General features: G+C 32.6%; 39 protein-coding genes, 4 non-coding genes and 1 pseudogene across 67 annotated transcripts; 21 read left to right on the top strand and 23 right to left on the bottom strand.

Moving 5' to 3' along the window:
* Positions 1–98,877: 98,877 nt before the first annotated feature.
* On the bottom strand, positions 98,878–101,916 carry LOC123692421 (dual specificity protein phosphatase 14). The gene is made up of 4 exons (XM_045637168.1): positions 101,660–101,916; positions 100,276–100,504; positions 99,957–100,093; positions 98,878–99,362 (listed from the first exon to the last, which is right to left on the bottom strand). The coding sequence occupies exons 1-4, from the start codon at positions 101,761–101,763 to the stop codon at positions 99,173–99,175; spliced, it is 660 nt and encodes a 219-aa protein (XP_045493124.1). The 5' UTR covers positions 101,764–101,916; the 3' UTR covers positions 98,878–99,172.
* Positions 101,917–106,607: 4,691 nt separating this feature from the next.
* On the top strand, positions 106,608–110,093 carry LOC123692420 (cytochrome P450 6B6-like). Its single transcript, XM_045637167.1, has 2 exons — positions 106,608–108,003; positions 109,840–110,093. Exons 1-2 carry the CDS (start codon positions 106,650–106,652, stop codon positions 110,013–110,015), a joined length of 1,530 nt encoding a protein of 509 aa, XP_045493123.1. The 5' UTR covers positions 106,608–106,649; the 3' UTR covers positions 110,016–110,093.
* Positions 110,094–113,023: 2,930 nt separating this feature from the next.
* LOC123692698 (UPF0728 protein C10orf53 homolog) lies at positions 113,024–116,112 on the top strand. The gene is made up of 3 exons (XM_045637471.1): positions 113,024–113,190; positions 113,785–113,870; positions 115,888–116,112. The coding sequence occupies exons 1-3, from the start codon at positions 113,106–113,108 to the stop codon at positions 116,110–116,112; spliced, it is 396 nt and encodes a 131-aa protein (XP_045493427.1). The 5' UTR covers positions 113,024–113,105.
* A 3,035-nt stretch (positions 116,113–119,147) lies between these two features.
* On the bottom strand, positions 119,148–138,957 carry LOC123692417 (protein transport protein Sec24A). Its single transcript, XM_045637159.1, has 16 exons — positions 138,804–138,957; positions 137,306–138,635; positions 135,119–135,221; positions 133,849–133,975; positions 133,378–133,565; positions 132,958–133,111; positions 131,992–132,149; positions 130,666–130,739; positions 130,226–130,377; positions 129,662–129,815; positions 129,007–129,182; positions 128,448–128,558; positions 127,165–127,349; positions 123,485–123,696; positions 121,765–122,001; positions 119,148–121,218 (listed from the first exon to the last, which is right to left on the bottom strand). Exons 2-16 carry the CDS (start codon positions 138,622–138,624, stop codon positions 121,107–121,109), a joined length of 3,462 nt encoding a protein of 1,153 aa, XP_045493115.1. The 5' UTR covers positions 138,625–138,635; positions 138,804–138,957; the 3' UTR covers positions 119,148–121,106.
* A 1,314-nt stretch (positions 138,958–140,271) lies between these two features.
* LOC123692320 (MAP kinase-interacting serine/threonine-protein kinase 1-like) lies at positions 140,272–162,897 on the bottom strand. The gene is made up of 8 exons (XM_045637055.1): positions 162,526–162,897; positions 150,198–150,386; positions 148,086–148,327; positions 145,725–145,994; positions 144,474–144,695; positions 143,813–144,003; positions 142,822–142,988; positions 140,272–142,556 (listed from the first exon to the last, which is right to left on the bottom strand). Exons 1-8 carry the CDS (start codon positions 162,560–162,562, stop codon positions 142,435–142,437), a joined length of 1,440 nt encoding a protein of 479 aa, XP_045493011.1. The 5' UTR covers positions 162,563–162,897; the 3' UTR covers positions 140,272–142,434.
* A 26,375-nt stretch (positions 162,898–189,272) lies between these two features.
* LOC123692940 lies at positions 189,273–189,391 on the top strand. The gene has a single exon (XR_006751629.1). It is a non-coding gene; the product is annotated as a 5S ribosomal RNA (ribosomal RNA).
* Positions 189,392–211,510: 22,119 nt separating this feature from the next.
* LOC123692928 lies at positions 211,511–211,629 on the bottom strand. Its single transcript, XR_006751618.1, has one exon. It is a non-coding gene; the product is annotated as a 5S ribosomal RNA (ribosomal RNA).
* Positions 211,630–213,636: 2,007 nt separating this feature from the next.
* Positions 213,637–213,755, bottom strand: LOC123692942. The gene has a single exon (XR_006751631.1). It is a non-coding gene; the product is annotated as a 5S ribosomal RNA (ribosomal RNA).
* A 9,129-nt stretch (positions 213,756–222,884) lies between these two features.
* Positions 222,885–222,996, top strand: LOC123692943 (annotated as a pseudogene).
* Positions 222,997–223,349: 353 nt separating this feature from the next.
* Positions 223,350–228,186, top strand: LOC123692472 (E3 ubiquitin-protein ligase Hakai). Of its 2 annotated transcripts, none has more exons than XM_045637227.1 (8): positions 223,350–223,812; positions 224,156–224,343; positions 225,368–225,442; positions 225,634–225,735; positions 225,938–226,039; positions 226,369–226,521; positions 226,811–226,940; positions 227,780–228,186. In XM_045637227.1, exons 1-8 carry the CDS (start codon positions 223,602–223,604, stop codon positions 227,935–227,937), a joined length of 1,119 nt encoding a protein of 372 aa, XP_045493183.1. In that variant the 5' UTR covers positions 223,350–223,601; the 3' UTR covers positions 227,938–228,186. The 2 variants fall into 2 exon arrangements, with proteins under 2 accessions (XP_045493183.1, XP_045493182.1); XM_045637226.1 differs by having other exon boundaries at positions 226,808–226,940.
* Positions 228,187–229,119: 933 nt separating this feature from the next.
* On the bottom strand, positions 229,120–232,493 carry LOC123692474 (transmembrane protein 115). Its single transcript, XM_045637228.1, has 4 exons — positions 231,953–232,493; positions 231,465–231,660; positions 230,836–231,012; positions 229,120–230,584 (listed from the first exon to the last, which is right to left on the bottom strand). Exons 1-4 carry the CDS (start codon positions 232,461–232,463, stop codon positions 230,365–230,367), a joined length of 1,104 nt encoding a protein of 367 aa, XP_045493184.1. The 5' UTR covers positions 232,464–232,493; the 3' UTR covers positions 229,120–230,364.
* A 1,344-nt stretch (positions 232,494–233,837) lies between these two features.
* Positions 233,838–728,552, top strand: LOC123692240 (NAD(P)H-hydrate epimerase). Its single transcript, XM_045636960.1, has 6 exons — positions 233,838–234,021; positions 234,138–234,349; positions 235,029–235,352; positions 235,567–235,812; positions 708,371–708,378; positions 728,388–728,552. The coding sequence occupies exons 1-4, from the start codon at positions 233,986–233,988 to the stop codon at positions 235,793–235,795; spliced, it is 801 nt and encodes a 266-aa protein (XP_045492916.1). The 5' UTR covers positions 233,838–233,985; the 3' UTR covers positions 235,796–235,812; positions 708,371–708,378; positions 728,388–728,552.
* LOC123692241 (proliferating cell nuclear antigen) lies at positions 242,067–245,636 on the top strand. The gene is made up of 7 exons (XM_045636961.1): positions 242,067–242,203; positions 242,445–242,569; positions 242,852–242,958; positions 243,728–243,885; positions 244,211–244,327; positions 244,656–244,831; positions 245,437–245,636. Exons 2-7 carry the CDS (start codon positions 242,456–242,458, stop codon positions 245,545–245,547), a joined length of 783 nt encoding a protein of 260 aa, XP_045492917.1. The 5' UTR covers positions 242,067–242,203; positions 242,445–242,455; the 3' UTR covers positions 245,548–245,636.
* Positions 247,500–257,758, bottom strand: LOC123692229 (zinc finger and BTB domain-containing protein 42-like). 2 transcript variants are annotated; one of them, XM_045636942.1, is made up of 10 exons: positions 257,565–257,758; positions 256,680–256,995; positions 256,211–256,457; positions 255,528–255,832; positions 254,672–254,838; positions 253,521–253,649; positions 252,085–252,196; positions 250,814–250,954; positions 250,024–250,194; positions 247,500–249,041 (listed from the first exon to the last, which is right to left on the bottom strand). In XM_045636942.1, the coding sequence occupies exons 2-9, from the start codon at positions 256,969–256,971 to the stop codon at positions 250,043–250,045; spliced, it is 1,545 nt and encodes a 514-aa protein (XP_045492898.1). In that variant the 5' UTR covers positions 256,972–256,995; positions 257,565–257,758; the 3' UTR covers positions 247,500–249,041; positions 250,024–250,042. The 2 variants fall into 2 exon arrangements, with proteins under 2 accessions (XP_045492898.1, XP_045492899.1); XM_045636943.1 differs by having other exon boundaries at positions 250,814–250,900; positions 257,565–257,755.
* Positions 261,445–275,263, top strand: LOC123692223 (integrator complex subunit 5). Its single transcript, XM_045636931.1, has 17 exons — positions 261,445–261,706; positions 262,275–262,422; positions 262,612–262,722; positions 263,062–263,234; positions 268,211–268,331; positions 268,683–268,859; positions 269,210–269,368; positions 269,668–269,986; positions 270,296–270,473; positions 270,840–270,954; positions 271,398–271,621; positions 272,229–272,387; positions 272,819–272,935; positions 273,418–273,586; positions 273,971–274,110; positions 274,230–274,314; positions 275,056–275,263. The coding sequence occupies exons 1-17, from the start codon at positions 261,491–261,493 to the stop codon at positions 275,193–275,195; spliced, it is 2,751 nt and encodes a 916-aa protein (XP_045492887.1). The 5' UTR covers positions 261,445–261,490; the 3' UTR covers positions 275,196–275,263.
* On the top strand, positions 278,042–284,598 carry LOC123692235 (GPN-loop GTPase 1). Its single transcript, XM_045636957.1, has 9 exons — positions 278,042–278,236; positions 278,309–278,434; positions 278,686–278,853; positions 279,010–279,206; positions 281,996–282,187; positions 282,463–282,515; positions 283,620–283,708; positions 283,958–284,104; positions 284,460–284,598. Exons 1-9 carry the CDS (start codon positions 278,194–278,196, stop codon positions 284,540–284,542), a joined length of 1,098 nt encoding a protein of 365 aa, XP_045492913.1. The 5' UTR covers positions 278,042–278,193; the 3' UTR covers positions 284,543–284,598.
* LOC123692234 (tRNA (guanine(37)-N1)-methyltransferase) lies at positions 285,092–314,542 on the bottom strand. 9 transcript variants are annotated; one of them, XM_045636952.1, is made up of 6 exons: positions 294,645–294,834; positions 288,644–288,786; positions 288,174–288,250; positions 287,520–287,876; positions 287,197–287,318; positions 285,092–286,957 (listed from the first exon to the last, which is right to left on the bottom strand). In XM_045636952.1, the coding sequence occupies exons 3-6, from the start codon at positions 288,240–288,242 to the stop codon at positions 286,756–286,758; spliced, it is 750 nt and encodes a 249-aa protein (XP_045492908.1). In that variant the 5' UTR covers positions 288,243–288,250; positions 288,644–288,786; positions 294,645–294,834; the 3' UTR covers positions 285,092–286,755. The 9 variants fall into 9 exon arrangements, with proteins under 9 accessions (XP_045492908.1, XP_045492909.1, XP_045492910.1 ...); XM_045636953.1 differs by having other exon boundaries at positions 288,644–288,780; XM_045636954.1 differs by lacking the exons at positions 288,644–288,786; positions 294,645–294,834 and adding an exon at positions 314,515–314,542.
* Positions 317,990–326,662, bottom strand: LOC123692697 (leucine-rich repeat-containing protein 74A-like). Its single transcript, XM_045637470.1, is given in 10 exon segments — positions 317,990–318,144; positions 318,913–319,082; positions 319,324–319,514; positions 319,768–319,960; positions 320,310–320,454; positions 321,888–322,009; positions 322,324–322,467; positions 323,062–323,237; positions 323,681–323,802; positions 326,364–326,662. Coding segments are annotated over 10 exon segments (1,668 nt in total). The 5' UTR covers positions 326,614–326,662.
* Positions 327,931–351,363, top strand: LOC123692233 (proton-coupled folate transporter-like). The gene is made up of 7 exons (XM_045636946.1): positions 327,931–329,051; positions 331,182–331,341; positions 337,249–337,350; positions 338,649–338,786; positions 340,696–340,779; positions 344,170–344,326; positions 351,228–351,363. The coding sequence occupies exons 1-7, from the start codon at positions 328,266–328,268 to the stop codon at positions 351,298–351,300; spliced, it is 1,500 nt and encodes a 499-aa protein (XP_045492902.1). The 5' UTR covers positions 327,931–328,265; the 3' UTR covers positions 351,301–351,363.
* Positions 355,058–375,923, top strand: LOC123692227 (proton-coupled folate transporter-like). Its single transcript, XM_045636940.1, has 7 exons — positions 355,058–356,032; positions 357,936–358,095; positions 368,790–368,891; positions 372,846–372,983; positions 373,835–373,918; positions 374,225–374,381; positions 375,440–375,923. The coding sequence occupies exons 1-7, from the start codon at positions 355,229–355,231 to the stop codon at positions 375,543–375,545; spliced, it is 1,551 nt and encodes a 516-aa protein (XP_045492896.1). The 5' UTR covers positions 355,058–355,228; the 3' UTR covers positions 375,546–375,923.
* On the top strand, positions 390,056–391,173 carry LOC123692237. Its single transcript, XM_045636959.1, has one exon. The coding sequence runs from the start codon at positions 390,107–390,109 to the stop codon at positions 391,070–391,072; it is 966 nt and encodes a 321-aa protein (XP_045492915.1). The 5' UTR covers positions 390,056–390,106; the 3' UTR covers positions 391,073–391,173.
* On the bottom strand, positions 395,844–403,539 carry LOC123692228 (proton-coupled folate transporter-like). Its single transcript, XM_045636941.1, has 7 exons — positions 402,585–403,539; positions 402,352–402,508; positions 401,977–402,078; positions 401,126–401,263; positions 397,196–397,279; positions 396,689–396,845; positions 395,844–396,083 (listed from the first exon to the last, which is right to left on the bottom strand). Exons 1-7 carry the CDS (start codon positions 403,428–403,430, stop codon positions 396,023–396,025), a joined length of 1,545 nt encoding a protein of 514 aa, XP_045492897.1. The 5' UTR covers positions 403,431–403,539; the 3' UTR covers positions 395,844–396,022.
* Positions 404,008–415,083, bottom strand: LOC123692230 (solute carrier family 46 member 3-like). The gene is made up of 7 exons (XM_045636944.1): positions 414,174–415,083; positions 412,961–413,120; positions 409,795–409,896; positions 409,227–409,364; positions 407,233–407,316; positions 405,350–405,506; positions 404,008–404,846 (listed from the first exon to the last, which is right to left on the bottom strand). The coding sequence occupies exons 1-7, from the start codon at positions 414,984–414,986 to the stop codon at positions 404,768–404,770; spliced, it is 1,533 nt and encodes a 510-aa protein (XP_045492900.1). The 5' UTR covers positions 414,987–415,083; the 3' UTR covers positions 404,008–404,767.
* On the bottom strand, positions 420,637–437,231 carry LOC123692224 (proton-coupled folate transporter-like). 6 transcript variants are annotated; one of them, XM_045636937.1, is made up of 8 exons: positions 437,134–437,231; positions 433,004–434,007; positions 426,952–427,105; positions 424,740–424,841; positions 423,569–423,706; positions 423,304–423,387; positions 421,654–421,810; positions 420,637–421,033 (listed from the first exon to the last, which is right to left on the bottom strand). In XM_045636937.1, the coding sequence occupies exons 2-8, from the start codon at positions 433,802–433,804 to the stop codon at positions 420,883–420,885; spliced, it is 1,587 nt and encodes a 528-aa protein (XP_045492893.1). In that variant the 5' UTR covers positions 433,805–434,007; positions 437,134–437,231; the 3' UTR covers positions 420,637–420,882. The 6 variants fall into 6 exon arrangements, with proteins under 6 accessions (XP_045492893.1, XP_045492888.1, XP_045492892.1 ...); XM_045636932.1 differs by having other exon boundaries at positions 437,055–437,225; XM_045636936.1 differs by having other exon boundaries at positions 437,082–437,225.
* LOC123692231 (proton-coupled folate transporter-like) lies at positions 444,438–451,301 on the bottom strand. The gene is made up of 7 exons (XM_045636945.1): positions 450,424–451,301; positions 450,087–450,228; positions 449,483–449,584; positions 448,957–449,094; positions 447,595–447,678; positions 446,460–446,616; positions 444,438–444,530 (listed from the first exon to the last, which is right to left on the bottom strand). Exons 1-7 carry the CDS (start codon positions 451,222–451,224, stop codon positions 444,455–444,457), a joined length of 1,500 nt encoding a protein of 499 aa, XP_045492901.1. The 5' UTR covers positions 451,225–451,301; the 3' UTR covers positions 444,438–444,454.
* LOC123692226 (proton-coupled folate transporter-like) lies at positions 455,940–464,666 on the bottom strand. The gene is made up of 7 exons (XM_045636939.1): positions 463,850–464,666; positions 463,623–463,779; positions 462,845–462,946; positions 462,023–462,160; positions 458,251–458,334; positions 457,734–457,890; positions 455,940–456,309 (listed from the first exon to the last, which is right to left on the bottom strand). The coding sequence occupies exons 1-7, from the start codon at positions 464,618–464,620 to the stop codon at positions 456,153–456,155; spliced, it is 1,566 nt and encodes a 521-aa protein (XP_045492895.1). The 5' UTR covers positions 464,621–464,666; the 3' UTR covers positions 455,940–456,152.
* Positions 468,068–686,445, bottom strand: LOC123692236. Its single transcript, XM_045636958.1, has 10 exons — positions 686,329–686,445; positions 644,957–645,102; positions 602,184–602,392; positions 590,391–590,526; positions 521,878–522,011; positions 509,069–509,224; positions 507,949–508,065; positions 505,191–505,368; positions 470,053–470,116; positions 468,068–468,781 (listed from the first exon to the last, which is right to left on the bottom strand). The coding sequence occupies exons 2-10, from the start codon at positions 645,015–645,017 to the stop codon at positions 468,769–468,771; spliced, it is 1,068 nt and encodes a 355-aa protein (XP_045492914.1). The 5' UTR covers positions 645,018–645,102; positions 686,329–686,445; the 3' UTR covers positions 468,068–468,768.
* Positions 542,904–543,655, top strand: LOC123692243. Its single transcript, XM_045636964.1, has one exon. The coding sequence runs from the start codon at positions 543,027–543,029 to the stop codon at positions 543,567–543,569; it is 543 nt and encodes a 180-aa protein (XP_045492920.1). The 5' UTR covers positions 542,904–543,026; the 3' UTR covers positions 543,570–543,655.
* On the top strand, positions 597,250–597,952 carry LOC123692242. Its single transcript, XM_045636962.1, has one exon. It carries the CDS (start codon positions 597,282–597,284, stop codon positions 597,924–597,926), a length of 645 nt encoding a protein of 214 aa, XP_045492918.1. The 5' UTR covers positions 597,250–597,281; the 3' UTR covers positions 597,927–597,952.
* On the top strand, positions 655,907–657,022 carry LOC123692696. The gene has a single exon (XM_045637469.1). The coding sequence runs from the start codon at positions 655,907–655,909 to the stop codon at positions 657,020–657,022; it is 1,116 nt and encodes a 371-aa protein (XP_045493425.1).
* Positions 708,092–722,298, top strand: LOC123692695 (ionotropic receptor 40a). The gene is made up of 15 exons (XM_045637468.1): positions 708,092–708,267; positions 709,292–709,385; positions 710,260–710,355; positions 710,676–710,812; positions 713,682–713,841; positions 715,043–715,146; positions 715,453–715,546; positions 716,084–716,242; positions 716,572–716,725; positions 717,320–717,552; positions 718,500–718,659; positions 718,994–719,090; positions 719,493–719,643; positions 720,424–720,517; positions 722,117–722,298. The coding sequence occupies exons 1-15, from the start codon at positions 708,092–708,094 to the stop codon at positions 722,296–722,298; spliced, it is 2,091 nt and encodes a 696-aa protein (XP_045493424.1).
* A 31,889-nt stretch (positions 728,553–760,441) lies between the features above and the next one.
* On the bottom strand, positions 760,442–767,632 carry LOC123692512 (kinesin-like protein KIF18A). Of its 3 annotated transcripts, none has more exons than XM_045637268.1 (8): positions 766,937–767,632; positions 766,594–766,812; positions 766,175–766,380; positions 765,575–765,876; positions 765,125–765,303; positions 763,937–764,852; positions 763,611–763,742; positions 760,442–760,928 (listed from the first exon to the last, which is right to left on the bottom strand). In XM_045637268.1, exons 1-8 carry the CDS (start codon positions 767,477–767,479, stop codon positions 760,825–760,827), a joined length of 2,601 nt encoding a protein of 866 aa, XP_045493224.1. In that variant the 5' UTR covers positions 767,480–767,632; the 3' UTR covers positions 760,442–760,824. The 3 variants fall into 3 exon arrangements, with proteins under 3 accessions (XP_045493224.1, XP_045493225.1, XP_045493226.1); XM_045637269.1 differs by having other exon boundaries at positions 760,442–760,898; XM_045637270.1 differs by having other exon boundaries at positions 760,442–760,886.
* Positions 767,633–772,002: 4,370 nt separating this feature from the next.
* Positions 772,003–774,927, top strand: LOC123692692. Its single transcript, XM_045637466.1, has 5 exons — positions 772,003–772,748; positions 772,867–772,966; positions 773,240–773,344; positions 773,549–773,704; positions 774,144–774,927. Exons 1-5 carry the CDS (start codon positions 772,003–772,005, stop codon positions 774,201–774,203), a joined length of 1,167 nt encoding a protein of 388 aa, XP_045493422.1. The 3' UTR covers positions 774,204–774,927.
* A 14,676-nt stretch (positions 774,928–789,603) lies between these two features.
* Positions 789,604–796,492, top strand: LOC123692800 (signal recognition particle subunit SRP72). Its single transcript, XM_045637596.1, has 13 exons — positions 789,604–789,706; positions 789,968–790,202; positions 790,278–790,422; positions 790,688–790,878; positions 791,779–791,916; positions 792,522–792,654; positions 793,066–793,245; positions 794,421–794,582; positions 794,809–795,021; positions 795,273–795,370; positions 795,562–795,663; positions 795,873–795,977; positions 796,331–796,492. Exons 1-13 carry the CDS (start codon positions 789,604–789,606, stop codon positions 796,461–796,463), a joined length of 1,938 nt encoding a protein of 645 aa, XP_045493552.1. The 3' UTR covers positions 796,464–796,492.
* Positions 796,493–798,088: 1,596 nt separating this feature from the next.
* Positions 798,089–801,987, bottom strand: LOC123692457 (probable rRNA-processing protein EBP2 homolog). The gene is made up of 5 exons (XM_045637207.1): positions 801,827–801,987; positions 801,532–801,752; positions 801,045–801,203; positions 800,335–800,482; positions 798,089–798,483 (listed from the first exon to the last, which is right to left on the bottom strand). The coding sequence occupies exons 1-5, from the start codon at positions 801,884–801,886 to the stop codon at positions 798,130–798,132; spliced, it is 942 nt and encodes a 313-aa protein (XP_045493163.1). The 5' UTR covers positions 801,887–801,987; the 3' UTR covers positions 798,089–798,129.
* Positions 801,988–803,652: 1,665 nt separating this feature from the next.
* LOC123692917 (inactive histone-lysine N-methyltransferase 2E) lies at positions 803,653–821,066 on the top strand. Of its 4 annotated transcripts, none has more exons than XM_045637787.1 (12): positions 803,653–803,793; positions 804,435–804,549; positions 805,238–806,928; positions 807,074–809,486; positions 809,568–809,749; positions 809,849–810,026; positions 810,111–810,546; positions 810,625–810,728; positions 810,811–812,163; positions 812,969–813,194; positions 815,816–815,941; positions 818,026–821,066. In XM_045637787.1, the coding sequence occupies exons 2-12, from the start codon at positions 804,511–804,513 to the stop codon at positions 818,058–818,060; spliced, it is 6,783 nt and encodes a 2,260-aa protein (XP_045493743.1). In that variant the 5' UTR covers positions 803,653–803,793; positions 804,435–804,510; the 3' UTR covers positions 818,061–821,066. The 4 variants fall into 4 exon arrangements, with proteins under 4 accessions (XP_045493743.1, XP_045493742.1, XP_045493744.1 ...); XM_045637786.1 differs by having other exon boundaries at positions 804,268–804,549; XM_045637788.1 differs by lacking the exon at positions 804,435–804,549.
* A 6,630-nt stretch (positions 821,067–827,696) lies between these two features.
* On the bottom strand, positions 827,697–867,926 carry LOC123692774 (transcription factor cwo). 2 transcript variants are annotated; one of them, XM_045637564.1, is made up of 9 exons: positions 867,475–867,926; positions 841,764–841,881; positions 840,979–841,162; positions 838,548–838,709; positions 837,919–838,110; positions 831,117–831,307; positions 828,774–828,911; positions 828,326–828,416; positions 827,697–828,058 (listed from the first exon to the last, which is right to left on the bottom strand). In XM_045637564.1, exons 1-9 carry the CDS (start codon positions 867,528–867,530, stop codon positions 827,865–827,867), a joined length of 1,326 nt encoding a protein of 441 aa, XP_045493520.1. In that variant the 5' UTR covers positions 867,531–867,926; the 3' UTR covers positions 827,697–827,864. The 2 variants fall into 2 exon arrangements, with proteins under 2 accessions (XP_045493520.1, XP_045493521.1); XM_045637565.1 differs by having other exon boundaries at positions 841,773–841,881; positions 867,475–867,925.
* Positions 867,927–870,292: 2,366 nt separating this feature from the next.
* Positions 870,293–874,540, top strand: LOC123692773 (ADP-ribosylation factor-like protein 8). The gene is made up of 5 exons (XM_045637563.1): positions 870,293–870,515; positions 871,223–871,303; positions 871,502–871,575; positions 872,187–872,348; positions 872,824–874,540. Exons 1-5 carry the CDS (start codon positions 870,393–870,395, stop codon positions 872,945–872,947), a joined length of 564 nt encoding a protein of 187 aa, XP_045493519.1. The 5' UTR covers positions 870,293–870,392; the 3' UTR covers positions 872,948–874,540.
* Positions 874,541–877,446: 2,906 nt separating this feature from the next.
* On the bottom strand, positions 877,447–885,933 carry LOC123692772. Of its 2 annotated transcripts, none has more exons than XM_045637562.1 (6): positions 885,858–885,933; positions 885,480–885,678; positions 884,443–884,631; positions 883,479–883,765; positions 878,954–879,116; positions 877,447–878,830 (listed from the first exon to the last, which is right to left on the bottom strand). In XM_045637562.1, the coding sequence occupies exons 2-6, from the start codon at positions 885,651–885,653 to the stop codon at positions 878,129–878,131; spliced, it is 1,515 nt and encodes a 504-aa protein (XP_045493518.1). In that variant the 5' UTR covers positions 885,654–885,678; positions 885,858–885,933; the 3' UTR covers positions 877,447–878,128. The 2 variants fall into 2 exon arrangements, with proteins under 2 accessions (XP_045493518.1, XP_045493516.1); XM_045637560.1 differs by having other exon boundaries at positions 885,480–885,657.
* A 13,025-nt stretch (positions 885,934–898,958) lies between these two features.
* On the bottom strand, positions 898,959–980,381 carry LOC123692439 (dual specificity testis-specific protein kinase 1). Its single transcript, XM_045637185.1, has 10 exons — positions 979,660–980,381; positions 908,191–908,312; positions 904,723–904,924; positions 904,249–904,334; positions 903,224–903,353; positions 902,701–902,826; positions 902,239–902,354; positions 901,921–902,024; positions 900,576–901,689; positions 898,959–900,479 (listed from the first exon to the last, which is right to left on the bottom strand). Exons 1-10 carry the CDS (start codon positions 980,017–980,019, stop codon positions 900,365–900,367), a joined length of 2,475 nt encoding a protein of 824 aa, XP_045493141.1. The 5' UTR covers positions 980,020–980,381; the 3' UTR covers positions 898,959–900,364.
* Positions 977,551–977,623, bottom strand: Trnak-cuu. The gene has a single exon. It is a non-coding gene; the product is annotated as a tRNA-Lys (tRNA).
* Positions 980,382–993,170: 12,789 nt separating the features above from the next.
* On the bottom strand, positions 993,171–1,076,959 carry LOC123692570. 2 transcript variants are annotated; one of them, XM_045637327.1, is made up of 13 exons: positions 1,076,683–1,076,959; positions 1,064,079–1,064,290; positions 1,008,333–1,008,471; positions 1,007,093–1,007,157; positions 1,006,156–1,006,294; positions 1,004,833–1,004,945; positions 999,242–999,376; positions 998,357–998,491; positions 997,445–997,664; positions 996,718–996,863; positions 995,925–996,242; positions 995,371–995,574; positions 993,171–994,775 (listed from the first exon to the last, which is right to left on the bottom strand). In XM_045637327.1, exons 2-13 carry the CDS (start codon positions 1,064,215–1,064,217, stop codon positions 994,672–994,674), a joined length of 1,857 nt encoding a protein of 618 aa, XP_045493283.1. In that variant the 5' UTR covers positions 1,064,218–1,064,290; positions 1,076,683–1,076,959; the 3' UTR covers positions 993,171–994,671. The 2 variants fall into 2 exon arrangements, with proteins under 2 accessions (XP_045493283.1, XP_045493284.1); XM_045637328.1 differs by having other exon boundaries at positions 999,248–999,376.
* Positions 1,076,960–1,078,673: 1,714 nt separating this feature from the next.
* LOC123692640 (elongation of very long chain fatty acids protein 7-like) lies at positions 1,078,674–1,127,761 on the bottom strand. 2 transcript variants are annotated; one of them, XM_045637405.1, is made up of 9 exons: positions 1,127,667–1,127,761; positions 1,107,061–1,107,242; positions 1,096,110–1,096,331; positions 1,092,478–1,092,668; positions 1,091,424–1,091,504; positions 1,087,896–1,088,058; positions 1,087,186–1,087,322; positions 1,081,019–1,081,083; positions 1,078,674–1,080,018 (listed from the first exon to the last, which is right to left on the bottom strand). In XM_045637405.1, the coding sequence occupies exons 3-9, from the start codon at positions 1,096,207–1,096,209 to the stop codon at positions 1,079,769–1,079,771; spliced, it is 987 nt and encodes a 328-aa protein (XP_045493361.1). In that variant the 5' UTR covers positions 1,096,210–1,096,331; positions 1,107,061–1,107,242; positions 1,127,667–1,127,761; the 3' UTR covers positions 1,078,674–1,079,768. The 2 variants fall into 2 exon arrangements, with proteins under 2 accessions (XP_045493361.1, XP_045493360.1); XM_045637404.1 differs by lacking the exons at positions 1,107,061–1,107,242; positions 1,127,667–1,127,761 and adding an exon at positions 1,096,406–1,096,542.
* A 7,640-nt stretch (positions 1,127,762–1,135,401) lies between these two features.
* On the top strand, positions 1,135,402–1,142,653 carry LOC123692819 (elongation of very long chain fatty acids protein 1-like). Its single transcript, XM_045637613.1, has 5 exons — positions 1,135,402–1,135,561; positions 1,136,016–1,136,203; positions 1,140,444–1,140,512; positions 1,141,481–1,141,780; positions 1,142,407–1,142,653. The coding sequence occupies exons 1-5, from the start codon at positions 1,135,504–1,135,506 to the stop codon at positions 1,142,623–1,142,625; spliced, it is 834 nt and encodes a 277-aa protein (XP_045493569.1). The 5' UTR covers positions 1,135,402–1,135,503; the 3' UTR covers positions 1,142,626–1,142,653.
* The last annotated feature ends 10,780 nt before the right edge of the window (positions 1,142,654–1,153,433 follow it).

Raw genomic sequence — 1,153,433 nt, 5'->3', positions numbered from 1 at the left:
GAGAAAAATGCATGGAAAATGTTTAACAGACAATAAAAAGCAATATAACAATCCACGTAAGTTGATAGAACTATTCACACGTCTACAATAGTTTGTACTTCAAATATTTCAAAACGATTGCATAACAAAATCAAAGAGGGTTTGTTTAAACTCTCTACGTTAAAGTTACATCGTTAAGGTATTCCCTTAAGCAGCAAATATTTGATCGAAGCCGTGCATCCTCACAAAGGTGTTAAGATTGGCTCAATTTGCTGTAAGCACGGAGCGGATTGTAACTGTTTTATCTATGGAAAAATCTTTGTACGATGTTATTGTATTGATTGTCTCTTGTTTGTGTTGTATTGTATGGATGAAGAAATGACGATCAATGAATTTGGCTGGAAGTAACGATGAAAAAAGTCTTCGTTAACGCAATAGTGTGTACGACTAAAATAAATAGGTAAATGTTTTTTGCAAGTTTTGCTCTTTTTTGTAAAGCTGTTCTGTTCTTTACCACCAAAATGTATGTTCCCTCATGTTCTTTTTCAATAATAAAAAATGGCTGATACGACAAAAATTTGACATGATTACACATACGCCTTTGTAAATTCCTCGTCGCTCGTTCAAAGCAAAAATTTAAGCCTCGTGCATGATGAGTTTTTCGCGTAATTTAGAAAATTATCGTGTCCTTGTTATGAATCCCGTTAAAAAGGAACTTCGCTTTTGATGGAAATATTAAAAAACTTCTAGAATAAAGAGCACTAGTGAAACTAGCTGGAAGAGAACAAGGCTTTGCTTATTTACCTTGTAAGTATTTCAAGTCGTAAGTTATTAAAATCTTTGGAATTTAAGTGTAAGTAAGTATAATGTGTAGAAAGATGAAAATTAAGAAATAATGTAGAGCATGTTATGTAAAGACGTTTCAATACTTTTTTTTTATAAACACAATTAAATTTGAAACATAATTGATTTATCTTAAAAAATACTCTCTAGACCTCTATAGAAAAGCAAAATTAACTATCCCACCCCAACTTTAATCTTAAAATTAAAATATTCAAGTACCGATATAGTTCCCCGACTGGTCGAGATAAACAAAAGGATAAAGCATACCCATATTCAATACAATTACGTCTTAACTAAATTGCAAGCTTAATCCAATAATATTGTAGGCAGTGCATTCAAGATAAACATCGGACGGGTGTCCCTAATATATGTGGCACCAGATAACTGTCGCTAATTGAAACTGGCCAGATACGAGTTATGGGTTTTGGATTAATAATAAATACAAAATTAATTAAATATAGGATAGCGTTATCACATTATGTTCGAGATATTTAGGGTGATTTCATTATATAAGTTTTTTTGTTAAGGTACAGCATGAAAAGGTAAAAAGTAATAATTGGCTACCTAGTATAGTCAAATGTTTAGAAGGTGTAGTATGTAGCTACTAGATACATATTGGTAAAATCTTGTACTTTAAATTATTGTTATAAATTAAATTAACATTACTTATGAAAAGTCATTTTAGCTATCTTAGCTTACTTATCAGAATTATTTATACATTCCATAAATACCATAATAATTAAAACCATGTATTAAATGTAACAACAATAAACAATTTACCATACTGCCCAAAGCATCTACGGTAGGTATTGTACAGATTACCAGAATAACATTGCCCATAACATGGTTATGGTTTACGAGCATTGTAGCATTTATACCACAGATGTGTACGCAAGATAGTCGAGCTGACCGTCTAGAATTGGTACGAGCTTACACGAATTTCACAGAACCTCAGAAAATATAGTAACTGAACCATTATTTTATTGATGTTATTGTTTTATTAACATAAATTAAGATCCTAGGTACCTAGGTGAAAGGTAAAGTATTATCTGAACTTCACTTCATGTAAATTCGTTATGAAAAATATAATACGAAATAAACTCACGTCCATAACATAAAACAAACATAAACAAACAGTTATCAATAGTGAAATCATAATATTATTAGTAGAACTATAAGAAACACGTTAAGACTTATAGATGTACAAACTACAACTCATTTCTCTTCCCAATTACTAACCAACACTTTAATAACAATCGAATAACAAACGTAATTAATAAACAAACCGTCAAAACCGCTGTAAACTAGTTAGGAACAAAAACAGTTACCACGTAGGGTCAGCGTGACCGACAATTAGTGGCCCAACTAATTACTCGTAAGTTTCCCTCCAAAACGTGTGCTCCTTCGAGAACCTTCTAGAAGTTTCGATTAAATCGTATTGTTCTTATTTGTATAATATGGTAATTGTATCACGATGAATGATGTGGAATTAGCTTTGTTTATGACGAATCTGCAAAGTAGAAAATTATGTTGAATAGCAAAGTTTTAACATGTAATAAAAACTGATATAATTCACTGAAATTCTTAAAAAATACATAGGAGAGTGTAGATCAATACAAAAATTAAAATAGCTTTATTATTAAAACATTTTTACAAACTTACACTGAAACGTAATAACAGCTCAAAGTAATAGTTAAGTTATTACCAGGGGGGGCACACTCAAAACTGTCATGTAAACGCATAGACGACAGCGACGCGGGCGGTGAGTGGTATAACTAAAATTAAAAAAAAAGCCGCCATCTTGTAATGATGTGCGACTGTCATTGTCAACCATAGTTTTCAACTTTCGGACGGACGTTGATGCGATTTCGAGGTTATCTCATTTGTTTTTGTTAAACTTAGTTGTTAAATATATCTGGTTATCTTTTAAGTTTTTGTTTTGGTTAAGTTTTGTTTTGTTATTTTGTTACTTGTTTTATTGTTGTTAACTGTTGTGAACGTTGTGATCATGAGTTTTCAACGGAGGAGAATACACGCTAGAAGCTTAGAACTTTTTAAAAACTTGAGAATCCTGCCTCTTGCATGTATTTATATCAAAGAAATTTGTATTTTCATAAAAAAAACATCCTCAATATTTTAAAACTAATAAAGAAATTGGAAAATTAACAAGATATCCAAACAATTTGTTTTTACCGAGGCCTAAATTAACTTTGTACAAAAAAAATGTTCCTTATATAGGTATTCAGATATTTAATAAAATCCCAGAAGACTTGCAAGGGGTTCCTCTTCCAGGATTTAAAAATAAATTAAATAAATACTTATTAGAGAATTGTTTTTACAACCTAAATGAATTTCTGTATGATATGAAAAATGTCTAAATAATATAAAATAATGATATTGATATTAATTGATTGAATGTATGACTAATGATTTATGTATAACCTAATTTTAAGTGACAATACTCATGACTCGTATTTTTACTATAAATATCTAATCATTTTCATTCATTATGTCAATTAATAATAATTATTGTATGCTATGTAGTTATAGTAAAAACATGAATGTTCCTTAATTCTGATCTTAATATCTTTGTATGTACCATGTTTTTATGCAATAAATGATTTATTTATTTATTTAGAACAAAAGCTTTAGTTATTTCAGTGACTGCACTGAAATAACTAAAGCTTTTGGTTTTAGCAGATTTTAGAGGTTTTAGCAATTGTATAGTATATAAATCTCAATTTCAATCTAATAAACGTGAATACCGCTAAAGAAATTGTTTTTTATTCTCACCCCTGGTTGCCCTCATTACTTATTTATTATTTACTCAACTTACAAGGCAACTTATGGAGTGAGAGTATGTTTACAAAAATATTACTAACGCCACAAAAAGAGTGTTGTCACGAAAACGACGCTTTTCTTGGTGTTAGTAATATTTTTGTAAATATACTTTCGCTCCATATCTGGTGCTAAATGTCGATATGCATACTGCATAGCTATATATATATATATATATATATACCCCTTTAAAGCATTTAGTTATCCTACAAAGTTGCAGATGGCAGCACGTTCCATACATGCACTTATTACCACAGAGTAGCCACTCTATCTCAGTTATACATCCTTCCTCTATGGTTATTACACACAATATTCTGTAAGCTATTACGAAACAATTATTTCCAATTCCTGTGTTATTACTCGAATATAAATGACATACCTTTCCCATCACCAACTCAGCAATTTTATAAAAAAAAATATACTTTTATTACGCGCTGCCTTGCGCGCTGCGCGCCCGTTTCATAATGCCACAAATTAAATAATGACACTTTTTATTTTTTTAAATACCTAGTATGTAAAGGAATGACAATTTTTTAATCATTATTAATTATATTTTATTCTTTTGAAGAATAATATTTAATTTTCAATTAACAAATAGAGTCTTATAAAAAAACATTTCGGTTTAAGCGTCTGCCTGTAGATAATAAAATAAAATTTCGTTTATCTGTTCAAAATAAACAGCAATACCAGACATAACAAGTAACACATTATTAGCGTAGTTCGTATGTTTGTTAGTGAAAGAACACGGTAACGGCGCCAAACGGCCTGGCTCTGCAATTAATAGCTACACTGAGTTGGAAAGCATTGGATAAGCGCTTTCTGAACGTAATTTATCATAGAGATATATTATTATCTATGCTCTGCTATATTTTATCTGTACGTTAAAGACTGGACTGGCTGAAGATTGTTTGAAATTGGAATTTTAGAATGTGAAAAAAAAAGTTTAGATACCTACACGGTTTATCTATAATTTATTTTTTTGAGTTTTGAATTGGTTTTAAAGAAATATTAATCAAATGCAATAGTATTAATGAAGTATTGTAGTAAAACTAAATATTCTACATTGACAACATTATTGTTGGTAAGTAGGTATTATAAATATGTATTAATAATAATACCTAACACTGCTGTGCTATTAATTAATAGTATGAAGATTAAATAAATGAAATTATTCGTTTAATAATATTAATCCCGTAACTCAAACGATTGAACCGTGTGATATTTAATTATTTTTAATCACTTAATCGCCCGTATTTCGAACTTCAGAAATAATGTAGTTTTTGAATGAGAAACTATTCTCTCGTAACTTAACTCGTTATATTCATTGAGATAATATTAATAATATGGAGCAGACACCACGAACAAAATCTGTGCGCCAAGCGCGGCGGCGCGGGGCGCGCGAATGACGGCTAGACAGTCATAGATTATGCGATGTCACTGACTCACCGCTATAGAGGCGACACTTTGTTTCATTCTGTCTATTTTATTGGGTGCCACTCCTTACATGCACGTTGACTTGAAATTTTCTTTGTACTTACTTAATATTTATTTTAGGTATAAACTGACTTTACTACGCGGGGCTAACAATATCTGGCATATAATATAGGATGATGTAAATATAGTGACGTCATATGGAATAATTTAATTTTTTTCGTGTTTTAGGTTCAGTCAGGGCTATGGGAAGTTTTATTCCTTACAAATTGAGCCTTTTTTAGAAAAAAAATAATTTTTCCCTTTCTTCACGGCCCAGACATGGAAACCTTGAATAGAAAAAATATTAATTACTTATCTCTGAACTAGCGGTCCGCCCCGGCTTCGCCCGTGGCACATATTTCGCAATAAAAAGTAGCCTATGTTCTTTCTCAGGGTCATAAGATTGTCTGTGCCAAAGGAGAATGCCCATGAAAGTATGGACCACAGTACAGTGTTGCGTCAATGCCAGAGTGGTTTTGGAGGGTTCTTCGATATTCAAAAGATTTTTATCAATTGATTTTTTTGTGATAAAAACAGGGGTTTTCAAGATATTGAGAAAAATGTGAAATAACCTCAAAACTTAAATAACCCCGATTTAGTTAGGTTTATGTGTGATTTAGGTAACATTTTATCGTCCAAAGGTTATTTTTCGATTAACATATTTAATCTATGCGTAGAGCTTATGCTTTCAGACAAAGTCTATCTGTTCATCGGCTAGTGTAGGTAGGCACCAGAAATCTTCCGGGACGGATTTCAAGAAAACCTAAATATATACCTACTTAAAAATGCCAATTGAGTTTTTATTCGGTTTACATGTTGTTGTTGTTGTTGTTGTTGTTTGAATCATTTTTTCACTACATATTCGAAGAAAGAAACAAATAAGAAATAACTGGTTACCTACCAAGCTATGTCATAATAATATTTTTTTTTATATATACATATTTATATTATTTTACTTCACTATCTTTGTTAAAACAACCTACAGTGTATAAACAATACCTTAAAGAGTGATTTTATGTTAATTGATTTTTTTTGTAATTCAATGAAAACAATATAGTAAATGTAATAAGTTACCGCTTGGTTACCGTGGTAACCGGTAATGGACACTAAATCTATAATAACGGATCTAAACAATTACATGTCTTATTAGATTTTACTAAACATTCCCTGTTCAAAATATATTTTCCGATGGTAAGAAGGCCTCTAAATTGCCGAGATTTTTTTTAATAGTATTGTTGTCTTGATGCATGAGAAAAACCAGTATCAAAAATGGGCATTCTCCTTTCATCAAAATCGGTCCAGTAGTTTATGAGCCTATTAATTACAATCAAACAAACAAACAAAGTTTTCCTCTTTATAATATTAGTGCAGATAAATAAATAATAATTCAATTATACGTTCAAGTCAGTAGCTTATACAATATCAATTAAAAACTTGATTAAAATCAATTAACAAAAAAAAATTGGTGATTGAGTAATTGATTTTCATATTTCATGATTTCACCTTTTTTCAATTAACAACCAGTCTATGCTTTTCTAAATATGTAAAATTAACCGGAAGGAAGTTAGCGCGGAAAGTTTTTTTTTTTAATTATTAATATCTCAAAAAATTGCTCCTTAAATGCTCCATCAGAATCAGTAATTGCTCCACTTCTATAATTATTAGTTTATTTATAATTAATTTAAAAAAAATCCAAATACTGAAAACTTGATTTCCCAATAGAATGAAAAATATACACTTTTCATAAAAAATTCTTTTGCAAAAAAATTGCTCCTTAAATGCTCCATCAGAATCAGTAATTGCTCCACTTCTATAATTATTAGTTTATTTTTAATTAATTTTAAAAAAAATCCAAATACTGAAAACTTGATTTCCCTATAGAATGAAAAATATTCACTTTTCATAAAAAAATTTTTTGCAAAAAAATTGCTCCTTAAATGCTCCATCAGAATCAGTAATTGCTCCACTTCTATAATTATTAGTTTATTTATAATTAATTTAAAAAAAAATCCAAATACTGAAAACTTGATTTCCCTATAGAATGAAAAATATTCACTTTTCATAAAAAAATTTTTTGCAAAAAAATTGCTCCTTAAATGCTCCATCAGAATCAGTAATTGCTCCACTTCTATAATTATTAGTTCATTTATAATTAATTTTTAAAAAATCCAAATACTGAAAACTTGATTTCCCTATAGAATGAAAAATATTCACTTTTCATAAAAAAATTTTTTTCCAAAAAAATTTCTCCCGATTTGCTCTATCAATTACAAAAAAAATTATTTAATTTTGATAATTTTTACAATAATTAACTGAAAAACTATGTTTGCATAGTAAACTACTGCGCTGTGACGTCATCAATTATTGTCGTTGCGACGCATAAGGGCCATATTTACATGTATCAGCACTGCAGCGATATGTATAGACCTTAATGTTTATGTTTTCTTATTTATATTATTCACTAGATTTCCGCCCGCGGCTTCGCCCGCGTTTTCAAAGGAAAACCCGCATAGGTAGTTCCCGCTAACGCAAACGATAGCAACTTGACACCGAAAGATGAAACAAACGACTGAAACACAAATTAATTGATAATTACTTGAAGTTTTAATAATACGAATAAACGTACGAGTTTAGGGATGGGTAGGGAAATGTTTATAAAAATACCTATAATAAGAATGATTTAAATAGGTACATAATAATATCTGTTCCTTGAAATTTTGCTAGATGAAAACTCAATAATTAAAATATGGCGCCTAGATATTCTTAGAGTATAATTAATAGCAACATAAGGTAAGTACTAAGTATTAAATAATAATATTATTATTCCCAGCATAAAACTTATTAATGTCATTTTAAGGTAATTAATCATATTAAATAGTTGCTCTTTTAAAATCATGTCAATATTACATAATCTGTAACATTTTCATCTTCCATATATTCCTTAATGCTATAATAGGCTCTCTGAACTAATATATTTTTTACATGAGTTTTACCTGAATTTAGCACTACCAAACTCTTTAATACAATGTGGAATTCTGTTGTAAAAGCGTATACCTAGACCCATAAATGAATTTTTAACTTTGGCTAACCGGTAAAATGGCATTTCAATTTTATTTCTGTTCCTTGTGCCATAACAGTGTTTATCTCCTACTCTTGTGTGTAAGTCGGCGTTTTTGTGTACATGCAAAATATTATTAAATATATGCTGTGATGGTACAGTAAGGATACCAGTATTCTTAAAGAGATCGAACGATCCGAGCACGTAAATTATATATAGAGCGAATGGCTCTTTTCTGTAAGATAAATATAGTTTCTATATCTGCTGCCCTGCCCCATAGTAGAATTCCATAGGACATAATACTTTTTATACACCATTACAATTAATCTAATATTGATTGTGTTCATTGGTTACATTTTTAAAATCTTCGTGTTTTATAAATTTATAAAGAATAGAAAAAATAATTCGATCACGAGGCGGGACTCGAACCCGCATAATTTCGTGATCGAATGTTTATATTCTTTATATTTATAAATTTATATTTATAAAGCATTTGAATGTCATAAAACCAAAAATATCAAATTCAATCTTCGTGTTTTGTGAATTATTTAATAAATCATTTACGTGATTCTTTTTTTGTTCGATGCGGGATGGTGTCGAATTGGTCCCATAAAAATTTTATTAGGATAGGCCCAGTATTTTATTTTATGAGCATTTTTGTCTGTATTTGTAAATGTTGCAAGTGCAAGTTTGAAGTCGGTTGTTTTTAACGCAGTTATGTCTTGTATGTAAAACCTTTTTGTCAAAAATAAAATTCTTTATAATTAGCACCTGTGATTAGCACATATTTTATTATTTATACTCTAAGATTACAAAATAATTTTGTAATCTAAGTTTATACTCTAGTGAAAAATTTTCAGGTGATTATATAAAAGTAGGGCTCAATTTTTTCGCGAACCCTACTTCTAAATAATTACCACTCTTCAATAATTTAAAACTCCTTGACTGAATCCCTTCACACCCTTAAATAAAAAGTGCCTATTAATTTTTCTTATAGTAAACAGAAATTCAAATTCAATTATAAAAATACTTATTACCGATTTAATACTTTGATGATAATTGATAGTAGAAATATTTATTACTAACCTTGATATTGTTGTGGACATGATGAAATGTCTCCATATTATGTTATATGTAATATATACGATGGTATACAAAAATTATTATCATTCGAACCTGCAATCCTAACTTGAAGACTCAATAAAACAAAAATTATAATTATTTCTTATTATTCTTATCATCAGAACCCTTTAGTTTGTGTGATCTGTGATCAGAACCAAATAATTACATGATAATAATTAATAACCTTTTAAGTAATACCATCCTACTAATCTATACTTCTATACTAATATTATAAAGAGGAAAGGTTTGTATGTATGTATGTATGGTTTTCACGCATAAACTACTATACCGATTTTGATGAAATTTGGCACAGACAATCTTTAGACCCTGAGAAAGAGCATAGGCTACCTTTTATTGCGAAATATGTACCACGGGCGAAGCCGGGGCGGACCGCTAGTAATATAATAAATGCGAAAGTTTGTGAGGATGTGTGTGTGTTTGTTACTCATTCACGCAAATATTACTGAACCGATAACAATGAAATTTAGCACACATATAGACCGTAACTTGGATTAACACATAGGATAGGTTTTATCCCGGTAATCCCACGGGAACGGGAACTATGCGGGTTTTCCTATGAAAACGCGGGCGAAGCCGCGGGCGGAAATCTAGTGAATAATATAAATAAGAAAACATAAACATTAAGGTCTATACATATCGCTGCAGTGCTGATACATGTAAATATGGCCCTTATGCGTCGCAACGACAATAATTGATGACGTCACAGCGCAGTAGTTTACTATGCAAACATAGTTTTTCAGTTAATTATTGTAAAAATTATCAAAATTAAATAATTTTTTTTGTAATTGATAGAGCAAATCGGGAGCAATTTTTTTGGAAAAAATTTTTTTATGAAAAGTGAATATTTTTCATTCTATAGGGAAATCAAGTTTTCAGTATTTGGATTTTTTTAAAAATTAATTATAAATAAACTAATAATTATAGAAGTGGAGCAATTACAGATTCTGATGGAGCATTTAAGGAGCAATTTTTTGAGATATTAATAATAATAAAAAAAAAACTTTCCGCGCTAACTTCCTTCCGGTGTAAAATTATTATTTTATACTATAAAAATATACGCCAGCAAATATTACTAACAACACTTAGTTCATGCCCAATGTCATATCTTAAATTTTTAATCTATGACAAAATGTCGCCCGCCAAAAATTTTGCTCTAACTAAGTTTTAAAAATTATTATCTAGTTACTTACTGATGAAAAGTTATTCCTTTGCACTTTTCCGTATTCTTTGTATTATTTGTGCAATATCGTAACGCACACGTAGGCATATTTGATGCGTTTCACTTTAAAACAAATAAAAAATGAGCGTGACGTTCGCGCCAATGAGCGAGCAAGCGACTGAGTGCAGTTACGCCACATGACGTATGTTGAGTGGAACATAAGTGATGTAGGCGGTATCGTCTCCATATTAATATTATCTCAATGGTTATATTAAAATTTACGACTTTGTATGAAGAAAACATAGATACATTTAATAAAATCTCAAAGTCTTTCCTTCACCCCAGTATTTTTATTTAATACGTTTTCGCAACTAAATTAAGAAACCTATTGTCATGAAATTTTACATGTAGAATGCTAAAACCCCGATCGTTGATTCAGAAATCCTGGCAATAAAGCAAACTCTATGGTTTTAAACACTTTCAAAGACAATATCAACGAAAGGCCTATATTTTATTAAAATTCCCTTCATCTACTAATTTGCTACAGCAAAAACACATCCACAGATACCCATCCATGGCAAGCACGCTGTCGGAAGCAAACGAACATTCAGTCAGGCATATTTATTGTTATGTATCGGAAACGCGTTGTGGTGCGTGGCTACATACTGCCACGTGAATTCAAAGACTTAGGTACAAGATTGTAGACATTATCTAAGGAACTGTTGTGATATTGTTGGATGGAGAATAGACTATTCACTATAGACTTGGAATTGTAACTAAGGTATGATAAGTAACAACTTATTAATTTATTCCAATTTATATACAACTTACAATTATTCATCGTCAAAAGTTATAATCAGTAACAGTTTGTTAATTTCAATTATTACATAAAAGTTACATTTTATATTTGTCTTCTTCATGAATATTGAAATCGATTGCAGTAGTAAAACTCTAGGTATATTCTCTTTATTACATTTAGATAAAACGTAGCAGCCAAAACACTAGATGATACCATTAAATATTTTCCCAAAATAGCAAAGGTTCACACAAAAGCCTCCCATATAGGGACAATTCACGCGTCGAACAAGACGTGTTCTATAGCGTCCCTTTATCAATCACCAGTCCTGATAAGACAGTCAATAGACTGCTTTTTGTCCCTTCGCTTCCGACCTTTGGTTCTTTGTGTCGTTGCCTTTATATGTTACCCTTTAACGTGAATCTGAATATTAATGTCGTGCAAAGTTTTCACATAGTCCTTTTGTAACAGGGTCATTCTTAGTAAATGACATAGTTTCTTGATTGGTTTGGCCTTTATTTAAATAGAACCAGTATTGATAGACCTCTATGGAAAGTTATAGAGTAATTAAATCTTTATGTTGACACTGCTACTCATGCTAAAATTAACAATAGATAGTTAGGTACCTGATTGTTTAATTAGAGTTTAAGAGCATCATTACATATGGCTTGTGATAAGTTCGTCTGTACCGCCATTGTTGAAATTAGCTCCGTTATTATTTAACTCATCATCACTACATAGTATAAAACAAAGTCACTTTCTCTGTCCCTATGTCCTTTTGTATGCTTAAATCTTTCAAAATACGCAACGGATTTTGATGCGGTTTTTTTAATAGATAGAGTGATTTAAGAGGAAGGTTTTAGTATATAATTTATTAGGCTTAAGTCAAAGCGGGCGAAGCCGCCGGCGGTAAGCTAGTTATAAATATTTATATAACAATTGTACAATACAAGAATAAACTCCATTTCCCCACAAAAGTTTTATAACAATCTATTATCTTTATATTGGTCGGAAAGTTGTATTAATCGAAACGTGGCTTCGGGCGACCTTCACAAATTGGAATAATTTTCACTTCAATAAATTCATCGCGTTTGATGAAAATTAAATTGAATTTTTACAAAGATAAAAATAGTCTTGAAAAGAGTCTATAATCATGTCTGGTTCATTACATACAAAACTGGATTAATGCCATCCGACTACCAATAGATGCCGCTAAGTGTATCATTTTAACCAGCAAAAAATAAAATTAGATTTAATTGCAATTTCATTGCTTTTTATAATTTTTTACATACTTTTGTAAATGGAACCTACCTATTTAATTTCATTTTCGCTCGATTTTAACTAATTTTACAGAAAAGTTTATATTCAAAACAACGCCATCTCATGAAACTACTATAAACAAGTTATTCTCCTCCGATTTGGCGATGCTAAACGAATAATAGATGGCACTACAGACTTTTTACGTTACTTTTCACGTTTTTAACACAGACTAATAATAATGTTATCACAGACCACAGACTAATAATAATATACTACGTTTTTAATACATAGTCTCATTGCCTTTGCCACCTATAAAAATATTGTAAATGGGCTAAAGCCGTTATTAATTATTACAAACTGCGTTCCTGTAGCGGCCTATATTAGGTAGGTACCTAGTGTATTGATAATTTTCATACGAAAAATGAATTGTCGGAAAACTTGCGAGATTGTGTGAATATTTGATTGCAAGATCTCATTACAAAATAATATACAACCACAGACTAATAATAATATACTACGATACAACCTATACTTAAACGCTTAAACCGTAGTAAGTATATTATTTCTAGTCACATTTAATTATATATAAATTATAAATAAATATTAAAGGACAATATTACACAAATCGACCTAGTCCCACAGTAATCTCAATTAAGGCTTATGTTGTGGGTACTAGACGACGATAAATATAATATATAACAAATAATATAATATTTTATAAATACATATATAGATAACACCCAGACCCAAAAACAAATAATCAAGTACATCACACAAATATTTGCCCTGACCGGGGATCGAACCCGGGACCGTCGGCTCAGTAGGCAGTTACTTTACAACTGCGCCAACCGCGTCGTTAAGAATATCAAGAAATCATCATTATTGATAATAAATCGAAACTAAAGTTAAATACCATAATACTACGTCATCTTGTTTTATTTTCTAAATAATCCTATCAGATTACCTTTATAATATGAAGTATGAACCAAAAAGTTTTGAGATTTAAACCGTAGAAAAGGTTTTGAATGATCCTTTGCGTTTTTTTTCTTTATGCGCCTAAAATTAAATATTTCGACATCGATTCCCATAAGAATGAAGTATTTTTAACCGACTTCAAAAAAAAGGAGGAGGTTATCAATTCGGCCGGTATATTTTTTTTTTATGTATGTACACCGATTACTCCGAGGTTTCAGAACCGATTTACGTGATTCTTTTTTTGTTCGATGCGGGATGGTGTCGAATTGGTCCCATAAAAATTTTATTCGGATAGGCCCAGTAGTTTTTATTTTATGAGCATTTTTGTCTGTAGGTATTTGTAAATTTTGCAAGTGCAAGTTTGAAGTCGGTTGTTTTTAACGCAGTTATCACTTGTCCCGTTATAAAAAGTAGCCTATGTTCATCAGGTAGGTATAATTTTTGCTTCGAATGATGAAAGAATTTTTCAAATCAGTCCAGTAGTTTCGGATCCTATCCAATACAAACAAACAAACAATCAAATAATTTCTGTTTTGTAGATAAATACGAAAGTTACTCCGTCATAGTAGGACAAAATAGTGGGACCACGAGAAAATAGGTATTCCCGCACGCGTCTGAACCGATTTTGACGGAAATTTCGATATATGTACATACCTACGTTGAAAAAGGACATCTCAATTTTGTTGCATAAATAGGATTCAAGGGGTAGGAACAGGGATTGAATAAGGCACACGGTTGAAGCCGCAGAATGAAAGTTGGTAATTTATAAGATTAATTTATTGTAAAATAAACTACTTCATTTTACTTAAACATATTCTATTTATCATTCATTGACTTATCATAAACTTTTGAGTCTAGTACCTAGTTAAGTACCTATTATGTGAAAATTTTGAAAAAAATGTTTTCTTTAGGAAATTATTAGCATTAATTGATTACCTTGTCTTGTCATTAATTTATTTACCTACCTACTTGGTAATAATCGGTCGAACACTTGTTTAAAGTTTATTTTCCTTGTCCTTTCCAGGTAATCTAAATTATTTAATTTTTGCAGTAGGTAATTAATTCATTTCGGCTTGAACAGACAAGGCCATTAGGTGAAGCGAGATTGCCAAATATGGGTGATCTGTAGATATACATAATCCACAAGGAAGCATCACATTTGCTGTAGCTTCTTATGGGTAGGTGAACGAAGTGCCTTAAACTACCTAGCCAGGTCTGCAAACTGTAAACAGCTGTCCATACCCAAGCACCACTCAGCAGCTTTCAAGGGTAGCTTTCGATACAATGCCACTGTGTTGGAACAACATTCCACCACCATTAACCAGTTTGACAAATATTAATAATTTTCGTTTCCAATACCGGAAACATATTTTAAAATCCTGTTCTAACCCTTAGTGCATTTGTATCGAATTACAGTTTACACATAAACTTTAATTAAATATTTATTTTATTTACTGGTTATAATATAACATAACATTATATAGACATTTATTTTCTGCCTATTTATCATTATACTTAATTATTATAAACATTGTATATGTTAACGGAAATGTATGTAATCCGTCATTGTATAAAATTCCTAGGAAATGTATGTAATTCCTAAAATCGCACGGAAATGTGTGAAATAAATCATTTTATAGTACACATTTCCTAGGAAATCTATACATTTCCTAACTAACAATCGGAAATGTAAAACATCTAAGATATTGGAAGGTACGCGGGACGAGGGGTATGTATGTCGCAATCGGATTGTATAATCCGCCGAATTACAAACGGCCGGCATTTTGTAATATGCCAAAAATTCGTAATCAGAATTTTTTGGTTTGGATAAGGGGGTGGGTTAGGTTAGGTTCGTGTTTTTTAAAACTATACAGAAATAGGAGCCCCACTTCGTGGGGCTCCGTCGGCTCGCGACCGTCTTTTTGTAGAATTTTTGAAAAAGACGAATTTCGGCATATTACAAAATGCCGGCCGTTTGTAATACGGCGGATTATACAATCCGACTGCGACATGTACACGGGGTCAGCAGGACGAGGGGACTGATTACTTACCAAATGAAAATTTGATTTGATTGAATATAAGTTGATTTAAGAAATGTTAATTAGTAAGATAATATGAACATATTGTTATTAGCCGGGGCGGACCAATGATATTTTATGTATAGATACGTTATATACTCACAAGATATCCAAAAAAATGCTTCCTATGCAGTGTCAGGCACACACAAATACAAGTTTCATTTTACTTAATTTACTACATTGACAGACTGTATAAGAGAGATGGCTCTAATAAAATGATATAAACAAAAAAGACAAAGATAGTTTGTCACTTCCGCGCAGGTGTAAGCAAAAGTCACAAGAATTCACCAATTAAATATAAATAAACAAATAGTTGCCATGGCAATTGGCATAGACTAACGACACAGAAGGTTCAATGTTATAGATGTTACGTTTCCTGCACACGTAAACAAATGTGACAATTTCATTTACTATTTAATTATTATTATGAAGTTGTATTAAAATGAAAAAACTTTTTTGGAGATATAACTGTATTAAGCATTTATTACTAGCTGTGGTGTTCGTTTTCGGTCATCATCATTTCACCCGATAAACACCCACTGCTGAGCATAGTCCTCCTTATAGAACTCCATACGGACCGATCTTACGCTATTCGTTTCAAGGCAGTTCCCGGAACCCGTACAAGGTCATCACTCCAACTTGTAGGATATAATAATAGTGGTGCCTAGATGAAAAAAAGTATGAAATAAAAGAAAGGATGAAGTATAAGCCTTTTTTATCTAAAACACAAATAAAATGTATGTTCAATAGCTATTTACAGAAAAGCAAATAGCATTTTTCGTCAGTAGCGATAATCTTTTCTTTAATGTATACGTATATTCAACATCATTTTTGCAAACAAACATTTTTGCCATCACGATTTCATTGTATATAATAAATAGATATATTTGTTAATTACATGCACTGTGTGGATTTAAATATAAAAATAATCAAGTATTTACCCAAATCGAAATTAATAAAATAGCCGTTCTATTTTCAATAATCGTATCTACATGATAATCTTTGAACACAGTGTGCGCTAGCTTTGTCACACTAGTGATTGAAGCAATGTTTTATCCCTTTCATTATTTCAATACAAGTGTCAAGCAAATGTCATTCATTAATAATTGCAAATTGTTATTTTTGCTCTAAAATTATAATATTTTAATACATTTACCTGTGATATGATATTCCTCTATCTTTTTTTATTTTACTATCGTAATTTGTGCACTTTCTGAACACACAAGAAGGCATTATTGATAATTTTAACGTTTATATCAGCATGTACGTTCGCTGTCACAAGTCACAATCTGACTGATTCCACTGGTCCCAATTAGGACCAATTCACGGTTTACGTTTTGGTGCGTTGGTAACGTATCTACCTCTTGTTTCTATATATAATATCATTGGGGCGGACTGCTAGTTTATTATAAAATTGGTCTCATTCTATTATCACGCCGTTGCATTTCGACTTATATTCGGATCTTAAGGGTGCTATTACGGATTTTTACAAAAACACGCTGTTTTTCGGTACCATTTTAACTTAAAGCAATTACACGTGAGAACATAGTAATATCTTAATTTAAAGATAATATATTCAGCTCTACGTTCATCTTATAAAAATTGTACGACGTTATACAAAATTGTCGCTGAAATACGATTTTCCCAGCACAATAATCGCATAAAATGCAAAAAAATGGGGTCTAAAACGGTACCATTTTAAGAAAAGTAAAAGCCTAATCTATCTTCTTACCTATACATTATTGAGGGATATATAGTCCTTTATAGATTATGATAATTTTTTTGTATCTAAATCAAAATTTTATTTCAATTATTAGCTAAATTAAAAATACTTGTCGATTTCTTCATACATTTTGCTCTCGCGGGTCGTCAGACCGCGCTCAGAAGCGCTCTTGGAAGGACGGGTGTATCGCTCCTCGTCCCAAAAATAAAAACGAATAAGAAAAAGATTATTGTGCGTGCACTGTCGTTTTTGTGATTTGAAATATTTGATACTTTATAAGTAAGAGTAAACTGTATAAGTTTCATATTCAAATTATTTGTAATTTAAAATTATGTTTTAAAAATTACGTTGACTGAGATCCCCTTTTTTATGGGTTGTTGAACGGATTGGTGGGGTAAAGCAATTTGACAAAACTTAAATCCAAAATGGCGCCGACAAAAAATTTACATCTTTTCGTCATGGGTGTCATTTTCATGGTTTTTGGGGTAGTTATTAAACAATATGAGGTCAAAATTAAAATCCAAGATGGCGCCGACGAAAATTTTACATATTTTCGTCATGGGTGTCATTTTCATGGTTATTGGGGTATCTATTAACGAATATGAGGTCAACATTATAATCCAAGATGGCGCCGACGAAACTTTTACATCTTTTCGTCATGGGTGTCATTTTCATGGTTTTTGGGGTAGCTATTAACGAATATGAGGTCAAAACTGAAATCCAAAATGGCGCTGACGAAAATTTTACATCTTTTCGTCATGGGTGTCATTTTCATGGTTTTTGGGGTAGCTATTAACCAATATGAGGTCAAAACTAAAATCCAAGATGGCGCCGACGAAAAATTTGACATATTTTCGTCATGGGTGTCATTTTTGTGGTTTTAGGTGTGTCTCTTTAAATGATGTATCTCTTTAAAATTATTTTTAAGACTGTCCCACTCACACTCTGTATAGGTTATAGCTTTGCATACGCTAAGTACGTAAAAAATACTTATAAAATGCCAGGTGTATCTTTTTTTTCAATTAGATTAATTCATAAAACTCTTTGTGTACACCCCGTAAATGCAACCCGCCCAACTTTGTCACCCGCACGTGAGCTATCGTTTAATTATGTTTTCGTAGACAAAATAATCACATTAGCGAAACGGTATATGCCGGCTGCACGAAGTTAGAGAAGAAAACATGGATTTTCAGGAAAAATTTAGCAAAATTTTTTTGATGTAATTTTGTTGTTTAAGTATTTTTACGTGATTAGGGTTTGCAAAACTACAAGTCCCTTAGCACTTAGTATACCGATAGTGGGGCACCCTGTATAGTCGAATTCTTATATACTACGAGAGAGAGAGAGAGAAATAATCTTAAAGAGCATTGAAATAAATGTTTAGGAATTGTCGTTGGCGCCATCTTGGATTTTAGTTCTGACCTCATATTGGTTAATAGCTACCCCAAAAACCTTGAAAAAGACACCCATGACGAAAACATGTAAAATTTTCGTCGGCGCCATCTTGGATTTTAATTTTGACCTCATATTGTTTAATAGCTACCCCAAAAACCATGAAAATGACACCCATGACGAAAAGATGTAAATTTTTTGTCGGCGCCATCTTGGATTTTAGTTTTGACCTCATATTCGTTAATAGCTACCCCAAAAACCATGAAAATGACACCCATCACGAAAAAAAGTCAAATTTTCATCAACGCCATCTTGGATTATAGTTTTGACCTCATATTGATTAATAGCTACCCCAAAAACCATGAAAATGACACCCATGACGAAAAGATGTAAAATTTTCGTCGGCGCCATCTTGGATTTTAGTTTTGACCTCGGGTAATAGCTTCCCCAAAAACCATCCACATTTGCAAAATATGTGTTTGCTCCTTAGGAAAAGTTCAGATTTCCTAGGTAATGTGACGAATCTAATTTATTTAATTCGGACCGTAACTCGGAATAACATACATATAACATACATACATATTTTCTAAGAATTGTATACAATGCCGGATTTAATACATTGCCGGTAACATAATAATATGTATGATAATTCTTAAAAAAGTACATATTTTAAACATTTCTTAAAAAGCTTCTAGATATTGCATACAATTCCTAGAGGTTTTGTAAAACACACACTTTTTTAAAGTTAGTTACTAACATACTTATCACAATAATTGTACCTACCTAGTTACTAATAAAAGTATAAAAATGAATTTTTAAAATTCGTAATAAATTAAAAATAATATCAAGTATGAAGATGGTCTATAAAATGGAATGCGCTATGTTTACGTGAGCGTGATGTTCCCGCGAACCACGTGGCGACGTTAGATACCTAAATTTGAGTAACGCAGATTTGTGACAGCGTCCTTAAACCACTAGGATTTGTATACAATTCCTTGATTTCATACATTTCCGGTAACATATACATAATTTCATTTTATTTATTTATTTACATTAAGTATATAGTTATATCTACCAGCTACCTATATTACATGTTTTAACTGATGTATTTATTTATTAGTATCTATCATATTAATAGAAATATATCTTTCACATAATATACTCATGTTAAATTATCATTATATACAATTCTAGACTGAAACTCCAATAGTCACTTGGGGTCACTGAAAATCAGTGGTGGTAAGGTATTAATCACATTGCCATCATATACTGAGTTGGCTCCATTTATCAGGTCACTCACTGCCACATTACAGTTCTTAGGAATAAGATTATTTTTATTTAATTATTTTTCTTTTTATTTCTTTTTGTTTATAAATGTATCTTGTGTTGTGATCTTGACAATAAATGTGTTTTATTTATTTATTTATTTAATGTCTCTTACTGCATGCTTTTCATGCAGTTGTCCGCACCATATGTATTGTGGTCTTTGTCCATACACACTTTCTCCAAAGCCCTGCTTTGGTCATGTTTCATGTATAAGCTCCTGTATAGTAGTAAAATTTAATCAAATATTTAATTCTTATTTCTTGAAATTTGGTATAGTATTTTTTGTGTGATACAAATCAAAACCAACAGTCAGGTTAGGTAGACTACAATTTACAAAACTGGCAGGGTTGCCATGCAATGGTTGGTGGTTAGTGAAACACTTGACTCGACTGTAAGCTTGTATTGAACTGCTTAAACTGTAGAACAACAGGACTATATATTCTAGACGCACACATACAATAGATTACACACTACACAGTACACTGTAAACTGTAGAATTAATATTAAAGACATAGTTCATTATATTTTTGTAGTCTTTGATTATTTATACAACAGACTAGAAATAAATACTATGTATGCGATTATACCTATTCTAGCCATCCATTTTCGTGTTCCTTAAAATTAAGAACATCTTAGTCAAAGGGCAACTTATTGTGCCCTTGCCCGTAATGCACTCATAATTTCAAGTTGAATGTTTGTCATTCTTTATGTACCAAACACAGTCACGGCCACGGCGCTCATTCCATTTTACTGGTATTAAAACAGATGAAATCCTTCATGATCCCATATCCTTCTTAGTAGCAAATGTAGAAATCCCTTTCTTGTGTCTACAATGTTTTTGTGGAGAATCGTATTATTATTTACATTTGGGATGGATTAATTCTTCTCCTCTCTTGAACAAATTTGTTATTGCGAACATAAGCAATAAGTCTGTAATAAAACAATCTTATATTGGGTTACAAATCCATAAACCAATCATTAAAAATCATGTTTGTAAAAATTTATGTTCTGAGAAAATATCAGTTTACCATATAAAGCTTATTTTCTGCCTGTAGATTCTACATAACCTCACAGTCCATCCATAAACCATATTTAGCACTTATTTTTAAAATATTAGTCAACAATTAAAAACGAAAACAAACAAAGCTTCTCGTTTTGGTTTTGACAGAATCTCGTAAATAAACTGAACTAAATAGGTACCAGTCATATTAATGTACTCTGTGACTAAATAAGTCAGTTTACTTTGTTTATTTAAAAATCCGAGTAGGTACCTAGGTAGGTATTTATTTTTATTATTATGTTGATTGACACTTGACGCCACAGACTTGAAAATAAAAGGTACGTGTACATATATTTACATTAGTGCCATCTAGTGGCTCTGGAAGGAAAAGAACTTCAAGTCTGTGTTTAACGTGCCATCTAGTGTGTTAAAAGCAAAAGACCAAGAGATATAATCGAACATGTAGTACGTTTTTTCCCCACTGGCGCTTTAATTGCGCAAATTCATAGTGCAACTTTTTTTGTATGGAGTGAACCGTCTGTTGTATACGTAGTATATTATTATTAGTCTGTGCTATAATTAAACTGGCTATTTTTACATGGAAATGTCAGCCACCTCCATTTTAATTATAGATAAAACTCTTTTTATCTAAGATTATTCACAGTTTTTTTTACTTCCATGGTAATTTTAACTTCACACTATAATAAGGAACTTTTTTGTTGTTTTTTGAACTGAAAACCTTCTTAGCCGCGTTGAATATATCGGAAAATCTTATTGGTTCACATAACCGACATCAGCATGTATATTATGTAATTTCAAAATTTAGTACTAAAATTCTAATTGATAAGTTTACACCCGATACACAATCGATAGAGATTGTCCTATCTTTTAACAACATAGTTTCGGCAGTTTAAACACAGCTCACTAAATAAGTAAATAGTTACTACGTAAAGTTTACCTTACTTTTTTTTCTTCGTGGTACCTTACTTTTATTTTATTCCTCAATGAAGGAAATTCAATTTACATACGATTCTTCGCTTTCAATTGTCCTAATAAATCGCTGTTATAACAGCTTGTTAATAATCGGAAAACAATAGTGGTGAGCGGAAGAGGTGTGGTCACACGAGGCGTGTATTTATGGGTCTGCGAGAAACCACGGCATACGGGAGACGATTTATGTCACTAGCAGAGATTCCCTGAATCCTGTGGATAATGTTATGTGTATGTGTAACTGCTTCAAGTTTCATGTTACAAGTTATTTTAATCTAAATTCTAGAAGATTAAGACAAGTTTCGAGTTATTTTTAATTAGGTAACGATTTAATTAGAGTTGTTTATTTGAACTATCTTATCGAAGAAGGTTATGTACAATTACGACCAAAACAAGATGAGATAATTTTCAAATGGGAAACAATATTTCTTTTAAGAGCAGACGAAGTTGCGTGGGTCATCTAGTTTACAAAATAAATGTAAATTCAAATACAAATATCACAGCATATTTGCAAAATAACGGCTTATTTTTTTAGATTGACGCTGTCGGAAATAGGATACGGTTTTCAGATTGCGCATTTCACTTCTGACAACTGATATCTATACATAAGTCTATACATTTCTTATAATTTCCGTGCCATTTGTGAAAGCTTTGAAGATGGAATACATTTTACTAATGTAGGTAATACGCAGTTTTTATGTACAATTTTATACATAAGTTCTGTACATATTGTTTCGAAGAATACTGAAAACTTATTCCGTGTACAATATATTATCTGCGACATGTATATTACTACCGGTATCTGTATTAAACGAGCCTGTAAAACCTTACTGCGGTATATAAAAGGAAAATTTTGAATACAATGAAACATCACCCTTATTTTTCAGTAGGTACATAGTACAACAAAAGCACATGCCTATACTTATAAAGAAAACATTTCAATCTTAAGGTTTGGAATGGAAATCATTACTTTGGCTGAATGCGGTTAAGCCAACAATAAGCATTGTGGTGTGGTCTGTCGGTGAAATTTCATTTTTCATTTTGTGACGATGTTTTTCTGCGAAAGTGCAAATGACGCTTGCTAAGATTTGCGACGGAATCAGGCCGCGAAGACAACCTCAATGGAACCTATGTAAACGAGCGCGAAAAATATACATATAATGATAAATGTGATAAATAATTAATTGAAACTGATATCTAGGCCTTTTCTGTTATTTACATGTACTATTAAGAATGGTACATTTTATAAGAATATACATATATATATATATATATATTGATATTATATTATTACTATTTTAACTACAATACTTTTGATATCTCGTTACAAGTTCATAATATTATATGATATATCGTGCAGTTAATAAGATCTTCATAGAATAGAGGAACATGTTTTTGTGTAATGTCCATAATATTGTATGCCGGTAAATATTGTCTATTATTTTATCTTTAATGTTTATGATACTAGTTTCTCAATTAATTTCTTTGTATTTGCTTCGAAGTAGTTATTTGCCGATGTCCAGTAAATCACAGTGTCTGAGGGCCTCCCCTTGTCTACGTTGAGTCGTAACTCAAATATAACGAGATAAGAACCAAACAATATATTATAATAAAGCTGATTGGATTTTAGCTTTGTGTTATTTAATACAAAATTCCCAAAAATCTGTCAGCAAACGAGTCGATCTTACAATTTGGTGTAAATAGCAAAAGCTGTCACTTGACACTAGACAGCCCTCGTATTTAACTTTCCTTTTTCTTCCAACAACACCTGCACATTAGCAAAGCAATGAATTGGTGCATTCAAAGCGTTTATTTGAAATTCTGCGGGTCGTCCGCTCGTTTGCCCGCCCCGTAGAGGATAAGACGAGAAATGTTAACATCGTTTGCTTGTAGATTAAGCTATTCACGTGGCGTCTTCATTGTCTAATTGTCGCATTGTTTGGAGGCTTCCAGCTGAGCTAATCTGCTACTTGGTTATAGTCGTAAATCTTTTGTTCGATTGCACGAATGTTTTGTTGTGAGGCGTTGATATGAAAATTAAGCTTACATCTCGCTTATACGCCATCTTTGATGTAGGGAGGATGATTCAGCTTATATCAGAATACACGTTGCTTGCGATACACCAATATATTGTAATTATTTTTACCATCACAAACCTTAACTATCACATATAAATCAGGTCAGTGGCTATTGCTATATAGCCGCTGACATAGATATAAAATAAAAATACTAATATTTTTATTGAATTTTCCAATGGCGTCATCCATATACTGTCCAAATATATTTTTCAATTATAATAATATCTCCATTAAATCTATGTTGAAGTAGACCGCATTTTCTTCCGCCTGTAAAGACAATCGGAATCTGAATTACTCAAATCAGCCTTTCTTCTCATTCCGTTCCATTGTATTATTATAATATCCCCTTATGTTTTTGTCATACTTTGTTCTATCACAAAAATACGTTTAGCAAATCTCATTCGAAGAGGAATAAGATATTTCTTTATTGTCTCTATTATAGCTGCCGTGGCTATAAAAATCCTTTCACATGGTTCGCTGGCAATCTGAACACCGATGACATGGCATTTCTCTGTTCAATGGTGTGTGAATTAGTGCCCTTAGTGTTCGCGTTTTATACTTTTAAACCCTTCTGTTTTACGTGCTATAGTTAGTTGACATTTTTATCTCTTTCAGGATATTCTAAGAGTCTCAAAGGATAACTAAAATAAAATCTAAAATAGGTACCTATTTATACTATGTAAGAATTGCTGCCGTAGTACATAAATAATAATCTTACTTGATGTTTAAAATGTTTAGTAGGTTTTATGTATTATACTTATATTCAATAGCAGATAAAGTGATATGAACAATCACAACCAATTTTCTGGTACTTCACTTTCAAATAAAAATTCTTTTAGAAACAAAGCCGTTTAAACGAATTTAATATTTATACACCAGCATCGCCAAAACTGCGTCCACACACGTCTAACGAGCAAAAACCTTGCCACACTCAGCGTCCCGAATTACCCCGATTTCTTGTAATTATTACCCGTTCTATGTCATCGTGACGTCATTAGCGGTAAGCAAAACTTCCAAAGGGTTGTGATAGCGTATTATCGTGGCTTAATTGCTTTTAATTATCCGCGCTATTGTGGTGTATTCATTACATTGCTATTATGCGTTTTGTCCCGAATTAAGATAGAGAGCTTATTCATAAAATTTCGAGTTAAATGCGAGTTTAAGAGCTTTTATGTAGGTCGCCAGTAGAGTTACCTAGTAGACTGAAATCGTATTTTTAGTAGGCTGTTATTTAAAATGAGATGGTTAAATTTTAGAATTATTTACGAACTTATTGAAGAATCATAACAGACTTTAGATATATCAGATTTACAATTACTTCCGTGGAATAAAGCGAACTTTACAATTCTTATATTGTCCGCGTTAGAATTCCAACACAGATATAAAACAAATCAAAAATGTTCATTACTTTGACTCAATATGAACAGACAGACACAGAACATCCAAAAACCGCTACATTCAATCACGGCCAGACGACTTATCAGGCCGGCATCAAATCCCAATTACGTTCGTCGCTGATACATACATTTCACATCAGATTTACTTAACTAATTGACAGATAACCAATACTGCTTATGGTTTCCCGTTTTTGGGGATTACTTTTGTGAAACTGCGAAGAAATAATAAGGGAGATGGAATTATTAGAAATAGGTTCTTAAATAATGATTTTGTATGATGAGTAAATTGGGATCTTAAAAGAAGAAAGTAGGTGGTAATAGATCGGTTTTTGACTGTATATAACCACCAGCATGCATAAGTATTTACGAAGTTAGGAAACTCCTTATGAATATCGTGCCAAGTATTTAAAAAGGGGCGAGATAAAGAGCGGATTACATTGAAGGAGGATTGAGGATTGAATATTGAACTGGAAAAGGGATATAATCCTGCCTAGTACTTTGCTTGATACTTTCTCAAAAAACTGCTATAGTCTGCAATGCTCAGTTAAGGTATATTTAAAGATTATTGGTATTTTATTATGAAGTAACTAGAATATAGGCATGTATTATTTTTATATCTTCATATGTTAAATATTTCATACAAACAACAAAATGTTATGACGTTCGTTTTATTTAAGAAAAACCGCAAACCACGTTGCAAAGGATTGCAAAAATATTATTCTTAGAGCCTTGTTGTTAGGGAGTATTTACTAAGATTAAAATGCCACGTGTTTGGGATAAGTTATAGGGAATTTCTCTACAGAATTAAGAGGGTGCTAATGAAGAGGATTGAGAGCTCAAGCTAAAGCTCTTTTCGAGTGATATTTGAGTATAAAAAGTTGTGGTACATTACTAACCATTTCATAGAGAATATTAGATCGTAGTTTTTTTTGTACATATTTAGGTACGTAACGTTTTGCATATATGTATTTTAAATTATATCTTTTTGCTCTTACAGCGAAAAGTCCGTCAAAATGTCGAGGCCTGAAAACTAAAATATTTAAGTATAGGTATAGATACGGAACCAATGATATTATAGTTGAATCCCGCTTGGTTCTACTACCAATTACTTAAGAGGGCTTATTCAATTTAACGCAAGTCAAAATCTCCGCGATCTATTACGATAGATCGCGGCTTGCGCTATCCTTTTACTATGAACAGGGTCCACAGGAGAGCGCCGAGCAACATGTCCTCTCTCTGGAAAGGCTCGCTGCCGACTGATTTTAATCGGGTCGCGCGCAGTGTTTTATAGTACTTTAAAAAAAATTGTAGAAAAATAATAGAGGTACCTTAGTTGATTTTTTAAATTTTATCTTATAAGTAATACGTTCTTTTATTACAATATGTATAAATTATATTCAACTAAGTCAAATATCTTGGTGAAAATAATCATTTTGTCGACTATTATTTCTAAAAAAATTCACATTGTTCGGATTTTAATTTCGTAAGTTAGGAGTCCAAAATAAAAAAATATTTTAACTAACTATTTTAATAAGGATTTTTGCAGTTAGTTAAAAAAAAATGTGTGTTAGATCTGTCAGCAATTTCAGATATTTTTAGCTTCGAAATTGACACTAAAAGTGAAATCAAGTAATCATCGGCTCAGTTATCTTCATGGTATTCACAAATACTGTATTAATTGAAAAAAACTCTTAACTAACTATATAGACAATAAAATTTCCTAAAATTATTAGTAATTCATATGTTTGTAAGATAAGTGGTTGAAGGACAATCTGGTTTGAAAAATCACATATTTGAGCCAAACAGCGCACGGACCGCGTACACGGCCTTAATCCCGTCTCCACATTATTACCGTGTTTGATTCAATACTGTCCGTAAAGTAAGAAATAAGAATATTAACGACTGCATTACTTCCAGGGGGTGCTCTGATTGGGGGCCATTTTATTGGCAATATTCCTTAATTTATTCTATTCAATATCTTTGGATTTTTGTTATGGGTAGTATAGAAGATTCTAATTTATGAAGAACTTTTATTGTAGGTATAGTGAATAGAATTTTCATGTAGTTGTAGCTTTTTTGTTATTTCTTAACGTGTACTTTCATTAAAGTAGAGATATTAACTTATATTGTGCTTATACTTCCATATATTTTGACTTGTCCTTTTAAATGTTTCATTGCACAATTAGCAATAATCATACTCAATAATAATTACAGATGATTGAAATGAGGTGTTTTGTTATACAATTATAATACATCAATTTCCATTATTCTAATATAAAAAATATAAATTAAATGCTATTCGATATTTCATACAAATAAGAAACAAGTGTATATTTTTGCTACAGATGCACACAGAAAGAGTTCAAAGAAATTACATAATCGCGCCCATTTAGTGCCCTTCAGAAACAATTAATTCGCACTAAATTATCTTAATTTCACTACTTCACTGTGGGGTCTATAAACCCTCAAATGATTTGCAATTATGCAGTTTCAATGGACTTATTACAACGGGGGTAAGATTCGCCCAGCGGGGGCCACTAACAATTGAATTTTAACGACCTATATAATATTCACATTTACGGGTTGAACGTTCTGCAAACAGGGTTATAATTTTTATAAAAAATATTTTTAAAGTGAAACTTTTATTACTACATCGTCTCGAACTTTTAGGTCAGTGTAGCGCATGTCGCGTGACGCACGATACGTACGATAATTATCGTACAAAAACGATAATTTTTAGTTAAATGTCTATAGTGTGAAAAAAAGTTTCACTTTTACCATGGTTTCATAAAACCACACAAGATTTTTTTTATTATATATTAAAAAAAAATTACTGATATGGTCTTGTAATTTTTATAGAGTATAAATTATCAGCTTTATCTAAGATTTTTTGATAGACTTATATTCGAAACATGTTTACTTTATTATTTTATATCTACAATAAAATATCACAAGCCATTTTTCATGCATTTAAAGAGCAAAAATAAATGTGAAAATACTCTTTTCACCAATACAAGTCACACATGTAACTTGCAATTTTATTTGACACCATTTGGCTCTTAAGAGGGCTTATTCAATTTAACGCAAGTCAAAATCTCCGCGATCTATTACGATAGATCGCGGCTTGCGCTATCCTTTTACTATGAACAGGGTCCACAGGAGAGCGCCGAGCAACATGTCCTCTCTCTGGAAAGGCTCGCTGCCGACTGATTTTAATCGGGTCGCGCGCAGTGTTTTATAGTACTTTAAAAAAAATTGTAGAAAAATAATAGAGGTACCTTAGTTGATTTTTTAAATTTTATCTTATAAGTAATACGTTCTTTTATTACAATATGTATAAATTATATTCAACTAAGTCAAATATCTTGGTGAAAATAATCATTTTGTCGACTATTATTTCTAAAAAAATTCACATTGTTCGGATTTTAATTTCGTAAGTTAGGAGTCCAAAATAAAAAAATATTTTAACTAACTATTTTAATAAGGATTTTTGCAGTTAGTTAAAAAAAAATGTGTGTTAGATCTGTCAGCAATTTCAGATATTTTTAGCTTCGAAATTGACACTAAAAGTGAAATCAAGTAATCATCGGCTCAGTTATCTTCATGGTATTCACAAATACTGTATTAATTGAAAAAAACTCTTAACTAACTATATAGACAATAAAATTTCCTAAAATTATTAGTAATTCATATGTTTGTAAGATAAGTGGTTGAAGGACAATCTGGTTTGAAAAATCACATATTTGAGCCAAACAGCGCACGGACCGCGTACACGGCCTTAAGTACCAATGTGTATGTACAATGTACATGCTCGTCATTCCCCATTGCAGTGTGTCAGTAATGAGATTCAAGTATAGTCGGGTGGTCAGAGTGTGGTGAAAATCCTTGTCTGCGGCAGATCGCTGAGCCACGCGGAACAACCTCATAAAGATAATAAATAATTTATATAACCCTCCGTCGGATTGTGAATGGAGGTGTATGAACAGGAGTGTGTGTTTATAGCTATGTACATTTGGGAACATGATCATGAAAAGTATGTTACTGGGGTAAGATTGATAAGGGACACCTGGCCGCACTTGGTCATGACATAATACTCATAGAAGTTGCTGGGTACAAAATATGTGGTATAGAAATAAATTTATTTACGTGTTTAATAGGGATGTTGACTGAGAGTCTATATTATGAAAGCAACATTGTCATGTATTTTATAAGAAAGACGACGCCGACGGTCGTAGATATGCATCTCTTACCTGTCCTCTCCAATATATTTGAGGTTATTTAACTATTTAGAAATGTATTATAATTGGCAGAATTCTAAAACAATGTATTGCTTCGTGACAGACTAGCTTGTGTTATTCCACTTTTCATTACAAATGAACCCTATTCAGAGTAAATATATACTTATTCGAGCTATGATTTGTAATCACAAATTGCAAAGTAACCCACAAACACATTTCACACGAGCATTTTTAATCTCGCAGCCAGACTAATTATTTAAAAGCCGACCCGTTTTCGCATATCACATTTTTTTGAAACAATGGGGCATAAACAAAACGCTGGGGTAACAATGCCCAATAGCAATTAGAGATTTGGCCCTATTTGTCCCTCCGTAATACGAATAGGCGTCAATGCTCGGGCTATTATTATAATCAATTAGGCGTGCGTCACACACGCGTCTTCCTAATGAGCTCTTGTGATCTTGTAGTCGGTGACGTGTGAGAAGGGGTAAAAAATGTCGCTTTTACTGTTCATTTTTGATACCTGTACCCGAATTTTTAAGGCTAGGTCACATTATTATCATCTTTTAACTGTACATGTAAAACATGGTAGATACTTATATTATGATGTTATGAAAATCACAAATAATTTAAAATGCTTGTAATTTGCTTAAAATATAATTTATTTCAATTAAAAATTAAAGACAAAGTAGTCTGCGCTGCTGCAGCTAACTGCAGCTAAGTTTTTAGCAAACAATTGTGCTTTTATAAAAATTAAAGTGAAACAGTAAAGTTATATAATTTGTTTGCATACATACATTTACATCAAATATATCTAGTACCTACCATACACATTATTTTTAAAAACTAGTGACTAATTGTGTTCCTTCCCTTATAAATAAAAGCTTCCAGATGAGTCAGTACACAACCCCGCAAGATATCGCGAAAGAGGGCTTCGGTTCAACATATCTAATTCCCATGACGTTCTTTGATATGTCATCTCGGTATCATACTTCATAGTTACGTAAGCAATTTATGAGTTTAATTTGCCTAGTAAGGTAAGGGAGGGATTTTGTTAATTATAGTTTTTTGTGAAGTTAGTCAATTTAGAGCTATCAAAAGCTTAGTAAACCGTTATTGTTAAGCTAATGCGAACATGAATTTCTGTGAAGGGATACATACGATACGATTGTAGATATATTTTATGCTATAGAAAGACGCTAGAACGTAAAAATAGAAATATATCATTTGTTGTAAAAGCCTTAAATTTTTCAGCTCAGCCTTAAAATTACAATAATAAATGTACCTAGTTATAATTTTGGTATGTCAATTTAAGTGGTGACAAATACAAACAAACTTAAGTACAGTACTCCAAAGTGATTGTGCGCATAGAAATCTTCGTCACAGTTCCGTAACTGTCATATTCCCGGAGCGTCCGAAGACGATACCTATGTATAAAGAGTGGTTAAATGCATTCATTTTCTTCATGCATAATTTAGTAAAATTTGTTTAGTCAAATGAAATACATTTTGGCAATACGACAATTAACGAAGATTTGCATGCGCATTATATTAATTTTGGAGTACTGTAAATCAAGATTCAGACCTACATTAAGTCAGTGAAAATTGATATACAGTAGGTGTAGACTGTAGGGTATTATTGGTCGTAAAATTGAAAATTTTTAAGTAAGTAATAAATATTGTAATATGAGTTGTGACTGACTATGACAAAGTACAATAAAAAGTTCCCTCTATCAGTTTCAATGTGACTGACGATGCATGGCAAATGACGTCATAATGCGATGAATGACTGAGAGGTAATGATGACTGTGAATAGAAAGGGGATCTTTAAAAACTGATATTACTGGTAGCAAAACATCGTTGATAAATGTTTTTCTTTTTTTCTTGAATTCCAAATGTTTCGCACCGTAAAAATCTTGAAATTAAAACTGATAAACTAATTTATTTAGTTATCAGTTTATGACGTAGAAAAATAAATATAATTATTAATTGTATTATATTACAATAATAATGGACTATCTATTAAAATATTAGCTATGTATGTTAAAAAATCTTGATTATATTCCAACTGCATTGAAATACAATGTAGATTGTCTTGTGTGTTTCAGCAATGGAAGGTCATCGTGTGTTTTTAATGGAAAGGGAAACTTCGAGATGCCAAAAGTCATAGGCTTTTTATTCCACCAAAAGTAAGCCGAACTTTAGGCGAATGTTCCTACTAACGTTCCTAAACGGAAGCTACAAACCAAAGCAAATCGTAACATCGAAGGTACATAAATAGTCTAATCCTTTGAACTACATGCAGAGCGTTATATTTTCTACATCAACGAACGGGAAAATTACTGCAGTGTAGATTACAGGCAGAAGTGATGGAGTTCAAATGTGTGTCCCTTGACGCGTGGGTTATTATACGCTATATTAATTGATGTTATAATCTGTGTGAATACTTGTTTGTGTTTTAGTAAATCGGGTATATTTATTTGATAATATGGGAAGCTATGAAGTAAGGTAATACAAAGAATGTGTAATCAAACAGTTATCAATTCATTAAAAGTGACGATGCGAAGATATTGAATAGATTAGCCTCAGTATCTGAAGTAGAGCTTTATGAAAAAAACAATATTATGTTAAATTATCGTTAATTTAGCAAGTCGGTTTCAAGTTTAAACAAAACTTTATCTTTGGATTTGATAATAGACAGTATCGTTTCTTCTAGATCTGTAGATACAGCACATAGAGAAAGAAAAAACAGATATGGTTTCTAATTTAAAGTCTGCTAATTTCTTTCTATTGAGGAAATACTGTAATTAATTCTTAGTAGCACTTGACCCCTTTCGAGCGAATAGTCTTCTGACAAATTCTTCCTGGTTTAAAAAGAAAGATAAAAAGCTATATCCGACACTTACACAAATTAATAGGATATTGCGGCGCAAACTTTTACCACAAACCTGCAATCAACAAAGAGTTATTAGCGTGTAAATACCGATTTTCATTTAGATGTCGGCGCCCATTTGCATCGGGTCGCCATAATTCAAGCGATGCAGCCGGCCGACTCAGATGGACGATTAGCAAAAACGTAGTGAAGTGTAGGGTTGGCAGTAACAAGTTTTACAAATTAATTTTAATTAAATGTAAAATCGTAGGTTGGGTGTCGTAAAGTCGTAAATTAAAACAGTTGCCGCTGCACAGTGTGATCGATTAAAATTGTAACAGATTCACTATGGAAAAAGCTGATATCAAATTGAACTCGTAACAAGTAAATTTAACTATACCATTGCTAAAACTTTAGTACAGTTGAAGCATTAAAAAAACATCACAACAAATAAGGTAGTTTAAAGTATGGTCGATTTAATCGATAAAAAATTTACATATTTAATTTACAAATTTTCTTCCAAACACACGTAAATTATTTTTAAAATGCATCTATTACGTAATTGATTTTTATTCACTAGCAACCCTATTTCAGTACCGCTACCGTACGGTAGCACGCAGTTCTAATGATTCTTAGATAATAGATAGTATCGGACAAGAAGAATGGCTATGTGTTCATGTAAGGAACGTGCGATTACACCACTGCTGCTAATGCCTTTGATATCCGTGGCAAAACTGGAAAGTTTGGTGTAAAATTTGGACCATTTTGAACTAATTTATAGTAGGTACTTAAACGTTATACGGGAAATGACCACCACATTTATAAACCAGATTCTGTTGATACTTTTCAGTTAATAATCAAAATGGTTAACTGTTTTAAAGCTTATAATTGTATGCACTTTGAGAGCTACTCCTATATCCTCGTTGATATAATAGGAATGTGTATAATATTGTGTATATACATATATTACAGCTTCAAGAATGCTTTACAGTGAACTGACGTTTTACTGCGCTATGTGAAATCTAGCAGAGTACATACCGTCTTCTTCGTTTGTTATAAGTTGGCTGCACATTTTTTAATGGAATTGTAGTTTATTTTGACGTGCTACCTCTGTCATAACTAAATTCTTTCTCCGCATACACCAGACATAACATAAATGCCTTGACCTTACCGTTTTGACATCTTTTGCACACTTATTTATTCAATCTAGTGCCTCATATTTAAAGGCATCTAATTGTTATAGTGTGCCCGGTATCACTCTTATTTAATTCATAAATATGGAACATATAAATACACATACGCAAACCAATATGCAGTGTTTGGTATAATTTTCATCACATTCCCACGCGATCAAATATTTAAGAGTTGTCCAATCGAGTCCACCATTTTGTTTTGCGTGACCGATTTGTATTTATCGCGGATATTGAAACAACTATATAAACATTCTAAATCAAACAGCATCAGTTTCATTGATTGTTTGTTTCAATGCTGTCTGCATCAGATACGCGTTGTGAATTGGTTGCGAACTAATAACAACTGAAAAATTAATTGTTACAACCAATATTGGTTTTGGGATATCATGATGAATATTTAATTATGAGGAACAATAATAAATTCGTATGTAACTAACCTACAAATGCGAAAGTATTTAGATAATTTCATTTTTAATTGGTTTCGACCGATGTTTTTCATTACTATATTTAGTTTGTTGCGAAATTTAAGATCACATACATGGTTGGTGTAGTTTGATAAACATTGGCTTGGAATTATAATTCTATTGAATAGAGTAACTCTTAACTCTTATCTTACTCATTAACCAACTGTTTTTTAATCTTGAAAATTTATTGTTTTTCTAATGTAATTTTCTAGGTATAACAGTGCTAATATTGTTCCATCATCAAAGCGAATGTAATGTAACTGCCGATTTCACTTCACTTAGTTAACTTTACCAATTCGCCCCTTGTAAGAAAGAAATCTTTGAAAATTCCTTTTTAGGGTCCTGTGAAATGAATATCTACATAGATAATGCAATATTTGCAAGCGGAAAAATAATTTAAGGATCCGTAAAAGAGCTTCGTTATTTCAGGCTATAATTTCTGAGGATGGTGTACCTACTTCAGTTCTTTCTTTGTCCTTAATAAAATAAGTAATGTAGCAGTTTTCATAATATAACATAAGCAGGTAACTAAAATACCCGAAATATATATCTACATTTTACATAATATATAGGTAAGTAAGTAAAACAAAATAAAATATCTTATTCCAACTAGGGTACATACACATATTCATAAACTTGCCATGGCTCTTTATTATTCATAACGTTAATAGAGATTATAAACGTAGACGAACATTTAGCTCATATCGAAAATACTTTTCTGAGAATATGTCATTTTTTGTTTATTTATGTAACTATTAACGAAGTGCGAATATTAATTATACTTAATACATACGACAAACAAGATATTCTAAGAATTGCGGAAGTATACTCCCATGGTAATGTATACGGAACCCAGATAACTTTGAGCATTTTATTACGTACAAGAGTGTCTTATAGACATCAAAGCGAAGTCTAATCCAATAAGGTGCATCTTTTATAGGATAATTCAACGAGGGACCCTAATCAGGAGCAGTTTTTCGCTAAACAGCCCTTGATTGGAAAATTGAAGTCTTTCATTACATTCTTAAACTTTTTCACGGAAATGCGCAAGAATTTTGCAAAATGAAATTTAAGACCCTTTCGATTTGTCGGTTTATTAATTATAAAAAAAAATGTTTTATTTTTTCGTATATTTAATAAGAAGTTTTGTTTCTAATCGTGAATCAGGAACATCTATTTTCCGTTGAGCTTAATGTAGGTATTGAAGTAAAGAATATAATCATCACAAAGTTTCAGAACATTTTTCACCGCAAACGATAAACCACTTCTATCAAATGATAAATTGTTCGGACACTTCAAAAGGCAGCTTTTTATTGTGCGGCACTGAACTAGATTATTCTCCAGTATTCTCTGAAAGTATTACGTAAACCATAATATAGATAATAATATAATATCACAATATAGTTTGTCCTCCTGACCTTAGCCGTGGCAGTTAATCACTTACGCTTTCATGCTCATGTAGGTTATTATTCTATATTCTATAAATTTATTAAACAAAAAGGTATAAAGGTGCATCGTGTTTAGTGCTACACATAAATAATTATTTTTTTAAAGAAAAGCTCTTCAAGCTCAGTTAATGTCGGAAATACCATTACGACATAAATATTTGTTGACTAGCTGTGCTGCGCGGTTTCACCCGCGTGGCTCCGCTCCTGTTGGTCTTAGCGTTATAATATATAGCCTATATTACTCGTGGATAATGTAGCTATCAAATGGTCAAAGAATTTTTAAAATCCGTCCAGTAGTTTATGAGCCTATTTATTACAATGAAACAAACAAAGTTTTCCTCTTTATAATATTAGTGTAGATGTAGATATGTGATAGGTTGGTAGGTGTGAAAAACGCCTTTATATTGTTTTTAATTCTTAAGTAAGTTAGACCTATTAGACTTTACTTACTGATGCAAGTTTCAGGTGAATGAACATTTGCTTTCTCTGGACAAAACAATATTGGATGACAGTATTAGCCCTAATACCTTATTACAAATAATTTAAATAAAGTCGGTGAAGAAACGCAGGACGTTATAATACATATTTTTTTAAATGTTTAATGCATTTGCATAGAATAATTCCATTATGTCAAGATTTTAAAACACTGATGTCAACTTTTAAAAATAGTTACCCTCAATTGGGTAGAGCCATTTAAGATATATATTATAAATATAATACATATATATAATAACATACAAAGTTAATGCATCGACTAAATGATTACATTTTTATATATAACAGGATATTCCGTATACATTCCCCTTATTGATGTACAAGGAAAATATACTGATCTATACATATAATAAAATCGTAGGAAAGTCAAAACTGTACATTGAATATTTTTTTAAAAGAATACTTGGGCCGTGATCTATAATCGATATAGAAGCCAAAAACATAGTTTTTAGAATTTTTGTCTGTTTGTCTGTTTGTCTGTTTGTCTGTTTGTCTGTTTGTCTGTATGTTTGTCTGGGCTAATCTCGAAAAGTACTGCATAGATTGACTTCAAATTTTGCATGAATATTACTAACAGGTCGGGTGAGGCTATAGGCTACATATTATCAAGCTATCACCTACGGGGGAGGAGCTGTGAACCTTTATGTTTCTTACATATTACGTGTACTACGACAGCGTACAATCTAAAGACTCATGTTTAAATGTTGTTTTTGAGTAAGCCATGCTATTATCTACCTTTACACTATAAAAACTACGTCATTTATGTAATTTTGGCAGAGAAACAGTTAAATGAATCTTAGCAGTATAAAGACAAATTTGAAACAGCGCCATCTATAGCCAGTGTTATAAAAATCAAACACACATTAACTATTGGAAATTAATAATTAAATGACGCACATATAAATGTTGTTTGACAATATCTAGATTGAAACTATAAAAATTATGCCATTTAAGTAACTTGGGAAGAGAAACATAGTTTAAAGAATGTAAGTTGTATAATGTTAATTTTGTAACAGCGCCATCTATGAGATTTCGTAAAAATCAAATCAATTTACATGTTAACACTACTGAATACACTGTTGAAAATTAATAATTTAAATATAATCATGTTATTTATTTAACTCTTTAACCCATATCTTCCCTTCCCTATAAGGTATATTTCGTGTAAATAATAAATATACTACATTTTTTTAAAGTGAGGGTAGATGTTTATTATTTTAAGTAAAACTAGACACCATTATCTACAGTAATTAATCTAATATTGATTGTGTTCATTAGTTACAATTTTAAAAATCTTCGTGTTTTATAAATTTACTAGCTTACCACCCGCGGCTTCGCCCGCTTTGTCTAAAACCTAATAAATTATATACTAAAACCTTGCTCTTGAATTAGTCTATCTATTTAAAAAACCGCATCAAAATCCGTTGCGTAGTTTTAAAGATTTAAGCATACAAAGGGACATAGGGACAGAGAAATCGACTTTTGACTATTGAATGCCATAAAACCAAAAATATCAAATGCAATCTTAGTGTTTTGTGAATTTTCACCATCATGCGTTCCCACTAAAGGTAAGTTGTTACATACAGGTATTTATTTTTTTATAATGATAGCAATTCATGTGTTTTGTTGGTATTATATTATTACACTTTTTGAATGAAATAATAAAATGATGAATTGATGAATTCTTTTATATATGACTTTTACAAGATTTTGGGGTGCATTGGGAACAGTAGTTTTTGATAAAATTTTATTTGTAAGTAGCTTTTTTTATAGATTTACAGTTAACTTTTGATTTTTTTATTTACAGATTCAATGCTCATAAAATTATATCGCCTTTGGAAGACGATTTCTGCTGACAATTTAACAACACCACTTGAAAATTGATGATTTGATGATAAAGATAGTGGCAGCGATTTTTGAATGAAATAATAAAATGATGAATTGATGAATTCTTTTATATATGACTTTTACAAGATTTTGAGGTGCATTGGGAACAGTAGTTTTTGATAAAATTTTATTTGTAAGTAGCTTTTTTTATAGATTTACAGTTAACTTTTGATTTTTTTATTTACAGATTCAATGCTCATAAAATTATATCGCCTTTGGAAGACGATTTCTGCTGACAATTTAACAACACCACTTGAAAATTGATGATTTGATGATAAAGATAGTGGCAGCGAGGATCTTTAGATTTTAAGATTTTCTTATCAGTGTTCAATTTTAATGTAGTTAAATTTTATAAGAGACAATAATTAAGAACATTCAAAAATAAAGTGTCACGTATTTTTTTTTAAACGACGAATGACGAAAAACGACGTAATCGCGGACGAAGTCGCGGGCAACAGCTAGTAGGTCAATATAGTTCGACCGAAAAAGAGCTTTTTATTTGACGGTCCGTCGCATCTCGCAAACAAATTACAATTGATATAAAAACAGGCGACTCTTTGGCGCCAGTGTCCTTATAGCAAAGTCTTATCATTACTGTGTTGTCAACATTTGGGTATCACTTTTCTTATAAATTCGGCAAATTTTTTATGTATTTTATGTCAAAGTGACGTTATAGCATACGATACCTTCAACTAAATTCGATATTTCACTTGTTTTCTGGCTAGTTTAATTGAACTCAAAGACAACTGATTACATAATTGTTTAACCATTAGAAATATTTAGCACTGCATCTGAAAGAAAAATAAAAAAAAATCGAACACACCAGACACCAGAACGAGAACCATGGACATGTCCCTACTAACAACAAAATAAGTCTTATTCTCATTCTAATTTTGTATTAATTTTAAAAATTCAAACTGTCAAAGGTTGACCAGCTCTGCTTCTATAAAAGTCTGTCTTTAAGATTAATCGATTTTCTTTAGCTGCTAATCACGCTATTTAAGAAAACAATAGAAAGGCAAAGACATTTTAGTTTTAAAACGAGAGATAGCGAAGTTATTTTCGATTAGTCTCTACATAATTAGAAATCAGAAAGATTAAATAATTCTGTTGGCATGTTAGAAATTACGGTATGAAAATGTATCAAGATGCAATAGTAAATCGACAACATATAAATTCACGACGCTTAGGAAATTTTTTTGAATTTGTTTAGCGTATGGTTTAAAAATAGAATACTATTATTTATTTAACTTTTGATTGCCTGATAATAATTAATAATACAAAGTGAACTTGTCGGGAAGAGTAAAACCAAATTTTATGATAATCTGGTCTCAGTTATTATTACCCTGCCTATTTTGTACTAGTACTTAATGTAACTTTTATTTATTATTTCAAAACGTTCTGCGAAAAGACATTTTTATTTAATAACATTTAAATGGGTCATTTCTCAACGTTTTTCTTACTGCAACAGAAAATAAGATCGTTAGGTGACACTAATAATCCACGTCTTCTGAAGAAATAAAACATCGTAGCATATGATAAAAAACGTTTATAAAATATCCAAAGAAAAAGCTATAAATTGTCCTCTTACAAACATTTTAAATCAGGCGTCATAACAAAATTTTAGTTCCTCCAACTTCCAAGTCCATATTAAATCCATTACTATGAAAACCAATTTAAATATTCTATCAAATTAAAGTGCAATGAGATCAGGTTGCCTAGTTAACATACATTATTCGGATTAACAATGAAAATCACATTAATTATTTCCTTGAGTTTCAGCAAACATACGGATATTGAGCAGTCCGCAGTTCGCTGTTCAAATAAACACACGAAATTAATAAAGCCACAGATAATAATTGAATCCACACGTCATAATAATTATTATTTACTAGCTTCCGCCCGCGACTCCGTCTGCGCGGATGTCGGTCTTCGCGTGGATGGTTTATTTCTCCATTTTGAGTAACTCTGACACTGACTTCTTTATCTATTGGACCCTAATACGGCTAGGCCTGTAATAATACGCAACGTGTGTTCGCGGTTCTACAGAACAACGTCTATGGATAAAACTGAAAAATTAAGATTAATTTTTTTCTACGTATTTTTCCAGGATAAAAAGTATCCTATTTTACGCCCAGGATAATAAGGTATATATTATACCAAGTTTCATCGAAATCGAACCGTTAGTTTTCACGTGATGCCTCACATACAGACAGACAGACAAAAATTTTTTTAATCACATATTTGGGTTTGGTATCGATCCAGTAACACCCACTACTATTAATTTTTCAATATTTTCAATGTACAGAATTGACCCTTCTACAGATTTATTAGATGTATAGATTCCGAAAAGAGCACGTGAAAAATATGAATTTAATTTCGTAGAAATTCATTTCGTAACAACAAAATATCCTGCAGTTTCCGCGCCATTTCTGCGCACTGCATCCACAAAAAGACTAGACGAAAATGGACAAAAAGTTTTGAAACAAAGCCCGAGATCTGGACAAAGTTGCGTTTGTAGCTTTATGCCGGCTTTCGTTTGAGGACATCGGTTTTCGCTCCAACTATGTTTTTTGAATTTTCAGCATTTGCATGTTTGTTTAATTAGGATTTATCTATCGATATCTATAAATATCATAGCGAGAAAATACGATGTAAAACTTTGAATTTATTCATAGTCATAAAATCGACTGAAAGTTTTACCTCTTAAACTATTTTTACTTTCATACAGTAATGCTCAGACACAGAATACATAATAGTAGCTAAACGCTACAGAACGGACACTCTCCGCCTCCCGCCAAAATTAAACACTTACCTCACCCCGCACGATCAGACATGTTATGGTACCCATTTCCCCGCAAGGACGATACCAACGACGTCTTTAGACGAAACGCAACGAAGATTGACAACATTAATCAAATTGACTTAAAGCAATTTTATTATTTTGGATTTGTGATTATCGTTTTTCGTAGAAAATGGTTAGATATTGTGCTGTTTACGGATGTATTTCATCAGAAAAACGCGAATTTTTTTTTACGCTAGTCACAAATGTGCCAACCATAAAGAGTTTACACACACATTTGCAGTCTCTACAGTGTGACTGTCAAAACTATAATTTTGTATGGAGTGTCCGGGGTGTGGCTCAGATAAGATAAACAGAAGATGTCAAGAAGTTTTTCACCATCTGGCGTCTATATTTAGTATTTGAAGTACCTAAGTATTTCTGAAAACACGCGTAAACACAAACATTTAAGGAATTTTTATGTATCTGCTTTTATTGCACTTTTTAATAATTGATTTTAAAATAAATACAAACAATATTAATTATTCACCCTTTTTACTTTTTAATTATTTTACACATTTTTGAACGCATTAATGTCAAACATTATTTTCCGTATTTGACAGGATTGACAACTAATGATTGACATGTACGAAAATCAAAATTTTGGGAAAATATTTATTCGTCTAGTTTTTGTTGTTTTTATGATTTATTCTTCTATTCTGGGCGGTGACAAATCCAACGAATCCAAAATCATGAAAATTGGTTCAGCAGATCTCGAGTTATAAGTGTTGGAACATACAGACTTTCTTTTATATATATAGACTAGCTGTCCCGGCGAACTTTGTACCGCCCTGTCAATGAATGTTGTGTTACCTTTTAGCTGAACTAATTAAGGCTTTGATGAACGTAATACAATGATACAAAATAAATATTTATATGGGTTGATAGGGAATAGTATTTTATTTTATTACTTCAAACACGTCTCAGAGAAAAATGATTGAATTTTAATAAGTTGTGCAGCATGGATTAACTCTTTTATTTATTAAACTGTTATCGACCACGCCAACGTTTCGTTTCACTTTAGTTGTGGTAATTATACCATTATCATTGGGCGATCGACGCTGATACAGTGGGTAACCATCGTTGCCTGTGATCGTTGTAATAAGGTATTTTTGGTGGGGAAACTAACCAAGAAGGTTAGTTCGATTAATTATTGAAAAAATTCTATAAAAATGTAAAAATTCTGACAATTATTTGTTGCGATTTCGTCGACTGCGTCAACAATATAAACAAGCTAAATTGCGTTTTGAAGATTGCATCCATTTATGCAATGCAATTAGCACAGAAGAAGATGCAGAAAATGTTGGTCTATTGATTATTTTACCGGCGACATACACAGGTAGCCCAAGTGAATATGCACAAGATGCAATGACATAATAATATGTTCGTCATTATGGTCGGCCAGATTTATTCATTACATTTATATGTGGATTACATGAAATGGATGGAAATTGTTCAACTGTTGCTTCCCGGACAAATATCAAGTGATCGGCACGACATCACCACACGTGTTTTCAAGCAAAAAATCCGATCACTGATGAGTTACATTAATGAAACACATCTTTGGGATTATTCAATGATGGATGTTTTCAATCGAATGACAACAATCTGGCTTGCAGCATGCACACATTTTAATTTGGTTAGTCAAAAGGATTCGGGCAGATAAAATATATGAGTGTGCGGGGATTGCTAATCCTGAAACCGATCCAGACCGACATGACGTTGTTATCATGGACCGTGTGAAACAATCAACCACCAAACACCATGCATGGTTGACAGCGAGTGTACCAAAAGGTATCCACGAAAATTGATGGCAAAGACCAAATTTCCTACAACCTGTTTGCACAATACATACAGTGCAGATAATCTATTTACCTTCCGTTTATATTTCAATTCAATAGCAAATAAAATCGTATTACAAACTAAATGTACCTAATTAAATAGAGTAAACAACAAAGAGCGAGTGAAAATAAAAAGTCAGCTTAACTTGAACAAATGGGACATTTGGACGGGACAAAAAGGGGATTTCCTTTAATTGATTTAATTTGTTCGAGTCAAAACTCCACGGCTAGTTTTATGCCTACGTTTATTTAGTAAAGGGTAGTTATACTGGTTACATTCTTTAGAATAAAGTGTGTTTTATATAAGTTTGTTTTAAGAAAAGTAGAATTAAATTAACATATTAGAAGGTTCGTTTTTTACACGATTTTTATTTAAGTACATATTATTTAATTAGTTATTAAATAACGTATAAGAGGAGCGGGTATATCCAATTTTTTTTTAATTCATGACAATAACATGAACGACGAAATAGATGGTACAAGGTATGTAGGTACTTTCATTAAAATTGAGGAATCATAAACTAAGTACCTACATAGAAAAATCATACAAACCATTGTCTAGATTTCTGGAGTAAATCAAAAACACAATATTTTATTTTATTACTATATTCTAGGAGGTAGCAACGTTGACAAGTGAGCATTTTAGTATAGTTGGTTCTTTGATATGCTGTTCCTCTTGCTATTTCGGTTACAGTCCGGGCTGTCTGGCTGGCCGCAGTGGTTGCGTTTATTAGTGCGCATCTTATCTGCACAGGAAAATATCCTTAATTTAAAGTCATTTTTTAACGCGTAATTTTTAATCGTTTGCCTTTAGATAGATCCATTAGACATACATTTTTTATTGCAAGACGTTTTTTTCGTTGTTAAATAGGTGCCAGACGCAATTTTTATTTCAAAATAATTAAAATATCATCGAAATAAGTGAAATTCCATCAACATGAGTCCCAGTGAAGGATAAGTAATCACTGTGTTACTTATACCATATATAATATTCATTTTACTATTTACAGTTTTTTTGCAACAATCTACCATATCGCCTCCTTTTTCCCAACGAACCTCAAATAGGACGTTAATGTAAACTTGATAAAAACCAAATATCCTCAAGAAATTAAAGACTTTTTAACGGATTTTAAACGCGATTTATTCATTGTATTATTTTCCCAAGTCTTTAATTTCAAAATGTATAATACTCGCGTAAAATCAAACACTAGAAAATACAAATATGTAAGTATCATCAAATTCATATTTATACCCAAAAGTGTAATAAATATGAAACCATCTATTAAAAATATTAGTTTACTAATTATTCAATATAAGTATTATAAAAGGATAATATAATATAAATAATAAAGTTATTACTTACCTTTTAAGCGGACTCATGTTGATGTAATTTCACTTATTTCGATGACATTTTAGTTATTTTGAAATAAAAATTGCGTATGGCACCTATTTTACAACGAAAAAAACGTCTTGCAATAAAAAAATTATGTCTGATGGATCTATCTAAAGGCAAAAGATTAAAAATTACGCGTTAAAAAATGACTTTAAATTAAGGATATTTTCCTGTGCAGATAAGATGCGCACTAATAAACGCAACCACTGCGGCCAGCCAGACAGCCCGGACTCTAACCGAAATAGCAAGAGAAACAGTATATCAAAAACCCAACTATACTAAAATGACTTTTTTTTAAACGTTGCTAGCTCCCGTACTACTAGCTGTCCCGGCGAACTTTGTACCGCCCTGTCAATGAATGTTGTGTTACCTTTTAGCTGAACTAATTAAGGCTTTGATGAACGTAATACAATGATACAAAATAAATATTTATATGGGTTGATAGGGAATAGTATTTTATTTTATTACTTCAAACACGTCTCAGAGAAAAATGATTGAATTTTAATAAGTTGTGCAGCATGGATTAACTCTTTTCATTATTAAACTGTTATCGACCACGCCAACGTTTCGTTTCACTTTAGTTGTGGTAATTATACCATTATCATTGGGCGATCGACGCTGATACAGTGGGTAACCATCGTTGCCTGTGATGGTCTTTGCCATCAATTTTCGTGGATACCTTTTGGTACACTCGCTGTCAACCATGCATGGTGTTTGGTGGTTGATTGTTTCACACGGTCCATGATAACAACGTCATGTCGGTCTGGATCGGTTTCAGGATTAGCAATCCCCGCACACTCATATATTTTATCTGCCCGAATCCTTTTGACTAACCAAATTAAAATGTGTGCATGCTGCAAGCCAGATTGTTGTCATTCGATTGAAAACATCCATCATTGAATAATCCCAAAGATGTGTTTCATTAATGTAACTCATCAGTGATCGGATTTTTTGCTTGAAAACACGTGTGGTGATGTCGTGCCGATCACTTGATATTTGTCCGGGAAGCAACAGTTGAACAATTTCCATCCATTTCATGTAATCCACATATAAATGTAATGAATAAATCTGGCCGACCATAATGACGAACATATTATTATGTCATTGCATCTTGTGCATATTCACTTGGGCTACCTGTGTATGTCGCCGGTAAAATAATCAATAGACCAACATTTTCTGCATCTTCTTCTGTGCTAATTGCATTGCATAAATGGATGCAATCTTCAAAACGCAATTTAGCTTGTTTATATTGTTGACGCAGTCGACGAAATCGCAACAAATAATTGTCAGAATTTTTACATTTTTATAGAATTTTTTCAATAATTAATCGAACTAACCTTCTTGGTTAGTTTCCCCGCCAAAAATACCTTATTAATTTCTGAAAACACGCGTAAACACAAACATTTAAGGAATTTTTATGTATCTGCTTTTATTGCACTTTTTAATAATTGATTTTAAAATAAATACAAACAATATTAATTATTCACCCTTTTTACTTTTTAATTATTTTACACATTTTTGAACGCATTAATGTCAAACATTATTTTCCGTATTTGACAGGATTGACAACTAATGATTGACATGTACGAAAATCAAAATTTTGGGAAAATATTTATTCGTCTAGTTTTTGTTGTTTTTATGATTTATTCTTCTATTCTGGGCGGTGACAAATCCAACGAATCCAAAATCATGAAAATTGGTTCAGCAGATCTCGAGTTATAAGTGTTGGAACATATAGACTTTCTTTTATATATATATAGATATAGTATTTTTTTTTTTTTTTTTTTTTTATGTCAGAGCAAGCAAAGGAGCAGGTGGGCCACCTGATGTTAAGTGGTCACCACCGCCCATAAACACTTGTAACACAAGTAGTGTTACAGGTGCTTTGCCGGCCTTTAATGGACAAATACGCTCTTTTCTTGAAGGCCCCAATGTCGTAGTTGTTCGGGAACACCGCAGGTGTCAGATCGTTCCACAGTTTCACCGTACGCGGAAGGAAGTTGCGGGTGAAGCGGACAGTGGTGGAGCGCCAACCATCCAGATGGTGCGGATGGTTGGCGGATAGTAGAGTGCCGTAAGGCATAAAAATGGTCAAACCTCGGAACCCAGGGCCAGTCAATGAATCTGTATATCAAGTATGAGACTGCATTATTAAAACCTCAAATAAAAAAGTTAAAAAAAAAAATTTGACCGATCTCGATTTACAACAATTTTTAACAACAATTTACTGAAAAATGAGAGGCGGAAGGGGGAAAAAGTGTTTATAGTGAAAAATTTAATTTTATTTGTAATAAATTATATGTGCAGAGTAACTTCAATGTTAATTTATTAGATTATCGTAAAAAATAAGTTACAAAAAAAAAAATTATCATTAACTAAACACATTGTTACATCATTGTACATTGTTGTCGTCGTCGTCGATCTCGTTGATATAGATTGTAGGTTGTTTTTAATTCTGCGAGTGAAAATTGACAATCATCATTTTCTTCAATATATTTGAAAATCTGCTCCATTGCTGCATCTACTTGCATTGTTACTGGATGAATTTTTTTTCCCTCTGAGTCTGTTTTAGCGTTGTTTTTAAACGCATGCAACAATCCGCGTGATATTTAGCCTATTTAGTTTCCTGAGCTACTAAAATATCTAACACGCCTACAATTATTTTATAAATATTGCGACAATATTCACTTTTGTCTTCACATATCAAACTTATATTTTTATATACATATATGCATAATATAAATGAAAAACAAATACTAACAATTTATGCCACTATTTTCAAAGTTTTTAAAACTCAGTAATGTTCAGTAATTATTAACATTAATTTTTAATAAACAAAAATCTTAATATATATTATAAAGGCGAAAGTTTGTAAGTATGGATGTATGGATGTTTGTTACTCTTTCACGTAAAAACTACTGAACCGATTACAATGAAATTTAGCACACATATAGAGGGTAACTTGGATTAGCACATAGGATAGTTTTTATCCCGGAAATCCCACGGAAACGGGAACTATGCGGGTTTTCCTTTGCAAACGCGGGCGAAGCCGCGGGCGGAAATCTAGTCTGAAATAAATATTTTTCGGAACGAAAACAACAGCTACGTATTAAGTCTAGCAAGTTACAACGTGTACTATCCTGTGAGGGCCCGCCATGAACAATACCGAACAGCTGCTGTTATCCCCTCTATTCTCCAACCCGACCTTCATCGGTATATCTGCGGTCCCTACAGATCCAAGATCAAGTTTTCAAGTTTGTAATAGTAATTGTTCTTTTTAAAATATGACTTTTGACTAATATAAATCAATGAAAACTCCAAAAAATTAATAATTGTTTATAATAATTTTTAAAAAATTGAGAGCGCGAAAAAATTTTTTTTTAACATTTTTCTATATACTATTAAAAACATATTTTCAAGGTTTATATTAAGATTCATTGACTGGCCCTGGATTCCGAGGTATAAACCTTACGGCGCTCCACTAATATTAATTTACACTCATTAAAAAAATAAACGTTTTCAATGAAACGCGCCCTCACCAGAAGTTTGTTTTTCGGCTCCGCTCAATTTGTTTTCATTACATGTTTTATTTCATTGTGAATGCTGATCCGACGTGCTTAATGGACGTATTTAAAGCTTCAATCTGACACATTTTTCACCCTTTTACGGAATTAAATTATTGGAATTTTTAATTGTTATAACAATAAAAAAATAATTATTAATTAGTTCACGTTAATTATTATTGTGCTGATTCGATTTCACGTCTTATAAGCAAATAATTGACATGAAAATTCAAGACAAAGTTATGATGAAATACCTATTTTATTTTAAATGCAAATGTGTGTAGTTAAATAAATAAAAAATCCATGATATATTTTCGATTCTTAATTCTGTGTATGTATTGTAGTTGATACACATCAACTTTTAAATTCAATCCAGAAATTAGTTAAATTTTAAAATAGCTCTTACTTAAACAAAGATTGATATCATATTTTAATTTCAGCAGATAATTTATCATAGCTTCAGGACCAACAAAGTGATATTAAATATTCATAAAGCTTACGGTAGTAGTTATTCGAAGTGCTAATACACAAAGAGGTAAGTCGACACCGGACTCAACTATTACTAAGTGCATTTAGATATTCTGCCTTTAACTCAAAGGAGAGACCCATATACGTAGTATATTATTATTAGTCTGTGGTATTATATTATCTGTGCCCGGGGCGTTTAAGACGATTTAGAGAAACCAAATTCACTTTATGAACTACTATAAATCTAATAAAAGTAGTCAATATATATATTTTTTTGTATCCTTTATTATGCTTTGCGATTTTCTTAATTTGTGCGTCGAATGACTTAATTAATGTGCTCTGAAAAACATCTTTAATCGCATTGAAACTTTATTTAACCAATTAATAATAATAAACCTTTATTTTCACCCTATTAAAAATTACATAGGTAAATTACAGAATCCAAAAATTATATCTATTGTCACTTCAATGTATAGAGATTAAGTACCAGGTAAGTACCTAATATGTACATAATATTATATAAATGGGAAAAATGCAGTGTAATTAATTGTACAAAATGCCCTTTTCAATCAGAGTATTTAAATTGCAATTCGGTAATTACTTAACGCATGTGTTAATGACCACAGATTACGCAGTCATTCATTATTAACTCGAAAACGCGGCATAATAATATATAGTCTGTAGTAACCTATATCTAGCTGTATGCGTCAATTTATTATTAACGTAAGTGAGGGCCAATTCATATGAAAAATTTATACGATATTTTTTTATCGAAATTTTATTCTAGTTTTGAGTCGCACTTTGAAAAAAAATTACTTACTTACCTATAAGTCGCGTCAAGTAAAAAGAACGCTGACGGTTAAGCTGCGCATTGGCGATTTATCGGTCTATTTGGTGTTATGAGGTGGTATAAGAATAACAAATAGGTAGTTGAGAAGCCACGATTCGCGATCCTAGTTCAAAAATAAAATAATAGGCACATAGCTTACGTGCAAAACTCGATCCATGCGCAAACACACCCCATCACTTTCATCCAGCGTTCTTTTTACGTGACGCGTACTGTACCCATATCGTTAAATAATAAAAACGCTTCATAATAACTCTTTATTAAATCTTTTATGGCCTGAAACCAAACTTCGTTTTTTATATTAATCGTAAACAATTCACAATCGTATTATAATCTACAAATAAACTGCATCAAGATACAAAGCTTTGCGATACTGTCTCGGAATGAAACTCTGTATCTAGTTTATTGTGCACCCTGGGGAGTCTCTTTGAGACACTGGATTGATGCGATCCATCGCTGTTATGTAAAATAAAATAATAAACCTTCAATACTTTTGTATGCCTTCTGTTTGTATCTCTTTGAGCTGTCACGTTATTATAAATGCGAACTATTGTGCGCGAATATGAATGCTGCAGTATCACATAGAAAGAAAAATGTATTTAAGAAACTTTTAAATTGCTTGAGATCGAAAGTAAATAAATATTGTACATGATTACAAACTCTTATGATCTCTTCTTTTATACGTCTAGCCTCTAGATATTGGAACTCTAGAGAATGTTTACGTTAGAAAACAATTTTATACGCCTCTATTATTATAATTACGTTACTGTAAAACCTTACGTTTTTAGCACGATTACATTGATTCTATTCTATCAAATATATAATGTTAAAATGCAGCATAATTTTTATTGTTTATTCCATCTAGCGGCTACTGAAACAAAAGGCGTGACAAAATCACAAGCGCACTAAATCAAGACAAACACCCAGAGGATTGTTTTAAAAACTAAATTTATAGGATCTGCACGTGAACGTATGAAAGCCGTGTAAAAACCACCGCTGGACTGGAAGAATACAAAGCGCTGAATTTATCGCTCGCTTCTGTGCCCAAAACACGTCTTTGCGGATATAAATTTACTGGATGGAGCAATTTTGAACCTAGTATAAAATTAATGACGAACTTTAAGGACATTACTTTTGGCAGGCTTTCGAGGCACAAGTGTCCAGTTACTTGACTTCGGACATCGGAAGTCATCACCGGACAAATCCATGAAGATAACAGTGGAAAATTGTATTTTGCCTTTGGATTGTACTACTCTTATTTTTCATTCCCTACAAAGCTTTTGAACAAATCTCAAATTAAGTAACATGAAATTTCTCTCTTTCGATATGTTCTCTCAAAAAATAATTTGTTTACAAATGTTCCAATGTTTCAAAAATTCCCGTGGCTCGTGAAACGTATCCAGTGTTAATTAACTCCACAAAGCATTCCTGTGTCCAGGTAAACAATGCGCTTGGCGCCCAACTTTTCCTTTGTGTTACGTTTACTGAATGCTGGCTCGGGATCGTACTAGTTGAAACTTGGGGCCTCATAATTTAAGGGCTCGGAACGCACAATAAATCTAAGTAAAAGCAATTGGGGCCTCTAAATTTAAAGGCTCAGAACGCATAATAAATCTCAAGTAAAATCAATTCTCATTATTTACATTTTGTTCCTTGAATAGTCATATGATATTTGTAATGAATTATCTAATTAAATAAGAATTAATTTTCCCCTGTGTAGTATCCCGCTGTTTAACGGATAACTATAAAAACTATCTAATCAAATACCTATTAAAATCAGTCTGACCGTCGTGAGTAATTAATAGTTTCACCATCGTGACTTTATTTGAGGCTTTGCTTATTTACCCATGTGACCATACATAATATTATTACCTGTTTCACAAACTGGAATAAAATTAAACCTTTAGCACTTTGGGGCCTCAAAACTCTCAAATACGTCACCAAAACAGTGAATGTTCTGTGACTACGCTGATAACACCTTTCACATACGACATTTAAATATAGAAGTACAATACTTTTGCTGGATACAATTTTAAAGCCTGTTTGTATAGTGATATAAAGAATAAAAGACTGAGCTATAGTCTGTACATTTTAACATAGTTTAATGGAATTATGTGGTGTATTATGTTGCTCATACGCCATCCTTTAGCGTAAATATTTGATTTTTGTTCATAAAATTATAATTTTCCCAATTCTACTAATAACTTAGTTAGTACATGCTTGTTTCCCCTTTGTCAATTTAATACAATATTACATTCCGAGAATATTAGAAGAAACTGCATTTAAATAAATCGTAAAATGTAAGTTTCTTGTTGGGTTTATTTAAGATACTTAAGATTTGAGAGGTCAATCTGTAATCCCTTAAAAGAAGTGCTTTCTGTTAAGCGGCTAAAATAAAAGGCGCAAGTGAAAAGTTTAATAATGTATTTTGCGAATTCATTTAATCTTATTAATAAAATGTTAACTTTTACTTTGATGATTACAAACTTAAAAATACCTGTAGAATAATTATTTCGTGTACTACGTATAGGTAGTAAAACAGCAAACAATTTATCGCAATTGTAAGAAAAATACTTAAAAATAAAACCCGTACAATGACATTCGCACTCAAATAGTCTATTTTTAAATAACTATAATGAACCCCTAACATTTATTCCTTTTTTATTCGAATTATTATTAGTCACTTTTATAACTTAAGCCACACAATGGGAAAGTACAAACGATCTGATAGATTTAAATATATAATAAGGGAATTTGCCCAGCTGTTCGTCGCGACGTTAAATCGGTCACTCTGATATTTCGCATTACTGGGCGTGTTATATTGTAGCGTCAGAAGAAAAAGTATTTAATAAAGTTTAATTAATTTGTTGTTTGTTTTATCGATTAGTGGATTGTTGTTATAAGTGAAATGTAAAAAAAATATGAAGAATATAACAATTTTCATATAAAAACTTAGTTGTTATAAAAATCTTTGGATAAAATTGTATGTACTCATATAACTAGTGTCCAATATGTATCAAAATCAAAAATTTAACTTAATAAAAATTGTACAAACTTCTCATGAATCATAATTGAGTCTAGTGCAATGCGCGTTCAAAAGCGGACGCATTGCACTGTGCAGAATATGCATAAAAAATAATTAATATTTTTTATTGTCGAAGTTATCGCTCGCAACAATGAGCGCTACGCTTGTGCCTAATGAAGTCCTGGCATTCCTGCAGTATCAGCTGGATGTCATGGATGAAGTTAGCATAGAGCAAATTTGCACCAGCAATTTTACTGAAGAAGAGATACGTGACGCCAAATCACTTCTCTTTTCGGCATTGAATATGGCCGACCGGATGCCGTCTCGCAGGAGGGACGAGAAGGGAGAGAGGAGTCTACGGGACATCATCAAGGTGTTCAAGGAGACCGATCCGGACGACGTGCCGACTTTCGTGGCGAAGGATTTGCGTAAGCTGCCTCCCGTCACATTCGACCACGTCGACGTCACCCGCCTTCTTAAGGACATCACTTCATTAAGGACTGCCCTAAAGGAGATGGAGTTTAAATTTGGAGCTTCCCAATCCACCATCAACGATCTGCGTAAAGTAAGATACTATAATAACTAAACCGATATTTAAATTTATAGACCTACAAGGTTGTAAACAACTAAACTACTTATACCCTCAAATAAATATATTTTTAAACCCTCTATTATTTTGGTCTATAATATTCTAAATTGTTAGTCTAGAACAACAAAGGCAGTATTCTCTTTGATTTAAAATACAGTACATTTACTCAAAGACAAAATTGATAGAATCGTCACAATAATAAGACCCCACACATGTCGATGTTAGACTTATTATTACCAGTAAAACGGTATAACTTAACACCTCAAACTTTTCATACAAAAAACAACTTTAGATTTCAAATAATAAGGTATTATTTCATAAAATCAAATGGTAATGTTCCTTTAAAATTTCATTAGACGGTAAATTACTTAAAAATATAATATTTCTTGGCGATTACGACATGTAAAGGTTTTCTTTGTTCGACTTAATTAATACTGGTACAAGTCTTTATATAAGTTTTAATTATCTTCATTATAACTGTCGTTAATTTTCAGTAATTACGAATAATTAATGGTAATAACCTAAGTAATTAACAACCAAAAGACAATTGTTGTGACAGTAATGTGGCGAAATTATTAATTTTATATGATAAGGTAGGTTGTAAATTCAATTTTATGTTAAGGACAAATTAAAATTACATTTAGAATATAATTTAGATTGAAAATGGATTAAAAAATATGAATGGAAAAGGAACATCGGTTACAACGTAAGCGCGTAGAACTCTCGTAGCATGTCGTAGAGCGCGCTACGTAGAATTATAGTTTAGAATTTAGATTGTTTACTAAGATTGGCTGGATTAGGCGTCCATTGGAAATTTTGGAAACCGAATATTGTTACCCAGTCTTTTGCATAGCTCTCCACCTGGATTGATAAGAAGTTAAAAAGCTTATCATTTAAAAAAATGTAATATTTTGCATATATTACGAAGATATAGAATACACAAAAAATTATGATGATTGTCATCTAAAGACTAAGTTCGTGCCAACTATTAACATAACATGACTCACAACTAAGATATTCAAGAATGAAACACCTAAATCACAGCACGTCACAGCGGTGAGAGCAAGAGGTTATCTTGTTAAATGTAGTGTGGGGGTGATGCATCAACGATTTCTTCCACATGGCTGGCGAGCCAGTCGCAAGGAATATATTAATGAAATACTTGTAATTGAAAACGCGAATGGAGAACTAAAGATTATAAATGGTTGTGGTTTTAGGTAATTAACGATAGATTAATCTGGGTAGAGTTGACAGTTAGATAAAATATAAAGGAAATCCATATTTTGAAATCTATAAATAATTATGTACAACGACAGAAAAATATATGAAATGCCTACTTACTACAAAAAAGAGAAAGAGGCAAGAAATAATAATAATGATATTTTATAGGTCACAAACCTTATTATTTTTATTCTACGTTTTTTTCTAGAAAACTTTCAAATTATACTAAGATGGAATATAAAAATGGAAGCGTGGTAGCAATGTTAGGCTAAAGTAGATAAATTTAGAAAGAAAGAAAGAAAGAAAGAAAGAAAATTATTGAAATCGCACCTCTCAGCGGCAGACGCGCCTGCAAATTACTTAGAAGTTCTCATTTCTAAGTTCTCCAAATTTTATCACTTATAATATGTGTGTATGAAAATCAAACGCTATTTTTTTTTTTGTGAAAATTAGCTTATTTTTACCGACAATATTCAATAATTTAACAACTATAACTCTACAATATTGCTGTAAATATCGATATATTACGATAAGCTAGAAAACGTATCGACGTTTATCTTCACTAGTAACTAGACGAAATATGATGAAATATTAATAATTTCAAAAACTTCAAATATAATAATGAATAACATAGCGTTTCTTAAATATTGTCTCACTCGTTAATAAAAAAAATCACCATCTGAAAAATACCAATCCATAAAAAAACACCCCTAAACCACGTAATACAAAAATACCAAATAAAATACCTACTTACCAAAATTAAAAACAAAAATGTCCAAGAAATGTGTGAACCACTTTTGACCCGTCATATATCTTGTAGGTTCACACTTTGTTTTGATATATGGCTGTGTAAGGGATAGGTTTCGACACTTTTCGTGATATTCTGAACATCCTTGGCCCCTTGTTGCTCTTTAGTTATGTATTCCCAGAATGATAAATGGCATGTGGTTTTTAAATTTATCCATTTCTCCAGTTGGAGAACCTTTATTTTCGCCTCTAGGTGTCAAATATTTCATACTACTTACGTCACCTTTATTAGCCCGTCACATCAAAAAGGCTCACTTTTCATGTTTCAATATTTTGATAAATAAAAAATTTGCTTCTCTAAAGTATAGAATATATATATAAGAACCACAAAAAAGGATTTTTTATAATGCTAAAATATATTAACAAATATTAATGAATTGAAATATAGTATGCTATTAAAATCAATACATTAAAAAAACCTGATTAACTCGTTTTGGGAGACGGTTAAAATATGTTATGACGACTTCAAAGGGCCTACATTATTAACATCGCTTTGATGTACTGAAGGAAAGTTGTTTTTTTTATGCAAGAGGAAAGAAAATGTGATGTCACAAGAAAATGAACCTCCTCGGAATATATTTTTATAAAACCCTGTCTGTTTTCCGCGTTTGAAGGCAGTGCATTAATTAAACCATTTATACAACTAAAATGTGTAATTACATTATTATTAGAATACATTAAAACGGACCGCAGTAATACTATACTTAAATGCATTGTTATTAATAAAAAATAAAAAAATTGTTTAAGTGCTCAACTTACCGAAAAAAGTAAAAAAGAAGTGAAAAATGAAAGCACAAAACCATACGATGAAGCCCTATTTAATTGAAGAGAAAAGATTGTAATAAATTGTATTCTTACTTACATAATTTTTAAGTTATTAATTGTTACTAACAAATTGAGTCCTAGTTACTTGAATTAATGAATAAATTATTAAATTATTATATTGTCAATTTTACTTTTATACTACACTTGGTTCAATTATCGAGCAAAATTGTAGTAATTGTAGATACATAATCGTCATAATAGCGGCAAACATCAACGATCGTTTGATGGGCCAAGGCTGCCCATTGTGAAGAGGGTCCATAAAAGAATACCTTCTTCTTTTTTGTCTATGGCGAATAGACAGACATAGACAATACCTTAGTTATGTGAACTAACATTCTCTAGTGGCTATAATCTGAAAATAAATTAAAAGAGCTACTATTAAAGAGGGCAGAGGTATTGAGTATTTGCTGAGCGGCGGATTACAGCTCCCTCTTGTTTGCAAATATTGACAATTCGCGCTGTTTAATGCTTACGTTAAACAATCGCCGATTAAGAATACATTCCCTTTAATATCAGTGTATTTGACAACTTCACTTGAAAAAATACATACTATAAAAATAATACTACATTGAAAAAATATTTTTAATTGATAATTGATAATTGATAATTGATAATTTATTTGTAAGAATTGTGGTTACAAAGTTCTTATATAACAAGTTCATATCCGCACAATTCGCCAACAAATTGGCATACAAATATTTAAGTTAAGTTATTATTATTATAGATATACATTATAATACAGCAATATTACAATTTTATTTATTAGTAAAATTTGATTATTACAATATAATAATTGATTCTTAACGTTATTATTTTCTCCATTACAAAATTCGGGAATTATAATCTAAAAAATTCGTTTAAGGAATAGAGACAGTGATTTATAAGCCACGATTTTAATTTTTTGTGCATTAAAGTTTTTGGCAGTTCCCTTATATGCTTTGGTATATGGTTAAATATCCTTATACACATCACACTGGCATTCTTTTGGTAGAGTGCTGAATGGCAGTTAGGCATCATTAGACGTGTAGGATCTCTTAGTCCCAATCTAGAGTTATCTTTCATGTTTTTAAAAAGTTCACCGTGTTTTTTTACAAATAAACATATTTCCAAAATGTATAAACCCGTGAGTGTTAAAAGATGGTGCTTTTTGAATAATGGTCGACAAGAATCTAAGGGACCAATATTGCACAAAGCCCTTATGCACCTCTTCTGTGCCAAGAATACATTTGTCACGTCTGTCGAGTTGCCCCAGAATATAATTCCATACCGTATCACAGATGTAACGTATCCGTAATATGCGGTAAGCGCAGCATTAAAGGACACTGTTTTTCTTAATCTTCTTAATGCGTAAACGAACTTATTTATTTTTCCAGTAATCATGTCACAATGAGCTTTCCAGTTGCAATTTTGATCTACATTTAACCCTAGGAACTTTATGTAATGTGTTGGTTCGATGGTATGGAATTTGTCCGTTATATTAAGCGGTGTATGTCGAGCTTTATAATTCGAAAATTGAATAAATTTTGTTTTAGTCATATTAGCAGATAGATTATTATCATTAAACCATGTCAATACTAATTCTAAATTATTATTAATTGTCGTGTTATAGTTAATCTCTTTGTGATCGTCAGAATAAATTATTGAAATGTCGTCTGCAAACAATATACACTTTTGGTCCATTATGTCAGGTAGATCATTTATGTAAATTAAAAATAATAAAGGCCCCAATACGCTGCCCTGTGGCACTCCGAAACTATTAACTACATAGGGGGACTTGTACGTAGTCATCTCTAGGTTATTATCTATTTTATTTATTTCAACACTCTGTTGTCTCTGAAACAAATAATCATGAATCCATTCAAGAGCGGGACCTCTAATGCCATATTTTTCACATTTATATATGAGTAGTTTGTGGTCCACAAAGTCAAAGGCTTTTGACATGTCGAAGAAGATTGATGTAACCGGAATTTTATTATTAATGCACCTCGTTACTTCCTCAATTAAATAGAACGTAGCCAATGTGGTAGATTTATTTGCTTGAAATCCGGTTTGTTCTTTTTTAATTATATTATATTTGTTTAAAAATTTTAATAGTCTGGCGCTCATGGCTTTTTCCAGAATTTTTGAAAAAATGGATATAAGTGTAATGGGGCGGTAATTTTTTATATCAGTTTTGCTACCTTTTTTGTAAAATGGTTTGACAATAGATACTTTCAGGATTTCAGGGAAGATGCCTTGCGAGAATGATTTATTAATTAAATTCGCCAATACGTAAGAAAAGCTGTGTTTACATTCTTTCAGTATGCTTGTAGCTATTGAGTCATAACCTACTGCGTTTGTATTTCTAAGAGAATTTATGATTTTAACAATCTCTTGTTCTGTGCATGGTGAGAGAAATATGCTGCTATTGATTGAATTTATTCTATATTTGTAATGATTTGATTGATTAATGGAAGTAGTTATTGAATTAATACATGTCAAATTAGTAAAAAAATTATTAAATGTCATAGCAATTTTTAATGGATCTGTTATATCAACGTCATTATGTGAGATTAGGTCAATACAGTTGTTATCAGACATATTATGCGTCCCTCTGTTCTTTATCAAATCCCAAGTAGCTTTTGTTTTGTTTTTGGAATTTAATATGAATCTATTATTTATTATTCTTTTTGAGCAGTTTATACAAGATCGGAGTATCTTATTATATTTTTGAAATTCTAACTTTTTTTCCAAAGACTTTGATTTGTAATGAATAAATCTTAGTTTTTTTTTCCTTGCGCATCCTATTTTTATGCCCTTTGACATCCATTTCACGTGACTGAGAGTATTCGTTATCTTTCTTTTGTACAAAGGAAAACATAAATCATACAGCAAGCAGAACAACTCATGAAACATTTTGAAAGCTGCGTTAGCATTTATTTCATTTAAAACATCCGTCCAATAAAGAGATTTCAAATGCATGTTAAATTTCCGTATATTTTCTTGACAATAATCTCTTCGTGTTACAAACCAATAGTTTGGTTTATGGCCAGCTTGCTTTGGTAGACTAACTAGTTGACATGTTTCATGATCTGAGAGAAAAACTTTCAGTATCTTACCCTGTGCTCGAGGTATATTTGTTGCAATTATATCTAGGCATGCTAGTTTACGAGTAGGTTGATTAATAAGTATATTAATGTTGAAATTTTTTAGCAAATTTTTAAACCATTTTGAAGACTGACTTTCTTTCATTACGTCAATATTAAAGTCTCCAGCCAATATGATATTTTTATTTTTGTTTGCGGTTAATTTATGAAGGAAAAGTTCAAATTTTTCGAAAAATTTTGTTATGTTTGAGTTAGGTGTTCTATATATACAAACCACGTAACAATTCATGCTTCGTAGCTCAACGGCACAACATTCAAATATTTTTTCTACTGTGTATTCGGCACAGTAGTTAATAGTCTTGCAATCAAGGGACTTGTCCAATAAAATACAACAACCTCCACGCCTTTCTTGTGATCTACAGAAAGATGAAGCAACATAAAAATTTTCTAGAATAAGATTGCATTCCTCTCCTTTTTTGATAAAAGTTTCAGTAAGACATATTATACTAACGTTTTCTTCAATTTCTGCCAAGCATAACTCAAGCCACTCTATTTTATTCAGTATGCCTGCAATGTTTTGATGCAAAAGATATTTACCATCAAATACTTTATGCTCGAAAAAACTCAGTCTCTTCAACCAGATTTTTTGCGTCAACGGTTTGCGTAAATTTATCGCTAGTATTATAATTATTAACGTATGGTAACGAACTCTCAGCTTGGGTAGATGTATCTTTATAATATTTATTTTTTAAGTTAGTAACTGTACTACTGAATTGAATTTTATTAGTTGATTTTAATTTATTTAACCAGTCTTTGCAAACCAAAAATTCGTTACTGTAATGTTTGAATTCTAGTTCTGTATTAATTTTATAACATATTCTATTAAGGTAGTTACTGTGAGAGTTAAAATATTTTTCACGAACATTCAAGAATGTGCAATTCGGGTATTTTATACATATTTGTCTTAAATAATTATTAATAAGATTTTCATTTAAATATCTGTTTTTAACAATATTAAGTATAATCACACTAGTGTCCTTTAAATATCGGAGTATAGCCGCAGTTTCGGCCATAAAGTGGAATGGGTTATCATCGTGTTCTCCTAAACTTAGAATAAATTTATCCGTCGGTCTTGTTTTTATTTTGTAACATGGTGCTGTTATGTCTTCTGTGAGAGCAAAAGGTTTTATTAATTTCTTAACGAGCAGTTTAGATTTATGTGATATGATGAAACTTACTTGTTCTTATGATAATTTAAAATTCAATCTGCTATTTAATTAAATGTTCAGTGAAAATAAAAATAAATGAAGGTTTGACTACTTGTCCTAGACAAGTCAAAAAATATAATTAAAACATGTATCCCAAATACGTTACCGTTACCATGACAACGACTTTTCGGTAAAGGCACACCGCAAATAGAGGGAACAGAGCCACAATTTGCAAGCTAGCCTTTTCCCTTGCCCTTATTGGTACATCTTCAAGCCTCGTACAATGCCTGCTAAGCTCTTGTCAACACCGAGTTCAAAGCTATCGATGAATGAATGTTCTTAAAAATGTGCACAATGTAAATCAATTTGAAGAGAGTATCCAGTAATATTTTAAAGTATATGAACTATCGACGTTAGTAATTGATAATGATGTGTTACAGCAAAATATTATAGAACTGTCTCTTATCAAGTTATCTCAATAATGCTTTAAAGAATTAATACCTAAGTAAATTGTAATTAATGTTTTGTTAGACGTGTCCTTCGACATCAATTAAATGAAATTAATGGTTTAAAAATACTTTAAACCATCACATACAAAAATATGAAATAAAGGTTTTACCTATTAACATTTCTTTGAATATCCACAATTTAAAAATATCCGGATGCAAAATTAATTATACCGCAATCATTGTAATTGTGTGACCGAAGTCGCCATTTACATAATTTTTGCCCCTGCCATCCCAGGGGACCGTTTTAGTCTGCGTCAATAAATATTTATGGTACAAATTTGAATTACAGTCAAATATTTATCATGATAATTTAGAATTCCGTCTTATTCGATTTTTACTACCCTTTTTTTACCCAAAGTGGATCAAATTTTTTGTTAAACTTTACTACATATAAATTCACTTCATTGTACATGTATATAAAAATAATGGCAGTTAAAACCGCGGGGCACAGCTAGTATCTTATATCATACTTTTCTATGGTGCTGTTAAGAAAGACAGAAGCATCTCACAGCTCACTATCAAGATTTTTTTCTACTGTAATAACAAGGATCCTTTGATCACAGGACCCGACGGAGTTATTGCGGCCAAGATTACTGTCTTGAGGAGCTCTTCTAAATATGATGTAATAACTTGTGCTTTTATATTCATGAGAAACAAAAGCAGTTCCTTCACCACGATTAAATGCAATGCTTTGAAGTTTAAACTAAGAAAAGATTTTCTTTCAATCCATAACATTTAAAAATTCTCCATTTTTAATTAGGATCGACATCCACTACCTTGGATAAGAAGTAATTAATTCCGCCTTTATAAGTCTTAAGTCATAAACGAATAGCCTCATTACGCCATAAACTCGTAAATTGTCTGAGTAGCGTGACGGAGGTTCATGTCCTTGAGGCATGTTTATTGCAGGAAGCATTGTACATAACTTTAGTAAGCTATTCATGACACTATCCGCTTACTGTAAGGAGTGTACCTAAGCTTAGTGTTTGTAGTTGACTGTAAGTCTATTCAGGATTGAACTTCCCAGTCGCTTAGAGGCAAATAGTCAATTTTTATAGATACATATTAAGTTATCTACTCCTATGTAGTCTGTGTTATGCCATTGCTTCCAAATTCTTTTTTTTTTTTTTTTTTTTTATTTTTTTTTAAACGTCTGAACATAAAACTTTTCGTGTACAAAATAAATAGATAAAATGTTATCAACATTGCATTAATAAAATTTATAATTCTTTATGTATTAAAGAAGTCAATAGAAATGTAAAAAGTACTTTTGGGTATATGTATAATTAATATATAGATCAAATCAGCTAGATTCCCACGAATAAAATCAGCCTTAAAAAAAACATAACATTTTGCCGTCATCAGGAGTAGTACCTCTCGCTTCCACACTCGCTAAAATCAGCCTTCTCAAAAGTAAAACTTTTAGTCGTCATCAGGAGTTGAACCCAGACCCCCTAACATTCACTAGTGCCTTAACCACTGCACCAAGGAAGCAGACCTTGAAACCATAATTGCATGTAACACAACTCGTATAATCCCATAACTTCTCAGGTAACGGAGATATTTTATTTCACTCAACAAATATAAGCCTAATCCGATGATAGCCGAACCCTCAATAAGTTATGAAGCCTGCATACTGTTTTTTATTACCCTTTCCATTCCAGCAGCCAACTTCTACGTAATTCAATTACGGCTCGCCTTGGGAATAAAAACACCTGAGAGTCTGAACGAACTACGAAATGTTTCCTTGGAACTCATTTTTAGTGGCACTAAATATATTCTACATAAACCTTGTTGAGCAAATACGTAATAACGTTATGTTGAACGCAGATAGAAGAGTGGATGTTTTGTTATTATGACTTATAAAACACTAGCTGTTCCCTGCGGTTTCACCCGCATTGCTCCGCTCCTGTTGGTCTTAGCGTGATACATAGCCTATAGTGTTGCCCAAATGCAAGAACAAGACGAGACTTAGCCAGTCTTGGTCTTGGTCTTGGTTTTGCAAGTCTTGCAATTACCTATTAGTCTATTACCATTTATTAAAATTTACTTTAAATCTTAGAAAAACGTATTAGAATTGGAAGTAGATCAAGCAGATTAATAAATAACTGAAGATTTGGTAAGAAATTCGAAAAATCAACTGACCGTCGTTTTCCATGGAAGTAGGTAACTGTTTCTTAATAAACATTTATGATTTATAAGCTTACATTTGCTAATACTCCAGTCAGTCAAGACAATCAATTCACAATAAGTCCAAAAGTTTTCAAACTTCGGTCAAGTGAATGGTACATTGGGATGACAATAAATCTCATTTTGCAACCTTGTCCGCAGTCCTTTCCTACCTATACCGAACTGTTACACCTAACTACTCAGTGAAATAGCGCTAAGTCCTAGCTGCAAGACGCAAGAGTCTTGCAGGCTATGTCTTGTTCTTGCTGAAGTCTTGCACGGTCAGTCTTGGTCTTGGTCTTAATAAAAATACGCGGTCTTGTTCTTGGTCTTGGTCTTGCAAAAATGCAAGAACAATACCAAGACTGAATTTGGGCAACACTAATAGCCTATAACATTCCTCGATAAAATGAGCTATCTAATACCGAAAGAATTTTTCAAATCGGACCAGTAGTTTCTGAGACTAGCTCGTTCAAACAAACAAACAAACAATCAAACGCTTCAGCTTTATAATATTAGTATAAATTAATATTGTCGACTATCATATTTTACATAAGTAGATACATTTTTTTTTGTTTTATTCGTGTTATCTTTTTCAAGACAGTCTTAATCGTAACGAAAATCAAACTACTTACAATATTATATACGTACAAACATACACACAACTAGATTCCAAACATAAAATTTTAATTACTTTTCGACTCAATGAAGACATTTAATTGAAAGAAGACATAGTCTCCCATCATTTCCTAGTTCTCGAGATGCGGTGTCGTCTGTTTGTCCGCATTGTGCGGGTTTCTTGAAGGCGCTGAACTAATTATGTCTCATTTTACACAATTTCACAAGAAACCGAATGCTTTTCCGCACTTTTGTTACGTTATATATTTAGCAATAGAATAGTGTTTCTTTGCTTATTATTGCATAACGAGGTTTTGTTTTCTGGAGTGTAAAATATTAGTAGTAGCATGTATTTTGTCTTGATGACATGTGCTTACATTTTTTTAATAGTAATTTTTGTTGACTTTTTAATTGGTTATTGTTAATCATATTAGAAATTTCTAATTAGAATAATAATAAGATTATTTAACAACTGTTTGAAAAAAAACAAGACGTAAGAATTAAAGATAATAAAATTTTATAGATATTATTATAAGATGATCTTCCACCTAAACTAAGAAGTAAAGAAAATGGAAATTAGAAACACATTTTAATTTTAAAACCGAATATTATAAGATAAACCTGTACTGAAACTACATAATAAGTAAACAAAATAGAGAAACTGTTATAATCAGCATATATGTTAGGATTATTCGCTTAACGATATTTTAACATAAAACCTGAAACCATAACATCGCTCATAAGGGAAACCACGGCTTAATATTATTTACAGAAAATAAGTAGTCCTAAAGGAATTATTTTTCACTGTTCTTGATACGATATGATTTGTGTTATTAAGAATTAAAATGAAGTCGGCTAATCAACGATATTTTTCAAAATATGTTTTAATATTTTGTATTTAATTTTATTTAACATTAAGATAACTTGCATCTGTTGTGCGCACCAGTTCTGCCATTTTTATACAAGCGTTATCTTAAAAACGTTCAATTAATTTGATTATGATTAATTTTAAATATAACAGTTATGTTACACTTAATAATCAGGTATTCAACAATATACCTGAAAAACACGGCTGAATAGCGCCTAATAATATCGTATAAGCCGCCAGACGATTTTCCGACATAAAATGCACAGTAATTTTCCCCCAGCCCATATAAGGCTTCCTTCTTTGGTTGCAAACTATGAATACCATCATCAAGCGAAGCGATTATCATATTTCAAGAATAAAGCCGCGTGTATAATGGCTCGGATGCGATGCATTTGATGAAACAGTTTCAAAATATGTATGTCAGATTCCATAAGTAAATAGTAACGCTTTTACCGTTTGCTGATAATGTCCCTGATAGCCTATTTAACACTTTTTGAAGAAAGTTTTTATAAATTATAAATTTTGTAATTTATCTGACAGCTTAAAAGTCGACAAGCCATGACAGCAGCTGTGGAAGTGGTTTAAGTTGGACACAATTAAGAAAATATTGTATCGACTATCGCATATCAAAGGCGTCTCATCACTATCAAAAGCTATCAATGCTTAATGCTTATAGTGCAAAAAAATGTTTTAATTTACACACCCATACTCGTAAATCCTGCCGTCACATTTCTAAACCTCTATCCTAAAATAAAAAGTAGGAAAGAAATTTACCTGTTTCAGTAAACAAAACAAATCGAACATCCGAATCCGTTCTGCTTGCTAGAGTCAGAACAACAATGTGAACAAAGCTTAACATTTCACGTTACGCCGTCAAATTGCCAAACTGATCCATATTAATGGGTCCTAAGGCTGATAATTGCGTTAACTTCCTTGATCCCCAATAATATTGACATACAGGATGTTCAGTTGCCCCCGCGAAATTCCCCTCAGCTGTTCTAGCCATAGTACTTAATACTTATACAGTATACATATACATCTTGTCACATAGATGCTTCAACGCTTGCAGTAAGTAATAAAGTCGATAAATAACATCATACTTAACAAGTCTAGAGCAGACTTAAATCATAGCAAGCAAGCCATGTCAAAATAAACACAAACAGTGGGAAATTAAAACCTATTTTCAGAAGAAAATTATTTACACATAGTAGGTAATCCTAAATAACCAAGTATTAACGTGCAGAAATAATAACTTATTTAAGTATATTCACGTGCATATTAAAATTAACTAATAAAATATAAGATTTATAATTTATGTAGGAATCCTGGATCATAGTTCTACTCGTAGTCTAGGGAAACCATGATTAAAACGAACTTGTCTAGATGCTCTATATTTAAATTCCTTCCTTCCAATTCCCTCTGCTTCCATACCATGTTCCAAGCAAATAATATTTTGTTAAAACATCGATTTCTATATTAGTATATTTATTTGGTATTTAATATTTGATCTCAACATTTTTTTTATAGCTAAAATTAACAACGATGACACCTATTCCAGACTAATATAACTTGTATAAGATAAAATTAAACTCAAACTCAAACTCAAATATTCATTTATTCAATTAGACTACTATTTAGTAGCACTTTCGAATCGTCATTACATAATTTTTAACATTTACCACCGATTCGGAAAGCAGTATCTATGGAGAAGAATCGGCAAGAAACTCCATAGTTGCTCTTTTCAATCATGTCAATATTACATAATATGTAACTTAAATCTAACTACATTTTAACGTTACTACATTATAAATATATAACGTTCTATTGATACATTATGTACCTTCTGCAGTTGAAGCTCCAAAACAACCCTAAAGCGCACATTTACAGTTTAAGAACATCTGTGCGGTACGTAATAAAGTAATTACAATAGAGAAGGGGTACCTAATACCACAGAATACATAATAGTAGCTAAATGCCATACCTTGCACTCTGGGTTGCTGGTTAAAGTGAAAATTTGTAGCTCTCTTAGCTAATTTGTAAACCACCGTAAGTATGTCTTATTCAGTACGGTTCAGTACGAAAATATACTGTTCTTTACAAATTGAATGTTTCTTTTCATCAGCATTAAATCAGTACCTAGATACTTCAACGTCAATCTAAATGAAATATATTTTAGAACCAACACGTGTCATAATATGATACGTATGTCGAAAGCAAATTGTATCATATTTACGTCCTCTGTCTATTAACAGCATTTTATCGAAGCATAATATATAATCTAATATATAAAAATCAATGCCACTTTTCGTTGTAATTCCATAACTCGAGAACGGCTGAACCGATTTCGATAATTCTTTTTTTATTATATTCCTTGAAGTACGAGGATGGTTCTTATGTAGAGAAAACGTAAACATGTACCACGGGCGAAGCCGGGGCGGACCGCTAGTTCATTTTAAAATACCTTCACATAAACACGTAAGATTAAAAAGTTTCGTTTGCGACTTAAAAGTTTTCCACACAAGGGTCCGTTAATGGGTTTCGATTATTTCTTTAGCACTTGATGGTGAAAGCGCGATCTCCCTGCATCATGAATTCAAGTGACGTCGACAATCCTACGCACCTGTCGACTTTTGCTGTGCCACAATACTTTGTAAAAGCTTAGTGAATTAATCATTAAGCTTTTACTGAGCAAAAATATCTGGTATTTAATTTTAAACAAAATTTATTTATTTAAAATCGTAACCACTGTTTTTTTTTAGTTATGTTTATAATCCCGAAATTTGATTTTTTATTTATTCCCTAGTTTTTCCATGAAAAATAAGAAAATACTTTAAATTATAAAATAAAACATATATAATCTTAATTCTGAAATGTAACTTCAGTGCTTTTAATTTAGAGGATATGTGCTAGACGAGATTTATAATGTTCTACAGAACATTAATCTAGTCTGACTGACTTAGGTACTAATTTATTTCACCGTTTAACTGTTTTGCAATATTAAGATTAAGTATTAACCTTATTTCAATAAGAAACAAAGCTACTTATGACAAGTATATTTATGATGACATAGATACCGCAGAATATCCTATACTTTCATACATTCAGTCTTTCAACCGAGATTCCCAAAAACGCACTAACGTTTTCAATACCTTGAGCGTATGTTCACTTTTTCAACATTCTCTAGAGCTTGAAAGGTTCTCAATCCGTGGCAATTTTTTTTTCTTTTTTTTTTTTCAAACAAATACGCTAATCGCTCACCCATGTACCATCAACCCGCCATTGTTTTCCGAAAGGTGACAGGTGTGCATTCGCCAATCAAGGGACAAAACTACCCTTCCCGCTCGGTCTTAACCTTTCATCTACCGGAATGTCACTATTGTCCCATTCTTTCTCGCAAGCAAGCAAGGGTTCGATGGCTTTTTGTATAAAATATAACATAGATTAAAAGCGAAGCAGTGTAGGGTTTGATTAAATGTGTGCACGTTTTAGCGATATTACGGGGGCTTCGTTCTATGTATATTGTAGAGCATATGAATATTGCAAATGTGATACGTTTTTGTTTATTATTTTTCTAGAATTTTCTATTGTTCTCCTGGATATGTTGTAAATAATTTCTATTTATTCACTATTCTTCCCGATATTCTGTTGCAAATAAACGCTGCAATAATATGCAAGATATAACAACCTCTTGTTGTAACAATATCTAGAAGAAGTTTCATATCTTGTAAATATATAAAAAAAAAACAATAAAAATGTGAAAATTTATTTAGTAGAAAGCACATATATGAATTAAAAATTTCATACGTAACTACCATTGAAGACATATTACGTTAAATACTAATATATATTTAACGGACTTACTTATTAATAAATATAAGTATAAGTACTTACACTTAGTAACTTACAGTATTAATAAATATAAGTTATAATAAATAACTCCACAAGACGTACCTTTTCACGGCAACAGCTGTAACAAACTTGGGTTATATAAGGTTTCCTAAATCTAATAATATAGTACTGAAATAGATTGTAAAGCACAAACTTTTCTAGTTACAGTTTAACCGAGTCTAGGAACTACGATACCGTCTTGTACTAACGTCTTGCTAAATTATTTCCTTTATTAAGCGTGAAGGATGCCAGAAGTTGCTTCTTAGTTTACTTCTTCATTGTACATGGGAAATGAAATCTAGAAGACCGAATTATAATTTTTATCACAAATGTATGTAAATAACTATTGATGTGTAGGTATTCATGGCAAATTAATGGCAATAACGTTATAACTTATAAATATTCCCTTACTTGTACCTGATATTTATTAAAAGACACTAGAACATCTAGGCTAAAAGTTACAATTTTGTATCCAATATTTGTCCATCGGGCTGTGGCTGCAAATGAACGCCGCCTCAGGAATGCCAGCAAAGATTTCCTGATTGAGATATTTCCGAAATTTCTTAATCCAAAAATTCCAATGAACATCAACTTCAATCGACGGAAAGGAAAATAGAAATAATTCCAATCCTTTAGGTATTCAGTTGGTTAATAAGAAAATGTTTTAATACAAAATCTTCCAAAATTCAGTCAATTCAATCAGTTAAAATCTCGATAAAAATAAACGAAAAAGTTTCTGCACAGCGTCCTAGAAAAATTTATGTATTCCTTATCTGTATTGAATAACTAACGAACATTCTCGATCGCCTAATTCAATATTCCATCTATTCAGGGCGAATTCTAAAAACCGCAATCAGTACCGAAACACTTATAAAGTTTCCCATTCACGACCAAAACTAACAAACTAGAGAGCCGTAGCAAAGATTATCTTCTGTAACTTCAAGTACAATCTGCGAATATCACCAAACGTTACCAAATTGAATTTGACATCATGATAAGAATGAATCTCGGAATAGTTTACAAACCACCTGGTTTAGACACCACGCTACTAAAACATCCTAAGTGCGTACATCATCATTCAATTCTCTAGCGTATTCCTTGCGTATAAAGTTCATTATCGATTGGCTGATAATATTAACTTCAGGATTATAATATTATAGTGAAGCATTGAATCACAGTAATGCATCATTATACAAGTTGCGAGTTTGCCATTCAAGGGACCCTCTTAGGGCCGAATTTGGATTGATATTTCCTCACCCTCTCGGTTTGTTTGCAAAGTTCACGAGATGTCATTTGCTTGAGTCACGTATCGCATCTTGCTAAGTATTACGTAAAGTTATAGAAACATTATTCAATTAGTTATACGAGGGCATTTAACTGTAAGCTAGATTTTGTTTCAAAGTTTTATTTAATAAATTCTCACTATCTACATACCGACATACTAGAAATTAAATAAACGTAATCTTGGTAAAATACGTCATAACTCTGACAAAAGAAATTGTGTTATCTTACAGATCAAGTTTATGGAAATCTTAACACGTAAAGACACGTTAAGATCCGATTTCCAAAACGAGTCCTAAAACGATTTCTTTTCGAAACAATACAAGAGCTGACAATCAGTAGGATTTAAAGTGATAATCAAAATCGAAACTAATAATGAGAGAAGTTTCATCAAATACAAGGAAACCTCATTTAGAACAATATATTTAAACATCATTTAACTCAATCCAAACACCACAGCGCTATATGAAAGCAATCAGCACACCTCCTCAATTTAATCACAAATAGTTGTTAAATCAGTCGTTTGTCACTCAAATGAAACGTTCATGGTAAATGAATTCACATTCTCGAGTTAGTGGTACCGCCTCATTCGTGTTATTGGAACCAGGATTAGTAAACAGTATAATGTTTGAATAATATTGTTACTATCTGTGGTTTTAAATGAATAAATACTTACTCTCTTTTGTGAGTTTGAAGAAGAGTACCTATTTGAAGGATTTTGATAAAAGTTTTTACATAGTCATTCAAGGTAGTGCCCTAACTGGTTTTAAATTTTACTAGGTAGTAAATAAACTCAAAAATATGAAGCGTAATATTTCAGACAAAAATAAATTTACCATTTGTAAATTTATACGAACGAGAATAATATTTTTGGTGCTCTACCTCTACGTACACATAATTTTACATCCACCTCAACTTAACCTAACAAGGTAAACGCAATTTAGAATTTCCCACAGAGTACTTACAACAGAGCCTTTCTAAGAATTCTCAAAACATTTCCTCCTAATGGCCACAGTGTATATTACCACTAGAGACTCCAGTACTTGTACACGCTTCGCGAAATGTAAGAACACCCTTAGAAGCCTGTCTTCCGTGCGTCGTCTTAATGTAAAATGCTGGGAATCTCGGTTGAAATGAATACCATAGAGATTTTAAAAGCATCTCCTTTAGGATGCTTTAGATTTTTGAAGGTTTCTACATTGTCCGATACGATAGCTGATGTCAAGAAATATCCGGAAAATGTACTGCATTTCACAGGCATAAGTGAATATTTTCTAATGTTAACTGACAAAACTAAAAAAAATGAAATGTATGGATACTTATGATTTTAAAAGTATATGTACATTGTTGTGTTTTTTTAGGAACACAATTGTTATCTTTGCCTAGAATTTCACGTGGTAAAACACAAAAAAATGGAACTTTATGATATCGTGTTGTAAAATGTAAAGTTCTAAGATGGAATTTGATTTGATGGGATGCGTTGGCATGGCATTGGATGGAATGGGTTTTTAAACAATATATCTTGCACAGATAACTACGGATCACCTTTGATAAAATATATTAGTTAATATTGGGTGGGAGCCCCTGTCTAAAGCTACTTATGGGAAATATTGATACGTTTCGTTGTATTTACGTGTAACCATCAGTTCTGATAACAATGATATTATATCGTCGTATTATAGATGATTTAGGTTCAAATATAAGTAATAATAAGAGAAAGTATATATGAAATATACATATTATGTATTGTTAGTTTGAATGTATAATGAATATTAAACACTTACCTGATCGTGTGTCTTCGTATTGTACCCGATACATTGCAGCAACTTCCGATCACTTATATTATTAGTATCGGAGTAGCATTTATTATTGGGATATAACGAATATTCTTTCATAATACGATCAATTTATAAAATACTATAAACTGAACATCGTATCCACTACTAATCTTAAAACAACGAAAAATAATTGAAATAGCTAGCCACCTTTCTGCTGAAAAGCGTACAAATGCGTGACAGTGTTGCCACCCTCGTTTCCCGTGTAACCCTACTTGGCTCGACAGAATTAATTTCCTGGCCTATAATTCTCGTATATTGCAGGTTCGACGACAGTTGCCAGTGCCTCCGATTTATGGCGAGTGGCAGGTACTAGTAGTGGGATGATACACACTTATTCGTTGGAAATATCTGACGTAGAGACTGTTAGTGATCGAAATTACAACTGAAACACTTATTTTCAATAATATCTTCTGCAAAGGCCTTTTTGTTGAAACTCCTGTTCTTACGTTTATTTTGAAGTAATATTATCAATTAACAATGATTCCGTTAGCAATAATATTTCCTACACAAAAAGGCTACTGACTAACTCCAATACAACCATTTATTCAATTAGAATTCTGTTGAAAGCGTGCGTTCTTACAATAATCACTATGTGGTAGGTACCTACTAATGTTTACAGTCAGTTTTTACGTACAAAAAAAACCTTAACTGATTATTATTATGCTGAGCTGTTTTCATCTTAATCAGGTTGACTTTAGTGTAGTCTAATGAGCATTATCCGACAAGTAGCTTCTTTTTTATCCAAGTCAAATTTAATACGTTATTCGAAGAGATTTAATTTTAAATGACAATTATATGTTATCATATTTTAATAGCAATTATTTTTGGAAACAAAATAAATAAACTGCACTAGTTAAATATCACTAGGACAATATTACTAAACTGTAAATGCGACACGCAACCTCGATACGTACTGGAAAAATATAGCAACTAAATGGAGTAAATATTTTTGTTTATATAACATGTTTTACTGAAACACGATATATACTTCGGAATGAATTGGGTCAGAGCTTTCACACTCGCTATTGATGGCATATATTCGAGATAGCTTTTATCACACTGCTGCTCTCATTCGATTGATAATTCAACGACTGAGTATTTTAATGAACATCCCATTCATATCTACATCTAACGTACCTTTGATAACATCACCCAGTGAATATATTTAAGGATAGCATTTCTTGTGGAATTCGCTACAACATCAACACAGCTCTTATATAGTTTACCTTTTTGTTATTATGTATTTCCAAGCCATGAATTTCTAGATGATTATTAATTATTCCTCTTTCGAATTTCTCAATGTTGAAAATTCAAATTCAATTCAATTTTTACTTTTAATTTTCAATTTGAATATATATTGTTTATTTACAAGAAGGTGGTTTACACTAGCCAGTTTTGGAACTATCGAAGCAGTGTAAGCTATGGCAATGCGAAACCGTATAAATGTAGAGAGTCCCCTAACAACGGAAACTATGTAATCTCGCGTTGGGAACATGAAATACATATTAAATTGGCTGGCATTACTTCCAATCGCTTAACCTAAGAGCTGCATGTATTACATCTCTTAACGTTCAGGATATAAATTATTATTTTTAAATAATTATTTTTTTACGAAACTTTTGTAGAGCTACAAAATTGTGTTATCTGAGTATAATCTTTAATATTTAGTAGGTTTCATCGACTACTCCTTTCTTGAAATATATAATAATAGTTTAAAAAAACTAAAAAAACACGCTTTTTATAGAAAATTTTATCAAATTAGTGTATTGTCATGGGTCCTCAATAAATCTACAAAGATTCAAGTGAAAGTGGGTCAAAATCGCGCCCAAAGAAGTCGGTTACAAAAAAATATACAAACATACAGGTGAAGCTAATAAAACGCGTGTAAAAAGTTTGCTTGTTTAATACAGAGCGTGATGTTATAAGTTAGATACGTGCATGTTTACAGGTAGATATAATACGAGTATGACACAAAGCAAAGATTCAAACGATTAACTTTTTATCGCGGCCAAAACCAAGAAGCTTTATACCGTAACACATTATAACAATAAATCACCTAAAACCAGTCTAAAACTAAAACTAAACATCGCATGTACAAGACATTTGTAAGGGACATCCTTGCTAATTACTTGAGGCATTCCACCACTTCAAAGGCGTGCCTTTACGGCATAAACTTTACCATAGTTAGCACATATTATCATGAAATTGTACACAGTTTTGGATTATTACATACCGAGATGAATTACCAAATTGACAATCTGAGTTTTGTTGTGAAATTATAATTATATAAGTTTATAGCAACAAAGAAAGTTTTGGTGGTTCCTGCTGCTGCGGCGTAACTCGTACAGTAGGTACTTAGGTAACAGAAGCTTATATTCCAAGTATTACAAGCTGTAATGTCGACAAATGTATAAATCAAATTGTATGTTAGCAATTGTATGTTATTATTTTTTAGCCGATTAAAGTTTCGCTTTGACTAATGTAGAACGCAATCTAAAGCAACAGACAAAATTCTTCTTGAACATTTTACCTCAGACGATTCTTTGTTTTTTGCCTTATCATTGGAACAATTAACAAACACGAGTTCTGACATAAAACGTTACTAATAATAATATAATAGAGCTCAAAATCAATACATATAATAAAATTCTAGAAAAGTCGTCTCTGTACAATCAAAATATATATAAAAAAAATAGCAGGTGCTATTATTAAATCGATCCCAAACCCAAAACTGTAGTTAAAAAAATTTTTGTCTGTTTGTCTGTTTGTCTGTTTGTCGGTTTGTCTGTTTGTCTGTTTGTCTGTATGTTCGTGCACGCTAATCTCAATTGGTCAAATTAGAATTATTCTTACTTCTAGGTAAATTTTATACATAAAATGTCCTTTAAATTATGTCGTATTATATTTTTAACCCCCGACGCAAAAAGATGGGTGATATGACCGCTGTGTGTGTCTGTGTGTCTGTTTGTGCCACCGTAGCTCGCTAACAGGTAATCCGAATTAGATGCGGTTTTTTTAGTTAGGCAGCATATTTTCCGACGCTGGTTCTTAGATAAAGTGTATCAAAATCGGTTCATCCATTTATTATACCTAGGTATATTATTATAGGGGTAAATGTGGGAATGAAAAAAACGAAAGTTGTCAAATATAAGTACCTAAGTGATATATTAAATGAAAGTGAACGACCTATCAGTAACAAATCGGTTCATCCATTTATTTAATATAGGTATAAAAAAGTACCACTTTTATAAAAAATGAATTTGTCAAAAATATACTCAAGTGACATATCATATGAAAGGGCATGACGTGTAAAGTTTAATTAGACATGTTTTATCAAAATCGGTTCATCCATTACCTTTTATATACCTTTTTATGGGTAAAAGTGGGAATGAAAAAAAAACGAATGTTGTCAAATATACCCAAGTGACATATCAAATAAAAGTGCATAACGGGTGAAGTACACTTAGTTATATTTTTATCCAATTCGGTTTATCCATTTATTAGATTACAGCGGTAAAAGTGGGAATGAATAATGTGGTCAAATAATATACTCAAGCGGCATATCAAAATATGTGAATTACAATTAGTCATATTTTATCGAAGTCGGTTCATCCGTTTATTACATTTAGGGCTTTTTAGGGGTGACAGTGGGGATAAATAAACCAAATGGAGCATCAAACTACAGGATATGACGTGTACATATAGGTACAATTAGATATGGTTTACATCAAAATCGGTTCTGCCATTTACTAGGGATGGAAAGGGAAGGGTTGAAAGTCTGTGAAAGAAGAGGGGATATGGGAGCGAGAGGATAGCCACACCCTGGAAATTTTGAACTCTACTCAAAGCTACATAGGCCTGGCCCTTGGCAATATTTTTTCCTAAGTATACCTACCACTTCTTTTGCCACTGTGGTCCATTACAATTTGTGCACGGTTACAGCCCAACTTAAAAGATGTCAAGGAGCAACAAACTTATAGATATCAATATGATGTAGGAATGTAATATGGAGGTAGAGGTAGGTCTCGCTCACTTGAAAATATTACATGAAAATAAGAAACCGAAAGGAATAAATAATTATTTTACAAACTTCCCGACGATCTTTAAAATTAAGTACCATATATGTATTTTGATAATGAGGTATATTATGATGATGTTGGCATGGCAGCCCCGATGACTTTGTTTTTTTTTTATAAATATTTAAAATGGTATTTATTTTTAAAAATCTTCGGGAAGTTTGTGAAATTATTTATTCCTTTTTCTATGTATGCACTTTTCTTCGTAGCGCTGTTTTTTTTTTATTTAATTTTTATTGCACGGTCTAAACGGTTTAGTTACTACCTACAGGCGTGAGACAGGATTCAGGAAAGATCTGATTTGGATTTTGTGCTGGATTTGATAAAAACTGAGTATCGATTAAGCTGATCAGTTGCTGCACGATACATAGTTAAAAACATCCATTCAAGGAAGGAAGGAAAAGAAATTTGCTCCCCTCCCCCCTGGTGCCTAAAAATAATATGACATAATTTAAAAGAAATTTTACGTAGAAAATTAATAAGGCATTTTTTTTGTATTGTTTAGCTCAGTTTAGTAATAAATTTTACTTACAGTTCTTTTAATTATTTATGGTAGTCTGTGTTTACTCAATAATTTAAGATAAGTAGTAACTACAATGCAGTCACTATTCCACGCGGACGAAGTCGCGGGCACAGCTAGTAATATAATATATCCATGAAACAAATATTTAACACATTTGTCGATTCGTAATACGATAATTTCGAATATCTTTCGAGCTTGCTTCCGAATGATTGCATTTTAATAAAACTGATATTGGATGTGCACTTTGATGCTGAGGAAGACGAATATACAGACAACGTTTCAATTTCGATTAAACCTTAAACTTGCTTCAAATCTGTGCTAAAATATAATGAAATAAGTGTTAAATAAATGCTTAATGCCGATTGTAAATAATTATAAACAGGCAAGATAAACGATATGTTACAAATGGGCAGAATTTAGATATTTATGTTATTCGTAGTACTTACGTGTCAGTGTTTACAATCAAAACCTATATACCTACTGGCATAATACTTCTAATGGAATAATATTCATTAACAAGGTTTAGGTATAAATGTCCTCAAATTTTTTTTTTTTTTTTTATAAACCATACTACCTGTACCTACTTCATAGCTCTGACTGTTAATTGAAAACATTACTTTCTACCTGGAATAAAAATCTGGTTCCTGTTCATATAGTAAAAACTAAAAGACAAAAGAATTAGGTAAACGTTTTGTCTGCCTTTTAGCACAAAATTATTTTAGGCTGCTCACGTCTATAACTTGCTAGACGCTAAATCCTACAAGTGAGTCTTTTAGACTTTCGACAACTACGTGACTGTACCTTAGAATCTAGATAATAGTTTATAAATAAATAATATACATACAACGGATTTTGAAGTACTTCCATTAGTTGGAGCTAACTCCAACTTATAATCTAAATAAAAGGTATATATATATATAATAATTTTAATTTATCTAAATAAAAGGTAACAAACCTAATATCACAATAAACCTTTTCGTAGATATCATAGATATTATTTCAATTCGTTGGGTTCCCTACAAGATGACAAACATGTCATCTAAGTAATTTCTCTATACTTACAGATGCCTGGAAGCAAGCCTGGAAGAGTTCGCTTCCGATAAGGTCTTCTTATCGCTTTTTTATAATATTCTGTATACTTTAATCTAGTGCTAGCTATAGAGTGCAGTAAAGCGTTTTCCATTCATCCAATCACAAACTACCAATATTCCACATAATTCCTGTTAACATATATAGCAAATCTTGCTCTCAAGGGCCACCCTTCCGTTGACACACGGACCGCAGGTGTGCACGCACGACATCACTTACACTAATCTATGTTGAGACAAATAGCTGAGAACACAGTGTGAAGAGTTATTAAAGTTTAGAAAGGTAATATTAAAGTAAACCGTTAAAAATAGATATTTTTAAGGGACAAACAATGCATTATTTTAACGAGATATAAAAGTCTATATTATACAATGCTGAGTAATATAGGTCTCTAGCTAGAGTACTGGTCAAACAATACGTATTAATAGAAATTATATGAAGTCAAATGCTAGCTAATATGTATCATAATATTCGGCAGAAGAGATATAATTATTATGTAAAACAATACAATAAAATTGCATGTAGTTCTATGATGGTAGATACACATTACAAAAAGGTAAACATGACTCGTATAAATTAGGTTGCCTCTCTAAATTCACTACGATTTAAAATTATGTGAAAATGTAAAACTATTTTTAGGTCACGTTTGCAAGATAATTTTCAATTTTGCGTAGCACTCAATTTTTTAACCGTACTGTGGAAATGGCACTCATGAAAATGCACTTACTTAAATAAAGCTGTTATACAACTGGAGTTGTTGAAAAAGTGCTTTAAAATTAAATTACATAGGATAGATTTTTGAATGAGGACTTTTGGAATGTATGGTGTATGTAACGACTGACTAGTATTATCTCTCACATAGAAACGTATGTTATAAAGAGATTTTGTGAACCTAATTATGAGCAATGTGATAGTGAGTTGCTGGTTGCTTGATAAAATGTTATATTCACTGCTATTTATCTAGTAAGATAGCCCACTTTTAGCTTAGGCTTTAACATTTATTTCACTAAGGTACTTTCTTAACGAGCAAAATTAAGTTATCAAATTGCATTTCGACCGAGATTTAATAGATAAAACAATCCCCTATACATTAACAATTTATGAAACTCGTTTAAATGAATGATCGCATATTATACTTGTAACAAGCAACAAGTAAAAACGAGCAGTAAGAAACGATCTATTTATTAAAGAAATTCATTTCTTAGATAGCATAACCACATAGTAAAAATGCATTAACAAATACAACCAATAATACTTACGTCCTGGGTTAACGTTAAATCAATGTTCTTACGTTAAAGAATATTATAAGTAAACAAAAATTATTAAATAGCGGAATGTCTATTTCTTCCCAACTCTACACTATTTGTCCCTGGACCCTTCAAATAACGAGCAACTTGGGAACTACGCCATGCAGGTGGGCACTAGAATGTTCCAAATTTTTATGTAAATACAACATTTATTATGTGACAATTCGGAAAACATGTCTAGCCGAATATATATATTTTTTTGTTACATAAGGCTCCTAACTGTTTGAAGAAAGAAGAAAGAAAGTAATATTTAAACGAAATAATTTAGGTCGTACACGTACATATTCTTTAACATTCTACACATACACTACAATGTCTCAAATCTACCAATCTATCATGATAACCAATAGTAATAATTACTCCTTATTTATTTTAGAGCTTTTTGCCTCCAAGTAATAACCTCACTTTAAAATTTATAAATATTTATTCTACTTCTTTTCTTTAACAATACAATAAATCACAGTAGTAATTACAAAAGCGCAAACACAATTGATTGTATCGGACTCCCTGTTTTATTGTACTAATAAGGCTTCGTCGCTTTGACAGCCATTAATTTGATTTTGGAGATCATTTGTTTTTATTAGCTCTCCTTTGTCGATATATGTAACAACAAATGAAAACACAGCTGTAGCTCCACTTTTTAAAGAACTCAACTTATACTTATAGAAGAGAGATAATAAATATTATTTTCGATACAATAAGTTTTTCAACAACTTAGGTATAGAAAACAGATGATTTGCAGTATTATTTCGGCCTAAAGTACTTACCTCTGTGAGCTGTAGCTTGCTACGGTTTGCTACATTATATTATGTAGCAGCCCAACGATACAAAGTTTACGTATTATCAAAGCACAACAAGTGTAATTAATTTGGTAAATATTATTATGATATGTCCATTGGTAATTTTTCGATTTTAATTTTTCATTTAACTTTAGTTACGATTAATTCTTTCTCATTTCATGTTCACGCTCATTGTTTATCTTATAGATGTGATTGTTAATGCTTGGGGGCCGGGTGACCCGTAACACAAGTATTTTATACTTATCGCGGGCACCAGTCTCTCACAAATGTTAGTGTTAAGATATTATATAGATTATTTATTTATTTATTTAAACAATTAGATTACAGAGATCCATTAATGTTAGTACGTGACTTATTAACTAATGTTAGTAAATATTAAATATACTAATTATTGTCAGTTGATGAGGCACCCTATGCGTAGACCTGTCGCTTTGAATGGACAAGTTCACGCACAAAGTGTCCCATGAAAGATGACATATCTCTCCGAAATGATCATCATGAGACTGTTGCGATCATCATCATGAGATTAACAATGTACATATATTGTACATTTGTGATGAGAGAAATAAATTAATTTAATTAATTAATTTAAATTACCACTTGAAAAAGAAGAAGAAATATTATTTAATATTTACCATTATTTAATATTGTGTTATGTTTACTTGCATGCCAACTATAACATAAAATTTACATGCAAAGAAGTGAACAAATCACCCGAAAGTCAGATCAATTTAGGATTCCCTAAAATTAATACATCGGAACAATTCACAATAAACCCTCAAATATACATTGTAACAGTTTACAAAAAATCAAGTAAAAATACCAATCGGCCAAAAGAGAATACAAAAGGATTTGCATATAAAATGAACAAAACATAAAAACGGGGAAGGTATAAATAATAAAGGGCCATTGTTGGTCGGATTATTCAAACATTTTAAAAGAAAACCTAATGAATTCCCTCGTCGGAAACGCTAATACATTGTGCCTTTTTAATATTGTTTAACGGTTTTTCCTGGATAATAGATTACCCTTGACAAATTGACTATTCAAACACGTAAGAATTTAAATTTGTTCGCGCCTTTGGAAACAGTTTGAGAAATTTTAAGGGTAACTTTTTAATATTTTTCATTTACATATTATTGTAAGCTTAGATTGTAAGTATCGAAAAGATTAACTAAAGTAGGTAGTACCTACAAATTTTCTCAAAATAAATATTTCGCTAAATAATTAAACAGTAGTTTAACTAAAAGCATTTTTATAACCTTAGTTTATAACTATTTACTCGTAGCTACCTTTTTAAATTTTCCAAAAAGAATTTTCTATAGCATAGATAAAGAAAATTTTTTCAGTTTAACTTGTATTTAAATAAGTAATTATGTACAGCGCCATCTCTGAAATAAAAGAGATAACTTTACAGTCTTCAGCTGAAGCTTTTCAGGAGTGAATGAGACGCAGCATGCGCTACGATGACATTTATGTAGATGGCGCCAAATGCTGAATTATTATCATTTGCATTTAAAATAATGTCATTTTTATTTCTATGGCATTAAATATTTTAATACATAAAACTATGTAAACTTGAATGTATTGAATGTGAAAATTTACGTTATAATAATAATTTTAGTGATGAAACCCATTTTGACACAACTTTAATTTTTAAGCTTGACAGCACGCACATCATATTATCTGAAAAAAATAAATCATATCGTAACAAGCGTAACAATTATTAAGTTAGTGGCTTACTAAGGTAGCTTATTTTGAAACTTGAAATTGAAAGGCCATTATTGCACCTACAATGTATTCAAGTACCCTTGAATGTACAAGAAAATAGTATCATGTAAATGGGGCTATAAACTTGATAGATGATTGAAAGTGGATAGTTGCGGATACAGTGTTAAATCACAAGAAACGTCACAGCTGTCCGTTATATTTTAATATTATTAAGGATAAATAATAATCAATAACAAAATTACGAAGCACAATATTAGGCAACCAATGTATATCGATGAATTATTCGTCAAATATTACTGAGGTAATGTGACGCGGGAAATATTATACACAATGATGTAAATCCATTCATTCGGTTTGTTTATCGACGGGTTAAAAATTCGCGCGTCAGACATCAGCGAAAGGCCTGGTCCATTGTAACATGCGTCACGATTTTCAATTTTCATTATTCATTGATATAGGAAATAAGAGAGAGCTTTCTGTGCTTATTTTGCCATGCTTCGTTATGGTGATAAATAATTGTTTATAGGTACTTTAATATGTAATGGTTTCATAGGTACTTTAACATAATTTTTAAAACTGTGATTTACATACTTTATTACAACGTCCGTTGTCGTCTCCAAAATAGAAAAAAAAACAAGTTTACGTATATTTTAATGTAATTAGGTACCTACTGCATTTGTTGTTGTTGTAAAAAGTGAATAACTGAATGGATTAGTTAGCTCAGTCCTTAAGGATTAATAGACTTAGGCGTAGGTTATTTATTCAATTTGTATTAATTTAAAAATCAATAATAGAATGTATTGTTTATTATTTAGAGGTAAAATTCTGCAATGTAAATTGAAAACAATCCATTTCAAGTTTCATTCATTTCGATAACAAGTTCCACTCTCTTTTTCCCTTTTATATTCCTTATTTATTGTATACCTTCATATTTATTTCCCGTGAGTCCATGGAAACACGCATACTACGCAATACCTCGCACGCAACCACCTGTTTTCTTGGCGAAAATTGCTATTTTTGTAAAACGCAAATCGTTCTGCCAATTTTTGTGTTCAATACGTAGGCGAAACTTTACGTCACTTATGAGAGACTAAACACTCGAATTAATGAATAATTCATTCATGGATTCCGAATTTGCTTGAACTAAAATATAAATATTTATGTTATGGTTCGGCTCATAATTGTTTTCGGTGCTGAAATAACTATTATTCATTTTGAAGTAAGACTGGGGAATTCAAGATTAATCATCATTATTTATTATTAGAAGAATTTACAAACACAGGCCAGTCGGAGGTATTCTTTATGGAGATGATTTATGTTTAGCCCTACCTTGGAATTACATAGTTAAAAATATGTTCAACGGTTAGCAAAACTGAATAGAATAGGTGTACAGAGTACAGACAGAAATTAAAAAATACCGTATTTTTTCGTTGAATTTTGTAATCTATACTTATATTATAAAGCTGAAGAGTTTGTTTGTTTGCTTGAAAGCGCTAATTTCAAGACCTTGAAAATTTATTTCAGTGTTAGATAGCCCCATCGAGGAAGGCTATACCTCTATTATGCTACAGGTACCTATATAATCACGTTAAGTTCAATAAGAGCGGAACAATGCGGGTCCACGAGCAATCCCGCGAGGCACAGCTAGTTTACATTATAAAAATTTACAAAAATGTAGGTAATGTAAAACGCTTTACTGTTGTTTTCACTTCAATCATGTGACGAAGTGGGAGGAACAAAAAATATTAACGACTCATGTAACACCGGTGCGTCAATGTAATTACTCGTTGAAAGGAAACTATAAAAATAAACGCGTTTTTTTCACGTTTTTAACGTCTTTACTATGAGGCATCTATGAGGTATTAAATAAATAACAGGAACCATTGGAACTTTTAAAGCACAGCGCACATGGCGTTTTAAATGTCCTTTTAAAACTAAAATTCATTCTTGTAACATTTTTTATAAGGTCTGAAAATGTTTGTAGTACCTACCTGTATGTACATATATAATGTACTTACTCCTGTTTTGGTTAAAATAGAATACAAATGCCGAATACGGATATAAAATGAATTATGTTTGTGTAGCAACATATTTGACATTTGTGTTGTTACAAACGTTTAAGATAAGAAAATACACGAAGCCCAAAATTGTTTAAATATTATAAAACTTTAATTTTTCTCATTCATTGATTTTATCAGAGAGGTGTTGAAAATGTTGACATAAACGAAGTGTTTTTTTTCGAACCTTTTAACACTTTATTTAACTGTTTAATTTATACCTTAACCAAACGGATGTTTACGACTTTATCCAGCAATATGTTTCTCATTGCTTCTCTCACGCGTCGTCTTTTTAAACTAGCTGTGCCCCGCGGTTTCACCCGCATTGCTCCGCTCATGTTGGTCTTAGGGTGATGATATATAGCCTATAACCTTCCTCGATAAATGGTCTACTCTATCTAACACCGAAATAATTTTTCAATCGGACCGGATTAGCGCGTTCAAACAAACAAACAAACTCTTCAGCTTTATAATATTAGTATAAATAAAACATTGCAAACTGTCCACACCGAATATTTCAGTATTTAATGCGCAAATATTCCCCAGTAAGTGCCAACTCAGCTGACTCACTACAAAGCCCACGAAATTGCTCCAGGATTTATTTCCGATGCTAAATGCATGCAGAATCTTTTTATAGCTCGTAACGTTATTTCGGGTGTTTCAACAATAGCTGTTAATTTATATGCAACTATACCAAAGAAATAATATTATAAATATAGTTTATTTCGCGCTGTCCGTTACTCCTACATATTTGAGTTCTAATAAATTTTTAAATATATACTAAACACCTCGGGGTCGATTATTTTATGTCTTTCTCCGATAAGAAAAGATTTACGAATAGAAGTTAAACCATAAGTTTAGCGGTTTGACTCCTAAAATTTCAATGATTATTGTAAACTAAGGTTTTCTTATTTATTTATAGTTTTACACTTTCAAATAATATTACCTACCTACTTAATTACAAAAAACTATATTATGTGCATTTCTATTTGAGTAGATACATAATGAAGATTAAGTTTTAACACAAAAAATTTTATTAAGAGTTGAACGTCCTCAAAAAATGCGTGAATTTATATTAAGTCCTCAAAAGATTAATTTAAAAACCTTATAACCTTGCCAAATTCTTACAGATTTAACGATGCATTCAAAGTAACGATTAATTTTATTTACGTTTGCATTATTTTGGATGAAGTTGCAAAAAACTTACTGATGTGAACAATAAACATGAATATAATAATTTCATTTATATTTCAAGTTAAATAATTAACTATACAATGCTATGAGCATGGCGGGCATGCATTTTACCCTGCATTTTGCATGTAAAAAAATATATTTTATTAATTTTATGAAACCATGAACGAATGGCGCCATGGAAATAAAAGCAAACGTTCATCAATCAATTTATTACAAAACAATCAGAATATAATTATTGGTTCAATTATGATATTTTCATTATTAACTTAATATTTAATTAACTGTTTTTATGTTTGTCTTGAAACGATGTAAATTTAGAAATTAAAGAATTTTTAACGGATTTTAAACACAGTTTGTGGTTTATTCATTGTATTATTTTCCCGACGACCGGACCGGTCTACCCGTGACCACGCTCGCTGTAAAGTGTTCGAATTTCGAAACGTCGGGAAAATAATATAATGAATAATTCTATTTAATAATTCTGTTTAATGTTATTAGTAAAATAATTGGCTGTAACTAGTAAAAAATGTAACAATGTTTTAATATCATGTAATATAATTCAAGGTCATCAAATGTTATCTCAGTAATGTATTTGCTAGAAATCATCATCATTAAAATAGATATGTCTAATATTTTCTAATTACATCTTTTGTTAATAATGTCATAGGTACTTAGATAATTGATAAAAAAAAATCTGTTTTAATGTAATCTCCAAAAAAAGAATTTTTCCTGTATAAATCATTAAAAAAGACGTTTTATAATATATATAACCATGTATAAGGCATTAAGAAAGACAAATTGCATTGTAATTTTGTAAGATTTTTACTGTATGTGTACCAAAAGTTTTTAATAAAATAAAATAAATAAAAATAAAAATAATTCGCGTTTAAAATCCGTTAAAAAAATCTTTAATTTCTATATGCATAATACCTACTCGCGTAAAATAAACTCTAGAAAATACTATTGAAACGATGTAGTTCTATTGAAACGGATCTCTAAAAAGAAAATAAAAATAAGATTGGCGCTTATTTCCGAACGTCAAACCGATAATCCGCAAAAGAGCACGAGGTGCAAATTCCCAAGTTTACTGCTAGTAAATGTCTAAATCTTGGCGGTTGTTCTGGCACTTGAATTAAATAGTTTTTATTACTAGGTTCTTATATTCGTGCGAAAACCGTAAAAGTCGCGTTCCAGGGTAGTTATAATATTAAGTTTCTTCTTTTATTATTGTTTACTGATGATGTTTTCTGTTCATTTTCATGTACCTTAATTATAAATAGATAAAAAAAATATTTAAGTAGATTAAAAATTTGACGATAAGATAGGCAACTGACTCCTTTCAAACAAGTTAGTTTTGAGTCTCTTCCTTTCAGATATAAATTATTATAATTATAAAGAGGTAAATGTAATGAATAAAGCGTAAAATTAATTAACTTTTTTATTGAATTTAAATCTGCTTCGGAATAAATTTAAGAATTCATAATTAATATTGATGAATAAGCTGTATTAAAATTGATATCATAGTCACGCTAATATAACAGGCATAATAAACCAGAAACTGTAAACTCGTTTATTTTCTGTAAACATCTCTTGTTTTATGTATTTACAAGGCAAAACATTAATCATAATGTCGTTATGTCTCCAAATGAAAATAAGTTAATTTGCAATATTAGGTAACAAACATATTTTTTATACATTATATAATTCTGAATAACTAATACGAAATATTTTCGATCACACAAGAATTCCAACCAACGTAGTATTTAGAGCGTATCAATATTAATACGAAATTAAGCCGAGCGAAATGCGCTAGGATTAGCTGGTAACTAATATCTAAGAACACCTGTGTATTACGTCTTATTCTGATTGTTATATGACATATAATATAATATAGTTGTTATATCAATCGGCACGCTAGTCTAATATGTATGTGTGTCCTTGCATCCATGCCAAATTCCTCACACCTTAGCTGTCCCGTGCTTTTTGATATGCGACTGAAATACGTTCAAATATTTTTAGATTTAAATGACAAAAATATATTATTGTAGTCGACATGTCTAAATGGATACTTTGCTCGTAAAATGTTTTTCACAGTTGTAAGAGCTATAATATTCGCAATATTAGTCATAACTTACTATTCATAAATAATAGAGAAACGGTAACAATATAAAAAGTTTATGACATGTAAATTTCACTCTTTTTTTTACAAGAAAGTTAATATTTTACCCATAAATATACGTTAAAGTGTGAACTTAAAATGATTTAAATTTCTGACAGTGAGAAGTAAATTAATGTAAATATCGAATTAAAAAGAAATATTGGACGTTTTAATTTAAGCAACTGTCTATTTAGTTAAGCCTCTTTAAACAATACACCGAATCGCCAATTAGTGAGGTTACTTGGGGTTCATATCCATTAGACAATGTCCAACATTTATGTGAGTTACGTTTTCGTTTTCAACAAAAAACACAAATAATAAGATTCAAGGTTAAAGAGACAAAACAAAATTACTTACGTGATTTTCAATCATTACACTTGTGAGATTTGATGATGCTCTCAATGTTCTATTATAGCAAATATTTTTAAAATCTACTAGATATTTATTTCCACAGAAACTATATAAAACTATAACGCAAACTGCGCATTTACAAAGAATTCATGCAGCTGACACCCATGTTACAATAGTCTGTGGTAAATGTCAAAAACGTCAAACCGACTTAGTGCTTGGCGCCAAAATATTCAGCCGTGTACACGACGCAATAGGTGTAAAATGTGTTTATTTTTCATTCTTGATACTGAAATAGTTCAGAACGCCCCAAACACCCTTGGTTCGACCGACAACCATCAAAACAAAAGTAAATTACGATATACATTCATTTGCAATCTTGGATTTAATTGGTGATAATAAAATAGGAATAAGTGCTATTATGCGGCCATTATATAAATTTAGCGCCGATGTAGCAACCTACTAGTTCGGGATGGTTGGTGAAATAATATATTACCTTTTGATGCAGGTATGTTATGTTATTCTTATGCACGTATGTTTTTACATTATTATTGCAGAAATTATGAAATTTCGACATTAAATTGAAAGAGAGATACCTACATAAATCATTGAAAATGCTGTGCACCACATTTATTTGTAGACTAGCTGCTCCGCGCGGTTTCACCCCCGTGGCTCCACTCCTGTTGGTAGCTTGATGATATTATAGCCTAAACTTCCTCGATAAATGAGCTATCTAACACCGAAAGAATTTTTCAAATCGAACAGTAGTTCTCGAGATTAGCGCGTTCAAACAAACAAACAAACATGTGTAGTTGCTTACTCAACTTGCTTACATCCCTCCGATGATAAGGTAAGTTAAAGTATAAAATTATCTGCGTATAAAATAAAAGCAAACCTTATTTTGAGAAAACAAAGCCGTCTTGAGAATTTTCTGTGTCTCTCTACCGATATTTGAATACCTACTTACCTGAATTCTATTCTCAATACAAAGACTTTTCTAACCTCTCAAATGTAATAAATTCACAAATTATTATTACACCTGCAATGTGCATTTACCGTAGTTTCAGCCGCGCGCTTGCATTGTGATTCACACACAAGAATAGCCGGCATTCAGAAGTTCATACTATCGGCCACTACGTTTAGATAAGTGATCTCATCGCGCTTTTATTGTTGCTCGAAATATAATGCAATTTAGTCCACTTATAGCTGCCTCGGTATACAGTTAGGACGACTTCCGTGTTCGTAGGTTTCATGACAAAAATAATGTATAATATATAATTCTCTATTTTATAAAAATATGTATTACTATATATTAAATTTAACAAAACTAGCTAAGTCTGGAGCGGAAGGCGTCGATCGTCTCTAGCACACGTAGATATATTCCTAGTTGAGGCGATCGTGGTCTCTAAATTGTTTTGTGTGTATGTTTTGTTTCTAAATAAACGATTTTTATTTATTTTATTTATTTACTAGCTGTGCCGCGCGGTTTCACCCGCGTGGCTCCGCTCCAGTTGTTCTTAGCGTGATAATATATAGCCTATATTACTCGTGGATAATGTAGCTTTCGAATGGTGGAAGAATTTTTAAAATCGGTCTTGTAGTTAATGAGCATATTCATTACAATCAAACAAACAAACAAACAAAGTTTTCCTCGTTATAATATTAGTGTAGATAATCAAATATTACGGTACAATATTTTGTTTTCACCTTTCGAATGTGCTGAATACAGCCTACCTTTTTGTTTTACCTATGTGTTCAAAAACACATAGGTAATCATTTGTAAATATTGTCACTGATAAATAGATTATTCTTCCTCTCCAATCCATTTTATTACAGTTTAGTTTTTCTATTCAGAAAACTAAAGGTCAACGACCACTTTTGGGTCTCGGTTAAGAATAGTTAACAGTTGTTTCTGCGTAGATATATAAATCTTACATAAGTATGTACCACCCACTTGCTTTCTAAAATAGAAGAGCCTAAACAAAATACCTGCAAAAGATCACGTATTAACACTGGGTATTTTTAAATCGATTTTATATTACGTAATTATTTATCGAGTAGATCACTGCTGGCTTCATCTTGGTTTTATTAATTTTTAATTGTTGAAAATTAATATTAAGAAAACAATTTTTGAAGAGCGAAAATAACGTAAGTTGCTGTTACATTATAAATAACCATACTCTCTATCTACCGTAAATTATTTAAGAGTTGATACCTAATTGTGCCAGTGAAACAGACAAACAAACTTTCTCAAATTTATTAGTATGAATTACCATTATTCTAATACAGGGTAAATACATTCACACAGAAGCTTGTGGCTACAGAACATATAAAGATTATATTATGTTCTGTGCTTGTGGCTATGCATTGTCTGCCTTGGCCAGTTATTTACAAATTACAACAAACTATAATTTATTAGTATAGTGCCTAGTATTATTACTAGCTTTCCACCCACAGCTTCGCCCGCGCAGTTTAAGAAAAACCCGCATAGTTCTCGTTTCCATGGGATTTCCGGGATAAAACCTATCGCATGTCCCGGGGTAAAAAGTAGCCTATGTCCTTTCTCGGGTATCAAAATATCTCTATACCAATTTTCATGCATTATTTCATGTTCAGAGTTACTTTCGCATTTATAATATTAGTATGAATGTGCTATAATGAAAATTCCATTTCGAAAATACGTAGGTACTTCTCCAGCCGTAAACCGCAATTAGCGTACGGATAATTAACATTTAATTTGCCAAATTCCAAATATATTAAAATACGAAACTAATATTTCATATCCGACTTAACGAGTTCACATTGGAACTTACTATCAAAGAAACTCGGTCAAATGCGGCACCGTAAATCATCAATTAGGTGCTTTAACAACACAATTTATCACTACCATTTCCGAGAGTAAATCATTTATTAAAAAATAAATTATGAACAAAATTTGTCATAAAATGATATAATTCATTTAAAATACTTACTGTTAGATGTTAGTCATCTACAAAATATTCATTGAAACAATTATATACAATTTGTGGCGGGAAGTTAGATAATAAAAAAGTACCTTAGTAATAATATTTAAGAATGAGACATGTTCCATATAATCACATACCAATCACATACAATACATAATTTTCCTCGGTCGAGCGACGTACACAGAGTCCAGAGATCGAGTTGCCTCATCACTATCAAATTGACCATCCTATCCATCCATCCACACTAATTTAAAACAAAAACCAATCGAAATTTTTGTATAATCGCTAACAGCAACTGCACTACAGTACATTTTCGAAATAAATCTTCGCTGCATCATCTCGTGGCTGATAAACAAATGCCAATTATTCCCGCCAACTGATGCAAATGACCAATAACCATTAACATGACATCACCAAATAACACGAAGCCATCCGTATAATTGTGACCACTTAATACAAATTTACAATCGGTTTTTTGTAAAAGTACATAATAAATTTTCAAGTCCACTTTCTCATTTAAAATAGCGACGCAATAAACCTTTTTATTTTCACCTCATTTACGTCTTTGTTCCATATGAATTGGATAAAGTGGTATAATTTTAACAATAAATAAATGCGCGAGAACCGAAAGCGAGAATTTAAAATAAAAAGGAAATTTAAAAAGTTAAAAAAAAATATGTATGAAAAGCTCCAAAGTATTGACCTTCATAAAATGAATAAACTCCTAAAATCATCTGTTTCTCGTCCTTTAAACCTTAAAACATCAAGAATAACTTCAGTAAATAACAGTTTAAACAAACCAGTGAAAATAACTAATTCGCCAATGAGTGACTAAAGTGAAAAGAGGTCAATTATTTTGAGAAAAATCGCATAAAATTAGGTCGCAATGATACATTTACATGATTGTGCAGATTCTAGCACGAATAAAATTTATGTTTCGCGACTGTTGGGTTAGTTAGTTTTAACAAAAATAGTCCTCAAATAAATTTATCATACAGCAGGAAACTTTAACCCTTAAATTGTCACCCCTAGATAACTTGTGTTTATAATGTCCAAATTTGGAGGATGTATTGGAATTAGGAAAGAAAAGAGGAAAATGAAAAAAAAATAAAAAAAAATATTTTTTTCTATTGTTTTCACTATGTCACATAAAACGGACATTGCCAATTATATGTACATGTTCGAACCGTCACATATAACGGACATTGCACATTATTCCAGCAACCGTGGTACATGAATACAATGCACTTTTTCAACTCTGTAATTCAAAATTATTATCAATAATTATAATTATGGACGATCTAGAATATGCTTTTCAAACATCTGTCTTAAAATGTTGGTTAAAACTTTAACGATATCGTTAAAAATAATGGATTTAAAAAAACGACACTACTAAAAATCACAGGCTAAGAATATGCTAAGAATTGGAATAGAAATAGTATTACATAGCCTGAGAACTTATCTAATACACCAAGAAAGTCCTCTTCCCATTTCTTATATTGTACAGATTGAAATGTGTTTGCTTCATCGTATGCAAAGAAGTCGTATACCATGCCTGAAGTACCAAAACGAACAGGAAATTTAAATCGCTTTTTTTGGATTCTTTGGCATATATTATATCCATTTTCTGCCAGTTTATTAATTTGTAAGGTATTATTATTTAAATTTTCAAACATTGGGTGGTATTTCTGGTAAGTAACATGATGAAGAACTACTGAGAAGTAGGGAAGATTCATCTCGCACCTCATGTAATGGCTGTAATTCTGCAGCATTAATATTTTGTTGATGGTAAAAATTCTGACTTTTTGGGTCTTCATTGTGTCTCAAATCAATATGTCGTATAATTCCGAAGGTATGGTGCTGGGGGTAAATGATTGACACTGTTATCATAGTGAAATCACTCCTATAGGTCTACATTTCCTTCGAAATCGACATCTCAACTCAACACCAGACTCTTCAGCTTCCGCCAGAGGTAGCGAGGGAATTTTTTATTGATTGTCAAGTCATGCTCTTGTAAAATATAATAAAAATAGATAAAAATATATCAAAATGATTCCGTTGAAAATGGAGGGCCGTATTGGCAACGTCCGTTTCATAGGACATGTGAAGAATACCCTAGTATATACTCCAAGTTGTCAACGTCCGTTTTATGGGACATCGTATATAAACTAATATTTGTATACCAAATATTGTAAAATATGTAAAAATTATGTCAAAATACTATACTTACAATCGTATTCTAACTAATAATATAACATTATAAGCAAAATAGCCCAAAATACTTACAGTTATTATCAATTTTATCAGAAGAGTCAAGAGATCCGTTTTTTGCAATTTTCAAATGGTCACCATTCGCGACTGTACATGGCTTTGGTAAAAAAACCTGCATGTACGCGAAGGACATAGCTAGTCCCTTCCCAATATACCGATTAGCGAAGCTTAGTTCTGCCATAACAGCGCCAGCATGTGTGTAAATACTATGTCCTTTAAAACGGACGAAATCAATTTAAGGGTTAACAAAGAACTCGTAAAGTATTTGATTTTATGTGACGCAAACGCCCAGAAACAACACGTGCTTTCTTACTACCTCAAAAAGATCATGAATCGTATCAACCAGTGTTTTACAACTTGAATGAAACTATTAAGTAATTTTCCTGTAAAATTACCCATAAAACACTATTAGTTCTCTGTTGTATAAGCTCATAAACATGTAGATTATAAAAACGCATATTGTTTATAAAATGCGGCGCCAGCGCCAAATTAATAACATGAGTCTAAATTGAGAAGGAATGTTGACTAACGGACAGCAGTACGCATGGTTTTTACGTATTTTCTTTTCATAGTTTTGGTTTAAAAAACTTGATGATGATACGATGACGAAAAGTATGACGATATGTTTTGATCGATATGACGTGTGCTAAGCGAAGGTTTTGATTAATTGAATAATTTATCGTTGTTTAAAGTTAGCTATACTTATATTGAAATTCCCATGTTTCATTATAAATACCAGTAGTACTTAGTTTTCAATTCGGGAGACTAATATCTGAACCTTTTATTTTCATACCTTGAAAATTTGTAATCCATATCATTCTTTGAGCTGAGGTAACATCAATACATATTATGTCAAAAAAAATCATAAAAATTAATGTTGTTTTACATGCGAAACGAAGCGGATAGTGTTATTTTCGCATTTAATAGATTTGTCCTTATAAATTTATAAAGATTTGTCCTCACATTAAACAATGTCGGTGTTCCAATTCAGATATCCAACTCGAGCAAATTCATGCATGACTTGCAAAATTTTTAATTTCTTTAAGAGTGTTTATTATAATTGTCTCTTATGTGTCCTTTGGTGGAAATTATTCGTTTTGTTGACCTTAAGCAAACACTTTCCACTGCGGATTTAACCTACCTACTCCGTATTTTACCACAAACCGTAGAGCGTTTTTACCGTAGACACAACCCCCGTCTGCCCCTAGTATCAATCCAGAACTGATTATAACGGTAATGAAACAGCTGTGTAACTTTACTTTAATGTACATTAATAATTATTATTTCAAAGTTCACCCCCTAAAATCAGTACCAAAATTTGACCAGACATATGAATCCAACATCCGCCTGAACAGCTCAATGCATTCCGTAAATACAGGCAGCATTAATAACTTCAAAAATAGTAAAAAAAATGTTTACGCATTCCGTCGCTGACCCAAATACGATCAACAGGTATGCGACACATTCCTCGACCTGCATATTATCAAGGCCCTAATTATATCTCGGATGAAATATACCATCCGACTGCAGGAAACTTATGTCACTTGTGTTTCAGAAAAGCTCAAGAGTGGTGCATAATATGAAGTGATATTTGAAATGACGAAGCTAAATAAATGTACATCTTACTCTTGTTATTACAGAACGTTTGAATTGTGGACGGGTAATATCTTTAATATTTATGGATCATTATTAAAGACGTTACGAAGCATGCAATTTCTGAACGATCATAATTTAAATCCATCCCAGAACCTATAACAATTTGCCAAATGTCATTTCCATCTTCTGTTTGTTACGGTACAAGTGTAGTCAATGATCTGATATTTCAAGTATCTCGTTCTTATTAAAGCATTCACTTAATTATATGAATGCAATTATATTTCAGAACGTCATATATTAATCTGCTTTAACTCAACCATCCTGATCGGTGCACTGGAAATCATCATCGAGCTACCATTCACAAAATCGGTACGACAACAGCCAAGTCAATAAATAGTTTAAAACGTTCTATTTTACATTAACAGTTGTTTAATTTTGTCACGTGTATGTAATTTGCCGGTGAACGACCTGGTTAATTTTGATATTCGCAACGGTTTATTTTGTTTATGAAATTCCTCAAAGGTTCTTGAAATAGGGCGAGTCTGGGAATTATCAATGGTAACATTGAAGCATTTCTAAATAAACACGTCTCTGATTTTCATATGGAATGTTTCGAAAACATTTCAAGTAATTATTTTGAACCAATTGCAAGAATAATCTGCGGACTTTTTAAATAAATGAGTTACGTGTAGCGTTTTCGCAATCAACATATCTATACAGTTAAACACGAAGAAAACGTAGAAAAGAAGCACCTTTAAATTTGATATGCAAAAAATATAAACACCAATTTTCAACTACATAAGCACAGCAGAACTTAGCAATCCTATTTCAATTTGCCATTCCAAATTTTCTCAGTAGATATTAATAATATTATGTCGAGGAAAAATGGAACGTATAGCCACTTACATTTTCGGGTTTAGTAATCTTCCTCCTAAATCGTCTTCTAACCGTACCTTACCTTAAACATTTACAGACAAAAATTCCTATGCATCTACCACTTCTTCATATAAAGTACCATAGTTCACACTCATAGTTTCGAGCTATCATTAACATTTCAGTGATATCAATATAACATTCCTGCGGCCCGTGTCATCCTGGCGATCTGCCAACATACCGCAGTGAGGGTTGAGATACGCAGTACAAACGTCAGACAGGTAACATTTCGACTAATATTTTTATTTTTAATTGAATCATAATCCTTTTAGCAGACTGACATTTTTGGCTACTTTTTGAAGATCAAATACAGCGGTGTCTACTGTTTCTGCTCATATGTTTAATTGAATCATAAAATGCTCTCTCCTGTTAGCAGACGGACTTCTTTTGGCTACTTTTTATCATTGATCAAATACCTACAGTTATACAACCTACCTACAGTTTACATATGTTCTGGTGTATCAATTTAATTATGTTATCGTGATCTTTGAAGAGTTTGAAGAAGTAAATAAACATGAATTCCAAGCTTTATATTCATACTGGACATTTCAAAATCCGTTTTACTAGTCATCAATATTTTACTCAACGACAAAAATATTATCATCTTGCCATTTGATTCATATCATAAAAATAAGTTTATATTGTTTCTTTAATAAAAGTTATTATAAAACAATCCCTGTCTCTTCATCGTAAATCACAATTAACAAAACATTGGACTCTTTGAAGTATATGTTTTCAGCACTCGGCTTTTATTATGGCGCGTCAAAGGTTGCGGTTGCTTTTGAAATGTGGTTAGAAAGTTCTTCAGCATTCTATTTTACTGATTCATTGCTGTGGTCTACGAAAATGCGGAAAAATAAAACAACTGAACATCAATAAGCTGGTTTTGTTTTTGGAATGTTCACATAAAAATAATAATTGCAGAGAGAAGAATTTTTCGGTGTTGAGTTTTGAGATATCGTCAGAAAAAAAGTAGATATTTAGATAATTCTTAAATGCGACAGCAATATTAAATGCAGGTCCTTTACTGTATAAAAGTCTGCTATTCAGATATTAAGAAATCGAATAACCCAAAAACCCAACGTTTCTGAATCATAAAACATCTTTATTAGTAACCAAACAACAAATTAATTGATCACGAATACGTCAAATTAATCTTCCCAGTCGAAACAGATAATTCACGCGCATTGCGAAGGTGTCACATCTGCACTGACAGTAATTAAAATTCCATCAGCAGACATTTAATAATTTTCATAGTTGACACGTAACATTCCTCGTCGCTATTATGTCATATACAAATAGTAGGCAAGACGTTTTAAAAATATTCGAGAATGTCGCTGTGAGAAGCGATTTAAGTGCTGGATATAAATACAGCGGAATGTAGAAAGGTATGTCGGCCACATTGAGTGGTCTTCGTGCTTTTCTTTATAAAGACAGAGGAAGACTGGATGAAATAGCTAGACGTTATTTGTTTGTGTGATTTTGACGGTACTTGTAAAATTATTCAAGGTTGGATACACTATTAAATTAAATAATAACTGTGATTCAAGCTATTAATTCGTGTGGAAATTTTTCAAACAAGGAAAATTTATTCAAAGTCCGATAATAATAAATCGTCCCACGAATAAAGACACAACTCATGAAATCAAAGTAAACAAACAAATATTAAAATTATTGACTTTTTTGTTTATTTGTTGTTTGAGATATTTAAAGAACATTTTTATTGAGATGAAGTTTCAAGTTTACTGCTCTGTAACAATAAAAAAAAGAACTAAAAAACGTAGAGGCACGCTAATGATCATATTTCACACATCCACTTCATTTGTTCTCTTAAGTATTTACTTTCCGCAATACGTACTAAATTCAGTCTTATTTGAATTATCAACGATTTCACTGAATGGTCTCACTTTAAAACATTTTAAGGCTGAAATTAAATTATTCACTTCCTCTATTTCTTCCCTCATTAATAAACTGAAAAATATTCATATTTCTCATGACAGAATTAAGGTTATTTAAATAAAGATGCCGGGAAAAACGTAAAGAATTCGCAAAATAAAGGTCATTTCTGATGTGTTTTTAGACTGGATATCAAGACGGTTAATGGCTATATTAAACGATTGATTTATGCAAGGTTGACCCCATGATCTGTATCTTTGATGAGTTATAGTGGTTCAATGACAAATGTATAATAAAAGTTTATGTGCAATGGACACATGTTGGAAACTCTTATATAAACAAGTTTTCAACAATGTGTGAATAAAGATATGTCAGATTGCATCTGATTGCTGGTTAATCCAACGAGTAATTACTCGACAATTTATTTACTGATTTATTGAGGTAGGTATTTCATTTCACCTTATCTAATACAAAACTACGATCACTTCGATCTAGCATTATTTTTCCGTAGAATCATTGATACGGATGTAAAATGTATGCATCCTACAACGGAACTTGATTTTTTATAAGAGATCAATTGAGTTATCACATTTTGTGTACTGCATGATTCCTAATCTCTTTAAGTCAGAGTAATGAGCTATTACGGTGCTATTACGTTGTTTGTAGTGCAGATTAGTATAAGAGCAAAAGTAAAACGTAATACTATCGTTGTCAAGCCCAGTCCCGTAACGAGCCCTTAATTATCGTCAAGGGCAAGGTCTCTGGGACTAATCCAAGATACAATTTATTGGTTACCTTCGCGAAGGTATGCGCCGTTTGCCAAATAATAAGCCGGAATCTGTATACACATCAACTGACCACAAGGCCGCAATTATATCTTTCAGTTCTTTAATCCAGGGTGAAGATTATTTGCAAAGGTGTCATAAATTGAAAAAGTGGGACAAATTTCTTTACTTTTCTAATTCTATTTTAATGTTCGCGGTTTTGTGGATATGCGTGTTTTTAATATTTCCAATGGTGAATATAAAATGCAGCGTAATTTGTCACATTGAACTAAAATTTGTCTGTAATACATCCACAATACTTACAGTGACTGACTTCATTCAAATAAATAAATAAATAGATATTATCTGGACTGGACATGTTACGTTACAACAGTACAAATTAAGGGTAACAATACAATTAATTTCTTACAAACTTCTTTGATCTTTAGTCATTTTTGTATTTTATCTTTTCTAAAGCAACTTTAGGGTGTCACTGGCCGCAAAGGCCCTTTAAAATTGTTGCCAATTTCTAATTATGGACATGTATATGTGGGTGGCATGGCTAATTAACAAAAACATTGAACTTGATTTTCATTGCCAAGTCCCGTGAGTATGACCGAGCAAAATAAGCACTTATTGTTACCAGGATAAGATCACATTTCGTTTTGTAAATAAATCATAGTTCCCAAATTAACATGTCAAATTTGACATACCACATCAATCTGGCAAGTGGTCAAAATCAATGTGACAGGGTGGAAGAAGGGATACGCATTGTAATTGTTTGGCGAAGACTGCTTGAAAAAATTATATTTAGTACCTACTGAAAAAGTCGTACACGTGTAACCGTCAATAGAAGTGCTATAGGTATTTTACATTCGCTTTCCGCCCGCGGATCCGCCCGCTTTGTCTATGTATACTAAAACCTTCCTTGAGAATCACTCTATCTATAAAAAAAAACCCATCAAAAATTTTATGCGTACTTTTCAATATTTAAGCATACAGAGAAAGCGACTTTGTTACGTAGTAATTAGATGTTTTATGTGTTCGAATTCAATGCTTTAACTATGTGTTCAATTAGGATTTTAATACAGCAGTAAAAGACTTAAGAGCTTTTAAAATTTAAAGATAATTCAGACATCTTAAATTGTATCCAAACATTAATAACACCCAGAGCCAATAATACACATACATTCACATAAACACATTTTAATAACTAAATAAAAACCTTAATTTATGTTCATCCTTCAAAAATCCATAAAATCCATATTAAATTTTTAACCACCAGGGTAGACTAATATAATGAAGAAACACATAACTGTTTTGTATGATCAGGAATTTATTTTAATCCCGCTTACACAATCAGGAAGTATTTGCATTGTCAGTCTCTCCTACAATGTTTAAAAGCCTTTATATAACAGATCGCGAAGCCAATAATATCTTGAACTATCCGTAATTTCGCATAGGTATATATTCTCTTACTGAAAATTAAAACTAGATGCAATTCAAGAATTGTATGTAAAATGATCTGGATTTATTAAGTTTGGAGGGTCTTAGTCTAATCGAAAATTTTATTATTGACACCAAAAAATAGAATCAAAATGATGCCAATCGCGTATATTTGTAAATATTGGTCTATAACTACTGCTTAGTTCGAAATGATTTCTTTGGTATCGTATATAGCACCTAATAGAAGTCAGGTAGGCTGCTACGACGAGCGCTACATTAAAGCTATACAAGTTTGGCATTTGGTATACCGCCCTGTACGAACGAACACAAAAAACTCATGTGTACTTCCAACTAAAGCTATTGCCGTGGCTGAAACTACTCTTCAGTATTAATTTTCCAGTTCTTAAGCGAAAAATTTAAAAACAATAGCTTACTATTAGCTCTGAATGACACGCGTACCTAACTTCGGCGCCAATGTATTTTTGAACGCTCGCTCAATGCCACGGGGCCAACAACATTGCTTCAATGGAATTAGTCATTATTCTTTACTCCCTTACTATTTGGTAAGTATGATATTTGGATCAAGGCAAATTTAATCAATGAGTTTTCGGTACAAGGCTGCATTTTCAGAACTGTCTCAGAAACAGTCTATAAAGCATTTTGATTGGTGAATTAGAGCACATTTTGGATTTATCATTAATGTATTGTTTGGCGTAAATAAAAATACAAACATAAAAATCATTTCCATTTATTTGGTCCCTTAACATAATATTGCTTACACAAAATTACATAAATTATCACAATTTTAATATACAGCACAAATAATTTACAACGCTTCTTCATAAACGTAACATAACTCATAAAGATTCCTTAATTGCTAAAAGTACCTAAACTAGGCATTATCGTTCACACTCATTCCTCAGTCTTATAAATAGCGTGCATAACCCAATTACTCCAAGCATTTCAACTTAAGACTATTACATCAGTGCCTTATAATCGTAGAATAATTAACGCGACTGTTTTACGGCTAGCTATTTTCAATAGGTCCATACCGTTGTCTGAACCACGTCATGCCGCTGTAATCTGGCTCGTATACATCAGGAATCTCTTTGTCAATCGCATCACAGTACACCATTTTAACTGACGCCTCTCCAAATAGTCGTTCTTCGTATTTTATGAGCTGTTTGAAGAATCCTGTGTTCGGTCGGATTTGTGGCCTGAAAATACCATACATATTAAAATCTAGGCCTAGCTTAAAATATACAATTTGTATGTTTGGCTTTCGCTATATCTAGACGTTAATAATTGACACATAAGCTAGGTCTATGCCGTTAACATTCTCATAATCATTCATTTGTTCAGATGCCTTGGACTTGATTTGGAAAATTTCTTTTTTTTATTTGAAATGGGCAAAATAATAGTGTCCTTTATTATGTATCAAATATATTTAAAATATATTTATGCATTTCTTCCAACATTATTATTAGGTTCTAGAATTTATTTATATCTTAAGACCAAACCAACCAAAAATGCGGTCACCCATCCGTTCAGATGCACAGATACTGATGCAGATAGGAATGACTCATCGTTTTTCGAACCATTTGCGTAATGTATGAAATTACGATAATTTGCAACCATTGGGTAAGATGGTCTACTTCTAACTAATTAATTGGCAAACTACATAAAGAATGCGTTGTTCTTCAGACCACACTACAATCAGACAAGTGATAACTTAACCACCAAATTAGGTGATTAAAAGTAGTAAAACGCCTAATGAAGTTATCAAATACAAAATTACATACAATCCTTACCTTCTGCGTTTCATGTGATGGTAAGCATCCCTCAGGGTCATCTTGTGCCATTTCACCAGATACGCCAAGCAAAGGGTGACTGAGCGAGATACTCCTGCCACACAATGTACTAGTACTTCCTCGTTTCTTGCAACTACCTGGAACAAACATTAATCATTATATAATTGGCACACGTGGTGATGGAACATGCTTTCACTTCTGAAGTAAACAAAACAGGTATGTATAGAAAATTATGGTTAAATTTAACTGTTACTGCTTTATAAGTTCCTTTAAGATTTACGTCAGCCTTATAAAAGCATTCAATTCAAAAATCACTCACTTCATGTATTAAGTCTGCAACGCTTTCCATATAAGGATGCATATCTGAATTAGGTGTGTCTAGGAGTGGTACATAATGCCTGGGAACATAGTCTTCTGGTGGCGGTGGTAGTTCTGGAGCAGCATTAACCACTAGACCTGGTCTTAATGCCTTGACAGCTCCGGGCAAAGCATGGGCACCGCATATGTATACTGAGTCGATCACACGGGAAACTCCCAGGGGACAACCTCTGTAGACAATAAATTGAATTAAGTGCAAGAGTTCAGAGATCAGTAAGTTAACCTTTAAGATAAAATGTATAAAGTCATCGTCGATGTGTATTATTTAAATTGTTTTAGTAGACCGTTAAATATTTCTATTCAAAAGTGCCTAATATTATTTATTGAAAAGAAAGTTCGCCAACAGAGATGAACTATAAATTCGTAAACAAATCGTCGTACATCAACAAGGGATTTCTGTTATATCGTTGGATTAGAATAATACCCAAACTATCGTTTTAAAGCTCGACTTCTAGTCCTCATACATGATTGTCACATTAATTTGATCTCGTACCAATTTATCTATTTAATGGGATTCGCAATGGCTGTGCCGTCACACATGTAATCTTCCCTATATTAATGATTAGATGCTTTTTTGTGTATTTTTAAACACATTCCAGATGTTTTTGTTAATCAATAGATCGCAATTATTTTTATTTAATTATTTTTAATGTTTAATGTTAAACTAATGTTACGTAAACGTATAACATTACAATGCTATAGATATTTCTGTTGAAAATTAAAATGAATTAAACAGCATTCCATTATCGGTACTATGAAAAACATCAACAATGCGTAAACAGCGCATACCACGCGGTTGTATCATTTTGGAGAAGAGCCAAGAGCGTCTGACCTAACGAACTTGCTTATATACAACTCATTTTATGAAATTTTTGCAGATATGGTTTTATTATTTCATTTTGTTGGTTAATTATATTATCTTATATCTATACTTGTTTTAATAATTTTCAATTGTCTCTCATTTCGATCATCAACCACATGATTCACAATCAAAATCTCTCTCTCTCTTAAACTTTATTTCACGTTCCTTTAAATTAAAGTAAAGTCTGTTTAGAGTTACTGTTTATTTTTTATTTGAGTATCTTATTGTTTTTTCCAATGTTTTAAAATAAGTTTTTATGTTATCTAATACGTAAAATTCTAAATTAACATTCCTCTAGAAAAGAACGCTTCAGTCTTTATGATTTCAAAGAAATCTAGAATATAAACAATGCACCTGTTGTCAATTATTTTCTAGACTCTAGAGGAAGAGTCTACTTTCCAATTTCAATGTGATACTAATTTTTATTTCATTTTCTTTAATATTTTACACCCAAGACCCTCACCTGTTTAATTCTTCCCTTATAGATTTCGGTACTTCAACGTCTACAGTAGGCTCTCTTTCATTCCCCACACTAACAACTTTATCTTCTACCGTAAGTACCTTCATCTCGGTGTTAAAACTTATTTAATTTATTGTATCTACTCCTTTCACACAATTTTCACCATCCACGATCGAGTCTTACTACGTATCGTGTAAACAACGCTACTTCGAATCGATCGGCACGTGCGTACGCGCCGGCGTGTGAACGCGTACTGCCGACTGCCTGAATTCAGAAGCTAAAATATGAACACCTGTAAATCTCGAATGCCTGCAATATCCGGCATTCCAGGGTTATTCTTGTACTACGGTGACTCTTGTTTTGTTTACTTTGCCCTTTATTGACTTTGTTGCTCATTCTAGTTGTATGGGTCTCATTTCATAACTCATATGCGATGATAACATTTGAACTTTACAATTTATGTATGTTTACCTGCCTGATAATTGATACAAACAAACTATAACATGTTTGTTAAATTTTTTTACGTGTTTTCTTGCGAAAATTAAAAATTATACATAATATTATAATTTCCTTAACAGCTGGAATGATTTTGGAAAGATTTTTTAATACTATCAGCAACTTTGAATGCAGGATTGAGTAAAATTTTTGTTCCAAAATTTTTAAGAGTCGGTACCTAAGTAGGTACCGACTCTTAAAAATTATTCATTCACTCTTAAAAAGAATTTAAATTATGTTATAACATAATTTAAATTCTCAATCAAGGGACACTTTTAAAAAGAAGTTGAAAGCATATTTTCTCGTTGTTCAGAAACAGTCTACATAAATACCTACCTATTGTAATTTTCTGTGTTTAATAATATCTACTATAAACTATAATTTACTTGATATTCATTAAAATTGTGTCCTTCTTTTACTTCATCTATTTTCTACGTTTTATATATTATTGTTCTGGAAAAGATGTCTTTAACTTCTTCTACTTACTTGGCGTTGGCAATATAAATTCATAAATTACACTTAAATTCTTACACACTATTCATTTTTAATTACTGATTCGTTTCCTCTCAACTCACTCAGCCGATTTTCCGTCTGACTGGCAAACAATGTTACATACTTCATACATCAAAATCTTCTTACTTTATAATGTAATACATAGCATAATTTAGTCCGTTCATTAAAATTATACCTACTCTTATTAGTCACTCCTCTCTACTTAATATGGTGCTGACAGAATAACAGCGTTACAGCCTTAGCTGTAACATTCATGCTGAGTCAGTACATATTACCTTTCCCTGAGGTGATACAGATATAATGTAATATTATTACGTCTTCACATATTGTTTTACCCAGTTATACCTTATTTTTAAGTTATAAGTATTTTCTGTTATTTAATGTACTGTATCATTTTTTGGGAATAAATGTGTTTCTATTCTATTCTATTCTATTCACACACACAGGTTATCTTGCGCCATCACTTTCCCATACAGGGGTTAATATACTGCTTTAAAACATCATGGTAACCCTAGGTGGCAGAAAAAACAATTTGGTGTGAAATATTTTGAATTTTGTCATGAATAAAAAACATATATGTACGTATGGCTTGGATAAATTCAGATTTTTTACAGTATTAAAAATATTTACTGTAGGTTTTATAGTAGCAGCTATTTATGAAACAGCAGACAGAGAGTTGCAGTTATATTCCTGCAGGCGATATTATTTTCATATCATTCCGATTGTTGATGATAGTAAATGGTAAATGAGTTGAGGTGAATTTAATTTACGCTGCCTTTATAATATCTAATATATAAAAATCAATGCCACTTTTCGTTGTAATTCCATAACTCGAGAACGGCTGAACCGATTTCGATAATTCTTTTTTTATTATATTCCTTGAAGTACGAGGATGGTTCTTATGTAGAGAAAACGTTAATATGTACCACGGGCGAAGCCGGGGCGGACCGCTAGTAAGATTATAATTATCTAAAGTTTTTTTTATATGACCATTTGTGATTATACCCTGAAATCCGCATTCTCAATTCTGCATGTATCTGTTTTTTATTAAAATTAATTTAAAATTAATATTGTACGCAGAGGATTAGCGATAAGCCTGTGAATAATTGGAAAAAAATGTATTTATATTCAACAAAAATTACTGTTAATAATTAATTTTACAATTGCATCTATAAGCAAAATGATTATCCAAAAATTAATTACAAATACTTGCGGCTAATTTTTTACACGCAAATATAATTAAAAAAATAAACATAAAATACAGATACCTGCCGAATCGAGCAGTGGGATTTTAGGCTATAATTACAATTTGAAAACTCTACAAAAACGATAATCATTACAGTCTGACAAAGGCACTGTAATTGTATTTTAACTATAGGTACACATCAATATAAGATATACAGGGTGTCCCACTATTGGTATACTAAGCGCAAAAATTTTGTTTTCTTCTCTAGCTTCGCGCAGCCAGCATATACCGCTTCGCTAATGTGAGCATTTTGTCTATGAAAACACGATAGCTCACGTGCGGGTCGCAAAGTTGGGCGGGTTGCTTGTTATGGTGTACACATAGAGTTTGAAGAATTCATCGATTTTAAAAAAATGCGTCTGAAATTTTATAAGTATTTTTTATAAACTCAGCGTATGCAAAAATTTAACCTCCTTTGAGCTTAGTATACACCTTAGCTTAGCTTAGTGGGACACCCTGTATATCTATTAACTATATTTACTACTAGCTTTCCGCCGGCGGCTCCACCCGCGGTTTCAAAGAAAAACTGGCATAGTTCCCGTTCCCGTGGAATTTCCGGGTTAAAACCTATCCTATATTACTCGTGGATAATGTAGCTTTCGAATGGTGAAAGAATTTTTAAAATCGGTCCATTAGTTTATGAGCCTAGTCATTACAATCAAACAAACAAACAAACAAAGTTTTCCTCTTTATAATATTAGTGTAGATATACCCAAAAATAAATAAAATAACATTGTCTCGGGTATGTCATGTGAAATTGTATGTAATTGCTGTTTAAACGGATTCTATAATGTTTTTTTTCTCTATAAATTTAAAACAGAGAGAGTGTGACAAAACTCATTTTGCTAATAAGTGTTAATAAACAATTTTATATATTATATCTACTGAAGCCGTTTATGCATTTGTTTATATATGTAACACATTGTTCGATGTAATCTTCGAAACAACTAGAGACTGTAGAGTCAACGACTAACAAACATTCGTCTCCACAGACCTATTATTAATACAATAATAAAATGTGTAACATTTGTTAGTGTTCTAATAATTGAATTTACGATCATCAATTTATAAACAATATAATTATCTAACGACGTCTATTGTTGAGATATTATGTATAATCAAATAATGTATAGAAATTATTTACTCGTTACAGCTATTGTAATATTTGTTTGGCATTGGTATGACAAAACACATGTTCGTGAACGAATCAATTTATTTGTTTCACTTTTAAATGTAACCTAGGGTTTATTTGAAAGTAACGTATAGTAATAAGCCCATATCTAAAAGCAAACTTTATTCAACACGTGCTGCGGGACTATTATTATTATGTATTTTTATGAATAATACATCAATGCCATGTTAGTGTATAGCATATGTAAATATTTCTTAACTAAACATAATTTGGAACAGAGGTCACAGATTTCTCAAAAAGTCCGGTTCCTCACCAAACGAACGTACAAAAAATAAATTGTCTTTTCAATTTATCTGCACATTATTTAAAGGATTTAAAAAGGACTTTTATATTTAATAAAACTTGATTTTACTTTTATATAAGACTTTGAAAATTGAAATTTTGTATGAAACCTTGGTACATTACTTACAGTTAAACTCTATTCTTTTACTTTTATTATTATTATTTCTTGCATTCATTAACATGGATGATTCCATCGTTTAAAAAAGCCAATATAAACCCAGTTTTTACATAACCAAAAATACAAAAAATTAACAACAGCAAACTGACTAGTAATAACCTTACAACCATAATACTCGTAACTGTAGGAGTCTGGCAACATAATTATATGATATTAATTTCAAGGTAGGTACATACCGGCCGTAGTCATTTATATTATGACCGTAATATAATCACTCAAAAACATCGGTGAAGTGCGAGTCAGACTCACGACGCTAAGGATTCCGTACAAAAATGGAATTAGCTATTTTTCTGAAGGCTGACCTCTATATGTATTTTTTTAAGAAAAACATGTTCATGAACATGAACTTTATCTCAATATTATCATCTTTTATAAATCTAAAATATTTGATTTATTCATTTAATTATTCTTTTACAGTTTTAGGGAATATTCTAAAGATTGTGTGAAAATTTCAAGCATCAAAATGATAAAATTTTCGTTTCGAACTTATTGTAAGGGAATAATTAAAAATAATAATAATATATATTTTTTATTCTTATTTTTAGAATTAGTTGTTATAGCGGCAACGAAAACATATTTTCTGGGTAGTTCCTCGGCACGGAACCCTAAGAAACTGACTAGCTCAAAAAAATAAATATAAAAGTCAGGAAAAACATTGCATGACACTGGTTTATAACGAAAATATTCAAATTGAAGAATATAGAGTCTTAAAAACTAACTAAGTATAAAAACCTGAACTACAAAATAAAAATTATGATATTCTAGCCCTCTGCCTCCGGCTTTGCCCGCGTAGTCTAAAACTTAACAAATTGTACTTACTGGAGAACCATGCTAACCATTATTGAAAATAGAATGAGAATCATCGCTTGATTAGACAGACAGGCAGGCCTTATTATAAAATAGTACCTAGTACCTACCTATGTGGTATGTAGTAGTACATTATAAAAGGCGTTTTACCATACGGCAAATTAAATTATTTCACTGCGACATTATTCAATCTGTGATCGCAACTTATCTGTAGAGACAGAGCGAACATGAATGAGAATCGTGCAGTGTAGAACCAGCCTCGAGGCCGACCGGTCTAATTATGTTTATATTCGTGTTATTGTTTTTTGCGGTTGCTTTATTATATTTAACACAAAATTATCGATACTGGAGTAAAAGAAACGTGAAACATGAACCACCGTTGCCGATATTTGGAAATCATTTCAACAATCTTTTCGGATACAAAAGTTTAACGCAAATATCTGGAGAGTTGTACAACAAATATCCAAACGAGAAAGTGGTCGGCTACTACAGAGGTTCTGCTCCGGAATTGATCATACGAGATTTGGACATCGCACGAGACATCCTCAATGTCGATTTCAATCACTTTTATGTGAGAGGTATTGGGAAAAATCATGATAAAGAAACTCTATCGAAGAGTCTGTTTCATATCGAAGGAGATGCTTGGAAATTATTGCGTCAAAGGTTGACTCCGGCTTTCACTACAGCCAAATTAAAGGCTATGTTTCCTTTAATTGTGAATTGTGCAGAGAAACTGCACGTTGCAGGTGATAATGCAGTGAAAAACGGCGGAACTTGCGATGTAAGAGAATTGATGGCGAGGTTTACGACCGAATTTATTGGAGCATGCGGTTTCGGCATTGAAATGGACAGCATTAACAACGAACATTCCGCGTTTAGAGCTTTAGGGAAAAAAATGTTTACGCGATCCATACGCAACATTCTTGTGTTAGGTCTTTGGGAATTGTTTCCAAAACTAGGAAGCAAATTATATCTTTCGGAGAAGGATATAGAAGAAGCTATAACTAAAATTGTTGTATCGATATTTGAACAGAGGAATTATAAACCCTCAGGCAGACACGATTTCATAGATCTGCTATTGGAGTTGTCGGAGAAAAGTAAAATTTATGGAGATTCTATTGAGAACTTCGATGAGAACGGTGCGCCGAAACCTGCGGAGCTAGATATGGACATCCGTATTCTTGTTGCCCAAGTTTTTGTGTTCTTCGCCGCTGGCTTCGAAACATCTTCCTCGGCCACGAGTTTCACGCTTCACCAACTTGCGTTCAATCCAGACATACAGGTCAAAATTCAAAATGAAATCGATCAAGTACTATCGAAATATAATAATAAACTATGTTATGACGCTATTGCAGAAATGACCCTTCTAGATATGGCATTCAAAGAGGGCATGCGATTGTTCCCTCCTGTGGGAGTATTGAATCGTGTATGCACTAAAAGTTATACCATCTCACAGTTAGGAATTACAATAGACCCTGGTGTGAGAGTGATCGTCCCGATACAAGCAATACAAAAGGACGCGAAATACTTCGATAGGCCCAATGAGTTTTGGCCGGAAAGATTCGCAACAGAAGTAAAAGATCTCAACAAATTCACATATTTACCGTTCGGTTCTGGTCCAAGGAATTGCATCGGTGAGTTAATTTACATGTAATTTTAAAGTTGAAAATTAAATACAATATGGGCTTGAAATTATAAATTACAGACAAGTTTTATCATGGTATTGCGAGCGATATGTTTATTTAAGGTCATTGAACCTAAATATACAGATTACATAATATTATTTTATACATATTAAGTAAATAGAAGACAAAATAATATGACTTCAAAATCATCAATCCATGAAAATTTAACATGTAGGTGCAATAACTTCATTCCTAATTCCTTCAAATTCAATGACACATCGAATCCATACTTACTAATCTTAGATTACAAAATAATTACTAATATTATAAATGCGAAAGTATGATGCGAAATGCGAAAATGCCTGTCTGTCTGTTACTCAACTACTGAACCAATTTGCCTGAAATTTAGTACCTATTTGAGATATTTTGATAGCCGAGAAAGGACATAGGATAGGTTTTATCCCGGAAGTCCCACGGGAACGGGAACTATGCGGGTTTTTCTTTGACTGCGCAGGCGATGCCACGGGTGGAAAGCTAGTAATAATAGGTACTATACTAATAAATTATAGTTTAAATTAAATTACTAGAATTTATAAATCTTTCATAATTGTTTTTTACTTCATTCATATTTCATATCATTCAACAATACGGAAGATAATAATTAAGATAGGAGTAAAATTCATGTGATAATGATAATAATATAAAGGACAAAAATCATTTAGTTCAGGATACATCGCCCATTTTTGCAAGTGACTACTATCAAGCTAATTTTCCGTTTGCAGCTTTATTTTGATGAGACGCCCAATAATTTCGTGTACGAAAGTCTCGATTGTGGTAGCTAACAGAGATAACAAGGATAAAAATTTTTGATTTGATGGTTCTCAAATATTTATTACTAACTGAATTTTTCTTTTGTTCAATCTCAAGATAATTACCTAAATTATTCGAAAAAATATTTGTCCTACAAAATCTATGGTTTGTTCAAAGAGTCCCCCTTTCCAAAGTGAATCGATAACGAGGTCATCATAAATGATTACTAACAAGCTGATTTTTTTGTTTTCACTTAGTTAATGTTTATATAATTCAACAGACATATTGTCCTACAAATTGAGTAATAAATATTTGAGAACCATCAAATCAAAAAATTTTATCCTTGTTATCTCTGTTAGTACCACAATCGAGAGTTTCGTACACGAAATTATTCGGTGTCTCATCAAAATAAAGCTACAAACGGAAAATCAGCTTGATAGTAGTCACTTGCAAAAATGGGCGATGTATCCTGAACTAATTGACAATAATGGTCAATGTCATTGTTTACGTTAAGTTATGAGTAAAATAATCATAATAATTAACATTATAAAAAAAATTACGATTTATTTAGGTAAGATCTTCAAAGATTAATTGACCTTGATACAACATCAGCATAAATCATATGCTAGGTATTAACTATACTAATATTATTATAAAGTTGAAGAGTTTGTTTGTTTGTTTGTTTGAACGCGCTAATCTCGGGAACTACTGGTCCGCTTTGAAAAATTCTTTCAGTGTTAGAAGGTTCATTTATCGAGGAAGGCTATAGGCTATATATCATCACGCTAAGACCAAGCTAGTACTTAGGTATGTAATAATTTGATACAATTATTATGAAGACGTTATTTATTTAGCCATAATTTAAACTTTCAGGTAGAGCACAAGCTCAACCTATGTGAATTCTCAAGAAAATGCCTTAGAAAATAAAACTACGTTGACTGTATTTTTCTACATGACGATTAAGGTTAAGAAGATAATCCCTAGATAAGAAACAACAATACGTTTGCCAATATAATGTACCTACATTCCTTACAGGTGCGCGTTTAGGCCAGATGCAGTCCTTAGCTGGTCTTGCAGCGATTCTTCAAAGATTCTCCGTCGAGCCAGCAGAGAACACCACCCGGGAACTACCACCTAACCCTTGGATGAATGTCGTACAAGGCATTAAGGGGGGGATACCCCTTAAATTGACTTTAAGAAAAAAGGAATAGGTTTTTTCATAATTTTTGACGAACACGAGTTTTGCTGTTCGTTATATTAATAAGGAATAAATGATTTTTATTTATTAATTTTTATTTTATTTTTCCTATATGTTAAGTTAGTTTGCGATAGCCGATAACCGTAGTTTTTGGTTTGTATTATATTTGCTAAAAATCGAAGCTTTACAAAAAATATCCCTTCAATATAATACCTATAGTAATTATATATATTTCTCAAAAGTTTAAATACTTCACAAATTTTTTGTTACTAAGTCAAAGTAATATTTAGCCTTTTAAACATTTACATATTACTTGCATTTCAAGGCAAAAAACATTCAATCATTTAATAATAAAACCTAAGCTCTTAAATCGAATTATTAATCATCTTTTTTTCTTTGTTTCTCAAAAGGTTACAATACAAGGGTAAACAAAAATACCTTGTATTGCCATAAAAGGCTTAAGAAATAAAAATGATTATCTTTATAAAGTTTAATCTTTAAAGTATAAAAATAACACTCTGATAATAACAGAAATCAAACAATAGTATTCAAACTGATAAAATGATAATACCTATAAAAATAATCCATACTATATTAATATTACAAATGCGAAAGTAACTCTGTCTCTCTGTCTGTTACTCAATCACGCCTAAACTACTGAACCAATTTTCATGAAATTTGGTATGGAGAAATGTTGATATCCGAGAAAGGACTACTTTTTATCCCGGGAAAATGACGCAATCCCGGAAATCCCAAGGGGACGGAACTGTGCGGGTTTTTCTTTGACTGCGCGCGCGAAGCCGCGGGCGGAAACCTAGTAACTTGAGGTCATAAACTACGCGGCTAATCATTGCGTGAACAACAATTATTATGCCAGAGTATACTCTCGCACCTATATCGCTATTTATTTAGGTACCTACTCATTTATGATCTCTACCATGCAACCTGAATTCAAATACACAGTCAATTAAGTACCTATTAGTATTACTAATTAATTATTATTAGGTAAATGAGCTCGCATGGATAACTTTATCTCGTTTCTTATTCGTCTTTCACTTTCTCTATGTGTAGGTTAATGTTATCATTTTTCAGTATTGTTTATTAGAGTACAACTAGCTTACCGCCCGCGGCTTCGCCCGCTTTCTCTAAAACGATTTGAGATTTAAACTATCCTATCTCTCAAGTTGGATCGATCTGCACACGGTGTGCGAATTTTATTATAATCGGTTAAGTGGTTTAGGAGTCCATTGAGGACAAACATTGTGACACGAGATTTATATATATTAAGAAGAATAAAAAATGCATTAAAAAGTAATAAATATTAGTACGGGAGCTAGCAACGTTTAAAAAAAAGTCATTTTAGTATAGTTGGGTTTTTGATATACTGTTTCTCTTGCTATTTCGGTTAGAGTCCGGGCTGTCTGGCTGGCCGCAGTGGTTGCGTTTATTAGTGCGCATCTTATCTACACAGGAAAATATCCCTAATTTAAAGTCATTTTTTAACGCGTAATTTTTAATCTTTTGCCTTTAGATAGATCCATCAGACATAATTTTTTTATTGCAAGACGTTTTTTTCGTTGTAAAATAGGTGCCATACGCAATTTTTATTTCAAAATAACTAAAATGTCATCGAAATAAGTGAAATTACATCAACATGAGTCCGCTTAAAAGGTAAGTAATAACTTTATTATTTATATTATATTATCCTTTTTTAATACTTATATTGAATAATTAGTAAACTAATATTTTTAATAGATGGTTTCATATTTATTACACTTTTGGGTATAAATATGAATTTGATGATATTTGTATTTTCTAGTGTTTGATTTTACGCGAGTATTATACATTTTGAAATTAAAGACTTGGGAAAATAATACAATGAATAAATCGCGTTTAAAATCCGTTAAAAAGTCTTTAATTTCTTGATGATATTTGGTTTTTATCAAGTTTACATTAACGTCCTATTTGAGGTTCGTTGGGAAAAAGGAGGCGATATGGTAGATTGTTGCAAAAAAACTGTAAATAGTAAAATGAATATTATATATAGTATAAGTAACACAGTGATAACTTATCCTTCACTGGGACTCATGTTGATGGAATTTCACTTGTTTCGATGATATTTTAATTAGTTTGAAATAAAAATTGCGTCTGGCACCTATTTAACAACGAAAAACACGTCTTGCAATAAAAAATGTATGTCTAATGGATCTATCTAAAGGCAAACGATTAAAAATTACGCGTTAAAAAATGACTTTAAATTAAGGATATTTTCCTGTGCAGATAAGATGCGCACTAATAAACGCAACCACTGCGGCCAGCCAGACAGCCCGGACTGTAACCGAAATAGCAAGAGGAACAGCATATCAAAGAACCAACTATACTAAAATGCTCACTTGTCAACGTTGCTACCTCCTAGGCTGTTTTCCAATTACAGAGCATAATGCGACTCAGTGGCGCACAATGCCGAATTATGCTGATGCTTAATTGGAACGTGAAACGCAACAGCAGGTTGCGCTAAGTTCAGTGTTGAAAAAAAAATATTCATAGAGTTAGCAACAACCTCATTAATATGTAAATAAAGTGGTATACATAATAATTGGTTGAAAACTATTTACGGTTATTTTAAGTAATTTGGATTTTGATTATTTCATTAACATTTTTTTCAATGTTTTTACCTTCATCCATACTTATATTTATTTTTTTAACACAATTTGAATTAACTTTGATTATATCGAAAAAACTACAATGAAACGAAAGCTTTAAATTTTTTTCCAACAATTAATGATAAATCGATTGCACGCATCAATTCACGCGCATTAATTTTAAGAGTGCTCGATTGTGCGAAGCGTTGCTGTAGTTGGAACACTCAACGTTAAGCATTATGCCGCATAATGCGCTCTAGTGCTGTAATTGGAAAACGGGGCTAGAATATATTCTTAAGCCCATAATTATATTATTACATTGTTTATCTGTACATATATTATATGCTCTATCTACGAAATATGACATCTTTCAATTCCATCTCGCGAGTCGCGATAGAGCGATTTTATAAAGTTTTTTCTTAATCTTTTTATAAACATTTACAACCAAATAATTTATCTCAATGCAATATGTACGTATATATTACGGACCTTGTGATACATTTTTCACATTGTCACATAAACCACAAAAACTGCGAGGCTTGAGAGGTACGAGAGTAAAGATAATAATAATAATATTATACTGTAGAGATGATATTTTTATTGAATATTATTAACTATTATAATGTGCAATGCCCATCATTCCTGGGTAACGTTTCTCTCTCTAACGTTCTTTTAGTATGTACATTTAAATAATAGTTCATAATATACGCATTATAGTAATAATTGACTGTTGTAGTTTTCGAAATATCGGAGGAAAAGCTCTCTCAACCTTCGCACGTCCTACGCACGTTATTCGCGCGTAACTAAATCTGTATTTTATAGTAGGACGCGTGAGAGATAGCTTTCCATAATTATAGTGTACACATGCCGTTTATCCTGCCATAAAGTACCTAATCCTTTTAAATTCTGCTAATCTCGAATGTATGTATGTGGCATGTAATGCATAAATGGATCATTTTACAAAGCATGTAATGCATGTGTAATGTCTTGTCTATACCAACAGAGAGAACAACATGTAAATAGATTCGTTATGAGGTTGAAATATTAATTAAATATTGCGTAGTTTTTATCTGTTCATTACATAATATGAAGGTACAAACTTAATAAACTTAGATATTTAAAACACTTTATTTTGAATAGAATATCTGCAAACATTGGGATTTCGCGTGGATTTGATTCCTGTGGACTTCGTGAACTACTGCATGATAGAAATGTGTGGTCATGAGGTAAAATCGCGTTTCTTATGTGTATGACGTGGCCATATCGTAGATTTGCTCATTTCATAATATGATCGATCATTTCGTGAAATGGTCGCATTTCATGAAATGATCGAATGTCTATTGGCCACATCATGATGTGGTTTGAGCAGATCAATGATAAGAAATCGTTTCTCGATATGGCCATTACTAAACGCGCGGTTTTTTCATGAAATGATCAAAATTTTTTGATCATATCGTAAAATAGTACATTAATCTTTGGTAGAGGAGCTGCAAGCTCTGTTTATGTGAAAAGATGGCGGCCGCTGGCGAAAATCTAAATATTCGCAGTTAAAAACTTCATAATTCGTTTAATAACAATATGAAGAAAATCATAGCGAAGAATTTACGATGAAGAGGTTCGAGTACCTACTATGGAAAATGTGGATATCTTAAATATGTATTGAAGAAAAAATGCGTCTTAAATAAAAGAATTTAAGACGCATTTTTTCTATATATTTATATATCCTACTATATTATTATAATTGTTTGTTTTTAAAAAGCGATCCGCTTCAGGCAGGCGTTGTTTTTGAAAGTCTAACCTAACCTAACCTAACTGTTTTCTACTGCAAAAACGATTCGCTTCTGGCATTCGCCGGCCGCTGCCGCGTCACTAACTTAAATGACTAAACAAGTTCTTAGAATATTCTGAATTTTTTAAATATTTTATGGACTCTATATTTTATACGATCTGGCCAAATGTGGATGACCAAATCGTGAAACGTTGACGATTTAACAATCTGATCAAACTATGTCGGCCATTTCATGAAATGCGACCATTTCGTGAAATGATCAATCATATCATGAAATGAGCAAATCGACGATATAGCCACGACATGTATATGTTAATATGCGATGAATGTTATTTTCTTCTATATTAAAGCCTTTTAAGCTACATGTTGTATGTAAAATATTTAAGTTACATAAAATATGTTAAAAATGCCTGCATTTCAAGCGGAGCGTTAAGATAATAAGAATTAATTTTACATTTCCTATCTACCTACTTAAATATATTTCAGTTAATTCGTAATTAATACGTATTTTTGTGATTAGACAAGAACAGTGCACTCAACGTTATTGTATTTAAATAATTTACGAATTAAATAATAAATAAACAATATTTTCCACTATATAAAAATAAAAGTAAATATTTAAAAGTAGATCAGTAGTAAGTACACTATCTCGCGAAATTGGTAGTAACTAGTGGTAAGTACCTCAGATTAGACTATCATAGGTAATATAAACCATTATAATTATAATATAATGTAGAGAATGTGAACGTTTAGATGTGAGATCTAGATTTTAAAGTGTGCACTGTGCAAATTGTAAATCAGGAAATTTCCTTTGTTTTGAAAGCAATCATATGAGATATGATATCATAAGTGTTTCGCATAATACTTAGTTACCTGCTTGAAACAATGTACGAATTATGATGAATAATTTACGAAAAACAAAATATACGACTCTAATTATGTACCTAATTCCTATAAGTACTACGTATTCTTTTTTTCTATATAACTGTAGAAAATAAAGCATAAATTTTATAATAATTCGATCTTGATCCCCAAAATATAAATTCGTAGAGTATTTATATTAAAAGTTATGTATAATGGTAATGGTGTTATGTGGTATTGAAGAGAATAACACAATAGATACGTAATTATGATGTCTACATCTATAACAATACAATGTTTATCAATTAGAACAGATATTAATTAACATTAAGTACTTACCTTGCTTCTATTCAAAATATTGTTTATCACAGTACACAATATAATATATTACTAAGTATAATGTTGAATCATGTCATATAGCACGGAATAGTTTTTCTAGTATCTACATAATTATAAATTAATTAGAAGGCTATTAACGACTTATAAATAAAAATCTTGTAGTTAAATCAGTTAGTTCATAGGTAAATTACCTAATTACCGATTGACATTGAGTTAATATGGTAAGTATTTATCATAATAAGTATATGTTTTAGGTCTTCAGGTGCAACATCAAAAACCTCTGTTTCAACACCCCGTCAGAACGAGATCCCGTGTGCCGGCGCGCTATCAACGCGGTCGTAGAATCTTCTGGAAAGTTCCTTCGAGCTCGCACATACATGTGGTTATGGGCTTACATTGACGACTCTGTGTTTAGAAGCGAATTTGCGCCAAAAGAATATTGGCCGTTTGCTCTTGATGACAATTTAAATGTTAAATGAATTTTTTATGAATATACATTTCCAGTTTCAGTTTTATTTGTTTACAATTTTTACCGACTTCTTTTACTTTAGTTTTTTTAAGATACCTATCAGGTATACATGGGCGTAGCCACGGTGGGGCAGGGTGGGGCGCTTGCCCCACCCAGGCTTTGGCCTGGAAGGTACCTAACCAAATCTAAAAATTGAATTATCCAGGTACTAACTACTAAGCTTAATATCCGTAAGAAAATTCACACTCGATTCTCGAAAGTCGACAGTCGACACAGAAAATGAGACCAAAACATTAGTATTATTTACCTCTACAATGACTGATTAACAAATAATTGTCATACGCCCAGCGACCAAACGGCTGAAGATAGGGACACATTTTGGATCTATTTCGTGATGTGGTAGGTGAACAATAAGGTGTTTTGAATAAGAATAATTCGAATAACGAATTACACACGAAAAAAGAAAATAGCTGAGGCTTCTATGTTACATAAACTGTAAGAAAAATGAGTGTACTTAGTACAGTTAGTTACCCCACTATTTTATAATTTTATCCAATTTCAATTTTGTTTTAAGTTTCACGTTCTAAAGAACGTGTCACGTGAGTTACAACTCAAAAAAATATGGGCCTTAGAAAAAAAAACTTTCAGAAAATATTACACAGAATAAAGTGAGTGTTATAAAAAAGTTTTAAAGGTAAAGAAGATGCCATCGCAAATGCGTTCGCAAGCGCGTTCGCAAGCGCGTTCGCAAGCGCGTTCGCAAGCGCGTTCGCAAGCGCGGTCGCAAGCGCGGTCGCAAGCGCGTTCGCAAGCGCGTTCGCAAGCGCGTTCGCAAGCGCGTTCGCAAGCGCGTTCGCAAGCGCGTTCGCAAGCGCGGTCGCAAGCGCGTTCGCAAGCGCGTTCGCAAGCGCGTTCGCAAGCGCGTTCGCAAGCGCGTTCGCAAGCGCGTTCGCAAGCGCGTTCGCAAGCGCGTTCGCAAGCGCGGTCGCAAGCGCGTTCGCAAGCGCGTTCGCAAGCGCGTTCGCAAGCGCGTTCGCAAGCGCGTTCGCAAGCGCGTTCGCAAGCGCGTTCGCAAGCGCGTTCGCAAGCGCGGTCGCAAGCGCGGTCGCAAGCGCGTTCGCAAGCGCGTTCGCAAGCGCGTTCGCAAGCGCGTTCGCAAGCGCGTTCGCAAGCGCGTTCGCAAGCGCGTTCGCAAGCGCGTTCGCAAGCGCGGTCGCAAGCGCGTTCGCAAGCGCGTTCGCAAGCGCGTTCGCAAGCGCGTTCGCAAGCGCGTTCGCAAGCGCGTTCGCAAGCGCGTTCGCAAGCGCGTTCGCAAGCGCGTTCGCAAGCGCGTTCGCAAGCGCGTTCGCAAGCGCGTTCGCAAGCGCGTTCGCAAGCGCGTTCGCAAGCGCGTTCGCAAGCGCGTTCGCAAGCGCGTTCGCAAGCGCGTTCGCAAGCGCGTTCGCAAGCGCGTTCGCAAGCGCGTTCGCAAGCGCGTTCGCAAGCGCGTTCGCAAGCGCGTTCGCAAGCGCGTTCGCAAGCGCGTTCGCAAGCGCGTTCGCAAGCGCGTTCGCAAGCGCGTTCGCAAGCGCGTTCGCAAGCGCGTTCGCAAGCGCGTTCGCAAGCGCGTTCGCAAATGCCTTCGCAAATGCCTTCGCAAATGCCTTCGCAAATGCCTTCGCAAATGCCTTCGCAAATGCCTTCGCAAATGCCTTCGCAAATGCCAGCGGCACAGCCGCCGGCCGTGCCACCGGCATTTGAGGTTCGAAGACCTGGATATGACTTTGGGTACATACAGTTGCTAGTTACATATTATTTTTTTATTGTGGCCCCACCTTGAGCCCATGGCTAGCTACGCCCATGCAGGTATACCTGTATCTTATTTGGCAAATAAAATACATTTTTTATTGTTTTAATTATCATAAATTAATATAATATAAAATCAGTTTCAATGAAAAGAATTGCCACACTTTTCTACAGCTGTTCCTTTCATCACGAGGTCATTGGAGTAAGCAATTAAAATTAAATTTAAAGGAAGGACAGACAGCTTACAAGTTACAATAGGTACCTACTTATTGTTTGAACCCATTATCTTGTAAACACGACAAACAATAATACCTAAGTACTTGAATATTGTCGGTCATTTGACATCATTTGATAAATAATTTATCAAATGATAATAATTATTATTATCTAACTACTACACACTAAGCCCAGCCATTGAGATATACATATGGAGCGACACCGCCTACATCACTTATGTTCCGCTCAACATACGCCAGATGCCGTTCATTTTTTATTTGTTTTAAAGTGAAACGCATCAAATATGCCTTCGTGTGTGTTACGATATTGCACAAATAATACAAATAATACGGAAAAGTGCAAAGGAATAACTTTCATCGGTAAATATGTACCTAACTAAATAATAATTTTTAAAACTTAGTTAGAGCAAAAAAAATGGCGCACAGATTTTGTTCGTTGTGTCTCCTCCCATACGTAGTAATATTATCTCAATGAGCCCAGCAGACATTTTTATCAAAGCCGGTAATTAAAAGATTATCACGACACAATAAAGTTAGGATATGCAAGCTATATACTATATTATGTATTTTGCATTTATCGTCTAAATTAATTGTTAATTATAAGTGGTATGATAGAGAAGATACATAATATTATGTTCTGTAACTATTCCACTGATTACTTCCTATTAATTTTGATATCTGTACGTACCAGTAGATTCACAACATTAAGGTTTGAGGCTCAGGCCTTTCCTAAAATAATTACATATCGGACCATGACAAGCAGAAATTTCAAATATTTTATTTTTTGTTACCATTAGTCAAGACGTAAACTTGTGGAGTCATCTTATTTAATAACAGTTTGATTGCACTGAATTACATCTAAGTACCTATAACTTCCGTAAATTTAATTTTTCCACGAAATGTATTTAAATAGGTACCTATAGAAAACAAAATGTTGGTTACAACTGTTTCTATAGTTGCTTTAAAAAAAATTAAGATTTTATCCTAAAAAGGTATCCTAAAGGTATGAAATAAAACGTAAATATATATAAATAGACCATTTATTAGGTAGGGCATTAAATCTGTACAATATATTCCACCTCTAAGATAAAATATCCATACTCATAAGTATTATAATATACGAACAGTGCATTAGGGTGTCTGTCGACCAATACTGTACTTGACAATTCTAATACAGCCAATTTACATGATTACAACATACTTAAATATGAATTAACTACTACAGATTCAGGTTGAGAGACCCCCTAATTAACAATTACCTAAACTGTAACATGATAATAAATTTACAAGGAATACTCCGTTAAAATTACCATTTAAACAACTATATTGGAAAGAACTCATAGATTATCTGTGGTTTGAAAACATCGCATACATAGACAATCCTAGCAAATATTCATTCGATTTTTGAAAGTACCAATTAAAAATAAATAAATAGTAACAAATCACCAAAAACACATACATCACCTTGAAATTTACATGAGCTGCGATCAAATGATAACTTTTGAATAGTTAAGAACATTTTTGTATAATAAACCAACCAAATACATACAAATATTTTACAATATAAGAGAATAGACCGAGTTGCTTACTCAAAATTGAGTGACCACAGTACAATTATAAATTATTACATTAATAGAGGAATTATGACATTTAGAGCTAGCGGGCTAGTAAAGCCCATAGAGTTGATGGGAGTGGACAAAATGGTTGCGGAGACAAAAGTTGCTCTTGCGCGCTAGCTCTTAAAGGAAAGTACATATTAATAAAAAATTCCCGCGTAAATAGAATAATAATATTCCTAAGCACATCTCCATGTGAAAAGCTGGCTACTAAACAATCATTTATATTTTTTAGAGAATTTTATGTGTTTTAAGTATTTCACTATTAAATTTATATAACAAAGACTGATACAAAACAGTAAGTAACTTTAAAACTAAAAAGTCCCGAATATAAAATTTGTCTTGTATTTAATCTAAATAACATTTCTATTGCTAAATAAATACAGCCGCTAAAATTCGATAGGTACCTATCTAATACTCAGTCTATTCCCTTTTTCAATTAATGTATAAAGGGTAGTTTACAAACTAAGGAGTCTTTATGTTTATATAATATAGTTAACTCTGTCAACTCGGAATCAGTTAATCTTGGCTAGAACACATCAAGTTTTTAGTATAAATAGAGTTCTTATAACAAACTTATACTTTATTTTTTGGAATTTTCTTTCATAAAAACTAGGTTTTAAATTTAAATTATTTTTTTTAATAAATTTGTGTGATCGTTGGTTGAGAAAACCAAAAATATGTTAAATCACATTAAAGACCAATAAAGTAAAGATCCAATTTTTAACTACATCAATATTATAGTGACTATCAAGCTGTGGTGTTATTGTTGTATTATAATTATCTAGTGTATAATTATTGCTCCTGAGTTTTTATTTTCTTTCTAAACAATTCAATTTTTTTTACATTTATTGTCTAAAAAGTAAATCTCGCTCGACCATTGATATACTGAAGGTTAAAAATGTATACAAATGTGAAAGATGTCGTGAATTAATATATTCTAATCTATTACACATTTTCGACTTTTAACAGCAGATCAAATATAGAAAATTTCCACACAATAGTTTATAAAACAAGGTTAAACAGCAACAATGGGCAGTTTGTTTTTTTTTTTTTCATAACTAGAGCATTAACTCTAATCAGGGCCAGCGTTAGGGGGGGGGGGGGGGCTAGAGGGGGCAATGGCCCAGGGCGACAAATTCTGGGGGGCGCAAGATCTGAAGTTGGTTAACCTAACACTTGATATTGCTTCCCTCAAGTAGGCGCCACAATATTTTCGCCCGGGGTGTCAGTGGCCCTTACGCCTGCACTGACTCTAATTTGTAGCGACAAAACTCACCATCTCTACATATAATAAAATCTTGATGCCACCAAATCACAACACATTTCACTAAGTCCATACACACAATTGTTCACTGTACACTATATTATTTCACTTGCGTCTTGATGTGTTGTAAGAACTCGTAGTATGAGAACGCAGACTCCACTCTGTCTTCTACGAGACGTTCCGTGAATCGTGTTCTTGTTGGCGAGTTATCCCTGTGAATATAAATTGTACAATTAGATATATTTTTCGACAGACTTCAAAAAAAAAGAGGTTTCTTTTTTTAGGTTTTCTTTCGACTGAGTGAACTTAATTTGTTGACTCTATTTTATTTGAAAGATAGTTGTTCCTTATGTTATGTTATATGAGTAATAGGTTTTAAACATGCAAAATATTAATTTATAAAGAATAGAAAAAATTCGATCACGAGGCGGGACTCGAACCCGCATCCTTCGCGCCATTCCGGGGCGGATGCCTAACCAACTCAGCCACTCGTGACCCTTTTAAGTACTTTGTGGCCTTGAAAAGCCACAAAGTAGTTTTTGTGGTAAACTTAATGATTGATGTTATTTTACTACAAAAACTGGTGGCCTAGTTAAAAATTGCATTTTGTGAAATGCATGCAAGATAAATTGTAAGCGGAAAACAGTTATCTTCTACTATCAGTTATTCTTTATATGTTTCAAACTTCAAATGAATGTGTGCATTTTTATACTTATTTTTACATAATTATATCAAACCAAATATTCCACATTACATACCTGAGTATAACAATATTCGACGGGTACGGGCGATCGTCGTTAAGCTTCTCTATAAACGCGTGTAACAACGCATTACCCTCATTTTCTAATTTGGGTAAGCTTGTCGCTTCGTCGGGTAGTTGTGAAAATGCCGTGACACCAAATACCTCTGAGAGGAAAGCGGGGCTAACCGCGTTGCAAATATATATTATCATTGTTTCTCCGTCGTCTAGGAGATAGGCGCCGTTTAGGTTGATCCTAGAACAAATTATTTTATGTTATTTTACTGTACTTTTTTTTTGGTATAATAAAAGATTCTCGAAATGGAAAAATTAAGTGGGTATTTATATAAATTAGTCAGTATGATTTGCAATTTTTGAAAATTAAAACTGCAATTTGTGTTCAAAGTACAAAATCCGCATGATGCAAATAAAGTTATTGCGTCAAGGTCTTCCACGAGTATGAGTCAAGGTTCAAAGTATGTCACCGTTTGTGTAGTTTACATAAAATTAATTAAATAGAATGACTTGGTAAGGTTAAGGTTAGTACACATTCTGCATATACTGTAATTGTATATAGAAAAACCTGCATTGTACCATGTACAAAATAGTATAGTGAACATGTTACGTAAGATTATTACGCAATAGACAGATGTGTTTGAAATAAGTTAGATAGTGTAGTAAAGCTCACGGTAGACGCATTAGTTACAAACAAGAATAAAGCCGGCGCTAGAGACGTGTTTACTGTTTAAACTATCCTTTATGGTAGAAGAAGTCGGTAGTAAGAAGGCGACTGTTTGCAGAAGTAAAGTCAGCAGTAAAGAGGCGACTGTCCACGGATGTAGAGCCGGCAGCAAGGAGGCGGTTGAATGCGAAGTAGAGCCGGCGGTGCACAAGAGCGTATATAGAAAAGAGCTGTGTTGCCGGAGATACACAGCGCGCACACAGCAAGGAGGCGACTGTTCGCGGATGTAGAGGCGGCAACAAGGATACGACTGTTGGCGGAGGTAGAGCCGGTGGTAGAGACTTATGTTAAAGAGCGTGTGTGTAGAGCCGGTGGTAGAGACTTATGTTAAAGAGCGTGTGTGTAGAGCCGGTGGTAGAGACTTATGTTAACGAGCGTGTGTGTAGAGCCGGTGGTAGAGACTTATGTTAAAGAGCGTGTGTGTAGAGCCGGTGGTAGAGACTTATGTTAACGAGCGTGTGTGTAGAGCCGGTGGTAGAGACTTATGTTAAAGAGCGTGTGTGTAGAGCCGGTGGTAGAGACTTATGTTAAAGAGCGTGTGTGTAGAGCCGGTGGTAGAGACTTATGTTAACGAGCGTGTGTGTAGAGCCGGTGGTAGAGACTTATGTTAAAGAGCGTGTGTGTAGAGCCGGTGGTAGAGACTTATGTTAACGAGCGTGTGTGTAGAGCCGGTGGTAGAGACTTATGTTAAAGAGCGTGTGTGTAGAGCCGGTGGTAGAGACGTATATTAAAGAGCGTGTGTGTAGAGCCGGTGGTAGAGACTTATGTTAAAGAGCGTGTGTGTAGAGCCGGTGGTAGAGACTTATGTTAACGAGCGTGTGTGTAGAGCCGGTGGTAGAGACTTATGTTAAAGAGCGTGTGTGTAGAGCCGGTGGTAGAGACGTATATTAAAGAGCGTGTGTGTAGAGCCGGTGGTAGAGACTTATGTTAAAGAGCGTGTGTGTAGAGCCGGTGGTAGAGACGTATATTAAAGAGCGTTTGTATAGAGCGTAGCTACCTCTCGGACGTGAGCTGCAAGCGCGGCGGGTCGGGCGTGGGCGTGGGCTCGGGCTCGGACTCGTCGCGCAGCGCGTGGTGCGCGAGCTCGTGCACGGCGTACAGCTCGGGGTACACGAGCCGCAGCAGCTGCGCCAGCGGCAGGCACTTGAGCTCGCACATGGCCGCCACGCGCTCGTCGAGCCGGGTCGACGTGCCGGTGCGGAGCGCTTTCTGCAATACAATCATTAGAATTAAATCCATACTAATATTATAAATGCGAAAGTTACTCTGTCTGTCTGTCTGTTACTCCATCACACATTAACTACTGAACCAATTTGAATGAAATTTGGTATACAGGTATTTTGATACCCGAGAAAGGACAGGCTACTTTTTACCCCGGAAAATAGGATAGGTTTTATCCCGGAAATCCCATGGGAACGGGAACTATGCGGGTTTTTCTTTGACTGCGCGGGCGAAGCTGCGGGTGGAAAGCTAGTAAATAATAAAAAAAAACGTGTGGCACTCGGGGACTGCCGCGGTAAAGCTATTGCATGCTATGCCTTCAAGCCACACCTCCGCCCGTCGGAGTGGGGAGCGTGAGGTTTTTTCGTTACGGAATTTCTCGATTCGGTCCCCGCGCTCAAAGCCCACGATAGAAGCTATGCAATAGCTTAAAAAATTCTAGATTTATATAAGTAGAGTATCTACATCAAGCTTACCATTGATTAAACATCAAATATCAAGCATTCTACTTATCATTAAAGCACTTAAAACTTATCTACACTACGCATCACCACAAATGTTAGTTTGCGTATTTAACGCACAGTCTCATATGCGAAATATCTATAAATTATACATAAATTTTTGTCGCGCTACACGTAATTTACGTTATTTATACATAACATGGCTTATCATTCCAGACTTAGAGCACACGTACCTTTTTTGAGCAGTTAATTTTGTAGAAGACACATTCTATTATAAATAAAATTATCAATGGCGACAGCGATTCTACATTATTATGTAAGTGATATTAAAGTGGTAGAACATACGAACAATTTCAAGAAGAGCGTCTCTACATTCAACGACTAGAACACACGTACCGTTTTGAGCAGTGCGAGCAGGTAGTTCGTCCTTACGCGCACTAGTTCAGGATACATCGCCCATTTTTGCAAGTGACTACTATCAAGCTAATTTTTCGTTTGTAGCTTTATTTTGATGAGACGCCCAATAATTTCGTGTACGAAAGTCTCGATTGTGGTAGCTAACAGAGATAACAAGGATAAAAAATTTTGATTTGATGGTTCTCAAATATTTATTACTAACTGAATTTTTTTTTGTTCAATCTCAAGATAATTACCTAAATTATTCGAAAAAATATTTGTCCTACAAAATCTATGAACCATCAAATCAAAAAAAAATATCCTTGTTATCTCTGTTAGCTACCACAATCGAGAGTTTCGTACACGAAATTATTCGGTGTCTCATCAAAATAAAGCTACAAACGGAAAATCAGCTTGATAGTAGTCACTTGCAAAAATGGGCGATGTATCCTGAACTACACAGCTTATCATTAATGATGTAGAGCGACTCTACATTTAACATATAGAATAGAACACACGTACCGTCTTGAGCAGCGCGAGCAGGTAGAGCGGCTCTATCTCTCCCGTATAGAGCGCTAGGCACACGTACCGTCTTGAGCAGCGCGAGCAGGTAGAGCGGCTCTATCTCTCCCGTATAGAGCGCTAGGCACACGTACCGTTTTGAGCAGCGCGAGCAGGTAGAGCGGCTCTATCTCTCCCGTATAGAGCGCTAGGCACACGTACCGTTTTGAGCAGCGCGAGCAGGTAGAGCGGCTCTATCTCTCCCGTATAGAGCGCTAGGCACACGTACCGTTTTGAGCAGCGCGAGCAGGTAGAGCGGCTCTATCTCTCCCGTATAGAGCGCTAGGCACACGTACCGTTTTGAGCAGCGCGAGCAGGTAGAGCGGCTCTACCTCTCACGTATAGAGCGCTAGGCACACTCACAGTTTTGAGCAGCGCGAGCAGGTAGAGCGGCTCTATCTCTCCCGTATAGAGCGCTAGGCACACGTACCGTCTTGAGCAGCGCGAGCAGGTAGAGCGGCTCTATCTCTCCCGTATAGAGCGCTAGGCACACGTACCGTCTTGAGCAGCGCGAGCAGGTAGAGCGGCTCTATCTCTCCCGTATAGAGCGCTAGGCACACGTACCGTCTTGAGCAGCGCGAGCAGGTAGAGCGGCTCTATCTCTCCCCTATAGAGCGCTAGGCACACGTACCGTCTTGAGCAGCGCGAGCAGGTAGAGCGGCTCTATCTCTCCCGTATAGAGCGCTAGGCACACGTACCGTCTTGAGCAGCGCGAGCAGGTAGAGCGGCTCTATCTCTCCCGTATAGAGCGCTAGGCACACGTACCGTCTTGAGCAGCGCGAGCAGGTAGAGCGGCTCTATCTCTCCCGTATAGAGCGCTAGGCACACGTACCGTCTTGAGCAGCGCGAGCAGGTAGAGCGGCTCTATCTCTCCCGTATAGAGCGCTAGGCACACGTACCGTCTTGAGCAGCGCGAGCAGGTAGAGCGGCTCTATCTCTCCCGTATAGAGCGCTAGGCACACGTACCGTCTTGAGCAGCGCGAGCAGGTAGAGCGGCTCTATCTCTCCCGTATAGAGCGCTAGGCACACGTACCGTCTTGAGCAGCGCGAGCAGGTAGAGCGGCTCTATCTCTCCCGTATAGAGCGCTAGGCACACGTACCGTCTTGAGCAGCGCGAGCAGGTAGAGCGGCTCTATCTCTCCCGTATAGAGCGCTAGGCACACGTACCGTCTTGAGCAGCGCGAGCAGGTAGAGCGGCTCTATCTCTCCCGTATAGAGCGCTAGGCACACGTACCGTCTTGAGCAGCGCGAGCAGGTAGAGCGGCTCTATCTCTCCCGTATAGAGCGCTAGGCACACGTACCGTCTTGAGCAGCGCGAGCAGGTAGAGCGGCTCTATCTCTCCCGTATAGAGCGCTAGGCACACGTACCGTCTTGAGCAGCGCGAGCAGGTAGAGCGGCTCTATCTCTCCCGTATAGAGCGCTAGGCACACGTACCGTCTTGAGCAGCGCGAGCAGGTAGAGCGGCTCTATCTCTCCCGTATAGAGCGCTAGGCACACGTACCGTCTTGAGCAGCGCGAGCAGGTAGGGCGGCTCTATCTCTCCCGTATAGAGCGCTAGGCACACGTACCGTCTTGAGCAGCGCGAGCAGGTAGAGCGGCTCTATCTCTCCCGTATAGAGCGCTAGGCACACGTACCGTCTTGAGCAGCGCGAGCAGGTAGAGCGGCTCTATCTCTCCCGTATAGAGCGCTAGGCACACGTACCGTCTTGAGCAGCGCGAGCAGGTAGAGCGGCTCTATCTCTCCCGTATAGAGCGCTAGGCACACGTACCGTCTTGAGCAGCGCGAGCAGGTAGAGCGGCTCTATCTCTCCCGTATAGAGCGCTAGGCACACGTACCGTCTTGAGCAGCGCGAGCAGGTAGAGCGGCTCTATCTCTCCCGTATAGAGCGCTAGGCACACGTACCGTCTTGAGCAGCGCGAGCAGGTAGAGCGGCTCTATCTCTCCCGTATAGAGCGCTAGGCACACGTACCGTCTTGAGCAGCGCGAGCAGGTAGAGCGGCTCTATCTCTCCCGTATAGAGCGCTAGGCACACGTACCGTCTTGAGCAGCGCGAGCAGGTAGAGCGGCAGCAGGCGCAGCGCGCGCGGCGCGTGCAGCGCGGGCGAGGCGGCGCCGGCGGGCAGCGAGTGCGCCAGCCGCGCCGCGCACAGCACGTCCACCGCCACCGTCATCAGCGCCTCGCGCGCCTCCGACATCGACGCCGACACGCAGCGGTCCACCGCTGGAATATAAAACAGGTCAATAGATAGTAAATTAATACATTAATTTGTGAACCATTTATAAATAAAAAAAAAACGTGTGGCACTCGGGGACTGCCGCGGTAAAGCTATTGCATAGCATGCCTTCAAGCCACACCTCCGTGCCCGTCGAAGTAGGGAGCGTTGGGTTTTTTTCGTTACGGAATTTCTCGATTCGGTCCCCGCGCTCAAGGCCCGCAATAGAAGCTATGCAATAGCTTAAAAAGAATAATTATAAACAAAAAAATACGTGTGGCACTCGAGGACTGCCGCGGTAAAGCATAGCATCGCATCGCTGTGCCGGTTGGAGTGGGATGTTAGGTTTTTTCGTTACAGAATTTCTACATTCGGTCGCCGAGCTCAAAGTCTGAGATAAAAGCTATGCAATAGCTTAAAAATAGCAATCACTTTCTCTAAAGGTTGTAGAGTCACGCACGCGGACCGTCGCGGGTGGTGCGCTAATTTGTAAGCGAGTTCGCGGCTTTGAAGTCGACGCTCGCTCTTATTGCTAACGCTACGCGTTATTCTAAACCGATTAATAGAGTTCATACGTTTTGACAGTACAAACCGACGCGACCGCACCGTGTTATTTTAAATAGCGATCGGTCTTAATTATTAATTATTAGAGATGATTGTTTGAGAGCAGTGGTGGCTCAGTGGTGAGACCTCGGACTTCGAATCGATAAGTCCGTGGTTCGAGACCAGGCGAGCGCGCAGGAAATAAATTGATTTTTCAATTTATCTGCGCATGTTGTAACATCACCACTGCTCGAACGGTGAAGGAAAACATCGTGAGGAAACCGACATGTCGAAGAATTAAAAAGTTCGACGACATGTGTCATCCGCCAACCCGCACTTGGCCAGCGTGGTGGATTATGGCCTGTACCCTCATAGGAGGCCCGTGTCCCAGCAGTGGGAACGTATATGGGCTGATGATGATGATGATGATGATGAGAGATGATTGTTTAAAAAAAAAATACATCATTGCATGAAAAAAAAGTATTCCAATTTTGAGTTTACATAATATTATTAATCTAACTCTCCTCATGTACATCTCACAAGATAAATCACTTATTCCTTACCCATTTTGCTAAGCAGGCCGATGATAGCTTGCTGGTCGGCGGCGTGCAGCACGTCGGGCAGCGTGCTCGCTATCGGGATCGCCATCGTGTGCACGCGTATCCTCCGCTCGCCTGCACAATACATATTAATTAGCCAAAATTTATTGATTACAATATTTTAATTTCTAGATATTTACATAATTAAAATGATTTTAATCGGCTTCGAAAAGGAGAAGCTTTTTGTAGTGAAACTTCATTAAGCGTATTGAGAGTAAAATTTCAAGGTCGCATCATGGCAATACAGTCACCTCATGAAGTAAAGCGACGATTTTGATATCTTTGAATTTTACCAAAGAAGTTTCACTTCTGACACGTGTTCTCGGCTCACACGCTCTTTTTTATTTTTAACCGACTTCAAAAAAAGCCTTCAAGAGCAGAACAGAGCTGGAAAAGCTAGTATAGATATATTTAATATAATATGAGTAGGATTAAGTTTTATAGCATTCAAATGCATTATTAATTTATTACACGTTACGTCTTACATGAAAATACGTACAATTCTAAAGGGTAGTGTACTCACCCTTACTACTAGTATAGAGCAGAGCCGCCTGGAAGCACGCGTGCTGCAAGTCTCCGAGCGATTCGTCGATCGCCAGCTGCATACCGAAGCCTGCGTCTGGCGATACGTTCGGTAGAGATAGCAGGTCCGTGGACCGCACGAAGAAGTTGCCGTGGAACGTGTGGATCGATATGCCTCTGTAATTAAACATTATATATTATATTTTATAAAAGGCTATCTTCTTATGGTATTACTAATAAAATGTTACCCATTCGCCATGCAATGGATTAGTTATTGCAATAGCCTGTCTTCTTTTTATGATTGATGTTTCATGTGAGCAAGAGCAGGATACAGCTATGGTAGAAATTTATCCATTGTTTAACTTTTTATTAGTAAGGCCGCTAATATTCGAAAAGCTAGTAGAAAAAATATAAGGTAGGTATCAATAGGAGTCAGCTGTGCTGCAGAAAGAAGTATGTATCAATTCGACAGAAATGCTGAAATTCTACGCTCTACTTCACCCAATAGTGGTTGATCACCATAACAATTACTTCAAAAACGAAGTGGTGTATTTTGCAAAACTACCCATTTAGTATTACTCAAAATTATTCAATCATCAGTATATAAACCCAAATCAAGTCTTTTTTTTATCCTTAAATCTTCAAATTAACCATACCTAGTACACCGCACACGCATAACCGCTTCAAAGCCGATCTTCCTTGTCAGATATCTTGTGAACATGTTGGTAAGCTTAGCCGCTTGCCAAGCTCGAGCGCCCAGGAACACAGGCATGTGGTACACCGTGCCCCCGCTAAATTTGCTCATGCCACCTGGAAAAATAAATATTAAATTTTATCTTATAATATTTTCTTACAGGACCAATTTTTAAGAAATAATAATGGGATAAACATAAATGAAGTAAATGCAGCTAATCAAGTAACTATAATTATCTGAAACTAAAGTTTTAACATAATATGATATTGTGTTCAATTGAATAGATGGCTCAATTTAGAGGACTGTGTAATATGTATAGTGGACTTTACGCTAACTTAATTAAACTTGAAATTAATTTAAATTAAAAATATCTTTTTTTTTTGCGTAAGCATAGGAGTTTAACATAAGACGAACCAAGTCTTTAACGATTATATCCAAACAAACTCAAAACAGTTTCAGTTAATTGTTCTTTTTGCTGCATTACAAAAACATGTTTAATATCCACACTAAATATCCCATCACTTACTCAAGGTAGCTAGATCGCAGTACTGGGAACTAAGCAGGAACAAATCAACGGCCACTTGCGCGCCGCTACAATCAAGAGCAAGCCGCTTGTAGAAGTCCGTCGCTGGGCTTAAGTGCTGAACGTCTTTGGACGAACGCGCGTTCGGGTCCTCTCTGTTAGTAGAAAGATACAATGGATTTTGAACCTTACTGCGACGATATAAGGTGATAAATTATGGACTAAACGATACAAAAGACTATTACCACGAAATAATAAGCTAATTTCAATGAATGACGTTGATACCAGGTGGTTGATGCTGGTTCTAAAAACATATCAAGGTTTATTATTTTATGTATTTTCTGCTCTACTTAAACAAATAGATATACGTAGGTACACATTATTATAATAAAATAAATGATGATTTGTAATTAGAGCGTGAATATGAAGGTGAAACTAGATACCTAGATTGGAGAGCTCCTGGTCCAATATTTGGTAGACATGTCTGGAATACTGTTATTCTGCCACCCGTAGGAGCCTAAAAATGTAAATAATAATTTAATTTGCGAAAGAATAATTGCATATTGGCTATCGGCGAATGTTTCAATAGGTAAAAAATGGGTTTTAGACCCCAATAATAATCGGGATCCCAACAGCGTCGGGCGCGGAGAACCGGACGGCAGGAACTATGAACTCTATGTCCACAGGGATAAGGTTCAAAACGGCTAACACTCACTTTAGACAGATTTTGAAAACAACGAGACAAAGTGCTATAACGTCTGATTTATTTTAATTACAATATTAACTTATATACTATGTACGAGCTTATTTCAATCTTAACTTATGTAGCGACACCTCGCTCTGAATCGCGCAAGCGAAATGTTTCGCTACAGAGCTATATATACAACTTTCCGACATCATCCATTGGGGCCTTCACGGCCGGCCAGTCGAGTAGACTGGTCGAGGATCCTCCCTTTTTCGATGGAGGAATTCCACCTTCGTTCCTCCACAGTGGTGACCCCTGACAGTTCACAACTCCTTCTGTCCATTCATGATGTCCATGCTCACCTATCCCTTCCCCGCCTACGATCACCGCCCGCCAGCCAGCGCACTCGGCTTCAAATGGAGTCCTGTCCACTACCATGTGCGATCGCGCATGCTTGGTCAGTTCCACAGCCATCCTCACTGCACACTCCGACTCACTGGAGCACTACACGCAGCATCACCGCACTCAGTTCCGACTCACCGTGAACTAGCGGCTTCCTGTTCCGACTCACTGGAACATACCTGGCACTGGCGAGGCAACTCGTACTACGACCTCCGGTCTCGGAGGGGAGTCCTGTAGCGACACCTCGCTCTGAATCGCGCAAGCGAAATGTTTCGCTACAGAGCTATATATACAACTTTCCGACATCATCCATTGGGGCCTTCACGGCCGGCCAGTCGAGTAGACTGGTCGAGGATCCTCCCTTTTTCGATGGAGGAATTCCACCTTCGTTCCTCCACAACTTATTTGTGAAACGTGTGTCTAATTTACCTACGTGACATTATACAGCTGAAATGTGCAGATATGTAGTCGCTACACTTACCATGAGTTTATAAGCCGTTTGTAGCGCGGTGCCGAGCGCAGAAACAGGGGCTCCGGTGGCAGAGAACCGGTCGGGCATCAACTATGAACTCTATGCCCATATAGATAAGGTTCAAAACGCCTTGCACTCACTATAGCAGAGAACCGGTCGGCAGGAACTATGAACTCTATATCTATAGACAGAAGGCACAAAACACCTTACCATGAGCTTATAAGCCGCCTGTAGCGCGGCTCCGAGCGCGGAGGCCGGGGCTCCGGGCGCAGAGAACCGGTCGGGCAGCAACGTGAGCAGCTCGCGCACCATCTCGCGGTGCTCGCCCAGGTTCACCAGCAGCGCCTCGGGGGACGGCAGGAATACCTCTGTGACAGTGTACAATATTAAGAAAGAAAGAAAACACTTCATTGTACAATGCACACAGGAACAAAATTTACAGAAACGATATGTAACTTAAAATAAAAGTACAATTTGGCGGCCTTATCGCTTAAAAGCGATTTCTTCCAGGCAACCTTGGGATATAGGAAAAATGAATCAGTAAAAAGGTAGATAGTGCATAAATACATACATATACAAGAAACTGTAATTATACATAGATATTAATATCGACGTAAAATAAATCTCCCAAAAATTGTATGAGCAAAACTCTGCCTCCGCATATATTAGGCAGAGTTTTCTAATGAGCGTAAAATGTTCTAAAAAGTATAAAAAATTAGCACATTTGAATGGCAGTAGCTTAATAAATATTTATTTTCGCGGACTCAAAAAGTAAGCACGAATAATATTTAAAACAGAAAAAAATATAAGTCCACATCCCTTCCCATCCCCTACCCATCCTCTCCTTCCCTATCCTCATTCCTTCCCATCCTCGCCCCCTCTACCTAACTCCTTCAAAATCCCTTTGAGGACAGCAACACATCCACTTCCCAGTGGAGTGGATGCTTATGGGCGGCGTGTATCGCTTAACACCAGGCGATGCGTCTGCTCGTTTGCTGTCCTATACCATAAAAAAAAAAAAAAAAAAGTAAAAAAAATATTTCTATAAATTTTCCCTTCCCTTTTCATCGTTTCAGCCGTGGCACGTCCACTGCTGGACAAAGGCCTCCCTCAGGGTTACAGTCCCTTCTTCTTCTACTTCCCTTTTATTACAGTCTAAAAATCTGAAGTACATACCGTCAATGTCCAACACCGTCATTTCTTTCGGCTTGGTGAGCCCGTCGCTCATCAGATAGTAGTGTATGTGCGCGTCATAGCAAATGAAACCGATCTGCGTGCGCGCATCGCCGGGCAATTGCTCTAAATTCGATTTTAGTACGTCGCACACGATCTGGAAATAAATAAAAATACATTTTTTAGATTTTTACAAACGCAAATAACTAAATATTCTTTTTCTATCTGGATGATTGTAATTTCATAGAAAGAGAGAAAAATGTAAATAAACACTTGACACAAAAGTATAATTCTACAAAATATGTAGTGCAAATCTTAAGAATACCAAAAATTTTCAATGTCGATCAAATACAGATATACAGCTAGTACCGGCGGCCGCAGCATGTACTCACTGGGCGTGTTACACTTACACGAGACACTTACACGTAAGTACCCCGACTCCCTCGCGATCTGCGACACGTCGAACAGGAACAGATACACGGCCGGTTGCGGCGGCCGCAGCATGTACTCGCTGGGCGCTATGAACTCGATGGTCGCGGATTTGATTTCCGGCCGACGGGTCGGGTCGCCGTATGACTTGCTCACCGGGTCGTATTGGAACTCTTCGGGCACTGGAAGTGGCAAATTTGGTTGTTTATTTCGGAAAAATAAGACCGAAGGAACGAACAAATGTGGTGAAATTAGGCATTAGAAAATTGGCAGGCCGATTGACTTTGTCACATATTACTAAAGGATTGAACTTGAGACTAAAGGATTTAACTAGAACGACTGATACACAATTTAATTTGATGAACAGACGTGACACACATTAATTATAACATCATTGAAAAACACCCTTACATTCTAAGCAACAACAACAAAAATTAAATTAATTACTATACACTGTGTACTCACAATCATTAACCCTATAGCAAAGGTTACATTTCCACCTCTTCGCGTCCACAAAGTACACGAACGGGTTAATGTACGTACGGCACGCACGGCACCGCACTATCGTTGTACATTGGATCACGGGCAGATGCTAAAAGGTTAAATATGTCATTAATAATGAAAAAGAAACAAAATATGATTGAAAAAATAGGATAGAAAGTCTATTTATAAATTTAAGCATACTTTGAAATTTCGTGTGAATATTTATATGATCATCGAAAATTGTTTTTAAGTTAAAGAGTGTACCTACTTAAAAGGTCGATAATATTTTTTAAGAAAATAACCTATGCAAAACAAAAGATTCTTTCATTTTTAAACAATTTTTCCAAATCTCCACTCATCATAAAAAGTGCACATTTTGCGAAGTGCACCAATTGAGAAATGCACAAGTTGCGAAGTGTACCATTTGAGAAGTGCACCAGTTGCTAAGTTCACCATTTGAGCATGGTGTACAAGTTGAGAAGTGCACCTAATGCGTCAAACCCCTTTGAATGATTGATGAAAAAGGAGGCCACAACTATTTTACATATAACCATTTTTCTTTAAAAAATCTGATAAATCTAATTAATAATAGCATTATAATAGTTATCTCAGTTTATATAATGTTTTAATTAAATAATCATATAACATATAACTGGTAATGCGATGCAAAAAAATGCTAATTCCCCTTTCAAATTTATACAACTGCACAGTTATGTTACATCAGAAATGATCTCACCAACATAATGATCACAATGAATGTTTATAACATCAAAAATATTGAAGATTGCGTCGAAGCATAAAATAATAAAAAAATAATGACGAATAATTTTCCATATTCTAATGTACTCGACATCAAACACAAATGAGCGCAAAATTACATAAATGTACATACCTTTTTTTTTAAACTTTATGCTTTGTATTTGCTTATATATGCCATTAGAAGCATTCTACAGTCCAGTTTCACTTTATTTAAAGTGTTTATTGAGAAATACTTATAACAGTTGTAAATTATTTAAGTTTTTAACAAAAAAAAATGAAAGAGCTGTTTGAGTACTTATATATACTTTTGTGCACTGTTTGTATTTTATTAAAATTTAAGTGCACAAGTGAACTCAATTGGAGATAAGTTTGTTTTATAAAAAAATCCATTCTATTATTATTTGTATCCTATATAAATTTTATTCAAGCCAACATTTGCCAACAATGCTTATATTAAAAGATTGATCTAGAATAGATTTCTAAATATACTCACATTCAAATCCTTGAAAGGATGTATTAAAATTCCTAAAGGTAATCTCGATTTTTGTAGAAGTGAATTGTTCTCTGGTATTCGATTTATGGTACACCGGAATATTCTGTAAAATAAAGAGACATAAGAAATATTACATATAATACAATGTAATATAGGTAATATTATGTTCTAAATATCTTGTTCTACATAAACACATTTGATAGTGTGAAAGTGATAAGATCACAATTTATACATATTTGACTTATCTATTACTAATTTATGATTGTCTTTTAACGTTAATTTGTGTGCAAAAATTTGTATAATTTTATACTTGAACTATAACTTGAAATAAATATGAACGCAATTAGTGAACCAATATTATTTTTCTTTTCAGCGTTAAAATTTAAAATTATATAATATATCCAATAGCTACCTTGGTAACCATGGACACAAGTTGAATTTAAGGATAAATAAAACGGGAAATACATAAACGGAAGGTAACGCGAGACAATATATCAAGAAGGTTATTAATACCTTAACAAAGGTCAGTTACTTACAAAATTAAAACAATAAATTTGATGCATGAACTAAAATTATCAGGATTTTAGTCATTATTTGCTTTACAAATTTTTACGACAAATTTTTACTCAATAATACTATCTAATAAAAAAAACATTCCTACTAATTGAGATAAAGTATATTTATATAAATATATATTATATATGTATATTATTGTATATATATCATTTTTATTATTTATATTGTATGTAATGCTTAATTTATTTATAGAATTGGCGCCAAGTCGTGTTCTAGCATACATTCCTTACCAATCAGGGTTGCCTGGAAGAGATTGCTTTTGAGCAATAAGGCCGCCTTTTAGTACGTATTTGCCGTGTGTTTTCATTGTATTTAATTATAGTTTAGCTTATTTATGTTGGTATATTATGTACAATAAAGAATAAAATAAATAAAATAAATAAGACAGTTTATTATTGTATTCAACAAATATATCTAGTTTTTAAATGCTTGTTATATACAGTTTATTATTGTATTTAACAAATTAAAAAAATGAAAAATATATCCAATTTCTAAATGCCATCAAGCTCTGATCAATAGATACATTATTATCTAAGATTATTATTTATCCAGTATCAAAGAACATAATATTATCAACCACATATTACTATTGATTTCAGTTTTATTTTCTTTTTTAATTGGAAAGAACATACAAAAATATGTTATAATTAAATTTCACGTGAAATATTACCATTATTTTATTAATCGAAATTCATTTCATGGTCAGATAATCAAGCTTGTATCAATGTGACAGATTTTTATCATCCAGTTAAAAGATAAAATATACTTATGTATAATGTATTGTGTAATGGTAATGGCAAAGCACCTGTTTCAATAATTTATCCATCTGCTTCATGAAAAATAGAGTGTTAAGAGTGTAATTTAAGTTAGGAATTATTGCAGTTATTGATTCAATATAATTTACTTTGTAAAAAAATACATATAATTCTTACTAAATCATGGCGAAAGTGTCACAAAAACTCATTTGGAACATAATAATAACAGCTATTTGGGTAGATAATTAGACCAAAAATGTACCTGTGTATTATAATATTTAATAAATGTGAAAAGAAAAACAAATATCCAATTAATTAAAAAAAAACCTACAATTAACTTATTCTGTAGCATGGATACTGGATACCAGTTAATGTGATTCTTTTATGTTACTTTTTGTAACCTTTAAATCACTACTTTTTAAAGTTAAATTTTTATTTATAATAATAAATCAATATAATGAACGACATCCATAATGAGATAACATACAAGTTTCAGCGTACAGTACAATATCAAGTTGTAAATAAGCAATACAATTTGAATCAACACAGTCACTAAAAATAAATTATGGCAACTCATTGGACTGAGATATGAGAACAGAAAATTAAAAGCAAAATAATAAAGATATACATTAACCTTTATTTACAATAGTTTAATTGGTTTTTAAATATTTATTTAACTAGGTTGATAATATATTATATTATTTGGTTTAAGTACCTACCTAAATTAATGATATAGAGGTTTATTCTTTAAAAAAATTATTGAATTTACGTATTGACTATTACCAGCAATAAACATTTATTTATTACATTCCTTACCTATTCTATAATATGATTTATAATAATATTTGGTACTCACTCAGGACTACAATTCGGAGCATCAGCAAACTGAGGTCCCAGTCTAATTTCTGGTGGGTCCTCTGGGTATTCAGACAGAATATGTTTACATTGCATCAGATCAACCATTTGATGACCCCACAACTGATCGAAACCTTGCTGAGTCACACTCAACTGACCCATTTGCTGTGTCAAACCAGGCATTCTATTCTGTGCTTGCATCTGAGGACCTTGAGGTGGCATTCCCTGAGGTGGCATTCCTGGTTGTGGCATTCCTTGTGCCATGCTTTGCTGCTGGAAATTACTAGGTGGCATTTGTGGATATCTGTTTTGCATATTACTCCTAGCACCTGGCGGGCCAGGCATTGTCTGTGCCATTGGAGGCAAAGGACCAGGTGGTAAACTCTGTGGCCCGCTCATATTATTGACTGGTGGTGGTGGTGCTGTATATCCCATAGCAGGTGGTGGTGGCATAGGCTGGCTCGCAGGTGGTCGTATTTGTTGTGCCATAGGCATCATAGGCAATGAAGATGGCCCACTCATTTGATTTTTAGGTTGCTCTTGACCAGGCATTGCAGTTGCAGGCGGACCAGGCATAGGTGGTCCATTAACTGCATTACTCCTAGGCGGCCCTAAGGGCGGGCCAACCATATTCGGTCCAGTCATGGGTGCATTCATGGGAGGTATTAACGGACTGTTTCTAGGAGGCCCCGCTGCAGAGCTACTGAATGGAACATTAGTTTGACTTGTTAAAGGTGCAGGTGACATAGAAGTCAATGGAAAAGGTGGTCTTTGGTTGTTTGGGTTCACTGGTGGTAGCATATTCGGAGGTAGAGTTCCAAATGCACTGGATGGTGGATATTGATTAATTGGCGGCTTAGAGGTTGGTAGTGGGCCATTCATAACAGGTTGATATTGACTAGATGCTATTAGAGGTGGAGCATTGTCATTTATTTGACGTGGTTGCTGGTTAGGAGGATATGGTGAAGTGGTATACATTGGGTAGGGACTAGCAGAACTTGATGGGATATTCTGCATATTTTGAATCGGATTTTGATTACTTATTGGTTTCATAGGGGGTCTTATAGGCGAAGATTGCATACTAGGCTGGGATGGAGGCATCATCATCGAATGATTGAAGGCTGGCGAGCTATTTGCACTCTGATTGTAATTATTAGGTTGATTGTTGAACCCAGGTTGGGGTACTGGATTATTTGAGTTAGCATCCTGCTTCAATGATCCAGGCAATTGGCCAGAAGGTATTTGATTGAATTGGTAGGGTCCTAAATTTGTATTTTGTGGTCCCGAATTACTATTGTAAGACGTCGGTATGTTAGACATGGTTTGTTGATCTGAAAATTAACCAAAAATCAGTGATGAACCTCTCAAAACGACAGTACGCGCTTTTAATGACAATGAATTTATTTGTATTTAGATAATGAATTCGATATCGACAAGGATGTTTAATTAACGCTAATTCACTAAGGATGACAGAAGTGTAAGTAATCTGACCAACTTACCACTGACGGGATGAGGTGAAAAAACACAAAAACTTGTTACACTTTTTCTGCTGCTATACCATTCTCACATATTACCACAGCACGTAAAAATAAAGCGATAAATCTGTAATACGAAGGAAATTTCGACCCTGACTTACGTGGCCGAGCGAGTGAAAACGCCCTCTACCGGAGGTCGTGATTGATTTTACTTTTTAGGTTGTCATGTCAATTGCGTTTCATTTTTTTTTTATAATTTATTCATAACCATGGATACAAGTCCTTCAGTCGTAATTGCGTTTCATTTCACAAAATGTTGCCTGACGCAACAACGACCCAACTAGTAAAGTATTTTAATATTTTTAAACATTTTGAGTTTTATGTCTCATTTAATAATTTAATAATAAAACACTCGTATGCTTGATAATATTTGTCGTTACTCTTCCTTATTTTATCATTAATAATTCTTTCGTGTGTTTACTCCTTATTTTGTTTTAACCACAGATCTAGGTTTTAACAGTAGTTAAACGTGAGTTAAACCACAAGTTAAACAGTATATTCTATCCAGTCTTCCAAGTTGAACTCTATATTAAATATTCTGTGTCCACAGCAAGGTCTACAGTAAAAATGGGCACTCTATAACGAACGATTGCACTAATACTACTAGAATCTAGATAATTCACACTTCACACACCAACACCACCATTACTTACTAAACTATGAAAACTGGTAAATCTTTTAAAATAATACATAATAGAGAAAAAGTTATAATCTTAATATTTTCGATACTCTTGAATAAAATATATAAATAATTGACATCCATAATCAACGCCACAGAGCAAGTAAGCAATGTAGCTGTATTTTCTATAACCCATATCTCGTATATTCTCCCCTCGTGCTCTCCTCAGAATGAGGGTATTTGAATAAAATAAAATAAAAAATACGTACATAATACTGGCAATACAGTATAATATTATTTTAGATGCCAACTTATACTTTTTTCGTGGCGCGTAGGTACTGCGTAGAATAATTATTAATACATGCTAATGCCGCGGGTTCGTCCGTGGGTGAAACCCCGCGGCACAACAGCTAGTATAATCCATAATAATTGTTGCTTGCTTGTAATCAATTAATCAATTACAATCAAGTGCCCAAAAAACCTTTTTTTTAATAAACTGCTTTAAAATGGTAGTCAAAAGTCAAAACAAGCAGGAAATAAATCTATACTAAAATTATTATAAAGCTGAAGTTTGTTTGTTTGAACGCGCTAATGTCGGGAACTACTTGTCCGATTTGAAAAATTCATTCAGTGTTAGATAGCCCATTTATCGAGGAAGGCTATAGGAGCGGACTCACTAGTAGGTGGCTAAGTTACGGAATAATCGCTTGTGCACACTTAACGATTACACCCTGTATATCATGCGAGAAAAATGGTATGATAAACTTCTACCTACTTATGATAGGAATAGTACAGTTAAAATAAAAAACAGGATGAAATTCAAACATTTTGTATTTCAATGACAGTTTTAAATCAAAATTTTAGTTGTAAACAAAAAATTTAACAAATTCTGCGTAAATAATTAGATTTGATTGGATAAAGCCACCGGGTTGGGTAAATAAATTTTACTTGAGAAAAATAATGACAATAATTTCATATAAAACAATATCAACAATATATCGCTACGTGTTACTTTTTCCAATCAGTGTACGCAGGATTACAATCTAGCATGTCTATCTTAACATTAGCTTAACATTTCATTCTTTCAGCAATATAAAAGTATTCAAACTGATCACAATATTATGGCAGTCCCATGGAACCCCATGCAACACTTAACCAACACAGTATAAGTCAATAACATATGACATCTCTACAGCCCTTCAGTGCCCAAAGTAAACAAAAAAACACGTCACAAGATCTTTGCACAATTACACTCTGAACTACCGTAAACTCCGCCAAATATACAACCACTATTTGATCGACGTACATTCCTTTACATATTCGAGTGTTAGTTCGCACGGGGACTAATATTCTAATGTATAAAGCAATGCAGTATTGCACCAAAACACGACATAAAATATTTGACGAAGGCATCAATGTCACTTATTGTCCTTATAACTCTCATATAAAAAACTTATCTTGATTGAATCTTACTTAATGAGATGTGGTTTTTCCATCGTTGGTAAAAATGCAAAAACAATCACATATACAGACTAGTATCCGAAAACGCTATCGTAGTTAACAAAAATTTAATTTTATTGCTGGATAGGCCACGAACAAAAGGCAATCACACAAGCTCAATTTCATAACGGATTTCATAAATCCAAAAAAAAAAATATTTATCTGTAGCAGTAATAAAGTATGTAGATCAGCACAACTATCTCAATATAATACGATTTTATCGACCGGGGACGGTCTCGGCGGCGGGCCGCCTCAACATAAACTCACAAAATACTCTACATCGATAAAAACTATTCAGTCGTTTTTATTTATTCATAAAAATATATCTTTAAAAGGCTCAAATAAAACTGTTACAGTTCTAAGTACCGTTCACAGTAGAATTGCGATCGGATCTATCACTGGTGGATATAACCATTGGCACAGTCTACATGCGACTCCACAGCCGTGCGACCGGAGTGCGACTGGCGCGTCGCGTGTCGGATAGTTTCACGATGGATCGCTCGTCACTCGATATCACATTGGACGTGTGCTCGATGGAATGTGACGGGCACAGCCGCGTCTCGCCGCATCGCTTCAACATTCGCCGAATACTGCGCACACTCGGCTTACGGGGTGAATTTGGATGATCAGACGCTCAGTATTGGCCATAAACTCGGTGATCTAGTATATTTTTTAGTCGTCTTTCATATTAACCAACATGAGCGCTGACGGCCGCCCGGTGTCGGGCTAGTCGGTAATCTTGCGACGGTAGATACTCTACAGTTAAGATTCGCTCTAACAACGTAGCGATGTTGACGCATATATATAGAACCCTAGCTTCACTATTCTGCTGCGTCGTCACGGATAAAACATTCTGTTTTCAAAATCAGTGTGTAGAAGTACCATTCTATTTGTTTAGGCACAAGTCAGAAGATTAAAGGCACATGAACTTTATTTCAGGTACAGTTAGTTTTTCAACTGTTACATATTATGTAGTGAATAATATTTCTATTTTCAATTCACCGTCTACATATTTCAGTTTAAATCAATGAATATTTTGTCTTCATCTGTCCAGACACTAGTTATTATCATCAATGTTCAGTGAAGCTAGGGCATTGCGGGAGCAGCTGGCTAGTACGACGGCTGACTGCTAGCGGCCATCGGAAGGTGGCTAGCTGGCGGATGCAGCCAGCCCGCAGCCGGCAGCTAGCAGCACGTGCCCGGTGGCTAGCTGGCGGCTAGCAGCCAGCAGCACGTGCCCGGTGGCTAGCTGGCGGCTAGCAGCCAGCAGCACGTGCCCGGTGGCTAGCCGGCGGCTAGCAGCCAGCAGCACGTGCCCGGTGGCTAGCCGGCGGCTAGCAGCCAGCAGCACGTGCCCGGTGGCTAGCCGGCGGCTAGCAGCCAGCAGCACGTGCCCGGTGGCTAGCCGGCGGCTAGCAGCCAGCAGCACGTGCCCGGTGGCTAGCCGGCGGCTAGCAGCCAGCGGGCGGCCGGCGGCTAGTGCACGGGCAGCGGCTTGTCCTGCAGGCGGCGCCGCAGCAGCTGCGACTCGGTGGGCGGCGACAGCCCCAGTGGCGCGCAGTAGTCGCCGCTCACCGCCATGGTTTGCAGGGCTACACCTAGAAAGACAAACTTGTATCAAAATAATGTCCCAACTTATTTTTACAATATATACAAAAATCTCGACATTGTAAATTTGGTTTCTTGTAATACTTTTTTAACAAAACTAATAATTAATAAGCTGTACTGCTTACTATAACTAAGGACCTGACTTGACTGTAAACTAAACTTCAAAAGACATGATTTTAAATTGGACTTTATTATCTTTGTCAACGTTTCACAGTCTATAAAACTACTTTAATAAAGTCATCATTCGCAACGCACCTGCCCGCTCAATCTCCTCGATGAGCCGGTCGGGCTGGCACGACTTGGTGCAGCGCAGCGGCGGCCGCTCCATGTACGAGTAGTTCATCGAGAAGTGCTGCTGGATCACTCGGTTCACCGCCATCGCTGACTCCGCGAAGTTGGATAAGTTGCGTGCCGACATGTTCCTGTTGGTGGACGGTTGTTGTTATTATTATGATAATTATTAATTATAGATACATAAGTATGCATTAAAAATGACTTATTGTCGTCATGTAAAGAATTAGCTTTATACTAAACAGCTGACAATAAGTATGACTTTGTAATAAATAAGAACAAATGTAAATTGTTCGCTTTAATTTGAATAGCGGTAGCAGTAGGTAGAGGTTGTACAGCCTGTACGTGCGAGTAGGCAGCTACAGTTAGATCTGTAAGGATGGGGACACACTTCGTGTTCACCCTTTGTTGTTGAACTGCGTCCGCGGTTTAACTACATCTAATTCTAAAGGGCGTTGCACACTCATCACTTGATGTAGCGGCATCCACGGTATAGCTACGTCACTCTAAAGTCCGGTGCACACTCACCGCTTGGTGTAGCGGCATCCACGGTATAGCTACGTCACTCTAAAGTCCGGTGCACACTCACCGCTTGGTGTAGCGGCATCCACGGTATAGCTACGTCACTCTAAAGTCCGGTGCACACTCACCGCTTGGTGTAGCGGCATCCACGGTATAGCTACGTCACTCTAAAGTCCGGTGCACACTCACCGCTTGGTGTAGCGGCATCCACGGTATAGCTACGTCACTCTAAAGTCCGGTGCACACTCACCGCTTGGTGTAGCGGCATCCACGGTATAGCTACGTCACTCTAAAGTCTTGTGCACACTCACCGCTTGGTGTAGCGGCATCCACGGTATAGCTACATCACTCTAAAGTCCGGTGCACACTCACCGCTTGGTGTAGCGGCATCCAAGGTATAGCTACGTCACTGTAAAGTCCGGTGCACACTCACCGCTTGATGTTGAGCGGCGTCTGCAGCGGGCGGGCGGGCGCGGTGCGCGCGGCGCGCAGCCAGCCGTGCTGCAGCACGCGCTCGGCGCTCAGCCGGTGCGACGCCTCGCGCACGAGCAGCTGCCGGATCAGGTCCTTCGCCTCGTGCGATATGCCCCCCCACTCCTCTTCCGGGAATGTATATCTGCCCTCCTGTTGAAAAACATATAAATTATTATATTAAGTCTAACTTTATTTTTAGTAAAATTAAAACTTATCATCATCATCAGCCCATATACGTTCCCACTGCTGGGACACGGGCCTCCTATGACAGGCCATAATCCACCACGCTGCCCAAGTGCGTAGGGCAACGCACTGGTGGCAAGGGTAGTACTTAAAACATATATGTACTACTACCCTTTTCCTATTTAAAACTGCGCAAAGTATTTTGACATGGTTTTTTTAAATAGATATACAGTGATCATCGAGAAAGCTTTTAGTTTTAGTATACAGGGTGGAAATTTTCGATGAGCCCTGGAGGGAAAGTACTTGAAATAGAGGAGATAGCAAATTTTGCTGAAAGGAAACATTCCTATTTTTAAAAAGAAATAGAACTGCATTCAAAGATTTTCAAAAATTCACTTGCTTCGGGAATCGAACTAAAAATTTCACCCAGTACACACCTGTATAGAAGTGAAGAGCAGGTCCTGGCACGCGCGGCAGTTCTCGCCGCGCTCCCAGCCGCAGTCGGCGCCGCAGTTGGCGCGGAAGGGCGGGTAGCCGCACAGCAGGATGTACGCGATGACGCCCAGCGACCACAGGTCGCAGCGCTTGTCGTAGTGCGTCGCCGCGGAGCCCGCGAACAGCGACACCACCTCCGGCGCCATGAACTCCGCGCTGCCGACCTGTGACAACGGACAAATCATTTAGATAATATGATAAATAACGCAGAATCTGATGTGGAAAGATGTCATTGATAGCTTGAACTGGGAGATATTTTTAATGTAAGGTTTGTTCGTTCATTTGTAGATGTTTTGTGATTATTTTAACAAAACATTATGTAAATTGATATAATAAGTACCGACTGACTATCAATAGTAGTGAAAGAAATAAGTAGTAAATGACTGTGGAAATTAAGTTTAAACTTTTATTAAATCTGAATATAAATAATTGTAGTTGGAATAATATCTGTTTTTAAAAAAACCTCCCACATTTACTGACAACAACTCTGTAAATTATTCATGAATCAATCTATTGTTAAATGACTGCTATCTCGCACAATTTGACCTCATTTGATATTTCAACCTTGATGCTTACTTATTCTTTACACAAACATTCTAGCTCTCGATGTTTTATCAACATTCTAAAATGTTTACAAAGATAATAAATAACTCAACTTTGAACAAAAACTTTCAGCTTCTAACGGTATTGAATACAGTTTTGTAAACACAACTAACTGTCATATTTAATGCTTTATTTTTCAAAACCATTTCATGTAATTGAGTACAATATCGTGCTATAAACAAGTCAATTAATGTTTATATTCCATAATAAAATTATTCACTTATCATCATGATTAGCAGCTACCAAATAATATGACTACGACTACGAGTAATTTACCGAATTTAGCAATATGACACATGTTAGCTTTGAGGTTAACAAGATACGTTGGGGTTAAAAACACGATGATATTTCTTATGCGATAAAACTTTGTGAAAACAATTTTTTGTACTTATATCTACACTAGTACCAATTAAAAATTATACACGACATAGGAAATCCTAGAGCGAAGATAAGTTAATTTTCCAATTATAAATAAGTATGTTTTATTAACAGGGTTTTTGTAATAATTTTCTAAATAAAACAGGCACAAAGTTTGTGAACAGTCAGTATATTCTGAGTTCTATTTTTTCATTCATATCTTGAAAACTTACCGGTGTCATCAATTGAGGCGTGGCCAGCGGGCTAGCGAGGCTCGACGTGAAGCTTATACCGCTGCCCAGATCGAAGTCGCATATCTTCACCGGGCAGAGCCTGTCCCGATACACGCACAGAATGTTCTCGGGCTTCAGGTCCCTGTGGGCCACGCCCTTGCCGTGGAGGAAGTGCAGTGCGTTCGCTATCTCCCGCACTATCTCCGCTGCTTGCGGCTCTGAGAAGAATTGGTGCTCCTGTATGCGTGATAGGAGCTGGCCGCCGTTGATCTGTAAGGAACGATACATTTATAAAACTTGTAAGTAACATATGGGATCGTTAGGTGGAGTCATAGCTTTGCTGAATTGACAAACAATGTATTCAGATGCTGTAATATAAGGATAAACTATATGGCTAGATTTGTGTCTGGTTACCATTGTAACATTGCATTTTAAAGTGTACCTAACAAGTAAATAATTATTTTATAAGAGTAACAAATCTCTAAACATGTAATTTATAGTCAACACTATTGCACAAAGAGGAAACTACCTTGTATGGACAAGTAATTAATGATAATGCTCTTATATACCCATTATTATTATTATTATCAATAGATCTACTTGTGAACGACTGGCTAATGTAACAATTTCCATACATGTTCTATATTAGAAACGTTTTTATTGATTCTTAAAATTAATGAATATTGAAATGAAATGCAGCCTTGAATAGATATGTTTAAATTTCAATTCATTGTTTATCATATACAGTTATCTGGTAATATTATGCTACCTACCTTGATCGAGCGACCTTAAACATCATAGTTGCTAATACAGTATTCTTTTAATCATTTTCTTGAATAGAAATAAGGTTTCTTTGCCTTAAAATTAAAGTGTTGCTATCCACGTCATATTATAAATTATGTTTAGTATGAAACGATAATATCTGGTATGAACTGATAAATATTTACATTAAAAAATATATACAAGTTAATCATGAGATGATCTCGTAACCTCTACTTGCGCAAACGTTGACCTCTCTATCCAAACATTGATAAACCCATCAATTTAATCAAAGCTGCTTCGTAGCTATTTCCTTATCATATAAACAAATATTTACAAACATTTTCATCACAACTCCAACTGTTATTTTTAGCCGATAATTATTTTCCGCCGTCGTATTGCACTTCAATTTCGTAGAATGCATCAATTAAAATACTTGAAAAATTGCATTTTATTGTGAGCATTTTTCAATTCAACAACCTATTATTTGTCACTCTTTTAATTTTGTTTTTTTTTCTGTTCAATTTTTTGTTTAGTTTTGAACAAATGTGAACACAAAACAAAAATGCCTGCATTCAAGCCTACTGAGTATGAAAAATTGCAACATTGTAATATGACGCAGTGAATATGGATGCTCTGGTTACCAGAGGCCTTACAAGTTAAATCTGATGTATTCAATTTTAATGAGATTTGCTTGTGTCGCCACTTAGCATGCTACCATACCCTTTACATGATAGGTATTCAATATTGGTTCCTGTTTGTGTAACTCAACCTGCATTTTGTTTGGACTTTGGAAAACATAAACTGTATTCTGAATAGTTGTATTACTTTGTAGTTGAGTCTGGCACTACAGGATATTTGTTATTTTTTTATTTTAACTTTGTGCTCTACTTGATATACCTATTAAGATTACTATATTTTTTTTTTATTGAATAAATTATGTTTTAGTTTCTTTCATACAGTGTATTTTTCTCAAATAATAGAAGTTACTGCATTCATTAATGCACTAGTGGATTTAATTTATTAACATAATCTTAACATGTAAATTATTATAATTTAAATTGCATTCTAGAATATTGTACACAGTACACTATCGTCAACGTAACTGACGTCCACAAACGAAACATTGTGCGATACAATCAATACTTCTTTATCACATTTATCGTCAAATATCATTGTCGTCGAATTTCTTATAATCCAATCTACTTTCTAACAAACAATGCGTATACAAATATTATTGTTTTTTGTATTTTCCCGATAAAGAAAATTCGTCATCCGATTACCTGCATTATGTATGATCGATTGTTGTTTATATTGTTTATCTGTTTACAAATTATTTACAATAGCCCCAATGCGATAATAATGTTTCCGTTTATTCACATATCCTGTCACTGAGTTAACTTAAAACTGAAAAGTATACATATTTTGTTATTTACAGAAGTAACCGTAATCGTAATTCGTAGAAACGAACTATAGGGAACTGCTCGACTACGATCTCGCAAGGTAACTAACTATGTACTGATAAGCGAAAATGTGGTAGGTAGGTAAGGTATCTGTCAGTTTTTCTAAAAAAAAATTGTCACTACGGTCTACGACACTCACCTTTTCAAAGACAAGATAGAACTTGTCGGTGTCTTCAAAGAATTCAATGAGCTGGATTATATTCGGATGGCCCTGACAGTAGTGAAAGGTCTCCACCTCGCGGAAGACCCGGGCGCGGGCGTGCCCCGGCACCTTGTCGATGATCTTGACGGCGAACTCCTGGCCCGTGTAGATGTTCACGCATGTCTGTACCGAGGCGTACGCGCCTTCGCCGAGCACCTCGCCGGTTAACTTGTACAAGTCTAAAGAGGAATTATATAAATGAATGTGTGTGCAAGAATATTCTACAATCTACAGAGGAATATGGGACTAGCCGATGTCTTCAGCTCAAAAGCAATAAAGGCTGTCATTAAATAATGTTGCTTCAACTCAGGCCCCGGAATCACAGACACAATAGAAAATCTATTGTGTCGTGGACCAATCGGGCCGCTCGGGGCTCTGGGTTAATAATGCTACTTGAAAATTTTTTGATCAGTAGCAGATCAAACAATTTTCAAATTTTTAAGTATATCGGTTACAAAGGATTTGATTTCTTGTCTCTTTTTACCATGTTAAGAACATCCAAAATGAATCAATCCTGATGCACCAAATATCCTTGAACAAGCCGATTTTAATTTGGTTCAAAACATTATGTAAGTACGTACATGAAAGGGCAGTCTTTCATTTAAGTACGGTAATAAATAAAGGGGAATTAAACGGCTTCAACAAAGGGTAGCCATTAGATAGTTAGGGTGGAATATAAAACGGTACTATAGCAATCTGAATTCTACTTGCTTGGACTTCTGTTCGATTAATATGCAAATTTAGTTCGTCGACGTTTTCGCTGCGTCAGTGCTAGCGTGATGTTTATGGATTAGTGCCAATGGTTCATATAATTCAATTAAGTTGGCCTCCGATACGAAGATTGTTTTCATATTTATTTACTGTTTAAGAAACGTCTTTGACGATTTTCCTTTGTGACAACAATCGGGTCCATTAACAAAATTTAGTTTCTATTAAAAAAAAAAAAACTAAACATATATTTTTTTATTTAATTGAATGTTTTTTAAACAACCAGTATCATCATATAACAAAACCAGTTCCATTATATGACAATAATATAAATTCTGTACATAATCCGCGGCACAAATAAAGTTAACCTTGAACGTATGAAACATTTCAATTAAGGCGGGTAGCTGTAAAACAAAGATTTTATTGCCATTGTTATCACATTGCAGTGACCGTGACCCTTTCAAATGAACTTGCTTCTTGAGTACATTGTGTCGCTTTTTGACTAAAAATATTTATGTAGTGTAGACGTTCAAACAAATTTCCAAAAATTACGAACCATAAAAAGCTCCGAGAGAAGTTTATTCTTATAAAAGTGTTTGTTGTTCCAAATATAACGCTTGGTTTATTTTTGAACGTGGCTGAGGAGTTTACAAAAACAACCTTATTTATAAATAAAAAATCGATTTCACTATGGAACACGGATTCAGTAAAGTGGTAAAACCGCGACAGGAATCATGGTTAAAAATTTAAATTATATGTTTGAGCTTGTTAGTATGTAAATCATTTAAGCAAATCTTATTTTCCGTTTGCATATAGGTACCTATATAAGGTTCATTTATAGCAATGATTCATTATTTACACACAAGTTATGAGCTTAACTTGACATTCATTCAAGTTATTTGCTTATCCTAGAATTTACAGCACATCGTAATAAATATTATGTAATGCCAATTCGAGAAGATTATTATTTAATTGTATTATTTCCCGACATATTAACACTTAGAGGATATCAATAAATAATAAATATTAAATACGGATGTCGAGGTACCATAAATATAATTGTATTTTATACATATATTTACTCCCTGTTCTATCTTACAATCTTTCAGAACTACTCATATGATTATTTATTATTTCCACACCCTTGAAACGATGATCACACACAAGCATTTACTACCCCAATACCACATGTATTATCTATTTTTGCATCCTACATCTACCTACACACAAAGATACTCTAAGACCAACACATAGGAGTTAGGCCTGTATAACACACCTTGTGTCCACAGCCACCACGCTACCAACTAGTTTCACATTGGGACTAGTTTCACATGCACATACCTTGGAAACACGATGTGACCACCGAGCTGCCGGAGCGCTTCTTCCTGCGGCGTTTCCTGCGCGCCTCTTCCTTGCGGCGCTGCAGCTCCTCGCTATCGGGGATCGGCACCGGCGCTGACGCCTCCGGGCCCCTCACAACCTCCTCCGTCTCGCGCTCGCTGCCTGACTGACTGCTGCCGCGACCCACGCCTGGAGCAAAGGAAACATAACATTAGTTTCTTGTTTCTTCAACAACAGATTAATACTAAATATTATATAATGTTACTTTGTCGCAAATCAGCTGATCGGTCAGCTTTACATGAAATTTGGTAGTGATAAATTATAGTCTGGATAACTATAAATGAAGAACTTAATTCGAGGATAATGAACGAACGCTTTGCTTTGTTTATTTACTTTTGCATAGACATCATGTTCACCCCAGTAAGCTAACATTAGGACACCACAAGCCGAATAATGAAGACGTGTAATTATGAACAAGAAAGAGCTTTAATTAGCAGCGAGTGATAACAAACATTGAATGAAAACAATGGCAACACGAACAATGAATATATAAATAAAGAAGCGATATGACTATTTGTTACGAATTTCGAACTCGTAAATTGTTTGTTTTGTTTCTTGTAATTCTAGTTCTATTCATCTAGGTAACCGAAATAAATTATATAGGTATGGCGTTTGAAATTCGATCAATGAAACACGTCACCCGATGCTTATGTTCCTACACAAATAACTTCAAACACGGTTTACAAACTTTCGAAATAATTATTGTATATGGCATTCCGTAAGGTTAAATCGATTACAGGAAAGATAAATCTCAAGCTTAGTTTTGGTAAATTGAAACTAGCCAGTTGATCCAAAGGACAAAAATAGAAGACCTTATACCTTATTGAAACTTTGAACGAGGTCGATAAAAATTTATAGCAGTCGTATAAACATTTACCTATGTATAAATAAAACGCGAACGTTGAAATAGACATTGAACATATTAGTTGGTACACTATAAGACATTTATAGAATTTTAGTTGACTAAAGTTTGGTGCAACTACAACACAAGAGTTATTGTTTTACTGGACCACGAACAAACTTAATTAAGAACACGTCCTTTTACCGCAAATAGACTGTTATGCTATTATCTGTTTTTCTTGTAAACGTGGTCTATGCAATCACGCGACTGTGAGATATAATCCAATTGCAATAGTTATGGAATAAACGATTAACGACGGAGTGGTGAGCAGATGTTTTCATGTGCCCCTTACCACACTATGCATTTACCGATTTAGAGCATAAAGTGTCTACATACTATACTTTTTAGTTTTAACTAGGTAACTGTTACTGGCAACGTCGCGTCAGCACAATAGTGGGATATCACATGAGATATAATCGCGAGTCACAGTCTATTTGTATGTCATTTGGCATAGGAGTAGACTTTGACTTATCAAAATCATATCTTTGTTTCCATTTAACATAATTGCCATTTAAACTTTCGTGCAACTTTCACCGTTTTCACAAATCTTGGTAACTTAAGAATCTTTTTACCCTGATCATAATCAACGTAAACAATTTATAACAGAATCAACATACATAAACATGTAAACAGTTTTATTATGAAATTCTCATTGAATACGCATACTTTCAATGCAGTTCGTGTTAATGTCCACGATGGAACATGATTGTCATTATGAACTTCCAGTAAATTATGCGCAGTAATAAGCAAACCTGTTACCATTTAAAATCGCACAGCTACAGTTTGCAGCCATTTTATCATCGGTACATGTTTAGATAGGGTTACGTGTATCGAAAACAATAAGTGTCGATAGCTCTCACCGCTTTCTGCGTTGGGCCATTGTTTTTGTGGTTTCACCGTGTTCGAGTTGGAATATTAAATGCATGTATTTATTTCCAAACAATTCTCGTCATATTGTAACGAGTATCTGTTCTGTTGTGTAAAACTTTCATTTTAAACTTGAAACACTATACATTATTATTTGTGCGTTATATTACCTACGAAATGATTCACTGTTTAAAAAGTATATTTTATGAAGCTCAGAAACAAACAAATTAACTGTTTTCAGTTCCATATCTATTATTAACGCTGACTATCCCGATTCCCGACCTAAGCTATTACATGACGGGATAATTTTCTCTCGTGTGTTATACACAAAGCGCCACGACATCTGTTAAAACAGATGTTTACAATTTTCAGCCTGATTTCATCGTTCCTTCGAACAATTAGCTATTTGTATCAACGAGTAGCGGCCGTCACAAATGATAATATTCTGATACGTGACTGCAGCTGAGTTGGCAAACAAAGCCGGTTCAACGACCCATAGCCGCGCCCACCGCTGCGTATGCGCCGAGCGCCTACCTACGTTACGCGTTCACTCGACTGCAGGGCCATAGTCATAGATTCTAATTTCAAGCTAACACAGACTTTAATAGCTTCGTTTCAATGTTAGACATGTCTGTACCCTTTAAATAATAAACATCGTCATTAAGTTCTCTATTTTAACGTTTATGTGTGTTTCAATCAAATTAGCTACAAGTTTAGTTTAGCATTATTTGTAAATAGTATGAAAAAGTATCAAAGAAATAAAAAAGCAAATCATACTTTGTACTATGCGACGTAGGTACTTACTTTTCAAGATTTCTAAATACAAAAGTATTGAATTACTTACATTTATTTTATCCGTATAAAACCAAAAACCTCTACAAGAAACGACATGCATCACCTAACTAGCTGTCTTTGTTTCAAAAGAAGATACGGGCTTGAATAACAATGAACGCATATGCTTTATTTCGTATAGTAGGTACAACATAACAAAAGATATAAACTTATAATGATTCAAAAGCAATGCAAACTGTGAAGCTATTACTGCTTTGTAGAAAACAATGTGTTTTCATAATGTTTTGGTTAAAATAGGAAATGGTTTGACATCAATAAAACAATAGTTTTCTGTACCTACTTACAATATTATTCATTCAATTGGAATATTAAAAAAATTAAACATTGATTAAATCGTTAATCAATTGCTCGTTCACTTTAACACAACACAAGTCTTGTAATAGAACATTAAAGCCGTTGCGTGACTTTAAATAATTTAGTCCCATTTACCATTAATTTTATGCGATAAGCGAATAATTATGCCAATATTGTATCGATAGTATTTATGCTTCGTGTTGTATTTACTAACAATGCTGTTTTACTTGCTTTGACTCAAAAGACACATTCTTGTACCGTTGGCGCTAACATAATAAATAGTACAAACAAATAAGAATAACATTTTTGGTTGTATGATGTAATCGTAACTCATATTGGGGCGCGACCTAATCAAATCTTTTTTAATTAGTTTTTTGTTTTGGCACAGGTTATTTATATGTATCACTATTCCTGTTTATGTCTTAGGACTTTTTATATCGATTTAATAACTAAACTTTGTATATATTAGTTCTCGAACTTCGGACATCAACTAAAACTTGTACTATGTTTGTCCTAACTACAAAATTATTGCAATAATATCCGCGGTTAGTATAAAGTTTCGTGCTTCAAACTTTGACAACTGACTGACCTCGCTACGGGCCTCCCTGGTCATCGATAACACATGACGTAACCGCCAAACAACTATGGTCTCTAGACGAATAAAAAACAGGCGAAATTAGCATAAAACCATTGGTCGCTGTAATTCATACAAAACAGGATACATATAATAGTAAACGCGCAATAAAATCGCGATTGTCACAATCAAGCCGTAGGCACGCCCACTTACAGTCACCCATTTCAATGTGCTTCCTGTTTACAAGTATATCTACTTAGTTAATATACCAATAGATCTATTTGTGGACTGAATTAATTAACCGACAATTGTTATTGTTCCTATACGATTCAATTTACTTTCTTTAGTAACGCAAAAAATACAATTAAAAAGATTAAGCAACTCATTTATGGGCATTGAGCATCGTAGCTTCTTGCTTCCTGTCTAAAAATAATACGTTGGTACTTTCAGAGTACATGTATCTATTAATATTTCTTGAAATCTGTTACTATTCGTATTAATCCGCAATATTCATGTTTACGGTATAAAACTATTAGCTTCCGTCCTATTCTCAGACATGATATAACCATATCAATCTAATACTTCTTAGTGGAATCAGGAAATTCGTGTTAACTATGCGTCAGGCTAGAACAAAATCTAAAAACGTCACTCTGCGTGATACAGAAACCCAGTTCTTATCTCGTTAAGAACACCACCCACGTATCACCTTGGGTCAATGTATTATCGGACAGCGAATAATGAAAATAGAGTAGATCACAATTCACAAAGAATATTGAAACATTAAATGTCTGACACAAATCATAATATCTAAAATTACACACATGAGCTACCTATTTCGGATATTTTAAAAGGTGAGCAAAATGGTGGCATTTGGGACAATTCGTTTTACATCAAATATTTGCAATATGTGATATAAAAGATAAAGTACTTAATCACCTGAAGACTTATCTCGCCGAATGAGGCCAATATTCAAGATTATTGGTGTCAAACGCATGAGATAGTTTGCCAAAATTATATTATGTATCTTTAAATTTCTATAGATACGAGTATCAATACTACGTGCTAAATTAATTCATTTACGCTTTGTATTTCTTGGGGCTTTATGAATGTTATATAGACTACAAATTGGAATATTGTAAATTATATACTGATTATACGATCATATCACAATTTCCGATAGTCATTAATCTCTCGTACAAACCCCACAATCAAGACATTGGAGTAATTTATCGGAGACATAACATATTATATGTTTAATGGGGAAGAGAATGTTTACTTTCACATCAAATGCCAAGAACATAACAGAGGTCAAGTGTTTTGCAACTCATACTATCACAATATTATGGTTGCATGACTTTAATAACAAATAATAATAGTACTAAATAAAATGTAATGGTACAAATAATAGTAATAATATATGTAATTTAGCAAGAATTATTTCCATTGGTTTGGTTTACGTTTGCATGTGCGAATTAGCCGAAGATTCACTATTGACCAGATAAAGTATTACAACTATCACAGTTTACAGATATATACTACGTACAATTTTGTCTGGTCAAGAGTGAATACTCAGCTTAAGGTCTATCTAAAACACGTCTAGATAATGCCTCACATGTCCACCGCGTGATAGTTATTCGACTGTAAGCTCACCACGTGGCGTTCGATTACGTAAAAACTACACCAATAAATGACCAATAATTACAAAACATGTCTGCCTAAATAAAGCCTTAATCTATCGAGACTGAACTACTGTAAATAACCAAATATATTTTGAATTGTACATCAACATTGTAATGAGCAAATTTTCCCAATTTAGTGCAATCAAATTACTTATTTATTCTGAATGGAGTATCTAATATCTATAGTAGATAGGTACTTTTACATGCAAAATAAATTATTAATTAATAATTTTAATTTGCTTACGACAAGGTATTTCGCCCTGGCAACGGCGTACTGATTTCTACTTTCTAATCTCACTTTAATGCATTGAACTGTAGCTATTGCACAGTACCAACCTTACATTTTTCTTTAGTTTCAATTTTATCGACACAATAAAAATCCAATTAGATATCATCTAGATTCTAGGTATTTCAAATCTAAAAATACAGACTTCTTCAAGAGAGTCCTTTGCAATAAGATATTTTCTTCGTAAAAAATAATACCTACCTGTAATGAAGTTATAGTCGAAGGCAAAAGATACGGTGTAAACTGTTAGCGTTGTAAAGAACAATGAATATAACCCCGGGCTTAGGCACAAATATAGGTAGGTAGTCTATGCTTTGTGCTTTTCTGTTACGTAACCTGTTCAAGAATACATGTGCCGTTTAACAAGAACGATGAGTTGACAGTTGACACTAATATTTGCGTTTACGCAGATCATATTGTACAACAGTAACTCTGTGGGTAGTTAACGACAAACGTTGTCAAACATTTTGCCAACTAGGTCTGGCACCAAATAACAAACAGATGTTAAAAGTTTAACGTCCTTTTCGCTTTTGGGGCACCCTTAAACTATTTTTTCACTTCAGTAGCGTATCTGTTATTAGTAATCTTGCCTTTGCCATGTCTGTACATTTTGGAAATATGTTTATTCGTTAAAAAAAATATTAGCTTCTTTGATAAATATGAAAAAACAAATACCACACGACATAGAGAAAGATTGCGCTTACCTAAAATCCGCCTTGCGCTATTTAGAAACAATGCGTATTGCATGGCAATCACTATTTTCAATCACTTACCAATAAAAATTAGGGAACTGACATCGAATATTTTTAAAAATAAAGTATAATATAGACTGCTGCAAGCTAAAAATTATTATAGTGTTAAGGAATATTTGAACGATAATGACATTAATGTATGAGTTTTAATATAAATATTTAATTGTAATTTTGTATGTATTTCGTAATTTATTATCTTTTTTTTTTTGTTTTTTGTTCATTGAATGTATTAATGTGTACCTATATTATTGATAATCTTATTTGTACTTTCAAAAATTTTTGCACGCCATTTACAATGGCAGTATACCTATGTGATATTAATATTGTATATTAACACCTTTGTATGACCATATACGTGCAAATAAACAGATTTGATTTGATTTGATTTGATTTAAAGTACTGTTCTCTATGAAGATATAATATGTTTTTGTATGAACAACTACATAGCACATAGAGTAATTCAATAAGGAAAAACGTAGTTTGTAATAACTAATAAGTATAACCTGCATTGCCTATATATAGATGTACATAATACATATACCTATATCGTTGAAGCAACTGCTTACAGTTGGTATGCAAATACCTACTACTTCGCACGAGAATCGATTTACAAAGGGGTAGAACTAGTGAGGGGGTGGGCTTATTACTATAACCAGCTGTAGATTTCGTAACGGTCAAGGTTGCTCATTAATTTAATTGTATGTACCTATAATATGTTCCATTTTTATTTTTTTCACATGTGAATTGCATCCAAAGTAAACTAACAAGTAACTTGCAATTTTTAATAATATTTGGATGTTTATGCTATTTTTCAAACACGGATCTTCGCAGATCAGAATTTTAAACAATAACCAATAATTCAGACAAAACCTCGTTCAAAAGATAAAAATAAACCACGTTATCTTTTATATTCCCGTACCTACATTATCACAGACTCGATAAACGGCCCATTTGTGTTCAAACGCTTAGCTTTGAATTATTGTAAATAGGCGCTTTTATAGACAGTATCTAGCAGTCTGTAAGTATATGTACCACGTATGTACTTACAGCGATGTTTACACAAGCTTAGTGCGCAGTTTGGTGTTAGGTGACCTTGACAATGAACGGGGCGTCGCGCTCTAGTGGCCATGTTGGAATGAAATGGTGAGAATAATGAAATTATTGCATAAAATTAACCGACTCAACATTTACAATCAACGTTCCATTGCTAGAAAACACGTTAAAACTACGCGTTTTTATCGAAACCTGATAAAACACAATCATTTAAGATGATAATTTATGAACATACTTATTTAAAACAGCAACGTAGGGTCATTGCGCTGGTTTTCGTCCAATTATAGGAGTTGCCAACTTTGTGATACGAAATAAATTCTTTGGAGCACCCTTCCTTAAACATATAATTTTTTTTTAAGTCCTTATATAGTCTTCTTTAAGATAATATTAAGGGAAAATAAATCATTTCGATGTATCTTTTTATTTAAATTATTTTCTGCAAAAGTAGGGTAAATGCTAGTTTTCGTCCAAAAAAACTGGTTTTCGTCCTAGTGTAAGCTAGTTTTCGACCACCGTGTAGAAAAAGGAGGGTAGGTCAACTATTAAGTTAAAAATCAATTACAGGTAAATATATACGTTTATTTAATTACTTAACATTACAATTTCTCACTACCTTACAGGTTTAGTTTTACTTGTGGTTTTACTAATAATAATCAATATAGGGTCATTGCGCCTGTTCGCGTCCACCTGCCTATTCGCGTCCATTTTGCGGATATCTTTTAGAAAATACGCGAAAATAAGTATACTTTCTGTAAAATTGTAATAAGAAAAATTTCCGATAATACCTCAATGTATAAGAGACATGCACTCATATTCAAAATATTCCTGTGCACCGCCTATCCTATTTTAAAAAAATATTTAATTTTGGCTATTAAACGAGAGAGCTAAAACGCGCGGGATTTTGAGAAAAAAATAGTGCGCAGCGTCGCGTTTGACGGTAAGTATCTTATTGTTAAATGTGAATTTTTGAATATGTAACTGTTTCTTTACTTTGCTAACAAAACATGGAATAGTATGGATTATGAATCAGCTTATTTCTTTTACAATTAATAGCTAAAATAAGGTGGACGCGAATTACTACACCGAATTTGCACAACTTCCATTTTGCGTCCACGGTGGGCGCAAACTATACCTATTAATAGTGCATAACAATAGAACATATTGCGTCCACATTGTTTTTCATTACGTAGCAATGAATTGTTTGTTAAAATATGTAATTTAAAATAGATTGTAAATTTTTGACTGAGACCACAAGTTGATAATTTAAATTTTCATTCAAATTAGCAAATTTTTATGCTATTTTTTTTCATTTTAAAATGGGTATTCTAAGAATGAGACTAGTATCTTTGAGAATGAGAGTCAATAGGTAAGTCTGTGGTTAAGAAAATAATATAAACAAAAAGAAATTTAATTCATTAGGAACTATTAAATAACGTTTATAATATAACGTTGTTTTTTGTTAATTTTTAGTTCTATTAATGATGAGAAGATAAATATAAATAAGTTTTTCGAGTTTCCTTACAGTGAATTATATTAATAATAATGTTGATTTTAGGGTTCCGAACCTCAAAAGGAAAAACCGGAATCCTTGTAGGATCACTTTTATATCCGTCCGACTATATGTCCGTCTGCCGGTCTGTCTTTCTGTCAAGTCCCTTTTTCTCAGTAACGCGTTCAGGTATAAAGCTGAAATTTATACTGAATACTCAAGTCTACGGTCCCTTGAAGCAGTGAAAAAATCAAACTTATAAGCCAAAGAATTCAAAAGATACAGCCGTTTATGCTTCAAATTTTCGCAAATTTCGACATTCGCTAGGGAATCAAAACCTACAGGGTTATTTACGTGAACACAGACACTTAAAGTTTGGTACGAAGCAACGTTTTATAGCACGAATAAGGGAAATATTGAAAAAAATAATCATTAACAGTTAAAACATATGAAAAAAAAAGCAGGTTAATACGGAACCCTCGGTGTGCGAGTCCCACTCGCATTTGGCCGGTTTTTATTAAATAACTATATTCGTAAATAAATAATTTATTAAAATCTAATTTTTATTTGCATTTATCTGATAAAATATCACCCAATACACTCTAAATTCCTTTTCTAAGCTGGTGGACGCGAACTGGTCCACGGGTGGACGCAAACTGGAATTTTTGGACGCGAACTGGGTAAAACGCCTAATTCTGCTATTTGTCTAGATAAATAAAAACCACATGATATTTCCAACACAATTGAAAGTAAATCTTATAATAGACTATGTAATGAACACGTTACATAAATTTTGGGTGGAAATTTATTCTGGAACATTTTTATTTTCTACTTCAAACTTTCCAACTGCACTAAGTGGACGCGAACTGGCGCAATTACCCTAACTAGTCAACACTGAGATCTATGTAGCACTTGGCAGTCCTTATAGGCGTTAGTGATGACTGTATAATCATTCGTAATAAAGAAAGGAATGCGTTGCTTACAATGTAAATGAAACAAGTAATAATTACAGGACTAAGAAATAACATCAAAAAACAGAAATATTCATTCTAACAACAAAAATTTTCATTCTAATACTTTGTTTATCAAATGAAACGTACTATAAACACACAGCCATAATAATAAGTTTTAGCTACAGAATCTTCAGTGTACGCAGCGTCTTTTTTTTCTAGACTCCTTCGAGACCATCTAAAAACAATAAGATCTTTCTGAGGATACGTTGAGTAAGTATAATAAAAAAATACTGCATTGGCAAAACAGACCTAGAATAAAAGATGATACTCAAGTGAATGATAATCAAGAAAAATACAGTGTATTATGTCTGACCTACCCCCATTTATGCTACGAATAATTGACTCTACTTCACATAAGGAGAATGATACATGACTGAATGAATGACAATATTAGGTACCTACAACACTCTGGCCCTCACCAATTATTTATAAGGAAGATACTGAATAGAAAACTTTTCAATACGTAAAAATAGACGAAAAGTAATGCAAAAGAATGGCTATATTTAATTTTTGGATACTCCAATACTCATTCATGGACGAAAACTAAAACATTTAAAGCTAAATTTAGTTTTCGTCCACTTCTTTAAATATTTTTTTATTTTGGCAGCACTGACATAGCAGTGGACGGAAACCAAAAAAACTGAACTAATAGCAATAAAGATCACTTCGGGAGAAACTATTCAGTATTTTAAAGGTCCGATAAAGTAAAATGACCCTAACAAATATTCACGTAGCTGTTTGAGTTTCCGTCCACTTGGACGAAAACCAAATATTTTGAGAATTTGGTAACCTAGTATCCGTCCACTTAATATTTCGAAGAGTATTATAAAAATGTATGATAAACACTTATAATTGCGTTTATTATGCTTATAAATAAACATACGTACCAAAAACATTACGTAAACTAGCTAAAACAGTGATTTACCTTACCATGAACTTTTCTCGCCGGCAAATTTTTCTCTCGCGCGATGACATCTGCAAGGCACGTATGCGAAGCGGCCACTTTTACGTTAATTTTTTGAACTCTCTTCTTGTCAAATCAAATTTTAATGTTGATAGTACTGTTGCTTAAACATTATGGACCGTAAAAAGTGCAAACTTGCGCGGGAAGGTAGGTTTGTATTCAAGTTTTACGCACGTGATTGTAGCAGGTCAGTCAAATGGACGAAAACAGAAGCTGGACGGCAAACCAGCGCAATTACCCTACCTAATAAAAACTTCTACGTACCTACCTAGGCATATATAAAGATTTAATGACACATGATAAATTAAATTCATTTAGCAATATTTACATTTTGTATTTACAAACACATGCACAGACGTTTCAAAATATCATAGGTACCTACCTACCTACGATATTATCATTACGAAATCGGTCAACGTCCGCACTAACATGAACTTTGTTATTTTAAATTGTATCAAATTCTGTTGTATTCAACAAGATATCCGTTCATGATGATACTTACATGGTCAATCATTGTATACCCACTTAAATTGATAATTTGCAGTTTGAACTACCTACTAAATATACCTACCTACCTAGGTATATCAATTTTTAGAACACAAATCTCTACAAAATAAAAATATAGGTACCTAGGTAAGTATACATAGCTAATAGCCTCCGTATTGATTTCATTGAACAATAATTGAACATAACTACCAACCTAGGTACTAACTAGCCTAACACTTAACAGAAAATATCATAAATATAGGTACAACCAAATAAGATTGATTGATTTGCCATTAGGGTAATGGATAAATTATAATGAACATAAAAACAACTTTTGTTATATAACTCACGACTTTAAACTAAGTAGGTACCTAGTAGGTAATTATCCATAACTGGCCACGAAAGCTCATTTCAAGGATTTCTAAATAGAACTGCAATAAGATTTGCGTCACTGTAACGTTGTATAATGCAATTTTCAGTGCCTGTGGTCAGGTTTACAACCTTTACCTACAAAATGTATTACCTATTATCCTACGTGTGTAACACATTCAAAACATTTGTATACACGATATCCCTCATAAATAAAATTGTTTCTGGGTAGGTAGGTATAGGTACCTAGTTTAAACAAAAATTTAGGAATTACTGCAAAATCGTACTTAAATAAATAAATAAATAAAAATAAGATATAAACCAAATGACTACAAAACAACGCTCTCCATAGCTACCTATTTCAAATACACACGTATTACAATACAACAATTCTACGAATTAAGTGTTTATAAATAGGCAATTTAAAAGCACCCAATCTAAAAGATGACGCCAGCAACTACGGTCAAAGATCGAAAACCGGTCGAAATTATGCAAAGTAAGAGATTGTACAAGTTTATTAATAACTTTTCTTATATATGATTATTTTTCTTATACGAATAAAAGATAAAAAAATCGGTCGACAAAATATGCAGCGGGTAGAATGATTAATTACAACAACCGAAACAAACATAAAAATCCCGTAGTCCGGAAACAAAATAAAGCATAAAGAAATAATTCAATAAACTTACCGCTATCTACACTTTCTTCTGAGATCTTTTTCACCATTTTGATATTGATATTTTCCTGAATATACAACGACAACAAAATTATCGAGTAGGTGGTACTACTCTTGAAAAGCCGCTTTCAAACTTGTGCGGCCGCCTTCTCGACGAGAAATCGGAACGGCGCTTTGTTGAAGATAATGGAAAATAAACGCCGAAACTAAAAAGTTGATAAAGCACCACCGTCGAGAAGGATTTACGGAAAACGTGCCGGAAGGTATAAACAAACACTGTTAGAAGGCGGAATTAAAAATTACTGGTGTCGTTAGCGCTCCATCCTACACACGCCCGCCCGTTCGATGTTCTGAAATCCAACTGAAGAATTATTGCCGGTTCGGTTCGACATCGGCAGATCGCGGCGTAGGTACATCGCATTACCCCTTGCCCCACGCTCTTTCCCCCGCGAGTGCGTTGTTGTGGTTCTAGAGCCGCGCATGCGTACTCGCTCACACCGCTGGCTGACGTGTTTACATTTTTGTCGTTAATTTTTTCGTTGTGCCATGAAGATGTGTGGCGTGGTATAGCTCAGATTGAAGATTCCCATACAAAACATTGTACATATTATCATCTACTTTAGGACCATAAGGGATACTCAATATAATAATTCATTTTTTGGTATACCTACTTAAAGCCTACTTATTATAGAAATCGTAACACGTCCATCGTCATGCATGTAATATTATGTAAGTCTAAACATAATACCTAGGAAGGTATATATTATTATTTTCAGCTATTCACGTTGCATTGCATCATCTTTGGATTACAAATACCTAATTACCTATTATTCTTTTTTTACACGTAGCGGTACAAAATGATGTTTTGAAGATTATGGAGAATCGTAAGACACATAGACGGCAAATTTTATCTTACTAGCTGTTATAAACTAAGGGTAGGTATAAATGATAAACTCGATATAAACTCTATGTCTACATGACGTACCTACCTAGTCACATACCTAAACAACGTTGTTTACATTATTTTAATAGCAATGTAGGTACCTACGTACTAATTAAAGTTCTTACATTACCTACCTACCTAGGTATATTTTAATTTGTATAATGTACGTACCTACCTAGGTACCTATTTCCAGAGCGTAGGCAGTAGGCACAGGCCGCACAGGCACAGTTACCTCGTACCTACCTACTTTAAATTTTAAAGAAACGTCTTACTGTACCTATTGAATGATCTTTTAAATAAAATAGGGCATTCTTGAATAGCATAGATTATAGATACCTAGCACCTAATTAAATTTTTATGTTATACCTACCTACCTAATAATTATTAATTAAAAGTAAGCTATGAAAGTAAGTTAAATTTATGTAGGTATGATTGTGTTTCTAATCGATCGTCACAATCCTCTTTCATTTACTTCTCCTTTTGTGACCTTCATATTTCTGGGCATTTGTTGACAAACAATGTTCAGGAGCAGTAAATACGGCGCAGTACGCACGTGGTACGCGCAAACCGGTTTGACCGGCAACCGGCGACGCCATGTTTGTTGTCACGCCACTCTTCCGTCTCGCTCTTTCATTGAGCTGTGCACGAATTCAAGCTCTTTGTTCCACATAGGCTCGGTCTCACGTCTCGCTCGCACTTTACTATTTGGTGCTCGAGCTCGTTTCGCCTCTTGGGCCTACGTGACCAAATGAAACCCTTTTATAAATGGATAGATAAGTACCTACAAACTTCTCAATTGATAATATACCTATGCGAATCAATGCCGACATCACCAACACGAAGCAGTAACAATTTTGAGTAGGTACCTACACAATAAATTATATCACACACGAGTTTTAAAAATTCAAAGGATTAAAATATAATTTGCACATAGGGTCATTGCGCCTGTTCGCGTCCACCTGCCTATTAGCGTCCATTTTGCGGACATCTTTTAGAAAAGTCACGAAAATAAGTATACTTTAAGTAAAATTGTAATAAGAAAAATTTCCGATAATACCTCAATGTATAAGAGACATGCACACATATTCAAAATATGCCTGCGGACCGCCTATCTTATTAAAAAAAAATATTTAATTTTGGCTATTAAACGAGAGAGCTAAAACGCGCGGGATTTTGAGAAAAAAATAGTGCGCAGCGTCGCGCTTGACGGTAAGTATCTTATTGTTAAATGTGAATTTTTGAATATGTAACTGTTTCTTTACTTTGCTAACAAAACATGGAATAGTATGGATTATAAATCAACTTATTTCTTTTACAATTAATAGCTAAAGTAAGGTGGACGCGAATTACTACACCGAATTTGTACAACTTCCATTTTGCGTCCACGGTGGGCGCAAACTATTACCCTTAGTGCATAACAATAGAACATATTGCGTCCACATTGTTTTTCATTACGTAGCAATGAATTGTTTGTTAAAATATGTAATTTAAAATAGATGGTAAATTTTTGACTGAGACCACAAGTTGATAATTTAAATTTTCATTCAAATTAGCAAATTTTTATGCTATTTTTTACTTTGATATCCGTCCGTCCTTATGTCCGTCTGCCGGCCTGTCTTTCTGTCAAAACCCTTTTTCTCAGTAACGCGTGGAGGTATAAAGCTGAAATTTATATTGAATACTCAAATCTACAGTCCCTTGAAGCAGTGAAAAAATCAAACTTAGAAGCCAAAGCAATCAAAAGATACAGCCGTTTATGCTGCAAATTTTCGCAAATTTCGACATTTGCAAGGGAATCAAAACCTACAGGGTACTTTACATGAATACAGCCACTTGAAGTTTGGTACGAAGCAACGTCTTATAGCACAAATAAGGGAAACATTGAAAAAATAATCATTTACAGTTAAAACATATGAAAAAAACAGGATGATACGGAACCCTCAGTGTGCGACTCCCACTTGCATTTGGCCGGTTTTTATTAAATAACTATATTCGTAAACAAATAATTTATTAAAATCTGATTTTTATTTGCATTTATCTGATAAAATATCACCCAATACACTCTAAATTCCTTTTCTAAGCTGGTGGACGCAAACTGGTCCACGGGTGGACGCAAACTGGAATTTTTGGACGCGAACTGGGTAAAACGCCTAATTCTGCTATTTGTCTAGATAAATAAAAACCACATGATATTTCCAACACAATTGAAAATAAATCTTAAAATAGACTATGTAACGAACACGTTACATTAATTTTGCGTTGAAATTTGTTATGGAACATTTTTATTATCTCCTTCAAACTTTCCAACTGCACTAAGTGGACGCGAACAGGCGCAATTACCCTAACTAGGTAGGTACCGAGTTAGCATACAAATTCAAAATGAAAAAAAAAGTGCATTTTGCATTGCTGACTGTCCTCTGCGCCGCGGCCGCGGCCGCTATTTGGATTTATTTTATTTTATGACACATTATAAGTACCTACCTACCTATTTTGTTCCCAAAATAATATTCAAAATTAAAAGTCGGGATTTTATTAAAAAAAAATGATATCTACTTTTAGCTATACCTAGGTACCTACTTAGGTAGTAGGTAGCCATTGTAAGGGAATCTTTCACTATTGTTGAAAATCCTACGTACACTCGTAGAAGGTAGGTAGGTACTTACCTAGGGTCATTGCGCCTGTTCGCGTCCACAGGCCTATTCGCGTCCATTTTGCGGATATCTTTTAGAAAATTCACGAAAATAAGTATACTTTAATTAAAATTGTAATAAGAAAAATTTCCGATAATACATTAATGTATAAGAGACATGCACACATATTCAAAATATGCCTACGGACCGCCTATCCTATTTAAAAAAAATATTTAATTTTGGCTTTTAAACGAGAGAGCTAAAACGCGCGGGATTTTAAGAAAAAAATAGTGCGCAGCGTCGCGTTTGACGGTATGTATCTTATTGTTAAATGTGAATTTTTTAATATGTAACTGTTTCTTTACTTTGCTAACAAAACATGGAATAGTATGGATTATAAATCAGCTTATTTCTTTTACAATTAATAGCTAAAATAAGGTGGACGCGAATTACTACACCGAATTTGTACAACTTCCATTTTGCGTCCACGGTGGGCGCAAACTATACCTATAGTGCATAACAATAGAACATATTGCGTCCACATTGCTTTTCATTACGTAGCAATGAATTGTTTGTTAAAATATGTAATTGACTAAGACTACAAGTTGATAATTTAAATTTTCATTCAAATTAGCATATTTTTATGCTATTTTTTCATTTTAAAATGGGTATTCTAAGAATGAGACTAGTATCTTTGAGAATGAGAGACAATAAGTCTGTGGTTAAGAAAATAAAAAAGAGATTTAATTCATTAGAAACTTAAAAATAGGGTAGGTAGGTTAGGTATCTTAATAGAACCGATTATTATTTATTTACATAACGTAACTTTGTTTTTTGTTATTTTTTGTTCTATTAATGATGAGAAGATAAATATAAATAAGTTTTTCCAGTTTTCTTACAGTGAATTATATTATAATAATAATGTTGATTTTATCATTTTAGGGTTCCGAACCTCAAAAGGAAAAACCGGAATCCTTGTAGGATCACTTTGATATCCGTCCGTCTGTATGTCCGTCTGCCGGTCTGACTTTCTGTCAAGACCCCTTTTCTCAGTAACGCGTGGAGGTATAAAGCTGAAATTTATATTGAATACTCAAGTCTACGGTCCCTTGAAGCAGTGAACAAATCAAACTTATAAGCCAAAGCAATCAAAAGATACAGCCGTTTATGCTGCAAATTTTCGCAAATTTTGACATTCGTAAGGGAATCAAAACCTACAGGGTACTTTACGTGAACACAGACACTTGAAGTTTTGTACGAAGCAACATCTTATAGCACAAATAAGGGAAACATTGAAAAAATAATCATTTACAGTTAAAACATATGAAAATAAATATGTAGGTTAATACGGAACCCTCGGTGTGCGAGTCCCACTCGCATTTGACCGGTTTTATTAAATAACTATATTCGTAAATAAATAGTTTATTAAAATCTAACTTTTACTTGCATTTATCTAATAAAATATCACCCAATACACTCTTAATTCCTTTTCTAAGCTGGTGGACGCGAACTGGTCCACGGGTGGACGCAAACTGGAATTTTTGGACGCGAACTGGGTAAAACGCCTAATTCTGCTATTTGTCTAGATTAATAAAAACCACATGATATTTCCAACACAATTGAAAGTAAATCTTAAAATAGACTATGTAAGGAACACGTTACATAAATTTTGCGCTGAAATTTGTTCTGGAACATTTTTATTTTCTCCTTCAAACTTTCCAACTGCACTAAGTGGACGCAAACAGGCGCAATTACCCTATTTTGTATTTAATCTAAGAAAATATAACGTTGGATGAATTAATTAGTTTCGTACCTATTTTAATTAGGGAAGCCTAAAAAGGAAGACATGAAAGCATCGCGATCTTTTTTTAATTAAAAAAAATACCTACCTAGGTACCTACTGCGGTTTTTTTCAATGAAAATAATTTTACTGTTTCTTCTAATAAAATTTAAGGTGGCTATAAATAGGTAAAGCCTGATCATATCTTTCTTCGTATAATTAATTAACCAAATCTTTTTAGTCGTTACTAGTTGTATACCTACTTTCAAATGTATTATAGGGATTAATATTAGAATTATGGATAATTAAAAAAACATTTAGGTTGTACCATGGTTGTAACTATTGTACCTCAATTATATTGAAAACAAACGTGTAGAGGTGTCAGGTGTGTACGTGACTACTCTATAAAGTAGACCCTTTTGAGAATGAACAAAAAAATTTTACTACGGGATTACCTCGACGCAATTTTCGACTCCTGTAGCATTTGCACAAGTTAAACAAAATTGAATTTTAAGACAAAGTTATAGGGTTTGTTTCTTTGTTACCCAATGTTTTGGTACGGTCGGCAGCCGTTAGGCAATAATTTAATTCATATGAAGGGAAGAGTGAATTTATTACGCAATGTGTGCAATAGAGGATTTAATTTATTCGATGAGCGCAGTATGTTTGTGTGTGCGGTTAAGTTTGTGCAATTTTGCAATTCTAACCTTTATCAATGACTTCTCTGTTATTATACTCAATCAATATAATATGTACAAGTATAACAAATTACACTAGCAAGTAGCAACCGTGAGTACCGTAGTGTATTTGTACGAATCAATAATAAATAGGTGCTATATTAAGCTATAAATAAAAGCTAATAAAATTGCGCGATGGTGAAGAGTTGAAGACATCATGGAGCCGTGTATAAGCAAAAAATAAATAAAATTATGTATACTAGAGTTTTTATAAGAACCGGACAAACCCGATCAGGAATTAAAAAGTAAATTCATACGATAAAACTTATGCAGTAGGTACACAGTATCCTTACTCATTATACCTTGGAAATCGACCATGGATATAGGGGTTTTTCTGTATTAATGTTTTAAGAGTACCGAATACTTTGTTTTATTTGTTGCTTTCGCACACGGCACAGTACAAGTTTTTTTTAAAGAAGGACAAAGACAAACAACTTCTCAAACGAAAAAGTAATTAAATAATTGTTTTGCCAATCCTACTTCTAACGTGATGATGGAGAAGAACGCCAAGATTAGGATTTAGGGGTCATTATGATGCATGTTTATTTCTCTTTCAAGCAAAAAAGGATATTCGGATCTGAGTGAAATATTTTAGCACAAAGATATTATATTTACTCATTTGTTTATTTCAAAGTTGGCAGGTATTAATTATTCACACACAAACACATCCATACTAATATTATAAATGCGAAAGTAACTCTATCTGTCTGTCTGTTACTCAATCACGCCTTAACTACTGAACCAATTTGCATGAAATTTGGTATAGAGATATTTTGATACCCGAGAAAGGACATAGGCTACTTTTTACCCCAGGAAATAGGATAGGTTTGATCCTGGAAATTCCACGGAAACGGGAAGTATGCGGGTTTTTCTTTGACTGCGCGGGCGAAGCTGCGGGTGGAAAGCTAGTAAACATATATACCTAGCATAGTTACTAATAGATACAGATACTATATTACAAACAAAGTGTTACAAAAAAAAACATGCACCACTCACATTTTCACATGCTTTTTGTTGTAATACATAGGGATTAATTACCATAATAGCAACACCTAGTCCTAAATACATTAAGAATAGAAACCAGCAGTGCATAGTTAGTTAACAATTACCATACGCACATCTATATTTAGTACAGCTTATGAATAATAAAAAGCAAAAAAGAGACATGTGTAATGAAGTGGAATAATGTGGAATTCATTGCAATTATGATAAGGTGTTTTCTTTGGTGTTTTTGTGAATAGTAAAGGTACAATGTAGTCGTAGAAATTATGTTTCTAGAATATGTGAAAAGTGGTACCCAGGTTAATATTTTATTCGATTTCAAATAAATTTAATGACTAAGAAACTGTTATTGCGGACTCGAATTATTACTACAGACTACATTAAAATTTAACCTTTTCCAGTGTGTCTTACAATCTAGTTGGCGGGGACTGGGGAGTTATCACAAAACATGAATGCAAATAATTGTGGAATGCAAATCTAATTGTTCAGTTTGTGTTAACATTTCGTTATGCCATTGTGATCAAGGCCAGATAAGATTGAACGTATTATGCAGTCTGTTCTGTTTGTAAATATACTAAATACCTACCTATCGTAATAGCTGGTAATAGTAAGTGATAATACATATAGATCGTTGGTCAGTGGAAGGCTTACAGATAAGGTAGCATATAACATATACCTATACTTTAACTCGTTAATTTTTTTTTTTGTTATCGATTTGAGTATTTTATTTCTCAACTAGCTGTGCAGCGTGGTTTCACCCGCATTGTTCGGCTCCTGTTGGTATTAGCGTGATGATAGATATAGGTACCTACATATATATTATAGCATTCCTCGATAAATGGGCATGACACGAATAGTTCAGGATACATCGCCCATTTTTGCAAGTGACTACTATCAAGCTAATTTTCCGTTTGTAGCTTTATTTTGATGAGACGCCCAATAATTTCGTGTACGAAAGTCTCGATTGTGGTAGCTAACAGAGATAACAAGGATAAAAATTTTTGATTTAATGGTTCTCAAATATTTATTACTAACTGATTTTTTTTTGTTCAATCTCAAGATTATTCGAAATTATTCGAAAAAATATTTGTCCTGCAAAATCTATGGTTTGTTCAAAGAGTCCCCTTTTCCAAAGTGTATCGATAACGAGGTCATCATAAATGATTACTAACAAGCTGATTTTTTTGTTTTCACTTAGTTAATGTTTATATAATTCAACAGACATATTATTGTCCTACAAATTGCGTAATAAATATTTGAGAACCATCAAATCAAAAAAATTTATCCTTGTTATCTCTGTTAGCTACCACAATCGAGAGTTTCGTACACGAAATTATTCGGTGTCTCATCAAAATAAAGCTACAAACGGAAAATCAGCTTGATAGTAGTCACTTGCAAAAATGTGCGATGTATCCTGAACTAGAAAGAATTTTATAATAATTATCGGACCAATAGTTCCTAAGATAAGCGCCTTCAAATAAACAAATAAACTTTTCAGCTTTATAATATTACATACCTAGTATAGATAGAGTATAGATTTAATATTCATGTAAAAAAAACACGATAATTTCGTTTAAAATTCGGCGTAGATGTGTAAAGATAAACAAAGATAAAGAATAAGTAGATATGTGTATTGTGTAGCCATCTTCGATTGTATGTTAATTAGTTACTTTTTGTAAATCCGATAATGATTACGTAACAATAAATAGTAACATAAAACGTTCTGTAGCTTGAACGTGTTCTTTTTCACATTCAAGGTTAACGAAGAACATATATTTGCATTGCTGATTTGAACTTTTTGCGGGAACCCACTAATGTTTAAAACATATGAGCCGAGATACCAGTGCCGACAACCTCAGAGGCAAGCATCTAAATAACTTTAGAGTTAGGGCACTCTTCCATTGGGAATTGCGAGCACCAAATGGAGGAATGCTTCTTTATTCGTTTTGATGAAGAGAATTAGGCTTAGGCAGTAGGTCTAAAAACTGATTGCAGGGATACAATCGAAATAATTGTTGAAACGTCATTCGATTGTTATTGGCAAGGAAGCAGCGATGTTACTGCGAAGTTATTGTAGGTAGCTCGATAGGGACGATAGGAAGTATTTTTTATATTTAAAACTTTGTACCTAAGTAGGTTAGTTTGAGAGTTTTTATTTTAAACTATTTAATAATATAGTAATTACTTAGATACTTACTTATAAAATACATATTTCAATTAGGTACACGAACAAATTTAAAATTTAGTCTCGGTGAATGAACCAACTACCTATCCTCTGATGCTCTGTACCTAGCTTGATAAAGCTACAAAAATCTTAGCTACTGAAAATCTGTGTGTATCAACCCTAAAGCTGTGTTATCGATAAATTTTCAAATACGATAAATGCTATATAGCCGAAGCTGCCGTTAGATATAATGCATGAAAAATAGCGATAAACATAGATAATTTTTTGTCTTATTTTCCTCGAAAACAAATACTTTGTTATGGCCGCAAATAATGAAAAGAAAGGCAGCCATCAAAAATGTACCTACCTACCTACCTTATCTTATCACTTATGCATATTAAATCAAGTAAGCTTTGAAGATCATTAACTTAGGAATTAATATACAGGGCAGTAGTGAGAATAAACTACTAACAAGTACAATATGTTACAAACAATCATGGAATTATATTCTGTTATTGTAATCAAAAACAAAGACTTGATTAGTAAATTGTAAATTTTAATGAATTCTACGAATGAAAATTACAGAACAAGCACGAAGTTTCAATTATAACTGTTCAGATAATAGCTATATCGATAATTGCTGAGGTCAACGACTTGGCAACTGCATTGCACGAAAACAGAATATAAACAATAATAGATTAGACATTGCCAAAAGCGTTAAACAATAACGTCATTCCTTCTATACTGTTAACAATGTTCCTACCATGTTGCCATGTTGATTCTAGCGAATCTGGTAAGGATCCCACATTGGTACAAAAAAATAAGTGTTATCATACATCTCATTAGTTTTGATCATCACATCATAATTATTTGTATACCTATTTGGTAAAGATAAATTCATAATTAAATATCTACTCTTTCATTATTTTTTAGAACCTATATACAATATTATATCTAAGCCACAGAATAATAAGTAGTAGGCTAAGAACATTTCCATTCCTGCCAATTGTTTATTACTTAGATAATACAGTCAAGCGGGGAAATAGGTTTTTCATTCTGCACGTACGAGTATAAAAATAAATAAAGGAAATCGAGATCACCTATAAAGTATAAGGTTAAAAATCACATTACAGAATAAGATCATTTCTATTTATCTTTAACTGTACTTACCTATACTACAGTTTTCACTTTGTATACAGTATTAATGACGTCTTTATACAATAATGATTACGGTAACTGCGAAGTTGACAATATATAATCATTACGGGTCATGTTGTGGTGGTAAACCGCGACTCGGTACAAATAATTAATTAGCAAGCGATAAATGTGTAATTTAAGCCTATACTGCGGTTAATAAATTTATAACACGATTAGTGTTTATTTATTTAGATTATGTCCTTGATGTCAATGTCCTTCGTTATGTTTGCAACAAAGTTCCAAAACGTTTCCTATTGATTGCGAAAATTAACGTCAACAAAATTTTCGTTGCATGCTGCATGCTCAGTGTTGTGTCAGTGCTTACGTCTCGATTGTTTTGTTTGACATATTATTATCTATATCTAATACTAGCTTTCCACCCGTAGCTTCGCTCGCGCAGTCAAAGAAAAACCCGCATAGTTCCCGTTCCCGTGGGATTACCGGGATAAAATCTATCCTATTTCCCGGGGTAAAAAGTAGCCTATGTCCTTTCTCAGGTATCAAAATATCTCTATACCAAATTTCATGCAAATTGGTTCAGTAGTTAAGGCGTGATTGAGTAACAGACAGACAGAGTTACTTTCGCATAATTATAATATTAGTATGGATTATCAATTGCTTCAGATTTTACATGTTAAGAATTTGGGATCAAAACATTATTCTTTTTATTTTTTACTGCTGATACTTAATCATGAAAATAAGAAAATTGTTGGCCAAAATCGTTTGTTTTCATGAAGGTCTATCCACATTATTATTTTTATATTATGTAGACATATGAATCTAAACATCATATCACATTTTAGGTATACATATCACATCATATCACATCATATTAACTTCTATAGGTAGTTTATTAATTTCTGTAATATCTACTCAAATTATCCGACATAAATTATGATAAAACATGTTGATGATTGTTGAGTTAAGTGGTATATCCCAAATTTGTAAGTTATTTTTAAGACACGTTTAATTAGGAAGACATGATTTTTGTTCTGGTAACCAGGTGGATTCTAAGCAGGCAGTTACTTATGTACATAGACATAGATACCTAGATTACCTACAGTTTCTGTGATCTCTGTTACCTACCGAATATGGTAAGGAAAAGTTTAGCTGACCAGTTATTTTGTATTTTAACATACCTACGGAATATTCACTTAACATATCAAACGCTCGCTTGGCAGTTTTATTTCACCTGTAAACTGTATTATTGTAGCATGTTATAGTCAAGGACAATAGATATTAGAATTTCAGATGAAAAACGTTCGTGGGGGAATCTAAATACAGTTCAATGGCCGTGAAAGTGATTCAACGAACAAATTTTGAGCAGATAACATCGTATCATAATTTCAAATTTAAAGATTTTTAAACTATACCTACCTACTTATTTAAAGCTGTTTGAACTTCAAGATAAAGGAAACATATTCCTATACAAATAACAAGAATGATACTGACCGTGAAAAATAAAACAGAAAGTGTGTTTACTCTAAGGTTTACTCAGATTGTTTATAAGGATTTATGATTTAACTAGTTATTTACATATTGTAAAATCTTGAATCGAATAAAATTATAATTGGAAACGGAGAAAAATCTAGTCTTACAGAAATCTGTTTTAAATGCCGGCCGGTACACAAGATAATATCAAATTTTTATCTCATTTACTCGGTGTTACTTAATAAACTGGTTATTGAATGGATATGACATTGCACTTTAATGCTCCACTTTGTCTCAGAATTCAGATACTAATTCTAAATATGTACCTACATATTACAAAATCGTTTACATAAATAATTACTTACGCTTAAAATGTTTTCAGAGTAGATTCAAAATTGATCAATATGTTATATTCCAATCTAGTTATTATAAACTCACAAATCATATAAAAATGCATTAAAAATCCACATCTATTGGAAATATATCGAACGTCCAAGACGAAATGAGGTTTGACATCGTAAGTATTTTCGGAAGGAATTTAGAAGAGAGAGTTTTTATCTACACTTATTTTTTTTATTATTACGTAGGTAAATATTTAAACTAAACACAGTAAAGAAGATGTCATAGACAACAGACTGAACTTGACATATCTCTGGCGACTGGCCACCCTCGAACATTATTCAACAAGTCCTCGTGGTATAGGTCGATTCTAGAATATTCTAGTATCTAAGTAAAAAATGCTTTTTTGTTATATCTTTTGTATGGATATTTTAGCATTATGTACACTTGGGCCATTCAAATTATGTTTATGTACGTCTATTTAAAAATAAGACTTAGGTATGTGTGGTATGTACCGATATTGTTTTAATTCATATTGATACCTTTATGTACCTACCTACTTAATTGTGGAATCGTCTTAAAATATATATCTATTCTATCTCTCACGCGTCCTACTATAAAATACAGATTTAGTTACGCGCAAATAATGTGCGTAGGACGTGCGAAGGTTTGACTCATTACAAATGCAAAATTATATTCTTTAAAGAAGTCTAGAGGTACTATTAAAAATTTGTTTACTAACGTCCAAAAGATTCGCTGTCGTATTGCAGGTAAGTACTACTAAATTCTAATAACTTATATACCTATCTCCACGTGAATGTAAAACACAATGCATAGATGACAATATAAACAAAATTATATTTATAACTGTATATTCACGATCAACAATCAGCATAAGAAGTTTAAGACACGTTGGCCAGAATAGAACATGATGTCATCGCTCATTACCGTCAAGTAAATGTTTAATGTAGGTACCTACCTTTAACTTGTTTGAAGATTGTTGGTGTACGTGTAAGTATTTCAGTTATTTATATTCGGTTTACTAGGTACCTATTACGATTACAATGATTATGAACAACAAAATAACTGAACAGTAGGCTTTTAAAAAAGCAAGATTTAAAAAATGCCCGTCTTCATCAGGTTAGGGTTAATCAGTACTCTTATTCTTATCTTAAGAATCCAAATCGGACATCCAACAAGCCAGCAAGACGGAAAATTGTAGTTGTCAATTTACGGGAACATTTTAGAATAACTTAACAAGTGTGCGTATGTTTTGCTATCGTTAGCCTGTACATATTGGTAAACACCATACACAAGTGGAAAGTTCCATCATCCATGGGCATTCAGAAAACATTTGAAATTTAAATCGCGGCCTGCAGCAGTAGGTACTCTTACCGACTATTGAATAGACCGAGCGAATTATAAAACGAAATGAGTTGGCACGGTAGATACCAGAAAATTGCGAACTTTTATGAGCTTTTATATGCAATATAATATCTTATGATCACTACATGGTATACCTAAAACAAAGTCACTTCCCGCTGTTTGTCTGTCTATGTGTGCTTAGATCTTTAAAACTACTTTAACGTTTTTTACGATATAGTGGTTCTCGAGGATGGTTTTAGATGTAATTTATTGATTTAGTGACATACCACAATTATTATTTTATACTGTCCAATTACAATCCAGTTTAATTTAGAAGATGTAGGTTGTATTAATTAATCTATGTGTAATTGTTACACAATTACACATAAGTAGATACTTAATACAAGATCGATAAAATCACCAAATAATGAGCGAGTACCTATTATAAAATGTTTACAGTATCAACCGGTCCCGAGTCGATTTCGATCAAGGATGTATTTTAAATAACAACTAAGAAAGATTACGCTAATCGAATTATTACCTACTTCATTTCTATATTAATATTCTCGGATATTTATCAAGCTTTGTTATTGTGACTCCTGATACATGTCTCGATCTTCTATTATCTGTGGAACGAAGATGAAGTTGTAGTATCTATTATAGGTATTTGTTATTTACATAATTATTTATCAGCATTTTAATGCCAATATGTATATTGTCAATAATATTCAAATTATTTTCATCTTCTGTTTCATAATTACGTAATAAACAATTAAGTTTTTTTTATCTATACTTGCATAGGTTATATAAATAAATGTAGGTAATGGTTATTTTTTTGGTAGGCTATCCAAATACTTTCTTACTTTCTGAAAAATATTGTGATTTAGAGCCATTAATTGTGTAATATATTTTTTTTATTTTTACTAACCATGGTTGCCCCAATGCAGCAGCAAAAAAGTTTTGTTGGGCTCTTTTCCCGCAGTTCACGTAGGTATCCCTATTTTGAGAAATTTTGCTGTACAGCTTTAGCACTGTAGTACAGTATGTATAGCATAGTATGTTATATACATATACTGTGGCAATAGTAAAACAAGTTTATAAATTACACCTGCATTAAGTAGATACCTAAAAATTGCTTAAAAATAGAGATGAAATAGTTGTTCATACATTTTATAGACCAACTTAGTCTCATAAAACAATTTAATTTCCGTACAGAAACAAAAATAAAAGATCACTAGGCATGTTCTTGTAATTATGAGGCAACGTGAAACATATTTTGTAGTCGAGCAATCAGCTGAAGTGATAGTGTAATATTTTATGTATGAATTGTATTCCACGTGCACTATTTATTTCCCGAATGTTGTAATAGTGATATTTTAACCACGCGCATGTATGAAAAGGAACCTAAAGAGTACCTACGAATTTTTAAGTTGTAACTGACCTATAATTTATAGAGCTCTTACAATACAAGCAAACAAATTGATGAAACTTTATTTTTGAGTGATGCGTATACACAGTACACACATACGAAATACTTTAATAAGTAATACCTATACACATGCATATTTATGAAATTGATCGACCTACTTTAATATTTCATGTGATAATCTTCACTCGATAAGGAAGCAGCTGTTTCAATTGTTATTTGTTATCAGATGCTCAGTGTTATATTATTTTTTATAGTAGCAAAAGAAAATATATATTTTCTAGACCATTTCAAAATAGGATGGTAATGTATTATAGAAAAATTTTGTGATTCTGTGGTATGAAGACGCCCAAGAAGACGCCTAAACATATCTATAGATATATCGTTAAAATAAATATAAATGCAGGCAACTAGTGATATATTCCGCACATGCGTTTCTAGAAATGTAAGTATGGCGACGTTAAAGTAAGTAAAGTAATGTTATTTAATCTCCTAATGAGTTATGTAATGCTGTTTTCCTTTTACGTTATGTAAGGAGAGCCAAGACCGATAAAAATGTTTGTATAATTAACAATTGTTTACAATTCATATATAATTGTTTCTTGCCGACGTTTCTTTCTAACAGTAATCGATCAAAATCTAATCTTTTAAATATTGGATCCAGTTTGTAAATGTTGGATGATGATTTTAATTATTTTAAGAAAATCAATAGGCGGATCCTCACAGAGCGAGCAGCCTCGCGAAGCAATGGCTCTTTTTTTTTCTATTTGTATACAACGCCAACAAAAAATTGTATTCGTTAGTCGTTTTTTTTAAGAATACCTATGCATACATGCACACTACCTATATATACATATGCTTACATTCATACATTATACGGAAGTCGGAATTACTCTCGTCACGGTAATAATAATTATAATACGGAATACCCACTTCTCCAAAAGGATCGGGCTTTCCTTGATATTATTTGTTATTTTTTAAAGAAGTGTTAGATCATAGTTTTATATTCACATCATATCTTTTTTCATGCCCAAAAATCAAATTCAGAGAGGTAAGTACCGCGTACCACTATAATTTGATGCGATAGCGAAATTGCTATAAAGATTAAATTAATTTGTTTTATTTATTGTGACTCTTGGTAGGTACATTTTTGGAGTACAAAGCGGAACAGCATAATCTGAATAGAATAAATTATAAACACGAATGTAGGTAGGTAATTACTTACAACGCTCGGTAACCTGTCCTGACTGATAACCTATTCCTTAAATAACTACACATAACAGTGTACTCAATTTGCATCACGTTATCGCGAATGATTATATCATTCGGAAAATGGGAACTGAAGTCTTTGTAGTTACTGAGTTCGTCTTGGCGAACGTAAGATACATTTTCCCTTTTTGGCCTTATGGGGCATATCACGTAAAATGTTAATTTTTTATAGGCAAGGTAACAAAACCAATAAGCTCATGGAAGATATAGAATGATGGTTCTCCAATAATATTGCCTCTTTTATTTTAAAACACTTTACTCGCTCCAAAATTTTTACTATCAATTCGCAGAGAAAAAAACACTACTTATGATAAGATCTGGTTGATCATGATTTCCGAATTTAGATTCTTCCTTCATATTTCTGAGTATTAGAGGAATCATGACATACTTATACATTCATTCTTTTAAATTTCGAGAATATCAATGATTTCCCACATCTTTGAATAATGATTATTATCAGTTTATTAAGACATTTGCAAATGTATTTGTAACAAGGTATATGACTCTTGCTCGGGCAAATAGTGTGCTAAGCTCCAACTTGCATCCATTATGCAGTTTTCAATAGAGAAATAGCATGTCGTAAAAACTTTGCTAAGCTGTCTGACTTAAAACGGTAAAGACTCGGTATAAATAGTTGTAAACGGTTGAAACAGGTCATGCAAAAAATTAAAGAATGGAACACATGGAATTGAAAAACTACCGCCTTTAACTCGGTTAAAAATGACACGTTTGGCTTCATAACATAAAAACATTGTAAACGAACGTGATCCATTAAACACCTCACGTATACCTAACTCATAAGCGTCTTAGGTTCATTGTGTGCGTGTGCGCAGACGCACAGGCCCTGACCCGCTTGGAGGCATGTTGTTTATGTTGCACGATCCTAGTGTAGTTGATCTGTAATTATCGACGAAGTGTCACTAAATCAAACCAACTATAACACTCAGATCGTTTGTTTAGCAAAATTTAATTTCCGTCTTCTACTGAACCGTGGCGGAAGAAAAGCCTCGATAAAATAAAAGTCTAAGCTAATCCCTTCTCGGTTTCTTTGATTTAGGCTGCTTGACATCCCTAGATTTGATAGCAAACATCGTAGAGACTAGAGACTACTAGAATATTATCGTTAAATGGATGAAGTGTTATGAAAAATATAATGACGGAATTCGAATAAATCTGAAGTTATTAAGGCGTCCCACATCCGTGTTCAAAGTCAAGTAGTCCCTATCCGTTGTTGCTTGCTAAATGTTAAAAATGAACGCCGACGTGACCTAAAATATCAAATTAAACAATAATTACATTTAGCACAGTGTTTCGCGGATGTCCTTGATGGTCGCAGTGCGGAAGCATGGATTTATAATGCTTCTTTATGTGACATTAAATTACTTTGTCACTATTCGAGTGAACATAGGAACATAAATATAAGAAAGAATTGGGCTACATTTTTAAAGTGAAACTTTTATTACATCGTCTCAAACTTTTTGGTCTGTGTAGCGCATGTCGCGTGACGCACGACGTACGATAATTATCGTACAAATACGATAATTTTTAGTTAAATGTCTATAGTGTGAAAAAAGTTTCACTTTTACCGTGGTTTCATAAAATCACACAACATTTTTTTTTAAATTTTCACATCCATTCGAGTGACCATGGGAAATATTTTTTTTTATATCATTTCTTATATCAGCAGATCTTTATTTAGCAGCCGCTAAATTTCAAATACCGTACCTACTGTATATTTAATGTTAGATATTGTTGGGCTGTATCTAAGGCACCTAATCTAATATAATTTAATTATAAATTATCTTCTCGGTCAGTCATCATTATCCACTTTCTATATCTAGAAGAAATTTTCATCAATTTCTTATACTTAACTCTAATGTTCATCAAATTGTTCAAAATCTAAGCATTTTTATTTATACTTAAATATCACTTTAGTGTCATCTCATCATCTGTATAACCTATGACAGTTGATGAAAATCGAAGCGTTCTCTTCCAATTTCATCCAATCGCACCTTTATTTTTATTTTGGCAGACTGAGCACCACCAATACATTTCTTATCCAAAGAGGTTATTACCTATTTAATAGTTCGTAACAATACTCTACATTTATCTGTTTTATAAAACGTGATTCTAATAAATTCCTGTTACCTACTGTACGCAAATATTGATAACGTGCATATACGTAAATAATAATATTCAAACGTTAATACTTTATCATGCTCGACCTTCAGGCTTCAAGCAATAACTAATGTAATGAAAACAAATGTTGTATAATCGTCAAGTTATAATTAGTCCATCCATCCTATTAATAAGGTGACTTTTTCATATCAGTCATTTGGGATGGCAAGATATTATGTTTTCAAAAATAAACACCTTGCGATTTGAACGTATTAGGCGTCCACACAGAGTAAACAGCTATGTGGTCTGTGGACGTAACTGGGCCGAGAAAAACATATTATACATAATATGTGCCGTCGGTTTCCGAATTCCGAGCCACGTCCACACCGAGCGGCTTCTCGCAACAATTGCCTCGTGAGGCTGCTCGCTCTGTGTCTGATACTCTGTGTGGAACCGCCTATTCATATAATCTTGAGCCAAATTTTAGTTTCATGCCTTTGTAGTACTACTACTATAAGTGCTTCATACTTGCTGAATTAAATAACAAGTGATTTTACTACGTATCATTACAATTCTATAGTAGGTACATAACATGTTATTATTTACCAACGCCTTATAAGAACGTCTTGTTATGAACCACACAGAAACCAACACGTTCATCATACGTTCAAAATATAAGTAAAATATTATAAACCGGCGTATCGTGATAAGATATAATCATTATTTCGCAGTGTTGCTATATTTGGACGTTGATAATGAGGAACCTGGGTGAACATTTAATATATTATTATGGCAGTACGTAAGCACTTGCCTATGGGCATCCGCAAAATAACCACATGTTTAAAGTTATGAAAACATGCCACTCATTATTGACATGTTTACAAACAGATATTAAAAATGTGTTAAAAATAACTCATTCTTATTTTGAAATTAATAAACCCGATGCAGTTTCAAAAGAAATCACAATTTATCTTGTATTAAAAAGGAACGTTAGTTATGCAGGTTAATTTGCTCCTCTAGGTTTTCTAAGTGAAAGACTAGCGACTTAAAATAATGTAGGAATTAGATCACTAGAGCAAAAATGAACAAACATCATACATGTATTACTTGTGTCCCATATTATCCGTTATTAAAGAAAATAAGCTTTATTATGTCTTATCTTAATGACAGTCTGCAACTGAAGCTGCTTAACTGGGGCCTCTGAGGGGCTAAGATGTTTTCATTAAGATACGTTGAGGGAAACGCAGTTGGTCTTTTGAAATGGCTCTTTAATTTTATGACATCATTGAGCAAGCTGCTTCCTGCTGCTACCTACATATTATCAAGTCATAAAGAGAAAACTTATTTACTGTATGAATCCAAATTAAAAGTTATTGCTCACAGTAAAGTTCTTTTGAACTATGCAAAATTGGAATAAAGGAACGGCAGAAAGAAAATTATAACAGAATCAATGCCCATGTAAAAATTATATTTATTAATTAGCTTTATTATTTATAATTATTTTCATTATTGCAATTTCTATATTTTCTATAAGTACAGCCTGCTCCCGGCGGGCTTCGGGCATTCCTAAATCCGGCCCTGGAAAAGTAGAAGGCGTACGTGTCACCTTTGCTAGTTCTTGCTTTGTTATGTTTATCGAAATAATTATAATCTAACGATTAGCAATACTGCAAGAGTGCTATGATGTATTAAATTGGTGTGTTTATCAGTAGGTACATAAACGAATTTTTTTCGAAACTGTCCGAATTTAGATCAAAAAGAAATCTCTACGCGCTGGAACCTCTTTTGTTTCAAAAATGTAATTTTATACGTAAAAAAAAATTAAAAAATCGTACTGCCCAAGAGTGTTAATCAAATTCACAAACGATGACAAAAATAAGAGGTCAATTATTTCGATGAACAAAATTTTCCAAGCGCCCAAGATAAATCTAATTCGACACGTATCCAGCTGATGAATACGCTAGTTAGTTAGTTACATAACAAACGTTTGTCTGTGTGCGAAGTAGGTCAAACGCATGTAGCTGTGTGCAACAGCTGACGGTTGGAGGTCAACAACCTCGAGGCTACGAGCACAACGAACCCGCACCCTTCGTCAGGTGAACGGGGGCTGCTTATTATCTTGATATTTTAATAGTTTATTATATAATAATACAATATTCAAGTTTCCCTTTAAATCTTTAGCCGATGTATCGGATTTAGACTATATTATATTTTTATTTTTCACTAATGATAAATTAACGATGCATGTCGCTATCAATGGTCATTAACTCATTAAAAACAATATGCCAGTGTTTAAATTTTTAGTAACATAATGACATACCTAGGTTTCGAAATACATACACGAATTATAATAAAAACTTTGTAATACATAGTTGCAAATTTTTACATTACCTACCATTCCATTGCATTCATTTCATTACTACTGTAAATCATAACTTATTTCTGCCACAGATTACATATAAATAAACGAATTGAACGAAAAAAAAAGTCGGTCAAATAAATATATCTTGAGTGTGTATTATTATCAAGTCGTAAATAATGAAATATTAGTTATTACTTTATTCTGTTACTAGCTTCCGCCCGCGACTCCGTCCGCGCGGATGTCGGTCTTCGCGTGGATGGTTTATTTCTCCATTTTGAGACCTCTGACAATAACATCTTATAAATATCTATTGGACCCAATTCCCAAATACGGTTAGGCCTATAATAATACGCAACGTGTGTTCGCGGTTCTACGGAACAACGTCTATGGATAAAACTGAAAAATTAAGATTAATTTTTTTCTACGTATTTTTCCAGGATAAAAAGTATCCTATTTTACGCCCAGGATAATAAGGTATAATTATACCAAGTTTCATCGAAATCGAACCGCTAGTTTTCACGTGATGCCTTCACATACAGACAGACAGACAGACAGACAGACAGACAGACAGACAGACAGACAAAAAATTTTTTAATCACATATTTGGGTTTGGTATCGATCCAGTAACACCCCCTGGTATTTATTTTTTCAATATTTTCAATGTACAGAATTGACCCTTCTACAGATTTATTATATGTATAGATGTCTGTATAGATGAGAAGCAAATATCTAAAATATACTATACTTAGTTGTGTTCGTTTATAGGTAGGTACATGTCTTGAATTATTAGATGCTGTACATATGACAGTTGACACATTATATCCATCATGCTGATGCTGTTTACAAAATGATGAAATGTTTGCTTAAAACTTTAGATTTGTGCACCATGCTGATAATAATATTATGGTATAAGTACATAGGTATAACAATAGATAGATATAATATTGATGATATGATAAGAATTGTAAGATTTGCAAGTTTATCCCTATACTTATCTTTACTGATTATTTTAGCTGAAAAATTTGTTTGAACGAGCCAATTTCAGGAACTACTTGGGAAGTGCATTTACTGTAGATTGTAATTTGTAATTAGAACTAAAGGCACTATAGGCACATCGAAATCTGTTATTCTGTTTTTTTGTAATGGCATCTTATTCCCAAAAGCGTACATGTATATTATTACAACAATGAAACTTTTAAACAAAGCTTTCGTCCATCGACTCCAAAAATAAATGTAGTTCGTTATATTTCAGCACAAGGTGAGTGACCTTTTCTCTTAATGACTTTAAAAGTACTACAAAAAATAACACAGTTAAAAATGCGTTATCAATGAAATGCAATATTAACGTATTTTCCTTAAAGCCTATCATTGCAATACAGGACGTCACAAATTACAGAAGTAATTAGTGGGTTGAAGTGAACTATCATCAGCTGAATAAGGTCAAATAGTGTAACAACACTTTTAGATAAAAAAATGGACAACAACTTTAACTTTTTTTGTCATTGGATATACATGAAATATATTGTAATACTGTGATATATACATACCTACCTTTCTTCTTAATGAGAGTTTGTGTAAGCAGAACAAACAAAACAACAAACAACAAGTGTAGGTTGTTTATTATTATAAACTAAACGATTTATAACAATAATGAGGTTTAAATACTTCACCTCTCTGCGTGTCAGTTTCCTGCAACATTTACCATTATAATGACAATGTAATCTTTACCCTTTCTCTCAGCAAACTGTGTTCGTATCCCTATAACAATACAGCAGCCTGGGCCTTATAAGTGGCAAAATTCAAAATACACTCGTAATACACATTTTCCATCGCACAGTCTCCGCTACCACCCCATTTGTAATGAAGCTGTCACCCTACTGCGAGCTACTGTAGCCGTTGCCGGGATCACGTACGCACGGCCTTGTTTACATATTATTATTTGTGTTATTCACCTTGTAAACCTTTGTTTATTACATATTTAATTTTTCGTGAACATATTTTTTATGCAACTTTGTCGCTCTGGCTATTATAGGATTGAACCAGGATGAAAATAAAATAAATATGGTTTATCAATCAGGAATAGTGTGGCAGTGTTGTAGGAACTCAATGGGTCAAGGAAAGAAAAGTACAAACAAACATACAAATAAAAAGGTGAAACTTATAATACGTAAAACAAAGTATAACGTGGTATTACGGCCTAGTTTTTTTAAACTGTCATGAAAATAATCGACTGCGATGATATACAGAATGAACGGAAACAACTTTATTGCGTAAAACAAAAATTATGCCATAACATGTATTGGCCCCGTCCGATTAGGGCCCTTCTGGCCTCCTCCACTCAAGCGACAGCTCAAGCCGAGGTTCGTGGTCCCCGTCAAGGGGGGACGCCCTTGTGCATGTCGCTACCAGGGTGAACCTTCAGTTCACCCCCGCGTCCGCGTTAAAATGTAGTAGCCCTTCTGGCTAACATTGAGAAACACCATACAAAAAAAAAAAAAAAAAGTAAATTTTATATTGGTTAAATGAGAACATTTTTCCTCGCTTTGCAGAAGGGAATATACATATAAATATTGCCTATTATGATCTCACTTCTAGACCTTCTAAATTATCTATCTCCGTTACATCTTTCAGCATATCTCGAAATTAGTTGAATAATGTGTAATTATTTTTATTTGAACTAGATAGCAATTCAAGATATTTTTTATTTGTTTAAAAATGCGGCATTAGGTTTGGGATCGCACCTTTCGCTTTTCAATGTAAAAGTTAACATCTCATAAAATACATAGGTACTTTGTCGGGGCAGGTGGCAAATTGCCTGTTGTTTTGTTAATTTGTAAAATTGATAAATACCAGCAATTCGTAATTTAAGCATGATATATCAGTATTGCTTGTAATGGAAAATTTTCAAGGTTTTCTTACTAATATTTAACGTGTATGTATATTGTATACGCAGTGGAATGGAAAAGAATATTCGATAAATTTGTATGACTGTAATATATTAGCATTTAAATAATTTTCTTATTATAATTGGTGTTTTTAAAATGTCGTTTTTGTTGAATTTACCTAATAATATATTAGTCTTAAAGGTTAGGTTGAATATAATGGGGCAAAATTCATTACTTTGTACAAAATGCATCGGTATTGTGTTATGAAAACTATCAAAGTCCTTTACGGGCTTAATTATTTTATTCCAGAAACAAGTTCTACGAGTACCTATGCATAATATGTAGGGTAATTGCGCTGGTTTGCCGTCCAGCTTCTGTTTTCGTCCATTTGACTGACCTGCTACAATCACGTGCGTAAAACTTGAATACAAACCTACCTTCCCGCGCAAGTTTGCACTTTTTACGGTCCATAATGTTTAAGCAACAGTACTATCAACATTAAAATTTGATTTGACAAGAAGAGAGTTCAAAAAATTAACGTAAATGTGGCCGCTTCGCATACGTGCCTTGCAGATGTCATCGCGCGAGAGAAAAATTTGCCGGCGAGAAAAGTTCATGGTAAGGTAAATCACTGTTTTAGCTAGTTTACGTAATGTTTTTGGTACGTATGTTTATTTATAAGCATAATAAACGCAATTATAAGTGTTTATCATACATTTTTATAATACTCTTCGAAATATTAAGTGGACGGATACTAGGTTACCAAATTCTCAAAATATTTGGTTTTCGTCCAAGTGGACGGAAACTCAAACAGCTACGTGAATATTTGTTAGGGTCATTTTACTTTATCGGACCTTTAAAATACTGAATAGTTTCTCCCGAAGTGATCTTTATTGCTATTAGTTTAGTTTTTTTGGTTTCCGTCCACTGCTATGTCATTGCTGCCAAAATAAAAAAATATTTAAAGAAGTGGACGAAAACTAAATTTAGCTTTAAATGTTTTAGTTTTCGTCCATGAATGAGTATTGGAGTATCCAAAAATTAAATATAGCCATTCTTTTGCATTACTTTTCGTCTATTTTTACGTATTGAAAAGTTTTCTATTCAGTATCTTCCTTATAAATAATTGGTGAGGGCCAGAGTGTTGTAGGTACCTAATATTGTCATTCATTCAGTCATGTATCATTCTCCTTATGTGAAGTAGAGTCAATTATTCGTAGCATAAATGGGGGTAGGTCAGACATAATACACTGTATTTTTTCTTGATTATCATTCACTTGAGTATCATCTTTTATTCTAGGTCTGTTTTGCCAATGCAGTATTTTTTTATTATACTTACTCAACGTATCCTCAGAAAGATCTTATTGTTTTTAGATGGCCTCGAAGGAGTCTAAGAAATCTAGAAAAAAAAGACGCTGCGTACACTGAAGATTCTGTAGCTAAAACTTATTATTATGGCTGTGTGTTTATAGTACGTTTCATTTGATAAACAAAGTATTAGAATGAAAATTTTTGTTGTTAGAATGAATATTTCTGTTTTTTGATGTTATTTCTTAGTCCTGTAATTATTACTTGTTTCATTTACATTGTAAGGAACGCATTCCTTTCTTTATTACGAATGATTATACAGTCATCACTAACGCCTATAAGGACTGCCAAGTGCTACATAGATCTCAGTGTTGACTAGTTATATTGATTATTATTAGTAAAACCACAAGTAAAACTAAACCTGGGTAGTGAGAAATTGTAATGTTAATTAAATAAACGTATATATTTACCTGTAATTGATTTTAAACTTAATAGTTGACCTACCCTCCTTTTTCTACACGGTGGTCGAAAACTAGCTTACACTAGGACGAAAACCAGTTTTTTTGGACGAAAACTAGCATTTACCCTACTTTTGCAGAAAATAATTTAAATAAAAAGATACATCAAAATGATTTATTTTCCCTTAATATTATCTTAAAGAAGACTATATAAGGACTTAAAAAAAAATTATATGTTTAAGGAAGGGTGCTCCAAAATATTTATTTCGTATCACAAAGTTGGCAACTCCTATAATTGGACGAAAACCAGCGCAATGACCCTATTATGCATTCTTTTCAACATCCCAAAAATATACAAAGAAAATCTTCAAATTTGCACTTGCGCAACAGTAAAATAAAAAGGTGAACTAGAAATAGCACTTTGAAAAGCTGTAAAACTCTCTGTAAGTTCCAGTTGTTAAATAGGTGCCAGACGCAATTTTTATTTCAAAATAATTAAAATATCATCGAAATAAGTGAAATTACATCAACATGAGTCCCAGTGAAGGATAAGTAATCACTGTGTTACTTATACTATATATAATATTCATTTTACTATTTACAGTTTTTTTGCAACAATCTACCATATCGCCTCCTTTTGTCCCAACGAACCTCAAATAGGACGTTAATGTAATCTTGATAAAAACCAAATATCATCAAGAAATTAAAGACTTTTTAACGGATTTTAAACGCGATTTATTCATTGTATTATTTTCCCAAGTCTTTAATTTCAAAATGTATAATACTCGCGTAAAATCAAACACTAGAAAATACAAATATCATCAAATTCATATTTATACCCAAAAGTGTAATAAATATGAAACCATCTGTTAAAATATTAGTTTACTAATTATTCAATATAAGTATTAAAAAAGGATAATATAATATAAATAATAAAGTTATTACTTACCTTTTAAGCGGACTCATGTTGATGTAATTTCACTTATTTCGATGACATTTTAGTTATTTTGAAATAAAAATTGCGTATGGCACCTATTTTACAACGATCTATCTAAAGGCAAAAGATTAAAAATTACGCGTTAAAAAATGACTTTAAATTAAGGATATTTTCCTGTGCAGATAAGATGCGCACTAATAAACGCAACCACTGCGGCCAGCCAGACAGCCCGGACTCTAACCGAAATAGCAAGAGAAACAGTATATCAAAAACCCAACTATACTAAAATGACTTTTTTTTAAACGTTGCTAGCTCCCGTACTACATGAAAAAATTGTTTGAGACTGAGAGGATCTGGTGGTTTTATCAAAATGAAAATATATCTGAACATTTTTTTAATACAAGCTGTCGCCAACGTCCATACCACGTTGAATACACCGGTTCTCGTCCGATCACCGAAGTTAAGCAACGTCGGGCGCGGTCAGTACTTGGATGGGTGACCGCCTGGGAACACCGCGTGATGTTGGCTTTTTGTTTTAAAAAAATTATAATGGGAGAGAAGAAAGTGAAATTAACTGTATGTTATCATTTTTTAATTTTTAATAAAGTACATACTTTCAAATTATTTAATTTACTTTTACAATATAATTATTTATACAGCGACATCGACCTACAATATTTTAAAGTAGATTGTACTTCTGCCTATATCTACAATAGAATATAATAATATTGTTTTATATTAAGTAGGATACACCTGTAACTACTGTTCTCAATTATTTAACAAAACTTTAATAAAGACATATTGAAAACAAAATCTATAAATTCTACGTAATTGCTGATTGCAAGTATAAAACCTAGAATCATCGAAATCATTATGCAATTTATCGTTTCTTCTCAATAGATGATGTCCCCACAAAGCAAGCAGGAGGCTGCTCCTCCCGAAGTAATTACTGCTCGAAGCAGCTCAGTCAGTGGATTCTAGACCGATACATAGGAAAAGAAAATGTGACTGCAGTGATGCTGTCATTTTCCTTGACAATGCGATTATTGGACACCTTGATTATTTTCTCAAACTACTCATTTTTTAGTCCGCCACTTGACGTTATTCCTGAATCCTGATAACAACAGAGACGGATTAAGGATTTATTGGTTTTCTTTCTAGTCACACTTTTGGGTGTCACGTATCATATTGGTAAATGATAATGGCATGCAAATTTTACCAATATTATCAATATTTTTCACACAACCGTTTAAGGCATTACATTGAATAATCAATAACAGATATGTTAGCAAGAATCATCTCGAAGCGATAAATTTACACAAATTACATTGTCAGACATTTTGGCATCTTATTTTTTTATCAAAGGTTTAACACCTATAAGTTCTTTTTAATTAATGATGTTTATCACATCTCGTACACTTTTATTTTAAGCTTTTATCTGGCTTTAGACTTGTTTTAAAGTTATTTTTGGAAGTTTATTTTAAAGTCGGCACTATATTGGTATCGTGGTCTACCGTGGACCGTAATAGGTATCCCGTCTGAACAACTTGAAGTTGATGTGTTACTACATAAAATAGTGAGATGTATAGTATAGTTTAGTATATGGTATAGTTTAAACTTTAACCGCTACAAATGAAAGCTTTTAAACTACCATAAAATGTCCACACCCTAGAGCCAACATTACATTCGTACACGTTGTTTCAAAAATGGCCAGCTCTTCACGAATTTTACACCTGTTACACACCTGTACATACACACAAATAAAATGTAAATTAATAAATATGTTCATTCATTGTTTGTTCATAGCATCCACATGACTCATTTCGTGTCGCGGCACGGAATTGTAAATTGTAATCAAGTAACAGTCATTGTCCAATTTGAACACAATAGGAATTTGCATTCATTTTAGAATTCTAAATATATGCTCCGAAAATTTCATGGTCTTTTGTCCGCTGCTTCATTATAAATTTCAATGAAAAATATAACGAGCCTTTTCAGCCAACTTAATTTTATACTTATTTTATGAAATAAGTACCTACTCTTTGTAATTAAACGTATATACAAAAAAACAAATTTGTATTTCCATATATAAAATTTGATTATAGGAACAATTTCGCAAACACAAATCTGAAAAGCAAAACCTTGCTGTTTTCATTGGAGGACATGACCTCATTTCAACAACCGCCCATCACCTAATTGTGAGGAAACTTCACCATCACGTGAGCATGTAGTTGGATAAAACAATCAAAAACACATCGTATTAATTAGGCCACAGAATTAGGAACAGTTATTTTTAGAGTGGAGTATATTGAAAGTAAATAAATGTTTATTTTTCATAGCCACCTATTTCGTGATCTATAACCACAAGCTAATATATTGTTATGAGGTAGATACCAACCTGAGTCCTAAGTCAGCTGTAAATTTGCAAAAATGCTTCTTCAGAGAAAAGACTGTTTGAAATGAGGAGAGAGAAGAGAGAGAGAGAAGAAATGCAACCCTGGCGGATAAAACAAAATATTATCGCTGCAATATAGGTATACAACTGTAACAGTAACTCTCAGATACAACTTTTTTATGAAGAATAGTTGTCAAAACTTGCACTATATGATACCTATGTATTTCTTCATAAGGTAAATAAACAGTACTTATCGTGTCATTACTCTGGCAAGGGACATGCGAGTCTAGTTTTTATTGCAGGTCACGTGCAAATATGGCGACGGCCATGTTGGTTACTAAATGTACATACTGTTCGAGAATCTTCGAATGCTTAATCAAAATTGGTATAATTACAATGATGAACCCGAGACCGGTTATGTATACATATGTAAACCATGTTACGGTTAGTTTGACTAAATTTAAATTATTTATTCTCGTCATCGTTCATATTGATTGGTCCGGTTATTGATTATATTATAGAGTCGATTCTTCAAAACAACCATTTATTATTATTATTATAAATAGATTACGTGGCACACTAGCTTCAAATAAAAATTATACCTACTCTGTTTATCCATTATTTTATTTAATTACGTGTTCATGGTTCACACCCTAAACCTAACCCAAATGTTTGTTGTACAAGTAGGTACAACATACTATTATGTAATTAGGTACTGTCAGTTTTTGTGTGATGATACTGTCTTGATAGCCACGTCCACAATATATTTATGACTCTCATTTATAGGATTCTTCATTGCACTTCTAAAACCCTACCAGAATTGACTGAACAAATCTATATTACCTAGGTAGGTATATAGGGAAGAAGGTAAAGTTGCAGTTTAATTGCTGTATATTCTTTGTAACTACCAGATTATAATACATCGTATTTGTAGAGTCCTTGTTATATTTCTTAAGCCGATCCTTAATTAAAAAACCTGATAACAATTAGACATAAAATCCCGTAGGAGTCGAAAAAAAAAAGAAAGTCGAAAATCTTGACCAACGCGGCCGAGCAATTCGGAACCGAGGGTCGACAGGTGAAACCGAGTGGATAACTAGTTTCATATATTTTATATGTATAGCCTTGGGGTTAATAATATATTTGTTTCTAGGCACATTATCCGATATAAATATTGAACGGTGCGGAAACAATCGAGTCTCCAAATATTGAATTAGATGTCCGTGTGTTGTTTGGCGTACGCCGTACTTTTCCACTTATCTCTTATTATGTACCTTGAATTTCAATCTGTTTTCAAGTTGTGAATTATGGTGATTGAATATTTTTTACACACGATTATCAAATGTTAACTGTCTAGCAAATTTAATCACAAAAGTAATACCTAATATTTCATAGTTTTTAAACAAGAACGATGATTAATGTTTTTATTAGGTAATTGTAAAGACGGATTATTAATATTAAATCTTAAGTAATAACTAATTGGGGTGCAATCAATTAATCTAATCGGTCATAAGAACTTTTCATTCGTCGCTTTTCAAGACTCAAGTCAAATGATGAAGTAAACCCAAATGTTACTAGAGCGTGATTATTTTAAACACGTTCCTTTTAATTCTAGGCATCTAGATAATGCGCACTTTGCATTTTGCAGAAATAAATCCGTAATGTTTTCGCAGTATTGCTTGGCAAGAGGTTAGTTGGCCTTACCATCGAGGCACACATGTATAACTAGCACATTTTTTTCAATACTCGCTGAACGATGAAGGTCGGAGTTAGATATATCGATGCTTAAGAAATTGAGGTGAAACATTTGATGAATCCAGAAGTTTCTGTGTTTTATGTTCTTTCGAAATGCGTGTAGGTAACTGTGTTGTTTACTTTTTGGAAATTTGTTATACCTAGATTTATTTAATTTATAATTTATATAGACATACAATTAATTTTAATTTGCTTGGTAAAAATGAATTCTGTATAAAAAGTAGACGACGCATCAGAGATTAATTAACTACTTAATTAAGTCCAAGTACTTACATATAATTCTGTCCCTTTACCTAATGTTATTTTCTTGCGTATCTTAAAACCATTAATAAAAAAGTAGGTAGTGAGCTAATTATTCTAAATTAAATATTCTGCAAAGGACTGCTTCATAGCTTTAATTTTTTAAACGTTTTACTGCAAGTATAATTTAAATACTCCGTCTCAGTATTATTCACATCTTCAAAGACTTGTGAATCTCGACATTTAGAATCTACAATGCATTTAAATTCATTATCGTCATTAATTGTAAATACGCTTTATATAACCATTAAAATGGCAAATTTTCAATAAAGCACTGATAACATCAGCTGTCTCGTTGTCAGGAGAATATATTATTATTAATCTGGACTGCGCAGTTCGGTAAAATACTGGCTGAATGGCTGATAACACTGGCATTCGGGTTAATCGTTGTTAATCCACTCATTTGTTTTATTGCATTTAGCAATTCCAATCAGAATGATAGATTAAAAGAAAAACATTCCATATATGTAGGTACATACATACTAGTGATTGTAATGTTAACGACGACGACAATAAAACACAACTAATGTTTCTAATAGAAGATACCTACTTCTTTCGATAAAAAATATGCACTAGCCATTACATACTAAGTACTATAATAATTATTTACATTTCAACTTATATAAAACATCAAAGAAATCACATTCGATTTTAGCACTGTAATCTTGAAACGCTTACAGTTCCAGAGTAAACAAAAAGCTTATAAATGTATAAGGACAAATCCGTCCATCTGTAAACTGTAATGACGTACATTGATACATACATACATATTATGACAAACATACCCTGTTATATAGCAGGCAATAACATTGACCGTATTTTAGCAAGTTCATGGCTTTTTTTCGCTACCGGAAGGAAGTTAGCGCGGAAAGTTTTTTTTTTTATTATTATTAATATCTCAAAAAATTGCTCCTTAAATGCTCCAGCAGAATCTGTAATTGCTCCACTTCTATAATTATTAGTTTATTTATAATTAATTTAAAAAAAAATCCAAATACTGAAAACTTGATTTCCCTATAGAATGAAAAATATTCACTTTTCATAAAAAAATTTTTTCCAAAAAAAAATTGCTCCCGATTTGCTCTATCAATTACAAAAAAAATTATTTAATTTTGATAATTTTTACAATAATTAACTGAAAAACTATGTTTGCATAGTAAACTACTGCGCTGTGACGTCATCAATTATTGTCGTTGCGACGCATAAGGGCCATATTTACATGTATCAGCACTGCAGCGATATGTATAGACCTTAATGTTTATGTTTTCTTATTTATATTATTCACTAGATTTCCGCCCGCGGCTTCGCCCGCGTTTTCATAGGAAAACCCGCATAGTTCCCGTTCCCGTGGGATTACCGGGATAAAACCTATCCTATGTGTTAATTCAAGTTACGGTCTATATGTGTGCTAAATTTCATTGTAATCGGTTCAGTAGTATTTGCGGGAATGAGTAACAAACACACACACATCCTCACAAACTTTCGCATTTATTATATTACTAGCGGTCCGCCCCGGCTTCGCCCGTGGTACATATTTCGCAATAAAAGGTAGCCTATGTTCTTTCTCAGGGTCTAAAGATTGTCTGTGCCAAATTTCATCAAAATCGGTATAGTAGTTTATGCGTGAAAACCATACATACATACATACAAACCTTTCCTCTTTATAATATTAGTACCTATAGAAGTATAGATTAGTAGGATGGTATTACTTAAAAGGTTATTAATTATTATCATGTAATTATTTGGTTCTGATCACAGATCACAGAAACTAAAGGGTTCTGATGATAAGAATAATAAGAAATAATTATAATTTTTGTTTTATTGAGTCTTCAAGTTAGGATTGCAGGTTCGAATGATAATAATTTTTGTATACCATCGTATATATTATTACATATAACATAATATGGAGACATTTCATCATGTCCACAACAATATCAAGGTTAGTAATAAATATTTCTACTATCAATTATCATCAAAGTATTAAATCGGTAATAAGTATTTTTATAATTGAATTTGAATTTCTGTTTACTATAAGAAAAATTAATAGGCACTTTTTATTTTAGGGTGTGAAGGGATTCAGTCAAGGAGTTTTAAATTATTGAAGAGTGGTAATTATTTAGAAGTAGGGTTCGCGAAAAAATTGAGCCCTACTTTTATATAATCACCTGAAAATTTTTCACTAGAGTATAAATAATAAAATATGTGCTAATTATAAAGAATTTTATTTTTGACAAAAGGTTTTACATACAAGACATAACTGCGTTAAAAACAACCGACTTCAAACTTGCACTTGCAACATTTACAAATACAGACAAAAATGCTCATAAAATAAAATACTGGGCCTATCCTAATAAAATTTTTATGGGACCAATTCGACACCATCCCGCATCGAACAAAAAAAGAATCACGTAAATGATTTATTAAATAATTCACAAAACACGAAGATTGAATTTGATATTTTTGGTTTTATGACATTCAAATGCTTTATAAATATAAATTTATAAATATAAAGAATATAAACATTCGATCACGAAATTATGCGGGTTCGAGTCCCGCCTCGTGATCGAATTTTTTCTATTCTTTATAAATTTATAAAACACGAAGATTTTAAAAATGTAACCAATGAACACAATCAATATTAGATTAATTGTAATGGTGTATAAAAAGTATTATGTCCTATGAAATTCTACTATGGGGCAGGGCAGCATATATAGAAACTATATTTATCTTACAGAAAAGAGCCATTCGCTCTATATATAATTTACGTGCTCGGGACTCGCTAAGAGATCTCTTTAAGAATACTGGTATCCTTACTGTACCATCACAGTATATATTTAATAATATTTTGCATGTACACAAAAACGCCGACTTACACACAAGAGTAGGAGATAAACACTGTTATGGCACAAGGAACAGAAATAAAATTGAAATGCCATTTTACCGGTTAGCCAAAGTTAAAAATTCATTTATGGGTCTAGGTATACGCTTTTACAACAGAATTCCACATTGTATTAAAGAGTTTGGTAGTGCTAAATTCAGGTAAAACTCATGTAAAAAATATATTAGTTCAGAGAGCCTATTATAGCATTAAGGAATATATGGAAGATGAAAATGATATATTATGAAGTTAGATATAAGTTACAGATTATGTAATATTGACATGATTTTAAAAGAGCAACTATTTAATATGATTAATTACCTTAAAATGACATTAATAAGTTTTATGCTGGGAATAATAATATTATTATTTAATACTTAGTACTTACCTTATGTTGCTATTAATTATACTCTAAGAATATCTAGGCGCCATATTTTAATTATTATTGAGTTTTCATCTAGCAAAATTTCAAGGAACAGATATTATTATGTAGGTACCTATTTAAATCATTCTTATTATAGGTATTTTTATAAACATTTCCCTACCCATCCCTAAACTCGTACGTTTATTCGTATTATTAAAACTTCAAGTAATTATCAATTAATTTGTGTTTCAGTCGTTTGTTTCATCTTTCGGTGTCAAGTTGCTATCGTTTGCGTTAGCGGGAACTACCTATGCGGGTTTGTTTTCCTTTGAAAACGCGGGCGAAGCCGTGGGCGGAAATCTAGTGAATAATATAAATAAGAAAACATAAACATTAAGGTCTATACATATCGCTGCAGTGCTGATACATGTAAATATGGCCCTTATGCGTCGCAACGACAATAATTGATGACGTCACAGCGCAGTAGTTTACTATGCAAACATAGTTTTTCAGTTAATTATTGTAAAAATTTTCAAAATTAAATAATTTTTTTTTGTAATTGATAGAGCAAATCGGGAGCAATTTTTTTGGAAAAAATTTTTTTATGAAAAGTGAATATTTTTCATTCTATAGGGAAATCAAGTTTTCAGTATTTGGATTTTTTTAAAAATTAATTATAAATAAACTAATAATTATAGAAGTGGAGCAATTACTGATTCTGATGGAGCATTTAAGGAGCAATTTTTTTGCAAAAAAATTTTGTATGAAAAGTGAATATTTTTCATTCTATAGGGAAATCAAGTTTTCAGTATTTGGATTTTTTTTTAAATTAATCATAAATAAACTAATAATTATAGAAGTGGAGCAATTACTGATTCTGATGGAGCATTTAAGGAGCAATTTTTTTGCAAAAAAATTTTGTATGAAAAGTGAATATTTTTCATTCTATAGGGAAATCAAGTTTTCAGTATTTGGATTTTTTTAAAAATTAATTATAAATAAACTAATAATTATAGAAGTGGAGCAATTACTGATTCTGATGGAGCATTTAAGGAGCAATTTTTTTGCAAAAAAATTTTTTATGAAAAGTGAATATTTTTCATTCTATAGGGAAATCAAGTTTTCAGTATTTGGATTTTTTTTAAATTAATTATAAATAAACTAATAATTATAGAAGTGGAGCAATTACTGATTCTGATGGAGCATTTAAGGAGCAATTTTTTGAAATATTCATAATTAAAAAAAAAAAACTTTCCGCGCTAACTTCCTTCCGGTTTTTTCATATAAAATCAATAAAGTTTTATTGCTGGATATAAAGATTAAAAGTGAAACATAATATTAAATATTACACATGAAAAAGTTGAAATATTAGGTATATATTCAAGAGAACAGCGCGCGCTGGCAGTAGCTCGCAAATCGCAATGAATGTAGAGAGTAGAGCTGAAAGTTCTAAGTGCGCCCTAAGATCGAGTCTAAGGCAGATAGTAATATTATTTATTCCTATTTAATATTTTATGATTTCTACTGCTTTACAAAATTAAAAATACTGCGGTACAGTTGTTCAACTTAGTAATTACAGTAAGTACATACTTGTTTAGTAATTAAATTGGATAAAGTAAAACCTTTTTTGTAAAATAGGTTATTACTTATTTTTACTCCTAGTGTTAAAATAACCTATTTCACCACCACCTATCTAGTTGCAAGTTCCCGTCACCGTACAATAATGATTCAACAACGTTGGAAAGAAATTAATTTTGTACAGCATGAGTCAAAAGCTAAAAAATGTAAGCATTATCACGCTATATAAAATGTTACTATGACTAACACTGCCTTGATACACATTACACACATAGTTTTGGTTTTATTGATTTTTAAACATTTTTAATAAGTGACGCAATAAAACTGGAATTTCACTTATCTATCATTCCATACATTCGTTCCATGGTTTCATATAGGTAGTTAACATTGTAATTTATCTTGAATCGATTGCTTTCCATGCACATCGTTAAATATTTAATTAAATGCATGTCCAATTTTCTTTTCCATTAAACTATTTGTAAGTAGTTTGCAGTTCGTAAAAAATTTTGTGCTCCTAGATATTATAATGTTTATCAATTCAAATTCACTTCACTTACTTATATTCTTTTTAATTTTATATGGAAGCAAATAATACGACATAAAAAAACATATATATATCAACTAAACTTCCCTTTTTTCATAACATCAGCATCAGCATACAAATCTCATATTTCAGTCAAGACATTCACATGAAACGGTATGCAAAATTAGATGCTCGGTCAATGTAATTACTCAGTCGAGGTATTGAATAGTCATGTTCGAATTCGTATGAACCGTCTAGCCGCCCACTTGTTTATATCCCAGCTCGTCTCATGAGCAGAGACAATGACCGTATGATGTCACAGGTGTACACACTAGCCTTCCTAGATTGTCAGTTTAATTAGTCATTTCCTGGAAACTGAAGCTTGCGTTAATTTTTCGTGACGTATCCAAATGCATAGATTAAAAAGTGGAATATAAGAATTTTGTATTCGTGGATATTATTAATTATAATGTTTATCTAACTTATGTTTTAAAAAAAAATAGATCCAGTAAGGATTTTTCATTTCCTTACTAATGACATTACAATTTAAATTCGTCACATTGAATTTTTAACAAAATCCTACCAGACAGTCATGTTTACATACTTTTGTTTTGCGTCAGACTCGGTGTCGCCCGCGCCTACGCCGACTCAACATAAAGTATGATCATCACACAAAAACAATTAAAATGTCGTGGATTATTTGCTAAAATTTGTTTGCATCGGATTGAAAAACAGGGATGATCACTCTCGAAGACTCAAGGAGATTATTTATTACTCGCTGCTACGCGCGGTTTCACCCCCGTGGCATCGGACCAGTAGTTCCCGAGATTAGCTGGTTCAAACAAAAAAAAACAACTTCAGCTTTATAATATTAGTATAGATATATTTCGAGTTTGGTCTTCCTACAATGCGTTCTATCCATTTTCCCAAATCAAAACCAGGGCAAGCTCATCTACGTTGTGTTGGCTCATAGCCTGGGAGTGTCACGCGTCATCGAATTTCAAATTGTTATTGCTTTTTTTATAAACAAATCAACGACGTAGAAAGCTATAATTAGGAAACATTTGGTATCTATAATTTTACGCCGATTGTAAATAAGAGTATTCAGCTATTATTTACGAGAAATAAGGAGTGCGTTTGTTAATTTAGTTTAAGGAAAATAATATTTAATAATAGGTGGTATCCAATTGATGATGAATCGATACATCATTTACTTTCAACAACATCAAATTTTGATGATGCATTTCAATTAATATATGTATCGGAACAATTGGTTTTAATAGGATGCTGGAATTTCAGTATTCTATGTAAGTATAATAAATCTAACTAGTTTTAAGTCGTTCGGACACAATTTAACTAGATAGAAACAAATAGTCAAGTCAATTTATTTGCTGCAAGGCTATCAGTTGGTACTTACGTTTCCAGAGCTAATGTGATTAGTATGTAACCTGAAAAATTTATTCAACTTTTTAAGAAATAGGTGAATTATTCAGATAGGTATTACTTCGATGTTAATAGTAATACTATTTTATACTGCTGCTAATAATTGTTAAAGTTGATATTATTTAATAAAATTACGCACAGATAATAGAGCAAAATGTATCTCGTTGTAAGACTTCAGTTACTGGTATTTACCTATTTTTTTTCATCCTAAAGCAGTTTCTGCAAACAAATGAGCAATCTGGTTACAGGAAGTGTGGTATACGGTATACCTGTTCTAATTAATAGAAGAATGGTATATTTCAGCTAATACATAAAAGCGTTAAGCATACATTGTTCTGCTAGGAAACACTTAGCATTTAGGGGTATGATGAATAATATACGATCTATTATTTCCCATGCCTACTCTCCAAAAATTATATTATTTTATGGTAAAAAAAAAGAGTTATCTAAAACTCTGATGTTATCCTTACGTATATATGAGTATACAGTAGGTATGTCAATTTCTTTATATATTGGGTATCGATGTAATTCGCTCAGTCTTTCCTCTTGAAGAAATTACACGTGACACTACAATAATCTTGGGCATTATAAGTAGACTCTCGTTTTATTTCAAATAAATATACATTAGACACACATAATATTGTACTAATCCTATTTTTTCCAAGAAACCAATAGACATCGCAGAGCTTTGACCGAAGATTTGCGTCAGAGCACGTTCCGAAATAGACTTAAAACTTTGGCACCGAATATCGCTGCAGGAGATATGAAAAGTTTCTTTTTAGGAATAATTAAAATGTTTATTTTACGGACAGTTGCTAAGACGTAAATAAGTACATTACTCCTTGATGTATGAACTTCGTAACTATTATAATAGGATACGTAATACTTACACGTATTACCTACGCACAGAAAGTTGGCAAGCTCTTTTTCTAAGAAACTAGTGGTCCCTGCAACTCAATCTGGGCGCGGTTTACGCATCTGCTTCTTGTCTTTTAATGTCAATTAGTACAGACAGCTTTGCTAATGAAACTTTGTCATTTCTTCGTAATTACATATTAGGATTTTTTACCATCTTGTTTTTTCCAATGAAAAATCAAGCCCCTGTAATAAGCCCTGTGAATAAGCCTGTAATGGTTACGGTTAGAATACATTTATGTTTTCATTGAGAATTTTTAATTAAAACCAATAAATATTATCATAGCCACAACAACCCAGAGATCCTTAACATCAAGCATAAAGATGACACAATACAGTTCATTGTATCAGGTCCATGACACACAGTCAACACATCTCTAATGAACTTACGTTAAAATAGATTTTACTAACTGGTCTATTACAAAGTCGTTGATCCAGTGGCTGTCTGCCAATCGTTTCTGGAAATTGCAGGAAGTTGTTACTTTGACTGCATGTGGCAATACAGAGCAATATTGTTCATTGGAAAACTACATTCTTGTAAACATAATTATGATTTTATTCTGGTAATAATCGAGACCATGTTATCATCTCCTATCATGCTGAGATTTCATAGGTACGCTAGATTTTGAGAGCTCAATTATTTACAAAACAAATTGATTGTAACTTGAATATAAACGGATGTAATTATCATGAACGATCAGTAGTAAACAGTAAACAATTTGAAATGTATCTTGTAAGAATGTTCAACAAATCTCTGGAATGTTTTTTTACGCGAAACAAGATGTATATTTTGTATAAGGCATACAAATATTTATAAAATAGCGTAAAGTGTAAACCTCACGGTAAGGGAAATCCGGATAAATGCAATAAACACTTGGATTATTTGGAAGATACCCAATAGTCTTACAAAAATATATTTTTCTTCTTCGAATCCGTGGGTTTTCATAACAAAGTGAACTATTTGTATTTGCAACAGACACACGATCGATTGCTATTGAACCAACATCAATATTAATGCACTGTATACAATTTTTTAACGTACCTACAAGACATGCGATGTGCCAAGTGCAAAAATAAATATTACAATTTGCAAATATTTGACTCCCAATTCAAAATAACGAATTATAATTCATTGGTCACATGAATTTTTTTTTTGCATTAAAGCATTAAGTATTCAGTCTACTGATATTTTTAACTTCGTGCCTTCAGATCATGACTTCGTATTAAGGCAGACCAAAATCTGATGTTTACCACGAGAATATTTGGATGGATTCCACGAGAGTCCACAGACAAACGGTCTGCAAGTATTCAGTGGGATATTGACGCTTACAATATTTATATAGAAAGATTATCAAACCATTTATATTTACCTGTAATTATTATATGTATTTTGGGTTAGCATCAATAGTTTCTGTGATCTGTGAGCATCAACAAACAAAGATCATACATTTACAGCATCTGCCGATGGCAGATTGCAGATAGAGGCAGTATAGTAACAATTCCAGAAATATTTAAAATCCTTATTGTATCTTCGAATAGATTGGAACATGTCTTTTGATGTATATAACTATAAAAGTACATACATACACGTAGTATATATCTGTCAACTGTGTACATACTTACTTCCTTAATTAAATACAGAGTGAGGACTAATAAACTTTTAGGTATCAGTTTTCAGCAGTTTATAAAACCGACAACTCCCCGATTGCGCGCCACGACAGACAATTGCTTAATTTTTAATAATGTAACGAAAATATTCTTTACAGAATAGTAAATAAATATAAACCACATGTAACTTAAACATGGAAGAGGAAAAAAATTTAAAAATTCTGATGTTTGAAGTATGAAAATCGGTTTCATTGAAATGCGGATGGTGAAAGGGGATGGAAATTTACGGGAAATGACGCACGATAATATGAAAAAAAAATCTAATTCCCTGGAGGAAAGTTGCTCAAACAATATTTTTATGATACCACGAGAGGCACAACACATCCGTACACAAATGGATTTGACGCAAAATTGAAATTGGCTGGGCAAAGCTCCAAGCTCATCACTCAAACAAACATTAGAGGGAACGATGTGTATACGGGGACTAAATTACCATTTATTTATTAAACAAAAAGATTTTCCTAAACAGATCACGTCTTAGAATTCTAACACTCTACTTACACGTCTTAGTGCCCTTACGCACTAGCGGTGAACCGCGGGGGCGGCTAACCGCGCGGTTAGTCGCTTTCCCATTTTAATATGCAACCGCTTATGATTGTACGCACTAATCATAAAAGCGGTTGCATAGTAAAATGGGAAAGCGGCTAACCGCGCGGTCAACCGCCCCCGCGGTTAACCGCTAGTGCGTAAGGGCACTAAGACGTGTAAGTAGAGTGTTAGAATTCTAAGACGTGATCTGTTTAGGAAAATCTTTTTGTTTAATAAATAAATGGTAATTTAGTCCCCGTATACACATCGTTCCCTCTACTAACTATGTATAAATAAACGACAGTCTATCCATATACTTTTTTATAAGGCAGTAGGTTCAAGTAGGCACAAATGGATTACAAGAAAATAAGTATATAAAATGCAAGTACAACAAGTGACAGTTCAGACAGTCTAATTCATTCTACTATTCTTGTGGTATGGTGGACTGTGGATTTCAGGGTCTATTACGGAATACGGATGCTTCTCTTTTAAAGTCTTACGGCTTGTTAGTGATAAGCCTCTTAGGAGTTCTTACTTTTTATGTTTAAAGTGTAACAGTAAAGATGGGATAAAATGTTCTTGGACCTGGGTAACTAGCTAGTTAGCTACGTAATCATAATCAGGTGAATAAATTCCCTTGGTCATTTAAGTTTATGATGATATTATGACACCTACGATCAGGCGATCGTTTTCTCATGGTGGAGGAAATTTTTATTTATTTTATGTTTTATTTCTCATTTTCTCTTATTTTTTTTTTATTTAAAATTTTATGGAAATTAGTCCTGTCCTGGATGGATTTGAAATTCACAAATCGTAAATAATAAACCAAAACATGCAATTCTTCTTTACATTTTATTTTCCTTCATAAAAAAATAAATGTTTTTGCTATCTCATCGTGCAATATATCTTTAAGGCCTGGCTATATCGAATAAATCAGATTGGTTTTGGCAAGAACACGGTCGTTATTTACAAGATACCGTAAAACAAGCGTATTTAACCTGAATTTCTGGTCCTCGTGACGTTCAATCTAAAATAGTATACTGTAAACGCCCAGTTAATTTTTACAGATACATAGGTATAATATTTCGCTTACTTCGTTAGCATTCCGGTTTATTAATGTGTTCACACGTGTTTCATATCCACCAGAAATCACATCAAAGTTAAAGAAGTAGCACGCACCAGTCATCAAGTTTGTACATAATATCATCGATCTATGTTTCTTATCCTACTAATCCTACTCGTTAACATTGTTACAATTTGTTCCTTTTTCAGGCAAAGACTACAAGGTGTATTTGGCCGAGAATTGGTAAGATATGTCATGGAATAAATCCTCATATATTTTCTAGAAATATAATAATAGGCCACGAATTACCATTGTATAGAAAGTCTGCTACAAAGACTCTAGGCTAATTTATTTATGAAATATATTTCTGCTAGTTAACATTATAAGCATGTATAATTTCTTATATTTATTGACTCATGACTAAGTAGTCGATATCATGGCCAACAGTATTATTTGCATACGTGGTCATCTGGGCTTTCTAGTTTCTCGATACCTACCTATTCTATTTTTCGAGTGCCGAATCAAATAAATAGCTCATTATTAAAACGGAAATTATGCATATATTTTAATTGGTATTTACCACTCAAACCCTATTTTGCTTTACAAAACGTTATAATCAAATACAATTTACAATCAAAACATAACACTTTACGATGTAGATTAGAGCTGGTTATTTCGTTCATTTGCAAATTATTTCACTTTATAATATTCCATGTTATAAATTATAAGAGCAATAATTCTGGGACAATGCCAAGCGCACCTCTGTTTATGAATAAATTAAGATTCCTTAAGTTGTTGTCTTAAATGTTAATATTAGTCTTGTTTTAAATTAACTTCTAAATGGAGTAATGTCGCAAAGCAATTAAACATTTCTCAATTTTTTTTCAATTTATTTCAATTTAACTCTTTATATAGGTATGTTTCATAAAAAATGGATATTGCTGGGACTAGGGACTAGGAGATAGGGACTTTTTATACGTATAACGTAGTTTATTATCTACATAGGTAGATATGGCATAATCTACATACCTATACATTTAAAACTTTATCGTCTACTCTTAAAACTTCATGGTCTCAAGAAAGCTCCGCGGCTTATGAATATTAAGAAGTTTCTTCAATGAACGCACCTGTTGAATCATTCGGATTCTAATAGTAATTTAACTCGTTTTAGTTTGGTGCTAACCGAAAAAAAAGACATTTGATTCACTCATAGGAAATTTTAGACTGTAATCGGTGGATTCAGCACGGTGGTGCTGTGCAAGTTTGAATCAATGATGTTTCTCTATCTAGAACTTATCATCTATATTGCATAGAATAACAGGATTGTTGAGGTTCGTTCTGTTGCAAGTGCACACTTATTCCATAGTCAACCTTTATTGCCACCTACACTCTACGCAGTCCTCCTACATTGCACCAATTTTAGACAATATTATGAATAGTTTCTTCATTATTACTTGACAGTATTTACACAGTTATTATTATGCACTACGAACTTGTGTAAACAGCTCGTTTATTATCATGACAAAAAATGACTTGCACGTTCCACGAAAATATTGGCTACTATACGGGAAAATAAACATTGCAAAAAATACGTATGGATCGATCTGCGCGAGCGCTAACACGTAGGTAAAAATCAAAATAGACTTGGCTAGGCGCCGCGCCGAGTACACATTTTAAACAATGTTAGAAATTGGGTCGACCATGTGTTACTGTGTCAAAAATGCGAATAAACCACGGTGAATTGCTCATTGTTTAGAATCACGCAATGAAATCCGAGTCGCGGTACTGTATACAAAGGCTCCCAATTTATTTTAGAATCCCTCTGAAAGCAATTGTTTCAAACAATAGGTTCAGGATCACCCCGTCAGACTATCTAGAAATTCAAACCCTCTTTTATTACCAACTGTACATACAGACAGATAAATTTGAAATAATAAACCGTGCCAAGTTTTGGTTTTAAAAAGTGAAAAACCTTACATGACCTCTTGTCCTTTGGCATAAATCTTATTATGCGTTCCTTGCACATGTACTTAGGTATTACGAGTATGTTTATGTTATACATTTTAAAATAAAACCCATCAAACAATAACTTTCTGTAGAGTCTGGGAATATGGATGTGCGTGCCTGAAATTATGACAGCTACGTTTACAATGATCTAATGTATCTAACATCGTTCCCAAATAACTAAGAACCCTTTTCAATTAAATGAAAATGCGCAAGTATATGATATAAATACTATCTCCATGAAAATCGTAACAATTATTATTCATTTATAGCATCATTTAACGTTCAATTAATCAACACTAAACACATCCTACACTGCACAATTATCTACGAACATTGGAATCATTCATCTCTTAACTACCGCAACTCTTTACACAGTAACAAATTCCTTTATTTATTGGTAATGTCGATTTTACACTTCATTATCACTATTCATATCCGTTTATGGAACCACATTTTTACATACAAGCAATTAAAATAACGAAATTAAGCGTCCTCACAGCCGGCAGTCGATAAATATAGGTACAACACATTACTTTTTGTCAATTCGCGCATCCTTCAAGTATCTACTTCCTACAAGGAATCGGCGATAAAATAAACGGCCACAGAGAGAGAAGTGACAATTATAGTGGACATAAATATTGAACAGATTCTTGAAGTGAGTCAAATGAATCCTCAACTCCCACGGCCTACTTCCGCGAGAATGAGGCCGTTGGCATAATTTCGCGCTGCACACTTTACGGGATAGAAATAAGCTGACGGGTCACTAATGGTAGCGAGAAGTATCGTTTAAAGCTTTTTTATTATCAATACCTATTTATTGTATATTACAAAAATTGCATATAAATTGAACAAGTTTACATGTGGATTCCACAGCTTACTAGAGCTGTCTGCTGTAGGTAACATAATTATTATTAACAACAATCCTTTTGGGTGTATGTAATACTGTAAAATATAATAAAGGAAGTATGAAATAAGTTGCGAACAATATAGCAAGTTTTCTGATTTCATCAACTCCGTATATATGAGGAAAAGTAAAAATGGCATGTCTTTCTTGACAAAACCGTCATACGACATCTGAAAGTACGCTCTTACACATGCCTGCTGATGAAATAAGCGATAATTTTATGAAAGCTTATCGTATTTCACAACGATTGTACGACTTTACAAAAAATTATTGGTATACTAATCGATCGAAAAGAACCTACTTATTGAAGAAATCGAGAATACAGAATATCTTCTATCGTGTGAAATCTTTCAATGTAAAGAATGAACAATTACTATAAAATATACCATAACAAAGTTTATTATAAATCAACGATAAAACATGTAAACAATCTAAAGACGTAGTTTACAATATTTACTTTTATAAAAGGTGAATAATCATTAACATGAAGGTTACTAAGTAGAAGTAAACTGGAAGTAAAACCGTTTCATCATGCCATTAATCACTACATCACACCATATTATGACCGAATACCTACGGAATTCATCATTAGCTGATAAAATATATGTGTACTTTTTGTCATTAAATTCTAGACATTATTATGCAATATCCGAGATATATCGATCAATGATTCCGTGCCAAAAGTGGAACATGACGAAAAACGTGAGACAGGATTGTAAAAAAAAATTAGTTAACTAAATTATCCTACCATTTTTATCATAATATGCCTGTTGTTGGACGTTGGTACTTACATATTACATTGCCTTGCCTGTGGCAAAGAGAAGGACTGTAATAAATATTTCAGAAACTGGAAAACCCGTGTTACAGATGCGACACATAATCACATCTTTAATTCAACTGGGAAAAAGATGCGTCACTTTTTAAAATTTACGATTTAGTAACCATACCACAAATATATTATAACAACGACGAATATAATACGGTTTGGCGATTATGGGGCAAAAATAAACACGGAAAACCAATTTTTTTAATCTACCAATATTTTTTACAGATATTTATTTTGGCACACATGTCCTCCAAATCAAAATTTGTTGCGCAGCTTACCTACGCGTGAAATAAATTGTCGCCAAATTTCTGTTTGTTGAATAGAAATCTATTATTAAATTGTTTCCGTATAGTTTGTTATTTTTTATAAATAATTCATTAGAGACTAATTTATATATATTTTATTAATGCGAGGTCATCGAAGGGCCGCGTTATGTTACCATCACACGCAATTTTCTGTTGTTCTTCGTATTTGTGCTGATTCATCATCATGTGTCATAATCGTTTGTTTACAGTACAAACGGGCGCTATCAAACTGATTTTATTTCAGAAAAATGTTATTAAGAATACCTTGGCAATAATTAGTATTCAAAATATTATTATCTTAACACTGGATCATCCACTTTTCTTTGATGCGATTTACCTATACGTTCATACACTATTTAACACCATTTCTGCACTAGGTCAGTAAGTAGGTAGTAGGAAAATAAATAAATAAAATAAATAAATAAATCATTTATTTTTCCTCAACAAACTTATAACTAAATTAACAGAAGTACAATTAGTAAACATAAACTATGAGGACTGGTGTCTGCGATAGGCCGTAGCCTGTAGTGCAGATCGCCAGGCACTCCCCAAAATATAAAAAATAAATGATATCAAAACCTTTTTCACTCCTGATGGACAACACACTGTAAACAAAATGGATAAGAGAAATGCTCAAAGTAATATAGCCACTAAATTATTTCGTGTTCTACATAAAAACGAGACGCGTGAATTAGCATGTGCCATTCCTATTTTTACGCTACGCTGTAAACTGTTTTTCCTCTATATATTACGTTTGATCCGGCGTGGAATTAAAACTTTCGCATTGAAACCAAGAAAACACTCTTGTGAAACGTTTTTATGAAGTACTAGCCGACGCCAACGACTTCGCCCGCTTTATGTGCGTTTTTTTGGCAGGCAACCCTGGTAGACTGCTATTATATGTACTTATATCTTTTTAGCCTATGAATGAAACTATCATCCATTCATAAATTAATGAATTAATTAATAACTCATTCATATATTCGCTACTGTATACTTCATAATACTTCTCAATGCTGCAATACAAAGGGGCAGAAGGTACCATTTGAAATTGCAAACAAACTTCAACTTCATAACTTTTCGAATATTGCGCTATTGTAAAAAGAGTCCTATATAAAATTAAAATATTTTCCTTATTTTCAAATTGCTGTAATATAAACAGTTTTTTTAAAGGCGTGCCGGAAATGGTTTACGTGAATTCATGAATAAATTTTAATAAATTATTAACACGTTCTCCGTCGCAGGATTCCATTGAAAGAAGTGTGGCGCGTAATTTTGCCTTTTTTACATTTATGTACATAGTACATACCTAGTTAATGCGTGATTTTTTTTTATAATTTTTACCAATTATCCTCAAATTGTTCTAGCCATTTTTGTTTTTCACGCTCGTTATAATTGATAAGGATAAAATTTTGTTATTGTGTTCGTAACCAACATGTAATCAATAATAAGTAATTGAAATTGTGTTACTCATCGCGAAAATCTTAAATCACCTATTATCAGATTAGAAAATCTAATTTATTCAAAGCAGAAGTAATGAGACTTAATACCTATTACCTCTAATGCTGAAACAAAAGAAAAAAAAGAATCTAATGACAAAAAAATACTAGATAAAAAATTCTTTTTTTTATTAATGTTCGCAAAACATGTCAATGTATTAAACTAATTCATGACGTAGATAGTATAGTAGTATAGTTGCTTCAGTTGGCTAGACTGACCATTTTATGGCTTCTTAAATACCAGTGCGCGGCAACAATGGCCGACAATCGGTTATCGGGTCAAGGAAGAAACGGGTTTAGATTCAAGGTGACCGTAATCGTAATGTGCTAGTACATGCTCTATGTACCCTGGGTGATCCTGTTTTTCCCTATTTTATTTCAAAATTATAAAAATGTATTGTTTTTCTTAAAAATAGGTGGAAAATGCAATGAGTAAATGCGTGTTCTAATAAAATTTAAAAAAATTACACTAAAATGTATTTTGACACATTTTTAATATAAAAGTAAACAAATTAGAAAGATCGTGAAGAATTCGGCTAAGGAATATTCGTAAATCGGCGTAAATTCAATACATTTATTGTTCATTGAGTAATCTATATACTAATATTATAAAGAGGAAAAGTTTGTACCTAATTATGTAGGTATGTATGTATGTATATGCACTTTTCACGCATAAACTACTAGACCGATTTCAAAAATTCTTTCACCTTCGGAAAGCTGCATCTTCACTGAGCAACATAGGCTATATTGCATTTTCAAAAAAATTAGAGATCCTTAGCAAAAATGTAATAATGTAACCCAAGGTGTAAAAAATCCCTTAATAAAAATTCTGTCATCGCGTGCGCTGCGGAATCTATTCCTTGAAGTACCTATAAGTACGAGGATGGTTCTTTTTATGAAAAATCGTAAACATGTATAATTGTATAGGTACCACGGGCGAAGTATAATAAAACGTTAATCAATTATTGAAAATAAGTATGTACCTAAATAAACATCAGAATAGTCTTTAATCTATATTAAAAGGAATATGGATAGAAAATAAAATAATTATTATCTAATCTATTTACTTACCTTTGTACATATTATGTAGGTAAAATACGAATAAGAAATTTTAACAATTATTAAAATTCCAATACTTATGTTTATGTAAATAATCGGAATTCGAAAGTCAAGTGGGTCAATGTCGGTCGGATTATCGATTCAATATCGATCATTTCTGTAAACACGAGTGTGTTAAGAATGTGTTTTGTTTTTACGAAGTTTAGTTAGCTTTTAGATTTTCATTTGTTATCGTTCAGTTCTATTTGAGTAGAGAAAAAAGTTCCTATGAATTGCTTTTGCAATGATTGTGATTACTTATATCATTTTTTTTGACTTAAAAATGATGAAATTATATAGTTAAATATATATATCTATGTAATATAAAAATGAATCGCAAAATGTGTTGGTAAGCGCATAACTCGAGAACACAGATCACAGAAACTAAAGGCTCGAGAACAACTGAACCGATTTCGTTAATTCTTTTTTTATTACATTTCTTGAAGTACGAGGATGGTTCATAAGGAGAGAAAACGTAAAAATGCAGTAGGCCAGCAGTACCACGGGCGAAGCCGGGGCGGACCGCTATTACATAATATAATACACAAAAAATAAAACGTAGAAAAAAATAGAATTGAAAAGATATGAAATGGCAAAAAGCCAACATCACGCGGTGTTCCCAGGCGGTCACCCATCCAAGTACTGACCGCGCCCGACGTTGCTTAACTTCGGTGATCGGACGAGAACCGGTGTATTCAACGTGGTATGGACGTTGGCGGTTAGTAGTTCAAATTTTGTAATATGAATTTAAATGTGTAATAAACTATATTTTATTAAATGAGCTACTGAAATCCATACTAACATTATAAATGCGAAAGTAACTCTGTCTGTCTGTCTGTCTGTTACTCAATCACGCCTAAACTACTGAACCAATTTGCACGTAATTTGGTACGGAGATATTTTGATACCCGAGAAGGGACATAGGCTACTTTTTATTGCGACATATGTACCACGGGCGAAGCCGGGGCAGACCGCTAGTGATGAATAAATTCACAGGCGTGTGCTATTCTAGGCTAGATGTGATTTATTCTGCTACATAAGCTACATCAAAGATCACTGTCAAGTGTCATCAAAATCTGTTCAGTGATTTTCGCTTGAGAATTTATATATGTCAATAATACATTTAGATAGTAGCATACAAATACGTACAATGTGCCGGTGCAAACACATAATATATTGCGTCAGATGGCTGAATATAGAAAAGGTCATGACAAGTTAGGTCTAGGGTTAACTACAAAGTACAACATTATCTGTATGGAACTATGTTGCAATTCAATCAAGTTATTGCACTAAACTGGAGGTTTTTTAACATTTTGAATTTATATAAACATACACTATCTCTACCATAACAACTGCAGACATAATATTATTATAATCAGTCTTCAGTAGTGAGGGAATTACATACGCTGATCATTTTTAATTAACCCATCTATGGTCTATAACTGAAATACTGAATTGAATCACAGATAAAAAATCAACATACCTAGGTAAAGACTTAACCTCATCAGGCCTTAGAATCGAACAAGAGAATTTGTTAGGTAAAATATGAAGAACAAAAATAATAATTAGAAGACTCTGTATTCCATAATTTTGATATTTTGATGTGATGTAAGACGGAAAAAATCTATTAGCTAGGTACGTATTTTTGGAAACATATCGGACCATAATTACAACTGAAATATTGAGGCTGGTGAAAGCAACAAGTACCTATTGCATCTTGCAGTATTATAGACGCTCGCGGATCGGTAAGGTTATCACATCATTTTCACATAGCGACCATTTCCCATGCCTGTATTCAACCGGCTTTGTCACCCAGCACCCTCTGTAAGTTTTTGCAACAAAAAGCAGCTTTTGCGCTTCCTATGTAAAAAAAAACATGGTCGTCGAGTCAACCGTATAATTCAATAAATAACAAGTGATAACTGTGTTAAAAACAACCGACTTCAAACTTGCACTTGCAACATTTACAAATACAGACAAAATTTGCTCATAAAATAAAAACTACTGGGCCTATCCGAATAAAATTTTTATGGGACCAATTCGACACCATCCCGCATCGATGATCGAACAAAAAAAGAATCACGTAAATCGGTCCAGAAACCTCGGAGTAATCGGTGTACATACATAAAAAAAAAACATACCGGCCGAATTGATAACCTCCTCCTTTTTTTTGAAGTCGGTTAAAAACTACTTACTTGCTACATTTCTCTTCACTAATGGCTAATGCTAGTCTGTGCTAATGCATATTAGCATATTGTAAAGAGGCTTATTTTTTGTTTGTGTGTAATTATTATGCAATTTAAAAAAAACTAGTATTTTTACTTATAGGTAATTACCATGTACCTATAGGGAAATACCGTGGTACAATAAATAAATATTCTTTTTAAATTTCTCTCAAATATGTCCAGATGTTATGTGAGTTATATTTGCGAGGAAGAAATTTTTTATTTGAAACTCCGTGACACGATCTGGTGAATTTTAAAGAGTAGGAATAGGTTAGCGGCCCGGATTGTAAGGCTACCTACAGACACGAAGGAACAGACCTTTATAGTTTATTGACTTCAGGGCCGTTCGTGTACGATGAACTTCATAGATATTTTATACTAACTGTCAGTAGTCTTCAAGACCTCATTTAACTGTTAAAATAAAATACAATCCTTCGTACAAAATGATGGTATAAAACGATTTCTAAAAATATAATTTCAAGATAATGAATTGGCAAAAAGCCAACATCACGCGGTGTTCCCAGGCGGTCACCCATCCAAGTACTGACCGTGCCCGACGTTGCTTAACTTCGGTGATCGGACGAGAACCGGTGTATTCAACGTGGTATGGACGTTGGCGGTGATGAAGAATAAATTAATCATCACAATATTAGCTACTATAATATTGTTAATAACTAGGTACCTAGCTGAAAAATATACAGGGTGTAATCGTTAAGTGTGCACAGGCGATTATTCCGTAACTATTACAGATATCAAAAAACTTTAAACTGATATCGAAAGTATTTAACCTAATGAGTAAAATGGCCATAATAAATTTTTAAAAATAAAACGAGAAATATCTACACATTTAGTACCTCCCATACATTTAGTATGAGATACGAATATCCCATGTACATGGGTTGATCCAAAAGTAATGATAATCAATATTAAACAAGGTCATTACGGTAATAATAATTATGTAGTTCTCTAGATAGTCTTCTAACTAGAAAATATACTTCAATATTTATTTTCTAAAACTTAAAAAAAAAAAACTTTGACTTCATCCACAAAAACCCCTCCACGCGGCCATCACATCGCTGTCGTCTTAATAATGTATTGCTAAGAAAGTGTTTCTTGTGCCGAGGAAAGAGATAAAAGTAAATAGGAGCTAGATCTAAAAAATAGGGTAGGTGTTCAAGCATTTGGAATGCCGATTTTTGAATGGCAGCCATCGCAACTGACGCTTTGTGATCTGGTGCGTTGTCTTGGTGAAACAGCGTTCAGGTCCGCAGTTTGCCATGTCTCTTTTCCTTACTAACCTACCGCAATCTTTTAATTTGGTCTGTTTAGTAAGAGCCCAATAAAGTGGTGGCCCAGTAAAATACCTTTTTAAAATATTCCACCATAAATTATTCCTTCAGCGTCCCAAAAAACTACCGCTTTAATCTAACCTACTGATTTTCAATTTCTTCATCGTCACTTTGGAAGCTCGCATCCAGGACATTGATTGTTTTTTGGTTTCAGCATAAACATGGTGAACTCGGGTAACGTCCATGATCACAAAACGTGAAAAAAATTATCCTGATATCATTAAAAATTTAGAAATTTACCCTCTACATGTCGAATCGTTGTTTCTTCTTTTCGTCGGGAAACATTCTGGCACGCACGGTTCACATTCAAATTAATGTAAATAATTGGAAACGTGGCCTGTTGATATGATTTTTTTGTGATTCTTAATACTTAGTGAATACATGAGCAAGCAAAAAACATTTATTTTATATTTTTATGTGCACAGGAAATACCCAATTATTATTACTTTTGGATCAACCTAGTACATTTAATATGAAAGATTTTAGCTTTTTCTTTCTTTTTTTGGTTTTCTCCTTTAATTACTTCGCAAATTTGAAGGGAAGTTCATTTAGAAACTGAAAATAGAGCTCCTCAATCTCATTGTATTGCACAATGAGGACATCACTTCGAAAATCTGCTATGAATACAAAATGTATGGGAAATAAAATGTATGGGAGCGTTTAATGTAACATTTTTGGCTATTTCTCGTTTTATTTTTAAAAATTTATTATGGCCATTTTACTCATTAGGTTAAGTACTTTCGATATCAGTTTAAAGTTTTTTGGTATCTGCAATAGTTACGGAATAATCGCTTGTGCACACTTAACGATTACACCCTGTATAAATAACTAGTACTATATAAAAAGTATATAAATAACTAGTATGCTAAATAAAGAAATAAAAGTTACACAAGCATTGTAACTTTTATTTCTTTATTTTCAGCATATCACATATTATCTTATAATTTTCACCATTCAATAGCTAGCTTTTGAAAATAATAACGATTTCAATATTCGCAGTATAAAGCCCGCACGTATAACTTTATTCTGTAACGTGACGTGATGTGTCTCATTGCAAGTCAATAATGCAATTAAAATGCAGCGCAGAAAAAGTACTTTTCTTTTACAAATGTCCTTACAATTACATTGGAAACGTTGGAAAAAGACCAATAGTAGGTAGATACTATTCTTACCTATCACGTAAAGAATTTACTTTGAAAAAAAAAACTAAAAAGCACTAAGTAACTGTATATTATTCAGATTAGGTACATATTGTTATAGGTATGAAATGAAAATTATATTATGCTGGATTAAAGATAAAAAATAAAATTAGATTGATTGATGCCTAGTTGGATTACTTACCTAATTTTCAGCAATTGTTACTTTAAAATTTTAAATTACCTCTCTTTTGTTACCGTGCCTTTTAAATCATAAACAATTGAATTAAATCTGCAATAAAAGAGAAAAAAATTACAATTGTCGCAGCTCTTGTTCTGTAGTGTCGTCTGAAGGATACGGTTGTTCGAAATTGTGCTCTTCGTAAGGTATTGTTTCGAGGTTGTTATGGAGTTTTTTGAAACACTCTTTTTTGACTGCGTCATTCAGAAGCGCTATTCTCGCGAAATAATGACGGAATTTTGTAATAGTCCAAGATCCCAGAGCGATAAGACATAACTTATTTTCTAAAAGATGAAACTTTAAGTTCTCAGTAGTGTCTCATGTACTTTGTATACCTGCGTGTTTGTGAAGTTTGCCCAGTGACACCTGGGCAGGTACCAGGTGAGAAAGGTGACTAAAAATAAGAGTTACTTTACTTAAATTTAGATGGCTGATTTTTAGATATATTTTATAGAATATCATTCTCAAATGGTATCGCAAGTATCAGACACTTTTCATGGGCCAAAACTTTTGTCAGACGCTTTAAAGCTCCAAAAAAAATAAATAAACTTTACTTATTTTTTAATGTCTGATTTTTTAATATGTTATCAACATAACTATTACAAAATTATATTTAATCAGTCAGACAAATTGGAATGACCAAAAATCCACTAAACACAAAAAATATTCAGCCGTGAGTACGAACGCGAGAGCACTATATGAGCATGCGTGTCAGAGGGAAGAATGTAAATATTCCAAAAAGTACTTACTGCTTTCGATAAAATATTTCTGCATCTCTTTTCAAATAAAATGAATTTCAATATTAAGGTAATAATTAATAATTATTAAAATTAAAATAATTTATTGCATATACTAGCGGTCCGCCCCGGCTTCGCCCGTGGTACATATTAACGTTTTCTCTACATAAGAACCATCCTCGTACTTCAAGGAATATAATAAAAAAAGAATTATCGAAATCGGTTCAGCCGTTCTCGAGTTATGGAATTACAACGAAAAGTGGCATTGATTTTTATATATTGCATATATTCGGTAAATTATTTTTTAACATAGAACCTCCACCTTTTTGTTTTAGGATGAAAAAGAAAATAGTGTGACAGGCTTAGTGCTTGACAAAGTGGTAAAGTCACGTATCGATAAAAATACAATAATTATAATATCTATCTTTTTCATCCCTAATATTTACGCAATTATGCACATAAATTTAAACAATATTTTTTAAGGTTTCCATTTTTTTAGATTTTTGTGCTCTTCTAGATTGCGTAAAAAATAGATGCGATCTTTAAACAGACTGGACTCCTAATAGGCTAATAGTGACTATTTGTAGCTATCATTTTGAGAGAAAATATGTCAACATAATTTAAAACTCATGCTGCCATATTATCTATAGAAATTTAAAAATAGTCTCTTTTTAACTTGTAGTCAGATACGGTATGTACAAATATTATATTTATTGAAAGGGCTACAAACTGAAACAATCGATATTTATTTAATGTGAATTGACATTACTTTTAACTTTTTTCTATACTACGTATCTTTGTTATTCAAAATCTGTGGATGTGTCACGCGCTACTATCGATCCCCCTCAATACCCTGGATACTCGTAAACACTCTTGCTTGTGCGCGTGAGCCATTTCGGACGTTTTGTATGAAGTTTCCTTACTGTATGTATCTGTATATTGTGTTACTATGGACGTCTCACTCGCTCTGAAACGCATGCATAATAGAGTAAGATCCCAGAGCGATAAGACATAACTTATTTTCTAAAAGATGAAACTTTAAGTTCTCAGTAGTGTCTCATGTACTTTGTATACCTGCGTGTTTGTGAAGTTTGCCCAGTGACACCTGGGCAGGTACCAGATGAGAAAGGTGTCTAAAAATAAGAGTTACTTTACTTAAATTTAGATGGCTGATTTTTAGATATATTTTATAGAATATCATTCTCAAATGGTATCGCAAGTATCAGACACTTTTCATGGACCAAAACTTTTGTCAGACGCTTTAAAGCTCCACCAAAAATAAATAAACTTTACTTATTTTTTAATGTCTGATTTTTTAATATGTTATCAACATAACTATTACAAAATTATATTTAATCAGTCAGACAAATTGGAATGACCAAAAATCCACTAAACACAAAAATTATTCGGCCGTGAGTACGAACGCGAGAGCATTATGCATGCGTTTCAGAGCGAGTGAGACGTCCATAGTAACACAATATACAGATACATACAGTAAGGAAACTTCATACAAAACGTCCGAAATGGCTCACGCGCACAAGCAAGAGTGTTTACGAGTATCCAGGGTATTGAGGGGGATCGATAGTAGCGCGTGACACATCCACAGATTTTGAATAACAAAGATACGTAGTATAGAAAAAAGTTAAAAGTAATGTCAATTCACATTAAATAAATATCGATTGTTTCAGTTTGTAGCCCTTTCAATAAATATAATATTTGTACATACCGTATCTGACTACAAGTTAAAAAGAGACTATTTTTAAATTTCTATAGATAATATGGCAGCATGAGTTTTAAATTATGTTGACATATTTTCTCTCAAAATGATAGCTACAAATAGTCACTATTAGCCTATTAGGAGTCCAGTCTGTTTAAAGATCGCATCTATTTTTTACGCAATCTAGAAGAGCACAAAAATCTAAAAAAATGGAAACCTTAAAAAATATTGTTTAAATTTATGTGCATAATTGCGTAAATATTAGGGATGAAAAAGATAGATATTAAAATTATTGTATTTTTATCGATACGTGACTTTACCACTTTGTCAAGCACTAAGCCTGTCACACTATTTTCTTTTTCATCCTAAAACAAAAAGGTGGAGGTTCTATGCTAAAAAATAATTTACCGAATATATGCAATAAATTATTTTAATTTTAATAATTATTAATGATTACCTTAATATTGAAATTCATTTTATTTGAAAAGAGATGCAGAAATATTTTATCGAAAGCAGTAAGTACTTTTTGGAATATTTACATTCTTCCCTCTGACACGCATGCTCATATAGTGCTCTCGCGTTCGTACTCACGACTGAATATTTTTTGTGTTTAGTGGATTTTTGGTCATTCCAATTTGTCTGACTGATTAAATATAATTTTGTAATAGTTATGTTGATAACATATAAAAAAATCAGACATTAAAAAATAAGTAAAGTTTATTTATTTTTGGTGGAGCTTTAAAGCGTCTGACTAAAGTTTTGGTCCATGAAAAGTGTCTGATACTTGCGATACCATTTGAGAATGATATTCTATAAAATATATCTAAAAATCAGCCATCTAAATTTAAGTAAAGTAACTCTTATTTTTAGTCACCTTTCTCACCTGGTACCTGCCCAGGTGTCACTGGGCAAACTTCACAAACACGCAGGTATACAAAGTACATGAGACACTACTGAGAACTTAAAGTTTCATCTTTTAGAAAATAAGTTATGTCTTATCGCTCTGGGATCTTACTCTATAACCGCGTGCCGGAAATCTATAATATTTATTAAAATTACTTATAGACAAAATAAAATCCCCATTTCATTGAATAATAACATGGAAATTATATACAATAATATTTTACTTATTAGATTCGACCTGCTGTTTTGTTCGCATGGTAGGCAATGGCTAATACCCGTAGGTCTACAAAGAAGTCAATGTGCTGATCCATCATAATTATTATATAAGCTTATTAGGGAATAGTATGTAGTAGGTCTTAATATTATGAAGTAATTAAGTATGAGACAGAAAGTTCAGAATAGTGATTAGGGGACATAAATGTAATATGTATATCAATATCCACGGCCTTCAAAAATTGTAGTAGGTACTAGGTAACTACATTTCTAGTTGTCAGCCTATAGGTACATATAGTCCTTAGATCATTAAGTTGATGATCTAAGATATAGTCTATGCAACTCGATAAGAGTGAAAATAAAATAAGGATACATTATATTTCTCCTTCTTATTATTCTGAAAGTGTATACGAATGAACGTGAATATGATTGCACTTGTGTATACAGATTTTGATATCATGTACATATTATAGGACGTACTTACCTACTAATATAGTAGGTATTATATTAGTGGTTCGTGGTACAATTTTCATTAACTCAATCTACTTATTTTTTAAATTCTGAATATGAAAATCGCATCGCATCGGTTTTTTTTCTAGTTTAAATAGGTTCAAGGTATTTTACAGTTCAACTGCACTTTATTCGCCCAATGCCAAACAATTACCCATTTATTTAATAATAAATCAAATTCTAACAAAGCAACATACCTAGTGCACTAATAGGTAGGTAAGTAGAAATAATATTGACCGACTGGCGCCAAATTTATAAAACATCCGATGCGTTTGTTTATGTAGTATGTTTGGAAATTTAATCGTTTGAGTGGAAAATCATGTTAATTGCTATTCATTTAAAAGGTCATAACATTAGTCAACAACTCATTAATTTGTGAATCGTCGTATTTTAGGAGTATGTACCTACCTACTTGGGTAGGGATCGTGTTTATTCTTCACATCTGTGATTCACAGTCTCAATTTACATATATCTAGGTAGGTAGGTACTTAAAAGATTTTGACACTTACTTTCTATGAATCTTGTAACATTAATCTAAAAATAGTCATAGAATTTCCTTGTAATTACTTAAATCTTGGTTATGTCCGTAAAATAAATAGTCCGTAAAATTTGAGGAGAATTAGTTATGAAATTAAAATGGAGCTAAAATAAAAACAAATGTTTAGTAGCAGTCAACAAACTTGCGTGATCGTTTTACTGAGCGCTGACCTCACCTGACGGTTCAGTTATTTCTATGAGGACATTGGAATATTAATGCTAAGAGCATGAGAAATACTACACCTGAATACATACACATAATCGCATAAAAATATAATTAATAGAAAGTACGTATTCTATTTTAAACATTAGAAACACTGTTATTAAGTGCCTAGCTATTTAGCTAAGTAGGTACGCACCTAACCAACCACCATTTAAACATGACTGATTTACTTCTTTATATTTTATGTCACTTAATTACCTAATTCTGCTAAATAGGTATGTCTTAATACATATTACATTAATAGCGTGTCGAACTATAATTAAGTCGACACCAAATTGTCTGGGAGCACCAAGTTAGAATTAGTAAATAATGAAAAGTAAATTGACAAAAAAACTATACAAAATAGTGAAAATATATGTTGTAAGTTAGTTGTTATGTTGTAGGGTAGTAGGCACTGCTACACTACCACTGCTGCCACTAGGTACTAAATGGTACAGATTTTTAAAACTTGAAATCTAAAAAGACCTGCCCATGACCCATCCTATTATACTTATTTCTAGTAGGTATAACATAGTGATCAAAACAGGGCAGTGTTCATGGTAGGATCAGGATGTAAGTGTAAACTGTAAATACAATCATAATAAAAAAGTATTCCAAACAGTCAAGGAACTATTCCTTCGCGAATGTTCTTCAGTTCAAGGAAATGAGAGTTTGCCAAAACCTATTTTTATTACTGACTAATATTAGTTTTAATTTTTCTTGTGTACACATCTGGGCTCTGGCCACTGATAAAGATTACTTCCTATAGTTGGTAGCCACCTTCACATATTACATTCATATATTTAGTTTATAATGTTTTGTATGTATTCTAAAAGTAGATATAGAATGGCGAGATGATGATGGTTTTGTAGGTACGTTGAAGCCTGAAGAAAAATAAGGGCAACATGTAGAAATGAGTGGTCCCCTTATTTGGAAACACTATTAAACTATTAAAAGCTTTAAAATTAATTATATTCGGCTCTCCATTTCACAAGTTGTGAAAAAAAAACATTTAAGATTTTTTTACAAAATATTGGCGATCTAGCTTAGACTTAGCTTAGTTAGGCTATTATGTCTTTGTCTGATTAGAAGGATCAAAGCAAAATGTATACTTAAATTTTGTCTGTTATAAAACTCTTTCCTGTAATCTTTATCGAACAAGATCATATTGTACCACCATCCTAACAAAACGACTTCAGAGATCGTCAACCGGCCATGACCGCTTTGTGGTCGCCATCTACCTCTTACGATGCACGTCACTTACGTAATACAGGTATTTACTCATTATTTACTCTTTATACTGATGTGTGGGTTAGAATACTTCGTGATATGATACATGTGTATATGGAAATACAATATACATATACACAAGTAGGTATGATTCTGAAACGACGAATGAGTTAAATTCTACGCTAAAACATTTTCATTTGTAAGTTTGTACGTAAACGTACGTAACTGCTAAACCTAAACAACATTTTCACCTAATTTTTGAAATTTCTTCTTTTACCAAGAGAATGTTCTTCTCAATTACATAAGGCTACCTTTTTTCTAGTTTCGAATTTTCATCGTGGGTCAACTGGCGGAGCAGGGTTGAGCCTAGCTAGAGCCTATAGTATCTAATCTGTGGTTGAGCGGCTAGTTTCACAATTATTTATACTGTAATAAGGTACCTTCTATCCTTTTAGATCATTTTAGATAGACAAATCCACTTAGTTCTAAAAATACTATGCGGTAGCTGTAAATTCAACCTTGGTCCATTACTAACGTTTCTATAACTCAATTAACGTCTATATTAATTTTAAAAGGTATGACTTCAGCCCTAGTACGATTGAAGAATACCTACCTTGAATTAAAAATATATGTAATTCGCTTAGACTACCTACCATGTTAGTGATCCATATTTATTAGCATATTCACGAAATCATACTTATTATGATTTATGAACAAATCTACAATTTGTAGGTACTTATAATACCTATTATGAAAAGCAAAAAATCCGTGTAGGGACTACCTAATTTATGTAGCCTATGTCAGACCTAATTAATCAAAATCCGTCCAGAGGTTTGGGCTGTAAGACATGCCAAACACACACTCGAAAATCATAACCCTCTTTCTTTCTTACGCAATCGGGAAAAATACAGAGTTCTAATCTTTAATGAGCCATCCCGTATTTATTAACTCAGTTTGAGTTTGAGTTTGAGTTTGAACGTCCATACCACGTTGAATACACCGTCCGATCACCGAAGTTAAGCAACGTCGGGCGCGGTCAGTACTTGGATGGGTGACCGCCTGGGAACACCACGTGATGTTGGCTTTTTTAAAGTTCTATTGTACAGTTGATTACTAGGAACTTTTTATTAAAAAGTAATTCTGGATATTTTTGTGACCACGTAGTATTAGAGCACCTAATACGTGTGTACACGGCACATACACGGTCAAGATTACGAAAACACCTATTCATGGTGCATTTGTATAAGGTTTTATTTACATTAATTTTGTTTTAATTTATTAGATTGCTTAATTTGGGATATGGGAAGACTTTGCAGCTGTGCTTTGCAGCTTTTCGAGAAGCAGTTGAGTGATTTTTAAATATAAATCTCATCAATTTATGTGATATCTGGGAAAATGTCTCAGTTGTCATTTTGTACTCTGTGAATACCTATTGACATACGTCAATAGTACCAAAATTTCTCCATGGTTGCGTCCTAAACTGTCATATAAATTAACATTATTTTTATTCTTCATTTCATATACAATTTCTGATTTTCGAAACTTAAAACGTTAACTCTAGCTTCTAATTCTTTTAATTCTTATCAAGCAACTTGCAGCAGTTACGTATATAGCAGCAATATTGCATAGACGCATCACCAAGTGAGGTTATTGTTATATTTTGTTAACATTGCTATTTCATCAATCTAAATGAACAGTGAAAAGAGAAATGCCCGTGGAAGGGGTCGTGGTCGTGGCCGTGGCCGTGGGCGAGGACGTGGCCGCGGTCGAGGCAAGAAAGTGCCTAAGGTGATGTCTTCTGACGAAGAAGAATGTTCCATGGAAGAAACTGCACAGGAACAAGAAGAACCAGTTCAGGAGGAAGTTAAAGAGGAAAATGAACAGACTGTACCGCCAAAATGTAAGTAAAACTTTTAAGAGTTGTGTAGTTGTTACATTTTTGTAGTTGTTTGTTTTTGCATATAATAAGTATGATTCCAGTTATCTACTATTATTAAAGTTACTAACATATAAGTATTATGACCATTTTTAAGTTGAGAAGCATGACATGACATGCCAAGTCACAATATTTTCTTTGCTAATTAATAGGCAGATAACACAATGTAATAAAAGTAATTACAGTATAACTTGATCCAATTTGCTTAATGTATGTACAATATAAAAATGACTGTTTCTACAAAATGATAACATTTTCCATTCATTAATACTTAAACAACAAAAATAATCTACTATCCTTTTTCCAGTGGAGGTTCCCTCCGACATATCACAGTTAGAAGCACCAGTGTTCACAACAATACAGCGAGGCCCCCCGGAGCCCATGCTGCGGCTGGAGTGGGACCACCGAGCAAACCTCATTGGGGAGAAAGTGCTCAACCCCATGATATACTGCTGCGATACTTGCTCTAAACCCATACTCATTTATGGGAGAATGGTAATTATTAGACATCGGATTATATGCACTAACAAAATGCCAAAATATGCATGCAAATATGCACTAAAAAAGGCCGAAATATGCACTAAAAACGACTGATATGCCTAAAATATGCACATATAAATCAAAAAAACCTTTATTATTTTTATATATTTAAATCAAAGATTGTACAAAAACATTGAAATTTTCTTGAAATTGAGTATAGTTTTTGTGGCAATATACAATTAAGCATTTTTACCAAATTTTCAAGCGCAAATTTGTGACGTTTGTCACCCGCGAGCCCAGTGTTGCCACCTTAGACCTTTCCGGGCTAAATCTAGCCCTTTTTTGGAATTCAACCCGTGTTTTACGTTTTTAGCCTCAAAAGGGTAATCTAGCCCTATTTTGAATGGCTCAAAATTTACTTAAAATGGAGCCCATTTTGTAATTTTTTGCCATTTTACCATGCCAAAATAGGGTTTGTTTACTCGCTGAGCGTTCTGATTGGCTAATAAAGGTTAGTCGACCAATCAAAACTCCCGCTACTTAACGATTTATGCACGAAATATGCATGATTGGGGAAAAAGGCTAAAATATGCACTAACGCCGTAATTAGAGAGTTTTATGCATTTGCATATGCAAATATGCAAATGCATATAATCCGATGTCTAGTAATTATAAATAAAATGAATTTGTAGAATTTGTTACATTAGGAAAGTATGTAATATTGCTTATGGTTTTATTTATATTAAATTAACTAAGTCCCGTATCCCCTAGTGGGGTATTTGCCAGATGTATGCATCTGTTTAACTGATCAATTTTCTTTCAATGGTCAAGTATGTGATCACTGATCAGCTACACTGCATTGAATACTGTATGAAGTTTAACCCATTGAGCCCCGAGCGGCCCGATTGGTCCACGACACAATAGATTTTCTATTGTGTCTGTGATTCCGGGGCCTGAGTTATTACCATGTTTAACTTAAAGAAATGTTAAAAATTATCTTGATATTTTAGTAAGTTAAACAAAGATTTATTATTTTCAGATACCATGCAAGCATGTGTTTTGTTTGACATGTGCGAGAGCGGACCACACTCACTGCCCAAGGTGCAGAGAAAAGGTATGCATTTTACTTTTTAAGTATCTAAAGTTATATTTGTCATATACCTACTACTTAATCATTTTTCAGACTTATTTATGTCTGGATTAGAATACTAGGAATAGTTTGTTGATATCACCTTATTGAATTTAAAACAATTTACCTTGGCATTTTTTTTCTCTGTAATTTATATGTGTGAAATGGTGTTTAAGGTATTAAGAGTGGAGCAAACAGGTCTGGGGACTGTGTTTATGTGCACACACTCAGGATCGAGGTACGGCAATACTGGCTGCAGAAGGACATATTTGTCTCAGGTATGTGTAATACTAGTGTACTTGTAATTTTTTTATAATATGAGTTTGCCATATTTTGTTTAAGAAATCCATGGAAATTAAAATATTAAAGATTGTAGTTTCAATATACATATTATATGTATTTGTGAATGAGATGAGCCTTTATAATAATTGTGTACAAAAAGTCTAAGAGTAAATTAATACATTTTACATTTTATTGCAGAGAGATTTGCAAGCACACATAAATCACAGGCATGTGTCTACTGGTGGAGAAGCGAAACCTGAGCCTGAACAGACCTCTGTCAACTTAGTTAAACCATTATCTGTAAGTATAAAAAAATATGCTTCATGTACTTAAAATTATTTAATAGGTTGAGAAACCAGTATTTTCAATACTTTTCATTGTCATTGTTATTTTGTTTTATATGACAGTACATTTCCGCGCGTGGCATCACTCGCTTTTTAGAAAAGATAAATTATATTCTCGAACCTTCCTAAGAACCACTCTATCTATTTTAAAAAATCTCATCAATATCCGTTGTGTTATATAAAGAGTTGTGTTGTTACTTAGGGACGGACAGACAATTACATTATTTTATACTATGCAATGTAGTGATTTGTTTAAAAAAGCCTATTAAAATATAATTTTTATAGGTGCCAAACAAAGCTGGAGACCCCAGATCTCACAACGCAGGTATCGGCTCACACGCACACCCTCATTCAGAGAGACCAAGGGCTTCCAGGGCAAATCTCATTGCGGTGCCGATACATGATCATGAACCGCAACATTATTATAATTACTATCAGGTTAGTTAAACATTGTATCGATTTGTTGATAAATAATAGCAAATTGTTTGCTTTTTTTTTGTTGTGTGAAATGACTAGATGCTCCGCGCGGTTTCACCCCCGTGGCTCCACTCCTGTAGGTCGTAGCGTGATCATATATACCCTATAGCCTTCTTCGATAAATGAGCTATCTAACACCGAAATAATTTTTCAAATCGGACCAGTAGTTCCCAAGATTAGCGCGTTCAAACAAACAAACAAACTCTTCAGCTTTATAATATTAGTATAGATGTGTCTTCTCTCGCAGCAGAGCCCGCAACCGGTGCCGCCGCCCGCGGTGCCGGTGTCGAGCGTGTCGGTGCTGCACAGCATGGCGGTGCCGCCGCCCTACTACGCGGCGCCGGGCTACTCCGCGCCGCCCAACACCTATGTGGGACCCGGTATGTCATGTTTTTTACGTGCTTTTAGGATGGTAAAACTATGTTGAATTTATATTTTTGGTTTTTATGGCATTCAAGTGCTTTATAAATATAAATTTATAAAGAATAGAAAAAATTCGATCAGGAGGCGTGACTCGAACCCGCATCCTTTCGCGCCATTCCGGGGCGGATGCCTGACCAACTCGGCCACTCCTGACCCGCCAGAGCGATCAAATTTATTCTATTCTTTCAATTTTGAATTATTTTTTAATTACACCGCGCGCCATCTATTGAGATGATTACCAACCATCTCAACCAATATGAAGCACTTTTCAGTGAATACAATATTGTAACGGCGCGATGGAACACGACCTTTTTTTTGTTGAATTTATATTTTTGGTTTTTATGGCATTCAAATGCCATATAAATTTATATTGGTAAAACTATGTTATGTTTCAAAAGTGCTAGTCTAATATGTTATAAATGTTTTTGTTTGAAAGAGGTAACTGTTGATGGTACCTATCATGTTTTTAAAGCCATAGATATGTTATACACACTCTGATGTGGTAATACGAAACTCGGGTAATTGCCCGACTCTTAAGCGAGCGAGGTGTAATCTGATTTATGTGTGAGAGTCAGAGAGCGGAGCTATTGCCTAAACGGCAAAGCGACTAATCTGTCTATCATTTTGGTATTCCATTGGTGTTTCATTTTTCAGGTGTCCATAGTGTTTCAGTCTCTCACAATCCGTATAATCTACTTTATTTTCTTATCATTCAGTTTTTAATCTGCTCATTTTGTGAAAACTTTGCGACACGATTCAGTCCTCTAAATTTGAATTGTCTCTTTATCATTCACAGGTGCAACAATGACAACAAACGTGTCTGGTGTGTCACCGATGCCGACGCCAGTACCCATGCCACCAGTCAGCAACATGCCAGACACTTCCCGCTGGCCAGACTCTTACCAACAACCAGCCTCGGTACCACAGTGGCCTCAGAACCACTACTATAGGTAGCATACGGACGATTACTACTTCGATGAGAACTATGGATAGAAATAATCGTGGTATGAAACAATTGGCAATATATAGAATATATGTGATGGACTTAGGACTTGAAGTTTGTGTGAAGATTGACTGGTTTCAGTTTGTAATAATTGTGTACTGTGCTTTGATAGTGTTGAAACTATAGAATACTGTTTGAAGTGTCTTGAAGAAGTCAGCAAAGTCGTTGACTGTTCAAAATGATATGTGATTGCTTCCAGACTGTTATACCCGGCGCGGCCTAAGATGATCCCTATGACACTGACAGTTATTCTCAAGAGACAAACTTGTAATGGCGTCACCATTAAATTAGAAACGTATTGGAGGCGTCTAAAAATGGCATTTATTAATTTTTACGTAGCTTTATGCTATTACAATGATATTCCGTTGGCATTATAACAATTCTTAACATTTACGAGAAATTATATCAATCTGACTTTACGTTTACGTCCTTCAAAACTTACATCGTTGGCATTTATCGACTAGTGCGGAAAGTATCGATAAACAAATTTCGATAATGGAAACGAGTTCACATTTTTTCCATGCTTAAGCTATAGTTCATTCACTATTGAATGGAACAGAAGATCGCAGCATAATTAATTAATTAATTTCCGTTCGCGTTAATTTACTTACCTATGATAATATAAGTTATAGAAAAATTAAATGGGGGATTCCATTTTCATGATAAAATAATATACACTGTGTTAAACGGGTTAAAAATTACGAGAAAATGATAAGGTGCATTTTTATGTTTTGGAAAACTTTCGTTTTACTTACCGTTTCGTTTACATAATAGACGTTAAAAATTCATTTTATAATATTTGTAAAAACATGTTTACCGACGTGGCTGTATGCAAACCACGCCTTTGCCTATAAAATAGTAAAGTATCGACACGATCCATCATACGAGCAATCACTAAGACGAACTGTCATAGGGATCATCTTAGGCCGCGCCGGGTATAACTACTTATATGTAAAATTTAAAAACTCATTCACTCAGATAAAATTATTTTTCTTTGCTCTACAGTAAAGAAAAATGAAATGAAATCATTTCTAAGTTTAGGAATATCTCCATGTTATATTAAATACTAAGGTTTATCAAGAAATGCATCACTATTGATGCACATATTAAAATATGTATAAATAAAACATACATTAAAATCAATTAGTTATTTATTTAACACTATCATATTATAATATTTACAAACATACATCCATTCACAAATACTATTAACAGACATTACAACAAATGCAAAAATATTAATACCACAAATAACTGTATCAGTATTCAGAAATATAAATAATTTCAGTTTAGAAAAGTATTTACAAAATGTAACACAGTTGCAATGTAGGAGTTTCGTTCTTACAACGAAATTCAAGATTTAATATTCTTATTTCTCAAACATTCTATTTCATTGTGATTTCATGAAAATATTTGTAAGCTTCATTCCTACTCTCTTATTAACAAAAAATTAAGAAAAAATCCTAATAATGTTGGTAAAGTCTTATCTGCAATTAATAAACATTATCTTCTACGATTCCCCTTTTACAGACATTCATAAATGTAAAGTATAATGTAGCTGAACAATAAATTATTATGTATCATGTAATACATATGTAAAGATCAGATATCAACACATGTTACACTGTATTATTTTACACAATTTCTACTTGTTCAAATCATTTTTCATTCGCTTATTTATATCTTGAACTAGCCGTGCTCTGCGGTTTTACCCGCATTGCTCCGCTCCTATTGATCTTAGCGTGATGATATATAGCCTATAGACTTCCTCGATAAATGGGCTATCTATCACCGAAAGAATTTCAAATCGGACCAGTAGTTCCCGAGATAAGTGAGTTCAAACAAACAAACAAACTCAGCTTTATAATAGAAGTATAGCTTAAATGCATTATTGACATAGCAATGAGTTCCAAAACATTTCCTTTCTCCCCACATTTACATTAGGGCTCACTTAACCTATCAGTCAAATTCCTGTATGATTTCACAACACTCACATTCCTACACTGAAACTGTGATTAATGTAAACTTATTCAATAAATATAAGGAATCTGACGAAGTAACTAACCAATGACTATGATCACAGCAATTATTTTGCGTCATTCATCATTTATATATGTGCAGAGATTAACAATGGAAATTACTATACGGACCCCTATAAAATCGTAAATAAATTGTAAATAATTATTTATAATAAAAGAAATATAATCTATTTTACTTAGACACAACTCTATAAGAAATACTAAAGTGTGAATTCATATATCAAGTCTATCCCACTATTAAAATTTGTTAATCATTTTACAGAGGTCATAATTACAGTTGACAATAACTGAAGGACACAGTTAACCAATCTATTCAATATTCTAATTAATTGACGTTGATCATGAAGTTTTGGTGGTTGGTGGTGGCTCGTTTATATCAACGAGCGTGGCTTCTGCAGGAGGCGGGCTGGTCTCCGGTTCACTTGGGAATTGCGGAATGACGTGAGAACTTTGCATCTTCCTCACTGCATCCATATTGACTTTAGTAGATAAGTTCTTTTGCCTTGTTTGTTCTGATGTCTTGGATAATCTCTCACTTAGTGCCTTGAGTGCTATTTGCCTAAAATATAAGTTTATATTTTTGTTAAAAAGAGTAAAACATTCATCACTTTTTTCCTTGAAAATTCATTCATTGTTCATATCACTATTCAGTAAAGATACTGTAAAATCAGCTTTGCTACAGAATTTAACTACAAAATTTGTAATAATGCTGTTTTATTTCTATGAGATATCATATAAATACAAATGAAAAATTTTCTTTCATTACTATGACATACCACAAAGAACATTCAAATGAATATAAGCATTTACCGTCGCCTCTCCATATCCTGCGGCTCCACCCCTGGCATGGATATAGTGACACCTCGCGGGCTGAGCGCAAGGTGCACGCGCCGGGGGCTCGGCGAGCACACGCCGATGCGGACGCAGCACCTGTGCACCGGGCCGATCACACCCCGCACGACTGGCTGTAGGACTGTTGGGAAGAAACTGGAACAAGATAGTTTTAGTTTATAGTTCTATAACTTAAAAAGTCATAGGGATTTTACCTAATTAAAATTTATGATCAATAAAACAGAAACTACTTTTGGTTGCCCAGTAATTGGTCTAACCTCAATTGATACAAGCTATTGACATATTTTATATAGCATGATATTGGTATATTCAATTCACACTCAATTAGATAGTAGTGGCTGACATCTCCTAACAGTATTTGGAAAACAATATTTGTACAGAATAAAATTCATCAATAACAGTTCAAAGCAAGACATTTTACTTCAGTGTGTTTCTACAGCCAGTTTCTTGCAAAACATTGCTCCTTATTTCCCATCATTTAAGCCTTCAAGATGAGCCTAAATTTTGCGACTGCATAATGTAATACTTTACATATACAAATAATAATAGAATATACAATTATATTCATAGACACATAGAATACTCACTTATCAAAACTAAAATTATCAGCCATATCACCCCTTGATCCATTGCTGTGCCTCTGCCAGAACCTCAAGTATATCCATGAGAGTAGAGTGCCACTTCCCCACATGCATGGGTAAGTACCCTCCAACTCTCCCACCGCCCAGAAGATTATTGCCAATATCAGAATCAGTAACGGCAAAGATCTGTTTGTTAATTTACCTAAAATAATTAAAAATAGTATTGAATACATAATAAGCATATCTTATTTTGTTTTGGTCTTAAAGGTACATCTGATCACTAGTAAGTGTAACAGTGGAACAAGGATATGAATATCTAATCAAATGAAAGTTAATTAAAATGCTGCATGCACTTCATTCGATTTTACATTGATTCTTCACATAAAACATTTAAAGTAAAATACCTTTATAATTATACTCTTAGAGAAGATCTTAGTATATAAATAGAGCGTTTAATGTAGTTACTTAACAAAAAGTATACATAAAAATCTTACCAAGCGGCGTCTTTATCAACAAATGGTCTGGCAGTATTTGCTTTACAGCAACACACACTGCAGCCAGATAACCCGCAAGTCCGTGAACGTGTATATCGAAGAGATACGATGAGTCCTGGGTCCACGAAAATATAATCAAATAGTAAAACGTCGTCAAGAACGCCACTCCGATGTTCGTCAGCATGAAGAACTTCATCATCTCTATTTGACCCCATAGTGGTTCTATCAATTTTCCACAAAGACCAACTGTTATAACGTCTATAATCACCTCCCACAAGTGTATTTCAAGAAACCAAAACGTGAAAGTGGACCACAATTGAAAAGATGGTGGTAATAAGTAGCCCGGAGTAACACTAAGTACGTTGACAACATCTTCGGAAAACGATAATATATAGCCTATGACTACAACAACACAAATAAATTTGACTGATGGCGATGTGTTTCCTAATAATGCTGAAAATTGCTGTCGTAAATACGGTATATTACGACTAAACGCTCGAAGCGCAGCCATTTTTACTACTTAATGTCAGTGATGTCATAATCTACAGTGTCAAAACATGCAGATTATACTGTGAATGCAGCCTATAAATTTATTCACGAAGTTGAATTTTGTTAAAACAGACATAGGAAAAGAATATTATAAATATTTATCTAATATATAAAAATCAATGCCACTTTTCGTTGTAATTCCATAACTCGAGAACGGCTGAACCGATTTCGATAATTCTTTTTTTATTATATTCCTTGAAGTACGAGGATGGTTCTTATGTAGAGAAAACGTAAACATGTACCACGGGCGAAGCCGGGGCGGACCGCTAGTATAAAATAAAATAGTAAGATACGATATTTGCTATTATTACCAATCGCGGTCTCGGTTCTAAAAATATTTACTCGGTTGCAAAAATAATTGACATTTGAATTTTGACATTTTGACAATCCATTTATTATCATTGTCATCTGTGATTGTCATTGGTGCCAACTATTAATTAATATTAGGCCGCCTTTACACCTGTAAGTTTTACTTACGTAAGTCACTTACGTAAGCTACTTACGATAAATTTTCAAGTGTAAACACTCGTTGTAAGTAACTTACTGTAATTTTTTACAACTTTCGTAAATTTAAAAATTACAAGTCTAAACGTGTTCGAGTTTGCTTACGGAAGCGACTCGCAGCTTATTGAATTATTTTGATAAGTTGAGAACTCACCAAAACAATGTCCTCTAAACAAAAACAAAATAAAATCTGGTCACCAAACGAGGTAGAAGCTTTTATTACCGCTTTTGAAGCACGTCCCATACTGTGGGACTACAAAAATAAAGAATACAAAAACCGCGTAAAAACAAATTCACTACATGTTGAACTTAGCGAAATGTTTAATACCACTCCAGATGAAATCATTGAAAGTTGCATAATTTGAAAGGACAATTTCAAAACAAATTCAAAGGACAAATTCAAAACTTGTAGTATTCATTCTTATAAAATTGAAAAATCCGTGTTGGTCTTCCATTGTCAACTCCTTCAAAAGATTTTCAAACGCACCTTGTGCCATTCTTTTTTCTAACCAAGGTTTTACCCAGCATTTTCTTTCAGTATTATTTTTCCGTCGCTTTTTATTGGACAAAATTATATATGCAGCAGCCGCTTGAACGTGGCGTCTTCGAGGCATTTTTTTTACTGATTTAATGCAAACGGGCGTGTAATAATTTATGTAAGTTTAAACTCACAAAAATTACGTAAGCATTATTTACTGTAAATTTATTTTAAGTGTAAATGCAACCGTAAGTCAATTACATAATTTTTACGAAAGTAACTTACAGGTGTAAAGGCGGCCTTATATTATATATACCTATAGGCCATAGAGGAAGGATGCTATAGGCTATATGCCAAGTTTATGCTGTCGATCGGTCGATTGTTGTTGTTATTTTTTAATGATAATATAATACTGAGAGGTCTTGCTAATAAATAGTTTATATTCTTTATAAATAAAAGCCGGTTAGATATTTAAGATAAAAGATTAGGTCAATAGGAGTAAATGTTATTCAATCGGTTTATACGAACTGCTTTTTTGGTATGTTTATGTTCATATTGATATTGATAATAACGTATCAATTTAATAACTATACTCTCATCAGCAAAAATAATATTTGTTTGGACTCACTTTATAGCTATATCTTTATGTTTTAGTTAAGAGTAGCAAATACTTGGAGTTTTAGCGAAATGTCTTGCGCTGGAAATCAATGCAATATCAAACGAGATATAACATATCTAAGCCAAGAAAATGCAGCAGCTTTAGATCAGGACTTATTTAATGAATACAAATTTAGTGTAGATCAGTTAATGGAATTAGCGGGTTTAAGTGTGGCTACTGCAGTTGCTAAAGTATTCCCGACAACATCGTAAGTTAAAACCACTAAAAAATAATACAATGATTATGATTTCAAAAGTTTTTCTTTTTTAACTACACAATAACAAATGTAATAATATAAAGTGAAAAAACTAAAACCCAACTACGACAATAACCGGCGCTGAAAAAGTATAAAACAAGATTTCAGAATACTGAACTGAACAAAGTTGCTAATGTAGTTGCAAGTAAATGGACACAGTAGACTCAACCAAGATGCCTTCGTTGTAAATTGACAATAATGTCATACAATACTATTCTGAAGTATGCAATATTCCACTATGTAAAGATAAATTTTCATGTTTGGAAAGGCGTAGTCACACGTTACATACCTAATATACCTATCTACCGTAGCACTTCAACAACGTGTGACTACGCCACATTAGATTTTGTGAAACCCCATATAGCCTATAACCAGCGGACAATTAAGACGCTTCTAATGATATGTCATTTGTCAAATTCTGATAAGTAGTTTAGACGTTACGAGGGAACAGATGAACATACATACATACATACATACATACATACATACATACATACATAGCCTGTCAAAATCATAACCCTCCTTTTGCTTTGCCGTAGTCGGGTAAAAATATAATTCAACTTTTTAATAAACTGTTTTCAATATGTCTGTTTCTAATCATTATTAATTATGAGTATTTTTCATATTTCAGGCATAATTCAGCATTAATAATATGTGGCCCAGGCAACAATGGAGGAGATGGCTTAGTAGCTGCACGACATATGACTTTATTTGGCTATTCAGTATCAGTTTACTACCCTAAACGCACACCAAAACCACTGTATGAGAACCTTCTATGGCAATGTGAGAAGTTTGGGGTCAATATTGTAGATTCATTGCCTCCACCAAACGAACTAAAGAACCAATATAAAGTTCTTGTTGATGCCCTATTTGGATTTAGTTTCAAACCACCTGTGCGGGAAGCATTGAAGCCAGCTTTGGATGCATTAATTTATTCTGGATTGCCAGTTTGTAGGTAAGACCAGATTTTGCCATTACAGGATATTATAATATTTTAATTTATTATCTGCTGTTAATTGTTTTCTATTAGTAATTATTGTTTCAATTATTAGAATCATGTTTCAATTCTAGTTCTATGTCTACTAGAAAAGAAGACAATATTATCATTAAAAATGTGAAGTTCATACTTACTTTATTCATAAAACAATAATTTTGCTATTTTATTTCAGTGTAGACATTCCAAGTGGTTGGGATGTAGAAAAAGGCCCAGACTCAAACCATGCATTACAACCTGCTCTGCTGATTTCTCTATCAGCTCCTAAACTATGTGCAAAAAAGGAATTTATTCAAGATGCTAAACATTATCTTGGGGGACGATTTCTTCCTCCTGGTATCTTGCAGAAATACAATTTGACTCTACCACCATACCCTAGTCAGGATCAGATTGTAGAATTGTAACAAAAAAATAAAATAATACATTGCTTGTATATTATGTGAAAGTGGGATAAAAGTGCAATGTAACTACTTATTGGTGATGATTTAGTACTAAGATTGAATAAATTTTTTCATATTTTTATGTAGTTACTTATAATATGCATTTTTATTAACATTTAATTCCTTAACCCAGAATTGAAGTCTCATAATCATCTCATAATATATGCCTAGGCTCAATATATAATTTTAATTTAAGCTCGAATATTTATTTCGTCAACTTCTATAGGGGATGATGTAATATATTTCAAATACGACGTAGGCCGTAGATATTGTTAAAATCTATTTAGAACAGGAACAACAACCTTTAAAAAATATTCAGATTTATTTGACTTGCGCCCAAAGAAAAAGATACCAGTGCAAACTTAGCACCCCATCTATGGAATTTTGGGTCGAAAATGACCTTGATCGTTAGGTCCCCGTTAGGTCCTTTAAGGTCCCACAATTTTTTCGTTAGGTCCCCTTTAGTTTTTTTTTAAATAATTTTTTAAATTTTAGGTATAAAAAAATGCAACTTTAGCACCCCATCCATAGAATTTTGGGTCAAAAATGACCTTAATCGATAGGTCTCCGTTAGGTCCTATAAGGTCCCACAATTTTTTCGTTAGGTCCCCTTTAGTTTTTTTTTAAATATTTTTTTTTTAATTTTAGGTATAAAAAAGTTACACTTTAGCACCCCATCCATAGCAAAATTGGCGAATTTTATCAAAACCGTATTCTTTACCGTTAGGTCCGTAGAGGCCCATCATTGAAATTGTTAAATTATTTATGTTATTAAAATCTATATAGTATATCTATATATATAAAAGAAAGTCGTGTTAGTTACTCCACTTATAACTCAAGAACGGCTGAACCGATTTAGCTGAAAATTGGCAGGGAGGTAGTTTAGAGACAGGAGAAGGATATAGGATACTAAATATGTACCACGGGCGAAAACGGGGCGGACCACTAGTTATAAAATAATTGAAACCTGCGCATGCGCCTTAGAGCATTAAGGCATGCGCACATCATACATAAACAATGCGAAATTTAAATTGGTAAAGTTTCATTTATTAAATTTAAATCAATAAATAAATCTTGTGTCTATACTAGTCATGTCTGGTTCGAAAGATGAAACTGGCTTTTTATTTCGAAAATTTATTTGGCAACACTTGACAGTTATCTGTCATTAAAACCTGATTTGTTGATGTGTCAAAGCTTGTCAAAGTGTTTTTTTTTTTTCTGCGATTTTAGCTTAGGATTTTAGTGATTTCTAAAAAAAAAAATTAAAAAAAAAATATTTTTGAAAACTGAGTTGAAAACATGACGAAAACTTTAAACTATGATTAATAAATTTAAAATGAAACAATTTGAAAGAGATGTAGTTTTCAAGGAAAAACAAGAGTGTTTACGAGAAATATCTCAATGCATTGTTAAGTGTGACTTGATATTTTGATGCTTTTCATCTTGATTGCATTGCACATTATTATAAGTTGGTATGATTTGTTTAATATTATTATTATTATTTTGCATGGATGATACCAGTAATCCAGTTAAAAACTATTCAAGCAACAATATAAAATTGAACGATCTGTCTGTTCAAAATGTTTAAAGACACAAAAGCAGTATCTCGACGAGATTTATTCTATGACCAAACGGTTATTCATGTTGAAGAGCAGTACAAAAAAAACAAGATGGAATAACTGCAGACATGGAAGAGTTAATGATGTCAGAGATAATGATAGTGATTCTTATTCTTTATTCGCGGCTGAACGCGGCTTTTAGATTTAATATGATTATATTGATTAAACAAAATTTAATTGTATTTTATTATGTTTTTTCTTACTTTCACTAGCTGTTCTTTTTTTATCTGTATCAGATAACTGTACCAGATTACATATATAAATTATATAATATTATATAGATGAAGATGTTGTTAATCTCTCAAAAAAACAAAGCTCGTAATAATAAATTAAAGTATCAAAACTTTATTTCCAACTATAACCTAACCTAACCTAAGTTACCATATGATGATTTTTTGAATTTGCCGCCTTTTCATTCGTTAGCCGGACTCTATCACTATCACTACATAGTATAAAACAAAGTCGCTTTCTCTGTCCCTATGTCACTTTGACCTTTGTACGCTTAAATCTTTGAAACTACGCAAGGGAGCGTTCAAGTAATACGTAACGCAATTTGGGGGGAGGGGGGGTCTCGTAAAACGTTACGATGCGTTACAGGGGCGGAGGGGGTCTTTCTTACAACACGTTACGTAACATTGTTTTTTTTTATAAAAAATTAGTGAATTAAAACTCCAAAATTGGCAACCACTTTCATTTACGTTTTACGGGGAATCCCTTAATTGTATTAGTCTGGTCGTCATTTTTGATTTGTTCTCGTAAGTTGGCAAACCTTTTTGTTTATATTTCACTGGGAATCCCTAGATTGTATTAAACATCATTTATTGTTGTTCTCTTTGTCAGTACTTGTTAGTGATGATGATTATAAACATAATACGCAGGTGTTGCGGATTAAAAAGGATAAAATCTGTAATATACTTTTTTGCAACTTTAGGGTAAAAATGGTCACTTGAGTGTTACGTAACGTTTTGAGACTGGGGGGGGGGGGGGGTATAGTAAAACGTTATGGTGCGTTACAAGGGGAGGAGGGGGGGTCAAAAATATACAAAAATTGCGTTACGTAATACTTGAACGCTCCCCAACGGATTTTGATGCGGTTTTTTTAATAGATAGAGTGATTCAAGAGGAAGGTTTATATGTATAATAACATCCATTAAATAGTAGAGAAGTACTGTTATTTTTGAGGTTTCTAATGTGATGTCGTAAAAAATTACATGTTTTCCGCTTACATTGCAAACGCAGGCTGAACCCTACGAGTTTTATCAAAATAATGTACTAAGTATTATGTAAAACCTACTTTTCAACCTAGAATTAAAATAACTATTAGTGTATTAAGTAGTGTCAATCTATGGTGTATAGTATATTAATAAATAAGCACTCTCAGAACAATAGATTTATTTAATTAATGAAACGATACCATTTTAAATTTCGCACTGTTTATGTATGATGTGCGCATGCCTTAATGCTCTAAGGCGCATGCGCAGGTTTTTATTATTTTATAATTTTAATAAAATAAATAATTCAACAATTTCAATGATGAGCCTATACGGACCTAACGGTAAAGAATACGATTATGATAAAATTTGCCAATTTTGCTATGGATGGGGTGCTAAGGTGTAACTTTTTTATACCTAAAATTAAAAAAAATTATTAAAAAAAAACTAAAGGGGACCTAACGAAAAAATTGTGGGACCTTATAGGACCTAACGGAGACCTATCGATTAAGGTCATTTTCGACCCAAAATTCTATGGATGGGGTGCTAAAGTTGCATTTTTTTATACCTAAAATTTAAAAAATTATTAAAAAAAAAACTAAAGGGGACCTAACGAAAAAAGGTGCTAAGTTTGCACTGGTGCAGTGCAAACTTAGCACAGTGCAAACTTAGCACCCCATCTATGGAATTTTGGGTCGAAAATGACCTTGATCGTTAGGTCCCCGTTAGGTCCTTTAAGGTCCCACAATTTTTTCGTTAGGTCCCCTTTAGTTTTTTTTTTAAATAATTTTTTAAATTTTAGGTATAAAAAAATGCAACTTTAGCACCCCATCCATAGAATTTTGGGTCGAAAATGACCTTAATCGATAGGTCTCCGTTAGGTCCTATAAGGTCCCACAATTTTTTCGTTAGGTCCCCTTTAGTTTTTTTTTAATAATTTTTTTTAATTTTAGGTATAAAAAAGTTACACTTTAGCACCCCATCCATAGCAAAATTGGCAAATTTTATCATAATCGTATTCTTTACCGTTAGGTCCGTATAGGCTCATCATTGAAATTGTTGAATTATTTATTTTATTAAAATTATAAAATAATAAAAACCTGCGCATGCGCCTTAGAGCATTAAGGCATGCGCACATCATACATAAACAGTGCGAAATTTAAAATGGTATCGTTTCATTAATTAAATAAATCTATTGTTCTGAGAGTGCTTATTTATTAATATACTATACACCATAGATTGACACTACTTAATACACTAATAGTTATTTTAATTCTAGGTTGAAAAGTAGGTTTTACATAATACTTAGTACATTATTTTGATAAAACTCGTAGGGTTCAGCCTGCGTTTGCAATGTAAGCGGAAAACATGTAATTTTTTACGACATCACATTAGAAACCTCAAAAATAACAGTACTTCGCCACTATTTAATGGATGTTATTATACATATAAACCTTCCTCTTGAATCACTCTATCTATTAAAAAAACCGCATCAAAATCCGTTGCGTAGTTTCAAAGATTTAAGCGTACAAAGGTCAAAGTGACATAGGGACAGAGAAAGCGACTTTGTTTTATACTATGTAGTGATAGTGATAGAGTCCGGCTAACGAATGAAAAGGCGGCAAATTCAAAAAATCATCATATGGTAACTTAGGTTATAGTTGGAAATAAAGTTTTGATACTTTAATTTATTATTACGAGCTTTGTTTTTTTGAGAGATTAACAACATCTTCATCTATATAATATTATATATATGTAATCTGGTACAGTTATCTGATACAGATAAAAAAAGAACAGCTAGTGAAAGTAAGAAAAAACATAATAAAATACAATTAAATTTTGTTTAATCAATATAATCATATTAAATCTAAAAGCCGCGTTCAGCCGCGAATAAAGAATAAGAATCACTATCATTATCTCTGACATCATTAACTCTTCCATGTCTGCAGTTATTCCATCTTGTTTTTTTTGTACTGCTCTTCAACATGAATAACCGTTTGGTCCTAGAATAAATCTCGTCGAGATACTGATTTTGTGTCTTTAAACATTTTGAACGGACAGATCGTTCAATTTTGTATTGTTGCTTGAATAGTTTTTAACTGGATTACTGGTATCATCCATGCAAAATAATAATAATAATATTAAACAAATCATACCTACTTATAATAATGTGCAATGCAATCAAGATGAAAAGCATCAAAATATCAAGTCACACTTAACAATGCATTGAGATATTTCTCGTAAACACTCTTGTTTTTCCTTGAAAACTACATCTCTTTCAAATTGTTTCATTTTAAATTTATTAATCATAGTTTAAAGTTTTCGTCATGTTTTCAACTCAGTTTTCAAAAATATATTTTTTTAATTTTTTTTTTAGAAATCACTAAAATCCTAAGCTAAAATCGCAGAAAAAAAATCACTTTGACAAGCTTTGACACATCAACAACTCAGGTTTTAATGACAGATAACGGTCAAGTGTTGTCAAATAAATTTTCGAAATAAAAAGCCAGTTTCATCTTTCGAACCAGACGTGACTAGTATAGACCAACCTTAGTCATTGGTATAGACACAAGATTTATTTATTGATTTAAATTTAATAAATGAAACGATACCAATTTAAATTTCGCATTGTTTATGTATGATGTGCGAATGCCTTAATGCTCTAAGGCGCATGCGCAGGTTTCAATTATTTTATAACTAGTGGTCCGCCCCGTTTTCGCCCGTGGTACATATTTAGTATCCTATATCCTTCTCCTGGCTCTAAACTACCTCCCTGCCAATTTTCAGCTAAATCGGTTCAGCCGTTCTTGAGTTATAAGTGGAGTAACTAACACGACTTTCTTTTATTTAATATATATAGATTTTAATAACATAAATAATTTAACAATTTCAATGATGGGCCTCTACGGATCTAACGGTAAAGAATACGATTTTGATAAAATTCGCCAATTTTGCTATGGATGGGGTGCTAAAGTGTAACTTTTTTATACCTAAAATTAATAAAAAAAATATTAAAAAAAAAACTAAAGGGGACCTAACGAAAAAATTGTGGGACCTTATAGGACCTAACGGAGACCTATCGATTAAGGTCATTTTCGACCCAAAATTCTATGGATGGGGTGCTAAAGTTGCATTTTTTTATAGCTAAAATTTAAAAAATTATTTAAAAAAAACTAAAGGGGACCTAACGAAAAAATTGTGGGACCTTAAAGGACCTAACGGGGACCTAACGATCAAGGTCATTTTCGACCCAAAATTCCATAGATGGGGTGCTAAGTTTGCACTGGTGTTTTCAGAGAATGTGCAGAGAAGGCAGAGAATACATAAAATAATGCTGGCATAATGAATTGATAGTACAACTTTCCGATTGTGAAGTTGACGCTGACAGTTGTTTTCCATGTTTCGCGGTATTTTTTCCCGCTGTCGCCGGCTTGCTGTCACATTTTGAAGAGGTCAGCGACATAATTGGACATAATTGCTTGCATTTCAAAAAATCTTATCGGTATTTAGTGCTTCCAGCGTCCAATATTACTTTAAACAATGTAAGTTCATTAATATTATGTATGAATCTTATTGTTTGAACGATTTCAAGACATCCCATGCCTCAGACCACCTTCAAACTTTTGTTTGTTTGTAACCGATTTGCATGTTCAACATTGTTACCGTTAAACTTCCTATGTGATTTCAGTTTATGTGCTTTGGTGTTATTCATTTAGAGAATAATAACTTAATAAAATTTCGTGACTGTTCGCACTATTTAAATAGAATCTTTCATTGAAACAGAATAAATCAAGATGTTTGAAGCACGTTTACTCCGAAGCTCCATTTTGAAGAAAGTCCTCGAAGCCATTAAGGATCTGCTCACACAAGCTACATTTGACTGCGATGACAATGGAATTCAATTACAGGTATAGATTGTTGATATTACTTTAATTATTAAATTTGAGATATTCTCAATAGGTTTTCAAAAATTTACGATTCCAACCAACGTCTATGATTAAGAAGTCACAAAATCATACTATAACACATTTCAAATATAAAAATACCTATACTTTTTTGTGAGGTACAGTTTTTATATCAAAAATATGAATGAGGCATTCATGAATTTGAATGATAATTTGTAATGGTTTATTTACAGTGTTTAGTTCTTTGTTTTCTTTGTAACATATGTGATATGTTATTTTTTCCAGGCTATGGACAACTCCCACGTTTCACTGGTGTCTCTCTCGCTCAGGGCAGATGGCTTCGACAAGTATAGATGTGACAGAAATATATCCATGGGAATGAACTTGGGAAGGTAAGTTAATAGACTGTTAACTTGCTTATATTGTAAACTAGAGGTCCGCCCCGGCTTCGCCCGTGATACATATTTCACAATAAAAGGTAGCCTATGTCCTTTCTCGGGTATCAAAATATCTCCATACCATATTTCATGCAAATTGGTTCAGTAGTTTAGGCGTGATTGAGTAACAGACAGACAGACAGAGTTACTTTCGCATTTATAATATTAATATGGATTATATGCATTTACATGTAGATGTTTGACATTCACTACTAGCCATTTTTTTCTTTCTACTAGGGTTCTACAGACATGTCATAGAACTTTGTTGATTCTTGGTAATACATATTGTACTATCTTTCCACCCGCGGCTTCGCCTGCTTTATCTAAAATAAATTATATACTTAAACCGTATCAAAATCCGTTGCGTAGTTTTAAAGATTTAAGCATACATAGGGACATAAGGACAGATAATGTGACTTTGTTTTATACAATGTAGTGATACTATGCTATACAAATACTTGGTATTCTTCTTTATATTGTTTTCCAAGCATGATCAAACTAGAGGCCTCAACCTTGAAAAGGCACATCATACTTATCATAGTACTTTTACTGACATCCCCTTTAATCACTGAGGTATTTGATTCATATTTTTTGACAATTTTACAGTAGTAATGAATATATTGATATTCATTTTTATTTTACATTCTTCAGTCTCATAAAAATTAAACAGAAACATTACTACACTTAAAAATTAGTTATCATTTATTATTAAATTTAATTGCAGCATGTCAAAAATCCTGAAATGTGCGGGCGACAAAGACACAGTGACCATGAAGGCGCAGGACAACGCAGACACCGTCACATTTGTGTTCGAGAGCCCCAACCAGGAGAAGGTCTCCGATTATGAAATGAAACTCATGAATTTAGATTTAGAGCATTTGGGTAAGGAATATTTTGAAATTTATTAAAAGTATTAAAAAAATTTCTTGTGTAGTATTTTATTTTTAGTGACTGTTGTTTAATTTATATTTTTAAAAATTATGTATGTGAAAATATATGCCTATTTTATCATGATTTATATGAAGGCTAATGACATATTGTCCAAATCAATACCTAAAATAATAATGTCAGTGAAAACTGTGTTTCTACAATTTTCTATTCTTGATCTATGTTGCATAATTTGCTTTTTATACCACCTATAACACATTTTAACAAAGTTTTTGTTATATAAACTAAAAGAATAATAAATTAATTTTCTACATTACAGGAATCCCCGAAACTGAATACAGTTGCACAATCCGCATGCCGAGTGCAGAGTTTGCGCGCATCTGCAGAGATCTCTCACAATTTGGGGAGTCCATGGTCATATCTTGCACAAAGGAGGGTAAGTTATTACATACTTTGTTTTTTTTCTTGTACTTGCAATTAATATCACTTAGCTATAAGACCAATAAAATATACTTGTTTGCTTTTTAATGGTACCTAATCAATAGCTATACACTAATTAAACTAAGGGTTTTTACTTTTTACATTAATAACTTCTAAAATACATTTTTTATTCATCCATATATCATCCATTCCTAATTAGAGCAATGTTGTACAATATGTAAAGAGTTGCGCAGATTAAAATTTTACTTACAATAGATATTTTATTTTATTAATTATTAATTTGTTGCACATATTTCATAAACAAAATTATTAACATTTTGCAGGAGTAAAATTCTCAGCGAGCGGCGACATCGGTTCAGCGAACGTGAAGTTAGCACAAACTGCGTCCATCGACAAAGAGGAGGAAGCGGTTATTATTGAGATGGACGAGCCTGTCACACTCACGTTCGCCTGCCAGTATCTTAACTATTTCACTAAGGCTACTTCTTTGAGTCCACAGGTAAAGTATAGTTATTAGTTATAGTAAGTTGTGTTATAGAAATAATTTTGATTTGTATTGAATATCACTACATAGTATAAAACAAAGTCGCTTTCTCTGTCCCTATGTCCCTTTGTATGTTAAATCTTTAAAACTACGCAACGGATTTTGATGCGGTTTTTTAGATAGTGATTCAAGGGGAAGGTTTTAGTATATAATTTATTAGGTTTTAGACAAAGCGAGCGAAGCCGCGGGCGGTAAGCTAGTAAGAGATAAATGTAGAGTAAGATGAGACCAGAATAATTCTATTAGAAACTAAAATAAATTTTTGGTGTGATTACATTTTACGTTTTTGTAAATGTAAAATTATATTGATCAATGCAGTTAATATACCTAATATAATATCATGAAGTCACTTCGAATTTAAAGTTATAGAATTACACAATCATCTTTATATTTTCTTGCTCTGTTTTTATAAATAATAAAAAAAATATAGAATTTTATACATTTCTGATTTAGTGATTAAATAAATTGGGATTATATTATACTCAAATATCACCAAACTTGTTCATTTCCATTACAATATTATAAAAATATGTATCAAAAATATAATATTTCTGTTTCAGGTGCAATTATCAATGTCCGCGGACGTGCCCCTCGTTGTGGAGTACCGCATTCCGGACATCGGCCACATTCGCTATTACTTGGCGCCGAAAATCGAAGAAGACGATAACTAAAATATCTAGTATTCCATACCGATGTGCCTATCATGTTACTTTTGTATAACAATTAAATTGTGGTTAAGATAATAAAACTATTTTTCAAATTTCTGTGTTTTATTTTTCACATACTATTTTACAAAGTACAAACGAAAACAATACAGACTTCATGTTTACATAATATGATATGACTATTTGAATCAATTAAAATCGCAACTGCAGTAGGCTGGTAGGTACAGTATTTTTGTGATAAGATAGAAAAGGAATGTTAAGATCGAAATTTTAAATTTAATATCACCTCATACATTCATAAATGCAATGCTGTTTATTCAAATTTATTTAATTTAGCCAATCACAATTATTAGGAACTTCCTCAACTTCTTGCTGAAGTCAATTTAAAACTGTTAGGTACCACTGACTGCAATTTTTACAATGCAAGTCGCTTGTTGCATAAAAACTTCTAGCAAAATCTTATTGACACCCTTTCGATACGAATTATTTGAGCAAGAGCAGACAATGTGGAAAAATACGAACTATTCTGTTGTTATCTTACCATAATATTATAGTCGTAAAAGTTTGTGAGAAAGTATAATTTTTACCGATTCACGCGAAAACCTCATACAAAGTAATTTGCAAACCACTGAATAGATTTTGTGATTTAGCTTACATCTCACATAAATAATCTCTTTGTAGTATTAAGTGATTTATGCCCGAACACGCATGGCTACCTATTGTTGTTGTTTCCCGGCTCCAGCACGACCCGTCTCCGTGTTGCGTAATCATCTTTTACTATAAATTTTATTCACTTTTTATCATGTGCCAAATTTTGGTGCGATAAATATAAATTCATAAGAATTTCCAGCCAAAATATAACTTGCACTAAAACTTTCTTTTAAAATGTGTAAACAATATAAGGACTCAAGTGGTTGCTGAAAGTTCAATTTAAATCTGTAAGTTATAGTTATACTTGATGTGCAAAATATAACTCGGTCATTATATTATGAATAGATGTAATTTTTTTTTGTAAGCTATCATCGAGAATTTCTCTTTTTTAGGCCAAATTTAAAAAAATTATCTATACTATCTACTAATATCACACTAATATTATAAAGAGAAAAGGTTTGTAATTATGTATGCGCAGCTTAACCGTCAGCGTTCTTTTTACTTGACGTGACTTATGCGTGACTTGTATCATAATATTTGATGTTTTAAACCATCGATGCAAAACGAGGGGTGTTATGTACGTAGTTTGTACGTAGTACATATTAACTCAATGGTGTTAAAAGTTGATGTGTGCCATGTGTATGTATGTGTGTTAAGTGTTTGTCTGTTTGTGGCATCAAATCTCACGATCTAATTCAACGATTACAATTTAGTCTTTTTTACATTAAATGCGTACACAAGTGTGCAGGTTTCCTGAGACATATTTGATGAAAAGCAGTTGAGCCGTTTAAAAGTTATGAGGGGTGAAAGTGAGACAGAAAAACTAAATCCTTACAAATATACTCGTGTGGATTCGTGTTTTTTACTTTTAAAAGGTTAAATATTGTGTCGGGGGGTTTTTGAACTTTTAATATAGGTATGTACTTATACATTTAGCAAAATAAATAGTGGTTAAAAAAATAAAACAAATATTTTTATTTCAGTATTTTATTCTTCACATACTATTTTATAAAATAGTACAAACATTAATCATACAGACTCCATGTTACACATGAGTATTTAAATACATTAAATCGCAACTACAGTACTGTATCACACAAACGGAATCTTAAAATCAAATAAATTAATTTATAAATGCAAGAGGTATATAACATAAATTATTCTTCTATTCTAAAACCTATTTAAATTACAATTAAATTTAGTCAATCACAAGCAAGTTGAACGCTAAAACTTACACCTACTTAACTTATTGAGGATCCATACTGACTAGATATTAACCATTGAACAAAATATGAAATTTCTTAAGAGGAGGCTCCCTAAATTTTATGTGAATTTGCATTAATATTCTGAAACAGTCACACATACAATCAAAATGGAACTTTAGTATATGATTTATTGGGTATTTTTCTTTCCATGTACAAGACAGTTACGTAATTGTAACATTTTCGCTCGATTCATTTTTTATTCAAAAATTATGCCTTTTTTAAGGATTAATAAATTTTTAAAAAAATTTACTTGGACTTTATGTCTAAAATAAATGTTAACAGTAAGAAAATATAGGTAACTACCAATCCCAAGATATTTTTTCTCTAGATCAATTTTTAGTTTAGTTAAAAGCGAAATAAGAATCTCAATTCTTACGAGATTTAGTTTCGAGCTCGAACGCGATCAAAGAGCGCACGCGATATTCAACTTTATTACGGCTGTGTTAGCGTCTAGCACCGTAGCAGTCTAACCTATTGTTAGGGAGCCTCCTCTTAACATATTTATTAAATTTTTAAGTGTGATTACTGTTCTAAGAATATTTAGTATGAACCCATAGAAAATCTCAAATTATCTTTGGATATCAGCTACATATTTTGATACTGAGAAATATTACTTATAATTAATCCTAAAACTTGCTTGTATGTCCGACTGACTACATGTTTGACTTAAAATTAAATCTTCAATTAAAAGAATGAGATCTAGTTATGACTAGTTATAAAAAATAAATATACTCTTATAAAAATAATAAAATTAAAGGAGGAAGGGCAGGACATGTAGTGACGCAACACTTTGCTACCCCCAAATAGACGCTTTTATTTTATTTTTGACACAATTCCAAACACGTTTAAAAAGTTTTTAAAGATAAATTTTTTTCGTATGGCCATGTAGTTACTTACCTACATATAAAAAACAATCGTTTCAAATATAATAATTACTAAATTAAACTGTCTTGGCATGATTTTAATAGAATAGTAAGTACAACTGTCTAACAACAATTATTTCGGTTGGAGAACCTACTATACTATACATACAATATACATATTAAGTACGTAAATGTATTTTATCTTGACATATCATTTGTTCAAATATTATTCAATAAGAAATTCAAATCTACGTATTAATTCACATCATGCACAAAACAAAAAAAAGCTAATTTCCAATTCGAATTTAAGTCACAAAGAAGGTTAAATATTTCCAATCTACTTCTAGCACTGGCACATAAGAAAAAGAAAAAAAAAAACTGAAACGTCAAATTTCAAACAGGCACATGAAAAAAAAATTTGAAACGTCAAATTTCAAATAGACACATATAAAAAAACTGAAACGTCATATTCAAACAGGCACATGAAAAAAAAAAAATTCGAAACGTCAACATTCAAACGTGGAACGTGTCAAGCGCCGCGGGTAGCGTGTCGCGCCCTACTTCCACTTCTTGGCGGAGAAGAGCACGGCGCGCTGCTTGAGGAACAGCGAGTAGCTCTGCTTGCGGAGCGCGCTCGCGTCGGCCTTCTTGTCGTTCGCGCGCCGGTTGGCCCCCGCCATCGCCAGCGTGTACGCGGACCGGGGCCGCCCGCGCCCTCTACCTGTTATACATACAAATGTATATGTAGAATAAAATAAAAATCCATACTTCGATACGTACCTAATACATTTTTATGCACTTTTATAAAAAGTTATATTTTTAATATAACTTTTACATTTATATAAATGTATATCTATAAAGAGAGTTTTCGCACTTCTCTAGACTTCCTTAACTAGAATGCTACAAAAAATTCGGTAGGCCATTATTCGTAGCAAATTGAATTATCTACAATTTTGATTCTATTACTTTTACACTAAAATTAAAAATAAAGAAGTTTTGCATAAAAATATACTTTACATTTTTGCACAAATTTTCTTTAAATAATAATCTAATACGTTTTTCTAACGACGAATTTTCACCATGTTTTGTTTTACGTTTAATTAATTCGCATTCCACCACCTTCCAAGACCAGGCTACCAATTTACAACATTTCATTTCATTTACTTTAATTTGTTTGTAAAAGGTAATAAAAGCTTATATAATTATCTATTACCTAGTTGGTTCAATAAAGAAACGAATCTTCAATGGCGGCCAAAGCTGACTTTGACAGATGGTAGGATCAGCAAAAAAGAAAATAAAAATAACGTAAATTGATAATTATTTTATTAATTATTTCAAATTGTTTGTTGACAAACTTTTTTGTTATTGTATTTGTGTATTTATATGAATTATCATATTAACGTATACAGAATGTAATAAAATCCCCATAATACTTGTAATAAGCCCATAAAACTGAACAACTTTTCCCAAAGAACATATTTTGTCAAATTCCAATAAAACATTATTTACTTTCGCAAATGCATAATTGTCATTGTAAATTTATGATAAAAACTATTACTTATAGGGAAAATCAAATACATTTTAGTGATTTAATTTTTCCCTTTTTTTTGCATACCGTACGGCCGTGTGTGAGCGAGAGGGAATGATAAGCGCCGCCATTGAAGATTCGTTTCTTTAAAGAACTGACTAATAGTTATGTTTACCTGCCCCCCCTCCCCTGGCTCAGGCCTCCCGCTTGAGCTCAGACGGGCCGGGCTCGTCGGGCAGCCGCGCGGGGCTCACCACGTGGTTGTGCAGCGTGCGCAGGTGACGGAGCAGGTTCGATTTCACGTTGAACCCTTTGTTGCAGAGCCCACAGACGAACGGGCGCTCGCCTGTAGGATTAATATAATAAATATTTCCACAGATAACAAAAAAAAAATCGAAAATATAATGTGTCGTGGAGAAATGGGCGGTTTTATAACAGTACCCCTAGTGTGACTTTGATCGAGTACGAAACGTTACTATCGCGTCTGCGTCACAGCCGAATTAGTATGGGTAATCGAATAGCGCCCCTAGCGGACGTATGAGGAAGCTTTGATTCCCCATACAAATTTCGATGATAGACACGATATTAACGTTTCGTACTCGATCAAACTCACACTAAACCTACAGGTGACGCGACTACGTCGCGTATGCGTTATAATAAAAAGTAGGCAGTCATAAAAAACGATGATGATGATGGGAATTTAAAACTTAGATTTAAGTACTAAAATGTTATAACATTATTATAATTTTCTAATATACACGAACTTTAAATTAAAAAAGTTAAATTTGGTATTTCGAACATGAATAAATGTGAAATGATTTTCAATGATGACCCTAAATTTTTGTTAAAATATGTTTTTTATTGAACTGATTTCCACCCAAATATTTTTCTAAAATCTATTCACCGATTTTCAATGTTCACTTCAACTTTTTTTTACGTTTTATAGAAAAAAAGTCCACACAAACCTGTGTGCGTGCGCATATGTATGAGCATGGACGCATGCGACGGGAAGTTCTTGTTGCAGTGGCCACACGTCTTGTTTTGCTCGCCGTCTGTGAAACGATTGTGACGTTTTGGTGCTGCACTGTTGTTTGATATGGCCAATTCTGGACAACCGAACACCGAACCGACGCTTAGATATACACTATCATGTGGACTATTGGGGCCCGCCTTGCAATCAACGTTGCCAATCACATTACAGGATTGAAAATCACAAAAAATAAAAAAAAATAAAAAATAAAATTGACATTTCTGCGCGAGTTCACATTTAAGCATTACCATGCAGTAGAACATTTAGTAAATTCATTCAACATCGATAAAAAAACAGAATATAAAAAAATGGTAATTTGGGGGGAAAAACATCGCAAATTGGCAACACCGATGAATTGCAAAACAAAAACTCCAAGTTTACAATGTCAACATAACTGAAGTGATTATCATGACTGCGTTTGTGCTGCTAAATAAAAAAAACGCTTATAGCAAAAATAAAACACGGAACAAGATAGAGAGAATAGCGTGGAGTTTTCATTATATTTATTATTATAATAATATGAAAAAATTGTTGAGTTGATGTTGTGTCCGTCGAGAATTAGCCACATACATAACAATCAATCAGCTATGTTAGTATAATAATGGTATATAGTAGTTAGTAGCACATCATAATATCTGAAAATAATATTATGAACATACCAAAATATTTGTATATGGATTATTGTACATTATGTGTGAATAAATAATAATAAAAAAAAAAAAATATAAGATTAATTGGTAGTAACTATGATACTGCTATAAAATATAAGATTAATTGATAGTATGATACCAGTAAAAAAATTGAAAGTGCAATTATTTTTTATATAAAATAAGATCACTCTAGGTAAAATAACTAGGCTATTGTAAGATACTACATATTTACTAATTTCTAATGGTCGTTGCATAAAAAAAATCTACTAGTGAATAGGCAAGAAATTCCTCTAAATTCAAATATCAAATCAGAATAGTGTCATATTATTATTAAAAGCATGTGCTATATAATATAAAAAAAACTTCAATAACGTTAATCACCTATTATTTTTCACTAAGTTTACTAATTTAAATTTCGACCTAGAAAGTCGTAGTAATTACACCATTTACATCTCAAGATTGTCAAAAACTAAAAAATAACCCGATCAGAGCCGGGTTGAGCACCTAGTTATAGAAATAATTTTAAAAATAAATATAATATTAAAATGACACGCACCAGTCTCAGTATGTGTGCTCTGTATGTGTCGAACCCATTCCGCGGGATTCGGGAAATGCTTCTGGCAGAGATCGCAACGTAGTAGGGCTGTTGTTTCTTCTGTGTCGTCGCTCTAAAATAAATAATTATTAAATGAGTAAACAATTAAAATTGATTACACATACACACAAAGCAGATTAAGGTATTTTGATGGAAACTAATGTTAAGTCCGCCATTTATTTTATTACCTAATTTAATCAAATATCGGTAAAATGCTTTTCTCGCTCTAGAGGCACTCCATGTATGTTTATTAGCAGCTCTAAGTATGCAGCCGGCAAGTAATTAGTAATGTACGCTGTTTTTGATCTACCTAGGAGTTAGCACAACATGTATGTTATCAGCACAAAGTATGCTGCTCAACATAGAGGCGGCACTGCGAATAAAGTACGCTGCTCTTGATCTACCTAGAGCCGGCGCTGCATGTGCAAAATATGTTAGAAGTACAATGTATGCTCTTTTCTCTACCTAGAGCCGGTATGTTCTGCGTATATTATACAACTAGCTTTCCACCCGCAGCTTCGCCCGCGCAGTCAAAGAAAAAAAAACCCGCATAGTTCCCGTTCCCGTAGGATTTCCGGGATAAAACCTATGTCCTTTCTCGGCTATCAAAATATATCTGTACCAAATTTCATACAAACAGGTTCAGTAGTTAAGGCATGATTGAGTAACAGACAGACAGACAGAGTTACTTTCGCATTTATACAGGGTTACTTGTAAAACACCGGCAACCTCGCAGGACAAGATAGCTACATCATAAGCAACAACATTTGCTCTACGACTTTTGATAATTTGTTAGATTTTATTTTCATACAAAAATAAATATTCATTTAATTTTCCGTTTGAATATTATAAACTCTACGCGCATCAAAAAATTACGTAAACAAGAAGCGAATAGGAGGGGGAAGAGGGTGTCGCGTCGTCCATCCGATAATGAATAGAACATAAACTTACAAATGTTAGGAGAGTACAATAAAAGTTTAAAAAATCATTTAAAAATAATTTATTGTGTTATGCCAAAAGTCGTAGAATAAATTTTGTTACTTTAAGTAACAAAGTAACTTACTTATGATGTTAGCTATCTTGTCCTGCGAGGTTGCTGGTGTTTTACAAGTAACCCTGTAATATTAGTATGGATATACATGAGCACTATAGATAAAGTTCATTCTTGCTCCACCTAGATCCGGCACTGCGTTTATTATGTTTGATAACAGCTCTACCTAGCGCGGGCACTGAGTATTATATATGGTAAACACTAAACAGCACTACACAGCATGTCCTGACTCCACCTAGAGCAGGGCCATTTGCCATTCTCGTTCTATCTAGCACTGGGACCAAAGTCAAGTCTCTTCTCCAAGTCTCTTCTCGCTCTACCTAGAGCCAATAATTATGTAACTCACAGCAGAGCGCCGTTTGCGTTTCCTCGCGTGCTGGCCGCCGCCGTCCGCGTGCTCCTGCACGTGGCGCACCCACGCCGCCGGCACTGTGAACACTTCCGCGCACAGCTCGCACGACAGCGGGCTGTATAGCTGGAATAAATAAATAAATAAATAAATATTATAGGACATTATTACACAAATCGACCTAGTCCCACAGTAAGCTCAATTAAGGCTTGTGTTGTGGGTACTAGGCGACGATAAATATAATATTTAATAAATACATATATAGATAATAACACCCAGACCCAAGAACAAATAATTGAGTTCATCACACAATTATTTGCCCTGACCGGGGATCGAACCCGGGACCGTCGGCTCAGTAGGCAGTACTTTACCACTGCGCCAACCGCGTCGTCAATAAGTCGCGTGGAAAAGAGATATAAATTTATAAAAAACTAGTGGTCCACCCCGGCTTCGCCCGTGGTACCGCAATAAAAGGTAGCCTATGTCCTTTCTCGGGTATCAAAATATCTCCATACCAAATTTCATGCAAATTGGTTCGGTAGTTTAGGCGTGATTGAGTAACAGACAGACAGAGTTACTTTCGCATTTATAATATTAGTATGGATAGAAAAAATTAGTTCGATCACGAGGCGCGACACGAATTTATATTTATAAAGCATTTGAATGCCATAAAACTAAAAATATCAAATGGAAAAGAGATATTTTTTGTTTACAATAAAAATAAATAGTGATTGGAAACAGAATTATTTTTTTCAGGAATAATTAGACGAGATATCTTTCTATATTTCATTTTTTAATTTATTTCGAAACATAACTAGACAAAACAAAACAAGTTTTGAAGTGAAACTTGTAGGCGACCTTGAGAAAGAGTAAACTCTCAAGGTCGCGACATGGCAATACAGTCACGTCATGGAGTAGGGCGTATCTTTGAATCTTGCCAAAGAAGTTTCACTTCTGACACGTTGCAGCTTGTTTGGCGTTTGTCACAATTTGCAACGTGTCAGACGTGAAACTTTTTTGTTTTGTTTTTGGCGTTGAATGTATGTGTTTGGCGTTGACACCAAAAATCTTTTTTATTTCTTAAGATATTTTTGTGACATCGCCAAACAATATAACAATAAAAAGTAAAATTAAAAGCAATAACTAACCAGCCCCTCCTCCTCGACGTCCACCTCATCACACGGCTCGGACTTAACACTCATTTCTGCTTGAAACATCTCGGCTATCGACCGTTCTTCCTCTTCAATACTGCTTGCGTCCCAGTCTGGTTCTTCTTTAACTTGGACTTCGACAGTACTGCTATGGGTTGATTTCTCTGTAAAGTTTGTATTTTTTTTAGAAATTGTATTTTGTGTTTGTAAGATAAAATAGATGTTAGAATAATAGAGACTATATGGATATTGAATATTTTATAGCAAGTTTTATATGAGAAAGAATTGAGAAAACAATGTTTTATAAACTATATATATATATATAATAAGTGATGTCCCGTGTCCCCGTAGTGGGGTAAGGGGCAGATGCATTATGCATACATCTGTTTCACTGATCGATTTTCTTTAGGGACAAGAAGGTGATCAGCCTTCTGTGTCCTACCAGACCGAGACATTTTTTTTTTCTTCGTCTCCACCGGGAATCGAACCCAGGACCCCGCGGTTCTACGCTCACGCGTCAACCACTGTACCAAGGAGGCGGTCAAAACACATACAGTACAGTTATTGCGAAAAATTTTATTTTTATTAGAAATAACAATACAATTTATTGTATCTTTCTACAAATAATTGAAATAAATTATTAATATCAATGTTCTAAAATTGCTTAATTCCAATTATCCAGAGATTTTTAGCTTTAATTATTATTTCATTGCTTTGATGATTTCATTACTAAAATATAAAAAAATAATTATCTTGAGTTCTACAAATAGATTTATCCCATCTATTTGTTCAAGTCAAGATCTTATTATGTTTTATTATGGCCAAAAGATTTAATGTATCTGCAACTACTTACTTGAACTGGTGGAAGCCGCATCATCATCCTTCCCCTCTTCAGTGTCAGTCTTCTGTTTCTTCCCATACTTTCTTTCATTGGCGTTCCGTCTCAACACTCTAGTCGGTATACTGTCTTCACTGTTCTCCTCCGTTGCCACGGTAACTGTGGACGTTGGCATGGTGATTGTGGAAGTGGTCTCTGCGGACGGTGCAGGGGCAACCAGTATCGTTTGACCCTTGGGTACACCTGGACGTATGGCGGCTTGCGTGGTGCCGTCACTGGTCTTGATGAATACTAGCTTTGGTGGGCCAATAAACATTGGTCTGGAAAAAATTATAAAAAATAATTTTTATTAACCCATTGAGCCCCAAGCGGCCCGATCGGTCCACGACACAATAGATTTTCTATTGTTGATTCAGGATTCTGGGGCCTGAGTTATTAAATGTAGATTTGTAGTGTTTCCTCTATACAAAAAAAAAAAAGTACTAAAAACCTTGCAACATTAATTAATTTATATTAAACATTGAAAAAAAAATTTGGTTAGCATAATATTGTAATATGTCTGTATGTATAAGATAATAAACTTGTATTAGAGTAAAAAAAAAATCAAATTAATCATCTGTTCTATAAATATTAAAATTGTAATAATCAGTTACTAAATAAAAGCTATTAGTTATTAATTATTTACTAATTAATCTTACCTATTCCCCTGCCCTTGAACAGGGTTAAAAGCTTTGAGTAACTTGTCATCCTTTTTCAAAGTTATTTTTGGAACTTCTTTAGTTTTTTCAGGTGGTTTATTTGCAGTATTTGCAGTTGTAGTGGTCTTCTCCGCTGGAGTGGAATCTCCTCCAACTTCATCTGTCTGTCGCCAGAGTCCCCTGATCTTTAAAACCTCCCCAGCTTTTAGTACAATATCTAAAACCTCATTGGATACTGTTGTTTCACCTGAAATAAATGGATAGGTATAACAATTGAAAGGTAATAAATAATTTACCTTGAACATAATATATAATTCGCTAGTAAACATATTATAAGAAAGACTACAACAGTTTGGTAACTATTAAATATAATGTAAAAATATTAATGTAAGATAATTTTTAAAGACCATAAAGTAGAAGAAAAAATAATTTGTTATATCATTACCTATGAAGGTGCGGATGAACTTACCCTTATACATATACTCCACAAGAATTTTCAGTGCCTTCGTAGATATTTCCGAAGGCAGCACGACATACAGCATGCCACCCATTCTCGTTACCGACCGCTGACCTTCGAACAACGTGCTGAAGTACACGCTGCAAGAACTTAGGATGAACTTGTGCGCCGGTATTTGCGATCCGTCCATCGTGCACAAAACAACATCCGTAAATCTCTCCGAGCGAAGCAACGCCGCCACAGAACCGTTCAAATGTGAACTGTGCGAATGCCATTTTAACTGATACGTATCAGTTGACGTCATTTTGCCGCTTCAGATTCACACCATCTATAGCAAAAAACATTATCTTTCTCCACTCCAATTGCATACGAACACCATTCAATAAATTAGAAAATAATACAATAGGTAATTACAATTCTCATTGCAAACATCGAAAAGCCCGCCAATAGGCAATAACAAACAAAAAAAATCTCATTTCGTTTATCAATTCGGCAAACTTCTACTTCTGCCTACATCTGCTAACAAAAGCGTTAACTTTCAAAATATTTAAATTCATTTCATATAATGCATGAATTACAATATATGTTTTTATAAATAATTTAAATGTATGTACGTTTTAATAAATTAATAATTACTGAATAAGTTGTAACATATAATAATTATTGGTTTATCTATGTAACGTTTCTAAACGCAAAGTCGCAAACATCAACAATAAAACCCGATTATTTTTAAAGAAAAGTGCACGAATTTAAACACAAACAATATTCGTGAAATTTAAACGATAACTTGGAAATTATAACATGTCAATAAAAAGCATTACTGATCTTATATGCTTTATATGTACGGTATACGTATGTGTTTAATTCAATGAACATATGTAATATTAAATAAATTACCTCAAAACACTTCGAATCTAGAATATTACGAACATTTCGATAGCAATACCAGCGATCTAGATGAACATAATAATAGCACAATTTTCAGCTTCACACATTTTAAATGATAAAACACGCGCAACCACCGCTTGCGACCCTCAAGTTCGGTGTGCGGCGGCTGCGGCTGTGAAAATCGATGGATATGGTATTGATTTAACGCAAAGCGGGGTTGCGCGTTTATCTCATCGATCCACGGTTGACGTCGCGATTCGGGCACGCTCGGCAGGGGCTACGCGTAGCGTCGGTTGCGCGCGCGTGCGCGTATGCGGCAGAGACTAGGGGAGCGCCGCGCATAGGTTTGGAGCGGCGACGGCGCCCACCTTTCCGCCGCGCCGCTACCCGAAGCCACCCTGTTCACGCGCAAACTCTCTTACCAAAAGCTCGGAAAATAGGGTCACTGATAGAATCATCGAGGATTCATAAAATTCTGGACATAAAGTCTACATTTCAACAAATGGGAATAACATCCACTTCCTGGAATTTCGCTTTTGCATTCATTTATGCACAATGCATTTTACCTACCTACCTATGATAGATTTTATTGATTTTCAAATTGACGCAACGCGTCAAGGTCATTGAACCTGAAGAAAAATATATAGCGCTCGTGTTTTACATTATTTGACCAGCTAATTTTGTAAATTTAAATTATACATTATCTATTTATTTTTTACCGTTATCCAACTGAACAAAATAAGATAAACATCTAAACAATAAGAAGCAGTTGCTGTTATGCTTAACTTTTACATAGCCAACTAGTTAGGTAATTACAATTTACAATAAGTAATACAATAAAGAAATATATTCCTAATATATTTTTTTATCTTTTACAAATTTTTCTATATCAAAAATTCTAATTCATTTTTCATTAATCATCAAACAGACTCGCGAGAGCAAGTACATATAATTATAATATTTATTTATTTTTCCGAAGGGTACTGCACCACCTGTAATGCAATGCTTAAACAAAATTATTTCTAAAATACCTCCAGAAACTGCGAGAGACATAATAGGTTCTTTCTGCACAAAAGGCTTTTAGTAAATAGTAAACACCTACTATACATCTTAGATAGCTTTTAAACCCTGAAAGCTTACTTCAAGAGGCGGTAAAGACGCGTACGCACTGAAAGCTAATACCTAGCTACATTTTCGAATGCAACGCTTTGTTTATAGCGATACATTTTTATTTTGAAGTTATCAATAAAGTAAATGTTGTTTTCATTAAGGCACTGACGGTCTATGATTAGTTATAGGATATCTAAATTTCAAAAAGCTCTCAAGTCTGACCTTAGTCTGATGTTATTTCCAATGTATACCGGTAATAAGATAAATACGTGTAGGTAGGTAATTATTTTCACTCTTCATCAAAATTAGAGTCGTAAGAAATAAGGATTGTGATTTACTCTTAAAATGTATCGATATGTGAATGAACTATTGAGCATGCTGTAGGATGTCTTTTTGGTGCAAGAATGCGCGTGAATATAATTTTCGTGTATCTTATTTTTAATTATCCGAGAATTCGTTTAAATTACGTAGAAAATAAGAACAAGAATAAAGTGTGCTTTAAAGGCTTTAGGTAAGTACCTAGGTAATAAACGTAAATCGTAAAGAGTGAGTATCGGAAGAAGGTATACGTCTTTAGCAATTTCCAAATAGGAAGATTAAACATATTTATATGTATAAAAATAATGATAAATAAACATATCGAAGGGTTTTGTCGGCATACAACTGCAAGCTTAGTGAAAGCTCCAAGGGCGCTTGATTTACTCATCGGCATAATATTCTAAAATTCATTTTAACCAAGTACCTACTTGTAACTTTGTGAAAATAACGTGAAAAATTATACAGGATAGGAGGTTTGGGTTTCGTAACAGAGAGATATGATGAAGAAAAGAAAAATTTTTTAAATTTATATAAGAATTACTTATACTTATTTTTCTGATTAATTTAAACATAAGAGAACTCAAGTACTTAATTTAAATTAAAATGTAGGCACACCGCACACGTACCTACTGATTAATACTCGACATAACATAATTTATGAAAATTCTATGAATAGCTGGTTACTTTTTATCGATAGAGTTGAAAAGGTCATTTTATAATTTCTTATTTTACAATGTGCAATTTATCAAAATAAACTCATAGAGCTTTCGTCGTGTATTATCCGTAATTAGTATATCGTGCTAATATTTTCATTCTATTACTGTGCTATTATATTGGTGTATGCGTTAGTGCAAGCCAGGCACTACAGGGGTATGCGTGGGTGCAGGGAGCGGGGGCGGGAAATCAATAAATTCTGCGCACGCGATCAACGTCACCCCCAGGCCATAGGGTGGAATTACTATTAATAGATATCTTCATAAATCCTCATATTATGCAATCGTGTTTAAATTTGGCGAATAATTATTGCTGTAAGTTATCACTTGCTGCAGTTCTACTATAAGTACGAAATTTATTTTTGTATGTACCTATTTACTGGTTTAAATTAAATATTCGATATGTTTTTGCATTGTACAAAGAACAACGTTTTACATTACTAGAAATACTAAGCATAATAATTTTTTTGCAATGACGATATTGTCGTCTCGCGAAGGTACCGAAAAAGTATGTGAGAATCAAGTTAATTTATAACTACATAGGTATTCATATTAATTTGACATGGATTAAACATATTTTTGGTTTTTCTGTAATTAGACATTAGATTACTAATGTGTTAAATTGGATTTTAACTTAAGTAGGTACTTTATATTCTATAGGTAGCATCAAGAGAATTTTAATTTATCCCAAATCTTCTCGAAACAGCCGAGCGAGTCACAGCGATTGTTTTAATAATGGTGTGTAACTACAGGGCCTACAGATTAGAGGCATGTTCGAGTATTTCTCTTTACGGCACGAGGGTTCCGTAAAATAGGAACTTACATAAGTTAGGTTTTTTAATGAAAAAAGGAACCCTAAAAACAGTTCCCATGGTATAGCGTTTAGGGCAGACACATATCTCTTTTTGTTTTTAGCCAGATAGTAATGTCACTTTCGTCTTAGATAAGGCCAAGAATGTAAACCAGGGTCCTTCGTTTCTACACTTAATTCAACTTTACCGTGACGACTCATAAAGTAAAACACGATAAGAATGCTAAAGCATAAAGAGCCTAAAAGCGTTTTGATCATTAAAAGAAAATCATTTATACCCTTTCACAGATCATTTTCCTGTTAAAATCAATAAGCGAAATATAAAAATATCCAACTTATTGCTAAAGCTCAAGTTCCTACAACATAAGAGTAGGTACCTAGGTGCTTTTCCATCACAAACGGTCAATTATAATGTCTAGAGTGGATTGCAAAACTTTCATAGTTCTTGTGTGGCAATCAGTAACCTTTCAGGTTTCACCTATTGTCGTCGAGGCGGATTGTGAGGTGAAGTGGAGAGGGTGGTATTTTTGGCTTTTGCTATCATTCCACTAACGAAAATACTATTGCCCTTTCACTGTTCTGGTATAAAACAATTAATTATAAATATAATACTTATTTGATTTCAATATGCATACGAACTTACATACGAAAAGCTTGTTTTAATAATTAAAAATCTAATTTCCCGCCTTACATTCAAAATATGTTGAAGGTAGGTGAGACGAATTTAGAAATTAAACAAAACCTGTAAAATTAAAAAGATATACTATAATAAAATATTTTCAAACAATATTATAATAATTTCTTTATAGACTTTCATATCTACAATGATAATATTTATTTAGAAACATTTTTGTTAATTCAGAACGTTTTTTTTGACAGTATGTTGACAAGCTACATCTACAAATTTGACATTGACATTTTAATTTTTAATTTTTGTTGTCGGCGTGAGGTTTTATTTATTTATAACTGATTAATCAACAAAAATGAATAACCCAGCAAAATCTACTTCACTGTCCAGTGATTTAAATAACTTCATATATGGAGTTTCAAGAAAAAACTTTCAAAATGCTCCAGAACTGACAAAAACTGGCATATCTTTGCTGAAATCCTTCCCAGCAGCAAGAGATGCCGTTTTAGAATATTTTGCGATGGTTTTTCATGATGCTGTTAATATTTCAGTGAACCAAGTTGATTTTGAAGTAAGTATTTTGCCATACACTTTAATTTGAACCTAAGTATCATACCATCATAGATGAAATCATTACTTATTTACCTTCACTTGAAATTAGCTAGTTTTACACTGAATACTGCTCAGTGGTGAGACCTCGGACTTTGAATCGATAAGTCCGTGGTTCGAGACCAGGCGAGCGCGCAGGAAATAAATTGATTTTTCAATTTATCTGCGCATGTTGTAACATCACCACTGCTCGAACGGTGAAGGAAAACATCGTGAGGAAACCGACATGTCGAAGAATTAAAAAGTTTGACGACATGTGTCATCCGCCAACCCGCACTTGGCCAGCGTGGTGGATTATGGCCTGTACCCTCATAGGAGGCCTGTGTCCCAGCAGTGGGAACGTATATGGGCTGATGATGATGATGAATACTAAATGCTTATTCAAATGTACAAGCATTAAGTGTTAGATGTTTTGAATATGCAATTGGGAATTATTTAGTATCTTGAGGCACATTATTATACTAAGTTTTGTTTTTAAACTCATAATACTAATTTGGAGAATCTGAAGCTATTTAATTTATTTGTTTCAGGTTGATTCCAACACCAATGGATCCTTAGAAGCTGTTAGTATGATTGGCCCAGAACTATGTAGTCTTGGTGAATCTTGGGCCCCTTTTGTAGCTCCATGGTGCATTACATTGATTATGGATATTGCTACAGACAAAGCTAATTTACCAAGTAAGTTATATATCAGTTATAATTCCATTATTATTCCAGTAGAATTCCAATATACAAAATAGAAATATTTATCTATGTCTACAGTCTTCATTTTAAATTTTGTAAGTTTTTCCTGATGTGGTTATGCTTTTGTATTATATTTTTCTGTATATTATGGTGTAGTGTTATACTTTTGATGTCCTCTTTCAGACTCAACTCTACAAAACACAGAGCCAGTAAGGATATTACTTGATATAACAACACAGAATTTAATGCTTCTCAACTCAGAGGAGAGAGCCAAATGCATTGATATGATGTTAGGTAAGAATTCTGTTTAACCCATTGAGCACCAAGCGGCCCGATCGGTCCACGACACAATAGATTTTCTATTGTGTCTGTGATTCCGGAGCCTGAGTTATTACTGATATCAATTCTAGCTAGTTGAATAAGAGAAAACTTTAAAAGCCTTGGGGAAAAAATGCTTATTGCATTGGGAACATTGACATCAGGAGTATAAGATTTATGTATCAATATTTTTTATATATTCTACCATACAAGCATGACACATCCCACAACAAAAGTACATACTATAAAATACTAAGTATATAACACCCCAACAACCTGACAAGTTGCTAGAAAACTAACATTACACTTTCACAGGTTGCCGCGCGTGTTCCTGGGCAGTGGGGTGGGTGGGTCGCGCCGAACCTGGTCTCGTAGCACCTAGAGCACTAGCGCTAGGCGCAGAAGCAGCAAGAGCTGTGCTCGCTCACCTGGCGAACCACCCGCCAGCGTTGTTGCATGTTAGAGCGGCACTCGTTGATTTGTTTCAAGTAAGTGCGGGAGTAGGAATGAGCAGGCAAAACATTATAGCAGTAAAAATATATTGAAAAATTATCATCATGAAAGTATTTACACCTTTAGAAATAAATTATGAACTGTAGTAAAGATTAGATGCATTGTATGCATGCATGCATTTTTTAAAATGTTGGTTTAATTAAACCCTCGTCTGTCGGAACACAGATCTGTGCCAAAAATTTTGTACCCGTAGTCTGTCGGGGCACAGATCTGTGCCAAATCACCGCCGGTTGGAAATTGGCTCATTGTAACGCAAATATAGTTCAAATCTGCATAAACGACTATTTAGTTGATAGCTTATGAATTACTGAATATTTAAAGTCCATCCAATAATAATTTGACCGATAAAATATTCGAAATATAACAGTAATTATGTCATACTTTAGTCGAGTAACTTTTAACTTTTAAAGTTTTACAAAATGTAAAATTTTGCGGAAAGTTGAAAAACGGTAATTATTTATTGGTCTTTTTATTATTATTGACTATATAACCTAATGTTTATGTGCCGAAATAATGAAAATTACCAACAATTATACCATAAATAATGGTTTCAAATATGTATCTATCACTTAACTGTACGTTGCTTAGTTTTTGACCCCTGGTAAATCATATTTTTTTTTACATATTGTATTTGTTCTTTACATCATTTTACGAGAAATTTTATGAAGATTTTAATGATATAATTCAAAATTTGATACTGTGTTCCATTTTAGAGATATTTCGTTTTCAAATCAAAACCGACAATAATTTCCCCGTAAAATCCGCATACAGGATGTTCACAAATTCAACATCACTATTTTTTAAATTTCGTCTTCAATTAAATTTTTCATTTTCATACAAAATAAAATGTACATGATAATATGTTTTGTTTATATTGAAAGGTATCGTTTTTGTGGTATTTATAATTGCCCTCAGGTTAAAAACGATATACATAATCAACTACAAAAATTTTAGTCCGTAACCTGCTTACGAAAAAATTCCAGAGACATAATTTCTTTCTTAATTCTTTTAGTTTTAGTATATTATGGTTAAAAGTGTATATATGCTGGAAAAATAGTAATAAAACCTACATGGGGAACAATGGTTTTCACTGTGACCTATATATAGGACAAAGTGATACTATGTAATTTGTGTAGGACAAACTCAAAAAGAAATTTAACACTTTAATTGTACAACATATTCTTACCTTCATACAAATACAACATATTATTATTTGTTAGGGAACCTTAAGTTTCAGAAAAAATAAAAAGCCGGCCAAGTGCGAGTCGGACTCGCGCACCGAGGGCTTCGTACAAACTTATTTTTTTTATTATGCTGTAGGAATCTTTTAAATTGTAAATCTGAGTTTTAAATGTGAATATCAAGTTAATACACGTAGGCGTTCATATTAGTTGAAAGTTGAAATTATTAAGTACTTTTTTATTTGTAAATGGCAATTAAAAATCATGTTCTTTGCAATTATTCTTATATCTGTTTTTATAAAACATTGCTTTTTACCAAATTTAAAGATTTTATGTACTTGGGAAGTACCCTGTCGGTTTTGATTGCCTTGCAAATGTCAAAATTTGCAAAAAATTGCAGTATTAACGGCTGCATCCCAAAGGGTTTGGTTTTTAAGGGTCCAGAACCCTAATAAGATTACGTCTGTCCATCCCATCTGCCCATCTGTCTGTCTGTCTGTCAAGACCCATTTTATAAGGAGCGCGTAATGTGACATTTAACTGAAATTTATATTGATTACTTGAGTCGATTGAAGCTGCGAAAAAATCAAACTTATAAACCAACGCAATCAAAAGATACAGCCGTTTATGCTGCAAATTTTCGCAAATTTCGACATTAGCAAGGGAATCGACACCTACAGGGTACTTCCCGTGTACGTAGAGTTTTTTAATTGGGGTAAAATAAGCTCTTATAGCGCAGATTGAGGAATAATTTCGAAAATCATAAAATTTTAGAGTTACAACATAATAAAAAATTGGTTTGTTCGGAGCCCTCGGTGTGCGAGTTTTTTATTCTTATGTACTATATTATGTAGTACATTCGTAGGCAGAACGTTATAGATGTAGATCGCTGTCTGAAGACGATTATTTTTTTGCATTCATGACTTTAAATAGCCTTGGAACATTACAGATTTAATAAAACGAATTAAATGCATCATTTGCAGTACGCTTGAAAATATAAATCTATCCTCTCATTTTGTTAATGACTAGCGATAACAATTATTGTATTTTTGGTGTCAAAACTGCTTCTATTACCCAGAAGAAGAATGCAATTTTTTTATTTGAAGATATCACATTGCTGTCTAAAACTACATAATCAATAATTACTTATTTGTTAGGTAACCCTTAATAAACTTCCACCTTGATATTTTAATTTTCATTTGAAGATAAAAATATCTAAGTAACTATTTGATAGGATTACCTTTTTCCGATTCGTAAGCATTTGAGTATCAATAAAAGAGAATTCAAATGGAACAACGATCCTTGTGGCAATGGAAGGCAAGACACTCCAAGGCTTACTTTAACAATAGGACGTAACAGTATTTGAAATCAAGAAAATATAACTCTGTATACTTTGTCAAATGAACAGATAATAATACTTACACGATCAGTGTCAGGGAATTTGCAGCTTTTAATTCCTGATACCAGGATTCTTCATGAAATTCTACACATTACGTTTTATTTTATTCCAATCAAAATATTTTTAAGTTCCATGCCGTTTGTGTACTACGGACTTAGTAGTTAGGACTAAACTACTGAACCGATTTTAATACAATTTTACCGATTAGTTTATATCTCAATTACAATATGCTTGGAAATACTGCATGTATTGAAGTAAAATAAAAACTATAGATTGGATAGCTTTCATCACTTTCCTGATCAAATTCAAGTGGAACCTCGTGGTAATATCGTCGTCTCAAGGCGGTCGTTGTGTTCGATATATTACAAGAAATAATGAACAGAAGTTCGTTCTGTTCGACGTTATTTGTGCTAAGTTGCAAATATTCCTATTAATTGGCCAATGTTAGCGTCAACATCACACATTACAACCACATGAGTATATAAATAGTACAGACACAAAGCTTCATAACAATTTTTTATAGTGCTATCAGTTAAATAAAATTTATTTAAGTACTTACCAATTATTTCAATCCGTTAGATGATTGATATTTTTTTAAGAATCTCTGTACTATTTATTTACTCATAAGCTAATTTAGCCCACGGACAAAATTATTTGAGTAACGCGTGGCTAAGTTATATGCATAAATAGGATTGGGAGCGTTAATTTTATTAAGGCATAACGTTCATTTTTTTAATAAAACAATAATATGATACGATTCTTTCTTCTATACAACTAGGGACATAATATAATGATTTTCATTTAGTATGTTTTCTGATTCCTATTATTTGTTGATTTTTAGAATGATAAGTATAACATTTAGATGTATTATATCATTTATATGTAATTGTTTATTTATTCTGTATCTTTAAGTTTATTGATTTTTATCCTTTACATAAGCTGTATTTTATAAAAAATGTTTCAAACTCAAATTTCCGTAAATTTTTGATTTATAAATTAAATGTAACGGTTTATAATTAAGTTATGGTATAATTAAATGTAGATTTCACATTTGTACAGCTTAGACATTTTTCTGAATGGATACAGTGCCTTTCGATTTGTAGTTGGACAACATTTCATATTATACGATTACTAGCTTCCGCCCGCGACTCCGTCCGCACGGAAAAAATTAAGATTTTTTTCTACGTATTTTTCCGGGATAAAAAGTATCCTATTTTACGCCCAGGATAATAAGGTATAATTATACCAAGTTTCATCGAAACCGAAACCTTAGTTTTCACGTGATGCCTTCACATACAGACAGACAGACAGACAATAATTTTTTTAATCACATATTTGGTCTTGGTATCGATCCAGTAACACCCCCTGCTATTTATATTTTCAATATTTTCAATGTACAGAATTGACCCTTCTACAGATTTATTATATGTATAGAATAGATAATAATTAAGAGCATGAAAGAAAAAAAAACATTTCTTCATAATGCTATTGTTACCACAAAAAATATTTTCTTAAATGCAAATTTTAAGAGAAAATAAATTAGACATGTGGAGACGTTATACATACAGACGTTAGAACAAAGCCCACTATAAGAATAACGTCATTTAGGAATAAGACGGTTTTTAAACATTAATAAAAACCTAAATATTTCCAAAAAGTAAAAATTACTGTTAGTTTTTATCTAGTTTTGATTAAAATAAAAATAAAAACAAGTAGCAAAAAATTTTGAAATGTTGTCATTTTGGAGCACCCTGTAAAGTCTGTATTTGTATGAACATGATTGGAGATCGCGCCCGCTTATGCTCATGCGTAAACGATGATAATCATAATCAACTTTCTCGAATTTTTATTAAATAAACCTATGTTTTTGTTATATTCACTCAAAAGATTGTCTATTCTAGTATGAAAATACAAAAATAAAAATCTAAAATACCTTGATATTATTTTTTTATGAGTATTTTTCTTTACAATGTAACATTTATTCAAAATGTGTGGGAAAAAATGCTTCTAATAAGTAAAATACGCATGCCAGGGAGTAAGTAAGGTAACTAATATAAAGTTTGGTTATCTAGTTAGCATTAAAATTTACAAGAGTCTCACAGGTTAAAGTTTATATCACAAATTTTAATATCGAAAAAAATCGGCAAATCAGCGCCGAAAGCTCGAATTTGCCCGACAGACAGCACCTTTTTGAGGCGGCGCGCCGCGACAGCTGAGGGGTTAATAAAACAATGCATAAGATCATGCAATAGCATATAAAAAAGTCTGCAATTATTTTTGTCCGTTATTAACTAACAACAAACACTAATTAATTATTATAGATATTTAATGTAATATATTCTCTTTATTTATTTCATTTAAAAATTTTCAGGAAGCAATAAAAGAAGACCCAAAATCAGATAAAAAGAGAGATGTGATCCCATACTTATTAAATCTGGCTTCAAAGTCTGATATTGTACTAAAAGCTCTTATTCAGGACATAGAAACAACTTGTGAGTATATATTTGAGTAACAAAAAATATTTTTTTTTCTTCAAATGTTGAATGTACACATAGAATATAATATAATTAATGAAAAATAGTAATTAGAAATTCATAGAAGAGTTTACATATGTATATAACAGCCTTACGAATTTATGATTGCTTTTGAACTACATACTATAAGGAGACAATTTTGGTTATACATACCTTTAATATCTATGTTAATCTTTAATCTATAATGTATCTATATCAATATTAATGTTTGGTTTGATAAATAAGATTTTTTATTGCTGTTGGAAAATAACATAAATAGATAAAAATGACACAAAACACAAAATACAAAAAAAAAAAAATTTTTTTCAGTGACAGACGCAGTAATGGATAGACTATATACAATATGCTCAATTTACCGTCACAGTGGTTCATGGGAGGGGGTCGGGCCAGCGTCATTGGTGACTTTGTTGTTACGTACAGATGTACACTGCTTTATGATGCTGTTGAAATATGCGCAGACTAATCTGTTTTGTAGGCACTTGTTGGGTGAGATTTTAGTTTCTTTTAATTAAAATAAGTAATATTGTTTAATTGAGATAAACCGGGAATTGTTGTAAATTGAATTGAATGATTAAATTGTAATGGAATTTAAACGAAAACGCGTATTAAAGTGTTAAGCAACGCAATTGTAAAATTGTCTAAATCAATGAATGGCAAATCCTTAATTTTTTTTTATTTAAATCAGGATTTCAATATTATAAGCATTGGTGTACCCTAAAATAATATAGAAATTTTAAAATAATCTACTTACCTGTAGTTTCAGAAAGAAAAATATTTTTAAATCAAGTTGTATTTTTTTATTATAATGTGACACTTATACAATATTATGTTTTTAGAATACCTTTTACAAAAACTAGAATTTGAAGTAATGTCTCCTGAACGCCCAATTCCACTATTAACAAGTACTGCAGAGGAAATAAATATTGTAAGAGAAAAGCTTTTAGTGGGAAATCAGTTGGAACAGTATTCTATAGCTAGAATACTCATTTTAGTCTGTAAGTATTGAAGAATGATTTTATATAAGCCTTTTATTAATTAACTATGGCTGAAAAATGGATTGTATTATAATTTTTAGAGACTGTATTCAATCATACACATCATACCTTTGTACTTGTAAGAAAATTAAAAATGTTATTTCAAATATTTATTAAGTGATTACTTTATAATGCAATGTTTATAATCTTGGTGTTCTACAGGGTACTGTACTAGGTCCACATAAACAGATTAAAGATAATATTTTATACTAGATTTTTTTTTAATTTGCTCTCAATACAAACCGAGTTAATTCTTTTAGGTTACATTCAACCATCCGAATTCGTCACCACAATCAGTTACCTTCTCCAATATTCACGAAACGACACAACATTATCGCTCCTTGTTCGTATAATATCTGGTACTATAACAATGCACACACCAAACGATTCCACGGATCTAAATATGGATACGGAAAGATACCAGAATTTCATCAAAACAGGAGTGGAATATGCGTTACGGGATTCTATGCTCTCTGACGAACAGATTAAGAAATGTTTTGTTGTGAACGAACACGAAATGTCGATCGACCAGAAAACGTATATGCATCATATTTGTTTGAATATCACTAAATTGTTGAGGTTCGTATATGTATCGAGAATATTAATTATTTTTATTTTTATGTTCACAATGTATTTGTTTTAACTTTAGAAAAAAATTGAAACTCCTTAATTTTGACATTGACCATAATTTTATTTCACCTTTACTAAAGTGTAAATGACGGAAAAAAAGGTGAAAACAATGATTGAACATGCTCAATTTTGCAATTTTCGTCTCGTAAAGTGAACGAACTTTATTCATATGTAACCAAAAACCTTTTTTTACACCAAATTTACACTATTCAAATGTATTGTGCCCACTATGAAAATTTTTCCTATACTTTCACACAGGTGGGAGAACTCAAACCGCGTGTCAGTGTTGCGCACACGCAGTATATGCCGCGCGGTTGAAGCGAATTTGTACCGCATCGGTGACGCGTTGCAACACTACGCGTCGTTGCTGCGTGCGCGCACGCCGTGCACTATGGCAACATTGTATGAAATGCCCACTTGTCATGCTATTGCGCAGGTAAAAAAAAATACAAAAAATGAACCTCCAAGAGCTGAAATCCGATTACTCATCTATATTACTAGGTTAATATTTAGAAAAATCCTAGAAAAAAGTATTTTTAAAGCGTATGTGCCAAGCACATGTGTCAGAAGTGAAACTTCTTTTGCAAGATTCAAATATACCAAAATCATCGCGTTATTCCATGACGTGACAGCATTGCCATGACGCGACCTTGATATTTTATTCTCAACGCGCCTAAAAAAGTGTCACTTCAAAATAGTCATTTGATTTATATAGAGTTAGTGTAATTACCTTTTATTAAAATAAACAAATCTCAAAGGTTGAATTAAAGGTTTCCCATTAATAATGTATAGTAAATTTCAGGTATTAGATAAAGTCGATCTATCTGGAACGAAATCTCCTCCTCCTAGTGTTGAAGTCATTCTAAAAGTTGTTCAGGCAGTAGTTAAATACTTTTTCAGATGTTTACACGAAAAAGGTAAGATTTAAGTATACTCTAATTTAGAACTACTCGAATGTGTAAAGATACCGTATTTATTTATTTTATATATTATACTTTATTACATTGAAAATACATAAATACATATAACAAAGACCAGACTTATTTGTCATTTTTTAAAAATAAGATACTAATTGTTTTTATTAAATATACAGTTTTTTTATGTTTCATCGACATTTCTTTTGTTTTTCAACTTACTAAAAACAGAAATATGATTATGAAAATTCGGGTTTCTTATTTGTTTATGTATTTTAATTCTCCATATTTTAGTTATTTTTTCTCCTCTTTTTCTTAAAAATGCATTTATTTTACAATCCGAATATCAATATCTCCTTCCAGACAAATAATCATACTAAAATTCACACACACAATTCTACCTACCATATTATCACAATATTGTTTACACAAAAATAAAATTTCAGACCTAATGGCTAAACTCCGCGGCGTTCAGTCCGCCAGTCGGTTACTCCGGAAGCTCTGTATTCACAGCAAGCTAGCTCGTGCGATCGCGTTACGGGATCTCTTAGAGACTGCCATGTTCAGGGAAGACAGGATTTTCGGCAGTAAACCTGTTATACCGAATCTATTGGCCGCTTCGAAGGAGTGGAGCAATGATGATCTGCTGATTTATATGAATCAGAAGCATGTGAGTATTGTTCATTTTAAAGTAACAGATTTTTTTATTACAGTAAGAAGGTCCTTTTTATACGGGCGATATATAATCTATCTAAAGATTCTAAACTAATGCAGTTTCGTATGTATAGGACTCTTTTGAGTTTTTTATTGTTGAATTAGATATTTTTTTACTTTTATTTAGTTATTGTATTATGTTACTTGTAACCTCTCCAAGATAATTAGGGTTTCCATTTATATAGGCCTTCAAGTTTTACAATGTTAATAATTTTTTTTTTTTTCACGTATGTACTGTTCAAATTTAATATGTAATTCTTTTACAAATGTGGGTAGAGTGCAATAAATAATTTCATGTGTCTCGTCATCAAATCACAGTGCCAGCCATTAATAAGGCCCCGGAATCACAGACACAATAGAAAATCTATTGTGTCGTGGACCGATCGGGCCGCTTGGGGCTCAATGAGTTAACAAAAAAGAGCGTGTCTGAAGTGAAATTTCTCTAGAAAGATTCAAAGATACCAATATCGTCGCCTTAACTCCATCACGTGACGGTATTGCCATGACGTGACCTTGAAATTTTACTCTCAACGCGTATAAAATGTATTATTTATTTTATCCAGGGTCCAATAACACAATTAACTCAAAGCCACACATCAGTATTCCATGCTGGTATAATAGGCAAGGGTGTGAGGAAGCAAGGCAGTCAAGATGACAACGAAATACCACCAATATTGACTACTAATAATGAACTCTTGATGGGCGCTTTGATGTCTTGTATGGTATGTAACGTTATTAATGAATTTAGACGCATAGATATAATATAATGTCTGGGTTAGAACAGGCTTCTTTAATACTTGTTACAAGCTGTGGCTTATGTAAAGCCCGTATAGGGTACGAAAGGCTCGAAGGACCAAACAGAAAATTTGTTAGGCAACAGTTAATTGATAATAATGATTATAGGGACATACTTGTATTATTTTAGCTTTTATTATTTGGGTCTCCAAATGGGGCAGAAGCGCTACTCTACAATGATGATTGACACACACCCCAAATGCTTTACACTTTACAGGAACCTCCAAAACATTTTATTCTAAACTCAGTAATGACGAAATTTAACTGTAATGAGATCTTATCGTGTAAAGCATAACTACAATAATTCAAAGTATAACTTATACAAGAAGTGTAACAATACGAATTTTTTTTTCATTAGGATGGCAACAGCGGCATTGTTGAAGGAGCAACGTCAGTTTCCTTACTGCTAGTGGAGTTAGTGTCGCCAGATGTGATGTACAACGGTTTACCGTGGCCTGATGAAGATTTTACTAAGGTATGTATAGAGACGTAATAAGAAATCGTTGAAAGATGTTGTTTTTTGTCTGTCTGTCTGTCTGTATGTGAAGACATCACGTGAAAACTAACGGTTCGATTTCAATGAAACTTGGTATAATTATAACTTATTATCCTGGGCGTAAAAAAAGATTTAGAAAAATACGTAGAAAAAAAATGATCTTAATTTTTCAGTTTTATCCATAGATGTTGTTCTGTAGAACCGCGAACACACGTTGCGTATTATTATAGGCATAGCCGTATTTGGGTCCGATAGATATTTATAAGATGACATTGTCAGAGTTACTCAAAATGGAGAAATAAAACATCCACGCGAAGACCGACATCCGCGCGGACGGAGTCACGGGCGGAAGCTAGTTTTTAATAAGTGTAAAAAGACGAAATGAGTCTTTGTAAGTCTCAGAAGTCTCAGAATTAAGTCATATTGTATATTGCTTAATTAAATAAATTCGGTACAAACAGCAAGTGAGCATAGAGCGCGAGCTGTACATGCGCGGCGCGGTGGAGCGGTGCGCGGTGGCGCGCGCTGCGTTGCGGCGCGTGGCGCTGGCGCGGCCCGCGCTGTGCCTGTCGTCCGCGCTGCTGCGGGCCTCGGCCGCCACGCTGCTGCACAGGCTGCGGGCGCACTTGGGTGAGTGTTGTGTGTTGCAACTTGCAACACATTTTTTAGGATCTTGAAAAATGTGACTGGACGATTACTCGATTATCCTCTCTTTTTCGTTGGAGGAAATACGATTTTTTACATATATAAGAATTCCCGACACTTTCCCGACATCATCCATCTAGGTCTTACCGGCAGGGATAGGAAAGTGACTGGTTGACAATCTTCCCTTTTTCGTTGGTAGAAATTCAAATTCTTTCCTGCTGTGTTTATTTATCCACACATGTGTATGTCTGGATAAATAGAAACATTACGTATTTTAAAATAATATACTTAAAAATTATGAGAGAAGTAAAAAATCACTTATAATTTTCAAATTTCATTTCCCATGGTTTAAACCCAATTCGTTTTCAGATCGGCACACACAATCACCGGAGTTGGCGCGCGAATTGTCCGCGCTGACAGAACTGCTGTCAATAATGACACTTGGACAATTGTTGCCACATCCACTGAGTCACATGTTGGAATTGGCGCCAGAATTGACAGCTAGTGAGGTTAGTTAGGATATTTTATTACAGAATTTTATAAGAATGTTGGCCTAAGAAAATTTTGTTTTATATTAAAGGGTAACATTGTTAAGAAGCCTCGAGTAAAACGATTGTTTTTTTTCTAGCTTGTTCAAGTATTGCGAGATTGTTTATGGAACTACACGAGGGATCACGTGCCGTCGCCTGCATTATTTACTTGTGATGCCACAGGTATGCATAAAGAAATAAAAGAGGCCTACACCACCGAAACTAGCGCCACCGAACATTTTATTTTTTTACTCCTTAACCAGATCAAATTTAAAAAATCTAGCTCGGTACTTTGCTAGTATATTACTTGTAGTATTTTTGGTATTACTTTTCACTATTCTAACTGTTCATTATTCTAGAGAACTTTTGATTACCGCCAAAAGTGGCCACTTTTGGCGGTAATCAAAAGTTCTCCTAATTTACCGAATGCAAAATAATGAAAAGTAATACCAAAAATACTACAAGTAATATACTAGCAAAGTACCGAGCTAGATTTTTTAAATTTGATCTGGTTTAGGAGTAAAAAAATAAAATGTTGGGGGGGCGCTAGTTTCGGTGGTGTAGTCGCCTTAAAACATTTTTATTTGTTTTATGATACCTATTTAACCCGGTAAAATAAAATAATCTTAAGTGCTGATTTACACAGGGTCAGTAACTGACTACAAATTCGAGGCAAATCAGTGCTGACCCGAAAAAAAACCCTGTGTAAACAGATTTGAAGTCAGTACAGAGGCTTGAAGTCTATGTAAACAGAAAGTCACGACGACGCGACTGACTCGTCTACTGACCCTGTGTAAATCAGCTATAACAGATAACAATGATTACTCTATTTTTTTAAATAGTTTTACAATTCTTACAGTCTACAACTCTAGAATTAGTGTTATTGGATAGAAAACTAAATATTTATATTTTTGTTATTCACAGGTCTTCATTGGCGAGATCCCTCAACGTGCAAGCCTCCTACCTCATACACGGATACGTTTCGTATTATTATACAAAAAAGAATATCAAAATTAGGTCATATGTATCCAATTATGTTCTTAAATCTCGAAAAAGATGCTTAATTAAGTTATCACTTTTGTAAATATTGTAATTAGTAGTTTAAGTAATAAAGTGCCTGTAATTATTAGTACTTCTATTTTGTTTTATTTATTCTTCTTGATGTACAAATTTTAAAGTTGAATCATATATGGAAATTAATTTTTTCATAACAGCCTACTCACTTACTCAGCTACTTTGAGTTGTATTCAGTTGTATTTCAATTTTCATACTAGCATTGCCCGCGACTGTGATCGCATGTGCGTTGCTTAAAATTCAAATCAAATTCTCCAAAATGAAAAATAGAAATAAAATTAATAAATTAATTGAATAGTAATATTTGCATGAAACCGGACAACAGTCTTCTACTATTTTATTTTTTGTATTGATTGTGACTTCGAGATCTGTTTTGGATTTACAATTCGAAAGCGAGCGAAGCCACGGGCTTAACCTACCAAAATATATAAATACCAAGGTACCTGATTAACCCGATTTTTTCCTTTTTCATCAAAAATTTCACCTGATTTAGGCAAGGGCGGATCCAGCTTTAGTGCCAGGGGGGGGTCATATAGTCGTAGTCGAGTTACAAAAGCTATATTTTGATAAATTTAATTGATACGTAGTTAGATTTAAAAAAAAACAGCCAAGTGCGAGTCGGATTCGCGCATCATGAGTTCCGTACAAACATTTTTTTATATTTATGCTTTTTGCAAATTTTTCCTTTTGTAAGTGCTATAAGACGTAACCTTCTAAATTATTTATAAAATTTCAAGATTCTGTGTTCACGGGAAGTAACCCTGTAGGTTTTGATTCCTGGCGACACTTGCAAATGTCGAAATTTGCGATAATTTGTAGCATAAACGGCTGTATCTTTCGATTGCGTTGGGTAATAAGTTTGATTTTGTCACAGCTTGAAGGGACCCTAGATTTAAGTACCTTTTTGAAATAAATTTCAATGTGGAGGTATCCACGCGTTCAAGTTCCTGAGAAAAAGGATCTTGACAGACAGACAAACTTTAAAGTTATTAAAGATTTTTGTCATACATATTATGTTATTATTATTTTTTTTGTTATTATTCCTCTATCTGTGCTATAAGATGTTGCTTCGTACCGAATTTCAAGATTGTGAATTCACAGGAAGAACCCTGTAGGTTTTGAATTTTGATTACCTTGCGAATGTCGAAATTTGCGAAAATTGTCAGCTGTATCTTCTGATTGCGTTGACATAGTTTGATTTTAATACAGCTTAGCTATTATAGACTTGAGTATTTCATGTTAATATCAATTAAATACATGTACACAATACATGTACATGTACATGTATACGTTCATGAGTAAAGAGGTTGTAAGTTTAAAATTATTAAAAATATTTTTTTTTATAATGTTATTATTTATTAAAAATTTATGTTTTTCGTAATTACTCCTATATCTGTGTTATAAGATGTTACTTTGTATCAAATTTCAAGAGTCTGTGTTCATGGGAAGCACCCTGTAGGTTTTGATTTCCTTGCGAATGTCGAAATTTGCGAAAATTTTCAGCATTTATGGCTGTATCTTTTGATTGCGTTGGCTTATAAGTTTTATTTTTTTCATAACATCAAGGGACTGAAGATTTAAGTATACGATATAAATTTCAGCTTGATACGCGTTCCTGGGAAAAAGGAAAAATTCCTATAATAACTTTAAGGCTTGAATCGGGTAGAATTCCCTTTTAAAACCGAAAATTAATTCTAGTTATAACCGTTTTTCTTCTTAGATTCTTAATGTACATATCTAAAAAAAATGTATATTAAAGTTTCGAATATGATAAAGGGCATGGTTGTTTTAATTTGTTTATTTTACAATCAGGTTTTTTTTGCAAAAAAATCATGAACTGAGGTCGATTTTTGGACTTTAAACCAAAACGCTAAGTCAATATAACGTTAATTATTGTAGTGTTTTTACAGTGTGTTTATGAAATTGAAACACAGGGCATGGTTGTTTTAAATTTTGATTCCATAGCAATTAAAACCGCATAGGTATTCTGAAACTCGCAACTAATTGCAAGGGAATCAAAACCTAAAAGGTAAGTACTTCCCGAGAAAACAGAGTCTTGAAATTTGGTTAAAGGCAACGTCTAATAGCACAGATAAAGAAAAAATTGCTAAAAGCAAAATTAAACGATACGACATAATAAAAAAATAAGTTTGTTCGGAGCCCTCTGTGCGCGAGTCCGACTCGCACTTGGCCGTTTTTTTGTCCAAATTTTTTGTATTTTTTATTGTTATTTACCATATAAATTGACCTGATTTAGAAACTTTAGCCTTGTTTAAAAAAAAAATTTGCTATTTTATATCTTATCTACGAACTGGGATAGGTACCTATATATGTTGATGTTTGAGGTTTTGTGAGAAAAGTGTGCCTAACAGCAAAAGTTGTAAAAAATATTTGAATTACCTACAACTTTACCTGCATTTAACTTTATTCCGCAGTTGTAGTTTTTTTTTTTAAATCGAGAAACCCTGTTTTTTGTCCTTAAATCCCAACCCCAGATCGACCGTAAATAACTTTTCCTCTAATTTTTGTTACATTCTCTTCCGTTTGTAATTGATTTCATTGTTCTAGACTTTTATGTTTCAAAAGTTAATAAAAACATCATGTTGAACAATATTACTTTGTTAAATTAAAAAGTTAATATTTAATTAGTGGTCCACTTAGGTCGTGGACCTAGCCCAGGGGGGGGTCATGACCCCATGACCCCCCCCCTGGATCCGCGCTTGGATTTAGGGTGGTAACTGGTAACACATTACATTAAATATTTTGATCATCTGTGATCTGCTCAGGATCTCACATTCCACTTGTCATATGTCAAAATAACAAAGTTTGCGTGTTTGCGATTTGCGATGTTGAATGTTGATGTGATGTTGATTCGCAAATTTATATTCTAGTAAATATAATATTTATTAAAACATATAATTTGAAATCCATGCAAAATTAAAATTTGAGATATCTTTTCTACCATTGAGGATTTCATTTGATTAAGCTATGGAAGAAGAAGCGAAGAAACCAGTATGCCTAATAATTTTAGGTTAGTTTTGTTATTATTTTGAATGTTTGTGTTTGTTACATTGTATTTTGGTTTTAAACAATCTTTATATAGGTATGGCTGGTGCTGGGAAAACTTCATTTACCAGACGACTAGCTGGTAAAGTGATAAATGGCTCACGACCGTATTTAATTAATTTGGATCCGGCTTGTCGTGAAGTCCCATATCCCGCTAATATTGGTAAGTTAAATGTGTAAAAGTAACTACGTTACAAAAATATATTAAGTACATATTGTTACATCTACTTATAAAGGCCTTTTGATGGTGTTTTGATGTATAAAGAAATAAAAATTTTGCTACTGTGAAAAACATTCACGTTCAGGCTTCGTAAAGTTTATGTTTTTAAATTTATTCTTCCTTTTTCTAATAAATAATTGCAAATTTTAATGAACTTTCGTATCGGTGCACTTTTTAACAAAAAAATATTTCAGATATTCGAGACACAGTTGATTATAAAGAGGTAATGAAACAATATGGCCTTGGACCTAATGGTGGTATTGTGACTGCTCTTAACTTGTTCTCTACAAAGTTTGGTCAAGTTGTGGAACTAATTGAGAAAGCTGGCAAGAAACATAAGTATTGTGTTATTGATACACCAGGTAAGTGTTTGCTTAATTCTTAGTTTGGACTCATTTTAGTAACTCAGGCCCCGGAACCACAGACACAATAGAAAATCTATTGCTAAGGATTTATTCATTCTTAATATTATTCATATATTTTAAACATTACTTAACTTATTGTTCCATAATATACAGGTCAAATTGAAGTATTCACATGGTCAGCGTCAGGAACCATAGTGACAGAAACGTTGGCGTCTTCCTGTCCCACTGTGGTTGTGTATGTCATGGACACAGTGAGGAGTGTGTCGCCAGTCACGTTTATGTCTAATATGTTGTATGCTTGCTCTATATTGTATAAGACGAGGTTGCCGTTTATTCTTGTTATGAATAAGGTAAGTCTTGACTGTTTATGTAATAGCATATCCCACCAAAAACATAAATGTAAAAATTGGAGCCGAGTTCAATCGTTGACTTAATTTGCCAAAAAAAAAGAAATGAGATCTAAATGTGTGCCAAGTTCTGCAGACAGTCCAGAAATGTATTTACAAAGATGTATTAAGTTCTTAGGTTGACTGAAAACTCAATTGTTTTATTTTCCCTTAGAGAACAATGTTTATTCCAAAATATAACTTTTTTTAATTTGAATAATATAATTATTTTCACAAAGCGAACAACTAATGACCTATTGAACCCCATAATTTGATGAGGCTAGTTTTTAGAACCTCACAAAATATAAACAGTATGTAAAACTAGCCTCATCAAGTTATGGGGTTCAATAGGTCATTAGTTGTTTGCTTTGTGAAAATAATTATATTATTCAAATTAAAAAAGTTATATTTTGGAATAAACATTGTTCTCTAAGGGAAAATAAAACAATTGAGTTTTCAGTCAACCTAAGAACTTAGGTAATACATCTTTGTAAATAAATTTCTGGACTGTCTGCAGAACTTGGCACACATTTAGATCTCATTTCTTTTTTTTTTGGCAAATTAAGTCAACGATTGAACTCGGCTCCAATTTTTACATTTATGTTTTTGGTGGGATATCATTACTTTTTGTACAGAAAATTACTCTGCAAATTTGATTTACTTTATGAATATAATATACTTTTATATACGATTTTTTTTATATTTTCTTGCGGTTTCTCTGTATGGTTTGTTTAGTATTATTTTCTATATCTTCTTGTATGTTATGAATGTCAGCGCACATTGCCCCGTCATTATCTGCAAATTTTTAAACTCGTTTTTCTGTTTAAAAGATTACATGATTTTCTAAACATCCAGCGTGAATTTGTACACACACTATTTATATTACCAAGATGCAAAGATCATTGTAGAAGAATCGTCGCCTTACTCCATGACGTTACGGTATTGCCATGACGCGATCTTGAAATTTTACTCTAAACGCCTCTAAAGATGTTTCACTTATATTAATATTACGCAAATTAAATCATTTCGACCTTCGACGAAGCCTTCTTCCATTACACTGAAATTAAAACTAAACTAAATACTCATAAATAAAGAATACATAAATGTGAATGTGTAAAATTATATAATATTATTTTTAACTGTATGAGCAATATTTTATTACAATTTTCTTTTGTTTTACGTTTAATAACAGTTTTGAATAAAGAAATCATGCAATCGAAGTAATCCGCCCTAGCGATACTAGCGCGAGTGAGTGTGATGTCAGAGGCGCATCGAATCTACAGATGTTTCGTGCTAAAATGGCTAAAATATGTAAACTTCAATAATCTATATCTCAGTCATTTATTGATGGATTTCAAAATTTTTTTCGGCCACTGATTAGTTTTGATCTATTTTTTAAGACTAGTAAGGTGAATATAATATTTTCTATTTTTATAAACTTTTCCATTTTTCCATACAAACAAAATTTATGTCATTGAAAAAAAAATTAAATACAGATAAATTCAGTATTTTCTGATTTTTTCCTTTGTACACTCACTATTACCTAGTTGATTACAAAATTTGAACTTTCTAGGTTATCTGGAAGTGGGTTAGGTTTTGTATATGTCTATAAGTCAGTCAGTCTTAAAAATTGCGATTTTTGGATATCAATATCTACGCAACTGTTTAATCTGTATTTATGAAATTTAAGGTTCTTGTTTATCTTGAGGTCTTCTTGATATGTACCAAATTTGGTGTATTTAACTTAAATAGTTTTCGAGTTATAAGGGGGTGAAAAGTGGCTCGAAATGGTTCGTGTAAACTGTGGTGTAAATATACACACGGCTGCTGCTCGCCAGTTCTCTTCGCTTGAACTCGGCTTGACACGCTGCCGCGTGTCTAGATACTGTTCCTACTTGTTATAGTTACAAATAACTCATTATTAACTAAAATTTGGCTTGCATAAAAAGCTTATAGGAAGTATTTCACTATATTCTATAAGAATAAGTGGCAAAACTTTTTTGCCTCTCCATACAAAGAAATATGATTTTCTTACCAATTATAATGTTCTACTTGATATTCATTTGAACATGTTAAAATTTTAAGTCTTCATCACTATAAATTAACTATGGAAAACAATAAGTTGTATATTTTTCTTAAATTTCATTGCTAAAATAATACAGTGAAACTTGGTTAAGTGGGACCTGGATAAGTGAGAAACCCATAACTGGAACTCATGCTGAGGTCCCAACACTTTGGCACTGAATTACCTCTGTTAGTGGGACGAGGTAAACCTCTATATCTGGGATTTGTTCTTTCGATTTATCATCATAGTTACCTCTATAACTGAGACAGTGAGTAAATTTTATATGCATAAACCTCTGTAACTGAGATAAAATTGTTTGTTTACTCATTCTTATTGTACCCACAAATTCCACACGTAATTCCAAGTACGTAATTGTAAGTACAAACTTTGAGCTTCAATTACCTTCAGTTTTAGTTTCACTTTACTATCATACAAATGTTTATTTGAAAAATGTCAAAACGAAAGCTACAATCGTTATCATTTCGTGAAAAACTGAAGTTAATATCCGTTTATGAACCTGTATTCTCACTTCTATTAATGGAACCCTCTGTAAATGAGACAGATATTTATTTATACCTGTATATCTGAGACACTGGGTAAGTGAAATACCTCTATAAGTGAAACGACATTGCAGGTCCCTTGATGTCTCACTTAACCAGGTTTCACTGTATCTAATCCACATTTCCAGACAGATGTAGTAGACAATGCCTACGCAGTGGAATGGATGCGAGACTTCGAAGCATTCCAAGATGCACTAGACGCTGAGGGGTCAGGGGAAGGCAGTTCGTATGTGGGCAACTTGACGCGCTCCATGGCGCTCGCGCTTGACCACTTTTATACGGACCTGCGGTGTTGTGGCATTAGTGCACATACTGGCGATGTGAGATTAATTATTATTTAAGCTTTAGAAAAAGATTAATTAGTTCATCAAATACAGTTTATTCATATTTGAAAGAAAGAAAATATATTTTATTTGTACCGTTAACATGTAAATAGAGTTATTATAAAAAGAAAAAAGTTAAAATTCACTTATATATTTGAGAAATTTTGAAGGAAAGAAAAAATCGATTATGAGGTGCATTCTAAACCACAATTTTATGATCATGAAGTTATATGAATTATGCAATTAATGTTATATTTTGATTCTGTTTTAAGGGAATTGATGAGTTCTTTAAACTGGTTGATGAGGCCGCTGAGGAGTATGAAAGGTAAATACTACGTGGTATGTTATAAATATCTTCTAATTGTAAAGTTTTCCAACAATTTACATGAATTTATATTTTTTGGTTTTTATGGCATTCAAATGCTTTATTATAAATTTATAACAATTTACATTATTAACTAAAGTGGTTATTCATTTAAATATTACGACAATTATGAACTTATTATTAAAGTGATATAGTGAATATTTCATGATAAATACATTATACTTAGTAGTTAGTTTATTTATTAATTTCTCCTTTTAGTACGGGAGCTAGCAACGTTTAAAAAAAAGTCATTTTAGTATAGTTGGGTTTTTGATATACTGTTTCTCTTGCTATTTCGGTTAGAGTCCGGGCTGTCTGGCTGGCCGCAGTGGTTGCGTTTATTAGTGCGCATCTTATCTGCACAGGAAAATATCCTTAATTTAAAGTCATTTTTTAACGCGTAATTTTTAATCTTTTGCCTTTAGATAGATCCATCAGACATAATTTTTTTATTGCAAGACGTTTTTTTCGTTGTAAAATAGGTGCCATACGCAATTTTTATTTCAAAATAACTAAAATGTCATCGAAATAAGTGAAATTACATCAACATGAGTCTGCTTAAAAGGTAAGTAATAACTTTATTATTTATATTATATTATCCTTTTTTAATACTTATTTTGAATAATTAGTAAACTAATATTTTTAATAGATGGTTTCATATTTATTACACTTTTGGGTATAAATATGAATTTGATGATATTTGTATTTTCTAGTGTTTGATTTTACGCGAGTATTATACATTTTGAAATTAAAGACTTGGGAAAATAATACAATGAATAAATCGCGTTTAAAATCCGTTAAAAAGTCTTTAATTTCTTGATGATATTTGGATGATAATGGATCTATCTAAAGGCAAACGATTAAAAATTACGCGTTAAAAATGACTTTAAATTAAGGATATTTTCCTGTGCAGATAAGATGCGCACTAATAAACGCAACCACTGCGGCCAGCCAGACAGCCCGGACTGTAACCGAAATAGCAAGAGGAACAGCATATCAAAGAACCAACTATACTTAAATGCTCACTTGTCAACGTTGCTACCTCCTAGAATATTTGAATTGCAGGGAATACAAAGCGGACTGGCTGAAAATGCGAGAGGAAAAATTGGCAGAGCAAAAGAGGAAGGAGGAGGAATTGAAAGAGGATAAACGAGGTATGATTTAAATTTTATGATTTTTTCAATATAAATGCTGCAAAGACAAATTTTGAACTTTATTGATGTATCGAAATTAAAAATGATACTATACTTTAGATTGCTAAGATCTCGCGCGTGAGTTTGATTCAAATTCAAAATATTTCTTTGTTATTAATTTTTAGTTTTATGGCATTAAAATGTTTTATAATTTTTTTTTAAGAATATATATATATTTACAATATTTCCTTGTTATTTATCGTCTTATAGTCGATGACAAAGACACTGTGATAGACAAGAAGAAACTCATAGAGGTAGTGATGGGTGGGAGGGAGATAAGCGATATGTACCTCAAGCATCCAGCCAACGAGAGCTCTAGTGACGAAGAGGGCACGGAGGACCAAAAACCTGAGATGGGTATGTTTTAAGATAGATAAATGTTATTCTATGATGTATAGACGTAATAATTTTATAATAATTGTCAAAACTGGTTTATAAATGATGAAGTTGGCGAACATACAAAAAAATAAACATATGAAATTAGAAACCACCCTATTTGAAGCTGGATAAAACGTATTTTTAATTCTTATACAGGCAAGATATAATTAGTAAATCTGTTAGACCAAAGGTCCAAAATGGCGTATCACGTCGGAGCCGGGGCAAGCAGCTAGTAAATAAATAGAAATGTCAAAATATCTATTATCTGTTTTTATGATTTAAAAATGTATTTAATTAAAGGTGATTAAAGTCATTAATTGTTGTCGAATTTCAGATAACAAGCCAGAAGATGTGTTAGCTTTTCAAGAATTTATCAAGAAGCATGTAAAACCTAATCAGAGTGAAAATAATACTTAAAACTATTGTTAATAAATTTTAGTATAAAAGCGGTTAATAAATATGTATTTTTATAATTTAGTTTATTTTCACTTTATCATTGCAATGATTTTTTCAACACAATTTATTTCATCTGCATAGACATCAGAAGCGTTAGTTATCTTCTATAATATAAAAATGAATCGCAAAATGTGTTGGTAAGCGCATAACTCGAGAACAACTGAACCGATTTCGTTAATTCTTTTTTTATTACATTTCTTGAAGTACGAGGATGGTTCTTATGGAGAGAAAACGTAAAAATGTACCACGGGCGAAGCCGTGGCGGACCGCTAGTATAAAATATATGATGATTTAGTATAAGTTTTATTAAAGTAAATAAAGGCATGATAAGAATCTCATATCTAATGATGATCTAATGTTACCTACATGTTTATTATTATGTAATAATTCTGATATAAATTTGGAAGGCGTATTACGTTGATAAATTTATTTTTCATAGATTGTCAGTTCAGTAAAAAAATGTTAAATATGATTTGTAAATTGTAAAGGTTTTAAATAAGTAGTCAACAATTTCGGTCAAATTAGATTTATTAACTCACAGAGAGGTAGGCATAATAGGAAATTGCATATAACAGGTAACATTATTAATTATTGGATTTTGAAAATTATTAAGTTGGCATTATACCATCAGAAATGTAGGAGTTTTATTTTATTTAGTTCTAAGATAAAAAATGATACCTAATATCTTATAGGTATGTCTATAAAACTTATATACTTACATACTTAAATGTAAATAAAAGAAAAAAAATCGTGATGCAAAACATTATAAATACCTTCAAGGATTCTGAGCTCAATATATTGAGACGGGTTGTTATGAGTCTTATATGAATGTAACTTAAGTGTAAACATTTAGTAAACAAAACTATTTGTGATATTCTTACGGTGAAGCCTTAAATCTCTGATGGTATTTGCTGTCAATAAATATAACAATTATTTAATTATAACTAACCTAAATTCGAGATTGGAACTAAAATATGCACAATAAAATGCATTGTTAATAACAATCTGCTATCACTGGGATTTGATTCAAACAATTGCTAAATGTTCATAGTGTGATTTAAAAACTACATTACAAAGGTAAGTTGGATACAATCAGTAAAAATAGAAGTGATAAAATCATAAATAAATGATTACTAATGTGTAATTAAAATTAATCCCTGTTCAACGTAAATTATAAGTACGCTTGTTGGCCGAGTAGTAACAATAATGTGATACTAAATGTAAGAGTGATTAAATAATAAAAATAAGTGTATATAGTTAAACTAGTAACCAAATAAATAACAAAGGCAGAGTGGATAAAAAAAAATAGCAACTTTAAATATTATACAATATGCTCTGCCTTCTCAACTAGGTAATTTCCTGTATCTCAAAAAACTGCTGTAATATTACAAAACTAAAAAAGCTATAATTCCTCGCAAAACAATTTTAAGTAGATAGTTGAATGTTACAAAATAATGTTGAATAGCAACATAGTAATAATAATCGTCAAGGGTACTGTTGTACACAACACAGAACAGTTATTTTGAGGTTCTATAAAGCATAGACAAATCACAAAGGTGAAATTGTCTATGGCTTATTTGTAATTTGAATTTAATTTATATGCGCGCTCAATTTCAGAACTTCAGAAAATAAGTACGAATAAATAGCACGTATCAAACGTGCAGTATAATTTAACGAATCTGCTAATATTTTTAGTTAAATTGAACTAATAATTGTCCTACAGAAATATCTCGGCTCAATTAAATTTGTACCACTTAACATGAGCCTTTGTCTGAGAACACAACACATTGCGAGAGTATCACAGGTTAATTATACAGGCATATTATTCGTATTAAGTCACTTTTGAAGTATATACCTATTTTAAAGCTACCTCTTCAATGTATAAGTACAGCGAATGGACAAATTCAAAAGTTGTTTTTTCAAATTCGCAATAATATGTAAGACAATAGACATACATAGATTTGACTTTTTAACCTCTTTACAACTACCAAAGCATTGGACAAAACATACATTTCCACTAGATTTTAAAAGCACGGATTTTTAACACGACAAAGAGTTGTTCAAAAGGTAGCTATACCATATTTACCGAACCATACAGAAGTTGTGACATTTTGTAACAAGAAAAAAGAAATTATACAACATAATATCTAAAAAAAGGCGCTCCAAAGGTTTAACTATAATGTCTGTGCTGTTTGACCATTACTAATAGGTACATTGTGACCATTTTGTACACTGGGTTGTGTGGACTTTCTTCCCGCTCTTTCTAGTGTGGGGTCGGTTAACAACCAAGCTGGTCGATATGCTATGTGACCGTTCACGTGGTACGCTAGAGATGGGTTTGGCAACGTGTTATATGTATTACCTAATGATGTGTATCTGAAAAAAATATCAGTATATAAATTATTCTGGGTTTGTTTGCGATATTAAATACGGTAATTTAAGTTAATTTCTGCAATAATAATATTTATGGTGATTTTATTCCAATTTCTGGAAAATTCAGATTAATATGTAGTATTATGGCAATGAAAATTTACCAAGTTAATGAACTTTTGGAAGTATATTATATTTTTATCAGATCTATATTTTTGAGGAAGAGTTGAGAATTAATGTCTTACCCTATATCGTACAGACTGCAATAAGGCACATTTCGCTCGTGAATGTACGTCCAAATTTGATGATAACTCCAATTTAACAGTGGTGATACTCGAATTACTTGAGGCCAGGATGGATCTGTTTTCTGAAAAAAATTATTAAATATTGAAAAAAAAAAATACAAACCTTATACTAGATGTACCTATTTGCGATAAATCAATAATCGTGTACTTACTACAATATGTATGTATATTTATTAATGAGAATGATCTCATTGTTTTTCAAAACATTTGCCTTATCTTTAAAAAGTAATTCGCTACATAAAGGATATTTCTAATAACAATACCTGTAGAAAGTTCATATTTTGACTATATGGATCCGTCCTCCTCGTTCCCATTAAACAGGCCTTGAGTCTTCTATCGGTTTCTAAAATATTTTCTAAGACGCTTTTCATTTCTCCCTCAACCACTACTAATTTAATTTTATAATGCGCTTCAACTTTTTCTATAAACGTTTCCATTTCTCTAAAAGGGCCTTTTGAACGCATGTATATGACTTTCAGATCTTTTGCGACATCATCTTTGTTAAATATATCCTTTAATATGTTTATTGTGAGATCTAGTAGAACTGTGCAGTCTTTCCCGCCGTTGAACGATAGGAAAACTTCGTCTAACCTGAATTGCGAGAAGCATTGCCTTAGTATCTGCAAAAAACTACGTATCATATACAAGACAAATACATGACCCAATTATAATGATAGTTTAGCTTTAATTTAATTAAAAATAAATATGATATAAAACAATATTCAAAGGATAATTTATATCTTAACAACAATATCCTTCTTTTTTTCACCATTATCTATTTACTACCTACTACTACAAGTGGAAATAGCTTACTAAATAGTTACTATTGCGCGTGTGGTAAGATCCCCGTAGCGTTTCAGTAAAGAATTGCTATTGCTAAGTTTATCGAAAAAATAATATATATAATGCGTACTTACCTGTTCAGATTCTGCTATCACAGTTGCTGTGTCCTCATAATTTGTAATTACATCGTCTCGTTTCGGCATTTTGCGTACTGGAACAAATATCAGACTGTTATTACAAAAAGAATCACAAACTTTGATCATTGCGTCAGTCAACTGTAAAATATTTGACTAAAATGAACATTGCGCCAAAAAATCAATGACTAATGCATCTAGATTAGATTATTTTTTTAAGCAATCCCAGAACGTTACCTACAGAAAAAAGATTTAATCAGCCGTTTATACGAAAGGTAATGTTTAAACATGCTTGGGGCCAAATTTTGACTGGCAACCTAGTCGATATATAAGTATTCTCCTAATTATAAATATACATAAAATTTTGGTTTCTTAAAAAAAACCTAAGAAAAAAACTAACGAATGCTCAATGCGGTGGGATCTAGTACCTACTATGTGGGACATTAGTATAATTCATATAATTATATAACCGCTACTGTTGATTTTCAGTGCAGAAGAAGGTCAAGCAATTTTAATAACACGTTATCTGTTCTTCAAATATAGGCTCTTGGAATCTGATAAGATTAATCATTTTCTTTTCCACAGATCCAGTCGTCAGTCGATATATCTGTAACTATAAAATTAGCAAGCAATCTAAACATTAATGGACATCCTTCAATAATCATCACTTTTGTTCATCTTGCATTGAAATCTTAATATGTAATTATTAATGCTAATGACTGCTTAACTTCATGAATGCATTACATTTTAGTGTATTATTATTGAAACAACTAAAATAAGCTATAAAGGTGCGTCTATCCGTGACCAAGTTTAGTTCTAAATTTACCTGTATAATCAGAAATAAGGAATCACGAGAAATACCATATCACATCGAAAATGCTATTAATTTTAGTAAAATTGGTTTTTCGATCTGTGAAGAATCGCATAAGTTCTGGTACATTTTGTTCCACACATTATTTCGATTCAAAAATAAATAAGAGATATTGAGCTAAGAAATAATAGAGATCCGATTAATACATTTCGGTACTTATTTCATAAAAACCGGTTTTAAAATGTAATTTATCAATTTTAACATTTATTTATACAATAATTGTACTTCTAGAAGCACATTTGAATTTTCTACAAATCGACAGAGAAGAGCAGGCAAGAATCTCTGTAGTTGTTTACATAATATGCGGTATATTATCTCTAAATTTATACAGGTAGACGATAGACAAGAAGTTTTAAAGTTAAATAATATAATGGGAGGATTTAATTAAAAAATTACTCAATCGATTTAAACAATTCCTTTACCGTGTAATTATTTCATTGATAAACGATAGCAGATTGAAGATTTTACCTATGTGATGTCAGAGTCTGTAATCGTAGATTTGATTACAGTGAATTAAATCATGCACTGATTGTCGTAATAAATAGTTAATAGAAATTGATAAGTTTCATGGCCATGGACACAAGTAAATGATTTGACGAAAAAATATTTTAAATTATGAAATTGATTTATTACATGATTAGTATAGGTAAACCAGAATCTGATGGCAATTAGGGAAATCAAAATTTTGAGTGTGCAACCCTAGGGAAAATGGACTGAACGATCTTGATACTGCTTATTTTTTATTTTGTCCTAAACATCATTAGTCACATTACATAAGTGCACAATACTGTACTTAATAATGAGACATCCACTTAATATTATGTAGGTACATACTTACAAGTTTAATATACATATTACTTTTATCTATGTAATACATATTACATATTATTTACACATACCTATATTTGTATATTCATTATCATTATGTCATGTAAAAATATGGATGTAATGATAATGCAGATCAAAACTAGATAATGCTAATAATTTTTTTATAAAATAAATAAAAACTATGTTTATTTTCGTAAGTATTAACAGATACACACAATATCAAATTGAATTGGACAGCTTGGACTTGACGAATAGCCGTATTGGAAACTCTTGTAATAAGTTTTCATAAAATTATGTTGTAATCAACAAACAATATTATAGTTACCTACTTATAATATTTTTAATTTTAAGTATCAAAACGGGTAAGTCCAATTTACCAATAAAATATTCAAAATTGAAAATTGTGATGTGTTTGACCCTTCTTCATCGAATGTTTTTCCATACACATTATAAATAACATCTCTTGCTTGTGATCGCAGCGGCTTTTTCGACTTTTTCGAAGATTTTTTAGACAAAATCCTAAAAATTATTCATTAATTCCAAAGAAGACAAATAATTTGACAACCAATTTGATAGTTGTCAAATAACATTGCCATATGAAAATCTTTTATTTCTTAATTATAAATATGCCATCAGATTCTGGCAGACCTATATCCTATTGCATGGCATCTTATTTTATTTTAACTGGACCTATGGAATTATGTAACCAGCATTAAGCTGCAGGGCTACTTCCCATTTGGTAAACTTCCCATTTCGTAAACCTCAAACTGTACCTACTAAAAAGTTGCGTTTGGTAAACATTATACATTTCATACATTTAGTCCCATTTCGAAAACATTTCAATAATTTTTTGTGTTATATCCCATTTGGTAAACTTTCAGATGAAATGGGTACAGTCAAGTAAAAAAAGAAAAACGAAACTAATGATAACATTGTCATTTATTTTGTTTTTTGGAGCCATTTATTGGAGCTTTTTCGAAATCCAAGGTAATAATATCGGCTGTCCACTCTGGTAAATGAAATTTTAGTTTGTAAAACAGTCTTTCATATGTAATTTCTTCTTTGTTTGTCAACACTGCATAAAAAAATGGTACAATATTTGTCCCAGTTTCTGTACTTCCTATGTCTCCGTGTACAACGTATAGTTGAAGAAACGGCTTTGCACAACATTTGAACGTTCCGTCCGCAAAGTAGTGACGGACGTCATTTAAATGTGCAATTGCACTCTTTGAACCAAACACAATCATTCTATTTTCACCGTCAATCTCATCAAACAATAAATTGTCTTTAAAACGGTCAGGAATCACGATTTCTGTAGAGTTAGAGTGCTGAGATTTTGTGATTCCTAGTTGTCTATTTCTGTGTCTATACAATGTGCTTTTAACTTTGTCAAAATTTGGTAATTCTTTAATAATTTCATAACCATTATCTTTCAGCTTTTTAGTACATTTCCTGTATGTAGCTGGAATCGGCTTCAGATCTTCACATATAGTTTGTTTACATTTTTCGATGGCTACTTTCACTTCATTTTTTTCAAAATTCGGAATACAAGAACTGCAGTGAGCATTTTCTCTTAATACATGGCTTCGATTTGAACACAAAGTTACACTTGCTGAACATCCATCTTTTCTATTAACACAGCGCCACCAACTTGAGTCCTTATTATTTTTCTGTTTATAATATTGATGCCCAGCGCGTAATAAAATTTCACCGCCTCGTGTACTATTAATAATTTTTAAATTCACTGCACCACTAGAAGATCCCTCACCCGACATTGCAACGACCTTGCACTATGCATAAAACGAGTGAACTGATAAGTTAAACCCGGTAATAGATATAATTTACGTATACTTACTTATGTCTATCTCATTCACACCTTTTGTTTAAAACGATGGTAAGGACAATAAATCCCTACCTGAGAACCCGCTCGGTGCTTCTTTTGCGGGAAAAGCACGTGGTATTTTTAGTAGCATCGTGGTATTTTTACAGACTTTAATACGTTTTTTTTACTTCTTCTTGATCAGCCATTCTTTTTGATGGTCGAGATACTATCTCAAGACTGAAGAATTTAAAAATATATACATCTCTAATTTAATACTAATTTGACACTGACTGTACCGTACAAAAATAACAATACTAACAAAGTTTACCAAATGGGATTAAATGTATGAAGTAACGAAATGTTTACCAAACGCAACTTTTTAGTAGGTACAGTTTGAGGTTTACGAAATGGGAAGTAGCCAGCTGCAGTATTTCTTAGGGATACAACACACAGGCAGAGGTGGGAGGTGTAGAACTTGTTGATGTATTGATGTGTTGATGTATTGAGCATTGAGTTACTATGTATACATAGTAACTCAATGATGTAAAGTCAAAATTTATAACAATGATGCATATAAAATCAGAATATAATTTAACATTGAATTCAACTACATATATCATTATCTCTATAATTCATTTTAGTCTGTCTAATTTCAAAATTAAATGCATTGAATTTTTATAAAATTTAATATTGATTTTCTAACAGGTATAATCATATTGTAGTCAGTTTTATGTAAAACATATTATGTTATTGCAGGATCATTAGTATTGTATGTGTGAGATTAAATTAAAGAAAATATTTAAAGAAAACATGTTTTAATATTTATTATACTTTAAGTAACAAAGATTGATTTTTTATTATAGCTATTTTAGATTCCTGATTTACGGATCTAAATAAGATTTTTTTCATTTAGAATGAACTGTAACATTACCAAACGACTTGCATCACCTATGGATTGTCAGTTAATTGCACAATGAATTATTCTTATTTAAAAATATACCACTGTATTATAGTAGAGCCATTTTAATAGGCAACATTTGACAGTTCAACAAAATTCAACAACGTAACCTAGTAACGACGACATAGAATAACATGATATTTCGTTTTGTTAGAACTGCACATTTGCTTAACTTATTTCAATTACGATTACATATTTATAATGATAATGACCGATAGACAATAGATACAAGTAATTTTAAGATTTCATTTTACTGATAAACCATCCTAAACATAATAAACAATTTCTGAATTGAAGAACTGACGTCGCTATAATTTTGTGTCAATAAACCTTTTTTCTTTTTAAATACTAGAGACGTTACTCTAAAAATCGAAATATGATATCTAGAATCGAATGCATTGATTACTTGTCAATAAAAATCATCATAAGTTAATAAATTCGATTGACAAATGTTTCAAATCCGTATCGATTAATACACTTTAATCGATGTTTTTAAGCAGGTTACCTCTCTTCGAAGATAAAATTGATAGACGTCAAATGTTGCCTATTAAATTGGCTCGACTATAAATGCTTAACATTTCACAAATCAAAAAACGAAAGCAAAAACTATTAAACACATAGTTTTTTCACTGGTGGCTCATCGCTATCCACTAAAACCTTTTTACTCAGCACCTCTTTAGTGAGTTTAAATGTTACTCTCATCATTTCTTTTTTTGGTGACACATTTCTGACATTGAACACATCAATTATATTCTCCGATATGTCCACACCAATGTTTGTTAATACCATTTCCTTAGCGGTTCTCACTGGATTGTCGCCAGTTGCAAAACAATAAACATACACTATTATATCATTGGGTATGTTCTCACACAATTGCTTATCAACCAAACCATTGAAATATTTCAGAAATTCAACAGCTAACGCCGGCAAATTCATTGTAATATGAATCTTTGCTTGGCTCTCTAATTTGTGCGTACCATTACATAAATCAATAATGTACTGTTTGAAGATGTCGCGTATAAATTCTTTGCCATCTAAATTGTACATTTTAATGAGGGATTTGTCAATTTTATTCTGTTTTGCATTATGTTCCAGCCACTTGTAAGAATCGGGATTTAAATCATTTGCAAATACAATAGTGTGTCGCTTTGCTGCTGGTATGGAAAATGGGCCTACTCCGCAGAACACATCAAATAAAACATCACCTGGCTTTAAAAATGACAATATCCTTTCATGCTCCTTACCCAATCTAGGGTTCCAATAAACCTTAGAGAAATCAAACTGAAAGCTACACCTGTTTTCTTTTACAGTCACTAGAAAGTCCTCGTCTCCAGCAATTACCTCCATCTTGAAATTGCGATATGTATTGTCTATTATGTTGCTTTTATTTACAACTGTCCTGCACAGCTTGATTTTGTCGAGAAGAACTTGACCGATGAGCTGCCTGTATTCAAGCAGATGATCTCTTAAATTCAGGTGTATGATATGCCCGATTTGAGAAAAACTACTGACTATTTCTTCATTCTCTGGCAGAACTGCTTTAAACACTGTATCAATCTTCAAATTGTCATAAGTGAGCTGAACATCTTCAAATAATAAATTATCTTCACTTACTTCGTTTAGTTTGAGAGCAGTCCTGTCTGACTCAGATATGTCTGTCCATTGTGCAATTTTTTCTGGATGACAAAAAATTTTCTTTTTTTTAATTGAATCGTCAATTAAGTGGTCTTGTACGGGCTTAAAATTTTCCATTTTGAAAAAGTAATTCTTCATTATTTTACTTGTTTTGGCAATCTTGTCTTCAGTCACCACAATCACTGGCACACGCACTTTTTGTATGAACTTTTCACGATCCAAAACACGCATACCACGAACACCAACCGGCATCAACGAAACCTTCGATTCGCACATTTTGCTGGTAAAAAAACGTAAAAAGTTTCGAATGTGGGTTATGGTCATAACTCAAATGAATATAACAGTTAGCATACTAACCTAGTCCAAGGTCAACACACTTGATTATTATCAGCCTCTCATTGAAGATTTGTCAAACAGTAAACACACTGTATTTATATTTCAGGAGATCGAAATAAAGTTTATTTGAGTAATTTTAAAATAAACACCAAGCAAACCTAGAACTGCGTGAAACTTCGACTTGTCAATTTGATTTGAGTATAAATTTGACAAATGAGTAATGACAGATTGTACAGAATGTGACAGTTAACTTTATTATTGCCACCTTGCTAAGAAAATGAATTATGAAATTGTAGAAATTTGTACAGGTTTACCAGAATCTGCTGCGTAGATCTGATGGCATATTTAAATTTAAAACATATTATTACGATGCTATTGTTTAAGTGCGCTACGTAAAAAATATTTTTTTTGAGTTATAATAATTTAAACATGTAAATGTTTCCGGGTGGTTTCTGGTAACAGGTTACAGTGTTTCTAATACAAACTTCATTCTGATTTGTTATTTTTAATATACTTAATACCTATTATTTATGTTAACGCATATGTACGGTTTATAATATATTTGTTGGTAAGGTTGTATTGGTGCTTTCTAAGAAGACATAAAGTTTTAGCCATTCGCATCTGTATTCTGTAGGTACTAGTTTTAATAATTTAAGTTTTAACATCATAATTATTATTATAACATCGAACAAGAGCGCTTGCGAATATTTACTCAGAAAGCGCTCATAATGATAACATCCCATTGAATAGTACCTAGATGTTTTATCATCATCATCATCATCATCATCATCAGCCCATATACGTTCCCACTGCTGGGACACGGGCCTCCTATGAGGGTACAGGCCATAATCCACCACGCTGGCCAAGTGCGGGTTGGCGGATGACACGTCATGTCGTCGAACTTTTTAATTCTTCGACATGTCGGTTTCCTCATGATGTTTTCCTTCACCGTTCGAGCAGTGGTGATGTTACAACATGCGCAGATAAATTGAAAAATCAATTTATTTCCTGCGCGCTCGCCTGGTCTCGAACCACGGACTTATCGATTCGAAGTCCGAGGTCTCACCACTGAGCCACCACTGCTCTTATCATCATCATCATCATCATCATCATCATCATCATCATCATACATATAATAAAATTCTAGAAAAGTGGTGTCTGTACAATGAAAATATGTAAAAAAAATTAGCAGGAAATCGATCCCAAACCTAAAACTGTAGTTAAAAAAATTTTTGTCTGTTTGTCTGTTTGTCCGTTTGTCTGTCTGAATGTTTGAACACGCTAATCTCAGAAACGGCTTATCCGATTTAGATGCGGTTTTCACTAATATATTGTGGTAATCTTCATTTAACATTTAGTGTTTATTTCATGTCAATCGGTTTATAAATAAAAAAGTTATGACCATTTAAGTACTCACGGCGAACATTTGCTAAGGCATTCTATGGTACACTATACAGTGTACGATAAAACGTAAGTTATCTGTAATTATACGCTACAGTTATGTCCAAGTGATCATATCAAAAGTCCCCAAGGGTGGGGGGGTAAGCTGAGGTAGTAGGGGGGAGGGGTCGAATTAAAATTATACATTATTTCTAGGTAAATTTTATACAAAAAATATCCTTTATGTTATGTCGTATTATATTAATTATAAACCCCCGATGCAAAAATATGGGTGATAAGTGTTTGACCGCTATGTGTGTGTATCTGTTTGTGCCACCGTAGCTCGCTAGCAGGTAATCCGAATTAGATGATGTTTTTTTGTTAGGCAGCATATTTTCCGACGCTGGTTCTTAAATAAACTGTATCAAAATCGGTTCATCCATTTATTGTACCTAGGTATATAGGGGTAAAAGTGGGAATGAGAATAACTAAAGTTGTCGAATATACTTAAGTGATATATATTAAATGAAAGTGAACGACCTATCAGTAAAAATAAGTCAAATTTTATCAAAATCGGTTCATCCATTTATTTGATATAGGTATAAAAGTGGTAGGTAATAAAAAAAGTGAATTTTGACTCAAGTGACATATGAAATGAAAGGGCATGACGAGTAAAGTATAATTAGACATATTTAATCAAAATCGGTTCATCCATTTACTATACCTATAAATAGGTATAAGTGGGAATGAAAGAAACGAATGTTGTCAAATATACCTTAGTGATATATCAAATGAATGTGCATAACGGGTGAATTACAATTACTTAGTAATGTTTTATCGAAATCGGTTCATCCGTTTATTACATAAAGGGCACTTTAGGGGTGACAGTGGTTAGATAAATAAACCAAATGGAGCATCAAACGATAGGATATGACGTGTACATATAGCCAGGTACAATTAGATAATATTATTAAAATCGGTTCTGCCATTTACTTGGGATGGAAAGGGAAGGGTTGAAAGTCTGTGAAAGAAGAGGGGGATAGGGGAGCGAGAGGACAGCCACACCCTGGAAATTTTGAACTCTTCTCAAAGCCACATAGGCCTGGCCCTTGGCAATTTTTTTTCTTAAATATACCACTTTTTTGCCACTGTGGTCCAAATTTATGCACGGTTACGGCCCAACTTAAAAGATGTCAAGGAGCAACAAACTTATAGATATCAATATGATGTAGGAATGTATTATGGAGGTAGAAGTAGGTCTCGCTCACTTGAAAATATTACATGAAAATAAGAAGCCGAAGTTTAAAATTAAAAAAAAACCCAACGCAACGAAGGAAAAGGAATAAATAATTTTACAAACTTCCCGACGATCTTTAAAATTAAGTACCATAATAAAAAAAAATATATATATAAGATATATTATGATAATGATGGTATGGCAGCCCCGACGACTTTGTTTTTTTTATTATATTTATTTTTAAAGATCTTCGGGAAGTTTGTGAAATTATTTATTCCTCTTTCTATGCACTTTTCTTCGTTGCGTTGAGTTTTTTTAATTTAATTTTTATTGAACGGTCTATACGGTTTACTTATATAGTTACTGCAGACGTGAGACAGGAAAGATAAGAGCGCTAAGACAAACGTCAAAACGCAAAGGAATAGAATCCGCTATCGATAATAATTTGCTAAGGATTTGTTCCTAAAAGAATAAATAAAAGCGTTGTTTTTCTAAGGATTTGTTCACCCTACCAACGACGACGACGATCACGAACAAAATTTTCATCCAGTCGCAATTTAACAAAATTGTGCAAAACACAATTAAAAATCAATTATTAAAATTTCCAGTCGTTCTGGTGATTGGAATTTTTATTTTTGAGATCAACGATGAATGAAAAAATAGATTTTTCGTAGAAACAGTGGCTCCTAGAAAAAAATGTATGTGAAGTTTTTTAAAGATAATTTTATAATCTACAATTTTGGTAAAAGTTAAGGAGGAAACGATTAACTTACCGTCTCGGCGAAAATCGCAAGAAACCTATTTTTCTATTAATAGTCCTCGAATTTTTTTTTCTTTCTGAGTACCGGTATGACGGGAAATTTTAACATATTATTTTGAACCAATTTTGTCAGGATGAAAATTTTGGTCTTGGTCGTCGTCGTCGTTGGTAGTGTGACCGAACCATTACTAAAATATCATGAGCTTATGTCAAAAATTATCGATAGCAGTTTCTATTCCTTAGCGTTATTCTATTCTCTGACATTAGTCTCGGCCTGCTACTATCGCTAATTTTTGTCATAAACTAATGATATTTTAGTAATGACGGCGATGACTACGACCAAAATTGTCCTCCAGACAAAATTAGTTCAATATAAAATATTAAAATTTACCGTCATACTGGTATTCGGAAAGAAAAACAATTCGAGGACAATTCATATAAAAATTGGTACCTTTTACCAAAATTGTAGATCATAATATTATCTACAAAAAAATTCAAATACATTTTTTTTCTAGGAGCCACCGTTTCTACGAAAAATCTATTTTTTCATTCATTGATCTCAAAAAAAATATCTCCAAGCACCAGAACGACAGGTAATTTTAATTTTTTATTCTAATTGTGTTTTGCACAATTTTATTAAATTGCGACTGGATGAAAATTTTGTTCGTGGTCGTCGTCGTCGTTGGTAGGGTGAACAAATCCTTAGCAAAACATCATACGCTTATGTCAATTAGTATCTATCGATAGCGGATTCTATTCCATTACGTTTTGACGTTTGTCTCGGCACTCAGTTGCTGCCTAAGAGCAATTAACCTATAGAGTACTTGTATCGAGCGTATACAATTTACATATATTTGTTTCTCTCTATCTAAAGAAAACGTCGTATGAAAGAATGAGACAGCTATAGACAACAAGCTACGTTTCAACATAGTCATGGCACCATTTTTACTATAGGTACGTATTTAGATAGATAGAAGGTGATAGTGATGGGATGTGCTTCAATCGATAAAATCGTGAATGTATTTTGCATTTACGGTTTCGTGAAATAATAAATAATAAAAAAACAAAACTTATAATTAATTTCAGTTGAATACATTATTTGTTTAATCCTACGTATATAATAAATGCGAAATTATGTGAGAAGGGATGTTACTCTTTCACTGCGGAACCGATCACAATGAAATTTTGTACATACACACATAGGTTAGGTTTTATCCCGGAAATCCCACGTGAACGGGAACTGTGCAGGATTTTCTTTAAAAACGCGGGCGGAAAGTTAGTACATTATAAAAGAAATTTTAAAACTTGAAATGTAATTTAAAATAAAGAAGGAAATGATGATAAAGTTAAAGGAGTGAGGAGAAAGGCACAGTCAGCATGAAGGAATCATGCAGCATTTTAACAAGTTAATAAAAGGACAGTCTTAATGAAAACATTTTCCTAACATCCTACTAATAAATCGAAAGTTTGTGAGGATGGATGTTTGTTACTCTTTCATGCGAATACTACTAAACCGATTACAATGAAATTTGGAAAAATTACTTTTGATCCCGTAAATCCAACAGGAATGGGAACTATGCGGGTTTTTCTTTGAAAACGCATGTATATTAAGTATGTATTTCAATAGTAGTTTCTCATCTATGAGAACTGTCATTTAATCAACCGTTTAATTTTCACATAGTTACACATTTAAAGTAGGTAACTTATGTGTAAAAAATTTCAAAATAAAAATTCACTCTCTTTAATCAAATGTATTTATTATCTACAGGAACAAAAAAAAAAACGTAAGCGTAAGATTGCACAATTCTTCTAGAGTATCCATCTTGATAACACGTAGGCTCGAAATGCAGTGAACACAATATTGCAAATTGTGGCGGCGTCCAATCAACTCATGTCTCACGTTTTATACCCATTTTTTATTTAGCTCTGGAAATCTAAAACAAAATGAATTTATTAATAATCTGAAAGAGAAATTAATAAACAACAAACGAAAACTAAAACACATAGTGCAAATAAAACAACCACGTGGTATGTTTTATTTTCCTGCGGTAAAAAATTTACATCTATTATTTGCAACAACAACTACATATAAATCTGATTTATGAAACAAAATAAATAAATCAACGTTAATATGAAATAGATTTTTTGTCATAAATCGATAATATACGCTAGATGTGTTACAACACTACGGTGGTAAACAAAATGCCAAACGTGATATTATTGTGACGTTTTTTAAAAATTATTTCATTATTTTATATTCCACAACCCCATAAAGTGGGTAAATGTTACAGTTACAACATAAAATTACAAAAAAGTGCTTGATAAAACCTTCAAATAGGTTTAAAACATAAATATTTATCAATTTGCTGAAAATCACTTACCGATGGAAAGATATTTTTACATTGTTTTTATCCAAAACTCCCATTCGACTAGTGATAGCCGGTTGCTAAACATACAATAGTTATTTTAGCACACTGACAAATAAAAAGAAACACTGTACACTTTATATTTTCTAAATATTTCGTTAAAAACACTTGACGCACTGAGCCCACCAGCTGGTTGGAAAACAAACTGACTGCCGGCGCGCTACGTTTGAAGACAGTGCAGATACTCTATCGCTATCTCAATCTGGCTTATGCTGTTATTGACTAAGAGTAAGTAGATTAGAAAATATGTATTTTGTTCTGTCTTAATATAAGAACTCTATAGGTTAATTGCTCTTAGGTTGCTGCACAATATATTGTCAAAAGCATCCATACAATTAGGAAGGAAGGTAAATAAATTTGCTCCTCTCCCTCCTGGTGCCTAAAAAATAATATGACATAATTTAAAATAAATTTTACGTAGAAAATTAATTAGGCATTTATTTTTTTATTTTTTAGATCAGTTTAGTATTTAAATTTTACTAACAGTTCTTTTAATTATTTATGTTAGGACGTGTTTATTCAATAAAAGTTAAGTAGTAGGTACCTAACTACTATGCAGTCACTATTCCACGCGGTCGCGGGCACAGCTAGTATTTAATAGATTTATAGATAGCAGTTTTCCGTCCGTCAGTCCTTTATAACGTCTAAGAGCAGTTTTGTTTTATTCAACTTGAAATATACGTATCGTGTAATATCAATTACGATATAATATAATAAAATAGTACTGTAGGCATATATATTTTATATGATAGATAACATCCAAATTATTTCAATACACAACTCATTTGATAATTTGAATCTACGAGTTTGTTTACGTGCATATGCGTAGAGGTATGTATAATAATAATTATGATACCTACATATTATGCAACGTGTCGTTAATTTTAAATAAATGGTTGAGTTTTGTAATTTTATAAAATGTACCGAGCACAAAGTAATCAGATTTTATTCGCATTCAAGTTTATTACTTATTTATTCCGTCTGTGCCAAATTTACGCAACAATTTGGCGCGAATTTATGTAATTTATTCTGCATCGAAAAGTCACTGTTTGTTTACGTACGCGGATTATTTATTTTTTAAATTTTCGCTCTTCCATCGGTTAACGAATGCTTTATAGACAATATAATGTAAGCAATGTGTAAATTATGAAATTGTGAGGTGTTTTTTTTTTGTTGTTTTCAGCGGAATTCGTAATTGAAGTGACTGTTAATTGAATAAAGAGTTTGTTAAATGAATAATTATTCATTACACACACCTCAGTCTTAATTTGAGTCTAAGAATAAAAATACTATACAATTAACTTTATAATATTATCCTGTGTGGTTGGTATTATCATATTTTGTGGTATTTATGTCCTTACCTATAGGTTTCACCTCCTAATTGAGTCGATACATATCAAACTCCGGTAAGTCCATTCTAACAGAAATGTGGGAATCGAGGTATTTTTAATAACTTAAAAAAACAATATGTTTGGAGCTTTATAATTTATGACGGATATAATATAATACATTAGAATTATTTTTACGAAGAAAAAGAAATGTATTACTTGATGATTATGCCACAAAATTAGATTTAAATCTGGACATACAGGCGTTTGATAAATACCAGCAAAACTTACCGGGTTTTGAAAAACATCGTCTTGGACTTACAGGAATTTGAAAAATCTCTAATGGACTTACAGGGATTTGATAGAACTCAGTTTTGGGACGTACTGAGGTGGTGGAAATGGGTAGATAGTTTGTCGCGTTGTAAGTATAGGACATTAAAATAAAATATGTAAATTAAAAGATACAAATTATTATTATTATTAACCTTTATCATCCCACTGCTGGGCAAAGAGAGGGGTCAATAAATCAAAACGGTTGAAAAAATCTCAGTACGGCCCTGGGCTTCATGGCTGGAAATAACTACTGTGCGTGTGCTGTGCGTCAGTTTCATTTATCTTTTAGCTGTTTTCTGAGCCTTGTCTGTTTTAGCTTTTGGTATTGTTTTTTTCCTTGCTTTGTCTAGAACCACCACCTCTATAGTAAAACTGTTTTCTTCCATCATTTATCAATTAAAACGATTTCTAAGCATTGGTCACACATGTTAGCTTCAACAAAATTGAGAGAAATGGCAGCCATTTTAGTGCCATACTGCGCTGTGATTGGTCGAAATGGACTTACCTGAGTTTGATAAACCACTGTCGATGGACATACCGGAGTTTGAAAAAAAATATTAACTTTAAACCTTATTTTAATAAAGATACGATTGACTTACCTAACTTTGAAAAGTACAGACTGGTTTAGTTTTACAATTCAAAATTGGCGCCATTGTTATCTCAATTTTGGCGGGGAGTGGACTTACCGGAGTTTGATATGTATCGACTCAATTTTAATTCTACTCATAATAGAAATGTGCACACTTAAGTCGTACTTTGCCGGCAATTTCGAGGGCTGTGCTTAAAAATAAAGTACCGTCAAAAAATGTAGAAGAGATAAGATAATAATTATTTTTCTCTATGATAATCATTGCTTTATGATCGACGCGATATTCAGGGAGGAAACAGGCGAGAGCTTTTTCATGGAGAAAGTATCGAGCGCATAAGAGCCAAAATTATAAATTATTCACCAGATTTCTATTACACATTATTATTAAGAAGGTTGGAAGGTCTGTGAGCACTATGCTAACAGAACGCCACGTAAGTATCCAATTTCCTTATAAAAATGTTTACTACATCAGTAAACCGGAGGAACTCTTAATAAAACGAAGTAAAGACGGGATAGAACGTAAAAAAGTATATAAAACCATTATTATAACAAATAATGCAGGTAAAAATGAGATTCCTTATGATTTCATTTTGCCATTGGTAGGTACATACCTATGTTGTAAAGAATTCACGTAAGGTTTGAATGATTTTACATCAGCGTTCGTGTCTTGGCTTGAAGAGGAGATTAAGCATAATAATTTCATAAACTTCCTGTACCATCATCTGGTTTTATTTGCTAGAAGCGCGAGAACGAAAACTATTGTAGTTACATATCCGTCATCAAGGCATGAACTTTTACTGAATGAACTACCTATTAGTTTACCGTTTTGAGTTTACTTTATATCATTAATTCGGCGATGAAGATTTAAAAAAAAATATCATGAAAACAGTATCTACGAATGAAACACTTTTTCCACGTACGAAATAAATAATTTTGGAGTTTCAGTTATAGCTATAACAAAGTTCAAGAGTTTACAGCTAGGTACGTATATGAAATTAATTTCAAGTTGTTATTTCAAAGAGAAATCTCATATCTCAAGGGGCAGGACTTTGACAGACAGACGGATGACATTAAAATGGTATTATACGGTTCTACATTTTAATTTTGTATTCTTTGCGCTTTCTAATAAAATACAGCATACTTAATTGTTAGACATATAGTGTATATTATCTTACTTAATTAATGTACCTAATTTTTGTTCTATTAAAAAAAAATCATTTCTTAGGGATTCATACATAAGATGATATTTTAAAGTATCCAGTAAAGTGAGTAGCAATAATTACAGTTAAAAAAAACTTGGAATGTAAAAATCTCTAAACTCTATCACACACAGATCACTTTATAGTACTTAATATGTCTCTACCCACTTTACAAGTAAAAATAAAATGGTATCATCTTGAAATAACAAACTAACACAGAATACATTTTCCGCAAATGCACAGACTTCAGAATTGAAAATTTTTCGATTACTTTCACACGCCATAGAGCGTGTAGTAAAAACGTTGATTCATTTCAATAAACGGCGGCAAACAGTGCAAAAAGAGACTGGCAATATTGCCCCATGTCAACATTTGCGAAGCCCGCTGCAATGGTATGAGTTTCCTCTAAATAAACGATATGTGGCTCTGGACTGGAAAGCTATTCGTGTCTTTATGGCAATGTAATGAATTACGTGACTTCGCTCCTTAAATATGTAATTGTCTGTGATTAATATGGAACGTTAATTATTTTTTTATTAGAATGATATCCTCGATTAATTGATGATAAACGCTGAAATTAATACAATATTATCTGGTATATTTCTATATTAAAACAATTAATTGGATTTTGGATGGATAGGTAGTAATTGCCATCAATAATAATATAGGTACTCACTACTCAGTTTTTCACGCATAGCTTTGATATCCTATGATTAAAAACAAATTATTATCTAAAATGACGATTTGTTTCTCATATAATTCGTAGCAAATGCTACAAAATATGTTATACGTTTGTATCTACCCATTGATATTATATTATTATTTTTAGCTTTTCGTGGCTTTTTAAGAAAGATGATTACGAAAGAAATATTTTTTTGGTATATTCTGTAGGTTCGGGTAGTCGACTAATCCTTAAAGCTTTAAGTAATACCATATTATATAATAATAATATGTGTCCTGACGGAACAGCGTTTACCCGGGAACCCAGAAGGTACCTAATCTATAAAAACATCTTACAATCTAAGAATTTATTTAAGTAGAATTTTAAATAAAAATAGCACTAATAGGAACTTAAGAGCAAGTATATCAAAAGGTACCATATAAACAGGTCGACCACGTAAAATTACGCACAATTACAGGTTTCATTACCCAGCAAAGGGTTCATTAGTTGTAAGATTGCGGTCGGTGGTTACGCGGCGTGCAATGGGGCAGCAAAATTGTGATTATGCGGTATCTTCATTATTGATTAAGCGATGTTTCTTGTATTTGTGGTGCTTCGTGATTAGACGATATATAAACATAATACATACATATGTGTAAGAGATACAATTGTGTTTGTAGAATCAGATTAAAAGATTTTGCTAAATTCAATTCGGTCAATCGGTTCGTCTGTTCACAAACTATGATGCCGCGGATTTTACATTATGAGTCTTAAAAATGGTAATTTTATCTAAAAAAATTGGGCGCCATTATGCCAGGATAAATGATAGCACATAAAGTACCTAGGTTCTCAGATAAAATCTAAACACGCATCAATCAAGGATTCGAATTTCCAAAAATACAACAACTGGTTCACAAGCTTTAAAGGCACAACAATAAAGTTGTACGAAACGAAACAAAAAACTAATATAAAAACTCCTAAATTGTGTAATGTTCGTGCAAAAAACCTGGAATCATACATCATCCAATGTTACCGTATAGAAACATCTGATACAAAATTTTATCGTCGTGATTTATACTACCATTAACTTCGAATAAAAATCATAGTCGCTTTTGTTTTAATGTAAATGGCCCGTTTTTATTGCGATACATCGCGCTCGAATAAATATTTTCATATGCTTTTCACATTTAACATTATTTTCGACAGTAAGAAAATTTACGCGCAACTGGCTGTTACGCGGCGTAGATTCAGAAATCAGAAATTTAAGTGCAATATGAATTTCTTTTGCTTTTTTCCGTCACTTTTATTACTCTGGCTATAATGAATGCATTGAACGTAAATATATGCAGATGAGAATGATAAATACCATAGCTAGTCTTGCTCATCCATCTTTTACATAGGTAATCTTACTAAATTAGATACTAATAAGCAATCAATATTAATCTTTGTAGATAAAACTTATTATCAAGGACTAAACTCTGATCTTTACATTTCACTCAAAGTATACTTTCAAAAGTTAATAAAAATCGAATTGAATAGGCCTTTTCAATTCCACCGTCTGCCCGATCACGTCTCACGCTCGGTAGAAGTCAGCGTGTTAATTATCTCCACCTGTACTTCACCCAACACGTAGAAGCGTTTATCCGCAGTTCCTTCCTATATCATCCCGTCTGGAACTTACGTTTTCCCTTCTAAATTGTCCGCACGTGATCCAACTGCCATATCACCATTATCTATTAGCAATACAACAAAGTTTGCACGCGCTGTGTCACCTTAATTAACAGAACTTTTTCTAATGTAACGCTCTTTCTCTTTGTTGATCACGACTCATGATGATAGAAATCATGTCACGTTTATGTTATAATTAAATTGTTAGCATTACTTGTGTGTATTCTCTTGTGTACCTACAAATAAAAATACTTTTAAAAATATGTGTTTGATTCGCATAGAAACTAGTTATTACTTCTTCAGGTTTGTTGATGGTTATATCTTTTCAGTACCATAAATAAAATCTAGGAAGATTTGGTATTGCTCTATTAAGCACCCTGTATAAATACGAATGGAAAAACAAAGGGCTCCTGGCACTCAATAATTAAGAAGAACGGTTGGACTTATCCCGGCCCAAATAATACCAGTGTGAACATGACGCGATAAAACGGCATGTTAACGTTTCCCGCTATTAAATACATTGAACAAAACAAGGCAGTACTAATAACCCTTATAAAGATTCTATTAATTCTTTCAGCCGGGACGCTCCCACGTCCCCTAACAAGCCGTACGTAATAATTTCATTGCGGGCTGTAATTAATTGGGGAATTGGGCCCTCGAAGTGTTCTCCATCGACAACTTGTGGGCTGAGGGTTAAGCTATAATTTAACAGCCCTTTGTGGATATTGTGTAAATATTATTGTAAGCGAATGTTGCCGAATGGAACTAATAAATAAAAATAAATCTCTATTACCATTTCCCAGTTGAGATTTATGTTCGGGGCTCGACTAACGCTTGAATTATTGTAATGATTGGGTTGTAATAGCTGTTTATACAAATGGTAAAGGAATTGCTATTATAGGTCTTTCTGATGTGATGATAGGTAAGACAATTGTTATGTTAAAAAATAAGACTAATAATACTTCGACTTCAGCTATGAATGCTATAGCTAACTTTTCTCTAGCATTTTGCTACTAGATATGAAAGACGAAAAAATATTCAAACAGAAACGAAAGTTTTATTGTAAACAAGTGGCACTTAAAGAAATTCAAATGGCAAAGGCAGGCTATGAAAGTGGTCTTAACCCGCGTAAGCACATTTACGCAAACGCGAATTAGGGAACGGAATATTACACGTTGTTAACAGTTTCCGTATATGAAATACTGTCCGTTTGTCAGGGTCCTCGTAAAGCATGTTTATGGGCTAGTAAATTGACGGCCGGGTCTACTTACATCGTAGACCATCCAGTTATGTTGTAGTTACTTCCATATGATGACTGACAAAATGATTATCTATACGCAACACTCGTAGGCTTCTACGGATATTTATTTGAGTATCAGTGTTGTTTATATCTGCCAGTTGTTTAGTTAACACGACATTGTTTTCATCCGATTTTATTTCTTGAGATAATTTGACGTAGCAACATAACGTAGCAGCATTCATATTTGTATTAGATTAAACAAATACCTACGCTGAAATTCCTCCTAATTTAGCATCCTTTTTTCTGATAGTTTCTTATTTTATCGTATTATCATTTATTTCATTTTATTAATTGTTACTTAACCTTTACAACGAGAACCACAAAGGCATAAAATATTAGTATTAAAATGTTTTATATATCATTTGTATCACGTACGAATATTTCAGATATTTAATATCTATAAACGTACTCTGGGTAAAGGCTATTTAGTAATTAATCTGGTTCACGTTAAAAATTTAAATTAGTAATAGGTATACAAATGGATTTCAACCTTTACTTCAACGATATTTTCCAGATTTTTGGAATAAGGCATTTACTATAACCACACACTTCACACATAAACGCTACACAAATTTCATTACATACATATTTTCTTTCATTTTATTTAATCTGCATCAAAAGAACTTTGTGTCCTTAAATAAAACATGCCTTAATTTTACTAGACTTCTTATCAATTCAACACATTTAATATAATATTTACATATTATATTGGCTTGTATTTACGGTATTTGGAATAAATTAAATTTCCACATTCGCTAAACTCTGAAACCTCTGAGTCACTACTCACTATGTTCAGCCAAATAAGCCAAGTTTGGACCAATAAACCTAGATATACTGTAACCGCAGGTGAGTTCCGTCTAGGGTTAACAGATACGAATACATAGGTAATAAAAGTTTGAATGATTTTGACAGAAACGTGACTCTTTGATTTTTTATGATATTTGTCTTGTTTTATAACGTTCATGACTATAAATTGTTATGTTGTCTTAAAAGAAGCTCTTACAATAAAACATTTTAAGAGTTATTTAACATATTGGATTGGAAGCCCTAACATTTCGAAACCTCACGTGTAGTTCAGAAATTTTGACCGATCGGACCAAATCTCTGCATGTGGTAGCCCTGTTCCCCTACCGTATTTTAGTTTCAAGTATTGACGTTTAAACTGAATTTACGAAAACACTTTAATATCGAAATGGATAGCTAAACGAGTCACTGGTTTTCAAATATTTTTACCAACATGCACATATTGATTACTAGAGAAACTTTTCCAATATCCATTAATATTTTGAAACGAATATTTATTCTGGCCGTGCTTTGGAATAGTTTTTGCGATGGGTGCCCTGATTTGATTTTTAAAGAATTTGATGCGATGACGATGATCAATATATTGCATATTTTAAAGTGTTTTTGATGTAGCTATGCCAAAAAGCAATGATCATTTGTATTTTTGCCTAGTTTAAGTGGTCTAGTTCTAGTAACCCTCCTTTTTTGCTATTATTATTAGTAATTAATGGACAGCTACTGATGATATATGTCGCTAAATATTATGTGACATAAGTACTAACGCGGCGTAAACCTTTAAACATGGTATCGACAACCAGGATTGGAACAGCCAAAAGCTTATACGCTTTTCCTGGAGTGGCGTAACAAAAAAAGGAAATTTATTAGGTACGACGTTCCAAACACTACTCGTACAGAGTACATCTGTATACAACTTAATAATTGTACAAAACATTATACCACCTACAAGTCGATTCCTTTTAGTTGTGGAAACATGCCCGGTATTTCCGGTAATAATGTAAGTAATAATGGTTCGCAAAATACTGCTACATCGATTGATAAATTTCCCAGAAACGTTCATTAGGAACGTAAACCATCTATAACCTTCATTAATACGAATTATTTGGTTGTATTACTTATATTCACCTTCCAAGAAAAAGCTACAAAAAAGTTGTATATAGCTATATTATTACAAACAGGAAATAATATATTTTTTTTGCATTTAATAGGCACCTAAACTACTGGAGCAATTTGAAAAATTCTTTCACAATTATCCCAGAATAACATGAGCTATATTATCTTTATTGAAAGAAAAAGCGAGTACATAATAGATATGTTATAAAAATCTAACCTCTATCATAAACTAAAAGAAATGAAATAAACTACTTTATACTTTTATATAAAAAATTACATTCAAACATCACGAATTCAATTAAGAGCGTCTGCTCTGTACAACAGCTTGTTATACAATAACTAGAATTATTGTGGTACAAAACATAATAATGCCACAGATAATATAATACTATACGTACATGGGTCAGCACAGAGTAGACAAAATTGGGAAACATGTGTTCAGAGCCATTTCGTGTCACGTGGCCCACGTGTAAGCCATGTTGTTTTAACTACGCGATTATATAATTTGTATTGAATTTAGTATAAACCGAGTAAAGAAAGATATTGAATACGAGGAGCATATGAGATTACAGAATTGTTGTAATTCTTAACTGTATTGTTAAATCAGAAAATTCAGATTTTTCTTGATGTATGTACCTATTGAATTTATTGTTTTTGTTAAATGTTTTTGGCATTAGGGAAAAAGGAACTCTGCTTGGCTTCAAATTTCTGAGATGTCTTGAAAGTTAAAACCTTATTGAAAATTTCTAAAGGATACGCGTCGATTCTACGTGACGGAGAATTGATACGAGAAAATGATCAAGTGTGAACCCACCATTTCCTGAGGGTAAATTCTACCTACTGACTATTATGTATATTGCGTAAACTGAAGCATACTTTTAATATTAAATGTTTGAATATCGTATACTAGTAAACATGGGTTTAGCCTATTACGCGTAGCTCCCTACTTACAAAAAAATGTATCAAACATCTCGGCCTAATCTTCTCTAACATATTTGTATCTCAATAATGTCGCATAAGACAGATCGGGTAAACAATTTATACAATTACATAACGCGTATCCATACATCAAGATTACTCCTGAAGGATGGTCGGATCCCTATTTGAGTAAATCCCGTCCGCTCTCGTCATAAGGGGACAAATCCCTAGAAATCCCATACAATCCCGGACTTGGGATACACCATATACTTTCATACTAGTTCGTTTACTTTAAAATATCTCGAAATCGACTTGGAAAATTGAATTTCTTGAAGTTATTTCAACACGACTGTGCTCAAGTTTTTACTTAGTTTTTACTTTTTGAATTGAATTGCTAGCAATAATCACGAGAATATTATCCATGTTTTGAATAAATGTAATACGAGTTTAATTATTCACAACTATTATGCTTGTTCAAGTTATAAGAGGAGTATAATTATTACCTAATGCAACTTGTGAGCAATGAAGTAACAAAACTTGTAACTAACCATAAACTATAGGTACACAGTCTAGACTAGCATATAGTCACAGACCACATGAATTGTTAGGTATTACTCGCACGAAACCAATTAAAATGTTACAAAACTTTTTCAATTTCACGGCAACTTCGTGTAACGTTAACAATATATTTTGGTTCCATAGAATATACCTATCTAGGTATATTCTATGGAACCAAAATATATTGTATAATAATGCATCTGCATTGTGCACGTGAATTAACGTGTTTGTCTTTGCTTTAGATAATGAAGGTGTACTTTGTACATACGGTACCTATATCAGTAATGAACAACCATCTGATACCTTAAGCATAATATTCAACGATATTGCACCTCTTGTTTCTATATATAATATCATTGATTGCAATAAGCGTATGAAGCTTTGTCATATTTGCCTGCATATACTTATAGTTTCGGTTAAATTAAATGGATCAAATTTAGGATCAAACACATATACCAAATATACTAGAAGTTTAGTAGTTTTTATAATAAGCCCATCTTTATTCAGAGAAAGTTGTTGGTGTAAAAACAGTAGAAAGATTGTACGTTAGCTGCATATGCAATCTGTTATGTTGAAAGGAGCAAAGAGAAAATTAATAAATCCTTTAAGTCGATTACAGATCCCATTTTCGATGTAATCTAGAAAAAGATAAACAAGACAAGATTCAACAGTTTCCTAGATATAAAAGGATCAACTTTTAAATTACAACAGCACTTAAAACAACAATAGAACCATAATATTTCTTCCAAGTTGAAATTAATAACTTTTCACCAGCACGCTCGAACGTTATCAGCCATTACTTAGATTTAGTGCAAAATATAGTGTAAAATACTTTAATAAATTTGTCCGCGCTTTTCAAACTTTCTTTTTCTTTAAGGGTTTTGTAACATTTGAACTTGTTATAGATCAGTTTAAAAGTTCTATTCTACCTTTTGTCTTCGGATTAAATACTTTAAAATATTACTTGTAACCACCTGGTTAGAGTAACTGTAGATTTCTACAATTTACATTTTTAAGGAATCCTGCTGTCAGCTGTGGAATACGATTATTGTTAGTCAATCATGCCTAAAGTGGAATAAGATATTTTTTACAGTACAATAGGGGAACGCTTGGCCACTATCTCTCCTGATGCTCGCTGCCCTAGAATGTACCTGTTCACTCTCCTCTTGAAGACCTCCATATTGCTAATTTTAGGGAACGTCGGTATAGGAAGGTATTATTTTTTTAATAATTTAAGTTTGATTTAAGGTTTACTATGGGATCAATTTGTATCGAAAGCATCAATAGACGTTATTTGTGTTTGAGGCTTTAGCATAAGATTTGCATAAGATTAGGAAACGTTAAGTCGGTCACATTTGTAAAATGTAGAGTTTTATGTTTTCCTGATAGGAATTTCTTTTGAGAAATTAATGAATTAATTTTTCTACGGCATCCTTGGCGCCTTTATTTATTTAATTTTTATAATATACATCAAGCTCAGACGATTATGAATTTGTGTAGAGAAGTTATTATTAGTTTATAACAAATTCATTAAATGCTTCGTTATATTAAGAGAATATGAACGAATGCATTGTTGAGTAAGTTGAGTACGAGCGGCGCTTGGAAAAACGCACTTAATATGGAATATTTTGTAGGTGCAAAAATATACAAGATAAAATCATTAAACATATTATATTTTTATACGTATATCTACCGTTTATAGGATTATGTAAAAGAGAAAGTAAATCACTTCCGTAATATACTTGAGTAGGGTTTTTGTATGGTTTTAAGCGTACGGCTTATCTATAGAACAATTTACCATTTGCGGTGGTCCTGAACAAACTTGACCTAAAGGTCTTCAAGGACGGGAAAATAAAATACCATAAACGCCGAAGGGATTTGATTTAAATAGAAAATTATGCAGCAAACAACACGTGCCGTTATTTTGGAAAATGGATGGTGTTATAATATTTATTCATATTATTCTATCAGATTTATACGGCAGACAAATCTAAAACCGTTTATTGGACAAATCATCATCATTTAACAGGCTAACACAGTCTATGTCCTGAAGTAAAAATAAAATTAAGAAAGTGATTTCAGCATTGTATATGCAAGACCGACACTGTCCTTCTTTAGAACTCCTGCACCTGATCGAACTTGATTACACGAAAAAAAGCCCAATATAGGTCACAATTGTATGTCTTTGTTTTGTCAAATGTTTAACATGAAAATGTATTACTGAATAATATGGAAAAAGGAATAAAAGATAAAGGAAAAACAGGAGGAACATGTTTTCTTTTTAATCCTATACATTTTAATCTTATAACATGTAGTAGCTCTCAAACGGAGTACGTAACTCTTACAAATAGTTTGTATAGCATCGTGAACTATTACAAGAAACTTAGATGGGAATTCCATTTTACTTCAATTGAAAATTCCGAAAGTTGTGGCCAGATTTAAATTTTGATGAAGCGAACATCTACGTGAGATTTAAGACGTGAAAACATCGGACGCGGATAAAACTGATTTGTAATATGGTTTAATAAAAATTAAAATCATCACTGGTAAAAATTTTAAGTTGATGAGTGATTGATTCATATAATATATAAATATAATCTAAGTAAATTATACTTTTTCTCAAATGAAGCCTATGAAATCTCTTATCTATAACAATAACAGCTAAAATCAGAAACATTTTTTTAAAATATTTGTCTTTAATTTATTTGTACAACAAGACTTATTTATAAGCAATTTTGAATCATATTTGGTTACAAAAGCTTACTAGCGGTTTTTACGTAAATATACCCTTTAAAAGACTTTCTTATACACTTGACCCAAAAATTATTCAAGTATCGTATCCTACCAAGTACATAATTACTCAAATAAATTACCTAAGTATGTTTTATCCCAAAATTCCGGTAATAATGTTAAAGATAATAAAGGTTAGACATAATGGGGCAGTTTTTATTCCCCGCAGGTAACATCAATTAGCAGCAGATGCCTCTAGGTGTTAGGAGGTGCGGCTAATCCACGCAAGTTATATGGCAACCACGTTACGGATCCACGAAGAATTAGTCCACTGGAATATGTGTAATAATTAATTGAAGTGAAACTTCTGTATTGGGGTTGGAAAAAAATTTAGTGTATGTAACATATTTTCGTTACGCCTGACATTTTTCCGTTACGCGCCTTTCTGTAAAGTTGCACACAGTAAATTATTTTTTGAAAAATAAGGTCATAAAGAAGTTTCACTTCTTACGTGTGTAGGTACGCTAGTACACGCACACATTTTTATTATTTAAGACTTTGTTAAATATTTTTCCCAGTTGGTGTGGTTTATTAAATTTGCTAAAAAATAATGTTAATATTATATTCTCAACAAATGTATCAGTTACTTTTTCAGTATTATGACATCGATAAATTGCCCTGTTATATTTATTTCGTGAATGAATTGCAAAATAAAATATGTATTTTGTTTGCAGGTGCCGCTTGGGTGATTATATTATAGACTGTGTCTTTTTTCTCCGTGGTCTAAAATCTTTATTATGGATAAAACATCCCAACACAATAAAAATCTTTTTACAAAATAAAAAAGGTTCATACATAGAGAATTAAATTACATAAATCACAAAACTTACCATTATTTCCATTATCTCTTCACGTAATCTATGTCCGAAAGTCGCAGGTTCACGGCGACTTATTAAAACGGTTGCTTTAAAATATGTCACGTTAGGGTGCCTCAGGGGCATAAATAATGTCAGTTGGCCGCCGGGGGCAGGATGAAACTGGGCGATCTCACCCCGGGTGTTCGCGAAAGATTAGTATGGAACTTTAATAACTTTAAAAATGTTTGCATTGTTAGTTTGTGCAACATAGGTGGACAGTTTGAAACTTCTTTTAACTAGCATTTGCACAGAGGTAAATAGGTTAATAGCTACTCACGTATCCATGAGATTATTAATTATAAATAGTGAAATCTTAAATTTATAAATAATCTTAACCATTACTTTTATTACAATTTACAACATTATATGCTTCGTGTTTAAAAATTAAAAGTTTTTTGTATTGATACTAATATACAAATTTCAATTTGCAAAAAGTAAGTGTAACAACAAGTGATATTTTTGATTTCTCCAAGGAATGGAGAACATAAGTTTGTAGAATAATAAAATCACGGAATATCTACATTATGGCCATCGTCAAGTGACCCAAGTGCTAGCAATGACCGCCGTTCGCACCGCGTTACAATTTACAACATATCCCTTTATATACCTCATTCAATTTGATCCTCGAATTATGGCGATGGAGTCTTCAAAGTTATGATCCTAAGTCACCTGCTCTTTGTAACGGTTTTCAATATTTAATCAGTAGATCGTATTTTTTAAATATTCTTTGTTATGTCAGAAGACTTTTATTTTCACATATTTTTAACCGACTTCAAAAAAGGAGGAGGATTTCAATATGGCCGGTATTTGTTTTTTATCTTAGATGCGCTTTGTTTTTTCATATGTTTAGTTATCTTTGTATCCATAACCTATAATTATGCAAATATATAGTAAAAAGAGAGTATGAAGCATAGCGATTACATGCCACTTAATATTGCTCCATTAAAGTGGATATAAACATCTACACTAACAGTATACAGGTACTCAAGTATTTATATTAGAGACTAGAGTATCTATCTCAAAAATGACCCATTAAATAAATATATAAGAAAAGGTATGGTAAAAGATACTCTAGAACGAATAATAATTTCATTATTATTGCAAACGAACAAAAATTTAGCCTTGTATCAAGGTATTATAAGCACCTCACACACACACTTTTATTACCAACAAAACGTAAAGTTTGTGCGAAGAACTTGAAATAAAGCACCGTAACGGTGTGTCGTATAAGAAAAATAGCGAAAACTGTTTATGTGTGAATAAAAGTTGTTCAATGGCCTCGGGTAGTTCCACATGAGCCCGCAGAACTGCATTGAATAGGGTTGCACCAACTTTGTAGGACCAAAGGGACTTTTAGGTCTGTTTGCTAATTTGTATGGCTAAATAAATTATATTTTTGATACTTTGTTTTAGAACATTCAAATTCATGCTATCCATACCAAAATTATAAATGCGTAGTAACCCTGTCTGTCTGTCTGTTACTCAATCACGCCTTAACTACTGAACCGATTTGTATGAAATTTGGTATAGAGATATTTTGATACCCGAGAAAGTAGAGTTTAAAAAGTAGCCGATGTCGGCTACTTTTTACCCCGGGACATAGGATTGGTTTTATCCCGGAAATCCCACGGGAACGGGAACTATGCGGGTTTTTCTTTGACTGCGCGGAAGCCGCGGGTGGAAAGCTAGTGACTTATAAATGAGAAATGGTTAAAGAATAGAACATTTTCGATCACGAAGCTGGATTCGAACCAGCGAGAGACGCGAGTAAACTCGAAATTTTATCTATAGGTACTTTAAAAATGTCTCAACTGTATCTTAAGTATTTTATCAAATTGTTAATGGAAATGTGTGCACCTGTGTGTCCTTTGAAGGACATGAAACGCTGCAATACGCGATGAACGTATAAAAAAAATTATAGTAAACTTGAAAAAAAAAATGTAGAAGGCTCTTTATGTTGTAAATTGTAAAGGTGATAATATAGGTTGGGCAAATATTGCAACAGGGGAAAATTTATTGCAAGTTCATGAAGCAAATGCGTAATTAAATATTTTTTTAAGGTCTGTATTTGAATATTTATAGTTATCTATATTCATGTTATTTAAAAATAGCTCTATATTATTTTTCAATTTTCTCAGATGCGCACGTAGTATTAAAATGCATTAAGTGTCCATAAATCTTTAATGTCTGCATCGCAATATTTCGTAATTACTGTCGCATATAATAAAATATAGCCGAAATCGCATTTTCAACTCATTATAGGCAACCATAAGGGTGAAATGGACTCGCTTTTGTTCAAAAGCGTGCTCATTAAAAATAATAAAGACTGACGATTGCGTTCATAATAGCATTCGGATTTGTATTTTTACATTTTCATTAAGTAGATACGTGGTAGCGTGGTAGCTTGATTATAACCATTTACTTTTGCCCTAAATATAAAGGAATCACCCACTTCATTAGTTTTCATGAGTAAAAATGCATATATTTGTGAAGCATACTTTGAAGGTAGTGATTTGATCATCTAAATTATTACACATTTGGGAATTACACTAATATAGAGACAATATTATTCGCCCTACTTTGACGTATTGTTAATTTTATTATAGCGAATCATTAACGAATATATTTTACAATCTATAATTAAACGAATTTAAATATTATGGATTCAGACATTTTAAAGAAACTAATAATTCATTGATTACAACTGTCCATATATGATAGAGTTCTGATTTTTGAATGATTTAAGTATCGGTAGGTCTGTGAAATGTTCATTAAACATTTTTTATGCACCTAAGTGTCCAGGCAAAACAACGTTTACCAGGTCAGCATTACAAAGATAACTAATTACATATTTACAGACGCAAAAACTGTATAAATGTCCCTCTTCTAAGAACAAGAACATCGTTCTGCTAATTGAAGCCTGCTGCAGATTAGTCCGAGTTTTTGCAGTATAATTACCTCTAGTACCCGACTCCTTGCCAGCATTTATAGTGAATCGTTAAAAATTTATACACTTATATTTCTTGTTTTACTTTTGTTAACGCCGTAAAGTGGTGCACAGAAAATTAATCTGTCTGGTCTGTATTAATATCTTTTTAAAAGGTATTATATATTTTTTCTTATGTATTGAAATTCATATTTTATATTAAAAAGGTTAGCATAGTATTTATTTAGAGCAATTGTAAAAATCAAGACATATACATAATTATATTAGACGGGTGAAAGCAGAAATACACAGATAATATTAAAATAACTATAATTCTTTTAACTTACTTATATGTTAAAAACGTGAAACTTAAAATATATTTATCTTCAATATAAGTAGGAAAAAAATAACAGACAGAAGTCCCATACAACTAGTTTTTTTTAAAGTTCTAACTTCATTAATCGTTTTCTTCTCAACAATATTTGCCAACTTTGGGCTAGTTTTTTGTTAGTCTTAACCAAGCTAGGCGGAACATATTATAGAAGTAATCTCATATTATTTCTTCTTTTTCCCTTTATTCCCCTTTTTCTTAAGTACCTCAGGCTGCTCTGGTTCAGGGGGTGGAGTGGGGGGTAATTTTCTATCTGGCCAAAGTCTTTGAATCATGTCAACTACACCTGAAAATTGAGAATTTTAATTATTGTTGCGTTTAAATTCTGATTGATAATGTATATTAATACAATTAAAATAAATACACAATAATACGATCCCATTAAAAAAAAAAACAAAATGTTGACACCACGAAAGGTTTTCTAATAATGGAATCGTATCCATATTCTAAAACTTAAACGTTCCTCGTGTTATTTATTGTATTAGTTGTATGTAGTATGGCCAGTAAAATGAAAACATGTATCATAAATTATAACAAATTAAAATGGCGATGCATGCCCCCCATGCATTACGCCTCTAACAAAAAACGTAATTTAATAAAAAGTCCACGTTATTATTCATGGAAATGAATTTGCGATAAAGTGAAAATTGCTAAAATAATGACCTCGTTACGTTGTTTTTATTGCGCCTAATTGTTTTAAATTTGTTTCGATGTGAATTATGTCAAAATTGCCCCTCGAATTTAATGAGTTATCTCATAACATAATGAAGTGACCCGTTTTTAGAAGTGACCTTGTTGCCTTTTATATTAAAGTTAATAATTTGCTGGCTTGTTTATTAAAGTAGAATCTATTAAACATACAGAATAAATAACAAGCCGCTTACCGCCGTATTGATTTTGTAAAAAATACAATACATTTTGGTACAGATCCTTTAACTTGACTGGACACTATTGCAGGAAGCTACCAAATTACTTTTTTCACTATCTATTTTTACACATTTAAAATGTATTCATCCAAAATTTAAAATTATATAATTAAGTAATAATTTCTTACGATCTAGTTTAACAGTATTTGCTCCTTTATCAGTCATGGGCCCGGGAAAGCTCTCCGCCAAATGATTAATCAGGTCTTCATCAACATTAGCTCCAGCTGCTTTAAAATCACGAAGTATTTCACGTGGTTGCATTGTTTCTAATGTTTTTCGCTTTTCGAGAAAGTACAATCTGATGATTGGAATATATAATATGATTAATCATTATATTATGTGGAATCACTCTATGACTTATGAATTTATATGATTAACTAATATTTTAAAGTTCGAAAATAAATAAGTCTCGATAGATTTATATTATACTGCGTTACGAACGAGCTGCCCAAAATCGACACGCATGGCGGAGTACTGTTGACGCCCTTTGCCCCAGCTAGGGGCCTTAGGATATTAAGGTAAGGTAAGGCGTTACCAACGTTAAAAACTTTAACAAAACTAACGCAATATCCAATTTTGCTTTCTTTCCCGGTCTTTTCGTGAGAAAGTCCAGTCTTTTCATAATGATAAGTCTCATATCTGCAGTTGATAAGGCATAGTTGTACAAAATATTCCCATATGTAACGTTGGTATTCTTCCGGTAAATATGTTTTAAAATTCTCTTACATTCCTAAAAAATAATATGATGAAAATTAAAAAGGTAGTAGAGTATTCAAATGAAATAACACAACAATGGCGGCTAATCCAAAGTTATTTCTTTTATAACGTAAAAAAACATTAACAAAAACAATGCAACAAACAATTTTTCAATAACCTCGCTATATTGAACAACCTGCGTCAAAAAATCCAAAAAATCTGCGTCTATTTAGTATTCTAATGACTAAATTCAGTTCAGGAACACAAATTTTCAAGATAAACATCACCTCTACAAACTCTTTGGTCACAGCAATATTATCCATAATCAGATTGTTTAGTCGAACTTTTTTCTTCTCCAAAGCTCTCAAAAGAGTCAACGCATCGTCTGGTGTAAAGGGATTGTTGGATACATCTAGCGTATCAAGTCTTCTTGCTTTAACAAGAGATACTGCTAATAGCTTGGGAGCAGTTCGCGGTAGTCTAAAAATTATATAAGTTTAAATAAAGAAATATATATTTTGTTTTCGTGGTCGTTTACTCCATTTTCATAAGTATTTGGCTATTATTGAATTGAATTTTCGCGTAATGAGAAAAGCGATTTAATTTTTAATATATTTTAATTACAATTATTATATTTATGAGGGCGCAATGGTAACTAATTCAGAATATTGCATGGTGGATATGAGGTTTGACCCGATGATTAAAATAATATTGTTTGCAATTTTTACAGGAAAATATTTTTTAGCGCTCATATAATTTATAAATGATCTGGAATCTAAAAGTCGAAAGGCTGGTAACAACAATTGGTGTGAGTTGAAGTTTTCCTTACTTGTTATTACTTAAATCAAGTATCCTAAGAGAAGGTGCGGAAAGGAGTTTCCTTAAGGGTTTAGCGATTTTGAGAGCATTCCATGAGACATTTAGTTCAACGAGAAATTTATTTTCCGCCAGTTTTTCCATAAGCTCAGTGGGACCTGAAATTTTAAGTTATGACGGTTTATGTACAGGATCTTATGACAATGTTGGCACAAGCCTAAAACTTAAAAACAAAAGTGAGCGTTCAAAAATGTTGTATGATTTTTCATTTTATCTGCACATTATTTATATTATCACTGTTATAATATATTCTGTTTAGAACATCTCTATAATTGTGTATAGATAATATTAACAGAGTATCCTACGCGTTTGTCTTTGCAAACATGGGACGTTGATCTTACAATATATCGGGCCCTTGTCTCGTCTGTATTTTGATACTAAGCTTCATATGCCATTATAATTACATTGTTTGGTCCCCTTTGTGTACGCGTTAGAGCAACGTGCATAGTATATCTATTGACTTTGAAACGTTCTTCCAATGTATCGTTTAATAATATTTATATAATGGTGTACGTTATCGTGTACACTGTACAGTTATAGTCAAATTTTGATAAAGAAGTTGAATTGTTTAGACTTTAGGGTAATCGCAAACAAAAGATGACCAGACCTTCCAAAAACGTTATTCTGTAAAGGTTACTGAATGCTATTGGAAACTATCATGTGATACACATTAAGAGGGGTTAGGCGGTCAGCGAAAATTCAGCTATTCGCGCCTGAGGTGAGGGGTGAGGGGCTCCGCGTTTAGTATGGAATCAACGTGAAACTAAAAATCGTAAGCACCATTCACATTTTTATCAAAAAGTGAATGAAAATATTTAGTATTTTCTAAATCTAAAACAGTCTATCAGTAAGCTTTGCTAGTTTTGGGCTTAATTTTGGGTATTCAATACAATAAGTAGTGATGAAGTATCGAAATATTCAGAAAAAATATAAGGTATATTTGAATAATTATTTTTCATAGTATAAACCAAGAACGTAGTGAACTAGATGGCACTGAAGTAAGTAAGAGATATACTTGAAAATACATTGAACCTGATTTTAAAAGAACCACATTGTTAGGTCAAGCTCGTATCTAAAATAAAATGCTAATGTCAGTACGTTCAGCCTCTTTTATTTGAGCTTCCTAAATACAGCCAGGCAATGTGGCACCATCCATTTCATTCTATACCACATAAATATTTACGGGAACGTTCCCGACTTTATTTTCCACACAAGAGCTGAAGAGCTCCGTATACACTATACAAGTTATTAAATGTTAGTCCAACTGACGTATTCTAGTTGGAGAGCTTTTTTAGTTGGCGAGTGTTCGTGGTTTATTGTCTATTTATGTCAGGATTTTTATGTTTTGCTTTTTAAAACGTGGAGAGGTTGATTTTAGTTTTTTTTCGAATGCGTATTCCATTGACTTTTTTGCGTAATGGTTTTAGCAGCTGATACAAATGTTAGTCTTATTTGGTCTTATTGAATTAAAAATAAATATAACGTGGGTTCCAAGAAACTAAGTAGTTTTTATAAGTATTTCAAGAAAAACCTTTCAAAGTGGATAATTGATTCCAGGATAAATCGAGATGGCTAATTGTATTGTTTCCTTCAATAGCTCTTGCGAATGACAAAGCGGATTCCATTCCTAATTCATTAAAGCTCAAATTTAATCTGAAAAAGATCTCATTAATTAGACTGTATATATTATCACTGTTATGTCTTCAAAAATAAGTAGTTTAAAATATATTAGACAGGATAGAGTTAAAGTTGAAAAAATATACATATAAATAGCATACAGTACAATTATATTTGATCGAAATCTTGTATAGCCTTGCCCTTCATATTTCAAATTAAAATAGTTTAATACTCTATGTGAATATCAATAGTATTACTACTTCACAAAGTTAGTTAATCATTTTATTGTTGTTACATGTATGTATATGCTAAATTCTGGTTTCTCTAACATTTAATCATACATCAATAACCTTTTAATCACAGCTCCTTTAAACAATTGCTCAGCAACGTATTCAAATCCTTTGTCCCCGAGTTGATTTCGAGATAAATCCAGCAAATCTAAACTGCGACCGTAAAGCTTGGCAACAATTCTTCTTACTCCGCTACATTGTATTCTATGATAAACAAAATATTGAGAGTAGTAAAACAGCTCTACAAATAATTCTATACATTTATTTATTTATTTATTTATTTATTTATTCTTTATTGTACATAATATACCAACATAAATAAGCTATACTATAATTAAATACAATGAAAGTACACGGCACATACGTACTAAAAGGCGGCCTTATTGCTCAAAAGCAATCTCTTCCAGGCAACCCTGATTGGTAAGGAATGTATGCTGATTGGTAAGGAATGTATGTATATATACTTATTATCTATCTCTTTTATATGCATTAAAAATTAGGGGATTGATTCATAGATTTGTTTACAGCAAAATAAAAAAATAGGAGAATATAACCATTAAATATTTGGCAAATTTTGCTGCTTCATGTACCTATGTGCCTATCTAAGGTTACCAACACAAGATTTGATCTTCACTTATAAATTATAATATAATTGACCGAATGTATAGATTTTGCCTCTGAGATTTCAATATATTAGTGTTATATTTTTATTTGAATCTCCGATATAACGTGGACGAAATCGTGGGTGTTTGCTAGCCAAATACAATATTCAAGATCTTCAAATTGCAATAAAATTACCTGCATCCACACAACACAAGTTCCTGGAGAACCGTATTCTCAGTTAGTAATTGACCCAGGTGGTAGCAGGCATCATTATCCAGAAAATTGGAGCTCAGATCCAGACGTACCACGTTGTTATTGTAGTAAAGCGCCTTGCACATCGCCCGCATACCGATTGGATTCACTCCATAATACTATTAACATACAAAGATTTTTATTTAGTTTCTCTTACTTTTAATTAGTCACAAATAAATGTAAATTTCCTGCTTTTCATATTTATTAAAAAAATCTGTCTGGGACTTAGCAACATAAACTTAGATTATTCGAGCAACCTGAAGCACAGAATACTTAATACATAGTAGCTAGTGCCTGAACTTCAAATTATTTTATGAAATTGATCACTGTTCAGACATTGAAAACTCTACTTAATAATATTTTTGAACACACTTATAATAATTAATTAGTCATTACAAGATAAAACCGCTTATTTATAACAAAATAGGAGATCAATATATTATCAAAAATGAAAGATATTAAAAACAAAAATGTTAGCTATATGTTAAGGTTTGATGGTTATGTTTTAACAAACTAAATCCAGCATATTCTGCACTATGAAAATAATATAAGAATCAATAACTTTTAAATCAATAGAACGTTCCAGCAATCCACGCCAAAATGGTCTCACGGGGATAACATTCATTTTCTCACACTCGTCTAAATATAATTCTTGACCATCGGTTGGATAATACTTTTGTTCTTCTGCAATATATTAAAAAATAATATTATTACATTTTAAAAACTGACTTTTATGTGCTTTTGTGGTGTATAGGGCAAATAAATTATACAACTACTACTAACACTTTTAAAAGAGGAATATTGACATAAATAAAATTAAAAAAACGCCTCATAATAATATAATAACTCGTAGCGTCACCACAGTATTACAATATTATTTCCTACAGTAAGGAAACGCCTTTGATGTCGCGCGATGCCGCCGCCAGCGTAGGTACTTACGCTGCCACACGAAAATACGCTAGGGTTGCAACAAATGGGAAATAAAACAATTGTGATTATAAATATTATGATGAAATATTCATATGTACATTCAAAATAATTGCGATTATTAAATCTGATGTAATTATTTGTTCATAAATATATAATTACAGATATTGCACTGCTAAATATTATTTACGTGGACACTTTATTTTTGGATGTTCTTAATTGTATATTATACCATTTAACTAAGTAATGCGCATCATTGGGATGTACAATCTGATTAGAAAATAATGAGGACAACATATACATAGCTTTGATTTTAATTCAACAGATACAATTAATACAATCTTTCTGAAATATTGTTTCCTTCTGGGATTTCAATGTAGATTTACATCCGAAAACGGAACAGTTTTTGCGCGCCATAATAGAATATGTAAGTACCTATGTATAATAAAATTATTACACAAAAAATACGACTGCGTCGTCCTTTCGCGATAGTTAATGCAAACTCAGCGTGATTGCATTAAGCGGCCCGCGTCGCCCGACCCCCCCCCATTTCCCCTCCGTTTCTCTGCACAAGTACATTCGTCGCCATACTGTAGGAAATATGGTAATACTGTGGCGTCACAAACGCTACGCTAAAACTTCCATCTTTTACAAACCTTCACGGGAAGAGAACGTTAAATTATATGGTACCCTGTATCATCAACAAACTACCTATATCTTTAAGAGATTCAATAACTCACAAAAATATAAAATTCAAACTAAAGCAATACTTTTTAGTAAACATAAATCCCACCAAAAACATTTTCATGTAAAATGTTGCCAAGACGAGCCCATATGACTCGCACTGTCAAAAAGTTATCAGATCTCATGTAGAGCCAAGCTTCTAACTCTACACGCCCTAACTCTACAAGGCCTAACTTCACAAACTCTACACCTTAGTCAAAATATGTGGCTTGGTCGTTCGTTACATTCACATCGGCGTAAGGTGAAAAATTAATTCACTGTTCATTACTTTTGTGTTATACAATAGTTCTTGTAGTAACGAACGGCCAAGCCACATATTTTGACTAAGGTGTAGAGTTTGTGAAGTTAGGCCTTGTAGAGTTAGGGCGTGTAGTGTTAGAAGCTTGGCTCTACATGAGATCTGATAACTTTTTGACAGTGCGAGTCATATGGGCTCGTCTTGGCAACATTTTACATGAAAATGTTTTTGGTGGGATTTCATTTCTTTTTGTCAGTTGTTTGTAACAAAAGTGTCGATTAAAGTTTTAATTCTTTTTTTAATAAGGAGTACCTATACATATATGTATATATCTAGGGGAACCAAGTTTTAGATTATTAGATTAGACCTCTAGCGTCATCAAAATTTAATTTAAAATTACAGGTCTCATACAAACTCCCATCCCCTAGTTTAAGGGGTTGGGGGATGAAAGTTACAAGTTTTATAATTTTTTTGTTGTTTGTGTGCTAATACTAGCTTACATACAAAATTTCAGATTTCTAGGACATTAGGAAATACCTTAAGAATTTTGATGATCATCAGTGAGTCAGTGACGAAATTAGCGTTTTTTAGATATAAATAAAATCTGAAGTATAAAAGCTAATGTAATTTAAACTTAATATTTTCAATAAGTCTGCTATTGACAATATATCCCGAAAATGTTGTTGATCTAGCATAATCCAAACCCAAGTTATGAGGGTTCAAAAAAACGTCGAAGCGCTTCGAGAAAAGGTAGGTAGTGCCCGTGCGCTTCGCTTGTTCGCTTGGCTCGTCTTGGCGGGGGCACTACCGTGCCCCCAGATAAACTATTATAAAAAAAAAACCTTCTAATAATTCTAAAATATAAAGAACTTATTACTAATTTTATCTAATATAAATACAAATAATACAAAATTATAGATTCACGAAAGGAGCATACTGTATGTTTACACGGCCAGCAAGATTACCGATGTCGCTCGTCACTAAAAAAATTTCTAAGTACCCTCATTAGGATTAAGAACTAACAATAAGTATTAAAAAATATTATGTAGCGGTTTGTGGGCTTATGGTGCACAGAAAAACTCGAATGAGTTTATGATTGCATTTTTTTTTAATGATATAATGTACATTACATTATATCATTAAAAAAAAAAAAAAAAAACTTATCGTTTTTCTTTATGGACATGTTGATGATCAATTTTCTGTGCCCTGTCAAACTTAGACAAGATTCTTCGGTTCTACGTTCACACATTAGCGGAGGCAGTCAAAAATATAAGGTATACACGAGTATTATCATTTAAAGTGAATATAAGAAATACATTTAATGGACAATACTAACCTTGATCGAATAAAGCCTGCAGAACTCCAGGATCCTTAATTCCCGGGTAATTATAATAAGGATGAATCAAAATTGAACTCGCAGACATTGGTATGTATTTGGTGCAGATTTCTCCACTACCAGGGTTATAAAGACCATCTTTGTATAGCACCATTTTTGGAGGATCTTCAATAGAAATGGCTATAAGGGACGACCATTCCTCTCTCGGTGGTTCCTCTGAAGACGATGAAAATACCGGCTGTACCAGCATTTCATGGATGGATAGTTCTTCTGGTTCTATCGACGAACTTGAGTGCGGCATTGCTCTTTATATTTTAAGGAATAACTATCAATAATTATTCGTAAATTGTGCTTATAAGCTACAGTACTGTCAAGTGACATTAGAATGCCGCTGTAATTAGAAATATCGGCCTGTAGTTAAATGTGTTATTTTCTAAAGAGTTTTGTCCAATAATTAAATATATTTTTGTAATAGTTTGTAATGCATAAAGTATATAGAAAGAGACTCTTATCCATTATAATCTTATTATAATAATATTGCTTAAGACTGAAAATTTGTCGTTACTTCTCGTAGAAATTGTATTCTTATTACATTTGCAAATTGTTACAACACAACTTTATACGGTTTAGAATCGGATTCTTACTCATATGGTTATATTTAATTTAATTGTATTTAAAAAATATGAGAAAAACCACTTCTCTGTATTATTGCTAACATAAGCATCGCAGGAGTAATTTTTTGGAAACTGAATAAGACGAACCATCCATGTGACTATACTAAAAATTAACAAAAAATAACTATTTAACTGGTTTACCAAACAATCAAGTTCAGAAAAATGGTAAAATATATGAAAATATATTAAAAAGTAATATCGTGATGATTTTCGTCATCATAAGTCACATCGGTGTCCTGTGGACTAAGTAAGTACATAATATAACCATAATATGTACATTTACATATTTATTATTATATAAGGTACATACCGCGTGTGCGGGAAGGTGCAGTAATATTCGGGATATTGGCAAACTTTATTCTAAAGTTCGTCAGGCGAAAACAGTTAACTAATAGTTTGTGAAGGACGGCTTTACTGCGCTATGTTTCGCTTTGCCTTTATAAGATAGAAGAAGTTATACCTTGCTTGCAAAATGCATTTTGAATCTATATCAAGGGATGTATTTGAGTGTAAACATTAGCAAAGTTTCGGGATTACTTGCTAATGCTCTCATGTATTATTTATGTAAAGTGTTATTGGTTTATACCAGTATAATGAATGCAAGCTCCTCAGGTTATTTCAATAAGGTGAAATTGATATGTAAGCTGATGATTGTTGTGTATCGATACTATTCTTATAATCGAACAATCGTCTGAAGTGAGGCTCGTTAAATTGGGACAATATGAGATACGGGTCGATCTAGATAAGTAACACTTATTCGCACAACATAAGGTTCAAGATTACATCTAACAAACAGCGCGGTTCTGCCCACATCGAGCGTACCTTGACCGTGCATAATAATGTACTACCTACGTACTGTTGTACAATAATGACAGGCATCGGCTAATGGGATAAACGGTAGCTCGGAACAAGGTTGCGACGATATCGTCCACCCAGTCCCGCGGGCTCTCTCGATCTGCCGACACTATATCAACAAATTGGTAAATGGCACCACTCGAACGCGTATCCGTTCAATCAACTTAAGAAAAGAAGATTTACTCGGTGTTCTGGCTTAGGGAAGTTCGCAGCTTGTTTGCATAATATATATAAACTTGATTCAAATAGAAACTGTGCTCAAATGTGGTGGATAATTTAAGGCAGTGACATACTAAACATGGATAATACTAAAATAACAAAACACATCGAAGGCACCCCCGATTAAAACTGTCGGCCGCCTAAAACTGCCATCATGAATGGAAATTGTGTTAACGCTGATAAACCTGCAGTAGAAGTAGAAGTTAAGGAGAGAAAGTTTAATGCGTCGAGTGTCAAAGAAAAACTCCTGCAAATAAGATCAAATATAACAGTAGAACCGATCATTGCCTGTTATATTATGTCCAGTGTCTTTTCGGGGCTAGCTGTTCAAAATTTAAATTTGGAAAAGGCATGTAGAGTAAATTTAGGTTACAGTGATGAAGTGTGTTCAGCGTTGAACAGGCGGCAGACAGAAAACTATACCACAGAAGAGTCAGAGGTGCAGAAGTTGACAGCATCAGTACAAGCTTGGAAAAACATAGTTCAGACGGCATTTCCTTGTATCTTAGTGTTGTTTGTGGGATCATGGAGCGACAAAACTGGCAAACGCAAAGCTTGCATACTTCTCCCGATAGTTGGAGAGGTTTTATGTTGTACATGTTTCATGTTAAACACCTATTTCTTCTACGAACTGCCTCTGGAAGTCACAGCTCTATCTGATTTATTTCCGTCACTAACCGGAGGTTGGATAACAGTTTTCGTCGGAGTGTTCAGTTATATTGGCGATGTGACGACTAAAGAAATGAGAACATTTAGAGTAGGAGTAGCTAATTTATGCATGTCGCTTGGAATTCCTATTGGAATGTCACTCAGTGGTATATTGTTACAGCAAATAGGATACTATGGCATCTTCATGATATCTAATCTTTTGTATCTAATAAGTCTCATATATGGATACATTCGACTGAAAGATCCGGAAATATCTGCAGAGCGACAACGTGTAAGTTTATTTATCCATAAAAGAATACGATTGTCCTATGTTTAGTTACCTATGTAACTAAACATAGCACTTTAAATCATGAAGAATATTTTCCTTTTTATATTATATTATTTATGATTATTACTCCTTCTAAGCATGTGCTATGGTCACGTCAGAATATTAGGTATATATTAAATGTAGGAAAATTTATCTATGCTGAACCGCATTTACCACAATTAAGAAATTTTCAGTTCATTAATTTAAATTTACGATAATTTCTGTAAATTTATTCTCAAAGTCAACCGAAGAAACCTACATGTAAACATTGAATTGTAAACTGTATGTACGAATTTCCGTTGTTTTCCGAAATTGTGTTTGTTTGTTTTTGTCGTTTCAGCTTGTATGTTCTTATATTTTGACGTCGCAACGGAGCGATTTTATGCGCTATGATTTTGGGGTTTTGAAATAGTTAGGAGGCTAAATATGGGCTTCTTATTACCGCGCTGAAATATCTCGCCAAAGGTAATTCCCATGAGGGAATTACCTTTGATTTCGCGGGCGAAGCTGCGGGCGGAAAGCCTACTATTTAAAGTGGTTAAGGTCCAATCTAAAACAAGGACGCCGCCGCCATAACTGTAGACCATTAAAAGAGGTATGTCAGTAGACTGACACGGAATCAATCGTGAGACAATGTTAATAGGAAGCTTAGGGTTACCGGTAGACTTAGGTACAGCATTTGAGGTCGTTCATCATTCGCTTACACTCCCGGTCCTACGTCTAAGTGATAAATTGCTCGCACACTACGCAAAATTGAAGGGGAGAGTAGCATCGGTTTGACACGAGGCTCAGATAGGTGTCTGCATTTGTAATGTCTTATCCGATTTGATTGGCATATCATTATGCGAACATCCTTGCTAACTTGATTCTACTGTGGGAAGAACTGATTTATAATGATCTTATGTAGGGGAGTGTACTGTGTTATGCTTACATAACGTTCTTATACTTCTCATATCAATACCAATATATTGTTTATAGTTGTTTTGTTGATATTATGATGAAGAGACATGAGCATTATTTCTATTTGAAACATTTATAAGAGACATGAATTAAATATGAAGTGAAAATTTTCATATTAATTAAATGTAAATAACATGAATGATATTAATATTGGCGGAATGTAAGAGTTGATAATAAATTGATCCTTAATTGAATATCGCCTGCGATTAAAGCCAAATTATCGTTTGTTCAAATATTTAGCGATAAATTTTCTGTGTTCACGTTAATTATTAATAATATGTGGAATGATTTTAATAAGAGACAATTTTTTACTGAAGTTTTTTTTATATAAACCATTATTTGAATGTGAATAATGATTTTAAGAAGTAAGTATTATTATTAGTTATCATACAATATGTTTAGTTTTAGTACTTATAAATAAATTAAAAATAGATTTAATTGAATTTAAGATAAAAACATTCAAACTATGTTTTAAGAGTTGTAGCTTAACAATACATCCGGCATTATTAGTATTTCTCAAATAATTCATTACCCAAGATAAGTTTTTTTTACATTTATATACGATTGAAATGCTATAGGACAGCCGAAATAGAAATAATTATTTTGCCTACAACAAAAAAAAAAAAATATTTTAAAAAAATATTAAAAAGAGACTTCATACTAACTTGATGTGAATTTAGCCATAATATATTCAAGAGAAGAGAGACGCTGCAACGAAGACGAAGTTGGCGAGGAGCAGTTTTATAATATCACTCATGTTGTTTTCCGCGCTTCGTTCGCGTAGTCAAAGGACATTCCCATGGGAATGAGATGATTCACTGCGATAAAAAGTAGCCTATACCGTACCCATATGCATATATATCATACCATAAAATCGCTCTATTGCGACAAGACAGAAAGATAAATAAACAAACACATACACTTTCGAATGTACAATATTAGCAAGGATAAGGATATTTTACGACTGTTGCACTTAGTATTTTTTTATGTTAACACCAACAGCAGGCGGCTCACTTTCTGAAAGTTTGTCGCCCATGAGCGTTCACTTTAGTAAAGTTTTGTTGACTTTTCAGAAGTTTATAGGCTTTCTTAAAGTCTTTTTATTATAAAATTAATCAATATACATGCTTTCAGCATCAACCCGTAGGCTGCAAGGGATGGATCTGCTCGTTCTTCGATACGGGTCACGTGCGAGAGACCCTCACGGTGGCCTTCAGAAGCGGGCCGCGGCGGCGGAGGCTGCGGGTGTCCTTGCTTATTGTTGTTGTTTGCGTTATATTCGGACCCTTGCATGGTTAGTATGATTTCATCTTCTAAAGGGTTTGAAAGCAGAGAAATGATCTTGTCTTATAAAATATATAAGTCTTGTCTAATTGCTATGTGATCTATTTAAGTATATACTATTACACGTGACACAGATTTATAATTCCACAAACGCTTCACAACAATAGGTGTTGTGTGTTTATAGTTATGCAACAAATGATTTGCCTGACAATGGTTAGATGAAAAGAATTTATGAATACGTAAATTAATAAAAAAACAGACAACAGTGGTGGAATGACAAATAAAGGTCCTTGCGAGATGACTAGCTGAAAAAAATAAGACGCAGGAATTATATACTTAAACGACTTAAAACATGACTTACTCAGTAAATTGGGTAACCGGACGATTTGAACACTTTCAAGAAGTGGAGTCACAGACAAACTGAGTTGTCTTGAATATGATACAATGTTGATTCGAATAAATAAGCTACCCGTAGTTGCGTTTTCATTTCATTTCGTTTATATTTCGTTAATAGTTTAGTTATTTTGAAGCATTTTAAACTAACGTCGGGTTAATAATATAATGCAGAAATCGCGTTAAAAATCAGTTAAAAAATCTTTTATTTCTATGTATTATATACAATCAAACACGAGAAAATTCATTTTAAATTATGTTCATATTGCAATCTCACGAAAAATATAGCACACATCATCACGAACATCGTAATTCACAGCCCACAACAGGGTTGAATGTGTTAAACAGTTAACAAGGAGACTTATGGTGTTAAAGTCGTAAAATTGAAAAATGAGGATGATTTGATCTTATTAGGCCACTGGAAGTCTAGCTGGAGTGTGGAGTGCGGAACATACCACTTGTTATGTCCTTAACCTATTAAATGAGAAGATTTCTCTTCCCGTCGTTTACCTAGCTCTGGTAGTCATTTCTAAGTGGCAAATTTGATAAATATTAGGCAGTTTTATTAATACAGTATTTAGAAGATTGGCAGGCACTCTAACACGATAAAACTGGTCCCAGTTCTAATAATTCTTTCTTTATTTGACAACAAAAAATAAACATGTAGGCAATACTATATAATTATAAAAAAAAATATTATTATATTATAATTTTGATATATTAAAACAGTTTTAAAAATACTGTAAGTTCAAGTTATTGATGCAGAATTTAAAGGTTTGATGAGGAGGAAAGGAAGAGGAGGATTTCAAGCTGTAACGTCAATATAAACTGCCTTTTAAAATATACCGTTATAATAAACTAGCTGTTGCCCGCGACTTCGTCCGCGATTAGGTCGTTTTTCGTCATTCGTCGTTTAAAAAAAATACGTGACACTTTATTTTAAAATGTTCTTAATTATTGTCTCTTATAAAATTTAACTACATTAAAATTGAACACTCTGATAAGAAAATCTTAAAATCTGAAGAAAACATGAATGAATGTGGTTTAAATTCTACATTACTTAGTATCAAATAATAATCTAAATTAAATGTAGATTAACAGTTTGAGCACACCATTATAGAATATGTACCTAAGTATTAAATTACGTTAGTTTACATAGTAACTTTACTAAAAACACGATGACTATCTTTCGCGCTCGATACCACAAACTAAGCATGTTTGTGGTACGTGGCCCACGTCACTTGACCCCCCGCGAGTTCCCCTCCGTTGCTATGCGAAAATACATTCGTCGCCCTACTGTAGGAAAAATTGTAATACTGTGGCCTGGGCGTTATAACACGTCCAGGGAGTTCCTGAGTGCCGATATCACCATCTTGAGGAAAAGCTTCTAATCTCGATTTAAAACTGCATACATACGAATTTTGAGTTCAGTTTTAAATTTGAGAAATATTGATTTCTTGTATTCCACTATTCGTTGTAGTCGAATACAAAATATATTTAAACAAACTTAGGTTCTCCTTCAGGCAAAAGGGATCCTATCAAATAGTAAACTTGACCTTGTATCTTAAAAGTAAGCATGAACGGATCTTCTGATAATTATTGAGCACCAAAGGATCATTTGAAACGCACTACTATAAGAGCGAATATTGTCTAATAACAGTTTACATTGCACCACAGAATACATAAGTAGCTAAACGCTAATTGAACAGTATGTTTACCTCTAAAAGTAGTGATTTCAAAGGTTCCGGTGTATCTTCAAACGAAAGCCGACTCGCCTTACCACACTTTAAAGCATTACAAAAAGAACATACTACGTTAATATCGCCTATACAGAAGATGATCTGTAATCAATTGTGAGGTTATAAGCAAACCCACTTTTATATTTGTCAGACCACACCACCGAATTCGTAGATTGTTTACCTCAAGACATTAAGACTATGACGAAATCTGTCTGCAGTAAGACGGGCCTCTCGCTATTCGTACGTTTCCAGAGAACGAATAGTTTCAATTCTTAATCTTTCATTAAACAAACTTATTAATCGTTCTTGTCTCATATAATTGTAATATTCGCGTCCCTACTCTAGTCATTGCTTATGCTCATGTTCATCTTATTATGATGCACCCTATCATTTGTCAAACGGTCTACATATTGAGTAAAGTTTCAGATTCTCGAGATAAAATATGACTGTCGTGATCAGTAGTGAGACGAAATTCCCTCTCAGTGAGGGTTTCGGTCTCACGGGATAGTACAATATGCCGTTTGCGATCAGCTGTGAGACGTCATACCCTCACAGTGAAGATTTCGGTCTCACGGGATAGTAGGGGTTTGGTTGTCTCACGGGTTGGATGTCACAGCGGTCTTAATACAAAACTGAACTAACGAATAAGTCTGTTGACCAGCGTGGCTAGAGCGATACAGTGACAACGCTGTCCCCACTTCGCGTCAGACCGCCCCGATCTGCCGTGAGGGCCTCACACGTGTTTATTGTTTTCGCACAGATTTTTTATGATATGAGGACCGAATATGCTCCTCATAACATCACTTTTTGTGAACGAAACGACAGCGCGGTTTAATTCAATGCCAACACCATCAGAAAAAAGGATTATTTTTAATTGTGAAAAAATGTACCTATTATGATTTACACTACATATTAACACTCTTTTAACATTTAACATAAAATATAAGTCTGTGAGTGTGTAAAAATAAATCCAGCTAATTACACATTAAACTTATGTTTATAATTTGGTATACGACATGAAAATATATTAATTGTCAAGCAATAATAATACAGATAAATACTGAACATAAGTATAATAGATATTAAGTAGTATTAGTTAAAATATACTTTGACTACTTTGACTGTTAGTTAAAGTTTATTTTTGCTAACAACATGTAAATGAAGAAGAAATTATAATTACCAACGAACTAACCTTTTCTATAATACTTAACACGGCACATTTTTCAAATTATCTTGCTCAACTCTACTCAAAAATTTGAGGGTATTGTTGGAACTTTAATATGTAAAATTAATATATAAACTACGATACAACTTGCATGTGGAAATGCTCATTACAATTGTGAATCTAAAGAATAACTAACAACATACTATTCAATTTTATTGAGCTGATGAATATATTTTGTCTGGAAGAAATCACCGTCGCCTAATAAATATAATGAGTTTTCTTATAAAACCGTTACATAATTTATTTTATCTACTTAAATAATGAAAATGATATATTTATAAAATATAAAACATATTATGTAAAATGATTAAAAATAAATAAATGAAGCAACTACGATTCAAAGAAAACATCTTTTTCAGTGTGAAAATGCTCTAAGCAATCCTGGATGATGAACTGTATATCATGTACCTACTCTGATCCCAGTACGGTCGGTACGTCGATAGCCATAACGATAAATATTATAATCAGATAACCGCAAAGTCAAAATAAAAACATTACTTGTAAAGTTGTGAGTGCAAAATTTACGTTTCATTTGGCAATAACATTTTTTTCGGTACTAAAACTAGTTTGATATGTGGTTGGCTGCCCCTCCTCTCCTTCCTGAAAAATATCCTCCAAAATTTCCCGAGATACTTCCAATGATTGAATCATTGGACGTTGGATTGACGAAGCGGATGATTACTAATTTCCACTTAATCCTCGCTGCTACTGTCTTTATCATCAAATCATCAATTTTCAAGTGGTGTAATAAAAATATCAGCAGAAATCGTCTTCCAAAGGCGATATAATTTTATGAGCATTGAATCTGTAAATAAAAAAATCAAAAGTTAACTGTAAATCTATAAAAAAAGCTACTTACAAATAAAATTTTATCAAAAACTTCTGTTCCCAATGCACCTCAAAATAATAAAAGAATCATTCATTTCATTTAATTTCATTTCATTTCAATAAATACCTGTAAGTAACAACTTACCTTTTGTGGGAACGCATGATGGTGAAAATTCACAAAACACGAAGATTGCATTTGATATTTTTGGTTTTATGGCATTCAATTGCTTTATAAATATCACTACATAGTATAAAAAAAAGTCGCTTTCTGTTTCCCTATGTCCCTTTGTATGCTTAAATCTTTAAAACTTCGCAACAGATGTTGATGCGGTTTTTTTAATAGATAAGACTGATTCAAGAGGAAGGTTTTAGTATATAATTTATTAGGTTTTAGACAAAGCGGACGAAGCTTTAAAACTTCGCAACAGATTTTGATGCGGTTTTTTTAATAGATAAGACTGATTCAAGAGGAAGGTTTTAGTATATATAATTTATTAGGTTTTAGACAAAGCGGACGAAGCCGCGGGCGGTAAGCTAGTAAATTTATAAAACACGAAGATTTTTAAAATTGTAACTAATGAACACAACAATATATTATTATACTCTTTGGAACACAATCATTAGATTAACTGTAGATAATGGTGTCTATTTTTACTTAAAATAATAAACATCTACCCTCACTTTAAAAAAAATGTAGTTTATTATTCACACGAACTATATCTTATAGGGAACGGAAGATATGGGTTTAAGAGTTAAATAAATAAATAACATAATTATTACATTTAAATTATTAATTTTTAACATTGTGTTCAGTAGTGTTAACATGTAAATTGATTTGATTTTTACGAAATCTCATAGATGGCGCTGTTACAAAATTAACATTATACAACTTACATTCTTTAAACTATGTTTCTCTTCCCAAGTTACTTAAATGGCATAATTTTTATAGTGTCAATCTAGATATTGTCAAACAACATTTATATATTATGCGTCATTTGATTATTAATTTCCAATAGTTAACGTGTAAATTGATTTGATTTTTATAACATTCAATAGATGGCGCTGTTTCTAATTTGTCTTTATACTACTAAATTCATTAAACTGTTTCTCTGCCCAAATTACGTAAATGACATAGTTTTTATTTTGTAAAGCTAGATAATAGCATGGCTTACTCGAAACCAACATTTAAACATGAGTCTTTAGATTGTACGCTGTCGTAATAAACGGAATACGTAAGAAAAATAAAGGTTCACAGCTCCTCCCCCGTAGGTGATAGCTTGATAATATGTAGCCTATAGCCTCACCCGACCTGTTAGTAATATTCATGCAAAATTTGAAGTCAATCTATGCAGTACTTTTCGAGATTAGCCCGGTCAAACATACAGACAAACAGACAAACAGACAAACAGACAAACAGACAAAAATTCTAAAAACTATGTTTTTGGCTTCTATATCGATTATAGATCACGGCCCAAGTATTCTTTTAAAAAAATATTCAATGTACAGTTTTGACTTTCCTACGATTTTATTATATGTATAGATATAGCTCATTTAATAAGGTGAATTTCACACTGATTTTATATGCTTGCAGTTTGACTCATGAGTATTTTTATAATAATCCTTCTTTTAAATGGTTCATTTTACAGCCCATACGTTATTATTTATGGAAAAAGGGCAATGTTTATAGAAAGGTTTTTAAGTTGTTTGTCCAATTTGTTATGTTTGTTTACAGGTGAGATGAATGTACTGTATCTGTTTATGAGGTACAGATTCAACTGGGATGAAGTACAATTTAGTATGTTTTGCACCTACAGCATTATCACTAATTTAGTCGGTAAGTAGTTCACAATAAGGTCGCTAATTGCATGTATATTTATAGAATCGTTAGCTAATAATTTAATATTAAAATAAAATACGATCTGATTTTGTGGCACCTGATGATGATCCGTGATGAAAATTAAAGGATATGATCATAAAATATTATATGGCAGAACCGATTAATTAATTAAAATTAATGGTTATATTTCCGTTTAAATAAAAAATATACTTAACCAAAGTACTTATAATTAGTAAATGATGAAATGAATTGATGTGTTTTGTTTTTAGGAATAATAAGTTTTTTTATGAGTCAAGGTTAGGCAAGTCAGTGTAGAAAACACTAAAATAATATAAAAAATACGTGTGGCACTCGGGGACTGCCGCGGTTAAGCTATTGCATGCTATGCCTTCAAGCCATACCTCCGTGCCTGTCGGAGTGGGGAGCGTGGGGTTTTTCGTTACGCAATTTCTGGATTCGGTCCCCGCGCTCAAGGCCCGCGACAAAAGCTATGCAATAGCTTAGAAGCTCGACTGTAGGGTGGTAAAATAAAAGAACATCGCAATACGCATTCATAAGTTTTATTTCCATTGTGTTTATTCCTGACTTTTTCATTACGTTAAACGAAACGAAATGCAATCACTAAATACTGTCGCCAAATGTCGCCGTTGTGGAAAACTTTATTTTTATTAAAAAAATCAACTTAACCAGTAATGAAGAAAATAATTTCAATTTTGGCAGTTAAAAATTTCACATACGATTATAAAATTTCAAAAATGGAACAGCTTTATCAAAGCCTATTTTGCATATACAATTTTACGCGGGTAGTTAAGAAATAGAGTAAAAAATGACACTTTAAACTTTATTGCGACTACCGAACTGGAAATTTAACTTGGAAATTAATGCAATTAGTGTTTTAAAATTGCTCACAGCTTAAAAACTGATGGGCCGAAACTTTGCAACTAGAAAGTATGATTAGCTTTTTCGTGCTTTAGTGATTTATGCTGTTTTTAATGAACAGTCGGTAATTACTGTTAAGAAATACGTGTTAAATATATATGTTCCTATTTAATGCACGGTATTTTATACATTGGGTTATGCTTTTTACTGGCCATTCACCACATTTTTATAACTGCATATTTAGGTAATATGATAGATATTATTAGAGATATTAAAGAGGAATCCACAAAAATTAGCAAGCAGTCATTATTGATAGAGTCAATATAATTCCTATGGCTGCGTACTATATCTTTTAGTTAAATTTGAATTTCACGCAATTTTCTCCACCAAATTGTAACAATATAAATTTTTACCAGGTACCCTCTTCTCTATAAGCATCTTCAGCGACTTCATGAAATTGGATGATTCAGTTGTTGGCATCATTTCCTGCACCAGCAAGATACTTGCCTCGTTTATCTTTGCCTTCGCTACAACTACCACAGAAATTTACCTGGGTATGTTAATATTTTCATAGACTCATATAGTTATACAATAGAAGTAACAGCCTATAATATTATCTCTCTATATTATCTCTACGCCACGCCACGTCGTGTACTCTGAACGGGATTTTTTTTCTAATCTTGCAACATTTCTCGAACATTAATATATTTTGCCCACAATTTTGCCCTATTGGATTCCTTAATGAACTATTCAACGTGATAATTTTTTTTCAATTCATCGCAATAGTTTCTGAGATCATTTCGTTTCACTAAACAATGAAACAAGCTACAACTTTACAATTTTAGAGTATATAGGTATGTATTATATATTGCAATTACCAAGAATGTATATCCTCTTAGCAATTAAAGGAATGCGTTTCATTTAGAATTGCAAGTCATCTTGTCTTAAGTAATCAAAGGTTAAAACCTTTAAATACTCTTAATTATTCATTCCCTTCTAAAGTTAATTTATTTATTTGTAGAATAAATCCGTCTACTCACCTACCTGCAGCGGGGGCAATATTGGCATTGCACTCTTAATTGGCTCCTTAATTTTGATGTGTATACTCAGTATAGGCAAGCAGGGGCAATTTAGAGAACAACTGAAATTGCTCTGACCGCTGTGCAACCGAGATTATTCCAATATTGCCCCTTCGGTAGGTACGCGAGTAGCCGGTTTTAACTGCGCTTTCCGGTTTAAAAAAATGTTTTTTTATAAATCGAAAAAGGTGTTAAAAACAGAAAATAAACTTCATGTTTCCTAATACATAGAACATAATCTCTTTATTACCTTTGTGGTTTCAGTGGTTATTTATTATGTAACATTTTACGTAATCTGTTGTTTGTTATTATGATTTTCAATTGACTTAAATTACTATCTCTCGTCTTATTCATAGGTTACACGCACAGTCTGGCGTCAGTTCAGTCCATCAGTTTGATCCGGCTTAGACTGATGCCAGAATGATGGATGAAAAAACACGGTATATTCTGAACCATCAGTCCGTTAGTCAACCGGTTAGACGATAATTCTTCCGTTATTCTGAGCAGACTGATGGACTGAAATGACGCCAGACTGAGCGTGTAACCTATGTCTTACAAGACATTCGCAATTCTATTGAAAAAAGACAATCAAAATCGATTGGGGAAATGTCTTTATTATTCCTTTTTATTTTACCGTTATCCGTTTTTATCATCACGTTTATTATTTACTGAAATTTGGAAACACTAAGCTTCATTTCATCGCTTTAGAAGACTTCTCATATTATGTACCTATTGTATCAAACTATTTGAAGTCGTTATGTATTACATAACTTTTGTAACATCTACTTATCTCACGACTTCTTGGTTACGTGAAACGTGATGCACTCATTGTTATTACTATTCTATCTATAGAAGTTAGAACTAACTACGGTCTATTGATTATTGCAAAGCAAGATGTTTCCGCTTCTTTGAGTAATTATGAGAACCTTAAGATTAATATAAATGTGTGCGTGTACTAGTGTACACACGTAAGAAGTGAAACTTCTTTATGACTTTATTTTTCAAAAAATAATTTACTATATGCAACTTTACAGAAATACGTCGAATTACGCGTGGTAGGGATAAGAAAAAGATGGCGCGTAACGGAAAAATGTCATGCGTAACGAAAAAATATTACCTACACTAAATTTTTTTCCAACCCCGATAAAGAAGTTTCACTTCAATAACTTACAATTTAACTTATTATGAATAGTCATAAAAAGGGTTAATTTTTTGGCATTAGTTTAATAATATTAACATGTAGGTAGATACAGAATACCTTCGATCGCCAAAAAATTAGAGATTTAGAATTTTTGTGTATGTTCCAATTAAGTAGGTACCTATTTTTTATTATAACTTTTTTTTATAACAATGCTACATAAATAAATAAATCTTCCATTTACAGCTCCTTTAGTGGAAATATTCAACGGGACCTCCTTCATAGCAATGCGGTCGATTGCTTCGAAACTTGTGACTAGTGAGGAATTGGGTAAGTTTTAAAACATCTGTATAACTAATATTAGTTTAATTATATAAAAATGTTAATGATGAAGCCATGCTTCATTAAATATAATCATTTTATGTAGGTATATATCATCGATAGGATTGTGTAAAAGGTATCACATAACAAGTATTATAGTTCTAAATAATTATATTGGATTATTGGATGATCACATAGCGCACCTAATCATTTTATTACGAAACACCTAAATTAATTGTTAAACAAATATCTATAATAGATTGACATTAAGAAATCTATATGCGACACAAACACATGTCTGTCTAAAATAAATCAAAATCTATATACTAATATTATAAAGATGAAGAGTTTGTTTGTTTGAACGCGTTAATCTCAGGAACTACTGGTCCGATTTGAAAAATTCTTTCAATGTTCGATAGCCCATTTATCGAGGAAGGCTATAGGTTATATATCATCACGCTTAGACCAACAGGAGCGGAGCACTGCGGGTAAAACCGCGGGGCACAGCTAGTCACTAATATAAGAAATCTTAAGCGATCTTCATTCTTCATCTATCTAAGAAATCTCAATCGCAGGCTTTGTAGTACAAACGGTACTTCTGTGTAAACTTTGTACAAGTGAACGTGCAGGTAAGGTGGTACGTGTGGATCGGGTATTAAGGGAGTTTACACGATCTTAGCAGCTGAGTGCTCAAACTGTTCAGATAAGTGCAGTGTTACAAGTATGAGGTTTTCTTAATAGATGCTCTTGTTGATTGTGTAATCTTTAGGGTTCCGTACGCAAAGGGCAAATACACTATGTCTGGAGAAAACTTAGACATGATCTATTTATGTTGTCGATGTTATAACGACAACGTAAAAGTAAGATGTATTAAAAAATCGAAGTAAAGCAGTAGTAGGCACGATCATAAATTAGAAGGGTGGCCAAGATATTTGCGGTTGCTCATTAGCTTATTTTTACGGAGCCTTCAGAGTCGCAAGTTCTACTCGTACACAACTGTTTTTTTAGTGTTGATGTCATACAAGAATGCGTCACACTTTCAGTCACTGTTCTCAATCTCTGCCAAATTTAATCCAGATTTGATTAACCGTTTTTGGATGATCACACACTATCTCGTTCATTAGTATCTATATACTTCTAGAATACTTATAATTATTAATTTTGTTCTAACAATAACTAATTTTGCTGCTTGTTTTTACTCATACATTTTTTGTAAATAAAGGATTGCAATGGATCAAGGCTATTCGCACGTTTATCAGTTGCATATCAGTCTTAAACTAAAATAAAACGCAACTTTATTTTAAATAACGACCAGTTTAAGATCCTGTAATATGACTTCATTCATTAGTATAATTTGATAAAAATGTAATTAATAATCAAAGATTGTTAATCGCACATACCTTATATTTCAAGCACAAAAAGCAAATCTTTTGTTTGCATCTTTTTTAATATTAAATCTTGTAATACAAGGACGTTTTTTATATCAACATAACAAAGTTTTCAGGGGATTCCCATAGTTCGTGGGTTTTATGAAGACGAATTATAAGTAAATATTTAATGGCCAAAGTAAATAGTAAATGAGACGTAAATATAATGTTTACCTAGCCATATTTAAGAAGTATTTTTGAAGGATATAAGAATAGTATTTTCTCATCGGCACAGCTAGTAAATGCATATATATTCACACACAAACACTCTTTACTCTCACAAGAATCGCTGGATATAAAAGAAAAATAAATATGTAAGAAGGTAATGACACTACTACAACACCAAGGTTTAGGTTTCACCAACAAAAAGAGAAAAAAGCCTAGCTTTTTGAGACTTGTTACTGATATTTTTTTCGTACTATCAAAACGATTAAATATGATCAATATGATAAATAAACAACCGCGTAGAAATGGTTACAAGACTAGCTGAGCTCCGCATTTTTACCCGCAGTGCTCCGCTCCTGTTGGTCTCAGCGAGATGATACTATATAGCCTAGCCTTCCTCGATAACAGAGCTATCTATCACCGAAAATAATTTTTCAAATCAGACCGGTAGTTCCCGAGATTAGCGCGTTCAAACAAACAAACTCTTCAGCTTTATAATATTAGTATAGATAAGAAGCTGAAAGATACCACTTACATAGCATACATACATAGTAGGTAATTTTTTATTATTTCAGACCATTTTTTAGTAATTGCTTTGAATTTTATAAAGCATTTAATTTTATTTTGCGTTTATGTTGACTTCATATTGGGCCATTGTATTATTTTTTGATAACAAATATTTTTGTAATTTTTTTGAATGACCGATAAATTAAATGGAATCAAATAATAAATAAACATATTATATTCTTAGCATATGATTCATCGTATAATGTTGAAAGGATTTTAAAACAGGGTTAACTTAACGGCATATGTCAGTTTTCAATGATAACATTACAAAAACGAGAAAGCAAAAAACTTAAATGTCAATATACTGTACACGATCGCACAAAGGAGACAATCAAGATCAAATAATTGTAATAAGAGAGCAGAAATCGAAGACTTGCAATCTTTTCATATCATGTCCGCAGTTGATATTATATCGATCAAAATACATTGAACCTTGTTGGAGATAGTCATATTTTATAAACTACATAATTTTTAATTGAGGCAATTCACGACTGTGTTGAATTTTATTTATACATATAATAGAAGGCTTATCATAAGCTTGGTATGTACTACCGTACTTTTTTAAGTTTCTGGAAGATTCTGTCGTCGTACAAAATGCGAGTGAACCCGTAAGGGGTTCACTAACATTCATTATCTTTTATCTTAATGTGTTCCCAATTGATGACGCTAAATTCATTCGGTAAAATTAAAAATGTAAAGCAATATTTACAATAAAAGGAACAGAAAAGAAATTGTGCTTTGTAGGTGTCGAACTTTCTCAAATGACGATAAAATTCTCACAAACATTCAAACCTATGTGAAAGAAATATTTTGAAGTGTTATAATCGTTGTTGATTGGACAAAGCATGATATAGGTATAATATCTATAGATTCTATGTTTGTTGTTATATCTGTGTTTTCTAAATCACTCCTACAACCTGTACTGTTCTTAAAACTTTATTATTATCTCACAATTTGAATTTATAAACGTGTTGTTTTCGTGTACATTTTTGTGTACCTACATTATAGTTCTATTATACAATCACAATTTCTAATACCATACCAACACTTCACATCTAATTTTAACTAGGTAAAGTGAACTCACTCTTTAGTGCCACACATTTTCATACATTTAATTTTAACCAGGTAAAGTGAACTCACTCTTTAGTGCCACACATTTTCATACATTTAATAATTGTAACCAGGTAAAGTGAACTCTCTCTTTAGTACCACAAATTTTCATACATTTAATTGTAACCAGGTAAAGTGAACTCTCTCTTCGGGCTGGCTGAAGCCATGATGCCGCTGGTGTACGGTCCCCTGTACTCCAGGGTGTACATGGCGACTCTGAACGTGCTGCCTGGCGCTGTGTTCCTACTGGGAGCTGCTATGACTGTGCCTGCTGTCGCTATATTTGGGTAATGTTTATCATTAACTAGCTTAATTCGCGCGGCTTGGCCCGCTTTGTAGAAATGTTTACAAAATTATATATTTATTTTGTTTACTTAGGTATATACTATATATCTTTATAAAATATCACTTATCTATGAAAAAAATCTCATCAAAATCCGTTGCGTAGTTTTAAGGACAATACCGACAGCGACTGGGACTTTGTTTTATACTATTAAGACATGAATCTTTTTCTACACCAATCCTTTTCCTTAAAATAAATTCCAACCCTTCTTCCCCGATACTTTTAAAAAACCGTCAATCTTATATATCTTAGTGGTTGTAGTTTATAAAAAACATTTATCGGTAATACTATAAGTGATAAATAATGCAAATATTTACCACTTCTTTTGCAAAGATTTGCGGAGTTATACCTAGAGTCATGTGATGTTGAAATTACTTTAATATAAAGTTAAAAAACTTATACATACTCCATATACTCCTTTATATTTCAAGTAATAAAAACGCTCTATCTACATTAAACCTATATATTATAATAATTATTTCTTGCTTTTGAAGAACATCAAAAGAAGTACATTTTACAATAACATAAACTTGGCTAAGCTCTCAACATAATATCACGTATAACATAATATTGTAAATTCTTCAACTATAATCACGTGTTCATTAGACGTGTGTTTTATAAAGTCGTGTGCGCACGTTTAATATTTCTACTAGCTTACCGCCCGCGGCTTCGCCCGCTTTCTCTAAAACGATTTGAGATTTAAACTATCCTATCTCTCAAGTTAGATCGAACTGCATCTGGTGTGCGAATTTTATTATAATCGGTTAAGTGGTTTAGGAGTCCATTGAGGACAAACATTGTGACACGAGATTTATATATATTAAGATAGCAACAATATGTAGACAATTTTAATAATCTCCCATACAATAACTTAGAAGACTATAATTATTATTATTAATTCATGATTGTATTAATTTTCATCTCGATTTCAAAGTATGTACTAATGGATTTCTTGTAATAGGTCAGTAACTATTTTATATATTTTATGAGAAATAATAGCTTGACATATGTACGTATTTTAAATGAATGTAAATGGATATATAATGGGGTTTATGATGTACATTTAAATTCACATATAAAAAATATTTTATTAATATAAATTCCACAGTTACATAAAAAATTGTGTCGTTATATAAGAAGTATAATTTAAAAGTAACAAAAATCTAATTAATAAAGTTAAGTTGAATTTCTAAAGTCCTAGTTTATTAGGCGATTGTTTTTCTCTACGTCGTGCTATTTGTATAAATATTATGTTATATATGTACAATATAATTGTGAAGGTATCTTTGCCCGTCTTAATTTATATTAAATCAATTTTTATTGAATTAATGTTTTACAAGTATTAATGTTTATTACCATACAAGGAAAGCGAAAAAAGAAAACTTTTGCGTACATTTTTTATTGACATGGGTTATAAAAATAAAAAACGGATCTTGGTACATTGATTGGCTTTTTGAAGCTGGTGTGGGTTCAATGATCTTTCTAATTATTTCCGGACATGTTTTAGAATGTTAAAGTAATATATTTGTTATTATAGCAAAAAATACACATACCTAGTTTTAATATTTTATTCAAATTGAACCTGTAAAGTTCTTAAACAGGAATAAAAACTATGCTGATTTAATATCGAAGCTTCTGTAGTAAAGTAAAAACTACGGTAACAGAACATTTAATTGTATCTTTTAAATTGAATGTATGTGCAATGTACATGCTAATAAGGTCATCCTATTTTTTTTGGAAACCAAACTTAATTTTTATTGACTGGTTTTTGAATAAGTTCATATTCATGACGACTAAGGAAAAAACAATACATATTCGTCATTTTATTATTTGCCAATTGCCACCAATTAGAAACTTGGACAAAATTATGCATAATAAGCATTGTTTGTTACAATAATATCTTATCTATCGAATTAAGAATAATTAGCATATTATTATGTAATTATTATCTTGTAATGCACCTGATTTAAGCGCATTATATGTATAAAAACTGATCATAGGGCGACCTTAGTTGTTAAGTACCGACATCAATATTCAATGTTATCGACAGAAATATTATCACACTAAAATCTATTGTCCCTAAAACAATTAGTTCAACAGGACAATGACCTGCGGAAGTTTGGTTTCGATAACAATGTTTTGTGTTTGGACGATTCCATTGTAGTTTATGAAGTAAATTTCAAACAAAAAAATGGTCACATACCTTTCGTTTGTGGTGGTGTGGAGTAAGTTGCAAACTTGTGTTTGTGTGTTGTATTGCATTATTATTTATAGATAAGTATTTTAATAAATTACTGTGTATTTGGAACTTAGGGGTTTTGTTCGGGGTTTCATTACCCAGTGATGTCTAGTAATTGAAAAAGTCTCGGTGTGAGAGAGAAAGAAAGGCTGGTCATCTTGCTGCTGCAGGCTGCTTGTTCTTAATGAAAGATCTACCAGTAAAAAAACGTGAACCACTTCTGCCTTTATAAGGGAAAGGGGACTACACTTATATTACTGTACAAGTATATCTGGTAGAGATCACTTGTTAGTGATGACCGCCTTTTTTACAACATTCCTAAGTTCTGTTTTTTAATATTTTCTTTGTTGTACAATAAATAATATTATTATGTTACACAAAACATATAAAGAGTTTAGTAGTTCTAAATTTAAAACTTATATAAAAAATGTACTAGTTCAGAGAGCCTATTACAGTATTAAGGAATATATGGACCCATGGAGGGTTGTCGCGTAAAAACCACAGGACAGTTCTTTGGCATATTACTATAATATATGATGTTACATATTATGTATTTTGTAAAATTAAATGGAGTTTCTTGCCGGTTCTTCTCCATACATACTGTGTAATTTTAAAAATATGTACCTAATGACGTTTCAAAACTGCTTCTAGAAGAAGTCTAATTGAATAAATAAATGTTTGAGTTTGAGTTTGAGTTTATACAGATTGAATATTGGTATATAAGTGGTCCAAATGCAATGTTGATTGCTCTACATAAATGCAGGATTTTATGTCATTTGGTAATTACTAGGAATCAAGCTACTAATATTATGTTGTAAGTTTGTAACTCGTGTGATTTTGTGCCAAGGCTGTCGGGAGATTGCATGTGTAGATGCATAGCCGTTTTAATGATTGAATAGAATGAAGTAGATAGAACCATTACGAAGAAGGAATAATGTTGTTTTATTTAATTTCAGATTTACTATTTTGTACTGGTACCAATCTAATTGGTTTATTACGTTAATAGAGTAAAGTAAATAATCAGTATATTTTTGTTAGCTTTGCGAGATGATATTGACCCATTTATTATATTATAATATAAAAAGCTTTTATTATATTGCTCGTTCTTGGATGTTATTTAATATTATGTATGTCGAAATAAATACTTAGTTCTAAATAGTGTACAATGGCAAGCAACTATTTACTAACGTTTTAAATGCGTCATTCATCTTCACCATTTAAGAATTTCACAATAGGTACATCAGTAAAGTTTGAGTTTAATTTTCTTTTAAATTTGAATTTGGTTTGAGTTTAATTTTCTTGCTTCTCGATGTATTTACAATTTATGGAATTGTAATAATCAGTAAATATTTCCTAAATGTTTAATAAGTGCTCGTATTTATTTGTACAATTAATTTGCCCGAATCTATTGAACGGATAAATAGTCCATTGTTTTTAACCTAGTCATATTATTTCAACTTTAAAAACTAAGATGGTGAATATAGTTGAAAATTTTACATACCTAAAGGTGATGAGGGATTTGTAAAACTTTTTCAAATTCGTACGGTGTCAATATTTCTTATAATCATCATCTAATAATCATCGGTGACATTACTGTTATCACTTAAATAAGATCCTGGAATAATGCTAAAAATTAAAAAAAAAACAAAGTGGAGGAAAATTTAGCACTTCAACATATTATTATGATAAAGCATTTACACAATTTGTTTGCGCAAAATGTGTGAATACTAAGAACCTTATTTATAGGTTATGTGTAAAGTGTAAACAATTATTTTGTCCACTTTGATTAGTTGCAGCATTTTTATCTGTACAGGCGTTTCCGTATTGAACTTTCTATTTTATCCAATAACTAATAAGAAGTTGACTTCAGAGATGTATGTTCTAGATTTTTTTTAATTACTGTGCATCCATGCAAAAGTCTCAGACTTTCTGTTTCTTTGCATAACCTTACTAAATTCAATTGCAACAGTAAATATATGATGACAGGTTAAATTATATCTTTATCTTTATAATCTTAATATATATAAATCTCGTGTCACAATGTTTGTCCTCAATGGACTCCTAAACCACTTAACCGATTATAATAAAATTCGCACACTATGTGCAGTTCGATCTAACTTGAGAGATAGGATAGTTTAAACATGTAGGTACCACGGGCGAAGCCGGGGCGGATCACTAGTATAATATATAAATCTCGTGTCACAATGTTTATCCTCAGTGGACTCCTAAACCACTTAACCGTTTATAATAAAATTCGCACACCATGTGCAGTTCCAACTTGAGAGATAGGATAGTTTAAACCTCAAATCGTTTTAGAGAAAGCGGGCGAAGCCGCGGGCGGTAAGCTAGTCTACTCATATAAAATACCTAACATTTTTTTTATAGACGAAAAATCTCAGCCCAAATTGTTTTTCCATATTTTTTGATATTTTTCAATTATCTATCAAACAATATTAAATCGATTATGTATTTATGTTTTTTAAACTCGATGTATTTTCTTTATATCGTTATTCAGTACCTATATTTTTTATAAATAGTCAAACATATGGCCCTACCTGTTTCAAGATGTTGGCCTTTATTCGGCCCGAATATTTTGTATATAAATAACATATTCAATTGTACATTGCAATTTAATTCCTGTCTCCAATTATCCGCTCACTTGATCTTGAACGATGACCTACGTGCAAAAGAAGTTCAAAGATTTGAAGCCATTTTTTGCACGTTGAAAAAAGATGTTTATATTTTGAACTGTAGATTTTTTTAGAATCGCGATTATAATTCATTTATTTATTTCTATTTAGGTTGTACACGATTAACAAAGCTAAGAGGCTTTTTACAAAATATATGTATTGTAGAGTCGTTGGGAAATAAATCTATACTAATATTATTAAGCTGAAGAGTTTGTTTATTTGTTTGTTTGAACGCGCTAATCTCGGGAACTACTGGTCCGATTTGAAAAATTATTTCGGTGTTAGATAGCTCATTTTTCGATGAAGGCTATTATAGGCTATAATATATCATCACGCTACGACCAACAGGAGTGGAGCCACGGGGGTGAAACCGCGCGGAGCAGCTAGTTATATAATAAATAAAGGAGTTAAGAAAGGCCTAAATTGCGTTTGCTACTTAAATATTAAGTTATGTCACAGTTGACAGATATATACTACGTACATACAGTTAGGAAACTAAGCCCCTGCGATGAAATTATGACGTATAGCTATAGGGCTGTTACCTTTTTGATATTTAACCGACTTCAAAAATGGAGGAGGTTATCAATTCGGCCTGTATATTTCTGTTTGCTTTTTTCACAGTTGACTTTGTGGTAATTTTGAGATTAAAACCCGTTAAAATTAAAAAATGGTGTAGCCTAAATATGAATTTACAAGAAGAAACAATCTCAATAAAATAATATATACCTTGTAAAAGTAAATAGGTACGTTTTTTTCAGTGCTATATTTCGAAATCTTGTCTTTTTTGGACGCCGAAGGCTATTTTAATGTAGGTACCTACCTAAATTATTTATAATGCTTTATATTTGTATGATACATATAAGTATTCAATAATTATTTTAAACCAGAATTAACAATACTTGTATGTAGGTATACCTACTAAATTATTTTTAAAACGATAAATTAAATTAAATTAAAAAACACAAAATATGCAAAAATAAATTAAAATTATTATTATACGAACATAGAACCTCCTTTTATATAACCTTTTTGTTTTAGGATGAAAAAGAAAATAGTTTGACAGGCTTAGTGCTTGACAAAGTGGTAAAGTCACGTATCGATAAAAATACAATAATTAGTATAATACCTATCTATCTTTTTCTTCTCTAATATTTACGTAATTATGCACATAAATTTAAACAAGATTTTTTAAGGTTTCCATTTTTTAGATTTTCGTGCTCTTCTAGATTGCGTAAAAAATAGATGCGATCTTTAAACAGACTGGACTCCTAATAGTGACTATTTGTAGCTATCATTTTGGTAGAAAATATTATGTCAACTTAATTTAAAACTCATGCTGCCATATCTATAGAAATTAAAAAATAGTCTCTTTTTAACTTGTAGTCAGATACGGTATTTACAAATATATTTATTGAAAGGGCTACAAACTGAAACAATCGATATTTATTTAATGTGAATTGACATCACTTTAAACTTTTTTCCATACTATATTCAAAATCTGTGGATGTGTCACCCGCTACTATCGATCCCCCTCAATACCCTCGAAAACACGCTTTATGGGGGGGGGGGGGGGGAGCCATTTCGAACATTTTGTATGAAGTTTCCTTACTGTATGTATCTGTATATTGTGGTTATGTCAAACATCTAAAACTAACATTGTAGTAGATAGAAGAAATTTTAACGCAAGTAGAGCCTATTGTCAAAACATATAACGACAAGACAACTTTCAAATCGTCCATATTATTTTATTAGCTACAATTTTAGTAGTCATAAACGGAAGGTAAATTACATTTAACTTCGAGATAAAAAATCATTGCAATTAAAGACAAAGGCGGGATGAAATTATACTAAAACTCATTACAGTTTATTTATCTTTTCTTTTATTTATTTTATCTTTAATTCTTGTTTATTTGCAGGTGGATGTATTTCGAGCAACGCGAAGACAATAAACAAGCCGAAGAACAAGAAAGTGTAAATAAAGAAGTTTAGTTGACTTAATGTTTCCTTTTTATTCTAAAATGTATAGCTTTATAAATACAGTTAATTATCTTGTGTTGTTGTTTTCTTTTCACCCTTAATTATCTCCTAATTGGTGATTTTGTTTTATCTATTCTAATCTTTATAAAGCGAGTTTGTTTGTTTGAACGCGCTAATCTCAGGAACTACTGGTCTGATTTGAAAAAATATTTCGGTGTTAGATAGCTCATTTATCGAGGAAAGCTATTTGGTCTTAGCTTGATAATATATAGCCATGATCATGCTAAGATCAACAGGAGGGGAGCAATGCGGGTGAAACCGCGGGACACAGCTAGTTTCACACAGGGTTGCAAAAAAACAGTAAATTATGAGAAAAAACATGTTTTTTTTGTTTTTTTGGTTTTGTTCAATGTTTTATGTTTTATTCAATGTTTTTTTCTTTGTACTTTTACTGTGTTTTATTCATGTTTAAAACATTGATTAATATGTTTTAATCACCCATAGGCTTTATGTTTTCTGGACGCGATTTCAGTCAGCGATGACCGCGATTGCAATCACTCATGTCCGTAGGTAGGAACGCGCCCAATATTATCGCGCGCGCGATATTAACAAATACAGAGCATATTCTTTCCCGTTTAATGAGTATCTTTTTACGAATTATGCATTGGAAGTGCACCCACTAACATGGTAGCAATCACTTAAGGGGAAATTAAGCTCGGACATGAATTATCTAGCATGCCAACTGCATGTTGCAGTTGCTTCCTCTGCAGGAGTAGATAGACTTTTTTCTACATTTGGGTTGGTACAGTCCAGATTAAGAAATCGTTTACCAAATGAAAAAACCGCGAAACTTGTTTCAGTTTTTAAAAATATGAATAAAAAAATACAATCTCCCAGAGTGGCCAAAATTTAGAGCATTTGGAGGAATCCTTATTAGTTGATTAAGTAGGTATTATGTTAAATAATTATTATAATAATGTTAAAATTAAAGTTTCTTTATTTGAAATGTTTTATTTAACTTATTAGCTGACTGACTAATCTATAATATAAAAATTTCTTATGTAGAGAAAACGTGAATATGTACCACGGGCGAAGCCGGGGTGAACCGCTAGTCTATAATATAAAAATGAATCTCAAAATGTGTTGGTAAGCGCATAACTTGAGAAGGGCTCAACCGATTTCGTTAATTCTTTTTTTATAATATTCCTTGAAGTTCGAGGATGGTTCTTATGTAGAGAAAACGTGAATATGTACCACGGGCGAAGCCGGGGCGGACCGCTAGTGTTATATAATAATATAATTAAGTTAATTAAATTAACATTTCGCAATAATAAAATATCGCCATAATAATAATTTCCCATTTGAAATTGTTTTATTTATCTATCCCGCTTGTAAGTTTAAAACCTGTTTAAAACAATGTATAAAACATTGATTTAAAGCAGGTGGAAAAAAACATGTTTTTTTTACATTTTGTTTTAAACTTGTTTTAAACATGATGTTTTAAACAACGATGTTTTTTTGTAACAACCCTGGACTTTCACATAAAGGACTATTTCATTAAATCTATGAAATAAATGGAATATTACTTGTCTTAACTGCTTATCTATAGAATATGTCCATTAACAGTTAATCTTTAAGGTAATTCTCGATATAATGTCTGAGTAATTATGTTCTGGGTAATTATTTATGATTGTTAATAGTACAGTCAATTAGAATGGTTTATTTCATAAGATGTTATTGTCTCTAGGACTGAAATCTTGTTGAATATAATATTCAATGTAACTCAATAGTTATTATACAAGAGTGAAACCCCTTAAATTCCTGGATCAAGAATGGTTATCGAAATATCATGTTAAATTATTTCTAGATTTGTAGAGAAAATTAAATTAAGACGAAGATTTGTAGGGAATTTAATTATTAACATAAAAATTAAATATTATTTAAGATATGGCTACTTTAATATTTTTCAATAGGCATAGCTAATAAATATGCATCATATATAACACTAGTGGTCCGCCCCGGCTTCGCCCGCGGTACCTACATGTTTAAACTATCCTATCTCTCAAGTTGGATCGAACTGCACATGGTGTGCGAATTTTATTATAATCGGTTAAGTGGTTTAGGAGTCCATTGAGGACAAACATTGTGACACGAGATTTATAATATGTAATATTAAAATAGGTCAAAAAAACCAATGAAGAGCTTAAGCTTAGATTTTTATTTTTTCGCGGAAAGGTTTATCTCTCAAAGTGTATTAGGAATGAGAGAGTTGAAACTTGAAATATAAACTCAAAGCAAATAACATTGGTTGCTCCATTAGTTCAAAATAAACTGGAGACATTTTAATTGGAGCATCGCAAACGTGTAAGTATATAAATGAGTTAAATTTTGTAGACAATTTAACGGCAGTTACATATTTACCAGTTACTAAGTTCTATTAGGTTTTAATTGTTTATTTGTTTGTTTCTTGTATTAACAAAGTTCTTTAGTGTGATAGTTAGATGCAGTTGCTATCATAGTCCAAATGTTTTTTGTAGAATCGCTGTAAGCCCAGGATGGCTTCTACACCTTCATGAACCCCATAATACGAGGACTGTCTTTTAATAAAAATTCGTATTTTTTTTGTTTGATTTTACACCAGTATTACACTATACCCTAAAATTGTTAATACACAGTTTGTCGAAGGAAAGAGTAGTAAGTGGTGGCCCAGCGGTAGAGCACATTACATTAATTATCTATAATAATTATTCTTCGAATTTAGCAATCAAGTTCGAAAAACTATCACTGTTTATAATTATTGTACTCTATGTGGAATATACTAATTCAATGGTTATATTTAAATCCCATGTGATATGGGCTCGTAATCCAGGCAGAAGCCAGGATGCGAGAGGGTTTGAATTCCATGGAAGTAACTAATAACATAACCGACCCGGGGAAGTACAGGATACAAGCTTATATGTTGTCGTGTACGTATTAATAGTGAATTAAATAAAAATACATGTAAAATATTATGTAAATGTTGCATGCTCTTAAAACCTGTTCGTTTCTATATATAAAACATCCGAAACTTTCCATTACCTTTAAGTTTTTTCACATTCATTGAATAATATAAAGTATTTTTTTAAATAATTCTTTTACCATCGATAAGCTATACTTTGCCAAGCCTTTGTAATAGATTAAAAAAGAGAAATGTAAATTGTTACCACATTACTTAATATTCTAAGTGACGCTGAGATAACGCAAGTTTTACGAGTAAACTACCTTTCTAAAAATAAACCTTTCTAGCCAGTAGGTATGTAAACCGTTGCTATTTTAATGGCAAATAGAACGTACTAGACCTTTCTGTGCCATCCAGGTTAAGTTCACATTAATATTTTTGTTTGTATTCGTTTTGTTTTTGAAAAAAAAATATCCGGGGAAAATAAACTCCTATATGGTTTCATTTGCTTACAAGTTCATTGTATTATTATTTTGGTTTATATTAATTATTGTTGTTACAATTCTATAATTAGTATACGAAACAATGTTCATTAGTGTCTAAGTACTTACAAGTAAATAAAGCAGTTAACGTACTTGTAATTAATTAAGATGCTTTCACAATACACCGTCTATGCAAACGATGCACAATCATCAGGTGGTTCATTATCTGCCATTGACTCAAAAGGAAATGTCAATGTTTGATTCTACGGTCGATGCGATCTCTGTCCGCGGCCAATATTTGTGAACGGATTAAAGACTGGTATGGCAACATAAGAGATTGCTTACATATACCCGAACAATTGTCCGCGAGCAGCGTAGCAGCGTTGACGCTCAACGTATTACAGGCCCTATTCATCTCCCAGCGTAGTCAATAACAATGTAATTGAACATTACACATACTTCGCGCGTGTTTTCCGGCCTCTATAGTGCATTGTGTCTTTTTATTCAATTCAACATCAAAATGACGGTCGAAAAAGCAGTGCCGAAAGTTGCGGAGAAGATAGAGGAGTTGCCGCTAAAGTCGGAAGTGATAACTGACTTTTCGGACATGGGCTTTTTCGAAAAATTGCAATATATCAAATCAAATATAACAGTGGAACCAGTGCTAGCGTTGTTCGTGATGCCTAGTGTTTTGGCGATGCTGGCGACTCAGAATTTGAACTTAGATAAGGCCTGTAGAGTTAACCTGGAGTTTAGTGATACAGTGTGCTCAGATCTGAGGTTAAGAAACCGAGCAAACCACACATTTGAAGAGGATGAAGTGCAGAAACTTATCGCATCCGTACAGGGATGGAAAAGTGTAATTCACACGGCCGTTCCGACGCTCCTAATGTTATTTATCGGCGCATGGAGCGACAAAACCGGGAGACGGAAAATCTGCATGCTAATGCCGATCTTCGGGGAATTCATGACTTGTATTCTTAACATGATCAATACATACTTTTTCTATCAAGTCCCCGTGGAGTTGACTGTTTTTATGGAGGTCATATTCCCAGCGCTGACGGGCGGATGGTACACGATGTTTCTCGGTGCGTTTAGCTACTTAGGGGACATAACGTCTAAAGAAACGAGGACTTTCCGCATGGGGATACTTAGTTTGTGCATGACTGTAGGTTTCCCTGTGGGAATGGGACTGAGCGGTGTACTATTGCGTTACGCGGGTTACTATGGTGTTTTCAGTGCGTCCGCGTTGTTCCAGTTTATAAATTTCTCATACGTTTGGATTGCTATTGAGGACCACAGATGGCTCGAAAATAAAGAAAAGGTGAGTTCACATTTTATTCATGTTTGTTTCATTCTTATTTGTCTGTTTATGTTAGTACCGTGTAATTATTAGTTCAATATTTCAACATATTATTTAGTAAATTATTATTATCAAATAGCCGCGACTTATCTAATTTAACTACGAATAAACAAATTTACCTAACCTAGCTACCTACGACGACTGCGTTTATTAATTGAAATCGATATCAATGCATTTGTTTATGTTATGATATCTTTATAACAACTTTGGTAATTACGCAATGATTAACAATAAACGTATTCTGATAGTTTTAAGTAAAGTCTGTTTGATAGATGACAGAGAAAATTCATAAGTAAATATACATATTTTTGTTTTACGTAGAGTTTTTCTAGATAATTCAATTAATGTTTATACGATAAAATTATTAGATTTGTTTACTTTTATAATAGGGTCGCATAGTGGTTAGGTTAGCAACTGACAAAATTTTTAATTCGAAAAAGTAAAGAATTAATTAAAATTAATATAGTTACAAGGGTTTCACGTTTAAAGTAAAATTCATGCACTTTTTAGCGTCGTTCAAAGACGTGGTTTCCAAATGGCAACGCTTTTTCTAATGTTTACAAACAACGATAGTCGATAACTCCGTGAGTTACAAATACTGATAAGTATTTTGATTCATTTTGTACTGTGATTTTGTACCTCATATTACTATGGATTGGGTTTAATTTTAGAAGCGAAGATGCTTTGATTTCCATTTTAGTTAATTTAACTAATCAATATATTAATTTATTTACCTAATTTATCTTCTTAATATATATAAACCTCGTGTCACAATGTTCGTCCTCAATGGACTCCTAAACCACTTAACCGATTATAATAAAATTCGCACACCATGTGCAGTTCGATCAAACTTGAGAGATAGGATAGTTTAAATCTCAAATCGTTTTAGAGAAAGCGGGTGAAGCCGCGGGCGATAAGCTATTTATTATTTAAAATTTAATTGTGTACCTACTTACATTTAGGAGTTGCACTCTAACAATAGTCAAAAATGTTTTGTGTTTATATTCTGAATTATAAAGTAAAATTAAGATCAATGCATACTGCATAGGTACAGAACATGCTTCCTCGGATTTCCAGATCATTCTTAAAATACCTGCAGATATAGGTACCGGTCCGGTAATACTTTAGTACTTTTCAAAGGAGATCAAGCCTTTGGAGAGAAAGTACTTACATACTACTGATTTGATCTGTTTACAACTTAGATTATTTTAAAGAGTCAGTTTACTATAAAATAATTATAGATAATTACTTACCTATTGACATCTTAAATTAAATTAAATTTGCGAATGCAATTATTTATTAATACTAATTTATATAATTAAAACATCAACTATATAGGTATTTATATAATATGGTATTCGTATACCATGTTATATAATTTTATATACCTAGTTGAGGTCGTCCTCATATTATGAAAAATAGATAATTTAATATTATTGTTTGTGAAAGCATAATACATAATTAAAAAAGATATGAATAAAAATCAAACACAAATGTAGTTATGTCCATAAAATAAATACGTGTTTGAGCTCATTCATAGACAACTATTTTGCATTTTATCACGTTATGAATAAATTATAATAATAGCTTGAAGATGTTTAGATTTATTTTAAACTGACTTCAAAAAAGGAGAGTCTTAATGAGACTGTATTTTTTGTGTTTGATACGTCGAAACTTTCGACTGGGAGAACCGTTTTTGATGAGCCTCATGCTTTTTTATTTGATAAAAGGTTGGTCCATTTTAATTTGGTTTGGTAATGGTTTAAATTTTGTTAAAAAATAAATTAAGCATAAGATGTTAGAAGAGAGATTAAGAAAAAAAAGTAAAATAAGGGAATAACAATTTATATTAATATTTTTTTAGACACTACGGACTGGCTGCAGTGGATTCTTCTTGGAGTTCTTCGATTTCCACAGTTTGAAGGAAACTATTCAGATCGCGTTCAAGGCTGGACCAAATAAGAGAAGACTACGAATCTGCCTCATTCTGACAGTTGTTTGCTTGAGTTTTGGACCACTATGGGGTGAGTAAATGATTAACGGTGTTACTAATAAAACGTTACACATTCGCTATTCAATGGATTAGTTATTGCAATAACCAGTCTTGTTCGTATGATTGACGTTTTATGTGAGCAAGAGCAGGACACAGCTATGGTAGAAAATGGTTGAAATTTATCCATTGTTTAACTTTTTATAAGTAAGGCCGATATACAAATTATAAACTAACGGCCTTACTAATAAAAAGTTAAACAATGGATAAGTATATATATGATAAAATTAAGAACGTAGCTGGTAGTGGTCATAAGTAACTATATAGCGTTGGCTACGCTAAGCCGGTAAATAATTAATTGATACACTATGTGTAGGTTCCTTTGATACGATTTTAATATAATCACATTTTTCTCTTTTAGGTTTTTAAATACTTAAAAATTCATTAACAATATTTCATTCACACGAATGATTGTTTAACAAGACAAGTGATAACTGCGTTAAAAACAACCGACTTCAAACTTGCACTTGCAAAATTTACAAATACCTACAGACAAAAATGCTCATAAAATAAAAACTACTGGGCCTATCCGAATAAAATTTTTATGGGACCAATTCGACACCATCCCGCATCGAACAAAAAAAGAATCACGTAAATCGGTTCAGAAACCTCGGAGTAATCGGTGTACATACATAAAAAAAAAAATATATATACCGGCCGAATTGATAACCTCCTCCTTTTTTTTGAAGTCGGTTAAAAATAGAGTGAGGAATTGGTCTTGATTTCGCGCATTTTCTTTCCTAAGATAATTAATTTCTCATAGATAAATAAATATCTAAGGAAGAAAAAGCTTATCATGAATCAAGATACGAGTTTTTTATTCTTGTAGGAAGCACTTCTTTTTAATTACTGGTTGTTAAATAAAAAGCTAATTTATGCACGTTCAATGAATAAAGAGTTTCCAGTCATAGAATTGGATGACGGAGATTGAGGAGGTTAGTGACCCGTCACTGTAGACACCGTCTGTACGTCAGGCAGTAGGTTATCCCCACTTTTAATAGATGAGAGGAACTTTGCTTTTTCATATTATAGCAAAATATATATATTTGTGAATACATTTCGTAAAATGCATCAATTTATTTTATTTTAAACACTTTATATTATACTATATCCAACATAAGAAATAATTTTCTTCCTTTATTTTTGCTGTCATCCCGGCTTAATCCAAAGTATAGGTTTCTTCATGTGAGAAGTAAGTACGAACAATCTATTTCAAAAATATTCAACTGCAAAAAAAAGTGTGTGTACGCGCGTTAGAAGTTATACTTCTTTGGCATATGGAAAAAAAAAATTGAACATAGTTATCAATTTTCATACCACCTAGAACTAACTTCATGCTGTTTGTTCAATTTAGGTGTCGGTGTGCGCGCGCATTGTAAAAATTCACTCTCATCATTTTTTCCATCGCGCCAAAAGAAGTATAACTTCAAAAACAATGCTTGAGAGATTGTTCTTTAAAGCTGAAAATAATAAAATAAATTTATTATAATAAATCAAAAGTCACCAGCCACTATAGGTATTACATTTGTATAGAGAAAGAGCAAATCTTCGGACATCTGGCCGATTCTGTGTTAGTTGCAACGTGCATTATTCAGTTGCGTGCAGAAATTCACCCAATATCCGGTAGAAGTTGCCAGAATAAACTGATACATGCAAAATACATTCAAACGTACTATCTTGTACTATTTCGAACTTGATACTTTTGAATTGATTTTGTAGATGTTTGTTGATATTTTAGTCAGCTCTACCAGAAAAAAATTGAATAAAATATATCTATCGATCGAAAGAGATCTATTATAGAAAGTTGTGTTGATTTTTTTAATAGTTTTAACTCTTAGAGGGCTTCAAATTCGCATTTCATTTAATAATAGTATCTAAAACGATATGTTATTTTATTTCAAGATTTATCGTTATTTACTTCTTTTTGAATGTAAAAAGTATTTTACATCCTATTTTTAGGAGGACACAACACTGTAACTACAGATATTATTAATTAATTATGTTTTGCTTAGTTTTACATTTATATAACTGAAGTTTCATATTCAATCATTAATCTTCCACTTATTTCGTCTCTTTCGCTCTTAAATTATTTGAAGTAAGGATTCAATAAAGTGGTAATTAATACTAATAAATGATGATTACCTTCATTGAATATAATAGAGCATTCATTTACTAATATTACTCTAGTTAACCTGATTTCGATTGAATGAAATAAATATTTAATTGCTTCTCATAATGTCATCGCAATATCACTAAGAGAATATAACTAAATAGGTACCTATTTTTTGAATTCTTTGATTCATATAATAATTCATAGAAACATATTTTTCGCATAGCGGGAACCGAATTCATAGTCTCTGGGCTAAAGTCAGTCTCATTCCATAGTCCATTGCACCATTTAGTTATATAAACTACTAGCTTTCCGCCCGCGGCTTCGCCCGCGTTTTCAGAGAAAACCCCGAATAGTTCCCTTTCCCGTGGGATTTCCGGGATAAAACCTATCCTATCTCTCAAGTTGGATCGAACTGCACATGGTGTGCGAATTTTATTATAATCGGTTAAGTGGTTTAGGAGTCCATTGAGGACAAACATTGTGACACGAGATTTATATATATATAAACTATAAATACCACAAGAAGATATCTTAGGCCACAGATTACTAAATACTTATAGGTACTACCTCCCACTTCGAATGAACGAAAACTGTCTTATCGTCAATTTAATGGGCAATTTTTCAATTTACGTTGTTAAAGCTACCCGTCTACTTATGCCTCAAACAAGATTAATGATTGAGTACTTTGTTCTGTACAAAATATTAGATTCTGAACAAAATATTATGTTTTGTAAAGTTAATTAAAATATTGTTAACAATATTTGCATACAGTAGTATTTTACATTGTCATTGCCCTCTGGAACGAAGTAAATATGTATTAATACCTTGAATTAAAAAAATTGGAGATATCTCTGTGTCGAAACTGCTTTCCAAACCTGTATTTATTGTTATGTAATATTGAGTAACTCTTTATTACTTGTGTTACACAGCTTATTTAAAAGCACTTTTGTATTCCCATAACACAAGTAGGTATTATCAGTTCGGAAGGAAGTTTGAAAGACAGATATCAAGATTTGGATAAAAAAATATTTCATAGAAATACTTAAAACCTAGTATCGCTGCGACACGTCGTGAGGTCTGCTGCTATATGTCGCCCGTTTGCAACTTGTACATTTAAGAAAACTTTATAATACACTAGCTGTGCTCCTCGTTTTTACCTGGAGCGCTCCGCTCCTAATGGTCTCAGTGAGATGATATATAAGCCTTCCTCGATGAATGCTATCTAGCACCGAAAGTATTTTAAAATTGGACCAGTAGTTCCCGAGATTAGCGCGTCCAAACAAAGAAACTCTTCAGCATTAAAATGTTATAGTATAGATACAACACGATATTAGATACCAATTGTTTAGTATCAATTAACGGAAGCATATCAAGTAAACAGTATAGGTTAGCAACAATGTTTTTACAACAATAGATTGCAATAATTCAGTCTAAGCTTCCCTCCTACGCAGTGACGTGCAAAAATATTATAAATGTTTGAATTGAATTCTTCAACAATACGGTTTTGAATGCCCAACCACAATTGAGGTTAAGCCAATGTATTAGGGCCATTGTTAGTCCTGCTACGCGGTTTTTTCCAACCGTAAATTTATTTAGAACCCATCTATTATAATTAACTAGCTTTCCACCCACAGCTTTGCTCGTTATATTCCTATAAGATGTGCTAGTGAAGTAAAGAAGTGGCCCATATTACTCTCTAGCCACCTAAGTAACATCAGACTAAGAAATCATATTATAATAAAATCGCTCCGTTGTGACTTGAAGGAAGAGCAAATAAACATAAGTTAGAACAATAATAATAGAATCATAGAGTTTTCAATCGAAAATTATCACTTTTTTTTCAAGGTAAATGAAAAGACATTTTTTAATGTTCATTTGATACCGATATAAAGGATTTGTTTGATGTGAAATCTTCTGAATTTATTCATAATATGTAAATGTTGATTGTTTTTTTCGAAGGAGTAAAATTTACGAGCATCTATATGCTAAAGTGTGGATTTATATTATTATTATTTTATTTATAAAAAACAATAAATTAAACAACTTAAAAGTGCGCAAAGCCGCGTAAACACATCGAGTTTTAAAAGTAGGCATTTAAATATAATAATAAATATTATTAACAATCATTATGTTTCGCTTTGTCACGACTATGAAACAGATTTGATCGACACGTTGGAGGCTATATTTGTTTTTTGTATTTTTGTAGAATGGAGTAAAAATATATAACATAACTTCTGAATACATGAATTATTCATTAAAAGATTGTAGATTAAATTTTGGGCTTATTTTTTTAAGTTTATCTTACATGGTATTTTTAATATTTTAAGATAATATTGAACATTGGTTGCTGTGATTGGTTGCTAGAATGTTTGGGCTACCTTATTTCCAAGAAAGCTTGAAAATCGAGAATAAACTTACAAAATTTATATAATACTAGCTTACCGCCCGCGGCTTCGTCCGCTTTCTCTAAAACGATTTGAGATTTAAACTATCCTATCTCTCAAGTTGGATCGAACTGCACATGGTGTGCGAATTTTATTATAATCGGTTAAGTGGTTTAGGAGTTGAGGACAAACATTGTGACACGAGGTTTATATAATATATTAAGATGTTCAATCGTGCTAATATATGCTATAATTGCTATTACATGCTAAAATTCAATAGACAAAAAATATAAATCAACATTTCCTACAAAGTCAGTAATTGTATGTATTGTAACTGGTTATTTATTCTTTTTTAAATTAATCATTTGTTTATGACTGTTTATTCTGTTTAAATTCTCGTCCCTAAATGTATACTTTCAAAACGTTAGAGGCTTACGCACTAAAACATTAGATTTGTATAGAAACGTTTTATGCTGTGATTATGATGTTATTGTACTATGTGAAACTTGGCTAAACCACACAATACTTGACTCGGAATTATTTGACGATCGCTATGTGGCATATAGACGTGACCGAGAAACTAAGTAGTTTATATCACAAAAATAAATCAGGTGGTGGCGTTCTGATTGCCATATCTAAGCGCTTCCAGTCTCGTAGATTAACTCAGCTTGAGAGCGGTTGCGAAGATCTATGGGTTGAACTTGATTTGTATAGAAATCGAGACTGTTCAAATAAGTTATGCATATGTGCTGTGTATATACCTCCCCCCGTTCAAAAACATATCCTTGAGCATTTTATTGACAACACTAATCGTATTTTAGAATCTCGCGACAGTACACTAATAATTGGTGATTTTAATCTAAGTTCGGTACTATGGCCTAATGATAAAAATATCACATCTCATCATTGTTCTCTACCTGGTCCACTCGGGCAGACATTAATCGATTTTGCAGCTTTAAATAATTTAAAACAATATAATACAGTATTGAATCACCAAGGTAAAATTCTGGACTTAATTCTATCGACAGAGACCGTTGAGTATATGCAGGAAAGCAAGTATGTGCTTAGCAGCAATATTGACCAATACCATCCGCCCCTGGAGTTTGTTTTGTCTTGTTACAGTAGTCCAAGTCTTCCATCCCAAACTCCTGGTGATAAATATAACTTCCACAAAGCAGATTTTGATAAAATTATATGCGAACTCAACTCTATATCTTGGACTAATGAATTCGCAAATCTAACGAACGTAAACGATATGGTAAATATTTTTTATAAAATATTAAGAAGTGTCATCGTGAAACACGTACCTTTAAGTAAGACCAAACATAAAAAATATCCCTGTTGGTACAGCAGAGAACTTATAAAATTGCTTAATGAAAAATATAAAATACGAAAAAGATTTATTAAGTACAGAAACCCTTTGGATGAGCTTTCTTTTTTGCTACTGAAAAAGCGTTGTGCATCATTAATCGAATCTTGTTATAAGAACTATATAAAGCACATTGAGGATTCCTTATCAAAAAATCCAAAATTATTTTGGACACATATGAAAAACAAGCGCCAAAATAAAAGTACCTATCCTTCTTCAATGTATCTAGGTGACAGGCAGGCCTCTAATGGTTCTGACATCTCCAATCTCTTTGCATCCTTTTTCGCATCTGTCTATAAATCGCCTTCTACCACTTCATTACACTATCATGATTCCAATTTACAATGTTCTTCATTAGTCAATATTCTAGCTGAATTGTCTTTTTCGGAAAGTGACGTACGTATTGGCCTAAAAAAGTTAGACCGTAATAAAGGCGCCGGGTCCGATGGTTTACCTTCTTTATTTGCAATTGAATGTCATGTCGCCCTTTCCTTACCCCTCTCAATGATATTCAATAAGTCAATAGCTTCTGGTATCTTTCCTAGTGCATGGAAAGAGTCTAGGGTTGTTCCCATTCCCAAATGTGGTAACTCAACATCTGTGACGGACTATAGGCCAGTTTCTATACTACCTGTCTTTGGCAAATTGTTCGAGATTTTGATAAGACCAAAAATAACGTGGCACATAAAACAATTGATTTCACACCAACAGTTTGGTTTCCACAAAGCTCGATCCACGACAACGAACCTCACCTCGTTTGCGACCTTTTTGACGGATTCAGTAGACGCTAATATCCCTGTTGACACCATATATACTGATATAAGCAAAGCTTTTGATACCGTGGACCACAAGGCTCTAATTCACAAACTTTCTTCTTTTGGTATCACAGGAAACTTGCTGAATTGGTTTTCCTCATACTTAAACGGTCGGATTTCGAGGGTGGTTGTTGCGGGATATTCGTCTCAACCTTTTCCAAACCTATCAGGCGTTCCCCAGGGATCGGTTTTGGGACCAATCCTGTTTAATATTTTTATAAACGATGTCGTACCACTTTTTAAATACAGTAAATGTTTTCTATACGCTGATGACCTCAAACTCGCAAAACAAATAAATAATAAAGACGATGCTCTTTATTTACAAGCTGACTTAAATCGCTTGGTGGACTGGTGTTTGACAAACGGTTTAGCTCTGAACATAGATAAGTGTAAGTATATACGTTTTTCGCGAAGTACACTCAGTAACACACAGACATACACTATAAATAATAAGATATTGGAAGAGGTAACCACTATTAAAGATCTCGGAGTTGTTTTTGATAATAAAATTAAATTTAACACCCATATCGACACTGTTGCAAATAAAGCCTTTCAAATGCTAGGCTTTGTAATCAGAAACACAAAAGAATTCAGGAAACCACAAACTAAGATCAAACTTTTTTCGGCTCTAGTTCGACCCGGTCTTGAATATTGCTCTCAAGTCTGGTCACCGCATTATGAGGTACATATTAAGCGTCTAGAGAAAATCCAAAAACGTTTCCTGTGGCACCTAACGTATCAATGCAATAAAGTAAAATTGTTAACGACGTATGAACATCAATTAAAACACTTTAATCTCCATCGTTTATCGGACAGGAGACAGTTATTGGACATGAGCTTTTTGTACAAATTAGTTAATGGTTTGTTGGACTGCCCGTTTCTTATTGAGAGAATAAATATTAACGCACCTTCGAGGATGCCCCGTGTAGATAAATACGCCCCTTTTTCGACCAAAATATCTAAAACCAACCTGGGTCAGAATGCCACAATGAATAGGCTCTTAAAACAATATAACAAGTTGTCAAAAGATCGTGCAATAGACATAGACATATTCTCAGACAGTCTTCCAAAATTCAAAAATAATGTTGTTGCTTCATTTGTTTCATGATTAACATCATTGGTCTCGGTTAAGTTTTGTGTGTTTGCCTTGTGTTTACTATTGATTTTATTTTTATTGGTTTAACTACTCTATTTACATTGTCATATACATTATTTACACTGTTAATAACTGTTAATAATTGGTTTTTAATTGTAGTTGAAATTTACGTTTTATTGTTTAGACTAATGGATTATTGTACATATTAGTCAGATTATAATTAATTACCTACCTGCTTATTGTATTAAATGTAAATCTATTTATTTTGCTGTGATATTAATTTTTTAAATGTGGATTAAGTTATATTTTATATTCCCTACTGATTTTTATGAATTTAAATGTTTATATTTTAATGAATTTTATTTTTAATGTAGTCTGCAGTTGTATTAAAATTAAATATGTATTTTTTTTAACTAAGATTTATTTTGTTAATTATCAAAATAGTCATTTAGTTATTTGAATAAATTGTATAGGTATTTTTCTTTTATTTTTGTCCGTTAACAAGCCGTGGCAACTTTTAAGTAAAACAACACTTAGCTATATATATTTGTATCTTGTATATCTGTTATTTTATTGGTGTATGTTTTGTAAGTGGCCCTGAATAAATAAATAAAATAAATAAAAGTTGTTAAAAATTCACTGGCAACAATGCGTTCCGCGTGCGTGTCATTGCGACAGCTCTCATAACATAAGAAGTCTACCGTTTATTAGGAAAACTTATGTTAAATAATAATAAATTATTAGTTTATTTAGCTTGTAAATTTGATAATAATTTGATCTATTTATCAGATGTATCATTCACCATTTGTTAAGCCTAGTTAAGCAATATTTGTCGAGACTCTCATCATACGAGTAGTTTGATAACATTTTAAAGTATCTATTCATTTCATTGATATTTCTAGTATCAAAAATCGTTATTAATTTGTAGGCACGTGTAAACAATTAATCACACCATAAGTAGTATAAAACAAAGTCACAGTCGCTGTCTGTCTGTCTCCATGTTCGCTTAAATCTTTATAACCACGCAACGGATTTTGATGCGGTTTTATTTAAATACATATAGTAATTATTATTGAGGAAGGTTTAAGCATATAACTAATGAGGTTTTAGACAACGCAGGTGAAATGACGGACGGAAAGCTAGTTTCTTACAAATTTTCATAATATATTTTTCACTTTTCGGTAGCGTAGTGGTTTAAAAGATTTTTAATATAAGAGCACACTTTAAATATCATTATTCTTTGGTAATATATTTTCTCAATATTTATGCTTTAGTGAGGATATGCAATAAAGCCTGCTCTTCGAGACGTTCCTAGAAATCTATACTTTGCCTGACTACCGATCAAGGCTTCAAGATAACTGATACATGTACAAAAATATTGTAGCTCTTTTATTTTGTTTGTAAACCAGTCAGGATATATTATGATTTCGTTACAATTCAGACCGTGCTTCTAAAAATAGGTAATGATTTTATTTTAAAGCAGTAATCATTAAAGACATAATTTACACATCGGAGCACATAGGGAGGCTACAACAAGTGAAATAAATCGTTTTGATGACAGAAGACAGAAGCTTCTAAGAAGGCCTTTCATATAAATGTTTGATAGTGTTTATGATTATAAAAGCGATAAAAGATTCAATAGCTTTTATATTATGGTGTCACTATACATTTAAATGCACTGTGAAATATTACGCATTGTGTTTGAGAAAACGCCAGTAAAATGCAAATAACTTTCCCCTTAAATACAGTTATGTAACAAACTGACAATTGAATTTTAGCCAATATAAATTAATCCAAAATGCCAGTGCATTAAGTCCATTATTGCTTGTCTACTTGACAAGTGACAGCGGATAAACCACGGTTATGTAATTTGAATTGTTTGTATTGCGAAATAGATAAACAGATAAGTAATATGAATGCAGTGTTATAATGCATTTTAGAGTGCTGTGACCGTGTATCCGTTGACATATTTGTAATATTCTATTTACTTACCTCGAGCGTATGCCTGAAATTATATTTGTGTTCATGTTATTATGTTGGAAGATGATACAAGTACAATAACATTACATTGACGTAATATTCTATCAAAATTGAAGCAATACTAAAGTTGGATTTAAATTAAAAATTAAAGAGGTTAATTTGTATAGCAATGTTTTTATATAAAGTATCTCTTGAAGGATCTACCATATACAAAAGAAATAATTATATTTTGTCAATTAACCATGACAGAGGTTAATAAGACGAAGATTGTAAAATAGAGTCTTTCTTTAACGCTCTAGCACATTATATAAAAGAGGTTTTGGTTAGTTTATGGCGTATAATCATCTGGTTAAAGTCACATATTGCGTAATCAGTGTATATCATAGTACTGATTATACCTATAAGCACTGAAGTTGAACCGTAAACGACGCATCCGGTTTCAATGCCTGTGATATCAACAAAAGACTATTTTATTACATACGTGTAAAGGCGTATCAATACCTTATTAGCAATAATGTTTTTCCGTGTATTTTTTTTCCTAATCTGTAAAGGATTGATGAGAAAGTTTTGGGCTACTATTCTTGTGAATGCCGAACGGTATCTAAAAGCTTTCAGAAGTATCTTCAGAAGTAGTTCATATTATACATACCTATATAACTACCCCATAAATAGCTTAACAGCAATATGTTTTTTTTTATGTTACTCCTGATTTCCTGAATAGTGACAATTGCTGTTTGTGAACTAATTTTCATCGTCAAATCTGTACTTCTGAAGATTATCCCTTCTAAACATACAAACTCTACAACTCTATCATATTAGTATAGAAGTATACACATATAAGTGGTGATTTTCAGCTTTAATATAAATTAAGACTTAAGCAAAGGAAATATTTAATATGTATTTTATTTCAGGGGAGCTGAGTATAATGTACATATTCGCTCGATACCGCTTCAACTGGGACGAAGTGAAATATAGTATTTACTCCACGTACAGTCTTGTCACACATTCTATTGGTATGTATTTATTATGTAATATCAATAAATATTCAACAAAAATTTGGACCATTCTAATGAGGAAAAGATGTTCCATTATTTACTATCAATAAGTATTCAACAAAAATTTAAATCATTTTAAATGAGTAAAAGATGTGCCTTGAAAAAGGGGAAGGGGGATTGCTCCATGGTTTTTAATCCATTTCCATGATTATTTTTGAGTTCGATATGGAATTTTCTAGAGCTAAAGCTATGCATATTTTGACGACCTTATTTCTCAAGAAATCTTAAATTATTATTGTTGTTATAAAATACTTAATCCTTGGGTATTTCAGCATAATATTATCAAGATAAACAAAGTGCATTTGCATTTTAAATGTAGCTCTTTGACCTTTTCTTAGATGGACTCTTAATAAAATATGAATAGGTATGGTAATTTGGTGAATTCTTTTTAACATAATATATTGTGTGCGATTTGAAACCTTCTTTTTGTAATAAATTATCGGTTCCAAACAGAGAGAACTTTTCATAGATATGTGAATTTCATATGATACTTCCTTTAATAGTTTCAAATGCCTTCATTAAATAAAACGTACAATAATGTTACAGCGTTATGTGTGGTTCATCTTCAACCACAAATAACCTATTAAAAATGTTGTGTGGTTTTATGAAACCACGGTAAAAGTGAAAATTTTTTTCACACTATAGACATTTAACTAAAAATTATCGTATTTGTACGATAATTATCGTACGTATCGTGCATCACGCGACATGCGCTACACAGACCAAAAAGTTTGAGACGATGTAATAAAAGTTTCACTTTAAAAATAAATCTAATAAATACAAGGAAATTAGGAATAAAGACCATATTTAGAACCTTCACACCAAAACGACAATTATTTAAAATCGCACTGTAGTTTTTATAGATAGGGAGGCGAAGAGGGGAATTTTCTGCAATACTCGAGCGTGGCAGTTTAAGATATGAGAGATACCTTAGACCTAATAGAACAACCTTGTTAACTATTTAGCTCTTTAAGTAGTGACGCGCGCCCTGGATAGACGATCAGATTAGTAAAAAAAAATCGATAGTCTGAAATACTCGAGCGCGTCAGATTAAGATATTGGGGGTTGATTTTAGTGTTTTAAGACTAAATTTAACTAATCTGACGATAAGTCCTTGACGCCGCCAAGTTATAGGGTCGCGAACTTGTAAAAAAAAAACGTTAAACCGGCATTCTCGAGCGCGATTGTTTTTATTTTTATTTTGAAGAATATCATCTAAAACTTACTAAAAATACAAAATCTGCCGGTTTCCGCGTGACCGGAAGTCTGGAGGAGCCATTTCGTCTTCCGAAAAACGCGTTGCAGTATATAAGTCGCGAACGATACATTTTACAAAAAAAAAAGTTTGAATAAACAAAAAAGGTAATTTTATTTTACACAAAAAAGGTCTCTTTACATTTTTGTCCAAAGTTAAAACTTTTTGACTTGAAGCATCATAAAAACTCAAACTCCCGGTTTTTTGAGTATATCTCGAAAACTGAGGGTGTTAAGAAAAATTGATATGAAATAACGATGATTAAAAAAAAGAAACTCTCAAACCTTTTTCGGTCAGATTAAGAGAACCCACCAACATTTTTGTCAGATTAAGAAAATATGCTTTCAGGAGACCGAGATAAACCTCCCCTATGAAAATCTGACGCGCTCGAGTATTTCAAAAGGACTTTTTTTTTCTGCATTTTCAAAAATTCATCGTAACTTAGCGTCACGCCGAAATCGTCAGTTTTTTTAAGGGGAGCTTCCTTGGGGCCTACTTAACACCCCTTCCGAAAATCTGACGCGCTCGAGTAAATTTTTTTTTTGTGCATTTTTGACGAATTAATATGCCTAGCCCCACCACGCAAACCGGCAGATTAGTATATCGTTGTTATCAGAGGCACTTGGGGCATACGTAGTATGAATATCTGACGCGCTCGAGAATGCCCAAGTAACTATTTTTTTTTACATTTTTGAAAATCCGTACACGCCAAACCCACCGCTAAAATGGTTTTTACCATAGAAGCTTTTCTTTTCGAAATTATTTTATCTATCGATTTTGATAAGTCTCGACGGCGCCGTTTAATTACGCCATTTAGCTACCTCGCCTCCCTATCTATTAATGAAAAATTTAAATAACACGTGATAATGATGACACATCAAAACCTGGACAAGTATGAAAATATTTACTCTTTTGATCATTGTGTTCGTAGTATTTTCTAGTGTTTGATTTTACGCGAGTATTATACATTTACAAATTAAAGACTTTATTATAGAAAATATTATCCATACTAATATTATAAATGCGAAAGTAACTCTGTCTGTCTATCTGTTACTCAATCATGCCTAAACTACTGAACCAATTTGCATGACATTTGTAATGGAGATATTTTGATACCCAAGAAAGGACATAGGCTACTTTTTATTGCGAAATATGTACCACGGGTGAAGCCGGGGCGGACCGCTAGTAATGAATACATCGCGTTTAAAATCCGTTATAAAGTCTTTAATGTCCATTGTGTTCGGATGAATTATAAAACACTACTTGTGAATTAGTAAACACTTGAAGTGTGGATGGTTTTACATCAACTGTGTTTATAAAACACTAGCATGTTAGGTTGCTTTTTCTGGCAAAAGCTATAATGTAGAACATTGCATAATATGATGCAACCAAATTTATTATTGTAATCGATTAACAATAAAAAAGTGAGGAATGGAATAATAAAATCCACATTCAAATTGTCTGTTTTTAACAGTAAACCAGTTTTTTTTGTCCTTAAATAGAAGAATACCTTGCTGTTTGCTAAATATGCCATCATTTTTTATTGTATTTTTAGTAAATGACGTGTAAATGAAGTCAATTAGTAAATAGCAACTTCCTATTCGGAAAATTCATGTCTATATACTGTTTTGAAAACCTCATCTATGTCACAATATACAGATACAACCAGTAGGGAAACTTTATAAAAACGTTTGAAATGGCTCATTCACACAAGCAAGTGTGTTTACGAAAATCGTAAGGGTATTCCACGGGTATTCTTATATCTGTCAATTGCCCCTTACGATTCTCGTAAACACGCTTGCTTGTGTGCGTGACCCATTTCGAACGTTAATTATGAAGTTTCCCTACTGATTGTATCTGTATATTGTGTCTATGTGGTGTACCAAAATACAACTGTATGTCTTTGTAGTGGTACTCAGCTCGGTCATTGTTTCATTGGGTTATTCGGAAGATTGCATTTGGTCAGATTGTTACTAGAGATACCTATGAGGTTAGAAGTTAGGTAGCTATTTCATTTGACTCTAACATAGCTAGAGAATAGGTAACATACCACTATGCTAGTAGCTAAAGATAAATTTATAAATACATATATCTGAACTATCGTAAAATTAATTAAAATGTAATTGTTTATGACTTATATAATATCTATTCAGGTTTAAGTCTGCGCCTTGGTTTGCGTGTTTATGAAAATTTTCGAAATTAACTTGTATTACAAGTGGAACCATTCAAATAACTATGTTTGTGAGTCACACTATATTGAATAAAATATTGAACATTTGTTTAACAGTGCATTTACATCAAACCAATATAGAGCTAGAGCAAGAGGATACTTTTGTGATCCATTAGTGTAAACGAAAACTCGTATTCAGTTTTAGCACATTGTATAGAATCTTTTTGAACGCACTAAGAATAACGAAATAATGCTTTACGCCTCTTTACACTAAAATAATTTGTCATGGTAGGGTTAGAATGAGCATTTGCTCGTTTGATGTAAATGCACCGTGATAGTTATGTTTTCACGAATTTTAAATGAGTTTACACAACATACCAAGCCATTCCGTGCCCTAGGGCCCTGAGTTATGTAGAACTCCCACTGAAAAATTCTCAGTAAACAAATAATAAATATTTTCTTTTTGTAATGTATTTTTTTTTATCAGGTACAATGTTCTCCATAACGATATTCAGCAAGAAATTACGAGCTGATGATTCAGTATTGGGGATGATATCGACTTCTAGCAAAATCGCTGGAGCGCTGGTGTTGGCTTTTGCTAGAAATGATTACGAGGTTTATGTAGGTATGTATGGATATTATTTATACTCTATAATTTTTTTGGTCGAGCTGAAGTTAGGCGCAAGTTGATGCGCGGCACGTAAAATATCAACAGCTATGCCCTTATGCCATAGTTATAAGAACTATCTACATGAGCAAGATTACAGCAGTGTCAGCCAGCCGCCAGGTCATTAAGTTTGAGGATTAATATGCTAATATTATAAAAGCAAAAGTTTGGAAGTTTGTTACTCAATCACGCTAAAACGATTGAACAGATTTTAATGAAAATAATCTTGTTGATGAGCAATATGATGTTAGCAATCGGATGCTCTTATGTCCTTTTGTTTGTGATAATGAATATGATAATATTTTGATTTCAAAGATTTGTTATTTCATGCCCACCTACGATATATACGGTTACGATACGATTAATTTAAGGGACAATCATTTTATATATTTTGTTGGATTTTTCTTGAAATTACTTCAGAAGCGAATAGATATAATTTAAAACGACAGCGGCTTATCTGCGTAGAAGGATCATAAATGGATGTTAAATATTGTCACAAAATTTTTTTTGCGTTTTCCTTCACAACACTCTAAAAATAACAAAAAGTTAATTTCAGCTAATCCAACCAAATCAGTCATGACACTTATCAAAATATTGAATTAAAAAAGGCACCCATAAATAGAAAACAAGTTTGCCTCCAATTTATTACCTTAACAAACTTCGCGTCAATTAAAAGAAATGCTAGAAAATTTATCAAAGAAACGTAACGATCGTTTGATCTTTGCCAAAGTAGTTTCCAAGTTAGTTTGTAATTAAAATTATCTGTGAAGTTGTCGAACATAAATTCTTATTATTTTGTTTGTCTCCAGCTCCGCTCGTTGAGATATTAAATGGGACGACAACCATCGCTCTGAGGTCGATAGCGTCGAAGCTGGTCTCTCACCAAGAATTGGGTAAATATTCACACAAATTCAGCCTTCTAGAGTACTAATTATGAATTCTGCGCAAAAAATGTAGCGCTGAAGAAGCAGGATAACCGAGACGCAAGTTTTAATCTACTCTTAAAAAGTTTAAAGTTTCAAGATTTAGGGTATCAGTGGTAAAAAGCCAAGAAATTTCATTCAACAAAAATGTAAAATTGGTAGAGATTGGCCTATATATTATGTTTCTTCAATATTTAACCTGTCTTCATGTTTAATTAAATTCGAAAGTTGAATCATTATGTCTTACATGTAAATTAATCATGTTTTCCTTTACAGGCAAAGTATTTTCACTCTTCGGTATAGCAGAAACAATGATGCCACTTATATTTGCTCCTTTATATTCCCGGGTCTACATCATGACGTTGCATGTTCTGCCCGGAGCCGTGTTTCTTTTAAGCGTGCTGGCTACTATACCCGCATTATGTATATTTGGGTAAGTTTGAATGGTGTAATTGAGTTAAAATTGTATATATTTTTATGTATAGAAAATCTGAATTTTCTGCCTTATTTGTATTCATATTTTGACACAATATAGAATCTGGTTCAGACGTCTTTATTAAAACGCTTTTATTAGCTTCACCTGTATTTTTGTATGTCTGTCTCATTTAGCCTGGATATTAACCCACTTTATACGGACGCATTTAATTCAAACTTTGCACACTTATAAAGGATAGTTTATAATAATATATTCACGAGAATGTCTTTCAGTGCTTTTTCTAACTTTTTTTTCATCATCTCTCATCTAACATTCCGATCTATTGATTGATGATGTAGATTAAGTCGTAAATTATGCATATACATTGTTAATATAAGCTAGACAGCATTTAAGAACTATTACTGAAATTCAGGAAGTGATAACACTTCCAGAATCGTCGTTAATCGGTGTTTGTCATTTACCATCTGCTTCTCGTAGAAAATACACATTCAAATATAACCTATATGTAAAGGGCATAACAGTGTCATTTCCCCGCCTTAGTTTGCTCTTATGTCCATTTGGAGACATGATTAAACATGTCTAAAACACAAGGGTGAGACGTTAATGTTTTCCTGTTTTCTTCCGCCTTTTTCCTTATTATTGACTAAGTTAACAGTACTGTAGGATATTTGGGAGCATGTATGCATCTTAATTTTAGTTGCGTATATGGCATATATCTTAATAATAGAGTAAATTGAAAAGCCTGAGTAATTAAAAAGATGCATCCAAAGGGGCTTCCTGAAATGGATGAATCTTTAGGGAATAGGATTGATATTTATTTATTAATAACTAATAAAAAAAAGTTTAATCTTACGGGGTTTTAAAGGAAATATTTGTCTTTAAGTCGAGATTGCTCGTCTTCTTATACATATTTCAGAGTTTGCCCTTTGTGATGTTTAATATGAATGAAAAAGTCAAATATCAGTAAGCAATCGATCTAAGCAGTAGGTAGTAGGTAATAGTTTTACATTTACAAACAGTTAAGAATAAGCATATTAATGGTTCATATATTCCAGATGGTTCTACCACCAACACAAAGAGGACGCAAAGCAAAAACGACTCGAAGTTCCCAACGTACCGTCAGCGCCACCGCCCACTGCACCTGAAGTTGTTACTACGTAGATTTAATTTTATTTCAAGGGAATAAGAAACAAAAATGAATGATTTTTTAAGATGTCTATGCTATCAAATAGCTATTAAAATGGGTCGAATTTATGTAAAGTAATCTGATTAATAATGATAAATTCTGTCTCATGAAGAAAAATACATACAAATTATTATTTGTATCTGGATAAAACTTCTTAGCGATAATAAGTTTTAATGTTATCACTGCTTTAAAATTGTCTCTATTCAATTATGGCATCTTAGAGGCTTTAGACCTGACTAAATTGTTGAGAATAACGGATTTTAAATTTGTTTAAAATACATACTCGTAGTTGCATATTTTACGCCATGACAAAAAAAAAAACAGAGATATTGCTAAGTTTTCTAAAGTAATCTCATTATTATACGTAACTCTAGTTTAATTAATTAATATTATGAATAATGCACAAAATAGTGATTGTAATACTTATTTTTTTCATTATTAAAACTCGTATTATTTACGTTAAAATATGCTGCATTCTTTCACGTAACACATTTATCATTATTATTGTTAAAATGTAGATAAATGTTGAAAAGTATTGATAAAATAAAATGATATTTGTCACGTGTATATATTTAAGTTAAAAAAAAACGACGTGTGCCACTCGGGGACTGCCGCGGTAAAGCTATTGCATGCTATGCCTTCAAGCCACACCTCCGCCCGTCGGAGTAGGGAGCGTGAGGTTTTTTCGTTACGGAATTTCTCGATTCGGTCCGCGCGCTCAAGGCCCGCGATAGAAGCTATGCAATTGCTTAAAAACAGATATTGTTAGAGTGATGTAAGTAAAATTTGATATATACAGGAAATTGATTTATTGTAATTTCATATTATTTATTGATACCTTGTTTGTGATATTCTATCGGAGGTTCCAGAGTGATATTGTTACATTATTGTATTATTGTTGACAGTTATATGTACTGTTTTGTGGATACAATATAATGATTGTGAAATATATTTGTTGTTTTATTTCTACGTTTTTGAATAGCTATGGGAAAATTGTAAAATATTGTGATGTGATGGATGGTGGTTTATGGTGATGATTCACCAATCATCACCAACAAACCAATCAAATATGACCATATTTGATTGGTTTGTTGTGGGTTTGTTGGTGTGAATGTTTGGGGTTTCATTTGCATATGATACTCATTCTTCCATTAAAAGAGGTCTTATTACAATTTTATTCACCTTAGTAGTATACTGTATACAAAAATATAGGTATAGGGAATAGTCTATAAATTGGCCATTAATATAGCTCGATAAATATATTTATTTAATTCTAATCAGTAGTCTCAATACAAACGTTAAGCCGCATTATATCATTACATTCTCTCAGTATTCATAAACTTGTGACCTAAATCTAGCATCTATGTAGATACATGTATGTATAACATTTAGCTCTTTTATGTATATTCGGCTTTTTATATCTACTCACTGCTTTGTTGATTTGGGGGCTAAAAACTCGCGAGGCATAACAACGTAATGAAAACAAAAAATACAAATGCTGTTTCACACTGAATTGTGACTATTTATAGAGAAAAGGTCAAAGGTGAAGGTGACTTGTATTATTTACCTGTCAACAGATCTTTGCCATGTAAAATAAATACACATTGTTTGATTTGCAAAATGGCAATATTTTGAATTGTTATCTCTATGAAGAAACTCTACATTTTTACTAACAAAATAATAAGGTTCTGGTATTGATTAAAAGTTATATAAACACATGTGTTTAAGTATCCCACTAATTTAACTTCTTGTACTCGTAGATCCAATGTGATAAGCTTTATCAACGGAAGTGCTGGTAGGAAGTATAGCCTATTTTCACGATTTTGATCGACATAATCTTTACCATTGCATGTACATCTGTCTATTGGCTACACTAGCCTACTTCAAAGAAACATACACACACATTTATCATCACTACATAGTATAAAACAAAGTCGCTTTCTCTGTCCCTATTTCCCTATGTCCCTATGTCCCTTTGTATGCTTAAATCTTTAAAACTACGCAATTGTTTGATGATTGATGCGATTTTTTTTTTAATAGATAGAGTGATTCAAGAGGAAGGTTTTTGTATATAATTTATTAGGTTTTAGACAAAGCGGGCGAAGCTGCGGGCGGTAAGCTAGTATATTATAAACACAATTTTTCAAAGTGGAGAATGGTCTTGCATACCTTCAGCCTTCGGGAAAAAGGCCGTAAGTCATGTTTCAATAAACACAGTCTTACATCTAATAGCCAAACGTTCGCAATTGGTTCTAAATCACAACCGGTGTTACCTGCGAATGTAAACACCGATATTTCAACGTCACAAGTGAGTTATATGATGTCATCGGGTCCCGTTTGACAGAGCAGAGTGGTGCCTTGTTTATGGACACGGGTTTGCAGATGAACGATTCCAGCTATGTCTGACTTGTGTTCAGCTGATGGATAATGATCATTTATTTAGTCTATTTATACACAATATGTACATTTATACGTTGATGTTTGTGTGTAGCTATGTAGGTAATTTGTGAAGCCTATAGAACACATGGTTGAACTGTTAATGTACCTTATAAATTATTTTTGGTGGGCCACTGTCTCTAGGGCAAAAGTCTCTTAAAGTAAAGCGTTGCTGAAGTCATTCATAATTTTAACAATCCCAGGATAGCAAGGCTGTAGAAGGGTTGCCATAGTTGTGTTTGGAACTGGTCCAATTTTGATAATTCCTTTTACAGTTATGTACCTATAAAGTCATGGGTATACCAAGGGGTACACTTTTTAACGTCATCGGTTATTTTTCGACGTGCAGGTCAAGTACCATTTAATTAAAGTGCAGCATGTATATTTAACTAGATAAATAATAAAATTGGTGATCTAAAGTGGTAGATAATATTATTATCATATATCTGTTCCTTCTTATAATAATAATTAAAAATTTGTGTAATGAACAAAAGAGCAACCATGAAAACATTTCCTCCTTACTACTGAAACGTGATTGAAACCACGTTCGCCTATAATTATTAACTAAATTCTTAACCAAAATATGAACGATCATCCTTAATTATATGGATCGGATGTAGTGTCTGGCGTATTTACTGCTTGCAAGCGGTTGACGCAAAACTGTAATTTAAGAGGTAATGGGAGGTTTCTATGTTGTGAGTGACCGATGGTGACTCTATTGTGATATAATTAAACGTTTCCTTTTATGCATGTTATTTTTATACTTAGTATGAATGCTATTAGTGACCTATGGTTACTATAAATAGATAGCGTTATTAGTGTTCTTTTTATGAACGTTATTTTCATACAATTACGCTATTATTGTTTATTTTTGGGATACATTTATTATGTTTGCTGTCGTCTGCTGTTTATCACCTTGCAACTAAATCCTAATAAATCTAGTCTGATCCTTATTCTTTCCAAGTCTATGTGAAATAGTATTACTTTATTCATTTGTACAATGACTTGCTTAGCTAGAATATTTAAACATTCCTTTTCTAACTAACTGTTGAACATAAAGTTTCTGAGAGTATTTGTTTGGTAGAGTAACCTGTCAGTCATTTTAAGAATTTACTCAGTTGTAGCGACTTCGTTAAAGTATACATTTCAACTAATGAACTTATTATGACTAGGACTAGGAATATTCTAGAACTGCTTAGCTATGAACTTGTAAACATCAAACAGCTTTATAGATACCTAACTTTCTTATTTTAGCTTTGCTCTATGAGAGTGAGATGTTTCCCTGTGGTAAAAAGTAGGCTATATCATTAAGCCTCTAAACTATCTCCAGACACAAAAATCATATCTTAAGAAAGGCAAACAAACTTTTTCAATTTATATATTAACTAACTATTATACTATTACCGCCCGCGGCTTCGTCTGCTTTGTGTAAAACATAATAAATAATAATAAAATAAAACCACATCGTAGCGTAGTTTTAAAGATTTAAGCATAAAAAGGGGCATAAGGACAGAGAAAGCGACTTTGTTTTATATTATGTAGTGATACTTACTGGATATATTGTACGTTGCGATAATTATTTATTTATAAAGGAATTGCCTTTTAGTTCTCCTTAAGCTTGTTTATTTGACTTTCGACTTAAAGTTTTGTTTGGGGTAAGGGATTCATTTGGTGCGTGCCCTTTAAACTCAGACAATCGATATTTGCTTATGACTCATATAACTTTGTTTATATGGAGGATATTCCTATCTAATATTGGAAAAAGTTTTTATTTTCTATAGGTATTTTATATTATAACTGCGAAAGTAACTCTGTCTGTCTGTTACTCAATCACGCCTTAACTACTGAACCAATTTGCATGAAATTTAGTATAGAGATATTTTGATACCCGAGAAAGGACATAGGCTACTTTTTACCCCGGGACATAGGATAGGTTTTATTCCGGAAATCCCACGGGATCGGGAACTATGCGGGCTTTTCTTTGACTGCGCGGGCGATGCCGCGGGTGGAAAGCTAGTTTGCTATAAAATTAAAACAGCAATACAATATGATAGCAAAATTTTATTTTAAGAGTATAGTGTGAACTGGATGACTTAATTTATTTATTTTTGAAATATCTGGCTAATCGTTTCAAAGATTAATTTAAAAAGGAGTAAAATTTTGTGTGAATACTCCATGCTCTTTTTTCATCATAAAAATACTCTAAACCTTACGTTTTTTAAACCAATACCAGCCTGAACGTTATAGTTATCTCTATGTTTCTATTAGATGTGTAATCTCTTTTTGCTCCAGTAATAATAATTAAGCCTTTTATTTCCTATCATATTACAGTATTATGATTACATATTCAACACTTAAAAAAACTATACATTATGTTGTTTAAAGAAAACTAAGTTTGGAGAATTTTTCATACCTCTTGGATAGGAACCCCTGTCTGGGTAAAGGCCTCCTCCAACTTGCACCATTCGTCTCTATCCCTAGCGTATTAGATCCCCTCATTCCCTGCTATGTTTCTGATGTTATGAGTCCAGTTTTGCTCCAGTAGACTAATTAATTTATTTATACTAAGTGCCTATAATAAATTGGTATGGTACCAATAGTTTTGTTGATTATTCGATAGGTATGAAAACCTTTCTTACCGAAGCAATTGTTAAAACATCAATACCTATTTGAAAAGTCGTTAAAATACAGTGATACTATATTTTTAAATGGATGCCATTTTTCGTGTATCATGAAAGCCCTAAATCAAACATTGATCAAAATGTGAATGCGTTTTCTATTTCCCTATGGAAATAAAATCTTTTTTGTAAAAAATATCGTTTGCAAAATCTGATTTTTTACAATGGTATTTGGTATTCTAGCTTCGTTAAAGTCGTTTGTTAGTAACAATAGTATCTATAATATATATAATCAGTAAGTGAAATAAAAAAAAAATAAAAAAAAACTACTAAGTAAGTATTGTACTCTCTATTTAATCATTTACTATATTATTTCCTTACCTCTTTCTATACTTATCCTTTTTCTCGTTCAAAAGTTTATCTATTTCATCAAGAATGTTTCAAAGATATTCATTTAAAATCCAAATCCGAAACACTCTTAAATACACTTCGAAGAATAAGTAAAATAATAATTTTTTTAGTAATGCATCTGCTTCTCTCATAGAAAACGTATATGTAATCCTACTGGATTGCATATAAAACGAATATTAGTCATTTAAATATAAAATATTTATTAAATATAAAAGCCAGCTTTCCAGTATTGGTTTTTAATACTAAAATTCTCAATACATTGAAGAAAATTGCCTAACAAAGCCTTAATATGGAAGGCGAGTTAATTAAAACTCATACCGCGTGTGTAAATAATTGCCTGAGAAATAAGGTGTGAGTTCTATTGAGAGAAAAGCTATAATAATATATCTATACTATTATAAAGCTGAAGAGTTTGTTTGTTTGTTTGAACGAGCTAATCTCGGGAAATACTGGTCCGATTTGAAAAATTATTTCGGTGTTAGATAGCCCATTTATCGAGGAAGGCTATAAGGCTATCATCACGCCATGACCAACAGGAGCGGAGCAATGCGGGTAAAACCACACAGCACAGCTAGTTGTTCATATTATTAAATTAAACCTTTGTAACGAATTTAAGTAGAAGACAAGCAATTTATCTGCGCTTTATCAACATAAGCATTCCTCGGAACGGTGAAGGAAAACATCGTGAGGAAACCAACGTGTCGAATAATCAGAAATTCGACAACATGTGACATCTACCAATCCGCACTTGGCCAACGTGGTGGATTATGGCCTGAATCAACATAGGAGGCCTGTGTGTCTGCAGTTGGAACATATAAGGTAAGTAGAATAGAAAAAGCATGTCCAAAGCACGATAGAGATAGTAAACTATTATTAATGAAAAGGCGTTGGCGATGTTCTATTTTAACCCAATAAGTTCTTCTTCTCTTCATTAATGGCAATTTACTCGTGTTGTTGAGATTGACAAAAAGGCAAACGCAACATTATTTTTAACATCTTTACTTAGAATAATGTTCTAAGATATTTGTAATCTTCTTATCTCTGTATGCTTATCTGTATGATTTTTATCTAAATGAATAACAAGATAAAATTAGTACTATAACATAAATCACGAAAATATAATTATCATAAATAAGATTAGCTACGGCGTGGACGCGGTCTTATTTTATCTTTTATTTTTATTTAAGTCATCTTTCACGCATCGCATTCGGGCATCAAAATTTATAATGTAGAGCATGCCTACGATTATTTTTAAAGCACGAACAAACTACATGATATCTATCAGAACGAGTGCATGTAAATTGTAAGACTGTATAATAAAAGTGGTCCAATTTATTATAATATTATGCTCGTTTTTTAACTACCTAATTGATTTTTAAAATGCTTTTATTATCACAAAGCTTTATCTTTTAAATAATAATAATTATTATTAATTTAATACTAATTATATCCCTACTAATATTGTAAATGCGAAAGTAACTCTGTCTGTCTGTTACGCTTTCCCGCTTAAACCTCTCAACCGGTTTTGATGACATTTGGCAGATACAATCTTTAGACTCTGAGAAAGAACATAGGCTACCTTTTATCAAAACACCACGCGGGTGAAGCCGCAGGCGGAAGCTAGTCTTTACCATAAACATGAGTTTTATTTTTCCTGGGTCTATCCGGATAAAGATGGGGCAAGCGATTAATTATATACATACCTCCTCTGCGTTACATAAATAATATTTTTTTTATATCTTAGCTCCCAGTGAAATCCGAGCATGTCTCTTCAAATAACTTCTCATATCAAAATTCGTAAGCTCAAAAACTTGAAGACAAATGAGGACGAGTGTAAGTGAAAAGCGATGTTTTGCCCGCACTGATTTGCCTAAATCTAAATAATGGCTTCGTTGTGGTGAATTATAAATTCAGCTTTCAACCTAGGTTAAGTGTTGACAGACAATCTAGCCCTAAGCTAGATTTAAACTAGTATATAAGACAACAGCTAAGCAGTCTTTTTCCATTGTGCATCAAAATATTCAAGGCTTGGCTAGCAAATTGTTAGAAATAGAATTGTTTCTGAATGATAACAATATTAAAATATTTTGTGTAACAGAACATTGGCTTAAACAATGTCAGTCGTTAGTAAATATTGAAAATTACAAATTAAAAAGTATATACTTTAGGACGCAGGCTATTCACGGAGGTTCTGTTATTTTTGTACATGATAGTGTAAAATGTAAAGAACGAACTGACATTGTTGGTCTTTCTGTAGAACGGACCATTGAACTGTCCTGTGTGGAGCTGGAGCGATATATTATTGTTTGCGTTTATAGACCCCCTTCCAGTGACTATAATATGTTTGAGAAAGTCATGGAAGAAATATTAAAGCGTCTAAGCAGGAGTAAAAAAAAAGTTATAGTATGTGGTGATTTTAATATTGATTTACTTTTACAAACACAAACGGCTACACGAATTGTTAATTTATTTCAGTCATTTAATCTATATAAACTTTTTAACGAACCCACACGAATTACACCTACTTCTGCAACCTGTATTGATAATATATACTGTGACTGCATCTGTTTAGAGAAAAATATTCTCAATACATTGACTTCGGATCACTGTGGCCAGAAAGTAGTTTTTGAATGGGATTGCATACCTACATTTAAAAGGATTAATGTTAGGCCTATAAGTAAAAAAGGCATTAATAAATTTAGAGATAATATTAATAAAAACCTGCCCGTACTGAATGATCAATCCTGTAATAATAATCCTTGTGAAATGTTTAAAAATCTTTTCAATTTAGTTCATAATGAATTTGAAAAAATATTTAAAGTTAAATCTTTAAATATTACCAAGGATTTACCATTTAGTAAATGGGCGACACCTAGCATACATAAGTGTAGGATCGTTCTTTATGAGTTATATGGTATGAAGCAATATAATAAAGACCCATCTTTTCTTAGTTATGTTAGAAATTACTCAAAAATTTTTAAAAAAGTTTGTTTTACTGCAAAGCGTTTGTATATCAAAGAAAAAATACGCGACTCTGATAATAAAGTTAAAACAGTCTGGTCTATTATTAATGGTGAAATGGGTAAAAGCAAATCAAGTAATACCATAAAACTTGTAAATAATGACAGGGTTATTGACAAAAGTGCTGATGTTGCGCTTGCTTTTGAAGAATTCTTCAGTAGTGTCCCTGCTACTATTACTAATAGTTTAAATTCGTCTTCAGCACTTGCAGAAACCTTTTTGAGGGACCATGTTGCGGGGTGCAGTACATTATTTGAATTACGACACGTAACTGCTAGTGATATTGTTACTGCCTTTAAGACGCTTAATCTAAAAAATACTTGTGATCTTTGGGGAATGTCCGTAAATTTAGTTAATAATATAATAGAAAATATTGCGAAAAATTTAGCTTTCATATTTAATAAGTGTTGTGACTATGGTACATTTCCTAATTTACTAAAGCTTAGTAAAGTTATACCTCTATTTAAGAAGGGCGATCAAGAAGACTGTAACAATTATAGACCTATCTCTATTTTACCAACATTAAGTAAGGTATTCGAGAGGTTGATATTAAACCAATTGAGTAGTCATTTTGCATCTAATAATTTACTGCACACCAAACAGTTTGGTTTCACAAAGGGGCGCTCAACCACAGATGCTGGAGTTGCACTTCTAACACATATTTATAAAGCATGGGAAAACTCAAAAAATGCTCTGGGGATATTTTGTGACCTCTCCAAGGCATTTGACTGCGTTGAACATTGTACTTTGTTACGTAAACTTAATCACTATGGAATTACAGGAAAAGCCCAGAACCTCATAGCGTCATACCTGCATGATAGGATACAGACTGTAGTTGTTAATGGAGAACGTTCTAGCGGTGCGTCAATTAACATTGGTGTTCCACAGGGGTCCATTTTAGGTCCCTTCTTGTTCTTGGTATATATCAATGATCTTCCCTATTATTTGCAGGATAGGTGTGAAATAGTTCTGTTTGCAGATGATACCTCATTAATTTTTAATGTGGATAGGCATGACCCAAATGTTGACGAAGTGAACAGTGCTCTTTTACACATATCTGAATGGTTTACTGCCAATAATTTATTATTAAATGCCAAAAAAACCACTTGTGTTGAATTTTTACTTCCTAATGTAAAAAAGTTGAACAGAGATATTACCTTGAACGGGGAGGTATTGCATCCTACTGAGTCTACTGTATTTCTAGGGTTAACATTGGATGAGAAACTACAGTGGGGAGCCCATGTCAACACCGCTGCAGGTAAGCTCAGTTCAGCTGCATATGCAGTCCGAAAAATAAGGCATCTCACCGATGAAGATACGGCTAGATTGGTTTATTTCAGCTACTTTCATAGCATTATGTCCTATGGAATTCTACTGTGGGGCAAGGCTGCAGATATAGAAACTATATTTATCTTACAGAAAAGAGCCATTCGCTCTATATATAAGTTACGTGCTCGGGACTCACTAAGAGATCATTTTAAGAATACTGGTATCCTTACTGTACCATCACAGTATATATTTAATAATATTTTGCATGTTCACAAAAACGCCGACTTACACACAAGAGTAGGAGATAGACACGATTATGGCACAAGGAACAGGAATAGAATTGAAATGCCATTTTTCCGATTAGCTAAAGTTAAAAATTCATTTATGGGTCAAGGTATACGCTTATACAATAGAATTCCTCTCAATATTAAAGAGTTTAGTAGTTATAAATTTAAAACTTATATAAAAAATGTACTAGTTCAGAGAGCCTACTACAGTATTCAGGAATATATGGACGATAAAGACCCATGGAGGGTTGTCGCGTAAAAACCACAGGACAGTTCTTTGGCATATTATGATATATTATGTATAAGTTAGATATAAGTTACATATTATGTAATATTGACATGATTTTAAAAGAGCAACTATGGAGTTTCTTGCCGATTCTTCTCCATAGATACTGCTTTCCGAATCGGTGGTAAATGTTAAAAATACTTATGTAATGACGATTCGAAAGTGCTACTAAATAGTAGTCTAATTGAATAAATAAATGTTTGAGTTTGAGTTTGAGTTTGAGCTTGTTTTGCGGCTCTGCGCTCAACTCAAAGTTTTGCACTATGATCGTTTTGGCGGACTTTTAATAGACCTTTGTTGTGTGCGTTTGTTCAAGACAGCCTCGTTAAATTTGGACATGTTATGACTATTGTCATGTGTTATTTGGGTAAATATTATCACAGATATTATTTTCAAAAATTCTTATGTACCTAATTATTTTAATTAAATTGTTATTTAATTTAAATTTGTTAAAAATGCTTCATCTTATTTTTGTACAAATTGTGGATGTTTAGGTTTTTTTGGAATATTAGAGTACCTATTCAATTTTTAAACTATTTTAAAAGGTCGATATTGTAAAACAATTACAAAAGATTAGACATAATATTATGTTACCTGTACACATTGTATACTTTGTGCTTTTCTTTTGTGGCGCGAAACTTGCGACGTTCCCATTCGCTAAAAATAAAAGTAAGCAGGTAAAGCGCCAATACATTTTCTTTATTTAGTGCCCTCCATTCGTAGAAATGGTTTCTTTTAGTTTCTAGTGAAACTGCGAACGACCGACATAAAAACTTTTATACAACTCTAATGAGAGTTCTCTAGCGGAGGTAAATAAGTTGAGAACCTATAATAGACACTTTTAATTAGCTTGGAATAAAGTGTTGACGAATCAAATGAAATATAATGTAACTTTTCTTGATGTATATTGGAAATTTCGATAGATATTCAGAAGAAAAATAATTTGTTTTATTATTGATTGGAAATTTCGATAGCTCTTTTTCACAAGAAAAATAATATGTTTTATAAGGGCCGAAGAAATGATGGCGGGATGAACTGGACCAATCTAATATAGACTGGTCTTCAATTATAGCACAAGATCGTGATTCATGGAAGCGCTTTGGGGAGGCCTTTGCCCAGCATTGGGACACAACAGGCTACAACTACTAATACACAGTAGGTAACACGGTATCTTTAATCTGAATTCAATAATATGCACTTTTAAAAGCTAGTCAACAATCAAATTAGATTCTTTTGATCAGAGAGCTTAAATTTTAGGTACCAACTTAAGTATTAGTACACGGAAAAATCTGTGCAAATTCTCGTTTAAAATTTAAAGATTATTTTTCACTAACTCCGCTCTCGCGAACTGAAAACAGAATCTAATTTATTACGCGCGGCTAAAAACTTGAACATCAAAAATTCCTCTCAACCTTGAATAATCAGCCCATAAACCTCGCATCACTCATAAAGATCGTTAATAATTTCGAAAACAGCCTTTAAAATTTCAAAACCTCATTAAGATACGCACGAATCGCCTCACATAAAGGTCGCGTTGTTAGAACAAAAGGCAATTTTCGCTTATTCATTAAATGTAATTAAAAAGGGGTAGGATAATGATGAGCGGTGGTATTTATAACGAAATAATGCCAGGTTAGAGGTACCTACCGCGAGTACTCGTTAAGTGCCTCTTTAGAAGCTTGTGTTAAACGATTTTAGGTGTTTTACACAGGACAGTTCGTCATCAGGTTTCAGTGTAGGTACAACCATTTTTCAGGATTAATTTTTTATATAAAAAACTAGCTGTCCCGGTAAATGTTATTCTGCCTTTCTCTTATCACTAAGGGGGACGAAAAATAGATGTTGTACGATTCGCAGACCTACTTGATATGCACACAAAATTTCATATAAATCGGTCAAAATGTTTCGGACGAGTTTAACTTCAAACACCGCGACACAAGAATTTTATGTACCTAGTACTAGCGGTCCGCCCGGGCTTCGTCCGTGGTACATATTTACGTTTTCTCTCCATAAGAATTCTCGTACTTCAAGGAAAATTATAAAAAAATTAACGAAATCGGAAATCGGAAATCGGTGATATTTCTTATTAATTTTTACAGTGTAATCAATAAACATGTCTGTAACCTCTGTTAATACTCGTAGTATATAAATAAAATTTTAATACGTAAACATTTCGTTATGTATCTCATCTTTTGTATTATTTTGCGATTCAAGTTGCCAGGTAAAATCGACTGAGTGTTATGAATATTGTATTGAGAGATATATTTAACTGTATTCATTTAAAATAAACAACCTAAATTACAGTTACTTTTATCACCCAACACAGCAAGAACAAACTTCTTATTATTTCTGTTTTAATCTCTCTTTAGACTATAAATTTGTAAAAATTTGCCTATGTAGCATACCCACTCTGTAGCTTCCTAACTATAAAAAATGTCATAATATTGCGACGTCAAAGAAAAACAAACAAAGCTTTCGTATTTAAATACTAGCTGTGCTCCGCGGTTTCACCCGCATTGCTCCGTTCCTGTTAGTCTTAGCATGATGATATATATGCTATATATAGCCTTCCACTATATCTAACACTGAAAGAATTTTTTAATTCGAACCAGTAGTTCCTGAGATTAGCGCGTTCAAACAAACAAACAAACTTCAGCTTTATAATACATATTAGTATAGATTAGTAAGGATAACATTTTGTCTAAACTTATTACAATCATAAGGTAAATTCTCACTACTTACGACGTCTTTAATTATTCCAGTGCAACATACACATTGTAAGTTAACGTTATTCTTGGACGTTTTAATGAGCACACACCTCTTAAGTCATCAACACAACAACAACACATTCGTTAAACAACAAATTAAATAATATGAAAGCTACACGTGCTTTCATATGGAGTTTTTACTGATTATGAAATAACAAGCATAATAATATTATGTGCCTATTTCTAGTATATCAATTATTTATGTAAATAAATAAAAAGTAACCATTCTTTGGTTAGGTAAGGAAATATTATCGACTCTAACATTTGTTGGAAAAGTCTTATTTTTCAGGGTATTCTTTTTGTACGGGACCCAAAGTGAGAGTCTGATTCGCACTTGGCTAGTTTTTATTACAGTAGGTACTTTCGTGCGGACACTGTATCACATAGGTTTTCTTAATGAGCCCACACTCATTAACCGAACCTAGTTTAGTTTATTTTTTTATCATGTAAACAAGATAACAGAAATAACATCATTATTTTTGTCTGGTTATAACCACTATTATTATATTATGTTGTTGTTTTTAATTTTAATACTTTAATCATTAACCAAACTTTATTGTAATAAATTACTGTTTTATAATTCATGTGATAACAACACTGTAATTCTTAAAATAGTATCTACATCTCGTTATTTTAGATATTTTTATGCAAGATTTTAATGTGAATAAACACGCGAAAAAAGTTTTTGAGTGCAATTGTAACTAAAAACTAAACAAAAAATGATCGAACACCCTTTTCCTTTTAAATATTATTTACCTACTTGACTAGTAGATATTAAAGTGGATAGTTACACATATATATAATATTATATCTAGCTATAAGTCTAGATATTATTCTAATTATAGACTCATAGAGCTGTTCATTACAATACAAATATAGTTGAAATAAAATATATGCCGCTTTACCCTAGAGAATTATGCTATACCATATTATAATCATGACAGTATAGTAGAGAATATATTAATAAGCAGCAGACAATAGAATTAACTGCGCAATTAAATTTAAATATCATATAATTTATTAATATCATGTTATAAATATTGTGACGTCACACAACAAAATAAATAGCTTAAGCCATGATAATTAATAATATCATAAATGGGAAGACAATAATATGTGTAAAGGATTTATTTTAATATAACACGAAGGCGTCTTGATTTATGTATTATTTTGATAAGGTATCTACAATTAATTTTACATAATATTATGTTCCGCGATATTCGATCTTCGGTTAAATCTTATCGGTCCAATAAAGTATTACATAATAATATACAGATGTCACCTAAAAACTGTCAAAAAGTGGACAAGTAACACATTTTTGAGATGGTTGTTTAGTACGATATTCTATGAATAAGTTTTAACCAAGGTAACTCAGTCTGCAACCGGCTACCGTTAATAACGCACGCCTAGTACATCTACCCCCAGTAATAAAAATAAAAAATGTCTAAGTGTGACTCCTGCAAAAGGAACCTATCAAAATCTTCTCCGGGACTAGAATGCTGCAAGTGTGAACGGATTGTGCATCTAAATCCAAAGTGCGCGGGGCTAACAAATAAACAGATTACTGCCCTAAAAGCGGCCCCCAATCTGGAGTGGACGTGTCACGAATGCCAGCAAGAACTCCCAAGACGCACTTCAATTATTACGCCTGAAGAGGACGATGACGAAAGTGATGCACCGGTTCAAATCGACGCAAAAAAATTACTAAGTAACATCTCAAAAGACGTAGAAAGAGCGATCAAAAACGAAATGGCGCAGCTACACGAATCCTTGCAATTTCATAGCGCAAAACTCGATGAGGCTATGGAATGCATCGAGGGCTTCAAAAAAACAATTAAAGCTCTCGAGAGGAAGAACACAGAACTTATAAATAAAAATAACAACCTTGAAACACGTGTCGGCGCCCTGGAACAACGGATACAGGAGGCGGAACAGGAGAAGCTAGGAAAATACATCGAAATATCAAATATACCAAACCAAACAAAGGAAGACATTCAATTAATTACTGAAAATATCGCAAATAAACTTAACCAGGCTAAACAGGACATCAAAAGTGCACGGAGACTACAGGGGCGGAAGGAGCAAACAGCAAATATACTAATTGAACTGATTGACGAAGAAGTGAAGGAAAAATGGATGACAGCAGCTAGAAATACAAAGTTAATAGTTGCAGCAGTAATTCCGAACGAAAAAACTAACAACAACGCTGTCTATGTACGCGAAGCCATGACAAAGCATCATAAGCAATTGTTCTGGAATGCCAAACAGGAGTTGAAAAATAATCTCAACTACAAATATGTGTGGTTTAAAAGGGGACTAATCAAAGCACGCAAAGGAGACAATGATAAAATTATTACTCTACGGTCCATTAAAGATATACATGCATTGACTAACAACAAGGAATAATTAAGTAAGAAACTTCATGTCTCTGCTCTTATATTATTAATTTAAATTTATTCTTTGTCTATAAAAATGGCTAATTTGTGTAATGATATAATCGAAATCAATGATTGTAGTAATGTCAACAACTTTTTAAATTGTATTCCTCACAGCCACCTCAACTTATTATGTATACATATTAATATACGATCGATTATAAAAAACTTCACCGCACTTGAACAAATTTTAAGTAAATCAAACAAATGCATTGATATTGTAATTCTAACAGAGGCTAATGTATCAGAAAATAATAGTGTATTATATGAAATAAGCGGTTACCGAATGTATAAAGCTCTTCGTAACTATAGAAAAGGCGGTGGTATAATATTATATGTCAATAACAATCTTAAGTGTAATATTATAAACGCAAAAACAAAATACTTTGAAAGCATCTTTTGTTCTATAACCACAAACACTAACTACACTGCCAACATTTGCGCGGTATACCACCCGCCTAACTTAAGTAAAATTTTATTTATTGATGAATTGAAATTTACACTTAAAAAATTCCCTAACACCACTGAATTATATCTACTAGGCGATACTAACATAGACCTTAAGAGTGAAAATCCTGTAAAGCATAAATACAACAACATGTTATATGAAATGGGCCTTGTATGCGGGATCACTGTACACACTAGACTAGAACTAAATAATAACAAACTAAGTAAATCTTGTATAGATCATATATTTGCATGATCCCGCTCACAAGACTTATTCACGGCGGCACTCGGTACTACACTGGCCGATCATCGCGCGGTGATACTCGCTTGCATTGGTACACGAACACAGGATGTTCCCAAAGAAAAGATTTGTATTAATAATACAAAACTTCTTAACTATCTCGAGCAAATTCAATGGGAGGAATCGTATGATACTAACTGTCCAGAAACATTATATAACTTTATTAATTCAAAATTTCGGGAGTGTTATAAAAAATCTGAATACACAATTAAAATAAAAAACCGATCAACACATCGCAATAATAATTGGATAAACAAGCAAATTACGAATGCTTGCAAGAATAGAGATACATTATTTATAAAATGGATAAAAGATCCTAATAACCTAATATTAAAGCAAAATTATAACAAATCGAGAAATTACGCTAATAAATTAATTAATAGAACTAAAAATAATTATTACAAATCAGAAATAATTGCAAACGGGAATAATAGTAGACAATTATGGCAAATATTAAATCGAATCACTGGTAGAATTAAGAGGTCGATTGATGATACTATTAATAATGCATTTCAAAAAACTAACGTGTCTTATAAACAGATCGCAAACAACTTTGCACAATTTTTTAAAAATAGCACAAAAAATATTACTCCTAACTGCTCAATGCCATTACTTAATAAATCACAATACAAAACTTCGGCCCAGGTCACTATGCGACTAAAACCCGCGAAGCCTGATGCAGTCAAAAATATAATCATGAGCTTAGACAATAATAAAGCCCCAGGGGTAGATGGTATTAGAGCCTGTGACTTAAAAAAAATATGTACAAGAATTCAAACAGTCATCACAAATTTAATTAATTTATGTATAAAAACCTGTACCTACCCATCAGTGCTTAAAACCGGCATTGTCCGACCGATTTATAAAAAGGGATCAAAAACAGATTATACCAACTATAGACCGATAACAATATTGCCTACTATTGATAAGATTATTGAAAAATATATTGCCAAACATATATATGAATTCTATGAAAATAATAAAATTTTAACCAACCATCAATATGGATTTAGGCCAAACAAGAACACAACACAACTTCTGTCAGCGTTTACCGATAGCGTCCATTCACATTTAAATAACAAAAAACATGTACTAGCAGTATTTATAGACTATAGTAAGGCGTTTGATACGCTTTGTCACGAGAGACTATTAGAGTGCCTGCATGACAGCGGTATTAGAGGCAACCTATTGGACTGGTGTTCGGACTACCTCAACGATAGAAGATACACTGTTAGAGTCTGTAATGCGACTAGTGACATAGTTATTGCTACGGAGGGCACTGCGCAGGGCTCGGTCATCGGTCCATTGCACTATCTGACGTACGTAAATAGCCTTACAAATGTCATTAAACACAGTGAGACTTATCAATTTGCCGACGACACTTGTCTTGTTGCTGCTGGTAACAACGTAAGCGAAGCACTCGAGAAGTTACAAGAGGATTTTAACTCATTGTTACGATGGTCACATGACGCAGGTCTAGTTGTTAACGAGAATAAGACAAAATTAATGTACATAAGCTCTAGTCAGAACAGAAGCTCCCATATACCCAGACTAATAGCTCACGAACACCAATGCTTGCACGGAAATCAGAATTTTAATAACTCACCAAATTGTAACTGTAACGCTATAGATATTGTAGATTATCAAACATACTTGGGTGTTACTATTGATAGCAGACTGAACTGGCAAGAACATATTAACGGAGTGTGTGATAGATTGAGGTGTATCCTGGCTAAATTTTCGATAATTAAACACAAAATTCCCTACAAAACTTTATTATTGCTTTACAAATCACTAGCCGAATCAATTATCTCATATGGATTGTCTAGCTACGGACGGACTTGTAAGACCAATCTTGACAAAATATACACACTCCAATTAAGACTACTAAAAACGATCGTTCCATATAACATTAAGGCTAAATATAAAAATGACTATCGTAAATTATTTGAACTGTGTAAAATCATACCGATACATGAAAAAATTAATCTAACACTTTTAAAAGAGGAATTCTTTAATATTGACATAAATAAAATTAAAAAAACGCCTCATAATAATATAATAACTCGTAGCGTCACAAACGCTACGCTAAAACTTCCATCTTTTAGAAACCTTCACGGGAAGAGAACGTTAAATTATATGGTACCCTGTCTCATCAACAAACTACCTATATCTTTAAGAGATTCAATAACTCACAAAAATCTAAAATTCAAACTAAAGCAATACTTTTTAGTAAATATAAATAAACTATTATAAAAAAAAACCTTCTAATAACTCTAAAATATTAAGAACTTATAACTAATTTTATCTAAATATAAATACAAATAATACAAAATTATAGATTCACGAAAGGAGCATACTGTATGTTTACACGGCCAGCAAGATTACCGATGTCGCTCGTCACTAAAAAATTTCTAAGTACCCTCATTAGGATTAAGAACTAATAATAAGTATTAAAACATTTATGTAGCGGTTTGTGGGCTTATGGTGCACAGAAAAACTCGAATGAGTTTATGATTGCATCAATGTAAATTAAAAAATAAATAAATAAATAAATTTAAAAAAAAAAAAAAAAAAAAAAAAAAAAAAAAAAAAAAAAAAAAGGTTTGAAAAATCGGCCCTTAACCCTAGAAAGATAATCATATTGAGTAATACGGGAAAGATAGTCATGCGTCAAATTTACGCATGTTTTTTAGTTAGCTCTAAGTCGCGGTATATTGTTTTTTTTTCTATAAATTGTAAGTTATTATATATTTACAGTTATGTTAGAATAATTAATATTACAAATAATTTATTTTTAATTATTTTTATACATATAAAAAAAACGAAAACATTAAACGTCTGCTTTAAATCTACAATTCTTGTAACACGTATTATTTCTAATAAAAACTTATTTTTGGCTACAATTATCAGACTTTTTTATATCTTATATATATGTTGTACATATACTTATATAAAAAATAGTGAGAAACAAGTTTAGCACATATCAACGTATGCTCACGACATAATATAACGATGTTACATTTTTTGCAGGAGGAATTTGCCTTTCGTCATATTTCAGAAGGACAAATCGTATAGTAAATACGTTTTTTTTTACGGAAGGCCTCCTCAGTACTTTCTTACGATGTACCAGATACTTCATTTGGCAACAAATTGGAGATATTATCACGCAAATATCTTATCAAAGCTGGTGATTCTAAACACCCACGGACAAAGAAGACGGTTCCATGCTTCTATATTTCATGTTTTTTTGACTCGGATGTTTTTGTGCTTTGATGTTAACATTGTGGCTATAAATTTAATATGCAATATCCAAGCAATTTTATTGATTCCATAAAATAAAGCCATTGGCCATCTCATTGTCTTACTACTATTGAACATCAGGGAACACATTCGGTCTAATGCATCTACTTCGCCTTTTGCTTGAATGTAATATATCATCTTTGCTTTGTACCTCATCGGGAAAAGCTTCTTCTGTGTCACTTTGCTCGTCATTTTCAATTTCGTGGTCCTCCTACTTCCCTATCGGTTTCTTCACAGGGACCCTCATCGCTTTGCATAAGAGCGGCTAGTATACAATATTCTTCCAATTTTCTATCCCCAATTGTTTTCTATATTTGCTTCAATATGTATAAAAATAAATTTTAAACATAAGTCACAATATACAGTAAAAATAAGCTAAAAAATATTCAAACTACCATAGAAGTCAAAATCTTAAAAGTCACGGTAAAGATAATCATGCGTAATTTTGACTCACGTAGTCGTTATATTTCAAAATTGGTTACTCTAACTTTATTGAGACGTATACCATAGGGTAGCTCTTAGTGACTTATGAAATGTCCTATAAGCACAGTTATGGATTCGCGACATTTTAAAAGATAAAGCTATATTTCGAAAACGCAGGAGTCATTTTGACGCAGACTATCTTACTAGGGTTAAAGTGGTAAATATTATTTTTAATATATTTAAATATTTAAAATAAAACAATTTCAAATTATCTATAAAAAATCAAATTTATTATGTCTACAAACTTATACTGACTTACGTACACACATTAGATCACATTCACATTTTGTTACACTTTTATCACATTTTTCAATCTTACGTGATATTATTTTAACCAAGCCATATTGTAGAAAAATATACTTAAAACAATATTAATAAAATCTTTAATCATTCTATTGGTTTTTCTATGTTTCTTCTTCTATCTTTCTTGTGTTCAAAGTAGAGCCAGCTGTAAATAACATAGGTAATTTAAAATGATATATTATATTTTCTCACAATAAGCTAAGGTAAAATATCTAGTTGAATAAAATAAATGTTTGAGATTTAAATCTGACGAATTTTCTACTAGGGGATGATCTTCCAATTCCAATTCTTGGTTTAAACAAATGTGTTCTAAATACCAATGTTTTGACAGGTGACATTTATTGGATGTAAAGTTTTAGTCAAGGATTAAAAGATCGGTCTTTAGAGACAGGAGTTCAAACCTTGTTTTATCTTTTTCACTGACTGCACTTTTTACCTCGATATCCTGTCAGGCTTCACTCAGTCACGTGCCGGCTCAATTTGAAGTTTAAAAATAGTATCAACCAATAATCTTATATCCAAATTTTAACATTTAGAATTTTGAACTACGATATCACAACGGTACTACTCGGTCGAATAATATAAGAATTGAAAATAGCAGCTTTCCTATATGTCTCTCACTCACACAATATTTCCTTCTATACTCATACCGCATACGTATGGTAAAAAAAAAAAGTTTTACAGCTGATTGACGCCATTTTCTAACCTACAGGTAAAGGAAAGTATACGAAAATAGTCTGATATAAATACCCGAATTGGACAATAGCTGGCACGGTAAGAAGCCCTCCAAGTATGAACACAGCACCGGGCAGGACGTTCAGTGTGGACATGTAAACCCTGGAGTATAGTGGCCCGTAGAGGAGAGGCGTCATGGCCTCCGCTAGACCAAATAGGGAGTTTACTTTGCCTGTAATAATAGAATTATTGGTTACATGCAGTGGTTAAAATGAAAGCGGCGAAGTGTTTGAGTTTCGGTTCCGAAAGAACGAAAAGTTTCTGTGGACAAGTGTTTGTGTTTGCCAAAATATAGTGATTTTAATGAAATGTGAAATTTATTTAGGTATTCCGTTTTTATATGGGGACGTGGTAATGATGAAGTTCTGTAGTATTTAGTTAGTTTACATAGCTTATCTTACCGGTAAGATTCAAATTAGAATACTCTATGGAATTTAAATCTATTTATCTGTTTATCGATTCCAGGACCAATAGCTATATTGTGTGATCAGACAAAAGCTATAGATATTATCAATTACTCACCAAACTCTTCTCCGCTGACCAGTTTTGATGCGATCGAGCGCATCGCTATAAATGAAGTGCCATTCAACAATTCTAAAAGCGGCGCTGTAAAAAAGCAATAATTGAATAAATTATACTCTATGTAATATCCCTAAACTAATGCACGCACCTAATATTAAGTGCGATTTTGTTTTATATCTATATATATATATATGTATATATTTAACTAGCTTACCGCCCGCGGCTTCGCCCGTTTTGTCTAAAACCTAATAAATTATATACTAAAACCTTCCTCTTGAATCACTCTATCTATTAAAAAAACCGCATCAAAATCCGTTGCGTAGTTTTAAAGATTTAAAAATACAAAGGGACATAGGGACAGAGAAAGCGACTTTGTTTTATACTATGTAGTGATTATTGTTTGTCGATATCTGTGGCACTTGTGGAATCTTAGTAAATATTCAAGCTAAGAATTATAAGTTTTGGTTATGCTAGTTTTCGTAGCATTTTCTCGTAGCAAATACCATACATATAAACCTTTACAGAAAAGCCGATGGCAGGTTTTTAATAAAACCTATTCTTTAGTTCTCTTTAGCAATTACTAATATGTCTAATGAACCAATCTAGTTCATCTTTTAAAACGAGTACAAAGTAAGTGTTTGTTCAACGTAAATAGCGTCTTAGTGCAGCTTAGGCCATTAGCTGATAGGCAATCTAATCAAATACAAAGAAACAAACCTTTTTATAAACAGTTCAATTACCTGAGTATCTGCGAGTAAATAATTAATAGGAGTCGCACATTATAAAAGGAATGTTATAAGTAAAATTAAAATTATTCAACAGGTATCATATCATTGCGTTTTAATAAAAACGTCTAGATTGGATTTGCTACTCGACTTTTATCAGGTACTAGATTTCCGCCTGCGGCTTCACCCGCGTTTACATAGGAAAACCCGCATAGTTCCCATTCCCGTGGGATTTTCGGGATAAAACCCGAAAACCCAAGTTACCCTCTATATGTGTGCTAAATTTCATTGTAATCGGTTCAGTAGTTTATGCGTGAAAACTATACATACATACATAATTACAAACCTTCCCTCTTTATAACATCTATTAGTATAGAAAAGTAAATCATTGCCCTGTTCTGCGGATTATAAGATAAGCTTAAGTATACAAAACAATTTGCAATAAATAAATTTATAATAATAGGAATAATACATACTATACAATATACATATAAAACAACATAAATAAGTTGTAAACATTTAATGTAGGCCGTGGATTTCAAAAGTATCACGCTGTTCTGACTTGAATATTTATATGTTAAAAAACATTTGAGAATAGATAAAGATTTATCATCGTATATTTAGAGAAAGATTTTCTTTATTTTGTTTGAAACGATATGAAATCTCATGATAATTATGTACATTATGATGTATATGTTTTTTTAGGACACTATCTTTACCGGTAGACACTGTTCTGTCTTATTGCCTCTTTTTCGTGGTTTCCATCCATAACAACCTTTCTTGTGCCCCAACAAAAAAATAAAAAAATAACCGAATTGGTCGATCCGTCAACGAGTTTTACGCTTAGTAACACATTTGACGACTCATTATTATCATACAGTTGCTTTAGAAATCTTTCATAAAAAAATATATTATATAATATGGTTAATCTACTTTGATTTCAATTATATGATGACTTGAATAAACCAATCCTAGAGACTGGTAGCGCAATGTCTTATGGGGCTAATTACTAAGCACTAATTGTAGTGTCTTAATGACCTCCTCTGACTTAGCTTAAAGCAATGCACAAGTGTACTATAATTCTAAGTTAAATCTAATGTTTGCTTAAATCTAAACTTGATACAAACACTTCGTAACTGTATTGAATAGACGTTGTGCACTTCTGTTATGATAAGTTGTACCTACTGAGTAAATTATTTATGAATAACTAGCTGCCCCAGCAGATGTTGTTCTGCCCTAGTCCCTTTTTCGTGTTTTCTCTCCAGTAGAAGCTTCCTTGCGCGAAATCGTTAAAAAAATTGCCGAACTGGTGAAACTGTTGTATAGTTTTATAGTACGCATAGCAATACATTTAAAAATAAATTAAAACAAAATAAAATCTTTATTTACCAAAAAAATTAAAACATTACATTATTACAGTGAGAGCAGTGGTGGCTCAGTGGTGAGACCTCGGACTTCGAATCGATAAGTCCGTGGTTCGAGACCAGGCGAGCACGCAGGAAATAAATTGATTTTTCAATTTATCTGCGCATGTTGTAACATCACCACTGCTCGAACGGTGAAGGAAAACATCGTGAGGAAACCGACATGTCGAAGAATTAAAAAAAAAAAAAAAAGTTCGACGACATGTGTCATCCGCCAACCCGCACTTGGCCAGCGTGGTGGATTATGGCCTGTACCCTCATAGGAGGCCCGTGTCCCAGCAGTGGGAACGTATATGGGCTGATGATGATGATGATGATGATGATTATTACAGTAGATCCAAACTAGGCGGTTGCCTGTATCTTGGATATCAGAAACGGTGGACAGATTTCTAGATTTTGTCGAACATTTGGCGATTCATTTTTATTATATAGGTGGAAAAATTTGAACACAACTGATACAAACACTTTTTCTAAAATGAGGTGACCTCAATACCTAGGTGTAGTAACATAAGATTTTGAATACTAATATCTAAGATATTTTCAATACCTAATCGATAACTCGATACGCTAACGGTTCAAATCCTGAAATCTTATCACGAATTAGATATTATCGATAATCTTAATCGAATAAATACTCCGTAATTCAATTTAGAAATACACCACGATGGATTTGGTACGGATGCTCAATTCAATTTAATAATTACATTCATCATAATGACAATATTATATAGATTTAGTTTCAGCTTGTTGTTTGGGTACCCAAATCTCTCACCAATACCTTCATTCGATTCTCTAATTAATTAGGACGTGACATTGTTTAAAAAGCAATCGGAGCAGTGGTGGCTCAGTGGTGAGACCTCGGACTTCGAATCGATAAGTCCGGGGTTCGAGACCAGGCGAGCGCGCAGGAAATAAATTGATTTTTCAATTTATGTGCGCTTGTTGTAACATCACCACTGCTCGAACGGTGAAGAAAAACATCGTGAGGAAACCGACATGTCGAAGAATTGAAAAGTTCGACGACATGTGTCATCCGCCAACACGCACTTGGCCAGCGTGGTGGATTATGGCCTGTACCCTCATAGGAGGCCCGTGTCCCAGCAGTGGGAACGTATATGGGCTGATGATGATGATTGTTTAAAAATATAAAACTGAAGTTGTTATATATTATATTAGGTAGTCTGATTCTTTCGTCATAGGGATTTTTATCATACGGTAAGTTTCTAGTATAAATATATTATATAACAGACGGTTAAAAATTAATACCTACAGGATATTTAAGTAACAACTTCCAACTTCAATAGAATAGTGGTTAGCTCTTCACAGTTTAAAAATTTTAAGAAAAATGATATTTCTAACAGGGAATAAATACAACTGGTTGTGTTAAGATTTATTCTCTGTTAGATTAGTCTGTGATCCTGGGATCACTGACAAAATAACGCTTTAAACCCATTGAGATATACATATGGAGACGACACCGCCCACATCACTTATGTTCCGCTCAACATACGCCATATGGCGTAACTGCACGCTCATTTTTTATTTATTTTAAAGTGAAACGCATCAAATAAGCCTTCGTGTGTGTTACGATATTGCACAAATAATACAAATAATACGGAAAAGTACAAAGGAATAACTTTCATCGGTAAGTACCTAACTAGATAATAATTTTTAAAACTTAGAGCAAAAAAATGGCGCACAGATTTTGTTCGTGGTGTCTCCTCCATACGTAGTATTATTATCTCAATGTTTAAACCAGATATTCTGATCAAGTTACTCACCCAAATAAATTTCTAGATCGTTCCTCGCGAAGCCGTACGCGAAAGATGCAACGATCTTACTGGTGCATGATATAATTCCCAATATCGTATCGTCTACTTTTAAATAGCTGCTAAATAGGGAAATGGAAAATGTTGTACCTGAAATTGAAATTATATTAGAATATGTGCCTAGTAAAGATTATTTGGGGCATTATTTAAACAGTTTTTTTTTAAGTCTTCGAAGGAGAAAAGTAAAAGTGAATTATGTAAGCTTAAGTTACACGCCTCTAACATAAATATGTAACTATTAGGTAGTATGAAGGTTTTTTTGGTAGTAGATATAAGAATTTTGGTAAACTTCCAGATAATAACAGATTATTTTGATCGCTTTTAATAATCTTAAACATATTTTCACGATTCCTGGGGAAGGCTTTGTGTACTTTATTAATTAATTTTCGGGTTTAAACAGTAATTAATGAAATTCCACTAGGCCTGTTTATCAATATATAAGATGACAAATCAAGTTTTTGGCTTAAGGAAATGCTAGGCTACGATTTTATACATGTCTTAAAATGTGGATTTTATTTTTGTATTGATTGAACACCAAACCATTATTATCAATATGGGAGGTATTGTTAAATTGTTTCATTTGTTTGATAATAATGAGGAAAATTCCATAAGATGCTTTAAAGCAATATTGAGAAACCAGTCGATATTTATGATTTGATTTTCATTGAAATAGACCACACAATACCTAAACTAATAATAAACAATATGACAATACATACTGAACAGAATCAATAACTTGCTTCTTGCTACTACTATATATCCAGTTGTAAAGAACCATAATATCAACATACACTACGACTTACCAATTAAATTGGTTACAATACAATAAGTAGACCATATGCTAAACTTCACTTCGTCCCAATTAAATCTGTATCGAGCAAAAAGGTACATAACAGCGTATTCTCCTGAAATAAACAATTCTTTAGAAATAAAAACATTTTTAATAGCACGAGGTTCATTAAGAAGTGAGTACATAGGATTAGCAGTAAATGCTTTCGAGGAAAACGGAGAAAATAAATATACATCTGATAATGATGTTTTTGTATTACGTTAAATGGTATTTAGGTATTTAGATCCAGCAATTAAAAAAAATAATCAACGTAGTTTAAAAAAACGAAAGAAATAATAATATTTTGTTTAAAAACAAATAAAAATAAACAAACAATCACATGAATTACCTTGCGTTGGTCCAAATATAACGAAAACTGCACAAAGAAGAAGACACACACGCACCCTTCTATTTCCTGGACCCTTTCTGAACGCAACTTTAAATGTTTCTTTTACTAATCTAAAGTCAAAGAATTCACGAAAGAATCCAAAACACCCGCTACGCTTCTGTAAATTAATTTATTTTGATTATAAAAATCTAGTCTTATATAATTATAAAGTTATTATTAAAGACAATACTTACATTTTCAACAGTTTTTAGTTTAGTATCCTCCAGAAAGAAGAATCCATATATAAGGCTGAACATATAAAGGGAGACTGATATGGAAAATACTCCATAATATCCAACCCACTTGAGCAAGATTCCACTAAACGCACTTCCAATGGGATAGCCAAGAGACATGCATAAATTCGCAATACCTAGTCTATAAGTTCGATCTTCAACTGTTGTAATATCACTGATATAACTGAATGTGCCTATAAAATTTGTATACCAACCCCCCGTTAAAGCAGGAAACACAGATTCCGTCAACGCCGTCACTTCTGCTGGTAATTCATAGAAGAAATAAGTATTTACCATGAAACCAATACACGATAGCATCTCACCTACAATGGGTAAAAGGATGCACGGTTTTCGTCTTCCAGTTTTATCACTCCAGGCGCCAACAAACAGAATTATAAGAACGGGGAACGCGGTCTGTATTATGTTCTTCCAAGATTGTATATACGCTGTTAGTAATTGCACATTATCCTCATATTCAGTATAGTTTCCTATATCCCTCGCTTTAAGAGCTTCACAGACTTCAGAAGAGTAATTTAAGTTGACAAGACAAGCTTTTTCAAGATTCAAATTTTGCGTAGCCAGAGACGCCAACACGCTGGGCATTAGGTAACACATCATTATTGGTTCCACTGTTATGTTTTGTTTTATAATTTTGAGTCTCGATAGTAACGTCTCATCTTTTCCTTTAACTTTTTCTTTAACGTTTTTATTATCTGGCTTTAATGGATCATTTTCATTTATACTTTCCTTATTTTCATCATCTTCGCCTTTGCTGCCTTTCGGAATAACAACTTCAGATTTTTCCATTTTGAAGCGACTAAAATCAACGTACTTTAAGAATTCGTAATATTTCCACAAGTTCACATCTCTTACCGAGTGGTGTATGAGTTACACGACGAATGACAATAATGAAGGTAAATAATTAAGTTATTTAAAAACATTTGTTTGCTTTTCGATTACAATCATTGTGTTCTCAATATTGACGAAGAGATTTTCAGTACTTGATAAAAGAGCATCATAACTAACGTCAAGGTCGATGTTAAACCAACTTTACGCCGAGAATAACCCTCTGTGAGTTGTAAAGTTTATACAAGTTTATTCTTATAAATGTAAATAGATATAAATTTAGGAAACTGAAATAATAAAAATAGTTATATTTTCTAACATTTTAATAAATATTGTGTAACAATTATTTAATTCAATCAAAAGTTGTATAATTATTAATCTATACATATAATAAATCTGTAGAAGGGTCAATTCTGTACATTGAAAATATTGAAAAAATAATTGCAGGGGGTGTTACTGTATCGATACCAAATCCAAATATGTGATTAAAAAAATTTTTGTCTGTCTGTCTGTCTGTCTGTATGTGAAGACATCACGTGAAAACTAACGGTTCGATTTCGATGAAATTTGGTATAATTATACCTTATTATCTTGGGCGTAAAATAGGATACTTTTTATCCTGGAAAAATACGTAGAAAAGTCAGTTTATCCATCGACGTTGTTCTGTACAACCGCGAACACACGTTGCGTATTATTATAGGCCTAGCCGTATTTTGGTTCAATAGATATTTATAAGATGCCATTGTCAGAGTTACTCAAAATGGAGAAATAAACCATCCACGCGAAGACCGACATCCGCGCGGACGGAGTCGCGGGCGGAAGCTAGTCTTATATAAAGGCAAATCATATTCCTCATTGTTATTATATTGCAAAACTTCGTAATGATTTTCGTCTAAATAATAATATAAAGCCGTAATAAATACCTGAGTAAAATATCTAATTACATCAAACAATGACAAACTCCTAAATAATTGGGGAATATTGGTCCGATAGACAAATATAATGATGTCACAAAGATAATTAAGTAGTCTATTATTAAAATTATAAGATAACAATAATTAAGTACTAAGCATAGTATTACATAAAATATTATAGAGTTATATACAAAGTTGTATCATATATTTTAAAGATGGCGGGATGAACTGGACCAATTTAATAGAGACTGGTCTACAACAACACAAGATCGTGATTCATGGAAGCGCTTTGGCCGCCTTTGCCCAGCATTGGGACACTACAGGCTAATACAATACAATATTTTTACGCTCACTGTCGGTGGGCAACGAAATTACTTGAAGTTTTTAGTTAGTTTTAACAAAAGTATCAGCATCTAGATTTTTTCCTTTCTTTAAATTTCGTCTGTGTTCGATGAAGAGCCATCTGAAAAGTTAAGAAGAATAATAATAATTAATTATTATCGTTTAGGTGTAGTGAGATAGAGCTTGGAGTGAGCAAGGTAGGTTGGGACTAAAATAAATCCTTATAAGTATAATGGTTTAAGAGCCCAGTGCCGCCAGACCTTACAAATAATTTATTTTCTAAAAAAAAAAACGACGTGTGGCACTCGGGGACTGCCGCGGTAAAACTATTGCATGCTATGCCTTCAAGCCACACCTCCGCCTGTCGGAGTGGGGAGCGTGAGGTTTTTTCGTTACGGAATTTCTCGATTCAGTCCCCGCGCTCAAAGCCTGTGATAGAAGCTATGCAATAGCTTAAAAAAATGGGCCATAGAGCATCAGTATCTATTTGAATAATTAATTAATAAAAAGTAAGAGATCACGCCTGTCATATGGAATAGAATTTTGCAAGAACATTCTAATAATCACAACGCACAATAATTCACGTTGTTATTTATTTGGATGTTAGTACAAAAAAACACTCACATAAATACCATAACAGCTGGCAAAGTCATGGCCGATCCCAGCAAGAAAACCGCACCAGGCAGAACCTCCATGGTAGCTGTGTATACCTTCGTGTATAATGGCACGTATATCAATGGCATAAGGTTCTCAGTTAACGCAAATATTGAGTTCACCCTACCTGCAAAAAAAAAATCTTACTAATAATATCAATTCGAAATTGACTCTGTCCATCTTATTCACGCCTCAAACAAAGTACCGTTTTTTTATTCACAACCGAGAAAGGACAAAATTTTTGGCATTTTTCTTCGTCGGCGAAGCCTGGGGCGGATAGTTAGTACGTAAGTACTTAATGAATGAAACTAAGAAACACGTTTTAAATCAGATAAATAATATAGAATTGGCTACGATATTTCATAAACGTACAAAGTTAGAATTTAATCTGTCCATTTACCGTGGGTCAAATTCGACTCTCAAGAAGCCTGTTGAATTCAAATATATATGTGAAGTAATAATAATTGAGTTCAAAAACATAATTCTTTCAGGATCGATTTAAATGTACTAAAATACAGTTTTAATATGAAAACGAAGATGACTTTTTTATAATCGCCACCTGGCGTTTCCATGGACATAAGAATTACAAAATCCAATATTTATTTTCAATTTATCTGCCAACATAACGAAACAAATTAAGGAGAAAATTGAAAATTGTGACGCAAGTTTAGCAGTTTTGGTTAAACGTTATATTCAACAAGCTACACTCCGGTTTATTTCTTATTAATTTTCACGCTGGCTTTACCTAATAAGAAGAGAAAATTGCAAAGACTATTATATTATAGGCAAGTTTTCGTATTTATGAAAATACGAACATAAAATTTTCTATTTACATGTATTTTATTATTTGTGGAATTTATAGAACGATAACAATCTTTTAGAGAAATATGTGGTTCGTCGATTTCATTTTGGTTCACGATCGATTTTTTTATATAAAGCATGTGTGGATGGAAAAGATGGTTGAATGTTTATTATCCTTTCACACAAAAGCAGCTCATCAGATAGGTATTTAGGTACGTTATGTTATATCACACCCCGGACACTCCATACAAAATTATAGTTTTGACAGTCACACTGTAGAGACTGCAAATGTGTGTGTAAACTCTTTATGGTTGGCACATTTGTGACTAGCGTAAAAAAAAATTCGCGTTTTTCTGATGAAATACATCCGTAAACAGCACAATATCTAACCATTTTCTACGAAAAACGATAATCACAAATCCAAAATAATAAAATTGCTTTAAGTCAATTTGATTAATGTTGTCAATCTTCGTTGCGTTTCGTCTAAAGACGTCGTTGGTATCGTCCTTGCGGGGAAATGGGTACCATAACATGTCTGATCGTGCGGGGTGAGGTAAGTGTTTAATTTTGGCGGGAGGCGGAGAGTGTCCGTTCTGTAGCGTTTAGCTACTATTATGTATTCTGTGGTTATATATTAACACCGATTTGAAATGACCACAAGATAAATGTCATAAATTATTCACTGAAATTAAATCTCCATTTCGCCATCCAGGAAATGCTTCAATATAATGTTTAATTCAAAGTCAATTATTAAAATCAATCCCTCTAAGAACTTTGCGAAAACAATATTTCGATGGAAATTTGATTATTCAGGATTTCAATCAAGCCAGCCGATTTGTATCGCAAATCAGAATTTTCTTTGATCCTTCATTTAATTAACAGTTATAATTATTATTTGGGCAAATATTGATTTGTTTGGATTTAAAATTGTATATTGCTTTTAGTAAAGCAATTATGTTTTAATTCAATTTGTTTAACATAGATTTATTGAAAATAAATTTAAGGTTATGAACCAGTATGTACCTGCAATGTTTATTTTACTGTTCACTTACCAAATTCATCTTGTTCCACTAATTTAGAGACAATAGACCGCAACGCTAATAAAGCTGTTCCATTGAGAATGTCTGCTATGGGAGCTGAAATCATATACATAAAGTTATTAAAAATTAACCTCTTCTCTAGATGTAATAACAATCGGTCCAAGTAATGGAATAATGTTTTTATTAACATAATGAAAACGAAAGTCCATACTTTCTGTTTTTGAAGTGAAACTTCTTTAGGCGCGTAATAATTTAAAATATTTGCATCTTATAAACAAGGTTAGATAATTGATTACTTAAAAATATTAACTTGATTATGATATTGTTAAATATAATAAAAGTATAAGTATTCAGAGTACGTAATCTTAGATCGACGATGGTAAAAAAGCGGAAGGTGTGTTTACAATTTACAATTATGTATGACAATCATCTTTTTATCAAAATAATGTCATTTCCTAATCCCAACGAATTAAATCGATTCCTTATGTGATACAGCTTTGTACATAAAACTAATATCATGTAGATTACGATTATAGCATACCGACTTAAATTATCTTTATCGTAATAAACGCATATTACACATTGAGATATACATATGGAGACGACACCGCCTACATCACTTATGTTCCGCTCAACATACGCCATATGGATTAACTGCACGCTCATTTTTTAGTGAAACGCATCAAATATGCCTTCGTGTGTGTTACGATATTGCACAAAAAATACAAATAATACGGAAAAGTGCAAAGGAATAACTTTCATCGGTAAGTACCTAACATTTGATAAAAAAAATTAAAACTTAGAGCAAAAAAATGGCGCACAGATTTTGTTCGTGGTGTCTCCTCCATACGCAGTAATATTATCTCAATGATAATATTACATAACATATTCTGTAATGTAGTGGCTTATTTATATTTTGATTTCTTTGAAGCCGACATACAAATATACAATAAAACTAGCTTACCGCCCGCGGCTTCGCCCGCTTTCTCTAAAACGATTTGAGATTTAAACTATCCTATCTCTCAAGTTGGATTGAACTGCACATGGTGTGCGAATTTTATTTTAATCGGTTAAGTGGTTTAGGAGTCCATTGAGGACAAACATTGTGACACGAGATTTATATATATATACTAGCTTACCGCCCGCGGCTTCGCCCGCTTTCTCTAAAACGATTTGAGATTTAAACTATCCTATCTCTCAAGTTGGATCGAACTGCACATGGTGTGCGAATTTTATTATAATCGGTTAAGTAGTTTAGGAGTCCATTGAGGACAAACATTGTGACACGAGATTTATATATATTAAGATTAAGATATTGTAGATTTTCATTTTCATTTATTTAATATAGAAATAAAATTAAAATTAATAAAATTGGGTAAGTATAAATTAAAACTAACAACTAACTGTTAACTTAGGTAGGTACATATCAATTAGATAAGTAATAGTTTTTCAGTGGTAGGATTCGGTCCCATATATTTACCTATATGAGGGTCATTAAACGTTTCAACTATGCTAAAAATAAAACAGTTTTATTGTATACAATAATGTTTGCAACACGAGGGACTTTCCAAGATTTCCACTAGTTCGCTTTATTTAAATAAGATAGTTAAATTGTAGTGATCTCGGTTCTGAGAAAATTCTCTTGTCAAATAAAACGCTGTTTGCTTTATGTTACTGCAGTATTTCATATTTGAATGGTTTGGAGATAGAAATGTTAATGTAGAAATTTATAATGTTCTAGAGAATGGTAATTTGGTAATGTATGAATAGTAACGGTACTATATTTGTTCATTTTAAATCACATTTTAAATGTTTACCGTTTGAGATGAGATGAGAAATAAGATTCTTTATTTTGATAAATCTAAGGATAAATCCTTAATTTTAATGACGCCATCTTGAAAAAAAATATTGACGGACGCTCTTCCCATTGGTGGTTGTTTCCCGCCAAATTGGCACATTGACAAACAATTGACAGATAATTTAAATTTTTTTAGCTAGCAACTCACCGATAAAAAATATCCTTTCATTTGGCGCAAAGCAATAAATAAATGAAGCAGCAATTTTACTAAGGGTAGATATTATTCCCAATACCGAGTCGTGCCATTGTAAATATTTACTGAACACAACGATTGAGAACAGTGTCCCTGAAAATAAGAAGATTATTTTGAGAATGCGAAAACAAAAATATTTCAATATTTCAAGGAATAACAAAGAATGGTAAGCTTCAATATTTAATAATTTCGAGAAATTTAATTTTTATGTATTGGCATATGGCTTCTATAAAAATGAAAAATTGGAAAAACTAAAACAGTTACCATATTGTATTATCACCACACCCACGTGAGAGTTATAATGTAGGTAGTTAATTTAAAATCAGTTGTTTTAGGTTACCGCTACTTTTTTCTTTTTTGGAATCAATATTAAGGCATCTGTTACAAACTTACAAGATATTATTAGTAAGTACTTAGTTTTTTGGAGAAAATTGAATAAAAAAAGGAGGCGTAGCATCCACTTTAAAATGTATAATGTACTAATGGTGTAAAAATAATTAATATATATAATACGTATACGTACCAATCGTATGAGCGATAAAGTTGTAAGCTTGGAAAATGCTAAACATGACTTCATTCCAATTGAACCTGTATCTTGTTGATATATACATAATTGATATTTCACCTGAAATTATATTTAATCAAACAATTAATTAACAATCTCTCAAAGATTGTTAAATAGGCCGGCTTTGTTGATATGAGATAAAAAGCCGATTTCAAATCAGTAATGTAGTTGCGAAATCTGGTGAAGTTATAGTAAATATTGGACGGTAATTCCTTTTAATAATATGAAGGTAAAGGTTTCAAGCTTGTTATTGTATTATGAAAAATTATCTATTATTTCCCTTCATCATAAGGTAAAAAGATAAAATGAAATACTCCATATAAAGCGGCTTAATAATAAATCTTATTACGGTGTTAATTAAACAATTCCATAATTGGACATGTCTCCATTTAATTCACATCAAAGTGGCAAGAAAAGACAAATAAGTTATTTATTATGGAATTAGTCGCGTATTACGTTTAATGTAAAATATTTCTTGTTATTATGCGAGCACGTGTAATTCTAAATGGCCAGGATTAAGCCAATTATAAAAGGAGGAACACATGTACAGGAATGAGAGAATGGTATATTATTGGCGTTGTTTTGCGTTTCTACACAGCTAACAAGGTGGTCATAAGTATTGGTTTCCAATAGACTTATGGGAGTATTAGCATGTAATATTTGCATCTATTTGCCTTAGATGGCCTATAATAGTTCTTCGATATACGCTTGTTATGTAATTTTCTGTTTGTGTTCATATCAAATTAAAGAACAATCTCGCGTTTTTGTAATAATAATCATAAAGCATTAGGAGTAATGCTTTTTTATACGAATAGACTTCTTCTCTTTGTTAGTAGCTCCACCAAATATATTATAGATTCTTTTATTTTTTCATAATAGCAAAAAGATATTTGCCAGTGCCAAAGAGATTCAAACTCAGACAACATAGATCACAGCAAACAAAATACACAGACAACATAGATGTTACAGATTGATTACTACTCTATTGTTCCGTAAACGATTATCTGTCATTATGTTGTCAACAAAAGCAGATTAAAGTATTATCTGCATATATCGGGGTTGGAAAAAAATTTAGTGTAACGTTTTTTTTGGTTACGCGTGACATTTTTCCGTCGCGCCACCTTTTTCTTATCCCTACCACGCGCGATTCGATGTATTTATGTAAAGTAAATTATTTTTTGAAAATAAGGTCATAAAGAAGTTTCACTTCTTACGTGTGTACACTAGTACACGCACACATTTTTCTTTATAAAAAAGTAAATATTGGGTAAAAAACTACCTATTGTACTAGCAGTCCACCCCGGCTTCGCTCATAGTACACAATCATTATATTATTATATTCTATAGCCGTCAGGGATCATGCATCTAACAGTAAAATAATTTTGTAAACCACTCTGTAGTTCCTAAGATTAGCGCGTTAAAACAAACATTCTTCAGCAGTATTATTAGTATAGATAATTGTTTTCTTTTGCTGTCAATGGAATTTTTTATCTGGGGGCACGGTAGTGCCCCCGCCAAGACGAGCCAAGCGAACAAGCGAAGCGCACGGGCACTACCTACCTTTTCTCGATGCGCTTCGACGTTTTTTTGAACCCTCATAACTTGGGTTTGGATTAAGCTAGATCAACAAAATTTTCGGGATATATTGTCAATAGCGGACTTATTGAACATATTAAGTTTTAATTACATTAGCTTTTATACTTCAGATTTTATTTATATCTAAAAAATGCTAATTTCGTCACTGACTCACTGATGATCATCAAAATTCTTAAGGTATTTCCTAATGTCCTAGAAAGATGAAATTTTGTATGTAAGCTAGTATTAGCACACAAACAACAAAAAAATTATAAAACTTGTAACTTTCATCTCCCAACCCCTTAAACTAGGGGATGGGAGTTTGTATGAGACCTGTAATTTTAAATTAAATTTTGATGACGCTAGAGGTCTAATCTAATAATCTAAAACTTGGTTCCCCTAGATATATATATGTATAGGTACTCCTTGTTAAAAAAAAAAATTAATCGACATATAAAATTTTGTTAGTTACAAACAACTTACAAAAAGACCGTGCCCCCGCCAAGACGAGCCAAGCGAACAAGCGAAGCGCACGGGCACTACCTACCTTTTCTCGATGCGCTTCGACGTTTTTTTGAACCCTCATAACTTGGGTTTGGATTAAGCTAGATCAACAAAATTTTCGGGATATATTGTCAATAGCGGACTTATTGAACATATTAAGTTTTAATTACATTAGCTTTTATACTTCAGATTTTATTTATATCTAAAAAATGCTAATTTCGTCACTGACTCACTGATGATCATCAAAATTCTTAAGGTATTTCCTAATGTCCTAGAAAGATGAAATTTTGTATGTAAGCTAGTATTAGCACACAAACAACAAAAAAATTATAAAACTTGTAACTTTCATCTCCCAACCCCTTAAACTAGGGGATGGGAGTTTGTATGAGACCTGTAATTTTAAATTAAATTTTGATGACGCTAGAGGTCTAATCTAATAATCTAAAACTTGGTTCCCCTAGATATATATATGTATAGGTACTCCTTGTTAAAAAAAAAAATTAATCGACATATAAAATTTTGTTAGTTACAAACAACTTACAAAAAGAAATGAAATCCCACCAAAAACATTTTCATGTAAAATGTTGCCAAGACTAGCCCATATGACTCGCATTGTCAAAAAGTTATCAGATCTCATGTAGAGCCAAGCTTCTAACACTACACGCCCTAACTCTACAAGGCCTAACTTTACAAACTCTACACCTTAGTCAAAATATGTGGCTTGGCCGTTGGTTACTACAAGAGCTATTGTATAACACAAAAGTAATGAACAGTGAATTAATTTTTCACCTTACGCCGATGTAAATGTAGCGAAATGGCCAAGCCACATATTTTGACTAAGGTGTAGAGTTTGTAAAGTTAGGCCTTGTAGAATTAGGGCGTGTAGTGTTAGAAGCTTGGCTCTACATGAGATCTGATAACTTTTTGACAATGCGAGTCATATGGGCTAGTCTTGGCAACATTTTACATGAAAATGTTTTTGGTGGGATTGGCTTATCTCTTATATATGAATTATAGGCCGATATTTATAGATTCCGTTACTAACCATACATAGGTCCAAATAAAATGCTGACTACAAGCATGAGGAAACATAACCGTACTCGACGATTATTTGAGCCTTTCCTAAACACCACTTGGAACGTCTTCTTTACATTTGTCAGGTCAAAAAACAGTTTGAATAAGTGGCAAAATCCTTGTTTATCGTGCTGAAAATAATGGAAGAATTAGGTGACTACAATCTAATCGGTCGATCTACTGATGTCTAGTGTTGAATCAGATTATAATTATTATGTAGCCGCTAATTTTAAAGTTTTTCTATTTTCGTACAGAGGCCGTATTAGCTACCTCTTATTCCCAGTCAGTTTACGCTGTGAATTGAACTGACTGGCAAATTCATATAATTAACCATGGCTGGTTATTGCGATCATAATATGAATTGGGTAGGCATTTTAATTCAAGGCGTAATCTGTTTGAAAATAAGAGGTAATAATACGGCTCCTGAACCCCAAATATTGTAGAATAAAAAAAATGGGTGAAATAATTATGACGTTTAACCCATTGAGCCCCAAGCGGCCCAATCGGTCCCAGATAATAGATTTTCTATTGTGTCTGTGGTTCCGGGGCCTGAGTTATTAAATTAAATCATATTATTGATTAATATCTAGGATTATCACATTAGAATTTTTAATGCGTTGCAGAGTATAATTGAGATTAGGATACTAACTTTTTATGCCAGTAATAATGACTAGGAAGGGATTAAGGCTTTATATAAGTTATTCAATTTTAAGATAAAATACATAGTATAAAAAGATAAGATAGTATTCGAAGCCTATCGTTACTTTTTAATATATTAGACTAGCTGTGCCGCGCGGTTTCACCCGCGTGGCTCCGTTCCTGTTGGTCTGGTATTGTGATATATAGCCTATAATAGCATTCTTCGATAAATGGGCTATCGAACACCGAAATAATATTTATATCGGACCCGTAGTTCCCGAGATAAGCGCGTTCAAACTCTTCAGCTTTATAATATTAGTATTACAAAATTATATCTTGTTCTTATTAGGTATATTTTAATCGTGAAAATTTGTAAGGATTGATGAATAACGTTTTTCATACAAATGGGCTTATCAGATTTGTATGAAATTTGGATTAGCATAAGGGTTTTATTTAATTCAGTCGAACTTCCTGAACAGTTACTGTTTCACAGAATTTACAAGTTCAACTTTAAAAAAATATTTTCAAATAACTGCACTACTCACCAATTTTTGCTCTGGTCTTCTTTCAGGATCTTTCAATATGAACGCATTGTATAAGAAGTTAACAAAATTGATACTCCCCGCCAAGCCATAGCATCCATAGTAGCCAAGAGTCTTTAGCAAGATTCCACTAACTCCCATTCCTATTGGAAATCCTACCGTCATACTAAAGCTTACGATGCCCATACGATATGTCCTGTTATCCTTGTTAGTAATTGAACTTATGAATGAAAACATCGTTAATACACTAACACACCACGAACCAGTGAGCCCTTCTAATACCGCCTCAACAGCCGTCAATGTTTCCAGATTCGTTTGCTTTAAATAAAACGTTTGAATAATGCCATTGACGCAAAGCAGAAATTGGCCAAACACAGGAATTGTTATAAACATTTTCCTATACCCAGTTTTGTCTGACCACGATCCAATAAACATCGCCAGGGCGCAAGGTAAGCTCGCCGTTAGATACGTCTTCCAGGCTATCGCCACCGTCACCAGTTTCTGAACTTCCTTTTCATAATTATTCTGTGCTCCGATTGTCTGAGATTTTAGGGAATCGCATATTTCAGTTGTGTAATTTAGATTTACACGACACGCTTTTTCTAAACCGAGATTTTGTGATGTCAAAATGGTCAGGATAGTAGCAATAACAAAAAGGAACATGGATGGTTCCACAGTTATATTTCTTAAAGCGTTTACAAAGTTTTCCTTGAAAGTCTTCTTTTTCTCACTAACAGGATCTTCTGCGTCACTTCTTAGCGGATCTGTTTCTGTGTTTTCTTCTGCTCCATCTCGAAATTCATTTGATTCAGTCATTGTTCCTCCAATTGTAATTCACTCTATACCAACACTGAGATTCAAATAATATGTTTTATTTAGGCAATTGATTATTATTGATTATTTGTTGTTACACTGCAAGATTTCTTTAACAAATGAAGCCAATTGTTGCCATACACTGTTATCTGTGATAAGCGATACTTTAATCACATATATACAATTTCCTAAGGTATTAACAATTAAGAGGTCACGAAGTTTTGTCTAGAGAGTGCTTTTATATTATTACTAGCTTTTCGCCTGCGTCTTCGCCCGCGTTTTCAAAGAAAAATCCGCATAGTTCCCGTTCCCGTGGGATTTCCGGGATACAACCTATCCTATGTTTATTTATGAGGGTATCAGTTAAAAGTTACCCTCTACATGTGTGCTAAATTTCATTATAATCGGTTCACTAGTTTATGCGTGAAAGCCATACATACATACATACAACCTTTCCTCTTTATAATATTAGTAAAGATTGAATGTTTTTTATCAATTTTTATCAACTATCACCTGCAATCATGAATTGCATTATGTATGAAATTTACGATATAATATAAAATACTAGTATTTTTCTATGACCATCTAATTGGAAATTTGAGTCACATCTTTTCTAGCTATTGCATGATTTTATATATCTGAAGTATCATAATTTAAGTAAGTACGTCATAATATTATAACGTAAGTTTAATCCATACTAATATTATAAATGCGAAAGTAACTCTGTCTGTCTGTCTGTTACTCAATCACGCCTAAACTACTGAACCAATTTGCATGAAATTTGGTATGGAGATATTTTGATACCCGAGAAAGGACAAAGGCTATCTTTTATTGCGAAATATGTACCACTGGCGAAGCCGGGTCAGACCACTAGTTACTTATAAAAATTTTAATTTAATAATCCCTCTATAGAGACCAAATTAGTGACGGTGCCATTTTTTATATTTAAATAGAATTAGAAATTTAAGTTAATTTAAAATAATTAGCTTCGCCTTTCTAATTAAAATTTTAGAGAATAGTGGTTATTCATTGTATGTATCTATTTCATTTAATTAACTTTAATATTAAATAAGTTTTAATAATAATGAATTTGTAGGTAAATTCAAAGTAGTACCTATATCGTATGTTTTTTTTAATAAGTCAATGTTTTTTTTATGCATGTCACAAATATTATAAAGTATCTTTGCAACTCCATATAGTTCCTGTTCAGCAGTCACAAATAAATCGGGTTGCTTGGAAGAAATTGCTTCGAGCAATAAAGCCGCCCTTTGCATCAAATATCCTTTATTTCATGTAAAATTTGTATTTTATTTTTTGTGTGCAATAAAGATTATAAATAAATAAAGATGTTCAAAAAATACGACAGCTTTATATACAAGAATCAATTCAAGGTATTCGCTGGAAATTATTTCATTAGACGAATATGATGTTTGTAAAATAATTCTCAGAATGTTTCAGATATTTTTAAACAATTTAAGTTTATTTGTATACTAGCGGTCCGCCCCGGCTTCGCCCGTGGTACGTATTTACGTTTTCTCTACATAAGAACCATCCTCGTACTTCAAGGAATATAATAAAAAAAGAATTATCGAAATCGGTTCAGCCGTTCTCGAGTTATGCGCTTACCAACACATTTTGCGATTCATTTTTATATTTAAAGATTTAACGACAAAAAAGGATCAATTCGTTCTGTATACTATGTTATATTGTATTATAATTATTTTATGTCACAATTGGACAGTTTTTGCATATGATAGTCTATAACAGATTCCTAACAGGTAAGCTAGTATGCTATGTTTCATACGTGTATGTATGTTTATTTGTATGAAAGTTAGTTAGGTTTCAAATAATTTTAGTTGTGTTTGTTATGCTCCCAAAGAGTAGTTGTGCAGGTATTATCAAAATAATTTTTGAGACAGAGGTCTTATGCATTCAGAACTTAGTCTCAACTCTCAAATAGGTACAAGGGCTGCTATGCGTTTTTCACGCGCTTCCAAATGATATAAATATGGTGGTTTAATAATTATAGGATATTTATCTTGTTGTTTTTATCGTATTAGATAACTTCGTAGAAATTAATTATCTATTCGATGTATTGATAAAAGTTCATTTCCTTATATTAAGCTGTCCATTTTCCTTTCAGATTAAAATAACATGATTTTCAGTGCGTTATTATAAAGACCGAGGTTCATGACTGCACTTTGCAGTATGGAATTAAATCTGTTTTTGTATTCTAACAAGCATGAATAATGTGCATAGCCAAGATCAAGGCAAAACACCATTAACCCGTGGAAAATTGTGCTTGTGCTATTATTATTTGCATGGTATGTGTGTCCAGAATTATGTCCAGAAGTATGTCCAGAAGAAAGGTAAAAAAATAATGTGTGTGTGTACTAGTGTACACACATAAGAAGTGAAACTTCTTTGTGACCTTATTTTTTAAAAAATAATTTACTTAGTGCAACCACAGAATACATAATAGTAGCTAAACGCTACAGAACGGACACTCTCCGCCTCCCGCCAAAATTAAACACTTACCTCACCCCGCACGATCAGACATGTTATGGTACCCATTTCCCCGCAAGGACGATACCAACGACGTCTTTAGACGAAACGCAACGAAGATTGACAACATTAATCAAATTGACTTAAAGCAATTTTATTATTTTGGATTTGTGATTATCGTTTTTCGTAGAAAATGGTTAGATATTGTGCTGTTTACGGATGTATTTCATCAGAAAAACGCGAATTTTTTTTTACGCTAGTCACAAATGTGCCAACCATAAAGAGTTTACACACACATTTGCAGTCTCTACAGTGTGACTGTCAAAACTATAATTTTGTATGGAGTGTCCGGGGTGTGGTGCAACTTTACAGAAATATGTCAAATCACGTGTGGTAGGGATAAGAAAAAGATGGCGCGTAACGTTAAAATGTCACGCGTAACGAAAAAATGTTACACTAGAATTTTTTCCAACCCCGATAAAGAAGTTTCACTTCAAAAAATGTGTGCGTGTACTAGTGTACACAAGTAAGAAGTGAAACTTCTTTATGGCCTTATTTTTCAAAAAAATAATTTACTATGTGCAACTTTACAGAAATACGTCCAATCACGCGTAGTAGAGATAAGAAAAAGATGGCGCGGAACGGAAAAATGTCACGCGTAACGAATAAATGTTACACTCAATTTTTTTCCAACCCCAATAAAGAAGTTTCACTTCAAAAACTGGAGGTAATATACTAAGAAAAGACACTAAAATACTTTTTTTACTTCTTTTAGAATTCATATTGATTGTAAAGTACCTACATATATGTATAGAAAAATATCTGTCGTGTAAGTAGATAGAAATCATTTCAAACATTATAAATCTAGTTATTATAATCTTAGCATAGTTCAGTAGTAAACAAAAATACACTCATCGATTAAAATGATACACGTATTAATAAAATCAATTTATGCATTTAAAGTTTTTAATACTTTGTACTAAAAATGTTCTTTCCGAAAATCAATTGTTCATATAGCCTAAGTAAGACCTGAACCTTAGTTGAAATTCTGTAATACAAAAAAATAAATAATAATAATTGATTTAAAAATATCCTGTCCAGGATTTTTCCAGTAAACCCATTTTAATATATTTTTTAATAATTAAATTTATTATAAGATTGGTCTCATTCTAACGCCGACGAAGGTCGACTGAGGTTCGGATCTCCTAAATAACTAATAACCGAGTAAATAATCGCAAATTTAATATTGGAGAAAAACAATGATATGTCTTAAAGTGCCTTTTCTGTTGATTTATATCTATTATACTACACTAGATATAATATTTATCTGAACATGAAACGATTAAATTATATTTGATATCACACGTGTTGAATTATTTACAATGAAAATAATCAAGTATTGACATTTTGTTATCAAGTAGCGGAAAATATTTTACATGAACAAATCGATTAATTTTTATGGACCTATAAGCAATAAGGAACGTTTTAGGCACTTGCAGATAATTTCCTTGATATCCTATTTGACACTTTTTGAAGTAAATCTTCATGGAGTTTTGGTTTTTTCCTTTGATAGCAGAAATTATTAAGAACGTCGCCTAATCCATGGTTATATTATAAACTTAAAGAGTTTGTTTGTTTGATCGATCTCAGAAACTAATAGGCCGATTTGAAACATTATTTCAGTGTTAGATATCCCATTTATCCAGGAAGGCTATGTTCTGTAAGGCTATACTCACGCTAAGACCAACAGGAGCGGAGCAATGCGGGTAAAACCGCGGGGAACAGCTAGTAATATATAAATTTAAAGATATAGATGAAGATTCTCCACTTGTTGAATTTTGATTCTCCACTTGTTGAAGATTGATTCTCCACTTGATAAAATAAATTTGATTCGATCGATTCGATACAATTGCGACTTTCACTTAGGTGATATTCTCAATTCTTGACAACTATGATTTGATACCCTATCCAAATGAAGTGCAGAAAACAAACCCCTTCTAAGCCAATTCACTGAAAATACGCTAACACAGTGATTTAGAGTGCACCGCGCATACAGGGAGTCCATAGTACTTTGTTCATAATTGTAAAATTATTAATACTTACTGTATTTAGGGGACGTCTGTGGATTACATATGTATGCCTCCGCTGTAGAGTTGAAATGGGTTAAATCTCAATAATTTAACTACTTTTTAGCTTTTATTCAAACTCTTATTACAAACACTATTATGTACACATCATTTCATTAATATAATATGATAACAATAGTTTTATGTTACATTACTTATGCTTTATGTAGGTAACTAATTGGATGAAAAATTGATAATATTATCTTCATTATAATGTACAACTTTCACAAAATTCTTTCAATTTGTAGAGATTTCTGAGAAAAATAAATATTTGAGTCAAATGTATAGAGACTACAAAAAACAAACTTGATAACTGTGTCCTTCCTCATAAGAAATTTGGTTCCGCACACAAATTGACAAGAATTATAAAAGAAAATTAAAAACATTAAGTATTTCATTTTTTTTTACCTTTGAACGATATTCTTATGGAAATAAAATTGATTATTTCTCAATATCAAAATTTAGGCGTATAATATACAATTTTACTAAAATTATAACTAAGCTTATCGAATAGGTAGGTAATAAAACATAACAAACAATGTTGATCAAAACAATAAAAAATGACCTTTAGGATTATAATATGATGATTAGCAAAAAATACAAATTAATATTTGTTGCTACTAAAATTCACTGCTTATAGCAGATTATTATAATGAAAATAACAAGATATATCTATACATATACTACTTAAGCATACTTCAAGTGGCCTACATTAAATTATTGTGCAAAAACGCGCTCACACTTTTTAAGGTTTACTAAAATATTTGTAAAATTATTGATTTTTCACAAACTTAACGATTTTATTCGATATTTGAAAGTTCTTTGTGTAAATGTAGTAAAAAATATGGATAGCGTGTGTTTGTGTCAAATGCATGCGATAGTGTGGGTAAAGTTTTTTTTTATGGATTTAATGTACTTTTTTTAAATTCTATTATTTCTCTATAATATACAAAATTGTTATATTAAAAAAAAAAACAAAGTAGGTATGTCAAACATACCGTCTCCGTCCGTTCAATTTTCCTAAAAAAGCGTACCTACACAGCTTTTGCTTCACGTATTATAGTAGTTCGTAAGAAGCCGAGCGGCTAATAAACATTTAAGATTGTGATAACTATGACCATATTTAGTTCATGTTATAACAATAAATACATTACTGTTTGTTATCTATTAAAATTATAATTAGGACGTTAATTAAAATTATGCTAAATTGAGTTTTAATTAACTAAAGTGCCATATGCAAAATTTTAACCAATTAAATAAAACTAGAATTATAATTTAGTCTTTTCTAATTCTAATGGCATTATAATATTCGGTATTTTTTCTGGAACCTTCTCAGCCTCTGCGTCTTTCTTTTCTTGTGCCTCTAACGCGTTCCTTCTAGAATTACCCAAAGCTCTTCGATGCTGGATAAAGAAAAACCTGCGAAGGTATTATGTTATTTAAATTTGAACTTTAATTCCTTCGCCTTACTGTGGAAATCTATATTTCTATATTAGAAAAATCACATAGAAAACTGTAACCGTGTAAAAGTGAAACTTCTTTGGGCAAAACATTTCAAGGTCGCGTCATTAACATTTCATGGCAGCAATTTTGGTATCTTTGAATCTTGCCAAAGAAGTTTCACTTCTGACACGTGTGCTAGACACACACGCTCGTTTTTTATAGGTACTTTATATAAACGACTAGCTTTCAGGCATCGCCCGCGCAGTCAAAGAAAAACCCGCATAGTTCCCGATCCCGTGGGATTTCCAGAATAAAACCTATCCTGTGTCCCGGGGTAAAAGGTAGCCTATGTCCTTTCTCGGGTACCTATCAAAATGTTTCTATACCAAATTTCTTGCAGATTGATTCAGTAGTTAAGGCGTCATTGAGATTACTCAGAACTGTCTGTTAAAACAGACAGACAGAGTTTATTTCGCATTTATAATATAAAAGTATATATAAACTATTATAAAATGCTTTAAGGGACGATAATATTAGAAAATTTATTAGAAAGCAATTTCATACACTACACAGATCTATTCGTAATGGTTACTTACATAAGAATCACAGTAGCCGGTATGATCAAAGCTGCACTCGTCAGGAAGACAGCTCCAGGCAGAATCTGTAGCGTATTCATGTATAACCAGGAGTATAGCGGGTGGAAGACCAGGGATGCCAATGTCTCCGTTAACGAGAATAGGGAATTTACTTTAGCTGTAAGAAAAGTATTAATGACTTATAAATGTTTTTGAAGTGAAACTTCTTTATCGGGGTTGGAAAAAAATTTAGTGTCTCATTTTTTCGTTACGCGTGACATTTTTCCGTTACGTGCCATCTTTTTCTTATCCCTACCACGCGTGATTCGACGTATTTCTGTAAAGTTGCATATATGTAGTAAATTATTTTTTGAAAAATGAGGTCATAAAGAAGTTTCACTTCTTACGTGTGTACACTAGTACACGACACGCACACATTTTTTTTTTTCTAATATATGTTAATACTATAAAAGCTGTAGAGTTTGAAAGAAAGATAGAAGTCAAAAACTGCTGGTTCGAATTATTATTATTTTGATGTTGGGTAATAAATAAATATTAAATAAATAAATATTTCAGGACAATAATTTTCACACGCGGCACGATCTGATCCCATACTAAGCCTTCGCTTGTGTTATGGAAATCAGATGGCTGATAAACATACATATATATAATTTTTAAATAAATACTTATAATGATAATTATTAACACCCAGACACAGAGCAAACAATTATGTTCATCACATAAATTCTTGCCCCAGGTGGGAATCGAACCCACGACCTCTGGCTTGGAAGGCTGGGCCACTACCAACCAAGCCAACCGGTCAGTCATGGATAGTTATATAGGCTACTTGTATTGAAAATGTTGCACTAGCGGTATATAATTATTGAAAAATTTATTAAATGTTCTCGTAGTTTCACGACTACAAAAAAATGGCCTAAGTATTTAGAGCATTAATTCATCAAAATTTTCATTTATTACAAATCATGGCCACGGCCTACTTAAGCCTCTTTAAAAAATATTATATTATTTGACTCAACAATATTAAAAATAAAAGCAAAGAGAATATTAGAATAATACAAATCTTCAATTTACTGAAGTAAAGATTATTTTTTAATAATATCTTCATTATTTTGTACTTATGAATTGTTTAATATAATAAAATGAGTATAAATTAGGTGAAAAAACCAGAGGTACTCATTTTATAGATATATAAGTTTGTCTGTTTGTCTTTCCATACTTTACGCTTCGACGGCTAAACTGCTAAACTGATTGTTTGTTGAAAGTTGTTTATAGTCATAGACAGAACGCGAAAGTTATAGAGGAAAGTTTATTAAAACTTTACCTTTTTAAAGGTCATGATGTGATCATGATCTATTTTTTCTGTCACAAAATGAAATTTCACTTGTAAGTTATATTTTGAGCTCGCATGGTAAGATGATATACGTAAAATTAGTATAATATTTAAGAAAGAAACTACAGAGTTTCTTGTCGGCTCTTGTCTGTAGAGAAAGCTTTCCGAATCGGTGGTAAGTTTATGCTATGAGGGTTTGAAAGTGCATCTAGAAGAAGTTTTATGGAATAAATAAAATGTTTGAGTGTAGACACAAATAAATTTGTTTTGCAGTAAGCTATAATTGCCGAGATGAATTTTCATGATAGAAGAATAATTACCCGTTTCATCTTTTTCCACTAATTTTGATATGATGGATCGCAGTGATGTCAGTATTGCTGATGAGAAGAACTCAACAATGGGAACTGTAAATATTAAAAAAATATAAATAATAAAATATTACAACGTATCAAATGAATTTGTTAGTGATATGAACGGTATGATTGTTCAATTTATTTTTATTTATTTAGTTAATTTATGATGTTTAATTAAATATTTTATTTATTGAAATATAATAGATGTATTTTAATGTTATTTTTTACTCACTTAAAATCATTTCTATATCAGTTTTCACGAACGTTGTCCAGATGGCGCCAACAAATTTGCTTGACATCGCGATTAGACACAATAGAGAATCGTCGATTTGTAGTTTTTTACTTAATATTGTTATTGAAAACATTGCACCTGAAACAATTATGAAATATAATAAATTATGGTACCTAATAATTTTTAAGCTATTGCATAGCTTCTATCGCGGGCCTTGAGCGCGGGGACCGAATCTAGAAATTCCGTAACGAAAAAACCTTACGCTCCCCACTCTGATAGGCATGGAGGTGTGGCTTGATGGTAGTGCCACACGTTTTTTTTTTGTATTGAAGCATTTAAAATGTAAGGTGACAGGGTCATTGACAAATGACGATGTAGAGTAAGTGTAGAGTCAATTTAAATACAAATATTGACCATATTTTGTACGTATAAATGGTAAAAATTGAGTGTGGTGATTCATATGAATATATTACTTAGGACTATTTTCCCCCCAACCAAATTAAAAATATGACTTTTTTTCGTTTGTAACATCATTTTGGCTGGTTCCATATTTTGAATGCATCCAATTTATTGTAGTGCCTTTCATATTACTTTTTAACAGAATGTATTGTCGTGATAACAAAAGTAATTACAAATTAATAACATCGATAAGTAACATTTATAAACATAAACACATTCACAAGTGAAATACTTATTCCTTATCCATAGCGTAACACTCAGACAGTGTCAAGTGCCTATCTATGATACAATGGAAACTACTTGTAACAATTCTACTAAAGACTATATGTAATATACATGTATCTTCGTATCTTCGATTTGATGTAAAGAGTGAAAAGATAAGTCATAGAACTAAAATCCAAGAATAAACATTTACTTAACATTATAAGTATAACAGAGGTGTAGTTAGATTTAAGTTTGGGAAGGTTCAAAAGTTAAATAATGTTCAAAAACACAGAAAAAACTTCTGAACAAATTAATAGTAGATATTATGGGCTAAATATAAGAAGTAAAGGTAATAGCAGATGAAATTCGATTGTTCTGGCGGGATCTCGAGTGACCGAGAGGCTAGGTGTCGCCCCGGAATAGCAGAAAGACGAGGGTTCGAATCCCGCCTCGTAACATTTTTTTTTAATTATTCCTAAAATTTTATAGTAAGTACTTAATGCCATACCTATAGAATGCAAAACTATGGAGTAGCTGGCGAAAACACTGTACTTCACCATGTCCCAGTTGAGTTGGTTCCGGACGAATAGATAAAACACGGCGTGTTCCGCTGAAAAGAAAAACAGAATAGAGAAAGAATGGAGACGTGTTCTGTCAACAAACATTCGCTTGAAATTAAAAGAACTGAAAGCTTCGCTTAAATGAGCGCTGGACTTCACATTGTTTATTGCAGTTCAAATTGGTGGCAAATGAAAATAAAAATATAATATTATATGTCTTCGAAAACAATTATTGTACTCAAATGTATTATTTTGTTCTTGTTGTAGGTACCTAAGTTTATCAAAATAAGATATTATCTCGATTGCTTTTTAATTTTGTTACTATAAATTAACAAAATTTGTAAAAAGTTTAATATTTACACAATGCAAGTAATAAGACAAATATTCAAAACGTTAACTCGAAGTTCAGTCATTGACCTCTAATCTTTTTAATAAATAATGACACTTAATGAGTTCTAGGAAGTTGAAATTGTGAATGTTTCTCCTACACATACAAATCTGGGGGCACGGTAGTGCCCCCGCCAAGACGAGCCAAGCGAACAAGCACGGGCACTACCTACCTTTTCTCGAAGCGCTTCGACGTTTTTTTGAACCCTCGTATCTTGGGTTTGGATTATGCTAGATCAACAAAATTTTCGGGATATATTGTCAATAGCGGACTTATTGAACATATTAAGTTTTAATTACATTAGCTTTTATACTTCAGATTTTATTTATATCTAAAAAACGCTAATTTCGTCACTGACTCACTGATGATCATCAAAATTCTTAAGGTATTTCCTAATGTCCTAGAAAGCTGAAATTTTGTATGTAAGCTAGTATTAGCACACAAACAACAAAAAAATTATAAAACTTGTAACTTTCATCCCCCAACCCCTTAAACTAGGGGATGGGAGTTTGTATGAGACCTGTAATTTTAAATTAAATTTTGATGACGCTAGAGGTCTAATCTAATAATCTAAAACTTGGTTACCCTAGATATATATATGTATAGGTACTCCTTGTTAAAAAAAAATTAAAACTTTAATCGACATACTTATAAAATTTTGTTACAAACAACTTACAAAAAGAAATGAAATCCCACCAAAAACATTTTCATGTAAAATGTTGCCAAGACGAGCCCATATGACTCGCACTGTCAAAAAGTTATCAGATCTCATGTAGAGCGAAGCTTCTAACACTACACGCCCTAACTCTACAAGGCCTAACTTCACAAACTCTACACCTTAGTCAAAATATGTGGCTTGGCCGTTCGTTACTACAAGAACTATTGTATAACACAAAAGTAATGCACAGTGAATTAATTTTTCACCTTACGCCGATGTGAATGTAGCGAAATGGCCAAGCCACATATTTTGACTAAGGTGTAGAGTTTGTGAAGTTAGGCCTTGCAGAGTTAGGGCGTGTAGTGTTAGAAGCTTCGCTCTACATGAGATCTGATAACTTTTTGACAGTGCGAGTCATATGGGCTCGTCTTGGCAACATTTTACATGAAAATGTTTTTGGTGGGATAGAATTATCAAAAGATAATATTTTTGTAACGGTCTTATAATACTAAACATATTTAACGTGGTTAAATACCAAATTTATCGGGGTTGTTCACATTTAACACTAACGAGCTTTTTTATAGATAGTAATTTATATATTAAAAAAACTACCGCTTTCAAGTAGTAATGTAGATAAAATATTGTTAAGTAAATAAATATTTTAAAGGATAGCTCAAAAACTAACCGCCTGGTCTGGATCAAATTTATATTGGACAACATGAGACCTCGTGCAATTTAAACCGGGTCATCGCAAATTGGTTTAATATTATAAAGGCCAAATAAACTCAGTCTGTCTGTCGGTCTCTCTGTCTGTTTGTGTCTTCTTCACGCCTAAACCACAAACTAATTTCGATCAAATTTAGTATATAGATTGTTTGAGACTAAAGAAATGACATAGGTGCTATCCTGGATTTATATGGGAATGGGAAGAATATGAGTTTATCGTTTACTGCGCGGGCAAAACCTTGGACGGAAAGCTAGTTACTTAATTAAGTAACGCGGCTCAGAACCCCATATCTGTTAATAAGTAAATTGGAAGAGACTTAAATATACAGACAGCCCTGAATATTTTACTCTCAAAACCAGAAAGAAAAATGCCAAACATTCAACTCACACATAGCCGGCCCATATATAATGAACACAGCAACCAGGGTAAGGATCACTTTAATCCGTGTGCCACCGACGCGCCGCCGGAACGCAACGCCGATCGTGTCGAGCACGTGCGTTATGTCGAAAAACGAAACGTCACCGCTGCACCTGCGTTCGATCTGTAAAGGGTTAGGATCTTGTTAACTTGGTCATTCGGGTCAGTTTTTAGAACGAACAGAAATGGTAGCAAAAAAACTTTATTATATTTATTTATTTATTTATTTAACACTTTATTGTGCAATAAACCAGGTACATAAAATAACAATTTACAATAAACAAAAGCACAAAGGGCGGCCTTATCACTATGCAGTGATTTCTGCCAGGCAACCACGGGGAGAAGGCAAAGAAGTGAGATAATAAATTGAGAAACAGAAGAAAAAAAAAAATATATATATATATTATAGGATTAAGTCGTTATATTGTGTAACACGACTTGATTGGAATAAAACAACACTCGCATTACACCGAATTTTGCGACATCTTCAAATGAAACATATTTTTTAAAATAAATCCTACTTACATTGGAGCAGAATGAGTTTCAATATTTAATTTATAATCAACGTACCTAATTACAAATTTTGATACGTTTACACCATGAATGTAGTTCTAATGTAACAAATATGAGATTAATATAATTTGAATAAAAGCGATAATTTCATAGAAGTTAATTATAAAATTAATAACGCTCTAAAATCTGATTTCAAATATGAAATGTACATTAATTTTCAAAAGTTTTAATAGATAATTACTGGTAATTGGTGCTTTTAAATAATGATTAGTGAATGAACATGAGTTATTTGAAAGGTTAAATGGACCGAAACTACGTGGTCGACCGAGTTGTGTTGTTTGTAGCAGATATTTTTACTTTTTTATGCGCCTGGAACTTAATCCTTACTAATATAATAATATTATAAATGCGAATGTCACTCTGTCCGTCTGTCTGTCTGTTACGCTTTCCCGCTTAAGCCTCTCAAACGATTTTGATGAAATTTGGCAGACATCTTTAGATTAAAGAAGAGATGAGTTATTATATTAGTTTTATATCTTTTTTGAAAACTTCAGAATATGTATTTGAGCAAGTTTAACTTGTCAAAATAACACTGCCCAAATCATAGCCCAAATGTATTGTTAAAAGAACTTTTACATTGGTAGTAAAATGATTTATCTTGTTTGAACTAAACCGGAATATTTATAAAGTTTATTTATGACATATTATGTACAAGTAATCGGTAAATGCTAAAATAAATGTTTGTTTTAATCACCCCGTTACCACGTTGCTAAATCATGCTATAATCACTTTTTTGTAATAAGTCGTCATCGAATAATCTAATCTGAATATATCATTAGTCTAATTTGACCTAAATCCTTTTATTTTTATATCTAGAAATAATACATTTAGATATTGCAAAATATTCGCTTCAATATTTAGGTCATCATGCCGCCATTATGTTTTTGTACAGTGTTCAAAAGAATAACTAATCTTAGATAGTCAAATTTATTATAACGTTAGTCACTTGTTATGCTGTGCAACATCAGATGGAAAGTTTTTTGACGTGACAACGTCTCATAATTCGATAGCGCCGGCTGCACGCACGAAAAAAACATGACTCATGCGGCGTTACCTCGCTCTGAGGCGTTCCGTAAGGCTTGAAGTGCGAGCGAGAGCGCGGAACGAGCGACAGAGAAGCACAATCGGACGTTGTCACGTTCAACTATCGTCAGTAAACCGACTTTACAGACAACCAATTTTTTTTTCAGAATTTATTTGGATGTACCAATGCGTGATCATTTATTTTTCATATAATTGTAATGAAAAATAACTACTAGCTGCTTCGTTTCCAATTTTAGGTGTGTTCGTAAGGATATTTCAATTTCTATTACCTACCATTTCAATTTTTATTACTATTATAAAAGTTTGTTACCAAATATTATACGAAAAACCACACAATATGGGTAGGTAGTTGATTTTCCTATGTTCAAGTGTAAAATACTTATTTGAAGAAAATTATCCCGACATTAATTGAAGTACACGGTATCGCCTATTTTCTCATAAAAAAGAAGATTTTTGAAATAATTATCAATTACAATGACCATAGTAAAGACAATAATTAAAGCAATATCAGATAAAATGCCATAATCTATACATATAATAAATCTGTAGAAGGGTCAATTCTGTACATTGAAAATATTGAAAAAATAAATAGCAGGGGGTGTTACTGGATCGATACCAAACCCAAATATGTGATTAAAAAAATTTTTGTCTGTCTGTCTGTCTGTCTGTCTGTCTGTCTGTCTGTATGTGAAGACATCACGTGAAAACTACCGGTTCGATTTCGATGAAACTTGGTATAATTATAGCTTATTATCCTGGGCGTAAAATAGGATACTTTTTATCCTGGAAAAATACGTAGAAAAAAAATTAATCTCAATTTTTCAGTTATCCATAGACGTTGTTCTGTAGTAGGTACCGCGAACACACGTTGCGTATTATTATAGACCTAGCCGTATTTGGGTCCAATAGATATTTATAAGATGTCATTGTCCGAGTTACTCAAAATGGAGAAATAAACCATCCACGCAAAGACTGACATCCGCGCGGACGGAGTCGCGGGCGGAAGCTAATTTACCAACTATGGTCGCAGATTATAAATTATTTACAATAATTTTACTGTCTAAAGATCCATGACATAATTACGTTGACTTCTATTATTTTCATTTAAGAATTTGTAATCGTTAAATGTGAATCCTAAAAAATGAATATTGCATTTTTTAAACAATGAGTCGCGTTATTTTGTTGATATTCAGGAGTACATAAATCTATAATACGTATAAAAATGAAACCCGTTTTGCGTTGTCACGGCATCATGTGTGAACGGCTGATCCGATTTCGATAATTCTTTTTTTATTAAATTCCTTGAAGTACGAGGATGGTTTTAATGTAGAGAAAACGTAAATATGTACCACGGGCGAAGCCGAGGCGGACCGCTAGTAATTAATAAAATTAGTTATAATTCATAAATAAACTTGATTGTTAATATACATATTCATAGATAGGTATAGATAGAACCAAACTTATAGAAATATGCTTATTATTTTAAAACAAAGGACATGTGAATACAATTTCTTCCATCTTACTTAATTTATAGTTGGTTTATATTTTAATTTTTAAACATTTAACAATATTCAATTGACTTGCTATTGAGACGTTACACTAAGAAAGTGCTGATTGTTTTTTTGAGCGCAGCTTGAACTAAGAAGCAGTCAGAGATCTTAACGATATATTGTGTATTAATAGGAATTAATACGGGCGAAGACGGGGTTGACCACTAGTATGCTAGAAATAGGAGTGTTTTTTGAATTTTATAGGTTTAACATATTTTCCCTCAGGTATCCCATCTGTTGTCATGATTTAAGCATTTGATGCGCTTGGTTGATTGCAGCGGTAAGCCTAAAGCTACCACGCTTCAAAATATATTGGAGTCAGACTAGCCTAGAGACGAATATCCTAGACTTGCAATACAGGAATCCAAAGTATTTACTCGAGAAATTTGTTAGCAATAAGTTAAACGACCTATTTTTTAATCCTTGATTAAAATTTATCCGTACAATAAAATAATTCTTCGTATTAATTATTGCACAATAATTTAGAAATGTCACCTGTAAATGTCAAGACGGGCAATTTGTATGTAGGGCTTGGCGTATGCCGTAAAATAATAATAATAATTAAAACACATTTCTAAAATAGTTGTATTACACGACAACGCGGGATAAGTATTTATGTCGAAAAGTGAATATTTCGCAAAACATTTATATTGATTTATTTATAATTTTGAAATGTTTTTATTGGGATCTGAAGCTCTTTTTCCAATTATAGTACCCACCTAATGCGACGAAAAAGGCATGAGACTACAATTTTTCACATTTGTTGGTACCAAATATTTTCAATATAATTTATTTATTTATCAGGTATTATTATTATTAGTTTTATTTAGGCTTGGCTTTAATAATGATGTAATAATTATGATGACTGTGATTTTTATTGAACAGGTGTCGAAATACTCTTCTAAGAAATAATTAGTTTAATAAAACCTTATATCAATGATTATTGTATCTAATCATTATTTTTTTCTATATTATGGAAAATATCTATAATTTTTTTAGTAAATAAAAATGAATCATTACAAATATGTAAAACAGATAAGATAATGCTGTTGTTTTATACGTAATACATTTATTTTTATTTTTTAAGATTCCCATTCATTATACTTGTTCGATAAATAAGATGGTTATACTACTTTGGTTTTGTAAGGATTAACTTCCAGGATTAAATTGTTTTCCTCATTTGTGCTTCTCCATAGATACTGCTTTCCGAATCCGAGGTTACGTTAAAAATATATGTATGTAATGACGATTCAAAAGTGCTTCTAGATGAAGTCTAATTGAATAAATAAATGTTTGCGTTTGAGTTTTTATTTTTTAACTTCATATCATAAATCTTAAATCAATAAATAATGGTAGTTTTATTTTTGATGTTCCTTTCATCGTTTGAGAAGAAAGGCATCAATTATTATTGAACCTCTACATAATCTAGTTAAATTCTTAGAACATTGTCATTGTCATGCGTTATTTATTTTTAATCTATACTAATATTATAAAGCTGAAGAGTTTGTTTGTTTGTTTGAACGCGCTACTAGAACTACTGGTCCGATTTAAAAAATTCTTTCGATGTTGGATAGCCCATTTATCGAGGAAGGCTATAAGCTATATATTATCTCGCTAAGACCAGCAGAAGGGGAGCCACGCGGGTGAAACCGCGGAGCGCAGTTAGTTTATTATATATTGATTACCACCGATGGAATTCAATTTACGCTACTATTTCACGAATTATATTCGTAATATTATGACCTTTGGATAGTATTAGCTTATCTTATACGTGGACATTCTAAGGTGATATCTTTTATTACTAGTTAATTTAAATTACTATTGTTTTTCTATTTATAACGGTCTGAGGTTATTTAATACTGTTGCCCCGTGGTTTTACTCGCATTGCTCTGCTACTATTGCTGTTGGCGTGCTGATATTAGCAAAGCCTTCCTTGATAAATAGGCTATCTAACGCGAAAATATTTTTTTAAATAGGACCAGTAGTTTCTGAGATTAGCGCGTTCAAACAAACAAACTCTTCCGTTTTATAATCTATACTGATATTATAAAGCTGAAGAATTTGTTTGTTTGAACGCGCTAATCTCAGGAACAACATTTTGAAAAATTCTTTCAGTGTCAGATAGCCTATTTATTAAGATAGGCTATATATCATTACGCTAAGACCAACAGGAGCGGAGCCACGCGGGTGAAACCGTGAAGCGCAGCTAGTATTAAATATAAGTAAATAAGTATTTAAGTATGGACTACACGACTCCTTTCTTTCAGATTTATCTACTCATGTTCGCTACCGATGGATTTTCTATATTTATAATTTTTCCTATTTATTGAACTACTGTTGGTAATGTTTTAAGAAAGACTATCTTTTTAATACCCGTAATAATCAATTAATTCAAAGTTCTCCCTATCTTTGTAATTGGATATTAACAATATTCATTTAATTGGTGCGTGACTTTAATTGATAAACGATGAAACAACATAGTATACTATTAATTAATTATAACACTTTTGAATTCTTTATTACAAGGTTTAAAAGTAAGCATTGGCGAAAAGTCGCTACCTACTAAAGAGTAGTTGAGGTTGAGCCTATTCTCTCAGGTTCTATTAAATTTTGTTTATTAAAGTACTTCGTGAAAACCTATCAAAATTCTAAATAGGTATCAAAAAAGGAGTCAATTCAATTATACGATTATCTATTTCCCAATTATTGTAATCATTATTGAACAATGTCAGAAAAACAATTACCACTAATTTATCTTGGATATTTTATAGGTGAGTATTAATTCGTATCTGATAAAAGAACATCAACTCATATGTACAATTCGGTCAAACAATACAATTTATATAAGTACTTACTTTAGGTAGTCCTTTAGCTTCAAGAAAGTTATCAGGTTCCTTCAAGTAGAAGCACCCGTACATAAGCACTAAACTGAACAGGAAAGTTGTAGATGTAAACAGTACATAATACCCCATTTTTTGAACTAAAATTCCTCCCACTGCAATTCCAATCGGCACTCCTGCTGTCATACAAAAACTAACCAACCCAACCCTGAATGTCCGCGATTGTTCCGAAGTTATGTCACTAATATAACTGAAGACACCGAGAAACATCGTCACCCAACCGCCAGTTACTGCCGTAAAGAACGTCTCCAAAAATATTGTCACTTCGAGCGGGATTTCATAGAAGAAGAAAACATTGACAATATTATTCACTGACGTCATAACTTCCCCCGAAATGGGCAGCAATATACAGAGCTTCCTTTTTCCCGTCCGATCGCTCCAGGCACCCAAAAACATGATGATTATACATGGTAGAGCAGTATTGATCACGCTTCTCCAAATATCAATAGACGATATCAAAGTTTGCACTTGTCGTTCATACGATGAATAGTTGTTGCTGTTCTTTTTAACTAGGGCATCGCAAATTTCGTCCTCGAATTTAAAATTGAGTCGGCACGCTTTGTCCAAGTTGAAATTGCTCATAGCGAACCTCGAAATCACACTGGGTATGATGAGCCCCGCCAGGAGCGGTTCCACTGTTATGTTCTGCCGAATGTACCATAATTTGTCTGAGAAATTCCTATCCTTGTACTTAATGAGATGTTTATTCAGAGGTTTCTCTTCAGCCATTACCGGGTCTTGCTTCTCGTCGGCCATCTTGGCTTTGTCCCACGTGTCGAGACGCTATGTGACACTTGCGATCACAATGCTATGACCATTTTATAACGGTAAGTTATAATCGGTTGCAATGTTTAATTAAATACGGTGGACGTCGATATGATAGAACAATAATTGCCTTATTATTTACTTGTCCGATATTTGTTTGATAACAAATATGCGCAGATAATGATAACCGTTGTCTGTAGATAATAATGTTTTGTTTCCATTGGATGGATAAGCACTCGATTTGTGGACTTTCAATATCTACGTACAGATTGAAGGAACATCGGTAGCAAGATTCAATGACAAAAATTACAATGAAGATTTTAATTACCTAACGTGATTGATATAAATTATTATATTATTGTGTATTAGAAGGCTTCAGTTATTCAATTGTTGTTTATACATTCAACGATAATTATTTCAAAATGCGAGGAACGCTTGCCAGAGTATGTTATATGTATCAAATGTATGATATTTATTATATAAATTCTAACCATAACCCACAATTACTGTAATGTAAATAATAATTAGAACTAGTTATATTTACTTAAGTTTTTTGTTGTCGAATTCCAGAGACTTTTTGTATTGGTTCTACCATTTTGTTTGTTTTTAAACAAAATTTGTTTTGTTTTTAGCATCTTATCAAAATGAGCTTTTACCTCAGGTTTTTTTTCCACGTCACAGTAATGATGCCTTGATCAAATAGAAAACTTAGTAACTGCTTTATAAACTAAATTTGATATATTTAAGAAAGACACGTTATGCAAAGCACACTTTTATAAATCATTCTATAATGTATCGAAATCGGCTGGAGTAACTTAAAAAATTCAAGCAAGAATATTTTCCATAATAAATAAAGTACCTTACGCGAATGCTACTAGTAAATATTGGAATTAATAATTTTACTTGATGACTCTATCTACGACTCTATGTACCTTCAAACATCACTATATATAAAAATGAATCCCTATTTCCCTTGGTCACGGCATCACGCGTGAACGGGTGGACCGATTTCGATAATTATTTTTTTATTATATTCCTTGAAGTAAGAGAATGGTTCTTATGGAGAGAAAACGTAAACATATACCACTAGCGAAGCCGGGGCGGACGGCTAGTTTCATATAATTTTACAAGTCTCAAAAGGAAAAGCGTTTGAGATAGTGTTCAACTTCACCATATTGTCTTTTTGTGTTTGTAGTTCCCGGAATCATATCCAAAGAGTTGTTATAAACAAAAAATTCGTTGTTACCAAGAAATACATTTTCGTATGTAAACGTGAAATAGTATTAGGTAAATAAATTATGGAATCTTATAAAATTGTTTACTCATTTGTAAATTTACCAAGTAAATTTTACTAATATATCGCAATCCTTGAGTAGCTTTCAAACAATTCTTGTACCTCTTTCTCTTTTAAATAATTTTAATAGTTTTCTTTGCTCTTCAGTTTGTCGCTTCATATTCTTTAATAATAATATTAACTACGCAAATTATCTATCTATATAGTAGAAAAGGACATTTTTATTAACGAGAATTAATTCACAAGTGTTGGATTACAATAATACCTGTGTTTGATTTGATAACTGATATTATGCGTTATAAAGGTTTTCTTCTGAACCGTTTTTCTTCTCAAAACTCAAGAGAGGATGTATAAAGTTCATTATTAAAACATAAAACATCTTGCGTTGTAGCTCAATAATTCTAAGTAATATCATTAACAAAAATAATTATTAAAAAAAAACACAACTTTAGTTTATATATATATAAGTTTTCTGTATTAAATACATATTGTACATTTTTTTTTAAATTTAAAAACCTAACGTATGTATAGAAGTTGGGAAAACACTAGATTAATAAACAGTTTGAGCACTATATTCATACTTCACAAGAGTGATTTTCTTATTAGAGTGTCTCGTCTTTTCTTCGAACAAACAGTTTTTAAAGGTTTAATCTAACATTCTGATATTTAGGATTGAATCAACTTGATGCAAGTATATTTACCGGTATTTTTTACCATTAAATCGTCAATAAATGTATGTCCTTAGGTATTGAAATATTCTCATAGGCAAAAGGTGGAAAAAATATTTTGTTTACCAAAAGGCTAAAAATTCATAGACATAATATGTTACCTACATAGATTTTTATGAATTCTATCTTGACCAATTCGTAAAATAGGACACGTAAAGAGAAAATTTTAGTGAAAATATCTTAGAAGCTTTCAATTTCAGACAGTATAACACTAAGCTGCTAAAAACGTTTTATTTTTGACACCGAAGTATATTTTCGTATTGGTATAGTACTAATTATTATTAAAACAAGACAAAAAATGGAAAATAAAAGGTAGGTACAATTAATTAATCAATTGATGATTACACGGCTGTTTTTCTAATTCGTAGTTCCTCGTTATGCTTTGTCTTTAAGTACTTGAAATATAATGGGGCAATTACTTATCTATTTCTGTCATCTAACGTACCAGCTACTTGTGGTTTAATCTATAAGTATATGTAACATGTCTGTTTTATGTTTATGTGTATTGTTTAAAAGAACTGTTAAATAATGATTTGTTAACATTTTAACGGGGTGAATGTCGATTTACTAATGAACTATTTTTTATTATTTGTGTAATTATATATTTTTTTATTTCATTTAATATTTCAAATAATCTTTACAAAGTTCTTTGTAGGCTTTTTATTTGAATATTTACTTTGTGAATACATCGTTACTAAATTAATTAAGTCTTATCCACTTCTTGTAAATCCGACAATTAAATGAAAAATCTGACAGATAAAGGTTTTTAAACTTTTAATTTATAAATACATCCATATTTATAAATATATAAATAGCAGTTTCTATCATACTTTTTATGTAGGTAAACAAAACGGCTCTTTTTCCTTATTTATTCTTAATGCTTCGCCTGTTGACCCACATTTACCTGGCGCTCATTTTCTCTTAATACGTGTCACAATAAATTTTACCGACTAACATAATTGCAATCGAAGTCAAGATCAGGAAATTCGAGCGTAATTTAAACAAATTGTCACGCTATTAAACGCGAAAATTTCCGTAATATACTAGCAATTTGCTGAAATTAACGGAATTACGGCCAATTGACAGTTTAACGTTAGCTCGATGTATGTTTTATTTGCATTTTGCACGTCATTTATGTAACCTTAATAATCTGTAATTATTCTCAAACATTAAAAAAAGCAAAACAAATACGCGCGAATGTTCCATCAATCCATACAACCTTTTTGGACGAAATATCACCACAGACTAAAAACAAAAAACCAGATATGTCAACAAAAACGAGTGCACAAAAAAGTAACCGGTCTGCTATATTAAGTTCACAATCACATAGCACGATATTTTTAAATGTTTTATATCACAGCCGTTCGTACTGTGAGCGTCTCTGATGGAACTGACCATCATCTATTGTGCATATAACATTCGTAACATCATTATTTACTTAAGCAATTGCCTGCTTGTCCGGTTTACGGATGTGGATTTTGCGACATTTATTAAGTCAACCTTAGTAGTCTGAGACTCTGGTTTAAGACAGGAGTGTTTTTAACAAAATGTAATGTATTAGCGTTTTTAATAGATGTTTTATGGGTGATTATACAAAAATGGGGTAACTTTTAAGGATATTTTGTTTACTATATTTTTTATATCAGATTATTACAAATTAGGGTGTATATGATAGCTAATCTAATGAATATATTGTTCCAAATCGGGCCAGCCACTTTTTTAAGTAGATAGTGAGATATTTTAAATTTTCTGGATTTGGCCTCCAGGGGACTGACAAGGCTAACATAGTACTGATAAAAACACAATTTTGTAATATTCTTAAAGAAATTCAATGAAAATTACTACAAATCTCTCAGTTTTAATAATGGCACATGTCTTATAAGTATTAAACATCACTTAGTTACATTTAAAAATGATAATTGATAATATATTGTGATACTGGGAAAAAACAATGTCTCAATTTTCAAAACAGCCTTCTGACATTTAACGCAACGTGAATATTCTTACTCTCTTACTTAACTTACTACTTTGACTTAGTTTTACTTAATATTTCAAGTAATTCACAAACAATAGAAACAAAAAAAACGGCCAAGTGCGAGTTGGACTCCTAACAAACCTATTTTTTTTATTATGTTTGTAACTTAAAATTTACACTTTTAGCAATTTTTCCTTTATCTGTGTTATAAGACGTTGCTTTTTACCATATTTTAAGACTGTATACACGGCAAGCATCCTGTGTATTTTTCCCTTGCGAATATTTAATTTTGCGGAAATTTGCAGTATTAACGGATGTAGGTATCTTTTAATTGCGTTGCGTTATAAGTTTCATTTTTTTACAGCCCCAAGGGTTCTTAATGTTGAGTATTCAATATAAATTTCAAATTGATACCTCCACGCGCTTCAAAAAAACGTCTTAACAGACAAACGGACAACAAAGTGATCCTATAAGGGTTCTGTTTTTTCCTTTTGGTTCGGAGCCCTAAAAATCTAACATTATTTATGTTAAAAGTACTAATTTTCATAAAATGGTTTATGGTTTTTAACCAAAGGCTTGAATGAAAGTCTCATCTGAGTTTTCATAAGAACCTTTTGACATTTTTATAATGTTATTAAAATAATTAACTTTTATGTTATTTTGAGGTAATTTTACTTCACAATATTATACGTTTACGTATTTATCTAATAAATACATATAACAAGCTATGCCCTGAAAGCACCAAAATCAATAATTAAAATAAAATAAGATCTTTTAAATAAAATTATTAGTAGTTTGTTTCAATAGCTCTTTTCTTTGCTACTCTTTTTTAAATGTTTCTTCCCTAGTCAAATTCAGTTTCTTTTAGCGTGGCGCATGATGTTTTAAACTAAAATATCAAATAGAAATGCTTATACCAATAGAAATCAAGATAAAAGTTCTCAAAAACGATAGAATCATCAGTACTATGGGGTCGCGTCAGTCCACTGGCGCGATATCTGACATAGGACTGATGCCAGCGGATTGATAAAAAGGGACTTAATATGAGATTATAATCACAAATTATGTTTTTTTGCCTTATTTCTAATATCAACAAACTATATTTTTACAAATCATACTTAACCATGTATGAATGAAAATAAAAATCAGTTTAACAATAAAATAACGACTCACCATAGGACTGAAATGTTGACTGGCGCAGCACGAATTTAGAGGACAAACACAACCCTAGCGCTGGTACAGTTATGACGGCCATCAAAATATGGGATGCACAAGTAACTTCATTACCAACATTAATATTTAGACAGGGATTTGACCTCGACTTGGTGATATTTAGCGAGAATTTCAAATTTAAAAAACACACAACGGACTGACCAATAAAAACGATGACAAAGTTTATTTTTATTTTTTAAATAAAATGTTAAACATTTCGTTATTAAAGTTATACTATATAATACTATGTATATCAAAGATTGTCCTGAATTAGTAAGTTTTCTCTAATCAATGATAATGTTTATAAAATAGTCACTTGATTGTTGGTTTTCGGAGTTGTGACATGCCAAAGTACTGATTATTTAAGTATTAATTTTGTTTTTTTATCAATTTGTATTTTAAATAAAGAAGTGAAAGTGAGTGACCAAATAAAGGACGCTTTATTGTTTTAAAATAGATTGTTATTTGATTAAAATATAATAAGACTTTGTATAAATTGGCTGGTGACATTGAGTTACCCCATTTTTGTATAATGACCCTTATATAAAAGGTACGTAATAGGTAGGTATGTAGGTACTGTATTTAATTTAATTGGTAAATAATACGTATATTTTCTTTCAATTGTGATTAAACATAAAAATAAGCAAAGCATGAATTTTGTAGTGTTTTTTTTATCAAATATATAACTTTATAACAATATAACAATCAGGACTGTTGGGCATATTTGACCCGGTCCTAATTCTTCATTCTTTACACCTACCTATTTCTTTTTTAAATTATGCGAAAAATATTAATTTAAATCCCGACGAATGAAACTTGGATGCAAAACCTATAGGTTATTATTATATATCTTAATATTTACATTATAAAGGCGAACGTTTGTAAGTATGGATGTATGGATGTTTGTTACTCTTTCACGTAAAAACTACTGAACCGATTACAATGAAATTTAGCACACATATAGAGGGTAACTTGGATTAACACATAGGATAGTTTTTATCCCGCAAATCCCACGGGAACGGGAACTATGCGGGTTTTCCTTTGCAAACGCGGACGAAGCCGCGGGCGGAAATCTAGTTCACTATATATAATCGTATAACAAGTACGTTAACTTCCTATAGCGTGATAATAGCTGTGGTTATATTGATATCACATTTACAAGGTGATAATCTATATTTTTAATCTGTTCACGTGCAATGCACTTACCATACAGACAACAAAACAATAAATGCAAGTTTGAATATGCTAATCATTGACTTTATCTGCCTATTGATGTTGATTCTTGTGTTTTCTTTAGTAGGTACCTCTATAAAAATACATCTTTTAGTAAAGTTTGTTATCAATTTAGTAACACAGGCTTAGTAAGGCTACAATTAAAAAGTCTTGGATTTGATTCGAATATTATATAAATTATATACCTACCTTCCTCTATCTATTAAAAAAATAATCTAAATCCGTTCCGTAGTTTAAAAGAATTAAGCATACATAGGGACATAGGGACAGATAAAGCGACTTTTTTTATACAATGTATTGAAGATTAACGTGGCAGAACGTATCTATCTTCTCGTTCGTCCTGCACCGAAAACTAATAATCCACAAGAGCTGAAGGACCGTCCAATAAGTATACTGCCTTGCCTTTCAAAGGTTATTGAAAAAATCCATACTAATAATATTATAAATGCGAAAGTAACTCTGTCTGTCTGTCTGTTACTCAATCACGCCTTAACTACTGAACCAATTTGCTTGAAATTTGGTATAGAGATATTTTGATACCCGAGAAAGGACAAAGGATAAGTTTTATACCGGAAATCAAACGGGAACGGGAACTATGCGGGTTTTTCTTTGACTGCGCGGGCGATGCCGCGGGTGGAAAGCAAGTACTGTATAAGCAGTTAATGAAGTTCTTAGTCCCAATAATATCCTTTCAGATCGTCAGTCTGGTTTAAAAAAAACAAAAATGCTGCAACAGCCATAACAGACGTAGTAGACGTTATAATATCGGCTCAAGATGAGGGCAAAGGTACATTCCTGGTATTACTGGACTACGCGCATTACGCATTTGAAACTATAAATGTGCCTCTGCTGCTATCTAAACTCACTTTTTACAGTTTAAGCTCATTGACAGTAAAGTGGTTTAATAGCTACCTATCGTCTCAAACTCAGACTGTTTCCGTTGTAGAGGAGGATGGAAGAATTATGCTCTCTGAATGTAATGCGGTAACACGAGGAGTGCTTAAAGGATCTATTTTGGGGCTCCTCTTATATAAACTGTATAGTGCAGACATAGTGACGCGAATAAAATTTTGTCGGTACCACATTTATGCGGATGATGTGCAGTTATATATTTTATTTCGCCCACAAGAGATACAAGTTGCGGCAGAAAAGTCAGAATTTAACTCTCTTGTTCTCAACCCCAATAACACCAAATATATGATACTCGGAACCCCTTCTACTGTCAAAATAATTAAAAATAAGCTGCCATCCTTTTATGCATAGATGGGTTACCTATACAGCGTGTTGAGGAGGCCAGAAATCTTGGCATCGTTTTTGATGAGAATCTGCGATTTGAGAAGTACATTAACACTACGCAGCTAATTGTTTCTATAGACTTAAGGTTCTATATCGCATCAGACAATATATTGAACCCAGTCTCAGAATCAAATTATGTGATAGTCTAGTTCTATCGATGTGATGTATGGACACCGGTTATTAGGTCGTACAAAACGTAAATAAAAGTAATCAGACGGAAAATATCACGCCATATCGCGATGTCTAAACATGGAGCGCAACAGGCACTTTGCGTCCCTATCTTTGGTATTGTCAAGACAGAATCGCCTCACTATCTTTTCGAAAAACTTATTTGGAGGAATGAACAAAACACCCAATACAACACCAGGGATGCTAAACATAAACTCCTTATACCCAAACACCGCTTGTTTTAAGGGTAATTTTAAATTATATAACGCCACTAAATGCTGGAACAATTTGCCACCACCGTTACGGAACCTTCAAATACTTACTTACTTAATACTTTTAAATCTAAATTTAAAAGTATATTATTAGCTCACCAAATCCAGATTAATTGATTAATTAAGATTTGATGCGATTCAATCAGTAGGTTAATGGGTTTTATCCGGGACCAGACCAAATGAGACGGAAACTGCGGATTGTTCTTCGATTACGCGGGTGAAGCCGTAGTGGAAAGCTAGCACCTATCTAAATAAATTCAAATATAATAAAAGTAAAGAAAATAGTAAACAAAGTCGTTCGCAAAATGTTGTATTGGTTAAGACTTTTTTGTGTACTTATACGGTTATTTGGCTTAAGATCAACAACTTTTTACTCACTTGGTAAACGGGTTTCACAGAACAGTTGCTTAGACTTAAACTATTTATTACCCGCGACTCTGTGTGTATAAATTATTAATTTATGATGTATATCTTAATATATATTTTATAGGCGAAAGTTTGTAAGTATGGATGTATGGATGCATGGATGTTTGTTACTCTTTCACGTAAAAACTACTGAACCGATTACAATGAAATTTAGCACACATATAGAGGGTAACTTGGATTAACACATAGGATAGTTTTTATCCCGGAAATCCCACGGGAACGGGAACTATACGGGTTTTCCTTTGCAAACGCGGGCGAAGCCGCGGGCGGAAATCTAGTAGCTTTATAATTCTTTCTATCATAATCTGTGGCATTAATAGTTACCATGGAACTAATAAACACTAACATAGAACATAATATTTACTTAGAACAATGCAAAAAAGGTTTGTGATAATCAAATATTTTGATTTTTTGGGTATTAGGTAGGTAAAAAATAAATCACTTATTGTCAAAAGGGGCAACGAATGAGTTCTAAGGAATGAGTAGTGTCGTGCTTCGTCGTCTTTTTCTAAGTAAATTAAAATAAGAGAGCGACAGAGTAACTGTAGTCAAATTAATATTAATGTTAAAATAACATAAGAAGTTATTTAAAATGCAATCAAAGCAAAGGGTTTTACTAATTATGCAATAAGAGGGGTTGATGACAGCAAACCTATACAGGGTGTCCAACTATTGGTATACTAAGCGCGAAGGGAGTTACAGTTTTGCATAACCTGATCACGTAAAAAAATACTTAATCAATTACGTCAAAATTTTTTTGCTAAATTCTTCCTGAAAAATCCATGTTTCCTTCTCTAGCTTCGCGCAGCCGGCATATACCGCTTCTCTAATGAGAGCATTATGTCTATGAAAACAAAGCTTACGTGCTAGTGGCAAATTTGGGCGGGTTGCTTGTTATTGGTGTACACATAGAGTTTTAAGAATTCATCTATTGAAAAAAAAATGCGTCTGGAATTTTATAAGTATTTTTTACGTAAGCAGCGTATGCAAAACTATAAACTCTTTTGGGCTTAGTATACCAACAGTAGGACACCGTGGGGACACCTATATACAAGGTTTATTACTAAACCTTCAATCGTGTCTGTTACAATTGGTTACAAGCAGACAACATTTCGTTATATGCTATTACATAATATTATAGCGATGACTGGTCAGTTTCGAAGTTTAAACATTTTCGAGAATTAATGATTAGAAAAAAAATTACTATTCTCAATTTCTCAGTACGTACTTATTGGTTTGCATCCATGTATTATAACATGTATATTTTGATTATTTTGTATTAAGAATTATCATGGAACGATCTTTGCGAATCTTTTTATATACAGTTCGTCTTAATTTCTAGGAAGAGCAATCATATTTGAAGACTTTGGTTTTTACAAGTTGAAGATGTAATTAATTTTTGGGACGTAATTAATTTTTTTATTAGTCTCAAGCTTTTTCCTTCCAGGCCTAGAACACAATATACGAGTATTAATGGATTCCGAAACTAAATAAAAAATAAGCTTTATTTAAAACTAGCTTTCCGCCAGCGGCTTCGCCTGAGATTTCAAACAAAAACCCACATAGTTGTCCTGTGGGATTTCCGGGATAAAACCTATTCTAAGTGTTAACTGTTAACCCCAGTTAATTTCTATAATATGTGTGCTTTTCATTGTTATCGGTTGGTATTTGCGTGATAGTGTAACAAACATACATACACATACATCCATCCTCACAAACTTTCGCATCTATAATATAAAAATGAATCCCAAAATGTGTTGGTAAGCGCATAACTTGAGAACGGCTAAACCGATTTCGTTAATTCTTTTTTTATTATATTCCTTGAAGTACGAGGATGGTTCTTATGTAGAGAAAACGTAAATATGTACCACGGGCGAAACCGGGGCGGACTGCTAGTTTATAATATTAGTAGGATAGGATAGGATAGGATATGAAGCTGGCTTATACCGACTACAATTACTTATCAATATTAATTATTATAATTAACACCTAACTTTAGGGATAATTTAAACACATACAGTTTCGTAATACTTTATATTATAATTTTAAATTCAATTCAGTATCTTCTTTTCTTTTTTCTTTCCTTTCCCTTCGATGCTGGATAAAAAGCCACCTGCAAGAAAAAAATACTTGTATTATTAATATAAAACTGGAGGTTTTATTGATCTCTACAAGGAGGCTCTACATAATTGTAAAGGCACTGAAGTAAATTTTATAAAACTTAATTTAATTCATGCTTATATATAAGGCTATAATAATTTCCCAAGTAACTACGAGGTTATTCTGCAGTTTATCGTCAAAATCCTGCCTCCTTTGCCTCCTTTAAAAGTTTGCTATTTAAACATCCTCCTATAAAAAAGCGTATTATTTGTTAGTTATACATTGTTTTGTATGAAGTTAATTTTTTTCTGGAATTTTTTACAGTATTTTTTACAATTATTATAAAAAATCTAAACTTACTCGTAACATACAATCATGCTGCATTACATGGTGTTTGAAATAAATAATTATTTGATTCCTCTTCTATTACTTTGAAATTAAAACGATATAATCTAGATGCTAACAACAGTTCATGTGCAATTATTATTCTAAACTAGCTTCCGCCCGCGACTCCGTCCGCGCGGATGTCGGTCTTCGCGTGGATGGTTATTTCTCCATTTTGAGTAACTCTGACAATGACATCTTATAAATATCTATTGGACCCAATTCCCAAATACGGCTAGGCCTATAATAATACGCAACGTGTGTTCGCGGTTCTACGGAACAACGTCTATGGATAAAACTGAAAAATTAAGATTAATTTTTTTCTACGTATTTTTCCAGGATAAAAAGTATCCTATTTTACGCCCAGGATAATAAGGTATAATTATACCAAGTTTCATCGAAATCGAACCGCTAGTTTTCACGTGATGCCTTCACATACAGACAGACAGACAGACAGACAGACAGCCAGACAGACAGACAAAAATTTTTTTAATCACATATTTGGGTTTGGTATCGATCCAGTAACATCCCCTGCTATTTATTTTTTCAATATTTTCAATGTACAGAATTGACCCTTCTACAGATTTATTATATGTATAGATAGCTTCCGCCCGCGACTCCGTCCGCGCGGATGTCGGTCTTCGCGTGGATGGTTATTTCTCCATTTTGAGTAACTCTGACAATGACATCTTATAAATATCTATTGGACCCAAATACGGCTAGGTCTATAATAATACGCAACGTGTGTTCGCGGTACCTACTACAGAACAACGTCTATGGATAACTGAAAAATTAAGATTAATTTTTTTCTACGTATTTTTCCAGGATAAAAAGTATCCTATTTTACGCCCAGGATAATAAGGTATAATTATACCAAGTTTCATCGAAATCGAACCGCTAGTTTTCACGTGATGCCTTCACATACAGACAGACAGACAGACAGACAGACAGACAGACAAAAATTTTTTTAATCACATATTTGGGTTTGGTATCGATCCAGTAACATCCCCTGCTATTTATTTTTTCAATATTTTCAATGTACAGAATTGACCCTTCTACAGATTTATTATATGTATAGATAATTGTAGGGTGAGAAACAGTTGAGTAGATGCCCTGAGTTCGATCCTCTAAATTATTAAATGTTGTTTTGTAATATATTTTTTCTTTCTTTAATGTTTATTCGTATAAAGTGTGAGTCTGTGTTCTAGTTTTAGGATATCTCAAAAACTACTAGATTTAGTAAGACGGAGCTTTCATAAGAGGATAGCAATAACTTTATTTTAGACTAAGCATTCATTCTATTTCATTATACATTTAATATTGAGTGTGTAGAATTCCAATGCTTTATAAATGAAACATTTTTAATGACGAGAAATAATCCGATCCCGAGGCAGGATTTGAACACGTGTCTCTTTGCCAAATTCACGATCCTGCCTGGCAACCAAATTTCTTCTATTCTTTCTTCCCTTCTTCAAACTTTCACAAGTATCGTAAAAAACATTGGTATCCCTTATCAGCTAAAATATAGAAATTATGTACATAAAACAAGAGAACTTACATTAAAATAGCAATAGCCGGTACCGACATAACTGCGCTAAAAATGAACACGGACCCGGTAAATATCGATATAGTACGAGCGTACAGTATCGAGTACGTGGGATCAAAGAGCAATGCCGCCAACGTCTCCACCAGGCTGAATAGCGAATTCATTTTACCTGAAAAACAATTTTAAATTATTTCTAAATAGATAATGATCGATTGTATCAAAGAAAATTCCCTGTAAAATAGTATCATTGACTTGAATTGTGAGTGAAGTAAAAATGTTTGGTGGGGAAAATTTGCTTTTGGGTAACATATAATGTTACTAAATAGTAAGTAGTATTATGTTATAGATTTTAGTTTAGTATAAATGGAATTTGAGTTTTTGTGATGTAGATTATCACAATGAAAATGGTAGTAGGAAAATAGTCGTAAACACGTCTAATATTCACATTTTACGAAGGAGTAGATAAACAAACTACTGTCAACTAGTTTTAACACATATTAAAGTACCTTTTTATAACAAATCCTTTACTATATGATACAAAACTGTATTGGAAGACAGGAAGCATGTTAGTAATTTATAGCAGGTTTACACGCGAAATATCCTTTTATACTCGCATACAAAATATGAGCGTTTAAGAAACTATGCATAAAACTTTTGTCATTTTAAATACCTATAAATTTTATGTCATACATCACATCGTTCTATGATTTTTATAGTAAACTAGCAGTACGCCCCGGCTTCGCCCGTGGTACGTGTTTACATGTTTTCGCATAAGAACCATCATTGTACTTCAAGGAATAGTATAAAAAAAGAACTAACAAAATCGGTTCAGTCGTTCTCGTGTTATCCGCTTACAAACACTTTTTGCGATTCATTTTTATATTATAGATTTGCAAACTGAAATCCTCCCCAGTGTTTTAATTTAACTCGGGACTCAAAAACTCTTTGCAGCAAAGCACTAAAAGATATAATAAAAAAGTTAAATGCATTTTATTACGGGAGCAATTTCAACCTTCCCTTAACTCCAAATGTATTAATAAAACATGGATTAGGATTCATCTTAATATCCCAAATCAAATAAACCGCTACTTCTAAGCATCTAATCTTTTACAGTATATAATAAAAGTTAAATATAAATAAAACGTACCCATTTCTTCGTCTCGAACTAGCTTCGAAGCCATCGACCTCAGAGAGGTGAACGTTGTTGCGTTTAGAATTTCAACTATTGGCACTGAAAATAAATGAAAATATTTAGTCACGTATCAAAGGAATTCCTTGAATTTAGATGTACTTTGAATATGATCTGCTTATATATTGGTTTTGGTTTGGAACTATAACGCGAGATAATTTATAATTTATTTATTTATTTTAGGGAACTTTGTAAGAAATAGGAAGATACAATTTGTAAGAAGATATATCATGGATTCACTATAACAATAAAAGTATGCATGTTTAATTTTAGTTTTTTTTTTGTATTATTTTCTTTTATACTTTCTTGCTAATGTAACTAAAGTAATTTGATTTTTAAGCTACATAGTTTCTTTCTTTGTCTTAATTATAATGTTCTGTTCATCCGAGTGGTGGAGACCTGGTGACCTGTATTACAGGTTTACACCTACCACAGGCACCAGCTTTCCACACCTGTTTAATGTAACTTATATATGCTGTATAATATATATACATAATAATAATCTTAATGCAAGTTAAAGTCCCGTCCAAATCATTTCAGATTTGGCTCCGAAATTGCTATTGAACAAACATAGTCACAGAAATGTTGTAATAATAATAATTGTTGTTCTGTTGTTTTAAATCACAACAAACTGAACGAATGATATGACTAGATGTAGAGATTATCAGTTATTTATATCGGCATGTCAAAAAAATATGTAGGTAGTACAATCATCATATTCGTAGCCACGCATTTGTAAAATCAATGTAAAATTGTAGAGAAACTGAATAATGTATTAACTGTCAATAAGTATGCAATAATGAGCGTAATCAATCACGATTAATAGCATTGCATTTACACCACACATTGTAATCTCTTTATTTATTTGTGAGACAATGTTGACGTATTTTAAAGGATATTTTTTTCATCGACACAAAATTCCAATGCTTGATTATCTTGTCATAATCTAATTATTGTATGAAAATCATTTTGAACGACATTCTGACTTCTGACGACTGTATTTTTTTGTAACTTTCAACTGGATGAAACGATATTGATTTTTTTATTTAAAAGCTACTGCATTCCGGTTGTTCCTATTCAAATTTTGTCCAGTTATGAACTTTTGAAGACATTTTAGTATTTGTTACAAAATCTTGTTTATCTACTAGTTATCCATTTTACGTAATACTGTTTGTATTACGTAAAAAATTATACTATCTTTAAGTGCTGAATTTCCGAACGAACGCCGAACCTCGGTTCAAAAATCGTACTGGATTCAGAAACCGGCCGTAAATTTCTTATTTTTTGTTATTATCATTCAATTGTATCTCTTCTACTCACCCATAAACATTTCCATATCAGTCGTAACAAATGCGAGATACACTGAGCCAATTAATTTACTGACTATAGATATGAGACATAACATGCTGTCGTGGAAACCCCAGTGTTTGCTGAACACACTAATTGAAAACAGAGCCCCTGGAATATGGAAAAAAGTTATATTAGATATTTTTTTTTATAAATTTTAAGTTTTCTGAAAGTCAGCGAGTTTTATAAGTTGTATATTGATGTTATTGAAAAGCACATTTTGTCTTTTTGTATCTACATACAATATCAACTCAAATAATATGTACTAGATCAGGTAAAATTGATGCGCTCTTCAATATTATTTTACGGTTAACACAGTTGTTTACCATAGGCGACACTCATTATTTTACAACATAAATTACTAGGATGTAGTTAGATAAAAAATAGGGTTTCCCATCAAATTTTCTAGTGCGCAAATAGACCATGTTTTTTTAAATAATACTACAGGGACGTAAACGAGTCGATTAAAAACATCAGTTCATTTATGAAACGTGCTTACCTAGTGAATGTGTGATGAGGCTGTAAGTGGAATAGAGGCTGAATTTCAAAGCATCCCATTTCAGCCGATATCTCACAAACATGTAGGTGATTATTCTCTCGCCTGTCAAATGAAAATCATCTTAATAACATAGCCACAGAGTCCAAAATTCAAGTTTACATTACTGAATAAAAATCCATTGAATTCAGTTTGCCAGCGAACATTGAATGTTTAATGAAATTCGTAGTGTCTCTGCACTAGTTGTGTCTAATGTTATTGTTTCACGCAATTTTCATACTTCCACTGCCAATAATATTTGTAAATAGAGAAATGTTAAACAAATACAAATATTTTATAAAGATATCACGCTCGTTATAGGGATAATAGTGAAAAGTTAAATAAGTATCGAAGAAATTAAATTGAAGGTTATCTAAATGGTGACACACTTTAGTTCTAGAAATATTTTGTAAGGTGCTCTACTAGCTCGTTTGATACAGCTTTTAAGGTTTAAAGTAATATGGAATATTGAGGTGATATGGACAATACAGATTCTTCAAATTTTAGATTTTGTTATCACAATACACACTTACCTACAATTCTAAAAATAAAGCTAAATTAAACTTACCATGGTTCGGTCCATATACAATAGCAACAACGGAAAGGGTAAGAATAATCTTTTTTCGCAAATTCCCATCTCTTTTCTTAAATGCAACAACAGCTGTTTCTTTTACCAGTGAAAAAACTTCGGTTATTTTAAAAGGCTTTACCTTAAAACAATATAATTTCTCAGTAAATATTTTGCGTTCCACAATTATTTTATTATCTTCTTAATGCTAGTAAATAAGATACTAAAGATAAAAATTATAATTGTTATTTATTAAAAATGCAAAGTAAATAGGTCTTAATTATGGGGGTTTATTTGTTATCACATATTTTAAGAAAAAAAAAATACTAAACTATACCTTTTCAGTTCCAGGTTTTGTCCTATTTTCCAAATAAATGTATCCGTATAGTAAAGTTATTAAATAAATGAAGCCCGAAATAGTGAATACACCGTAGTATCCCCAAATTTTCAATAAAATCCCACTCAGAGCTGTGCCTACTGGAATTCCAGCAGTTAAACACAAATTGACTAAACCAACACGAAAAGTCCGCGACTCAGGGGTTGTGATGTCACTTATATAACTAAACACACCGAGATACACCATGACCCATCCACCTGTAATAGATGGAAAGAACGCTTCCAAGAACATAGTCAGTTCCACTGATATCTCCTTGAAGAAATACGTGCTAAATATATTGCTTAAACAAACACAAAACTCCCCAAACAACGGCAGAAGAATGCAAAGCTTTCTATTTCCAGTTCTGTCACTCCAAGCTCCCATAAATATGACGAGGATTGTCGGTAAAGACGTTTGTATCACACTCTTCCATGCTTCAATAGATGATATAACTGTCTGTACTTCTGCCTCGTAGGAGCTTAAATTGCCTCTCTTTTCTAAAAGGGCATCACATATTTCGTCGCCATAGTCATTTTTGACACGACAAACTTTATCTAAATTGAGATTCTGTATCGCCAATTTGGACAACATTGAAGGAATAACGAGTCCTGCCAAAATAGGTTCCACTGATATGTTGGATTTGAGGTATAATAGTTTTTCAAAGAAAGTTTTGTTTTCTGCTTCATTCTTAGTTTCTATGCCCTGTTTATTTTTGGTTAGAAGTTGTTCTTCAGGTTCTGGTGGTGGTTTTACGGTTGTCATAGTGATCTCTTGTTTGACTTTATTAATTTCGCTACAAACGCCAACAGCGTTTGATACGTTTTCGCTCTGAGTCGAAGATTTATCGTTTTCTTTGTCTTTGTTATCTGCGTCGATAGTAATAAAAGTATACCAACAAAATGTTACGATAACATTATTTTTAGAATAGGATGTTCTATTCATGATGCTTCTTATTTTTTTTTCTTCAACGCGTTAATGCCAAGTATGTTGTTTTGGGATTTTCGTTATTAAGGATTATAGCAAGTTTTATTCTTATTATGAGAGAACTTGAGAGAAGCAAAAAAAAATTATGTATTCAAAATACCATCAGAACAGTTCAAAGATCATATTTGTGCATTTATTATAAATAATTCTAACATGAACTTCTCTGAATATTAGTTTTGCATTCAGATAGCATAATAAATACATACTTTAACCATTTTCTTATTCACCGTATTATTTCGAAGTTCATAAAAAATATATTTCAGTTTTTATTTCATTTCTACGTCTTCGAGTGTACAACCTAAGATTCTGGAGAAAGTACTAGAATATCTAGATTCTGCAGTGCGGAAAATAAGCAACATATCCTAGTTTAATGGAAGCACATATAGACTGAAATGATATCGTTGTTTCGATATTTCTTCACGAAATTTCGCTTAATAAAGGTCGTGTTGAAATTCTAAAAGTGTTAGGGAAACCTCTTTCAAAGAGCAATTAACCATAGACAAACAAAATCTTGTTTCTTTTTATTTATGAAAAATATTTGATTTTTGTTTGTTACGATTTTACTCAAAAACTGCCAACTTACCTAAGCCATGTCAAATGCTTTTATGCTGCTTTAACTCGAGAGATGTCCAGGCCTATAATATAATCTTAGTGACCCTGTCTTCCAAGCCAGGGTTCGATTCCCACTCAGTGCAAATATTTGTGTGATGAACATAGATATTTGCTTTGTATCTGGGAGTTAATTATCTATATAAGTATTTATTTAAAATTATATATGTACGTTTATCAGTCATCTGGTTTCCATAACACAAGCGAAAGCATAGTATAGGATCAGATCGTGCCGTGTGTGAAAATTGTACTGAAATATTTATAATTTATTATTATTAGCATCATACAAATTAATGTGTATTGCATATTGAAACACGCTGTATATAACTTTTATCATTATTTAACACTTCTAATTACTATTTGTACAGGGTGTTTGTTTAGCCACTGTATCGACCATGAGCTGATAAAGTCACAAATAATATTATGCATTATAAAATAGACTTTCAGTGTTGTGAACAATACATATTGATGCTGGTATTGAATGCAAGTCAGTATATTAATTACTAGCTTTCCGCCTGCGGCTTCGCCCGCGTTTTCAAATAAAAACCCGCATAGTTCCCGTTCCCGTGGGATTTCGGGGATAAAACCTAGCCTATGTTACTCGTGGATAATGTAGCTTTCGAATGGTGAAAGAATTTTTAAAATCGGTCCAGTAGTTTATGAGCCTATTCATTACAATAAACCAAACAAACAAACAAAGTTTTCCTCTTTATAATATTAGTGTAGATGACGTAATACGTTAGTACATCTAATGATAGTAAAAATATAATTATTAATTTTCAAATTATTGTGAAGATAATAATTGTAGGCTTTTTGAGGTCTAAAAGGAAATTTATTATTTAACATACACTATGACTTATATACATAAACTTTCGTGTATGTTAATAAAAAAGCAATACTCGTAATACTCAATTTTAAAATTAAATTGTTTGTAAATCATCTGAAAATACATATGAATAGATATAAAATTAAGGGTTGGAAATAGAATTTTATTTTTAACTAGCTGTTCCCCGCGGTTTCACCCGCATTGCTCCGCTCTTGTTGGTCTTAGCGTGATGATATATAACATTGATATATAGCCTATAACCTTCCTCGATAAATGAACTATCTAACACCGAAAAAATTTTTCAAATTGGACCAGTAGTTCCCGAGATTAGCGTGTTCAAACAAACAAACAAACTCTTCAGCTTAACAATATTAGTAAAGATTTCACAGTGTTGCCTATTGCGAAATTGAAAAACAAACATTATTCATAAATTATGCAATTGTTAAAGATTATTTGAATCAAAAAGTTTGAGCTTTACAAAAATAACACAAACAAAAGATATTGTCAGGCTTAAGCTCCCTTGTAGCTGAAGCTTCCGATATTTTATGGGTTTACAAGTTCATAGCATTTATAAATAATATATATATTTATATATATATATATATATATATATAATGTCTTGCTATCTCACTTAGTAGATTTTGAAACAGATATTCCCTCCATATTTAGATCCTCCTTCTATTTAAGTCTGTTAAAAAATTGTACTAACGTTGGTAGGTTACTATGTAAACAAAAAAATATAATATTATAAGCTGTGCCGCGCAGACAAATTCGCGGGCAAAAGCAAGTATTTCTAAATTTCAAGTGTTATATGGTAAGCTACATCACTGCCGAGTATTATCAAAATCCGTTCAGTAGTTTTTGCGTAGAAATCAACAAACATACATACATACATCGTCAAAATTCAAAAACTTTCGCAACTATAATATAAAATATTAAGTAAGATAAGATTAAGACAATACACTTTAGGATATAATAATATCCAATCATGCTTAGCGTCACTATTTTTATTACTAATCAAGACTAATCATTAAAAGTAATTGTTATAAAATTGTACACACATTTTCATTAGCATTACCTACCTACGTCAAAGTTAGATAAACATAACATAAATAAAATCCATACTAATATTATAAATGCGAGAGTAACTCTGTCTGTCTGTTTACTCAATCACGCCTAAACTACTACTGAACCAATTTGCTTGAAATTTGAGAAAGGACATAGGCTACCTTTCATTGCGAAACTACTACAACTACGACCACTAGTAATAAATAAAATTGATTTATTTCCGGCCACATAGCCCATATTGTATTAGTAAAATCTTATCCTAGTGTTAGTATTACAATTATCTATTACCTACATACTTTAATTTCTACAGCTTAATTTACAAACCCAATGTTTGCTAAACATAGTACGCTCCTCCTCGGTGAGTACATGATAACAAATAAATTATAATATTTCATTTTTTAAATGAATTAATGAATGAATGAAAAATTCTTTATTGCACACAAAAATACAGGATTACAAAATAAAAGCGATACAAGTTAAAATATGTACAGAGTGCGGTCACGTGCGGTCTTATAATGTAAGCGATTTCTGCCATACAACCAGCAAAACCATAAGGATTACATATTTTATGGTGTATTGTTTTTCTGGGTTTAATATTTATAAAAAGGGCCTTTTAAAAATTAAATAGATAAAATTATAAGATTTTCAAAACAACATACCGTTTGTTGTCGCTTTTCACAAAAATAACAATAACAAACAGTACATTATTTCGCAAAAATAATTAATTTAATTATTCAATGCGGTAGAACTCACACGAGTAAATACAAAAAAGTAGTTTCTCTTATCTTATTTTTCTATACTTATACTTTTAATACTTTTATCACAATAACTTTGCTTGTGTTAAGATTTTAAAAGTTACATTGTAGTACAATGACTGACAAGATGTTAAATGGAATTAAGGTTGACGACCAGAATATGGATTTGTAGAATTTGACACAGTTTTTTTAAGTAAATATATTTTAATACGACAAAAAATAATCAAAGTAATTAATTTTATTTAGTGCAATGAGCAATCCATTTAAAAATGAACTTATAATTTATAAATTACTAGCAAACCGGGCGAACAGAGACACCTTTTCTTTGCTATAAACCTCACGGAGCCCGAGACCTTTCCAACGAATGCAAAACCGTGGAAATCGGTTCGTGCATTCTGGAGTTATAGCGTCAGGAAGGAAAACTCGACTTATTTTTATATAGTAAGTAGATTAACATTAGCCTTACGATTCCTTTTTTATAATAAGGAAAAGGTATATTATACTAAATAAATCGCATACAGCTTGCATAACTATAAAATGTTTATTATTTCGTATAATTTATTTTTATAACAATAATTATAGACATAATAATCTAAAATACATTAATATTTTTTTGTAAAATCTTCACACATTTTTCTACCTTATAATTAGCTACTATTATGTATTCTGTGCTTATAATTTAAAATCACGCAATTTTCATTTTTTAAACTAAATAAATTCTAGAATAATTTAATTATGTAACAAATCAAATTACTATAAACCTATGAAATATTATATACCTCCTTATATTATTTTTAGTGTTGAGATCAGGCTCACCAATCAAATTTTTTTACATATCACAATATTTTTATACTAAATTTATATCTTGTCAAACGAAATCGAGGAATCTCAACTAATACTAGAACATAATATTATTTCAAACTAAAGGAAGGTAAACATAGTAATTATTGTAGGCATAACCACGATTAAAATTCAAATAAATAACCTTTTTACAGAGCTCACTACAGAGTGATTTACATTGATCATAAAGTACTTATGTAATATATTTTTTATTTCCATTGAGATAATATTACTACGTATGGAAGAGACACCACGAACAAAATCTGTGCGCCATTTTTTTGCTCTAACTAAGTTTTAAAATAATTATCTAGTTAGGTATTTACCGATGAAAGTTATTCCTTTGCACTTTTCCGTATTATTTGTGCAATATCGTAACACACACGAAGGCATATTTGATGCGTTTCACTTTAAAACAAATAAAAAATTAGCGTGCAGTTAAGCCATTGGTGAGCGGAACATAAGTGAGTAGGCGGTGTCGTCTCCATATGTATATCTCATTGTTTATTTCAAGCCCGTCAATTGATAACAAATTAACTAGGAAATATCTTATAAAACACCTTTGTTATTGCTAACTCGATTTAATGTGGGTTTCTCTCACTCATAAAGTCCTAAATAATTTTACTATCAGCAATTTCTATGCTTCCAATTAAAGATTCCTTCCTTTCTGTAGAATCGGGTGCTACGTCTTTACATTTCGCTGATTTGTCTTCAATATTCTCAGCTTTATGTCTTCGTATATCTTTCTTGTTCTGAATATAAAACCACCTAGAAAGAGAAATGAATAGTTTTTTAGCTAAAATTATATATTTTGTCAATTTTGCTTTGGTCACAGAATAATTACTAGTACACAGAATAATAACTAGTAGCTACTTTGGCCCGTGCTTTGCTATGATATATAAAAAAATCTAGATACGTTACCCGCTCTCAATTTTGGCAAGAAAAAACTCAGGTAAGTGCCCGAGTTTCACTTAGTCAGCGTCGTGGCTGGACGTTCTTTTTGTATTTTAATCGGCAGTTGTTATTACGAAGTACATGAGTGAGACATGTATTATGTCTCGTGCGTGAGAGTGAAAGAGAGAACAACTGTATTGGTGATAATGCGTTAGTAAGTAGGTATGTATTAATTACGCTGTTTTTAGTGCAATGATGTTGGCGTATGCCGCGTCTACTAGTATAATAGGTCATTGGTGCTTTGTTGCTGTGTTGTGCTTGTTATCTATGAAAAAATGTGGCCTATGATTGCCTGTGGGTCTGCAACTATTTTCTTTTCATATTCCCTCCAAATCGATGCAATATATTTCGTGACAAGTTTTGTGATGTCCAGACTATAATAGATGTAAGATAGGGATATAACGAAATAAATTATACAGCCTTACATCCGGAAAGATGATATAAAAAGAACCCAAATGCCTCCAAATTCCGTCATGTTTTTTTACGAAGATTAAAAAATAGGTGACCATTTAGGTAACCGATGCGCGTGGCCGCGTGTTAAAATTAGGTGCAATTTGACATTTGCAGAATCCGACCGTATGATTTCATCTTTATTATTGTTAGTTTTTTGGTTGTTGTTACGTGAGAAATTTTCACACGAAACATTATTATAGTTTAATACGTAAATTACATTTTGCGCTCTGGGATACTTAAAATCATTATTTTTCTCTAATGGTAATAATAGGGAGGCCTATTATGAATAAATATGTTTTTGAATATTCTTATTGTTAAAACTTTATGCGACAACCACGCTCCATTGTTGAAAACGGAATGAAAATCGGTGCAGTCATTTTTGTGTTAAATGCGAACAGACAGACATAGTGGAGGACTTTATTGAAATAAGTAGTGATAGACTTTTTAATACTTTGAGTACTACACAAAAAATGCTACCTTATTGTAGGTTTACCTACAGTCTCAAGAATATCGGTTTCTTTAAAAAGTAGGTTCCTAGATTTACACAGAACTATTTAACATACATCACTACATAGTATAAAACAAAGTCGCTTTCTCTGGACCTATGTCCCTTTGTATGCTTAAATCTTTAAAACTACGCAACGGATTTGGATGCGGTTTTTTTTTAATAGATAGAGTGATTCAAGAGGAAGGTTTTAGTATATAATTTATTAGGTTTTAGACAAAGCGGGCGAAGCCGCGGGCGGAAAGCTAGTTATTATATAAAACGGTTTTTCCATACTCACACAAATATAGATATTGCTGGAAATGTTAGCACAGTGCTGACATAATACACAATAGAGACATCAACTTTTAGCGTCATCATGTAAATCATTGAATACGCTGGCCCGAATACCATTGACGTCACCACTTCTAATAGATTGAAGATAGAAATGTTTTTCCCTGGAAAACAAAGATTAATTTTTTAGGTACTTATAATGCCATCTAGTGCCAGACTATGGAAAACTTGCTCTAAAAACAAATATTCTGGTTACATGATGGTTCAGAAGTGCCTTTGAAGTGTGTTTGTTGAAAACAAAATTATAAGTTTAATCACTATCAAATGTAACTGTATATACAATAATTTACCATAGATTCAATAGGCCAACGATGACAATAGTCTTTCTCGATATATCGGACCCGTAGTTACAAAGATTAACGCGTTCAAAAAATCAAACAAACAAGCTCTTTAGCTTATTAAAATATATATTTTACATTATATAACGTATTATGATATGTTTTATAATAAACTTTTTTACATACCCAATTCATCGCTTTTGGCTAGTTTAGATGATATCGATCTTAGTGCTGTGAAGGATGTTGCATTAAATGTCTCGACGGCAATGGCTGGAAGAATTATAATTACTTTTACAATAACTACTGGACGAATTCTAATTATAATCAGATACATACTAAATACATTCATTTAATATTCATTTTTATTTATCTGAAAGAATAAGCAATTTTATCTACTATTAAAACCATTTCTTATTTAATTAGCAAAACTTTATTTAAGGAGTAAATTAAAACAAGTAGGTTCATAATAATCAAATGATATTAAACTACTAGCTGTGCCCGCGACTTCGTCCGCGTGGAATAGTGACTGCATAGTAGTTACTAATTAACTTAATTATTGAGTAAACACGTGCTACCATAAATAATTAAAAGAACTGATAGTAAAATTTATTACCGAACTGTGCTAAAAAATAAAAAAATAAATGCCTTATTAATTTTCTATGTATGTATTTCTTTTACATTATGTCATATTATTTTTAAGCACCAGGGGGGAGGCGAGCAAATTTCTTCCTTCCTTGTATGGATGTTATTAACAATGTATCGTGCAGCAACTGATCAGCTTAATCGATACTCAGTTCTTATCAAATCCAGCACCAAATCCAAATCAGATCTTTCCTGTCTCACGCCTGTAGTAACTAAACCGTTTAGACCGTGCAATAAAAATTAAATAAAAAAAAACCCAACGCAACGAAGAAAAGTGCATAGAAAAAGGAATAAATAATTTCACAAACTTCCCGACGATCTTTAAAAATAAATACCATTTTAAATATTTATAAAAAAAACCAAGTCGTCGGGGCTGCCATGCCAACATTATCATAATATAATATCATATATACCTCTATAAATATTTTTTTAGAATGGTACTTAATTTTTAAGATCGTCGGGAAGTTTGAAAAATGATTTATTCCTTTATCTTCGTTGCTTTGGGATTTTTTTTTAATTTTTAAATTTTTAAACTTCTGTTTCTTATTTTCATGTAATATTTTCAAGTGAGCGAGACCGAACTATCAAATGTACCTCCATATTACATTCCTACATCATATTGATTTGGGCCGTTACCGTGCCCAAATTGTAATGGACCACAGTGGCAAAAGAAGTGGTATATTTAGGAAAAAAAAATTCCAAGGGCCAGGCCTATGTGGCTTTGAGTAGAGTTCAAAATTTCCAGGGTGTGGCTATCCTCTCGCTCCCATATCTCCTCTTCTTTCAAAGATTTTTAACCCTTTCCTTTCCACCCCTAGTAAATGGCAGAACCGATTTTGATGTAAACCATATCTATACGTAATTGTACCTATATGTACATTGTACACGTCATATCCTGTCGTTTGATGCTCCATTTGGTTTATTTATACCCACTGTCGCCCCTAAAGTGCCCTAAATGTAATAAACGGATGAACCGATTTCGATAAAATATGACTAATTGTAATTCACACTTTGCCCTTTCATATGCCCCGCTGGAGTATATTATTTGACCACATTCGATTATTGTTCATTTCCACTTTTACCGCTGTAATCTAATAAATGGATTAACCGAATTGGATAAAAATATAACTAACTGTACTTCACCCGTTATGCACTTTCATATTTGACAATATTCGTTTTTTTCATTCCCACTTTTACCCATATATAGGTATAATAAATGGATGAACCGATTTTGATTAAATATGTCTAATTATACTTTACACGTCATGCCCTTTCATTTGATATGTCACTTGAGTATATTTGACAAAATTCATTTTTTTATTACCACTTTTATACCTATATCAAATAAATGGATGAACCGATTTTGATAAAATTTGACTTATTGTTACTTTCATTTGGTCGTTCACTTTCATTTCACTTTTACCCCTATATACCTAGATATAATAAATGGATGAACCTATTTTGATAAGTACACTTTATCTAAGAACCAGCGTCTGAAAATATGCTGCCTAACAAAAAAAACCGCATCAAATTCGGATTACCTGTTAGCGAGCTACGGTAGCACAAACATGTATTATACACATATAGTTGTCAAACACTCATCACCCATCTTTTTGCGTCGGGAGTCAAAAATATAATACGACAATCGACATAATTTAAAGGACATTTTATGTATAAAATTTACCTAGAAAAAACATAATTCTAATTTGACCCCTTCCCCCCTACTACTTCAGCTTACCCCTCTCCCCCCACCCTTGGGGACTTTCGATATGATCACCTGGACATTTATAGGAATAACTGTAACAAATAACTTATATCGTACACTGTACAGTGTACAATAAATAGAATGCCTTAGCAAATGTTCGCCGTGAATACTTAAATGGTTATAACTTTTTTGTTTACGAACCGATTGACATGAAATAAACACTAAATGTTAAATGAAGATTACTCCAATATATTAGTGAAAACCGCATCTAAATCGGATAAGCCGTTTCTGAGATTAGCGTGCACGAACATACAGACAAACAGACAAACAGACAAACAGACAAACAGACAAAAATTTTTTTAACTACAGTTTTGGGTTTGGGATCGATTTAGTAATAACACCTGCTAATTTTTTTTTCCATATTTTCATTGTACAGACACCGCTTTTCTAGAATTTTATTATATTATGTATTGATGATGATGATGATGATGATAATAATATATTATTATAATAATATAGAGATATCTATAAGATAGAGATATAACTACACAATATAATATAATGGCAATTATTGTCAGTGTACAGAAATTGAAAACACCAACTATATTCAAAGGTATAAATTTATTATTAGATACCGTCTTTTATTTTTGGACATGAAAAATGTATCAGATTAATTCAATTATTTAATGCTTGGGAGTTGGGATTACGTTTTCTTTATTATAATTAGGAAGCTTGAAATCAGATTGACATAATATACTTATCGTTTGGACATCGTTTTGGACGTTTTTGTGTTTTTGTATTTTTAAATAAAATACATAAAAATTAAAGAATTAAAGTCTAAATAATCGATCAAGTGCAAGTCGTACACATATTAATCCTACGCACCGACCCACCCACACACACCCACTCATACACACACTCACACTCACACACACACACATACACACTCACACACTCACTCACTCACGCACACACATCACACAGGCTGTAACTCCGACTGTCAATAGGGGTTTCTGAAAATCAGTGTTTCTAGTTGACTCAAAAGTCACTGCAGCTTTATACTGAGAAGCCCCTTTTGACAACAGACGTTGCCGCACAGTACTTATCTAATTTTTAGGTTGTAAGTTTTTGATTGTGTAATAGGTATATTGTTTTAGTTTTTAAGTTTGTTTTTTTTTTTTTTTCACCATGTTTTTGTTCTTACTTTTTTTCTGTTTCTGTGCGGCTTGTATACTTTGTTGTCAATAAATGTTTCATTCATTCATTCATTCATTCATTCATTCATATTTACGTAGTCGTACACTTGCCACTATCACTTTTTTCTGTTTATTATTTATGTTGTGTCAAGAAAACTGTATGTTCTCTGTAATCTTCAACTGTCTGACTATCGCAATTCTTGAGATAATTTTTTTTTCTGTTCAACATACGGTAAGATACTTAATTTTTCTCCGTATGTTCAATGGAAGAAATCGCTATTTAGCGATAAGACCGCCCCTTGTTACAATGTATCCTAGGTAAAGTCTTAATTTGTAATTTATCCAGGTTTAGGTAAGATTAAATAGATAAATAAAGAAACAAATACTGAATAAATAAAGTGACCCATACTCATACCTAAATACATTTGCAGCGAGGTCCTAGCTTGGCTAGCAGCTAAGCCTCCTATAAGTTTGCTGACAGTTGAAATAATCCCAAGAGTAGCATCACTCCATTTCCATCTCCTACTAAATATACTAACAGATATAAAAGCACCTGGAACAAAACACCATAGAGCTTAGAATCAAGATAGATATGCCTCCGTTTGCCTCTCAAGTGCGTCTGTTTTGTACATAATATGTCTATACATCTCAGCTTCCATCTGACAACGATTGTGTTGATGTCTAACCGAATTTGAGATGATATCTAATATATAAAAATCAATGCCACTTTTCGTTGTAATTCCATAACTCGAGAACGGCTGAACCGATTTCGATAATTCTTTTTTTATTATATTCCTTGAAGTACGAGGATGGTTCTTATGTAGAGAAAACGTTAATATGTACCACGGGCGAAGCCGGGGCGGACCGCTAGTTGATATATGTTACATACTGTACTCTGATAATGTTTTGTTTTGGTAGTAGTTGGCATGTAGTAATTTCTTGTAACTATCTTATGGTAGAAACAAAATACACCTATTTTGTATTGTTTTTCCAAATGGCTTTTTAAGAAAAAGAATTTTCTATAAAGTTGAACATTGAACAATCAGTTAACTAATATGTAAAATGTAGCGTCATTAAATGTGTAGTCTAAAATCGGTTTAATATGGTAAATCGATTATTAATATATTAAGTATGTACACAAGTGCTTCTAAATAGTCATTATGCACGTAGTTTTTGCAACCACAGATGACATTAAAAATAGAGATGAAGAAGAAATTTCTTAGTTAGGTTTTCTTACCGAGTGCATGAAGACAAATGTAAAATGTATTATAGAAACTGTATTTCATGGCATCCCAATTAAATCTGTACCTCGTGAACCAGTATCTCACTGTGAATTCGCCTGGAAGCAAAATATATAGTAGGAATCTTTAAAAAAAAAATATAAACTGTGTAACGGACACATTCATTTAAAAACATTACTGATGAGTTCTTAAATCTTTAATGCAATTTAGTTAAGAATTCAATTTATGTGAATTTAATACACTAAAGAACGTCTCAAAATATGATCTCTTCTGAGTAAGGATAAGCTTTAAGCTAGTTGTTTATCACTGGAAATAGAGCTAGGACCTAACATAATATTGCATGTAATAGTTCTAAAGTCTGTTTGCATGTTCGATAAAAAATGCGCTTGTTAAGTCATCCCTAGACGACAGTGCTGCTTGACATGCGTTAAGTAAATGGTCATTCTGCACGTTCGTCGATCATCTAAAAATATCAAATCACGCATTTACAGTTCCTATCCAGCCTCGATTTATGATAATTCTATATGCCGCATTACCGTCTAGGGACCACAGTACACAGTACTTACCTTGTTTACGTTTTAATTTATATTAGATTAATGTCACACAAAGCATAATATTTCACAAAGGACATAATATGACATAATATTTAAATTACGATAAAATTTGTGATATGACGTTATTTTAAGATAAAAAAACGCCGAGCATTCGTTACGTTAATTAAATTATGTAAATATTTATTGTAATCTTGATATTATGATATCTTTTCAGACTTACCATACATTGGACCGTAAACAAAAGCTATAGAAACCAGAACTAAAATTGATTTTGTTCGTCGCCGATTGGGACCCTTTTTGAAAACTACCTTCAGAGTATCCGTCACGTGTTTAAAATTGAAGAAGGACCTCAAGAAATTGCACGCTCCTTTATCTTCCTGTAATTTATATTCAAATTTTATAAAGATTGTTTTTTTTATGTGTAAATTGAAAGTAACCGAAACTTACATTCTTCTTTTCCACCTTAGGTCTTTCAGGATCTTTCATACAGAAGAAACCATGGCATAAACTAAAAATATACAAAAGTGAGCTGAACGTAAATATTCCATAATATCCAATTCTATTGAGCAATATTCCACTTAAAGCGTGGCCTATGGGAGAACCGACTGTGAGACAAAGGTTCGCTATACCAACTCTAAACGTCCTAGACTCTTCACTCGATATTTCACTAATATAACAAAATGCCCCCATGTAAGTAGCTATCCAACCTCCAGTTATAGCCGGGAAAAAAGCCTCAAAGAACATAGTTACTTCAACGGGCAGTTCATAGAAGAAATACGTATTGAGAAGATTACTTAAACACATAAGCAAGTCTCCCACTATTGGCATAAGCACGCAGATCTTTCTCTTCCCAGTTCGATCGCTCCATGCACCTAAGAATAATATCAGGAAACTTGGGATCGCTGTGAGTATGATGTTTTTCCATGCCTCCATAGATGCAACAAGTGTTTGTACTTCGATTTCCTCTTGTACGTATAATCCTTTCTGGGCGATGAGTGCATCGCAAACGTTTGAGTCATAATGAAGATTAACTCTGCACGCTTTGTCCAAATTCAGATTTTGGGTCGCAAGTCTGGACAGTGATCCTGGAATTACGTAGCTGATTAGAACTGGTTCCAGTGTAATGTTCTCACGTATGTACGCTATTTTCTCCCTTAACGTTTTCTTTTTCACTTTTTCAGGTTGGGTTTTTAAGGGCGCTTCTTCATGTTCGCACATTCTGCTTGTTGTATCGTTATAAGTGATGATAGTGGTAATTACATGTTCAAACTATTTTCGCTTTGTAAATATTTGTTAGAGATTCATTAATGATGAAACGTTATCGCTGTGTAAATTCATACATTACATTTTAAAATGCTGAATAATATATTATACTAGCTGTGCCCCGCGGTTTTACCCGCATTGCTCTGTTCCTGTTGGTCTTAGCGTGATGATATAGCCTATGTGGCATTTCTCGATAAATGGGCTATCTAACATCGAAATAATTTTTCCAGTCGTACCAGTATGCAGTAGTTCCTGAGATTAGTGCGTTCAAATAAACAAACAAACTCTACAGCTTTAAAATATTAATTAATTAATAGTAATGATTTTATAACATATTATCAGCTCGTTATCTTATTTCTGATGTTTGTTTAATGTATGTCGTATGGAAAATTATGGAACTATTTATGGATAAGGACTTTAACTTTGAGGTCGTTGAAAGAAGTTGCAGCAAAATCTTTTGTGACCGGTTGTTTTTCAGTCGATTACGTTTATTTCCTTGTGAATAGTGAAGCAAATTGCTGATAGTTTTCGGATTTGGTCAACAGGCTGCAATCGTCATGCAATCGTATTTTGCATAGACGTCAAATTGGAGCAGCTGTGGCGGAATAATCACTAGTCCCGTTTTATACAGAATGCTTTGATAGAATAGTCTGCTTAATTAAGATTCCACAAATACTATGATAAATGCAATACGATAAATTTCACACTTTTTTAGAAATCGTAGTTTTCTCAAATGCTTCTACAAAAAAATTGCTTGATGTTCGATGTTGTTTGTAATCTGAACATAACTTGGAAGTAATAATACCTACCAGCTTCCACGTGTAAAAGCACCCGACTAATTCTTCTAATATAGGTATCTGTTAAATGCAATATTCAGTAGGTACCTCTTAAAATGTCGTACTAGAGTAATAACTGTGTTTGCAGCATTAGATTTTATCCTTCTGTATTAGCGCTACTTTGTTTAAGCTACTAATAAATATTATTAATGACTAGCTGCGCTTAGCGGTTTCACCCGCGTGGCTCCGCTCTTGTTGGTCTTAGCGTAATGATATAATAATTATTGCCTATAGCCTTCTTCGATAAATGGGCTATCTAACACCGAAATATTTTTTTAAATCGGACCAGTAGTTCCTGAGATTAGAGCGTTCAAATAGACAAACAAACAAACTCTTCAGCGTTATAATATTATATTATATAGTATAGATTCGATTATTTCGTTTTCTACTACCTACTATTATTTCTTAATTCAAATAGGTACATACAGATCATTTCTTAACTTCCATTTTGCTTTTGCTTACTAAAGTAAAGCTTAAGTGATAATTTCAATGTAGATAATTTGCAGAGGAGAAAAAAATGGTAATAAAGTAACTATAATAATATTTATTGTTGTTTGCACCGCGATAAAAACAAACCTATCTGAAATATAGGCTCTCTGTTGGTTGATGAACTTACAAAATCGATTTTGTAGATTTTTGTGTTTTACGATTTATATAGCAAGAAACTCTTTGTAAATGTCGGTGCAAATAGGTTTTGTAAGCGATAAATTTTAACTATGAGGGCTTGTTTTTAAGATATGGTGATAGAGTGATTTATCACTTTAATTTATTTCTTCATACATATTTGTAATTTAAACTGACATATAGAATGCCCAAAATCTATGAAACAGGCTAATTAAGAAACTTCTACGTTTATTTTTTATTTATATACCAAGATATTTCATTAAATACTTATTTTCTTAAGACTGCGGTGACGAAGGTACTAAGGTGGTGACGAAGAATAAAACAAAATATAAAATATTTCCATGTATTTATTTAACAGACTCTCGTCTAAAAAATCGCACTATGATTGAGCAAAATAACACAGCGTGAAACGTACAAAATTTAATCTAATTTTACAACAAAATATTACTACGATATACAATAAAATAATAACAAAATCAACAACTTTAATACACTTTCAAAGAGTTCACAAGAGTTTATATATTGTCTACTTCGTATTACATAATGTCACGATTACATTTTGTTTTTAACTAAATAAATCGAAATAAATAAATATACATATTACAAACGTTTTTATTAATAACAATTTTAGATACATATTCGCCTTTATATTTTAAAATAAACGCAAAAAGTACAATGCTTAATTTTTTGTAAACATTATAAATGGTCAAAAGAACGCAAAACTCTACGTATAATATGTTATTTTGGCAACAAAGATTCTATACATATATTATATCGTTTGTTTGAAACAAACTTTGCCCATGCATGACAATAATATGTAATTTTTATGATTATATTCATGCTGTGCCGGCGTAAGGGCCACTGACACCCCGGGCGAAAATATTGCGATGCCCACTTGAGGGAAGCAATATCAAGTGTTAGGTTAACCAACTTCAGATCTTGGCGCCCCCCAGAATTTGTCCTCCAACATTGCCCCCTCAAGCCCCCCCCCCTAACGCCGGCACTGTATTCATGGGAATTTAATCCGCCTTGAAGTGCTTGGTGACACCAAACTACCATGTTCTGAGGTTATATATTAAACATTTTATTAATATAACACAATTTCATACCCTAAACAAATCTCGTTCATCTTATAACATCCTTTAGATATTTACATTCGATTCGATTATTATTTATGTTTTATTCAAAGTTTTCAAGGGCTCACCTTTTTCTTCTGCCTTCTAATAATGTAATTTTTAAGTCATTAGGTATTTCCCTCGATGAGAGTTGATATAATAAGACAATAAGTATTATGAGATCTCCAAAATATCATATCGCTTTAGTATCGCTATTTGTACGATAGGTATCGTTTAGTGTTTTGTGGTACGAGAGTTACAGATGTTGCCGGTCCGTCAAAAGTAGGTACCACCAAAATTACCTCATAATTTAGAGATTATATTGAGTATCCCATTTTACAACCTTTTGTAGAATACTTATATTATATTAGAAGACAAGAAAATACCAGTTTGCCCAGTTTCCATTTATTATTATTCTAATGCACTACCTCCTTAGACTATAATTATTTCTCTATTCAATTAAGTTTACCTTATATATTACAGGAATATTTACAATCAATAATATAAAAGTTAAAAATCATACAAAAAAAAAGAAAAACATTAAACTATGTCGTGGAAGAAATTCGTTGTAAATGGTTGCTTTATAAATAGGATAGATTTATTTATATATAAAATATAGTAAATTAAAATACCCAGTGAAATAATTTTGTAAGTTATTAAAATATTACGTAAGTATAGAATTAATAAATTTTACACAACCATTACAATTTTTTGATACATATTATATTATATATGAGAATTAAAATTTATAATAGGATGACATTTCATTATATTGGCAATTTGTTATGTATTATTTAAACTCAAAATCAAACATTTACTTCATAATATTATGCCTTCTATAACAGTCAAATTATACTAAGTACCTATTTATTTTGTTTGACGTCCTAATTGTTTTTTTTTTTTTTATTAAAATATCAAATTAATATAGAAATGGATGCAAGTTTCAAAACATATCTAATCAAAATATGAATTAATTTGACAGAAAAGTTTTTTTTTTTATTTTCAGTACCAACACTAATAGCAAAACATCAGATCAGATTATCAGATTTCTTGCATTTTAAAACAAATTATACAATTAAAATAGTTTTGTTTCCATGTAAATTAAATTAATTTTCTTCGATAGTCTGACGAATTGACTCTACAAAATGAAAAACATGCATGTTGACCCTTTACTGTGATTTTAAGCATCCTTGCATATGTAGTTGTATTCTATCATTGAGTTTATTATCACATGTAATGACATCATAAGTTTTAGACAGGACATTATAACGAAAAATAATTATATAAATACAAATGTAAACAATATATTTTTAGACAGGACATTATAATAAAAAATAATACTAAAACATGAGTAGCCGCATTACGTTTAGTTTCAGTTCTTGCAGTTTCTACCAAATACAAAAGTTCCGTTTTTTTGATAATTGAAACATAAATACGGTGTTCATTTCAATAGCTATATCACTAACAATGTTACCACAATGTCAAACTATCTTATTTACAGATCCAGAGGAAGCGCAGTTACTATACATCATCGCAGGATCCTGAAATTAAAAAAAAAAACAATTATAATCATGAAAAATTCACCTTGAATTTGTGTTTAAAGAATCACAATTTATTTCATGTAATATGTACTGTTTTCTTGTTAGGTTTTATTATTGAAGTAAAAACTTCCTTAGCGGCGTTGGGTATAAAATCTTAAACTTGTGTCAGGACACGTGGCCTGATCGAAAAAGCGTAAGACGGATGTTTTTTTTTTTAGCCCTTATATTCCATGCGTAAGACGGATACCATTCCAAAATATCAAACAGGCTGAACGTTAATAATCAAGTTTTCACTTCTGCCGGCACTCCCGGAGTGCAACCCGTCTTTTTTTTAACAATTACTGTTTTTATAAACTTGAGACCGAAGCTTTAATCGTAAATATAGAAAGATTGCTCTTGGATAGAAAGACAGTTATTCCATGCTATTTTATGTACATAATCAACTTGAACATATTCCAAAGCACCATAACGGTGCATTTAGACAAAACGAACATAGAGCTAGAGCTAGAGCAAGAGCATTCTATCGTGATCTTTTATTGTCAAAGAAAACTCGTATTCAGCGTTGTTTTGTATTAGAATATTGCATAGACTTCTTTAGAACGCACTAAGAACAACGAAAGAATGCTCTACGCCTGTTTACACTATAAGCATTTAACATAGGGGCTAGAATAAGCCGCTCGTTTAATCAAAATGCACCGTAAGAAGTTATACAAACTTATTTAAATAGATAATAATATCTTTGGTCGACGTGAGATATTATATATTACTAGCTTACCGCCCGCGGCTTCGCCCGCTTTCTCTAAAACAATTTGAGATTTAAACTATCCTATCTCTCAAGTTGGATCGAACTGCACATAGTGTGTGATTTTTATTATAATCGGTTAAGTGGTTTAGGAGTCCATTGAGGACAAACATTGTGACACGAGATTTATATATATTAAGACTAGAATAAGCCGCTCGTTTAATCAAAATGCACCGTAAGAAGTTATACAAACTTATTTAAATAGATAATAATATCTTTGGTCGACGTGAGTTATTATATATTACTAGCTTACCGCCCGCGGCTTCGCCCGCTTTCTCTAAAACAATTTGAGATTTAAACTATCCTATCTCTCAAGTTGGATCGAACTGCACATAGTGTGTGATTTTTATTATAATCCGTTAAGTGGTTTAGGAGTCCATTGAGGACAAACATTGTGACACGAGATTTATATATATTAAGATAGAAAAATTGTTATCATAGAATGGTCGGTGAATAATATTATATTTACCTTAATGTATCAACTGCGCTGAATGTAGAGCATATGACTATGAGCGTGGCCGATGCTAGCAACCCTGTGAACAAACAGACAATTAGTATTTTTTTATTTATATTAACAGTGATTTTTTGATAAGTTTTACTAACCTAACTTTGTTTAATTTATATAATATTTACTCCAAAGGTAACTCCTGAGGATAGCAATATTTTACAAATTCAAAATAGCAATGGCATTTTTTTAATTGTCTCATGTTAAACATATAGGCCGGGAGATACTGACATAATTATTTTTGTCATTGCGTACTAAGACCGCTGAAGAACCATCGGACTGGTATAAATGACCAAATAATTTCCGTCAGTATCTCCCGGCCCAATACACCTAATTTTTGTTAAGTATACAAGTATTCTGTCAATTTGCTCGTTAAAATTTATCTGCTTACAAAGTTTATGAATAAAACGTACTACAATTCGGTATTGATGTAAATTTTTGATGATATTAAAAATATAACTCAATGGAGATATAAAATATTGACATGAAAACCGAATTTATAACAACAATAACAATTAATATGAACGCAGTGCAATAAAATAACGACTGAGTACATAAGATTAAAATTGTGATTTAATGGATTAACTTTTGGTCAAAATTATTATATATTGTTTTACTAAGTATCTTTAAGTTTGAACTGTAATAAAAAAAATACTATATTGTGTAAACTGGCACTAAATAGAAAATATTTTGATCTAGGTAGCCACCAATGTGGTACTAAAAGTTTTATTTTTGGATATTCATTGAGATTAAATGTTAAAGTAAAGTTAAAAAAAAGGTTCAAATAAGGGATGGAATTTTAAATGGAGATGCGTTTTAACGTATTTGTGGACGAGAGTCATTACGCGCGCAAGCTTATGCATGCAGTAGGTAAATTTTTGTACTCCAGAATCTTATAATTAATTTTCAATGGAAGGAATAATTCAGATTTTATCAAAGTTCTTTAATTTTTCTTTTTGTTTCAATGTAAACTAAAAAATTATACATCATATAATATTTTACTAATGAAATCGATTTCAAGTATCTTAATTTGATATAGTATTGTACATATAAAGCAACGAATATGTTATTTGATTAACATTTATTTCGTTATTTGTTACTATTATTTATTTATTTCTAACCGACTCACCAATAATTTATGTACAATGTAAATAAAAACAAAACAACATTCCTAAAAAAACATGCAAGTACGTTTTTCCGTCCCGAAAATTCTTTCGTAACAAAATACACGTGGAGCATAAAACATCAAACGTTAGAAAACCAATATTTTACGATTATTGAAATAAAACGGTAAACGGGACAAAGAAAGTGGAATATTAATATAGAATAGATTTCAGGACCAGATGTTGCCTTAGACCTGTTTAATAAACTTGGTCAAATGAACAATAGATTTTGGCGTCGATATTGATTCTTACACGCGGGTTTTTGAGGATGGTTTTTAAATACAATAACTGTGACTTGAAAATTATGAAAATACGATACTATACATATAGCACGTTTACAATGTATAAATGTACATGTACATTACGTGTTGTTGATACATATAAACTAAACAAAGAATGTACGATTTAGCTACATATTTTTGTACAATTTGCAATAAAATTGCAAAAAAAAAAAAACTGTTCGCAAAAAATACACTTCAACCGTTTTTAAAAATGTTACTAAAAATAGCTATCAATTTGTATTTACAATTTGAGAAATAAACAAAAAATTGCAACAGAATTCCCATCCCTACGTCACGAATAGAGAATATAATAAGATCATGATCAAATAGCAAATATGTATGATAAACGCAAACACAACGAATACGCAATAAATACTGCCGTATCTCTCTTATCTGTTATACAAGCAAGAAGTACAAATAGGTTAACAATTTACTTCTTACGTAAATAAGTTGAGGGGATTAACTTTCAATGGTTTTGCGTGGAATGACTAGTTATTTAATAGTTTTACTAGTCATTTGAATACTTATGAAAATGCTCTTTATTAAGTAGAAGCGGGAATTCTAATAACTACAGTGCAATATATATAAGCAATATATAAAGTGAATTATAAGCACCAATTAATACACAATACAACTAAAAAAATGTGTGCGTGTACTAGTGTACACATGTAAGAAGTGAAATTTCTTTATGACCTTATTTTTCAAAAATCATTTACTATATGCAACTTTACAGAAATACGTCAAATCACGCGTGGTAGGGATAAGAAAAAGATGGCACGTAACGGAAACATGTCAAGCGTAACGAAAAAATATTACACTAATTTTTTTTCCAACCCCGATAAAGAAGTTTCACTTCAAATAGTAAAAGTTAGTTTTTTGACGTACACATTTTTTAAAATTAATATGCGTATTTACCTATGTTGTAAGTTGTAACGCTCATGTAGTTAATATCTATTTTACGTCAAAGATAAAGAAGATTTTTAATATCTATCTAATGTAAATATTAACTTCCTTATCCTTTTTCTTAATGAGAGCTAAATGTCAAAGATTAATTATCGCAAGTGCTTTTAGACGATGTCTCTAATTAATCAGGTATGAAAAGATCAAACAGTCCCACGCGTAAAAATGATCTAATCTCAAATAAAAAGATATCCCTCGAATTTTCTAGAACCTCCCGTCTTTTACTTACCGTAAAAGTCTTATGCAAGAAATATATCTATGAAAGGAAAGTATAAGCCTCCCGCAATTTTGTATAACTTAATCGCCGAACAAGTTTCAATCTAATTTAGTATTTCTTCGCACGTGAGAACATTCATTTTATTTAAATTCATAATTCCTTTAAACCCGCACTAAACCCGTTGAAAAAGTGCAAAACCACCGCCATAACTCACATCCAATTTGCATTCACACTTGTTACAAACGGTTTTGAACATTATTACTTTTTATTTGAACACGGCTGAAATTCGAGGCGCGGTTTAAGCGCCATAAATTAACCAGAACAATACACGTTGGATAAATCCGTGTCACATAAGAATGCCGCATTAGGGGTCGTGTTAACCCTTGAGGTGTTGAGCGGGGGTCGGGGGCCGGGGGCTGGGGGTCGGGGAAGCAATAACAGTGGCACGCTAGACGTTATTGCGTTGTATTATTTATGTGCATTTGGAGGTGACAATTGTCGGGCCATTGACCTCAATTTCGCAAAACTATGCAAATTAAGTTCGCTTAGAGCGTGTACTTGATATATTGGTTAATCTAATACAGGGCGGAAGATGGAAAAAATAACCCTCTGAAATTGACTTAAGACGGAGAGTACACCAGAGGCAGTACCTACTACCTCTCATAATATTTTCAAATGTTATCAAATTATAGTTATAAAATATGTGCGTTATATAAATTAGGTACCCACGTAATATGGTGCTGTTATAATCTTTTCTTAAAGTTAATTTACAGTAATGGATTCAGGCTAATGAAATATTATTAAACGACGAAATTAAAAAAAAAAACAATATAATATAATAGTTCTCACACCACCATTCTATTACCATAAATTTCCACAGTATCAAACGTAATAGAAGTGTTAATTAAATAAATACAGCAAAACAATTGCATCAAATAAACATCAAATAAGCGCTGAACGTTAACACAGATATAAAATAAATGAGCACAGATTCACAAGAAACTCTACCTCAGTTGAGCTTAATATAATTATAATGCTGGATAAGGACCAGCCTTCATTATTATGAGCCGGGTTCCCCACGCCTTCCATCTTGGAATGTCTTCACGCGATTTTTACGATAATTACACTTTTATCGTCATGTTTTAATTCAATTTAACTTCGCGGAAGTGAATTATGGGAATTGTTTTAAGAAATGTGTTCGGGGGTTTCTTTTTTTGTGGGGTAAAGAATGCTTTATGATTAGTGCCTTACGTTACATAATGTTATTTTATATCGCAGATGTTTTTGCTAACGATTTGGTTCTTCTTTGATAGAAAGGGGTTAAGGATTTTAATGAAACTATAAATTTATACTTTATTTATTTGAGACAGGTTTGAATATAGAATAGAAATCAGGTCGCCAAGGTCTACAGCCTAATTTATAAACTTGTCTTATCAATGTTAATCAATAAAATCATTATGGCGCAGAATAATCTCTATAAAAATTAGGTACATTCGATTTGGGAGTCACTATACTTTCTATTTCATTTGCGACATTCTTTTCAGTTTCGATCATTTCAATGCATATAAATTCTACCAATCCTAATACAGCAGATCTTACAAATATTACACAGATGCAGTAAAACCTCAGCATGTTATCTTTCTCACATGAATTTCCATGCAACGCCATTATACCGCAGCCATAACACTAGAAAATTTTACGGTTCCTCTCCAATTGTTCCATTCTCTAAAAGTGTTTTCCTACACCAAATAAATTAACTTTCGCCAGCAATTTGGCGGTTTTGCTCGCTACATAAAAGTTTATAAAATTTCAGACCATAATCGCAAAGTTATAATGCATTTTATAGGTCCATGGTGGGAGTGGTATGCCAAGAACGGTAATAACGTTTAGAAATATTTTTAAATTTACTGAATATTAGTTTACAATTTATTCATCAGTTTAACTTAGGAAAATTTATCAAATTATATGTGACTAGCTGTGCCCCGCGGTTTTAACCGCATAGGTCCGATCCTGTTGGTCTTAGCGTGATAGGCCTTTCTCGATAAAATGCGCTATCTCACACTGAAATAATTTTTCAAATCGGACCAGTATAGTTGTTCCTGAGATTAGCGCGTTCAAATAAACAAACTCTTCAGCTTTATGAAGAGTTTGTTCGTTTGTCCGTTTGAACGCGCTAATCTCAGGAACTACTGGTCCGATTGGAAAAATTCTCGGTGTTAGATAGCCCATTCACCGAGGGGCTTATATAATATATATCATCACGCTAAGACCAACAGTAGCGGAGCCGTCGTAGTTATAGTCCCGCCTCGGATTCGTATTAAAATTTGCAGTCATGAATATTTGTAAAACGATTAATGTTGTTAAATTAATTCACTGGCAGTTACAAAGTATTTTTTTAACATCAATTTGTTATATTACTTAACGGGATATCAAAGATTCGTTTCCCTTTACGCCATTAAAAAAACGTTTAACTAGATTTCTTTTTACAGATTTGGCTGTGCGTTTGTCAGCCATTCGGTTTCCTGTTACGAATCCAAATTAAATGAAAAGTATTTGTTACTTTTGGTGTCTAATATCTTAAAGGAAATAATGGTAAAGTATCGGTAGCTATCTTTTGTTTGAGAAGTATATAATTATATGTTTTGCAGTAATGTAGATAAATTATATCAGTTAATCAAATAGTAAACTATGCAGTATGCACCTTCATTATATTACGATACTATTAATTTACAAATATATAATTATAGAGTTTCTTAGAACTCTCTCTCTCTATTTCATTCCGTAGCTGATAGAGGGCGCTAAAAACCTAGGATAATATTAGGTCATAACATATTTCCGACTAACTTCAATTCTATATATCTTCGTCACATAAATAAACTACATTATAAAAAGTTTCCGGAAGGAGGAAAAGGGACTAAGACCTTTTATTTTAATCTCTTTACACCTGAATAGGGATAAATAAAATTTAATTTACCTTCCAATATAGATGTCATTACCTTTCTTTCAAATTCAAAAACGATGCACGTTAGAGACAAATAGTTCTCCTAGTAAAGCAATAATAAATATGTATTATTTAATAAAAAACTAAACCGCCTTCCCATTGTCAGAGACAAAATTAAAATGCTTAAGCTTAAATCGGCTCACTCAGTCAAAAGTTCACACAGTCGAAATGGGGACCTCCTCCTTTTTCAAAAGTCAGTTGAATTTGCGTAGTTTAAACGCCCAAATAAAGGACAGACAAATATTCAAAATACACACATTCTTACATACACAAAACCCAAATACCCAGCATTATCATAAACACGATTTCAAGGCACAAAACTGAAGATTAACCGTCGTCTAATTGCGTCTCGACACGTGTTTGGCAATCTTAATCCACGTTTACTGTAGCCTTTGAGGCATTACCGCGTTTTGCGTCTTACAATTCGGTACATTAATCAAGAGATCGTTTACAGGCGGAGGTGTTTCGAAATTTATTTTGAACTTTTCACATACTGTGAGGTAAAGGTGTAAAGGAGTTTATTTTGAACTTACACTTTACAGCTACGTGTTATGGATGGAATAAGTTATTGTTTATAAATAGAGCTTTAATAAATTGCGAATTACCATGTATTTATTATGGTATCGATATTACGATATCTTTGTTTTGAATTTGTGTGGTAAATTTCGCAAATTTATTTTGAACTTTGCACCTTCCCTATTCGTGTGTAAATGGAATAAATTATTGTTTATAAATAGAGCTTAATCAACAATAAATTTGGTTTATATAATATTAATATTATGTGTGTGCTATTTGGATGTCTTTGTTTTGAATCTGTTTGAGTTTTGATGGTGTATTTTATATACAAGTATTAATACTTTAGTCGTTCATTGATGAAGACCGAAATAGAATACGCTATATTTTCTTCTGTACGTCATTGATATTTGGAAAAAAATATTTGTAGAAGTTCTATGGATTTTTCATTGAGTATTGTTTAAAGCAGACAATAAGGAGCATATTGGTGCTATTTTTTTAGATATTATTTAAGACTTATTACCATGGATTAAAAGAGAAAATAATGTAGAGACTATATAAACACGAAAAAAAATATTTTATAATTGTACATTAAAAATGTATTAAGAATAAATCTGAGATTGTATCTGAGTTATTAACTAATTAAAACCGGAAAAGCAAATGAAACGTGATCTGCAATCACATAGAATAACTCATATGCTTTTATAAATGAGCGGGAAAATATTTCATTTTTAATCTTTTTGTCTGTTATAATTTTCTAATGTGAAAACTAAAACATTTATTATTATTGTATCGTTTTAAACCAGTAATAATAATTCTGCTCGTGTAGAATTTTATATCCATTTGAATTAACAATTCCTTATGATGCTAGCCAAGAAAAAGGAGAGTTGTTAATTGTTGCGATTTTCTGAATTAAAGATATTGCATAAGAAAGAGAACGGTCGTGTCGTCTGATAGTATTGTCCAACGCTCTCAAACATTATATAAAATAGTGACTTTAAAGTTTACAGGAATATAGCTTCAGGTCATTTCAGCGAGAAAAAAACCAAGAAACTACCACGCCATAATATGAAGAAGCAAAACAATGTTATCAACTCTCTTTTATTACTAAGAGTAACCATGTGCATGAAAAACGTAATAACAACATTAATCACAAAGCCATAAGAAACTTACATCCAAATAACATTATGCAATAACCCTAATAGAACCCCTTTCTTGCTCACAATACGTCTCAACTAAACAGAGCACGCGAAATTTGTAGCGAGTACATAAATCGTCAACTTTTTCATTCCATAAAACTAGGAAGATGTGAAAATGTGTGATAACCCCATTCCACTGAATTTATCCCGCAGGTTTGCAGCCAAACAGCGTTCCAGAAGATATATTAACAAAAATATAACGATATCTGTGTTATAAATCTCGCGAAGCTTGCATCGCGAAAACACTTAGCGTCGAAACAAAGGACAAATGAAAAAAAGTTAGTTAGGGGCAGAGACAGAGAGGGGATTCTAATGGGCCCAAGTTCGGGAAACACTTTGGTTAAACATTTACTAATGGAAATGGAAGGGAGCCAGGCGGGGTAAAGCGAATGGCTTGTTTTTTACACGCACCGCGCGTTCCGTGCCAAATGGTGACTTCTGCTATTGGCTATCGGACTTTAAAGTGCGACGCTCTGCTTTATACGTAGATTGAAATGTTTAAGAATTGCATAAAACGGTATAAAAGTGAAAGTTTGCTTGGGTCTTCGTATGATATGGAAGCTATGACGCATTTTAAAAATTGTATACGGAGCTTGAATGTTTTTCAGACATTTTAAAGTTTCCATGGAAAGTTTTATTTCATAGCGTGTGTTTTATTACAATTTAGTTCCTGATCAAATATTGTCCAAAAAATGATGTACGTATTATATTAATTGATTTATGGTTTCTATCTATTTATAGGTATAGGTACCCAAAGGAAACGTAAATGTAGATACCGCTATCTTCACTCGTGACGCTGATAAAACACATGCAATTTTATATTGAGCTAATAATTTTCCACGGATGCATATATGTATAGAAATAAATAGGTATATAATATAATAATATGTATAATATATTAATCTATACACTTGTAATTTTATAAAGCTGAAGAGTGTGTTTGTTTGTTTAAACGCTTTAATCTTGGGAATTGCTGTTTGGATTTGAAACAATTTTTCGGTGATAAATAGCCCATTTATCGAGGAAGGCTATAGGCTATATTTATATTATCACGCTAAGACCAACAGGAGCACTGCGGGTAAAGCCGCGGAGCACAGCTAGTACAGCTAGTAGTTACTGAATAAACAAAGTAATTCGTTATTTTTTATGAAATACTTACGCAAGTAGTCTTTCCACGCGGAAAGAAACCAAGAAAACATAGTTCTTTATAGTAATTAATTTGCTGACGTCGATGTAGATAGGTATAGTCACCACAAATGCGTAAAAGATGATAACCTGATGCTAGCATAAATTCAAAAGAGCTCAAGCAACAACGACACAAAGCCGAACAACAAAGCCGCTCACTAAAATTTAATAAAAACACCGAACAAATACCGATAAAGCAGCGGTATTAATCAAGTTAGCTTATTACTCTCTAACTCTCAGGTTACGACGTGAAAAGTGCAAAACGTAATAATTCAAGAGGTCGTGATCAGGTGCTCCTAACTGCTACCTCTGATTTACTCGCCAACTTACACTCGAATTTGTTTTTTTCTTGTTTTTTGTTTTTTGTTTGTCGGGAAATATATCGCTGCAATTCGATTGCAAGTGTAGTAAATTTGTTGTGTTTTTCTTTGCTGTTTGGGCGATGTGGTTTCTGTTTGTGGTAATTTAGTACAGTCACACTTTAATATATTGCATCTTTGCGAATCTTCGTGGGTAACACTTAAAAGCTGCAGGCATATCACAGTTAGTGAAGTACCTACTATTATGATAATATTATTCATTCAACTATTTTTTGTATGATTAATTGATATCCTCAAAAGCATTTTAAAAAGATACTAACAATTATATGGATGCAATTATCTGAAATAAATCAAACAAAAAAAAAAAGGAAACTACATTATTTCTGAGTGACATAGGCTATATTTTTTCGGCATATTTATCCCAGATATTTTTTATCTCAGATATATCAAGGCGACTTATATTCTTATACTACGGCCATACTTCTAGGAAAACTAAAACCAACATGAAACATTATCTGGCCACGACACGTTTACTGGAAGCACTCGAATTGATTTACGATACACTGGCAATTAATTTTGATCGTTAAAAGTATCTAAAAGAATAATAGGTGATACATTGATTGATATTCCTTTTTTTTAACCAATTTCATTTCTTTTAACTCCGCTGACATTTGAAATATCGACTAAGCTGTACGCTACATTGTTATGTTTGTTATTTTTTGCGAATTCTCACTTTGTTTTTCACAAACTAATAGATTGTCGGAGTTATTGGAAGCCAAGTTTAGCAATTTGCAAACAAGGGAGTTAAAATACTGCGCATTGATTCGGTGGTGAAAAATTTGATAAAACATCGAAAACAATTCGATTATGTAAGCAACGAAAATATTTGAAAGGAAATAGTTGAATTTGATGTATAAAAATTATGTGGAGTGTTCGTATGTTTATTGTAGAGTTATTTTCATTTTTCAGTATAACGATCCTGAATTCTTCATTTAGTTACATTAAGAATGAACACAGGGCGTTAACTTGTATAAGCATTATAATTAATATTTGATTAATTAATGTTATGTTTAACGGGTACCTTCTAGGGAAGCGCGCTCCATCTTAGGCCACATCTCAACTTACCATCAGGCGAGATCGTGGTCAAGCGCTTCCCTATCATACAATTAAAAGAAAATCGTTATCATCATCGTTAAGAGCACTCAATCGAATCCAAATTTAATGTCGTTTTTTGCGTGAAAGATCTGCAAGAAACTCGATTTTATCTGAATTCCTGCTTGTTTCTTTATGTAAATCTTCAATTCTTATCAATCACCAATTCTACTTACTACTTATTATATCGACATGAACCATCAGACTACTAGATAGTCACATTCCCTAAAACATTCAGTCAATCTCAATCTTAGCTAACAAATCAGTCCCATAGAAGCAACAAGGTAAGCGAACAAGGCTGTAATTATTAAAAGTACATTTAATCCATTCAACGTTCGCACAAACACGTTGACACTAGAACGTTATTACTTTATGCATATTAGACAATGAAGAAGTAATACGTCTAACTGAGAGAAAGTCACGACCCCCTCCATTTATGTTTGTTTTCCATTAGCGTTCGGAATTTCCAATTTAAACGTTAATATTAACAGTTTGCAAGAATTTAACTTTTCATATTTAGTTTTGGTATGACGTTTGGTGAGTAATAAGAGAGGTCGAAGTACAAAGTGACATGGAAATAATTAAAACCGAAATTTAATAATAATTAAGATTTAAACACTGGTAATGTGGAGGTTACGGATTTTAAGAGTATCGATTCATTTTGGAAATAATTACTATGTAATGAGCATCCATTTTTACAGGCTCAAAGTAAAAAAACAATAGTATAGAAAAGGATTGCGGAGTTTTCATGGGCAATTTAGTTAGTTCAAGGAAAATTATTTGAAAGCAGTACGGTATGAGCATATAATTTGTTTTTATAATATATAAAAGGTCAAAGGTCTAAAAAGAAATACTCGGAAGATCTATACACCTTGGCCAAAAAAAATCCTCACATCAAAAGAGTCCATCATAAATGTAAAGAAATATACAAATTCTTTACATTACACACATATAGGTGAGTACTTATATGAGGCTATAAAACAACCGAAGCGTACATAAGCTGCCAGTAATTTGACAACGAAATAAAAAATGAACTCAAATTCCTATCTCCTCGAACCCTCGAAGCGTCTAATTCAACAGATTCCAATGCAGTGACAAATGTTAGGTTTTTTCGTCCTCAGATACGAGCGAAACATAGCGTGGGGCCATAAGAAACGCGATTTATCATTGTTGAATAATAATTTTGTGAAATGTGCTGTATATAAATAATGTCAATAGGTATATAATTCCTGCACTATATCATTTTGCTTATAGCATTCATATTATGGTATTGTTCAACAATATAATATTAGTTCAACAATATAGTATTATGTAACTATAAAACAAACAATTCATAAAAATCTAGATTTAAAAGAATCTTAATCAACAAACTAAACTTTTTATTTCTAATTTCTATTATTTTGGATTATGTCAAAAATATCACTTCATTATTTTCTTTGTTTCAATTAAATCTCACACAATTTGTTCTTTACAAACTACAAAAAAATCTCAAGATCTATTCCACTTCTATAGAACCGTCTGTTTCATGGCGCCAACTTAAGTCCTAACAAAAACCAGTCTAAGCGGAAATTCAAATTGTACGACAATGAGATTGACGGGCCAGCCAGATAGGAACCGTTTCATTTCAAGCTTTTATATGGCTTAAAAAACATATTACGTTCCCCATTTCAGTGATACGTCTTATAGCGTGTTTTAAAAACAATGTAATAGGATCGTTGGAATGTTATTGGAAGATTATTTTTTGCTATTCTTATTTTGTATCACAATATAGCACGGTGATAACAATTATAACAATGAAGAGTTGTTAAAATTATTAGAGCGTTGTACTTGGTTAAATACTTATGGAACCTGTTAAATATACATATTACGTACTTGCTGTTTCCCGCGGTTTCACCCGCATTGCTCCGCTCCTGTTGGTCTTAGCGTGATGATAAAAAGCCTATAGCCTTCCTCGATAAATGGGCTAACACTGAAAGAATTTTTCAAATCGGACCAGTAGTTTCCGAGATTAGCGCGTTCAAACAAACTCTTCAGCTTTATAATATTGGCATAGATATGAATTTTCACACAAAGAATATCAGTAGTAGAATATCAAACATCGTAACATCATCTATTTGTAAGTAACAATATTTTTGAATAATCTTTTGTTAGCTTCTTGTCTGCGTAACTTTACCATTTTTCCAAAACTAATTTATTTAGATTTTTTGCGAATCTATATTTTTTATTATTAATATATATATATATATATATATATAAATACCAACTTGGGCACTAAGTTGATCCAGCCCGACTCTCGTGCATTCCTGACTCCACCTTTACCCCAATATTACTCGACTCCGGTTGCATAGATCTTCCCCGGAGTGGCAACGGCGCAAATGTTTGGGCGACGTTGCCAAACGTATTCATGGAGAAATTGATATACTCAACATTTTTATTGCTAAGATCTTGAACTGAATCGACTCCGTAACGGCCGAAATTCAGAAACCCATAAACACTTGTTGGCTCCGTTTTATATACCAAATCCAAAGTCGTATGTTGATCAGATCCATTTATATTATCAAAATTACAGCTTTATTTGATCCGACAAAACGAAACTGTATATTAAGTAACATAGATTATTTTTCGTAAACCCTACAGTATTTGTTGGCTCCGTACACAAACATATTATAGTTATGTAATGTTCCATACATTGCTAAATCCGCCTAGACTAGACGAACTCGACTACGTAACGGTTCAAATTTTGAAATGCTCAAACACTTCTTGACTCCGTTTTATATACCAAATCATAAGTCGTATGTTGATCTGTTCCATTTATATGCACTTGCATGACATTGACATGGGGATATGAAATTAGGGCTAACAAAAAATCTCCTGAGTTTTATGGAAGTTGAAGAAGTCGACCGTAATTCAATTGAAACTTATAGAAAACGTTGTGAAACTAAAAATTCGGAACCCTAAAAAGATAGATATTTGGACGAACCTTTCGTCATACAGTGACGGTGATAATTCTCAAGTAGTATGCACCCTACAAATAACAATCTACCTCTTGAATCATCAGTAAATATCAAGATAATTATCATAATATTTATTGACGTGTAGCGTTCGCCTATGCCCTGATTCTGATATCAATCTGATAAAATAATTAAAATGTTAGATTTAGGTCAAACAAATGACGACTCATATTCCTGCACAAATTATCCATTACGGAGTAAATATGAGTGTACGCAGATCGCCAACACGTTTAACGAGCAGTGGTGCAGTGGGTACTGCCGGTGGATCGCATCCCGATCTATCGAAGCTAAGTTCGTTTTCTACGAGTTCTACGCCAACTAATACTCAAATTACTTACAGAAAACGGAAACAACCGCTAGAACAAGATTGCAGATTTAGTGATGATATGAAGGATATTCGGTCGGAGTTGAGCCGTATTAGTACATTACTTGAAAAATATGTATGCTCAAATGAACAAATAGTAAACAAAATTCATGAAAACATTTCTGAGTTAAAAACACAAATTACCGAAATTAAATCGTCCAACGAACAATCTTTGAATTTAATTCGCCAAAATACGAATCAAATCATTGAAATAAGGTCATCAGCATGTATGATAATTACTGAACAAAACATATTGAAGAGTACTATTTCTCAATTAGAATCCCACATAAACCAGGGTGAGAGTAAAATAAAATTACTGAAATTAAATCTTCAATCAATAAATCAGTCAGCCATGAGCCGACCCATCGGGTTTTACGTCTAAAAATCAACTTCATATAAATTAAAACTTAATCAAGGAACTACGGGACAGAAAGAGCCGCAAAAAAAATGTAATTTTTGCTGGTTTCCCAGCATTGACATCTTATAACTCAGAGAAGAGGAAATCTAAAGACAACTACGAAATTTTAAAAATTACCTCACTAATAAGTTCAGACCTACCGAAGCCAGTAAAAATATATAATTATAAATAAGCTTAAAAACTTACTTCAAACTGTAGTACAGGTCTTGATGATATTACTACAAAAGCAATTAAATGCATCAAAGAAAAATTAATAATACCTTAAGCGACTGTTTTAACCAAGCCATAATTCAAAGACGTTTTCCGGACTCGTTAAAAATAGCGAAGGTAACTCCTATCTATAAGAGTGGCTCAAAATTTGAACCTGGTAACTATAGGCCAATTTCAGTTTTGCCAGTATTGTCAAAAATATTGGAGAAGATTTTACACACGAGATTAGAAAAATATTTAGACTCATTTAATTTTATTTCAGTGCGTCAATACGGATTTAAGCCAAAAAGTCTCTGTCAGCGACTATGGACCTAACTATTAAAATAAAACAGAACATTGACGCAAACAATATAGTTTTGGGAGTGTTTATTGACCTACAAAAGACCTTCAATACCGTTTCTCACGAACTTTTAATAAAGAAATTAACACCCATTAACATTAATGGTAAAGCACTAGATATGCTGAAATCATATTTAAAAAATCGATAAATATTTCACAAATAGTTAAAATAGATAACCACGATAGCATTCCCTTACCAATTACATGTGGCATACCACAAGGTTCGATTCTAGGCCCATTGCTTTTTTTAATTTATATTAATAAATTACAAGATTTAAAGCTAAATGGTCACCTAACACTTTAAGCGGATGACACTTGTCTGTTGTTCCCTCTATACATGACATGATAGCGCAAGCACAAAATGAATTAAATAAATGGTTTCAATGCAATCTACTAAAAATAAATATATTTAAATTCAAAGCTCATAAGTCATAACAAAATTATTCCACCACACGCTCCACTTAAAATTAACGGTGTTGTATTAGAACATAAAACCCACGAGAAATACCTAGGTTTGCGAATCGGCAGCTCTCTGAAATGGAATTATCACATCGACCACCTAAAAAAATAATTATCAGCACTTCTTAGATCTCTGCGTAATATTACTTCTTGCATTCCTCATAAATTACGCCACACAATCTACACCACGTTAGTAAAGCCGCACCTAATGTATTTAATAGAAGTATGGGGGAGTGCTTACAAAAGTACCTAAATTAGCGCCACTCCAAACTTTACAAAATAAAATCATTAAAACTATCTTTAACTATCCTTTTTTAACTTCTACAAATAAAATCTACGACGACACTAAAATAATGAATTTAAAACAATTATACTTTTATAATACGTGTATGTTCATCCGCAAAGCGCTACATAAAAACATAAATACAAATATTATAATCTCAACATCAAATCGCCACTATCCTAATGGACGAGCTAGCTATCTTGCCCTCCCGAAGATCCGAACAAATTATGGAAGGCGAACGGCAACATACGTTTCTATAACGGGAATAAATGTCTTTAAGACTTCAAATGGCTAAGGCCGCAAGCGACCAATGGCTGAGCTCGGTGGGCTCTGATTGGCTCATTTGAATCGGATCAACAAGAGCTATAACGCAAAAAAGGTGGATTTGTATAAAAAGCACGTAATTATTATTATTACTGATGGTGACACTTGTGGCTCCGTTCGGATCCACATACGGACGGTGATGTGGCAATGGATCCACAAATACCAACCGGATCAACAAGTGAAAACGGATCAAATAATTACTAACTATATGGCACGTTTGATCAACATAGTGCCCATGGAGATATATATATATATATATATATATATATATATATATATATATACCTATATCTACCTATTTATAATTTTGGTTGTTTACCTTTCTCCTGGAAAATATCTGAATAATTCTTCGTTTTGGTAAACCAGAATCATAAAATCAATTTAACGTCGGATAGTTATATTCCCCAATAAGCCTTTAAAAATGGAATTCTGGATCGCTTCCAAAACCCTAAGAATCATGTAAGGCAGATATTTCTTATGTTATATGAGTGTAATAATATTATGTTTAGAACATTATATGTTTTAGGAAACATATAATAAAGTTTTTATTTAATAACATAGATACTTTACAGAACATAGTATTATTAGTACATTATGACGACAAAACATAGTATTACCTAAATTCAAAACAATGATTAAAAAGTTATTGAAGTATCCAAAAATAATGACTTGGAAAATTACAATTCCCCCGAACGACACCCACTTACGAATTTTATCTTGATGAAGATAAATTGTACTAAAAGCGTTTATAAACCGCAAAAGCAATCTCAGTTAATCAATAAAAATATACAATTGAACTTTATTTTTGTTGTGTACAGAGCGTAGGTTTGTATTTTATTATTCCAGATTGTGAATTATTGGTTTACTATATCGATAAGTGTTATTGGATTTTTCAAATAGAACGATATTTTTATATTGTAACTGTTATTATTTATTCCATTCAGCTAGAGGCAAGCTATTAAAACATAAAACCATCAAACTAAAATCTCAATTCCACTAGTTATTTCAGTAAATAAAACAATTGATTGATTTCTTTGTCTCAGATTTGGGTCAGACGAGAGCCCAAGTCAACATCCATTAGTACCCAATTTAAAATCAAATTAAAAATAAATACAGCCGCGCCATCACGTGCATACTCGGAGGGTTCTAAAGGAAAAATCTCACCCATTTCCCCGAACCTGGGAGATTTAGCCGGAATCGAATCGTGCCCCTGGCCCGAATTGCTCCAATTTAACGGGCGAATTTGTCTAATTCCAATTCTTATGCTGTGACAAATGTAGTGATTTTTATTCGGAGTACGTTTCTTTCGAATATTGCTAATTTATTTTATGGTTTTGGAGGACGTTAATAAGTACGCGTTGAGATTTTTGGGATTGTATTTCAGTTTTTAATGCTTAATCAAACTGTTATACAAAAAATCATATTTTATTCAGATCTATTTTCTATGTGATTGAATCACAGCTACATTATTTTTTACTGTTTTGTTTAGCTCTACATTTACTATTAAAAACTTTTAGTTACACAGTAACATAATTTATGTAATACAAGTCGTCCGCCCCGACTTTGCCCGTGGTACATATTTCGCAATAAAAGGTAGCCTATGTCCTTTCTCGGGTATCAATTAATATCTCCATACCATATTTCATGCAAATTGGTTCAGTAGTTTAGGCGTGATTGAGTAACAGACAGACAGTCAGAGTTACTTTCACATTTATAATATTAGTATGGATAGGTAATAAATAAATTCATGCATAAAAATTTAGTATTTAAAAATAGTAAAAATGGGGAGAATTTTGACAAAATTGCGTAAAAAGCTTTAATACCCAAATTGATCTTATCACTTGTAGAGCTAAGGCCAGATGCATTTCATATCTCTTTTACTGATCTTTTTTCTTTTCGGGAAACTGATTACCTACACGTGCCTTCAATTCTTTCATCCTAAACGGGTTTCGAACCCACTTATAAATGAATAAATCAGAAAAGGAAATAATAGAAATGAAGGAGAATAAGGCATTTCGAGATAATAAAACCTATACTAATATTATAAAGCTAAAGAGTTTGTTTGTTTTTGCTTGTACTCGATAATATCAGGAACTACGGGTCTGATTTGAGAAATTCTTTCAATGTCAGATAGTCCATTTATCAAGGAAAGCTATAAGGCTATATATCATCAAAGACCAATAGGAGAAACGCAATGCGGGTAAAACCGCGGGGCACAGATAGTAGTAGATAGAAGAATGAAGATAAGTATAACCTATTTATTTTTTTATTTATAACATTTATTTCAGGTATCAGACAATAAATTTTACAGACCCATAGAATAAATACCTTACAGACTAACATACACATAATACTTTATAACTAAAACTATTAAGCACTACACTTTACACAATTCACGGCACGGCTATAACAAACCTTCGCATAATGCATTTAGTATGTAATTACGAAAATTCGGGATGAATCTCAATGTAAAATAGACGTTAGGTTTTTGCTTTAATGAAAGTGTTTAAATTTTAAGCGGTAATCGCTTGCTTCGTAGTGGAAATTTGCGAAAATTCATTCTAAGTTTTGTGTTGAGTAAATAGAGTCGAGGTTTTCGGTTAATTCTTTACTTAAATGACGGGAGCAAGCGATTGTTTATCAACGTTTAATTATTTATTGCAGTTCAAGTTTTAAATTTAATACTTTTAAATAATATTATTATGCGTGCAGATGATTTGAGTTTGAAACATTGGTTTCAACATGTGACAAAATGTTTGTCACTTAAAATTATACTCGACGTCACATGTAAGAAATATTAGATAGGTATTATATTATTTATTAGATTGTATTTTTTCAAGGACCAAATAAATATGAAGTAATAAAAAAAAATAAGTAAATAAAACAACTGTTCAGACTATAAGCTAGTATCCTAAAAATATATATTTTAATCATATTTTTTTTCAAATTCATATCAATTCCATACACTTTTTCATTAGAACATAGGTTTTTACGTCAAAAGGTCAAATGTCAAATATCAACTTGAGCGTAATAATCTATATTGGCAATTTGTGATTTTGTTGATTTGGTGTTTTTATAAAAACACACGAAAAACGTGCTATAATGGAAGCCTGGAATTTAATATAAGTTTTCATCACTATGACAAATACATTTTCGTAAGGCTTTTTCACCTTTTATACTGAAAATAGAATTTCCTGGAATTCACATAAGTAATAAAAAAGTTTTAACAAAAGTGCCAGTGAACTTGAAATTATTCGATTTATATCGTATTTTTTATTGTGCTACTAAATTTTTCGTAAAATTTAACAAATTTCAGTTGAAACGATCCTTTATTCTTGTTAAGAATCACTCACTTGAGACCATAGCTAACGATATTATGTAGACAAAATAAAGTTACCTACTCTAAGAGTGGAATTTTTGAAAAACAAGCTAAAACTATTTATTTACGTTTTACATAATTTGATTTATCTATTTTCTTCTTTATTTTTCTACGACTACAAGAAAGGAGAATAATTTTTTATAATATTATGTTCGAAATTGTTATTCACTTTTATCCAATTGTTATTCATATTTAAAGATATAATATGTTACTTTAAACAATCATAATAACTTAAACTAGATTCAACATTATACGCCGGAACGTCAATCCTTTATTTATTTAAATAAAATTAAATCCTTTATTTATCAAAATACTTCTTAAACATGCGCATTAAAAACCCCAAACTGGGGCTTCAAAATACCCGAAAGAGCATAGAAACGAAAACATAGAATAATTCCTATCAAAATTAATCGATTACATCCCGCCATACATCGTTAAAGTTTCTAAAACGCGTATCCATTTTAACATTCATGTGAGTTTGCATATTGCCGCATCCATACATCGAAGCACTTAACAAAATGAGTGCTGAATATGTGTCGTTCTGATTGATCACACGAATTACGAACTGATGTACCTACATAATAGGATACGGTTTAATAAATTCTCGAATATTTTTTTCCAACAAGAGCGTGGCACACTCGAATAGCTAGGCAATCAAGCTGCAATTCATATGAAAATGAACGGTAGATGCTCTGTTACAGTTGTTTCAAAATATTGTTTAACTTTTACCCCTGATTTTTTTTTGCCATGATCAATTTTCTTCGAAAACTTTGATAACGAATGACAATAAAATTATCTAGATTAATTTTTTTTCAACATGTTATCCATACTAATATTACTTATAAATGCGAAAGTAACTCTGTCTGTCTGTTACTCAATCACGCCTAAACTACTGAACCAATTTGCATGAAATTTGGTATGGAGATATTTTAATACCCGAGAAAGGACATAGGCTACCTTTTATTGCGAAATATGTACCACGGGCGAAGCCGGGGCGGACCACTAGTGTTTTAATAAGGTTTTAATTAACACTTTATTCACCTCATACATTTATAGCATAATATGGCATGTTACTTTGATTTTTTTGTTAGTAAGTATTACTTATATTAATATTTATATTAATTTTGAAATGTATGACAGTATTATATTATTCAAAACGTACCAGAAAATACGTAGGCACTATTAACATAAAATAACATCATATACAATGTACGTGGGTACGTTCTATGAGTCAGCATTAATTCTCAGGATCATTGTACCACTCCAAACTTCATACTAATTCAAGGTAAACTATGGGTAAACTCGACACAATACCCAAACGTAAGATGAATCTCAAACAGTTTTTATTGCATTTTTTTTAAAGTATGACAATCTATGAGTCAGCATGTTAAGTTCTCAGTATCATTACAGTACTGTTTAAGTACAATTCTAAACTTCACACGAATTAAAGGGAAACTCAACACAATACCCAAACGTAGGATGATTCTCAAAACAGTTTTTATTGCATTTTTTTTTAAATTATGAGTTGTATAATTTCGCACTACAACCGAATGTTATTTATATATTTTATTTATTTATAACACTTTACTATGCTAGTTATACAAATTACATAAAACTAAAACTTATAGCTAAACTAGCACAGAGGGCGGCCTTATCACTAAAAAGTGATCTCTTCCAGGCAACCCACTGTGTTACTATCCAATGCTAGAGAAATAAGAATAAAACTAAAACTATTATATAAAAATACACCAAAATATCAGAGCGATAAAAAATTCAAGCTCAACATCGCTTTAGACGGATCGAAAGTAAAAATACTGAATTGGCAGCAATGTCACTCACTTTTCACGTTCGCTCGCAAAAATGGATAGAAGCGTCGCGTCTGTCACTCAGGCAGTTATTTAAATCGGAAAATGTATATTTTATGGCAACTATTCGCTAAAAGAAATACGCTTAACATTATTTCCACGTCAACTAAGTGTGGCGTCCCGTGGTGGAATTCCGATTGATGTATATCCCCTTTTATCTTCGTGGAAATGTTTATTATATCAATACGTGTTTAGAAACATGTAGGCTTTTACGTATAAATTGGCAAGATAAGACGTTTATTGGTTAACCATAGAAACATTGAAAACACATTTGAAGCACAGTTGACAGATATGTACTACGTATTTGAAGTCACTTATGTTAATGTTAGTGTAAAGAAATTTAAATAATTTACAGCTTTAAAATGAGTTAACATAAAGATGCTAAAATTTCAAAACGAAAAACATTATAATCCAAAAAACATTGGTCCTTTTTCGTTTAAAAAATATTATTAAAGAAGCGAAGTAAAGCGAAAATGACTTAATCACAATAATACGTATTTATATTAAAACTGGATAACAATTCGTTGTTATTACACGTGTTGGAAATGACAATTATTTCATAAAAACATCAAAATTCTTTCAATCTCATGGAAAACGAATATCTCTAACAAATTATCTGTATACATAATTTATTTTAATTTTAATTTTTTCTAATAAATGTAACACAATCTATATTCATGTATCTGAAAACTTAATTATATTGCAGACAAATCAAAAACTTTAAGAATAAAAACGACTTTGATCGTAAAAACTTACCTATACAATTCCACGTAGCGATCCTACGACGGCGTTTTAATTATATTTTTTATAACTAATTTAACTGCGTTTTGTAGTAAATGTTATTGATACTTTTTCATAAAATTTTACTTACTATTACACATTAGCACATTTGCTCAAACTGCAGGGACTCACGCTCGCATAAATACAATAAAATGGTTTCCTTTGTTTTTTAATATCCATCCATTTATTGGAGATATTTTACAAGACAACGATCGATTCATAATGCGTAGCATTAGACTAGAGTGCTCTACGATCGAAAAATTATGTTTTGCCTTAGATGCCGCAACTATTAATTATTTTTATCTTTGAAACTAAGGAAACTACATTCAATATTCCGATTTCCTAAAGATAAATAATATCGTTAGGCGTCTTTTGAAAACATAAAAAATCTTTGTTATTTTGAATTTAAAACAAGCTACATTACGTGAAATCGCATTTTCCAGTTTCACAATCTATAGGGAGCAAAATGTAATTAAGAGATCAATGATGTTATCCATACCAAATCAAACATTAGCCACCGTTCTGTATGTAATAGTGAACTTACAGAACCAATAAAAGCAGCGTTTAGTTCAAAATTGGCTTCTATTGTTGCCCATCAAACTGAAATGACCTAGGGCGAACAAATTTCCATTTTACTAAATGTATCGAAATTTCAACGTACATGACCTGAAACCAGGATCATTATCGTCCATATCGGAAATTAATTCCCATGGGATATCCTAACAGTGCATGTAGACTGCGTCCATCCTGAAAATGTCAAAATAGTAAAACCGCGACTGCACCTCGTAGTTATATTAGTATGTTCACAACGTGAGTAAAGTTATGGTAGATTACTTTGATGTTTCAACTGTAGGTCTTTGTGAATTAAGTTTAATAAATGTCTGTTTAATATTTGGCAAAACAAAAATTTTACAAAAGAAGGCTCATATCATATTGAGTAGGATCTTGTTCTTAGGGATAAATTCAAAAACGTTCGAAATTATTTAGGTTTTATATATTTCTGGAGATAGCATCGCATAATTTTACCTTATATTCAGATATAAAGGCTATCTCTATAGGCGTTTCCATGATATATTTCAAATTTTAAACAAGTTTTAAGGCTAGTTAATACTTGCCTGCATAGACATAAGTTAATAGATTACTAGTGTAGACATAGTTTCTCAATATATTGGTGGTATCGAGTAGACGAGGGGATTAAACAACGACTTAACTCTGCGCAAATGTTTGAACATAAGTCGGTGTGCCTATGGTCTACCTCTGAGGCCGTCTGTGTACTACCACCTGCCGCTACTTATAATTGAACTGAGATTATTTTGGATCGAATAAGGTTAGATTGAAGACATGAGTACCTATCCTTCTGTAAATGGGCTGTCATCTCAACTCAAATCGATTCCAAGTCTGGTTAACAGATAGCTTTACAGGTGTAGGCGATCAGCCGCCTATGCAATGTTAAACTGATAGCACAAATTATTATCCTGTTCGTAGCATTGAATCCAGAAGCTCTTAGATGCGTATAGAACGTTGGAAAATATAGTTATAGTAGATATAGGGAGAGATAGCAAACGTAGCTTATCTTTAAATTAAGTCTAGTCTAGTAAGAAGTAGATCCAGGCTCTTAGTATTGTAGATGGTATGTCTATAACGATCTGACGCCTTTCTCACTCAGTCACAGGAAAGTGAGAGTATCAAAACGCTATCTCGTTTCGCATTGCAAATGCAGAGTTCATTCACCCTTTCACACCATTCCATTACGTCAGGTGGGACCTTTATCGGCCATTGTCAATATCGTTACATTAAACATTAATTGCGTTGATAATTATGCGAATTTGAATATCGATAGGCCATTGGAATGGCTGTAACGATGCCTATGCGATAGTTGATAAATCTATGGTTTAATTACGTCGAGAGATAGGATGGATCAAAGACAAAGAGTACGTTCGTCAAATTCTATTGACCGTGACCCTCGATGGTGTATTGTCTCCAGTAATTACAGTGTCCACGAATTGGGTTCAGGATATGTTTTGTTTTGAAGGAAGATAAGGGGGAAGCAGGATTGCTGTGTGAGGGTTAAAATGAAACAAATAATCTGCCTTCAATGTGGTGGATGGATTTCGATAAGACTTAACGAGTGTATTGGTTTCCTTATCCGAAATGGAGAATGTACCTATGCATTTTCCTACTACCTATATGTATTATGTTTCAATTTATGTTATATCTTTAAATTAATTATAATTTCGTAACAACTATCAGTTGTTCGATATGTAATATACAAATTGCTCTTTAAATTTTTTATTTATAGTGTTATATCACTTTACAGAAGATTTATATTTCCAAAACTAGAAGTTCTTAGTTTGCACATTTAAATAGTTCAAACAAACATCCATGATGCGCTGTTGGTCCATGAAATTAGAGTCGAGTTAGCTAATTATTATAAGTGCTTTTAGCGATGCGGGAAAAATGCTTGAAATAAGTTAGTCCACGGGACTCAGCGGTAAATGTTTAAGTTATTCTGTTTGAAGAACTTCTATATCCACGTTATATGAAACTTAACCTAATTATTCTAGCCTGCTCGACTCTAACCTATTTCCTGCTGTTTAAATTACGTTTTTCTTCTCACAGCAATTGCATTGTCTTCAGATTAATATCATTATTGCATAATTTATCATTCTGCTTTTAATTTCCATCTGGATTATTAAATTATGTTTCCATTTGAATATAAATTGTAGAAATGGAATTGTAAGTGGGAAAGTACTATTTTCCACGAATTTTATTTTACTAAGTTGTCATTCTTTCAGGAAATTATTTCTAGCATAATCTATTATAATAGTTCTAAACCTATAGAAAATCCCCTTTTTAATTTCGATTGGAAACATAACTTGAAATTAGAATACATTCATGAAAAATGCACGTTTGTTTTATTTGTGTAACAAAAAAAAAAACCAACTGCACTCATTTAGAGCATTTTATCACCGCGTTTCAATATAACAACAATTCAATTGCGAATTCTTAAAAGAAAGCCGGCCAAATTAAGCCGCCGTTTTGAAATTTTGGGTCATTTTATTACATTATTCACATTATCAAAAGCTGTATCAACATAAGGCATTTGAAACATCTCCTTCCGAATATTTATACGAGCTTGTTCAAAATTAAAATGAATAAAACACAATACAGGAACGCAAACAATATCTTAACGCCTGGACGCCTTCGCCTCGTGATAATGGTAGGAAAAGAAATAATATTGTATACATTTCGCGTGAACCTCGTTTGAAACTGATTTGTTAGGGTTTATGATTGTCACAAATATAGATACTATTGGAGTGAAGTTTGGTGTTAATTATATTTTAAGTAGAACATGTTTTTAATGCGTATTTTGAATGTACTGATGAAATGTGTAGTAGAGTAACATCTCAAGTTCGATTGCAATATTATATTTATCGTATATAATGATTTATAGTATCGAATCTTGATGTAATAATGAAGCTGTATCTTTTATAGCATTCCAAATTAAGAATTTAGAATATTGTTGTTGTAAAATATGCTAGTTTTGACGTGACAACGTCTTATAATTCGATAGAGCCGCCTGCACGCCCGAAAAACATGACTCATGCGGCGTTACCTCGCTCTGAGGCGTTCCATGTAAGGCTTGAAGTGCGAGCGAGAGCGCGGAACGAACGACAAAGAAGCACAATCGGACATTGTCACGTTCAACTATCGTCAGTAAACCGACTTTACAGACAACCAATTTTTTAGTTAGTCTTAGGGTTTAGGAAGATAGGTATTAGTATAGTGTAGATTCGCACTTATTCTTGTAAAACAGATTACTTTGTCTTTAAGGATGAATATTTTTATGAAAACTTCGAATATATAGACCAAGGACTGACCGGTTGGTTTGGTTGGTAGTGACCCTGCCTTCCAAGCTAGAGGTTGTGGGTTCGTTTCCCACCCGGGACAAATATTTGTGTGATGAACATAGATGTTTGCTCTGTGTCTGGGTGTAAATTATCTATCTTAAAACCCTCCGCAATCTAGACGTGAACAAATCCAGTGGACCGGACGGTTTGCCAGCGGTAGTATTTAAGAATTGTGCACCAGAATTGTCTCCAGTGCTGACGCGCCTTTTCCGCCTTTCATTAAAATCATCGTATAGTTCCCAAAAGCTGGAAGCTTGCCAATGTTCAGCCCGTGCCGAAGAAGGGTAGTCGTGCTGATCCTACGAACTATCGACCCATATCAATAACCTCCATACTCTCTAAGATTATGGAGCGTATATTGAACGATCAACTACTTGCATACCTAGAAGCCAACGACCTCCTAAGCGACCGACAGTATGGTTTCCGCAAAAAGAAGTCAACTGGCGATCTTCTTGCGCACGCTACGCATTTATGGGGGGAGGCCTTGGATAATCACGGTGAGGCACTTGCCGTCTCCCTAGACATCTCCAAGGCTTTCGACAAAGTTTGGCACGCGAGCCTTTTGAGCAAGCTTCCATCTTATGGAATTCCAAATGACCTGTGCGTCTGGATAGCTGATTTCCTGAGTGAACGTACGATTCGTGTCATTATTGACGGTTGTTCGTCAGATGAAATGACCATTAATGCCGGTGTTCCTCAGGGATCTGTTCTCTCAGCGACTTTATTGCTTCTGCACATAAACGACCTCCTCAAACCTAACATGTTCGGTTATGCAGATGATACTACTGTCGTAGAGAGGTACCTGTCCAGCGCTCAAGCATCTCAGGTCAGTATCAGATTTGAACGGGAGGCCATGATTTCGCGTATCAACTCAGCCTTGCTGGACGTTACGAATTGGGCCAATGATAATCTGGTTGAATTTAACGCTACCAAAACACAGGCGTGTCTTTTTACTGCGAAGCGGAATCCACTTCACCTATCTCCTTCTTTTCATGATGTACCGATAGCATTAACCCCCAACCTCGAATTACTGGGTATGTCGATTTCTGCAAATCTAAACTTTCGTCAATTCATTGAAGCCAAAGCCCAAGTAGCTGCCAAAAAGCTTGGCATATTAGCAAAAGTGAGACATTTCTTCACACCGGCACAGCTCCTTCAACTCTACCAAGCTCAAATTCGGTCGTGTGTGGAGTATTGTAGTCATCTTTGGGCGGGTTCCGCCAAAACTCACCTTGGTGCTTTGGAATCAATGGAGAGACGTGCTTGTAGAATCATTGGCGATCCCTCATTAATTCGTCGTGGCCTCCAAAGTCTTGACCATCGCCGGCAAGTAGCATGCCTATCGGTTTTCTACAGAATTCATTTTGGTGAATGTGCGAATGAACTCCACCACCTGGTTCCATCTTCCCCATTTCTTCACCGCTCATCTAGACGGGGAATGGGATTCCATCCCTTCACAGTCGACATTCCTCAATGTACGTACGCAGCGTTATGCAAATTCTTTTTTCATCCGAACTGCGAAGGAATGGAATTCTCTTCCATCGTCGGTGTTCCCCGTGGACTACAATATCCAGCTCTTCAAGTCCAGAGTGAATAGGCTTCTTCTGGGTAGACGTGCTCCTAAATAGATCGCATCACTGCTTTACATCAGGCAGGATAGCGGTCAAACGTCTACCTATTTATAATAAAAAAAATAAAAAAATAAAAAATAAAAAAAGAATTAAAGAAATCGGTTCAGCTGTTCTAAAGTTATGCGCTGACCAACACATTTTGGGATTAATTTTGATATTATATGTAGATAGATTAATATCCTCTTTTGAAGATAATACAATCTGAATAAACTCAATTATTGCTACGATCATAATTAATCGATTTAATTATTACGTTCAGTTCAGTACATATTGTTTAATGTACTGTACTATGTAAAAATATGATTACTTTTTATTATTAGTATTGTTCAAACATGTCCAACATATATTGTCTTATTAGAAATACAGTCTCACAACACGCATTCAACCTCGAGTTAACAAGAAGACGCGCTAAAAGGGAATAAGCCATAAAAAGGGGAAAGAAAACATCTTTAACAAAAATGCTTTGTTTTGTAATTTAGTGGGCGTGGCCGGTGATCATTACGTTAATAGCATTAATGGAGTAGAGCGTCCAAGTTCCTTTCATATCGATATTTTTTATTCAACAGTAAGATAAGATGAATTAAACCAATAAATTTATTTGAAATTGTCAAGGACTTTTTCTGTACAATTATATTTCGATTTATTGCTCTGATAATAAGTTTGGTAAGTCATTGAGAATTCTAAAGTATTGATTTTCAAAGAGTCACTTTCAGAAAGTTAACGGGTAACGTACCGATGTGAAGTTAGACAAGTTTGATATTTTATTAGTTAAATATCAATTAGGAGTAAGTGTACCTATGAACCTTTTGGATTGTGTTGGTAAGGTTCAAATCAAACTTGAAATAAGACAAGACAGACATAGTTGATCGGGTTAACATTTATTGCAATTTTATTATATCTGTAATATATGTAATCAATTTGAAGTTACAGTTAATATCTGTAAACCACGTGGCATGTCTTTAATGTCAATAAAATGGAAAAAAGTGGGAAAAAATAAAAAGTTTATCGAAAATAAACGTCAGCACTAATCTCCCCAAAATATTTCGGCTTAACAGTTCTTTTCGCAAAAAACACGATAATTCCAAGTAATGAATGTTTAGCTGTTTTGTTTTTTAAATTCGCAGTAAACTTCCTCAATTAATTCATTATTATACACTTTCTGGTGTAATCGTTAATCTGGATGAGTGGAAAATGATGTTTTGTAAGATTTTTTTTTATAAAGGGCGCCATGGCCTCATAATACTTTATTAAAAAGGTTTATCTTGGGCGGAAGAGGAACTGTGGGGACCTCAAAGTTACCTTAAGCACTTTAGTGACCTTGCCTTATATTCATGCTTAGTGCGTGCTAAATTATGACAATTTTTTTTAATGAATGCTACCATTTCGCATTTATGCAAGGTATTATCTATTAATGAATATGTTTATTCATCTGTGAGATAAAGCGTTGATTGTATTATATACATAGGTACAAACAAAAATGCTGTACAAAATCATCACTCAAATGACATACGAAACGAGTTAAAAATTCACCAATTCATTAGTACCCTAAACAATTCATACCTTCGTAATTAGCAAGGGTAGAAACGGGATTTTTATATTAATTTCTATGACGCTTAACGCACACTACACGCTGTAGGCAATTGACACACTTTCCGCTTTCCCGCCTTCGCCCCTCCCGTATAAAGGTGAGCGCACACTTATCCGAACACGTCGAACGAAACGAATGATACAAATTAAAATTTTTTACACGAAGTCTTGTTAAACTTAGCACACTTGTACCTGAATTTTAGACAAATTTTGATGACATCATCGGATTCGATATGCGATATCGTCGACCCCGCAGGAGCTCTTGTATGTTTGTTTGTTATAAGGACGTGACATTTAGCTGCAAACGTCAAAGCAATCAGATTTTTTCAGCTAAAAACGATTACTTTGGCTGTGTCGATTGTTATCACCGCGATGCGTGCGAGGCTTTGACTTTGAATCGTTGATACATGAATCAACTTCATGTATCAACGATTCAAAGTCAACGTTCGGTACGGAAAAGTGTGCGTTCACCTTTAGTACTACGCTTCAGCTACGCGAGTAATTATATCTTATTAATCTTTGTACAACGCAAACAATATGTTATTCAGCTTTTAAATTGTGTCCTGTTTTTCCTAGGGACCAATTGTACATGTACTTGTATAGACAATGAACGTCCTGAATTGTTGCCAATGCATTATTATTAGACATCATTATTTTTGGCCAAGGTTTTCAAAATAACTTTCTTCGTGTGATTTTAGTATGTTTACGTCTTATATTATATTTTTGACAAAATGTTCTATTTTGATTAAATATTATATCGACTTAATGTCATCTTTTATTATTACGCAACATAACAAACTCACTTTTAGATTTGCAGTAAACGTTTGTCTCCGCGTGCACACGTTACAAAAGCGAAGCGAAGCGGCCGGGTTCGCTAGCGAAGAATAATACCTGAATGCAGGTAAATCCCCTAGAAGACAAACTCCCAACTTCGAGAATGTTACGTGCAACAAACAATGCGACGCCCGCATGAGATATAATATTTCTAAAGCGCATTAAACAAAGCTTCATTCCAAGTTGGCTGGGTGTCGGAGTTGAGTACTAATTAAATTGTTTATAAGTAACAGTCGCGATAGTTGGACTGACGCGATACTGGATATAGTTATATTTTATGTGTCCCTTTAGTTGCTAATTTACAAACTCTGATTTAACTCGATACTGTTTACAAGTTCTTGTGTATCGACATAAATTATTTTAATATAAATACTGTATGCTATGTTAAGATGTATAATAAATTATTGGGTTATTATGTACAATAAAACGAATGAAGGTTTCCTTTTACAACTTTTAGAAAACCAAGAAAGTTAACTTTAGAAACAGCATTCACTTTGACTACAATTATCCTTTTGAAGGAAGACAGTTATCAGGACACAAAACACAGCTCGAGTATCATACAAGAATCATTCTGACTGAAGCGAACCCATCACTATAACTGTTTGCGTTTAAACAATGCATGCCCTAAGAAGCTTTGTGTTTCAAAGCCGCTGCCAATGAGTGTCTAACACGAGTGTCCGACATGAGGCGTCAAAGCGGACAGATTCAGACATTCCCCACGTATTTACACGAAGCAATGCTGCTCAAACAAACGTCTACACTGAACATTACCTTTGCCCACTCGACCGGAATATTTAGAACCAACAGACACGTTTCAATACGTGTTTGTTTACTGTGAGCCGGCAAATACATGCATGTCCCGTATATGAGCATTCGCTTGATTTTGCGACTTACTAAGTTATTGGTTATACGAGAATGGCTGGAATAAAGCTTGTGGATTCATTATATATGTAACAGTAAAAGATAAATACGAATTTTGATACGCTGAAGACTTTTGAAAGATCGCTACTGTTATGTTTCCTTTTGTTCGTCTTCTATTATATTAGTTATTATTAGTAGCAGAAAAATAAACAGATGATTAAATGTTATCATTTAATCACATTTATTCTTAAAAAAAAGTTTTTTTTTTCTGATATAATATGTATATTAGAAAAAAAGAAATTCGTTTCTAAAAACTAAATTTTTCACGTCAGTTTTCTAGGACATTAGTCTACCCACGCTTATAATTTAATGATTATTTATCCTAAACAGAAAGCACTAGACAGCCGTATGTCTCCATTTAAAGAAATGAAAACACATTTGGTAAATATCTATCAAGCGTTTTTCGCCTTAAATTTATTTCAATAATAATAAACAAAGCTTTACAAGTAAGATTTCTTTCGTTTGATATATTAGGACACAATTTTTTGTTAAATTTATGCGAATGTATTACAATTTTACAATTCCTTCGTACCTACAGTACTTAAAAGGTTGTGAAGTTTTAATATCCAAATAAAGCCCTCAAAGTAAACGCAACGGTCAAAATATATGAAAAGCCCTAAAGCTAACTAGAATCACATTCTGGTCATAGCATAAACAAAATTATCCACCTGAAATTCCGCACACATTATAAAATGCTCCAAATATCCAAAGCGGGTATAAATTCAAAATTTCCCAGTAGAATTTTTATTGTAGTGCTGAAAGCAGTTGTCGTTGCAAGTAATGATATGGGCAATGCACGCTCGCGCGAACAAAATGTATTGTAAAGGCTTGTTAGACCGCGTTCCCGTTCTGACTTCTAATTAAATGTTTTGCGTATTATATTGTGAGTATTTGGAACATTTTCTTAATCTGATTTTAATATTAAAAATGTTTTGAAAAATATGATGGGTAAAAATGGAAAAGAAGATCCTTATCGTCTCAATAATATACATCTATTTACATCAATAAATAATAGATATTTTAGTAGGCTATACTGTTAATATTTCATGCAGCATTTAATTTCTCATACAAAAATTAATCATCCTCAAAATATTATATTTCTACTTGCATCATACTAATTATTATCATTGAAACGCAAACCTCATTTAAAGACTTATGGAAATCGCAAACTTAGTAGTCATTTATAAAACCCGTCAAACAAACCAAAACCTGAAAAAGCTTTAGATAGCTGAGCACAAATAATCCATAATTACTGGACGTTTTCAATGTTGTACACAATTTTATACCGCTTTGAAACGATTAAATACAGCAAAGCATTTAATTCCCTTCATTTCGTACAAATCCACGGCTGAGCGGTTACTGTGAGATTTTTCTTAAATATATTTATTCAGTTGCCAAGTAGTTGCATTTCACCCAAAAGTTCTCAAGGTAAATTGCGCTGCAAGTCAGTCGGCGCAAATATTGAAATTGTAGAGTGGGATTGGTTTGCTTTCTGTGCTCCAGAACTGATGTTTACATCGAAATATAAAAATTTCTTACGAGGCAATTCCCTTACTTTCAATGCGCCGCTTTCATTCGAAAGGTATTCGTAATTACTGTTTTGTAGGATCTACTGGTGGTGAAAAGTACAGAAATTGGAAGATTTTATCTGGATTGTAAGAAAGTTCATATTTTTGTTTTGTGTTTTTATAGCAGTATAAAAAAAACTTGGTAATATTGATTTTAAGTTGCCATTCTTATATTATAAGTACGTATTTCTAATTATTTCTTATTCCATCTATATAACTTTGTTGGCTGATTGTCTCTAATTAATTTTACATCATAATTAGAAAGCCTGGGTCGTACTTACGCTTATTTTTGCTATCATATTATATCGTATCATTATTAAACTAATATCTAAAGCATACCCTTAACCTCCTGGGGCCTGCGGTCATATATATATTACATAAACAATAAAAAAATATTTCAACGCCATCTTTTGCGTATATGCGGGAATAATACCTCAAATCGATGTTGTGGTATGTCATCCGCTATACTAAACGGTTTTTGGTTTTATAAGTGACAGTGATTTGAAGTATTCTCATTTCGAAGTTGACGGTGGATGTGCGACGGCAAACACGTGGTCAGTAATCTTACATTTCTAGTGGAACCATTCGTATATTGCAGTATATCTTTGTATATCTAATTATAATAGATATTATTTCTGCAACCGCAATAGTTATTTTGTAAGATAAATCTAAAACTTGTGAAAAATATGAATGTTTTCTTTTATGTCATACTGGTAAGACATTTGGTCTCAATTCTTGCCAAATTGGTATTGGTTATTAGGGCCCCATGTATTACCTATATGACATTCTTTAGTTTATGTTACAGATTTTATTATAATTTTCAAGGATTATAAGATACTGAGATCTACCAACACCTGGATGAGTCAAATATTGACCTATATGATGGACCTATGGAGTTGTTTGCCGGTTCTTCTCCATAGATACTGCTTTCCGAATCGGTGGTAAATGTTAATACTGTTGTGACGATTCAAAATTGCTTTTAGAAGAAGTCTAATTGAATAAATAAATGTTTGTGATGAAGATAATCCCCCAAATGATACCGATGAAGCCGCCCAAATACCAGAAAATGATTCTTCTTCCATTCGTCCAATGAGTGTGAGTCATTTCAGAACAGAATCGTCACTATGTATGTCATCTCCAGTTGTTGGCAGACCATCTCGGGGACGCACATGACTTGGACCAAGCATAAGAGGAGGCTGACCGAGAGGATAATCGAATTAAGACCTAGGGGTGGACGTGACAATATAAATACACCGCCACGCCGGTGCAAAATACTGGAACTGGTCGTTTCTCACCCTTAAAACTACCTATCTTTGAACCAAGTTACAAAAAATAGACACAGAACAATGGATAGAATAATAAATATTCAGATTCAAGTTTAAAAATATATAATAACTAAAAAAACATGTAGATTTTCTTCATTTTCATAAACTTATTACACTTGGAACTGGGACCTGTAATATATATATGACATAAAGAAAATCCAAGTTTTCCACGAAAGATTTTTTTTCCATTTTTTTGAATATCTATAATTGCATTAGAACAGATACAGCTAATTTTTATTAAAAAAGAAAGAAAAAAAATCCTGGGTCTCAGGAGGTTAAAACAGCTGATGAAGATAATTTAGTAGTCAGACCGCATTTTCAATTCGGTCACATATGTTTGTGGCAAAGGTAATAGGACGTTATAAAATCAAAGGGAAAGTATTGGAATTGGGCCAGGCCTTAAAAATGCATAGGTTAAAAATAATATTCTAGTGTACAGGTACGAAAATAACGCAATATTTTTGATGCATGTTACATAGGTAACGGCTATATCGCGAATTTTTAAGCGAAGTTTAAATTAAAAACTTTATTTGGCGCGACAAATTGGTTTTAGTATATGTTTTTTATTTATAAGTTATACTTTGTATGTACTTGATGAAACCGTTTTTAGAATATTAAATTATAAAAAGTTTACATAAATAATAGAGCCATTTATTAAAGAAAGAAAGAAAAAGTTTATTCAATGGCACATAGCCTCACAAGGACATTATGAAAACTATATAAACAATACTTATATGGTTAAGTTATAAGAACACACATTGAAGTGACTACACACTTCAATGTGTGTTCAATAATACACATTGAAGTGTGTCGTCTGTGAAGCATGATGCCATTAAAAGGGGAAATCACAGATAAAACATAGATAGATACAGAGTCATTTAAAATAACCACAAGAACATATTTTATTGTCTTTGTTTTGTGTCGTTAGGAGATAATTAAAGTAATTATAATGGAGTATTTGTGATGACAAAAAAGAAGTTGATATAAGTATCTAACATTGCTTAAAATACACGCTACAATTAATCTTTATTTAAAATATTTATAAATGAATACAATACACAGTTAATGTTTTTGATTAAACCGTATAAATAGGAACGCAATGCACTTTACTTACATTTACTATTTTCACTAGAATACATTTCGATGTTTGAATACCAATTGCGATTGCGAATATTTATTCCTGAAATATGCAGATTCTAAATCGTTTCAACCAAAACAAATATCTTTAATATTTGCTTAATGTAGTTACAAATATACTGGGTTTTAGTGAAGTTCTAATTACTTTATTTGGTATAATAATTTATTTGAGAAATCTAATATTAATGCAATTAATTATTATAACGTATCCAAAGTATGTAATGACCATAATATCTATAATTTCAAATAACCAACTAATAAGGTCACGAATAAAAGTGTTTTTGTAAGTTAGATAAACTATGAAAAAAATGTATTTTGTGCGCGTTGCCGTGGCATATTCTGAAGGTGTATTTATATTAAGCAAATCTTGATCATTGTATTAAAATTTGTACTGACACATGATATCATACTGATTATAAATATGTAATACGTTAGAGTTAGATGATAAGAAATATGAGTACATTAAGGCAAGATAATCGAGATACGATAATATAATATTATTGTTTTATAACTTAAATAGCATTACGAAGGTAACTATAATAATTATAGTAGACTTATCATTATGATCATTATGATAATTGTATTGTACCTAACAGTAACCTTACTTCTTTTTTTTATATTTCCACCAATTAAAGTCGAAACGAAGTTTGATGTCCATTACAACTAAAATAGCGCATAACTTTCCTTCTTCTATTTGTTTCAGCTCCACCTATAACAATTTGTATTTAAATTTAATTTATTACAATCAAAATGGCGCACACATACCTGAAGACCGGTCTCTCGTGCCAAGCACGGAGGCAATCTGCGGCCGCTCCTCATTGATTACCAGCTCGGCTCTCTCGTTGTACACAGTATGGACACTCGAGATGCAAGTCAGACGCAGCTGGCCACGCTCGAAGCTCTCCGGCCTGACGAGGAACGATAGCTGGCTGATTGATGCCACCTGGAATAAGGAAAAGTTGTACTCGAAGGACCAAAACTTGTAGATAAATTGTATGGCAATAAAAGGGCCAAAACTAACTTAAAAATGAAGGATGGAAACGTGGAAATTTAACATGCTTTTATTAGCTTCATTTGTTTGTTAGTAATCGACTTTTTTTAGGCTCGATTTAGAGCGACTTTTAAAGGACAGATTTAATTCAAACTTCGTATGAACAAGGATTGGTGACAATACTATAACTTCATTTATCAACCGAGTTTGTTTTATTTTAGTTATAAGTATAGATAATTTGAATTATTGAAGTTTTATTTCAAATATTAATATTCTTCTCTAATGTGAATACTGCAAGTAACGAAAATAGTATTGTTTAATATAACTATCATTGTTGTTATTTTGAAGTTAGCGCTGCGTAGTTTCAATAACTTTAGTATTCAATTTGCATAAGTTTCGAGTTTGGGTATTGACAATTCATTATTATTAGTTTCTCAAAGGAGTCATATTTACGTGAGCCCAGAATATATCTTAGAAGTCCTTAATATTAACTTCAATAAGACTGTCTCGTGGTAGCTAAAGACTTAATACATGTCTGGGTTTATTTAGAACCAGTTACATTTATATTATCGTATTTCTAAATTAAGCTCTCCTTTTCCCTCCAAGCGTATATTACGTTATATAAATAGATGTAAGAATTCCCATAGCACCTTAAACTATAAATATTATATTCCGTTCATTCTGGCATTAAGAATTTACAGAAGAAAAAAACCTTCAAAAATACTTAATGTTTTCTTTAACTTCAAAATAAAAATATTACTACATAATGTATAAACATTATATTTTCGATGTACTGCAAATTACTATTTACCGTGCAAAATGTTTGGTTTTATGAAATTGCATTCACAGAACTTTCCAAGTACCATTATCATAAGGTTGTACTCTACAGAATGAAAACCATTGTACTTACTATAACTATTCAGACAACGAGGGGTGTCTCTAAAATAATTTTAAATAGTTATTGGATCGTTTGCTCTGAATAATTTTCTATCGAAGACATTACGGATACAGCATCCTTCATTATGCAGGGTCGCGATCCACATAATAATGTCATCAACCCTTTCCTGAGTATTCTTTACACTTATCATTATCAGATTTTATAGAGGTGCATCCAAATACTTTTATAACATGAATAAGAAATTTTGGAACACTTATTTTGAAAAGATATTAAAATACATGTTTTGAAAATTCGCGAAGGATATTGGCGTCCTCAGATAAAATTATGCGTTTCCATATAAAATTTCACAAGTTTAAAAGTACAAATATTTAGGGGAGTAGAGAAGGATATCTCATTATATTACGTTGGGTGCAATCAATCACGGATAACGTCTCTCATTTGTAATGGATTTCATGATAAGATATCATAGCATCTTAATGTGTAGTCTTCCTCCTCGTGCACTACAAACTTAAATAGCTAGTCCCAATGATATTATTGTTAGTAAAAATGTTACCAGGCACATGATCTTCAAAAACGGCACACTAACGCACACACAATTAAACGTCAAAAGACAAGAAAAAAACACTGTAGTTATTCATGGCTAATTGGTCACATTTCAATGTGCCAAAGCCAACTGGAGTCCTTTTTACCTATCTTTATTCTAATAATATCATTGAGAAGTCCTATGAAAGAGTACGGAATTCTAGTGACGGTATACGTTAGACTTTCACTTCTTAGCATAATATTTACACGAGTAGTGTACCCTGGAGACGAATATACGAGCACGTATGTATGAAAGTAGAAAAAGAATCTAAAACAGTTGAAAATCGTGTCTCCAACAGATATAGCTTCGTTGAAACGCAATTTTAGGGTTCGTATTTATTGGCTGATCAAAATTGTGCATTTTAAAGCATAATGGAAATTATTTTTGATTTAGGGACAGGAATACCCCAGGGTCAATCGTGAAAATGTCAATTGTGTAAATTGCTATTCGTTATTTTCAACTTCAGAAAGGGATATAAAATATCCTACAGGAAAATAGCAATTAATAGTGTCATCTTCTCCCGTCTGTCTTTACCAATCCGCTTAAGATATTAATACTTAAAAATCAAGCAATGATTTTATCGTAAAAAGAGGCATACTGATCGTTTAGGCTAATGACAGTATGTTTCCTACGGGACTAAGCGGCCTTGCAACGTTCAACAAAAAGCGACATTGGGGTCTAATCGATATTCCCAATGTGAATTGAACATAAGAATTTATCGTTTTACTTGTAAATGTTATCTTCAACTATTTTTTGCCAATACGCTTTCTCGCTAATTTAGCCTGGCTCTTAAATAATTACACATTTTATTCCAATAAAAACACAGATTATCCTTCTTTACGGATGCCTAAATATAAATAGAGAAAAACAACTATTTATTTTATAAAAAAATCACATTTTCAAAGAGACATCACTAGGTACCTACTGGTATATTGTACAAGCTAAACTGAAGCGAAATCTACTTAGAATTTATGTCAATAATAATCAGATCATTATCAGTATAAATAATACTTTAGTGGACACCTATAATTCCCTATTTCCTCAATAATACCTTATTGGACGATCCTCTCGTGCTGGTGGGTATCACGTCGGTCACGTCCTCGTCGAAGTCTGGATGTCTGGAGGTCGGGAACATAACTGTATCTTGGCTTTGGAGCAATTCACCATCCTGTAGAAAATGTGGATTAGAAACGTCCTTATTTTAATAGCTATAGTAGATACATATTTTCTCTATTGAATCTTGCTTCAAGATGATTTGGCTAATTGAATTTGTTTACCTAAATATATCAATCTGAAATCAAGGCTTGTTATTGAAAAAAAAAAAGAAAACTTTAGAAACAATAAGAATTTAACAGCGTGACATTCACTAGATTAAAAAAAGCATTTATGACATTAATAAATCTTTGATGGATTGTTTGATAAAGTATTTAGCTACATAATATACATAATGCCATAAAATAAATCAAATTCTCTACCTCCGCAGGTTTAGTAACTAGAGTAATTAAAATCTATTCTCACCACAAATTCGTAGCTTAACATCTACAAATCACTATCTACTATAAATATCTAATTAAACAAAGCCTGTCCATAAACTCAGACATAAGATATTGTATACCTAATATCTATGTTACAGCATAATGATTGTGAACGATAGACTAGCGGTACCATTTGTCAATGTCTAAAACCAATTAGAGAAATTGTTGAGAAAATCTCAACTCGCGGTATATTGTTTGACGTAAATTTGTTATAGGATATTTATGTGGTACAAGGATAATTTTGATTGTTTCTGTCTATCATTCTAATCGGTTTGTTATATTTTATGGATAGCTAAGTAAGTAAGCGCTATTTTTTATTGCTCAATTAATTTTAATCCGAAGTGCAGTTCGGACTACTAACTTACTAAATTATAAGTTAGCATTCGGTGGGCAAAATGTACTGCATCAAGTCTTAAATTCAACTGTTATAAAATAATAACAACTAAATCCAAAATTTACTTTATAAAATTCGTTTATATGAAGTAATTTTTGATTTTAGTTACAAAATGCGTTTAGATATTTTTAAACCAATCTTAAGTTGCTAAAAGTAGTTTTCACATAAGCTTTTCAAATTTTAGCGCCTCAATAAAAAAATTACCTATAATTGAAACACTTATAAAATTATAATTTAAATACCTGGATAGTATCCACAAATGGTCCAAACGCTTTCCAGGGGCTGAATATGATGTTCGTATTTTCGTCCCCAGGCGGGGAAGTGGGACCAACATGTATGGGCAGTGAAACCGCTGGACTAGGCAGTATTCTTTGCTGAAATATTGGCTTGCCTTGAATCTGTAACAATGACAAAATAAATTAATATAGTTACGTAAATAGTGTGTAATAAATACTTATCACTTAAAACTCAAACTCAAACATTCATTTATTCAATTAGACTACTATTTAGTAGCACTTTCGATTCGTCATTACATAGGTTAGTATCTATTTTTAGCATTTACCTTAGTATTTCTTATCACTTAATTTATTAGGTTCTTTTTTATAAAGGAAACTTTGAATTTGGGATAGATGCTCATAAGACAGTTATTTTATCTGGTAATATTTTATTATCAATTGGAATTGTTGAATAGCATATAAATATACTCATGCTGTGTGAATTCCTGGCACTATAATTTCAAAGCATAATTTTATACTATATATATATATATATATATATATATTATATTATAGTGTACCAATTGATTCTCTCAAATAGTAGCTTAAACGCTGTTCTAAAATTCTATCGAAGAGCTTAACGAAAATCAATTTTACATTTTATGAAAATAAACTTTTAAACAAAAACTATTAAACTAATCCTTGTTATGCATTATTAGTTTTTTCGCTACTTAATTATGGGATAATTGTTAAAAATATATTTTATTAAATTATGTTAGCGTTTGGTCTTTAGATTTAAAAAGTTCAATTTTAAGTTTACGCTACCACTTTACCTACATTAAAATCTTCATATGTATTAGTATCAGATAATATCTAACCAAACTGTTATTTATCCATCAATATTTACTCAAACACGGTACCATTTATTGCTAAGTAACATAACAAATCAATAAACAGAATTTTCCAGAGAAATCATGAACTCCACATATCTATATAAAGCTGAACATAAAACGTATAACACTCGAGGGGATTGGATTATCTGCACCTTTATGAAACTTGAGCTAGTGAGAATAGTGACACTTTAGTGGATCGAATGTGTCGTAAAAACCTTCCTCTATTCAGGATTACGTTTTATTGTACTGACATGATTCCGCGAAACTTTCGGATCAAATATATCCTTGAGGATCTTTCTGTATTTTTAATCTGGATCAACAAAAGCGCGACTTCGACAAACAAACTCGGTGACACCGACATTTACTCTTGCCGAAGCCAAATAAACATGAATAAAATGTGGAACGAATTCTATATTAAGTTTTCAGTTCTTTGTTTATAATTGTCTTTCGTCGACAGCTCAAGCTTGCTACTTCACGCCCTTTTTATGTCTTTGTTTGTTTTTATAATTAATATTTTATCTATACTTACAATAATAATATATTTTTAATTAAACTAGGCAACCAAATCTGTATGAGATCTTCACCGCATGCAACCGCATCATGTAGCGACGGATGTGTCTTCAAAATTGAAGGAAATTGTAGGTTCAAATGGAACTATGCAATAGAACCAAGATCTCTACGTATAATCTTCGTGTACTATAATATAATTTTGTCATTCTGTTAATTCATGAACGCATATTTTAAAATCAGTGCTTTTACTATATTATATTATACGGTACGTGAAAAGTCAATTTACACGCAGGTATTTTAAGGCCTGTATCAATTTTTGTATTATAGAGGCTATTATTAAAATAATACGATAACTACCATATTGCAATTAAACTTAGTCCTTACAGTAAAGATTTCTATGATTTCTTCGAATAATATCAAAACATTGCTGGACGTTACCCATGTTACACATTCTAGCGCAAGAATTTATTTTCATATTTTTTGTTAAACACAGGTGTACAGACTCGAGCTCACAGCAATCCCTTTACAATTATTAAGTTGCTTTGATATTATTTTCTCATTACATTTTTGGATATATTTTTACCATGAATAAATTCTATTATAAAATACTTTATAAGTAGATTATGCATTATAATACCTATTTTATCTTTTGTCAGAAAGTGAGATTTGATTTATAAAACGAGTTTAAGAATCCGTTAGAGCTCTAATAATTCTGTTGTATTTTTTTTTCAGGTCAACATAGGTGGAGTAGCCGCCAATAAATTACATCACGTTTGACTGAAATTTGAATTATTTGATATTGTAATCATCAAAATGAGCTAGTTAGGCTTAGCTTGTTACATTTGAGTAATATTCGAGTTTAATTTGATGGCTACAACTCGAATATTAGCAGATACTTCATATCTCTAATCACGATGTAACATAATTAACGCTGTATTAATTCCAAATTACTGGCGACAAGCATTAGCTGATAACAATATGCAACAAATAGGTCTCATGAAGAATAGTTATACTCATAATATTGAGCTTTTTATCAAGTCTTATCCTACTAGTCCTACCAATATTATAAATGCGAAAGTTTGTTTCTTTGTTACTCCTTCACGCAAAAATGTTGAACCGATTATCATTTAATTTGGCACACATATAATTAATGTAACTTATTTGTATACGAAAATCCCACGGGAACTATGCGAGTTTTCTTTTGACTACGCGGGCGAAGCTGCGGGTGAAAAGCTAGTTATTGCTCAATACGAAACGCTCGATAAATTCTTTATAATTTTATTTTATTACATCGTGATTTAGTAACAAGTTAATTTTGTAAAATGTGTCTTAAAGAAGCTCTAAATAATGATTTATTTACCTTTATGTATACTATTTCTTTGGAAAAATAATTAATCACCAAACTTGTGGCTCACTGTGCCCATTAATAATGATATTTTTTAATTTTATATTTCTTAAATCCTCAAACTATAAGTATATGAATATTCATAATATATTAAAAAAATGGCTCGCTAGACAATGTTTATAACACAGGTGAACAATGTTATTACAAAACTAATGACAAGCATGAATCACTAAAGAAGCGTCTAGAATATATTCCTTATAGAAAGCACCGGACATCGCCGTATGATGGAGTGTCCCCATCATTTACTGCTTTCGATGTATGAGTTTGGAAATAGATTATTTATCATCGAGTTTTATGTTAAAAAAATGTTCTGAGACTATTGAAACACTATATAACGATAAAGAATTGATAATGTAGAATTAAATATTATTTTTGAAAAGAGCGCTGTTTTATAGAAATAAGATATAGGTAAATAATTTTTATAAATAAAAATAATATGCCTAGTTTAAAATATACATAGTTAGCATAGTTATGAAATAATTACAACCTACTGACTTCTGAATATAGATAAGATAAGGAAATAGAGATATAGAGTTGCAATCGTCAAACTAGAGTTTTCTAATGCAACTCAACGCTACCTCATTCCTTATGTTATCTAACGAAAAGCCTTTGACCAAAGAATGAACAGATGTTCGACTTTGACCAAACCGACCACAATCGAGATCACCAACCACTATTCTTCCAAAGTTATTCTTTCAAAAGCACACACGGCCATTAAATGTGCATGTGCGGTGATCCGGAATGTGTTACAGGCCAGGGGTAATGACAGGGAAGGAAAGAACGGGACAGAATTAGCAACACAAAGAGGACAGAGGGACGAGACATGAATAAATTCCTGCCACTTTTTGCGGCGCGGTTAGCATTTTGTTGACTTGCTCTTTTAAAGTTTAACTTTTTAACTTGGGCTTTTGTTTGCACTTACATTTTATAGAATAAATGTGTTGTTGTTTTATTGTGTACGACGTGATTGTATTATTATGAAAATTTATTTTTCGTTTAAATTAAGTTTAATTATACCCTCACTACTCAAAATATTGTTTATGTATAATATTCTAAATATAATTGAGCTAATTAAATATTCAAGCAAAATTTTAAGAACAGTAAGGTATATTTTAATGTTACAATAATTATGATAATATGAAAATTTGAATATAATTGCGAACTTCAAACAAATCAACCAAACTAACCCTTGCTACAATTGTAATAGAAATTCCGATACAAAAATTTTAAAACTTCTACTATACAAGTGTTTACAAGTACATACCACATCGAATGTTTTCAAAAAACCCTTACGACCCAGGCTTCGAATAAACGGCATTAAAATCACGGTCATGTCACTTATGTGCCACCATTTGCGCCCCAAGCATAATCATATAGCCATTATTCCATATATTATGTTTTATCTAACGTATCTCTACCCCATCCCAGTAGGCTCATTTGTATGCGAGTGACGCATTTTATTCCTGGCATTATTTACTTGAGCCCTATTTTCTTCTTCCTTTATAGAATTACCGATTGGATGTATGCGATGAAAGATGATGTTATTTATTCCTTCACAAGTTTATTCACAGCCAGTATTTTGCGTATAATTCGAGGGGAAAGAGCATCGAAATTTCTTGGATTATTTTCTTTATTTTGGTGGTGGAATTAGTCGAATTATATTTTTATAAATATAACCTACGTAAGATGAATGTAATAGCGACTACAAAGTCGCTTCTTTTTTTCTTAAAAACATTTAAAGATATGTGTGATATCACCTAAACTAAACTTTGGAATTTAAAAAAAAAAACCTTAATCAGCATAAACTACTATAGGCGTAAGATAACCTATACTAATCATCTTTTGCATAGCAATATCTACAAAAGTATATACCCCTAAACTGTTCTTCACAACATGCTTAAAAATTCCGTCCACGATGATAAAGTTAGAAAAATTCCAGCAAATGAGATTGGAAAAATTCGTACACAACTCCGGTTAAACATAGGCTTAGGCTTATGCTTTAGCTCTGAAGTTAATCCTTACTGAAGTAAATTAAAACTATGCTGGCGATGTGACGGTTACAGTGCGAACAGCAATATATGCAAACCGCATTTACGACACTTGAGTGGCTTGTATGAGGTTTTACATCAATCTTAATAACGCAGATAGACCTGACGTATGTAGATATTAATACTGTATCCAGTTAGTTTTGTAGAAAAGGTGTAGGTGAGTTACCTCATGGGTTTAACGCCACCGTAAAGCAGAAGAAAGATGCGTATCATTCTTTTGATTGTATGTTTGTTCGTGTGCATGTTGAAGATGGTCACAAACAACGTGAAGTTTAGAAAGTTGAAATAACGAAGCATTTAGATTATACATTATTTAGACATTGAGCTAAATTAGCTAACGTCTTCCTGAGGACATCTTTCGTATGACAAAGAGTCATAATGTTTTTCATAAGTGGGACTTTGTAGAGTACCAATCGGTTATGAAAATGCTAATAGATATTATGAATCGTTGTATCTTTGTAACCAATGACCTATTATACTAGTAGACGCGGCATACGCGAACATCAATGCACTAAAAACAGCGTATTAATACATACCTACTTACTAACGCATTATCACCAATACAGTTGTTCTCTCTTTCACTCTCACGCACGAGACATAATACACGTCTCACTCATGTACTTCGTAATAACAACTGCCGATTAAAATATAAAAAGAACGTCCAGCCACGACGCTGAATGGTGCGTGACTAAGTGAAACTCGGGCACTTAGCTGAGTTTTTTCTTGCCAAAATAGAGAGCGGGTAACGTATCTAGCTCTTATAAATATCATAGTTTGTAACTTATTCTTTAATTAAACGACCATTCTTTACAGATGTTGCTTAATTTGTATTACTCTATTTGAAATATTAAATTCTTTATTGGATATATTTTTGAACTAAAAAAATTCAAAAGTCAGATAAGCAAAATTTTTTTATGACAATCACAGTTTATACATATTGGATTGCTGAAGTATTTAAAGCTAGTAATTTAATTATACCCAAATATATAGACGTATGAGTATAATGTAAGCAAAGTTTTCACCAGCTGACGTTCCCACTCGCAAGTTGCATAATGCTACAACTTTAATGCGTTTTGCATAGAATATTTGGTGTTGGAAAAACATCGCCTCAAAGATTGGGACAAAAAGCTTAATATATTTTATCTATTTATGAAGTTTAAAAAATCTCTTTTACATGTACATTTTGCCTTATCACAATTGTAATTGTAAAATTACTTTCAAAAATGTTCATTCGTATTTTTTTTATGAAGTTAATTTTTCCTCAATAAATCAGTCGAGCAATGAAATTCGTTAATTACCAAAAGGAAGGAAATGTGACGGTTCATTTTGTGTTGTTAATTTTCCGTGACTTATGAGCTAGCGCGCAAGAGCAACTTTTGTCTCCGCAACTATTTTGTCTCTCCCACCCATGGGCTAGTAAGAAAGTGCGCGCACGTAGCGACGCAAGTCCCCATAGAGTTGATGGGAGAGATGAAAATAGTTGCGGAGACAAAAGTTGCTCTTGCACGCTAGCCCTTAATTTCACGAAATTATTATCATACGGGAAGTTGTTACAAAGTAATAACTTTAACGTTTTCATGGTAATATTTCGTAGAAAAGTGTTCAGTGATATTATTAAGGAATTATAAAAAAAAGCAATGTTAATATAGTATTATATGTCGGGCATACTTTCCAAAAGTTTCCTCAAATCTATAATATATTGGTAAAGAGAAAATTTCGGGAAGAAAGATAGGAACAGAACTTTTGAGACGATTTACTGAGAATAATTCAGTATGATTTAAATAAAAATCAGGTTACAAGACTAATAGAAAGTTCTGATTTCATTTAAAGCTACTCAATGCTAACATTAACGTGAATAAAATTTATATTAAATAATCCTGTATTAAATAATTTTACCACACTATACATTAAAAAAGCCAAGTATAGATATTAATTATTAATTCATTCTATATTTCAAAATCCTCTTTACATTTTCTATCAGTTTAATATAAATGTGCTCTTACATGATAATACATTTCACAGAGGCAGTAGGCTACGTAGTTTAAAAGAATACACAGAATATCCATAGTTCCAACTTCTTCATTGTATTAAGATAGTTGGACACTTAGAACAAAGATTAACTTAGCTCATTTACTGAGGTGCAAAGTTCCTTATCATTTAACAACACCCTTTCAGCGTACTTTTAAAAACTTTCAGCTCGAAGTGCTGTTGAACAAACTGTAGTGAGATAAAATTCTTTATTACATGCAATACAATAACTATGTGAAGACAGCGTGTTTTGTTACGGGATGTATTAATAATATTATAATATTTTAGAAGTGAATATTGACTAGCATTTGCGTTTTACGAACTGAGAATGTTATTTGTTTCATTTGTGGTAGATTTAGATGGAATGACAGATAGAAGAGAAATATTATTGGTTACAATTGTTAAGATGTGATAATATGGTGACGAATGAAAACTCCTGTTTTTCTATTTGGTAGAGTTATACGCTATCTACATAATATTATACTTATAATATCTACCTATGGCTTACTACTGTCTTTGTTATCTTATCTTGCTCTTGCTATGAAAAGATTAGATTATTATAGATTCGCAATGAACTAAATTAAGCGTCAACTTTTTGCGCATAACGTGCCTATGTCCGCTTAAAATTAAGGTTAATAACCCAGTGACATGTTAGACATTTTGCGTACAAAATCCAAAAAACGAAAGCTATTTATCAACGTTATAATATTGAATACATGGACTGACCGCTAGCTCCGTCCCCTGTTGGAACTCCTCCTTTGTGCATGTGGCAGTTTATTTGACAATATCTTCGCAGTTGGAAGGTTACGAATAATCGGTCTTGTCATTTTGTGATATGGGTCGCGAAAGAATTGAATCGTCCTGCCTTTATTAATAGGTGTACTTAATAAATAATCCGGTGGGTTATGAATGTTTGCAGTTTCATATAGCATAGGAACGATTTCATAAATAGTTTTAAACTTGTGTTTTTGATATCTCGTTCGTAGAAAAAAAAATGGTAAGTTCTTTTAGAAAATGTTGAAATTATTTATTAAAACGTTAACGTCAAAAGGTTTTCCTTATTATATAACTTCATATTGCAATGTCGTACGTACTATGTATAATAAATAATCTTTAATATCATGAAGGAAACTCCATAAATGATTTCAGTTTATTTTAGCCCAATGAATGTCGAACGTTGAACGCTGTTCCAATAATGATTTGTACTGCATCGTCATGGGTATTGTAAATGACGTCTTTTCCACGAAAATCACGTTGAATTTATTTAAGATGTAATTAATACGACTGCTGTATGTAATTGAAACTTTACCATGTATTTTCAGGTGCGGGCACAAGAGATTTAATATAATTAAACATATACAAAACGATAAGCCTAGATTAACCGGGTAATGGAAATTAAATTTGATTGCATTCAATTAATTTTACATGAATATTAAATTATTTATAAATAAGTTGTTAAGTGGATACTTGTAGGTACCTACTTATATATTTTGTGGGGGAATTAGTATGGTAGGTAGTTTTTCTAGTAAAAATATGTTATAAGAATAAAGAATAATATTTAAGAGAAAAATTGTATTGGTTGTTTATTTAGATAACTTTAGTATCTAATCTATAAATTAATAATATTATTGCAATTATAACCGTATCTACTTATCCGATTATAAGGTAAAGTTTAAGGACGGATAAAAGGCAATATCGAATAGAGATTGGTACCCTTGGAACTAAAAATACGTAAAACTTGTTCTGTCTGAATCTCGATTAATACATACGAATTTGTAGCGAATATCCGTAACTAAATGCCTCCACATAAACAGCCTGTTCTTTGCCGATTTGTACACACGACGAACGATTATTTCCAGACCGATAAATATATATGTGAATTGAAAATAGAGCATTTGCAAACGTTTTGTTATTCGATTCAGTGAAGTCGAAAGGAGTCTTTCGATGTGAAAACATGTTTCACATGTTATTGAAGTTTGTGCTACGGACGGAAAGCGGTAGTTTTATTGTCAAACTGTATGACACGGAATGTATCGTATCGCTTAAAAATACTATGTTCGAAACAACGATGACGCAGCAGATTATGAGAGACTTTCAAAGGAAAGTTGGACCAAACGTTCGTGAAAGGCGAAAATAATAGGTGAATAGAATTGTGCTTGTCTATGAAATCAAAAGCATACGTTCGTACTTTTGTTTTTTCACAGGGATGACGCGTTGCTGTGGTCCTATCTCAGGGAGCTAAATATTTGAACGATCGGCACTTTTTATTTTTCTACCTTTTTAATCTGTTGGTTAGTTGAAATTAGACTAAAATGTGATGATACTTGAACTGCTTTCTTAAATATTAATGATGATGTTACATTATTGAATACATGTTAAATCACCATTAGGGTAAAATCATTATTATTGCAAAGGGAATTCAGTTTAAAATATACATAACAATGTCAAATTCTACAGAACAAGAACTTATGTGTACACTTTTGAGTCTGAATAAAACGGAACGAAACCCTGTCTTATTTACCTTATTCAATGTGTACGTCACAAGAGAGTAACTTTATAATTCGAATGAACTATTTGAACCCATTATTTCATGAATTCAACATTCGCCCGCTAAAATTGTGCACGGAATTGAATTTTCTCCATTGTACATTCATGGTAGGATACGAGTACAAAATTCTAGTTGCAAAAGATAATTAATGCAACGTGGTTCATGTATAAAATTGTTATGTAACATATTAATTTGTCAATGTGGCGTTGAAGTGAAAATTTTGCGGTCTACGGTATACACTTAGTTTACGATAATTCGTCAAATATGCAAGCTATAATGAGTGGTGTCATGAAGTGATTATTATATCATAGATTCAATGAATTTATATCATTAGAACGCTAATAATATCATAGATTCAATAAAATTCATATTTATGTTAACTGTTATAGAGATCGCTAATAGTGAATCAGATGAGTACCTAGTTTTGTTTACAGAATTCGGGTAAATACCGTAGTACGTAGCTCTAGGTATTACTGTTTCGACTATAACCTCTATAAATGTTAACGTAATTGTTAAATCTGCAATATAATATTTTTTACAAGTAACTAAGCATAACAACATTGATTTTTATAATATTTATTGAAGACCACCGTAGAGCTGATATATTCCTCAAATATTTCGGCGCTCTAAAAATCTTAAATACACGAGAAATTACTGCAGAAGTTGAAATTTAAGTAAAATAAACAAAAAGACACATTGCAGGCCTTTATCGTATCATATTATTAAATTAATATTAAGGGTCAATTAACGCCCAGAAGGTACTCAAAAAGTAATCTCAATATTCACATTCTCGATTTAAATTAACGTCATTGTACAATTGATGACGCTTTTAACGACATGTGGCCACATCCATAATAATTTATATTTATCACAATAAAAGGAATAATATTCATGTTTCTTTAAAGTTTCAAATTATAAGGACAAAAAACAAGTTCATTCAAATGTTGTTTCTGATATTTTAATGGTAGTAATTCATATTATTGCATTTGAAAGTGATTTGAAATAAATTAAACTTAAATGTACGTATCGTGCGTAAGTGTACGCGCTAGTTTTAGGTCTACATAAAAATATGCAGTGCATTATGTACTTTTCTTTACGGAGATAAAAGTTGAAGGAGAAAATTAAATTGCTTCTGTTTTAAGTAGATTTTGAGAAATCTGACTATTAATTTTGCAATGCAACCTTTTTGTCCACATTTTACCTGGGAACTAGTATCCAAAAATAAGTACATAAATTTTATATTGTGCATTTTACGCACTCGAAACTGATTTTAAATTAAAAAAGTTTGAAAAACGACTTTAATTTAAATGGAAAAACAATTATCGTTCATTCTGTAGAGCTTTCCGCTTGCTCTGAACACCGCATTGGTAATAAATATTATATCGGATTAAGCGAATCAAGTATGAGTGTATAAAAGTATTGCATGCAGTTTATCCAGAACTTTCTCTGCGAAAATAAATACAGGGGTGTTAACTGATGGTAAGCTGCGGTAGGTAGGCAACCGTAAAGAATATAAGCAGTAATAAATAAATAAATATTTCAGGACAGTTTTCACACACGGCACGATCTGATCCCATACTAAGCTTTCGCTTGTGTTATGGAAACCAGTTGGCTAATATACATACTTATATAAATATATAGGTAATTAACACCCAGACACAGTATTGAATATTATGTTTATTTTATTTGGTACAGTAACTTGTAAAATGTTATTGTAATAATTATTAAAATTGTTTCACTACGTCTATAGTCTAAATGTTAATTACTGTTTTATAGTGTTTAAACAAACCGGAGGGCCAATATTATCTGAATTTAAACATAATTTTACTAATTAAAAAGCATATCTCTTTCAGTTATTTTAATATTAAGTATATTTTAACATTGTGAATATAGCAAAGTCTAACAATTTCAACATTTAATAAGAGAATATTAACACCCTAATTATGACGGGTCGTAAGTCATAACATACCTCCGGAAAGCTTGTTTCTACAATAATCCATTTATCAATAACCTAGTTATATTTCAACAAAATAAGCAAGTCGCATAGTCAAGGTTGTATAAATTCGCAATTATTGAAGAATTTTAATAAAACAAATTTCATGAACACTTCAACCAGATTATTTCTCAAATTACTTCGATAATTAAATTCTGCATTAAAGCGGGTTATCGAATGTCTAATTATACAGTGAATTTATTAACGCTTTCTTTGTTGAATCTAGGTTGGATCTCATCCATCACGACTGTCATGACGTCACGTCACGCGTCAGTTGACGAGTATTTCTAATTGATAATTATAAGCACTAGCTTAATGAATGGCTAAGTAGCACATGATTAGGTACATAATATTGTGTGTTTTGTGTTATTGGTGGTTGATTTTTGATTGGACTGGTTTAATCAGGTTTTATCCGGAAGATAGTGTAGCAAAATTTTGTATTATAGCATGTGAGGTTTTTACCTTATTTACCTAAATAAAGCTTTACTTCACTGGGAATCTAAACTTGACCCTGTATTTGTAGGTAATCTCTATAGGCTACCTACAGGTACCTATATGGCTCTGTACCCATGTCCAAAGCCAGGTTAGATATTATTTTCTTCATGTAGGCATATCTAATCTAATATCAATCATACAACTGTCCGTTTATTTACTAATAGGTACCTATTCTGTCCAAAACATTGTTTATTGAACATTCTTACAAAAATGTTATTTTTCAAACACTCTTTGAAGAATAGGTAAAATATTATTGGGTATAAGTTTCGGTTAAGGGTTGATGAAAGCGGTTTATCCCTATAAGGGGACTCACCTTTCAATCAGAGGGTGAGAATTCAAGATAATTTATTTTCCTCTAAGCTGATTCCACTTTCTTCTTATAATAGCGATTTGTAATGCTTTTGATGACGTAGTGCTTCATTTAAAGGTTATGAATATTTTGTATAAATAGCAAAAAATGACTAAAAATAATTTGTACTTAACATGTTCTACTTTGGGAATATAAAATGCAGTAATTAATGGTAGAGTAAGGTACAAAACTCGTTTGTTTCAAGATATTGCACTAAACATTCAGAGAAACAAATTTACTAAAGAATATTAGGTAGGTACTCATAATAGTAGGAGATTTACACGTTAACAAGTTTATATTTTGCGAATATTAATATGAAATGACCACGTTATAAGGTAAGAATCTTAGTACTTAATTATTTAGAAGAATAGCTCTACAAGTTTATTTGCCCGTTATTATATAAAAAACAAGCAGTAGTATATATTATCACCGATAAAGTGAAGACTAACAGTTACAGTTTTAACAGTGTTAACAGTTTTAGAATTGAAATATCGAATTACGGTTTTCAAAGATTTTCAAAGAGCTCATCGTAAAGAAATTCTAACTACAAAATTAATCATAACTCACATCACGTCCATTAAGTAACCAAGTGAGGTTAGCCGGCGGGTCAGCTGGTGGAGATATACACTGGGCCCTAAGCGAGTCCCCTGAGGCGTACCATCCCTTCTCCGCTTTTATCGTTGGCTTCTCTGGGGGCAGCTCTGGAAAGAAAAAAAAAACTTTGTGAGTGTGTGCAGCACATGTGTCAGAAGTGAAACGTCTTTGGCAAGAAACAAATATACCAAAATCGTAGCCTCACTCCATGACATGACGGTACTGCCATGACGCGACCTTGAAATTTTACTCTCAAATAAATTTCACTTCGAAAATTCGCGAAAAATGGATTATTTCTTACTCATATTTGGTATATTTTACAATGTCAGGGAATTTCTGTTGCTCTTTGTTATTTTTACGGAACCCTTAGTATCATTTTTATATTATATTATATTAGATGCACAAATGATTTCAAATAGCTTATAACCCAAATGCTACCTACCTACATATTATGCTTCAATTGTGTATTTATTTTCATATCAAAATTATACAGAACTAGTGAAACAAGTTAAATGAGCGAGCGTACGGTTGATTTTTACTATTCTTTAAAAAATCTTAAAAAGCAATGGAATCAAATAAATAAAAACAATCTGCATATCGCCACAATATAGCTATCAAAAAGATTATTAATAACTAGCTTTTGCCCGTAGCTTCGCTTGCGTGGAAAAGATAAATTTTCATGGTATAAGTTTTCATCACCTATTTTACCCCTTTTAGGATGAATTTTCTAAAATCCTTTCTTAGGGGACGCCTACGTTATGACATCTACCTGCATGCCAAATTTCAGCCCGATACGTCCAGTGGTTTGGGCTGTGCGTTAATAGATCACTATATCAGTCACCTTTGAGTTTTTTAAAAATAGAAGTATTGAATTTCCCAATAAATATTATGTACTGTTACTTATTCCATTTTACAAGAAATACGAGAGTTAAAATATTGCTTCGTTACGTTAGAACAAACCTCAGTGAGTTGGAAATTTGATAGATTAATTAATGTTGTCATAATTTCTCCAACGAGTCTGGTTAGATTACAATTATGTTCAGTCTTTTGGAAACAACAAGACTTTTTACTGAATAATTTTAAATGGCATTAGAAACTGGTTCAAGTAAATAACTATTTGTTATGAACTAGCTCTTCCGTTCCTTTTTTTCTTGATCTGAAATATCGTGTGTGTTAATTTTGGTTACTCAAAGCGATATAGCTTTCCGCTCGCGGTTTCGCCTGCTTTGTCTAAACCCTTTTAGTATAAATTATATAATAAAACTTTCCTCTTGAATCACTCTATCTATTAAAAAAAACCGTATCAATATCCTTTTTGTAGTTTCGTAGAAAACATGTCAAACATTTAATTCGTTCGATTATCGATAAAATAGTACCTATGTTAACTGTTCGATTAATGAATGCATCACTATTGACTATGCTTCTAACAGATTTAATATATAAATGGATTCTCTTTCATGGCTATTTGATAATAATATTGTAAATAGCATTAAAAGCTTAATAATGGTCTCAGATAAGATCGAGCATTGTATAGCATTTCATCAGCACTTTCATCAAAACTTCATTATACAACACGATTTTAAAGTTTAAAATTGCGTGGCATTTTGATCGATGGTGGAAAATGGCGCGCGAAATCTTAGACAAGATGGATTTTATGTAAAATTGCATTATTAAAGCACTCCTGTTCACTCGCTCTATCTGTATTTTGTATTATTATATTCTTACGTATCATGATAATAGCAGTACATACTTTAAACATAAGTGGCCTACTTATTCAGTCGTACATATACACGTCATCTATAAGTACTGCCTACTTATCATTTCTAGCAGTTCGATTTATTGTTTCCAAGAAAAACATGAACATAACATTATAGAGATACTTACAAATATATAAAAGCTTTGTCGTTAAAGAAAACAATACTTATGTGATTACTAGCTTACCGCCCGCCGCTTCGCCCGCTTTCTCTAAAACGATTTGAGATTTACTTTCCTATCTCTCAAGTTGGATCGAAATGCACATGGTGTGCGAATTTTATTATAATCGGTTTAGTGGTTTAGGAGTCCATTGAGGACAAACATTGTGACACGAGATTTATATATTATATATATTATTAAGATAAGATAAGATTACCAATATTGGACATATTATTATTAAAGTGAAACTTTTATTACATCGTCTCAAACTTTTTGGTCTGTGTAGCGCATGTCGCGTGACGCACGATACGTACGATAATTATCGTACAAATACGATAATTTTTAGATAAATGTCTATAGTGTGAAACAAGTCTTTTTGAACACTCCCCTCAGCGTCAAGCCTAGCATCGCAATTCTTGGCGTCAATGTTTCTAACGATGTTCAGTTTCGCGATCATTTGGAAGGTAAAGCTTCTCTAGCTTCTAAAAAACTGGGCGTCCTTAATAGAGCGAAGCAGTACTTCAGGCCTGACCATCTTCTTTTACTTTATAAAGCTCAGATACGGCCACACATGGAGTACTGCTCACATCTCTGGGCTGGTGCCCCGTTTTACCAACTCCTTCCACTTGATCGCGTACAACGTAGAGCAGTTAGAATGATTGGCGACCCAAGACTTAGCGATCGGCTTGACCCTCTTGCTTTGCGAAGGGACATTGCCTCGCTGTGTGTCTTCTATCGCATATACCATGGGGAGTGTTCAAATGAGCTATTCGAGCTCATACCTGCTGCGGAATTCCACCACCGCACCGCCCGCCATAAAGCCAACTTCCATGCACATCATTTGGACCGCTGGCGAACGAGTACCGTACGCTTCTCGCGACACTTTTTTCCACGTACCACCACCCTGTGGAACAGTCTACCAAGTTCGGTATTTCCGTACATGTTTGACATAGACTTATTTAAAAAGAGAGCCTACACCCACCTTCGAAAATCGGTAACAGCCTCACAAAGGTAACTTTGTGAGTGCTCATGGGCGGTGGTGATCACCTCACTAGGTGACCCACCTGCTCCGTTACCCGCTCTATTATAAAAAAATAAAAAAAAAAGTTTCACTTTTGCCGTGGTTTCATAAAACCACACAACATTTTTTTCGCATTACCATTTTTTTTTTCATTTGGCAAATAAGCGAATGTATGCTATTGATTCTTTGGCTGTTCGCTTGTGAAATTACCGCGTTGTGGTAAAAGTTACCAGGTAAAATGTATAAAGGTCAATTTTGCAGTAATGTGGAATGCGTTTAGTCAATCAGCTATTAGCGTAATGAAATGTTCGATCAAAATTCCGATTTAGTTATATTGCGGCTAACCAAAACAGATTTTGAACTCGTTACTTTATTTGTGTAAATGTAATATAATAATTGGCTTAAAATATAATGTAAAAAGTTTTAAAGCTTGTGTTGTATTGAATTTGATGATGAAAAATTTTAAAAGGAAATTATGATACCAAATTATATTTTTTGTACATCACATTATTTTTAGAAAGAATAGAGTTCAAAAATATATGATTTATTTGCTGACTGCACTTTATTTCGCGCCTAAAGAGGACTAAAAATTATAGCAGTCCAAACATACAGAGGGATATACTTACAACAACAACAAAAAATTTAGGTGACACACCAGGTACGGTATCTTACTATAGCAACAGTTAATTTCACATATATTTTAGTTTAAGAAAACAAAAAGAAACAGTGCGTGTTCCGTAAATTTAAATAAACAATTCGAAAACCCTGTTATATGGGGCGAATTCGGCGCGAGCTTTGGCAGGGTTAAGGTGGGTTCGTGCCAGGTTTGATTTGCAAATCTTTGTTTTACACCAATATATTGCGAGGATCCCTTTCCGAATCCTGTTTTCCAGCAATAACCGTGCAACTGCCGGTTTTTCACCATTTCTCGAACTATATTCGTATGCGTATTATTCGAACGTTCGCGATTTATTTTCATCGCGCCACCAAATTGCTGTTTTGGGGAATCACACATGACTGCTTAACGAGAATTAAAATTATTTATTATATTCAACAGCGTCGATAGCCCAATAAAACTGGAGAACAATTAATTAGAATTGCTATTTTTGCTCCCACAAATAAAGTCAACAATCATATCAAAGAAAGATTAATTACGATCAAAACCATACTCAAGCTTATTCAGATCAAACTTTTACTAAAGCAAACGGCAAAACGGTTGGCAAATGGGCGAAAATCTTTCGAGAAAAAAATATAAACCGTACTTGAAGCAACGAACTGGCAAAGTCAATACTTGACAAATCGCAGCTTAACGAGCGACTCATGGTTCGTCTCATCGCAAATATTATTTCGGATGTGAACATAAATTGAAATTGGGACAAGAGAATAAAAATAACGTAGTGGGAAATTTATTAAAAATCACAATAACGCAATTTTTAAACTTTTTTTCTTCAGTTATACGTAGAGTAGTTGGATGAACATTAATTAGTACATAAGAAGCGCAACTTGCATATAATTTCCTTTGTATATAATATTTTGGTTAATATTTTCTAATTGTAAGTTTGAAGGAAGATGAAGCAACTGCAACGCCTATATACACCTACAACGCCTACGACGAATGCCTGGCCAAACTATTTTTACCTATATTAAAGCTTATCAATTTAGACCATAACAGTAAAAAAAATACACTGAACTACAAAAATATATTTTCTAGCAAACCCATCTTCCATGATGATGTTATAGATACACTATTGGTAGCGTTAGGAGACTCCAGAAAATTAGAGTCATATTATTATTATCATTATCGTATTATCACAGTATAATTGACACTGCAGTATTGCAGTGACCTAATGTTAATTCGATAGTTAATTATAATTACATCTGAACAGACCAATCCCAAGCGGGATATTAGATAAGTCAGCACAAATAAGATTCTCCTTATAGAGGTATAAGATCTGCTATCTATATAATTACGAGCTATCTATACTAGATACTAGCTTCCCGCCCGCGGCTTCGCCCGCGTTTTCAAAGAAAAATCTGCATAGTTCCCGTTTCCGTGGAATTTCTGGGATAAAACCTATGTGTTAATCCAAGTTACCTTTTATATGTGTGCTAAATTTAATTGTAATCAGTTCAGTAGTATTACAACACACACATACACATCCTCACGAACTTTCGCATTTATAATATTAGTAGGAAGGACTCGTAGGAAGGAAGTAGGATAGGTTATAATAATATGACCTTATTACTGCTTCTAGAAATGTCTATCATTGGTTCTAAGAATGGATATAACGTTATCAATTTATTATTATTAGAAATGCTTGCGAAAAGAAATCAGTCTGAAGTGAAGAATCAAGTGATCAAAAAAAAAAATGCTGGGATAATTTTGAAAATCTATAACGTTGTTGAATACGCGTTATTTTACAAATACAAAATATTATAACAGCTAATTTCGTAATCATCCTATGAAGAATAAATAACTGTGGTGAGGAGTGAACGGATGACGCGTTGGTGAATATCGTCATTATTTTTGTGCACAAATACAGTCAACGAAATTCCTGTACTAATATAATTAATAAGAAGTTAACCTGTTTAAATAATAATAAAATATATATAATTAATAAGAAAAATATATAACAAAAACAAAATATATAATTAATAAGAAGTTAACCTGTTTGTAAATATTTTACCGTTTAGCTGCTCAACTTAGGTAAATTTATTTTATAATATAAGTATGTAAAAAATAAAGAAGTAAACTGTACATAGTATAATAATATACTGATAGTTTGCATAGTGCCATTTCAATTGTTTTTTTTTTCTAAATGAGTTAAGTCTTTCTTGTACGTCTGGCACACGACCGGCTGAAACCTTCATCTAGTACATTTAAGGACACAATGAGTTCCTTTCTGAATGAGAACGAAAAAGCATAAAGCTGCGACACATTGGTTTCATCTATGATACCAACTCTATCCAATTCGCTTTGTATTCAACTCAGAGTAGTTGTTTCACGCACGTGTCTGGAGCTCTGATGAGTACAAAACCCTAATAGTTGAATGTGTTCTTGAATTTTAATTTTGACATTTATCTTATCTTTTTATGTATATTTGTTCTTTATGTTGGCACTAAGCTCCTCCTACAGCTGCAGCGATTTTAAAAATTGAGTGTGTGACAATTCGAAGCCGAGTGCAAAAGCTTTGACTCGAATTGAGAAAAAAAAGAAGATTTTTATTTTATTTAGGGCTGATTTTTCAATCCTCGGTTAAAACTTATTCATCGAATAACGTATTAAACTAACATTTCAAAAATGTATTGTAATTGTCCGTATTTGACAGTTCACAGGTGACATTTTAATATGTTCGCGTAATACTTTATTGGACGGATAAATTTTAACCAAGGATTGAAAAATCGGCTCTTAGTCTAACGTTGCGACAAAGTTTAAATTTCTTCACTTCATCGCAAACTGAAAACCAGGACACGCATCAAATCCTACGATTGAAGGCCGTAAAGGATGTTAAACAAACCACAGAGCAGGTTAAGGTCAGAACCCAAACTGTTTCCGGGCGTGTGTAACTTGTAACGTGTTCCACACTCCTTGTTCTCTGGGGAGAATTAATCTGTGCCTCCAATATGCGGGCACTCGGAGGTTAATTCTGCTTCCTTTTTGCAAGGCACGTTTATTTGTTTGGTTTATACTTTGGTACGTAAGCGGGAACACGTGTCGGAGATCTTAAAGTATGTCAATTTTAAACACAACTCGCTTTCTAATAAACTCGACAGTGTTAATTAGCTTATAGTACAATAATAATACATTAATTTGTAAGGTTAAATAAAAATATGTTAGTACATATAACGAAATAAAACCCATTTGATATTAAACATTCTTAGAATATATTTTAAAATGATGAAGCTAACAAAAATCAAATATCAAAAATCTGGATACGTGGGAAGCTCGTTTAAAACAGTTAATTTCAATACAATATTATTTCATATTACATCTTTGAATAAACATTTTAAATATGTTAGACTAAGGAATATTCAAAATTGTTAATATTTACCCTTAAATCGTCACACCCTAACCAACAAACAACAAACAATATTAATTTGCGTAGTTTAAATCAATTCCGGCTACAACTTGCATTATTAAAGCAGGGTCGGAGTCTGAGCAATACATCAGCCCACCCCCCGCTATACATTAGTTGCGAATGGTGATATTATAACAGGTTGAAAGCGACTTTGTAATTCAAATACGTCCCTGCAAAGGTATTCCACGGCGCAGAAATTTAAATTCGGAATATTAGATTGTGGAAAATATAGCGTCTTAATATTCCGACCCGATAAAAACGCGGAATTTTAACGCAAGGAAGTTTCATTTCGACTCGTTGTGATTTTATAAGTTTTCCCAGGTTTAATAAAAGGAACGCGTGTGCATGATTTTTCGTTACTCGCGCGGATTATCGCTTCATTGAAATATTATTTCGCTGGTGTATTTCATTATTTCACTTATTGCGTTAAATATTCAGGTGCGGGGATTGTTTTATGCGTTTCAGAGATAGCATTATTATTTAAATTAGGTTAATTAGTAATCCGTTAATTAATAAGTTATAACCGTTTATGTCCTGTTATGTTTGTGAATAGTAGATATGAGAAATTGAAATTAATATACAATTTTGTTGGATTTGTAGTTTATAAATACACAAAATAAAAACACAGCCACATCGGCATTTAGCTCTTAAATATGACAGTAAAAATGTTAGTAATTTCATTTGTATGCCAACCATTCAGTATTTATTATTACTACGAAACATTATAAAAAATGTCAGGACTCTCCAATGTTATGAAAAAGTGATTTATCACTTAAACATGGCGGTAAGACCACTCGTATTTCATAAAGGATGAAATCAATAAGTTTTCATTGAAAAATATAAAAGTTATTACTTTGGGTTTGTAATATCGGGCCGGTTCGAACATTTTACAGCGGCCTTCGCTGAATGTAAAGTAGGTGAAATATCAAACTAAGAGGTAACAAGAAAAACACATTTGCGGCGGAAAGTTTCCTTTTCCCAGTAATGTGGGATAGTACTATCGAACAGTTTATGGGTCGAGTTAGAAGCTTATTGGATTTCGGCTCATGCTAATTGAATTTAGCCCTGATGCGAGTTACACGGTGTAAATAAATAAAATGTTAATGTACGTGCCGAGTTTGTTAACAGATGTTACGCGTAAGTGGCAGGGTCTATTTTATTTTGTACCGTCTAATTGTTACTGGTTGACCCTTACAATGTCAAATTGTCTTTTAGAAATTTCGTCTTTTGAAATTCTGAATTTACGACGGCTTCAAATAAGTTATCATATAATATTATGTATGTTATTTGTTATAAAACTATTATATTACAATCTATATAATATATCTACCATAGTCTATTCAAGCCAATAATAATAAAGTTGATATTTTGGATTCAATAACTGAAAATGGTTGAACGATTTTCAAAGCTAGAGAGAATTACTTTCATGTTTACAGTATAATAACTAATTCAGACCAAAATATATTATATTATATAGTAGATAACATTTATATAAAACTAGAATCTGTGTTATTTGAGAAAACCGGGTTATAAATAAGGTATCATTGTATTTCGTAGACCGTATTTTTGTAAATAATTACTTACTCGTGGTATTCCTACTATCAAATGGTGTATAAGCAAATTACGTTAGGTATTTAATTGGTAAAATTTTAAAAATATTTCTTAGAACTTTTAATTTTGTTAAAACAAATAATTAAGCTATTGCATAGCTTCTATCGCGGGCCTTGAGCGCGGGGACCGAATCGACAAATTCCGTAACGAAAAAATCTCACGCTCCCCACTCCGACGGGCGGAGGTGTGGCTTGAAGGCATAGCATGCAATAGCTTTACCGCGGCAGTCCCCGAGTGCCACACGTCATTTTTTATTTTCCTTCATATACAGGTTAAAACGATCTTTGTATTTCTATTTAAAATACCATCTTAACAGATATTTTATTGCAAAATACAAATTAATTACCACCAATTAAAGTTTATTATATAAAAAGTTATTCATCAGCTAAATAGTTCAAAATTATACCTCCTCCTAGTATGCACTAGCGCATATTCGATTCCCAGTGATTTATCGAGAGACAGCGCTTCGCTTAAACGGTCGCGATAATCGATTTCAGTTATCTTTTTCTAGTTATCTGGAATTTAAAATCGATTAAAGTTCGCGTTCTTAGTTCAGTTATATCCGAGTACCTTGGTTAGTATGTTTGTATGGACACTTGGAAACTTAATTGAAAATGTGGATGTGTCTTAAAATATTAGTTATTAAATTTTGTGCGATGTTTCGAAATCATTTTATTAGGTAGATTAATTACTCAGACAAAATACTTCTTATAATATAAATCTATGTTATGCTTTAAACACAAAACTGATGAAGTGGTATTTAAAAATCACTATTTTTTTATAAGGACGGAGGCAAGTTTATGAAGACTATTGTAGAAATAACAACTTTCTAGTATCTATTTCTACATTTCATCATGAAGTGACTACAAGAAAATGCTTAGGAAAAAGCTAACGAAAAATGCATTCAAAATTACCATACAATAAAAAAACAAAACCATCATCCTGAAACAACTCTCTTTACCTCTACGATACAAAGTGTTCAGTCAAAATCAAAAGAGAATATCCTTGTGCAAGGTGATCCGTCTGTCTGTCAGTGTGTCACCCCGACAATTCTTTGCCGATCGAGGAGCGATAAGAGGAATCTGTGATGGCAGCGGATTCCGCGTGATTGATGCTGATTGCCGTGATAAGTGTGGTGTTTTAGAACGATTCCGAGTGCTTGAATAATGTATTAGGGCGGGTATACACGTGGCTTGGTAGATGTGTAAACACTTTTTATTTATAATAATATGTTGAATTATCAGTAAATCTCTGTTATGTACCAGCATTGATACCGGGTTTATACTTACTGGCATATACAACTATCGTGTAGTTAAGATTTAGATACTAATAGTATTTTAATATTATGTAACACAAATATTAATTTAATCAATATATAACTTGCAATAAATAGTCTACATTAATTGTCCTAGTCATATGACTGATTATTATTATATCTGTACGAATATTTGTTAAATATATCCCAGGGCTTTGGTTAACATTTGAACTTCGAACAGAAGATCAACAAAAATACGTATTTACAAATGATCGACGTTAGTACATTTAGTTCATTAACCACACAATCATATTCCAATAATTCTCATATAAAAGTTGACTCGTAAAAACGCAAAGAGCTTCGTTTGAAATCAACCTTAATATTATATTATTTAGGGATAAGACCTTTGCTACAGCCTTTTATCGCACGTACCCTTGAAATGGGGACCTAATAGTGACTGATTTTTATATCCCAACTCCCAAGTCCCAGCTAAAGAAATAAAATACCGAACCTCGAAAACTCTCGCACTAACAATAATATCTATCCATAGCTCAAAAGTTTGTGAAAGAATATTATAGAACCTTATTGCTTTTAAATTACATATTTTCATATTAACATATAGTTGGAATTACTATGACAAAGTTACATGTGATATTTTTCTAGAATTCATGAAGTTATACTGTTATACACCATCACATTCACACAAATACACAAACATATAGGTAGTAAGATGTATTAACATCATAATTAACATAGGTACACTCCAATACATATTATAATGTATTAATTTCAATGTATAGTCAACGTAAGCATTTACCTTTTCATTTTTATAGCAAAAAAGAGAAAGATTTCAAAGAGCACAATGCGGACTATCTTAAAACGAGAACCACGCAGGCTGGGCAGGAATTATAAGTAACCTGACCGCAGGCGTTGCGCCGAAATACAATTCAGTTATCGGATATATGCTCAGCTTTAGTTCAGCTGAATGGATCGGGAAGATTCGACTTCAGCGAACATTTAACCCTCGGCATATCTAGACAAATGTACATAATATTATCGACTCTGTACAGAAACCTAATCTTCATTCTCCGGAGGTATTTTTCACATCGTTGCTTTCATCTTTGAGTAAAGGATTGTGTCCTTTATGTATAATTTTAGCGTTATGAATACTCTCAATTTTTTATGTATTGTATTTTACGTAGAAATTGCATTATTCGGATTTAATAATCATGTTTATTAACAACGTCGAAATATTATAATTTTAAAGTGCACCAGTCAATTTAAAGATAAAACTAACCTATACCATGAATATTATAATTAACTTTACTAGCTTTACCACTATTCTATGAAATTGTCTTTAAACAATTCCATCCATAAATCACGAAACTCCCAACAAAATATCTAGAAATTAGTAAAAAAATTAATTCAACGCGCATAGTTTATAAACCTGCACTCGTTTGATATACGTTTTTAAATTCTCGCTGTCTACTTTCAAAATTTGCAATTTAAATCCCTTATATCTTACTTAAAAGTGAATTTCTTTGCCAACCGCACACATATCAGTGTCCCCAAATTTGCATTACTAATTGGTTGACTTGGGATTCTCGGGTTTTGCCGTGTCAGATTTAGCAAAAATTATTTTTGTGAAATTCGTTTTAGGAATTTTTCAAAGGATATACGAGTCAGGTAGATGTGCTTTCACAAATATATGCATTTATCTGGCTTTATTGTTGCATGATTCACTTACCCGTGGGTTTATGGTTATAATAAAAAAGAGATGATACATAACATAAAACTACTATTTATTCTTCTTCTACTTTTTTAATTTATTAGCGTAAGTATGAGAAACACCAAAACAATTATGTTTAAGATTTAACGTGTCGGTAACTTAAGAATGTAAGGCACGTCAGTATTTTCTTCACGATAATAAATGCTTATGGCACTAATGACAAGAACATTATATGAAAAAGAAATGATATTTCTGTAAATAACATGATCAAACTACAATCAGGCATCATCATATGAAATCGATCTTTAATTTTAACAATCTGAGCTGATTTTAAGAATTTTAACATTGTTAATTATAATTAGATTTAAAGGAAATTTCGAGAAATCTGTATGAAATTAAAATATACAAATAATAAACGCCCACGCGATGAAATGCAGTGGCAACACACTCGAATAGTGCCATAACATTTCTGCGGCTTTTCGTTAGCGTAAAACTTTCCTTCAATACTAGGTACATAAACATACATTAATAAGAAGCAGCAGTACACAATTTGAGAGAAACAATAAATCAGTAAGTGGAGTAAGAATACTTATTCCGCACGCATTAGCCAACAAAATTGTCGGTCTCATAAAAAGCGTCCGCCATAGCGTCAGGGTGAAATTATTATAAATCTTCATAGTATTACCATAGAGCAAGTTAGGGAACTTTGCTCTTTCGTGAATTCGCTCGTAAGTGGGCTGTAATTCATCGAAGCATATACGGAGAGTGAAAAATATTACTGCGTGTTTTCGATGAGTTCGAGTGAAATTCTCTCGAGTTAGAAGTTATTTGACAGTTTAAAAGAAGCAAAATATTGCGCCGGTTACTGTTATATTTTGTTAGCAAACAATTTATTTTATAGAATATCTACAAGTTCTGGGCTGAATTTCACAAAGATTGTTCTTTATTTTGTATTTGAAGACTATTTGAATAAAAATATTATAAAAATTAATAAACGTCTATGTTATAACACAAGTGGTAACTGCGTTAAAAACAACCGACTTCAAACTTGCACTTGCAACATTTACAAATACAGACAAAAATGCTCATAAAATAAAAACTACTGGGCCTATCCAAATAAAATTTTTATGGGACCAATTCGACACCATCCCGCATCGAACAAAAAAAAATCACGTAAATCGGTTCAGAAACCTCGGAGTAATCGGTGTACATACATAAAAAAAAACATACCGGCCGCATTGATAACCTCCTCCTTTTTTTGAAGTCGGTTAAAAATGAAGACAATCAAACTATTAGTGTCTCAGGAAAATTTAATAACTGTAAAAGCCTTTCAAATAAATGTAATTACAATCAAATGTTTAAACGATATTTGATTAATTATCTGCGCTTAACTGGAGTTGTTTTATTATGAAAATCAAATTTTGAGTAATATTTCGTCGTTCTTTGTAATGATGACTTATTACAAACTTATATATATTAGACATCAGTTTTGTGGTTGAAAATTGGCTCTGCTTCAGACCAAGCACATGCGTGCGGCAATTAATTACAGAACACAGAAAATTCACGTTACAGCAATAATGTCATGTTTTATTACAATCGGGATAATTATTATGAAAAAAGTTTCATGAAAAAGAAATATTTATTGATTTAAAAATTATTTAGATGTTCTTCCATATTCACTTCACGAGTTGTTATAAGTCCTTTTCACCTATGATGATTCCTGTGACACTTCATCGTGTTCCGAATTACGTTTTTTATGTTTAAAACGCCAAAATAATTTTAGTGCATAATATTTTTATTTTATGGCGGCATTATTACCAAAAAATATAAAAATGAAACATCTTAAGCTTATAAATCAAAAACAGTATTATTTAGTTTAATATTATGAAAAATAAAATAAAATATTACAAAAATATAATACCTACGCAATTCGTGTACATGAAATGGATCGTTGAAAAATCATAGAGATGGAAAATCATATAATCGGCGCCCATCTTGTGATCGTTTGTCAATCGAGTCAATCGTCTGTACGAGTGCGTTAGCCTTGCATACAAGTTGCATTTTTATATTGATACTTTACGTGGTATTCTGTTATTGTTACTAATTGTTATTGTTGACTATTTGTTGCTGTTGTTTGCTAAGTTTCCTTAGTTAATTGTTGGCGAAATGCCAAAAAAACTAATTTTGGTACTTTATTCAAATCGATTTCATTTCCATATAAAATATTATCGATTATCGGAAACAATTGATACCATTTCAGTAACGAACATCTCTACACGTGTCAAAAATCGACGTGTCACAGAAATCATCTTAGGTGGAAAGGACCTTGGAAAGGACTATAAATGTCGTCTGTTTTTGTTGTGAATCTTGTGAAAATTAAGAGCGATCGCATTGTCCGCGGCTTCAGCCGTGCTTAAAAGTAATTTCCACGGGAATGCGATGTTTCACCTAATATCTATCACCAGACTTCAGATCACTGAAAGAAATACACTTTCTAACACACTTTTGCATTTATAAAATTATTAAAGACATTTCATACTATGACTATCATATCCTTATTAAATTTTACTTACGAAACCTTTAAAGTCGCATATAACTCGCTTCATTTACAGCTTAGTGAGTTAGCCAGTGCATCAATTAATAGCAGTTAATACATGGGAAAAGCGTTCTCCTGTACCTATATTTATGGACTTTAATATTGATCAATTCTATAATCTGTTAAAGAAGAAAATAGTAGGGGTGCATGATAGATGCGTCCCAACTATACGAGGTTACAAGTGAGAAATAACGCCAATGTACGCGGCGGGAAGGTAACGACAGAGATCGCGAAATCTCTATATATTGCCGAAAATATTCCTCCCTTCCCACGTTCCCTGTATACCATTATTCATCGGGAACGAATAAAAGATTATTTGGAAATATCTTTTGTTAGAGTTTCAAGTGATTAAAAAAAAAGTGAGAAAATCTTATGTGAAATGGAATGGTTTAATTTATCGGAGCTAAAATCCTACTAATATTATAAATGCGTAAGTAACTCTGTCTCACGGCTAAACCGCTGAACCGATTTGGATAAAATTTGGTGTCAAGATAGTTTTCATAAAACTACGCTACTAAACTACGCGGGAGAAAGCTAGTAAAATGTATCATATATTAGAGCCAACCTTATCTTAAATGTTAAACAATTTAGATAATAATTTCAAACAATGAAACAAAACAAAAAGCTTTTAGGCATGTAAAAACAAATATAGTGATTGAACTAGCATCGAATATAGTGAGCCGATCAAAGCTTACATTCCAATCATATATTTTTTTAGTTTTCTTGTCAACCTTTCATGTAAAACCAAAAATATTCGCTGTTATACGACTGTATGTTTAAAATATAATAGCAGTTGTACACTTAATATTTGTGTTTTGTTTGAAACATATTTTTTGGGTGAATATTAGTTAACCTACCTTCTAAGATAGTTAATTAGTTTGAAATATTCATTAAAGTTGCTGTTTCAATCGATAATTTAAATTTAACTTTATTACGTAGGTATATGGACACAATTTTTATTCAAGCGTTGGTTCGTTTTAAAATAACACGTACCTAACAAACCTAATATATATACATAGTGGCTAAAACTTTTATAGTCCATTAAATTGTGACCACAAAATTGCTTAAATTACTAAAAAATGGTCACCAATCCTTTAATTGTTTTTACACCAAATACTTTTTCTAAATGCAAAAAATACCTTCCATTTTGTGACATTTCCTATAAAAAATTTAGTGAAAACACGCACGTATTTTGTTATTTCGATTCGCTGCTTTTTTGCTCTCTGTCTGCATGTCATAAAAAAGTTATGCGTAAAAGAATTATAATATCACTGTGAGAATGACGGACGATTTTTTGCCGCAAAATTTTATATTCCCTCGAAAATCCCGACACTGGTCCTTCCACAAGCTAACCCATTTGAATTGCCAATGATTTAACTTTTTTAAACGTGTACGGGTAAAAATCTCGGCTTTGCGCTTTAAGATTGAGTCACGAATTTCGACAATAGTCTATTTTAAAAAGTATGTGCTCAAAGAAAGCGGTATGCATTCCTCTATAAATTTATTTTAAAAGGTAAATAGTATGTTTATATTATCATAATATCTCGCTGTGAATACTCGAATGTAAGATATGTAATGTTATACAATAAATAAACAAAAAATAAAAAGTTTACAGCGAATTCAAAATGCAACGTAAGCGTTATATTATTATTTCAGACGCTGAGAACTCTACAACGTAATTACGTGCAGTTGTTGATATTTTGAGACGTTTTAACGTTTAAAATAAATATGTATTAGTATTTATAATTCTCTATGATGCACAAAAGAATAACAAAATTAGCTCTTTATCCTTTGAGAAATATTTGACGTATTTTATACTTATACATTGAAAGCAATAATGTTGAATTATATACGTCAGTTATATAGGTACAGTGAGACGAACTAACACATTGAACTAATAACTCCCTCGAGTGTTCGTTCCGTTGAAATATGAAGATTAGCTTCTGAGAATTCCGCAGTATTTCTTCAAGGAAACAAAGGCAACCGCTAGAGTTTAATGAGACGCTTCAATCTATGTCATTTGGCCCCTGTATGAGTTAGTTTGGATATTTATAGGGGAAATAGAATTCAACCTGCAAATTGGCTTAGTAATGGATTTTGAATACTAAGTATATAGTGATAGAGTTGCATTTGCAGTTATTCAAATCCTCTTTTTCGTGTATAGTAATCTATAGGTATATATTTCCGTATTTTCAAGCATATTGATTTATTGATACACTAAATTGTTACTAACAAATATTATTTAATACTACTACAGTTTTGACTTTTATTACTACATCAAATTTTAGTTAATATATATCATGATTGTATTAGGTATTTCATACATAAACAAATATACGATATATATACTTTTATTTTATCCTTGAAGATAAATAAATAGATAATTTATTTTGTAAAAGAAAAAGTGTAAAGAATCTTGTAAAAGAAGTTGGAACAAAATAAACGTGAAATTCGAACGAGCTTTGCTACGAGTTTGATCTTACTTGCTACGACGTAGCACCACGTATGTCTGATAGCAGATGGTGAAAATTGAAACAACGACGATAAAGCTCGATATAATCTTATATTTATTAATATTATTAAATTTTGACTCAAACAATTAATTTGTTTTTATTTTAAAGTTGAACTTTGCAAATCAAACTAGACTCACGGTAAACAAAACAATAGTACCTACTTATAACACGGTTGAACAACTGCATCAAGGTAAGTTCAAGGTAAGTTCTTTACAATTTGGTGCTCAATAGCACTCTCTACCCGTTGTTTGAATGTTAATTTATTTTCATAATGTATAAGGCTACACAAATTTTGAAGACTTGAGATTTTCAGCAATGTTTTTTGAGAAATTTATAATAACAAGGATTTTTGATACGTTTTTGGCACTGTGAGTCTCAAAATTTATGTAAGTAAGGTTAGAAAGTAAAGTGGTAAAGGAGTAAGGAAGTAAAGTAGTTAAAAATATATCATATTTAAAAATCGCTATTGTTTTAATTCTAGCAAGAAAATGCAAGAATTAATTTACAAATATTGCGGTGCGGTGGTATTGAATAAACAAAAATTAAAATTTTCAATGTTTCAAGCGAGCATGCCATATCAGATCATAAGTTAAATATTAAATTGCAATTATCGAATAAACTGATATCCAATACATTTAATACCACAATATTATGTTCAGAATTTGATCATTGGAAAATAAGGACACAAGAAGGAGCCTGGCATATAATATTTCATACTAGCTTTCCACCCGCGGCATCGCCCGAACTCACATAGTTCCCGTTCCTGTAGGATTTCCAGGATAAAACCTATCCTATGTCCTTTCTCGGGTATCAAACAATCTCTATACCAAATTTCATGCAAATTGGTTCAGTAGTTAAGGCGTGATTGAGTAACAGACAGACAGACAGAGTTACTTTCGCATTTATAATATTATAGTATGGCTGTAACATATATATCACAAACACTATTCTGACGATTACAAACGACACCTCATAAGTCATCCGTCCAGCAGATTGCGGATTGGGCTCTAAAGCGTGCCGAAGAAAACAATATCTTAATACATACTCGAAAAACATAATCCTACTTTCACAGGGCAAAAAAGGCTAAACTTTCTACACTATTTCTTTGTTAACAAAAATGTTTTTTCCCGTCTTGTCCAGCAATATAAACAGTGTCGTTCACTCGTACTTACAGGCTACGGTAGAGGACGTTTATCGACTCAGCACTAATGGATTCCAGCTATTTTCTCTAATAGATTTTACGTCCCCACTTACTCTTTAAACTGTAATGGACCATTATGCAATACTGAAAACGGTTAATGCACAAATCGTAATTGCAAACAATGTTATGTTTATTGATGTATAAAAAGCTGTTTTATGTATTCTAACATCCTATGTAGTTTTATGTAGGTACTAGATTTCCGCCCGCGGCTTCGCCCGCGTTTGCAAAGGAAAACCCACATAGTTCCCGTTCCCGTGGGATTTCCGGGATAAAAACTATCCTATGTGTTAATCCAAGTTACTCTCTATATGTGTGCTAAATTTCATTGTAATCGGTTCAGTAGTTTTTACGTGAAAGAGTAACCAACATCCATACATCCATACAAACTTTCGCATTTATAATATTAGTAGGATAGTGAACAAAGTTTGTAAGAACTTAGGCAACAATAGTCTTGAAATTGTCGTATTACAAAGGAAGAATTGGCGACCGATACAGACTTTCACGTAACGATAATTCAGCTTTAAGAAAGAAAGAAACAAATACCTAATACCTTGGCTTACACTCTTTCAAACGTGATGTGTTGCTTTATCAATCTATACTAATATTATAAAGCTGTAGAGTTTGTTTATTTGTTGGCTTGCTTGAACGCACTATACTCGGGAACCATGGGTCCGATTCGAAAATAATTATAATAGTTAAAAAAAACTAAAAAACACGCTTATAGAAAACCGAACTAAAAAATAGAAAATTTTATCAAATTAGTGTATTGTCATCGATCCTCAATAAATCTACAAAGTTTGAACGAAATCTGGCCGTTTAAAGTGGGTCAAAATCGCGCCCAAAGAAGTCGGTTACAAACAAACATAAAAATGGAATAATTTTATCAAATTGGTGTATTGTCATCGGTCCTCAATAAATCTACAAAGTTTGAACGAAATCTGGCCGTTTAAAGTGGGTCAAAATCAGTACCTTTTAGTTACTTCAATTTATTATCGAAGCTAATAGGCTATATTATCATCACGCTATAACCAATAGGAGTGAAGCAATGTGGGTAAAACCGCGGGGCACAGCTAGTAATAACCTATCCCCACGAATTATTATATAATAATCAAACATATTGTGAATAAATAAATTTAAATTTAAATATAAAATTCCAAAGTAACTTGCAATGAAATCACACGTACACTGCTTGATTGCATACAGTCGAATGCACTCCGGTAAGGAATTGTCGCATCAGTAAACCCTAAACGTTTTGAATTATTTTCTAGATATTATTATTTTCAGACGATTTCACATATTTTTTCCTTAGTCTCCATCTGTTAGAATGAATAGAAAAAATTATGTATTTATAGAAAAAATGTTCTTAATTAGTTACTTTCATTTATTGCAGTGTACTAGAGAAGATATTGAATTTGATAGGTTACGACTGGTATACATTTTAAATCGATTTAATTAGGTATCGATAGTAGGTATACTCTTAATAAAATATCCCAATAGCATCTAGTAGGTAATTAGGTATCTGGAAATTGCTCCTAGGCAATCTACGTTACTTAATATCTATTAGGTAACGTTCCTCCTGTTTCTATTGAATGTAACACAGAAAAACAAAGGCGAGTTTTGTTTCGCCGACTTCGATTAGGCAACGCCATTAATCAAACCGTTAATAAATCACTAATCAACCGCAATCGAAAGTCAACGTCGACAAACCATTTAATGAAACATCAAAAGAAAAGATTTGGAATGGGGGAAATGAAAAGAATTCTTTAAAAGTTGATCAGTGAGGCTTTTTTGGATCCTGTTATAATGTTGATGACTTGGTCTTTGATGGTGGCGAAGAATTTGATTAAAATGCAATGTTCTTTGCTTCGCACAGTATGGAAAGACTTTGTCAAATTTACAGAGCGTACGTAATTTTTAAGATGAAAGGAAATACATTAGATAATCGGGAAGAGAACGTGCTGAATTTATTTGGATTTTCGTTCGTTTTGAACAAATTATAATAGAATAAAGCAAGTTATTTATTTTTATAGACCGTAGCTTACAATAAAGACAATGTTTTTGCGTTATCTCTACATTACAAAGAAAACTACCAGAAATCATATAATTATAACTTTATTAAGGCATGACTAAGTATTTCAGTTACTAAGCTTTAGGAAGTCTCCAAGGTAAGGCTTGTATCACAAGCGTTTCTATCTACATATATGCATACATACTATATGATAGTGCGTGTACTATATTATGATAGTCATACATACTAGATGCAGTATGCATATAGTATGTATGCATATATCTTTAAAACCACGCAACGAATTTTGATGGGGTTTTTTTAATAGATACTGATTCAATTTCAAGGTTTCCCTATATAATTTATTAGGTTTTAGATAAAGCGGGTGAAGCCGCGGGCGTAAAGCCAGTAACTAATATAATATAGGTGCTAATGAGCATGTACTGAAAAAAAATATTATTAAGTAAGTTATCCAATCTTGAGTTGGAACGAGCAACTATTATATTATGTTTACATTATACGCGTATATTATAATAATAGCTGTGCCCTGCGGTTTTACCCACAGTGCTCTGCTCCTGTTGGTCTTAGCGTGATGATATATCAGTAAACAAAAAAACTCTTCAGCTTTATAGTATTAGTATAGATTATGTTTACGTAATACGCATATATTTTTATTTCATTTTATAGCTTATTCGCAACGTAACAAAAATATGGCCAACTCCACAACTATTAAGATAATCACAAAGCCTATCTCCACGAAATGGCCTCAGTAACAGAAATGCTTATGAATATTAATGTCTAGGGATTTTTTCCATTATACCACTGAGCCTGAAGGACGATTGCGTTGAATATATTTCAAAAGTTTTCACCTTTTGCTAAGTGATTTAGTGGCCGCGGGAGCTTCATATTGTAATTTATTTGTGGAATAGTTAGTTGCTTACTCGGACATTTGACTGTTCCTTGTTTGTTGTTATTTAAACATGTATATTGAATAATTGGGTAGGTGGAATAGTATAGACGTTTCGTAATTTTATAGTGACTTTCTAAATTGTTTTTAATATAATTAGACTGTTTTTCTACGTACATGTGCTAAATATAGCTACCAGCACCAACCAGTAACTATTTTCCCATAAAATAAATCATTTCCCACCAATAATTACAACACTTCATTCAATTAGCAACCAAGTTAACCTCTAAGATGGAGTCGATAACTAAGAAGATGGCAGAAATGACCGAAATGTTTAATGCCAAGATGGATGAGTTCCAGCGTGATTTAAAAAACAGCAATCCCGCAACAAGGATCCCACCCGAGAAGATCGCGTCGGATTTTCACGCTTTTAGAACCTTTGTCATGTCATCTTTGTCATGCCTTCAGACACAAGTCAATCTTTTGAACCAGCTTTATGACCAGCAAGAGATGCGGAGTAGACGCAAGATGCTCTTAATTCATGGTGTTACGGAGACAAAAGATGAAAATCCTAGTGTATGTGTATCTAAAATAATAGCAGACCACCTTAATGTAACTGCAGTTGTACCTGAGGCATTCACCCGTTGTCACAGATTGGGGATAACAAAAAATGACAAACCCCGTCCCATCCTAGTTAAGTTCCAAGATGTGAACCTTCGCAATCAAGTTTGGCAAGCTAAGACGAAATTAAAAGGTACAAGTGTAACGCTTTCGGAATTTCTCACAAAGTGTCGGCATGAAGTGTTTATGGCTGCAAGGAAAAATTTGGTGTGACTAAGTGTTGGACTAATGATGGCTCTATTTTTGTGATTAGCGCCGATGGTGCTCGCCACCGGATAAGCACAATTGCTGAAGTAGATACCTTGCAATCACAAACCTTTGACAGCGAGGGGCAACCCGTTGCTGTTTCTGCGAGTGCCTCTCAGAAGGCTTTAGGTCAACTAAACCCCAGATCAAGAAGAGTGCAAAAACCAATTAAGTAACTGTATGTAATTATTGATTACTTATTTTTATTTTCCTTATAACAGTAGCTCACTTTTTTTTTTTTTTTTGTTTTGTTTTGTTTATTTTTTTACTCATACTCATTAATTTCATGGTTACCTGGACCTACATGCTTCATTTACAAACTGTTGGTTTTACATCTCATTAGTTAGTCATTTCACCCATGTATTTTCTTTTCACTCATCTTCATAGCATAGTCTGACTGCTTATGCGTTATGGACTGGGTAACTTTGTCCTTAAGTAGCAATGGCCTTAATCAATTTCTTAAGCAAATAATTTCAATCTTAATGACCTTTAACACATTCAATTCGAGCATGAGTCAGTTTGGTGTTTGCTCTGTTTTGTTGTTTTATTAGTTAGTATTTCTATTTATTTTTACCTACTTAATGTGTCTAAAATCTTCACAGTTCACTACATATTGTGTATATGTACAACTTAAATTTAAATTTTAATCCATCTGATCTCTGTCTTAAGTGAATATGCTGTAGTATAAAAATTGCCTGATCTTATGCTTAAAACCTGGAATCATGTACCAGTTACCCAGTCCAACTGTAATAAGTATATTTTTTGTTTCTCATTTGTAATTGGTGTGTTTACGCTTTTGTTTGGTTCACGTATGCAATTATTTTAACCATTTACGTTAACATACTTTTATTTCATATTAATCATTGAAGCCAAAATATTCATTAAATAAATACAAACTGTAAAGTGTAAACATTCAATGTAAATCTGTGATGTAAATTGTAACCTGTCAGTTGTCACGTCTTGTAAAATGTCACTTGTCAAATGTCATACGTCATGTCATACGTCAACTCACACATTTCGTATCATGGTGTTACCGTTTTAATTTATTTTATTTTTATTTTATGGTTTATTTGTTTGCTTATAAATATTTTGGAAGGTGTTTAATGGTAGTAGTAATTTGCTGTTGTTTTATATATATATATATATATATTTTTTTTTTTTTTTTATTTGTTACTTTGGTTTCGTAGTTAACTGTGCTTTTTTTTTTCTCTTTTTTTTTTTTTTTTCTTTTCTTTCTGTTTGATAACTTTGTGAAGGCGCTAAAAAGCACAGGAATCGCTGCAGTAAACGCTTTTAATTTTAACTTGAGTAGGTTTAGTAGTTATATATTAGATTATATTTGACTTTTTGTTTATATTTTATTATTATTTAGTTATTTATCTTAACTTATTTTATTTTATTTTTATTTCTTACGTCGATATTTATTATTTGTATTTATTTAATATACTTATTTATTTATTATAAGTTTATATTTTATGCTATATACTATGTCACTTAATAACAGCTCTGAAAGTTTCGCCTCACTGAGTTCCTCTAACTCTGATCTAAGCATTGATAGCTTCCACAGCACCTCCTCTTCTCCTTTGCAATCCACTCTCTCCTCTCACTTCGATGTCCCAAAAAATTTTAATATCATCCACATTAACGCCCAGAGTATTCCGGCTCACTATCCTGATTTGCTGGCACTCGCTGATTCCCAAAATATCCATGCCATCCTTATATCCGAAACCTGGTTCAAGCCCTGTTTGCCATCCATATCCTACTCCCTTCCTGATTTCCAGCTTATCAGAAATGATCGCACTGGTAGGACCGGTGGTGGTGTCGCCATTTACCTTCGCAGTAATATCCCGTTCACTATCCTCAGTACCTCCTCTCAACCACCTCCCGCTGATGAAGCAGAACACCTTTTAGTTGAAGTAACTGTCATGCATACTCGTATACTCCTTGGGGTGTTCTACAGTCCAAACCTTTCCATTAACTATTTCCCATCTTTTGATCTCCTCCTTGAGAAATTTTCTCCCTCCTTCGACCATATTATTATAATGGGCGACTTCAACACCTGTCTGCTTAAGAGTGATCATCGTTCTGATAAGTTAAAATCCACTGTCGACTCGCACAATCTGCATATCCTACCTCTCAACGCAACACATCATTTTCCCAATTCCTCCCCATCTCTCCTTGACCTCATGATTGTTTCCTCCCCTGAACACGTCTCCAGCTTTGGCCAATGCCCAGCTGAGATGTTTTCATATCATGACCTTATATTCCTATCCTACAAAGTCCGACCTCCCAAAAGGAAACACAAGACTGTTATGCAACGCAATTTTAGTGGAATGGATTTGGATCGTCTTCGTGAAGATGCGGAAAATACTGACTGGTCTAGTATTTATTCTGCTGGTTGTATAGACCAAATGCTGGACATATTTAATCAACTCATACTGCAGCTTTACGATAAACATGCTCCTTTAAGGCCAGTAAAACTCAAGCACCTTCCTGCCCCCTGGCTTTCCAACGAATTAAAAGCAGCCATAAATCGCAAAAATAATGCTAAAGTCAAGCTTAGGAAAAACTGCTGTGCTGAGAATATTGAAAATTTTAAAAAACTACGTAATCGTTGCAATACTATGTGTAGGGATGCACAACAGCGCTATGTTCATAAATCGATCGAGAACGGCGATCCAGCAAAAATTTGGAAATTTCTTAAATCACTAGGAGTTGGTAAACCTTCAAATAATGTTTCCTCTAGAATCGATACTAACCTACTGAATCAATACTTCTCAAATACTTCTATCGCTCTTGATGCTAGCACCAAAATTGATACTTTAAATAATCTTTCATCTGCACCGACTCCTAACATCCCACCGTTCAACTTCTGTCAATTCGCTGTCTGTGATGTTAAGAAGAATATTCTGTCTATTTCATCGAAAGCTCTTGGTCCCGACTGCATTGGTCGTGATATGATCGTCCCCATCCTTGACATCATTGCCCCTGTCCTTACCTTTATCCTTAATTCCTCCATTTCGTTGTCTACTTTTCCCTCAGCTTGGAAGGACGCTTTTATAATTCCTATCCCGAAAAATAACAATCCCTCTTCTTTTTCCGAATACCGACCAATTTCCATATTACCCTTTTTATCCAAGATTCTTGAACGTTTAGTGCAGGGTCAGTTATGCTCGTTCATGAACAAAAATAACCTATTTAACCCTTTTCAATCCGGTTTCCGCTCCGGTCATAGCACGACTTCTGCTCTCGTCAAAATAACCGATGATATTCGTATTGGAATGGACAACAGGCAACTCACTCTGCTTACATTGCTTGATTTCAGCAATGCTTTCAATACCGTGGATCACGACATTCTGTTGAGTTTGCTTGGTTCTCTTAACATATCTCCAGCAGCTGTTGACTGGTTTCGTAGTTTTCTCCAAGGTCGCCGGCAGTGTGTCAAGATTGATGATTCCACTTCTTCTTGGTGCAATGTTTCTGTCGGTGTACCTCAAGGTAGCGTGTTGTCTCCTCTCCTCTTTTCAATTTTTATTAATTCAATTTCCCAAAATATTTCTTCTCCCTACCATATGTATGCTGACGATTTACAACTGTACACGCAATGTTCTCTATTTGATTTACATAACTCCGTGAAAACTATGAATGCTGACCTAAAAAGTATTGCCGACTGGAGTAATAAATATGGCCTATCTATTAACCCGTCCAAAACGCAAGCAATTATCATAGGAAGTCCTCAATTAATTGCCAAAGTGGATTGGACCTCTATTCCTTCCATCCAAATCAACAACACTCCTATTCCCTATTCCGCTACCGCTAAAAACCTCGGCTTGCACTTTGACCAAACCTTCTCCTGGACGGTACAACTCAACGCAGTACGCAAAAAGATGTTTGGTGTCGCTGCTTCCCTTAGGCGACTACGAAATATTTTACCAATTCCCACTAAAATTGCGCTTGCACAGTCCCTTCTATTCCCTATTTTAGATTATGCAGATGTCTGTTATCCCGACCTCACCGAATGCCAGCTTAACTCCCTTGAGCGACTGCAAAACCTTTGTATCCGATTTATATTTGGACTGCGTAAATACGACCACATTTCTGAATTTAGAGCCAGGCTCAAGTGGTTTCCAATTCGCCTTCGCCGGAATACTCACATACTCCACCTCTTGTATTCCATTCTATTTGATCCTAAAACTCCTCCTTACCTGAAACAAAACTTTTCCTACGTATCTTCCAACCATTCCCTAGCTTTACGATCCTCGAACAACCTGACATTATCTTTCCCTCATCATCATTCAAAATTCTTTCACTCTTCCTTTACTGTCACCGCCATTTCGCTATGGAATGCATTACCCGAGGTTGTGAGGAGAGCTCAAAGCCTGCCTATTTTTAAAAAGGAGCTAAGGAACCATTATGCTTCCTTATCACAAGATTGATGAACCTTAACACTGTTTTGTAAGTATATGTATTATTTATGTATATATATTTGTTGTATATATTATATGTATGTATATATATTGTATATGTATGTATTGTATGTATATATATCGTATATGTATGTATTGTATGTATATATTTATATGTAGTACTTTATATACATATTTGTATTAAAATTCAACTTTCAGTTGTGCACCACCTACTCCGTTTCTCTGCAGCTTTCCTTTGCTGTGGTTGTCTGGCAGAAATCGCTCGAAGCGATAAGACCGCCCTCTGTACTTGTTCTGTACTTTGTTGTATAATTGTTTTATCCTCTCTTTTTGTGTACAATAAAGAATTTTTATTATTATTATTATTATAATATGTATAGCATAGAAATAACGTCGAAAGTGCTATTTCGCATTCGTTTTTTATATAGTGTACTGTAGATATACCTACTATTATTAGTGTAGTAATTGCAAAATAGTATTTTCTAAACCTGCTCTAGTATCCCTCGTGTCTTAAAATTTCCTTAACGTGTTACTTTACCATTTTGCACACTTTTACCTATGATATTTTCCAGTTCCGACTCGTCATTGTAACTAGGTACACAAAAGTGCAGGAACAAGAGACAGTTTAAAATTAGTGCGCAAATCGTGGATTTACGCCTTAAAGATATTTCTACCAAGCAACCTTACACATCCATGTATTTCAAAGAAAACTGATGCAAGTATATTGAGATCTATAAATACGTATCGGTGTATTTATAGATTACATATATAATTATTTCTCCGCTGAGTATAATAAACTCATTAGTGAGTTGGTAATCATGTTGCAAGTATTAAATTAGCGCGAGTTAAAAGGATATGTTAGCTATAAACAGCAAGATTTTCCATCTTATCTACCGACTAATAAAGTGACTAGTAAAGTAAGTATGTAAAGTGCAAAATTTTAAGATAATATTGATTTTAAAACGTAAAATAGTAAACATAAATAGATTTGTGAAGACCTTCCACAAAAAGTAGATGGGAGAAGACTTTCCGTAAGAAACGAGAATAAATCCTTAATGCAAACATACCTAATATTAAACGTACCTACCTCATATGATTTCATATTAACATCAAAGAAATATACAAGAAAAAAGGAATTTAAATATATCTCCAGTCTTTTTGTATGCATAATCTCATTAAATCATTCTGCTATTTACCGGGAGCAAGTCCATTGTTTAATTTAGAAGATTCTGGATTTTCCTCTTTCGAAATCCGAGCTTCTTACAGATTTCTTAATAGCTATATCTAGACCACAACATTTATTTAAAACATATACATCATGCATTATTAATTTAATAATAACTAGCTTCCGCCCGCGACTCCGTCCGCGCGGAAAAATTAAGAAAAATTAAGATTTATTTTTTTTCTACGTATTTTTCCGAGATAAAAAGTATCCTTTTTTATGCCCAGGATATTAAGGAATAATTATGCCAAGTTTCATCGAAATCGTACCATTAGTTTTCACGTGATGCCTGAACATACAGACAGACAGACAGACCGACAGACAGACAGACAGACAAAAATTTTTTTAATCACATATTTGGGCTTGGTATCGATCCAGTAACACCCCCTGCTATTTATTTTTTCAATATTTTCAATGTACAGAATTGACTATTCTACAGATTTATTTTATGTATAGATTATTTTACATACATAATAATGTGACGTATATATATAAATAATTACCTACTAATTAAAAAGTTCATTAACCTCAAGCATCCGTTTATCTTAGCTTTATAATGAGCATTCCAAAACTGGAAACAAAATTAAATATTTACCTAAATCTGGCCTCTGGCCAGTCAGCCTAACTTTTCAAATTATACCCAATTGGAAAATATACGCCGTGTTATCGTTTTAAACGCTTCAAGTAGATAAAAATCTTCTCTTAGTCATAGATTACCTTTTTGAAGTGAAAAAAAGAGTAAAAATTCATGGTCGCGTCACAGCATTATCGTTACGTCATAGAGTAAAGCCACGATTTTGGTAGCTTTGAATCTTGCCAAAGAAGTTTCACTTCTGACACGTGTACTTAGCACACACGCTCTTTTTTATGTATGGTACAGTGACTGACCCGTATTCACTTGGCTAAACGGCAAACAGTATTTTAAGTTTTAACGCTTTGTCTTCAAAATGGACGAAGCTTTATACAAACTTATCCTTCTTTTTTGTCCCATAAAGGACCAATGTCCAAAAATCCTTTCATAATGAACAATATACCTAAATTATAAAAGAAAGAAGAGTGCAAATTTCTAGAGGGCTTTATTTTCCTAAGTCATTTTTTCTTTTTACTTAACGTAGGTATTAGTTTTAAAAAACTTATCAGGAAAATAATTCTGAAGCAATGTTCATTTAAAAGCTACGTACTATAATTTGGCAGTTTTACCACCCACCTCTATGATTGAAAATCCAAACTTATGCATGTCTGATCATAAAGAAAAATTGAAAATTTTAATGCGTGATGAAAACTCGGTATAAAAATATGTATGACGTCATGTTATTTCGTTGACAGGAAATTAAAAAAGCGAATGCTGTACCCAGAATCTGTGCACGAATTCACCGCTCTTTAGTTTCAATATAAAAATAACGTAAGCTTTATGTATGAGTCTATATTATCATCAATTCATAGGGTACAAAGGAATTCTTACTTTTTAAATTCAATAATTTGTAATCACGAGTCTATTATAATAAAAAAAACTACGTGTGGCACTCGGGGACTGCCGCGGTAAAGCTATTGCATGCTATGCCTTCAAGCCACACCTCCGCTCGTCGGAGTGGAGAGAGTGAGGTTTTTTCGTTACGAAATATCTCGATTCGGTCCCCGCGCTCAAGGCCCGCGATAGAAGCTATGGAATAGCTTAATAATGTTTTTTTCAATGTGAAATTTGATATGAATTCCAATAACCATATTTTCATTAATAACCATTATTAATTTATTAATAACAGCATTTTTAACAACACATCTAAACTGCTGATCAATGTTTATATTCAACACAAAATATGTAACTCTAATAATGTATTCATATTTTTTTTTATTGACGATATGGAAGAGCTTGACCACAATCTCGCCTGATGTTAAGCTGAGATGTGGTCTAAGATGGTACGCGCTTCCCTAGAAGGTACCTGTTCACTCTACGCTTGAAGACCCCCATATTTTACTCGTCGGGGAACACAGATTCAGGAAGCATGTTCCAGTCCCTTGCGGTTCGGATAAAGATTGTTCACCTTTCATATTATATTGTTTACCTTTCACATAAAATTAATAAAGTCAATATTTTCACTAACATAATATACTGTTGTTTAGTATGTTCATTCATCCATAGGTCGTACCGCCACAAGAACTTTGTAACAGCAAATATCTTAAACGCATACAGTTTTAAACTCAATAAACGTTTAACAGAGCGCATGGTGAAAATATTTTAATGAAATAGTTTATACACTGAGAATGAAACCACATGGTACAAAATTGTTTAAAGTTAAAAGAGTATCGAAACATTTTATACGAATAATACTTTGCCTTTGTTATCCTTACTTCGTTAGGCCGGTTGCAGAGCTTCACCGACCATCAGTGCGTACGACAGTCGCGCTTGTCATATGTATGGAATATCATATAACCGTTCATAGCTAGACCGACCATACGCACGCGTATTTCCATACATATTATGACAAGCGCGACTGACGTACGTACGCACTGATGGTCGGTGAAGGTCTGCAACCGGCCTTAATATTATACGGAAGCGTGTTTATTTGTCCTTATTCATGTCATAACGTAACGACTCTATGGTATGATTTTTGTATAGATAGATAGTTAGTAAGGTAGAGAGCTACGTAGTTCTTTGCCACGGTAAAACATCCCTTTTTCATGGGAATTTCATTTGACTTCACGGTCGAAGCAGCGGACGTGAAGCTAGTTGATAAAATTTAGGGGCAAGAATAACTGTTATCATGAACGAAATGACTGTACCTAATCTATGTTTTATCTGGGTTTGAATCTACGGCATTTAACTAATTTTGGGTAGTCCTGTAACCCAACGTCATTATTTGTTAGATTTGCTCTGTTAGATAGAGATGCAAAATACGCATTAGGAGTAAAGGAGAGACAAAGGAGAGAAAATAAACTAGACGTAGTATAATTGTTATGTGATGATACACAACCGGCCAATTATGGTTGTTTTGTACCATCACTTTCACTCCATATATACCAACGGTTGGATTTTACATACCTATAATAAATAGCCGACATGGCAAGATCTTACTTTTAAGTAAATATCGATATATTTTTGAAAATATAAATATAAAACTTAGATCAAATAAATATTACATAGAAACAGATTCTTTAAATCTTTAATTTGCGAAATTAAATTACAAATTTTACAACTTAATTCGTAACTACGAGTAACATCTAGGTATCAAAATTCACAAATCTATCCCTCACATTTGACATTAACATGTAAAGTTATTCCCAATAACCCAATTATAGTTACACAGTAATAATAATAGTTAAACCAAAACGGGTCTTATAATTACGAACATACTCTAAGTCCTAGCTAAGATATAAAACAAACATAACCACAATTACCAAAAACAGTAACAATTACCTTAAAATATCACATTATAGCTTGTAATTAGTAGCAGGATTCTGTAATCTTTGTAAGCGTGGCGCACCTCAGGCAATTAGGATAAAATTAAATTTCGCCTCTAAAGGACCGTGTTTAGCATTTAACGCAACACTGTGACATTGAACAATTCGTGTAAAGATTTGCGTATACTGAGAGCTAAGATTTATAATGATAATAAAAAAAACACACATCTTAAAGAAAAAGGTATGTTATATTTTAATTAAAATACAAATTACTGTGAGACCTACCTATATAAAAATATAACAAGTACATTAATCGTATTTATAACATACCATTAATTATTTAAAAAGGAAGCTTGCTGTTTGTCGTAGCAGCTTTTAGATTCCAAGGCATTAAGCGGAAAATGTTCATATCATACTTTCGCATATTAATTATTATAAACAAATAGTACATGAAGAAATTCAGTCGTAGTACAATAAAACTTCCAGTAGATTTTCAATAAATAAATATATTAAGAAAGCGAGTTATCGCTACGCACTGGCACACCCGCCTAAAGACCTATCATATCACCGTACATGAAGACGTAACAGTGTACGTGTTACTACGTTTTAGTGTTATTTGAGGACAATTCCGCGGAGTTTTACAACTTGCTTGAATGCTTTTATCGCTGCGATGCTGCCAAAACATAAAAGACTGGTTTAAGTTATGCTTTGAAAACAATTGCCTGTAAAAAGGGTGCGGATTAAGTGTTGGTTGGATTTTTTATGGATTTCAAAGTTTAGTAGTGGTGTGAATTACTAAAATGTTGAATGGGAATGTGTTGATATTTTATGAAAGGAAAAATAAAGATTACTTTAATTATACCTAGATTGAGTTGAAGTTAACAAAAATATTTGAAATATGGTTTTAAATTGTATGTTTGTATTTTTTAACGCACGCAAATTTCCTAGCTTTCAATTCCTTATGAATTTTTAAGTGTAACGTACGTTAATGTTATTCTATCTAAAGGTCCTTCCAGCATCATTTATACTTAGAATTATTATAGACCTCTTATCGCAAAACAAATCTAACAAAAATTGAAAAGCAAATAATAAATCCACTTAAAAAGATCAACAAAAGAATTCATATTCAATTGTGCTTAGCTATAAAATACACAAAAAAGGTTTGCCATTTAGAATTGCGAACACAATCGTAATATTATTACGGTAAAAGTAAAGAGCGTAAGTATTGCAATTATATCCAAAAATCGAGCCTAGATTCCTTGAAGAAAATAATAAGGATTTTTGTTTGAAAATATAACAGAGGAATGTTCTTAACTTAATAAGATAACCGCAAGTTGGCCCGAAACTTGAAAAGTATCCCTTGAGTTTGGAACTATTTGCTAAGTTAAGCCAAATGTGATGGATTGGGATCGTGTATATAAGTACCTAGCTATACCTCAATAGGTACATATAGCTTCAAAATGTTTGTATAATCTTGCAGAAAGATTGCTATTATTTTGACGGCCGTGCCGATATTAAGACTTACTTAAATCTGTACAGATATTGTTGTTTATTTAAATTCAAAATCCTAATGGAAAATATTTCATGCTAATAATACTGTAAATGTAAAAGATAATAATTATCTGGGTGTTTATTGATTTACGGTAAGGTTTTTAATAATATTATAGGAGGATATTTTTGTTTATTTCTATCATAAAATTAAAACCGAAAGCATATAAATTAGTAAAAGTAAATTATCAGGAACAGATGTTATGCTGGTAGAACGGGTAAAGCAGCAGTAAATAGCTAGTTTACCATCAACTACGATTTGCGTGCTTCACAAAATAGACTTCTCAAATTAAAACTAACATTTGAATCGTTTCTTGTCACGGAATCCACATTGCCAAAGTTAAATTGGAAATAACTGAGATTTCCTCATAAAGCTGACTTTATTACCAGATAATATCAGAAATATAGTCCCTCAAAGTACCGCACCGCAATCACAGAACTAACAAGACAATAAAGAAACGAATAAAAAATATTGTCCACTAATTTTAGTTTTACAGGTATAAAGTTATTTGTGGATAAAGTTAATGGGCGGAGTTATGGTGCACTTAATATCTGGGACAGTAAAGGACAGAAAGATGAAACCGCAATTAATCTGTTTGGTACAAATTCGTAATCTTAGAATAGTTTCAGCTTATACCTCTAGATTCTACACTCTCTATGTGACCTGAAACGTGCCTGAAACCTCATTTAAATTGTTTATCCGGGTACCATACGAATTAAACTGTTCTGTTTAAAATAACGCTTGTTTAGTTTTTGTAAAAAATATTTTGATTATCTATTGTTGGAAATACCACGCATCATGTTTGAAAAAACGATATTAAAATGCATTCTTCGATATTCATATTATATAATGTGTAGGTATTAAAATTACCCAGGTACAAAGTTCCTACCAAGACATGGGCATCAGCAAAAAGCCTACATCTCAGAGAATTTATTATGAACTTCCGAAGTTTCGCCGATAAAAAATACAGATAGAATCGTCGAGAACATTATGTACAAAAATTTATGACACGACAAACTTTGTCCTACAGAATTAGTTGGGGCTACTTATTCTTTTTAAGACGAGCTTCTTATTATGATGTAAAATTTTATGAAAAAATGTCACTTGGTTTGCTTTACGTGTGATTTCTTTGTATCTTAACTTGTTTTTTTATATGTGTTAAATGAAGAATGGTAACTACCTAGGGATTTTTTAATTAAGTTTTTCTAACCTTTCTTCATAATATATATTAATCTTCATATATTAAACGAAGAAAATTAACTGCCGTAAATATAACTGTCATTTATTTATATTTAGCAAATTGTTTTAATTATTTTCTTTAACATTTCCTGACTCTAAATAATGAGCCGGAAAACCTATAAACGTGAGCTTATGTTATTGGAATATTTATTCCTCAGTCATACAAAATTACTTAACAGAAAGTTACCTGAAACTCTAAATTCATTTTATTTTGCTGACAACATTCTTCTGTGAATCAGGTTATTAGATTTTTTCTAATACTTGATGAAGTAGATCTTCCTAAACAATATGATTCTAATTTTATTTTGGGAATTCGGACAAACTCACTTTCGTGTCGCAATATTACTGTTTTAGCGGTTTTGAATACATTAATTTAATACTTATGAATACTTACCTATAAATTTATACCTAGACTTAAATAAGTAATAGACAAAGCTAAACTTTCGTAACAATACCTAATAAAGCACACGGCACAGATAATCATCTGCAGTATAGTTGAGTTCAGTGTATTTTTGTCGAAAAGTCAATTTTCCCCACGATTGCCGGCTCATAAATAAATCCTGGAGCACGTACCATATTTCTTGGACGACCTGCGACTGAACGACGAGATCTCATGATTTATAACCAGATAATAACTTATATGGATTTAGTTTGTCACTATTTTTTAGTTTGTATTGGCAGTTGTTAGATGGGGTTTTGTTGTTGAGAGATGACTGAACTATGTGACTGAACAATGGTTGTGTAACATTCAAATATCTGAGAATAGTTTATATAAGCATTATTATTAATTGACAATATGCTATAAAACATTGCTATCAGTTTCAACTATATTTTTAGAGTAATAGAGCATATTCGTATTATAATAGAAATTGAATGTATACTAACATCACTACATAGTATAAAATAAATTCGATTTTCAACGTCTGTGTGACTGTATGCTTAGATAGAGTAATCCAAGGGGAAAGGTTTCAGTACCTATATAATTTGTTAAGATTTCTACAAAGCGGGCCAAGGCACATGCGGACACCTAGTGAAATCCATATTTCCATACTAATATTATAAATGAGAAATTTAATCTGTCTGTCTGTCTGTTACTCAATCACGCCTAAACTACTGAACCAATTTGCATGAAATTTGGTATGGAGATATTTTGATACCCGAGAAAGGACATAGGCTACCTTTTATTGCGAAATATGTACCACGGGCGAAGCCGGGGCGGACCTCTAGTATAAAATAAAGACTTGTGGCAAAAGTATTACAAAAATAAGTAAAAGTATATATGTAACCGGAAATGTATGTAATCCGTCATTGTATACAATTCCTAGGAAATGTATGTAATTCCTAAAATCGCACGGAAATGTGTGAAATAAATTATTTTATACACATTGCCTAGGAAATCTATACATTTCCTAAATAGCAATCGGAAATGTATAATGAAATAATATTGGAAGGTACACGGGTAGATGGGGGGAGAATCTCATCAGAATTTTTGGTTTGGATAAGGGGGTGGGTTAGGTTAGGTTCGTGTTTTTTAAAACTGCGTAGAAATAGGAGCCCCACGAAGTGGGGCTCCGTCGGCTCACGACCTCTTTTTGTAGAATTTTGGAAAAAGACGAATTTCGGCATATTACAAAATGCCGGCCGTTTGTAATACGGCAGATTATACAATCCGACTGGGACGTGTACAAGGGGACAGCGGGGCGAGGGGACTGATTACTAACCAAATGAAAATTTGATTTGACTGAATATAAGTTGATTTAAGAAATGTTAATTAGTAAGATAATATGAACATATTATTATTCTTTTACGGTAAGACTGTTACCCGTTACAGTGTTCTATTACAGAAATCATTTATTTTATACATTTCCTAATACGATATTGGAATTGTTTACAATTCCTAGGAAGATTATACATTTCCTAGGATATCTATGCATTAAATAGTTTATTAAACAATATTTTATACATTTCCTAAATGGTATCGGAATTGTACACATATTTTCTAGGATTTGTATACAATTCCTTGATTTCATACATTTCCGGTAACATATACATCAGAGATCAAGGGAAAGTCTAGCTAAATGTTCCAGTAAAAACACCATCAAAACAGCAAATCAATAAACCGCACTGAACAATAACATAAAGGCGAGTACACACTAACCATGTAGACCAAGACTATTTTGACTCCAAGCTAGGCCATTCGCATACAGTAAGCGCGTATTGGTAATAAAGTGTGGCTGTGACGTTTGGCACTGTGCCAAAGACGATATAGGATAGGGATAAGGCACACTGAACGAATGACATATCGGCCTTTAAAAGCCAAATGGTCGATGGATTATTGAATTTAATGAACATTTTAAACGGGCGCTTTAGAGAATTAAATTTGTTGAGATTTATCCCTACACAGATAAGAAAGTAGAATTATGGATAAAGTATTTCCGAAGTTATAAAGGTTACCTCTATTACGTCAAAAGATGCATTTTTCTTAAGCAGAAGAAGTTTGTGAAGAGCAAAAATTATGAAGCGTAAAAAGTAGATACTGGTGCTTCTATAAATCAGACAGAGAAAACAAATTGTACCTACTACTGTCTTTAATAAAATACAGATCACACAAAACAAATCAAAACACAATTAAAACTTTTACATAACCAATAGTCACAAAATATCAAATTAATGAAAAAGTCCCATCTAACTATGTAGTCTTTGAAAATGTTCCGTAATTTGTTCAAAATATATTAATTAATACAACCGCTTATTAAAACACGAAACACGGAGACAATTTCTAAAGTAGAAATAAAATCGTTCTAGTCTTTATTATTTCCAATTTAACTTCGAAATAAGCTTAAATTTACCAAATGGGATCTCGTTAACTCTGTAAAAAATTACAACTTACACCGGCAACAATTTTGCCTAACGACAAGACTTGATTGTGATTGGCCAAATGTTTCACAAACGTATACTTGCTAGGAATTTATTCATTGAGGTTTCTTTCAATTTAAAGCTTTCAATTAACGGACTGTTTCTCTTTTTAATGATTTAGCATATACCATTTAATAATAGTACACTGAGAAGAGATCTAATGTATTTTTTTGTATTTTTGATCGTTATTGGTCTATATTTATTTGTTTTTGTTTTTTTTTTAATTTTATAAAAATGAAATATTTTATCATTATCGTATTTGCTTTAGGTACCTATCTACAAAAATAATATATTGAAGTAATAGATAACTATTATTGAAAGAATGTACTGAAATATGTACTTATCAAAGGTATAGGTATGTATCTCAATATTAATAACAACAAACAAAATTGTACTGTTTTATATCAATAAAACTTGATAATTTTGGCAATCATATTCAATTGGACTTCTAGTAAATTCTTATTACAAATTTAAGATGAAATTGAAAATATATGTCGCTAACCAATAAGACATTATCAAAAGTAAAATAAATATAAGTACCTATTTTAATTTATTCATTGTATCCCTTCGGGACAACACTGGCTATAAACCTATTACATAAATAACTTTACAGCTATATCCAAATTAATTCAGTTTGATGGCATCTTGTTTTAATATATTTTACAGCAATTAAATCGATAGACTGAGTATAATTAATTTTGTAAGCTACAAGTTAGTGTTGGGAGTTTGGCTCTTTTCAATGTGATTTTTTCCTGGAAGGATGCTTAGATTTTAAGGTTGAATGATTTTTATGTTTTTAGGAAGCTTTAGCAGCCAGTAATTTAATCTTGGTTTTTTTTTCATTTTCTTTTAAACGTAAATTGATTACAGTCAGTTTCCAATGTTACATATTACACTTTGCTATTTGGGAATGTACAATTTTTTTTATCAAATTTAATAGATACGCTAATAATGATTCTAGTTCACAACATTCATTGTCCTAAAACGAAAAAATAAATCTATCAAAAATACTTTTCTTTAAAAGACTTGTGAAAAATAAAACAAACGCATATTACCATCTCTTGTTTATGCTCATGATATTAAAAATGCGAAGCGGATATTCTTTGACGTCGCGCATGCCGAGTAAATCATCCAATACTTGGCATACAATGCACAAAGCATACTTCCTATGCTATGTTCATATGTAATTCTACGCCTTACCTGATACCTACGTCTTGAACTAATAACATACATTTGAGCTGACGCAGAGTTCAATTACCATCTACCGTCAACCAATATAATCCGATTAGGGCATGTTCACACCGCCCTTGACGTAATAACTCGACCGATTAAAATATTTCTGTCAGGTTTGTTGAAAGCTCATGTGAAATTTTCTTAATATTAAGCTAGGTTTATTTTATGTTTAAGGGCCGATTTTTAAATCCTTGGTTAAAATGTATCCGTCTAATAAAGTATTACACGAACATATTAAAATGTCACCTGTAAACTGTCAAATAGGTATAGACAATTATTAGAATGCATTTTTGAAATGGTTTATTAATAGTTTAATACGTTATTCGACGAATAAGTTTTAACCAAGGGTTGTAAAATCAGTCCTTAGTTAATAAAATAAGTTGTATAAAAATATTTAGATTTAATGTTTTCTGTGAGTTAACACAGTTCTGAGTAAAAGTTCTGTGTGCTATTTGATGGATTTCTAGGAACGAAGGTTGAGAGGAAGAGAAGATTATAAAATAATGCTTGTTTCCTGGTAAATGCTAATTAAGAGAGTACGATACAAATGCAGCTTCCTTCTTAAATTGATCAGTTATATGGATGGAAACAGCATCTGCTCTACCTATATTCTATGTGGGAGGTTAGGGCATTAAATAATATACTTCCCTCACTATATAATACTGTTTATTTTCACTCTAAAACTTGTGCACTGTTCACAAAGCAAAATAGGACTGAACAGATATTCAATTTTTGCATATAATTCACACATTCTAATTAAAATTTAAGTAGCAATTCAAATTGGTTTAAATTTTAAAAATATTCGAGTTTAGAAAATATAATTGCCGCTTAAATAATTCCTTAATAAAATAGGTTCTATTTTTTTGCAGGTCAAGCTGGACGGAAACAGAGCTGTCGTCTAGTAAAACATAAGGAATACTAACGTTACCTAGACAAAACAAATATATACTGAAATAATATAATGGTTTAATGACAAAGCTTTTAGGATGGTTCTATTCAACGTTCTCGACTTTGCTTATAAAAACATTCGCTTTGAAGACACGGTGCTAAAATTAAACCGCTCATATGCATCTTTATTTCAAGGATTCGTGGTCAAAGATAAAGAAATATATTCAGTAACGAATAAGGTCCTTATTTTAGTTACAACTAGCTTATCGCCCGCGGCTTCGCCCGCTTTGTCTAAAACCTAATAAATTATATACTAAAACCTTCCTCTTGAATCTCTCTATCTATAAAAAAAATCAATATCCGTTGCGTGGTTTTCAAGATTTAAGCATACAAAGGGACATAGGGACAGAGAAAGCGACTTTGTTTTATACTAGTTACAATCTAAAAATTAAGGCAACTTGATACCATAAGCAAAGTCCAACCAGAATTTGTTCATTAACTTATTTTGGCAATTTATTCAAGTCTATTCTAATGTGTTATTAAATGAAAAAGAAGATTATGGGGGAAAAGTAAACAACACATTTATAAAGATTCCTCAAAACAATGCATTCCTTTATGAGTCGTGTAATAAAACAATAGCCTTATACATTATTGCTACATTATGAAAGCGGTGCATATGTTTAGGTTTCTTTAACTCATTTTAGTATAATATTATCATTTAGAGGTAACAGGCAAATTATTCAAAACATTATATGTATACTGTTTATAATTTAAAAGTAATATATACAGGTTGTCAATACTAACTATACTATAAAAATCTACTATAGACAACCACTAAAGAAAATGGATAATATCTAAGTATAATAACAATTTGAGGAAATATGGAAAGGGAAGCAATTGTGATAGAGGATGAGCTAATAGAGTTATTTCATGATGATTTCTAGAAACGTGTACGTTTCTGTCAATATGGGTCACTAGGAACCTTAGGTTTTATATTAAGCTTTCTATGAACCATATTTTGTATCTGTTAGTAGTGATTTTAATACAAATACATGAATACATAGTGTAAAACAAAGTCGCTTACTCTGTCCCTACGTCCCTTTGTATGCTTAAATCTTTAAAACTACGCAACCGATTTTGATTCGGTTTTTTTATTAGATGGAGTGATTCAAGAGGAATGTTTTAGTATATAATTTATTACGTTTTATATAATTCAGAAGATCGAATTACCAAAATCCAAATGGAATACTAAAACACAACAAAAATTATTCACAATTGCGTATAATTATACAGCTTTGCTTTCCCTAACTAAAAGAAGCAAACAAAAAAAAAACCAGTTTACATTTACCCACCCCACGCATAAGCCATTTTCAAATCTCGCCGCGTCGCACCTTGAATGGCGGCCTTAGGGCTGTAATAATAAACACGCCAGTGAACGTCGTGCGCTCTAAGGCGTTGAATTCACGCTGAGGCTCCATTACACAGTTGCAGTACGTTTATGTAAACGCTTTGTCTTCTACGTTTTCGTACCTGTGAAATTGCTTGTAAAATAGCACTGCTATAACCTTAATGGAATAGAAGTTGTTATTAACGTTGGCGTTATGTATTTTGGTGTTACTGGTCAATCATGCTGTTGCCTGTTTTTAAAGTAGAGAGAAATGGCCTAGCATTTGTCTGGTTCTTAAATTGGTCATAGTATTTTTTTTTCTTTATTAGGGATAATAAACAGCAGAACAGTGGTTAATTGTACAATAAAACTTAATCTAAATACAGGTATAACTGTTGTAATAGGCAAATATTATAATCTGTATTTTGGTTATTGTATAGTCTGTATGGTATCACTGTAAACTGCAATTGTCTTTGCCCTCCTCTCTGTCTCTGTGGTTCGTGGTGTAATGTCGTGTGCGCACAATGTAGTTAAAAAAAAAGTAATATAAAAATAAAGATAATTTATCAGCATCCACAAGTTGTGTTTCAATATACAATTATTTCAACATGGTAGCAGAGCGTGGTTGATAAATTATGAAAAAATATCAACATCACGAGAAGATTAAGAAGATACGTAAAAGTACAAGTTACACAAGTAAATTGAATATAAAAGGGAAGGTTGAAAATTGATCAAGATTATTAGAAATATTGAAACAATGGCTAAGCAAGCCCGGATTGAAGATATTACGATACCTATTTTTGATGGTGCAAACTATTCAAGCTGGAAATTGAGGTTAATGACCTTGTTGGAGTACAAGGATTGTCACGAGCCCGCCACGACACATGTTCCGGTAAAAGATGAAAATATCATGAAGAAAAAAGATTTAAAGGCAAGAACTATCATAATGAGCACAATTTCAGATCGTCAAATAGAATATATTAGTGAATGCAAAACAGCTTATGAAATTATTAGAAAATTTGACAGGATGTACCTAACCCAGTCTACTGCTATGCAAATATTATGCAGAGCAAACATAGAAGAAGTAAAGTTGAATAATTATAGTACAGTTGAGGATTTTTTTGTTGCGTTTGAAAAAACAATAAACACATTTAAGGACGCCGGAGGAAAAATTGATGAAACAGAAAAGTTGAGATATCTTCTCAAAGCGCTCCCACCAAGTTATAGTTATATTGGAGATTTCCTTGATGTAATACCAGAAGAACAAAGGACTGTTGATTATGTGAGGACTAAAATTAAAGAAAAAAATATTACTTCATGCAATTCAGATGGTAGAAATAATGTGAGTACATTTAATATTAAAACAAAACTTCAATGTTTTATTTGTGGAAAGACTGGCCATTTCAAGAAGGATTGTTGGCAGAGAAAGAATATAAATGAACAAAATAAGGAACCAGGCAGATATCAAACGCATTACAATCATCGAGGACATTTTAGAGCAACCTACAGAGGTCAAAGCCGAGGCAGAGGTCGAGGTCATGCCAGAGATAACACTTCAAACAATTTTTCACCGCAGTCATGGACAACTCAAGTATTTAACTCGGAAGTAAAACAGGTATATTTTGATAACAATAAGAATAAAGAATGTATGTATAATAATGAAATAAATTTTCTTTTAGATAGTGGATGTACGGATCACATAGTAAATAACGATACTTATTTTTATAAATGTGAAGATTTAATAATTCCAGTCAATGTAAAATTACCAGACGGCAAAATATTAAGTGCGACCAAGGTAGGTGATATTAAAATTTGTTTTGAAAACTATTATAGTGAACAGTATGTAGATTTAAAGAATGTTTATTTTGTAAAAGGCATTAATCAAAATTTGTTGAGTTTTGCTAAAATAACTAAGTCTTCCACAATAGTAGCTACAGGTGATAATGCAAAAATATATAATCAGTATCATGAATTAATAACTGTTGCTCATAAAATTAACAATTTATATTATATGAAAGGTTTTGCATTTAACAACTTGAAAAATGATGTGTATACTCATTCTGTAAAATTGACTAATAAAGAGAAATGGCATAGGGCACTTGGACATGTAAATTTTCAATATTTAAATAAAATAGTTAATGATAAATTAGTTGATGGTTTGCCGGATAGGATTGAAAGTGTAGACATGAAATGTTCAAATTGTATACAAAGTAAAATGGCTAATGTTCCTTTTGAAAATAATAGAACTAAAACTAAAGAGATTTTAGAATTGATTCATACTGATTTAAACGGTCCACATAATACAACTGGTTATGGTGGAGAAAAGTATTTCTTGACATTTATTGATGATTATAGCAAATGTACTAGAATATTTTGTATTAAAAGTAAAGCTGAAACTGCTAATTGTTTTATAGAATTTGTAAACTTAGTAGAAAATAAATTTAACAAAAGAATTAAGAAATTACAGTGTGATAACGGGAAAGAATATTTAAATAAGGATATTATTAATTTTATTAAACAGAAAGGTATAGAGTTATTACCATGTCCACCATATGTTCATGAATTAAACGGAGTAGCTGAAAGATATAATAGATCTGCTATGGATATAGGTAGGTGTTTATTGAGGGAAGCTAATATTCACAGAAGATATTGGCCGGAAGTTATTAAAACGGCAGCTTATTTAAAAAATCGAACTATTGCTAATACTTTAGAAAATAAAACTCCTTATGAGATATTTTTTGGAATAAAACCAGATGTAGAACATTTAAAAATTTATGGAAGTAGAGTTTTTGTAAGAGTTCCTGAAGTTTTAAGAAAAAGTAAATGGGATGATAAAGCTAAATTAGGAATATTAGTGGGGTATAATGAAAATAGCTACAGAGTTCTTTTGAATAATAGGATAGTAAATGCTAGGCATGTTCAGGTAGTCGAAGAAAATACTAAATTAATTTGCTTAGAAAAACAACATGATCAAATAGTTAAAGATAATGATTTAGAATCTGATACAACATTGAATGTTTCAAATAAAATATGTAATACGGAATATGAAAAAGATACAAACATAGATGAGAATTATAAAAATACTTTAGAACACGTTGTAAACAATGATAATCTTGATGATGATGAGAATAACGAATCTGTAGGAGTAGAAAAACTTAAAAGAAAGCGAATTCCAGTTTCTAGATATGGTAATCCAGTTTCACACTTTATATATGTAAATTATACTGATGCAAATGTACCAAATACTTATGAGGAAGCAATGAGCTCAATTGATCATGAACTATGGCAAAGAGCAATGGACTCTGAAATAAATAGCTTAAATAAAAACAATACTTGGCAAATTGTTGATAGGCCCAAAGACAAAAAGGTTATTGATGTTAAGTGGATTTTTAAAAAGAAAAGTAATAATGTTTACAAAGCAAGATTAGTTGTAAGAGGATTTCAGCAAAATGATTATATTGAAAATGTTTATTCACCAGTAGGAAGAATGCAAACATTAAAAATTTTATTGTCATACAGTTGTAAAAATAGTTTATTTATTGAACAGATGGATGTTGAGACTGCATTTTTAAATGGTTGTGTTAAGTCAGAAGTGTATATAAATCAACCGAAAGGTTTTGTAATAGGAGACAATAAAGTTTGTAAATTGCAAAAAGCTCTCTACGGTCTCAAAGAAAGTCCTAGAGTATGGTATGATTGTTTTGATAGGTTTATAAAAGGATTAGATTTTGTAAGAAGTAACTATGATTATTGTTTATATGTAAACAGAGCGAGCAAAGATCCAATATATATATTACTGTTTGTTGATGATCTTTTAATTTGTTGTAAAAGTAAAAATAAAATTGAAGAAGTAAAAATTAGCTTGATGAAAAGGTTTGCAATGAAAGATTTGGGTAAAATTAAAAGTTATATTGGTATAGATATAGATTATAATAATGATAGAAATGTATTGTCTTTAAATCAAACAAAGTATATTGAATCTTTGGCTGCAAAATACAATTTAGAAAATTCTAAGTTATATGATACTCCAATGGAAACTAATTTAAGATTAGAACAAGCTAAGGAAATTGATGAAGGTATTCACTACAGAAATTTAATAGGTGAATAATTATTGTACATCAGTAACGGCACTAGGCCAGATGTAGCATATAGTATCAATTATTTCAGTAGGTTTCAGAATTGTTACAGTCAAACACACTATAAATATGCAATGAGAGTATTAAAATATTTGTTTAAGACTAAGGATTTAAAGTTAACATACTATGGAAATGTAGACACTGAAATATTAGATTGTATGGTAGATTCTGACTATGCTGGAGATAATGTAGATCGGAAATCAACATCAGGTTTTGTTATTAGATTGTTTGGAAACTTAATTTTTTGGAAAACACATAAACAAAATGTGGTTACTAAATGTTCAACTTTTGCAGAGTATATTGCTATGTCAGAGGCAGTGTCAGAAGTACTTTTTATTAGAAACTTGTTAAGTGATTCATTTGATTTGGAATTTTATAAACCGGTAAAATTGTATGAAGATAACTCAGGTGCGATTGCAATAGCTAAATATGGTAATTTTACAAAAAATTCAAAACACATTGAAGTGCAGTATCATTATATAAATGAGAATTATGAAAGAGGAATTATTGATATTGTTAAAATTGATTCAAAATGTAACTTAGCAGACATGTTAACTAAAAGTCTAGATAAGACAAAATTTTTGAAAAACAGATTAGAATTAAGATTAATTTAGTACAGTTTATATCTAAGTTCAAGTTATAATATTGTATAAGTAAAAGTTCAAGTTCAAGTTATCATATTGTATAAGTGAAAGTTAATTAGATTATAAATTGGGTGGAGGTATTATATTGTGTTAATAAGCATTGTAAGTAAGTAAAGGTAATATTGTTAAAGAAAATAAAGATTATAAATTTGAGGAGGCGTGTTGTAATAGGCAAATATTATAATCTGTATTTTGGTTATTGTATAGTCTGTATGGTATCACTGTAAACTGCAATTGTCTTTGCCCTCCTCTCTGTCTCTGTGGTTCGTGGTGTAATGTCGTGTGCGCACAATGTAGTTAGAAAAAAAGTAATATAAAAATAAAGATAATTTATCAGCATCCACAAGTTGTGTTTCAATATACAATTATTTCAACAACATTATCCACATGTCCAACCAACAACATTATCCACAGTTTGGATACATACATTTTTATACGTGCAACAAATGCGAATAAGAAAAAATAAATATAAATGTGCACTTAGCCATAAAAATAAAATAAATCAAAAATTAGAGATAAAGGTAGAGGGACGCAAAACGTATTGTTGTATTTATGAAACGTAAAAGGCAAATTTAAAACACTGCTAGGTACTGTTAACATCCTTGTGGTTTCTTTATGATTTATGAAATAAGTAATTCTCTCTTTGGTTCTATCTATTTTTGTTATTTAAAATTAACATAAAAATGGAAATAAATAAATAAATTATTGAAAAGCAACAAGCCAACGGCGGGAAAGATGATTTATTGAAAAATAGAACTCGTTTCGAAGAAACCACAAAATATAATGCAATTGATTCTATAAAAATACACAAAAAGTTCTACGAATAAGCAAGTTACATCAGTGAATTAATTAGTTTCCTTGATCACTTCAGTTCAAATCGAATTGTGCTTTGAATTTGATGTCATAATAATTAATAGACACCCTGCTTCTAGTATGGTCTACAGAAGAAACTCGTTTTTTATTGTAGAACTCGGTTTTGTATTCTAATAAAATAATGCATGTGTACTAGGGTCTTTATTTATTTATGTATCTATTTGTATGTGTGCATACTGCATACGCGTCACGAAAAAACAAATGATGCGAAATTTAATATAATTTTTGTCGTCTGTAATCTAAATTAACTTAATTGAGAAATAGCACATAAGATGCGCCTTTATATCTGCGACTCTACGTTAAAGCTCTAATGAATTAAATTATCGGTGAATCAGAATATAATTGATTGTCCGATTGAAAATTTTCTACCTCTGACCTTAACGTATCAATTTTCAATACCTACTCTGCAAATTGTGTTTCTAAAGGTCAAAGTATATTCTTTAAGAGTTTCTTAACACACCAAAGTCTGTATGTTAGAAGTACATGCATTTATAAACCAGTAAAATAAGAAGAGGCATTGTCGAAACACGTTTTATACAAAACTGCGACAAAGCGGGGATTATAACGTCGCATTTTAACATAAAGCAACAATATCTAACAAAGACTATGCATGCAGAACTATTCAATGAACACTCGATATTGGAGAACACAAAAGTTTTCTTGTGTGAAGTTTTAAGGGTGCGCAGAAAAGAATTTTCAGTTCGACAGCGATTTTCCTGGATTCTCAATGCTTTTGAATTTTTAAAGTTCCCAAGTTTACGTGTTGGCTGAGAATAAGTTTGATAAAGAAGTACTGAGGCTTCTTTTACCTGGAACTACTAATTTGATTCCTCTTGAACTCTCGTTTTGATCAAATACTACAAGTTTCCATGAACTGTTTGCAGCTAGATTGGGAAACCATAAATACTAGACGTATAGATATCTGGAGAAAGAGTTAAATATATTTATAAAGACGTTTACATAATATACAACATTTTATTACTTAACAGTATTTTCTAAATCATTATAAGGATATTAATATAATAGCATACAAATAATTTATCCCTTTCAATCATTAGTGAACCGTAGAAAAAGATAAGTACCTAGTTATAAGGCGATAAAAAAAAATACAATCTACAACTATCTGCGCTCCAGAGACTTCTTTTAAAATAATGATATACGATTTACATATCCATTCTATAATTTATCTTCAGGTAACATAACGATGCATCAAAGTTATCCATACCGAGGGGACACTTCAAACTATTACGTCTGAAGAAGCGTCCTTGTTAAAAAGCTCAAATCTTCAACTTTTAACGAATCCTGACGACAAATTCTTGTTTAGTAAACTCAATTTTTACCTATCAAGACTATAAAACTATGCGGAGTTTTGGAATCACTCTGGACGTCGGCGAACCGCCAACACAGTTCTCTCAACTATTTTCGAGGGTAGTTAACTTCAAATGAGAGTTACACGAGTGACTTCCTTGAATTTATTTTCCCAACTTGCGCGATGTGGTGCCGTAATTTTGTTTTGAAGTACGTTTCATTTCTTGGGATATGTGCTTCTGAATGCTACATAGTAAAATGAAACAATGGTAGGAATAAGCTTGTTTACGACGGATTTTTGAGAATACGACAATGTTTTGATTCGATTTTATTTTACTTTACTTTTGATTAATAACATACACTTTTATACGTGACTGTCAAACAGTCTCATCTTTTATACCTACGTTACATAAACAGTCACAAGAATTCAGCAATCAATAAACAAAAAATAAAAACAAAACCCGTGACTTAAACGAACGGCACCGAGCTCGTAAAACCCAAATAAATTTCAATTTAGTAACATTTATTTAAGCCATAAGTTAGCAATCAAACGAATGTACCGAAACATCGTCTAGCGACTAAGCTTCTATGCGGGGCGCTAATAGCGTTCACTTTGAACAATATTCGCTTGATTAAAATCGTTCGTCGTAATAAAAGGAACACTAAAAAGTTACAACCGTACGAAACTCGAGGCCGGTGTAGGCCCGTAAAATCGATCAGACGCTGATATTGATCACGGAGACAAAAATTTAACGGCAAGGAGATTATCGGGTGAGTTTAATATAGCGTTTCAAGTCGCAGGATATATTAAAATTGTCGCACATCGCCTCCCCGAGGCAGCGTCTGAAGCCAAATGATCCGTGAACGTAGTTGCCAATTTAGTAGCTTCATTCTAACGTCACACGTCTTGGAAAAACATTTTAGAGTCGCTAGCTAGTTTTATTAGAAATGTTTTCATGGTGAACGTTTCTGATCGAAATTGTGTTTAATGTGTCTGAAGATTCGTCTATCAATTCCGAACTTTGTTTTTATAAAAGCAAGCCACGGTATAATTGATTGTAGGTCAATATAAATATTTTCTTAGTTTATTTTTGCTTTTACAAAGTTTTCAAGTAGCGATCGTAATAGTTGTAGCATGTATAATTTCCTTAACATCGCACTTAAATTACATTCATCTCAATTGATTCCGTGATTACAAGATTGAACTCTATTCCGCCAGCATTTGAGTGCTTTTAATTTATCCAGTGATTTAATATTCAGGATCGTATATTGCCTTGCCAGTGCAACGTCTGCTCAATGATCCGTTAGCACAGTAATATTTATTAGCATCATCCGAACACCTCGCTCCCTTTACATTCTGGATTTGCTCGGCAACGCGTGAAATTTTATTTCTTCGACAATCTCAGATGAGATTAGCTGTAAATTGAGTTTATGATGGAATCAGATATGCAAGCCCTCAGGCGCCAATCGTACTTCAACGCATTTAGCTAGCTGTGAATATATTCATTTTTTGCGATTTTACATTTCAATTTTGGTGGAACCAATTTTAGATAACCGTTCGTAATCGATTTAGACGGGATGTTAGCTCATTTTTATACGCTCGTGCATATTTATACGCTTTTATTAACAATAAGTATTTACGGAGAATTCTCAATTTATTAAGTAAATCGATAATTTCCTTATGCGATACAGCAGATACAATTTAGTCTGACACCTAGCTATTATATGCTCAGATGGTCTTGTGCGATACTATCGTACAATTAATTTCTGTCAATACAATCCCACCAAAAACATTTTCATGTAAAATGTTGCCAAGACGAGCCCATATGACTCGCACTGTCAAAAAGTTATCAGATCTCATGTAGAGCCAAGCTTCTAACACTACACGCCCTAACTCTACAAGTCCTCACTTCACAAACTCTACACCTTAGTCAAAATATGTGGCTTGGCCATTTCGCTACATTCACATCGGCGTAAGGTGAAAAATTAATTCACTGATCATAACTTTTGTGTTATACAATAGTTCTTGTAGTAACGAACGGCCAAGCCACATATTTTGACTAAGGTGTAGAGTTTGTGAAGTGAGGCCTTGTAGAGTTAGGGCGTGTAGTGTTAGAAGCTTGGCTCTACATGAGATCTGATAACTTTTTGACAGTGCGAGTCATATGGGCTCGTCTTGGCAACATTTTACATGAAAATGTTTTTGGTGGGATTTCATTTCTTTTTGTAAGTTGTTTGTAACAAAATTTTATATGTCGATTAAACTTTTAATTTTTTTTTTAACAAACATATATATATCTAGGGGAACCAAGTTTTAGATTATTAGATTAGACCTCTAGCGTCATCAAAATTTAATTTAAAATTACAGGTCTCATACAATCTCCCATCCCCTAGTTTAAGGGGATGGGGGAGGAAAGTTACAAGTTTTATAATTTTTTTGTTGTTTGTGTGCTAATACTAGCTTACATACAAAATTTCAGCTTTCTAGGACATTAGGAAATACCATAAGAATTTTGATGATCATCAGTGAGTCAGTGACGAAATTAGCGTTTTTTAGATATAAATAAAATCTGAAGTATAAAAGCTAATGTCATTAAAACTTATTAAGTTCAATAAGTCCGCTATTGACAATATATCCCGAAAATTTTGTTGATCTAGCATAATCCAAATCCAAGTTATGAGGGTTCAAAAAAACGTCGAAGCGCTTCGAGAAAAGGTAGGTAGTGCCCGTCGCTTGTTCGCTTGGCTCGTCTTGGCGGGGGCACTACCGTGCCCCCAGATGTCACTAGCACATAGTGGATTAATTGTGCAGGGAGCCAACAACTTTACACTTGACAAATCTTATTATGTAGACAATAAATGAGTTTAATCTGTTTTGATAGAAGCTATAAATATATTCTGGGAAAGAAAGGATACACATTTTTTTTGTATTTAGAGAAAAACTTCCATCTTTCAACTTGGTGAAGTTAGAAACTGTACAAGAATTTTATCTGTATTCTTTAATTGGAGGCGAATTATCCTACTAATATTATAAATGCGAAAGTATGTAATTTGTAGTATGTAATTGTAATTGTATGGATGTATGGATGTTTGTTACTCTTTCACGTAAAAACTACTGAACCGATTACAATGAAATTTAGCACACATATAGAGGGTAACTTGCAAACGCGGGCGAAGCCGCGGGCGGAAATCTTGTGTTAGCATAATCGCTATTTTCTGTCAGGGTAGATTCTGTGAGGGTGAAAGATGTATTAAAGCTTTTTATCGTTCAGTGTATGTTCATTATATTTATTTCATTGTACTTCGAGTGCACCCCTTCTCTTTTCTTCAACTCTTCATATTATAGCAAAATATTCTTGCTTGTAATTGTTTGTATTAAACGTTTTAAGTAATTGTTTTCGTTAACAGCGCTGGATTGTTTTTATAATACGCTCCCGATGCGATGTCAAGACCATCCCGGCCAACATCTCGGAAGTAATTGCGTCGTGACTTTGCTATTTTGCTTTTTCATCCCCGATGTTTCCTGATGCGTAAATCGGAACGTCACGCTTTGTATTGGAAGAACGAAAAAGTACTTAAGTGTTAAATTGGGAAAGATTAAATTCGCTTAACATTAGACGAATATTTGACGCATTGATTGAAATCTCGCTGTAATGATGGAGGCATTTAAATGTCTATCAAAACATAATGTTCGATTCAATGTTCATTTTTGTTTAAAAATGCTCGTTAATATAGACATAAGGGAGAGCGTAAGCTTAACCTCCTGGGGCCTGCGGTCATATATATATTACATAAACAATAAAAAAATATTTCAACGCCATCTTTTGCGTATATGCGGAAATAATACCTCAAATCGATGTAGTGGTATGTCATCCGCTATACTAAACGGTTTTTGGTTTTATAAGTGACAGTGATTTGAAGTATTCTCATTTCGAAGTTGACGGTGGCTGTGCGACGGCAAACACGTGGTCAGTAATCTTACATTTTTAGTGGAACCATTAGTATATTGCAGTATATCTTTGTATATCTAATTATAATAGATATTATTTCTGCAACCGCAATAGTTATTTTGTAAGATAAATCTAAAACTTGCGAAAAATATGAATGTTTTCTTTTATGTCATACTGGTAAGACATTTGGTCTCAATTCTTGCCAAATTGGTATTGGTTACAAGGGCCCCATGTATTACCTATATGACATTATTTAGTTTATGTTACAGATTTTATTATAATTTTCAAGGATTATAAGATACTGAGATCTACCAACACCTGGATGAGTCAAATATTGACCTATATGATGGACCTATGGAGTTTCTTGCCGGTTCTTCTCCATAGATACTGCTTTCCGAATCGGTGGTAAATGTTAATACTGTTATGACGATTCAAAAGTGCTTTTAGAAGAAGTCTAATTTAATAAATAAATGTTTGAGATGAAGATAATCCCCCAAATGATACCGATGAAGCCGCCCAAACACCAGAAAATGAGTCTTCTTCCATTCGTCCAATGAGTATGAGTCACGTCAGTACAGAATCGTCACTATATATGTCATCTTCAGTTGTTGGCAGACCATTTCGGGGACGCACATGACGTGGACCAAGCATTAGAGGAGGCTGACCAAGAGGATGGATTAGAAATAAGACCTATGGGTGGACGTGACAATATAAATACACCGCCGCGCCGGTGCAAAATACTTGAACTGGTTATTTCTCACCCTTAAAAATACCTATCTTTGAACCAAGTTACAAAAAATAGATACAGAACAATAGATAGAATAATAAATATTAGGTTTCAAGTTTAAAAATATATAATAACTAAAAAAACAAGTAGTTTTTCTTCATTTTCATAAACTTATTACACTTGGAACTGGGACCCCCTGTAATATATAAATGACATAAAGAAAATCCAAGTTTTCCACGAAAGATTTTTTTTTCCATTTTTTTTAATATCTATAATTGCATTAGAACAGATACAGCTAATTTTTATTAAAAAAGAAAGAAAAAAAAATCCTGGGTCTCAGGAGGTTAATTTATAACGAAGGAAGCAGCGTTGTTATATTTGATGCATTGATGTAAATCTCGATTTAATGATGGGGCCATTTAAAAGGGTATCGTTCGAATCATTTTTATTTGTGTTTATTCTTTAATATTATTCACATTAGCTATGCAAGTATATATTTCTACTGCTGAATTTATGTAAGTGATAATTTATATTTATTATTAGTTTGAATATTAAATAATTATATATGTGTATGTAAAGTCTGTACATAACGATAAAAAAGTCTCGGAAGATGTATTCTTGTAGTCCTATTAATTATTACTAATAGTTGTGCATCAATCAGAAAAACAATAACACTCTCTAGGAACTGCTGTAAGTACATAAATTATTAAAAAAGCTATATTTTATTGGATATTATCTACCTTTTATACTAGACCTAGTATAATGTTAAAATTGATTCTGTTGATATAGGGGCTTAGTATAAACATCAAACTCTGCACATCACTCTAAATATTATTTACTATCTATAATATTCATAGTTTTAATAGTAAAAACACGTAATAAAATACTTTAAATTGTATTGGATACTTAATTAGCATGTAAAGAAAACATTAACATAAGATTTACTGAACAGATTTTTACAAAGAGATGAATGTTGATATCACCTCCGAGCCTTTTAATAAAAAAAATTAAAAGTTTGTTATCTTCTTTCAGCATTTTGATAGATTTTTTACTCATTGAAAGCACGTAAGTAACAATACTTGTATGGAAAACGACTATTAACATTTGTTTCGTTCAAAATTAACTGAAGTTATTGTCTCTTTATCTAATTATAATACTATTATAACACAAATTATATAAAACCCTACTTAATCATTACCCAGTATTACACAAAAGTTAAGAGAATAAACAATATTGCACACTACCGCCATGCTTTCTAACAACAATTTCCAACAATATATATACGGAATACACATTTTATAAAAGGGAATTATTTTTCATACTAAAATACATTCAGTAACAGTATGTAGGTAATTAGTGTGCCCAATTAACGCGTTAGTAAGTGTCGCGATGTTTTACGAGCTTTTTAATAACACCGTATCATCGAAGCAGAGAGGGCTTGTTGTTCGCAATTTGAGTATTTTTATTAATTACTAATTAAAATGAACGCGGGCTGCGTTGTTGTAGTTCGAGTGCTTCAAGAGCCAATTCTTTATTGGAGGGGTTGGATTTGTTTACGTTTGGAGAATATAGGATTTAGGGGATCGTACTGTTCGAATGTTCTATGATTTTGATCATAATACATATAATACCTACATATTATATGTTTGCTTATCTGTTATATAGGTATGATCCAAGTCGAGTTTGTACCGCCAGATGTCTCCAAAGAAAGTTCAGACATATCTAAGACGACTTCATACTGTTTTAACGGAATTAAATACCAATTAATAATAAAGGAATTAAGAAAATTAACAAAAACAATAGAATTAAATAAAAATCCAATTTCGCACAATTGAATTGGCAAATCCCGGAATCGGAGCGATTAGCCGATTAGAATTATGCATGCGACCACAAGTCAAGCACAAAACCCCGTTTACCGTTATTAATGTCGGATTTAGACTCGATAATTGTCCGAGCTGGGCCCCACTAATGTGGTCAGGGTTCGTGACATTAGCTCCCACTGTAGGACGGTGGCGTTTGCCAAAATTGCATAGCCGATGTCCGATGGTTTCCGCTTGTCGCGTCTGTCCTATCGTGTGTGCGGTGCAATCATTTTCTGCGCGAATTCTATTGGATGTGGTGCTAAAAATGTATTGTAATGATACCTAAACGTTAGGTTTTTAATAGTATACTGGGTAATTGGAATGTAGATAGTATCTTCAGTATTCATTATAATCTGAATATAATATTGAGTATCTTTGATCAACTTCACGGATGTCAAAATAGCAACGTTTTATACAGAGCCTTACTTAGCTGGACAAGCTAAATGACTGCAACATAGTTAATCACATATGGAAAGGTTTTTTTTATTTCATTATAAACAGCTGTGAAGAGTAAAAAGTATTCATAAAGAAAATGTAACAGCTTTGAAAAGCAACTGCAATTGACCACACAAGCCGATAATTTACGCATACAGATCTACTAAAATCACATTAGGGGATGCTCGTAGTAGCAAAGCGAATCCAACTCATTGATTAGTGAAAATTGTCGTCATAAGTGATTTGACGCCGTTCGATTTTCTGTCAAATTAGGATTGCTATTCGTCGGATTAACTGCTTGTATGTTGGGAAGCTTTTAAGCATAATGGTTTTGGCACAATGATAGATATAGACTTTAGACGAACTTGGCTTTTTTAGAACGCCTTGACTTTAAAGCCGATAAAAAGGTATTTTTCCTTAATAAATGCTCTCGATTAGAAAAAAAAACGAACTCATTTCTAGGCAAAATAGTGTCATATTAAATGCACCAGCTCCACTATGTCATATCGTCCTATCCTTTGAAATTAATATAGTGGAATTAGACACTTCTTCCTAAGATGTAGCTCCATCAAGACGAAACATTACAAGGCACGAAGCATGTTGTGTAACATAATCTGACGCAAGAAAACAGCGTGTATTTATAAAATGGAAACAATGTTGCATCAAGATCAATTACCAGGAGATGAAACGTTTTCTAATTGATTAATTGAGCGTTTGTAACGATGCATTTACATCATTCTAACCCCACTATGTCAAATTATTTTAATGTAAACAGGCGTAGGCAGCATTCTTTCGGTATTCTTAGTGCGTTCGAAAATATTCTATACAATGTTCAACACTGAATACAAGCTTTCGTTTACTTTAAAACATCACGAAAGAATACTGTTCCTCCAGCTCTATGTTCATTTGATATAAATGCACCGTAATAAAAAGGACAAAAGAGTCACTTGTTTCCGAAATATAACATAATTATTTGAGCTTACATTTCCTTGTGATTCGAGTAAAGTAAGAAGCTTAGAATACAAATTGTATACTGATAATATTGGCACTTCAATAAAGAACGATTATGATATATATTTTCATTCAAAGAATCAGTGCGTTGAAAAAGCATTTTATCAATTCACAAAACGCTATCAAAAGATATTTCCACTGAGCCAATAACACAGTTACGTGCACCACCGGCCAATCAACAAAACTGCTTCAGCAAACGATAAATTCAAAATGTTTTATTCCACTAACTAAATGTCAGCTATCAAATTACTCCAACCACAGTTGAAATGTTTTCAGCGGAAAAATCAAAATTCCATTCGGCTAGTTCTTATTCGTCTCATGCTGGCGTGCCAAGAAGCCGGACATGTCTCGAGGACAGGAAGCCCTATTTCGTGACCTGGATGGGGCGAAATGGGCAGGTTACTTCGAGTGGCAGCCTGCCAACCGATGCAAGTAGATGCTCTCTACTCACTGCTCAGTACTCAGTTACGCTTATTGCATCCGCCTTAAGGTCACGTAAAAGCTCATAATGAGGACATGAAAAACTTTTATTGATACTTTCGGTGAATGAATGGGAGTCATGGCTTCGCAATTTCTGTTTTTTGGAGGAAATTTTAATGCTGTGATAAAATTCAACGGACGTTAATGTATCGGGCTGTAAAAGTATATCAATAATAAGTTTGGCTGGGTTCATATTTCATGAATATTTTTACTCAGATTATGTTTGTTAATTATTATTGTTAAAATAATAAAACACAAATAAAATACATGCATTAATATAGATAATATAACACGAAATAAAATAGTGAATAATAAGCATTCTAAGAATTTTATATTAACATTTGTTTTACCATTACGAGTACTTGATGTATAACAATGCAATTTCAATTCGAAGAATTGTATATGTGAATAGATCACTACAATGTTATATCAAATCATAGTCAAGCGAAAGATAAGAAAAGATAAGATAAGATATATTGTAAGAAAAACAATATGGTATGCGGAAATAATACAAACGGTTTTCATATCTACAATATTGGATAAGATCATGGACCAAATTATAATAAGAACTAAATATCTTCAATCTGAATATTAATATCTTTATAAAACGAACTTCGAGCTAACAAGCGACACAGACATTACACATGCATATCAAAACATACCTCACTTTCGTAAACATACAAAAAAAAAACAGACCAAACAGTTTACCATCCATATCCACTCGAGCACTCTAAATCGATATAATTAAAGCGACTCGATCAAATATTGGTAACCACAATCGAATGCTGTACAATAATCGATATTATAGATATCACATTACGTCGCTCAACCTGTTCATTATCACTAAAACAATATTTGGGGCTAAAATTGTAAGCGCTCGCATTTCAAACATAATTAGGCTTTTCAGCAGTGCAACTGATTGCTTCTATCACACTACAAAACGGTTCTAGTGCAAGAGTTAGAGACTAGTTTAACGTTATTTTTTGGAAATCGATTAACTATTATTTATGTATTGGTATTTCTATATCTAAGGTATACTTTTCAGTCAATTTATCATCATAATCCTGCGTTACGACTAAATTATGCTTAAGATTTTTATGTATTAGCAATTGATGAAATAAACTCTTCCGTCTTACAAATAATAGTAAGTAGTAGGTATCGATTGAGGCGGTCTGTGTCAAATTGTAATATTACGAATACGAATTAATTAATGATAAACCTTTAATACAGTTTTGTTGATTTATTTATATACTATAAATCAATCCCAAATGCAAATAATAATAAATATTTTTCATCAAAGCACAAATTTTACGTACACTATAATTTAACCGATATAATGACTTACAGTCGAAAATCACGAAAAGAGATACTCAATTTTAAAGCTTACCTTAAAATATAAAAAAAAAATGTTATCTAAAGCGGTTTATGAAAAAATACTGAAGGCTCAATCTATTCTTTTAAATAAAAACATAGGTCTTTATAAGCAGCTCTTTGTATAGCCATTATAAAGCGGTTAAGAGGTTTTGTGATATCGTGCTGTCAAGTACCAATTAATAATAATATGTGGAACATTATTCCATTGACTAAGTCGCATTATAAAATCAAGAACTATAAGAGGTGTTTTATGAAACCTCTTGGCTTGAAACAGGCAATTAATAAAATTAATATTCGTTGGATAGTCTCTTAACAATCGGTTTAATTGTTTGTTTTTTTTTCATATTTATATTAATAAATAATTAAATAGCAATATAACATTATATTTTATATGGACAGCCACATTCAATTGGCCTAAATGGTGAAGAATGATTTTGCTCTACATAACAAAAAATGAGAAGAACACACTCAGCTTATGTTAAACAGTGATATAAACAAAGTCTCATTATTACTAATAATGATTACAAGAGCATGAAGCTTAATAACCTTTTTAAAATTGATAAGTATAAATTACCATGCAAACATTTCTTCCTACATCTTTCCCGATCAAAAAAGTATTCCAAACTATCATTGTTTACTCAGCTCGAAGGCAGATTGCAGTACGTAGCAGGTGGACACAATCTCGTTTGTCCGTTGCCCACCGAACACTAATTGGACCATTTACCCTGTTAATCTAAGTCGCCAATTTAATTTGTTGCGAGCGTATCCCAGTTTCCGAATCGAAATTGCATGTCCGGGAAAGAATGTCTACTTTTACCGTTTGGTCGGATTGTTTCGCCGCTTTGTGTCGGCTTTTATGTCGATAATTAGAAATTTTCATAAATATGTGAGAGAATAAGAACGTTGATTCTTCCGCAATTATGGTATTTTGGGCTTTTTATATAAAATCGTATCGCAGTTTTTTTTATATAATTATGACTCTCAAATCAAAGTGAATTTATATGAGACTGATATTGTCCGTCGTACAGATAAATAAAATCTTAAACTAATTCTAAATGTACCTCAAAATATCTTCGGTGTTACAGAAACTTTCTCTATAACTTTCACTAATGAAGGACATTTTTAGCATCTATACCAAGTCAATAGACTATAGGTAACCTATCTATTTAATTGATCATTATATTTTACAAACATTAAGAACAGAATAGAATACTAATATATACCAAAACCACAATAATAATTCATATTGTTGTTTATAATACTTGGACCTAAGTAAAACTGATGAATGGCAAGGGTGTCCTATATTGAGCTTTGATCCTAGGTCCAGCGCTAATCTCCAAACAAACTTGACATATTATTGTACTAACACTATGTCATAATATGTTAAGCCGTTAATATATTTCATATTTTTATTTACTCCCACATATTACAAGTAATGTTGAAAATACTATTTGGAAGAAAATTCAGAAAATAATAACATCATCATTAAGGTTTAGCATAATGATAATATGCGTAGAAATAGATTTCATCTCTATAATTTTCGGGTACTTTGGTACTGTTTGAATTTACAATTCTATGAATTAGTATAGGTGAAGGTATAAATGTAGGTATACATTTATTAATAAACTAATATTTTTACTATGTTAAATGTAATAATTTACTTCATGTTATATCCTATATTCTCAAACATCATCCTTATTTTTCTTAACCATGAAAATAATATCCAAAATGGCTAACATTAAAAATAACTTTAAAAATTGTCAGCGATATTGCATAGTCCGGCCACTGTAAACATGGTAGATACTAATAAAGAAAAATCCTCGAAGATCCCCGCAAACATCTATTTAATTAAATTTACTTGCTAGAAAAAGTAAAATTGATAGTGTAATTTCAAGCTACGGACGCTCGGAACTTTTAGTTCAGGCAAACATGGCTATCATTTGTTTATTCCAGAATAGACGGAACTTTCCACTTAGAAAATCTAAATTGAGTGTATAAAAACACAAGATGTATGTGAGAGATAAGGGGATACAGACTCAATAGGTTGTAAGGACTCCTTTGTGTAACACACGTCTGCATGAATTGATCTATTGTTGGTAAACTTTAGGTAGTATTATCTCATTCTTTTTTCTTATATACATTTTATAAATCTGTGTATTAATAGATTAAAATTTTATGAGCTTGATGCTTGATGATTTTATGAGCGAGATGCTCTTTGATTGTTTTTGAAGTATTTTACATAAATAACATATAATAGTCGGTTTAATAGATGTTCTGTGTCATTAGATTATGAATAGCGGAAAAATAAGAGCAAATTATTCACTTTTTGTCCACGGCTGCTGGCATTTTGTGAAGTTTTTGCCGCTACATTTATACTATACCTAATTACCTAACATGTGTTCAATATCTTTTACTTTTTCTTTCATTTAATTTCGTAAGTATTAAGACAATAGTCCAGATCCATTCATTTTTTTATGAAAAAAGTATGATATAACAGTAATTAGTTAACTGAAAATTTCGTATACTTACTAACAAATAAAAATCAAAATCAAACATTTGATTTATAGCATATCATTTAGGTTTATACCATACGTACCATCATTTAAAAATTTCTCATCTATTCAAACATTTATGGCATAAATCATGGCGGAACGGGATATACAGTTTATACACTCGAAATATAATCTACATAAAGTCATCTACAATACTTCAAAAATCTACATAGCATTTTTCACTAGTAAGTAGTAGAGTAATCACATAAAAAAATTAAAAGGTTTTTATGAGAGAATCGTCACTTCTTTAAGCATCAAGCAGACATGTTTAACTTTATCCCATGTTACAATGCAATAACAAAATTATATAATGTCGTTTACATAATATTTCCTGCAACAATGTTCACTAAATAATTTCATAATTAAATTTACTGTAACGGTAGTTTCACACAGAATCTTAAGGCGAACTTTAGCCGAGAAATGTTAATAGCATCTGACTGTAAGTATAAAACTTAATCAGAACTTAATAACGAGTAACTAAGAAAATGGTATTCCTTATTGTTTATAACAGGTTTTAACCTTTTACAAATGGAATATAATTTATAAGGATTATATAAGAAAGATTGAATCTTATGATAGTGAAATATCTCCCTTTGATTTGCGAAGAACTAATCTCTATCAAAATATTGTAGGTATCTCATAGTATATCATTTTACTGAATATTTTTACTTAATATTTTAATATATAAATAAGATTAAATTATTGGAATATAAACAAAAAATGAAAATGATGAAAATTCTCAGTATTTTTTATAATTAACATAAATATTTTTATTAAAAAATAAAAACAAATCAAAATGTGTGCCAATTTCGAAAATGAAAAGTTCTTTACGCGAAAAAGCGAGTTTATGTTTCAGATATTAAATTTTTACTCTACGGATTGCTTGCGCACAGCGCTGGCCAATTTAGCTTTAAAGTCGATTTTAGTTTGAAACCGTTCGTGGTCGGACCGTTCTCGGTGTAATTAACAAGTTTCATAACATATTCCGATTGTAAATTACTTTTCACAAAAATATATGGCAAATATTTTGAGGAAAAATGCACTTATTGCACGATTTAATGCAGCTCGTGGATATTTCGATTCGTACACGCGATATCTCTTAATCGCTTGACGTCGAAAAATATTAACTGGAGCGTTTAGGATGAATATTTTCGAGATAATATATTGACGTTAGCTCGAACGTGTGCTAAAAATATATTTCCTAGATTTTCATTAAAATTGAAATTTCTAGTGAAATATATCAACGTGGATTTGAGAGTTAATTCATTTAGCTCTTTATTTTTAAATATTGTACGAATATGATGTTTTAATTATGTTCCTATTGTGATACATTAGCAGATATTTTATAATATTCAAATTAATATGTTATTACGCATTTCTTGTTTAAACAATTGGTTGGTCTAACATTAGGTATTCGATAAACTGTAACAAAATCTTTATGTATTTAACTATACATTATTATTTAATATCATCTTTGGAAAAAAGCAAAGAAAGAAGGCCCAATTATTTAATTACAGTATTTACCGCTGATTTTAAAACCCAAAATGAGTAAAAAATCTGAAATACTTGAATTACTTCAACCCTTTGAAGATAAATTAGCAACAATAAATTTTGATAAAACAATTCGCTAAATAATTAACACATTCTAGTACAATTTATCATTGCGAGCGGACTGCGTCGACTTCGACCAGATTCAGACAATTTTAAACCTTATGGAAAATGGTTTGGTTAAGACGAAATAGAACATGTAATCTGTATTATCTCTACGTATAAGTTTGATTTACGTACTATATAGATAAAATTCATGTGAACAACTAGTTCCAATTTTTATATAAATAGTAAAAAAAAATGCTGTACCTACTTCAACGCAAATTAATTTACTAACGTTTTACGGTTTCATAGGTACATATTTGAAATTGTTGATACTATGTAAAATATTTTGGGAAACAGCTTCTGGTATTTTTTGGAAAAATTCATAGCGTTTAATTATATAAAAAATACTATTTTTTACCTTTAGATGTAAGTAATTTCGATGGCATTTATTGTATATACAGTTTTCTACCTAACTTTAATATTATGTTGAGACGATAAATGCCTCTACGTATACCACCTATAGTTTTTCCTGCACAAATATATCACATATATTTTCTCTATTTCTCTATCCCTTTGATTATGTAAGATTAACATCCCCTAGCCCCTAGCTAGGCCATACGACGTCAACATTACTTCTGACTGATCAATCAGCCTCCAGGCAGAACCAGTAATCTTCTATAAATAAGATAAAGAGAGAATAATATGTACCTACTATATCAATGATGAATAAAAGTTTAACAAATATTATTGTATGGAAAGATTGAAATTCATTGAGATATTAGTTTAAATCACTACTCCTCTAATTAGGATATAAATTATAACAAAACAAAATCTCATCCAATTCCGCCCAACCCGTTGGTCTCCATTTTACACACTACGGATAAATAATTTAAAGTTACAATTAAATTCTGTCCATTCATCTTAATCATGAGATAGAAAGCAATTACTCTGTAACAGTTGCTATGGCGAGATAAATTAGAAGATTTCAAGATTTACACCTGAATTTAAACCGAGCTGAATCCGATTTTGTGTTAATTTAATTAGGTTTCTAGTCTTTTATCGTGGAATTACAAATTAATTTGTTAATTGGTCACACGTATATCGTTTGAATCAAATTTGAGAACAAATTTTGCAATTAATTTGATGTTATTAATCTATTGATAAGTGTGTAAGGTTATTGTTATTCTTTCATTAATATGAATGGAAAAGGTAAAATAGATTTAGAAATTGAAGATTTTAACGGATTTTAAACGCAATTTATTAATTACCTATATTAATTTCCCGACGTTTCGCACACTTCGCAGCGAGCGTTGTCTCGGGAAGACATAATAATAATTATTATGTATGTGTTTTATTAATTCATTGCTAAACGAAATCACATCTTCATCGTCACATTCCGCACGCAAAATGAACCCCAGACTTAGTTTTTCTTCACAGATAAACAAAGAATAGAGCAGGCGACTCGGTGATCGCTACCGCCCATGAGAATTCTCTACATAAGGAAAACTGCAAATGTACTGCCGACCTTTAAGAAAAGTATTTCGACCTTATAATATATTAACCTTATAATAATGATCATTGAACAGTAAAGCTCTTTTCTTGAAGATGCACTCATCGCCGTATCGTAATAAATTGAAAATATCTATGATTCACAATTTATGGTGACTAAACATGCCCAGAACAATCTGGGAAAACCGCCGAGAGAAACATAGATACGATACATACACAATAAATAATACATAACAAGCTAAGATGATAAAAAAGGAGGGGTACAGTATATAATATAGGTATGGGATTCAAGGACCTTTGCAAATATTATAAAAGACATCTATTATTCAATTAGCAACAAGTCAAACCTAATTAGCATGAACCCAATGCAATAAAATATAAATATTATTCGCACTATTGCGCCCTCTAATGGGCGTCACAATTATTTCAATTTCACACAACACGTCACAAAGCCTAGGGCACAGGTTATCTAATTCAGCGGAGTGAGAGGGCCGCTGGAAGTGGGCTGTTACGTCACGTTACCATAGTATAAAGAGAGAAGTAGGCCAACTCCCGGCGTTTAGAAGCGCATGGTACCCAAACTCGCGAGGTGCAGGGTTGTCAATTGTCACATTGATATTTTTAATAGTTGTATAAACAAACACCGACCGCTCACAACAATGATGCGACCTTCACAAGACCGGTCCATGAGTAGTAACCGAGCGGCGTTGTGTGCGTGCGTCAAGCTTGTGTACGTACATAAACGGGGGGCTCGGGCGTGGCCAAGCGCTCCGCATACATGCAAACGTACCTACATACAGATGTACCTTTGTTCGAAGATAACTTACTTTTCTCTTTATACTATGGCGTTACGTTACCGCCGGAAGTGCTGCGGGCGCCACCTGCCTCAAACTTGAGGTAATTTGCCACTTTATTGTACGAAGATTTGTTGAACGCTAGACATTTTATACTTGGAATGTGTTTACGCTTTTAATTACTTTGCACGTTGTAAATTGCTTTAAAATTTGCGAGGAATTGAGTAATTATGTGAGTGAATGTTTTGCACTTTTCAGGTGGTGAGTGTTAAGGTATTTGTGTTTAAACCACAGAATACTTAATAGTAGCACTACTATGTGTACTTATGTGTGTTAAAACTAATGTACACATAATTACTTATAGACTAATTCTGAAATTTTATTCTCTGCGACTCTTCTTCTATAGATTTACAATTAACTATCATACGTTTATATACATTCTATAAAAAGTATTATTTATCTAAAACACAATAACCTCTCCGGTTAAAACATTACAATTGATTTTTTGGAGAGACTATCATTCCTATCTGGGGGCACGGTAGTGCCCCCGCCAAGACGAGCCAAGCGATCAAGCGACGGGCACTACCTACCTTTTCTCGAAGCGCTTCGACGTTTTTTTGAACCCTCATAACTTGGGTTTGGATTATGCTAGATCAACAAAATTTTCGGGATATATTGTCAATAGCGGACTTATTGAATATATTAAGTTTTAATGACATTAGCTTTTATACTTCAGATTTTATTTATATCTAAAAAACGCTAATTTCGTCACTGACTCACTGATGATCATCAAAATTCTTATGGTATTTCCTAATGTCCTAGAAAGCTGAAATTTTGTATGTAAGCTAGTATTAGCACACAAACAACAAAAAAATTATAAAACTTGTAACTTTCATCCCCCATCCCCTTAAACTAGGGGATGGGAGTTTGTATAAGACCTGTAATTTTAAATTAAATTTTGATGACGCTAGAGGTCTAATGTAATAATCTAAAACTTGGTTCCCCTAGATATATATAGATATATATATGTTTGTTAAAAAAAAATTAGAAGTTTAATCGACATATAAAATTTTGTTACAAACAACTTACAAAAAGAAATGAAATCCCACCAAAAACATTTTCATGTAAAATGTTGCCAAGACGAGCCCATATGACTCGCACTGTCAAAAAGTTATCAGATCTCATGTAGAGCCAAGCTTCTAACACTACACGCCCTAACTCTACAAGGCCTAACTTCACAAACTCTACACCTTAGTCAAAATATGTGGCTTGGCCGTTCGTTACTACAAGAACTATTGTATAACACAAAAGTTATGAACAGTGAATTAATTTTTCACCTTACGCCGATGTGAATGTAGCGAAATGGCCAAGCCACATATTTTGACTAAGGTGTAGAGTTTGTGAAGTTAGGCCTTGTAGAGTTAGGGCGTGTAGTGTTAGAAGCTTGGCTCTACATGAGATCTGATAACTTTTTGACAGTGCGAGTCATATGGGCTCGTCTTGGCAACATTTTACATGAAAATGTTTTTGGTGGGATCATTCTTACATGTTCAATTTTTCATTTTTGTGATAAAGGTAGATAGATACATTTAACATTTTTCCTCCGAATTAAGGAACAAAACACACAATAATATTAAATGTAAATAAACTGTTTTATTTACACGCCTACATAATCCCACGATAGAGTAATATCCTTTTATTAAGATGTACAATAACATTTTCGATAATAAAACCCATCCCACACTGAAATCTGAATATTTAGTACACACTCATTGCCAATAAAAGATTTTCGTTATAGCATCGTATGTTTCATCATCATCAGCCCATATACGTTCCCACTGCTGGGACACGGGCCTCCTATGAGGGTACAGGCCATAATCCACCACGCTGGCCAAGTGCGTGTTGGCGGATGACACACTTTTAATTCTTCGACATGTCGGTTTCCTCACGATGTTTTCCTTCACCGTTCGAGCAGTTTGATGTTACAACATGCGCAGATAAATTGAAAATCAATTTCCTGTGCGCTCGCCTGGTCTCGAACCCCGGACTTATCGATTCGTAGTCCGAGGTCTCACCATTGAGCCACCACTGCTCTATATCTCTATATCTGCTTATTAGCATCGCATGTTTATAAACTTCGAAATAGTTGATTACTGGCTGCAACTGAACTAAAAATTCTATTTCAACAAGTATGCATAGGTGCAAAGCAAAGTGTAGCATAAAATTGCTAAAAGTTTTCTTAAAAATTTTATGCTTTTATGGCAGCTGATATCGATAAAATCGTGGAATAAACTCGGATTCGAATGGAATTTATCATTCGAAACGTTGAATCGATTACCCAATACCCGGTCACGCTTTAGAGACTAATGAATAGTCGATTTTGATTGTCCATCGTGAATTTGAAACGATTTGATCGCTTGCGCTGGATGATATAAATTTAAAAATAAATCTACAACCATTCCTCTTTTTTGTACACAATGGAGGGCTGTTAAATATTTTACTTTTAAAGGAAATTATATTTTACTTTACTGCCATCGAAGTCGAATCGAATCGTGCTGTGTATAGCAACAAAATCTAGGGATATTTTGTATTGCATCAAATACTTAAAAATTCTTGATGTTTTTAAGACAAGCATACTCTATTTTTTGATCATTAATGAATGATATTTCAAATATCCATTTCTATAATGTACTGTAAGCACCAATTTTTCTGTGCTGTTTTATAAGTAGGTACTTTCATTGCATAGTACTACTTATCCGACGATTATATTTAAAGCTCATAAGCTTACAGAGAGAATGACTTGATAGTTATACATTTATTATAGCTTAACACAGATTAATAATGTCTCTTAGGGGACATCAACCCAGGATGGTTGTACAAAGTGTGAGCCACTTAAACACACTCCAACTAACTCCTTTTAAACCTGCGGTCATAACAAACCGCAAGCCATAAATGTTTATATCTTGCGGTTTGACGCCAATTTAAATCGATGCTGGTTTATTTACAAATTCTAAATTTTAGAACGCAATCAATCATGAAAATTTAAGAGAAGATAACTAAACAAATACACCGACTTCTTTCTTACTTCTGTTATTATAATTGTGATGATAGGCGGTCATTACTATCACTTAGAATAAGATCGATAAATTTTCATAAAACGTTTACCCACTGGCAATATATTAATTGGTTTTATTCAACATTCTTTGTTACGTGTTTTATTTATTGCATTATTTATTTTAATTTATATAAATAGATATTTTAATACAACATATTGGCAATAATATAATTTATATATTTCAACATTCTTTGTTACGTGTTTTCATTATTCGACTATTTATTTTAATTTAAAATGTTTGAAACCGTTATATAATCGAGTTATAGTCCGGAACAACTTCACGCGTACAAGATGCTGTCTCGCAAACTTCGACGGCGGTATTGATTGGGTATTTACTTCACTTGCAATTTAGTAAAGTATAGATATATTTAAAACTGTTTCGTTATGAGTTCCTTATCTCATAAATATATGATTTTTTAAATAATATTGTATACCTAGTAGTAATAACAGTAAGCATAATATTATTGTAAAAAAAATCGTAATAATCTTTGATTTGACCCAATTTAACTTTATATTTCTTTATGTAAGATCACTGGCTGTTTACTTACAAACGATTCAAAACCTTATTCTAATTTTTATTCCATCTATTTATGAGTTCACTCAAAACATACATTTCTATGGTTTTCACTGATTACGTAATATTTGAAAACAACTTGAACAATTGTTTTCATTTTTTGTGACTTTGAGGATATTTCTGATTAATATTTACTGAAACACATAGGATAATATTATCCCATCTCAAACTAAGCGGAGCAGAATTGGGGCGGGGTATAAGGACATTCGTACATTGACCCCGTTTATTTCACTCTGAATGTTAATGAATATTTGGATTTAAGTGTTCTTTACAACAATTTGTAATAAACATGGGAGATTATAGGATTAACTTATTTTACTTCGCGTCGCTCGCTGTGTTGTTAAAAATTACTCCCCATCTATTTTTTATTTTTCTCAGCGTGTAAAAAATACGAGATCACAACAAGGATATTGTTCGCTGTTATAAAATATAAATCGGATAGCGACAATTTTAAAGAAATGCGAAGTGAAGTCAAACTAAGTATGAAAAGACGGTACAAGCCAGACGCAGTGGGGTTTGTAGCGGTGTGTGATTAAATACAACCGGCCAAGAGCGAGTCGGACACTCGCACCAAGAGCTGATAGCAAACTTACTTTTAATGACGTTGTAACTTTATATTTGTGTTCTGTTACGTCGACCCGGAATAGCGGAAGACGCGGGTTCGAATCCGGTCTCATGATCGATTTTTTCTATTCTTAAAAAAATAAATATTTATCAAGAATTTGAATGCTATATAAAACTAAATATAAAATTCAACAGTGACCCTTGCTTACCTCAAAGCTTCCAACCACTAGTAAATAAGACCGTCTCAATTGTAGCCATTTCTCGAGGATAGCCTTTTTGTTTATTTTAAGCTTATTCCAGTAGTGTATTGCTCCATTCTAGATCCATTATTTACGAATTTACTTTAAAATTCAAAGCTTTATGCGGTCTAGTTTTATGTTTTATATGTTATTATGAGATGTAAAGTTTAAAAGGGAACATCTTTATTTTTCATATAACAGCTGTCGTTTTATTATATTAAAGAAGGGTTTAGTGCAAATTCGAACAGAAATAGTGTTATACATAATACACGCGAAAAAATGCTTTTAAAGTGTTAATAGCATTCAAAAACTTAAGCTATTGAACGTACACGGTACAATAGAGTAATCCGTGTTTTCATAGTCAAATCATAAAATATAGCATAATTAATACACTTAGCTTCATTCTATCACATTGTCAGTATCAAAACAATGACACAGACCAGGCAAGAAGGATACTAATTAATTATTTCCTAGAGCAGAAACATTGTATAAAACAACGTTCAATTTATATTATATGTAATATACATAATATCATTCCATAGTTCATATAATTAATACCGTTTATCCCACTTATACAGCTTATACCACTTATACCGCGTATACCACTTATACCGCATATACCACTTATACCGCGTGGTATACGCGGTATAAGATTACCGCTTATACAACTTATCCGCTTATACCACTTATACCGCGTATATTACTTATACCGCGTATACCACTTATACCACCTTTACCGCTTATACCGCGTATACCGCGTATACCGCTTATACTTATAAGCTACTACTTACCAACAACATGTATATACGCTGACCGCACTTGCGTATGGAAGGAGGGCGCGTCAGCAGATACCTCGCAGCGGTACCTCCCCGCGAGTGCGCGGCTAGCCTCCCGTAGCACCACTTGTTGTGAGGTCGATCTTGATACCTGTGGTAATTGAGGTAGTCGTGTAAATATAGGTTAAAAAAACAAGCTTAAGATAAATTCCTGGAATTATTTGTAGAGGCACCGATTCTCGAATTAAATCTATCCGTTAAAAGTTCAAAAATTAATCTAAAGTAGTCGATTATAATATACAAACATACAGGTGAAGCTATTAAACTTGTTAAAAGCTAGAGTCAAAATGTACTGGAAACTATAATTTCGAACGATTTAGATAATGTTCTATTATACTTTAAAAATAAATTAATGGATACTAGTATTACATACTTAATTTTCTACTAAAACTTTTTTACGCTGTTTTTAAACTATTTATCATTATTTGACAAGTAATTAAGTAAGTATCCACTGACTACGGACTATCTCATCTATACTAATATTATAAAGTTTGTTGTTTGTTTTATTATGTTTGTTTGTTTGTTTGAACACGCTAATCTCAGGAACTACTTGATCTGATTTTAAAAATTATTTCGGGGTTAGATAGCCCATTTATCGAGGAGGGTTATAGACTATAATATAAATATTATATAACGTTAAGACCAACAGGAGCGGAGCAATGCGGGTGAAACCGCGCGGGCTAGTAATTTATAAAATATGTGCATTGTGCATAATTATATCTGTAGTATGACAATAGCTAGACGGTGTTATTTCAAAATCAAATTCTGCTCAGATTGTAGACGATGGACTTATTTTCCAAACAACGTCACATAGCCTGTCGTGGCCCCATCACACCGGAAGCTAGGTTTTGTCATGATATGATATCATTACGTTTTCCTATGTCAAACGATACGCTTGGCTGAGGGCCGAAGGTACGGTATGGGAATGCATAATAGTTCCGACCTTTTTCTATTTTCCTTGGTAACCTGTTATATTTTTGGTATAGGGGTTTTACTTGATACTAATAGTTGAATATTCATAGATTACGGGGTTGAGATATAGTATAAGCGGCATGGCAGTTTCATTTGTTTCGTGTTAAACTATATTTTATTAATTTTTTTTAAGTGAAACTTGAGTTGCGTTAAGAGTAAAATTTCAAGGTCGCGTCGATGTCGAGGTCGGTGACGATTTCAGTATCTTTGAATCTTGACAAAAAAGTTACACTTCTGACAAAAAAAGCGTGTGTGCCAAGCGCAACGTGCGTCTAGTGTCATAAGTTTTAGTGGACGGCTACATGATCCGTAAAATATCTATTGATTATAATTAATAAAGATAATCTTAACTTTTCACAACACAGGGCAAATTATCTTTAAAGTCAGCAAAACATTTAGCACAACAGGAAGGGTAACAAAAGATAAACAAATATTATTAGTCTTTCTATTCCGTTTATTAATTAATACCGAACATTTGAATAAATAAAATTATGTTGTAACTTCACAAAATTATGTTTTCAATTTCCACAATCAATCAAAATTTTAAATAAACGAGCTTTAGTATACGCTTTATAGTATTCTGTTCTCTCAAATTAAAATTTTTGGTTAAATTTACGATTTATAAAAATGAAACAAGCACTTAATTAATTATGGTTTATAAAGTTTTACTTGATTCCCACAACAGCTGACAGAATAGATATTATTTTTACGATTCAATTTCAGGGTTGAATAGATTTTCATTTTTTATATTTTTTACAAGATTTCATTTTTCTTGAACTTTTATTTACCAGTATCTATCTATTATATATCCATACAAAATTCGATTTTGTTATCACTTGAGTAAATTCTAGTCTGACTTAGATTTACAACGGTATCCAGTAGGCTCTACCTTCCATAGGTACTAATTTTTGGCGATAGACGGACTTTTTATTCTTGAAAATGAATCGGGGTTGTCCACAAAAGTTTCCCAAACTCGCATATGATGTTGCGAACATCATCTAGATCAATACATAAACAATCATGAAACAAAAAACTATAAACTTTCATAATGTGTCCCATAATTACTCAAAGAGTTCGCTTAAAACGAGTGTGCAGCAAAACAGTTTAGTTTCGAAGCAAGCGTACTGTAATTAAAGCAACTTTTTTCTTCATTCTATGTCCAGTAATATCCTTTGTCCCACTTCTCTGTATTGATCCAACATTGGAAAATAAGATTGCTCACCCCTACTCTGTGATTACGCACTGTGCATTTATAATATCGAATATATATTTATTTTATTTCCTTAAAGAAAATTCTTTGAAATCATCATTAGTTTCCGTTTTGAAAAAGTTGTGATTAAAGCTCTATCTCAAAGTCATGAATATTAAAATATAGAAATTAAACACATTAAAGCGCGATACACACGGTGAAGATACTATAATATACAAATGACCCACAAAATTTCGGGTCATTTGTAACAGGATGGCGGTTCTACAGTCTTAGTACGCAATGATAAAAAGAAAAGTGATGGTCAGAACGCTGATACCGGATACCTTAAGATACTATAACGTTTTATATTAGAGTATCTTAAGATAAAATATTATAGTATCTTCACCGTGTGTGACGCGCTTTAATCATGATTAATCTAGCGGCCTTCATTTGATAATCTACACTAATATTATAAAGAGGAAAACTTTGTTTGTTTGTTTGTTTGTATATTTTAAAATTATCTAACGATTTAACTCTCATTATAGATATAAACGTTGGCGAACTATTAAGGGATAAAAAAAATCTAGAATAACCAATATTTAAATTGATTTACATTTACACATAAATTAAGTTCTGCTGCGTTCAGGTGAAAATGTACTTGTGCATACCTAATATACGTATAAATATTACATCCATAAATTTGAAAATTAGCTCAAACGATCGTCTAGATTGTTCTACAACTGTCATTTAAAGTCAACCGTCCTACCGCAGACATCTTATATTACTCCTATATAGTTATTGTTCTCGACAATTCACGCCTGGTCAAAGGAAATTCCAGTAGCCTGAATCGCACTAAAATCATACCACAAAAATCCACTCTTCAAATTCCAAGTGAAGTCAAGAAAAAAAAAATCTTGCATTTTAAAAATAAGGAAGAACGCAAGTATTTCAAAGTTGATAAAAGAAAATACAATAAATAAAATAGTGTTCATAGGTATGATTTCATCGCTTCGATATCGACGGCACAGTCAACTAACGAACTTGTTTACTCTGACCAAGCTTGGGTCATTTTAATTTTTCACAACACTCCTCTTATTATCGTCTGACTGAAACAGCTCTTTATGTTTTTAACCCCTTTGATGCTAGCTTTTTAACAATTATGAAAAGCATTGAATGTGAAATGAATAAACACATTAAAAGCAAATTTGTTTTAAGTTAAAAGCTATTTAATTAACTAGCAGTTGCCTGCGGCTTTACGGATTATGATGGAATATTTAGTTTCCTATTTCCTAAATTATCTTCATTGTTTTATTGTTTGATTATTGTTTCAGTTATTCAAGAATTCAAACTTTACGTTACTTTGGAACTTACGGATAAAATTAAAGTAATATTTACGAAAACGAGAAATAAAATTATATTTTAAAAACAATTTACCACGAACTTCGGAAATTCACACAATTTGAACAATTTGAACAACGTACAATCATGGATTACAATTCATTGTCAATATAGTTTAATAAAAATAACTGCGTTAAAAACAACCGACTTCAAAAACGGAAAAGTAAGAAATAAAAAAGATTTGATATTATTAATTACTACATATTATTTTTATGTGCTATTTACTAAAAAGGTTTGATGTCGGTGCATGGGCTTAATACTAAGTGCTTAGTGTTTGGCACCGACTTCAAACCTATTTAATAAATAGCACATAAAAATAATATGTAGTAATTAATAATATCAAATCTTTTTTATTTCTTACTTTTCCGTTTTTGAAGTCGGTTGTTTTTAACGCAGTTATTTTTATTTAATACTTTTTAGTGTATTTTTCAACACGAATCAAACGAGCCCAAACTCGATAAAGTTGAGTCAATATATTACTGAGTTCCTATGGCCACCTTCCGATTCCATCATCAGATCAGCTCCATGTCATGATAATGTTTCATCGCTATCCAATTTACATTCGTATACAAAATTTCAGCTCAATCGGTTACCGGGAAGTGAATCAAAGTTACTTGCTACATTGAAATTAAGTCATCGAGTACAGACAAAAATGCTCATAAAATAAAAACTACTAGGCCTAGCCGAATAAAATTTTTATGGGACCAATTCGACACCATCCCGCATCGAACAAAAAAAGAATCACGTAAATCGGTTCAGAAACCTCGGAGTAATCGGTGTACATACATAAAAAAAAAAAAAAAAAAAAAAAATATACCGGCCGAATTGATAACCTCCTCCTTTTTTTTGAAGTCGGTTAAAAAAAGGCGTACAATGTTTGAATAAAATCTGTCTATGTTACAAAGTGTATACAGTAGGTCAAAATCGAAAAACGTGTGAATAATATCAAAACTTATGTAAATGTAATGTGGTAGAGCTGTTCTATACGTTTACTCTGCTCATAGAAAGCTCTAATAATATTTTTATAATTTTTGGTGAACACATTTTTTTTTTAATCTGTCCAATAATAATAATAATTAGATATACTATAATATATTCATTGTAAACATTAAAAAAATATTTAATAATCAGTCTTCATTAAGATATTAAAATGAATTGTATAAAAATACAGCTTAGGTTTAAAGCTGCAGCTTATCTATCATAAAAACTACTATCTCTAGAGGGAATAAATATAATATTATATCAACATTCTCTATTCATTTGCGTCAGGAAAATGTTACTTGGAAAGACGAAAGTTTTTCTGATCCCCTTGAAGTTATAATTATGAGACTCAGAAATAAAAGCATAATTCTGTTTTAATGATCTTGTTTTCTTGCCCTGTTTGTCTATAAATGTTTTTGCTCTGTTTTCACGATAATCCGTTTAATTGCCGCTTATTTTTTATATGTTTTTAAAATTTCAATGTTGATCTTAATTTTAGATTATTATATTTCAATCTATTAAGATTGGAAAATCTATTCATTAGAAGCGATAAAATCTTTAGTTTTTATCATCTATTTTGGTTAGTACAAAATATTTTAATAGACCTATTTGAACCCTTTATATTAATATTTTAAGTAACTAAATAATTTTTTATATTCCTTAATTAGGATAAAATATACTTGAAGAGTTTGTCTAACCTAAATTTGGAATCAGTAAATAAACTTCTCTTTCGATTTCAATAAACTGTCTTGAATGAAATCAATAAATATAAACAATAAAATTCAAAGTTTTAGTCAAAGGTCTAATGTGATTATTAAAAATGAAAATCAGTTTTTAGTCTATTTTATCACGTTTCTGTTTTAATCTCCGAGGTTTTAATAGAGTACATAATATTGTATAGAATTTGGAGAAACTTATTTAATTGCTGTATATTCACAAATCTGAATGAAATGCCCATTTTAAATAAAGTAAATCAATGAGTACCATACAACGATTTCTTACTACTTCTCTCATAAATTCGCATTAAAGGTAAGTTAAGTGGATTTATGAATATAATATTATAATTAAAAGATGTCTATCTTCAAATAAAATGTGCCTCATGTTAATTCGAGAAATGGAGCGGGTCATAAATCGAATTTTCCTTAACTGTCCACAATAAAAGGTAAAAAGTGCGAAAACGACCTGATAATTTTGTTTTTACTATCGTGAAGTTCTTTTTTACGTCCATTAAAGAAGAAAGAGCGATTATTTGATTGTCATTAAAAGAAACAATTATTTTATACAAGCGAGGGATTTAGCCTGTGATGATGTCTGTTTTTGAATTGTTTTTTCTCAAAATAACAAAAAAAAATACTTCCCTTATAATAATAATAAATGTTAAAAAAACCCCGGAGATAAGATATCAATATTCATGTGAAACGTACTGCTTTTATTTCAAGGTGAGTATTGCTTCCCGTGGGAAGTAAGATTTTTAAAATAATGAAAAAATCTCTTATTTCTGTATTTATATTCTTATCGAAATTTTATTCATTCTAATGAAGGTAGAAAATTATTTTCCAAACGCCGTTAATTTCAATTCATACTTTTTCAACCCGGTTTAATTTGCATTAAACTGAGGTAACTATAATATACCAAGGAACAATTTCTGATAAATTTCGATGTAGAGTTTAGTGTTTTTTAAATACAAGGTAATTTTCATCGTCTTCAAATTTTAATGTCGTAAATTGAAAGCAACATAGAACATAACAGATTTAACCGCATCTTTTATCAATTTTGATTTTATTTATTTTTTCATATTATTCAAGTACATTTATGTTAGAATTAACTCTTTGTCACATTTTCCTTCTTGGAATTCAAAAGTTGTGGTTTATAGAGAATTTCTTGAACATTTTGAAATAATTACTATTTGTAATAGGGAATTTTAGTTAGACGCGTCGGCTGTCAGTACACACAGTCACAGCTTTATATTTCAACTAGAGGTCCGCCCCGGCTTCGCCCGTGGTACATATTTCGCAATAAAAGGTAGCCTATGTCCTTTCTCGGGTATCAAAATATCTCCATACCAAATTTCATGCAAATTGGTTCAGTAGTTTAGGCGTGATTGAGTAACAGACAGACAGACAGAGTTACTTTCGCATTTATAATATTAGTATGGATAATGAATTGTAATTACCTACTTCTATATTAAAGAATATTATTTAGGTAAACATTCCTGTGTATTATATTGATATTATAAATTATAAAGTTTGAATAAATTAAAAAAATAAGCTAATGGATTGCGCATAAGCAGAAATAAAACAGAGTACATGGAATGCATCTATAACCCTAACACTAGACATCGTAGCACTATAAGTCTTCAAGGAAAACCGCTTAACAAGGTATCACAATTTAAATATCTGGGGTCCATGATATCATCGGATGCCAATATTGATGCTGACGTTACACATCGAATCAATGTGGCTTGGCAGAAATGGAGGAGTCTGACGGGAGTATTATGTGATCCAAAGATGCCAATAAAGACCAAAGGAAAAGTCTACAAGACCGCAGTTAGACCAGCTCTAATGTATGGCTCCGAGTGCTGGGCAATCAAAAAAGCTCAAGAGCAAAGAGTTCATGTAAATGAAATGAAAATGCTTAGATGGGCGGCCGGCGTAACTAGACTTGATAAAGTGCGCAATGAGTACATCAGAGGAAGTTTCAAGGTCGCTCCCATCTCAGAGAAACTCACTGAACAGCGTCTAAGATGGTATGGACACGTAATGAGGCGTGAAGAAAACCACGTAGTAAGGAGGGCACTAAACTTGCCAAATAGAAGACGGGGTCTGGGACGTCCCCCCGCCACCTGGTGGTCTACCATATCAAAAGACATGGAGAGAGCCCAATTGAACAAACAGACAACCCAGGATAGACCATCCTGGCGCATGAGAACGAGGAGAGCCGACCCCAAATAAAGGGATAAGGCAAAGGAAGAAGAAGAAGAATAAATTAAAAAAATTACACGACTCATTTTTTAAAACGAAAACTTTAATCGTATTGAGCAATTTTTGTTCGAAGAAAATATTATGAATTCGTCGAAAGTAATTCACAAAATAATAAGTTTTCATTTCTATCAGCAGTTATGAACTGCGCACGTTTTTAGTAAAGTTAAAATTTTACTACAAAAATATGGATACAAATATCGTTCAGATTGAAAGCAAGATATTTTTCCGTTATTTTTTCGAACAGTTGAAAAACGATTTACAGTAACAATAATATCAATATTGTTCATACGTGCAAATTCAATTCGTATATTTCCTAGTTTTTTGGTTGTTCTACAACATACAGTACAAGGACGTATAAAATACGAGTACATTACCTAAGTACCTACATATTGGTACCAATAACTTCTTGTTATGCTAATGTAACAGCGTTATTTTTATGCTTAATACAATATTTTTTATATTTATTTTTGTACATACATAACATATTTTGCTTTTTAAATTCCTTAAAATATCATATCGTAGCTATTTTATTTGTTACATGTTTTCCTACTAAAAGTCCTTCCTAAATTATTTCTGCGCATTTATTAAAGCACTCTGTTACGTTTAAAACCCGTGATCATTTCAAAACGGGTTCCCTTCAAATTTAAACATATACAGAAAGGTTTGTAAGAACCTCGGTACACCGGATGCCATGACCCATCCCTTACTCAGAAATGATCAAATATTTTTACATTCTCTTTGAAATACTTAAAAGGCAAACGAATAGGCATAAAGGAATATATTTCCAGTATATTATTTACTTTGGGAAGATAAATACTTCAATATAGGTAGATTAATTCATTTATGAAATGTAAGGAGCTTAATATTGTGTGTGCATACTTTAGATTTCTTTTTGGCAGGAGTATAGTTAAATATTAAAAAAGGCCAAATAATACGTAATATTAAATGATTGTCCATTTTATACGAATGAGAAATATTTTTTTTAATAATTTAGGTATAATAAGGCTAGCGACTCATCAACTATTTAAAAAAGCTCTCTACTAATTGTAAGTCTCGATTCTGTTACCGATTATCAAAAAGCATCATGTGGTTTTTGTTTTTGTACACTACTAGGTTTCCGCCCGCGGCTTCGCCCGCGCACTCTAAGAAAAACCCGCATAGTTCCCGTTCCCGTGGGATTTCCAGGATTGCGTCATCTACCCGGGATAAAAAGTAGCCTATGTCCTTTCTCGGGTATCAAAATATCTCCATATCAAATTTCATGAAAATTGGTTCAGTAGTTTAGGCGTGATTGAGTAACTGATAGAGCATTTATAATAAATACTAGATTTCCGCCCGCGGCTTCGCCCGCGTTTGCAAAGGAAAACCCGCATAGTTCCCGTTCCCGTGGGATTTCCGGGATAAAAACTATCCTATGTGTTAATCCAAGTTACCCTCTATGTGTGTGCTAAATTTCATTGTAATCGGTTCAGTAATTTTTACGTGAAAGAGTAACAAACATCCATACATCCATACAAACTTTCGGCTTTATAATATATATATTAGATTATTAAGTATGGATTTTTCTATAAAACATAATGTTTTCAATAATCATACTTCTATTCTATGAACAAATTGGCCGTAATACATAATTATAATTCCATACTCCACAATAAACACTAGAAACTTATTCATTGCTAAAGTGCTTATAAATCAAAATAATTATATTATGAAGATTGGAGAAAACACTCCAATTATCCCAGAACAAGTTTTATATACTTGTTGCTCCAAATGACGCTGTTTAAAAAATGTACCAGCTCGGAGTTTCGAGCTAATTGGAGAAAATGCTTTTAAAAACTTGCCATCATTGAAATATCAACTTTAATTGACCATTGATAACTGCCAGTTGTATGGAGTTACATTTTTTATACTTATATTTAAAGTATCGCAGTTAATAAAATACCAGGGAATATCCTGCTAATGTTATTAAAGTTCGGACGCTGGAACCAATGAAAGGAGTAATGTAAAACATTTTATCTGGGTTTTTAGGCCACGGCTCTTTCGAAAATAAAATTTGAAATGAATAAAATAACAATTAACACCGAAGTATCTAATTTCAACGTGTTCTCTTGCGTAATGGCGTGAAAAGGTATTTACCAATACTTGATTTTAATTACGAAATATAAGAATATGTAAATATGTCTATAATTTCAGATTAGTTATGAAAGGCATAAACTCGTGACGGAAGCTAAGACTCTGTTTGGGTCACAGAGCTAGTTAAGTAAGTAAGTATGAAAGTGAAACTAATAAGTCTATATTAATATGTAAGTTTATAACTAATAACATCGAAATCTATTTAGTTAAGAAATTATATACCTCTGCCTTTACAAAAGCCTAGATAACAATAGAGAGATAGATACATTATTTTATCTGACAATTAAACCGCCAAAAACCAATTGACCGCTTCTCAGTGTGCATTGTCATTAAAAAAATATGCAAAGTCTTCTTTCAAATTGAATCACTACAATTGAAATAACGATACATTCATTCAACCTCTTCATTGTTATATTAGACATCTAACACATATAACAATTAAATAATTAGTACGTTAAAATACATTAAGCTAGGAAGTTCCACAAATCATGGAATCTCGGTTTAATACTTGCAAATTAGTAGCATATCTCCAAGCCATGTCAGTATTGAAACAGGGCATAGCTTCAAGCGTTCATTATCCGAGATAAATCTGTGTGATAAACTATATAATCCGGTGTTGATATTCAAAGGATTTCACAGAAGCTCTCTAACTTCTTTAGTTAACTAACTTGGAGGTTAGTTTATTAACCGACTTCAAAAAGAGGAGGAGGTTATCAATTCGGCCGGTATGTTCTTTTTTTATGTATTGACACCGATTACTCCGAGGTTTCTGAACCGATTTACGTGATTCTTTTTTTGTGCGATGAGGGATGGTGTCAGGGGCGTAGCTACCGCCGTATCTGCAGTATCAATTATACGGGGCCCCGCGCCAAGGGGGCCCCCAACGTGCGCTTTTGTGAGATATCTGTACCCTTCCTAAGGGCCCCCAAACAAATTTTTATACGGGGCCCCGCCAAGGTACGCTACGCTTCTGGATGGTGTCGAATTGGTCCCATAAAATTTTTATTCGGATAGGCCCAGTAGTTTTTATTTTATGGGCATTTTTGCAAGTGCAAGTTTGAAGTCGGTTGTTTTTAACGCAGTTATCACTTGTTGTCTAATAGTTTTAATCACATGGAAATGAGTTTATTTTTAAACAATATCTAAAATCATAAGTATAAGCAATTTGTATTAAAACAATGCGTGAATAAGAAAAATTAGGTACGTGTTTATGACGATTTCACGCTATTAATCTATAATATAAAAATGAATTCCAAAATGTGTTGGTAAGCGCATAACTTTAGAACAGCTGAACCGATTTCTTTAATTCTTTTTTTATTATATTCCTTGAAGTACGAGGATGGTTCTTATGTAGAGAAAACGTGAATATGTACCATGGGCGAAGCCGGGGCGGACCGCTAGTTTGTAATATAATTTGTAGGATTTTACTTTTGTTAAAAGTATGATGAAAACATTATAATCATTGTTATTTTAACCTCTCAATAACCTCAAAACACTGATAATATAATCAGATAAAATGAAAATAAACACATTTTTCATCTAGGCAAAGCTCTTATTTCTAATCTAATAATAATGTTGGAGTTCTTTTCAAATTGAATCTTGGAGCCAAAAAAATTACTCTTTAAGCTCATGAAATACTTAGAAAAGAGATTAAGTTTGAAGTTTTAAAGCATGAAACAATATTGGGGTTGAAATTATTTTCGTTGAAATGGGTGAAAAAACATGGATGTTAAATTTATTTATTATTAATCATCTATTTCAAAATTGTTTTTCTCGGTAGAGACAACATCTCTATATAAATGTAAAATTATATTAAAGACAACACGATGAACTCCGTTTCGCCACCAGAGATACTTACCTTTTCTTTGCTATAAACCTCACGGAGCCCGTATTCATTCGTGCATTCTGTATTTATAGCGTCGGGAAGGAAAACCCGGCTTATTTTTATATAGTAGATATAAAAACAAGATACTCGGCCGATTACAGAACTATCTCTTGTCATTACCAAAGCTTCATATTTACCAAGTGACATAGCTTATTATTTTGCAGTCGGTCGAAGCCAGGACAAACTACTATAAGATACATGATACTTACATCCACGTCAATCCCAGGCTGTGCGAATATCCTGGTAAAAGGATACTCCTTGGGCAAATAGCTGAAGAACTCCTGCCTGCCTCGGTACCATTTCACACTGTAAAGGGTCTCGTTCCCTTCTAGAGCCCATTTGCAGCCGAGCAGGACGGTGTCACCAAGTTTTACTGCTGACGGTGCGATCATCTGCACATCCCGTAACGCTATGGTATCTGTAACAATGAAATGCTCAGTTAGTTTCGATGATAATTATGTTTTGGATGAAATTAACATTGAGTACTTAGTTTTAAGTTGTCTGTTATTTTACATTTTATATAATTGTTAGAAATTGAATGATAGAGTTATAATTGTATAGACCTAATTTTTGCAATTCTAAATTTTCGCCAATATAAGTATGGTTGATAGTTTTTGATTAACAGCAATACAAGTGGTTAGTAAACTAAGCGCATATTGAGATAAAATCTCAATATGCGCTTAGTTTACGTTCCGTAGTGGTGATTAGGATTTACTATGAATTTAATCGTATTCCTTAATTCCTTCAAATATCCCACGTCATCTGCTAATTGATATCAATTTTGATAGTCACTTGTCACTGGTAAATTGAATTGCATACAAAATTACTATGCAATATAATAGGCTAGTATAATTACATATAAGTTGATGGATTGTAATCACATTACACTGGCCGACGCTTCGTGTAACTTAATTGTTTGCTTCGTGTAGTCGTGAGCAAAGAGTTACGTCCAAATTGTAGCGGATCTAAATATGTACCATTGTATGTACATATAGTGATTAATTTAATAATTACAGCACAAATGATGTATCAAAAACGAAAAATATAACCTTTAGTTTTTCTATTTTTAAGCTATTGCATAGCTTCTATCGCGGGCCTTGAGCGCGGGGACCGAATCGAGATATTCCGTAACGAAAAAACCTCACGCTCCCTACTCCGACGGGCGGAGGTGTGGCTTGAAAACATGCTATGCAATAGCTTTACCGCGGCAGTCCCCAGTGCCACACGTTTTTTTTTTTATAATAAATAAGATATTATAAGTACTATTCCAAAATTGAAGATAATAAATTGCTTAAAAATCGTAATATGAAGGCATATAGTATAGATTGCAAAAATTGATCCCACAATACTAAGAACATATAAATCATATTTTCCATCAAAGTAGCTAACAATTGAATTATACGAATTATTCATTGAAGTCAAAATTAAATAATCGCGAAATTAAGCGGACAATGCGAAAAAAGAAATGATTAATTTAGAATGAATAAAATATTACACCGCTGTCAGTTGGGCGCGGTTTCGTGTTAATATACGTCGGCTGATGGCGGTAAAAGAAAAATACGGTTTTCGGACAAATGCCGCTGTAATGTGGGCAACACTGGGAAATTGATTGCTGGCTTGCAGAGTTTTGTTGCCGTTCGCTAAATAAGGGAGAATTACGTGAATTCAGTGTCGCTTATTTTGTGCTTTCTTTTTCTTTATTAGATTATGTTGTTTGCGCTGCTTAGGGTCTTATGGTTATTTAAAGAGGGTGTGTTTGTTGTAGAGCTTTTGTTGGTAGAGAGAGTTGGTTAGTAAACTAAGCGCATATTGAGATAAAATCTAAAGCAATCATGAATAAAGTGAGTTATTATATCACAAAAAATCAGAAACAGAAGGAATTGTTTATTGATATTTTAATTATTGATAATAATATTTATCACTATTTTGTTCTCACTAAAAACCGTCACATAAATGGTACAAACAAATTAATTACTACATAACAACACTAATCGAAAATTTAAACAACAATTGGTTAATTGTATGGCATTTAAAGCATAAATATTGTTTTGTCCAATATAATAATTAACATTAAATCGTGTATAATTGGCTAAGTGTTCGACTGTTATAAATTAAACGATCTGTTCAGTGAGTTTGAACAAACTATCATTTGTGAATTAAATTGGCGATAAAATTTCTAATGGTATTTTATACGACTTCATAAAAGGCGTCTCTACGTTTCGATGTATGTATTAGTTTTACTTTTTGATTGATTTATTAGTTGTATTTGGTTTTAGTGTAAACAGGCGAACAGGCGTAGAGCATTCTTTCGTTAATATTAATGCATTCGAAAAGATTCTATGCAAAGTTCTCATACTGAATAACACGAATACTAGTTTTACACTAATAGATAACGAAATAATGCTCTTGCTCTATGTTCGATTGATGTAAATGCAACTTACTTACCGTGACCGTACCGTTTAGTTTAAAAAAGTAATACTGCAGCTTATTGACCAAAAATTGTAAAGAAAATCACAAACAACACGCACACACTCACACACACACACTTTCACTCACATTTGTACTCATTCATATATTGTTACCTTTTTATTTAGCTATAATTATATATATAATATTGGGTTTGTAATTGTTAATATCTTATCTTTACTTTGCTCACTCACAGTATTATGATTGTTATTGGTGTACCTTTTAATTGGCGTATTGAAATGTTAATGTTATATCTAGTGTAAGATTAGCTGTAAGGTACCTGTACATAAAAAAATAAATAAATAGTAACAATTTTGACATCATACATTATTTTTATCTTATCTGACCTATAAACTATTCAAAACATAACCAGAAGTTGTAAAACTGACTACAAATACTGTTATTCTTTTAAAATAAATTCGCAATATCCAATCTGTATTACCAAACAATAATTCTGTAGACTTATATGAAAAATCTCTCAAAAGCCCGAAAGCGACAGTACAACACTCGTACAAAAAGTTTACCGTTTACCAACAGCGATTGTGTTACATAAACTTTTGCGTTTCAATTTCAGTCAAAATATAAGAAATGATAGTTAAGTTGAATTTTTATTCAATATGGCGTTATTAAAGATGTTGCATTACTTTATAACATTTATTTTAATCGAAATTATATAAAGCTGTTTTCCCCGGCTTGGCCTGGTAGAGTTTTTTTCGATTGTTACTTTAAGGCGAAATACAATCGTGTAATATAGTAAATATTTTTAACATTAATTATTATTATCCTTTCCACGTACAGAGAGTATGTTTCAGGGCCCTTAAAATTGATTAACTCATAAGCTCTCTTTAACACGGCCCTGATTTATGAGTATGAGCTTCATAAGTTGCTCTACCTTTATTCCATACAATTTTGACACAAACCGCACTGGCACAAAACAAAAAAAGAAACTATAATTAAATTCAAAAGAGACTGGCACAAAACAAAAAAACTATAATTAAATTTAAAAGAAGAGTGTCACACACAAGGATATATTTTATCTGTGGCACAGAATAAAAAATCTGTATCCATGACCGTGCATTTTAGCCGCTAGCAACATCGATCAAGCCAATTGACAGCGTGCATCCGATCCGCAGCGTAATATTTCGTGGCCGAGACCGCCAGCAGATATTAATATTAAAAAACGTAACTTGACGACATTTAATAGCCTTGATTTTTCATAAAAAATAGTGAGCGCTTTATTTAATATGATACTTTTAAATGCGGGGCTGTTACGCTGATGTTCCGTTATTAAATTTGTCGGATGGTTTGTGTTTATTTAGGTAAAACGCATAAAACCAATATTTAGTACCTAAACAAGTCATGCATAACTACTACTACATAGTTTTAATTTCTAACAAAACAATGTAAAATAAAAAGATTAAAATGTTATGTGCTTAAGACGTTAGTAATATGTGAAATAAAGAATCTTCTTTATGATTTATAGATGAAATTTATAAGCACTACATAGTATAAAATAAAGTCGCTTTTTCTGTCCCTATGTCCCTTTGTATGCTCAAATATTTAAAACTACGCAACGGATATAGATCCGGTTTTTTTTAATAGATGGAGTGATTCAAAAGGAAGGTTCTAGTATATAATTTATTCGGTTTTAGAACAAGCGGGCGAAGCCACGGGCGGTAAGCTAGTATAAATACATAAATAAAACCAACAAAAACTAATGTTACTTTCATCATCATAACCTATCTAGCATTGGATTTAATAAGATATAATACTAGAGGTCCGCCCCGGCTTCGCCCGTGGTACATATTTCGCAATAAAAGGTAGCCTATGTCCTTTCTCGGGTATCAAAATATCTCCATACCAAATTTCATGCAAATTGGTTCAGTAGTTTAGGCGTGATTGAGTAACAGACAGACAGACAGACAGAGTTACTTTCGCATTTATAATATTAAGTATGGATTATTTATATGTTACTGATAAAGTACCGATAAAGTATTTACTAATACTCATCATTATACTCATGTAATTTTTCCCCTATATAATATACTTCCACTTTCGCAGCTAAAAGGTAGCCAATTCATTAGCAGCCAATTACAAATTACGACTAAAGTGCAACCAACAGGTCCGCCCGAAAAAAGAAAACCCGCCTCATTTGATCATATTGGAGTTGATCCGATTTGCGAATGAAAAGTTAATGGAACGAGTGGACCATTAGTCCGCTGCCAAATAAATCAGCAATGTAACAGAATTCGTAGGTATCAAATCAAGCGCTGCGGCGTCCATTACCGAAATGGACCCGCGCTCCAATACGAAACCAATTATGTCTTCTATAAATTTCCTCTGTCCTCATGTAGGACGCAAGCTGAATACACAATGCCCGCTTTTGTCCTGGGGTTTGTAGCGTTTGATTCTTGTGGCTGGCTGCCAATGCGGCTTTAAAATGATTATTAGAAATACTATTCTGATATTATTATTTTAGATGTATTAAAAGTTAGCGTTGTATTTAAAAGTACTTCCGTTACTCTATTAGTGCAAAACATAAAGTGTCATTGCTAGAAATGTTTTCACAGAGGCAGTCAAGCGAATGTATTTCCTTGTGGCTATTAGTTATTTTTAGTTAAATTATTTAGTGTAAGTTTTATGGCATTAACTGTTTAAATTCCATTACTTTTCAGTATATTATCTATATATATAAAACTCAAAGGTGACTTATATAGTGATCTATCAACGCACAGCCCAAACCACTGGACGTATCGGGCTGAAATTTGGCATGCAGGTAGATGTCATAACGTGGGCGGAAGCTAGTATAACATAAAATTACAATAAGATGCACAGCAAGTACAATACAACATAATATCACAATAAATTAAAAACCTACAGAACCGTATTTATAAACCTACATCGCTCATCACTTCCCCACATCCCCCGAATCCAACTGAAACAATGTCTGAAACAATTAATATTCAAGCATTGTTAATCTTTAACTAGCCCAAATTGGCATTCCCATAGAGAGGGGCAATCAAAAGCACGAACGTACTGGATATCTGCCACTGGAATCAAAATGCCCTGTCAAACGTTGGCGCCTAAAACCACAACACTGGCAGCGCTCAAACCGTAACGTCAGCAAATAAAACCGGTATTAATAGCGCTTTACAGTGAGGTATATCTCACTGTGTTGCAATTATTTTATTTAACATTTTATTTTTGCTGTTTCGTTATATTGTGATCTAAGTAATATTTGTTATAAAATCAACATAAACGTATCTACAAAAGTATTTCAATATTATGGTAATTAACTGAATACACGAATGTGATTTTTGTAATAGTATTTTACCAAATAAAGCATAATGCAAAAAAAAACAAATTTCTACTCGTTCAGTAAATCATTCATTCATAAAACAAATAATTTTGAATCAAAAAATAAATTGATCCAATTGAGTAAATAATCCATAATAATTTTCTAGAAAAGAATTTAATTCTAGAAAGTGTAGATATTAAAAATAAATTCCACATAACAATCTCCATTCAAATAAATTCCCATAAAATAAAAGATAATAAAAAACCGAATATAATAAAGTGAATAAGTAATTGTATACTGACTGTACCTAACAGAACGTTAAAACAACCTCTCACTTCCCAGAGCGTTAAAAATTCAAAGAAAATTAAAAGCTTCGTGAAATGAAAGAGGATTCTATAGATCATGTTTTACTGGTACATTTGGCGGTATATTACCACGTCTATATGAGAAACGTGCGAATTTAAATTAGTTGAAACATGGTTGTAACAATCGTCTTTTCTTTGTATAACTTATATTGTAAGGAGTGTAAATGTACGTTTATTTATTAGTTTTAATTACTCATTGGATATATTTTGTAATACTAAACATTTATACAATATCAATTATAGGCCGCATCTAAATGACTTATCTATCTGTGTGTTTCGCCCGTGATAGGTACATAAATAGCCTACAGCTCTCAGGGATGATGTACAAATCCAACAGTGAAGGAAATTCAAAATACAACTCATAAGATTAGTCCATTCAAACAAATGAATTCTTCAGCTTTATATTGACAGAATAGATATGTCGCAGGCAATTTATATCTTCCGTTAGTTTACGCTTATACATATACTCAAATAGTTATGTTTTACAATTATACTTCAGGCCTGTAGGTATACCTGCTTAGCAAATCCGTATTAATTTTATTTATAAGACTACATTTCACTAATAGTTTTATAAGATCGATCAAAACTTCCTGGCACACCAAATATTTCTTTTACATCGCATATTGTATGCGCTATTATATAAAAATCCATAGATTTACAAAGGAAGCGGTATTTTTTATCCACATTGATCCGGGTCGCCGTTAACCAGCTGCGGAGTCGAGATAGCAACATGTAGCTTTTTGTTAAGCGAGCTAATACTTTGAAGTATGGCTATAATATTGACTTGGGCCCGATTTACTGGGTTTATATTGTAACTACTTTTTATCACAGTCTTGCTCGAATTTGAATCATTTTGTTCCGAAATCTAAAGGGAACATGGAACAAATATAAAGTTGATATTTAGTTTATGTGTAATTTGAAAGGTGAACAAATATAGCGCAGACATTTCCAGGTAACAGATATTACAAACAACAATGTGTTTAACTTTACCTTTTCCTAGAAATGTGTAAAGTTCTTTAATAATAACCCGTTTATCTGCTAGCTAACACACGATTATTAACACGATTAATTTCATTGTGTTTTGTTCATAACTGTACGCAGAAATTCAGAGATATTCATAAAGATGTCTAGTCTATTTTAGGACTAATGTCTTTTTACGTTCCTATATTTATTTTACCGCCTCTACCATATTTTTAACACACTTTTATTAGCTTCATCTGAGTCGATTACATACGTTTAATTCAATTTTTGTACTCTTATAAAAGGTCGATGACACTACAATGATTTCATGACTTTAATCATGTTTTTTCAGTTCTACGCCACGATGTGCAGATGAAATAGATATCTAAAGATAATTTTGTTTATAACTTTTCTAGAATATACTATTTGACAGTACGTAAAACTTGAAGCTTACCGACTAAACATACATCTTCTGAATAATAACGAAAACAAGCTATATAATGGAGGAAAATAAATAATAATAATAATACCAAAGGCAATAACAAGTAGGTACCTATTTCGATGGAATATTGAGGAAAACGATTACAGAGTAAAGGAAAAGGTTGTTTGGGTCAAATGCAATGTTTTTTGATATTAAGAAGCTATTTAGTATAAAGAAAACATATGTATTTACAAAGATATTCAACATGATGAAAAATTTATGAAATACATTCGAGCACAAATAACATTATTTAATATAGGTACATAAGTGTTAAGTTTTATTTGAATGTTTTATATGCAATCATGCAAAAACAGCATAGCGAATTATGATGACACTTCACTATAAGTGTAGAATAATTATTATTTTCTCTAGTGTGATATTATTTCAGCGGATAAAATGGAGGTGGCTAATTTTTAGTTCACTGTGAAATGTATTATTTTTGAAGCGTTTGAATGTAAATTAGTGTTTATGCTTTTAGTAAGGTTTCCATTAACTTCCTGTATAAATGAAAACAATTTGAGGACTTCTGTCTATATAAACACTATTTCAATGTTAACAGGATTAATAAATTGAGTAAATAGACTATATTAATTATTATAATATACGTTAGCTTTCCCACCCACGTGTTCACCCACGTGGTTGAAGGAAATACCCACGGGAATGAGACATTACAAAACGGTAAAATGTAACCTATGTCATTCTCCAGCCTCCTGACTATTCCTCTATACAAAAATCATAGCATAAAATCGCGCGGTTTCGACGTGAAGGAAGGACAAACAAACACTTTCGCATTTGTAATGTTAGTACAGATTCTTCTATGAATATCAGCACAGCCATTTACACGTTTCAATTTGTTCAAACTTGCAAATATATCATTCGTAGATACTATCAAAAATTCACAAGCGAACTGTTGGGATATAAATCGAAGGAATATGTATTACAAAGGTTTTGGCGTTTCGCCAAGTCAACTGTACCATCGTCAGATAATAAGGCAATTGTCGTAATACTGCGCAGTTAGCGTATCAACAATAATATCGATTTGTATAAAGATTAATATATTTTATAATGGCAATAACTCAAAGGATAATTATCGTTATAAATTATTCCCGCTTTTGTTTTATGTTTCATTTTATAAGATCATAAAATGGGTACAGAGCGTTTTATTGTGATTGATTTTACGTGTTATGATTTTGGGTACCTAAATAAAGACTGCCTACGGTTTTAAAATTGTCCATTATTTTTATATATTACATTTGAATTATATCGATTTATAGAACAGTCGTAAATAGGTATAGGTATGTTTTAACTGTGAGTAAAGTAATATCGACATTTTCTTCGGCTTAAAAAATCAAAACCAACAACAATATCATCATGATACAATCTTTTATACTAGAGGGCTAATTCTGTAACGTTCATACCTATCATTTTCAATAATAGAAGAAAACTTAGAAAATTAAATACCCACGGAAATGCGGTAAATATCTAATAAAAATAAAAATCACTTAGGTTAATTGATTTAAATTATACAGACAATTGTTATCAAACTACATGTTCTGAGAAAACTACAAATAAAATACTCTACGCACAGAATTAAGTACCGACCTATCAATCATTATAAACACTATATAATATTATATATTTAACCAATTTAATACCTCATGTAACAATAATGAGCATAAAATTATTTCAACCTGGTGGTCCTATTATTAGTTAGTTTTCTTTGAAACATTATCTTCTAAATATTTTCTATTTGCAAATTATTCCATGCCTTTTACATACAAAGTGTATCTACCCTTAAACCTCTTTTTTAAGGCGTGAGGCAAATTCCAATTCAAAGAAACATTTTAATTTAATGAGTTATGTTTAAAACTGTATTGTGGTATTGTCATAGCAAGCACATGTAAGTTTAACGAACTGAATATGTGCTTATTTTAATAATAAAAGTAGAACCAAATTTCAGAACAAATTAAAACAATTATGAGAGTTTCTAACGATGCCTAATAATCAAGTTGCGATTAAATTATCAGTACAGCTCAAAATTAATTTAATATCAAATTATAAATTAAAACTCTACACAATGGAAATATTTTCTCCTTACATACGTGAAGCATAAAATTTTGAAAGTCTAGAACAATTTGTGAAAATTTTCCATTGATTAAATGAAGCCGGCAAACACTTAGGATAAAACAAATAAAGATAAATTCTAATTCAATTTATATCGCGCCGTTTCACCTCCACGGTCCAAAGTCTAAATACAGTCGCGCAAAAATTCGACCTATCACTCGATCAGATTTCACAGTCAAACCGACTCTACCTGTGATGAAAAAAGAAAGAACACAATCAAATAATCTTCATCCTTGTGCAGTTCGTTTTTAAGTTGTTTTTTATTTGTATCATTCTTTCAAAACTGTTCTAGTGAGGTAACATGGAGCGAGTAAAACGTAATTGGTTTTACTTCGGTCAAGGCCTGTTTTAATTATAGTTTTATTCATTTAAATGTACTCAGTTAGATGTTCGAGGGTAGGGTTGATGATTGCGACGTTTTGAGTACCGTAAAAATGTTGTTTATTTAATTTGAAAAAGTTTTAGAGTAGGATCGGGAAATACTAACTGGGTCAATTTTAAAACAAATTATACTTTTGAAGCACTTTATACAAGAACTTTATCAAAATTCTGCTTTATCAAAAATAGCTATTAATTTAATGAGGGAAAATTAAGGGCACGTGAGTAAGTGTTTTCGCCTCGTAAATGATATTTAAAATGCTTACATTTCTCTTACTAACCATCGTTTGCTAACTGGAAAAGCGGAGTTTGGAGTGCTCTAGTCAACCCGGGCTTTTTTAACCCGTGTCCTTTAAACAAATACGCTTAACAACAACCTCCTTTGAAATTACACCGTGCTCAGTAAACATGTTTTAAATATCTACTCAGGCTCGGTTACCTGAATCGTTACCACGACGGCTTCCAAACAAAGCACCACCACCACGCTTAGTTACAAAGAAGCTGATGTTTCGACATGTCGGTTTTCAAAACTCCTTTTTGTTCGAAGTCTCCCAGCCACAGACCCTTAGCATGTTTCAATGATGTACGCAGTAACGAGCGTCCCTCTAAAAGGGTACGCGGATCCACACAAGAACCACAAAATATGTATATGCAAATCTAGAGTGTAACGCCTAGGCATAAATGCTAAAATTGCATGCGATATTTTCGTCACGTGTTCCACACTGGTCTAGTTGTAGTTTGAAAGGGCTCTCATTTGCAGACGTGACACGAACGAGGTTTGATGATTAGGGTTTTTCATGATGTTTTTTGGTTTATTTATATAGTTTATCAATAGAATTTAAATTTTCTTGTTGCTCTAGTTAGAAGAGCAAGACAGTTACAAATAACGCCAGTTATATTGAGAAGAACTCGTAATTAATCATATTTTCTATATAAATAGTTGATATGACTCTTAGTGGTATCCTTTGTTTCTTTTTCTTCTCTGTGGTATCTTTGTTTTCCTTTGTATCCTTTTTTATCATTTCTATGATTATAACAACCATAGTATCACATAGTATAGAGCGACCGAATCCTGACAAAGTATCCTACAATGCACATTTTTACCAAAATTCCTAGATAATAAATAAAATAAATGTGTTTCCATATGGAAGTTACAATATAATAGAATTCTACAAAATTAAAATTAAAAACGATTAGAGCATCATTTATATTCCCTTGACTTCATAGGTCTATCCCTAACATAATGTGATGCATGAACATTGCACTGGTGCAATGTTCATGCATCACATAACAGACACACAGTACACAGTGTTTTACAGAAGTAAAGGATTGTCACAATAGTTACAGACAACCACCAGAATACTGGAGCGTCTCATTCTATCTCAAAAGCTTGTAAATAATACAAATCGATAGCTTTCAACAATTGCACATTACGTAACGCAATTTGACAGGAACCAACACTTGACTCTCATCGTACCCGTAGTATCTTGTAAAACCATTTACATATTGTTCCAGCGATTTTATTCGCTGAATTGTTTTCTGTACAAACATGAAGCGACGATACCACAGGCTTTGAACCTCCTGTATTTGCTCTACGGTGATCCTAACCAAACCCGGGTGTCGGGATTTTAATAAAATAAACCTCGGGGTTAAAAATATAAATTGTTTTTGGGAAGCTTGAAAAATAATTATATAAAGGACGGGAATTAATCCACTTTAATGAATTTCGTGTCGTCTATATTTAATGTAAGAATTTGTATATTTGGTAGCAATAGATTAAAATCAGAATCCAATATCTTTGAGAAGCTAATAATTGCTAAAAAACAATACAAATTGTTTTCAATTATAATAAAAGTTATATTATGTTTAATGAATTGGAGTTTATTTGTAACAAGAATTTCATAGAAAATGAGAAATTTAATACAAATTTAAATGTAGGTACATAGGTATATGTACAATATTCAAACATTTCTTAACGGAAGTTTTAAACGGAAAATCAAAATGATCCTTACAAGTTATTTATTATGTTGTTTTATACAAAAATGTGCGTATAAATTCCGTTTAACACAATTTATACCTAAATACCAACATTCTCAGATGTAGCTTATAAAATGTATAGAAAATCTTTGAAAGAAATAACTTAACTGATTTCTTTTAATATTTTTCCATCAATGTATTGAAGTTTCATTTTCAAAATAACATACTTGTAATAATATGAACAAAAATAATAAGACGCAATCAACCGTATCGAAATATAAAACATTTATTCGTTCTAAACGATACGTAGAAAGGTCAGAATTAAGACAACATAAATTCTACGGAATCCGAACTCAATCTCAATATGAAAACAATATTTCGTAAACCAATTACGTAGATATATGACGGTTGGAAGTTGGAAAGGGCAATGCGAATGCGGACAAAAAAGAAAGTTGATATTTAGTGACAGCAGTGTCTCTCCGGGGCCCCCTTTGTCCGCAAGCCTGAATACAGAGTTGACCAACACCCTAAATCTTTTTATAACTGGATATGACGTTGGAGTATTGTGGTGTTTATTGTCGACTCTGGAAGCGGGAATGCCAATAAGTTAATGGCAGTGCTTTCTGGAACGTTTGAGGAAAATACATTTCTTGAAAGCTTATTATTAATTTTTTTTTTTAATTTGGTACTTAGTGGGAAGTTGAACGCAATTTGATTGAAATTTTTGAAATTTGGATAACATTTTCTTCTGTTAATTTCCCTAATGTCAGTTTGATAGAAAATTTATAAAACATTCCAAGGGAATAATGTGGCATACGTAATTAATCATCAAACAAATAATATACCTATTACATGTGATAGAATTAAACTAAGTAGGTAGTAACTAAAAATATCCCATAGTTTCAAATGATTATGTCCCACTAATGTAACCCAAAACTTCCACAAATCATTAGCATTTGATAAGCTTGATATCGATCTCTGTGGGACACGGGAAAGCCCACGTAAATGTATTTTGAATTTGTGTAGTTCTGTTATCATTTCCAATTCTGAAGTCTCGATTACGTCAGAGCGTGTATTGTGAAATAATAATTTTCTAACCGTGTACTACTAAGCAAATATTGTGCTTATTAAATAAAGTAAAGCTATTTCAACTAGATCAATTTAATCTTTGATTTTAATTCCACCCCAAAAATAAATAAATATAAAAGTATGAACCGTGTACCGTGGGGTGCCTGTACCGTGGGGTGCCGGTGTACCGTGGGGTGCCGGTTTAAGAATAGCACTCCCCCATCTCCTCCCGTGGGTGTCGTAAGAGGCGACTAAGGGATACCTAATACCGGAACGGGCAGCAGCGTTCCGTGACTTACATGCACATCTACTGCGCTCGCCAACCCGCCTGCCAAGCGTGGCGAGTATTGGCATTAAATCCCCTCATGGATTGTACACCTTTAACCAGGCCCCTAGTACCCGGCAGCCCCGCTATTCCTGGCTACGGTAGCGGCTACGGTAACGGCGGGGCAAGGGGTGCTAAGAATCACCGGATGCGATCCGGCTACCACTCCCGACGACCCCTGGCCCTGGTAACATACAATGCACGCACATTGAGGACGGATGAAAAGATTGTTGAGCTGGAAGAAGAATTGAGCAAATTACGCTGGGATGTCATAGGGTTATCTGAAGTCCGAAGAGAGGGGGAGGACACGGTAACGTTGACGTCCGGTAATTTGTTCTTCTACCGGGAGGGCGACCAACAGTCCCAAGGTGGAATCGGGTTTATCGTCCACAAATCTCTCGTCAACAACATCGTAAGCATTGAGAGTGTGTCTAGCAGGGTTGCGTGCCTTATACTCAGAATATCTCAAAGATATTCGCTGAAGGTCATACAGGTTTACGCACCGACCTCGGCTCACTCCGATGAAGAAGTGGAGGTTATGTATGAGGACATAAGTAGGGCCATACATACCTCGAAAACACACTTCAATGTTGTGATGGGAGATTTCAACGCAAAGTTGGGCAAGAGAGGCGATGATGAGTTGAGAGTGGGGCAATTTGGATTTGGACACCGCAATCCGAGGGGCCAGAGACTAGCAGACTTTCTGGAGAAGGAGGGTCTTTTTATGATGAATTCCTTCTTCCAGAAACCGACCCACAGGAAGTGGACCTGGCTCAGCCCCGACGGCAAGACGAAAAATGAGATAGACTTCATTATGACCACGAAAAGACAAATATTCAAAGATGTCTCCGTGATCCACAGGGTGACAACCGGAAGCGATCACCGAATGGTACGAGGCATCTTGAATATCGATGTCAAACGTGAGAGATCTCGTCTGATGAAGTCTACGCTCCGTCCTTGCCATGAACAAATCCAAAACCCCGAAAGCTTTCAACTGGAACTGCAAAATCGCTTCGATTGCCTTGACAGTAGCGTTTCAGTGGACGATCTAAATAACAGGCTGGTAGAAACTATCCGCGCGGTTGGGTCCCACTTTAAAACCCGTAAAGTAAACCCGCAAAAACTCTCAGACCACACTCTGAAACTTATGGCAGACCGGCGCTCTATGCCACTGCGCACATCTGAAGATGCTAAGTCATATAGGCAGCTCAATAGACTGATATCTAAATCTCTGCGACACGACATTCGCTCCTTTAATGCTTCAAGCATTGAGGAAGCGATTAAGCGAAACCAAGGCTCGAAAGTGTTTGCAAGAGATATGTCTATTGGGCAGAGCCGGCTGACGAAGCTGAAGACAGACCATGGCGTAGTAGTGTCGGCCAAGTCAGAGGTATTAGGAGAGGTCGAGAGGTTCTACCGGCAGCTTTACACCTCAGTTGCCAAGCCTGTTAATAGTCCGGCTAAAGACCCAAGAGCCCGACTAACCCGACATTTCACCGAGGATATCCCGGACATCAGCCTGTACGAGATTAGGATAGCTCTGAAACAGCTTAAGAACAACAAGGCGCCGGGTGAGGATGGAATCACCTCTGAGCTTCTGAGAGCGGGTGGAAAACCAATCCTCAGGATGCTCCAGAGGCTATTCAATTCCGCCTTGCTCGAGGGCACAACGCCTGAAGCATGGAGCAGGAGTGTGGTTGTTCTATTCTTCAAAAAGGGAGATAAGACCCTATTGAAGAACTACAGACCGATATCACTCTTGAGTCATGTTTATAAGCTGTTTTCAAGGGTTATCACGAATCGTCTCGAACGCAGGTTAGATGACTTCCAGCCTCCCGAACAAGCCGGTTTCCGTAAAGGCTTTAGCACCATAGACCACATCCACACGCTGCGGCAAATCATACAGAAAACCGAAGAGTATAATTTGCCATTATGCTTAGCGTTCGTGGACTATGAAAAAGCCTTCGATTCGATCGAGACCTGGGCCGTGTTGAGGTCTCTCCAGCGGTGCCGTATTGACTATCGGTACATCGAAGTATTGAGAAGCTTGTACGAAAACGCCACCATGTCAGTCCGAGTACAAGATCAGTGTACAAAGGCAATCCCATTGCAGCGCGGTGTTAGACAAGGCGACGTGATCTCGCCCAAACTTTTTACCGCTGCTTTGGAAGATGCCTTCAAACTGTTAGAATGGAAAGGACTTGGCATCAATATTAATGGCGAGTACATCTCTCATCTTCGATTTGCCGACGACATCGTAGTCATGGCAGAATCCCTGGAAGACCTTAATACAATGCTCGATGACCTCTACAGAGTTTCACAACAAGTGGGCCTTAGCATGAACATGGACAAGACGAAAATCATGTCAAATGTCCATGTTGTGCCCACTCCGGTCTCTGTTGGAAACTCTATTCTCGAAGTTGTTGACGAATATGTCTACCTCGGACAAACCATCCAATTAGGCAGGTCCAACTTCGGGAAAGAGGTCAATCGTCGAATCCGACTCGGATGGGCAGCGTTCGGGAAGTTACATAACATCTTTTCGTCCAAAATCCCTCAGTGCCTGAAGACAAAAGTCTTCGAGCAATGTGTGTTGCCGGTGATGACATACGGCACAGAAACGTGGTCTCTAACCCTGGGCCTTGTGCACAAACTCAGCGTCGCTCAACGTGCTATGGAAAGGGCTATGCTCGGAGTTTCCCTACGAGATCGAATCAGAAACGAGGAGATCCGTAGGAGAACCGGTGTCACCGACATAGCTCGCCGGATTAGCACGCTGAAGTGGCAATGGGCTGGGCACATAGCCCGCAGAACCGATGGCCGTTGGGGCAGAAAGGTTCTCGAATGGAGACCACGTACTGGACGACGAAGCGTGGGACGACCACCCACAAGATGGACAGACGACCTGGTCCGAGTGGCAGGGAGCCGCTGGATGCAGGCCGCCGGTGACCGGTCGTGGTGGAAATCCCTGAGGGAGGCCTTTGTCCAGCAGTGGACGTCCCACGGCTGAAACGACGACGACGACGAAAAGTATGAAATCATTCATCAATATAACATTAACATTTATTTTCGTCAATCCTTAAAGGTTTTTCCGACTACTGTCACAGGATGGTAGAACTGTAAATAAATATTGGTACCGTAAAGACAAATATATGTAGTTAGTATTCCATTAGTAAATACTCCATAAGATTAAATGCTTTCTTTAACAAATAGCACAGACCACACATTTAACGAGAAATAACAAGCCCGAAAAATTGTATTAATTTATTTCTTCTTTCTTTCTTTCTATTAAAACCATGCGAGCCAATGTTCGTCGTCGAGTAAGCAATAATTGTCTATAGCACATGTTTACGAAGATACTTTCTGCAATACGTATTAGAGCCTTCAATGAACACTTAAGCTCCTATAGTAATCGATACAGTTTTACGCTTTAGAGTTTCTACCCAGTACAACATAACATCATACTACTTATGACGATATATCATGTATTAAGGTATCAGGCAAAAAATAATTGTATTGTTTCGTCACAGATCACTATCACGTGACTCACACGGAGCGTCAACAATCATCCATACATACGACTTTGATACGCTCTAGTGGCAATAGTAGAATATAATATCATGTCGTTTTCGAATCCTGATACGTTCCTTTTACGGTCATAGTATGAAACTTTGTAATAGGAAGATACCTTTAAACGACTGAAAAAGCAGTTAGTTGCCCAAGCTTCAGGTGAGGTCAGGTTGTCCAGATATTATAAACGGATTCATTAAGAAGTGTAACCTTTCAATCAGTAGACGATTTGAAACCGTTGCACGTTCCGGGAATTTAGTTTCCTGGTAGATGTTGCTATTCTATTATTTTCATTAACAAGCCCGCGCGTGACTGAAATAAAGTGGCCTTTGACGGAGCTCTAGGTTCATGTCTAATTTTTCAAAAATTTAATGTTAAAATATATTGTACATTGTACCTTTATTTTACAGACTCTTTTATTTGGAGTTTAAAAATATATGTTAGAATAAGATCTTCGGGAAAGTAAAACACAAGCCGTAAGGATATATCCTTACGGCTTCGGAAAAGTAAAAGACAAGCCAGTAGAAGAATTCTTTCGACTGTATTTACTTATTTAAAAAGGTTGACATAACAACAGAAAAGGAAGTTAAGTAGAACTTTAGGGAGCTAGAGGGAGCTATTATAAAAATGAAAATGGCTTGTTATAATAACAAAAAATTTATACGTACAGTACTATCTAAATGGTAATAATTATAAATAGACGCATAATTAGTTATAATTTCACCAAGACCCAATCTCAAATTCACAGGTGCAACTAATATTCATCATTAATGGCTAAAAACATTCACAACTTACCGTGTGGTAAGGTAATCTCCACAACCAAACCAATCAAGCTAAACTCCGTTTAATATTCATTAAGCATAACATAAAAATTTAAAGCAGTAACCTTACCCTTCGACTCGTGAAACCCTCGTAAATCCCTCAGCAAAATAAAACTTGTTCCCATAATCTTTACAGCACTGGCCTAATAAACCTTCAGTAGGGCATTCCCACGCGAGCCATAGTCTCTTTTCGCGATCCATATTACAAGCCACGAGCAATTTATATGGAAAACGACTTTAAATGTATCCAGTTAGATAAGATTACTATGCCTTCCTGACGGACTGGCGAAGGATCCTGTCCTGGGATTGGCCATAGGCACTTGCTTCCGTCAGCGTTGAGATTTACATATTACAAACTAGCGACCCTGAACTATCGGGATGTGTTGGATACATTTACTTTATTTGAAGGGTACACGCAATTTATACTGTGTTTTTTTTGTTTTTTTTCCTTTAGTGCTATGCGAATGTAACTTTGGTTCTTTATCTGTTTGTTACGTTTGCAGTAAGCTTTGATATTAAGATTGTGATTAGAAATTAACATTCTGTTTAAAATATACTAGAGCTTTTAAAAGAACAGTAAAGAATTTAACAACTTAAGAATTTAAAAGAACGTTATTAGGTAACAGCTTGTATGATAATACGATTTTTTTAATTTTACTCAATTGGAAACGATTAATATTTGAGCTTTAATAGAGTTATGTAAGAGACACATAATCTATGTAATATTCTGGCCTGAGTATAGCATGTATATAAGTAATTTTGATACTTTTAATTGAAGCGAATTAGCTCTTTACCGTAACTAAAGCCGGAACACAAATATGCTAGCTAGAGTTGTCTAATATAATCGAAAGCGTTCTGCAATTGTCACATATTGCAGTAATAGCAACAAACGAGAGCAAATTTCCCGCAATTCTGTTCTCCACGATAGCGATACTATTGTTACTTTGAATTGGACTCTATGGGAACGAAATACAGCTCCGTTTTAATTGATTAAGATCAATGTTTAGTGCTTGATATTTTTGCGTAGATAATGATTGCAAATACTGATATGATGCTACTTATCTAATACAAACACTTTATTGATATATTAACGTTCTTATGAAATAGAGTTAAATCGTATTTTTAATTCATTATTACGATAACATTATCTTATAAAATATAATGTACCAGTTCTTTAAAATACAATTAAATAAACGAATGATGATATATAAAAGTGGTTTGTTTAACATTTCCTTGCATTAAATAATACCCAATCTACCAGAAGATAACCTTAATAACTTTAATTAACCATGTCACACTCTGAACAATCACACGCAAATTGCTCGATAAATCAATAAACAGAATAACATAAAACTACAGTAATAAAATTTAGCAAGCTGCTCAGAATCATGAAAGAGCAAATACAACGTGAAGTCTAAAAGAAAATATAGCTTAATGAAGTAGACTCATCCAATCCTGGAGACTGAACCAATTTCCAACCTCATTCATCACTTGAAGATCTTCTGATAACAGCGGATTCTGTATACCATATTACAAAGTCTGCGTTGAAATTGTTGCTCTTAGGGGAAGCAATTATTCTGGAGAAAGAAAATTATAAACTTGAACTGAGCGAGTAAAGTCTAATAAAACTATTGGTGTGTTTTATTTTTGTTGTTTTATATCAGATGTGAAATTATCGCTACGAAATATAGAGTTCCTGCGTTCAGATAACTACCTACTAACTACTATAAACTTGTCGCTGTTACTGTCCATACGTCATACAAAGAGTAGGAAGTATGGATTTTCAGTTTATATGTCCAATGTCCAGGCATAACAAGAAGACAGTGCAAGAATCAAGTTAAGCTATTGTAATACCGTTCACACTTCTCGCCTGCAACTGGCTTGTACAATCTAAACGTTAAGACAGCTCGAATGTAGTGCGACATAAAGCCTCACACGTCCTTAACTTCCTTTATCCAAACCTACATTCTACTCGACCCCATTTATCCGTTAAGACGCCTTAGCATAACCAATAATGCAATTCAAATTGATGACACTGTACTCAAACATTTATCTAGGCAATTAATTGATAGTAGATATTAGCTCTGTCAATGATAGCCATTACTGTATTGATAGTGGGAAACCCATAGTCCATTTGCGTTGATTTATAACATTAGTAAGCTTGATGTTAATGTTGCCGTGATTACAAATCGCTCGTGTAGATTACGTGGCAATCGGATTATGTTTAGTTAAGCCCAGTTTTATTACCGGGCGAAACATTACCGGCTATTGCTTCCTGTGTTTGATATGCGGATGTTTATACCCTTCTGTTTGGTTCGACGAGTATATACCTTATAAAAAAAATTACGTTTAATTTTACAAATTAATAAGTTCGTAATTTTTAATGAGTTAGTACTTGTATGATATTTTTCTGTCAAACTAGATCTCGTATTTTGATGAAAATGCCTTCTCAAAATTCATCCTGTTTTACACAATTAGTATATTTGATAAAAGCAACTTAGTAAAAGATAATACCTAGCATTTTTATGCTATTTTTTTAGTACCTACAAAAAGTACTATTTTATTTTTTGCCATATTATAATAAAGAATGGCTATTGGAGAGATTCATAGAAAGAAATTATAATATGTTCATATCAAAATTCAAATATAAAGTATACGCAATATATTATTCCAACGCCAGGTACTTAAATATAAATCCGCATATCGACACTCCAGCGACGGCTGTAAAAGAATTAAATTAAATACTCTCTCGGGAAATTTGACTTTCCTTCTATTATTTGATTATTCTATTGCGTTTTCAAATAAATGGCGGACAATTTTTGTAAGACAAAGAAAAATAACGCTATTTATAACCAGTGTCTTGGGATAAAAAAATATAAAAAGGTTGCGTTGACAATCTCTGAAAAGGTAGAAAATTAGTTGAAATAATGGCATCGTCTTTAAAGGTTTGTTTTGGAAATAAAGCGCATTATTATCTATAAAAGAATTACATGTGGATAGAAAATATTTTAGAATGATCATAATAAAACACAATAAACTAAAAACAAATGTGTGTCCTTCATATGTGTTCCTATAAGAAAATATGTATAAGTAATGTCTATTTTATATGTAAATATCCTATCCTTAAATCAATGTATACAGTAAAAAATACTGTAAGTATCAATAATTTTACATTCCTAATAAGTAAATTAATTATCAATCTTCAGCCTGCTGGATTAAGATTACCGTGTGTGTAGTCGCTAAAAGTTACCCTTTTAATGATCTGTGATTTTCCAAATAACAAACAGATAATGACACAAAAAGTTTCTAAAATCTACCCAATTTAGTAACTGTAAGGACTTCCCTACTTCGTAAAGTGGAATAATTTAACAACTCAGTTGCAGCTTAATTAGCGCTGATCTGCATAAATATTATAGTAACTAAGAGGGAATTTTAGTAATTATTCTGGATAATGTAACAAAAGAAGAGTTCGTAATTGAGTTCAAAATCTTCTTAATACTTTCACATGGGTCATTAAAGTACATTCAATCAAAAATATACTATAAAGCTGAAGATTTTGTTTATTTGTTTGATTGTTTGTTTGTTTGAACGCGCTAATCTCAGAAACCACTGGTCCGATTTGAAAAATTATTTCGGTGTTAGATAGCCCATTTATCGAGGAAGGCTATAGGCTATATCATCACGCTAAGACTAACAGGCGCGGAGCAATGCGGGTAAAACCGCGGGGAACAGCTAGAGTACCATACAGCTACTAGACGCCTATATCAATTCGATAAAATTTTAAACATAACAAACGTAAAGAAAAATACTTTCCAGCACTTTAAAGAACGTAATGCGGTTACTAAAATTGTGTATAAACGAAATTGCAGAAGCGACAACAAAATTCCAACTCGGGACATAAAATTATCCAGCACCAAACCTTATTTCGGTTGTTTTCTTTTCCAAGGGATTTCTTAAGGGATTGAGGACTGCGTTATTAATATTCCAAGAGCGCTGTGATCGTCCGATAGACTATTATCGGCGATGGCACTTTTAGCCTGAATCCAAAGCGAAAATGTTTTCCCAAACCTCGAAATTATTTGGACAGATATGTACCCTGATTCTTGGATGCTTACCGCATTATAAGCAGCACTGGAGGCAGCCGGCAGGGGATTGTTTTAAATATTTACAGTGTCATACGTTTGGGAATTTGCAGGACAATAATCTTATTTAGTATGTTTTGACTCGATAAGATTTTGTAGATTGGATTAGAAGGTATCATATAAAGATGGCCACATGCATTGCTTTTTTATCGCTTAAGCAGGCACACGAGCTGGCGAGTCACCTGATGGAAAGTGATGCCCGCCGCCTGAGCATTCGCGATGTTAGGGCCACCACGAATGTGTTGCCGGCCTTTGAGGTATAAATATGATAGGTATATAAAGGACAAGATACTAAAACATTACTAAATTATTCACTTCCTTTTATATTTTGTGATAAAATAGTTAAAATCGAGAATTATCAAAGGAAACAATGAAGCCTGCCTGACTCAAATTTATTGAAGCGTTTAGGTTGAGTGCCTATAAACCTATAAATCTCTACGCGTCAAGAATTAACAGTGATAAGTTTTCTATAATATGAATAATATACAAAATTAGAATGAATAATATGAATATAACTTAATGTATTGCATAAATGTATACAGATCTGTAATTCAAATCTAGTACTACGCTAGAAAAATATAGCAAAGTCTGACTCAGTAGAATAACCGCTACGCCAATTATTTCGTCTACAAAGCACATATACATTTCATGAATAATCAATCAATGAAGTTTTTATAAGAAACATAAGCATAATATAAACAACCTTATTCGTAAAATTTTCTTGTGAGTACTAGCTTTACACAAAGATTTTGTTAGCTCTCTTGAAATAATATTATCGTGTCCTTTAGTCTGTTTATAACATTAACATAATCATTATTTTGTGGTAAAACGATATGTCATCACTATAGTATAAAACAAAGTCGCTTTCTCTGTACCTATGTCCCTTTGTATGCTTAAATCTTTAAAACTACGCAATGGATTTTGAAGCGGTTTTTTTAATAGATAGAGTGATTCAAGAGGAAGGTTTTAGTTATTTTAATAAATTATTAATATAATTTATAAGGCTTTAGACAAAGCGGACGAAGCCGCGGGCGGTAAGCTAGTTTGTATTAAGATGAATTGACCACTGGAACATTTGTTATTTTTCATAAATTATTACAAACAGTTATAAGAAAGCCTGAAACCCCATTGAATCATACAAAAACAACGGGACTTTTATCGATAAATCATACTCCTAAAATAACATTTATTTATATAACGCTGTCTTAAGAAACGTTCTATATTGATTACTGTTATTCAATAGTTCCTTTTGGGTCAGTGCCAATGTTAGTTATAAATATGGATGGTTTCTGAAGCCATTTAATTTCCATCATTAGGCTTACGTTACTTGGTACAGTGGTCGACGCGTGAGCGTAGAATCAAGGGGTCCTGGGTTCGATTCCCGGTGGAGATAAAATGTCTCGGTCTTAATGGTAGTTTGGCAAATGTAAGAGGATTAGGACACTTGGAGCCGAGTTGTTACTTAGCCTTTTAGTAGAATCGCATGAGTGTTTATATGAAGGGTTTAAGACATGCAAATAATAATTTGTTACGTAAAAAACGACTGTGTGTAATTACTTTATTACTGGTTAATAAAAACTGGTTTTTACAATAGCACAAATTTAACTTACGAATTATAAATTAATTGTATTAATAAAGAGCCAGCTTGATTTACCTAATTATAATCTAAATAAGAATCTGCTAGAATTCTGATAATATCTGAATTGTCGTACATTCGAAAATCCTTTTCATATGCACTAGAGAAATGATAAATTCAGGATTCAATCTTAGTAAGTTATTATAATCTGGTTGAGCTATAGCAAATATAAATAGGACCAAAGCAAGCATTTCTAATCCCAGGTCCCCTATTTATCGTTTCGCATCAGGCTACACAGAGATTTGATATTCTGACATTTTCAAATACCATACTCAAATTTCAAATCCTATCCTTCCTACTAATATATACTTCCTATCCTATCCTATATCCTACTAATAGTATAAATGCGAAAGTTTGTGAGGATATGTGTGTGTGTGTTTGTTACTGTTTCACGCCAATACTACTGAACCGATTACAATGAAATTTAGCACACATATAGAAATTAATTTGGATTAACACATAGGATAGGTTTTATCCCGGAAATCCCACGGGATCCCACGGGAACAAACATGGATTCATAGCTTTTTTACTACGAGTAAAAAAGTTAGTTTTTAGTCTCAAGATCGCTATAGGTCGCACTTCATTAATAACTCTATTGAAATTTATTGCAGGTTGTAAACTGTCTTAGCAAATGAATTTTACTAAAAAAATTGCATAGGTTTGACCATACTTGGACCATACATAAATTGCATTAGTACCTATATAGTTAGTAGTTATAGTTTTAAATAGTTGTAAGCCAATATACGAATTACCTAAACATCCACATTCCAAGTCGACACACTAACATTAACAGATTCGATTTCACGACACAAGGGCGTTATATACCTACCGGTGATTTATCACTAGAGACCCGATCAATGGACCAAAACTCTGAAAGAGATGAATTCTGAACCGGTTCTGAGCTGAATTCTAATACGGGGAATACGTTTGGTGCCGACGAGTGCGCTTTCCCTCACAATATACGCAAGATTATCCTAAATCACGCAAAACTATAAAAAGAGACGGTTCTTTTATTTTCGTCTACGCACAACGTGAACATAGAACATAGTATTGATACATTTTTTAAACTATACCAGCAATAGTATTTAAAAGGAATCAGAACTACATTCGTAAAAATGTTAAGAATAAATTGAAAAAAACTCGAGTATTTTCTTAGGTTTGATCATACGTGAGAAGTATAGCATTAGATTTAGCAATAAAAACTTTTTAAGATATGTTAAAACACACAGGTACATGGTATATAATAAGTATATTAAGGCATAACTACATACATCACACATAAATTTTATTTTATTTATCATTATAATTGAAAGAAATTCAAAAAGCAGAACATTTGATAATCTACATTCTAAAAAATATACTCACGAATGTCGTACATTATTTAGTAAAAGAATTAGGCCAAAAGTCGTAGTCCATTGGGAACTAAGAGAATAAAAATGTATGGCGCCTCGTTACCGCGAAACTAATAAAAATCTACAATGCTATAAATATATTAGCGACATTAGATTTGTTAGCATTGTAGGTAGAATTTAACCTTTATACGACCGTGTGTTTTTCACATTTTTTTTTAATAGAGAGCTGTAATCATTTTTAATGTTCTCGAAAAATACGAATAATTTTAATAAATAAATTACGCTGCCCAATACCATATAGGTTTCAATTGTTTAAATTAGATAAGTGTAGGATTTTCAGCTTAATTTATTCACACTTTTTTTCGAAATAGGGTACAATTTGTAAAATACTTATATCGATTTTATGTTTGAATGCATTAATATCCTAATTCTAATGCTATTATTTTAACAATAGAACTGAACAATCGCTTCGTGATAACATTTTACAGGGGCATATGCGGGAACTGTCAAATTTGACAACCGAAAGCAACATCAAACATATTTTTGTTACGTGATTTATTTGTAAAACATTCATATCCTGATTTATTAAACTATATTCAACCAATAACCTGTATTTTATAAACGGCTGTATAATATATTATGAATAAAAAGTTAATACTATAACGAGTATAAACATATGCAATTAATCAAAGGCTTTACTACTCAATAGAGCGGCTTTTAATGAAATATTACGAATCTCTTAATTACTGCAATCATTAAAAACAAGAGAAATGAATGCCACAGAGTAAATGATTACGGTGAACAATTAAAATGAAAAGTTTTTAAATTGTGCGTGCACATGAGTTGCGGACTCCGACAAACAATATGGAAAATAAACTCAAACATATTATGCTAATTATTATACTGGAATAATAAATATGTACTATTTTATTGTAGAAAAATGTAACGTTTATATGTTAATAAACTAATGAACAATATTATTCATCTGTACCAGGTTTATATAAGCTTAAGGCCGTTTGCAGAGCTTCACCGACCATCAGTGCGTACGTCAGTCGCACTTGTCATAATATTATGTATGGAAATATATGCGTGCGTATGGTCGGTCTAGCTATGAACGGTTTTATTAATTTCCATACATATGACAAGCGCGACTGACGTATACACTGATGGTCGGGGAAGCTCTGCAACCGGCCTTAAGCATTGGCATTGCCTTTGAAATATTTATTAATTAAAAATATAATTTAATTAAAAATATAGATACGTAAAAGAATAACAACCCTTTATTACGTATGACAACTAAAATTGATTTCGAATCCATTATATCACCTAAAAAATATTCCTAAAGCCTTTCCTCTCCATCACAAAAAGACATTTCGAAAAAAATTTTATACTATTAAATTCGATTCCAATTAGTCTGGTAGGTACGCTACAGAATATCGTTTCCAAAAAGCTTTGAGTTGAACATTGCACCCAGAATACCTTTAGACTAACTCCGATAGAAGCAACAATATCGTATCTGGTATTCAATATCTTGATCTATATTCTGTGTTCTGTGAGGATATATCCTAGAAGCAGGTATTTTGTATTGAGAGAACTGGTTAATATAGGTAGGTACAGTACTCCAAAATTAATAATGCGCATGCAAATCTTCGCTAATTGCCGTATTTCCAAAATGTATTTCATTTGCCTCAACAAATTTTACTAAATTATGCATGAAGAAAATGCATTTAACCACTCTATATACATATCATCTTCGGACGCTCCGGGAATATGACAGTTACCGAACTGTGATGAAGATTTCTATGCGCATTATCACTTTTGGAGTACTGTAATAATAGGTATAAATATTTGTTAGTAATTTGTATCTTCGTGAAATTTCTCTTTAAGTAAATATTAAATCTAGACTTAATGAAAATCCTATCGCTTTTCAAACATTTAAGTAAGCAGTAGTAAAATTGTTTTTAAGTAATTACGAATAATAGATACGATTATTCTGTAAATAGGAACTCTACCTAAACAAAAAAAAAATGTTGCTACGTGTACAAAGAAAAAAAACAACACAAGCCCACTCACCTACATATTAATACCTACGTAACAATCATTGTACCAATATAGCTTATTACAATAAAGATAAAAAATATTTCCCGGAAACTCAACATAACCTTGAAACTAAAATTCCGCCCTTCATTTTTAGTCTATAGGTACTTACTTACTAAATGAAATCCCCTTGAGAGCAAAGTGATTGATCTAACAGACTGACCTAATAATTAGTGACGGTCAATGTATAAATTATTTTGTTTCTGGGACATGGCAGAGTTTTTCTCTTACACCTAAGAAATTGTACAGATAAATTTGGAAGTAATAAGGAATTTTAATTACAAATCCGTGTTTTAATTAAATGTTTGCCTGTCTCAGTTCGTAATAATAAACAGAAAGTGGTTAGATGAAACTTAGTAGGTACGTTAATAGTTCTCATTTCTAGGTAGGATATTAAGAACCGTTTTAGCACATTATATTATATTAAATTATGTATAAAATACATTCTTATTTTTTTTTGTTTCATATTTGTAGACTGAAAAATCTTTCCTTTTTAATATTCCATAAGAAAAATAATATCAGAAATAGTCGATGCACAGTAAAACGTCGTACATACAAATACTTAATGTTTTGTAAAGCCGCTCTTCAAAGAAAGTGCTTGAAAACCCATTATTCTCTTTGTTACTAAAGTGGAGTCGACCCCAGCGGGTTATGCGCTAGACAAATCATTTCGTCGCAAACATTACTTTTCGATATTCAACACAAGATTACCCTTTTGTATCGCACATCTTGGATTGTTATGTTCTCCTGGTAATCCATCATCGTAATCGTTGCATTAAGGGCTCAAGTACTTGTCTTTTTATGGGATTAGTAGATGACACTTTTAGGCATTTGAAAGTAATTTCGTCGTATTGTTAAGGTTATATGTCATATGCAAGTTAAGCATTAAGCCTAACAGTATTTCAAAATACATAATGGCTCTAGTATTTGACTACAGGCTAAAAAATTAATAATGTTTCAAATTGGGATAACTTTACCATATTCGCAAGGACCCTAAATAACGCAAGCGAAAACGCATGAAGAGACAAATAAATTCTGTAAAACACCCTAATTAGAGATCATTCATAACATAAACAGCTAAATTGTGTACAAAAAACGAAACAAATACATTCATTTCGAACACTATACAAAAGTTATAGCAGCTTACAGTCACAATATATTTAGTATTCAGAAACGGTGGCTGTAGTTTAGAAAACAATTCGCAACTACATACTGTTCTTAAACTTCTCATACGTGACAACTGTTCTAATAGCAACCAATAATTTTACATGGCAATGAATAAAGGAACACAGCTCGCGTTTGATGTGTAACATTTGAATTTCAATTGAATTTTAACACGGATTTGTGAACTTTTTCCATTTGTGTGCAAAACATATAAATGTTTTGGTATATATAAACATATGTAATTCATTTTAATTATTTGGGGGTTATGAGGGTAGCATAGATTTACTATTGCATATTTTAAGGATATTACCGCAATGTTTCAGGAAGCATGCACGATCTCGAAGCAGAAGTTATACTTCAGTTGCTACGAGTTTAAAACGCATACAAAATATACCACAGCAAAAAAGGAACTTCGAAGTAACTTACATTTAATGAATTTATCAAAAATCATTATATCATTTTAGATGGTCATTTCTTACATCTTCGGAAAAATAGGAAATGTTTTGAATCGGCATTAAGCGGCTTTTTAAAAATGGACTTTACATAAGCATTTAAAAATGAATAATACTCTAAAATTTAACTTCCTAATAACAACGAAACACGCATTCCATTTTAAAGTACATAAATACATACCTTTGGTGAAAATGTAGAAAATTATAGGGAGAGTTACAGGGAATACAAAACATCGCTCCGAGCCATACAAATATATTATATTGTCGGTCAAAACATGTCAACAGGATAATAAGCACGTAATGATACAGATATAACTTTCTAAAAGGAATATATTGTCGTACTACAGAAAAAATATCATGTAATACCTTAACATTTTTTTTATTATGGTAAGTAACGTAGGTTCTGTAGCGTAGCTTATAGTTTCACTATGAGTTAGATATGTAAGTCCTATTAAATAGAATAAAATTATGAATAAAAAGCATAGAAAAGCGTCTTGAGATATAATTATTTTTAAATTTACAGCGATGGTTGTAACATACAGTCTAACAAATATGATAAAGTTCTGAAATCATATACGGTAATTATAAAACTCTACATTTCAATTATTTATGCAAGCAAATGATGAAATGAAATGATATTTTTTGAAATAAAATACTTTTTTTACGATATTTTCTTTTAGTTTTTCCTAATATCTGTTCCCTTTTTCATACATATAATATTTATCGCTTTCTATTTCCGCTTTTTAGCGAATATTCGTCTGAAAACCCAGCATTTGCATCTGGTCTCCTACTTCTAAATGTCACCGCATGCCGTCGCACTCGGCTAATTTTAAATGCAACCACAATAGTGTTGTACAAACAGGATTGTCTTTTAGCGTTGTGCTTTATGGTACTCGAATTTTATACAAGTCTTATTTTTAATGCAAAAAATTGTTATACTGAAGATATTTATGTCAGCATTTGCCGTAGTAGACAGTTCATAAAATATGAATTAAGTTAAGGACAATATCTAAATGTATAAAAATAGACTAAGGCTTCAAAAAATGTTCACAGAAACAAAAAATATTTGATTAAACAATTCTTTCCTCGATGCATTACGGCGACAATAGCGTAAGTAAAAAAATGTGTGCGTGTACTAGAGTACACACGTAAGAAGTGAAACTTAGGGATAAGAAAAAGTTTGCGCGTAACGCAAAAATGTCACGCCTACGGCGTAACGCAAAAATGTCACGCCTACGGCGTAATGCAAAAATGTCACGTCTACAGCGTAACGCAAAAATGTTACACTAAATTTTTGTCCAACCCCGATAAAGAAGTTTCACTTCAAAAATAAGTGGTATTAAGATTATTTTACTTGAAGCCTCCTCTCATATACCTGTTTTACTAAATATATTGTCCATATTTACATTACAAACTTTATTTAACAAAATAATTATAAAAATGTTTTATTTTACGAATCGATCACTAAGTATTAGAAAACTGCGTCACTTTCATCCTAAAGCAACAATGAACTATCAATAGAAAATGAAAGCAAATGTAATTACGTAAGCTATTTAATATTCCGTATTACTTCTTCTACTAGAGCGTACAGCTAATAAGTAAAAGGTAGTGAAATAAACAACTTTACTACTAGCTAACGTTAAACTCGCAACTCCTTACAATTTTAATTACCGACTTAACTAAGACGCTTAAGATGTAATACAGTTGTGCGTGGTTCATTTGAATAACGTTCAACTTGTACTAAATCAATTATGTTAATTTGTTCCTCACTAATTTAACCGATGCTCTTGATAGGATTAGTGAGTCTTTGTACTTGAAGCGTCCGTTGTTAAACGTCCGTAGTATGTAGTGCTTACATTGATGTTATTATTTTAGCATACTATTTTCTCAGTAGGTACGTGGAAAAGAAGCAATAGTTTAAGTAGTTGAAAGATAAGTGTTAGGTTGCTTTTTTTAGACCAATTTCGTTCAATCCCTTTTTATCAATATACTAGCTTTCCGCATGCGGCTTCGCCCGCGTTATTAAAGAAAAACCCGCATAGTTTCCGTTCCCGTGGGATTTCCTGGATAAAACCTAGCCTATATTAGGTACTTGTGGATAATGTAGCTTTCGAATGGTGAAAGAATTTTTAAAATCGGTCCAGTAGATTATGAGCCTATTCATTACAATCAAACAAACAAAATAACAAAGTTTTCCTGTTTATAATATTAGTGTAAATAAATCGCATATTCATATAAAGAAATAATAAATGTAAACGGTTATTCTAGATCCTTCTATATCAATGTTATACATTGACACCGCGACATCAGTACACATTCAGCTGTCAGACAAATGTGTAGCAAAATATCAAAATAGCTGGTAAATACGTCAAGCGTTTGCTCCCTATTTCGGTATTAAACTTATAAAATGATGATTTTAATTGTTATAAAACCCCCTAATTGTAAATACAGAAACATATTTTTGTGATAGGTACGTACTCTTCTCTACCTATAATACAAACGGCATTAAAATTTTCTCCGACTTTTGAAAGAGGTCTTGCTTCAGGCCACAATATCAATTAAAAGTAAATGATAGCTTCAGGCAAGAATAAACAACTACATAACATGTGATCCATAATATTCCGTATTACATTGTACACAATGTTTGAACAAATCGTGCTCAAAAGTTCCAAATTTTGCTTCACTGAACACAGTTTGTATATTGTGACTACAGACACTTATTATAAAGACTTATAACCTAAACTTTGTTATATTAAAAGCAAAATTGTAATATAGCTGGAGCTTGCCACGTTTTATTTCATAGACGTCTGAATATTAATAAATTAGTTAAGTATTAAAGTACGCTCTCACATCCATAGCTAATCCATTGAATCGATTTACATATTTAATATCGAGTGAAGTTATTACGAAGGGTAATGAAAAAGCTATTTTTAAACTAACAATAAAGCGTATATATTACCTATTATTATTGAAGGAAAGTTTTTTGAACCACGCATAATAAAGAACACGAATTCACTTACATTACCTATATTTGGTAGAGAAAACTCATGATATGGTTTTTCAAATTTTTACTCCATAATTAGATTGAGACATACTACTGAGTATATCAATTTCAAATACATGGTACCTAATTACTAATTACCACAAAGAAAATGTCCACAATACTTGACCATTTTAAATGGAGCTATTGAAATTACTTATAAGTATTATAACCTATTGTTCGATTAGTGTTCTCATAGAAAGACTATGCAGTTATGCACGTTACCTGCTAGTGTAACTACTGCAGTACGAGATCGGCCTTCTACTTCTGATAACGAGATGAGACGGCCTTATATGAAATGTATCTAATAATTTATGTTTCATAAAACATTTTTATAGGTAAATTATCTTAGGCATATTGGTTCAAAAATAAAAATAATGTGCGTGTGTACTGTACACACGTAAGAGGTGAGACTTCTTTATGACCTTATTTTTGTAAAATAGCTTAACTATATGCAACTTTACAGAAATACGTCGAATCACGCGTGGTAGGGATAAGAAAATTATGGCGCGTAACGGAAAAATGTCACGCGAAACGAAAAAATGTTACACTAATTTTTTTTTCAACCCCGATAAAGAAGTTTCCCTTCGATAATCGAGCCTACGTAAGTACGTATTGGACTAATTTTTACAAGTAATCTCATAGACATACCTCTATGCACGTTCCCTGGAACTCAGAACGTTTGGCGCCAATCGCTTTTATCAGATTGACTACGTGAATGCGATTCCCGCCCATTTCGCTCCGGCACAGATAATGTTTACTTTGGTAATACAAAAAATCCATTAGGCACTTTTAATCGCGCTGTTGTGTAAACGTAGTTTGTTTATCTGTTTTATTGGTCTATTCATTTAAATACGATAACAGAACTATTAAATAATGATTGTAATTTTATTCAATAGTTACTGGCTTTCCGCCCAAGGTTTCGCCCGCGTATTCAAATAAAAACCCGCATAGCTACCGTTCCCGTGGTATTTCCGGGACAAATACCTATCATATGACCTTTCTCTGGTCTCTAGCTATCCCTGTACGAAATTTTATCCAAATCAGTTGAATTTTATAAAGCATGAAGAAGAAACAGACAGAGTAACTTTCGCATTTATAATATTAGTAACCTAGGTTATATCTAATCGTTAAAAAAATGAATATGTTTTTTTATGTGTAATATGCAGACAAATTTAAATTTGAATTGAATGCAACGTTATTTTTTCTTGTAAACTCGCATATTTGGAAATAAGGTGAACTAAATAACAACATGATATCTTTGAGCACTGAAATATTTGTTTTCAAAGCGTTTCGCTGGCGTAAATCTTTGTCTGTGTCGGTTGGGTTTCATTTATGTATTAAATTAACTATCACTTTATGATCGTTAGCAAATTTATTAATTTATTTTAATTAGATGCTATTTTTTAATACTAACTATATGTATTATTAGGTACCACTGTAATTTTAAACGATACTTTTTTTAAACTACGTCTACCACTGAAAGTCTACAATAAGCGATTCAGGAATGAACTTGCAAGTAATTTGGTTTACTAAATTGTATCTTATCTATGAAAAATGAATGAAAAATTCTTATTGTACACTAAATACAGGATTAGAAACTAAGAGTAATAACATGTACAGAGGGCGGTCTTATCGCCGTAAGCGATTTCTGCCAGACAACCCGAAAATTTAGAACTGACAAGTTACACTCTATATTTGTGCCAAATTTCATGAAAATCGGTTCAGCAGTTTTTACGTGAAATAACAAAAAACATACAAACTTTCGCATGTATTACATTAGTATGAGAAATACCTAATTCACTATATCTTTAATAAAATATGTAGTACCAACTCTGCAGCATTATATGACTCGCGTAACAATCTGATGGGAATCTTATATCCCATTTATTCCTCAAGAATTACTTCCGAATACATTACAACTTGACTTATTACAACATTTTGGCAGAAAACTACTTACACCGAGGCTATTATTTGCATTTTATTTAGGTATGCGGTTTGAAATTGTATTTCTAGGGGTAGGTATATTCAATATATTACGTTGAAATAATAAAAAAATAAAATAAAAATAGCGCTTTAAATTGTAATTGTCGTATGTAACATATAAATTGAACATTATTGGAATGTAATACCGACCCATGATAAATCTAATATTTGTCAACGTTTCAACATTAATATAACTTCTCAAGTGTTATTACTGTCAATAAGTGATTAAAAAAGAAGTGTTAATTTTTATCACTTATGTACGTAAAAATATGTTACGTAAATTCCTGATTTCGAATTGAAATCATAATAATTATATAGGTCTGTGTGAAGATGTTTAGTACTCTTTTCCATAGAAACATTTGGTTAAAAGATAGATTTTAACACACAATAATTAGGTAAATATTCCACATACCATAAAGCTCATACAAGCGAGCCCGTGTGCTTTCGCTAATATAAAAATAATTGAACGACGGTAAAAACGTGAAATCCCGCAATATATCTACATGATTCAGTACAAAAGTTCCACAATTCATATTGCGAACAATGATAACAATATATATGGAAAAGTTTCCAAATTGCCTCTTAAAAGCAGATTGGTATATTAACGTGACGTAAGTTACCAAGTTCCAATTTGATAGAAATAATAAATCATTCAAAGGAGATTGTTCGGAAGACAATATTTGAGAGTAACTTTCGGTAAAGTTAATGTCACGTTCTTGATATAAGGTTAAGGGTTTCGTGTAACAGGTTGGGACCACATTATTATTTATTAATTACAGACAGTAATTGCAAGAATGAAATGAAAATTTAATTTGAGTACTTTCATTCAAGAGAAATCTTAGAAAAACATACAACGTAGATTTTATTTATATTTCAAAATTTTTTTGTCAAAATCTTTTTGCTTAACCCCTTTTCTCTTCTTTTACTATCCGAATGTATACATTTAATGAATAAGAATATTACCATAAAACACGCAAACACCGTTTTCTACGTAAATCAATTAACCGCCAAAAGGCAGCCAAAATTCAAAATGGCGCATGCAAATAGTTCACGAATCACGCTACAAAAGCTTGCGGCAACATAAATTACATAGCCAATTGTTTCCTTTGGTCCAGCAATGGCTGCCCATTGATACGAGCGCTTTCCTCACAGGGCACGTACAGCTGTTTTTACCAAATGAATGGACGCTTCTTATTTATTATATAAAGCTGAGAGTTTAATGCTTTTTACTATTGTGTAAGGGATATTAATGTCAAAGAATAACACAATAATAAACAAACGTAATAAAATTGTAGAGTAATGTTGTTCATGGCTAATGCATCCGTGTCTGAACTGATAATACAGTTTGATTTACATTCATTCCATTAAAATGAAAGATAAAAGTGAAATCAAAGCAACCACAATAATATAGAAAAAGTTTGTCAGTTATATGCATATAATATATAAAACACGTTATATTTATTTTAATAATATCTGCAACCCTTATTTTAAAAAATCGATGTAATTGAGCGCAAACTACTGGACATATATTGTCAAAAAATTTACGTAGTCAGATTTACGCTGATAATACTATTTTTATTATAATATAAATAATACTACAAGTTAAAACATTTTAATACTTCGGATTTAATCAAGTTCCAAGTACATAATATCAGTCATATGAAATACAAACAAATAATATTCCATTTACCTGCTATGATATTTTATCTCTACTCTTTCGAGAGCCTGATTATTGCATAAAAGAAAACGTATATTATAATATGTAAGATAAAATTGTCGAATAAGCTGTCAAATAGGTACCCTTTAACCTTTGAATCTATGTTTCATATCATTTGAAAAAACGCGTTGCTAAAGGGTGACCTTTTCCTAAGCATGTTACATAAGAAAATGAACCTCTGTCTCCTATATGGTACTTTGCTCATTTGAAAATTTTAGATTTTACGTAATTTAGCATGTGTTGACTAAGCTACTAATTAATGTGAGTGGTTTCAATTTTTATTTTTTTTAAAGTACTGTGAATTTTATAAATTTACCAAACTATGTTTATTTAAACACGTTACTTCAATTATCTGCGTAATTGAATAAAAACAAACGATAACATACGTGTAACATAACACATTTATTATGCTTACAATTTTATGAAAAAATGTTATTTTTAAACGACGTCACTATAAATGTATAGTCTTCCGTAATGGGCGTATTTTTCGCGATTTTTTCCTTGTTTCTTTTTGCAGCACTATGTAGACACAGCCATATATCGAAAAATCGTATTAAATACCGGTTTTAAATGACCTAAACTCGCCACGTATGTTGCCCAAAGCCCAGTGGAAGACATATTTATTTGACGCTCTTGCAAATACTTCACAGGTGAAACGGTAACTGAGGCAGTCGATAAATCTGCGGTTCGGACTTCGGACCTTGATCTTTCTAGAACAATTACTGTGAACGATTACCAACCATTCCTTCTGGGTTTATGTATGGATTTGCCGTGGACGTTGTTATTTATGTACCCACTGGGGTTTTCCAAAAAATCACACGTAAAAGTTCGCTTCTACTAGTTAAAGGTCTGCTTTATATATGGAAAATTCGAACATAATGTTATGTAGAGTTGTGTACTCTATAACGCATTATACAGCTTAAAAAATATTTTTATTTTTGGATGTTTACTATGATATTAATTTCGTAAAAGGATCCTTTGTATTATCTCCCTTATAAAGTAAATATTTTATATTATTATATAATATTATTTTATTTATATTATTGTTTATGTGTATTGTGTAGGGCTAATCAGATTTAAAGGACATTTAAATTCAGTGAAGTAGCAGTCCATAAATTTTAATACTCAAAGAATATATAATATCCCATTTTAAGTTGGGGAAATTATTTGGCTCAATAAAAATAGGTCTAAGAATCTTTTAAGACCTTTCTGGAACAAAATACAATGTAAAATTGAATAAAACGGTGACGCTTTTTGTAAACAGTTTAATAGACGTCGTTAAAAGAAACAGACGGTTTCAAGGCTTCTTTCTCTATGTTACCAAGAGTATATTTTAATATAGGTACATATTTTATTTTAAAGCAAATTAGTTACATATTTTTCTAATATGATATATTCCACGTATCGTTTGATGTTAAAATAAGCCTTTTTAATATTATTGAGATGCTTAAACATAACGGTTCAATGCTTTTACAGTATAAAATAAATAATACAATATTAAATAAAATATTTCATGTTTTATATTATGAATTCATTTCTAGCGGACTTCTTCGAATCCATGCTCCACTTGTGTTTAAGATAGGAAATAATGGAAAACTTTATTAGATAACAATTTTGTATCAATATTATTTTTTCTCGAAAGCAATTTTATAAACATTACCTACCGTACCAATTTAATTTCAAATAACCTTTTAAATGCTATTTTTAGAGGTTGAGTTAATTATTTATCTATATTATATACTTTATTTATCTATACTAATATTATAAAGATAAAAGGTTTATATGTATGTATGAATGAATGGTTTTCACGCATAAACTACTGAACCGATTATAATGAAATTTAGCACACATATAGAGGGTAACTTGGATAGGTTTTATCCCGGAAATCCCACGGGAACGGGAACTATGCGGGTTTTCCTTTGAAAACGCGGGCAAAGGCGCGGGCAAAAAGCTAGTATATTAAATGATGTTTTGAACGGTGTCATTTAAGTATTATTTTTCTCAAGTTCTGTTGAATAAAATTGAAAACAAAAACAATAATCTGATATTATAAATGCAAAAATAGCTCTATTCGCATAGTGTTTGTTGCTGTCATGTTTTCACACAAACGCAAAATAAATTTGGCTATAATAATATTATGGTATAGATATACGTAGAATAGACTTTTGTGATAACATTATAAAAGTTTGATAAAGTTGAAATTAGGGACGGATACAGGAACCATTATCGATTGTATAGCGAACTTTCAATGCCGTAGAAACTGCTAGAACATAATTCAAGCAAAGTATTACATGTAGACTGTAGAGTCTTAAAAGCGCAAGATCCGCCAATTCATTAATCGTAATTCATAATAATTCTTTATTTACAATAAACGTGGTATAAAGATGTTGCATTTGTTTTAGGTACTTAAAGTACAGGTACAGCATGTTTGGCCGTTATTGAAAAACAGCATGCAAATTTTGCATACTACTTCTACATCATAATTATAATTATATCGATTAGCCTTAGCAAAGAAATTTGGGAGATGGAACGTAACAAACGAGGAACAAATCCTGGGCTAAGAATATTGGCATCCCTGAATAATACTAATAATAACGGCGGGTCAAAGAAAATCATTTCGAGGCGGCAACTTTGTATGAAAAGTTTCTTCAATATAACGAATTATTGGATTTGCAGACTCGATGTAATCTCATCGGACATTTGGAGATATCTTTTTCCGTAAGTTACGGAGTTTTTGTAGTTCTTACTCAGTTTTTGATTATGATGTGTTTGTGATACTATTGTTTGATAATAATATGAACGATGAATATCTTCATAAGCCAAATGACGTCATATGCTAGCGCATAATTTGGCAGAAAATAAACTATACAAAATATTTTTTTTTATTTATTTTGTAAATTCCATCGATGAAATAATTAAAAGTATATCCAATACATAATAAATTATATAATGCAAATTTATAACAAAAGAATATAGTCAATGAACACTCTCTCCTGTAAACAGGCTTCCCTAGTTAACTCTTTGTACTCTTATCCGAAGCATTTAGTATAAATATTAAATATAATATTATCAATGTCGTATGTATCTATTATAGATAAAAAGATATCTCACAACATGTAACTATAGATAAAATAATATCTCATAACATAATTTTATAAAATTTAATATAGAATTAATATATAGAGCTATGAAACCTAACCTAATATTTTATAAATAAATATACTTAAATTCTAGTACAAGTTACATGAAGAGTATATTTATTAATTCAACACTATATTTTATCTGTGTTGTTTATTTCCACAAAAAGACTTCATTTATTTATACAAGTTAACATTGAATTAAGAAGCAAAAAGCGAGCGAATTGCCACGCTAAAAATACAAGCGAATAAGACAAGTTAGTTGGAAATTGGAATAAGACAAAAATGTTTTAATACTTCGTCCCATTCATCTTTTAACCGATAAGTAACAAGACTGTAAATAAAACTTCAACTTACCAACTGTATTCAATAACAAATATCCTGACAATAGACATTCATATTCGTTCCAACGGGATTGCAAGATGTGCGAAATTTACATACAAACGAAGTATGTGAATTTTTGAATATGTACCTCAAATAGTACATAGCTTGTTCTAACACGATCTAGTGCGGAATAAAGATGTATCTGAGGGGACATATTGAGATATTGCACCTGTAGGAAGTAGATATTCGAAACCGGATAGAGCCGGTCTCAACCGGCGCAAACTGGTTTATACCGGAGCTGAGTCGATTTATTTATTGCATGTGCACTTCGTGTTTGCCTGCTGTTGATTTGAATACGTTATAAGATTTCTATGCAATTCCGCGGTTTGTATCATGCGCGTTCAGTTATAATGGAGGACTTCGTTCGGTCGATTTTTATTTATGAAAATTAAGGCTATGAATATCTCTTGTTTTAAAATTATCTACGTAAATAGCCAAGATTATTATTACCATAACTACAATCTACATTTCTTAAATTTTTGTAACTTCTTAAGTTAAAAACAGCAACTATGGAGTTTCTTGCCGGTTCTTATCCATAGATACTGCTTTCCGAATCGGTGGTAATTGTTAAAAATATGTAATGACGACTCGAAAGTGCTTCAAAAGAAGTCTAATTGAATATATTTAAATGTTTGAGTTTGAGTTGAGTATAATATTATGGTAGGTAAATACACGGTCATGGATACGGTTTACCTCCACAGAGAATACGGTCTACTTGCAATACAGCTATAAATATAACCTTGACATGATGCCGCATTAAAAGGCACAATTACAACATCTTTCCTCGTTTTGATTTATACTTTGGAGTTGCTCCAGTTAATATTGAGAAATTAATCCGCTAAGAGCGTTTTTCCTTAAGAAACAAGCTAATTTAAAAGAGAGCAACGGATATTTTTTTGTTTACTAATTAGTAAAGTTATCTTCGGAAAAATATAAAAGCACGGTTGAAGTGTTGAAAGAAATGAAAAGTGCAATTATTTGGTTATATAATGTACATTATGAAAAGATTTGTTCATTTCGTGTTTCTGCCAAATAATGCCAATTATAGTAAACTAGTGGTCCCCGGCTTCGCCCGTGGTACATATTTCGCATTAAGAGGTAGCCTATGTCCTTTCTCGGGTATCAAAATATCTCCATACCAAATTTCATGCAAATTGGTTCAGTAGTTTAGGCATGATTGAGTATAGGTAACAGACAGACAGAGTTACTTTCGCATTTATAATATTATAAGTATGGATGTATTTGTTTTCATAGTGGAAGGAAGATTTTCCGTAATCTTTGATATGGCGATTAAGAAGTTATTTTTGTAAAGTTTGCTGGCAATATATAGAAAATCCTAATAAATAATAAATAAATCCTATAAATACGACCCCATAAAATATTATGTTAGCACGAAAAGATATTATATGTAAATCTATGTTTTTATACCATCCATAAGTACGCTTAGGGCAAGGTAAATAAGCTTTCCTTCGGTACGCATTTTTATATTTGTATCGAACCGATATTTCTATCAAGTGGGATTACTATGGTAAATCCATCGTGATAAGAGAAGAATAAATTTGGGAAAATACCAATATTCTTGTTAACATTTATACCGTTCTTGTAAGCGAAAATATATCAAAATTCGGGTACATTTGTAATAACACGTAATAATCTAATTATAATTTAAAAGACTGTTGAATAAAAACGAAAGCTAATTTCCGCAATTTGACACCTGCAAATAGGATATTTTTATCACTAATAAAGTAGACCTCTAATAGTAAGATAGGGAATAGTGCTTATAAAATTGGGCCTGCAATCCCAAATATAGAAGATCTGCTACAATGAAAATAGCTTATTTATAACCCTAAATATTACAGTTTACTTAATGAATAACCCCGACCTCTACAAAAGTCACATATATATAATAAAAACTACTTTTTTAAAGCAAACCTATAAGTAAATATTTTCGTCAAATGAGTGTAGTTTCGTCAACAGCTATTTCCCGTGAGCACCTCCGCGCTTCGAAGGGCAAAAAAGGTCATCCCGCTCATTAAGGTAGTCGTTAAGACAAGTCAAAGCCGTATTTAAACTATCACATAACATCTCTATGTGGTAGTTATTTAAGTATCAAAGCACACGAGCGAGTGTGAAAAACATGTGCAAATAAATCGTTCATGGTCTGTTTAAAAAGGTTTATTAATTAACGAAATCGGTTCAGCTTTTCTTGAGATTTCGAGATTCAGTTTTATTATATAAATTAATGACAATAATGTAATTTAGAGTATGTATATAAGTGAAATAATTCTGTGATAACACGTTTATCTATATGTTAAAAAATTTAATATCGAGATATAAATAACAATTAAAAAAAATTGCATGCGTAGTTTTGTATTGATTGATATTAGTTACTAGCTGCTCCGCGCGGTTTTACCCCCGTGGCTCCACTCCTGTTGATTGTAGCGTGATGATATATAACTTATAACCTTCCTCGATAAATGGGCTATCTAACACCGAAAGAATTTTTCAAATCAGACCAGTAGTTCCCGAGATTAGCGCGTTCAAACAAACTCTTCAGCTTTATAATATGTATTAGTATAGATTTATTTTACCATAATTTAACACACCAATTTATAACATTATAACAAAACAGACAAACAAATATCTACCCAATATCATAAAGCCATCAGTTGAATGATTTAATAAAAATCAAATGTACGGTATATGTTTAATAAAAAAATTAATCTTTACCGAAATGTATATTCTATAAAAGCGGCTGAGTGAAACAATTAAATAAAAAGCAATTTATCTCAAAACGCCTACTTTATTGAGGAAAATGATTTATTATCTGTAACGAGGTTGTAATATTGCTTTTACCCAACTCCTAAATAAGAACAGTAATTAGGAAAAATCCAAAATTAAGTGTCTCAAGATGTGCTTGATCTTATTATATGAAATAACTTGGTATAAATACCTAAAGGTAAGGTGTACATTTTATGGTACATGCTTCACAGTCATTTTGCAATAATATGTATATACGTATTATATTTACATCCAGAAATATTTACGTGTTTATAGGTTCATCGAAAAATATACTATAACAAACGCAGTCTCTCAGTATTTATCGGATTAAAGAAAATAATAAATTGGAAGTTTTTAGTTACTCTGAAGAAAATGGTAATATAGCAGTGTCTACTAAATTTGCTAGAGTGATATAGTCAAATGGAGGCTCTTATTGTCGGAGGCCAAGACTCACTTCGAGTCCCTGCGCCACTCTAGTAAGTAAGTAAGTCTACTAAATTTGCAATATTATCGCATCAAATTTCGCAAAACCTGTTTACTTATTTTAAAATAAATTTAGTATTTAAGAAAAGACTCAAAATAAGCAATCAACTCTACCATATTACTCTACGATATTATTTTTCAAAGTATTTGAATTCCAATAAAGCTAATAAAACATTATTATCATTTTGATTAGTGCTTATTGCAAGAAAGTAATGTTCCAATGATATACCTTCATCGATGAATAATAATATGCTCCATAAACAAAACGCATCAATACCCGTTATGAAACGGTACTTATATGGTACCTATATAAAATTTAAGCTAAATTCAAGTTTCTGAACTTTTTTGTGTTTATTTTACAACTATTTTTACATTATCATCTCACATTTTATGAGATAGATATACTTATTTTCGAATACCATTGTTTATCTATTACATATTTATTCACTGCCAATGTTATTTGTAATATCCTTCTGCAAAACAAATAAAAATGTATTAATTTGAAAGTAAACTCGTAAAATAATATTTACGACTCTATAATTAAGGGTTGGCACAAACAGACCACTGGTGACCACTCGCTACAGAAGTGTGTGCTAAGTGTTTTCTTATTTTATTCAATTATTATCATTATCATACACATCAATAAATCATCTCTACTCTTTGGCCGAATAACTGGGTATAATAAAGAATTATATAGCTACTACTTTCAACAGAATGACTCTGATATAATATTATACCACTTTCAGTGAATTTCCAAGGAAACTACAAAGAAGCTCACCGTCAATCCATCCAACGAGCAAAGAGCCGCTCAGTATGAGAAGGAAGCCCAGCGTGCCCATGTTCACTAATCACTCTTACACTAAACTGAAGTCACAATCCGTTTCCATTACAACGCCCGACACGACATTTTGTTTTGGTGAACACCTGTAACAAGAAAAACTGTGTTTAGAGATTTGACGGGAACTATAAATTATTATGTTAAAACAGTTACATTAAAAATGTATGCAAATATTTTTAAATTCATAAAAATGATTTAAATTCTATAAAACTAAATTTATATTGTAACAAAATATATTAATAAAATACTGTATGTCATCCGATAATCTTCAATGTTTTATGTTTAATTAACATCTTTTCATGTTTAAAAAATATATACACGTTTTGTACTATATACATTTTATACGTTCGTTTTAAATAATAAAATTTACTTAGAAAATGATATTGCATTCGTCGAGAAAAGATGTACAAACTCAGAAGATATATGAAATACATATCTTATTTCTAGCATAAAATATAATGCACAGAGAGAAGTAGCTTATAAAATAAAGTTTAATAAACATCTAGTGAATGTAAATTTATATATAATGTATTTTCAATATACCTAGGTATGAAATATTCATTATTTTATCTGGTGACATTCCTTTTAAGAATAATAACAAGTTTTAGATTAGACTCAATCGGTGCCTGAAAAGCAGACAGTCATTTCACCACCTAATTTATTTTCACCTAACTCTGATTTTATTATAGCACTATTACATATTGTCATTAATAGCACTGATGAACTTTGCTCTGTAAAAGATGTACTCATGACATGAATTTTACAAAAATATAGCTACAATCACATTCCAAGTCTATCGCCTTTTTCTAGGATCAAAGTATCGTCTATCTCAACAGCCTTTACAGCGTTATTACTACAGTATAGTCATCATTAGAACATTGCATTTCACCCTTTCCAACGGAATACTTATTAAAGTAAACACAAGCCAAGTTCACCCCACATAATTGATGCCACGCAGCGCGGTGACGCGTTGCGCTGTGAATGATAGATAGAAGACATTGTGAGCAAGTGATATTATGAGGAAATTGCGAGCTGAATGAAAAATCGCGTGACATTTTTCGCCTTATATTATTTAGTTGTTTTTTATCTATTCGTGGATCGATCAGGGTGTTATGAATGGGGTTATATCGGAATGGGAAGATATGTTTTGATATCTAAGAATAGGTATGTTATCAATACACATTTCATCAATACATAGTAACAAAGTCACTTTCTCTGTCCCTATGTCCCCTTGTATGCTTAAATCTTTAAAACTACGCAACGGATTTTGATGCGGTTTTTTTAATAGATAGAGTGATTCAAGAGGAAGGTTTTAGTATATAATTTATTAGGTTTTAGACAAAGCGGGTTCGCATTCCTGAACCAAAGTTCCACATTGTACCGTCCCCAACATAATATAAACAAAGTATCCAAACCTAATTAAAATGACTTAAAAATATTATCTTTTTCCTATAACAAAGGTATTGGTATTTATTATAGGTATAGAAGTGATGCGACGTGCTACAATTTATTAAATTCCTGCATTATCAATTTTCACCCACGCACCAACTCTGTGCCATAACTCAAAGGGATTTGTTTAACGAAGTCGAATTATATTTGAGTAGCAATTATTTCCGTATCAAATCCTTACAAGCTTTTTTTTAAATTTTCAATCAATCTTCCGTGATTTTTTAAAATGACTATTTTGAATACCCCTTGTCTGTGAAACCACCGGCTCCCGGCATAACACTTTTTACCCCTGTCCGTTGAAACACCGGGAGCCGGTGAGGGTTCGAGTGTTTTGTTTTTACTATAAACAACCTCATTGTATATCTACCTTTCCTTTCTAACACATTACAAATGCTTAAAGAAGAAACAGGCCGGCTAGTGACGCCAAAACACGAGCAGCGCTAGAGAACAAAATTTAAACACGCGTCATTCAAAATTACGTCATCGCATGTGGTGACTACGTATTTTTGTTTTGGTGAAAACTTGTTCTAATCTTAAAGTGATTCGCTGAATATTAAAAGCAACGATGGATGGGTTATTAAATATTGATTATAAATACTAATTATATAATAGTTCTGTTAATTTTCACTAAAAATCGGTCTGTAACTATCAGCATGTGCAAGGTCGAACGCGTGATGGCGATTTTATTGTCGTTATATTTCAGCCAGAAATGGATAAAAAGGCAAGTTGATGTTAGATCTAAAACGTAAAACTACTTAGTTTTGGTATATTTCATAGAATAGCATTATATTTGTTTCAATAACATGAAAATATGTAGTGAAATACGATACTACGTAGTATCACGCCGGGAGCCGGTGAGTCAACAGCTTGCGTATTTTTGGGATGAAGAATAAGAATGGATATGCCACAGGAATATTTTTGTATTCATTAAAATTTTAATTGATTGCTGACTGCTACATTACCGAAATATGACCAGAATAGATGTTTTGAATGTACGATAGTAAAAAACAAACACATCTCATAAGAGCCATACCTTGAAAATATTATGTTTTACGAAAAGCCGTATCCATTTTTTTATAGCATCCAGGTACCAAAATGAAAAATTTTTTGCTACTTTTAACAACTTATATCTTGAAATATTTCCTAGAACTGTACTGTTCTGTTGATTTGTTTTGATGCTGGAATCTATCTAAATCTTAGAAAATGTCTAAAAGTTCCCTTAGTTGCAATATTTTTTCCAAAAACTATGTTTTTAAATGTACGTAATTTTTGACCCAAATTTTTGACCCATTTTTGTTTAACTCCTACTCAAGATATATATAATATAGTGCTGCGATACTTTCGTAATACATAGTTTATAAGCTTAAGTTTCTAATAAACAAAACATCGTGTCCAAATCGGCATGCGTCATTTAAAATTAGGTTGAAATACGATACCCACTTTTGATGACTCGTTAAGTGGCGGTTTTTTTGTGACGATATTAAGATCGTGTGTTGTGTAAAAAATTTGTATGGTGGCACTTGAATTTTGTATTGTATTTTAAACCTAATGTGATAAGTTGTAGATAAAATGTTTTAGTTACTTCCAAATGTTGTTTTAATTCAAATTATAACCGAAACTTATCTAAATATCACACTACCCTCTGTTGAAAGTTCTATGTTAGCTTTGATTGAGTATTTATATAGAAATGGTTGAAAGTGAATAAAGATTATTCAATTTACAATAAGATTTATAACTTGAATTAACTTATTTCGTACTAGATACGGAGAAAATCGAGTTACAGTAAAAGTCTATCTCAAAATTTCGCTGTCTGTTGACCAACCGGCTCCCGGTTACACAGATAGGGATAATCGGGAAAATGTCATTACACATACGAGGGGAAACAACTCTACGAAATTTTATATGCATTTGTATCTATGTATTATATTAAACAGGGTATCTTTTAAGATAAAACTACTTAATGAATGCATTTGTAGTCGTAAAATATTTATATATTCTAACTCAACCATATTTTCGTTAAAAAGGGTAACTAATTCTCAACGATTCTACCAATTAAAACTCAAATACTCACTGAAATCGAATGCGTAACCATTTGCATGTCGTTATAACAACCTGAATCCGAAGTAAACCTATCATCAATACCTACTATAGTTACACCGTCGCACGCAAGCCTGATGCTTTTATCGGATTATACTTCATTATAGCCAAAGGCCTATTACAAACGAGTTTATATAACATACGAGATCCCTTTTAAATGATCATGTCAGTAAAAAACACGAATCCGCAATGTGGACCTCCAAACTTTTAAGCTATTGCATAGCTATATAGACGGAATCGAGAAATTCCGACGAAAAAACCTCACGCTCCCCACTCAGACGGGCTCGGAGGTGTGGCTTGAAGGCATGCTATGCAATAGCTTTACCGCGGCATGCAGTCACCGAGTGCCACACATCTTTTTATTTCACAGGATTGTCAAAAAAGTACGAGGAATTTGTGTAATAATATAAAAGATATTTGTTTATTAAATCAAGATAGACTTGTAAATTGTAGACTATAATATTAAAGAAAACCTCAGAAAGTATCTGTGTAGCTCTTTAATACAAATAAGGCTTTATATTTGTAGCTATAATCATGTAGCGATCGCATGTCATCGACATTTACAAACACGCACATATCCAATGAAGTATGGTTATGAACTAAAAACCTCATAGGAGACATGTGACCTTACATTGGTAGACTGCTGATAATTCATTGTGACATGGTTCAATAGTTACGTCACGCAACCCAGAAAAAAACTACCTATTATATTATATTTAGAAGTATCTCATTACACGAGATCAAGTCAAGATTATGACGATTGAAATACCATACACTGTCCACTATTATGTGTAATTTATGTTACCCGATGTTTCAAAAACTTAACAGCAAGATTCGTCACGAAGAGACTTATATATTTTATTATCATCATTGCCTTAACAGATTCATCGTTAATAGACTGTTTTAAAAAAATGTATCTACTTACTTATTACAAAGTCATATCACAATATGATAAAGGGTTATAACTGTAGGTAAGTACCATAATATATGTTATCGCATCTAAAGCGCTGCAAAAGTAAATATATATATAACTAATGAGAGCATAGAGCTCTACTACAGTTATTTTCACATAGTATATAAATAGGTTGTTTACCCCTGCAATATAGTTCTTATGAATTTCTCATCCCCATTAAGTATTGAATAAATTGCTTATTATTATTACGCCCATACATACATTATTATTACAACAATAGTACAAGGTGCATAAAATATTATGTTATTTGTGAGCATGACAAAGGAGGCAAATTATTTATGAATTATTTTAGTGAATGAAGGACTGTATGTAGTTATATTCATTGCTAATTCCACAAAACTATTCATGTATATGGTTGATATGCAATTCGTCTTAACAGTTAATGACAGTTAACATGTTTCACAATTTTATTATAAACTAAGCAAACAATTCATCATAGTATCAGTAGACATATAAAAATACTACTCGTATATTTATCATAGCGAGTACTTCTCTTCGTAATAATTTATATTTATAAAGCATTTCAATGCCATAAAATACTAAATATCAAATTCCTATCAATATAACAATTAAAAATTAGTTTCTTAAACACTCCGAAAGCTTATTTGAATGAGATTGTATAATTTATCAAAAGAAACAGCTGAAAGAGTGACCTGGAACGCCAAGAAGGAAATAGGAATATTAATGTAGAGTCAAATTGTATGTACTATATTGTTCTGTAATGCAATTATTAGATATAGATCTAGATACCAAGTGACTTCAATAACAACAACAAGCAAAATAAGAACAAGTCTTACAAGTACACCTATACCAAGTTCCCACAAGGAAACTACTATCATTAACGGCCAAATAAACTCGCACTTCACAAAGCCCGCTTATACTAACCAAGTCGAAATAATGACGTTATTACAGAGACCCGATCGACTAAACCAGCCCAGAACATTCGACAAAGAATCGATTCCATCCATCGTCGACAATAAAGCTCCCGATATTGTGTCTACACAATGCGACCCGGACATAAAATCGGATGTAAGCCGGTCATAATGTCCCGGAAAAGTTAATTAAATCGACCCGTTAACCGCTGCGACGTTTTTCAATTGGCACGGGTTAGATTGACGTACAAGGAGATTATGCGGGAGTAATAAAAACTGTCAAATGTCAACCGTTAACAGCGGTGGGCAATTAAATAAATTCCACGCTACGTTGGTTGACGCACGCACATAAAACTTTATTTAAAAGGACTGAGTTTTCATTCAATTTTCGAATAGAGAACTGAATTAAAGAAAAGCTATTATCTAACTGCTTGCTTTCGCAACCCTAAAACCAGCAAGACATAGAAATATTTATCAATCTATATGGTACATGTTGACACCTTCTCATAACAAAAAATAAAATAAAATAAGATACTATTAATATTAGGCTTCATCACGACGTAACGTATCATATTTTAGAACTATTTTCAGTGTCATATCACAACGTAGCGTATCCTTCAAAGTTCAAAGACTCCTCACTCACATATTATCATAACAACCTATAATACACTATAAATATCAGAAGAATAACTCTTCCTTATAAAATTCCGATGCAGTACACTCATCAGATTATAAGCAGCATCAATGCATCACGAAGCAATTCCCAGCTTGCGTCTATGAATCGTGAGCCATAACTCTTTGGAGACCTCGGAACTTATTGCTTGCCACGATTTGTTTATTGGATTATATCGTACAATTTTTATTACGAATCCATTTGGTTCGCTCATTTTAACGAATTATACCTTATTTATGGATACGTAACGTGATTAGGTAGAGCATGGTTATTCAATAACTATTTGTCTTTTGTCGTGATGAAGGATTATTGGTTATAGTTTTCTAATTTAGTATAAATAACAATAATGGTTTGATTAAAGTAGTTCAATACAAACCAACGACGTCAGAGTAACAATGCAATAGGTATGAATGATAGCTATCATAATATACATATTAAGAAAAATTCTATTTCTGTACTGTAATAAAATTTAAATGAGCGTTTATAGTGACGATAATTTATTTATTTATTTATGCTTTATTGCTCAAGATAAATTACAAAATGAGACTTAGCCTAGGATACATTATAACAAACGGCGGTCTTATCGCTAAATAGCGATTTCTTCCAGACTTTATTGTGATTATTTTTCTTTTTGTGTATGAGATAAAATAATTGCAATTTGTCCCATAGCCTTATTATGTATTCCACAAATATTTAATTCAACGTTTACAGCAAATTCGAAGGGAAGAAAGCACAAATAACAAGAAATACATGTAACGTTTAGGAAAGAATAAGTCCGGCGTGTCATTAACCGCATGAAATATTTTATGAGGGTATAATCCTATTAGTGACGTAGGATATAGTGATGTGCTATAGCTACCGCTATTTTTTCGCTAATTTTACAACGTCTAAGTATATGTTAAAAACCGTACAAAATTAAGAATAAAAAAAGAGCGTGTGTGCCAAGCACAGTTGTCAGAAGTGAAACTTCTTTGGTAAGATTCAAAGATACCCACACATACATGCAGACAAACACTACACATACACTGGTCACGTATTAATAGGTCTATATTATTTTAAGTAGAAGTAGATATTAAGTTTAGTCTATTGTTTTGTTTTTTCTCTTCTTGCCATTCGTTTGTTTATTGTTATGTTAAGTTACAAATGTATTTGAGTAGTTTTATCCGCGAGGGGGGCTAGTGATCTGTACTACAGGTCTTTCACAGACCTATTTCAGACACTAGTCCTTCACAACGTAAATGCTACACGTTTACATATTTTGTTCCATTGTAATAGTTTAAGTTGTGAAGGCAAATAAATAAACTTTTTATTTTATTTTATTTATATTATTTATTTTATACCAAAATCGTCGCCTTTACGACGTGACGTTATTGCAATGACACGACCTTGAAATTTTATTCTCAACGCTCCTAAAGAAACAACCAACCCTTCAATAAAATTATAATTTAAATATTTTTATTACAGAATATTGCGTACCAACTTCTTTGAATGCTAAAGTTTTGTGTAATGAGGATTTTACTAGAAAATCATTGAGAAAGATGAAATCTAGGTCATAGTTCTTAGTATTTTTTTTTCATTACCGGAATTCATTTACTTAAGTTCATTTTATAATAAATGTAAATTAATAATGAAAAAGGATGCAAATAACATCCTTAGCAAGGATAACGTAAAAGTATAAAGATATTTTAATATTCCACAATGAATTAAATTTCGTAGTATTTTTCGAATATAAGCCAGTACATATTCACTGGTCAAAGATTGATATAAAAATTTCTATGAAATAAAAATAACGTGACTTCCAAAATTACGTTTTTATTCGTTTCCCAAAATAACTTCAAACGTTTCAATGTAATTTTGTATAAGTTTGCCTTTCTAATAAATTGATCTAGAATCTAGATAGATGATTTACTCTCGTGGGCTTAAGAGGAATTAAGTCTGGTAGAAATCTATTTTATATAGATAATCATTTATAACTGAGATCGAGTTTTTGTATAACGTTCATTTACTTAATATTAGCTGAAGAGTTTGTTTGAAGGCGCTAATTTCAGAAACTACTAGTCCGATTTGAAAAATTATTTCAGCGTAAGATAGCCCATTTATCGAGGAAGGCTATAGGCTATATATCATCACGCTAAGACCAACAGGAGCGGAGCACTGCGAGTAACACCGCGGGGCACAGCTAGTTTAGTATATTAATTATAGTAATTTTCACAAAATCTAACCTATATATAGTTATAAATTTATAAAGAATAGAAAAAAATTGATCACGAGGTGGGACTCGAACCCGCATCCTTTCGCGCCATTCCGGGGCGGATGCTTAACCAACTCAGTCACTCGTGACGCCTAACCAACTCTATGTATAGTTACCACGTGTAAAAAACAACAAATCAAATTCGGTCCAATGACATTATTGCCATAAAATCAATTTTACAAAGAAATTGGTTAGCAATTACTCGGAGGGTATCCAAACACCCCTCATTAAGCCGTTAGTTGTCCAGCACAAGCGACTCTATTGCTCTATTATTAAGGTTCAAAACGTTATTAGCCCATCAAATAAAAACGCTTACCTCATCACAAAAGAGACAATGGTAATGCGCCGACTAAAGAAGCTACTCTTCAGTTACGAGTGACCCCAGGCGTGGATAACTCTTTGTTCGAAGACTGATGAACCCTTTTAGCTTACACGCTTTATATCGAATGACTTAATGACTGTTGACAGTTTTTTTGTGAATATTGGAACAAGATTGGAACTAAATTGCTATAGAATAAAGCGTAAATAGTGTAGTATGATCTTATTTAAGGTGAAATTAACGTAGTAATAAAGTTTATAATAAAAGAAGTATGAGAATATGTAAGGGTATAAACTCTATCTAAAAACCTGTGTAAAATTTCAATCATAACAACATTTAAAATCAAAATATATCTGTTACAATAGAATATTGCTGGTTAAAAGTATTATATTATAAATGATCTGATATAGATAAAGCATGCAGAGGAGTGTAGGATTCAGAATTTCATTTATTTAGAATGTTCCGAACATTAGAATATCAATAAGATGATAATAATATCAAGATCTTAAAAGAAAATAGTGAACATGACATTGTGTTGCTTAGGCCATGTAGTTCAGATATTACAATAATTTAATATTCTTATCTTATAGTCATGTTCGTGTACTCGAAATATATTATGATTTATGATAACATCGTCCAAAAATGCTCGAAATGAATTATTTTAACAAAATATTATACAGCAATATTTTACGTAACGTGACATGTCATTTTGATAATCTGGGACTGCTGGGCTACTGATTTACAAAATCATGATTGTGTTTGATTTTGTATTTAAAATGGGGAAGTCAAATGTCGTAAATAATTTATCATAACAATACTGTAATAATAATATTTTATACAAAGCGCAATGCTTCACAAAAATTTAAATTGCAAGCAAAACGAATCCCTTAATATATTCAGACCGTGTCTTCCCGAAACGGGAAGGCGACTCGTTCCAACAAAAACACTTCACTTTAGATAAAGAACTAAAATGTTGCATTTAAATCAATTTTTATGTGCCGTCCGAACTCGAACGTTTACAATCTTAGAGAGACCTTATCTATAAAGTTTCTTATTCTCTTTCAAACAAGAGTCACTTAATCTGTCCAATAAAAGTTCAAGATGATGCTCGATAAAAAACATTATCGAAGCAATATTTCAAAGGCAATCGACTGAGTCATATCATTCTGCTCCAGGCTGCGTGTAATAGATTGCTTAGTATCGAATAGATTTTAATTCACCGTCAGGAGAGAATTTTATTGAATTATTACTTCACTATCACTACATAGTATAGAACAAAGTCGCTTTATCTGTCCCTATGTCCCTTTGTATGCTTAAATCTTTAAAACTACGCAACTGATTTTGATGCGGTTTTTTTTAATAGACAGAGTGATTCAAGAGGAAGGTTTTTAGTATATAATTTATTAGGTTTTAGACGAAGCGGGCGAAGCCGCGGGCGGTAAGCTAGTCAGGAATAAAATTCGGATTCAGCCTGTATATTTAATTATACCCAGTGTATATAATGTAAGATCAAAAGAACGTTGTATTTTTAAAGTCTAGGTATAGAATTTGTACTTTGAAGGAAAAATGTACGATATACATGTAACAACGTAAAACGTAATAGATATTTCTAGTATATCTAATATATAAAAATCAATGCCACTTTTCGTTGTAATTCCATAACTCGAGAACGGCTGAACCGATTTCGATAATTCTTTTTTTATTATATTCCTTGAAGTACGAGGATGGTTCTTATGTAGAGAAAACGTTAATATGTACCACGGGCGAAGCCGGGGCGGACCGCTAGTAGTACATAAAATATATGAAATGTGCAGATATGTAGGAATGTATGAAACTCGAAATTTTTTTTCACCTAATATAATGAACCTAACTACTTAGGGTATCATTATTGAAAATTACGATCTAGCCTTGATCGAAGAAACTCGAAATGAATCTATAAATATGTTTCATTTAGAGGCATTAACTCAGTCTCCTGTTCAACTACCATAATCTTCCCTTATCGTTACCTAAACTTTTATTACAACATCATGTTATTGATTAATTGGGATATTTTTCTTCAATTGGAGCCTCAGAATAGCTTCGGAGTCCGGAGACTTTAATCGTTAAACCATCTTAATATTACAGCTTGCAAAAATACTAAATGGAATAATAAATGGTGCGCTAGACGCGTTCGGAATCGGACGTGATTAGTGCTAGCACAGTAAGGAATAACAATTCGCGTCACGCGCGGCTTTGCCGCTGCATGAACTTTTTATAATGAGTTGTAAAACACTCATTGTAAATGAGCTGTTGGCGTTCATTCACAATGCCATCGATACAATGGACGAGGTTAGCATCATGCAAATCTGCAAAACTAACTTTAAGGAGGAGGAAATTAGCAGTGGCAAGGTGCTACTCTACCAAACGCTGGACAAGATTGCCACGATGCCGTCCCGCCGCAGGAACGGGGGTGAAAAATGCATACAGGATATCATCAGCCTATTGAAGGTGACTGATCCCGATGACGTGCCCGATTTCGTCGCAAAGGAGTTGCATAAACTTCCTCCGGTGGGATTTGACCACGTCGATGTTACGAGGCTCCTTAAGGACATCACATTCCTTAAGGCGAGTCTGGCCGAGGTACACACCAAGTTGGAGGCTTCAGAGAAGACCATCTCCGATTTACGAGTCGAGTTAGCGTCATATCGCGATGCGCATGCAATATGTAGGTCACCCGTGCCGTCATATGTGAATGCACGTCGCGGAGATCAAAATGCATGCGTCGGCATTTTAACTGCTGATGTTGATGTGTCGCCGACCGCCGATGACCCGAGTGATGCCCCGCGCCCCACTCCCGTTACCTCTCCCCCGGAGAAGACATCGCATGTCACGTTGCCAGCTGCTCCTCAATGTGACTACGCCGCCGCAGCCTCAAAAATGACTGCGACCCCAAAATCATCAAAAGGAGTAAACGCACCCGTGCGGAAAAGTTTACCTTCAAAAACGAAGGACGTTGACGAGGATGGCTTCACAAAAGTCCAGAAGAAGAAGAAGTTGAATCGTCAGAACAAGTGCGGCACCGCAACGAAAGATCCAAACCTGCGGATGCGCGCAGAGGTGCCGACGACGCCGCTCTACGTGTCTCGTGTGCACTACTGTACCAAGACTGAAGATGTTGTCGAGTACTTGCATGCGAAGACAGGTTTGAGTCTGCGAGTGGAACGGCTGGAGTCTCGCCATAAAGTGAGCTTCAACTCCTTCGTGGTGAGAGTACCGACCGCCAAGCTGAGCGTCTACATGGACGAAGGGTTTTGGCCGCAGGGAGTTGTGTTTCGCCGCTTCCGCGGACGGATACCCGGCCCCCCGGAATCGCGTCACACGCCGAAGGCATAGCGTGTATTAATTTAGTATTTAAGTAGTTTTAAGTTCATATGGGCCGTAGTTTTTAAGTTATATTAAGACCTTTAACTGTAACTACATTTGTTGCCTGAAATAAAGAAATAAATAAAAAATAAAAAAATAAAATAAAATAAGCTTTTGGCTTAAATGCCTCTATATATGGATAATATTCAATTTAAGTCGTTTATGTAAGCACTTTGAATGATATTTTTTTAATCTTAAAACCTATTCCAGCTCAAGCTATCATTCAAGTGTTTCAAAAAATGTAAATTAGTAAGTTATTATTAGTAAGTTCTAAATAAACTTGGAATAAAAAAGAAAACAAGCCATTGAGATCGATATCATATGGAGACGACACCGCCTACATCACTTATGTTCCGCTCAACATACGCCATATGGCGTAACTGCACGCTCATTTTTTATTTGTTTTAAAGTGAAGCATCAAATAAGCCTTCGTGTGTGTTACGATATTGCACAAATAATACGGAAAAGTGCAAAGGAATAACTTTCATCGGTAAGTACCTAACTAGTACCTAACCTAACAATTTTTAAAACTTTGTTAGAGCAAAAATATGGCGCACAGATTTTGTTCGTGGTGTCTCCTCCATACGTAGTATTATTATCTCAATGAAACAAGCAAGCAATTATAACTGACAAGGCCACTTACAATCAGAGACAATGCACGTGAAATGTCAATATTGTCACAAAATATTTTTGTACATTATATTCAGATTCGATACCGGATCTTTGAAAACATTGTTTCATACTTGTTTTATATTTACCAAATGAATACAACAGCCTTTTAATGCGTGAGTATTTCGAGTGTATTTCACACGTAACCTGAGGGTATGATTGTATCTGACGGTATACAGAAACTGAAACATAATCAGGACAAATGAAATGACATGTAAACGTGGGCTTGACTCCTCGTTAATTTGGATAGGTATCTTCTTAGGTATCTTGTTTTAATATCCTTTAAGGTGTATTAAAAAAAATAATTACGCGAGAGAGTCAGGTAATAAAGCAGTAAGTGTTACTTTTGTAGCATGAGGTTTAAGAGCTAGCGCGCAAGAGCAACTTTTGTCTCCGCAACTATTTTGTCTCTCCCATCAACTCTATGGGCTAGTAAGAAAGTGCGCGCACGTAGCGACGCAACTCCCGTTAGCTTAATTCAAATATAAAGAAGAGTATAATATACGTGATAACTAGACATGCACTGTGATCATAACGATATTTATTTCATGCTGAACATTAGTACCACACTATAGGATAGCAATAAACTCGAAGCTTAAACTGATTCTATAACTTCAGTCATTAAAATGAGTAGCATCCCCGAGGAAAAACAAAGTTGCGAAATAACGTTCACGTTTATAACCCATATAAAATAGGTGAATACGTTTTAGCCAGTCTAAGAATAGTGCATCAGCCGTGCACTCAAGTCTCACATAAAATTCTATTTGGCGAATGTACCGGCCTGTCAATTTGGTAGGAAATTTGTAACAACATGTCAAGTTCATACGATAGCAGGTACGCGCTAGATCGCATCTGAAATTGCCGGAAAGATTTATGGCACGTCGTTTGTTAGTTTTGATTTGTTTCGTTGTAGTAAATTCGCGAGTTTAGTCCTGCCGCTGTGGATAGTTCGCGTTACATGTGCCAAAACCGTTGCCGGGAAATAGAAAGTTCCATTTTAATCTGACGTGTTTGTTTCGTTATTTGCGGCGAAAATTGAGACGTGATGCAATTTTAGATTGCGGGTTGCGATTTTCATATTTTTTTTATGTTTTTGCTTATTAACTGACATTGGATTTATATTTTTGAACTAAATAATAAATGATCAATTTTAAAAGATAAACTAAATTCTAATAGTGTTTTGACTGCTTTAATTACGTAAGTCTCAATTAAATATAATCTTTATTAGCTATTAAATGTAGGAACATGTTTAAAGGTATCAGAATTTCTAAGTTTCAAACAAAACACGGTTATACAACACAAATCTCTACACAACACAAAATTCATAAAGCATTATACAAAACAACATTAACTTTTAATTAAAAATAGCTGAGCCAAGCTTAAGCAATCCACAAATCCTGAATTAAACTTAATAATACAAACTGGAGCACTTAAAGCAAAAGTCAAAAGTCCACTTTAGCTGGCGCCGAGACTCTGGAGATAAACGTAGACACATGAGCAATGGCGTTGAGTTTCACTTGATATATCACGAGGTTTTTAACACAACAGACTGGTATAATGAGCATGGTTGGAGTATCATTGAATTGGTAATATCTGGCCTGCTGGCTTTATTTAACGCCCCTTGCGTGCGAGTGTGGCCTTTATAAGTTGTTTCTTTATAACGCGTTTATTAGTAATCATTATCATCATCAGCTAGTTTTTGAGGTGTGTATAGTGGCCAAGTGTGAAAGAGTTCCTTAATGAATAAGGTAATTCAGTCATTGAAATATTAGTGATTTAGAGTAGGACTAGGTATTATCCAACTTGCAGATGAATTTACTAACTTCTAACCTTATTCAAATATGTACTGTAATGTAATGTTTAAAATAATGTTTCCCTGATGTCTCAGACGTATTACGTAGGTATCTTGAGGAAAGCCACAGTCTTTTGGAAGCTTACACTGCTTATATGGGAATAAGTATGTAATACCTACGTAGTTTAATATCTTAGTGTTTAATTATTAAATATATTTTTGTCTATGTTAACATTAAATAGTTTTTAAAAGCTTATCAAGCTTTATTACACGAATACTTTTAACACAAAAAAACATATTTACGCATGTCCAATTACTGGTTATTGTAATTGAAACACGAAACATGTACCTAACTAGGCAAAAGTCACGAAGGCGAAATTATTTTCGGCTCGAAACAATCTTGACACATTTTCACTTAAGATATTTGAATATTCAAAGTAAATTGGAGTTTAAAAATATAATTACCCACTCGACGGGTTCCGAGACGCAGGTAGACAAATGATACTCATGGACACTGACAAATAATTCTTGAAAACGGATTCATTTTTCATATTTCAGCGCAGCCTCAGTCTTAACGATGTTTCAGCAGAAACTGCCTTTCCTTTATTCCTGAGTGACCTAATGTTGTGATTTATATTGTACTCTCGCATACGAGGACGTTTGTTACAAGTTGAAGTACCTCTTATAGAGCAAATATAAAGAGCGAGCAGAATGTGTTTTTATATTTAATGAATATTCAACATTTTCGTCACAATATGCTTTACAATATGATGATCCATTTGCGATAAGTGCAATCGAAAGATGACAATTTTAACAATACATTAACATAATGGGACTGTATTATTATTTAACAAATAATTACTCGACACTTTTTATATAAAAAGAGCGTGTTCTGATATTAATACATAACAAATTTATAAAATCAACAGACCAAAATACCTTTGAATATTTGTTTTTTGTCTCGTGTTTGATTTTACGCGAATATTATAGAAATTAAAAATTTCATTAATAGTCTGGGAGACTCTCGCTGCAAAGTTGCGTATAGTCGAGAAAATAATGTAATGAATAAATCGCGTTTAAAATCCATTAAAATCTTTACCTCTAAATAAACGTTGAAAACATGTTTTGTATATATTTCAAAAACACTGAAGCAATTCCTCTTTAATAAGGGTATTTATTGCGGACGATTCCACAGCTAGCCAAATAAATTAGCTAACAACGTTGTTTGTAAGTTGCACGGAAGCAATCATTCCAAATTAGGTAGCCATTTTGGTGACCCGGCTCTTTCTCTCCTTCTTTCTCCTACTACTTACTACAGTCTACAGAGCAAAATAGAGTCAAAGTTTTAATTAATTGTACAAGCTTGAAGAAAATTGTTTTTTTTTTTCATACTCGTTCATAAATATTTATATACTCAGCTCCGCTATAAGAACAAACTTGAAATAAGTTCTTTGGTGTTTTAATAAGAGCTCTTGGCTTTAAATTTTCAAACATAACTTCAATTTAACTTGCGTAGTTTTAATAATGGTGCAAATTAATTAACGTTTTAAAAGGATTTTTTTGTTGTTTGTTAGTTTATTCAATTGGTACTTATATGTTCAATGAACTCTTAAAGTACGTATTATTATATTTATTTTTCTAGAAATAGGTACTATATATCCAAATAATTAAATTTTATTTATAGTAACAAAAAAAAATTGTTTATTTCTTTTAAAGAAGTTTTCATCTTGGTTTAAAGAAATAAGTAATGCAATACGCTAAGAAAAATGGGCATTATCAACTCTACTGACTCCAAAATATACATACTAAATATTAAGAATTCAAACCACTAAATCAACTTGTTTTTAAAATGCATTCTCAAATCCCAATTGAAGTATATACCTTATGCTCATACACGTATAAAATTAGTAATAAATCTCGGTTAGATAAGATATGCAATAGGCTACTTTTAAGAGCCTTGGAAGGCAGCCAGCTTAAACCTCAGGTAAGCCTCAGATAACATACCTTCATACACCTATTGTAGTTCCTTAATGCAATTCTCACTGCTACATTTTATACTATGTTTTATTACTTTTATATTGGGTTAGCAACGTGACTGTATTTCAGTTGCTTGTATTGTATGTTAATTAAGTATTTATTTAATATGGGCAACTAAAATACAGAGCTTTTTTTCAAACATTCATATTTTAAGAATTTTAAAATTTGTTTTAGATATAGAGAATATAAGTTACATTATATTCTCTATTTCTAATCAAAAAATAATAAGTAATTGTTATATACAGTGATATATTTTTTTAAAAAACGAAATAACGTATTATTTGGGTAATACGGTTCTAATACGTTATTATATTTTACAGAAACATAAGTGCATTAATAGACAATAATATTTAAAATTTTAAAACCTTACGTGCCGTTCGTTTAATCTTAATTTAAATTCTTGCAAAATAAACCTTTGCAGAAGCTGTATAAAATTCCGTCAAAGGAACAAGATCCTTCGAATCAAAAAGCGTTTCTCGAGAATTCTGTAACTTCGTCGTGTTTAAGAATTGGATAGTACCTGAGCTTACGCGTTAAACACTAGCTTTAAAGGTGTATATAGTATATTAGCTTTTTCCTACATTTATAAATGACAAGATATTATTGGAATAAAGGTAATATGTAATTGTACAGTATTGTAGTGTATTGCTGTTTTGATCTAATATGATGTGTTTTGTATTCTATTCATGTTGATTAAATGTTAAATTATAAAAAAGAACGATCACGAGACGAGATTTGAACCCTATAAATTTATACAGAATGCTATAAAGCTAAATATTAAATCCTATCGAGTAATCCATGTTATTCAACATGAATTAAATTGTTGAATTAAATTCTAAAGACAGGTAAATTAACAAAACGGTTTTGCCTTTACACCAATATTAAATAACATCATATTCACAAAGAATATTACAAATGTACGTCAGAACATTTTCAGAAACGCATACATTAAAATATAACCACTTAGTTAATTTATTAATCTTTATAAACCGTAAAAGCATCAAGTAAATATAACTATTAAGCGTTTATTATAACCAAAAAGTGGTCAAACGAAAACTTTTCCGTAGTACAGCTAAGCTGATTATCCAAGCGTCATACGATTGCGAATTCCAGTAAATATTTAATTGGAATGCAGTGTATTCGATTTTGTAATGGAGTTACGTCGTTTTTTATTTATTCAATGTTAAATTTTGCTTATATTTTATTCAAACGTAAATGGTTTGGTAATATTTAAGGTTAGCTGTAAACTGATTTGTTAAAAGCTTTCAACTTTTTTTATATGTTATAATGGTTTTATAGATAAGTATGTTTAATAAAATGTTCTTTTATTAGATGGAAAATTAAAGTAACTAGCTCAAAATTTAGCTTCGTACATGATGTAAAATGTTATCCATGAGATGTAAAAACAAACAAAAATTTAATTCCAAAAAATACACATCATATGGATTATCCAAACCTTCTGGATACTTTGTAATTTAGGTTATGAAACATTGTATGTGTATAACTTACCAAAGTTTACACTACTGAACGAGCTAAACATATCATAATCATTTCAAAAGCAAACGGACAAACATGAAAACCAGGATATATTTTATCGTAAAATCAAAAAATTATGTATCTAGTTGGTAAGCCTTTTTGAAATAAATAAATAAAAAATCGTTATTCCGAAACAACTTAAAATTGTATAACAATATTGATTAACAACAAATTAAATAAGCAAAACAAAAGTGTTTTACACCTTCCAAGTTAAATTGCAGTTCGTCAAGAAGTCATAATACATAAATTATAAACTTCGCTAATTTGTTTCTTAACACAAACCTGCTGAAATACGAATTTTCAATTACAGCCGAATGAAATATTTAAACAAAATCAGCATTTATAGCGGAAGAACAAATATAAGGTTCAATGAGTGATTTATTGATGTTTACTTTACAATGCATTATTATAATTGGTGAAGCGTGTTGGCATGATTTAAATCTCATTACCGACTTTTACAATATTCAGTACACAAATTATGGATAACCAGCTGCTATTATATTATTACTGCAACGTATATCCACATGAAACAAGGTCGTAGATATAGTATAAAATTTGTATGTATGCCATAAATCTCAAAAGTTCCCCGAAGACCTAAAACTATGCCCATTTGATTTTACATCGCCCTTAACACTGACTCTACGGTCGCTCCCCGCGATAACTCTGACGAAATAAGGAAACGAAACAACCTCCGATCATATCACTACCATCTTCACCAATATACTATTAGTGGACACAACCAAGCGAAAACAGCCCTAATCTCAACACGAAACAGATCAAAATATCGTGCGACCCTACATCGTTTACATCTAAGATAAGTTTGTATAGAGTTTTAGGTCAAAGGATAGAGTATATTACGTACTAGTAAGTGCTCTTGTATTTGACTCGATTGGGATTACGTATCGAAGGAATCGCTATCGGGGCGATTATCGATTCAATCAGATGAACAAATACTGCATGGAGTAAAGTTTGGGGATTGGTAATTGAATTCGAAATGTGTTACGTAATAGAACTCGGTTTTAAGATAAGGTTTAAACTTTGGTTATATAACTAATGGTAGTTCTCACATTCTACAAATATGTATATCCAATGTTGTGTTAATAGACTAATATACGTCTAGAAAAAGGTCATAAAAGAGATCTGGAATAAATAGTTGAATGAAATAAAGGCTATTTTCGCATATTATATCAATTTTTGAAATTCAATAGTAATACAGTGACTAGTAAGTACTGCTTTGTAAGACTAAATTTATCGTATCCTCTCTATAATAAATAATAATTTCATAGATCCTATTCTTTCTTAAGAATTTTCACAATTTGAAATTATTTTGTAAAGAGGCCAAACATCTATTGTTATCAGAGTGATACATGTATTTTTATAACAAATCTAGAGACCGCTTTATAGAACCTAAAAAAATAATGTTTATAACGTAGTCCGAATAAGATTTAGCTTAAATTCACGAATAATTATTTTTAACAAAAATCTAAACCGCTTTCAAATTGAAAGATTCGTAAAAAAATACAGTTGAAACCTCCTCTTTTTTTGAAGTCGGTTAATAATAGAATGACTTAACGATTAATTCGACTATTTTCTTCTATTTCAAAGTAATTTCGAACTCCTAATTTGCTAAATTGGTAAAATTTATAATCGCCCCACTACTTAGACCTACCACACTCACAAAACGTGTACCTATGTGTGTAATTTATTCACAGACAAAATTACAAGACCTCATGCCTTTAAATTTTCTTCAATTACATCTTAAAATGGTTAAGGATTTCGATTATGCCATATAAAGAAGAACTCCAGACATAGAAATTCGGTTTTAAGTCAGGTTTTGTTTTTTCTCAGTGTTTACATTTATATTACTTAATCGTCAGAATTGAACTTTCTCGTCATTGAGTTTAACGTATTCTTCTGGCATTAAAACAAATAAATAATAAATTGTAAAAAGTATTTGTTAAATTTGAAAGAATACGCACCTACAATGTTTTATACCGGTAGGTTTCTTTCAGCTATCCACGGTGAACAATCACTTGTATTTTGCAAAGACATAAAAAATATGTTAATGGTTAAAAGAAAATTTATTTAAAAAACTTCCAATTTTAACCAAATTCATTTAGTATACAATAAGCTTAAATTAAACGCCAATTTTTCGAGACTGGTACAGATCGCACCCACGCTATTTAGTTAACAGTTATCCATGACCATATCAATCAACATTAGAAAAAAAATTAATAATATGTTAGTTTTACCACGCATGATATAATACTACTATAGCTTGAAAAACCCACATAGTCCCCATTCCATTGAGATTTACGGGTTAAAACTTATCCTGTCTCCTTTCTCAGAATTTCATCCGAATCGATTAAGTGGTTGAAGCGTGAAGAATAAACAGACAGACAGAATCTCTTTCACATTTATAATATTAAAATAGTATACTAGGATTTTACTTAATAATTGTGAAGTAAATTAATATTATATTAAACATCTGTGATCTCAACTACAAACAATATTTAGAACAGATATAAATCACGTTTGCCTCAAGTTCTGAATATGTAAGTTTAGTTTGGCCTAGATTTAAAACCAAGAGTTGAGTTCAGTTACTTGAGTTTTAATTATATTGCATCAAGGGAAACGTGTTTACTGGAAGTTTTAATAATATAATATTTATGCCCTTCGAATAATCTTGTTTGACTTTACCTTACAATTTTGTTCCTGTTAACTACTACGCTGGGAAAATTTTGAAAATTATTAATAAGTATTAAGCATATTTTCATCATTATACATAACTAGATTTCCGCCCGCGGCTTCGCGCGCGTTTTCAAAGGAAAACCCGCATAGTTCTCGTTCCCGTGCGATTTCCGCGATAAAACCTATCCTATGTGATAATCCAGTTTACCCTCTATATGTGTGCTAAATTTCATTGGAATCGGTTCAGTAGTATTTGCGTGAAAGAGTAACAAACACACACACACACACACACATCCTCACAAACTTTCTTACTTAATATTAGTAGGACTAGTATTGTGCCTCGCGGTTTTACCGGCATTGCTCCGCTCCTGTTGGTCTTATCGTGATGATATATTGCATATAGCCTTCCTCGATAAATAAGCTATCTAACACCGAAAGAATTTTTCAAATCGGAACTAGTTCCTGAGATTAGCGCGTACAAACAAACAAACTCTTCAGCTTTATAATATTGTAGTATAGATTCTTATACATAATCAAAAGAATAAGAAAAGAATGTCACAAACGCTTACAAAAAAGGTTTTTAAAACGTTACCTCATTTGAATATTGAACTTTCAATACGTAATAAGAGATAGTATAATATCGAAATTCAGGAGCATTTCCATTTGATGCAAATGAAGAGATTTGAATGATATTATCCATAAACGTGATCATTCACGGAGAGAACCTTAAAATGTTTTATCTCCATACAAAGAATATACCTTGTGATATGACGTAAAGCGTACCGATAACTTTATTACAGCTATGAAAGTTGATGGGAAATGAAAATTTAATGTCATTATTATTCATTTAATATCTCTTGAATGGACACGTTTTACTGTGGCTTTCATGTCACAGAACATGCTCGCCATTAATGTTTAATGTAATTGTCGAAAATGATATGAAAATGAACGTCAATCCCCATTTATATGGCGTGTTTGTCCAATTAAAATGGAATTTGCATAATTTTTCACTGATTTCGCTTGTCTGTAGGTTTCACGGTTGCAGTTGTTGGTCACTGAAAATTGATTTCCATAATTGTAGCTAATTATTAGATTGTTTTTGTTGCATATTGTTCTTACAGAATAAGTCTTTATTTACAGAATAAGTCTGTATTAACACAATTGGTTCCTGAGTTAATATACATATTTCTAAGTTAAAAACGAAATAATTACAGATAAACCTACGACGTAATGACGTATTTGAGATTGGACTGCAGTTGTAATTATCAAATTATTATAGAAATAGCAAACAGATGGATAGTTTTTAATGTACTTCATATTGTTAGTCTCGCAAAGTTAAATCAGACTAGTACGATACGGCTAAATCCATGACAATAAGCAATTTCCGAGAAAAATAGATTTTGAAAACAATAAGAATTCATCTCTGATGTAGCAATAAGGAGCTTTGAAAGTTTGACTCTAATATAATCTATACTAATATTATAAAGCTGAAGAGTTTGTTTGTTTGGTTGTTTGAACGCGCTAATCTCGGGAACTACTGGTCCGATTTAAAAAATTATTAACCCATTTATCGAGGAAGGCTATATAGGCTATATATCATCTCATTAAGACCAACAGGAGCGGAGCACTGCGGGTAAAACTACGGAGCACAGCTAGTATTTTATTATTTTGGCAATTTTAACGGTCTCAAAGATGTTATAAAGATTATTATCACATAAAAGACAATTCTATCAAGGCAGAATCTCTTACAATGATTATTGTCCTTTACAACTAATTACATTAGTCGCATAGTAATTGGTCAAGAGCTCTTAATTCAGAAATATTCGCGTCTCTAACAAATGAAGCGGTAAATCAGACGGAGGGCATTAGCAAGACGAGGGTAAATCTGTTTTTAACGAAAGTAAGTTAAAAGCAATAAATTTTACATTGGTCCAACGTTTGTTTACACTCGCCTTGAGATACATGCGCTTGTTTTGATGTTTTTAAAATGTAAGTGGACGGACTTTCTCGAAACCAGACAAACTCAATAATAAAAAATAAGAATAGAGAAATATATGTTATACGATTTTGTCACAGCAATTTTTATACAATTTACTGATTGGATGAAACACATTTGTTTGAAAATTCGTTCTAATCTCACACATCCATACTAATATTATAAATGCGAAAGTAACTCTGTCTGTCTGTCTATTACGCAATCACGCCTAAACTACTGAACCAATTTGCATGAAATTTGGTATGGAGATATTTTGATACCCGAGAAAGGACATAGGCTACCTTTTATTGCGAAATATGTACCACGGGCGAAGCCGGGGCGGACCTCTAGTTACTCATAAATTTAAAATTTTATATTTATTTAATAATCATATTTGTATAATATGCTTGCACATACCATTTATATAACTAGCTCACTTTTCAAGTTTTTTGTTTTATTAAAGTTAAAATTAGGGAGAAGCTGGTGCCTGTATTAACAGGCTAGTTCTTCGAACTAAGCCTAAAACGGGTGCCACTTATACTTTTTACTTGTGAACAAAACTATATTGAATATGTCCATGTCTATGTTTATGAAAGAATAAGAAATAAACGATATTATTAATCTTAATCCAAAGGTGCGGGAAGTTATGTACCTAACCACATACCAATGTTAAAAAATATAATGCATTTTTAAGCCTTGCTATAGGTATAAATATGTATTTTAAAAACTGTATCCAAATTATGATGTAAGTTCAATATATCTAGTAAATACACTTTTATTTCCATACATATTAAAAAAAACAAATACAAAATGCGTAATATTTTCGCTCCAACATGATAATATAAAACTGGAAAGAGCATCCACGCAATCGGATTAAAAAAAAATATTTAACTCGTAAAGAACAATAGAATAATCCCGTTTGCACTCAGCAAAGAAACAATATTAAAATCTAATAAAAGCAGAAAACGGCTTCTCCAGGGATCTTTACATTTAGCGTAACGGAAAAAATAAGGAACAGTATTACCTCAAGCGAGCTTTTATACAATTAAATTAATGTTGGGATCTCCGAGGGCCTAATTAGCGGCCACTAGTTTTGCATTAACATTTCATTAAGTCTACCCAGGAGAAATGAGCGTTATTAACAAAGCTATAAGATATATAGTGGCGTGCATATTGTGGAAGGAAATTGCGGGACGACTGTGGATATAATTATTATAAGAGGCGACAATCTCGGCTGTTTTAAATGTTCAAGCTACATGACTTAATGTGAACATATATAAATGACCAACTGTTATCAAAGAATACTCATAAAACAAAAAAAATACTAATAAATCCTGTTTTAGAAAAAGGATGACGAAAAGTTTTTTTTTTTTTTTTAGTGTGTCTACCTATGAATATAAAAAAATATTTTTTCGATCAGAATTACCTGTGTTCATATTCTTTATAATTTTATGCATCTCTTGAATAAAGTAGCATTTTATACCATAAAATCTTATTACAATACGGCGTGTTAGCAAACACAATAAAAAACCGAACAATACAGTCACAACCGCGCGTTTAATCCAGATCGCATCTTTACAGACTTTTTAGATTTATGACAGAAAAATATAAGAATCTCCAGTAAGTTGCATTAACCCTTGTTATCACTGCGAGATGCACCCACGACACTAACTTATTCTGCTTAAACAACAGACAATGGATCTCCCAGGACACAAAAGGAGTACGTTGAACAAAACAAATGCCCTTTGTGACTTTATGAATTGCTGAGTCAGTCGGACTCGATGTTAACTGTAGCTAGATTAAGCTATTGTACTATCGGAGTTATTATAATGTATAATCGGTCGGATAGTATAAGACACTATGGTCTGGCGAATACTTTTGTTGCTTAATAACACAAGTTGGCCTGGAAGAGATCGCTATCTAGCGATAAGGCCACCGTTTGTACACATTATTTTAATCTTATCTGTACTTTATGTGTATCTATTTCTTTTGTGTGTGCAATAAATAATTAAATAAATAAAATAAATAAATAAGTGTCTATTACTTTTTACGTCTGGGATAAATTCACTAACAATTACGAGTATTTGTGTATAGTTTTTAGTACATTAGTAACTCTATTTCTGCGAAGTTTTTATAAATTATTTCTGCTGAAACATTCATTTTTCATTCACTTTCTTACTATCAAATATTTGTGTGATGAACATAGATATTTGCTCTGTGTCTGGGTGTTAATTTATCTATATAAGTATTTATTTAAAAATTATATATGTAACATATACCTATGTATGTTTATCAGCCATCTGGTTTCCATAACACAAGCGAAAGCTTATTATAGGATCAGATCGTGCCGTGTGTGAAAATTGTCCTTAAATATGTATTTATTATTTATTTATCACTAATATAAATCGACCTTACTCTATCGCTTTAAAATGATACGTACACGTTTTAAAATCAAGTTCAAAGCTATTCTTAACAATTCTTAGAAGGAAGAACTTCTCGCTATTTATTCATGTAAAATACAGCACCTGTTATTTTTAGAGCCACATTTTCATAGCAATAACTTGCACAAGCATCGATTAACATGATATAATTAGAATATAATGAAGAGTGAACGAGATATTACGATAATGTCTGGTTGTAAACATTTATGTTGCGGTCTGTTACTATTTGTGGTACTATTTTATACTTCATTTAACTCGTAATATATTTCTAGTTCTGTGATGTTTATTTATTCGGAAAATTCTAATTTAATGCTAGTGGTAGTGTACTAGTTTGCAATTAGTTATTTATTTTTCGATGTCACTTTTTTCTGGCCATTTTAAGCAGTTTATTGTTTCCGTTCTATGTACTATTTTGCTATGAATATTTGGTTTGTAAGAAAATTTTGACGGAGTATGCGTATACACAGTCATGATAAAGGGGAATTCATGCAGGCACTAATTCCTACGTTATAAAGTTTTGTATAATTTTTTTTTCGAAATATAAGAGATTTAAGGAAGCTTTTGGGTTAACAATTATCTTTAAACTGAAAATCTTGAGTAAAAACGTTTCTAGGACTACAACCACTTTATACTTTTTTTATGTTGTCTCTTTGGTACAAACTTAAACTAAAATCTGTCATACATCAACCCCTTCTAAAAACTACTTAAGGCGAAAACGCTAAACAAACATGCCTCAGGATCGACATAAAGGTAAACAGAGAGACAGACGGACCCTTCGCATTTGTAATTAGTATGGATCGTAGTTCATTTATAATTAAAAATGTTTTTACATACAAAATGATGCGGACGCTTCTTTACAAACAGGAAATATATTAAAAGTGTAATACATAAGCTCGTTTAAAAGAATCTTCTTGCTACATATTATTAAAAAAATATATCTCTTCTGTGACAGAAATGAACTAGGCACTAGCTTTACGCGTGTAGCTTCGCCCACACAGAAAAAAACGTGCCGTCTCGCTTAAGTGGAATTTCCAGGATTATCTTTGTACCCAATTTCTTTCAAATAAATTTAGTGGTTCAGGTCTGAAGAAAAGACAGTGTTACTTTCGAATTTATAATACGCAGAAATGATAAGGTACGAGTTATTATGAACTCTTTATATTGCAATTATAATACATTAATAATAGGGATAATTTTGCTCGTTTACCTTTAACCGTGGTTGCCTGGAAGAGATCACTATTAAGTGATAGGGCCGCCAAAATAGTTGTACTCTGTTCTATCTATAAGTAGTTCTAAGGTTACCTAACTGTACAACTATTAAAGAGTTAAATAAATAAATATAAAAATTTCATTTAAAACAGCCCTAGTACATTATACCTAACAACAATCATTAGATACAGTTGCAAACCTTTATAAAGAACTATAATCGAATTGATAGGAAGATAATAGATTGGTATTTTCAATTTAATTCAACAGATTCTTGACTGTAACAACTGGTTCTATGATTCAATTATAAATACTGGAACTATTTAATCTGATTTCTTTGGAGGATTCGCGTGAGTAGCTTGATTCATGAACGCCGTAAATTAGATAATTCTGGAATTGCCAGACCATGAAATCTATTGAATAATTGTCGCTCGTTTATTTTTTTATTATATTTATATTTTTGTATTTCATAGGTACTTGGAAGCTACATAAATATACGCCGTATATTTTATTTAGTTACGTTTTGAATACTTTAGAGTTCCAATAAATGGAAAACCGAGGGGTCCTGGGTTCGATTCCCGGTGGAGACGAAGAAAAAACAAATGTCTCGGTCTGGTAGGACACAGAAGGCTGATCACCTACTTGTCCGTAAAGAAAATCGATCAGTGAAACAGATGTATGCATAATGCATCTGCCCCTTACCCCACTACGGGGACACGGGACTTCACTTTATAAAAGTCCAAATTTAATAGTGTACAATCAAACGAATAAAAATATGAGAGATTTTTGTGAAGAATCTGCATTTTCTTTAAACTTTATTATAAGTATAATATGCAAACGACTTACTACTATTAATATTATGTACAGTATTTATAGCCCTTATAATGCAAAATATTAAAATAATTAAAATTATGTATGTAATGGAACAGCTTAGAGTAAATATCTTTATCGTTACGTAATCATTAATACTCCATGGGAATACCCGAAGACCTAAATTAAGCTCGAATATATACGAAGCCTATAACTCCTATATTACTATTTTACACAATTACAAAATAATATATATAGACACTTAAAGTGCATTTTATTTATTATAATTTACATATATTTTATTTTTAAGTATTATTAGTTAAAAGAAAGAGAGTAAAAACAATCAAATTGCCTATGAGTGTTGTGCATAAGCGATATTTAATTCAGATTATAAACATAGTTAATCTTTGACTATTTTTTTAAATTAATCATTTAACTACGCAAATATCTCATAAAATTAGTAATATTTCTTTAATATAATATTAAGGAAGAACTTAATCTTAAATATTTATTCCATGATCTGATTTATCAAATGATTGGGCTCACGGTGTTCGAGAAATTTCAAAGAGAATTCCGCCATTACCCATTACAACGCGATGGCACAAAGGCTCCTTTGTAAATAGAACGACAAAATGACGGTCTCAAATGTTGAATATCATGTATCAAAGAAAATTGTTTATTAATACACTATTTAAGGAACTACGCGCAAAGATGATATATCTATAAACATAATATGATACAATTTAGTGGAGTTTATATCTGTAAGAATTAAAACTGAAGAAAATACCGCCTATCAGTCTTCATACAAAATAATAGTTATCAAAAGCTTAGTATGTCTGTCGTCCGGCTTTCACACAAAACCTACTAAATGGATTTTGATGATTTGTTTTTTATTATATTATAAGAAATAACACGCGAGGCCGGGTTAAATTTTAGTTCGAAATGTAATAAGAATGTACCTAGGCACGATTCGTACGAATGCGCCACGATTCAAACGATAGTATTCGACAAATTTGACAGCTAAGCATGTTTTGACAGGAAATAGTGACAACTATTCATCCACAAATTATTAAATCAAAAGTTACGTCTACACCAAATAACAATATAGTTATGTTCTCACAACCTAATATTCATTTAAAGATAGCGTATTACTGCGAAATATTTACGTACAAAACAAATACATAACACAGATAACAAATGATCTATAAATATTGCTTTACCAATTTAGCAAAAATGTATAACTGATATACCCATGTATGGACATCGTTGCGTATATTTTTATGTGAACCCAGGTGAACGACCCTTAAGCTGTACCAACTCTGTTCATATTACACTATACATACAACGCTCAGCGATGATACGAAGAAAAGTACCTCTTTAGGCTGGAATTATTAACAATGTATTTATTTATTTAATAGCTTCGTGGAGGTACTTACTCATATGTTATATGGGACTTATATGTTTGGTTAGTATTCTGGTAATATGAGCATTGCACGTAATGTTTTGCATCTCTATGGAAATGAATATTACATAAAATTCAATTATTTTATTCAAATTAGTAGTGTTTTCATGGTGGTGGTTTTCACTTCTGGTGCTATGCAATATCAATGTCTTCTATTAATATCTTCTCATGCTATAGAAGTTTAAAAATTAAAAACGGTCACTGGAAATGTAACATAAAATTCGTAGAAACCCTTCTTTCTAACAATAACTTCCCTATAAACCAAATTTCTCAAAAAAATGCAATTTATTTCACCCGTTTCTTTTCAGAGTTTAACATAATTACAATTTCAAATGGATACGAAACTGATAAGTTAAATTTAAATTTATTTAAAATGAGTCGTTACTCGTGCTAACTTTATCTGACTTGACCGATTTATGTTAATACCAACTTACATACGGTTAAAAAGAAATCTAGCCTTATTCATTCGGAAAGTAGCTCAAGCGTAATCCTGGAAGTGGACTTTTAAATGAATATTTAAAAACTTCAAAAGGATATATTATATTCAAATTGTACCTTCAAGTTTAAAGTGTATGCTCGTTCTTTGTCCAACTTATTGTTTTATATTGTGTGAATATATTGTGTTGAAAAATAAAGAATTAAAGAATTATTCCAAACATAGTTTTGTAGAATTATTTTAATAAATGCGAAATTTAGGGTGCCCAGTTTTATAATGAACCATAGTAATGAACTCACCAATGATGTAAAGGCAGCTAAATCTATGAAATTATGTATGTATTTAAGAAGCGCCTAGCTGATCACATACTTAATGACCAATCACTTCTGGAATAAAACAACTTACCTTTGGAATAGCTGTGCCCGGACGACTGTTTTATTATTTATTTATTTTGTTATGTTATTCTCATGTAATTAGCTTTAAGTCTTTAAATGAGAATAAATGATTCTTTAAACCTAAATGCAGCCCGAAGCTTCACTTGGTTGGTATCTTTTGGATATACAATAAACTATTTGTATATACATTATATTATAATATATCTCTGTATCAAGTTTCATACAAATTCAATGCTACATCAGCTGTTACTTGTGAAAGTGTATCAAATATCCATCCATCCGCAGATAGTTTCACGTCCTAGTAAAAGTAGGCTAGGATGTAACCAAGTGTTGCGTAAAACATTGAGATAATATACATATGGAGACGACACCGCCTACATCACTTATGTTCCGCTCAACATACGCCATATGGCGTAACTGCACGCTCATTTTTTATTTGTTTGAAAGTGAAACGCATCAAATATGCCTTCGTGTGTGTTACGATATTGCACAAATAATACAAATAATACGGAAAAGTGCAAAGGAATTACTTTCATCGGTAAGTACCTAACTAGATAATAATTTTTAAAACTTAGTTAGAGCAAAAAAATGGCACACAGATTTTGTTCGTGGTGTCTCCTCCATCCGAAGTAATATTATCTCAATGGTGTAAAAATGTAATGTTCTTTAAAATGTAGGTAAATACCTAGGTATACGAAATATATTATTATCATTATATATAATAAAAATATATCTCTCCTCTAATGGTCTACTATGGAATAACTGTTGTTGTAAGGAGGATTATCTATAAACGAGCGCCTCCTTCATCAATCTATATTGAAATTTTAAAAAAATTGCATGCAAATATTTAAAAATATCGTGCATGCTCTCTGAATTAGTGTCTTAGAGTTACCTATACCATTACGAGAGCGTAGTATACGACTATGCCTTTATATACTCAGGTTATTTTTCAATACACTTCTCCATATACTTAAAAACATTTAGCTCCTTACTTTTCCAAAAATATAACGTAAAAATCTCTCAAAAAAGAAAGATTACGGTCTCACAGACGAGACGAAGCAAGCGCCACAAAGAAAGGTCGTTACTCGTTCCCAAAGTAAGTCAAGTGTAATTGTGACTTTATATGTCAGCTACATGCACTTTTCATGTAATTGGCGGATTTATTTTGTATGTGAATAGATGGGAAATCTCGCCATGGTTAGTTTTGAATGAGGGATCAGTTTGAATGCAGCTTACCCGGAAACGCAGTTACATGCGTTTGGTTATATACTTTCATTTAATATGTGTAAAACTATACCTAATATTATAAAGCTGAAGAGTTAGTTTTTTTTTTTTTTTTCCTTGAACACGCTAATCTCAGGAACCACGGGTCCGATTTTAAAAATTGTTTCACCGTTAGATAATCCATTTATCGACCAATAGGAATGGAGGAAAGCGGTTAAAACTGTGGGGCTACATTGACTACACTAACTTAACCCCCACGTACAATCAAGTACGTTATAAAATAAAAATATGATAAATATAGAATGTTACATTATGAGATAGCTAAAAAATCAAGAAGCATAATAATTGAAAACTCGATTGTAAAGCCCAATCAATCTTCTTTTTTCTCCCTCCACCCTTAATACAATTATATTATAATTATTTTCAGTTATAACTTGCTCACTTTCCTGTAAAGTCTAAAGAGGGTAACGTTAAGGTTTTGAAACAATGAAGACCCGTTGTAAAATTCAATATTGAACACATAAAACAACAAAATTCCGCATGTCCTTGGAAATTTATTAAATATTCACATATTGTATATTGATAAATTTTCAATGAAATGGCTGTCGCACAATATTTCCGGATAAAGGATATTCCATTCATCAGAGTGATCTAAATATGCTTACACCCATGTCACTTCCTTTTTGTTAATTTTATTTTATTTTTAATAACGTTGCCTTCCTATAAAATAACTTTGTGAGGTTTGTGGCTTGTATTTTGAGATAAAGAATTTAATTAAGCTTTAGCAACATCTTTAAAAGAAAACGGCTAAACAATTTATAATATTTACAATTTTGGCGACCTGTATTTCAAACCATTTCGAGTTACTATACGTAAAATTCATGCTCAGCAAAAACAGCAATTTGGATGAAACTCGTTTTTCTTGTATAGATTATTTAATTAAAGCATCTTGCACTTTTCGGCGAAACAGTGATACTGTTTAAAAATAATAATGAAGCCTAATACAAATATGTAATAGAAGGAAATTCGAGTCAATACAAAATGTTTATAAACAACGCTCCCTTTCTTAAGACTCACTAATTTAAGCCACAAAACATCTTGAGAACAATGAAGCTGAGATAGCTGATAAACCACACGCACCCTTATCTAATATTAGTTATTGAGTACGCCAGGCAAGGCCGATTGTATCTTAAGGATTTATCTCTAGCTATATAGTTATTTCATTAATTCCGAGTGCCTTGGCCATTGTTATAGAAATATACTGTTTGCTTATCGTAGACGTTTGTGTTGTACGGTTTTGAGTGTTAGCAATATTGAGTCAAAGGACAGGCGTATTTCTGCAATGTTTGTGTTTTGATATTTCCATCTTCCCCATACACTGTTGTTATAACTAATTCCCTTGTCTATACAAATAATATAAAGCTGAAGAGTTAGTTCACTAATCTGAGGACCTGCTGGACAAATTTATACATTGTTTCACCTTTGTTTATCTTGTATGTTTGAGAAAAAGCTTTAATTAACAAAATATTTCGTGCGTTAAAGCATGAATCTTTGTGAAGCCGACCAAAATAAATACCTAAATAATGGAATAACATCAATAGTTTTGACGTGGTAATTGGTCTCGCTGCCGGTGAAATTATATTAGTTTGTCTCCGGAAAACATCGGTGAATAAATAAATTTTATTAGTGAAGTTTTTATGTCGCTTTGTTGAATATTTTACGGTCTATAGCTTCAGCAATAGAAACTATATTTGTGTCTTGATATGAACAAACTTTATAAGATTACTGAAAATTCACATATAATAAATAATTAATTAGGTGTCGCAGTAACTTCGTGGTTAAGAAATATATTTTACCACTTTTGAAACATTTTATCTTTTGGTTATAATATTTTTTTCTTTTCGTGGTATAAAATTCTGTATTATATACATCTTCGACAACACAAACCCTCTAAATATAGTTTAAAATTATTTCATAGTATTATAAAATTATTATTTAATTTACACCGTTATAGACTGTGCTAAATATTGATCAAATAATTATTCTTCACTTTATTATACACAATTTATTTTAAAAAATGTATAAAGCAAAATATAAAATTTCCATATTTTCCTACATCCAGTTAGAATAAAGATAAAAAATATAACAAAACAAGTAAAGTTTTAATTACTTCCTACTTCACCTATACACTCGAACCTCCAAGTTAGAGTCTGAGTTTGAAAAACTTTTTAAATGACAAAAATACGTGTTCCCTGGTATGGTGTGCACAGGGGTATTACACATTACTTGTTAATCTTTTTGTGACAAACTTTCATCAGTAAATATACTTCATTTATTAATTAATCCAGTAAGAAGATATGGTAAACTGATTCTTTGATATCATAATCTTAATTTTCAATAATAGTTTTTAGACAAATCACTATGAAAGGAATTTATTTTACGACAAACTTGTAATATATTTAGATTACAGGAATCAATGAATTAAATTAATAAAGTTATATACCATACTGACTGCGCTCCGCTCACCCTCGTAACTCTGCTTCCTCGATAAATAGGCTATCAAACACCTAAAGAATTTTTCAAATCGGACCAGTAGTTCTTGATATTAGCGCGTTCAAACAAAAAAAAACAAACCAACTATTCAGATATTGAATCTATCCATCTTGCATTAAAATTACAAATTACATATTACCTCAACGAAGAGCCAGAGAACCAAGCATAATATTTTAGTACACGTATATGCACTATCCATTCCTTCCATAATTCCAACGGGACATAACAGGACTAGATCAAAGACCGAGTTCGGTCTTTGATCTAGTCCTGTTATGTCCCGTTATACTTATAGACAAGGGTAGTTACCCTTGTCTATAAGTACCATCATCTCGAGAACCACTCCTGATAGTATTATGTGTTCTTTGTCAATGCCTTTATGAAACTTAACAATTCGTTATCCCAGTCATTAGGCAGGTCAATACAGAGCGAGCAGCCTCGCGAACCATTTGTTACGCGACTACGTGGCTTGGCTGAGGATAAAAATAACTACGTTAAAGAAACGAACTTCAAATACGGAAAAGTAAAAAATAAAAAGATTTGATATTATTAATTACTACATATTCTTTAGATGTGCTACTTACTAAATATGTTTGAATTATAGGACCAATTTCAAACTATTCCGCATAAATCAAAATAAGAATCACGTAAATCGGTTCAGAAACCTCGGCGTAATCGGTGTACATACATAGAAAATTATACCGGCCGAATTGATAACCTCCTCCTTTTTTTTGAAGTCAGCTAAAAACTCGTGAGCTACCCTTCCTTTTAATTTTCGTCAGTTGAGCCCCGTCCATTCTGACCCAGCTGCTTCGCGCAGCAATTGCCTCGCGAGGCTGCTCGCTCTGTGTGTACCCTATTGAACATACAAACCTCAAAGCAGGTGATACATATAATTTGTCAGACCTTATCAGGAGAGCATACCTTTGTTTCCATCAGAGGTTTATTGCTTACTTAGGCGAGGTGACATGGGATGATTAATCGCGTGTTTACAGTCTCTTTTACGGAATATAAATCCATCAATCACGGTCATATAATTTTGTAATATGCTCCTAAGCTTTTAAAGTGTTTCCGGAATTTCGTTTTCGACGATGTCGTATTTATTTTTCAATTTATATAAACATTCGTCTTAAGGGAATTAGTAGACCTCTCTTAGTATGTCCCTACAGAGCTTAAAGGGCTATTTCGGTATGAATTTTCAGAAGGGGCCTTGTTTTTTTATTAGGTACTCAATAATTCATAAGACTGTATTGTTTTATATAATCAGTTTTTTGTAAACTATGGATATTAACTGTCTAGGATGGTCTTCAAGACTGAACCTTTAACACACGAACGCTTTTACCTTATACGAATAAATAATAAACATAACATATTTAATTTGTTTATTAGAGACGACATATTATTTTGACATAGCTATTTAACATAAAATATATACAATTCGCTTCGAATAAATTAATATTGTAACGAAAACCGCAAATTCCATACATGTAATTATTTAAACCGTCATCAATAAGTCAAATATATAAAAAATAACACAATTTTAACAAACTAAATCAATTATTCAAAATTCTACGAAATAAAATTCAAGTTCCGTGAAAAAAATGTTAAATTAAATATTGTGAAGCATTTCCTGAAGCTTAAAGTTTAAAATATGTGACATGTGATACATTCACGCGGACGATGAAAAAGTGGCCATAGTGTGTCGGACAACGCTCAGATGAGGATTCCGTAGGTTTATTCATTATATTATTTTCCCGACGTTTTGAACACTTCACAGCGAGCGTAGTTAAGGGGAGACTGAGATGTTATACGTCTTGACGGTTATTCAAAAATTGCTATTTGTAAACCACCTCCACCTATTCCTCCGTAGTTTAGTTCCAATTATGTTGCTAAGTTGCTGTATTTTTAATAATTTATTAACACTTTTTGTTATGAAATTAAGCTGCGAGCTAAGACAGTTTACATACAAGGGAAGCAAACAGAGCTGACAATTAACAAACAGATTAAATTAGCTGTTGAACATTACTTTCCTTTTTTATATTCAATATACGACTAAATATTTGAATAGAATAAAAATAGAAAATTTTAGTACATTTTATTTTTTTTATAATATTTTCATCATACATCACTCATAACAACATTTTTATTAATACAATTACATGTATCAAATATATATGAAATGTGTACTTAATAAGAGTTTATTACATTGTCATATTACGTTATTGTTTTCCGGTTACCTGTAAGAGATTGCTTTGTAGTTTGTATCCATAACGTCGACTATTGAGTAAATTGTCTATATTTTGGTGTGTACAATAAAGTATTCATTCATTTTTTTATCAATAACTTTAAATATTTAACAAAATTAATTCTGTATTTTTGTCCACAGATCCCTAAAAAACGGACAGAAGTTAATAAGAAATATTGAATTAGTAGATTGACACTGGACTGAAAGCGAGCTTCATGACAGCATCTGCGTCAGTATTAAAGCTGTACATGGATTTTTAAAACACTAGTTAAATGTTGATGATGACCAATTTGCTAGATTTTCCTTTTTTTACAGATGTATGAATATTTTTTTTAACTGTCTATTATTTTTATAGTTTAACTAGCGGTCCGCCCCGGCTTTCCCCCGTGGTACATATTAACGTTTTCTCTACATAAAAACCATCCTCGTACTTCAAGGAATATAATAAAAAAAGAATTATCGAAATCGGTTCAGCCATTCTCGAGTTATGCGCTTACCAATACATTTTGGGATTCATTTTTATATTATAAGATGTAAATTGTCCTTCAAGATTTTCATTGTTAATAGATAACTTCTTTGATCCTTTCCTGGACCCAATAAATTAAAACGATTAATCTGATAACATAATATAATGATAATATTGCCTCAAGTGTTGAAGCTATATTCAAATTATAAAATAATAAAACAGGAATAATGCAGCTTTTTCTACCGTAAGATATTTCAAAAATGTTTTAGTACTTGTCCAATTCTATGCAATATGAGAATAGCGACATAGAGATGAAATTTAGTTGCAGATTCATTACTGACCACAAATCCCGATCTATTTACAGTATGCCGATTTCATATTATGAACTCAATCAATTCAATCTGAATACACGCTCGCAAGGCTCGTATCATGAACTTTAGTAGTAACATGAAGTTGTACTTTGTCTAAAAATTCATCATGACTGTTTTTTGTAGTTGATAAATAAAATTATATAAGATGTATGTACTATGTATGTATGTATGTATGAATAAATAGGTAATCAAATTAAATAAAAGCACAAGATAGTGATAGAAATCTTCCAGACCCTTAATTAAGTCCCAAAATGAGCAAAACAGTGTTATCATTACGAGGAGCGATTTAAAAATATTTTCACAGGAGCTTTAGGGAGCCCATCTTAATTTACATAAACCTTTGGCAGGGAGATATTTATATCCAGCCATAATTCTCTTTGTAGCCATTTCTCACGTTTTAACGTCAATTAAATACATTCATCGCTATTGTTTATTTACGAAATATTCGTTTGTGTAAAATTATTCAAAGTAGCGAGCGGTTAACGTATTATTTATGAATCCGAACTGTCGCTGCGGATAAAGAATTTAATTATATCGGCAAAGGATACAATTATGCATTGACGTGCTTTTTACGTAGTGATTGGAGATAATGAGTCTCGTGGATGCATTTCTCTTATAGTATATTGATTTTTGAATGGTGTAGAGGACCCTATTGTGATGTTGCCTATTGTGACAGAGAGTGTGGGTTCGATTTCCATCAATGCACTTTGTATTTCTTTGTGCCTGGCCGATGTATACTTGTTGTGGTTTTAGATATTGTTCTGAAATATGCATATTTATTTTATCAGGTCAACGCAACGCTTTTCCTGGAAACAACATAAAATGAAAGTAGGAAAGCTTATATGAAAAATACTTATTATATTATTTCAAATATTAATATTATAATAAACAAATCAAGCCTAAATAAAAAAAAACCCATTGGTTCTCCATATATTTATAGATTACTAGCTTTCCACCCGCGACATCGCCCGCGCAGAAGAAAGAAAAACCCGCATAGTTCCCGTTCCCGTGGGAATTCCGGGATAAAACCTATCCTATGTCCTTTCTCGGGTATCAAAATATCTCTGTACCAAATTTCATGCAAATTGGTTCAGTAGTTAAGGCGTGATTGAGTAACAGACAGACAGACAGACAGAGTTACTTTCGCATTTATAATATTAGTATGGATAGTTTACACCTTATATGGACACTAATATAGCCAGGTGTCCTGTTCCTAGTGTTTATTCCCCTCATAAAAGTGTAATTACATCACTCACTTCTATTACTATAATTGAACTCCACGCGTCGCAAGGCGCTCGTAAAATTAGCAGCAGTTATTCTCATAAATATATGATATCTCCGTTTTAACTGCATTAAACCGCGCAGCGAATTTCCAAATATATTAAATTCGAAATAGCAAAATGTTTTGTGCTGACACAAGGGGAGCAAGCTTAGCAAGAACAAGTCTAATGAAAACTGCTTAAAACAAAGCATCGTCTACGCATTTCGTAGCGACCGCTTTCGTAGCAACAACGTAGCTGTGCTACGGAACTTTAATTAAATTTATTGTTATATATAATAATATAGTATTACTTGGTTTTCCACACCTGGTTTCATCCTTGTTTTATTTTATAGTATACGCTACGGAAAATACATTTGCTGTAACTTTATTATTATGAAATAATGCAATATCATATTTGTTATTGTTCTGTTGTGGTCTTTAAATATAACAATACAGTGTACAATGTAATTAAATTAGATTCTACAAATTGATTGGATGTTATTTAATTTGTGTTTTGTAATTATTATTTGAGTAAATTACAATTTTTGAGGTCAAACACTTGACTGTGTTATGGTTGATGTGGTTGATCAACACGAATATTAATTGTATTTTAATTCTGAATATATGTCATTTAAACTATTTAGTAAGGTATTATAAACCCAAGGTGTCCAAAATGTGGGCGCACCTGTGCATCGCGTATTGGGCTACATAGCAATCGTAAGAAGTGCAGATAGAGACTCCTTACCGACTACGATAATCGTCTGAAATAGACGTAAATGGCCAATGATGATGACGATGATAAACGACAATGAAAAACTAATATTCGCAAAATTTTCAGGCATTATTTCAATAACGTGAAAATTCTAGGCTAATTTAGTAAGCCAATCAAGATCAAATGTATAAATAGAAAACGTTTTGTTATTTGTTTGTACTAAAAAAAACTCAAGCACAAATTAGATTTTTAAAATTTCCATTAAAAGCTTCATTATTCCCCAGGGTCTAGGATTATATTTTATACTTTGTTTATATAAACCAACGTGGGTTGAGTACGAGTAAGAGATCTTTCATTCTTGTATATGTGTGAAATTTAGTGCATGTGTGTGTTACAAATCTTCAATTAACAATGAACAATTTTTTTTTTTGTATTATGTAACATGGTTTATGCTATTAACTTTTTATTATTATTATTTCTTTTAATTAACTAGATTTTAATTTCAAACTTGTATATAATATAAAATAACCTTTAAATCTTAGCAATTAGAGACTAAAGGCATTTTCGCTATGTAACGTATTTTAAGATAAAGATCAGAAGTAATCCTTATAAAATATATTATATAAATCTATGCTTCTGATTGTTTAATTTAATACAATATGTACTGTATAATTTTAAATATCCTATTTAAGCGTTTGCAAATTTAAAAATTGTTAATGATAAAACACATTTTTTAGTCTCTACATTTTTTAATTTGAAAAAAAAGCCAATGTGACTTTTAATAAACTTTTATAAACGTTAAATTAGAAACACATAAAACTAATTAATTAAATCATAACGGTGTAAATAATACGTCAATAGAGAGATTTGTGAACTTAATCAAAATTCGTGGAATAATAATTAGGCATATTGGAATTGTAATTAGTTTCAATAAATTACATTTACAGGTTATTGATATTATGATTCAATTCATATGTCATAAATCATAGCTTGTAAATAAAAATATTTGTTTCCTAATCCAAATCTCATGCATTTTTTAAAAGAGCAACCATGGAGTTTCTTGCCGATTCTTCTCCATAGATACTGCTTTCCGAATCCGTAAATCCATACTAATATTATAAATGCGAAAGTAACTCTGTCTGTCTGTCTGTTTCTCACTAATCACGCCTAAACTACTGAACCAATTTGCATGAAATTTGGTATGGAGATATTTTGATACCCGAGAAAGGACATAGGCTACCTTTTATTGCGAAATATGTACCACGGGCGGCTTCGCCACGGAGGGACCACTAGTGTAAAATATGTCATGACGGTTCAAAAGTACTTCTAGATGAAGTCTAATTAAATAAATGAATTTTGAGTTATTAAAACACTTTTTTTAAATAGTCAATTTAATCTTATTCTCAAACTAACTATTATTATATTAGGTAAAACATATTAAACCGTTTTTACTAACGAGAAACCAGTCAACACTACGTATAAGTCATCTTGATATTTATACTAAAAAGCGTAAACCGCTACAGTCTCGGTAATACCACGTTAGTATATTTCAAGTAGCATCTACTAAATGATACAAAACGGAATACTGCATTTATTTTTGTAAGCATAGTCGTGAACTATATGTAATATGTTTCTAATGACGTACTTTTGAAAAGATTTCCACTATCAGTTATTGAGCCAGCATATTTATAGTAACAGAGAAATAAATTTCCCTACATTATAACACGTACGATGAAATGTTAATATAAACGAGGTCATTGACATCTCACATATAAGACAGCTCTTTTATAACACAGTGGGTGAGTGATGAGCGTACAAACACAATATTATCTAAGTTCTAGTTTCTATTCCCGATCGAGACTCAAAAGATGAGCATACTTTCAGTAATTCGTTTAATTTTTAAGCAACATATTCGATTTACCTCTGATATAAAATATCGGAAATCATAACTTCATCGTTTTTAATCGTAAAATTTTGATAGCTATTTAAGCAAATATAATAATTTGAATTCGAATTCGTACATACTAATTGCATCCCTTCATTTTGACGTCAATTGAAATAGCTCCACTTGAAACTGCCTTTCACAGGGCTATTTATTAAATTAACATGAAATTTTGAGTTAACTGTATTCTAATTATAAATTGAATTCATTCTCACTTGACATTAATACAATTGGTATTGACATTCCACTTGACATAATTATTCGAATGACTAATGAACTAGTTATTATGATTTTGGCTTTTAATACCAACATTCAGTATTTACATTTACTTTAATAAAATAAACAGTTAAATTGCAAAATGTTGTAAATTGCATTCTAAAATATTTGTGGATTGAAATTTCTATTTAAACCACGAATGAATACGTATAGGAATTAAAAGAAGTATAAAATTTTCAGTTAATCGGTGAGGGTGCGATATATTTATTTTAATGTCAATCTTTCTGTTTGATATATTGTATTGATATTTATGATATTTTTACACTAAAATCAAAATTAATTGTTGTTGTTTTACTTTGTTCTCCATATTACTTAAAGGATGAAATATGTATTGCCTTAATTAACTTTAGTGTTTTATAAATAATTGTGATTCTTATGCATATTAAATATTTTATATTAAATATTTATTGATAAGATTTCATTAGACTCATCCGGGAGGGAGCTTTTAATTTAACAATTTTCCTCAAACTCAAACATTGACTATAAATACTTCAAGATTTATATTTAATTAAATTCAATATTGCTACAAACAAATTAGCTCGTAGAGAAGTGCTACGAAATACGCTACGCTGAATATCTTATTGATACTATGACAACAAATCCCTCTTCATTATGTTTCAAAATAAATTCAAACTTTATCATTATATCCAAGTAAATAATAAACATGTTTTCATACACATTCACATAATACGTGACAACGTTTAATTTTAAGCGGTATCTGCGAATTATCAATACAATAACAACATCATAAATATTCGTAGCACATGAAATATTCTTACCATAAAGCACTGCACTACACTACACTTTCACAACACACTGTCGTAGCCGGTCCGTAGCCAGTCGTAGGCAGTCGTAGCCAGTCCGTAGACAGCGCGGAACACGTCGCGCTCCGTTCGCACCAAACACCTTACTGGAGCCTTTTGAGATAGCTTAGCGTCGACGCGCGCAACCTTTCCCAACCGTTAATTCAAACAGTTATCCTGCTGATTGTAAATTAAACCTACTGTCAATGGATATCTTGAGATTGTACGATTTTTTAATAGTATACATTATACCTGGATAGAATAATGTTTAATTCAAAAGTGTAAAAGTTTTAGGATGCTGAATCGTTGATATCGCTATTTTTCATTCACGGACTCTACATTTTAGAAAGTTACGGGCATCTTAATATTTTTTTTCTTTTCCACGCTTTTTCTTAGGCATGTGTTCTATAAATGCTTATAAAAAGTTAAATAGATTATTTGATAGAAGCAAAAAGGGAATATAACATGTAATAATTTTATGAAATAAATTTAAAAACTGATCTAATCCATACTAATATTATAAATGCGAAAGTAACTCTGTCTGTCTGTCTGTTACTCAATCACGCCTAAACTACTGAACCAATTTTCATGAAATTTGGTATGGAGATATTTTGATACCCGAGAAAGGACATATGCTACTTTTTATCCCGGGAAAATGACGCAATCCCGGAAATCCCACGGGAACGGGAACTATGTGGGTTTTTCTTTGAATGCGCGGGCGAAGCCGCGGGTGGAAAGCTAGTTTAAATATAAATTGACTGTAACAGTCCAGTTTTAAGGCTAAATAAGTATTAACGCGAGATTAATTTAGTTATTTAACATCTGAATTGTGCCATCGGGCGATACTTGGTGTAACAATGTTCAAAGAAAATTAAATGAAAATTATAATATCTCACTCTCATTCTACATTCTCCCGTATTTATTAATAGAAGTATACGCCGTGGTAACAAATTGGTACCAAAAATATTTAGAGTTATTAAGTAACACGCTACATCACTCGCCTACGCATTAAAATAATCTTGAGATGCATTCTCAAGTTATTAATTACCACCTTCTTGTTAGAGTAAACTCGTGAGCATAGAACTGAGAGGTTTTGGTTTTGGTTCATGATCTTATTTAGAGTGAAGAATGAGTTTATACCCCTCCGAGAACATGGACCTGGGTTATGGCGGATTCCAACGGCTGATCACCTGTATGTAAATAAAATTAATTAGTTGTACAGATGTGTTATGCAATTACTTCATAGTTGAAGGAGGTAAATTATTTCAAAATCTTGTTTTCTCTGTTTGTTTAATAAATTGGTGTTTACAATTATACATGTAAGCATTTTTATCAGTATTTAAAAGTCGCTGGTATAAAGTAACTCCAATAATGTCAATGACCTGCAAAATATAAAATACAAAAACCTATTTAGAATTAAAGATAGGCTGTACATAGATAGTTTACTAATCACAAGTACATGTATGGTATTTGAGGCTTAATTTAGATTAAAACACAAGGATGATGCAATCACTTTTATTCTCGACAGCAAACTGACACACGATCGGTGACATTATTTGTGTCTACCCTCACTTATATACTACAATCCCTCCACCTTTAGTTACAACTTAATGACTAGGTATTACAAAAATTTACGTTTTTTACGTATACGCAAAGGATATCTACGAGGTGTCAACTGATCGTCACTCCGAGGGTCTATAGGGGCGGAAGGAGAACTCACGCCAGTAGCGACAGAGCTTCCTTCAGAATCTGAGCCAACTGGTACCGATTCACTCCTCTCCTCCTCTACCTGCTCTTGTTGAGGAGCTGGCGATGACAAGATGTTTGAATCATGAGGCAATTGCGGTGGATCTTGTTCCGTATCCACCGGAACTGAAGATTCAGTCACCTCATTAGAAGTGTAGTCCCCGAAGCAACTCACATCATCAGAAACATGTTCATTGTATTTTTTAGAACCCTTATAAATCAAAATTTGATCTATATGTTTGCGCACGTAGACATTTTGTTCTGGTACATAAACCAAATACATCCTTGAGCCAATGTTTTTTTTAATTATACCAAATTTATATGTATGTTTGGTTCCATTTTTATAATAGTGTTTAAACAAAACTTCATCTCCGGTTTTAAATATAATTTTACGATGACCCCCATAGGCGTTATTTTGTGATATCTGTTTAGCATGAACATTATCCATAACAACACTTGACAAAGACTCCGAGGTTGGTGAATTGCCACCAGCCACCGTACTACGTTCACAAAGTAAATCTAAACGGCAACGTAACTTACGGCCAAACATCAACTCTGCGGGAGAGACACCGGTAGTGCAGTGAGCCGAATTTCTATAATTAAATAAATATTCGTATAATTTATCAACCAACATTTTGGAGCTGCCTTCGTTTAAAATCACCTGAATGCTGCGTTTAAATGTTTTCACAGTATTTTCGGCCTGACCGTTAGACGCTGGGTGGTACGGTGCAATAGTTACATGTTTTACTCCATTGCGTTGACAAAAATTTTCAAAATAAGCTGAACAAAAATTAGTTCCATTATCCGTCACTATAACTTTAACTAAACCAAATCTACTAAACATTTCACTGACTCTCAATACCACCGCTTCACTATCTATCGATGACATAATAAAACATTCTACCCATTTAGAATATGCATCAACTGCTACTAAAAAATTTTTATTGTTCAACGAAAACATATCTAAATGAATGCGCTCCCAAGGACGCTCGGGGTACGACCAATGAGCGAGGGGCGCGCGCGGGGGGCTGCTACGAAAAACATTGCAAATACTACATGAACCAATTTTCTGCTCAATATGCTTGTCGATGTTAGGCCACCACATACGAGTGCGCGCTTCAAAGGTGGAGGATAATTATCGATGTACAACACTTTGTTTAAAGTTACTGAAAAATCCCCACAAATTCTTATATTACCGTCGGGTTTTAAAACGGGAACGATAGGTGTTGCAAAATCAGAGTAATCAACCCTTTCCAAAATACCTAAATCCAGTAAACGATTTAATTCCGCCTCCACTTTAGTTTTCAATGGAATCGGCACCGGTCTAGGTTTAAAAAATTTCAATTGACTCCCTGGTTTGATTTTTAAAGTCACTTTATATTTATTAAACGTACCTAAGGTATCACTAAAAAGTACAGAATATTTATTTAAAATCTTATCTGCAAGTCCGTTTGATTCTAAACTGTTGTAGTCACACGACCTAAACTCCAAACTAAAAATAGAAATAAAATCACGGCCTAAAAGTATCGGTTGGTTTTTGTGTGTATTTACAATAAAAAAATTAATCGGTTTAACGATATTATCATAGGTAACGTTCATACAAATATAACCCAATTGGTTAATTCTAGTCCCATTATAACAATTAAACACTACACTACTCGGTTGTAACATCAGTTTACGTTTAAAATATTTTTCATAAATACTATATGGCAAAACGGATACTGCACTACCGCTGTCAATTTCACAAATAAACTTTATCGAATCCAACAACACCGAAAGATGCATAGGTTCACCATTTAAACATTTAATATTAAATAACTCACCAACTTCAGAGTCCCCGCCGTGCATTTCTACATAATTATTACGCTTAACATTAACGTTACAAACTCGTTGTAAATGCCCTTGTTTACCGCACTTATTACAACTATAACTTTTAAAACGACACTGCTCTTTTGAATGGCCTTTACCACCGCACACTACACATAACACTTTCTCACTGAAGTTGGGGCCCCGGGCCGCCCTCCCGGGGGCGCCGGGACGGACAGCGAACACACCAACCGGACCGCGTTCGACTCCCGGCTGCAAACTCGCCGATGATGCCGAATCAGCACTTTGCAATGCCAAGCGGGCACACTGCACGCTTAATGCCATCTCCAACGCCTTGTTGAAAGACAAATTATCGATATTCTCCGCAAATAACTTTTCTTTCTCTTTGGCATTTACTAGACCCAATACGAATCTATCACGTAGTGCTGTGTCCAACTCGCCCTTAAATCCACAATGTTGCGCTAAATGTCGTACTCGCGCCGCCCATTCAGTTAAATCTTCCCCCGGTCTTTGTTCAGCCTTATAAAACAAATATCTTTCAGCAAAAGTACTTCTCTTCGAGATAAAATGATCGTTTAACTTCTGTACGAGTGTAGCGTACTCGATGTTTTCTAAATCCGAAGGAAATACTAAATCTTTAGCGACGCGATAAGTGTCTTCTACCAACGCTGTCAACAACAACGCGCGGCGCTTCACCCCGGCTTTGTCTGAATTGTCATCAATGCTGTTAGCCGTGCAATACTGCTTAAAACGACTAATGAATATACTCCATTCTTGCGCGCGGTGGTCGAACGTGAGATTGCTGCCAAATGACGCATTTCCAACAAACGACATATTTCACTTTATTCTTTGTACTTTTTCACGTGTGAATTACTATTTCCTCGTCGCCAATTATGGTATTTGAGGCTTAATTTAGATTAAAACACAAGGATGATGCAATCACTTTTATTCTCGACAGCAAACTGACACACGATCGGTGACATTATTTGTGTCTACCCTCACTTATATACTACAACATGATATACAGATTTAAATAAAATAAACTGTCACATAAATCTTGCGATAGAAAATAAACATAAATAGCAAAATACGATAAAATATAAATCGAAATTACAATTCATTTAACCACAACAATACTCCAAAATTTATTGCTTATTTTTGTATAACATCAAATATCTAGAAGTGGCCTTTATAAGTACAAGCTATAAGGTACAGATATACTTTAAAGCACTTTCGTCTGTATTTATATATTTCATTCGTTATTTGGCTATGAGATTACGTTTACCTTTTATATACCTTCATATTAACCCTTTTCAGTCTAACATAATATTTTCGATATAAACATCGTGGTACGTTTGATACTGTAATCTGTGCGGCTTACACTAGGTATATTCCGGCTGTGTTAAATTTTTTGTACGTATTTATTATATAATGTATATAGACAATTTATTATTATGACTATTTTTGTGTATTCGCTACGTATAGTATAGTATAGTAGTGTAGTAAGTATATATTACACTTTCATAAAGTGCTTCTTTCCTTTTATTTTTTTTTCTGTTTCCATATTTTTAGTTTTACCTGAACTTCGGTTTAAGTTTAATATGGCGTCCCGTACCTGTTTTAAAACAATAAATAAAAGTTAAAATAATTATATAGAATCTATCCAAAATAAACCTCATTTAGCAACCTTCCATCACAGTAAAGCAAATCAACAAAAATATTGACACAAAGTGTAAATGTAATTTAATTTAGCCAAAAATTTTCGAGGGCTATTATAAGCAAAACGGCGTCACCCTTTAAGAACCTTCAGCCAGAGATAAGTCAAACAACATCCATTGGAGTGAATAATTTGGATCCGAACGTACAACCAATTCGCTCTTATTTATTTTCAAGCGACTCGACTAACTTTTGATTGTATAAATGAAAGTCAATAGCCAGCTCACGCTTTTATGTTTTAAAAGTTGGATCGAAAGATAGTTGAATGGAAAGTTATTACAGCGAAGTTTCGTTAATTAGACCACTTGATCGTTATTACTGTGAAACATTCTAGTAAAGAAATTAGGTTAATTATATGTATAGGTAGATAAAAATATTTGTTTTTACGAAGCGATGTGTGTCTTTTTTTTCCGTAAAACGTCAAAAGATTACATCATTTTCGATACATGGCTATTTTAAATTAGTTACATTAATATATTTCAAAAAGTACCTACTACGGTTAAATAAATAAACTTATAACTAAAACAATGTTTGGTTGAGAACAAAGTTAGTGAGTGTATAAATAAATAATTGGAATATACTTTGCGTCGAAAAACTTGATCTAACTTAGATGAACTTTTAAGAAGATATAAAATTAAAAAATCTTAATTTAACGTTAAAATTTAGCGGATAAGGCAAATAATTTCTATTATTTTATAATTACAAAAAATTAGAAAAGTTTATTCTGAACTAGCGGTCTGCCCCGGCTTCGCCCGTGGTACATATTTCGCAATAAAAGGTAGCCTAAGTATGTTCTTTCTCAGGGTCTAAAGATTGTCTGTGCCAAATTTCATCAAAATCGAAAAAGGTTGAGAGGTTTATACGTGAAAACCATACATACATACTTACATAATTACAAACCTTTCCTCTTTATAATATCAGTATGGATAAACACATTTTTCATACTTCCATTGCTTCTAAAGTTCAAATAACATGGGCACTTGTCCACTGTTAACGAGTATCCATATAAAGACTACTCACCATTCAATACCAAACCCATCCAATCATGAATAAACACAAAATCATTCCAAATCTCTAGTTTCAAGACTTCACTACATTTCATTAATATTAAATTTCACCATCTCGATCCGTGTATCCGTCAGTAATTACAAGAAAAGTCATTAATCTCAGTCATCGCAGTACATTTCGCTGATCGCGCGTAGCCATTGACATTCCTAGTTGAATTATTTTGAAAATTGCTTTAAGCTTCAAAGCAGAACGCAATTAAAAGCCGTGTTCTTTGAACCTCGTCTCATTACCGAGACACGTTCGTGAAATCTGCTGTTTTAATTCATTTCTCGCAAAGAAAGGGAATCGAAACAAAACTTTTGAACACTCTCTTGTAGCGCTGCGATGGACTTCAATGCGAAATTTTGTAATTACGCCGATTGTTCAACAATCTAGCTACTGTTATTCATTTACACGCGATGGATGATGGTTTGTTGTTTTATTCATTATATTTAAAGTACAGGTTATTATATTTAAAGTTCATATGCAAATGACATTTTCACATATTTTATAGTTGCGATGATAATATTGCATATATCAAATAGATATTGATCTTCTTTCTACGAGGTTTATTTGTCATCCAACATGTTTACTTTTTACGCATTAAGACGTTTAATGTAGCATGTTGCATTTGTATTGTGTAAAATCTGTGCATGTCTTTTTTTTATTTGCTACAAGATGTATAAAAAATATGATAAATCTGCTCTAGCTCTGCCACGTGGTTTCACCCACGTGACTCCGCTTCTGTTTGTCTTAGCGTGATGATATGTAGCCTTTAGCCTTCCTCGATAAATGGACTATCTAAAACCGAAAGAATTTTTCAAATCGGACCAGTAGTTCTTGAGATTAGCGCGTTCAAACAAACAAACAAACTCTTCATAATATTAAGTATATTTTAATAAACTGTTAAGAAAATGTCCCAAATATAGAGACAATTTACAGTGAGACATTTTTTTGTTTGAAATCAACAAAACGTGTAAGACAAGAAAGTTTTCCATCACTCAAGTATACAGCCACTCCCACGCGTTAAGAAAAAAGCAAATTCCCATCAAGCGTGCTGTATTTTTCGTAAATATTTTGAAGACAGATCGCTACGATATTAAGGGTCCATGTTTGGTTAGGACGAAATACCAACAAATTGCCCTGTATCGCCTAGTTATTGTCCAGATTATAATTCTTAGGACTTGAATACTAAGTTTGACCTATTTATCACCTTCTTTATGTATTTTATTCAGTGGTTTTTCTTGGAACGCTATTATACCTGTGTTTTTTATTTTCCATTTCATATTATCTCATAATTGCTTTATCGTTCCCGTTTTTATAAAGTAATTATGCACTTTTTTAACATAATAAAAGGTAATTAATAAAACGATTATTGTGTCAGATTACAGTATAACTATAAAACTTCTCAACTAAATGCAAAATGCTGACAACTAAAATCGTAATTTACTTAAAAAACATCTATTAAGGAGGCTTTCTTAATAGCCTAGCCACATAAATCACCACCTAAATAAAGTAATTCATTCACATTACTATAAAAGTCTAAGTCCATTCACGTAACCAACTAAAGAACGGTTCTAATTTAGTCTCCTTTACAATTATGACGTCTAAGAAAATCGGAAGTCACTAGTGCCACGGTTTCCTGCAAACTTGTACAAACTACTACCGTAACAGGCTTTTGTACGCGTCTAGGAAATGTAAATGACTTTCATACGACATTTTCTTGTTACTGTACTTCGCAATTGTTATATAATTGCATGCTTGTAACAATTTTAATTGTTTTGATCAAATGCGCAGGTATTGTGAAAGTAAAGGGGAAATGTTGAACGCTACGCTTTCGTGGTTTGACAAGTGAAGCGAATATAGAAAGGAAAGGGTGTAATCGGAGAAGTATAGTATATATTTCTACGACAAGGAATTTAAGTAAATCATAATGAGAGTAAGTAAATATTGTGATATGATAAATACAGATTAAATATGACAATTATGGTAGATATATACACTGAATAATATATTATTTATTTGCAATTAGCTCTGCGGTATACCTTCTACATAGATTCAGGTATACAAACCCATTGCGTTATACCTACTGCGTATTTTTAGGTATTAATACAAAATTACTTTTTTTTTTAAGAAAATAAATTAAATAATTTAATAATACAATGCGGTAATTGTACCGCATATACCGCAAATATTGATTTAAGTCAAATCTTAGAAATAAATTGCCTCTTCTACATTACTAAGGGCCGATTTTTCAATGCCCAGATAAACAGTCTAATAACTACCCCTCGAATAGATTTATTCAATTGCTTATCTAACTCATAACGGCTCGCCTATTTTTCAATCGTGATTTATTTGATGAATAACTATCTGACCAAATATTTCCATATTGGCAGCTCTGCTCTTGGAGTGACGAAACAAACATATTAAATTAGTCAGGTTAGAGCGGGATAGAGTCAACTTGCAATATGTCAACAACCGTCATTATGACTCACGTCAGGAGTGCATTTTAAGTTTATCTTGTGTTCTATGATTGTTGATTATTGTTTTTATTCGAGTAAAGAGTTTTGATTAAATTTGTGTTAAAATTTATATATTTTACGATGGAAACGACATAAAGGCAGCGTCCGGCAAATTTTCAATGGCATGATCATCAGTACTATCAAAAACATCAATTTCAATATGATTTTAATTGATAATTATTTTATAGAAAGAGGCTTTATTGTAAAAATTCTACGCTCTATGTTATTACATACGAAAATATCCCAAATTTGACGCGTCAGTTGTCAACTCAAACGTCTAATCGTCGAATAGCACGCTATCTGGCCGTTGGAGCAGCAGATAGATTTATTCCTCAAATAACGTAGTTATTCGATAGATAAGTCCTATTCGTCTATTGAAAAATTGAATATTTTGTTAACTGAAGAATAAAGTCTATCTAGCTGTTTATCTGGGCATTGAAAAATCGGCCCTAAGTAGATAAAATAACAAGTGATAACTGCGTTAAAAACAACCGACTTCAAACTTGCACTTGCAAAATTTACAAATACCTACAGACAAAAATGCTCATAAAATAAAAACTACAGGGCCTATTCGAATAAAATTTTTATGGGACCAATTCGACACCATCCCGCATCGAACAAATAAAGAATCACGTAAATCGGTTCAGAAACCTCGGAGTAATCGGTGTACATACATAAAAAAAAAATATACCGGCCGAATTGATAACCTCCTCCTTTTTTTGAAGTCGGTTAACAATAAATAAACAGAGGCTCACATGAATGTGACAAATATTCTAAACTAATAATCTTGTAATATTCATAATAAGGGCATTATGTAAATAATAAGTTGTCCGTTAACGATTAAATTAGACCTTACAATTAATATAATATTTATTCGGAACAAATTTAAATATTCTTTATTTGGAACAAAATACATCACAAATAAACTCAAACATTTATTTATTCAATTAGACTCCTTTTAGAAGAACTTTTGATTCGTCATATTTTTAACATTTACCACCGATTCGGAGTGCAGTATGAGGCAATAAACTCCATACATGTAGTTTAAAATCATGTTAATCTCAAATCTCTCCTAATTAAATACCGTTCACAATAAAGTCACCTTTAATATAAGAAAAGGGCAAATTACTGATGGTAATCAAGGATTTTTCCCCGGAAGCCCCCAAAACAATTAATTCAGTTGGACCGTGCCCTCACCCTGGCGAGAATCTCACACCTACAAATTAAGGCTCTTACAAGTCAACATAACCCTAATTATATCCTTTCTACACCGTTTGATCATTTAGAAAATGTATTTTTATTATAATTTGTACTTTGTATTGTTACGTCTTGATGGAACTGCAGTTTATAGTTATTTTTTATAAAACACACATTTCACTTGTTCCAGTTTTATTTTGTTTACTTTCATTTTGATTTTTATTCTAAAAACTACAACCGGTTTCCTTTCATCATCTTCAGATAAATACCTATAAAAGTTTTTATGAAAATAAAAGTCAATAAAAGTGGAACAAGCAAAATGTGTGTTTCTTTGAAAAATCCTACTATTAAAATATATGCGAAAGTTTGTGGGTTTGTTTTTTTTTACTCCTTCACTCAAAAACTGCTGAACCGATTTTCAAATTTGGCTCACACATAGAGGGTAACTTGGATTAACACATAGGATTATTTTTATCCCGAAAGTCCCACGGGACCGGGAGCTATGCGGGTTTTTCTCTGACTACGCGGGCGAAGCTGCGGGCGAAAAGCTAGTAAAAACTATATTTTTATTATCCAAGACGATTATCTTCAAATGTGTTTTAAATTTTTGAAAATATGTAAGTAGTTCCTGTATAAACAACGGAGTTAAGACGCACAAGTGCTTATACTGCTATTAATTTTAAAGTTCAGTGCGCCATACAACGTGTCTGTAAACTATGTTTGCCATTACACTTGTGAAATGTATTTCCTGGATTTAATGGTAGTTAGTAACATTTATTAGTAGTAAGAAGTTAAATGAAAAAAATTGGCAAGGTTTTTATTCATACTATCTTATATTTAATACAACTACAGGTATATAATAAACTTTGTAGAGTAAGGTAGATCCTTTTAACTAGTTGTGCCCCGCTGTTTTACCCGCAGTGCTCCGCCCCTGTTGGTGGTGGTGGTGGTACGTGATGATAGCCTATAGCCTTCCTAGATAAATGGGCTATCTGACACCGAAATAATTTTTCAAATCGGACCAGTAAGTCCTCGGATTAGCGCGTTCAAACAAACAAACTCTTCAGCTTTATAATATTAGTATAGATATTATTTAATAAAGTGATCATAACATAAGAGAGCACGTACGTACGAGTATGTAGTTTACAAAACTATATCCAACAGAAAACGACAAAAGACAAAATCGATGAACATGGTATTTTAGCTCCACATTCAAAGAATTATTTAAAAGGTATCGCACCGATGCGTGTTACGACAAGGAACCAAGGTGGCGATTTCATTTTCTAAAAGCTTTCGCCAATAGAAACCCGTTATTTAAGCTCAGAAGCGATATTTTGTCCCCGCTTAGCAACTTCACGGCGGTTGCTGCCATTTATTTATTGAATTTTCTGCATTCTACGTACGGAATTTCAAACAGAATTCTTTGTCCATTTTTCATATGGACGTAAATATGTAAGTTATTGGTATGGATCGTATGCCAAGTTTTTTCAACAAATAAATTATTTTTTATCAGCTGAACACTTGCTTCATTGTTTTTTAAGCTTTTGATTTATTATGATAATTTCGATTCATTTCGTTTTCTACGCTAACATTCAATTCTCAAACTTTCTAATTTAATTTAATTCTATTTTAAAAAAATACACATTAATGTAATCAAGATGTATGAAATTTATAACAAGTATATTTTATATTATGTTTTAATTTTATTTTAGGATCCAGAGTATATTAACATTTTTCATAGGTACATGTACTTTTCATTAAAATTTATTTTCACTAAAATTGAAACTGAATTTTTAATTAAAATATGTGAGCACGAAGCAAAAACACCTTTCGAGGTATTTAAAATAATATTAAGAATAAAGTTAGCCTTAGAAATGTAATCAAAGTAAAACTTGTGAAATATAATATCAAATAGCGAGTAAAGCACATTTTAATTTTTTTGAAAACATTTTTAACTATAATACTTATGTTATATACATTACCTTTTAGAGGTTTATTTCTGTATTTAATTTTCTGTGAGTTATGTCTGACTTCCTTAAGATTCTTCTTAAAGTAGTAATATTGCCTTTTTGGAAAATTGCAAAAGTACGGATATTAAAAAAGATCATTTAAAAATGTCTTATTTTTATGTTACAACCAAAAATAGCTCTTAAAGTGAAGAATACAGAGGCTAAAAAATAGATGGAAGACTCGAAGGAAAATGACAATCAATTGTACCGTAAGATTTTGCGTCCCAAAAAGATATTATTAATCAAACTACGAATAGTAATTTTACAACTATCCCTATATAAATATTATTTTAATGTCTAAAGCCAAACTAAAGTTCAAAATGAAGCAACAAAATTATAACCCTTTATTCCTTATACCACAGACTAATAATAATATTATACTACGTATACAACTAATACAGTAAATGTTTCCTTTAGATCAAAACAAATCAAGGATGTGGTTTTGATACAAAATAAATAACATACGGGATAATATTTCGTGACTTGATTTCAAATACAAAACAAATAAATATGTATTTTGTTTTATTATACATGGGTAGATAACAAACATTACATAACAAACATGAAAAATTAAGTTGCATAAAGATAAGAAAAAATCGGCCAAGTGCGAGTCGGACTCACGCGCGAAGGGTTTCGTACTATTAATATATATAATAAATATTATTTATTTTTAGTATTTGTTGTTATAGCTGTCAGAAATACATCATTTGTGAAAATTTCAGCTTTCTAGCTATCACGGTTTATGAGATACAGCCTGGAGACAGACAGCGGAGCCTTAGTAAATGCCTAAAGAACTGTAGTTTAGCACAAGTGTTTTTTTTTTTTTTATACAGGGGCAGAATTAAGGCAGAATTTAAGGGAGTAAGTATTAAAACTCCGTCAGTTTTGAAACAAAATCGATAAAATACTGTTGTTGCCCAGGGATCTGGGCTCGGGTCCGAAATAAATATATTGAAACAACATAAAAACATGTTAAGTCTATGGAAAGTTTCAGACTAAAATTGTATAATTATAACTTTCACTCAGACCAATCAATACGTTTTATCCACCAGTATTTTGGACACTTACATATTTCACTTATTAGGTACCTATGTAAAATTTAATTGTAATATTGACACGAATTTTAAAAGAGCAACTATGGAGATCTTTGGTAAATGTTTAAAATGTTATGAAGTCTATTTGAATAAATAAATGTTTGAGTTTGTCATTAAAAAAATTATCATTAAGGCGTTTGAATACTATAAAACTAAATGTCAAATTCACTTTTACACACAAAAAACCTAATCTAATTTCCTTACCCACAACCTCGAAAATGACTTTCTTGTATTTCCTTCTAGCGAAAGAAAAGAAACGAAGTCAACAGGAAATCTTAATGCAAACCACTTTAAAGACAATCAGACAATAATTGTTACATAATGTCGGCTCTCACGGTGTAATGACAAGCGTTCATTTAATGAGCCGGTAATGCGGGATAATGAATGCTATCATTGTCTAACTGTTGATTAAATGATGCAATTAATACGTTGCTTAATACTGTTGTGCGAAATTTCTAGAACGTTCTAGAATGTTGCATTATGATTCTGGTGACAGAGAATGGTCTATTGAAAATATATTGTGAATATTGAATTTTTGTTACGCTAATAACGTATAATTAAAGCGATATAGTTAAAAAATACTTTTTAGCAATATTTTCAAAGTGCTATAATATATGCTTTGTGAGAAAAACAACTTGATGGAATAAATATTAAAAAAACAGGATAAAATTATGCATTTCAATAATATCAAGAAGAGTCTGATAATTCATAATATTAATGTTCAAGTTATTCAAATTTACACTAGAATAAAATCTCCCAAATATCTAATTTAGCGCAACAGTTAGACTTCAAAATATATATTATTAAATTCTAAATAAATAAACAGAATCAAACTGTCCTCTCAACGTTATCCCAAAAACCCTGGAGCTATCCTGCTTTGCTTGCATTCTAGGAACTGTTCTATCAAGAAAGTTGAATAGTACAGGACTGGACACAAATAAATTGTACCACGAATTACTAATAGATCCGTATAAAATGTAAGCGTGTGTTTTAACTGGAAATACTTTTACATAGAAGTAGTAGCTACCATACACAATACAACAAATATAAATTTAAGTACTATATTTACTACTTTCGACTTACTATATACTTTATAGTATAGTATGTATAGTAGTTTCTTGCCGGTTCTTCTCTATAGATACTGCTTTCCGAATCGGTGGTATATTAAAAATATGACGTTTCAAAAGTGCTTCTCGAAGAAGTCTAATTGAATAAATAAATGTTTGAGTTTAAGTATAAGGAATAACCAACAAATTTTTCTTTATCATGAAATGTGCACTACGAGTTTTGCGATAGTAATTTTGTCGTAAATTTCAAATAACCAAAATAAACTCTAAATCTTCTTATCGAGTGCTTTTCCTACTTCAACGAATGGATCTTAAAGCATCTTTTTATTTATCCTTTTAAGACCATATTGAAGAGATTCATACAATACAATGCAGTTTATTAAGAGAGCTTTGTTAATGAAAAATTGCTAAGTGTTTGACTAGTAATAAAAAGTGTTAAGATTAATGACTGGAAGCAATTGTTCTGAAATGTAGCAAAGTATTTGACTACTTACCAAACGTAGTTAAAATTTTAAATAATAATAATATTCTGAGAGGTAATTACCTAGTTCAGAAGGCAGAGCAATATTGTAATGTTATATTTGAAGTTGCTAATATTTTTTTTGACGTGACAACGTCTTATAATTCGATAGAGCCGGCTGCACGCCCGAAAAAACATGACTCATGCGGCGTTACCTCGCTCTGAGGCGTTCCAATGCAAGCGAGAGCGCGGAACGAGCGACAAAGAAGCACAATCGTTGTCACGTTCAACTATCCTCAGTAAACCGACTTTACAGACAACCAATTTTTTTCTTTATTAATTACTTCACTGATATTATATACGAAAATATTTGAGGATGAGAGGAAGTTTATCATTCAGTCACGCAAAAAACTTGTCGGATCCGAATAATATTTTGTTTCATACATAGTTTAATGTCCGGTAGTCTTATGATATTTTTTATAGATACTGCGCTGGTCAAACCCAGGACTCCAGCTAGTTTTATTGAATTTAGAGTACTTAACATCCCTATGTGGCAATGCTCTTTTTTCCTGTTTCTATTTCATTTCTATTTCATTATGAATAACTGCTATTATTATGATAACACTAAGAGAAGAAAAATATAAGAAATTTTGTTGATATAGTTAACATAGTATTTTATAGGGTTTGATTTTACGCGAGTATTATACATTTAGAAATTAAAGACTTTTTAACGGATTTTAAACGCGATTTATTCATTCTATTATTTTCCCGACGTTTCGAACACTTCACAGCGAGCGTGGTCACGGGGAGACTGCCCGTGTCTCCCCGAGTCTCCCCGTGACCACGCTCGCTGTAAAGTGTTCGAAACGTCGGGAAAATAATAGAATGAATAAATCGCGTTTAAAATCCGTTAAAAAGTCTTTAATTTCTAAATATAGTTAACATATTTATACTAGTTGAACATAAACACATGTCTGCTCCAGTAATAATATCTACCAGACAACCTCTAATTAAATTCCGTAGGTAGGTATACAACAAACATAACAGGACACAATACAATTAACTATAAAGTTCTAATCCAGATTAAACTGATGCACTATTTATCCAGGACATAAATAGTGCATCAGTATTAGGTCTCAAGTTATACAAAGTGAGTACTTAAGCACTTGTGACTTATCTAATCCTGACATAAATATGGATTTATTAATATATTTATTTAATAGTAGAAATATGTGTCTAACTCTGTCTGTCCCTTCTTCATGCCTAAACCACTGAACAGATTTAGGTGAAATTTGTTGCAGAGATAGTTAGTTTGAGTTTGAGATTGATGAACCACGTGGGTGAAGCCGCGGGCGGAAATCTAGTTGAAACCAAAGCAAACATTTTTAATTGTTTAGACTTTAGCTGATGAATTGTATAAAAGAAATAAGTAAATAAGTATACAATATAGCATTCACACAAAAATTGCATTCTTTAAATAGTATAAAAACAAAGACTTTAACATCGAACAGTTCTAGAAATTTCCCGCAGAAATAAAACGGTGTTAACATTTAAAATAAAAGTCACGTAGGTAGTAACTATTAACTAATCTACGTTCACAGTAGACGGTAAAGTGTTCCAAATCGGGTTTAATAATAATGAATAAATTTGCCTTTTAACTGCACTGTAATATGTTTTATTTATCATGCACCTAGTGGGATGTTTCATAGACAAAGTATGTGCGTTTTTTATCACTTCATAATACATAATAATAAGTATAAAATATATCCGCTGCGTCTGTTTTTATGTACGCGATAAACTCAAAAACTTCTTCACCGATTTGCATTCTATTTTCACCAGTAGATAGCGTGTCTCTCGAGTAATGGGCTAGAATATAATTCGTTAAGTTTAAGGCAATGCGGGTGAAGCCACGGGTAAAAAGCTAGTCTTATAAAGACGAACTATGACCCTAATATTTAAAATTGCATACACAGTCCATTTGACAAACACCTATTGACCTAAGACTCCATCAATAACCTATATTATAGGTGCTAAGTAATTAATCATGTGTTAAAACGATATGTGACAAGCTCTATAAAATAAAGTAAGTATATATTAATAAAGCTAAAACAAGAGATAATATTAAATTCACGTCAACAAATATTATACGGTTCCTAACTTTTCGATAAACGAAACAAAATTTATTTAAACTTTTTCTACGTAAGCGACAGACAACTCTTCGTTCTGAAAAACTTTTAAGCTGGGAGGTTTCTAGCTAGACTTTCTCATATAATAAATCAATTATTATTACAAGTCTATCGTCTACTACTCATATATTATGTAACAAGGAATACATTTTCTTATGACTTATTTCTAAGCATACATAATATTTGCGAGTTTTTACTTGTTCTTACTTACCACCTAAAAATGACTATACAATACCCTTAGATTACAAAATAAAGTACAGATGGAGCATGACAACCGCCCGTCGCCCTTGTCAAAGAAAATACGAAATCAAAAACAAATACGTCGCTGCACCAGTGCTTTATCGCATATAGTGTCATGCAATACGTCAAAAAGGGTTTGCAATTTTAGTAAAAAAATGCCTTCTTGTGATAATAAAACGCTGTAAAATTTGTTCTCGAAAACAAAAAAAAAGATAAAACATCGTTTCACAGGTTTTCTGTAGATTATTTGGCTGATTTATTTCTTTAATACGAATAATAATTTTACAGATATGAAGGAATACAAAACTTCAACGTATGTTGCCAGTATTTTGAAAATGAATTTGCCATTTTTATTGGTAAAACGGTAAAATGGTTAAAGGATCTTCAGGGTAATGCTGTTGGATTTTTCGATCGTGAATGTGATTATTTGTATAGTGCACTAAAGGTTCATGATAATTATTAGATTATTTTAATAAGCATAATACATTATTTTGTTACTTTTATAAAGCTTAAAAACGTCATAGTCGTTTTCACTAGCGATTTTATGTGAACTCCATGATGGATATGATGAAAATAAAGTGTCCCGTATTCTCGACTAAAAACTACCGCTATTCGTATTCATATATTATGAAAAATAAAAAATAATATAATTATTATAGTTAATATTGAAACTTTTTTTATGTAATTTATTTAATAAAAAATTGAATACAATTTTTTTGTCCATATATAACTTTAGTAGGCAGGTACTTTATGTAATAAAAGAATTTAAATAAAAATTAAAACTTGACTTCTCATTTATGTATATAGCCTACGTCACTACCGCCACTAACATAATAATTCAGATCATTGCAATGAAACCTCACAACTCAAAATCGGACAACGGTTTATACTGCAGGGCGTGTCAAAGAAATATTATACATACATCCATAAACTCGAAAAACATAACCCTCTTTTTTGCGTAGTCGGGGAAAAATTTGGGAAATTTTTCAATATCTGGCAACATTACACGCACACAGAAGCACCGTGTACGTACAGTGCAGCGGCGAAATGACAGCACACATAGCTTTATTGAAAATGACGATAAATTATTCGGTTTAGTTCGGCAACGCTCCATCTGTCTTTTATTTTGTAATCTAAGACAATACCATTTTCATATTTATTAACATTCACACTAAAGTTTCTTCATTTACATAATATGAAAATAGGTCAAACCTCGAAATAGAACGAAATTATTGACTTCTAGATCAACAATGATATTTATTCTATAAATACTCTTTTCTATTAAAATTGTAGCCGATAGGAATTGCTTGCGGCTAATACACCTCGCAACTTCTTAACGTTTTTCCTTTGTTTATAAAATTACTTTTCAACAATACGGTCTTCGATTTGTTGAAATGGTTATTTATACTGTTCTATAAAAAATATTTTTATTACTTAATATAAATCTAAAGGGAATATAATACGTCAGTATCAAATAAAATGTGTTATTTGTTTACAATACAAGTAGAATCATCTAAAGTATTTTTTAAATCGTCTTTTAAAACATTCTTAAAAAATGCAACTTTAATTGACTCTACATTATATTTTCTCTTTATCATTCGTATATTTGTTTACGATAGGAGATTAGATATTACATGAAAGTATAAGGCGTATTTTAGGAAAAATACAACCAAAACCTGACAGTTTAATCCAAATATCGAATAGTTATTATATTTGACTAGGTAAACCAATGGTTAAACAGATCTGTGTATATTATATAATATGATAAATTAATTAATAGTGTTAATTGGCAGAGACCGGCAATTTGTCGAGGGTAATATGAGATGCATCATTAAATCCTCGAAATATATATCTAATATACTTACATATTTCTTCTTTGTTTTATGCAAAACTACGCAGGAAAAATATATTTTGATAAGGTCAATTTAAAATGGTAGCAAATTAGCAGTCCAATTATGTATTTATGATAGAGAAGCGCTTGACTACGATCTCGCGTGAAGGTATGATGTGGCGTAAGATAGAGCGCGCTTCCCTAGAAGGTCACGCATCCATATTGTACTCGTCGGTGAACACAGATTCAGGAAGCATGTTCCAGTCCCTGATTCATCTAAAACAATTCAATCCCAGGTCCATAGTAACAGAGAGACTAACTATAACATACGTCATACATATTAAACTCATAACTGATTACCGTACGTACGTATGAGCTTACTAAGTATAAGCAGGTTTAGGATACCGTCGAAAGGAACCGTCAAGCGCCTCAGAGTAGCTGTCACTTGTCTTCGTATTCCCATATTACATTATTTATTACACATAATGCACGTATTGGGGTGCACACGAAAATGTGCCTTATTTACATAGAGCAGGGATAATATTTCGTTAGAAGGATGCCGTATATTCTGGTTTGGGTGTTTTGTTAAGAACGTTAGCGGGAAGAATGTTTTAAAAGATAAATTAATAATAATTACTTAGTTTCTATCCAAACGTCGTACAGTTTATTGAGCCTCAATTCATATGCTTATGTATATGCATTTCATCTCATTAAACTTCTAGAAAATGAAAAAAAGAGATAATGGGTTTTAAAATCTTTTAAACATTATGGTCTGGCAAAAAAATAAACCAATAATTCTGGAAACGTTTTTGGATTTTATGTCACACTTTCAAAGTTAAATACATAAAATAAAAAATAAAATAAATACATCAATCATCCCAAAACTTGCACCACCTTCAATCTTCTATCGCGAAGTAACGCTTGCGGGATCGTGGTCTTGAGTTCCCGCCCGCCGGGACCTCGGCACAACAGGTAATGGAAGGTTCAGTAGCTTCCTAGTTTTAGTTCAGCACGTACCAAATATTATTATCATACAATATGTGGGATGGCTCCTTACTATCATACAATTTGTGTGGGACCCAAATTGGAAGCCCGGACAGATCGAAGACTGGAAATTGCACCTTTGTTCTTGGTATACATCAGTGATAATATAAGCTAAAAGGTGTAGATAGGTTACTAACACAACATTCGATCTTGAAATCGTGATCGTGAAATAAATCCTAGCTAATTAGCCTCATTTCAACGCGCCGCTCCCGGAGCACTTTTAGCCTATCTGCCTTACTACTTAAAATATTATCATTGGTATACGTTATTGTATTCTTATACCACAGATCTTTTTTTTATATTCTTTCTTTTATTTCTGTTATGCGCTATCCTTGTTCTTCTCACATTTCCTTTCCTACCAGGTTGCCTGGAAGAGATTGCTGTGTATAAGGCCGCCTATTGTGCAAAATTGTTGTACATTATTACTTTGTACTACATTTCTTAAATTGTTTTGTACAATAAATAAATAAATAAATAGATCTTATTGTAATAAGTTTATTGTTTGTGTAGTTTATTGTTAAGTAGAGCAAAATTTCCTTCCCGAATAATATTCATACCAAACGCGAGAACCCGGTACTAGCTTCAGAATATTATAATTCCAAATCAAATTACTAACAGTTTAACAATTCGAAATACATTGAAACGCATGCGATGCATAGCTAATAAACTTCAAGAGTACATAATTACGTTGGACGTTATTAAATACGATAGTTCACATTTGAGGGTAGTAAATTATTAACGTCGACCGTTGACAGCACTCCATTTGAGTACGCTTTAGAGACCTTTTACAATGAGCGCAGTGGATTTGGAATATTATGTTTTATTTTGCGCGGATTTTGGTTGTTGTTTACATGAAATGGGTTAGTATACTTTGTTCTTATATGCAGAACAGTGGAATTTCATTATTACTACGATTAATAGGAAAGAGCAAAAGAAAATACATAATTTTATTTATCTTAAAAGTTAATTTTTCTAATAGTACATTACCATTAACAACGTGTTTCTACATACTGCTTACTCTTATATCAAACTCTATTGTAGTATACAAAAGCTTAATTTTCTTATACAATAACTAATAACTATGATTCCATCAAAATGAAAGTCACAAAGATGTAAAAGCGACTTAACCCGTTTGCAAAGTCCTACGTCTGAAGGTAACACGGTAAGGCTTTTAAGCCATCGGTCATATAGGCCTTTCCGATGAAAAGTAGCCACTTACCTTGTCAAACGCCAATCCATATCCAAGGGACGTCATACTGGGAGGTCAAAGAATAAATTTTTATAGGATTTCCTTATCATAAAAAGCATTTTTTTAGCATAAACATTGTAATATTTATCATGCAGCATAGACATACTTACATTTAACAAAAATTGTGCGGGCATATGAAAGGAAAGCTTAAAATGCATTGTACACAAATAGAATAGAGAGTGTACACCACCCTACACCAATACAATCACAATGTTGCTGTAAAATTCTGTTCTTTATATTATTTCAGATCGATTATATTAGAACACAAGTATGTTTATAAGATATGAATATTCATAAACATAACAATAAATATATTACATAAACATAATTAAATTGTAAAAAAACATTTAAAAAAATGACTTGTAAAAATTATTTTACAAAAAATAAAAACCATAACGTGTCACGTCTGCACATAACATAATCTATATCTTTATTCAAGACGCTATAAGACCCGACCATTCGTCATAGAGTAAGTCTAAATATGAGACATTCCATGTGACCATAATGTTCGCACTTTTGCTGTTTTTGCTCCACCTAAATTCAGTTCGTACCTCGTTCATCGATTATTCTAGACACGTGGAGAAACTTCCAAAAAAATCCTTCAAAGCTATTGTGGATATCGCCGTTGGGTTACCTACTAAATCTTTAACAATTGTAAGGGGGAAATCTTTTGATATCAGGTACATATTCTTTGTCTTAACTATATTATGTATTTTCCTAAAAAATAGTTGTTATTTTATAATTATACTCAATATTTCTAATCTGAATATTTATGTAAAACTCAAAATAATGTCGTCATGAAATTCAAATATAACTTCAAATAAATACGATTTAATAATAAAAATATTTTTACACATATACCTAATCTAATAAACTTAATTCTTAGAATGGTAACGGACTGAAAAGCAATTGAATATTTGGTTTTTTAAATACGTTTTAAATAGAATGAAAATGGTAAAATATTTTTGTCAAAACTACATTATTTTATTAAAGCACCACATTTTTTTTATATAAAAGTAAATTCGTGATTCAATGTGTAACTCTACCTAATATTATTTAGTTGCTTCTCTTATTTTTATTTATTATATTTGAACACGAGTTTCATGGAATTTTCTTAATTTATTTTCATCTTTTTTCTTCATAATGCAATGTTTAAATAAAAATTCATAGTTACATATAATATGTAAATGTTACAACTCCTATACTACTTACACAGTAATAATAATATACCTAATATGTAGCTGAAAAGTTGTTTGTGAAAGAGATTTTTATCCATTAGGAACATTTAATCTATAATACATGTTTCGTGCATTTTATCAAAAATAGATGTCAACAATAACAACAACGATAATAAGTCTTTCTTCTATATTTCATACATCCTACACATTCAACTCAATTAAAATGTTTATAAAAACATTTCTCCCGTCCGCAGTAAATTCAAAATAGGAGAGCCATTTGATTTATTTTGTCTATATTTCTTGAAACAGTCGATAACCCTTCTTATTCTTACCTTTTACCTTCGTCTTACCTTTTTAATACGGCTAATAAATGCATTTAAGATTTTTATTATAATACGTATTGGTGAGAAGTTTTGTTAACAAATTATTTCAGTTTATGGTTACCAAAATTTTCCATCCCCTAAATAAAAATATAGTAAATATAAGTAGTATGGAATAAAAAGCCTAACAAAAAATGTGATTTAAGGGACGACGATGAATACCAAATGATTTATTCATTATGCCAAAGCCAAATACCTGTTATCAATATGGACTTTTTGACAAATGACAGTAAACTCGAGGTAAGCATACCGTTCAACATTTTTCATTGACAGACTCTGTACGTAACTTATTACCTAAAAGATTGTGTTTTTTTTATTGTAAACTGTGATAGGAAAGATAAAATATAAAAGAAGGTATATAGGAGTTTTAATGGACAGTTCAAATTAAAAGAATGAATGAAATGAAAGTTATAATAATGACCTAGTTATCAATATAATGTTAATACCTCTAATTAGGTAATAATATGTTACTGAAATAAGTTTTCGAAACTACTTGTTTCAAACAAACAGACTTACACGAGTATAGTTTAGTATGTTTATTGTTATAAGCACAAAATTTTGTTTATCTTGTTACTTTTGTTTATGTTACTAATAGGAATATTATTAGATCTGATCAGATATCATATATTGAAAGTACCTACGTATTCACAAACAATAATATTATTTCCGTGTTTCGTTCGTATATTATAAGTATCTTCTCTTGCCTTCTTTTTACCTAGTAAAATACACATGTTATATTGTTTATATCTTAATATATATAAATCTCGTGTCAAAATGTTTGTCCTCAAAGGACTCCTAAACCACTTAACCGATTATAATAAAATTCGCACACCATGTGCAGTTCGGATCCAACTTGAGAGATAGGATAGTTTAAACTTCAAATCGTTTTAGAGAAAGCGGGCGAAGCCGCGGGCGGTAAGCTCGATATAGTACATTTAGTATTAGTATATCTGTGTATATAAAAAAATATTTGTCTTGAAACGATCAACGGACAAACAAAATAATTATAATTGTATCTACACTATGATATTACGTATCCCAATAAAAGATCTTCAAAATCTTACTTCTTTGTTAAACTTTTTCTTTTTATTCCTACATAAATTACTGTTTTCAGTATTTCAAGTACCAACGGGATGGGCTGGACACATCAGAGGAGCGAACCAGTCTAATCCTCTGCGAACCGCAAGAATGCGAGACCATAATTGCCGAGGTTGCTTAAATTACGCGGAAAGTTATCAACACCTCATTTAGCTTTACAAATTTTAAACACAACACAACATTTTAATGAAATATTCTTCTGTTTATTTTATAAAAGTATTATAATGCAAGTCTAGTTATATTTCTTTTTATAAGTGCATGCTATATTATGTTTAAACATAAACGATTCCATGCACGTTTAGAAATGTTCTCTTAACGAACGTGCACTTATAATACGGCGAAAGTTATGAAAACATTTTTATACGCGACAGCGTTACATCGCTAACAAAAAGCCCTCGCAAACTTCATCTAACGCCAAACTTTTGTTACCAGCTAACAGAAATAAATTTAATCCACCGCTCGATGCTATATATTTTTTACTGGCAACACGGGGTCGTGAGCAAGAAGTTTCGAGACGGTATGAAGGAGGCGATGAGGGTCGCAGTCATTACTAATCCTAGATGGAACGTGTAAGTTAATTAATTGTATCTTTTTAATCACATGGGCGGTATTTATTTTACTGTTCGACGTTAGGTGAATGAACTCGGAGTTGAAGAAAATGGAAGAGCGCTTGATTACTTCTAAGTTCTGGTAACTTCGCATTATAAGTGACAATTTATACATCTTTGAAAAGGTTTTTATAATTTAAAATTGAACTTTTAAGCTTATTAACAAGCCTTAGATGCAACTTTCGTAATATGTACAATAATTACTTGTAAATTTTTCACGCTCTAGGAAAAATACTTCACTAACTCTCAATATTATGATATTCAATCTAATCAAATCTACAACACAAAACTAAAGAATCAATTCAAAGTCGATAACTAAGTAACTACCAATTTATCGAAACGAACCGCAGAACGGCGAAGTCCCACGCTCATATCTCGTTACAAAGGGTCAGGCTGAATTTGTTAAATAAATTTTGTACCCAATTTAATGGAATCTAGCAAATTCAATAGCCCATAAACATCTGTACCTAATATTCGATGTGAAAGCCTACTAGATAAATAACGATTTATCAAACCCAAAACGGCTCTAGCTACCCTTTCTATCACGTTGTTAGCACATAAGTGCGAAGGAGATAAAATTCAACATTAGTGGGAAAACGACCAATAAATCAATACAGTAAACCACATCGTAAATCAACGCAGCCGATACACTAAATTATAATGAATTTGTGATTACCCTATAATAAAATCTGTGTACTGTACGTCTATAGTTGAGCAACTATAGACGTACAGTACACTATAGCTAGTGGAACTAGAGCTAGTTCTACTTATTTCAGTATAGCATTGCACGGCTGTACCGATTCTGATTACAATATTAACTATTCATGGTCAAACAAGAAACACTCCAGCACTGATAAACAGTGGGCTATGCAATATGCATATGCTGTGTTGTTTCATCATGAATCATCTGTATACACAACCCTATTTCTATTACAGATCCCTTAATGTATTCTATAACCCTGCTATAAAAGAAAACATATACAAAGGATCAAGAATATTATAAAAATCCTTTGTAATTCACTATTGAAAAAAATCAACTAAGAGTTAAAAAGAGCGTGTGTGCCGAGCATACGTGTCAGAAGTGAAACTTCTTTAGCAAGATTCAAAGAGAAAGATTAAAGATCTATAATCGTCGCCTTACTATATGACGTAACGGTATTGCCATGACGCGATATTCAAATTTTACTCTCAACGCACCTAAAAAAATTTCTCTTCAATATTCGGATAGAGATGGGACCCGTTTGAATTGAATTTTCTTTTTTAAAAGCAGAAAAATCATATTAGGTATCTTAAGTAGCGTCATCAAATGTTAATGCTATAAAATTAGTAATTAAAATAAGTGCCTAAATCAAAAATAAACAAACGCTACTTTTAAATTAATTCCGTAATAATCCGTCACTTTTGCAACATTGGTTCATAGAAATATTTATATCAAAAAACCTACAAAACTGAAGGAAATGATAAGTTAAATATTTTTTAATAATTTAGAAAAAAAAAGCTTAAATTAGGCTAATATTGAATTCTCAGTTAATTATTTTAATTTAAAGAAAAAGGGTAAAATAAATTAAAAATTGACATCGTGTATGCGATATTATAATATGATAGATTTCGTTGATTGAATTTCATTTGAATATCTTTTGTTTCAATAACAAAAAAAAAATAATATCTGAATTAAATTAATTTAAAGCAAACATAATCAATATGCGGTTTCGCTGTTGGCTTTACAATAAATAATTCAGCTTTTATTTTTTATTTAAATTTATTATATTTAATATGAAGTCTTAGTTTTTTTTTATTAATTCCATTTAATAATGAATATACTTAGGTGTTCCATATACCCATCTCTTGTTTCACCAATATTAAAGGTTTTCATTGTTATAAAAAGCTTGTAATTTCTAGAACTCCTTTTATAATGATGTAGAGCACACTTAATTACTCTATATTTAAATTTTACCTAAAGATATTTCAAATATACTGCGATAAATTTTACAACCCAATAAATTTATTCCCTGTACAACACTGTCAGTATTATTTGTACAAAATAGCAATATTCAGTCACAGTTCATTAGACCTGGATCGATCCGTGAATTTTTCCTTCAACACAATAAAGCTTCGTCTGATTACCGTCCGTTCGGACGCCTTTATTTCTAAAAATTACATTTTTCTCTGAACCCAATACAATACAAAGAGTCGGACAATCACGTATTTTGTAATTCGATTGTACGAAGCACCGATTGAGAATTGCCGAAGATATTTTTTGAGTGCTAAAGATATTTACTTGGCTACAAGTTTAACAATAAATCACTTTATATCGAAATAGCTTTATGTCGAAGCTGTTAGTAAGGGCGTTATTAGAATCCACTTATTTTATCCAATACAATTTCGCAGATGTGTTGTTTTGAGTTATTTTACTGGCGAAACGTGAATAGATTGTCTCTGCATTTATTGATTGTCTCAATTTAGGAGTGATATTTTTGGGTGCAAGTTTGAAAACTTTTGCTTTTATTGTTATGCTATAACTACATAGTATAAAACAAAGTCGCTTTCCGCCGTCTGTGTTTCTGTATACTTAGATCTTTAAAATAACGCAACAGATTTTTATAGGGTTTTTTTTTAATAGAGATAATGGTTCTTGAGGAAGCTTTTAGTACCTATATAATTTGTTAATTTTTAGGTTAATAAGGCGAAAGAAAGAAGAAGAAAGAAAGATCATTAATTTACAAGAAAGCTAGTATAGTATAAGTTAATATGAAAATGATATAGATAACTCGCCTCTTAGTTTGCACGCTTGGTCAAAAAAAATAATATGATCTAAAATAAATTATTTCAGGTATCGTATTTACTACAATCAGGCAACATCAAATAACCTGAATAGTCTGTCTCTAGTCAACTGGTGGTCTGGGAAGCTGTACAAAAAGCCAGTGCTGCCCCCAGCTGATAAAGTTTATGCAGATTTTCATGGGAGAGTATTTCATGTGCCCGTTTTGCACGTAAGTTTTAGGCATTGTAATCCATACTAATATTATAAATGCGAAAGTAACTCTGTCTGTCTGTCTGTCTGTTACTCAATCACGCCTAAACTACTGAACCAATTTGCATGAAATTTGGTATGGAGATAATTTGATACCCGAGAAAGGACATAGGCTACCTTTTATTGCGAAATATGTACCACGGGCGAAGCCGGGGCGGACCTCTATTTTATTATATGGAGGGATGTACCATGCTTTATTTGTAATATTCTTTATAAAGATATTGATATCCAATAAATGTTTGAGTTTAACCATCTAACTAGTAGTAGTAGACTATTGTAAATACGCCAATGTGATTCATGAGCTCGTCTGCGCGGTTTAGTATTTAAAACTAAAAATATACTATACCAATAAACCTATGAACCTATACAGCAAAATATATTTATTTGATACTTGCCGATACTTCTAATTTACAATTAGTTATTAGAGTATAGTATTACATTATATGTGTAACTAGTGGTCCACCCCGGCTTCGCCCGTGGTACATATTTCGCAATAAAATGTAGCCTATGTTCTTTCTCAGGGTCTAAAGATTGTCTGTGCGAAATTTCATCAAAATCGGTTGAGAGGTTTAAGCGGGAAAGCGTAACAGACAGACAGAGTTACGCATTTATAATATTAGTAGGGATTAGCATAATAATTATATTAGTTAAACAGCGCATACTCAGTCTCTCATTATCAATCTCTATGTGTGCATGTTTACGACACACTACATAAAACTCCTGCATTCTACTCCGTTTTTAAACTTTTACGAGTTTTTATTGCGAATCTACAATTACACGAACCTATAACAAGTTCAGTGAAAAACTTTAATTGCTACGTTTTCCACGTAATCTGAACAGCAATTCATATTTTCTCAACTTTTGTAGTTTGAAGTTTATTAAATATTGGCTTGAAATAGCATGCCAATAAACTATAAGAATAAGGCCATTCTCCCATTACGATACGCACAGGTGATTCAAGTATCCTGCAAGTCTCGGAGACTAGTCGCCGCGACTAGTCTCACATACGCTACCGGTACCTACATACAAATGTATGTGAGATATTCCGCGGCGACTAGTCTCCGAGACTTGCAGGATACTTGAATCGCCTGTGCGTATCGTAATGGGAGAATGGCCTAATCCACTTCAAGAGAGATGAAGTTAATTTGTAATTTTTCAAGGCGCCCCCGTGGCATTTCGTGAAGTACCAAAATAAGTCAGTGAACGTCACGGGCGGGAGGGACGACAAACTTTTGGCTTTGCTCGCTAATAAGCTTAACTTCAAGTATGTATTCTTGATAATATTTTTATGGGATTGAGAATTAGTTTAATGATTATGGATTTGATCTTTTGACAAATATCTTTTCAGTTTTATTTAGCTCTTAAAAGAAATAAAAGACCACGTAATAATTTTGAAGCTTGTTTTTGTGAAATCATCGTATATTGTTTTAATTTCTTTTCTAAATAGTAACCTTTTTCAATATGTTTTTATTTGTACCAGTAAATATGTCTTTAAAATTGTTATACAGCACCTAGATAACTTCTTACTGCCATTTATTAATATAATATTTGCTCTATATTAATGTACCAGATACAAATACTACGACCCACCGGAACGAAGCCAAGGATCTATGATTTCTGGAAATGGCACTTTCAAAGGTGTTCTCGGATTAATATGGAAACGAGTAAGTCTGAATATAAAAACACTATTCACATCTTATTGTGCTAGTAGACCATTTTTTAGAAACCATTTCTTTTTTTTTTGGATAAATAAATTAAAGGAATCTTCTTCAACTTCCAGGTTATTTTACTTTTGTGGTTTTGCTTAAATATTAAGAAACTATAATGGATTTACATTATAGTTCAAAACAAATAAAACACAATTTTAAACTCTTATATTAACAATAAGTAACTCATTCATTTATACCATAACACAGAATAATATGTTCCAAAAGCACTATTCAACATTCCTTAGTAGGTAATCTATACTAATATTATAAAGCTGAAGAGTTTGTTTGTTTGTTTGAACGCGCTAATCTCAGGAAGTACCGGTCTGATTTAAAAAAAAATTTCGGTATTATATAGTCCATTTATCGAGGAATGATATTATATAGTCTATAGGCTATATCATCACGCTAAGACCAATAGGAGCGGAGCACTGCGGGTAAAACCGCGGAGCACAGCTAGTTATAAATATAATTATTTATTTTTATCTTCCCCAGCAAGCGGACTTCTTTCTCGGTGACGTCACAATAACGTGGGAGAGGCTGCAAGGTATGGAGTTCAGTTTCCTCACGCTAGCGGATTCTGCGGCCTTTTTGACTCACGCGCCTGCTAAGTTAAGCGAAACGCTTGTCATTATCAGACCTTTTCATTGGCAGGTAATGATGATTATGAATATAATTAAATACAATTATTGTATTGGTATTGTTTCTGTATAACAACGTCTTTATCAATTCAATTCCACAATCTCGGTGATTCGTTATATAAAAAAAATATTATTAGCATATCTAGGGAAATACGGTGATTTATATAATAATAATTAATAAAAATATACTGGTATATTTATTAACTCATAACTTTTGTAATATATCTCTAATCATAATAATAACTAATCTCATTCGCCACAATATCAAAACCTATCCAATTTAAGAAGAAAAAACGTAAAATTAAATATTTTTCTTTCTCTCTCTCCGTTTTTTAACATAAGGTGTGGCCGTTTGCTGGCGCTACATTACTAGTGATTGGTCCGGCTTTGTGGTTTGTGATAGCAGCACCCTCCTTCTGGCAGCAACGGAAAACAGACTTGGTCAAACTGCTTGATGAATGCTGCTGGTTTACCACTACGTTGTTCTTGAGACAGAGTAAGTTATTTTGATAATACATTATTACAAGTTTTTGTCGATTAGAAGAGATTTTTTTGCATTATTTCGCAATTTTTAGTGTCTAAGTTTAGTGCGAAAGAATGATCAGATAAGCTTAAAAGTTTTGTGGGTTATCTTATTATTTATTTGGCAGTAAGTGACGGCAATTACTTCGCCCATGAAGGTGAATTTTACATTTTTAACTAAACTAGATTATTTAATTAATTATTTATAGTTAGTTATTAATATTATAATTGTAAATGTGTAATTGCAGTTCTATGTTGCCTGAATAAATAAATGACCAATTAAATATATACCTATATCCTATCCTTCCTACTATCCTATCCTGTCCTACTAATATTATAAATGCGAAAGTTTGTGAGGATGTGTGTGTGTTTGTTACTCTTTCACGCAAATTCTACTAAACCGATTACAATGAAATTTAACACACATATAGAAGGTAACTTGGATTAACACATAGGATAGGTTTTATCCCGGAAATACTATGGGAACGGGAACTATGCGGGTTTTTCTCTGAAAACGCGGGAGATGCCGCGGGCATAAAGCTAGTATAATATGATGAAATAATTCCAGCAACAAATAAGGAACCGTCACAATCACACAAGGCTCGTCTAGTATCCATTCTTATTTCTCTTGGAGCGACTTACGTCATTGGTGACATGTACTCCGCAAATCTTACAAGTCTTATGGCTCGACCGGCGAAGGAACAGCCTATAGGAACATTGGAAGTGTTAGAAGAAGCTATGAGGAAGAAAGGCTATGAACTAGTAGTTGAGAAACACAGCTCATCGTTGACTATTTTACAGGTAACATATGGAACTATTAATTATTTACTGCACGCCCAGGTACCAGCTAATCCAAATATAATTAATATAAGTAGTTTAAAAAATTCCTGAATTTATCATTGTATTTTACAAAACTTACAATAAATATGTCCGTTTAAAGTGGCTCAAAATCAAATCTAAAGGACATTTATAAAGCCTTTGTCGGCTTAATAAATGAAAATAAAATTTGACGATAATATTTCCAAAATTGTTTTAGAACCATTTTGCGTTTATCTTTTTCAAACATAAAAAGATCCAGTAAATAATATGGGTATTTAATGCCCAAATAAATATTAAATTGGCACAATATAAACAGTAATTACGGCAAAATAAAAAGATAAATATTATTTATTTGACAGTAATAAATGAGAAACGTTTCCATGGAGGTAAATTACATAGATGTAATTGATTACAAGTTTTGTTTGTGTCTAACTTCTGTTTGATGTGGTCTTAATTTGGTCTTTGTTGACGTGGTCTAGACAACATCTAACGTAACAGTAATTAGTCCTTGATTTTCCTCGATGATAACGTGCCCTAGATAGACATTGTACTCTATGTACTAGATTCTTGTTACTATTATTTAGAGATTCTTACAATGTGTGTTCATTTGAAACAACTCTCAATTGGATTGTACTAGCTCAGTTTTTTAGGTAAACTAATTTTAATGATTCATTTTTTGTTCGAATGGTGTTTCTTGTGAAGTTACTTAAATTGGAGATGTGACAAATAGGTTTATAGTTGATTATAAGCAATTATAATAAATTCGAAATAATATTGAAGTAAGTTCTAGGTTCTGTATGTAAGTTTTACAGTCAAAAATCAATTTGATGATCTTCCTGTTTTTCGATGAACATAACATAAAATAATATAGTGTTGATATCAATTCTAAGTTTTTACTAAGAAATACAATAATTCTTACAATGGTATAGAACGGGACAGGAGTATACGGCTCTCTCGCTCGCCTGATGAAGCGTCAGAAAATCCAGCGAGTGAGGAGCATTGAAGTGGGGGTCCGTATGGTGCTGTCGAAGCGTCGGGTAGCCGTCCTGGGGGGACGAGAGACCCTGTACTATGATACTGAACGATTTGGTAACAGCGCATTACATTTAACTAAAACGTTTTTATTCCCTAATAAGTCTCTGCGAAAATCAAGAATAAAAATAAACAATTATGTTATGACGAGATATACTCACACCCGCGCTAATACAGACAATTGATTTGTTTATAATGTTGAAAATTGAATTCGAGAAAGATATTGGCCCTTTGTACCTTACCTACCTTGATGTCAATAGCAAAAGTTCGATGTCACTCAGGTTCATTTTATTAATAGACGAATATTCAAACTCGGTAAAGTTGTTAGTTAAACTATTAAATGCAAAGAAAAATTTACTATATAACTACTATCAAGGAAAATTCCATACAGGTTCACACAATTTCCACCTCAGTGAGAAACTATACACCCGATATTCAGCCATAGCTCTTCAAATCGGCAGCCCCTACTTAGAAACCTTCAATAATGTGTGAGTGTTTTGATTCGCTTATTTTTCTTTCATATTATTTCACTTCAACCATAAATGAAAAGGTAAAAGGGATTTCGTATTTATTTTCTGCAAAGATTTCGTGTTGTTAATTTAGCTTGTCACGTATTCTATTAAAACGTCGTGTTCTTTTCAAATAGGTATAAATAGATAATGGAAAAAATTATCGATAAAATATTGTTATTAATTTAAGCACTTTTAACTCGTAGTGGAAGATATATCAATAGAAATATTATTTTAGATTATATGCGAATAATTGTTACGAAACTAATATTGAGGACACAAAATCTCAATCAAAAGTACTTTTAAACATGGTATAAAGCATAATAATTAGTCTTTTATCTCGTGTTTATATTAATCTGCCATTAATTTTCCTTCCTTCAGGGTAATGACGTTATTTGAGGCGGGAATTCTCAACAAAATTACAACCGACGAATACAGGAACCTTCCAGAATCATCTAGACGTACTTCGAAGGTCACGGAGAGTGAGAATAAGGAAAGTAGTGATGGCGGAGAGAACGGCATGGCGTCACAGGTCAGTTAAATTGAAAGAATAATTTTGTTAAATGATAATTTATAATTTAATACAAGATTATGAAATTAGAAAAGCTCTTGGCGTCAAGTTTATCTTTGATTAATGGCGTAAATATTAGTGATATAATATATTTTTTATACATTATTATTAATCAATATTTCAGGCCAGCGATAGCACGCGACTTTACTCTTATCTGTTTTTGGAGCCTTGATTTATTTTTTTCTTAATACATATTATATTTTGTTTTTAGTAAAAGCTGTTTTTTACATATAACCATTATTAGTTTAATTCAGTATCTATTATTTTTATTGTATACTCATTTAGAATGCATTAGTATGAAACTATTTTTAACCAAAAGAATGAATACATTTCTACAAAATAAACATTTAAATGAACGTGACATAATAAAGTTTTTGCAAAAATAAGCAGCATAAGTGCTCGAAATTTTTAATTTTTCACTTGTTAGTTCTTTAGTTATAACGAAGCAGTCTCTTGTCAGCGTTTGAAATTAACCAACATTCTACTTTTTATATAGAAGTGCTTTTAACATTTTTGGTAAAAAGAATTTTGTTTTTAATTATATAAAAATTCCTTGGGGAAGACAATCACGACAGGTCCAACAAGTCTACAAATATAACTCAATTTTACGAATTCTCAAACATAAAATAATTTTCATTATATTACATGTAAAATGTGTACATATATTTTATTTTAATAATGGCAGATAATAAAAAAGAGGTGTAATTATTTAGAAAATTTTAATTTATTTATTATTTCTAGACGCAAAACGAATCAACAATAGGTTTAGAACCCGTATCTCTTACAATGCTACGAGGGGCTTTCTGTCTTCTTGGAGTTGGATATTTATTAGCAGGTATGTTTCAGAAGTATGTTATAATAATTCTTCCTGTTGTTTTTTCATAATTTCCTTTTTTTTGCTATCGTGAAAAAATAACATCCATTCATAACATAATATATAGCTAATTCCATATTTTTTTTTAATATAATTAGTGAATTATTTCTTATGGCACTTGAAACATTAAAACATTCACATAATCTGAAGCAATTTAAGTATTTTTAAACTGACACTCATATCACTTATATTTATTGAAAATATATCTAACTTACAATCAAAACACTTAAAAACACAACATGAAATCATAATGAATACAAGATTATCTCATCATCTTAATTTCACAAAAAAATAGAATTTCTAAACATCTCAGAGGAAACATGAAGCGTCGTCAACGATGTCGTTAATTGCAAAAATTCTATTAGTTCTTACATTTTTCAGTGAAAATATTTTGAACGTCGGAGCTCATAATATTCGGGTTGATGAGGGTAATTCTATTAAATTCCAGAATATAATGATCTCTCATTAAGTCGGAATGAGGCTTCCGTTACTCTGCTATATTGGATCGACAATTTTCGCGGCCGACCAGAACTAATTAAATTAATAAACAATCGAGAATGATCTTATAATCCATTACTTCGATTATTACTTGCCGTGGTTTAGGCGGGCGTTATTATAAAGTACACTAGTAAAATATATGAACATATCTATAGATACATTTCCAACTTTTGCATTATTTAAACACAATGCAAAAGTTATTCTATAATATAAAAATGAATCGCAAAATGTGTTGGTAAGCGCATAACTCGAGAACAACTGCGAAGCCGGGGCGGACCGCTAGTATTAAAATAAATATATATATTACTTATAATATATGTATAACATTATTCACATTACTAAAGTTATTAAAATAAATATTTTTATGTAGTAATGAAGCTTGTTGCTAAATTGTATACTTACTACGATTGGATTATATCCCGCGAATGAGGGATTCGGGATAATTATGTATGTTCATTATTTATATCGTGTTCCATGAAATAAGATATTTATAAATATTACCTCATTTTAAGTTTCAACAACAACCGCTACAGTCTCAATGCAATATAGGACGAAAACATCGCAATTTTTTGATAATTTTAGTACAATTAATGACCTCGTATTGTCTCATAAAAACGCCTAACCTATGTTAAATATACTCTTTCCCAAATTTTATTAGTTACTAGCTTGCGCCCGCGACTCCGTCCGCGCGGAAAAATTAAGAAAAAAATATCCTATTTTATGCCCAGGATAATAAGGTATAATTATACCAAGTTTCATCGAAATCGAACCGTTAGTTTTCACGTGATGCCTGAACATACAGACAGACAGACAGACAGACAGACAGACAGACAGACAGACCAACAGACAGACAAAATTTTTTTTAATCACATATTTGGGCTTGGTATCGATCCAGTAACACCCCCTGCAATTTATTTTTTCAATATTTTCAATGTACAGAATTGACCCTTCTACAGATTTATTATATGTATAGATTACAAGTGAGTAATAATAGTACATAAAAATACATTACCTTAGCTTTACTATAGGTTTACAGCAACTAATATTACCTAATACTTTCAGGTCTAGTATTGAGTATAGAAGTCTGTGTACACCGTCGCCGCATGATCACACCTACGTCTATAATTGAGAAGACTCCGGCATACCGATTGAAAAGAATAAAACGCCATCTTAGAAGACACATCCGCCACCTCATCCGAGCCTTTCAAAGGTTCATTGATAACGCTCTAGGACCAGTGTATTGAACGTAAGATTAATTTCACTTTAGGATTTAATTTTATAAATATATTGAAGATATGATGTCTTTAGAGATTAGTTTGATCCAGATGTATTAGATGAAAGCACAGGTTTCTTGTAGTACCTAATAAAAAGGTTAATGTGATTTGTGTTTTGTTTTAATAAACAATCCTATACATTCATAATGTAATCATTTCTCTATAAATATAATAGTAAATCCAACACAAAATGGGAGCTGAATACCAAGAAACTGCAAAAAAACATGATAATTAGTGTTGAAACACACTAGCGCTGTTTGAGTAGTGAATTATCAAATCCTCATTAGGGCATGGGTACAAACGTCCCCCCAATTAACTCGATTCGGCCGGGACCCCAATAAAATGAATGTTCTACAATATAGACATAATAAGACGTAGCACCAAGTTTCGGACACATGGTAATGCAAAATGGCGAGCAAGAAAAAAATTAGAAAACAATATTCCATTTATATTAAAATGATAAATGATAGATACTATCTACATTTTACGTAATTTCCTTATATAAGATTTATAAAATGAGGGTTTGGGCGTATAAAATTTCATACGTTATTTAGAGCCATCGTTGTACTGTATGTATATAGATACCTAAAAAAATGTATGACACAAACAACTGTTAATGTTCTTTGAATAAAATAAGAGCAATACGCACTTGTCTGAGAAATCAGACAAATGCGTATTTAACTGAAAAATTAGTTTATAAACAAGAGACAATCATTCCTATAAATTATTTAGACAAAATTTTTTTCCTTACATTATCTCCTTATTTTAATTTATTTTAAGCACAGTAAACATTATGCATAAAAAGTACTTGAAATTACCTCTAATTTTACCACAAATAGCTCATTCAAAATATGATAATCATTCGTAATTAATTCATAGAAATTCTATACACCGTAATTAACATTTAAATCGAGTCTATCAACCCAACAAGTCGTGTGTATAACAGCGAAAGATGGCAGAATCAACCTCATTGAATTAGAAAGGCGGCGAGAACTCGGTAATGAAGTTAATCTTAGACGGGTCTTATAATGTCTACGTCACGCTCGCAAATTTCAACTAATCCACTTATCTATATCTGTTTAAAAACAAACTCTAAAAACAGAGACCCGGAGACGAATTAGATCCGTCGTGCTCAGGAATAAATTTTGGCAACCCTACATCAAATGGAGTATTAATCCTAAATTGAGATGCTTTGATGGTTTATGACTTGAAATGACCAAGGTTAATGATAAGCAATGAAAATATATAAATGCTGTTAGGGTTGAGATATAATTGTTTACTTGTTGCATTTGTACAAGTTCACTGGAGAAAACTGAATGCTTTTCTAATTAAAAAGTGGCTAACTCATGTTAATTGGTCATGCTGTAGCTTTCCATTAATTAAATAATACTTTGAATAACAAGACAATAAACACTATTAAATAATTTATTATTTTCTAAAACAGTGGCTGTATAGCTGAGATTTGTATAACCTATTTTAGTTCTTACGGAACTCATTAAACGATTCCACAAACGCCATTTTTCCAGCAAAAACCCTTCAAATTCTATATTCACTTTTATTTCGACTCTTACGTTCATTTATTTTTGTACTGTTTTACCTACAAGCAAGCATTTACAAGGACAACTTTTCTTAATATAATAAAGAAAAAAATAGAACTTATTGATGTACCTCCTTTTCTTATAAGAATAGCTAACCATTGTAACAACATGTTTAGTTTACGAAATGAAATTAAACTCCTACTTGCAACATTTATTTTCAATCGACGCTTCCTAAGTTCCAGCTACATTCTAACAAACAGCTTGGAAACCATAACAATTGTTAATAAATAGCAATCTAAAAGCAATACTCGTAAAAGTAACTTGTGTACATTTGCTTTGATGACGCAAATTTGAAAACGCTCCTCGTTGATGGCACAAACGTTACGCAAACGCAACTTTAGGGTTGGCGCTCATTTATAAGCATTTCGTGTTATTTTGTACATTGCTTTATTTCTCCCGGTTAGAACTATATACATTGCTCACAAAGTATATCTCAATTTAAACTGGTTTTTATTGGGTGTAGATGCTTCCGTTAGGTTATATATAAGCAATATATTTTACAAATCTTATGAGTCGATAGTAGTAAGAAGATATAATACAATAACGATTTTAATGGGTATATTCAATTCTGACAATTTACGTAGCTTGCTACGTAGTCTGCTGAGAACTCTGCTACGTAGTCTGCTACGTAGTCTGCTACGTAGTCTGCTACGTAGTCTGCTACGTAGTCTGCTACGTAGTCTGCTACGTACTCTGCTATGTAGTCTGCCTTGTACTCTGCTACATAGTCTGCTACGTACTCTGCTACGTACTCTGCTACGTAGTCTGCTACGTACTCTGTTACGTTCTCTGCTACGTACTCTACTACGTTGTTTCTAACGTAATTTACAGCGTGTCACCGATGGTATTCTATAGAGTTGCAGTGTCTGCATTATGTGAACCATCTCTTCATCTTTTGTCACTTGTGAAAGCGTCCCAGTGAGCGATATCCTTTATTTTAGACATTTCATCAATATTTATAGAGAAATATCAATTCTGGTAGTGTGCAGTTCGCTAGTTAGAAATCGAATATTTTATACTGTACATAGTTTTCATTTATACTATACAACTGCTGAACAGTGGCGTGCCTTAATTTGCATGTTTATGTAGATAGATAGGCATAAAATTATAGATGGCAAAAATTTATGGCAATTAGAAAGCTTTTCGTCGTTAAAATTAATAAAATAGCTACGAAAATGGCGTATAAAAATACAAATTTTATACAAAGGAAAGGTGAACGAACGACCGAGAAAGAAATATCACCAATATTTACAGATTTTGAATCCTTTCTTCACAAATTATTGGAAAAAGTTTTGTGAATTTACTGTCGCAGGAACAATGTCTATGATATAAATTGTAATATAAGAAAATGAACAAAAAATACGGCTCTTTGCAAAACAATCGTTATTTTAAAATGTAATACTTTATATTGTGCACTAAAATAATAAAAGAAATACATTAAATCTTAACATATAATCAAATCAATCAACTAAAAAATAGACCACTAATCTAAAACAATATTTTACCAAACATTCCCGAATCTGAACATTTACGCCACGAAAAGAAACCGTAGCAAAACATTTTACAAATTCGTTATTTCGGTATCAAACGAATCCCACAGTTATGACAACATGATTTTCGATTCATGCATATAGTTTTGTTCCATTGGACCAAAACTCAAAGGATTCCAGGACAGGATATAGACATAGATTCAAGTGAACGTGCATCGAGAAATGGAGAATTTTTGTGATATTCCTCAAATGTATCACGATTTCTATTGTAAAGTGAACGAGCTGTTAGCTGTTATTGCTGTCTAACGTTTGTTGCATTGTTTCTTGTTAGTTTAAGGACACAAAGCAATCAGATACAAGGAGCAATTATGCGATTTATGAGATTTTTGGACGCCGTATAAATTTTACATAACATCTTAATTTATTTTTATATAGAAACTAGCGGTCCGCTCCGGCTTCGCCCGTTGTATCTACATGTTTAAACTATCCTATCTCTCAAGTTGGATCGAACTGCACATGGTGTGCGAATTTTATTATAATCGGTTTAGTGGTTTAGGAGTCCATTGAGGACAAACATTGTGACACGAGATTCATATATATTATTGTACATTATTTGACATTGCGTTCGTATAAGTACAAATTTCAATAAAATATCTAATATATAAAAATCAATGCCACTTTTCGTTGTAATTCCATAACTCGAGAACGGCTGAACCGATTTCGATAATTCTTTTTTTATTATATTCCTTGAAGTACGAGGATGGTTCTTATGTAGAGAAAACGTAAATATGTACCACGGGCGAAGCCGGGGCGGACCGCTAGTATCCTATAAATTATGATATTATAATCGTGTGATTTTGCATGTAAACATGAATGCCAACAAACCAGTTTTATTAAAGATACTCATCTGCGATTTTATATAGCTTTTTAAATATCTACTTAATAAATCTCAACTTTATCGGCCATTTGACTATAAATACAAGTGGCGATTTTAAAATACAGTGCCTTTAAACGTGAATAAAACCGTGAAATCTGAATATCAAAGGAAACGTTAAGAGCAATAGCTATTTGACGGATTGTTGGTTATAATTAAAGTACTATTTCGCAGTTCATTCCCAGACCTTTTTACCAGGACATAAATCAAAAACAAAAGGCCAGTAATAAATTTCAGTTTTACGCTATTTAGTACCAAAACATAATTAATGTAATTACCGTAAACTAATTTGTCGACAAAATATTATGTTATGTTTATTTTATTTCATCTTGCTAATTTAAAAAGGATATCTTTTATCGCGGATATATAATGTAAATATTATAGAAATATTTAAACATCAAAGACACAACCGATCTTTTAGTACGTAAGAAGCTTTTTTTTTATATCTTAGCCTGTGTATTCAATGTATAAGAAATAATAAATTGTTATTTTTTTAATAAATAAAGCGTCAGTGTTCCTTTGAATGTTCAAAGTTACTGAAATATCATAAAGTAATGCAAGATATTTCCGTTCAATTAAGAAAATGACGTATTAAGTTGGTTTCACATCATGAACTAATACGTGTGCATATTTTAGTATTAATTATAATGATTTACCCCAACTAACTACCCACGAACTATTCTCTAATTTAACTTCAATATTATAAACTTTGCATAGCTATGCAAATATAGCTACGTTTGAGATACATAATTATGACCATATAGATATGAATTTTGTTTTCATACTTGATTATGTATCAATTTAACAAAAAATATAATGTTAGCGAATTAATAACAATAGTTTAAACAGAATATGAGCATACTATAAAAAACTATATGACGACTTTAGCGATTTTTCCTTATATAGAGTACTAGCTTTCCGCCCGCTGCTTCACCCGCGCAGTCAAAGAAAAACCCGCATAGTCTCCGTTCAAGTGGGATTTCCGGGATAAAACCTATCCTATGTCCGCGGTAAAAAGTAGCCTATGTCCTTTCTCGGGTATCAAAATATCTCCATACCAAATTTCATGATAATTGGATAATTGGTAGTTTAGGCGTGATTGAGTAACAGACAGACAGACAGAGTTACACGTTTATAATATTAGTATGAATTCAACATAATTTTTAAAAACAAATTAAAATACGCTGAATGTAGAAACACGCATTTTATTAAAATAACACTGCAATGAGAAACTAAACACTAAGTTATTTTTTAGTTTATCCATTAAATAATATAACACAATAGAACACGGATGCTGTTAAAATAACACTACAAACATCAACAAAACAATTGAATCAAAAAATCCCAAGTATCCACAACTCGATAGCTCGAAAACGCATACCGTTCTGACACATAGCGTTATGGTTTTAACACGTGGCCGGTCTATTGTTTCTATTCGCTATGTAAGTGCAAGCCTGCAGGCAGCTGTGCGAAGTAGGACGCAGAACTGGGTTGCCAGGGTTATCTACTGTAAATTAAAGTTCGGGAATTGCAATGTCTTAGGTTAGTATTGAAATCTGGTTCAAATGATTGGTTGGTAAATTATGGTAGCAAGCAGGTATATTACGTAGAATCATGTTGTGAAAATGACATGATATTTTAATGTTCAAAGGTCACAAAAGTAGAGCACTCTACAAAATACAGATAGAGTTATTTCAAAGATGGTTGTTTATAAAAATTGACCATTGGAATTTATTAAACAATGTTATAATGCTTTACTATAATAACCTATCGTCAATCACGTGTCTAATATAGACGAATCGAATATAGAAAAAAAGGCACTAATATTACGGCATATCAGGACAGTAATTCTGGCACATGGTAACCCTAACATGAACTTTACTGTTCTATATTTTAAATATTATTTAAATTTAATATAATATCGTGAAAATATTTAATTTAACATATTGTAGCGTTTAATTTTTTAACTTATTACTGCAAAATCCACTCTGTCAAAGGAAGTAGGTAGGAATTAATACGACATTATCGGCTTTGCAGTAGAGATGCACCGAATATTCGGTTCCTATCCGGTATCCGGCTTATCCGGCCCTTTTTTACTATCCGGCCGGATACCGGATGGTAATGTACTATCAGGCCGGATACCGGATAGTAAAATTGGTAGATTTTATAAATAGAATCGAAATAAAGACAGTTGTAATTGAAGCTTTTTATTATTTTTAACGAAATTTTTTTTCACTGACACGATAAAAGTGTCTCTACCAAGAACTGTGACCGCGCGAACGTTCACTACGAAACAAGTCAAAACCTGCACTGCACACTAGGCGGCGTGCCGCGGCCGGTGCGCGACACGCACCTACGAAACTCAAAATGCCGTCGGCCGAATATTCGGCGGCCGGATACCGAACATTCGGCTGGTGGTCAGGCCGAACATCCGGTATCCGGTATCCGGCCAAACAACTATTCGTTGCATCTCTACTTTGCAGCATATTTTAATTACATCGAGAATTTTTAATCATGCATTCGATTTTATTACTGAAAATTAATCACGTCAAATATTTATTTGAGGTATTCTCCAATGTTAATATTAATGCTTTACTGGCCTCTTTTTCCGGCTACGCTCACGTTCGCGTTGACCCGAAGAAAAAGAATTATTTCCACTGTCACTAGGTAAAGACGTAGTAAAACAATATTATTTTTTTGCGTTAAATCATCAATCGCAACACACAAAAACGAAACAAATATTTGTAACAATATAACACTGGGCTGTAAAGAGGCTATAGCATGATTTCAAACGCACACCATATTAGACTTGTTGTGAAAGTATAATTTATGATTATATATCTCCTATAGTATATAAGAGTACTATATTATATACAAATAGTCTGCTGTTCTTTCGCACAACAAGGACACAATCCTATAAGGGTTAAGCTATAATCCATCACGTTAGCCAAGTGCGGGTTGGGAGATGTCACATGTTTTTCTTCACCGATCTCTGTGTGATGTAGATATATTGAAAAATAACTTTTGCATGCTATTTGCCCCAACTTATTAAGGTCTACTAAACATCTCTAAACCACTGTCCCTTACCTTTTACATAGTTATGAAAGAATTTATTACGCTAGTATATAAGGTTTAAAGTAGTGTTAATTGTATATACATACCTGGAAGATAGAAACTGAACCTTGTAATTCTAAGCATAGCCCTAAATCTATAGAACTTATATTCAGAATTTCTTTTGAAAAACGGATATATTCTATTCGCAATGAGATATAACATATAAACAAAGCATTCATGAACATTCACACATCGCTCCCATTTCCTTTTCCACAGGTTAAAAAACGATCATGAAAAGATTAACAAAAGTAATTCTCACATTTGCAACATTAATATCTCTTTCAAAGTTCGAATATAAATATATATAAAACAATAGCACAATCTAGCTTTTTAATCTTTACAAATCACAAAAGCCATTCAAAACTTAAAACACTTATTTACAAAATACACAAAGGATACAAAAAACATAAAAGGTATGAAAGCGCAGTTTTGTTAGAGTAACAAAATCTTTTGGAACGAATAACAGTACAATTCATTCCGCTGGAATTATGAAAGTTAACTTAACTAGACTGACTTTCAATTTTAACAGATTAAATAAATTATTCAGGTAAATTAATCGGCTTAAACAACAATACAAGTCTTTATAATTTAATTATGGTTTAGGGGACGATATCGCATTGTTTGAACATCAAACGGAATAAATTGGACAGTCGTTTGTTTGGATTGACGGTTATTTAATATTTGATAAAAATGAAGTAATTTTACACTTCAATGACAGATTTGGGGGGGGGAATCTTGGTGATGGCAGTATTCGAACAATCGGATGATTTTGTTGTCTCATGCATAGATATCTAACAATGGTGAGATTCATACATAGGTACATATTTATAAATCCCATGAGCATCTCACTACCTCTAGAGTACGCTATTAAAGACTACGGTTATATCAAATTACGTCGAAACGTAGGGATAATAATATAATTTATAAATCGCGTTTAAAATCCGTTAAATTCTTTAATTTCTAACGAATATAAAAGAGAAAACAACTTAAAAGTATGATTTTCATAACGTCAAAATGACCGTTCTATTATAAACAGCCCCTCTAAAATCAAAGTTCCACATATTTTAATTCACCCCATGTAATTATTCAATAAATGCGGCGTGAAGGCATTACTCGTTTTTCGAACATCTGTCCCCAAAGTTTCGCTGAATATATCAAAAGTTTACCGTCGCCATGTCGACGTGTCGAACTGTTTACTGATGAGAATATACTTGAAACTAACTCCATGAAAATGTGGAAAAAATAGGAAAATGTTGGCCAACCGAGATACTCGAACTGAATATGTGAATCGAACTAGTTGGCATAGTAATCTTGTTCCAATAAAACCAGCGTGCATTTTTATTCTTATTTGAATTCGTGGAATTTATCCATCAGTCAAAAATATATCAATGTGTTCTGCGTTCCACGCTGCAAACTCTATTTTGTCCGTAGCTGAGTTGAGAGGTTTCCCGGAAGTTTGCTGTCCTTAATTTGAATTTCAGCTGAACTTTCATCTAAAACCGATTGTGCCTGGCTAAGTGAGGAATACGGCACAGATTAAACATGAAAAGGTAAAGCATCAGTTTTATCGTAACGGTATTTTCCGGTCTTTCATAGTAATCAAAGTTTGATACTACACAATAATTTGCGTGATAAAGTCGAAATATTAAACGCAAAAAGTTTTTACAATTAATTTAACGGAACTTTTTACACGTAAGCGTAATAAAACGAAAAGGACAACTTCTTTCCAGCTCTTTTATTTTGTAATCTAAGTTTCCAGCTAATTAACGTAAAACAAAACAAATTAAAATCGCTTTCAATGAACATGATCTAAACAAACTACTTGAAACGAGTGCGGTAAATCTCACCTACATTAGCCGCATGCTAGGCCTCAATGGCCAGAGAGCTAAGCGGTCCATAGAATAGACTGAAGCGTGTCTGCTGTATTGAAATTCTAAACGCTATTAGATTTCGACTTAAATAACCTATTGAGGTGCGTGAATTTTTATAAAAATAGTAAAACTTAAAAATATTTATTTAGTTCGAACTGTTTACTCTACTTTTTATAGAATTGTATTATTCTCAGTTTTAGTAGATATGATTTGTAGTTAAAATATTACGTTATGTTAGTATGCTACTTTTAGCCATTTTACGTTACGTTCTCTCACTTTCAAGCCAGGGCCGTTTCTGTTACAGAAAAAATCCAATAAATAACTGCTTTGTGACTCCTACCAACTCTGCCACTCCACTGGTAGTTATAAATTCCAGGGCCGGATTTAAAAGAACGAACGGCTAATTAACTTAACCACCGTTTAATAACTATTTCGCCAGTCCACTTATTGTTACTAATATACGTAACCTTAATCCTATTTTTTATTAATATACGTAATTGAGGCCATATAGAACAAAATAGCAACAAATCCTCTTAACCGTTACAACAACCCGCGATCACTGCCACTCCACGGGTTGTAAGCAACCCAAGGCCGGAATGCGACGCCCGAGAATGTTTAATCCCTACTCACATACCACACACCTTTGTCTAATCGAATGGCCATAAAAATACCTTCCAACGATCCTGATTTTCTTTGTACACCTTTTCGATATTCATCTATTGAAGTCTAGGTGAATATTTTGTTGGAATCTTTTAAGTTGAGAATAGTGAAACTAGGCGTAGGCAAACTAGAAAGTTATTTTAATTATACCTTGTACATATAAATATCTTAATTATTCCCCATATTAAATAAATTAATTTTATAGTTTTGGCTAAAATTATTTGTGCTTTAACACAACGTAAATAAACGGAAATTCGAAACATCGTTGTTTCAAATTATTCAATTTAATTTTAACTGAATATAAATATATTTTGGTTACATAAATATTTCAAAATTGTGAAATGTGTAATTGACTTTTAATTAAATAAAATATTTAAACCTAAAATACATAGATAATAAATAGAAAATAATTGAAAGCACAGCGTTTTGCTGTTCTATTGTTCACTTGAATGCTAGCGGAGAAAACCTAGAATCCTAGGTTTTAGTCTAGTAAATTACGTACCTCTCTGCAAGCATTATAATTAAAATTTTACCCCAGGTACGTATGCCTGAGAATTAGTATAAGAATATTACGAATTTACTCAGTTCTCAAAAAAGCCTTGCATTAATTAAACTAACAGAGTGAATATAAAAAATTACGATTTCACAACTCGATTTCCTTCGAACGTCAAGTTGCAGTTCACAAATGAACCAGAATATTTTCGCGATGGTTGCCATTTGCAAAAATGTCGGTTCAACACTAATTGCTTAACTTTTCCAAAACTAGCCACAATTTTAGTGCTAAACAAACCGCGCTGCACTCAAAGGCCAGTTAGTTTTACTTTTATCTACCTAGGTTTAAAACGCGAGCGTAAATTTTAAAAAGTTTCAGACGTCGTTTACAGCGAAAAAATTCATGTTGCAGCCGAGTCCCATTCGCGACGATTTAATTAAACAACTTAAAGAAAAATAAAGTGGAATTTTTAGCGCGCACGAATTCACTAATGAAAGTTTTAAATGACCGACAAAAAACAAAAAATATTCGTGACCTCGTTATTTAGACTACATAATTATATTTTCGGGGAAAAGCATTAGTCTAGTATTGTGCGTCTTCTGTCGTCGCAACACGGTCGGGATTGCGGCGTTGCTATTTTCGAGTTTCAGCCGAAACTGGTCAATGTTTAAGAACTTTTTTAAAACTTTTTTGTTAATCCGGTCCAAAACAATGGCCCACGAAATTCATAAAAGGGCCAAATCGCGGACAACAGTAGGTAGACAATGGATATTCGGACTATTAATCTTATGACGTATCGAACTTTCCCGCCATAACTGATGGAAAGGAACTGTGTATCAAAAACATGCTCTTTGTACTGCTTTTTGTAAGGATTTTAAACAAAATTTTCACTTAAAGTTCGCAATCAAAAATGAGTACCAGCTAATAATTTAACAAAATTATTTAGACACGTGTGTTACTAAATGCCATACAATTTCGTTTGACAATAGCAAATATGCTAGAAGGCAAATAACGTTGTTCAAAATTATTTGTACTAGATATTGCTATAATTTCATAAAGTTGAATACCAACTTTGCTAAGACCGAAAACATGAACATTTTAACGTGAAATCTAATTTCAATTGTCTTTTAAACGTAAATATAATAAATTATCTTCATTTCCCCGAAACAAAACATTAATTCATGAGAGAAGTTGAATCTAGAAACTCTTTTCACTTTGTTTGATGTCAACTGTCATTTAAAGTTAAACATTTTCTGGGAAAATTTGTCAGTAAGACGTGTAACACGTGTCAGAAACTTTGTGTACAAATATTCACAATTAAGTAAGTAATTTTTATTCAACAATAAAAATTCCTCGAAGAATGTAACTTTGGTATACTTATAAAAAATAGGAAAAGCACCAAACACTAGTAACTCACGTAAAAGGCTTTTAAAAAAGGGAAAAAGGTAAAAAAAGGCAAAAATTTCTTCTTCTTAAACAAAATTGATGACTCACCTACCAAAAAATGCACTCAACTTTTAAGTATTTAAAAATGGCGTCAAAAGCAATGAATGAAACAAATTGTTACAATAAATATCTTTTAATGGTCCAGTCACAAATGTTTCTAAACAACGGTCATATTTCATAATAAAAATAAAAGCGAAATCTCTCCTGCATGCTAATTAAAGAGCTGGAAACCTGACCCTTACCTCGCTCAAGGGTTCTCGAAATTTCCATAACCCTCGGGATTTTTTCCAACATAAGTTATCCAATTTGTTAACCCAGGCCAATCCTTCCGTCAACGAACCCTCTTCAGTGAAGACCTATTAAACTATAGACACGTACAAAAATAGAGCTAAGAAAATTAGAGCTAAGTGATTATCGTAATGTATAGTAACAAATTTTTACAGATTATGGTTTCAGTGTATCTCAAAAACAATTGCAGATTTTATGTAAAAGAATATGTATGTGTGTTTTGAGATTCATAAAAAAACCTCTTACAAAACAAACCTTGAAAGTTAGTTAAAACAGATTTTGATTTAAATTAATGTATGCATAAAGATTCTCTATACCTTAATAACTCTTTGCCCAAAAACCTCACAGCTTACAAGACAGGCGAGTTACATATGAAATTTATTCGAAGATATTTATCTAGGGAGATATAGGTACGTATACTTAAACATTTATTTTATTATTTTACTGGCGTTTCGAAGGACTCTCTAACACTAAAATATATTTAGTCTATTTGTATTTACCCAACTACAATAAAAGGAGAGTTATGATTTAAAAATGTATGTAAGAAGTATGATTTATTCTGTATACATTTTACTAGAATAATGTTCAGAATAGAGAAACAATGACGTATGTTGATGACGTTGTTGTTCAATGTCTGGACATTTTATATTTATTTGTCTTATAATTTTTATAAACAGTAGTTAGAATTGTTTTTTTTTTTTAATAAAGATTACATTGAATTTCATTATATATAAATGTTAAGTCAATAAATTGATATTGCCCGCAGCTTACACAATTATTTATTCATAATTGAAATGGAATTAATTTTAAATAAACAATAATTGAATATTAACAATTACGAAATTAATTTTATTACAATTAGCGCATTTACGAGCAGATTGACAACCTTTTGTGCGTACACTGCGTGAATGGTAATGTTTATTTGAATAATTCTATGTTTATTGATCACATATTTTCAGCTGATTTATTTAAAAAAACATAACTCGTTAGTTCGGTAAAATATTATTTACGTCTGTCAATTGTTGTCATGCCTAATGAGTTTAATTATGTTTATTTACTTTTTCGAAAGTTCACGTACCTATCAAAACGACTACATTACGATTAAAACTTACATAAGTATCTTAAATTCATAATTTTCTAAATCAGTCTCAACCAAATAAAAATAGACTATTAATTATTCTACGCTATATTTAGAACGTTCAATCAAAATTCATATTCATTTATATAACAATTACGGAGACACTTAAACCCACATTTAAAGGAAAACAACTCATTCAAGGGTGTCTACTATATAGCACCATCACTTGTCTTCACGGAACCCTCTTAACAACAGTTGAACAGTGTTCGAAATGTTTATGCCTCACATACGGAGGTCGTTCTTGCTAATTGGACTCCTTAATTCGGAATTTCAGGCCTCAAGCGTTAAACTAGTAGGAAGTTTAATCTGAATCTCTTGTACAAGTCTCCACAATTTTGAGGCTATTTTAATGCGGTTAATGTTGAGATTTGCTTTACATTCGGATTTGTTTGGAGTTTATATTATATTTGTAAGTATATAAGTTTACCATATAAATGTTATGTACTGTAGAAAGCTATGTATCTTTTATTTTCTATGAGCATATACAATATTTTTAAAACACTTCTTTTGTATGTGTGTCTTGTCTATATTATAACAATGAGAATAAAACGATAGCAGAGAAAACATCACAATATTTGACAGACATTGTTGAACTGATTAAAAAGCGATAAACTCAATTAATTGTTGATAGGATATTTGTATAAAAGGGTAATATTAAAATATTGTAAATAAAAATGCCTGATAACCAAGTCATATAGAAAATTCTACTGAATTAGAGCGAAAACTTTCTTTTTAATAGCTTAATAATTGTCACACAAGTCCCAGTGGAATCTGGTAGAATATAATAAATAGGTACATACATCTTACTGTAATTTTCAACGATTACCAGCAAAGCCAACTGCACACCATCTTATGTTATAAATCTTTAGAGAAATTTGCTAAGATGAAGAACTTCCTTGTTCGAAGGACCAATAATTTTTGAGTCAATAAAATAATGCGGAATAGCAAACTGGCGCTCAAGTACTTCCTAAGATATTTAAAGTAAGCTCTTATAGCTACATCAAACAGACAATGAAATGATTTTTTTTTAATTTACAGATAGACTGTCATTGGAATCTAATATGTAGGTATATGTAAATATGATAGGAGATAATTTGACAGAAAAAGATTTTCTAGATACCTACTAAAAACATTTCATTTTTTTAATATTTATTTTTTCTTAAATGTTCATACGTATGTCAAGCCAGTGTAATAATTTTTTCAAATGTAAATTCTATCATTTTTATTTGTACATTTCTTAGCCAAATATAATATTAAAGATAATATTAAACGAAGACAGTTTGTGAGCGCCTTAAAATATTTTAAGTGCACTTTAAATGCATGCAAATCGTCTCTCTTTGTGTATTGACTGCATTTATTACGTATTCATACTGTCCGTTGGATGTTTTATTAAAACTCGACTTACTGCTACATAAGCTGCTAACTTTAAGTAATTTTAATGTACATTGTGTCGTCAGCTTTTATTTTGTGTACTAAATGGATGCATTGTGGAGTTTACCTGGGAGTCAGTTTATTTATAGAAGGAATATTAGAAATGAAAAACATGGTTCACAATAGTGCACTAATTTAAGGGTTTATTGTACTATGTATGAAGTTATTTAGGTTATGATGGCTGTGTTCTGTACGGTTTTCTAAATATGGATGTAATTGTACTTATATCGTAGCGAATAATTAAACGACATTCAATTTAACGTGATATACACAATAAATCATTCTATAGCAGATATATACATATTTTTTTTTTATAGTTAAGCGGGCAAACGAGCAGGCGGGTCACCTGATGGAAAGTGATGCCCGCCGCCCATAAGCATTCGCGTTGTCAGGGGCACCGCGAATGTGTTGCCGGCCTTTAAGAAAAGAAAAATATATTTGTATACATATGTATGACATATATTTGATTATAATGGCAAAATCTAGTTTTCTATATTCATACTATGTACAATGAATACGGTACATGGTACGGTGTTTGTTTATTTTTCTCATATTGCAATAGAACAATATGATTGAGATGATTTAATTGTATATTGAACATTGATGAACTACTATTCGCTATTTATTAAAAAAGTGAATACAAAATTTAATTAACACAATCTAACTTTATTTTTCTCCAAAATGTAGTAGCGTTGCCTTTTTTAAAGCAAAGCGTGTGTCGCGAATGCGGTTTTAATCAAATGCCTTTGGATACAATGTTATCGCTTGTGGGTGAATAGCTTTTGTTATTGCGTTTTCACCACGTGAAAGTAAGGCCTTGTTTTATGAAATCGTGACCTAAAAATTAAATGTAAGTTAGGTTTTTTTATTTGGGTTACATAATATCTTTCTTAATTAAATACAATGACGAATAAGAGCTGAAAATATAATAAATTAATCAAGTTTCCAAATTAAATCGTTTTCATAATCAAGTATTCTTAATTTAACAACGTAATTTAACAATTTTATGTAGATTTCTAAAAATATATCTTGACCTCGTTGTTGCAGCAGTTGTTGTCGTTGTTGTAAGATGTTGACTGCTAAAAATAAGTCTCCCGCAAAGATTACCAGAACTGCCGATCACCAGCCTCCAGCGGTTCCCTGTAACTTTCATCTGATCGTCTGTCTATATAGTCTAGTCTAGGTTCAGTGTGAATTAACAAAACAAAAAGTATCAATATGGCTGCACAAGCTGATCAAGTGTCTGTAAAGACGATCGATCAATTAAGAATGTAAAATGCCCACAATTCACCAGGGAATACAGGACTACCCTCATAAACAGATTATTATGTAAACTTTAACACATATTTAAAGAAAAAATATAGACCCACGTTGCTATCTATGAAAATCATTTAAAATTAGAAGATTTATATGAATTCATTTAAAGATTACTCTAGAAACAAGACTAGTGGTCCGCCCCGGCTTCGCCCGTGGTACATATTTCGCAATAAAAGGTAGCCTATGTCCTTTTTCGGGTATCAAAATATCTCCATACCAAATTTCATGCAAATTGGTTCAGTAGTTTAGGCGTGATTGCGTAACAGACAGACAGACAGAGTTACTTTTGCATTTATAATATTAGTATGGATGTCAAAGTTGTATTACTTCTTACTTTAAATAAAAATAAACTAAAATTTCAGTAATGGTTAACAAAGCTTTGCGTTTATAAGTGTTCTTATACCCAATGAAGTTTAGTTAGGTACATAACATGGAACCGAACTTAAAACTTGAAAGGTCGGGGGAAACTCATAAACAATTCAGCATTAAATAACAATAACACATTTGGGGCTTTCCAAACTGGCTTATAGGGTTGTTAAATTGGTGATATAATAGTTTTGGGCTTAAAATAAAATAGTGATATATTTAATGTTATAGAAATTAGTTTAGTGAGGATCAATGTAATACAAAAACGGCAGCGCGAATCTTGATGTCATTTAGGTTACCTTATCGTAGTAGAAATCAGAATCATACACTTTCTGAAAAAAAAATCAATATTGTTGATGTGACAGAGCGTATATATTAGTATTCCCTCCGTTCCCTAATAATATTAGCCAAGAAACTATGCTGAGATATAAATACTCTACTATCTTTCATTATTAATCCAAACCCTATGAAACGTATTTAAAAATAAAAACTAGTGTTCTTTAGTGTCACATTGTATAGGTAAACCAGAATCTGATGGCAATTAGGGAAATCAAAATTTTGAGTGTGCAACCCTAGGGAAAATGGACTGAACGATCTTGATACTGCTTATTTTTTTATTTTGTCCTCAATATCATTAGTCACATTGCATAAGTGGACAATACTGTACTTAATAATGAGATATCCACTATATTATGTAGGTACATACTTACATGTATACCTAATATACAATTGTACATATTACTTTTATACAGGTAATACATATTATTATTTACACATACCTATATTTGTATATTCATTACCAGTATGCCATGTGAAAATATCGATATAATGATAATGTAGATCAAAACTGCTTATAATTTTTTATAAAATAAAATAAAACTATGTTTATGATCTTGCTTGTGATCGCAGCGGCTTTATCGACATTTTCGAAGATTTTTTAGACAAAATCCTAAAAATTATTCATCAACTGCAAAAAAGACAAATAATTTGACAACCAATTTGATAGTTGTCAAATAAGTTGCCGCATGAAAATCTTTTATTTCTTAAATATAAATATGCCATCAGATTCTGGTAGACCTATACCTAACTCATTTCATTTATCCTCCTTTATAGAATATTTTTTATTTAAACAAAGAGGTTACGAAAAATATCTTACAATCCTGAGTTTTTATTATTACCCACATTGGAAGTCAACGTTATATAAAATTCAATGAATGCGTCTCATAAATCAAGGCGTAATGAAATACTTTAAAAATAAGTTACGATATTAATTCGCTCCCATGTATTTAATTTCATAATTTGATATTTTTGGATATTAAATTTTATACGAAAATACTTATTTAATGTCTAGTGAATAAAGATTATTTTATTTTATATCTCATCGTTTTCTTAAACAGACAAAATTTATTTTTAATAAATTAAATTTCTAACAGCATGTCATACTTAAAGTATTTTATTTTTGTTATTACAAATTATCATATATTCATTGTTGTTGTATATTTACAATTACAATATCCAATTAAATGATTGGTAACCTAAAACACACCAGTTAGTAAAAAATAAATTCCAACAATTAAACCAATTTATACGTTTTCTGTAAAATGAAAAGCAGGCAGGACAGCTAATTTATGAGATAAAAATTGAACTCATAACTTGCATTGAACAGATGTAATTAAGCATTGCAAATCTTACAATACAGTTACTTCAAGCTCATAAACCGTTTTCAATACGACCTCCAGTTAACAGATAAACTCGGTACGTGGATCTCCCAGCGGGAACCTTGAACATCGGTTAGTTAGGACGCCCTTCACGTCTCTCTAGAGATCTTCCATTCTTCACCACCAATCCAATATTGTTGTGACAACTACACTTGTTTACACCTTATAGTCCCTAGAGCTAGTTTGATTTCAAATATCATTACATACATTTAATATACAGCATTTATATTTCGTAATAAGTGGCTCGAATATCTACAAAAATATTGGAATAATCCAAAGAATGGTGTTTAATGTCAGGTTGTCGAAGTTCATGCTAAATCAAAATAAAGTTTGCAAACTATTCACGGGTGAGATGGGGCCAAATTCCTTCGAGAACACTTCTCCAGTGAAGGAACTGTGATGGCTCAGAGCTGCTGACGTTTAATGCTATCATCAAAGTAATAACATTTTGTTAATTTACTTTATTATTCTACTGGTTACGTTTTAAGGCTACGAGTGACACAATATCTAAGAAGAAAAAATCTCGATGTAATATTATTAAAACTAACATCAAGTACGGGTAATATTATGTTTATGACGAAGATACCGATAGTGTTGCAATAAAGTTTACTGACAGGATAGACGATGTATAACAATGTTTCAATAAACACCGGCGATTTCATTTAATATATTCGGTAGGGTTTTGCTCTACATGCCCGAATAAAAACTGTCAACCCTATTTGGAAGCCACAGACTGTGAATCCTGTATCAATATTAAAATAGCATACAACAACGGCCTAAATCCAATAATCTACATTTTTGTGCAAAAAATTCTCAAACAAAACATTTTCAATGACGTTATTCAGATACCATTTTTACAGTCAGATAAAATTATATGTTTTGTGCCATATTGGTTGCTAGGTATAAATGTTTTTAAGATCAAACGATGTTAGCTGTTGTTAATACTTTAACAGAAACAAACATATTGAAGAATCCTAGTTTTTAATACCTACATAAAAATATATAAGTTAAAGCTTACAAATTAAATAATTAATAGGAACTAAATATAGTTATTTATTTCAACTAGAAGTGTGTTCTTTACCGATTTTAATTGGATGCCATTAATTGTCTCCACTAGCAATTATATTAAACTAGGTTTCCGCCCGCGGCTTCGCCAGCGCAGTCAAAGAAAAACCCGCATAGTTTCCGTTCCCGTGGGATTTCCGGGATTGCGTCATTTTCCCGGGATAAAAAGTAGCCTATGTCCTTTCTCGGGTATCAAAATATCTCCATACCAAATTTCATGAAAATTGGTTCAGTAGTTTATGCGTGATTGAGTAACAGACAGACCGACAGAGTTACTTTCGCATTTATAATATTAGTAGTATGGATTACAAGCAAATCAAAAACGAGCATAAACTTCATTACCAGCTCTCTGTCTTTCAAAGCAGGTGACTGAATATTACTTAAAAGGCGGCAATTTTAATTACACAGGTCCAACGGCATTCCGGAATTAAATCGGATCCGTCCGGAATCCGTTCGATTAGCTTTCCTTCGGAACTCGCTGCATTCTTGTTAACTTGTTTTGATCGCACCTCAATAGCATTTTAGATAAAGTGTTTTCAACAATTTAACGGATTGGCGTTTTATAGTTTTATTGCGTTGTGTATTTATTACGTTTATAATAATTCAATTATCTTTAAGGGCAGGACGGAAAGATGAAATAGTACAATATGGAAAGGCATGTTCGACTGAATTATAACGCGGTCACTACAAGACGACCTACCTTTATGTGCGTATGTTTCAAAATAATAATAAGAACGAAGGACCATCTCATAAAAAAACTATTGTTGTTTTCTATTAATATTGGTAAACAATCTTAGGAGTTAGGTTGTAATGAAATATTACTCTTATATTATAATAACAAGGTTGTGACTTATTTTTAGATCTAATCTCTTTTCTAATGTTATTCTTTATTTGATTAGTTTTGAAAACAATTAATTTCACAACGTTTATTCAATCCTTCTCATCTAAGTAAGATACCTAAAGATTAAGTTACATATTCTTTTATAATGTAACTAGATTTCCGCCCGCCGCTTCGCCCGCGTTTGCAAAGGAAAACCCGCATAGTTCCCGTTCCCGTGGGATTTCCGGGATAAAAACTATCCTATGTGTTAATCCAAGTTACCCTCTATATGTGTGCTAAATTTCATTGTAATCGGTTCAGTAGTTTTTACGTGAAAGAGTAACAAACATCCATACATCCATACTTACAAACTTTCGCCTTTATAATATATAATATTAGATATTAGATATTCGATGTTTTATTGTTTCGCTAATACATATGTAAAAAGTGATTCCTTTTATCACAAAACAAACAAAAGTATTTGTACCTACCCATATTAATAACTTTACATGATCCAAACTTCAGCATGCATGTTGCACTATCCTTAACAATGGAAAATTAAATATTGTTCGTATACTGATTAGCAGACTGCCTTTACTTACAAAGAATAACACGGAACGAAACACCCAACTTCCTATTTAACATAAACAAAACATTCCAATTGCTAAAGAAATGAAAACTTTAAGATTGACTTAACTAGATGTTTGAGCAAATAAAGAGAAACGGTCGCTCAGAGCGGAAACTGCTAAACTAAGATTACACGTTTGGATCCCCTTGTAATGTCTCCTAGTGATATAAAAAGTTCGGTTTAAGCATCACTTGTTCTTTATAAACTTCTCAGTTACTGCATATTTGCTTTCAAACACAATTTAACATTTTTATCGCGTTCTTGCTAACAAATTGTGATTATATCTTCTTGGTAGCTGTACGAAGTAACTATTTATAACAGGAATTATGTAGTTTAGTATTAGATTAGAAACTAACGTAACGATAATGTGGATAAGCTTAGACAGTGGATTAGCTAGTTTGGATCATGAGCCTTTATCATGAAAACCTTTTATCATGAATTTATGACTTTGAAGTACTGTAAACTGAATTGTGTGTGATATAATCGTGTAAATTGTAGTTCGTTCGTGTAATTGTGAAAATTGAATTGTGTGTACATTTAAATAATTAGATTGATTAACTTTCTTTTTTAATATTTGCACACCCAATCGATGAATAGAATGTATTAGTCACATAATATTGTAATTAAAACATCTATAATTTGTAAATACATTCTTGCAAATAAATATTATTTGAATTTGAATTTGAAAGAGCAAAGGAGCTTTCTTAATACGTTTATTAATTGATTTACGTTAAAACAATAACTTATATTTTAGTGAAGAGTTACATATTAGATAGATATTATAAACAAGATATATCACAATATCCCCACAGAATAAGATGATAGATTAAATGCATAATACATTCACACGCTATCCAGATTTCAACTACTCGTAAATAATCCATAATAATGAATGGATTAGGATGGCTTTCCAAAGGCGAAATAGTCAAGGGAATAATGAGCAAGATTCCTGCGCTGAGTCAATTACAAAAGTTAGTTCACTTTGTTAAACTTCGGCTAAAGGCTACGTACGGAACCCATCAGATTCCTAAGTAAAAACTAGAGGTAAACGAGAATTGAAAAGCCAAATACAAACTTAAATCTTTCTTTATTCAACGAAATTGTTATAAGAACTGAGATGTCATCTTTTTTTTCATTTACAGCTTCAGAGACCAACCTAGCGAGAAGAAAAACAAAACATTTCTTATTTTAAAACAAAATATTGTGTCAGCACCACTGTCCTATTTTAAAAAATAATTCCTATAAGTTTTTGTTCGGAGAAAAAAAGAAAAAAAATAACATTTAGTTTAACGTAAAGTTACAGGTTCAGGTATATTCTGTAAAAATGTATAATTTTACATAGATATATGCAGACACAGATAATATAATATACATATGCAGATTGCAATTTAATTAAAACACCGCTATTTCATTTTGCACAAGATACGTTCAAAAACGTGTTAAATGCTAAAACATCAAGTCAAAGAACAAAATTGAAAGTGAAGCCGTCCAACTTTGAAAATATATCTTGTTAGTTTGTTAACCATTTACTAGCAAATGAGTCAGGGAAGGTCAGAAAAGTTTTTAATGAACCCGTCTTGCTGCTAATCAGAAAAACTTCCGCTAAGCTGCATCGCTCGAGCCGGGATAAACGCAGATTTTTAATAATAATAAACGTCTAGATAGCTTCTAGCGTTTTCCTCGTGAACCTTGTAATTGTCTGGCCAAAGACATTTACGTAGTCAGTTATTGTAATTAAACGTTAGCATTGCTTTGAAAGAATGGAATTTCCTTTAGTTGCCATTTGAAATCTCAAATCAGTTTTATAAGTTATTTTTTTTATGATTACCTTTATCTACATTATCCAGCGTACTCAGTAGCTTATGAAATATAGGTATACTTCTTATTTTTATGGTGTTTTTTAGTTTTTCAGCTACCCGGGACGCTTGTGTCCCGTGTACATTCAAGAATAAATTAAATTAAAGCTAAATTAAATTAAGTTCTTGTCCAGTTCTAAAATAACAACAAAGATAAATAAAATTGCCTCTACACTCTACTCCTCCCCTTTTTTAAAGTGGCAACTCTCAGTCCTTTGAGCCTAACCAACTCGACTTTGTTTCGTTCAGAAAATAAGCCAAAATCTGATTGTCATTTATTTTTAGCGGTTGTTATGATTTTTTTTAAACCAATGTAAGTACTAATTATATTGACCAACCCGCGAAGGCGCAAAAAAAAAACGAAATTTACTTAATAATAATTTAATGTAATAAAAAATTACATTATAAATTATTTACTACGTCCCTCCGGTTCAATGTTGGAACCAAGAGTGTCCATCGTCTTCGGCGGGGCAGCGTCGCGGTGGTGGTGATTGCCGTAATACTTTCTGGAATCGCAGGTGTGTGCGATGTCGCAATCTTTACTGGGTACAAGTCCTTACTGGGTGGCCTTATGCATCTTCTTATATAATTAACTAGCGGTCCGCCCCGGCTTCGCCCGTGGTACATATTAACGTTTTCTCTACATAAGAACCATCCTCGTACTTCAAGGAATATAATAAAAAAAGAATTATCGAAATCGGTTCAGCCGTTCTCGAGTTATGGAATTACAACGAAAAGTGGCATTGATTTTTATATATTAGATGCGTGTTATATATACATAACATACTTATAAACATAGATTATAATCTGTATTATGTTTAAATAAATAAACACATAAAGATTTTATAACTGAATAAATACTGACCAATTTTAAAAACTCTTTCACCAGAAGAAAGTTTCCTGAGTGACATAGGCTATGTTTTATGAATTTATATCCAGGTCAACCCGGGCAAGCCGGGCTAGTTGTTTTATAAAAAAGGCTAATATAACTGAAAAGTGACTTCAAGACTACAGAATTATTTCACTGAAACGGGGCTAATGAGCTAATTTATGACTTAAGTCGAATTTAAATTGGGTTATCGACTTTTAGGTGCTCGAATACTATAAAATTGAGTTAAGGTTGGAAACAGCTTCGACGTTAATTCCAAAGTAAATTCCGTTCTTAATCTTTATAATAAAAAGTACTAGTAGGAGTTTTGGCGTACTTTAACATTTATTTCAATGAAATTTACGAAAATCTTACTCCTTTGAATATAATGCTGATTTTTGTTCTAGTGCAAATAAGTTAATATGAAAAGAATCAGACATTGATAAACACAATTTAAAATTAAGCACTATATACGCTCTAAAACGAAGAATTGAGAAGATGGAATTGAAACCTCTAGTTGAACCAGGATATGGAATAATGACAATTTAGCTAATGCTTATTTCTTATGCAATTTTTTTTCAATTTATTGTATTCTCATCTTTGATGTTAACAGCTTCATATTTTCGTTACGAACACAAACATACAAAGAAAACAATTTAGCTAATGCTTATTTTTTATTATTCTCATGCATTTCTTTTTTTTTTTAATTTATGGTATCTATGATGTTGACAGCTTCATATTTTCGTTACGAAAACAAATATACAAATAAAAAATATCAAAACTTTAAAAAAAACTACGTTTTGATACAATACAATTAATTTTATTTATAAACCTTAAAAAATAATATTACAGAACTTTTCACCCAAATCGTAATGACTTCACAGACGAGCACTTTTCACCTTAAACGAATATCGATCCTGAAACATCTAGAAACTACAATCCGAAGGAAACGATTATACTCACAATAAATTTTTATAAAGCTCTTCGATTATCCCGAATGAGTTGGTAAAATTTCCTTATACCTTAATCAAAAAACGAAGGCAATTTTAAGACCCGATTCCGGCTACCAATAACCAATTTTAAGACCCTAATTCACCACATAAACGGAGCCAATATAACCGGCTATTACCAATTTTGCTATACAAATCATCATAATATATCTAATAATTCATAGGTTATTTAAATGAAACTAGGTAAATACCATAGCTACATCAAAGCCAAAGTTTTTAGAAGAGTATTAAATGCTTAGCGAGGCATGTTAGCTATCTGTAACAACGTATTCCAGAAAATACGTTTAAAAGCCATTTGAAAACAAGGTCGAGAAATATACACAGATTATTAAAAAGTACAAAGCAAAATTAATTCAGTTTCACCATAAATATAAAAGATTCACTTTAAAAATTGGTCGGCGTTAATGTTAAGTACAGAAAAGTAACCGCGTGTCTGCGGTGGACGCGGCTGCTACCGACTCGCTGATGCAAATATCATGGAAAAAATATATGAACATTGCTTGTAATATTTTCATATTTCACATACAGGTTTTTTATTTCCAACATAAAGAATAAAGCGTGAAAAGTCAGTTGAGTGCGTGGTAGGCCAAGCGTAGCGCAGATGCTTGCGTTGAATGTTCACATTTAGAAATCCGATTTGATGATAAATACGTGTGAAAATACGTGTATATCAGATAGGTATTTCAATAGTGTTAAGTTCAAAACAGCTTTTGTAGTAATGAAATAAGCTTTCCATGATATAGAGCACCACCAAGATCATCTGTTGAACTGTTGAGAATGTATTAAAAGGTATTAATCTATTTTATACAATGACACAAGCTTTTAATTCTGTGTACATTATTGACATAAACTTTTCTAAACACAAGGTAATTTTAAAAAATATTGGTTAGTACTCGGTACCTATACAATATACATATTATATTTCATTTATGGACAAGTAATGAAATGCTAACAATCAATAGTAGGTACACAAATTACAAAAAGGGCATTGATATTAAACAGTTATTTTCCAATACATATTGTAATTTACATACAAAATTATGCAAAATTACATACGCACACTAGCCTACTAACACTGCGAACGTCAAAGGAGACGTGAGACAGGACCATCCAATCATGCTGTATAATGAAGACCTCCTGGGACGATCACATTAATTATACTACTATCAAACTTTATATACGCTCTTACCATAGTAATTGTTTACCTTTTTGGAGTGATGAAGCTTGATAAACATAGTTCCAAGATTGTTATGTTAACGTAAGACTATTTATCTTTAGTTAGACCCACGTTAGACCATTTTCATTGTAGGTGTTATTTATTCCTACAAATAGCGCGAAAAACTTTAGATCTGCCTGTTGACTGTTCCCTGCCTGTGTCCCTCCGGTCGTGTGGTACTTTGATATTATTAGACTACTGTCCTACTGTTACGTATGGAATATTATATTTGTTATATGATAAGTCACCTTAATGATTGAGAGGAATATACTTAGTACGTTTTTTTTAATCATTGTTTGGTGTATGAATTTTTTAACTGCAGAATACAAGAGTCAATTAGTCAACCTATGAAATAAAGGATATGCCACAACTCTACGATTTTTAAGCAAACAAATAAAATATACAATTCCATAAATATATTTATCCCATTACATTCTCTGATTCATTTATCATTCCTTTATCCACGCATTAACTTAAATATCCATTGTTTTCAAGCTAAGCTGAGATATTTGATACCAACAATACAGGCAATCATGCCAATTAACGAGCAAATCGTGTTCAAAGGTTTTGCGCTTACATGTGTCACATTTACCTATTTTCAGCGAAGCATGTAATCAATTTCCAAGATCTTATCTTATGAATTTATCTTTATTATCAATAAGAATTGTCTGCAACGTCTCGGATAGATTTCATAATATTTTATCAGTTATAAAATTTAATGCATATTTTTAAAGCCACGCGATTAAAGATTATTGCTTCAATTCTATTACTTTCAAGTGCCGTCGGTAGTTAGTTTTAAAGGCATATTATCATAATAAATGTTTTTATGAAAGCACGCCTTTTTTGCGGTTCAATAATAACATTACATATCTATCTATGAACTATGTAAGTAGTTTTATGTTCACAAGAGATTCTAAATTTAATTATAATAATACTAGCTTACCGCCCGCGGCTTCGCCCGCTTTCTCTAAAACGATGAGATTTCAACTATCCTATCTCTCAAGTTAGATCGAACTGCACATGGTGTGCGAATTTTATTATAAATAAATAAATAAAAATAAAAATCATTTATTGATCAATTTGTGGGTTAGGTACAAACATGTAACATTTGGACCCCAAACTAGGACAGCCTGTATTTTGGGGTCCACCTTCCTTAATGACACAATAATAACAAAACTATAGCATAATATTAACTTAAATAATGATTTAGGTAATTTAGCTATTTTTTATACAAAATTATACAAAATAAAATTTAAATTATACATTTTAACTCAAGTTTAGTAGATATACTCATATGTTGTGCGTGCGTGTTTGAATGAGTGTGCGTGTTATAATCGGTTATGTGGTTTAGGAGTCCATTGAGGACAAACATTGTGACACGAGATTTATATATATTAAGATGTTCCTCTCTCTAAACAAATTTAGGATCTTGCGGAACACCCAGTTACTATACATTAACTCGCATTTATAGTGAGTTAATCACAAGGAAGTTATTTCAAAATGTCTGCGAATGCCGGATACATATTAGAATAACACACCCGTAGGTCAAAGCAGTTGCCTCAATCAAAACTAAACGAAATGTGACAGTGGCATGGGTCCCTTAGGGCGTAACATTTAAAAATTAAACATGCGGTAACTAATCTATGTAGGAAGAAATAACCAAAGGTCTACGAATTGTAAACATTTTCTTGTGATCAACTTTTTATTACTTCGATCTGTATAACTACCATGATGAATAAAAAATAAACAAAAAAGTCAATAAACAAAAAATCTTACAGGATCTAAATTGTCTATGTTAAAAATGTTTATATATGTACTGTCGTTATACATTGCCTTATATGTATAGTTTTAATAATTATATTAACATTAACGGCCTGCCATAACTGTAACGTTCACTACCTACTCGTACCTCTGATACATTCTAATCCCGCCGAGGTAACCCAACGTACCTAAACAATAATCATTAACCAATTTTCCGCTTGGAGTAACATCACAAATCTCTTAAACCGCAGCCCGGGTGAAAAAGCTATTAATTGTTACGATAAGGAGCCAATGTGAGAACAGTTGTTCTTAATATCAATTTGTGCCCGAATCACGTCTTAACAGCTTAATTTACAATTGAGGATTGTATCCCATACCCTTCTAATGCTTTCCGATTACATTATTTCTTTACCTGCACTTTCCAAAACAAAGGTTTCTTGTTTTTCCGTATTGTAGAAAGTCTTTACACTGTTATGTAATTAATTATATTTAATCAGCTCTGACGATTCCTATTTGACAAGGAAAGCTGGAACTTATGATGTTATTCACTTCTATTGAATGTACAATTAACAAAAACTCATATTTTAGACTACCTACCTACGCTTTATGTTTTTAAAGTTCGTAAAACTTTTCAAACGTGTGCAATAATAATCTTTACAACAATACTACTATAATACATTCATGTGTGGACTGATGTATAGCGACAATCTATTTATACCCTTATTTAAGATTGTTTAATCTAAAAATCCTCACGGACAAAACACACAACAAGTTGAAACGTATTTACCATTGTAAAGATAAGTGAATCGACCAAAACGAAACGTATTTAACATTGCGAGGAAATTCGGGAAAATCCACAAAGGAAGTTTTTCCGAGTTCTGACTTTGAAACAAAGAAAGGCTTTTATTTTTGTTAGATCGTGATAATGGATCCTTTAGGATTATTTATTTCGCAATACTTTTGAATTAAACACAAAAAATCACTTATAGGGTAGGTACAATATTTCAAAATACAGTTTACAATTCATAACATAGAAAAAATTCACTCACAATGAAAGTATACAATCACAGGTATAACAAAAATTAGGCAAGGCAATCATCTTAAGCTCACCTCTGCCACAGACTCTACGCTCAAACTAAAAAAGACGGTTAATAAATTAATATGAATTAATTCAAACTCTACAGTTTTATCTATTCGTATTTTACTCTGGATTCAGATACTTTATCTGTTCGTGTGCCACAAAAGCAATTGAAACTAATACGTCCAAAGTAATTAAACAGAAAAGTAATCGAAATCGATTAAGCTGTAAGTAACGAGTGCGCTGAACTTTATCAGCAGCGCGGCAACATCGAAAACATTCGCAATACATTATGAAAGCAACAAATCCATTAAAGCGAGCGTACGTAAATCAATTACTGCGACAAGATGAGGCGTGTTCGGGCCGGCAGCCCATTTCTGGGACATCCATCCTATTTCGGCGACAACCGCCCCGGGTTCGAGCATTCGTCTGTGGTTTAATTCAAATATTACTTGTGGAATTGAATGCTGGGGCGGGCTATGCGTCGCGCTGCCAGGACTCCGTTATTATGCTTTTGAAAAGTTCGCTACACTATACGGATTATATTTTTAAATGTAAGTGCAGCATTGTAGGAGAACTGTGAGGGAAGAAAAACGTTAATAAAATTACAAAAATTGTATCTTAGTCTTATTTTTAGATATTAGATTGACCTTACCTTAATAGATTTATTTTAATTGTACCTAATACGTCTTAAAATTAAAGCATCCGAGTATAGTTAAGTATAGGTTTAATAACCTACCCATTCCTAGGATTGATAGAGCTTAACTTTTTTATTCAAACCGATTACCAAATTGTTTCAAATAGGTACACTACGAAAACTGTAAATGGTATAATTGATGACCTTTATTCTCCCCTTTAATAGCTCCACGGGTGACCGCTTCATTATTTCCATAAAATCAATTACAGAGGTGAGTTTCACGCTCTGTTAAAAATCAAAACAAACACAAATAAACAATTCAATTACGTGTGGTGATAACATTTCGTTTACAAATAAGAATTCGTTTATTGGTTCTGGAAGCAATTTAGATTTCTTTGCGCCCTTTACTCATTGATTCGCGTCTATACCACATGTGTTCAAAGAAAACAATAAGTTATTTGGAATGAACCTTTTTGTATTAGTTTTTGTAATACAAAACTCTAGCGCCTCATGTTCTAAAGGTACACAAATCAAACATAATGTGTGGAACTTCAATTGCATTGAAATTGAAATTGTGTCCGGATTATCGCAACAGGCTCCTTTCATTACATGGGGTTTATAACTGGCGAAATGCGGGTGGCGTACATGTGCTTCTCTGCATAACCCTTTAGGGATTACGGACGACATATTATACATATCTAATGAATGTTAAATATTCATTCTGATAGACCATAATACTACATTTTATAGTGATACCACCAAGCATTGTAGATATTTAATCTATTCTTTACTCCTGTCGGCTGTCTTCTATGCATGGACAAATCACAATTCACAAATACACGTTTTTTTAGGTATGTTGTGAGAGTTCTTGTTGAAACGATTAGAATTACAAATTAATAATTAATTACTTTGCCAAGTTCTAAAGCTAAAATTTGTATGACATAGATGTTGCCTGAATTTGAATAGTTTTCGGTCAAAATATTGTTACTCGTATTATATGTATAATACAATACTGTGAGTTTCAATATACGACTAGAAAAACTCTAAGTAACGTACAAAAAAGTACCCACCGCTTGTATATATGTATAATGTAAATATGTATAAACGTACCTACTTACTAACGATATTAATTTTTATAAGTAGACAATCATTTATAATATAACACGGTACATGCAGATTAAATGATTCGACGAGTGAAATAAAATTAGCGGCAATGTTTTGTAACCGCATTAATTTTGAATTTCCCAATAGCCTATCTTCATGAGGCGCCCGTTAATTTTAATTTTGCTTCAATGATTAATTATTTCTATGTGGCTTGCTATTAATAAATAAACTAACAATTGTTATGAGTTATATACAGTACCAAGATATTACAATATTATGTATTTTAACAAGAAAGTACCTTGTTAAGGATAATCTTAAATAGTCTAAGGTTATAATTGTTTTTACCTTATGAGTGCTCTTATAAAGAGCAATTAGGTATTTTAATATGTTTAATAATGAGAGAGGAATCTTTTAGACAAATTCCCTGCTTTATAATGGAGTTATACGAAAGTTATACAATTTCATATAAACAGACGTGAATAGAAACGCACAAGAGAATCAAGTTGGAAGAAAATTTCCGGATTTCACTGCTCCTGGGAAAACATTGGAGCGGCGATGCAAAAGAATTCATAGACATGGAACTGACCTTGTTTATAACTGTATATATTTCATAACAAAAATAAAAGCCGTAAGAAATTCTTTAAATATCGCTCACAAACTCGAATGAAAGCGAATTTTTCGACTGAAAGAAATTTTAACCGAATAAAATATTAAAGAATGTTGAACGTAACAATAGCAGTCTTAAAAGTCTGTATAATAATAAATTTTACCTACAAAATTGATAACATGAGGTCACAGGACAAAGCTTCCAAATTTTTATAGCAAGATAATCGTGTTCAACAGAATACTGTTATAAATTCCACTTAACCGTCGCATAGATTTCGTCCACATCTCAGCCCGCATGCTCTATATTTCACGAGGAAAACAAGTTCATGCAAGAATCGCACTGGACAACTTTGGGCGGTCGGGAAAGTTGCTGCAAACCACTGGTGTGCAAACTGAAACCGTCAAGAGATATGACGTAATGCCACTGACTGATAAAGTACTGGGTAATGTTTAGCTTTGTTGTGATGGTTATTTATATTATTTGTATTCAACCTGTAAGAATTTTGCTTACACTTCGTAAGATATTTTACAATATGCATTGATAATAGATTTTCAAGTAGCAGATTACTACTTAGATCTATCTATTTTAAGAGAGAGCAACAAAAAAGAGTAAAAACATATTTGCTCTAAAATATAAACTAATATATTTGCGCATCTCTTTATGGACATCTACCCATAGCATCTACACGTTTTCCAGTTAATAATCATCTGAAAGGAATCCTAATTCATAGACATGATGTAAACAGATTTAACCTTCACTCAACATAAAGCAAACATATAATATGGAGAGTTTATCACCTATACCATCTAATTACCAATTTTCCAGTTAGCTGAACGGTGAGACCGAATGATTGACCGATTTAATCAGAGTGGATTGAATGAGTAGATCTTCGTTCACGGGCGGGAAAAAATTGATTACGTTGAATCAATTCATTTGCGGCTTCGACGAACGGTTTTTGTGGACACCTTGCCCCGGTTTTTTATTAGCAAAGGGTTCTAGAGTTAATTAACACCTATGGAGGTTTTTGTCGGTAGAGTGAGATTGGAGCAATATATTTTATAAACGATTACAAATGATTGCGACGCTCTGCGCAGAAAGGCACCTCGACTTTAGTTGGCACGATGCCGGAATTATAAGGAATAGTAAAGTAGGATGCAAAGCTCGAATGTGGATCTATCAATCATTGGGATGTATGAGCGTACGATGTGGGGAGCGTGATTAAGCAGGAATACTTCCGTGTAGATTTTGAAGTTTCATCACTCCGAGAAATTCCTTTATAGATGAATGTGTGAAGCTAGTTATGATTGAATGTCTTGGAAGATGTAGTGAAATAATATTGTGTGTTATGTACGACTAAATGTACCTTTAAATATTTGATGTTATTTCAGTAGAACACTTTAGAGATTAGAGATACATTATTATACTATTACAGCTGAATTACATATAATCTAACTTTTTAATCTCTGGGGATTCAAGCGTGCTTCGACACGAATTGTGTCACGTCTGCACGTACCTACAGTTCAGAACATCGTAGCATGTTTACAACATGTTATATTACTTTATACGATAAGTTAAAGGACCGGGATTTCTGCATAGGTACTACCGGTTGTACGTTTTCTTTCATTACTATAATATGCTATAATTCGCCCTGAAGATAGAAAGAACCACCAATAACAAAGCAGGATATCACGTGTTTAGGTAGTAAGTACTAAATTTTGGTGGATTACAGTCCTAACTCCCAGGTTTGTACCTATGTACCTACTATAAGTTATTTCTCTATTGTAGGTACGCTTTTAATTAAGAAATCAAAAAATCCATTTAAATGCAATAGCTTGCAAGAAATTAACAGTGCAATTGCGTCATGTTTGTCTTTTGTTAGACGGTCCTCTAATATAAATTAGTATTGCCGGGTGCGTTTCAAAGGATTCAATTTGCATCCGTCGTAATTATAGAAGCAACGAGCTTAGCTAAAGTACATTTAAATGCCAAGGGGATTCTTAATGTATTACTTACTGTCTTTGGTTATACTGTAATAGAAAATGGGCTTTGTTGGTTCGATGCTCCCAGGTGTCGAGTGACCACTTACAATTTTTTTGGAGATTTAAATCGAAACCTAATTTGGTAGAAATGCATAAAGGTAGGTTGGATATAATAATATAAGGTGTAAACCTTTATAAATAGTTAGCATTTTTTTGTACTTATAACTAAAAATTCAATAAATCGATTAGATACTTACTTATCTACCAGATTTCAAAAATTCTGCCAACTGGTAAATCTACTTTTCGCCTATTATTATGCTTTAGCGAACCTGTCAATATGTACCTTACAATTAAACTATGTATTAAAGTTGGTGATACATCAATTCTACTATACCGACTATGTATTAAAGTTGGTGATAAATCAAGTCTACTAAGTATACCGATTTTGACGATTCTCTCACCAACAGGAAGCTTATATTTTTGCGATTGATATTATAATAGGTAACGCTTTTACCTTCGCTCTGAAAAATTAGGTAGGTATGCTCAAATCGGGCAGTGCTAGGATACGCAGCATATTTAATACTAGATTTCCACCCGCGGCTTCGCCCGCGTTTGCAAAGGAAAACCCGCATAGTTCCCGTTATCGTGGGATTTCCGGGATAGTTTGTACAGTAGTTTTTACGTGAAAGAGTAACAAACATCCATACATCATACATTCATACAAACTTTCGCCTTTATAATATATAATATTAGAATATAGAATTAGATATTAGATAAGTTTTAAATCAAACTATCAATTCAACACACTTTAAAATATAACCTTCACTCCTCCAGAGGTAAAATTGGATTATATCCATAGTCTGTTCAATCTGTAGTATTTACATAGTCATGGAGCATATGTATCAATTAGACAAAGCCAGAATGCCAATACCAACCGTAGGCCGACTGCAAATGTCTGGTATGCCGCTAACATTTATATTATGTAGTAAGCTCTTACCTATAGCGTTGTACGAATTCAGTGTATTTTAAACCTCTTGTTTCACTATCAAGAAATAGATTCAGTATTTTTCTAATCATATAAAAAAAATATTTACAGTTTCATTTTCACGAAATTCCCATTTATTTCGGGATAAAGAGATAAAGGATAAAGATTTTTAGGTACAATTACGGGTAGGTAAAAATAAAAAACAATATTTAATCTAATAAAATAAATCTTTAATCAAACATAGCCACCCATCGCACACAAATTAGTACACACAATTCATAATAATTTGCACAAACGTCTATCAATATAGGTTATTAGAAAACATGTAAATATTACTTTGAAAAACTTAATCTAAACTTCTACATATTTATAAAGAAAAATGGTCATACCTAAATTACAAACATACATCTATGTATCAAAATCTTAAGCTATCGTTAATACAATCATAAAATCAAAAATTTTACATAGGTAATTAAAAATAGAATAATCTACGAAATTACAGAATAACCATGACCGTTATTAAAATAAAAACCCATTAAAAATGTTTTTATTAAAATTACAATATTAAAGCTACACACCTTTTATAAAAAAATTACATAATATATTATATTAAAAACTAATAATCGAATCATAACGATAGTAGTTTATGTCACCGTAGGTATGTATAGAAGAAACTTTAGCTAACTAGTAAACTTTTTACATCAAGGCTTTTTGCCTTAATCAGCTTTTTACCGAGTTTGGGGTAATAAACTAGTAAAATTATTTGAAATTAAGAAAAAACAGTATTATAGTTAGTTGGAAAACTTATAATTAGGTATATTATCGTACATCGAGAACCCTATTGAGACTAAGGTAAGTTCACATAATGATTTTTACGTTAGAGTTTGTTTTTTCATATAATACCAAAATATAATAGAATTAAAGAATTAATAAGCACTTATGTATTTAAAAAACCACCGCTTTATACCTAATGTAATTATCCAAAAAGCATTACTGATTAGAGGATACGTAGGAATAAAGATTAAATTTAAAAGCACAGTGAATAGTAATAATTCAAGTACATTAATTTATACCGATCAATATAAATATTCATAGTAAATCGTTAATCGTAAAATAATTATATATCCCGGTGGGTGTAGACTAGGGTGTTACTAAGAAATTGTTGTAACTTGTAGGTAATAACTTTTAGATTGATATAGCAAAAGCCCTGCGAAAAATATTCATTATTTTATTATGTAGTTAGCTCACAAATTAAAAGTCGGTACTTCAACTCCGTACTATTGTTCCGAAATTATGGAGATACATTTTTTGTATGAATTTTACTAATATGTCTTTCATAATATATGGTCAAATATTTTCAAACATTTTACGAATTCTATCGAATGAAATATTAAGAAAAACAATAAAACATCTAACAATACGAACTATCGTATTCTAGTGTTTTACTTACATTCCTTACCTTGGTTGTAGTGACTTCAACCGATAATAATTATTCTAATGCAAACAATATAAGAGATTGTTAGCATAGAATGTCCTAATATTTCAGTTAAAACAATTAAAAATTTTATTACATGAATACTGTGCGTAATGCGTATGTGGTCAATTTTTGTAATCAACTTTCAGTTTTTCAAAGGACAAGGAATTACCTTGAAAGATAAGTGATATTATATAAAAATCTCAATTCCAAGAGGCAACGAATTATTTATTTTTTCGATGTAATTTTATTCGGTTTATACATTGAATCAAATAATGACATCAGTTAAAGATCAAAATATACGAATATACAATATTAACTATTGAACTAAAAAAGAGCAAAAAAGCAGCATTTTCCAATACCTACATAAATTACGGCATTCTAAATTATGTAAAAAGGTCCGTCAATGCAATGCAAAAGACGATTCCCGTATCCGTAATATTTGAATATATAAAAGCGAATACCGTAGAGGCAATTTGCAATTTGGTGGTAGTGGTATTATCTGTAGCCTGTATCTCTAAGGGCGGCCATACACGGACCGCTTCAAGCAGTTGAGACCGACGCGACGGCTTGAAGCCGCGAGCGCGCGGTGAACTATGAACATTCATTCACTGCCGTACATGGACTGCTCGAGCAGTCGCGACCGCTTCAAGCCGACAACTACGCGGTTAGTAGCGACAGCTCAAGCAGTCAACGACCGATCGCTCGAGCAGTCCGTGTACGTTCAACGTTGCTCAGCCGTTAACTGCTCGAGCCGCCCGTGTACGGTCGCTCTAATGCACATTATAGTTCGAAGGCTATTGTGGGCAAATGAGTTGCTATTGCAAGACGAGTTAATGTGAATGTGGGTACTTTGAAATGTGCTCTGTTTAAATATTAAAAGTGGTATTTTATGGATTGTAGGATGATATATTGCGTAGAATTACATATTTGAGTAGGACAATTATTTTGTGGTATAAAGACCGCGAAGATTTTAAAAGCGTGGTTAATTGGTTCACGACTCCAAATTATTCTCCAATTCGTGGTTGTTATAAAGTAATAGTAAGTATCAGAATTTTCATCACAATTAAATGGAAAGCATGATATTGTTATTAAACTGTATTTTCAATAACGTCGTGACCAAAAAAAGCTAAAACTATGAAAAAGTCCTCAATCCCTCTAAAATAATAGTGCCCAAACAACAAATTAGTGACGTCCAGTATATTGTGTTCACCCGATCAACTCGCCTAGTTGGTTTAACGCAACCAAATGGATATTTCTTCGAAATTTTGCCACGTTTCGTGGAAATATTCCCTGTTCCCACAAACCAGTTTCCATACCTCATAATTCATATTTACTCCTACAATACTGACGCAAAATAGACATCAAATAACATTATAAAGTTTTTATTTGATTTTGAACTATGTGGTTCGATATAAGGGCTATTTTACAGTATCCGAATTGTTCGAGATTAGTAGAAATTGGTTTTAAAACGCGATTTATTGTTAATTACTGTGTTTTCTCAATATTACCAACGAAATAACCAATATTTAAAAAAAACATGGTTAAGCATAATACACTCACCGGCACGGAATCTTGGCCACTTACAAATTTGCCGATAAAAAAAGTTTGGAAGTGTTTTTCACAATTTTTTTGTATGCAGATATGTTAACATATTATTTGTTTAATTTTATGGTAAGAAATCATTGAGTTTGAGAATAATCTTTTACCACTTTTGAAGAGTTATTCGAAATTTGTGATTTGTGCGGTTAAGCCGAAGTTACGAATTGTTCGTTTTAAACTTTTTTCGATATCTTTTATGCCGTTTAAGTTATTGTTATTGTGGTACTGTAGTCAATGATCATAACAAACAATTAAAAATGCCATTAACATCTGAACAACCTACTCAGGCCATCACAATGTTAGACCAATGACTGCCGCAACGTAAAGTACCTAATGTACAGTACGTACCTCGTTCAGCGATGCACTATGCATGGAGAAGATACCAGGAGACTGGCAGCCACATGTGCAGACCAGGAAATGAAGGTGTGAGGTGCATATCAGCTCGAGAAGACCCGTTTATTGTTCGAGAGATACTCAGAAATGGCTTTCTGACAGTTTTTAGGATACGCCACCGGCTCTAAAACACCAGGATAATAAATGTGAGTGAGCAATCGGTGAGAAGACTAATGAAAGAAGTTAATTTGAAGGTTTTCAGACCAGCACGCCGTCCAGAACTCCTCAGACATCACAGAGAAGCACGTCTTCGTTTTGCACGAGAACATGAAAACTGGACCCACAGCCAGTGCGCTCGTGAGGTGTTCACAGATGGCTGCTAAGGCACTTTACGAGCTTCTGATAGCCAACAGTCAGTATAGAGGAGACGAGAAGAGAGGTTTTCACACATCACCACACTCAAAATGCGATTTTTCATGGAGGGTCAATAATGGTATGGGGAGGTATAAGTTTCGATGCTCGCACGGAGTTATTTATCGTAGATAATGGCTTAAATTTGATCAGGTACATCGAGGAAATTCTCCAGGAACATTTTCAGCCCTATTACAGGTTTATCAGTGAAGAAAATTTGCTACTTATACACTATTTGCTACTTATGCACGTCCGCGTGTCGTACGATACGTATAAGAGTACCTTCAAGAGGTTATTATTGAAAAATTGGAGTGGCCAGCTCGTAGCCCGGATCTTAATCCAATAGAACACATCTGGGACATGCTTAAAAGAAACATAAAGTTCGATTCCAACCCAGCACTAATGTTAGATGAGCTTAGAAATACAGCTGGGGCCGTTTGGTACACTATAGCTCAAGTGGTCTCCAAAAATGTCTTCTAGAGTATGCCAGACTGGATGCAAACAGTGTTTAAGGCAAGAGAAGGAAACACCCTTTATTAAAAAGTTCAATTTTTTTTATGGAAACGTTCTTTCTAATTTTTTAGCATTTTTTAAGAAATCATTTAAATTTCACAGGAAAAGCGTAAATTCTTGTTTAATTCATATCTACTCGGTAGTACTTCTTATTAACTTCCAATTATTACTAAAAGTTAGTAAAAACATTAAAGTAACTAGTTTTGATTAAATTTTTATTGAATTTTGTAGTAGAAAAGAAATAGTGTTATTTTACGCAAAAATTTGCAGTGGCCAAGATTCCGTGCCGGTGAGTGTATTATACTACTTCCTAATACTAACCGATTGTTATAATTAAAACATCGATTATTTCTCTATGTTGATTTTAGATTTGTTTTCATATTGCAAAATGATAATGTATTCAGTTTACTAAGCCACACAACAATAACCATAAATCGCGTTTAAATTGTATCTTCATTAGATATATGATACCTATATATTTTGCTTGATCATATTACAGTCGTTATTACACATTTATTCATTAAAATTTATTACATATTAGAAATCACATTATTACAATGCCGTCTTATTCTACACTTCGAATCAATTTCACAATCTTCACTACACATTCACTTCACTAACATTAACTTACCAAAAATCTTCTATTACAGTTATTTATATTAATCCATATTTATGCTAATTCTTCTTATTTTCGAATGGTTGGTCTGCTATACGGATGAGTCTGCATCCTTTCCCTCGCTCGAACCGCTTTATAACCAACTGATTTTTGATTTATCGGCTTTCTTGCGTCTGTTAGTGATTAGTGAGGGACGAACACACGTTAGTATGTTATACGTAAAACATTGAAACATGCTTAAGCGTGATTCAAGCTACACCGTGCTAAATGAAACATTATCTATCGACATTTCCACACCGTGCCCCGTACGGGTCCGATCCGTACACGGCCGAGTCACGGTCCCGGTCAGTATTCAGGAATGAATCATTTTTTTATAGGCCATCCATACATCTGCCGAACAACGTGACAAACAACGAACACATAGGGACAGCACTATACGAAGAAAAGAGATGTACATAGTTACTTATTTCCTTCTCGCTTCTCTGTATAGCGCCGTCCCTATGTGTTTGTTGTTTGTCACGTTGTTCGGCAGACGTGTGGATTGCCTAATAGATAGAGTATACAATAATGTTCGATCAAGCGCCGAACAGGGCAAGGCCCGGTCGCGACACGGTAGGTAGCGTAAATCATGCTTTAGCAACCACGTTTTAAATATTTATATTGATGAATTTTGGTATTTTCAATAAAAATTTGCTGTGCACTTTGGCATTTAAAGCCATTTTGAAAGAAACAGGGACATTCCAAAAATTGTTCTAAACAAAAATTGGCACCAAAAGTCCGCCATGTTCTATTTTATTATTTTCATATTTACACACAAACAGTTAGAAAAAAGTTTTCAAAGAAAAATGCACTAAGCCATTAACGCATAAAATCCTGTGCCAAAAAAAAATACATACTCAGAAAATAACTTTGAGCGCAATCGCATAAAAATTGCAATGAATACATTTTTTGATAATTGTTTAATACCTCACATAACCGCCAGGGTCTATCAATATAAATATCAAACGTGGTCGCTAGCGAGACGTGATAAAACTCACATTTGAGGTAAAGTATTATTTTGACATCATGTGAAGAGGGTCCGTGAATCTAATTCATAACAATCTGTCTCTTTTGACGTGCACATAAGAGCGATTTTCGATTATCAAGTGATTGAATTCTATAGTAGTTTGACCAGCATTGTGCATGAATTGATAAAATGATTGCATTTCCATTGAATGAATTAGACTGACGGATACTTTCAATATGTGGAAATAATTACATAGATTAGGTACATCTGCTTAAATGCAGATTCATTTAAAGTTATGTCTTAGTGCGCTGTAATGTCTTCATATAAAAAAATATTTTCATTAACTATTTATCGTTAAGGCAATAAATGGTGTTATAAAACAAAATGTACTTCATTCTTATAAGAACACCCTTTTTTATTACTTTATCTTACGTTTTGATTTTAAAATTTAAAAACTTTAACGAATACACTGCCCCTTTGAGCGCCATTTTAGTAAACCATCGAAATAAACAATATAACAAATAATTCGCGTTTAACTTGCTTTAAGCCTTTCCTTTTCCCCTAGTTTTCAACATGTACAGTGTACACCCATTGGCTGACAAATACAAATCTTCCCAAATCGATTCCCAGAATCACAATTAATATGACAAGAGCAGTGAGCTTTGTGCCGTCACACGTCAACGTCTAACATCCAACTATAACTGTAAGCACGACAGCCAATTACAGACTATTTCCTATAATCTCGCGTTAGCCTGCTATCTGTAGATCCTATATATCGAGCAATGAATCTAAACGTTTGATATTATTTATATTAGCGGTGTAAATAGTGTTTGACTAATATAAAAGGATTATTTGTCTGCTATTATTAGCTACTGCTTAGAATTGATAAATAATTTTTGTATTAAGGCCTATTCAGATTAGAGTAGTCAGTACGACCGTGGAACGTGGGGGAAGTTTGCGCATCAAGTTTTAGTACATTTTTATATGCGCAAGCTTCCCCCACCACGCTACTTTTTGGGCAAGAAGTTTGCCGGGCGCTATTCGCAATTAGAACCTCTATAAAATACTACGTTAGAAATTTAATCGCGTGCCATGAGGATACTGTTACCCACGGCCTTAGCGAATACCGCTCTTATCTGAATAGGCCTTTAGATTGTCCATAATATTATAGTTATAGGCTACACTCGAAGACTAAGACTTCTAGAGACTCGTAGGCTTATAGGAGCGGATCGCATCAAAACTATACGAAGGAAATATTTATTATGTGTTTATTTACATGAAGACATTACGGATAAGATTAACTTATTAATTGATTAATGTTGTCCTGGACTGTGTAGGCCTTGAGTCTATCTTTTTACCACCACCAATTCAGACGAACACAACAAATCATAAATTTTAATTCAATCATTGATCCAATTATTTCAACTTCGAATTAACTATACAAAATTTTATTTTTCTAACAATAAAAATAAACGCTTTACTGAGAAATGTCGTGTTAACCCTGCTCTAGTATTAGAGAAATAAAATTAAATCACCTACTCATTTCAAAAATAGCCAATTGAATGAATTGAATGAATTGAATTCTAAGAAAGATGATTTCTTAGAATTCAATTAACTGAATCAATGACTGGATTAATATAAAAGTAATAACTATTTATACAAAAGTGAAACTTTGGCAAGATTCAAAGATACAGAAATCGTCGCCTTACTCCATGACGTGACGGTATTGCCATGACGTGACGGTATTGCAATAACGCGACCGGCTAACGCGCCTAAAGAAGGTTCACTTCAAAAACACAAAATTAGTGAATAAACAAACATAAAAAAATAACTTTATTTTTATATTTACCTTGCACATTCTTCTGCAGCGAAGTGCCATCCCTCGCTACACTGGAACCAAAACCAGCTGACGGCTTCACAGGGGGCGGTGGGTTCCGTCTAAATGCTGCTGCTTTGCCCACCACTGGTTTTACTATTTTCGCTAAAAAGCATTTAAATTATTATAATTCAATATTTTCGTGAAGAAAGACATTAATTATAAAGCCATTTAAAAATAATAATTATCTAAAATAACGGCAATTTTAACTGATATTGTTATTGACAGTAGATGAAAATTATATTAATTTTAATTTTCAATGCTTATTTATATTATAAATCAAAACAAAAAACACTCACCTCTATCATTAAAACTGATGGGCCGGTGAAGAATATTTGTTCTATCCTGAAGTCCAGTTTTAACTGGTTCTTTATCCTTAGGCTCCGCTTTAACAGGCAACTTCTTCCAAGAATTCATATTATTAGCCAACACAAACGTCGAATTCAAGCTATTCGGATCAATAACATCATAATTATTCTCAACGTCCATCGCTGGACTAATTTCTCTCTTCACCTTTTTAGCAGAATTCAAATTTCTCGTCGTGTCCATACTTTCAAAAGAATCATTTATTATTATTGTTTCATTGTTAGCCAGTTTAATTGGCGTGCCTTTACGTTTTTTAGGCGAAAACTTGACTGGTTCTTTATTTTCTATGTCTGTTAAATCATCACTGTCCGTTACAATATCTATTGTAGAATTGACATCCTTTTTGCCAAAGTCCAGTGTAGTGGTTGGTTTCTCCAGGTCAAGGGAGGAAATGAATTTAAAATGCACGTCATTTTCTACGTCTTCGTCTGACCATGTAATGCCTTTAGCTGATTTAGCTTTCTTCATAATTTCGTGATATTCATCTGTTAATGCTGGTGGTGCTTTGTCATAGCCTTTTAAAGTCAGATATAGCTTTTTAAGCATATTTGGCATATCGCTCATGTAATCTGTGAACGCTGTTATTTCCTGATTCTCAATTGTAAGTAATTTGTAACGCAACTCGTCTCTCGCCTTGCTATGTCTGAGTTCGCTTTGCAATTGTAGTTTCTCTACAAAGTCTATGATATCTGGACAGTCAGTTAGTGCTTTGTTGTAAAGATTTTTCATATTCTTCCGACTCTCATCCCATTTCGTCCAAGTGCTCATGATCTTTGTGTCCAATAATACTGCTTTCTTGTTGTAACTTTCCGCTGCGCGTTCCTGACGCGGTATGTCTTCTGTGCGTATCTAATAAATAAATTTTATTTTTATAATTTCTATGCACATAAATTAAAAATAAACCTTTGCCTTGACAATTTTTTATGTGAACACAAAAATGTGTACATAACTACACATTTAATTATTTATTCGTTATTGTACATTTATACCAGTACAAAAAATAAGACAAAAATTAACATACATACTTATTTATATCACAATTCAAAACATTTTTTCCACACAAATATTTTTGACAATAATACAACCATTTTTTTATATTATACTAGATTGTCAATACATACTTGATTCAAAGGCTCCGACGAAGACCTATGCGCTAAATCGGCGACATGCGAAAAGGCCCTTGTTCGTAGCCGTTGTCTCAAAGCCAAAACTTTCTGTTGGCACATGAGAGAGAGTAGCTTTTCCTCTAGTGCAGTGTGGGTTTCATCTTCGGCTAAAATTCGCTGACGCCATTGTTTCACTGAAATAAATTTAGATGAGTATTCGTAGATATTAAACGCCTAACCGATAATTGAATTGTACAATATAAAAAAAATATTAGTTTTCCCTATGTAACAATAAACACAAAAAATTAGATAATTTTTATTCTTTCACCAGTAGAAAGCATTATATTTGAATCACACAATCAAAATTCACTTGTATCAATTCTGGTTCTACGCAAGCAGAACTAGGGCTCATCACTAGTTTTCCAATAACAAGCAAAATAGAGTCTTTTATAAAAAAACACTCACTCTTCTCCTTACTCCCGTCAGACTCCTTAACCACCCTGACCGAAGACAGCGACAGCTTTGCTTCCAATTCTTTAATCTTTTTCTTCAATTCTTCATTGATCTTGAGGTATTGTGACAGCCTCATCTCTCCATCTACTATATTCTTCTTAATACTAAGCTGTATCTTGTTGGCTCGAGCTGCGTACTTCAAAGTGTTGTATGTGTCTTCGTAACTAAGGCTTGATGGTGAAACATTGGCAATCATAACTGTCTTGCAGTTACCTCCGAGGCTGTCTTTGAGGAGACGAGTTAACTTTGAGTCCCTGTAAAAAGCTTATATGTCAGAAACTGAGTTGCTTAAATTTATATATTATGAGAGATATTTAATGTTGAATGTATTGTGAAATCGGATAATTTAATACGAAAAAATAAAATCATAATAGTTAATTTAATAATTATCTCTATTATATTAATTATATCTAATTTGAAATTAATAGTAACTTTCTTATATTCCTAAAGAATATTAGTAACAATTCAAATATAATTCTTAAATGTTACTACAACTTTAAATTTAGTCTGAAATTTATAAAGAACTTTTTTTATTATGATTTTCATATTCACCTATAAGGTATATAATTGCTTCCATCAGCCAGTTTATTGATACAGTTGCCCAAGGACAACAGACTCTTGTTAATATTAGCGCCTTCCTTGAATCTCTCTCCGATGCAACCTGTGGCGGATGCCCTTTCACTACCAGCCAGATCAATCATAGACAACTTGACTATACGTAGCTGACTGCTTGTCTTGTAGCGCATCTTTACATATACCTATTAAATTCACAAAAAAAAAATTATACATTAAATAATATAATACACTTAAAAAAATATTTAGAAGATTAAATAATTTGATTTGATAGATAATATAGATTATAAAGTAAAAAGCAATTTTTTTATATTATCTCAAAAAAAATATTTTTTGGGACTATAAATAAAAATTTTAAATTTGATACTAAAAGAAACATGTCACAATTGTATGCTTACTTGAAACACAGCATGGCTCCTAGAACTTTCAGCGTTGGCATCTGTGGGGTGTTGTGTTCTATTCTTGTTGCCGTTTTCCAACATATTAAGAAGTTCCCTTGCTGTTTTGATATTGTGCAAAGTTAATCCAGCCACCATTACCCCATACTTTGAGTCTTCACGTAATTGCAGTGGAGTGCTTGATGGTTTTAATAAGTCATATACATTTTCATTGTACACCTGTTGATCGAAATTAAATTGTTATTTTACAGTAGAAGCCGATTGCTTCTTATGTCCTTACTTCAGTAAAAAAATGTGTACATTATGGAATATATTATAAATATATATCATTAACTTTACTTACTTCAATATATGAAACTCCAATGTCAAACTCCCTGTCCTTTTCAAAAGAATTTATTGTATAGAACAAGTGTTCCATGGTCAAATAAGTTATTCCAGGATTTTCCTTGCTTCCAATCATTGTGAATGTCTTCCCTGCACCCGTAGCTCCATACACAAACACAGAACAATTGTACCCTTCCATCAGGGAAGGTAGCATTTCTTTAGTTGTGGTTTCAAAAACATCGTAATTTGATGCATTCTGACCACACACATTATCAAATACAAATTTCATTTCTTTGTTGGCGCGTTTAAGAAAGTTTTTGTTCGGCTGCTGTACGCCTTGGTAGAAAAAGGGACGAATTTCCTCTTTCGGGTCAAAAACTAACATTCTGTCATCAACAACATCTACCACAATTCGGTTGTTCTGTTCTATTTCCCTGCTATTCATCGGTCGAACCCTGACAACAACTTTTATGTTCGATGCCATGTTTTGAGTAGATCCGCTTTTTGAAGGTGCAGCAAGAACTGACTTTGGCCCTCCGGGACCTCTTTCCATTTTCACCATCGTGTTAACAAGCACAGTAACATTTAACACCACACACTGTTTGTCACACGCGTAAATAGTTAAACTTTCTTTTAATAGTCAAATACAAATAATAACTGGTGAAAACACGTCCTATTTAAATCAATCTAGTCCAATCGTCATGATAATTCGTTTTCGTTTGAAGTTCAAACATTCGAATTAAACGTAACCGTCAAATTTTAAACTGACAGACGCTTCTACCGTTCCCCGCTGAAACAGCATCAGTCGCGTCATGCGTTCAGAAATAAATTAAAGTGTTGCTATAATAAAATATTTCGTCGTAAAAAATATTATCAAATAAATCTTAGAAATAAATAAATTGAGTCGATAATGTATATTGCTAGTTTGTGTTTCATATATTCTTCTATGAAAAGAGACACCTATCCTCTATATTTTATATGATTACGTTGTGGATTATGTTAGAGAAAGACCATATGGGGTTTGAAACTTATAAGCGCTTATCGGTGCTTGTCAATGCTGGTTTTGACAAGCTTGTCAATGCTGGTTTTGACAAGCTGGTTTGAGCATTGACAAGCGCCGATAAGCGCTTATAAGTTTCAAGCTTTCTTTCTGAATACGCCCTATGTATAGAGGACACATATGACATAGACGAACAAAAAATGTCTTATAACATAGTACCCTAAAGCGTCACATTACCGAGATATTTAGAGGTAAATATTCACTTATGAGTACGACAAACACTAAAAATAGACTTATTACGTGTCTATATGCATGATATTATCTCCAAATAATCACTCCCTGGTAGATTATTATTATTACAGGAAGAAAGTAGGTATTCATTACATTACTTACATTTTTATGTAATGTATGTATGTTTTTATGTAATGAATCTACCTACTTTCTTCCAATAAACTGTTATTTACCTCCAAATATCTCGATAATGTGACGCTTTAGGGTACTATGTTATTAGACATTTTTTGTTCGTCTATGTGTCCTCTATCCATACATACCACTTTAATCGTGCGCCGCGATTTTGAAAAAAAATCAAAATGGCGGCGGGTTTGATATGCCAGAAAGTTTCAATGCCCTAACTTTTGTAATTTACTGCCATTTTCTGAAAAATATTTACGATTATTATTGTGAGAGATATCATTTGATTTAATGGTTATTTTGTAGACATAGTGTTAAAGAGTAGCATAGACCGTATTATCACAGGGATAATGTGCTATTTTATTTTGCTTTGTTATTTTGCTTTGATAAACAGGCTCGCTGGCATGTGCGTTGGACTATTGGTTGGACTGTTGGACTACTTATTAAATGAACATGAGTACAGTGCGACACAAAAGAGATGACAAAAAATGAGGGCGCCACCGTCGCTCATATAGCAACACTGATACTGCGACGCAAGCAATCTTGATACTATAGAATAAAAATCAAAAAAATAAAAAGTAATAAATACCGCGATTTAAAGTTGTTTCATTCATCATCGTGTAAATTTAAGACAAAAATACATTAGTATTTTAAATGACCTACCTAGGTCAAATTTTACTTAAATGTATTTGGAATTAGTTTATAGAAATCGGTCAAGCCATTTAGACTGCAGAGGCGCACATAGAATCAAACATACGAACAAACAAACATACATACATACAGCTCAAACCTAAGGCTCAAACACATTACGCTCCTTCTGGGTCCGTCAGGTAAAAAAAACAAGGTGATTTGAAAACTACATATGTATTTTTATTTATTTTTTGTAGATATTCTCCTTCATTTTTACTCCCTTGCTCCACTATCCTGCGTACTGTGCTTTCAGAAACCCCTATAACAAACGAATTAAGATGAATAAAATCAAATAGTACATTTAACATATTTATTTAGTAGCTTAAAACTATTTTTTTTTATGTCGGAGGCCAAGACTCACTTTGGATCCCTGCGTCCACTCTAGTAAGTAGCAAGTAAGGATTCATAGATAGCTGTATGAAAATAGTTATCACTATACTATTTAAGGCTGGTTGGATTGGATATAACTTCTTGACTCAAATTGTGCTGATCGCACTATAAAAACTAATTTTTGTTTACATACAAAATATAACCTCAAATTAAATTTCAAAAACGTAATAATCGCCATAGATACGTACATTAAACACTCGTCACTAATGGAATATTCTATTTTACGTAGTACTGAGCAAAAATAAATGGAATCTCACCGGTATAATCTGCTGTACGTCTGTAAACTTCAAATATTTTCCAAATATTTTTCTCGTTTTTCAGCTTGAAATTATGAGAAACACCGAATGAAAACTTTATATATGGCATCACGGACACCGCTACGTTTAACCTTTTTCATGATTTCTCCTTTTTTGAGTAAATTTCTTGTTTAAAATAACAATTTTATCTCAACTTCACCAAAAAAACAACAAATTTTTATTCAACTTGACAGCTGCATTGATAATTCAGGGTTGCCAGATAATGAAAAAAAAATTAGTTCCAAATTAATTAATTTCATCTCTTTTATGTCGCACTGTAACTATAACTTTTATTTCGAAATTCTAAATTATGTAACACCACAATAAAGGATGAATTCATTAAAATAATTATTTTAATGATTTTTGTGGATCGATCGATTTCATATAACTGAAAATTTACAAAACAAAACAATATTTTATTCTGTCACAGCCAGGTTGAACATTTAGTTAATAATATGAGCCCTATTATATAACAACGAAATTACAACAAACACAGTATAATTTCAAAATTTTTGTGCTATAAAAACGCTATAATATAATCATTGAGATAATACACCACGAACAAAATCTGTGTGCCATTTTTTTGCTCTAGCTAAGTTTTAAAAATTATTATCTAGTTAGGTACTTACTTATCGATGAAAGTTATTCCTTTGCACTTTTCCGTATTATTTGTATTTTATTTTGTGCAATATCGTAACACACACGAAGGCATACCTAAGTATTTGATGCGTTTCACTTTAAAACAAATAAAAAATGAGCGTGCAGTTAAGCCATATGGCTTATGGTGAGCGGAACATAAGTGATGTTGGCGGTGTCGTCTCCATATGTATATCTCAATGTATATAATAACATTTTTGAATGTAGTGGCAGTTGGCTCACTAATTAACCTCAATTGAGTCTTAATTTTAATTGTGTTCTAAAACAAACATTCCAATGATTGTATACTATTTTGTTTATTGTTTATTTAATGTACCTATGAATAGTTTGTACTCCATTTCAAGTACTCCATTTATAAAAGAACCAGTCATAAATCGTATTATAATAAACAAAAAAAAATAAATGGCAGGAAAAAAGATTGGCCCAATAAATTTCCAACTACCGAAGATATGCAATTAATCCGGTTTATCCTAACGCCAAATTAACGTTTATTTATATACAACGCGCCTAAGTCTGCGTCTTTATTGCAAGGACGTCGTTGTATAAGAAACAAATACAATTTCCTCTTAATTTCCGCCGCTGATCTTATCTGGACATAACGAGAGCCTTAGCATTCAGCGGGGACTCCACTAAAACTTCGGTAAAGCCGGAATTTCATCGCGCCTCTATTGTGTTTAGCCTGTGTGTTTAGCAGAGACGAGATTTGGGACCGGCTGGGGTGAAAAGAAAAGTGATGTTCAAACTTCATGGAATATATTTTGTTGTGTCTACAACATTTTAGTGATAATATAAAAATGCATTCATCATCTATGACAAAGTTTGGGCCTCTAGTTTTTGTGATCTTTATTGAACAAAAATTAATAAGAGTATGACTAACATTTAAAACAAAATCAAATCTTTTTTTTCAAAATTTTAATCACTAATATTTCAGTAGTTTTGAAAACTGAGAAACTTTCTTTGAAATTAATTCTAACGTGAGATTCCGAGAAGGAAAGTTATAATTTTGCGTAATCAATATCACGTACAGTTAGGACCTACATTCTGATTTCTGATATTAGTAGGTACCCAACAAAATTCCTTTATAATTTAATTAATAATACTAACTCTAGTTACTGAACGGTTTCATATGATATTATGGGTATTTAGACCAAAGGACGCTCGACAAATCTTGTACACCTGGCAAACTTAATTAATTTATCTCAAACAAAGGTACCTAATTTAATGAAGAACTACTAGACTTCTTTGTTAGAATTATACATCTATTTTCAAGATGAATTAACTCATAATATAGCAGCTATAAAATGTATGCTTGATGGTGCTTAACAATACAGTTGAGGATGTGTGCTTTGTTAACAAGCAATAACTTAAAACATGCTTTTGCAACCCACAAATAATTTTAATAATAACAAAAAGTAATTGATATAATAATATATTATAATGAAAAATCCAATTAGTATTTGATTAATTAATTATGTAAGTATAAATCACATGTGACATACCATTGCAACATGTAATTAGTTGCGAAATATTCACATATGTCTTCTGATACAAAAGGTTCTCACAATAATTAAATTACACCAGAAATTTAATTCGCACTCTAGTATAGCTAAGAGACGTTTGCTATTTCGTCATACGCAAGAAATGTTTGACAAAATTTTTAAACTTCTCGAGGATCCCAAATATCCATGTCTCGGTCCGCATTTGCGTCTGCTAAGCTTAACTGGCCTCTGGCATCCAGTGCTCAACCATATAACGCGGTTTAAAATAACTCTGTTCTACCTTACAGTTGTATTTTTCTTCAGCCAATACATAAAATGTGTTATTTTCTTCAACACGGATTCAGTGAAACTTATCTTACAATACATGCCATTTCATATGGGAATCGTGAAAACGTGTTTTTTCTATAGACAATACGACAAATGGTGTCAGATGATCGAATTTATTTCTAATCTAGAGACTCATCAGTTAAAAGAAAAATGTCTCAACCATCTTCAGAAAGATTACATTAAACGTAGTCGTAGGGTAACCTATTTCTTCTGGGCACTAGCATTCTTCTCGAACTTTAGTATATTCTCTGAGCCATATCGGAAAAATCAGTCGATCGGAAATGGAACAAGCACTTACGTGTACATATTCGATGGCTATACTCCATTCAGTCGTGTTCCACCTGGTTATTACTGTTCAATGTTCATACAAACTGTTTTCGGACATATTGTAAGCGCTTATGTCGTGGTATGGGACACATGTGTCGTGTCTGTAATGATATTCTTCGCTGGACAGTTGAAAATATTTCAAGCGTACAGCAGTAATATCTTCAACGGAGGTAATGTTGTGAAACATCACCAGCAAATTGCCAATTGCCATTTCTTTTACACGGAGCTGGTAAAGTGAGTAAAATTTTGCAAAAGTGGCACTTTTTATCTCATTGAGGTTCATTATCTCTAACATGTTATACAGAATTTCAAATCACATAGTTTTTGACTAAAATAAGGTAATTAATTTCAGGTACCAGAAATTGTTCAACTCTTTGATATCACCAGTCATGTTCGTGTACTTGATAGTAATTTCCGTGAGCCTGGGAGTGTGTATAATACAAATAGTTGAGGTAATACCTACTAAACTTCAATCGAATTACTTTGAAATTCTCATAAATGGTGTCTTTAGTTCAGTGATTAGTCTTGTATGATATTCCACGACGCTCCTTAAAACTCAACGAAATAAAAAAAAATACAGAAATAACCATGGGAGGAAAATTATTTAATAGAGGTTACTTTGTATATTGGGGCAATGATTTTGGCACTATCAAAGTTACATCATCTGTGGTTACATCCTTTTAAATTTAAATATAATGAAGAAATAATAATTCTACGTTTTCCAGTTACAAGACGATATCGGGGCGCTATTATCCGCCGGTTTATTCCTGATCGCTTGTCTAATTCAGCTTTTGATATTTTATTGGCACAGCAACGAAGTCACCAATGAGGTAAGGAATTTCTTCAAAAACATGAAGTAAAAATTCAAACGGCTAAATGGAAAAGACTAAACTATTACATTTTTCAATATCCAATGCAGTTTTGTAAGTCGTGCGAGTTTGAAAGGAGTAGGGACTTAATGAATTTCCATTTATCACATATTTACTAATTACAGAAAAAGATCTAATATTTCTAAATGATTCTCCTCATCTCAGAGCCTTTATGCATGTTGCGGTCCTTATGAAAGCAATTGGGTTGGTGCCGATTTAAGATTGCAAAGAGAGGTCGCTTTGCTGATTGCAACAACAAATAGAAGACTAATTTTCAAAGCTGGTCCTTTTAACGAAATGTCGCTCTCCACTTTTGTTTCGGTTAGTATTGTGAACTGAATTGAACTAGCCTGTTAACGTTGTACTGAGTTTAAAGTAATGAACGCTTTTCTTCAGAGTTAAATCCTATTGTGTTCAGCCCATCTGTGTTACAAAGTTTGCTCTGTGACATAATGTAAGAAACTTTTAGAAGATAATATAAAAATGTACCTATGTAGACAGTTGCAATCTTTGTAACGGTGGTTATTCTTATTTTTTTTTCTTACCCTATTCTCATCAAGATACAAATAAGAAACAATGATAATTTAAATAGATCAATCTGTCAGTTCCATATAAATAATGATAATTAAAAGATAATTAAGGTAGGTAGTTGGAATTTTGTAGTCATCTTATCAAACGAAAAAAACGGGGATATACATAAATGGATTAATAAAAACGACGAGACGATTTCTAACATGTTCTATTATAATCTTGTTTTCAGATTTTACGGACCAGTTACAGTTTCTTCACACTTCTGAATGAAACTGCGAGCAACAAATAAGTTTTCCTTGATTACTTCGATTAATCCTTTAAGTAACAGGAGCCACAAAGTGTAGCGTATTTTTTCTACCCGTATTTAGCAAGTTAAAGCAAACCAATCAGCGTACTGTATGCACGAACTTCAAACTTCACGTCCACACGAACTCATAGTGTAATTTTGGTAAAGCTTCAGAACTACAAGTTTAACTTTCATCTGTTTTTACGGGATAACAGCATACAACTTCATAAGCCTTCCTGTTCGATGTTATGATAATACTCCCACGATGACATCAAGCGTCAAGATATTATTACGAACTGACTCACCAATCTAGGTAGGTTCACTTAATCGAAATTATCTCTAAACTGTCTGAAGATTGAATACGATACAATCAGGCCGGTATTTAACTCTTACCAAGTTTGACATCGTTCCCAGTTGCCAAGAATCCGCAGTCCAAATCGATTACAACTCGAAATTTCTCGTTAATCGATTCTGATTCAGCGAGTTTTCGATTGAAATGGTATGAGGTACGATTCGATTAAATGTTTGTAACGTAAGTTATATTTGCGTGGCGAGTACTCATGAGCTATCGCTAATAAAGTTTGGATAACTACGATAGTTGAACGTGTACCGTCAGCAGCAGAATCATGGATGGACTGAATGAAATATATCCTGCGGAGTGTGATGAACATTAGATTATTAGAACACTGCAGTCATTTCACTGCATAATTCAATATTAAAACGAATTATATAGTAACTTAATTTACTAGCTCTATAAAGTTAGGGTTAAGATCTCTGAATAAGATGATACATACATATTTAGATAATCGTGTCACTGAGTTATAGGTAATGGAACCAACCATCCATCTTCTGTATACAGTATAAGTAATATTACCTACTAAAACTAGCTGTTTCCTTGTGGTTTCACCCGCAGACAAAACCACGGATCAAAACTTTCATCCCTTACCTATTTCAACTCCTTAAGAGTTTGACCACAGATCTTCTATTGTATTCCAACCAAGTGTGGTTTAGGCGTGGATGCGTAACAGACAGACAAACTTTCAGATTTTTAAATGAAGAATGAATAAAATTAAATAAGAAGCAGAAATGATGAATATACATGAAGTCTTCGTTCGAAATCGCAGTTCGCAGTTCGCACCCTTCTGAATGGAACGCTTAACCGATAACTCATTAAGTCTCCAGATACCATGGTAGATCTAAATTACTCATAACTCGAATGTAAACCAACACAGACGTAGATCCTGTTCAGTCCATACAGCTGAATTAACATATAAATTGTTTTGAATCCGGCGTCTACATCCCGTTAAATTATTTCGCGAAGTTCGCAAATTTACATGGTAATTGGTAAAACTCAAGATTTGTTGTTGGGCTCGCGATTGTGCGGTTACACGGAATTTGTAGTCAACAATCGGCAAGGCTTGGATAAACATCTCACCCGTCTATGGATATTAATTGATCTTAACGTGTACCTACGTAATTAATAATCAACTAATTGATGCCTTTGACTTGGTACATTTTAATGTCTATTTTATACATTATGCCCTACAGTTGATGGTAGGTCCAGTATAATTACATAATTTACATCATGTATATATCATTCGCACCAAAAAAGGAAAGAAGTTGGTATTTATTACAGCAATCTTCTCTCTCAAAATTAAAGCATAAAACAATTCATCAAAGACATACAACAGCAAAATTCATAGAGCTTATTATAATAACCTATTCTGTACAGACTCGACTTCATTACAGCTTTATTGTAATAAAAAATGTATATTACATTCCAAATTCTTCATTTAATCGTCTTTTATTTTACAAGCCCTAATAAAGTAGATTTATAAAGACTGGAAATAATTCGTCGAGCTCCAACTAGATGTATAAATGACACGATTCCTTGGTAAGCAAAAACATACAGTTATTTCGCTGAAACGCTGGAAAATTAAAAAGAAAATAATGCCATTTTATTTCACTAATTCAGTTCCTAATACCAATTACAAATCCGATGAAACTGAAGACGACTAGACTGAAAAGGACGTCTTTGTCAGAACAATAAATTAAAATTAATGAGACCTCTCTTACATTGTCCTTTTAATGATTCTCAATCATTACAGATAATTATGTTTCCTAATTATTTTCTAATTGATTTATCACAATATATTTTGCTTATGTAATAATTAATACACAAATCTTATTTTAACGTCTACTATAATATGTTTGATTGAATTATATTGACAGACAATTACCTAATTCCATTTGCTAAGTAAATGTAAAAAGGCTAAAAATTTATAGTAAAGTTGAGAATGTGAATGTTTATCACGCGCAGAATGCATCGTTTACCATTATCACCAAATCACCTTTACACACCTCTACCAAAAACTGCTGTTGAAAGGCATCCTTAAATACACGGTATTCACCTGAAATCAGGGACTAATGACACTTTCATCAATAAAGTAGTCCAATCATTTATTAAATTAACTTTTATTCGTGCAACGTTGGGGCAAATTAAATTTCGCGAAGAGTTCTGGGGCCGATCAGTTGACAGCTGACGACGGTACCCTAGAGGTCCTCGTTCGGGTCCCGCGACAAAGGAATGTTTGAAAAATCCTTCTATTACTTTTATCGAACTTCTCAAGACGTCTGTCTATACACCTATAATAATTGATTTCATATAAACTAGGTACCAGGTAAATAATACTTGCAGTGCCGGATTAAGCCAGCGCGGGGCCTGTAGCAAATTCTGTCAAGAGGCCCTTCGTTTGCTATAGTTTCTCAAGTTAAAGGGTATTAAATAAAACTGTACGTACACGGTGCTTCTGTGTGGGTGTTATGTTACCATATTATATTGAAAATTTTCCCAAATTTTTCCCCGACTACGGAAGAAAGAGGGTTGTTTTTCGAGTGTATCTATGTATAATATTTCTTTGGCACGCCCTGCAGTATAAACCGCTGAACCGATTTTGATTTATGAGGTGACATTGCAATCTAATTTTACCGTTTTACCCATAAAAATGGCAAATTCATTTTCAAAATACTGGCAGCATACGTTGAACTTTGAAGTTTTTTTTGTATTCCTTCGTTATTCGTATATGTAAAATTATTATTTATATATACAAAATTAAATAAGCCAAATAATCTACAGAGGACCTGTAAAACGATGTTTTATCTTTTTGTTTGTTTTCGGGAACAAATTTTACAGCGTTTTAATATCACAAGACAGCATTTTTTTACTAAAATAGCAAACCCCTTTTGACGTATTGTATTGCATGACACTATAATCGCTATAGCACTGGCGGAGGTTCGTATTCGTTTTTGATTTCGTATTTTCTTTGACAAGGGCGATGGATGATTGTCATGCTCCATCTGCCTTTTATTTTGTAATCTAAGGTTTGATAGTCGATAGAATCCTACTTTATTTGATCGGGTTGTTACGACTAGCTCGTTCGATGACAATATCAGGGGATTCCCCTGTTAGTTTTGCCGTGCTACCAACTTGCGTGTAGCGCAGTGCAAGCAGTACAACACAACTTTTGGTGTAGCCAGCGCTCAATTGTAGAAACGTGGTAAAATTTTAAATTATTGTTGTAGATTTTGATACCAACGTTTCTCGTGGTAGGTACGTGTATTTTTTTTACGGTACGTGTATTATAAATTAATATTTTTTTACGGTCAGAGGTATTAGACCGCGGGGCCCCCCGAGTCGCGGGGCCCGTAGCATTTGCTACTCTTGCTACGTGGCTAATCCGGCACTGAATACTTGGACTTTTTTATATCTGTGAATTTGAAAATAAGAATATAAACAGTGAATTATTAAAAAAACGTAGATAAGTATGTTTTGTTTCTGAAGCATGTTTTTCAGTAACTTTATGTTAATCATACTAACGTTATTCCAGTTTACATAAAAACTATTTCTTAAGTTTCAAAAGGGTTTAGGAATCCTAAAGTTTTAATGGAATATTTACTAGACTAAAGACAAGAGTTCTAGCTAGGGATTTCTCTTAGTTAAGTATCAAACCTGAGTAGGTATTGTATAACAAAATTTATCCAGTGTAGGTATTTTATTTTTATTATGTCAAAGAAACAGTGCTTTCATTTATGTGAAGTTTATGTGATTTGAAGGAATTGCAGACTACTCGTCGGTAGTTAAGTACCTACTAATGTAAGAAAATCAACGAAAATAATTGTTTTCATGGAATCGTGGACCTTTTGTAATAAATTTCGATTTATTTACTAGCTCTCCGCCTGCGGCTTCGCTTGCTTGGTGAAAGGAAATTCTCATGGGAATGAGATGTAAGTATTACCGCAGTAAAAAATTCCCTATAACACTCTCTGTCGCCACAAAAATCATACCATAAAATCGCTTCGGAACGAAAAACAAACACACTTTCATATTTATGGTTTTATTAGTAGATTTGCATACTTTATAATAAAAAAACAAAATTAATTTAGTGTTAAACTCATTGTCCGCCCCCAGTCCCCTCATTGTCATTCATTATAGTCTCTAATTGGTTTGTGCATGTCTTAACAGAAAATCATATTCTACTTAGTCATTTGTTTGTAATATATACCTTATTTAACGTAAGTACTACAAAAAAATTGCCTTTTTACTTTTTAATAAACCTTAGTTGCTTAAAGTCCTTGACCTACACATTTCAACCATTAACAAAATATAGGTACTCTACGTCAAAAGCTAGAGATATAAGAATTATTGCCAGACAATATTTCGGTATTTCATTGCTATTCTCGCAGGATTTACTGTGAAAATGCCGTCTACTGAACTTATTTTTATCTAATAAAATTCTTACCTTATTTCTCAAGTCCACCGCTAATCCAATAGTACTTGGACACTCAAGTACGGACATGAGAGCTCTCGGTAAATGTACAATAATTTGAGTAGGTAAGTTTTAAGAAAGCTTCTTTCGTTACAGATGTAACTATTGTTGGTAATGAAGCTTTACAATTATTCCTATCTACTTGTATATTGTGTATTTGATTAAATATTAGGTAGGTATATGAATAAATTGTAGCATCATTTCTCAACAAAATAATTTATCACACAAGTAGTATCAGAATGCAAATTATTATTAAAATACACTTCGGTCCTACTTCGATCCTTCTTACGCTTCGGTCCAAGGCGGCTAGGGACCGGTGGATAAAGAAACGAAAAATACTTCTTACTAACCACAACATTTATGGTAATGAAAATCAACAAAGGATTTTTATTAACGAAGAAATGACCCCATTAAAACGCAAACTTTTTTGGACCGCCAAGCAGCAGCTAAGATCAAAATATTCGTATATATGGTTTCAAAATTGTAGCATATTGGTAAAAAAAAAATGAGTCTGAAAAGCAAATTTTTAATATAAGATGTGAAGAAGATATTAAGTCCCTGATTCAAACCGAAGAAACACAAGTCGAGTAATTAGCAACGTAATACTGTATTTATTCTATTATTTACCGTAACTGTGTTAAGGCTCATACATACAGTATTAAAATATATTTTATAATCTTTTATGGATACTTCACTTGACAATTTGGATGATGGAATAGAATATACTCGATACAATGATACGAAAGATTGGAGCAAATATTTTAAAGGCAAACAAAAACAATTAGATATAGTACACCTAAATATAAGATCATTAAGAAAACACTTTAGTGAATTTATGGTCTTACTACAACTTTGCGATGAAAAAATAGATATAATAATACTATCGGAAGTAAATGTAAAAAAAGAAGAATTATCGTTTTATAAAATACCGCAATACAACTTACATGCAAATACAAGAGAAAATAATAGGGGAGGGGGCTTATTGATATACTCTAAGAACTCATTGAATTTTTACGCAGACATAAGAGAAACTTCAGCCTCGGAAATACTAGTTGGAAAATTAAAAACAGACAAAAACATAGTTCACATAATCGCAACGTACCGACCGCCGAACACCAACAGATTGCAATTTTTGAGTGAGTGTGATCTTCTACTTAAGCAGATATTACCATCGGATGATATATTATTCATAGGTGACGTAAACTTGGACTTGTTAAACAACAGACTGAATAACACAATTTCACAATATAAGAATATGATGTGTGAATACGGCTTAAGATGTGCAATACCGGCGAGTGAGATTACGCGCGAGGCGATCGTTGACGGCGTCGTGCAGTCGTCGTGCATTGACCATGTGTGGGTGCGTACGCGCAACGCGGCGAGCGTCTCTGCACACATGCTCACCTGTAAGCTGTCAGATCATCACCTGATAGGAACGCGCTTAGATCTCGTGCCAAACGTTTGTGAACCGTATGTACCGACATTAAAGTATACTTTGTGTAATAAATTAGTTAGAAGTAAATTAGATAATGTTGATTGGTCGGAATTGTTGACATTAAATTGCCCATTGTTGTTGTATGAAACATTGAGTTCGTTGTTTGGCAGCATTTATAATTCTTCTAAAGTGGCAGTTGTACAAAATTCTCATAGGGAAACACAACCATGGGTAACTAAAAAAATTAAGGGAATGATTGAGAGAAGAGATGAACTATTCAGAACCTGGAAAAAATATCCTAAAAATATGAATAAAAGATTAGAATATACTAGGTATAGAAATAAAACAAATAAAATTATAAATGCTACCAAAAATAAATATAAGCAGGGGGAACTACAAAAATGTGAAGGGGATTTTAGAAAAATATGGTGTAAAATTAATGAATGGCTGGGACGTAGCAAAAATAATGTAGATGCGACAATAATGAAATATTTGGGCGAGAATGAGAACATTGAGAGTATATGTAATAATTTTTCAAAAACATTTACACAAGAAATTGTAAGTATAAAACATAAATGTAATCAAAAATTTTTAGATCGTAATGAATATGTTAAAACGAGTAATGTTTCTTTTAGATTTTTAAAAGTGAGCAAAGAGAAGGTTGAGAAGGTTATTGACAAATTAAGCTGTGATAAAGCCCCAGGCATAGACAAAATTAGGGTTCAAGATTTAAAATATGTTAAAGAAAAAGTCAGTCCCGTTTTGGCAAATTTCATAAATATGTGTATATCAAATGGAAAATACCCAACAGAACTAAAGAAATCTCTAATTAGGCCAATATATAAACATGGTAGTCATTTGGATTATTCTAATTACAGACCTATAGCCATCTTGTGCGTAATTAATAAAATTGTAGAAAAAATAATTATTCAACAAATAAGTTCTTTTTTGGAAAGTAATAATGTATTGTCTCAAACACAGCATGGTTTCCGGAAGGGTCGTAGTACTGTGTCGGCTTTAACTGACTTTTCAGATTATGTGAACACAGGACTTGGCGGTGGGCAGTGGGTCCTGGCACTGTTTATAGACTATAAAAAAGCATTCGACACGCTGGGCCACGAGCAGCTTTTACAGGCTATGGACGAATGTGGGGTAAGGGGACCAATTAACCAATGGTTCCGAGAATATTTGGCGAATAGAACTTTACGTACCGTCATCAATGGAACGACTGGAGCTGAGATACCTGTGGAGCTAGGAGTCCCGACCGGCTCCGTTTTCGGCCCGGTTGGTTATATTATGCACGTGAACAGCGTGTCGAATGTGGTCAAGAACTGTAAGGTCTGTATGTACGCAGATGACATGTGCCTGCTGCTCGCCGGCAACGACACAGCAGTCATGGTGGACAAGGTACAGAGTGATTTCGAGAACGTATGTAAGTGGGCACATGACAATGGTATAATTCTCAATATACAAAAAACTAAGTGTCTATATATTTATTCACCACACAATAAAAATGCTAAAAACTCAGCTTTTCAAATTAATTTAATAGGCCACACATATGAATGTTTTCATAATAATAAAACTAACTGTGTATGTAGTAAATTGGATGTCGTTGACAATATTAAATATTTGGGGTTGACAATTGATAAACACTTTAATTGGAAATTACATGTAAATTATGTGTGTAATCGTTTGAGATCAGTCTTGGGACAGTTTTACTACCTAAGTCGGATTTTAAATAAACATACTCTGTACGTTGTTTACTATGCACTTGCTGACTCAATAATAAGTTATGGACTGAGTTGTTATGGATTAACTTTTAAAACATACTTAGATCAAATTAAGAACCTACAAGTAAGATTAATTAAGTATTTAGTTCATAAGAAAGTTCGAAAGAAGTTTAAAAATAATTATGACAAATTATTTCCATATTGTAACATCCTACCTGTAAATTATAAGGCTATATATTTAAATGCCATAGATACATATTATAGTAATGACTTTAAAATTGTAAAACAGTTTAGATTTAATACAAGAGCGTCAAAAGTAAGAAAATTTTATGTACCAATAACAAAAAATTGTTATGACCAGCGATCTAGAAAATATTATATACCAAAAATTTGTAACATGTACCCGATTTTACTAGACGATAATAAATTAAAAATAGGATCTGTAAAGAGTAAATTAAAAAAATACATTTTGTCAAATATCTAGTACTAGCTTTCCGCCCGCGGCTTCGCCCGCGTTGGCTGAAACTTAACATAATATAGATTATTTATACTGAAACCTTCATTTTGAATCACTCTAACAGTTGAAGAAAAACAAAACTGCATCAAAATCCGTTGCTTAGTTTTATAGATTTAAGTATAAATAGGTACAGAGAAATGTGACTTTGTTTTATACTATGTAGACTTTGTTTTATACTATGTATGTCATTTATAGCGGTATTTAAGTGTTTGTTTATCAACTAATTTGGCAATGTATAACCCAGGGTAATATATAATAAGTAGGAGCGCATCGCCAACAAACTGTTTTACAGTTTGGCGAAAATTTGTTAAGGTTATATAGTGTTAAAATATAGTGTAAATTAATAAATAAAAAAAAAAAAAAAAAAAAACATATATTTGGATATAGGTACCTATGTATTATGAACAAACAAAGCTTCTATGTTTAACAAGGACCGGGCCTACACATAACTGTCTTGGCTGGGTAAGCAATCACTCAAGAACAATCTTGAATCTAATATTAGGAAATAATATTGTAATACTGTGCTAGTAGGTATCTAGAATCTAGATTATCGCATATACCTTTCCCAAAGAAGCATTGGAAACTTAAAAACTACCTACGTAACAATTTATAAGTAGAACACACCTCAATTTCATACAACATTTTTGCTGATAATATCTAAATTGTTATGTATTACCGTGTGTTCATCTAATCTCAAAACTACAAGCATTTGTCAGACAAAGATGAATCCCCGCTGGACATCTGCCAACCCTCAAGGCGGAATAACTAATATTTTAAAGAATTTCAACTTTACGTAACCACTTAGACAACACGAAATAAACCCAAAGTTGAGCCAATAAAAGGATTACAAGAATTATTCAACTTACTTAACTTAAATAGTTAAGTAAGCACTCCAACTTTAAGTTGCGTTTTTGAACAGATTTTAAAAACGACGTTTATATGTCATTTTCACACCGAAAATAATTTTTACACTTCTTCGCTCGCGTGCATGTCTCGTTTTCACGCCACCGACCGCGGCGTTTTCAGACAAATTTCTTATTTCACCAATTTTATTCATTATTGTAGGTAGTAGTTAGTACAGTTACGTACGTTACGTACATAACTACTCTGCTTAGTATTAATTACCTATATAATTTCGTAATTAGGATTCTTATAATCAAACAATTATCTGAAATGGAAATCAAAAATTTTCATACAATGAAAACTTCAATAATAAGTAAATAAAACAGATATTAAACAAAAAACTAACGTAATAATATAATGCCTTGACAATCAACACTCCTAATTCGGATACACCTTCACAAAAGAAATCATTCTCCGCGATCGCAAGAATATTTTTATCCCCAAAATACCTACTGTCATGACAATAACCACAAAATACAAAAGTGTTTCTATTTATATCTATCGCGTATCGATATTAATTTTTCGGTTAACCCGTCAAAACCTCGCAGGGGATCTTAGAACATAATCAAATAGAGAGGGAAGCCAATTTTCCGTGCGAGCGCCGACGCTGAGGAGCCCGAGGTCAAAACGTATACAGATAGTCACCAAATTAAGCCAAACTGTTTCGTCTACATGGACCGCAAATATTTTGTTTTAAAATTATTGTATTTTTTTACACGGAGGTTATATGACGTACACATATTTTGGTATTTGAATGCTTTTTACATATTTTGATAATAACATCTCATTGAGGGTTCTTTTCCACCAGATGTGTGCTACGTTGCTGTGCTGTGTTGCTGTGGATGCGTTTGATGTCCACCAATCCAGTTTATTGATTCATTTAGCTTAGCAAGTCTTATTATATTTTGAGTGGTTGTCTCCGTTTTCAGTAGTGCTTAATCTGGACATTGACATTTTCTATATAAATACTTTTTATTCATTCCTTCAACGCTATATTTATCTCTTTTCGATTTTGACTCATTTTAACAATTTTCCATGATATTTTATTTTGAGGCCATTGTAGAGTATCTTTCAATAGTCGCATCACATGTGGTAAACGGATTGTGACATCTAGTTAGAAGGAATCAAATCTTCAAGAGACCTATGTTGAAGCTGAGGAGTAATTGAAAAGTTAGTTCTACCGTTTTACGCGTTTGTTATGTATTTGATGACTATAACTAGTGTTTCTTTCTGTTGTTACTTTATTTTATCAGGATTTAATATTAGATATATGTTCAGTACCTACTTTATAATGTATTTGGTGTTACAAACAAAGATAGAGTTTTATGTAATCTTTATAATGCCCTACGTGCCGTAATATTTGGCAGGTAAAATTATCAAGGATAAATATCGACATTAGTACCGTTAATCAAAATATCTCTTTACCAAATTTCATGCAAATTGGTTCAGTAGTTGAGGCGTGATTGAGTAACAGACAGACAGACAGAGTTACTTTCGCATTTATAATATTAGTATGGATTTTGAAGACACTTGAAAGGGAGTACTAGGTAATAACAATTTCAATAAAACGGATAAAGTCATATCGGGCAAAATTCTCCCTCTTATGTTTCCGGAAATCCATATCAAAGGCGATTTTCCTCTCATAAATTGCACGAAAAAAGCTTTAAATGAAATATCAATTCCTTTAAAAATAAGCCATAATCATTGAATTTACATAAATCTAGATACAGGTATTACATATTTGAACAATTACGGTCGTTTTTTACTTAGGTAAGGATTTTTATTTTGTATCCTTAAATTATTATTTTTAAGCGCATCGAAAATAACTTCTGAATTGAACTGAATACCTTAAAATCAAATAATCAGGTACTACCACGATAAACGTGATCAAGGCACGAAAACCTCCGCTCATTTGGAACTAATAAATTGCAACTAGCGCTAATGCTGTTCAACGCACATTCATCTTTCTACACGCATGACGTCACAACTCACACGTCACTGTTTACGAAAGGGGATAATCCTCGACATATCCTCAGTGATCCGGTCAGTGCTACAGCAAATTGAAGCCACGTCACAGCTTAAAAGCCGCCAAATTGAAATCTCATGCGGAACTTTATTAGGCGATCGCTTTCCCACTTGGTATGACAATCTGTAGGCCGCCAATCTCGTGTCGAAGTTGCATAGACTGCGATAGGAGGATGGTGCAATTATTCTACAACGAGTACAGTGAGGTCCGTGGACCATTAACGAAATCGCCACATCGGGTTTTCATCGATTCACTATTTGATTCGATCGTCGGTAGGGTTTAGATGAAAGAGTTTAATTACAAATTTACCATGAAAGAAATAAAGTAAAGAAATAGTTTTTCAATGCATAACCTTTTTTTTTAAAGTGGGGAAATCTTAACCTACTAAATGGATATAGTTTTTATGGAGAATCCAAAGGGAAAAAATAAGCTTTTGATAGCATGTTGTCAATAATTCAGAAAAGGTTGGTTTCTGGAACGATTTCATGTTCAGTCTCACTTTCATATTTATTGCATAGTACCTACAGTATTAAATTAAACAGAGAGAGAGCAGACTACTCAGTATTAAGCTTCAAGGCTTACTGACGGTGAAATTCTGATTGCCTTCAGCAAATATTGCTTACGATGTTCAAATTGGTTATGCTATAGTATAATATTGTGAATTTCATAAGACAGTTATAATACGCAGTACCTACCTATCGTACTATAATATTGCAAACTCTACACAATTTTACACGTATTAATTCCCAAAAAATATAGTTCGGGTGTAATAAAAAAATGAACAAGCAAACGCAATCAGGATAAAAGGTTCTACGTTACATCCTATCGTATTCTATTACGACGTAACTGTTTTATATTTTATGTAAGAAAATATTCATGGCCGAAATGTTTTACGGACTTATAAAGCTGGCAATACACATAAATAACTGATCTTGGGCTTAAAATTACTTTCAGGCAATTTGTCTGGAAAAAGTGTCCCGCGGATACAAACGGTTCAACCTTTTTTTGGGGTAACACATATTTCTAATCTACGAATTCGTCAATATTAAAAGAATGTCTTGATTTTAAAATACACCAAAACAAATAATCATTCGTCTTCATCCGCTTACAAAGAATGCCTTCAATTAATATTTTCGGGACAAGAAAGTTGAAGATATGTACTTACCTATAGAATCACTAGGTATAGAATAGACGATTTTAATGAAAATATGAAAAATACACAGACGGCTTTATTAAAAATGACATTTGAGATATTGTAGGTGATATTTTTTATAAAAAAATAAGGTGAAACGACGATATTTCAATTGCTCATTGGACCGACAGAGTTTATAGGCGAGCGTTGGCCAGTGACGTCCTAATAGGGACACAAACATTACCCTTTTAAATTGAATTTCGTACAATTTATCAGCCGTGCTCTGATAAAGTATGGCACATCGCAGCTTCCTATAATTTTATCCGTTGGCATGTTTTATTCCGAACTGAAATTAAAAATACGTCCGGCTGGTAGGTAGGTGTCCATTTAATAATTCATATAAACCTTCGTATTTAGATCATATTTGTATATTGGGATGCGAATTAAACACATTGTGTTGGTAAATAAAAGAAAATTCAAGGTTTGTGTTTGTAAATAATTTCCATTTCAAATGTTTATTTCAATGTTATGCAAAATAATAAATTAGATAATTACATACATATCAACAAATAACTTCTAAGACAAAAACTGGAAAAAAATACTTAATACTTAGGTAACTAGCTGTACATAATTATTTTCCTTTCCCTTGTGTATTGAAGCAAAATTGTGTAGTTTTATTTCTCAAAGCTACAAAGTATGAGGTAGACTACAGCGCGAGCGTTCGTTCAAGAATTTTAAAATGTTCAATGTTCAAGGCGTGCGTTCAGAAACTCGTAGTCCAAGTTTGATGAGTTCGACACATGAGCGTCGTAAGCGTCGCCGTCGTCGTGTTCCGATATTATTTTCAACACAAAACTAAACTTGGCGTTTATATTTCAATGTTCTATGCTTCGACTTTGATAGATGTAGCCACAGAACTATTGGCTTTTGTTGGTTTAAGAAAGTGTAGTGATTATATTTTCTAGAACTAGAAATGTATTTATTTATTGCCCTCTAAATATTATTTTAAATCTAGAAATGAAGGATTAAGGTACTTATTATGTAAGTAGGTACTATTTCTTCCAAAAATATAACTTTTCTAACTACGTTGTACATTTTTGCCCAAAAAACCTTAAAGTTATACTTGTTTAGACATATCCATTCAATTCGTAAACATAACATTAATTAAAATCACAAGTCCATAAATAATTTTCACCATATTAACAACAATGGATTTATTTTCGCTGGCAGAATGGCGGGGCTCGTTCCCGCCACGTCCGCCGGATGCGACGCCATGTTGACATGTCCGCGAGCGAGACGTGCTATTGGCAACACTCCGACGAATTGAGGCGGAAAATGAAAATACCTAGTTCTGTCGAATTGAAGACGTCAAGGATCGAGCTAATCTGAACCAACTGCTGGAGACCTTAAGTAAATTCTTGGAATAAACTATAAAACTAGTATATTATAAGTTTCCATGAGAAGCAAATCGATAGCAAGATTGGAATAGTAATCTGATTCAAGATTCTGATTGAAGATTCAATTCATATGACACGGGATTTGAACTCGCGTCTATATCACGTAATATGAATTTTACGTGTTACGACGCGGACGCCTCACGTTACGACGTCTTACGTTTAGATCGCGCAACTACTGCCTACTGACTATGGCTAAACTAAAAATTATCCCACATCAGCACGCAAGTTCCTTCCACTTTTCCGATTTTTATGCTGACATATTGTGTCTTTATTAGGTAGAAGTCTCGATTTCTCTATGAAATAATATAAGGTACCTAAGTTGTAACCCCCTTTTTCACATTAGCATAAACTTTAGAGCAATGATGTGATTCGCAAATATAATTTACATCGAAATAAAATCTAACACCACTAGTCTACAAAACCTGCAAAACAAAATTCTACCCAGTACAGTAATGTATCTACTTGGTTCAACGTGACGCAATTTTTCTGTCTATTAGCGGTGAATGAGCGCAAAATAAAGCAAACCGTACGCTTCGTATCTAACCGTCAACCTAAAACATTGTCTTATGATTTTTTCGACGATGTGATTACCTACTAAATTAAAAAAAAGAAAAATATTCAACAGTTACCGCGGCAACGCCCGCCACACCTTTAAGAAGGTAATATTATAGGCAAATTCCGAAGAGCACTTAAATACTACACGCTTTGCAACCGGCTTATACCCATACTCACAATTTTGAATAGTAGGTAATCCTTCTGTGATAACTGATAGTGCTAAGTACAGTCGGTTGACGGATAGCTAAAGATATATTATTATAATAATTATAATTCAAAGTACAGGACGTATCCTCGCGATAACTTTGAAGCTGATCATCAAAGGATCATCACTTTAAGTGATACAAATAACGTCAAATATTATTAACCAGAAATCGATTTAGTTCATAACCAAGAGCTTAGGACATTAATCAAACGTCTGCTTTAAAACTAAATACATGACGTATATTGGTCTTAGATATTGGTACAAGCGAAATAAAGAAAATCTCGGCTCGGTGGTCGAGTGGTTAGGCGTCCGCGTCGCCCCGAAAGCGGGTTAGATCCCGCCTAGTGATCAAATGTTTTCTTTTCTTTAAGAATTTATATTTATAAAACAATTAAATGCTACATAACTAAAATATCAATTCAAGTATATTGATTTAAACTTGATTTGATTAAAAGGATTTTTTTTTCAAAAGTCAAAGTAAAGTAAAACAAAGTTAACAAAGTAAAACAAAACTCATTTCTAAACGATTTTATGCTGACACATAAAATTTTGACGTTTGAGTTCCAGCATTGGTTCCAGCTGCCTGCCAAGTGCCAGGTTGTCAAATGTCAGTTAAAATGTCAGCCAACAAGGAAACTAACCTTGTCCAAGCTTATGTTGAATTAAATAAATTTTGTCAAAGCAGTGACTATGAAAGAGCCTTAAAAGCTGCTAATAAAAGTAAGAATGTCTATAATTTTATATACATTTAAGGATATGCCATTCCAAATGCCTTAAAATTTGATGCACCCAAGGCACCACTTTCTTCAACCCTAACCCTCGTTGATAATTAGTTTTTTGTGCCTATTTATAGTAAAAGAACAGTTTAAATTGATTGTGGAGTTACATAATTCCAGACCTTTATAATAAGTGATAACTATAGTATTAAGTAATACTTTTTCACTAAAAAATACAGCGTAACTTACTACGTCCAAATTTCAGTTCTACAGATAGCACCAACAGAACAGAAGGCTTTCCACTGCAAAATAATATGCTTCATCCAACTACACAACTTTAAAGATGCTGTGTCAGCTCTAAGCAATCCTAAAAATGCGTCATTGGCGAGCGATTTACATTTTGAGAAGGCATATGCTCAATATAGACTTAACTGTCCTAAAGAAGCCTTACAGACTGTTGATAGTGCTCCAGAGCTAACACCAGCTTTGAAAGAATTGAGGTATTATTTAAAATTTCATATATTTACATGTTTCACAACTTAAAACCCATAAATTAACTTATTGTATGCCTGTAGGGCTCAAATATTATATCGCCTCGAGCAATATCAAGATTGCTACAACCTCTACCGTGATATTGTGAAGAACACCACTGATGACTATGAAGATGAGAGGAAGGCTAACATGTCAGCGGTGGTCGCAAACTTGGGGGCAATTAACCCAGTAAGATTTATGTATATTTTCTCTTATATATTTAATTTATTGAAATGGTTTAACTTGCAAAATTTTAAGATATAATAATTATTCCAGGATAGTACTTGTGTATAATCAATCAAGTAACTAATATGCTGTTATAAAATTTGTCACTATTATTTAATTAAATTTAAGTTTATAGTTTTTCTACTAATTACTAATTGAGACTCAAGATAAATTGAATTGAATATTCAAGTAAAAATACAATTTTTTACGCTCTGTAACCATTTTACAGAATGCTGACCTACCCCAATTTGAAGAGACAACATATGAACTGTCATACAACGCAGGCACGACACTCGCTATGCGTGGAAAGTATTCTGAAGCCCTACCCGTATTGAAGAGAGCTGAACAATCTTGCTCCGAGAGTGTGATAGATGATGGTGGTACTGAGGAGGAGGCAAAAGAAGAAGCTGCTATTATCAGGTATACTACTTGATAAATAACATTACTCCTATAAATTTAGATATTGTACGTAGTCTGCCCTTTTCTACCACACTTAAATCTGTATTTGCATCTCTGTCCTGGAATGAAAATGTTAGGAGGGTAATTGCTGGAATTTAAGTTGATAATTATTTTTTTGTTGTTTAAGCACAGGAGAAGAGTTAATAAGTTTAACTACCAATAAGCATCAAGATGACTTTATTAAATACAGCAAATTATAAATAACATTACTAACTTCATTAAAATTTTATTCAATTTTTAAATACAGTAGGACCCCGTTAAGTCGAACCTCGATAAGTCAAAAACCTCTAAATCTCGAAAAAATGTTTTGTTCCCTTCCCTTCAAACACCAAAACCTCCATTACTTGAAATCTCTACCCTCTGTTAGTCGAAATAATCACCGAGTCCCTCCAAGCCATTTTGGTACATATTTTCACTCTATAACTCGAAAAATTAAATTTGACCTCTGTATGTCGAACATAGCAACGTTTTATTTTAAAACCTTTACAACTTGATCATTAGGAATTTATTACCTCTTTAATTGTTCGAACAAAAATAAGTTACCGACTTTAAGAACTTGCCGACAATGAAAGTACACTATTGTTTCTTAGAAAACATTTTAGGAGTATACGATAATAAATCTATGACTCACGTAAACACGTGTTTGCTTAATTGGTGTCAGGTGTTCAATTTTGATTTTGTGAATTCAAAATTTATAAGAATAAACCTTAAACTCTTTATGTCGAATCAAAATCCGCCTAAGTCGAAATCCTCCATAAGTTGAAAACTCTATAACTCGAATTTTTTGGCGTCTCCCTTGATATTCGACTTATAGAGGTTCTACTGTATATCATAATAGGGAAATAATATTTATATTTTTAGAGTGCAACAAGCATACTGCCTGCAACAGGTTGGCAAGGAGAAGGAGGCAGCCAATCTATATCATAATGTTTTGAAGGACAAACCTAGTGACCAGGCTTTGGTTGCTATAGCCAGCAACAATTTGGTTGTCATCAATAGGTATGTGCATTATTTGCAGAACAACATTTCTTTTTTCTTGCAAAACAAACTCATAATGATAACATAGAATTGAAAATTTGTATAGAGAATCCAACTATAGCCTTGCTCAGGTATAGTTTAATAATTATAAGTTTATTTACAGTATTAAATCATTTTCAATCACCATAATCATTTTCACCTTCTATCCCATAAAACTGGATGAATATTAAAATGTATAAGTATCTAATGTAATATTTCTAAGAGAGTTTATTAATTATGTTGCATTAATTTGAATAGTAAAAGAGTTTTAACATAACAGTAAGTCCTTTTTAACCGACTTCAAAAAAAAGGAGGAGGTTATCAATTCGGCCGGTATATATATATATTTTTTTTTATGTATGTACACCGATTACTCCGAGGTTTCTGAACCGATTTACGTGATTCTTTTTTTGTTCGATGCGGGATGGTGTCGAATTGGTCCCATAAAAAAATTATTCGGATAGGCCCAGTAGTTTTTATTTTATGAGCATTTTTGTCTGTAGGTATTTGTAAATTTTGCAAGTGCAAGTTTGAAGTCGGTTGTTTTTAACGCAGTTATCACTTGTTAAAAAATATATACTTTTCAGGGACACAAATGTGTTTGATTCGCGCAAACGTATGAAGGCGGCAACTCAAGACGGCTTGGAACATAAACTCAACTCGAGACAGAGAGCTAGCATTGTTTACAACCAGGCTATACTAGCTATATTCTCTAATCAGGTATTTGATATTTATGGATTATATTATATTATTATATATTATATATCAATTATATTTTTATATATTATATAAATTATATTATTATATATTATATATCAAATAATATAACTTTTCGATTATAGTTATAAAGACATATGGAATTGGTAGATGCAAAAATGTATAATTACACTTTTTAAAACTATGCTTATTAACCCCTTGAAGAAATTGGAATTATGTAATATGTATTGAGAAACCTCTTAATGAATGGTCATTTAATATTTCCACTGTTACTTACAATTTTACAAATAATAGCATATCAATTAAAAGGGAAATTAAAAAAAATGTGATATCGTAAATATCTAGCACGCAATACAACCAACACATTACACTATTAATAAATTTTTATTTACAATAAAAATAAATAAATTCCAGCCGGACTTCTGCAAGCAATGCTGCGTGAAACTGAACCGTGAGTTCAACGCGGACAAACGTGCCGTCCTTGTCGAAGCCTCCTCGCTAGTAAAGGACGGCAAGAGTACTCAGGCTGTGAACCTGTTGCTTAAAGTTGGGGGTACGCTGACTTTGGCCGCTGCTCAAGTTTTGTTGGCGCAGGTAAATTGGCTTTATGTTTGGGAAATAAGGCCTGCTTTTGAGTGATTTGAATTTGATATTTTTGATTTTATGGCATTTAAATGCTTAATTTATAATAAATTTATCTGTTTTACAATGTATTTTATTGACAAGGATAAAAATTTAAAATCATGATATTATAATTAATTTCGCTTTTAGCTTGATTATTAGACTTGTATGAGTTAAAGTAATAGTACATTGTATACTCACTAAGAGATCATTTTAAGAATACTGGTATCCTTACTGTACCATCACAGTATATATTTAATAATATTTTGCATGTACACAAAAGCTCCGACTTACACACAAGAGTAGGAGATAGACACAATTATGGCACAAGGAACAGGAATAGAATTGAAATGCCATTTTTCCGATTAGCTAAAGTTAAAAATTCATTTATGGGTCAAGGTATACGCTTTTACAATAGAATTCCTCACAATATTAAAGAGTTTAGTAGTTCTAAATTTAAAACTTATATAAAAAATGTATTAGTTCAGAGAGCGTACTACAGTATTCAGGAATATATGGACGATAAAAACCCATGGAAGGTTGTCGCGTAAAAACCACAAGACAGTTCATTGGCAAATTATGATATATTATGTAGTTAGATATAAGTTTCATATAATATTGTAATATTTACATGATGTTAAAAGAGCAACTATGGAGTTTCTTGCCGATTCTTCTCCATAGATCACTGCTTTCCGAATCGGTGGTAAATGTTAAAATAATTATGTAATGACGATTCGAAAGTGCTACTAAATAGTAGTCTAATTGAATAAATGAATTTTTGAGTTTGAGTTTGAGTTTATGTAGTTAGATATAAGTTTCATATAATATTGTAATATTTACATGATGTTAAAAGAGCAACTATGGAGTTTCTTGCCGATTCTTCTCCATAGATACTGCTTTCCGAATCGGTGGTAAATGTTAAAAATACTTACCTATGTAATGACGATTCGAAAGTGCTACTAAATAGTAGTCTAATTGAATAAATGAATGTTAGAGTTTGAGTTTCTAATATAATAAAATCTAAATTTTATTATGTTTCATATAAATTAAACTAACTATATAATTGTCTTATTAAATACAAAAACAGCAGGTTTTGTTTATGTAACTTATGTTATATTTTCATGTTATCTTTTAACATTATTCTACAGGGCGATCGCAAAGCAGCAGTGAAACTTCTAGAAGAAAGCGAATTCAAGTACCGTCCAGCTGTCATTGGAGTACTCTGTACTTTGCTCACTGCGGACAATGAGTATGAGAAAGCATCCAAACTATTCACAGAGGTGTATGAACATTATAAGAATGATGAAGAGGTAAGATTTTTAGCATATTATCTTGAGATAAAAAGCACTCAATATACTTTACTACCTTTTTCTTATGTATTTTCCCCAATTCTGGGAATAAAATTATACCGGCAATAAAGCACCGCATCTACAACACTTATTTCGGGCGTACACTCTATAGTCCGTAGTCAAGTCCGTATTCGATTCGAAAAAATTCGATTCCAAATTTTAAATTTCGAATCCTCGAACGTTCTAGAAGCTCAAGTCCCTCCGTGCGGTGTGGCGCGCGGCGGGCGAGGCGCACAGTCGCGCGGGGGACACCGCGGCGGCCGCACGTGCGCACGCGGCGCTCGTGCACGCGGCGCCGGGTGATAAGCGCACGCTTGCGAGACTCGTCAAGGCGATGCTGCACGAACCAGAGGAGGCGAAGAAGCTCGCTACTAAACTGCCCCCTATTAATCAGCTAGAGGTACGTATTTATTGGAATATTTGGGTTGAGTTGCGAAATGACGAATTTCGATTGTCTTGTTCAAAATACGTTCCGCACGTATAAAACTTACATCAAATATAGGAAAGCAACAATATACATACATTTTCTAACACGATACGTGGATAGAACATTAAATTAATAGGAGAAAACAACCATTGGCATAATTTTAATAAATAGATTTTGTTTCTTAAATAGCATTATGGATAAATTATAAATGCTTTCATTTACAGGGTAAAATCGATATAGATGCATTGGAATCGTCCAAATGGATGATGGGCGCTAAGGTCGTGAAGAAAACCGTACAGAGCAAACAGGAGCAATCGCCTGGGTAAACTTTTTTAATTATTAAGAAGTTATTTTGGTAAATTAAATATTAAGATAGACAGGTCAGTTTTATAACAATCCAAAAGTATTTTTAACTAACTTTAAAAATTCATTAAAATAAAAACTTGTTAATATTAATGTTATGTACACTTTATTTTCGAGTACTCACGTAAATTTCAATAACTAATTTTCCAGTACGCCTGGTTCCGAACTTGGGCAAAAGAAGAAAACTAAAAGGAAGCGCAAGACAAAGCTGCCGCCCACCGCCGATATCTCTAAAGGTCCGGATCCAGAAAGGTAATATATTAAGACTATAATAAAAAAATTAAAATTTTGGTTTTATTTGTGATCGAAAAATTATACGATATGTACATACGTAACAAGACTAATGTCTTAATTTGAAATATATTTAAACCACAAAATTATGATATCTTTCTTAAAAATTTTAAAGGTAAACTTCGCTTTTCAAATAAAATATTTTATAAAATAAAACTATTCTTAAAAAGATGGCTGCCAAAATACGAGCGCACGGCGTACCGCAAGCGCCGTGGTATCCGTCGTGACGTCATCAAGGGCAGCCAGGGGATGACAACCGCTGCCGTTGATCAATAGTGAGTATACAATAATTTATTATTAAAAAGTAATTTGAGATACTAACGTGGAAAAAGTCGTCATTCCTAGTAATGGTTTCATAAAAAAATAGAATTCTACTTGGTAAAAAGAAAAACTAATAATTGTTCCCCTAAAATATTTTAATCAATTGAACAAAATTGTTTATTTAATATTTAGTTTCATGGTATTCAATTGCTTTATAAATGGTAAATTATTAAATAATAGAAAAATAACGATCACAAGGCTGGATTTGAGCACATAAAATCGGAATTCCTTCTATTCTTACTCACTAATTTTCATTTATATTGTGAATATTTTTACTTTATTTTAAAAAATATATTCTATTTTACAGCGACATGAGCAAACAAACGCCAAGCGCGGCCGCTACCACAGCCAAGAGTCCTCGCATAGAACCAAAGTCGAGTGACAGCGCGTGGCAAAGGAAACAACAGCAGAAGAAGAAGGGCAAAGGCCGAAAGTGGTAGAAATAATTAATAAATTATTTTACTGGCAACATTTGTTTTATTTTTTAAAACCCAAATACACGGGAAAGGTCGTCATCAAATATGTAGTTATAAATCTTATTGCCAAAAAGAAAAAAAGTAGTCAGGAAAATCGTTTGTTTAATGCTCTAAGCGACTTTAGTGATTTTTAGCATTTTCGACATTGCTTAGTTTCCGATTTCGATTACCACACCCAGTTGGAAAATTCACCAATGCATTTTTAATACATATATGGCAATACTTGTTTTATCTTCAAAGCTGTGTGTTCCATTGTTCCTTGTAGGCTTGTTGAAAAAATATCGATACATCGATATTATTTTTTCAATATATCGATATTTTTAAGCGATATTTAATAGTTCGATGTATCGATATAAAATTCTAAGTATCGAAAAGGATATAAAAACCGATATTTTTTTCGGACCAATAAACATTTATATGTTTTAAGATTAAAAAATCCCAAAAAGAAAATTAATTTATACTAACATCTTTTTAACAAATTATATTTTATTTATTATATAATAAAAATTTTTGAATGGTTGTTTGATTGATTAAAAAAAATTAAAAATTATGTAACTATATTAATTAATATTTATCTAGAAATGTAAGATGATTGAATTAGATTACACCAAATAAATTAATTTTTAAAGCACGAATATTCTCTGTCAAATCATACCGATATATCGATATTTTTTAATAAAAATATCAATATCGATATTGATATTTTTTAAATATCGATGTATCGATATATCGATATTTTTTTTTTACTTTCGTGTGCCTAGTTCCTTGGCGTTTTATTTTTAGACTTATAACCTGTGCTTATAACTATCGATTAGAATAGTACAAATAACCAATTTTTTTGTTATAAAATATGATGAATGATGTGTCGAGACTCGTGTAACTTGCTCGCAATGCCTACCCACAACACTACACACAATACACATAAATGAAAGGAAAATTAAAAATATCTAAGTATACTTTAATAAATTTTCATAGGTACTTGCTGTACTGTTGTTGTTATTTTATCTTTAATTTCGCAAAGCATAATAACCGTTTCTTTCAAAATAGCACATGATGTGGAAAAAATTGGCTATGAAATTCTTTTTTTTTTTAAATTTCTATAATATTATATGCATAAAATACTTGTTTCACAAAGTTAGCTACCATACTCCTCGAATGACTCATGAAATTTTGTGTAGATATGAGAATCGGCTTATAGTGTAGATACTAGATATGAGAATCGGCCATCTATTTTTCATGCCCCCTGTGATGAAGGCAGAAGCTTGTAGGTAAAAAAAAATTATCATCTAAATCTAATCTGTTTTTATTGATGCCTACTCAGTTTTATACATAGTATTACTACATTCATAGAAGATTCATAGTATTTGTGATAAATAAAATAAGTATGCATCAATCTATGGAATATTAAATTGACACAAATTGTACTACAGTGAATCTAACAATAATTAATAGGTCAATGGAAAATAATTTATTAGAAAAAAAAATTCGCAGTAATACATAGTTGTATTTATAATAGCAATAATGCTAGAAGTATAAACTCGCATTTATGGAACATTCCTAATAGCTACTTTTTAATAAAATCACAAATATGATTGAAATACATTTATTTTACCACTTAAACTTAAAAGCATCATCTTTTACCACCTTTCCTCTTAGATTTACCAGGCCTCTGATTCTTTTTCTTATTATTAGGTTTAAAGGACTTTGACTTGTAATCAAAAGGTTTTTTCTTAGCAGAGCTGTTAAAACCTTCCATTTGATTTGAAGATTCTCTGGTATTCAATTTCGAGCCTTTCTTTTTCCCGCCAAAACCGAATTTCTTATCTTTCATTGCGCGCCTTTTGTTTACTTTCTTGCCTTCGTTTTGTTTATTACCTTTGTTATCGTCCAAAAATCCTAAATCACTTGATTTACCTTTCCTGACTCGTTTTAACTGTTCTAACATTTGCCTTTTGTCAGCAGCTTGTTTCAATTTTGTGTCAATCTAAAAAAAAATTAGTAAATTAAAAGGTTATATTTTTTAGTCTGTGACAGTTATGTATGCTTTTTTTTAAAACAACAGCTTGATCTTGTTATATTGATATATTCAAAATCAATGATAGAGGAATTGGCACCTAATTTATACATATTTCAATTAAAGTTGATAGCATTTATTATTGTGTCGTCTATAAGTACAAATTAGTTTTATTAACTTCAATATTATGTATCAAAATTATTATGAATTAAAAAGTAACTCTATTTGTCTGTCTGTCATGTGCAAACATGCTTGTAGAAAGATAGAAATGCTTCAATTCAATTTATAGAAAACTTCATAATAATAGTACGAGATCCGGCTGCAGGATTAGTGCGTTCATCGGTTTTTTGCTGAAAACCGAATTTTTATGTATATTTATAATTAGGAGAATATATATCGACTAGGTTGCCAGTCAAAATTTGGCCGCAAGCATGTTTAATTAAAATTTTTCTAATCGATTTTTGGGAAAAAAATTCGTTCACTTGTTTTTTGAATAAAATGTAGTCTACATCACGGCAAATGATATAAAGATTCAAAAAAATCACGGTTGCCGTTTTTCACCTGGCCGCAACATCTTGGCAGCCTGATGCAAACAGGTATGATTTCGATTCATTTTTACGTTCATAACGTACATTTATGAATCATATATCAAATTAAAGCTAATTTTTTTCTATTTATTATCATATATGGTTGCCTAATTAAATCCGGCCGCAAATAAGGGTTGCCGGCTGTTAAAAATTATACACCGACGCATTCGCGTGCGGCAGCGAAACAACGAGAAAAAGAGAGGATCGGCTGTTAATTATATTAAATCAATATTACTTTTTAAATTTGTCATTTTGAAAAGGACGACATATTTTCTTTCACTCAACCTTAAATATTCAACATCTTTAACAGCCGGCAACCCTTATTTGCGGCCGGATTTAATTAGGCAACCGTACATGATAATAAATAGAAAAAAATTAGCTTTAATTTGATATATGATTCATAAATGTACGTTATGAACGTAAAAATGAATCGAAATCATACCTGTTTGCACCAGGCTGCCAAGATGTTGCGGCCAGGTGAAAAGCGGCAACCGTGATTTTTTAGAATCTTTATATCATTTGCCGTGATGTAGACTTCATTTTATTCAAAAAACAAGTGAACGAATTTTTTTCCCAAAAATCGATTAGAAAAATTTTAATTAAACATGCTTGCGGCCAAATTTTGACTGGCAACCTAGTCGATATATATTCTCCTAATTATAAATATACATAAAAAGAATGCGTCGGTGTACTTATAGGCGTAAATATTTATAATTTTTAACAGCCGGCAACCCTTATTTGCGGCCGGATTTAATTAGGCAACCATATATGATAATAAATAGAAAAAAAATAGCTTTAATTTGATATATGATTCATAAATGTACGTTAAGAACGTAAAAATGAATCGAAATCATACCTGTTTGCACCAGGCTGCCAAGATGTTGCGGCCAGGTGAAAAGCGGCAACCGTGATTTTTTTGAATCTTTATATCATTTGCCGTGATGTAGACTACATTTTATTCAAAAAAACAAGTGAACGAATTTTTTTCCCAAAAATCGATTAGAAAAATTTTAATTAAACATGCTTGCGGCCAAATTTTGACTGGCAACCTAGTCGATATATATTCTCCTAATTATAAATATACATAAAAATTCGGTTTTCAGCAAAAAACCGATGAACGCACTAATCCTGCAGCCGGATCTTAGACTATAAAATAAGTAGCAAATTCACAATATCATTACCTGCACTTGGCAAACTTTATCACAAAATAAGGAATATAATACAATATCATTACCTGCACACGCTTAGCAATCTTCTTCTGATCCCTCAACTGTCTGACTTTCTCCACCCTTGCTTGCGCAGCTTGCTTCGCCATCAAATTCTTTCTAACTTTCTGCATGTGCTCATCTGTTTTGGCCATCTCAGCAAAGAAATCATCTGGCCTAAAATGTTTTTTTTTTTAATTAGTAGTCTATTTTAATTCAAAAATAAAGAACCAAGGCTAGTGAGAAATAAGTTTTAAGTAACAAATGGTTGTTTTCCATCTTAAAACTACAATCACCTTTAAAACTAGATACAAAGAAGTTTAAGTATCAATGTACATCATAAATAATTTGTAACAAATGTGGTGATTTCAGAACTGCTGTAGTAAAGCATATTGACAACAAACTCATTATAATTTTTTGACAAATTCACTACATTAAAAAATGTTGTGTGGTTTTATGAAACCAGGGTAAAAGTAAAACTTTTTTTCACACTATAGACATTTAACGAAAAATTATCGTATTTGTACGATAATTATCGTACGTATCGTGCGTCACGCGACATGCGCTACACAGACCAAAAAGTTCGAGACAATTTAATAGAAGTTTCACTTTAAAAAAATAGTATGACAAGAACAGGTGATATATTCCTAACAGGTGACTAATAAGTCATAATATTGCTTATTATAACAAATATTAACATTAAATTTCTAATATTTATACTTTTTTAATTAAACTGTACCTTTTAGTTGGAATATTGAGCTCCTTCAAGCGTTTGATCCCATCAACAACAGCTGCCTGTGCCTGCCGGTGGATTAGATTCTCCCTTTTAAACTCATTCAATACTGGATCTTGTGCGGGATCATATACCTGCTTTCCTTTGCTATTTTCCTGTACATTCCTAAAAATTAAATAAAAAATCTTTAATCATTAATTTTGATTGAGTTTAATATAATTTAGGTCATAGAATTCAATACAAAACTTGGAATACATATCTTAAAGGTTCACAGAAATGAATACATGAAAAACCCTTTAAAGAAAATACATATAAGATACGAGCTATGCTATGCAGTTTCACCTGCATAATATAAAGCCTTTTGGGTTGTTCTGGTACTACAATACTTCATCACCGCCAAGACGTATCATCAAAATCCGTTCAGTGGTTGCATTACAAAGTAACAAACATACATTCTTAAAAAAAAATTGCGATTATACAAACAATAATTTACTTTCTACGTTGTGCAGTTTGTTGTAATTGCAAGGCCACATCTGGTGCCAAAGGAGCAACTGCAGTCACCAAATCTAAAGTTTCAACCCATGGTAATTTTAGTTCAAATTCTTTTAATTTCGCTTTTAAATCTGCTACATTGTTCACGTAGCGTTTTTCAATTTTCTCTATTTCTTCATTTAGCCCAGGTTTAAGCAGTCCTTTTGCAAAAGCTTCTTGCAACTGGAAAAAAATAATGAAAATTGAAATCACAAATTTTATAAAATAACCATAATATCTTTCAACCAGACTATTACCTCTTCATCAGAATCTACATCACTTTCACTGTCATTTAATACAAAATCACTCGTCGTCATTTTATGTGTTTTATAAAATTGAGAGAAAATTATAGAACCGCATAACCTCGCAAACAATATTCAAAAAATTTCAGGCGCTGAGCGCACGTTGATATGAACCTGTCAAACTCAAATTCAAACAATGAATAAGGTTGAATTCAAATGACATTGCCAAGGAGCAATAGAGAATTGCCAGAATACAATAATTTGCCATAGATTAAAAGTAGGATAGCTTAATTTTATATAAAGACAGCATTGTTTGTTGTTCTTAAAAAATAACAGATGAAAGTAAAATTGCTTTGATATGAAATAACATATTAATATGTATTAAAAAGATGTTGAAGCGTATGGATAAGAAAAAAAAAAAATTATTCACTTCTATGCAACATAGTAATAAATACGCATTACTATATTTTCAAACAGACGCCATGCAGACACATGCCGGTAAATCACATTCCACATGCAAATTAACACGAATACGCATTACGCAAGTCGCAAACCCAAGGCATACCGCATATTTTTTTTTTTTACTTGTGCCTTATGCACAAACACTATTTTGTACAATAAACAAATGTTTGTACGCATAATATGAGTTAGCTGACTTGAGATGTTCTAGGATAAATTAATATAAAATCAGTGTACATTTTATCATGACTTTAAATTACTATTCAAATAGTACTCACTACTCAAATATATGTAATACTAGATTTCCGCCCGCGGCTTCGCCCGCGTATGCAAAGGAAAACCCTTATAGTTCCCGTTCCCGTGGGATTTCCGGAATAAAAACTATCTTGTGTTAATCCAAGTTACCCTCTATATGTGTGCTAAATTTCATTGTAATCGGTTCAGTAGTTTTTAAGTGAAAGAGTAACAAACATCCATACATCCATACAAACTTTCGCCTTTATATATAATATATATTATAATATATTGGTTATTAGTATCAATAATATATATGTACACCATTTGAAAGTCTTTAATTTCAACATGAAAATTTCCAAAGATATAATATTAAGTAACATTATATCTCGGAAATATTATGCTTATATAGAAAATATATATTATAAATACATTTTCACAAAAATTTTGTCTATTAACATAATAAATAAATTCTTTTCATGAAAAGTTGCTCAAACGCCAAGAGATAATGAAAATTTTGGATTTTTGGATGTTACTATTCAAGCTAAGATACTAGATGAGGCATGAATTCCTAAGTGATTCCTAAGGTGTTCCTAAGCATTAGAGCCACATAGAGCTGTACGCTAACGTGTAAATACACCACAGAAAATACACATACAGATTAATGAACACTTAAGTGTAAGTGTTCTAAAATGTAAGATATTGAATTTTAACATTTAATTTTCAGGATATGACACAATAAACGTATTCTGAAAATTAAATGATAAAATTTAATATCTTACATTTTAGAATGCACTTATTTGTTCATTAATCTGTCGTTCTAAATATAGAATAATAATAGTTTTAATTATCTGTAAAGACCATAAGCAATAAAGTACCATAAGTAATAGACCATATCCAATAAATTTACATTGTCTATGAAAACATTTCCTCAATTATATTACTTTTTTATTGAAATGAGAATAAAATTACAAGGTTAGTAATTTTTAATTTATAAAAAATTATTATTTATTTTATAAAGTATTTAACATTAATCTAAGACACTTTCCAATGATAAAACTTACAAATATTTATTCTAAATTTGACCGGAAGTCGATAGTACTTCGACTTGTTCCATGAAACCCCCCCGTTGTTTTGTATCACGAAAATGCAATGGCCGCCATCTTCGACTCTTGTGAATGTTTTGGTCGTAGTTTCGGACTTTAAGGCCTTTTTAATTTGTGCTATGAAAATATTTGACGGATATCGCCTAAATACGTCGTAGGGGTTGTTATTTTATTTGAGAAAAGGTTAGTACAACTTATATTCTTATTTTACTCTTTATGTGTTTACATCTGGATTTCTTTATAAAATTATAGTGTTAGTATAGATGTAAATCTTTTCATACTATTATCCTGATTACTTTTGCTATTGACCCTTTCTGCCTTTTATTTCTTGTAAATGATTACATCTACTTGAAGAAAATACACAAACCTCATTTTCTTATTATAATATATTTTTCACTTCTTTGTTACTAAGCGGAATCAAATTAAAAGTTTCATGCAGTAATTGCAAGTTAACTATTACATAGTGGGCTATATTTCGTTACAAATTTTTGGTTTTAGGTTAGTGTTTACTTTTTTGATGTTTGGAGACATTTCATTTTCGTGCCACAATAATGGCGGCAGTGAATATTAACCTATCTGCTTATTTTACAACTTTACGCATGTTTCCTATGCGTTTTTGTATTTTATTTTGCTGTGATCCCTTATATTTTCTCGTAGGAAGCGAAATAATGTGAATTTTGAATATAATTTGGAACAATGACCTCGACAATAAAGTCGTATACGAGCGTTAAAAATATTTTCCGGACATAATATAACTCCGATCCCGAACTTATATATGAAGATATCAAAAGGCGCAGGGATAAACCATCAATTTTCGATTGCAGTCGAATAAATTTAATTCGGAGACCAGGCGTTCTCCACGGCATCATCTCGGGTCCGACCCAAGATGGTATTCTCAGCATGTCAACTTCATCGGAATATGAACCTGTGGCCCGGCAAGTGAGTAAAATAATTATGTTAGAAAAATCCATTTTACACAACTAACTTGCTAAGCTCAACACATACTATGAAATGTCTAAAAAAATAAGCTAGAAGGTACTGTTTTTGAAGTGTTAATTAATATTCTTATGAGATTTTCTAGACATTAACAAGCATAGTTCAAACAAAATGCAATGAATTTACTTTATTTTGCATTGGTCATGATCTTAAGTCTGACAAAGGTTATTGTACAGTGAAAAGGTATTTCCATAAATCAAAATGTATATATTTATCTATTGATGTTGTTTTACAGTTCATACTCATGATTATAATATATTGTATGCTGCAGGAACTTTTACGATTGAATAAAGAATTTTCTACCAATGTTGTATTATTACATCCTTTAGTTTTAAAATTATTCTAAGTATTAGCCATAAGGTTGGTAAGTTCTGTGGACTTCTTAAAAATTTAATATTATGTCGCTGTATTACTATCAATTTGAATTAGGGCACATGATATGGGATGTTGATTTGATATTCAAGTACGTCTATTTGATAAAAGGTTTGGTTGATGTATTATGATATCTATATATTATAAATAAATAAAAACAATAACCAAAATTATACCTATGTGTTTAATATAACATTAAAAATGTATGTGTCCTACACAAGCATAACACAGCTAATTGGTAAATATATTTTTGTTACAGAGTTACGGGCCGACCACCTCCAGTGCAAACATTTTTGAACACATATTGGAATCAAAAGTAATGAATACTATGGATGCACCAAGTGTTCGTACTCCAGTTTTGAGGGCTGTACCCATATCTAGTAATGAGGGCGACCCCGAACCTGATTCCACAAACCATGAAAGTATTATAAAATCTGTTCATAAAGTAGAGAATAAAGATATTGATTATCACATTAGCGATAAAGGGTGTGATGGTGAGATGTCTGTAGATTCCCTTCCTAGAATCATGAGGATAGAGGAGGCCTCTCTTGATACCGTGGGGCATATTGCCTACCCCATATTACAAGAAACCGATGATTCCAGTGATGGAAATTATATAGAAAATACTGCAACACTTATTCAAGCACCTCTGAGTAGTGCAATTGTACAGAATGTTGCTAAACTTCCTCAGAACTTTACAATTAATGTTGATGCAGCTGTCGGAAATATAACAGCTATTCAAAATGTTTCCCAAGATGTTACCGGTAACCAAACTTTGTGGTTGCCTACAATTCTTGCAACAAGCGCACCTACGGATAATAAAAGTGATGATGATAGACAACAAGGTGTATCACAAATAATAATCACAAGTGAAAGTTATGTAAATGACACTAACCTCGGTAGAAGGGCAAATATAATAGAGGCAAATTATAATTCTCGCCCAAAAACTTCTAAAGTGCAAATTCTAAGTAACATAACTTTACCCAAAAATTCGAATTATTCACAACAATATATAACACAAAACAAAGATATAACAACTCAAGTGTATGGAACCCAGAATCATGTATATAAACTAAGTGCTAATGTGGTGTCCCAAAAACATATTAACAACTCTGTCCTATGTACTAAGACAGGTAAAAGTCAGTCCCTTATTGGTGGTGCAACTTTATCACCTACAGTTATTAACAACAGCCCAGTAAAGAATGTATCATATGGGTTTGCTAAAGGCACAAATATAGGTAAAGTGAACAATGGTGCTAATCTTAATACTATGGTGGCTGCATCGTCTGGAAACATGCAGTGTCACATTTTGTCACGAGTTGTATCTGCGCCAAATAAGGTGTCTGTACATTCTGGAAAGAAATCTGTAAATACATTTAAGGGTAAGAATTCCCAAGTGCAAAAAAATCAATCAAGAGCAATAAAGATTATACAGCAGGCTGGTACTGCGCATAAAACAGAAAGCAAGACATGGCCTGTGGCCAATATTACATATAAAGGCCAATCTTCAAATTATAACAATATGGAAAGTAACACTTCTAAGGTAATACAAAAGGTGGGCAGTCCTTCCAATAAAAACCAACAACCTTTGGCCTTACAAAAGGTGCAAAAAGCAGAACGGTTGGTGCTACAATCGCCCTGTGGGCCTGTTCTCTTAACCACAGCTCCAATGAGCTCAAGTCTTCCAAAAGGACCTCATTATGTACAGTCAGGAGCTACACCTAATCTTCGGTATGTTCAAACATATGGACCTGACAATCAGCTCTCTACGATATCACAAGTATCAGCTAATCAACAGTTAACAGCACAAATTTTACAATCACTATCTCAACCAAAGCTCATGCTTCAACAGAGCCCTACACCAGTCACTTCAAAAAGAAATAATATATCTACTCATCCTATTGAGGAGATAGCTGAAGTTAAACCTATTAATCATAAAAGGATTGTTTTGTAAGTATATGATGTCTTTTTAGTAGGTTTTATAATTTTTTAATTTAGTAAAAAACAATACATTAATATATTACAGAAATATGTCTAAATTTAAACCTACGTAAGATAAGCAAATAATTAACTCATAAATTTTTATCTTTTACAGTGGAGATAAGTCAACTTTACTAACTGCAGATGATATCATTGGCACAGAAGAGAGACCAAACTTGTCAGAGGAATTACGACGATACACACACCAGGCATTGGCACTTATAATGCTGGATCATACATATGCCCTGCCAATGCAAAAGCAATCAGTAGTTTCGTCACCATCTCCTGCTCCAGTTTCTACCCCACCTGCAAGTCTCTCTACAACAATTACAACAACATCTGCACCAACAACAATAACTACTATCACACAAATATCATCGCCATTAAGCCCTATGAAAACTTCACCTATAATTCCAGCCACCACACCATTTGATCTTACTCTTTCAACAATTATCCCAACATCGCTTCCAGCACCCCTTCCAGTAGTAGCGACAGTACCAGCTGTAAGTTGCATTACATACAAACCACAACCACCTCCTCCGCAAGATGATGATGCAGCATCTGTTATATCATCAATTGAAGGGGAGAGGAGACCTCCAGAGCAAGGTGGCAGTGATACTGAGACAGCTCCGGAAGGGGAAGAAGAAGGCAAAACAAGATGCATTTGTGATTTTACACATGATGATGGATACATGATATGTTGTGACCGTTGTGGAGAATGGCAGCATGTAGATTGTATGGGCATTGACAGAAATAATATTCCTGATGCTTATATGTGTGAACTCTGTCAACCTCGCGCCATAGATAGGCGTCATGCTCGTGCCATACAATTAAGGAAAAGAGAAGAGTTGAGCGCACTTGGAGCTTCTGACTCCGATTCGTCAGAATGCACAAGAATTCCCGGGCAAAGACGAAAGAGATTATTAACAGTTACGACATATACAAATACAAGTGGATCTTGTGTTACTACTTATAATAATTCCACTGTTCCAGTACTTCCACCTCTACCGCAACCGTCATTACCACCTTTACCACCGAAAAGAGGGCCAAAAAGGCCAAAGAAAGCAGAAATGGTTAGAAAGGGAACAAAACGAAAGCTCACAGAAAAACGTGTCAAACGCAAGAAGGAATTAATGTTAAATAGAAACAAGTACAATACAAGTAGTAGTATGTCTAATAATCAGTCGCACTGGCGAGATCTTTACGAAGTTGCAATGACGAATCATTATAGCCCAGAATTGCGAGCAAAAATCATGAAATACAGTAGTAAACTTGGAAATACATCCAACATGGCTTCATCTATCACAGCACATTTATGTACAACAGTGCCACACGCTGGCGGCAAAATATTGATTGCTACGAAAGATCTAAAAGAGAACACTCCAATAATTGAATTGAGAGGAAAATACATGCTTTCAAATCAACACCGCCCACAACTACAAAACTCGGCACGGGCAGGTAGCCAAAAGCCTGGACCTTTTGTGTTTTTCTACAGGTTACCTAAAGACAACACTCAGATATGTATTGACACTAGGACATATGGTAATGAGGCTAGATTTGTTCGTAGGTCATGTAAACCTAATGCTGAACTGCAACATTGCATTGTAAAAGGAGCTCTACATGTTTATTTAGTAACTATTGGCGTTATTCAATCCAATACGGAAATAACGGTTGGTCATGATTCAGATGGTAGTAAACAACCTTGTGCTTGTGGCAATCCCAAACATTGCAAAATTAATGGTGTTACTTCAATGGCACCTAGAAAACCGATTGATTACCCTCCAAGAGAAAAACGTAGTCGTAATAGATGTTACAGTTCGTCTTCACCGTTATCCCCACCGTTGTCATCTTTACTAACTACACCTACAAAAGAAATTGCTCCACCATTTAAATCAGAAGCTCCAATCATAAAACCTGAGAAAAAATCACCGATAAAACACGAGTTGCCTCCTATGTCACCAGTTAAAGAGCCTATAATGTCACCTGAGTATTTTGAACCTATAAAATCAGACATTCCTGAAATTAAAGAAGAGCATCAAGAAATAGATCTTACAGCTAAAGAAGAAATGAAACCTGATTTAGATGAGCCTGATTTTGTTAAAATTGAGCCTAAGATTGAGGAAAAACCAGAAGAAATACCAATGCCTGAAACAAATTATGAACCAGAGCCTCCAGCCTGTCCAACTGTGATCCAAATACCTTTGATTGAAGAAATTAAAGAAGAAAAACCAAAAATAGAACTATATGAAGCTCCCGAAGAACCAATCTTGCCTTCATTGTTTTCAAAACTAGAAAAAGTTGAGGAACCAAAAGTGGAAAAAGAAGAAGAAAAGCCTAAAACTGAACCGAAATCGGAAGATGAGAGACCAGTGACTCGTGAAGTTACAGCTAAGTCTGCGTGTCATGATCGCTCTTCACGATCAAGCAGAACCACATGTGTTAATCAAGACTCATTAGATGATAAAACTGATGATTCTCAAGACAAATTGCCAACACCTTCTGGCAAAGAAAAAGATAAAAGGAAAATGGTAAGCGATAACCAAAATAGTTTTAATAATCTTATTTTTAAGTTAGATAAATTTTATGCTAAATCTAAGAATTGTTTGCAGACTCGTGAAGAACGTAAAATGGAGGCTATAATGAAAGCATTTGAAAGGATGGAAAGAGCTGAACAAAGGAAACAAGAGGTTAAAGAGAGACAAAAGCGCAGAGAATCAGATCCGCATCCTCATAATTACAACGAAAAAGATGACGATGATGATGTACACAATAGCTTCAAAAAGCGGAAAAGGTATGGTGTAGTTTGTAAAGTGCATGTTGAATATATGATATTTTTACGTGTGAATGAACAAGTGAAATTTATATTTAATACATTAATTTTATTTTACAGACGTAAAGGTCGTGCACGCACTGCTTCGCAATCCAATCGACGTCGTCTCAATTCTGCTGATAGTGATCTTGTGACTTCAGGAGATGAGGCACAGCCTTTCTCCCCACCTCCAGAACATTCTAGAAATGATGTTCATACATCTATTGATGAAGATAAGTCACATGAACCTGTTTCTGAGGTATGTTGATAAAAATTGTTGTCTTTCTATTCATTTAATTTGTTAATAATTAAGTTTAGAGGACTAATTAAAATTTTATTTTAGAACCTGGGATTGAGTTCAGCGTGTCTCCTTGTGGAAGCGGCTGTTGGTTCCGTCGAATCAGCGTTCAAACAACCGAAAACTAAGAAGACTATGGCTAACGAATGGATCGGTCGGTCGCCGGATCGCACTCCTTCACCGTACAACTCTCCATACCGCCCGCCCTTAGTTTCGGCTACGTCTTTAGAGAGTTTAGTGAGAGTTGCGTCCACCATGATTGGCGATCTCAGTGGAGGTCAAGACTATCATGAAGAAGAACCGCACTCGCCGCCGAGAACTCCAGGGCGAGATAGAAATAAACCTCCAAAGAAAGCTAAACGGATCACACGAAGTACGCCGCCTACTGAACCCCCGGAAGTCGCGCAACCAATGCAGCATAGTGCTAAGAAGCGATGGTTAAGACAGGCCATCAGTGAAGAGAGCGACACACCATGTATAGGTATTGCGTCACATCATTAAATATGTATTTTTGTGTCTATATTTTCTTTTATGAATATTTTTACTATTTTAAATGTAGACACCTTTGTTTCAGAATCTCCACCCAATGAAATGGTTACTCCTTTGAAGAAGCGAAGATTGGCCAGAGAATCTTTGTCCTACGACCAAAATCCTATAGATCACGTATGTATTAACTTTGGTCAAATGTAAATTTAAGTATTATGGCCTAGCTTATTATCTCATTTTTTTTTATATTTTCGTTTAGAGTCACGATGAGACTTCGCCGGTGTTAACGTCTGAAGATTCACCGGTAAAAGAAGACTCGTTAGCATTGGCGCGGCAGTATAAACGAAATATAATGGATATGTACGCAAGAGATAGAACGCGGTCTGACAGTGGCCAAGGTTCTGATGATCAGTGTAACATTGACCATGATGTTCTAAACGTAAATTTAAAAGGGCCACATAATTCTGAACATATCAGAAGGATAATTGGCGTCCCTGACGAAGAAACGCCAGAGATACCTAAACAAGTCGACATACCAGCAAATAACAATAACAATTTGGAAATTGAAGAGACTAACAATAAAGTTGTGCCAATGGAAATAGATACGACTGTGATAACGCAATCAAAACTAGAATCTAATGAGATCAACACCGAAGTAAAAGGCATCGAAAGTCCAAACGAAAAAATTAACAGCTCACAATCCGCCGATACGAGTGGCAATTCGTCTCCACAACGTGATGAAATGGATGACATTCAAAAGAAAATACATTCATTTCATACAGAAAACATAATGATTTTAAAGAGTAGGAATAAGAAACCGCCAAAAGAAAAACGGAAGAAAGTCAATCTAAACTTCGATCTCAACATGGTTGACGATCAGATCAGTATTCAGTTGCGGACAGAAGACGATACTAGTAATAGGTCGGAAAGCAATGGGGATATTCACGACGATGCAAACTCGCATGAGGATGTGAAGATGGACGTATCGCCAGAAAATATACCGTTGCCTCCCGTCGAGTCGATACCGTTACCGGCTCCAGAGACTATCCCCTTACCAGAAGAAACCGATCCGATGCCAATAATTCCGTCTCCAGAAACTATACCTCTTCCCGAGGAGCCGATGAAACCGAATCCAGCACAAACGTGTCCGGAATCACCTCCGGAACTCGAGGAGAAAGAGATCATCGAACGTCCCACCGTCTTAGAATCGACGGTGCCGTTCTCGACGAGGTTCAGCTCGACTGGCCTGTTCTCGGGCATATTCAGCAACATGACGCATTCGTTCAAAGTGGACTCGTCGATAAACGAGAACATACCGAACATGTCGCTAATAAAAAGTGCAATAGATAGGACTACAAGTTTAGACAGTAGTATATTCGATAAGGACAGTATTACGCCAGTGGACGAATTGAAAAGTGTGCAAGAGATTTTGACGCGAGTGAACAATATGGACTCGAATAACAGTGTGTTGCTGTCGGGCGTGCTGAAGAGCTCGAACAAGTCGAGCCTGTCGTCGCCGGCGCCGGCCGCGCGCGGCAAGCCCTACTGCCCGCGCAACGACCCGCGCCTCAACCCGCCGCCCGCCGACAAGCCCAAACCCGTCCGCAGGAAGGTCAGTTGTATTTTATTTCTTTAAAATGTAGAATAATTCTATATTATCTATGTACATGGCTATACCTACTACAAAAAAAAAATAACATGTAACATTTTTGATTTCATGGTTACGTATTAAAAATAAACCTAAATAGTATTTTTTAAACATGTTTAAGTAAAATGATGGATAATCTTGTATGTAGTTGCATACATATATCATTATGACTACATTAACATTTGGATGCTAATCGTTATGCAAGCTGATTGTGGAGGTGTGTGATATTTTACAAAACTTAACCAGATCAAGGTTAGCATGATAAGATATAAGCAGTTATCCAAACATGAGTATTAAAATGTTTATATTTACAAAGTTATCATTTTTAATTATTTATTATTTAGCATTTATTTTATTATCTATTTATGATACCTTCTTTATAATTAATTAAGTGTATTTTTTGTGCTGTGTTGAGTACATGTAATAAACACTTGGACACTATAAACAATAATTATTATAGTTTTTGAGGTGTAGTGTAGTTACATTGGTACATACTCTTTACTTACAAAGAAATCTTTGTCATTGAACTGGTAAATTAGTACTATTGTACTTTTAGAAACTAAAGCTTGTACTAGTTAAAACTGTGTTACAGGCTAAAAATGAAAAAAAAAAAAAATCTTATTCACTAAAAGTAAAAACATACATTCGTTCATATATTACACCAATTTACAATGGAATAAAATATGTACTAAATTAAGCTTATACAGCACACGTATAAATTTTATCCATACATAACACGCACACGCAACTAACCCCTTGCTCCTCGCAGCTCTCTATAACGGAGTACCGCAAGCGGCACAAGGGCCCCGCCGCGGCGGACGACGCGGGGCCCCCCGAGGGGGAGCTGTGCGCGGGGCCTGACTGGTCCTCGGGCTCCACCACCTCGTCGGGCTCCGCCTCGCTGTCCCCGCAGCGGCTCGACGCGGCGGCCGCGGCCGCGGTCGACGAGCTGGAGCAGCGCCTGCACAAGGACCTCTCGTCGCATATGCCTAAAGGTGAGATTCGCTTGCAGGTGCTATGTGCCTATAGGTAAAGGAGGATTGTACTATAGGTGGAGTGAGCAGCGCCTGCACAAGGACCTCTCCGCGAATATACCAAGCTGAGGCTTCGTTCCACTAGGAGAATTTGAGGCGGATAAATGTACGCAGACAGCAGAGCTACCAAAGACGTCTTGCAGGCTTGCATATACCTAAAGATGATGACTCTAATGGATAGATTTCTGGCATTTAACATGCTACATTTTATATTATTCAATTTTTTTCTTTTAATGTTGATCAAATCGTCGAACTATGTAGTAGGATTATATTTTGTAGAATAGATTAAAAATCGATTAAGGCTACCTTGAGTTCTGCTAAATAACATAGCAATAAATTGCATTGCAGCAATTATAGTTAACAACATTTTGAAAGCCGTAAAATGTAAATTCTGGATGAGCCCAGATTAACCTACATTTTCTACTCTTTTATGTTCCTGTCGACGTTATTTAAAGACTGCCAAAGTGATCGAGATAATTTCATGGCAATCAAGCCGTCAGTATGTAATGAGTTTACACTATACACAATTATTGTCGTGTTGTACTTCCTAGTTCCTTTGCGTGCAATTAGAAAATAAACACCCGCCTACATCCGGCTCGCTGCATAAATCTATGTAATTAATTGCACTTTTATCGAGCTATTACGATTCCATGACTAATTAAAAAGTTATATCAACGATTTGTTGTTTTATCGATTAGTTTAGTTCCAATTTATAGATGCTTTTATGGGATCATGTTAACGGTATTAAATTGTGTTAGATTTTAATAAATTAATATTTAATAAATTATTAAATTTTTAGAAACTAAAAAATTGGGTCAAATTTATTCTAAAATGTTATTTTCAAACTATGTTTGCCAACATTATACACATAACACAATATCAAGCATGAGTAAACAATATAAAAAACGCGAGATCGTGACTTGAACGTTCATCGTAGCGCGTTACAAAAACAAAGGTCACACATTTTGATTCAGTATCAGAACAGGAACTTAATTTGAGAGTACATTGGATGTCGTCACTAAAATTGCGTTTATAACGTTAACTATACTCTATACCCTTATCACTGAATCAATACCATCTAATCCAGGCCATATCATTTATCTAAACGTATATCGAATCAATAATTCAATTGATATCTGCCGTGAAGGTTCCATACAATGAAATTAACATACAACTCGACGTTGTTGGAAACAAAAGTGAATACTTGAATACACAAACATGTTTTTGTTGCGACGAATGGCCGCTGTTTTCTTGCCAAGTGCCAGATGGGCCTGGTCGTACGTGAATTGATCATTCTTGATGCAAATGAATTTAAATGAATCATTACAAATGGCCTGACTAATAGGGGCGATTTATGCAGCGAGAGATAATTGATACTGGCGGTTTTGTCCTCGTTATCGTAAATTGAAGCGTCCTGATGCTTACACGAGCCGTTTTGTCAATCTATTTTTGTGCGCAGTCTAGAAATTACGGACGGAACACATCGGTCGGGTCTTGCCAACTAATGTAATAGAGATCGATTTGATTTATAAATAGACTCTTATGTATTTTTACTGCATCCAGCGGATATTGCCATTAATCCAATGTATTGTAATAGTAAATCATGAATGTACGCTTGCTTTACAGATTAACCCAAGGTTTTACACTGCTATGGCGCAGAAATAGCTGCAAAAAAATGAACACGTGAAGAATTTGCATTAACCATCAAACCGCAAAAAATACATAAAACTATTTTTATAACAAACATTTAAAGTGACTTATAACATGTTTTTATTTGATATAACTACCTACTTTTGAATGAATATTTTAACAACATATTAATATGAAATCCGGATTTGCGGCTCACATATACTGCGAATAGTTTATGTTAATTCTGTGACTAATGTATACATCGTGTGTACGTTCTTGTACAACAATAGGAGTGTTTGTACAAATGTTAGGGGTTTCTTTGTTGCAAGGTTTTATACAAGGTTCTTATACTTTATATGCCGTGGTGTCACTGTTTGATAGCAGCAATAGTTTGTGGTACTTGAAAACAGATTTTATTAATATGAAAGTTATACATTAAACTATACATTTTACGGGAATAAATATATTTTATATTTGTTGTTTGTTTTAAATACAGTATAATTTAAGTAATTTACAATTGCCAACCTGTTCACTAAACTATTATTATAAATGCGAAATTTCGGTCTTTTACGCTTTCACATCTGAATCGATTGGGATGAAATTTGAGGATTTGGAGAAGAAGTCTTTGGGAAAGGAGGAAAGAAGTTATTTTTTTTCATATCATAATCACATTTGTCATAAAAACCTGATGGCTTTGTACAATAGGTATATCACAAAGCGAGTTAGCATTAATCCCTGTGAAAAAATCTTATTTTAATCTTATTCTAACTCTCCATTTTTACTCTACATTAAACTCGACGTTTACGATTGGTATCTGGCTTAACAGAAAAAAAAATCGACTTTCGATTTCTGTCCGGCCTGAAACAAAACCAATTTATATCAGGCCACGCACAAAAAAAATTCGAAAAAAAAATGAAAAAAAAAATTACATTCGAAATTCGAATCGCCCGCAGGCGTGTTCGACGCGCAGCCGACGGCGTCGGAGCGGCAGCGGGAGAACCTCAGCTCGCGGCTGCGGCGAGAGTTCGGCCTCGCGCTGCCCGACGACGAGGAGGCGCGGCCGCCCACCGACACCGCTGGTATGATCATTCTTTTACATTTGATTGAGAAAAAGATAAAAAAAAGTAAAAATATTACAAAATATATAAAAAAAAAATACTAGCTAAACATATAGCCTTCTAATGGTAAAGTAATTTTTCAAGTTGATTGATTAGCTTTGGAGTAAATCGCAATAAACAAACAAAAAATCTATATTTTTTAATATTATTTGTAAAATAGATGTTAGTTGCTAGCTTTGTGACAAAGAAAATGTTTATTTTGGATCCTGGGTCTAATTCAAATATTCATTCTAAAATTTTCAACAAAATCTGCGGGGGTTCAACTGTGAAAGCGTAACACAGATTTTCGCATTTATAAATGTTTGTGTTAAAATCCTCACGTCTTAGAAGTTATTTTCCTAGAATTAAATTATTTGAGGGACAGTCAATGATTTGACATCATTATGAACAGCGAACTAACAAAATGAAGTACCTAGTAGCAATAAGAGCATTCAACTTCGAAGTTTGTATATTGAATGTAATTGAACTAATTTAAATTATTTAACGCGTAGCTGTTTTTCTATTCATGTATGCATACCAAAGTAATTGACGATTGAACTGTTATGCTACGGCCACACTACCTTACCGTCTACCGGGCTTTTACCGCAATAATTATGGCATTAAATTACCGTCTAAATTACTGCATGAACTGGTGTGGTTACACTACAGTTTACCTAGATATGTCGGTAATTATTGGCATTTACCGCAGCAAAAAAATATTAGTTAATAATTAATATATAATATGGTTTCTGTAATAATTCATCAAGGATTCTTTCTTTTTAAAAAGGATTTTTTCTTTTTCAAATCATCATATTGTACTTGGAAATGATAAATTTTGTTTGATCCGACGCCACGCATCATTGTGTACACTGCGATGTTTATAGTTCTTCTGTTGGGTATCCCCAAGATCCCAAAGAGAAGAATTCCAAGAATTCCCAAAATTTGCGCCATCGAGCGCTTTTTCATTTGACCACTCCATTTCGGTCGATACGTGCGTCGCCGGTGAGCTCATATTGCACACTGGACAAACGGTAGTGTGGCCGCATACGCAATAATTACGGCGGTAATCTTCTTTGATGTGCGAAAGAATACCGCCGCCAGAGCTATTGCCTACCGCCATTTGTCATATTGATTGGCATTGTAGAATTATGGCCATAAGTCGTGGTTACACCTAGGTGTTGTTAAAGTTGTGGCAATAATTATTGGCATATCACGGTAGTGTGGCCGTAGTATTACTGTGACGCATCTAATTATTTTAACAATTTGATATTCACATTTGTGCAAATGAATGTTAAAAGTTATTGTTAAGGTCGAGAGGTTCGAGGTTAGACGAGTGCAAAAATTCAATTGATTTTGAAATATGTTTATCGCAATTTTAACATTCAAATAAAAGTGTGTTTAAACGACGAATCTACGGCCGTGCTATTACAGGCAAAAATTGAAATATATTTTACATCCACGAAAAATATAATACATGGAACTAAATTAAAAATAAATAATAATCACTAAATTCTGATTAACTTGTCTGTCTGATTTCAGTCACATTAAAGATGCTTATAGAAATATTACACAAGTGAATTCACTATTCCCTTGCTCTTTTTATAATATGAAACTATACAGGGTGTCCCACTATTGGTATACTAAGCGCGAAGGTACTTGTAGTTTTGCATACACTGATCACGTAAAAAATACTTAAACATCAAAATTACGTCAAAAATTTTTTGCTAAATTTTTCCTGAAAATCCATGTTTTCTTTTCTAGCTTCGCGCAGACGGCATAAACCACTTCTCTTATGTGAGCATTTTATCTATGAAAACATAATCTTAAACGATAGCTCACGTGCTAGTGGCGAAAATGGGCGGGTTTCTTGTTATGGGTGTACAGTTGTACACATAGAGTTTTAAGAATTCATCTATTTGAAAAAAAATGCGCCTGGATTTTTTAAATTATTTTTTACGTACTCAGCCTATGCATAACTATAACCTCCTTTGAGCTTAGTATACCAACAGTGGGACACCCTGTATAATGATTAATAAATAATGAACAGTGCATTTTGTTGTTTCCAGATGTGGTGGAGGGCGCGAAGCGATGCGAGAGGTAGAGGCGACTCTACGCACATGCGATAAGAAAATATTTTTGTAAATCTCACGTTTCGCTTGTAATATATTATAAATGTAACTTTTTTTATCGAGTTGTGTGTGAGGCGTTGTATATTTCAGTTTTCAACTTTTTTTTTTATTTTAACTTCACGGTTTTTCTGCAAGTACAAATTGTTTTTATTTTCCCCTCTGTACATATTGTATATAGATTAATGTAAGTCGTAGGGAAGCTATGCGGTACGTATGTATAACGGTATGTGAAAAGATTTTTTATATATGTACAATGTTTATGTATCTTATTGATATGTTTATTAATATATTTATTTGATGGCGCGTCCTAGGGAACGTCGGCTAAGGTTTTGTACGCATAATGTATAAGTAAATTATAGTTGTTTTTATTGTTTTACTTTTTTTTAGAGTATACACCGGGGTCTCGGGACTCCCCTAGGCTATCTAGGCGTAGTGTTAGGGGTGTAATTAGGAATCGATATGAATTCGCATTAGCCATTGTTAGAGGTTACATTTTATGTGTCATAATTTTAGGTGCGCGCGTGTCTGCAATAAACGATCACACCATCACAACGTTTTGCCGTGTTTCATGTTCAGTTCTCCCAGTTATATTTTCCCCGCTCTTTTCTTTATTAGAACACGTTCAATGATCGCGAATTATTCGTTATGTGTCTGCGTCACGTGCGTCGGAACGTGTCGGCCATGTTGCACAACTTCCACACGTGTTATCGCACATTAATTAATATCATAATATCGTAAACAGGATATGTTTTGTATCATTTTTTCATACAGTTTAGTGTAAATTTTATAAATTGTCGAAAAATCCTCATTCCCCGTACGTTTCGTTGTAATTCCGTAGCATGTTTTATGATGTTTGTTTTAATTGTAACATAATCATCGATTACAAGAGCAATTTTTTATATTCATCGGTATGGTTGCTGTCTAATGAATGATATCTTTAAAATCGATTTAATAAACGTAGTGTATTGCAATAGTTAAAAATATTAGTGATAGTAATAATGCGCAGTTTTAGATATAATTAGTATAAAAATGATTTTTCACACACTTGTTTTCATTGATTGTACCTATAGATGATAATTAGCGAGTCCGTTACAGTTTTTACTCTTTTTATTCGATATAATTTCACGTTTAGACAGTGACTATACCTAACATGACAACGAATGTATGTTGTGAGTAGGACTCGGGCTAACGTCACCTTCCCAGTGAAAATGTGCGAAATGCAAAATATTCTATTGGTTGTGACGAATACAGTTGTTTTGTTCGGGCCTAACTGAGCGTCCAGTTACTATCTCGTGTTTCTGTCACAATTTCTCATCTAGTCTCCAGTCGGGTAACTTTACAATATGTCTTTCCACGTAAATCCACATTTCAGTTTCACAGCTCTATTTGAATAGAAATTAGATGTAATTACTAAATACCAGTCTGTTTTTTTGTATGCAATATCTAAGCGGTATCCAGTTGACTCAGTTTAAATTATGTCGTTGCAGTATCTTAATATCTATCGGTTATATCTGTCCATTGCATTTGACAATGCGTGGTTAATCAAGCCCAGTGCGTTGAAATTGCTCAAAAATTGTACAATTTGATTTCAGTAAATGATTTTTCCAAATCACACGGTCAGCCTTAATGCTTGTCGCCTAAATTGAACCTTCTTACCGCCTATAATTTTATTTTTAAGTGGGCACAGCCATACACGATTCTTGTGTTCATTTCGTTACTTAATATTATTTGTGATACAATCAGTCGGGAGTCACATAGTGATCGAACTATCCATTGGAGAATTTATTTTATTCTTTGCACTTATTATGTGGTCACTCATTCTCGTGCCGAACCGGTTTCTGCACAAACTCAGTGTAAATAAGTACGATGTTGTCACATTCATTTTTTTTAATATGGTTATTTGTAATTTTATAAATACTTTGGCATTTATAATAATCACTCCGAGGAAACGTTTGCAAGTGTGGCAATATTGACGACTACCTACTCGGTAAACGTCATTTCACTAAGCATAATCGAACTTAGATTTAGTCAACGTGTTGCAATAATCGCCTAAAGGCTTACGTGTAGTGAAAAAAAGTAGACGGAAAATGATTTAGCTATTTTACTATGTAATTCATTATTTATATATTTTTTGTACAGAAAGCTATTTTAGCGGAATTTGGTGTAATATGAAGTGTTAACGTTTTTGGAGATCGACATTGATAAGAGAAAAATAAAATTGTATATATTTTAACTGGTTGTCGAATAGATTGTAAATTTGTCGCTTATTCCCTTCAAGTTAAAGTGCATTTTGTTAAGACTCCTTTTGTCCGTGTTGCCATATTTTATTTGGTATTTTAATTACTTTAGCATTATTTACTGGTATGTCTTTAGTATACATTTATTTTCGTGTTCTATTGATTGTATTAATTGCAAAGTTTTTTAAAACGATCGTTTTACAAAAATGTATATTTATTTTAACATGATTTGATGAACACCTCTTTTAAAATAACATAGAATACTAAAGTTTAAGAATATGTGTGTTATTGGTTGCTTTAATTTTGAACTTTATATGCACTTTAACGTCTCGTAGACAATTAGATGAAATCTTTGTGATAATTTTTTTAAAATATCATTCAGTAGAAAACTGTCTGTAAATGTAAATATTAAAAATAATTAATGTTTAAGCAAAAAGCTACATATATTTTGTTAACAATTAATAAAATCACTTGATAATGTTTGCATATTATTGTCAATTTTGAGGTTAGTTTTCCTCCCACTTACCGAGTTGTCTTCTGTCGATTATTTTTAAGACATTATAACAATGAAATATTTTGCAATTATATAATTTTTAAACTCTTAAGTGGATCATAAAATAGAGCTGTATATTATCCAGATGTTAAATATTGATTATTTCTTTCTTAATGTTTGAAGTAAGCATGTAAAATTTAAAATAATAATATAGAATAAAAGATGTTATGATAATTAATTACATAAAATCTTCGTTTGAATGAAATGCCTTTCCTTTCATCCTTTCCTTACAGAATACACAAAAACACACACTTATACATACACGATGAAAATATGTATCAGATATGATTAACTTTTTTATTGGTAAAACAACAAGCATTATAAAGTTTAAATACATATCATAAAAAGTATAGCCTAGGATCCAATTCTGCTGGTAACTATTTTTCTTTATGATGAAATTAGTTTTAAACGAATGTTATTGATTAATTTTAAAAATGTGCTATCTTGTCATTAGAAAATATATATTGAATTCAATTTATCAGATGATGAAAAACAAGAATAAATTAGAACTAACGGCTTCTGTTGCCGCTTTACTATCGTCCACGTAATCTCACACAACTTGCGCACGATTCCGACAATTGATTAATTTGTAATTACAGACTTCGATCATAGATATACACGTGTGCGTTACCCAGGCAAAATGTTTTGCTTTAGAGAGATGAGACTTAAACAAATAATTAGTGTATCATGAGGAGCAATTTGTTTACTAATAGCAAAATTTGTTTGAATTGTAGTTTTTAAGTTATTTAAGAAAAACAAATTTTGCTGGAGTAACGTTTGAAACGTTACCCAGGCAAAATCGTCTTTCAAAAATTAGTTTCAGCACGGAACCAAATACATGAATAGATAGCTTTTGTTGAGTAGTAAATGTTTATAAATAGCAAAATTTGTGTGTGGTATAGTTCTTTAGTTATTTAAGATTTTGCTGCGGTAACGTTTTGGGATTTCCCAGATCTCGAAAACGGCTCAACGCAGAAGTTTGAAAAAAATACCAATAAAAGACCTTAATTTGTTTAAATTTGTTTAATCATTAGTTTTTGATTTGGTTGACGTAAACCAATGTAATTAAATGGTTTCAAAAATCAGAAGAAGCGGGTTTACATGTAAACCAATACACTTATAACCAAATAAACAGCTGTAAAAAATACCCGTGGTTCGACGCTTGTTTACAGCAGACATTTTAGATTTCATACTTTATACGTTAAGAAGATAAAAACAAATTTGATTTATTTTAGACTGGTCGTACTTTAGCGATCGAATACGCAGTTCCCATAACATTAAGAAACATGGCATACTTTAAACAAATTAAAATGATTCATGAAAATTCTTTCCTGTTAATTTCAGCCTTGAATTACGGCTCTAATGAAAGTTATCTCAAAAACAAGAATATGTCAGCAATTCTCTAATAAGCCGACCAAATTGAAAAGGTCACGTAAAAGCGACTGCACCGTACGTACGGGTAATCTTCGCAAATTAGCAGCTTGGTAACCGATGTTTTGTACAGTTAAGCAGAAAAACGTTATTCGTGAAGCCGATTTTGTAATATTTTTTAAGTGCAGTACCATATTACACAATTTTTACTAGTTAATAAAAGTGTAATATCATAGTGTATAATTTATAGTGTGATTTAAAACAATACAAACATATATACATGTAGCTATATTTTTAGTACTTAATTTGTTGTTTCTGTTAAACCAAATGAATATTTTGATACCACAACGCAAAGCCACGCTAAAAACGTTTTAACGTTCTTGATGCTAGTCAGAGCAGCGCGCATCGCTGTGTGCAATGCAACGCAACAGCTATATGCCTTGTCTTACTTACTCTTTAGCTGTGAGTAGTTGAGTACGCTCTATCTATGGGTACGCTAGCTCCGACCGAACCAATGAAACAATCAGTCGTGAACCAAGTGTTTTGGAGAGAAGTGCTTGTGGTTTATGTGTGTGTGTACCACGACGTCTTTGAACGATGTGAGTATTAAATGTTTTTATTTTACAGTACAGTTGTGTTTCAGTATGAAGTAAAAATAATTAAAAATCATTAAAAAATACATATTTTGTAAAAAAAACATTAAATATGCTTTGCACATTACACACACAACGCCGACTCAATTCCAACTCAAGTCACACTGTGGTATTGAAATATGAGCTTTATGTCGTGTTACTTAGAGTGGATATTTCAACATTAAGTTAAAAGAAGGTTACGACGCTTTGACAATGATTGGTTCACGGGTTATCCACCTGTGGCAGTCACATGTAATGTTAAAATATTCACTCTAAGTAACACGTAACAAAACTCAAAAATGTTGATGCTAAGGCAAAGCAATACATATAATTTGTATGAGACTGATTTTTTAAATATCTAAAAATAATGAATCTTAACCATTTTATTATTTTAACTAACCTGACCAGAAAACTTTTGTATTCAACTGTACTAACAAAACATCTATATTATCCTGTTCATTTCAGATGGTTGCGCTTATGTATGGTGCGGTCGCTTTTATGTGACCTTTTCAATTTGGTCGGCTCATTAGAGAATTGCTGACATAATCTTGTTTTTGAGATAACTTTCATTAGAGCCGTAATTCAAAGCTGCAATTAACAGGAAGGAATTTTCAGGAATCATTTTAATTTGTTTAAAGTATGCCATGTTTCTTAATGTTATGGGAACTGCGTATTTGATCGCTAAAGTACGACCAGTCTAAAATAAATCAAATTTGTTTTTATCTTCTTAATGTGTAAAGTATGAAATCTAATATTTCTGATGTAAACAAGCGTCGAACCACGGGTATTTTTTACAGCTGTTTATTTGGTTATAAGTGTATTGGTTTACATGTAAACCCGCTTCTTCTGATTTTTGAAACCATTTAATTACATTGGTTTACGTCAACCAAATCAAAAACTAATGATTAAACAAATTTAAACAAATTGAGGTCTTTTATTGGTATTTTTTTCAAACTTCTGCGTTGAGCCGTTTTCGAGATCTGGGAAATCCCAAAACGTTACCGCAGCAAAATCTTAAATAACTAAAGAACTATACCACACACAAATTTTGCTATTTATAAACATTTACTACGCAACAAAAGCTATCTATTCATGTATTTGGTTCCGTGCTGAAACTAATTTTTGAAAGACGATTTTGCCTGGGTAACGTTTCAAACGTTACTCCAGCAAAATTTGTTTTTCTTAAATAACTTAAAAACTACAATTCAAACAAATTTTGCTATTAGTAAACAAATTGCTCCTCATGATACACTAATTATTTGTTTAAGTCTCATCTCTCTAAAGCAAAACATTTTGCCTGGGTAACGCACACGATATACACGGAAGAAAAAAATCTACTCCAATGTGTCTGTAAAATTCTACTCACAATCACAAGTAACAAACATTTAGCAAAATCAATCTGGCTTTACATTGAAGTGTATTAGGGCAATATACATAGTCCAAAATAAATTAAAACCCTAGTAAACCTTTTTCGAATTATTTACAAAGGCGATGATTTTGAGGACTATTTAATTGTCGCTGATTGTGTGCATTGTTATCAATGATCGGACAGTTTTTCATAAACATAATATTTTTAACTAAGTTTGTAATTCAATATTTTAAATTCACTGACTAATTGCATACTATAGTCGTTGAACAATCCTGAATTCCTTTATGATCTATGACTATACTTGAATAACGACTGAAGGTTAAATGTTTTTCATCGTTCTAACCTCGGGAACTATTGGACCGATTTGAAAGATTCTTTCACCATTGTATATGTACGTGATCCCCGAGTGGCCGAGTACTATTTAAGCCTATAGACTATACACACCTATTCACGCTGAAAATTTTGCTGAAAGGAAATATTCCTATATCTTTAAAAATAAATAGAACTGCTTTTAAAGATTTCCACCCTGTATATAATATGTACCACGGCGAAGCCGGTGCGACTGTGGACCACTAGTATTGCAAATCTTACAACTTTATCTTCTTCTTCTCTTAATTAATGGCTCCACCTTAGAACTTCATATTTCAATGTCACACTATTTATCGATGGTGTCAAAGCAAGATTGCATGATTCAATTATCGCAGGTGAAAAAGAAATTCTGGCTTTAATTATTATAACACCAAAATTTGAACATGCTTTTAATCTGCATATATCCTATAGTCTATACTTATATTATAAAATAATATACCTATTTAATTTATGCTTAACTGTGTTTGTACGTCTGTATATTTCACGTTGCGGAGCGGCTTTATGCACTGGCTATTGTTTCTGGAGATATGTTAGAATGTGACATAGGATTCTTTTTCTAAGTGGGTAAAATTTCTTTCCCGTGGAGAAAAACATTATTATGTTGAGCTTTTAAATCATGCCGAAATTTATGAATTACGATTGAAGGCGCTACATTAACAGTTTTTTTCCTGCCACGCGGGCGATATGATAAAAAATAATGACGCAGGCATAAGGAAAAAAATTAAATAAAATAAGAAGTTAAGATTTGAATATTTTTAATTCTATGCATAACAATAACATTTTTAAATCACTGGATACATTTAAAACAGACAAAAATCATGTTAAACTTAATTCAATACAGTATAATGCGCATACAAATTCGAATTACGAACCGTGTTAATTAACTTGAGACTTCGCTTGAAATGGGACACATGCGATATATTAGATTTTCCTTAAAAATATTACTATACAAAGTAAGTAAAACTGATACTTAGTTTGAATTACATTCCATTATTTTGGAAAGGTACCTATAATATTATATTGAAAATAACGTCATCGGCTCAGGTCTCAAGTTAATTCATACCACAACATACCGACCAACGATTAGTCAATAGACGGTTCGCTACAGAGCAAGCAACCTCGCGAAGCAGCTCGGTCAGTGTGAACGAGACTCGGCCGAGGAAAGCGTCGGGTCCCGCATTTTCCTCAGCCGCGGCGTTTCCACGCTGATTAAGCAGCTTCGCTAGTCTGTTCGCCCTGTGTGGACCGTCTTATTCCGAATTTAATGATACGTATAATACAATTTAATTACATCCCAGTTTACATGGGCCTTAATGGCATTACAAACGGGTTGCCATTTCTTTATAATGGCCAGATTAACACTGCTTAATTTCAATTTTAAAACAACGATTCTTGATTCCTTGGTTTCGAAATTAACCGACTCACATTTCACTTTGTACTTCTCGCGATTTTTATAAAAAATTGCCCACCTCAAACCATTCCTCCATCATTCCGTCAATTAACAACAATGTTAAACTAAAACACCCGTAAATGAATACAGAAACCTGAATATTGCCATCAACGAAATTTTTCTCAGAAAATTTTCATTATCTATAAACTAACGCTTAGTCTTATAACAAAATAATGTTCGAAAAATTATATGCCAAGCATCACCAGAGATCTTGACTAGGTACATTCTTATTATCACAGCCGGAACTAGAACACCGAACGTCGCCCCGCCAAGTCTTATGCAGTCTTTTCTTCAAACTTTCACCGAATATTATAACAAAAATATATATTTAAGTAAATATGTACGTATATATGCATAATCACCTCTTACACTTATTTTGTCAGTTCAATGTACATTTATTTTAGACACCTTACTTATATCCATAATATAAAATAGGCATTTTACAATAATCTTATGCTTTCCATAAAGAATATATCTACGAGATATTTTATATACACATTTTTATTGAACCCGATCAGATAACAGATATGAAACAATTTTCGGTTTAATCATAATTTCAAACTCCGATAACAATTTAAAAACCAAACATAAAAAAACAATAACATATTACTTAGGTACTTGATATAAATTTTGACACATTTTATATAAATAATAACATAGTTTTCTTTCTGGAAATATATTTACAAGTTTACTTTTGGTTTCACGTCAATACTAATAATAGAACTTATTATTATTTAATAAAATATTATTTTCAACACTTCAATATTGTAATTTAGAACAGTATAAGCCGCCTTTTATTATGTTAATTTAATTTTAATTTTAAAATATAGCTAAAGCCAAAAGCTTCTTTAACTGAGGTGTACAAAATATTTACGTAAATTTTCGAAAAATATTCAATATAGTTCAGGATACATCGCCCATTTTTGCAAGTGACTACTATCAAGCTAATTTTCCGTTTGTAGCTTTATTTTGATGAGACGCCCAATAATTTCGTGTACGAAAGTCTCGATTGTGGTAGCTAACAGAGATAACAAGGATAAAAATTTTTGATTTGATGGTTCTCAAATATTTATTACTAACTGAATTTTTTTTTCGTTCAATCTTAAGATAATTACCTAAATTATACGAAAAAATATTTGTCCTACAAAATCTATGGTTGGTTCAAAGAGTCCCCCTTTCCAAAGTGTATCGATAACGAGGTCATCATAAATGATTACTAACAAGCTGATTTTTTTATTTTCACTTAGTTAATGTTTATATAATTCAACAGACATATTGTCCTACAAATTGCGTAATAAATATTTGAGAACCATCAAATCAAAAAATTGTATCCTTGTTATCTCTGTTAGCTACCACAATCGAGAGTTTCGTACACGAAATTATTCGGTGTCTCATCAAAATAAAGCTACAAACGGAAAATCAGCTTAATAGTAGTCACTTGCAAAAATGGGCGATGTATCCTGAACTAATAGGTACTTACCAAACAAAAATTGATGTAACACAAAAATTACCAACAAAAAATAGTTGAACGTGACAACGTCCGATTGTGCTTCTTTGTCGTTCGATCCGCGCTCTCGCTCGCACTTCAAGCCTTACATGGAACGCCTCAGAGCGAGGTAACGCCGCATGAGTCATGTTTTTTCGTGCGTGCAGGCCGCTCTATCGAATTATAAGACGTTGTCACGTCAAAAATGTTCATCAAACATTTTATTTTCACATACAAATCAGCTTTTGGCTTTAGCCCTTAAATAACAACAACATGACACAAAAACGTTTACACACTAATTTAAACATTTTACGAGGGTCTCCAGTCCCTTTCGTTGGGTTCTCGTTTCACATGATAATTGATACACGGTTGAAAGTTGACATGTATAGTGACAGGATGTAATGGCGCTGACAGATGTACCGCGCGTGCGTCCAGAATGTCATACGGGCCAAGATGGCGGGATAGACAAGCGTAGTCAACGCTTAACGGAACGTAGTATTTACCTGCAAGTTTTCAAATTCAAATTCAAATTCGTTTATTCAATCAAACTTAACCTAACCTTAGAGCTAGGTTAAGTTTGATTGAAAGAAGTTTGGAATAAATAAATAAAAAAAAAATATCGCTAATTTTTAATCTGTTTTCACTTTTTTTGATTTTCTTCGTATTGGACGAGAATAAGTGATAAAAATTTAAAATATGTGGGTACTTAGTAAAAAATCGTAATTCTATGTGACACTTTGTACACTATAAAACATAAATTACATAATTACCGTGCGCGTTAAGTGCGAAAACAGGCACAAACTGCGTCGGGGGCGGCGGCTTATCGTACTGATGATGGTGGGGAGACTCACTCGACGTGTCCTGAAATAAATAATATCATATTCAATTTTATGTTATTTTATATAACTTTGGGAAGGAACAAACTCCTGGTAAAAATACTTAATGGTGAACAAAGCTTACAAATAAAAATACCCTAATTTAATTTTTAAAGACATGTTATAGACATACGAAAAAATAATCAAATGCATTGGCATTATAATATAACATATTGATGAAAAAAAATACAAAATTTTATAAAAAAAAAAAACAAATAAATAACTAAACAAAAATGAAACAAAACAAAATCTAACTTTTACATATTAATGATTATAATTTAATTATAAAAAGAATAGTAAATATTGAACAGGTATATGTATTATTATTTTTTTATATGTATACCTGTGGCGAAGTATCCCTCGCATCCTCAGTGGATCCGGACGCGGAGGTGGATGTGGAGGGCGCGGGCTTGGTGGCGCGGCGCCGCTTGTGCGTGAACACCTTCGCGTGCGCGTGCGGCGCGCGGGCCGGCGATACCGCCTGTACACACAATGTCTATTTTTAGAAATTACACGGGAGTTAGGTAAAGGCCTTAATAGGGGCTAGCGACCTTGGCGACGATTTACAAGGCGGGATCGGAGGACCGGCGCGAATCTACCGTAGTAAAAGTACGTATAAAAATTATTAAAAAGATATTTGGATATGGAATCAAAATTTAAAACAACCATGCCCTGTGTTTCAATTTCATAAACACACTGTAAAAACACAATAATTGACGTTGTATTGACTTAGCGTTTTGGTTTAAAGTCCAAAAATCGACCTCAGATCATGACTTTTTTCCAAAAAACCTGATTGTATAATAAACAAATTAAAACAACCATGCCCTTAATCATATTCGAAACTTTAATATACATTTTTTTTTTTTGATATGTACATTAAGAATCTAAGAAGAAAAACGGTTATACTAGACTTAATTTTCGGTATTAAAAGGGAATTCTACCCGATTCAGGCCTTAAATATTAATTTGAATATGTAATAAGAATGTACTTCGATTCAACACAATTGCCTAATTGATGTAGAATATTGATAACAAATCACAGCAAGTCACCGACTATTATCAAAGTGAGGGTAGTTGAGTCAAACGTCGTATAAACAAGGTCTAAAGTCTAAACCCCTGGGCACGATCCGTACGCTCGCTTAGCCCCTTTAGCCAGCGTACCGCGCTATAAAGACGTTCCAGAATTAGTCGACAAATGCGTTGCTAAACATGTACGAGAACGGCAGGCACGTTCCGAAGGACACAACAAATTTTATTAGTTATGTCGATACACACTCATTACATATGAGTGAAAACGCACAAAATTAATTAACTCGCTCAGTATGTACGTGGCGTTTTTTATGATCTCTACGATCAGGCGACCACCTCTGTATTCTGTTCTGAAACTATACTTAACTATCATTGACAATTGACATCCATCAATCTAAAATAAACTCTTATAATTATATGCTAAGCTACAAGGTCCAATTAGCAATTTTTAATTGAATTCGTAAACATAAATAAACAAAAATACACGTGGAAAGTATACTGGGGTTGTTAAGTGTCTTAATCTTCTTAAAGTTGGTAAGGCTAAACAGATACATGCTCAGTGGGAAGATAATCAGCTCAGGTAAACCGTTGCATGGCCTCTTTTATACTAATTTACTGAAATTAGACACGGAAATAAAAGGTGTTTGATTTTAGTTGGGTATTATTTATTTAGGTATTAGTCTAATGATTTAAAACAATTTTTACTGAAGCGTTCGAAACTAGCTTAAACAGCATAGTTAATACCCGTTAAATTGTCTTTATTATCTAGAGAAATAAAAGGGAAAGTTTGTACATAGACAAAAACATTTTAAGTTTTTACTTTTTATCCTCGACGTACAATAAACAACCAAACTCACAATCACGCTCAAAAATGCCACGAAATAAGGCTTTTATATTTTGAAAGATTGCTTACATACACCACTGCTCGGAAATTCTTTTTCGAACTTTTGTGAGCCCCGATTGTGAGTTTAGTTGTTTATAGCATCGCAAACTTTTTTTTTTTTCTAAATTACAAAGGTACGAAAATTTTTATTACTTCTAAGTCTATCTAGCATTCTATATGTATGTACGTGTTTATATTTACTAATTTATTGGTAAGGGTAGGTACTCGCTTTTTGCGTTTTACCTCAACCAAAGTCATCTCTCGGACGGTTGTATATTCTCGCCTCTATCAGGCACCGGTGTTAGCCGCAATCGTAAATAATAGTTCTCTCGTTCTAAATTAATGGGAAAAATCTTTACATCCAAATTAAAATTTGACGACGGTAATTGTTAAATTAGTTGTATTGGAATATTTATATTGAGTAAAGTAATATTTAAAAGAATTATACCAACAAAATGTGGTATTTAATTAAGCAATTTCATATCAAGATTTACAACAAAAGCAAATGGTAATAAAAACTTACAAAGCAAATTATGACAATAATAAAAATGTATACTTATCATGCTTTACCATCGATAAACCAACATTAAAACCATCATTATATCATTAAATTACATACTTAATACTACATAATATTAGTAATATTTATATTATGTAGTATTAAGCATAATACATAGCACACTAACAATAAATTCACACAATCCAAAGCCCCATCCCACAAATTCCTAATTTTTTTTAACCCCTACCATTGACCACTTTTAGTAACGTAACTCACCTCAGTATCTTGCGATCGAGAAAACCTCCTCTCTATCGAGTTCTTGAACTTGTAGGAATGTAGATAGTCCTCTCCATGGTCGGGTTTACGAATCTTCCGTAACGTGGGTTCTCGCTTCAACCGGCCGTCCAATGGTAGTGGTTCTGGTTCTGCAACGTCTGTACTCACTAGTGCTACTGGACCAACGATTACTGAAAAAAATTGGTTGAAATTATTTATTATAATAACATCCTATGCATCGTCATCGTCATCTTCTAGTATTTGTCGATACAAGGTAATGTATGTGAGGTAAGGTGTAGACGCTTAAAAAAGTACTTTTTGTAATAAAAAATTTACCACACAAAAGTAATTTATTATTCTTAATTCTTATCCTACCCTCACTACCTACTTGAATAAAATATTATTTTTATTATTTACTAGTGGTCCGCCCCGGCTTCGCCCGTGGTACATATTTCGCAATAAAAGGTAGCCTATGTCCTTTCTCGGGTAATAAAATATCTCCATACCAAATTTCATGCAAATTGGTTCAGTAGTTTAGGCGTGATTGAGTAACAGACAGACAGACAGACAGAGTTACTTTCGCATTTATAATAGCTGTGTTTTACCTGAAATAAAACACATATTAAATACTTACCTATATTTGAAGCTTACTTATTGAGAAGGTACCTAGCTTTTTCCGCCTATTTTCCCTCTCTTTCTCGTTGTATATATGCTATCTCTCTCGCACACGGCACACCTCCCACCAGGTGGCGCGGCCGGCGCACGATAATGTGCAGGCGCTAGATCTTCTTCATTGAGTCGAAATACTCAACAGGTGGACGTTAAGTGTAAGCTTCAAATATAGGTAAGTATTTAATATGTGTTTTATTTCAGGTAAAACACAGCTATTAAACACTTGACCGTAATTTGAAGCTTACTTATTGAGACCTGTTTGTTACCCACCTGGTGTACAATATATGGACGCCAATGTGAATTTGAATAGGTACATAAGTAATTACTTATTTCTTTATTTGAAAGAGTAAGGTGTGCAGATAGTATACCAATAAATCACACAAATTTTTAAATTTTTATATTATTTATATTAACAATAAAAAGTTAATCAAATAAGAACCAAAAAGTAAATCATAATGATTAAAAGTATTAGAACTTATGAGATTGGTTCAAGCGTACCTTAGTTAACCTTTTGGGCTTGAAAAGTTAAAGTTACTACAATTTCCACTATCTTTAGCGTAAATCTGCGAAAGAGCAAGTAACGACTTTTAATTACGCATTTAGATGTTACTTACAAAATTAAGCAACAGCTCATCACCGACGAGGCAAGAATACCTCAAACTCAAACCTTTATTTATTCAATTAGACTTCTGTAGAAGCACCATTGAATCCTCATAACATAGATTTACCAGCTGTCTCAACTCACACAGTTCTAACCCAACCTGCTACTAGCGGACAAGTAGAGACCTTGGTCTTTACTTTTAGGGTCAAATAAATTAAAAGGTCATCCCTTGGATAAGGTAATAAAATAAACCAGGTAAGCGGTTTAAATTATAATACAGATAATATGTAACATCCAACCAAAGCGTGCGGTGTCTATTAATGTTTAGAGCCAACGCCACCGATCATAATATAAACATGGCTGGTACTTTCAGTGCAATGCATGAATTATTTATTTAAAACTGATAGGTTTTAAACTCTGTACTGGAAACATATAATGAACTCAAGAAGTTAGAGACTAAAATGATAAGAGCTTATCTGTGTCCCAAACCTGCAATTACTACAGCTAAGTACGTTAAGTTTTAATCAAATTAATTTTAAGGTATAGTTATGGTTTACATCAGAACTTATATACCAAAAGTCTCGGGACTACATAACGTGACTTATTTATAATGAAAGTGTTTGTGCATAACATCTAGGCCATCAACAGCTATATGAACGTCAGATAGGAAATGAGCCAAATTTATCCAGTAAGTAACAAAGGTTTTTAATTATACTTATTCTAATTCAACCAACTTCTACTAGCTACTCCGTATGTCTTTTGGGTAGACGGAGGCAAATAGGATTTTTCTTCCGACTATAACATTTGATATTTGGAAAATGTATACATTTCTGTATACCTTCAGAGTCAGATTCTAGTGGTGCAGCACTAAACACTGTCTATTAGGTGAATGGTGCTGCTGACCGGGCCTTCAGTTCTGCTTTCCAGAATACCTTCGCCCTTCTCGGTGCTACTACTACTGAAATAGCAGTACTCTTACACGTCGTTCAGGCCTCGAACTGACTAGGATTTCTCATATTATCGTTACAACCCTCGCTCGCTCTAACGAGAACAAATTATCGCTAAGGAATTCTGCTGCAGGACAATGGCAACAGATTAATATGCATTATTATGTTCAGGAATATGGTGCGTTCTGAATACTATCGTCGTCTGAAGGTATCTCCTTTCGATTAACTGCATTAAGGGTGCAGATCTGATCCCATTTTTGTTCCGTAGGAATGCTACGACTGCCTAAACGTTAAACTGGACAAAGAAAGTTGGCCTGAATATGGTCGGTTGTTCCAACATCCCTAATATGGCTAGCTTACCTTAGTTACCCCTTGATTGTAACTGCTACCAATGGAGGCACTGCTCGTGGGTTGTCCACAGTTTTTCGAGTGCAAAAATGAAGAACTGAACTCGTGGGGATCTATGTCGAATGAATCTGTTTTAAGATTATGAAAGGACAGTTGGTTGTGGATGCGAAGACAGGACGTTACTTTAGTCATCTGTAACCACCACGAGAGGCAGCCACGGACAGTGATATAGTAAGAACTAAACTAGCAAAGTTTAGTTGGCTTACTAGACTTTGTCATGTTTAAAATGCAGTATATCATCTGTATAGAATTGCATTTATGACCATTGATAAACTTAATTCAACCGCAACCACGAGAAGCAGGCACGGATATCGATATAGCAAGAACTAAACCAGAAAGGTTTAGTTCGCTTATCTGGTATATTTATAATGTTTCAAAAGCCGTATAGTCTGTATTGCATTGCATTTATTGCCCCCCCCCCCCCCTTCAAATCAAAGAAATGTGAAGTCATCTGGCAGAGCTTTCTCGTGAAGGGTAGGGGTTCCAAGTAATATCTAATAATACGAGGCTTTTGTTTGGAAGGATTGACCTTCCGTTATTAATTATCCTCTATCCTAAGTAACTCAATAGTCAGAATTCACAGCACTCGTTGAGTCCTTAAACGTTTTACGTTAATAGTTGCATATAAGTTTAATAAATAATATAATAATCCTGGTGGGATGACAAGAAACTTGTCTAAGCAAATGATTATCCTAATCCCTCAGCGATTTATTGTTTGAGCCCTGAAGAAAAACTCATGGGTGCCATAATGAGGCCAAACGGGTTGATAAACGAGTCGAATAAATTGCCTACAAGATCGGGCAACTAAAGTAGGCCTATGAGAGGTCAACTATACATAACCAATCGTAATTTGTTACATTCAATCGCTTTGCGATTAAAAAATCTCTTCAGGTGATTTTATGTGAAAATTGGTCGGCTAGTGCCATGGAATTACGATAACAAATATACCATTGACACAAGGCTTGGTGACAATCCTGGAAACCACCGCCACAAATCATCTGCGAGATGATATTTGATCAGACTCGCCTCCCTTTGTTGTGATTCTCTGCATTGTGAGGCTCTGCATTGGTAAATACAATTTGTTCAAGTCGCAATTTCCATAATTGATAAACCAATGGTGGTTTCCTGATTAAATAAGCGTAAGCTAACCTTTTAGGATACAAAGTATTCATTTCATGCGTCCATTATTTAACGTCTCTTACCTATTTTATTGTATTTATTAGGTTATATTAGTATACTTATATTGTATAGATGGCCCACTGTGAATTAGATTTCAAAACCTTTTTCTACCTACCTTAGAAGAGTGAAGATCCGTTACTGTCATCTCTAACATTTTCGTGGGTCCTCGTTGACGAAAGCAAATATCTATGATCATTTTAATGATCAATCCTTTGTATATTTGCACCAACCGCAATCAAAGCCCCGCGAGGGCCGATATATATTTGCACCATTTCCCCGTGAGGGACGGTCGTAATCAAAGCCCCGCGAGGGCTGATATATATTTCCACCATTTCTCCTTGAGGGCGGTTGTAATCAAAGCCCCGCGAGGGCTGATATATTTGCACCTATTTCCCTGCGAGCGACAGCTGCGCGAGGGATGTTTGTAATTTGAAATAAGTAGGGCCTTCCCAAAAATACTTAATAGTCACCCTGCGAGGGTGGGTTTAACCTGGCTAACGAACCTAACCTGCGAGGAGTAGCGGTTAAACCTAGCGGCCACATTTATGTAATCTGCTTCGAGCAAGATTTAAGGTGCTAATATAAAATTAGAAGTTAATAATCATTTAAAATAATAATATAGTAACAAGGTACTTTAACTTATTTTCCAATGCTAGCAACAGCTGTCCAGGATGAAATAAGAATTGATTTGACAATGGTAATTAATTGTTATGTATATGTATATAAAAAGAAGGCTTTAACTATTTAATAAAGTCAAAATTCAAATCATTTACACAAAATTTTAAAATGAACTTCGATTCATATTTAATTTAGTTCATACAATCGATGTCACATTCAGTTGCTTTATATCCGTTAACATTCCTTACGAACGCAGCCATACGTGGCCATACCATCGTAGGACGGTTTTATTGCACAAAATAATCTCCGCTCACCCGCAATTTTTTACTTTTTGTCAAGGTGTACAAGTTTATAATATTATTCTAAAACGTTAGAATATGTGAATAGTAAATCCTTTGAAATGTCTCTAAATTTAATTTCTAATTAAGGTATCTCGATAACTATACGATAACGTCTCTTTCCAAACTAGAAAATTTAAATGTAAAATTTTGGCACTTACTCGTTTTAACCAAAAAGTTGCATCATTTGAAACATAGGAAACGTAATATAAATAAAAGTAATTTTCAAACCAAAATTGCTGTGTGTAATACCTATGTCTATTTTCGCTTATATACGGATCAGATTAATACTCATAAAAGGACACGTATAGACTACGGATACTTTTGAATGTGTGGTACGTTCATGGTACCTACTGAACATGTGCATTGTGCGTATTCCATCATTATTCAGATGAGCGGCTAACTCCCGGACGATTTATAACATATCTCGACATGTTCGGACACGTTGTGATTTGTGCAATTACGCTAACATCAATTTTTTCCTGTTATAGGTAATACCTATATAATTTGTTCTTTGAGCTGACTCATCTCGTTCGATAATTTTTAGTTATAAACTATACTCCGAACCGTTCCTAGTGATAACGACAATGTAATAAAGTCGTAGCAATGGATTGCATGCCTGTTAAGCTTTGAGTTGGCTCATAGGATTAGCCTTGGATTTATCCATACATACTATTAATATTCACTTGTAACCTTGTAATAAAAACACATTAAAAATGAAATAAAATAAAAATATCTATATAAAAGAGAGGGTATTTGATATATTTAGTCAATATCAAATAATCACAAAAGTAATATTAACGATACGAGTAAAGCCGAACGGTAAATCCGTTAAAATCTGCTTTACTCACAGTATTAGAAATTCAAATATTCATTAGTATATATTGCATTACTTATAAAATATTTCAAAAGAAAAGTTACTATTTCACGTAAAATGTAACGGTTGTATCGTTAATTTTAAATATCTAACATGCTATTAAGTATTTAAAGCATATTGAAAAATAAACTATTGCTGAAGGATTCACTAAAAGACCTCAGCATTTTAAATAAAGTCCAACGGATATACCGTCGATTTAAAAGATTTTTGCTCATTTTTAAGTAAAATGTCATTACAATAGATGTAAAAATAACTCACTGTACCGATCCGACGGGATACACTTTTTCACACTTTTAGCACTTGCAATATGCAATACTTAATACTTAATAGCACCAAGGTTGTAGTCTTGTAGACAACCTTCTCGCGGCGGAAGCTAGACGCCAATGAAGAAGATCTAGCACCTGCACATTATCGTGCGCCGGCCGCGCCACCTGGTGGGAGGTGTGCCGTGTGCGAGAGAGATAGCATATATACAACGAGAAAGAGAGGGAAAATAGGCGGAAAAAGCTAGGTACCTTCTCAATAAGTAAGCTTCAAATTACGGTCAAGTGTTTAATATTAGTATGGATGTGCAAATAGTTTTTCGATATCTATAGGTTATGGAAAAATTCTGCATTTATTAATAAGAACAAAAGATGACGATTATGATATTAACCACGATTTTATTTATTACGCAAAAACGATCCGCGAATCAACGTCACCACTCACGTGCGATCATGCACTTAGCATGATTATTGTCAAGTACAATAAACATATTATACTAAAATTTAAATATCAGCTTTGTCTTGTTTATGATACCTACTTGTAACTATAATAAACATACTTAAAAAAACAATAAAAAAATCACGGTTTCCAAGGATAAACTCACATTGTCACTGATCCTTGATAAGTGTACAAAGTTTTGATAAAATCTGTCCTTTCAAAGTAAAGGAAAAAAGATATGTTTGATGGCAATACCTTTATAATAGTTTAGAACAGGCAAACGAGCAACTGCAAGTGGGTGATCAATATCACCAAAAAATAAAATTGAACTCGTCTGTCTGTATACTGGTTTCCAATCATTTCCGGAAAATTATTACAATATGTATAATTAAACAATAATTGATCACTGCAAAGAAGAAAAGACTATAATAACCACGAAAAGAAACTTTAAAATACAAACCTCTATCACACTCCATGGGGTAACTCGGTTCTGCCGTTCTCTCTATCTCAACTGGTTCTCTCGGGAATGTTGGTGGTGGTTCCGGCTGCTGTATCACTTTTACTGCGTAACTGTGGGAACTGCTGGATGAGCTGGTGGTTTCTGATGACGAGCCCTGGTGGGATCGAACCTTTTCTTTGGGTAACGTTTCTCCTGTTATTGGAGATAAGGGTATGCTTTATTTCACTGCAGACAGGTCTGTTTTATGGTTAAGAATAGGTTACATAGATGGATATTAAATATCGTATATTTTTCATTTGATAGTCTGGTTATGCAATGTGTCCGTTTTATGGAGATTGAAATTGTCCAAATATGTATATGGAAAAAACTAAAGAATTTCATAAAGAAATAACACAATATAATTCTAGAGCTTCTGTATGTAAACGTGATTTATTTAATGCACCAAAAAACATTGTTGATAAAGTTTCCTTATCGGTGCCGTTTACTAATGCCATTTATTTTCGGCTATTTTATCAAATTAATGCATAAGAAATAAGACTATTATACAGAAAATCGATTAATAATCACCTAATAATACCTAAAGAAAGAATTTTTAGGTTACGTCTTAGTGAACACATATTTCTACTAACCCTTAGTAACAACATCGCAATGCCTCTGCAAATGCGCAGCCAATTGCACACACAGTCCATCAGCTGGCCCAAAGCCCTGCACTTCAACGAGAAACCGCACGGCTTCACCCAGTGCGTCCCTGTATCCAGCCTTGAAGTCTTCCACCGCTTGCCGTTCGGCCGCTATAAACAACCTTCCTACACCTTCCGAGCAACTCGCGGTTATACCCCCCAGGGTTATTCCCCGTTAGTTCGCACTCGTAATATCGCTTGTAAACATATAAACAAGTATACTCACAATCGACTTTTGATGTGTCAAAAAAAAAAACGACCGACCGGCATTAACTTACATTTACTACATGGTGTATTTCTAATGAACACCTTGATTCGTTGCAGTAATGTTCAAATCCTATTGTTAAACACTTCTTAGAAAACTCTACCTATTGGACGCGTAGACAGTTTGATTTCAGACAATTTTTGATCGTGATTGTGAGTTTAGTTGTTTATTTTACGTCAATACTTGTTACACTCGTTTTATTTAGGATTGCATTACCTTGTTGGTGGTGAATGATCGTTTATTTGAGAGAATTGCAATGCCAAATTGTACTGGTAGATATTGAATGATTCTTAATGCTCAAATTTCGCCTTTAAGGAATGGATAAACATAAGATGAGAAATTTCATCGATTGTGAGTTGAAATCATTCACTTAAAGATATTCACGATGTTAGAATAAAAAAGTAAATTGCATTGTCACCTAATTTATAACGAGCATATATAGTAAACAAGTAAGCAATAATAAGAGTGTTAACTAGTAAAATTGTTTATTTACTAACCTTCAATTGTTCAGATTAATTCCAATGTTTTCAAAGAAGGGTACATTAGAATACATATTATTACAATCATTCTTAGTTTGAAATTAGAACCATAGGTGAATCGAAATTAAAATCAAAAAAATTGAAAGCATCTGAAGAAACCTTATAACCACGACAATTATTGCACGTTAGAATAAAAAAGAGAAATGATAGCTAATAAGATTAATATGTAATTATTTCAAACCCTAAAATTATGAATAGCGGCTTAATTAGAACGAAGTATTATGACTTCGTTCTACACTCGAAATAGAATTGATAAAATATAAAAATATCAGTCATCCATAATATTATTTAATTTTAAAATAGAGATAAAGAAATAACTTTGAGTTATCGTTTATTGAAAACATTACTTAATATTTCATTATTAATAATAAAAACCGTCATAGTTAAGAAAAAATATTGGAATACGACGAAAAACTATTTTGTTCAGAAATTAAAATTAACTCAGGAGAAATTCAAATATGTACTATCTAATACCACATTTAATATCATTCTCTTTGAAAGTATTCGCTTTATCTGAAGAATTATTTTTGCATTAAATATGCCTATTGTCGAGAAAGCTTGACATCACAATTATACGGTAGCTAAGGTGAAAAGCATACTTTATATATGCGAATAACCTTCGCGAATAACAGGAGGCATTAAAAACTTTTGACTTAAAAGACATACTTAAGGCACTATTGCCCTGCAAAATTACTACTGATATTTCTTAAAGATTTATTTATTTCTAGTATCTATAATTTACTTACAATAAAAATGAGTGAGCTTCTTCTATACAAATATTATAAAGAGGAAAGGTTTGATTTTTTGTTTGTTTGTTTGTATGAATTGAATAGGCTCCGAAACTACTTGGCAGATTTGAAAAATTCTTTCACTGTTGGAAAGCTACATCATTTCTGAGTGACATAGGCTATATTTCATTTTCAAAAAAAATAGGCATCCTTACTAAAATTACGATAACGTAATCCAAGGTGTGAAAAAAATATCAAAAAACTACCTTACATCGCGTGCGCTGCGAAAACTGTTGATGATAGAACAAAATGATATACTACATTTTTTTAGAACACACCATTATCTACAAAAAATCAGCGGCAGCATATCTCTAACTATTACAGTCATGTCACAATAAGCGTTTTTTTATTGAAAAAAAGAAATTAAAATACCACCGCTACAAAAAGCTCTTTATTTGTACCTTGGTATTAACCCTTATCAAAATAAACGATGTATTATTTAAGACTGCTTCAATATCTTTATATTACTTTTTGAATTATTCGATTCTGACAATCCAATCAAAAGATATCACGAGTTAAAAAAAAATTAAAAAATAAACTGTATTCGGCTAGCTATGCGTTGTAAGCGTCACTCGGGCAGGGGTACGGGAGGGGGGTTAAGATCACGAAATAAACTTGCCGCGCGGCTTACTCGCGCGGTCGGCTACCTACGTGATGGACGTGTGCGGAATTTACGCTTGATAATAATTCGTTTAGTAAAATTAACAAATCTAAATGTAATGTTTAATGCCCGTGCGAAGCCGGGACGGGCCGCTAGTATAAAAATAAGTTTAATCCTAGGTACGTACCATTAACGCGTTCTTGTAGGAACTTGAGGTGGCGTATCGCCATTTCAATGATTTCAGTCTTTTCCACTCTGCCCCGGCCCTTCTTCAAATACTCCGGTGGTATCAATCTGGACAGGTCGGCTAGACAGTTGTTCATTCTGTCCCGACGACGCTTCTCGATTATTCGATGGGACATCGGGTCTTGCTGTAATGGTTAGTGTTACTCGTTAGATTTTAGATACTATTTATATTCGAATTTTCTGTCCTATTTTGAAATTGAATAGAAAAAGTGTCCCGTATCAGTTGTTTTACGAAATTACAGGCAGTTCAGAAATTTTAAGATCAAACGTCAATAACCAAACTTTTTCAGGACTAATAAGCTTGTATCATAAAGCAGAAGTAACAGAATATTGATTCGAATCGATTTAACCTTTAAAAATTTCTGGACATTTAAAAGAATTACACAGTACACGACTAATTAATTCCTTCGACCAGGAAACATTATTATCAGGATATAAGTTTGGATGCATTTTAAATTTAAACAAAAAAAACCACTCACAAACCACAACATCGAGACAAAAACTGGTCGATTTTTGTAAACAAACACGTAGCAAAAAACGGGTTCACAGTTTAAACTTTGTGCATATAACCTACAATTTAAAAATCAAGTCAACCATGCGTGATGTGCTTAGGAGCTTTAACTTCAATCGAGTAACCTTGTTAAATCGTTTGTTTACTAAAATCGACGGCAAGCAAGTTTATATAAGATTGAGTAGGATAAATCGGGCATATTCAGTATAACTTGCCCTCGAGACCTTCCCCTTCTTCATGTAGCCTCCAGGGTATTCGCCTTCGTCCTCCGACCGCACCGCAAAATTGATCTGATCGCCTCCCGCGCGGCCGAAACCATCGTTCGAGTTGTAACTGAAAATAAAACATGTCTGTTAGACATTTGTTTGTTTGTTTGTTTGAACGCGCTAATCTCAGTAACTACTGGTCCGATTTGAAAAATTCTTTCGGTGTTAGATAGCCCATTTGTCGAAGAAGGTTATAAGCTATAAGTATAATATCATCACGCTACAACCAACAGGAGTGGAGCCACGGGGTTGAAACCGCGCGGAGCAGCTAGTTATTTATATGTGTACTTAATTCTATATTTCTACCCTCATGTCATTAATTTATTGGTCTAAGCTTCTACCCTACATTTATTATTATTATTTTATTATGTTTGATACGTCATATTCTTGAAGTGCAGTTTATCATTTACCTAACACTTTGTGTAAGTCATGGAATAAAGTCATAAAACCAGTTGTCTGTATCTCACATTTATTGTTATCTTATTGATATGATTTATGTGAACTCTTAGATTACAAAATAAAGTACAGATGGAGCATGACAACCGCCCGTCGCCCTTGTCAAAGAAAATACGAAATCAAAAACAAATACGTCGCTGCACCAGTGCTATAGCGCATATAGTGTCATGCAATACGTCAAAAAGGGTTTGCAATTTTAGTAAAAAAATGCCGTCTTGTGATAATAAAACGCCGTAAAATTTGTTCCCGAAAACAAAAAAAAAGATAAAACATCGTTTCACAGGTTTTCTGTAGATTATTTGGCTGATTTATTTCTTTAATATGAATAATAATTTTACAGATATGAAGGAATACAAAACTTCAACGTATGTTGCCAGTATTTCGAAAATGAATTTGCCATTTTTATTGGTAAAACGGTAAAATGGTTAAAAGATCTTCAGGGTAATGCTGTTGGATTTTTCGATCCTGAATGTGATTATTTGTATAGTGCACTAAAGGTTCATGATAATTATTAGATTATTTTAATAAGCATAATACATTATTTTGGTATTTTTATAAAGCTTAAAAACGTCATAGTCGTTTTCGCTAGCGATTTAATTTATGTGAACTCCATGATGGATATGATGAAAAAAAATGTCCCGTATTCTCGACTAAAAACTACAGCTATTCGTATTCATATATTATGAAAAATAAAAAATAATATAATTATTATAGTTAATATTGAAACTTTTTTTATGTAATTTATTTAATAAAAAGTTGAATACAATTATTTTGTCCATATATAACTTTAGTAAGCAGATACTTTATGTAATAAAAGAATTTAAATAAAAATTAAAACTTGACTTCTCATTTATGTATATAGCCTACGTCACTACCGCCACTAACATAATAATTCAGATCATTGCAATGAAACCTCACAACTCAAAATCGGTCCAACGGTTTATACTGCAGGGCATGTCAAAGAAATATTATACATACATACATAAACTCGAAAAACATAACCCACTTTTTTCCGTAGTCGGGGAAAATTTACACGCACACAGAAGCACCGTGTACGTACAGTGCAGCGGCGAAATGACAGCACACATAGCTTTATTGAAAATGACGATAAATTATTCGGTTTAGTTCGGCAACGCTCCATCTGTCTTTTATTTTGTAATCTAAGTGTGAACTTTAAATCCTATCTTCACATTACATGTACACTGCAAAATCATCGTTACACCGTCATTTTGTTAAATCGGGGAACTATACCAATGTCAAATCAATAATTCAGTACAAACGAATATGAATCAAAATTGTCAACAAGTCATCATAATAATATATTCCACGTTTTGAAGGCGTCTGTGTGCGGGACGCTGAATGATTTTTTGTCACAAAGCACGTGAGTTCGCTCGGATCTATCAAGGTCTTATGCAAATCTTGTCGTATCGCACTGTTATCGACTGATCACCTTAAATCTATTTTGAAATTAATAATATTCACCTGATTATTAATATTATTGCAAGGACACACATGCAGATTTTTTTATAAATAGCATAAATTATCTCTCTATTATTAAAATACCTAGTTATTAATTATCGTTAATTAAATAATTATTGTCCTACATAAATGTTTATTCCATATAATATCATATCTTTGTTTATTCCATCTCCACTTACAAGCGTTGGGAGAGGCGGAAGCCCAGCTGTGTTCTCTGAAAGTTCAAGAAATAAGTTTCCGTTGAAATTATTACGTTAGCGGAAGACTGATCTGGTAATCATTTGTAATACGAAAAATAACGATGACCATTTAATGAAAGTTTCGTTTCGTGAATTATTTTTCTACTATAATAATAATTGTCGGTGACATATTATAACTTATAAGTTATAACTCTCAGACAGTCAGACCTAAGTAGATACATAATATGTTTAATCCACATAACCACCCTAACATCGAGTTTATTACTTATATGGAATATTTTAGAATTTAGTGTGATATCATAATTTATAAATCTTAAACAATTATTTATTAGTGGTTACTTATTGGTCACACACACTGCTTTTACTATCTTACATTATCCCGGGTAATCCACAAGTAAACATAAAGCAACTTTAACTATATTCAATAAAATCTTCAAATATATCCCAAGTCCCAACATCTTGTTATAAAAATGTATAAAGGTAAAATTCACGGAGTCACGCGTACCTCAAAGCGATGACGTACGCGTGATTCTTCCATGTGACATTATTTCTTGCACGTGGTAAATGCAGATTTGATCATAATAATAATTTTCTTGCGCAATGATATTTTCATTATATCAGAATCAAGATAACTGATAATTTATTTTGTATGTCCATTCTCCACGACTTCATGTACATAGTGTGTTTTAATTATCGTTTCAATTACTTATTTTTGGATTGCGAGGTTACAGATACATAGATAATAATTATTATACATTATCTACATTGGAAAAGAGCACGCGTGACACACTTCATGTGATAGTAAGTCAACGAGAAGAGAAATAAGGTGGGAATACCACACTAATACTAAATTTTATCCTTTCCATAATATTTGGTAAGTGTAACCATCAGTTTACTATTGGATGTTGGATACTCTTATAATGAATATATTTTCGCTTGGGATAGTACCTATTTAAGTCCATAAATTACGTCAGGTGTTGACGTAATTTATGGACCTAAATTTCAGATCCGTCACGCAGGAACCCGCTTTAAAAAAAACCTTACTTTTTTCAGCCTATTTTACCTACAAACGATGCTAATAAATGTAGTATAGGTCAATTTGTTGTAGTCTTATTAGTTACTTAGAAAACATCATTGATATCGTTCGAAGTAAAAAATATAAATAATAGCGTGTTGATTAGTTTTGGAATGGGTTCCAAATTGATTGTAGTTTATTGTAGTGGCAAGAAAATTTTTTATTTGCGTTGTTTCATCTCAAATTATTGCAAGAAGGTCACAATAACGAGATTTTAAAAAATAAATAACACTTGTTCAAAAACTACAAACAATGTAGTTGATTGTAGCTAAACTCATATGTTTGTAGTGGCTGCTGAACCCCTGTAAGCAATAAAAAACAAAAAATTTAGTGTTCAATAAGTTAATATATTCAAAACAATTATTATGAACCTTGGATTTCGTGTCGTTTGTAGTTTTAGAAAAAAAAATATTCATGCTCATACATACATCTTCGCACACGTGCGCGTTTGTGTATGCGTGTGGGAGTTTCGTAATTTAGTGTACATTAAATTGCACATGATATATGTTAAAAAAAAAAAAAGAGTTCGATATCTTTAATGTTCAGTAGTTTGCTGTTCAATGTTACAAAGTCACTTAATAATCCGAAACTGCTGAGACGACAAAAGTAATTAAAATGAAATAATGGATAAATTCCATCCGAAACGAAAAAAACTCAAAATAGTGCAATATAAAAAATTGGAATTAATATTGTCATTTATCGTTTATTGTAGTACTGGTAAAATAATTTATCCTCTAAAATAACTTCAAGAAAAATCAGATAAAACTAGCCAAATTCGAAGTTCGAAGCGAAGTTAACTTAAAATCCGGATCACATTTTCGATCGAAAATCTGCAGATATTAGATTGGATTGAATATTAATTTCGGCCGTAAGTAACTAATAAGACTACAACAAATTGACCTATACTACATTCATCAGCATCGTTTGTAGATAAAAATAAATAAAAAAGAAATATTTTTTTGCTCTTGAATCACTATAAACGCAGTATAAGGCTTTCGATGAACCAATTTTTAGTCTTCAAAAAGCTCTACAGTTTATAAAATCGTTTGTAGTATACGATCCTTCAACTGTATCGTAGCTGTTGTTAAAAATACTAACAATTACTCTCTGATTATTGATTAACAATTTTCAATTATCAAAAAGTTTTACACTTTCAGAAATTATAATTAAAAATTCAACTCATTTGCAGCTCAAGTTTTCAATACTTACGAAAGTCCGTGTATAGTTGGCTGTCATTATTTTTTAATACGAAAAACAGCACATACTTGTAAGTCCAACGATTTTGAATTTATATTTTGAGGTATAATCGATGCTACATTTACTGTAGGCAACTGTAAACTTGTGTACGCACGCTTATATTTAATCGGTAATGTCCATATACATATAAAGGTATGCTGTCGGAAGACAAACTGTGAAACTACGAACGATTTCCTTTTCTATTTTCTAACGTCTTAAAATGTATCACTCTATCAAACACTAAGTAGATTTATTCATTCGCACTTATAATCAGTAATAAGCAAGACATACAAATATAAAGGTACTGTGACAATTGTTCATATCGTTTGTAGTTTTTATGCCAGTGTCATTTTATTATACCACTACAATTTGGCTAGTTTTATCTGATTTTTCTTGAAGTTATTATAGAGGATAAATTATTTTACCAGTACTACAATAAACGATAAATGACAATATTAATTCCAATTTTTTATATTGCACTATTTTGAGTTTTTTTTCGTTTCGGATGGAATTTATCCATTATTTCATTTTAATTACTTTTGTCGTCTCAGCAGTTTCGGATTATTAAGTGACTTTGTAACATTGAACAGCAAACTACTGAACATTAAAGATATCCAACTCTTTTTTTTTTAACATATATCATGTGCAATTTAATGTACACTAAATTACGAAACTCCCACACGCATACACAAACACGCACGTGTGCGAAGATGTATGTATGAGCATGAATATTTTTTTTTCTTAAACTACAAACGACACGAAATCCAAGGCTCATAATTGTTTTGAATATATTAACTTATTGAACACTAAATTTTTTGTTTTTTATTGCTTACAGGGGTTCAGCAGCCACTACAAACATATGAGTTTAGCTACAATCAACTACATTGTTTGTAGTTTTTGAACAAGTGTTATTTATTTTTTAAAATCTCGTTATTGTGACCTTCTTGCAATAATTTGAGATGAAACAACGCAAATAAAAAATTTTCTTGCCACTACAATAAACTACAATCAATTTGGAACCCATTCCAAAACTAATCAACACGCTATTATTTATATTTTTTACTTCGAACGATATCAATGATGTTTTCTAAGTAACTAATAAGACTACAAAAAATTGACCTATACTACATTTATTGGCATCGTTTGTAGTTTTTGAACAAGTGTTATTTATTTTTTAAAATCTTGTTATTGTGACCTTCTTGCAATAATTTGAGATAAAACAACGCAAATAAAGAATTTTCTTGCCACTACAATAAACTACAATCAATTTGGAACCCATTCCAAAACTAATCAACACGCTATTATTTATATTTTTTACTTCGAACGATATCAATGATGTTTTCTAAGTAACTAATAAGACTACAAAAAATTGACCTATACTACATTTATTAGCATCGTTTGTAGGTAAAATAGGCTGAAAAAAAGTAAGGTTTTTTTAAAGCGGGTTCCAGCGTGACGGATCTCTAAATTTCGCCGACGCGAACGCCCCCTTATTTTTTAAGTTTTCTGAATGGCTATAATTTTAAATTTATATAAACACGATTGATATTTAGAAGTACAAACTACTATTTACAAATGCTCTGCTTGTTGGACCTAAATCCTCATATCATTAAAACTAAAATACAAAATAGACATAATTAATAATTATTAAGGGTAATAAATGTTACCGTGTAATAGGTTTTTATTTTTTATGACACAAAATCTACTTAACCTTTATTTATTTATTTTATAATTGTAATGCTGAGTCTATTTTTAATTCTGCGCCCTCCTCATGTAAGCTAACAAAAACATTTCTAATTAAAGAGTTTTTAAGGAATCCATAAAAAACATTTATATGTAAGTAAGTACTTAGTTAGCAAGCGAAGTTATCCACCATATGCCAACAACGCATCTTGTCATACTTCGGCCACACGATACGCAGAGGCGATGAAAATCTGGAGAGATTGATAGTGGTTGGGAACACGGAGGGAAAAAGATTGCGTGGTCGTTCACCAACACGATGGACAGACCAAGTCAAAAACTCATCTGCCACTAATTTTTACACGGTCGTAAGAGACGCCATGGACAGAGACCGGTGGAGGCAAATTATCCGCTCCAGATGCAACCCTGATGCTGACCACGATCCTCAGACATGAGGGACCGACAAGAGAGAGAGAGAAGTACTTAGTTACATGAAAAATACATACATAATACACCGTTACTAAATGTTATCATATCTAAATATTTTGCAGTTCCGATAATTACACACGTGTCGAATAGATAACCTCTGTTTTTGATGTCAGCTAAAACGATTTGGCCAAAATAATAACAAGTAACAATAGCTATAATATTAATTATTTCGAACAAGCACGTGTGCATACAATGTGTCACTAGGTAGGTACTACAAATTCATCGGAGCGACGCCCGTAAGTAATTTTCCTCTGAGTAGGTATAATATATTATGAAAAGGCCTTTTGTGCGAAGGATATGAGATGTGCAATATCAGGATTTCATACAGTAATTTCGTCTGCTCTCATTCGTTATATTTTTCCGCTTTCGCAACATGATACCTATATTACCACAGATTAATAATAATATACTACGTATCTATTGCCTACATAACATCTACATAATGACTTCTTCGCTTATTGAATATCCATCAAAAAACAAAGATCAAATCGGACCAGTCGTAAAACTCGAGATGAACGTTCTACCCTTGTTATTTAGATTTCTATGGTTCAACCAAACAAATAAACTCCTTAATAAGTAGGTAGGTATAGATTTACGACATTTTATTACAATAATTACGGATCAAAATATCATAATTCATACCCGAAAAATTCATCATTCCTCCTAACAAAAAGTAATCAAAGAAAGATAACAGTCACGTTAAATTGCACTGGGGTGATCGGGCACATATTATTTTGTATAGACAAGCGTATGACGTCATAGTATCACAAGTCACGTGCAAAAATACACGCGATGTCGGCCGATTAGCGAATAACTTACCAAGTCATGTGCGCTGTAACTTGTAAGCCTCATTTAATATTTATAAATATATTTAATTGCTGTGAATGTTTCTTAGTAGAATATAAATGTTTTCACGATATTTTAAATATGAAGAAATTGGGAGGCTCCAAATTTGACATTAACAAAAATTCTTGATGTAGAAGACCACTAGAAGACCGTCTTGTTTTTAACAGTCATAATAGATGCATAGTGCATCAGATATAGAAACGTACCTACATAATTTTTTGTACATACCATTCCTACTTTCTTTTTTTTAAATATTGCACGCCTCTTAGGCGAAGCGTTGAGGTGGGTACTACTGTCACTTCGCGCAAAACATCTGATTTTTCAAACTTAAAATGTCTTTATGTATCATACATTGCACTTGTAAGATAATATTTTATTTTATTTCTGTATTGAGAAAAATGAGACTAGATACATAACATAATGATACAGAGTTGACTATGAATATTTACTTTCATACATATTATAATTATTATGTGTTAACATAAATCACGTGGATCATTAATTATACCTCTATATTCCAAGTGTGACAAATAAATTAAGATTTAGATTAGGTACTTCTGTAATTAATATCTTAGACCTGCGACACACCTATTATTTATTAATTTATTTATTATGATGATTACTCATTAATTTATTAATTAGTCTAAACATTAACAATCAAAGAAAATAAAATATTCAACGGTAGAATTTTAAATTAATCAATAAATTATACAACTCGAGTCAGGCACACACGTGACAAGGAATTTTTTTTGTTGTCCATAAAATAGTAAACTACCGACTAAATCCAATTAAAACCCTGCTTTACTTATTTGAACTCAGCTACGCTTTTGATAATTATAAAGTAGGTATTTAAATTCTCAGGTGACCAGATCTCAAGTCTCTTCAAGAACACCAACCAGTTCCAGTAGCAGTTTATCAAAAATCGAACTATATTTTTATGTAATTTGTTTTATCTTGTCGTTCTATAATACGGCTTCAATTATTATTAGCACGATATTCATGCGAAAGTAAACCTCTAAACAACGATGGCGTCAGAGAATCCTATAAGCTCTGTTTTTCCTGTTCTGAAAGTTTACATGATATAAGGTTGATGATTGATCGAAGGCGTAAAATAAAATAATTTTTTTTGTTTATAATATCTATCTCTGTATGGCAGAAAAATTTAAATAGTGATTAAATTATTATGTCTCTCTCCATAATACACGGGTATCGCCGTAAGGATGATACCCGGTCCTTTGGAAGGCTTACGTGGGGACACAGGTCCAACACGCAGAGGCCCTTTAGAGAATTTAATGTGTTGTAGGACACCAGCCGCAGCCTGCCCATGGCTGCACTATAGAGATACAGCCCTGGGCAGTCCGCGGCCAATGTAGGACTATTGCAGAAAAATGGAAATGAATAAAACTGGGTTATGGAAGGGGGTGTTAGATGGACTGGTATATTGGGTCTATGGGGACTATGGACGTCTGCCTTTTCAATCTTAAAAATTGAAAATTATGGCAAACGGTGACTCGCCAGTTCGGTCGATGGGCTCCCAAAAAGGTTACCGATAATGGCAACAAGGGGGCAACATCAGCTGAACGGCTAGGGGTGTAGAGAGGTGCGGCACCGGTTTCACCATCGCGAGCCAGCGGGCCCGGAGCGGGTTTCCCCGCTATTACGCCATTAGACACTTCCACCCCCGAGCATATAGCTCTCGCGGCTCCACTCTGGACGGCCAACAAAGGCAAGCCAGAGGTGGGGGATCCTGAACCTCGTCATTGTTCACTCCGAACTGCCACCGGGACAGCCCAGAGGTGAGGACAGGGACCTCCCCCGGGAGCGCTCGGTTCCCGCGGGGTCGCTTCTCCCCGACACCTCGCCACAAGGTGCCCTACGGGGTGACTGACTGCACGGCTGGGATATCTATAATTGTAGATATGCCAACCGGGGGCGATGGGGTCGTCACATCCCTACGCCAAAATTATTATTATTATTGTTTATTTGCAAATATATATCTCCAATCGTCCATATAAAATCAATCAAATAACTCATTCGATTTGCTTATTTACATCATGAACACACATTATTTATTGTTATTATCTGCTAACCTCATTATCACTGTCTTTATTTTCTATGACCCAGTCTCCAACTGCTTTCCGTTTCTACGTGACCAGCTGATAACACAACGTTAATACTGCTAAATCAATATAAATGGTAGTATGCCAATTACTCAGTCCAATTACTGCCAAGCGTCATTCATTGTTTTTCAACGTAGTTTTCCAAGTACTCATTATTCAACGTAAACGAAACGACACAAGAAGAAAGTTAGAATTACGGCACCAAGAACAAGAAGAGTTACGGCACCTTTATATAACCACTTATAAAATCTAATATACATTTATGTAGACCCTGACTGTTCGGCTAAGTATGTCAGTTTGTTTACCTACTAACCACGTTTAGGGCCGTGTGAGGCGCACGTGTTCTCGAGTGTGACATCAAATTGGACTGATGTTTCTACAAAGCATTACTATTGCGTCGCGTCATTGTGAAGAATGGTGTGCAGGATTGTAAAATGTAAAGTGCCCAGCAAACTTCTTGGCCAAAAAGTAGCTTGCGCATATAAGAATGTAAGTACTAAAACTTGATGCGCAAACTTCCCCCACAACGCTACTTTTTGGCCAAGAAGTTTGCCGGGCGCTATACCTGACCTTTTCGGGAGGTGCTTTACTGACCTGGATATAGCCTGAACAATTGATAGTTTTGTTTTCCTTTTCAGTTAGGGAGTGTCGATAGTTTCGCAAAGTGTTAAATCATTTATTATATAAATGCTATTTACATAATATTTACTCAATTTATGTTACTGTTACAACTAACTCTTATTTCGAGTTTGATATCTATAGGAATATATTTTAATTTTAAATATAATTGCCCTAGATTGATGTGAAGAGAGGTATTAGAGATGGTGACATATTGATCTGGTATTTAGGATTTAGTCAATTACTTTTTAGTCTTAAGTTAATTTAACTTCCATACTCATATTATAAATGTTTCATAGTTTGTTGAAAAAGCTCATGCTCAGGAACTATTTACTGGTCCGAATTGAAAAATAATTTGTGTTGGAATGTCGATCTATAGAACCGAACAGACTGAAAAATCAATGAAAATGAAAGCTGTGTAAGATAGAATAATACAGATATACCTACAGAGTGTTAAATTAATTTTATTAAACTTAATTACTTCAAAAAATACTTATATTTTATGTATTGTAATAATTGTCCCATTCTCCTCCTACTTTAACAATTATTTAGCGAAGATATTATGTATTACACCGTAAAAGGAACCACACAATAACATAAAATACTTTTTTTACAAAAAGAGCGTGTGTAGGTACCGAGCACACGTTTCATAAGTGAAACTTCTTTGGCCAGATTCAAAGAAACCAAAATCGTAATCCATGACCTGACGGTATTTCCATGGCGACCTTGAAATTTTACTCTCAATGCGCCTACGGAGTTTCACTTCAAAACTTCCCGGATGAATGTTGCGGTAATTAGATAATAGTATTTGAAATCATGATAAGTACCTAGATACTTTATTAAAAAGTAACTAGTGCTTAGTCTGTGTTGGATCATAATATATTATGACTAGCTTACCACCCGCTGCTTCGCCCGCTTTCTCTAAAACGATTTGAGATTTAAACTATCCTATCTCTCAAGTTGGATCGAACTGCACATGGTGTGCGAATTTTATTATAATCGGTTAAGTGGTTTAGGAGTCCATTGAGGACAAACATTGTGACACGAGATTTATACAGGGTTATTTGTAAAACACCGGCAACCTCGCAGGACAAGATAGCTAACATCATAAGTAACATTAATTGTTCTACGACTTTTGGCATAACGAAATAAATTATTTTTAAATGATTTTTTAAGCTTTTATTGTACTCTCCTAACGTTTGTAAGTCTATGTTCTACTCATCATCGAAAGGACAACCGCGACGCGACGCCCCCTTTCCCCTCCCGTTCGCTTCTTGTTTACGTAATTTTTGTGATGCGCGTAGAGTTTATAATATTCAAACGGAAAATGAAATGAACATTTATTTTTGTATGAAAATAAAATCTAACAAAATATGAAAAGTCGTAGAACAATAAATGTTGTTACTTATGATGTTAGGTATCTTGTCCTGCGAGGTTGCTGGTGTTTTACAAGTAACCCTGTATATTATATTGAGATGAGATAGTCACGTAAACACCGTATCACCGTAGATCATTTTTATTTTCAGAAACCTTTGTGGTCTCAACCTTCTAAAGATCATCACATGATTGAATTCATAGTTTTCAATGCAAGGTATAGGAAAGGACATACAGACTACAGTTGGAGCTAGAAGCTAGAACGTATGCGGATATTTCATGATTAACTTAACAAAGTTTGCTTACATCATAATAATGCTGAGAGATAAAGTCTAAATAAGGAACCATATTTTTTGTTATTTGTGAATAAAGTCTCATGTCTCTCTAGCAGCTAGACAAAGGTCACTCGTCAGTTGTCACACGACGACTTTCTTGCGCCGCGCCGTAGAAAATATTATATTGAAAATTGAAATTTAAGCATTAAAATTTAACAAAAAAACCTTTTTTGTTATAATTTTTTATAAAAGTATTAAGAAAGTATTTAGAAGCATTTCAAAAAAGGAATATGGATAAACACACATCAAATGACTAAAATCTGTGATTCAGTTCCTAGAGGCCAGCCGCCAGGTCTTTTATTTTGTAATCTAGCCGCCAGGTTACTCAGCGTACTAAACCAAAGTTCTAACTCTCTTTTACTATAGTTCAAGTTCTAAACTAGGTCATCATAATCGAAATAAAAATCAGTTAAAACTCACACACTGAATGAAATACAGCTAATATGAGTCAACAGCGCAACATACTCGTATGATTGCATCGGATCCGTCGCATACGTGCCTCGAGCGACGCGACGACCGCCAACGGCCCCGGCGTGGGTCGACACGTGATCCAAAGTCACGTTGCCACGCACGAGGCGTTGCGAAAACTCGAATGCCGCTACCGTGACGTAACCGATCCGATAACGCTCAGATAACAACGCTGGGGAGGGCGATAGAATCGCTTTTACCGAACACGTAGGTAATGGAAATCTCTCGAAAACCCCGCAAGGTCGCCGTTTAGAAAGTAACGTGTGAAGGTTGTGGGCTTTTTAATTTGCTAGGCGGCTCTCGTTATTGATTTTGTCATTGATTATGGAATTATGAGCGATTTTCACATTTTATAGGTGAAAGGTGAAATAATTATTTTCTTGTAAAAATAGAAGCAATCGTTTCTGATTTATACGATCCATTTCAATCAATCATTTGCCCCGTCCTGACTTTGGGAAATTTCCATCAGAACAATTCGATAAATTATAACCGAGATCCTTCCATGCAATGTTTATGCTCTGCCGCGTCACGTGCGCGGTTCGGGCACTGCACCGATTTAAACTGCATAGGTATTTATTGTATAAAACTTAACAGACATTTTGATTGTTATGAAAAATATGTCTACCATTTAGATCTTGTTTTACAAAATCTAATAAAACTAACAAAGAACAAGCAATAAAAGAAGTATGGACAACCTTTAAATAGTGAAATTTATTTATTGCACGCCTCATAAGCGAAGCGTTGAGGTGGGTACTACTATTCTAGGAGGTAGCAACGTTGACAAGTGAGCATTTTAGTATAGTTGGTTCTTTGATAATAATTATGCTGTTCCTCTTGCTATTTCGGTTACAGTCCGGGCTGTCTGGCTGGCCGCAGTGGTTGCGTTTATTAGTGCGCATCTTATCTGCACAGGAAAATATCCTTAATTTAAAGTCATTTTTTAACGCGTAATTTTTAATCGTTTGCCTTTAGATTGATTCATTAGACATACATTTTTTATTGCAAGACGTTTTTTTCGTTGTTAAATAGGTGCCAGACGCAATTTTTATTTCAAAATAATTAAAATATCATCGAAATAAGTGAAATTCCATCAACATGAGTCCCAGTGAAGGATAAGTAATCACTGTGTTACTTATACTATATATAATATTCATTTTACTATTTACAGTTTTTTTTTCAACAATCTACCATATCGCCTCCTTTTTCCCAACGAACCTCAAATAGGACGTTAATGTAAACTTGATAAAAACCAAATATCATCAAGAAATTAAAGACTTTTTAACGGATTTTAAACGCGATTTATTCATTGTATTATTTTCCCAAGTCTTTAATTTCAAAATGTATAATACTCGCGTAAAATCAAACACTAGAAAATACAAATATCATCAAATTCATATTTATACCCAAAAGTGTAATAAATATGAAACCATCTATTAAAAATATTAGTTTACTAATTATTCAATTTAAGTATTAAAAAAGGATAATATAATATAAATAATAAAGTTATTACTTACCTTTTAAGCGGACTCATGTTGATGTAATTTCACTTATTTCGATGACATTTTAGTTATTTTGAAATAAAAATTGCGTATGGCACCTATTTTACAACGAAAAAAACGTCTTGCAATAAAAAAATTATGTCTGATGGATCTATCTAAAGGCAAAAGATTAAAAATTACGCGTTAAAAAATGACTTTAAATTAAGGATATTTTCCTGTGCAGATAAGATGCGCACTAATAAACGCAACCACTGCGGCCAGCCAGACAGCCCGGACTCTAACCGAAATAGCAAGAGAAACAGTATATCAAAAACCCAACTATACTAAAATGACTTTTTTTTAAACGTTGCTAGCTCCCGTACTATACTGTCACTTCACGCAAAACATCTGATTTTTCGAACTTAAAATGTCTTTATGTATCATACATTGCACTTGTAAGATAATACATACACACACACATATTAAGAAAAAAACTATTTTTAACATTCATGATACTTTTGAATTTTGATGTCATTTTTGTTATTTAAACTAGTTAAAAAACAGTTTAAAAAAGTTCTGTCTTGGACGTCCGTGTGTCTGTATGTGCGGAGGATTTTCTTGTTAACACGATAGCGACCGAAATACTTTACTAATCGAGTCTTTTTTTTTTCTCTTACGCTTGAGTATGCTCAGGAATAGAACCCTTTCATTTTTCAGGGTCTGATTCGATGCGGTATAATTGTTATTAAATAAACAATAAAAAATATCGACTGTTCTCCATATATATATATATCTATATATTATATTCTTTATTTTTTTTTATATTTATAGTGTACTCAAAATTCACCATTATAAACTCGATTCTTTATACTATAAGCCAAGGTTTAAAAAAATAAGTTGGTAGTCAGTCCCTTAAACCTGCGCAGTTTCACATCTAGGTGGGGCCACAAGAAAAATGTACCGCTTTCTTTACTTTTCCAACTGTTTTATTTTATTTCTTTTTTATATTTATAGTGTACTCTTTATAAATAATCAATTTTATTGTAAAGGATGAGATTATGAGGCGTGCACTTTTGGATTTTCCAAACTAATTTATTTATTCATTTATTTAAATGAAATGATCGCCTATCTTATAAATATACATATTTATTTTTTCGTACTTTCTTTGCTTTGAATTATAAAATATAATAATCATCTTACTTATTTGCCAATTTGGTCTCTAATTTGAGGGCAATAAATGTTTTTACTTAATAATTGCTGCTAAATTTGTTTGTTATTATTTCCTTTTTTTAATCATCTATTGCATTAGATAGTTGTTAAGCATGCCTAGTCTTGATGCAGACCATGACCTCGTCATCTTCAAGGCAGCCAAGTGTACATGACTCATGAAAATATAAATATGAATTTATTTATAACAAATTACAATAGCTTGGCAGATAATATGGGCTGGATTGTTTTTCTATCGACAATCTCACGTGCCAGCCTAAAGAATGCTACTGTATTTATTAAACATATAAAAAGCTTATAATATAGAATCACAAAATATATATATAGTGTTGATAAAAATCAATAAAATAGACACGTCTCTTGAGTCGTGTGCGGTGTGGGGTACAGTATGGGTACAGTCTACACTCTACACTGTAGTCTACACATAGTACAGCGCAGCGTTACTAGAGAATAACAATATACCATAAGTGGGAAACCTTTAGTTTCGAAAATCATGATTAAATAAATCCAATATTTATTATTTCAAATGCTACTTAGGTATATAATATAAATAGATACATAATTTATGAACGTGATTTCTTTACAGAAAATTAGGCAATTATTCTTTTTCATAACACCATTTATAAAAATTTAATAAGCGTTATAAATAAATATTCAATATTCATTACAATAATTGTTATCAGGTCTATAAGTTTTATATAACAAAGAGAATTGTAGGAGATAATGTTATTTTCTCGTGAATGTTCGTTATTTATCTATTCTACACGTGTAGAGTGTAGACGGTAGATAAGTTCCAAACAGGAAAATTTTATTTCACAATTTTAATTCCAAGTAGGTATGTATGTGCTTGGTTTGTTTTGCTAAGACCTTTGTGTTAGAACCATATTTTGAATAAATGTTTGGATATTATTTATATACATATATACTATACATTTTCTATCTGTCTGTATATATTATACATTTTCTAAATTTGCGATTATCAAATTTACATTATTTTATTATAATAACAAAGAAGTTTGAAAAAGATTTTCGGACTCATATACTATGTAAATTAATCTCAATTTAAACCAAAGTTTATGCGGATAAAAAGTAAGGGGAGGCATATTATATACAACAATGTACGACTTAAGACTTAAGAGGCTGAAACGAAAAAAAAATGCAAATATACCTATATGTTCTGAAAGATCCTTGCAAATTCTGACATTCCTACAATACCGTCCTACAACCTCTACAAAACGTTGCAATCAAGGCCTATGTACTTTAAAAAATATACGTAGTAAATATTCTTATTTCTTAGTAATTCCAGTCACTAGTTTAAACCTCAGGCTCTAGTCGTGAAACATGCATAATTACGTCACTTCTCGTGATATCTATACTCAGTAACACAAGGTCAGGTTAATTGCGTGTGCTAGATAAATTCTATTTATCCTTTAAAATAGAAGTAACGTGATAATTGATATATTATAATAACATATTGTGTAAATAATTACGACTTACTTAAATCATTTTGGAAAATATACCAGTCGAATTGTGATTCAGTTCACAAAGTTCAGTTCTGAACTTCCATTTCAGTTAATAAACTACTAAACATTTATCTCCAGTTCTCACTATTCGCTCTCTTGAAATAAAAATGGTACAATATCATGTATTTATGCACATTTAATATCGTATTTTGACGTGGAACTCTGAATGAACACAATTTGTCATAAAAATATTTAAAAGAATTTTAAGCACCAACAATTTCTACAAAATGCTGTTCGTTTCAAATGCGTTTTCTGCTCGATAAATTACCTACCTACCTATACCATTTATTTGTATAACAATAATAACAGCGTAGCTACCTAATCACTGAAACTTACTGAACCAAAGTCATCTGAAACTATAATATATATACATACCTATAATACAAACGATAATATAATATAAAGGTACATAACATAATATATAAATATGTAATACTTAAATAGGCTTACAGTATAAATAAATAATGTAACCACGCAAGTGAATACACGAGCCTTAGATCTAGACATTAGGTACCTACCTACCTATATGATTTGAGCTTATTCATGGACACAGAGAGATCTTAATTATTCCTGATTAATGAAATGCAATAGAAAAAGTCGACTCATACAAGAACCGACACAAACAAATTTTGAACTACTTGTTGTTTGATTAATTTAATTCTATTAAATAACTTAATATTTCAGTAGGTACCTTTAACTTCTTTAATTTCATTAAAAAAAATATTTCCTTTGGGAGTAGACGAACGGGTCAGCTAATAAATTATAGGAGAAAAATATGATTTTCGCATTATGATATAAAATTCTTCAATAATAGTCTTAGATCATTAAGAAATTACTTAATGATCTAAGATAATAGTACTTGATCCTACCGCAGAATTAGTGCGTTCATAGTTTTTTTTTTATAAAACATTAATTTTTAATTAGGAGACTATAATATATTATATATGTTACAGTCAAAACCCTGAACCAGTCAATAACGTTATTGACCGGTAAAATCAGTTAATAAGGATATTGACTAAGGGCGTCGGTTAATATCCTTATTAACTGATTTTATCTGATTAAACCAGTTAATAACGTTATTGACTAAGGGCATCGGTCAATATCCTTATTAACTGATTTTAAGTCGAGACATCTAGTCAATATAGGTTTTAACCGACGTGCCCAGTCAAAACTCATAAAAAGTTAAGGACGTTATTGAAATTATACTAGAAAATCATTTGAAAAGGTTCATAAAACTTTTTAAAGTGCAATATTTAAGAGTTTTATGTTTTATTAATTAATTCGGGGTATTGTTTGTAAAGTGCAACCGAGCGAGAATACGTGCCCCAAAATATTTTTGAAGATGGCAATTGTGTTTTAATAACAACTAGGTTTCCGCCCGCAGCTTCGCCCGCGCAGTCAAAGTAAAATCGCATAGTTCCCGTTCCCGTGGAATTTCCGGGATTGTGTTAGTTTCTGATTTGATGGATGACCTGCAGGTGTACTTCGAAGACTGCTACTGGATCTAATAGACGAGTAGAGCTAGGAATGCCGAGTTTGGGCTCGTTTTATTAGTAATGTCGAGACCTTACCTCCGGACTTGATGAAGTGACCTGCAGGTGTACTTCGAAGACTGCTACTGGAACTAATAGACGAGTAGAGCTAGGTGTGGCGAGTTTGGGCTCATTTTGTAAGTTATGTTGAGACCTTACCTCCGGACTTGATGGAGTGACCTGCCGGTGTACTTCGAAGACTGCTACTGGAACTATTATACGAGTAGAGCTAGGTGTGGCGAGTTTAGGCTCGTTTTGTTAGTTATGTTGAGACCTTTCCTCCGGACTTGATGGAGTGACCTGCAGGTGTACTTCGAAGACTGCTACTGGAACTAATAGACGAGTAGAGCTAGGTGTGCCGAGATTGGGCACGTTTTGTTAGTAATGTTGAGACCTTACTAGACTTGATGGAGTGACCTGCAGGAGTACTTCGAAGACTGCTACTGGAACTATTATACGAGTAGAGCTAGGTGTGCCGAGTTTAGGCTCGTTTTGTTAGTACCTGCAGGTCACTCCATCAAGTCCGGAGGTATGGTCTCAACATAACTAACAAAACGAGCCCAAACTCGGCACACCTAGCTCTACTCGTATCCAGTAGCAGTCTTCGAAGTACACCTGCAGGCCACTCCATCAAGTCCGGAGGTAAGGTCTCAACGTAACTAACAAAACGAGCCCAAACTCGGCACACCTTGCTCTACTCGTCTATTAGTTCCAGTAGCAGTCTTCGAAGTACACCTGCAGGTCACTCCATCAAGTCCGGAGGTAAGGTCTCAACGTAACTAACAAAACGAGCCCAAACTCGGCACACCCAGCTCTACTCGTCTATTAGTTCCAGTAGCAGTCTTCGAAGTACACCTGCAGGTCACTCCATCAAATCAGAAACTAACGCAATCCCGCAATAAAACATAAAACTCTTAAATATTGCACTTTAAAAAGTTTTATGAACCTTTTTAAATGATTTTCTAGTATAATTTCAATAACGTCCTTAACTTTTTATGAGTTTTGACTGAGCACGTCGGTTAAAACCTATATTGACTAGATGTCTCGACTTAAAATCAGTTAATAAGGATATTGACCGATGCCCTTAGTCAATAACGTTATTAACTGGTTTAATCAGATAAAATCAGTTAATAAGGATATTAACCGACGCCCTTAGTCAATATCCTTATTAACTGATTTTACCGGTCAATAACGTTATTGACTGGTTCAGGGTTTTGACTGTAACATATATATCGACTAGGTTGCCAGTCAAAATTTGGCCGCAAGTATGTTTAATTAAACTTTTTCTTATATCAATTTTTTGGAAAAAAATCCGTTCAAGCTTGTTGTTTAAAATAGTCAAACAGGTATGATTTCAATTCATTTATATGTTACATGTTCATAACGCATGTTTATAAGTCATATATCAAATTAAAGCTAATTTTTTTCTTTTAATTATCATATAAGGTTCAAGGTTGCCTAAATGAATCTGGCCGCAAATGAAGGTTTTCTGGCTGTTAAAGATGATGAATAGCAATGAATAGTAAGTAGTAGCCACATTTTGACTGACAACCTAGTCGATATAATATATAACTAGGTTGTCAGTGAATATATTATATTCTTATCTATACATACATATATAATAAATCTGTAGAAAGGTCAATTCTGTACATTGAAAATATTGAAAAAATAAATACCAGGGGGTGTTACTGGATCGATACCAAACCCAAATATGTGATTAAAAAAATTTTTGTCTGTCTGTCTGTCTGTCTGTCTGTATGTGAAGACATCACGTGAAAACTACCGATTCGATTTCGATGAAACTTGGTATAATTATACCTTATTATCCTGGGCGTAAAATAGGATACTTTTTATCCTGGAAAAATACGTAGAAAAAAAAATAATCTTAATTTTTCAGTTTTATCCATAGACGTTGTTCCGTAGAACCGCGAACACACGTTGCGTGGTATTATTATAGGCCTAGCCGTATTTGGGTCCAATAGATATTTATAAGATATCATTTTCAGCGTTACTCAAAATGGAGAAAATATAAACCATCCACGCGAAGACCGACATCCGCGCGGACGGAGTCGCGGGCGGAAGCTAGTTATATTCATAAAATTTTGGTTTCAAAACTATGAAAAACTTTGGTGAAAAAACTATGAACGCATGGTAATCCTGCAGTGGGATCTTGTATAGAGTATCTATAAACTATTTCAGTAGGAAGTTTCTGATACCTACATATTTGCTTAAATATTATTTAAGTATCTCCTTGTTTAATTCATTTATAGTAATAACTTATTACTAAGTAATTAAAGGCTACAAAATGAAGAAAATGAAAATGGAACATTTTACTACAAAATACTTAGGCTAAGCGCGCACCACGATTTTAATTTTTGCGACACGATTTCAAAATCGCGCTGTAGAAAATCGCAGAGAGTACGGTGCGCGCACAGCGATAATTTAATAGTGATACTTACTCACTTTCATCATGGATTTCGTACAAGTTGCTTGTCTTTATTTACTACTTCGGAGGATAAGAAGAAAAAAAAAAGAAAAATTCGTCTATATTGGACTCATTCTTTTACAGCAGATAGAATTGTCTAAGGTTTCTTTTATTCATACTAATATTATAAATGCGAAAGTAACTCTGTCTGTCTGTAAATTTGGTATAGAGATATTTTGATACCCGAGAAAGGACATAGGATCGGTTTTAACCCGGAAATCCCACGGGAACGGGAACTATGCGGGTTTTTCTTTGATTGTGCGGGCGATGCCGCGGGTGGAAAGCTAGTCGGAAATACAATGAACTTCGGATGTATCCCAAAAAATTCTTTAGCTATTATAGAATGAAAATTCCGCCAAAAGGCCGCCCTTTGTGCTTTTTTATTTTTTTTATTATTGTAACCTTTATGTATATTTTGTTTCTTGTACAATAAAGTGTTAAATAAATAAATAAATTCAAACCTTTGACAGATTACTGAATTTATGTTTACCAAACAGTACCTACCTATACCACTACGATGTTTACTGTTGGACAGACGAAACACAAGTGAAGTGCCGGCCGGGCCCGAGTGTGTGATTTTATTATCGCAGTGCGCGCGGTACCATACAATTTCATATTCTGCATTTCATTTTCGCGACAATCGCGTCGCGAGCAGTCGCAGCAAAATGTGACAAATCACAATTTTAAAATCGCTGCGATTATTTAATCGCATGTGCGCGCATTGTCATAGTAACTCATACGTTGTATTTCTGCGATAAAATAATCACACTGCATAAAGTCGTGGTGCGCGCTTAGCCTTATCTGTTCAGCCATAATAATACTAATGATAAAACGTACGAAATAAATAATTGTTATAATTATTTAATGATAAGAAATGCAATGGAAATGTTCGGTTATTATTAATAAAAAAAAAACTGATTGTACAAGCCACAGCAGCTTGGTCTGTTGGTCACGTTTCAGTCCATGCTTGATAGGCTGTCTCGCTCCCTAGCATTATACGTGATCAGTATGTTATCTCTTTTGCACTTGTGTCATACTTCACTATAGTGACTAGGTGGAGGCCACGTCACACCGGTTACACATTGTATGTTGTTATGGTAGTTATATTATATCCATGAACATTAAATATAGCTTAATTTGTCCAAAAATAGAATTGCTTTTCATGTATGAATTACGTACGTTTTTATAACATAAAATTTTTTTGCGTTATGTAATTTAAAACAAAAAAATGTTATGTTAATGATGAGCAATTTATATCCTTACACACGCAGAGGTATTTTGGGGTTGTTAGCTAATTAAAAGCGGTTTTAAATACCTACTATTGTTACCTATTACCTACTATTGTACCTATTGTTCTTTATTTTGCTCATAAAAAAATTAAAAAAAAAAACACTTTACACCTCTCAGCTGGGCTCTAATAAACTAAACAATAGACTACCAGTACCTACCGTACCGAACTCATGCAAAGATAAGCCGTAAAAAATAAGCACCTACAGCTATCCGGTTGACTTCGCTCAAGTCAGGCGACACAAACGTGACACCGCTACAGAGGTGTGTGTAACGTAAACATGTAAACAGGTTTGTTTGTGTGTATCGTCACATTTCGCGCGGCCGCGGCGTGTGGAGGCCGGCGCGTGCACCCGCCCCGCCCCGCTCCGCGCCTAGTCACGTGTTTCACGACGTCTGCTGCTATTTTCGCAGGGCGCTTTCGCCGCAACCACGAATTTATTTCGATATTGCATCGTAAGGTTTTGTTTTATTTTTAACCGACTTCAAAAAAAGGAGGAGGTTATCAATTCGGCCGGTATATTTTTTTTATGTATATGTACCTACACCGATTACTCCGAGCTTTCTGAACCGATTTACGTGATTTTTTTTTTGTTTGATACGAAATGGAGTCGAAATTCGAATTGGTCCCATAAAAATTTTATTCAGATAGGCCCAGTAGTTTTTATTTTAAATAAGCATTTTTGTCTGATCTCGATGATTGAAATGTAGCAAGTAGGTAACTTTGATTCACTTCCCGGTAGGCGGTAACCGATTGAACTGAAATTTTGTATACGTAGGTAGGTATGTAAATTGGATAGCGATGAAACATTATCATGACATAGAGCTAAGTGAGACATAGAGCTAATACTAAGTGCTTAGTGCTCTGTGCTTGGCACTAAGCACTTAGCGTTAAGCTAAGTATTAACTTGAAGTCGGTTGTTTAATGTTTTTAACGAAGTTATTTTTATTAAAATTTAATGTTTGAAATAATTTGATAATAATTATCGAACTTAAGAAATATGCTGTATTAATACCTAATTAACAATTTAATAATACAGTAGGTAATGAATTACATATTACATATATATTATATAAGTGGATAGGTAAAAAATATACTACAGTATGTACAGTACACTGTACACTGTAGAGCTTACAAATGGGTACGTAAAGATTTAGCCTTGATTTAGCCAAATCGGATAATATATTTTATAGTTCGGGATACATCGCCCATTTTTGCAAGTGACTACTATCAAGCTGATTTTCCGTTTGTAGCTTTATTTTGATGAGACACCGAATAATTTCGTGTACGAAACTCTCGATTGTGGTAGCTAACAGAGATAACAAGGATACAATTTTTTGATTTGATGGTTCTCAAATATTTATTACGCAATTTGTAGGACAATATGTCTGTTGAATTATATAAATATTAACTAAGTGAAAACAAAAAAATCAGCTTGTTAGTAATCATTTATGATGACCTCGTTATCGATACACTTTGGAAAGGGGGACTCTTTGAACCAACCATAGATTTTGTAGCACAAATATTTTTTCGAATAATTTAGGTAATTATCTTGATATTGAACAAAAAAAAATTCAGTTAGTAATAAATATGGTTCTCAACCATCAAATCAAAAATTTTTATCCTTGTTATCTCTGTTAGCTACCACAATCTAGACTTTCGTACACGAAATTATTGGGCGTCTCATCAAAATAAAGCTACAAACGGAAAATTAGCTTGATAGTAGTCACTTGCAAAAATGGGCGATGTATCCTGAACTATTACAGATTTGATCATTTGACTTACTTGACTTGACGTTGACAGCCAAATAACATTGGATACAAGTAGGTATCTACTTTTTTCAAAAAAGAAACGGAAGGTGCAGGTCAAAGGGAAATCTTTTTCATATTAGGGCGAGCAATGAGGTAGGATTTTTTGCCAGGGCGTGGAGCGGCGTAATAAATGGGTAATAAAAAGATGGCACGTAACCGAAAAATGTCACGCGTAACGAAAAAATGTTACACTACAATTTTTTTTGCAACCCCGATAAAGCAGTTTCTCTTCAAAAATAGCTTTAATTTGGTGGTATGTAATTTGATGAGGTTGCGGCCAAGTGAAAAGCGGCAACCGTGATTTTTTAGAATATTTACAAAATTTGCCATGATGGTACTCACGGTATCTACCTACTAGGTACATTTTATATAAAAAACAAGTGAACGAAATTTTTTCCCAAAAATCTATTAGAAGAAATTTAATCAAACATGCCTGCGCTGCGGCCAAATTTTGACTGGCAAACTACCTAGTCGATTTATAATATTGTCCTAATTATAAATATACATAAAATTTTGTTTTCATAAAAAAAACAATGAACGCACTAATCCTGCGGTGGGATCTCAGACTAGGTACCTACCTATAACTCAACTAAACAGAGATAATTAAAGACGTAACATCAATTTAGGTAAGAGAGTAATTGTATGATTATGAATTAAGTATAATGAAGGTGCTTTATATTAATTACGAAAATAATACCTACCTACTTAAAATTTTTTACCACCAATAATAGTAATTTCATTACCTACACACGCAAAACGATGTTTTTTTAATACCTCTTTAAAAATATTGCGAAATGTCGTAAGTACCCTAATCGGTAGGTAGGTATTTAGATAAGCATGAACGATTAAGACTTTTACTAGGTAGGTAGGTAATTAATAAATTTTAATTTTTAATTGTAACTATCCTATATTTTAGGTAGGCAGGTAGGTACCTATAAGTACGTTCTGGATAATGATGTGGGTCATCTATTTTATTTCCTAAAAATATGTGAATAATATACCTACCTATAATCATTAATAAAAGTATCTATACGCAGATGCGATTATTTTTTTTGCCTTACCTATTTACTTATAATTATTGTCAAATGTATTTATAGGTCTACCAGAATCTGATGGCATATTTATATTTAAGAAATAAAAGATTTTCATGTGGCAACTTATTTGACAACTATCAAATTGGTTGTCAAATTATTTGTCTTTTTTGCAGTTGATGAATAATTTTTAGGATTTTGTCTAAAAAATCTTCGAAAATGTCGAAAAAGCCGCTGCGATCACAAGCAAGAGGTGTTGTTTATAATGTGTATAGAAAAACATTCGATGAAGAAGGGTCAAACACATCACAATTTTCAATTTTCAAGATTTTATTTGTAAATTTAACTTACCCGTTTTGATACTTTATATTAAAAAATATTATATGTAGGTAACTATAATATTGTTTGTTGATTAGAATATAATTTTATGAAAACTTATTACAGGAGTTTCCAATACGGCTATTCGTCAAGTCCAAGCTGTCCAAGTCAATTTTATAATGTGTGACGAAAATAAACATAATTTTATTTTATTTAAATTTTATTTTATAAAAAATTATAAGCAGTTTTGATCTACATTATCATTATATCGATATTTTCACATGGCACACTGGTAATGAATATACAAATATAGTATAAAAGTAATATGTATAATTGTATATTATACATGTAAGTATGTAACTAAATAATATATTAAGTGGATATCTCATTATTAAGTACAGTATTGTCCACTTATGTAATGTGACTAATGATATTGAGGACAAAATAAAAAATAAGCAGTATCAAGATCGTTCAGTCCATTTTCCCTAGGGTTGCACACTCAAAATTTTGATTTCCCTAATTGCCATCAGATTCTGGTTTACCTATAGTAGGTACCTAGGTAGGTAGGAACTGAGATAATAATTTACTTACTTGTCATATTTGACGACGTGCCCGTTCTCCTCCCAATAATGACGGGTTTCCATCATAAATTCTTTTCACAACAACAACAACGTAATTATGTCACAAATACACAAAACCACAAACACGGTCACTAGTTTATTTTATTTTTAATCACTTGTAAAACAAATTCTGTCACATTTTACAAAATACAAACAACACTATTAGTACACAACACTCGTAAGGTCATCACTATCCTCTATTGGGGTATTATATGCGTATTTTTATGAATGGCACAAAGAATAGTAACACAGACGTATTATCAGTTTGGCGCTCACAGCGATTGTGTCTTCACTCTTCAGTCTTGTGAAGCTACGTATGTCGGTTACGCTTTTTCACTCTTGCGACTCGTTCCATGCAATCGAGCACCGGCCGGCGCCCGGTCCGTGGTCATGTGACTGCGCCATTAACATTTTAAAAAGCACGAGTGGAACAATGTGCTCCTTTTTATGGTACCTACAATAATAATTTTACTGACCAAAATTGTAAATATTATATTGATTGCGAAATCTTTGTGAATCGAGTCGTCGAATATCAATTATGTATAACTTAACCAATTTTGTTGTACGGTCTACCTATTGTAGGTACCTATAATTTATAAATTGTAAATGGTTTTACTGTTTTTCTAATAGGTCAGATTCAATCATTTTATCATAATAGAAGAAGCAAAAATAAATACTTAAAAAAGTCACAAATAGCCAATAGGCCATAGATCAATAAGTAACAAATAGGCTGAATGCGGAAGTTTAATTTTCGTTTCATAATAATATGTATCATTATTTTTATAATATTTACCTACTCAGGAGTTATGGCCCAGATTACAGAACATTGTTTAACATTGGAAAAAAAATCAAGTAGCCTGTAGCACAGCCTGTAGGTAGTTATATAATTATTTATTTTTCCTATATATTTATCCCAAGGTTGCTTGGAAGAATTCTTCCTAGGCGATAAATCCGCAAAATTGTACCATACATAGGTACCTAGTTATATTTTTTATGTAAATTTTATCTGTATGTGCATTGTATTCTATTTTTTAGTTTTATAGCACGTAAGTTAAAGGCTAGGTAATATAATAATACTTGATTGATAACTGTAACTAGTACTTATAAAAACAAAGAAGATTTTTTCTTTCTTTCTCTGCACTCCGAAATTAAATCAATAATTTCGATCGTTTATTATTGACCTGTACAAAAGTTATGAGTGGTTAAATTTACCCGTCCCGTGTAAAGAAAGATAGAGCCAATGGGCTTGTGAGCGAGCAAATATGTAATAGGTAAATAAAAATTGTTCACATTAATTCGGTAACTGTGTACTACGTGGTCGTGGTAATTGCGATTGAGTAATTTCTGGAGTGTGTAAATATGCGAAAGCAACAGTTAAACTATTTTAGTTAAAGTCTTACAGTACCTACTTTATCTTACCCTCGATAACATTTTCTCCGACAGTAAGCCAACACCAACAGTCTTCAAAATATTAGAAATTTAGAATTAATATCGTTGAACAGAATTTAAATATTTGAATTTTGAGTTAAAAAAATATTTAAAAATTGGCGCAAAATACTACCAGTATTGCCTTTATAAAGAAATAATAAACACGTCAGTCCATAGCACGGTAGACCGTAGTATAGGTCTACCAGAATCTGATGGCATATTTATATTTAAGAAATATAAGATTTTCATGTGGCAACTTATTTGACAACTATCAAATTGTTTGTCAAATTATTTGTCTTTTTTGCAGTTGATGAATAATTTTTAGGATTTTGTCTAAAAAATCTTCGAAAATGTCGAAAAAGCCGCTGCGATCACAAGCAAGAGGTGTTGTTTATAATGTGTATAGAAAAACATTCGATGAAGAAAGGTCAAACACATCACAATTTTAAATTTTGAAGATTTTATTGGTAAATTGGACTTACCCGTTTTGATACTTTAAATTAAAAAATATTATATGTAGGTAATTATAATATTGTTTGTTGATTAGAATATAATTTTATGAAAACTTATTACAGGAGTTTCCAATACGGCTATTCGTCAAGTCCAAGCTGTCCAAGTCAATTTTATAATGTGTGTATCTGATAATACTTACGAAAATCAACATAGTTTGATTTTATTTTATTTTATTTTATAAAAAAATTATAAGCAGTTTTGATCTACATTATCATTATTTTCACATGGCATACTGGTAATGAATATACAAATGTATGTGTAAATAATAATATGTATTACCTGTATAAAAGTCATATGTATAATTGTATATTATACATGTAAGTATATTGTACCTACATAATATTATGTGGATATCTCATTATTAAGAACAGTATTGTCCACTTATGTAATGTGACTAATGATATTGAGATCAAAATAAAAAATAAGCAGTATCAAGATCGTTCAGTCCATTTTCCCCAGGGTTGCACACTCTAAATTTTGATTTCCCTAATTGCCATCAGATTCTGGTTTACCTATAAGTAGCAATAAATCACACAATAAATAGACCGCGGTATAGTTAAAAAAGGTTTATTAATTTCAGAATTTAACACCAAATTATAAATTAATTAAGTAATTAAATTGAGATTGTTATTTTGTGTTATTACATACTATGAATTTCGTATAATTGTATCTTGATTATATAAATAAAAGTAGGAAATGGATATTAGAATATTCGCTGTGCTTGTTTTAAAAAAAATTGCATGCCTTTTGTTAGATATACAATTATTAATAAACTGAAAATACATTTTCAAGTTTTTAAACACTATAGAACTTGTATTTTATTATATGGTAATACTATAGCACGGTCTACTTCGCTTATTCGCTAGCTGTCAAATATCGTCAGTTTTTAGAAAAGGCGTAAAGAATTTTACTTTATTTGGAATAAAATAACTCAGTGACTTTTCAAAAATGTTGGCGTTAATTAATCGCATCCTTGATTGGATTAAAAGTTTATTTTGGAAGGAAGAGATGGAACTTACGTTAGTTGGATTACAATATTCTGGGAAAACAACTTTTGTGAACGTCATTGCCGTATGTATTATCACAAAACATTCATTTTGTTTGTTCTTTCTTATCGTTATGTATGAGAATACAATTTAATGTCTAAACGTTAGTACTTGTATTCGAAAATCTCTCCATAAGATGCCGTCATGCTACAAAAAAAATTGTATACGAGTCAATAATTGTTCTCATATTTCATTCTCATTAATGTGACACCCTAAATGTTACATATAATCAATATAAATATTTCATTTTGTTGTGTATGCTGTAAATAAAGAAGTGAAGTTTGATCAACCATTATAAATAATAATAATAATAGTTCATGACAGTGGGGATACAGCGAGCAGTCCTTCTGGATAACGCTCGGATAGTCCGTAGGTTCCTCACTCAGTCGCCCTAGACTCCGGCTGTCTGGCCACTCAGCTGGAGTTCTTTTCAACACTTCCGAGAGGCGAGATACGTGCCCCCCCCAATAGTTCATTAAAGTAATCAATTCTGAACTGTAAAGATAAAGAGGTCCAAAACGTTTAATCTATCTAAAAATCTCATTTCTCATCTTAGGTGTTTGAAAAGTAGAAAGCTTCCGCACAGTGTTGTTTAACTTTGTGAATTTTGATAATCTATCTTATTTGTTGATTATGAATTATGATCATGGTCACTTGATCTTGCTTTGTCAGTATAATGTTTTCTCTTGACATTACTCTTATTATAAATCTCTCTTTTTGAATATGTTACAGTCAGGACAGTTTAGTGAAGATATGATACCAACTGTAGGGTTCAACATGCGAAAAATCACAAAAGGAAATGTCACTATTAAGGTAAGAATAGTAACAACTTAAATAAAAAATAAAAAAATCAATCCATAGAAATAATTTGAAATATGTAACTCATTTCTGTTCTTGATTTATTATAATAGAACACTAATTAAACTTAATAAAAATAATCAAAAGACAAGAATAAAAGTAATCACTTGTTAATATTGGATGTATCAAATATATTGTTTGCTGTTTTTGCAGGTATGGGACATTGGGGGCCAGCCCAGGTTCCGGTCCATGTGGGAAAGATATTGTAGAGGTGTAAATGCTATTGTGTGAGTTATCTTAATGTATTCATATCTGTATGTGTTAGTTGAATATCTGTTGTTTTGTGTGTTCGTTTTTGTGCCATTCATATAAGAATCGTCATATCTGTTAAGTAATGTATTTAATGATTTTTATACATTGTATAAATACTATTCATTCTCAAAAAGGACTGTAGGAATGAGAAGTCCTGTCAATTGTTCATTTATAGCATAAAATAGTCTGTTGTTGAATTTGGTGTTTTAAATTTTAATTCCTTTTGATATGAGTGTTAGTATTTGCTTATGAAATTAATAGTGCTTAAACTACAGTACTTCAATCCAGCAGAGTTTTAATTAGTCATTATTTATTATTGGTTTTAAATTTGTTATAAATATTGGTTTCTTTGATTTCATGCATTCAAAAAAACATGTTTAAATAGAGCAAATATATGCCCAATTCAGGCAAAATAACATACATTGCAATGTGAATTTGTTGTTGATCTTATATTTTCTGTGTTCCTATATAATGTGGCTCAAACTATATCTATCTATCATATAGGTGATGTTAGCGTTTACCATCAGGAGACACGTCTGCTCTGTTGCTTCCTCTTGCATAAAAAACTCTGTTCAACTATTTGCAGATACATGGTAGACGCAGCGGACCCAGACAAGATCGAGGCCTCCCGAAATGAGCTGCACAGCCTTCTGGAGAAGCAGCAGCTCACTGGTATACCGGTGCTTGTTTTGGGCAATAAGCGAGACCTGCCACATGCTTTGGACGAGCACGGTCTTATTGAGCGAATGTAAGTTTTTTGGATTTTTAACTGAGTTATTCAGATAACACAGAAACATGGCATCATTTATATATTACCTGCTTTCCGCCCGCAGCTTCGCCCGCTGTATCTAGGACCTAACAAGTTGTATACTAAAACGTTCATCTTGAATCATTTTATGTATAGGGACAGAAAAAGCGACTTTGTTTTATACTATGTATTGTTTTACCCATTTGCTGTACTGTGGCTTTTTTATCAAATTAATATTAGTATTTTCTTGTTTAAAATGCATTAGTCTTTAATCTCCAAATTAATATTTTCAATATTATGCAAACTATCATACACACTACTTCCTACTAGTATTATAAATGCGAAAGCTTGTGAGGATGATTGTACATTTTATGTATCATAATAACATGAGTTATAGAAAAATCTTTACCATTACATTAAATCGTGCGGCTCAGCTAGTTGTGAAATTGTATTAAACCCTGATGTATCATTGCAGGAATCTCTCCGCAATCCAGGACCGTGAAATATGTTGTTATTCAATCTCGTGTAAGGAGAAGGACAATATCGATATAACGCTACAGTGGCTGATCGCGCACAGTAAGTCGGGCAGCGCGCGCTAATCAAGCAATATTCAACTCTAACGCAAGTCATCCGGAACACTTAAGGCGTAGTTTCGCCTGCACTGGCGTCGACCGCTTTATTAGCAGATTTGTAAGTAACATGCACCTTTGGCCTAAACGGGACTTCGCCCATACGCCAGATCTTCAAATTCCAATATCAAAATGTGATTATGTATTGTAAGTTAAGTGTCTAGTTGGTCACCAATATACATGTGTGCTAAAATATCTCTCAAATATATTAATTAATACTGCTTATGTATTGATGTACCTATGTTTTTTTGTCCAATACCCTAAAGCCCAAGTGGTTTCTACTTATTTAATTCCATTTTCTTCAATGTCTTATAAAATAAATGCTTAAATCCAATGTAAAAATATTGGTGACACAACACAAGAAATTAATTGAGACCTGATGGTCAACTTTAAAGATTTCTTTAGCTAGTACCTTAATCTCTTATCGAATAGTTATTAGAGGTTTGAATTTAACCTTAAGCCTAGTCGAATAAACAATCGTTGAAAAATTTCAGACTACCCACATTTTTTCACTTAACTTCGCCTTAACGCGTGTCAATCGGAGCCGACTTGTTACTGCGTATTGCTAATTAAATAAATTAGAACTTCGCCAAAACACTTATCGTTTGCAAGTTACGCTATTATATTAAGAGTATATATTGTAGGTTGTTAATCGTTTGCAGCTGAAGTGTTTGATACGTGTTTTGGCAAATTGTTGGCTTTCACACCGAATTATAAGTCTACGGCCTCTGAATGATTTCAGCCAATATTTACGATACGTTAAAAGTAATATGAGTCATATAGTTTCATCAAAAAGTGTTAACACCAAAAAATTATGTACTTGTTTATCAATACATTTTTTCTAAACATCAAAAGGGCTAATAAGGCACATAATGAAAGTTATAATTCGATGTGAAAATTGTTCGAATTCATTTAGATTGTATAAAGTAATTACCTTAGCTTGAGTGAGTGCACTCTCTTATATTTTCGTGTAATACGTATCATTTTGATAACACAGCTGTGAAAGCGATATATGAAGTTGATGTATAATTGTTTATAACAATTATAAAAAAATGTGGCAACTTTAAATAAATTTATGTCAAACAATTTCATCTCATTCGATTTTTGTGCATTAGTTTTACATTTTTATTTCGCCATTTTTTTTCCTGTAATTTCTCTTTTGCGGACCCCTGTCCTATTGATAGACAACTTAGAGCAAATTTAATAAATGAGAAAAATACTAATAGAAAATTAATTGTATATTGATACATAAATATATTTAGGGCTTTTCTCGACTAATCGAATAAAGTATCACATAAAAAAAAAATGTTAATAACTCAATCATTGAAAAGACTGAAATTAATATTTAACAGTTGCCACATTCTAACTGTATATCTATTGTGTAATTAGAATTTTAGATTTACTATAGATTCTTTGATTATATTATGTATAAATATACTTCTCATATTATTAGCTAAAATAAGTTACAAATACGATATAGTGTGATGCTTTTTGTTTTGTATCTACTAATAAATAGAACAACATTGTCTTAGTTTTTGTGTAACAAATAAATTATTAGCTGTCTTATATGTAAATTAATTTTGTGATATTTTTTTTATTTGATATCTGCTGAGTGCACATTGTTATTAAAATACGATAAATTTTACGATAATCTTTTCTTTTATAATCAATGTTATGTATCATTAAATTAAAATTGTTTATAAAGTTAAAGAACAGAGCAGTTTTATAATTATTATATTTTTATATTATTTTCGTATTCTAAATGTTGATTAAAAAAAAGATTGATATAATTATTTGATAAAATATCATGAATACCATTATTTATTGGGTTATGAGTCAAGCAAGTTCATTCTGTTCTATGTTAATAATTCATAGCAATCAAGGGAGATAATTTGTATTCAACGACTGATACAAAATGGTAGATTCCCTTAGTTCCGTGTTGGGTTTTTAGTACATTTAATTAAAAACTAATTTATAATTGAAATTAAATCCCCCAATGAAATAACAACGTTTTGGTTTAATTATCCCATAGAATTATTTTTGAAATATTCACTTGCAATGAATGACAATTATTTTTATTTTACTCATATATTATCAGTATTATCTCTTCAAATCTACATTAAAAGTAAAGTGGGTATAACACAAATATATTGGGAACAATATCCTGGCTGTTTATATTATTTTGTGATATTTCTCGGTTTTTATTTAAGTAGTACATACGTATATAATGAAAGGCAAATCTTTTCGAAATTAGTTAGGTTAAATTTAACCATTTAAAATTATTGTATCTATTCACCAAATGTGACATACTTATACATATTTTATTAGAAAAGAAAGATCACATGTCTATCGTAGTTTTTTTTTACTCTTTGTATATTAGCAATGCTGTAATTGTGTTCCTATTTTGCTATAACAATTAAGTACCGTAAAATGTGTTTTACTTTTATTTATTTACGTCACAATTTACTTTGTATAGCAAATATCACGACGCAAGCCTACCTATGGTTTGTTAAATCTCAATTTTAAGTATCGATAAATTTCAGCGAGAGATGAAATATTGCACGTCTCGAATATAATAAGTATCAATAAAAAAAAAAAAAATTAAACACACCATGATTTTTTTCTAATAAGTACCTAAAATAAATATTGGGGTTCATGTGCCAAAAGATTTTACATAAAATTAAAGCACTAACTGCAACTTATCTTCTCAATACGATAAAAAAATTCGATGATATGTACTCTCGTGTTTATGTTTATTTTATTCGAGATTTGCTCTTATGTTGTCGATATGTTACGGCTTTTTAAATTATATTATGAACACACAGATCGTAGTGGTGAAAAGAAACTATTAAATTGTTTAAAATTATATTTTTTATTTATTTCTTACGTATTGAATAAATAATTAATTTAATGAGTCGTTATAAATATGATTTTAAAACTGGCTTTATAAGTGAGGTCAGGGGTGTATTGAAAGAGTTCTTTTTCCACATTTGTTTATTTAATTACCCAATTGTATACAATTAGTAAATAATATGTAAAGTTAAAATACAATGTGATGTTATATTAAATGCAAAAAAAGCTTAAACTATGCAGTACAGTGTGAACAAACAATTTTATTTGCTCATTTAGTTAAAATAGATTCTACCGCATTATAAAATATTGTCATATAAAAATTTATAAAAAATTAACCGATTTACGAATAATAATATGTTAGCACATTTTCATATCGTACAAAATATATAATCTAGTAGGCGGTTTCAAGTACTTTACGTTTCATACGTTACTAAAAAAAATAATTCTAAACCTTTTCAATGATTCCCTGCAAGCTACCAAGAATATACTATACAAATATATATATTATATACTAGCGGTCCGCCCCGGCTTCGCCCGTGGTACATGTTTACGTTTTCTCTACATAAGAACCATCCTCGTACTTCAAGGAATATAATAAAAAAAAAATTATCGAAATCGGTTCAGCCGTTCTCGAGTTATGCGCTTACCAACACATTTTGCGATTCATTTTTATATATAAAGACTAGCTTACCGCCCGCGGCTTCGCCCGCTTGCTCTAGAACGATTTGAAATTTAAACTATCCTATCTCTCAAGTTGGATCGAACTGCACATGGTGTACGGATTTTATTATAATCGGTTAAGTGGTTTAGGAGTCCATTGAAGACAAACATTGTGACACGAGATTTATATATATTAAGATATACTACTCAAAAGATAATAGGCATGACGACAGTATCCATAAATGATCGTATTAGTGTTTTTAAAGGAAAATGTATAATAAATAAATTCAATATAGTGACTTAAAAATCTAAAAAACACTAAGATTAATGGGATTATCAATAAAATAAAACATTGAAATTCTGCAGTTGGCCATTTTGACTAAAACACGCGTGACGTCACGCTTACGTAAACAACTCACGTCAGATGTATTTTGTTGTTATGAATATGTTGAGAATACGCATTTTTATTTATTTTCTATTGTTTCACGTATGCTTTATCGACTCAGAACAGAAATATAATTGCGAATTCACGAATACGTGGTTTCGGGGTTCTCCGCGCCAACTTTATACAATCATTTCTTATTATTTTCTCGCTTGAAATAATTACTAACACATTTTTGAGCATTATTTTAATGTGGATTCTGCACTGCAATACTGCACACCACTTATAAACGTTGAAACATATTAAATAAATATTTTTTTTAATTTTCTTCGCAATGCATACAAATAATTACGTATTTACTAAAGAGTGACGTCACGCTTACGCCATGACACCTCCGAGCTGTTTTGGCACAGTTGATAAATATTTTTTGAAAAATGGCTTTTATCTTAGTTAAATTTAAGTATATTACCGAAATATAGGGTTTTTCTTGTATAGTAAACGTATACACACATTATGGAAGAGGATTTCAAAATCTTTCGTCATGCCTATTAGGGCCACTATTAAAAAAGGGTTATTAATTCCATAAGTGATTTAATAAGTTTTATATTAATAATGGCCATTTTTTTTAAATTAAAGGGTCATTTTAATATTAATCCAGATACAAATTTTGGAGAAACAAAATATGGTGGCATCGATTTTCTATTGAATAGTATATACAGAGATCATTCCTCTTGGCAGGTCTTATATATTATATCTATAAAAAATAATAAAAAATTGTATAGTAGGTATGATATTGTGGTAGTCATTTGGTTTAATTAGCTCTTGATAAAACGGCGCAATTTAATCAAGTGTCTGAACTGAATGATATCTTTTATTACTAAAACAATGGCGCTTTGATACAGACAATTTAATTAAACGCCGCCCTTTGTTAAAGATTTTTTTATGACAAATTACTATTTAAATTATTTCACCAAAAGAATGCTACATTGTGGCATACATTTTGTCACATATTATCTTCAGTTCTTATCTCAGTTCAACAGGACAGAGCCAGGATAAAATAATATTATCTCCGAGCGTTCGCCGTAAGCGCCGTACTGTTGCCGCACGGAGCGTGTTGTATGAAAAAAGAAGATCGTCCGTGCGCCGTGCGTCTAACGCAGCAATTACGTCTAACCTAGCATTAAAAGCGCCTTAAGAGTAATATAGGCTATATCTTATTCGACACCGGGCTAATATTTTATAAATTGGGTATAGAATTAAAAGGTCAGTAAATCATTAACAGCATCGGAATTTTGTGAACATTCATTTTCAGCGAATGCACCATTTATAAAATTATTGTTCGTCGAATTTCTGTTCTCATTTGAAGAATCCAGGTTTTTGTTCAAACTATTCGCTTCTAAGATCTTAATTCGTTCGTTTTGTTCCATTACCAGATCTGTTAAAACATCAACTTTGCTCATTAGTTTCTTTATGAGCTGCAGAGTGTCGCTGTCGTTAGATTTTACACTTTGTCCGCTGTCTCTTGACATCTGTCTGTCTAAAAAAGGGGAGCTCGAATTTAGCTGAACTTTTATTCCTTCCGAATTTCCCAAATGTTTTATGTAGAAGTCGGAGCTCTTGAAGATTTTGATTTCGTCGGGTGTGAGGAGACTGTACGTCACTTTCTCGACGTCGTTAGCGTCGATACTATTAAGGACGTCTTTCAGTTGTTCGGCGTACAGCTTTTGAAGCGTCGGCTTGAGGCCTTCGATCAGATTGTTGTTGTTGTTCCAGAAATATGGAATATTCTTTTTGTTTATGGCATTGTAAAATTCTTCAATCATGTCTCTGAAAATTACGCTGACTCTGCTCTGCCAGTATGTTTTGTCGTTCACTTTCTGGATTTTCCAAAGGAATAATGTCTTGATGTAATAACTGGCTATGGCTTTCATCCCGAGGGCATCGCGTAGTTTCTTCACCTGGAATAATAAAGAAATTTTGTTAATTAGAAATTTCAGCAACACAAACTTTAATATAAAAGATATATTTACAATTGAATGTTTGAATTTAATGAAAATTTTTCATAAAATATAAATCCTCACCAGTCTTATAGTCAGTTTCAATTGCTTTAAATCTTTCATCATTTCCCGTTCATAGTCTTGAAAAGAGAGACGCCAACATCGATTCTTTACTTTGTCATCTTGAATGGCCTTGTTCGGTTTGGGCACTACTAGCCACTCTTTTATTTGACTTCCATTAATTTGTCTAAAATAAATTATTTTATTATTATTTGAAAGATCTCTATTTATGAAAGAATAAATAATAATGGTTTTGTATTTTTTTGATCCTGTTTAATATTTGTATGTAAAAAGTAGAAAAGGCAATTGAATGCAAGTAAAATCTCCAAAATACAAGTCAGCATAAGCCTACTTATTACATTTGATAGACAGATAGACGCATTCCTTAAGAACGCGAATAAAGTCAAATCACCAATCAACATTTAGTTGATACGTGTAATATTCAAGACCAAATATAAAAAATAAAATATATGTAAAACTTGATGATATTTTCGATTATACTGTCAGATCAAAAACATAAAATATTGAAATTGACTCGATAGAAAAAATTCACGAAGTTACCTCTAAATTTCACACTTTTACGTTTTTTACTTGACATGGTAATGCCTATTATGTTCTTTTTTTCATAAACAATTATATTGAAACATTTGTGAGAACTTTGTCCGACCACTTTTTTGTAATTACTTATAGTTTTGGTTTAATCACGATAAAACACTTTTGGCGCTTACTATATTTTTAATTACGCAAGAAATCATCTTGCATCGCACGTTCCGGGAGCTAAAACATAATTCTATTTCATACATCAGACGCTATCGATCCGTTGAGACGAGTAGACCATGCTCAAATTGCTGAGCCGCGCGCCGATTTTTTAATAATATTGTTTCAATATTGTTTTTTTGAAAATGGTACACAACAAAAGAACATTGAAACTTCAGAAACGAGAACTAAAAGAGATTCATATTTAAATGATATCTAACTAATTTTCGAAGATAAGTTAATATAGTATTGTAATCATATTATTAATAAATAATTATTAGTTATTTATAATAAATAATAAATTATTATTTATTAATATGTATTAATAAAAAATACGACTTTCGATTCATTTCAGAAACTTTATGCAGGTGAGTTTAGATATTACATAAATATGTAATATCTAATCACACTCACACGAATTTATGCATAAATTCGTTTCCGTGGGCTGAGTATTGACGCGACGATCTTAGGTATACAAACATATATATATATATTATATGGATACAAATATTTCATTCATAGTGTTACATCAATAAAATCAAGAAAGATTTATGGTATATGTTTTTATGAATTATTATATTATTACTTATTACCATTACTACTATGATTACCTACTACCTATTTGTAGATTCCTATGGTTGTTCCAGTAAATAACGTAAATAGGTTGTGAATAGTAGGTATATATAATATAATATATTCACAATCTGTATTACTAATCACCGGTGCAGTGATGAGTGAACTCCCATAAATAATTATTATAATCCATACTTATATTATAAATGCGAAAGTAACTCTGTCTGTCTGTCTGTTACTCAATCACGCCTAAACTACTGAACCAATTTGCATGAAATTTGGTATGGAGATATTTTGATACCCGAGAAAGGACATAGGCTACCTTTTATTGCGAAATATGTACCACGGGCGAAGCCGGGGCGGACCTCTAGTAAATTATAAAGTTATACCTGCTCATTATTTGAAATCTATCGTAAAATTAGTGTCAATAAAATTTCGTGTTTCGCGTTGTCACGTTATCACGTGTTTTTTCAATTCTTTTTTTATTGTATCCCTTGAAGTACAAGGATGGTTCTCATGTAGAGAAAACGTAAATATGTACGGGCGAAGCCGGGGCGGACCGCTAATTACAAATAAAATACATATCATTCACTAGCTTTCCGCCTGCGGCTTCGCCCGCGTTTTCAAAGAAAAACCCGCATAGTTCCAGTTCCCGTGGGATTTCCGGGATAAAACCTAGCCTATGTTACTCGTGGATAATGTAGCTTTCGAATGGTGAAAGAATTTTTAAAATCGGTCTAGTAGTTTATGAGCCTATTCATTACAATCAAACAAACAAACAAACAAACAAAGTTTTCCTCTTTATAATATTAGTGTAGATTAGTGTAGACAAACACTATGAATAGGGTTGCCAACTTTTTTTACAAGAAATAAAGTACGTATATTCATAATTCATTATTCAGGTCTATGAAGATTATTAAACAGTATTTTAGCAAAACAAACATTATTTATTGTAGTGTGTGCCCTCTGACTAAATAAAAAAAATTGTGAGCGTCTAAATGTAACACATAATAATGTGTCTGCACTTTGATGCTGAAAACAGTCTTTTGTATAAGTACTTTTTTTTTGTTAAACAGTAAAAAGTATAATTTAGTGAAAAACAGTAGAATACTGTTTGGCAACCCTAAGTATGAATACACTCGCGAATGCAAATTCTGGTTTTGTGCGTGTTTCCACTTTCAACTATCAAGTGACGATTTATTTATTTGTTTTGTTTCGTAATTATTATGGTCAAATATTAATAACGAAACAAATTATTATGGACTCGATATTTTATTGTTTCACGGTAGTCACGGTTGTCGTTTGCTCAAGAACGTGAAATTGAATGATAATTTTTGTTTTTTATGAAGTCAAAACCATTTTCTTTCAAATAAAAACTTGTTTTTATTGAAAACAAAAATCAGAGTGTTGCTAGGAATAAGTATAACATTAAATAGTAATATTACGATATCGAAACATTTTTGTATAGGCCTGAACGTTATAGTGGAAACGCGCTCTAAGATCTGAGTAATATACATGTCGTGGCCATATCGGCGATTCGCTTATGGCACTCGCCGGCCGCTGCCGCGGCACGCTCGCTTTGCTCGCTCGGCTCGTGCGTTGTTTATTAAAGTCTAACCTAACCTATATTTTATACGTTCTGGCCAAATGTCGATGACCAAATCGTGAAACGTTGACGATTTAACGATCTGACCAAACTATGTTGGCCATTTCATGAAATGAGCAAATCTACAATATGACCACGACATACACACCACTAGATATGCAAATATTTCTCCAAGCTAATTTACCTTGTACTAATATTATACTAATGTTGTACTAATATTGTAAATGTGAAAGTAACTCTGTTTGTCTGTCTGTTACTCAATCACTCCTACTGAACCAATTTGCATGTAATTTGGTATAGAGATATTTTGATACCCGAGAAAGGACATAGGATAGGTTTTATCCCGGAAATCCCACGGGAACGGGAATTATGCGGGTTTTTCTTTGACTGCGCGGGCGATGCCGCGGGCGGAAAGCTAGTATATAATAAATATAATATAAACACAACAATATAATATTCATTCAAATCATACAAACAAACAGACATAAACACACAGGCAGAATTTTTTTACGGATTCGTGCTCTATACTGTTTCCCTAATATTGTTTTTTTGAATATATTACATACATACTTACACTTTTTTACTGTTTTATTATATACGTATAGATTATCATCAATAATTATAAATAAAAAATAATAATAAATTATCATATTACATAATTTGCCATGATTTCAACCTCACTGTTTTATATAATTATTTCATTAATATACTAACTACCGAAAATACGCGTAGAACGAGCGAAGAATATTGTGTTTAATTTAGCGTCCGATGAACTTTACGTAAGTACGATGAGCCGGGTGCGGAGTGTATGATGGAAGAAAGATTGCGCGCGGCATGGCGCGCTAGGGCGGGGCCCATAACTTTAGAAATTCTCTGCCTTTATGCCCACTCTTAAGAGGGCTTATTCAATTTAACGCAAGTCAAAATCTCCGCGATCTATTACGATAGATCGCGGCTTGCGCTATCCTTTTACTATGAACAGCATAGGTCCACAGGAGAGCGCCGAGCAACATGTCCTCTCTCTGGGAAGGCTCGCTGCCGACTGATTTTAATCGGGTCGCGCGCAGTGTTTTATAGTACTTTAAAAAAAATTGTAGAAAAATAATAGAGGTACCTTAGTTGATTTTTTAAATTTTATCTTATAAGTAATACGTTATTTTATTGCAATATGTATAAATTATATTCAACTAAGTCAAATATCTTGGTGAAAATAATCATTTTGTCGACTATAATTTCTAAAAAAATTCACATTGTTCGGATTTTAATTTCGTAAGTTAGGAGTCCAAATTAAAAAAATCTTTTAACTAACTATTTTAATAAGGATTTTTGCAGTTAGTTAAAAAAAATGTGTGTTAGATCTGTCAGCAATTTCAGATATTTTTAGCTTCGAAATTGACACTAAAAGTGAAATCAAGTAATCATCGGCTCAGTTATCTTGATGGTATCCACAAATACTGTATTAATTGAAAAAAACTCTTAACTAACTATATAGACAATAAAATTTCCTAAAATTATTAGTAATTCATATGTTTGTAAGATAAGTGGTTGATGGACAATCTGGTTTGAAAAATCACATATTTGAGCCAAACAGTAAGTTCTCAACTATACACATACCTGTAACCTTTCGGCCATCTTGGTAACATAAATCGTATAACTGGTACTAAATCAACATCTAATTTGAAATACTCTTCTCCGTCAGAATTCTTTATATTTAGTGTATATGCGGGGCCTGAAGCCTTGTACGTCATCAAGTATTTCACACCATTGACTGTCACCTCACCGTTCATAGTATTTAGCGCTTTCTGTACAATGCTATGCATCCATTGTCGGAATTTGTTCTGCAGGAAGTATTTGTTATCGTCTCTCCAGTCGCGCGTCACTTTATGGCAAGTATCCCATTCCTATAATATTAAATATCTTTGTATCATATTATTATATACAGGATGTCCCACCCTTGGTATACTAAGCTCAAAGGAGGTTATAGTTTTGCATATGCTAAGTACGTAAAAAATACTTATAAAATTCCAGACGCATTTTTTTTTTCAAATAGATGAATTCTTAAAACTGTGTAAGCCCCTAACAAGTAACCCGCACGCGGGCTATCTTTTAAGATTATGTTTTCATTTATAAAATGCTCACATTAGCGAAGCTGCGCGAAGTTAGAGAAGATAACATGGATTTTAAGGAAAAATTTAGCAAAAAAAATTTTATGTAAGTATTTTTTTTGTTTAAGTATTTTTTACGTGATCAGTGTATGCAAAACTACAAGTCCCTTCGCGCTTAGTATACCAATAGTGGGACACCCTGTATATGTTGTATCAATGCTACTGTACAGTACACTATTACTGTCTAGTAGCATGCTGATGTTTTGCTGTGCTGTGTGCATGCTTTGGAACAACCTTTATTTAAATTGTAAAGATTTTAAAGTTTGATGTGGCTTTTGATAGGAATGCAATGACATCACAAATTTTATTAGTTTATAATGCAATAATGCAAATATCACAGTACAAGACAGAAAGAAATCAGCACTTAAGCACCATAGGTATAATTCCATTAATACTTTCATTTCTATACTTACTTTTTGTTTATCTAGATTGTCAAATGCTTTGCAAATTTTTAATTTGACAAATCCAGGCTGATCATTTTCTATAATGATGCCCTCATCACCATCATCGTAATTAATAGGCAGCCGTATTACAATGTCCATGTCAAACTCATCCAACTTCGACACCTTTATCCCATCGTAGACACTTCCAGCGTAAAGTACCTATAACAATAATAATAAACAATTGGGTAGTCCGTAGGTTCCTCACTCAGTCGCCCTAGGCTCTGGCCGTCTGGCCACTCAGCCGGAGTTATTCACAACACCGCCGCGAGGCGAGATACTTGCCTCCCCATATAAACAATTTGATGAGCTGTTTGTTTTTTTTTGAAGGCGCTAATCCCAGGAATCACGGGTCCAATTAGAAAAATTATTCACTGTTAGTAGTTCATTTATCAAGGAATGCATAGGCTATGCCGCTATGGGCTATATATCATTACAGTGAGACCAATTGGAGCGGAGCAATGCAGGTAACCCTGCAGGGCACAGCTTGTATCAGATAATATAATTAAATGAAAATCAAAAATTGTTTTATTTTTATAATGCATGGAAACTGGCAAGTATGAGATTAAAACAAACATCACAGATTATTACTTTATAATATTTGAATACTTGTGATACCTATATCAGTAAAACACATTGATGATTGAGCTATTATTCTACATAGTAATAATAGCTCAATGGTAAAACAAAGTTTTATCATTTCTGTAACTTCCGGAGTAAGTTTTGTACTGCATAAATGGCTTTTAAAGACATTGGTTTTCTATGGATTTATGGTACAGGCTAATGTATCATTGAACATGAAGAAATATAATGAATAATATTTGAATTGAAGTACTAGTAGACCTTTATAGTGTAATTTTCATTTTTATATCTAGGTTTTTATATTTATAAACTGCTATTTTTATTTTTAAATATTTCAATAGTTTGCCATTTAAATTGCTTTTCATTTTTGAGTTCATGAATCAAAACTACAATTGAAAAATAATAGAAATTTATATGAATGAACTTACTTGTGTTGCATATTTATTGAAATAATTGCACTGCTCTCCCATCTTTTGCTTTACTTGTTCAAATACACTTTTAAAAACTTCCTGCGATTTTTTTAGATCTTTATCCTTTAAAGCAATAAACTCTTTAAAAATTTCAGCCAAGTAGAGATCCAAACTTCTTTTTTTTGTCGACATTTTCCTGTTAGAAGAAAGCACGTACCTAATAACATTGAGTGTAGTAAATAATAACCCAATGGGTAATAATATTATAAAATATGTACACCAAAAATATAAACGAATAATAATTCTTTATGAATATGAGCATGAAATATATTAAAGTATACTTAATTCCAGGTGGGGGTCTTTATATTTTTAAAAAGGATAAGTAAAAATAAGTACCTTAAAATATCCAAACAACTTCAATATTTTCGAGATCTTCGTTGAATGAAGTAGGTACGAGTTGTCGAGTTACCGCCACAGATGTTACCGCTTTGAAGTCTGAAAAGCTTCTGAGGCTGAGGTATTACTTGCTATGTGCTTCTGAGCTAAGCTGATATTTTCAATATTCACAAGAAATGCTCTAGTATACATTTTAAAAATTGTACTCATATTATTCATGCACACGAACCACTGACTGATTTGATTCTTACTTCAACGATATAAAGTTTAATTTGCTAACATTTGAATTATATATTAACCGGCTGAGGTTTGACCAGCGGGGGGACAGTGCCCTTGATCTACCAAGATCGCAAAGATAGAGGTGCCATCTTTTTCTTGTAACTAGAAATACTTCATGTCTTGCTAAATGACTAATATCACAATAGATGTCGCTGTCCTAGAAAATGAATCAAACAATCCTGGTGTTGCAGATCTAAATAACTACTTCAATAATGGGAATAAATAACCAGTCATGTGAATTTAGATAACGATTATAAATATTTAAATAACGATTTTAAGTGTATCAATTAACTAATTACTTTTATTTTTAGTTTCATAAGTGACTGTTACTATATTTTTTTGGATCACAGCCGTTAATTCATTCTAACGCATTAACAGAATTGGGGAATTCATTTTATTAGAGCATGGCAACACCAGTGTTTTAAATATTGACGTTGATAACTTGATAGATCAACAAAATGGCTGCCTGCCGTGTCTTGTGGTCTTGCGTGTACGCAATAAGCATTTCCATTTTGATTGCTATTCGGTCACTCTGTGTGTATTTCTTGGATTAAGTGCCTTTATCATACGTGACGCTAAGTTGAGCTTGCTCCTCGCTCCTGGTGTTAAAGTGCTGTTCCGGAATACAGTTTCTTGTGTCGCATTGACGATTCGGCATATAGCAGATAAAGTGGTAGTTTTTGCGAGAAAGGACGCTACAATTTACGTTATTATATTATAGTAATTAAATATAGGTACCTAGTTGGTGTAGGTCGGTGAATCAGATTTTAAGCGGTAAAATTAAGTATACTTGTAAAATTAAGTATAGGTAATTAATTTAAATTATTTTTGTTATTTTAATGAGTACCTACTTATTGTGTGATAATATATTGATAAAACATTTGACTTAGATAATTAAGGATGGTATATAGTTACTGTATTCACTTTTTTATGTTATTGTAATGATTTAAATGTTGTGTGCAGTTTTAATTGGGTTGTAATCTTAATATTGTTTAATTTAGTAAGTTGATGTAAATGTTTTTGGATTATATCCTGTAACTGTGCCTTATACAAATATAAATAAATAAATAAATACTGGTGATGATGAGATGAAACTTGCTGTCCAATTATATTTTAATAAATACCGGCATTACAAGAATAAAAAATGAAAACTAAAAAGATCTTTTATTTACTTTTCTCAGTGATGAGTTGATGAATTTCGCAGATTTACTTATTACTTCAAGTAGGTACTTTTATTACAAGAAAGTAATAAAATAACTTATCATTGAAAAATAATTTCCTTAACTTTTTAATTTTGTTTATTAATTTGAAATAGTTTTGTCTGTTATTTAATTCCGGAACCCTTCTTGACAATTAAACCCTCTACTACGTGGGTTTAAGGGTCAGTTTAGTGGCCGGAATTTAAAACAGACTAAATTATTTCAAAATCTATAAGTATGGTGCTATACATACTATAGGTAGGTATGAATATATAGTATGCATTAGTTTCTAGTTACAAGGTATAGATGGCGCTTTCAATTTGTATGCCAAAAAAATCCCCAAGAGGGCTCTCTTTTCCCCTTATATTACTTTACTCTTTGGGTTTGACGTTTTATACACAGAACTACAGAAGTGACAGAAGTAGAGTTTAGTTAAACATAGACAGTATGTATTTTACATACTGGGCAGCCTGCTATTGGTTGCTACCCCTGACAATGTAAGTGCGTCAGCCGCTGATTGGCTGTGAATGAACTAGCTTGTCTTTGGTCGGTACTTTTAGACAAAAAACAAATGGTCAAACCATTCACGCTCATACTAAACATATATTATTTAATACAGAATACGGTAGGTATGTACTTAATTACTATTGGTATTATATTATCTGTGATATCATGATATGCCGTAGTCCGTACGCGAAATAATATTTTTTGGTGTTGCACAGTAATGTGTGGTAATAAGGTGGTAATGTTTATCACAATCTATCTGTGTGTTGCACGTTAAAAATACAGAATCGTGTGACAATTTCCCACAGACAATTTCCTTTTTTCTTTTCGTAAAGATATAAAACGTCAAAATTAAACTTTTAAAACAAAACAGTTTAAACCAGGCTCAGGGAATTCCCGTTCCGTAACTTTATTATGCGGGTTATTCCTTGAGGGCTAATTTTCTAATTTGTGACAAGTTTGCTGTTTGTTACATTATCTTCTCTATTATTTACTACTAGATTTCCGCCCTCGGCTTCGCCCGCGTTTGCAAAGGAAAACCCGCATAGTTCCCGTTCCCGTGGGATTTCCGGGATAAAAACTATCCTATGTGTTAATCCAAGTTACCCTCTATATGTGTGCTAAATTTCATTGTAATCGGTTCAGTAGTTTTTACGTGAAAGAGTAACAAACATCCATACAAACTTTCGCCTTTATAATTTACATATTATATTAGATTATAAATCTGAAGAGTTTTTTTGTTTGAACGCGCTAATTGCGGGAACTACTGGACCGATTTGAAAAATTCTTTCGGTGTTTGATAGCCCATTCATCGAGGAAGGCTATAGGCTATATTATATACATTACGGTCTTAGACCAACAGGAGCGGAGCCACGCGGGTGAAACCGCGGAGCGTAGCTAGTTTACACGCACTCAAACTCACTCTCACTCACTCAATCTTCATACTTCATCCGGGTACACTTTTGCATGTTTAATTTTAGTTTTTTGTAGGTATCAGATTTAATTATAATTGATTTATATTATTTATATAATATAATTTTAATATATTTTTTTTGCTAATGTAACTAAAGTACTTAATTTGATTTTTAAGCTACATATAGACTGTTTCTTTCTTTGTCCTAATTATAATGTTCTATTCATCCGAGTGGTGGAGACATATTACAGGTTTACACCTACCGTAGGCACCAGCTTTCCACACATGTTGCCTGTTTAATGTTATTAAAATACTGTACATATTCTGGAAAGAAATTAATTAATTTTATTTAGTTTTAGATAAGCTTGTGTCATTTTTAGGGTTCCGTAGCCAAAATGGCAAAAACGGAACCCTTATAGTTTCGTCATGTCCGTCTGTCCGTCTGTCCGTCTGTCCGTCTGTCACAGCCGATTTACTCGGAAACTATAAGTACTACAGTGATGAAATTTGATGGGAATATGTGTTGTATGAACCGCTACAAAAATATGACACTAAATAGTAAAAAAAAGAATTGGGGGTGGGGCCCCCCATACATGTAACTGAGGGATGAAATTTTTTTTTTCGATGTACATACCCGTGTGGGGTATCAATGGAAAGGTCTTTTAAAATGATATAAAGTTTTCTAAAAAACATTTTTCTTAAAGTGAACGGTTTTTGAGATATCAGCTCTCAAAGTCGTAAAAAGTATGTCCCCCCCCCTCTATTTTTATAACTACGGGGTATAAAATTCTAAAAAAAATAGAGGTGATGCATGCTAATTAACTCTTTCAACGATTTTTGGTTTGATCAAAGTATCTCTTATAGTTTTTGAGATAGGTTGATTTAACTGTAATTTATTATATTTGCTGCTACGGAACCCTTTGTGCGCGAGCCCGACTCGCACTTGGCCGGTTTTTTTATTAAAGGAAATACTCGATTTAAAGCGTTAAAGCTGCTGTTCATTTCTAGATTCAATACCTACACTGGGTTATAATAATCATGATTACTGATTAGGTATTGACTAGTTACTCGTTCTAGCTTCGCACGGGTACGATTATAAAGAGGATAATATAACTCTTTAATCCTTCTGTCTATCTTTTTCTTTTTCCCGCCTCAACCACTGAACCGATTTGGATGAATTTTGTTTTATCCCGAAAATTAACAGGATTTATGCAGGCTATATTGCATCAAGTAACTAGGTGACCTATCGGTAATAATAAAATAGTATATAAGCATGTTCACTGAAAATAATGTGTCTCTATCATGTCTCTATCCAATAAGGTGGTCTTAAAACAGAGGCCACTCGAGTACCTACTCGACGCGTTGAATTACAAAGTAGTTTGGTGAAATAATAAGTATGTGCTCTCTAAAATTACCTACCTCTACACTAGTACCTAACGTAGCTTCTAAATTTATTCCTAAGGTCACGATCAAACTATCAAACACCTACTCATGTGTTATCATCACACAAAATCATAATTATTATAAACGCGAAAGTTTGTAAGTATGTTTGACTCTTTCACGTAATAACTACGGGACTGATTTAGATGAGCGCGGTACAGTTACATGACATAAATTATGTACAATTTCGGCCAACTGTGATTATTGCAATTAAATAATACGTCCAAGCAAAAAAAAAAAATCTAAGCTATCTTTTTTATTTTGTACCGTAGTACATATTAACTCAATGTTTTGTACCTATCCTAACAAAGTGAATGAACAGAATAATGTGCGTTTTGGACACGTTTTGGATATAGGACTGGGTTCTTCAAATGTTCTTACTGTTCTGTGTTCAAATACCTAATGAAAGAGGATAGATCAAGTACGTCAGAACTCTTCCATCAAAATGACAATGTGACACGGTATTTTGACTTGGCACTGTTTACAAAAATTGTTCATCAAAAAATTAAGAAATCATGTGGAAATTGGTACGTACGTAGTTCAATGTTTGGGTTTTCACGTTTGATAAAAGATGGAGCATCCTAACGGATGGGTGGCTGCCTGCCGCCGAGCCAGATAAAGGGAAATATATTACAATAACAGACAATAACATAACATAACATTATGCCCCATATAAGTTTTATTTTTTATTTATCTAGTTGCGCATTATGCATTAATCTTGTAATTCATGTTATAATTAATTTTCGCGTTGTAAACAAAAAATAAGATTTTAAATTATACTATAACTATGTATTAATACGATTGTTAAAACTTAAAAGTAGTACCTAGGTACCTACTTATTTATAAAATCAACACCGTAGTTATTTACCATCATGAAATTGTTTTGACCGTTGATGCTTTAAATGTAATTTAATACTTATGTATTTACTATTTACGTATCTTCCTTCTTTGTATTCAAACTCAAAACTCAAACTCAAACATTCATTTATTCAATTAGACTACTATTTAGTAGCACTTTCGAATCGTCATTACATAGGTAAGTTTTTTTAACATTTACCACCGATTCGGAAAGCAGTATCTATGGAGAAGAATCGGCAAGAAACTCCATAGTTGCTCTTTTAACATCATGTCAATATTACAATATATGAAACTTATATCTAACTACATAATATACCAAAGAACTGTCCTGTGGTTTTTACGCGACAACCCTCCATGGGTTTTTATCGTCCATATATTCCTGAATACTGTAGTACGCTCTCTGAACTAGTACCTACATTTTTTATAAGATTTAAATTTAGAACTACTAAACTCTTTAATATTGGCAGATAAACCTATATATAGTTCAGTGGAATTGGTGATGATAGAACCCAATATCTGTCCGCAAAGTGATTTATAAACACTTATAGGTATTAACACTTAACAGCGCGCGCTAAAGTGCGGAGGAATTTTATTTACTAAACGATAGGTATTAAAAGCATTCTTTCAAAGGTATTTTGTTATGTAAATAAAATTTATTACCTATTTTAAAGAATTGAATATTCGACTTGTATGTACCACCAAGTACCAACTATTACGAGTACCTACATTATTTATTAGGACTTATGACGGAAAAACAATTTCTTATTGATGTAGTCTGTAGATTGTAGAATTTGTAAACATATGATTATGAATCCCTAAGATTCATAAAATCCATAAAATCGCAAGAAATGTTGAAATAACAACATAATTTGGCCATCTCCATAAACAAGTCTTAGAATATAAGGTACCTAACAGTTAAATGAAAAAAAAAATACAAATATTATGCGATAGTTACTGCATAACTATGTAATTATATATATATATATACCTAACTATATAAACAATATAATATTATTTACCTAGTATAACATTTGAAAGGTTTGTTTGGTATTTTTTGTATTGGATGCGTATATTTTAAATTTATAGGTACCTATACCTATGTTAAGTTCTATGAAGATAAAAATCGGTTATCCATCATATAAAACAATATTAATAAAAATACCCGTCAGCATTATATGTTTCATTACTGTAATAAGTACCTAGTTAAAATTCTCGTGTCCGGATGTGTTTGTAACTAAACACCTCCGAAACGGCCGACCGCCGACTACTTATATGCAGTAGGTCTGAGAATTAGCTGTGAAGTGTAAACTATACTCAGAACTTTTTGGGTTAGTTTTGTAGAAGTAAAAGTAATAGATACATACGGTGGTTTTAAATATCTAGAAATATAATATTGTATGTAAATAGGCATAAGATGAGCAGTCGAGATAGCTGGGTGCCCATAGCAGCTGGCCTGGTGGTTGGCGCTGGTCTCCTCGCTCTATTCTATAAGGCATTCTGCGGCGGCGGCTCCTACAGCAACTACCAGCATAATATTGGAGTTAGGAATTATAAATGCTCTTGTAAGAAAGGAGAGGGAATCGTGAGTAAAATCTCAAATCTTGCTTTCTTTATTTTGATATTTCCTTGAAACTGAAAACCGTATTCTGTTGATTTATTTTTAAATATTTATAAATAAAGTAACGTAACGTAGCTAATTTGAAATAATGTAAATTGTAATCAAATAACAGCGCTTCTTTCCATTTTCTACACAGCTAGATCTATAGTATAATGTCGATCAATTGATTTTTGTATTCAAACCTTTGTAGTGCCACATTCATCCAGACAAGTTAAGACACTGACAGAAAAGAAGAAACTCAAGTCCTCAACGGCTGTCGGCGGGACAATGTCTTAATTGTTAAAATCAATAGGTAGAACAATAAACAACAATAATGCAGTGGCTGAAATCCAAATAACATTGAAGAAACACCAATGCAATGTGTGATTGGTAAGTACATAATGCGTTTATTTTGCTAGTCCGAATTTCTTCACTTTCTATTTTGCAAATACGTAAACGCTATGTTGATTTATTTATTCTTTTGAGATGAGGTATAAAAAGGTAACTATGCATTAGCTAATAATGATATAGTATCGATATGGTTCTTAATATTTAATTTATATCTTAGATACTAATATTATACAACTGAAGAGTTTTATTGTTTACTTGAACGCGCTAATCTCAAGAACTACGGCAAAGATTTCTGGGAACTACTGTACCGATTACAAACATTCTTCGCCACGGTGGCGTAGCCACGGTGGGGCAGGGTGGGGCGCTTGCCCCACCCAGGCTTTGACCGCTTTGAATGTGCGGACGGATTCAAAATGGATGTAACAAACAAAGAAATAAACACACTTTCACATTTATAAGAGTAGAACGGGCGTTCGCGCGCTGGTGGTAGGTATTTGAACGTTGGCCAGCGCGCTTGCGAGCTTGCCGCGCGGTGTCGGAACCATCAAAGGACACTTGTCGCAAGCTTGGCGCACCATCCACACATTGGCCGCGCGATCAGTTTGACTGTAGCAGCGATCAGGAGTGCACGTTTTTTTCTTGCGGCGAATTAACACCTAACTTGACAAAATGGCGAACAATATGAGTAACGAGGAAACATTTAAATTTATTGAGCTCTATCAGAGTTAAAACTGCCTGTGGAACCCAAAAAATAAGTACCATAAAAATAAAAATGTTGTATGTATTAAAAGTGCCAAATAAATAAGGTTCTTGGACATGCCGTTTTCCTCACAATGTTTTACTTCACAAAGAGCATCCTACTTTAATATTATAAATGTGAAAGTGTGTTTATTTCTTTGTTTGTTACATCCATTTTGAATCCGTCCGCACATTGGCTCGAACCAAACCATACTGAACGACCTTCCAATGTGTGGATTACTCACAAGCGCGTTTGCAAGCGCACCGCCAGCGCGCTGGCGAATGCGCTGGCCTATGTGTAGAGGCGACATAAAGAAGATGTCATCGCAAATGCCGTCGCAAATGCGTTCGCAAATGCGTTCGCAAGTGCGTTCGCAAGCGCGTTCGCAAGCGCGTTCGCAAGCGCGTTCGCAAGCGCGTTCGCAAGCGCGTTCGCAAGCGCGTTCGCAAGCGCGTTCGCCAGCGCGTTCGCAAGCGCGTTCGCAAGCGCGTTCGCAAGCGCGTTCGCAAGCGCGTTCGCAAGCGCGTTCGCAAGCGCGTTCGCAAGCGCGTTCGCAAGCGCGTTCGCAAGCGCGTTCGCAAGCGCGTTCGCAAGCGCGTTCGCAAGCGCGTTCGCAAGCGCGTTCGCAAGCGCGTTCGCAAGCGCGTTCGCAAGCGCGTTCGCAAGCGCGTTCGCAAGCGCGTTCGCAAGCGCGTTCGCAAGCGCGTTCGCAAGCGCGTTCGCAAGCGCGTTCGCAAGCGCGTTCGCAAGGGCGGTCGCAAGCGCGTTCGCAAGCGCGTTCGCAAGCGCGTTCGCCAGCGCGTTCGCAAGCGCGTTCGCAAGCGCGTTCGCAAGCGCGTTCGCAAGCGCGTTCGCCAGCGCGTTCGCAAGCGCGTTCGCAAGCGCGTTCGCCATCGCGTTCGCAAGCGCGTTCGCAAGCGCGTTCGCAAGCGCGTTCGCCAGCGCGTTCGCAAGCGCGTTCGCAAGCGCGTTCGCAAGCGCGTTCGCAAGCGCGTTCGCCAGCGCGTTCGCAAGCGCGTTCGCAAGCGCGTTCGCAAGCGCGTTCGCAAGCGCGTTCGCAAGCGCGTTCGCAAGCGCGTTCGCAAGCGCGTTCGCAAGCGCGTTCGCCAGCGCGTTCGCAAGCGCGTTCGCCAGCGCGTTCGCAAGCGCGTTCGCAAGCGCGTTCGCAAGCGCGTTCGCAAGCGCGTTCGCAAGCGCGTTCGCAAGCGCGTTCGCCAGCGCGTTCGCAAGCGCGTTCGCAAGCGCGTTCGCCAGCGCGTTCGCAAGCGCGTTCGCAAGCGCGTTCGCAAGCGCGTTCGCAAGCGCGTTCGCAAGCGCGTTCGCAAGCGCGTTCGCAAATGCGTTCGCAAATGCGTTCGCAAATGCGTTCGCAAATGCCTTCGCAAATGCCTTCGCAAATGTCCTCGCAAATGCCCTCGCAAATGCCTTCGCAAATGCCTTCGCTAATGCCTTCGCAAATGCCTTCGCAAATGTCTTCGCAAATGCCTTCGCAAATGCCTTCGCAAATGCCTTCGCAAATGCCTTGGCAAATGCCGGCGGCACAGCCGCCGGCCGTGCCACCGGCATTTGAGGTTCGAAGACCTGGATATGACTTTGGGTACATACAGTTGCTAGTTACATATTATTTTTTTATTGTGGCCCCACCTTGAGCCCATGGCTAGCTACGCCCATGTATGTACCATGGCGTAGACAGAGCGGACTACTAGTCTCTGTATTAAGTATATTGAATATATAGAGTATGACTTAAGTATATAGACTTCTAATACCTATAATCTGTGATTTCCAGCGCCGAGGAAAGGGAGAGGAGGCTAAGGGCGGCGCGATCCCGAGGTACGTCCCCCCCTCCCCCACAGGGCTTCCTCGCCAGCCTCGGAGCCCTACTGTTCGGTGATAACATTTTCCCTTTAATCGGAGGCTCGCTCTTTCTAATGGCGGGCCTGGTTTATAAGAAATATGAAGAAATTAAAAAGTTCCTGGGACTGGGTGATAAGGGCCCGTGTGATGGTTTTGAGCCGGTAAGTTTACATTATTTATTTCTTTATTACTTTTTATTCGTGATTATATCTGTTAGTATTGGGATAAAAGTTTGACTTTTTCGATATTCGTTATCAGAGTTCAACGAAGTCGGCATTAATGCTTTTTGTCAATGTTTCTCAGTAAAGTATCGAATATGAATATTTATTTTCATGTAGAGAAATTGTCATCACTTCATAAATTTTAATTATTCAAAAATCGAGTATCGGTCACTATCCATATTAAAAAAATAACTCTTTTATTTATTAATTAGATATTTTGTCCTCTACCTACTATTAAATTTATAGTAACTGTAAATGAATAAATGTTCTAACAATTGTTTTCTTATTTTTCAGAAAAGTGCTCCAGAACCCTTCAAACCATGTCGTTGTGATACATGATAACATGAAACATATTGTGATTTGTGAAACAATTACCTACTCAGTGTCGACCGATTTCGTTATCATATTTTATAACTTTTAAATACATATTAACCTGTTACTGAATTCAATTAATATGGTTATATTAAACATTGATTAAAAAATATTTCATTGATTAAATTATATTTCATTTATTTTTTATTTATTATATATTATTATTATTTATTTACCTAATCCAAGACCAAGTATTTTTTGACAAGGCAATTTGTATAGGGATTGAAAGAAAACAGCAAATTGAAACAAAATATATTTATTACCACCTTTTACAAATTATCCATCATCTGCCTCATTGGCTCAACTATGTATAACTATTGCAAACCCGGGCTTGACACAACCGTAACGAAATGTTCTAAGTAAAAGTTAGTGCCTTAAACAAGGAACGTTAACTATCATATACAATATAACTTATCGTAAAGTTCACACGAGCCACGTCGACTGAGATTCAATATAACACTCCCAATTTCTATTGAAAACAGTTTCAAGGTCATAAACAACAATTTGTGATCGAATTTTCTAGGTATATTTATTTTTAATTGTTCTTGGGAGCGTTTATGCAGATGATCAATAGAAATCGGGAGTATTAAAAATCTCATCATAGGCCGTGTATTTAAAACTAGTTTCCCTACAAAAATAACTAGAGTTAACACTCTTGAAACTGATATGCTTTGTAGTGTAACATTGTGGCAAGTTAGTGAAGTAACCACGTTATGTTAAGTACTGTGATTGAATAACTCATGGATGAGTTAAAAATATTAACGAGAACATTCCATTGACATTGCGAGAGAATTGGTGGAAAAATCTGTAATTTTGAAAAAACCTATATGATATTTAGGCCAATCTTTTTGCATACAAAATGTTAGAAAAACACGTGAAGTTTTTTTTGCGTTATCGTTGATGTTAACATAAGAATTAGGTTTCATAAACTTTAAAAAGTAGAAATGAATCTATCATCACATAACAGGAAGTGAATCGTATATAAATGTTGATCTTCAACCGATTTATTTTCCCTTTTTTTCTACCAATACTCTTACGATGAGACAAATGGAATGTTCCATTAGAAGTTAGAACTAAACAATTTATTTATTTCTCTTGTGGTTTCTGAGTGAAAGAAGAGACTGAGAAAATAGACCAGCATCAAGAAGACCAGCAACTTTACTCTCTTTTAAAAAAGTTAATAACGTTGGTCTTTTTTCGAGGAGAAAAGGATAGATATAAGGAAAAACATATGTTATCTCTGTCTTGCAGTGTAACAATTGAAATAAAGGTGCGATGTTATTATACCAATTATTCTATTTATTGTAATAGACAAAAGTAAACAATAAAAATTAACAAATTAAAATTAATTAATTATCATTAGAAAAGATGATATTTTCTCAGTCTTATTCTCCACAGAAATAAACCGTCTTAAATGATTAATTTATCCATGTTACTCAAGTTCTTAAAATACTTCCAAAGTTTTCTATGTACTGATATTACAATGCTAAAAATTATTGTCAATCAGAAAGTAGCTGCCTTGTATAGCGAAAGGCAAACGTCCATATGACCATATTTCCTAACTTTATACTAATAAATTGACAAAAAACTAAAAGTCACTCTTATTAAAAATGACTTTTAATCTTTCCAATTTATTCATAACAGTACATCAGTTCAAGAAAATTATATTCAATATCCCATTTGAGTTTACAGTTGTCTCTTACATGTTTCGTGATGTTATTTTAAACAGGCACATTTCTATAAATATAAATGAACCGTCAATAGTAATTATAACCAGTCTTAAACAGAATATTATGTATATTACTGAAAAAACAGCATTTCTCCACATTTTCATACATGCCGTTGAATTAACGATTTATTGTATATAAATGGCATCAAAGGAAAGTAACACTGTGAAATAACAGTAAACGGAGCAAATGTAAAAATATAGGTTCAAAAACATCAACTATGTTTTACAATGACTTTAATTGACTATATGAAATTGAAATGTGAAATATAACAAATGATAAATATATTGATAAGGACAGTTGAGATTACGCGTTAATAAAAAAAATGTTAAGAAGGAAAACCAACTTTATTCCTGTTCCAATAGATACTATTTTACATATTGTGTAAATTCAACCATCCTTACAAACAATATACCATTAATTACCTGGACGGATAATATTCTAGCACAAAGAAACCAGATAAAATGTAAACATTTTAAAACGAAATCATAGAAAAACAGCAGCTAATCGAAGGATTTACAATAGTAGGAAATTTTGATTCAATCGGGATTTTAAGTCTTGCTATGTTACCAAATATTTTATGGATTTTTATTGTCCACAATTACTAAAATAATTAAAATGAATGTGTTTGAAGAAACATTATGATATTTGTATGGCGAAACTTGAACTATTTTTAAATTATGTTATCCTTCTATGTTCTACAAATAGCATTCGCAAGAGAGAGAAAGACTACTTGAGAAGCAACCCGTCTTGCTCTAACATAGGTAATTTTTGAGCGATAGAAAGAGAGAAAATATCATCTGGTTGTTTTGGTCAAACGAAAAATTTATGATTTTTTCATAAAAAATAGTACTAAGTGCTGATTTACACAGGGTCAGTAGACGAGTCGAGCCGAATTTCGGCGCCGCGACTGACTTTAACTGTTTACATAGACTTCAAGACTCTGTACTGACTTCAAATCTGTTTACACAGGGTTTTTTTTCGGGTCAGCACTGATTTGCCTCGAATTTGTAGTCAGTTACTGACCCTGTGTAAATCAGCACATACTTAAAATCCCGACTGAATGTGGACAAGGTGGATTTTATGGATATATTTAGGAAATCTGTTTTGGCACTAAATTCTAAACACGTCCGTTCGGGATATTTCTGTAATATAATTAAATATACAATATTTACATTTTCCAAATACCCTGACGATAATGATTATGACAAAAATATGTGTTCAATCGATTATAATGATCTTTAATATTCTAAGATAAATTTTATTACTATTTTCGTAATACTTGACGGCGATTTTTATGCTAAATAAATAAATAAAAAAAATATTTTCGATACATTTTGTCATCGCATCGGTACTTAAAAAAAAAAAAAAATTACCTCAAAAAGGTGTAAAATAAATCAAATCAGAGGTTCTTAGAGAAATTTTATTCAAAATCTCCGTCAAGTTATTCGATTGATTGGCTTTTTTGATTTGACACAAATTTGTACATATTATATTGAAGGTAAATACATAGTTCAAGGATATGATGATACAGATATTTAGAGTTAGTTAGAATCGTCAATACTTTGTAGACACGCATCGAAAGAAAAATAAATTATTAACTAGTATAAACCAATTTTTTCTCCCCTATCTATGTCTAAGTGCGATTAATCTATGTATTCACTAAAGTTGGACTAAGTGACGCGCTGTATAAGACTAGGCACGCGACACCGATGTATAAATAATTTTGTTCATAAACTTTCAGGACGAATTCACTCAACCTCGGATCGGAGGCCGCAAAAATAAACGAAATAAGTATAAATTTATTTGGAAATTTTGTAAACATAAGCTTCAGACAAAATAGAAAATAAAATTCCACGTAAGCGCTGCGACGTTGCCACTTTCGAATATTAATATGAAAAATAAAGGAAATAACTTACGGATTTTAAACATATATACACCTAATGTGAACTGGCAAGTAATAACGTAATACTGTATACATAAATTAAATTATTATCTGTATATAAATTATTAACCGGAATTAATCTAAATAATTATTTACACGGCGTCCACCGCCTCCATTAATTAAGTAAGAAAAATACACATCCCGGGATATAACTAAATCGACGTTTTCACATAATATTTTCACTAAGTCCCCAATAGGGCGTAGGCCACCGCTTCGTGACGTCACAACGGCGCACTCAGTCAAACGGACGCGGGACGAGTCACTCGACGCGTCGTCCCTAAACATGTCACCGTATAAATTGGCACTAGCCTCGGAAATACTGCTCGACGACGCGCATACCGATCATATAATATCGCTCTTTTAGTTGTATATGTATAATATTTGCGAATATAAATATCTTTAAAATTCTGTTACACGCTACAATTGGAAGTCACCAAATTTGACACAAGACAGGGGCGCGGCGGCGCCCTCAGTGGCTGGGGCGCCGCTCGGGCCCGGCGCCCCGCCGCTATGACTTCTTGTCGAACAGCGGCAGCTTGGACTTGACGGCGCCCTCGCACACCAGCAGGCGCTGCGCCGCGCACTTGCGGCCGCAGCCCTCCTCGCCCAGCGCCTCCATGCGGGCCCCGCCCACCGCCACGCCCCCCGCCACGCCCCCGCGGTGCTTCACGTCCACGAAGTACTCCTTCTCAGTCTTCTCTCCCCTGCCGAACTGCAGCATCTCCATCTTGCCGCCGAGCCCGCCCATCTTGAGCCGCTGCCCCTTGAACTTGTCGCACTTGAAGTCGGCGCCCTTCCGCTCGAAGTACTCGACGATCTTGGAGATCTGCGCGGAGCGCACGTGGCGCGGGATGCGGTCGTCGTACAGGCTGTCCGAGCCCAGCGACGCGACGTCCTCCGAGCTGTCCGTGTACACGCTGGAGGTGCGCTTGCAGGCGGACAGCAGCGGCGACGGGAAGCACAGCCCGCGCGGCAGCACGCGGCGCAGCTCGTCGGGCGCCAGCGGGCGGTGCGCCCCGCAGCCGTCGGCGCAGCGCCCGGCGCAGCAGCAGCGCGACAGCACGTGGTACTCGCGCGGGCTGTCGTCGCCGTCGGGCAGCCCGCACAGGAACGGCGACGCCTCCTCCTTGTCCTCGTCGTCGAGGCTGCGCAGCGAGCTCACGGTGGACGGCGCCGAGTCGTCGGGCGGCGCGCGGCGGCGCAGCAGGCGCTCGTAGCCCGCCAGGCAGTCGCCGCAGGCGCGCAGGCGCGGCCGCTCGTCGAACTCGTCCAGCGAGCGCTCCTCGTCGCCGTCGCGGCGCCACCACCAGCAGCGCGGGCAGCCCATCAGCGAGCACGGGCACATGGCGCCGTAGCTGGGGTGCGCGCAGAGGTCCTCGTTGGCGACGGAGAAGATGCCGCTCTCGCAGGAGCCGCGGCGCCGCAGCTCGGCCGAGTCGCTCTTGTCGAGGTCGGGCGCGCGGCGCGAGAACACGGGCGAGGGCGGCAGCGAGGCGGAGCGCGGCTCGTCGGCGTCGGGCGCGGCGGGCGCGGGCGCGAACAGCGCGGGCGGGTCGCCGCTGGAGCAGCGGTGCGGCGCCGGCTCCAGGATCTTGTGCACGCCGCGGAACGAGTGCAGCGCGCGCGCGGCCGGGCGCGGCGCGGCGTGCGTGTCGCGCAGCAGCATGATGTGCGCCAGGCGGTGCAGGCGCGCCAGCTTGGGCGGCGCGGGCGGCGCGGGCGGCAGCGCGCAGGCCGAGCGGTGCGCCGCGCCCGCCGCGCCCACCGCGCCGCCGCCCGCCGCGCGCCACGCCCACTCCAGCTCCGACAGCGAGCGCCGGTGCGCCGCGCTGCCTGCACCACATTAGATAACACATTCAATTAAACCATAATTGACTATAATCAAACTTTCTAAATACGTTAAAATTTACCATAACATATAAATAATCCACCCACATTATTAATTATGTAATGCTACCTACGTGAAAACTGATTAAACATACACTTATTTTATAATTACAATGAACAACCTACATAAATAAAGTTCTCATAATAGCATATACAATAAATAAACATATAACTCACGTTGATCGCGGTGTGTGTGCGCGCTCTCAGAGCGCATGCGTAACGGACGGCGCCACACGGACGCCGCGCTGCACGACCGACCGCCTGACGAGTCTGCCTCCTCACTGTAACATATCAATAATAAAACATTTATAGTAAAATAACAAAAATATAAACAAAATGCATTAGAAATAAAAAAGAAATAAAAATACAAAAAAATAAATAAAGTCACACCCTAAAGTTAAAATATAAAAAAATCAAACTTTTAAAAAATATACAGCTTTGTAGCAAATTTTCAAAATTCAATATAAAAAAAAATCAAATAATATTACAACGCACCTGTCGTACGAAGTGTTGGGCGTATGGCAGCCCCAGGCGGCGTCGTCGAGCCCCTCCTTGATCTCGGCGAGCTTGCTCACTATGTCCGGGAATAGCGGCCGCGCCTTGGGCTCGTACTGGAATATCATTTGAGAATTTTTATTGTGTGCTTTTTGGTTGTTAAACTTAATGATAAACGCAAAAAATAATTAAATAATACAATTGGACATATAACTTGGAAATAGTCGTTCGATGCGCATAAGTTTTTAGTCTCAATTTTTATCCTTTTTTAATATTATTCTAAACAAGTAAATAATCATGATTAAAAATGACAAGACATAAAAGGGTCCAGTTTCCACCACGATACGACGAACTTATACCAACAAAAACCTTGCAAAGTTATGCGCCCAGGAACAGTCCTGTACTTTTCACTATTTTATTCAAACTCAAACATTTATGCTTCGTAGCTATAACGCAACTCACAATGCAACAATTGAAGGCGAGTCTGAGGAACTCAGGCACGGTGTGCTCGTCGCACAGTTCCACGAACGCCATGTAGTTGAGACCGAAGTTGTCCGTGCGCGGCAGCACGTCAGGGTCGGCGTCCACCTGGAAACAATAAAAATGTTTTAATAAAAACATTTCCTATAGAATTGAAGTTTGTTTGATTGTTTGATCCAACAATTTGAGGTAGGTCGGAAAATTTTATTTTTATCTAAAATTGGCCACTTCAAAGAAAGGCTTATAATAATATAACACTACAAACAATTAATTATTATAGGTTGCATAGAGCAGACGGAGTAGTATGGTCAAATAGTAGTTTATAGTGATATAATACAATTGGACAGAAAATTGTACATTAGATAAATTTCATATTGGTTGTATATCAATTACAGCAATTGAATCCAATTTCTTATTAATATCATTGGCACACTGGACTTTTTCCTATTCCAAAGACAACAAACATTTATATTTCTTTCACAAAAAGAAAAAAAAAACTACTCACTCTGGCGATAAGCTGACACAATATGATCCCATACGAGAATATATCGGAGCGGTTGTCGTACCATCGGCCGCGCAGGCACTCGGGCGACATCCACCACGGCGAGCCGACGCTCGGCAGCCGGTAGCCGTTCCTGCAACGTTTGTAGGGGAATTACATTAAATTTGGGTGCATTTTCTTCAGAAATTAGATAACTTTTTAAGGGATTTGAATTTAAGGTGTTAACACACTCGTCTTAAGATATTTCTTTCTATTAGTTGTATCGTGTTGAGAAGTTATTTGAATTTTACGATGTTCTGATAAGAGCATTTGAAACTGAAAATGAAAAAACGTTTATTTACACAGTACACACACATTATAAATAGTTACATGATTAATTTGGGATATTAAATTTTTTGAAATATTGAACTGGATTTTAAACATTCTTAACTTTAGCAGCTATGCAGTAAAATAAAGTCTAAAACGAATTAAATTTGGAACACAGGATGGGAAGCAATTTTTTTATAGTAGAGGGTTAAATTTTTCCTTTAATCATCGCATAGAAAAATGAACACATTCATTCCCAACAAAAATTGGACCATTACATAAGTGTCTTATAATCGCATTAAAGCCGAGTCACACTCCACATTTCCTTAGACCAGTCCGTTTCCGCGAATCATCACGCATCGCAAATAAAAGTGAAGGGTGGTTCTTACGAAACGGCACCTTGATGGATCGTCCAAACTTGACAAATGATACAATACGCACGCAAACTCGCGTGCCTAGCTTTCTCATTTGTACGATGGGACGGTTTAATTGCTGGCCTCTTAATGAGATTATAGCAGTAGGGACAGATGCGTTGCATGATTTAATAGGCGCTGATCATGTATGGCCCATATTTTTAGGAGTAATAGACGATTAATTGCGAAGGTGGTATCGTTGACCGCAAGGGAGTTCAAAGACCAGACGATAGCGATTTATTTGGTTAAAGTATTTTTCTGATTTAAGTATTTTTTTGTTCATTAGTAATAAATAATTATTCAACTTACATTGGATGAGGTATTTTAGCTGCCAAACCGAAATCCGCAACTACAGCGGTGTATTCACCGTCAGGTTTTTTTCTTAATAATACGTTCTGAAAAATAAAATACATTTCATTGTTTAATGATAATTTTAACCCAAATTGATTATGTTTTTAATTTAAATCAATCAATCAATCAAATAATTATTAAAATAATATCATTAAGGAATAATAGACATTCAAATTGTCGTTCATAGTATTATAGGATCAAGCTTTCCTTTTCCTTTCCCTTTCCTTTTTAGCCTTCCCAGGCAAGTCCTATTTTCCCGGTGTCTATCATTTGTATCATTTGTAGAGGACCTACCTCTACGAATGGTCATGGACAGTCAAGATCACTTATCACTATTCAAACCATCAGCTAGATTGCCCATTCTACTATAACACAAGGACAGAACCATTTCGGTTGCATATTATAGAACACTAACATAAAAATACCACTCACCTTAGCAGTAAGGTCTCTGTGGAACACGCCCAGCGAGTGCAGGTACATCATGCCCTCCGCCATGTCTGCGGCGAGCGACACGCGCAGCGGCTGGGGCAGCGGCTCGGGCGGCCTGCTCAGTATCACCTGCTCCAGGGAACCGCCCTCCATGAACTCCGTGAGCGCGTGCAGTTGGCCCTCGTGGACGCATACACCCATAAATCTGTAACGTTTAGGAACTTTTCATTATAGCGTCATTTCTATGGAAGGAAGATCATTAGGGCTACTCAGTTTTGGGACCTGCCGTATCACCTAGCATGTTTAGTCATGAGGCTTCATATTTTTTTGTGTTACGAGTAGAGGAATACGTACGTACAACATGGTTCTTTGGTATTTCTCTTTTGAAATTGTTGTTTTAAAATAAATACTGATTACTATACTCAATTTTTTATAAGTAATAAAAAAACACATTAAACTTGAATGCAAATTTGTTGAGTATGCGGAAATAAGTTTTTAATTACTTTTAGAACTCGAATTAATTTCAAAAAACATATCAAAATGTTATTTGATAATTAACATATTATCGGTACTCAATCAAAATTAATTTAACGTTTACGACGCCTCTCGTTATAGTGCGCAATTTATTTAAAGCGATTTGATAGCTTTTTAATTTTATCGTAATTATCTTTATACCTACTACTATATACTATACATACTTGGTCAATCGATCAAGTAGATACCCTTACAAATTAAAATAAAACAACATTATTTATAGAATTTTCATTATCATTTAATAAACAACTGAAGAACAACAAGATTCTAGAAAATTACGTGATAAAATAAAAATAAAATCTTACAAGGAAAATGTATAAACAAGGATATCTAAGCGATGTTTTGAACTTTTGACTCTTGTTAAAGTCTTATCAAAAATTCATAGGCACGTTTCCTTTTTAAACAACGCTTCAATCACTATTCTTGAAGAAAATAATAAATATTGTGAAGAAAATAATAAATATTGTTTTATGACTTGCAGTAAAATAGTAGAAAGAGACTGCTATTAAATAACGAGTTTTCACTTCTGTATTATTATCTATCGTTCATGATTATTGTCCCATTTTTTGTGTAGCAGGACGATACCGACGATACCACATAATTGTTTATTTTTTCATATAAGATTATTTGACAACGAAAATAAAAACCAAGGGACAATCGCGAACGTTTGAAATTCAGTTCAATATACAAAGTAGTGAATAAGTTTGGTCAGACATATTAAAAGCGAAATCAATAACAAATACAAATCCACCGAAATCGGGATACATATTCCCATTCTGTATATAGCCAATAACTGTTTATTTGCCAGTACAAACTAAAACAGTCTCCTAAGCATGTCTACGAAACATCTCCGTCGATACCCAATACATTCAACCATTATGTATGAACCATCACGCAAATGAAACCGGTGGTTCAGACTTGGGTCCATCAAGCGAATGCAAAACGACAATTAAGCGTCGCGTGCGATCGCCATCTAAGCAGGGCTCAATTACAATGCAACCACCATAAAAACACATTCGATGGATTCAGTTCGCACGCAATAGAAAGTCTATGAATCCCAGGAAGTACATAACCATCGATACAATTGTATCATGGCAAAATTGATAATGTTGTATGCAAAAAACGCCGTAAATTTATAGTACATTGTTAATAATTAATATTATGAACAAAAGCCGTTCAGTTTTAATTAACTGTGTTCGATAATTGAGACTGCATAATTTCTAGTAAGATAATATTAAATCACTATTTTATAAATCTTCTTATTTGCCTTTAAAAAGGTTATTTATAATTCATTTCTGAGCAGGCAGGTAAAATATAAGGAAGAGATAAAATCCTTAGCTAAATTATAATGCCATACCGGAACAAGGCCACGCTTAGATAAGGCATTCAATTTTAATATGAAAAACAAATTTCAACAGTGCTAGGTATATATCATGACGAAATAATACGTGCGCAACTATATGTAATTCAAATTAAAACTAAGTCGCTTATTATCAAGCCTTTCACCAGTTATCAACAGACGTGTGCATATGTATTGTCTAGTTATATTTTTATGTACGACGACTGGGTTTTTTTTTAACATACACGGTGCAAACTTTTAATAATTAGAATTTACGAAAGGCTTAGTAGTAGCATTGGCTTTAAAACTGCTCCTAGTTAACATCATAAATTATGCAAATGAAAAGAAGAAAAGAAATGCAGTACGAACTACGAAGTAAAATTCCATTAATGAAAACGCTAAGCTCTGACCAATACTCGGCGGGAACCTTATAAGAGCTCGGAATGCTAATATCGAGTTGTACAAACGAAATAGTGCCGTTGAGTGACGTTCAAAGTTCAAACTTTGTGATGTAAATAAAAATCTCTAACTGGGACGAGAGTTACCCAACAATGAGCAGTGAAATGCATTGTTTTTTTACTTCCGATAAGACGAGGAAATGAAGCGAAATGCGAAGACAGTGCCACCATTGTTCGGGATGACACGATCTCGCTAAGAAATATTACGCAAACAAGGAAATGGGATGTTTTGTCTGTAATGATGAGACGAGTCATGTCTGTTGATTTCAAATTATATAACAATTGCTCTTTTTCCGCGGTTTCACACGCGCGGTTGCGGTTTGGGAGAAAAAGTGAGGTTGGCATTTTGATTAGATTAACGATTTTGTACCAAATTTATTGTTAATGGCATGGCAACTAACCACAATACGAAGATTCAGTTTTTTTTTCACATTCTTTAATGAGATAATACAGATGATTATTCACAATAATCATGTCGTCGGGGAAAAGTCGCTATGCCTTCATACTGTTTATCTTACCGTGTTCATTTATTCAAATTCTAATCACGTAAAACAAGCGAGTATCCTGCGGTTTAAGAGGTCACTGTAGTTAAGCGGGAGACACGGGTTTGAATCCCGTATCCCGACTTCACATTACTTGTGCTTTGCAATTTAAAAATTATTTTGTTTTTTCCTTTCTGTCTTAAAATGCACGCCTAATATGCACGTCAATTTTCATTTCATTACCACACTGATCGTCCTCTTAACCTTCATGTAACACCGAGTTCACAGTATGACATAAAGCACCAAGAATGCGATTCAGTTAAGTCGATATTGACTCTTTAAATAAACACGAATTTGTATGAAGAACGGGTGGCGGGTCGTCGTTTTCTTTGTGCGGTAAGTAAACACTATCGGAGGCTTATTATCGTGTGTCAATATATAGATATTTTACGATGTTTGGCTCGTAACTTTATGGCAAGGATTTATGGAATCTAGCTACCAAGATAAATCATTAGTTTTTATTTGACTCTATCTGTATGTGTAGTTGATAAAATTGCATAAATCTTGTAATATAATATAATTTTCCTCTATAAATCTATAAATTATTGATACATCTGTCAAAAATTATGTGGTAGAGGTCATTAATTTAGATGCTTACCCTAAAATATTAGGATGTTTCAGTTTGTTCATCAGTTGAACTTCCCGCAGCATGTTGGGCCGGTTGGCCCGCTGCTGGTTCATCTTCAGCACCATCACTTTGCCTGACGTCTTATGTGTCACCTGGAATTCATAAAAAAAACTTATTTATAATATGTATAGTATATAATATGTGAAATATCTCTTATTTTAATTACGTTTTAAGGATGTAGATTATGAGAGTTTGGGCTTACAGCGGTACACCGCATTTAATATGTGAAAATAAAACTATTCTTTTCGCACATCGATTAATAGGTAATATTTTAGTAACGTTCTTAGGATGTAGATTAGGGGCCATCCATTAATCACGTGATGTTTTTTTTGGTATTTTTGACCCCCCTCCCCTTTGGTGAAACGTGGTGAGGTTTAAGACTACTCCTCCCCCCTCCCCCCTATATCACGTGTATTTTTTCGTACCTGCAAAGAATCAATTTTTTATTTATAAAAAAATACTGGTATAAGTATCATCTAATTTTATTTTTAAGACTACATAACTTTCAGAGGTAGACAGAAAGATTGCAGTTTGTTTTTGAATGACATAAAAATAATGAAAGAAATCCGAAAAAGTTGTACGCGTTTGACTAAAAATAAATAGATGTAACGCCGCTTTTCGGTTGAGTATCGCGCATTTGCCAAAAAAATAAATACACGTGATATATTACTTTACCCCCCCTCCCCCTTGTGATATTTCGTGATGTTTTGATGGACCCCTCCCCCCCTTTAGAGCCTCACGTGATTAATGGACAGCCCCTTATGAGTGTGGGCTCACAGCGGTACACCGCATTTAATATGTAAAAAAAAACTATTCTTTTCGCACATCGATTAATAGGTAATATGAGAGTTAGAGTCTTTATCTATTTGTAGGTCATGTATTTTCATCTACAGTTTTTTGGCAGTTTGATAAAATATTTACGAGTGTCCTTCGTGAACCTGTTGTATAAATCTGGGTCAATTACAACTATGTTGTTTTTCAAAGAATAAAAAAAATTACAACATAACAATATAAATGATAAAATTTCGTTAATTACCAATAAATGCTTTAGAAAATAACTGGGTTAATAACTGTGATAATAATGCAATAGTCGCTACTGCTAATCGTTCTTCTTCTAACACAAGTTGAACTCAAGTTAATAACTTAATCAAGACCGTTTGCGTTTCATTTGAACTATAATATCGAGAATGTTTTATTTTAAATTGGTTTTTATTCAAGGTTTATTTAAAAATCAATTAATATGTAGTATTAAGTTTTACGTATTATGTATTAAATAATAGATAATACAGGAAAGTTTTAGTTACCTAATATTAATATATTATTTAGGTACGTAGTAAAAAACTAAACGACTAATAAGAGGTGTCACTACTCTACGTGTAGAATAATCAACAGAATAGATTGTGAAAATACGAAAACCTTTAATCTACACCAAAATCCATAAGTAAGTTTTTAAAACAAAAATAATAAATTGAATAAAATCAGCGCTTATTAACTAAAATTACTATTTGTAATTGCAAACAAACGTAATATTTTACACGAACACTAATTCCGGAGAGTTACAATTTACGAGTTATCTTTAGAGATCCACTACTAAGCAGGATTAAAATATAGATATAATTTCACGTATATTCTCATAATAAAAGAAATAAATAACATAGAAATGAGATGATCGTACACATTGGTTTATTGCTATACGAATACATGTAGGTCGTGACGTGGTCGGATTCTAGATTTCCAGTGTTGCACGAAATGCTTTATAATCTATATTATAAACTAACATCTGATACTTACTGTAAACATTCCAATAGAAACTAAATTGAAATAATTTACGTAGGTACCGTTTTGATTTCACATGATTCTGTAAGTAGGTAATTACTTGCAGAGATTACGAATAAATACCTATTTATTTATTTAATTATTTATTGCACACACAAAAGAAGTATAGACACATAAAGTACAGATAAGATTAAAATAATGTGTACAAACGGTGGCCTTATCGCTAGATAGCGATCTCTTCCAGGCCACCGTAAGTAATAATATGTAACGAGAGACATTAAAAGGAGGTGGGTGAGCAAAAAATAAGGCGTTAGGGAAAAAGAAAGAATAATTATAAATATTCAATGTATATAATATATATCACATACAACAAATATATAGTAGAAGTATATAGGTAACCAGAGAAAATATAATTATAAATATTTAATAAATATAACATATAGAACAAATACATATATAGTAGTAGGTATATGACAAAAAAGAAAATAAGATAACAGTAAGGAAAAAGAGGAAGAAGCTAAGCAAGAGAAAGATAGTGTGACTTAAGAAGGTGTTTAAAACTCCTTAAGGATTGCGCTTGACGTACTTCTAGTGGAAGTTCATTCCAGAGTTTGGCAGCACGAACAGCAAAGGAATGACCATAAAATTTGGTGTACCTAATTTTATAACCTACAAAATATTTTATTTGGATACATTTGAAGATGACGAGGTACAGTAAAATGAAGAATTCAGTAGAAAATTAATCTTAGAGTGGGATTTATTACCGTTCTAATGACATACTTTTGAAAATAATTTTACTAGCTATAATTTGTATGAGGCATGTATCCAACTGGCATTTAGTGTATAATTAAGACTGTCTTATTTCCAATGGCTCAGTGCTGAGCATCTCGGACTTCAAATCGATTAATCGCGGGTTCGAGAACAGACGAAGTTCGAGAAAAAAAACCGATGAATCAAAAAGTTCGACACATCTGCCAACCCGCACTTGGCCAGGGTGGATGAAACCGGATGCCCGTGTCCCTGCAGTGGGCTGTAGGACCGTATATAGCCTGACGATGATACTACTTATATGTATATCTGTTATGTATCAAAAAGAAATGCTATATGAATGGATTACACAATACAAATATGGGCACTGCGCCAGTATGGCACGTTCTCTTCAAGTGTTATGATAAGCGTACTTCACGTGTTATCACAGATAAATCTCATGTGTTAATTGTCAATAATAAGGGGCCAATAATTCGCTTCAATGAATTCAATTGCATTCCATAAAGACATGATATGCCTCAATGATTGACATGTGGGTGGTAATGTAGTTTGTTTATTAGTATTTTATTGCTTTAGTATAGTGGGCAATAAAATTGTTTCACGAATACATAAATCTCGAAATAAGATATCTATCGTGATAAGACTAATATAAATTATTATCTACAGCTATCCCATTAACCTAAATTATACAACGAAAGTGTATTGACTAAAAACAGAACCATATTCACATGTTTAAGTACGAATTGTACATATATCTAAATTAATAAGTAATCTGATATTTACATTATTTTGAATCGTCGAAGAATAATAGCAATATAATATGTATATATGGATGAGCAAAAATTAAAATAAACTTCACATGGAGAGGTCAATCACCTCAACAATCTACCGTCAAATTAAGTATTTAAATCATCGTAGGAAACATGAACAGTAAGAGACACCCACGCATTCATCGAAGTGGCGCTAAATGCCACTACCAATAAACGATATAAAAAATATATTCGATACATAATGTACCTACTGACTAGTGAGAATTTTTATTAGTTAATAGTTACCTAAACATGCTATTAAATTAGGATATCGATCTACGTTACGCGTTTATCATTAAGTATTGTATTATAAGATTTAAAGATGTTAGTTTTGTTTATGTTTATTTGTATTAAATAAACTCCGATTCTACTGGACCAATTTTGAACATACTCACTAGTAGAATTTAACATGATTCCTGAGATGACATGCTCAGGAATATGACTATATATTTGTTCACATCAACTATCAACGTAGGAGTTGATAAAACTAACTTGAAGTAAAGCCAAGTTGATACACCAAAAGCAGTACTACTTACTACTTCAAAGAATTGTCAATTTAATTACTCCTTTGCAGTATCATATCAGTAACATTTGCAGTATCCACTAACGTTTCAAATAAAAAAGTTACACCATACAAACGCATCTCGTGTGAACATGCCTTTAGCCAAGTACAAAAAGTCTACTTGACCCGACCCAGTATTAAACAGCGATACGATATCTCCTCTCGACAATCTCATAGATTTTTTATCGATAAGTGCAATTAATAACCATCGTCTAGCCCGCTGAGAATACACTTGAGATAATATAATGCGTATATTACGAGCTAAATGGATGTAATTACTCTACTTTATATGGTTTTTCTATGTTATATTAAAATGTTTATAGATGTAGATGTAAAGGAATGAATTAAGTATAAGGAAAGCGAGAAGTAGTGTTGGAATGATAGACAAACATTAAGCTGAAGCTTATATATGGAGGGAGCAGATGCTCGTTACACTAAATAACAAACATTAACAGCCGAAATGTCGGATGATAATATTCCTAATTGTTAGGACAGCAATTACTTTTCTTATAACAAAGTAATGGTTACAAATTACCCACACATTTCGGTTATTCAGAGAACGATCAATTCCTTAATACATAATACGAAAACAACATATCTCTAGTGTTGCCAAAACTGAAATTAAACTTGTCTTGTTACTGGCACCGTGACATCTATTGCCCAAATAATTTCCACAAAAATTGTATTAACATAACAACCCACTCCAATTCATATTCCTGCCTGCAGCCAACTCACAACGTAACATAGTTGCACAAAACAAACTCAATAAAATTGTCTATAAAAATAGAACGATGGCGTCGTACATGCAAGCGATAAGACAGCAATCCTGTTTACCGTAAGATCCAACGCTTATCTTGGAGCAAATCTTTTTATCTCGCTACACGTAACTGCAGGGATGTGTTGCCGATTCGGAATCCATGGGAGAATCAAATGAATTTTTTTTATCGCGAATAGCGCTGTCGGTGTTTCAGTGAACAGATAAGTCTTTTAAATAATTAATTTACTTTAAATATTTTGACAGTGACGTACTTGGGACTTCTAAAACAAGGGTGTAAATAAGAAACCGCTGTCGTGTACATACTGATATAATTCTAATTTTATCAATCTATTCGTAAAATACCCATTATGACAGAAGAGACAGAACTTATTTATTGTACCATCAATCCACAACAGCTTCTTTTTCCTTTCCATTCTTTACTATATTTTTTCCTGGTTCCTTATTTTGAACACATGTTTCGCAAGTCTACTGATTTCTGTATAACTAATGGATATTGCGTGTTTGAGGCAAATCCCGTGTCATGTGAAACGTTGGGAAGATGAATTTCCAATGTGTTGTACTGTGGGTATATTTTTAGAAAGGAAAATATTATAAGAAATTCATTTCCCTGACGGATAGAGATTTTCTGCTGCTGTTGGTATGTATAAGAACGCACTTTTGCTTTCAGCGGTTTTTATTTCTATCGGGGTATAGGCAAATCTATTCTGCAGACTGGAAAATTTATTATGTAGGTTATGTTTATTATGTACTTGTGACTCTTGTGAGTTGTGTGTGTTGGAATAAATGATTTCTTTCTTTCTTCTATAATTTTTATTATTTATTTACAAAAAACAATTATTATATATTTACTCTTATCATGTTTGAATTTAAGGTAAATCCAATTAAAATGACGTATGCATAGAGATAAGAGATATGCAATATGAAGAACATTGAAGAAAATTTTAGACTCCACACAAATAGGTTAAATTCAATGAAAATAAAAGACACACGTTTGATAGTTATATTTTTTAAAATGGATATTCGTAAATAATATAGTACCTACCTTTCTTTTGTAATAATAAACTAGCATATACTATTTATGAATATAATTTATTCTTTGTAGATAACTCATTTGCATGCATGGCATGCATAACACCCTATTTAAATCAACATTTTAATCTATATGAAAAAATAGCTACTCATTGTATACACGTGATATAGTTATGTATATGAGCAATAAGTCTCAACGAGCGAAGCGTCCCGCGAACCTCCGAAACAATCGGTACATTGCACCTGACGCTTTGTTGTTCCGTCCATTCACACAAAATGCTTCACAATACCAAACATTCTATTTGAAAAACTGTAAAATATACGAATAATCACTCAAAACTAACGAGACATCATTTTAAACTAACAATTTGTTACGTTTCTTCAGTCATTTCTGTAAGTAATAATACTTATGTTTTTGAGTTACAGCGATTTTGCAGAGACAAAGGAAACGCAATATTAACTCCAATTTGTATGCTAATGACAAGACACAACTTTACTTTGTTCAGAAATAAGTAATACCTTAATCGGAATTAATACCATTCAAGGCAGAAATATAATACGGCATATCAACTTTTCCAATCTGAATAAAGCGTGCAGAAAAGAAACGCATTCTATAACATCATAAAATGCAAAACAGGCAACTACTTAATATGTATTTAAAAAGCACAACGTGATCTATACCCATATTATAAAACTGAGTTTGTTTTTTTGGAAAATAGTTTCAGTGTTAGATAGCCCATTTATGTGTGATGCGATCCCATAGGGCGGAGTAATGCGGATAAAACCACGGAGCACCGCTAGTAAAATTATAAAATTTGCAAAACGAGAAACTATTTACTACATATAATCTAGATTAGAAAATACACAAAATTATACAACTTATATAACAATAAACTTATCATACAAATGTATTTTGGCGCAGTCATTTCACAATCTCGCAATAGCAGAGATGCTTGGGTGTTGAATAATAACCATGTATCAAGATATAAATAAACAAAATTTATCAGTTTGTTTTCGCCGCATAAAGAGCGATATCGGTCAGCTAGCTGTTGGAGCCAATCCAAGACGCTACAATGCACTCTACCACATATTCACTTTATACTTGAGTACTCAACTACTTAGCAATATAAACACGAAAACAAACAAGCCGTGTCTGACACTCTCATTAGCGTGGTAACGCCAATTTCTATTGTTTAAACTTAAAATTACAATTGAGCTCATGTATAACTTATTATGGAAATATTGAGTTGCTAAACTTATTACATATTTTTATGTAACAAAATATTGTGTATATTTTATTATGTCAGTAAAATATTTATAATTATTGTATAATCTAAACCAGACTGGCATTGTACCAATTTTGGCAATGAATTATCTTTACATTAAATTGTTCTTGCTATTTACATACTAGATTTCATATAATTTCTCTCGATGTTATCAACAATCAGAGTAAGATAAAATCGTTTTAAACGATACGAAAACAAAACGCAATTTTGAAGTATGCTTTAATTTCATTTCTAGACGTTTAATTTTAACAAAATTAACTTAACTTGAGTCGAAAAGTAATCAAGTGCTATTTTTAGCGAGATATCGACGGCGGCCTGCGTCAGCGATAAGACAATGTTTCTTATCACTCATGCCATCCGCCTGCAATAATATTCCTTTCGTGCCAATTGTTTATTTTTTGTTCAATTACAATTTGTTCAAAGGATTTTTACTCTTCTAAAATCGCTATTTTTAGATTAACTACGAGGCATTTATAGGTAATAACATAACCTAAGGCTTATACTGGATATTAAAAAGAATATTACAAAGAACAACAAGCCAACAAAAACGTAATAAATAACAATGCTTTATTTATAATCTTATTGTCCCTGAAAATATTTCTAGCGAGATAGTGTTATCAGTTATTTATTTAAATATTATCCCTGATTTATTGCCCAAAGTGGGAGGTCTCTGTGGTCATTGTTATCTATCATGATATATTGAGAAGGGTGTTGTAACTTTTATCGATAGTGATAATGATTGGATATCGAATTATAGTATACGAGCCACCTCAGCTTCGCCCGTAAAAAAATGTTGTCCATCTCGGTATACTAATATGCTTTTGTATTTTATTATGAAGTACATAATACCTTTTTCTGCGTAAGCAGCCATTCGAAATTTTATATAATCCAGATAAAAAGATTTGTGTCAATCACTGTATAAACATTTCATCAAGTAGAGATAAATAGTTCGTTAACCCCTGAAACCTATTTCTCTAATCTTACTTTTCAAACGGAGTACCCAGTAAAGCTTTGAAATAACTTGCTTCTTTCTATCGTAAATCCGTTATGTAAAATAGATATAAGGTTGTCTTTTCCGCGTAAAAATAAATTTTTATGAACATTTATTTTAATTAATAGTATTCTAATAAGTTAATTTTTTCACAGTTGGAATTTAGCGCTACTATCTCGCAACTATCACACATAAAACTCAATAAAAAGAGTACCTATCTTAAGCGGTAACATATTTTATTTTACCAATGTAAACAACAGAAACTCTAATGTACAATGCACATGAAACCTACCATCACATCGCTCATCAAACACAATACCAAAAAACGAAAATCCCCTTACTAAACCACAAGCTTCACTACCCAAATACATTCAACTATCGCCCAAACCCATAACAATTTGCAATTCATCCAGCACAAGAAAGGTCCGACACAAGCCGATAAGTCTCGACCGGCTAACGGGCATCGGGTCGTGATCGCTGATAACGCTCTCACGGTGCGCAGGTCGACCTGTGGCAACTAACAATACATTTTTATCGTCTTAGCTTAAACACGATCTATGGAATTGAATGTGGTATTTGAGGTACGCAAATTTGCTGTCAATTAAGACGAAGACTTGAAAAGAAAGAGCAGTTACTTTTGTAAATGTAACTTTTTTTTGTTTGTCAATAGGCAGAAGTTTGGCCACACAGAACAGTAAACCACAATCCCGCCTGATGGGAAGCGGCGATGTGGCCTAGAAGCCTATTTACCCTAGCTTTGAAGAGGTCCAAGTTAAATTGTTCAGGAAAAATGGTGGTAGGGAGTGAGTTCCATTGTTTAGCTGTTTTTATGATGAACGAAGACCCGAAGCGACGAGTTCGAATATTGGGGATATCCACAATAAAAGGGTGATATCCGTCGGAGCGCCTCGAGGTACGGAGTGGAACTTGGATTCATGGTTGGATAAATCAGTACACAAAATGGACATTAAGAACTAATAATTTGCTTATTCAATAACAACATATAAACAATCACATCTCTAAATATATATATTTAATAAATAAATAAAAACTTTATGAACATTAAAAATAGTTAACCACGTTTATTAATTCAATTCATAGCAGTTCATCTTTTTCCAGGCAAGTTTTATTAGAGTCACATCAATGCGCTGCAGAGCAAATTCGTCAAGTTTTTCTTTAAGCCAATTCACATTTTGCGGCGAAGATGACTGAGTCGATTGAAATAACTTCGAGATCCTTGGAACGTTGAATGAGCCACTCGAAAAAGGGCAATTATACGAATGCTGACTCTTGAATTTGGAGACAAAGGACTCAGGAGCTGTCGCTTCGTGTCTTTGAAGAAACTATTTGAATAGTTATTTCATTAAGATTTAGCTATGTTTGGAACTGTAGACTGAAAATATATTAATAAATAATAATAAATATGAATTGCTATATAGTACCTATTATTATAGGTACCTATTTAAAGATATGATAATCCGATCAAGTAGCTTGTGAAGAATATCTATTTCTATTTTCTGCTATAAACCGTTGATATTCTGCTATCAGAGAGTTTTTCCCTGAGTCATACATAGTAGGTCACAAAATAATTCTATTTCTAAAGCGAAATAAAGCCATAAAATGAAGTATCAACGATATGCACGTAGACAACGACAATCTAGCGACTACCGCAAACATCAGCTCCATTCTCAGATAAATTGCGACCGTATTTTACTGTATCTGTCATCGCGGATATTTATTCACGTCCAAAACCGTAGCGGACCGCGAGTCACGAATATTCCGAATACAGCGTCTAGACCATTATATCACGAGGGATATTCTTCCGCTAACGTACAAAGGTGATATAAAAGCGACGGCACAGTTCGGTTATTCTCGTCCAACTAAAAATACAGGCATTCAACATGGCGTCGCCGATGCACTTTTTATGCACCTTGCTAAATATTTAAACGTTTCATCGAAACATCCTCCGTCAGCCGCTTGATAATCGCCGACCATCTAGATGCATTCCATCGCGCCTGCAGATAATCTCAACACCGAGTAATTTTCGTTGCGAATTGATTAAGCGTAACTACGACTCTATAGATACATTTTCTTTTGCCGAGCTCCGCTCAAGTTTTTGGTCGAATTACTTTCGATACGGAGAGAGTTGTACGTGTACACGCTTTATTTTCATTTCCTTTGTCAGCTTTTGAAGATCTGACCTTTGAGTTTTGTTCAATTCGGAGAAATATACAACACTGAGATAAGTCAGAAGATTAGACTATACGCGAATATGATATATTTCGACGTGTGACGCAACAATGTGCTTAAAATTTGAATGTTCAAATCATCTCTTAATCGTTTCTCGAAGGTTATGTGGCTCGTAAAATGAATTGCATATACCGTAAATGCCTAGCGTGTTGCATATAAAAAAAGAACTTAAGAAATTTGCTATGCTATTTGAGTGTAACCCAGAAATGTGGCATTCAGCGCGGCTTATTAATTCGGATGGAGTCGGGCGCTAAGATTTGCAGTGAGTCGTGACTGTACCATTAATTAATTTGACCAATGGAATGTTATTTCACATAACGCACTCAGATGGAGGCTAGGATTTAATTAGATCTACAAGAAACATATGGTCCGTTGCCTTCCGTTGCGTATACCTACAGCTAATTGGGTTTCAGATAACACGTAAATTAAAGTTTTAATACCGTTTATGCGATTGAGCGAATTCGACGAGTTGGCAATATCCGTTTTTAGCGTTACAAGATCTTCTAAGAACTCAAACTAAAAAATGTTATCGAAACTAGCACAGATATCATCAAAACGGATTTCATCTTAGAAGTATTAATTTTTCAAATATGACACGGATTGTGTGTGATGAAAGCTATTGTGAGAAACTGATAAATTTAATTATTTAAAATGTTCCATATAATGATCATCAATACATTTTTAAGTAAGAGAAGTAGGTATAAACAAGTCAATATCTTATCATTTTATAATAACTTACAACATCTATAAACATTATGCAAGTGCATATGCCATATGATATCAATCATCAATGATTTAGCCTTGGGCGCTTGTAATTTGCTTTTTGTAAATTTATCCATTGCCGTCCTACTTCATTCTGTTATGTGGGTACTCTGCACTCTCGTGCATTCTTGGCTTTGTACATAAATTATTTATAGTAAGTTTAAGTAGTCACTTAAGTAAGGCAATACTTCAGACGATCCCGTTGCCAATTTTCCATTCTGACGGCATCTCCGCCACCTTACCGTAATAGACACGCATTCCACTTTAAAAGAGAATTCTGCGCGTACGCAAGGAATTCGTTTTGCACCGACCGACCGTATTCACTTTACAGGCCAAAAACAACCTTATGCCATAATTGTAAGGCTTGATATACAATGAACGAAAGAATAATGCCATCGCATTACTTTGAGTTTAGTTTATTGACAATGCAATTTGTTAACATTTAATGGATTTAATTCTATTTTCATGGCGGATTTTGTTCAATCTGATATTAGCTTAATATTTACGATACACTTACTTCTCTTTCTCTCTCATAAAAATGAAGCTTTATTAATACCGATTTCTCTTTTCCTCTGTGATGTTGGAAAACCATAGTTTATTAAGGTTTAATACGCTTATAAACATACTTTGTCGGCAAAGCCTCTCTCGCCATATACTCGTAGGTATACGCACACGGCACTATCAATAATTTAGAGTTGTATGAAATTCTGTTACTTACATTATTATATGTATTTTGTATGATTAGTTTTTATAATATTTCAGGTCTATCCAAAGTAACCTAAATATGTACAATAATATTAAACATCAGAAACTTAACGTAGTTATTTATTTAATGTATCACATAAAATAAACTAGCTAAGTATGTTTAATCACAAGTCATAAAAGCTGAAATAGTTTACGAGGAGCCATTGAAAGTTAAAAGAGGTTTGGTTAACCCAATGTTTTTAAATGCTATGATTGTGGTTACTAATGAACATGCACAGTTTTTACGACAAGTCAGAACAGTGAATATTATGTATTTGTACTTAACGTTACTTTGTGCAGTTTTTTTAGAGGATCATTTTATTGATAGGTATAAAAATGTGAGTGCAACAGAAAAAAGTCTTACATTAATTTATATTAATCTAATACCTCTATTGTTAATTCATTTATACGCAAAATCAATTGAAATCTTAACTTCCTTTAACAAGTAGTACCTACCTATTGTCTTTAAATTAAAATAGATTTACCAAGGATGCATTTGATTTCTAGCGGAACAGAAATAACAAATTCATTTTAATGCCACTCACAGAAAATTGTCCCTTTTATTTTGACGACCCGTATAAGGCCAATAAAGGGAGCCATTTATCACGCTATAAAGAGGATACCTAGACAAGAACGATCTCAGATTCCTCAATAATATTAACTGGGTTTTGTTTGTTTGGTTTTGTTTCTTTGATAGGGTAAAGAGCACACAGAAGTCTAAGATACCGTTAGTAATACTATTAAAATATAATCAATTACACTTCATAATCCGACAGGATCTCAATCAACCTAGAGACCGCAGTCGGTTTCCGATAACTCTTGCAAAATTCAAAACGAATTTACAATCAATGGAAGATGCAATTGCCTTCTGCTGAACCGTTACAAGAATCACACGTATAGCCAAGGCTAATTTCAGCGGAACGGTAACAAGACAGCAATATAGATAGATACCGGTAACACTAACTGTCCGGGAATTCGAACCAAGGCCGTTTCGATATCGATTATAAGAAAACTAATCGAGTAATTGATTTGATTGTCTGTGCAGAGGTTGAAGTCATCAGCCGTATATCTGCGCTGATCACGTTGGTAATATAAGTAAGATGTTTCGCTATTGATTAGTAAGACGAATCGCAAATTGAGGTCCATTATTTATTGAGCAAGTACACGTCTATTTTGTTCAACTGTCTGTGTGATTAGTTTTCCTGCTTTGCTAATACTTTTTACCATTTGGCCGAGTAAAAGATTACATTACAAAAGATCACAAAGGAAAGTATATTTACTGTTTACTACTTTATGTACTCTATTTATTACTCTTTTACAGTATAGTAGGTAATAGCCAATTATAATAGTAATGTAACCTGGTCTAAAAATTCTCACTCATCAGTATCTAATGATTTCTTAGCAGTATAATTATGAATTCATGACAAAAACGACAAAAGAACCATGATTAGTTGCTCAGACGAAATTAACGAAATGCAAATTTATTTTCCTGTAAAAAATAAAAGGGCCTTTGTCAGCAACTTCCCCTAGTCCCGAAAAACTTGAAAAGTTGAAAAGATCTTGTCGCTAGTAAAAAAGAACTTCGAAAATCAGACCTTTCAAAGGATCCCAGTGGGAAATTTTATACTCACGAAATTTGTTCAATACCAAAAACTATTTTAAGGAAATTAATAAGAATTTGCTATGACTATCACTTGACCTCTTTTTGTGAATGAATCTGTATTTTCCAAAAAAATATGGTATTTAGACTTGAATACTGAGTTTTTCTCCTTTAAACATTATTTTCTGAATGTGTGCAAACAAATTACTAGGCTACATTAAAAATATACACCACTTAGTTACCAACGATTAAGACCAAGGTAAAATCGGATACAGCTTCTAAAATTCAATTACTTGAACTACATACCGAACAAGACGCTTAAACAATAGCTAGGTGAATGTATTATCATAAAACTTTGCTAATATTGTTTTAATGCGTCCCACTAACTGGGTCACACGTCGGAGTCCAAATATTTTGAGTTTGCTGATATCTAGAGCGTTGATAATGTAGACTATATCGTGCGATATGCCGGCCCACACGGATGCCTTTCAGTGACACTAATCTAGAATTATTTCTAATTAATGTTACAAGCTTTTGCGTTAGTTAATCAACGCTGTTTAATTAACTATTGTAATTAACCGGGCTAGATGGAAGTATGGATTGGCAATTGGAACAGTTATACATATAATGTGGCATTGAGGTTTAATATACCTTGTAGTTTAACAAAAATAGTAACCAATATTTCAAAAAGCGACATACAATTTATATAGGTAGACTTAACTATATATTCAGCTAAGCATTCTATTTTAAACTTCCAAAATTTTCATATAGGTACATTTTTTACACCATAATATTAAACATAACCACAAATTAATAATCATTTTAAAATTAGAAATCATCGTTCCTGCATTCCATTTATCATCAAAAATATAAAAATATTGATTTTAATTATGTTGAAGCGATGTAAAAGTGGACTGCAAGAAACCAAAAATAAATCTGAAAGGAAACAGTTAACGACAGTAAAATAAACCGAACAAAAATAAACTGCTTGGGAGATTCAGAGCGAGTTACAGAAGTGTTTATATAGAGTAAACACATTTTTGGCAACATTAAAACTAGACGAAATATCTGATTAATAAGAACAATCGAATTGGCACTATTATTTGGGTTAATGAAAGATTGAAATATATAACAATAAATCAATGTACAATAAGATTGTTTTCCACTTAAAGATATAGTCGAAGAAAAAGAAACGACCGATATAACCGATCGATATAGAACAACTTGAAGATTGCACACTTCATTACGTCAACCTACGTACGCCGATTAGCCATTATAATTCAATAAACCAGTCGCCGTGCGCCTATTTATCAATGCAATTAAAAAGGCTTAAAAAACAATAGCCGATAATTGCACACAAACATACTCATCGATAACAAAAGCCACGTTACGCCACACAACAATCCAGATATCAGATAATAATCTATGATTAGCCAAGAATTCGGGTGACGTAATAATGACTGATCATTTGACGGCGCAGCCAACAAAAGCATCATCGAATCTATTGTAAACAGTGTTTTGTTTAACAACAAACAAATGCTGTAAACAATACCTGCATTGATTGATTCGAGCGCACTCTCGATTTCATCTGTTTCAATGGATTGAGAGGTGAATGAGTAAATTGACTTAGCGTTCAATTTGAATGAGCACAAAGAGGCTTTGAAATGTCAATAGTTTTTGAAAGGCACAGACGAGAAATAAACAGGACCTTTTAAAATTCCTGTTTGAAACCGTTCCCGTCTACCTGATACGGTATTTCATTTAGCAAAATCTGTTTTCAATCTTGAAAGAGAATTTAATTAAAACTCATTTAGAGTTTGTTGAAGTCAAGCAAAGTTGTCGATTTAGTTATAAGCGACGACTTTAAAACATTTTAAATGAATTTAAAATAAATGCCTATATATTAACTACGTATTTGTTCATAAAACCTACATTCGCTTTGAAAAAGCGGTGTGCTCCTTTTTCACTAAAAAATCCATGCAGAGGGTTGCATGATTTTCATAACATTTTCCATGGTTCGTTAGACAACCCAATTCTATTCGAAAAGTCACACGGGTTCACAAAAGAGATTACCATTGACGTCATTACATTCAACAACGAGCTAAAAAAACATGTTTGCACATGTGCATAGAATGGTGAGTGAAAACTTACAAGTGCATACTATTTTACTACACTGGTTGAGAAAATTTATAACAAGGGTTGGCATGTTTCAAACTTTGTGTAATTGATAGTTCTACTTTAATTAGTTTTGTTGAGTGCATACGTAAACTAACGTAGTTACTTAATAAACATTACAACTATAGTTTATTTCAATCAGTTTCCAATAGAATTAGAGCATTTATCATTGGTTCAATTACAACGATACTCAACACTTAACACAAAACAGCAAAGTTTCTGAATCCCAATCTATAAGTGGCTTAGAGAAAGTTTGGCAGTTGCAAACGTGTTCCAGATTAAACTAACTTTTCCATTATCGGCCTGTCTTCTACCTTTGCACCGAGCGCGAGGGTGTTAAAAGATTATAAAGTTAGTGAAGCTAAACGAATTTTACAAATAGAAGGAAATGCAATCATTTACACCGAATAATAAACTCTAATATTTTATAGTAGCTGTGCCCCGCTTTGCTTCATTCTAAGCGTGATATTATATAGCCTGTATAGTCTTCGTCGATCAACGGGCTATCTAACACTGAAAGAATTTGTAAAATCTGACCACTACTTCCTGAGATTCACGTGTAAACAAGCAAGCGCACAAACTTTTCAGCTTAATCTATTAAGTATTTAGATCTACTCATAGATGGGAAAAATCAATCCTTTCTACCATAGCAACAGCAGAATTGAAAAAGGGCCCGTTACGAAACACGTAAAGAACTCAAAGAATGAGCGTACGAGATGCCACCGGCTTATGAGCGCTATAAATAAGGAAGCCGGCGATCCGTGAATGTGTGTAGACTGCACTGTGCAGTCACTTCTTAGTTTCAGCCTTGTTTCTGCCTTTTGGCTACTTACGAGTTGCGTTACGTATGCTGTACTAAAGATTTATGTGAATGTACACGCGTAGAAATTACGTGAGACTTGATATTTTTATTGTGAAGATTACATTGAGTAACTCATATAAGTAGTAGCTATGAATAACGATTATGGCAATATTTGTGATGGTGGAATATTATGTACCTACCTTTCATGTCATATATTTTTATTTTTGGTATGTTTGGAAAAAGTTGGTACATAATCATACGATACAGTAGCAACCAAAAGTGAAAAATATTTTAAAGATTGCATTCTTTTAACGTTTCTAAATCTATGAAAGCTGTGTGTCAAGGCAATCAATCATCTAATGCAAAAAAATGCTCAACGTTAAATCTACATCCATACATGTAATAACGCATGCGTGCCAAGAACAACGACACGTGTGTCTGCGCCCGCGCCGGCGCTGTTACACTCTTCATAAATCATTTATTAATAAGCGTTTAATTATTTCTTTACTGAATTATTTATTTTTTATGTGACGTCAATTTAAATCATACATTTTGTGGCATTGATGGAAGCGTGGAGGCTTTCAGCATAATGACAAGCCGTTAGTTATACTCATAGTTTTACTTACAAACTTACAACCCATAGGTACCCGGAAGAAGTAGGAGTCTTACCTGTAATAAAAAATAAATAAATTAGGAACAATTGAATATTACTTTGTTATGATGAAAATAACCTATGAACGATGATTTCTCGATCAAACAGTCATAATAATTATCATTGATCGAACTGATAAATAGCATTCAGGGCTGTATTTTTTTATTTAACTAGTACAACTCTACTCGCATGTCCTTTAATCGGCAATACCAATAAATCTATTAAACATTCCATACCAGAATTGCTTACATCTTTACTTCCATTGAAACTACACCAAAACTCTTTCCAACTGCATACCGATTCTTAACAAAAATGTTTACCCCGTCGGAAATCCTTGATTCAACAATTAATATGTAGCGGGCATTAGGCCTATAAATTCCATATGCCGGTCCCGCACTCATCATAACGACAACAATGCGTCAGAAAGCACTCGCTCCAATTTCAATAATTCAGAGGGTGCGAGCCTTTGTTCCGAATGTGGGGAGATTTGCAACGCCGACGCTGATTGAACGGTTGGTTATGGAGGCTCAACTTTGGAATACTTTTTTACATGTTTCGGCGAAGTTACGAGTTAGGAATTTGTTGGATCGGAGCTGTGATGGAAATTGATGGATATTTTAGATATCGTTCGATTTCATATTTTGTTCCATCAACGTATCGAAAGGTACAATATATACATTATACCTACCAACTAACGGAAGTTTTCTGGGCATCCAAAGACTGCCTAAATTACGTCGCATACAATAAAAGTATTATTTATCGAGCAAGCGCAAAGGATATTCACATGATCCGAGCCCAACTAACTTTAATGGAGACGTAGTAAAGCATAATCCGGCCAGATAAAGATGTCGGAATTTACAATCGCCGTGGTCCCATCGGTCGTTACCCAGATATAACATCGTAGGCGTTCATTGTTTACGATGCAGGGACGGTATACAGTAGACCTACGGTATCTATCTGATGCAACTTCCCTTTGCACCCACGGCCGTGTCGTAAGAAATACTTTGGTAACGCCGCCACCTCCCACTCGATGCGCGGTAGGCCGGTAGCCTTACACCAATTTAAGACTGGGGCATTGTTACGAAATTGGTTTGATTGTGACAAAAATAAACATAAACCAGACAAAGTACGCAATATAGTGTACAATATTATAATCAAGACATATGAATAGTGGGAACCTCACGTCCTAACTGATTAAATTAAACGCCTAGCCAAATGCTAGAGGTTCATACTTGAATTTAAATTAAGTATGAGATAATTAATTTTGAATTATGAACTACACTTCGTCTTCAGGTTACCTACAGCGCCGCGAGTAACTAATTGCGGCAACTTCCAACTTACTAGCATATTGGTGCAACGACCACAAATTAAAACATTATTAACGTCTGCATATGCAACTTGCAAGCCACAGTAACTACAGTGCAATTAGAAAATTATACACAACTGTGCCATACAAATTCAAGCGTAGAGGAAACGGTTTTAATTTCTTCCTCCTTGTGGACACAGTTCCGTGTAAACAACAAAATATTCCTAAGCGGATATGACAAAAGGCTCGATAAAAAACTGACGTTCGTCAAGCTCTTGCATTAAGGAGGCGCTTCAATCACGCTTTAAATAACGTCAACTAATTATTAGGAAAAATGTACGTAATCATACAATGCACTTAAGAATTTAAACGTAGTAATTGGTCTATAATGTATTAAATGCATTAAGTCGGGATTAGGACAAAATGCGAATAAGATTTTTCCAAACATGTATGCGGTACATTAGGATTAAGATTCCAATTAGAGAGTACACTTCTCAGTATGGTATAAATTTCTGCGTTACCTCTTCTCATTGCAAGGACCGTAGGAAACCACCAGGAAACTTCTAGAAATCAAATTTAACCTCTATAATTCCCTACGAACATATTCTTATACTTTTCAAGCACATGGCGAGCTTATTACCGCTCCCAGCTAACTACCAACAGACGTGATTGTGAGATCAACGGAGCCAGTTTCCCTTGCTCGCTGGAGCAGGATTAACACTAATGTGTAACACAAGACTAAATTCTGACTCTGCTTTGATAAGATCCTGGGGCTAATTCCGTAATTCATTGCCAGCTCAGAGGATCATTGTATGAAATTTCGTTGCTAGGGAAGAACTTGAATGGATATAAAGTTCTTATTTGTGATTTATAATGATTTCAAGCCATTCTACTTCTGATGTTTAAAAATAATTTCATCAAGTTTTTAACATTTAAATTTGTCTCCCGTATAAAACGCTATATATATAATTACTATTTAAAATACAAATCCGATAATTTATTGAATCGTCTTCAACTTCCACAACGCATGTACATTGTAACTATACATTAGCATAATTTAACACATAGTGTGAGCAGATAGTGAATGGGTTCATATCCTGTCAACAATTTCCTCTTTATAATACTCATTGCATAATAATACTAAGAAACATAGTTTGTAGTACTCTATGTATTGAGTTATCATTTGACTCACAAATTAATCGGATTCGTTATAATTGTAATACTTTCTTATAAATCACGATGCATAAGTAGATTGGGAATTTACGAATATTATCCGAAAAGATAAGATTTATAAATCCGTCTGCTAATCATAGGTATAAGCTGATGCTATCAATACAATTTATTATCCGTCCTTTTACATTGTATTATGTTTTTCGATAGGTTTTTACTACCTCGTACAACATTTGTGTTTTACGCACATCTATAATATTTTGGATAACTTCGATCTTTTGACAACTGTTATACAAAATAAAGCACCATATATTAAACAGTGTTTAGCAATGATACGTGCGTCAGTAATAAGCTAATAACGCCTATATCACAATATACGATGCATTCTATCGTATAACGCAATGATTAGGTGCGAAGGCGTCGCTGGCGCCTTACACCCACGCACCCACGAAACTCAGGTAATATCCATTACTGAATCCAAACGAGTTTGGTGTGTAAACATAAATAACTGACCCGTTTAAAACTCGAACTTCATGTCGCATTTGCATAACAACCTGATGTATAAAATAAATGAGTATAAAAAAAGACGCGCGTGCGTGTTACATGTTCGATAACTATAATGCCACCTCAATATTTATCTGACATTTTTGTTTCGTACTGTCAATGGAATGTTCAACGCATTAGAATTGTTTACAACTAATGAAAATTATTTCCATATTCACCAATATACAGGTAAAACATGAAGGGGAAATTGCTATTGGGCTAATCAAGACTATCAATTAATTTATTGACCAGAAAATTCAATCAATACTTGAATTCCCATTTCCTGCGCGATATTACCAGCCGACGACAGTTGATTAAAATTCGGTAAAGTAATTAGGTATATTCGTCCTTGATTAGGTGAGCAATTCGTTACTTTGTAGCATAACAGGTTACCCACTTATTGTTTTGGCATATTGTTTGAATATTGTGAATACAGTAATTAGATATTTCACTAGGAACGTCGTAAATGATTAGTTATCATTGATTTATAGTACACTAAAACGATGTTATAATAATAAAAGAGCAATTTTGAAATCGATAATAATTTATTGAAGTGGGTAGTGACCCTGACTGCATGTGTTGCTGTTCTAGCAGACGAGAAATTAAAGCTAGTCGACACACATTTTTTTAAAGTAAGTTTTCTAACTTTTATATTGGATTAGTAAAACTTAGTTTTATCCATAAGGTAACGGTTAGGATACCTATAGGTTCCTACACCTTACGTACCTACTTCTATGTAATTTGGAGATTAATACAAAACTAAATCGTTTATGGTCATTGGTCATATACCTTAGAGATAATATGTCGTCGGTTATATAAATGTATCTAAAATATAACGGTTCTGAATATATTATTCATATTCATTCATATGATGTTTTAGGATGATTGACGAGCATTATCCCGCTAATTTACAACGCAATCGTGTTAAATTTGATTTTCTTTACGATCTTCAGACTTACGTTCAAATAGTGTCGAATAATTTCTCTTGACTGTTAATTTTATCGCTTTGCCGACTGAATAAATGCTTTAGTCTAGGAGAAATCATGTTAATCTACACTAATATTATAAAGAGGAAAACTTTGTTTGTTTGATTGTAATGAATAGGCTCATAAACTACTGGACCGATTTTGATGAAATCAAACAATCTTTAGACCCTGAGAAACAACATAGGCTACCTTTTATTGCAAAATATGTACCACGGGCGAAGCCGGGGCGGACCGCTAATCATCATCATCATCATCATCAGCCCATATACGTTCCCACTGCTGGGACACGGGCCTCCTATGAGGGTACAGGCCATAATCCACCACGCTGGCCAAGTGCGTGTTGGCGGATGACACATGTCGTCGAACTTTTTAATTCTTCGACATGTCGGTTTCCTCACGATGTTTTCCTTCACCGTTCGAGCACGTTCGAGGACCGCTAATAACAAAATATAAATCTACTTTTCTATATAACAGCTGGACCGATACTCATGAAATTCTGGTGCCTATCTGTGAATTAGTCAACATCTATTTTGCATACCCCAAAGTCATAAGACTAAGGCAGAACAAGGTTTGCTGCGATAACTAGTATAATATCATAAAAAGGATATACGATATCAATGAATGTGGGACAGGTGCTTTCGCGCGTTATTGCTGTGCTTTACTGTCTCTCTGTTTATTGGTATTGCTACAAGCGAGGGCAAAATAGCAGAACTAAACCTAGCTTTGCCGGGATTTACCGTGGGCGAATTGCGAAACTAGACTGGACTAAATTTAATGCTGCAATTCATTTAAGGGTGAAAAATTTTGTTCGTATTTTCATAAAAAAAATCTAAAAGTTACATTGTTTACTTAATACTATACGACAAATAATATCTAAGACAATTATTTAACAAAGCAGATGCAATAACATAAAAATCTTCAAACAACATTACCTAACTAAATCTATGTTATTTTTATGAAATCTGCTGCTTCGATCAATAGAGCATAATCTGTAACTATTTCCACTTTTGCCGAGTAATGCGCGTAATCGTTACATCGCTCGGTAAAATCTAGCTTTCCCCGCTCCCACATTACCCCAACGAACACAGATTACTCTCGTTGGAATGCACAAACAGTCTGGAGTGTTCAGCCATTAACTAAACTCCGTTAACATCTGAAGCACGACATCAGCTCTGTAATTACATGTTGTAAATCTCTGTTAAAACTGTAAATGATACATTTATTTGGCGAGACACGTCGCTATTATGTTTAATGATATATTAAGCTGTAGGATAAGTGCATTGTCGGAATGCTTTGCTACACATGATATTTCCGTCCGTTAAAGAATACTGAATGTAAATAAGGATATTTTAAAGCGTTTTGAAGTAATTCATATTTTTAGTGGAAAATACAGTAGTTGATCCTTACGTAATCAATCGCATATAGAGAAACAATGCCTATTAAAAAAAATAGAAAAAAAAGCCCAATTAAAAAATGCATTCCAGTTCCGGTGATTCCATTTCAACGTTACCGTGCAAGTTATACGCAATCAAACAGGTACCTACGCCCAAACTCGTTACATTATACAGTACCAACTTACATCGACCGGCACGCAAAAAGTAGTTGAAATGTTTACGCTGCAACAATTGGCCGCTTCCTTCGTAAAAACTAGCATGCTAAGATGCAGACGTGTCGAGTCGAGATAATAATGGTCCGGTTGATTTATAGCCGTTTATAAAAACTGGTAGAAAGTGGCAGGAGTCATTGGCACCCGACAATCTGTGGCAAGGTCGGGCTATTCGATAATAGGCGGACCACTATGAAGTAATCATTTGTTTGTTTATATTTTTTATGTAGGTGTCGTTGGCGTGTGAACAACTAAATTCACGGCACGTGTTTGCGCACGTTTTTCTTTCGATTCACGTTCTAACTACACTGGTAATGTTATTTTTTTGGTGCCAAAATCTATTCGGGGATGGTGGATATTTGGCAAGTTTGGGCGATTTATTTTTATCATCACTGGACTAAATTTAGATAATTAACATAATATTTAAATTCACGATGCAAACATAATGGAATACATAAAACTTGAACACATTCAAATTTGATCTTTCAGAGGATTTAAATAAATTATAGGTACAGCATAGGTTAAATCTTACAATATATAATATTGTATTTTATCGAAGCAACTCAATGGATACTATTTCACCACATTAACTATAAGCATATATCCATAACACAAACCAAACCGATACACGAATTGATTTCACATGCGCGCTCGTTTTTCAAATCCAACAATCGCTATTGAATTAATTAGGAACAATAAAAATGCGGATACGCAATTATCCGCCTCGGTCTCTCTATTGCCTCAATCGATAAACGCAATAAAAACAATCAGTCAATCAATTGTGCCGAGGAAAATTGATGTTATTTTCTCGATGAAACAAATCGCCGACTGGTCGTATACAATGTGGCGATTAAATTTTATTTTTTGCAATATAAAAAACTTGCTCGGTCACTCGCTCGTTATAAATTCGCCGGAACTATAAGTACTGAGTGGACTCGTATTTTGGCATGCCGGTCATACGATTGAAACAGGCAGTGGGTACAATTTTTTACAACTCCCACGGGAAAGCATGGACGTGCCTCGGAAAGCGGTTGCTCAATCGTAATAAAATTAACTACGTGATGTTTATAACAGTCGTCATTATGTACTTAGTAAAAATGGTTTTCAAATATTTTCGTAGTCACACTGTAGGTATGCCTTCGAAAATAAATTTGTTACATGGATGATATTTTTTTTATAGTATATTTATTTTGGACATTGCAGGGGATTGCGTTGCTCATACCTACATATTTTACTCAACGCTAATTAATTTAATTAAAATTGTGTTCATAATTTAGTCTAATAATGCATGTACACCAATTGAAATACCGGCATCTCATCATGTTTCATAACAGTCGCTTGATCTCAACTAAATTACATTTAAACGATTACAGAATTAATCTCATACAGAGGGAGACAATCAACATAATATGAAGGAACAAGGTTGTCTGCTCGTGACTATGATCCCATTGAGCCAACGATTACTTACACCAGAGGACATTCAGGTCGTTCGCTCCATGTGCCTTAACGCTTTACTATCTCATAATAGAACGATTATCATACACTTGAGTATAATTTTATAGAAACTCCTTTCCAGACATTCCGCGAATAATATAATAGACAACGGTATTGTTGTTTCGTGTCTTGTTTGTGGTAAACAAGTGCGTAATGAGATATTCCATTCGCGAAGTGAGATAAAGCGTTTTTGGAGGAATAAATTAATATATTTGATATTGTGAAACAAGCGTGTATTCAATGTGCCTGTCGATATCAATATTGCTGTACTTTGTACTGATAAATTCCTTTCTACGTACGAGTAATATTATATTTTTGTGTAACTGAGTTTCTTTAATTTTATGGCGTTTAATTTAAACCAAAAATCGTTTCATTTCGCACTGAGGAAACAGACAAAAGTAGCGTCGTTACTCGTAGTGTTATATGCAACAGTTATGTTATATAAAATAGACTAATTACTATTTTTTTAACAACATTTTCACATGAACAAAATATCGAATGCCTGTTGCATGTCTGCGTGCATTAAGGAAAAATAAAAGCATGTTAAAAATTAAGATTTCATAAAACGAAGGGGAAAGACATTTAAACCTTCGGAAGTACATTACAAATACATTTACCGGTTGCTTACTTCTTTAGCTTTAAACAAATTATTTTTAACTTTGATTCACATCTGTAAAATTTTCACAACTTGATGAATGTACGTAAACTCGCCTCAAACTCGTAAAATGTATAATGGATTGCGTGTGAACAATATACTGGCCAACAGATGCACATGCTTGTATTTTTCAGTGTAGTTTCAGGTGCCTGTTGGGATGACCTAACTAACCACGTTATATACAACTTCACTACAAAAAGTTAAATTAATGTTATAATATGACGAAATAAAAGAATTATAAAAATGATCAGTTCATAACTTTATAGATATACCCAGGTCCTAATAATGCAACCTATTGGAAACTATTATTTGCTTCTATATAATTACATAGGTATTTTATCTAAATAATAACAATTTAAAATAATGTTATTCAGTATTTAGTTCACTCAGGTGTGATAGTCGTATTTATGCCATAAAACAAGCGATATAATTACACGAACACATTTTAAAACTACGTATTATCAATGCAGTTACCCATAATAATTTATAATTTTTATTTATATGCGGATTAAAACATGATTTCATAATACTGAACTACGAAATTTCTCTCATTAAACTATTTGCGAATTATGCACACATCATCAATCAACATCACTCTACCTTACTCATGATTAGATAAAGTAACGTTGATAACGGTGAAGAAAGTGATAACACTATTCGAAGATGTCACAACACATAAATAAAGCTTTAAAAGGAAATGCACATAGAATAAAAACAAGATAAGTGTTCAGTTAGCTGCTTCAAGAACATGAATATTTTAGCATTAACTCTTATACTATAATATGATGTAAGTTCTATACCAAAATCAATATGTTTAACTAATTGAGTGCATTCAATTCATTACCTATTCATACAACTGACAATTGCAGTAATCGTAGTGTTCATTGAATCATTATTAAATTATCGATAGAGAAAAATAGTAAAAGTCGCGATCAATATAAACTTTATATGAAGGAATAAGGCAATATTTAAAAACATTATAGTAAGCCACAAACGAGACCAAGTGATACAAAAACACTCCACACGAGTAATGTACAACGTACGCACTTGGTACGTAATACAAGTGGAAAAGAAAAGTTGTTACGAAAGTGTAAGTAATAAAGTTTATGACTATATGAAAATCAATGTGAGAAGTTTGAAACTCATGGTTTACCAGCTATATTAAATATTGCGGCTATAATTTCAATAGACGCATGCTTTCACGCATTGCGCTTGCGTAAGATCTCTTGTACATATTTTTATCTTCACTTATCTTTTCTCATAAGTGCTAGGTGTGTGCCGTGTATTTAAAAATAATGAGTCGGTTATAATTACGCGAAGATAGCTTTGTATATTATGTTTAGAAACAAAGATGTTTGTGAAACGAATACGTAAATAAACTGTATACTATCTCATCGTAAATATACAACACAATCAGTAAAGAACAATATTATTTATAAAATGAAAGTTATTTAAAGTCAACTCAAGTTTAATTCAAGGTTTAATACCAGAAGTCATCACTAACGCGTACACCTAAAACGTTTTAAGGACGATGTTTCGGCGCTAGAGGGTTATCCTTAATTGAAATAATTTTGCATACAAACGGTGGCCGTGGGCTGGCAAAGTTCGCGAGGCCTTGTACCTTAACGATTATTGCTGAACTGTGTACGGAAGAGACGTGATACAATATATAGAGATATAAATCAATGAGGATGAATAAACTGCGCTCGCTTTGGCAAGACAAGGTTGTGCAACTTTGTATTGTGGTTTGCTGGCGTCTGTCAAAGAATGCAATTTCACCAAGAATTCATAATAAGTTTTGATTTTGATGTTCTTGCCCTCATAAAGTTTTATGACCTCTAATCGGCTCTGCGTCAATTGTACGTACGTTCGTTAAACTGTCGAATGTTAAATCCGAATAAGGCTTTGCGTGGATTAGATTTTAGTTTATTGCATTAGCTGAAAACACGTGTTGTATAAAACGTTAGCTACTTAAAACTACCTACATAATCACTAATCAGATTAATAAATAGCTAATATGAAGCACGTGTAGTTTTGCACGGTTTTTTTTTAATATAATACTTAGTACCTACTTTGAATTTTTAGTCGCAGTTCGGTATTTTATAAAAGAAACATTTCTTTCCATAATTGTTAAACTAAACATTGAAGATATTATTGCGTCAGAACAAAACAAAACTCTTGTTAAGAAATCTAAACAAAAACTTTAGCAATATCATCATACAAATAAACACCACATTATTAAAGTTAGTTCAATTTAGTATTGACTAGTTTTTCTAGGACGACCTAAACCTTAAGCGCATTAATACAACTATAGTATCTACTTACATAGATTACGTTTTTCTTAATGCGCAATTATTATCTGGTTCGTGTTAATAGACCAATGACGGTAGAAAATATTTCAATGAAATAATTCTTTAGTACAAAAATGTTTTTTATTTTCTTTGGCAAAAAGTTGTTTTAACGTCGCGTAGTAAAATGACACGCAAATTGTCTATTATGATAATTTCGGTTTTGTTATTGTTGGTTATGAAATATTACATCTGGTATTTACTATTAACATTCCTATAGCACTACTAATAATGTTCTTATCATGTACCTACTAAAGCCTAAAGGGGATCTTTGTGTATGGTTAGTTACACATAAACTCAAATACTGATTTAAATGTTTGCTTATTACGTTCTACTAGGACTACTTCAGAGAATCTGCCTAACGAGGGTGAGACTTGCGAACGTATTTAGTATTTACCCATCCAATATAATAAAATGTACAAATAAAAAAAAGATAACATTTCGATTGAACTCTGATTGCCACTACAAGTATGTATACCTACTGAATTATAATCAAATCGAACAATATACCATAACTAATCCAGCTATACAAAACTGATGATACACAAAGCAACGGAATAAAAGCGAGGCTGGCATTAAAGCCGAAACGGTCGACATGCGACGCTGACGAACAAAAGTACGGAGCGTACAGCGATATAAATAGACACATTAATCAATCAACATTGCTGAATACCTTGAAATATATGTTTTCTAAGAGGTCAATACGGATCATTACGAGCCAGCTACGGGCTATGGGAACGTCAATGATTCCGATATTGAAGGCGGAGTCGACATCAGTATAAATCTAGCCCGATAACATTTGAGGCCAATGCGATCGTTAGATTGCACGTAATATGGACCATTTCACATTCAAATTTTTATAAATGGCGATAAAGATAAATTTCTTATCCGGCGAATGTTTAAAATATGAAAATCGAGTAATAATTTTTGCAATCCACGAGACGCAATGCCGAAGGTCGGCTTGAGAAATACATGCTATATCACAACAAATCCATTTATTCTCTCATTCAAAGTTAAACGGGCGATTTTGATACGAATGTTTAGAGGGAACATTGCAATGTACATTAGGAAACGAGTCCCACGGCGTAATGTATCTTCAAGGCGATATAAATAATGTAATATCTGAGTTGAACCATTGTTTCGTCCGAGACTCTCATCATTAATATGATGGTAACAAGTATTGTAAATTATATGGATGTCACTGTGGCTTGTCAGATTTCGGTGAGCAATAGTTCGGGACACGATTAGAGTTTGTCAAGTACAACGGAGTATGCGCATAAATAATGCGCCAGCGTGTATGAGATTAGGTACGAGTTTTGAAAGAGGGATTTAGTTTGCGTGAGCAGAATGTATAAGTACTTTAATTCATATCTAATTCTCTCTATAAGAACTTTCATAAAGAGCGACTTTTAAAGTCGCTCAGTAAAGCAATTTTAGTTGATTAACATACATAAATCTGGAATTTTAAAGAGGTAAAAAGCATAAATGTATGAGATAATTACTTCGTAAGAATAACAATCGATGGGACTGGTCAAAGTCAACTACTTTAGGTAGTTGAGGCCTTTAGGCCAACATCTTACATCATTTTACTTACTCATGTTTGTAGTATGGAGTAACTCTAAATTTAACACGTGTTCTATTGTTAAACGACCTCACAAATTGATGTCAACCTTAAAAGTTAAAACATATGTCTCAGAATGAAGATAGTTTTCAGACTGATAGTTGCTATTCTTCATGTCGCTAAAACAACGAAGACAGATCTCAGTGAGATGACGAATAAATTACTTCAATGATAGGTGACCAACCGCGTCTAAATCTTCAATTTAGAGTTTGTTTGTTTGTTTGAACGCGTTTATCTCAGGAACTATCTCAGGATGGTCCGATTTGAAAAATTCTTTCGGTGATAGATAGCCCATTTATCGAGGAAGGCTATAAACTATAATATATTATCTCATCACGCTAAGACCCTCCTTGACCGCCTCCTTGGTACAGTGGTTGACGCGTGAGCGTAGAACCGAGGGGTCCTGGGTTCGATTCCCGGTGGAGACGAAGAAAAAAAAATGTCTCGGTCTGGTAGGACACAGAAGGCTGATCACCTACTTGTCCCTAAAGAAAATCGATCAGTGAAACTGATGTATGCATAATGCATCTGCCCCTTACCCCACTACGGGGACACGGGACTTCACTTACACTTACGCTAAGACCCACAGGAGCGGATCAAGGCTGGTAAAACCGCAGCTCACAGCTAGTTTTGCTATATTTTCCAAACAATAACGTTACAAATGAACTGTGAAAAATAAAGATGAAAACAATAGCAAATTGGTAATGTCAGAGTCAATTAATTTTGTAGGAGCGGTAGTACATTTGCTAAAAACGAATATCCTCTAGATGCTTGTTATAGGATATCTAAAATACTGAATATATTACCGCTGTTATGTAAACGTTTAATGAACTGGAACAATCCGACAATTACATGCGAAAGTATGATATAAAATTGAGCAATAAAACAATATCTGTTGAATTAAAAATAAAACAATCAATGAATTAAAATAACTATAGTTTTGAGTAAGTATTAAAATAACTATAGGAACTTGTGTTCTATCCTTATAATTATCTACAAAAAAATAATGTTTATTGTAGAAGAAATAAAAGTTTGAAAAGTTATAAATTTAAACAACAATTCGAAAAATATGTAGAACTGTTACATAAAATTAAGGAAACAAAATAAAGTCCAAACAGTTCTTGTACATAACAATGAAGTTTTCTGAGTTTCTGAATTCTGCACAAAATCACAGATGAGGTAAACATTGCGAAAGTGTTTTGCAAAAACAACTTTATCACGGTAAACTTCTTATAATTTCCAGTTTTTGAACATTTACCTTTTATAATACCGTTTTTGCATCACGATGAAAGTTGTTCGAATCAACGAGAGAATTTTCAAGAACATAGCAAGTGAATATTTTCCATTTCTTAAAAAAGTCTAATTAATTAATTAGGCTATTTTAAGGATTTTTTTACTGTAGGATGGTATCATTGTTGTTTTTATACTTGTACTTAATTTAGTATCTAACTAAATTTAGTCGATTTGTTGTACTTAATTTTTCAATAAAAACATTTCCTTCGTTATTAAATAACCCACGTATTTGTTGCAATACATATTATTTTAAGTTGAAAAATGATTCAATACCTGAAAAATACCTTAACAAATCTCGAACGACTTCCGGCATACCTTGATTGAAACAAGTACTTATAACGCAAGCATTCAGTGGAATCCGTCTGCTTTTTATTGCGGTTTACTCGAAATTTCGACAAAAATTCCTAAGAAAATTTCATCTGAGACGGTACGGTACATAATGGGATAACATAATTCGACATTATTCAGTGAAAACATTTGTGACGAATCGCAATTATTATTTTTATAATATACTCCTTAGGAAAATACTTCTCGTCTCTTCGACCGTCTTCAAGTTTCGCAGATCTGTTTTACGTATTTGTTCGTGTTCTATCTACAGAGCTAACTAAAGCTTCAAAAATGATGAGTTATAGTAAATAAGCTATATAAACTATATTTATAAGTAGCTTATGTATTAATCCAGACTGTATTTTATCCATCTGTCAAATTAACAACGGATAAAAAAATGATTAGTTCATCCTCACAAAATAAGATTGGTTATCCATCTATTTGACCATAAAGAAAATTGATAAGTGAAACAGGTGTGAAATGCATCTGCTCCTCGCCTTGCCAGGGGATACGGGATCTTATTTTCGCGTTCAATCATATTAACTAATTAACACGAATCAACACTAGCTCATGATCATTGTAAAATTATGGGATTAAAAAGTTTACTGAAACACTAATTCAATAAATGTTGTTGCTCGAGAGAATAATTTGAATTCAAATCTATAAATTTATGTGTTACTTCTTGTAAATATGACCCAGGATTTAATACAAACGTTTTACAATACCCATCAAAGCTCAAATCTCACTCGCTTGGAGCCACCAATCCCGCGTATTCATTAAAATAAATGACAGTAATACGCCGTTCACTCTTGATATTCATTATTGGATCACTGTCATTGTGTACAAAATTACCAACACATGTATGTGCAGTACAAGTAATATTGTATTAATTAATTTTAATCTATTGCATTCAATAGATAATAGTTAATATCTTGAAGTTGTGTTATTTTCAGTGCGGTAGAATAAAAAGGTCGGATTATGATAGTACGTTACGACCTTCCCAAATAATAAGGTTATCAAATGCAAACACGATTTAAATTATTCTATTACTTCCTCAAATCGGTGCGTTTATAGTTCGTACAAATTAGCGTAAGTTTAATTTACATATTTTAATATTAGTATTTGATATTAAACTGGTTTTGTTACTTTAACGATAAGTATTATTCTCTGTAAAAATATTTTCATTAAAAGCTCAAAACCAGGCCAAGTGTATATTTGTTTTATAACCTTAATTCATTGGCACCTTTTTGCTTTTACAAAGCGGCAGATGGAGCGGTTAGGTTCAGCCAAACGTGTAATATTGTGTCGTGTGTGTTATAAACCTAAGCGATATGAAGCTTTTTAAAAAGATACATAAATTTATTAAAAAAATATCACGATTAGCGTAAAAGGTAAATGCAGTTTGAGCACTTAAATTTAAGCATATTATTAGAATAAGTATTTAAATAATATGTAGATATTCTATACCAACTAAATATTTATGAGAATACTTATCTCGCGAGGGTATTCTGAGTAGAAAAATATGATATTTAAATGCTAATACCTATTTGCTAAATAGCCTTATTCGCCGTTTAACAATGAGGTGTATTAACTATTAAGTAAATGAAATATTTCACAATGCATCTGAATGCCTTATGGACATAGCATTGTTTGCGAATCCCAGTACATCCAAAGTAAGCAGAATAAATGGAAGAAAGTCAAGCTCTCATCATAAAAAATCTACTTTCTAAAAAGTACTAGACCACCAAGTTTATCTCATTTAATTTTGCTTAGCCACATTTAAAACACATAACACTACACATTCTAAGTACAACCTTATCTCATTCGTTACTTTCTAGTGTTCTTTAGAAATAATTAATCAAAGTATACCCTATGTATATGCATTTAATTATCTACGTATATATTATTCAGTCACGCATCATGCGTAGGCCGTTTGCGTCGTAGGTCGTGCATATTGCACTATTTATTGACCGTTTAGTATAATCGTGTTAGATGGCTTTACTAATAACAATAGAACTGTATGAGTGCTCTCAATGTATCGATTGTTATGTATTTATGAAATATGAACAATAATTATAAGTAATGGAATATTATGTTGATGTTTCAAATTCTATTACTTGGATAATACGACTTTCTTTTGGACGATCATCGTACTGGCATGCTTATTGCTGTACTGAAGTCGTAGAATAATCAATTCAAGTAAATAAACGGCACGCGTGAGTAATCTACAAGAGTTCTAATAATAACATAGATTTGTATGAATGTTGATATCAAACAATGCATCCATTCTGCGCAACGCAAAACACTATCGCGTTCTCCGTGAATGTTATCAAACGGCAAATATAATTAACAACTAAATACACATTGAAACATTTCTCGGAACAAGTAAACTTGCTCACAAACACCCGCTTGTATCATGATGTTTTAAGGCAGTAATATTTCCAGTGTGGAAAGATGACAGCGCTATAAAGGTTGTATAGCACCATCCCTTTCTCTCACTGGCAACAATACTGCTATAAGGCATCATGGTAAGGCTGACATTTGTTGATAAGAAAAAAGAACAGCCCGATGTTCGCCAGCGAGGACAATTTCGAGATGCAAGTACCTTTATCAATGTCAGATAGCAGTCAATACTACATGCTCTGGAGCGTTGAAATCAGTTTTGTTTATTTTATAAGACTGCTTGCATTTCTCTATTAGAGATGTGTACTTGGGGATGTAGATAATGCTTTTTATGTAACTGCATGCAGCCATTAGTTTTATCATTCCTATACACCTTTATTGTTTGTTAATTCTGATTTGAATGTTTTTGTTTATTTTTTAGCTTTGATATACCTAGAAGATTTAAAAAATGAAACATTTGGACGTTATAAACTATTTGTATTAAATTAAATGAATAACATATTGATAATAAAACTAATTTACAATCGTATAAAAGCGGCGCCAATTTAAAAACACATTGCAACCGCGACCACTGAGATTCAATCTAGGTCGAAAGGCACATACAAGATGCCATAAAAGAGCGCATAAGCCTTCACAAGGTCACCGGACTTAATTAAGGAGTACGAGCTGTTTCCAGCCTTTAAACACAACATTATGTTGTGACCCAGTTGGTTTGTTTTGGTCTATCTATGCTAATGAACACAGATATATCTAGAATGTTCTAGATGTTTCTACAGAGCTCCATTTGTTCAGCATTCCTGAACGTGTCAACAGTTTTCAATGTAGGTCGCTCTTTTTTGTACAACCTTTTTACTTTTAATTGCAAAATTAAAGTGATATGAAATTATACGGACAATTTATTCGATTTCTGAAAGTGGCGTGTTAATAAGGCGGAACTAAAAAATCTTTTTCAAATAATGCCTTTCAATGATATATGATATTAATTAGTTGTGAAGTTGACGCTTCCGTGTTATAGTTTATCTAGTGGTTTACATTTTCTTAGGCACATTTGAAGGAGAAAATGATAAATGCAATGCAATTATCAAAACATGCTAAATGACATTGAGATAAGGCGTGTAAACTGTAAAGGTAACGATTTGTTTACATGTAATGTAAACTATAGCTATTAACTATATACTGGCTATGCAGGCGTTTTTAGCCGCATTTCTCCGCACCTATTAGTTCAGCGTAACAATATACTTCCTCGATAAGTTTAGTGTCTATCTCACTGAAATACGTATTCAAATCTGACCATTCTCGAGATAAGCGCAAACATACTATATATTTTATGTACGACAAACATGTTCTTCCCTAATTAAGAAAGATTCATATAACTAAAATCGCAGATATTTCAACAAACAGTAAAGCTCATATTAGCTGTCGGACACATAATTAGAGCCTTCTTTACTCGCCCCGAGGGAACGTTCACTCGCAAGCGAACATGACACTTAGCGACACGAGTGCATGTAAATATGCCGCCCATAATCGTGATTTGCATAGCATACTGAATACCTGGACGTACCTGAAATGAACAGAAATGTTACGTTAATAAAGGTTTACATTTTGGCAGTAAAAGGAATACATAATTATTACACGACTCCATACATTCAACAATCAACATATCAAGAAGAAACAAGGGTACCTACTGTAAAGAAACAAAATCAATTTGAAACTCAACTATCGCATTATCTGTACTTGGTTCATTGGAAATATAACTTCAAGTGGCTTCTGAACTAATCCTCATTGCTGCGTATAAAAAAGTCGGATTTGTGTAAAATAACCGAATCAAAAAAGTAACACGTCTAGCTATTAAAGGTTGCGTAAGCTCTACATGCGATCCGTATAATAAGGTTTCGATAAATTAAACCGATTAGTTAGGACCACGAATTGAAGTTAAGTCGAGCGGATTAATGGCCTCTACGGTGTATTCATTATGGTGCATTTACACATTCACTCAAATAGCGAGGCGAGTATGTGGAGTTGGTAATTAGAATTTAATGCACAAACTTCACTTACTACTTTATTAGTGAATATAACAGACAGAAAAATAAGCTTTTTCTCATTTTGTAAAGTTGAAAAACATTTTTCAATTCGACGTGTACCTATGTTTTGGGCGTTAGGGGTAATATATTTATTATTTTGTGCCTTGAACATCGCCGCTACATAGGTATGTAAACAGTGCACTATTCGCCTTAAGATTCGCTTTTCGGAAAAAAATAAAAGAAAAACCTAATGCGTGAACAATGGGTTTGCAACGACGCTTGTATACGAATGTTTCGTAGCGTCGCGAGGCGTTTAGCGAACATAAATGTGTAGATGCACCATAAAAGACGACAGACGGACAAACACCTGCCACATAAGGTCACGGCTCGATGCAAGGGGTTCGGACAAGTGGGCATGTGCCTTTCCGTCTTATGTGCAGGACCCTAATGCACCCGCAGGAAGAGGTCATGGTTGAAATTCGTCTAGCGTTATTAATGCGCTTAACGAGCATATGTTTATTTTAATTTTTTTTTATAATTCAAAATTTAATGATGTGCTAATGCACCGTCTGGGTTTGACTCATTTGTTTTAAAAGGAACATACCGCAGCGCATATTAATTTTAGACCTTATATAAGTTATATATAACTCGTTAATCGAATGACCGGTTGCTTATGGGAATATAAATACTCTAAACTTATTTCAATTTATTAGAATTTAAGTTAGGAATAATCCGAAGTTACACAGGTACCTACTAGTTGTGCCTCAACTGTTTCATACATTTAATAATGAATCTGTAATGGATACACTTCTGATTTAAATAAAAGAACAACAGATTATATTAGGCAACCAGGTAGATCAAAGACAAGTGCACGTAAATAGAGCAATTAGCGTTAAACAAACAAACTTACACAATATAAGCAATAACTCTAATTCGATGTTCCCTTTCTAAACGTATGCATAATTACAAAATAACGCGGTTTACGGTCAATGAATAAAACTTAATGCACATTGTTGAAAGAGATTAGGAAAAAGTATTATATAAAATGTTTAATTCTAAAGATGGCTCTGTGTCGAAAGAAACTAAAAAAATTCATCGTCTATTCTGAGAGCACTGGTTGGATTATTTCGAAATAACAGAGATTGCTAAACTAGAAGTCTATTGTGTATCTCGTGAAGAATAGAAAACAGCTTGATACAAACAATCATTTTCAATCCAATAATTTGTGTTGCTTTTTTAGATTGTTTATTAATTCGTACGTCATTATGATGCTAAAACATATCTCAAGACATTACGGTTTCAATAATAAACTTATTCGTGTAAAATAATTGGTCTTAGATAAAGTTTTATGAATATGACACATCATTACAAATTTAAATTACATTAGTAACAAATTATTTTATTTTTTATACTTATTTCATGAGTGACGGGCGATTCGACCTCTTGAATCAGTCTCATCTCATTAAAAAGCTTTAACGTTCATTAATTTCAAATTTTGACGAGACAGATCATCATTAGTGTATATATTCATTATATTGTATTGTAAATTAAGCCACAGAAACGAGTGCAACAGTGCAATAAACGATTAAGTTGGATAATTGGCGATGTAGGGAAGTGGGTCGTTTAACGTGTAAATATAATAAATCTAATCAAATAATATAAATATTCCGCTGTTAATGTGTGACTAACATGTTGGAAGAATGTTTATGAAAGACATTCTTTTAAAGATTTACAAGTATTTGCAGTTTAAATATTTTCAAAATGGGTCTCATTTGAAATATCTTCACATGTGACCTGGATCATATCATAAGGTTGCAGATTTTTAAAGGTAACTGGCCAAATATTATAGATCATTAACGTGGATACTACCTACTTTTAAAAAGTGGAAATTAGAAAATATTTGTTATGCGGAGCAGGATGGGTATATCAATTTACCAATTAGTGTTGTAGCAACTACGGTAGAACTATAACCCTGTGAATGTTTGTTAACTCTCAACTATATTTCATTTCTTTTTGCTCAATTAATTCAAATCTGCAATAAAAACTAAACATTGACATCAAAGTCACAACACATCAATCAATTACCACTATCTATTCAAGTATTCTGAATTCCGAGATACGTAGGCGTGGTGGAGAGCTATAAAAAAATTAACAATCATATAAACTCATAAATGATTACAATATTGCGTGTGTCACAATAATTTCTTGCGCCCACGCGGTAATTACACGAGTTCCGCATTAGATTACCAAAAAATATTACAACCACATTTGCATTATGCAAATGATGTACGTAAAAGGAGCGGCCATCTTCTCTATCTGTATATTGCTTTACAACAACATTAAAGTTAATTAAATATTGTTTTTAGGGTTTGTGCGGAACCCTCAGTGCGCAAGTCCGACTCGCACTTGGCCGATTATTATAGTAATCTGAACATAATATGTAAGAACATTATTGTTTTCAAGTCGTATAGGTATGGTTATTAGCTGTCTAGACTATCAGACTATGTAAATATATGCATAATAGGTACAAGTTTTATTCAGTTTGTGTATGATCAGTCTGAATATGAGATCCCGGGGATATTTTGATATAGTTTGCATATTTTATATAAAGGTTACAACTTACAGTCATTGCTTGAGACGCGACAAAACATATTTATGGTATTATATATTTATATAACCTGGAAATACCTTTTCCGGCATCAAGAAGTTTTATGAGTACCTAGTATGAAATAATTATGATTATTATCCGAACAATGGAGGTATAATTTTTATGATAGGTAAAGTTGCATAGTTAGTCTTAATGGCGCGTAATTAACACAGCGAAAAAGTTTTAAGACGCAACTGTAGGTATCATAATAATATAAAAGTTATAAGATTGCAACAAAATCTTATTGTATAATAGCTTTTAGTTGAATATCTTGAAAAATATCTAAAGTATAATAAAATAAAAACAATATTATTTCATACGCCACCTCTACAATTTAGTGCATATATTCTATGACAATAATTATAATTCACACTAAATTGTAATATATCTCAAATATAATTTACGAGTATTACAAACTCGTATAACTGTTACCAAAATTTATAACTAAACTATTCCTACTTCCAACTTCCAACACATCCCAGGTCACAATGTAGATTAAAAAAAAAAAACTTTTGATAAGTCTTATTATGGCCATTCAACGTCCTATACATACTACGAGAACACAACGCTCCCATTCACGGCACGCTATCAAAGTAGGCGGAAGTCGCAATGCCGCGGCCGGACGACCGGCGACAATCTAATTTGGGATAATGCTAACCCAAATCAAACAATCAATATCAATTTACTACTAGCGGTTGTACGTTACAGGATTATTAGTTTGCGACTTTTGTGAATGAAATGAATGGCGAGATTTTATAGATGTATTTCTAGAGAGTATTTAGCGACATTTGAATAAATGTTTGGCATTCAGAAATAGGGACGTACATGGTTAGCTTTTGACACTGATAAATTTTCACTAGATAAAAAACATATCAGATCGAGTGAAAATTCTTTTTGTATTCATTTGATCAGGAGCAGAGAGTACAGGAAAACTGATGTCTAGAGTGTGATACATTTTCCCATTTACTTAATAAATCTGTGTAACAGGAGAAACGAGGTCGCAGTTTTCATCAAAGTCGGAACAGATCAAAGAGAATATTCAAATCGAATAACCGGAATGTCACTAGACAAGGATTATATTTAGTAGAATGTATTTAAATAAATTAACAACGAAATATCAAAGTTTATCCAATATGATTTTAGGCTATTAAAGAATGAAGCAGCATAAAGTAAAAGTTTCATTGTACCTAGTAGGCAATATCTCATGACAAAAAATATATAAAAATAGAAACGTAGATAACTTGTCTGTATTAGAAATTAAAATGTAATGTTGTTGTAATTACGGCTATTCCATAGAAATTCTATTTATGTTCTACTCTGATATTTGTACAAGCTGCATCCACAAAAGCCTACAAAATAAATCTTATTGGCTATTTTCTAATAAAAGCTCACGTCCCCAACCTACACAAAAGTTCCAATTAAGAACTATAGCTATATTAATATACAACACTGTAAAGTATTCAGGCTATCTATGTTTTACAACAAATTAGCGAAAACGCCGGCATGGAGCCAACGGTTTTGCGTAAACAGACTATTTGCGGTTCAACTCTTACGGTTCAAATGTTCAATTTGACCTACTGCGAACTTACTATTTATACAACTAGTTTTGTATTTCTAGCACTTACATTGTTTCTAAATATTATCACACGTAAATAATAAAAATGTTATATAATTTGATGTTTAATATCCCTTAAAAGTAGTACAAACATTAACTTTCCCCGGAACAGAACAAGTTGCAGAAAGATCACAGTTCAACTCACGACTCATTTTTCATTATTTCAAATTTTAATAAAGGAAGCGTTTAAAAATAGTACAAACTCATATATAAAGCAGTGTTTTAGTATTCATAAAGGACTCTAGTCGTGCAGTTGTTAACTCACGAACCCTCCACGCTGTGAGGTGTACAGAACGTCGCGGTCAGGTTTTAACTTTTAACTCATATTATTAAAAAAAATATACTTTTTATGTGTTCTAAATCCAAATAATTAAATGTTTTTGTTTAAAATAATATTAAGTATAGTATGATAAGCATAGTCATTTTAATTAGTAGGTGAATTTCAGAATTTGTTCAAAATTTGCACCAAACAAATTTTCAAGTTAATGTGGCTGTAGGTATATTCGTAAAAGGTTAAAAAGAAAATGAAAGCTAAATCAGAATACAAAAGAATATTTCCTTATTGTTTCATATTTCAAAGATCTTATTACAAATGAACGAGAGTGCATTCTTGCACGACGCTATACCCACCGGGTGACCCGCATACCCACTTGTTTTCGTAAAATGCAACCGAAAAGCCTAATTGCTGATTTATATAATAAAGGAAGGAACACGTTACCAAATGAAGCTTGTTTCATAACAAATTACATAAATTGTAGAAACTTAACAGTCGCGGACATCGACTGGATTTTCAAGTGTGAATGTTTTAAATGAAAGTCAAGAAACTAAATTTAACTATTTGATATTGTACAGTTTAAAATGCTTTCTAGGTAAAACGAAACTCGACGATCAATCCCTATCGGTTAACACAAATTACCTAGGTACCCACTATGCTTTGATTAATTAATTTACAAATTGATAGCAACATCAGTATTCACTATTCAGTTATTATAAATTAATTACATTCAATCATTAAATCTAAAGGAATACTATAACTGACGATACCAATACTCGCAATTGTACGAGATTTACAAAATAAGCCAATCATACTACTTAACCATCTACAAACATTATGGATATTGCACTCACTAATATGCATATTTCAAACTACACGCGCAATAATTAAACGGATGAACGGTTAAAATTACAAGTCGGCTATCACTTCCCCGCTAAATTTTCAATTTACATACACTATATATTTGTGTGAACGCCGCCTTATTTCCCGTCAATCTCCGTTTCCTACTATTACACAATCTCAACTACGAAGAGCAAGAAGTAATGTATACAATTTTATTTAGAATGCCTAGAATGTTCTCCATGGTAATTTATTTATGGCGTCAATTGTTTTGGGTTCGGATTTGCTTCGCGATTGGTTTCATCCGTGATCCATATTCGTCCCTTTTCAATTCAATTTTGTTAGAAAAAGGGAAGTACTGGCGGGTCTAAACGTTTATTATGCAATAGCAAATGATTTAATAAATTTCTGCCCCACGATTTTAGCACGTAGCAATTTTGGAAATCCTTATTTAACGCAAGGCGAGGGTGATATTGCTTTTGAACTGTTTCAAATAGGTTTCGTAGGTTTAGAAGCTAATCCGTAAAGCCAGTAAAGCGCAGGCCTTTGAAAAACAAAGGGGTTGAAAGCTTGAACAACTACACAACTTGGTAAAACGTTTTACGGTGATACCGAGAAGGGGACTGCACCGAACCTTGCTACGAACCTACGACCCTATTGTAAAAGCTGTATGAAAGGACCGGGGATTACTCGAATAGCTTGAACTGCAGATTTACACCTTAGTTTAATTTATTTTAGAAATGTCTATCAGACAATATTTTTTCACATCATTCACAAGAATTTAATATCGTGAAAGTGAAATCTACAACCCCAACGGAAGAGGGTGAATTGTGATTATTTTCCCCGAATGCTCCCCCAAATCAAGATTGCCACCTAATATTATATCATTAGATTACTTTCTTCATTTCGTATTTGCAAATTTAAATCCTATAACCACCATGATAATTACATCTTAAAAATCATTAAGGCCACCAACTACCTCCCGAGATTTAATCAACACACTCGGGCTTTTGTAGTAAAATATACAACGCTAATAACAAAGAATGACATAACAGACACTGCAAATTTAAGCCAGTATTAGATAATGTATAAGAAATTGCTCCATTCGAGTCCTGTGAGGGAAACTAGTGCGGTGCACGCAGCCGACCGAATCGTTTATCTGGCAAGAGCTTGCGAGTTGCGACACACACTGCACAATATTCTCTGTACATCGCACTTACTTAAATATCGCAATTTGCATCCTCCGATATGCATCTGCTTTACGTAAAATTTACGTGAACAGTTTTATATTATCATTTTGTTGTTTGCAATAAGCATATAGCTTTTGGTATAACCTATCAGAATTGTATCAAAGAATACGCAACAACGCTATAGTAGATATTAAGAAAAAAGTGAAAATGAAGTTATAAAAACCACCTTACAAATTCGCAAACGGTAGTAAAATTCACAAACTGACATTCGGAGCACTCAATCTTTATTTATTTTTTATTTTTATTGCTTTCGAGTGGCATTTAAAAGCGTTGCGCTTTCGTAAACCTCTTCGCACGTGTCTATAAAGCGTTAAATTTATTTTTTATTCATACACATTTCGAAACAGCTGAGATTGGCGCCTTGTTGCAATTAATGCTATTACTCCAAGGTGACAACTGACCCTACTATTTATTTTTTATTTTTTCTTTATGATTATAAAAACCTTTTCGTTATCACTCATATCAGCATAAAACTAACATCATAATCACCACGTTTGTATTTTGAAATTAATGTTTTTTGTGTCGTAAAAATATAATAATATGTTTCCATACAAAAAATGTATAAATATTCAAAGTATATACATTGTAAAACAACTTTGCATATTAAAATAATAATTATTTAATTGAACTTCATTTCGAATGCAAATTATGTGCAGTCGTTACTATGAGTTAACTTATCTTCAAGCAACAACATCCTTTCATCATTAATAAACATCATTATATTATAGCGACAATCAATGTCAAAGTAAAGTCAAAACTATATAATTACCATTTTCAGAAAACAAACATTGACAATCAACGAATCGAAAGTCCCTTACAATACACACAGTACCTACAATCTCCTTCCGTACACTTTCTACCATCTCCATGTTTTTCACCATCAATTACAATTCATACGAGATTGTAAACGACCTTGCATTTTGTAATTTGGCGCTACGTCGCATTGTAATAGTGATTCAAGTCATTGATACCCATTGATATGCGACTGACTCATACAAATAATTAGACGGTCGCGTGCGATGACGGCATACCACAGATAATATAATACCATAGTAAAAAGAGAGAAGTATGTTATCTTCGAAAAAAGGTACATCGCGCCGTTTGTATGTTCCTGGAGCGCTTGGCGACGCACCCCGTTCATGTACGTACGCACGCACACAACGCCGCTCGGTATCTTCTCAGGGACCATTCTCGTGAGGGCCGCGCCATTGCTGTGAGCGGTCGGTTTTTGTTTATATAATTATTTAAAAAATCAACGTGACAATTATTGACAATCCTGCGCCTCGTGAGTTAAGGTACCGTGCGCTCCTAAACGCCGGGAGTTGGCCTACTTCTCTCTTTATACTATGATAATACTATACCATACTTTCGTGTCCTACCAATTAATAGTATTTTGCAACTGCGGTACGTAAAGAAGCACAAGGCGGTATCGCAAAACGTAATTTACTGTGCTGTTTTTGTGGAATACTAATGAATGGATATACAGTTAAGTACTGGTTGTTACAGCAATGGTTTACGTGAAATGCGAAATAAATTCAAATAAGTATACTGAACTACTAATTAAAGAAGACCAAGTATTTGGTAGTCATAAAATAAAACCAATTAAGAACATAGAATACAGATGCACCTAATTTATTTTATCTGTATGTAATTTGTAAGTAGATACAATAAGTATAAAAATAAATACAGCGATTGAATTAAATACGGAAACTTGCTTACTTCTATTCGTCTTATTATTTACTTCCTATATCTATCGCCAAGGTTTATTTACATTGTATATTTTTTACAACTGTATAATAATAAAATATGTATTATTACATACCATCCGGTAACAGAAGAAAGTCACGCACAGAGCTTCTAATTACCATTCAATTATTCTCATATAAAAAAATACAGGAAGTACTACATATTCAATAAGTACTCCATCTAAATAACAAATACGTATTGTTACAATTATTCACGACCACGTACACAACAAGATGAGCTCTAAACCGACAAATTAAGTTACGTGCCTTCGGCCAATGATACTGTTAACTTTCAAATTTCGCTATAACCCCTTTTACTAGTCTTAAACGCTTTGATGATTTGGATAATTGAATTTATATTTTTACTTATGTTAATACGTACATAATACAGAGTTATTCGAAAATATAGTTTAATTTCGCAAAGAGCTAAATGTATTTCATTGCTAAGCCTACTTTCTTCATTATTGTACATAGTAAATTATGTATACTTAATGTTATTATTGAAGTAGCTGAACAACTGTTTTAAATTTAATAACTAGCTATAATATTAATATTTTAAGCAATAATAAAATCTGCCATAGTTACACTTGTTTTAATACTTTTCCTTTCTAACATTGAACCAATTTTATCTCTTCAACATATTTTTCTACTGATTTATAATTATGACGTGTTAGAAACGCGTCCAATTCTTAAACACAATACTGCCTTCAATATTCATAATATCCATAAACAATTATATGCAAGATTCTAATAATCTATATACATACTTACATATAATAATTCTGTAGAATGGTCAATTCTGTACATTGAAAATATTGAAAAAATAAACAGCATTGGATCGACACCAAACCCAAATATGTGATTAAAAAAATTTTTGTCTGTCTGTCTGTATGTTCAGGCATCACGTGAAAACTAACGGTTCGATTTCGATGAAACTCGGTATAATTACAATTTATTATCCTGGGCATAAAATAGGATACTTTTTATCCCGGAAAAGTACGTATAAAAAAATCTTAATTTTTCTTAATTTTTCCGCGCGGACGGAGTTGCGGGCGGAAGCTAGTTTGCAATATAAACAACGCAACTACATCGCATGGCTCTACAACAAATCCACAGCAACTTTTACCTATCAAGAAGTAAAAACACCGTCAGCCACAAAGAGATTAATTTAAAGAAAATGTAACACTTATATAAAATAAACATAACACCATAGCGCCATAACACTCACTTATAATTACGATGATCCATCTCATTTATTGGTCCACAGAAACATCCGGAACTAGCGTGTCACTAACGAAAGTTACCTGCGTGACTCTAGTTGTAGCGGATAACTGTGAAATATGAATATATATTATGCTTACAGACGTCATGTATTTTATAATAAAGATCGAGAGAATCGATTTCTTTTGGGGGGAACGCATGTTTTTTTGCAGCTACCCTTCCTTTGTATTGATGTAATAATTTTATAGAGGAATCTACAAAATTAATTATTATAATCTATAAAATATTATCATGTACAGCATTAAAACGCAGATTACCTATTGTTTTGGTGGCAGATATTCATTTAGTGTTTATTATAGATGCACGTACAGTTACTTTCCAATCTTATATGCTCCAGAAGAACCAAGTATTAGTTTTCCATCTTTACAACTGCCTTCATCAATGTGATCGAATCAACTGCACTACGAATATACAAGTACTAGATTTCCGCCCGCGGCTTCGCCCGCGTTTGCAAAGGAAAACCCGCATAGTTCCCGTTCCCGTGGGATTTCCGGGATAAAAACTATCCTATGTGTTAATCCAAGTTACCCTCTATATGTGTGCTAAATTGTGTCATTGTAATCGGTTTAGTAGTTTTTACGTGAAAGAGTAACAAACATCCATACAAACTTTCGCATTTATAATATTAGTAGGATAGTACTTTAGCCCATATAAGGCATCTATAGATAGCGTCTTCTTTTGATCTCGTACGTCTCATTATAATTAAGTATATACGGATGCAGAAGAGGATATAGATTCAGGTTATCCATATTTGTTCAGCGAACACCTGTCGATTACAGAGCATTATATAATTCGGTGCACTTTCCTTTGCGACTACAGGTTTTATGCGTATTCGTTATTTTTATTGCATGTTTAATGCAATTTATTTACGTCGTTAATTTTAATTTGTGCTAAAAAAATATCAGGATACTTTTGGTGAAAACGTAAATGCTTAATAAAATGTAATTGTAACCTGTTATATTTACTGAACAGATTTGTATGCAATTTGCTACAGAGATAGGTAGATCATGTTTTTAACCGACTTCAAAAAAAAGGAGGAGGTTATCAATTCGGCCGGTATATTTTTTTTTTTTTTTTTTTTTTTTTATGTATGTACACCGATTACTCCGAGGTTTCTGAACCGATTTACGTGATTCTTTTTTTGTTCGATGCGGGATGGTGTCGAATTGGTCCCATAAAAATTTTATTCGGCTAGGCCTAGTAGTTTTTATTTTATGAGCATTTTTGTCTGTACTCGATGACTTAATTTCAATGTAGCAAGTAACTTTGATTCACTTCCCGGTAACCGATTGAGCTGAAATTTTGTGTACGAATGTAAATTGGATAGCGATGAAACATTATCATGACATGGAGCTGATCTGATGATGGAATCGGAAGGTGGCCATAGGAACTCAGTAATATATTGACTCAACTTTATCGAGTTTGGGCTCGTTTGATTCGTGTTGAAAAATACACTAAAAAGTATTAAATAAAAATAACTGCGTTAAAAACAACCGACTTCAAAAACGGAAAAGTAAGAAATAAAAAAGATTTGATATTATTAATTACTACATATTATTTTTATGTGCTATTTACTAAAAAGGTTTGAAGTCGGTGCCAAACACTAAGCACTTAGTATTAAGCCCATGCACCGACATCAAACCTTTTTAGTAAATAGCACATAAAAATAATATGTAGTAATTAATAATATCAAATCTTTTTTATTTCTTACTTTTCCGTTTTTGAAGTCGGTTGTTTTTAACGCAGTTATTTTTTTAATTAGTATTTTATACTATAAACAAAAACGTCGTCAGGTATCTAATGTTCTCTAATATCTAAAGATTGCCGGAACTGAAAATCCCGCATAGTTTTCCTTGATTACAACATTATTATTTACATGTTAACAATCCTTTTCCTTCTCTCCTTTAAAGGATGGTATACTCTCCCCATTAATATACGATTTCACAAATATAATAGCCAATGTTTAACTTAAAGATCATTTTTAAATTATCTGTAGGAAATGGTAGCAATTGGAAGTTTATGAACGTCATAGACACTTTTATAGCGATAGTAAAATACATCCATTTCCTGATTCAATACAGAGAGATGACATAACAGCCACGTCCCCAAAAAGACCAAATTTATAACGAACTAATTAAACGCAACGATGACAAACACAATAGTCCAATAAAATTACGTCTAAGGCCATTCGTCGTTCTAACGATGTCTTCTGTGAAGATTCGCAAATAACACTATTCATATCAATTACATTACGTGATACGAGAAAATACAAAAATATACAGAAAGTCGGGTCGCGTGAGAAATGTTAAACTGAGTCGATTTTGGTGTTGTGACTTCCGAAATTAAACACACCATTGAAAGCGTATTGCATACCTTTACGTAAGCGATATACAGATTAAGTCCATTGTAATAATTGGACGTTGGTTAAATTGTATTATGTAAGCACGCGTTCTTACCAACAATATACGAATGTTTACGTGAACGCATTCATATGTAACATTACTCACATTGTTTTTTTTAGTACAATGTACTCGTTTTATCTACAGATGTATACCTTCATAACAATTTTCTTCGTTAAGTATAATTATAAGTAGACATGTGGGTAGATGAGGAATTAGATTTACGGCTTCCCTCTCACATTTACGCCATCTTTGAAGGGAGACTAAAATCGATTTCTGTAATATGTCGAGTAGGTACGAAATGAATTGTTGATTTGAGTTCTTCTCAGATTTTTAGATATTCTTTTCTCGCGTTTTGAATAGAACGTTTAGATTTATACTACTAGGTATATATTGTTAGTTTATGTTACGACCAATTTCGTTTTATTAAAAACATCGAGGATTAACTAGGTACCTATTTACTAGGTACTTAACCATCTATTACTAACTAGCTACTGACTATCGTCCTTTTCAACATCCATTAGCAAGCGATTACCAACACTATTCGGTCGAGTTATATGTTATCTCAATAGAATAAATATTCAACATAACTTTTGTATTCTTGCACATCTCTTTCATTGCATCGGTCGATACTTCCTCTGCACGACTCCGTACGTAACAAAGCTTTTTAGTAAGGAAGTTATTACTATGGTCCATCTGTTTGTATCTTCAGAGTCACGATTTGTATATGTAATGAGTGAGTGTGTATAAGATACTACGCATTGTGTAGGGTTGCTACTTTATTGAAATACATACAATTTTCATATGCCAACGCAGTACTAGCAACCTATGCAATCCATTACAATGTATTTTTAGAGATAAGAGGATTTACAGTGAAGTGACTTTAACCTAGGTATGGTTATGATTAAGACAATATTTTGATGATTGACTCTTATTGTTTAACGAAACACCACAATTCACTGCTACGTCATACAAATAACCACCAACAGACTATCGCCATATGTTCCAAGCTAACCATGAAAGCTAAAGGAAGTGAGCATCATTAGGTCCTCACACGAGGCCCGCTTGTACACTCGCGTGCCAGCCCTAGTACACTCTCACTATCGCACAACACTGACCTGGCCAAACTGTAACACTTTATGCAATCGGCCTGACGTATGCATCCACGATTAGACCGAGCTTTTACACGAATGAACGTGGGACCGAAATAGAATTGCACTCGTGGAAATTTCTAGAATTTGCATTGCGGTGTGCGCGGTTAGGGGTGTGTGATAAAGTTCCGATCATTGTCTTTGACCTTTGATAAAATAATGATCATCATCAGGCTATAGCCAATGATATAATAAAAAATAGAAAAGTGACAACTAGGAAATAGGATGAGGCAGTAAAACTACGTTTATGGAGTAAAAAGGAGATAAAATTTAATCTCTAACAATGTTTATATAGATATTGCTTTTTAATAGCTTTCTAACATTCTGTTATATTGAAGAGTTTATATTTCATTAAAACAATTATGATGGACTTCTTCAATAGTGTCATTAATATCATTGATAGAAAATCTTAATTTACATATTTCGGATTAGTTTTAAATAACCATTAAGTTTAAAATAAATTATGCGAATATTGGCTATGAATAAATTACTGGAGAAAAATTATCATACTTACATATTATAATTAATAGTATCAACAAAATTATTTAATTCCTAATAAGTATAGAAAGTGTAAACGTAATCTAAATTCACGCTTCGCAAACAAAAATGATAATATAATTGGAGGATATCATCATCATCATCATCAGCCCATATACGTTCCCACTGCTGGGACACGGGCCTCCTATGAGGGTACAGGCCATAATCCACCGCGCTGGCCAAGTGCGTGTTGGCGGATGACACATGTCGTCGAACTTTTTAATTCTTCGACATGTCGGTTTCCTCACGATGTTTTCCTTCACCGTGAGCAGTGGTGCGATGTAACAACATGCGCAGATAAATTGAAAAATCAATTTATTTCCTGCGCGCTCGCCTGGTCTGCGGGTGAATAATTAAAGCCGACACTAATTTCAAATGTCGCAAAATTTAAATTAAAGGGCACAATCAGCATCCAGACAATATACTAAATTGTTCCTTTTATATGGAAATTATGCTCAATTAAATGTAACATTGTTTTAAGTGCATAATAATAACAACGAATGCTGAGCAAATTATTATTAAAAAAAAAAAGTTTTTGCGTCGTGTCCCGATGTCTGTAGGTAAATTGTTTTTAAATAAAAATTAAAATTTAAAGTAAAATTAAGTTTATTGTGGAATATAGGTGTGCCGTGTGTCTAACAAAAGTGTGTTACTTTTAACGTGATCTTATTTTTGTATCCTCCCTAAGTAGACTATATAAGACCGCTCTAAGGGTTAAAAATAGTGCAAATAAATTCATAACCTCATCAGTTACATATTATCATCATGCTTTTATGCAGATGGCAATAAAACACTGACCTTTTCTAACAAACCACATAACCTACTACAAACAAGAATACACTAGAACATTTCTTACCATCCTGTAATATACTGGTTCTATATCTGTGTTCTCATATAATACGAGCAAACGTCAAAGGCTATCGCCATCAATGAATCACCGTGCGACGACTAATCCACTCCCTTGCGTATGCGGTATGACACTTGACATTGACTCCAATACAGTTAGTTGTAGTGCTGATAGCACGGAAACTTTTGGTTACACCATCTCGCTTGAAAGTGTGTATGACAAATTGTGATGACTGTATGAAGAAGAAGGCCGGCGTACTGATTATAGTTTCACAAACGTATTTACTGAATAATACCTACTTATTAGATGTAGTAGATGTAAATACGTTCACTTAAAAAAAACGTGTTAGTCTGCTATATATTTTACCAAATCTTTTTCCTTATTATTTTTAACCGACTTCAAAAAAAGGAGGAGGTACACCGATTTCTCCGAGGTTTCTGAACCGATTTACGTGACTCTTTTTTTGTTCGATGCGGGATGGTGTCGAATTGGTCCCATAAAAATTTTATTCGGATAGGCCCAGTAGTTTTTATTTTATGAGCATTTTTGTCTGTATTTGTAAATGTTGCAAGTGCAAGTTTGAAGTCGGTTGTTTTTAACGCAGTTATCACTTGTTACATCAGCTATTCTGTATAATAAACAGTCTCTTAGATTATGCATAGTAAATAAACAAATTTCTTCATCTTATCTACTCCTTTGAATTTAAACATAAATGACCTTTATATTAAGCAAAAGCAGAATTATATTTATCTCGTCCTAAGATACTTGAATATTGAAATTTATCAACATTAAAGATTTAGTAGGTAATAAAAATAAAGATTGAAAATTGTTCGCAGGTCTAGACTAAATACAATTTTGAATTTAACTCGGATTTCAGCCGACATCTTTCAGATATGATATATCAAAGGGATGATATAATTGGTTTCTGGTAAATGGCGTGGAAATTTTCTGTTAACTGAAATGTTATAATGCCAAAGTTCAATATTAAATTGATCAATTCATTTTGTTTCGCTCAAATTCTATTCATCGCTATAATGAACACGAATTTATTGAGTGGATATTATATAAAATATACAAACAAGAACGATAATAAAGACAATTATGATTAAATCATAATTAATTTATATACAACGTAAAAAATTGTACTGTGTCTGTAGTAAAAAATATTTATATAATCTGTACCAGGAGGAAAGGAAGTTATAGGAACTTTCTGCATCCTGAAGAAGCAGTTATATTGCGTCATTATAATGTGTGAAAGCGAAATAAAAATCTAATCAATTAATTGATTTAATCTGATCTTATCTTAGATTTGTTTTTAAAAATCATACTTAGATGATATATAATGTAGTTCCATACAAATTGGCGCACAGTTTATAGACAGTTAAAAAATATTAAGGATCTTCAAAATAAAGATACATGCATCTAAACTGCACAAGGTACATACGGGTAAATGACTGCATTACGAAGACCTTGATACCAAACAATGTAGAACAATATTATAGCAATACTATTGTCTTTTGCTCATATAAGTTAATTGCTATATACGTCTCTGTTAAACGCCTTTACAGACATTGTTTGTTCTAATTGGTTTCACTGAACCGAGGACCTTTATAGTTATTATTTGATTTTGTTATTTCCTACTGATCAGACAAATATATAATTTGATCTACAAAAGATGATTTCAATCGAACTGCATAAAACAAACATCGAATACGAAAAGTAAACAAATGTTGTTATTAACAGTACAATTTCATTGTTTATAAAATATTTAATTAAAATTTAATTTCTACACATTTGCAAGGTATATCAGTTGTCTCGGAATATTAAGAGTAAAGTGGAATGTATACGCAAAGACAGAATAAATTAATTTTCCAATTGCTAGTCTATAAGATAATCTGTATTGGAGATAAGAATGTAATTATTGCAATTATAACGAAAGCCGGTAATAAGCACTACTGCACTAGCTTCATAGCTCACTAAATATTGTAAAAAGTGTTAAAAGTCTATCTTGATGTTTCTCGTATAATTTCAAAGAATAAATGTATAATTAAATGTAGAATTACTGTGTCGAATTGTCCATCATAGTAATCTTTAGCTAATAACGATTCAATTAATGTGTTATAATTATGTATGTTTGTGTGTAACGTGCTTACTTGGTAGTAGACTATATTTTTATAGTGTCGATTTAATTTGTACTCTAGTTCTTAAATATATGAGAAAAATACGACGAAATGTACATATTCAGACTCAGAGAAATGACGTTGTGGATCTTAGGTACCTGTGCTAAGTTAGCCCTACCTTTAACCTTACGAGTGTTTACGTTTAGCAATTATCACCTCAGAAAAACCAACTTATTCTTACGCGTAGTCTTACCACGGTATGTAAAACGTCATCAAACATTCGTCATCATTGAAATAATACTTTTACTAACGTCTTTGATCTCGTGTGTTGGGTGGGAGGGGGGGGGGGGAGGTCAACGAACCCGCATCGAGACGAGGGGACGCTGAATGGTAAGCGGCGTGAAAGAATAGCGTAACATTGATTCAGATGTCATGTACAGTGTGAGGATTGTCAAATCATTATTGTATTACATGACAGTAATGGCTGACACTCAAAGACAGATGTACCTACTAACTATTCGTTAACCGGATATGTTAAATCTATACTATATTATAAAGCTGAAGAGTTTGCTTGTTTGTTTGAACGCGCTAATCTCGGGAACTACTGGTCCGATTTAAAAAATTATTTCGGTATTAGACAGCCCAATCATAGAGGAAGGCTATAGGCTACATATCATCTCGCTAAGACTAACAGGAGCGGAGCACAGCTAGTTACATATAGGTATTAGGTGCCTACTTCATGAAGTTAAATGGCTTATGTTGGTATTTATTTAGTGTTTTTACTTGTATTTTAACATACATTTACATACTGAAATGTCGCTACCATTCGCGACTTCGCGTATTTGAATATTTAATCAGATAGGCTTTTATCTTCTTGTAATTATGATACTAAAAGGTCGAATTGTATCAGATAATAAAATTAATGGATCAACTATTAGTTTTGTATTACCATTTCGTGTTTAAATACCTATTCAAGTAGGTTTGAATGTAATAAAAATACCTATACGAATACAAGATTGAAATATGTATTCATATCACGTTTTTACTCGATTATATTTTATGTTCCACACATCTATCTATACATATAATAAATCTGTAGAAGGGTCAATTCTGTACCTTGAAAATATTGAAAAAATAAATACCAGGGGGTGTTACTGGATCGATACCAAACCCAAATATGTGATTAAAAAATTTTTTGTCTGTCTGTCTGTCTGTCTGTCTGTCTGTATGTGAATTGTGAAGGCATCACGTGAAAACTAACGGTTCGATTTCGATGAAACTTGGTATAATTATACCTTATTATCCTGGGCGTAAAATAGGATACTTTTTATCCTGGAAAAATACGTAGAAAAAAATTAATCTTAACTTTTCAGTTTTATAGACATTGTTCTGTAGAACCGCGAACACACGTTGCGTATTATTATAGGTCTAGCCGTATTTGGGTCCAATAGATATTTATAAGATGTTTAATTGTCAGAGTTACTCAAAATGGAGAAATAAACCATCCACGCGAAGACCGACATCCGCGCGGACGGAGTCGCGGGCGGAAGCTAGTTCATAATAAATGTCGAAATATTAATTGTATACCTTCAAATTAACAACATTATTATAACAAGAGTAGCATAAACTAAACTTTGCACTTATTTAGATAGTTTCCAAGTCGAAATCCATCGTTAGTCGTTACATAACACACATCTCCACCGCGTGTAGTCAATAAGAGACAATAATCATAAACCACAGATTGCACTAGAATCTAGAGAGCGCAAAGGGACCAAGAGACCGTGTCACATATCTTGTTCAGATTAAGCGCAAAGTAACTACCACAATATTTTCATCTCCGCATGCATTTACGTTGCATAAACTGAATAAGACATAGGAAAATCTATCAATTGTCTAAGATGATTTTAACAAATACCTTCGTCAAAATTAAATATTTTTAAATTAAATGCAAATACATAGCTCTAAAGGTGACCAAAAGAGTTGTTTCAGTAAAAGTTCGCGTAATTGATTACACGCATAAAATAGCTTTATATAGCCCTCGATGTCGCAGACGCTCTCGTTCCTCCAACTACCCACCACTACCTTATTTTTATAGTGGAGAATGCATTTAGGCATACCCAGAGCGCTCGGGGAAAGGGCCCTGGGTTATGTCGGACTCACCCTGCAGAGTGCAGACTTTAACTTACTACCTACATCTGTGGTAAATTCAAAATAGACTTACAAAACCCGCTCACACTACACACGATACCGAATACCTAATACGCGGATCGGCTTAAGAAATCTCGTGCCTTAACCCGCGCGCGGTCACCGACCCGCGGTGGAGCGGCCCAGCGAGCCTCATTGTTGTCCATAGAACTGTACTAACAACTACACTATTTTACATTCGACTCTTTTAAATAGCCTGCTTACTCTGAAATAGTCCGCGAATGCATGTACCTATTATTTGTTGCGAAAAAACGGAGTACAATTATTAGTAGTTGCAGCTTAGAGCTCGAAAGCTAATGAAGATATGGTAATCACAATAATTACAAACTAATATACTATATTATTATCAAATATTGAAATGGATTCAAAGTAACTATATACCTATTGTCATTACATTATTTAGTAATGATTGTCATAAAAACGTTCAAATATTTACCCTATATAACGTAAGAACTAGTTAATTAGGCAAATCGATAAACATTAATACCTATTACACCAATTATCGGTAGATTAACACACTAGTATTAATAAACTATTAACAAACGTTGAGTAATATTAAAAACTTAACGATATTATATTATCTATCCTAATGTAATCTATACATATAATAAATCTGTAGAAGGGTCAATTCTGTACATTGAAAATATTGAAAAAATAACTAGCAGGGGGTGTTACTGGATCGATACCAAACCCAAATATGTGATTAAAAAAATTTTTGTCTGTCTGTCTGTCTGTATGTGACGACATCACGTGAAAACTACCGGTTCGATTTCGATGAAACATGGTATAATTATACCTTATTATCCTGGGCGTAAAATAGGATACTTTTTATCCTGGAAAAATACGTAGAAAAAAAATTAATCTCAATTTTTCAGTTATCCATAGACGTTGTTCTGTAGTAGGTACCGCGAACACACGTTGCGTATTATTATAGACCTAGCCGTATTTGGGTCCAATAGATATTTATAAGATGTCATTGTCCGAGTTACTCAAAATGGAGAAATAAACCATCCACGCAAAGACCGACATCCGCGCGAACGGAGTCGCGGGCGGAAGCTAGTTTTGAATAATTCTATGAATCGATTTAGAAACGAATAAACAATTTTATATGGCAACTAGTGGTCCGCCCCGGCTTCGCCCGTGGTACATATTAACGTTTTCTCTACATAAGAACCATCCTCGTACTTCAAGGAATATAATAAAAATAGAATTATCGAAATCGGTTCAGCCGTTCTCGAGTTATGCGCTTACCAACACATTTTGGGATTCATTTTTATATTATAGATTGCTATTCTTTCACAACACAAAGCAATGTTTACAAAGAAATATCTCAGAATAACAACTGTATGATATTTGTACATAGAGAAAATAACTTTAATTCCGGCCTAATTAATTTTATTGCATTACAAAGGTGTAACATTCGATCTGATATGGGCAATTCTACATTTGATACGCCGATGTAGTCACGTACGTTATTTATATGAACAATTATTATACGAAAGCAGACTGTTTATTATATATTTATTATCTACTAGCTTTCCGCCTGCGGCTTCGCCCGCGTTTTCAAAGAAAAACCCGCAATATCCCGTTACCGTGGGATTTCCGGGATAAAACATAGCCTATGTTGCTCAGTGAAGATGCAGCTTTCTAATGGTGAAAGAATTTTTGAAATCGGTCCAGTAGTTTATGCGTGAAAACCATACATACATACATAATTAAAAACCTTTCCTCTTTATAATATTAGTATAGACTAAGAATATTTACCTAGCAATAGCATAAGGTTCTTTTAATTTTATCTCTAAATTATTTGATTCAAAATACATGTATGTTTTAATAAAAAACGTAATAGTTATTATATATTGCTTATAATAAATGGTCGCAAGTTAATTTCTTTAATTACAGCTACGTCATTTGAACGTTGGATATATACAAAAAAGTTTTAGTAAAAGTCCTATAATTTAAATAAGGTAACATTTTCTCCAAATACAGTATGTATCGTTTTGCATAATCTCAATGATAAACAGTTTAAGTAATGTTAAGAACTTTCTACTGTGAATAGATGAGTATAATAATATTAAAGTGAGAAAGTTTCGTAATGAAATCACTTTTATATGGAGATACCGATGGAAATTGTTACATACTGATATGTTATCTATACTATGATATGACGGATTGAATAACTTTTTAGAGGTAATAGTTTCAAAAAAAATTGTGTACGTATTGACTATTGAATTCTACTAGTTAATATTATAAATGCGAAAGTTTGTGAGGATGTATGAGTACCTATGTTTGTTACGCTTTCACGCAAATACTACTGAACCGATTACAATGAAATTTAGCACACATATACAGGGTAACTTGGATTATTACATAGGATAGGTTTTATCCCGGGATTTCTACGGGAACGGGAACTATGCGGGTTTTATTTTGAAAACGCGGGCGAAGCCGCGGGCGGAAAGCTAGTAATAAATAATATTGATTTGAAGTTATAAAGAATATTGATGAACGGTGAATTTATTTTTCTTTCACGTGATAATCTCATAAGTCATAAAATCGCATTTCTTGAATAATTACGATGCTAATAAATGGACATTGTTGAAATTCACATTCACTTTTTTATAGCAGGTAAGCTACTTTGTACGTAATAGTAATAAATATTGTGTTAATCGCAAAGAAAGCTAGAACTAATTAGTAATTAATAATTATTATATATTTAGCAACACGTCACGTCACATTAATAAAATTATTATTCGTCAAATGATCTAGAGTCAGCTCTAGACTCTAGAGGCAGCTTTACAGGCTTATTAAGCTGTAAGCTCTACAGTAGAGGAAAAAATATACTGTAGTGTTTATCTGGTAACGATATTTTTAATCATCAAACATGTCATTTAAAAGTTGTTAAATTTTTTACGTTTCAAGTGACTTGTTTAAATTCATATTTTTTCACCGATACGCAAATACATTTTAATGAACAGTTTCATTATGCAACAATTCCCATGTAATTTTATCAGATAAACCGATGAAGATATGAAGCGTGATTTTAGTTTCTAACTGTGGGAAAATAAACAATCATAGCCTTTATTATCATTTAACGTTATCGCTCTAATATACATTAGGACTATTCATATTTACGATAATTCGATAAGATTATTATTTACTATTTAACAGTTAATAAATACGATATCTGTCTTTGTTTTCACGGATTTCTTTATCTTCAACATGCGTCTATATTAGTCTTCCTAGAAGTCAAAGTTTAATAATATTATTTTGACATAGTTTTAGTTAGTCTATACAACTTTTCCGGTTGCAGAAAATATAACACAGCCAATACACGATTCCAATTAAGACAGATCCTGTTCATCACGAACATTAAAAGTGTATCAAACACTTTCTATGGCATCACAAAAAACCGTGTCGAACACCTCTTACTATTGTTGCTCGCTACGAATTCACTTGTTTTTTTCGTGTCGATTTGTCGTTTTATCTGTTATATCGCATACAATAGATGAATGAGTTATTTTCGTGTATGGTAGGGTATAGAAAGCGTGGGCGATTAGCAATTAATGACATCAGTTCATTCGAGATACGTTTCTTGCTACTTGCTATTGTTCTATCGAGTTTAATTAGTGGGGAAAGTTTAACGAGAGTGGCGTGAAAGTTCCACACATGTCGAAGTCGAATCGTATCGTTTGTTGTGTTCGTGTTACGTGACATGCAAATGTGCTCAAGGTCAAAAGGATTACATGTCACAATCGTGCAATGAACCGTGAAATCGCAATGTTTTAACTTACGATCGTGTTTTTGCCTGGATACAGAGTTCCACTTGAATGGTTTTCTGCGTAAAAAAGCAAGGCTCAAAAAACTTGGGTTATTATACGTTTCCTTTTAGTTTCGTTTTGTTGAAATTACATGGTTTATTTGTGATTGTTTTAAAGTCTGATAATAATTCAATCTCCTGATGTCTACATAATATATAAATACCTAACTACACAAGTTTTTGTACTTAGGTATATTTGTAGAAACCTTTTCAGCTGCAGAATGCTACATCTAGGACTTCCTTAGTAGATATAATAAATCTCTCTATCAATATTTATTCCCGTTTTAACGCGCGAGCTTTATAATTTTTAGCATCAATGTGTTCATTCGGATATTAGCAGAAGACAGCGAAACTCTAAATATATGTCACGGTCCATTAGACCACAGGAGTGCGAGCCTACATGCCTATCAAGAAAATACAAATACCATGCACCATGCACGCAAATCAAAACAAACCACTTGCAATTTCAATCTACAACACTATTGTATTTGTAGAAATTTTAGATACGCGTCCAGATTTGTAATAGCACAGACTAATAATAATATACTACGTATACAAGTAATAGCATTGAAATGAGGTCGCAATCATCGTCCATTCAATCTAAACTATTTATAGGATTGCCGCGGTTTCGCGACCACTTTATTATTATTATTAATCCGATACTTAATGTTTTTTGCCATACAATTATTTCTCAGTCACACAATTATCCGCATCCATCGTAAATTATATGAAAACTCGACAAAAAATATATACGAAAAACGACAATTAACTCGGATGATGTGCGTGTAATAAAATAATATAAATTTAAAGATTAAATAACGCTCTTCAGTATGAAAACAAAGAGAAATAATTACCACAGCAGTAATCATTCTCATGACGTTGTTCAAATAAAAAATAGTAATGGCTAATTAATAGTCACGGAAGACAATATTTACACGATTTAGTGGTTGGTAACAGCGACAATTCTTGTAATTATAAGTTATATACTGCCGACTGCGATACTCATGTCCTTATGCTGGTTATTAATCTTCCTGAGCATAAGTAAACTGCGCGAAAGTGTTTTGCGTTGTGAACTCGTACGTACCTACTGTAAATCATATGAACTGTTTATTCTCTTCTAAAACACTTCATTTAAATAAACTATTCAATAGATCAATTGAGTCTTTTTTATTTAATTACTAGCTTACCGCCCGCGGCTTCGCCCGCTTTGTCTAAAACCTAATAAATTATATACTAAAACCTTCCTCTTAAATCACTCTATCTATTAAAAAAACCGCATCAAAATCCGTTGCGTAGTTTTAAAGATTTAAGCATACAAAGGCACAGAGAAAGCGACTTTGTTTTATACTATTGAATTTTATAGTAGTTAATACAATTATCACTACGATTATCGTATTACTGTAAAATTCAACACTATATGGCGTAAGCTAATTTGCCAACGGTTATCACATTACGGTAATACCATTCATTTAAACCCAGTTAAAACGCCGATTTATTTCACAAACGTAAATTGCATTAAAATCCTTCATTCAAAAGCAAATTGCGGTGGACGGCGGCTTTCTCGTTCATTATTAACATTATTGTTGTGGAATTTAACATAGTTTAATATTCATACTATTCTATATTCGCACAAATAGTGAATTAAAAGTTTGAGTAACATTCCACGAGTGCTTTGGACTTGAATAATAATAAATTAAGTCATTAAGTGTACGATGGTGTCTTTTAGCTGGAAGATTGCGGTTGTAATTGCATTTTTCTCACGAGTCTAAAATTGGACTTGATTCCGTTGCTTCAAGTTTATTATTCTGTAATAGTTACTACGATATTTCTTTGAGCTGTAAATTGTAATACTTTTATAATCCTTAACATACCTATGAATGTAATTATTTTAATATCAATGATAGGATGCTATTATAAAATTATCAGTCAATTTCTTTCGTTTTTGTATTTCTAAATCTAGCACATAGTTGTTCATTATGGCAATAGATATAATAATAGAAGAAATACAGTTACAGTAACGTTGGAAATATAAAAAGCAATTAAAATTAAATGCTTGAGAATGTTTTAAATAACTGTTTTACTCTTAAAAATTGTATGAAATAGCCGTGCAAAATAATCTTTTCATCGCATTTGTAACATAATACCTATATAGCGGTATCTCATGTACACGATTTGTCAAGCTTACAAGCACTAACAGCAAGTCACCCCATCACTGACGAAAATAAAGAAAAAATTGTCACAAAAGAAAGGATCACGGGCAATTTAAAAATTTTACTGTAGGTACCTATGAATGTCACAATACATCGGCTGCTTGAACTCGGGAGAGGTCGCGAGTGTTGTGTGTGCACTATTGTTAACTCACCCTAGATAAGGCTTTGTACCTACATGCGTAAGGGGTTAACGAGAAAGGCGGTAATGTTTACACAATGTGAATCAAGCCGGCATCAATAGAATGTACGCGCAAGCTTATCTAACGTGTGGCCTGTGGGTACTGCTTGTACAAAGCTAATTGACTATTATATTGTATAGAACATTGTGACACGTGTTTCGATATTGGCACGTTTTCGGCATAGTCTTTCAAGAAGTCATTTGAAATACGATTAGGTACCTACGGTATTTCATATGACACGTAATAGGTACGTAGGTAATCTATTGATTAATGTGAACTCAAGAAACTGAATCGAGGCACACGATTAAATACCTGACTGTAAGAAATTAAATATATGTAGATATTTTTATCAGTATCATTATTTCATAAAAAATATGGTAAATTTATGAAGTATTAAATACTTTGCTCAGATAACTCCAAAATATGCTCACATTACATGCGACACAAGACGAATTTAACACGATATTGGTTACGAGACGCAGAGTTACTCCGCTCTATAGAATGATTGAATTAAGTTTCCAAAGGTCCCCTCGCTCAATGGATCTATGTGCAGCGTACACATCAATTTATGTAATTGAACGGTACGACCACAGACAGAACCTAAACTAAATTAAATTGACGCTACATAAAAAATATACCATCTGGGTGAACACTGGGCTCGTAACTTTTCATAATAAATCAATTTACATAATCGTTTGACATAATTTCACCGCCATAAATTAAATACATTTATCCACTTTCATAATCTTGTAGCAATTATATAATCTCGCGATAGTGGCAGTGAAGTCATGCCCGATGCAAACTTATCAAAAGCATTTACCGGGCCCGCGTTAAACCGAGCGTTGCGCATTGTAATAAAATACAACGTTGTTACACCGACACTTTTGGCAGTCGTAACACCCTGTATGTAATATGTGCGTAAGACCACTTAAATAATTCCACAGCGCTACCTGAATGTAAATTATAGGAGATAAGAAATCATCTACGTAAACGGAGCGGCAGCGATTCCATCGCAGATTCCGTGATTTAATCACGACATGAAAATGAGGAAAAACTGATTCTTACAGAGATCATTGCGACGTAAGAATATCATATACTTTCACCCGTTTCGAGATTTCCATCATTGAACTGGCAACTTTCAAATGCGGTGCAGAGCGTGGTGAAGAGTTCTGCGAGGTGCCCTGAATATGCGCCGTCATGCACAATCATGCTCGGATTGGGAAAGTTTCAAGATTACTCAAAAGGCTTAAAAACTCTCCATTAATTACATTTCATAAAAAATTCAATATCTGCTACGTACCTACACTACAGCAGTTTATTATTCATGATACATGGAAGTTGGTATTGGATTCTGTTGGACGTCATAAAAAAGCCATATTTACTTTGGAATCATAATTTAATTTTCATTATGCAACCTTAAACAATTATTCTGCGGTCAGGGTTGATTTCGACAAGATTAAGCGTAATTTATTTGTTTACGAAAACTTTATTGCAACTACATACAGCCCTGAATACCATAAATGTGCACATACACCTACTGAATTATAATCGAATCGTTGCAATTTTAATTAGTTCAAGATAATTATCTTTCCTTTGCCATTGGGAAAAATGTACACATTCGTGTAAGCCAGGTGGACGATAATATGTCGTGAATATAAAACAACTATTCCAATGAAAACAGACGCAAGTGGCAACCGCGTAAACAGCGATTAACGGAAATTTACTTATGTGAGCAGGTTCATAAAGCCTCTGATTATACGACAATGATTCTCATTCTAATAAGATGGCTGTGGTTTGCGCGAGAGAACAAAGCCAAGTCTAACTGGAGATTTTCCATTCACAAAGTATGTTAAGTTCAGACGGGGCATTACTTTCGATTTATTGATTGTTCCCATCTTACAACATAAGCTTGTGTACAACGGTAATTCAATGTTTGATAAATAACATGAACTCTCGATACTCGTGTAGTTAGCAGAATTTTGGGCATAAATATCATTGTACTTGTTACTACATATTTAGTTATCGGGTGGTGACTAAAAGAAGCCGTTTTTTAGCCAATTTTATACCAGGTATCATGGAAATAGAGTATTTATCCTAATCCAGGCATAACAAATCAATTTCGTGCTATAAAGCGTGAAAATCTTGCTAGCAAAAATCTAAGGCGCAAACATTGCTCTCATAAAGCTCACCAAATAAACCAGCTCAAAGCCACTTACAAAATATATTTCGTCAATTCAAACAACGCGACAGTCTTCATCGAGTCTAATTATGCTAGCAAATGAACACGATAATGTATTATGTCAGCAATAAATCGTCCTAATGAGGCGATATAACACGGGACATTATTACTGCATTCGATAAGGTACAAATTTAAACTAGACTTCAACATGGTTTATTTACTGCGATAAAATACATTTGCCAAATGGGTATGACGCCAGTAATCCGACTTCGCATTGCACCTGAACTATTTGAATATCTGCAATGTTTAATGTATGTGTGGTATGTGAAACTATCGAGATAGTAGATACGTACACTGAAATCGTGCCTTGTAGATTAACTTTTCACTGTTTATTATTTAGATACATGCTACGTCTGTGTACTTGTATCTATTGCCAGGACTATGTTTGTTACCTCTGCACTTAAGATAAATGCGGACTCATACTTTAATTTTGACTTGCTTTACAATCGTAATAATGGTTACACTATTTTATGTCCACCTGGTGATAATATCCTATATCATACTTATAATAACGTTACGTCATACAATCGTACGTATTTGATTAGGTGTAATTTATTGGAACAACATTCGAATTTATATTTCCTAAAAATAACTCACGTTACTCACATGCTTATCTGTAATAGTCTTGAAATAGGCACAGGTTTAAGTTGCTATATAGGCGTGTCAAAATTTCCTAATTAGTAACGAACAAATAATAATAGTTTCAACTATAATTGTGTACAAGACGTTTATCAAATAGGTACTCGATAAAACGCAGCCTTCAAACAAGGCTGTTTACGATACATACAATTACGATTAACCTATAAATTCGTTATGCATGCGGGCTAATGTAACAACTGTATGTTTTCTTTTTTATTTATAAAACTAGCTTCCGCCCGCGACTCCGTCCGCGCGGAAAAATTAAGAAAAATTAAGATTAATTTTTTTTTCTACGTATTTTTCCGGGATAAAAAGTATCCTATTTTACGCCCAGGATAATAAGGTATAATTATACCAAGTTTCATCGAAATCGAACCGTTAGTTTTCACGTGATGCCTGAACATACAGACAGACAGACAAAACTTTTTTTAATCACATATTTGGGCTTGGTATCGATCCAGTAACACTTTAGCAATTAGGGAAATCAAAATTTTGAGTGTGCAAACCTAGGGAAAATGGACTGAACGATCTTGATACTGCTTATTTTTTATTTTGTCCTCAATATCATTAGATACATTACATAAGTGGACGAAGTACATTACTGTACTTAATAACGAAATATCCACTTAATATTATGTAGGTACATACTTACATGTATAATATTATACAATTATTTGATTGTATTAATTGTTTTAATTGTGTTAATTATTTTAATTGTCTTAATTATTCTATTTGCTAAATATTATGGAACTAAATTGTTTTAAATATTATTATAATTTATTATTATTTTTCATCTGTCAACATTAAGTAAAAATTTTCTTTTGTAACTAATTAATATTGAACTATTCTGATGTAATGTATCGGGAAGGCACAGACTCCTGAAACACAGCGAAAGCTATATTGGGAGTCTGGGGTCTATATTCTGATGTAAGGAAGCTTGTTCAATAAATGATTTTTATTTTTATTTTTTATACATATTACTTTTATACAGGTTGTACATATTATTATTATTTACACATATGTATATTTCATTCATTACCAGAAAATATCGATATAATGATAATGTAGATCAAAACTGCTTATAATTTTTTTATAAAATAAAATAAAAATAAAATAAAACTATGTTTATTTTCGTAAGTATTAACAGATACACCCATTATAAAATTGACAGACGAGACGAGACTTGGACAGCTTGGATTTGACGAATAGCCGTATTGGAAACTCCTGTAATAAGTTTTCATAAAATTATATTCTAATCAACAAACAATAGATACTATAGTTACCTACATATTATGTATAATATTTTTTAATTTAAAGTATCAAAACGGGCAAGTCCAATTTACCAATGAAATCTTCAAAATTGAAAATTGTGATGTGTTCGACCCTTCTTCATCGAATGTTTTTCTATACACATTATAAACAACACCTCTTGCTTGTGATCGCAGCGGCTTTTTCGACATTTTCGAAGATTTTTTAGACAAAATCCTAAAAATTATTCATCAACTGCAAAAAAGACAAATAATTTGACAATCAATTTAATAGTTGTCAAATAAGTTGCCATATGAAAATCTTTTATTTCTTAAATATGCCATCAGATTCTGGTAGACCTATATTTATTTTTTCAATATTTTCAATGTACAGAATTGACCCTTCTACAGATTTATTATAGGTATGTATAGACATCTAAAAAAAGTTATCTTAAAAACATGAAGTGTCAGATGGCCGAAATAAGCAATGACGAGGTATATTTTATACTAGCTTTCCGCCCGCGGCTTCGCCCGCGTTTTCAAAGAAAAACCTGTTCCCGTAGGATTTCCGGGATAAAACCTATCCTATGTATCCTCGGGTATCAAAATATCTCTATACCAAATTTCATGCAAATTGGTTCAGTAGTTAAGGCGTGATTGAGTAACAGACAGACAGACAGAGTTACTTTCGCATTTATAATATTAGTATGGATTTATTGCATATCAACGAAACGATAAATTAAAACGTTATCAGTTTATTATCTCCGGATTATTGATGAGTAATTAATAAATCTTTATTCTCTAATCTGTTTGTAAAAATACCAGCTTGTTATTTTTATTTAATTATTCTGTGATTAGGATATTTTTAGAAAATTTATTGGGTTTACGACTCAACTTTGACAAAGTATGGATGTTTCGGTCGAAATTCACAGTCTTCAGTAACTTAGATATTCTATATCTCTTGGCAAAAATACTACTTTTATTGCACTGATAACCGACTAAATATGAAACTACCGCAGTAAATTTATTTAGTTACAACCAACAAAATATTTTGATTTCCCCTATAATAATTAATTATTATCATACATGATTATTGATTGCCTATTAATTATTATTATTATCATCCAGAAGCGGCATATTTGATGTACGTTTGTATAATATACATTTATGCAAAAACCGACAATAACCTTCTTATCAGCAATTGATATATTATATTATTCATGTGCGTGCGTCATGTTCTCTATTTATAACTACAAACTTTATAATATATTTTCTTTGTCATTTGATTTTATGTGTAATTGGATGTGAAAATATACTTCTGTAACTAAGTCTTGACTCTTGATATAAATAACCACAATTTTGCTTACATCTTACAGCAACAGATACAAAAAAGAAGCAAAAAAAAGCATAAAGAAATAATTAACTCGATGATGGCAAGTCGAACAATCTTTCTCACGTATATTTCTGCCGTTCATATCATTTTTGCTCCGTATAAAATACTTACCACAGAATTTATTCTATAAAATCTTATAATAAAAAACAATTAATCGCATTGATATTTCAAAGTACCACCCGTAACGCAATGCAAATTCAATACCACCAACGTAACATTAAAATGAAAAGTGGCGCTGCTATGTTAATTACCACCACTACATCGTGTCGGTCCACTGTCGTGTCGGTCGTGTCGTCGGTCGTGTCCACTGATTGCCCAGTAAAAGTTTAGCGTGTGCGCACATGCAAATGCACATCACATAGAATATACACCAATAAATGGCACACGCAAGTATGATACGCTTTAAACTGTAACTGTTAATATCGACACGTTCATGATCTCTTGAGGAACGACGATGTCGACTTAATTAGCAACTAACGTAATTAACAACGAAACATGCTCCCGTGTGGTTAAGCTAAAGTTATTTTGTTAATATGTATTTTGGAGTTGAATACTCCCACGAATATTGTAACAGATTATACATTTAAACTTCTATGGAATTCAAATCTATGGAATTTGTTAGCACTCACGTACATAAAATTGCATGCTTCTGTATCCTGGTTAAGGTTGAATAACACCTTTGAAACATTGTTAAAAAGGATAATATGAGTAAAGAAGGAAGTCACAGTAAGGTAAGATACCTACTCATAATAATATACTAAGGTAGACTTATAGACTTATATCAACGAAAAGATGTGAAAGTCACACTAAGGTAAGATACTCAGATTAATAACTAATATGTATTATACTAAGTTATCGTCTTATAGAAAAAAATGTAAGTAAATTTTATTAAACATTACAGGAACACGACATGCCTAGAAATTAATGAATGCACCTACGTCATAGGTTTTAATACCCGTGTCACAAGAATGCGAGCAGATGCAAGCTTAATAACCACTCCAAGGCATGCGATTTTAAGACGCTGCAGGCTTAATAAAAATGAAATTGCAAAATTAACCGCGCTCGTGGCTGGCTATTTACATCCCAAACCTGTTCGACGAAGAGCTTATTACGGGGATCCGGACACTTATGGGTATGTGTGTACATTCTACTAGTGGACTTGCGATACCTTATAATGCATGCATGATGTATGCGACTGCAGTTTAATAATATTCAGATGTGAATCGTGCAGTTTAGTATAGATGACTATGGGATTAATGGTAATTAATTATAGAGTGATAAAAATGAAAGCAATCGACATTGGCCAATTGATTTTTGCTATTAACTATACGTGATTATCGCGATATCTGACAAACATTTTTATTCAATGAAAGAATGAGGATAAGTCCACTATTGTTTTATCAAACAGCAACAATAGCCTTCTTTCCGATATTTATGAAAACAACCCACCCCGTTTAATTCCCCTATCTTCAAGGTTTAACAAATAAAAGGACAATAGCAGAATAACGCCGACTTCTCCCAAACATAATTGAACAAACGGCAACATTGGAGCAAGTCACCACTGTGATGTTTTTATTTCGGGCCCATTATATCGTGATTTAGGTGAAGGCCAAGAATTCGGAACAGCGGACACGGCTCCAAGCTTGACCGGTTTGTCCGCATAATACTGTCTTTCGCGAGGTGTTTTCGAAGTCCCTTCGGAATTTGTTCTTCAATAAATGTACGAAAGCGGATGTATAAAGAACAATTTCAACAGATATGTATGAATGGGACACTAAATTCGATGGTGAGGGCACACTGGAATAACAATATTTTGTACGCAGTAATAACCTAACCTAACTAAATAAAACATAAACAAGTAAAACAGGGTATGTTACTTACAAATGCGATCTTCAAAGTTCATTACCAGATACAATTCGTCTACAATTCATTTATGTCCCTGAAATAAGTGTTCATTACTTTCTAATCATTATAAATCTTATCAATTGTAATCAATCTATTTATCTAAAAATGGAAGATAAAATCCCTCGAGATAAGTATCACCATAGCCGTAATTAATGTTTAACTTTCATATAATTTCAACTCGTTGTTTACATCTCGACAAGGCAGTGAAATTCGACATCACTTCTATAAATAAAGTGATAATTATTGTACATAGTAATTTTACAAGGTTTTATCGAAATGCCTTTATCGTTGAGGTTATTAAAGGCCGTCCGTATAATAAGATACATGACATAATTGTTATAGCATACGAACGAGAAGATAATGCAGAACCAATAAGCATAAATTCACACAAGGATCCCCTTAATGTATTACATGTAACGGTATAACTAAAATCGAATGATAATTGTTAGGATTGTATCTGCGCTATAGTGCAATTTAATATTTTATAGTGATACCTCTGTATAGAACCGACTAACATTGATTGCTCGTTTTAATTGAGCTGTCGGAGAATGAGAAACGAAATTTTGCAATGCATTGTATTTTATTATCAATGACGCTTGAGAAGTGGATAGTAAAGGAAATACATATTGAGAAATGTTGATTATATTATAATACTAGCGGTCCGCCCCGGCTTCGCCCGTGGTACATGTTTACGTTTTCTCTACATAAGAACCATCCTCGTACTTCAAGGAATATAATAAAAAAAGAATTATCGAAATCGGTTCAGCCGTTCTCGAGTTATGGAATTACAACGAAAAGTGGCATTGATTTTTATATATTAGATTTAAAGTAATTGTTTTCGAATCGATAAAAAGGCGAATGTACGAAAACAAAGAAAATGGTTGCAGAAACCAAAAGACACATATTTACAATTTTTTAAACCCAAAGAAAGAAATGTATGATCTATAGTGACCCGCCAGCTTTAGACAAATGAAAGAAATAATTTTCTTTATCAAAACAGTGACAACCTCCAATCCTCTGTCAACTCCTATCACCTTCAAAACTGTCATAAAAAATAAGGATGCAGTAAATCCCGAGATAACGCATACAAAACTCAGGTAATTTCGTACTTTCTTTAGTACCAAAATTATATATCGTGATTCGTGATGTCCACTATCAACCGTCTTGTTTACTATCTTGAGCAATTAAATTTATTATCTAAGGAATTTTTAATGTGTCTCAGACGAACCGACGTAATGCGGTCGAGGTTAGGACACTCGCGATAGACATACGTTAATTTATTATCTAGCTATTTGCATGTACTTTTTACACATGAAAACATGTAACAAATTTCATAGTGATTGCGTAGGTACAATCTTCACTAATATCTCAAGCTCTTTGACGGGCCATTCGTTAAATCTCAAATGTTCCAAATACCAAATAATAATGATAACTTTTATATTTTTAATGACGACTCTATATATTTAAATAACTCTGACAAAATATATGCCTTCTAAAAATACCCTCCATTTACACAATAGTTGGACGCATATCGGAGTGCACATAACTACAAAAATAAATAATCGTGAATCATTCGCGATAGTTACATTAGAGTCGCAAACCTTGCTTAGAGCGAAGGCAACATCCTGTATACGTTAAATCTGCTTCCTTTATACCTTGAACCTAAACGTCTTTTGTTGTGAGTTGTGACAAACATTCTTCCGTGATAGAAAACATTTCATTTATTTTATTCTTAATTTTTACACTATCTAGTATTAAAGTAAGTTATGGATTTCGTAAGTAATCTTCCACATAATAGTATGTATTTATGTATGACATTTTTAAGTAGAAAGTTAATCAAAATATAGGCTGTGTAATAACATTACATAATATGATAATCGATAATAATTAATGATAATATTAAACAAATATATGACCATAATATTATGAAAAAAAAAAGTTGCGTGTTAAATTTAAACGATATTTAATAAATGTACATAAATAAGTAAAAAAAAACATTCGTCATAAATAAATATAAAAATAAAAAGAGTGATCGCCCAACGTGGGGCTCGAACCCACGACCCTGAGATTAAGAGTCTCATGCTCTACCGACTGAGCTAGCCGGGCTGTACCGATGTTGTTGAAATTATCGAACATTTACGTAATATGATAACGAAAGGTGGTAAGCACATAGTTGAAATATTTCGATAACGCAACGTAAATAACGGAACGTTTTTGACCGATTAATATTTACATAAGTAAAAAAAAAACATTTTTTTAAATTTAATTAAGCACTTTAATGTATTCTGGAAATAAAAGTACCATTAAAATAAAAACATTATGTGCTATAAAGGTACTAAAATCATAAGATATTTTAGCAATATTTCGCTTTTCAAATTAATTAAATATTAATTCTCTCAATATCAAATTACATATCACCTCTACACAAATCATTTACCTAAGGTATCGATACACATGAAATAAATCAGTCATATACTGACATTGAAATACAATTTCCACAAAGAAAAGCAAACACATGATGTTATCGCTATGGCATGTCCTTTCATACAAATTCACTTGTACTAACACTGAACTTGTACCGTGACAAATGTACTATCATGTTTTTCATTATCCAGTAGGTAATAACTATATTAAATAATTTAAAGGTATTTTCTATACACTTGCATGATAATAAGACTCGAGTAATGAATACTAAATAAAATAAATTAGCTTTCCACAAAAAACCAGCATAGTTCCCTTCCCGTGGGATTTCCAGGATAAAACCTATCCTATGTGATAATCCAAGTTACCCTCTATATGTGTGCTAAATAACATTGTAATTAGTTCTGTGGTATTTGCGTGAACGAGTAACAAACATACACATACAATCATACACATACAAATTTACATCCATCCTCACATACTTTTGCATTTATAATATTATAGAGTAGGACTATCAATTTCAGAGATGTTATAAATTCTGTTTAGGTAACAATTAGCACAACTAAATTCATTGGCACAAGGCAATGCTAATTATATAGAATCCAGATGTAAAATCAGTATGTAAAATCTTTAAAACAATTTTAAAGTATTAAACCCATAACATACATGTGAATCAAATTAACGCTTGGCAGAAACATTAACTAGTATATCAAAAGGTCACTGACAACTACAATATTCAAATAACAAAACCAATTGTCCACCAAATGTTTAGCATGGCCAAGGTCATTGACAAGGCTGAATAACTATTTAAAATTAGCTTCTATTTAGTTTGCATTTACACAAATCTATTTTACATTTGTTTACTTAATTGTAAAATTGGTTAAAAATAAATCTCTGTTACATTAGTTTTGTTTGCAACATTACTTACTATTATTACTGTGTAATCTGCTTTTTAGTCACAATAATTGTAAGGCACGGTTAAATAGTTTTTTATGGAGAATAATTAGTAAATTAAGTTTGCATAATCATTTATTATTTATACATTACTTAATTTGTGTCTTGCAAAAACGGAATAATCATTAACTAACAAGCTATAACTGTTAATTTAAAACCGATAGATTATTAAATTGTCAACATAGGGATATGATATTATATAAAATACTGAAGCCTTAGTAAAAGTAAACAGCTGCTATATCTATAAATAGGTAACATGTGAGGTCAGAACTCAGAAGTAAGTTACAAGATGTGTATTAATACTACCTCTATTCATTATAATATGTTATCTCACAACTGATGTATGCTATACTTGAAATATTCTGAATGAATGTTTTTACTATTTTCAATGACAGTTAAATTTGTTTGATTCCCGATAGTTTTTCAGTAACATTTCCATGATAAATAAATGCTTTTTATAAAAAGAGGTGACTTGGAGTATAAGACATCAGTATGTTTTTAAGTACTGTTTGTTGGACATGCTTCGTGTTATGTTAGTTTATTGTGTAGTTATATTATAAATAATACTTTAAATGTTTTAGTGAAAACAGAATAGCACTTTACAGTAGTATATTAGACATAGATTGAAATTTAGCAAAACCTATTGGAATTTAGTACCAATAATTATTCTTAGCCAAGTTGCATTTAGATATTTAAGTAAAAATGAACATGTGTTGAACATCCTACATAAAACCACCAATGAGGCATAGTAAAATTTTAGCACTTACTTTAAAAACTTCAGAGAAAAATCCTGACCCGATCTTCTCCAAGATGAAGTCGTCAAATGGATACAGAGCAGCTACAGCAGTCCGAAGGGCCGTGCACGACGAGCCCGTGACTCTTCGATCACCAAGTTTTTCACCATCACTAGCACTCGACTCCGCACAATCATCATCACAACACCCGCGCTTATTCCTACCACCGTTCTCCAGGTACCGTCTCCCGGTCCTCGAATGAGGGCCACGCACGAATCGTCCCGACTTAGCAGTCTCATCCAAGTTAGTAAAACTCTCTGCTATCTTCAACACCTTCGTAGGCCGCCGCCGCTCGAAGTTCCTCGTCGAAGTCTCCAAATACTCGTCTTGCATTCTAGTAGATAATCATAAACTCGTATGGTTTATCCCACTTCGAACATAATGATCCCCGATCACACATAATAACATTCGCTTCACAATGTTTATGTGGCGGTACTTGAAACTATGCGAATTAACATTGTTATTTCACACAAAAAAAGAATTCGATATTAAACGACTGTCACTTTCACATATCTACGACGCATTCGAGTTTTATTTTGTGTTTTCGTTTGGTTTTATTTAAGATTTAATTTATTTTTTATTATTTGAATCAGTTTGTTTTGTTAAACAAGAAACGTTCAAAACGATCAGTCTCATTGACTGACGACGCGCGTACACAAGCAAAGTTACGAAAACCAGAAGCAAAGCGAGCAATAATACAGCGACCCAACAGCGACCACACATGACATGACATTACGTTTGTTAATGTTGGCTAAAATGTTGCTACGTTTGAAAATGTTGGCAGCTCTGTTCCCTTCGTTTAGGAATGGTTACGAAATAATTTAATCAAACATTAAAAATTAATAGTATTTATATTCAATGTGAAAAATTAATTTGTACGTATATTGTGTTCGTGTAAATAAATGAATTAATTAAAGAGTTAATTCGCTGAATGCTCTCTTTTTTAATGTTAGACTGGGAATAATTTAATTTCCACAGATAAAGAAAGAGTGTCAAAAATGACATTCATAAAATGTCAGTTTGACACTTAGAGTATATATACTATCTATAGAGTGCGAACAACCAAGTGGGAACAGTAGGCACAGGTGGGAACAACACGACGCTCCCGCCGCGAGCGCTCGCAGTCGTGGTTGAGTGCTCACGCAGTGCGTTGCTCTGGATTTTTTTTCATATTTACGAACAAAATATGGTGAAATGTGCAGTTCTATCTTGCAAAAACGATACTAAAAAATACACAAAATTGAAATCCACTATCACATTTCATCCAATGATATTTTTTGTATAGATACGTTATATATACTCACAATATATCCAAAAAAAATGCTTCATATGCAGTGTCAGGCACACACAAATACAAGTTTCATTTTACTTAATTTATTACATTGACAGACTGTATAAGAGAGATGGCTATAATAAAATGATATAAACAAAAAAGACAAAGATAGTTTGTCACTTCCGCGCAGGTGTAAGCAAAAGTCATAAGAATTCACCAATTAAATATAAATAAACAAATAGTTGCCATGGCAATTGGCATAGACTAACGACACAGAAGGTTCAATGTTATAGATTCTGTCAAAAATTGTCAAAGTGTGTACACGGTTCTCGTTGTTTTAATTCAATTTTAATAGTTTAAAATACCTCAATCGTAATAAATTGTTGTTCACTTCGAAGTTTAAAATCCGACTATGAAACTGTGATATTAACTTAAGTAAACACTTCACTGATTTGTTTATGTTTCGAAGAATAAACTACACTGAATTTACATGTAAGTGACTTTTATACAACTTGGAGGTGGATCTAAAAATAATTCTCGTCCACCACCCATCTATTCGTGTTGTATTCAAGAACATAAGTCACATATGATTGTCTAATTCGCCTCAGCAAGTAACTGACGAATAGCTCTGCGGACGAACTTCAATGAGCGACTCGACGAATCCAGGATCAAATCACCACGGTCTTAAAAGATTTATTATTTTTAATTTTAATTTTTAATTTATATTTTCATTATGCCTTTAGAATGCGCTAAGTGTTTAATAACAATACTTGTAACGCAAAAAAGGCTCAAATGTATAAAATGTGGAAAACATTATCATAACGACTGTGTTAGTCAGCGAAGCGATTCTAAGCCAAGATCCCAGTGGGTATGCCCGATTTGTTCTCCAAATACGAAAGTCGGTAACACTACTACAGCTCTTGTAACTCAGGCTATTAACAACGCGCAAGATTCAAATATTCTCCCGCCAAATATTATAAGCAAAATTGAGGAAAAGATTATTGACGCTATTCGAAAGGAGTTACCAAGCATTATTCGAGAAGTTTTGACTTGTGAATTAGAACCGATTAAACAACAAGTGCAACTTCTAGAGGAAACTACAACATTGCTTAATAACCAATACGACGAATTACTAGACGTTGTTAATTCAAAAACAGACGAAATAGTTTCTCTCCGCGCTGAAAAAGACATCTTAAGCACAACATTAAATGATTTACAATACCGATTATCGTCTATGGAACAATTTGCACGGCAAAGCAACGTAGAAATAGTTGGTATTCCGGAACACAAAAACGAGAACACGATCAAAATTGTTGAACAAATCTGTAACGTTGTTGGATATAACCTTTCATCGCCAAGAGATATACTAATTGCCACGAGAGTTGCCAAGTCTAATAGGGAATCCAAGAAACCAAGAAATCTTGTATGTCAGTTTCCTAACAAGTTCATCCGGGATAATTTCCTTGCAGCTGTTATTAATTACAATAAATCCCATAAAGACAAAAAACTATCATCATCTCTTCTGGCCATATCCGGTCCTGAATCACCAGTATACGTGAATGAACATCTGACACTGGCAAACAAACATCTGCATGCTGAAACACGTAAACAGGCTAAGAGGAACGGTTATAAATTTGTTTGGGTGCGAAACGGGAAAATTTTTATTCGTAAAGAGGAGGCGAGTCCTGCAAGGAATATCCTAAGTATTGATCACCTTCAACAGCTACTCAAATAATTCGGTGATTAATTATATATTTTTTTTTCCAAGTTAAGAGAGATACAACTTAATTTTTATTTTGCTCTATATCTATTGTATTTTTTTTTTGTATTTTTTTATTTTTATTTTGTATTATGAATCGAGTTCGAAACATTAAAAAACAAATTGAACCAAGTATTTATTACCAAAACATCAGGGGAATGAGAACTAAGCTACTTGAGATTCACAAAAACGTACTGGCAAATAACTACTTAATAATTGTATTGACTGAAACATGGCTTAACCATAATATATTTGATGGAGAAATACTTGATAATCGTTATGAAATTTACAGAAGGGATAGACAGTCTAACTCATTATTTAGGGATAAAGAGGGTGGTGGTGTACTCATTGCCGTGCATAAATCAGTGAAATCTTTTAGAATGACTAATTTTGAAAGTATTGCTGAGGATTTATGGGTAGCAATAGAATTTCCTACTACAAATGGATTGCAGAGAATAAGTTTATGTGCGGTCTATATTCCTCCCCCCATTAATAGTGCGGTTCTAGAAAACTTTTTAAATAAATCTTCCATTGCTGCTAATCAGTCGGTAAACCACCTGATTGTTGGTGACTTTAATATGGGTAGTAATTTAAGTTGGATTAGAAAAGAACATTACGACAATTTTTTGTGTCCACATAATTCTAATAACCCGACTGCAGTTTCGCTTATTGACTTCATGGCTTTCTGTAACAATAAACAATATAATGCCATTGTTAACTGTAATAATAGAATATTAGATCTGGTATTATCAAATTTAAATAATGTCATAGTCACGGAAGCATTGGAGCCCATATCCATGGTTGATAGATATCATCCCCCTCTAATCATAAATGTTAGTTTGGAAACACCTCTGTACCTAAAACACAACGTCACTGAACGGAATGACATATTCAATTTTTTCAATGGTAAATATGATAATATTAAGCATGATCTATCTGTGATTGATTGGACATCAAGGCTACCCTACGACATGGATGTAAATACTATGGTTTCCGAATTTTATTCTATCTTGCGAAATTTAATAAAGCAATACGTTCCACTTAAGCAAAGACGCAACTCTAAGTATCCTCCCTGGTTCACAAATAGGCTTATTAAATTGTTAGGTGAAAAAGAAAAATATCGTAAACGCTATAAAATATATAAAAACGAAATGGATAAACTGCAGTATAATTTATTAAAAAATAGAACTCGCATTATATTAGATAAGTCTTATGATGATTATATAACTAAAATACAGGGCGATATATTAAAAAATCCTAAAACCTTTTGGACCTACATAAAATCTAAGAGGAGTCATGCCTGCAACTTTCCATCTGTTATGGTACTTAATGATAAATCGGCAAATGATGGTAATGGAATAGCAAACTTATTTGTTGAACATTTTTCTTCGGTATACAGTCAATCATCGTCATCCATGTCGTCACAAAACGTACTTTCATCTTTAACAATGTGTGCTCGTAATAACGTAAATATTAATGAACGGGAGGTCAAACGTAAATTACAATTACTCGATATTAATAAAGGTTCGGGTCATGACGGTATCAGTACGGTATTTTACAAAAGATGTGCAACGGAATTGTCAGTTCCTCTATCTATAATTTATAATAAATCCCTAAACAGCGGAATATTTCCAACTTTTTGGAAAAAAGGTTTGATAGTGCCAATTTTTAAACAGGGGGATAAGTGTGAAGTAAAAAATTATCGGCCTATTACATTGTTATCGATACCCGCGAAAATTTTTGAGTCTTTCGTTTATGGTTACATATCGTGGCACACCAAGAGTCTTATTTCTGTGAACCAGCATGGTTTCACAAAAAAACGTTCGACACTTACCAACTTGCTAAGTTTCACTAACTCAGCAATAACAAAAATAAGTGACGGTAATGAGGTCGACGTAATCTATACTGATTTCAGTAAGGCCTTTGATACAGTGAATCACCATCTGCTAATAAAAAAACTTAGGGACACTTTTTGTCTTTCAGAACAGGTTTTACTCTGGTTGCAGTCTTACTTATACCTTAGACCACAAATAGTTAGGCTTAGCGGATATCAGTCTAAAGAATATTATCAGTTATCTGGAGTTCCCCAAGGCTCCCATCTAGGCCCATTATTGTTTACATTATTTATAAACGACATTACGAATGTTATCTTGGAATCTGAATATGAAATTTATGCGGACGACTTAAAACTTTTCAGATCGGTAAATTGCTCTCACGACCAACAAAAACTGCAGGATGATATAAATCGAGTATCACTTTGGTGTAAGAATAACCTAATGCAACTGAATGGAAGTAAATGTAATTTTATAAAACTGTCCAGAAAACATGTTAGATTCAAAACAACTTATAAAATTGATGATATTGCTATTAATCAAAAGTACAATCTTAAAGACTTAGGTATTACATTAGATGAGGAATGCAGATTTGATACACATATAGATCTGGTGGTTCGCAAAAGTTTTAAAATGCTAGGTTTTATTTTTCGTAATACACAGGATTTTAAATCTACTCTCGCTATGAAAATACTTTATAATTCTCTCGTAAGGTCCAACCTTGAATACAACTCAGTTGTCTGGTGCCCTTACTATAAAAAATATATTACTCGTATTGAATCAGTACAAAAAAAATTTATTAATAGATTAAGTTATATCACCAAAAATAATACTCTTACAAATTATAGCGAAAAGCTAAACTTTTTTAAAATGGAGTCTTTGGAAGCGCGCAGAAGCGCGTCACAGCTTATATGCCTACATAAATTATTGAACAATGAGATAGACTGTCCATCACTGTTGTCGCAAATTGGTCTCTCGGTGCCTATCTATAATTGTCGGCTAAGTACTTTTTGCCCTATGTACACAAAATTTTCAAAAAATAGATATGGTTCGAACTCCCCGTTACAACTTATTTTAAAATTATATAATAGAATATTTACAGTTGATCATAACACAGATATTTATTTTTCAAAACTAAGCTCGTTCAAAAAGCATATTGTTAACACTTTAAACAAACTGTATAAAATTTAAGTTTTTACTTTTTAGTTCATCTTTATAATTAAATTTTTATGAAAAATTGTTAAAGCGGTGCCTACCTGTAATTTAGATACGTAAATACTAATGTGTATTTTAAGTTAATTTTGAATTGTTTGAACAAAAAATTATGTATCTAGTTGGTAAGCCATTTTTTAAATAAATAAATAAATAAATAGATGTATCGTTTCCTGCACACGTAAACAAATGTGACAATTTCATTTACTATTTAATTATTATTATGAAGTTTTATTAAAATGAAAAATACTTTTTTGGAGATATAACTGTATTAAGCATTTATTACTAGCTGTGGTGTTCGTTTTCGGTCATCATCATTTCACCCGATAAACACCCACTGCTGAGCATAGTCCTCCTTATAGAACTCCATACGGACCGATCTTACGCTATTCGTTTTAAGGCAGTTCCCGGAACCCGTACAAGGTTATCACTCCAACTTGTAGGATATAATAATAGTGGTGCCTAGATGAAAAAAAGTATGAAATAAAAGAAAGGATGAAGTATAAGCCTTTTTTATCTAAAACACAAATAAAATTTATATTCAATAGCTAATTACAGAAAAGCAAATAGCATATTTCGTCAGTAGCGATAATCTTTTCTTTAATATATACGTATATTCAACATCATTTTTGCAAACAAACATTTTTGCCATCACGATTTCATTGTATATAATAAATAGATATATTTGTTAATTACATGCACTGTGTGGATTTAAATATAAAAATAATCAAGTATTTACCCAAATCGAAATTAATAAAATAACCGTTCTATTTTCAATAATCGTATCTACATGATAATCTTTGAACACAGTGTGCGCTAGCTTTGTCACACTAGTGATTGAAACAGTGTTTTATCCCTTTCATTATTTCAATACAAGTGTCAAGCAAGTGTCATTCATTAATAATTGCAAATTGTTATTTTTGCTCTAAAATTATAATATTTTAATACATTTACCTGTGATATGATATCCCTCTATCTTTCTATATTTTATTATCGTAATTTGTGCACTTTCTGAACACACAAGAAGGCATTATTGATAATTTTAACGTTTATATCAGCATGTGCGTTCGCTGTCACAAGTCACAATCTGACTGATTCCACTGGTCCCAATTAGGACCAATTCACGGTTTACGTTTTGGTGCGTTGATAACGTATCTACCTCTTGTTTCTTTAAATAATATCATAGATTTCATCAGTAAGTCGAAAGTTTTACTTATTTTTATGAAAATAAATCTAGCATCGCGGGGGTGAAGGGTAGGTGGGAGGCGGACACGCGCAGGCTCGGTCGCGCGCCTCACTGCCGCCACGTGATCGTAGTGATGTGACCTGACCAACGCTGTACTCGATATTTATTTATTTATTTATTTATTAAGGCTCATTAGCAGCTGTACATCCATCGATGAAATTACATAATAAAAATACACAAAAAATATTATAGAACATGATGTACAACCAATAAAAAATGAGCACTGCATGCACTAAATATAAAGTTTACTAGAACAACTATATTTGAACAAATTATTTATTTAACTTTAAAATTAAAACTTTTTTAAAAATGTCTAAGAAAAATGTATTATAAATAAATTTGTGGTGTGTTTTGTATGATACACTTTCTTATATTATGAATGCGAATGTATTATAGTGTAAATGTAAAGTATGTAATGTTACGATATATTTTCAGAACCGCTAAATTGATTTTGAAGATTTTGATAGTAGAATGGAAAAAATTAAATAAAAAATTGTTAATATTGTTTATCTTAATATATATAAATCTCGTGTTACAATGTTTGTCCTCAATGGACTCCTAAACCACTTAACCGATTATAATAAAATTCGCACACCATGTGCAGTTCGATCCAACTTGAGAGATAGGATAGGTTTTATCCCGGAAATCCCACGGGAAAGGGAACTATGCGGGGTTTTCTCTGAAAACGCGTGCGAAGCCGCGGGTGGAAAGCTAGTTATATTATCATTTTAAGTTATTAATTATTCCTTAATATTTTTTACCATTTTTAAAACATTATTAATATTGTTTGATTTATTACTAAAGAAATAGCACTAAACCCGATCTTTTATTTTATTAACTTTATTATTTAAAAAGTACTCACGTGTTTCTGATATTCCAATTAAACATATTTTTTAAAGTACTTATAATTAATACAAGAAAATTTCTTATATAATATTTAACATTCAAATGGAATAAACAAACTATATTCAGTTGGTAAACAATTTTAAAATTACATATTTATACTTTATTCATATATTTTTCCTTTAATAACTTATTGAACATAAAATTACTTATGATACATATTTATTTACATAACTTATCGATAGTTCAACATGCAATTGATACCTACCCATCCCTATTTACACACACATATACAGGGTTACTTGTAAAACACCGGCAACCTCGCAGGACAAGATAGGGGCTATCCATTAATCACGTAATCCGCTCAAAAGGGGGGGGGGGAGGGGTCCATCAAAACATCACGAAATATCACAAGGGGGAGGGGGGGTAAAGTAATATATCACGTGTATTTATTTTTCCACAAGCGCGCGATACTCAACCGAAAAGCGGCGTTACATGTATTTATTTTTAGTCAAACGCGTACAACTTTTTTGCATATCTTTCATTATTTTTATGTCATTCAAAAACAAACTGCAATCTTTCTGTCTACCTCTGAACGTTTATTATAGTAGTCTTTAATTTACTATAATAAAATTAGATGATACTTATACCAGTATTTTTTTATAAATAAAAAATTGATTCTTTGCAGGTACGAAAAAATACACGTGATATAGGGGGGAGGGGGGAGGGGTAGTCTTAAACCTCACCACGTATCACCAAGGGGGAGGGGGGGTCAAAAAATACCAAAAAAATACATCACGTGATTAATGGATGGCCCCATAGCTAACATCATAAGCAACAACATTTGTTCTACGACTTTTGATAATTTGTTAGATTTTATTTTCATACAAAAATAAATATTCATTTAATTTTCCGTTTGAATATTATAAACTCTACGCCTCACAAAAATTACGTAAACAAGAAGCGAACGAGAGGGGGAAGGGGGTGTCGCGTCGTCCATCCAATAATGAATAGAACATAGACTTACAAATGTTAAGAGAGTACAATAAAAGTTTAAAAAATCATTTAAAATAATTTATGTTAGCTATCTTGTCCTGCGAGGTTGCTGGTGTTTTACAATTAACCCTGTTTAAAGTATCTATAGCTCATCTGCCTACGATGCGCACTAAGCAATTTGTGCAATACACTCGCTCTCTATTATTGTAATATATACTCTAAGGTTTGACAGATGGTGATTATTTTCATATGTAATTGTAATTATGGGAAATGGGTGGGGCCATAAACAAAGAAGAAGAAAATAGAAATATGAGAAATGAAGATATGTCGATATTTTTATTGGCAGTTTACTCAAATTCCGTCCCAGACGTTATACTTTACTAGATTGTGTACCAAATATTATATTTGTTTGATAAAATAATATGATCTATCTAACTATATTATTATAATTATTAAGGTTGCTTTTTCCTTAGAAGCGGTAGCGTACTAAAAACGGTCCGAGCGAGAGGTTTCCTATCGGTAAAAGGTCCTTTTCTAACGTTTTGACAACTCAACGAATCATTGACGTTTGTAGAAATGGTAGTTGGGGCACACCCCGGACCTAAGAGCAATTAACCTATAGAGTACTTGTATCGAGCGTATACAATTTACATATATTTGTTTCTCTCTATCTAAAGAAAACGTCGTATGAAAGAATGAGACAGCTATAGACAACAAGCTACGTTTCAACATAGTCATGGCACCATTTTTACTATAGGTACGTATTTAGATAGATAGAAGGTGATAGTGATGGGATGTGCTTCAATCGATAAAATCGTGAATGTATTTTGCATTTACGGTTTCGTGAAATAATAAATAATAAAAAAACAAAACTTATAATTAATTTCAGTTGAATACATTATTTGTTTAATCCTACGTATATAATAAATGCGAAATTATGTGAGAAGGGATGTTACTCTTTCACTGCGGAACCGATTACAATGAAATTTTGTACATACACACATAGGTTAGGTTTTATCCCGGAAATCCCACGTGAACGGGAACTGTGCAGGATTTTCTTTAAAAACGCGGGCGGAAAGTTAGTACATTATAAAAGAAATTTTAAAACTTGAAATGTAATTTAAAATAAAGAAGGAAATGATGATAAAGTTAAAGGAGTGAGGAGAAAGGCACAGTCAGCATGAAGGAATCATGCAGCATTTTAACCAGTTAATAAAAGGACGGTCTTAATGAAAACATTTTCCTAACATCCTACTAATAAATCGAAAGTTTGTGAGGATGGATGTTTGTTACTCTTTCACGCGAATACTACTAAACCGATTACAATGAAATTTGGAAAAATTACTTTTGATCCCGTAAATCCAACAGGAATGGGAACTATGCGGGTTTTTCTTTGAAAACGCATGTATATTAAGTATGTATTTCAATAGTAGTTTCTCATCTATGAGAACTATCATTTAATCAACCGTTTAATTTTCACATAGTTACACATTTAAAGTAGGTAACTTATGTGTAAAAAATTTCAAAATAAAAATTCACTCTCTTTAATCAAATGTATTTATTATCTACAGGAACAAAAAAAAAAACGTAAGCGTAAGATTGCACAATTCTTCTAGAGTATCCATCTTGATAACACGTAGGCTCGAAATGCAGTGAACACAATATTGCAAATTGTGGCGGCGTCCAATCAACTCATGTCTCACGTTTTATACCCATTTTTTATTTAGCTCTGGAAATCTAAAACAAAATGAATTTATTAATAATCTGAAAGAGAAATTAATAAACAACAAACGAAAACTAAAACACATAGGGCAAATAAAACAACCACGTGGTATGTTTTATTTTCCTGCGGTAAAAAATTTACATCTATTATTTGCAACAACAACTACATATAAATCTGATTTATGAAACAAAATAAATAAATCAACGTTAATATGAAATAGATTTTTTGTCATAAATCGATAATATACGCTAGATGTGTTACAACACTACGGTGGTAAACAAAATGCCAAACGTGATATTATTGTGACGTTTTTTAAAAATTATTTCATTATTTTATATTCCACAACCCCATAAAGTGGGTAAATGTTACAGTTACAACATAAAATTACGAAAAAGCGCTTGATAAAACCTTCAAATAGGTTTAAAACATAAATATTTATCAATTTGCTGAAAATCACTTACCGATGGAAAGATATTTTTACATTGTTTTTATCCAAAACTCCCATTCGACTAGTGATAGCCGGTTGCTAAACATACAATAGTTATTTTAACACATTGACAAATAAAAAGAAACACTGTACACTTTATATTTTCTAAATATTTCGTTAAAAACACTTGACGCACTGAGCCCACCAGCTGGTTGGAAAACAAACTGACTGCCGGCGCGCTACGTTTGAAGACAGTGCAGATACTCTATCGCTATCTCAATCTGGCTTATGCTGTTATTGACTAAGAGTAAGTAGATTAGAAAATATGTATTTTGTTCTGTCTTAATATAAGAACTCTATAGGTTAATTGCTCTTAGCCCCGGACACTCCATATTTTTAGTACAAAATTATCGTTTTGACAGTCACACTGTAGAGACTGCAAATGTGTGTGTTAACGCTTTATGGTTGGCACATTTTTGACTAGCGTAAAAAAAAATTCGCATTTTTATGATGAAATACATCCGTAAACAGCACAATATCTAACCATTTTCTACGATAAACGATAATCACAAATCCAAAATAATAAAATAACTTTAAGTCAATTTGATTAATGTTGTCAATCTTCGTTGCGAATCGTCCCTGTAGAAAAATATGGACCATTTTATGTCTGATCGTGCGGGGTGAGGTAAGTGTTTAATTTTGGCGGGAGGCGGAGAGTGTCCGTTCTGTAGCGTTTAGCTACTATTATGTATTCTGTGGTTGGGGTGTCCATGTGTCCATGAATTTAGTTTGACTTTGCACTATCTCACGAATAATAGCTATTTACAAATAGATCATATTTTATCAAAACAAATATTTTTGGTATACTGGCTAGTTAACGGTACAACATCTTTGGGCAATACTAAACTTGAGAGTTGAGATTAAATGCATGAAAAAAATTGAACTGAAGAGAGAAATGGCTACTTAGTATTTGATAGTCACAAAGTTATTAAAAAAATATATACAAATAACTAAGTTTAAAGCAAACTTAAGAGAAGATATAAGATAATAAGATAAGAAGTCATAATAGGGTCGGGTCGGTAGGGTCATAATATTATCAAGTAGCAGGTGTAATGGTAGTAAATTAAACACAGAGTCAGTTTTGCACTTTATTATAATTCATGCTGACGACTATATTCTTAATTAAATTACTGTATCTATATCACACATTGGAAACAACGTATCCGTTTAATGTATATAATCGTCACCAATTTTTGTCCTATCGTGACCACACCAGTTGCTTCCACAGAAGAAATAATCTCTCTTACATTATAAAATAACAACGCTAGCTCAATTATTCACAACTGTCTACCTAATTGCTATTAAAAATTCAACGCTCAATAGCTTTTAATACAAATATATTATTGCTGTCGCGAATTTATAACTAATTATTACTTATCTAAACTATACATTCATCTCAAAATGAGTATTCGTTTCCCTTAGCTAAATTTTATTTCTAGAACATATTTTACTTATATATTAGTATTGCTTGATGAAGGAAAGTAGCATTTTCCTTTTTAACAAATACGTACGAATTAAATAGATATCGCCATCAGATGGCTCTCTTAACCAACCTATAATTAATATAGATGGGATTGTGTTATGACAATGAAATGACCGTGTTGGTGACTTTGATTAGTTATAGAAACCAACGTTACAATAAAATACGTATGTTACAAGATTAAACAGCAACAAGTAAAAATAAACTTATATTGAAAAATTACTGACTATAAAATCGGTGAAGCTCAGAAGAATGCTATCGTACGTTCTGAAAATATTAATATAAATTACTCCTAAATATAATTTGCTCGATAAAGAAATATGCTAAATTATTCTAGCTACTCAATAACATGCTATGATAATTTTGTACATATTTTTAAGCTTCTTGTGTAACTTGATATTTTTACAATTATGAAAACATTGACGTTAAAGTTTTTTCGTTGTTAGTTGCAGTTTGTCAACGTCTTACGTGTACTATAAATAATAACAGCTAAAGTAGTAGAAAAAATATAGTATAGACAGTGCTTCCTAGAGAACTAATTTTGTAGGAAGGGGCAAATGGACTATGTATTATTATATACCACTTATATATTTTATGACAAACAATAAGACCACGACTACATGAATTGAATTAAACAGCTTGTATAGGCAATTATCTTCCAGTATTTTATATGAAGCATATTGAATTATTGCTTTCGTATATTTTTATACCCTGATGATGAACTATAGTTGTCATAATAATGCAAAGATAGCGGTAAATGCAACCAAAGATGAATTTAATAATTGGCGGTTCCAGAACACAACTAATTTATGTATATGTTTTAAATTTGGCAACTTTAACGAAGCTGTTGTTTTGCTGACTGAAAATAAATGAGAATATTTGGACAGAAAATAATTATAATAAAAAGAAAATACTTAACTGAAATTGAAAAATAGCTAAATGTAGGCAATGTAGAGACATAAGTACGCATAATGATATTTTAAACAAATAGGTACACAATAGTCACTGTTTCCATATTTGCTTCGCATAGCATAATTAATATTTTGATACAGTATTCAACGATCATGTAATATTACGCAATTAGAAAACTACTAAACGCCTTATTAAATAACAAATGTAGAATTACAGTCTTTAATGCTGTGTTAAAGCTATATTCTTTTCGACTTCTTGCGTGATAATATCCCAAAATTATTATAATTAATCTATAATTACTTATAAGTGGAAATGTGGACAAAGATGGTATAAAGGAGAGAACAAAAAGCCTTTAATGAGTACATTAGTCTATTAAAATGTAAAATTTATTTATATTTATTATAATAACAAGAAATCGAATAGAATCCATTCCTAAAGTTCTATCGATTGATTAATCTGTGCGCTTTTAAACGATATCTGAAGTAAATTAAATGGTACATTGAATACACTTGACGTTAAAATTATACAGGATTTACTATGATGTAGGAGGTAATAAATATTTTTCTTTATAAATAATTAATCTATCGTTCTTTCAGTCCAGATAGAATCATTCCTACTTCGGTATATTGAAACATTAATTCACAACCATTTTACACCATCACACATTCGATTTAAGATTTTGACAAACATTCGACACAGAAACTAAATCAGCATCAATATTTGTTCTTATTATTTTCATTTTTAAATTACGCCTCCATTTAAAATAACATCGTTACGTATTATGTACAGTTTGTAGGAGGTGGTAAAATATTAAGATAAACGGTGAGGTGTTACATAGGTATTTTTTATAGCTCTTGCGATATATTTTTCAACTTTAGAAATTAACAAAATGTTGAAAATAAAAATGTAGTTACTTAGAAGTTATCGAATGATATCTATAATGATGTCTTATTGAATGATTGATGCAGAAACGAAAAATATGACTGTTATAATAGTCGTGCTTATAAGATGCGAATTGCATTAAAATATCAAAAGTATTATAATTTGTGTAACTTACATTGTGAAATAAATTATTAGGGCTAATATGTTTATAGAATTTCAATAAAAACATTAAATACTATCAACATGTTTGTGAATTTACATTATATTTAAATTGTATGGATATAGGAGAGGGGTGAAGAGTTAAAAGTTACAATAAATTAATACTATTCAAGTATGTTAATCATCTAGGTATAATGTAATGTACAATAAACGATGCGATGAAAATAATGTGTAGTGAGGGTATTCTCAGTCGAGGTTGATTGTTGGTTTCATCTTGACATTTGCCTGAAAGTAAAATTAAATTTTAATTGTATTAAAAATTAAATATTCACTTCAAATAATAAAATTGATAGCCATAGCCGAAGCTTTTGACATTATTATATTTTATCTTATAGTTATTCAGGCTCAGGCAGAAAATCCACGTATATCTGAATAGCACTGATACAAAAGAAAAAAGTTACCAGTATAGCCAGCATTAAACAGTGCTGGCACAAAAGAAAAAAAAAATACAAGTAAAGCCAGCATCAAACAGTGCTCGCACAAAAAAAAATATCAGTAATGCCATCATCAGACAGCACTGGCACATAACAAAAAAAATACCAGTAAAGCCATTATCAAACAGTGCTGGCACTAACCCATTGAGCCCTCGATCGAGCGGCCCGATCGGTCCACAACACAATAGATTTTCTATTCTGTCTGTGATTCCGGGGGCTGAGTTACTAAAGAAAAAAATTACCAATAAAGCCAGCAGCAAACAGTGCTGGCACAAAATAAAAGTTACCACTAAATATAGCATCAAAGAAAAAAAATTACCAATTTAGCCAGTATTAAACAGTAACATTGGCACATACCAAAAAAAAAATAATAGATAAAAAGTTACCAGTAAAGCTGGCATCAAACAGCAGCGGCTCCGGGTCGTATCCCCGCTCGCAGTTAGTCGCGCTCTGGCCGACGGCTAGCGCGCCGTCCCGCGCGTCCCGCGACACGAAGCAGTAGCGGCGCGCGGCCGTGCTGTCGCGCGTCACTGGTGTGGTTACCACGAAGGACGCGCCGTTCTCGTACCACCCGCCGTGGCAGGTGTATGCTGGAAATTGTTAAAGAAAAGTTAAATATGTACCTACTTATTTAAAATTATACTCAAGAATATAATATTCTAATATTGATGTGTCGCAAGAGCTTAATCAGACTTTAAAGCTTACGGATGACGACGAAAACTGATTAAAATGTTTATGCGATGGTGATTGTACTCTAGTTTGTATTGTAGATACTTATACATTTCATCGAGTATTAGGTTAATGATAATTAAGGAAAACAACAAAAAAACATATTTTATGCATAACAGTGCATTAGGGTGTAAATGTAGAGTACATAAGTATAATTATTATCAAGTGGTGCATATGACACTAATGTTAATAAATTGTATTGAATACATACCAGTAACTACTTCTTTCTTATTACAAGTGGAATAAAACTCCATATTCTTAGCAGTATTACACCCGACTTCCAATTTGTTATATTTGCTACCGGCGCAAGTGATTTCATCCGCCTGTCTCTTACTTCTTAGTATTGGCATATCCGAAATATTTCTAAGGCTAAAATTGAACGATCTTGTATTGTTTACTCTATGGTTATAGTTCTTGTCTCTTTTTAATCTATGTCTTTCAGGAGAGCTGGGTATGCTTCTTTGATGTCTATGGTTTGATATTGTATATTTTCCTGAATATGGACATTCTTTTGATTCAGGATTACTTGCTGTAAAAGAAAAAAAGGGTTAAATAATTTGAACAACGTTACTGCTGCATAGCATTTAGATATATATATATTGGAAAGATGTTTTTATGAGGGTATGATTAAGCTCATGAAAATGTCCTCCAAAGTGGGAAAGCAAATTAGGAAAATTGCTTGCATGACTCTTAATATCTACCCATTCGAAACGTTTAATTCGAAACCTTTAGCTTAACATCGATCAATGTTAAGCTCAAGGTTTAAGAATAATCCCCTTATTTGATAAAGCAGAAAATATTAGGAAAAATTCGATCACGAGGCGGGACTCGAACCCGCATCCTTTCGCGCCATTCCGGGGCGGATGCCTGACCAACTCGGCCACTCGTAAAGTAACTATTAATGGAATGGAATGGAATTTTTTCTATTCTTTATAAATTTATAAGTTAAATTACGTTATGAAAGAATATATAATTAATCAAGAAGAAACCCTATAGGAACGTACCAACTAAAGTGATATAAGGTGCAGTGACAGCATTAAAATGGTGTGGGGAGCACGCATCGTCCGGCCGCGTGGTCGGCGTGCCGCGTTGCAACTCCGCTATGTATGTATCCCGTCGGTATAATACTACGCAGACGTAGCGGGATACGCTGAAAATGAAAATAAGATATTGATTTAATCCTTTACGATAGAGAACAATATACAGACGTTGACGTTGAGTTTGTGCATATGTATGAACAAGAAGCCATTGAAAGATTCGTAGCTATACATATAAGGCTGAGCTGAGCTGAGCGTAAGGCTAATACCTGAAAAGGACATGGCTTAAGGCCGATCTTTCACCCTAATCTTAATATATATAAATCTCGTGTCACAATGTTTGTCCTCAATGGACTCCTAAACCACTTAACCGATTATAATAAAATTCGCACACCATGTGCAGTTCGATCCAACTTGAGAGATAGGATAGTTTGAATCTCAAATCATTTTATAGAAAGCGGGCGAAGCCGCGAGCGGGAAGCTAGTTATATTATAAAACATACTTCTATTTCTTTTAGCCCATACTTTTTCAGAACATAAAAAGAGTCAATGCTTTCATTCTACCACCAACCATTTTTCCGTCAAAATTGAAACAGCTTTTCGCATGCAATCTCAAACTCAAAAATTTTGCTCTACATCTATTCATATTACGAACATTGATTGAACAGTTCCAGAAAAGGTACAGGTAACTCACCAATGATGCTGCCAATGCGCAACCAACGCAACGGAGTTACCGCTCGGCGAGCTGGCTTTAACATTAACGCAGAATACTTTGATCTCAGAACCGGTCTGGTTCGTAATGCGGAGGGTCGCGTTCCGCTGGTAGAATGTGTAGTTGCTGGTAAAGTCGAGGGTGTGCCACGTGTGCGAGAACGTCATCCAGGATGGGAACTGGCAGTTGAAACGGACCGACACTGGAAAGATTGAGATATTTTGTTGAAGGTTTTGAAGTGAATCTTCTTTAGGCGCGTTGAGAATAAAATTTCAAGGTCGCGTCATAGCAATACCGTCCGGTCTTGGAGTAATTCGACAATTTTGGTAGGTATCTTTGAATCCTGCCCAAGAAGTTTCACTTCTGACACGTGTGTGTACGGTTCACACGCTCTTTTTTAATAGTTTCGCAATCTGACAAGTGCTTATGTGATATAATAAATATTCAAGTTATTTCGAAATTAAAATAAAATTAGAACTCTAACGTTCATAATTATTGGTGAGGACAATAGTTATTTCAAGAACATTGCCGCTGTGTTATTTGAATTCGCTTCGTTATGGAAAACTTAATAATAATTATAGCTTTCAAGTTGATGTCGAGGTCATATAGATATTTTCGGAATATCGTCTATTTCTATAACGTCACGTAGTGTTAATAATCCTATATCATTTTTATTATAAGACGCCGCCGTTGTACGCGTGACTCCATATTGTACAAGAGTTAGACTGGCTGAATCACGGATCGCCTTAGGATCGCTTGGAGCGCATATTTGGGATCGCAAGTTTTTAAAGTGGATCGGCCTAACACGAACCACGATCCATGCTCCGCGATCCTGGATCGCGGATCGCGGGATCGCTGGATCGTCCGGTGTGGACCTAGCTAATGAGAACATACCTCGCTTCAAAGCCATCGTTCTAGAACCTTCTGTAGCACTAAAGAGTCCGTTACACGTAGCGTCACCAGATTGTGCTACTCTATATTCCACTCCTCCAGGGGTAACAGGGTTTTCTTTTAGACTCGGATTGGATGCTGGAAAATTAAGAATTATACATTAAAAAGTGAAATTCTATAACTCTAATGTAGATTCCATTTGGTAATAACATGTCAGAATATAAATCACGAAGGATAGACTCAATTTGGTGTAATGAAATCGTCTTTATTCAAAGTAAGAGCCTAATCTTAATCCCTTTATCCTAATTAACTGTTACTTACAGTTAGTACGTAGAATTCTTATATATAAATGAATTAGAACTATTGCAACAAAACTTTTATAATTGCCATCTATATAAAAGTTTTGCTGAAATTGAACTTTACCTTATCGATTGAAGTTCATAACATGAACATGAGTAGTAGAAGACCAAAGTGTCACTAAATTCAGTAAAGGTAATTATGGCTTTACTGAAATCGATAAGCAAAGTTTTATTTTCCTAGTAGTCATAAAACTGTCGAAATAATATTATATATAAAACTATGTTTATTTATTGCTTACTATATCATAATGCAAAATCGGTGTTAGTTGTATACTTTTTATTTTATTCATTGACCATCTGAATGAACAATAAGAATCGACAGGCCTTCGAGGAATTGTACCAATACTAATAAATTATATTTTATGATTACAATTAGAAACACGGTCGAAAGAATATAGTTCACAGGAATCAAATCAATCTCCATTTTCCGCATTAGGTACAATCTAAAATATTAACTAGCTAAATTAAAAACCTACATCTATGAAAAAGCGACCACCGCAGCAAAAATAAAAGAAACGTTAAGTCTTACCAATACCATTTGTCTTCTCGTAGACGAAGCATCTATATCGATCTTCGTTACTGGTGGCGTGATTGTGGTGGATCTTGCCCACGAGGAACCGTAGGCTACCTTCCTTCCATGTGGCGAGACATTCTAATTCTTCAACTGTAAATTAAAAAAGTTTTGGTAAATTCCTTTATTTTTTGTAAAAATATAAGACTTGGATTTACTATAAATTAATGTAGATCAATTTTCTGGGCATCGCGCAAAACAAACGGTAGGTAGGTACGTAACGAGATCTCGACTTTGGACACTTTTTGGAGCTTTAAATGTTGTGTTTTTACCAATAATATTTTTTTTACAAATTTAAAAGCACCCTTTATTATTTGCGTGCTTATACACTTACACGCTATTGTTGTGGGACTGAAGAGTAGGTAATCAAAGAAAATCTAATATTTTTTAATTCGATTTAGACTTACACGCCTTTTAATCTGTGTAGGCGTGTTGGGTTCTAAGTGCCTTCTCAAATTGTGGGATTGCGTCCACGGATTAATTAATTAAATTGGTTGGGACTTTTCAACTTATTTTCAACCCTCTTACCTTTCTTACCGATATACCGTATACGTACGAAATTCTTGAAGTTATTTATTGAGAATCATTATAGAAATCTTAACCAAACATACATTTATGTATCGCACAATAAAAAGTATATGAAACGACTATATATTCGTTTCATATACTTTTTATATATATTCAGCGTCATATTCATTATAATATAATAGTCACTGGTATGAATATGAGTATATATTATATATTCATATTCTTATTTTTTGCGTTATTTTGGCAACAAATTTGCGATACGTTTAGCCGGTTTAGCCCTATTCTCAAGTTGCGTGCGTTATATTTCATGAAATGGACGGTCGCTTAATAATGTGGGCGAATTTTACGATAGGGCTACGATCCGATGAAATACAGTTTTCATGAAGTAGGCACACAAAATGCTGTGTAGAGCAACGCACGAAAATTTTCGCAGGCGTACTTAATTTTCACCGGTTACCCAGATTTATACATAGTATTATAATGTGTGCTTTCAAAGCTGAATGTATTTTGATAAAATTTATAGTTTTGCATTTTTTTACAGCATTTTCAAAGACGAGACTTGTTCTATTTACTATGAGAATTCAGAATCTATTTTAGAGCGTTACTTGAGCGTTACAGACACAGTGTTAGACAAGTGGCTTTCGTTTAGCGTAACGTTTGATAGAATAGATTATGAATGTATGAGATTGACATAAGCTGTAGATAAATGTATCGACAGCTTACGTCAATCTCATACATTCATAATCTATTCTATCAAACGTTACGCTAATAGAAAGCCACTTGTCTAGGGGGGCAGATAATATCATAAAAAGTAGGCGTCTTAAATGTAATAAGATTTCTAAAAAAAAGCTATTTTAATATAATATGTATAGGTAAAATGTAAGGAAATAATACTATTTCAAGCGAACAAGAAACTTTGTTGCTATTTTTATGCGTCGCGACTCGGTCGTCAGCCATTTCTAAGATATATGCCTAAAATAGACGGACATAATAATTTATTTACGGTTTTCAAGGAAATAATAACATTCATTCTATTTGGTATAATAATGTAAATATTTATAACAAACAGAAAAAAATATTCTTCATTTCTAGAATTATAATTATGAATCATCAAAATCAGCAAATACTATTTGGTTGAACATTATAAATACTTTTTTTTCGTAAACAAATGCTTAGTAGGAATTGAATAGGTAATATTTACACACAATAAAACAAAAACCCTAAATTATAGCGACTCTACATGGACTCTACATAAATAGTTGGAACGGAGTTTTTATAAGAGCATTTTATCACCTGTGTGTTTCTTATACAGTGAATATAATAAGATGATTGACAGTGAATATAACAATATGATTTAATAAGTTTATAATATAAATGAAATTGCCTTATAATTATTATTGTACATATAATTTTATTACACAAACCAACTTTTTTATGTGGGTTATAATACCGCTAATCAAATATCAAATAAAGTTCAATGACCCATATTCACAAAAGACATACAATAAAATTAGTAATAAGTCCTACTAAGTACAATCCACTGAAATGGTAGCGAGTAGCGAATAAAAGTAAATAGAAAGGCGGTAGACGGTAGACGCTGACGCTAGCATTCTGTCAGACATCGGGACGCGTATTGTTTCGATAAAATTAATGTCTCCTCCATTGTTCGCCACAAACGACTTCAATAGACTAGGTTAATTGACTTTTCAGTTAGATGTACATTTTTCAACGGCTTGACGTTTTATTAGGGGACCCCGAATGGCGGGCGCTTATGTGCTTTTTTCGTTTGGGGTATTAATCTGAGCGAAAGATCACGTCAAAATGCTACTAGAATTTAATTTTGGATATTGCTTTGTGGTAAACTAAAGTTTTTATACGATTTTGTCTGTTGGTTATCTAACGTGTAGAGAAACAGAAACATCTTATGATGTTTTTATGACATTCATGTTTCATTTAAATGCGTCACTGGCAAAACGAGACATCTTTTACGGATTTAGTAAACAAGCTTAATCTCACAGCTTAATCTATTTGGAAATGTGTGACACAAATGTATTTCACCTTTATATTCTGAAAGGATCCTATTTAAGCTAATAGCAGTAAACTCTCATTAAAGGAAACTGCAAACGCGCTAATATTATCTCAAATCACTTTTCCGCTAAATTAACTGGAATACCTCAAAGAATTACGTGTAAAACTTGTGAGAATCGCAACCGATATCAATCTTAGGATTTTCCCGCTAAAGCGAGAAGGTATCAAGATTGAACACTTAGTTTTCTGATATGGGAGAGGACACTTTTACGCCCAACTTTCTTGGTAACTTCGTTTCTTTCAAACTGATAATTTAATCTTTTGAAGACAGTTTCATTACTCGCTTAAAGTTTGCTGCATTGGCTGGTGGGTATTTCGATTGCTGTTACATGTGTTGTTTTTAATTTATCTCTTGAAGGAATGGTCATTAGTCATCAGGTATAAAGCTAGTTAAGTGTAAAGGAATGATATTTTTAATCCAAAGTGTGAAGCTATATCACATTGAATCGATATATCTACAATCTTTACCGATATACAATTCAATAATGAATGGAAATCAATAAGAAGTAGTTTAAAAATCAACGCATTGCAAGTTGTCATCATGTAGTTTTAAAAGGGATTATAACTATGTATTAATACTTCAAGCATTATCTTGATAAATGTATTTCAGTAAATTTCTTTATCCGAACCGCGAGGGACTGGAACATGCTTCCTGAATCTGTGTTCCTCGACGAGTACAATATGGGGGTCTTCAAGCGTAGAGGGAACAGGTACTTTCTAGGGAAGTGCGTTCCATCTTAGACCACATCTCAGCTTAACATCAGGCGAGATTGTGGTCAAGCGCTTCCCTATTCCCAATAAAAAAAAAAGACTGACAAAAACTTCTGCAATTCCACAAAGAAATAACAATACTAAGATTTTATGAATTGCAGCATACCTAGGATTCCTCCTAGAATTCTAGACTCGTGAAAATATTTCCCAAAGAAAAGGCTAATCATGTTCGCGAAAAACATTCACGTTTTTCAGTGGGAGCGAAATTACGACGGAATTTAATTAGATTTTATTTTTAATTAGCATTTCATAGATATTAAAGAAAACAAAAGTAACACCGTTGGGAAATTTTCCAATTTTCACGTAATGAAGCAGTTTTTTTAGGGAAAATTATTATTTAATTATCTATTTTATTTTTACGCTAGGACAACTTTTTACTTGATCTTTCAATATAGAAATTTGCTTTTATAATACTGTTGTTTATTAAAGTATCAAAACGTTGAAAGATGTTAACTACAGGTTATTTTAAAGCGTGTTAAAACAATAGACTTGTGTTTGGCTGTCTGCCCAATGCATTTGTACGCCACGTTGTGACTTCTTTATTTTCATGTTTCGTAAATAGACCAACAAATTGGTATTTATAGAGGCTCATATAATAACAGATAGTTAAATAAGAAGTTACAGAAAAATAGTTTAGAATATATCTTAATATATATAAATCTCGTGTCACAATGTTTGTCCTCAATGGACTCCTAAACCACTCAACCGATTATAATAAAATTCGCACACCATGTGCAGTTCGATCCAACTTGAGAGATGGGATAGTTTAAACATGTAGGTACCACGGGCGAAGCCGGGGCGGACCACTAGTTCTACTATATGTTACAAGATTTTATGGTATTTTTTATAATAGAACTACGGGGCTGAGAAGAACAACATGCAGGTAAATAATGCTATTATTTTACGTATATATTGCTAAAACATATAATACCGAATAGAATGTTTTGAATATACCTAAAGTAACTATTTAAATAAATATTATTTCAAGACAAAGACAACAACAACAAAACAACAGATACTAAGCTTTCGCTTGTGTTACGGAAACCAGATGGCCGATAAACATACATATATAATTTTAAATAAATACTTATATAGATAATTAACTCTCAGACACAGAACAAACATCTATGTTCATCACACAAATATTTGCCCTGAGTGGGAATCGAACCCACGACCTATGGCTTGGAAGGCAGGGCCACCACCAACCAAGCCAACCGGTCAGTCAAATAAAAATTAAATGAATATCGAAGATCGAGGATTTTAATTATAAATATCTTACGAACCCAATTTTACCATTGCTTTTGAGGTAGACGGGATTTCTAAGATAGTTCTTCGGGATTCTAAAAGATCAACTTAATGGATGAAGTTTTGTTTTAATAGAAGCGCGAACTGCGGTATGGATTTTAACCTCGCTGGGTTTCAGAAATCCTAATCGTTGTTCTGTCCAAATGAAAAAGTTTACTTTTGCGCTTTGCGTTAGTAATTATTAATAAGACGGGGTTAAAATTGGAAGATGCTCTAAAAGTATGAATTGCAGACTTTATTCCTGACGTTCAGTTGAATATCCTTACTTATCCTTCTTGAGTAATAAGAAATGATGAAGAAATGATGAAGAAATGATGAAGAAATGATGAAGAAATGATGAAGAAATGTTAATTATCCTTCTTGAATAATAAGAAATGAGATATCGTTAAGTTTATCTAATTTTTCAAAGAAAACTTCGTAAAAAGCTGAAAAAGGAAAGCTAAAACGTTTTTACACTCCATAGAGTTAAATAAAAACGCCTTCGAAAGTTCTTAACATCTAGATACTCTTCTGATTTTTTTTGGCAAATAATGTTTATTTGAATGCCTTGCAAAATGATAACTTTTATGAATTAGTAGAGCTGACATAATAATATAATCAGTAATTTATTCGTCGTTAGTATAACGATCGATTATTTCCATTAGTCCATTTTATGACTACGATGTAGGTATAGTTAAAACTCATTGTGCACTATAAGTAATGTATTTATAATAATTATTCATTCAAATTCATTACTAAAGAGGTGCTTGTACAAATAACTTGTTCTTAGCTTTCATTTAGTCATCAGGTATGATACATAGGATCAACATTTTTTGAACCTCAAAAAGAAAAGTATCAAGAGAAACCTTTTTTCTTACCAGTGCTTTCAGAACCGTAGACGTCAGGACATGCTTGATAGTTGAGAAGGAGTCTTGAATCTTCCGTACAACTCTCTATTGAGGATGCGGGGAATTTGCAGTCGCCATGACCTCTGAAAAATGAAGAATTATCGTTATTTACGTATTGTTACTGTACTTCTATAAGAATAATATGACTTAACCCTACAGTGGTCGCGTGGTCTACACGTGTAATCCAGTACAAAATTGCAAATTTTTAAAAATCTAATAGCTCCAGTTATTTCATCCTTCGTGTACTCTAATTACATAGTAAGTATTCTGATATTATAGGTACCTATTGTAAAAGATAATAGGTACCTATAATGTCTGTTCACTTTAACAATTTTACACACAAAATAAATAAAACACGGGACATATTTTCAACCAGTGACCACATTACCGCTATTTCGGTACCAAACCCATATGTACCGCTGATCTATTTCTATGTTTTAGGTATTGCCATGAATTCATGCTGTAATTACGAATGACGTCTGTCGTCAGCCGCGCCGCGATCGATACACTTAATGACGTTTTAATTTTCCCTCCGTAACGAATGATGCCCTTATATTATGCTGTTAAATTGTGTAATGTCCAAATGTTAAGAGAGCATTTTTGGGTTACACTGATGCGAGTTTAATTCGTTGCTTTTACAAAATAAAAGTTAAGTTTTTTGGGAAGAATGAAAACTAGATAATTTTAGTATTTGGAAATAATGACTTAGAGGTGTTTGGCGTATTGAAATTAAATGTTTTATGACAAAACGTTTAACATTTAAATGAATAGAGAAATAGAGCTTTAATTACTACCATTAATAATATACCTTATACAACAATATGCTTAAGTAAATAAGTCTATTTATTAATATTATATATTATGTACAAATGAAATAATAAATTCTTCCATTGTAAGTAACTTATATAGTATATAGTATAGTACCACCAAATTGTTATCCCTTCTTAAAAATTCACTAAGTTTCACCTTCCTGTGTTTTATTCTTTTGTAACGAACTTGACTTCCTCCGAGACTGGGCAAGTAGTAGAGTGTTTTAGCAACTTTTCTAACGCTTTTAAAAGCAGCAATAACCTTCTAAAACAATGGAATTTCAAGCTATTAAAAGAACTTTCAGTTGAACGGTAAATACATTTTCTTGTAAGATTTTCATTTTCATATTACGAAAGTGGAACAGAAATGTTATCTAATCTAATTTTTAATGAAGAAGTTTCTTTATATTCTACGACGGATTTTTGCATAGTTTGTTTATTATACAGTTAGGATTTTTGTATAGTTATAATGATCCAAATTTACCTGTTGTAAGTGAAGGAAAACGGTGCTTTCAAAGGGCAGTCGACTGGTTCAGCGTTTTCTCTGAACATGGAGTAAAGCAGAGCATCTCCAGTTATAAGTGAGCAGAGGTGAGGTAGAGCATCTCGTCGGTGACAGAAGGCTGCAAACAAATATCACATAAATGACTCATGCTTTTCGTTGTAACTCATAATAATGAGTCATATCATGTAAACCATGAAATTTAAGGGCGTTTTGTAAGAAATATTTATGAACACAATACATATGGAAATAGCAAGACGAATAATTAGTTCTGTAATTAAATTGTATTATTTAAATCCTTTTGTAAGAGCGATAATATAACGAGTCTTTCAGTGGGATTTTCCATCTTTATAAAGAAGGATTTGGTGATGGGAATTACGAAATCTATTTCTAATTGTATCAGTCATAATGAAGACAAAAAGAAACTGGTTATATTAAGCTAAAGCCGCACGAAATAGCTCAAGAAATTCGGACACGCTAAGACTAAGATGGGACTTGTTTCTTAGGCGCTTACAAGATGAATGTAGGTGCTTTGAGAAATACGCCTTTGTCCTTTACAGCCATCTAGCTGGATATTACAGTTTCAGTACATTTGCTTGGTGTATAACGTTGGAATTCAAATGCATAACATCTACTCTTTTTATTTTGTTTACATTCAAAAATTAATCCTCAATTGTTGTTTATCTATTGCAAACGTAAATAATTATTATTATAAGAGTAATTAGGCAGTTGAATAATTTAATTTGTTTATAAGTGAAAGTAATAAAAATATCGAATCTGAACTAACTATAATGTAAATAGCTTCAAAATATTTCCTTATTTTCTACATAGGGACCTAATATTGTGAAAACATGAAAATTCATCTTTACGAACGAAGTCGGAAAGAGTCCCTAGTTGTTTAAAAATAAAATGTACTTACTTTCCTTGTATTGTAGAACATTAATGTGTTTTTCATGCATCACTACACAACGATAACAGCCTTTCCTATAACAAAAGAATACAATTTTGTAGTGATACATAAATTATTTCTGCGAGGGTTTTTTGGATTCCAATTGTATTCTTTATTTAGAATATGAATAAGAGATTTCATTTATCTCCAAGTGAAGGGACCTGTTGAATAAAATGTGTTTGTTTTCATAAAAGAAACCGACAGGTTAATGCAGTGAGATTCCAAATCTACAAATCCTCTTCCTTTGTGGAGCATGTTTACCTATGTTTAGATTTATTAAATGCATGTAATAATAATTTATAGCTACACTATCATAAAAGTACTATGTTGATAAATTCAAAGAAACACAATGATGATAGATATTTTATTATGTTTAATTCGTTTCAAAAGGGGTGTTCAAGATCTGAAAACATTTCGCTAAAATATTCCCAAATCCAACTCTTGATAAAATAAAATGACATCTTCATCTCACATTTCATTTAACTCATTCATAATTTATACAGATTGCGAAAATGCCATGATAAATGTCTGGAGATTGTATCGATCAAGCTCTGAGACAGGCAAGAAGACAATATCTCCGCATAATTCTGGCATTAAAATTATCGCTGAATTCAGCCTTATTTCATAAAATTTAACAGATAACAAGTGAAATAATTTCATTTGTAACTGTGATTTATCTGCACGTTTAATGTTATCATTTTTTGGTTAGAGACACTTCAAAGCGATGTTAATGAATATGATATCAAAGCGAAATTTTAATCAGTGCATCGATTTATGGTCACACTATAAATCGACGTTATCAGTTTTAAATATATTGTAACGTGATTAATTTTTCTAGAGCATAGGAGTAATTAAATAAATAATTTTAATTATTAATAATTATTTAATTAATTCCTTTTAATTATTTTATATTTTAAAATAATTAAAGGAATATAATATTTATGAATACAATAAAAAGGTAGTTAAAAACACAGTTTTAAATAATTTCTGTGATTCATTTATTAATAAAAAAGGCTTGGAGATATATTCAAAAAAATTGAATCAAGACGAAAAGTGCACTCTTGCATTTGATACATTACATTACCTTTGTAAGTACATTAGTGTTTAAATCTTAGACCGTTGCTTTGAACTTAGACCTTACAGCTATACTGGTAAAAAAAAATATTTTCAAACTGAAAATTGCCTCACGTCAAACCAAATAGCCACTTACTCATCAACTATCAAGAACTTATCCCCTTCGGAGGAGAGGCAGCGGCCCTTATTGGAGAGGATGTTGCTCTCTATCAGGATCGGCTGTATCACACCCGACTGGAACCACTTGCCTTGCCACCGGGTGGGGAAGGTACAACCTGTGAACGAAGAAATAGCTTAATTTTTGTGGTAAAGATTGAAGCTTACGTCACTATCTAATATATAAAAATCAATGCCACTTTTCGTTGTAATTCCATAACTCGAGAACGGCTGAACCGATTTCGATAATTCTTTTTTTATTATATTCCTTGAAGTACGAGGATGGTTCTTATGTAGAGAAAACGTTAATATGTACCACGGGCGAAGCCGGGGCGGACCGCTAGTATAGTATAAAACAAAGTCGCTCTCTCTATCCCTATGTCCCTTTGTATGCTTAAATCTTTAAAACTACGCAACGGGTTTTGATGCGGTTTTTTTTATAGATAGAGTGATTCAGGAGATAGGTTTTAGTGTATAATTTATTAGGTTTGAGACAAAGCGGGCGAAGCCGTGGGCGGTAAGCTAGTATTGAATAAAGTGAAAATAATCTTGGTATTTTCTTGTGATTGATTTACTTGTATTCATGATATAAAACGTCGTTAATAATATAATGAATAAATCGCATTTAAAATCCTTTAGTGTTAAGTTTGTAAAAACTGTATTTTAATGCATTTACGTAGAGAAGGTGTACTTGTAAACAGTTAATGTATGGATAAATAAGGAATACGTTATATAATGTATCCTTTGCCTCGTCTTCATGAGTCGAACTACTCTTCACATATCAATGCAAGTACATATTAATATTTATAGAGACGACGTCCTAAGACCATGTCAATATTAACCAATATCTACATTACACATTTACTCAGATAATATGAAATTAAAAGCATTGTTCATATAAACTGGTTTCTCTAGAAATATCTATTAATTAGTGCATCAGATGAATAATGATTTTAAATTCCTTCCAAATAAATACCTAATGATTTTAAATTCCTTCCACGAATGATAACAATATAGCTTGGGCTTTTCCAGGTACAAAATTATTACGTGTATGGAATTGTAAATTCGTATGAATTTAATATTAAAAATTGCAAGTTGTAATTTTATGATATTGTATCAAAAAACTGAAATATAAGTAAATATTGCTCTTCTTTGTTGGTAGTATGATTTGTACAGGCAAACTTTATCGACAAATGAGCAATGGGTAGGTACAATTGCTATATATTATTTAATACCTTGAAATGAAACAAATTCTTCACCTTATAAAATCGTTAGATGTTTATCAAATATATACTGTATATATTTATAGCACATTCTTATTTATTGTTTTTCAGCAGTTTCCAGTTATCTTTTGTCACCTCTATCGACACGCTTGTCTTTAATCTTTTCCTGTCACATAAACACATAAAGGCACAATATAGAAAAAATGCTGCTATACTAACGGCAACACAATAATCTCGAAGTCAGATCGTGCGAACTCAATAGACTCGAGGAATTTCACACACACTGCTAAATATTTCACAGAAAACAGCCTTTTTAACGTTGTGCTTGCTCTTCTATTGCATTTTATAGGCTATTGGTAAATAAGATTTAGATTGAGATTTCGAATATAAATGAATAAGCTAATCTGTTTTTGACGGACATCCCTGAATACGACGGAGGTTCACCATTCATACTGTAATTAACCGACTTCAAAAAAAAGGAGGAGGTTATCAATTCGGCCGGTATATTTTTTTTTTTTTTTTTTTTTTTTTATGTATGTACACCGATTACTCCGAGGTTTCTGAACCGATTTACGTGATTCTTTTTTTGTTCGATGCAGAATGGTGTCGAATTGGTCCCATAAAAATTTTATTCGGCTAGGCCCAGTAGTTTTTATTTTATGAGCATTTTTGTCTGTACTCGATGACTTAATTGGAATGTAGCAAGTAACTTTGATTCACTTCCCGGTAACCGATTGAGCTGAAATTTTGTATAAGTGTGTAAATTGGATAGCGATGAAACATTATCATGACATAGAGCTGATTTGATGATGGAATCGGAAGGTGGCCATAGGAACTCAGTAATATATTGACTCAACTTTATCGAGTTTGGGCTCGTTTGATTCGTGTTGAAAATTACACTAAAAAGTATTAAATAAAATTAACTGCGTTAAAAACAACCGACTTCAAAAACGGAAAAGTAAAAAATAAAAAAGATTTGATATTATTAATTGCTACATATTATTTAGATGTGCTATTTATTAAATAGGTTTGAAGTCGGTGCCAAACACTAAGCACTTAGTATTAAGCCCGTGCACCGACATCAAACCTATTTAATAAATAGCACATCTAAATAATATGTAGTAATTAATAATATCAAATCTTTTTTATTTTTTACTTTTCCGTTTTTGAAGTCGGTTGTTTTTAACGCAGTTAATTTTATTTTACGGTTTAATGTATCAGATATTTAAGATCTTGGAGGTCTATTTATGTGTTGCGAGAGTCAAGTAGTGGCATTTTGTTATTATATACTTTATTTCAAAGTCCAAATAAAATTAACATTTTTTTCCTTTCATGCTTCATTTAATTGATATTTATCAGGCTTAAAAATTAAAAGTGGCTATCCTCTTGGAACTCTTATTCAAGTAAAGACATTTGGCCAGTCCATTATACATTGGATAAAATTTTTTCAATACCTATTGAGTTCTATTCTGATCTAAGCCTATCTGGATTGAAAGCGTTTCAAACTAATCTGAAAAAAAAACAGTAAAAGAGATTAACGAGCTAACCCAATTCCCAGCCGCAGCAAACATTAGATCAAAATAAACTATTCCAACTTGATTTATATTCAAAAAGCCGTTTGATATAGTCATTGTGGTCGTATTATATGCAATAAGCGGCAATGAACCGGCAATTATAGTACAATGCGTGCATCATTTGAGCGCCCCTTGCAGTTGACATGAATAAAAATGAGATGTACGATGAATGACGGATGCTGTCGAGATGTTAACGATCCCACATCACGGTAACACAACGGTAATGTTTAACTAGAACGCTATGAAGATGGGATCCTTTGTGATGTGAACCGTGGTCAAGTGTGTATATAAAGAGGATGGAATAAAAATCTTAAGCAGAGCACAATGCATTATTATAATTCCTAGCTTTATTTAATAAAGGCAAAGTATGCATAATCTTATTCCAAGTCATAACTTATTAAAAACAAATCAACCAAATAAGGATGTCTCGAATGTCAGTAACATTTGCAGTATTGGCTTCCTCTCCATACATTTTACATGCTCAAACACTTTTTCGTTAACTAGGATAGGTAGAAAAATAACTGACACAAATAATAGTTCTTTAAGACGTTAAATATTAATATTCTTCTTTAAAGCTGCCCTAAATACGACCGTTTGAAGGGGTGAAATAAAATAGGACACTTCAAGATTTGGAACGAAAAATTCCAGTATGCTGTTCTTCTTTCGAAAAAGAATAAATTTGTATGACGCATAGAAAATTAAATAGACTGAAGAATCAGTTATCTAGCGTCTGTTCAACATAAAACTGCACTATAATGTAATTTTCTACGCCGTCGCCTTTAAAAAGATAAATATATTACTCCAATTCAATTCCCTTAACCAAGCTGCTGTCGGGTGTTATTTCTAATTATCAATAACGACATCATTTTGTTAAGGGTGATAATTGGAGTTTATATAGATAGGTTCTCATACATTATATTGTAATCTAACTAGTTGTTTTTCTGGGTAATCGGAAAAAAAATTACAAATAACATTCCTATTGAAAAGAAAAAAAAATATTGGTCTTTTGATTAGTCGATCCTTTATCCTTTGTATATATAATTAAAGAGTGAGGGTCATAGGTATATCGGTAGCAAATACTACTACAATGCGGGTTTCCCTGATACCATGAGGTTAAGTGCCTTTTAATATTTCTCTACATTATTCTTCAGAAGCTGATCAGTTTGGAATCGTGCCCAGATTATGGTAATAAGCTAGACCCATATTACATTGGCCTTAATTATTATTGGCGGAATACACTACAAGCTCACCTTTGCCTTATCATTCGTGGAATAAAAGCATGGTATTATTTTATATATCTCTCATTATTCAGTCAAATTAAGGAGCAACATTTAGGGGACAAAGTTAATTATTCTGATTTAAAATCAATGTAAAGTCAGATATTGAAGTTCCGCATTTATTATAGGTTACTAGCAAACCGGGCGAACTCTGTTTCGCCACCAGAGACACTTTTTCTTTGCTATAAACCTAACGGAGCCCGAGACCTTTCCAACGAATGCAAAACCGTGGAAATCTGTTAATGCATTCTGGAGTTACTTATAGCGTCAGGAAGGAAAACCCTAGATACTTATTTTTATATAGTAGATTAGGTGGGTATAATAATAGTCAACTAATATTTTGATTTAGTACCCTGTACCTCTTCTTTATTCATTTACTATTTTTTTACCTATCACTAGTCTAAATATCCTAATTAAGGCTTAAAACCCATATTGAAAAGCGCAAGCATCATGGCAACTTCATTGTTTTCAAAGTGGCTCAGAATTTAATCAAGCATTCAACCACGCCCTACAAAAAACCTGAAGTTAAGCTTGAATTAGATTTTTAGATAGTGCAATAATGGTGTTTATAAACGCGACGCTGAATAAGCGGCCAAATTAAATGGTCTCCTTGTATAACGGTTGAACACACAAGGAACGTTGTATTTAAATTAACCGGGTACACTTAATTACTTAATTTCGATTAAGAGACGCCGCCCGTTGATTTATTAAATCATTTTTATTACGCGGCGTGGCGTTGTTTCAGGTTTCATAATCATTTTAAATGGTATTAATTATTGCAGGTACGTTTACAAATTATACTGTGATTTTTAAATATGTTTCTGTTTGCTTTCACGTACATTATGCTTTATTGCACTTATTTGTATATTGACTAGCTTTTTCAGTAAGGGTTTTCTTATATTTTTTTATCGTTATTCAAATTATTTGTGTATCTATTCATTATTTTTATTATTCATTAGTTAGTGTTAACGTAATGAACTTAGATTACTTTTATTTTTAAGAAAAGCTTGCAACGTTTTTTTAAAAGAAGTTCTTTCTATAGAAGACATTCATACCATAGAAATCTATGTAAATAACAAGACGTACGTTATACAGATAAATTTTACCCGCCAACAAAGTAATAAGTGTGGTGATACTTGAAACAGCTTTCCGTAATACTATAGCTAATCTAAACTAAATATTAGTAAGTAACAAATGTCGTCTATAAATGTCAACTGCCCATAATAAATTGCTCGCACTCAAAGAAATTAAACGAAAGAATTGGAACTGTAGTACCTACTAAAATAAGCAGTGAAAGAATTGCTTCGTATTAACACCCCTTGTACACTTAATATTGATTGATTGGTTTAAGTTTTATTCTTTTGAAGCCCCATATAGGTAAGTAAAGACTAGCTGCGTAGGATTTTATACAGTGGGTATATAAGGGTGGTAGGTGTAGATTAATAAAATAAATAATACATATTTCAGGAAAATTTTTCACACACGGCACGATCTGATCCCATACTAAGCTTTCGCTTGTGTTATGGAAACCGGATGGCTGAAAAACATACATATATAATTTTAAATAAATACTTATATAGATATTCAACACCCAGACACAGAGCAAACATCTATGTTCATCACACAAATATTTGCCCCGGGTGGGAATCGAATCCACGACCCGATTGGCTTGGAAGGCAGGGCCACTACCAACCAAACCAATCGGTCAATCAGATTAGAAATCTATTATTATTTATCTTTGGAACAGGTTTATAGTGACACTATTGAGTATATTGTTTGAGAAAACATGTCCATATATTTAAATGATATTTACTCTATTTAAAGCTATTGAGTTTGAGTGTTGACTCACATACAAATATCATGGATAGCGTTTAAATGAACCTAGAACTTTAAAGCCTTCCTATGTAAGTTTTGTATGCAAATTACATTCGTTATTGAAGGAAAACAATAGTCATTAACCGTCGACTCGATACGATATCCGCAGGAAGCTGTGCATTGTTTACTAATTATTCATGTCAGTGCACGAGCGAAGCAAACATTGCGTTTTCATTTTGTAACAGTAGTAATCACTAATCAGTTTCGTTGCCATGGTTACTACAAAAACCTACTTGTTCTAATTTAGCTTATCAAAAAATATTGTAAAACAATGTTTTCTTCAACGTTTGTCTGTCTGATAAATCACGAACAGACAGAGTAACTAACTGACTGACAGTAGTAACTGAGTTTAACTCAGCAATTTGCTGAGTTTAACTCAGTTACTACTACATCGATGCGATCGATGAAAAGATTAAGAAATGTATTATTTGTGTAATTTAAGCATCTCCATACGATCAAACAAAGTTAATTGCCGCATCTGTCGGTCTGTTTTCGATAAGCTCAGTAACCATTGCACCAGTGGTTATACAGTATACACATTTGTATCTGAATTGTATTTCACTGGTAAAATATACTAACTAATAAATAATTCGTCAATTTATCTATGTAAAGCTTTACTGCACTATCTTTTGGCTCGAAATACGTTATTTGTTTAAAAACAGCACTTACTGAAAACAAGATAGTGCATGCAACGGCTAAACTGGGCAATAAATTTATATGTTTGTTAGGATAGTACATTATTGCTTACTTTATTTGTCGGGCGCAAAATAGACGGAGTTATTTCACAGGACCGTTGAGATTATATTTTATCACAAGGTAGACATTTGCGTAGGCGAAGCCACGGGCGAAAACAAGTTTCCTATTTGTACAAAATGGCTTCTATTTCTAGGAGAAATTCTGATAACTGTCAGGCGGGTGTTTCTATGGTCTGTAATGTGATATCCCATTAGAAATGTGATTTAGAGGAAACCGTGAACATAATAGTAGATTATGATTATCGCAGAAGTGATACGTTATTTTGTAAATGGAAAAAATTACGAGTGTCGACTCTGGAAGAGAGTTCTTGCAAGGAGCGAAATAAATAATAATGTATCGTTTCTTCTTCGTATATAATTTGTGCATAAAATATAATAAAGTAATAACAGAATAACTATAAAATATTCTTGTTAACGGAATGAATTCATGGAAAAATTTACTAAAACACTACGTTATGTAGGCAAATATTCACGGCATCGTTTCGAAGAACTGAAATTTCATTAAAAATTTCAAACAAAATATAAAATGTAGTCCATTGTAAATCTACACTACTCTTATATTTCACTATTATAAAAGTTATTCGTAGTATTTTGAACAATCGTGCTGCAGTTTACAAGGAATTCAGAATGACTATGGGACGCGACTTGCTGAAGAAGGAATTCAAATCGTCCCTGCTGCAACTTAAAATTGTTTCTCTTGACGCTGTTCATAAAATGCGGTAGTTTCGAATGAAATAAACATATTTAAAGAGGTTATTAAAACATGTATTCGCGCTACATGTGCTATACTATATCTTGACCTGACCTCGCGTTATGTAATACTAACTACGGTACTTTACGTAGCGATATCTACATAGGTTGGACGGTGGCCAAAGCAAAGAGCAAATTAAAATATTTTGGAACAAAACATATTTATGGTACAAAAAGAGTGTCAGCTTGATTTCAATGAGGTCCCCGTACTATGTCATTTCTATAGAGGGCTTTTTAAATTTCTATTTTATTCATATGAATGAGTAGAGTTACATAAAGTACAATTTCATTAAATGAGATATTTACAGAAGTAATTCATTCACAACAGTATCTTTATGGTAATTGAATTAAGAAACTAGGTGCCCATTCCGTAGGAACAACACTATACACGGTAGGATATAACAAGAATAAAAAAAAAATGTTTATTTATATTCCATAGAGCGGCTACATAGTTTTCTTTGCGCATTATATTTATACTTACGAGCTTTAATTTAAATTTCGTTATTTTTGGGGCTTCATATAATATTTAAATGTTTCTATAAGCTGCCTGAAATCATTATTCGTTTAATGAGTTATTCTTAGTAAATCAGTTAATTATAGCTTAAACACCACATAATTTCTTATATCAAGTATGACTCGAACAATAAAGAAAATCCTCGGCGATTCCAATTAACTCTCGCACTAAGCCGTCCCTTATCAATCAAGGCAAGTAAACGACGTTACATGTTTAATTCCCGACTTAACAAACTTTCGCATAATAACAGTGTCAATATAGCACGTAACAAGTGAGCAGACAAAATTAATGCCATGCTCAGGCAACTTGGCTAATAACTCATGAAAAGCCTTTGGAGGCTACTTTTATAGTGTACGATTTGTTGTCGTGTCGCGTTGTGATCGTATCGTGTTGACAAGTTGTCAATTGTTGCAACTTTTACTTCTTGATGCGTTATTACGATTGTAACTCTAGTGCATTTATTTTTCTTGTTACTGTGTATCTTTATGTAGGTACAGAAAGACTTTTTATCGTCTTAGTTTTATCTACAATACTTTAGAGAAGTATGTAACAAGTAGAGTGTTTTTAGTCCCTATTCTATCTTTGAATATACCTTTTATTAAAATTTTTATAATCAAAGGGCCATAACTACTAGTTTGAAAGTATTACTAAAGTATTCTCCTTGCAAGTACATTTTTTCATTCTCTCCGACATCGGCTCCGAATCGTCAAGTGTAAAAAGATCAAACTCGCCCGAGGATTCATTTGTTTAAATCAAGATCCAACATTTTGTAACGTTTATTTAAGGTAAACATTTTAATTAAATAATTAATTTTTACCTAAAAGAATAATATTGCTGAAGTTTACATGAAAATAATATGAGCGTATAGAAACCGCTTTTTTATGAAAGCTTTAGAAGGGACGTTATATGCTAAATACATATACTAATTTGGTGGATATATTACTAATTAAGGTTAACTTCTATAAGAGTAAACATTTTATAATAGAAAATATATAATGAGAAAGGAAAAAGAATTTAGCTTGCTTTAAAAGGCTAATTGGCCAAAGGTAAAATGAATAAAGTACCGTTTTGCATTGATGCGGAAATTGGTAGAGATGTTAATATTTCTGCTCTTCTGTTTTTTAATCTTAATTGGAGAAGCGAAGATTTTCGTACTGATGAAAATCTGTAGACTGAATATTAGTGATTTTATGTATGCCAACTGTTTCTCTATTTATTACGTTTCCAGATCTCATCTTAAAAGATAAATTGAACTTTCGAGAACCTTCTCGAATTATATCGTTTTTTTTGTGAAAAACAAAACTGAAACAATGGAATTTTTTATTACACAATGGGGAACGGCTGTGGCGTGTAAAAAAGAAGTACTTGCGTACACTTCTTTTTATAAAGAAAGTTTAGAATGTATTAGCTGTTTGGAGAAATATAATATAGCGTATGTTGCTTCCTAACGGTGAAATTTTCATGACTAAAGGGATGAAAATTGAATGAAATCAAAACCTACAGGGTAGGTACTTCCATTTATCACAGTCTTGAAATTTGCATCATGGCATCGTCTTATAGCACAGATAAAGGAAAAATTGCTAAATGCATTAATTTTAAGTTACAACATAATAAAAATAGTTTGTTCGGAGTTCTCAATCCGTGATTCCGACTCGCACTTGGCCGTTTTTATTTTTTTATAATCAACCCATAATATTTAGATACAGGATGAAAGCCTTTGTTCTTTGTTTTGTTTTTTATAATCCGATTTGAATTACTTAGTTCAGTAAGAAACATCTAAACCAAATATCACGAAGCTATCGATCATTATTTAAGAAGTGGAGCTATTGAATCTGTCACATTAATAGTAAACGATTGTTACTGGTCTCGATAACTGCGGCCCTTTGTAAAGGCAAGTACCTAGGTATGGCTTTATATTTTTCTCTAGGAAAATTTATTATTTATTTATTTATTTCATTTAAAAATTTTTACAATAATAATAGGAGGAAAGGAAATGTTTTGTATTAATATTGAAATACAATTTTATATATTTTGTTTATGATTATATGTGGTAATATAGTATGTAGTAAAATAGCTTTTACATAATCTAGTACAGAATATAATCTATTTCTCAGACAAATTTTACTCCGCTCTGTTTAGTCAATTTTGCATGATTGAGTCACACACATTAATCTATCCGTACAACCTGCATAGTTATAACTAATAGAGGATTACCTATATAACTATAAAACAATTTAAAACATTGAAGATGTAGATGAAATGGAAACATTAAGATATCTTGATTATACGAACCAAAGGATAAAACACGATAATTCTTAAAGAAACCCACGTCCACGGAAAAATTATACAGACCAATATCGGCGATATTATTTCAAGTTATTCCTGTGATTCGGCACTGAATGGAAATTAATGATGGACGTCGTTTCTAAACACCTGACTTCTTGTAAGTAGGCCGCCATTTTCTTTTTCTTTTTTATTGAGGCAGTTCAAATGGTTTACGCGTTAGTCTTTATGTTGGAGCTGAGGCTTTTTCCGATTCGTTTGTATTAAAGCAATGACCGAGGGAAATATAATAACGTTATATTTCTTTACACAATTGGACGTTTTGTATGTTGGAAATATTTACCGTTGAACATTAATGTTTGTATTGAAATGAATTTAAGTATCGGTTTGTGATGTAAAAATATTAATATTTAAACAAAGTAAGAATATTATTTCTGCTATAATTCAGAAACGACAGATTTTAGGGAACATATACATTAATAATATAGAGTCTTGAGTAACGCTGCATTCATTTTCGAAAAAATAATTTCACATCCTTCAGCCGAAGTTTGGTCGTTGCACTTAATGTTAAATTTACAATGTTTTAAGGTATAATTTTTATCTTAATATTTTGATGTATAGTAATAAAAATAACTTCAATACAGCTTATAACCAAAACCGGAGAGCGAAAGAGCGGTAAATTTTACACAAGTAGAGCTAATTCATCTTATACCTAGTACCTACTTAAGCTGTAATATAAATGTAAACGGGTCAAGGTTTACTGTAATTTGATACTTGACCTTACCCATATGCATTGCATTGAATCTAATATAATATGCAAAAAGTAGTTCAATATATATTTAATATTTATAGCGTATATTTTGTAAAAGTTGCAAAATATTTTCTCTACACTAGATTGTATAGAGATAATATGTGATGGAAAGAATGATTAATTTAGTGTAGATCAGTTGTATTTGTATAAGAAGTAGATAAGCATAAGACCTAGAGTCTAGACTCTTGACGTGCTCTTAAGGTCCTAGGTAGGTCCTAGAGGTATTGGTCAAAAGCTCATTTTGTTTTCTTTTCAATCTTAATCTGTACTCTTTTTAAAGACTTGATAAATTCACAATTATTGTTTAATAATGTTAAGTACCTAAATCTATTTCTTTATGTATTTACAAAAGTTACGATACCTCGAGGAGACAATAAAAAAAAAGTTTGTTACAAATAAAGCCACAGAAAGCTCATCACTGTTTTTACTTATAAACACAGTGAGTATTTGTAATTTGTATTTATCGAAGGAATGATTTACTTATACTATACCTAGGTTATTCATACATCTTGTGCATCGTACATTCATACATCTACATCAAATGTGAAAAACTGCCTTTCAAATTACCTTACAATAGTTTTAATAAGCATTTTCGTGAGCTCTGCAAATAAATAAATATCTTAAGGAGAAATAGTATTAGTCATCGTATATATAAACGAACATATAGCTATAATATTATATATACAAACGTATGTAAACGTGTTAACATTCATGTTGGAATAGCTTTACAACACCTTAATGCTTGCTATTTGGACACGTTCCTTTGGGTTAGTCATGTACAACATGTTATATAGTCGTGTATTAGAACAATTATGTAATATATTATGCTGTTACAATTATTATATTTACTTGGTTATGTTTTGTAAGTATAACGGACATTATATGAAAATAAAAGAAATGTAGAGATTCGAGTTTTATTTTTGGATCCATTATTTTGCTACTATAGTTCCAAATCAAAGACTGGATAATAATAATTATTGTCTATACTAATATTATAAAGCTGAAGAATTTGTTTTTTGTTTGTTTGTTTGTTTGAACGCGCTAATCTCGGGAACTACTGGTCCGATTTGAAAAATTCTTTCGGTGTTAGATAGCTCATTTATCGAGGAAGGCTATAGGTTATATATCATCACGCTACAACCAACAGAAGCGGAGGCACAGGGGTGAAAACGCGCGGAGCAGCTAGTCTTAGATATAATACTGAAATATGTTTCTTCAGATTAAACCAAAATGTTAACGTCACGTTGCATGAAATGTGATGAACATTTCAATACTCAATATATATTGGGTTTCGTAAAAATATAGAAATATTATGAGTAGAATGCTCTTGACAGCCGCCACTACAATAATATGGTCTACTGCATTTGATATAAAGTTTGCGTTCCCGACGACGCGACGCTGTGATTTCACTTATATCACTTATTTAGGGCCGATTTTTCAATGCTTGGATAAAACTTATCCGTCAAATAAAGTATTACACGATAATATTAAAATGTCACGTAAACTGTCAAATACGGGCAATTAGAATACGTTATTAAAATGGTAGTTTTATACATTATTCGACGAATAAGTTTTATCCAAGCATTGAAAAATCGGCCCTTAATAGATTTACTACGAGTCTGACAATACAATTAACTGGGATTGTTATGGCGAAATCTACTCTTTGATATTAACAAAATTTACTTAGACTTTCTAATACAGTTCGAGATTAAATACCTATTTTCTTTACAACAAACTTTGATAAAATGCGCAAACACCTAATGAGTCTTTACTCGTTAGGATAAATTTTAAATTCTACAAACTGACTGACTTTATTTATATTGAAATAAAAAAATTAATCCGATATTTAATTTTTCAGTACTCTCCAACGCTTGTTCGAAACTGAATTGTATTTGACGCAGTTTAAAACATTTCCATATCAAGCAACCCTATTGCAATATAATATAAGATAAATCCATACTAATATTATAAATGCGAAAGTAACTCTGTCTGTCTGTCTGTCTGTTACTCAATCACGCCTAAACTACTGAACCAATTTGCATGAAATTTGGTATGGAGATATTTTGATACCCGAGAAAGGACATAGGCTACTTTTTATTGCGAAATATGTACCACGGGCGAAGCCGGGGCGGATCGCTAGTAAAAAATATAAGATAAATATATCGTCACAATTTACTAATGAAGTTTCACACATTACTTCAAGCAATGACGAGATATTCCAAAGCATAGTTTCAACAAAAATTCCTTAAAATTTTCCCAAAAGTTAGTGCTATGTTAAAAAGCCAAATTCCAAATAGTTTAAGTAATGACAAACTGCACTTAGCTAATACTTGGACGCAAAACCCTCTGGTCTTTACACCCTCTTTCTATCCTTAGAATACACCTGTGACTCATAAAAAATCGAATACATTAGCTGTAAGCGATACGTGTGTTTTCCAAAACAGCCACGATTTAAATAAAATTATTGGTTTGATCTTTTTTAGAAGATCTAGCAAGTCTCTAGTGTACTTCTGTGAATTTGTATAAGCTAGAACGTCTCGCAACATTATATTTAGTTTCTTAACACATGGTAACACGTACAAGTACAATGGTAATGTTTCATCATTTTATTTACTGTCTGTTTAAACTGCCTAAAATCTTGTGATCGTCACATTCAAATCTTAGGTGTAGGATACACCTAAGATTTGAAAACCTATTTCCTTTGCAAAAAAAGGATATTGTACAAACTATATATAACTGATTTTTTATAATCTTAAGAACAACATAACATATATATATACATAATGTCCCTTATCTATATTTTTGAACGAACTCCGACATCACTTTTATTGGAGTCTAATGTAATGTCACCATAATTCGGGCACTATGCCAAACTCCGGAATACTGTGTCCGATTTCATATGAAAGACGTAATAATTTAATGCTTGACTTGAGAATTATACTCGTACTAACCCTCACCTATAGTTAAGAGATGGATAAATTATTACCGCTAGTTTTTTATACAACAAAATGATTATTTTATATGGAACTTGTAGCAAATGCCTTTATTCTTCCTTTAATGTTGAACAGTCAAAAGGGTGATTTTAAACTATTTTTGTGCTGACATCCATTTATGTATATCTTATTCTTATTTTTGGATAAATTTCCGTTGTTGTAAGTTGTTCTAAGTTCTAATTATAGGTATCCCATATCAAAATATCAAATGAAGAAATTAATTAAGCCAATATATGATATGAAGGTATAAGTAATAAATATAGGTAGCCATAGAACAATAAATACCTACATCGTAATCGTTTCACCGACCGGTAATAGACCTTAATAAAACGTATAGATTCGTAAGTATTGAATGTTAGGGTCGTATTATAAATCAAATTGGTAGTAAATTTTATTGTGGGATCGTAAATACAGTTTACAAATTATATAATAATAACCTCACTTAGCCGAGATGGTTATTACGTATCGATGTTTTATAGGCTGTAAGCGGTTAAAATGGTTTTAATGGTGGATCTCCATTAGGGAATCGTTTCAATTTTTATAATGAACGTTTATGAATAAATAATTGGAGCATAGCTGCACTTTTTGTGTGGCTGTTAAAAAGAATCTGTAGATTTTATGTGCAAAGTTTTCCTTATTAAAACGGCTCTATATGTTTTATCGATTTCGAATAGATTTAGAGCTACGTCATACGGGATTAAATTTATTACGTACTTATTCATTTAATTTCCAAGAATATGTACCTAAAACCTAAAACCTAAAATAACATACGTTATTTTTCCAACGTACCACTGGAGGCCCTCAGGGCATGGAATATTAATATTTCGGTTTTCACGTACGTGACAAGGAACCCTAAATCGGAGTGAATTTAAAACACACCTTGACCAGCCCTAAGGGATGGATTGCATGAAGAATAATGCGATTAATAAGATACATCCTATAGTGGTTATGACCGCCTCCGGATAACGCGTGAGCGTAGAACCGAGTGGTCTTTCATTCGATTCCCGGTGGAAACGAAGAAAAACTTTCTCGTTTTGACAGGACTCAGAAGGCTGTTTACCCTAAAGAAAGTCTATCAGAGAAACAGATTTTGCATAATGCATCTGCCCCATACCACAATAGGGGACACGGAGGTTGTAACAAGAAGGTATGTTGGATATGTTTTTATTTGTCCGTTTATCTTCAAAATTCGTAACATCGAAATGTTATCATAATTAAATAAGGTTCTTTTTATTCTAGGAAAAATGGCTTATATGGGATTCAAATTAATTTTTTTATTCGTGATGAAATACGTGCTAGGAGCAGTTAAAATTTATTAATTTAAAAGTGATCTAGATTGTAAAATAAGTCTATATTTAATTGACAACTAATCAACGTTTGTATTGCAAAATTAGGTTTATTTCTTTCGTATGTTTCTTATGATACATATAATCTCATGTCTTATATTACTTTATTTTATTTCCTTAACATTTTATTCCGTAAGCCCTTGCAGTAACATTCAGAATTTGGAGGCGTACGCGTAATAAAGCAAGGAACCAGAAAGCATGACGAACTCTCGCCTGAAAGATATTGTTCTGTCTCTATTTATGTACATTTCTAGGTAGCCTAGTTTATTATAAAGGTTATGAAAGAGACCCGTCACGCCTCAAGACAATAAGTATTCAATATAATTAATTGTTCTATTCCAAATGTTAGTGAAGGACGAGTTATTATGATGAATTGTAGGAATGTTTCTTCAACTTTTGTACTATTAATTATTTACTATAGTATTGAAATCTAATTCATACTGACGGATAAGATAGACATTTAGAAAATAATAATTATCGTTATTAGTGTAATATAATGAGAGGGCTGGTTTTGCCTTTATAAAGGGAAGTAGTTTCACACGTGGAGATACTAATATGAAGCCTTTCAACCATCGTTACTTTGTTAGTATGTATGTCATATAAATCACCATTTAAATCCGCTGTAACATCAATAAATATTCATCTATTTGTGTTTATTCGATTTGATTAAACGTTATTCAACTGAAATGTGCGAATAATCTACAGCAAGGGAAATGTTTTTGATACATTTCCAAGTTTAATTGAATTAAGCGTGAAAATATCGGGTTTTTTTACTAAAAAATAAAACTATTAATGGAAGAAGCTATCCAGTTAACTAGTTTAGTGCAAATGGGCGCTTTTTGCCCGGACTCACTTTACGAATATTTTATGTTGAGACGGTCTAATACTTAAGTTTCGCGAATGGAATTTAAACTATGATAAATATATATTATCTAGTAGCAAAGTACATCTGAAAGTATTTAATCACTTTAAAGCAAGCAATAAAGCGCATTACCCACATTGGCCCACAAAGAGCATTATTTTCATATCAAAACGTACCAATTAAAATAGTTAATCTTTGTATTTTTTTTTCTAGCGGGACACGACTCCACTCGCGTGGTAGTCAGAAATAAATTAGCTTGTGTATTTATCCAGATTCCAGTCTATAATATAACTCTGTATCAAATTTCAAACAGATCCATAAGTCACATCCTCATCCTCACAAACTTTTCACAATATAAGCAGATTTTTTTAATTTACCTTGCATATTAATATTTACCCGTAGCAGATGCAACAGCCTGGCAATATAAAATGTAGGTAACGTAAGAGCAAGGTAAACTGTAAAGCGCTATAGTTCTCTTATTTGGAGACTATGAAATATGAAGCCCGAACTCATTTTTACTGTTTATTACGAAAGTATTGTCATTGGACAGTGAACACATATTATAATTGTTAAAGTATATGTTACAGTATATGTTAAAAATGTATGTAATGTATAATAGCATAATAGAATATTGTATACCTTCAACCTTGTGTGTTATGCATGTTTAAAAAAAAAAATTAAAATCCCTTCTCTGTAAGTAATATCACATTTTGTAAAATTCTTATATTAGTCTTTGTTCACATACGTATATTATTTCACTACCTATTGGTGTACCTTTTAATTGGCGTAGCTTGGTATTTATTCATCTCAAAAATTGTATCACTAGCTGTTAGGTACCTTATTATAAATAAATAAATAAATATCATGTATTTAAAATTGTAATGGTACATAAATTTTTTAAATAAAATAAATAAATAATCGACTGCCAAAATAAATAAATAATTCATCAGACAGTGTTAAGTCTACGAGGAACAGGCAGTTTCCTAGATCCACACCTAGATCGCACACTTTACTTTGATGGAGAGATCTACTTTCACTCAAAAATATATTTCTTGATAATTAAATTAATAGAACGTAGTACCTGATGCAATAGAATTTGAAAATTGCAATTGAATTGATTGTAAAAATAGAGATCGTATTCACTTTAGCCACTTCAGCCAATTAAATCTGTCATTAGTCAAAATAACATATGTTTGTTAGTCTAAATAATTGTGAAACATGTCTGTTAGACTAAATCATTAAACAATTGTATTACTAACATTATTTAGCAGCACATGATATTATAACAATGGTAATCTCATCATTCATGCCTACTAAAGTGTAAATTGACATAAAATCTATGCAAATTTCATAATGTTCCCGAAAATTCGTTGGCACATTGTTATTTTAGAACTTACGTATATATTTTAAGATTTAAAACAATTTGGAATAGTTCGAATAGGGTTCATTGTTAACTATTGAGTGACATACTGGATGATTAGGAAAAAATTGCCTTAAAAGTAGAAAGAAAGAAGACAAATAAAACTCATTAAAAATAACTTTTGACATAGCCCTATTTTCATTTATCGATTGCCTCACGGTGCTCTTTCACAGCAAATGTCTGAAATACCGTGAAAATCCGGACTTTAAAGTTGAAAAGTAAAAACGTTTGAAGTCAATAAATTTTTCGATTCGTATATAAAAATGCTTCACATTGTAGCCCCGGGCAGGTGACGGGATTACATGGAAAGCATTTTAACCGCGCGCGTGCTGCGGCCGGACCGGCCCGTAGCCGTCGCTGACAAATGCTCCACAATTTGGATAAATGTGCGTTTTTAATAACCTCCATTCATATTCTGTGTGTATATTGACGTTTATTATATTTTGATTCACATGGATAGTTTTTGAAGCAATGTTAGCGTGGCAAAACATATTATGGGTATTGACAAACTTTATATTGAGTGTAATAATCTATTAGCTACATTGAAATATCAGAGAGCTTTGTTACGTAATAGAGGAACGTACTATTTACTTAACATAAAGTTTTCAAAGCCATTTACTCTAAACATAAAAGAAGCTAGGAGTACCTATAACCTAAGGAACAAATACGCACTAAGCCATGTTAATCTATATAAATGCGACTTGTCAATATCAATAAAGTTTATTCTGTTAAACCAACAATATACCCAAACAACACTGCATAAGAGCTACAATGTAGGAAACGGGGCGAAACTAGCTTTGTCGACACTAATATCCTAAATCCTTACAAATCGTGCCCGTCCCTAATCAAGTAAAGACAACAGGATGACGTGTTTATTTAGCTACCGTATCTATACATATATGCGGTGGGATTAAAGCTCCACTAGAAATAGTGTAACCACGAACATATGTAAGTGTTCGATGCAACGAAACCATTAACAATAATCCTTTGTAAAAACTAGTGATATACTGCGTTTGGTCGCAACGACCGTATGTGAGCAGTGGAGGGTTGATTTTCGTTTGATTGCCACATATTTTGGATGGCACGTCGTTTATAAAGATTTAAGAACTGCTACCGCGTTGAATTAAACAGGCAATTAATTATGAGATCCGGTAACTGAAATTTTAAGTTATTAAAATGTATTAAAAACATATTGAGTAGGTGCGATGTGTTAACAGACATCACATAGTTTATTTAAAATTAAGGAAATTTTAGTTATTAAGGGTTAAGGAACTATCCTTGACTTTGTACGAGAATAAAGAGTTAAAATTTAATCTTAGCATAAACAATGTTCTTGACTGATTCGAGAATATAAAGTAGAAATCTAATCTTGTACTAGCAATGTTTTGAAAATATCGGGTATTTTTAGCATTGTGTATTTTTTTAGAAATGGCATTGACCGCATCAAACGACATCTATTTGAAATAATTAAGCTTACCTTAACTAAATATCTGAATCAACTCCACGCTTAAATAATCTACATTCCGAAATTCTAATAGCATCCAAATATTCTTGTTAATATTGTGTAATCGTAATGAATATAGCCTTCGGCTTGTAACGTACCGTAGTTAATCCACGCGGCTGGCTCTCACTGCAATTTCACATTGTAAATTAATCCTTGGCTTTGTTTAATGCTTTATTTTCTGAGAAAAAAGCTTTTGAACTTGCAGTCGTTGTAAATATGCTCGGCTTTCGCGATTCCACTGGATATTATCCTTTTGCAGAACTGTATGGTTGGTATGGATGTTTTTGCGCGCGGAAGGATTTTTTTAAACTAGTTTTTTTTTAGTTTTTAACTTATGAAGTTGGAAGGTTGCTTAACAGAGAATAAACAAATTTTATAAAGTTAGGAGGTTTCTTTACAGAGAAGATGGTAAGTGGAATTCTAGATAATCCCAGGATGTAGTTGGAGAACAATACAAATAGCAATTTTTTGTTATTGAGTAGGTATCTCAAACGATTCAATCTATCTAAATGGAATTGTTTAGGAAATACCGTTGGTCTATCTAGAATAATTATCTGTTCATATAAATAATAAAGAACACTAAGAAAGTAGTTAAAGAATTTAAAATATATTGCCATGTTAAGCCTTAAATTAGTTTACAATTTTGTTTCCTCATAACCGTCGGGCGCAGGTAATGCGGCTATTAAATAATTTAATAAAATACTTGAGTAAATTTAAATGAGTCGCGTGATATTGGTAGTGTGACATCGCGTGGAGTTATATACGTAGGGTTACTTTACCAGTGAAAGCACTAATTTCCTAACATTTTAACGTTAAAACCTGGGTAAATTAGCAGTGAAGTGTTGTGGGTAAAGAATTTTTATGGAAATATGTAAAAGATGTAGCTTAATTTGTCGTAGTAGTTATTATAAGAGTGATTTTATCAATATTACATATGTAGTTAGAAACTAATTAAACATATGAAAAACAATATGCATGATAGTCAAGTAATAGCAAAAGTTTGTTTTGAACCAATTATTTTATCTCATTAGGTAAATTGTGTTAAACTTACCTTACCGTACTAAAAGAGAAAAAAAAATTCAAACTAAAAGCGTTAATAGCTCAAATCCACACTCAAATCGAACCAATAACGTCTATTCAACAGCTTCACTATCCACTGAACCTATCAAATGGCTGCAATACATCACTTTAGCACCCGCTCCCCTCTTTGCTAACTTTTACCCTTTTCTCTTAGAAAATGTACTTCCAAATAACCACTTAGTTTATTAAAATGATTTTTACTAAATTGTAGACATAAAAATATAGAAAATGACTCTAAAACTAATTCTGTCATGACTAGATTAAGAGCTTCCTGGTAAATAGATCTCGCTATGATTGTTTTCATTTAAAACATTCCTAAAATCTTTCGTTCTGAAAACTGTAATTAAATCGGTTTATCTATTAAGAAGCCATTATACCACACACACAAACATAAGTATTCTAGTGAAATCGCATTAGAATATTAAATTATCTCAATATAGATTAGTCGGAAATGTATATCTGTACCATTCTATAAATTAAAACAGCCAACTTCAGTCTCATAAACACTTAAAATTAGATTTCTATCCCAAGCATTTAGTAGACAATTAGCAACGACGCCTCTAAGAACATAAACTCTCAAATAAACCACGATCAGTCTATGACGAAGGAATCAGCCGGAGTGTATCATCCATTGTGACTAATTTTATTTATGGCGGCCCCAAACACATTTATTACCGCGAAAGAGCCGAACCAATAAAACCACTGAATCAAAGAGAAAAACTGCTTGCCCTATAAATATTTTATTTTGGATAGTGAGAAGTAGGGTGGATATGCGTTACGGGTTGAGTAGTACTTCATGTAATTCGCAAGGGTGGCGTAATTTATTCCTGTATTTGTTTGTGTAGTAGGAGCTGACCCACGCCCCATACGGTTTACACTTACCCCCTTAACCCTCTTAATTCTAAAGCCTATGCAAAATATTTTTCAAGCTTTATAACAAAATTTAAATGGTTAAATTCATTTGTTATAAATACAAAACGTGAGAAGCGAAAATTACCTACATGTGTTTCATTCAACACAATAAATAAAAAATATTATGGTAAAAATTTTAGGCGTCATTGAATTTAATTCAGCATAATGTTATCCTAAACTTTTAAGATTTGTCTTATTCATAATCCTTTTAGCAAACGCTCGTAGATTACTCTTTAACCAAGATTCACGAATAAACAGTACGGAGTTTACGACTCACATGCAAATTTTGTACCTACACGTATTTTATAGAAGATCGTGACTCAGCGTGACTCGATATCGACGACAATCAATAGCTACATATTATATGAATACGTAGAAATTGTACGACACAAAACACTTATCATACAAAGATTTTTTGATATTTTATCCAACTGAACAATTAAATCCTTTTCATATTTTATGATTTTGGAGTTTAGATAGATTCCTGACATATTTCACGTATTTACGCGATACCAGGAAAAATTAATAAAATTTTATTAATTGGCCAATTTTATTCAAATCCTTTCAAAATATTCACGGGATCATAACACAAACTGAATTAAAATCTTACTTCCAGGAAGTATAATAATGAGGTAAGCTTTAATTCCTACAAAGAAAATTAATATAAATTATCGTACGGTATTTTTTGTGCTTTGTGGTATCCCTATTTCCAGAGCTAGCGAACTTTTACTAATGTTTAGTCAAATGGACTCTTGAGAAATCAAACATACGATTTAGTGCTTTATCCTAAGGGAGTTAAGTGTATATTTCTGTAGTTAACTTTACTGGCTATATTAAGTCTGTCTGCAGTTCATGCATATGGAACGCTTAGGTCATAGAATAAATACGAACATGTATGAGACCTAGACTTTTAAAGTATGTACTCATATGAGAGTCGAGAATTAGAACAGTCCGTTCATAAATCTTTATTTTTAATGGGTGTACACTGTCGTACAACGTATTGCAGAACAATGTGTACTCGGTCTAATAAAAATATTCAGAAAGGAAGAGCTTTATAAATGAATAAAACAAAGTCTTTGCGATAATGGAACTATCTTGAGAACAGAAGGATAGTTATAATTAGGATTATAACAACTTTATACATAAAATTATTGATTATTCTATATTATGTAGAGCATGGAAACAGTTTTTGACTATCCCAAATTCGGGGCTCATTTACACAAGACGGATTAAAAGCAAATCATAGACTTCTGAAAATATAAATCTAAAAAATAACTTTATTATTAAGCCACAAACATAAACAACAACTTGTAGTTTTTTCTTAAAACTTTATTTTTTCAACTCAAAGCATTTCAATGAATTTGTGCAACTCGTTTGTTAACCAATCTTTGTCTCTAATATAATATAGGACTTTGTTTACATTATTTTAGTCAGGACATTATTATTTATTCATCACTGTAACCAAACTTGGGCGGACGTCAAGTGATGTCGATATTTTTGAGTCTGAGACACGTTAATTTTAATCAAGTCACGTATTACGGAGGGTGGTTCTTGTATACCTACAGAAATTCTCTTCAATATTAAACATTTATTTACAAGTGATTAAGGAATAAATATTTGTTATAATATTTGAATATGTATGTTTGATTGTGTTAATATAATTATTACTAATTATACAGTCGTACACAACGTTTGTTTATTGGATTAAACGTAGCTTGGTTATTGGTAGTTAAACAACAGCATGACGCAGTTATACAAAAAACAATAGAAAGCATACGTCATCGTGAAATATTTTTATTCCACTGTACACACATAAGCGTAAAACAAGCCAATATTATTTCGCGAATTTAACAATGACTACGCAGAAAGTTGCCGAAAAACACAAATCATTACTCTAACAAATACCCCTAAGTTATGAGGGTACCAATGTTCCCAGTGTAAATACCACTCATCCGTTCTCCGTTAAATAGATTAGAAGCCTGCCCGATAATTAGTGGTACCTACGTATGTGAAAATTTAATAACCTTACAAACACGTCATGTGAGCCGATAGAAATAATCTATACCAATATTATAAAGATGAAAAGTTTGTTTGTTTGAACGTGCTAATCTCAGGAACTACTGACCCGATTTGAAAAATTATTTTGGTGTCAGATAGCTCATTTATCAAGTAAGGCAATAGGCTATGTATCATCACGCTAAGACCAACCAAACCGGAGCAATGCGGGTAAAACCGCGGGTCACAGTTAGTTTCTCTACAACGCGTCTCTATAACGGCATAAATATGATAATTTTGAATGATTGTTTTATTGTAACATGCGTTTTTATTCGGTTTAATGCTTCGTTTATAGAGTTAGTTTTTAAATATTTATGAAGGGTTCTTCATTTAAGAGCCACTTTTAGAAACAAGAATATAATTGTAACCGCTTAGTATATTTCCCTATGTAACTGGAAGCAAATATGTTACATACATCATTAATTACACTGTAAACCGTTTGAACCACAATAATTTGCAAGTACCTACGTTAATTTCAAATGAGATTAAGAATCCATATAATTATTCCAATTCTAGAATAGAATGAAATAGAATAAATGACTAAGATTCCTACATATTATGTCACAATGAAGATTCATTTTTAATACGGAGATATTTACAGGGTTAGTTTTCAATGACCAGCCAAAATTAAGATCTAGATATTAAACCAAAGGTACATTTGAAACATTTTTGTCGAATAAAATAAAATAAAAATGATAGCATTCATTTGAAAATGTCTTAAAAATTTCCTAAATCGTAAACACCGCCAGAATCAATGCACTTGTGTGCGTGCGCGCATCGCCAAATTTATGTGTGTGCTAACTTCTACCTATCTAGGTTGTTGAATTGAATTGTGCTTTTGTAATGTCCACACGTTCGCTTTTTAGTGGCGGACAGGAATGAAATCTAATTAAAAAAAAAAGTTTTTTTTTTCATTAGATCTAAAATGTTATCGATTCTGAACCATTTCTGAAAATTTGGCCGGTCATTGAAAACTAACCCTGTATCTAGGAAAAGTAAATGAAAATATTTAAATAATTCGAAAAACAATAATCTAATATATAAAATTCTCGTGTCACAGTTTTCGTTGCCATACTCTTCCGAAACGGCTGCACCGGTTCTTATGAAATTTTCTGTGCATATCGGGTAAGTCTGAGAATCGTCCAACATCTATTTTTCATATGTAGGTACCACAGGCGAAGCCGAGGCGGACCGCTAGTAGCTTATAAAATTTGGTTAAGTAGAAGTAGGATATATATTAATAAAATTATAGTATGTTCTTTCTTACTCACTTTAATGCATGCATAAATAATAGCAATTCTGTTCTATTAAGAAGAAAGATCGCTGAAACACTTTTATTTAAGAATAGCCAAGAAAATTTACAAGTTAGGCATGTAAATGTTACAACATAAGAGTTGTTCAACTTTATAAAAGATACCTACGGGTTTACCTAGTTTTTTCTTAGTAATATATACTTTTAAAATCTCACCGTTACCTTATGTATAACGGGTGAACAGTAACAAATTTTAGCATCTGCGTAATAACAATACAAAGATATGCTAATATTGCCATACCTTATCACTTAATTTACGTTCTCTTTATTGTGTATAACATGATTGTATAGTGTCCACTAGTATCCTAGAAAATCCAAGAGCCAAATAACCGACTCTACACCAATATACATTCATATTAAGCCAAGCTAAGCAGGTGGATTCAAATCAATATCAGTACGAAATCCTTGCGGTATCGACACAAACGCATACATTCCGAGGGTCTCATATAGTATTTGCATACTATGGTCGCTCGTCAACCTCACCGCGAATGCTGACTCTGCATTTCAATTTAAACCCTCTCATCCACTGTATTATTGGAGCTAATTCTTGAGTAAATGTGTATTTTAATTTTACTTCTAATGCCATTTATTTATTCAATAAGACTTCTTCTAGAAGCACTTTTGAATCGTCATAACATATTTTTAACATTTACCACCGATTCGAAAAGCAGTATGGAGAAGAAACTACTTTTAGTATGATTTATAGCTTATTGTAGTTTTCGCTTATTGGTTTTAATTTTAAATGTTTTTGGCGTTGAATTAAATACAGAAATTAAATAACCTTTGCCTATTTATTAATTTGCATGTAAATGCTGCCTTGATCTCAAGTTTTCTCTTTGACAAGGACTGTGTCTAGGACCTCTTTGCGATGAAGTACTAATTATTATAATGCTAAGGAGAGAGTTATAAGTATAAGAATATTAATCAGTTTGCCGTAAGAATGTACAATTCACTTCTTTCCTTGTGTGATGGAAAACGAATGATACAGTAAAAGAAAAAAAATGCATTCAATTTAAATATAAGTTTTGTTAAAAGGAAAAAAATAACAATATAATAAGACTATTATATTTGTAGATGGTAGCCTTAGTTTTAATACAGTAGGTGGTATCCATAGATATAATTATTATATATATACCTGTTTTTGGTTTTTGTATTGACAGTATTATTAGTACCTAATTTTTGATGATACAATAAAGTTAATAGCATCCATATTTCTACTAGTTTTATATTATTTGGAGATTTGTGGTATATTACTTTATTCAAAATCCTACTCTCACTAAAATTATAAACGTCAAAGTTTGTGAGGATTGATGGACGTTTGTTACTTTTTCACGCATAAAAACTGACCAGTGATCGGATTTGTACGAAATTTGGAACAGTAGTTTATAGCCTGTCTTTCTTTCATTCATTCTGTTGCTGTATACTTTTAGGGCTAGCGCGCAAGAGCAACTTTTGTCTCCGCAACTATTTTGTCTCTCCCATCAACTCTATAGGAAGTTGCGTCGCTACGTGCGCGCACTTTCTTACTAGTCCATAGAGTTGATGGGAGAGATAAAATAGTTGCGGAGACAAAAGTTGCTCTTGCGCGCTAGCTCATATCTATATCCGTTTTTCTATCTATAGATACTTCTGAACTCAGCTCTATCATGGTGTTTACTCTACTTAGCGTGCCTAAGAAACACACGGTATAATATAAATTAAACAAAAACAACCCTTCTTAAGGCGCAGTCAAAACAAAAGGTGTTCGTACATATTAAAAACCTGTATCCAATTGCTAAGCTATACGTGTATGAAATCTGCAGTCATTGCGACTGAACAAGCACTGTAATTTCAACCCAAACATGGTTATACTCAGGCCCACTGGAATCCAATCCATGTGTAATAATACCGTAGAGATAATAATCTTTGGGGTGTTATTACACTGCTATATAATCTTAAATTCATTTTTATTCGATTTAATGGAAGGATTTTTGTAATCTTCACACGAAGAAAGTGAATTTAGTTTTGATTTCTTTTTATTATAATTAATACTTAACACCTACTGCTTATTGTTAAATTCAGTAAACTGTATTCAAACAAAAAAAGATTTTGTCTAGTGTAAAAATAAATTTAGAAATTTAACTCGTTAAAGTCTCTATAAAATCTTGTTTAAGTACGTATCAAAGAGTAAAATTTATAAATTAGTAATTAAAAATCAGGTAAGCATATTTACATAATTTATTTTCAATAAATGAAACAAAGAAAAAGGCAAAGCCTGGTAGCGCTTCGTCATTTCGTTGTGCTCAATTCATCAAGCAACTCAAATTAAGACTAACGATTCACGATAATGTGGCTGCTTTAATTTGTAAACAGATTCGCCTTAATAATTATCGTATATTTAACTATTTTTATGTGATTTTCAAATTGTGTAACGTATCTCAAGTTTAATTTATATGCATATCTACTTGAAAAATTCCCCGTAAATGTACTGTATTCTGAAGACAAAAAGTATTGAATGTCGTAGTAATGTTTGCCGTTTTCACGTTATACAATGGAATTGATAAAGTTAAATTTTCATGAAATTTACTATAATATATAGATATATATCTACAAAATATATTTCATCATATATCCACATAATATGATAAAAGATAAATTGCGGTATACTTTTGTTGCGAAAACAAAGATTCAAGGGGGTGAAATAAGGTAAAGCAATTTGTAATGATAGAGCCGTAATGCAGTATTTTTATTTGTTTCATGCAACGAGAGGGAGATTGGAAGGTTTCTATTTATCCTTAGTCTTCTTATATGTCTAAAATCGTTCTTAGTTTCATTCTAAGATTGGTGGAATTCCCGCAAAGAATTCAAAACTTATATAAGCCTTTCAAAATAAGAAATACCACACATGCAGTATTTTGTTAAGTTTTTGGTTGTAAATTTCAGGGTAAAATCGAGAAATTATTAGTTTAAAACTGATGCTGCACAATTTAACTTCATAATGCACAATATGCAGGTAAAGCATATTGCTGAAAAGTCCCTTGTTTAACAGCCTTTGTACGAATAATTGCCTCTTATTTAATGTGAAACAATTTTTCGCGATTCTAGGTATTTTGCAAAACTAATTCAGCCAATTTTTCCAGGTAAATCGAATTTACGCATAAAAATCCCTATCATTCCACCATATTGCGATGATATTTACGAAAACAAAAAGTGACAGCTGACAGTCGAAGCCTGTCAATCGAGATTTACTTAAACGTCGACAGAATAGCTTTAATTTAAAAGAGAACAACTTTATTGAAGTGAGCTTTTTCTACGATATTGTATTTAAGATTTGGGTTTATTAAAAATAGCAATTAGTATAAAAAATACTGTTGCTCTCTATCATCTTTATCATCATCCAAATCTAATGATTATAGGAATGATCTTGGAGGACATAGAAATTAGAAATAAATGGTACAGAATGAATTAATATAAATAAAAAAAACAATAAAAGTACCTATTCAAAAAACGTTATATCGGATTTACACGGCCTTTTCCATCACAATAAACCTCATCAGTTCTAATTTGGCGCCAACCACGTTTCTTTGATAAAATGGCGGCCTTTGGATTTTGCGAGTGTGACGCGTAAATATGAAAATCTAAGACGATTGCTTTAACACCTTAATATTCGGTTCATGTGAGTGAAATTGTATTAAATGTGGGACAATCTGCGTATAACATATTTTATTTTTTCTTTCTCAAAATATGTTTTGTTTGGAGAATTGAAGCTAGCTGAAAACAACGTACGGTCTACGTCGTTTTTTGAAATGTTTAAATGTTTCACATTTCATCTATATTGAAAAGTTATGGAGTGCTCAATCAAATTTCATGCCAAACAATTATTGTTAACTATCAAACAGTGAGGTACTATATACCTGTATAAATATTTCCACGAAGATGGGCAGAAATTATTTGTATTTACTTTAATCGATGTTATAATAATTAGAATTTTTTCCTTGTATTTTCCTTTACAATAGATTCCTTTACGTAGAATTCGAATAAAAATAACAAAAAACTGTCAATAACTCCTGGCTTACATAGAAAGCGTTTTACGACACATTCATTTAAAACCAACAACAATTGTTTTGAAAAGCGAACCAAACACAGAAAGATCACGCAAAAGCGATATTTAGTTGAGTACTTTCAATAAATTAAACGTTATTTAGTGTTATTGTGGACGCGCCCTAATGTTTGAAGCGTGACAGAATGGCCCGTGATCGCCATTACGGGATCTACGAAGACAATTAGTTAGCGCCTTTTACAGTTGGCGCTTTGTTATTGATATAGTGAACCTTCATAATAACTTTAAAATTATCTTTGAACGGGGCTAATATAGCCTTTGAAGGAAATGATACTAAATTAATTTATAACACGGGTTTAAAAGGGAAACGTTTTCTCTTTCTGTATATAGGTAGTTTATGTATGGCTGTAAATAGGTATTGTTTTTCATGGATAAATATTTAGAAGCATAATTAAAAACAAATACGATCTAAAATAAATTATGAAATGATTGTATTAAAAGGCACTCACTTAAAAGTCCTAATGTAAATTGCCTGTGGACTGTAGTCATATATCAAGAAAGCCCCTACACTCTAGTAGTTTTAATTGTTTTTTCAGTAAAGGAAAACCAAAAGAGTCCTCACCTATAACGACACACTCTGCCCCTAGCAATTAATCGCAGATGTGTGAAACATAATGGGATTTAGAAAATATATGGGATTGCGTAGAGGAAGAGTGGACATGGGTCTTTATGTTACAATGCGTTGAGTATTGTACACTAGTATTAGGAAAAATAAGACTTTTTATATGTTTGTAGGTGTGTATGTTGGGATATTTTTATGTCAAAAGAAAGATTTGTGAAAATCTTGCCTTTGAGTTTATTTATTTATTTATTTTATTTATTTAATTTAGACATACCAACAGAGTACACATGAAAATTATCACAATTAAAACTAAACAACTATCGAATATTAATATGATGTAATATTGAGTTGTTTGTAATTGAGGGATGTAGTTTATGTTTTGATACTTTTAGGCTAGGCAGGGTTTATTTTTACTTTCTATCCTGGCACAACCCAGCTGACTCCACTAGCCAGTATTATTGCCTGCAAATGTCGTGCTATGAATTATAATTTAGTCCAACAAACATCCGTTCATTGAGCCTTAATATATACACGCCCTGTTTAATATTTTACGCTAGATGTACCTTGATTGGTATATCAATACACCAATCTCCCATACAAATGACGTGTTTATAAACAACTATACAAAAAATAATTGCTGCACAATTAATTTTCAACGTCACGAACATGCGTTAAGGTTGATTTTCGTATGCAAACTGGTGAAAGGTTGAATTTATTACTAATTAGGGTTGCTCATTAAACATGTTCGGTTGATATTTACACAGTTCGTTAAATATTTGTTGAAATTATATCATTAATAATTTCGTGGGTCAAGTGACAAGTCGTTAGCATATTAAATATTGGGAATGTTCTACTTTTTCTGTTTGAAGCTATGCTACTCTTTGCTCAAAAGAAAAGTTTGGTGTGTGTTCCTGTTCAACTTAGGTAATTGGTGACAAATATCAAACGTTTAAATAAAAATACAGGTTCCGTAGATACTGTTTATTTGCAAGTACATAATGTTACAAAAAACAATTACATAATTGCTTCTTCAAAGAAATACAATCATTTATTTAATCTATTTTAATATCAACAAAATCAACGAGCAAAACAAGTACGGCTTATTATCTTAATAACCCTTAACAAATTGCGCAAAACAGTTTCAGTATAGGTCTACAAGTGCTAACAGAAAATTACACGAACCAGACTAACTCTACAGAAGTTCCATATAATTGCGGTGCTAAGACCTGAATGGCGTCAGGTAGTACATCTATCAATTAACACTAATAGTTACACAATTAAAACGAGTTGCCGACTTATATGCGACCTGAAATGTTGCCGTGACAAATTACAAGAGAAGCTGTTGTATGAATGAGCTTTTAGTAAATAAGGTTTTATTGGTGTAAAATTCAGACGCCAGTCTATTCTTATCTTCTCTGTTATTATTAAAATGAATCGCCAAATGTGTTGCAAAGCGCAAATCTCGAGAACGAGTAATTCTTTGAAGTACGAGGATGGTTCTTATGGAGAGAAAACGTAAACATGTACCACGGACAAAGCCGGGGCGGACCGATAGCCTTGCTTATTTATTGGTTGGTAAGTGATCTAGTGAAAACAAAGCCATCTTTTTACTATAGTATAAATAAACCCTGTAAAATTTGTGCGTGTAAATTGTAATAATAATGTTTGGGTGTGTTTGCAGATGTAAACTCAAAAGTATAGTTAATTAAACATAATATCACGTTAATGTATTATTAATGTTATAACTACCACAGCTAGGGCACAGATAATATTATATAGTAGGGGAAATAATTATTTTTATAGGGTCATTACCATACTGATAATGACGTACTTTTTCAATCTACGCACGATCGAATCAAAACCCCTTACTCAAAGACACTCAACTTCCACTAAATATTTTTATGGAACGGAGCCAACCCTTTCCTATCTAACAAGGTCAGAAATGTGCCTATCACTTATCGATTCAATTTCTCGGAATTTGGAAATGATTTTGCATATAAATAGATACTATTTTATATGCAATTTCATCGTTTAACAGATATTTTGGGTAGAGCAAGAAAAAAGTTTGCGTCTATACATTTTTTAATATATAAAAAGTGATTAGTACGTAAGTACTATACACTTTTACAATACTATTTATATTATGGTATTATTTATTTGAAATAACTGCGCTTTGATTGTGTGGTACACTCGAATAAAAGCCTAGGCTATAAGCTATACTCCCGACTTTATCTGTGCCTAATTTTGTACAGATCCGATCTGCGTCTCAAGCGTGAAAGATTGGGATTCATTTCGTTTTTCGTCCTTTTTTAAATAAAGTAACGTCCTTAAAGTTTAAGAGATCTGTAAACATTGGATCTTAAAGTAATAAAACCAAATGCTTAGCATTTTAAACGTCACAAAAACGCTGACAGGTGAAAATGGAATCGGGAACGCTGAGTAATGAACCAAACGAGTGTTTCCTTTCAACAATTAACCCGAATTATATTCAGAGACAAAGAATTTTCATTAGTCGCTCAGTTTACACGGTGCGGATAAAAATTAAAAATGTAATCCAGTATGTTGAAAGTTTGTTTTAAAGTTTAATCGAATTAATTTTTCCATATATTATTCATTTGAATCTGAAATTAATTGTGAAATCGTTGAAGAGTTTTTAAGCTATTGCATAGCTTCTATCGCGGGCCTTGAGCGCAGGGATCGAATCGAGAAATTCCGTAACGAAAAAACCTCACGCTCCCCAATCCGACGGGCGGAGGTGTGGCTTGAAGGCATAGCGTGCAATAGCTTTACCGCGGCAGTCCCCGAGTGCCACACGTCGTTTTTGTTTAAAATGTTAGAAATTAAAAAACTTTTCAAATTAAATGATTTTCGAAATTTCTACAATCGCCTTTATACAAACCAATTTGTATTTATTTATTTAATTATAGTTTCATCTATCCATTAAAGCTAATATGCCCACACAAAAGAAACAAAACACAGATTAGTTTACATTGATTAAAAGTTTATAAGGAGCAGCGTCACTACCTAATGAAGATGAGTCGGGAATCTTGTGTCCACAAAAAACGGGACAAAACAGACGTATCAGTTACACAACATTGCATGAGCATAAAGCGATTGCAAGTTCTAAGAAAAGACGACAGATAAATAGCTATGTCAGACGTGGATATAGCACATTCAAACTAGCAGTAACCCAATACTGAGTAAGGGCGCTTGAGACGTTGGCCGAAATTGTATTGAATATACGTTACTGTGAAGGGTGTATCTCCAACAACTATACATTATACAGTACCTATGGTTGTTTGAGAGGTGTTCTGAATAGGTTGGCTACTCAACATATAGATAGTAATCGGAAGTTAGGATAACAGAGGTTAGAAGCTTCGATTAAACATATATGCTATTAGAATTGTATCTTAAACAATGTTTAGAATGTAAGGGATATTCTAGAAAGAATATCAAAGCAATGAAAAGCAAACAAATCTTATGTTGATTGGAAAATATTGATGATGTTGGTCTAAAATCTAAATCTTGGTACATACTTGGCTAAAAAATGATTGCTTAATTATTATAAAAGTTACCTACTACTACTATAATAATAGTCAACATCGATATCGCCACAGATCTCATATTTTAGACGACGGAAAATTTATTTGGTAATAAACTAAATGATGTATCATTCGGTAAAATTCTTAGATATCTAGGCTAAGCTTTAATATCTCCAGACTCCGATCAAAAGATTTCTAAGAAGGTCATGTATAAACCTTATTAATATTATTTCATTGCGCACCTGGTGATTCAATTTAGGATAGGATGGTTGTTGCCTATTTGTTTAATATTATCAGACTAAAATAATGTTTCTTCATCACAAATCCTAAATTATTACCTTATCTTTACCATAGCAGCATTTAGCTAAATATTACGTACTATGAGATAATGCATCATAAACGTATTTCCAGTAGGTACGGTACTCCTTTAGTATATTATGAAGTTTATTAAATTCAGTGTATTACATTTTCAAGAAGTAGATTCCAGGAAAAACAACCATCTCTGAAACTTTTGAAACCGCATTTCAATTTGAACAATATTATTTGCGTGATATACATAGGAGCAAATTTAAAAGGTTTAACACATTTCAATATTACTTCGTTTGCACTCTATTGCTCTCATAACTTCTTCGTTACAATTTTAGTATATTTTTACGTTTAGACATTTCTTAACTTCATAATGTCTAGTGTGTTTTTCATGTTGTTCTAACACTTCTTATTTTACACATCACCAGTGCCGGTGTAAGGGCCACTGACACCCCGGGCGAAAATATTGTGGCGCCCACTTGAGGGAAGCAATATCAAGTGTTAGGTTAACCAACTTCTGATCTTGGCGCCCCCCAGAATTTGTCGCCCTGGGCCATTGCCCCCTCTAGCCCCCCCTAACGCCGGCACTGTACATCACTACCTGTGCCCCGCGGTTTTACCCGCTTTGCTCCGCTCCTGTTGGTATTAGCGTGATGATATTATATAGCCTTCCTCGATAAATGGCCTATCTAACACCGAAAGATTTTTTCAAGAGACCTAGTTCCTGAGATTAGCGCGTTCAAACAAGCTCTTCAGCGTTATAATATTAGTATAGGTAGATTAATATACATTGTTCAGTATTATAATGCCTTACACAGTGGTTTGAAACATCAAGCAGTGTTCCCGTTTCGATTGTGACTCGCTTGCAGTCAGTAACAATTTGTCTGAGCCTTTTTATGCACCTTTTGTGAGAAATACTGCAGTATTTGTCTGTTACATCCGTTGTTTAAAGCATATTTGTTGGGTATTTTTGAGTCATGCGCTGTTAAATGTTAATGTCGTAATAATGGTTTTATGGTTTTTATAACCACGAAACCATTTTAAGATAGTTAGATATAACTAGTTAGATATAACTAGTTAGATATAACTATCTGCTGGTTTTAAGAAAGAACAAAATATAAGTACAGAAGCTAATTTTTTCATATAACTATGCTATATTTCACAAGGCTCGCACTTAGGCCCCGTGTTATTTAATATATTTATTAATGACATTGTTAGCTGTTTCCGTAACTCCACACCATACCTGTTTGCGGACGATCTGAAATTTATGCGTGTAATAACTCGTATTGAGGACACTTTTCTTCTTCAAGAGGACTTTAATAACCTTGTAAATTGGTGTAAATCAAATGGCATGAAGCTGAATATAGGAAAATGCTCATATATAACTTTTTCACGTAAACATGTTGCCATTAACTCAAAATATTATGCCAATAATCAAGAATTAGGGAGAGTGGATAGTATAAAAGATTTGGGCGTTACTTTTGATAAAAAATTTACTTTTCTAGAACACATTGAAAACGTTGTAAAGAGGGCCAACCAGATGCTCGGGTTCGTAATCAGAAACGCAAGATTATTCAAATGTCCTAAGACTAAGATTATCCTTTATAATACCTTTGTACGTAATGTATTAGAATACTGCTCTGTAGTGTGGCGCCCTCACTTTGCTACACATTCACTTCGATTAGAGCGCGTGCAAAAAAGGTTTATATGGCACCTTGCTTACAGTCAAAACATTAGTAAAAGTCTGATTTCGTACTCTAAGCGTTTGGAATATTTTGGAATGGTTTCTTTCGAGAAAAGGCGCGACAATTTTGATATTTTATTTTTATACAAACTAATTAGAAATCATATTGACTGCCCCCAATTGCTTTCTCTGATTGGATTCCGGACGCCTAGTAAATTTCCACGTAAACCGATCCCACTATTATCGGTGCCTATCATGAGGACCACTTTGGGTTCCTTCTCTCCCATACCAAGAATATGTAGAAATTACAATCGAATAGTAAATCATACACTAGATATACATTTTGATAATATTGGAAAATTTAAACAGACGATGTAAGCGATCAACCATGTCAGTGTTTTATTATACTAGGTACCTACCTCTCTTTTATACATGATGTTGTTGTTTATTTATGTTGGAAAATGAATTAATTCTACACTTTATATTAATTATTTACTTTGAATTTTATATAATATTATGTAGTCAATTTTAAGGTAACGTTTTAATTTTATTTGTTTAGATTTCAATTAATTTTATTTCATTTGATTGATATATTGTTATTTAAGTTTTATCAAGTGATTATTTTAAAATGTAATTTATAAGTTAAAATGTATTTAGTTAATCTGTTTATTTTTATTATTATTGTTTTTTTGTAATTTTTGTAGTGCATGCAGTGCTCATTTTTTATTAGTTGTCATCACGTCCCATATTTTTTGTGTATTTTTTATGTAAATATTGATGTACAGCTGCTAATGAGCCTTAATAAAATAAAAAATAAAAAATAAAAAAATAAAAAAAAATATAACTTCAATCTATAATAATCCTCAGACTTACACTGAAAACTTATTAATTACTTTTGCTAGTCTTCTTTAACTGCTAACAAGCTCTTTATAAAAATAATATTATTTAGAGCCAATAAAATATCATACCTATATTAATTAATGTAGCCGCTCTTTCTTCTTTAAGAGCGGTAGTAAAGTTTTTTTCAGTTTTTTATTTTCGTTTACCAGTATTTCGTTTCAAATTAAACAAACGTTTTTAGATTTTTACTTAACATGAGAAAATCTATTTTTCAATGTAATAAAATGTAACATCTAATTTTGTCTCATAAATGACAGAAAAGCGTCCGTTTTAATTTAATAAACATAAAATAGCGATGTTTAATTCTGTAGTAAGTAGCTATTCGTTATTTGCAAGTACTTGAGTTATGAAGAGACTATCATGATGAAGTGAGATAAAAATAACTTTACTTGATATTCTGCATTCCTGACATTGAAACTTTAACTTTTAATGCACTGAAATTGAAGCAGAACTAGCCTTGAAATGTTGGATTTAAGATAATAAATAAAATATTTTTACCAAAGAAAAATATGTATTAACGTGTCACTTTCGAAGTTTCTTGGGAAATTTGCCAATTTCATTTCCAATTCATTTTCCATATTAAATCCTTAATTGACGTCATCACATCAGCTTATTCCCGTCCACTGCTGAATGTAGGCCTCTTCCAGATTTCGACGTATAGACGTACTGCCTAACTATTAACTACAAAGCTAATGAAAAGAAATCGTAAGGTGTTAAAATTAAATTGATATTATTGCTGCATTCCTTCTCATTAAAACGTTCCAAAATATAACATACTACATTCGCTCATATTAGATCCGCATAATTATTTCTTTACCAAAATTAATGATGAAAAACGAGCATAAAGCGAAACACACCCGTTTGTATTGATAGCGTGAAGATAATTTAGTATTATAGAACCACCGAACGGAATACACGCTAATATTTTAGCAGGCACGAAACAAAGGCATCGATCACGTTTCATTAAGCAGCGGCGGTATGGCCAAGTTGGTTTATAACAAATAACTGAGGACTATAATTCTATCATTCGCTCCTCCCATCTGTTACATAAAGCTCCAGAGAATTGAGAAACTTATCGGTTAAATTTATATATTATTTAGCCATAACAGAGAACGGAGGCGGAAAATAATTCTTTGCCCTTTTATTTAAGCGGCCCTGCGATTAAGGGCCGATTTTTCAATCCTTAGTTAAAACTTATTCATCGAATATCGTAATAAACAACCATTTTAAAAATGTGTTATTTGCCAAATTTTTGACAGTTTTTAGGTGACATCTCTATATTATTGTGTTAATACTTTATTGGACGGATAAGATTAAACCAAGGATTGAAAAATCAGCCCTAAATTATATAATCGAGAACATTATAATTTATAATATGATTCCGGCCCTCACTTCAAGCTTATTCCTCGAACTGTTGAACTGATTTCAATAATTTATTAATGAATAGTATAACGATGAGAAATTTTTTATTTAAAAATGTTATTAGCGCGATTTAACGAAAGCCGTTACCTTCAGTTCGATTAAACCATTTTTAATCCATACCATGCCCTTCCTCATTCAATGTTAACCACAATACGGCTTTTGTAGTGAATTTCAATTGGGTTGAATAGTTTACTAGTGAAAAGGAACAAACAGACTGTTATTTACCGATTTATAATAGTGTAGCGTCGATAAAAACTAACAAATAGCAATATTGTTGAACAAAGTGGCATCGAAGTTGGATCGATTTTCCGGCATCCTTTATTCCATTGTACTTTTTCATCTCGAGAGGATTAGCCCAAGTTTTGGTCCTTCGAGCAGACCCAGTTCCTTATTAGCTATTGTTTTAAAACAAGGAAAGTACGAAATAACTTATCTGGTCGGGTCAGAGCTTTAAAAACTTTTCTGCTGAATACGGTCAATAATTGAGTTCCAGAAGAAAGATTATTTCATTGTATTCTGTGTACATTTCAACTTATATCTTTGTGCAAACTTTGCTATTATTTGTGTTCAAAATCATAGTAATTCTTGATGAAGCATTGACGTAATTAATTGGAAAATAGTAGTAGTACCAGTAGAAGGCAATATAAATGTTTTAAGAGATTAGAGCGTATTTTATATATGTCTCTCGATAGTAATTGGCTCTTAACAGGAGATAAACGTAGTTTTATATCTTTTGTATTTATATTTTATATCTTGAAGTTTTCATAGGTGTAAATTCTTCAGTCACAATAATTATAGTCAGGATGTGAGGTAATTATCTATGTCCTATCATCCGAGAGAACACACAGAGAATAGACTGAACTATTGAAAATTGAATCTTTCTTTTCTTTTCCATAGTTTGCAAAGGCGTACTTCACCTGCAGTTTTCAGTGACGTTGAGCAATCTGAATTTTCACACCATCTCTAGCATTTTTTTTCCAAATTTACATCACAGCTGGCAGCCAAGCTTGCCCGAAAAAATTTTTACCTATACTTAGTTCATCTTTTTTGAATCTCTATTTATAAATACTGAAAATCAACTCGTCACACTACCACACAAAAGCCATATGCAAAGGTGTTCCCATTTTAACTTATGTGCACATATTAATTCCGTAAAATTTAATTACATACCCTTTTATGAATAAAACTCTCTCTATGAAATTAATGACTGCCCCATTATGCTTTAAGTATACACAAGGAAATTAATATGACCAACATTTCTCGTACTAAATCTGAAATAACAAGCGACGTCGCGAATAAAACTAGTATGATACAATTCTATACACAATGCCTGGCTCGAGTTTGGAAAGCGATTCTGTTATGGAAATTTCAATTGGAATAGTTATCGATGCGATCGAACGGTACCAATTGGTGTCGAACTGCTATTTAATGTTATGTAACCTTTTCCAACGAGTAAAATGAAAACGTAAACGGGGTATCACAGATAATTTAATTTTAAATCGACATTTGTTTTCGCTCTTTGATGTCTGCAATGGTAACGAGTTTCAGCAGTATCGATGGCAATGTTTTGAATAACTATTTTGAGTATTAGTTTATTTTGATGACGAGGTATTAATTTTGCAATACAACCTTAGCCTTTAATTTTGATTCTCGTAATAAAAAAAAACTGTTTATATTTCACATTTCAGTTGGCCGTCTATAAAATTTAAAATAGGAACGTCATAAAAAAGAATACAGTCACAATGGCGGGAAAATAAAGAATGACGTTCTACATTCCAAATGATGGACGATGATGAAAACACTGAAAATATACCAAGTAAATAAAGTATTCGAATTGTGATTCGAATAATGATAATAAAATATGTAGTTATAAAATAAACAAAGCTCAATTATTTCTATGAGGTTTTCATATTTAAATTTATAACAGTATAGCTGACGTCATTGTAATTTAAACTTTCTTATACTGTCCGTAAATAGCAGCAGTTATAAAATCATATTTCAAAAATGTTTCAGGAATACCAAAGTTGGTATCGGAGAAGCAAGTTCTAGAGTCGCTAACTTATCTAAAAGATATTTTTTATCTGAGAACGGTAGTGGAAAGAGTGTGAAGTTTTAGCTTTTGTTTTCCATCAGTTCTCTAGCTCACGATGAATAAAACATCTGGCTCTTGAAGGGTTAAAAACTTTGAAAATAAAATGGAATTCAATTCAGTACAGCCACAAAGCGTATTGGCGTCGTTGAGTGAAGTCCCACGACCTTTACGGAAGCGGGCCAGCTATGCGGCTGAAGAGGCATTATCGTCAAGTGATCAACACATCCGTAATTCTACAGAATTAGTTAGCAAGATAAAGAGTTTTTGGTAATTATATTTTGTGAGGTATATAGCTATTAAGGCTTTGTCAAATATTACATTATAATATTTGATAGAATCTATCCAGAGTGAAGTCTCAAAGGTAAATTTGATCTTATTTAATAATTTGGGATCGATTTAAATGATACAATGTTACAAAATTTCGGTCCGTCTAAAATAAAGGTAGATAATATTTTATATTATTTTCCCAAAGTTATTAATTATATAAGACAAACCAAAGAGAATATTAAATGATTTAATTGCTCCAAAGCACCATAGTTATATGACAGGAATGCTTTAAATAATTTACATCACAATTAAGAAAATTTATAAAAGTTTGATATATTTCAAATCATTCTAGTAAATGTCTATTGGATATAGGAAACCGTCGTTTAATAAACGTGCGCTTAAATCTCTGATATTGGTGAAGCTTAATCTTCAGTTACATCAGAAGTAGCCCGACTATTACAAATACTCGGGTATTGAGTGAGGGTTTAAATTATAATTTGGTATGGTATTTTATATTAAAATTAAATTTAAAATTTGGTTTTGTACCCAATGTAACGAGGATATATATATCATAACATTGTAAAAACTCCACTTAAATATTTCTTAAATTAAGGAACGATTTTAAAATATGTAACAATATAACACATTAGTCTGTTAACTACTTGTGCCTTCGTTTGCGAGTCGATAAGGCTTCCCGACCGCGTATTAATTCGAGTGAAAGTTCCATTTATTTCCACCAACCGTTCCAGAAATTTTCTAGGCCAAAGAGAAAGAAAGATAGAGAAAAATAGTTAATGATAAAAAAGTTAATAATTTGTACTTTACTGAAATCAGTTATTACATAATATCACAAACAGACTCGACTATATTTCAATTTTATTAAAAACAGAGTATTAGCAGAGTATAATTATTATACTATGGTATTAGTTCTAGAGGTGATTTAAATACGTATGTTACGTTGCAACGAATGTAGAGAACTCTGTTAAAATCCGTATCACAATACAAATTCAAAACAATCTCGTTGAATCAGTTCTTCAATAAAGACGCAGGGGTATTTTCAAATTAAATAAGCGTATGAGCACTAAGCCGACGGCCGGGTTTCAAGCTTGAGATAAAAAGATAGGATTAAGTTATCGGACGCAGCCACTCTTCCCGCAAGAACTGGGAATTATTAATGAGAATCATTCTGCCTTTCGTTTATAGCTTTTAAAACACACTTTAGTTAATATTCAATTTCAAATGAGTGTAATACGTGATTAACTTTGGGTTATTAGACATTAATTTCTTAAAGTATTTTATAGCTCTTATGTCTTAAAATTATGAAAGTAACAAAATCCCTGATTTACGGCATGTTAACTTGTACAAAGTTGATACTTAAATAGTGTATAAAGAATTGTTCATAAAATCGGCAATATTATATTTAGAAAGCGCTCTTCATTTGAGAGCAACAAATATTTAAACGTAACTTTACATCTGCAGTATTTTATATACATGGTGTTTTTTTTAACGAAAGCAGCGAAAACCGTGAGCCGGCATAACCGTATTCTGATAAAACGACATGCACGTAAACAGTAGCGGATTGGCGCCGAAAGCCTGACAAATTGATTGGGTTAATCGCGTTCACGAGTGACTAACGAACACGCGGTGTCCAGCTCGATAATTAAACTACGGATCCCTGCATAGGGTAAATGTATTACACTACAGTGTAGTGACACCTTAATTCTAACCTCGAGAGGTTAAACTGTCTTTGGGTGCCTGTGCAGGATGGATATTAGATTCTTGTGGTATACAGGGTGTTGCTCTTTGATATGTTTAATTAATTTAGTAGATTATATTTCAGTTAAGTACAGCAATATTTAAATTTAATAAAATTTATAAATTGCTGTGCTTACCTATGCTATAGCATGTCTAATAATATTGTATGGAAATTAAATTCTCGTGTCACAGAATTTGTAACCTAAGTCCGCCGAAACTGCTTGCTTGATCTGAGAAATTGGTCGTTAATATTTTTATATTTGGCTTTATCATACATACATGTATGATGTACATATGACTGTTGTATTGATTTCACATAAACTCAAATAGGTAGACGAAATATTTCAAATACAGTATGAAGCTAATGCGTTTAATAGCTAAGGTATCTAATATTAATTATTTCTCTTTGTTCACAAAATTTTGTATAGACAATTTATATCATACTGTATAAAAACATAAAATATTGTTTAAGCGTCAAATTGGATACAAGATTTGTCCTCATTAGGCGTTTACAAGACCTTAACAGGATAACGAAACAAAAGCTCGGTAGGTATATTGAAATTTTGTTGTATATTAGTTTCCATTGGCCTTGTGCTTGGCATTTTAAAAGAAAGTTAGCAAATTGATAAGTAAGCAACTAAATGAAAAGAACAAAATCGCTATTTAGACGACTTATTACTTACAATAAAAATCAGCTCTACAAATTTTGTCAGACTTTAAAAAAAAAAAATTGTGTATATGCGGGTAAACAAAAAATTATTTTTCAAACTAAAGTTATAAGGGTAAACATTTGCCGAGGTAGCTACTAATAAACAGCAAACATAACGAGTTTAAGAAACAATAGACGCACAAATCCATAGCCTACAATGTTCAGTAACAGGAGTAGCTATAATTATTGCGGTAACGAAGGGGGCGGGGGGTACAACTCCGTGCAGACGTTGTAATCATGCGAAGGAATTGAACAATTATTAACACTGCTCTTCAACTAACTCAGTGTATTGGAAGCAGTATAATTTATAGCGATTTGCGATTATTTAAACTGGGTGTTTTGCAATTTGTTTATGGTTTTATTGTTATTATGGAGGTAGAAGGATGGAAAGATATGTACGGACGGTATTGATACAAAGGGTTGAATATTGGTGGAAATTTAAGGGATGTGTTTTCTCAGATTCAAAAAATTGCGATTCCTAAAACATTGTGTAATGATTAGGGCATGCACCCGGGTTTACCCGGTTCCGAAAAACCCGGGTAAACCCGGGTTTTTTGATGATCTTGGGAACCGGGTCTGAATAGTATGAAACCCGGTTCTCCCGGTTCCGACAAAAATATTAAAATATTAAGTGTTATTTATATTTTGCTGCATTATTTTAACAAATTTATTCTATCTGGCAACGTCAGACTCACGTGCATCGCCTCAAGCGTGGCTCTGATTGGTTGTCTAACCTTAGATGCTATAAGTTTCCTACGGGTGTATTACTTGCCAAAAAAAAATAGGCTTCGAAAATGCCAAAAATTAGGCTACTGAAATATTTTTATTAGATTTGTCGTGAATTGGAAAAGCTGTTGATTTTACTGTTTCATATTATAATGCTCCAGTCATATTTTTGTTTTTGGTATCAAGCTGAAATTTATATCGAATACTCAAGTCTTCGGTCCCTTGATGCTGTGAAAAAGTCAAACTCACAAGCCAACGCATCAAAAGATACAGCCGTAAATGCTGAAAATTTTCGCAAATTTCGACATTCGCATGGGGCTCAAAACCTACAGGGTACTTCTCATGAACAAAGAGCTTTTAAATTTGGTAAAAGTAACGCCTTATAACACAGATAAAAAATGCTAGAAACATAAATTTTAAAGTTACAACATTATAAAAAATAGGTTTGTTCGGAGCCCTCGGAGCGCGAGTCCGACTCGCACTTGGCCGGTTTTTTTGCTTTACAGTTTGCAGTTAATGAATTAGGTTTAAGTTTATATGTGATATTATGATAACAAGGTACTTTTATAAGACTGATAAATAAAGAGAAGTATTGAAATTTTGTTTCTTTATTAATTTAATAAAATAAGACACAAGCCGCGTAAAATAAAAGGCCCATCAGGTACTTTTACAGTTGCTTTTGTTTAATTTCGTATTTTTTTCCGAGGTATTATAAAAGAACCGGGTAACCCGGTTCTACCCGGTTCTGAGCTCGATTTGGAACCGGGTTTCAGAAACTTGGAACCGGACTCGGTTCTGCATGCCCTAGTAATGATTCTGCAGCGAGGCATCTTTTATACAAATGTTGACTTTATCTTTTCTTTTCAAATCAATGTTGAATGGATTATATTAACCATACACAAATTGCAAAACACTCAGTTTATATAAGGGTGAATATCTTCGATATCATCAATTTCTAAAAGCCTGTATTTGAATCTTGTAAGTAGTAACCACTGTAAAACGCTTGCAAATAAAATGTGAACGGCGAATTCCAAAAAAGTTTCAAAGAAATAAGTCCCATAGGATTTGAGGGCCCGCTGTAAGTCACGATCAGATAGCCCTCGGCCCTTATTTTTGTAATAAATTACTAACCACAGTCTTATTCTTCCATTCCACCTGCCTTTCCTGTTATTCGGGTCAGTGTGGTTATACTTACAGGTGCAATATCTAACGTTTAACCTGTTATTTTGCATAAATACGTGTTTGTTATTTTAGTATCAAATAAGACGTTTATGGATAAATAATTGTAGAGGGATGTCTATGGCCGGTTTGGAAATACGCGTACCGTGGTCGGTCTAGCTATGAACGGTTTTATGAATTTCCATACATATGACAAGCGCGACTGACGTACGCACTGATGGTCGTTGAAGCTCTGCAACCGGCCTATGATGTATTTCGAAAGACAGCAGGCATATTTAGAGAAATTGAGATAACGCTGCAGCTGGGTAGTTCACAATTAAAATTTTATCAGTTTCGATTAGTTTTATAATATTTATATAACCATTAAAAGTAACAGTGTTGATGATAGATCAACTGACTTGAATATAATTATTTAACGATCCGAAGTAAAAACAATTCGAAACTAACGAAATTACTGGATTCATTAAAAGTTTCCCGGCAAAGCCTACTCGGTCCCCTCTAACTATTCTTATAGAAATTTATTCTGATCCGTAAAAATAAAAATACTCTTTATTTTAAGAATAACGTTGAGGGACGAAGTCTCAGGCACTCATCTCAAGAGTTGTGGAAGAATGTGCGAAAAAATTTTGCGTACACTACACGATTTTCAACTTTAACACTTTGGATTAGAGGGTATCTTTTTGTTTACAAATTCGTAAATCTAGCAACGTTAACAAGTAAAGGTTCGGTGGTGGATTTTTTTTCGATTGTAGATCTTATTTCATGAGTGGTAGAGGCTAAATTGTTTTTAAAAGCATTGTATAATCAAGCACTCGAATACTGGAGATGTCCTACAATAGACGTCAAAAATGTGAGAGTTTACTAACGAGGGGAATATGATTTGTTCTGCTTGTGACAACTCTCCTACACATCGATATCTTTATTACAAATTTATACATCAGTATTTCTATATCATTTTTGCTGTAACTCTATCTGAAGTATATCATCACTACATAGTATAAAACGTAGTCGCTTTCTCTGTCCCTATATCCCTTTGTATGCTTAAATCTTTAAAACTACGCAACGGATTTTGATGCGGTTTTTTTTTTAATAGATAAAGTGATTCAAGAGGAATGTTTTAGTATATAATTTATTAGGTTTTAGACAAAGCGGGCGAAGCCGCGGGCGGTAAGCCAGTATTTTAATATAGCAATGGGGTGAAGGCATAAAAGGTTACTCGCAAGACCGAAGCAAACAGGTTACTAGTCTTAATATGACCCCATCCACAAATGACCCCAGCTTATTGGTTCTTATCCTTCATATAATATAATGTCAGATCTTTAAGCCTTTCTGTAGAACAAAATTCAACTTGCAATAATTTGCTACATCACACCCTTTGAGATCAAAGTGCGTATATGTGTGTAAAGGTTGTAAGAAACTTTCGAATTTTCAAACACCTCCTAGGATTTTTTTTTTGTGTGGTATGCTGTAATGATCCTTATTAAACATACATATTTTGGGTATTTGCAATTGCTATCATACAAAAATCTTCATTTTCAGATTTATATAATATGATATTATGAGACTTTTATAATCAAAATTTGTATTATAAAAGTATCAAAGGAATCAACAAATTCCGTTCACGCAGTAAATTAAAAACTGCAAGTTATCCAGACCGAACAAGAGTTATCAATACTTGCAACAGGCAATTAGACTTCCTTACAAATTGGTTAAAGTGGGACACGCGCGATAACAATCGCACTTAGGAATACTAATGTACACAACGCCTCGTTATCTCACTCTTGGGACGTTCATGTTTTTAATATTCTCCAACTGTATACTTCAATTGAGTTAAACTTGCAGTTTGAAAATAGCGTTGCTTTTGTCATACTGTGGTCAACCTACTTAGATGGTCAAGATTTAACATCTGCTTATGTATTCTGGATCAATTCTTAGTAACTTTCGACCCACAAAATTATCATTTGTTGTGGTCAACTAACTTAGTCAGATTTAATGGTTTGACATCTGCCTATGCATTCTGGATCAATTCTTTACTAACTTTAAAAGGCGAAAGGCACAAAATGCTAATAAACAATAACTTGGCAATAACAGACTGCGCTGAACATCTTCTCCATTAAAAGTAATATTATGTCAAGTACTCATTCCTTCGCGGAAGTCCTTTAAATTTTAGTGGAAAAGTAAGAGTGAGTTCGTTATGATATACGTGCAAGTTTTTATATCCTTGATGCATTTGTACTCATGGAATATCTTTAAAAGAGGAGCTTCATTTCTGGGTTACTTAGTGTCACATTAGTCGAAATTTGTCCAGGCTTTCTAATGCGGTACTCAAGCTTGCTAATTACAAACCACTGAACTGGTGGAGCTGAACCTCTATTACATAAGGTCGTACTATCTACAGCCAATCAGGTGTACAAACTTTACTAGAAACTCTGAAACTGTGTTTATCGAACACTTCAGTAAGTTTGTAAGGCGTAAGTAGATTCTGAACAATACTTCGGTTTACTTTATACATTTTACTCTTGAAGGTAGAGTGCATGTTATATGAATAAGGTATGTAAGATAGAAGTTTAAAAATTGATACGATTTTCAACCTTCGACTTATCTGTATTCGAAGTGGATTACCACAATAGTCTCTATTTCTTTGTATTTTCCATAAAAAAACAGACAAATGTACAAAATAAATAATTACAATTGAAATAAAGCTTAAACGAAAAAAGCCAATTTGAAAGTATCCTGCTGCTATTAATATTCAAGATAAAGAGAGGCATTAAAACATAAATGATACCCTTACAAAAATTCCCCCAATCTTGCGACATATCGTACCGTACATCGCGTCAAAACATTGTCTCCGAAAAACCTATCTCCCCTCGCAACTGTCAAATTGATAATATCAGAGCGAGACAGATGTATAGCTTAGCAAGCGACCATCGTGCAAGAAAGAGATGGATGAACGCTATTCAGGGTTACCACCTGTCGTTTTTGCATAGATGTAATTCTAAAGATAATTCCGATTGCAATTAGAGGTTTCTCACGTTCATAGCAATAGCGAAACGTATTTCATGTATTGATTATTATTGGTATCGTGTTCAAAATGAAAAGCTAATATAGCTCTAGCTATTTATAATTGGTTTATGTTGGAAATATTTTTTAACAGAAAAATGATGAGAGATCTTATAACAGAACGTGTCCTAATTCATAATAAAAGTTGCAGTAAGTAATTCTTAGTACATCCATCTTCATTAAATTGTTTAAAAAAATCTTAATAACTCACTCATTCATGAAAATCAGAAACCATTTGAATGAAAGCGACCAGCAATCTTTTGATCAATTTAATTAAACATCCCTACAATGTTTTATTTCCGCGAAGTGGCAACCATGACGACATCCGTCATAATAGAGTACTAGAAAGATGATGAATGAAGACACAGTAAAGCACTTTGTGGTAAATAGAACCATTATTATATTCTTAAGGCGTTTAGTTCTTGAATATTAATTTTGACGTATTTGCATACTGTCTGCCTTTTTATAATTTAATTTGTCTGGATAAATTGAGAATTATTTAGCTTTTAATTTTCGAAACATCGATCACGCACGATTCATTTGTTTTAACTAAGAACATAGTTGCATGAATAATAATCAATGATATTATATTATATACAAACATTAACAACAAATAATAGTAAAATATTAACTTGATAATTTTACGTGTTTAGCTGTTAGTATCAATTTTAACTACAGGGTTCATTTAGATAAAAAAAAATTATGTAGGTATATTTAATTTACCTACTTCACATTTTTAATATTTTTTAAAGTTTTAAATATCATTCGATAACATGTTGCTCTTGCTCTTGATTCCTTTCATATGTTAACTCTACCTCCAAATTATTTTTCTCGAATAATGGGCATTGAGCTCTAAATTCTACGGATTAAATACAAAATAATTTCCACACAAATCCGATCATAACGATGTCCAAAATCATGTTAAATCAACCCAAAATTACTCCACGCTCCAATAGAAGCGCTGCGAAAACATCGGCAGCGCTTCGTAAAACACAAATTTCCTCCAGAGTTCCAAAGCATTAGTCATAATAACGTTGCAGTACCTTAGCAATAGATTGAGGTTTAAAATACTGCGCAGTTCACTGCAGTCCACCAGTTATATAACATTGTACTAATTTGTTTTGGCGTGGACCGGAGCCAGCTAGCTCTATTATAATTTAGTGTCTATTTCCCGTGGCTGCATCCGTATTTGATTCTCATTTATTCAAGTAATCTACCTCGTTGTGATTTTACAGCTGAAAATTTGTAAGACTTGCTACCTATTTTTGGTGGAATAATGTTACCAGAAATTACTAGACACTTATATAGAAAGAGCCATAGTTTGCACGTCTGGGTTTATATTTAATATTTACCGTACAAGAACCCTATATTTGGGAAAGCCTATGTCACTTTCCGGCCAATAAATTATCTCTATACAAGATATAACGTCGATGCGTCGTTCTTTTGATAAGTGAAAGAGCCAAATCTGCAAAAATATTTTTCTATTTATTTTATTAATAAGAAATAGATAATTTGTATATTCATGCCAATTTTGTGTCGATTAAAGATGATATTTTAAAGATTAAAAATACGACTATTACGAATTATATTTCTATACAATGTAATTAAAATTGATGTGACATTTGTAATGCCGAATACATGTTTTTTTAATACATATCTAAAAATGTACTAAACGATACTTTGTTTTCTGGATATCATTTTATTCCATCATCACAAGTAGATAGCTGAATTTATCCGGAGCTGCTAATTAGAGGCTAGTAGCTTAGAAATTATTTTATATGGTACCAGAAGGCAGACGATCAGCCGTATTCCCTGGTGGTAACTGAGGTTACGAGTGTTGCCTACTGGAAAAAGGAAAAGAAAAATGACAACTTCAATTAAATACAAGAAGTTCTAAAATTCACCCAATGGATCATCCTAACAAATCAAGTACCCAGAACTTGTCGCCTAACTATAATCCTTTGATAAAATACAGTCTTCACTGTTTGTCTTTACAACTAAAGCTCTCGAACAATACAAACATTCAAATTGAAAATTTCATACAGAATTCTTGTTAGTACTTTTATTCAACATTTTAAATTGTGTTTATTAATTTCAAAAGCAACAAAATGTAGTGTATTTTATATAGTGTAACTAATTGATTTAATTATGAACGACTATGTCTGGCAATACGTGGGAAATCATTTGACTATAATATGGACTATGCCATATTTAGTTGAGAATTGACTTCCTTCCATTTTTTAGTATTAGCACTTTTTTAAGTGCGGTAGACGATCTTCTGAACACAATTAAATTAAATATAAAAATTTTGTTATAAGTAATTCGAGTAGGTTGGATATTATTCTATCGGAAATACACCTAGTATAGTATTTAGATCCTCTCATTAAAATTCAGGTAACCTTAACAGGTTACTGTAATTTGCTTTAACATCAGTTACAAAATTAATTAAGCGCTTGAAACAGTTAAACTTACGTTATAAAAGTTGATTTTTAATTGTTTTTAAATAAATAGTTACCACGTTGTACAGGTGAGCGCTAACCTAATTTGTACGAGTTTACGTTGCCGGTTAAAATTTTAAACATATTCCTGGTAGTCCAGGTTTTTAACTAAGCTTAGTTTCAGAAACGTGTTGTTAAAAGTACACGTCGATTAACGTGGGTTTTGAGGTATTTTAGAAAGTTTAATTGCTAACGGTTTTACGTTATTGTTCTGAACGAGATATAGTTGGGAGTTTTTTTGCTCGTGTTGGATACAATTATTTTATGTAGGTAGACGAAATTAATTTGTATTCTTGGGTTCAATGGCCTGTTTAAAGGCGGTTTTCAAATTCGTGCTATCACATTGTACTTAAAACGAAGTGAACATTTTTATTCAAACTTTTTAATGACTTTTTAGTTAGGTTTCTGTAAAGTATAGAATCACTAAAATTATCACATACCCATACAAAATGCAAATTTGTGTAGAAAATATAGATATATAATTTAAAATATATAGAGATCGCTACACCCTACATTACACATACACGTTTAAAAAACAAAATTAGAAAAGTTTTCAAAAGATAAATAAATCACCTTTATATCGATACAAGGCTAAACAAGAAAAACACGACATTAAATCTTCAGATAAGGGTTTCAGAAACGCAGTTTTTACGATAAATAAACGATAGGTATCTTAAGTAACCATTACATCCCCTTGAAAATTCCACCCTCCAAGGTGTAACTGACAACAGTAATTGATATACAGCGTCATTAATCACAAACTTCTAAATTGATACATATTCTTGCTCGTTTTGTATAAAACTGCTAGCTTTTACGTATTTTATAATTCAAGATAGACATTTAATATTGCCAATAATAATCGCAAAGAAGTACGTAATCCTTTTCTAATAAACAACTTACTGAAAAAAAAATGTTGTGTGGTTTTATGAAACCACGGTAAAAGTGAAACTGTTCGAACGGTTCCGAACACTGCTTTGTGTAGCGCATGTCGCGTGTCGGTCGGCTGCCGAGTAGGTATACCTACCTCGGCAGCCGCGATACACGCGACATGCGCTACACAGACCAAAAAGTTTGAGACGATGTAATAAAAGTTTCACTTTAATTATCGTACGTCACGCGACATGCGCTACACAGACCATGTCATTATCATCGTCTAATTGGTCTACTCGGTAATAGGTTTGGTCTCCTCGAATGTACGGTCTACTTGGTCTACTCGGTAATAGGTTTGGTCTACTCGAATGTGCGGTCTACTTGGTCTACTCGGAAATTGATGTAGACTACTCGGAAATTGGTGTGGTCTACTTGGTCTTCTCTGTGAAGGTGCGGTCTACTTGTTCTACTCGGAATTTGGTGTGGTATACTTGGTCTACTCGGAATTTGGTGTGGTATACTTGGTCTACTCGGTGAAGGTGCGGTCTACTTGGTCTACTCGGAAATTGATGTGGTCTATTGGTGTGGTATACTTGGTCTACTCGGTGAAGGTGCGGTCTACTTGGTCTACTCGGAAATTGATGTGGTCTACTTGGTCTATTCGATAATAGGATTGGTCTACTTGGACTAATCGGTGAAAGTGCGGTCTACTTGGTCTACTCGGTAATAGGTTTGGTCTACTCGAAGGTGCGGTCTACTTGGTCTACTCGGAAATTGATGTAGTCTACTCGGAAATTGGTGTGGTCTACTTGGTCTACTCGGTGAAGGTACGGTCTACTTGGTCTACTCGGTGAAGGTGCGGTCTACTTGGTCTTCTCTGTGAAGGTGCAGTCTACTTGGTCTACTCGGAAATTGATGTGGTCTACTTGGTCTATTCGATAATAGGATTGGTCTACTTGGTCTACTCGGTAATAGGATTAGTCTACTCGAAGGTGTGGTCTACTTGGTCGACTCGGTAATAGGTATGGTCTACTTGGACTAATCGGTGAAGGTGCGGTCTACTTGGTCTACTCGGTAATAGGTTTGGTCTACTCGAAGGTGCGGTCTACTTGGTCTACTCGGTAATAGGTATGGTCTACTCGAAGGTGCGGTCTAATTGGTCTACTCGGTAATAGGTTTGGTTTACTCGAAGGAGCGGTCTACTTCGTCTACTCGGTAATAGGTTTGGTCTACTCGAAGGTGCAGTCTACTTGGTCTACTCGGTAATAGGTATGGTCTACCTACTCGGCCTACTCGGTGAAGGTGAGGTCATGGCGACATATCCAAGGGTGTGGTTTTATGAAACCCCGGTAAAATGAAATTGTTCGAACGGTTCGGAACACTGCTTTGTGTAGCGCATGTCGCGTGCCGAGTAGGTAATACCTACTCGGTTGCCGCGATACACGCGACATGCGCTACACAGACCAAAAAGTTTGAGGCGATGTAATAAAAGTTTCACTTTAAAAATATTTTTCTAATATCCAGATTATTTATGAAAACAAGAGTTCAAACAAATGCGTGACTTGAATAGAAATACTTTTATCGTTTTTACCTCACGATAAATATTACAGACTTCAATAGCGTTATTTAAAATTCATATTTCTAAGAAATCTAACGCCTCCATAGAGATTTAATCTACTAATAACGACCACAACAATAAAATATTGTAATTTGTATGTTAATATCTGGAAGAACTTTGAAATGTTTTGGTTTGTTGGTTTATTTTGGACTGAAATTGGTGGCAAGGGACGAGTCCCTGGAGATGAACAATTTTACCAACTTACATAATGCTTAAAGGTATAATCTAATTTGTTAAATTTTATAATTAAATAACGGCTGAAGTTGAAGAGAATGATGTCATAATGAGTATAACAGGTTTCTTAGGTTACTGACTGAAGGATGCATTCATGCCACACTGTGAATGGGAATGCTCATTGTCTTCCTGAAATTACACTGTAAATTCTTGAAACTTACCAATTATACTTTTTAAGAGTATTATATATCTTATCCACTTGCCTAAAATAGTGGTAGTTATTGCTCATGCACAGTGCACACTATATTGTAATAGACATATCTTTTGCAATAATAATTATTGAGGCACAATAAAACACAACCATGTTACAAAAAATCAATAACATAATGCTCTATTCAGAGATGAAACTTGAAAGCGTGTTTGAGATTAACATCACAGTATACATTATCAAAGATGTAATATTCGTATATAAATATTATAACAACGCTAATATAAAACGTATAATATAATAAAAGCAAAAACAGTTCAATATGGTACGTAGTATATAGTTAGTTCTCACTTCTCGGTTTCTCGATTAACGATCCTGTTTCGTTTCCATGACATTAGGGCCCGATTTGTCATAGCATTGTATAGTGTTGTGCTGATACATCACTGATACATATAACTCATATAAGTATACAATATAATATACAAATAACTCAATCCATAGAATAACTGACAATGACGACTTGTATGTATATTTCAGTGATACAGTTGGAAAAAAAAATTCATATTCATTAGCGATAACTAATATATAAAGAGTAATTAAACTCAAAGAAGAGTTTCAATAAACCTAGAAAATTATACAAAAGTGTCGTCGTATAATAACAGCTTATTGAAATGATTTTTTCCATATTATAGTTATTGTTTTTATTTATATACTCTTTATTGCACACACAAAGTTTGACAAAATCAGGATATTATACTAAGCAATTGGCGGCTTTATTGCTTAACAGCAATTTCTTCCAAGCAACCAAAAAATAAAAGCAGAAACTTAATACAATTACAAAATTGGGAAGATAGTGTACACAGAAACAAATTTATTGTGTAGTGTGTACTAATTTATTTGAACCAGGATATTAATATACACACCTCCTTTGATTTGTACATGCAACATTTTCACATTATACATTTAATTAGAAAAAATCGATGCCAATTAAACCGCGTTACGTACGTTCAAAGTAAAAAGCCACAAGTTTCAAATCGGGATAACTAAGTTTTCCCCAATGCAATTAACGTCTTCAATCGCGGGAAGTAATTTTTTCTTCTTTGAATTTTAATTGAACGGAGTCAGCAACCTAGTTACGATTTATCAGGGGCTGGCCAGCGGACCGGAGCAGGAGCTATGTAGAACAGAATCTATTTCCAGCGATTCCATTGAGGCTCTTTGCGCACAAAAGCCTTAAGTCTAACACGTAATATAAGAAAGGATGCAGTGGACACTTGAAAAGTTATGTAGGATTTTTTAATATTAGGTATAGCTTATTGCTGCTCCGGATGGGCGAAGAATGGAACTTTTCTTTGGGCTTTTGTCGTCTTTTATATAACATTAATAACACGAAGTTGTTTTAGTCGTACCAAGTTTCTAAAGAGATATTTTTGTCACAACCATGTGTTGAATTTAAACGTAGAACTAAATACAGTCTCTTCTACTTCTAGTTATCAATGATTAACATTACTTAGTTTATCACGCGTATTTTTACTCTTATTTAAACGCATCATTACAATCAACATAGAAATGTGATAAGGAACTGTTAATGTTCCTGTTTGTCGCTGATCTCTTTTTAAATGGAGACTAGATTCAATTTATTATGCCTTTATTGACTGTAACGAGATTAACTAGAACAACTTTTTGTTTAAGTGTAACAGCGAGTGTTGGTGATCGTCAACTTTTTACTATGAAACTACAAGAACTGTCTTTTCATTGAAATATTGAAAAGTGTATGAACTTACTTAATATTATCTAGTTTATTTTTGTCTGATACTATTTGATCAAAATATTTATGTTACTTTGTTTATAAATGCGCCATATTTGTCGTTTGTCGTCGGTTCAATACAGCAGCAAAACTGGTCTATTTTGAATAGCAACGTTTGGAAATATTTTATTACAATTGTTTTCACTAGCTTATGTTTACTGCCTACCACCGAAATACGTAAATGTTGGCTTTTATTCGTTTTCCATAATTTTGTGAATATATAAAACATTCCCGCAAAAGATAGAGATACTCACTTGGTACTATTCTGTTCTGTTGCTAACAATAAATTGATCAATAGTTTAACTTCAGTCTATAAAAGAAGAGAAATGTCATGCAGGCTTTTACCTACGAATCTCTATATACAACTAGGTAGTTAGTATTCATCTTTTGACTCACACGTACAGAGCTTTGCAGAGTATATAGAGCCACTTCTAGCTGTAGATGTCTGTGAAGTTTCGGAAGTAATACCTGAGTTTTATATTGTATGCGGAGATTGCAAAGTTATGTTTAATCATGAATGCATTTACATTCACGTATCATGTAGAATTGAGGCGCAAAGCTAGCAACTTTAGCTAACTATCCGCCCGCGGCTCCGCCCGCGTTGTTTAAAACTTAACAAATTATATACTAAAACCTTCATCTTAAGCCACACTATCAAAATGAAAACCACATTTATTACAAAAAAAAAACTCCAACTCGAAAAATCGTTGCGTAGTTTTTAAGATCTACGCACACACGGGGCCATTCTAGCCTATCTGTCCATATAGACGCGGAAAGCGTCTTTGTTTTATATAATGCTTCTTTAATTACAAAGCATGTTTAGGTGTATTTTAAAATTTCATCAAACATAGTGATTGATTACAAATAATGTACGTGTCATGGTTCATTGCATTGACCGTTTCAAAGGTCATTATGACGACTTAATTCTCTATTGATTGTTTACAAATGAAGCGTCCATTTCGGGGCAGGTGGTGGCTCGTTACAGCTCTATCATCGTTTGATAAAGGTGAAATACAACATTAATTGCTGTCAGGGGCGACGGCCGAAACAAAAGACCCTTGTTTTTTGGAACTATTGTCTGGCTTCCCTCCGTCACGGTCGTTGCTAGCGAAAAATGCTACAATCTTATGACTGAATTTTGTATGAAATTATGAAACATTTTTCGTGTAACGTAGGTACTTGGTGTGAATAAAATGTGAGAGTGATGTAGCAACAAACTTCACAAAATATGAGGAATTGCGACGTTCGGGTGCTGATGTAGATGTGTTCATTAAACTCATTATTTAAACCTCCTGTGAACTTAATTATTAGCCTTACTATTGTAATTTTTACCTAAAAAAGACCACCGTGATATTATCAAAGATATATTCAAATCTATAAAGTTAGAAGTTTAAATGTTTCCTAAGGTAGAGTATAGCACTTCCTAGTCCGAGGTCTCCTTATTTCTTTATACTATTAATACTTTTCACAAATGTGTGACTTACGCTAATGGTTAAGCGCTTCTGGCTAAAATATAATTTTATTATAAATTAAAAAAACGTCGGGGAAACAATGTGGAAACATACATATACAAAAAACTTTGATCAGCGTATTGCATATGTATGTCCCTACACCTTAAAATCTTATTCTATACCACTCTACAAATCCTGAACTCATCTTTTAATATATCTCAATAAGAAATCCATATAATAAATCAACTCACCGTCCTGCTTAATAGTGTTCCCGAGCGGGCCGCAGCTGGCCAGCCACACCAGGAAGATCCACAGCATGAGCCCGGCTCCGTCGCGCCGCAACTCGGGCTGGTTGTGAAAGTGCCGAGTGGTCGGCCTCTGCCGCGCCATGCTAACATCGGGTATCACTTGTGGAGAATTGACATCGTAGTTTCTATAGTCATTGTGTTAGTCCATGGTATGCCTGAAAAGAATGTTTTTTTTTTGTTGAATTTTGTTATCTGTTTAGAGTTGCACGATTTATGAAGAAAGATATGATTTATCTAATATATTATAAAGTCGAAAGTTTGTAAGTATGGATGTATGGATGTATGGATGTTTGTTACTCTTTCACGTAAAAACTACTGAACCGATTACAATGAAATTTAGCACACATATAGAGGGCAACTTGGATTAACACATAGGATAGTTTTTATCCCGGAAATCCCACGGGAACGGGAACTCTACGGGTTTTCCTTTGCAAACGCGGGCGAAGCCGCGGTCGGAAATCTAGTAAATAATAAATAACATTACAATGTAAGAATGTAGTTCCAATATGTATCTAAATTGTGATCAATACATGTTACTTGCGTCTGAAAAAAAGAGAAATTTTTTTAATGCATTTTGTAATTTGGAACATATTGACTAGGTACCTACTGAGTTATAGACTCATTATAATTTTATAAAAAAAACCTTAATCATTATCTTAATTATAATTTTTCACATATTACAGTGGATGTCCCTTTGAACTAAATGAATACAGTTCGTAATTAATTTAAAGTCAGTAATTATACAAAGTGCTTCATCACAGTTCGTAAAAAAGAATAAAAGCTATTTTATTATGCGGGCTTATTAAGCTGGCAAATGTTAAATAAATTTTTAATTATAGATTCTAGTATGATAACACTCGGACATGTGAAACTAATATGTTTATTAATCAACTTGTCCATTTCTCCAATTTGTGGCTTTAGGTATAAATAAGACATTTTTAAAGAATATAAATTTCTTTAACTAAATACAAAATAAAATCATGTACCTTCTATTTACTTATTCTATTAATTTTAATTCCCATAACTTAATTATTGAGGATTTATTAATAAAAATAACTAATTCTCAGCACGCTGCGTGATCGCCGCAGGTCGAGGTCAGGAGTTCGTCACTAAATCAAAATTCGATAAACTAGATTGTACCAAAGTTATAATTTATTGCAAATTACAATTAGTTGAGGGTTTTCTTATTTGATCATTTCCGAAAATAGAATAAAACTGAGTATCTATTGTAAAATAAATAATAATTTTTTTTCTTATATTATGATGCTTTTAGAAAAGGTTTGAATAAAAAGCTATTAAGCTTAAGAACCTCTTACAATATACATATATGTATTTAAATGACATACCTACAAATACAATAATTATACATTGAATTTTAGAACAGTAGCTCTACAAGTACACATAAGGGGCTACAACCTAGTATCTAATCTGTGCTACAACAGCCTTAAATACTACCTACTACTATTATCTTTGTCCAACATTTTCTTTATTAACTCACGAATGAACACGAAATAATCACTTAACCGACATTAAACCAAATTGAGAGGCGTCAGTATAAATTTATGGACTTAAAAGGTAACAAATCGATACAACTGCTTGGGGCTGTGTCTGAGAATTTTCTTAGTCGATATCTCAAAGGAAACTATAGTTATTAGGGTCAAGTCAGTTCAACTCTGGAAGAAATTAATAAAGCTAACATTTCAACAAACTTCTGAACGTAAGCTGAGTTTAAATTTATTTTTAACTAGTTTACCGCCCGCGGCTTCGCCCGCTTTATCTAAAACCTAATAAATTATATACCTTTCTCATGAATCACTCTATCTATTAAAAAAAACCGCATCAAAATCCGTTGCGTATTTTTAAAGATTTAAGCATACAAAGGGACATAGGGACAGAGAAAGCGACTTTGTTTTATACTATTTTATACTATTTATACATAATTATGTAGTGATAAAATGTATAAATGCATTGTTAGGAAATAACAACCTTAGAACTTATATAAAAGTGGGTAATCTAATGTACAAAATTCTAGTGTCGTGGGGTTTGAAGTTAAACTCCTCCGAAACGGCTCATGAAATCATGACATTTTGTGTGCATATCAGGTAGTCTGACAATCAAACAAACAAAGAACAACTATTCTTCACACAATCAGAACGTCGATTGCTGGGAGAGCTAGTTTTAACTGACAATCAAACAAACAAAGAACAACTATTCTTCACACAATCAGAACGTCGATTGCTGGGAGAGCTAGTTTTAACTGACAATCAAACAAACAAAGAACAACTATTCTTCACACAATCAGAACGTCGATTGCTGGGAGAGCTAGTTTTAACTGACAATCAAACAAACAAAGAACAACTATTCTTCACACAATCAGAACGTCGATTGCTGGGAGAGCTAGTTTTAACTGACAATCAAACAAACAAAGAACAACTATTCTTCACACAATCAGAACGTCGATTGCTGGGAGAGCTAGTTTTAACTGACAATCAAACAAACAAAGAACAACTATTCTTCACACAATCAGAACGTCGATTGCTGGGAGAGCTAGTTTTAACTGACAATCAAACAAACAAAGAACAACTATTCTTCACACAATCAGAACGTCGATTGCTGGGAGAGCTAGTTTTAACTGACAATCAAACAAACAAAGAACAACTATTCTTCACACAATCAGAACGTCGATTGCTGGGAGAGCTAGTTTTAATATACCTACTTCATAAAGGACAGGAAACTTTAAAATCTAAAATGCATACAGCTTATACTTTATAATTAAGAAATGTAAAATGTACAGCGCTACTGATCACAATAAATAAACGAAATACCCAGCTACTGTGCTTTCTACATCGTCCTCTCCAGATTTTAATGAATCAAAACAGTATCAGATCAGCCGATAAGACGGCACTGGGACCTAATAAAACGCTCCTCACTTAAGCTCAGTTTCAGTCAATGGTATTAAAACAATTTCTATTTAATATTTTACAGACCTTTTAGTGTATATTCCCTTTTAAGCTGATTTTCCAGAAGCGTCTTTGCCCTTTTAAGTATCTGTTATTAGATCAAATGAAGTTTCGACGAATTTAAGTACCTATTCATTAATTATTAACTTTTGAGTTTTTTATAGTTTCTGTGTATATTTGTAAATTAATTATTTTTTATTTAATTATTATTCTAAGTGTAAAATTTTGCAATTTTTTTTTATCAGAAATATGGAGAAATTATTACACTGAATATCTTAGAAATACAGGATAGGTGACCTCTTCAGTAATCAATTTGTAAAGAACACTGTTTAGAATTCATGTTATAAAATAAATTTTCATATAAAAAAATAGCAGCAATGAGCAAGTCTCTCTCTATAGTTACATAATTAAAAGTAAAGTCGGAATGGAAAAGAGCAATAATACTCATTTGTCTGTGAGCTCAGGTAACTTTGGAACTATCAAATGTTGCTTAACAAAGGCCGTTACAAACTAATGTTATGAAGCACTCGATCATACGCCATTTGGGACAATGACGAACCGAACACCATAATTCATGGCTCTACCAAGCTCTGTCTTAAAACTACATCAAACACAAACTTTACGCGCAAAATTAAACCCTAATCGGAGGTAATAACGGTCAAGATTTCAGGCGAAATTTTCATTGTTTTGCCCTCAGTCACGCGATCTGCTTATTGGTAGAATAAAAATAACATTATTAGGCGGGGAAGTTCGAATTATGATCACGATTTCAGGACCGTGTTCGATCGTACCTCTGTTGTAATAAATTTCCACTCTACGACCTTTTAAGGACATTTCAGGTAGTATAATAAAATGATAAAATTAGCGTCCAGTATAATAAATTGTCTTTATACACCGAAGGCCGTTAATTTTATTAATACCATTTCAAAGGATTTTTTACATCGCAAATTGTTTATGTGCCGCTGTATAAAATTACCTCGGATTATATATTATGTAGGGTTATTAGGCTTTATACTTATATGAATATTTAAAACGCATAATGGTGTTTTGGAGTTTATTTTTATAGCGAGATGTGAGCAATTTGAGCAAATTGGTGCAATTCAAATAAATTTTTATAAAGAGGTTTTGTGTTTCTTATGTTGTAATATTTTCTTGTGACTATGAATTCAAGAAATAACCTTTCATTTTAGATGGTAATACTTTTACTATTAGACCAAATTGCAATAAGAGTTCTTACCGTACATACAAATGTAGTGTTATAAAAACATTATAACTCATAATCCATACCACCGCATATTTATAATTTAATGGACTTAAAGAACGGTCAGTAGATTTCAATGGACCTCTATTAAATCAGGTATAAACCTGTTCAAGGGATTATTACAGTTGTAAAAGAATTTTTGTTTGTATAACCATCCGTATATATTTTTTATCCAATGATGAATGTTATACTTGATGTATAGATAAGAATTAATAATATCACTTTCGAATAACCGCTCTTAGAAATATGGATTTGAAGCCGTATTGGAGGAGCGTTAATTAAATTAATTCTTAATTAAATTGTTGTCAAGAACCCTACATAATAGATCTGCTTAATGTTATCTACTTTCTTTTTAATTAATTTATAATTAATCGCAACTGGGATTCCTCTAATTGGAAGATGTCTTTATTAACATAGCGAAGCAAATATCACACAAGATCCGGCATCTTAAGCATTTATAAAGAAAGAAAATAGTTCTGAGATAAACATACCAGCTTTATTTAGACCTATTTAGTGGCTATAAACAGAATAGTAAATACTTTACGCATTAAACGTTCTGTTCTGTTTTACATTTTATTTCTTTGTTGTTTGTATTCCATCTCAAGATGTTCGTCAGAATGCAACTCAAGTTATGTTAAACTGCCAGGTGTTGTGGTCTTTTTCTTAATCACGTCTTATTCAGATACATTGAATGCCACAAAAACATTAATAATGCGTTGCGTGCCCGTAGCCAGCTGCTTGTATGTTCAGAAAAAGGTATCTTAAATCTCACAAATGTAATTACTTTATTTCAAGTTTGCTCTTACTGTACTAGCTTTCAACGCGCGGCTTTACCCGCTCTGTCTAAAACCTAATAAATTATATACTAAAACTTCGTCAAGAAACACTCTATGTATTAAAACCCCATGAAAATATTATGTAGCGTAATTTTAAAGATCTTAGCATACAGACACACAGAAAGTGGAAAGCGACCGTGTAAATATGTAATACAATGAAATAATAAAAGCTACAACTTGTATTGAATATTTGTATCACTAAACAAACTGCAAACAAAATTATAATAATGACATGGATCGCATAAATTGATACGTGATAAATAATTTACAAATTTCGTGAAATAGCTTTAGGCAGTCATGTAATAGTAAGTTGGGTTCGCTCGAAAACAGATGTTACCCTCTAGGTATTTTGTACTGACATTGCATTATGTGAATATGTAGCGACATAATTACATATATAAGTACATATATAGATGATGTTATGAATTCATAACATCATCTATATATGTACGAAGCAGCGTACGTGTAGCGAAGCGATAGCGAAACACAATTGTGTTTCGCTATCGCGTTTATGAAAAAGCTTATGTTTATTTAGCAACGTGTACGTATTAATAGAATATAATATGATTTTAGAAAATAGTAGATATATAGAGTTTTAGTGCTATAGAAATACACACTAGAAAAATATAGTTACCTATATTTTTCGATACGACGATACGATTATCGGTATATTTTTTTTACAAAGAATTTAAAAGATATCAAATACTTATTCTATAAGATGAAAATGTAATAATAATGTTCTAAGTATATATTATGTCTATTTAGAAATAGTAAAATATAGCACAGCTTTTATCTAATCGCAGGGATTGTTAGATTCTCTGTAAACTACATTTTATCTTTAAACAAGAATCAGGTTAAGTGCGAAATGGGCTTGAGTTCTCGATAATTATCTTTAACATTTTATTTATTCTACATCTTCATTTGTACCTAGCAGGTATTGTAATTTTCTAGTGTTATATTTTATACCAGATGGACGTAGAAATCGTGGAAGACCAAAGCTCTGTTGGTTGGATGGCGTGGAACAGGACTTAAAGACGATAGATGTGAAAAATTGGAGAACCCGGGCAAAGGATCGAGATGTCTGGAAGAAAATACTAGACCAGGCCAAGGCCCACTCGCGGCTGTAGAGCCCCAGATGATGATGATGATGATGATGATGATATTTTATAGCAATTATTAAAAAAGACATTTAAACTCTTATTTGTCTCTATATATATAATAACTACAAAAGATCTTTTGCCTTTTTTCACAACCAATATGTAAGAATCCATTCATAAAAAGTAAACACCAAAAAAAGCATACCAAGTAGCAACATAAAGAGAGCTACATTGTTGTATGTACATTGTACAAAGTAGAGTACACTGTACAAAGTTGCAACGCATTTATTCTTACAATGAATTATACGATTATTATACGTCTCATAGAAACGTGGAGTCGATCATTTCAGGCAACTAGGCTTTCTCTAGATGGGCTTTAACTCTGGAAATATGGGTCAAACTTGCAGGAATGTAAAAGGAGAAGTAAAACGTACTGTATGGTGATGTAAACCCTGTATTAATATTTATAGACTACTTGGATGCCTTTTGGTGGCTTTACATCACTGTATACACTTTGATGATTGGGCGTCCTTGTTGTAGCCGCCTTTGAATGAGCAAAAATGTCGCAGTTTTTGAGAATTTTCAGCAATATGAATTATGTGTTTTTTATTAGCTTTTTGTAATAGTTTTACGAAGATACAATTATTCTATACGTATGAATAATCATTTATTCAACACGATGCCGATATTTGATATGATGTTATTTAGTTTTTACAAATACTTAACATCAATCCGCATCCAAGTCTAACTCATAAAATTTTTGATTAATATTTATCCGTATTATACAGTTCATTTTCACCACGATAGTAACACATTAACGAATTGTGTATTAAAATACATAGGTAATATGAAGCGATTGATACTTATTTCCATAGGATACTAAATGAAAATAGCTTAAATAATATTTACGAGGAATAATATTTTTTTTTTTTTTTTTTTTTTTTTTTGTATGGTGTTTCTCAATGTTAGCCAGAAGGGCTTCTACATTTTAACGCGGACGCGGGGGTGAACTGAAGGTTCACCCTGGTAGCGACATGCACAAGGGCGTCCCCCCTTGACGGGGACCACGAACCTCGGCTTGAGCTGTCGCTTGAGTGGAGGAGGCCAGAAGGGCCCTAATCGGACGGGACGAGGAATAATAATATTATGTCTCACCTTTTGAAAGCATCAATACATAGATAGTACTAAAACAAAGTCGCTTTCTCTGTCCCTTTGTATGCTTAAATCTTTAAAACTACGCAACGGATTGTGATGCGTTTTTTTTTAATAGATAGAGTGATTCAAGAGTGGTTTTAGTACATAATTTATTAGGTTTTAGACGAAGCGGACGAAGCCGCGGGCGGTAAGCTAGTATTCAATAAAATCGTTATGCACGAACTAAAAATGTATGTACACATATTTAAGTTCGATGTTCGATGTAATCAAGGTGTGTGAAAATAGATTTCTATATTTAATTCTGATTTATGTGAGCGATATTTAATCACCCACTTCCAAAATTATAACCTACAGTCGAAATCATATGGTTTCGAAACTTATCGTTGAAAATATTTAAGTATTTCACAGAGCGGAGTCTTCATGAATTCGAAAACACATTTGATTTGATTTTAATTAATGTATTGAACACGTTTCTCCCACACACATACTATAAATAAAGCATGTTGATTTTGATAGTTTCTCGAAAATTGATATGAGACTCAGTAATATTAAACTAAGGTACCTAATGTTGGATTGAAATTCGGGCGAGCTCGTGTAACCGTGTATTGGAGTGGAAACTGGATGGAAATGTAATCCCTATCTCAGTTAACTAATAACATTTGTAAAGATTTAAGCGAAGGTAAACGAAACCTCTTTCGTTTTCTTTTATCTCTCAACAACTCAATAAATACGTTAAATAATTATGCTCACTATAACTTCTTTATTTTATAGAATTGAGAGCTCTATTATGAAATGAAAAATGGCTTTGTTTTGTTATTGTTATTTATTTATTATTTATTGCTTGCTATTGAAAGTTACAATAAAACTTAACCTAGGAATACATTCGAACAATTGGCGGTCTTATCGCTATGCAGCGATTTCTTCCAGACAACCAGACGTACAGAGAGAAATTGAGTTGTTTTTTTTTTTCAAGTTAATTGTTATATTTGAGACGGAATTTCTGAATTCATATGCAGATTTTATTTCGGTCCAATAATACCTATTACTTATCTAAATAGTTCGCGATAACTCGAAATATCCGTAGCATTTTATAATCAGGTCTAAACTAATTCAACACTATTGCCTTTTTCTTTTGAGTTTTATTCATAGAGATCTGTGGTTTTATTCGAAGTTATAATTAAAACGAGCTTTAACGTTTGTCAAAAGCAAAATTCCGAACAGTTAGGCGTATTTATTTGAAATGTATCAAATAATAAAATTTAAAACGAGCGTTAAGTCAACTTAACAAACTTATTTCAATTAATAAAGTCCAACACCCGGTACGTTGATTGCATTGATCCCGGCTCAGTCCCTTGTATCGGGTTTCTAAAACGTCGCTGTATCGATTTCGACGAAACTCTAGTTAACCGATGAAATAATAAGTTCGATGTATGTCGAACTTCTAATTAATGTAGATTCCATCGTTATAATATGAACTGTTTTACAAGTTGGCGGGAGTTGTGAGAATGTTGCTTAATGCAATAAGGAATTAGATTAGAGTTCTTCAAATATATGTAAGTTCAATATTTTATATGCAAATATGTTAATTAAACCTGTACAAAATTAACATTATAGGTACACAGAGGTGGCATTTTGTATTCGATACTTGTACTTAAAAATGTTTTTTATTAGATACTTCTCGGAAATTTTAGTGTAGCCTGAATTGTTCTTCGTAGAAAAAGCAACGAACTTTTTACTTTGCACAATGACGAAAAAGGGAGCTTTATTACATAAGAACCTAATGTACCCAGAAACCCATGAAAACGTAAGTTTTTCCCCCAGTGACATCTATTTTTCGACAAATTGATCGCACAATATTACAGTCGCATCGGGCTCCGAACTCACACGTGCAGATAAATAAATATTGTACAATTTCCAAGAATTATAACTCTTATTGTAAGGGCAATATTGTTGTCTTTTGCGTAAAGGATAAAATGTCAAACCCAACTGACAGCTGTCAGTCACAAGTGACATGGCAACCAGCCGCGGTCCCGCTTTTTCGCTTGAGCGCCCGTTTAGCATTTTGAGGGGTTATCACGAAAATAGAAACGATTTGATAATGGCAGTAACAGTGAAGATGTATAATTACCAACTAATTTTTTACGGTAGCATAAAATAAATAATCATTCAGTAATTATTATTAAAAGTTATATGACACGATGAAATATTTATTCAAAAGAGGTTTAAATAAAACAAAGTACATTAACTCTTCCCGTGATATTAAACAGCGATTGAAGAGAATAGGTTCACAGTATAAACATAATGTAAATGTAATCCAAGTAGTCACACACCTGTGACTGAGGTAAGATAATATACCGACTTCAAACCACAAGTGTCAAATCAATAAACGCACGACTTCTACCAAAGCCAGACTGTATTATTAATGTACGAGTCCCCGTAGAGTTTTTATTACTTAGGCAGACTCAATATTGTCACATAGGAGTTTGTTTAAATATAAATTCGTAGCAAACTATTAAGAAGTCGCCCATGAAAGTTCTTGCGTGTGGATTAATAACGTATAAATAATTATATTAGTTTACACATGGATTCAAGTATCCTCAGCTTACAGCTACGGTGGAGCCAAACCGGTCGAATTGTTGATAACTTCCGGAGCGAAAGAAATAAGACGTAGAATCAAGACTGAATAGTTTCTTTTCTTATTTTGTTGGTTCCACAATGCTTTTATTTCTTTTGGCCAGACGTCTGCTAGCGCAGTACTTTTTCTGACAGCATTATTTTTATTGAAACTGGTTTGACTAATTTCTTTTTATAGTTCTGTTTCACTTATTCGTTACGGTTTTATATTTTCATATCACCGTGTTTTATGGCATACTAACGTTTCAATATTTACTCGAAAATAATTTTAGTACACGAAACTTATTTTCTGGAAATTGTTGTTATTTAAGGTGGTTTCTGAACTTTTAAATTTTAATATTATAATGTTGTCTATACTCATTATTTTCTATGCTTTACAGATACCTAATTAACCTAATCAAAATAGGTTTAAGCAGAATATCTCAGAAACCTTTTCCGTCTTCTTAATGTACCTACTCGATTCTGTTTTCTTGACATAAATCATACATCAAGCGATGTTAATAGTATTACAATATTATAGTGTACCGCAACCTTCGTTAGATATTCACCCATTCTCGTATCCCCATAATTTATACCTTCAATATCCATAACACTAGCCACGGGAGAGTCCATTTCACATAGAGTAGTTTGTACTGCGAGACGAATCGTATAATCTATTTTACTGCCAATAGTCATTTATCTAATGCTTATACGTAATGGCTAGTCAAAAACCTCTGTCCATTTTTTAGCTATGAGAATGTAATTGGAGAGCCGAAAAAGCAATGGAATCGATGTTTCATGAACATATGTTCGTGAATTTATTTCGCTTCTTGTTCGAATTGAAACAAAGGATTTGAGTATTTGTAAAATTGCAGTTTTACCACAGCAAAATTCTTAACATAATACCATGTTGTTAAAAGGTTGTCTCACTTTGTATCGACTGAATCAGTTATAGTGTAAATAAGAAATACACATTATTTCTACATGTCAAGGTCACCGCATTGTTCCCGCAACTGTATACTTCATTACAGACGGTTTTATTGTCAAAATGAAACGGGAAAATGGTATTCAGTACTGTAGATTACTTTTTCTTCCACCACGATCCAATACTCCCAAAGAATGTAAGAAATGGAAAGAAATGGTATGCAGGAATCGAAGAATAGAATTGTTCTTGACCGGTTGAGTTGCAAAGCTATTAAGAAGTTTAACGTCGACCTGGTAATAATTAATTAGAATTATTGATGGGTAAATTACGCAGTTCGAAGCTTTGGAGCTGTTAAAATGTCTTCGTAAAAGACTCGTTACTATATATAAAGTTTAATGAAATAATAATGGATTCTAATGCTTTCGAAGTAATTGATTACGGTTGAAATTAAAATATTGATTGAATCTTGTGTGCTTTATGCTTTTCTAAGTATCGGTGGTAAATGTTAAAATATGTTTTGACGATAGAAAATTTCTTCTAGAAGAAGTCTAATTAAATAAATAAATGTTTGAATTTGAGTAAGTATTCAAAAAATATTTCTTTAGCGTTGTATCATCGTGTCTTTATTGAGAGAGCTTTAACGAAAATGGAGATAAAAAGTTTATCAAAAATATAAATGCCGTTTCATATTAATGTAACGGATAGATTTTCAATGTATTTATGAATCCTAGTTCTTATAAGGTTTCGACAAAAACGTGTGAACCGATAGCGCTTTTGTTTGCGCGAGAAATGATTGTATTCAAATAAATATGTTGTTAAGTTGAATGTTTTGTGTTATGAATGAATCAGGGTATGCATTCATTCGTTGAATTTACTTGTAGAAATAAACAATATCTGAACATGACAATATTTGCTAAAAATGTTTCGAAATATAGAATTAAATAAAATGCTATAAGATATGATTTTATTTGTATGTGCGTTTATTAAATTACACAAAATTACACTGTTCGTTGAATTTGTTTGAGAAACGCTACAAGGAGAGCTTATTTTTCTAACGCCTTATTTATCCTAAATAAGTAAGTATTAATAAATGAAATTGTACGGTCAGCCAGCACTTACCTATTATCAAGATTAAAGAAAATTTTCCAAAATCGATGATCTAAAGAAACATTAAAATATTACGAAATAGACATGTAGTCAATGTGTAGTCATAAACTTCGACTGCATAATTATAGTATAATTAATTCCTAACTCATAATACTAAAATTTAAATCGCAGGGTGTAACGGGTATCACGAGTGTACCATACAATGAATATTTTATTTTACGGACTGGGGAACAATGGTAAATATTCACCAATATTATGTAAGTAACTCTACAATTCTTGTAAACTTGAAATTATCACCTCTATCTAAATATAAACAAACATCTAGTGTAAAATTTCATAACAGTGATCGCTAATAGATATAAGCCTCTTAGAGAACCTTAAAATAATCAACAATTCATTAAATTTCATCAATTGAATGGCAGAGTCAAAAATTTGCAACCCAAATCGCACTGCAGTAGTCTAGTGCAGACTTTTTGTGTAAGGTTTCAAGAAACTCTGATTAGCATGCTATACAGGACACCCACTTTAAAATATATTTTACATTCACCGTGAATATATTAACACTATTATTCCACAATCTAATTGCATATTACCGATAAAACGAGCCAGTTCAATGGATTTATCGCAGTACAAAATGTTGTTTCATATCGTTTCAAGATACTATGACGCTGTATAAAGCTTCTTGTCATTAGCACTGGTTTTATCAAGTTTTTTCACATGTTATAACATAAAGCACTTCATTCGACACAAACACTGTTATTTAATTGTTGTTTTAGTGATTTGTAAGTGAAATGTTGGGTTATATTGTTGTATTTAGTGTGAGATGACCAATTAAACGCGACGCGAGACACATACGCCCAAAGCGCGCGCATTCGGCCAACTGAATTGTGTTACCCGCTCACCCCGGTCTCCCCGGCCGAGGGGTACCTATAGCCCGGCCGGCGCAGAGAGCGTAGACCTTATTGTGTATACTCTATGATGTAGATCGGGGAACGTTCCGTTTTACTCTATGGAACGAATGTTATTTGACAGATGTGATATTTGTAAATATGATTCCCTAAAACAGTAATAAATATGATGGGATTAGGTGATGACTCTATCTTTTGCAAGAAGACGTCAATTCTGTTTATAAGTTTAATAATGACCCTCATTTTTTAGAGGGTGGTACCTACAATAATGTCCGGATTTTTGTTCGAAGAAACGAAACATAAATGTCTGATTTACCACTTATTTACATAACGACTCTACCAAATTGACAAAAACGAAAATTAAAATGTATTGATAATTTATAAAGCTTAGTTAAAAAAAAACGAACGTCTAATAACAATAAACCCAATTAATTTATTCAAAACAAACATTTATTTTATCTAAACATTCGTCAAAATGTGGCGAAGAAACAAGTAACGCTGTCTCATTTCTTCAAATATGTTCAAACGGGGATAGAAATATTTGCTCCGAGTCTACCCTTTTCAAAGCGGGGTTTCAAATAACCAGTTCTGTTTGACCCATAACTCCATTGTTGTATCCATTTTTTGCGAATCCAAGAGCTCCTAGTAGAGTTACAATCGGGGTTTCCAGATAAATGGTTTGTCACGTTACAAAATGTAGGGCCATGATTTTAGGGCTAACAAATGAGTTAGGGTAGAAAAAACGTCCGAATGTCAGGTTTATTGACATTTCGCTCCGTTATATTAAGGCTAATGAAGGTTTGCAGTAATGGGTTCAACGGTACATTTGAAACGTGGACGTGTCAATTAGTAATTTCAAATTCGAGATTTTTTGGAATATATTTTATAAATTCACCAATTAGAATTTTTTTATTGAAAAGAAATTAAAATTTACTAAGCATTGAATTAGAAACTTTTCGAAGTTGTTCATTTTTCTTTTTAACCGACTTCAAAAAAAAGGAGGAGGTTATCAATTCGGCCGGTATATTTTTTTTTTTTTTATGTATGTACACCGATTACTCCGAGGTTTCTGAACCGATTTACGTGATTCTTTTTTTGTTCGATGCGGGATGGTGTCGAATTGGTCCCATAAAAATTTTATTCGGATAGGCCCAGTAGTTTTTATTTTATGAGCATTTTTGTCTGTAGGTATTTGTAAATTTTGCAAGTGCAAGTTTGAAGTCGGTTGTTTTTAACGCAGTTATCACTTGTTTTGTACATAATAAACATAATATTGTAACACTCTATAAACACGCGTCGTTTTTATAATAAGGAGGGTAGAGCAAACGATTATTAACTAACAAGAATATCGTCTTTTTTATTAATTTCTCGGAGAGGCTCTACATAAGTAATCTAAACTGTTAGTTATAATGACATCTTGCGCTTTGTGCGGTTTTTGCGAAGGCTCTATCTGCTACCTGCAACAACCACCTTCTCTACAACCTTAGTTCTCAGATAGTTCAATAGATGGCGTTTTACTTGTTTATAGATATCAATGTAGAGTTTAATAATTATAATTTTTGTTTTAAATTTCCATAGTTATATTTTGAGTTTCTGTTAAGCTTTGTCAATTATGTATTATCAACTTTCGCTTATAAAGGCTTTGTGAGGGGTAATATAATAATGAATAGACAAAATATAGAGTAAATATTTTATTGTATATAAAAAGTATACATCACTAATGGTAGTACCACTTACATTATATTAATACTTGTATATTTTACAATAATCTTAAATTATACATTTATAAATAATGTAAAATCTCCTCAACTGACTGATATTTTCCCCTTTCTGATTCCATTAACCCGAAATAAAGGTACAGATTATACTAATAAACGTTTTTCTACGACCAATACAATTTAATTGAGATTCCTAGGAATTGGGTAACTATTACACATTTATTTAAATAATTATAATATTTATTTAATATCATACATTTACTGTACAATAAAAATGAAATTAATAATTATTCAAACTGTACAATGTACATGGAAGACTTGAAAGTTGAATGAATATAACTATACTTAGACTTAGTTAAAGAAATTTTAATTCGCCAAAAACTTCGGAAATCATGATATTATGAAATCACACCTTATAATAATATACGTATATTTGCAACCTCTCGATTACCAATCTTAGAACTTTTCAATATCCAATAAAACTACATATTAAATAAAGTATTTAAAGCAGAGCTTCTATCTAAAGCGTTGTGATTAATCAATATTAAGTACCATTATTTAATAAAACCCCTATATGATACAGGTAAAGCACAGTTCCGTCGAACGACATTTTCTTAATCGAAAATTCAGTTAAACTACGCTCTTAAATAATTATTTTACAAAATATACACGTTCTATATTACAGAGGACGGAATAATCGAAGAGGACGGTAGTGAGGTAGTTAATACGAATTTAAAGAAATGTCCAAGAATAAAAAAACATATTTAGATTGAGCAAATATAGTAGAGCTTAATAGTAGCAAATATACAACCGTTTTCTTATTTACATTTATTTTACATCGAAAATGGAATTGAGCGAGGACATCGAAAAGAATCGAGCACATTCAAATAATTGGACGAATAAACAACTGGTTACCTTTTATTGATTCAATAAAAGTAAGAAGTTTGTTTCACTGAGACTTGCTCATAGCATATATGTATTTACAAAACAGCACGGAAGCCCATTTGCACTTTATACTTAAATTATAAGTCTTATATAAATTGATATCACATTCTATTGTACTTTCTCCTTGGCGTGTCCGTTGACGAAGCCGTTCCTGTTTTCCTTCGTCTCAATGTGACCATTTGCAGAACCGTTGACCACGTGACCGTTCGTGTGACCGTGTGGTATGTAACCGTTAGTGTTGTTGTTGCAAGCGTCAACTTTTGGCTTTGGTTTGTCTGGCTTGTAGGCGTGCGTGTAGAAGTTCATGAATAGAACTATGAAAATCGACGAATGTAGTATTAAACCTGATGCGATGATCCTGTAGGCAAAATATGATGGTTAGTAACTGCAGAGAAATGGTTGCTTAGACTGTATAGGCTACCATTATTATGTAAGTACCTTAAATATAATTCATTTATCTTGTATAGATGTCTAAATAAATTCATCATTCATACTAATCAATTGAGATAAAAATCGATCATAAATGAAAAGTGGAAATTGAAGTACAAGGAACCTATTCCTATAAAGTATAAATATAATTTGTAAATTATAAATATTATTGGGGAGTAAACTTTATCTTATATCTGTTCAGCAAATACGTATTTTTACCTGTAAGAATTTGATTCTGATATTCAAGAAATTTCATAATTTAGGTACTACGATTTCTCTTCACTACTAAGAACTATTTGAAATAAATTTTATTATTCCACTGAAATGAATTTTATTTACGTTTGAATATAATTTCCCTTATTACACGCTGAAAACAAATTCTAATTATTAATAATTAAGTTGTCCATTTTAGTACATTTAAAGTATTTTAATAGTGCCAAAATTACACGTAATTTATTTAGTGTAAAACATGTAAAGATAACATCAAATTATTCAAGCAAGAGGAGCACACTTTTGTTTACAACCGTAACAACAATTAAGTAATATAAAATCTGTTTCAAAGATTTCCTAAATTCTAGCAAACACAAGATAAGATCTATATACTTTCCCAATTTAGTTGAACATGTGATTTGGCACTTTCTAATGTACAATTAGTTTAATAAAACGATTCATGAACAAAATGTAAGCTTTTTGAAGTTCTTCAAACTGCTTTTACTTCTCAATAACGTATATAAGACATTTTTTTTAATTTATTTAATGATTGTGTGCTTTTTGTATATTTAATATTTATAAATCTGTTCTTCTATCAATAAATAAAATGAAAATAACACACATATTTTAGGATGGATTTTTTCATTGGTCTATAATAATAATTTAAACCGAACTCTAAAACGTTACTTACACTCTATATCGTCTCTATAGGTACTTACTTCGGATATCCGCAGTCGTATACTAATGCACTTATTGAATGGAATAGCACCATGAAGAACTGGATCTGAAATTAAAAAAAAAATAACATTAATAAAGCATATTATAGACAATGTATTTTTAAAATGTAGAGTTGCCTAGATTTCTCGATTACCTATACATTGCTATTCGTAAACATACCTAAATTGAAGTATATAATGCATACTATTACCTACCACATAAAATTATTATGTACCTCTTATTTGTATATTTTTTTAATATTTATTACCTACTGCATTTTATACTACAACTAAAATTATATTTTAAGGGCCGATTTTTCAATCCTTGGTTAAAACTTTTAAAAAAGAACCTTATTGAGAAATTACATAAAATACTAATTTAAAATTTAAAATTATCAGATAGCCAGTTAGTTACGGTGCATCTTGCGAAAGGCCTAGTGCATCTAAATGCAACTCACTGGCCTTAACGAAACGATTGGTACAATAAGTCCTGGTAGTACATAGTCGTATATAAACTTGTGCAACGATAGGCTTAAAAGCACAACATTGCGTTAATGTATTGATATTATCGAGAATTGATTAATCGTAAAATATAAATATACATACGCTATACAATTATACACACTCTTATAGGTATGTAGAATTGTGACATTTAGCAATAGATACCTATTAACTCAAAATTAATTACGAATAATCTATTTAGGGCCGATTTTTCAATCCTTGGTTAAATCTTATCCGTCCAATAAAGTATTACACAATAATATACAGAGATCACCTAAAAACTGTCAAAAAGTGGGCAAGTTTAGTTTTAAGACACATTTTTAAAATGGTTGTTATTATGTTCTTACTGTTCTGTGTTGTTATTCGATGAATAAGTTTTAACTAAGGATTGAAAAACCAGTCCTAAATCGAATTTAAAAAGAATGAGGTTCTATGTTGGTCTATGTATATTTTTCATTTATTTATTTACTCTTCATCAGTCATCTTATTACTAACTGTATTACTATTACTCACAGATAAACAATATCTTACACTCTCTCACATTTTTCAAACTAGTAGACTTTATCTTAACCTGTGAGAAATAAATAACCTTTTATTTATTTTATTATAAAAATTTGGACGTGATTTTGAGAGTTAAAACGTCTATTCAAATTTAGTATAAATAGGTAATTTTCAATGAATATGAATTAGCGTTATCTACTAGTTAAGTCTGTAAAACCGGTAACGTTGGTGAAATTGCATTTAATTGACCAGTGCATGAAGGTTTGAAAGCCCTTAGTGGCCTACATTCCAATCATCAGTATCATTTTATTGGATTTTCTATTTCTCAAGCGATTTACAACAAAAACTTACTGAATCGGAAACGACAAAAACACATATTTTAAGAAATTACTTGACGTAATATAGACCAGGCTTAGATAATACGTATTTTATGTGTTAGCCAAAATATATAAGGCTTAGAAAATAAGAATATCATATGTTAGGCAAAATTTAAACTCCGTGAAATTTTTGCGTCTACGTAGGTACGTCAAGTAATTTGCGTGAAGTTAAAAAAAATAAACATTATTAACCTCAAAACTTTCGCGTTATTAATCATACTTTGTATTACATTTTGTGTAATAAATGTCTAGTATTCTGATTTTGTTTGTACGCTTAGGTCTATTTACGTATACTAAGTTATACTTTCTCCTCTCACACTTTCGTCTGCGAATACACGGCGTCTGTATCTGACAGATGAATCTGCATTATTACTGAACATCGGTGTCGGTCTCTATTGAACATCGATGAAAATATATCCTACTTACATTATTATTTATCTATGGTCTTTGACTAATTAATTTAGAACCTTTAAATGTATCCATAATATATTATTTTCCTTTTGCAATGTCACAATACCTACAAGTCGTAGCAGCCCGTGCTGAGGTAAAAAAAAATATTTTCTTAAACGATGTTTTTAATTTATAGTTACATTCAAATTTAATATACTCTTTCATTATCCTAAAATATCAAATCCAAGAACTTAGCAAAGCTCAAATACAATTGACACTATTTGATTTTTGTGATACTCTAAGTCTAGCAATTTTGTTTAATTCAAGTTTTCGCACCAAATACTGAATAGTACTAAAGTATTTTATTAAATACCAAGTGAGTAAAATATCCGCTAGTTCCTAGTCGAAGCCAGAAGGTTCTTTAGCCAATAGAGAAAGGATACAGCGTTCCGGTGCGCTTGTGTCGAAATCATTGCACGGTCCGTTTAAACTCTTTTATTTGATTCCGCTCAAATGTACTAATCAATTGATATCTTAATTATTTACCAATTAGTCTATTTAAAAGGAGAAATTAAATAATCTCTGTAAAATAAATGCACCAAAAAATGCTTCTTGACAAGAAAATGCGGAAATAGAACCTAATATTTACAGTAATTCTTGCTCTTAATGTTGAACCATTTACTTATTTTAGGCATCGACTTTTTGTTGATTAAGTAATTTGACTAAGTAGTTTTTTTAACTTTTCCATATTCTATTTATTTATTCGGTTAAAATATTTTGTCCGAAATCCAGGGTCCAATGAAAACCAAATTTCGGTACTAACTTGAAATAATCTTACTCTTGCAAAGGTAGAGCCTACTGCAAATGAGTAGAAATATACAGTGGACCTCCCCCTTTTTCTACTGTAATTTTGTTGATCTACTTCTAATCCCATGCATTAAACCATTTAACCTTACAATTGTGTAAATTGTCTGAGAAAATTTCTATATTTAACACTCACAGAAAAAGTGTTTATTAGCCAAACATTTTCCATTGTTCGCTTTTTGTAGATTTATGTGAAATGTCATCTTAATGTAACAAAGTTTCAAATGTGAAACTATTGATGCAATTAAAATCACCTTGTTTTATCGTAAAGAATTCTATCGTATGTAACATTTATACGTGTTGAAAACAATCTTAATATTTCAAAATAATAAACTATATCCTATCTCAAAATTATTGTATTCATAATTTGATTAAGTAATTATAAATTGTTATCTTATTGGCAATAAAAAAAAATTAACCATTCAATTCTAGGTTAACCATTCAACTATACACTACACGCTTCTAGACTGAAACCCTTTTTTACGGTTAACTATTTAGTTCTAGGGCGCATCTAATCCTATTTATCATAATATCACTTTGTACGCAATACTACAAATTAAGTAATTTTTAATTGGTGCTATATTATATTATCGATTAAGTCTTTCCTCTGAACCTAAGAAAAAAAAATTCACGGACATTCATTTCCTTTACAATTGTTTAAATAATTGCATATAACGATTATGAGCACGCGATAAATTTCATTAATTCACAATGATCAGCAAGGTTGTATGTTAAGTAAGAAGTGCGTCCGCGCGATATATTATATTTTCATTTTTCATTTGTTTCACTCACGCGATTGCTGTTAAAGACCTAGTTTACGGGAGTTATATGTCTAGGCTGAACTTTGGACTATATAAATGCAATGATATAATTGCATACTAGTTGTGCCCTGCGGTTTTACCCGCAGTGCTCCACTCCTGTTGGTCTTAGCGTGATGAAATCAGACTTGTGGTTCCTGAGATTAGCACGTTCAAACAAACAAACTCTTCAGCTTTATTATATTACAAGATAACATGTAAACCATAAATTTAAAATACTACTGAAGCATCGAGTGGGAAAGGTAATCGATAGAGTTTTTTGTGTTTTATTTTACGCGAATATTAAATAAGTAGCGTTTAAAATCCGTTAAAAAGTCTTTTATTTCTTATCTATGGACGTTTGAAAGGTTAAATGTTACACGAATATACCTCTACAACATGACTTGTAAAATCTTGTAAAAGCTTTGAAACGATTTGTAGTTCGTTTTAAAAAAATCGCGTGATTAATCACGAAAAGATTCGTGGTGCAATCATAATTAAACGTAACATGAGATAATATATTTTATTCAATTTTTTATAGTAATTAGTTCAATATATAAAAGTCGTATGCTTTTATCATAATTAAATGTATATCAAGATTTAAATCAATTAAGTATCTTTACTTAATTGATTTAAATCTTAATTATTATATCTCATTCTGTCACAATTACACTGACCTAATTATATACTGGCGTTTTTAAATGTCGCTTTTTAATACTATATAATTAAATATTTCTTATCCGTGCTTTCATGATTAGTTCCATAATATTACATCTTCAATATTACATGAAGCAATTAAGCTAATTTATCGCTTACATTTGTTTCAAACGCATGCCAATGGGCGTTTTTCCATTACCCGGCCCGGCTCCGGCACGGCAACGGCATGGTCGGGGACCGGTACCGGCACCGGGACTTCGTTTTTCCATTGCGCCGGTGTCGATGCCGGTTTACGCCCGGTGAGTGGTACAGTACTGATATGATAATTCATATAAATATACAATTTTGCCGGGCCGGCACATGTGGGAAGCTTGCTACCCCGGCGACGGCGACGGCGCCGGTAAGTGAAAAAGCGAGCCATACATTTTCATACATTTTTGCTTCCCCGGCAACGTCACGGCGATGGCGCCGGCGCCGGTGCCGGTGCCGGGCCGGGTAATGGAAAAACGCCCAATCGTTAAAGAATTAATAAATGTTGATAAACTATACACCTAATAAATTTTTTTTAACGAAAAACTTAAGAAAATCTATAAACCAATTCTTTACTATATAATATCTTAGCAAGATAATACTGAGACCAAGCGGAAGACACCGCTACAACCCTGCCCTACGATCACTCTTTCAATAACTATTTGGCAGTTTATTTTTAATGCATACAATAAATTGTACGATAGTTAAGTTATAAACGGTACCTTCAAATTTCCAAGTGGAAATTAATATAAACACAGTGCAACTACGCCGTTCGTATATCCTAGCGACTTGCGCAAGCGCAGATCCCGTCTCACGGAATCTAGGCGCGGTGCCAACGACCCTTATTCGTGTATGTCGAATTCCAAACGGATATAGTGGAAAACTTTCTTAAGAACAACATTCTAACCTGGCTGGCCATGGCTCAATTTTTTAAATATTTTAGGTTTTCTGAAATCATTTAACACTAGCTGCGCCCCGCGGTTTCACCCGCGTGGCTCCACGCTATAAAGTCTATAGCCTTAGCGATATATATAGCCTATAGCCTTCCTCGATAAATGAGCTAACACTGAAAAAAATTTTCAAGTCGGACGAGTAATTCCTGAGATGAGCACGTTCAAACAAACAAAAAAACAAACTCTTCAGCTTTATAATATAAGTAAATAATTATAGATGATACGGTATAAACACTTTTTCTACCACTTAAAAAATAAACAAATACTTAGTCTTATCTAAACTATAGTATAGTTTTAGTATTTACGAATTTAAACAGTTTAACAATTAAAGAACAACATCGATCAGTCTATTACTAATAGCTCTACGTGTAGGTAATAGTTATTACAGACTTTGAAATGAATGCAAACTTGTGCAATTCACATTTTAAGCCTTATTTATGATCAAAGGTAAATGACCTTGTTTATATACAATACAATATTGGCTACATTAAAGCAGTTTCGTAATAATAATTGTTCTGATTTATATCTATTATTGTGATAAAACTAATTTTGTGAACACTAGAAACGAAACGAAACTAGATCGATCGATCAAAATATTAACAAATATTTCCTAATTGCACTTATTTATTTGTGCCCAAGATATTTGTAATGTTTATCTTTGGCAAATCAAAACTATAATCGAACTGAATATAATTTAAAGAGAAATATGAAATTATAAACTTTCTATTTATTTTTAACTCGTTCATTGCAATGTTATTGAATATACAATTTAGCAGCTTTATAAAAATTAATGTTAGTAAGCGCATTACTGAGGAATCGCTATTGGCCAATTGGGCTAATTATTTTTTTGTGTGGTACGAAAGGTCTACGAAAGGTTTTAATTAGTGATAACATTTCGAAAAACAGCAATAAATGACTCGGACGGTGCCGGGGCAAAACGGCATTCAATAAAATACTTTGTCAAGTCATCTCATGTCATTTATTAATGTATGATTAGCTGTAAGGTACCTTGTACAAATAAATAAATAAATAAATCTCTGTCCGAGACCACTCCAAAAAGTCTCCTTTGTACTAGAAATTAAAAAAAAACTTTTACTCACAAGTTGCATAGTAGTAAGATGTTTCTTCCACCACAAATACTTCTGGTACTGTGGTCCCATAGCTGCTACCATGTAATACCCATACATTATTACATGTACCAAATTGTTGACGATGTTCGAGAAAGTTCCATGACCACCTAGAAATGGTAATGAAACTATTGACTCAGCGTTTTATAAGACGAGATTTGAACATTATTGAGACTAAACATTTTAATACGTAATAGTGCAAAATTATATTTATGAAAAACGTATGTCATATAAAATTTAAACAGTGAATAATTTAGATTTAAATAATAATTTAGGGAATTTACAATGTTCTACATTACTGTGCATATAAATAAATAAGAAATAAATAAATAAAATTCATTTAATTCAGGCCACATAGCCCATAAATATACTTAATGCAATAGCATTAACACTTTTTAACGTTGAATAGTTTACGATGTAGAGGGTAGTCGTTTCTTGAATATATAATAGTATGCACTTCCTATCTCATATGAAGTATCTAAGCTTTCAGAGTACCAGGTCTTTAAACTTATAGTCTCGTTAGTTTTATTTTGAAACAACATTACATCAAATATTAATGAACACTACAGAAGTATGTAAACTTGTAATTGCTTGTAATACACGACGCGGAGGTCTTGTTGTAATACGATAATGTCAAAAGACTTACATTACGCCTGATAAAATCTGAACATATGAAAACTCACCAGCAATAAATTTGACCAGTAGCCAGGCTTCAAAAGGCGTCAAAGAGTGGTGGTATAGATGTAACCAGGTGATCTGACTCTTCTTTTTTCTCAAAACGAAGAATATCGTGTCGGCAAATTCCGATAATTTTGAGAAGTAGTACACCCAACATAAGTGGAGCATCTGCAACAAAGAAAATTTAATTTTAAATAGAAAAGTTACATTGAGCTTTTACATATCACCCATACCTATTCACTAGAGATTTAATATGTTCTCAATCGAATTTTAAGATAGAGTTGTGTTATCATAATACGTAAAACATAATACTTTCTATCTTTATGCCCCGAATATGCAGCTATAATTTATTACTAGCTAACCAAGACTATGACCATAGACCGCGCTTTTAGTTTAGGAAAGGTTATTCGTTGATATTATATTTTGTGACTTAAACCAACATATCAACATCAGGTTGGTCATTCTAACTCCCTAGAGAGTATTTTTGGTGCTACTTATTAAGAAAGTTCGGACTTATTTATGGACCTTAGGTAGGTTTAAAAATACACACATACACTAAGATATCTAGCACAAATATCAACTTTTTACAATTGTCAACTCTTTCTTCTAACTTCTCTTAAAAACCACCAAACCAAAAGCCACCAAATTCGTCTCTTAGCGCACTTTACGTAAAACCGCATTCACTGTATTAAATTCCAATAAAATGAGGCAATCCGATAAAAAATCTATGATAATAATCACTATCGTCCAAGGTCCATTTTCACTCTCAACGGCATTGCGATGACGCAAACACAATTGCTATAACCGCTTTCACTGTTACATACAAGTTCATTGAAAAATCGACTCAAAGGTTGGGGTCGGTGAAATTTCTCGCTACCAGATATAGTCATTAATGATGCCGATATTTTAATGCAATGATTACTGTTTAATTGAATTTGTTGTTTTTAGGTCTGATTGATGATGTGTGTTAAGGACTTAAGTTTAAATAAATAAAATATAACTTTATTTGTCTCTCTCAGCTTATTAGATAAATGAGAATAATGCTCTTTCAATTTATGATTTTACGTTGCATTTTAGTTGATTTGGTTCCGAGACGTTCAAATAGATAGACTTGTAATCAAAAAACACATAAAATCCTAGATTAAATATGAATACAAATATCTATAATTTTCATTATTTGGGCAAGTAATAAATACCTCCATTCATTTGAATAGATCTCAATCGTAGAAACCATAAGAAATTTTACGACGTTTGAAGCACTGAGATTAATTTAATGTTTATATTCACACCTACGTATCAAAAGGTAGTAATTGATTTATTTTATTTTAGTGTAAATTGACACTTTGGCTAATTTATAATAAATAAAATACATGCAACTGAAAAAAGAAACTTAACCTTAACACTTTATATAGCATGAACAATTTAAATATTAAGAGTTGTCTCTACATTTTTACAATGACTCTAATCAAAATCTATTCTGTTATTACGAGAATACGTTATCGGAGCATTTATATTATTATGTTTTATTTTAATTGTCGAATTAATATTAAGATAATTTTCACTATTTTATACAGGTAATCTTTGTACAGGTAATCAAAAAGCTTCGTCCGGTGAGATGAGGCGGCGTGAGACGTGTTCCGCTCACGCCGCCCCCATGAGGTTAGAGCTGGCGGGCTCATAGTTTGTGTTGGCCTGGAGACGGGCAGCTGCTGAATGGGTCACGGACGAATTCTACCTATACCCGTGGCCCCGTCGTTTATGTGGCTTGACGGAACACAGTGGGGTTTTGGTCGGTAGGAATCTGACATGACCCTTTCCCCGGAGGCCGAGGGTATCTATGCAAGATTTCCCCAATTAAAAAAAAAGGTAATCAAAAAGCTCATTCTCTGTCATCCTAATATATAAACAAAGTTGTCACATGAATAATTTCTCTTCAAAAACGCCAAAATCAACAAAAGATGGAAAGTTGTTTATCGTGTAGATGTAGTCTGCTATTGAACTTGACCGTACGAAGTTTGTTAAGGTCGCTAACGTTGACGGTTACTTTTCGATAAACTTTCAAATTTTAATTTTGATCGATGTTCATAAACGATACTACTACCTAACTACTACTACTAAATTAATACTTACTATATTCAAACTTTCAAAGACATGAAAGAAAGGTTATAAATAAATGGAAGAAATTATCGATTCGTAGATAGCAAGTGCCGTTCATGTCATATCAATGAAAGTTTGTTTTTTATTCAATTGTAAAAATGTGTAAAAATCAATCATTTCACTACGAGATAAAAATAATAAATTTATATTGAATTAAGTTCGAGAGTCGGAAAAAAAGCTCATTCGCAACAACTCAGATTATGAATTCGAATAAAATATATAAAAATTGTCCATTCGCAAAAACTGAATGAATGAATAAACAATAAATCATAAAACAAATACCACTATACATGTGAGATAATGTCGGTCAGCGCAAACCGGTACAGTCATCTTGCTTTCTACCTGACTCTCATTATCGTACCTACACTGTTCTTATCTATACTAATAATATAAAGCTGAAGAGTTTGTTTGTTTGTTTATTTGAACGCGCTAATCTCGGGAATTACTGGTCCAATTTTTTAAATTCTTTCGGTGTTATATAGCCCATTTATCGAAGAATATAATATCATCTCGCTAAGACCAATAGGAGCGGAGCACTGCGGTTAAAACTGCGGAGCACAGCTAGTATAACACCTGAATAAGAAGAAGAATGACTAAAAAATAGATTGTTTGGTTATTTTTAAATACGTTTTAAATAAATAAAGATTTTGTATTTTTTCAAACCAAAGTTACGTCGATGGAACCGTGTATTAATATTTAAATGTAAATTAACTTTCTTCATAAATTATTTTTCGTACCGCGTAGTCAAATCCTATAAAAATCGTAGAAAACAATCCTATACTAATTGTTTCGATACATAAACAGTATAAGAAATATTAAAATAAATACATTATTTCAAAATACATTTAGTTAAAAAAGCGTGTTTATTATTTAAATTGATATGAGTGCTTGTTTAACACAAAACGCTATCATTTTAACACATCTACGTTGATGTAAATATTATCATGGACGAATATTATCTAACATTTGCATAATTTGCTAATTTATTATTTTATTATGTGACTTACGAAAAATTTCATTAAAAAAACTTGACTATGTTATAAATTGTTATGGGACTGAAAAAAGTCAAATACATGATTTCTTTTTGCATTTTTTATTGAATTATTATGACTGCATATACCTACTTCGAATGAAATAAATTTTTTGAAAATTAGATAAGCTTTTGTATTATATTATTACTAGCTTTCCGCCCACGGCCTCGCCCGCTCTATCTAAATCTTAATAAATTATAAACTAAAATCTTCCCTTTGAATCACACTCCATTAAAAAATGCATCAATATCTGTTGTGTAGTTTGAAAGATCTAAGCATACATACATACAGACCGGCGCTAAAAGCGACTTTGCTTTAAACTATGCAGTGAAGTAAAATACTTACTCTTCTCGCTTTTTCACTATCACTGTAGTCTACAGGTTGACATGTTAGACTGTAATCAGCCCACCATCCAGACATTAAGTGCTGAAACCAAAGTTATTATTAAATCTTTCAACTCGATACTTTAAAATACTTTTATTTAAAAGATATAATTAATTATCATTAAAACACGAAATTGCTTTAAAGTTTAAACGAAAGCGTGAAATTGACACTCTTTCGCTTATAGTGTGAAAATACCAATTAGGAATGGATTGAGCTTTAACTTTAAATATCCTAAAGATGGTTCTTGTGAACAATACATTTTAGGGTGAATCATTTTATTATGAGATACTATTATTTATAAGTATATGTAGTTATTAGATAAAAATTCAAAGTCACGTCAACAAAGTAAATCACGGCAAAAAATTAGAAACATATCAATGTCAAGCAAATTGCGTCCTTTACTTCGTTTAAAAAAATGTACCAAATTTAGAACGAAATTAGACCCAACGGCCTTGCGATAGAGATTAAGCTGACCGCTTGAAATGTAGATGTCACGGATGCATGCATGGTAAAATTGTTTAATGACGCTCCTTGACACAACTGCATGAGGTTTTACTCTGACGCAATGACAACTTCAAGACGACGTCATTACTGAGGTATCGTTTTAAGAAGTAATTCGTTCCAGAGCATGGGTAACTAACTAGTGTGGATTATACTGAGTGACGTTGATACACACAATTATTTGAAATCCTGTATCATTCTTTATAATGTGTTTACGTTATATAAATAATGGCATGAATGAAATTCATCTGTCCTTCCGTCAATATTAATTCACGGTTGTTTTAACACAGTGTCGTTGTTAAATTTCAGAGGCAATATTTGAAAAGCAGCGTATATTACAGGGCGGAAAAAGGTTAAGAACAATACCTTGCATTATTAAAAATTACAGAAAATTACGGACTAATTTCTATATTCCTTACATTGTACATTTTACGCTATTACAAACTACTTTGTTGTGCATTTAACGATAGAATTATCGAGTTCATTATTCCACATTATATTAGGATAAACTTACCTCATAAAACATATATAATGACAGAAGAACCTGGCCAGCGTTGTATGCAACGAGGAGGTTTTTGATTTGGAACGGTTTTCTATTGGCCATCCACATGGGCCCTGCTACGAGAACGAAGGCAAGGTACAGGACTACCATTACGAAGGTAGGTATCGGCGAATCGAAGAAAAACCATCCTTGTACTCGGGGATCTGTTGAAGAGATTGCACATATTAAATACGTGTAAGAAATCGTTAAAATGTCTATAAGAATGGAACTAATGGAATTTAAGGGTAGGTAAGAAAGAAGAGGACGAAATATTCAGCAAAAATGTTTGAGTTATACACTGTGATAAATTAAAACTATATCAATCATAAATAAACTTTAAAAACCAATAAAATAAAACTTAATGTCCGTATTAATTAAATTGTCCTTTTATAATATTTTATACATCTTTGTTATAACCAATGCATAAAATTAATTTTAGGCTAGAGGCAATTGAAGGTAGGTTGAAAATCAGTTAACTAAATCTAACGCAGTTATTTCAAATATTTAATAATTATATTTCTTTAAAATATATATCGTAAATTTGCCATAGCAATTTACATTTAAAATTAATAGAAGAACAGTTTCATTTTATATAAATTTCTTTAACGAAATTTACTACGTGAAGTTTATTTAATTTCATAGTTTTTAATTCAAATGTAGTCGGGAAAAATAATGACTACAAGTTACATAATAGTAACATTTAATAGCATCTAATATAAATTATTCTAAAAACATTGCTATAATTATTCTTTTTTACCATACCTACTTTTGGTAATGATTTTTAATGAAACGTATGCAGATCCTGTACATAATTAATGGTATGCAATATAAAATGAACGACGCATCTGCCTTAAAATATTCGGAGAAAGTAATGTTTTTATTGCGCTGTTGTATTATTATCAGTTCGTAAACTTTTATATATATGGGCACTTCGTAAAGAAACGTTCTGAAACGAGTTGATGCGTAATTTATACCTTGTTGAAGTCAGATTAAGCAATACATTAAGTCAATTAGTGCATCGAAAAATAAGGAAAAAATATTTGCTTACTGCAGTTTTTCGTAAGAAAAACACAAATCTCAAGCTGCAATAAAAATGAAAATTTGCTCTAATGCTACTTTTTCGTCTATTCTACTTTCTAAATTAAACATTTTTTGGTACAGTCTGTACGTTTGCCTTTGTAGAAAGCAAAAGTTTAACTATAATTTACTTTTTCGATTTCTAATACTTGAGATCGATGTTAAGATGTTATACTTATGTTTATTTATCTGTTGACAGATGATGTCTGTACGAACTACGGATGTATACACGAGTAATAGCTTACAGTTATCGAGAGAAAGTATTCGCTCAGACAGGTTGCATTCAAGTCTATACAAAGCCTACTTAATTATGTACATACTTCAAAGAACAATTTAACCTACAAAATTACATCGTATTACATGATTATAATATACATAATATTATTTTCACATTGATCCGATGATGCAGCTTCGTGTAACGTATGCGAATTTGTTTAAATTATCATAATTTATAGACTTAAAAAAAACAAATTACTTACGATATTTTCTGGATTACAACGCCGATATTATTTTAGATTGGTAGTATTCAATCGATCGAACTTACGGTGTAACTGAGCATGTTCTTATTGATTTTTTTACTGATTATAAATTTGGGCCATTAAAATTATTATTAGATAGATGATGTTATTAAGATGATAATTTGTGAATCCATTGAATGGTCGGTCGTTCCTTGATCAAATTTGAAATATCCACTAAAGGCTTTTAGATAAATTATGTTTTTTTTTATTTTATTCGTACATTTTATTAAATCATCATATTATTTTAATCTTAATTTAAATTATTGCCAGTACTTATTTACATAATTTATCTTGAATAAAATTTACTCATACTATTATTTACAACTGCATAGGTAATAGGTATGCAGTTTGCAGTACGCAGCCTTTATATAAAATATTTTTAAATTGATGTAACAATTTATTTATTTATTTATTTAAAAAAATAAATTACTATTATTATGTTTAAATATTTATCCAAACTCTGCTTTCCTGTGTCATATCCTTATTTATGGAAAATTAAACAATAATTATCTTTCAAGGCTCTCAAAGAGAAACATTGGACGATTCTCAGTACTAAATTAGCCTTCGAGATGAAACTTAGGGCATTGTTTTGTGACCTTAGTCATTATGTACCTAGAACCGCAAGTCGTTTGCACGTCGTACGTTTGTTTCGAATTCGAAAATGATTTTATATTTTCTATAAGTTTAAAAAAAAATTGTCTATTAAATAAAAGCTAAATTGAATGACACACATTCTATGCATGTTTTTAAATTAAACTTTTTTAATGCATTATGGCTGGCAATAAAAAAAAACTACTTAGCGTTTAAAAAAAAATAACGAAAAGAGTGGTCATTCCCGCCTTTTTTACTTTTTTTTTAATTGAATTAGCAAAAGTTTACACGTTAATTTCGTAACATGACATGACATTTTATTAAGACGAACAACATTCCAAGCAAGAATTTCACAGGTGGCAACTATATAGTGCTAATGTCAATACTTTCTTTCATATGATTTAGTATGGATTTTGATTGTGAATGAAGGTGGAGCCATTAATTAAGAGAAGAAGAAGATTGTGAATGAAAGTGCTAAAACCGGATAAATGTTTGTCAATTGTTAGTGAAGTGATAATAAACACGTTAACGTTTTGATAATAATTTCGTTAGAGTTAAAGGTTAGGTTAAAGGTTAATATATTAATTTTAAGTACATACTATAATTTGGTCAAATGGACAATTATGTTTGACTATTTTACTGGACTTATTTATAACTGGAAAGCTTTAACCAGGGCTTATTAATAATTTCTAGAACGCGGGGGGATCATATAAATTATTTTCAAAATAAATACCTATGTAATTGCTCTTTACATAAATGCTAGCAATGAATCAGAATTTAGCTTCTATAGATTATTTATAAGCAAACTAAATATTTTAGCAAATTAATTATTGAAATGTAAGTAAGTATTTAAGTGCATTAGAAGTACACCTGATATTATCTTCAACGCTCTGAACATTATTAAATGTGCTAACGCTTTGTTTATAAATAATTGGGCTTAATTTGAACACTTCACACTTTTAGTATTATTTTTTGGGAATCTTTCCTTAAAATATAATAACATTTTGAATGTCAGATTATTCTTCATCCAGACACGCTTTCGAATATAATCTATCATCTTAACTTGAAAGTTAGTACCTGTGGTTTGTATAATAGGAACCTATTGTATAATTCATGAAAGTAACGAACAAAAATGTAATGGAATAGGTATGCACTTTCCATGTAATGTCATTACATTTAACTTTGATTCTAACACGATGAAATTTATTTTGACTAGCAAGAAATTAGAAGTTAATTGAATTATTTATATAGATTCTATTTCATTGTACATGTCAGATATTTTTAACTTTTTTTTAAATATATATAAGTAGGTATTGTAATTTATTGTTCATATTAGGAAATCTAAGATTTATGTATCATTTTAGCTCTGTGCATGATTTCAAATATTTGAACTAGAAATTTTTATAAAACACTAAGTACCTGAAACTCTTTCAGCTAGCACCCAATATTTATTGATGATCGTCGTCCAATTGTTATCAGAATAGTAGTCATCGATCGCGATTTTCACGAAACCAGTCATTTTGAACAATGTCTATCACTCTGTCACTCGCTGAATTGTCGTATTTCACTGACACACACTACACACCACTATTTAATTCACCTTGATGAATCTCGATAACAATTTGCTTTGCAAAATGTCACCTGAAACAAAATAAAAATAAACATCAAATTGGGATTTCAAAACGCGCGTATAAGCGTTTAACGAAAGCACATACTTTGATGCTACCGATACGTCTTGCGCGAATAAATCATCTTCGTCAGATAAATTTAATAATAATTTATGAGCACATCTCAAAAGCGAAAGCCTGTGGAAAGTGCGAACGCGCCGCTTCCCAAGTTACAATTGAATCGCGCGCCATAAGCCCGCCAATCGTGAACGTACAGCCCCCCCAGTGTCACAAGGACGTAAGTACTGTTGCGTCATTGTAAATTGCGTTTTATTGTCATCGCGAAAACGTACACATTTCCGCACAATTTTCCGGGCAAAGTCCATAGAGTTAGGTTTAGATGGTAGACCTTAGGTTGTCACTTGTACTTATTGCATTCATAGTTTTACGATTTTTTTTGTAAAATAAAAAAATGCATTAGTTAAATTAAAAAATATTTGCTAGTTTAGTATGTATTTTAGAAGTATGTAGAAGATTACCTATAATTTTGGGTACATAAGGCGCGGTAATGTCGCAGAACACAAAAACAAAGAGTGTTCCATCCACAGTTTTAGCAAACGAGATCCTTTAAATTTTTCAGTCGTAAAATTAGTAACTTTCATGTCCCTCTAATTTTCAGGCGGAATTTCGAAATCCTTCGTACGAAAAATATATTTCATCTTTTCAGTTCAGATCTAATTATCAAGCTACGTAACTATAAATTATATTTTCAATTAAGCACCCTCTCCGTCAATATTTTCGGAACAATTTACCGAACTAAGAAATATTTGTACGATCAAACTTTACTCACTTTAATTAAGTTTTAATCCATTTAAAATCAGTAAATATTTCTTCCAAATATATTAGAACTCCGTAGCAGAGAGATATCAGTAACGTACCTTTAGCTCTACGAAAAATATCTCAATGATGCTATTGATTTATTTGTGTAATGGTTATATACAGATTCTTCAATATTTATAAGTTTGACACTTCAATTTCTGCATTTTTTTTTTGAAGAAAATGTATGAAATTTGGTGAAAATTATCGCATTTTTTTGTATGTATTAAATTAACCGAACCAAATACATAATATGTATGATATTTATGTGATTTTGCAGATTTTGTTAGAACAAGTATCCATATTTTGTTAAATAAGTTATTTCTTATAAACTAACTACCTATATTTAAATAAAATCATAGGTTAGGCTCAAGGTATATGAATTTCAAGCATATACCTATAATTTTTATTCTGTGAAACCAAAGCTAAAAGGTTTTATTAGTAATTTAAAAAGTTACAACATAATTTTAATTGAAACTGCACATACACTTTAACAATTTACCCATTTATGGCGTTATTTATAGCCAATATCATATTAAACTATGATAGTTAGTAACGGTTTGATTCTGAGATAAAAACGACAGAAAATGTTAAGAAATATCTGATGTATTAAAATGTTTATTGTTATCTAGCTGCACCGCGCGGTTTTACCCACATTGCTCCGCTCCTGTTGCTCTTAGCGTAATGATATAATATAGCCTATATCCTTCCCCGATAAATGGGCTATCTAACACTGGAAGAGTTTTTCAAATCGGACCAGTAGTTCCTGAGATTAGCGCGTTCAAACAAACAAACAAACTCTTTAGCTTTATATAGATTGTACATATTTGTGCACAGAGATTTGTCCCATAAGTATATGATTTATTTTACTAGATTTGACGCGCGGTTTGCGCTCTACATAATCGGTAATCGGTATTCTAAAAAAAGGTAATACCTACTTAATAGTAATTTACACTACAAATACAATGCGATTAGATACTTCACTACATAGTTAGTATAAAACAAAGTCGCTTTCTCTGTCCCTTTGTATGCTCAAATCTTTAAAACTACGCCACGGATTATGATGCGGTATTTTTAATAGATACAGTGATTCAAGAGGAAGGTTTTAGTATATAATTTATTAGGTTTTAGACAAAGCGGGCGAAGCCGCGGGTGGTAAGCTAGTAAGTTTATATTTCTTAATTTTTAAATATAGGTACATAAGTTGATAAGATTTGCATCAAAAAGATCTCTAATCACAGATAAGTCTTGACAATCTGATTTATAATTTTTACCATTTTTATCAAAAGTTTATATAAATGGATGAACAAAATATAATAAATAAACACAATACAAGGTTACCGTTATAGCCGACTGATCTCAGCTTTGAGGAAATAGAGTTTTTTTAATTATTAGGTATATGTCAGTCTAACAACAATAAATTCAATTAAAAAAGAGCGTGTGTGTTGATCACAAGTGTCAGAGATGAAACTTTGGCAATATTCAAAGAAACCAAAATCGTCGCCTTACTCCATGACGTGACGGTATTGTCATGACGGGACCTTGAATTTTTACTCTAAACGCGCCTAAAGAAGTTTCACTTCAAAAAAAAACAAACATTGAGCAGCAATGTTTTTTTTTTTTGAAGTGAAAAATCATGTCAAATCATGAAACAGGATAGCAGATCCTGTCTGTATTTTGGATATAAATTCCTAATTCTCTGCATATTGGTTTTAGTACCTACTGGTCGAACTAGTTTAAATTTGGATTTGGAAATTTTAGTGCAAAACTGATTATACTTTAATTTTTCAATTATTCTGATTTCTAACAGAATTTTGCAATGTAATACGAACTAGAACAATTTGAGAACGCAGCTGCAGGCAGGCTGAAAAAGCTAATATGTAAGTTTGTTACCCTTGTTCAATCGATGTATCAATATCGATAGAATTACCAAATAATTTAACTTTTCATGGAAACTGACCCGAAAATTGCATTTGAAAAGTCCCTCTCAGTTTTGGTACTTGGCAAAATAATTATTTTAATCCGATGCAATTTTCCAGTTGCAGTTTACAATGTAAACTGGAAAATTGCATTGGAAAAGTATTACAACATCCCCTCAGTTTTCCAACAGTGTTAGCTAGATTTCCCGATGACATTTAAACCGCCTGTTACTATTTTTTTTATGTTTCTCACCGTTTAAATCTTCTTCTTCTCTGGACTATGAAAAACATGTCAAAATCAAAATCAGGTAAATCGGCCCAGCCGTCTCCGCATTTTAGATAGACTAAATAATTAAATATGATTAGCAATTGATTTTATTTATAATCTATACTAATATTATAAAGCTTAAGAATTTGTTTGTTTGTTTGTTTGAACGCGCTAATCTGAGTAACTACTGGTATAATATCATCACGCTAATACCATCAGGAGCGGAGCCACGCGGGTGAAACCGCGGAGCGCAGCTAGTATGTAAGGTAAGATACTTGGTAGTTGGTAATTTTATCAATATCTACAAGTTCACCTGTATTCATAGAATTACCAACAAGTTTTGTTAATCACTAGATGGCGCTGTCGACATTAAAAGCCTCCTGATCATAACTACATCTTAATATATATTTAAATTAATAAATAATTAAATGTTAAATTTTCTTTATATTCTAACTTCATTGAACAATAATATGCTTTGTTCGTTTCAAGAAATAAAAATAGAAATAGTATCTAGTAATGCTCAAACTTTCCGCTAGATGGCGTCCCACTACTTTCCTTGCTTCGATTTTAATAAATTTGCCCTCATTGAATCAATGTCAAGAGCAATTTTGTAGGCGCTTAATTTTTATCGTAATCTCGCAATCGCTTTTTAACAACAAAAGAAAGTGTGTATGAAAGAATTATCATTAAAATAAGATTGTTTTTATGGCAAAAATTTGATTATGAAATCCGATTTTAATTGCGATACTTATGCAAATGGTAAAATTAAAGTCAAAATACCTACTAAAATATAGAGACACCCAATATTAGAAAATTTAAGAAAAACTTTCCTGTGATTGTCATTTATTATTTTTAACGGAAGTAAAAAAGAATGGGTTGAATATACCTACTTTATGAAAGACAAAAATGTCATCTCTATAATTGCTTGACGTAGTTTTTCTTGGAAACTTATTTTTTCGTTTAAATGATACCTTTAACAATAGCGTACGTAATTATATCATGTAGGTACCTACTAATACGTAAAATGATTATTCTGGATTTATATATTTTAACAATTTAATGTTATTAATGAATAAAAGATACTGCATAATTAATTAAAAGTAACGCACAGTATGACACCTTTACATTTTTGACTCTGAGCAAAAATCACAAAATTAGTATTTTTTGGCAGTCGTCCTAACAAATTAGTAGGAGAAATAAATTCTGAGATAGTTATTATTGTAATTACTAATATTTGTAATATATTAATATTTGTAACACTAAAATATTCACAACATACAAGTGATAACTGCGTTAAAAACAACCGACTTCAAACTTGCACTTGCAACATTTACAAATACAGACAAAAATGCTCATAAAATAAAAACTACTGGGCCTATCCGAATAAAATTTTTATGGGACCAATTCGACACCATCCCGCATCAAACAAAAAAAGAATCACGTAAATCGGTTCAGAAACCTCGGAGTACAGATAATCGGTGTACATACATAAAAAAAACATACCGGTCGAATGGATAACCTCCTCCTTTTTTTGAAGTCGGTTAAAAAATAAATAAACAATAATTATTATTGGCGTAATTACTATAATCCAACACATAACATGCAAATGGGATACAGTAGCCACCTAAAAATTATTAACGGTTTCTTTGAGAAAAAAAGTATCATCATAAAACTTGCATAAAAGATAATTGAATAAATTTAAATATAATTTAATGATTATGATTTCTAAACAGAGGTTTTGGTAAAAATATTAGTTGTGTGAGTTCTCATGATTGTTTTCAAGATTCGTTGTTTTATTTTGCCTTTTAAAAATTAAATATGTATCCTGTTCAAATCAATGTTAACGGATAACGGATGTTTTTTGTAATATATATGTATATACCTAACTCGCTTTTTAACATTGTCTTACATGTCCTTTATTTTTATTTTTTATGGTTGCCTGGACAAGATTGCTTTTAAGCAATAAAGCCGCCTATTGTACACCTTTCAATTTTATGTATTCATTTATTTTAAATTTCTCTTACATGTACAATGAAGTGTCATAAATAAATAAATAAATACGTCTTAATTCGATATCAAGTAATTCGGAATAATTGAGTTACAAACAGGTGAAATATTACATATACATTATTTAAAGTAAGGGAAAGCACGTAATACATGGAAAGATACGATATTGTCACTACAGGCTAGAAGCAAAAAACAATGCAAAAATATTTAGATACAGACTATTAAAGTCTCTTTACACTTTAGCCTTACTAAACTTAAACACTATGAATAATAAAAAAAAAATCGCATTATGTAAGGCATTATGTATTTGTTTAAAATATCTATTGATAAACAAAAAAAAAAAAAAAAAATATGATAATAATGAATCACTACCTATCAGTATCTCAACGTATTAAAATACATTTTAAAGCTATTGCATAGCTTCTATCGCGGGCCTTGAGCGCGGGGACCGAATCGAGTTCGAGAAATTCCGTAACGAAAAACCTCACGCTCCCCACTCCGACGGGCGGAGGTGTGGCTTGAAGGCATAGCATGCAATAGCTTTGCCGCGGCAGTCCCCGAGTGACACACGTCGTTTTTTTATTTATTTTATAGTTGAGAATGCACTCTATAGATTGTCTTTAGGGCAAGTAGGTTATCAGCCTTCTGAGCCCTGCCAGACCGAGACTTTTTTTCTTTGTATCCTCCGGGAATCGAAGGCCCGTCGGACCTACGCTTACGCGTTTACCACTGCACTGTACTAAGGAGGCATCGAGTTTCGAAGGTTAAAGATTATTTTATGGCCCATAAAAATTGCCAATTATTTATCGATGTCAAGGTTTATATTATGTAGGACTCAGAACAATAACTTTACTGACTAACCAACTGTAAGCAAAACAATTGTATAAGGTGTTTTAGGAATAAACTTCTATCTTCCGGGTATTTTGACTGACCGGTTGGCTTGGTTAATAGTGGCCCTGACTTCTAAGCCAGAGGTCGTGGGTTCGATTCCCACCCGGAGCAAATATTTGTGTGATGAACATAGATGTTTTCTCTGTGTCTGGGTGTTAATTATCTATATAGCACAAACGAAAGCTTAGTATGGGATTAGATCGTTCCGTGTGTGAAAATTGTCCTGAAATATTTATTTATTATTTATAACAGAGCCTATGTCACATATTGTATTTAAGACTCTATTAATTATTCTTCTAAGTAAATATTCACACTTGCATTTTCATGCAATTACTAAATATAAACATGCAAAATTTTTCAATTTAAAAACACAAAAAACAATTAATTATTGTTCGAAAATAACTAAGTTAACTATTACTGAGTTAAATAAGTTATTCCCCTTAAAAACTACTTATAGTGCAAAGGATTTTAAAATTAACTAGGTTACCTAGGTTGTAACCAACATGCGAGTTAGATATAAATCTCTGTAGCAATACTTAGCACTTAATTATAAATCATTTGGATGCTACTCTCGTGTGCAATACAAACACAATAAATCAAGATGCGATAATGTTTGCGTATGCGCGCATTGTTGTTGCATTATATTTCTTACAATAACTTTAAATTTACAATGCATCTTGCGTACATATAAGTAATTATTTTATTTATTTTTTTATAAATCATCCCTTAAATAGATATTAGCTGTCTTACCACGAAAAACTTTAGACAGGGTTTAACTTTAAGCGCCGGTTTAATCTGGTACTAACTGGTTTTGTCGTATTTTACGTAGACAATTATTTAAGTGACAGATCCCTGGTTTAAAGTTAGATTGTGTTTATATTGTTTTGTGGTAAGACAAGACCATAGGTGTTTTTCTTTTAATTTCACTAATATTGTTAATCGGAAAGTAGCCTTTCTATACCATGGATAATGTTGATAAGTTCTAGTAAACACAATAAGCAAATACTAAGTCCTTTTCAGGGCCGAAAATGACGTGGTCAGATAGTACTATATTATAAGAATAATGAATTAAAAGTATCTAACGAACATAAGAACTGAATAAAAACGATACTATAATATATTAACGCGTGTCAATTTTGTTCCTTCATTCAAAAACAATCTTACTACCTAGTCAGTAAATAGTCGGTATTTTCCGTCAAAAACTGAAATGTGAATAATGTCATCACAATGTCATGCCTGAGACTTGTTTTTCTATAATACTTACGTAATGACAATATCATGGGTTTCGAAGTTTTTGCAAACAGCTGCAACAAAACTTTGACGTAGGTATATAATTGTTTCTTCGATGCTAATTTGGTAATGTCAAGTTCAACTAATTATAAATTAATTATTATTTGCAAAAAAATTGTTTTTAAACTTACTTATGACGTAACAAGTGCCTGTTTTTATTGCATTAGGAAAAAAAATCACATTGATAAATGAGATAAAAACATTTTGACGAGACATTATGTGACATTAGGAAGTCTGCGATTATTTACCGGAAAATTCAAAATTAGTAGATATATTCTATTAATAAGCGTTCCCTATTTAATAAAAAAATATGCAATTTACCTGATATAATAACGGTAATTCTGTAACCATAATATGTTTTTAAAAATTTAAATATGGCATTTTCACGTCTACACATTTACGTGACTATGCTGCCCGCTCGCTGCAACTCTACGCAATTTACTACGATGTACCTATTTACCGTGGATTGCTTCGTTTAATTAACCTGATTTAGTTTCGTTAAGCTCTCGTTTAAAAAGAATTGGTGAATCCTTTTCACGTTCTTCAACAAAATTTCAAAAATGTTACCTATCTATCTAATTTTAGTTTAGTTTATTAACTTACTTTCTTATTTTGATTGAGAAATTTTGATTAAATTTTCATAATCTATGAATTTTTCAATTTTTTCCAGTCTCTATATTCGGCACTAACAGTTTTCAACTTACCGTAAGCATCACCCTCACAATATTTCGCATATTATCAAAGAGAAAAGGGATTGTCACGCAACATAAACTGTGATGATTTCCCAATAATTTTCTCAGTATTATTGCAGCTATGCATTGAAGCGATCGCATTAGCATATCACGATTTTCCTAGAATGCTAAAATCTGATTTTCAAGTCCTTGGACTGAGCAATATCCTGCAATAGCGTGAGTGTGTTTACACAACATATTGAATATCCGACGATATTTTACTTTGCGGATGTCTTCCGTACATAAAAACGATAAAATAGGTCATGTACTATATTATTACGTAATAAGATTTATTGTTGGAAGTGGAAAACGAATTACATTGCAATTCGAAAGAATGTCGATTGGGCTAGTAATGTTCGTTTTGTTTTACCTACTCCCTATTGTTGAATTTATAGTTAACTAGCTTACCGCCCACGGCTTCGCCCGCTTTGTCTAAAACCTAATATATTATATACCTTCCTCTTGAATCACTCTATCTACCTATTAAAAAAAACCGCATCTAAATCCGTTGCGTAGTTTTAAAGATTTAAACATACAAAGGGACATAGGGACAGAGAAAGCGACTTTGTTTTATACTATGTAGTGATGATTACATCCACTAATGTTCATAGACGCATAAATTAAGCCTCATACTGTTATTAATGAACTATAGGTAAGTATTCATTTCGCAATTGTCTAGAAACAAATGACAGTACAATATTTGAATGTCGGTCATTATGATAGCAAAAATTAATAATCCAGTAAGGTAGTGGCTTTGTATAAGGTCGCTCACACGCTTGACTACCTCAGCAAACATTACTTGCAACGAACCGCAAGAATCCTTCAAGATTTCCCAATTGACTGCTGTGTACACTAGGAATAAGTGACGTGTTGACAGTGACCTAAGCATCACTTTAGGTACACAATACCGAGGCTGCTAAATATTAGCGGAAGGTTGAGTTATGAAATTTTAAACAGACGTACTCACGTGCTTTTTCCACAGGATTACAGCAAATTCTACTGAAATTTCTAATTCAATAAATTCGACTTTGATCTTTATTGCTTAATTGGAAATTATATAATAATATAATATATTAATTGGAAATTATGATTACGATGATTCAATCTTCATCAGTATTTTGATAATAAACATGTTATAAAATGCAACCCATTAAAAATATAACTATGATCTATACAAATATTATAAAGAGGAAAGGTTTGATTTTTTGTTTGTTTGTTTGTTTGTATGAATTGAATAGGCTCCGAAACTACTTGGCAGATTTGAAAAATTCTTTCACCATTCGAAAGCTACATTATCCACGAGTAACATAGGCTAGGTTTTATCCCTGAAATCCCACGGGAACGGGAACTATGAGGGGTTTTTCTTTGAAAACGCGGGCGAAGCCGCGGGCGGAAAGCTAGTTGGGTATAAAATGCTTTTTAATTTTAAATCTTTTCGTGGACGTAACTGAAGGAGGAATTTATCAAGTGTTTAAACGCGTTATATGGCGAATCAGGTTAATATGACTAATAAATAAGATGATTGCAATTCATTGAGACATGGAAATTATATAAAGACGCTAGGCAATCAATTAAACGACCAATGGCTGCGACATGTATCGATTAACACTAGCTTATTTAGATAGGGCGGGCGGCACACGCAATGTATTTGAAAAAAAGATTTTTTACAATAGTTTAATTCGTGTTTAACTTCCTACGATATTATTAATTGGAAACTGGATTATTATTTATAATAACCTCAATGAAATACACGACTAAGTGCAACCTAATAGGATTTATGACCCACCGCCCTAGCCTGTTAAAATATCTCAAAGCATCCGATGATATTTCTAATCCTACTAGTAAAATTATAAATGCGAAAGTTTTTATGATTGTTTGTTTGTTACTCCTTCATGCAAAAAGTGCTTAACCTATTTTGTTGAAATTTGGCACACATATAGAGGGATTCTGAAAATCCTAAAGGAACAGAAACTATCCGGGTTTTCCTTAGACTACGCGCGCAACGCTGCGGCTGAAAAGCTAGTATTTGTACATTTCTGATATTAATATAAGCAACAATTAACTCATTATTATTTAAACTTATGTGATATCTTCATATTATGTAAATTATAACTTTTTGTCATCTTACATAACATGGACGTCAATTACAATGTACAATGTTGTTGAAATTCAAAATTTTTCAAAACAATATTTGGGTTCAATGTATTCTACGATGAATAGATAATTTAAAAGCATTGTAATCTCTGACACGTATAATTATTATAATTATCTATTATATAATTAATTACAATAATATTATGTAATTCAATTGTTGTGAGGTGTAACAGGAAAAAATCTTGCTATTTATACCTATCCAATTTTTTTGTCAAATAGTAAACGTGCCATAAGTTCAATTTAGGGCTGATTTTTCAATACTTAGTTAAAACTTATCCATCGATTAACGTATTAGACTACCATTTCAAAAATGTATTCTAATTGTTCGTATAAGACAGTTGACATTTGGTGACATTTTAAAATGTTCGTGTAATAGGTACTTTATTGGACGGATAAATTTTATCCAAGGATTGAAAAATCGGCCCTTAAATGTTGAATTTCATGTTTTCTATTTCTAAAAATTAATTCTCGACTTTTCAAAAAAACTCTTTCCGAGACAAAATCAATACACAAAGCTTCCGTTTACATTCGATTGTTACATCTTGTTTCCTGTATTCGAACATAAATTAAAAAAAAATAATAAGCTCTTATTTTTTCACACATAATAATCATAATTATACTACTTACATTATAACAGCCCATTCAATAGGGCATCGCCCGATGATGGTTAACAAAGTCATATTCTTCTTCTTCAGTCAGCACACAGTCTTCGAAGCACCACAGACCAGCTATGGCCAGGAGGACGGTGTACACCATGTAGTAGATGAGGTAAATAAGGATTGAAGACAGCATCGCTGATTGTTGGATAGCTGAAACAATGCATTATGAGTAAATAGCTGTAACTTACTATATCCGATAATGCTGTGATCAGTATTTTTGAAAATCATATTTGAAGTAATTGTGATCAAGTTTTTTGCATATTTGTATACGCGTAAGTTACACCATCATTTCAATCGATAATGCTTGAGACCAGTCCATGTCTTTTTAAATTGTAATTTCAATTAATGAAATTGGTATCATTGGTTGGTGAAAGACAACATTGTGATCAAACCGGCATATATCATAGATCAGAGCATGGTCGCAAGTACTACCAAATTTTCAGCATAGAGGGTTATAGTTGTTACCCAAAGAAGCTATTTTAGGGTGATTGTAATAATGATATTTATTAAAAAAACACAGAGCTCACCGTGCTTTAGAAAGACTAACAGGACGTTTTGTTCTAGACTTTTTTGAAATGAATCGTATGAGTGATAGCAACTGGAATTTGTATTCTATCTCCAAATATAGAACTAATGTATAATTTAATTAAAATATATATTTTCTAGTCTATTTGTTCAAATACATGTTATATTGTGTTTAACATTTGGTGGGTGATACCTATAAAATTAATACATGTCAAAATAAAAGCTTCGACTATTAGTTATCAGTGTGTTTATTTATAAATACAAGATTGAAATAATTCTTTCTATGGTAGAAGTAGTAACAATAAATATTTAAAAACAGGTTCAAAAAGAATGTATCGTTACCCGACCGCCGAAAATGCTAGAATGAAATTTACATATCGTCGTATAGAATCTAGCATAGACGCTATGATCTGAATATTTATATATTTGTTCATGTTAAGTTTAAATTTTGTTGATTTCAATATAAAAAAATAAAACACTCACTCGATAATAGAAGGAGATTTCATAATTGAAAATTATAGAGTGATACAAAAAAACAGAACCACATAACGAAGTTAAAAATAAAATAAAATCTCGTGACGATGACTGGTGCAGCTTCCAAGATAACTTGATGGCAACTGTATTAAAATCTTACAATGCTGATTAAAAACTTATCCCGAATATGCTCCTTTTGGTTCAAAAGGTGTGGAAAATAAAATGTCATCGAAAATCGTACAAGTTGAAAAACTCCATCGTTTTTGGGAAAGTCGTAATCTTTATACATAAAAATGAATCCCTATTTTCCTTGGTCACGGAAAACGCGTGAACGGGTGGACCGATTTCGATAATTATTGTTTTACAATATTCCTTGAAGTACGAGGATGGTCCTTATGGAGCGAAAACGTAAACATATACCACAGGCGAGACAGGGGCGGACCGCTAGTTTTTTATAAAAAAATTTTATAAAACATCTGCTCTATAGTCAGATAGATGGTATTCTAAAATGATTTGCAATGATTCTAAGGCCGAAAAATCCTTCGCCAATCACACTTTTTCAATTTCTATATATTTTCTCGCAATCAGGTGCAAATAAATTTAACACTTAAAAACTAAGATGCTCAATTCATTAAACTTACCTATTTAAGTCGCGTTAGAGTATATATCCTATGCCCTTACTTATAAACGAAGCATGCAAATTCTCAAGAGATCAATAACTCAAAAGACTGTTGATTTGTCCTATGATTCAAGTGACTCTCGCTTTAAAAAGAATAAAACTGCGTTTCGAACGTCAACGTGTATAAATAAAATAATATAAATGTTATAATTGTATCCCAAGAGCCCACGACAGCCAGCTCTAGCTAGTTCTATTGTTATTTAGTGACAACTCGATAGATGTTATAAATTATTTTACTATAGAAAATAAATAAGCTTACATAGCAAATTACTACATAGCGTTTTATATCAGTAAAAACGTCGTCTTTTCAATCATCAATTTCTTATGCTGGCCATACACCATACTTTCTATCGTCCAATCGGCATGACGCTGCAGCTTGATCCAATCTGCAGTTAGTCCATAGAGACCACACACACAACGTTTGAATTGTCCAATCGGCAGCAACGTTCAGTTGAAGCCATGGCGTCACCGGTAACAGACGACGATGTTTTAGCCGTTTTGGGCGTTTTATTCGTAAAAATGAAACAAAAAAAGGATTATAAGCCGGGAAGATTGTTGTTATATATATATATACACCTATTTAATGAGAAGTACCCAATGTGTTAAGTAATCTGGTACATACTTCATCTATCTCCCAAACAAATCATATCCAAATCCGTAACCGCGTTGACATCTAAACATCCTTTCATATTTATCGACCAAGCAAGCGAAGAACCTATGCTTCAGCTTAGACGAAAAATCTTGACCAGACTGAAGTGAAGATCGCATACCGCCACACACGGTCCAATCGACATGATCCAATCGCCATGATCAAGCCAAAAGGATCGAAATTCGATTGTTCCGTCAAGTATAACTATCATGCCAAATAATGCCAATCCACTCCCACACATGGTCAATTCTAACTGATCCAATCGGTAGCGTCATGCCGAATAGACGATAGGAAGTATGGTGTATGGCCACCATTAATGTATGTAATAATAATATGTATTATATTTGCGTAAAAATAAACACTGATCAACATATTCATTGATTATTATATTAAACATTATATAAGTATTTATCGTTGTAAATTACGATAAAATTAAATGTTAATTAGCTACTAATCTGCATTTTCGGTCGGCATTTGTTATACACTAGTAATGTTTTATTTTAATACAGTCTCTTTTAGTTTTAAAAGGCAAAACCTTTTTTTCGTATCTTATCTATATTTAAACAAGCTTTCCGCCCGCGGCTTCGCCCGCGTTTTGAAAGAAAAACCCGCATAGTTCCCGTGAGATTTCCGGTATAAAACCTATCCTATGTGTTAATCCAAGTTACCCTCTATATGTGTGCTAAATTTCATTGTAATCGGTTCAGTAGTATTTACGTGAAAGAGTAACAAACTCACACACATACACACATCCTCACAACTTTCGCATTTATAATAATTAGTAGGATTGAATTATTTCATTCCATAATCAAAGCGTTATATAAACGTCTTGAAAAACTTATATGTACAAGTTTTATAAACGGCATTATATTTTAGGGAATCCTCGTTTTGCAAATGACTCGGAATAATTTGTCAACAGTTACAGAATATCACTGAGATAAAGGAAGTTTAAGCTGAATAAACACGTGTCTTTATACCAAAAATACAGCTCTTGTAATGAAGATATTAATTTTTTGTTTTCAATCAAAAATACAATAAATTATACTTATGAATCACAATTCTCAAGCCAAATGATTTATTTTTAGCTCCTGAAAAATTATAATTGTTTGACAATCTAGAATAGTTTTACTATGGGAACACAGTGCAGTAACGTGTAATTACAATTCATAAATTATCATAATTCAATTCAAAATGTTACATAAATTTGATAACAATGTGTTTTTGTTAATCTTTATTACTTACATAATCTTGTCATAATACTTTAACCTCTACAAAAAAATCACATTTCATATTATTTGGTATTATATATTGTAATTTGTAAATAATGAATGAAGTATCTAAATGTGGTTTAATAAAAACTTAATCGCTTATAATGGGGCTTCCCTCCATACAATTGAGACGTTTTTAAATTTAGTTTGGGTATTCTTTAGTATTCTGAATTGTTGAAAACAAGCAATTAGAGTTTATAAGCTCCGTTTTGAATTAATTAGTGTTTTTCGTTAATTAGTATTTTTGTTTTTCGATTTATAAGTTCTCGAATATACATGATGTTTACAGTCACACATTTTGACGAATCTAAATAACAAGAGTTAAGATCTTCCCAGACTCTATAATGGAAAAATATATTGTGATACTGATGTTTTAACTACGTCGCAATGTTCTTTTTTCTGGAAACTGATACATACTAGTTTTGCTCATTTAAGTGGTAATATACACTTCTGGAATTAAGTTTGCAATTGTTTTTCTTCGGTAGATATCTAATTAGTAAATAGTTTGGTAATTTTTAACGTCCAATGTATAAAAAAGTAATAAAATATAAAGCCCTCATACCTCAGTTTGTCTTTTAGAGTGTTTTGATCCCCATGAGAAACTGGATCGATTGGCATCAAAAAAATTTTTTTGAAAACGATTTCTTTGCTGACCGTACATTTTTTCAAAAATGTGTGAATGCAGATTAAAATTTCTCAAGAATTTAAGGATTCAAAAAAAAATTCAAAATTATTTATTTTTCCTTTTACAATATGTCCTTAACTAATTTGTGATTGGAACACTCCTAGTAAGCAAACAAATGCTTGTGTCAGGAGGTTCCGCTCTTCCTTAACACTATTAGATACAGAAACAGGAAAAAAAAATATGATGTGATATGAGGATATGAGGTTATGAGGATACGAGGATAGTCTCCTAAGAACGTTTTCATGTAGCTACAACGGTTAAGGTACCTGCCCTTCATGCCCCATCTTAACCTTCCACCCTGTATATTGTTATTATACACCGTACAACCAACAACTGTATTTTCAAAGTGCAACTTGAACAATTTGATACGCGTATACACAATATCAGTAGGTAATCGTTGCATGGTCTTGCAATGTGTTGCTTGTAATGTCGTAGGGCTGCAAGGTTTGCCAATAGGTCGCAATGAATTCACTTGTATTATTACAGGTTATGTAAAGTAATTATGAGATATGAGCAGAGTGACTTTCGATAATTTTTGCATATGCAGTATAAGTAATTTATGAACCAAGATTGGAGTATAATAGGAAATTGCTCCAACAACGCAAGCAAATCTGTAGACTATATTAACATGAAAATAATTATACCTTAGTTATAAAGGCTCTCGCTGCAAGTCTCCGTCTCTCCTCAAACTCAAGAACTATTAAAGATAAAAGACTCCGCAAAGCCGGGGCAGATATCATACTATAGTCAAATAACGATTGTACTCAAAGTTCAAAAGAAGATTTCCTTGAAATATACCTGACAGATTGAGCCTTGATGGAAGGATAAGATGATCTTTAAGTAGGAGTAACGAAATCCAAAGATTTGCACGTGAGATTAGATCCTGTGTCCTACAACCTTGACTGTAGGACTGATTATATTGCTAGCATATGAAAAAAATTAAGGAATATTATTGGTCCGCTGAATACAATACACACAAACTACCAAGTTTACATTTAACAGAAAAAATCAGATATTTAAATTTTCCTAAAAATATGTGCATTTAGTTATTAAATATTATTTTTATACGGAAAAGATCAGCATTATATTTATATACAAATTCCATAAAGTATTAGGTAATGAACATGAACTTGGCCTTAAGTGATCTTAAGGAAATTTATTCATCAGAAGTAAAACTTGAACGAACATATATATATATATGAGGAAGTAACGTCAGCTAAAATTAATGATTTTGCTTATATAATAATTGTATTGTGTGATGTCAATGTAATTATAACAGGGTTGAGGTCAATGTGACGACAATATGTCACAGACAATTAGGTGCCTACACAAGACGTACTGTGTTGTCAATTAACAGTATTAAAGTTATATTAAGTTTAGTTCTAGAAAAATCTACTGAAATATGATTTGTGCATGTATTCTAATTTAAGGGAAATTCTAATCTAAAGCGATGATGAAATAATTCCATGAAATAATTGGAAAAATACATACAATATTAATTACCGATTACCGACAAAGCTAAAAACCGTGTGATTACATAATTTTATGTTATTAAGATATTATACGCAAATCACCAGATGAATCCAGAAATAATTTTGAATATCTAATATAATGAATACTCGACTAAACAATAACAATCACCTTGGGTTCACTCAGAAGTGCACAACGACCTTTCATGACGCACTTGCTTTCCGCTAGAATATACACAACTAGCTGTGCCCCGCGGTTTTACCCACATTGCTCCGCTCCTGTTGGTTGCAGTATGATGATAAATAGCCTATAGACTTCCTCGATAACTGAGCTATCTAACACTGAAAGAATTTTTCAAATCGGATGAGTAGTTTCTGAGAAAATCTTCAGATTTATAATATTAGTAGTATAGATAAGTCATATAGTTTTCTTTCCTCGAGTCAAAGGATTCAGGATATTTTCCACAAAACAAGTCTGTGACTTGTCCAAACGGAATCTGTGGTGCAACCGTCGTCCGGTCGGATGTTGCAACCCAGGCCCCAGCCTTTCTAGAAATACGTGAATTAACGTAACGAGATTTGAGACGCAATTACAAACGGTAAACCTATACCTAAGTTAATAAATATACCTATACTTGACTTTCATTTATATTGAGAAGGACAATTAATGAGCAATCTTCGTTTAATGACAACTTACGCAGGTGCGGTTGTGTGTTAATTTATGTCATGGAGGTCAACATCGATTATAGTGCACTTATGTCTAAAAGTACCTAGTTATGTGTTCTAAATTACGCTAAAAATTGATGTAAATACCCACCTTCCAGATGAAAACATAAATCGGGTAATTAAATCGGGTATTTTTCAGCATTTTGAAAATTTGGGAAAGAAAACCAATGACAGAATTTAAAATTGTTTGCGCCGATATGTACTTTGATATATCCGTTACCCAATACCCAGTGTTTTCAAGTGAATAGATTAAGACTCGATATTTCTAAACAATCTGGGATTCAAACTGGAATTTAGGTAGGTACATATATAATTTTGAAGGCATACAACGAATCCTTAAATAATTCGTAATTTTCGTAAATTAATTTTCTAATACAAGTGTGAGATATTTTCTTATCCCTCATCTCACAAATGTGCAACAGATCACATCTTCATACAAAAAATATGAACCCGTTTTCCTTGGTCACGGCATTACGCGTGAACGGGTGGACTGATTTCGATAATTCTTTTTTATTATAATCCTTGAAGTACGAGGATTGTTCTTATGTAGAGTAAACGTAAATATGTACCACGGGCGAAGCCGGGGCGGACCGCTAGTAGCTAATAATAGACAATGCGTAGTGGCATTTTCAATGCTAAGGTCATAGCAAGTTGAAATGATGATGTAAAGTGATAGTAATTTTATTCAGATTATAATCCATAGTAATATTATAAACTAGCTTCCGCCCGCGACTCCGTCCGCGCGGATGTCGGTCTTCGCGTGGATGGTTTATCCATTTTGACTAACTCTGACAATGACATCTTATAAATATTTATTGGACCCAAATACGGATAGGCCTATAATAATACGCAACGTTTGATCGCGGTTCTACAGAACAACGTCTATGGATAAAACTGAAAAATTAAGATTAATTTTTTTCTACGTATTTTTCCAGGATAAAAAGTATCCTATTTTACGCCCAGGATAATAAGGTATAATTATACTAAGTTTCATCGAAATCGAACCGTTAGTTTTCACGTGATGCCTTCACATACAGACATACAGACAGACAGACAGACAGACAAAAAATTTTTTATTCACATATTTGGGTTTGGTATCGATCCAGTAACACCCCCTGGTATTTATTTTTTCAATATTTTCAATGTACAGAATTGACCCTTCTACAGATTTATTATATGTATAGATGCGAAAGTAACTCTGTCTGTCTGTCTGTTACTCAATCACGCCTAAACTACTGAACCAATTTGCATGAAATTTGGTACGGAGATATTTTGATACCCGAGAAAGGACATAGGCTAACTTTTATTGCGAAATATGTACCACGGGCGAAGCCGGGGCGGACCGCTAGTTATTTATATAGTTATATTTTTGTAGTATAACTTGTACTGTTATACAAGAAGCGTTACAATAATAATTGTATTATAATAATGTTAGGTATATTATAAAGTTCGTAAGTATGCATAACTAATGTTCTGGCAAATAATTTGCAACAACAATAGCTTCTTATAAAAGAATTCTTGGGATTTAATTTTATTACTTAATAATTTATATTGCAGTAAAATAAAATGTATAATGTATGCTTTGTTCCTAACTTTAAAGCATGAGGAATTTCATTTTGAATGGATAATAAAGTGTCAAATCTTTTGTTTTCAATCTTTCTCAATGATATCATATTATAAACGTTCTACTGTGGTTTTACCGTTATTTTTTATCGTAAAATGAATAACATTAAAATTATTTAATTTATGTGTTCCTACCACAAAATAATATCGTATAAGAACTGTGGTATAAACCTACCTGCCTGCTACCAAACTATAATGGACTTTATTGGCCATCCCCACTTTCATACGAAGGAAGGTCAAACGTGCATTCGATGAGTGGTGTAAAATATTTGTCAATTCATAAAAATAAACTTCTTTAAGACTTCAATTAAAGATCGTGGCCAATTAATTATTTATTGTCAGTGGATATGTAATATACTAATATCACACACTAATAATTACTACGTGTACACTGTACAACTAATATGTATCGCAGACCATAATCAGACGACACTAGAATCTCTATTTTCTGAATTATATTTTTTGTTTAGTTGTAAATTTTGAGGAAAATAAATGATTTATAATTAATAATTATCGACGTATAGTATTATCACAGTATATTGTAATACTGTGGTATTATATTATCTGTGGTATGGACTATGGATATATTAAATTGTTTCTAACAATAGCTGTTCGTATCGTCGCTCGGTCCATAACAATATTAAGCTAGTTTGTTCAATTATAGGCATGGAGTACAAGAGTAAACAAGAAACAACAAAATAAACAGTCATATGGGTTTATTCCGCTTTTTTTGTCTTTTTCACCATAATTACATTTACGTCGTCTTGGACGTGATGAGTCAAAAAAATCGTCACGAGTCAAAAAATACGTTTTCCTCATAACCGTTTCGCAATGTCGCATGTAAAATCTTTATTTTACATACTTTAATATTTAACCCCCTCCCTAGATAAGATTAAAAAGTCATAAGCGATATATGCACGCTTGCTGTCGCAATTCGCCCTTGGCCCACTGAGTGACCAGTCGACCACAAGACAAGTTCGACGACCGCGTACATACAATGTTTTTACGGCATTTTTTTTAAGCTTTACACGCGTAATGTAATTTAAATTTTGACAAATTCATTGTTATATTTGTGAAGTCATCACTCATGTATTTGGAAGGATTTTTTTCTTCGTTTTTACTTAGTAGATAAGAATATTAACCATATTCTGAAAAATCTAATAAATAATGTAACCCACATTCATCATTATTTACCTAATATACAAATTCATCTTTATGATCCGTCATTAAAAATATAGAAAACGCAAACTGTATACAGTATAATCACTTTGTAAACAAACAAAACTTACGATTAAGTACGTTTACGAAACAATTCTTTGCAGATATTATACTTGGTAGGTATGTAACAATTAGATTTAAGAGTCATTTGTACATTATCCTTCACCCAAATATTTTTTTACATTTTTAACTAACTTACATCTACGTGACTAATGCGGCATACTTCAAAACTGGCACACAAGTTAACTAACATAGCTACGGACTAGTATAGTATTATATTATCTGGAAGTCATAGAATTTAACAGATTCAAAGAAGCATTCACATATTCACTATACAACATAAAACAAAGTTGCTTCCCGCTGCATTGTATGTCTGTACTGTGTCTGTATTTGTTATGTTTTAGACGGCGAATTCGCGGGAAAGCTAGTCAAATATAAACTACAGCTTTTTATTACCAACCCAAAATAAAATAACCAGTCTATATTCCATAAAATTAATATAGATGTCGAAATATTTTAAGTTGGGACACTTCCCAACTAAAAATCGCCTCATAATAATCGCCATATACTTTTAAATTCATTAAATTCCTTCTATATCAATTACCATAATATTCATACATAACTAAGCCTCTAATAATAATTAGTTGCACGTATATTCCTCGATAATTTAGTGCTTCCTACAATCATAAAAATATATCATTATTCATTAGGCAAGTTTCACTAATCAACAGTAGAGCAAAATTAATTTATTACTCATATATAATAAAAGTGCATCTTACAGTTTTGGACTTTTGGAACTGTAATTATTGCGATAAAAAAATATTTAAAAGTCTCTTCAATTGTAATGTAAAAATATTATTAAAGTGAAACTTTTATTACATCGTCTCAAACTTTTTGGTCTGTGTAGCGCATGTCTGTGTAACGATATGTACGATAATTATCGTACAAATACGATAATGTCTATAGTGTGAAAAAAGTTTCACTTTTACCGTGGCCTCATAAAACCACACAACATTTTTATTTTTAACGAACCTTTAAAGACCCAATTTAAAAACTACGTATTTTAAAACAACAGTGTTCTAGAAACATGACATAGGTTTATCTTTTAGTGGATTATTATCTCTAACAATCAAAATTAAAACCTCGGAAATTCCCAGGCACCTAACATTGAATAGTGTTTTCCACTATTACCTTAGTAATGATTAATGATATGTTATGATGAAGTAAATGGTCCACAATCATGATGATGTTATTGTAAAGATAATGACATAACACTAAAGCTTGTTACAGAGATATTCATTAAGGCTATAAAGAAAAGATATTATAAACTAGCCTCTATAATTCGAAGGTTTTAAATTTTATTAGTTTTTCCATATTTAAGGTATGTATGGAAAAAACTTTCACAGACGTTAGGAAATTATGAGCGTACGCGCAACCGGGAAATTTTTTTTTTTAAAGTGAAACTTTTATTACATCGTCTCAAACTTTTTGGTCTGTGTAGCGCATGTCGCGTGTATCGCGATACCTACTCGGCACGCGACATGCGCTACACAAAGCAGTGTTCGGAACCGTTCGAACAGTTTCACTTTTACCGTGGTTTCATAAAACCACACAACATTTTTTATATACACGGAAGTAAATGTCTGCTTGTGATATTTTGGTCTTATCTATTTAAATGACTTGGATAAATTTCGATAAGAAGACAAATTAAGTATTAGTTAAATTAATAAATAAACTCTACATAGTAGTTCACGTAATTTCAAATCCAAACTCATACTTCAGTCGTATACACATCAAAATAAACGGATGAAATGCTTATCTTATTATTACTTATCTATCTAGTGTAAACGAAGAGACCGAAAGAGACAAGAAATTGATTCACATGGATAAATTTAAGTACTTTGTTTGGTTCTTGCGCTGTAAATATGTTTTGGAGCGGATCCGATTAGTTCGTATGAGAATTAAACGCGTGTGAAGCTAAAATAATATTTTTGATCACTTTGAAAACAATTTTTTACAATACCAGTTTTTATACAGTTATTTGCGGTATATAAAAGCTTTTTTTTATGATATGTAAATGTCTATTGGCTAGTCTTAATCGTAATTCACCCACGTAGCCTAAATTCATACTGAATTTATTTTCAAGGCTGCATTTCATCGTTTACCAAAGCGTAAAAGATTTTAATACAATCATCATTAAAACAAATATTGGGTAAGTCGCTGACCGTGGCGGCTTTTCTACGCCATGAAGGTTGTCAAATATTGTCATAGAACCATGCAAATACATTGAGAAATGATACGTGCTACCATTGAACGTCCAACGTCTGATTGTCGTATGTCAAGGTCGATAACACGTGGTTATACGATCAAGATTATACGGGTCACAATGAGCCGGTGAAACATGACATCCTTTGCGTAATTCCGCGTAATTAACTGAAGATTTGGAGGGTTGATTGTGCGAAATGTCCAGAATGTTCTATAAGAAGTAATGTTTGATAGTAGAGACGTAAAGAGATAATAGGATTTACGTAGTTATTTTAAAAGAACGCTTTGATTGAAACTATTAAATAGAATAATGATTAAATTAAGCTTTACAATTATTAAATACGATGTTTATAATAATTAATTAGAATAGTATCGAATTTGGTAATGGATAATACGTTACATACCGAGAAAACATTACAACAATTACATCGCTTCCGAAGCCTTTAGCCTTTTTCAAGCCACTTTTAATTTGAATCACGAGAAAAATTAAAAGTCATAACTACAAAAGGGAGATGCCAAAATTTGCATGCTCTCTGTGAAGTGTCGATATGTCGCAAATATGGCGACACATTGTTAGTGCAGTTTGGTTAATAGAAGGTTATTTGATGATATTTGAGTTCATATGTCGTAATGTAGAATTACAGTTGTTAATTTTATAGTATGTTTGTCAAGACAAAATGTGAAGAACAAGACTTGCTAATGCTGAGGAATTAATATTACAGAATGGCATGCAACCTGTAGATTGGCATTGACTTATAAACTCTATAGTTTGGAGGTTAGTGACCCCGTACGTCCTATTGAATTCGATACAACACTATTCAGTCTCTATGATGTATAATATCGAGAATAATATACATAATACATTTTATATAACGTGTAGTGCACAAAAAATGATAACGTTATTTTTTTGAAACGTTGTTCTAGTTTATAAAACAAACTTAGTTCATAATCCTGATCCACTTGAGTTAATTTAGGTTAATAATAAAACATAAGATTTATTTCGGAATTACCATGCATTACAAAAAACAAAAACATTTGCCAAAAATTATTAATTATTTAATGCTGTAAAAATAATAAAATGAAAAATCTTATTACTAAAATATAATTTCGAGTTATTTTAAATTCGAGGTTGTGTCTTATATTTATATTTCGTTAACAATTTGCAATTTCTGGACCGCTAAATATATTATAATAACTCAAAGGTAACTGACTGACATAGTGATCTATACACGCACAGCCCAAACCAATGGACGGATCGGGCTGAAATTTGGCATAGAGGTAGATGTTAGGACGTAGGCATCCGCTAAGAACAGATTTTGATCAATTCTACCCCCAAGAGGACAAAATAGGAGATGAAAGTTTGTTTTTAACGCTAGCGAAGCAGCGACAAATAATTTATTAGTTACTTTCGATTCAAAGATTTGAGAGGCTGACTTTAGAGTCAGATCTTTGAATGTATAGAAAATCCAAATTATACATAGTTTACTTGCAAATACTATGTTTTTTTCAAATTTCCTTTAATCACTAATATGTTTACTCCTAATAATTTAAACAAGCCCCGAATTTGTTAAAATTATCAATCCACACAAGAAAACACTATTTACAATAAACCAAACTTACTCACTCACCACAATGTGAATATAAAAATTCGTACTTTTGTAGATTTGTACGTACTGTTGTTGTACTTACTATTTATTATTTATAAGTATTATTTTCAATTAAATATTTATAAATCTAAATACTGTATGAATAATTATATCATTGATTGATTTGCATTTATCAATGTTGAATAAATGTACAACACGCTGTCTTAATGAAATTGAGCTCTTTGCAATTTTTACAAAATAACTCGCTACTGGATCAATTTCATTCTGTTATATACTTTACTTACTATATTCTTATATACGGAATTGTGACATGGATTAGAGTGATATGGATTTGAATTTTTGTGTTATGAGCCAAAATTCCACATCTAATATTAAATACCTTTTATAAAATTCTAGGCTTCAAAAAAGACAGCGACATTTAATATGGCTATTTTTAAAACATATCATTACCTAGATATCTTGCAAGTCTAAATAATTTAGTTGATTATAATAACGAAACATCCTAGCGATCATTACATACATGCAAAGCTAAAAACAATACCAAATTATCTTATTATTTTTGCCAAATGACAGACATGTACAAGACAAAGTTGCGTAAAATAGTTATTATTACAGTAATAATAACTACGAGTCCGATTTCAATTTTGGCGTCTATTGTATCGATTTCACAATTAACAATCCAAGATTAAATGTGTACGATATAAATTAAAATGTATTAGTAATAAGGAACAACAAAAGTATTTTACAAATCGATTGAATATAGCATTTTGCAAATATTACCTACATTGACAAATTTGATTAAATCCACACTAATAGGTATTATAAATGCGAAAGTAACTCTGTCTGTCTGTCTGTTACTCAATCACGCCTAAACTACTGAACCAATTTTCAAATTCTCTCTTGAAATTCAGTATGGAGATATTTTGATACCCGAGAAAGGACTTATGCTACTTTTTATCCCGGGAAAATGACACAATGCCGGAAATCCCACGGGGACGGGAACTATGTGGGTTTTTCTTTGACTGCGCGGGCGAAGCCGCGGGGAACCTAGTTTCACATAATTTAGTCGTAAAAGATTAAAGTCAACACAAATTAATGTTTCAAAGAGTCGGGGAAAATAAACGAAGTTAAATAATTGTGTGCCGAAATATTACACTTATAATATACTTTCCGCCCCTGGTTATAGCCACGGTGCAAAGGAATTTCCAATCGGAATGAGATTTTTCACCGCGTAATATGTAACGTATATGTCTTTCTCACCTTCTCATCTTGATACAAAAATCATATTATCAAATCACTTCATTACGACATGAAAGAAAAACAACCAAAAAACATAATTTCGCATTTAAAATTTTGGTATAGATTTGAAAGGAAGAAAGGATATAGGAATGAATTGCTAAATTATTCAAAGTTCACGTTAAGGTCAGAAGGATTGCTTATTTCTAACAACATAACTATTGCAATTTGTAACGACAATTGAAAGCTGGCCATAAACGTTCCGCTCAATAGTTCTAGTAATCTATTATAACAATCCAGTCGCATCTAATTACTGTATTCGTAAACATATTATATAATTATTTAAATGACAAATTTATATAAATAAGTGTTGCTGATATCAAAGAAATACGAAAAGACGAATAAATATTACTTCGATAAAATTAAAAATTACAAAATTCGTATTTTACTCATTCAAAATTTAATTACTCTATCCCATTAGAATTAATAGCAGAGAAAAATTGTACTAATCTTTTAATTTTGACTTTATATCGGTATCAAAATTTCTATAACTTCACAAGTATGGTGAGTGGCCATCTTTATAGTCGTAAAACATAATTTATTAAATTACCTACCTATTCATCACGCCTATACTTTGGTAATAACATTTTTTGCTTTCATCCAGGCTCATTTTATTTTAAGGAGTATAAACGAGGTAATGCCTAAGCTTTATTTAATATGTTTTTTATTTATATACATTTTTCCTATATCCAAAAGAGACAAGGTTTTACCAAAGGGTGTAAAGAGAAACGTGAGAAAAACCTTTCAAAAAGTAATTAATTTTCATAGAATAAGGTTTATGTTCAGACAAGCAAATATATCTATACTAAAAATATAAATATAGCGTCTTGTTTAATAATTTATTTTATGAAATCTTTTAGTTACATAATGTCTGTCTTGATTTTATGAACGCATTGTTACTAATGTATTGTACAATTCATAAGACAAGTCGCTATTTGTCGTAGTTTCGACTGTATAAAGAAAGAGAGAAAGGGTGATTGATTGATATATATATATATATATACATATCTGCATATACAATATAATAATTATATACCTATGTGTAAAATAATTTCAATACATTTAAAAATTTATTCAGATAGTTTAAATGAAGTTTTGTTTTAACGCAGTTATTAACTATAATCAGATTACTAAATAGTGCCTTCCCCATGCCCCATTTTCGTACTTAAGGCTTAGTATACATATATAATTACTAGCTTACCGCCCGCGGCTTCGCCCGCTTTCTCTAAAACGATTTGAGATTTAAACTATCCTATCTCTCAAGTTGGATCAAATCAAACTGCAAATGGTGTGCGAATTTTATTATAATCGGTTAAGTGGTCCGTTGACGACAAACATTGTGACACGAGATTTATATATATTAAGAAAGATATGTGTATTCTAAAGCTTGATAACTTTTTTGCCTGTGCTGACTACAGGCGAAATCGTAGGCAAACACTAGAATAACACAATCATAGATAACCTAGGTTAATCTATGTAAACGTTCAGATGCACTTTGTTGTGTTTCCGACCCTAGATAATTATCATAATAGAAACAGCGGATATAGCAATTATCATATAATTACATTAAATGGTAATGTTTCAAGATTAGATAAATATACGATTTTAACTATTGTATTCGGTCTGTGTTATTTAAATTACTAAGGTTTATTTTATTATCTATATTCTAGCGGTCCGCCCCTGGGCCTTGCTTCGCCCGTGGTACATATTTACGTTTTTTCTACATAAGAACCATCCTCGTACTTCAAGGAATGTAATAAAAGAAGAATTATCGCAATCGGTTCAGCCGTTCACACGTGATGCCGTGACAACGCGAAACGGGTTTCATTTTTATATATTTATAGATTACATGAAAAATCAATTATTTTGATAATAATAATTATGAAATAAGAACGATTAACAGTTCAATAGATTCGATTCAATTTACTTGTAACCTACTAAAATAAAATATAGAAGAGTTTAAGTTTTTATGAAAAAGAAATCGTATTCTTTTCGTACGTTACAATATTAATATATACTACTTCTGGGGACATAGTCGTAGTTAGAGTCGTTTAATATCCCGTAGACTAGAATAAAGGCGTAAAATAGAGCCAGGCGAAGGTATTTTTTTTTTATTCTGAGTGGTAAAAAAATTATTGATATTTAATTAGAATAAGAAGAATGACAATCATCTTGGCGATATCTAAAAAAAACATGTGTAATCATTTGTTTACATATTATCAAAAGAAATTAAACATGAACTTCAGTTAAAGGCTTGTACAATGCATTGAAACACTAATTGTTAAATCATCTAATAGCCGGATAATCACTCACGTTAAACAACGTGTGAGTTCTCGGTCATATCAGGTTTAAGGTCTAACAAATGTGCTAGTATTTTAATAATGTGGACCTCGATAATGTCATATAATAAAATTGCAACAAAATTAAGTAGTTTATTATGAATATGAATCCTCCACCTTAACCTTACTGATAAAGATATTTTCCTATCCTGTCACAATTTTACGAAAAGAAAAATTTGCTCATAAGCAAATGCAATCAAAAGATGCAGCCGTTTATGTTGCGAATTTTCGCAAATTTCGACATTCGCTAGCGAATCAAAACCTACAGGGTACTTGCCGTGAATACAGAGCTTTGAAATTTGGTAAGAAGCAACGCCTTTGCAATTATCAATTGCTAAAAACGTAAATTTTAAAGTCACAACTTAGTAAAAAAATGGTTTGATCGGAGGCCTTGGTGTACAAGTCCGACTCGGGCTTTGCTTATTTTTTTTTATGTGCTTGCTTCATATATTTTTGAGGGTAAATTAATTTTAATAATTATTTTCTTTCTTCTGATTAGTAGACTATTGAAATATATCCTTATTTAAACGTAGGTATTTAACGTAGGTGAATGCATCACAATTTCAAATCGGATTTTTATTTCAATTTGGTATTAAAATTATTAAAATAAAATATAAACAAGGAAAATTATTTTGATATTTAAATATCCAAATGAAAATATAAATACCTAACAATACAATGGATAAATAAATTTCAAAAATGTAAATAATATTGATAAATTAAAATCGTTTAAATTTACTGAATTATTTGTATTAAGACAAATAATTCAGTAAATTTAAACGATACAAATCCACTCAAAAGATAAACATTAAAATTTAAACAAAAAAATACAATTACTGATAGATCATCCGAACATTTACATAATATTTTATGTACATACATTGTATTTTATTTAGCATTGTTGAATTTTGAAATTGACGTGTTTAAATAAACGGCGATGACAATGCAATTGTATAATATTTGTAGACATATTATTATTTCCATTACATAAGTATTTTGAAGTTTTTCTTATACACTTTTTTCTCGTGGCATTTTCCTGTAAAAGTGTATGAAACAAAACAAATACGTATATATACAGGGTGTTCCACTGTTAGTATACTAAGCACAAAGGAGGTTATAGTTTTGCAAACGCTGAGTACGTAAAAAATACTTATAAAATTCCAGACGCATTTTTTTTAAAATAGATGAATTCTTAAAACTCTAAGTGTACACCCATAACAAGCAACCCGCACAACTTTGCCACCAACACGTGAGCTATCGTTTAAGATTATGTTTCCATGGACAAAAAGCTCATATTAGAGAAGCGGTATATACCGGCTGCGCTTATCTAGAGAAAACATGGATTTTCAGGAAAAATGTAGCAAAAAATTTTTGACGTAATTTTGTTGTTTAAGTATTTTTTAAGTGATCAGTGTATTGCAAACTACAAGTTCCTTCACGCTTAGTAATATACCAATAGTGGGACATTAAATACGTATACGACGTAAATAAAGTTATGCTAAAATTTAAAACGCTGAAGAGTTTGTTGACGCTAAGACCAACAGGAGCAGAGCAATACAGGTAAAACCACGGTGCACCGCTAGTATAGTTATAAATACAGATTTGAGATACACGTGCAAAATAGCATGGGACATTTTAGTATGAAGCCTGGTATACCTACCAATTTGCGATAAAAAAAAAAGTCATTTTGGCGGCAAGAGATGAAACATGTGCCAATCGATAGTACATCAAAATACAAATAGGAAATACTCTTTGGTAAAATGTCGTAATTGATACGGTTTCGGAATAAATAAGAGTTTAAAAAAAAAATTTTCTTTTTAGTTTTTTGAATTATTTGTTACTTCTTACACTTAAACGTTAAGACAAAGCATATACAACTTCTAATTTGTAATAAGTGACGCACCGCACGTGCGTATCCCTACCCCTAGCCCAAAGTTGGTTTATTACTTTGGTTTAGATAGTAATGCAACATTTTAAAACCCTTTTTTTACAAATTAGAAGTTTTATATGCTTTGTTTTAACCTTTAAGTGTAAGAAGTAACAAATAATTCAAAAAACTGAAAAAAAAAATATTTTTTTTTAACCCTTATTTATTCCGAAACCGTATCAATTACGACATTTTACCAAAGAGTATTTCCTATTTGTATTTTGATGTACTATCGATTGGCACATGTTTCATCTCTTGCCGCCAAAATGAAGTTTTTTCAAAATTTCCAACTTTAGGTATACCAGTTAGGTTCCTTGCTTTTTGGTATTAACATTTTTTCTTATTATTTTTATGGGTCTGTCTAAATGTCTGACTAAATGCTGATATAAAAAATAATGTTCTATTGTACTATGAATCAATAGGTTACTTAAGGTAGAATCGCGTTTACGTCAAAAACAAGAAAAACCAGATACAGCATTTTTGTATCGAAGTGTTATCAAGGTACAGGTATTATCACATATTTTATTAATCAATTTTTAATACGGATTCATAAGCTTTTCTGAACACTCATAAATAAGTTTGTAGCTCTACTACCCGCTTCAATTAACCGCATTATATAAAATATATTATATTACTCTTATTATTTCTCGAAATAATTGATTTAAATATAAACGTAATAAAGCTAAGTTCTATAGTCTATGTGAGAAATTATTGAGATACAGTAGTAGAGTTAGCATTGGGTGTAAATTTATCTAAATAGTAAAATAATGCATGCACGATGTAGAAAGAGTCGACGAAAGAAAGGGTTAGAACTTAGATTGCAGTTAAAAGAAATATTTCGTATTCAATTACCTATCTGCGCATAGTCAACGATTCCAGAATCAGCTATTTCGTCAAAATGTTAATAGATAAAAATAAGCTTTTAATATAATTAAAATTTATTTGTTAATTGCAAATTATTTTTGATATTTAAAATGGTTTAGGTTATTTGAATATTGTGCGTTTTCCTTCCTACGACGTTTATAGTGAAACATATTTTTGCAATGTGTTTTAATCTATCAATTCTCAACTCAAGTCTCATTAATTTTTAATGATTTGTAGTCAGTTATAAGTAAAAAAATCAAAACTATTAAGGTACAAGTTATCTGCATTATTTTTAGTGAATATTTCGTCGTAAAAAGAGAAACAAAAACATAGAGCTCCGCGATCGCCACTTTATAAAATCTGATAGCAAACAAACAAACAGTGACATAAGTAAGTAAATTTTTACAAAAATATTTCTTAATATAAATGCTTTAAATAAAATAAAGTACCTATATTCCATGAAAATGCAAGCGGGAGACATGTCATAATAATGAATGTTATGGTAATGATTTTAAACGAATTGTGAATACTAATATAATATATGTATGTGATATATAGGTACTTATATCCACGTGGTTTAAACATTGCCCCACCTGATCGTTGATACACAAAAGGTAAACATTGCATACTCCAACCGGCAACACACGTGATTGCTAAATCGCCGCATCCCTTCTATTTCGCCTTAATAGATACACACCACCGCATCCAATTAATACCATTGTTAGTTCTAGCATTATCTCCGATGACTACACACTATAAAAACAAAACCACGTTCTGACCCTAACCGGCCGCAAACAGACTGAAGATGACACATTGATATCCTATAAGTGTATTAACCGGATTATAATGTATTCATATATAGTACGACCATAGTGGAACGAAATAATTTAATATCACTGCGCGATAAAAGCGAAATATTACAAAATTTCAAGGTTAAGTTTAAGACGTTGCCACACTCACCTCAAGGTCGTCAGAAGGTTCCTGCGCTCGGCACAAAGCAAATGCTGCCAACGCTCGCTCACTACTGAACCGCCAGCGGACCGGCCGAACGATTTCACAACCCTGTGTGGTGGTGTCTTAATAGTGATTGTAAATTTTAGGGACATTTTTCAGCCATGAATTTTTAAAATTCGACCATAACCTAATCTTGATAATCTAAATCGTTGCACGATTTCTGGAACATTCCAAAGAGTGAGTAAATTCAGCTCTTAAAAATATTGTTTAAATGCTAGCTGTTAAACTGCTTCTTATTTTTATTTATTTAACTTCAGACATATATTTTTAAATAGATATTATTGTCGATCGCGACGTCCACTGAATACTTTACCTTCAACGTCATTACCTATCACTGTCCTTGCGTGTGATATATAATAATTTTATAGCATTAAAAGTAGTACAATTAATACAGAACCCTGATGGATTCCTCAATTGAGTCCCTCCTGCATCTAAAAAGTATTTAAAAGAACCTTTTGCATAGATTTATATCATTTTTCAAAAATGATAGAAAATGTTTATAAAATTTCCTATGGGACCACCGACCAGGCAATGATTAAAGAACCGGAAAGTCAATCTTTTGCTCCTGAAATTCACCACCATGATGCCCGCCCAAACTTATACGAGAATTGCGAAAAATATCCTTTTGTAGAGCAGACAAATGCATTAGACACAAAGTATACTTTACAAGGCATATTTCTTTATGGAAATGCATTAAAAACTATAAGATTATACTTACATAAAAATAAACTGCACACACTTCACTGCCTGATGATATAATGCATCGAAACCGGTCATTACTTTAATATTTTATTTAAAAATGAAATAAAAACAATATTAAAGTAAGAACACACAAGATGTTTATTATAATCTAATGACATTCGATATACACCTTCATGACCGAAGAAACGAGTTGTGTTCATTTTTAAAGACAAACTAAACGAATTCAGTACCTACAATTTTTTCAGTACAACTAAGAATACGCGATGCGAAGCTTTCGAGTATATATGACAGTTCAAATTCAAATTTAAATGATTTATTGTGATTCACAGGTTATAAGTTAATTTTTAAACACATTTATTAGGTACCTTATATTTTTAATTTTGATGGCTCAGCATCGTTCTTACCTGTATTCAGTAGACAGACAGATAGACTTTTAGCTTTTACTAGCATTCCGCCCATAGCTTCGCCCGCGTGCTTTAAAACTTAACAAATTATATACTAAAATCTTCCTCGAGAACTAACTATCCATTAATGAAAACCAAATGAAAATCGATAAAGTAGTTTTAGAGTTTATCGCGAACATAAAGACGCAATAGATAACTTTGATGTATAATGTGATTGTTTGACGACGGTTTTACCGCTCGTGCTCTACTAGAATCGCGCGTTCGTGATTTTAACTTGAAATTGTTATAAAGCATTGTAATACAAACACATTATAAGTGCAGTTAATGCAAATAATGTATCATCATTCATCATGTAAAAAAAGAGTGTGTGTACTTATGTACACGCTTTAGAAGTTATACTTCTTTGGCGTATGGAAAAAAATACTAGAATATACAACTTGAACAAAGTTATGAATTTTCATACCACCTAGAACTAACTTCATGCTGTTAAATTTAGGTGTCGGTGTGCGCGCGCATCGTAAAAATTCACTCTCATCATTTTTCTCCATCGCGCCAAAAGAAGTATAACTTCAAAAATGTATTCGTCTTAATGGTTAAGCATATAATTGCTTTATCAGACCCTTTAAAATGGGCCATGCATTATGTTATTTTACTGCACTTTAAAGATACACTATTCGATTTTGTCTAAATTTATACTTTATACTTATGACAACAGTCATTGTTCATCCTTTTTGTTTATTTTATTCTAAGTATATTAAAATGACCAAAATTTTCGGTCTAGTCATTTTAAACTGTTTATTATTTATAATTATAAGTATAAAATTAATTAATTGTTGAATCTAGTTAAAAGTTATAGAGACAGACCAAAAATCTAAAATTCTAGCACGACAGAGACTAGCCAACTTCGAGGAGTGATTTTTCACACTCATAGTTTGATGGTCTGACGGTGCATTTACATCAAACGAGAGAATTCTCATTCTAACCCCACCATGTCAAATTATTTAAGTATAAACGGGCGTAGAGCATTATTTCGTTGTTCTTAGTGCTTTCGAAAGATTCTATGCAATGTTCTTATACAGAACAAGTGATAACTGCGTTAAAAACAACCGACTTCAAACTTGCACTTGCAAAATTTACAAATACCTACAGACAAAAATGCTCATTAAATAAAAACTACTGGGCCTATCCGAATAAAATTTTTATGGGACCAATTCGACACCATCCCGCATCGAACAAAAAAAGAATCACGTAAATCGGTTCAGAAACCTCGGAGTAATCGGTGTACATACATAAAAAAAAAAATATACCGGCCGAATTGATAACCTCCTCCTTTTTTTTGAAGTCGGTTAAAAATACTGAAAACGAGTTTGCGTTTACACTAAAAGATCATGAAATAATGCTGTTGCTCTTGCTCTCGCTCTAGCTCTATTTTTATTAATTTATGATACTTCATTGTACATTTATCAAGAATTGAAAAAAGAAATGAACATAATCTTGGAAAGTTTACTATTGTAAATTGCTTATTGGCGGCTTATTGCTTAAAATCAATCTAACTAATCTAACTCTATGTTTGTTTGATGTAAATGCACCGTGATAGACTTACGCTTACGGTGGAAAATCAAGCTCCGATGCTAAGGGATGCGTAACAACATAACGAGGTCATGATGTTAAGTTGTCAGTTTTCTGAAATTTCCCATTTTCAGCGCAATTATCTTTATTTTAGACCTTCTACAAAGTTTTTAACACTTAATCTTACAAATAATTAATTACCCAATGTTATAAGCATGCATAAAGTATATAGATACCAAATAAAAGATATAATTATATAGCTATAAAAACATCATCATTACTTTTATTCACTGTAGATTAAAATAAATGAAACTATACAGATAGCGTCAGCGGATTTAATTATCTAAATAATAAAATATTAATAATGCTATGATAAATTGTTTACTTACATCGCAAAGGCATTGGATTGACACGTTGTGTAATTACAAATTAATTGTATATAAATAATATGTTTTATGGAATGAGGATTAATAAAAAAGAACCTTAATCATCATTATCATTATATCATGTTTAACTAGCTGATGCCTGCGACTTCGTAATATCATATTATCTTGTCTTCCCACATAGTCAGACAAAATTTATATTATCCGGAAATTTTATTTAACGTAGGCCTCTCATTGTAGTTTTATTTTCATTTCTTTACTTTCAAAGTACACAATTCATCTCGTTTACAGATCCATTAATTAAAATGACAAGGAACATTTTTCCTTCAATTACTATAGCACATGGCTCTATGATATGTTAAGTTATTTTGAAGTAAAGAAGTAACACCACGTAACACGAAGTTAAGTTAAGAAGATTTGATTAAGAAGATTTAAGAAGATTCGACATTGGGGCCTTCGAGAAAAGAGCTTATTTGTCCATAAAAGGCCGGCTAAGCACCTGCAACACTTTTAGTTTTACAAGTTTTTATGGGCGGTGGTGACCACTTAACATCAGGTGGTCCACCTGCCCCTTTGCTTGCTCTGACATAAAAAAAAGAATACCTCATAGGAACAAACATAATAACGTACATAAAACATACAGAAAGTTTCTGATGATTGCTCTACATCAGGTTAAGTTGTGTTCGGTAGGTTAATTCATTTAAGGCAATAATGCAAAAATGTAAGATAGCATCTGTGATAATTGAGTTATTACATAAACAACATCTGTACTACCAATTTACCGTTGGTGGCGACATGCTATTCTCAAGGATTTCCAAATAAGAATAAAGAATTGTGCCACCATTCAATATTAGCTGCGTATTTCCTTGATACGCAAGCTTCAAACTACATATGCAATAAAAGGTACTATCATGGGTAGCTGACAGGCTAGTGATAATTCACTTAGGTCATACGTCACGCTAAGGGACCGGTTTCGAAAGATACTGGGGACATGTCGCAAGTTCGGTATCGCAATAAGAAGCTACGCATCGGTGCTAATAGAGGGCTTACTGATGTTCTAGAATAAACAAATTAGAGGATGCAATGCTTGTTCAATAGGGATTCAATGTAATACAGTGTAAGTATTTGGCTACAGGTTCTCCAGATACGTCCTTACCTTCTTTTGACCTTTTGTACAGTAATGTGTTGTTCAGAAACAGTTCCAAGTAAGATAAAATATACAAAATATAATAGAAATTCCAAATTATACTGCCATGTGTAGGTATAGGACCTATGACGTAGTATTATGAGCATAAGGCACAAGCATAAGGAGTAAACGTCACCGATGTCCCAGAATAGTTCCGTTTTAGTTTTTCCATATGCTGCAAAGTCTCTGTCTGACTTAAAAAATGGTGAGTACTGTGCCTTTTTAATTTTTAATTTTTATAATTACTTTCAGTGAACAGATGACTACTGTTTTAAGATGAAGAAAAATAATGCAATTGTAAATTGAGAAACATACATCATACATAGGATTTAATTACTAAATTATGACTTAGCCATAAACCCATTATACGCAATTCATGATATGATGCGTTGAAATTGTTCCTAATGTTGCATATAAAATCTTACACAAGTCCACTATCTAACGAGCCGAAAAGGAAATGTGATTGCAGCCTTGACGATAACAAAAGAAATTATGACCTTGTGTGGTTATACCTTAAATTTCACAATGCATTATTAAATTTGAGTTTTGTTGGTATGTTTTTTTTTATTTTTAATATAATGAGCGATTATGAAATGCAAAAAAATAAAAACATTTTGCAAAAAAAACTGAAGAAATAACTTATTTTTGATGATAAAAATGACATCTACGTGTCAACTTGTTGAGGAATTTTAATAATTAAAATTATTGTTACTCAAACACATGACATTAGTAAAAAACTCCCTTAGCAGGCGGTCGTGTAACTATGTAATACATGAATGTACATACATAAATAGTATTTTTATTTAAGATTAACCCATATTAAAGACGACATTGATTTTTACCAACATCGTCATTTCATCAACATCGATTTTTACAACATTGATGTACCACTACAGCCGTAGCAAGATATTACATATATTATTATATCTTCGATAAAAGCCACTTACGAAAGGATAGTGGTTTAATTTGAACCAGTAGTTTCTAACAAGGTTGCACTATCATATTAGTACATAAAGATAATGTAATATAAGCATAGATATATCATATCTTCTAAGAGCTCGGCCGGCTACACTATAATAGTACTTGTTCGGGCTAAGAGTTGTGTCACCAAGTTAGTATTGTTCACCTCATAAACATAATTAACACATTTATATGCGGTCAATAGATACTATTTTATCAGTCACAAACAAACAGAATTATAGTATGCATATTTTAGCAGCTGCGATGACAAAATATTCCATAATCCAATCCATATAGGTAGTTACTTGAGTAAAATGCTAGAAATTTTAATTGAATATTATATTATAAAGTCAGGTTAGTTACGACAAAAAATTGTAAATAATAATGTTTTATATTACACAAAATAAATAAGTTACGGTTAACACATGCATTAGCTACTGTTATTGTACGAACAATTGATGTAAATAAAATAGCGGGAATGAGCACACATTATTTGCACACAAACACAATTAAACAGACGCATACATAATAATACTAGATAAACATAAATTAGTCAAACATCGAGACAAACATTGTATTTGTTCAGGTATCGACACTAGAGCTAGCGAGGACACTGTCTCAAGCATATATACTTAGGCTGCGTTTCCACCAGAGATATGCGAGGATGCGAAGCGAAGGGTGATTTTGTAAAGAACCAATAGTATTGCTTCATTAAGCTTGCCTTGGTCAGAACAGCTATGGTGGAACGACTCAGCGGCGCTAGATTTTTGTGCATACAAAATAAGCGAGGGATGTGTGCGAGGAACGTTTGCTCTTACACATAATAAGGGTGCTTTTCCATCAATAATGTGCGAGGATGTGTAGCGAGGAATGTGTTTGTAAATAATCAATAGTATCGCTTCAAAAGCTAAACGCTTTAAACTTCAAAAGCGATATGATTGGTTCTTTTCTCCCACATTATTAGTGGATAAGCACCCTAATATCCATGATGTTGAGCAATCAAAGACATTTCACAGCTTTTTAACGCATAATCGCACCACAAAGTTCCCTCGTGAAAACCGCCACACATTACCACAGCACAGCTAGACATCCTCGCACATCACTGATGGAAATACAGCCTTACTAGTCTCAAGTGTCAGCTGAAATGTTACAAATCTCTTTTTGTGGCGATGCGCAACAATTAGCCAACAATAACACTGATTGACGCGAAACAGTCAAAACGTCTGTCATTATGTGGAATATACGTTTCTTAATTCACACTTCTGAGAATTTATTAGATGAATCCGAGGCTATACCGCAACCGTAATGATCGTAATTGTTTGCGAAAGTTTCGCATTTAGGTATTAAATAACAATAAAAATTATTGTAGCGTAAATTTATTTAGAACTAAAACAGAAATCTTAAGATCGAAGAGTGTCGACTTGGCAATAGGGGTTTTGTAATTTTAAAAATTTACAAAATAAGATTTTTGTAAATTACTTAACTAGTAGCATTTCATAAAGTAGGGTAACATCTTCTTCTACCTCAGTCCGGTTTCGCCTAAAGTTGTAAAATATATAGGCCTGTTCATCAATTTGGCCATACCTTTCTGTTCTTTAGCATCAGCTTACATTTTTGAGAATTAGGTACATATCTAATTGTCAAATATTCCTCACACGAACCTTTTCTATACGAATGCGAAGCGATACAGCACATTATGCTTCCTCAACTTCTGTAAAGATATTTAAACTTGTGACCTTTTAATAATAAACACAAATTATTCATGATCCTGACCTATATCAACATCAACATTGTAGCATTTTGAAAATTTTAGTTAGGTTATGATGAGTGAACGTAATTTCCATATTATATAATGATTTAATTAAGTAAAATTTGCTTTATCCTGCCCAGCAAATATAGCAAATATTTATATCGGCGTGAATCGTGAAATTTCAGAAAAAATATATTTTACGAGACAAATAAAAAGAAAAAATCCGACCGAACCAATTTATGTCAATTGTAATAATATAATTTGTCGAATAGAATATGAAAATCACATAATTTCATACTTACGCACTGTTATATTATGGTATTTTTCTATATGAAAAAAAATCATCATATCCACAATGCGTTTCTCCTCTATCAAAACACTAGGCTTTAACAAAATACCTGTAGAAAACAACTAAGATAATATTAATATTTTAGTCGTAATGACTCAGTTTCTTGACAAAGCAAATGTGTGGCTAAATTTGTGAAGACAGAGAGCTTGTAGAGACAAAAAGTCCAGATAGTTATCGGAATATGTGAAATGGATAAAACAACGACAGCCTAGACAACGAACATACCTCCACACAAATAACGTTACTGATTATTCAGCTTAAATCTAAATTAAATAATTCAAATATCTTTGTATGGATATAGGTCGAGCGATGCTTACAGTTGCAGTGTAATTAGGCGCATATAAATTAGATACTGTCTTCAAAGACCCAATTTTGTGATACATATAAATTGAATTCTTGTTTGTCTAATTTAACAAAACTCTGTAACATGTGGTGACAAACGAATGTTTTTGTGTTATATTAAATTATTTAGACACTAAAATGGATAGTAAATTAGAATTAATATCTGAAGAGTTAGGGAAAGAAGAAAAGCAATTAGGTAAGCAAAATATGTATTTGAATAATACTGCTTTGTTCGACAAAGTTATATCAAGGGCTAAAAATTTACTCTTTTAACGTAAACTAAATTTATTTGATTATGGATGTACCTATGAACTGTGTTGATATATTAATTTCAGCGTTAAATAAATTAATAAACATTCCTTACTGTTTTTTTTTTTTTTCGTTTTAAAAGGTGTAAGGTTTATGATTAGCATTCATTAATTTCAAGCTATTCAATGATTGAATTTCAATTAACTACTATTATTAATATCATAGTTATAAATACTTATGGATTTACATTTAAAAGTATACTTTTAGATATAATGTCATTGTTTCTTACCTTACTTTATTTGGCTATTTTTATATCCTTAGGCAATTTAGCAAAAACGACGATTGGAAATTTTGTAGGCGTATAAATTTAACATTTTTTGTAACTCCTATTTAATTTTCAGAATCAATACAGACATGGACATTCAGTGAAACAGTAGGAGCTCTGAGTTTGGTTCTTATTATTTATTTGGCATTAGTATTAAAGATTTTACCTCGGTTAATGAAAAATCGACAGGCTTACCAACTCAACCGTTTGCTGTCCATATACAATACGTTACAAGTCGCTTCCTCGATGTATATCGTCATTCTTGTGAGTATAAAAATTACTTTTCATGTCATGCAGGCGTTTATTTTGTAAGTTACTTTTAAGGATACGTTACTCTACATTAAAATCTACGTTTAAATGATTTAAAGAATGTCGTGAAAAACTATGGTTAGGACTTATTTAGTTAGTGTTATTTGAACTAGTGGATGGATAAATACTTCTACTCCATATAATACAGATGATATATTATATGTATATATTACTATATAATATTATTATATCATAATTATAATATTTTATACAATAATTATACATTAATTATCTTTAATATTGTTTGAGTCGATCTTAAGAATAAAATAACAAATTTCAATTTTTTCATTTTTAGTTAATTCTATTCCCGGTCGATGCAAGTAAATTTTCAAAAATCTTTAAATGCAGTTCTATTTCTTTTAAAAAAAAAGGAATGTTTCCTTTCATCAAAATTCGCTATCTTTAGTATTTTGAGTACTTTCCCTCCAGGGCCCATCGAAAATGTCCACACTGTATAAAAAAAAAAAAAAAAATAATAATAATAAAAATCTTTATTAACCAAAAGTATAGAACATACAGTGTTACTGGAGATCCAAACTAGGCTGTTGCCTGTGTCTTGGATCTCAGAAACGGTATACATTTATGTTGAATTACATAGGAACACATCGTCATTAGAATAGGAAAAAAACGTATTTATCTAACAAATGTGGAGTTAGGAGTAATAGGGTTGTGTGTGAGGGTGAGTATTGTGTGTGTGTGGAAGTGTGTGTGTGTGGTGGTGTGTGAGAGTGGTAGTGAGTGTGTTTATGTTTGTGAGTGTGATCAATACTTTAATCTTATATTACAGTAAATGAGTACCTTTTATATTCTGAAAACTAGCCAGAATAAAATTTATCCTTATTGTATTAGTTTAAGTTATTATGTTTAAACCAGGTCTTCGGTATCGCTGTAGGATAGTTCATGAAGCCAAGATTTCATTATTTTGTTGCATTTGTGCATGTTACAATATTTCAGTGATTTCGTTTTACAGACATTATTGTAGGTATGGATAAGTGAGTACGATGGACTTCGTCTAGCTATTTTTGAGTTATATGCAGGAAGTGGGATTCTAAATTTTCTTTTCCTTAGTAGTTCCTCGTAATCGGGGCGTGAAGAAACAGATTTATGCGTTAGGTTAACTGCTGATAGTACGTATAGTTGACGAACTCGATGAACTTTGAACTCCCGATACAGTTCGTTCGTTGGAAAGCGGAAAGGCTTTTTCAGAGTTACTTTAATTAGTGCACGTTGAGCTCTCTCCAACTGCAGAAGGTGAGATTTGGCGGCGCTTCCCCAGATCGAAATGCTGTAATTTATTACGGATTGACAGAGAGATATGTAAACTTGTCTTAAAATGGTAATGGGGGTACAGTTGCGGAGTTTCTTCATAATGAATATGACTTTTCTTATTTTTACTGATACCTCTGTTATATGTTGACTATAGTTTAAATTGCTGTCTAAAGTAACGCCTAAGTACTTTATAAACGGAATGTACTCGATGTTAGTACAATTGCATGTAGAGTGAGTTGTGTTTAGGTTGGTGCAAGAATGTAGTTTAATAGTCTGGTTTAGTAAAGGATTGGGGCGGGTGGATTTTGAAAAAGACAAGAATTTAGTTTTTTAGAATTTAAGGTGAGCAAATTTTTATTCAGTGCTTCTACTATGGTTAAAAGTCCAAGTTCTGTAATATTCTGTGCATGTTCCCAATCTTTACCATGAAAAAGAACAGCAGTGTCGTCAGCGTAAGCAATTATATGGGCATTTTCCAAAGTAATTTTGAGTATATCATTAATGTAAATGATAAAGAGTGTGGGGCCGAGAACACTTCCCTGTGGAACACCGAATTCTATTTTAAGTTCAGAACTAAGATTACTATTAATTTTTATGCATTGTCTGCGATCAGTTAAGTAGCTCTTAAACCAGTTTAACGATGTGTCTCTAACTCCAATTTGCTCCAGTTTCTTTGTGAGAAGTCCAAGTGATATTGTATCGAATGCTTTAGCCAGGTCTAAGAATACGGCTATGCAACATTCTTTATTTTCTACATGTGAAGATATAAGATTGGTAAGTAGGGAGATAGCATGTTCTGTAGATTTGTTTTTTTAAATCCGAATTGATTATCTGAAAGAAGTTGGAATTTGTCTAAATAAGATGTCAGTCTGTAGTTTACAATTTTTTCAAGTACTTTTCCAAGAATGTTTAATAGGGCTATGGGTAATAAAAATAGCCTGCAGTTCAATATTTAAACCACGTCGAGTAAAATCTACCCAAGTATACATATAATAAATCTGTAGAAGGGATAATGCTGTACATTGAAAATATTGAAAAAATATGTAGCAACACATGTATGTGTTACTGGATCGATACCAAACCCAAATATGAGATAAAAAAAAATTTATCTGTCTGTCTGTCTGTCTGTCTGTATGTGAGGACATCACGTGAAAACTAACTGTTCGATTTCGATGGGCGTAAAGTAGGATACTTTTTATCCTGGAAAAATACGTAGAAAAAAAATTTATCTTAATTTTTCAGTTATATCCATAGACGTTGTTCTGTAGAACCGCGAACACACGTTGCGTATTATTATAGGCCTAGCCGTATTTGGGTCCAATAGATATTTAAATAAGATATCATTGTCAGAGTTACTCAAAATGGAGAAATAAACCATCCGGACGGAGTCGCGGGCGGAAGCTAGTATATAAATAAAGAGTAAAATCAAATTAATGTCCATAAAAATTATATACTTTAATTTATATATTATACATTGAAGAGATTTATTATACAGTTATAACATTTTAATCTATTATTTCATAATTTGCATACAATAACTATGATGACCGGATATATTTTACAATTTTTCAGTTATGTATAACTACGTAATTCATTATGATGTGGAAGAAAACAATGATTAGAAATAATTTATTAAAAATTCCCGTTAAATATTACGAATTAAGAATGCGTAATACGATTATATTACCATAAAAAATAAAGAATTAGTATGAAAATTTTAATAAGGTTATTAAAATAACCGCAAATTAACAAACAATTTTTATCCAATACGACGTTACATATTATTTACTACTAGCTTCCGCCCGCGACTCCGTGCGCGCGGAAAAATTATGAAAAATTATTTTTTTTTCTACATATTTTTCCTGGAAAAAAAGTATCCTATTTTATGCCCAGGAATATAAGGTATAATTGTACCAAGTTTCATCGAAATTGAACCGTTAGTTTTCACGTGATGCCTTCACATACAGACAGACAGACAAAAAATTTTTTAATGACATATTTGGGTTTGGTATCGATTCAGTAACACCCCCTGCTATTTATTTTTTCAATATTTTGAATGTACAGAATTGACCCTTCTACAGATTTATTTTATGTATATAGATTAGGTACCTACGTCTATTAAATTAAACATTTTTACATACAATCGTTTTAGTAGTTATTTCTAGACTTCATATGTTTTCATTTTATGTGCCTAATATAATAATATAATGCAGCCCAATTAGAGTATACAATTAAGTGTTGATTCTAGTCGTCATAAAAATAAATTCTATCGCCGTATGACCTCTTATTCCCAGTCAGTTTACGCCGAGAATTGAACTGACTGGCAAATAATTCATATAATAGGTACCACAAGAAATCATGGCTGGTTATTACGATCATAATATGATATTACTAGTAAATTTACGAGAAAAATACTGACTATCATCAGCATGACTATCCACACATTCTCATAAGAAACGAAATTTGTTTTTTACTTCAAATAATTAATTCTAGGGGTATGGGATAAGGAAGGTTACATATATGTAGGTATATCTATTATGTCTCTTTGTCATGAAAAACACATCTTACTAATATTATAAAGCTGAATAGTTTGTTTGTTTGATAGCGCTAATCTCAGTAACTACTGGTCCGATTTGAAAAATTCTTTCGGTGTTAGATAGCTCATTTATCCAGGAAGGCTTAATATCATCACGCTAAAACCAACAGGAGCAATGCGGCTAAAACAGCGGGGCACAGCTAGTTTGTAATAAATTCCAATAATTAAATTTTATATGACGAAAAAGCAAGCGTCATTTTGGCTGAAAATATTTTAAAGAAATTCATCAGGAAGAATACATCTTCTATCCTATAAATATTTACATCAAAAATGCGAATTTTTATTTACTTTGATGAATACTTTATAATATAAACTGTAATTTTTTTCCAGTATGCAAAATACATTCTGCAGCATGGTGTAATAACGACAAGATGTCCACGAGGAGATGATTTAAAATTGGTGAGGATCCTGTGAATGTTATAAATAATAAGTATTTAAGTATATTGTGTATTATATATCATAATTTATAAGTATCACCATTCACCATTATAATAAAACAGGAAGTTACGATACGTAGGGATATATAAATATGAACTAACCTAGGTATTATTTTTTCAGGTAGGTATGTTATGAACGTAAATTTTTATAAGTAAAGTACACCATAATACATAGTAACAATAATGTAAAGTAAGCTATACAAAAGAGGCATAAATTTAAAAGGAATATTTTTCACTGAAGTTAAAATAAATACCTACTCACAAACACGTTGGATATATTTTAATAAATTTTCATTACAATTCGATGCTTTGCCAACATTTTACTTTTAATGTAGGTATATAAACATTATTTACATAACACTGTTTCTTCCTTATATTGTAATATATTACCTATTTCCATTGTTTTTTAATGAATCCAATTACCTACTTCCTAAAAGAATAAATAAGTAGGAATTAGGGATAAGTATGTAAGACCTTACTCTGTAATATTCTTCACCTCTCTATTCTATTGTGCCAGAAATATTTAGTATTACCTATTTATTATTTAGATCAAATATAAATTACAGCTTAAAGTCCAATAGTTTAGTTCAAAACAATAACTTATCCTACTTTTTACAGTTACCTACGACTCGATATGGAGATTGATTTTTGTATTATTTACAATTTACAAATTTTATTATGCATTTATTGTTAATAAAACACTGTGATAAAACCTTAAAATAGTTCAAAAAGTCACTTGATTTTCGTAAGGCGCGAACAGCTCTACCATGGCTCTACGTCTCATGCATTTCGCTCATAAAGGCGTGCAAAAGTATCTTCTTATTTGTAGATATCGTTTAAATTAAAAACATTTATTAGTTCTAATATTAAATTTAATGCCAAAATTTGCTTTTTTAAGCATTTAATAATTATAAAAATATACAATTGCAGGTTATAGTCGACATTCTACCCTACTTCATAGCGAAACACATAGACCTGCTTGACACAATCTTCTTCATACTACGCAAGAAGCAGAATCAGGTGACCTTCCTCCATGTATACCACCACAGTGCCATGGTGACCTGGACCTGGTTCCATTATATGTACCACCCTTGTGACCATTTCGTGGTAGTGGGTTTGATTAACAGCTTCGTCCATGTGATTATGTATACGTACTATGGCCTGGCTTCGTTGGGCCCGGAATATGCGAAATTTGTATGGTGGAAGAAACACGTGACGAAAGTTCAACTGGTGAGTACATTTGCAGAATTAATACACGTAAATATATATTGCAAAGTGAAAACGTTTAACGTTACGGAGTGTATTATTTTTTCATTAAATAGAATTTTCGTTTTCATCTTTGACTTTGCTAATGTAGACTTGGGGCCGTATTATGACCTCATTTCCAGATAGATTACACCGTGAATTGAACTAACTGACAACTTCATATTATACCATAATTAACCGTGGCTGGTTATTGCGATCATAATATGAATTTGCCTATGGTATAATACGGCCCCAAGGCCGATAATGTTTGAAACAAAAACAAATCACAGTAGGATGAAACCCATTAGAAAGACCGAGAATCAAAAGATGTAGACCGTATTCGTTTTTGTCATAGATACGCAATCTTGATAAAGATATACTTATTTAGACAAAATTTTGCTATTTAGGCATATTTAGTACAAGGTCATCCTTCATTTTAACAAATAACAAACATTAATTAGCTCTACCTTACGATAATATTTTTGTAAAATATAAGTAAATGGTCTTGACAAATATGAATTCCATAATCGTGACCGTGGCCAAAATGAATTGATATATCCTAAGAAATGTGTTATACCATAATATTGTTTACAACATTTTTTTTGTTTCAGATGCAATTCGTCTTAGTAATATCAAACCTGTATTACCAACAAAAGTTGACGCCATGCCCGATACCAGCTGCATTCCACTACTTTTGCCTGTTTAGCATCGGCTCCTTCTTCCTCCTGTTTATAAACTTTTATCTCCGAAGCTATGGGAACAGAATGAAGAAACGTGATGTTGCACCAGAAGTTATATTAACAGATGCTATGGCATCTAAATGTAATTAAAGAAAGCTGAAATTTGTTTAAACACTAATTTGCTTTATGACTTACAAATTTCGGGAATTACCTTCTACTGTTGATCAGTTAGTCACTTTTGAAGCTATTCTATTAATATTATTTGTGCTTATGTATATATTGAAAGTTACCTACCTACCATAACTTATAAATATTTCTTAAGTAACTTTATTAAAAAAATATTTGACTAATATATAATTAATAATTAACCCTCTCCCTAGAGTCATTAGCTATTGTTGAGTATTCTGTGCTAGAGTCCTGTACCGGTAGTCTGTACAAATTAGTCGGTAATTACCGACAACTAATTTATAGACCCGTCTTCAGCAATGAAAATGATGTCGCTTAATACCTCTCCCCAATTTGATGGAAGCATACAATGGATACATATTTGTTTATAATTTTTATTCTTCACAAAACTTTCCGTTATGCGTCAAAATATTTATATAATAATAGCCTTGTAGTAATGCATTTTTATCTAAATTAATAACATTATTATTTCAATTCCGTAAATATATGAACAATAAATAAAATATAGATTTCATGGATTTGGAAAATCATTTCTTTGCAACACATTCGAATGTTGTCAAAACAAATTATTCTTTGACATTGTCAATCGTTATGATACCGACGTTTTGATCTCGACAATCTCGATAACTAAAGCCCTTCTCCCATTACGATTTACGATACTTCTAGAATAGGTACGATACTCGAGTAGAATACTAGTAAGATATTTGCTCGCTACCCGATGATCGCATATTATGCAACTGAAAAATGACTAAATTCATCATTATTGTGCCTCGTTTTTGTGGGCGGACGTTATATAATAATATTACAAAAAATACATACTAAAAGAAAATATACCAATAGATAGATGCCGCAAATGCCAGAGACAGCCCGAAACCATACAGCACATTACGGGAGCATGCTCTAGTTTAGCACAAAATGATTACACACATCGACACAACCAGGTAGCTCATTATCTTCATCAAAGTTAGCTGTAAAATATAATTTTAATAAAGGAAAGCTTATACCATATTACAATTATAAACCAAAACCCGTATTAGATAGCCCAACATCTAAAATCTATTTCGACCGCGCTATTCTAACCGATAAAACTATTCATTTTAATAGACCAGATATAACCCTCGTAAATAAAATCACAAAAACTGCTTATCTCATTGACGTCACCGTACCCAACACACACAACATACAAAAATCAATTAGCGAAAAGCTTCACAAATACACCGAACTAAAAGAAGAAATCCTCCGAATATGGAACCTTAGGACTGTTTACATTATTCCAATAGTTTTGTCATGTACGGGAGTTATCCCAACTAATTTACACCATAGCCTGAAACTTCTAGATCTACCAAAAAATACATACATTACAATGCAAAAGGCAGCTATATTAAATACCTGCCGTATTGTGCGAAAATTTCTTAGTGACAGCGAAACTACTGTAACCGATATTTAAATCGAACCGTAAGTTACCTAGGGTCTCTTGGCTAAATAGCCCGCGCCCCTAGCACACAAACCCCTGAAAAGGGAGAAATAAAAGAAAAGAAACAAATAATAATAATCATTTATTTATTGTAACAACAGTTAGGTCGTTATGTCGAGCAATCAGCGATTCCAGTGACGAAGAAGCTCTTGCAGTTTTTCTTTTTTATTGAAATAGAAGACGGCAACATAAGAGTAAGAAGTACTGGATTCATCCATATATTGAAATAAAAATAAATTGTAGAGATTTGTAGCCGCACGAGAACTACAACTCATGATGATTAGAAATTTTTATTTTTCTACCGAAGAGATACGCGGGAGACGTGACGCAAAAGCGACCAACATGGTGAGTCGTGCGATGCTAGTCGCGGACGTGTAGGATACCGATAGCGTAGTGTGCGAGCCTACATACAAATGTATGTGATAATGTGAGTTACTCCGCGGCGACTAGTCTCCGAGACTTGCAGGATACTTGAATCGCCTGTGCGTATCGTAATGGGAGAAGGGCCTTACGGTTTGTGTGGGTTTGTAGATACGGTTGAAAATATCGGAAAAATTATAGATTATTATAATCTATACATACTTATAATAAATCTGTAGAAGTGTCAATTCTGTACATTGCAAATATTGAAAAAATAAATAGCAGGGGGTGTTACTGGATCGATACCAAACCCAGATATGTGATTAAAAAATTTTTTTGTCTGTCTTTCTGTCTATCTGTCTGTATGTGAAGGCATCACATAAAAACTAACGGTTCGATTTCGATGAAATTTGTTATAATTATTATCCTTTTTACCTTATTATCCTGGGCATAAAATAGGATACTTTTTATCCCGGAAAAATACGTAGAAAAAAGAAATCTTAATTTTTCTTAATTTTTCCGCGCGGACGGAATCGCGGGCGGATGCTAGTTTTATAATAAAAAAGATATTTCACACTTCCGATGCTATATGATTAAACGCAATAATTTTTTCTCTTATTTAATGTTATTGCAATTAAAATAAAATACACAAATAATGTTTTATTTTTAAGATGGTTTCAAAATGTTATTGAAAACTAGCGGTCCGCCCCGGCTTCGCCCGTGGTACATATTTACGTTTTCTCTCCATAAAAACCATCCTCGTACTTCAAGGAATATAATAAAAAAAGAATTATCGAAATCGGTTCAGCCGTTCTCGAGTTATGCGCTTACCAACACATTTTGCGATTCATTTTTATATTATAAGAAGATGTTCAGAAGCCTCTTATGATATGTACATATTACTTATCCATACTAATATTATAAATGCGAAAGTAACTCTGTCTGTCTGTCTGTTACTTAATCACGCCTATTCTACTGAACCAATTTGCATGAAATTTGGTATGGAGATATTTTGATACCCGAGAAAGGACATAGGCTACCTTTTATTGCGAAAAATGTACCAAGGGCGAAGCCGGGGCGGACGACTAGTATTAAATAAATATTAGAATAGTTTACTGCTGTCTGCATTTATTCAGCCTAAAAATTCGATAAATTTCTTTCTGAACTTCTAGGATATTAAAATTATACAGATGAATAATACAAATAAAATAAAACGATCCAATTACGAAAAAAATTTATTAGAAAATTTTAATTTAACAGTTTATAATTAGCGTAGTTGAAAATTTGGCTCAAAACCATCACCCCTCACCAACATAATAATTCTAGTAACTTGTTCATATGTAAAATATAAAATTTAGGTATAGATAAATATTTATATTTAACACATAAATAATATTAACCGTGAACCGCTAAATCAATTGCATTGCATCCTTTGCTTATTAACTGTAATAAAATATACAATGATGCACATAATATAATAATACAAGCTAAAAATACAAGTGATACAAATTATCCGTTCCGTCCTTAGTTTAAGTTCCGTCAGTTTCTATGATGTCTTAAAGATTTCTCAAAAGGCTTCGAATTGAGCAGAATTATCTTGTAGAGCTTTTGGAGTCTTTTGATTAGAATTTTATTGCACTTCACAAATAACAAAATATTACTAAACTAAAACTAATAGCTTTAACTATATAAAAACATAACGCAGATTGATATTTTCTTAGGATATTTGTTATCCAATAGATTTATAGGACTTTTAAGAACATAATTAAAAATTATCCTCTTGAAAACACACAATTTATATTTATTTTGATAGAAATATTATTTTCATGATTGATGATTGATGTCAAATGTCAAAAAAGTAAATAAAGAGATTGCCGTACATGGAATTTTGGATTCCATGAATATGTAATTAATAGAACATTAATTAATCGATTGATATAAAAAATATCGAATTTGATTAAAATTAAATTAACTGCCATGTTTTTTTGTGCATAAAATTTGCTTTTTTTATATGCAATTGCAATTGTAATAATGCGAATATTAATATAACTAATTTTAATTTACTATCTATTCCCTAAAACTAAGCTAAATTTCTTGGAAAAAGAACACTAAATTTTTTAGGTCTATACTATAGTTACTGATTGGTTACTGATAATCGTTAGTTACCGACCGATTTCGGTCGATATCGATGTCGATTAGTGTCGAGACTACGCCTACTGCTTTGCATATCTATACCTACATATAATAAATCTGTAGAAGGGTCAATTCTGTACATTGAAAATATTGAAAAAATAAATAGCAGGGGGTGTTACTGGATCGACACCAAGCCCAAATATGTGATTAAAAAAATTTTTGTCTGTCTGTCTGTCTGTCTGTCTATCTGTCTGTATTTTCAGGCATCACGTGAAAACTAACGGTTCGATTTCGATGAAACTTGGTATAATTATACCTTATTATCCTGGGCATAAAATAGGATACTTTTAATCCCGGAAAAATACGTAGAAAAAAAAAATCTTAATTTTTCTTAATTTTTCCGCGCGGACGGAGTCGCGGGCGGAAGCTAGTCTTCAATAATAAAGAGCAGTAGGACTCCAAATAAAATTAATAAATAATAGACTTTACGTATTAATAAAACTAACACTTGTACGAACACTATTTCACAAAGGAACATTTTTTCAATACATTTTATTATGGGGTATTGTCTGCCTCATTAAAAATATTTTAGCATTTTAAATATTAAGATGTTAAGAATAATGACAAAGACATCTCTGCTATCATGTAACCAATCATTAAATGTTTAGGATCTTACCATATGGGGATAATTTTTACCATTTTTTTCTACAAAATAATGGTCTTTTCGAATGAATAGAACCTAAACTAAAACAAGTTTCATGCTCACACAAAAAAATATTTGGATGTATGTATACTGTGCAGGGAAATCAGCCTCTATTTATCAATTATTTTTAGAATCAGACTATTTTCTAATTTACCTAATTATAATTAGAAATGTGTTAAAATAAACCTTGATCTTTCTTACCTACATTCAATGCAAATAAAAAATGGAAATTATGATATTCAAATCAGCAATAATTGTACTTATAAACAACGACGTATATACATTTTTTTATAAGCTTGAAATTAATTCATATATATATTAATTAATATATTAATTATATATTAATAATCGACATTAATAATATTCGATACTCTCTTGAGCGACAAAAGTTTTTTTAAAGATTAACGGTCTTACTAATTATAAAATTTGAAAAATTTTTTCGTCGTTACACAGCCTATTTATCGAGGAAGGCTATGTATCATCACGCTATGACCAACAGGAGCAATGCGGGTGAAACCACGGAACACAGCTAGTTAATAATAATGCGAAAGTTTATGAGGATGTTTGGATGTTAGATACTCGTTCACGATAAAACTGCTGGACGGATTTGGAATTTACAGTAATATAGGTTAACATCAGAATAACTTAAGAGCTATTACTACAGCGGTACAGCTAATATTTAATTAGTATTTTATAATAATAGAAAAAGAATATTACGATGCATTACTGCGTTATTGCCATCTTAAACGTACAGGCGCGTAAATTCATAATTATTTCTTCTCAGGTAAATGTTAGAGTTTAATGTCGTACTTCGATAGGCACTAGAGAAGGGAAGATGTTCTCTCATATTAACCTCAGGAAGGCATAAATAACAATTGCTTATTTATCTGATAAAGACACGGTAAAAATATAGGTACATATTATGTAGACTGAAGTTAATCTACATTTCGGACGAAAACAAATCCAGCAACAGCACAATAGAGTTAGAATAAAACAAATGTTTAATCGATTAGTTGAATGTACCTAAGTAGTTTTTAATTAAAACAAAATTAACTAACAATCTGAATTGCTAATACAATGCTAATGCTTTGTTAGGTTAAGTTAGGTAGACAGGTTCCCAAAATGAATAGTAGATACAGACACTAATAAACAATTACTAGCAAAACAGTTTTGATCGTCATTTTGTAGGCAACTAATTGCCGGTGAGATTAAACATTTTTAAATCTTTCAAGATGCATTTTTTTGTTTAGAGCGATGAAGCAAGTTATATTTATTATTATTATTATGAGCCATGGCTGTCCCACTGCTGAGCAAAGGCCTCTCTTCCCTCAATCCATTTCTCCCTATTTTGAGCAATTTTGCTCCAATCTGCTAAATGGGAATCAAGCTCGTCCCGCCATCTTGTCCTGGGCCTGCCGCGCAGCCTTTTGTCCTTGTTGGGGATCCACAAAGTGGTAATTTTTGCCCACAACTCCTCCGACATTCGGCAAACATGGCCAGCCCAGTTCCATTTCAGCTCAGCAGCTTTATGAGCTACATCGATTATCTGTGTTTTTGAGCGCAGTACCTCATTTTGGACGCGATCCGTAAGTTTTACGCCCAAAATACTGCGCTCCATCGATCTTTGGCAAACCCCAAGTGCGAACTTTTGGCGATCAGTCAATGACCAAGTCTGTGCACCGTAGGTGAGGATGGGTAAGATGCACATGTCCATGAGTCTTCGCTTTAGTGAAAGAGGCAAAAAATAATCGTCTTGCAATCTGAAAACCTTGTTTTCATTTAACAGTTCCTACGGAAATCAATTATAGAAAGTGTTTAGATTTTATTTTTTTAGATGTTTCAATTAAGTATCTTTATACTTTAGATTTTTTTTAGTGACGTACTACGTTACGTTACCTACTACTTACTTATAAATTACAATGGCGCGCGGAGGGCTAAATTTTCATCGTTAAATTAAAAATTATAGATAATGGAGAGGAAGATTTTTCACCGGAAGGTGGAATATTTTTTACTAAATTACTTGTCGTCTTGAAGGATCGTCCCCTTTCTTTTCTCTTCTCATCTTTTCTTCAAATTTCGAAAATATTTATAAGTAACAAACAATTTACATACACTATTTTTTGAAGGTGTTTAATAATTTTCAGCTCATAGACATACGTAGACGAAGTTAATATAGGAATATTTGCATCGAGTCTTGTAATATAAAGGCATTGCAATCCTTGTCACTTTTAAAACCACTTAACATTTATACTAGAAATCAATGTTCAGACATCGAATATATAAGCACATAAGTGACATGCAGAACAAACAACTCTACTGGGTTGGGCGCTATGTTACACAATAACACAAGAATTGGATAACCAATTGAAGAATTAAATTATAATTAGCTTCATTTTATAGTAATTTTGCTCTACATATCAATTATAAATGTGAAGTTGTGAATAAATGTAATGATTTCCACATCAACAGATAATTGCACCTTATCAATTCCTTATACAGTGGACCCGCGTTACACCGGCCCCTGGCCTATCCGTCGCCCCCTATTAACCGACATGTCTATAATTGCTAAATCCATATTTTTGGACAATTTTTACGTCGATCATTCATGATTTTACAGTATACAACCTGTACAAAAAAGTTCTACTACTATTGTGCTCTACTCGAAGATATTGTTTTAGTTCAAAAATACACAATGAAACATGATTTGTACCTACTTCGGAAACTACCTATAACATCTTATCTTATCATTAGGTACGTAATTTCTCGAATTACACGGTACTCTTGCCTAAAAACATCTGGACTATAGGGGGATCTCTAGACAGCACCAACAAATCCGACCGATACTTCGACAAGGCCCTTTTTTTTTATAGTGGGGAAATCTTCCAAAGATACCCACGGCCCCCGGGGAAGGAGCCGTGGTTTATGTCAGGCCCTGCAAAACGATTGTCTGAATAACGCGGGTCTACTGTAAATAAAATATCGAACAATGTTTAAGACAAAAATGCTTACAAAAGTTTACATAAATAACAATAATTACTTTTATTATAAAAACAAATAACCCAACTGCGAATTTATATAGCCAGTCACCTAATGTTTACAACGAGACCTCATAAGTTAAAAACCGTCCAGCGATTTGGCCTGAAGGGCCAAAGAAATATACACATACGCAGTTGGGTAAAAAAGTATATGAGTTGAGTTTAAACGAATGTAATAAACAATTTAAACAATAGAATAATAGTGCCCAAGGCCATTCTATGTACACAGAGTGTACCAACTCTATCGGAAATGCAACCGATGCAACTGCGGCGGATACGAAAGTTATCCTTGTTATTTGATCGTTTGCTGAAATACATTTGAACTAGTTCATTGGTTCGTTTACTGTTAACATCTTTGATGGTCATAACCATTCTAAACAATTCATACAGTTTAAACTTTACTTAACTAACTTTTAGAAATCATATATTTTCAATGCAAAACAATTGAATAGCATACACATTATGCCTATTCAAAGTAATTCAAGCAAACAAAGGGCACAGTGGCAATTTAACTTAACCGTCGACAATTTAAGTATATGATTTTGTAAAAACATTTTAATTTTCCCGTTATACATATAAAATACGTATTGACTGTCAGAAGAACCTAAAAGCATTGTATTGCTGTGAAATTAACCTCTTCTTTAAGTAAATGTAAATAATATCTTATTACAAAATTGGATAATAGCGCCAACAACGATTATACACATGCACACGTCGACTACGAACATTACTATATTGTCTAATTTCCTGCTATATCTGAAACTAATTAATTGAAATGAAATATCAATAATAATACTTAATTTCTTAACACTGGATGCAATCAATTGTTATTATAAAATAAGCAAGCCATCAGATGTTAAGTCATTCTTTACATAAATTGATAAGTATTATGAGCATCCTTTGTCCAGCAGTGGAGTCCCACGGCTGAAACGACGACGACGACGACGAAGAGCATCCTCATATTGGATTAATCATATCTAAGATATAAATCTGCTTTTGTACTGAATCATTTAAAAACTAATTCTACCTACTAAAAAAGATAAACCATCGCGGAATTAAAAAAAAACACAATATGCGAGAAACCTAATAACTATACCTGTATACATGATACGATAACTATATGTGTATATGGTACAATAGATAACTATATGTATGGTAAAGAAACTAAAAATTCATTTACTGCATCAACAACTGTTAAATATAGCCAACGATATAATATAAATACAAACAAGAGGATTATAGCAATTAAAGTTTACATTAATTGTACGAAATAATATATTATTTAAATGATAAAAAATTACGTATAAGTACATTGAACATCTTCTGTTATAAAATAAAAATAAGGAAAAATTTAGTCGTTTTATTTTTACATGCATTTGGTGCACTATTGATAACTTAACAGTAATAGTACTCATAGTTGCCCACATAGAATTATCATTTATCGTTTTATTTTTGAAATAATAGTGTAGGGACCACAGACATCTGTGGTAGGGACACACATGTACAATTCGCTGATCGAGCTATTGTATATGTGTGCGTCCAGATTGTTCAGTAAAAGCATTATTATTTGGGCAACCTTGGGGGCAGAAGCACTACTCAACAATAGTATTTTAAAATAATCAATTTTTATTAGATTGCCCATACTTATTTACTAAAACTGTTACTTATATACTTATTATTACTAAAACTTAGTCATGGAAAAATCAAAATTAAGTTAAAAAGCTTCTCGAATACTAATACTTAATACTATAATAATACTATAATTGGAATGTTTTCGAGGCTTTTTTTATTAATCGGCAGTTAATCCACACTATAGTTTTTATTATTCTATAAAATTTTTTAAAGATACAGAAATATATCTGTGATTTTCCAAACCTTTTACGTAGGATTTTTAATATATTTAGTTAAATGGCCTTTATATTATTAACGAAATAATACAATAAACGACATTGAATCTGTATAGAGATATTAATGTATAAAACATAAATCCAAACTTGGTATAACTAACACTTATATAAGCTGCGTGTTATAAAAAATTAACGGCTACTTTGATAAGGTAAGGTTTATGTAATCACTACAAATAACTAAAAAACCTTTGCTCTAAAGTCTTCGAAAGTAGTTCCGTCATTATCGATAAATAAAATTGATGAAATATCCACGGTATATGTGAATTTCCGTGTCCCTTTGTGGACCATGGGATCCTTTATATACTATCTCACTGACCAACCTCAACGGGAATCGATTCCAGAAGCCCTTGGTCCTACGCTCGCTCGTATACTACTGTAGCAAGATGGTAGCAAAGTATTATTGTAATAAATACTGTGGGGGTATTATTCACTGCATACGATTCAATAAATAAACAAGAAAAAATAATATGACGCACCTGAATTTTGATAACGTTGTTCAACCTTATTCCAAAATTTAAAAAGCAAAATTGGTTTAAAAACTGATCTTGAACACAATTATCTAGTACCGTAAATTAATCCTTTTATATCTTATTAGTGGCTTTTAGAATGATTTATATACTGAGAACCTCTATAGTTAACCTCTTTACCTCCTCCTTATATTCTCTATAGTTTTTCCAAGTGCAGCTCTATTCTTCTTTATTTGGATGAGAAACAGAATAATTTTTTACTAAAATGCCAATTTTGCAAAACACACCAAGGTGATCGACCCATTTTGGAATAAACAAAATATAACCGACGGCAGCGGAAACTAGTTTTTTTGGAATCTAAAAATATAATATCTATTATTATTATCTGGTAACCTGTTTACGTTTCAATTCAGTAAAATAGAATATATTCACACGTACAGATTCTTGTTAGGTATATCCCAGATATACCTAATGTCTACATTTTTTTAAATGCTTAATTGAAAACGGTATAATAATATATGTCCTATATTGTACTACTGTGACTATTCTCAGTTTCAAACCACATCAAATCTTTCAGAAGATTTTATTACTAAAATTACTAGTAGGTAGAACCATGATGTATTCGATGCAAATCTACCGAACCATCTGACTCTACCATAGAAGTAAATCTGCTCTACTTTAGTTTAATGCAGT

This window comes from Colias croceus, chromosome 6, assembly GCF_905220415.1.
Source record: "Colias croceus chromosome 6, ilColCroc2.1".
Taxonomy (NCBI): Eukaryota; Metazoa; Arthropoda; class Insecta; order Lepidoptera; family Pieridae; genus Colias; species Colias croceus.
The sequence above is the reverse complement of the archived record's forward strand: the minus strand, read 5'-3'. Positions and strand labels throughout refer to the sequence as shown.

Excerpts from the sequence above, each read along its gene's own strand:
- LOC123692421 (XM_045637168.1), bottom strand. The coding sequence starts at position 101,763 with ATGAAGGTACTTACGGTAGAAGATAAAGTTGTTAGTGTGGGGAATGAA. Across the intron at positions 100,505-101,659 it reads ATAAGGGAAGAATTAAACAG|AGGTTGTCCCCTGGGAGTTT; the intron begins GTGAGGGTCTTG and ends TATTGTCTACAG. Across the intron at positions 99,363-99,956 it reads CATCACATGAAACGCAGAAG|GCCACAAATCCGACCGAACA; the intron begins GTAAGGATTGTA and ends TGGTATTTTCAG.
- LOC123692420 (XM_045637167.1), top strand. The coding sequence starts at position 106,650 with ATGTTTATATTCGTGTTATTGTTTTTTGCGGTTGCTTTATTATATTTA. Across the intron at positions 108,004-109,839 it reads TGGTCCAAGGAATTGCATCG|GTGCGCGTTTAGGCCAGATG; the intron begins GTGAGTTAATTT and ends CATTCCTTACAG.
- LOC123692698 (XM_045637471.1), top strand. The coding sequence starts at position 113,106 with ATGCAATATGTACGTATATATTACGGACCTTGTGATACATTTTTCACA. Across the intron at positions 113,191-113,784 it reads AAAACTGCGAGGCTTGAGAG|AATATCTGCAAACATTGGGA; the intron begins GTACGAGAGTAA and ends TATTTTGAATAG. Across the intron at positions 113,871-115,887 it reads TAGAAATGTGTGGTCATGAG|GTCTTCAGGTGCAACATCAA; the intron begins GTAAAATCGCGT and ends TATATGTTTTAG.
- LOC123692417 (XM_045637159.1), bottom strand. The coding sequence starts at position 138,624 with ATGTCTAACATACCGACGTCTTACAATAGTAATTCGGGACCACAAAAT. Across the intron at positions 132,150-132,957 it reads GACGGTGTTGGACATTGACG|AGGTATTCCTGCCGTCCCCC; the intron begins GTATGTACTTCA and ends ACACTGTCACAG. Across the intron at positions 121,219-121,764 it reads TCGAATATTGTTATACTCAG|GGATAACTCGCCAACAAGAA; the intron begins GTATGTAATGTG and ends TTATATTCACAG.
- LOC123692320 (XM_045637055.1), bottom strand. The coding sequence starts at position 162,562 with ATGGTGAAAAAGATCTCAGAAGAAAGTGTAGATAGCG. Across the intron at positions 150,387-162,525 it reads AGAAGAAAGTGTAGATAGCG|GCGTGGGTCGCGGCAGCAGT; the intron begins GTAAGTTTATTG and ends CCTTTGCTCCAG. Across the intron at positions 145,995-148,085 it reads TCTATCTTGTCTTTGAAAAG|ATCAACGGCGGCCAGCTCCT; the intron begins GTGAGTGTCGTA and ends CGTTCCTTACAG.
- LOC123692472 (XM_045637226.1), top strand. The coding sequence starts at position 223,602 with ATGAACAGTGAAAAGAGAAATGCCCGTGGAAGGGGTCGTGGTCGTGGC. Across the intron at positions 225,736-225,937 it reads GAAGGACATATTTGTCTCAG|AGAGATTTGCAAGCACACAT; the intron begins GTATGTGTAATA and ends ATTTTATTGCAG. Across the intron at positions 226,941-227,779 it reads CAACACCTATGTGGGACCCG|GTGCAACAATGACAACAAAC; the intron begins GTATGTCATGTT and ends TATCATTCACAG.
- LOC123692474 (XM_045637228.1), bottom strand. The coding sequence starts at position 232,463 with ATGGCTGCGCTTCGAGCGTTTAGTCGTAATATACCGTATTTACGACAG. Across the intron at positions 231,661-231,952 it reads GTTGATAAAGACGCCGCTTG|GTAAATTAACAAACAGATCT; the intron begins GTAAGATTTTTA and ends TAATTATTTTAG. Across the intron at positions 231,013-231,464 it reads GATAATTTTAGTTTTGATAA|TTTCTTCCCAACAGTCCTAC; the intron begins GTGAGTATTCTA and ends ATCTTGTTCCAG.
- LOC123692240 (XM_045636960.1), top strand. The coding sequence starts at position 233,986 with ATGTTATTCAATCGGTTTATACGAACTGCTTTTTTG. Across the intron at positions 234,350-235,028 it reads AAAGTATTCCCGACAACATC|GCATAATTCAGCATTAATAA; the intron begins GTAAGTTAAAAC and ends TTCATATTTCAG. Across the intron at positions 235,353-235,566 it reads TCTGGATTGCCAGTTTGTAG|TGTAGACATTCCAAGTGGTT; the intron begins GTAAGACCAGAT and ends ATTTTATTTCAG.
- LOC123692241 (XM_045636961.1), top strand. The coding sequence starts at position 242,456 with ATGTTTGAAGCACGTTTACTCCGAAGCTCCATTTTGAAGAAAGTCCTC. Across the intron at positions 242,959-243,727 it reads ATGGGAATGAACTTGGGAAG|CATGTCAAAAATCCTGAAAT; the intron begins GTAAGTTAATAG and ends ATTTAATTGCAG. Across the intron at positions 244,832-245,436 it reads CTACTTCTTTGAGTCCACAG|GTGCAATTATCAATGTCCGC; the intron begins GTAAAGTATAGT and ends TTTCTGTTTCAG.
- LOC123692229 (XM_045636942.1), bottom strand. The coding sequence starts at position 256,971 with ATGACGTCAACTGATACGTATCAGTTAAAATGGCATTCGCACAGTTCA. Across the intron at positions 256,458-256,679 it reads TGTGGAGTATATGTATAAGG|GTGAAACAACAGTATCCAAT; the intron begins GTAAGTTCATCC and ends CATTTATTTCAG. Across the intron at positions 250,195-250,813 it reads ACATATGCGCACGCACACAG|GCGAGCGCCCGTTCGTCTGT; the intron begins GTTTGTGTGGAC and ends TTAATCCTACAG.
- LOC123692223 (XM_045636931.1), top strand. The coding sequence starts at position 261,491 with ATGAATAACCCAGCAAAATCTACTTCACTGTCCAGTGATTTAAATAAC. Across the intron at positions 268,332-268,682 it reads TCAGGACATAGAAACAACTT|TGACAGACGCAGTAATGGAT; the intron begins GTGAGTATATAT and ends AATTTTTTTCAG. Across the intron at positions 274,111-274,229 it reads CAGAATTGACAGCTAGTGAG|CTTGTTCAAGTATTGCGAGA; the intron begins GTTAGTTAGGAT and ends TTTTTTTTCTAG.
- LOC123692235 (XM_045636957.1), top strand. The coding sequence starts at position 278,194 with ATGGAAGAAGAAGCGAAGAAACCAGTATGCCTAATAATTTTAG. Across the intron at positions 278,854-279,009 it reads TTGTGTTATTGATACACCAG|GTCAAATTGAAGTATTCACA; the intron begins GTAAGTGTTTGC and ends CATAATATACAG. Across the intron at positions 279,207-281,995 it reads TTATTCTTGTTATGAATAAG|ACAGATGTAGTAGACAATGC; the intron begins GTAAGTCTTGAC and ends CCACATTTCCAG.
- LOC123692234 (XM_045636947.1), bottom strand. The coding sequence starts at position 294,563 with ATGTGCGAATCGAAGGTTTCGTTGATGCCGGTTGGTGTTCGTGGTATG.
- LOC123692233 (XM_045636946.1), top strand. The coding sequence starts at position 328,266 with ATGAATGGAAATTGTGTTAACGCTGATAAACCTGCAGTAGAAGTAGAA. Across the intron at positions 329,052-331,181 it reads TATCTGCAGAGCGACAACGT|CATCAACCCGTAGGCTGCAA; the intron begins GTAAGTTTATTT and ends ACATGCTTTCAG. Across the intron at positions 344,327-351,227 it reads CCTGCTGTCGCTATATTTGG|GTGGATGTATTTCGAGCAAC; the intron begins GTAATGTTTATC and ends GTTTATTTGCAG.
- LOC123692227 (XM_045636940.1), top strand. The coding sequence starts at position 355,229 with ATGACGGTCGAAAAAGCAGTGCCGAAAGTTGCGGAGAAGATAGAGGAG. Across the intron at positions 373,919-374,224 it reads GGTCTCTCACCAAGAATTGG|GCAAAGTATTTTCACTCTTC; the intron begins GTAAATATTCAC and ends TTTCCTTTACAG. Across the intron at positions 374,382-375,439 it reads CCCGCATTATGTATATTTGG|ATGGTTCTACCACCAACACA; the intron begins GTAAGTTTGAAT and ends CATATATTCCAG.
- LOC123692237 (XM_045636959.1), top strand. The coding sequence starts at position 390,107 with ATGTCTAAGTGTGACTCCTGCAAAAGGAACCTATCAAAATCTTCTCCG.
- LOC123692228 (XM_045636941.1), bottom strand. The coding sequence starts at position 403,430 with ATGGAAAAATCTGAAGTTGTTATTCCGAAAGGCAGCAAAGGCGAAGAT. Across the intron at positions 397,280-401,125 it reads CGATCTAGAAATTTATTTGG|CGCCGCTTTTAGAATTGTTG; the intron begins GTGAGTAACTTG and ends GCTTTTTTACAG. Across the intron at positions 396,084-396,688 it reads CCAGCTATTGTCCAATTCGG|CTGGCTCTACTTTGAACACA; the intron begins GTATTTATATCA and ends TGTTATTTACAG.
- LOC123692230 (XM_045636944.1), bottom strand. The coding sequence starts at position 414,986 with ATGACTGAATCAAATGAATTTCGAGATGGAGCAGAAGAAAACACAGAA. Across the intron at positions 413,121-414,173 it reads GAAGACCAGAGCAAAAATTG|CACGATAAACAAGGATTTTG; the intron begins GTGAGTAGTGCA and ends CATTATTTTCAG. Across the intron at positions 409,365-409,794 it reads CTTTATCGCTCATACGATTG|GGACACTGTTCTCAATCGTT; the intron begins GTACGTATACGT and ends TCTTATTTTCAG.
- LOC123692224 (XM_045636937.1), bottom strand. The coding sequence starts at position 433,804 with ATGGCCGACGAGAAGCAAGACCCGGTAATGGCTGAAGAGAAACCTCTG. Across the intron at positions 427,106-433,003 it reads AAGCTAAAGGACTACCTAAA|ATCGAACGCAGGTGCAGCGG; the intron begins GTAAGTACTTAT and ends AACCCTTTACAG. Across the intron at positions 423,388-423,568 it reads TGATATAGAAATGATTTTAA|TTCCCATTGTTGAGTTCTTC; the intron begins GTGAGTAAAAAA and ends TAATATTTACAG.
- LOC123692231 (XM_045636945.1), bottom strand. The coding sequence starts at position 451,224 with ATGACAACCGTAAAACCACCACCAGAACCTGAAGAACAACTTCTAACC. Across the intron at positions 450,229-450,423 it reads CAAAACCTGGAACTGAAAAG|GTAAAGCCTTTTAAAATAAC; the intron begins GTATAGTTTAGT and ends TATTGTTTTAAG. Across the intron at positions 447,679-448,956 it reads TGATATGGAAATGTTTATGG|TGCCAATAGTTGAAATTCTA; the intron begins GTGAGTAGAAGA and ends ATTTATTTTCAG.
- LOC123692226 (XM_045636939.1), bottom strand. The coding sequence starts at position 464,620 with ATGTGCGAACATGAAGAAGCGCCCTTAAAAACCCAACCTGAAAAAGTG. Across the intron at positions 462,947-463,622 it reads TGTTTACGGTCCAATGTATG|GCGAATTCACAGTGAGATAC; the intron begins GTAAGTCTGAAA and ends TTTTGCTTCCAG. Across the intron at positions 457,891-458,250 it reads AGCCAAAAGCGATGAATTGG|GGAAAAACATTTCTATCTTC; the intron begins GTATGTAAAAAA and ends TTTGTTTTCCAG.
- LOC123692243 (XM_045636964.1), top strand. The coding sequence starts at position 543,027 with ATGGAGTCGATAACTAAGAAGATGGCAGAAATGACCGAAATGTTTAAT.
- LOC123692242 (XM_045636962.1), top strand. The coding sequence starts at position 597,282 with ATGGAATGCATCTATAACCCTAACACTAGACATCGTAGCACTATAAGT.
- LOC123692236 (XM_045636958.1), bottom strand. The coding sequence starts at position 645,017 with ATGGGCACGCTGGGCTTCCTTCTCATACTGAGCGGCTCTTTGCTCGTT. Across the intron at positions 508,066-509,068 it reads CATTTGTGGATACTATCCAG|GATGGTGAATTGCTCCAAAG; the intron begins GTATTTAAATTA and ends CATTTTCTACAG. Across the intron at positions 505,369-507,948 it reads CGAGAGGATCGTCCAATAAG|GTGGCATCAATCAGCCAGCT; the intron begins GTATTATTGAGG and ends TCCTTATTCCAG.
- LOC123692696 (XM_045637469.1), top strand. The coding sequence starts at position 655,907 with ATGAGTTGTAAAACACTCATTGTAAATGAGCTGTTGGCGTTCATTCAC.
- LOC123692695 (XM_045637468.1), top strand. The coding sequence starts at position 708,092 with ATGTTCGCACTTTTGCTGTTTTTGCTCCACCTAAATTCAGTTCGTACC. Across the intron at positions 715,547-716,083 it reads TCGGATTAATATGGAAACGA|CAAGCGGACTTCTTTCTCGG; the intron begins GTAAGTCTGAAT and ends TATCTTCCCCAG. Across the intron at positions 717,553-718,499 it reads CATCGTTGACTATTTTACAG|AACGGGACAGGAGTATACGG; the intron begins GTAACATATGGA and ends ACAATGGTATAG.
- LOC123692512 (XM_045637268.1), bottom strand. The coding sequence starts at position 767,479 with ATGGTGAAAATGGAAAGAGGTCCCGGAGGGCCAAAGTCAGTTCTTGCT. Across the intron at positions 764,853-765,124 it reads CGTCGGAGCCTTTGAATCAA|ATACGCACAGAAGACATACC; the intron begins GTATGTATTGAC and ends TTTATTTATTAG. Across the intron at positions 760,929-763,610 it reads GCTGCAGAAGAATGTGCAAG|ACGCAAGAAAGCCGATAAAT; the intron begins GTAAATATAAAA and ends AATCACTAACAG.
- LOC123692692 (XM_045637466.1), top strand. The coding sequence starts at position 772,003 with ATGTTTGACAAAATTTTTAAACTTCTCGAGGATCCCAAATATCCATGT. Across the intron at positions 773,345-773,548 it reads GCAACGAAGTCACCAATGAG|AGCCTTTATGCATGTTGCGG; the intron begins GTAAGGAATTTC and ends TCCTCATCTCAG. Across the intron at positions 773,705-774,143 it reads CGCTCTCCACTTTTGTTTCG|ATTTTACGGACCAGTTACAG; the intron begins GTTAGTATTGTG and ends TCTTGTTTTCAG.
- LOC123692800 (XM_045637596.1), top strand. The coding sequence starts at position 789,604 with ATGTCAGCCAACAAGGAAACTAACCTTGTCCAAGCTTATGTTGAATTA. Across the intron at positions 792,655-793,065 it reads TAGCTATATTCTCTAATCAG|CCGGACTTCTGCAAGCAATG; the intron begins GTATTTGATATT and ends AATAAATTCCAG. Across the intron at positions 795,022-795,272 it reads CCCCTATTAATCAGCTAGAG|GGTAAAATCGATATAGATGC; the intron begins GTACGTATTTAT and ends TTTCATTTACAG.
- LOC123692457 (XM_045637207.1), bottom strand. The coding sequence starts at position 801,886 with ATGACGACGAGTGATTTTGTATTAAATGACAGTGAAAGTGATGTAGAT. Across the intron at positions 801,204-801,531 it reads CAAACTGCACAACGTAGAAA|GAATGTACAGGAAAATAGCA; the intron begins GTAAATTATTGT and ends TTTAATTTTTAG. Across the intron at positions 798,484-800,334 it reads AGATTGCTAAGCGTGTGCAG|ATTGACACAAAATTGAAACA; the intron begins GTAATGATATTG and ends ATTTTTTTTTAG.
- LOC123692917 (XM_045637787.1), top strand. The coding sequence starts at position 804,511 with ATGTCAACTTCATCGGAATATGAACCTGTGGCCCGGCAA. Across the intron at positions 806,929-807,073 it reads AATCATAAAAGGATTGTTTT|TGGAGATAAGTCAACTTTAC; the intron begins GTAAGTATATGA and ends TATCTTTTACAG. Across the intron at positions 813,195-815,815 it reads CTCGTCGCATATGCCTAAAG|GCGTGTTCGACGCGCAGCCG; the intron begins GTGAGATTCGCT and ends AATCGCCCGCAG.
- LOC123692774 (XM_045637564.1), bottom strand. The coding sequence starts at position 867,530 with ATGATGGAAACCCGTCATTATTGGGAGGAGAACGGGCACGTCGTCAAA. Across the intron at positions 838,111-838,547 it reads TTGCGATGTTGTTACTAAGG|GAGAAACGTTACCCAAAGAA; the intron begins GTTAGTAGAAAT and ends CTCCAATAACAG. Across the intron at positions 831,308-837,918 it reads CCCCATGGAGTGTGATAGAG|TAATCGTTGGTCCAGTAGCA; the intron begins GTTTGTATTTTA and ends AATTTTTTTCAG.
- LOC123692773 (XM_045637563.1), top strand. The coding sequence starts at position 870,393 with ATGTTGGCGTTAATTAATCGCATCCTTGATTGGATTAAAAGTTTATTT. Across the intron at positions 871,304-871,501 it reads AAGGAAATGTCACTATTAAG|GTATGGGACATTGGGGGCCA; the intron begins GTAAGAATAGTA and ends CTGTTTTTGCAG. Across the intron at positions 872,349-872,823 it reads CACGGTCTTATTGAGCGAAT|GAATCTCTCCGCAATCCAGG; the intron begins GTAAGTTTTTTG and ends GTATCATTGCAG.
- LOC123692772 (XM_045637562.1), bottom strand. The coding sequence starts at position 885,653 with ATGTCGACAAAAAAAAGAAGTTTGGATCTCTACTTGGCTGAAATTTTT. Across the intron at positions 884,632-885,479 it reads TCAATAAATATGCAACACAA|GTACTTTACGCTGGAAGTGT; the intron begins GTAAGTTCATTC and ends TTATTGTTATAG. Across the intron at positions 879,117-883,478 it reads AGATGGCCGAAAGGTTACAG|ACAAATTAATGGAAGTCAAA; the intron begins GTATGTGTATAG and ends AATTTATTTTAG.
- LOC123692439 (XM_045637185.1), bottom strand. The coding sequence starts at position 980,019 with ATGCAAGACGAGTATTTGGAGACTTCGACGAGGAACTTCGAGCGGCGG. Across the intron at positions 902,355-902,700 it reads TCGCCTTCAATTGTTGCATT|TACGAGCCCAAGGCGCGGCC; the intron begins GTGAGTTGCGTT and ends ATGATATTCCAG. Across the intron at positions 900,480-900,575 it reads CTCGGCGGCAAGATGGAGAT|CCGCATGGAGGCGCTGGGCG; the intron begins GCTGCAGTTCGG and ends GGTGGGCGGGGC.
- LOC123692570 (XM_045637327.1), bottom strand. The coding sequence starts at position 1,064,217 with ATGGCGCGGCAGAGGCCGACCACTCGGCACTTTCACAACCAGCCCGAG. Across the intron at positions 1,004,946-1,006,155 it reads TTTTCCTTCACTTACAACAG|AGGTCATGGCGACTGCAAAT; the intron begins GTAAATTTGGAT and ends TTCATTTTTCAG. Across the intron at positions 995,575-995,924 it reads TAAGAAAGAAGTAGTTACTG|CATACACCTGCCACGGCGGG; the intron begins GTATGTATTCAA and ends AACAATTTCCAG.
- LOC123692640 (XM_045637405.1), bottom strand. The coding sequence starts at position 1,096,209 with ATGACTGGTTTCGTGAAAATCGCGATCGATGACTACTATTCTGATAAC. Across the intron at positions 1,087,323-1,087,895 it reads ACTGGTCAAATTTATTGCTG|GTGGTCATGGAACTTTCTCG; the intron begins GTGAGTTTTCAT and ends TACCATTTCTAG. Across the intron at positions 1,080,019-1,081,018 it reads TACGACTGCGGATATCCGAA|GATCATCGCATCAGGTTTAA; the intron begins GTAAGTACCTAT and ends TTTTGCCTACAG.
- LOC123692819 (XM_045637613.1), top strand. The coding sequence starts at position 1,135,504 with ATGGATAGTAAATTAGAATTAATATCTGAAGAGTTAGGGAAAGAAGAA. Across the intron at positions 1,135,562-1,136,015 it reads GAAAGAAGAAAAGCAATTAG|AATCAATACAGACATGGACA; the intron begins GTAAGCAAAATA and ends TTTAATTTTCAG. Across the intron at positions 1,141,781-1,142,406 it reads ACGTGACGAAAGTTCAACTG|ATGCAATTCGTCTTAGTAAT; the intron begins GTGAGTACATTT and ends TTTTTGTTTCAG.